This window comes from Falco punctatus, assembly GCF_963210335.1.
Source record: "Falco punctatus genome assembly, chromosome: 1".
Taxonomy (NCBI): Eukaryota; Metazoa; Chordata; class Aves; order Falconiformes; family Falconidae; genus Falco; species Falco punctatus.
In genome coordinates, this window is record NC_137580.1 from 105,657,672 (window position 1) to 106,744,017 (window position 1,086,346).

Consider the following 1,086,346-nt stretch of genomic DNA (forward strand, 5'->3'; position numbering starts at 1 on the left):
CAGCCCACTTGATTTCAGATTAATTTCCCTGAACGGACAAACCCAAAGTGAGAGGAATTAGGAAGAAATTCCTCTGCAGGCAGAAGAGAATAGGTGGAATTGTGTTTCATTTGCCTCTGCAGCAGCTGCCGCTGGTCCCTGCCAGTGATGGATTAGGCAAAGCAGAGGTGGGGTGGGTTATGGGCATCTTGCTGTCACTGGGTGACCTTGCTCTCTGACATCTGGGATTGAGCTGATGAAAGGGACACATCCCTGGTCCCTGCTGGTGGTGGGAGATGACCCGGGAGCTCTGCTAAGCTCTCTGTGCCCCACTGCCTGCCTCCTCCAGGGAAATCATGGAATCAGGAATGGTTTGGGTTGGAAGGGACATTAAAGACCACCTAGTGCCACCCCCTGCCACAGGCAGGGACCCCTTCCACCAGCCCAGGCTGCTCCCAGCCCCGTCCAGCCTGGCCTTGGGCACTGCCAGGGATGGGGCACCCACAGCTGCTCTGGGCAGCCTGTGCTGGCGCCTCGCCACCCTCATCGTAAAACACTTCTCCCTCATGTCTAATCTAAATTTACCCTTTTTTTTCAGTTTAAACCCCTGCTTCTTGTCCTGTCACTACAGACCCTGGTAAAAAGCCTCTCTCCATCCCTGCCTTTGCAAGATCCAGCCAAGAAACCGCTGGCACTGTATCCTCTGAGTCGCGTACTCGTCTCGCCTGCTCTGGCCATCCTCACCTCACCATCAGCACCGATCCAGACACACTGCCCCACTCCGCCTTACACCCACCGTGCCCATCGCCTGCAGCCCCCCCCGAGCCCCCAGAACCACTGGGGCTGGCACCAGTGGGGCTTTGCTCTCTGCCAAACCCCAACCCCTCTCCCAGCTGCCTCAAGCATTTCTTCCTGAAAATGCGTGCCACCTAGTGCACACTCAGCTGTGTGGCAGCCAAAAATGCCATCCATCCCTCCGGGAGGTTTTCTGGATCGGCCTGGACTAGACAAACCTGTAAAGGTCCCTTCCACCCATTCCAACCCAAATTGTTCTGTATTTCTAAGTGTCAGGCTCGGACGCAGCATCTCCATCCCACGTGGGTTTCTGCGCCGGCAGGCAGCGACGTCCACCCCCCGTCTGTCTCGTCAGTCTGTCCGTCCCCGTACAGGTCACCACTTCCCAACCATTTGCTCTCTGCCACCTGGGATTGAGCTGATGAAGGGGACAGCTTGGGCATGGCGCAAGCTCTCTGGGCGTTATTTAAAAGCACTTCGGATGTGGCTGCAGCAGCCCTGTCTAACAGCAGCAACGCTTCAGCAGAAGCAGGCTGCCTTTACTCCCTGGTGCTGCCAGCCATGGAGCAGGGGAAGTCTGGTCCTTCCTTATAGATGGACTTATATACGGACACATCGTATATGAGCGGCTGTTGTCCCATAGGATCCCACCGCTGGGAGCCCAGTGCAGGGTGAGGTTTCACCCAGACAGGCAATGCCGTGAGAGGGGACACAGAAAAGGGAGTTACAAGGATACCCTAAAGGTGATGGTGCACAGCGAGTGCCTTTGCTGTGACTAGCCTGGGTGACCGAGGGGACCCAGCTCCCCGTTTCCTATCCCCTCATCCCCCCTACGGTCCGTGCCTGCTCCTCCGCAGCTCTGGTTGACAGCCAGAGCCTGTGGCATGGGTCAGCTGCCATCCGGAGAGCCGCCTGTCAGCACCATGTCCTTGGGCTGCTCTTTCTCACCTGGCTGGGGTGGTTTCTGCAGCACGATGGTCAGGAAGCAGATTACTGGGAGGAACAAAGGTGATTTTGTCTGGGGAGGGGATGGGTACCTCTCCCGGCGCTCCAGCTTGCAGCAGCCAAGGGCAATGCTGAGCCTCTCTGGGGGCTGCAGCTGCCCTTCCCTCAGCCCTACTCTTCCTTCAGCCCTTACCAGCTGCCAGAAAATACATTAAAATTAGCAGCTGGGTTACCAAATAGCACAGAGGTGTGCTAGGACCACAGCTCCAGCCGCACCGAGGCAGGGCTGGGTGCCACAACAGGGGAACTGAGATGTTCTTGCTCTGCGCTTACGTCTTTCCCTTCTCTTAAGGCTGCTGGATGCTGGCTGGGCTGGGGTGTGAGAGCTCCTTTCCTGGAACGCTCCATTGTGGGGTACCCCCCCGCTGCCCATGTCCTGGAGCAGCTGGAGGAGCAGAGGAGGGTGTGGAAAGAGGGAACGCTCCATCCTGCTGCAGGTGCAGCATCCTTGGTGCCACTGCTCCCCAAAGCACAGGCAGCAGCGAGAAGAAACCTGTAAATTCCTGGTAATTTAGCTCAGCAATCACCAGGGGAAACCTGCCGTTCGTTATAAGCTGGCTAATGGCTCGCCACAGCAACCGGTGTTCTGAGGAACAGCTCAGCCCTGTCCTTTCCTCCAGCCAGCAAAAAAGATGCTTTTGTTGTAGTTTCTGACATTTCTATATTGTGCCAGGCCCTTCTTCTAAATCAACAACATATTTCCTGATGATGGCACAGTATGTACAAATGATTTTCTCTCTCCTCTCTTTATTCTCCCAGCTAATTGAAAAGGGAAATCTTTTTTTTATTATCATCATCATTCTGGAAGCTCTGTGTTGTCTGCAGATTTGTGAGCCCCTTGTTTTCCCCAGCCTCCACCCACGACTGAGCTACTGCCATCAAAGAGATCTGGTGCCGGCTGCTGTAGATGCCATCCACCCCGCTGCCATAGGAAGCTGTGACAGATGCTGCTCGTGGTGCGTGTCGGATGCTGAGTGGACGTGGGAATGGTCCTGCTCAGCCCTGACCCCTCCAGAAGCCACTCTCCCATGAGCATCACCCATGGCCCTGAGTGACTAGGCAGCAGGACCATCACGAAGGACAAAAAGAGCTTCCTTTTTTTTCCTGGCGAACAAAAGAACAGCCTTGCTGCCCTGTGGAATTTTATAATTAGCCTTTCTTATGTGGTGGCTGTTCCTTGAATAAGGCTGGCTGTGTTTTCTCTTCCTCGGAGCGGCGTAAGCCTGTAGCCTGATACTGCCAAGCCACTCAAAGCACATGCAGTAACAATGTAGACATGGAAAACGTCTGAGATGCTGCTCAAATGGCCTGAGAAATCATGGACGAGGTGACAGCATCTTCAGGCTGCTGACCTTACCCCCGAGCATTTGCATTTAGGGACTTTTATGTTCCTGGTGTTCGAAGTCTGGATGTGGATCGATGCTGAAGTTGATGATTTCCAGCCTGTGCGCCCTGGCAGCTAGCCAGGACAGCGGAGAATTTGTCAAAGTTTAGGCAAAACAGACTTAAAAGGCATCTTTGAAACTTGTGTTTGCGAGCTGGCTAATTAGAACTTTGCTGCTACTGGGGAATAAAAAGTAAATGCCTAATTGCTAATTACTGAATCCGTACAAGAAAGTAATGGCAGATGGGGAACCGTGCAGTTAGCAACAGTTGCAGCCAGAGCCTGGTTTGTACTGAGTTAGAACACAAAGTCCAGGCGTTTAAAGCCGTTTAAGGGTCTGGGCTTTGTGTGGGAGCAAATGAGCCTTCCAGCAGCAAGGAGGCAACTGCTGCCTCCCATGAAAGCCAGGGCAGGAATCCTGTTGATTGTAAGATGTACTTGTTCAAAGCCAAAAGCACACCGGACTCCTAAAATCGCTGGGAGCCTAAGAATTCACAAGACAGGGAAGCCCAGTATGTTTGGGGGTCCTTGTCCCATTGCCTTCAAGGCTGGTGGGACCCCAAGAGTCTTGTGTTGTCAGGCTTTTACTTGCAATGATGGTCAAAATGTCTAAAAATGGATGAACACATTTCCTCGTAAAATGAAGAGAGATGCCCCAGTCGGGAGCTGAAGGAGACAAGATAAATGTGTACCACGCGAGGTGACGGAGGTGGACGAGCAAGGTTTCCATCCCTGGGGTATGGCATCCTTCCACGCAAGGATGTGGCAGGTCCCGCTAACGTCCTCGGCAGAGCTGTCCTGGATAGCCAGGCAGGGAAAACCCTGGAAAGAAGGATCTCTGAAAGCAACTTCTGGCCCAGGAACGGGCAGGGAGGACCATGGTTTGCAGGAGGCGTGGGGTCCCTGCAAGCGGTCCCCGAGTCCCCTGGTCAGGGCGGGAGGCTTGGGACCACCCCCTCCTGCTGCATCCCAGTGCTGGTTCAGGCACCGGCAGGAATATTTCCAGCCAGTTGGTTATTGTGGGCTTCCTCTCCAGGTGGGCACTCAGGCAGCCAAGGAGGGAGGTGGGAAGGAGCTGTACAGCCCAAATCCTCCCAGCTGGCTTCTCCCTTCCCCCGAGGCGTAACCCAGGCTCCGCCAGCACCCAATTTAAGGATGTGTCCCTGCCTGCCTTCCTGAAACCCGAGCCATTCCCTCCTGGCCATGTCTCCCTAGAGGTCTTCCCTCTCTTCCTCTCTCTCTCCTTCTTCCCTCTCCTCCTTCCTCTCTTCCTCCTTGGCTTTCAGGATGATCTGCCCTGGGATGGGATGCAGGGCTGCCGCCCCGGCGCTAAACCTGTAATCCAGCATCTGCCTCCTGGCCCCAAAGGTGCAAAGAGATGACAGGCTGGAGCTGTTCAGTTGATGGATGAGATTCTTTTTCTTTCTTTCTTTCTTTTGAATTTACTAAACGAGATCTCACCTAAAGACAAAATTCCTGCCTTATCCCCATCAGGTTTTTACTGGGAATATTCATTTCAACAATTATTTTTTAATTTTTTTAACTAACTACACAGCTCTTTACTTCAAAAGAGAATACTTATTTCTGGGATTCATTATACCGATCTTTATACTGGAAAGAAAATACCAAACAGGTATGTGGATTTATGATGCTTTTTTTTAGGTCAGCAAGGTAATTACAAGTAAGGATCTGACGGGGCAGTGGTGGTTTAAGGACTGTAATTTCTCATGAAGCTGCTTGAATAGTTGGAGAAGTGACAGCTAGAGAGCAGGGAGGTCAGTCCAGCCATGGCCAAGGGGGACCAGAGGGGACCAAAGGACCTGCAAGGTCTCTTGTCCAGGTGGGAGGATGGAGTTTTCACCGAGGGCACGGAGCTGGCTGGGCACAGCGTGTTGGCTGGGGTGTGTTCACCGGGGTGATAGCGGGGACTTTCTGTGCCCCGTGTTAGAGCCCTGCTCCTGCCCTCTACGTTTGGCATCAGACACAGTGGCCAGTCCTTGTGGGGGCTGAGCCAGGGTGCGTTGCTTCTTCCGACAGAGGCATGGTTTTGCAAGGCACCCAAGAGCTGGAAAGACCTTTGCTTGGAGGCATTTTCAGCAACCCAACTCAGCAACCCTTTGAGAGGGGTGCTGTGCTTTGCTACAATGGCTTATGATGGCTTAAAAGCAGTTTTTAATCTATAGGCATTCATAAAGAGCCCCAACCCCCCTGGCTGCAAGGAAAGGGGGTTCAGTTTGTAGCTGAACTTCGAGCGCTGGGGCAAGGTTGGAGAAGCAGGTGGAAAAGCCCACCAAAGTCAGGTTTTACCTTTCGAGGGTCAGCTGTGGCACAGCATTGCAGCGGATAATGACCGCTGCAGCCCTGGCAGGGAGCAGGAACACGATGGCTCCAGCCCAAAAGTGTCCGGCGATGACAGCATCCCTGAGAGCAGGACATGATGCAGGGGTTTGGCCGGAGCAGGGCAGCAGAGGGGCCGTCTGTCAGTCCTGCCCCACCAGAGAGCGGGGAGGGCTGTGGGACAAAAGGCGACATTATTCAGCGCTGCAGGAAGGATGAATGGAGTATTGAACAACACCACCTTAGGGAGTAGATTGGTTTTCATCCCCCGTCACTGAGCCGTCTGTCTGCTGGCGGGTCTCCTCCCAAGGCTTGGTCAGCAGGAGCTGAGCCGTGAGAGCAGGGAGGTGTAAGGAGACCGTATCCCAGCCGTGATGGCTCCATCCTGCACCTCCAGCACTGTGCCACCACCACCTCACACTGGTGCATGCAAAATGCCTTGATCTACCATCAACTCTCACTGGTGCAGGCAACAAAGTCAAAGGCTTGGGCTGGAGGTTTGGGAGCTCCCCCAGCCCATGGTCTTGAGGGACCTTGGCTGTGTGGACACGGCACCAGCACGCAGTCCCACCTGGGAGATCTTGCCAGCCCATGCCTCCACATTGGAAAACCAGGAGCAGTGAAAGGCTGGGTGAGGGGTTTCCACAGGGTGGGGGGGTTTGGTCACTGGTACCACCGATTTTAATGTCCTTTCCCAAGTTTCTGCCCATCATTGGAAGCATCAAGCGGCAGCAGTCAGTGCCCATCCCTTCAGGAGATGCTGTGCCTCATGTGGGCTGGAAGGACTAATTTTAGGGCTCTGAGCTGAGACTTACAGCCTGGCTTTAGAGCCAGCATATGAAAGCATCCTCACGATGGCACTCCTCCACCAGCGCACGCTGCTGTCCCAGTGCTGCTGTCAGGCCAGCTGCTGGGACTGCTGGGATGTTGGTCGGGGTCCCAGAGGTGCAACAGAGGGCAGAGGCAGCCCCCCACGCCGCTCCCCCATAGGGCTGGGTGAAACAGAGAGAAATCCGCCACTTCAGCAGTAATTTCTGAAGGCAACAGTAAATGAAGAGGAAGCGTCGTCTTACAATATCTAATCTCTTCCTTGTTTTATGCCTGACATTCCCCTGATTGCTTCCCACCTTGTCCTGGTGGAGTTTGCATCTCTGTCTCCGTCCCCCAGGTGAATGAGGTTGTCCTATCAGCCCCCAGGAATTTCTGCCTTCCCACAGAAATGCCTTTCCCTGCTTTTTCCCATGGGATGAAGAAAAGCAGAGACAATGGGGCCCTTGGGAATGTGCTAGCCAAGGTGGCAAGGTCTCATCCTGTGTGGTTAGTGTGGAGGTCTTGGGGGACACGGGTGGCCAGGGACTGGAGCTGCCCAGGAGAGCTCTTGGGTGCATTAATTCATCATGGGGTGGTGAAGAAAGATGGGTGCAAGGCACCAGATGGGGCATTCTGGTAGCTCAAGTGCCATATATGACCACATGGGTTCCACCGTGGGGACCCCAGTGCAGGCTGGGTGCTGGGAAGGGCAGCCAGGAGACTATGTCACCTGCGGAGCAGATCCCCTCTTCGCACAGAAGGAGGTGGGCATGGTCTCCAGGAGCCTACTGGAGGGAGAGGAACCAAGACAAACCAGAGGGTTGACCATGGCTGTGGCCTTTAGCTGGGTGTTTGTCACCGGCAGAGCCAGAGCAACCTTGGAGGGGGGGGGGACATGGGGTAGGCAGCCTGGCTGGAGGTGAAAGACCATACCTTTCCAAAGGGGGTTGTCTGACGTGTCTTGGTGGAGTCCAGGTCCCCTCTGCCTTTTAGGAAGCACCTTTCAGGCTTGTGTGGATGGGGAGCTCCATCCCAGTTGTGTCTGGAATTAATAGGTGACTCAGTTTACGCATGTGCAGCGTGGGGTATATGGTGTATATGTGCTATGGGGTTTGCTTGTAACCTCACATAGAAGTAACAGAAGGACAAGCCCCATGTGGATGCAAATGGGATGGTTCCCTGAACACCTTGGGGGCTAAGACCCTGGGTGAGAGCTGTGAGGCTCAGCATCTAGGTGTCCTGGTGGGTCTGGGGTCCATCCTTCTGCCTGTACAGCAGCACAGCTCCGAGGCTCTCCCTGCTTCCAGTTTTGTCTCACGGGTGGGATGTAGCCCTGCAGCTTCATCTTGCCACCCGTAAAAATGTTCTCAATAAATCCGACCTGAATTATTTTTCATGTGACTCGGGGTCACTGTTCCAGCAAGTGCCAAGGAGGGACTTGTTTGCAAGTCCTGCACGGCCCTTGGTGGGACAAAGGCTCTCCTGGCCATCACCACCAACACTGCTGTCTGCATGTTTCAGGGACAGCATCCTCTGGACACCCGTCTGCAGCAGGACTGCGGTGCAGCAATGAGACTTGGTCCCTGCCTGGCCATCTGGCACAGCATGGGGACGCCAGACATGGGGGTGCTGCCTCTCTCCCTGATGCCAGCCACGCTCCTCGTCCTCCTCCTTGGCCCCACGGGTGAGATTTTCTTCATCCAGAGCCGTGAGCAGGAATATCACGATGTCCCCAATGGTGCTGAGAGCGCACAGGGGTGTGGGAACAAGTTCAGCTCTTATCACCCACCACGACCTATGCATGATGGCAAGTTCAGCGTTCAAGGGTAGCATGCAGCTGGCAGCACCGCTGGGAGGATGCTGATGGCCGAGGGATGGGAGCTGTGGGGCCATCCTGCTGCTGGGATGGGTGGGATGAGCACCCATCCCCTGAGGACACCGGTCCCAAGCCACTCCTGGCTGACACTGTCCAACCAGGGCTGGGAAGCATTTAAATTGAACTGGAAAAAAGTCTCAAATGAGGTCTGCACAGAGCGCTGTGGCTGCATAATTATCCTGGCGTGACTTTATCCGTGTAATTACAGCCAGGCGGTTGGTAACACCTTCCTGCCTCAACAAAGCCCCGCCAAGACAAAGCCAGCCAGAAAGCAAGCAATTAAGGTGTAGTCAGACACCATAATTGGATTAAATCAGGTTTTACAGTTCCCACCCCCTCAGCTGGAGCTTCCCCCCATCCCCGATCTGCCAGCGCCTGCGGTCGGGGTGTGGGGACCTGGAGGGGACCCCGCTGGCTCTGCCACTGTCCCCTGCACTGCCAGGCTCTCCCGTGCTCTTCATTAACAGGCACACAAAGGGCGATTTGTCCTCCCACTTGGTGGTTTTATTTAGCACCGTGCCCTGGGAGGGATGCTGTTTATTTGAGCTAGTTTCCCTTTTTCCTTTGGCTTTGTGAAGCTGGATCAGAGAAATGCGGAGGGCTCTGTCTCTTCTCAAAAAACACTAGTTTCTTCTCCTTCCTCATTAGCGTAGACATACCAGGCATACTTTTTCAGGTCTCTCTTGACTTTGCTGGAGGATGCTCTCAAATGAATATTTTAGAGCTTTGATTTTGACTTAAAGGGAGATGAATATTGAATATTTAACAGTGTCTTTTTCATCCACTGTTTCTTCGGCGCTGGGGTGGACTAAGTGTTAAAAATCAATACCAGCCAGGATCAAACACTCTTCCTAAAAAGCCTCACATCTCCACATTTTTGACACAAAGGTAATCTGAATTACCTTTTCCCTGTTATCCAGCCCATGGGGCTGCCATGTCCTTCCCTGTCCTTTCCTTTGGCAAGCCAGCCTCTCTGCTCCCTTGGTCCCCCCTGCTCAATCCCCAGTTCTTGCTGGCATTGCAGCATCACTTCCCAACCTGCCTGGATCCAGCTGGGATGGCTGGGGTGGGCAGCAGTGCCTGACCACGTCTGGAGCTCCCCAGCTCCAGGTGGCATCGCACTCCCAGCCCCTGCTCCGGGGTGCTAAGCTATAGTTACAGCCAGACACTTGCCTTACTCTTTTCTCTTAGGGCTTCTAGGTCTTTCTTTGACAGCCCTGTTTTGTAGCTGACTTAATGGTCTCCCAGGCAACATCCCAGCAAGGCAAAAGAGAGGTGGGTTCATCTGCTGGAACATCCCCTCCAGGCTTACCCCGCTTCTTATGGCAGTGACATCTACCTCGGAGTGGCAGGAATCGACCTTCCCATCACTGCTCGTAGGCTGAGTGCGAAGCAGGACAGGGCTGGTCCAAGCCAGGGGTAGGAAAAGAGGCCACGGAGCCACCACGGGCGATGATCAGCCCTGGGCTGGTGTAATTGCCATGGAGGGTTTTTGTTTGCTGGGAAGGTGCCACCCACGGGAGAGGGCTATGCAGCTGAAGCCTCAAGGCTGGGGTGCCCACGGAGATCCAAGGGCTTGCACACTCCTGGGGCATCGGTGGGGACATCCACAAGGTCCAGCCACCCACCCCCATCTACCGTCCCCTGGGGCATCATGATCATGTTGCCATGATGCCCCGAACAAGCTGGAGACCTCGGTACCCCATGCTGGCAGCACCCCAGGGGGCACCCCACATCACTCAGAATTGGGGCTGAGAGGGTTTTTGTGCCCTAATAACACCCAAGCTGTGGGAGAAGGGCCCAGCCGGGTGGGGGGAGCCTGCCTACACCCCTCCCCAAGCATCCATACCCCCGGGCACTGGGTTTCTGGCAGGGCTCTCTCCGAGCCCTTATTTAATCAAGGCTGGCTGGGATGGGGATGCATCCTGCAAGCGTTCAGCTTCCTCCAGATGCTGCTTGTTCAAGCTGGTCAGAGAGGGCTGAGAATTAAAAGGGGGTGAAAGCCCCTCAGCAGCACTATTTCGCATATGGCTGGACAGCTGAGCCCTGAGGCAGAAATCACTGGGGGTCTGTCCACGTGTCGCTGCCCTTCCTGAGCCAGCTGGGATCGAGACACCCCACCCTGATTGTCCAGCACCCCCAGATTACACCAGCCCCAGCCCCAGCTCTGCCTGGTGCTGCAGGCGACCAGCACGTCTCCCCTGGATTTACCCCTACTGCTACATGAAAGCAGTTTATTTGTTTTATTTACCCTAATATATATATATATATTTATCCCAATTGTTTAATTGGGAAAACAACGGAGGTGTCCTTCCTCTCCCAGCTCTTGCTTGCTGTGCTCCACCGAGCTCCTTCCTGGCTGTGGGGGAATATTTCTGTGACAAAGTCTTGTTAAGCCCTTGGCAGCATCATCCAGGCTCTGATTACTGGGAGAGCTGGATTCCCAGCCGTGGAGCTGTGGTCGTGGCTGTGCTCCCTGCTCCTCTCTGCTCCCTCACGCTTTCTAACCCACCTCTTCTCCTCGAGCCATCGATGGTGCCACCAGCACCCAGTGAGAGGTGTCACACTCCCCGAAGGGTGGCAGGTGAAGGGACAAGCACCCACACCTGTGTACCCCCACACCAGTCCGGTGCAGCTGGTCTCACTGGTGTTTTATGGGCTGCAGAGCGGGGCTCACCCTGAGCTCCGCAGCAGACAGGACGCTGCTCTGCCCACGCCAGGAGCATCATCCTGCCCAGTGGTGCGCAGCAGTGGCTGCCTGCAGTTCTCCAGCACCACCTGTTTCCAACCCTTAAGGTGCCTGCACCCCATGAACAGGTGTGTTGGTACACATGTATAAATGTAAAGCTGTAAAGAAGTGGACTTTTTGGGGGAAAAAAAGGAAAAAAATCAATTGAAACGCAGATAGGGATGCCCAGTGCAGCATCTTCCATCAGGAGCTCTCCAGCGGGTTTCCCGTAACAGGCAGGGCTGGTTTTCCTCATCGCCATCTCACCACCCCAGTTTTCCATGGGGCTCCTTCTCCCTTGATGGTCAACAGTGCCTGTGCCAGCATGGAATGATGCTCACCCTCAGGGAGCTGGTAGTGGTGCCCTGGGCACCCCCCAGCCACGCTTCACCTTGGGGAGCTGGGCAAGGCCAGGGGGAGCAGGACCTGGGGCAGGTACCCACGCCAGTAACCCAGTGCTTAAAGCACAGTCCCACCACAGAGCCGCAGGCACCCACATCACGTGCCACTGCCTCAGTTTCTCCACCTGTGAAGCAGATGAAATGATGCCCTGGGTGAGGGTGGTTATTTTTTCCCCTACAAACCTCCCATCTTTGCAGAAAAGAGAAGGATCCAGGGGGCTGCCATGTCTTGCTGGTCCCTGCCATGCCCACCCACATCCCTGTTGCCATCATCGTCTGAGCTGCATCCCTCCTCTGCTCACTGCAGGGATGCTGGGGAGATCCAATTCCTTTTCTTCTCCCTTGCAGGCACCACCTCCGAGTCCATGCTGTTGCCATTCCCAGGTGAGATGCTTCTTTTAAAGCTGCTTTTCTCTAGGAAGTTTGGTAATGGAAAAATGCATTTTTTTTGGTTAAAAATGGGCTTTGGGGAATTTCAAAAAGGCAGCATATTGGTTTGGAACAAAAGGTGGCAACAAAAAGCTAAATTTCTTTTACAGAAATGAAATAGAGATTTTTAATTATGCCTATTCTGATTATTATCCCAAGAGAGGAATTTTGCCACCTCCTGCTGAGTCCCTGTCCCTGTGCCATTTGTCACACCCAAGCAAATAATTCCCTTGACATGGCAGGCCAGGGACACTTACACGCCTGCTCCCCATCGCCAGCAGCTTGAGAGATCACCTCCATCCCACCAACTCCCATGTGGGACCAGCTCCAGACGTTTTTGTTGAGGCTAATGTGAATTGCTAATTGCATCTTGTCACTTGTCACCCATCGTACGTCATCACGTGATGCGACATGTCTGCTTTCCGCTTCTCCTGTTGCGTTATTGCCCAGGCCATTAGTAGGCAAGAGGATGGGATGATGGAGCATCTCATTTATGTACTGAGATGTGTTGAGTCTTCATGTCTGCTGCTTCCAGCAGACGAAGAGAAGCCCAGGTGGGTAGCACCAAGCCAACCACTGCCTCGTGCTACAGCAAAGTGTCACCATTTTATTTAAGGAGCAGAGACATGGTGCAGAGAGGGCTCACACCCTCCCCATGACACCCACCAAACGTTTGTCACCTCCTGCCTGCTGAGGGACCTCTCTCTGCTCATCCTTCCAGAGATACGGCTCGCCAATGGGCCCAGCCGGTGCCAGGGGCGAGTGGAGATCCTCTACAACGGCTCCTGGGGGACCGTCTGCGATGACGACTGGGACATTGTGGATGCCAACGTGGTGTGTCGCCAGCTGGGCTGCGGCCATGCCATTGCCCTCCCGGCTGCCATGACCTTCGGCCAAGGGAGCGGGCCCATCTTCTTGGACAACGTGGACTGCAAGGGCTGGGAGGCAGCCTTGAGCGAGTGCTGGAGCCATGGCTGGGGCATCCACAACTGCTACCACTACGAGGACGTGGCTGTCATATGCAACGGTAACGAGGTTTGGTTCCTTGGGGGCAAGGAGAGCAGGGGGGTGCCTGAGGTGCTGCATGCCTTCGGGGTGCCCAAGAGTTGCATCTCAGAGCCTGTTCCTCGGAGCCTGGGTCAGCCAAACCTCCTCTGCATCCTTCCTCTATCCCTTTCCTTAATCCAGGCCATCTCCCAGCTCAGCAGGCTGGTGCTCCATAAGGTGACCAGCCTGTTCTGTATTCCCCGTCACTTCCAGCTCAGGGACTTTGCAACCTCTCCAGCATGATCCCTGGGGAAAGAGCACACACCCACCCACGCTCCTGCCTCTAAGTCAGCCGCTGCCCAACTGCTCCTTCCCCTTTTGACTCGTTTTTCTTTAAATTGCTGAGCTTTTCAGTAGGAAATGTTCCTAAAGGTGAGAAAAGCAGTGGAAAGTGTTCGAACTTGGCAAGTGAAAGTGGAACAGCTCCATGCCAACCCCTATATACGCTACACGTTCCTCCTGCATAGCTGCGTAGGGTTTGCTCATCAGCCACGCATCAACGACCCGTAAATGTGAGGCTGTGCAGACCCGGAGCTTGGCCACGGCTGCAACTGCTTGGTGAATCCTGGTGTCCTGCAGAAGCAGGGTTGGAAAAGGAAGGGATGCTGGTCTGGCTGGTGGGTCGGACCAGCAGCAACCAGAGAAAGGAGGTGGTGGACTGAGCAGGAGCTCTGAATCAAGGCACTGCTGGAAAGGAGGTGAAAGGACTGGAGCAGGAGGTGGGGGAGATGGGTCTGGGGGTCGAGGAGCGGCTTGAGCCATTAGGTGTTTGTAGCTTGGTTGGCGAAGGAGAGCAGGAGATGCTCTGGGGTGGCCCTCAGGGGAGATGCAAGCGTTTGACCCAAGCACCAGACCCCTAGGAAAGGTGCTCCCACCCGTGCCGTGTGGGAGCTTTCAGGAGCCAGCTTTCTGTCTGTTGTGATTATGGAGGAAAGTGTGGGGCTGGTCAGGTCTACACCGTGTCGGTGGGCTGGCTTTCCCGGGATGCTTCCTGCAGCCCTTGGGCACGCATGTGGCTGGCTATGGGACCACTTGGCTCCGCTCCCAGGCAGCTCCCCACACCACCCCCAGGTAATTTCACCAGCCCAGCTGAGGAGCTGGGACAAGGTGGGCAATAGGGTAGCTTGAAGCAACATCGTTAGCAAAAGAAATATAGGTAAAAACAGCAGGAAAATCAAAATATTACTGTTTTTTTCTATATATATATGCCATGACTTCGAATCCAAATCCCATGATACGCTGGAGCCTGACTCCTGACAGCTCAGCACTGTGATTTACTCCAGGTGCCCATGCCATGCTGCCAGGCACAACTTCCCACTACACCAGCACCTGAGGTCCTGGCTCCATCCTGCATCTGTAACTGGGAAGCTAGCTCTGGGCAGGGGCAGCCGCAGACCCCTCTTTCTTTCCCCATGGGGGCTGCTTTGGTGCAAACCTGCTTGTTTCCGCAGCACGTGCTCGCTGGTGTGCGTGTGGGGGCTGGTGCCCGAACTGGGGGAGCAGCAGGGTGGGCAGCGTGTGGGGCACTGCTTGCAGCCTGCTTCTGGAAGGGATGGCTGCGGGGAGCCACGGTTGCCACTGCTCTGCTTCCCTTTCCAGAGTTCTCGCCCACGCAAGCCAGCGAAGGACCGACAAGCAGGACCCTCACAGCCTCAGTGCAGGACGGGGAAAGTAAGCTGCTCAGCTGTCGCTAGCAAGAGGCTTGTCCTGGCTGAGGGATGGTAGAGACCAGCACCCCCCACCCTCCCATCCGCCCCCCCCCATCACCCGCTGCCCCTCCATGAAGCACCCTGACTCTCTGGCTCTGAGGGGCAGACCCCTGGGGACCCCATCTTTGTGCTGGCCATGGCCAAACCCTACCCCAGAGGTTCACCAAGGCTCCCATCATCTGTGCCATCCTAAAGCATCACCCCTTCCCCGCTGCTTCTCACCCAGTTTCTTTGCCGTCACGGGCACTGCCAGACCCAGGCTGGGTGGCATCGCTGTGAGGTGGCACGTGTGGTGACCTCCTGGGGAAAGTCATGTCCTTCTCACCGCCTGCTGCCACCCTCCAGGTGACGGCAGCATCCGTCTGGTGAGTGGAACCGACACCTGCCAAGGCCGGGTGGAGATCTTCTACCGCGGGAACTGGGGCACCGTCTGTGACGACGACTGGGGCATGAGCGACGCCAGCGTGGTGTGCAAGCAGGTGGGCTGCGGCCAAGCCCTGGATTACAAGAGCAATGCCTATTTCGGCTACGGCACGGGGCGCATCCTCCTGGACAACGTCAACTGCGATGGCAGCGAGCCCTTCCTGTCTGCCTGCTACAGCCTCGGCTGGGGCATCCATAACTGCGGCCACCACGAGGATGCTGGGGTCATCTGTACAGGTAGCGGGACAGAGCACCACCTTCACGGGGGAAAAAATCCAGAGATAGTCTGGTCTCCAAAGAGAAATGGCCTCGGAGGGATGCTGACGTGCCCAAGGTCAGGCAGGGACCCGGGCTGTGCGCGGCGGGAGCATCCTTTCTCCTTACCTGCCGTCATCCTGGCGCTCCGGAGCAGGCTGCGACACGGTGCTGAGAGCCTGGGACACAGCCCGAGCAGCAATTTGCAAGGGAAATGCATCTGCCGGACCTGCCATTTCCCTGCTCCGCTGGCTCGAAAACAAGCTGCCCATGTCCGGAAGGAGCGAGTGGCTGCCAGGGGCTGGGCGTGATGCCAGGCCCAGCCTGTCTCCCCTTTCCCCTCCCTAAATGATGTATTTCTGCCATTCTCCGCTGATTACCATTTATAATGTTAATAATCCCCGTGAATTCCCTCATTATCACAGCTAATGACGGGAGCGGTAAGTGCCAGCGCTTTTCCCTTTCCCACTATTAACGAACAAAAGGGCTGATGCGGGAAAAAGGGACAATTTTCTCAGGCTGGTCCTTTCTCCCCTAAATGTCCCCATCCCTTCTGGCACCTGGCCAGGGCACAGAGCCGATGGCACCACCACGCACAGCCCTTGCTCAGCGGGGCAGGGGAAGAACAAAGCTTTAGAGCTAATGAACCCTGCCTGATAAACCTCCCAGAAGCGAAGGACCCCTCGGGGCTGCACGTGGGACCTCGGTGCTGGGGTTGGGGTGGAGAAGCGCAATCTCCAGCATGTGGGCAGTGGGGATGTGCAGATGGACGTGGTCCATCTCCATCCCCATCATCCCAGAGCTAGCAGATGACCCCGGGTCTGCCTCCTGGAGTAAGCAAGTTCACAGCTTTGCAGCTTCTCCCCATCTGTCACCTCTGTTCCTCTGTGTCACTGCAGGGCTGGACACGTCCACCAGCACGTCCTTCACCACCTCCGTAGCCTTGGACTATGAAGAGACTCTCACTGCCACGGCCACAGGTAGGAGGTCACCCAGCAGCCACCCAGCTCACCCACGTGCTGCTGCCGGGGCTGGGGGCTTGCTGGGCAGGGCTGTGCCTCCTGTGTCCTCCTGTCACCCAGCACAGTCCCCCTGGGGTCCTGCCGCACGTAGGCTCGGGGGGTGACATTGCCCGTGGCAGGAGCTTGCCATGGGGCTGCTGTGGTGCTGGAGGCTGCTGGCACCAACCGGAGCAGGGGTGGTGGGCACAGGATCTGGCCTCCACAACGCCCGTGTGTCCCCACACTTGTCCCAGCAGTGACAGACAGCAGATACCAGCCCTCCCAGGCCACCGAGGTGGTCACCACCGCTCTCCTTACCATCGAGCAGGAAAGTAAGTATGTGGCCACTGCCGGTCCTTCACAGGGTCCAGCATGGCCCCCCTAAGCTCCACATCTCTGGGGGGTACCCCATATCCCCAGGGCTCACCCCACAGCCCTGCAAATTACTCCATGCTCCCAGGGCTACCCCCCTTCCCAATTCCCTGGGGGAACTTGAGCACCCCATGGTTCACCCCAAGCCACCAGGGAGCTGTCCCATGCCCCTGAGATGTACCCCACCTCCCCAGGGCTCTCATGTCCCCAGGAGTACACCAGGGAGTGATGTCCCCGGGGCTCACCCCACATCCCCAGGGCTTACTCTGTGCTCCCAGGGTGTTCACCCCCTGCCCTCCAGGGTTCACCCCCCATCTCCAGGAATTGCCCCATGCTCACAGTACTCACCCCATGCTGCTTGGGAGTTGCCCCATGTCCTCATGGTCACCCCACATCCCCAGAAATCACCCTATGTCCCCAGGGTCTCACCCCACGTTCCCAAGGGCTCACGCCATGCCCCCAGGGTCTCACTACATGTTCCCCGGGGTCTCACCCCATGTTCCCAAGGGCTCACCCCATGGGGCTCACCCTATGTTCCCAAGGGCTCACCCCATGCCCCCAGGGTCTCACCCCACATCCCCAGGGCTCACCCCCTGTTCCACGGGGGCTCACCCCATGCCCCCGGAGGGTCAGCAGGGGACATCGAACCCCCTGCGGAGCCGTGGTCCCCCCGGCAGCGTGCCTGTGCCAGGGCCCCCCACGCAGGTGGCGGCGTGCGGCTGGCGAACGGCAACGGGAGCTGCCGCGGGCGGGTGGAGGTGCGGCACCATGGCACCTGGGGCACCGTCTGCGACGATGACTGGGACTTCCCCGACGCCCAGGTGGTGTGTCGGCAGCTGGGCTGTGGTGCTGCCCTCGCCGCCACCATCCTCAGCTCCTTCGGCTACGGCAGTGGGCCCATCCTGCTGGACAATGTGGGCTGCGGCGGTGGCGAGGCTCGCCTGGCCGACTGCTTCCACCTGGGCTGGGGGCAGCACAACTGTGGCCACCACGAGGATGCCGGGGTCATTTGCCGAGGTGAGAACGGGATAAGCTCAGTGGCCACCAGCTCCCACCCAAGGGTCTTCCCTCGCCAGCCGGGTGGGAGAGGGAGGATGATGCGACTGCGTGGGTCTCTGCTGAAGCCTGGCTCGGTGGCACGGAAATCCAGTGAGATAACAGGCATAGGGAGGATTTTGGCCACACTCAGGCTGGCTGTGGGAAAAGGGGTCCCCAAAATGGGGTGGCAGGTGAATTTGAGTCCCCAAACCCTGGGGTTCCTTCTGCCCATGGGGGGAAAGCAGTGGTGGTTGGGTGCCATGGCTGGTGACGGATGGAGCGTGGGTACCACCTCTGGTCTCCGTTCGTGCACTTTCCTGGAAGCACAGTGGCTGCACATCCCACTCCACACATCCCTGCATCCATCCCTGGTTACCCCATGCTGCTGCTGGGGGGCTCCGACCCGGCCCTGGGGGGCACAGGAATCCCCTGAATTGCTTTTCCCACCCCTTCCCCACTGCACCAGGTGCTGATGATGCTGGAAACCATTTCCAAGAAGTCACTGTCACAACCACCACGTCGGCCCTGGCTCGTCCCAAGGACGGTAGGTATCGAGGTACCGCCTGGGGATGCAGGGCCAGCCCTGGGGATGCTGTGCGCTGGCACAGGATGGAAACAGGGGTGGCTTGCACAGAGGCCAGCAGCTTTGGCAGTGCCTGAAGCACTGACCTGGAGCAGCCCACAGGAGGGGGAAAAGCCACGCTGGCAGCACCTTTAAGCTGTGGCCTCTCCTGGTGCCCCCAAAGCTGGTCCAGGCAGAGGAGGCGATGGATCCTAGTGGGGAGAGGAGGGGATGGACCTCGGTGGAGGGGTGACCAGATGGACCAACAGGGCTGAGCTGAGGATCATAGAATCATGGAAGGGTTTGGGTTGGATGGGACCTTAAAGATCATCTAGTCCCAACCTCCCGCCATGGGCAGGGACCCCTTCCACCAGCCCAGGCTGCTCCCAGTCCCGTCCAGCCTGGCCTTGGGCACTGCCAGGGATGGGGCACCCACAGCTGCTCTGGGCAGCCTGGGCCAGCGCCTCGCCACCTGCACAGTGACAGATTTCTTCCTAATATCTAATCTAAATCTGCCCTCTTTCAGTTTAAAGCCATCACCCCTTGTCCTATTGCTACATGCCCTTGTAAAAAGCCCCTCTCCAGCTTTCCTCTCGGCCCCTTCAGGTACTGACAGGCTGCTCTAAGGTCTCCCCGGAGCCTTCTCTAGGCTGAGCAACTCCAGCTCTCAGCCTGTCTTCATAGGAGAGGTGCTCCAGCCTCTGATCATCTTCGTGGCCCTCCTCTGGACTCATTCCAACTGGTCCATGTCCAGGAACAGACATTATTGTCTGTTTCTTCAACGTGAACATCCACCCCGATGCTTTGGGGGTCAGCCCCAGCTCTGATACTGGCAAGCGGTCACCCCCTTGCGCTCCTGCCTGTGCAGGGGCAGTGGGGGAGCTGTGGGCAGCAGCAATCTGCCCAGCCTTGGAGAGACCAGGGCTCTTCTTGTCCTGGGGCCACATGGCCAGGAAGGGCCCCTTCTCCATCAGCCCTGCACCACTGTCCTAGGGTGATGGCAGGCAGGGAGAGGGGGGAGTGCTGGGGTGGGCATGGGCAGGGGCTGCCCCCTGGGCTGCCTCACCCCATCCCCTCGGCAGGGTCCCTGCGCCTGGTGAACGGCAGCCACCGGTGCGAGGGGCGCGTGGAAATGTTCTACCTGTCCCAGTGGGGGACAGTGTGTGACGACGCCTGGGACCTGCGAGATGCCAAGGTGGTGTGCAGGCAGCTGGGCTGTGGGCACGCTGTGGCGGCCTGGGGGGAGGCACGCTACGGCCAGGGCACCGGCTACATCTTCCTCGACAACCTCAAGTGCAAGGGCCACGAGCCCTCACTGCTGCGCTGCTCCCACATCCGCTGGGATGTCCACAACTGCGACCACTCCGAGGATGCCAGTGCTATCTGCAGCATCCTATGACCGCCCACCCCCGGGACCCTCACGCAGGTAAGGGGGGATGGGGACAGTGGAAGGAGCTGGTGGCAGTGCCCTCAGAGAGGGGCTGAACCCTGGCTGCTAGGGGGGGACACTCACTCTCTGCCTCAGTTTCCCCACTTGCCCCACCGGGGCACTGGCTGAGCCCCCCACGGGTGTTTGGGCTCTGAGGCTGGGAAGAGCTGGGTGAAGGCCTGGCTTTCCTCAGCTCCTAAAACACTGGCTGAAGCTTTCCCCCGCTGAAACTGCCCCTTGGAAAAACAAAACCATTTCTGGTGTGAAATCTGATTGGTTTCAGCCATTTCATTGAAGAGACGAGGAGAGAAAAATGGATATTCTGCTGTGAAAATGAAGTTAGATTATACACAGAAAATGTAAAAAGGGGGCTGAAATCAAACCAGGGTATTCCAGGGGCTCTGCAGTGAGTTGCTGCAGTTCTGCAATTTGCTTTGCAACCCCTCCCAGCAATCCAAACACCAGGTTTTCCCCCGCATTTTGGCAGAAGAAATACCAGGTCCTCACCAATTTCCATGCAGCAGAAATGCAGGCACTGGATCTCACACCATCTGCAACCCCGTCCTGCTTCGAGGTTGTCCAGTATTTCTTCCTTGTGGGCATTTCACCTCCTGTTCCTTCTATAAACACCACTGGGTTTGCGGAGAGCTCAGCTGAGATTTCCCTTCCCCGAGGGGCTTCTGCACAGCCAGTCCCTGCCCCAAAAAGCCCCTGGGGAAGTGGGGAAGGACCAGGATCCCCGCATCCTCCCCATCCTTCTCCATCCTGCGTGGTCCAGACCAGCTCCATGATGCTCCATGCTCTGAGGTGTCTGGGGCAGGCAGGGTAGGTGCAGGCAGAAAACAGTAGGGAAGACCCCAGATCCCTGCCCAGTGTGACGTGGAGGGTGGTAGCACTGAACTCAGGACCCTAGTCCCTCCCTGGTGCTCTGCCTTTGGGGTAAAGGCTGTTTCCCTCCCAGCTCAGGTGGAAGGACCCAGCCTTTGTCATCAACTGTTTCTGATGTCTACCGGGACACCAGCAAAATGATCGTCGTGTTTTCATGGATGGGGTGCCAGGGTGGGGAAGGGCTCGTGCAGCGGCGCAGAGCAGGTCCCAGCTGCTCCCCCCTCTGCACTCGCTCCTTTGTGCAATTCTTTTGTTCATAAGAGATTGTGCATATTCCTGGGTTGTTTGCTGTTTGGGTTTGGGTTTTTTTCCTCATTTTTTTCTTATATCTGTTTGGGTTTGTTTTGTGAATAAGTAAAAACCCTTTGAAAGCGTGCTGAAACCTGACTGGCATCCCGGGCAGGAGCAAACCCATGGGGAAAAGATGACCCAAGCCCAGAGGCGAGGGCTCAGCTCTTACTGCCAAAAATTGGTGCAAATCCCCTGCTGGCCCCCGAGCAGCCCTTGATTCCCACCCAGCTGGGAGCTGAGCTTGGGGGGTACAGCCCTGAGCCCCACCAGGCTGGGGGGCCGAGGTTGGGTCCGGCTCTGGGTTTGTTGCTGGTGGGATTTGGCAGCCCCGCAGGCTGCGGGGTCGCTGCTGAAGCGGGTGCGTTGCCGTTGTGCCGCTGTACGGGCTCTGCAGTGCTGACGGCAGTAAATTCGGTGCTGCTTGCTAACGGCAGAGGAGCAGATGGGAAGAGAGACTGTCCTGGGAGCTGCAGCCCCTGCTGCTGCCTGCTGCTGCCTGCTGCTGCCTGCAGGCAGAGGCTGTGACCTTGGGGCTGGGGGCCAGGAGAGAGGGGTCCCCAGTTTGGGGAGGCTTTTCGGCACCCTGATCGCCAGTGGATGTGACCTGGGCAGCAGTGTGCCGTGACATGGCACATCCCGGCTGCCGGACCCCTGCAGACACTGGGGACATGTCCCCAGCAAGCTCCCGGGCTGGTGCAGGTCCCTTTGGGTGGCCTGGCCCCGTGCTCCAGCCGGCAGCATCAGGCTGGTGTTGGCTGCCTCTCCACCGCTTCCCATGGGCAGGGTTTTCCCAGCATTTGCCTCCCAGTCCAGATTCTCACCAGTGGGGAAACTGAGGCATGGAAGCATCTTCCAGGCAGGCCATGGCAGTGCAGCTGGGCTTGTTGGGACCCTGGGAGAGGGCAGGGAGGTGGTGTGTGAACAAAACCTTTCCTTTTACTGGGTTCCCAGGACCTGCACACATGGCTGCCCACCCCACTGCCCCCTCACCCCCCAGCTGCCACCACCATCTCCAGCCTCGCCTCCTGCCTCCGGGATGGCTGATCAATATGCCTGGGACCTGCTGGGAGCAGGAGGGGACAGAGCTGTCCCCAGCAGCCCTCGCTCCCTCCCTGCAGACCACACCAGCTGGGGATGGGTCAGAGGGTGCTGTGGGCTCCAACAACTTTGGTGGGGAGGGGGCTGGTGGCCAGAAGTTGCTCTGGAGGCTGTTGCCTCTCGGGGTGTTGTGGGGAGGATGATGAGAAAGGCTGGCTGGGTTTTCCCTGTTTTCTTTTGGGTCTGTGCCTCAAGCCAGCAAAGCTGGGCTGGTTTCTGGTGTTGCCCCACACCCTGCTGCTCCTTGCTTTGTGCTGGGAAGAGCAGCTCCTGCTCTCCCTGGGCTTCTCCTTTCCACAACCTGCAATCCAGCAAGCAAAGGGTTTCCACCCAGGAAAGACAGCAGCCTCCTCCCTTTTCTTCCAGCCTTTTCTCCTGCAGCCAGCTTGGGATGCGCTGGGATCCACTGGGATCCCCCCAGACACCCCATGTCCAAACCGGGCATCATCTCCATGAGAGCAGGTAGTGACAGGCTGGGTGGGAGCAGGGTACCAGTGCTGGGCATGCTCTGGCCCTGGAGCAGGGTACCAGCACAAAGGATGCTCTGGCCCTGGAGCTGGGTACCAGTGCGGGGGAATGCCGGTGATGCAGGAGCATCCCGCCACGGGACCACAGCCAGGCTGCAGCGGCTGTGTGAGAGCTGGGAGAAGCTGCGGTGCTTGCCCAGCTCTTATCCTCTTGCCGACGTCAGCTGTTTCCCTGTGCCCAGAGCAGCTGCAGCTCCACACCTGTCAATGCCATCGATTAGTTTCTCTCCCCATCCCTGGAGAGTGGATGGTGCAGGGGGTGGCAGGGGGGAGAGAATTAATATTTCAGCAGGTCCAGGCAAAAGCTGGGGTTATTTTGGGGCTGGGATTTATGGGCTATTAGGAATAAGGAATGAGTCTGTGCTGGGGAGAGGAGACCCATTAATCCAGGCTGTAGGAGCACAAATGAGCAAGGGGAAATGGAGGAGGCTTTAATTATTTTGCTGCGTCCCAGAATAATAAGACGGCCCTCTGGCCGAGCGCTTACATGGGGCTCGGGAGTTCTGCTCCCCGGGAACTGGGGCAGGCAAGGGGGACCTCGCGGTTAAATTCCTCCCCAGCTGTGCTGGGAGGGATGGGAAACCCATTCTGAGACCGGTATGAGACCAGTACAAGCAGTGTTGCTGGCTGGGACATGGTATGGAGGATGGAGTGCTTGTAGGGGGAGGCTGCAGAGCACGGAGATGGCTGGAGGTCCCCATGGGTCGGTGCCAAGTGGCAGGGCTGCCCTTCCTGGTCTGGGCCAGCCCTACCACCCGCTGTGCCCCATTAAGGCAATCCTGTCTGTGCCTGTAACCGGAGGAGCTGGGCACCAGTGCAGAGGTGAGTCACTGCTGGAGGCAGCCCTGGCCCCCAGAGCATCCCTGGCTCTGCTGCACCCAGCACCACCTGGGTGACCTTGGGCTGCGCTCCACTCCTTGGCTTGCCATTACCCCCACACACACTCTGCCTGCTGCTTCTGCATCCCCTTGTGTGCCTCAGTTTCCCCGAGGGCACCTGGGATGTTGGCCCTGGGTCACCCCTTGGCACCCTCAGGGAGCTGTGGGGACCCGGCTGCCCTGGCTGGAGGCATGCCTTATGCCACAGCGCACACCAAGGGGCAGATTTAAACCCGCTGGAGTAACCTGCCCCATCCCTTGTGGCCAGGGGTCCTGGAGATGTGGGCACCCACGTGGTGGGGATGTGCAGGGCAGGGACAACCCTGGACCACCTCCTCCTCCGATGGGATGGATGAGGACCAGGTCTCCCTGCAGCATCCCTGCAGCACAGCAAGTCTTGCTCCCTTGGGAGCGTGGCCCAGGGTTCCAAGGTCACCTGGTGGGACCATGGTGGGGTGCAGAAGCCGTTCACCGCACCCCACACCAAGCAGCGCCCTGCTTCCCTGCTCCTGCCAGGCCTGCCGCCGCGGCTCCTGCTGACGTCACCCTGCCGGAGCCAGGAGCTATTTTGGGAACTGCAAAGTCACTGGCACAATTAGTCCGCTGGCAAAGGGAGCAGGGTGGCGGGGGGGACTGGGGGACCGGCTGCTCTCCCCACCGTGTCCCTGCCGTGCCATGCCGGGGGGCTGCACGGCCATGGCCCACGGGCACCGGCAGATCTGGCCTCTCCTTGCGCCTGCAGGCTCGAGGGCTCCCTCCACCAGGGTAAACGGCCACGGTTGCAAATCCTCCCATCCATCATCTCCTCTCTGCCTTCTATTTCTTTTTCTTTTTCTTTTTTTTTTTTTTTTTTTGATTTATTTCGTTCCCTGGCAGGAGCCACCCCACGTGGGCTGCTGAATGCTGGCAAAAGCCAGCTCACTGCCGCCTCGCTGCCGTCGCTTGCATTTAGAGAGAGGCAAGAAAGCAATTAGCTGGCAGCGATGCCGGCAGCATGCTTCCCATGGCGATGCTACGGGCGAGGGGCTACCCTGCTGGGTGGGAGCGGGGGTCCAGCCGTGCCTGGGTGCCCTGCCTCCGGCTGTGCCTTCAGCTTCATCTGGGCTGCATCTTCTGGGATGCAGGATGGGTGCTCCCACCGACAGCCCTGTTGTCCCCTGATGGAGACATGCCACGTGCTGCTGTCACAGCTCAGGGACACCCGTCCCTGGGGCACAGCACAAGGAGACAGGGGGGTCCTGCCCAGCAAGTGCCTTCATGCCTGGGCATGTGGGGACAGTTAGAGGGGACAGTTAGAGTGCCCAGCCCTCCTCCCCCAGTGCTGGTTGCTTTCTCTGGCCACCCTCCTGCCCTCCCAGTAACCTCCAGGTCACAGCCAGAAAGGACATGGAGAGAAATGCTGTGAGAATCCTGGCAGGCTGCAAACAGCCTGAAATTGGGGCTCAAAAAATCCCTTTAAAAATCCCAAGAGCTTCCCATGTGACCCTGGCATCTCTTTCAGTCCCATCCCCCAGGAAAAAACCCCAAACTCTTTCTCCCAAGGCAGAGATGCTTGGGTGCAGGCAGGCTGACACGCACCACTCCCCATCACTTGGACCCCCAGCTTGGCCCTGGAGGGGGGGTCCCTGCCTGTGCTGCGGCTGCAGGAGCAGTCAGTGGTCCTGGGGTGGGGATGGATGGGGCTGGGTGGGAACAGGGGTCTGTGGGGTGGCTCTGGGGGTGACAGGGGAGCCATGGGAGGGCAGCGGCAGGGTGGGGAGTGTGTGCCCCCCCCGGGGTTGGGGGAAGGGGCCGCGGCGGTGGGGCTGGGAGCCGGGTGAGGCTGTGCTGAGTCACGCTGCAGAGCTGGTGAGCAGGACTGCAGCAAGCGGCTCGCTGCCGCCCGCCTGCAATGGGGACTGTGTGACAGCCTCGTCCCTCCCGCCTGCTGCATGCACCAGCTCCTCGCCTGCTCCTGGGGGGCACAGGATGATGGTGTGGGGGTGATGGCCAGGCTGGGGGGGGGGGGGGCACATTACACCCCAGGTCGTGGCAGTCTTGCTGCTCCCAGCCCTTCTTGCACCACCCCGGCCCCCACCCCTTCAAATAAGGACAGGGCAGCTCCAGGGTGGGGGTCCCAGGGAGCCTGGGCAGGTAGGGGGTAGGATTGAGCTGTCCTTGGAGAATGTGACCCTGACCCCAGCGCAGGAGGGGCACCCCTGCGTAGCCATCACCAGGGGGATGGCGGGGCCGGGGGACCACTCACTGCCAGCACAAACACAGAAAGGCACTTGGCAGCCGCTGGCTTTCCCCTGGCACCGGGGGTGGGGGCTGGGGAGGTGGCTTGCCAGACTCCCCCAGCTCCCACCCAGTGCCACCAACCCAGGGGACAAGGCTGAGCACCCAGCCCTGCACTGGGTCCCCAACCCCCCTGCCACTGCACAGGACAGGGTTGAGGCAGGTCCCCACTGCCGAGGGAAACTGAGGCACGGGCAGTGCCCCGAGGTCAGGCCCCAGACGCTGCCACCTCCCACATTGAGCCTGGGGCAGCCCCATCCCCACTGACACTGGTGACCACCCTGCTGGTGCTGCCCACTGGCCCTGCAGAGCTCAGAGCTGCTTCTGGAGAGACCGAGACAGCCAAGGCTTTTTTTAGGTGCTCCATAAGTGCCGTCTGGGCGGTATTTATATCAGCTCCTTAAATAAGAGCTGCCATCTGAGCCCGACGTGCCTGCTTAATTATTAACACCCCGCAGGGAGGTGGTGTGCCTGCCTGGCCCCAGCCCACCTTCCCGCTGGGTCCCTGGTGGGATCCTGCACCCCAGGTTCCCCCCAGCTCCCCACCAGCACCCAGAGTGAGGGCTGACAACCTGGACACCCCAGGACATCCCAGTTTCCCGCAGGCATATGTCCAGCATAGGAACATCTTCCCTGGGGCTGGGAGAAAGGCTGGAGTGGGAATTTTCTGAGTGGAGGGTGCCGTGCCATGGGGATTGCTGCCGCTCTCAGTGCCACGGTGCTTGCGTGGGTATTAGGGATAAGGAGAGGGTGGGAGGCACTGCCTGCTGCCCTCCCATCCCATCTCGGTGGCTTGAGGGGGTCCAAGGGAAAATTATCCCTGGGAGCCTGGCTGTGTATCCCAAGGGGTACAGGCAGTCCCTCTTCACGGCAGGGCTGATGCTAAACAGCACAGGAGGGCAGCTGCTGCCGCAGAATTAATTTAGGTTTGGAGAGCGCTTTGAAAGCCCGAGATGAAAGGCCAGGGCTGAGCACAAAGCGCTGCAGCTCCGCAGACGGGGGGAAGGAAGCTCACTTCCAAAGCCACCTCGGGCAGGTGGGCTCCTCGTGGGCTGCCCCATCAGCCACAGCCCCTCCATCGCCTCCTGCCCCAGGGGAGGCAGCGTCTGGGTGTTTTGGGGAGGGCTGGTGAGGCCTCAAGCTCACTCAGGTGTTGGTTGTGGGGTCCTTCCTCGGGGCTGGCAGGACCCCCCCAGCTTTGGTGTGTGGCAGGGTGGAGGGGTGCTGGGCTGGGACCGAGCCAGCACCAGGGCAGGGTGAGGAGTGCTGCTGGTGGGTGCAGGGGAAGGGACACCCTTGGCCTGCTCCGGGGATGCTTCCTTTGCCATGTCACAATGCCAGGCTCTGGGCAGCAAGGTGGAAAAGGGAACAGGGTGCCCAGATGTCACAGTGTTGGGGTGCTGGGGCCAGGCAGTTTGGCCCAGCGAGGCGTCAGGCAGGGAAGACATGAGGGCACTGCTGTCCTGCAGCCTGTGGGGAAGGGGACACCAAAACAACAGGTTTCCTCAGCTTGTTTCTTGCCAAAAAAACCCTGGGCTGTACAGGAGCCAGGGCAGCATCCCATCTCACCTCCATGCACTGGCCCCGGGGAATGTCACCCTGTGTCCCCTGCTCTGCCTGGCTTTGCCACCCACTGGCTGAAGACATGCAGGACCCCAGGCACTGGGTCGCTGCTTGTTGTTGCTGTAAGGTGTTGCAGGCATGCCTGCGTACCAGCGGTGGCATCCCTTGCCCTTGGTGTGGGGACAGGCTGGGGCACCTGCACCATGCATCCCCCATGCCTGCAACCCCCTCGCTGGGCATCCTCCTTGCTCCAAGCCAGCAAACGCGGAGGGAAGGGGCACACGACCGTCGCTCTCCCACAGCAAGCAAGGGGTGAAGGTTTCTGTATCCGTTTTTGGAGCAGTCAGCAGCTAACCCAAGTGAACCTCCAAGTCAAAGAGAATTTACTACCTTCCCTTGCGTTGTCACAAGGCGTTGACAAGATGTAACAGGGAAGGCAAGAAAATGTGAAGAGAAGGACTCGTCTTCCAGGCCACAGGAATTAACAAAGTGGCACATTTGAATGCGCCAGAGTATTTTTAATACTGTAGGCATAATCGGGGTTATTAGTTTTTTCTGGGACATCTGCAGAACAGACCCGCATCCTTTGGGTCTTTGTGATTTCCCAACCCAGCAGCTGTCTGGGGTCTTGCTGAGAAGTGTCTATAGGTACCAGGCAGAGGTGGCAGAAGAGCATTTAGTGATGGGCAGCCAGAGGGCACCTCCGGCTGCCTGGGCTGCCCACCAGAAGCTTCTGACTCTGGCCGTTCACTACCTCACCTTCAACCCACTGCTGCCCAGTCTGTAAAACAGAAGAATTAAGTGGTGTGAGGGGTGCTGATTTATGCATTGGAGCCCCAAAAGGGGGCTGGATACATTGCAGAGAAATATTACAGCCAGATTGTTATTCTGAAGAATTTACAACATTATGAATTCATGTTCTGACCTGTGGTGGGGAAGGAAACCATCTGCCTTGTGAAATGTATTTATTGCTATGGTGCTTTGACAGAATAAATCAGTATTTGCTTGGTCTGGGGCAAATACACACAGTCACTGTAAATCGGCAGAGCTGTGGTAATTTGGACCAGCTGAGAACCTGCCGTATTTATGTAAATTACTAGATAAGTGCCATAAGGTTTGTATGGGGTGGCAGTAGTTTTTATTAGGACAGTTGATAAATTTGGAGAAACCAGACAAGCTTCCAGGTGAACGAGCACTTCTTCAGGTCCAGGCTTGTGTTCAATATGGTCTGTGACAATCCAGGAATTGTACCTAAGGGCTAATATTATTTTCTCCAATTTAGAGGAACCACATATCCAACCCAAATGTAGCAGCGCCACTCAGAAGGTGTCTGGGATGGGCAAGCAGCTCTGCTTGAGTCCATACCCAGACATCCGATTGTCCTGCTTAGCTTGCTGATGCCCCATGGCATTTCTAGGTACCTCCAGACTATCGATACGGAATGGTAGCAACAGCTGGAAAAACCAGTTTGGGACCCATGACCTACTTCAATATTTTCTTGCATTCTGCACTTTTTTTACTCAAATTCTCTCCCGAAAGCTGGCGTCATACAGAAACAACAGAAAACCCTGCTGCTGAGCTCTCCAGAGATGACGGTGAGCCTCCTCAGAAGAATGAATGCGCCATTATCAGGAAAGAGGAATAAACTGCCCTTGTCTGTGGGCGCTCCCTTGGGATCGCCGTGGTGGTAAACAAAAGCCGGGCACAAAGGCCATTCTCTCACCAGAACCACGTGCACTGTGGGGTGTGAAGCCGGGGATGCAAGCAAGGAGACAACGTTTTATTTTATAGAGGAAATAGAGAGGATCTGGGCGTATTTCTACTTTTATTTATCAGAAGGCGCAATTTCTTCTGCTCTCAGAAGCTGTAAACAAAAGAGTTCTTTTGTGCTAAACAAATCAATTCAATACAATTCTCTATTATTGTAAAGATGGCAATAAAGACGGAGACGTCACCCCAAAATGCTGTTGCTCGCCATCATAAAGAACTAACATCAGCATTTCCAAACCAATTTGTCCCCATCCAGGCGGGTGAGACAGTGGCCACGGGCTCTGACCAGCCCCAGCAGGCTGCGATTGCGGTATCACCCTGTGGAAACTGGCACATCCCAGCGCCACCGAGGTTTCCTGTGGCATTTCAGGAGAAAACCACAGGGCACAGGGATCAGCAAACAGGATGGCTGTGTCCTCTAAGTTGTCCTCACGCCTCCCAAAGCGCCTGCGTGGGGACAGTGCCACTCGGAAGGGCCAGGAGCATGTACTGGGGCATGCCGGGTGTGCAAGGGACAGTGTTCACCCATGCAGAGTTGATCGTCAGCATCATCCGGCTCCCTCCGACCAGGATAAAGTGGTTCTGTGGGGATCAGCATGGCTCCATTCACAACACCCCTTTCCTTTCTCCCAGTGCTGCAGTGTCCTCTCCACATTGCTTTATCCATAGGGTTTTTAGGAAAAGTCTCTTATGGCTCCTAATGGAGTTCCTAATGCTCAGCGGAAGCCCTGCTAGGCCCGAGAGGACGTGCACTTCTATGTCATGCGTTATTGATGAGCGAGCACACCACGCTCCCAAGCTGGTCGCTCATAAATTATCCAGCGTCGCTCCTCAGTGGGGCTGCTCTCCTCTGTGGGTCAGCTGGGATCCCACGGTGTGGGAAAGGGGACGGGGGAAAGCAGGGAGTGGTTGTTTGCCCCCAGCTGGGTCACCACAACCGGGCACAGCACCAGCACAGGACCGCAGGGCTGCCTCCAGGCGGGGATGGGGGGAGCCTGAGCGGTGAGGGGGCCCAGGGGGGTGTGGGCCTGGGTGGTGAGCGGGACCAGGCTGTGAGTGGGTCTGGGTGGTGAGTGGATCCAGCCGTGAGTGGGCCTGGCCATGAGTTGGACCAGGCCGTGAGTGGGTCCAGGCTGAGTCAGACCAGGCCATGAGTGGGTCCAGGCTGTGAGTGCGCCTGGGCTGTGTCTGTGCCATGGTGGTGGGTGGGTCCAGGCCCTGAGCGGGTCTGGGCTGTGAGTCAGACTAGGCCATGTGAGTGGGCCCAGGCCATGAGTGGGCCTGGGTCATGAGTGGGTCCAGGCTGTCTGTGGGTCTACACCATGAGTGGGTCCAGCCCATGTCTGTGCCAGGCTGTGAGTGGGTCTGGGCCATGAGTGTGTCCAGGCCATGAGCCAGACCAGGCCATGACTGGACCAGGCCGTGCGTGGGTTCAGGCCATGCCTGTGCCCAGGCCATGGGTGGGTCTAGGCTGTGAGTGGGTCTGGACCGTGAGTCAGACCAGGCCTGTGTTGTGGGCCTGTAAGTGGGCCCAGGCTGTGAGTGGATCCAGGCCTATGCCTGTGTCACAGGAGGGGCCAGGCCTTGAGTGGGTCTGGGCCAGGAATGGGCCTGGGTTGTGAGTGGGCCTGCACCATGAGTGGGTCCAGGCCATGTCTGTGCCAGGCTGTGAGTGGGTCCAGCCGTGAGTGTGCCTGGGTAATGAGTGGGCCCAGGCCATGAGCTGGATCAGGCTGTGAGTGGGCCTGGGCTGAGTCAGACCAGGCCATGAGTGGGTCTATGCCATGAGTGGGCCCAGGCCATGAGTGGGCCTGCACCATGAGCGCATCCAGGCCATGAGCCACACCAGGCCGTGACTGGGCCTGGGTCGCGAGTGGGTCTGGGCCGTGCCTGTGTCCGGGCCCTGAGCGTCGGGCCGCGGGCGGAGCAGCAGCCCCGGGCCCCCGAGGGGCGCAGACGGCCCCGGGCCCCGCCGGGGGTACCCCACGCCGCCGCTAGCCGCTCCCGGTGAATCAGCAGGCGCGGGCGGCCAGCCCCGGCGGGCGGGGCGGGGCGGCGGCGGGGGCAGAGCGGGGCCGCGGGCCCGGGGGCGGGCCCGGGAGGGCGGGGGGAGGCGCGGCGGCGCCGGGGCACGCCGGGAGACCGAGTGCGGTGAGGGACGGGACGGGCCCCGCCGCGTCGCCGCCGCGGACTCCATCTCCCGGCGTGCCCCGCGCGGGGGCGGTGGGCGGCGGGGCGGGGCGGGGCGGGGCGGGGCGGGCGCAGGGGGGTTGTGGTGGCCCGCGGCGCGCGCACAGCACCGGGTGCAGCCGCCGCCGCCTCAGCCGCAGCAGCGCCAGGAGCCGCCGCCGCCCGCCCGCCCGCTCGCCCTCCTCCTCACCCTCCTCCTCCTCCTCACCCTCCTCCTCCTCCTCCCGCCGCCGCCGCCCTTCCTCCTCCTCCTCACCCTCCTCCTCCTCCCGGAGCCCGCAGCCTCCTTGCCCTTCCCCCCCGGCCCCGCGAAGATGGTGGACCGCGAGCAGCTGGTGCAGAAGGCCCGGCTGGCCGAGCAAGCCGAGCGATACGACGACATGGCGGCCGCCATGAAGAACGTGAGTCCCGTCCCTTGTCCGTCCGTCGTCCTTCCCCACCCCCCGCCCCGGGGGTCCCGCGCCGCGCTCCCCTCGCCCTCCCCGGGCTGCGCCCCTCGGTGGGGGGGGGCCCGGCCGAGGCCGGGCTGGGCTTGGGGGGGGGGTCCCCCGCCGTCCCTCCGTGCGGCTCCAGCCCGTGGGCTGCCCCCCGCGGGGTCCCGCTCCCCTCGCCTGTCGCCGCCCGGGGACAGCCTGCTCCCTCCCGACCTCCGTCGCCAGCCCTGGGGCTCCCCACGCATCTTCTCTGTGCTGGAGCCCCCACCCAGTCCCACGCATCTCTCTTGCCTGTCGTGGAGTCCCCCCACGCATCCCTCTGCCCTGCCCTAGATCCCCCCCCAGCCCCACACATCTCTTCCCTGCCCTAGATCCCCCCCAAGCCCCACGCATCTCTCTCCCCTGCCCCAGAACCCCCCCAAGCCCCACGCGTCTCTCTCGCCTGCCCTAGGTTCTCCCCCCCCCCCGCAAGCCCCACGCATCTCTCTCCCCTGCCCTAGGTTCCCCCTGCCCCAAGCATCTCTCTCCCCTGCCCCAGAGCACCCCCACAGCCCCACGTGTATCTCTTCTGCCCTAGAGCCCTCCCCAGCCCCATGCCTATCTCTCCCTTGCCCTAGGCACACACCCCCCCCCCCCCCCCCATTGCCTCCCTTACCCTGCTGCCCTGTCCTCTGCCCCACGCATCACTTCCTTGCCCCATCCATCCCTTCTCTCCCCCCACGCCAGGCCCCTCTGCCTGCCCCATGCATCCTCTGCCATGCCCCCATCCCCACCAGCGCTCCCTGCCCTGGCCCAGTGTGGGGGGCAGAGGAGCCAGACCTGGGGTGCGACGCTCCCTGGGGGGTCATGCCAGCTGGGGGGCTGCCAAGCCCCGTGGGGCAAGGCTGTGGGGAAACCTGGGGCCGGGGGGGGTGGGGGGGTGAGTGGGTTTGCGTGCACACCTCTCCCCGCTGCCGAAATACCTCCCCGTTGCTCCCATGCATCCCCTGCCGCGTGTGGTTGGTGAGGCTGGTGTGTGTGCTCATGACCCCAATGATCGGGAGCCCTTTCGCTGCCAAAGCTCTTATTTTTACTGCACTTGGTTGGAGATTTATGAATTGAGTCATGTTGTATTCATTTCACGCTCTTAAAATAAAGACTCTGCATATAGCAGGCTGATCTGATTTGTGACACTGAACGCTCCCCTTCAATACTGACATTTTGACAATATAAGAAGGGGAAAAAAAACATATCTCTGATCTGATCTTGCAAACAAAGCAATCGTGGGAGGCAGGATCAAGTCATTCCAGAAGATTCTGCATTTGTCATATTGCAGAGAGGCTAGACTGGGTGGAGGGAGGGAGGGGGTGCTTTAAAGGGGAAAACTGTTCTTTATGTTTGTCTTCTTAGTCAGGTCTGAACCTTTGCGAGGAGCTGGGGTGTCCTCCCTGGCTGATGAAAAGTGAATGCTGATCTAGGAATGTCGCAGTCTGCCGTGGGTGCAGCTCTGTTTGCCCATATTGCACCATTTTGTCAATAACCTTGCATTTATCAAACAGACAAAACTGTCACAGCCCGAGAACAGGGAGGGAGGAGATGTCTTATCAAGAAATGAAATATAGATAATCAGAACAAGATATTATCATATTAAACTAACTGGGCTATTCCTTTGCTGCACTATGGCTTTTATACCATTTTGTTATAATGGCATCTATTCATTTTAAAGCAAAGCCTGCTGTGTGAGCAGATCCTACAGCTCATTTCCTACGGATAATACAGCCGCTATGACAAAGCCAACAGGGATATGCCTGGGACACACAGCCATGTTGCAGTATTCCCGCTGGGCAAATTTCCCTAGCCTGCTTACCCAGGCTCGGTGTTTAAACTGAAGGCGTTGTTAGAGATTATATATATGCTTTTTCCTTTCAGTCCTTACTGGCCCTGGTGAAACAGTAACCCGGGCTAATGCAGCTTATCAGTTGCTGTGTAGTTTGGCCGTAAGAAAATGATTCACAGCGGGAGTGCTGATGCCTCCCGTGACAGCAAACAAAAGGCAGAGCTTTGTTCTTCATTTCTGCACGATGCTGCCCAAACTCCGGCACGGTCAGTCTGGCAGTGATGGACATGTCACACTCGGTTATCCCTGTCACCCGTCCTGTGTGCCGCCCATCCCCCAGCTCTGGTTGTGCAGGAGGCTGATGACCTCGCACTCATTTCCGTAGCAACGCCTAGTGATGTCATATGCCATGGTCCAAGCTGCAATGCACCCAGGTGGTAGCAGAGAGCATGCGGGCTGTGTCTAGCTAAGGTGATGCAGAAGCATTCCCATGGTCGTCGCCGTTTTGTCTCCTGCCCTCCAAAGCCAGCCACCCATTTGCTTCCTTAACCCCGTGCTAAGAAATGCCAGGTGGCTTTCCTTCAAAGCCCGGCGTGCTAATGATGTGCATAAAAGAAGATCGTTTTCCTGCAGCTTGATCTCACTGTTGCATTTTGGGGGTCGCCAGATGGGTGGTGACACGGCAGCCAGGCACATTGTTCAGCAAGCCTCTGCCCTGCCTGCTGGGTAGCCTGTGCTGCATGGCCATTTTAAGGGTTTAAAATTGGTGTGCTGGGGCTCGTGCTGTTTGCTGATTCATCCAGCACTGCTTGCCACAGCAAGCAAAGAAATATATATATATTTCTTATATATATATATAAATTCTAGCTCCTTTCTTGCTGTCGTGCCCCTAATCAGTATGTGCAGTTGCATGGCTGCTGCAGTCACAGGACTTCTTCAGCCCCCAAATGTCGTGGGTTTACTGGGGAGTCTCGGTAAAACTTAGCAGACGTTCTCTTTGCTTAATGGAGGGAGCAGAAGGTGATGTTGGCACCCAGGAAGGGTGCAGAGCTGGGCCTGTTGGTCCAGGTTATGGCTGTATGACCTTGGTCATGTCCCTTGTCACCTCGGCGTTATCTGGGGGTACAGTCAGCCCTATAATGTGCTGGAGAGCAGGAAAGCTCTCCGCTGATCCCCAGGGTGGTGGCCGTGCCCACTGGTCAGTGGGCAGGCATTGGCCTTGGGCTTGCCATCCCAACCGATGCTGTGCCCAAGCGGCACCGGTGGTTTCCTTCCTGGCTCGCTGGGTTTTTCTGCCCGCAGTGGTTGAGGTGGGCTGCCTTTTTGTCTGATTCAGCTTCACAAAGAGTTTACCGTCCGATCCAGCGCCAGGGCTGTGGATCGATAGCCATTAGCTGGGGAGCAGCGATGCTGCTGGAGGCTTTTTGGAGGTGGAGCCCTGCCAAGCCCCTGGTGGGTGCTGCCTGGGGAGCAGAGCACATGCCTTCCTATAGACCTTTATTGCGGGGGGGGGGGGGGGGGGGGGGGGGGGGGGGGGGCAGAGGGGGATGCGCAGGTGAGCGAGCAAGATGATTGCAGTAACTTTCGCAGGAAATAAGTCACCTAAAATGGGTCGGGGGAGGATTATTACATTGCACCTTTGTATCATGTAGGTGTGGGACCATATGGCAGAGTCCTTGAGCTCACCTGAAGGACCCCTGTGAGGGGGAATATTGGCTATTTGATTTTGGGGACCCAACCTCTGCAGCAGGGCCGGGGCTGTGCTGTGTGTGCGTGCCATCAGTGGTGGTGGGTGTGGAGGGGTGAACGTCGGAGATGCTGAAAAGCAGACAGCTGCTGCCCAGGCTTTAGGCACAGCTGGCTCTCGGTGCAGTAAATGGCTGTGGTGGGTGGAGGAGGAGAGCAAGCGTGGGGGTCCGCAGGCCTTCCCTGGCGTGGGATATGCAGGCTTCTGCCATGCTGCTCACCAGCCTGGCCACGCTGTCACCCTCTGCATCCAGTGACCAGGTTAGTGCAGGCAGCGGGGCTTCACGCAGATAGCAGGCTCGTCCTTGGGAAGAGGGGGAGTAACACAAATCCTTCCTATCTGGAAAGTCCCAGGGGAGTGGAGCAGGGATGATTAGCTGCTTTCTGCTTTGCAGCGTAGACGAGACAAAAGGGTGAGGTGGAAAGGCTTCTCCAGGAGGAGTGCTGGGCAGGCCATCTGTGACAGTAGGGAGGGAGCAAGGAGTGTGAGCTGCTGTAGTAGCACTTCCCAGGGGGGCCGGGGAAGGCTTTAGAGAAACCATTTCCAGTGGAGAGGGTACATTAGCATCTAATGGCTATATCGATGCCTTTGCTGCCACCCCTTGTGCAGGTATCTTGGATGCTGCTGAGCCTTGTGGCACCTCCTGGACCCACTGCAGCATACATCTGCTCTTACACATAGCAGTCCTCTTGCCCTTTAGCAGCAAAGGGCTTGCTCAGACCTGAGTGATGGTGGTGGGGCGGTGCAAAACAGTGTGACTCACAAGCAGGGAGCAGGGCTTCCTTCCTGGAGATCCACAGGGTCAGGGCAGGATGGCTGCTGTGAGGAGCTAGAAGCTTCCGATCTCGTAACGGTTCACGGTGTGGGTTGTCTGCGTAAATCGGCCTCAGGACCTTGTAGGCTGAGTTGCACAGCTGCCCTTAAGCCTCGGACAGTTAGCAACATGCCCTGTACACAAGTACAGTGGGCACTGCACACATTAACTATATTAAGTGGCGAGTCATCAGCAGCTCAAGCTCTTAGAAATTCCCCTTTAAGCTCCTGGTAAGTCTTTATCTATGAGCTTTAGGAAAAGCCATTGACTTGTGAGCCCATGCTGGTTTTCTCTCAGTTGGCCAACTGTATCAGGCAGGTGTGGGTCTGATTAGAAACAGCTTTTTTTGAACTGAATGGAAGCGATACTGAGACTGTGGTGGAGAATTTAGCTGTTGAATCCTCTGCAGATGTCTAGGGTACATGGAAACAGCAAAAGCTCTTGGGCAGGGGCTCTCCAAGAGGCTTTAGATGTTGTGGGCTTAGCCAGTAGATCTGTTGGATGGTGGCTAGCCCTGAAAGTACGAAAAGGTTGGTGGGAGTTGTCTTGATTGCCCCCCACCCCCACTTTCTTGCGCTCCTTCTTGTGGTTAAAGATGGCTGGCTCATCAGGATATTTTTTTGGGAAAACAAAATAAGCTTCATAATATATATGGACAAGCCCTATCTGCCTAAGCTTTGTTCACCAGTTGATCCCAAAGTTTCTGTGTGGAATAGGCTCCTTGGGCACTGGCGATGTGAACTTGGGCTTTCTAGAAGCTGCAGGAACAGCAGTTTAAGGGCTGCTATGGAACTTCAGCTGCAGATCGGAAACTCCTGCACCTCTGGAGCATATGCACTCTGTTCTTGGCTTGTCTCGTCTCAACTGGCTGGTGTCATTTGGCACCCTCTTAGCAGTCCTTATGAGTGTGCTGAATGGTGCTTTTAGAGAAGTGAGGGCTATTCAGGTAATTGTGTTGTATCCCTCTGCTTCCTGCTGCTGGGTGATGGCTGGAACTACCCATGGCCATTCTCTGGGATCTGGATGGTGAGCGGGGGAGATGAGGAACATGGCTGCTTCCTTGCCTTCCGTTGCTGGTAGAAGGAAGATTTTTCTTGAGGATCCCCATCATTATTATTTTTTTTCCTCTGTGCCAGCTCTTCACCGTGTGTTACTGGACCACTTCATTTTAAGCTGTTTTCTTGAGTCTGGGCCGACAGCGTTAGAGCTGGTCAGGAGCATGGACAGCTTGGCTTTCTACATAGGAATAAGAAGGCTCAGCCTCGCAAACCTTAAGATCAGGGAGGTGGAGTAAGGGCGACCCGATGGTCCCCAGTAGCCCATGGAGAGTCCTGGCTGGACCAGGGTTTTGTTCCCAGGCTGGTAGGTGACCCCAAGCCCCTTCACTGTCTTAAGTGCAAGGATGTTCAGAGCTCGATATTTCACGGCACCGCTCCATACTGGGGTGTCACATGCTTGGAAGGAGCACAGTTAGGGCTGAGATGGGGAACGATGTCAGTGTGCACAGGCGGAGGACTGGAGCTGTACCAGCCAGCTGCCCTTCTGCCTCGCGCTGAAATGCTGGGATGGGGCCATTCAGGGTGGGTTTGAGCTGTACTGATGGAAGGACTTTGCAAAGGCAAAATGCACATGGTGGGAGCTTTGTCAGCTTGTGTGGTCAGCGGCCTCTGGTGGTGTTGTACCTGTGAGCAGTCACCTAACCTTGGATCCAGTCTTCTGTATTTAATCTCTAAAGAATTTGGGCTCCCTTGGGTTTAGTGAACGCTCGGGGACAACATGAGCAAGCACGTGCCAGCCGGCCTCCCTGGGTGTTGTGGACCTGCAGATTTGGGTAGGACGAGGTGTTGAGTGTGCCGATCCTCGTGCCACGAGGCATCAGAGAGGATGAGATGTGCTTGTCACATTTGCCATTTTGATCGATGCAGTTAGGAATTGACCTGTCAGCTGTGACTCTTGAGGGTGCAAGAAGAAGCGTGTCTCAGGGTGCTGCTGATGGAGCAAGGGCTGGGAGAGGGGAATGGGAGAGGGTAGACTTTACATCTGGAGAAACCTGCATGGACGGTGACACATCTGGCAGGGTATGACACACAAACTCTGCAACTGAACTCTTCAGCTCCTGTTTTGAGCAGCTTCATGCCAAGTAAACCATGTGCAAACAAACGCATGGGAAGTCGTGTGCAAGGGTTCATATTTAGGGAAAATAAACAGTCCAAGCTTTTGTGTGTCCAACTGCCAATGCTTGAGTAACCAGCTGCTTCTTGGGAGGTGGCCTTGTCTGAGCTCAGACATGCCCCTGGATGCGGAGCACTGCTGGACTCGTCGGTACTGCTTCTCTCCCTTGGCAGAGGTGAGTAGCGTGTTGGGAGCTCAATACCTGTCTGGCAGGGAAGAGCAAAAAGGACCGTCTGACTAGTTCAGACTAGAGCTAGCTGCTCGGTGGATCCCAGCCGGGCACCAGGCTGCTCAGGGGCAGGTACAGAAGAAGGGGTTGGAAAATGCCTCTACGGTCTGACCCGAGGGAGGCTTTCCTCGGTTGTCTGGGGCATTTAGGACTCTGCAGAGCTGAAGCTGCCTTCTGCTTTTCTGCCCGTTTCTACCTCCTGACCTGTGACTGACAGTGAAACATGAATGCGTACTGGAATAACTGCAGTACAAAGCACAGCAAAACAGGTTTTGCCTGGCTTCCCAAGCGTTTCTCCATTGGCAGCCTTGATGGGATACAGGCATCGTCTTCCACTTCACCATGGCAAAGCTGTGATGCAGGGCATCAGTTGTCTTTGGGTAGCTGACGCACCCTTGATGCTTCTAGGCATCCTTCTACGCTTCAGTGCTCTGCAGCTCGATAGCTTTTTGTGCTAACTGGTTTGGAGCCAGCTTAGACCTTCTTTCCTTTGCTGTCCAGCCCTTCATCACTTCTTTCTGGAAGGCTGAAAGCCTTAACCAGCTTCTGCTTTTTACCGGACAGGTAGCTAACCTAGCTTGCCCTTGGCTGAAGTCTTCCTCCTTCCTATTAGATTCACATGACTGGAGGCAAATGGCAACCTGATGTCTGGAAAGCAGAAATTTAATGAAAACAGTCACAAGTATTTATTCAGTTTGGTTCTGCAAGCAATGGTCACTGCTGGAAAGAGGTACCTTGGAAAACCATTTTAGCACCTGCTGAAACGAAGGGGAAGGAGCTGTGAATTTATTGCTGTACTGTACTGGTGAAGATATGGTGGGTTTGTCTTTCGACCTCTGAAACCTTTGGCTTGACTTCTGGATACTGTTCCGATAATGAGCTGGAGCCAGTTTCACGCTGGTGGCAGTTAGATAAAACGCTTTGCCATGGCTGCTGGCTGGCAGGCCCTGCCTGTGCTCCTGCCGATGCAGCTTTCAGCCTTTGCAGATGGGGAAACTCTTGGTTTTTCCCCGATGGAATCAAAATGGCTTTGTGGGAACCCAGCCCACAACTCGCACAGTGCTGCCTGAACGCAGATGAGCGGTGGAGGACCCTGCAAGATGAGTGAGGCTGCGAGGGAGCGTGGCAGTGCTCTCCTGTGCAGGATTTGGGCAGTGCGCTGGCATTGCTGAGGTCTTAACTGGTCTCTGCTTCTGCCTTCCCCCCACCCCACCCCCGCCAAAGCAGAGCAAGCTTTGAGCAGCTGCGGGGGGACTTCACACATTTGCATTTGGTCTGGAGCAAGTAGGAAAGGGGAAGGATGCGGATCTGTGACCAGCCGGCTGTGGGGTTTGTGTAACTTGGTGGTGTGTCATCTCCTTGGCTGGGCATGGCCAGGGCTGTTAGAGCCAGCTTTCTCTTTTCGTTCCCCTGGCTGCTCGATCTGATGAGCAAAGTCCATCCTCCCACCATAAAATGAAGGAAAATGGTGACAAAAGGACTTTCATTCTGCTCTTTGAATTTTTTATTTTATTTAAGTAAGAGGCCTGTTTCCTTTCTCCAGAGTCCAGGTGTCAGGGATGCTGGATTCCTCCCCATGGCCCTTGTGGGAAGCCTGCCTTGGGGAGGAGCTCGGCAGTGGGATGGCTTTGTCCAGCTTCTCCGAGGGCACAATGATGGTGAGCCCAAGCTGCCGCATCTCTCCAGCCTCTCCAGTGGGCCAGAGCCCCAGCAGGTGCTGGGGCTGGTGGAGCACAGGGCTTGATGTTCACCCAGGAGTCTCACCATGGTTTGCAGTGACACTTTGCCTGGTAAGGTCTGGAAATGCCCAGAAATGGTAAATTCTGGAAAATAGAACTGAAATTATGAGACAGCAATCCTTGGGCTGCAGGAAACTGATGAGACTGTCTGCCAGAAGCTGTGCCTTTGTGGAGCTGGTGAAACAAAAGCCTTTGCCTGTTTTAAGTACAAACTTCCCCAATCTCAGGTTTTTCTGTGCTAATCCAGATTTCATCACATCTCAGGAATGATCCAGCACATGCTCAGTTAGGTATTAAACAAACCTGATTTTTTTGGCCCGAAACTAGTGATCTAGTGACCAAAGGCAGTGCATTAGTTAATAGCAGTAGGAGAGTAACTTGAGAACATGTCACTGATGATGGCATGAGATTCCCTTAAAGTGATCCCCAGATTAGGGATTAGAGTACTTAATGCTTTTGTTCTATAAAGGAGATGTTAGAATTGAGTCAGTCTATGGGTGTTAGAGGCAGCTGCACTTGGACGAACACAAATCTGCGGGGACTCAAAGTACAAACCGTTCTTTAATTGTTTGCAAATTCCCTCTGATCTTACTGGATGGGTTGGCTTGCTTGGGGTGTAACTTTGCTTACGTACCAGGCAAAGCCACTTGGCATGTCAGTATGCTTCTGATTCCTCTCTAAGATGGTTTCAGCAAGGCTGTAGGAAAACACCAGCGAGAAGTCTCAGCTTCAGTGTTAAGGTTGCTGATGAACATGTTGTTTGGACAGTTGTGGTGCTCCGCAGCGTAAAGTTTATTAATAGTAGTTGGGAGAAGCTGTTGCTGTGCTGTATGCTAACAGATATGCTGGAGAACTGCTGTAGGAGATCTGCACTTGTAAAAGACTAATGCTTAGTATTCAGCAGTGAATGAGAACTTGGGGAAGATTAACAGCCTTTGATTTGCACTCGCTGAGGAAGGCATCGGAGCTTTGCCTGTTTATGCTGTTGGGCTTAGTTATGTGGGGTGAATATTTCATTACCTTGAAGTTTGGAGCTTGGCTTCTTGCATTTGGTGGTGTCGAGATGTCGGCGCCTGAGAGGCTTTGTCACCTGTAATGGACTGAGATCAAGTCTGTGGGAGTAGTCCCTTGGGCTTCAAAAGAGGGCTGGGAGGAGATAGCCAGAGCCAGGTGAGGGTAGTCAAGTCCAGAGTCAGATCTAGAATAGTAAACTGACCCTCCACATAATGTAAAATTAGCTGCAGTGTTCCAGAAAGCTGCCAGAGCAAAAACTTGACTTTCTGTTCTGCAGGTTCATTTAAGAAATTAAATAAAATAGTCTTTGCTAGAGGTGTGTAAGATCAAGCCTGAAAACCCTGAAGCAGTGGGAGGGTAAAGTACATCTGGGGGGGTAATCACCTTACTTGCTGATGCAGAAATTAAAGCTATCATGGAGTTGGCGTGCTGGAGGTCCACCTGGGTGTTCTGGAAAGTCTCTTGCTTAATCTGGTAAAACACGTTTCAGACACTGCAGGGAACTGCTGGTTCTGCAGACCAAAAGACCTAGAGTAAAAATCTTGGGTCTTTTATTTTTTGGTGGTTGGTATTTTTTTTTTTAAAAAATATTTCCAGAAGCTTACCTTGATGTGCAACGGAGCAGACTTTCCCAATGTGTTTGGGGTAATGACACAGAGTGGTTAAAAACTTACGTGCTGGCTGCAGGGAGTTGTTTGCATGGTTGCAGCTTCTCCCGTTTCATCCTGATGGAGCAGCAGCTTGCCAGCTATCGTGACAGCCACGGCTCTACCATGCAGGAGGAAGCCATGCCAGCAGCCAGGGGATTACCCAGTTCATCCTGCTCCAGCAGACCTGGGAGCAAGCTTGCTCAGCGGCCAGAACTTGCTCTCAACCTTTCCCTGGGTGTCCTGCCCATGGCACGTTGTCTCTTCCCTCTCTGCTTGGTTCAGCTGGGTAGAGGTCATGGGTATGGCATAATGCTGCCATTTTTTTGAGCCCCTGATTAAGGACAAGCCCTGGCACTTGAAGCTCCGGGGAGGATTTGATGATCTGGTGGCAGGGTGCTTAGCGCCTGGCAGTGGGGCTGGAGGTGAGCAGGAAAGCACTAATATCTGAGCCAGATTAGTACTCTGAGAAGCTGTGAGGTAAGTCTTTAAGTAGCTAATGCTCCCAGCAGCACTAAACACCCTCCCCACATGAAACTTGATTAATTTATATAGCGTGTCCCTGCTTATGTGCTGGTGGCCCTGATGTCTGTCTAGCCTGGGTTTGTTTTGCCGTAAATTGGAGGGGAAGAAAAAATAGTCACTCTTCCCCAATGTTGACCAAGCCTTAAGACTCCGGAAATGCCCAGTGGTTGTCCCACGGATGGCTGCTTCAGCTAAAAAGCCTGTGAGTGGATGGACTTTTCTGAAGAATAATGCCTGAATGGGAAAAAAAACCCAAACCCACCCTAAGGTCTTTAAACTTGTACAGAAGTGCTGTTGAGGAAAGAGCTGCAGTTACTCTTCAAGGGCTTTTCAGCTCATACCTAGAGAAGTTTAATGCAGCCCAGAAGAGCCTACAGAAATCACTGAACTGTCATTCTCCTCTCAAAAGGAGCTACTCTGAGCTCCTAAAACGTTCACCGTGCTCCAAGAGCACGTCTGAGCTGCCACGGCAGTGGTGTGCTGTGGCACTGTTCTTCTACACCCTTTGCAGAAAGCCTGGAGAGAAGGCCTGTATCAGCGGGGAACAGACTGGATAATCCGAGGCAGGAGAGCTCTCCGGGCGGTTGGGTGATGGAGAAGGATCTTGGGCTGCTGCTAAGGTGCTTGCAGAAATGCGGAAGTGGGCAGATGATGCTTGCCAGCCTGCCATATCTTGGGGAAGGAATAGCTTGGCATCCCTTCTGTCGCTTTGTAGTTAGCAAGCAAAGGTGCTGGTATCCCATCTGCTGGAGCCGGTGTGCTGAGCCCTGAGTGACAGCCCTGTTAAGTGCTGGGACTGATGTGGCTCGACTTGCTGCTTTCTCCATCTGGTGGCAGGAAGGCACTAGACCAACAGAGATGATTTTTTCCCTAGAGTTTTTAATAGGTACGAGGTAGCTAGTGGCAGCAAGACAATGAAGCAAGTTGTCCTATGACCAGTTTTCATCTCGTTTAACAGCCTTTCAGTCAGGGCGACGGGGACCGGGTTGTTAATAAGGAAAACAAGAACTTGGGCGTCATTCCTTAATGGCTCAAAAAGCAGATACTACATGGCTGTGCAATGCTAATTCCGAAATGGTTTGTAGCTCTAAGCTGATGCACTTGAAGAACAAACGCGATGCCCGTGTTGGGAAGCTGGAGTTGTTCCTCCCAGCTGGTTATTGCGCTGTGTCGGGGTTGCCCTCTGTCAACTCAATAGCCAAGATCTTGAGAACGTGCCTGGAAGCCGTGTATGGAAGGCAGGCAGATGCTCCCTTGTGCTTGCCTTATCTCAGAAGCTGCAGAAGAAGCTGGTGAGGCAAATCGATGGCATCCGAGTGTTTTGCAGGCGGAAAAATTTGAGCCGTTAGACCAAACGCTGGGACTGCAGTGCTGCAGATAAGGGGTGGTACGTGGAAGGCCACTACCAAATGCAGAACAGGAGCAGCTCCGAGCTCTGCTGTTGTCACTGGCTTTCTTGCCTTGGCTCCCTTACGACCTTTTCTGTGCAGGAATGACCACAGTAGTTGAAACCTGCATTTTCTGTAGCCGAAACTCATCAGGGCCAGACTAAAACTGGAGGAGATCTGCAGGCTCCACGGACCAATCAAACCTGCATGTAGCATGATGAAATTCCCTTTGGCTTAAGTAGTTGTTAAGCTACAGAGGCTGGTGAAGTAAATGAGCTCTTGGTTTTCACGTCTCCCTCCCAATTTAAAGACTTTGTCTTGGGTGGTTCAAAGTCACCTTAAGTGAGGAAGGCTGCAGGTTGGGATGAAAGCTGCTAACTGCGGGAGCATGCAGAAATCCTAATCTGTGCCTAGAGTGCCTAAGTAGCCTCTGAGATCCAGTTATGCTACAAGCAATAAACAAGTAATTTGAAACTTAATGGCAGAGCCATCCCATGTGGCTTCAGCCACTGCCCTGTGACGAGAGCTGCCCCCGCCAGCTTAAAAAATAGGAACTAGCATATGATTATTCATACTGAAACAGCCAAAGGAGACAGCAGTGGGGAAGTAACTTCTACCCACTGCCTGCTTGCGCTTTTCTGGTCTTCGCTGAGATGAGAGGAAGGGCTCGACCTGCAGCTGAAAATCCCCTGGCTGTGCTGAGATAAAACACAGAGAGGACAGCGGAGGGGGCCAACAAGGAGAGGAGTAGCTGTGGTGTGACTTCCACTTCAGAAGTATGACATGGGGGAGAAGGCAAGAGTGCAGGGCAGGGGAAAGACCCAAACCAGCGAAATCTGGTGAGATTTGAGATTTAGGTAGAGTTTAACACACGCCTGCTTTGTGTCGAAGTAGGACAGTGCTTAAGAAAAGCATCTTTGCGACTGCTGCGATGGTGTCATAGCGCAGCTTGCTCTGGAGGGCACAAGGAGAAACTGTTCTTGACTGGGCTGTGTGACATCTAGTCGTGACGGTAGTCAAACCACCGGGTAATGGTGATAATTTAACGTACTTGAGGGCAGCAGTTTCTTCAGGAGCGAGATGTAGGGCGAGATGTATTGTGGTTTAACCCCGGCTGGCAGCTAAGCCCCACACAGCCTCCCGCTCACTCCCTCTGTGGTGGGATGGGGGAGAGAGTAGGAAGAGTAAAAGTAAGAGAATTTGTTTAATAGGGAAAGCAAAACCCACGTACACAAGCACAGCAAGGAATTCATTCACCACCTCCCATCAGCAGGCAGGTACTCGGCCATCTCCAGGAAAACAGGGCTCTATCATGCATAACGGTGACTTGGGAAGACAAACACCATCACTCCCAATGTCTGTCCTTCCTTCTTCCCCCAGCTTTTTGTACTGAGCACAACGTTCTATGGTATAGAATAACCTTTTGGCTAGTTTGGGTCAGCTGTCCTGGCTGTCCCCCCTCCCAATTTCTTGTGCCCCCCCCCCCCCAGCCTTCTCACTGGCAGGGCCTGAGAAGCTGAAAACTCCTTGACTTAATATAAATATTGCTTAGCAACAGCTAAAAGCATCAGTATGTTACTAATATTATTCCCACACCAAATCCAAAACGCAGCACCGTACCAGCTACTAGGAAGAACATTAATTCTATCCCAGCTGAAACCCCAGAACAAGATGGGGGTAGAAGAACCCCAGCAGTCTGCCTGGCATGTCACCTCCAAAATGACAGCACTGGGGCTGCTGAGGGCTGCCTGGTGCTTGCAGGTGGGTGATGGGGTCCCACCGTGAGACAGTGGCTAATGGCCTGGCTGCAGGTAGTCGGGAACATTTATCGGCTGTTTTGAGCCTGAAGGGGTGGTGTGCTGGTTGCTCCACTCACCGGTGGCTTCAGAACACGTAAGAATTTCAGTGGTGGGACTTCTGGCCAGAACGCTGTTACAAAAGCACGTTTGCCATTTAAAAAAAAAAAAAAAAAAAAAAAAGAAACAGAAAAGGGGACCTTCAGGCCAGACCTCAGCGTGACTAACAAGCTGCATGTGAAGGAAAACAAGGCCATTGCCAGGGTTTCCGTTGAGAGATAACATGCTTAATTACATGGTGCAGGAGCTGTAGATAGAACAGAGGAAATACAAGTGCTGAGGAGATGGCTGTTGTGTATCCTGGTGGAAGAGGAGCTCTGGTGATGTTGAAAAGCTGTTCTCAGCAGACACTTTGAGGTTCTCGTGGTTGTCTTGTCTCTCTCCAGGAAAGCTTGGCTCCTTTGTAGATGTCTGATGTCTGCAGGGACTCAGGATCCCTTCTAGGTGATGAGAAAAGCCAAAGAGTTGGGGTTTATAACATGGATTAAACTGTCAAATGTTGATGGTATTCCCCAGGGAAAAATATCTGGGTCTGCTCAGCTTGCTGTGCTGCATGCTTTTAAGATAAGACATCAAAGCTAGGTAGGAGCCATAAACGGGTGGGCACTTGGTTATAAAACTAAATGAAAAGCATATAAGGGTAAACGGGTAACACTAAATCCTGTGATGGATCTCCATTGCAGCTACTGAAGGGTCCCCAAAAAATATTATTTTGTGATGTACTCAGAAATAATAACTTCAGACCTACTGATGCAAGGTGAGAAGTGGAGGGTAAGAGTCCTGGAATAAACCCCATAAGCAAACTAACCTGCCGCTGGCTGAGAGCAAACCTCCCCTGCAGGGCTCAAAACAGCCTGCTAGTGAGGGTGCTTCCGGAAGGAAGGTGCAGTAGGACCAACGGCTGGGTTTTTGGAGAGCTCTGGACCTTGCCGTTAGGGGCAGGTAAAGTTTGGCACGCACCCTGGCTTCTCCGCGTGAGGCTGAACCTTCCCCTGGTGCAGCGTGACACGTGGACGTGCCAGGGGCATGCCAGGTTTTGGACAGAGTGCTGAGTCAGAGCTCGCAGCTGTGGTAGAGAAATGGGCAGAACCTTCTCCAAGATTGTGCTGCCTCTGAAGAGCTTTGTTGCAAATCGGAGGGCTTTGATTTGCACAAACCTTGGGACTCCAGCAGTAGAAACCCTAAACTTCCAGTAGTTTTTGTCCAACAGGATCTGCTGGACTGTCACCCTGTGGCTTTAGGGCACTTTGGGCCTTGGTGGTGCAGATGCTGCACCCTCAAAGGCTGCAGGAACTGGTGAGACTGGAACTTGGCAGCGTCCTGGAGCTCGGTGATGGAGTGTGCCTCCAGGCCAAAGCTTGTCCCTGTAGATGCTCCATGCCAAGCCCAGTGCAGACCTGCGCTCCCCAACTGGGTGTCTTCTCTGCTTCTGCCCCTTAGGCAAGGCTCCTGCCCAGCACCGGGCTGCCTGCAGCCTGTGAGGGGTCTGGCTCCTGGCACACGTGTCACCTGGTGTCACCTGGTGTGAGGCGTGGGGGGAGCTCTTGCAAGTAGGACCATTGCCTGCAGGCTGGCAGTGAAACGAGAGGCACCACAGCTGAGGTTCCCTGCTGCTCTGCGTCAGTAACGAGCCAGTCTTGTGGCTGGGCTGGTTGGAAGGGAAGAAGCGGAAAGGAAGGTGAAAAAGGTCGTTTGGGTTTGTGTTTCCCCCCCACCTCCTCCTCAGAACAGCAAAAAGACTTGCATCTATCAAGCCACGTGAGCGTGTGGGCTCGCTCTTTGTGCTTGGCTGTTCGTGCCACTTGCAAGACCTTGACTCCATTTCAGCCGCATGCATCTGCCCACCCTCCCCTCCTGGTCTACGGGGGCACCAGGGTGAAACAAGGCTTGACAGTTGGCTGAGATTTGTGGTGCAAGTTCTGCTTTTCTCTGCTGTCAACCAGGGAAGTAAACTCCACAATGACTGAGCTTCCCAGGGAGCAGGTAGGCTTCCAGCCAGAGGCTGATGGCTTTGTGTTCCTGCCAAGCTCTCTTAGTGCCAAATTGAGATTTTCTTCTTTGGATATTTGAAGTCTCTAACCCCATGTAGCAGTGCTGGGAAGGGCATCAGGTGACCTAACACTCGCTGGGTTGGTCTGTATGTGAGGGTGCTGCCCTTCTTAATTAAAAACTGAGACCCCCAGGGTCTCAGTTAAGAAGGTGGAGGGTTCTGGTAATATGAATCTGGATGCTGGAAACAAACATTAGGAAGAATTCTCTGCAAGGGCTTGCGCCATGACCACTGCGATCTCTTCCAGGCCTGATGCAGGATATTGCCTTATTAATGTTACATCAAAGGCATTCAGTGCAATGCTTTTAAGTATATCAGAGCTTGCTGTTTAGCCTCTGGCTTGATTGCACTCGCTTTGTGTTGGTATCCTGCAGGGTCAGGAGAAATCAGCCTTTGGCTGGCCAGCACAGGCTTGCGGTGAAGACGCAGCCCTGCGTTCTCGTGGCAGGTTGCTGCAGCGGGTTCGGGATGGCCTGCGGATGGAGATGTTCACCCCTACAGCGCTGCTGGCAAAAGCCGCATGACGGTGACTGTCATGCTCCCACGAGGACAGAGTGTGTCGTGGCAGAAGACACCAGTGCAGCTTTCAGCAGTGCGGTGGGGCAGGCAAGCAGGCAGCAGCATCGCAGTGTGGTGCCGAGACGTGGCAGGCAGGTTCTGGGCAGACCAAGGGGCAGCGATGATGGCAGTTCTCAAAGGCAGCGTAACCTGGGATACGTCTTTTCTGCCTTCCAGTGACTCTGTGATTGAGGCAGCGAAGTGTACCCTTGCTGTGCAGTATCTGGTGTCCTGGGCATCTTGAATTTTCTTCCTGCTGGGAGTGCAAGTGCCAGATGGTTTTCCTTTCTTCCTCTCACAGCTCAGTTGCAAGCTGAAATACGTGTAGGACTGCAGCCTCTTCCCTTCCCTCTCCGAGTGCCGAGGGATGCGATCCCTGTCGCTGGCCGTGTTACACCTCTGCTGTTTCTCTTCAGTGTTCTACCTTACTGGGAGCCTGGGTACTGCTAGGAAGTGGTTACGTGGTTAACAAGGCTCCCTTTCTGTCGTGATAAGTCCCCTGCAAGCTCCCTGGAGGAATCTGCTTTCTCCACAGGTGTACCTTCCATCTGTTAGCAAGTTAGTTGAAAGGATTTTGACAGGCGACTTTCTTCTGTAATCCTTAATAGCTTCGAATTTAAAAATGTTTACGGCAAAGCTAATCCTATGAAACTCCCCGTAGTTAGAATAAATCTGTGCTCCAGCAAGGCTCTTCTGGTGAGAGGAGGTAAATCTACTTCTTTCTGCAGTGATAAATATCTGCAGACTCGGCTGTGGGGCAGCTTTAGAGTCACCTGCTTGGTCCACACTTGAAATTGGTATTTCTGCTCAGAGAGCGTCTCGCTAAAAGCAAGACCTTGTGATATGGTTATGATAACCATATGATGTGGTTATCAACCTTCACACCAGTGTCAGGGCAGGAGACTGTTGGAGTCGGCGAGTCTCTTATATCTATGTTGGATACTCCATTTACAGCTGGGAGGTAAGAGAATAAGTCTGGCTGGGACTTCTGGATGTTTCTGGTCCCAGTTCCCTTATGGAAAGCAGGGTAGCTTAGATGGGACAAGACCCTGAGTAACCTGATGGAGTTTTGAGTATTTCCGAGGACAGACAATCCATAAAGCTCTAGGGCAGGGGGACACCTTCCTTGTGTTCCACTGTCTTTCAAAGATGGGTTTAACCTCGCAGTATCTTTAATTTATATTTGTGCAGGTGTCACTTGGAGGGAAGAATGAGTGGAGTCATTTCAAAGTTGTGAAGTCTTGTCAAAATAGAGACAACTAGAGACCTCTGAACCGGAGAGCACAAGGCAGGCTGGAAGCAGCATAGAAGCAACTTGCCAGGGGTATTTCAGCACGTTGCAGTCAGGCTGCATGCAGGGCTGAGCCTCTGCCCTGGCCCCTCTGCAGGAAGCAGCATATCAGACACAACCCAGGGCCGTGTGGTTAAACAGCCGCCGTCAGCCTGGCTGGGAGAGGTGGGATGTGGGTTAGTCTCCTGGCACCAGGAGCTGCTGGAAGGCCCAGGCATCACACAGCCTGCTTGCTTTGGCACTTGAAAGCTGGGAGCTGCGTTGGCATGCTGCCCCGTGCACCTTGGCCTGTATCGGTGGCGACTGCTTGTAAGTCACAGGAGATTTTGCCCTCTTCAATGTGATGCCCGTTCCCCTGCTCACAGGAGGCAGTTGTGCCTGGGTTGTGCCGTAAGACCTGCTTCTGCTTGGAGATCTGCTGGTCGCTGGTTCCCCTGCCAAGCTGTAGAGCATCTCGTGGAGCAGCACAGGTCCGCACAATGGCAGGAGGTGGGAAGGGGGGGCTGCTCTTGCTGCCTCTTCCTTGAGGAAAGGAGCAGAGAGGGTCTGGGTCAAAGACCAGAGTGCTCTGCGTGCTGCATGGCTGGAGCTTGGTTTTGGGAGAAGGCATGAGCCAGACCATGGCTGAACAGCTGCGAGGAGAGCTGCAGGCAGGAGTGGATGTTGCTGGAATGAGCAGGTCTATATTGTAGAAGCAACCGTGAGTCATTCCAGGCCACTCAAATGAGGTCCTGAGCTGGACCATCGTACACCTTCCAGCATGCACCCTTGGCCTCCTGATCACCGGGCCATAAAATGTGGTTATCTAGGCCTGGAATAAACCTTGTTCTTACAGATGCTTGTGAAAACGACGCGGTATTTGCAGAAGCCTTTCACATCCAAACCATTACCTAGTCCTTGTGAGAAGTGGCTGCAGAGAAGAGGCTTAGAGGTTCCTGCCCTGCTGGCACGCTTCCCAGGCAGCCAGCCCCGGGGTGTGTATGTGGCGGGGCGGTGTGCCCCCCGGGAAGGGGACAGCAGCGATTCCCAGGCTCAAAGTGCCACTTGACAGCTGCAACTACCCCAGCCGAGGGGCTGCACAGAGCAGCCCGGCTGCTACAGCGTTGTGAGCGGCTGTACCTGCCCCAGGGGCACAGAGCCCCTTGTATGGGGCACGGCATGGAGTCGAGGGTGGCACAAGCCCTTCCCAAGCTGCCCGTAAGGCAGGGCAGCTGCTGCAGCGGATGGGTGGCTGCCTGGCTGTGGCTGGAGGTGCTGCCCGGCTGGCTTCAGCCAGCGGTGGGGGTTGCAGGAGCTGGAATAAAGTCACGGCAGGATCAGGTGTGATGCTTCCCAGTAACTGAACCGGCCGAGGTGGTGTTCAGCCCACTTGAGATGACTCTGTGCTCCGTCATCTCCTTAATCCCTACGTTGCCGCGGTGCGTCAGGCAGGTGAAGCGATGCTGTACGTTAATGCTGCTGTCCTCAATGAAGAAAATCCTGGGTGGGAAGAACGTACTCTTGCTGTGCGAGCTTTGAAGGCCTTATCTGTGCATAAAAAAAAAATTCTATCGTATTTAGGCATCTCAGAAGCGTGCCCTGTGCTTATAGGAGACGGAAAAGATGAACACCCAGTAGCTGTGGCGGTGTTAATCCACACGGCTAGCTCGTAACCCTAGCCCATCGCCACCCTCTTGCTTTGGCTGTCCCTCTCGCCTCCGGCACAATCAGACTCTCATCCTGCAGGTGAAAGCTTTCTCTTTCCTAGAAGATTTTTCTGATTCTGGAAAACACTAATCTTCTCAGAGATGGAGAATACCTGGAGTAAAACCCAGTGCACCCCTCGTGCTGGGGGACTGGACCACGGCCTGCGTTCCCAGCTGGGTCGCTCTGGGATGGGAGCAGATGCTGGATGATGGAGCAGGACTTTGCGAGCCAGCTGCCCTTTCCTGCCTCTCGCTAGAGATGCACGGGAGCACCCGAACACGTGATGGGAACGTCGGATGGCTGGGGCTTAACCCAAGTGTGTCTCTTCTCTCTCCCTCTCTCAATGCAGGTGACGGAGCTGAACGAGCCTCTGTCCAACGAAGAGAGGAACCTGTTGTCTGTCGCCTACAAAAATGTGGTGGGGGCTCGGCGCTCCTCTTGGCGAGTAATTAGCAGCATCGAGCAGAAGACCTCTGCCGATGGGAACGAGAAGAAGATAGAAATGGTCCGGGCCTACCGTGAGAAGATCGAGAAGGAGTTGGAAGCGGTGTGCCAGGATGTGCTGAGCCTGCTGGACAACTACCTGATCAAGAACTGCAGCGAGACGCAGTACGAGAGCAAAGTCTTCTACCTGAAGATGAAAGGGGACTATTACCGCTACCTGGCCGAAGTGGCCACCGGTGAGAAGAGGGCGACCGTGGTGGAGTCTTCAGAGAAAGCCTATAGCGAAGCCCATGAGATCAGCAAGGAGCACATGCAGCCGACCCACCCCATCCGGCTCGGGCTGGCGCTTAACTACTCGGTTTTCTACTACGAGATCCAGAACGCGCCGGAGCAGGCCTGCCACCTGGCCAAGACGGCCTTCGACGACGCCATTGCCGAGCTGGACACCCTCAACGAGGACTCCTACAAGGACTCAACGCTCATCATGCAGCTCCTCCGCGACAACCTAACGCTCTGGACGAGCGATCAGCAAGATGACGACGGCGGAGAAGGCAACAACTAGACCCCCCCGATGGACTGGCAGCCGCACGCTGATGCTAACTACTGCAGTCTTTATTTTTTTCCCACGAGTGGGGGGGGGGTCAGGGGTGGGGGAGGGAAAGGGAGGGGACACCTTCCCAGGGAGGCCCCCCACAACCTGTCTTTGATTGCCTCGTTGACATTTTTGCCAAAACACCACTAGTGGAAGTCAGGCTGGCTGTGCTGGTATGGAATAGCAGCCTCACTGGCATATGGACTGTTCTGTAGATTATTAATACAAGTGGAGCTGTCTTTAATTTAACTTTATTGCTAGAAATAAAAGGGTTTTAAGATGAATTCGCGTGGATGGAATGGCCCTCGTTTTTAAGGAAAGCAACACAAAAAAAAAAAAAAAAAAAAGGAGTTCTGTGGTTCCAGTAAGGCTTCGTGCGTTTGTTTCTTCAGTCCAAGTGCCGTGTGTCCATACCACGTCGCGGGGCGTCTCTCTGCAGCGCTCTGCCTGGCAGGGCATAGCTTAAAATCCCCAAATTGAGAAGGAATTAAAAAAAAAAAAAAAAAAAAAAAAACAAACAAAAAAAAAAACCAAAAAACCCAACCAACCAAACCACAACCTAAAGAATTTGGGGCTTGCAAAGCCCCGGGATTTAGGCCATCCAATCTTCTTTTTTTTTTTTTCTTTTTTTTTTTCCTGTTTTGATTAAGATATTTATTAGGGTAGCTTACAGTATTAACACTAAATTGCAGTTTACAGTATTTCTACATTACAGCCATATGACATCAAGCCTTTGATTGTCTGTTTTTTGTTTTTTTTTCCTTTGCTAGTTCTTTTGGCTTGCCTTCCTGATCAGTCCTCGCCTGTGGACTGGCTTTAGCTATTCTGTGTCGCCCAAGGCAAGAAGACCGCCCGCCCGAGGAACATCAAAGCTGCTCTAGTTTTTTGGTCAACAGCTTAACAGGTGCTTGGCTAGCGGCTGTTTCAACTATTTTAAGTCCACAGCAAAAGGTTTAAGAACTTCATTAATTAGACAAGGGGGAAGTGTTTCAACTTAAAATGCCACTTAAATAAATAATAAAAAAAAATAATAAAAAAAATAAAATAAATAATAATAATAATAATAATAAAAAAAGAGCATTCAGGTCTGTATGTCATGTACTGTGTTTGGTATTTCAAAAGACCATCCTGATTTAAGGTGCCACAGCTGCTTCCTCAGGGATTGCACTGCCATTTCACTCTGCCTGACTTTCTCCCACTGTACCATGAGGTTTGTCAGCAGATCTCCGGCACCCAGGCTCCCTTGTTTGTCACCAGGGAAGCCAGGTGCGTTTTCCTTTCTCCTGGGGAAGCTTGTGGTGTAATGAGTGAACTTCAGGAGCTTAGAAACTAATTTGGTAGAGAAATCCTCAAGGGAAGAGCTACAATCATAGACGTTTCTATCAACCATCGGGAGCCCAGGAACTTAGTTCTCTTCTTGGCAAAATCTTTTCCAAGTCCGTCTGATCTGGCAGGGGGTGGGAGATGGGGCATCTGAGTTGCTTAGCAGGTAATACTTACCCCATTTTGAGTAAATTTATTTTTTAATTTCTTATTTTTACATCGTTGTTGGAAGTTCACTGCTGTTCTCTGGCTCGCGGAGTGCTGTGCCACGTAGCTTTTCACCTAAAGCTGCACAGTAAGGAAAATTCGCACTTGTGCATTTTTTTGTTTTGTTTTTTTTTGGAAAACAGGCTTTCATTGTCCCTTTTGAGAGTCAGTCCGCGAACAGCGCGTCGTGGTGTTGCACACACGGTACAGCCGCTCCTGCTGGTGGGTTGCATGGAGAGATGTCTCCAGCTCTATCCCATCTCCTCAGGGAGCAGCGGAGCCGAGGCCGGTGCTCGGCCTCCGGGTATTGCCCTGGCGTTGCTGGCAAAGCTGTTGGGTTTTGACCAGGATGCCTTTGCACGCAAAGTCTTGCCCAGCCTCGCCGGTGGCGAGCGAGCAAGCGCAGCCGCCGGGTGGACGGTGTGCAGCGTCCCGTGGCGAGATGCTCGCGGTGCCGGTACGTGCCGTGGACTGGAAGATCGCTTTAGGCTTCTTACCTTCCTTTGATTGACCCTCGTGTCCCCTGAGCAGTGTTGTCCCAGCTGTATAATTTGGAAGTGAATTTACTGGAATTACAAAACCTAGCTTTTTTTTTTTTTTTTTTTTTTTTCCTTCTTTTTTTTTCTTTTTGGCTTTTGCTCTGGCTGCTTTAGGAAACTTTGCAGGAGAGATGGCACAAGAGGGCTAAAAACAGAGTGGGGGTCAGGGACTTGATTTTTAAGCAGCTTGAATGGTTTCTTTTGTTTTTTAAGAGATGCACTTGCCTATGATACTGTCTCTCCAGTGAAATGATTACTGCTCCATTACTCTATTGATACAATATTGTGCATGCTAGTGTCGTATTTCTATACAGTAGCTTGAAATTTATTAACTTATACTGTAGATGTTATGTATTCCTATGACAAAATAGTCTTCAAAAATTTTTTAAAGTTTTTTAATTTATTTTTTTTTCTTTTGGGGGTAAAGTTTGCTCTACCAAATAGTGATCGTAACAAACTGATCTGTTATGGATGTTGCTATAGTGACATGCAATTATATATGATTTTGTTTTTAAAAAGGAAAAAAAAGCAAAAGAAAACACCAGTGTTAGCTTAATCTTAATGTCTGGTGTTCGTCATGGTGAAATTATAACTATTACAGTGTAGGAGAACAATGACTGTGTTCTTTGAATGAGCCTTTGTTTGTGCTTTTTGTCATGTTATGCAGTGAACTATTTTTAAGGTCTAATCAGTGATTATTTTTCCAACTCCGTGTTTCTGTAAGGAATTATTTCACACACGGACCATTCTTAGCAGTTTTTCCTCAGTGATGGAATATCATGAATGTGAGTCATTATGTAGCCGTCGTACATTGAGCAAATAAACTTACAGATCTGACGTCAGCGCTGCTTAATTGCTATCGCCTGTGTGGAGTTTCTGGGGGGCTGGGTGGGGTGGGAGGGGGCTCCCCCTCACCGTGGGGCTCAGGGGGTGGCAGTGAACAGCCTTGCTTCTGCTCCCCAGGGGCAGGGGGAAACCAGGGTACCGTGCTCAGCATCCCTATGGGTTCATGGTTCACCCAGCTCCTGGCCATCCTGGGGCAGAGGCCAACCATGGGGAGGGTCCTGGATGCTCTGGGGGAGTGGGGGGCTGCTTCCCCCCCTGCCTGCCTCCCTCCCTCCCTCCCTCCCTCCCTCCCCAATGGTTTTTCCACTCGAAGCTGTGTGTGGTGACTCACGCTGTAAAAATACTCCCCTCCCTTGGAAACCATAAACCGAAAACACGCCTTGGCTCACACACCCTGCAAGGGGCTGGGGGGGGGGGACAGACACCACCCCCCCGGGATGGGGACAGAAAAACCCCCTTGGGATGGTGAAGAAGGGCCAGGGGCTCGCGGAGCACCCCCTGCCTGGAGGGGACATGCCACCAGCAGCACCATGGCTCAGCACCGCTGCACGCTGATGGTGTCCTCATGAAGGCTGGAGTGGGTTTCGGGGGGGGAGGGGGCTGGGGATGCCCCTTGGGGGGCTTCGTCCCTTGGAGACACGCCTGGGCTGAGGCATCTGGTTGATGCGCACTGGGGTCCCGGGGGTATTGTGGAAGCTGAGCCTGGCCCAGCACCCTCCCATGCCCTGATCAGCCCCACATCTCCCCCACCCTGGCCCCCTCCTCCCCTGGCTGGTGGGGCCTCAGTTTCCCCACCTGGATGGGAAATAGATCCTGCCCTGGCGGGTCACCGTCCCTCCCAGACATAAGGTAGGGGGGCAGAGAGGTGAGCCAGCGGGCAGGGGTCTGCCCCCCACGGACCGGGCAGGATTTAACCCTAAGACAGGTTGTTAGGTGTCCGCAGACACAGGCAGAGGGGCTGGGGAGGGGGGACAGCCCCCGGCTGTACCCCCAGCCCTTTCCCTTTCCTGCAGGCAAGGGGGGCTGCGGGGACATCCCGCTTGCCCCCACCCCAAAGCTGGGGCCTGACAGCGGGACGCCCTCCCAGGAGGCACGAGACCTGCCAAACTCATCCCGCCGCCCCCCCTCCAGGTGCTGCAGGGCCGGGCAGGGGGGCTGGTGCTCACCCCCCCACTCAGGCTGGGCTGCTGGCAGCTGCTGCTCACTATGGCAACCATCTCCATCGCTCTGGTTGCCGTGGCCACCCATCCCCAAAATGACACACACACACACACATGGTAGGGGGGGGCACGAAGCCCACGTGTGACCCCGGTAGCAGGAGCCCACCCCAGCCCCACCTTGGGCATCGTGCCTGAGACCTGCCAAACTCATTGCACCTGAGACTGCTGGGGCAGAGGGCTTGGGGAAGGGGCTTGGGGGGTGCACAGAGCCCCCACCCCCCCCCGGGCTCGGAGAGGGACCTTGCAGCTGCAGGATTCCTCCCAGGTCACCGTCTGCCTGCGGGATGACTCAGGGGGGATTAGTGGGATTTGTTGGAGTGGGAACATCGGGAACATCGCAGCCCTGGGCCTGGCCTTGGCCATGTAGGGCTGGTCCTGCCCGGGGGCACGGGGGGCACGGGGCCAGCTGGGGCCGAGAGGCAGCAGGACCATCACCCCCCCTGCCGCGTGCAGCCCCCCAGCATGGCTGCAGCCCCTGAGCTGAGCCCCCCTCGCCTGCCCAGCTCATCGCAGTGGGGTGAAAGGGAGGGGGCACCACTGGGGTGGGGGATGGCCCCCCAGGGATGGGGCTGTTTTCTGGCCAGAGCTTCTGCCCGTGAAGCCCTTGTTTGCCCGGGGGTCCCTGCGACCCCAGGGGGTGTATGTGTGTGTGCTTGTGTTTCAGGGATGGTGAGACCCAGGATGAAGAGACCGGAGTGTTGGGACCCAAAATGTTGCAGTCCGGGATGTTGAGACCCAGAGATTTGGAGACCATGGATGGTGGGACCCAGGATGCTGAGATCTGGGATGTGGGAGACCCAGAATTTCGGAGATCAGGCATGTCAGAGGTGCATGGGATGCTGGAGACCTGGGGTTTGGAGACCTGAAATATAGGAGACCTGGGATGGATGTTGAGGCCCAGAATTTTGAAGACCTGGATGTCAGAGACCCAGGATGTGGAAAACTGGGATGATGAGCCTGGGGTATTGGAGACCTGGGGTGTGGAGACCAGAGATTTTGGAGATCCAGGATGTAAAGACATGGGATGCTGGAGGCTGGGATGTGGAGATCTGAGATACAGGAGACCTGCGATGTGGGACATCCAGGACAGGGAGACTCAGGATGTGAAGACCCGGAATGTTGAACCTGGGATGTGGAGCTGCAGGATGCTGACCCCAGGCTGTTGCGCAGGGCTCGGTAGCCCTCGTGGTGGCCACACTGGCCCCAGCCAGCCCTAGCCCAGTGCTCTGGTCCAGCCCTGCCAGGGCAGGGAGCCGGTGCCGGTGGTCCCAGGGGACAGACACAGGGCATGGGGACACGTTTCTTTCACTGCTTTTTATTCCGGCTGATTCTACCGGTTCCTTCACATTTATTCAAGGCACTCGGTGACTGGGCGAGTACAAAATAACCAGTAAAAAGGGGGCTGCGAGGGGGGTGGGTGTGAGGTTGCAGCTTTGGGTGGGGGGCAGCGGCAGCTTCTTCTCCTCCTCCTCCTGGCTTCTGCCTACTTCTTGGCCGGCTCCTTGGCTTGGCTCTCGACAGTGACGGGGATGGTGATTTCGGCAGACTGGATGGCCGGCTTGGGCAGGGGAGCCTCCACCGTGAGCATGCCATCGGGCGACAGCGAGGACCGCACGGCTGTGGCTTCAACGCCGGGGGGGAGGCTGCAGGAGGAGAGGGGGGGGTCAGGGCTGCAGCACCCACCACCCCACCCTGCATCCCGGGGGATGCGATGCTCAGCCCTGAATTGCCACCTGCCTCTGCTCCCAGTTTGGGTGAACAGCATCCCCAGTTTGGCCAGTGGGCACTGAGGGGATGGGTGGGTGGGCAAACACACGCAGGCGGCTGCCAGGATCCCACCTCCCCTCCTCCCTGGTACTTACGTGTATTTTCGGGTGAAGCACCTGGAGATGAAGCCATGCTCATCCTGCTTCTCCTCGTGTTTGCCTGGCAGGAAAGAAAATAATCCTGGGGTGGTTGGAAGGGGCCAGGCTGGGTGGGCAGCGAGCTGGGAGGGTCTCTGTGCCCGGGGTGCCCCTTCCTTGCCCCGACCGCCACATCCCAGCATCATCCAGCACCAGGGAGGGGATGATTCTGCCTCTCCTGGTTTTCTTTGACTTAATATCAGTCTGGAGTAACCGGGGGACGGGACAGGACCAGGGGCAGTGGGGCCTCTCCAGGAGCATCCCCCAAAGTCCCAGGGAGCAAAGTGTGGTGCCAGGAGCTGGTGGTGGCCAAGGAGACCCAACCGCTGCCAGCTGGCCCCACAGCCCTCATTTTGGCTCCCTGGCAAGGGGGGCTGGAGACTGAGCACCCTGGGACTGCACCCCCGAATCCAGCTGGCTGGGGAATTGCCCCCACCCCCCTGCGGACTCCCCTTTGCCAAGCACAAAGCATACACTGGCCTCGTGCTGCGGGGCCTGGGCTTTGTCACGGCATCCCTGGCTGAGCTGCCCAGGGTGCCGGGGGGAACAGGGGGGGCCGCAGGGCACGTGACATCCCCCTGTCACCCCCAGGTCCCTCTGTGGCTCACAGCCGGGGGGTCCCGCCCCATGTCCTGGCTGGGACAGCAGCAAGGGGACAATAAAGAGCGCTGGAGGGGTCTCTTCACCCTGTGCAACATCTGCAGCGTGAATGCGCCCCGAGACTGAGCTTGTAATGCTGGGTCTTCCTTTCGGCCTTGATCTTCCCCTTTTCCCTCTCCTGCCCCCTCTGCCTCCACCTTTTGATTTTCCTTCCTTTGTGTCCCATCACTTATTCCGCTGTATTTTGCCCTTCCACCCTTTTTCCCTGCAGCAAGAGCTGGGGCAGCTGCCCAAGCCCAGTGCCTGGTGGGGGACCCCACAGCCCCCCATCCCCAGTACCCACCAGTTATCTCCACGATATTATCCTTGGTCTTGACCACCAGCTCCTCGGGTGCGAAGTGGTTGACATCCAAGGTGACTTTCCAACTGTCGGCGGTCTGGCGGATCTCGGAGATGCCGCTGCTGAGCTGGCGGCTCAGCGCCTGCCCATAGGGCGAGCCGGGGGACGGCAGCAGCGCGCTTTCCCGGGGGAGCAGACGGAAATATCCCGGCCAGGCGCTGCCGCTCGGCCACTTGTACCAATCCTCGGGGATATGGGGCATCCCAAAGGACTGGTCGAAGAGGCGGCTGCCACGGCACCAGTCATGGAAGGGCTCCCAGCTGGGGCTGCGCAGGAAGGTGAAGGGGACACGGCGCTCAGCCATGGTGCGTGGGGCTGCTGGGGGGGTGGCCAGCGGTGGCTTATGAAGAGGCCTGATGGTTATTTTTAGCCGGGCAGCTCAGCTGGCTATTAATGGAAATTTCAGCAGGGCCCAAGGAAGGGACGAGAAACTTTGCCGGCGCTGGGGCGGCCACATGCAGCCGCATTGGATGGGTAGCAGGGGGCCGGGGCTGGCAGCCCCCCAGGTCCCTCCCGCCAGGGAAACATCCGCCTGCCTCTTGCCGCGGGAGGTTGTGTCTGCTTGGGAGTGATGGATGGTCCTTGGAGCTGCTCCCGGCCTCGCCCCCGCCTGCCTGCCTTTGCTGCCCGTAAAACCATCCCAGGGATGCAGGGCAGCGTGGGGAGGGGGCTGGGGCTCGGCCAGCACCTGCAGGGGGATGAGTCAGTGGAAGAGCCTGTGCACAGCCCTGTACCCGCTGCGTCACCCACCAGCCAGAAGCTTCTGGAGCCCCCCAGAACCCTGGAACCCCTGTGGCTTCAGGGTTCGACAGCACAGTGGGAAATCCCCAGCGCCAGGTTGGGGTGAGGCTGCTCCAGCCCCCTGGGGGGGACCGGTGGGGCTGATGGGGGCCAGTGGGACCAGTGTGGGTTGATGGGGGCCAATGAGACCAGGAGGGACTGATGGGGGCCAGTGGGACCAGGAGGAGTTGATAGAAGTTAGTGGGACCAGTGTGGGTTGATGGGGGCCAGTGGGACCAGGAAGGGGTGATGGAACCCAGTGGGACCAGTGTGGGTTGGCGGGGGCCAGTGGGACCAGGAGGGGCTAATGGGGGCCAGTGGGACCAGTGTGGGTTGATGGGGGCCAGTGGGACTAGGAGGGGTTGATAGAGGACAGTGGGACCAGTGTGTGTTGATGGGGGCCAGTGGGACCAGGAGGGGCTGATGGAGGCCGGTGGAGGCAAATGGGGGCTGGTGGGGGCCAGTGGAGCTGATAGCGCTGATGGGACCAAGGGTGCTGGAGGGGGCCGGGGGGGCTGAGGGGGCAGCACCCTCTCAGGTTGGGGGAGGGTGGCTCCTTCCCTTAGCCTGTTGCGCTGACGTCCAAACGTGCCTCCAGTGATGCCACTTGGCACCTGGGAAGGGATTCCCACTGGGGGCCAAGCTCCAGGCCCCCGGTCCCAGGGAAGGGCTTGTTTTCCCAGCCCAGCAAGCCTGGCATCCCCGGGACCCAGTCACCTCTGCCCCATCCCCCCTTCCCCCCAGCCCTGTGGGGTGGGACCGGCCAGTTTTGGGAGGACAGAGGCGCTGTGGTGGGATGTGCCTGCTGGGGCTGAGCTCTGGCTGCTGCACTTTGAAGAAGTGTGTGACCAGCACCAGGAGACAGGCAGTAGCTGAGACCTGACACACTCATGACATAGATGGGGATGCAGGGAGGAGGCGGGGTGAGGCAGCAGAGGATTTTTGGGGTGTCCCAGTGCACCCACCGCCCCATCAACCCTTTTGTGTGGGGCAGAGCCCAGCAGTGCCTCTGAAGGGCTGGGGGAAAGGGCTGAAGGCAGCTGAGCCGTGTGGGGCTGGAGGTGCAGGGCCACATCCTGCGGGGCTGCCGCAGGCTGGAGGGGAGCCGGGGGGGGGAGGGGGGATGAGGCGCTGCAGGGACTGTGGGGGTGAGCGGGTGGGAGGGATGTGGGAAATGAGAGGGATGCAGAGAAGGATGCAGGGAGGGAAGCAGAAAAATGGGAGGGATGCGGGAAATGGGAGGGATGCAGGGAGGGATGCAGAGAAGGCTGCAGAGAAGGATGCAGGGAAATGGGAGGGATTCAGGGAGGGGTGCTGGAAGGGTGCAGAGCAGGATGCAGGAAGGGATGCAGGGAAAAGGGAGGGATGCAGAGAAGGATGCAGGGAAATGGGAGGGATTCAGGGAGGGGTGCTGGAGGGGTGCAGAGCAGGATGCAGGAAGGGATGCAGGGAAAAGGGAGGGATGCAGAGAAGGATGCAGGGGGGGATGCTGGGAGGGATGGGAGGGATGCAAGGGGGATGCTGGGAGGGCTGCAGGAGGCACGGGATGGATGGGAGAGTTCCAGACAAACGGGAGGGAATGCAGAGAAGGATGCAGGGAGTCAGGAGGGCTGCAAGGAGATGGGAAGGGTGCAAGTGGACACATCTGCCCCAGCAACGGGGCCTCCCCAGAGGGTTTCCCCCACCCCGTAGCAGGGTGCTCTGGGGGATCAGACACAACTGGTGCCCAGCGCCGCTCTGCACAGAGCCAGAGGCTGATGCACCGGGGGGGAGAGCGAGCCCTGGGCAGCTGGCGAGGGAGAGCAGCAGGGTCCGTGGGCAGCTGGATAAGACCAAGCCTGCATGGATGGAGCCGGTCACCCCTGCCGTGCTGTCCCCTGTGAAGAAACCGCTCCATGCCCAGCAGAGTCATTTACAATATATACTGTATATTTTATTATAATTGAACCAGCTCACTGAATCTACAGCTGTACTCACAACCCAGAAAAAAAGAGAGAGCGCACGCGCAAGAGGAAAATACTGAAGTATTTCTACAGAGTATTTGTTCCAGTTAGCTCCCTCCGCGGCAGGAGACAAGAGACTGTAAAAGAGGAAGACTGGAAATTTTCCCTGATGTGCTGGCTTGTCCGCGCCGGCGCTGCAGTTGGGTCTCGGGCTTTCAGGAGCCACAGGGGGCTGCAGGGCTGGGGGCTGCAGCCACTGGCAAAATACCGCCCCCCCCCCACCAGTGGCTTGAATTCAGATGTCTTCAGAGGGGAACCCCCCCCCCCCCCCAACTCCCAGCAGGGTTTTGGGGCTCCTGTGGCCAGTCTGAGCTTCCCTGTGGGATAATGGGTGGGATGGGGACTACGGGGTGCCCGGAGCTGGAGAGGGGTGGGACGGTTTTCAGAGTGTGTGGCTCAGGAGTTTGTAGGGATGCTGGGACACTCACGCCCGTCATCTCCCCAGGTTCGGAGGGAGCAGGACCCTTCACCTCCTCCTCCTGCCACAGTTGCATCCAGAGCTGCTGCACTGCCCGGGGCTGGCACATGGGGACAAGCTGAGCCATGGAAAGCCACCAGCGTGTCCCTTCCTTACCTGGTCACTCCATTTCTAATGGCTCCACTTGTCTGGGCACCGCAGAGGGCGACCGGCAGCTTTGCCAGCGGAGCAGGGGGTGGGTGGGATACCCAGGGGTGGGCACCTGGCACGACCCAGCGCCCGGAGATGTTTCTCCAAGGGCTGGTGAATCCTCAGCCAGTGGCTGAGCCTTGTTCCTCAACGTGCCGGCTTTGGGAGACGATGCTGGAGTGCCCCTCTGCTCACATCTCTGCCCTGCCAGGACCTCTGGTTCATCAGCCCGCCAGTTAACGAGGCTGTCGCATTACCAGCTGAGCTGGAGTCCAAAGGATCCCCCCCGATCCCGGCTGGCTGCAAACCAGCGGCAAGCGGGATGCCAAAGCCCGGCTTTTCATCCAGGGCAGCGGGTTAATCCGGGCAGCTGCCCTCCCACCCAGGGAGGCTCATCCCCATCGTCCTGCTCCAGCCGGCTGGAAAATCCGGGGCCCGTGGGGATTAAACACCAACGGCCCCGGGGGGCCAGGACTGTCCTCAGTGCTTGGGAAGGGATTTTTTTTCTTTTGGAAAATCAGCAACGTCCTGCAAAAGCGGGGCTGCCGGCAAAGCCCGGGACCCTCCTGCCTCTCTCTTTCAATAATTAAGTTTAAAAAGCCGCCGCGAGGCCCGGGAGCCAGAGGTGGCTGGGGGCTGCGAGCCCAAAGGTGGGGTACCACATGCCGAAGCCGGAGGATGCCTGGATGCAGCCCCAGGGGTGGAAAATCCCCAGCCCAGCCTTCATCCCCACAGCTCCCTCCTCCTGGGGGTGATGGCTCGGTCCTCCTAAAACTGAGATGGATGGATGGGTGCCAGGGCCGGCTCCTGAGCCAAGACAAGCTGTGTTATCCTGCAGGAGTGCCCCCCCCCCCCCGGACCTCCCCACTCAGGAAGAGACTTGCGGGTGCTGCCAGCTTTTGTTCGTCCATGGCTCGGCGTGTGCTTGGGTCTGGGGGGGGGCACAAAATGGTTGGTGGTGCCCCTGTCCCCCGGGACACCATGGGGAAACGGTGATGACTCTGCCAGGGGAAAGTGGGAGCTTGTGTCTAGCTGGCATCACACCCTCCAGCCAAGCCTGGACTGAAGAAGCCCCCTCCTGCCTGCCCCCCCCCCCCCCCCCCCAAGGACACATTTGTGCTAAAAATGTCAAACCAACCCAAAAAGCACAGGGGGTGTTCCTCGGGGGTCCCCAGCCACCCCCGCCTGCTCACCTCAAGGTCTCTGCTGAGCTATTTGTTCCCTCGCTCTGTGCTCGCCCACCCCACCCCAGCGCTGGCAGAAATAAGAAGATATCCTCCCCCTCCCCCACCCCGACCCCCCGAACCCCCCAGGCGGGGGGGGGATCACCCCCTCCCAGGGCGATGCAAGGACCCATTTGCGTTTTAGGCCCCTGCTTTCCCCTGCTGCCAGGTCCACCCTTAGCAGCCCCCGGCTCTTTTCCACCTCCTTGGTGGTCCCCATCTCTGGGGGCACAGGTGGCATTGGCGGGGGGTGCACAGCCGGGATGGTGAGGGGCTGCGGCCGGGTGCTGGGGGGCTCAGAAGCCGGCGCTCTCCGAGCTGCTGTGACTGTTGTAGCTGGGGCTGCGGCTGGGGCTGCGGGAGCGGCTGGGGGGGCTGCGAGTCCGGCTGCGGCTGCGGCTGGTGCTGTAGCTGTCGTAGCTGCGGCTGCGGCTGCGGCTGTAGGAGTAGGTGCTCAGTGAGCTGGAGGACGAGGGGCTGGGGCGGTAGTAGGGGATGGGACGCTTGCGAGCGCTGCAAATGGAAAAGGGAAACTGAGTCAGGCCCCCGGCAGCAGCTCGGGGAGGGGATCGGCACTGGGACCCCGGCACGGCTGAGCATCCCTGCAGGGTGGTCAGGCTCAGACTGGCTGCGGGGTGTCAGGATGCGGCCATCCAGCATCACTCCCCCCTCCATCCCCTTCCTCCTCCCCAGCCCCCCCGGGGTGTTAGTCCTGGATTAGGCAGCGGCGAGGGCAGAAAGTGAGCAGGTTAATGTGGCTTTTGTGTTTCCCAGACACCAAAGACTGAAAGCTGCTGAAAAAGAGACATTCAGGATTAGCGAGAGGCGAGCTGTGGCCCGCCGGCGCCTGAGGATGAGGAGGGATGTGGGGAACAGGGGGGCGATGGGAATGAGGGGACATGGGGGCCAGTGACATCTGGAGCCGGTAACAGGAGCCGGCCTCCTGCCCCCTTCTCCCGGCCCAGTGTTAGTGGGACCAAGGAGAGACCCGGAGGCAGCTGGGGGCCGAGGGCATCCTACGGTATGAGGAGACACAGAAGAGGAAGAGGAGGAGGAAGAGGAGGAGGAGGAAGCGGAGAGGTTACCCTGGGAGCCAGGCTGGCGGCGATGCTCTCCAAGAGGGACCTTGGGATGAAATGGAAAAGGAGAAGTTGGTATCACTGAGGCAGGACCACACGGTGCTGGACCCTAGGGTGGTGGGGAGTGACAGGGACCAGGAAGAGGGCAGGAGGGCAAGGAAGAGCCCTGGGGCTTCTCGCTGGGCTAAAGGGCAGGCGAGGGGGGCTGGGGGTGTCCCCCTGGCTGCCCCCTCCCCACAGCATCCTCCCAGCCTCACAGGCTCTGCTCCTCCTGAACCACAAACAGAGCTGGGTCTGCCATCCTCATCCGTCCCAAGGATGGGTGACAGGACTGGGGGGATGGTCCCCACAGGGACCATGGGCTGTGTCCTCTGGCCAAGCCCTGCCGCCTTCCTGGGGACGCCCCAGCAAATCCCAGCTCGGGGATGGAGCAGGAGGGATGCAAAACCAGTGGTACCCAGGCTGAAAAACCTTCATCTGGACTGGGAGCAGCTTTCCAAGCCTGTGTCCTTTAAGGGCATCCATCAGGGAGGGCTGTGGGGAGCTCGAACCCACCAGCTGAGCAGCATTTCTCCTGTCCTCCCTCTTTACAACTTCAATCCAGCCCAGGCAAAATAAAAACCCTCCCACAGCGAGGCAGAGCTGATTTCCGAAAATCCAGCCCCTCCCACCCCACGGTCCCGATCTCCCAGCTGATAGCAAGAGAGACAAATAGGTCAGGAACGAGGTAATCTCAGCTCGCCACCAGTACCGCCGCCAGCGCTGCATGCTAACGAGGTACTATATATGCACACAGTGTTTCGTCTGGCACTAAATATTGCCTGTCTTACAGCCTGGGCTCCTGAGTCAATAGGATCTCAAGGAGGAGAAACCAGCTTTTGGAGGGCAGGGGAGAGACACGCTTGAGGCCATAGGTCTTGCAGGAATATGCGCATGCAGATTAAGGTGAATTCCTATTTGCATGTCTCGAAATGGGGAGAGATCAGAAAGGTGTAATATTGGAGGCAGCCTGCTTATCCATCTGGCTGGGCCAGCTGATTCACCCAGCTGGTCGTCCTCAGGGTTATCGATCCATCCAGAGAGCTGTTCACCCATTTGGCCGTCCATCCATCCCTCCATCCATTCATCCATCTATCTGTCCGTCTATCCATCCATCTGCCCACCCACCCACCCACCCACCCACACGTCCTTCGGGGCTGGCTGGTGGCAGAGCTCAGCCCTGGGCCATGCCAGAGGCCGTGGTAGAGGCTTCACCGTGTGCCCAGACCCACCTGGTGATCCTCCTGGGCTCCATGAAGCTGGGGGAGTCACGTCTCCTCTTCCTGATGGGGGAGTAGCTCCTGGAGCGGCGCCGGGCGCGGGTGGGATCGGGGTCACCGTGGCGTGTTCGGGGCTCGTTGTCCTTCTCTCTACACCACGAGGAGGATGAGGGGCATCAGGGGTGTGGGCTGGGATCCAGGTGGGATGCAGGGACAGCCCACCCCCAGCAGCTCCCCACAGGGGTGACACCCCACCTGGGGCTGGCGCTTCCAGTGCCACCAGGGCCGGCAATGGCCTGTAGCCCCCTCACTGAGCCCCGGGCTGGCTGGGTCCACCCTGAGCCAGGGATGCTTTCTGAGCCCGTTGCTGGTACCCCCATGCCCAAGTCTCCCCGGGGGCTGACCTGCTGGCAGGTTTTTTTGGTGAGGGTGAGCGGGACCGGCTGCGTCCTGCTCTTTTCTCCCGGGAGCGGGAGCGGGATTTGGAGAGGGAGCCGCTGGAGCTCCAGGAGCTGCTGCGCTGGCCAGGGCTGGGCGATGGGCTCTTCCGCCGCTCCGAGGCGTGCCGGGAGTGCTTGGCTGATGACTCTGAGCTGCTGTTGGGCCGGCCCCGGTGGTGCCTCTCCTTCACCCTGCGAAGGCAGACCCCAGCCCCTACTCGTATCTCTCCCGCTGTGGCCTGCAGGCTGTCCCCATGGGAGCCGGGGACCCCCAGTTCCCATGGGGGAGCAGCGGGCGCACCTACATGACCCCAGCTTTTGGCTGGGCTGCACCCCTGACTATAAAGCATGGGGTGCTGGCTTGCTTGGGATCCTGCACCCTGTGGGATGCTGTAATGCCATGCAGCCATCCAGCCACCGCCCTTCATGCTGGAACAATCCCTTGTGGGTATGACCTTTCCTGTGATGTGCTGGCATTGACCCACTGTGGCTCTTCCCTGTCCCTATCCTCACCCTCATCCTCATCCTCATCCTCATCCCCATCCCCATCCTCATCCCCATCCCCATCCTCATCCCTATCCCCATCCCTGTCCTCATCCCCATCCTCATCCCCGTTGCCACCCATCCTTGTCCCCATCCCCACCACCATCCTCATCCGCATCCTCATCCCCATCCCCATCGCCACCCATCCTTGTCCCCATCCCCACCCCATCCCCATCCTCATCCCCAACCTCATCCTCATCTCCATCCCCATCTCCATCCCTGTCCCCATCCCCATCCCTCTCTCAATCTCCATCCCCATCCCCATCCTCATCCCCATTCCCATCCCTGTCCCCATCTCCATACCTGTCCCCAACCTCTTCTTCATCCCCATCCCCATCCCTGTCACCATTCTCATCCCAGTCCCCATCCCTATCCCCATCCTCATCCCTGTCCCCATTCCCATCCCTGTCCCCATCCCCATCCCTGTCCCCATCCCTTGAGCATCCCAGCCCTGCCCTGGTCCCCAGCTTGGCCCCCAGAGCTCTGCCCGGACAGAACCGGGATGCCCGCATGGGGCTGCACCCCAAATACCAGAGAGCAGCTCCATGTCCCGGCAGGAATGGCATGACCCCATCCCAGAGCCCCCCTTACTTCTTGGCATGGGCGCCATGGTTCCTGTCGGGGCCGAGCGGTGGGTCGTAGGGGTGGGAGCCTGCCGAGCCCTCTGAGTCGCTGCTGTAGCCGGCAGGGCTGAGCGTCGGCGGCGGGGGGTCCCGGGGGGCCGGTGGCCGTCCCTTGCTCTGGCCGCGGTGGCGGGGCGGCGGTGAGGCGCTGCGGGAGCGATGCCGGTGGCCATGCTTGGCCCGCTCCGGTGTGGGCGACCGGGGGCTACGGACACCGTGTCGTCCCCCCCGGGCACGGGGGGATGGCGGCTCCGTCCTGCCATGAGCCCGTGGAGAGGGGGATGCCGAGGCCGGCCTCTGCCAAGGGGGGAGAGAGAGAGAGAAGGGAGGAAAGGCAGGGAGGGGAGGAAGAAGAGAAGAAAGAAGGAGAAAGGGGATTTTAATGGGGGGCGCTGGGCTGGGGGCGCGGTTCACAACGTCAACGCACATCGCATAAGGCAGGCTACACAGACGCTACTCTGCACCTTCCTCTCGCCCTCAACAACGTGGGTCATGCAAACCTCCGCATGCAAAACGCCAAAAAAAATAATTCAAATAAAATTTTTTAAAAACCCAAAGGAAGGGGTGGGATGGGAGAAAAAAAAAAAGAAAAGAAAAAAAAAGAAAATCCAAGAAACCCCCAAGTCGTCAGGGAGGGAGAGCTCGAAGGGAAAGAAATACCCCCCACCCCCCAAAAAACACCTGGAGTGGGGATAAAGCAAACCCTGGTGCCCACCCACCCCAACCAAGAAAGGGGAAGGGAAAAGGGGGGTAAAACCCAAACGAAGGGAGGAAAACGGGGGGAGAAAAGAAAAGATGAGAGAAGGGAAGGTGGGGAGGTGGGGTAGAGTAAATCAGACTGAGCCGAGGGGAAGGGGTCGAACCAAAGAGGGCTGGAGGTGATGGGGGGTCTGCTCACACAGAGGCATGCACATATATAGAGAGATATATGTTCAGATATGTGTCGTTTCTATATAGTACGGCTTTCAGCTTAAAACAAATCAAGAAACGAGGAGGACGGCACAGAGCAACAATGGAGGGCAAGGCAGGGGGTGGGGGCCCAGGGGCGAGAAGGCAAAAAGAAACCAAAAAAAAAAAAAAAAGAAAGAAGAAAAAAACCATCCAAATCAAATCAAATCAAATTAAAAGAACAAAGCAAAACTTCACAAATGTCCTCGTTACTGAGATAAACGAATGTCTCTGAGCTCTTCCTGGGACACGCATTGAGCTGTTAGCTGTGACTCTGCAGGGAACTGCTAAGTTCTCATCAGCACTCAACACAGACTTTGCTTTCTGCTTCCTTTTTTTTTTTTTTTTTTTTCCATTATATGCTTTTTTTTTTTTTAAGTCCCTCTTGGTTAACATCCACTTACCAAAAAAGTGGCATTTCCTCCTTTAGTAGGTAAGGTATGAAGAGAAGGGAAAAGCGGGGCAATATAAGTGCATCATTAGATTCACAAAAATGCAAGAGAGAAAGAAAGAGCGAGAGGAGAGACAGAGACAGAGCCAGAGAGAGGAGAAATAAAACAAACCAACTCACTTCTCCTACGGGAAGGGGGGGAATCCTGGGCCACCACCGTGGCCAAGCCCCGTGCCGGGCTCTCAAGGGGTTTTGCCCAGCCCCAGGATCCAGCACGCAGCAATTCCCACATCTCTGAGCTCCCCCGAGCGCAGCCGCTGCCTGGGGGGGGGGGCGGGATTCCCCATCTTTGCAACACCACCGGACCAAAAAGATGGGTGGAAACAGCTCCTGCACTGCCGGCCCCAACCGAGGCGGCAAACCCCAGCATGGGGGGCTTTGGGGGTCTCCTCCCCCCAGCTGCAGCCCGGCTTAGGGTCCCTGAGCATCCCTGGAGGGGTCAATCCTGCACGGGGTGGTGCTGAGCCCAGTCAAGGGTATCTAACAGGGTTCAGGAAATTGGAGTATAGCCAGGATTGTGTCACCGTGCCCGGGGCTGAGCTGGGGACAGGGACCCCAATTCCCCACTGGTCCCATGTCCCAGACATGCCTGGTCGGTCAATCCTTAAGGACAAGGTTCTCTCCACCCACCCTGCCATGTCCTAAATGCCACTTTTCTCCCCCAAAATGCTGGGTGGAAGCCTGGGGACCACTGCAAAGATGCTGCAGAAGGGAGATGAGGCCACCACGTCCCCCAGCATCCTAGGGTTGGGGGTGTCACACAAGCCGCTCCATGTCCTGCATCACCTCCCTGTCCCCACGGATAAGCCAACGCCTCCAGCCGCAGGCCAGCAAGCTGGAGCCAAAATGTGGGGATTTGGGGGGGGCTGTTTGGTTTGCTTGGTTGGGTTTTTTTCAAAAATCTGGTTGCTGTTGCAACAGCCCCACAAACCACAAACTGCCCCGCAAGCGAGGGGACACGGACCCCATCCAAAGGGGTGCAGCAGCCCTGGGAGTGGGGATTCGGCTGAGCCCATGCCCAGCCCCGCATCTGGGCAGGGAAAAATAAAAGCAGAGAAGATGAAGATGAAGAGGAGGATGAAGAGAGAAAGAGAAGGGGTTCCTCTTTCCCAGGGCGGCGTTTCGGTGCTGGCTGGCCACGCCGTGGGCTGGGGCTGCAGGGCGAGGGGTTCCCACCTGAACCCCGGAGCGGGAGTGGAGGGGGTCTCCTGCCCAGGCGTGCGGGAAGGCAACGAAGGTAAAAGCATCCCAAATAAATCCAAATCGGCAAAAGGGAAAACACACACTGGGGGCTTGTGGGCATGGGGTGGCCAGGGCTGGGACGCTGTCCCCTGCCCTTGGGGACCTGTCTCTCTCCACGGAGCGAGATTTCAACCTTTCCCCGTTTCAGCCCCCCGATATTTTCCCTGGGTTGGGGTGGTTTATTCCGTCATGGCCCGAGGAGGGGCTAAACCCACACATCTCCCCCAGTTTCTCATTTCTTGCCCCATCCATCCACCCCAAAACCCCCTGTGCCCAGGACGTGCTGCGGCTCCCACCCCTGGGCTCTGGCCACTGCCCTTATTCCTCACTAATTATATTTGCCTTCGTTACCCAGCCCCTAAGGGGGGACTCAAATGGAGTAGCCGTGCTCGGCCCCTGGATGGAAACGAACACAAATTCGGAGGGCTGAAAGACACAGAAATGCATTCTACCGACAGCACGAGGAGACGGGGAAGAGAAAAGGGGGGAAGAAAGAAAAAAATGTTATGTGGACAGGGCGAAAAATATAAATAAAGAACGTAAGAGAAGAGCATGGCTTTGCAGCTAACTGGGGAAAACCATACAAATAATAATAATAAAAAAAATTATATATAGCCACCAAAAAGAGACAAAATGAAAGAGAGACAGAGAAGGAGAGCGAGAAAGAAAGAGAAAGTCAGAAAGAAAGAGAAAATAACATTAAATCAAGCTACGGTGCTTTTCAACAGGCTCATCTGCAGAAGTGAACGTGCAGAGGTGGACAAAATACCTACCTTTGCAATTGGCAGTGACAGGAATGCGATAATAAAAAAAGAAAACAATAATCTCCACATTTGGAGGGCAGAATGGGAAAAAGACAAGGACTCTTTAGTACGGCGATCCAGACCCCTCGGCTAATCCCGTTTGCTTTGCTTAGAATATTTGAAATTATTTTTTAAATTGGTCTCATTAGCTTTTTGTTTTGTTTTGTTTTGTTTTAGCGGGGTGGCCGCAGGGGGTTTGCTGGCTGGTGTCTGTAACCCGGCTGCGTTTCAGTCTTTAAAAGTCGTTATATCACATGGCAAAGTCCCAGATAACATGCAGGGAAGGCGACGGATGGAGGTGGGACATGGCGAGGGTTGTTGGGTTGTGTTGGCCCAAAGAAAACTGGAGAGAAAAGGGGCCGGAGGGTGCGTGTGGGTGAGGAGGGGGAGGAGAGACCCGGGAGGAAGGCTGGGGAAGGCAGCAGGGATGGATGGAGACGGGACCGGGTATTTAAAAGGGAAGGCAACACCATGCAGCGCCCCAGGGCAGCCCTTCCTCCGGAGGCTCTGGGGGTGCTGGGGGGGCACGGCTGAGTCCAGAGTTTTGGGGGGGTCTGCAGGAGGCTGGAGGAGGGAAGGTACCAAGGATGCTCAGCACCCGTCCTGCCAGGATACAGGATGTGGATGCCCAGGTGTGGGATGGCCGCAGGGTGCTTTGCTCGGGGCGGGGGTGAATAACCCAGCACCCAACGGCCTCATCCTGCAACTGTGGAGGAAAACCAGCCCCGTGGCAGCAGGATCTGGCCACCAGTAGCCAATTCAAGGAGGCAAAGGGCAATTTTCTCCACGATATTGAAGCCAGCCCGCTACCTTTGAGGTGAAGAGCTGCTCGGTTCTCTTCCCTTTTAAATTCCTTGTTCAAAATATAGAAAATGAAATACAATGTTCAGCGGTCGTAAATATTTAGAAAACACATCTGCTTTTTTTTTTTTTTCTTCTCCACATTAACACACACAAAAGCAAAAAGTTCTAGAACAACATGACGACGACAAGGGTGGGAGAAAAATAAGAGAGATATATATCGTTTGCATTTCTGTACATCACAAGGGAAAAGAAAAGAAACCATGAGAAAGAAAACTAAAACAAGGGGGGGGAAAAAAGCACGTTTCATTGCCCTTCCCTCCCCCTCGTCCCTGCTTCTGCTGAGCAAGAAATGGAAGTGTATATTACCGTTTGGGTTTTTTTCAAATGGGAGGCTAAAGAAAAACACAGATGGGATTAAAAAGAAAAAAAAAATAAAAAATAGAAACCAGAGAGAAAGAAGAGAGAGAGAGAGAGAGAAAGAGAGAGAAAGTTGTCGGAGAGAAGTCCCGCTGGTGCCGGGGAGCCAAGGGAGCTCGGCGGCCTGGGCGATGCTGGGTGCTGGGGGTGGTGGGCAGGGGGAGAGCGGGTGAGCCGGGCGCCTGGGTGGGCACCCAAACCCCCTCCATGCCCCAGCTGAAACCACAGGAAAGAAGAAAGCAGAGAGGTGCCCCAAGAGGTGGGCAAGGTGCTGGGTGCTGCTGGGGGGTGCTGGGCTGGGGCTGGGGAGGCCGCAGGGGACATGAACATGGGGGGGGGGGGGCTCCTGGCCCAATTTTCCAGGGTCCCCCTGGCCCCACAGGTGTTGGGGTGTCAGCGTTGGGTGCTGCCAGCCTGGGAGCATCCCTGCAGCACCTCACCTATGGGAATAAAGTGTCCCGGGGTGAGCGGGGACCTGTGTGCCCCCCATTAGTGGGGTCCCCCAGCACGCTGCCTTTGTGCAGCCCTGCCTCCAGCCCCCCACTAGCCAAAGCAAGCTCCTCACCAGCCCAGCACTGATTAAACTGGGGCTGGCCCCCCAGATCCTGCTGGGTTAGGGCTTTGCCCCACTCAGTGCAGAAGCAGCCCCCACAGGCTTCATCAGGACCCCCGGGGAGCTGAAGCAGAGCTGGGGGGCACCTGGCTCCAAAGTCACCTGGCACGGGGACCCTGAGTTCCTAAAATCTGAGCACCCAGCACCAAACCCCCTCCAAATCCTACCCTGGCCTAACGCCCCTCCCCAGATCGGATGCGGGGGTCCTCAGTGCTGGTGCTGGCACCTTGGCTCTGGGGAGTGGTGGGGCTAGTGGGGAAATAAGAATTTTTCAGCTTTACCCATTCCTTGGCTCTCTGGGCTCAATCCCCTCCCAGGGAGGTGCTGAGCCTGGTGGTGACCCTGGCAGGTGACACTGGCCTGCCAAGCCATCGTCCCTGGGGGGTGACATCCACAGAGTGATGCGTGGCTTTGGGGAAGGGGTTGGCTGCCCCGATACCTGCCCTGAGGTGATGGGCTGGCTCCTCCAGGGAGACTGCGCACCCAACGGAAGGTCAATGGGTGCCGGGTGGGTACATCCTGCACCCCGCAGCTCCCCCGCGTGCCCTGGGCTGGGCGAGGGGGGAGCCGAGCGAGCGGGGAAGGAAGGGAGAGGAGAGCTGGGGTGGGGGGTCCTGCGGAGGGAGGAGGGGAGGGAAGAGAACGGTGATCCAAGAAAAGCCTACGTACATCCGAGGGCTCCGGCAGCGGGGCACCGTGGCTGTGGCGGCCGTTCTGGGCGCTGCCCTTGTGCCCGTTCTGGTGTGGCGAGGCCGAGCGGCGGGGCGAGGGGGAGGACGGGCTGCGGCTGGAGCGGGCGCTGCTGCCCTTGGGGCCGTCCTGCCGGCGCTTGGGGCTCAGCCTGCGGGGCACCGCACCGTCAGCCGCTGGCATCCCTCCTGCCCCGAGCCCAGCGCGCCATCGCCCTTCGCCTGGCTCCGGCAGAGCTGCCGGCTGCGTGCTGGGGCTGAGATGGTGGGGCAGGCTTTGCCAAAGCAAGAAACAAGGTGAAAATCGGTGTTTTGTGTTTTTTCGAGTTCAAAATTGAAACCCCCATCTGGGCACCGTGGTCCCAACACACACCCCCTCAAGGTGCTGCAGCACCATCCCACTCCCCTCCATCACCCCAAGGGTCCCCATCGTGGGGACACCTCTGCCACCTGCCTCCCTGCCCTCCATCCCGAAGGGTGCCCATCCCAGGGACACCTCTGCCACCTGCCTCCCTGCCCTCCATCACATGAGGGTCCCCATCACAGGGACTTCTCTGCCACCTGCCTCCCTGCCCTCTACCCCAGAAGCGATCCCGTCACAGAGGCTGGGGGGGCTGCTGGTGATGGGGCAGGGGTCCCAGGCTGCCCCTACCTGCTGGGGGATTTGGAGCTGCTGTCGTCGGAGGAGAGCGAGGCGCTGTGGGAGCTGCAGGAGCTGCGCCGGTGTGAGCGCCAAGCTGGGGACTCGCTGCGGGACCTGCTGAGAGGGAGGCCGGGGGGCCAAGGGGCAGGCTGAGCCGCCGTGGGGGGCACACAGGGGGACACAGCACCCCGCTCTCCCCACTGTCCTGGCCCCTCACCTCTTGCGCTCTTTGTTTTTCTCCTTCCGTTTGTTCTTGGGGCTTCGGGACCTGTGGGAAGAACCAAAAGCTGCAGAGACAGGAGCAGGGGCAGCACCCAGGGGGGCTTCCCTGGCCCCCCCAGAGCCACTGAGGCTGCGGGAGGAGTGATGGAGGGGACCTGCCCGGTCTGGAGTTGGGCTCCACCAAGCTTCAAGCTGCAGTGGGGATCCCAGCTGGCTTTGGGGTCAGTCCCCCCGGCCACGTGCTGGTTGGCAAGGCTGGCTAGGAGGGGGTGGTAGTGGCAAGGGGGAACCAGCTCTGCTCAGCATCCACAGGGCTCAGGCCCGTTGTCACCCCCCTGCTTGCTTTGCCCTCTGCCAGCCCACTCTGAGCCCCTCTGCCCACCCAGGCACCCTTTGCCTGTTTTTTAATTTTTCACACTAAAATAACGGTGCCTGCAGAGGGCATCGGGGTTTGCCCTGACCACAGCTGCCCTGCATCACCTCTTCTCCCCCGGGGGACATTCAGGGCCGTGTGGGACCCTGCAGTCACCCAGAGTGGCCCAGTGCCACCTCCAAGGGTAGGGGATGCTCAGCGGTGTCTGGATGTGGGGTGAGGGGGACACTCACCAGGCGAGGGACAGGTGGACAGACGGCGGGTGATGACAGCCCACGTTCACCCCACGCCGCGCCTGATGGGTCCATCCCCATGGGCAAAGGGGATGGGGACAGCGGGAGGGCAGGGGAGGGGGAACCCCTGATGGGGGAAGCTGGCAGCCAGCGCTGGTGGCAGCAGGGTGGCTCCCAGCAGCCGTCACTCTCACCTGTGTCTTCTCTTCTTCCGTGACCCCGACTCAGACCTGAGGGATGAAGAGGAGGCAGAGATGAAGGAGACACACTGAGCCAGGCAGCATGGAGTGAAGGCTGGGTGGCCTCAGGGGATGGGGACAAGGACAGGGGGGTGGCCCTGTGGTGGGCTACTGGATGGGCCAGGTGATAGCTGCTGTGGGGTGATGGTCCCATGAAAAGCCATCAGTACTCATCCCTGTCCATGCCTTCATCCCGCCCCAGCCCAAGGGCCTGGGCAGCCACCGACCAGCCCCACTTTCCCCAGCCAGCCCCGTCGTCCCCAATGTGACATAGTGTCCATCCTACCTGTCACGTCTGTGTTTCTTTCCAGTCTTCTTTTTCTTTTCCTTGCGGATGGGTGAAGAGCTGTCACAGCTGGGGGAGGGGGGAAAAGTGGGTGCCCTTGAGGGAGGAGCAAGGGACTCCCCAGCCCTCATGGCCCAGAGGAGTCCCATCCCACTGCCCCCCGCTTGCCCTGGACCACCCACGGGATGCAGGAACATCACATGGAAGTTATTTCCTCAGGGTATTTGGGGTGGGGGATAGCAAAGGGCTTTTAGCAGGGCTCTGGCTGCTTTTAGTGCCGGAGCGCCTGAATCCCACTGTGTCCCATTGCCACCTTGTGGGCCCCGTAGCCTCCAGCAGGAGGCTGGCCCAGTTCCCACTGGGATTTCAGAGGGGGACAGTGGATGGTGGAGGCCAGCCCATGCCCAGTGGCCCTGCACACCCAGCAGGGACCCTGCAGCTCACCCAGCCCAGCGGGCACTCACCTGCGCTCCGAGCCAGGTTTCCTCTTTTTGCTGCCATGGGGAAGGCAGAGAAGAAAGAGACATTAGGGACAGCATCCTGCCCAGGTGGCCACCACTAACCAGGGAGGGACCAGCAGGTAAACAGAGCCAGACCCTTCAGGCAGTCAAATCCTGCCCGGTGCTGTGCCCTGTGGCAGCTGGCTCCTTCCCAGCATGGACCAGGCAAGGTGCCACCAGTGCATGCAGCTGGGTGGGCTCGCAGTGCGTCCCACAGTGCTGTGCCTGCATGCACGTGCGTGTGCGTGTTGCACCATTGATGCATGAGGATGCATTGCACCTCTCGAGGGTGCACCTTTTGGGGTGCACTGCCCTCCAGCGTGGGGGGACTTGCTCCACCAGAGCCTGGGGAAGGGCTGTGCTGGCAGGAGAGATGCCCTCCAGGAGAGGGGACAGCACAGGGACAGCTGGGGACTCACCGGCTCCGGCGGTGACCCGATTTCTTTTTCTTTTTCTTCTTGGGTGGAGGAGAGGTGGAGCTGCTTGAGCGTCTTTTCAGCCTGCGGGAAAAAGCAGACAGTGTTGGGGGAAAAAGGGAGGGCCCTTTGGCCTCTGTGTCCCCCAACGGGGACCCCCTGCACACCCACTCCCCAAAATCCCACTGTGGGTCTGGCTGGACCTGTACTCGCGGTGGCTGCTGTCCTCACGGTAGCACTCAGCCGAGCAGTCGCACTGCAGCAGGCAGCCCTCGCCATAGTCGGGGTACTCCACCGCGTACTCCTCCCCATCCATCCCGTGGTGGTTTTCTATCACGCTGCCAAAGGAGGAAGCACAGGATTATTAGGGGCTCCCCATTCCCTGTCTCCCACTGGACAGGCTGGGGGGAAACCCAGAGCAGCCCCAATGCAGCTACAGGAGCTGGGGGACATCCCCTCTGCCACAACACCCCCAGGGGACCTTGGTCACATCCCTAGAGGTCCACATGCAGCAAAGACCCATGGTGGTGGTGTTCTTGGGGTCTTCATGGGGCTTTTGTCCCTGCAGGAATCCCTGCTGGGCTGGCACAGGGACACTGCGGGGCTCAGGCCACCATCCCCCTGCAGGGTCCAGCTTTGGCATAATTTGGAGCCCCTTTGGGCATTGCCCAAGTGCCGGAGCTGAGCAGGAGGCTGGGGTCAGCCCAGGTAGACGGCAGGGCCAGATTAGGGTGAGAGGAGCCGGCAGGAGGGTCAGGGGATTCGGGCGATTATCCGCCTGCTGGCAGGAGCTGCCCAGGATGATCCGGGCTTTGAGGCCAGCACCCCTGTGTGCCGCTGGCTTGGCACCCTAGCTTCAGGCAGGTGATGGGTGATGTGCCCCCTGGGTCAGGTGTGAGAGGGTGGGTGACCATCAGGCCTGGAGCCATCAGGGTCTCCTCTCTCTCCTGAGTGACTTCGTCAGCATTAATTTTTTCCCGCTGCCATGGAAACCAGTGGGAGGTTGCCACTGACTACCGGGGCTGCAGGCAGGGCTTGGCAGAGGTCTGGCAGCTGGACCAGGCAGGCAGGAGGGACCCAGGAGTTCCTGCCCAGGCTCTCCCTGCCACCCCCCACCTCCCCAGCCCTCCTCTGCCATCAGCCCCAGAAGCAGCATCAAATCCTGCTGGGAGTTTGCTCTTGGGGAATGTAGGACATCTTGCCCTGGAGGGATATGGCCATATAGGTGCTCTGGAGGGAACTGTAGCAGATGGGGCCACACCTGGAGGATGCCCAGCATCACACCAGCCCAGGCGCTTGCTTCCTAAGGGAAATTTGCCCTCAGAAACTGGATGTGGGCTCCTCCGCCCTTCCCAGCCCACAGCTGTGCAGCCAGGGATGCTGGTGGAGAAGCGCAGCCCCCATGGCACCAGTCCCTTGGCAGCCCAGCCAGCACCTCCGGCTGAGTGAAGGGATGCTCCCAGCCTCAGATGGCAGATCCGAGAGTAGCACGTGTTGGCGTTCCTGGCCACAGGCAGGCTCTGGGCTGTTTAACCCAATTAAAAATGGTTTGGACCAAAACTACAAGCGAGGCAGCCTCCTCCTGATCATGGACAATCGCTCAAGCGGGTCTCGGACTCCCTTCTGCACCGCAGCCATGGTTTTCTGGGTCCTCTCCAAGTGATTCCCGCTTTGGCCATGCCCCAAGGGCAGGAACGGCCTTTCAACCACCCACCCGAGCGTGGGAAGGGGAGTAAAGAGGAAAAGAGAGGAGAGAGAGGGGATAATTCCCTGTTGGACTGTCTGCTCCGTGAGCGGGCAGTGCTTCATGCCAGAGCCTGCTGCCAGCATCTCACCCATTAGCTGTGCTCAGTGGCTCAAGACGGGCTTGTGCTGCCCCAATTATCCCTCCCTGCCCGGCACACGCTCACGTTTGTTTTCAGTCCCACCAGCCTGTCCATCAAGCAGTTACTCCTTGGGGAGCGGGCTGTATCGCCAGGTTGTGCACACATAGAGACAGGAGCTGGAGGAGCGCAGAGAGCAAGCCAGGGACTCAGGTGGTCACGGCTCTGCTCAGTGCCTCAGTTTCCCCTGGGGAGTATTGCAGATGATGCTGAGCTTTTCGCATTTGCTTTGAAACGAGACCAGCTGGTTCAGACTCATAGTCCCAGCAGCCAAAAACCCAGCTGTAAAAGTCCAGAGAGGTGCTGGAGCAGGACCGGCCCATGAGGTGCTTTGTTGAGTTCTCTCCCAGCCACTGCAAGGGCTGGGGCTCTTTATTTGAAGTTTAACTCCCTTGTCCAGCCTCTTCAACCAGCATAGCCCTTTTGCACCCAGGACATCCTTTGGTAGTGACTTCAGCAGCTCAGGTCCCCACTGCCTGAAGAGCCACCTCCTTTGGACCTGGCTCATGCCAGCCTCCTCCAAGCGCCTCAGGCTCGGCTCTGCTCTCCTCCGAGCAATCCTTTGCTTTGAGACGGCTCCTTCCAGCTCAGCACTATTATTTATAGCCCCTGGGCTAATCTTTAATGATTACCCTTTGTTTCGCAAAAGCAAGCCCGCAAAGGTGACAGCTAGGGCTGCCTGGACAACCTTAAGGCACCTTTGGCTTCCCTACGGGCTCGTTAAGGTGCCAGCCCTAACGAGCCTGCCCCAGAAGATGCCCTGGAGATGACTCATGCCCCCATGGGCAAAGGCCACTTGTTAACAAGTCAGGTTTGATGCTCCATGACCTGGGCAGGTTGGTTTTCCCTGTGGCTTGTTTTTTTCCTGCCTGGAGGAGGACCCTTTGTGCTGCCCCAGGGCCATGCGCCCCATCCCAGGCTGTGCACAGCCGAGTGTCCCTCCTGGAGCGGTGTCCCTCCCTGCCTGGGTGCTGGCAGAGCAATGGGAGGAAGGCTCTCCCCTCCCCGCCACGGCTTCCCTGCCTCCCCCCTTGCCCTGATTTCCTGACCCTAATGAAGCATTAATATTCAGTGAACCTGCAGCATCTATTCCTGTCCCAAGTGACCTGGTTTCCAGGCTGATGGATGGTGCGCGCCGGGCCAGCCACGCTGCCTGGGCCATTAAGTATTGCACAGATAAATCATCATCGAGCCAGGATGGATCCTCACGAGGCTGGGGACAGTCCTGTGCAGGGTAGGAGGAGCAAGCGCCACATTCCCAGCAGGAGCTAGGCTGCTTTGGATACCTAACCTGAGCCCCAAGCTCCCTGGGGCATAAGTAGCTCCCAGGGACCAGGCATCATAAGGAGCGATTAGGAGGCAGAGGCACAGGGCAGGAAATCCTTGGAGAAGCTCCATCCATGGGGCTCCTTGAGGTCACAGCAGCCTGACGGAGACACAGGCTCTGGGTCTACCCAGACAAGAAGCAGGCTCAAGTCCTGCCTATCCAGCCTGCACCCCTTGCAACAGAAATTATTATTACTGTTATTAATAATTATTATTGCTAACACTAATATTTCTAGGGTTACAGAACAGCAACCAGCCTGCCGAACCATCACCAGCCTAGCTGAGTTGCCCCAGCTTCACACCTGGAGGCAGGCAGACTATCCTGTTATGGAATTAAGAGCAAGGACTGGAAACCAGTGCCCTTGCCTGGCTGGAGGCAGAGGCTGAGATTTCAGCCCTGGGGAGAGCAGAGAAGTGACCCAAAGAGGCAGGAGCAGGCAGCGGTGAGGCACAGCAAACCTGCAGCTTGGTCTCTGCCACTGCCTGGTGGGCTGAGCCAAGCATCAAGACCTTCTGCACTTTGGTTTCATCATCTGGGACAGCAGTATTGCAGTGCTGGCCTCTCTGTACAGCACCCTGAGGTCTCCAAAAGAACCAGTGCAGGAGAAACTCTAACCTCTCCAGAGGTAGGATACTGCCTCAAAGAGGCAATCCCTGCCTCCAGCCAACTGACCAACCATCCATCCATCCATCCATCCATCCATCCATCCATCCATCCATCCATCCATCCATCCATTCAACCACCCACCCATCCATCCATCCATCCACCCATCCATCCATCCATCCATCCATCCATCCATCCAACCCTATATACCCTCTCTATATCCATCCATCTATCCAACCATCCAACCATCCCTATATCCAACCATCCATCCATCCAACCATCCATCCATCCCTATATCCATCCATCCATCCAAAACCAACCCTATATATCCTCTATATCCATCTATCCAACCCTATATACCCTCTCTATATCCATCCATCTACCCAACCCTATATACCCTCTCTATATCCATCCATCCATCTACCCAACCCTATATACCCTCTCTATATCCATCCATCTACCCAACCATCCCTATAGATACCCTCTCCCTATCAATCCATCCACCCACCCAGTGATACTTGAAGGCAATCTGGGATGTGCCTCTCTGGGATGAGAGGTGAGCAGGACACAGACAGGCCAACTCGGAGATGCCTCACTTACATTTGGCGCCCATGCTGATCCTCCCTGGTGAGCACACCTTCCTTCTCCATCAGCATTTGCCGAAAGGTCCCCACTTTCTGCCGGATCTCCTCTTCGGAGTACCTGGATGGGCAAAGATGCAGTCAGAGCTGCTGTGGCCGGAGCGTGGGCTCCCCAGGGACCTGCTGAGGACCCCATAACTTCTGGAGTGACATGTGGCCCAAGGGCCTGGTCAGAAGGAGAAGTGGCATGGTGACAGTCACCAGGGCTTGAAGGAGAGCTTGGTCCCCTGCCACCACCCTCCATGTCCTCCTCTCTCCTGCCTGCCCCTCCCAGCAGTGCTTGGCAGAGGAAGGGATATCAGGGAAGGGGTAAAAGAAGAGGATGGCCATGAGGTTGCCATTCCCTGCCATTGCCCCGGGTTTTGGCACTGCCAAACGCCCCCAGCAGTGCCAGCATCATAGCTGGTGACGCTGGGGTTTGAGCCTGGCACCTCCGTCCCACGGTGAGCCTCCCTCCCTCATCCCCGTGCTGTGCCAGGGCCCCGGCAGCCAAGCCAGCTCTGCGCTAATGCCAAACGCTGACTCAGGCCACTGCAGGGTTATTAACGAGAGACACTAATCACTTTGTCCCTGGCATCTGAGAACAGCCGCAGCAAACCACAGCGCTCCAGCAGTCCCTGAGGTGTCCCCGAGGAGGGACAGGTGACAGCCCTGGGCAGGCAGTTTTGTGCCGCATCCCTCAGCTGCACAAGAGCACCCGAGCATCCCCCTCGACCAAAGCATCCAAATGAAGGGATGTGGTGGAGGGACCTGCAGTGCTCTCAGCATTGTCCCTGGGGACAGGGCAAAGGGACAGGGACCCCATGTCACCACCATGCTGCCACCCTGAGAGGGAAGAGGTCAGGTGTGTCCCCCTGTCCTCACCCACATTGTCTATAGAGCCTGCTTGCATCCCATCCTCGCTGTCACACCCCATCAGCATCACCACTAAGGAGCCCAGAAAACTGGGTGTCACAGCCTGGCCAAGCCCTGCGGTCCCCAAGGCTGGCACCTCGCAGAGCCTGTGCCGGGGACAGTGATGCCACTCAGAGTGGGTGCCCCTGGGTGCAGAGGGGCACGTGGCAGCACCCACCCCCACCCACTGTGGTGCCGATGAAGGGGAACAGCAAGGAGAGGGGAATTAATATTAACAAGCTCATTTGCCCTGAAAGTCTCTCATTAATTCCCCAGCTGGCCAGGACTCCCGCAGAGGACACAGGAAGGCAACCCAGCTGCTTCGCCTCGCCTTGCACCCTGCCTGGGTGCAGGGGGGCCCAGCACCAGGGCCAAACCCACCCCCCGATGCTGCTTTGCTCGGTACCCTCGGTGGTGGTGCACCCAGCACAAGGATGGAGCTGCCAGCCCCGGCCATCCATGGCCAGCCGCCAGCCGGCAGCAGCAGGAAGATGTCCGCCCGAGAAGATGAGCATTTGCTGCAGCATATTATGAACGCGGCTGATGTTCTCAGAGAGGGGACATGAGGCCAAACAAGAGGTGACAGATGGGCCACCGCGGCTGGGCTGTTAGCAAATCTGCAGGGGGCAAGGCCAGGCCGAGGAACCCCCCGCCCTGCATCCAGGGATCCTGTGATGGAGGCAGGAGCACCTCACCTCCTCCACCCGTCGGCACTGCTTATAACCCCGTTGGAGGGATTTGGGGTTTTGCACTTAACACATAGAGTGGATTTGAGAAAGACAGAAAAATTGCTGACACTTCTTTTCCAGACAAGAAATCCAGCCTGCAGGCTGGGAATAACGGCGCAGGCAGCCCAGAGCGAGCAGCAGCCAGATCCAGCGCAGGCAGGAGGAGCCATCCGTGTTTCAGGAAACAAGGGAGAGCTTAAATCCCCGCAAAACCTCTTCTGCTGTCACGCCTGCTCATCCTGGGGGCCCTGCCCTTGCCAATATCTCCCCCGAGGCCATGGCCAGGCTGTGGTCCCCGGCCCAGGCAGAAACCTCAGGGGTGCAAAGCGGTTCCCATATAACCCCCCCGGAGAGCCCCTGCACGGAGGGAAACAGCAGGCGGAGGATTAACCAGGTTGGCCAAGATTATTACTGTAATTATATTATCATTTCAGTGTATCACCGTCATCATCGTTATTAATAGCCTTAATAATAGCAGAGGCAATTACAGCAATAACAACAATACCGGTTGCAATATTGCTATTACCCATCGCAATAATGATACTACTAGTAGTAAGATCCCTAGTAGGGCGCGGGAACCCGACAGGAGTCTCTGGGCTCCCCAAAGCACCAGGTCAGCCTTATTTATTTCCATAACGACAAATTAGGCACAATCATTATTCCAGTCTGTGTGAGACAATTTAATTCTAGGTCACGCTTGCACTCTTAATGAAAGCCTTGGCGAAGCCTTCCCTCAATCCATTTTCCTTCTCCCCAGCTGATACCAGTCCCCGTCTACCCATGTGTGCTGAAGAATTTGCTCCATCCATCAGGTTTTAGTGAGCTGTCAGTGGGATCAGGCTGTTCCACGGCTGCCGGAGCTATGGGGTAGCTGGCAAGATGACCATGGATCTGGTGGGAATGGGGGTCTCCTTGCTGACCCCCCAGCCCCTCCTGCCCACCCGGGCAGGGATGCTCTCCAGTCCCTCAGGTTTTTCCCCAGCCCTTTGCTTCCCCAGGGGAGAGCAGAGGCTGGGGAGCAGCTCACGGTGCCCAGCCAGGGTCACAGGATGGAGGGGCTCCTTCCATTCCAAAACCAGGGGGAGAGGCAGGACAAACTGAAGCACCAGAACAGCCTCACCTGGGACTAAACCCCAGCTGTCCTTCATCTCCTGGGCATGCAGGGCACGGGCTGGGTGGCACTGATGGCTTGCATGACCATGAGCAACTCATTCCTCCTTCCTGTCTCGGCTTTCCCAGCACTATGAGCTGGGAGCCCAGCTTTCCAACCGGAGGGGCCAGGGCAAGCCTCCAACATGTGCGTGGATGCAGTCCTCTGTCTGTGTTTCTCGGAGGCATTTAGCTTTGCAAACCAACCCACCAGTCTACCCCAAAGCTGTCTGATTCATCCTAAAGTGGATTTACTTCCAACTGGGGATGTTTTCCACATCAAGGTGTTTTTTTAGAGAGGAAAAAGGGGGAGAACAAGGTGCAAACCGGTCAAAAAGATCCCAAGCCATGGGGTCCATCTCCATCCCAGCCCTGATGCCCCACTACTCACCCCTGCTCCTCCATCATCTCCTGCAGCTCCATGCACTTCAACTCCACCCGCCGCTTGCGCTCGTGGTCCAGGATTTCCCGGTGAGCCTTCTTCACCAAGCTGGGCTCCACCAGACGCACCTCCTCCTCGCCCTTGTGCCACGTACCCGAGGCGCTGGGCTGTGAGAAGCCATTGGAGGCTTCCTGAGGGGAAGGCACATCGGCCCCGTTGTTGTAGAGAGCCATGCTGGCATGGGCAGCCTTGCCGCTAGCAGCACCTGGGAGGGAGAGGAAGACTTGGGGGTCAGTCCCTGCCCTGGTTTCACTCTCACCGTATGATGGTCACGGGAACCTGCCAGGACCTGCCGGGAAAATTTGTCTCAAGAGAGATGCAGGCACAGCAGGTTGATGGGGACGGTGACTGAGAGATCTGGGTCTTCTGCCAGCACTCTTCCTGCCCCTTGCCTCAGTTTCTCCATCTGCAAAGCGAGGCTGGGGCTCTTCCCATCACCAGGCCATGAGGGCTGGCTCATGGGAGAGAGAGGAGGATGCTCTGCACCAGCCTCTTACCAGGGAAAGCCTGGCAAAGCCTGCATCTGTGTCACCTGGAGCCATACGGTAGCAGTGGGACAGGTGGCCAGGCATCCCTCTGAACCCCACGGGCCCCGCTGCCAGCTGCTTCTTGTTTGGAACAGGGACGGGCATCCATCCTCACACCCTCTGGGGACAGTCCCAGGCACTGTCCCCATCCAGCAAGGGGATGCCCTAAAGACCTCAGGTATCCCCCTTGCATCCCCCAGCTGCACTGGCCAGCGAGGATGCAGCCATGGGACATCCTGATGTCTGGCACAGTCCGGCAATGGCCTGGTGCTGGCCAGGAGAGGAGGTGAGGCTCCCCACCAGCTGCTGCCTGCCTGCCTTCTCCCTGCTCTTTCACCTTCACGTGTCCCTGCCTCCTTCTTCCACCACCACAGTCAACGTGTCCTCACTTGGCTCCAAAAATAACCCCTTGGAAGAGGACAACTGCTCCCGAGCAGCACTGCCGCACTGAGGCTCTGGCTGATGCTCCCTGAGCCTGGGGGAGGAGATGCTCCCAAATCTCCTGAATCAACCCGACAGACACAACCCTGTCTCAGCAACCTCGGGCCATCGGCACATGGCTGAGCACCCATTCCTCAGTCTCGCTGTCCTGTGATGCCCCAGCTCCCCCACCCAAAGCACCGGCCCTCTTCCCAGCACGGGATGCTCCCACTGGAGATCCTCTGCCTCCATTACCAGCAGCAGCCAGGCTGCAGAGGCACCGCCTGGACTTTACTGGGGGCTGTTCCCACAAACGCTTCTCCTGGAAGGTCCTGCACAAAGAGAAATGGTCGAGGACAAAGGCAGAGCACCCTCCCTCACTCTCCAAGCTGGCTTTGGGCTCGGAGACACAGCTTTTGACAGCAGCTACTTCTCTGGGGTGTTTCTACCTGCTGCAGAGGCTCTTCAGAGAACATCATTGCCTACGTGGGAAGCAGCCAGCCCTTGCCTGTGATGCCCGTGGTGTCTGACACATGCTGTCCAAGGAGGGTGGGGCCAAACACTGTCCTGGGAAAGGAGGGATCCCTCAGCCCAGCATGGGTGTGAAGGCAGGATAGACAGATCACGGACTGATCCACACTGTTCTGAGCCCAGGGAGGGCTTGCTGTTCCCGCTGTGCTGTTCCAGTGGGATGCCAGGTTGTTCGGAGCTTTCCATGGCCATGCCAGGTGGGACAGAGCCAGGGTGGGAACACAGATTGCCCCTGAGAAGTTTCAAGGACATTTCTCTGCTGTCTGAGGAGAGGAAAAGCCTCAGAGCTCTCCCCAGGGTGGCGGGGGTCCCAGCCCAGCAGGAAGGCATCTCCCACCCTGCGGCATCCCCAGAGGACATCCCCGGCTTTCCCGCTGCCACTGGCTGCCCCACGCACTCATTTATCTCCTGACAAGCCTGCTCGGGGAGGATGGCAGCTGACTGCTTAATTACAAAGCTTTTTTTTCCCCCTCCATTTTCCCCCATTATTACCACACAGAGAGGACCCAGCAGCCTTTATTGCCGCAGAGGCGTGGAGGAGCAGGCAGCAGGAGATGCTGCCAGAGAAGCCGGAGCCGGACAGGGCTCTGCACCCTCTGGATGCTTGGCCCTGTCAGAGAAACTGGAGTGTCCCTTCATCCCCTCTTGCCTGCAGCAGGCAGGGCAGCACCCACATTTCAAGCCCCATGACACCCCACAGCAAGGATCTACCCCCCCCCAGCTCTCTCTGCCCAGGAGGGACCCCTGACCCCAGCCCCCTCCATGTCCCAGGGTGGCCCCAGGCCAGAGATGGGAGAGCTGCTGCAGAAAAACCTGGCTTGGGGGCTCCTCTTCCTCTTTCTCCCATCAAGGCGTGAAGCCAAAAACCGGGAAGGAAATTTGGGAATGGGGGAAGCTCCTTGCTGGGAAACCTTCCCCCACTGAGGCACTCAAGGAAAGAGAGGGGGAAGGAGAGGATGCTTTCCACAGCAGCCTCTGCTTTTTTTTCCCCAGCGGGAATTAATTTTATCCTGAGCCTGGCAGTGGGTGAATTCATTGCTGCGAAACCTTGAAAGCGTGTGGGATATACAGCCGGGCAGGTAGATGAAGGAGCATGTGAGATAAACCAGCAGCTGGATGGGTACCTGAGGGAAAGGGCTGCACAGTGGGGGAGGCATGCAGATCCCACCAGGAAACGTTCCCCATCTCCGTAAAAAGAATGCAGCTAGAGATATGATAAGGGGAAATTTTATCATTCTACAATTCTGTATCACTCCTGCACCAGGGGCCAGGTGGAGCCAGCCTGGGGATGGACACTGCGCTGCATCCCGGTGTCCCCTCAGCCGTGAGCCATAGCTACCCTGAGAGGTGACACCAGCCACCCTGCCTCAGCCACAGCACCGGCAGGAAAACAAAGGAAGAGAAAAACCACTCGCAACCCCCCTCCAGCTGTCAATAGCAAAGCCAGGCCACAGGCAAAAGCCCTGGGTGAAAAACAGAGCCAGTCCTACACCTCTGGTGACAATGGGGACAAGTCACCAGGGCAGAAGAAGCTCACATCCCCCAGGCTGGGCCTGTGCCCTCCCTGTCCCCAAAGGAGACCCCCCCATTGACACCCTGCACCCGCAGGGGACAGCTCAGGTACACAGGGTGGCCGTCACCACCACAACCTTCATCCATCGGCCACCACGTGGGGACCACCCGGCTCCACCAGCTCACGCTGGCACCAAACCTGTCTGTGAAGGCAGCACAGCCCTGCCCAAGTGGCAGCGGCTTCCCGCCTGGCTCAGCGCTACCCCCGATAATAAAGACGATGGTTAAATATTTCATTATCTGCAGTAATTACCCACAAATCATCAAGCTCTGGCAGCCCGCTGCCCAGCCGCCTTGCCGAGAGGGAGAGGAGGCGTCATGGGGCAAGCGCTGCGCCGTGTCCCCACGGACTCTTAAAGGCTGCAGGGTGCGGCTGGGGACAGCCGCTGGCATCCGTCCCCACCACCCAAATCCCCTGAGTGCCACCCAGGAGGGCTCAACCCCCTGGCACCACAGGCTGGAGCTGCTGGGGGATCTCCAGAGCAAATGTCTCTCTCCCCATTTTGCTGAGCCATTCGCCCACGTTTCAGGGTCCCGATCTCCCCCCCGGCACTCCCCATGCCACCCTGGGACCTGGGGAGGTCAAAACAGCTTTTCATCTCACAGGTGCTTTCTGCTGCCTGGATTAGAGCTTTTGGAAATGTTCAGAGCTCATCCTCATCCTCCATCCTCATCTTCATTCTCATCCCCATCCTCCATATTCATCCTTCATCTGTATACGCACCCTCCTTCTCCAGCTTCCATACTCATCTCCATCCTCATCCCTGTCCTCCATCCTCCTCATCATCCTCCATCTCCATCCCACGCCTTACTCCAAGCACAGGGACCAGCCCAGCACACCGGTTCTCTCCCTCCCTTCCCAGCCACGCTGAGTGGCACCCATGGTGGGGAGGACCCAGCACCCGTGCTGCCAGCCCAGTGGAGGTGGGGACAGACAGACGGCCAGACACACCGCGCTGTGCCCCTGACACAAAGCCAGCGTGGGGTGCCAGGACCATCCTGCCACGCTTTGGAGCTACTGATTTCCAGCCGAGCTCTAAACTGAGCTCCCTCCCTGTGGGCTGGGACCCCTGGGCATCTGGTGGGGTGGCCCCAGGATGTGGCCATCCCTGTGTCCCAGCCCTGGGGGCTGTCCAGCCTGGGCTTTGAAGGAAGGCTCAGGGATTCAGGAGCTCCAGCCCGAAGCAAAAGAAGAAAACAAGGGAAAAGAGCAAAAGAAACTGTTATTTCACCAAACTGCTTTTGCCCTTTTATTTTCCAGCCCAGAAAAAAAATCCCTTCCCAGCTGATTCTGCCCAAATCCCCCTGCCCCCCCGGATGCTGCTCTGCTCCCTGGCCATGCCCACGGCACCCCGGGCATGGGGCTGTGCTGGAGGCAGCTGCCCGTCACTCCTGGCCGCTGCCGTTGCAGGGCCCTGCCGCGCCGTAATGCGGATGAAACCGCTTTCCCAGTGGGAGCGGGGATGGCAGCGAGGTGTTGGCGATGCCTGGATGCTCTCCCGGCATCTCCCCCTCGGCAGGGAAAGGCAGCAGCAGTGCCTGGGCATCCTCCCCCTCCCCGCTTCGGTGCTAATTAAAGCCGCCTCTGGCCGGTGCTCGATTAATTCTCGCCACATCCAGCTGCACCAGCCAGGGTGATGGCGAGCGCCTGTGTGCCAGGGATGCAGGCACGGGATGCAGGCAGTGAGCCTGGGACGGCGGCTCCCTGGATCACTGGTGCACTGAGCGTGCCAGAGCTCAGTCCCAACATGCAGGGGACAACCCAGCCGAGGCGAGGACCCTTCAGCCCCATCAGAGAGGGTGACAGGAGCAGCCCCCATGGTTGCCCTGCCCTCCGTGGTCTCATCAGGGCACACCAGCACCTACCGAAGTCACCGCCTTGTGTCTGAAGCATTTACAGCCCCATGCTAGGTTGCTCCCTGCCCGTGCTGTGGGGACAGCTGGCAGAAGGGGGCTTCTTTTGGTCACTCACAAAATGCCAGAATATCACGGGAAGGCAGCCGGCCTCCTTTAAACACCTGGTCAGAATTACCAGGAGGAAAAGTCTGGGGTTGCTGCCATTAATTGGGCTGACCTTCTCCAGAGCTGCCTTCCGCTAGCCCCCGAGTGCCAAAAACCATGAGTCAGACCTCCCAGAATGAGAAAAAAGAAAGACAAATCTGGCTTTAAACGTAGCCGGTCTGGGGTTCGTTAGCTCTGCCTCCCAGCCCCAAGCCGGCAGAGATCCTGCCCGTGGGAAGGGGTAGCAGGAGAGGGTTGGTTATAGCCATCCCAGCCCCTTCATCCTTATTTTCCCCAGCCAGAGCATCCTTTCCCCAACCAAAATTTGATGCCTCACAGACTTTAATGCAATTAATAAAGAATATATGGATGCTGGCTGGGGGGGGGGGTCACGAGCTGGGCGAGGGCTTGCTGCTGCTTGTGCATACCTACGTCTGTGCATATATATATAATTTATTTTTTTTTAAATAGATGAGGAGGCTGGTGGAGAAGCTAAACAGTTGCTAAGCAACCAGGCTTCTTCCTGACTTGGGGATGTAGGGATGGGGGAACCAGGGGTGGGGACCAGTCCTCCCCACTGGACGGGCACCACACAAGGGTGTGGGCAGAGGAGACCCATCAGCTCCCCTGGGAGATGTTCCGGAGAAAAGGGCCTGATGGAGGGCAAGGAGCCAGGTTTTGCTCCTGTCCCCAAAACGCTGCAGCTGAAGCTCCCCCAGCCTGAACCCCTTGGGCTGCGGGGGCAGGCTCTGTGAGCCCTGCTCTCAGCTCGGGCTGGAGGAGAGCTGGTGGAAAGGGGGTCACACCACGATGGGGACCAGCCCCAGGGGACCCTGGGACTCCCACAGTGATCCCATTCCTGAGCCAAGGATGAGGGACAAGAGGAGAAACACATCCAAGTGACAGCAGCAAACCCCTCTGTGCTGAGCGGAGAGGCAGCAGGTCCAGGTGATGGGTATCCCCTATAGGACCCTGCAGCCCTGTGTCCCCCCGGCCACATTCTACTCAGCCCCCTGGGGCCACCACAGCCACCAGCAGCTGCTCACTGGTGGCCAAGAGACCAGCAGGCAGCCCCAGCAGGCAGGGCTCAGGTGCTCGCTGCCCTGCCAGACCTTCTACAACCAGGAGGTGCTTAAATAATGGGTAAGGACAGAGTGGGGGAATACCCAGCCCCCCTGGTATTGCACTGCTGGGGCCATTTGCTTTGCTGGGCAAGGAGTCAGGAGGCAGAGGTAGCCCCATGGCCCATCACCACTTCGGAGGAGGGGGAGAATAACAACAATAAAAGCAATTATTGAGCCCCCAGAGGAGGAGGGGGATGACTGTCACAACGGGGTCACCTTTCCTGATGGGGACACAATCCCAGAAAATGACCCCCAGGGCTGAGCACTGTGGCATGGGGGGGGGGGGGGGGGGTCATGGCCAGTGCAGGGGGATCGTCCAGCCGGGGATCCCCCCCACCCCCACCCCCCCGACTGGCTGGGCGGTTGTGTAACGGGAGGAGCTATTCCAGGGTTTGAGCACATTATATAAGCCACAGGCCACCTGGCCGGGGAAAACGGGAGCTGGGAGATAGTCGGGAAGAGGAGGTGGAAGGGATTTGGGGATCAGGGCCCCCCACAGCCAGCAGGCCCCCAGCAGCCAGCACTAAACCCATGGGGTGACCCACACCCCACAGACACCCCCTGCCTAGAGATGTGGGGTGGGCACGCTCTGCCCCCCCTCCAGCAACACCCAGGACCCACCGTCACACATCCACCCACATCCAGATCTGGCCCCTAGGGCAGGAGACCCTCTGCCTGGGGGGAAAGCACCATTTCCTTGGCACCGGGGACAAAACCAGCCAAGTGCCCTGCACCCCTCCACCTGCCTGGCAAAACCCCCGCTCACCATCCCCAGCAGCAACCAAGGACCAAAAGCTCCCCTAAAAGCTAAAAGCTGCCCAGCTTCTGGCTCAAAAAGCCCCTGCCTCTCCCTGCACGTGTTGCCAGGATGAGTCCCTGGGGCAGGGGGAGCCAGGTGGGAGGCAGGGGGTGGCATCGCACAAGGCCATGCTGGCAGAGGGGGATGGAGCAAGGATGTTGTGTGTTGGGACATAAGCACCACACGCTCCTGTCCCCAAAATCTCCCCCAGTGCAAGATTTTGTCCCCTGCCAGGACAAACCCACATGCCAGGGCAGGGAGAGCAGACAGGACACGAGCACCTGCACCCTGTGAGATGGTCCTCAGCCTTTACCACCAACCTGAGACACCCCCAAATGCCAGCAGCCCCCACACGAGCCCCTGCAGCAGCAGAAGCGCAGGCAAGCCAAGAAACATCCACAGGCTGAAATTTCGGCTCCGGAGAGAATGAATGAACGCACTTCCCCCGAAAGCCACCTGCTCCCCCCGAGCTGGGCCCGACCCCTCGCCACCAGCCCCCCGCATGGCACAGCCTGGCCATCCCTGGGGCCAAACCTGGGAAGGAGAAGCAAAAATGCTCCCAAATGACGAGCCATTGAGCCGCCGCTCAGCTCCCCGGCTGCCAAGCCTTGCCCCTCTCCTTCCCCCGCGCAACACCCGCAGGGTTTGAAATCTCACCAGCCAGACCCAGCGCTGCAGGGCCCCCTCCCCAGCACAGCCAGGGGGTCGGCACAGCAGAGAGAAGGGCTTCAGGGCCGTTATCCCGGCCTTGTCTCCCACTGGCACCCCACAACGTGCTAGAACCTCGGGGGGGCTCATCACCATCCCGTCCTTCCCAGCCCGCGGTGCAGACAAAATCCCGGTGCCGGGGGGGTCAGCGCTGCCGCCGGCCCGGCCGGCTCCCCTGCAGCGTGGGGAGGGATGTGGGGTGCCCCCTGCCAGGCCCCCCTGCAGCACGGGGAGGGATGTGGCGTGCCCCCCGCCAGGACCCCCTGCACCGCGGAGCCCTTGGCACATCCACGTCCCTTTGGGGTCCCCCTGCGCCCCACAGAGCATCGCACCCCCAGGCTCCTTGCCCCATCCCGTACCCCCAAAAGCATCAAACCCCAGGGGCCTCCCCCACCACCCGCCTGCCCGCGGGGTCCCCAGCCGCCCCAGCACCCACGGAGCGCTGCACCCTTTGCCCAGCCCTTCCGTCCGCGCCCCTCCGGGGACCCCAACACCCGGCCCCCCGAGAGGCAGCGCGACCCCCCCATCCCATCCCCACCGGCTCCTCAGCCCCCCCGCCCCTATCCCTCGGGGGTCCCCAGCCCCCCGCACCTCTCAGCCCCCCGCCCCGTGCCGGTGGGGTCCCGCTGCTCCCCCGCCCCGCTCTCCCCTCCCGCCCCGGGTCCTACCCGCCCCCCCCCCCCCCCCGGCCCGGTGCCGGCCCGCCAGCCAGGCCCGGGCCCGGCCGCGCCGCGCCTCACCTCACCCCGCCGCCCCGCCGGGCCCGGCCCGGCCCGGAGCCGCCGCCGCCGCCTGCGCCGCCCCGCTGGGCCCCGCTGGGCCCGGCCCCGCTCGGCCCGGCCCGGCCCGGCCCGGCCCGGCCCCTCCCGGCTCCGGCTCCGGCTCCCGGCTCCCGGCGCGGCGAGCGCGGCCCCTCCTGAAGTGCTGGACAGCTCCGCGCCACAGAGCCGCCCGCCGCGCCAGCGCGCCGCCGCCACTGCACAGCGCCGCCTGCCGGACGGAGGGCGCGCGGCACCCGCGCACCCGCCCGCACACCCCAGAGCTCCCCCCTTCCCCAGTCCCCCCTCCCCCAGAGCGCCCATCCTTCCCCAGAGACCTCGTCCTTCCCCAGACCACCCCTTCCCCATAGACCACATCCTTCCCCAGAGACCCCATCCTTCCCTAGACCATCCCTTCTCCAGACATCTCATCCTTTCCCAGGGACCCCATCCTTCCCCAGAGCACCCGTCCTTCCCCAGACTCCCCTTCCCCAGACTCCCCTTCTTCCCCACAGACTCCGTCCTTCCCCAGAGCACCCATCCCACCCCAGAGCACCCCTTCCCCAGAGACCCCGTCCTTCCCCAGAGTTCTCATGCTTCCCCAGAGCATTCATCCCCAGAGACCCCATCCTTTCCCAGACCATCCCTTCCCAGATACCTCATCCCTTCCCAGAGACCCCATCCTTCCCCAGAGACCCTCTTCCCTAGAGCCCCATCCTTCACTACAGTCCCCCTTCCCCTGAGCCCCCCCATCCTTCCACAGAGCACTCCCCTTCCACAAACCCACCATCCTTCACCAGAGTGCCCCCTTCCCCTAAGCCCCCCATTCTTCCACAGAGCCTCTATCCTTCACCAGAGTGCCCCCTTCCACAGAGCCCCCCATCCTTCATCAGAGCCCCTCTTCCACAGAACCCCCTTCCCCAGAGCCCCCCAACATCCCCCCAGGGCACAATAGCCACCTACACCTCCCCACTTATCATACAGCCCTCTGCCCTGCATCCCCCTGCACCTCACAACTCTCCCCAGTGCCCTCCCCCACCTTTGTCCCCACATCTTACCTCCCACCTGCACCCCCAAGCCCCAAATCCCCCCAGAAGCCCACCCCACCACAGTCCCCAAAGCTGCACCCTGGGGTATAGCACCAAACACCAGCCACCGCAGCACCTGCCCCTGCCAAGCTGCTTGTGCCTGAGGGGTGCAATGGCCAGAACCGCCCCCTCCTGTACCCCACCCTGTATGCCATCCCATCCCACCCCAAATCCCATCTCTTCCCATCCTATATCCCACCCTGAATCGCATCCCATCTTGTAACCTGTCTTGTCCCAGCCTGTATCCCACCCTGTATCCTAGCCCATTCCATGTCAGCCCATCCCATCCCATGTCCCACCCTGTATCTCACTCCACCCTGTATCCTACCCCATTGCATATCTTCCGCTGTATCCCACCTCACCCCATATCCTGTCCCATGCCCTACCCTCTCGCCCTGATGCCCCACCTCACCCCAGTGCCAGCCCAGCCCTGCCCACCCTCTCCCAGCTGCTGGCACTGACTGGGACCAACTGGGGCACCCCCACCCCGGTGGCTGCGGGTGGATTCAGGCTGGCAGGGGGGCCAGGGTGACATGGGACATGCCAGGTCCCCTCCAGAGATGTTGCCCAGCGCTGCAGCACAAGTGATGAGTCCGTAATTAATTCTCGTTTCTTTCAGTGATGCTGAGCACTTGCCCTCCTTATGGGCCAGGAAGCAGTGAAACTTTGAGGGGGAGAAGCTCCCAGTACAAACCAATGCCACCAGTCTGGTCCAGTTAGCCTTGTAGTGAGCAGCAGTGTGGCAGGACCCGGCCAGAGGAGGAGAGCTCAGGGTGCAGCAAGGAGGGAGTGGGGCGGCTGCAAAAAGAGAAGGCGCCTTGAAAATCCCCCAAAAGGACCAAAAAGAGAGGCAGCCCCTGCAGCAGTGCTGAACCAGCCTTGTGCTGCTTGGGGCCACCCTCAGCCCCCCCAGATCTCCCTGTACTGTGGCATCCTGGTAGGGGACAGGGTACTCAGACCTCCCCCAAACCACCCTGAAACCTCCCACCATGCTCATGGCAAAGGACGGGGTACCCAAACCACCCCAAAACTGCCCAGTGTGGTCATGGCGAGGGTTTAGCTGCCCAACCCACCCTGAAACCACCCTGGCTGCTCTGCCAGGGCCCCAGGCAGGGACACCGCGCACACCTGGCTGGGGACGCCTGTCCCCCAATGCCCCCCACCCTGTGCCTCAGTTTCCCCTGCACCGCACAGGCAGGGCACCCCCTGCAGCTGAAGCCCCCTCCTTAATCTGGCTGCTCCTTCCCAAGCAGGGAGCTAAGGGCACCCGGGTGTCCCTCCATTGTGGATTTGGCCTCGGGGGAGGGGATCTGGGGAGGGAGCTGCAGCAGGGACAGCAATGGGGAGCCAGAGCTGGGGTCTAAGGGGAGCTCTTGGGGGTTAGCCCAGGCTGGAGACCCCTGTCTGGGGGGGGATGTCCCCACAGCTGGGTGATGCTTTTCCCCCTCAAGATGCTCTGGGGAGAACTGGACCAGGGACCAAGCTGGTCCCAGCAGCACTGCTCACCAGCACCAGCCCAAATCCATCACCACAGCCAGAGCCACTGACCTCACCTACCTCCCCATCTCTGTGCACAGGGATCCCTGTGGGTCCAGGTGGCAGCAGGCCATGGGGAGGGGTCCAGCTGTGGGGGGACAGTGCCCACCTGCAAACAGGGTGGAGGGCACAAACATCCTTATCCCACGAGGATTAACCACTCTTTTGGGGTTGTCTCCTACCAGCTGCTCTGCAAAACCTGCATCCCACATCTGTTATCCACCACCCTCTCCCGTAGCTAAACTCATCGGTACAAGGGTAGGCAAACTCCCCATCTGCTGCATGAGGAGGGGCTGGCCCAGACCCCCCCAAACACAGTGGGGACAGGGAGCGGGTACAGGTGCCCAGAGATCCTGCAACTCCCCAGCATCCCTCCCCTGACCCACGCAGCCTGCCCAGAGGGGCATGAGTTGATCAAAGCAGCAGGTGGGTCAAAGCCATGGGTGGGAGCCTGGCTGAGGGTGGGCAGTTGCAAAGCCACAGCAGTGTGGGAGAGTGGGGACACCCACGAGCAGCCTGGGGGACATGGAGCCTTCCCAGAGAGCTGTGCCATGCCAGCGCCAGCTGTGCACCGCCTGCAGCCACCCATGGGGTGCAAGGTGTTGGTGTTCTCCCGTGCCAGGGCTGCCTGGGTGCTCACACATGCACATGCACACAGACACACACTATTGCAGCCCCTACATGCTGTTCTCCCCCTGCTCCAGGGCAGCCTGCCCCAGCCCTATCTAAAACAGCCACAGGAGCTGGGAAGGGTCGCTTGGGGTGGGAGAGGGGCTGAGAATGGGCTGCAGCCTTGCCAGGCTGTTATTGTAGGGACTACATAAACAAGGGGTTTGGCCACGTGTTGGACCAGTTCTATTAAACTGTAGCCAAGCAGCGGGGCTGCGCGTGGGAGCTGCAGTGCAGCCCCCTGAGCGTCCCCAGGGCTGCTGCTGCCTCCCCCTGCTCCTGCCTTTGCCCCTGCCATGTGCCTTTGGGGCAAGAATAGATGCCACCTCCTAGGAGAAATCTCCTGTGTGGTCACAGCCTCTCCTGGTTTAATGCTGGAGGGAGAAAACAGCCCATGATGGGAAAATCCAGCATCCTCCAGATGAGCCTGCGCCCTTTGCAGCACCACTGTCTTTCCAACACCCACAGAGTCCACAGCACTGAATAATGCATCAGGCCCTGGGAAACAAAGAAGATGGGGGGGATGTGGCCAGGCTCCCCCGCTGCACCAAAAGCAGCTTGGGGAGACCCTGGCTGGGGGGGCCGCAGCCCCATGGGACTCCCTGGGTGCTGCCAGGAGCCAGGGCTTCGCAGCGGGGCTGCATGGGGCTTTGGCCAGTAGCCTGGGAGAATAGCAGTGGGAGATCTAGTGTAGCCCAGGGTGCAGGATCCCAGCCGGGGAGCTGGCACTGGCAGTAAATACAGCCAGAATCATGCCTAGAATGGAATGGAGAAAGGCAATAGGTATCCGGGTGAGAAAAAGGGAGAAAAGCGGCAAGAAAAAGCTGTCAGGCAGGCAGAGAGCTGGGGGGTGCAACCGGGAGAGCAGCACGAAGGGATGATCTGGTGGAGAACAAAAGGGGAGAGATGGCAGGACCCGGAGAATGGACGGTAATTGCAAGCAAACAGGCAGAGCCACCCGCAGCTGGGGGGACAGGAAGAAAATAATCACTTGAAAGAAAGCGAGGCTTCAGGAAGGAGGGTGTGTGTGGGGGCTGTGGGGGTGGGAAAGGCGATAAATAATTAAAAGAGATCAAACGAGGCAGGCAGCAGAACAGGCCTAATTGCAAGGCTTCGCACTGAGGTTCGACATCTCCACCAGCCGCCTCCTGATGCAGAAGAAAGGGCGGCCGGGAGCGGCTGCAGCACAGGGAGCGTCCGTGCTGCCAGCACAGCACAGGCAGTAGCCCCTGATCAAAGCCCAGCGCTGACTTTCTTGATGCTCAGCAACCCCGCGTGAGGCAGCAAGGAAGCAAGGAGGAAGGAAATGCCAGCAAATAGGGGGAGCAAAGCAAAGGCACAAAGGGAAAGGGGCTGGGGGCACCACTCTCCCCTGAGAGCCCAGGGTGTGACCGGGACCAGGCGTCTGAACAGCCCCGTGTGCGCCCAGGGTGACCTTGGCCCATTCGATCGTGGCCCAGCGGCTGGAGGCTCCCATCGATTTGGGCTCGACCCTGTGGCCACGTGGCCCTGCTTGCTGGTGGGGTGGGTTGGCTGGGTCTCCGGTTCCCCCAGGGCTCCCCTAAGCCTCCTAGCCCACGGCAGGGATTTTTCTTCCCTGGGGATTTGTCCAGCCACCCTCCAAAGCCCTGGGAAACATTTGCATCCACGTTGTGCTGCAGAGAGGAGACCCCTGCGCCCACCTCCCTTGGCTCATGCAGGAGCTGCCACTTGCTGCTTTCCTTTGGTACCTCCCGACTCAGAGAAACAAGTACGGGAGGAAAAAAATGAGCCACCACTCCCCTTCCAGCCTGAAAAGGCCTTCAAGCAGTCATCCATTACCGGAGACAAACCCAAAGGGCAGCTCACCCAGAGCATCACCCAGCGCACGTAGAAGCAGAGACCCGCTACTGGCCACGACTCTCCTGCTGCATCTTTCCCCATGACCAGCTCCTGCAGCTACTATGACACCCTCCGATCCATCCCAGAGTTCCCAGGGACCCCCTGCAGGCAGCAGGTGCCAGGGACAGGCAGAGCAGTGGCAGAGCTCAGCTCGAGCGTGCTAACCTCTCCTAACAGGCAATCAAATCCTCACCCCGGCAGGAGTCCCTGCATATTAATTGCACTGCGTTATCCAGCCATCTGTTCCCGCAGCCAGGGAAAGAGCAGTCCCTTTGGTCTCCTTTATTAACAGGTTTCCCTGCAAATGCAAACAAACCCTCCCGTCTCGGCGCCACGCTCCAGAGCTGCTTTGAGGCACCCACGAAGGAATCGAGAGCTCGTGGGCATTTTAGTAAATCAAGAGCAGCAAACGCAAAGGTGATGATTTTATGCTGCCTGTGGCCAGGCAGGAGAGCCAGGGGAAGGGAAAGACTGCTGCAAAGCCAAACCCGCAGATCAGAGGGTTTCTGATCCTCCTGCCCACATTAAAGCCTCTCATTATTGCCCTGTGAGAGAGAGGGGGAGCTGAGCTGGCTGCAGGGGAGATCTGCCTGCACCCCAGCTGTGCTCAACCCACCTCGGGGTGTACTTCCCCCTCTCCTCTCCCAGTCCACCACCTACCTCCCTGGGCAGGGGATGCTGCGTGCAAAGCGCAGAGCCCAGCCCAGGCTGCTTCACCACAGGGGGGTTCTACCCCCTACCCCTTAAGTGCCTGGTGCACCGGAGTGGACCTGCCCCGGCAAAACCAGGTGGGACCTGGCTCTGGCAGCCGGTGAGGAGCTCGCTGTGGTCGCTGAGCAAAGCATGAAGCCTCCAAAAGGGGATCAGCCATACAAAGCCTGCCATGAACCACCAGCCCCAGTAAATTGAGGCTGAGCAGCAGTGACAGGGGGACAACCAGCATCTTTGCTAGGTACCTCCACATCCCCTCCAGTTTTGCTCCTTTCCCGGAGCTGGGAAGACAGCCAGCTTTGCCAAGGCAGATGCTACACCCAACTGTCTTCCTGTTGTTGTTTCCTCTGCTTCTTCTCCTAAATATCACCGAAATGCCAGCAATCGTCCCCAGGCCCCAATAGGCCTGCTGCAGGCTTACTAGCCTTACCCAAAGGCAAGCTGCTGCTGCCATCTCCCGGCTCCCACCACCTGGAGCCCTCCCGGGGTGAGATGGGGCTCAGGGGTGACAGCTCTGTACCACATCCCAAAGCACCAGCTCTTAAACAGAGCCAGGAAGGGAAGAGTCTTCCCAGGAATGAGGGACACCGGCTGCCAGCCTGCACCTTGCTCCTGCGGTCATCCCACCTGAAGCCCTCCGGGACACCAGGGTCAATCAGGATGAAAGACTCAAGCCATAACATTCACCATTTGCTTTTCTCCTTGTTCCATCCTTTCCTGCACTTCATCACGCTGCCCCAGCAGCACAGGAGTGGCAGGTGGGATCAAGTGACCTGACATCTGGCCATCTGGAGTGTATTTATTACTCTTAATACACATCTACTCTGTATCTTGACATCTGGGCTCCAGCACGGAGCTGGTCTCTGCCTGAGGTGGCGACAGCTCTGTGCACATAAATGATGCTGCAATGGAAGATGTCAGATGCTCCAAGACCATCAAGAAAATAAGCCTGCCCAGTAAACAGGATGAAACCCAAGAGCTCTGAGCAGGGCTGGTTTTTCACCTCCTCCAGCCCCAGTCACTCACCTCCACAGGAGGTAAGAACCAAAGGCTGCCAGCTTGTGACTCAGCAAGGCGGCCACCCTGCGCCAGCTTACAGGACAGAGGATGAAGGTCGTGTGCCTCAGCATCAGGAAACAGCTTCCAGGGCACAGCACTGGCTTATCTAGGTACACCCAGTTAATTCCTGCTTCTCCAGGAGGGGTACACCCTGGTTCCTTTCCTCCTCTGGGGAATCTGTTTAGAGAGAAGGGGTGGGATGTCCCTCTGCAAACCATCTTCAGTCTTTGTAGATTAAGTTACCCACCACAGCAGTGTTCAGCCGGGGGGACAGCACATTTGACCAAGCAGAGAAGAGCTCAACAGGTTCATTTCTCACCCTCACCCAACGCCCTTCTGGTCTCTGCCTTCACCGCAGAAACCCACAAGCGTGCCTCATTTTCCTTCCCAAAAGGAGAGCTGATTTCCAGGCACGGGGAATAGCTGCAACTCCAAGCACGAGGCATGGGATTTGGGGAGGGGGGACAGACCACAGACCCAAAAACTAAACAGTGCAGAAAGGGAAGGGACATTATTAACATTAAGGGGATTTTGAAGGAGACCCTGAAGAATCCACAAGTCAGCAGGTGCTGGGAAATAATCCTCCTCCACCAGCTCCACTTAACCCAGGCTGTCCCCGAGTCCCTGCTGGTATAAGAGAAGCTTTCTGCTTGTCCACGCAGCTCCCCAGGCTGCACTGGATTTGAACTGCTGACACAAGAAAAAGACAGAATAACCTAAGCCACACTATGAACCTCTGGTTCTGAAAAACCTCCAAGCCTCAGAAATCTGCTCTATCTGCTGTAATAAAACCAGCAGGACTAGAACAAGCGTATGTTATCTTCCTCTGGGTTGCAAGGCAAGGAAAGCTGCCCCTGCAGCCATTAGCTCAGCAGCTTTATGTCACAGCTCCCCAGGACCACCTGGACATACACGCTGGGGTGCAGACCACCAGCTCTGGCAGAGGGACGCACACTCTTTCTAAACAACCTGTGCTGCCTATTTCTAGATGCAAAGTTGCTGACAGGCTGCAAGACCCCTAACTCCAGCGACCTGCTTTAGAGCAGTCTGCCCCGCGCCCTCCGCTTACTGCTTTGAACATGTCATATTTACTAGGTCTGGCCAGTCACTCCTCCTCTCAGCATCCTCCGGTTCTGCCATCCTCCCTGGGCCCCTCCAACATGATCTTTGTTTCCTTAATCTTCAAGTCTATTAATAACACCTAATAATTATTTTGTTCCAAGCCTGCTGAGTAATGACTGCTGAGACTTCTATTACATTACTATTCCTGTAAAGAAAGCAAGCTTTAATACATTGAATATCTGCGGAGAGGAGTGACAAGAACAGTGCTTGCGCCATCCTCTCTTCCTACATGTTCCACAGGGCAGGGAAAGAGCCAAGCACTTTATTCTCAACGTATCTTCAACAGTGCCACAACTATGCAACCTGGTTCAGAATGATGAACTAAAAAAATAAACGATGAAAAAAAAAATGTTTAAAGTTCACATAGAAGAGAGTTCAAATACAAGAAGCAGGAGGAAGAAAAAACACAGTGACAAACAGCACCTACGATCTTTAGGTACCTTCCTTAAGAGAAGCTTCTACATCGGGTTCTCTTGCTCAACCCAACACTCCCTGCAGATCCTCCGGAGGTGCTGGGCTTTGGCATTTCCTTCATCTAATCAAAATAAAATCTGCTCAGCTTAAGAATTCAACCCACATGGATTACAGAAATTCAAAGCGATAGTACAAGAAGCGCACAGAGCACGGAGGAAGAGTGAATTAATAGCTTCCTTCATTAAAGCTTACCTTCAAAGAAGTCAGCAACAGAACTCGTCACATCACCATTTTCTCGCAGACATTTATTTTTATATTCACAAGAGGATGAATGTAAAAGAAATTTATGTAGATGCTAAATCAAGGCTTTTGTTCCTAACTAGAAAGAAGTCACTCTGCATTTTAATTATCTTCTTTAGAGCAGGACTGATGTTTCAACCACTGCGCTCTTGTACTAACTCTTTTGAAAAGAGATTACGTAAGAGATTAAATGCAACACAAGGTAACACCACCTCCTGCAAAAACACCTCTTGGATCACTTCATCTTGATCTAATTTGATCATGGCTGGTTTCCCAGCTGCTGCACCGAACAAGTAGCCCAAGCCAAGACCCAAACAGCAGCAGAGCTGAGAGTAATCGGTTCGTCCGCTTTTAAGAGGCTATTTCAGCCCTACGAAAACAGATAACCGTTCAGAGACCTACGGCATCTACCTTTAAAAGACAAGCACATCAGGACAATTCCAGATGGTACACTGAAAAAATGAGGTCATTTTATTAATGATTAGACTCTGCGCTGGCAACAATCATTAAGCTAGTACAGACAGACTTCAATCAAAGCATGAGCTCTGAATCAGAAGTCATAAAGTGACATGATGCCTTAATAAATTAAGGAAGTTGTTAATTCCTCTCAGTCATCAACTCTTCACTTGAAGTTCTTCGCAAATTCCTCTCCTTTCTTAATAGAAGCCTTCAGCTCAGACATGGCCTCAGCAACCATCTTCTCTTCAAAGGGGGAGATCTTGCCAATACCTAGGTTCTTCTCAATTCCATTTTTCTGAGGGAAACAGGATTTAAGGATTAACCATTCATTGAACGACCTGGAGAGTAACTTAACACCTCTGATTAAGTATTATCCAGCTGAGATGGAGACCCTGCCTGGGACCTCTGTCATCTCTAGCCTGCTAACCCTGCGCTGTGCTTCCCAGCAAGGCTAAAGAGCCTCATTATTACCTGCAGCAACTTCTACAGCCTTCACAAACTTCTCATTCACTGTTCACAAGTGTGAAACCTGAAGCTAGCCCATTGGCTCCTTCAAGAGGAGACTGATATCAACTGCTTCTTCATGCCTCTCCCTATCTTCAAACCCACCATTTGGCAAGAGAATCTCTCCCCCGGCGTAAACCCTTGGCTTGCAATCTGAAACTGCTTCAGATTGCACTCCTAGGTTTTCAAGACCTCATGCCTACATCTAAACTGCTCCCCCTTCATACCCCCTCTCCTTCCATTCCCTCACCAACCAGCACCTCAGACAGCACACACCACCCTTCGCACCCTAGCAGCTACAACAGGGCTGCAGCATCCTTGTTTTTCACTCCAGCCGCAGGGGAAGGGTGACAAAAGGAACACTTCTTTCAAAGTTCAATAGAGGTCTTGAAAGCAATCTATTAATCCTAATCCATGCTGCAGTTCCCGATGTGCCTCAATTTCTGAGGGAATTACTTGCAGCAGATCAAGCCGAGGAGACAGGATTGCCGACTCTGGTTAATCATATGAAAGCCCTTCATAAACAGGCACTGACTTGAGGCAAGCATGATCTCTTAAGCCAAGTCTGAATCTCTGGTTACTCAGTGACCCACAGGCTAACAGCAGATAAAAGCAGCAGCATCCCTGTCAAGCATGAGGTATATGCTGAAGTACCATACCCAAAAACATTCAAGAAGTCTAAGAGGTACGCTCAGCTGTTACCTTCAGTGATTCCTAGCATCAGACCAAATTGAAATCACCGAGTACAAACCACAAAACTAAATCAGTAGCTGCTGTTTATAAGCCCCATCATTTAAAGTACATACTCCCAGTAGCAGAGGTGTAGAGAAGTACGGGCTCTCGGTCTCTTCCGATCGAACAAAGGCACATTCAATAACCCCTTCCTTTCCGTTCATCGCATCCACCAGAGAGAACACAAATCGAGCACCAGCATAGGCCATAGACAAGGTGGCAGATCCTGTAAAAGTTACATCGCTTTTAGAACAGATCACGTTGAAATTTGGTACATACTTTAGCATCGAAGGCTTCCATACTGATACGCTTACAGAGCTGCAGTGTCATTGACTTCAAGCTCACAGCCAGTCGGATAAAGCAGCAGCTTCTGGCCAGATACATGCTATTTGGTTGACCATTTATAGGAAGAAACAGCTTAATTTGACAGAAAAGGATTCTTTTTAAAGCCAGACATGGCATGGGATCAGTTAACGTTTAGTCTTACCTACATACTGAGCTGCTTCTGGTATCACAGTTCAAGCAGCTGCTGGCATGGCAAAGCAGCTAGATTTGTAATCAGCAGTTCGTAATTCTGCACTGCAGTTTAAGTAAGATTAAACTGAAGAGGACTGCACCCATTCAGCCAGCCAAACTGCAGTCAAGAACCAACCTGCTCCTGCTTTAGCTTTAACAACTTCAGTGCCAGCCTCCTGAATTCTCCCTGTAAGCTTCTCCAGTTGATCCTGAGGAAAGTCCACTTTTGGTGTGCACTAGATTAGAAAAAAGAAGTTACTATCAAATACCAGGACCTCTCCAGATTTAGCATAAAGCCACCCAGACGACGCTTTGTGAGCCATTACAGTTGTTACAGCTCTCAACTGGGAAAATCAGTTAACCCCAGCTCACAGACTGTGACACTGACCAGCTGCAAACATCCACCAAGGCTGCTGGCTATTGCGTGGACTGTAACAGGAGCATAGCTAGGCCTGGCTTGGCCAAGGACAAACTGCAGCTTGATAGCAAAACCAGGGCTTGCCATGGTTACACGCTACTGTGTAGTCTTCTGCACTAGACAGATGCCCTCCAAGCACATAACAGGCCTTAGGCATTTCAAAAAGCCACCTTATAAATATCTGGGTCACTGTGGCATTATGGAAGTGGAGAGTATTATGAAGGACCCAGTCTGCCAGCGGTATTTAGGAAGTTACGGAACCTTCAGCTACAGCTACGCACATACATTAAGCACAGCTATGTGTGTCCTGACCGACTGCTTAACAAAAGCACCTTCTCAGCATTCAGCTGCTCCAAAGTCCTTGCTCTTATTCCCTAAGACCTTCAGAGAAGGACACTTTACTCCCCACTTAAAGGAAAGCCTTCTCCCCCTCCTTTCTCGCAGATCGCTCCTCGGCCGTATCCTAGCCATCTCCCTCATGAGTCATAGAATCACTGAGGTTGGAAAAGACCTTTAAGATCATCAAGTCCAACCGTTAACCCAGGACTGCCAAGTCTATCACCAAACCATGTTGCTAAGCTCCGCTTCTACATGTTTTTTAAATGCCTCCAGGGACAGCGATTCCACCACGTCCCTAGGCAGCCTGTTCCAATGCTTGGCCACCCCTTCAGTGAAGAAATTTTTCCTAATATCCAACCTAAATTTCCCCTGGCACAACTTGAGGCCATTTCCTCTTGTCCCATCTCTTGTTATCTGGGAGAAGGGACCGACACCCACCTGTCTGCAACCTCCTTTCAAGTAGTTGTAGAGGGTGATATGGTCCCCCTGGGCCTCCTTTTCTCCAGGCTAAACATCCCCAGTTTCCCCAGCCGCTCCTCAAAGACTGGTGCTCCAGACCCTTCACCAGCTCTGTTGCCCATCTCTGGACACGCTCCAGCACCTCAATGTTTTTCTTGTAGTGAGGGGCCCAAAACCAAACACAGTATTCAAGGTGTGGCCTCACCAGTGCCGAGCACAGGGGGAAGCTGCAGCCTGCTTTAGAAGTGCATTTCATTCTGGCTTAGCCGCATGAAGGGAGCCTCTCCCTGACTACCAGCCATTACTGAAGCAGGCCGCCCCACACAGCTCGAGTTATGCCTCTTCACGTCAATGCTGCATGTTGAAGTGGTGTTTCTACTCCACCACAGCAAAAATCAAATCCAATCTCCTGTTGAAGCAAGGTATTCATATCATGAAATACCTGCCATAGAAAAAAAAAAAAAAAACACAAACAAACCCAAAAACACAGTGTCAAGACATCTGAAAACCCACACCACACTACACAGTTCTGATCCCAAACTCCTTTAGAGGAGAAAGGCTGGAACTATTTAAATCACCCAGAGGAGTTCAGATTTAGCTCATTGCCTTCCAGTACTCTGTACCTCATCTCAGGATGAAAGCAGCCACAAGAGCAGGGGAGACTGTCTCTGCTGTATCTTAGCACATTACACACCATCATAAAGGCATTCTACATCAACTCTAAGGCACTGTTGAGTGTTACTGCCACAGACAGCAGTAACTATGACTTACCTGAGAGATCAGAGGGATGATAGTCTTCCCAGCATGGCCACCAACAACCGGAACACTTACTCGAGCTGGATCTAAGCCCTAAGAGAAACATGAAACTTTCCAGCTTCTGAAGCACATGGACAAGAAAAACATTTAAAAACAACACGCTTCATTTCCTGCCCTGGGTATCTGGCCAAATCTATAACCCAGTGCTCCACAGAGCAGGAGTTTCAGAGACAGCTATACTCCAGGGACAAAGCCAGATCTAAACAGTTAAACGCCAGGTTACTCTGATAACTTTAGCCAGTCACAAGGTATTATTAATGCAAGTTCAGATAAATAACAGCACAAGGACAAAATCCACCAGGGCTATTACGAGCAGTGGCCTGTTACACTTCCTGATACAGTGCAGAACATCCTGTAATATGCAGCACAGACAGTATGCAAATACATACTACAATTCAACCCTCTGCTTGCACCAGCAGGGTTGAAAATGCCAACAGAACTAAGGCAAACATGTAGCTTGCTCACAGGGGACAGCTGTGAAAAGGAAAGGTCAGAGTCTCTTGAACCACATTTTGCAAGAAACCCTATCCCCAGGCTCCTCTAGAGAATGGAAACAGGGAATCGTTGCCTTCGCCTCTAGCTCCACAGAAACCTGAGCTCCTTTGGTGCTCTGCAGCGATTTTAAAAGCATTTTTGACAGATCTGATGACTGAAGCAGGCAGTATTCCTCCCCCAGCATCTGTTACTATGACCTACCTTTAGTTCAGCCACAAAAGTATTTGCTCTGACAATGTCCAGCGTTGTAACACCAAAGATTCTGTTTGGATTATACACACCATGCTTCTTGAAGACTTCTGAAGTTATTGGGATGGTTGAATTTACCTATAAGCAAGAACAGGCAAGCATTCACTAAAATCAGTATAATAATGAAGCCAATGCATGAACTGAACAGGCCAGTAAACAACACAAAGTATATTTATTTCCAGCTTCAAGTCAACTGCAGCCAATTACTTTAATTCCTAAATTGAAGAGCTATTTACAGTCAGGCTGGAATAAAACCCACACATTTTAAATAACCATTAAGATAATAAATTTGTTGATTCAAGTTACAAAGGTTCCTCCTCCCTTAGTGATTTCTATTCCAGCTAACACACCAGCATGTATTATAACCATAGTCACAGAGGTGTGTGATACTAAGCACTTACATCCAAGTTTTCTGACTTAAATATAGCCAAGAAAAATGGATTAGTAGAACCAGGCTTACAGTTCATTTCTGCAAATACACTGCAGATCTTAAAGATACTGGTCAAAACTAATAGGAACTGAGTTTACTCTGGTATTCTCAGCATTGATGTTGGTTTTTCCCCTCTACATTTTCAAGGTCTCCAGAAAATGCTTACCGGGTTAGAAATAATACAGATCATGGCTTCCGGACAGTGCTTTGCACAGGCCGTTGTCAAAGTAGCAACAATGCTAGCATTGGTGTTGAACAGGTCATCACGGGTCATACCTAAACCACATCAAGTAAAATATTTTAAGTTACCCAGAATATACTCGTTAATGGGCAAGCAACCCAACCAAAACCAATATTCTGCTCTGGACAGATACACATCAGCTTCTGGTTTCATGTATCAAGAGAAAACACTCCAGTTGCAGTACTAAATTAATTCCTTTCACTAACAAATTATTATTGCCCTTCTAGATAGATCAGCCCTTTCCAGGAGCAACCAGCCCAGCTATCAGCTGTCAGAACGTTTTTTACCTAGGCAGCCTGACCATAGGGACCCACACCAGTATACCAGTGGTGCTCGGAGCAGCATAATTGTTCCTAAGATGAATTCTCTTCCCCCTCTGAAATATTCTCCACAGCTACAGTCTGAACACCAACTGCTGTGTAAACTACTGCTAGTTGTGTATAGTGCCACCTCATTTCTGATGCAGCAACTACTTTAACCATGAAAAATTAAGAATTAGGAAGAGCTAAGTATTGAAGTCTAGAATTTTTTACATTGCTAACAGAATACTGAAAAGCACAGTAGAAATGGAGCATGTCATAGACATTCTAGGAAGGCTTAACAGCATTCATTCAAAGACACCCTGAGAAGTTATCATACAATTAATGCACAACAAATGGATTAATTCTATTCTGCTGAGAAATGAAACAAAGAACTATTTTGCTTTTTTTACTATAGCATTGCTCTGGGCAAGGAACACTAAGGGAGATTCAGGATCACCTGCATGAAAAGTCTTTGCACCTCACCCCTACACTGGGCCTCCAGAAATCAATTCTTCCCATTTTACAAGTGACAATCTAAGAGGCTGAATGAGTTGCCTGATACTACAACAAGCTCTAGGTCAGTGTCATTAACATCCCAAGCCAACAATACCATGAAGCACCAGATACAGCTCCATTTGAGTAATGGTACTGCACAGACACGTTTCAATGAAGCTGTGGGGCTTTTTAACAAAAAGAACACACCTGGTTTTCTAGGGACTCCTGCAGGAATAACTACAACATTACAGCCCTTGAGACATTCTGGCAACTGCTCAGGTCCCAGGAAGCCTGAAATAGAAGACATTCACATATTATGTTTTTGCCAGTTACATATTTGACACTTCAAAGTACAAAATTACACCCATAGGCACCAATTCCTTTTGTCATTTAGCTTTCGACTCAGACTTACGCAGAAAAGCAAAGAAATACCTTATGGATGGATCCTATTTTATATTTTATCCTTGTTTCAAAACCTACAGAACAAGAATGGTGAGAGTCTCACATTCACCTGTTTCAAAACCCAACAGTTTCTCCTGCTATGTGGATTGACTCTCCAAAAACCCTAGATTGGCACTACAGTCAGTACCCCCAAAGAACTGCAGATAGGCAAATCCAGGTAAAATGCAGCCTCTTGGTGATCTTCAGATAAAACAAAGTTCAGCAGATTTAAGTTTTGATTTGATCAAAACTTGACAGCTGTCCCTTTAAAAAAGAAGCACACAGAATTCAGGTAGACACCCAGACAGTGTTAAGTCTATTTGTAGTCAAACTTTCAAAGTCAATGCTCAGGCTTTTTTCCAAGACTGTTCTACTGAACACTTCCTGCCAGTTATGAGGAAACCCCCTTCAACAGTGCAACCACAGACCATACATCTCCATTCATACCAATCTAATCAGATCAATCTTAATTAGTCATACACCACTTGAGAAAAAGCTACTTAAACTGATACTAGGCTTCAGGATGATGTAAAGATTCCCTTTCACAAGCAATGAGCATCGCCAGGTGCCAGAGACACCCAAGAGTATCCCTTCAGAACACAATTTCCAGCAGCTCACAGTACCTTTAACATTTGCTCTTGTCTCAATGTGGCTGAGGTCAGCTGCAACACCTGGAGTGTGAGCGATATCATAAAGGCTGAGCCTGCTCACCAGTGGGCTGTTCTTCAGGAGAAGGGAGAGAGGCTGGCCAATGCCTCCCGAGGCCCCCAGCACTGCTACCTTGGCATTGTTCTGAGGGAAAAAAGGAAAAAGAAGAAAAGACACATTACAGGGATGCGCTGGTAGTTAGTGCAGCAGTGACCTTGGGAATTTCACCACACTTTCTTTACTTTTAGCTCTATTTCTCAATTTTTTTATCAAGCACTATGCAAACTTGATTGCCTAAGCCCACAGAAAGCGATCATCACAACAGCCTCCCAAAGATCCTTCAGGTTTATTACTGTGTTGTAAGTTAGAGGAAAATGTTATTTTGTGATCTGAAGCTCAAATAGAAATGTCTGCCTGACACTAATACCTGCTACACTGGGGACCTAGGTCTGAGCTAAAGCAAAATCCGGTTTGCATTTTTTATAGTTTTCATTGCCAGTATCAAAAAACATGCCTTCCCATTTGAAATCAATACATTTAATGGACTACAATAAACATAATAGCCATTGTACATATGTGAAGAAAATGCGTATGCCTGAAATAAATTCAAAATAGTGCCTGCAGCTGACTCCAGACTGAGGCCTGAGAACATTAAGTGACTGTAATTTCCAGCTTTGATCAAAAGGGGCTGAGAAGCAAGCAAAATCAACTCTGTTGCCCTGGTGAACCAATTTAACACGCTCAGTGGAATTAAGCTATTTCTCTTGAAAATGCCTGTGCTCCTGTTTTTTAGGCAAGTGTCACTAGGTGAGAGGAAAGCTAATTTCAGAGTCCAGAACAATCTTAAAATGCAATGTTTTGCCAAAGTGATGGAGAACCAGAGACTACTGCAGAGATGTAATGAGGCAATACAATTACTGCTGATGAGGGCATTCTCTATCACACTGTCTTACCAGATAAAGCCATAATAGCCCCAAGTCCCCACATGAACAGCTTAATTATTATGCTATGACAACAAATAATCTACCCAGGAGCTAGATCAGCCTAACCTCAGCTCAGTTTTCTTGCTATTGCAAGAAACGTAATTTAGCATAAAATTCTCCAAGGGGACACGAAGTCTACCATTCAAATCACTGCTATGCCCTGTATTTATGACTGAGTCTGATACCATGAGGTCAAAACCTCACTGCTAATAAATACAATTCCTATCAAAATAATTACAGAAGCCTGTCTTGTAGAGCATACCTTTGTAGATATAATAACTGTTCTCTCATATGCCACTGGGAGCTGTTTAGGTTAGAAGAGAGGCTGGTCTCTACATACCACACAGCAGCAGTCCTCTCCTGGTATCAAGAATCACGCGCAATGGATTTCAGCATATTAAGGATTAGCATTAAACCCCCAGGTGCCAGATTTAATTCTTAATGTATTTTGAAAGCAGGGATACATTTTTGTCAGAGGAAAGGAGCAACAAATTTGCGCATCACCTGTTACATACCACCAGAAAGCCAGATTTGTCTAGGACCAACAAACCTGGCCAGCCAGGTCAGGCCTGGTCTGGAGGAAGGCAGGAGGAAGGTTGAAGGCCGCACCGGCCACCACGGCGCCTGGGCCCCCCCTCACAGCTCCCCTCCCCCCCCCTCACAGCTGGGCCCCCCCCTCACAGCTCCCCGCCGCACGCCGCAGGGTCGAGGCCGCCCCCTCACAGCGGAGGGCCTGGGCTCGACCCCGGCCCCGAGGGGGTGCGGGCCCTGCGCCGGCGGGGTGTACCTGGGCGGTGGTGGCGAGGCCCCGGCGGAGGGCCGCGGCGGGACGGGCGAGGCGGGACAGCATGGCGCGGTAGCTCCGGTGACTCCAACGACCTCCACGGCGGGGCGCTTGCGCGGGACCGCCCGCCGCTCTCGCGAGACTTCCTGCGGCGGGTGGGGGGAGGGAAGCCTCGCGAGATCTGGGGAGAACGTCACCCGCAGCGGCGTCGCTCCCTAGCAACCGGGCGGGCCGCGCGCTGCCGTCGCCAAGGTGACGGGGCGAGGCGGCTGAAACGACAGTCGGCGACAGTCGCCCGGTCGCGTGTTGGTGCGAGATGGCAGGAATCGCTCTCTGCGAGCCCCACTGCCTCTACAACATCCTCAACCAGAAGCGGCGGGTGTCCCGGCTGGCGGAGGCCAACTACCTGTGCCTGCTGGGTGAGCCCGCAGCGGGAGGCCTGCTGCCGGGCCTGGGCTTGCCTGCTGCCTGCTGCCTGCTGCCGGGCCCGGGCCTGCCTGCTGCTGGGCCCGGGCCTGCGTGCTGCTAGGCCCTGCCTGCTACCTGCCTCTGGCCCTCCCTGCTGCTAGGCCCTGCCTGCTTGCCTGGCTCTGGCCCTCCCTGCTGCTAGGCCCTGCTTTCTTGCCTGGCCCTGGCTGTGCCTGCTGCCTGGCCCTGGCCCTGCCTGCTGCCTGGCCCTGCCTGCTACCAGGCCCAGCCTACTACCTGGCTCTGGCCTTGCCTGCTGCCTGGCCCTGCCTGCAGCTAGGCACCATGCTCTGGCCTGGGCAGGCTTCCTGAGGAAATAGGGTTTGTGGTCTCTGGTGAATGGGGAAGAGCACACATTGCTTCTTGTAATTACTGGGGCCTTGCCGCTGGGGCATTTTTCCCATCCTATTCCAGGTGCCATGACCCAGGACTGTCATCATGTCCACCTCTTCCTGCTCTGATCCATCCCAGGGATACACACTCTACCCTGCTGCTCCCAAAGGATTTATAGGTGGACAAGATTTCTTGATGATCGCACAAAGATTGCTGATAAGCATTTGCATCTTGCATAGTGCAAATACCCCCCAACAGGGTGCCTGATACTGCAATATTATTAAATGCTTTGGCGAGGGAGTCAGCCAGTTTGGGAGTGGGATTGGGGTCTCTCTGGTGCTCCTTTCTTTGTCTCTGGGGCAGCACAGAGGCAGAGGTGCTGGATGCTGGGAGGTCAGAGAAGGCGCAGTGCATGGGGGCCAGGATACACCACAGGGCAGAGCAGAACAGAGCATGGGACTGGCGCTGTGAACACTGCAGTACCACACTTGGTAGTGCTGTACGCAGGACTGAAGCTGCTGGCATCACTTGGTGTTACACACAGACTCATATCAGTAGTGGCATTCATTATATCTGCATCAGAAAGTCTCATCTGAAAAACCAGAATCTCTTTGTCTGGTTGATGTCAGTGCCTTTAAATAAGCCAGTTGCTCTGTCTTGGTTGTTTTTTTCAGATGCCCGTACTCAGCATGAATACAACGAGAGCCATATTATTACAGCACGCAGGATTGAACAGGTGAGGGGATTACTGTTTGTGTAAACTATCTCGGGATTTAGCGATTAGCAGGAAGCCAAAATTGGTCTATAACCCGCGGGAACTGTCTCAGCCTCTCCCTTGTCTGTGTCAGCCACATTCCATTTCTGCCACTGGGGGGATGTAAAAGCAAAGGTGGCTTCAGTAGCCCAAAGGATTGGCAAATAGGAGCTGTGTATCAGGAAAAATATTGCACAAGAACTAACATATTGTAGCCTTGTCTCACAAAGGACAGTGCTGGCGTTTTTACCGCCGCAGCTGATGAAGCAATCCGGCGTAGTTTGCATCATTTCTGAATTCTAACTGCGTCTTTCAGTGTCAAGTGCAGACGTAGCCCCAAACCCATCCCATAGCTGTGCAATAGTGACTTGCAAGATGCTGGTGGTAGTGTTGATGCCACATGAAAAGCGTGGAGCTGTGCTTTTGATAGAATTCCTCTGTGATTTCTGATAGAGTCCCACGGGGGAGTATCTGGTACCGGATTCAGAGGAGCTGCGGTGTGTCAGATATTGCGTGGTGTATGACTGTGAGACCAGCTCTTTGGATTGCTGTGACTGTGAGGAAGAGGAGAAAGAAAAAGGTATATATGACCCATGGCAGTCAAGACCTCACTGCCAGATATTCATTCTTCCCCTTCCTCATTTAATTTTATGAGCTTATTGGGAGAGATGCAAATTTACCCAGTTGTATTTGAAAAATGAACATCTGTGCTACGCCTCTGGTTTTTCACTGTCTTGGCATATGTTCTTAGGCTTCAAAAATCTACATATTATTTCAAAGTTTCCTGGCAGACTTGGTTTCCTATCTGTGAACTGATCCCTTTGAAGCTCCTTGTCTTCTGTGAGGAATGGGTTCTTTTTTTTCCCGCATTTCACTGAGATTTGGCTTGTCCAACAATTGCTTTGTAGGGAGCAGTCCTTCTTTGGAGACTGAAAACACTGAGTCAAGTTCCGTATGTTCCCAGAGTGAGTACTTCCTTCTTTGAGGGTTATAAAAGGCTTTCACAATATCATATTTAAAAAGACTTAGCTTTAATGGGGGTGGTGATTTGATGGAGTTCACCAAGAAATGTGAAGAGCTGGAAACTTTTCCATGTAATTGTTCAGCGTACCTTGAACCATGGAAATTTTTAGCTTTCACGCATCCTTTGGCAAGGAGTTCTGCTGTGTGCAGAACCACTTCAGTGTATTTGCTCAGCTTGTATTACCTTTATAAAGGCTACTATAGTTTTAGGAAAGATTTACATAATTTTATTTAAAAAATATCTGGGAATATAAGGGGAATGAATAAAGCAAGCACGTTTGTAAATGCTCCGTGATGAGACAGTAGCAAGGGAAGGTATGAAGAATCAGAAGTGAGTTTCTATTGTGCTGATCTGTTTCTAAAACAGACAGAGCTAGAGGCGAGCAGGCTGGATCCCTTGGGAGAAGGAGGGGGAGCAGCCATCTCAGGTAATTTACTTCACTGAGGGGAGTGTTTAAAACACTTGTGAAAATTTATTCAAGATACCTCCTTCTTTCCCCCTTTGCCTAAAGCAGACTAAAAAAAGCCTCCATAAAATTAAGGTTATTAGATTTAAATTAATAATACTTCTCTATTATGGGAACTTGTTACAAGCATTTCCCAAAGAATAATTGGGGGAGGGGGGGGAACTTTATCTAGACCTACAAAAGAAACCAAGAGAGAAATAAAAGATCAGGACAAGAGGTGAAAAGCAGCATGCCCTGTTACTGACCTGCAGCAAGAGTTAAAAGAGTAAATAGCTTTTAACAAGGCTTTCTACAGACCATTAGATGAAATGAAAAGGAATTTGCTGTCTGTGTCAGTGGGACAAATGTAATCCCCGGTGCTGATGCAGGCACTCTAAACCTGCCCTGGCAAATCGCTTTTTCATCTCAGATGCTGAGGAAGGAAGTGCCATCCAGCATGCCAGAGCCTTAGAGCAGTTCACCCGCCATCCTGTGCTCATCCTGAGGGGAGGATACAAGCGTTTTTCAGCTTGCTATCATTTTCTGAGTACTCAGAAGATATTGTGGATGCCTCAGGTGAGATGAGACTACTTTGCAAGTAGAAGACATTAGCATTCATGTTCAACTGATGATGATGGCTAATGAATTCAAGTTAAATGGTGTTGTAAAGCTGATACCATAGTAATTTCAAACAAAGGAATTAAATGTAATTTGAGTTACGGTGCATGCCCTGAGCCTCACCACTAATTCTTTTACAGCCACACTCGGCCTTTTTTTCCTCTTCTATTGCATGAAAGAAAGCTCATGAAAACAACTTGGGAAGGTTTCACCAATAACCCTGAAACTGGCCTACTGGAGAGTAGAGATAACTAAACAAACAATAGCAAATGACAAAAAGAAGCAGGTTCCTCTCTCACACGTGGTTATCTGGGACGGTACACAGTAAATGTTTTCAGACAGAAGTACAATTCCTATCAAGCGCTGTGTTCCGTGTCTATAAAGCTTTTCATCCGGAAGGGTCACAAAGCAAGTGCTGGCGCGTTTTTTCCACAGACCCATAAAAACCTAGAGCACTGGTATCCTAATTGTTTGGTTTCACATGCAAACGTTGATCTATTTAGCTCATGAGAAATAATTACCTTTTTTGACATCTAGGACCTGAGGCAGGGCAGACTTAGAGGGTGCTGGACAGCAGAGAGCATGTCATGGCAACCTGTCTTTTGTTTCCATTGTTCCTATTCACTTCTGGTTCACATGAAATAGCCCACGACAAGGTGCTAACCTGTGGGCTGCTACAGCACAGGAGAAACAATCAGATCACTTTGTGCTTCTTCATGAAGGGTGGCAAACTGCTGAACTTCCCCATCAAATTCAGTTGGACACAGAGTAGCTCCTTGCCTCTAAGTTTAAGCTGTTGTTCTCTGTTGCTTTAAATTGTTAGGCTGTTGCTTTGTTCTGCTGTAATGTTAGCCAAGTCTCGGCCAGGAATGTAGAGGCACTGTCGGTTACCTGTATATTTTTATTTTCAGCCTTCACGCTGCAGACACCGGAAGCAGCTGTGGATTTATGTTGTGCCACTTACATGGCACCTGCAGCCCAGCAAGTGACAGATGATTTCATTTAGCCTTGCAAACAGTAACCGAAGAAAACATCAAATGAATCAGTTATGCTGCAGTCCCTCCAGACAATGAAAATAATACATGCCGCCTCCTGTTTAGTTAGGATTTGTTTCAAGTAATGCTACAATGATGGCAATGCTGTTAATTATTCTCAGTAAATCTAGCGAACTTCAATATACAGAAAGTCCAGGTGATTGAATGAATCATTACGCTAGAATGTGTCATGAGCTGTTGACTAAGTGTGTGTTCAATTCTTCACATGACTTTTGTTTAAGAACTTGCCAAGTTAACAGGAGTAAACATACACTCTAAACTGAGCCTATGGTTTCTCTCCAGCAGGAACTAGACAATTTCCAGCCATACCCTGTAGAAATACTGCCTGAAAAGTTATATATGGGCAATTTCAAGCAGGCCTGTGACCAACAAATTCAGAGAAATCTGAAGATCAAAGCACAAGTCAACATCTCTGAACAGCCTGCGACACTGTAAGTTAAATAGTTCAAGGTTTACCCTCGCTGGTGTTTGTGTCTTTGAAAAAAGTGAGCTGGCACAGCACCAGAGCCCATGTGCAGAGTGCCTGTGAACTTCCAAGGAAACCTCTGTGTTTCACTGCGGATTCGGGTGCTATTTCATGCTCATTTTTCCGATCTCTACTCCAGAGTTAGCACAGCAGCCATGCGGTCCTGCAGCCCTTGACCATGCCATGGGTGGATTGGGTGAGGGGAGGATTGAGATGCTTTTGGAATTTTGAGTTGATTGCATACCACCATCCTTTGGGAAGAGCCAAAATCTCTGAATAGCTTTCAGAGCAAAATCTTACAAACCATCAATGTAAAAGCTAAATCATGGATGGTTCACATTGTTGGTCTTCCTTCCTTACCTACAGCCGTGACCATTCAGCTCAATCTGGAAATGCCATTGCACACAGTGAGAAATCCAGTGGCATTTCTCAAGGTAGTGACCAAAACAAAGTAACAAATGCAGTTAGCTACCCCAGGATGTGTATCAGCTGACATTTCTCATGCCTTTGGCTCCAGAGGAAAACATCAAAGGTCTCTGCACCGTGGGTGATCTTCCAATGCCCTCTAAATGACATGCTTTCACATTTTGGAAATTCCTCACCAGTGTTTTGCTCCATTAGTTCTCTGACTGTGGAAGGAGGAGGGTGCCGTCGTAGAAAACCACATGAAGTGAACTGGGGGGCTATGTCCACAAAACTGTTGACATGCATGCCGTGAAGGCACCTTTGCTTTCAGTTCATCCGTCTTCATCTAGTTCTCAGATAAAGGAAGCTGTAGGTTAAGACAAGACCATCACTGCTGATACCATGTGGAATGGAAAAATCAGTAATGAAACTGGTTCTGCATTACAAGCATCTCGGTGTCTTACCATAACAAATCCCTTATCATAATGTTAATGACGATGATGATGATGATGAAAAACTCACACATGCAACAGCAAACAAAGTTATCAGCTTGCCTCCAACAAACACATGCTTCTCTGGTCCATGTCACAGTGTGCTCTTTTTCCAGGTTTGCAGAAGGCGGCAAATACCTCCATATACCTGTTCCAGATTCGCTCGAAGCAGATCTTTTTTCTTCCTTTGCAACCATTTGTCATTTCATAGGTGAGTTGTTCCTGATCTGGAATTCCTGAGACCTTGCTCACTCTAGAATATTAGATGGGAGTGACTGCAACTCACGTGAACAGGAAGCTTAGACAGGAGGGTCGTATCTTTCAAAATCAGTATACTCCCAAGAAAGCCCACACCCTAATGGATACCACAGCTGTCTTACTAGCCAGCCTGTTGGACAGAGAGGAGATTTTACAGGGCATCTGACTCTGATGTTCCTACTTACCGTAAGGAATATCTCACTCTGATAATAGTGAGCTTTCTACACGATCTGAAAAGGCTTTGCTGCAGGATGTCTGCTAGGGCCTCATAGGATTCCCTCCTATTCCTTTGTTCTTAAATACAACCCTTTGACTCTTACCAGCCCAAATCTTCCACCACCAGAGCTTTATTTGAACAAGAGTGTGACATATTAGAGAACTCACCACAAGATGCTGCTAATCTTTGTGATTTGCAGTGCAGACCCACCGTAGGGCCTAGGAAGACTTTCAGGTTGGACAGCATAAACCTGCCTTCAGCTGATTACATCAGAGAGGGCAAGAAAAAACATAGTCTTCAGCTCCATGCCTGCAGCAGCATGGCAGACATAGCTCCCGCAGCTCCATCCTGTGATGGTGTCCAACTGTGTCGTTATCTTTTATTACACTTAGGAACTAACACCTGCCACAGACTAAGGCCCTGCTAAGTGTTGTACAAATGCAGAAGCAAAAGACCACCCTGTCCCCACAGACCTTATACTCCAAGTACAATATAAGAAATGACAACTGGACACAAAGAAAGAAAGAAAGAAGGAAACAATATTTGAGGAGATAATTTTGTAGTCCTGAACTGAATTTCATGATCTGCATGCATTGAAACTCAAATACTGAACTCCACTTACTGGCCTTTCATTTTGCCCCAGGTTTTTTTCCCAGTAGTATTTCAGAAGAAAGTTTCTTTCTCACCTCAGTTTGTGGAATTTTCCAAAATGAACTGTAAAAGTTTATTGGCTGTAGCAGTTGTGGAAGTGCATACTGTTTACTTGACAGTCTAGAGTAGATTACTTAAACTGGAATGGTTATGGGCGAACACTAGACTAAAGCTCTCCACGTACTCTGAGAGGAGTGTGGATATCCTCATGACAGGTATGTATTTGAGTGAGGTTATTTCTGTTCAGGTCTTAGAACAGAACTAGTATCTCATGATAGAAATAAGTTAGAAAACGCTGTTTTAGTGCTTAAAAAAAAATCAAAACCCAACAAACCCCACAGCCTCTCAACAACAGTAAAAGAAGGAGCTTTGCCCTATGAATTTGAGCGTTCGGTTGCTGATATTCTAAAAACATGTCATGCTGTCTGCTCTGGAGAGGGAGGGAAAGAATTCAAAAGGTTATTAATCAAATATGGAACCTTCTAGGCATAGATAACAGGCTTAATGTGGTTAGGAGCAACTGACAGCATCTTTGGGCTTAGCTTTTGTAGGGAACGAGTTTGCTTATCTTGGCAATTGTCACTGCAAAGTATCCATCATAAAACCATCATAAAATCAGCGCCCTAGCTGGCATGTACATGCTTTCTGCTGTTGATCCCCCCAGAGAGGTAAGGAATTTGAAGTCTTAAGTTCCCTCCAGTCTGAGAGCTGATTCCTCCAGCTTGAGTGGAGAACACGTAGACCTGAGTTCATCAGAAATTTCAATACCTTTAAACCTTTCTGGAGAGTTTGAGTAGATGATGTGATGCTGATTACAGCTGATTGGTCATGGTAGACCAGTTATCTGATGTAAAGGTGACACTGATCTGTAATAAAACATTGATTGCTCATTGTCATTTGGTTCTGGTCTTCATAGTCATGTTTTAACTCTGGATTTTTAAGAAAGGCAAATGCTTACAGAAATGGGAGCTGGCAGTGCCCATCTGCTGCTGTCAGGGTTCACGAGGGTTTCTGTCGCTCAGGCTGCTAGCTTGTCAGCTATCACTGAATTAGTGCTTGACTGTACAACTGGAAGCTTGATTTCCCAGACCACTAATTTGTGATTGGCATTTCTTTACTCAGATGCTCAGCTGGATCATGGAGCAGTGCTGGTGTTCTCCAGCCTGGGGATAAGCCGGAGCAGCACAGTAACCATGGCCTATCTTATGAATTCCTGCCAGTTTTCCCTGAAGGTATGTCACTGTCATATTTCCCAAAGATACTGGCTGGGTCTGCAGTTTATTTCTGTTCCTGAAACATCATTACTATAGTAATGAAAAAGACATCTGGGCTTTCATACAGACTATCCACTTGATAATGTAACAGGTTATATTATATGAGATTGCACCTTCTTTATACTGTTAAAGGAGGTGGCTTAGGTGAGATTTTGGATCAGTGAGTCCTTACTCTGGCATTCATGCCATTCTTGCATTTCCCTCCTTAACTACAGGGCTATAAAAATAAAGCTGTGGTTACAGGACTTAGTATTTCTGTTCTGCTGGATGTGAGAGAGTATTTGGAAGCTACTGAAGTAAATCCCATCCCTTAATACCATGGGGTTACAGGGAAATTTGGAACCCAGTGCTTGCAGGGCTCTGATTCACCACTGACTTCATCAGCAACACCGACTTCTTCCAAAATCCTATTTTATTTCCCCAGAAGCAATCCCCTCCCACAGGTACTACTGTAGAGATATCTGGAAAGGGATAATACTAGCCCAGGAGGGATGTACAGGTTAGATGGCCATACATGCTGTTCCATAGCTCTGAATAATGTATGAAAAATAATGAATGACAGCTGAGAATGACCTGGCTGAGCAGTAGCCCGGTGGCCTCTCCCCTGGTGCCAGGCCCCTTTTTCCTTTGCATACAACACACGGGCATCATGCTGCTGTAGGCAGTGTCTCATGGTGCCTGCTTAACACAGAGCAGGCTAGTTCCCATGGGGACTGAAAGGATCCTCCTTAAAAATCTTGTCCTTGTTGGGAAAGTGTGTCTTCGTTTGAGAGCTTAAAAGGATTGATCCAAGCTTCACTGAAGCTGGGCTTGTATCTAATCATTTAATTGATTTTGTGCAAACATTTGCAACATAAGAGGAAATCTCTTACTGTCGCTGTGTGCCAATGGGTAATTTCAGGTTGAGTGTGCCAACAGGGCTGCAGATACTATTTTGTCTCTTCTACTAATGCTGGGTGTGATTGCTCCTGCGCACTGATAATCATTCACTTGCACACTACATTACTGGAGGTGCTTGCAGTGGCAGTGCAAAAGTCAAAGGCTGATCCTTGCAGTTTCTCTCAGTGGGTCTCAACAGTTTGGTCTCAGCATTTTATGAAGTGCCCCAAAAAAAACCCAGGAGAAAAGGTTGACACAGCAGTGGTGTGCTGCGGCTGGCCTGGGTGGTGCTTGCCCACTGTTGGCTGGGCAAAGCTTTCCCAGAGGATTACCCTGGCAGACAAGTTTGTTTCTTGCAGACCAAAGCAATGCAACAGATTCCCATGTGATCCTTCAGCCAATCTAGGCAAAGATTTTTGAAAGCTTCCAAAGACGCGGATATTGCAAAAGAAAGGCAGATTTGGGATGGGAGCCCCCCTATCCTATTAGTAATCAATATGTGAGTAGATTTGTGGAGTTCAGGGAAACTACAGACACTCACACTGTGGGCCCAGAGGAATAAATATTGGAAGATCAGCCTCAGAGCATGCAGAATCACTGAGATTAGAAAAACAAACCCATGGAGCACTATCTTCTAACCTTTGGTCTCATTATGCTTAAGCAATCCTCCAAGTGTGGGGCGCAGTCTATTTTAAAAGGAGGAAGATGAGCACGACTGGATAAACCTAAGGATGCAGCTGGAGTAAAGCACTGTAATGCTAGCAGAGCTGCCCTGTGCGTAGCAGAGTTCCTAGCTGATTCCTTGGAACTACAAAATAATTAAGGTGGCCGTCGTTAATGCAGTGGGATAACTGGAGTGTCATAGCTGCTCTGCCATATCAGGTCACACCAATCCAGAGACACAATAACCTTTGTTGCGTACCTGTGAATAGCTGATCTTCACTGCTTTGCTTATCATCCATAGGAGAAATAGCATTTTAGGGTAGAAAATCCGGGACTGCATTGCTCCGTCAGTGTAAAATAACGCAAGATACCTGCCAGGTAGTGAAAGCAGCCTGAGCTGGCCTTGTATCCCTCAGAGCAGAGTGTGAAGGCGACAGTCTTCTCTGAGATTCACATCTGGATCCAGTCGGTCTCAGCTTTGGTAGCCAAGGTCTTATCTCCGGGTTCTTGCTGTCCAACACAGGGAGTAAATACAAAGCTGTGTCATCTACAAGTGTAGCTGCTTTGTGTAAATACCTGAGATTCAGTTCAAGTTCCTAACATTTATTTGCTTTCTTGCTGTTTACAGAGAGCTTGGGACTACGTTCTGCAATGCAAAACGAACATGAGACCACACCGGGGCTTTGTGAAACAGCTCTCAGACTGGGAGACCCAAATCTATGGGACCACCATCACAGACATCTCTGAACCAAATTACTGACAGGTAGCAAAGAGAACACCCAGCAGGGAGAGGGGCTTCCCTGTCCATACCACTGTGACGGTAGAAAGTTACTTGAACGCTGTTTGAAAAAAAGAACTTAGCGTAATGGACAGGTTTTCCTCTTTAGCTCCATGTTATTTCAGGTTAAGTTTTGGAGTCATTTGGGGAACTCATCTGTGCTGTAGAAGGTGGAAGTTTGGGGAAAGCAAGTCCTGCAGGATGTGACCCATTACACACTGCTTGTCTCTTTTGTAAGCAGAGGGGATCGTAACCACATTATTGAGCTTTTTACCCCAGGTACGGGGCAGTCATTAGGATTATCTCTGAAAAGGTTCGTTGGTCCATAGCCTGGGACAGTCAATTCAGAGTTTGACTGTGCCCGCTTCCAGCACAGCGAGGTGATGACAGTTTCCCCATTGCAAATGTCCCTCCACCCTGCATGTGCCTTTCTCAGTGACCTTCAGGCACGGCCACGGATCTAGCAAGACCTCGCCTGGCACTCACCACCTTCTGATACAACAAGTGGACCTCTTGGCGTGGCTGGGCATTTTGAAGCATCAGTCCGTTACGTGACAGCTCAACTCAGTGCTGTCTGCTCTCTTACCACGCTGTGAACTCTTCGCATTGACGTCAGAAAATGAAATGTTACAGAAAATGCTCCCGGGCTTTCCTTGCCCTCTGTGCTAGGGATTGACTGGGGGGGTGTTCATTTTCCATCGTCCCCTATGGGTCAGGGACGGGGCCAGCCAGCCCCCCACGTGCTGCTGGTGGCTTCCCACCGTGAACCGCCTGTGCTGGCGGTGGGCCGGCCCCTCCAGCTCCCAATTCCCGGGAAAAATCTGCCAGTTCTTCATTTATTTACCTATTCCTCCTTATTGCGGGCTGCTGTTTACGAGGCTCCAGGAGGGCGGCGATGTCCCGCCCCCGCCCCGCCCCCTGGGCGTGCCCGGAAGCGGCTGGGGGCGCGGCCGCCCAGCGCAGCCCAGCGCCGCGGGCCGGGGCCGCTCGCCCGCCGCCATCGCCGCCATGGCCTGCGGCGTCTCGGCCGCCGAGTGCCTGCGGGAGTGGGAGGAGCTGCAGGACGGCTACCAGCGCATCCAGGTACCGCACCCCGCCGGCTGCCCGCACCCCGCCGGCTGCCGGCCCCGGCACCGCCCGCTGCCCCCGGAGACCCCGGCCCGGCGGGCGGTGGCCTCAGCCGGCGGGTGGGCGAGCACCGGTGGCGGCCGGGTGGCGTCTGCGGTGGCGTCAGGGCTCGCTTCGACCCCGGCGTACCGCGGGGCGGTTCGTTACCCTTTGCCGGGGCAATGGCGGGGCGAGGGACCCCCTCGTCCCGGGGTTACCGGCACCGCGGGGGAGGGCTCCTCCGTGGAGGTGGTGGGTGCCCCCGCAGCATCCCCTCGGATTGCGGTCCCTTCTCCCCCTGTGGCCCTGCCGCGACCCTCGGTCATGAATCCTTGTGCTTCTGGGAAAGGGTTTTGGAGCAGGGCAGGGGGTCCAGGGCTGGGCCGGGTCCCCACCACGGAGCCTTGCCCGGGCACCGGCCTTTGGCCAGAGCCGTGGCCTTCCAGGGCTGGCCGGTCTCCTTGTCCAGCCTGCCATGGACGTGGCGTCAAGACGCAAGATCTCCGGATTTTTAAAGGCCAGGAGCAGGGAGCGGCGCTGCCTGGCATGGCACGGCCAGGAAGGAGGTGCGCAGTTGCCGCTCCACACTCCTTATGGCTCCTCTCGTCCTGGCTCTGGCAAGCCCAAAGCCGGCCTCGCAGGGGAGCAGAGGTAGCCAGGAATGGTCACACCACAGCCAGGCGCCTGGAACGGATAGCCTGCCTCCCTCAAACCCGGGCACCCACCCTTGGGTGCCCTGGTACCCACCAGGGCTCTGTGCCAAGAAGGTGACTGGTATCAGAGCTGTTTCCACCTGCTTTGTGTAATCCCCAGGGCGCTTGTTGCCTGGGGAAGGAGTGGGCAGGGTTCAGCTCAGACAGGGGTCACCCAAGGAAAAGGTTGGTTAACCATCTTCTGCTGTGCTTCAGATCTGCAGCTGCACCAGTTCCCTTTCCCCCTCCTTCCCCCCTGGGAGTGGGGTGAAGCGGATGTTGTTGCGGGCACGTCGCAGCTGTGCCCAGATCTGGGGCAAGGGAGGCTTTGAGAAACCTCCTCTTGCTCCATAGGGGTTGCATGGATGTCCTGGGTTGCCCGCTTTGAACCCTGCACGCAGCCATGCTGTGGCAGCCCTTTCCTTTGGAAACCTTCTCCTGGGGTGGCTCCTGGTCCAGGCTGTCTCCAGACATTGTGCTGGGATGCTGGCACGACTAAGGGAGTCGTCACAAAAGCTGCTTTTTCTCAGTTGACTCCAGAGCAAGAGAAGGAGGTGACTCCAGATGGGAGCAGGAAAGCTTGATAGCCGAGCAGCAAATGTCTCGTGAGAGATCAGGGACATAAATCACCGCAGGGGGAGCCAGCACTATCTGGGATCTGTTCCCACCCTGCCACTGCTTGTCACCAGAGGGAGAACAAGTTGTTTCCCTCTCTGTTTCACCTTTCTCCTTGCAGCTTTGAGATCTGCTGATAAAGTGCTTGATAAGAGCTACAGAGGCTAAAACTTGTGCATCAAGGTCTAGTCCAAGGGTTGTTACGAGCAGCATTTAATTCCCTAGTGGAGGTGGCATTCAGGCTGCCCGTGGTCGAAGTGAGGCTCTTTTCCAGCTGACCTGGACAAGAAGCAGCATAGATCCAGCCATGCTCTCTCCTTTCCTTTCTAAATATAGCAAAGAATGGCATCTAGCCTTACCCAGGTGTGGTTGGGTTACCGCTGCACGAGGAGCCAGGCGCTTGGCTGCAGCCCTGCTGCCACTCTGTCCTTTGTCTGGCTCGTTGACGGGCTCCTTCCAGCTTCCTGGGGGTGCATGGGATGGAGCCCCAGAGCCACGAGTCAGGTGCTGCACGAACCTCCAGGCAGAGAGAGCCGCTTGTCCTGCCCCAGCAGCCAAAGCCACCACTGCTGGGTGGCTGCTGCCCTCAGCTGTAGCCCTGGCCCCAGCAGCATTTTCTCCCTCCCCCGAGTCTTTCCCATCCCCGGTGCAGCAGTCAATGGTTTCCCAACTACGGGAGCATCCCCAGAGCAGGATTGCTGGCTGGACTTGCACAGGCCGCAGCTGGAGCCGGGTCGGACACAAGCCATGTGCGAGGGCCGGAGCAGGCTGTGCCATGCGGATGTGCCTGCACCTGTAGATAACTTCCTTGGGATTGGGGGTGGGCATCCCCAGCAGCTGCTCCTGCCCCCACAGGAGCCAGGATGGCTGCAGGCTGGCCCCAAACGTGCCTGGCCTCTACAACCACCTCTTGTCTTACCCAGCTGCTTTGCAGGTGAAGTTAAAGACGGCTTTTAACAGATGCCCCCACAGAAGGTCCGAGGACAGGGATGGCTGGGCAGGCAGCTGTAACGCATGCTGGTCTCTCCTTCCCAGGATAATCACAAGCTGTACAAGCAGAAACTTGAGGAGCTAACCAAGCTCCAGGACGGGATCTCCAGCTCCATCGCACGACAAAAGAAGCGACTGAAGGAGCTGTCGTTCTCCCTCAAAAAGTAAGTTGGCATCCTGGGATGGGGTGGGACAGGATGGGAAAGCAGCAAGGACAGGGCTGTTGAACTCAGCTCATGGCCCTGTGTCCAATTCAGACCTCGCTGCAGCCTCCCTGGTAGCAACGTGCTGTGGAGGTCTGGACTCACCCAGGCAGATCTTCCTTCCTCAGCTTCCCTGTTCTCTGCCCCGGTTTGTGCCTTGTTTGCAACTTGGGGCTTGCAAGGGCTTTGCAGGTAACTTGAACTGCCCTCTCCTGCACAAAGCTCTCTCTCTCCATCCTTCCTCGAGGGTGAGAAGACCACCTGGCCTCACTCACTCTCATTCCTGCTTCCTTTCCTTTAGCAACATCCCAGCTAGCCAGAGCAGCTTGCCCTGCCAATAGTCACGGACTTGCCTCTAGTCCATCTTCCCTGTCCTTGGGTTGTCCTTGTCTGAGACAGTCATGTATCAAGTGCCAGCACGTGCTGCTTGTGTTACAGAGGCTATCCTGATGCCAGCACCTGTGTTTTCCCCCCCAGATGCAAAGCCCACGTGAGTCCCGAACAGGAGGAGTCCATCCAGGAGACCCAGAGCCTAATAAAAGAGAGGCAGAATGTTTTCTTTGAGATGGAGGCCTATCTACCAAAGAAGAATGGGTAAGAGGCCTCTCATCCCTGGGTGAAACACCAATTCCTCCCTCCGTGTCCCTGTGGCTGGAATGCTGCAAGGCACAAACCTGCTGTCACCCTGCTCCCAGCAGTGTCCCAGCTGGGCTGCTCCGCTTCGGCTCCCCTGAGGACACCTGGGCAGGAGCCAGCCTGAGCCTCTGCAGTGCTGCCCTCGTCCCCCTCACTCCTCTGCCTGCTCGTGGCCTTCACCTGCCCTTGAACGGCAGCCGTGCGCGGGGGCGAGCCCCGGCAAGCACCCCAGTGCCCACAGGAGGTGGGGGGTGTGCTCAGCCACCCGTCCCCCTGCCCTTGGGAGGAGATGCCAGAGTGTTTGTGCCAGTCACGCTGCTTGGCAGCTCCGAGTGGAAAACAGCTGGGGGTTCTCAGCCCCGCGGCCGCACGAGGGGACAGCTCTGCCTCAGCCCCGCGGCAGCGCTGCCAGCTCCCGGGCAGGCACCCGTCCTAACTCCCCGTCTGCTCTCTCCCCAGGTTGTACCTGAGTCTGGTGCTCGGGAACGTGAACGTCACGCTGCTCAGCAAGCAGGCCAAGTACGGCTCTCGCGTCACTGCTGCCGTGTGCTTTGCCTGCCTTGGGATCCCCTTGTCACTGGGAAACAGCAGCTCCCGGGCTGAGCTGCCGCATGTGCAGCAGACACGTGGCTGGCTTGGCTCACCCGGTGCAGATTCCCGTCCCGGGCTGTCCCCTGCTTCCTTTCCTGGAATCAGCCGGGTCCTCGACTCCCCCTGACGCTTCTGCCACTGGGCTGGGACAGACCATTAGCTCTGACAGCTAAATAGGATCCTTCACTGAACCCCTCTCCAGGTTTCCCCTGTGTTAAGGGCTTCCAGGAGAGTCAGACTTGTGCAGCTACTGGCAAGCCACCACCTCTCCCCTTGGGGAAACGCCAATGGCCGGTTTTGGCCCATGAGAGCCCCCCTCCATGCTGGGACACTAATGCCAGAGGTGCCCAGCCAGGAGCCCGTGTCCTCCTCCCCCTGTTCCCCAGGTCTCCCCTTGGAGAGCTGCACAGACCCCAGTCTGCCCATCTTCCCAAGTTGTCCTGGCCACCCGCCAGGCTGGCATGGTTTGGAGGGTCTGGAAGGTGCCTCACCCGTGTGAAAGCAGCCTGGTGTGCTCTCCTCTCAGAAATACCCAGGAGACAGGGCTTTTCCTGAGCATGTCCCAGAGGTTCCCAGCAGAACGCTTTTGTCCACCCAGGTGAGGACACAGACTTCCAGCAGCCACCTTGCTCCAAGCCTTCCTTATGCTTCCCTGCAGGTTTGCATATAAAGATGAGTACGAGAAGTTCAAGCTCTACCTCACCATCATCTTACTCATAGTCTCTTTCTCCTGTCGCTTCCTCCTCAACTCCAGGTGAGTCTGGCTTGGATGCTGGGCAGAGATCTCCTCCCAGGGCCCCGTGTCCTCCTCTCCCATCCTAAAAGCTCCAGAGCTGAACAGGAGATCCTGAAAAAGTATCTGGCTGCTGCCCTGGAAGTGGGGTGGCTCTTGTGGCTGCTGTGATCGCACAGTGGCCATGGTGGGTGGTGGAGAAGCAGGTCTCCCTGGCCGCAGGGTAGGTGGGCATCCCACAGGGTGGCTGCCTCCGTGCCCATGCCCCCAGCACATGGGTGGTGCCACTTCTGCCACCTTTACGCCTTGCTTTGTTTGACACCAGGGTGACAGATGCTGTCTTTAACTTCCTCCTGGTGTGGTACTACTGCACCCTCACCATTCGGGAGAGCATCTTGATCAACAACGGATCCAAGTGAGTCCCTTGGGTTCTGGGAGGGGGACGTGTGGCGAGTTGGTCCTTCTCTGCAAGGCTGAGGAGTTGGGACCCATTGCGTAGCTCTGTGCTTCCCATGGGAGCAGCTCCCTCCAACTTGGGGTGTGTAGCAAACCCCAGTAATGAGCTGTGTGAGCGGGGCGGGAGGAACTCCCCGTGCAGAGGCGTGCGGGAGGGTGGAGCAGCGGTTGAAAGAGACCCAGTCCCCAGGTGCTGCCTAAACTGGAGGCACTGGGTCCTGCTCCATGCACAGCTGTTTCATAATCTGCTCCTTGCCTTGCCCTGGGAGCTGGGGGATGGCGCTGGGCTGGCTTCACTGTCCTGGGGTGCGTTTGGGTCCCGTTTCATGCTCCAGACCTGACACCGCTGCTTCTCTGTGTCTGCCTTCCAGAATCAAAGGCTGGTGGGTTTTCCATCACTATGTCTCCACCTTCCTCTCAGGTGTCATGCTAACGTGGTAAGTGTGCATCCCCCCGGCCCGTGGGGGGCTGGCTCGGGCTGTGGCCAGCTCAGGTGAAGGGGCCTTTGCTGCCTTAACCCATGGCCATAGTCCTGCTCCGTGCACGTTGTGGTCCAACAGTTGACTCCACGTGTTCCTCACGGGGCCCAAGCGCCCTAAATGAAGCAGCCATTGGCACCTCTGTGTGGCAGGCAGGGTCCCTGGGCTGGGGCACACGAGGTGCTGTGACGCTGTGCCTGAGCTGGGGTGTCCCCCAGTTTCGGTGGGAGCCGGGGCGAGGCAGCGGTGCCCTTACCCTGGCTATGGGGCAGGCAGGGGTGGCTGCGTCCCCTCTCGGCCCCACGTCCCCCAGCCAGCACTGTCTCTCCGCAGGCCAGACGGGCTCATGTACCAGATGTTCAGGAACCAGTTTCTTTCCTTCTCCATGTACCAGAGTAAGTGCTGCCACGTGGGCAGGGGGCTGGGGCTGGCCTGGGGTGCTGAGCATGCCTGCCTGGCCCTGCGACACGCGGAGACCCAGCTGTGGCTGCTCACAGCTCCCCCCTCCCCTGGGTTTTCCCTGGGCCTCTCTCCTGCCTGCCACTGCCCCGGCGCCGGGGATGGTCTTTGTGTACAGGGTCATTGCAGAGCCCGGCTGCTGCTGGGGCTGAGAGCTGGTGCCTGGGCACCTGCTGACCGCAGCCACGCTCTCCTTGCAGGCTTCGTGCAGTTCCTCCAGTACTACTACCAGAGTGGGTGCTTGTACCGGCTGCGAGCGCTGGGCGAGAGGCACAACATGGATCTGACTGTGGGTAAGCGGGGATTTTTCCTCACTGCTTGTCCCAGTTCAACTGGACCTGCTGTTGCCACAGGGCCTGTGGCTGCTAGCAGCCTCCCTCCCACCACCGGACTGGTGCTTGGCTAACTGGGAGCTGTGGTTTCCATTGAAGGCGATGGGTGACAGTTATTTTTGTTTTGAGGCTAGTTGGACTGCGGTTTATCAGGGGCAGAAACGGTAAAAGCTACAAGTAAAGCCAAAGCTGTGAGAGCAGCATCTCCTGGGGCTGGCAGCATCCTGTAGGCTGGATGTCATCCTCCTCCTCCTCTCCTGGGGCCACCAGCCCAGGGCTGGCTCCCTCAGGAGGTGAGGTAGCAGTGGCTGTGGCTCCTGGCATCCGAGCTTTCCCCAGGAACCACCTACAGATGTGAAACATCCCTCCAGCACCCCACGTACTTGTGGGCTGCCACCTGCCTGGCCCCTGTGACACAGAGTGCTCAGGCTGAGGGACAGCAGCCGCAGGGAGGGCAGCTCTCCCGGAGCAGCTTCCTCCAGAGCCCCCGTTGGATTAGCACTAGGAATCCCTGCAAGTACAAGTGCCCATGGTGAGGCTGCGTTAGCCTGGCAGGACCTTCTCAGCCAGGCATGGGGTGGCCACTGAACCTCCCGGCCCATGGCCCCAGGAGCTGGGCTCCATCCGTTCCCCCGTGCAGCGTGTTCTGGGGTCCTCATGTAACCCTCCATCCTTTGCAGAGGGCTTCCAGTCCTGGATGTGGAGAGGCCTCACGTTCCTGCTTCCCTTCCTCTTCTTCGGGCAGGTGAGTGCGCACCGTTCCTTGCAGGGACCTCAGGAGGCCAGAGCCTCAGGGGGGAGCAGATCGTGTCGTATCACGCTTGGCAGCCTGGACAACACGGGTCCCCGCAGGCTGCTGCAGCCACGTGATACTGATGCCAGGGAAATACTTTCCACAAATACTGAGCTTTTTGTTTTCTTCCAAGGCACCCACCACCTCCGTGACTCAGCTGGTGAGGTGGGGAGGACCTGGGGAAGTTTTGCCAAGTTCTTAAGTGATGTGCAAAGTACGGCAGAGGGGCTGGCGCAGAGAGCCCTTCCAAAACCCCTCTGAGCTGCTGCAGCTGACGGGCCAGTTCTTCCTTGGTCATTCAGGCTGCTGGCTGAAAGCAGCAGGCTGGTGTGAGGGTTCCTCCTGACCGCTGGGCTCTAGAGGGGGGCAAGGAAGGGGGAGATGTCCTAACTGGGGTCCTCTGCCCCCAAACTGGGATGGGGTCTCACTGCGTGCTGGGGCAGGCTGGCCTCACATGAGGTCTGCGGGGGGGGTTGTGCCCAGAGGAAGCAGCTGGATGAGCATCTGTGTGGGCTTGAGTGTCTGAAAGCAGAAACTCCTCTAAATCTCCTCTCTCCTGCAGTTCTGGCAGCTCTACAACGCCGTCACCCTCTTCCGCATGCTCCAGCACCCCGAGTGCAAGGAGTGGCAGGTAAGGGGGCTCCCAGGCAGCTGCCCTGGGGAGGGGGATGCCCCAGGCAATCCCTCCTGCTGACTTGTGCCTCTGTGGCTCCTGCAGGTCCTCATGTGCGGCCTCCCCTTCTTCATCCTTTTCCTGGGGAACTTCTTCACCACCCTCCGTGTGGTCCACCAGAAGTTTCAGAACAAGAACAAAGACACAAAGCGGAATTGAAGGGGGGCAGCGTGGGGGCCAGGACTGTTTCTCCCCACCAGCTCCAGCTCCCATCCCCTCGATGCCGTCCGGACTCTGGTGTCTGACCCCATCCCTTGGAAGCCTGGGCGTGGGACAGAGCTTGGCACCTGCTCACAAATGGACCGCGCGTTCACCACGGTGCTGGATCCGGGAATGTCCTGCCTGCCTTCCTCCTCCAGGAGAGCAGGGTACCCTAGAGAGCTGCTTCCTTCCCTCTGCCTTGAAGACATTTGCTGGGATGGTTCCCAGGGATCAAGCCCAGCTCCTCTGGCTGTGGGCAGGGGCAGCGCAGGGTGCCCAGCGTGGGCAAGGCAGGGTGCAGGACTGCCGGCTGCCTCTTACGCAGCTCCCTGGGGTGGTTGGGGCTCTCCCCCTTCTCACATCGCCTGCAGTCACTGCCCAGCACCCTCTCTGCTTCCAAGGGCAGCTGGAGGCTGTGCACAGTGCTGGCTCCCAGGCTCTGTGGGACCCCGCTCCTCTACCGTCGCACCGGTGGTGTGGGAGCACCCTGAGCCGGATCCAGGCTGCACACCAGAGCTGTGCAAACAGCACGCCGGTCTCGCATCTCTGGAGGATGCACGTGTAAAAATAAAGGGAAGGTGCTGCCTCGGGTTGCCGGGGCAGTCTCTGAACAGCTTGCATGCTCTGCTCTGCCGTTTGGGCTCATCTGGTCACCTCTCCGTGCCCCCACCCCAGCCCAGGGTGCGGCACTGTGAGCTGTGGCCACCTAACGAGCCCCGCAGGACATCAGCACCCCTACAGACTGGGGGAAGCCCTGTACTACCCCTGGGACCCCCTGGAGTGGTGGGAAGGAAAGAGCAGGTCTAGCACAGCTGTACCTTGGGCTGAAGCCCCCCAGTCCATCCCCACCGCCAGACCAGGGCTCAGCACCCCCGGGCAGGGGCTGGCCCCAGCTCCAGAGCGGCCACCCAGTCCCCAGGTTTCCTCCTCGTGATCAGCCATTGCTCCTGCCTCCCTCTTCCCTCTGGTGGAGCAGAGAGAGGGCAGGAAGCAAACTACAGAAACAGTATTTTTATTCCAAGGGCAAATGTATTTAAATAATTTACAGTCATTGGACAGCCTGAAAGTTGGTTTTGTTTTTTTTTTTTTTCTTTTTTCCCCATGATTTAAATCACAAAGATGTTAAAATAAAGACAGTATCTAAAAAATGACCATACACAGCATGAGGGAGGGGCTGAGCACAGGGGAGTTGCTGGACCCCAGGAAGGAAGCAGGCCCCCCCCCCCCCCCCCAAGCATGTCTCTTCCAGAGGGGAGAGGAGCAGGGCCCTCCGCACTGTGTGCTGGAGGGGAGGGGGGAGCAGGGGTAAGGAGCAGGGGCCTGTGGGGTCTCTGTGCCCAAAGCTGGCCCGAGAGGGTGGGAGGGGGGCAAGGGCAGATCGCCGCCCCAGGCCATGCCCTCACACCAAACCCACAGCGCAGGGGGCTGCAAGCTCCTCCACCTCTGTCCTCCCCAGGGTGGTCTCCAGCCCCAGGGGATAAGGCAACACCTCGCGTTCAGGGAAGGACCCCAGAGCTCCCCCCGCACCGCCCGTCCCTCCTGCCCCACGTCAGCCATGTCCCTCACCTCAAGACGAACGCTGGTGCTGTGAGGTGCTCCCTGGGGTGCCGGGGGGACCACGGCTCCTGGACAGCAGCCTGAGCTACCCCCCTGCCCCTCTCAACCCCTGCCACCCCCGGGGTACACAGCCTGCCCCGAGGGGCTGCTGTGGGCCCGGAGGGGTTGGGAGTGACACTGGGGTAGCTGTGGGCTGCGGCCAACGCTGTCACCCACAGCAGCAGTGGGTCAGCAGGCACTTTGCACCTCCTGTGGGCCCACACCTGGGGACCACCTGTTCTATCCCCGGCCCCACCAACCCCGCTCTTAGCTCCAGACATCCAGAGAGTACCGGCCCTTCGTCATCAGTTTCTTTACATAGTCCACGGCCTGGGGCTGGCCCATGTTCCCGAACTCGGCCACGATCTCATAGAAGGTGTTCTGCACATCCCGGGCCATGTTGCGAGCATCGCTGGAAACAAGGGGACCGTGAGCGAGGCAGTAACACGGCAAAGCCACAGAGCCCTGGTGGCCTCTCAACACCCAAACGCGGACGGTTTGCTCACCCCAGCCCACCTGCCGCTCGCCCTCCCCCGGGACAAGGACAGCGTAACCCCCCCAGGGCTTGTAACACACAAGGTGAGGAACCGCATCGCCCTTCCCGGCCACCGGACCTACCCGCACACGTAGATATGAGCATTCCCCTCATTAATCAGCTTCCAGATGTTTTCCTTGTTCTTCTTCAGTAAGTGCTGAACATAAACCTGGCAGGGAACAAGGTGGATGTGAGAAGAGAAGAGCCCAGCCGAGCCCCCAGCCCGTGGGCCATGGTGGGGGCGGGGAAGCCAAGCCTGTGCTCGTGGCTCCACAAGAGAGCGGAGCTGCTGGGTGCTCCTCGGATGCCACCAGCCCTCCCCAGCCGCCAGGCTCGAGGCTGGGAGGCTCCAGCCCTCAGGGCTTTTTCGTCCCTCGCTGCCACACCCCGGCATGACGAGGGGCAGCAGGGACGAGCAGCTGGGGGACCACAGCAGTACCTTCTCAGGCTGGTCCCTGGAAAAGGCGACGTTGAGCTGGGTGAGGACTCCCTCCTGATGGAAGCGGGCCAGCTCCTCGCGGTACAGGTAGTCCTCCCGCTCACGGCGGCAGCCGTAGTAAAGCACCGTCTCGCCCACCTCTTTGCCTGCAGGGTCACACAGCGGCCATCAGCTGCCCCCCTGCAGTCCCCAACCCTGGCCTCCCCACCTCCCCTCGTCCTGCCAGCCCGGGGGAGGCAGAGCTGCACCACAGCTTCTGTTCGTCAGGGGAAGCTCCAAGTACCCACGTGCTTTGGAATGAGTCTAAGTGACTTGACTGTGGTTATTTGGAGACACGGTGGCAGCGGTCAGAGAACTGACTCAGGTCTCTCCGCTCCGCCCCCCCCCCCCAAACATCCCCTGTGGCCAAGAGGAGGACAAAGCATCCTCACGCTGGGCAAACCCACTTTGCTGTTCACCCTGCTCCACCACCTCTGCTCTTCGCTAGAGCCATCAGCAGTGTGAGCAGCACAAGCTGCACCTCAGAGGCACCATCCTGCAGCAGCTCCAGTCCCCAGGGCTGGTTCTGGGCACTCACCTTGCTGCTTCAGCCAGGCCCGCTCCTGAATGAAGCCAATGAAGGGGGCTATGCCAGTTCCCGGTCCGATCATGATGACGGGCGTGCTGGGTTTGAAGGGCAGGCGGAACTGTGACTTCCTGACGTACATGGGCACCAGGGAGTTGCTCCCATTCTCGTTGGGCACCTTGTTCTTGAGCCAGTTGGTGGCCACCCCTTTGTTCAAGCGTCCTGTCTTGGTCTCGTACTCCACCGTCACGGCACAGATGTGGATGGCGTTGGGGTGAACCTGCAGGGAAGGGATGTCAGCACCAGGCCGAGAGGGAGCCCCAGCGACCCCACAGCTCAGTCCCTTGTGCTCAGGGATGGGGGGAAGTTTAACCTAATGTTAATGTTGGGACAGCTCTTCCTCCCCCGACAGATCAAGGCTCCCAGTATGCCCCACATGGGGCTTCTGTCTTGTGCCTGGCTCATCACAGGACCACTGAGCTCCCTTCAGTATTGCCAACAACCTCACAGCTTCAGGCACAAAATGAGGAGTGAATTTTGACCACCCCCTAAAACGCCACCTTGCTTCCAAAGCCCTGGAGGCACGAAGAGGAGCAGGGCTGCGGGGAGGGTGGTGGTATTGGGGCGCAGCTGGCTGCGGCACAGGACCCCCTGCAGACCCTGCGGAGGCTGGAATAATCCCCTTTTCTCATGCACAGAGATAACAAAAGCTGCCCCTCTCACAGAAAGGGTCACCTGGGCAGGTTCCCCATGTCCAGGCCCCAGCTGAGAAGGGGCAGCAGTCCCTCACAGCCTCCGTCCCCGCTGGAAGCACACTCACCTTGGACGAGGAGGCAATGGAGTAGTAGCGGGCCTGCAGGCGGGGCAGGAGCTCGCACAAGTGATCAATGGGGGGGCGCAGCGAGGGCATGTCCTGCAGGATGGCAAGGATGTTCCTCCGGGCCTCCACCACCCAGCTGAGGTAGAGAGCCTGCGGGCAAGGAGGGCACACGTGTGACAACTTCCCTACACAGCTGGCTAACACTCCCTCAAGCTCTCCGCACATGGTGCCCACCAGTCCTGGATCCCTTTCGGGGATCCCCCAGCACCCAGTTCAACCCAGCGGCTTTGCTGGGAAGGCCACAGCTCCCACCTTGCCCTCGGCAGCAGACGATGCCATTTTGCGGAGGCGCTCCTGCTCGCTGGCGTCCGTGGCGTACTGTGCCAGCTCGTAGAGGACGTTGGTGCGGGGCGGGTTGGTGATGTCCAGGTAGTACATCAGGGCTGTACGGTAGGACGTGGGGCAGGGGAAGGGATGTTTCTTATTGGATTCCTCTGGGGAAGAGGAAAAAAAATATTAAAAAATCAGCAACTGCATGCCGTTATGCCAGATTTCGTTCCAGCAGCTACATCAGTGTATGGGAGCTTGAGACAAGGCAGGGGAAGGGGCTTGAGGGAGGAGAGCAGCCCTGGGGCTGAATCAGCCTGTTGGCCAAAGCCCCAAGCCCACACTGAAGCAGCTCCAGCGCAGGGCTGCTCCCTTCCCAGGCAGCTCCCTCTCCCAGAAGCCCATTTTGTGTTGCACAGATGCTGCCTGAGAGCTTATTAGCAAAAAAAAACCCCAACAAAAAAAACCCGTGCTTCCCAATGGGGCCCTCTGCCCCGAGGTATCCATGCACACAGGCACCCTGCAGATTCCCAGACCAAGCAGAAGGGCTGCTCTCCATGGCTAATCTGGCTTCACATCTCCTTCAGAGCTGGCCTCAAAAGCGTCCTTAGTCTCCTTCAGCCAGGGACAGCTGTGCTCAGAGCCCCCTTGGGAAAGGTAAGCACCAGCAATCACGGCTGGAGCCATTCAGTTCGGCAAATTAAGAGGTCTGAAAGGGACAGGAATGACAGCATGAGGCCAGACAACACAGGACGTCGCACTAGGGGGCTGCAGACTCCGGCAGTACGTTAAAGCCACTTGCATCTGATGCCCCAGGTCAGGCTGCACTGCTTCAGGAGTAAGGCAGGCAGCAGCTGCCACCTTCCTCCTGCCAGAGGCCAGCTCTGCTGGGAACGCTGCCCCAGAAGAGCTCTTTGTATCAGCACAAGTGCTCCCTCCTGGCAGTTCGGTCCCCCAGCCTGTGCCTCCTCCAAGGGCTGAACAACAGCATCTCAGACACTAAGACCCCTGCTGAGCTCCGGGGCTGCTGCGGCAGAAGGATGCTCTGGCGAGCTGATGCTCCGTAATTAGGGGTGTGCTGTTACATAATTTGTTGTTGAATGGGCACACTAAGTACATTTCGCAACTGACCCACTTCAACTGGCTCTCGGCAAGCAGGCTCCATGCCACTGCTAAAACGGCATGGCATTTGGAGTGGCCACGGGACATCTCCGTTTGCCTGGAGGTACCCTATGGGACCCGAAGGTGATCTGACTCCTGCTCTGGTGGGAAGGACAGAGACCATAGCTGAAGGAGAACTGATGATGCTCAGGAGTGATTCATACTCACCATCCAAATTGTTCAGGGACATGATCGTGTCCAGATCCGTGCCCAGGATCTCACCTATCTGATTCACCAGAGAAGAGTCGTTGGCTGGGTACACCGCCACATGGTCCCCAGACTCATACCTGGCACGAGAGCAAGAGGAGAGCAGATAAAACACCAGCACTGCTCCTTGTCCACCCCAAGCCTGAGCTGCTCAGCCAGCAGACAAGTGGGCTGGTGCAAGGACAACACTGAGATCTGAGCTGCTACACAGTGCCTGCACAACCAGGGATGCCAAAGAGCTGGCAGTAACAGCAGAACATTATTCCACAACAGTCCTTTAAGAACCAGTTTTTTTTTTTTACAAGGGCCTTCCGAGATAATAGCAGTTTTGCCAAGACTTTGACAAAGCCAGACTTCCAGCAAGGAAAGATGGGACAACTCCCTGGCAGACAAGGAGCAAAGCTGCTCAAAACCTCTGCCGATTTTTGTTATATGTTAAACCACCTAGACTCATGGCTTTCTCACAAGCAGACATAGAGGAATTTGAGCCAGCAAGAAGGTTTTTAAGAACAGGGTTTTATTCCCCCCATGCTTGCACAACTCAGCCAGGCAAACCCAGGCACGAGTCATCCCCAGCTCTCCCCTCTCTCCAGTTTGTCTGCCCCCTCGTTTTTTGAATGCCTCCTAGAGAATTCTTGCAGCTGGGACTGCTCAGGTAGGATGGGTGCGTGCAGCCAGCTCTGGAGTGACCCAAAGCAGCCAGCTGGCATGGCCAGGCACAGCACAAGAGCTGGGAGAAAGTCCTGATATATGGTACAGAAGTCCAGAGGGGCAGTATTAAGTAATTATGAGAACAAGGTCCCCTTCTGAAGGGTGGGATGAGGCCAGTGCCACATCCTTGTTCTTTGCTCCTGATGCAGACTGCTCCTGTGAAAACAGAGAAGCAGTCTCCCATGGCAAGCTACCTGATTTTGGAGTTGGAGATATCCAGCTCCAGGTGCATAAGGTGTCGCTCTCCACCCTCATTCAGCTTGCGGTTCTCTGTAACCTGGGCCAGGAAGGGGTTCTTGGCATCAAATGGTCTGGAAGGAAAGACAAGGACCCTCTGGGTTACTCTCCTGCAGGCTCACAGCTGTATCCAGGTGTGCTCCTCTGTCTCCAGAGCCAGTTCCCAGGATCTGAGCAGAGGGCTGTCCTCTTTCTCTTTCAAAGCACACTACAGCAGGAACCAAATTATGATCCTGCTGCTGCCACATTGGCACAGAAAACAAACCTCCTTCTAAGCAGAGCTCAGCAGTCAACAGCTTCTGTCCCATTAAGAATACATGACTCAAAAGTAGATCGGAGGGACTATCACATCCCAGCGAAATATTTCAGGTTGGAATTAATTTATACAGCTAATCACCCCACAGCAACACTGCAAGTGACCATCATGCATTAGCTACCCCACCCCGGGCAAGGAAAGGCTTTGAGTGACCTCAGGACAGCTGCTGCAAATGTACCCGCCAAAGGGCACACACAAACACAGCCACCTCCTCACTGCTTCAGTAACCGGGGAATCTCAGAGAGTCCCAGTGGGGACTGGAGCCCGTCTCTCTTGGGCAGAGGCCGGCCACACGGCTGCACTGCAGAAATGACACTGCCTGCATAGCCGGGGGCGTTAGAAACATCCAGGATCCATCGGCCAAAGCCTGGCCCACGTGTACCCTGCCCAGGGTAGTTTGGCACTTACGGCTTCTGGTTCTCATAGCTCTTGAGGCGGCCCATCTCACCGGTGTAGACTTTGTTCATGTTAACATCGGTGTGCACCACCAGCTCATACTGGCGGATGCTGGAGGAGGAAGGGGGAGGAGAGAAAAAAAAAAAGAGAAAAAAGTCAAACTGGAAATCACACGGTACACCTGGAACCATCATCTGCTTTGCTGGACTTGCTGCAGTTCAAGAACAAATGCATCTTCCATCCATTTGCCCCTCTGGAGACACGAGGGATCAGGCAGACCGTGCAGGAAGCCCAAATGAAACGGAAACCTCAGCTTCACGGGGAGCATCGCAACCCAGCAAAGCCACCCACGAAGGAACCAAACCCATCACATCCCCACTCAGAACAGAAATCCAGAGCTGGGTCCAAACCCGCACCAGGAGGGGCTCAGTCCGAACAGCCCAGCTCACTGCTCTACTTCACACACGCCCTCCCAGGTCCGGAAGGGGAGGCAGCATACGGGACAGGGGACAGCAGCTCAGGGCTGATGGCACAGCCACCACAGGTGGGCAGCCTCTCCGGCACCTAAAGAATTTGCTGCCGTACTCACCTGGACTCTTCTCCTGTAGCCTCCACCCCGAAGTGCTCACACACTGCTGGCCAGAACTGCTCCCTCCAGGTGATGAAGTCTTCTTCCAGGCTAACCAGGGCAACAGAAAGATTCAATAACCTGGCCCCAGCTGGGAACAAAGGGGCATTCCCTGAGGAGCCACCTGAGATCCCTACAGACTCCTCCCTTCACGGTAGGAAAAGGCATCTGCCTTTGGACCCAGGCGGTCTGGGTACCTCCACATCCCCACAGATCATGAGAGCATCTTCAGAGCACTAAGTGGGTGGGAGGGAACTGTTGCCATACCAGCCACTCCTTCCTTCACCAGGTCTGCCAAGGAAGGCTTTGTTACTCAGGCTCTGTCTTTAACCAACCCACCTGCCCCTTGTCCACTCCTGGCTTCAGGTCACCTTCCTAAAAGGCAGATTCCACCATGGCAATGCTTATTTTTCTGGGCTCAGAGCCTCCCACATACAGCACATCCCTCTCATCAGATCTTACAGCCCTTTAGAAGCAAAGCCACAGGCCGATGTAATTTCCCACGTGCTAAATCTGCTACCCACAGCGTGCTCAGGTGAGCAGAGGTCCAAAAAAAACCCATAAAAAACCAACCAAACATCGTCCAAGTTGGAAAATTGCTGCCTTCCACCATAAAACCAACAGTTCACAAGGAGACAGCATTCGCCTCCTCCACAAGGATGGGTGGGTTTATCCATACAGGTTAGGTTAACAACGGAGCTCCAGCAGCAGGAGTAAAGGCAGAGGAGGCTGCAAAACTTCCTCAAGTAATAACTATGGTCATTTAAAACTAATGTGGGATTTTCCAGACACAAGATCCCCTAGGATAGTCTTAGGTGTACAGGGATCCGATTGTGGGTGAGAGAGCAGATGGACACACACACTTGAAGACATGTCAGAATCCACAGCCAGCCTGTGGGGTTTATTTCTGTCCTAGTAGTAGAGCCAACTCCATGCCCAGTTCCTTTGCACAATGCTTTAGCCTGCTCTGACCAGCCCTTCAAGCCAAGCCACTTACTTGCCATCGTCATCTCCCAGCCCGAGTTCAAAGATGCGCTGGGCTCCAAGTTCCTCCAGCCTCTTGTCCACATACTTCCCCATGGCATTGAAGTGCTCATAAGTCTTGTTCCCCAGCCCGAAGACCTGGAAGGGAACACCAATGAGCATGGAGAAGCAGAGGCTGGACTTTTCCCATCCAGTTGGCACTCTCTGGCCAGTATCACCCAGCAAAGGATGCTGAAGACAGACAGCAAGACCTACCCCAGCTCCTCACCAGCTCTTTGTGGACCTTGAGTAAGTATCTACCACTGGAGAACGCCTGGTCAGCAGGCACCACCAACTCCCCCGAGCCATCCCGGGCACATCACGAGGATGCACCACAAGAGCTGCCTGCACCATCCCCTCCAGGGACCAGTGAAAGCCTGGGCTGCCTGCAGACCAGTTGCTGTCCCTTGCCTCCCACAAACCGCTCGGCAAATGTTTGCTCACTGCTTGTATACAGAGCAGCTTAACATCTCCAGCAGTGGATTTTCTCCTCATTTGCAATTATTATGCTGCCTAAGGAATTTGGCCAGCGTTTAGGTGAGGTGGCTGTATCTCAGCCAATTATTCAGCTCAGCACAGGAAAAGAGCTATACGCTCCTCCAAGTGATTTAATTTGCAGGAGTAGATCTGGCCCAGGGCTGCTCAATTAGCTTCTGAACAGCAGCAGCCGCCTGTAACTCATTTACAGACCTCACATTCAATGCCTGCTGGGCTGTTTGTGGCAAGACATTACCAGCAAACCCTTGTGATTTAGAGAGTGGAGAGAGTACTCAGACATTCGCATTTAAAGCCCCCAGATATGCGTTTGCAAGTGTCCATGAAGCCCGGGGAGGAAGACAATAGGGACCACATCTGACACAGGCGCACAAGGCATAGGCATCACGTTGTGCCTTTACCCAAGCCCTGTGCAGGAACACTGGAGGGCTTTTGACTTTCCTGCTCAAATGCAACAGACTGGAATTGAGGCACTTACTGCAAATCGGAGACCTGACAGGTCAGCATCAGCCTCCTGCAGCCAGTCATAGAAGTCTTGGGCGTTGTCTGTGGGGTCACCCTCGCCGTAAGTGGCCATGCAGAACACAGCTAAGGACTTGTCGATCTCAGAGAGGCGACTCAGGTCCGACTGCAACCAAAGGAAAGAATAAACAGTCAAGGATCCCACAACGTAGTTATTGCGCAAGCCTATTTCTACAATGCTGCTACCTCTGGTGTGCAGAACAGAGCACCACGCAATGTCAAACAGCTGATTACAAAAGGGGTTGGGAAAGGCCAAACCCACCCGAAATGGCAGGGGAAATATAGCTAACCACCCTCACTGGACTGCAATTCAATGTTTCTACCCCACCTGAAAAGCGGTAAGATTTTCTGTACAAGGCTTTGAGGGACCAGGATCATTGTTCACTCTGGAGAACACAATGCCAGTGCCTCTGTCCAAGACCACAGCAGTACGGGACCAATGCTGACTTCAGAAGGAATATGGAGCGAGCTTCATGCTGCCTGTGGACGACTTGTAACTCCCAAGACTCCAGACTACCCTCCTCTTTCAGTCATGTTGCAGTGTTTGCTCCAATCTGTAGAATGGCAAGGACCAAGCCTATCTCTGCATCTCTCAAGCTGATCTTTTCTCCACTAACTGACACTACTAAAAGGGCAACTGTTCCTTCTCCAGCATCTTTCTTTCTGGGGTTTTTTAGGGGATGTTAAAAGGATGTTATCTATCCTGTTCATGGATAAATTACCAAGTCATACTCCTCTGGATCCGCTGCCATGCCCCTGAGGCCATAGCGATGAGCATCTTTGGCGAGACGATTGGCAAACTCCTCTGCTGTACCTGTTTGGGAACCGTAGAAAACCACTATGTTTCGCCCCTGGGGAGAAAGAGAAATCCCTGTTAAACGGTGATTACTTCTTTGGTAAACACACACACAAAGCACATCTTGTCAGAGACAAAGGAAACGCCTCGGATCAGGAGCCCTGGCCTGCAACCTAAAGGCAACTAGGAGTCTGCACTTGTACGGGGCTCCACGCTGGGTTTGTGGCAGAAAACTCGAGGCTAAGCTGTTAATAAGAACATGACTCTTGTCAGTCTCAAGAGGGGTGACTCAGGTCAGACAGAAATCCAAAGCAAGGAATAAAGCCTCAAGATTTATTCTCAACCTTAAGGCTGCATTGTGACTCCTGGGAACAGGGAACTCCCTGGATGAGAAAGCGAACTTGCCTAAGCTTTGGGAAAGTGCCTAAGCACTGCAGCTCCCGCTCTGCCACCAGCCAGCTACTTTGAAGTAAACCAGAAAATATAGCCAGCCCTTGCTTCTTCCTCTGCTTCCTCTTGAGTTCAGTCCAGCAGAGTTAAAAGCTGCTAGTTCTGCGTACGACAATTCCCACTTCAGAGCGAGTCAGTTCGGGAATCAACCACGCAGATAAACAACTGCCAGCCAATGACTTTAAAGCCTCTGCCATTTCCCCCCCTGACTTTGATCTCGTATTATTTTTTTCTTTTTGCACAAATTTTCACTTCAATTTTTTCTCTTAAGAACAACTCTGAGGCATAGACTGAAAGAGCTATTCCTGCCTGCCCACGCAGCCTTCCTCTTGATGCTCTTCGCAGCAGACGTGTCTGTATCCAAACCAGTCCCCCCTGCTGACAGCTAGACAGTCACCAGAGGAAACTGGGAAGGACGGGAGCTCCCCCACCTTCCCAGCACCCCGCACAGCCAAAGCGAGGAGCTTACCGTCTTCTTCATCTTCTCAATGAAGCTGCTGTCTCTCACTGGAGCTGCTCTGAAAGACAGGAGGAACCTCCTTTCAGATGAGCACGTTCGTTCTTTAAGGTCAGGAATAAGCAAGTGGGGGGGGGGAAAGTGGCTCCCAGATCTCAGGGAGGCTGCCCAAAGCGGTGAGAGTGCCCATCGACCACCCTTATTGACCCTGTGCCAGGGATGCCGGTCGCTCAGCTGCAGGGCCTCTCTGCACACCACCACAGAGCAGAGGGAAAAAGATCTACCTCCCTCGGTAAATCCTCCCCCAGGCAAAGCCCAGGCACTCAGCCCCAGGTGTCAGGAAATCTTTATCAACTGCTCTGAGAGGTTTCACAGCTGAGCACGTTACAAGGATCTCACAGAGCTACGATCCAAGAGCAGGTCTCAGGATAAATAGCAGGGGCCAAGCGGGGTGGGAGAGAAGGGAACTAAGAGCTCCCTGCTTCCCCCACCACAGCGGACAGGCAGAGGATCAGATTCCCCAGGGCAGATTCCCCAAGCCTGAAATCAGATGGGGCTAAAAAACAGCTCTTTTGACCTCAAAACAGCGTGCTAGACACAAGTCCCAGAGCTACAGAGCCCTGCAGAGCAGACAGACGCAGCTGATCAGACCCACAGAGCCTCCAGCGAGACAACCGCTGCCTGCCGAGCTCCCACCGGGCTCCTTCCCACACCAGGGTTTCCATCTCCAGCACAAAAAGCGCTTGCATTATTGCACGGAGGATTTCTCTAGCTCAGAAGAGCGACAAACCACAGCAGCGTCAGAACATCAAGGCGGAGATGCACGCTATAGCTATATAGGATAACAGCCAGAAGAGCTCTGCTATCCTAAGCACACCTAAGGCTTTTGGTGTCACTGCGTGAAAGCCACCCAGCCCTGGGGACCCTGGGAGCCTCACAAGCAGAGGCGGCTCTAGCTACAGTCAGATTAGGTGCTGGGGCTTCCGAAGGCAGGAGGACAAGTGCCAGGAGCTCACTCGCTGTCTTCCCCACTGGGACTTTGGTAGCAGGGAGGAGGGACGTGGGACCCGTTCCCATTTCTCTTTCACAATGGAAGAATGCAAGGCTGGGTCTCCTGTGGGAAGACAGAAGCCTCCAGGCAACAAAAAAAAAAAAAAAATGGTTTTGGCTCCAGCCCATGTGAGAATGTGCAGAGCTCACTAACAGTTTCCTAAACTCTGCAGCCCAGAGGGAGGGATCTCTGTGGATGTGCTGGAGCATTTGCAGAGCACACACGGAGAGCAGGGTGGGGGACATGCCGTAAAGCATGTTTTCAAGCACCCCTTTCTACCCAAAAGTATCAAGATGCTCCGTAACGGTGCCTGACAGCTCCAAGCACCAACAGTTTCATACAGCACGCAGGGAAGATGAGCAAACCCTACCCAAGGCAGCTGTGCTCCCAGGAGAGACTTGCTTCACACCCCTGACCTTGCTCTCTCAGCAGCTAACAGTCTCCCCATGTTGTCATTTGTCCCCTGTTGGGACCAGGGATATCGCAAGCATCTTAAGCGAGCTGCCCCAGGCTCGCCCACACTACTGCCAGGACAGGGGCTCAGGAGAGCTGCCCCCCCAGCCTGCTCACAAGGCTCAGCTCTCACTTCGCTTTTGGCTCCCTGGTGAACCTCTTTGGTTTACTGCCCTCTGTAAATGAGATCCAATTAAAATAACTGTTGGGTCAAGCGCTAAACAAAACGCTTCTTTTAAAAGGAGGAAGAAAAAAAATTTAGATCCTTTCAGCAAGCTCCCTTTGGAAGAGAAAAGGGTGCAGCACATGGAGCTCATCCATTTTCAAAGGAGGCAACCCTGCACTGAAGTGTTGTGGCAGAGAACAGTCTGTGGCTCAGACACAGAAGAAATAATGAGTCTGGCTTTTGAAAAAAGGCTACACAACTCCCCGAAATTGCTTCATCAGGGTGGCTTGAGAATCCAAGCCGCAAAAATGCACAGATGTCAAAGACAGAAACGACACTCATTTTCACTGCTCCACCAAAAAAACTCAGAAAAGAAAGCGCGTTTTCAGCAATGACTGCTCTTACACCTTCAATAGCTCAGGGTAGTGACTAAGAGAGTTAGAAGAAGCGATGGCTGGAGGAAAGGGGATTAGCTCCCTTGTTGGAGTAAGTCTTTAGCTCATACAGATTGCCCACCCTTGGTAAGAGCCCGCAGCCCAAGCGACTCCCAGGGCTCTCTGTCACTTTGACTTCAGGAGAAAGGAGAGGGAAGGGATTTCCCAACAGCTCAGCAACGATGTCAAAGTCCCCATCTCAGCTGAACACCTCTCCTTCAGAGAGCTCCCATGCCCGTGGCTTTCCTTCCAAAAGTACAGGTACATCCAGGACTGAGAACGCAGCCTGGAGGCTGCAGAGAAACTGAGTGCCACCGGCAGGATCTCCTCTGGAGCAGCCTGCCTCCAAGGAGAGCATCTCCCCTTCCTTCTCCTCCTGCCCCAGAAGGGAGAGGCGCCCCATTTCACCCAGCTTTGGGGCAGCAGGAGAGCCCCTCTGAGTCAGAGCAACCCCACCTGCCCACCGGGCAGATTAACTCACCTCGCCGCAGCCGCCTCTTCTGCGGGGGCCGAGTACACGCAGCCCATGGCCGGGGCAGGGAAGAGGCAGACAAAGAATTGCAGGGCAGCCGTGTCTGTCGGCGAGGGGAGGTGTGGGGGGGACGGATCTAACTTAGCTCTGGAGCAACACACACACTGCCCTTTCCATTCTGCTCCTCCTGGGCATTAAAGCCAAGTGTCAGCCTTTTGTTAAAGAGAAGGGAGCCAGCACAAAAGGTCCCGGCGCAGGTCATAGCAGGAATGGTCCTGTTCGCTCGGATCCTGGTGGCGGGGCTTTGGAAGTTACCAAGTGGATCCGCACAGTCCTGAGAAACTGCAACATCTGGCAGCAGTGGCAGAAAGGAATTAGGAGTGGAGAATGAAACCTCCCAGGGTCCTCCGCAGCACACGTCCCTCTCCCATCCGTGATGGGACACAAAACCCTCCCCCAGCCTTGTTACCTTGGAAACTGTTTATATCACAGCTGCTTTTATATATATTCTTTTTTAAAAAACAAAAACAAAACAAAAAAACACAACAGTCAATGCTGTAGCTGAATGAAATGATTCCAGACACTGTGTGAGCAACGCTACGGGTAACTATGGCAGTGCCATTACGCAGGCAGCTCAAAGGAGTTTGTTCTCTTCAGGATCCTATTAAATTAAATTAGAGATGGTCTCTCTGTCTCTAACACACACGCAGGCAGCAAAGAACTAATCAGCCTAAGGAGCTGGAGCAATTCCTGCCACAGGAAGCCCTACAAGCACCAGGGAACGGATTTCTCTATAGCTGAAGAACAGAGATAAGCCAATTTCTGCCCCAGACAATGTTAAAGACGGGGGGGACAAGGGAGGGGGTGACACCCAGCATACCAATTGCCGTCTCGCCTGCATCTCCCCGGGGCAACAGTCTGCACAACTCTGGAGTGGGTACATGAGAAAGGAAAGAAATCTGTGATTGAGCAACAGGCAGAGGAGGTACAGGCGAAGAATAAAAATAAATTAGTGCCTTCCCCAGCAACGCCCCTGCGAGGAAGCGTGGTGGCCACGGCTGCATGGCGATCGAGAGCCATCCTCCCTAATGACATCTGCAGGGCAGGCTGCGGGAAGGCTGGTCCGGTGGTTTCAATTAAGTCTAAAAATGGTCAAAATGCAGGCGACCCTCAGTCGGCGGTATCCTGGCCTGCCCCACGCACGCGTGTGTTACACAACACAGGTACAGGACATCTTGTACGTGGGCAACCTCTGCATGTGCTGGACTCTGCTCCTTCTCTGGGGGCTTCAGGCAGGAAACCAGCTCCACTTGGTTGTAAGGGTGAGGGATCAGCAAGCGCCTGAACCATGTCTGAACCCAGAGATGCATCGTCAGGGCAAGATCATGACGTTTCCCAAGCCACGCAGGCTGGTGGAGCCATGTAGGGTGAACGCAGCCCAGGTGCCATCCAGAACAAGGTACCTGGACCATGCATCTGTTCTTCCACAACCACGGGCAGCTGCAGCAGCAGCATTTCCTTTGCAGACCCTGCTGAGCCGATGTGGTTTGATCAAGACGTGCTGCTCAGCAGCAGCTCCCAAAAACCCCAGGAGGGTCACCAAGGTGCTGGACGCTGCATTCAGGTCAGCGACGCTGCTTGCACTCTGCCACGTTGCAAGCAAACCCATTAAAGCAGCAGCCATCGTGATGTCTGAATTGCTGTTCAGCATTTCCACCCTCCAGTCTTCCAAGGCTGAAGTTGGGGGCCAAAGTGACACAACAGAAATCATCACCCAACACCATCCGATAAAGCAGTTCAGGACAGTTTGGCAAGTCAAGGCAGAGCTGCAAAGAGCATACTGAAGAAAAAAAGCGATGCCTCTGAAGGTCAAGGCTCTCCACTTCAGCTGCAGACAGCCCTGCCGAGGGCTCTCTGCCTTTATGGGTCTGGGACAGCTTCCCTGCCTGCAGACAGGCTTGCCCACGGGCCACCTTGCTATATCCAGCTAGCCACAGGCAGTGGCTGACAGCACGATCCTGTATCTTACAGATTTGCTTGTTTATCACAAAGGAAACTCCACCCCAGGCTCAAGGATGACAGGAGGGAAAGGAAATCCGAGGCTGAACAAGCTTGTTTTCCCCACCCATTTCCCTCCTGGTGCCAAGTATCCCAGAAAACAACAAAAGCTGCAGGAAGTTGCCGTCTCTGTCCCGGAAGATGGATGTGCCACCAACCACAGCCTTGGCTTACGGGTCCACACTGCATCCACACCGCACCACACATCCACAACGCCGGGTGCAGATCTCAGCTCCTGGACATCCTTAGAATTCATTGCTGACTTTGAAAACTGAAAATCTCACTGGCTACAGAAGAAAAACATCTGATGTTGTTAAGTGTTGGTAACAGCTACATCTTGGGAAGGACGCAGGAAATCTTTTCCGGTATGGCACCTGAATTTTGTGGCAAGACCAGCTTGCCACAACGACCACAGCAGGGCTGCAACAGGGTCAGGCTAAACGTATGGGGAAAAATTCTCACTCTTCACCTGCCTGGCTGTCACTTTTCCAAAATGCAGTTGTGTCAGACAAGGTCTGGAGCAACCTTGTCCCTCTGCCCTGGTTATCAGTGACAGGAGGTGCTGCTCTACCACAGCTCTGGCAGGGAGCAGTTGCACAGTGCTCCTCGCCAGCAGTCTCCCACGCAGGTGGAGAAGGCGGCACAGACCCCACAGGCAGAATGTCTGAGTCAGCTCAAAGCCAAAACCTCCAGCCACGCTCAGAGGGAAGCGCACATGCTGAGGTCCTGCAGCAGGACATGGTGGGAACATACACGCGGGGGGAGTCTGAAAGCTTCTCCGCAGCGTGGCTCCTCCGCAAGGTCACAACAGCCTCTGGAAGAGCTGCACGTGATGGGTGGAAACAGTCACAAGGACAGCGAGCACGGGAGCTCTCCGAGTCAGTCTGTGCCATGTTGGGATCTAATTTCAGATTGATAGTGCCATTTCTCCAGCTGGCTTAGCTCTCAGCGCAGCGCGGCCGTTCTCGTTACAATTTCCAGACGCAACTGCAGGCACTGATACGCACAGCATCCTGCAGGCACAAGGGGGAAAGTATCCGACTGATCCAATAAAAAAAATTCCCAAGGTAAAGCCAAGCAGGCACAGAAAGCCAGGCTGTACCAGCCACGTGTGCACCCATCTGCACGAGGTACCACAGCCAGGGACACTTCTTCCTTTTGAAACTCTCCCAGCCAGAAAACGTACTTTCCACCCTCCCGCAACACCAGTGCGTGCAGTCTGCCTGTGAGTTTGCTCTCAGCTGTGTGCTACTCCTCCCGTTACCCAGGGATTTCACAACAGACCTGGCATCCCAGGCTTGCCTTCAAGCAGAGGGCTCTGCCACCAGAGGAGAGGGTCATGATCTGACCAAAGCAGCAATGATGAGGCTGAACCTGCTCCTTTTCAATTATGACCTGAATTACACCACAAACACGGGATGACAAGCCCTGAAAACTGGAAGCAGCGTTACCCACAAAGGTAGAAATAACAGACCTACAACGGCTTGCTGTGTTTGATTTAGCTTTCACACACAGGGTAACAGGAGCATCAATTCCCTGCTGATATGCCTTGGCTTATCACCAAACATCCTCATCTGAGCAGCCTACAGACAGGTCCTGCCACAGCTTCTTTCCAGAATGGGCTGTAACACTTGAAATGAAGGACTGAGACGTATCTCCTGCCAGAGCAGCACCCACTAAGTGCCACAGGGAGAGACCCACCTCACAGGACACCGTGCTGGTGCAACTCTATGCATTAAGTCTGGAACCTACCGCAAGCAGCCAGACATTGCTTTCCCCATCCTCATGGCATGGCCTCAAGAACCATCCGCTCAGGACTGGGGGGCTCTACAGTGAATTTGCAGCCAGCATTAAAACCCAGAGGGCTGACTTTTGTTGTGTGGTTACCTTCTGCAAAGGAACGGAAAACACAGAGCTGGGCTAAGGCTGGCTTTCTCCCAAGGGCAAACCGCACCCACACAGGGATCAGATCCCAGGAGACTGAAGGGAAAGGTGCTGCACAACACCAGTTCCCACCAGTTCTCTGCTGCAGTGGGTTTCAGACCTCTGTTTAGTGTTCTTACCAATGCCCCAGAGGAAACAAAGAATGAGCTAAAAAGTCCAGCAGAAAACTGACGTTAAGTTTGGTATGTGACCAAGATAAGGAACTAAATGCACACAGATCTCCACCAACAGGGCTCGCTCCTGGCCCTAAACCCTCTGCAGAAGACAGGGTGGAAGAAGGGCTTCTCCCTCTCCAAACCTAGTCTGCTGCTGCTGCGGTAACCTGGCATCAAAGCCAAGCAAGTCTCACAAGAGCTGCCCCGCAGCTCATGCCCAGGAACTACCTCCCAGCTCCCCAAAACTATTTCTTTTCTTCATAGCTAAAAGTAGGTAAGATTTGTGATAAGAAATCTGCTTAGAAGCAAGTCCACGTTTCCCCAGATTTATCTAAATATGACTCTTATCAGAAAACACATAGAATAGCCAAAGCAATCCTTAAGAGTTTTGAAGTACAGCCAGAGGCTTTTCTGCCTCGCTTGGGAAACTCGAAATTGCTGATTTGGGCCACACCGTGGGATAAGGCAGAACTGCAGCCTGGATCTTCCATGGGGATTTCTGCATTGTGAAGTGAACACACAGCTCACGAGAAACGTGAGGGGAGGGAAATGCACTTTGGGACCAAGTCCCCTCGCCTGCGGACCTCCTACAATCCAACTGAGCCTCCTGCAAAACCTCCAAGGACCTACCATAAGCAAGACATAAAGCTACACTCACCCCCTGCTGCCTGAGAGTTGTTACTTACACTGATTGCATTTTGGGGAGGTCTGGGACTTCCTCTTTTTTCTTGCGGAAGAAGAACCAGTACGTAAAAAGCCCGGTGATGAGCGAGATGAGAAACACGTCCATCATGCTGAAGAGCGAGTCTTGCTGCGCAGGGCTGTTGGCAGGGGAGATGTTTTGTTCCATGCCAGCACCCCCCATGACGGTCAGAGGCACTGTAAGCAAAGAAAAATGAACACCAGCAGTCACACAGTGCCACAGAAGACCAAAGAGCATTAAGAGCAGTCCAGACTATGCTTTTTCATTATGCATTTAGTCTTACAAGCACAAGGCAGCCCAACAACTCTTTGGAAACAGAGGCTTTGCATCACAATAATGTGAGATCCTTTTGCATCCTGAGGTATCTCACTGGCCCACCAAGCTTTTCCATTCCCATTGCATCCACGCTGATCCATTGTCAGCGATGATTTCTGCTCTCCCTCTGCCAGCACTACTGGAGCAGCCCCACGTTCCAGCCAGGGAGCCCAACCTGGCTCCTACTAACAGCCCAGAGAAATTCACCAGGGACTCATGGCCAGCCTTTACTAAAGCCCTTACTCACCACAGAACCATTAGTGGGGAAAGACCTCACTCTCTCAATCACCCCACACATCTGGGGCTTTCTCCCTCCTTTCCACAGGATGATACAATGCCCCAGACCTACTGCTGTGCTTATAAACCACAGGGCAGGACTGTGGCATGGTACTTCCGTGAGCATCCCTCAGGTCGTTACAACACAAATGCTGAATGCTCTGATTTACTGCCCACCTCCACGTGCAGACTGGATTTACTATTCGCCCCTTTTCAGGCCTCTAGCTTCCCAGTCCCCTCCGCTATCCTCCCCGGTTTAACTTCCACCTTCTTGAATTACTCCTTTCCACTTGCCAAGGCAGAGTTTAAGTGACTTGTGACTTGCCCACGGCCATACCCACAGTCCACGGTAGCTCAAGGACGAGCACCCAGTCTTCAAGCACCTGAGTAGCCGTACGTCCCCTGTCCTTCCCCTGGGCAGCCACCCACCACTCCCTCCCTCCTGCTGCTCTGCCAAAGCTCCGAACTCCTCTGACCCTAGTCCACATCACAAGATTATCTTCCCAACACACAAGGACACGCTCCATCCAAGTAAACAGATAATTAACTGAAAACTTGATTTGTAAGGGCAAAGTGACTCTCTTCTTGTACTTGGGCATCCTGCCAAACCAAGAGGCCATGAACATTTGAACTTGCACACAGAAAAGTGACTCAGAGCCGTGAGGGTGCCACCGGAGAGAAAGGACATGTCCCATGGCTGAGCTGTGAGGGGAGAGTTAATCTGTTCAGCAAACCTGTGCCTGCCAGAGAAAAGCCCCCAGACAGCTTTCCAGGGGGCTGGAAGAGAAGCTGCGAACTCCAGGCTGCGCCTGGGCTGAGAAATAAAACTGACTAAAGTTTAAGGTTATGCTAACACATTCAGGAGCTGGGAAGAAAAGGGGAGGTGATGGTCAGGGAGCACTAACAAGGGTGACCAGGTAAGGTCTTCAGCAAAGAACTCCTTGTCGTTACCCCTACAAAGAAAAAGCACAGCTTGGGAGAACATGAAGTACTCTGCCAGAGACCACCAGCTACAAAAGGCAGCCCTGCAGAGCGTAGGGAGAAGTCCACAGCCACCTGGCAGCGATCATGGGTGAGCTCCTGGGTACTTTTGCAACCCAGCAGGTTCTCAACCCCACAAAAAGTTTAATTCGGTGGAGAACTTGGCAAGTGACTGTACTGCAAAGCTTCCCACGAGGTTCCCCGAGATGACACTAAGTGAGGAGCTGGAAGAAAAACATGAGTGGTGTGACTGCAGGCAAGCAAACTGCCCATTCCTCTCCATCAGGCAGGTCACCCTGTCCTCACGCCTTGCAGACAGGCTTTCCATCACTAGATCTCAGAGCCAAGCAAGAGCTGGGTGTTATTTCTGTCTAACTGTAGACTAAACTGTTAGTTAAAGCTTCCACAACTGGAGCTTATTTGCCAACAAGGCAAAGCTGCTGGCAGGGGCTCTCTCCTCCTCCTTACTGGGTTCCAGTAAATCACCGAGGAGGTGGTCTGGCAGCTGAGCCCAAGGGCAGGCACTGGTGGGAGGAAAAATGCTGCTGGTTTATTGTCTTCATTCCTGATGAAACCCCAGAAGTTTTAATTGCAAGCTCTTCCCCTCACAGCCAATGCACCTCATCTGTAGGAAGATCCCAGTCAGAAACTGCCAGGCAACCCATTCCCCCACGCAGCTTCCCTCTCGTAGTCTTGCTCATCATTTGAATTGCTCGTTACGTGGCAGGGCAAAGAACCCAAGGGCTGCTGGGCAATGCTTCCCCTCACGCACAGCACAGCCCCAACTCTTCTGCAAAGAGACAGAGGCAGCAGTGCTCAAACACAGGCAATAGGCTGCCGGGATCAACACCTCCAACACTACAAGGTGCTGGTTTGTTGTTTGTTTGGTTTTTTTTTCAGTGCCAGCTTCCATTGCCCAAATTACATGAAGGTAGCCAGGGAATGGTCACGTCACTAAGTTTATCCTCAGCTTGTCTTTCACTCACTTTCCTTGACAAGCACTTTCCCATGGCACATAAGGCTATGACAAACCATGGGGAAGAAAAAAAACAAACACCAAAATCCAAGGCTCATAGAGACCATGCTAAGCTGATTTTGGGCAGGAGCTGCACCCTTTCCCATCCGAGCACCAAATCCAGCACTCGCAGCAGCTGAGCCCTAAGAAAGCCTCCTTGCACGGAGCACAGCAGCATCCCTTGTAACAAAGCGCACAGGGAGAGGAGTTTCAAAGCCAGGCACGTCTCTGGTGAGCAGCCACCAGCCTGGGGTGGAATGCGTACAAGCTGCACGCACCTGGCCCCACAGCAATTCCCCTCCCAGCTCCAGATAGCTCAGACAGGGATATCAGCCAGCTGCCCTTACACAAGGCGAGAGAATGAGTTCATGAGCTCATCAGCAAGGCGAGGGCCAGCAGAAATCCATCGCTGTGCCCAAAGCAGCACAGCTTCTGGCCACACAGAGCGGAGGGGACAAGCAGCAGCCACGAAGGGTTTTGCTTTTTCAAGCCTCCCAAGGCGGTCTGCTCTCGCAGGTAGCAATGCCTTGGAGAGAGGCACCCTCAGGAAGGAAGCTCCCAGGAACGCAGCATGGACAGACATGGGGGAGGAAGCCATACCATCTCCTGGCCTTCACCACACTGCAGCTCTCCAGCACTTCAAAGGGGAACCTACAGCTGCTGCCAGACCACCCGCTCACTCCCCACAGCCAGAGGGAAGAGTTATTTCTGGAGGCTTACGCGTCTGGTGCATGGACCAGAATCCTGGTTTGGTCTCCTCTCTTCATTCACAACTCTCCTTAGCATAAAGGCTATATACTGACCTCTAATCCTGGAAGGAAACCGTCATTCTCTAGCGATGGAACCTAAGACTCAAGAACTGCTTTAATTTTGATGTTGGGCTCCATCTGGTCCTGGACATTTAGACTCAAGTCCTATATCCTAGCTACAGGGCTTTCTTTTTGCTTTCCCTTCACCATCCCCACCCTCAGGAAAAGGTTTGCTTAGGTGTAGCAAGAGAAAGGCAAAGATGTGGAATTAGACCTCACGCTTCTTTACATAAAGGGCTGTCATAACTCAGAAACTTTATTTAACTCCACCTAGCACAGGAAGATTATTCCTCAATCTCACTCTTTGGTCATAACTATTATTTCCCAGAAGTTTACAGCAATTCATTTTCAAATACATGTCCTGTCCTAACATCCAGTGAAAATAAACCTGACTCTTACTTGGAACTTAGTTATCCTGGAAATCCTGCGGTCTCTGGAAGGACACCAATAGAATCAGGCCAGACTTTTAAAGGGGAAAAGAAATTTGATGCAGAATTTCCCCTGACACCAGTTTCAAGGTTAGTTATTTTATCCCAAATGTTTATTATATCTTCAAATCAAGGTAAGACAGACTTCCATTTCCACGCCCCCCCCCCCCCTTTTTTTCTTTTTAATCATGGCTCCAGTTCCTAGATCCTTGCTTATGCACACTCTATCTGGTGTAAAGCATTCAGTCTCAGCTGAGATGTGAGGCATCTACGTCACACAGAAAAGTCACAACAATTTGAAAGATTGCAATCAAGCAATGCTGTACTTCAGCACAGCTTTCCAGCCTCTGAATGCAGCTTCTAAATGGGTGAATTTGATACGTGGCAGCTCACAATCAGTCAGTCACCGGGGATCCTCGCTGCACATCTCCATGCTACCCAACAGATGCACTTCCTTCTTAGAGTACAAAAAAAAAAAAAAAAAAAAAAAAGATACAAATTGTATTCCTAATTTTCATGCCCATCTTTGAAGCAAAGAACTGGCAGCTAGTATCAGGCATCCTCAAATCCCCCATGATTTCCATATAGCCTAAAAGTGCTATCAGGTCGCAGGGTTACAAATACTAAAATATAAATAAAAATAGTATTAGAACAGACATGACAGCACAGGGAGTGCCCTAAAAGCCATGTAGTCAGCACGAGACCCAAAAGATCTATTCCTCCCCCTCTCTTGCACACAGCTGACTGCATCATCAGAAGATGATGCAGCAGATGCCCCTGAAAGCAGGCTGGAACACAGCACCACGGTCATGAAACGTGGCTGGGAGGTCTCCCTTTCTGCAAATATAGGGATGTTTCTGCAAGTCACATTGTACTATCTTCTAGTATGACCAAAAAGCCTTGGCTCTGAAGCCAAGTTGGTGATTTGGGCAGGAATTTGGCTCTTTGTGAGCTTGAAGGAGGTGGATTTTTTTTGTGTAATGTCTGTGATGTGTTTCAAGTGTCTCAGGACAATTTGACTTCCCGGTCCCAGACCAGGACTGCAGCCTGCAACTCTTGCCCCAAAAACAAGTGACCAAGCTCTGTGCTTGACTCTCCTCTGGCCTGTGCCATCACAAGCATGCCGTGACCCACAGCATCAGCCCTGCTCACGTGAAAGGGAAAGGAGAAGGAAGGCTGCTGACCAAGCGCAGCTCGGGGCTGCTCGCTGCTCCCACCTCCAGTAACCGATCCCCGGGCTCCAGCCGGCCAGCTGATCACAGCCAGTAGCACCAAGAAGCCCCCGTGTTCAACTGAAGACAGCAGAGAGGGCTCCCCACAATCCCTGCACACCCGTGTGGTGATAGGCACGAGTCCTGCTGTGCCCGACGTGCGCTGCGTGCCCTGGCACGGGGCAGCACAGAGGCTGCACCCCCATCTCCCGTGCCCCAGAGATTACTGAAACAGTTTTCCCAATGGGAACTGAGCAGCATCAGCACCCTTTGGACACCTGCAGATAAACTCGGGAGCTGCCAGCAGCAGCTCTATTTTGCAGTACGTGCAAAATAAATCTGTGACGACCAGAGTCAAAGGAGGAACTGAGTGACATAAATGCACACAGTGCCATTAGTCACCCTCTGCCCAGCACCCACACCAGTGCCAGGCACCATTCAAAGGGAGCTCAGCAGGGCGCAGGCAGCCAAGCCTTCCCCAGCCCGCAGCAAGGTCCAGGCTGTCTCAGCGGAATGCTAGCAGGGACGTCAGGTAGTTGAAGTCAAACCGTGCCCGCAGCAAGAGCTCGTCTTGTGCCTCAGCCATACCCTCCCACTGCCAGCACAAGCCCTGCAGTGCCCAGCCCCTCTCCACTAACCGGTCTCCACTAACAACACTCACCAAAGGACAGCTTTCCTGTTTCTTGTCAACAGGAATCCACACAAGTCACCACCGCATCTAAAAGCGACGCACACTCAAAAAGCCACCGGTTCTTTCAGACTGGATCACTCCAGTTCAGACTCCCAGTAAAAGCCCCACTGGGGAAGGGGACAGGACTGGTAGACCTGACTTGGCAGAGCACTCTTCTTGCTCTCGGCAGCCACATGATGATGACCCTCATGCCACTGACTCAGCACATGCATTGCATTAGTGAACAAAGCGGAACCACAGCTGTCACGATTTCTAGTGCTGGAAGCCCTGCGTGGCAGGGGACGTCAGCGTTACCACGAGGTGTGCCAGAGCCGGAGTCCCTAGGTGCAGGTGGGTGCGCATGACTAGACCACCCTCCCCACCACATGCCTTGCCTGCCCTAGGCATCCCCCTTTCCTGTGCTGACCATTCTTGCACAGGATCACGGCACAACACAGATCAGGGCCATGACTGGCTTCCAGAAGAAGCCTTCAAAAAGCCCGGTTTTAAAGCTGAGATCAATTATTTCCACTGGCATCATGGCACAGCCCCAGAAGACAGCTTCAGGATAGAGGGGAGACACACAACAGAGATGAGCAGCCAGAGCAAATGGAAGCTCCTTCTCTTTGTACAGCACCAAGCTGCAGCCTGAGCTTTAGAAACAACAGCAAAATGGGAAGACTGAATAGAAGCTAACTTAACTGAAACACCCAGGAGGAACAAAAAAACCAAAAAAACCCACAAAAAACCACTCAGCAACCTTCTCACAGGACCCTATTCCCATGGCATCTGCAAAGCTGGTCGAGAGCTCACACAGACGGCAGCACCAGAAGGAAGCTGAAGCGAGCCCCTGTTGCTCCACACAGCAGTGGCAGTGCAGGAGAAGGAAAAGACTTGCTTACAAAGAGGAATGCAGTCTTGTGACCAGCAAAGGGTTTTCTTCTTTCACCCACTAAAGATACAAGACAGGAGGGTTACCAGCGTGTGTCAGGAAGAGAAGCCCCACAGACAGAAGCCCACGAGGAAGGAGGAGAGGCAGCTGCAGAAGGAAAGCAGGGCTGTGGTGGAGATGACATTTCTGCCCGGTCTCTTATGAATCCCACCGCGGCGAGGGCTTTCTGATGTGCTAGTGTGTGGTATTAGGCCAGGAGACCCTTGGGGCAAAACCAGATGGCCTCTCATTCCTCTTTGGGTATGAATGCAACTGATTAGAATAAGAAATTCTGTTTACATCAGCCCGTGCCAGTCTCAGCAAGCCTCAAATTAGCTTTTTCCTTTCCTTTATAGTAAAAGGAGACCTGGCAAGAAAAGTGGTCCTTTCCAAAACAAAAGCAGACCATCAACACAGGCACTCAGATCCAGGTTATTTAACATTACCCCTTCAGCAGCCCTTGGATTAGCCTTTTCTCTGCACAGATTGCATTTCCCATCAACAAGAAGCTTTTGATCCGACCAGACAAGTGGCCATGCCTGGGCTCCCTGCTCGGGGGGGGGGGGGGCTCATCCTGCAGGTGGGCTCCTGGGGAAGGAAAGTGTGGGGGGAAGCCTCATGGCTTCCTCGCCCCATCAGCCTTGTTTTAACCCCCCAAGCTGGTGCTCGCTGTGAAACAGGGCAGCCACTGCACCCCAGCGAGGGCCAAAGGCGTGCTTTCCTCGCCAGGGCAACAGTGAGCAGTGATCCAGGACTGACTTCCACCAGTGCCTGCAACAGGGAGGTTCGGCTTTCACTACGCATGACAGCTCACCATGCCTAGCACTTCTGCATCACTTTCTTCCTACATATTTCAAAAACAAGAATTCCCACCACAACTTCCCATTAACCACCCCCAGCTTAATGAAGAAGGGTGGAAAGCAGCAGTCTCTCTTGAACACTAGAAAAGTTGCCTCTCCACGAGCCTCCAATGCTTCCACCAGCTCAGAAATCCCCATGTGAACACAGAACTCGGCTGCAGCAGCACCTCAAGCAGGGGTAAGAAACACAGAAGCTGTTTTTTTTGTGAAACAGAACAAATTACTATTGCAAGGTCTCTTCTAACCAGGCCTTGACACACCAGCTCAGACATTGGCAGAACATCTATTTTAGGCAAGAGACAGATGCTGAGCGTGCATCAGTCAGTCTGAAGCTTGAAATACTGCATATTTGAACTTTCACTGTCACACTTGGATTTTTTTCCTGGTCAGTGGGTCTTATTCAAGGCCAGCAGAGCAGTTGTAAAAGCAAGGAAGAGAACAGAAGAATAGTTTTACTGAAGCAGAAAGCAACTCCACCCTATGGATATACCAAGGGGGGGGAGGTGGGGGCGCTGTGCAGGGAGCCCAGCACACTAAATCAAAGGACTTAAGGAGTTATCCAACACAAAAATTAATACAAACTTGCCAAGCTGTCTGAAAAGAAAGCAACCCAGAATAACTACATTTGTACATTTCCTTTCACCAGATAAAAGCCCGTCTCTCAAACTTTAAACAAGGATGTGTGGCATCTCACCAGCTTAGGCACCCGAACACCTTCCTTCACGCAGATCAACATGAGCCAGTACAGAAAAAAAAAGCACTTCAGGATTAACAGGATAAATAAAACCTGAGAACAATGGGTAAACCGAATCCCCTTGCTAACTAATACTGTTCCTCCCAGTCCCAGGGAGGAACAAATTCAGAGCATCGTTTGAATGGAGGAACAGGGGTCTCAACACCACCCATATCCAGGAGCCGGGACAAATCTGTATGGGTTGTAGACCACCCCATTGCTAATTATCACAGGCACTATGCAGTCACATCAACTGCTCAGAGGGCAATGCAGCAAAATCTTAGGAGCAACCCATTCAGGCATGCATTTTGCATGGTTCAGGTCCTGCTGAAAATGGGGTTTTTTTTAACATCAAGAAGGGAATATGGTATTTTTTTCAGCAGCCTCTTCTGCAAGTGTTGTTCTGCAAGTGTTGCACCCAACGCTGCCACAGCTGAAAGTTCAGTTCCTCCAAACAGGCTGTTTGCTTACCCCCGCCTGCTTTTGTTGAGGGTTGGTGTGACAAGCTGTGATTTTGCCTGCAGCACTACAGGGAGGGGAGCCCTGCGGACAAGGTTGGTAGCCACGGATTTTGACCTCTTCCACAAGGAGGAGTTTGGAGAGCAAAACCCACTCACGGCTGTTCTCATTTGGGAGGTTTCCTTTGAAACTAACAGCTGGAAGAGCATCAGAGGGACACGATTAAATAGATCTTGCAAAGGTTTAAGAACTGTAAAGGCCTCCAGTCAAAATAGTGTTTGGGGGATTTATTTAAGGAAAACCAAGCACTGTTTGGATGGAATCAGGACATTTTGTATTTATAAGGTAGCTTTCCTCTGAGGATGCAAGAGCTTTTCAGACATGACTTCAGCCTGTCTCCTATGTTGCTGTACAGGAAGGAGGTGTTACTGCACGATCCTTACATCCCGTGGGAACTCAGCCAGGGATCTGTCCTCCTGGTCCCAGATCCAGGTTTCACATCTGGCTGCCCTGTTAAGAGTGTGTGAAGTCACCCTACAAACCTGCCAGGCTGTTACAGGTAAGATTATCTGAGCTCTATTTCACGTTACTGAACGTTTGTGAAATACAGGCAACTACCCAGCCCAGCCCCCTCAACCACACACAGTCACGTGCACCAGCACACCTCAGAAATCAATCCCATACCCAAAGCAGGTGTCCCCATGCCAAAAAGGGCCACGGGCCACAGGACAACAGACAAGTCAGGCAGGGAATAAGCAAGGTCACAGGCTGAAAGGCTGATCCCCAGTTGCAAAAACAGCAGCACTCCCACCCCACTACGGTCAACATAAACAGAAGGTACTTGACACGGGATATTTTTTTTTCCCCCTTCAGAGCACAAGCTGCTCCTCTTACCTCCAGCAGTTATGCATACAGCCCTGTTTCACAACCAGGGCTTGCACAATCCTTGCAGGCTTTTTACCAGCTTGCTCCTCCAACGCTTGGAGTTAGCTAGAACAGAGAGATGCTAGCAATGACCCGTGAAAGCAAGTCAATAGATGCATTTCACAAGCAACCATGCAGCAAGATCCAGCATACTTGCCAGTGCCACAAAGACAGACCTACCAACTCCCTACAGAATTGCCCATGCACTGCTGAGCCAGATTTTCCAAGGAGAAAAATCCAACCCCATCTTTAACTCCAACCTCCCCATCTCCTACTCCTTACAGGGAGAATGGAAAATTAGTCAATAACTCTACCTCATTCCTCGCAAAAGAATAACTAGAGGCCCAGAAGTGGCTGATAACTAAACAAGAACACTACAATAATCTGCCACTGCAGATCAAACTTGGCCACTCTTGGGACTTGTGGCCCTAAAGAAGCCACTAGAGATACAAACACTCCTCTTCCGCTCTTTCTGGATTCCATAAATGATCAGCAGCACACAATTGACTTGAATGTTTACTTCGGGAGAAGCAGCAAGAGATTACAAGCAGCCTGTAATTATTTGTTCTGATATATGAAACTTCAAACTCTATAAAAAACCAATCTTGGCAGAGGTGCACCTGTCACTGCAGGGCTTGTGACTCACTCTCAACAATAGTATACAGTAATCTCACCACTCGGATCAAATGATCACATTGGGAAAGCAACTTATGCAAGTTCTACAGGTTGTGTTTTTAGAGGTAGGAGAGCCCATGTCACGAAACAGAACAAAGTTCAGTGTCAGCAAAGGTAACGGCTGGGTGGCTTTCTTTTATACCAGAGCAGAGGGATGGGGAGGAGATAGCAGGATCAAAGACGTGAGCAGGGAACCCTTTTCCCTAGTCCTCCAGGATCAAGAGAACATGGTATTTTGGCTGTGTTGCAACAGCCAAAGGAGAGAGTAAAGATCAAATGGAATTTCACTCCAGACACAGTTCCACATGCCGCTTTCAATGCGGGTGAACTGGGTAAAGAAACCACTGCTCCCAGCTCCCAGCCACCCTCCCCAAACCCAGCTGCCTCCACAGATGCTCCACAACCTGCGATGCTCAAGAGGTTACCTTGCACCTACGGTTCTGCAAACAAGCACTGATGGGGCCTGTGAGCTCCAGCACAAAGGGCAGCGAGCCGCGGGGAGAGCCTCCCTCAAAACAAGACAAGGAGTTTTGGTCGTATGGCCCCATCAAACTCCTCCAGCTGCTTTGGAAGAAACAAAACAAAAGTTGCTGGAGGCACTTACTTGCTCAACCATGGCTACCCAGAAGGCACCACCCGATAGATTATGGACTGAACAGGAGGCGCCTACAAAGCGATGACAAAGCAAGAGATTTTACTCCGTCACAATTAGATCAGGACTAATTAACAGAGGGTTAGTGGTGTGACACTCCTCCTTCCTGCCCACACTTCATCTTACTCTCCTTGTTAGAAGATGAAGAGAAAGTGTTCAGTTGCGTCAGTTGGGTTTTTTTGCCCTGTAGCACCAGTAACCTCCCTGTTTCTGTCCTGCTTTACAGAAAAGTGTTTTGCAAATACAGTTCTCGTGCACCATCGCATCCACGTGCAACACAGAGGACTCTCTGAACCCACACACTGTGCCATGCACAGCCTGTTTCAGGGCAATCAACCAGCACAAGATGCATCTAAAGGAAAACCAAGAGCTGTACTGGGACAGCATCAGGTTTTCCAGGAGGGATCTGGTTCACCAGCCCTTCTGTGACAAAACACCAGTTTCCTCACCTGCAGCAGATTAATCTGCAAGTTTGCTTTGCATGTGCACAACATAAATCAGGATTTCTCACAGAGCTACAAAAACACTGGAAGAAAGCACATTCCCCTTCATCTAGCAAAAGGGATGTGTGCATCAACGCACCCCACTAAGCGCAGCTCTGCCGGCTGGCAAAAAAAATATTAAATCATGCAGCCGCTCACTACAGTCCACACAAAGGATAAAGCAGTATGGAAGAAAGGATGCCCCCACCAACACTAGCACTGGTTCCCTTTCAGGATTTAAAAACAGAGACCTGATCCTTCCCTGTGCTTCTCAACTGGATATCATATTTCTGCTTTTTAAAAAAGCTGTAGAAATACAAACTCATTCCAGTTTTCCAGACTTGCTCAGATCAGGCAGAAAACCTCTGCAATCCTTCTGCTCTATATGCATTCCACTAAGCACTACTATTCCTTCTCACGCTCTGAGAGCTAACCCATGGTCTAAACACTGGCGGACCAAAGCACACCCCAAGGTGCACCAGCTGTGCTTACTCCTGCAAGTCAGTCAACTTCCTAAGAATCAATTCCACACCGATGACTAACTCCCAGCATCATGATCCAGGTACATTCACCTCCTCTCCAGCTTTAATATTCCAAGAGAGGGGGTTTTCCATTATTTCCTTCAACAGGGACATTCCCTAAGGCAATGATTTCACTTTGCAAAGCAATTCCATGAGGAAAAGACAGGGGCAAACAGTCTTTCAACATCCCAGAGGTTTATAAAGAACAAGAGGCAGAACAACAGCAAACCAGCCCAGCGTGCAGCAAAGGCGTCAGTCAGATGCCGTGAAAAACGTTCTGCAGAGAAGTGCCAGAAAAAGAAGTTAATTGAAAGGTTTTAACCAGCAGCAGCCTGGGATGGGGTAAGCACAAGCAGCCCCTGAGTGCAGTGGAAGCAAGGCGGGGGGGCAGCACCCTGGAGCACCCCCTTCCCCAGCTGCCCACCCTGCCTCACACCCACTCCTCTACCCCAAGGCGGGGGACCCTGCCGCCTGGGTGCTGGCTAGCCCCCCACCCCACAGACCCAGGGAGCCAGGCATTAGAGGGGCACCCCCACCCCCCAAATAACAGGGGGCCCACCCATGCCAGCCCCCCATAAAGGGGACTCTAGTCATGCCAGCCCCCCAATAAGGAGGAGCCCACCCATGCCAGCTCCCCATACAGAAAACCCTAGCCACACCAGTCTCCCCAGGGAACCCTAGCCACGCCAGTTCCCCCAGTAAGGGGGTGGGGGACAGCCCCCCCATGCAGGGGACCCTAGTCACACCAGTCCCCCCCAGTTAAAGGGGCCCACTCACGCCATCCCCCATACAAGAGACCCTAACCATCCCAATCTCCCCCACCACAGGACCCCAGTCACACCAGCCCCCCACATAACAGAGGCCCAGTCACACTGCCCCCCCATAACGGGGGCCCACCATCCAGCCCCGCTCCGAGGGATGCCGGCCCTCCCCGCTCCGCCAGAAAGGGCCCCGCTGTCCCGGCCCGGCCGCCCCCGCCACAGGGGACCCACCCCGGGCCCCGCTGCCCCGACGGCCCCAGCCCAGGGAGCCCCGGCCCCGTCACCCACCGGCCCGGCCCGTTCGACCCCGGCAACGGCGCCCCGCAGCCCCGGCGCAGCCGGCACGTAGGGAGGACCGCACCACGCGGGCACAGGAGCGGGGGGAGAAACGCTCCGCCCCCCCCCGCCCGCCAATGGGCTGCGGGCGCGCCCGCCGGTAGGGATCCCCCCCTTCGCGGCGGCGCGGTTGGTACGGCCCCACGGCGCCAGGTGTAGGGGGGTCTTAAAGGGACAGGGAGCAGCGGGGAGGGTGAGGGGTCGGGGTTAGGGTCAGGGCGGGGTGCTAGGGTCAAAGGTCAAGGTGGGGGTCAGGGATCGGAACGCAGGGTAGGGTGGGGGTGCGGGCGCGGTTAGCATTAGGGTGCAGTGTGGTCAAGGGTAGGGGTCAGTGGTCAGAGGGCTAGGGGTCAGAGGTCACAGTGGGGCAGGGGTCAAGGTGTGGGGTCAGGGTTAGGGCCGGCATTGTAGCTGGGGGGCGGGTATGAGGATTGGGGCCAGCATTGGGTCAAGGTGGCATCTGGGTTTGGGGTCAGGGCTGGGGTCAGGTTTGGGGTTATAGCAAGGGCAAGGCTGGGGTCAGTTTTGGGGTCAGGTTAGGGGTCACAGCAGGGTCAGGGTGCGAAGCAGCCTTAGGCACAGGCCCTGTCTGTGCCAGGCCCCCCAGGCCCCCCAGCTGCAGCTGTGCCCAGTGCCTGGGTGCCCTCAGCAGCACCGCAGGACCCCAGACCCCCGCTGCCTGGAGCAGGGCCCACGGGGGTCCCCACGCAGAGGCTGGCACCCAGCGGTGGGTCACCACCAGCCCTCCCGGGGGGCTGAGGGGCTGCTCTGCCTGGCCAGCCTGCAGCCGGGGCAAGCAAATGCTCCTGATTTACCCACAGCAAGGGGGTTCAGATGCTTTGGAGTGCCTTTCTCTAAACACTCACCCTGCTGCCACCCCCACGTTGCACAGGCAGCTCCAGAAACGTCCCCAGTGATGCTGGTGGGGGACGTTTCACACCCCGGCTCCCGGTGGCATGGAGGGAGCGGTGCCTTCCCCTCACCTTTCTTTCTGAACCTGGGTCATGACTCTGCTGAGCCCAGCTTGGCCACAGCTTGCCCTGACCCCACCGAGCAGCCCCACTGCCAGGGCCCGGCCCCCGGCATCGTGCTGGGGTCACCCAGGGGCTGGTTCCCTCCCTCGGCCTGAGCATGTGCTGGCACAACCGAGGTCACAGTCCTGTCACTATCGCCGTATTGACGCTGGCTTCAGAGTCAATAAAACCCTTGGGGAAGGTGCAAAGTCTGTGCCAGCTGAGGGGCAGGCACCCAAGGGTCCAAGAGGGGGCACGAACCCCAGAAGCACCCACTGTGGGGCAGCGATGCCCAGGGCTGCAGGGACACCCCCTTTTACAACAGCATCTGAGCAAAGGGCTCAGGGGTGCGTGGCCACCCAGGCACCACTGTCACCCACATTGGCTCCGGGACCAGCCCTGCAGGGGCTCCCCAGGGTGACTCCAGTCCGTGACCATCCCCCGCAGGGTGAATGGCCACAGGTTAAACATTGCAGTGGCTGGGATGCACCCACACCAGCCCCAAGGGGACGGCAGAACAGAGCTGGCTGATGGTTTGGGGTCATCCTCAACCCATCAGGTGCCTGGAGCAGGGATAGGCATTGTGGCACAGCTCATCCCGTGCTGTTCCTGTTAGGGAAGGGGGTGGCATCTCATCACATGCAGCCTGAACACCCCAGGGGGATGGGGAAGCAGAGCCTGGCCAGCCCGCAGGGTCCCATCCAGTCAGTGCTCTGTTTCTACACATCTCTCTCCCACCTGCCACCAGGCATGTTGGGCTCACCCCTGGCCAGGTCTCCTCCATCCCCAGGGCCGAACTTTTGGCCGTGGAGCCTCCACAGTGCCAGCAAACAATCTGGGACCCAGTGGGACCTGGAGGTGATGTTTGGCCGCACCCTGGCCCTGGTGCAGGTAACCCAGCCCCCAGCACAGGGTACCCGGCTGCAAGCGCATGCTTTGCCACAAATGAGTGACAGGAAAGCAAAGAAACACAGACCTGGTTTTCTTCCAGCATCAATGCCTCCTGCCAGGTCTCCCCGTGCTGCGGGACCCTGTTGCTCCCAGATGGAGCAGTGATGCAGATTCAAGCCAGTTCTGCTTTCCTCACACTCCCCCAACTCTTTTTCCCTTGCACCATGGGGGGTGCACAAGAGGGGATGGAGCTGGGTTCTCCCAAATCATCCTTCCCGTAGCAGGACCGCTACACCAAGCATGGGGGAACAGCCGGCTCAGCTCCCAGTGCTTGTCCCCAGACACTTGTCACTCTGCAGTGACCCCTGAGGATACGGGACAACCCAAGGGGCTTTCCTGTCTCGTTGCCTCCAGAGCAGATGCAATCCTGATGCTGAAAGAAGTGGCAGTTTTACTGGGAATGCGCCAGAGGCACAGAATAGCAAACCTTCAGGGGCAGCACATTCCCCAGGAGCAAGCCATCCCAGCCTGAAGTGGGGGTTTATTGGTTAAGGATTTTTTTCTTTGTTATTTTTTCCCCCTCCTACCCGCTTTAGGAACTTTAATTCTCTATCTCCCCTCCAAGGAAATGATCTGGTACTGCAACGGGTGATCAGTGATGTTGCTGTGAGCTTAGGCAAATGCCAAAGCCCAATGAGCTGGTGATTTTTACCTCACTCTCTTACAAATGTAATTCCTCTTTCCAGCCTTGGACACAACGTTTGCAAATGCCTCATCCCAACTTCTTCCCTCCTTCCCTCCCAGCAACTTCCCTTCCCTGGGCAAGGAGTTCCCAGTTTGCCACAAACCCTGGGGAATGATAACTTGCTTGGACTCCACAGAAGGACCTCAGCTGGTTTATACAAAAGCATTTCACTGTGAAACAGCTGCCTGCAGGAAAGGCAGGGAACAGATTTCACTAGGAAAAAAAAATATCTTTGCAAACGCCTGTCTGAAGGCCACTGAAGACTGGTACAACACGTTGCAAGTGACAGGCAGGTGCCGAAGCAGTCATGCAGCTGGGCTTGGAACAGCCCTGGCGACACGGTGGAAGCTGTAGAGGTCAGAGAGACCCAGTGACCTGCCAAGGTCACCAATAAACTCACCAAAGAGTTGGGAGCAGAAGGAAAAAAAACCCAAACTGTGAGTTTGTGCCCATCCTGCCACATCCCATCCCCAGGGCTCACCTGGAAAGCTGTGGCGGTTGCCTTGTCCCAGCGTGGAAAGGTTAGTGGCTGGTACCTGCTCCTTGCACAGAGGCATGTCCCTCACTGCCAAAACAGCCCCTCCTGGAAAGAGGTGGGCTGTCTGCCCCCCACACCAGGCAGGCTTGGGGCTGGTCTCACTGCCAGCAGCCACACTACGATGACTCTTACAGCCCAGGGCTTCCTTTATCACTGTAAAGCCATGAAACTACTCACTGGAAACACGCCATCCCTTTAGAGGCTCTGCAGGGAGAGTAGTTCTCTTACTAGATCAACCGATAAATTCAGAAAGGAAAATAACCAGATTCCAGCCCCACAAGCATTTTCCAGTGTGCAGTACCACTCATCCCCAGTGCACGTCCTTTGTCACCAACCTGCCCCACAGCCAGTGCCTAACCCACCATCCCAAGGAGCACACTCCAGCTTGAAAGCAAACCTGGAGACTTAGTACTTTGTCTTTCACACTTAAAATTTGGAGGTATACAACATCTGCAATTGCTACTAGTCTTCATCACCATTCTGCACGTTTCTGGAGAAAACAGTGAACAAATTCCTAGGTTTACAGGCGAGGCTCTCACAAGGAGGAAAATCAAGGCACAAACGAGAGTGGAGTATCAACATTTCAATGTCATCTCTTGCATTTCTTTCCTGGTATTAAAATCACACTTTTAAGTTTTTACTTTTTATGAACAAGCACCTTATTCTGTTCTTGCTCCACACTAACCACCTAACAACGCAATTGCTGTCAGCAGGAAAAAAAGGACCATGAAGTCAAGTCCATTTGGGATCCCATGGAGGAGCAAAACACTCAGGGATGAGACAGAGTGGGCCACCAACTCCAGGCTGGTTTTCCCAAAATGCTGCATCCTCCCGCAGAAAGCCCCTGCCCAGGTGTGCTGACCTTTGCAAGCAGAGCTTCTTACCAATGTGCATCTGAGGTCCAAGTCCTCAGCATTCACTTTGGTCTTCCCCCAAAGCAAGCCCCTGCGAGGCCACACGTAACTGTGGCAGCCATCCCAGAAGGGCTGCTGGAGAAGCAAGTGGCTATAGGGCAACACGGGGCTTCTTCAGACACTGAAGAGGGAAAAAAAGAAAGAGGCAAGTACATGGCTTTGGTGCATGCAGCTCTGAACGGTGCCTATGACCTCCGCTCACTGATAGCATCAAAGAGCCCTGAGGATATCGCGGTTTCTGGGGGACAGGTTAGGCACTGTAAGAACATCTCTGTGAGCAGTAAATGGCACTTTCTGCTTCATGTAGCACTACTTTTTTGGAGCACAACAAAACTCTAAGCAAAGAGTCAAAGGTGATAGTTGAGATCCTGGCTGATTTACAGACACAGAGACAGCAGATTCCTCCTGGGCATGGCACAGTAAAGCAGCTACACAGCTGGAAATAAAGCTCAAGTCCCAGCGACTTAACCAAACTCCTTTGTTACTGCCACAGGCACCAAACACTGCATCCTGCTCTAAATCCCTTGCTGAAAACTCCCCTCTCCCACACACCTTTCCACCAGCTCTGCAGACAACAGAGAGAGATTGTGCTAACATTGTGGGTGAGACATCTAAAGCTGAGCAGTGCGAACACCCCCAATGGCATTGCTACATTCCAGTTATTTCTTCTAACCCACTGTTAAGGTCCCTCCCAGCTCCTTGGGTCTCTATACATTCGCTCCACAAACGGCCAAAATCCCTTACTGAAGCATCTCCCACTACTTCACATGCATCTGAGGTTGCCTTATCGACAAGCACTGGCAACACAGGCTGAGCTAGCACCGTGCTAGCAGAAAATGAAGGCAACATGTTGATGCATGCACAGACTACAGCTAAGAAGGACCTTCAGCATTTTAGAGCTGCGTTTTGGCGGGCAGAAAAGGGTGTTCTGTATTCTGTCCTCTTGCCCCAGCCCTGGTTTAACAAGCCCCCTTCAAGGCACACTCTTAGTGGAGAGGTCACTAGTAGAAGATATCCGTCCTCCTCCACTCAAATATTAAGTTATAAACTAAGGCTTCCACAATTTCTGCCTATTTGGTGTCCTAGCTACATCACACCTGTAAACAAGATAGGAGCTAAGAGCCTCAGTGCAGATGGGACATGTCCTTACTGCTGCACCCTAGTTAAACCCCAGATCAGTCCAGTGTTTTGATAATTAGGTTCCTAGCTTGAGTTGGGGAGCTGATGCGCTGTAACTCCAGTGACAGTGTGGAAAAAGGCAGCTGCTAAATACAGCAATGAAAAAAGACCCCAAAAAGACAAGAAGCACACAAGTGATACAGTCCCCATCCCCCAGCAATACCAAAAAGTAAAAAAATATATAAAAATTATAAATGAAATACAGTTAAAGCAGCCTGTAGCAGGGAACAGTGGAATGGCCTTCACTGGAGCTACCAACCCATTCCTCTAGTCACCCCAGATACAACAAAGATGCCAGCAATGCACTGACGAATAAGCGTCACGCAGTGATCCTGCCACAATGTGAGAGTCCTGCTGCTTTCTGGAGGATCAGTACACCTGCACTCTTGAAAATTCAGCTGAAACAGGAGCCGCTGTGGCTGCTGGATACCCTGATGCTTGCTGAATGCCAGCCAGGGGGCCCACGCCTGCAGGCGTCTGTGGATCAGTGGGGCACACATGCTGCGGGGGAGAGAACATGCCCAGCTGGCAGCACTGTCCAGGCGAGGTTCCAGCATGGGTCTGCACATAATGCTCTCCGAAGGCACCTCTGGCTTGGTGGGGGGAAGAAGTGAGGCTGTGTCCTGCACTATGGACATGCTGAGATCCCTTGTGCCCCAGAACATGGCCATATCCTGGAGGGCAGATGTGTTGAAACCCCTGGCTCTGCACATTGGGGTGCTGCATCTGGAAAGTAGGAAGAGTCGGAGGCGAAGAGCAGTAGTAGCTTTGAGTGGGGTAGGCGCCTGGTGTGGGGTTAATCCTGGGCAGGAAGAGAACAGAAGGTTACACTGTGTTCAGAACTGGCATCCTCTAAGGAGGGCTGGAAGTGCCCTGGGGGTAGATTTCCTCCTGACCAGTGCTCAGAAAGGTCACTGCAATCCATCAGAGAGATTCACTACAGCAGGAGAAGCTGTTATTATAAGCAGCGCTTGAGTAAAAACAGGTTTACTGGCCTCCCAGGACAGATGTTCCCACTCTTCCAACCCACACCAATTCCCCACCAACTGAACAAACGCGGTTCTTGGCCCCGGGTCTCTTTGTGCAAGGAATACGCAAGCCAAGCGACAATGTGCTTTTTGATTTCCATACGCATCCTCCCTGCCTTCCCCTGAATGACACATCTGTTAAGTTATTCATCAGGAGAAGTCATAGCTGCCAAGTGTCGTTTGTTAAGAAGCCATAAAGGCCTTTGGTGTAAGTAAGAGCCCAGGTTGTAGAGTGAAAAGGGAAAGGAGGGAAGTTACAAGTAAAATTAAACATGCAGAAGCAAGGTCTAGAAACAGCCTTTGCCAACAGAAGGCATGACTCATCCCACTGAAACACATCAAGAGAGAGGCAATCTGCCTAGAAGCCAAAGCCTCTGGGACTTCAGGAGTACTGCTCAGCCCACGCACAACCCTAAGATGAGCGCTGAGAACCAAGACAATATTCATGAAGACCATAACTGCCAGGTCCCCAGCAAGAATAAGAAACTGGCTCATGCTGGGGTTTTTGGGCTTGGATTTTTTCTTTTATTCAGGGTGTGGGTCTGTTGTTTGTTTTTATTTTTGTTTTGGTTTGGATTTTTTTTATTTTATTTGTGGGCACAAACATGATACCAAAGCCTGGATGTTCTAGAAATGTCTCCTGTCCGGTAGCAAGTTGACGCCTTATGTTATGAACATTTTATGAAAATTTGTTATGAAAATTTGAAAAAAAAAATAAAGAAAACCCAAACCATCAAGAGCTCTTGGTTGGGAATAAGAATCAAAACAATAAAAATTAAGCCCCAGCAGCACATACAGAACTTGTGTGTAAGACACAGAGACATGCAAATTTAACTGCAGAAATGGAAACATCCTAGAAACACCTTCCCACACCCTGATTGATAGTCAAATGTTTATGTAAATACCTTTGAGCCAGAACAGTCTATTTATGTCACCTCACCTAAAGAAAGCAGGTTTAGACACAGGGCTGAGACGCTGTGCGCAACAGTCATCAGCAGAAGCATTAGACTGATGCAGACACAGGTTCAGCATGCAGCGAGACAGTCCCTACTCCCAAAAGCAGCACTTGCACAGAAGGGAGAGAGTAAAAGCACAAATGCTGCTGGATCTGCCTGGCCTCCCTGGCAAGCACTCACATGTTTGAGTGCCCTAATGGGTCTGGGGCACACTCCTGCTGCAGGCAAGGGTTTGTTTTATGGTTTCCTCATGGGTGAGGGCAGATGCAAACACTTGGGAATGCTTCCACTTCAAAGAACGCTTTACAGTGAGCTGATGGCTTAAACAATACATAGGGTTTAACCCTTAAGAGAAAATTATCCTTCCTCTGTGAAACTGAAATGAATAGGGAAAAATTTGACCTACATTCCCAAGCTTTTTAGAATACAAGTGAGTTCTCACGGCTTGTGATACACACAAACTTAAAACTATTCCTGAACGTCAGCCAAGGGCCCCAAGGTTTCTTTTTGGTAAAGCAATCTTGCCTTGACACTGAAAACATGTATTGAAGGGTCTACATTGAACTTTGTGACATCTTTAATTTATAATGCTCTGCTCCTACATAGATTTGGACACAACTCACTTCACAGCATTCCTGGGAGGTGAGGTGGGGCAAAGAAAGATAAAGATCATGCCCCAGGGAGCCACACAGCCAGAAACAAATGCCCTAAGTCCTAATGTTAGAGCAGAATTGCACAAAACTAACTTTCATGTCAGCTAAGCTGCCATACTTCGCACGTGTACACTCTGCCATTGCAGCAAATGAGAGGTCTTTCACCTCAATTTAGCTTTCACTGGAAGACCTGGTTGAGTTAATGTGTGATAAAGTATTAGTCACAGTAATGTCACTAGCGTAACATCAACGGGTCAGTATGTTCCCCCTGACACCCAGGATATGAAGCCACAAGCACAATATAGCTTTTACATGTGATGTAATGCCTTCACTTACACCTCAAAATTCCCCTATAAGATCTTTCACACGAACTCCTGTACTTACTTGCTGCTTTTGAAGACTCTTCTCTCTGCTAGGGACCCTGGGATATATTTCAGCCCTGGTATCCTCCTTAGTAGACTGAAAGGGAACACCTGGTCCAGCTTAGCACCCACTGACTCTGGAAAATCCAAGCAGACACAGTAGCCAAGACCATCTGAAGTCAGAAGCATGTTAAGGAGAACTGCAGTCAAAACACATTTATTTCTAATGCAGCCACACACAATCCCACTCCAGTCAAATCATTTTCCCTAGAGAATTCTCCCAGTTCTAACCAGCACCACCTTTACAGACCACCACCCTCCTCAGCTCTGTGTTCTCTATGCACACTAAAGCCACAGGGTAAGTAGAAGTGTGAGGTGAAAAACAAACGCAGAACTGGGTGTGATGAGGACCAGCAAAGCCAGTGAGAGTTTAAAGGAGAGCAAGGGCCCAGGAAACACCATAAAGCCACTGCATCTTGGCAATGACAACCACAGCATACCCTCCCCATTGCGGGCCAGCAATCCCACTCTGGTTCAGGGCTTTGCACTCGGAAAGGATACAGGCTTCCCCAGCTAGGAGTCCACACAGGTTACTCAAGAGAGAAGAGCGGGGTATAAACCATGCTACAGAGAGCATAACCCACGGCACCAGCACCACTGGAACTCTAACCCCCAAAAAGAGAGTCCTCTTCATCCGTGAGCGAGTGGTGGACACACCCAATGTAGCAAAAGCTACAGGCATGAATCCTTTGGCATCTTCCACCTCTGACACCCTCGAGGCAACAGTCTCGAGTAAGAGATACAGGAGGCCAGAGAGGACAGCAAATGCAATGGTGAGGAAGCAGTGCTTCACAGTGCCAACATTCTTCTCAAAGCTGCCAGCAAAATACCAGATGAGAACGGCACCACAGGTCAAGGATATCAGGTCCTCATAGACAAAGATGTAGGTAACTAACCTGTGAACTGAGCACACCAGCACATCAGAAAGGTGGAAGGCAGCAATGAATTTGTTTTAAACCACTACAGTGACCTGCTTGAGCACAGAAAGAGTAAGCCTACAGGATTAATTAATAGCTTTCATTTCTACCCTGGTGTAGGAGAGAAGGAACTTGAGGCCTCTAAAACTAAGCGTAAATAACCAGAGTTAAAACAAGTGCTATCCTGGGTATCGCAGACATATGGACTGACTTGCTGCTTCCTGGAAAGCTGCCTAGAAAAAGCAACAGTATCTGTAGTAAATCACAGTCTCATCAAAAGAGAAGGCAAGAGACACAAAAATTAACTGTTATGGTAACTATGATTTTGCTTAAAAGAGAAACACTTCTTGAACTGCTAGAAAGCTGACTTTTCTCACAAAAAATGCCTGGAGGTTCTCAGACCTCAGAGGTGCTCCCAGGCCCTCTGGTTAGCTGTTCTCCTGGGCACTCGGTGAGGCCTGAGGCAAAGTGATCCACCTTCCTCCCACCACCCTCAGTCCTCAGCCAGAAAAATAGCAGTTGAGAGCACAACCCGGTGCAGCCTGACTGCCCCGCTTAGAGCATCTGCCTGCTAAAAGAAATCACTGCACAGGGCAAAAGCAGAAAAATAGGAATTAGAAGCATGATAAAAATAGTTCTGGGAATACCACAAGGACTGAGGAAAGCAAATCCCTCAAGCTCCCAGCAGCGTACACCCACTCTGCATGGTGTCGAGGGCTAGAGATGGGCGCCAAGGCAGGAGCAGCCTGGTAGAGGGGTGCTGAGGTGGACGCCCAGCAGGCTCAGCGCAAGCCGGGGGAAGTGCCAAGGGAGTGGGAGCAGAGCACACAGTGCGGGTCGCGGGGAAGGCCTGCAGAGGAGGGCCGCGGACCAAGCAGCAGGCTCCGTGAGGGACTTGAGGAAGCGCCCAGACCTGGGGGCAGAGCAGGGGGTCCAAGGGGTTCAGGGCAGGCCAAGGGGGAGGCCGGGAGAGGCAGCCACCAAGGCTCGGTGAGGCCTGGGCTGCGGGACCGACGGCGGCACCAGGGACCGGGGAGGCGGAAGGGCCGAGGAGGCCGCGGCTGCTCCCCCCGGCCGCGCCCGCTCACCTTCCCCCGCACGCAGAGCGGCAGGCCGCAGCGGGCCGGCGGGGCGGCCGGCAGGCGCTCCCCGCAGCAGCCCGGGCGCAGAGGCGCCGAGCGAGAGCAGCAGCGTGAGAACGGTGGCGGCCGGCGGGCGCCCCCATCCCGCCGCCATGCTGCCGCGCGCAGCCCCACTTCCGGCCGCCGCCGGAAGGCCTAGACCGTTGCCGTGGCAACGCGAGGCGCTGCGGCGCCCCCGGTACCATGGAGACGGGCGGGCGGGGTTTGGGGGTTTATTCCGCTCCTTTTTTAATTTTTTTTTTTAAATTATTCTTATTGTTTCCCTTTCCAGAAGGGAAATCTATCCCCGGTGAGAGATGTGAGCTATCGCTGGGAGCCTGCCCCAGGCTGGGTTACCGCCGGCCCACCACCATGCACAGCCTCCCCAGGGCATGGGAGGCCCTGCCGAGCTGTACCCCCCCCGGCCTCTCCCTGCTGCCATGTCACAGTGTTAGGCTGCTTGGAAGGGCCGAGAATTTCCCTTCAAGTGTGGCAGATGAAGGTGGGGAGGAGCACCCGTGCCAGAGCTGTGTCTGCCCACCCACGCTGGTGCAGATGGAGGGGTTGCCCGAAGACAGGCCTCCTCCATGTCAGTGTGATACAAACCAGGCTAAACCAGCTGAAATGGCATCAACTGCTGCTTGTCTATGGTGTCATGCATGCACTGGCTGAACACACCACTGCCTGAAGGGAAGTGGCAGATGGAGGAGTGCTCTGCTGTGGAAACACCTTACCCTGAGAAACCCCTGTGTGAGGAAAGGGACATGCAGATGAGCAGCGAGAAGCAGGGAGAAAAGAGGCTTTGCTCCAAGGGCGGTGGGATTTTGGAAGGCCCCCAGCAGCGAGTGGAACAGCAACATGGCAGAAAAGCTCCCCTGCCACCAGCTCCTCCTCCGGACAAGACCCCAGTTGCTGGCCACTGGTTCACATCTAATGAGAGAACCATGAGGTCTCATCTAGATGCACAGGAAGAACCAGAAGCAGCACACCTTCCCACACTCCCCCTGATTTTACAAAGTGGGGAAAGACTTTGAAGCAGCTGGGATCTCTTCCAGCTGAGGGGGCTGAGCACAGGGTTTAGGAGCTGACATCTTTTTCCCACCCCAGCTTCAAAGTTTTTGATTGGGACCAATGGGAGAGCACAGCACAGATCTATCAGAGGGCAAAGAGACATGTGAGCTTATTTCTTTATGTCAATTCATGCCTTTTTCCATTTGTGAGGATCCTCCAACCCCTGAGGAATGTAAAGGTACTGAGAGGCTCTATGCACAGCAAAAGATACCCCCACCTTGCTTGCCCTGGCCTACAGAGCATTGTTTGGGATCCGCCCTAATCCTGACTGCACATTGCAAAGGCAGCCTTTGTCAGAGGTCCCAGTTTGCTGCAGACATGGGAAGGCTAATGGTGCGGGAGAAGATGTTGCAGCTGGAAGAGCTGACATTTTTCAAGCAGAAATGGGAAGATGGGCAGAGAGCTCAATCCCTTTTTTTAAACTATTTTAGTCACTGTTTGTTTCACAGAAACTTATCTTAGGCTGTGACAGTAGGATTTGCCTCCCGCTCCTACGCCCAGGGGGGAAGGAAGCAGCCCAACTTATTTGCAAATCTGCTCAATCTGTTCAGTTGAAACCAGAGAATACTCTTCACTGCTTTTTAAAATTAAAACAACAACAAACCACAGGGTAAAACCTTGCAGTACTTGCTGTTTCCCCAGCTGATGCATGTGCAGACTGTCACTAGATGGAAAGTGTGCAACTGTTAACTTTCGCCCTCCAACTCTCACAAGAAGGCATCTTGATCTTAAGCAAGAAATATGACAGCTAAAACCCAATCAGTTGAAATAATCAATATTGGTTTTGCTGTCGTTTCGGTTCATCCGTCGTTAATCCTCCTTTCTGAAGCAATGTCTAGTTTCATAGAAGTGGCTCCTAAGAGCCCTTTTCTTAGAAAGCCATTCCCCAAGTCAATATTTGGCTTTTAAAGATAGTCAGAAACCCTGGCAATCCTGTTCTGCTGTGGGTTGTTTTTTTTTTTGTTTTTTTTTACTTTAGCACCCAGATTTTGGATGTTTTCTTAAACTCCATCTCAGCACCTCACTTCTTTTCCTGGCTGCGCACACCCCAAGTGTGGCGAGGACATTCCCCGTCCAGGCTGCTGTGAAGTTTGGCATGGTGAATTCTCTTTTGGAAAGCCTGAAACCCTCTCCACCCCAAATGGTGATGCACAAGGGGGGTGCTGACAGGGAACTGGGGACCCGCCCGCCTTTCCGCACTATCGGCCCCCCCAGTTCCCTCTCAGCACCGTGACCGTGCTCTGTATATTTATTAATTAAAATAATCTATTCCCCGCCTCCCTACACAGCCTTACCCAACCCAACCCGCCCTTACAGCGCCGAGCACCCGCCACACGCCCCCCTCCCTCTGGTACAATCCATCTTCCCCCCCTCCGACCGCGGTATCTTGGTACGGTCCTTCTCCTCCCCCCTCACTTCCCCAGGCGAGTGGTAGGCGCCGCGCACGCTGATTGGCTGCCGGGCCCCGCAGTCCGCGCGAGCTGCGGGTGCCTCAGTGTGCGCGCGGCCGGCGCGGCGCTCGGGTCTCTCGTTCTTTCTCTCTCTTCCCCGCTTCTTCCCTTAGCCCGGCCAGCGGCCGCCGCCATGGCTTCGGGTAGGTAATTCCAAACCCGGGAGGCTGAGGGAGGCGTCGGTGGAGGCTACGGCTTCCTGTCGTCAAGCGCGGGTGGTGGGCGCGGGAAGGTGGGCGAGCGCCATGTGGCGTAGGGGGAAAAGGCCGCGGCCATGTTACGGGGGAGGCGCGGCTCTTCCCCCCCCTCACGCCGCTCCCCCCCTCCCTTTTCTCTCCGGTTACCGGCCACCCCGCGCTCCCTGCCGGCGGAGAGGGGGAGGGGAGCCACGCCCCCACCGATGGGCCCCTGTGGGGCACGCCCCCTTTCTCTTGAGCTCACGCCCCCTCCCCGGGGAGTGCCGGGCCTCTCGGTCCCGCCCCTTTCGGGCGGGGGCGTGGTCAGCTAGGACACGCCCCCCGTGTCGCAGTGGGCTGGGGGGCGTGGGGGCAGAATCCTGTCGGGGTCGCCCGCTTGGATCCTGCATGGGGTGTAGGCCCCCCCACTCCGTGTGTGGGTTCCCCCCTTTGAGTTGTGCATAGCTTCCCCGGTGGGAGACGTGGACCCCATTTTGGTTTGTGCTCCCCTTCTTGGGTCATGGTTGTTCCCCCGTGTGGGCCCTGCCTTTGGGTTGTGTGTGCCCCGCTGGTGTGAGGTGCGGACCCACCTTTCAGTCATGCTGCTCCCCAGCGCGTGGTGTGTGTGCTCCTCCTTTGGGTCAACACCCCTGTGGAATGCAAACACCCCCTCCCTTGGGCTGTACCCTCCCTGCCCCCAACATGGGACCCACCTTTGTGTCCCAGTATCTTCTGCATCTGCTCTGCATTCTGTTCTAGCAGCCCCCCTCCCCTGCCGAGGGCCCCAGCACAGTGGAGGGGGTAGCTTCATAAGCCCCTGCTGTGGGCTAAAAAATGCACTGGCTGTAATTCTTTCCCAATGGAAGCCTTTAGGAGAGCGTGGAGACAGTATGTTTGCTGTCCCAGGTGACTTAACGCTGCCCAGATTCTCCTGGGGCTTCTGGGAGCATGTTGTGTTGCTGCTTCTTCATCCCATTTGAGCTGAAAATGTTTTGGTCCCACCTGCACTGATGCCCTGGGAAGCTGTGGGGTAGGTGTTGTACCCCAGAATGGGAGATGGAATTCCAGGGCTCTAAGTGCTACGTGGAGCAAGCCATGTTTAGTTAGGGCTGAGCCATTTTAGTATTGTCTTACGTTACATGTATGAATGATAGAGAATAAAAACAAAATAAAGCAAGATACATTAAAGGAACCCCTTAATGCAAGGAATAGTTCTTTACTCTGAGAAGAAAACATGTACTGTTTCTTTGTACAGTACCAAAAGTACTGTAAAATGAGTTCAGACCATGAATTCTTCTAAATATTATTAATAAAGTTTGGCAGTAAAACTAAAATCACTTTTGTTCCAGACCTCAAGTAAGTACTAGTCAAGCACCTGAGTGTCTCCTCTGTTTTCAACTCTGTGGTGATGCTCAAACAGGAGATTGTTTTTCTGTTGCGAATATTACAGAAGCAATGCTGCTTCTTTATATGAATTAACTTTGTATGAGATGTACACAGCAGATTCTTCTATCTTAAGGGGAATACGCTTCCTGAGCAGTGCACGCAGTGACTAGTCTTCCATGCCCCACTGCATCCACAGGAAATTTTTCCATAAGCTTTTTAAACATTCAGAAAAAATGTCTGCATATCCAGGAATTTCCAGAATAGGCTCTCTGTTGTTTCCAAAAATACTTAGACTCTTCTCGCTATTAAGCCCACCAAGGTAAGTTGATCAGAAGTCTGTAGGCTAAGAGGTCCAATAAAGAATGTAGAAAAACGCGTAAGTAAAAGAAACTCTTCTGAGTCTGCATATTCATATTTTACAGACACCTTATCTGATTGCTTTCAACTTTTTCCAAAATTTTGTGGTTTGGCAGAAGTTCGTAAGGGAGAAGTTAAAGACTTTAAAAGCAGTCCTTCAATTTATAGCTAATTACATCCTTACTCAAGAACTCTTTCTGATACAACCGTTGATATTCTTTGCTTTAATTAGCAGCATTAACGACTTAGAAACTTTGGAGTTAAACTGTAGTTTAAAAATGTGGTTACCTATTTAGTAGTAATCTTTGAGATCATTTCAATGAAAATAATGTAAAAATTTGACCTTTGTCTCATTAAAAACAATAAAGACGCTTGAGTTGAGCTTTTTATATTTTTTTAATTGCTTTTTATTATGAAAAGGCAATGGAATATTTATGTAGCGGCACAAAAGGAGGAGAATGTTTCACATGAGTGGAACTGCTTTATGGGATGTGTGAAACAAAGTATTTTATCTCATCTTAGCTTTTGCTAAAGATTGCTCTTGCAGAGTATGAAATTTGATGCTTTGTGTTGCTTTGAGGAGATACTTTACCGTTAAAAATGCTGCTTTGTGTCTGAAGAGCTTAGATGGTATCCTCATCTTGGAAGCATATACGCATGTGTTTAAGTATATGTGTAAGTACTGGCAGGATTGGATTTAAAACCAGATGAAGGAAATATAATGAACAGACTTTCAGCAATTTGATGAGTGTTTTGATTGGAAAATGGTTATAGTTATTCATAGTTTATGACATTTACCCTGCATGATGATGAATTCTTGGTTTCATTTTTTTAGTCAGCTCTAGGTATAGAGGTGAGAGAGAGAGCGTGGGGGAAAGACTGAAATCAGGGATGAAAACAGGGAAGTTCCTGATAGTTTTTATTAGACCACAGCACCACAATATTTTTACAGATTCTTGACGTGATTTGAAAGGAACAGAGAAATTGCAGGGCTGTTACTCAGAGTGACAGTACTGGTGAGGCTGGGAGAGAAAGGAAAGTGTTTGGGTTTTGACAAGAAGGTGGGAATTCAAAGCAAAAACGTCAAGAGGAATTGGGACTCCTGCGTAGAAGGTGAGATCGTCAGAGTCCATGCAGTTACGGAGTTGGTAGGGTGTAGAGCAGCTGGTGGTGTGTGGGTATCTCTGAAGAGCTGAAGCCTGCTGATGGCAATCTGGATTCTGAAGGGCCTGAGGTTGGTGGAGCAACGCGCGTGTTGTGTTCTGTGGGTCTGCATCCCTTACCTGCAGCAGGCTGGGGAAGTTAAAGCGGTAGGAGTGTGTTTTCCCCTGCATAGTAAGAGCTTTTAACATGTCAAAATTAGCAGTAGACAAGGAAATCCATCATTGCGCAATTAGCAAGATAAAATAATCTGAGAAACTAAATCAGTAAAGACAAAGCCACCTTATTTAAGAACTGAATTCCAGCCAGCAGGTAGTGTTTTTCTTAACGTTGATAGCTTTTACAAATTAGGTGCTGTACTTTAAATAAAAGTCAAACTATTACAGTGAAATATTTTTCTTTGAACTTGAGGTCATACTTTGAAATCTGTATCCTTCCAATGCATTTCAAGAATAAATTTCCTTGATAACTGATGGTTACATTAAATGGAAATAATATTCATAATACCTGCCTGGGTGACTTGTGTAAATTAATTTATTCTCGCATGGTTTGAGCTATCCTTAATGTTTCTCCTTTTCCAGTATGAGAGAAGGGAGGTGTTGTGGTTCCTCCATCTGTGATTTTACATTTAATTCTGCCTTGTCTGTGCCCTTTTACGGGGCACAGCTTTCTTATGGCATCTTAAAAAGGGGTTCAGTAGGACTGACCTACTTAGCTTTGCCTGATTAATTAAGCTGCTGCATTCTGTTCGTTGATGATGGTGCTGTATTCGATAGCCATTAAAGGGGTTGTACAGCTCTGAATATTTGAAGAGGTGCCTTGAAAATGGAATGCAGGGCCTTCAAAAAAGGAAATTCAAAGTGGCTATACCTGTGTTGTGTCCCCTGTGCCCCGCATGTCTGTGCTCCGGTTCTCCCAGTCTTAGCATTTTCGGTATTGTTAATAAGCAGGAAGCTGTCTCATTCCACAGGGAAAATAGTTGTGTTATCCAGTGTACTTGAACCTTTCTCCCTTTCCCCAAATTTCTTCCTCTTGTAATAAGTAGAGGAATAAATTGTGAATTGGAAGTTCTCAATATGACTTACTTCTTTTTCTAGATTCTGGAAGTTACAGTCAGTCTGGGGGCCAGCAGAGGTATGTGTGGGTTTTCTTGCTGTTAGCGGTTGTATCTGCAAAATAAAAGGCCATTTAGTATTCCCAGCATGATGTTGGAATCTTTGGGCATGATAAGAGTGTTTATGTTGAGTTGTGGGTGCAGAAAGCTTGCTGCCCTGGGCCTTTATTAAACTATCTTACAAAACAGGAAAAAAAATTTATATTCCTGAAGAGAAGACAATAAGCAGGTTTAAATTGGAGTGACATCTTTTAAAATAGTAAGAACTTTTGAAATGTCGTGAATATAGAGAAATATTTTTCATGTGACTGCCTTAAGCTTGTCGCTAAGATTTTAGTCAAAGGTTATACAAAGGTAAAGATGACAGTCCGTATAGATGTAAAATTTTATTTTTCCATTTTATTTTGCTGTTGGAGGGAAGATTTTATTAAAACCCTCTGATAACTGTTCATAATTGTGAAATTTAAGAGCCAGTTCATAAAATGCTGCGAGTTTTAGGGAGGGTGTTTTGTTAAATCAGTGAAATAAAAGTTTTTTTTATGGACGTATGAAAATCACAGCTAGTAACTGACTCTGCTGCTGAAAGTTATGAGGTTCTATGCATATAGCACTGCATGAGCTTGAGTTTATATCTGAGTCTGATGTGAGTTTCAGCACATGGCTCTTCTGTCAGTTCACGAAGTCTTAAAGTGGCAGAGTAACGAGTAAGTATAACCTAAAGCTGGTGCAGTATTTGATGGTGATGTTATTGTTGAATAGTCCAACAAATACCAAATTGGCAGTAATAGATTAAAATTAACTTTGTAAAAATATGCTGAAAAACTTCAGATGCCTTGGTTTCATATGATAGCATTTTCTGTGATTCTGAAGAATCTGTCAAATTACAGTAAGCCCAACTTTCATGTACTTTAAATTATTACTTGAAACGGCAGAACTTAAAATAAGCTTTTCTGGCTTCTGACAGTCAGCTATAGTAACCATTAATTTATTGCTGCAGTTCTGATATGCCTGCAGCTGCAGTACTCGGATTAAACACCTATTCTGGATTGAAAAGTAACTTAAAATAACACCAAAAATACCTTTTAACTTCCCAATCCATGTGGTGGGCATTGTAAGCATTTACTAAATGCATTTTTCTCTTACAGCTATTCTTCCTATGGCAATCAGAGCAGTCAAAATTATGGACAAACACAGGTAAGCTGGAAAAAAACGTTGTATCTATCAAAACAGATGTTCTTGAGTGAAAATAATTGTTCCTGGTTGACTGTATCTGGGCCAGGAAGTCCATTCTCAGCTGCGCTTGACATTTGCAGTCATATCTAGTGAAGGAAAGCTGCAATTACCTGCTGTGGAAGTTACACTTATTTGAGTACATTTTTGAAATTACAGGGATATTCTGGTTATGGGCAGAGTGGAGACAATTCCTCCTACGGACAGAACTATGGAAGCTATCATGGGAACTATGGACAAAATCAAACAGGTTTGGCTAGCTTGTTATATTCATTGGCAGTAATTAAAAGGTGAATATTTACTAAAAATTTTCTTCCTCAATTTCCAGGTTATGGACAAGATTCCCAGGGATACGATGATGAATCCAGTTATGAAAATCAGAATCAGAGCTCATACAACCAGCAATCTTATGGCAGTCAGGGGCAGCAGAAAGGGTCATCTAGAGGGTAAGGAAGCAGAGATTAACGGTATCTGTTTAAAGTACTGCCTAGTAGCTGTATGTTCTTAACTAATAGCTAAACAAATTTCCTGCTATCATTGCTAAAAAAGGACCAACGTAAGAAAATCCATATTCTTCAGACATTTTTAATGCCTGAAAGAACAGGAGGTAAGGGAAGAATAATATTTCTTTAAATGATAGATGCAGTTTTGAAGTCAGGCTGTGCGAGGAGATAAACTTTAGAAAGTCTTTGGATAGTGACTACAGTAATGAAGGGTGCACTTAGTAGAGAATATTTTGATGAGGGAAAAGATGTATTGAGTACTCCAATCACATTCTTTTGTATAAACTTACACTATTCTTTTATTAACTTCAAATAAGCTGTTAGCAAGGAAGTTCTTAGCTGTCCTTAGACTTGCAGACTTATCTTGAGAGTGCCTTTATTTGGTGAAGGAAGAAGAAAGAACTGAGAAATGTCTTAAGAAATACTTTTTTTTCCCAACTAAGTAGGGTTCTCAAAACATTGTATTTTTGTATCCTTATCAATAACTTAAATGCACGTATGCATACTGCACTCTGGTTTGGTACTTCATGCTGTTGCAAATGTATTTTACTTGTTAAGTGATGTACTCAAATTGGTTTCAGGAGGATTAATCATGCAACTTTGAAAGTATGTTGGAAAATGCAACCCAACTTCCCATAACAACTTAGAAGGCCACTTGGTGCTAGAATACCTTCATTATCTAGTTTACAAGCTTTGTGCGTACACCCCAAGGTTACTGCTGACATTAGATCTTCATCGAGGATCCTGTGACCTCTTCAAAATACACTGTCCTGTACTAAACATCTTTCTGTGTCCAAGGTCCAAATATTGTTGTCTTTTTTTGCAAGCTGATAAAATATTCTGGATTTCAGCAAACCTGTATTTGGTTTCTCTTTTCGTAGCCATTACTACAAAACATCTTAATATAAACAAGCAAAGTCTTTTATCTGTCAGCAGTAGGTGCCGTGACTCAGAGCGTCTTTTTCACATCCCTTATGAAGGCCAGTACATGGTTAAGTTTTGCTTTGCTTTGTTTTCTGAGCATTTTTAAGAGCTGTACAAAGGAACAGGACTAGGCAGTAATGTAGTTCTTAGCTCTGTAGACATCCAGTGGGGAAAAAAAAATGCAGTAGAGCATAGATTGTCCAACAAGCTGGTTTTGATTAAGACAATGTAAAAAAGACATTGGAGGGAAACTTCTCCACGTGTGATTGTAACAAGTAAGGGGAGACAGACATTAAATGATAGCAGCTTTGAAGAGGATGGCCACAAAATTGTAGCTCTTGCATCTTAGGGGGAGGCAGGAAGGAAAACGAGCAAATAGTGGATGTTCTCAATGATGCTGTCTTCTTTGATGATGATGCAAAGGCTAAAGTGGAGCTTATTTTTTTTAAGTGAAGATATTAACAAAAAATCTTTGCAAGCTCTTTGTCTCTTGGATTAATTACCTTCAAGCTAAGGTCTAGGTTAGAACTGAGAGCGAGCAGATCAGATGGTATTTACACTATTGGGATATTTTGAGATTGGTTGGACCCAAGGGACTTCATCTTAGAGTGCTTTGAAAAGCTGGTGGAAACTCTGTAGGCTCTTAGATTTGTTTGTTTTTCTGAGACATTTTGGCTAGCAAGTCAGATTGCCAAAGACTGGAGCCTGGCAAATGTTAGTGCCTCATCTTTTGAAAAACGGTGGAAGCAGGGAGGAGGAAGAGAAGAGAGAGGGTGGCAGAGGTCAGTGATTAATTTCAGTTACTGAAAATACAATACAGTTCAGTCACAGTTAAGTACCTGGGGGAAAACAAAGGTATGAGTAACAGCCAGTGTTTCCTGGATGCAATTTCTTTCTCATAAATCTGTATAATGTCTTGCTGTGAAAGAGTAACCCAACTGGAACTAGTCTCTGGTGTATCTAGATTTCCAAAATACTGTTGTTTCTACCTTGGATGCTGATGTAGCCTAGGGAAATACAGTGTAGGTGAGATTTTCTTGTGGTTGTTATTAGCCAGAGAAGAGTTAAAACTCCCTCTTCAAATGTATCGCTACATAATGTTGGGAGTATCTTAGATGCCATATCGGTCGATGTTTCTGATGAAAGTGGGTGGGATAGTATATGTAGATGGCACTAAAGTGAGAAGAACTGCAAGTATGTTAGAGGACATCACAAGAGTTAGAAAAGTTCTTGGCCAGATGGTAGAACCCAGGAAAATATAGGTTGCAATTCAGTGGAAGGAAAAGTTTTGGGAATTTTTTTTTTTTTGTAGGGGGCAAATATCAGCAGCACAATACAACACAAGCAGCAGGTATCTTCCCTGCAATTCTGTAGAGAAGGGTTTGCCATCTAGCAGGACACGGACTAGCCATCGGCTGATGTCATGCTCCTGGGGAGAAGGGGGAAGGCAGGCGTACTGAGATATGTAAAGGGAGTGATGCTCTTAAATCACATTTACAGTGGAAACTGAGGGTATCTTGAAAGCAATGGTAACTTACAGTTTTCTGCCTTGCTTTTATAGGAAGCCATATATATCCCAACAGAGATGAAACAGTATTTTCATATCTGTATAACAGAAATGATTGGGAGGTAACTGTGACTAGGAAATTTTAGCAATGTCGTGAATTTTCAGCCATTATTTTGCTCTCTATTTTGTGAACATTTGGCTATTAATACAAATTCTGTTTATTTTAAGTGGAAGAGGCTCTTATGAACAAAAATCAAACTATGGTCAGCACCAAAGCTCTTATGACCAGCAGTCAAGCTATGGACAAAACCAAGACTCTTATGACCAGCAGTCAAGCTCATATGACCAGCAGTCGGGCTATGGCCACCAGGGCTCATATGACCAGCAGTCGGGCTATGGCCACCAGAGCTCGTATGACCAAAAGTCAGGCTATAACCAGCACCAAAGCTCATATGGCCATTCTCAGCAATCCTACCAGTCTCAGAAGGGAAGCTATAGCCACAACAGCCAAGGTAAAATTCACAGGTTGAATTGAATATTGGCTAATAAGATTGAGCAGAAACACTGTGAAATGGTTGGATTGCCTTTCACAGACAGTTGATTTGATGAATAGTTAAAGCTTTTTTTCCATGTTTATATTCTTGGGGAATGTTTTATTTGTTAAGACTTATCAAAACATTATGCCAAGATGAAAAAGTTTGGGGCCCCAAAACTGTTGCATTTGCGTTTGTTGGAGACAGCCTTGCAGAGTCCATGTCCCTGAATTCTGCAAATTCTAGATGGAATTTTCTTCGTAAGCTATTTTGAATACTCTTCCTGCATGAGGGCGACACATCTTGATCAGTCATGAAGAGCTTTTGCACTTCACATTCCAGCTTTACGCTGTGTAGGTGAATTCTGAGATAGAAGGGAATGAGAAGTTTAAGATCAACCCTTTTTTGCAGTAACTTCACACCAGTGGCACAACCCACTTCCTTTATCCTTGTTCTGTCTTCAGTGATGTCTCTTGCAAACTGGGAAGGCTATGTGGAAGTAGGATGAAAAGTGTATTTTAGATAATGTGTTTAATGTTTGGAAAATTGAGTGTAATTAAAGTACAGAGTGTTTACATTCTGAGATACCTCGTGGCCCTGGAAGCCAAGTGAGATAACTGGAACAAAATCAAACTTTGCTCACTGTCTTTGTGGCATAGATAATGTAAGAGAGATTTAGGAGTTGATGCTTTCCAGATTTAAATGGCAGGCTTGGGGGGAGGAGGGGGGACACATAAAAATTGTATGGTGGGAATTTTCACTGCACTGCAGTTTGAACTACGACTTCCTCATGTTTTATTTTGCTTTACTCGTTCCTCCAGATGATCGTCGTGAAAAGAGTAGGTATGGAGAAGATAATAGAGGATATGGCGGGTCACAGGGAGGAGGTAGAGGGGGATATGACATGGATGGAAGAGGTCATATGTCTGGATATAGGTAAGTGATCTCATTCCAGTGCCTGCAGTTCCTTACCCTGGTTTCTTATTATTTAGCTGTTTTAAATTTTTGTTTACTATATGTCTATTCCTAATGTGGTTCAGATTTAGATTTCCAATAATGGAAATTTTCTAAAATTAAACCTTTCTGCACTGCACAGAAATGCATTCTGCCTAGGAAAAGCTCTTAGGTTCAGTTAGATTGAGACCAAGCATTTGATTGCTGTGACACACAGCTGCATTTTATTTACATGAGTTGCAATACAAAATATGCCTGAGCCCATCCCTTGAAATAAGATATTTTAAAACCTGTAAAAATTGTTTTCAGTGACAAAGAAACCAACAGCCAGGGATTGAGAAAGTTTTAAAAATTCATAGTTAAGGTATTTAGCAGGGAAGTATTTTGACTTTACAGTGACAGATCATCACACTAAGGTTGGCTAATTATCTTTCTGCTTCCTAAATAATTTGGGAATAATTTAGTAATAACAGTACTTGTTCTTTACTGTTTTTTGCCATTTTAAACTTCTAGTAAAATATTGGTTTTATTATTGGTTCAGCTGTTAGTCTAAACACACTTATTTTAGGTAGATTTTAAATACTAACAATACTGTTACCCCTTCTGCCGTTGCCTTAGGCCCTGTTCCTGTTAAGACAAATTATGCACGTCTGGAATTTTGCAGGTGATTTCATGCATAGGTCTGAGAGATTGGGACTTTTGCTTTAAATCCTATTGAGTTAGGCCTGATGACATTATTTATTAATAAGCTATCACAGTTGGCTACCCTGGATATAGTTCTGTGAAATGGTTGGGGGTGTAGGGTGCTCACTGGTGCAGGGTAAGAACGTTGAAGCTTCCAGTGAGTTTTGAGGTGCTGCTGACAAGCAGCGCTTGCCCTTTAACAGGCTGCACGTTCTGGGGTACTGCTAGAACTCCAGATGAAAAACTCTATAATTATACAATGCTGTTTGTTTGAACTGATTTAAATTAAATAAAATGATCTAATGATATGTTAATACTGTTATCTTTTAAAATATTTCTTTCTAAACTGTATTTAAAATTTGCCTGCTTCTAAGGTCATCTCAAATTACACCTTATGGCTTGCTGTTTTGATGACGTAGGTGGACCCTATCTCTCTTAATTAGGTGTGGTTAGTTATTTTATATTAAGTTTGCTGGGGTTTTATATAATAGAAACCTAACTAGCAAAGTCACTTCTAAGTTAATTTTGAGTTAAAACTGAACAATTTTTTTAAAAACCAGCTTTGCTGTGTGGATGAGGGTTTTCCATATTCCTGTGGTAAAATCTGGGGTTTTAAAAACATTTGTTTATAGATGAGCCCTTTCCAATAAGGGGAATGAATGTGAGCTTCAAAAAACTGAGTTTTGGTTGATCTTATCACTTTGAAACAAACTTCTGTCTTTGCAAGATAAAGCAAGATAAATTAATGTCTGTGAAAATAAAGCCTCTTCCCATATTTTTCCAAAATGTAAGAAAAATTCTGTTCTCACATCCATGTAGATAATAGTACTTCAGTGGACTCAAAAGCCAAGAGAAGGAAAAAAGTGGAGGTGACTGGAGAAGTGGGAGAAAAGACAGCAAAGTGGGAAGGCATTGATTAGGAAGTCTGCTTTTATTAAGTGATGCAGTCTTTAATGCTGTTTGCAGTGAATTTTTTCTGGAACTACAGTGTCATGTATGTTTGTTCAGTCTGTTTGCGTAATTGTGATGGAGGATGCTGCTTCTGACATACCTATTTTACCAAAGTCATGCTTATTAGAAAGGTGTAAAAAGATAAATAACAAACTGTATAGTCAAGGGGAAAATAACTTCTAGTAATGTAATAAATTGTGTTTAGTCCTGTAAAAACGTGGGGTTTCAGGGTAGTTTTTTGGGTTTATTTCCTTGGGTTTCTCTTTCTGTTATTTTTATTTTCTTCCCTTCCCTAAAAGCAGCTTTTGTAGGAATGTCAAGTCTATCTCCAGTCACTAGTTACCATTTTGTTTTTTACTTCGATCACATTTTAATGTTAAACATTAAATGATGGAGATTCCATAGCCATCAGGAAATAATCTCATCTACGCAGATACTTGTACTGCTGTAATAATGTAGGCTTTGACTTTTATAGCGGTTAGAAAATGTGTAAATTATCAACACCCAAAAAAAATTGTTTCTTGACATTACAAAAAAAGTTAATAGCTAACTTGAGATCATAGCGAATGAATCTCTGTGTTAGCTGGTAATAAAAATGTTGTCTCGACTGGCATTTAAATGCAGAGAGAACTTGTTGCAGCTTATTGTTGTGGGCAAGAGCTTTACAAGTCATTAGTGTTCTTACAGCTGTATCCTAACCTGCTCTGTAGTGCTGGGCCATCAGCGCATCCTCTTTACAAGCATCATCACTGACTCGCAGCTGTCCTTGCGATACAGTCATTTTGGCTGCAACATCAGTTCTGTCTCAAGATTCTCGGAGTTGCATCGGCCTGTGTAAACCTTATCCTGCACCTAAGACCTCTCAGAGCAGACTGCAAGTGCAAAAAATTATTCCGGAATACTTGGGGCAAAATCAAATGAGCTTTTTTTAATTTTGAAAGCTTTCATTTCTTTGAATGACCTATTACAAAAGTACTTCAAAACATAGTTGGTAATGCTCAGGGATAAATTGTTATTCTGAAAACCAGAATGACTTGAATACATACTGGAATGAATGCTTTCAGCACTCATTTTTCTTTTGTGCCTGTGCAAAGTCACGCAGCTCTGAGAAGAAAAGAAAATATCTTTAGAAATTACGGTTCAGGTTCCCTAGCTGATGTTATTATGGTAGAGAACAATTATTTTATATGCATCAGATGTTCATTTTTTAATCTTAGTAATTTAGGGTTTCAAATTTGTTCTTCAGATACATTTTTAATAGTCTTGAATTCCATCTTTTGGGATTTTAGTAGAATTTTTCCCTCCTTTCATATTGAAACCTCAAAAATTGATGATTTCACTAATTTGTGTGCTGGCTCAGAAGCAAAATCTTTTTTTTTTATTTTAAGCCCATAGTGGAATAGTCTCATGTTTGAGCTCTTTTGATTAGAAAGCAGGTGCACCAGGTCTTGAGAATCCAGAGTTTTACTCTTAAGTTACTCTTCCAAGTTTCCTTGTAGAATTAGTCCTTTTGTTAAGAGTCTTCATCCGAAAAAGGAGGAATTAATTGCTTAATATGATTGTGGAGCCATATTGTTTTGGTTAAGCACGTGAATGGGAAATACGTAGGAACACAAAGCAGGTTTGTTTTCTTTCATCTTGGGGAGGCCATTCAGCAGTCGGGTGGGCGTACCTGTGACACTGCCCTTCTTGTAGTGTCTGGAGATAAAGTGGGAGCAGTTTTGCCTTTGAATCTGCTTGTGCATTCTGTGTTGGTGGAACTATATAGGTGCAGTTTAGAAAAGGATTTACCATTGCGTTAGGATTTGTCATAAAAATCCTAACTTTGCTCAGCACAGGTGGTTACCCCCCGCCTTGTGCCGATTTGATGCTGATGTAAATCAAAGTTACCTCTGCAGCTTAATTGCTATTACGAGTGGGAATTAGCTCATTGTGATATAAAGGAACTACAGCTTGGTGCAAAAGTGTTTTACAACAGTGCCACAGTTTGTGTTCAGAATTAATATTTTAACTTGTTATATATATATATATATGCGCTAGAGCTTAACCTTATATAGACTTTGGAAAAACATGAACAGAGGTGATAAATATAGGCAGAAAAAAGCGCCATCTGTCAGTGACTTTATTGGTGCACTAAGCATTCCTTTCTCATTTGTAAAAATACATTCTTATGTATAACTCCCACACGCTTGGTGAGACAGATACATGTTGGAGGCTGAAATTTGGTTCCTGGATTCTTAGTGCTGCTTCTGCCAACGTTGGATCACTTTTTAAAAATACCTTTCTTGTATCTGTAGTGGTGAGCTCTTCCTGTAGCTGTGGTTTAGATTAAAGTTGAAGTAAGCAATGTTCAGGTGGACTCCATTTACAGTCAAGTAGGTGATGTTTAAATATATGACTTGAGTATAGGAGAAGAGAACATCTGATGATGTTTCTTTCATAGCAGTAAGTTTTTGTCACTATGAATGGTGCCTCGGATCCATTCTGGCTGCTTGCAATTCAGTCTCTCTATTTTATTGTTTTTGTGGGTGGCATTGCTGGATTTTAGGTACCTGTTCATGATTCTAACATAGGAAGCTAATACTCCAAACTCCATCTGGTCACCCATCTATTTGGTCTGCATGCAAGACTGGTAAAGGAGTAGAATGTGAAAACACTGTGGGAATTAATTCAGTTATTGAGATTGAGATTTGAATTTTGGGTGTCAGTGAGGGGTAGACCTGAGACTGTCATCAGCTGCTTGCAACCAGTTTTTGGTTTTGACTTGCTGCAGCATGTCTGCACGTCTCCTGGGGATCTTGGGTAGCTTTGCCCAGCAATCTCAGGAAGGTAATACATTGCAGCTTTATAAATCACATATGAAATGTGACTTAAAAATGGAGGAATTCATCTATCGTCAACATATCTGTCACTGAATTGATGCAGATTTTTGTTGGGTTGATCATGTGAGACTGGGCAAAAGGTAACATGCTGAAGTGTAGTTGGGCAGAAACACATTTCTACAGACATTCATTAAAAATCATGGATTGTACTTGCTAGTATGGGGCACAGAATTACTATATCACAGACTTAGGCATTTGACTATGACTTCTTCCTTTACATTTTATATATCCAGCTCTATCACTTCTCAGAATCGTGGTGCGCACAATTTTTTTACCCCAGTATCTTAGCAAAGTCCTCACTCACTTTCTGTAAAATCCTAGCAGTGTTGATCACAAAATTACTTTTTGTATGTTTTTTGATTGTTGGGTTTTTCTGATTTGTCTTTGCTACTATATACTTTGAAATGGGAAAACATAGATGTTCTGGATAATGCTGTCCTGATGAATTGGGACCATTACCTAGGGTCAGGAAACTTCGATAATGTTTCCATGTCTGATGTATTCAATCTTATCCTAGAAGAGCAGGCATCCTGCTGGAAACTATTGTGTCATAATGAAGGGTGGTTTCTTTTTTTTAGCTGAAGTGAATTGGAGGTGGCAGAAAGGTATTTACACTAAATCTTATGATCACCATTGCACTTGTGTCATCAGTCCTTGAAAATAGCCAGCCCTGAATAAAGACCAGCTCTGGTGCCTGTAGCATTCATTCATTTTACCTCTTTAATGAGCAGAATGTATTGCTTGTGAATAAATGCCACTGCAATTTAGCATTTGGATTTTTTTTCTGTGGAGAAGCAGTTTAAAATCTGCAGCAAAAATTTATTCTAAGAAAAAGTCCCAGTAGAAGTGATAGTCTCTCATGACAAATATCTAATGCTCCTTATGCATACTGTGATGAAATGTCGCTCTCCCTTCAAAGAATGTCTCTCAATCCAGTTTTGGTAATGCTTATTGCAACCTTATCTTTTTTTTTTGTTTGCCCCTCACTTATGGCAGATTTTCTCTCATAAATATTAAGGAAGTACCTTCCATTCGTGACTTTGCATTTGCTGTAGCAGAAGACAGATATACAGAGTGCAGAAGAAGTTGCTCCCTAATTTAATTTCATTGTCTTTTTCTGGGGTGCTTCTGTCCCGTGTTTGGACTCTGATGTGTTGATGGATAGGTTGAACTAAATCCTGGAGTGACTTCTGGTTGTAAAGTGCATTGGTGAAGAGGCTACTCATGCACAACAGTTCCAGAGTCTGGAGGTAGCCCTCTCTGTCAGGGTTTGAACTTACACTGCCTTTATCTTAGCTGCTGAGTGTGAAAGCTGTCAGGATTAGGTGAACCTGCTTAATTTTCAGGTGGCAGCTGCATCCCCCGCGCAGAGGGCAAGCAGGCAGTTGTACGTGGCAGTATGGAACACTCCTTGTGACATGTGGTTATTGACTGTCTAAAAAAATCCAGTGGTTGTGTTTTTCCTGAAGGCTTTGAACATTGATTATATTGTGTTCATAACATGGATGCAATTAAAAATGCTGATGTGAAAAATCCTACAAGTACGAACATTTACGTTGAAAAGAGCGAGGGTTTATTTTCATGCACATAATTGGCAGCGTAACATCCTGTTTAAAATCCCCTTCTAACCTTTGAAAGTTGATGTGTGTCATCTCTTAACTTGGTCTACATTTTGTGCCACAGGTTTCAGAATGAATGAAATAAAACTTCACGGCCTCTGCTTTTGAAGCTCACATACACACACCTTCTCTGTAATGTCAAGTGCTAATAGTACAGTAGGTCCCCACAGGCCCTTTCTCAGAGAATGGCTGATAATGCTAATTTGTCCCCAGTATATAAATGCTTAACAATGGAGGTTAATTAACTTCAGCTCTCCTTCCTTCTAGGAAAGTAGCAATTATTCCAAAGGAGCAATTAAATCTACAATTAAAGCCCATTAACCTTCATTAAAATAATGCTTCTATTTTAAAACCCAGTTTTTAGTAGCAGTCATTTTGGCTTATGGGATGGGAGAAAGTATTGAAATAACGACATGTTTATGGGTTAGTTTAAAATACTCTTCAGGGCTTCTCTTCTCCAGTGCAGCACCCTGTGAGATTATTCACTTTCATGTAATTTAATCTTTGAACGTGAATGAGTAGTGAGGAGAACGTAGAGATGGTGCTTTAGCTGCCAGACAGTAACTCTCAACTTGTGATCAGTTAACTGTAGATTGAGCCTTGGGCTCAGCACATAGAGACTTAAGGAAGAAATCATTTCTTCAATTTTTCCTCTGCAGTGGTGGTGACCGTGGTGGCTTCAAAAATTACGGTGGTAAGTGCCGAGTATCCAAAAATGTTTCAGTGGAAATTCTTTATAAATCTAAAAGCCACCAATATCTTGTTACTATCTAGTAGAAACGTTATAGAGTTTTGGTGAGGCTGGTGTGTTCATGAGTTTTTAATAGCCAAACTTTTAGCAATAAACTGGATTTCTACTTTGTCAAATTGCATGAAAGAATTTGTGGAGACAGTGACGTTCACCGGATATTTTTTCTTTTCTGTTTTTAATTTTTATTACAAATACTACTTAGGTACTAGAGGAAAAAAAAAAAAAAAAAAAAAAAAAAAAAAGAAAATGGTAAACTGCTTGGTAATCTGACAACCAGCATTTTCAAGATAACACCAGCATAGCATCAGTGTGGCAACTGCCACATGCTGCAAGTTAAAGAACACGTTAACGTCCTACAGACATCTTCTGTTGAACGTTTTAATCTAAATATTCTCTAAATCTCTGTTAATGTTTTAGATCTTAGATGCCTTGCATACATACTTTAAATATTTTCTTGTCTCTAAAATAAAGTCACTTGAAAATGTTTTGCTAAAAATAGTCTTTTTTTCTTTTTTTCTTTTTTTTTTTCTTTTAAAAACTTGTTTCATAGGTCAGAGGGATTATGGACCGAGATCAGATGCTGGTAAGAAGACAGGCAGTGGGTGGGAGTGTATTGCAGCTTTTAGGTCATGGCTTTTAAGATGTATTTTTTGAAAGATGGATGTGGCTGCAATTCCCATGGCTCAAAATAAATTTAGCTAAAGCTTGTCTTTCTTGAAAGAAATATTTTTTATTAAAGTGCATTTTTGCACAAAAGCGAATTTGTGGATGTTTTTTTCATGCAGCAAATAAGAATTTGCCGATAAACTTTGAACCTGCTTGAGCAAAGCAGCTGCTTTCATTGCTTTAACACTTCTGAGAAACTTTTGTTATTTAAGACATATGCTGCTTTGGTGGGTTTGGATGTCTGAGCTGCATGGACAAGTTGAGTGTGTGGTAGACGGCTGGTCAGCTGTTGAATGTATTCCATCTCTGATGTACCGCAGCACCTGAAGGTGCTGTGCATGCTTTTTTGAAGTTGATGGTGTTAATTTCAAAATTATGGTCTGTGCTCAATTTTTTGTTTTATGCAAGATGTCTTTGGGATTTACGGGTCTGCTCCTGGGACTGAGCTTAAAATGTGCCTCCTGTTGTTACCACAAAACGCATGGTAAATGTAGCTTACTCTTCCGTAGATTCAGAGTCTGACAACTCTGATAACAACACTATCTTTGTGCAAGGACTTGGAGAGGATGTTTCAACAGATCAAGTGGCAGACTATTTCAAACAAATTGGCATTATAAAGGTATGTGAAATGAGGAATCATTGGTAAGAAGGAAGAGAACTTGCCGAGCTAGTGTATTGGAAGTGTACTGGTATCATTCAAGGCAGATGCTTGCTCTGACTCCCCAGCAATTGTAGATAATATTTTTATCTGGGTTCCCAGATGACAGCTCATTTGTAATCTGGCAGTGCTAGCACCTTTTTTCTAGTGATATCTAGATTGCTTCATATCTCTTCTTTAGTCTTTATAACCCTTAACACTGACACTCTATCTGTTGTACCACCCTCATACTTCAGCAAGTATGCTTCTGTGTTCTGTGGCTTTTTTTCTGTTTCTGCAATTCTAAATTAGGGCTTCTGCACCTGACCTCATTTTTTGTTAAAACTGGGCCCATCATTACCTCATGGAGTAGAGCCAGGCATTATTCTTCAGTCAAAAGCATCTGTTTCTGCAGGCTAACTCCGAGAGAATCTTCTTTCTGATGATACTTAGCCGTTAACAGTTTATGCTTTGAATTGACTTTACCGGTATTTCCCCTATGCCAAGCGTACAACCTTTCTTTTCAGACCAACAAAAAGACTGGCAAACCTATGATAAATCTTTATACAGATAAGGATACTGGCAAACCAAAGGGAGAAGCAACGGTATCTTTTGATGACCCTCCTTCTGCTAAAGCAGCGATTGACTGGTTTGACGGTGGGTGCAAGTACCTGTTCTTTTGGTTATTTATGAATCTTAACAAGCAGTGGAAAAAGCAAATTACCTTATGGGGGAGCCCGTGCTGCTTTTTGTATGGCTTTTGTTTTTTGGTTTGTCTTTTTTCACACACACACACCCCCACACCATGGTATCTTGTATGTGTCTACTGGTTTTCTGTCATTTGGCAGAACAGCAGCTAGTGATTGAGACCAAAAATGTCTAATGAAACTGTGTTAGGGTTTGCTGCTGTACCTCAGTCATCCCTACACAAAGTGTAAGAGGTGGGGTTCATGTCTTGAACATAACTTCTTGTTCAGACCCATATTGCTGTAATCTGTGTTAGCAGCCGGAGGGATTTCCTACAGTGTTAGTATTGATATTATTGGTGTTGTAGTAGCATTTTTAGGGTTTGGCAGTAGTTGTGGCAATCTTGTGCCAGGTGCTTTGTTCTTCACTGCGTATATACAAGGTTTATAAATCAGTGAGTTCAGTGGAGAAAGAAAGCAGATCCTAGAAATACACTGATCTAAAAGCTTTTGAACTTGCTGCAGCAAACAGTGATACTCTTGCAGCAGTAAACTTGAGCTGGAGCAGAAAGTGCCTGCTCCTGTGACCTTGTATATTTGCAGAACTTTGGTAATATTGGGCAGAAACAAAAGGACGCACTCTGCATCTGCTATGAAATGGTAGTGTGTAAAAAATCTGGCATGGCGTGCTATTTGGTTTATATTTTGCTAATAAAATACAACTGACTTGTTGAGGAGCAACATGCAAATATGACTCCATTAGGCACACATGCGGTCCTGTTTGTTCTGTGATAAACCTTGTAGCTATGAAGAACTGAGACTTTATGTGTAAAAAGTTCATGTTTTTCACTTGAGAGTATTTGATTTTTTTGCTGGCTGTTGAATTGTACCAAAGCCTTGTTGCCTGGCTTGGGGGTAGAACAGAGTTCTAACATCTGAACTATTTATCCATTAGTGTGGCCAAAAATCTTTTAAATGTTTTTGTGTCTAGTTTAATTGCAATTTTCAGATTGCATTTAAACTAAGAGAAATATCTGTGGGTTTATGGAGAACCGAGCAAACAGATCAGCATTTGCTATCTCACATTTGGACCAGTGCTTTCAAAAATAAGAGGCTTACTGCAGCCTCCCTGTGTCTTAAGAGCTTTTTGTTCAGTCTGTTCTTCTGAACTTGCTGGTGTGTTGTTGGGAGCTGTATAGATCTTTCTCTTACTGTTTTTCCACAGGAAAAGAATTCAATGGCAATGTTATCAAAGTCTCTTTTGCAACTAGGCGGCCTGAATTCATGAGAGGAGGTGGAGGTGGCGGACGTCGAGGTGGGACTAAAATCTGTAGAATCCTTGTTTTTGTGTAGTTAGATGTTTTTTAACAGTTACCAGTTTATAAAAGAGAAGTTGACTTTGAAGCAGTGATTCGTCAAAGTATATGGGCCTTTGGAATTCTGCCATGAAAGAGAGTAATAAGGATTGAACCAAGTTAAGTAAACTGAAATCTGTAATCTCCTTTGCACAGCACAGAATTTATGCTTTCCTTTTGAACTGGAAAGTTTCCAGATCGTGTCTGAGCATTGTGTTTAAAGAGGTAGCATAACAATGATGTTGAGGCTGTACAGGTTCCACATGGATAGGTGTGAATTCTCAGTATTTGCTTATTACCTCAAAGCCTCAAGATACTCTGATATTTCCAGATGGTATCAAGCAGGGTAAATTATTCAACAGCTACTGAGTTAGAGCAGCAGTTGGATGTCTGACTCCTTTAATTAAAAAGATGTTAAATGTCCTTGATTCTTTGCATAATACAGTTTTGTCAGTAATCTGCTGGATATTAATTACCGTTTTACAGGAAGCATGCTTTGTGCCGTGACTGTCAACAAATTTTAGTTCTTAAACCAGGCAGTTTTGTAGGCTGATAAAATGTTTCTTCAAAAACTTTAAACTTCAATTGGTATAAAAGTTCTTAATCTTTGAAGTAGAAAGCAAGAACTGCATTGTCCCTGTGCTTGTCAGATGTATTCTGGCATTAATCCAGACATTATTTTTTTTTTGTTAAATTTTTGTTCTGTGACATAAGTCTGGCCATATGTGATATCGTTAAATCTGTATGAAATTTTATTAATGCACATAGTGGGTTTATATTTATCCATTGGCAATTCAAGCAGATCAAGTTTCCTTTTACTGCTCAAAAAGAATTTCTAAAAAACATACGGTGGAGCAAATTTTTCTGGTCACCATGTGCTATCCTTGCTTCTTACTTTCCCCCATCTGCCCAAGTTATAAATCTGTCCGTACAAACGTGTATTTCAGCTATGCAGATACATTAACTTCAAGATATCAAACGCTGTTGAGATTGGGCGGTGGCTGAACCTTCTGTTGTCATTTGCCCAAGTCTTCTAGCTAGCAGTTAATCAGCTAGGAGATGCTGAATTCTGTAGTGGTATGATTATTTTTTTTTTGTCATTGGCACTACCTGCTTCTTTCAGGGTTCCTAATACGGTTTCAGAGGCTTGCCTAGTGGGGATATATTTACATTAAGCACTTAATCCTTCCACCTGAAAAGTCTCTGTCACTTGGGTTCTGAAGCTGGTGACACTCCTTTAATAATTGTTTCTCTTAAACACTTTCCCGCCTTTTATTCTTATTCTAATTTTGTCTACAGGTTCACGAGGTGGATATGGAAGAGGTGGGGGCTTCCAGGGTAGAAGTGGGGAACCCAAAAATGGTGATTGGGTTTGTCCTAACCCGTAAGTGTCATCTTAATCGGCCAGTGGGGTTTCATGTATGTTCTCTGAGTTTCTTAGCAGCTTAGTCTGGGGAATCCTTGTCTCTTCTAGGGCCTGTGGTAACATGAACTTCGCTCGCAGGAATTCCTGCAACCAGTGTGGTGAGCCCAGACCAGAAGATTCACGTCCATCAGGAGGTGTGTAAAAACACCTACATCTCTTCTGAAGCGTTAGAAGTGTTAATGTCATTTGCAGCTTTTTGAAAAACCTGGCTGATGTATCAGTTTATGTTTTCCTCCAGATTTTCGTGGGAGAGGTGGCTATGGAGGAGAAAGAGGCTATCGAGGACGTGGTGGCAGAGGTGGAGATCGGGGAGGTGGCTACGGTGGTAAAATGGGAGGAAGGTAAGCAATTGCTTTGTCCTTGCTTGACTGTGGAGCATATGGACTGTGGAATTGATAGGAATTGTGGGAAAAGTGGTATTTATCTGTGCACACACAACTGTGCTGTGAAAATATTAACTACTGATAGCTGGTTCCGGAGAAAATAAGTCAGGTTGCTTGTTGAGTGTGGTTTGTGAGCATTTTTGGATAAGGCTATGTAAACATAGAATACGCAGAAGTTGGCGTAGGGATGTTTGACTGAAGGGACTGTTTATTATTTGCTTAAAGGATTCCTTATAACTTCTTGTTTCTCTTTCAGAAATGATTTCAGAAATGATCAACGCAACAGACCATACTGAAGACCACTGTGAATGTTTTGTTTGTCTTCTTGATACGTTTGATAGTGAAATTGCCAGAGTTTTGCCTGCCGCTTCACCCATGGCCTCTTTGGATAGTGGGATTGAGTGAAACTAGATTTTTATTTTGGTGGGAGGGACTGGGGTGGTTGGGGAGGATTTTTTTTAAGCAAGACATTGAAATTTAATCTTGATTTCAACATTCTCCTCGTTTCTTCCCCCACCCGTACCTTTTCAACAGGCCCTAAGGAGGAAAAGGACAAACTGTAAAATATTGCCAAAAGATGAAGTGTTTTGTAATACAACAATAAATGCTGATTGTTTTATTTGTGAAATCTTGCTGTTTCACAATTACTTCAGTTGCGTGCATTTCCTTACATAGATCATACCACGTGAAGACAGGAAATGAGTAGTAAATTAACTAAAAAGTTTGAAATTGCACTGCTGCTTTGACCCTAGCTACGTGCATTTGCTAAAACCTGCAGTTAAGTCAGTGGTAAGCCTACTTGCTATCTGTGCCCTCTGTCCCAGACTTGCAGACTTGTCCCCTGCTCCTTTCTTACTTCCTTCAGAGACCGAAGTCCTGTGTTGCCTGCACTTCTTGCTACACATGCTTTGGTGTGCCCAGCAACCTTCCTGAGGAGCAGGCAGATGGCAGTGTGTTCTCGTGCTGCCGAGGAGCATATTGTGGCCAGGCCAGGCCAGCTCAAAAACCAAGGTGGGATAGCTTTAAAAAAAAAAAAAGTAATTTGCTACAGATTGCTGTACCTTTTAATTGCTGGTTTTGACATGTGAGTGATGGTGAACAGGCGGTGTGTGCAGCTGTTTAATCTTTGCGATAAGGTGCAGGTGAGGTTCAGTAGACACATTGTAAGTATTTGGGATTGAGCACTGGAGCCAAGGTTTGAAGGCTTGGGGTTAATTAGCGTTTGGGGTTGATTATCACTCCTTGGACTAGGTCACTGCACACTGCGGAGGTCAGTTGGGAATCTGTGAGAAGCCACAGTCAGCTTGTGTATGGTGCTACCTCTTTATCACAAGCTTTTAAGAGAGAACATCTGTTTTTCCAGTACTCCAGAGGGCAAAATACTATAAATGCAAGTTCTCAGGGTCTGTAGTTAACAATCTTGATAACTGGGTGTACAGCTGCGCTATATCAATGGTCTCTCACAAAAAAAAATGAACAGAAATAGCAGAAATAGCTTTTGTTAATGTTTGCATGCCAGCTCCCTAGCTTGGTGTACATGCGTGGTCATGGCAGGTTCAAATCAGCAACTACCCATAGCTTGTAAGTTGTTGGTTTGTTGTTATTACAACTACACTGTACCTTTTTAAGGTTTCTCCTGGAAGGCGTGGAAACTGGCACTGCACTGTCAAAAAAGGCATTTGTCGCGAATTGCAGACGGCTTGTTCCTCTTAAAACAGTGGAATTTGTGTATATGTGTATTAGTGACGCTATAAAATTTAATGTATGGGTGAGGCTTTAAAAAGGCAACTTGTAGACAAGCAAACCAACAGATTCTGAATTTATTTAAGGTTTAATATGTGAGGCCTGATACTGCTAAGCTGATTCTGTCAAAAATGAGCCAGGCTGGAAGAGTCAGAGTGATTATTGTGTTTAAGCTAGTGTGATGATTTTTAGCAAAGCAGGCTAGAGGGTGCTCTTGCATGTGGCTGTGTGGCAGCTCGGAGGGAGTGGTGGCTGCTGGATGGGGTGACAGGAAAGCAGCGATAAACAGCTCGGAACAGAAGGGGGATGTGTCACTGCCTGAGGTTTCTTCCCCCACACAGCTGCGCTGGCATGTCGCACTGTGAAGCACCTCCTTGGGCTGCACCTTGAGCCCCCAAAGCTGTGCAGGGCGAGTTAGGGGTGGCCGAGCTGAGCAAAGCCCGGCTGTGCCAAGGTGGGTGCGATGTCACCTCCCCTGGTCCCACGAGTTCCCTGGTGGGGCTCCCGATTTTTCCCCCCTGGGGAAAGGAGTGGTGGTTGGGAAAGCTGGTACTTTCCATGTTGAGAGCAACAGTTCTTGTTCCCTTTAATGCTGACTCAACTTCCAACCCTTCTTTCTCCCCCAGGCTATAAGAGCATTATATCTTTAAACTGTCACTACCCAGCTGGATTACTAAGTAGACCAGTATTCAAGTAAGCCAGGAAACTGCTGGAGCTGTCACCACCTTCATGGCTTTTCCAGCCTGGCAACGATGCCAAACGTTTGTTTTGGTTTATGTTCCATTCTGCGTTGGGGCAAAACAGAACCTGTGTCCTTACATGTTTAAGGCATAAAGAAATCTTCTTCACCAGCTGTTTTTTGCAGAAAACTGGCAGACCAGACAGAGGCAAGGTGGTACTAGTTTGATGACGCATGTGGTTTGTAGTTGCTTTTGGCATAGAGAGTGAAATTAATTTAGAGAGGCCTGGGAAGTGATGTTTTGTAAAAGATGCAAGCCCAGGTGACAGTTTTAACTGCATCATTGCCCTGCAACTGTTTCTTCTAAGTCCTTAAGCACTGCAGGTTCTCTCCACAGCTGCCTGAAGTTCTGCAGGATAAGGCTTAATGAGGTTAAAAGTGAACAGTGTCAAGGTGAGAAAAAAATTTGCTAATTAGCATATTAAGTATTGAATTAATTTTAGCTCTTCCTGACATGGTAACACGTGCTGTTGACTTCTTGCGCTCTGGTTAAGCAGGCTGCCCATTTAAATACAGGGCCTGACAGCCATGCTAGGAATGTTACTGCATTTAGTTAGGTTAAACTTACTGCATTTAGTTAGATTAAACAGAGCAGGTTGCGTATTGAAGTGAGCACTGCTGGTACTGTGACTCGCTGCTCCTGTTTCTAGGGATTTACTTGTGCTACTATGCAAATAAAATGCTTTACTAATGGTCAGCACTCCTCATAAGAAGACTTGGGGTTTTACACGTACTAGAATTGCTGTGTTTTGTGTGTTTTATTTTTTAAGCAGGTGAGGAAGGTGGCTGTTGACAATCTTTCACTTTTAATGGACCAACAGCTGAATCAAAAATAAAAGGCGCATTACACAAAGTCTACTGCAGTAGGCACTCTGTGAGAGTTTGGTGGGACTTCATACACAAAATTGCAAACTAAGGAGAGAGAGGACTGCAGATATATTGGGAGGTGGAAAACCGAGAGAGACTGTCCCAGCAAAGGAGCAGTTTGGGTTGTCTGAGCTGAGAACAGCTATCCTCTGCTTCCTGAGTTTCTTTATGATCTATCCTTCAATATGTTTTCTAAGTGGCTAGATTTTAGTTTTGGAAATGAGTCCTGCATGGAATGCTGGTGGTTTATTTATAAAAACACATCTAGCACTTGCCAAGCTCCACGATGACTTTATGGAGAAAAGGGTAACAGAGGGATGCTGGTGTAGAAGTGGCGTGTGATCCTTACAGGGCTGAAATGCGACGATAATAGCTAAACAAATTAAGAGACGGCTAAATAGTTTCCGTGCTGGCTCTATGCAGCCAAACCCACCTCACCCCAAGAAGTAATGCAACTTAATAAGTTGCTCAAATACCACAGTCCTAGAGGGAGATAGGGAAGTAGTGACTGAAGCCAACAGCTCGAGTCTTTGGGCTTTGAGGCCAGGATTCAGCCAGTGGTGCTTTGCCTCATCTAGAAATGATCATTCCCATTTCCAAGGTAACAAAGAGCTCGCGTGACCTTGTCCCCATAGATGATGTTGCTAATGCCACTGTAATAAAACAGCTTTACAAGCAATTTCTACAATGAAGCTGTCAGAAAGTTGCAAAAGGGCTTAAAATCCCACTTTGCATACTGCTGTGATGATGTGTGCTGGAACTCGGGACACCCTGATCCTAGAAAGAGAGATGCTTGGGTTTAGCCGTCCTCCAAGCAAACAAGCAGTGAGATTCAAACTGCTCCAGCAAACGCAGCATGACTCGAGCTGATGTATTTGTAGGAGGGTCTGTCAGCTGGGTGCAGCCTCTCATGACCTCCGACCTCCCAGGAACTGCACAGAAAAGGTAAAACCAAGGAAAGCACATAAGGATTTTGTTTTCTTTTTTTCCCCGAGTACCCTTTCTGGTAAGTGTCTTTTTCTGGCTCTGTTTCCAACAGGATGCTGGGCTAGACAGGCTTGCCTAACGCATTAAGGACATGGGGAAGTCCTTTGATTTGTGAGGACTTGGTACGCAGGGACAAAGTACCCAAGAAAACTGTGTCCAAGCAGAAAAGCTTTACCCTTGTGACAGCTAAAGCCAGGGGAATATAAGCTTCTTGTGCCTTTGTGGAGGAATTTGACTCTTGCAGGCTGGGCCTGCTGCCTGGGCAGGAGGGGAAGCCGTGACTGTGCCCGTCTGCTCTGAGCCAAGGTGGTCCCAGCTCTGGCCACCTTGCAGCAGTGGGATGTTTTCCCGCTTGCCCAACACTGCACCGGGTGAGCCCTCCCTCCTGCCGCTCCCCAGCTGCTGCAGCTGCTGTTGAACAGCAAACCTGTGAAGAACGGCTGTTCTCCAGAGGCAGGGTCTCAAATGGATGAAATGGAACAACCTGAACGTGTTCTTAGTGCAAAGCATTAAAGATTTTTAACCAGCAGTTCTTGTGCATCGCATCCACCCTGGGCAGGAACCGCCACCGAGGAGTAATGGGTGTTGCTATTTGCTTATCAGCTGAAGTAAACATTAAAGCTCCTCCAAGAAAATTCACGTCACTAAAGTGCGTTTTCATAATATTGGTTTATAAACTCCTTGTGGAGCTCCCTTCTGCTGGGTGCAGGCGGTGGTTCACCGGCCGTTCGACTGTTTGTGGTGCTCAGCTCCTCCGTGCTGCTCCTCTATCAACAGACCTGTGGCTGGGCTAACAGCGTTTCACTCTCCCTGGTCATTCCAAATGAATATGCTGATGGTATTAAATTAGGAACCCTCTGGATCCCCAAGTTCAAGCTCTGGAGGCATCTTAGGGAAGGGGTTTGAAATGGAGCGAGCTGGCTGCACTGAGACCTTCTGCTTTAAATGTGAGGGAGATGGGATTGGGGCTAGAAAGCCCCGAAACGGGGAATGTTCAGGCAACCAGAGCTTGTATGGATCTGTTTATTGTGCTCTTCCAAGAAAGTGTTTTAGTAAAATTTTGTTTGCCACAGGCTTAACTTCTCAGTTTTCAGTTTTGGGGTAGAAGTTACAAGGATTCAAACTCTTCTGCCCCACTTCTGAGCTTTTACCTAATGCTGAAAGAGCCGGGAAGTTCACCTTCCCACAAGACAGCCTTTCTGTTCCTGATACCATTCCGATTGCAGCAGCTGGATAAACAGCTTTATACTCCGAGCCAAAAGTCTGCAGAGAACTATGATTTGGCATCTCCAAGGCTGGGCTGAATTCTTCTCCGTCTGAATGCCAAAGCCCCTGAGGACTAACGCAGCAGCCCGGGGAAATGCCAGCTCGGGAAGCTGGCTGCTCCAGGGCTGCAGGTGCCCTCCCAGGCGCTTCCCCACATCACAATGAGCAGAGGACGGAGTTTCCTGCTCCTGCTGGAGCCCAGCCAGTCACTTTCTCATCATCCCTACTCTTAAGTGGAAGAGCAGATGGGTCAGTCGCTTCCTAGATACGAACCAAACACGGATACGTTTGCAGACGGAGCTGCTCCTGTTTGGAAAGGAAGTGTTGGGCTGACCCGGGTGAGGAGCTGCTGGCCCTGGGGTCTCTTGTAGCCGCACCAAGCGTTGCCCTTGCACCAGCCCCTCGCATGGGGCTGCCTGGAGAACGCAGCACTTATGGGCCCAGCTGCAACCTTCAGCATTTCTTCCATCTCTGTTTTTATCCCTCGTGGCTTAGCAACTTCCTTCTTTTGCCACATTACGCTCATCCCTTTCTCTTTCCTTCAAATCCCACTTGCCTTCCCCATGTGCTAACCCCCGTCCAGCTGAAAAGCAACGTGTTGCAGGATCCCTGCGGATCTCTTTAAGCTGCATTCGACAGATGCTCCTGTAACTCCAGATTTTGGCGTGATTAAGAAGAAGAGGAAGAGGCCTGGGAGCTTTAAAATAGGTGTGTGGTTGAAGCTGGCATGAAAACAAAAGCAGCTCTATGTCACATCCTCTTTTGTTCCCCCAAAACCAAAGCAGAATCAAAACATCCTTTTGCTTTAGTCAAATTAAAACAAAATAGTCAAACAAAACAGTCAAACAAAATAGTGCAGCAAGTAAACAGAGCTGTAAACTTGTCGCTGGGACCTGCAGCACTGTCAGCTGCGTAGGAGTTGCAGGGGAGCTGCAATGCTGGCAGGGGTGCATTGTGGCGCCTTGGGGGGCGACCAGCCCTGCGATGGCTGTGGGTGCCCCAGTCCCAGCCTAGGAGGGAAATTTAAGTGTAAAAAGTGCAAATTTACAACCCTGAGCAGGTGCTTGTCTCGTACAGGGTGCGAGCGTGCCTCTGATGTGCGCTGCGGCTCCTGCCAGGCCCCTGATGAGGGGCAGCTTTGCTTGGCCGGCCTGGTCGGACCCCCGTGCCCAAGCCCTCACGCCCTCTCCACCGGGGAGGTCCAGGGCACCCATGAGCACAGGTTTAGGAAAAGCTGGGCTCGCTGTCTCCTTTCTCCTCTCTCCCCCAGCTTCAAACTGGGCAAAGCCCGAGCCCGGCTGCCGCAGCCAGCGGGAGGTTTGCCCCAGCACCCTGACCCGTGCTCTGCTCCCCACTCAGCCCTGAGAGGCAGCACCCACAGTGGGACACATCCTGCCACGGCCACTCGCGTGTCCACTCTGCAGGCGGTGGGGTGAGTCCGGGGTGCCCAGCAGGCACGGGAGCGGGGCAGAGAGGCTGTGCAGGGGGGCTGGGTGCTCTGCTGGAGGGAGGTGGGCGCAGGGGGTCCCTGGGGGTGGAGACCCCAGAGGGGATTTGCCCCAGTGTCCCTCGCCCTGAGCTGAGCTCTCCCCGTGGTCGTGCACTGGGTGTAGGAGAGGGATGTGGAGGGAAGGGAGAGGGGGCTGGGAGATACGGTGGGGGTCCAGCTCCTCCTAGCAAGACAGGGAGGGAGGCGGGGTGTGAGTGGGTGTCTAGGGGGGGCTGACTGTGCCGGGGGACTCACAGAGGGGTGCTTGCTGGGGGGGGGGCTTATTGTGTGTGGGGCTTGCTGTGCAGGGGGCCTTACTGTGTGCAGGGGGGGCTCACTGGGGGGGCTTACTGTGTGTGGGGGGGGTGTTTGCTGTGTGTGTGACTCGCTGTGCAGGGGCTTACTGTGCGGGGGGGTCTCGCTCTATGCAGGGCTCGCTGTGCAGGGGGTCTCGCTGTATGCGGGGTTGCTGTGTGGGGGTTCTCCCTGTGTGCGGGGGGGGTCTCGCTGTGCACGGGTCTCCCTGTGTGCGGGACGCTCGCTGGGGGGGTGGTCTCGCTGTGCGCGGGGTACTCGCGGCGCGGGGGGGTCTCGCTGTGCAGGGGAGTCTCACAGTGCGCGGGGCACTGGCCGCGCGGGGTGTCTCGCTGTGCGGGGGGGCGCCCCCGCCGCCCGCTGCTGCCGGCGGAGCCCAGCCCTCGGCCGGGGCCGGGGCGGGCCGGGGCCGCCCCCGGGGCCGGGGCGGGGAGAGGCGAGCCGGGGCCGGTGCCGCGGGGGCCGGGGCCGGCGGTGCGGGGCCGGGGCCGGGGCCGGTGCGAGCGGAGCGGCGCGCCGCCGGGATGGGGGCGCGGGCGGGCGGGGCGCTGCGGGCTGCCCTGGCGCTGGGGCTGCTGGCGGCCGCGCAGCCCGGCCCGGCCGCTCGCCACCGGCGGGAGGCGGAGGTAGGAGCGGCGGCGGAGGGGGGGGGGGGGGCGGGCGCTGCCAGCGCCGGCGGGCGCTGTGCGCGTCCCCGGCGGGCGCTGTGCGCGTCCCCGACGGGCGCTGTGCGCGTCCCCGACGCGCGTTCGCACCGCAGGTGGATGTCCCTGGGTGCCCGCGGCGTGTGGGTGCCTGCTGTGTGTGTCCACACGTGTGCCATGGGTGCCCTGTGCACCCACGTGTGTGTGCTGTGGGTGCCCGATGTGTGGGTGCCTAATGTGCGTGCATCCATGTCATGTGTGTGCTGTGCGTGCCTGTGGCGTGTGCATCCATGTGGGCACCTCCATTGTGTGTGTCTTGGGTGCCTGTTGTATGTGTCCACACGTGTGCTGTGGGTGCCTGCAGCACGTGAATCCATATATGTGTGCTGTGGGTGCCTAATGTACGTGCATCCATGTCACGTGTGTGCTGTGGGTGCTCATGGTGTGTGCATCCATGTGGATGCCTCCATGTGTGTCATGGGTGCCTGCTGTGTGTGTCCACACGTGTGCTGTGGGTGCCTGCAGCATGCGCATCCATGTATGTGTGCTGTGGGTGCCCAACGTGTGGGTGCCTAATGTGTGCTTATCCATGTCATGTGTGTGCCGTGGGTGCCCGTGGCATGTGCATCCATGTGTGTGTGCTGTGGGTGCCTCCATGTGTGTGCCTCCATGCATGTGTGCACTGTGGGTGCCTGCTGTGTGTGTCTACACGTGTGCCGTGGGTGCCTGTGGCATGTGCACCCATGTATGTGTGCTGTGGGTGCCTGATGTATGTGTCCACATCTGTGCCGTGGGTGCCTGTGGTGTGTGCATCCCCACCCGTGCTATGGGTGCTTGCCATATGTGCATCCGCACACGTGCCGTGTGTGCCCGCAGCGTGCACATGGCACAGGCGTGTGCTGGTGGGCGGCGAGGGTGAGCCCAGCGTGCCAGCCGCGGCTTTGGGCCCGTGTACGCTGGTGCTGCATTGGTGCCAGCAGTGCATGCGTGGCACAGGCGTGCGGCCGTGCCTGCTGGAGATGGGCCCATGCCGTAGGATTGCGTTTGGAACGCTGAGGTGTGTCCCCACGCGTGCTGTATGCGGAGCTGGGTCCTCACGGGTGACGTACACCTGCAAACCCAGCCTTCCCTATTGCTCTGGTGACAGAAGCCTTGTACTGGGAAATCTTCCCATCTCCTGGCACATCAGGAGGGGACAAAAGCCAGTCCTTCCCCTCCCCTGCCTCTCGCCAGGGCTGTCTGCATCCCCTCTGTTTGCATTTCTTCTGTTTGTCCCCCTATCAGTGTCACACCATGCCACCATCCGTTCCTGTTTGCTTTGGGAGGACGAGGTACTAGATTTGGCTTGTGCACAAAGGTTCGTGTTGGGGTTTTTTTTCTTGTTTAGGCATCGATCCAGTGTATGTTTGCACAGATGCTTGATTTTTAAATCCCAGCGAGTCCTGGTGGATTAATTGGATTTTTTTGTATGCTCTAAGATGAAAAGTGCATGTAAATGCTCAGAGGCTTGTTTTAATGTGCAGGCTTTTTGTGCCGGGAGATGCTGTTTCGCAGAGGTGAGTTACACGTGTGCTTGTCCCAGTGTGCACAAACCTCAGCCCCTCAGGTCACCTGGAGAAAAATAAATCCGCAAGGATCTTAGTGCTCAGAAAATCAATGATTTAAGATTCACTTGAAAAAAAAACCCTCAGCTCACTGGGGGCGAGAGCTTTAAAAGGTCTAGCCTGCCTTTTGATTCCTCACTGGTGATTTCTGTGAACTTTTCCCTTGAAGCCTCAGAGCAAATCCCAGGATCGTGGCAGATCCCAGGCAAGGGGTGCTGGGCAAGCAACTTTCTTGTCTCCCTGCCTCAGTTTCCCCAGTGTGACATACTGTGTTGGCCAGGGACTTTGGGACAATATATACGATGGAAATGTATAGAGACTGGGCTAAGAAACTTTGTCTAATTAAACTGAGCAGTTAATGTTGCTTTTAAGAGGAAGCTGAAATTCTCACATAACATCAGATAATTCTATTTACTTGTGGCTTTCAGACCGCTGCCAGGCTTTGCTTCTAAAGCTTTTTTTTATTGCTTTTAAAATAGCCAAAGTTAGCAACAATGGGTTCTGTAAACTTAGATGCGAAAGTCTGAGAAAATGTACAGTTGTGTTATTTTCCTGCCTTGTGCCCTTGCTTTCACTGCATTTGTATCAACTGCAGCTCAAAAAAAAAAGGAGAAGGAAAGTTTGGAAATGTAATTTGAAACATTTGTGTGTGAAATCATCTTGTTATCTGCAGGTTCCAGATAGGAGAAGGTCTGATGCTAGATAGCACGTAGTTGGCAGAGCTGCTTTCTGGCTGTGCTGTGCTCAGGACAGCGGTTGGGGGTGTGTGGCAATGCCTGATCCTGGGGGGACGGTGTAAATATGTGGCACGTGAGACCTCACCCGTGCTGGGCGTGGAGAGCGTGGCAGAGTGCTGGTGGTGCCGAGGAGAGAGGACGATGAAGTCCCTGCAGTGATATGTGTGAGAAGCTCCAGGTCTGTTGCAATGGGAAGAAAAATTGGGTAGAAATTTGAGAAAAGTAGGGAATGGAAATGGAGAGCGAGACTAAGGGACCAAGACATTCTGATTTTCGATTTTTCCCCCTCTGCTATCCTGCCCTCCTCCCTCCCTCTCTTGCAGCAGCACATGGCCTCTAATTTTTTCCCCTCGGCAACCCAAGGGCTCACATTTAGCACAGGCTCTGAGCTCTGTCTGTGCTGGGAAATGCTCCAGTGTCCAGGTGAGCTCCTTTATGGATGGGCAGTCAGCTGGGATGCTGGATGCTGAGCGCAGCCTGGCTAGAGCGAGGGTCTCTGGGTACCACCCAGCATGTGCTGGGGCTCAGGGGTCAGCTGGGACCCCTGCTTGCTCCTGGGGCACCCCCACATTTGTCCTCTGATTGAAATAAGAGGAAAAAAAAAACTTTCTGGGAAACATTCTTGCTGTTTAGCCTCAGCACAGCAGTGGAAGAAGTGGGGGAGAGGAGGAGGAATTACTCAGGTGCTGTCACCCCTGCGAGGCACTGCTGGGCTCGGTGTGGCCAAGGGGGAGCATGGAAAAGCGAGTGGTTCCAAGGCAGCCGGTGGTCCCCTGGTGTGACTAACAACCCCGTGAGTCACCGCGGCGTGACCAGCCCTGCTTTCTTCACAGCTCTCCCCCAAACAATCCCCACTTGTTAACGGTGAAGCTGGCAGGGGGCACGTCGCCTTCCCCCCTGCTGCTCCGCATCCCGACGGAGGGTGAAGACCAAGTGTCTTGTTTCCTTTCTCTCCTTAAACATGAAAGCCCAGCCAATCTGCGTGACCGGACTGGTTTGTCAGCTGCTCTGGTATTCGCAGGGGAAGGTTTGGCCAAGCCCAGTGTTTTTCCCAAGTGCTTTGGGTGGCATTTGGGTGGCGCTGGCGCTGCCGGAGCTGTGGCTGGGTGGTGCAGCCCATCAATGCCCAGGGCATGGGGTGCCAGGGCGAAGCGGTGGGCTGGTTGCAAATGCAGGAGTGAATTGCCACGATGGTTGATGCAATATTCCTCTATTTAATGCACAAGTGAGCAGAGCGACCTGCAGGCAGACAGCACCGAGCCCAACATGTTTCATGGCCTTCATTTCCTTTCAAGTGATGCGGTAGTTATTGTTGCTGTCCCATAGCATCCCTCTGATCCAGGGAGGCAGGGGGCTAGCTCCCATTCAGCATCTTGAAGATCTGGGTTACTGACACCAGAAGGGGTTTTAGTTCGACTTGCTGCAGTCCTGGCTTGCTGCTCCTGCTTCTCCAGAAGGTCAAGTGTAAAAACTAAAGGAGCTTGAAAGACGCTGGGCACAGCTCCACATCTTCGATGGCAAGTAGATAATTTGCTGCTAAAGTAGCTTTTTGGGAGGGTTAGGTGGGAGAGGAGATTCCTTCAGGACAGGATTAGGCACAGCGGGGGAGCGTCACAGTGACCAGACTGGGCTCGGGGTTTTAATCAGCCTCCGTCATTAACATGCAGAATTAGCTGACATTTTGCTGCCTTTTCAGCGGGAGGATAACCAAGCCCTGTGGTTGCTAATCTCCCTTCTTGTGTGTCTATATATATAATATTTATATAGATACTTATACACACACTTAAACAAAAGAGACATAAGGACTCTGCCTAAGGGTTTGCAACTGCAGGCAGGAATGCAGCTTAGGAAAGTGGGAACAAATGAACGTTTTTAAATGCCTTAACGTCTTCTGAAGGCAGCTCCAAGGCAGGCGGCGACCCGGTGGGCAGGAGGAGCTGCTACTTCTTCTGCGGCTGGGCCAAAATGTGCTCACGGGCCAGCTCTCCTTGTGTCTGTGCCATGGGGGGCAACTGGCTGGAAAGCGGGAGTAGCTTCCCCCATGTCCATCTTGGTGGTGAAATGACGTAGGATGGAACCTGGGGCTGCTGGGCACCAGGGCTGGGGACCTGCCTGCCCTGGCTCACCAGGCTGCTGTCATTTCATGATTAAAAACAAAAGACCTTGGAGATGCAGCTTGCAGTTGGCATCCTCTGTAACCACAGCACAAAATGCCTGCCCACCCTTCGGCAGGATGGGATTGCTTCCTTCCACGGCCAGGGGATCGGGGGGAGAGATGGAGTTTGTATCCAGGCGGAGAAGAAGGGACCACAGTTGATGGGAGCCCAGTGCGAGGTTTCTCTGATGCTTAACTGGTGGAAGGATGCCAAAGCTGGGAGTTTGGAGGGAAGGGCAGGCGGAACCAGAGCCTGCTGTCTGCGCTGTTGTTATCCCAGTTTCCAGGGAGGGAGGTCTAATTGTGTTTGCTATTGGCTCTCTTCCACTCGAGATGCCTGTGGTCGAGGGCAAGGTGTTTCCTTGGCTTTAGCTCTCAAGCAGAGATGATTTCCAAGGTTGTAACCAGCTCCACATCAGAGCCCTGAGATGGGAAGGGCCCCTCCATCTCCCCCAGACTCACCTCCCGCTGTCCCTGCTGCAGCCCCAAAGGCTTTTCTCCCCCAACACTGGCTCCTGGGCAGCTAGATCTTTCCTCTTCTCCCTCCTGCATGCAGAGGGGGAGCTGGGCATATTTCATATTAATGTTCAGCTCTTGGTTACCTGCTGTTTTTCGTTTCCCATTGTATAGAAAAGAGCATTTCCCCATCTGGGGCAGGAGGGAGGGAGTTTTCCCAGCACGGCCAGGCTTTGCATTGTAGCCTCTGGAGAGGTTTAAGGGGTTGATGCCAGTGTCCACCCTGCTCTGCCAGAGCCTGGCTGCTCTCTGGGGGTCGTGCAGGGCATGGGCAGTGCTGGAGTGGGTCCTGAGTGCTGCTTTGGGCACAAGACACCATGGCATGGGGCTCTTGGGTTCCCTGTCACCCTGAAAATTCTCTGGTGCAGGGAACTCGGTATGCTCTGCAGTCTGATAAATGCCTCGCAGGGTGGAGGATCAGCACATCCCTCTCCTGTAGCTCTGTGTTCCCAAGGCTACTGTCACCTGGAGCTCACAATAACCATCTCTAGAAAATGTAATAAGATTTCTCCTGGTGATTTTGCAGCCTGAGAGCTGGTGTCTGTGTGCAAGAACTTCAACGTGACACGGACCAGAAACTACAGGGGAACTGCCGCTTTGGCTGGACTTGCAAAGCTGTATGGGATCCGGATGGGAATGATAAAGCCAGTGGCCTGCGTACGTTTTGTTGCTGCTCAAGAGCAGCTGCTGAGGTGGTGGTTGCCATTCTGCCATGCACCCTGGCTTGTCCGGATGGAGTTTCAAGCCTTTGTGAGATCATGGTGCGGGAAAAAACATTTTCATGCTTTAAGGATGGGTTTGTGTTAGGTTACAGGAGAGAAAACAGCTTCAAGCTGAAACAGTTTAGAGGCTGAGTGAAAGGAAAATTGTGGTAGAAAAGGTTTAGACTGTGCCATGATTTGAGACCCGGGACTTTCCGTCTGGGTGCGTTGTAGCTCACATTTATCTGCGATGATGTAACCGCTGGGGATTATCACCCTGCATCTATATATGTAGCTGGCGATATTCTTATTCTGGAGGAAAACATTATAAAAACACAACCACAGAGAAAGAGGGCCAGATACCTTCTCCTCCCCAGATTCCTCTCTCAGGGCTACCAAACCTCCCTGCCACCTCATCCCCATGTGGCTCCCCCATCCCTGTATCCTCCTTCCCCGCAGGCACATCGCGAGTTGCTGCTGTATTTTGCCTCCTGGTACTCGTGTAAAGGGGGGAGTTACCCCCGTGTGGCTGTGCAGGTGGCATGTCCCGGCTATACGTGTGGCTGTGCAGATGGCATATCCAGGCTATACGGTCCATCCTCGGGCAGAGCTGGTGTGGCTTTGCCTGGTGAACAAGCCGATGCTCCTGCCTACTGGCACGGCACTTACTCACGCCCAGTTTATCCTGACTCACTGGGTGTGCGGTGTCTGGGTGACTCTGGCCACGCTCAGGCTTCTACTGCTACAAGATGCTGCTACCTCCAGCCGAGGCAGGCAGCTGGTAGATGTGTTCGGTGAGAAACACAGCCACATTTTTTGGCTGGGGCTGGGTGAAGAGAGTGTCCTGACATGAAGCCGTGCTGGTCCTCGCTGCGCTGCAGTGGAGGGGGACCCTCTGGGTAGAAGGGGTGTAAAGCAGGAGGGTCAAACTCAGTGGCTGGAGGAGATGAGTTGTGGGAGGGGGATAGGGAAGGCTTGTGAAGCGGTGAGCAACAGGCAGGGAGCATGTGGAAGGTGCCAGCCCTGCCTGCAGGGAGGTACTAGATGCAGAGGGTGACGTGGGTGGGGGATGACGTGAAAATGACTCTTAACGGTGACAGGAGGAGGAGAGGGAGAGGCCCTGGCTCACTCCAGGGCTGCCATATCCAGAAACTATTCCCTCTTCCCAGCAGGCAACTGGGAGAGTGTGGCCGGCTCACTGTCGCCGTGCCCAGGGAGGGATGCTGCCACCAGCACGGGGACATGGTGGTGGACCGAACTGCCACCAAAGGTGGGCACTCAGGAGTGGCATTGGGTGCAGGTTAACACCAGCCCCCCATCTTTTCCCCACCCCGAGATGAGCAGGGAGGGAAGTGGCTTTAAAAACACACGTTTTTGCAGCAGGCAGCAGCGTGCTGTCCCGGGGCAGCCCGTGGCATCCCTGATGCTCAGCCCACCTCTCCTCTGGGATGTGGGAAATGAAGCAGACGCTTTCACTTTTTATTCCTCATTACTTTAAGTCCTATTCTGTTGCTCTAACAGGATGCTGGGCGGCTTGTTTGTCTCCTGCAGACATCCCCGGCGGCGGGGAAGGCGGGTGTGCAGCATTCCTGCGACCATGGCTATTACCTTCTCCGAAAGCTGGGGGCACAGGCTGAGCAGAGGGAAGCCGTTTATTTTCTTTAACGTGCAATTTTATGTGTTGGAGCAAGTTCAGAGCGACAGTCTCCGTCCATGTAAATGGCTGATAAGAAGAAGAATGGTTTGGCAGAGCAGATTGCCCCTGGAGTGTCTCCGCTTTGTGGCAGCACATCCTGTGTGGGGATGGGGGGAGGCTGCAGCCTGACCCCATCTCACCCCACCCTACTTGTGTCCACAGCACTTCAGCCTTTATTTTAATCCTGGTGTTGAGCTGAGTTGATTGGAGCTGCGGGTTTGGTAGCCTGTGGCTGCAGACGACATGGCAGCGGGGTTTTTTTGATCTGTTGACAGCAATGTTTCCCCCTCTGCCTCCATCGTGTCATGGCCAGAAACCCAAGAGCCATCGAAAACGATGGGGAGGACACACAGAGAAACCTCTATGAGCGCAGGAGGTGCAGCTGCTTGAGCTCCAGAAGTCTCAGGAAAAAAAAAAACCTGGCCATTTCTGCACAGCCCCAGCTTTGCGGCACCGTTTCCCATCACATCTCCTTTTTCTCTGCCCCCTCCCAAGCCAACACATGCAAACGCCTGCCCGTGCTCTGAGCTGTGCCTCTCCTCTGTCTCTTCTTGCAGCTTTTCCTGGAGAAATACGGCTACTTCGGCGAGCCAGGGACCGAACACAGCCCCACCGAGTTCATGGAGGCGGTGAGGTATGAGCCTTTTATTTAAAACTGCAACAGAAATGCAGCAACTCCAGCTGCGTGGATGCTGCCAGCGCTTGGAGGGTCTTTTTGCAGCCGGGAGGTCTTTCTGCAGCCAGGGGCTCCCTCTCACACAGTCCGATGATAAAGCACAGCCAGTCCTTTTTGGAAGCACCAGTCCATACCCTGCTCCCGCAGCTGGATGCTGGCAGCTGGTGCCTCGCTGCGCTGCTTTATTTGCCTTTTATGGCCCGGTGCTCCCTTACAATAATATCTGCGTCGAGGCCGAGGTTGGGGGTGGCTGGGAGATGCCAGGGGGCTGAGCTGACAGCCCCTGCTCGGACATCGCCTGGCGGGATCACATTGGCTCTGGGAGCATCCCTGACCCTATGCAAAGTCAAATGTAAAGTCAAACAACTGGGGTTAAAAACTGGAAAAGGCATTTTTTAGGCTCCCCTGTCTGCTTTTGCCCTGCTAGGAGATGGCTCACTGGTCAGACGTGGTTGCAGAGCCAAATCCTCCTTGTTTTCCCACCTGAATGCATTCCTGATGGTGGGGCATGAAGCTTGCTGGGTGAAAACCCTGGCTCAGGTCAAACACCCAGCACTAACCTAACCACCCCCCCGGGGGGGTCCAGGTGTGGGTGCTGATGTCTCCCTTCCTTTTGCAGGGATTTCCAGCGGGTGACCCACCTCCCGCTCAGCGGGGTCCTGGATGCCCCCACGCTCCATCAGATGGCTCTGCCGCGGTGCGGCACAGGCGACAGGGAGAGCCGCGCTGCCTGGGCACACCGGGCATCTGCCGCCCGGCGCCGCAGGCGCACCACGCAGCACGGTGAGCACTGGCACTGGGGGTCCTGGTGGGCTTTGGGCTTCTGGGGTGCTGACAGTCCAACTCTTCCATCCTGTAATGGGACTCGTGGAGATGCTGCTGTGGAAGGGAGGGGCAGCCCCACTGACACAGCATCCATCCCGGGACCCGCCTGGGCTTTGCACTGCTTTATTTTTAAACCTTTTTATTTTTAGTTGTTCTGTATGGCTTGATGTCAGTAATGATTAGAGAGATGCAACTCCACTGGTAGGGAAATTCAGCTCTCCGGGGTGGTTTTACTGTTGTCGAGGGAGCCAGGACATCTCCCAGGGAGCTATCAAGTCACCGTGGCCCCAGACACAGCTGTGGTGGCATGATCTGAAGGGCAGGGGCTGGCACACAGTGAAGTTATCTCCAGGCTCTGCTGGGCTTGAAGACTTCTAATGGGTGTTAGTCACCCAGCAGTTACCCCAAAACCTGTTGGTGCTGGGCTTCCTGGCCACAGGGAATTGTTTCACCCATGTTAAGGGGTTTAACTGTGCTCCGAGCAACCTCTCTTGCTCCTGTGTGTCCAGGATTGGGCCTCTTGTCTCTCATGAGCTGCCTCCTGGGCTTGCGGATGAGTAACTGGATTCCTAGAGAGCAAGAGGGCTGGGGCCAGCTGTGCTTAGGACATGGGAAAAATGAAGGCGAGATTAAGAAAGGGCTCTGTGCCTTGTCAGGCTGTCTCTACATCTGGCAGGGCTGGCGATGGATGGCCCCAGGAGACAGCCCCCTCATCCTCCTCCTGCCTCTGGCTTTCCTTCCAAAACCCTGACAGGCATCGCCCCTGCATCGCCCTCCCAGGCAGGGGGTCTGCCGTGCCCGGGACAGGAGGGCAATGTGGCAGAGCCGGGCAGGGCATACAGCAGGCGATGGGCAAGCAGCCTGCGCCCTGGGGCTCCTTTCTGGGAATCACAGTCCGTGGGTGGGTGGCAAGAGATGGGAAGGGCTCTGTGTGGCACCGGTTATTGCTCCGGTGTTCTGGTGCCAGCAGATCCCCCACGGCGGCAGGCTGGGGTGCAGCTGGCCGCAGCCCCAGCAGGCAGCAGGGATGGGAGCAACGCCGAGTGGGTGCCCGCAGGCTGGAGGGGAGGCAGTGGGTGCCCACACGGCTGGCAGCACCAGCCAGGAAGGCTAGAGGCTCTGTACGAAGTTGGCTGTTTATCCTGCTTGAAGCAGGAAGCCGCTGCAGCTGAGCCAGCAAAGCGTGCTGCCATCCACCCCTCTCCCAGCAGGATCCTCACCGGGCACCCACCGTGTCCATCATCCCGCCAGCACGTGGGCAAAAGCCAGCCCGGGGTGAGCTTTGGCTCCCAGCTGGGTCAGCCCGGTGGTGGTGGCCAGCGGGGCTGAGGAGGGGGTCAGTCTGTGTGAGACGGGGCCCTGCGTGTCTGCCCCACTCTGCGCCTCCAAACAAAGCCCTCTGCAGGGGAAAAAACCCTAGGCTTTCTGCTCTCCGGGAAGCTCTGGGGACAGGTCCTGTTTGGAAATCGAGGTTTGCAGTGGAGGGTGCCGGGAGGAGGACTTTCTTCTAGCTGCCTTGCTGGGCTTTGCCAGGCCCTGGAGCTGGCTGGGAGCTCTGCTGACCAGCAGGTCCTCAGCCAGATGGCATGTCAGGCAGCCGGCATCCTGGATTCCCGTGGGGAGCTCCCTGCCTGTGATTGTCCTGGGCTCAATGGCTTCGTGTGGCACCCAGCCCTCCTCTCCCCAAGAGCCAGCCACATGAGCCTCACCCAGCCTTGCCTGCCAGTGCCATCCCTCCCTCTCCGGTGTGAGATGCTCTGGCCGGAGCCTCCTTCCCTGGTCTGCTGGTGCCATCCCTCCCTCTCCGGTGTGAGATGCTCTGGCCGGAGCCTCCTTCCCTGGTCTGCTGGTGCCATCCCTCCCTCTCCGGTGGGAGATGCTCTGGCAGGAGCCTCCTGCCCTGGTCTGCTGGTGCCATCCCTCCCTCTCCGGTGGGAGATGCTCTGGCTGGAGCCTCCTGCCCTGGTCTGCTGGTGCCATCCCTCCCTCTCCAGTGGGAGATGCTCTGTCCTTGTGGAGGGAAGGATAGGATGCCAGGGCTTTATCATAGGGCTGCAGCCATCCAGGCAGGTATTTAGCGTTTGCCACGCAGGGTTTGTCCTGGCTGGTGGAAAGCGCAGCCGTGTCCCTTTTTAGTTGGAGGCTGCCATTGCGCTGAGGAGCAGAGGGAACTGAATCTGCCCCCAGGATTAGGGACCAGCTGGCCCAGAGCCTTCCCTGCCATGGGCTGCTCGGAAACTGGGGGAAGGACACAGAGCTGGAATGGGATGTCCACCAGGCTTGGCAAGCAGCTTGGCTCAGACCCACAGCAGCAAGCCCCAGCGTGCTACCAGCTCTGTTCCTCCTGTTTCCCCGCACATGTGGAGCCGGTGCAGGTGATCGAGGTCTGTTGCTCCCACACCTTGGCACTGGCTCTGACACCCTCATCTCCCCAGCATGGCCTCTTGGCTTCTTTCCCACTCCTGGATGCCCCTGGCTAGATGTAATTGCGGCACTCCAGGGTCCCTGCAGCTGCGAGGGGTGCTGGAGGAGGAGGAGGGGGCTGTGATGCTGTGCACCAGCTGCAGGAACACACAGCTTTGCGCTCCCGCTTGGTGGGAGGAGGGTGGGGAGCTTAGTGGGATCTCTCAGGCTTGTCCCCTTCATCACTGTCACCATCTTCCCTGGTGGCAGTGGGGCTTTGTTTCCCTTGAAAAAGCTTTTGAAGAAGCTATGGGCAGTGGGATTCTCAATGCTGGTAAAATGATACTTTTAAATTGAACAGTGAGCGATGGTTTGTGTCCTCTGGGATATCCTTCCCTGGCTAGGCTTCCAGGCAACAACTTCTGCAGGTCGAAGAGGTCAGGATGCCTTTAAAAAGGGTGAAAAGACAGGCCTGCCACTGGGGAGCTGGCCTCTTCTTCCTTGCCTTGGCTTAGTATCTGCTGTTTCCAAATTACACGTACAGGGGGGAAAAGGGAAAGGATCCCTTATAAAACCAGGACAGGCTGGGACTCAGGGAGGGAGATCGGGGGAGACAGGGAGGAGCCCCCTCTCGCCAGGGGAGCTTTGGGTGCTGGGGAGCCGCAGCCCTGCACTCACGCCTGCCGTGGCCCCCTGGGTTTGGTGTCCCTGCAGCATCTGGGCATGTTGCAGAAGGTGCAGAGGCGCCGCAGGGCTTGGCTGCAGCTCCTCCTGGTAGAAGCAGGCACCTTCCCTCCCTGCCTGTGCTTGCTGGCCAGCTGGATGAAGCCCTGGATGTCTCTGGGCCTGTGATGGAGATCAGCATCTGCTGCTATGGCACTCGGTACCATTCCTTCCTGGAGATGCATTTCAAACCCGACTGCTCTCTCCTTGAGGATCGGTTCTTTTTTCCCTGTGGCTGGTGCCCAGCTCTTGGCAGATCTGCCTTAACCGGGCTGCAATCCTGCATCCCCCATCCCTGCAGTGCTTCTGTGCCCCCAGGGTGCTGCCCAGAGCCTTTCCCACTCCTTTTGCCTTTAGGCCACTTGTTTTCAGAGGTGGCTTTGCTTTGTCTCCAAGTGAGCGGATCCTTGGGCTGCATCTTCTTCTGGGCATGAAGCTGGCATCAGGCAGGAGACCTGCAGGTCAGGGACCCATGCTGGATTTGGCCCTGGAAAGCATGAGGCGAGCCAGAGGGTTCGAACTGGGTGCCCCAGCTTCTTCTCTCCTCAGACAGGTTTTGGTCCCCCCGGTAGGGTTTGATTGCAGCTCCAGCCTTGGGAAATAGTGGGATCTAGTGGTGGCACCTTCAGAGGGATTTCATGGGTCAGATCCTGCTGCTGGTGCAGGGTGCTGAGGCTGCTGGTGGGACAGGTGGGTTGACTTTCAGCTTCAACTTGTGAAAGCCATGATGTTTCCCAGCACCAGGAAGCTTTCTTCTACCCAGGCAGCCCCTGGTGGAAGGACAAGTCCAAGTCCCCATCGCCATGCTGAGCTTGCCTCTCTTGCCTCTCTTGCAGGTGGGAGGTGGTACAAGCGGCACCTGATGTACCGAGTGGTGAACTGGCCGTCCTACCTGCCGCAGCACGAGGTGCGCCTGGCCGTGAAAGCCGCCTTCGAGCTCTGGAGCAACGTGTCCTCACTGGTGTTCTGGGAGGCGCGGGATGGCCCGGCTGACATCCGCCTGACCTTCTTCCATGGGGACCACAATGATGGACTCAACAATGCCTTCGATGGACCAGGTGCTGGTCGCTTGCCCCTCGTAAGCTTCTCTTTTACAACGTGGGCTCTTCCCTGGCAGGGAGGAGGGCTGGGGCAGTGATGGGCTAGGGGGTGGTGGAGGCAAGGCTCTGCCCCAGCAGTCCCTCTAACCCAGTTTGCACCAGTTTGCTTTCTGATTTGGGGTCCTTACTCCCAACTTAGCAATGGAGGTCTGCTGGTGAGGCAGCTGAGACCTCCACTCATTTGGGATCATGCTGGTGGCCTTCAAGGAGCCCTCCTCACCCTGGTGGCATCCACCAGCCCTGAGCTTATTCCTTCCAGCTGAGCCTTTCTGCTTATCCGCTGTCAGATGAGCCCATGTTTTCTTGCTTCTTGAGCCTTTGCCTGGCATGGGTCACTGCGGTGGCTTCAGTCCCTGGCCCGAGCCCAGCAAGAAAACAAATGCATGAACCACAGTGCAACCCCGCGTGCTCAGGAGCAGGAGGCAGAACTGGTTTGGGTTGTACCTGCTGCAGGAAACGGTTGTGGGGAGCTGCTGTTCTTTCTCAGGAGGCCTCCCAAATTGCTAACGTTGATGCGTATTTAAGCAAACCAGAGCTGCATGTGGCCTCCTGCTCCTTGTGGCTGAGGTCTTCTCCTGTCCCGTGGTCCCTGATGGCTCTCATGTCCCCAGGAGGTGCCTTGGCTCATGCCTTCTTCCCCCGGCGTGGAGAAGCCCACTTTGACAGTGCCGAGCGCTGGTCCCTCCGCAGCGGCAAAGGGCGCAACCTCTTCATCGTGGTGGCCCACGAGGTTGGCCACACGTTGGGGCTGGAGCACTCCCCCGTGAAGAGTGCCCTGATGTCTCCCTACTACAAGAAGCTTAGCAAGGATTTTGTCCTCAGTTGGGATGACATCTTGGCTGTCCAGAACTTGTACGGTGAGCCTGGCTTCTCTGAGCATCCCTCAGTTCCTCCGGGGTTGTTCCCTCTCCTGCAAGGGGAGAGGTCTACGTGGAAGGGGCACGGTGGGGATGAGCCCCATCCCTTTGTGGCTGGGGAGGGAAGTGTGGTAGGGCATGTGGGATGGGTACCAGGTCCTGCAGGGCCGGGAAGGCTGGACCTGCTGCCTGCTTGTTTGCAACCAGGGAAACACTGGTGCATGTTTTCCGGGGGGGTATCAAAGCATCTTTGCCACCACCATATAGAGGGGGACAGGAATCAGAGAGCAGGACAAGGAGTGTTTGGAGCCCTGGGATGGCTCCACAGCCATTTCCCTGCCCCTTCTCCATGTCTTACCACCCCTTGCTCCATCCAGGGAAGCCCTCCAAGGGCTCGGCCATCCAGCTCCCGGGAAGGGTCTTCACTCACTTCCAGGACTGGAGCACAGACCTTTACAGCAGGGAGCGGCAGCAGAGGAGCCTCAGCACCTATTACTGCCACTCCTTCTTCGACGCCATAACCACTGGTGGGTGTTGGCAGGTGCAGCCCTCTCCCAAAACACACCCCCCTACCCCTTGCCCCAGCGCTGCAGCCTGTTTCTGCTCTGATAAACTCCGGTGGTGGGAAAGGGGGGTTTGGCTGGTCCACAGCCCCCATCCGTGCTCCTGGGACTGGTGGCATCACTGATGCACATCGCTGCCACAGAGCAGAGTGCATCTTGAGGACACAGGGACGGCTTGGTGAGTTAGGAGTGGGGAAAACATCCTAAAATTTGGGCCAGGGCGAGGCTTATTTGCTGCAGGAGCTCAACCGTGGAAGACAAGCCCTGAGCAGGAGCTGTGGTCAGCTCATATCCTCTCCAGGCTGGAGTGGAGGCAATGAATTACGAAAGCTGAGGGGTGGCTGGAAAGGCAGAAGGGAGCATCCAGATCCCCAGCATCCCCAAAGCACCGCAGAGCTGCACGGGGAGGAGCGGGCAACCAGGGAGCGGCGGCTGGGAGGTGGGATGAGGTTTCTCACCCAGGATCCCCTCATCCCTCCCTCTGCCTCACAGACGCGGATCATAACCTCTACATCTTCAAGGGCAGCCACTACTGGGTGGTACCGGCGAGTGGCAACGCCAGCCACCCCCAGCCCCTGCAGACACGCTGGTCTGGCCTCCCCGCCGGCATCGACGCCTGTGCCTGGTCCCAGCTCAGCGGCAAGTTTTACTTCTTCAAAGGTAGGTGAGGCAGGGGCAGGAGAGCTGCCCCCGGGGCTGCCGCTGCTCCTGCCTGCCCATCTGGCTGTCTGGGTCTGGCTGGACACCTTCTTCTGCCCACGTCCCCTATCCCCTCCTGCTGGTCCCCTCCCAGTGCAGAACTGGGGCACCACTGGGTGCTCCCTTCGTGCCTCAGTTTCCCCATTAGTCCATTCAGCAGCGTTCACCTCTGTTTAAAAACAAAACCAGATGCACCAAACCCTTTGGGATCTGGGGGAGAAAACGCTCCACAAAGACGCGTGGCCACAGGGGAGCTGAGCGCAGCATTTTCAGGTTACGCACGGTTCCCTGTGCCGTGCCGGCGGCTGAGCTGCCACGGGGAGCTGAGATGCCACCCCCAAGCTGCCCGTGCCGCAGCCGGCCGGGGAGAGGAAGGTCAAACCAGGCAGCCCGGCTGCCAAGGTCAGCCCCAGTTTTGAATGGAAACCAGTTGCTGGCTCTTCAGAAAGGGGGCTTTGTTGCTGGGGCTGGGTGACAGCCAAAAGCCCCTCTCCCTCGTCCGCTCCCTCCCTCCCTGGGGCTGGGTCAGGCTGCGGCTGGTGAGCAGAAAGGAGCTTTTGTCTGCCTGCTTTGTGGGGACAGGGTGGCTGCGGGGACAGCCGAGTGCTCGTCCCCCATAGCGATTTCTGCTGCTGTGGTCTGGCTTGTCTGGGTCCACATGGGGTCTGGGTCCGTCGGTCCCGCTCACTGTGCAGGAGCAGGGGGAAGGTTTGCAAGGCAGCAGCATGAGCCTAGTGGCTGGTGTGGTCACCTTGCTCTGTCCCTGCCAGTCCCTTTCAGTGCCTTCAAGCCCTTGAACTACTGTGCCTCAGTTTCCCCCCCAAGCCCAGTCCATGGGGCAGCCCCGCAGTGGTGCTGGTTGGGTCACCAATGAGATGGATCTCAGGGATGCGTATCAAGCTGCAAGACTGGCCCTGTGGCTGACTCCTTCCATGTCTCCTGGAGCTGGTCCTGCGATGGACCCTGTGGGGGTGGGCTCTAACCCCTCTCCCCGGCTCTCCCCAGGTGGCCGATGCTGGTGCTACAGGGGCTCCACCCTGGAGGCAGGGTTCCCCCAGAAATGCAGCGCCCGTGGCCTCCCACGACACCCCGACACCGCGCTCTACTTCCAGCAGCTCCGGCGCCTGGTCCTCTTCAAAGGACCCAAGTACTTCGTGGCGGGCGAGGAGACCCTTGGCGTGGAGCCCTACTACCCTCGCAGCCTGCGGGACTGGCAGGGCTTGCCCCCCGGCACAGCCGGCGCTCTCACCCACCGCGACGGCTTCGTCTACTTCTTCAGGGATGACCAGTACTGGCAATTCGACCAGATCAAACTGCGAGTGGTGGCCACCGGCAAATGGGCCACCCAGCTACCTTGGATGGGCTGCTGGGATGTGAACGATGGGCAGATCCTCTTATGAGCGAGCGTGCCGGGACAAAACGGGGGTCTGACCCCCATCGTGCCTGACGCTGCCCAGATCCCTCTTTATTTGACTCTTGATTCCCACCTGGGGACGGTTTGGCAGGGACCAGCAGGTCAGGGCTGCCTGCTGGCGGCTGGAGCAGTGGGATGCTGGAGCGGTGCCCCGACGCAGCAGGGATGCAGCTGGGATGGGGCAGCCAGCAGCAGGTCCGCCACGGCCAGGCAGGCTGGAGGCTTCAGGAGACAATTTTTTTTAAAAAAAAAAGACCACGAAAAAAGGAATAAGCCATGGAGACTGCAAACACACCTGTTTCTGTTAACGTTCAGGATATTGTTACGCGTTCTTTTTTAAAAAAATGGGATTTGTTGATACTTCAGCTGCCATCTTCCTGTGATCAGGCAGAGAAGTGCCGCACCGTTGCTTGGTTTGGGGCTTGGGTGGTTTTAAATAAGAGACTGAGAATGTTTCCTGGTTAAAACAAAAGAGACATTTGAACAAAAATACGGGTTCGTGCTGAGCTTTGCTACTGCTGTGTGTGCAGAGCCCCAGCTCCTGCCTCCTCCCCTCCCGTGCCCCACGGATGGAGGGTGGGCACCTGGGCCACGAGCCCATCCCTGCGGGTTCTTCGCTGGGCTGTGTCCGCATCCCAGCTCTCTGGTGGGGCACCCGCTGGAGACACCACACCGTGGGGTTCCTGGGGAGAAAGCAGAGCGTTTTGGTGTAGGAGCCTTTTTGGGGTGAAGGCAGGGAGAGTTGCAGCCGAGGTGCTGGCCCTGGCGCCATGCAGCGCGCAGGCAGCAGGCGCATTGCAGCTTGGCTTGGGTTTGGGATGGCTGGGTGGGTTCTCTGATGTCTGATAAGGGTCGTGCTCACCTGGCAGCCTTTCTTGTGTGCAGAGAAAGTGTCTGTGTCCCTCTGCTCTGTCTCTGCAAGAGATGGGATCAATATATTTTTGAGTCCCGTGCCCCTGTGCCGCAGTTGCATGAGCAGGGTTGGCAGATTGGTGGGGGAGGAGGGGAAGAGGCGAGGGTGTGCAGGACAGACGGACATGTCCATGCATGCAGGCTCATGAGGACAGCTCGGCTGCATATTCCTCATTCCTTTCCCAAAGCGGACTCCCCACCTGGAAACGCCGCTGGCTCCTGTGCACTGAGTCACCGGTCACGTCTGCAAAGGGCCATCATCCCCACAGCCGGTGGGGGAGCGTTGGGTCCCCAGGGCTTGAATTCAGTGGCAGCCAATGCAACCAGGGCAACCAACTTACTTAAAATGTCCTTTGACGTGAGAGACTTGGGGGGTTTTCAGCGTGCTGGGGTTGTACACAGGTGGGGGGCTGCTTTGCTGATGGTTCTCCCAGGACTCAGACCCCAGCACTGGGTGTTGGGTTGGCGGCTTTGGCACCAGGCTGTGGCCGGTCCTGCTGTGCCAGGGTGCCGTGTTGGGATGCCCTGTTGGGGTGCTGGGCAGGGTGCTGTGTTGGGATGCCAAGTTGGTGTGCCCTCCCGATGCCAGCAGCTTCAAGGACTCTTTTTCTTCAGCGCAGCATCCTCCACTTGCCATCACCCACCCTAGATCTTCCCTGCAGAAGCAGCAGGAGCTGGGCTTGCCCAGGCAGGGTGTCAGGGTGGTTCTTCCCGAGGACTTTAGGTGCTGCCAGATGTCAGCTGAGATGTGGATTTGGCAGGACAGAGAGCTAACACAAGCAGTTCTGTTCATTCTCTGTGATGTTTGTGAGAGAATCCTTCCTGCGCAGACACAGACGTGGGCACTTCATCTGCTCATGGCTTAAATCTCAGGGGACCTTCAGTGTTGCCAGAGAGACGGGACCACACCATTTTTATTTGAAATTGAGTGATAAGAAAGCGACATCAATTGCAGGGAGTCCCAAGGGCTTGGAGACTTGACAGCAAATAAAATTTACCTCTGGATAAGCAGCACTGGGATTTCTGCTTCTTTGCATGTCACACTTTGGTATCATTTTTAAATTTTTAAAGCCAGTCTCCTGTTCCCTGAAAGGGCTTTGTTTAAGATGCATTTCTGTGTTTGGGGCTGGAGTGGGTATTGCTGTATTTGGCCTCAGCTTTTATGCTTGCTGGATCAAATGGAGGGAATGGATCCCACTGAAAGCTCACTGGTGGGTGATGAAAACATGGAAACTCTTCCCTACTTCATCCCAAATTACTGAGGATTTCTCCATACCTTGGGATGTGTTAATAGTTGGGTATTTTCCAGGGTGAATTCATGCTGATGGGGGCCCTCCAGGTCTCCCCCGTCGCCCCAGTCCATCGTGATGTGTGTGATGGTGTGTCCTTACCTCCCGTGGGACAGGCAGCACCCTGAAACTTTCCCTGCTGCTCCTGTTTGCTTTGCTTCATGTTGTGACATGCCAGGGCGTCCTGCCTGTGCTGCCTGTTAGGCAGGCAGCGTTCTGCCTGCAGGGAGAAGGATTTGCTGGCCAGTGCAGGCAGTGTCAGTGTCTGCAGAGACGCTCCTGCCTCTGCCCTCGCTCATGTCTCCTGCCTGGAGCTGCATCTCTCCAGCTCCCTTGGCTGCCTCTGGGCATGGGATCTGCAGCGTGATGGCGAGACTGGTGTGATGGGTGTGATTGGGGGGGTTGGTGGGAAAGGCTGGCACTGGACAAGGTCTTGCTGTCAAGGTGTGCGCTCGGGGTGTTGGACAGGGTCAGAAGAGCAGCGTGGCTTCTCCATCTACTGCTTTTTGGGGACAGGAGGATTTATGGGTCTGCCTGGGGTACAGGGGTCCTGCGCACCTGCAGCTCTGCTGAGAAGCAGCAGGTCGTTATCCCCTTTTGTGTCTGCTTAGGAGAGAGCCAGGGATCCCTTCTGCCCTGGGGCTGGAGGCTGAGGATGGGACAACCTCAAATCCTCTCCCGGTTTTGGATTTTCTTTCTCCTCCCTTGCTGGCCGTGTGTTTCCTGGAGCTGCGTGCAGTTGCGATGCCTTGGGGGTCACGGGTGATGCTGCCAGGGCTGGGGGTGAGCATGGTGTTGCTGGCAGAGATGGGGTGACTCTGCTGCATCACCTGCACCCCACAAACGTGGGAGAACCTGGGGGAAGTCGACTCACACCCTGAGCCGTGTGATCGGTCCCACTGGATGCTCTGGCTGAAAATCCTGCTTCACAAGGGTCCTTTTCTCCTGCTGTGCTCCCTGGCAGGGCATGCCAGGCACAGACTCCTCCAGCCAGCCTGCCGCACATTCCCCAGCCCGGGGGAATAGCTGGGATTTTTGCATTTCCTCCCCCAGAATGACACCGGCTGGACAGTGATCTATAGTGAGCATCAGCAGCTGGCTCCAGGAGGAGGGCAGGGTCCCCTGACACAGCAAGAAGCCCCCCATGCCCACAGAAGACTCTGTTTCAGTCCCAAGGTGCAAGCACGTCCCTGGTAGATTTGCTTTGTGCAGCAGTACCTGGGTACTGGGGCAGCTCTGCAAGCCCTGGGTTAGGCAGGGAGCCTCCAACATTCCCAGCAGTGCCCACTCGACCATGTAGTTGTTTTCTTAAAGCCCCAGCTCCTGGAGTCACACCATCCCTGGAGGAGCTCAGCTTTTGCCAAAGACCTTGCTGTCAGGGGCAATTGGGGAAGAAGTTTGCAAGGGAGCACAGTGCAGAGAAACCCCAAAGGTGGGCATGCAAATAACCCCCCTCGTGCTTATTTTATTATTTTTTTTTTTCAGAACAGGGTTTGAAGAAGAGGACTGGTGGAGTTGGACTGCGATTTGCAGGTAGAGCCACTGCATTTCCTTGGAGCTTGGGCTGAGCCCCGACACACCGCAGGGCTTCCCAGCTCCCACTGAGGGGTGGGATGAGCCCTGGAGCAAAGGGGGGTCCCAGAGAGCTGGGTCATTGCGGGGACCTGCTCTGACCCCCAGCCTTTGGAGGCGACAAAGACCCACCTGTCCCCTGCAGCAGGATCAAGGGATGAGACTGGGTTCAAGTGTAGGGATTTATGCCCAGACATGAGCAACCACCAGCATTTTTACGAGGAGGTGAAATGATGAGTAAGTGAAGATGCTTGTGATCAGCATGGGGGTGTTTCCTTGGGAGTGCTGCCCCAGGGGCTGGGGTGGGAGAGGCTGGTGGAAGGGGAGCTGGGGGACAGAGCGTGGGGGTCTGGGACTCCCTGGGGCTGCTGGGCTCTCAGACCAACCCCTGGCTCCATGTCTTGGTGGAAAGCACAGAGCAAGCAATGGCAGTGGTGTCTCTCTTGCTACCCTCTACCTCTTGCAGCTCTTTAGCCTCTTCCTCCTCGTCGTCCTCCTCCAGCTTTCTCTGCTGGGACACTTCCAGGTTGCACAGAAACGCTGCTGGACAGCTGAGCCAAGGAGTCTGGGAGTCTGACCACCATCAAGACCTGCCCTCTCCAAGGGATCTCTGCCCTGATCCCTACAGCTTTGGGAAGCCCTCACCTTGGGGTTTGGCTTTCCAGCTCCTGGTGCTGCTGTGCCCCAGGCTGTGCATAGGGAGGGCAGGAGGGATGCAGAGACACTGGTCTGAGCATCATCCCCGTGATGTGTTTAGAGGTCCTTACACTGGCCTTGCATGGAGCTCAGCCTCTCTCCATCCCTCTGGACACCCCACCCAGGGAGGAGGGAGCCCTGCTCAGGGTCACCCATGCTCGGGCTCCCCTGCTCGGGTGGGCTCCCTGCCACAGTGTGTTTGGGCTCGCACAGCACATGGCAGCATCTCAGCAGGGTGTCTGAGCCTGTAAAATGGGCGCAAAAATGTGACTGCCTCAGGGCTGTCAGTTCAGGGGTACCGAGTCCTGGAGATGCATCTTGCAGGGTCATCAAGTCACCCCAGCTGTGGTCGAGGTGGGTGCAGGGGTGGCAGGGAGGGACAAGCCCCCCATCTTCTGTGGTTGTGAGCAACTTGGGATGCTGACAAGCTGCTGCCTAGCTCCCCAGAGCCATGGATCTCAGGGGAAAACCCACCCCGGGCTGGCTGGGGAAGAAGGAGCAGGGCTGCCAGCAGAGGAGCAGGCGCTGAAGGGTTAATGGGGAGTGTTTGCAGCCAGTCCCTTGTCACCAAGGAGAAGGGAACAGCACTTGGGAAAGAAACAAAACACCCACTGCTCTGGAGGGTAATTTCCTTTCCCCAGCTGCATCACAGCCCTCCGACCCCAGAAGGGCTACCAACACCGGGAGGACGCGTCACTGTCCCGGGGTGGCAGCGAGCGAGTGGCACCAGGTGAGTGTGGCTGTTGGGGAGGTGGGCTGGCGACATGGCCTGGGGCAGCTCCCCATGTCCTCATCACCCGTGACGCCACCATCCATGTCCCCATCACCCCTTTCCCTTGATCTCCTCCCAGTCTTATGGCATAATGTGGGGGCCACCGGGCACGGCGGTGCGGAGCATCCGTCCCTACCGGTCCAGTGAGCAGTACCTCTATGCCATGAAGGAGGACTTGGCGGAGTGGCTGAAGGAGCTGTATGACCTAGACATTGAGGTGGGCACCTTTGTGGAGGTGCTGGAGACAGGGGCTGTGCTCTGCTCCCACGCCAACAACATCAAACACGTGGCTGAGGAGTTCGCCCGTGCCTGCCCCGGCGTGGCCTGCCACCTCCGCCTGCCCACCGCTGGCGTTGCCTGCAACCTGGCGGCACAGCCGGGCACCTTCCAGGCCAGGGACAACATCTCCAACTTCATCCAGTGGTGCAGGAAGGAGATGGATATTAAAGGTAAGATGCAAACCTCCAGCTACCCCATGTCCCTACGTGAAATTCCCTTCCAGCAGCTCCTGGCACCACTGCGATTGTTTTCCCGTGTGTCCCCAAAGCCAGTGCCACCTCAGCAGCTGGCAGCACCATGCGCATGTGTCCCTGAGCTGGCATGTCTTGCCCAAGCTCTTCTGGGCTTGGCAGCAGCTTTGCGGGGTGCTGGCACGCCGCGGGTGTGTTTTCTTGAGTGCAAATATGCACTGGAGGGGTGGAAATGGAAAGGGGGCATGCCACAGCGCGGCCACGCCATGCACAGCATGATCCTGGCTGTAAGGCCATCAGGAGCGGTCCTGCTCTGGGAAAAGGGTCTGTCACGCTGTCCCCACCATCAGTGGATGCCCAGGAAGAGCACGGGCATGGAGTGACCATGACCAGCGCACCCAGCCACAGGTTTTTGTGGCTTTGGGATGCCATGAAACAGCCGCGGTGCCTTTGCATATAGATGCCCAAGGGGAAGGCTCTTCCTCTGTTAATTTATCCCGACCTTTGTTGGACCCACCATACTCCCAGTGGGATGACCCCAGGGAATAGCATCCCTTTGGGCGGGTTTTGACTCCGCCTGTGCCCCCCATCCCCTTTGTCCTCATCCCCACGCACCTGCCCTGGCTCAGCCTAGCCCTGCCCTGCCCCAGACGTCCTGATGTTCGAGACAGAGGACTTGGTGCTGAGGAAGAACGAGAAGAACTTTGTGCTGTGCCTGCTGGAGCTGGCACGCCGTGCTGCCCGCTTCGGCATGCGCGCCCCGACCCTCGTACAGATGGAGGAGGAGATCGAGGAAGAGCTCCGCCAGGAGTTGGACCTGCCACCCACAGAATCCCCTCTGCCCCGGACCCCCAGGAAACCACGGGACCTCCACAACCTTGACCAGATGGTATGGAGGGGCATGTAACGGGATGGGGATGGAGATGGGGATGGGGATGGACACCCCAGGACCTTTCCCAGGAGCCCTGGTGAGGACCCATTCCTGCTGCCCACAGGTCCAGCACCTGGTGAGTCGCTGTACCTGCCCCGTCCAGTTCCCCATGATCAAGATATCTGAAGGGAAATACCGTGTGGGTGACTCTGACACCCTCATCTTTGTCCGGGTGAGTCTGCTTCCCCCTGTGCTTTTGGGGTGCAGGCACCAGGAATCCTGCTCCGGAGCCTCTTCCATAATCCGTGGCCCAAACGGGGCCAATGTGGGGCTTTTGGCCATTATCCCCAAAGCAGGGCAGCTTGGCTCTGTGGTACATGTTTGCATGGATGTAACCATCAATGTGTACGGGACCTGCCATCCCACCCCAAGCCAGAGCCAGGTCTTACCCAGCAACGGGAACACAGGGATGCTCTGCCCCTGCCTGGATCTGTCCATAAGCCTGACCTTCCCAAAGGGATCAGCATACGGCAGTGGAGAGGTGTTTTCCAAAAAGCTCCCCACTCTCCTCGTGGTGGTGAAATGTGCCTGTCAGGATAGCATTGGGACCTGAGACCCTCCCCACCTCAGTGGCGGTGAGCCAGGGATGAAGCCATCCTTTGGGACAGCTGGTGGCACTTTGGGCAAGCTCCCAGAGCCCGGCTGAGCGTGCCACCCCCCGGCTGCTTAAAAAGAGGTGGGGGGGTCCTATGGGTGCATCGCATGCACCTCTCGGGGCCTCACAGCGCAGGGCATCCCGTGCAGATCCTGCGGGAGCACGTCATGGTGCGGGTCGGTGGCGGCTGGGACACGCTGGAGCACTACCTGGACAAGCACGACCCGTGCCGCTGCACCTCGCTCTGTGAGTCCCTGCGCCCCCAGACCCCTGGCTCTGCCCCATGGCTGGGGTGAGGGGGGGTCTGGCATGGGTGTCGCTGCTTCTGGGGCTGTTTGCAGGAGTGGGAGGTTTTGTTACCCCAATGCCTCGTTGCTGGGCGGGGGAATGTCTGGGTCTGGGGACTCTCTTTGGTTTTGGTGGCCACTAGAGGTCACGGCAGACTTTTGGATGGAGCTGGACCCTCAAAGCCCCTTTGCAAGGGAGCACAAGTTCACACCAGCATCCCACCAGAGCAGTGGCTGGGTGGGCAGCACCCGGCGGTGGGTGCAATGGACAAGGGTGCTGAGCCTCCCCCCGTTTTCCCCACAGCTCACAAACAAGCCTGGAAAACCAGGAACCCCCAGCAGCAAGTGCAGCACGAGATCTGGCTGTGCCCGGCCTCGAAGGCAGCCCCCCGCGGCCAGCCCCCTCCTGCGCTGCTGGTCAGCCGCTCGCAGAGTCCCCTGCCCCCTGTCACCTGGGGACCCCGTGCCCCCCCCAGCCCCCGGCCCCCTGCCACCCCCTCACCGGAGGGTTCAGGTCGCCCACCGGGTGCCAGCCCTCGCCGGGAGCCAGCACAGCCCCAGAGGGTCCCTTCGAGCAGGTAAGTGGTGCAGAGATGCTTCATGCCCCAAACTGCCTGGTTTCAGAGCAGTTTTTCTCATATCCCCAGTTATTTTTCCCCCTCCCTTCTGGTGGTTCCCAGCTCCAGGCTGGATGGAGGAGGGATGCAGCAGCTCCCAGCCCCTCTCTGCTCTCTCTTCTTGCAGGGTGCCTTCGGGGAGGCAGCCGCCACCATCCAGATCACCCATTCGACCCAGCTCTCCTGGCCACAGGGCAACGTGCCGGGCACCCACCCCTTCCCGGGTGACCCCCAGAATGGAGGACAGCATGGGGGTCCCCAAGGCGTTGTGTGGGAGCACCCCAGGGAAACCCCCCCCGGCACTGGTACGAGGCAGGTCCGCAGCACCCACCACCCGGCTGACACCAGCATCTCCAAAAAGTGCCCAGCAAGGAGGCAAATCCTCTGTGGCAGCTGCCAGGCCACAAGAAGGGGGGGTCCCTGCTGTGGTGACTGCCCGTGCCCCCAGCCCCAGCAAGAGCTGTGCCCCCTCCCCACACCGGGATGCCCGAGGAGACTCACAGAGCCAGAAAATCCTGCAGGAAAGGAACCGGGGAGCCCTCAGCCGGGGCCAACCGCCCTCACCCCAAAATTCCTCCAGCCAGCCTCTGAAACAGGAGGGAAGCATTAAGCCCCCCACCAAAGCCAGCCCATCCACCTGCCGGCCCCCCACCCTTCCGGCCCATTTTGCAGATGGGTGTAAGGTCTGTGCTGCTGGGGGGGGTCCACAGGGGACCCAGCAGTGCCACCCAGCCCAGAACCCAAGGGCTGGGGGTGCCGAGGGACCCGGGGTGCTGGCAGCCTGTGGCGGTGGCGGGGGCAGTGAGGGGCTCCGGGGGTGCTGTGGGCACGTGCAGCCCCCCGGCTATGGCAGGGTGGTACAGGAGCTCTCCCGCGGGTGGCAGCCCCTGCGCCCTGTGGGGCTGGGGAGCTGGGCCCCTAAAACGCCCCCACGAGCTGCCCCGCAGCCCACCCCCCTCCCGGATGGGGACGAGGTGGAGGGGCCAGGGGTGGTGGTCCAGACCCCCCGGGGAGCCAGGACCAGCAATGTCCCCAAGCCCCGGCGGTGCCTGAAGAAACCCGAGCGTGTGCCCTCCATCTACAAGCTGAAGCTTCGACCCAAGGTGCATCCCCGGCGGGACCACAGGCCAGGCAAGCGCCCCTCGCGTATCCCCACCCCGCTGGGGCATCGCCCACTGCCCCCCCGGGGCCAGCATCACCCCTCAGGCCCCCCCCGGCCACCCCAGCCCGCTGGCACACATCCCAGGGCCAAGCCCTCGCCAGCCGACAGCAACGCCTGGCTGACCGAGGATGATGAGGAGGCATGGGTCTGACACACCCCCCCCCCCCCCCCCCGAGTTTCGGTGGGGATGGACCCCTCGGTCACCCAAAGGTGGGGGCAGTGGTGAAGCCGGAGCGGTGGTGCCCGGGGTCAGTGTGGGCAGCATGATGGATTTGCTTTCAGGCAAGCTGGGGGGACCCCCATTGCTCTTCGGAGCTGCACCCCCTCCTTCCCCAGGTTGGGGTTTTTTTTCAGACTTGGGAATTCTCCTCCTACACAGGCATCCTTGTACTCTTTTGGGTGGAAAAATCCAGCCCCAGATTGAGAGAACGGGGCACTTTCTGCAGGGAAGAGGGGTGTAGCTGGCCCCCACAGTGCCCCCCTAGAGCGGGGACACCCCACACTTGGCATCCAAGCGCGCAAACCATCTTGTACCTCGGTCTCCCCCGTCTGTACAATGGGACTAACGATCCTTATGTCTTACAGCACCAACAGGCTTAATGAATGTTCGAGCTGCTCAGGTCGGGGGGGTCACAGGAGGTGACCCTGGCTGAACCCCGTGGGCTTCCTTCTGGGCGAAGGTGGGAGACCCACAGGGTGGGTGGTCACCTCGGCAGCGATGGTCAGGGTGGCAGCTGTCACCAAGGCTCACGGCAGCCACGGCCCCGGCGGTGGTGTCTGTGCAATAGAGATATACCAAAGCTCTTCTGTTTCAGCATCTTTTCCATGTGGGTGGGGAGGGAGAGAGGATAATCCTGGTGTGGGGGTCACGGCTGGGGAAGGGAATCCCCGCTGCCAGGCTGCTGCCTGTGTGCACAGCCAGCGCCCCTCCGGGAGCCCCACGGGGGCCAGAAGAACCCCATCTTCCAAGAGAGGATGAAGCCAGACCCACACCCCTGCAGAGTTGCAGCAAGGGCGAGCGCTGGGGCCTTGTGGATGCAAAACCTGCTCGCAAAAATAATCCTTTTGCAGGGGAGAAACCAGTTCCCCCAGCCTGGACCACTGCCTCCCACAGAAGGGCTGTGAGAGCAGCAGCGGGGCGCTGAGCACTCTGGCGCCACGGGCAAAGAGCAGCGAGGCAGGTACAGAACCAAGGGGGACAGACCTGATTTTTAATTTGATTTCAAGGAAGGGGGTGCAGGGTATTACAGGCGGTGTAGACACCTTGGGAATCTCCAACAAGAAGTCCGGGGGAGGAGGGAGGAAAGTCCAGGCAACCAGGATGCTTACCGGGGCAGGAGGAGGAGGAGAGGGAAGCATCCTTGCCGGGGCTGGACCAAACCCAGGCATCACCTCCTGCGGCACCACATGCATGGGGTCTGAAACCCAGCACTGCCCTGGGGACAGCGGTGGGGACATCCTCAGCCTCTCCCAGGCTCGGGAGCAGGTGATTTTTAGCAGGACCAGGGTGGCGTTGGGCGAGCGGTAACGCTTTGTACGAAGGGCGTGAGTAGGGGGCAAGGCGCAGGTCACTTGTAGCTGCTGCTGTGCTCCTGGCTGCTCTGATCCCCATCAGCCTGGCCACACGCCGGACATCCCTGCCCTGCTTTCCCTGCCTGCACCCAGCGGGTGCCACCACCCTGTTTCCCTGCCTGCACCCAGTGGGTGCCACCACCTCCTGGGAAAGTAGCTCTTTGTAGCCCTCGTTTTCTCGGGAGCTGGGAAATGCTGTCAAAGCAGTGAGAGTTATTATTACTAATATAACTTTCTCTGTCTATAAAGTACAATAGAAGATAACAATTATATTTATAACTTCTTTTTTTTTCCAAAATACTAAATAGATGCTATAAAAACCTGTAACTAATTGTGCTATAAACTGCAGGCTACAGGGTTATAACAAACAATGTATTGGCTTAATCGTTGATATGTGTACATCGGAGCACTTTATAAATGCTTTATTAGTAGCATTTACCAAGGAGTTTCCTTCTCAAACGATTTGGAGGGATAAAGCTAGCCAGAGACCGACAACGTGGACTTACATGTGTTAATAAATCCGCATGGGATGAGGCTGGGGGGGACACACGGGTGGGAAGCCCGGTGGGTTTGCCATGAAGGCAAGGGATGGTGATGAATGCCACTGCCCTTCCCTGGCCAGGGCTCGTACAGCCACCTGAGACGGATCCATGTCCCCCCATCGCCTTTTCTCTTTTTTTCCTTTTTTTTTTTTTTTTTTTTTTGGAGCAAGGGGAACGGAGTTTGGTTCCCGAAGCGGCTGCTGGAGGGGGGAGGGAGGAGTGGGGTGACCCCAACCCTGCGGCACTGGGGCTGCGGGGCAGCACAGGGTCCCAGTGCAGGGATGGGGTGGTGGGATGCACGGTGCCGGAGCTCAGCTGGACCTACTCTAAATAAGAAGTGTTCCCAAGAGCACAGCAGTGCCTCTGGGAGATGGGAACCGGGAGATGAACCTGGCGGCGGGGGAAGAGATGGGGCCAGTGTCCTTTTGCTTTACTGCCCCGAGCAGCGCTCGATACCTGCATCTCCTGGTTACGCCAGAAATCACTGAGATGGTTTTGTTGGAGGATGAACCAGCCTCAGATCCCACCTCAGAAGCCGAGGACGGCGTTTCCCCAAGCAGCTAAGAAAGAGGAACCACAACCCTCTCGGCCTCTTGCTCCCCCCTCACCAACACACCACCCCAACAGCATTTCCTAACAAGGGCTGCACTTTGGCCCCTGTACCGCAGGACAAGATGAAGGTGAGCTGCAAGTCTGGTGTAAAAACAAGATGAAAGATTTAAAAAAAAAAAATATATGGGGGGGCTCACTTTCCTATCAGGGATACACAGAGAGAAAAAAAAAAAAGGAATGCAACTCCAGCTTCCTATTGCTTTGGAGGCTGCCTTCCCACCGCTGCCGTCTCACATGGATGGAGTATCGTGGTGGGAAAGTCTCACGTGGATGGAGCATCGTGGTGGGAAAGGCCGGTGGGGGTCGGCCCTGCCTGGTGGCACCGCTGGCAGGATGTGATGGCATGGGGGGGCTGCCTGCCAGCCCGGGAGCTGCCGGGGGGTTGGCTCGAAGCCGTGCAAAGCCGGTCGCCCGCTGAGCCTGGGACACAAGGTAGCGGAGGGGTGACCTGCCTGGCAAGGAGCGTTTTGAGATTATTTGGTGTTTAACAGGCTGGTGGGGAGGAGAAGCCTTCCTTGGCTGAACCGGGGCAGAACGGGGACTCAGAGCCCTGGGGAAGCAGCACTCAGCACCCCAGGGGGATGTAGGGGGCAGGATGGGGGCTTTCCGGTGGTTTTTTTTTCCCCTTTCTTGCTTTCATCCAGAAATTCCACCTGGAAATCTGACCCAACCAAGCTAAAAGAGAGCCCATGTCACCTGGGGACACCTCTGGCTGGAGGCTGCTCTGCCCTCCGAGGGGAGAAACCCCAGCTCCACAGGAGGAAAACGGGACTCCCATCTCCACCGTGCCCCAGGGATGGAGCCAGCCCCAGCGCATCGGGACACAGGCACTGGGCAATACCCTTCCAGGGGGCAGGCGATGGCAGGCAGCAGCAAGTGTTGCCCCTGCGATGCTGGGGCAGGAGCCAGCGAGGACGGACTCAAGAGCCAACCTCTGGTTGTGACCTGAGGCATCTCCCCCCCCCTCCAGTGCCACGCAGCATTTCAGGCACAGCAGAGATGCAGACCCCCCGGGACGGCTTTGGCCCGGAGCACCAGAGGCTCAGAGAGGGCTTGGGGGTTTAGCTGAGGTCCTCCCTCACCCTTCACCACCTCCAGGCAGCCCGGCCACCCACTCGCTCCAACCTGCCAGTGGCCACTGCATCACCCTGCCCAGCACCACCCAAGGTGCACTGTCCCCAGATGTCACCACAGGGTGCCAGTGCCGGTGGGGAAGAAACCCCCCCAGGTGCCTCTGTCACAGTTCCCACCGTGGCATCACCCCACAGGGAGCGGTGACACCAGCGCTCGCCGGGGAGCCGTGGTCCCAGAGGATGGGTGGCCACAGGGGCATGGCCAGGGGGGTCCATGGGGGCAGGGGGGTGCTCACATGATGGTGCATCGGTTCCTGCGGAGGGCACCCTGGAAGCGGATGGTGGTGTGGACGTGCTTGCAGCGGGCACAGCCCACGCTCTTCAGGAGCTCGCTGAAGAGCAGCAGGATGTGCCAGTTGTACTTGGCCGAGCACTCGATGTAGCCACACTTCCATGTCTTCTTCACCAGGTTGGAGACGTTCCAGCGCGGGATCACCCGGCCCCGCTGCAGGTCCCGCTTGTTGCCCACGATGATGATGGGTGTCTCTGAAGTGCCGATGACTCTGGGGAGGGCGGGTGGTGAGGGAGGGCAGAGGGAGGACCCACCAGCCCGCAGACCCCGACCTGTCCCAAACCAGCTCTTGGCTTTGGCTTGCCGAGATGTGACTCCTCTTGCCCTGTCTCCTTGTCCCTCTTTCACTGCCAGTCCTGCCCCCGCCAGCCCCAGTCGCTTTCCCAGGGATGGCTGTCCTCACCCAGAGGGGATACCTGGCCGGGGTCCTGCTCCTTCTCCTGCCCTCAGGTCCAGTTATGTTTTTGGGCTCCCAGCCCCGCAAACGGGCTTTGTCCCAGTCTGTAATATGTGATCTCCAATATCGAGAGCAGGGGAGCGCTGGGGCAAGCCCTGCCAGGAGCCGCGGGGGGGATGCATCCTCTGGGAAGTGGTCCCTACCTGGTTTCCAGGATCTGCTGGCGGATGGTTTTGATGTACTCGAAGCTGTCAAAGCAACAGATGTCATAGACCAGGATGTAGGCATGGACGCTCCGGAGCCCCCTGCAACACACGTCCGCCCACTCCTGCAAGGTGCAGAGAGGGATCAATCCTGGCTCAGCCCTGTCGCCGTGCCCGGGGGGTGCCCCACACTGCTTCGGGGCTGGGCATGTCAAGGGGGCTGCTACACCAGCAGGTAGCAAGGGGGCTGCATGCTCTCCAGCCCCGACACCCAGTAGCACCCATCTCACCTCTGCTCTGCCCTGCTCCATCCCTGCGATGGCTGCGCGTGCCCCCTGCAGCCCATCAGCCACCCCCTCCATCTCCCGAGAGCCCTTATCCCCCTCATTAATCCAGAGGAGAGATAATGGGATTTGTCAGCTCCCATTCCTCTCCTGAGAGAGGATTACAGCCTGTCTGATGCACAGCGGCCCAGAGGCGAGCTGGGAGCAGGGCTGAATGAGGCCCCCTGCCCTGGATTTAAAAGCTTCAACCTCCAGAGCTGCTAATTAGGTGTGTCAATTAGTGATGCACCCTGGCTTTTGGGTAGGGCAGGTGAGGAGGATGCTCAGCCCATCCCTGTCACTGTGGGGCTGGGCGTGATGGACCAAGGGTCAGAGGAGAAGGTGATGGCAGGGCTGTTTGGAGGGGACACGGGGACAGGAGAGGAGGGGCAGCTGCTTGGGAGCGGGGTCTGTGAGAGCGAGATCAGGAGCCAGGGCAGAAGCAAGCAGGGGCAGCCTCTCCACAGCCAAATTTTGGAGCTTTAAGAAATACATGTTATTAGGAAAGCTTTGGGTTTCCATGAATAACAGGACTTTTTATCCATGCTGTAGGAGTGAAAATCTGCCCCTTCCAGAGGCACTTCCCAGGCACTTTCCCAGCCCAGCAGCGGTACTGGGAATGGCAGCCTGCGCAGGCAGCACCGCAAACCCTCCTGAGTGCCACAGGAGAGAAGAAAGATGCGCCAAGGAGGAAAGGCATCGCTTCTCCCCGAGCAAACCTCTTCAGTACCGTGATTCATCCCTTTCTGAGTTTATCACTGGAACGAGGCAAAACAAGACCTAGGAGCAAAGGGAACTGGGAAAAGGAAAGTTTTGGGGTGCGGGTTGGTCTCCATCGCAGACTGCAGCAGGGAAAGGAGCTGGGAGCGAGCAGCATGACGCAGCCCCTCTCCTGTCCACCGAGGGGAGGAGACGGCATGTAGCTCCTTGGTATCAGAGGCAGGCGGATGAAGTGGCAGTGCCTCAGGTTACTCTGAGTTCTGATAACACCTGGGAGATTAATAAATTACAGCTATTTCACCACGCTGGGGTGCAACTTGCTCCGGCGCCGTGCTGTCAGGACGGTTTTCCCCATGCAGGGCAGGTTTCCTGGGATGCTTAGGGCTGGAGGATGGTTGCACTGTGCATCCCGCCTGGCCCCGTGTGGGAGCAGGATGTCAGGGAGCCACCGGTGCCTGCTCCTCTCCCAGAACGCTGCCGCAGGGATGCTGCTCCTGGGCATGGAGCAGAGCCCAGCAATGCTTCCCAGCTGACAAAGCCATATCCCCCGCCACGGTCCTCTCCTTTCTCCTCGGAGCCATCCCGCTGACCACCCTCTCTCCCCTGGAAACCTCCATCTGTTCCCACCGGCTGCCTCCTCTTGAGCACAGCAAGGCAGGGAGTTAATCGACTATGTTGGCATCGGCTGTCGTGTCAATAAATTACCCTTTGCTATTTCAGGCTCTCTCGCGCACTGACCTTTTGTTCTCTGCACACACCAATTAATTTTTAAACCTCCTCCTCACCCCTAGAGTGCTCACTTCACCTCCTGCCCGATGGCACAGGGGAAGCTTGGAGCACTATGAGGCCTCTGCAACCCCATCCTCATGGGGCACGGGAGCAATATCATTATATTGATTAAAAATACAAGAGACCCCAGCTCCTGCGGAGGTGCCCCCGCTGGTGGCATTGCCCCCCGACGTGGCTTCGGCCACGGTTGGGCACCTCCAGCTCCTTTCCCCACAACAGTGGCACAACTTGTACCATTGGGATGGGGCTACGGCACGAGCTCAAAATCCTCTTTTTTCCCATTAAACCCCCCTAAGTGGTCGGCAGTGGTGACAACGCTTCCTGGCCCCACTTTTGGGGCTGTTTTGGGAGCATCTGAGAGTGCTGGGGGTTTGAGGAGGAGCTGGTGGGCTCAGCACCCCAGGGACAAGCCCAGGCAATGCTGGGGGGGCAACGACCACCCTGGGAGGGGATGAGCAGCCGTGCTCTGCCTGGCTTGGGCAGGGGGTGTGCCAGTGGGCTCCCCAGGAACCCCTGGTTTTCACCTGAATGCTCTGGCTACAGTCCAAAAGCCCTTGGCTGGTACCATCTCTGACAGCCATGGAAGTGGATCCCAGTGCTCCAGAATCCACTGCCCAGCTGGACGGGGCTGTGGGCATTACCAGAGCCATGGTCCTTGGAGTGGGATGCCACCCTGCCAGCATTTGCCATCATTTTAGGTGAAAAAGCTTTAGAAGACGGTTTGTCCCAGGCCCATTCAGCCAGTAACCATGAGGATGTGATCCTTCACACCAGCTTTTAGCAAGCAAACCCTGACGTGGAGGAAGATGCATCCCCCTAAGTGGAGGAACTGGGACACCCCAGGGTTGCACAGCAAAACCCTATGGAGGACACCAGAGACCCCTCCAGCGTGGAGGTGCCATTGCACCGAGCCAGGTGCACCCCTACCTGCAGGGTGTTGACGGGGAAGGCGGTGATGGGGGGGAAGTCCATGATCTGCAGGTCGTGGACGTGGCCGTTCATGACGACGGCAGGCAGGTAGACGCGGCGGGCCGTGGTGGGCACGCAGACCTCGCTGAACTCGTTGTAGAGGAACTGCCGGACTATGGCACTCTTGCCCACACCCTGGGCTCCCAGCACGGCGATCTTGAACGTTGCCACCATGCCGCTGCGTGCCAGCCGCTGCCCTGGTGCTGCCCCTGCGGTGCCGAGGCTGCATATTCCCGCGCAGGGGGCCTCAGCCCCATTCAGGATGCATTTCCCCTCCGGGACAGCCCGTCACTGCAAGGCCAAGGAGAAGCTGGTCAGATCCTAGAGACACCCTAGCAGACTCCACTATTGCTTCAGGTAACGTTTTCCCATGCAAGAACCTATGGAAAAGGGTTATATCTGTCCTTGGGGGGCAGGAGCATCTCCCAGGGCTGGGCAATGTCTCCAGCGGGCCCTCGGCACTGGGAGATCTCAGGGTCCACCCCCCACCAGAGCAAAGGAGAGGCAGGATTTGAGCAAACTTTATCCCAGGAAGGTTCTCACAGGCACATTCAACCCTTTTGGTACCAGAGCAAGGAAACCACCGGGAAAGAGATTGTCTGTGGCTCAGGGTTTGCCCAGCCCTGGCAGCAGAGGGGTCCTGGGTTGTGCTGGGGGCTTGTCCCATAGCATCCATGGGGACCATCACTGGCTGCTCCATCCCGGTGCTCCCCTGAGCAGGGGAATCCATCTTCCCTCCGCTTGGACAGCCAGAATTGCCTTTTGCTGGGATGGGGGAGAGATTGCTCTGCGCCTGCGAGCGACAGCTTTAACATTTAATTTCAGGCTTTGAGTGGTTTGGCAATTAACTTGATGGAGGCTAATTTCCCAGCCAGCTGACAGGGTGAGCCCACAAGCTGCTGGCACACGTGCTGAGGCTGGAGGGGCCCTGGGGCAGGGCCACACATTGGGGGACACAGGGTAATAACCCACACACAAGGATGCCGGAGCCAAGTCTGAGGAACCCAAAGGTCCGTTGGCACTGGGTTCCCAACCAGGGGCTGGGGTGGAAAGAGCAAGGGTGAGGGCCTGGGTCCCACTTGCACTCGCTCCCATCACTAGGAAGTGGCTTGTGCTTTATCCACTTCGCAGATGCTTTTACCAATTTGTGATGCTCTGCTCTGGTGTGTTTTCCCTGAAAACCATCCCCAGAGCCCAGGGCAGCGGTCCCTGAGCTGGCCGAAAGCGGCAGGTTCAAATCATCCTGTCCTGCCTGTTTGAGGGGGGTTATTTGCCCCAGGGATAGCCCAGCCATGGAGGTTCCCGCTGCTGGGTGCCGGGAAGGCCAGGATCCCCATGGTCCCCCAAGCTGGACCATGGCTCACACCATCCTCACTGTGGGGCTGGGGGCTGGCAGGGTCCGATCCTGCCCCAGGGCAGCAGAGTGGGCTTATGCCCGGGGCTGGGGACACCACGGCACTGCAGGGACCATCCTCTGGGGTGCTGATAGCCCTCAGGGACCCGCTCGCCCCAGCCCCAGCAGCGGGAGCATTTCTGTGCCACATGCAGGGAAATGGGGGATGCAGGAGCCCCCGTACCCAGCCTCGCCGGGGCCTTTGTCCACCAGCAGCAAGCACTGTCACTGCAAACCCCGGGGGCCACTGCTGCAGGGACAGCACTGCCCCCACAAACCCTTCCTCCTTGCAGAAGCGACCCCAGCTCCTCCGTGGGGCCGAGGGGTGATGGAGCAACGCAGCTGGGGACCCAGCACCACGCAGCTGCCCTGACTGGGGGAGCGGGCTGAGCCTTGCCCTGTCACCCCAAAGCCTCCGTCCCCCTCCGGCTAGCACAGGGGGGCCATGCCTGGGGAGAGCCAGCTCACGGGCCCCAGGAAGCGGGTTTGCACCCCGAAGCATCAGAGGCTGACCTGATGGCTCCCAGCCCCATGAGCATCTCAGGGCAGCGTGCCACCGAGGGAAACTGAGGCACAGAGGGGGGACCAGCAGTGGCCCCGCTTTGGGATGGCAGAGCCGGGGGCGGTCGGCGGCCCCGGTGCTCAGCGCCAGGCCGAGCTCGGAGGTTGCAGGGCCGGCGGGAGGTTCCTACCGGGAAGGATGCTCCGGCCCCCGGCGCGACCTTGGGCACCCGCCGCCCCCCCGCGACTCCGGGGGCAGCCGGGGGAGCCGAGCCCCGACCCCCCCGCACCCCACAGCCCACCCCGACCCTCCTGGGGGATGCTCCGGCCGCGGCGGCCAGCGCGGCATCCCCGGCACCGGCCCGGGGGAGGGAGGGGGGCTGGCGGGGGGTGCCGGGGGGACACACGCACCCCCAGGCCGGCGCGGCAGGGGGTGAGGGTGGGGGAGCGGGAAGCAGCGGCGCTCAACTTTCGCTGGGGACCACCCCCACCCCCCGGCCCTGGCCAGCGGCAACTTTGCCCCCCGTGCCCCCCCCGCCCCGCTCCCGGCGGGCCCCCCTACCTTGCAGCGGCGGCCCGGGCCGGCGGCGCCCCGGCGGGCGGCGGAGCCATGCGGCGAGCCCGGTGCGGGGCGGGCGGCCCCGCTGCAGAGCCCCGGCCCGGCCCGGCCCGGCCCCCGCCCGGCGCGGCGCTACCGAGGGGCCGGGCGCGGCGGGGGGCGCCGGGCGGGGGGCGCTGGGTCGCAAAGCCCGGCCCGGGGCACGGGGGCAAGCGGCGGCCGGCGATGGGGGGGATGCAGGGATGCCCGGGCGGGAGGCAGGCACTGCTCGGGCGGGGATGCAGGCGGTGGTGCCCGGGAGTGATGCAGAGATGCCCGGGAAGGCAAGGATGTTCTGCCCGGGCGGGGATGCAGGGATGCCTGGGGAGGGATGCAGGCAGTGCCCGGGGCGGGAAGGATGCTCTGCCCGGGCGGGGATGCAGGGATGCCCAGGGAAGGATGTAGGCAGTGCCCGCGGAGGGAAGGATGCTCTGCTCAGGCGGGGATGCAGGGATGCCTGGGGAGGGAAGGATGCTCTGCCCGAGCGGGGATGCAAGGATGCCCGGGAAGGGATGCAGGCAGTCCCCGGGGAGGGAAGGAGGCAGCGCTCGGGAAAGGAGGCAGAGAATGCCCAGACCGAGTAGCAGGAAGCCAGGAGGGACACAGGCTTCTCCCAGGGCTCTGGGGAGGTGCCGATGGGAAAGGACCCTCCCATGTCCCCCCTGCAGTGTGCTGGGTGCGACACTGTCACCCTTTCCCTCCCCGGTGCCCAGCAGCATCTGTGCCCTCGTGCCCCCATCCCGTGGGAGCCCCCTGAGGCCAGACTCCTTTGAGGGAGGAGGGTAGGACCCCTCCCAGGGAGCCTTTCCTCCCTCCGACACTTCTGCTCAGAATGATCTTGGGCACATCACTTCACCTCCTTACTGTGGGTCCAGCTGGCAGGGCTGGGGGTTTCTCTGTGCCCGCTGTCACCAGGGGGTACTTTCAGTCCGCCCCACCAAGGGAGAGACATATCTCTTGCATTTTTGGGATACCCCACACCAAGCATTTACCTGTGCGTCGGATAGCGAGGAAGAAGCTGGTCGCACCTCCGGGGAACGTGGTCCAGGCCCCCACCGCACGCTGCCGATGGATTCCCTGCACCTCCCTGCTCCTCCAAGGAGACCTTGAACCCCGCTCCAGCTCACCGTGACACCAGCGAGCACTGGGGTGTCTCCATGGGTCTGGCTGCGATCATGCAGGCTTGGCTGAGCCTGAGCACCAGCCACAGCATCGCTGGGCTCCCCCCAGCCTCGTCAGCACCTTTGGCCGGGAAAAAAATCATCTCCAGGGGCTCCTCTCCAGGGTGAGGAGGGGGTACGAGTGGAAACACATTGCAGTATCCTTCCTGGGGGAAAAGGGGATGGCAGACACAGCCCCACAGCTCGAGGCGGGGGAGGGAGGCAAGGGCAGGTGGCAAAATGCCGAACAGCCTTTGTGCTACTCTGCACCAAGGCTGGGGCTGAGCTCAGCGCCAGGTGAAGGGAGTCAGAGCCCCTTTTCCGTCTCTCACGTTACACTCAGGCTTTCAGAGATTTGGGGCTTATTTCCCTGCAGAGCTGCCTGATGCTTGCAGCGGGGGAAATATTTACGTGTCTCTGGGGGTTATTGCCAGCCCTAGATGCTGCTCTTCTTCACCGGTTCCTCAGCTCCCCTTCCCTGCAGCGCCATAAAGCAGCCCTGAGCCTGGGAATATTTCTGGGAGAGGGCAGGGATCGTGGCTGCACATGAACTCTCCTGCACAATTCAGGCTCCAGCCTCGGGGCTATTTTTAGCAGTTCCCTCCGAGATGCTCTTCACTTGCTGTTTTATTTGTGAAATTTAATATATGAGAGAGGGGGGAAGGGAGTGGGGCTGGATCCTGGCACGTCCCCACTGGCTGGGAGGCTTATCCCAGCCTCAGCAATAGGAGAGTGACACAAACCTAAAATCATCTGTCAAAGAGCTCCGTGCCCAGGCACGAAGGCAGCAGCAGGGGACAGGCGCAGCTGATGGCTTGGGGGGCTACAGGTAGCCCCTGCTTCTGCCACAGCCTCCAAAATCCTTGGGTGAGCCCCTGCCTCTCCCCATACAGCATCATGGGCTTGGGGACCTGCTGTCACCTGATGCTGGCCCTCAGCACCTGCACTGGCATGGAGCAGGATACAGCGGCAGCGATTCTGGGGAGCACACCCAGCCCAGCAGGGCTGGCCCCACCTCCAGCCAGAATAGCAAGGAGCAACCTGGGATGTCCCTGCCCCACAGCATGGGCCTCAGGAGTGGGGAAGGCCGAGGGGACCACCCACCCCTGTGGCAGCTGCCAACCAGGATCACCCGTGTCCCCTGAGCTCCAGCACTGGAGGCTAACGATGCTAATGAAGCAAATCCCATTTGCAAGGTACAGCATGGCCCAGGGTTGGCCTGTGCCCGTTTATGGGGCATGAGCGTGCCTGCAAATCCAGAGCAGCAGGAAAGACCAATTTCTCCCCGAGGAGCCCCTAGCAGAACAGGGAGGGAGGGAAAAACCTCTTTCCCTTTGCCACAGGCTACGAAAGGGGACAGCGGCCAACGACCATCTCACAGCGTCTTTTTTCCTGTTGGGCCAAACGCTGCCCCAAGCTCAGCCCCCAGCACCACAGCTGGAGCAGATCCACCGTGGGGAATGGTGATCCCATCCCATGCCCAACAGTAGGCGTGCAGCCCACCCCAGGCACACAACAGCATCAGTGACCGCAAACCAGCCTGTCGCTGTTGCTACTAGCCACATACACCAGCTTCTAACACAAACACATCCCAGTGCAGAGCACCACGGGCTGACACGGTACCTGCCAACCCAGGTCCCCAGAGGGTGGAAGCCACCTAAGCTCCAAGGTTGGCCAGGGGCTGGGGAAAGAGCTGCTCTGCTCGAGAACAGCACCTCCCAAACTTACTTCTTGCGTCGTTGCATTTCTGGCCACTTCAAGGGCTAACTTTGAAGCTGCCCAAGCTTGGCTCTGGCCCAGCACGGAGTTTTTGCAGCCCGCCTCATCCTGCCCAAGGCAGGACCAGTGACAGCAAAGCCCTCTGGAAAATACCAGCCCCAGTCCACAGCAATCCCTATGCATCACAGACACTCACGACCTTATCATTTCTCTGCAGGGAAAGCAGGTCACATCACACGCAGCCCACCTGGGGCCCAGAAAGGCCTAAATGAGTACATCCATCTTCCACTCCTCATCAGAAGCTGTTCGTGACAGTGCCCCCTGCAAGCTTTTCCTGCTGCCCTTCGAGATGAGGAGAGCAGCAGCCGGTGGCAGAAGGACCAAGGATGCAACTTGCTACCTCCTCACCCTGCAAGCCCCTATTTTGGAGGGTCTCCACTGCAGAAGTGGCTAGTGAATGAAGAACAAAAGGCGCCCAGTGAGCAAACAGCCTCCTTCCCACCAAATCCAGCCTCAGCCCTGCCTGCTCCCATGGGCAGGGTCAAAAGCGGGGGAATCTGATTCTCTCCCCACCCCACAGAGGCACACACAGCCACAGCAACGGGGAAATGAATTTATTGACACGGATGGCAGGTAAAGCCTGGAGAGCAACACAACTACGCGGCGAACACTCCAACGAGCGATGCAGCAGGAGAAGAGGGCGAAACGCCACTGACCGAGCCCCAGCTCTGCCCTGCAGCGCAGAGACACCCACACACCCAAAAAGCTGGGAAGAAATTTGGCAAAAGAAGGGGGTGCTCAGCAACCCCTCCCCGTGTCGCAGTTATACCCTCCTCCCTGACCCAACACAGCATCACCACACTTAGTGCCACTGGTGCTTCCTTAATTGCTCTATTAATGATTTTTGCAGTGCACCCGCAGGGCTTGGAGCAAATCACCTCCCAGCACACGTGGGCAGGGCTCAAGGGCTGGATTGCTCTAGCTCTGCTCCACTTTTTCCCCAGCCAGAGCACAGGGGTTCCTACACTGGGACATCACCTTCCTCGGGGTCCTACAGCTCCTGGGCCCTGCTAGAGTCTCTTCCAAGGGCATCGTGACCTTTTCCCAGCACTGGCTTCTTGGTTGCAGACAGTGCCAAAGCCCTGATGAACTATCTCCCACCGTAAAACATTTATTGATTTTTGAACGGGGCATCTAAAAAGACAACATGGGGGTTCTCACTGGGGAGACGGCGTCAAAGCATGCTGGGGAGGGTGAATCCATTCTGATTAGTGGCTTGGTTTAAGCAGGAGAAGCTATGGATGGTGCAAGGACATGCAAGAGGCTTTGCTTTCACTGCTGTTGCCGCAGCACTTCATGGTTGCAATGCAGTGAGTCCACAGCCACGGACTGGAAAGGGACACAGCCCTGGCCCTAAGGACAGAGCGGAAAAGAGGGGCCAGGGCATGGGGCTGCTTGGGATGGGGGGTGAGGGCAGGAACCTGATGGGCCCTTGTTACCGTGCACCTCTGGGCACAAACAGCCAAGCAGCAACCAGCAGAAACGCTTCCACAATCTGCTCCAGACCCAGCCCAGCCAGGACCTGGAGGCCCCAGGCAGGCAGGATGCAAACATTCCCGAACCATCTCCCCTCATGCCACAGCCTGGGTTTTGAGGGACAGCAGGGGACCAGGGAGGGCCACTCCGCTCCCTGTGACACCCCAGGACACTGCCAGTAGCAGCCCCTCTTCCCTAGGGGCACAGCTGATGCCGGCAGCCCTGGCGGGGAAGCAGTTTGGATTTACCACCATGAGCCTGGGGGATGGCCAGGGGTTAGCGCAGCGCTGGGTGAAGGTGGCACAGCTCAGGGGATGGCCGAGAAGGCAGTTTGGCCAGAGCAGGCATGGAAAGAACAAGAAGAGGGGCTGTGGATGGGTGAGGATGCAGAGACCATACCTGGAGCTCTGGCAAGAGCCTTTTGCTCTAGGAGTGGGCTCATTCCCTTCGTTTCATCCACCGCTGTCCTGTTATCAAAAGCAGCCTCACTTCTCAAATCAGCAGCTAATGAGCCAGGGAGATGGCTGGAGTGAAAACACACCATCAAAAGCAGAGCTGAGTCTGCCAGCACAAGTGTAATAAAAAACTCCCTCTCTTTAGGGCTCCATCCTCCTCCACGGACCGAACTGATGGCTCTGCTCCTAGTCCCCCAAGGCCATGCTCACTCTGCTGGAGCCCAATGTCCCTGCAGGGCTCCCAATACTTCCTTGGAATCGCCTTCCCTTTAAGCCAATTACAATAGAAAAACTCAAAAAAAATGTATAAAAATATAAAATAAAGTGCAGTGTTACGTTTTCGACACTTTTGCCTTGTTTTAATGAGCCAACATGTGGTTTTCGCTTTTTTTTTTTTCCAATGAGCAGTATTATACAAAATCGTAACTACGCCTAAAGCCATTTAGAAAACACTGAACATTGGCACAAAATGGAGAAGCCCACAAGAATTGACAATGAGTGAGGGGTGAGGGGGACGTGGAAGTAGTCGAAGCAGTGGTTACAAACTCCATGGATGCTAAAAATATCAAAGGGGTTTGTTCCCTATCATCATTAGCACGTGGATACTAATTGCTACCTTGTTTAATCAGTGCCTTTGACTGAAATCCTAGACATGAATACAGCTGCTTCCAGTTAAGAGTGCTTTTCCCCACGCTAGTGGTGAAGGAGGGTCTGGGGACCCCTTTCTCCCCCCTCCTTCTGCAGGGTGAGGCACAGGCTGATCTCCTGTTAGTTTTTCAAGATGGCATCGTAGGCCTGGTAGATGTACTGGGACACTTCGGGAGCTCGGCATTTCAGGGAGAGCTGCAGAGAGGAGAGGAGAGGTTAGCGCTGGTGCAAAGGCAGGCAGGAGCTTTCTACCATCTCCACGAAGGCAACTGGAAATGCCTGACCTACAGCATGGCTTGGACAGGTCACGGACATGGCTGATGACAGTCACCCAGAATATTTCTGCTGGGTACTGCACTCTTCATCACCAACACCAAACTGCCTTTTCAGAGCTTGCTACAGGCAGGAGGAGGTACATCAAAGCAAGCTCCCACTGTGGGGTTCTCAAATTCCTTAACAAATGTAGGTACCTTGCAAGCACGAAGGAAAGGGACATGCCCCAGATGCTGGGACAAGGGACTGACTTGCCCTCGTGTTGTAAAACCACAGCATAAACCTGGGATCTTTAATGATTTTTCTGCTCAATCCTAATGGACACAAATTTGGCTGTCACCTCTCTCTAAAGCGAGGATCAGGCTGAGACCAGGTTTGTGGCATCAACCCTTATGCAAACACTTTAAATCCCTTTCCAACATTCACTTTCACCCCGCAGGTCCCCAGACCATGGATTTTTCTTGAAACTCCTGGAACATCTTCCAACAGGAGATAAATCCTCCACTACCGGGGCTGCTCAGACACGCAGGTCCGCAGAAGGGGAGCAAAGTCAAAGAGAATAGCTACAGGAGCCCATGATGCAGAACAGAGTGCACCTTCCCACCAGCCATAGCCTGATGCCAGCACAAGGCCAGAGAGCCTCTGACATCCAGACAGCCGGTCTCCGCTGCAGGAACGCGGCAGGGCATAAATTTCTCCTTGTTTATAAGAGGGGGAAGGGCATCCTGGCAATGTTTTCTCGCTAATGTCTCTTGGCTTTATCTCTGGGTAACCTTGGCAAGTAACTGCTCGTTGCTGAGCGGGCATTATCCCAGCTCACTGGTAACGGAGCAGCATAATTCTGTTGTTTCTCACTTTTTTTTCTAGTTCAGTGGGCATTCCTAACCCCTCAGTCAAATTAACGGATCTCCCTCAAAACAAGCATGTTAGGCAAAGTGGGGAATGCAAGGAGAGTTAGAAGGATCCCGACCTGCACCATGTGCCCTGCACAGCCTGACACCTCACCGTGTAGTTCGGGTTCCCTGGCTGAATGCGAAGCTCGGCCAAGATCCAGATGCCATTGGTGAGTTTCAGAGACTGGTAGAGCATGTCCTGGCCCTCCACATTCCTCTTGGCAATGGTGTAGACGTTGTTGTTCTGCAGTTTGCTGGAGACGGTGTCTTCAGAGAGAGAAGACAAACACATCTGTTAATTCACATTCATCATCTGCAGAGACAGAAGAGCCCAGAGGAGCGTTCCCAAGATGCAAGTGCACAAGGAAACGCTGACTTCTGTCCCAGAGCTTTCCCTGGGGACAGGAGCAGACATGACACAAGGAAAAATATCCAATTTGCTTCATGGACCCACCTCATTCCTTTCAGGCTGTGATCCCTTCTGAAGTACCTGCCCATCTTGCAGGGCTTTCACTTACTGCTCCCTGCTCTGGGTTGTACAGGACTTATTGCCTTTACCACGGCGAAAGTCTGCAGCTCAGAGGGTAAGAGGACTCTGCTTTATCTACAAGCCCCAACAAGCCCCAGGCAGGTTAACGGGTAGGCAGGTGAAAGATGAAGGTAGTGAAGAACACAGATCAGTGCCTGAGGCTCGTTTGGGTCCCTGGTTCTGAGGTCCCATCCCAACCATGACAGCTCCCGCCTGCTTCTCCCACCTCTCACACACAGACATCACTGGCTAAACTAATGTCCTACAACCAAGTAAAAATACTTTCTTTTTTTTTTTTTTTTTTAAAAAATAGCAATCACTTGAAAGGGTAAAAAGCCACTGATATCTGTCTGTAGACATCATAGGGCTGTGATACAGTTTTAACACACTATACGACCTCAACACTTGCAGAAGATGTGCGATTTCACCCGGAGACCTGTACAGATATAACCATGACACGGGTTATTTCTGAAGGACCTTTCAAAGAAACAAGAACAGAGGCAAACAGGCAGAACACAAAGACCCACACCAGCAGCCTCTGGATGCCAAGGGGTTTCTCAGCACAGTACAGAGCCGAGCAAACCTCAGTCTGTGGATGCCAGTAAAAGGGGCACGTTCACACACTGGGTGGAAGGCTCAGGGAGGACGACTGCACACCTGATAAGCATCAATGGCAAATCCCATTCCTGGTGCCCAACAGGAGAAATACAATTTGTTCAAGCTCTGCCAAGGGCGGGGTGGAACACCCTGTCTGCACTGAGCCATCAGCAGCAGGTTAGGCGCTTCTGACAGAAAGCAAGGGAGAGAAGTGGCCTTAAAGCAATTTGCACTGAAAGCCAAGAGACTGGTAACATGGTAGCCATTTCAAGGAGGGTGAGGAGCCGGGCAGCAGCAGAGAAGCAGCACAAAGCAACCATGCAGCTCTAATCCATCCCTGCAGCTCCAAACACCGGGATCTGCTGGCGTCAGTGCTAGATTTGAGAACGGATGCAAGTCTGTGCTGGTGCACAGGGATGAGATAGGGGACAGCAGAGTCTGTTCACGCACCAGGGAATGGTAGAAGCAGGAAAGAAAGGGCCCCACAAATCCACACACGGATGCAGAGACTTGCACCCGCTGCCTCTCCCCGGGGCAGTGCTGATAGTCCGAGCAGCGGAGCAGCTCTAAGGGCTGCACAGACCCTTCGCCCGCTGCTGGGCTGAACCCCTTTGCTTCCCAGGCTTCAGAGCGGCTGTGTGCAGGTTGAGGAGGGTTCAGGCATCCAGATACCCAGACACACTCAGATTTAGGTTTCCTCTCTTCCCCAGTTACTATGGAAACTGGCAGATATAAGTAACTAATGAGATCCTTCGCTTAAAAACCCTCATTCCCTCTGTCTCCTCCTCCCACCTCTACTCCTCCTCTCTACAACAAACTCACCCAGATTATAGGGAAACAGGCAACGCCGAGCAGCCCCCTGCTCGCAGGGAGCGTGGCTGGGAGAGACATCACCCGCTAGGGATGGAGCCCAAACTCCCATCTCCTTGTGCCCCCCCGGCCAGCATGAGCAGCCTGTGGGGCTTTGCGGAGGCACGGTGTTCAACACAAGCACTGGCTCATGGAGCGCATCCTTCTTTGGAAGGGACATTGATTTTGCTGGCTGTGGTCTGAAGCCCCTTTTGGACGTGTATCCTAGAAGTGGAACTGCTGGCAAGACTTGCTCCAGCAAGACCCCCTCCACTGGGGGATGCTGTCAGAGCAAACGCATTCCCCAGGGAGCGTGGGCGCAGGGTCAGAAGCAAGGCTGCAGGTGGGAAGCTGTGATTCTGGCAGCTGGGGGGGCTGCTATCTCCCCTCACGGTGTGACGGCAGAGGAGGGGAGCACTCCTGCTGCCCGGGGAGCTGTGCTTTGGGGCCACAGAGGGTAAGACGGGGCTGCAGAGCAGCTGCTCTTATGCCGAAGCCTGCAACTGTGCAATGGTACCTCTTGCAATCTCAACAGCCGCTGCCTCTGCTGGGGGGCAGATTTCCAAGCTGAACCTGCGTGTAGGGGGATACAGGGAGGGAAACAGGCAGGCAACTCCTAGGAAAACCTGTTTTCTGCCCCCCTGCCTGACCTCAGTTACCCTCTAAAGAGTGCAAGAAACCCTACCAACACGCACCCTGTCTCAGCCTAACACCCAGAGCCATCGTGAGCAGGCTGGAGTGCTGATGCTTGGCTTGCCTGACTCCTCCTGGCCCAGATTTGGGGACTGTTGAAAGCCTACCCACTCTCCCACCCAGCAGCAGCTCCCATCCCTCCTGTGCTCCGGAATGTCAAGATTTTGGATTTTGGAGATCGAGCAGAGTTGCTAAGCAACAGTGCCAGGCTGTGTCTGGCTGAAGGCAGGACCGCTAATGCCATGTGACAGCACAGCCTTTTAAAAAAATTTTAAAAAATATTTAAAAAGTCACATATTTGCTGGTAGCAGAGCTGAGCTCAGCTCTGAACGGAGCTGCTGGTTTCTGAGTGAGAGCTCAGCACCCACCGAAGCCCTGGTTAGTGCTCAGCACAGGCAGGAGGGCAGAGCTGTGCTGCCTGGGCGCACGTCTCCCTGCACATGGGGTCTGGCGACTCTGCAAACCGGAGCCACACAAGTCCTTCTACAAGACGGCACGGTCTACATCTGACCTTACTAAGCAACTTTCCACAGGGCTTTTTCTTTTGGCTCAGTGCTTATTCTCAAAACTCTCCTCAAGCACAATGTAAGGATACATCACCGAGGGCAGGGAAGCTGCTGACATCAGTCCATCTTTCAGGGTTGTTTCGTTTTTTTGTCTGTTTTCCCGGTTTGGGGTTTTTTTTTCTTTTTAAACAGAATTCTTTACCCTACCTCAGCCCAACAACTAAATAGGACTCATGGAAACACAGGCATGCAGGGAAGAACAGCTGGACAAGGTTTTCTGCCTTGCACTGAAGTAGCCTAATTCCTCAACAGCACTCTCCTTCTGGGTAAAGCAAAGGACATGCTTAAATCTACCTGTCCAGCTTAAGAACTTCACTTCCAAACTCAACCAGCCAAGATGACAACAGGCGTTTCCACAAAGTTCATTAGCAACTCAGAATCAACATTGACTATATATAGTTTTTGAACTTGGGCCTTCGTGGCATTTTGCAACTTGCAACAAGCATTAGATATCAGGAAGTAAAATTTAAATGACTATATTTTATACTGTAGTAGCCAAAAACATCCCCATGCCATTGCTAGCAACACCTGAATGGCTCTGAGCACCCAGCCAAGAACTGCATTCAAATACCAAACACATCTGCAGATTCTGATCCAGTGGGGAGGCACTTTGGCCAATATTATGACAGTACATTCATTTCCAAGACATGTAATATGCACGAGTTCTATAATTTATTAAATGATCAGGTTACCAGATTTGCACATACAGAAAAAAACACACCTGAGAAGCTTGCGTATGATTGTCCCTCGGGTTGTTCCAGCAAGAAAATCCAATTTCCCTTTGTTCCAGCATTAGCAATTTACTCAGGGGAGGAAAACCGAGGTGACCACTGCATACCAATAAAGCCACATTCAACTCCAAACACTATGGCTGCTGTTTCACACCAAACTGCAGACCAGTAATTCACAAGCAAAACCAAAGTTCCTAGAGCTGCTGAACAGCACAGCAACTAATTGCCTCCAGTTTAAAGGCATTCGATCTCTGCGTGCACGTCAGCTTGTCTTCTTTCACTCTGTGGGTTTGGCTAAGCAGAGCTTAAAAACAGAAAAACACTTAGCTACTCTGATTTCCATCTTAGCTTAATGTAGTGGTCCTTTAAAATTTAATCAAACTTCACATGTGGAAAAAACAGTGTAAACAAGGCAAACAGCTTTAGCAATTGCTCAGTTGCAAGGGAAACCTCAAGTTGGTATAGTTGCACCAACAGCACCCAGATCACTTGAGATATAACAGTCTAGGAATCTATTTTCATGCACTAGATTTTTATGTTTTCATTAAAGAAACCCAAACTCAGTCAAGCACTGGATTCATAACAGATGAGAATGCTGGGGTATAACCATGACCTTGTGTTTTCCTTAGCAGTTTTGTTTCTGACTATGGTTTTCTCTATGGAACAATCCTAACCCCTGCCTTAGAGGGAGATGCACGAAAACAGCTCTAATGAATTTAGGATGTGCAGCACACTGAGCACACCTTGGCCCCATGACACAACTCCAGAGAGACTCGCTCCCTCACAGCCACACAGCTCCAGCCCTGAAGGACAGCTTCAGGCCAGTGCCAGCTCTCACTGCTGGAAACCTGAACCCCACATCCCTCATCCAGAATTAAGCACTCATCTCTGAGTCACTGGGAACTGTGGGAATACCTTCAAGGGTCCAGGACTTGGTTTTTTTGGAAACAAAGATGCTGGAGACAGGGATGAGAGTGGCAGTGCTGACTGTTTGAAGGGTACCTGCTCCTCATCCCACAGCCTGGCACCTCATCCTAGGTTCAGCTTGCAGTGCTGTGGGCTACCTGCAGCAGCCAAGATTTTCTGGTTCTTCCATGCCCTATTATGGGGTGAGCTGCCAGGGATGGGAGATTTTTCTGCCATCTCCATCACAAAACATCAAAGCTCGAGTCAATCCTATTTGGCTTGTCTTGTGGGCACAAGATGGATCTTTTACCTACAAAAGCCTGGGAGCACAGATTCGCACAGAAGCATCTCCACTGATGGACTGCGTTTATCTCCTTTTTGTTTGAAGGAACAAAAGAAAAAACTTGGGGAAAAGCCTGCAGTATTCACAGGAGGTGCCATAAGGTGACTGTTGCATGGTGACAGCCAGCCAGCCCTGGATGTACAAGAAATGCGCAAGCTGCTTTCTTGACAGATAAAATCCCAGCCCCCTAAAAACCTCTGTTCCAAGCCCATTTCACTTTGGTTTAAAGCAAAAGAAATTCAATTTTCAGTTTCTTCACTGAAGAAAATCAGCATGCCCTGTTTAGCTGCTTGGTAGGGCCTCCTGCATCTCCACACGTAACTTCAGCCCCACTTCTCACCCGGCGCAGCAACAGCCCAGATCTGAGCGCTCAGGAATGTGAAGCCTCTTTGTAGCTAGGAGCAGAAAAGCCAGGCACAGAGGGTGCAGGGACCACACTTCTGACCAGCCCTCTGCCCAGCAGCAGCCACGCACCATTGGGCACGCTCTGCTCCAGCTGTCCGACGCCTGCTGCAGCCGCGCAGCTCCGTTTAAGTGGCTGGTGGTGCTGCGATTAGGGTACATCAGCTGGGAGCAGAGGTATTTTTAGCTCACAGCTAAATTCACGTCACTGGGCCGGAATCGGTTAGAACAAAGCATGAATGGTGTGGTGCATCCCCAAGCCTCAACGGCAGCTCGCCACCAAGTGGGTGGGCTCACGCTAGGTGTGAGTTACTTATCCGAGGGGATGCAAGAGGAAGGATAACAATTTATGTGGCAGCTGCACACCTCTGGGGAGCTAGCAGTGCTTAGAAGCTTTTCGCCTGTGCTGAAGGGTTGCAAAAACCCAGCGTCTCCTAAGATTTAGTTAGGAGCTGTGGAAATCTGCAGACTTTGTTCTGCACAGCTCTGCCACGGCAGCTGTTGCATACCTTATTTTATGCAGTGATAGGAGAGCTGCACGCAGTGGCATTTCATTGGTGAACAATAGAACCACTGACAGCCCAAGTCACGAGCTTTATTCTGGTTAGGCATCTCCTACAAGAAAGTCTTTTGAATATGCACCATCAAGTTCCTAAAGATAATATACCCAGAGCTGCTATTCTTGGAAGAAAGGAGGTGTCTTAAAACAAGGCTTTTTTCACTAGATTTAAATGATCAAGATTGGGAATTCTGAGAAACTATTGCCCTACTGCGGCACATGGCTAGACACCCAGCCTTGCTCCGGTATAAACCAGTAGCAAGATGGATTCAGCTGTCACAGAGCTCACCCAGCTTATTTCTCCTCTGCCCTGGTGTGCATCACCAGCTACTTGCCATGCTGCGAGAAGTCTCCATCCCTGAGGAAGCCCAACTCTCCCACATGGTCTGGGGTATGGCTGACCCTTCTACAGGTAAAACTTGATGCTCTTAGGATGGTCTGTACTGGAGCAGGTTACTACTTAGATGAATTCAAGGTGAGCAGCAGACTGAGTCAGGGTTGTATTGGTAGTTAAAATACAAGAGACTAAGATGAGCACGCAAGATTTCCCTAGTTTTCCCTTCTGCAAGCTATCGGCCTGCTCTGTTCTGAAGCCCAGGTGGTCAGGGAAGGAAACGGCCGATATAGTTGCAAGAGGGAGGAGGTGTCGGCAGCAGAAATACAAACGCAGAAGCTTCAAGCGGATGGAAGTGTTTGAAATCTGTTTATGAGACATGACCCACTTTCTCCCGTACATAAGCCAAAGAGCCTGGCAGATCCTGCACGCCCCCGAGCATCCCGAGTGATGGACAGTGCCTGGGAGAGGCACTGTGTCCAGGGCTCTTGCTGAAGTGCTGAGACAAGCCTCTTCCCACCTGAGCCCTGGCAATGGCTGTGGATACCACTGCAGAGAAACCGCCCAGCATCCCCCATGCTCCCCCTGTGAGTTGTAATGTCTTCTCTACTGAGTACCACCAACTGCGGCAGGTCTGGGCAAGCAGCCGGGTCCTGAGCTGGTAAATCCTCCTGGAACAGGGAGTAATGCCCATCACTCCACATTTTCTAACATTTTCTTGCAGAGGGAGAAGGCAACACAGGCCAGGCTGCAACACTGCTGGTGCTCATCTTCCCAGCCACGCACCCCCAAACTCTCCCTCCCAGCTACACCCCCTGCTAGCCAGCACCACAGCACCCCAGCGCCACACGTGAGGCGTTACTAGCGTTTCTGATTTGAGACCCAAAGAGCCCTGGATGGCGCGGTTAGGGCACGGCCGGGGCAGGCAGCATTCCCGGCAGCAGCACTGCAGTGCAGGGGGAGAGGCTATGCCAAGCTCGGCCGGGAGCAAAGGGAGGACAGGGGGAGGCGCAGAGGTTGTTCTCACTTGAAACCCCACAGTGAAATCAAGTCATAAGGTCCAAGAGCTGCTATTTTTTTCCCTCTTGTGTGCTCCATCTTTTATATTCCAAAATAGTAATAATTATGAGCACAAAGAGAGCCACGGTTTCTGTCTGCAATTGAAGCAAGAGGGTGTTCATTGTGTAATAGCAGACATGGGAGAATAAAAAAGGTTAGAGGCTTTGTAATCAATAGAGACACTTTTTTTCCTCAGTGAAACATAGCAGCTTTTGGTAGAATCACTTGGCTCCTGTCCAGAACCTCTTGAACAGGAGCAAAGCTGCTACGCTGGCCCCATTCCACTTCTATACACTCCCTCATCCTTCAGCAGTAGTAAGGTCATACATACAAGTAGGATGCTCGCAGAGACAACTAGACAGCTAAACCACAGAGCTGAACGGGACAGAGTATGATCAAAATGCATCAGTATATTAGCTAACAGCAGCGGACCAAAACTCTCCTCAAATGATTTGGCCTCCATAGATGTCAAAACACTTTCTAGCGTGTGTAGGGTTACTCTTTCACAACAGAAAGAAGAAAGCAGATGCTGAAAGGTGAAGTGACTGGCCCAGGTTTATGCAGGAGGTTAAAGTCAGGGCTGGAACACCTTGCCTGAAACACACAGTAGCAGGACAGGATTGCTGAATGGCCCCCAGCACTGTATTCGGCCCTATTTAAAAGAGAGCAGCTTTGCAGGGAAGCAAAGTATAAAAAAAGAAAACAAAAATGCAAGGTCCAGAATAAGAGGAAGAAACAGACAGGTAAAATCTACGATCTGGGATTTTAGATGTGCTTTTATGGGGACCCAGCTAAAGTTTTTGACTGAAACAAGCCCTAGGATCCAAGGCGATTCTATTCATAAGCCAAGGCTGTTCTGTTCCAATGCCCATCTATCCACTAGCCATAGACAACGCTGTTAATAAGGTGATGTCTAGTGACCATACACCAAAACTGCTCTCAGCGTGGTAGAATTCAGCTAAATTAAGCTACTCACCAGCATTCAGGTGACAGTCTTTAATCTGGAACTGAAGCTCATTTTCATTTGGAATATCCTTCCATGTTGCAAGGAAGACCTGGCGCTCTAGAAACGAGAAAGACAATCAGCACTCCTGGATCCTCAAAGGACTGTACTATTAATTCATTGCAGAACATTACAAGACAGACACACAGAAGAGCTTTTGGTCATATTTTTCCCTGTCGTGGACAGATCCAGGATTTGCTCCTATAACACACTCAGCCTCACCGTAAAAGCAGCAAAGCTTTGATGATTTTTGGAACCCCCAAACCAGAGACAGCTTTTACCATATAAAGTGTTTACAAATCAAGAACAGGCAGGATTTGACAAGAAGGAATGAGATCCACGCATTTAGGATTATGTTAGTGAAAGCTGCTTTTCAAGCAACTTCCCAGCCAATTCAAACAACAATTTAATAAAGGTGACCAGGAATACATGAATTACAGCAAAAGCTGTATGGGGGCAAATCCTAGACCCATTTGAGTGAATGAGACCCTCAAAAAAAGCCATCAAACCCCAAACCAAAACCAACCCCCCCAAAAATCAGCTTCAAAACAAACAGATCCATCCCTTTTACGGCAGAGAGAATTAGAGCAGAGGACTTGGGTTCTGGTAACTACTGGAGCTGCAGGACAACGAGGACAGGCTACCAAACCAGATCAGCTGAGGCTGCTGAGATGCAGTGGCATGAAGGTCATGGCCAAGCACACGTGGATCACAGCTGTGGGACAACTGCACCCAGCAGCACAGTCTGGCTGAAGGAGGCTGACCACAGACCGAAAAGCACTCACCCATTTTGCCATCCTCTACGAAAAGCACGTTGAGAGGAATTAGGCAGCTGAAGTAAAAGACATCAATGTTGTTTTTCACAGCCACCTGTTACAGAAGAAACAGGGGGAGTTAAAGCATCTCTGTCAGCTGAAAGTCCAAAGGGATCCCAAGATTTCGCACAGTCTCATCGCTGGAGTGCTCTCTCCAAGCAGAGGCCAGCCCTGAATGTGAAACTACCGGGAAAGATGTTATCGAGCTTCTGGGTAATTTCAGGCAAGGATCAGTCCCACCCCTCTGTGCTCACTCCATTTTCACTAAAAGCTGCTCAGTCTTCTGTGAGCATCTCACCACTTCAGAGCCATCTGCACTGATGGGGTCACAGCCAGCATCCTTGCTTTTTTCTGCTCTTGTTCAGCCTCTCCCTCCCCTCGCTTCTTCTACCTCTGAGGTATGTTCATACCCCTTGGCTGCACACAGCTACTATCACGTCTGTCATACTGCACGTGAGCTTCTTCATCACCCACCTCTGCCATCTCTTGTAATTCCCCAGCTCCACACCCCTGTGTACTCTTTATTTTCACCCCCATTTCTTTATTTTTTGCCTCCTTGATTAGTCCTGTCTCAGCCCAGACATTTTCCAGAAAGCCTGAAGCAGGTCTGCTGCCTGCACCTTCCTCGCAGCATCTCCCAACTCTCCTCCCTTTACCTTAGTGAAAGTTAGATAGTGAAAATGTGCTGGGGGCCAGTCTCTGGAAGAAGAATGCCCTGCTACAGAGCAATCAGGGCTGGTAAAAAAAAAAAAAAAAAAAAAAAAAAATCACTTGACAAAAGACTTAATTCTCAGTGTCATTAAACTCCACCAGCCAAGGAGATGCACTGGACTGCCTGCCTTTTATCACACATGCTTGCCACATTACCGACTAATCTCTGCTAACACAGAGAGCAATCTCCGTTTAGGTTTTCCCCAGGCTGAACGTTTATGGTACAGCAGGAGCAAACTGGAGGTCTGAGAAAGTGCACTGTCATAATATAGCACACAGCAAGGTAGCTCTGGGCTTTATTTCTATGCCTCTCACGTGCTCCCCGCATCATCCCGCATAGTGATAGCCTGTCACAGGAGCACAGTTCAGCAGGCACCTGCCATTGCTTGCAACAAAGGAAATTTAGCCTGTAAGAGAGACCCAGAATTGAGGTTACGTGAGGAGCCCTGAATTTCAGGAACCACTGGAGCTCCTAATTCCTTTGAAAATTCCCGGAAGGGGTTCTCCAATTTGTCACCCAGCTGAAACACAAACCAGATCATGCTAAAGGCCGAGCAAAGAAATAAATTTGCTGCTACAAAGATTTACACCAAGACAAACTCCACACACATTAATAATTACATATATTAGTGTCCTACTGAGAAAACCCTGTTGTCCCATAGTGGCAGGTTCAGAAAGACATCCCCAAATGTTGGTAAAAACAGCTGCAGATAGAGCAGGGAGGGGAATAAACCAGAGAATTCAAACATAAGTCAGCTGGTTAGACATGCATGCAAGCCAGAGGACAAGTGGTAGGAGCAAGCTCCCAAATGAACTCTTCCAGCAACTGGGAATGTCCCAGAAGTGCAAAGAACAGCAGGCAGGCAGATGTGACAGTTAGTAGTTTCTACTTTCAGCCATCACTAAAGGCAGCAGCTTATATATAATTCCCACAGTGCCAACCAGCTTAAGAAGGGATTAGTTTAAAGCCCACTAAAACCATGTAAATGATGGTGCAACCTAGAAAAAAAATATAAATGGAAACGGTCCTCTGTAATAGGGAGCTGTTACGTGCTTCAGTTGCTGGCATCATACACGTGAGCTGGAGCATCTAGTGTTTAAGCTAGAGGCACCAAAGCCAGAGGGGTAAAAGCAGATTGATGGATGGACTCAAGTGATTCACCTCTGAAAAACGTGACTAAACAGACTGGGTGAGTAGCCAAAAAACACACCTCTGGGCCTGGGAGGGGAGAGCTGGGGGAGGGACAGCAGGGCAGCCATTCCAGATGCTACGCTTAGATATAAGTGATGGAGATGAGCTAGAAGAGGGAAAATTTAGGCTGAATGTCTGGGAAAACTCGACAGTGAGAATTATTAAGCAGCACAAAATTCTCCTGAGGAAGACAGATGCTCCAGTGCTTAGAGTGTTTAAAATCGGCCTTGACAATGCTCTCAATAAGAGGAACTGTAGAAAAACAATAAAGTGTACCAGGGACTACACTGCGTGACCTAAGATCTTTTCCAGCTCCGATTCAATCATTAATTGCCTTGCCCTAGAACAACAGAGATTACTTGGCTTTTGTAGCTAATTGTTGTTGCCATACAACAGCAGTTTCTTACAAGGGGGGTGGAAAGCACTGCCTTCTCTCCAGTCACGGTTCTAGAGGCATACTCCAAATTAATATGCTAACCCTGTCCCTGCAGTTACAAGGATGCTATAAAAAGGTATCTGCTGACCTGCTTCTCAACTCTGCAGAAACACACTGAGTAAGCTGCTTTGGCTATACTCTGGAGAGCTACCCAATTAAGATGCTCTGAAGTGCAATTTCTTCCCACCAAAGCAAAGCAAGTCACACATGGCCTTCCAAACTGCATCACTGGGTTAGTAATGACATCACGTGTCACCTTGCAAGTATCTGTAACGATGCAGAAACCAGCTGTTACAAATAACTTTTGCAAACAGGAAAGGAAAAAGCTACAGCCTCCTTAAACCTATAGCACCAGGACAAAACCAGTATGTTTTTCAAGACTAGCTTCCATCATCCAACACCACGCAGCTCCCCTGAACAGCCAGGCATGCACGGTTAGCACTGTGGTCCCCAAGATCTGGTCCATGAAAAGGCACCTGCAGATACCTGGATGGGAAGCTTGCACCAAGAAGCAGCTACGAGGCCCTACCAGTTGTTAACAGCTTTCCAAGGTCACACTTCAACCTTTGTGCTGCCACATCGGGATCATCCAATGCCATCTGACAGGCTACAAAAGCAACTGCAGGCAGAAAGCAGATCCACAGCACTGCCTGTGAGAAACCAAGTAGCTAATAGGAACAACTTGCCAAAAAAAAAAAAATTCCAGTGCTCCTCAGGTGGGAATGCCAGCCTGAGACAATCAATGACATTTAAAGCGATACTAGTAGCTGAGAAGTCTCTCCAGGTTTGACAAGCTTGAATGGAACCTCCACTTGCATTCAGTAAATCCTCCAGTCTAGACTAGCTTTGCCTGTGGCTCTGCAGCTTTAACCTGCCGACCTGGACATGAACCATTAAATCTTTAGCCAGACCTTCAGCTTCAGACCTCTGAGAGCTGAAACAGAAGGATTTTAAATAAAAACGGCTCTCCATCTGTGATCTTTTTGAAAGGAGGAAAAAAAAATATTACTACCTTGTGAATTTAGTCAAGCAGACTACAAAGCTTCTGGGGGATAGAAGTCAAAAGGTGCCAGATTTTCATGTGATGCTTCACTGCTGAAAAGGTGTGAGCCCACTAAAAGCTGGCACAGAGTTCCCCATCACTTATGTCTTGTTCATGATCTGACTAGAGGAAGCAGCACCTCTAGAAATAACTCTCGGAACATATTTGTTCACCTTGCAGCATGAGCACCCTTCTGTTGTCCTGTCTTGCAGTGCAACCCTCTGATAGCCAACACATGGTGTTTTGGGGAAGAGGTACCTCCTAAGAACAATGCTAAGTTATTTTCTTCAATAGTGTAGGTTTCTGGCGCTTTAAATCCCAGACTTGAGCATAAGAACCGACTTTCAAAGTCAAGTCTGAAGGCAACACAGATGCTTTCCATCAGCAGCAAGTACACAACATACCCACTTGGAATCCCATTAGCACCTACACTAAATTAAGGATTTACTTCAAGTTGGGTTTTGCTTTAGAGCCTGGTAACAGCCAAACTGCTGAGGCGAGAACAACTTTCCTCTACAGAGTCTTTTTTACCTCTACCAGCACAAGGTCACGGTTTGTTCTGTGACAGTCTGCTGCTCTGGCTGTCAGATGCCCCCAGGGAGTGCGAGCTATTTCACTTCATTTTGTTTGACAGGTAGGGTTCTCGGGATCCTACGGGCGCTCGACAGCCAGTGCCAGCCAGATGCTCTACCTACAGGCACAAGCCCTGAGCCCAGGCAGTGGTGCTGTGCACAGACCGCGAGGCTGGGTGCTGCGCCCCTGGCTAGGGCTGTCATCTCCGGGCACGTCGCTTACGTCAACGGCCAGGGAACAGAGAGTTACTGGGAGGGCTATGCTCTCATGTGTGCCTGGCTGTACTTAAAGTTCAAAATGTACATTTTTTTTTTTTGTTTTTTTCCCCAAGTGTGCCGTACCATCATGTGGAGGACCTGCCCTGAATCGGCAAGCCAACAGCTTTCTGCAGTTGAGCTAGGAACTGGCCGCAGATGCCAAGCTGCGATCAGAGTCCTTAATTCAGGGAGCTCCCAGGAGGGTTCTCTGCTGGAATAAGACTCTCACACTAGTACAGACAGTTGAAAAATAACCGAGACAACAAACACAAGAAGGCACCTTCCACATCTAGCTACCTAAGGCTGTTCTGTGGTGGTTGGTCTGTTCATTTTGACCCAGCTCACACACAGGCAGATATTTTGCTATTTATCAAGCAGGCTCTGAAGAGAGAACAGCTGCTGGCTGGACTTGCTGCTCACACTGATTCTCAGCCTTGTTTTTATGGAGAATTGAACGTGTGAAATCTGTTTCCAAGTACTGAGAGCTCTGCATTTGTGACCTGAGATACATTAACACTCCTCAGGAATGAGAGCTCCAGCGGTTCTGCATTGCAAGCAAGACAGTGAAGAATAGAAGAGCGTAAGTCATGAGTTACAGCAGAACTGACTGTGGAAGGATAAGCACAATCTAGCGCATTAGCAAGACTGATCTTTTCTCAATGGAGAAGCTGCACCTTCATCTGCCTTCATAGAAATGTTTAGCCACACTCATTGGAAGAAACAAAAATATTCTGCACCTCACACTGCTCAGCATTCAAGGGAAAGGTCTGTGCTTCCAAGTGTCACTTTTCAGGAGGGAATGCTGCTGGCAGACCCTTCTCCTTCAATACTCGCCAGATCATTTCACAGGTGTTTTGGAAAACCGAAGCAATGCTGCTTTCGGTTGCATGCTCAGTAGCTGCAACGAACAGCCCTGGCAGTCAACAGCAGGTAACACTGGCGAATGCAACACACTGATTGTCAATTTGGACTGTGGATCCCAAGAGGATGGCAATGCTCCAGGCTCAGACTTGCTACTGCTCCGGGAGTCCCTGCAGCTTGGTTTTGATTGTATTGTCTCTGGAAGGGGGTTACCATCTCACAGAAGAGATTATCATATTCAGGCCATGACGGGCCAGGCCTGAGCTCTGAAACTCTCACAGCAGCTGGCTCCACGTATTTCCAGGATTACCCTACCAGGATATACCAGCAATTCGCATTTACCCAAATGAATGAATCGAGTACTCTTATTTTACAGCCCTTGAAAGGCCATTTGTGAGGGACAGTGGTTCTCTTTTGGCATAAGAAAACGCCCGGGATGAGAGCTTTTCTATTCTATTTTGACTTGAAGTATCCAGAAAGAGTTAATATCCCTCATCAATGCAAATCCCTATTTCAGAACCCACTTTCCCCTTTGAGAGCTGAAGGTCTCACACATGTGGTAGCAAAGATACCTCAACCCACCCCATCTCTTCCACTAGCTACAATGCCAACAGCCTACATGCCATCAGATGGGTGTCACTGCTTTGGTTGTGGAAAGGCAACTCCAGGACCCAAGCAGGTCCACACAACTCCTAGAGCCATCTCCCTGGCTGGCAAACAAGCCATGGCTATCAAATATCCATGAAGCTCAACGTAGCCTCTCGCACACCTTTGGGCAAGAGCTTGTTGAGGCTTACGAGTGTCATGCTCTGCAGAAGCAGCTCTGGGTAGGCAGACCACAGCACCCACAAGTACCAGGTAGCCTCCAAAATGCTGTCAAGGTACTGCAAGAGTGTCACCCAGCAGAAGTTAGCAGGGCACAAATACTGAAGTCAGATTTTCTTTAGCAACAGGCATGCTCTGAAGGCATCTGACAACAGCTTTTTAGTCTGTAAGAAGATGAAGCAGAGAGCAGGGATTGGAGTCCATTCAGCCCTACAGTGCTGCATCCAGCAGCTTTATCCTTTGGCTTTATCTTTTGAATAAATCACTGCTTGACTGGGGTCAAGACCTGTTGACTCAGACAAGAAAATGATCATCACTACTCTGGGATGGTAGGGAGAAGCCTGGTATTCGTCATCACAAGATGCCAGGTGCCAGGTGACTGGCAAGCAGAAGACTCTTCGGTTATATTTTACCTAAGTAAGCCTCGGAAAATATTTCAGTCCTCCTCATCTTGCAAAAACAGCTTTTTGGTTAACTTGTCAAATACTTCAGTTTCTTTTCATGATTACAAATGTTAAGATTAAACCAGCTGTATTGGGCGAAAGATTAGAAATGGTAGTAAAAATAACCTGAACAAAACTTGAATTCATTACTTCTGAAATAATTGCCTAAGGAATGTACAACTAGTCTTTGAAGTTTCTAATTAACATGACAAAACGTTGAAAGCTATCAGTTTGGTTACTTCAGGACTTAGTTTTCTCATTACAAAAACAAAAAAACCCCACCAGAATAGGAGATGAACATAAGGTCCTCGGGTTCAAACCAGCCCTGCATCTACTTCAGCGTTCCCCAGCTCAGAAAAAAAAACCACATTAAGCAAATTCAACTTGATGAGTGTTTTGGTTCTTCAATGAATACTGGAACATTTGTATTCTCTACTCTTATATTATGCTATAAATTGTTCCCTAAGTAGGTCACCAAAACGATTTCTGAATGTTTCAAGACAGATAATTTCTACATGAACTCACAAAACAAAACCAGAGCCTTAGCTGTCAGGGCAATGACAGATCTCCATCAAACCCACTGCTGTCAAAAAAGTAAGGGGAGCGCTCTTTTTAACTTGGCATCTGCTATCGTGATTCAACTCTTTGCAGAGAAATATACTATTACTCCATATGGCAGCTTCCCCAATTGTAAAAGGGCAGCCAACTTCTATGGCAATGAGAGAGCTAGCAAATTAGCAACTAAGTCTGGCACTAATGAATGCTCCGCTGTCTCAATAGAAGGTAGCTGGAGGTTTCCTCGCATGTTTTCTCTTTGCTTTGTTCTAGCAGAAGATGCTACAAGAAACAAACCATGCTCCGATCCCTTTGGAGATTTAACAACCCCAATACTTCACTTCCTTTCTGATCAAAGGGAGCAGCAGCTTCAGCATGCCTTGTTGAGACAGTCCCCAGTGTTACGGAGACACATCAGGACTGTCACCTCCTAGAGACTTCCAAATTTCCTTCCGAGCAGGAGGCAGATTTTCCCACTTGCACATCCCACACGCTGACCCAAACGCAGCCACGCGACCTCATCCTCACGACCTGGACACAGAGGGAATCCAGCTTCCCCATGAGCTGGAGGGGGCCTCTGTGGAAGACAAGCCCATGTAATTCATTCACTGCCCGCAAGCTCCCCCGTCGCATGACTGAGCTCAGAGCCCGAGTGTAGGACTGCTCGTTTGAGTGCCAGAGAAGCTATTTCAAGCTGTTTGCCCAAAGACTCATCAATAAGTCATAAGCCCCAGAATGGAAGTCAAAAGAAGGGAAAAAACAGTTGCTCAGGCAGAATAAATAGTAGCTTCCATTGCATTCTTTTAATCTAAAAAGAGAACGAGCTGCTTCAAAATATTCCCCTCTATGGGCTGCTAGGCTACAGGAACCCGCCCCAGTTCTGTCTCCTGGAGACAGGAGGCAAGGGAGACGTGCTACAGTGGAAGTTAACCACATCTTTGGGATGCTGGGAAAGTCATCCTGGAGGACCCAGCTACACAGAGCAGAGGCAGGAGTCACTTGCTGAGTGCTCTGCAGAGTGTTTGCACAGGGCAGCAGCCAAGAGCCTCCTTCCAGGGAGAACTGTTCGCCCGAGGGGCACTTCAAGATCAATGCTCCCGAGGCACGCCAGGACTGATGGAGACAGTCTCTGGTCTAAAGCAGGGGGGAGTATCTCCTTGGCTCTGTCGTGCCTTTATCAGATTGGCAGCCCAATCTGATAAAACACCTCTTCTAGGGAACGCTGTCCCCAACGCACATCAACAGCCTCATTAATGAAACATTAGCTGCTTACGTCATTTCTCCTCTGCCTTTCCTGGAGCACATCTTGTTTGCCTTGGATTAAGCTATCTGGGGCAGGGATATGTCAATGCCTTTGTAAAGCACCCTGGCAGTTAAGAGCACTAGAGAAATATTAATCACTCAGCAGTTGCCATCATTCCTGCAATTCCTTTAATTGCCTCAATTCTTGCTGACAGCCCTCGCTGCCTGCTCCACCCCAGGCATGCACCTTCTCTGTTCAGACCAGCTCCAGTTCATAAGCTCAAGCAAACCTGATGCCCAGCTTACAGAAGAGCGTTACTGGAGCAGACAAAAACCTTAATCTGAACAGATGCAAGAGGTGGGTTTGAGGTGTTTGAAAAGTCACAAAATTCAAGAAGTCTCTACATCAGTCCTCTGGGAGAGGCTAGAAAAAGGAAAAGGAAGAAGTTTTGGCCTGACTCACGGTCCAATGGTCTGCCAGGTTACCCTACACACATGGTATTTTGTTTAAACAGTCTCACCACATTGTATTGGGCTGAACTGTGCTGAGCACCCACTGATCTCCCCCCCCCCTGCCAGAATGAGATAATCCTTACCTGGAGGTTGTTCAGAGGCTCCATTTTCATGACTGGTCCCAGAGTGTTGAGGGGCAGGGAGACATCGATACTTTGGTTTGGCATCAGAGGTGTGTGAATGGCCAGTGGGGTGCTCGGGATGACCCCGAAGCTGGACAAGAGAAAAAGAGAGGCGATGACAGCAGCACTGCATTGCCCACTCCCTATCCCCCTTTTGCCCAGCACAAGCTGGCGCATCTTCCTATTACTCCTGAGTTGCCCCTGCTGTTACTCCAGGGGAGGAACACAGCTCAAAACAGCAGACACTAAGTAGGACAAGGCACAGGGAAACTCAACGAGGTCGGTCTTGCCGATAACATGCACCATCCTGCCCAAGGGATGAGCATCTGGGAGCTCTTCCATTACCTGCACAGCACTGGTCTACGTGCTGAGCAGCAGCCTGCCCAGCAAGGAGCAGCACCTGGACTCAGACCGATGCCTCTCAGCATTCTCTCACATAGCTGCAGAGCACTGCAAGCACATCACACAAGGTATGGCTGTTCCATCCTTGGGAGCTATGGAAGAAGGAACTGGAACCAACACAGAACAAGTAGATAACCAAGGAGGAGTATGTGGTTTGTAACAGAGCACTGCAGAACAAATGAATCAACGCAGCCGGCTGTCTGCTCCCAAATGACAGCGTCTGGCTCCGTCGCTTGGTTTGAGCCTCGTTCAGCTGGGGATGTACACCACCATAGGAAAGCAAATGTTTACTTGCCCGTTCAGTCCAAGAGGCAAGTAATTTAATTCCACAGGCACCTCTGCTTAGTGGGGAGAAGAGGAAAAGCAGCTAACATTTAACATAACACTTCTGTACTATGTACCAGTTTCTTCTCAAAAGCAGGTGGAAGGTCAGACGCCTAAGGTAGTTTTGGTGTCCACTTATGACTGCATTTCTCTTTAGCAGAATGAATATTAGCTCAGAGGTGACAAAGTATTTACAAAGACGTATAGGTGTGTATTTTTATTTTATGCACTAAAAAAATGATACTGCCTCTGCAGAGAGTCAGCCACCTGTGTATTGAGTATGTCACTCCTTTAGAAACCTGTAGGTGCCCTGTTCTTTGTTCTCCTTAGTTTTCAGCTCTAGGGAGCCGAAATAAGAGTACACTCAGCAAGGGCCTAGCCACGTCATTTGCCTTCTATAGCCGTTTCACCTTGTGGGACATAAGCCCTAGCATTTTCCCTAAGACTCAGAGGGAAAACAAAGTTGCATTTTGCTACCAAGTGATTGTGATATTACAGCACACTAGAGCTCTAGCGCTTTTTTTTTTTTTCCTTTTTTTTAATGCTTTATCTCAAGACTGCAGTGAATGTGATTAGTAGCAGCAGGAAAGGGGGGAAAAAACAACAGAAACTTCCCAACCACAAACCTTAATATGTAAACCTAAAGAGCCAGCCCACTGCAGCTCTTTCCAACGCACCAGCCACACTGGAAAGCGGTGACAGGAGAACAGTGTTTGCAGAAGAGTAAATAGTAGTAGATTGTACATGGAGCACGTGCTGATACGCTGCAGTAGGAGAAACTGCTGGTTTACTGTACAGTTTCAACTTCTTACATCCTTGAGAAGTACCATGTAGGTGTGGCTAGAACACAGCTTGATGTACGGAGGGAAAAAAAAAATCACAAGCAAACCAGCTTTTTTTAGGCCAATTTGCATGAAACATTTGCATGTAGCAGCTTAGCAAAACTCTCCAGAAAATATAGCAGTCCAGGGAGAACATTGACTAAGACTTACTTAGCATAATGTCTTTTGTAAGTAAATATTATTCGTCCCAAGAAATCCCAAATTTGCAAGGCTAACAGTGATATTAAAGAGATGGTTTCAGTGGATCTTTAGTATAGAGAACCCTTTTCTAGTGAAGGAATATTAAGGAATACAGCAAACATTTCAGTCACGAGATATTCTTTACGGTCTTGATAAGAACTACCTTGATTCTTGCTCAAGATAGCGTATAGCAAGCCACACGATAAGCACTTGTGGGAAGACACCGTGGCTATACTGCCATGTCACGTCTTTTGGCTGAGATGGGTTTCTGAGAACAAGCTGTATGCTCTAAACGTTCAAGTGGCTGCTCCTTCTGACAAAATTGCTCTGCTGCCAATTACAGGGAAAACATGTGCCATAGGCTCTTAACTTGCAACTTCTTCATTGACAAATAGCTTTATTAATGAGACCTGTACCTCCAGACAGTCTGAGGGACAGCACAGCAATTAAGTCAGGAGGTAGAGGCATTATGAATTGATACTTGTGCAGCTCAAATGCTTGCCTGTTTATGCTCTTGCTTTCCTCAAGGCACTTACTGGCTATAAAACCACTAACCTGCCTAACAACTCATGAGACTGCTTTAGAACTCTGCAGAGATTAAATGGGGCAGATGCTGTTTCAGAGCTAAGAGAACAACAGGACCGTCTGCTGCCCATTTCCTCACAGATTTATCAGTCTGTATTTTCAGCCCTTTCACACAACTGTGGTGTGACAAAGAGTTCAGGCCGTACCATCCAGCTGTTTCTGTGACTGCATTACATACCTACACAAGAGTCCTCCCTATATCTAGCAGTGTAGACACAGACTCCTTTCACAGGACCATGCAAACTTTTTAACATAGGGGACAAAGGACATTGATTTCTTACCTGTTCTTATTGAACTGAATGGCAAAGTCGGTCATGTGCTGCAAAGCTTTATTGGTAAAGTTCATCTCCATGTAGATGTGTCCCTGCCTGTGACTGAACGTGCCTGAGATCTCCAGTCCTTTAGCCTTCACTGCAGGCAACCAAACCTTGAACACAAGAGATGTCACTCAGCATGAGAAGCTTAGCCTGAACATAAACAGTTTTCCAAACAACAGAGAAGCCCCGAGTTCCAAAATCCCGCTACATTGGCACATCAAGCCCACAGATGCTAAAGAAGCACTACAGGGATGATACAACATGGGGTGTTGAAAGGATCAAGCTCACCAACGAGAAATAAGCTTGCTGCTCCTAATCTGTATTTGTTCACAGCACTCACATAAGAATTCAAATATACTATAGCATTAGTGTGCACAAGAAACAGTGAAAGCTTGTGTCCATTGCACTAATGCAAAACTTACCGAGGCTACTGATGGACAGGCTTCTCCAAGGACTTGTTGGGCTATTAGAGGCAGGACAATACTAAAGTTTGAACCAAATAAAATCACAGGGCTGATACTATTAGCTGTTCAGGTTCTGGATTCCCAAACCATCCTTGTGGGGAAAAACCCAGACCCAAATTTGAGTAGTGCAAAACGAAGTTCTACAAAGCTCAAAATTACTAGGTTCTTTTGTACTTGGTCTTATATATGGTGCAATACTTGCAAGCAGCTAAGGACCAAAAGCCTTGAGCATGCTCTGCATCCTGTGTTTCATAGGATGACTTCAGTTCATTCATCCATAGGCTATTAAGTGTGCTAATTTTTGTTTATTCGCTTTCAGGCCTGAAAGGCTATCCCTGAGCTCCCTGCGGCTGCTCCACAGCCTGTTACTAGGACCATGTTCCGCATCTCACAAACCCTCCAGACTAAGCACGCTTCAGAGTCAGTGCATCTGTGATCTCTCTCACTAACAGAGCATTTATTTGCATTACACTGCAGCACGCTCATCCCAACCTCGTGACTATCTTCACCGTCATGTTGGATTCCTCCAAATAAATGAATCTTCTATGAAAGTTGTAGCAAATGGTACCCTGCCCTCAGCTTCCTAGGAAATTTGCTAAGAAGCAGGTCTCCAGGAAAGCTGCTCCGATGAAACTGAAATTCTCATATCTTATATAAGCCATTCTTTAGAGTAATATTGTTACGTGCAAAATGAGAGAATTGCTAAAAAAACCCAGCAGTTTGTAACTAACATGGTCTCCAACACACTGTTACTCTGCCTGGGGAAAACCCAGGGCATCCCTAATGTAACAGAGTTGAACTAAGATGCCCCAATAGCACCAGAGACCCACACAAAGGGGATACCAGAGAGCAATCTCAGACTTCTTGTAGCCTCAAGTAAGGCAATATACTGATGATGATGCTTTTTCCTTACGTACAGACTTGGGAGCCACATATCCTCCAGGAGCCATGCCTATACCAGATGAGAGCTCGAAGAGGTCGTTGAGTCCACTGCTCACCACCGCTGGGGTGGGTGAAGGGGCAAAGGTGGCTGGCACAGAGGAGGGAATGTAGGTCTGCCCCACCTGGAGGGGTTAGAAAGAACAGGCACTGATTAACATCACATATGGAGAACACTACTTACTAAATAAAGCATGAACTTGGGCAATATTCTAAATATTTTAAAGCTGCTTGCAGCTTCCCCACTGAATTATCAATAGTGCTAAATAATGCATTTGAATTCCAAAGCTCTTGGCAACTAATCCCTACACTCGGCTGTCACCCTCAACCGTGCAATAGCTTTCACATCATTTTTTATGGCTCCAGTTATCTATTCCCACTATAGTGGCATCTTTCTTCTCCATCTCTCCTTCTCATGAAGACAATATTATTTTGTGGACCTACCCTATGTAAACCCAGGGAAAAAAAAATGCTTCAAATTTTCCCCAACTATGACAATCTTCAGGAATCTGTGAGACTTTGCATTTCCAGAGATAGTAAGGGAGTCATGACTGTACTGTGTACTCTCATCCAAAGCCAGAGCTCTGCATTCTCAGCATTGTGGTCCAAAAGCAGAACACGAAGCAGAACTAGCTGCCTCTGCCAGAGGACAACCCTTCTGCAGGAAGGGCAATCCTTCCCTCTCAGGACTTAAATAAGGGCACCAAACCTGGAATATTAACGTTTAGGTGCCCAGCTCCAGATGGGACAGTCACACTCAAGTTAAGACTCCCAAGCTCTCTCCTGTGAGCAGGAAGAATTACGTGCTTGAGAACAGGATTCACCAGTCAGCAGCCCAGAAAGGGGCAGAATAAGGCAGGCAGTAGGAAATACTGATGACAGGTCTGGGTCTGAAGCCTTGCTGCTGTTCTGTGTTCAGGAACCCACCTGAGATGTGGTGTTCCCATCAACCCTTTGAACAGGGAGGACCGGTGGTTTTACAGAACTGCTTGGTGGGTATGCTGGCCCAGAAGGCAGAGACCTGGCTTTGTAGGTATGATCTCTACAGAGTATCGCCCATGTCCTGGTGCGTACTGCTTGGGGGCTACAGATGTACTGTACCGCCAGCTCTCCTCTGCCCTCATGCTGAAGTTAGAAAGGAATGCAAGATCCGCAGGGAAAGAAGGAGAGAGAATGACTGCAGCCATAACAAGGGTCTCTGAAAAGCCCTCACTCCAGAACTGAGTATGCTTTCCTGACTGAATTACTGGCTACACAGTCCTGGGAAAAGGGACTGGAGCTTTCTCCAGGAGACTGCTTTTGGCTGTGGGTTGGAGGCACACTCCCTCCTGCCCACTGCATCTCCAGGTCATCTTGCATCCTTTTCCCATGCTTTCTTGGAAGAAACCGGTATGCATTTGAAGCCAAGGGTGCTTTGGAAGCAGCCTGAAAGTCTCCGATGTCCTGGCAAGCACTCTAGGCACTAGGACACTCTCAAAGCACCGGTACGGAGCAGTGCAACACTGGTGGCAAGCAGAGTTCAGTGACCACACGTAGTAGGAAGGCTCAGAGCATTTGATCCAGATGTCCAGAAAAAAAATCTTACGTGGCATTTGGGAGGAGAAAAGCACTGAGTTCAGACAAGCCCGTGGTGACACTGGGTTAGAGTTGCAACAGAACAGGCTTTGCGGGTAGAGAGGTAAGCATCCTTTCAGCTGCCAAAGCCGCTGCACAAGGACTAGGGTACTGCCAGTGTTAATGCTGGTGCTCAAACTAACAGCTCTGAGAAAGAAGAGCTCATCAGAGTCAACAGCTCTAGCCCTGGCTGCTCTTATGAAAACCCAGGTGTGACAGCTGAACTCAAAGCAATATAGGCGGGGATCTGTGTGTTTCAGTTGCTTTTGTCCATTTTCAAACATCTTCAGAGATTTAAAGCATCTTCCAGCACATAATGGGTGATGTTATGTTTAAAAACCCTGAGTTTTGAGCAGCTTTTTTAATTTGGGAAAAAAATGGAATGGCACTTACTGCCGGGCTTCCTCCAATGCCCCCGCCAAGGTCACTGCCAAGCTGAAAGAGAGAAGGAGAGAGAGGAGAGAAAGACCGAGTTCATTTAAGCCAAGTGTCAGATGGCCGGAGTGGAGCTCAGTTGACCGCAGTGCTGCGAGCACACCTTGCTCGCTTGCCGCATACAGGACAGACAGAAACGCAATGATGGGAAAGCACAGGGAACAGAGGGGCTTTTTTGCTTTGATGTCAGCAAAGCTATTTGGAGAACCACCCCACACACCTACTGTGGACAGGAGTGTTTTGCAGGTTAATAAGAACAAAACCTCACCCCCTCTTGTGCCTGTCATCTGCACCAAAACTCTGTGCAATTCTTTGTGTTTCATGCATCAGTGCTTTCCCTTCAACCCACCACACTGGCTGCCAGCAGTCCTGAGCAGCTCCACAAAACCCAGTGGGGTACGTGTGAAATGGAATAAAAATACAACCGACAGGAAGCTCGCTTCCTGAAAGCTTTAGTTTTCTAGTGAACAGCTATGAACTACGGGAAAACACAATGCATTTTGGCTACATTCCTCCGACATCCAGCTCTTTTCAGTAACAAGGAAGAAAGAGAACAGGATACATGCCAGCTGTTGCAACAGCTCAGATAGCTGGGCTTTGTCTTCCCTTTGAAGATGCTCCTCTCCCTTAGACAGGAAAAAAAAAAAATAAATCCAGCTTCATCATCTAATGGGCCACTCAAAGTAAAGAGACCTTACGGTGCACTAGGATATTTCAGTAACCATCTCTGCCAAGCTATACAGTTATGGTTTGAGGTGACTGAAATAGCCACTGTGTACCACCCGTGCAACCCTCCATAAACACAAAATCCTCTCTGAGGCCCTTCTGCCAAACCACCCTGCAGCCCACCTAGAAACCAGCCTGCCACGAACCCCCTTCACAGAGCATCCAGACCACCTTCTCAGTGATAAAGCCCATTTTTTAAACATCCACACCATTCTATATGCTTGAGAGAATTCAGTGATCAGGACAGACTCTAAAAACAGCTACAAGTGCTGTTTGCGAGTACAATATCGTTCCTGTGAATATTTATAAAGCACTCGACAGATGACTGATAGCCAGGAGGAAACAAGCACAGATCTGCAGCAGGTATTCACTACAGACATCTCCAGGCTTAGCTGCATCCTAGGCTTTTGTTCAAGAGACTACGGTAGGTTTTTTGCCTAGTGCAGGGGTTTTTTTTTAGTTACATTCAGCCAAGGATCACACTCTGACAGTGTTCGTGGAGGATGAAGCAAGCGTAGGGGTGAGGTAGGAGCCAGCCCCATGGGGAAAAGGCTGGACTGGCAGACCAGAACAACACAGCTCGCCTCGGCGCACAGATAAAAGGATGAAATGCCTGGAGAACAGCTGGCAAGTTGCAAGACAGTGACTTCTACATGATAACTAACATCCAAAAAACCAAAAATTTGCCAAATCCCTGGGCTACTCTGGATCACCCCCCATCCCCTGGCATCTCTCCTTCCCCTAGTCCCCACAGGAGCCACCTGATCCAACCTTAGCTACCACAAGTAGGTGTTAGAGAAGCACAAATCACAAGCAATTTGCCTTTTGTTAAGAAGCCTTAAGAGCTTTTTTCCTCTGGGAGATGCAGTTTATCCCTACTTGAGGTCATGGCAGGAATTTATAGGGACATCCATCTTCTGCCACAACCACCTCTTCATACAGCAACCCAGCCTCTTGCTGCCCACGGCAGCGCGCTCCGCAAGTCCAGTTTTTGTTGGTTGACTTAAGAGATAACAGATAAAAGCAAGTGATTTCAAAGTCAAAAGAAGAATCAGTCACAGACCAAAGGAAGCCAGCCAGAGGATGCAAATCCAATTAATATTGAGCTTATAAAATAGAGCTTATTACACTGACAGGTCTCCCCCGCTGAAACAGCCTGGCAGAGCAGAGTTTTGTTCTACAGACTGCTCTTTAAGCCAAGCCATGTTTTAGATTAATATATCAGATCATTTACATCTTGTTACTGGCTCACTGAGGAGTAATAAATGCAACTATTACGCCTCATCCCTATTCAGTCTCGCACACAGATGAACTTCACACTTTATACTGACAGGCAGTGAAGTCCAGAGGAAAAGACAAAAGGTGAAGAATCCAGTTCATTTCCAAATATTATTGTATGCATGGAGGATCTCTGCTACTGTTGTCTGAAGCAGGAGAAAGACTGGCTTATCAAGCAGCAAGCACTTTACAAAGGATATTATGGCAATGACTGAATAATTCTGCATAATCAAGCCAGATGTTAACTATTTTACCATTTCCTACTACATGCATCATAAGAAGCTGCAGGCTAGGAATCCAACCTTGAAGAAACCTGTACGCTGATATCTGTGTATCTTCACTCACTGTGAAGGAGGGAAGGAATGACATACTGGGGTTCCTCAAGCTATCCACAAGTCTTTCATTTTCCCTAGCTGTCAGGCCTTGGGGGGAAAGTAGAAATTAGATTTATTGCTTGTCTTGAGTCGACATTCCAGCTCTCACCCCCTACAAGGCAGAGAAAAAAACCTCACTGGCTCAGAGAATTTACCATGAGCCTCCTTACGTTTCCTAGGTCGCACCCAGCATCTCTGTGCTTTGTAGTAGAAAAGATCTCTTTCCAGTGCCCAGCAGCTCTGACCTGCTCCTCCTGAAGCCCTGCTTTACTCATAGGAGGAGACTGCACACAGCAGCCTGCCACTCTCTTGGCTCCTATGCCTGGAAACAAGCACTGCAGATGTGTACTACAAAGCCGCAGAGCAAGCTCCAAGGAGCCAGCAGCTTCACCAGGTCCCTGAAGGCAGAGCCGGCTCTACTTACATAGTGAAAAGAGATGTGACGACATATCTACTTCAACAGAAATTTAAGGGGGGGAAGTTAAATAAAGAACTAATCAGTTCCACATCAGATCCAGGGTGCACTACTCATTGCAGCAGCACAGAAATCCCTCCCTCCATTTTTCTTGCCTGTCCCCCTCCTGTAGCACCGATGCTTTCCCCACTCAGCCACTACAGGTCTAGTTTATTCAATCCTCCTGCAAGATGCCCAAGACCTAACTTAATACCGTCTCTTCCATCATTTTGAGTTTGGAAACAGCCATGTGTGTGAGTAAGAGGGAAGGAGGAAGACAGGGAACAGGAACCAATTACCCACGGAGTGTCCTCTCCCATCTGGAGTGACAGGCAGAGTGCAGAAGGAAAGAAGCAGATATTAGTCAGGCGTGAAGCGATGCTGAACCAATTCCCCAGGGCTGGCAGCTCTAGTTAACCATTTCCATTCATCTCATGGCCGGGCAGCTGCTCCTTTCAGAAGGACAACATGAACCTGCCCTACATGAGAGCAGGCAACAGCCCCGCGGAGGAGAGGATCACATTAACAGAGCTGTCAGCCCTGCTTAGGCTGAAATGGTCGCCTGATGAAACGAAGGTGGGGTGGACGAGGGCTACCACTTGATGGCCAAGAGAAACTTGGCCCACAGTTGGCAGGTTTGGCTCTTGCCAAAGGGCACAAAGCCTCTGTCCATGATGAAGAGCTGCCAGCTTCAGGAGATGAGCAGGGCACAAACGGGGCGCCTTGGCCACCAAATGCACGAAGTTCTTCAAACAAGAATTCTCTTTCTTCCCTCCCAAGCCATTCTGCCACGGCAGCACTCCAGCAGCTACGTGGGTTTAAAGAGGCTGGGCTTGAACCTGTATCAGCAACAACAGCACTAGCGCCTCTTCCCAAACTGCATCGGCGTCTTTACTTCGTATTGGCTGGCTTGGCTGGTGCTGCAGCTGCTCTGCAGTTGATAGAGCATTTGCCCTATAATTTCAACTCAGTGTGAGCAGTTATGCTGACTTATGAAGTGCAGCAGTGCTGGAGTTACTGCATTAGGAGGGTTTATTTGCATCTTAACAGCAGCTCGTAATGAAGTGACTCTGCTGAAGCATTCATGTGATCCAGACGGGTTACAATCACTTCTGCAACATGACGTGAGGCATTTGGAGCTCCAAAAAATAACAGGGAGGGTGGAGCCAGGGACAGAAGCTGCAACACCACTGCTCACAACTACTTTGCCTTGTATCCTTAGGGTAGCCAGGGCTTTCAGAGCAGCTACACGTTTCACGGAGCCATACATAATTCATGGGTTAACAGGGGACAACTGCTGCCTCCCTCCCTCCCTTGCACCCCAAACCACGAGTTAAGCATCACAGCTCAAGGAGCTAGATGAGAGCATGCACTCAGGAACACAGCAGCCAGGAACACAAGGCATTTCCCTAAAAAGAATCAGGCATGGGGCTGACTGAAATGCTGAGCACAATTGCTAGCAGGCCACTTGATCTGGGCTAATCATGTTAGAGACATCTTAACTGCAGGACAGATCATGCATGGTCTGCATCTTCTGACCTCCTGACGGGCTGTAGATCTCTCATTGCAGACTCCGCTGTGGCCCACACAGAGGCATTTTCAGCACCTTGTTTGCTGCCCGTTCCATGTGGCTGTTTTCATAGTGCCAAGCTAGGCCTGCAGAGCAGAAGGGCTACTGTCCAAACCAAGGGCAGCTGTGTCAAAGGTGGTGGAGGACGGGTTGTGCTGCCAATACCACAGCCACCAGTTTTAGTAGCACTTACTGCTAATGTTTTACCTTGCTGAATGATTACCATTAGCAAAGTAAGTACTAACCATTTTAATTTTCTAAAGTGTGAAAAAGCAGCTTTACAAAGCTCTAGCAGTCCTATCACTGTTACAGCAACAACAGCCTTAAATCAGACATGAATGAGCAACCCACCAGAAGAGCTCCTTTTCCATATTATCGCTGCTCCAGCAATGGATACGTGCCCTTTGTCAGAAATCCTAACAGATGTCCTTTGTAGCTCATCAAAGCAGAAGAGCCCAGATGAAAGGAGATGCTCAGCTCCTTGTCAGAGGCTGGAGCAGCACCCTGGGGAAGCATCACATCCATTGCATAAATGGATGCTGAGGCTGATCTAACGTAGACACTCTCATACCGTAGTTCCAGGAAAAGGTGAATGAAGTAACTTTCCTAAGATTATACACAGCAAGTCACTTGCAGAGCCAGGAGAGGAATCTGGCACGCAGGGCGGACTGGCAGTTGCTTCTGTGCTTCCTACTCTGAGTATATGAAGTAACTTTGTAGACATTTGGGTTTTTTATAAAACATTGATGAGTCCCTAATCAACCTCAACAAGCCAGGGTATTGGCCACTGAGGCCAGACTTTGAATCCTCTACTTGGCAGTCAGTCAGACAGGGAGTGACACCAGCAGCCCCTGCTCCCCAGCCTTTTGGATCAGGCAGGCACTCAGGACTGCTGGAGCAGGCGTTTCTCCCCAAGCTGCCAAGCCTACAGGCGCCTGGAGCCCAGGACATCCCACGGGAGAGAGTGAGCTAGTGCTCGGGTCCCAGCCCTCCACCACACTTAAGAGCAAGCACAGTGGTGGGACCAGCCCTGAATCATGCAGAAGAGACCCCTGGGGTCAGATGCCCCTATACCCAACTTGATTACAGCTCCACCTTGAACAGCCCAAACCAGTCCCAGTATTACAGAAAACTGCAGATACCCAGTGTTTATCAAACAGCTTTACATTTCATGACATAAATCAGCGTGACCAGCTGCCAGCCTTGAATCAATAATATTCTTGTAGATGAATGCCTACAGTATTAAATAAAATCTTTACATAACAGACAATCCAAGCCTGTCCATTCCCACAGATTTACTGTTCTGCCCCCAGGTTTAAAGCCAGCTTCCCTGGCTCCCAGCCACAGTGCCCTGCTCCCGTTAAATGCACGGGCTCACAGTGAACTGCACAATGTGCCAGGCAACACGGAGCTCTCATGCCCCATGGATTTTTAGAGCAAATGAACACACAAAAAGGTTTCAAGGCAAAATGACCCTGGCTCAGTGCAGCACAGAGACATCCTACAAAGCCCTGTATCAACAGTAAACCAGGAGCTGGAGGGCTGCTATAATCTGCATGAAGTTTAGCCACTTAAGAGCCAGCTTTAAGGGGATAAAGCACCAAACTCCAGCTCTCAGCATGCACAGATCTGCATCCAGCAATCCGCTGTCCAAGCAAGTTTTGCTTCTCCCACGTTAGTAACTAGTCTCACTACGCTGTGGAGCTGGAGATCTCAAACAGCTTTGTAACAGTGGGCTTGGTCACCATTTTACAGAAAAGAAAGCAAAACAAAGAAGAAAAAGATCTGCCCAGGGTGGCAAATAGGGGCACAACCTACAGCAGACTCAGTGCTGGCTCTGTTCACTAGAGAACAGCTCCCCATAAATCATACAGCTATGGTTACAAACAAAGTGTATCTTGTTCTTGTACTAAAGGCTATTTTTCTCCCCCCCCCCCCTTTTATTTTTTAATTGTTAACACATGCTCAGCATCTGTGCATGCACAATATGCACGTTACATTTAATTCCAACTACAGGACTCACTACAGAGATACAATAGGACTTACTCACTAAAATTAACCTGTCAAGCAGCTGGAGTCTCACTGGTTAGTATCTATAAATAATATCTATATTATATATAAAAGCTGATAAATTCAAATGAACAATATTAATTTGGTGTTTATCCAGTTTTACACCATGCAGTCTCTATTTAAATGCGTGGAAGAAAAAAAACCCCACAGTTTAAGAAATGGAGATGCAGAATGACATTTGCTGTGGAAGTTAATGCTGCTGTTGATCTTTGTGTTACTCCTGTTGGGACTTTCACTGCAGGAGCATCCCTCTGAAGACAGACACCCCTTCCAAAGAAAAGGAAGGATTACCAAATACACAAGAGCTGCAACAAGTATCAGAGGGGATCAACACATGACACTGAGTGAATGTGACAAACGGGCTGAGACTCTGCCAGCAGCCTCTTCCAGACCTTCAGCTGCCTTTGAGACGCTCACAGTACTGACGTAATCTCACCATCACAGCAATAGACCATGATTTCATGCATCGACTCAAGTATATCCCAAACCATTTTCTTCCACTGTAACAGAGAGGCTTATTTAGGCTTTTTTACATATCAGACAGCTCCTTGGAAAACGGAACGGGGTTTGGGGTTGCCATACTTCGGCAGTAAAGCAACTTATGTCCCTGCTCAGGCCGAGAGATAATGCTAGAGGCACAATGCAGAGAACATGCCACATTCTAATATCTCATGTTCCCCTATGTCCCCTCAGGTCATCTGAGATCCAAAAGGGACCTGCTAATGAGGAGCAGAAAACAGGGATCAACACAAGAGGTGGTACAAACTCCAGCACTGAGCACCATAAAAAACATTGCTCTAGACAAATTCCTGTTGTAAAAACGCATATTCAATCCTTCCTTCGATCAGACCCCAACCATGCTTAGCTCCAGTACTCTTAAGACAACAGGAGGGACGGGGAAGGACAGACCAAAGCAGCACGCTCAGAGGAAGGCAGCTGCCTCAGCCTCCACAACCAAACAGGGTTACGTTCTGGTAGCACAAGGGCTCAAAGTAAAGTAAACTCTGTCTGGTTTGAGGAGGAGAAAAGGACTGCTCACACCACGCCATGTTCATGGAAAAGTATGGGAGCCTCAGTCTTCCCAACAAAGCAGGGGAATAGATGCATTAAAGAAGACTTTAGGAGTAATGGAGAGGAGAAACTTCAAAGTGGAACGAATCAGACAGGATTATAACATAAACAAAGTATGAAAGGTATCCAGAGGAAGAGGAAGGGATTGCTACACCAACAGCCAGAATGTCCACTGATACACTGATAGACAAAACACTGATGTTTTGCAAAGCACTTGAAGGGGGCACCTTGGGACGCATCTCACCCCCTCACCACATACAGAAGGTAGACATGTGTGTACCTGCAGGGTGAGACTGTGGTTTTGGCACTGCACAAGTGTGTCTTGATATTAGCCTAAGATCCAAATGCCAGTCCCCCTGCCTAGCCATGCAGCCAAGAGGCACAGCCTAGCAATTTAGCTAATACCAGGTTAGGGTTAACTTTGTTTGTTGTTGTGGGCATGTGTTTAACAAGTATCAAGCAAAGACACAGATCCCATTCACTCACACAGTAATTAGGCTTATTATCACAGAATCATTTTGGTTGGAAAAGACACTTAAGATCATCAACTACAACCCCAGCACTGCCAAGTCCACCATTAAACCATGTCCCTAAGCACCACATCTACACATCTTTTAAATAGCTCCTGGGATGGTGACTCAACCAATTCCCCAAGCAGCCTGTTCCAAGGCTTGACACAACCCTTTCAGCGAAAAAATCTTTCCTAATATCTAATCTAAGCCTCTCCTGGTGCAACTTTAGATTGTTTCCTCTTGTCCTGTCACTTGTTACTTGGGAGAGGAGACCAGCACCCACTCTGCTACAGCCCCCTTGCAGGTAGTTCCAGAGAGTGATCAGGTCTCCAGAATGACACCCCCCGCCCAGCTCCCCCAGTGGCCCCCCATCAGCCTTGTGCCCCAGCCCGGCTCTGGACACGTTCCAGCCCCCCAATGTCTTTCTTGCAGTGAGGGACCCAAAACCGACCCCAGGATTCGAGGTGGGGGCTCACCAGCGTACAGGGGGACGGTCACTGCCCTGCTCCCGCTGGCCACACCGTTTCTGGCACAAGCCAGGATGCTCTCAGCCTCCTCGGCCACCTGGGCACACTGGGGGCTCATCTTCAGTGGCTGCCGCCCGACAGCCCCAGGCCCTTTCCCACCGGGCGGCTTCCCAGCCACGGTGCCCCCAGCCTGCGGGGGCTGCTGTGACCCCGGTGCGGGACCCAGCACTGAGCTTTGGTGAACCTCATTCAGTTGGCCTTGGCCATCAACCCAGCCTGTCCGGATCCCTCCGAAGAGCTTTTTCTACCTTCACACAGATCAACACTCCTGCCCAACATGTTGTCCGCAATGTCTGCATCAGGGAAGGAAAAGCCAGAGAAATACAGAGATCTACCAGGAAAAGATTCACTTATACATGCAAGGGATGAGGCGAAGACAGGACATTTGATGCAACAGCACTTCAGCAGAGAGCTTTGTGGAGGAAAACACTCCATCACTGTTCAGATTTTATTTTTTAAGTCCTCAACCCAGCTACTAACTCAGCTGAGAGTACTGGCCCATGCAGCCCAAGGCCAGCTACTCCCCATGATCACTCTGTTATGTCACACTTCACAACCCCATGGATTTACTTAAGGCTTCAGAAAAATATTAAGTAAAACCCTAGCACCACATCAACAGCTCTACTGCCAAAGCAGGTCACTAAGCTAAGCCCATTAATACAAACTGTGAGACAACTGTTTCCCCAAAACCAAGTTTTAGTCCTCCCGCTGTGTCTGTTTATTTGTCTCCGACACTAATGAGAAACAAAGGGTTACTGTAAGTGGCCTGGAAGACAGTACAGACATAGGAATTTAACTCCTAACTATTGTGAGCCACCAAACATCAGCACCAGCGTCTGCAGTGCCTTAACACAATTAAAAATCCCAGTTCCTTAGTGGCATGCCATGCAATGCAGGGGAAAGGCTGCAAAGGTCACCGCTCTGGGCTCACTGTCTGCTTTCCCAGCAGCTCCAGTTTAAACCATTTCCCTAATCCCCTATCTCCCCAGGATAAAAGCAGTCTCCCTGCTAAATAAGCAAACTGCTGTTTAGATGGCACAGAGGCTAAAGCACATCTGATCTCTGTGAACACCAATACCATTAAGGGTTAGAACATTTCCAGTTCATTAGCTTATGAAGTGCCCAAAAAAATATCTTTGCCACATAAGGATTTGTTGCATTGGGGTTCCTCCAGCTGCCTCCTACTTCTATTATTCAGAGCTTGACTCAGAACTGAAAGCACACCTAAACCAGACATGTAGACAACCCAACCCAGCTCACTAAAAGCCAAACCTCAAACCAAAGCAAGACAAATCCACCACAGGACTGAAAACCACCCAGCTGTGTTCACTGGGGTAGTCTTACTCAGGTTACATCCTGCAAATATACGCAGACTGCTTCTTACCCCTGCAGGCAAGTCACTAGGTTGTTAGGGTTCTGCATGCGCCCACCCCACGGGAGCAACTCCCAGGCTGATGATTAAATTCACCACTTCTCAACGCTTGGCTGCCACCAGCGTAAAAGTGCAGCACCGAGCTCCTCTCCACTGCCGCGGTCTCCTTACTAAGTGATTCTCTCATTGCAGCTCATGCCCAGTTCACACCCCAGAGCAGAAGCAATGTGTGATTATTCATACTCTGGAGCCTGACCTTGTTAGTACTAGAATACCTCCTTGTGAGCAGCTGTGGCACGGGAAAGACTACAGAGTGCTTCCCTCTTGACCTAACTGCAATCAAAATGTCACCGGTATTAAACCATGACATACTCTGGAGAATATACAAATGAGATGACACAGGGCTATGTATGGCCAGCAGCCCTGAGAGTTTCGCACCGAAATTCAGCCAGGTTGAGACCTGGGTGGAACAAACGCCTTCTTGAAAGGGAACCTGAATCAATTACAAAGCAGTGGAACACTTCACATCCTTCAAACAACTTTTTGGTTTTCTTCTACAGACAGAAAAAGCATGGAACAAATATATCCACTAACCATGGGGATCCTACGACATGTAGCAACATTCATTTTATAGCAGGAAAAACCTGCTGAAAGTTGGTACAATAGCACTGGTTAAATCCTCTGGGAGTCTTAGGACTCAGCACTGGGAGCTCAGTGATCCAAGCATTATGAGAAAAGATAAGCACAGCTCCAATTATTTCACGTCAGCTGAAGCTAAGGATGATGCCGCTTACCAAGCTATCCAGCCCTCCTCCCAGGAGGTCCACAGCACCCATCTGCATGGAGGACACTTGGGGAACATTCACTGGTGGTCCCAGGTCCAGATTGAGAAGGTCACCCAGGAGGTCACCCTGTGATGGAATGACTTGTGGCTGCTCCAGGTTTGTGGTGGCCGTTGTGCCCACGGGGCTATCGCCTGCATCAGTGCTACAGGTGGGAGGGACAAGAAGCAGAAGAGAAAAAAAACGTTAGTCACCTTCAATCTCCAGCTTCAGATTCCCAGCATGGGGAAACACGGCAAGAGGTGGCTCACAAGCAGAAGCCAGTTAAAAGCTTATCCTAGCAGCTGATCTGACTGCTGGCAAGTGGTTCTTCAACACAAGCTTTGAGCACAAAGACTTGCATGCGTTGTGCATGGTTTTCAGTTCAGAAAAGGGAATCTTCAAGGTGTGAAATGTGCCTACCTTGAGAACTGCAGACCCCTCTAAATCAGTGAGCCATGAGTACTACACAGACTACAGCATTGAAAATAATTATTTCCCAGCTCAGAAGAAACCTATAATGATGATTTTCAGCTCATTGGGCCTGGAGAACTATATGTAAACATGAGGGGGTGTGGGGGGATGGATATATATCCAGATTTCTTCAGAGACCTAACACTGATAAACACTTGAGCCCTCACTCTAACTAGTGCAAACTCAACTACTCCCCACAGATCTGGATTAACCACCTCCTACTGACCAGCACCAAGCTCCACAGCTCTTTTCTAATTAAAGACCTCAATTTAAAATTGATTCCCCTCCATCAATAATTTCCTTTTCTCGGAGTTAGGAGGCATGCTAATTACTAGTCTAGAAATGCTCATTTTACAGCTTCCAAAATCTCGTATCATATGCAGTCTGGCTATCTTCCACATTCACTTGCCACTGAACTTTACAAGGAAAGGAGAAAAAAAAAAACCAACCACCACAAACCACCTGACTGTAGCTCCTGGAGATCTCATTACAATGTATTTATTCTTTAAATCCAGAGACGCTAATATTTTAGATAACTTAAAATCTATTTTATATCCTGTTGCCAGCAGTAACTGACAAAATTATTTCCAGCTCCTATCACTGCATATGCAGCCAACAGGTAACTGCACACAAATGCCATGGGAATCAGCATCCTGACAAGGTGTTTAACACCGGGGCTCCTTTGTAAGAATTGCAGCTCCTGATTTTGAGTAGCCATGATTCTCTTCCTTATCCTAGTTCAGTTACCGAGGGGAAAGCTTTAGCAACCGAGTATAAGCTGCTCCCAACTTCGGTGCCAAGAGGAAAAGATGTAGCATAAGGACTGCAGAATGAGTTAGTTACCAGGCAGCAGCAGCAAAGGGTTGAAAGCTTCTTTGCATTAAAAGCTTTAGACCCTTAATAGTACTAATATTAGTTGTCTTATCTGCTTCTCCCTTCAGCAGGGAGACTTCTGAGTATGCTGAACAGCTAACTAAAACATTTCTGAAGAGCAAGTGGTTACCACCATCCATTCCCACCCCCAACCTGAGAACAGGGTGGAACAGCATGTATGAGCAGAGGCACATTACAAGCCGGTAGTGCACACACTTGGTTCATTCCCAGTATATAATCCCTTTAACACTACACCTCTTCAACACTTACTCATCCTTCTTCTGATGGAGATAAAGCAATCCTTCAAGGTCTTGTGTAACTGCAGTTGCCCCAAAGCCCAACAAGGTATTAGGAAAGGACAAAGCTAAGTCAGTTTGTATTAGAAAGCGAAACACCATGCCTTCCATTTCCCGTATGGAATGGGGCTCTTTAAAGAGATTTGTATAAACAACTTTGCATTTACTTTGAAAGAAAAATAATGAGTAAAGAATATGTGGGTTATAAAGGACAAAAAGACTTGATACAAGCTTTATCCCTTACAGTCTCGGGCAGTGAGTAGCAGCTGGGTTTGCCCATGTGAGTTGGAGATTTGGCCCTCCAACGAGTTCAGCCTCCAGTGGTTCCCAGATGTTTGGTGTCACAAGGGGTGCACACCAGAACCAAAGATCTCCTGCATCTGTGTGGAGCTGGAGGCTCCCACCCAAGTCCAACCAGACCCCTCCCTCTCCCAGTAGCCCTGAAAACATCTCCCCAAGTTTCCCAGCTGCATTATAGTTGAGCAGGGGTGGCGGGAGCCACCACATGAGGAAACACTGCCAAGCAATCAGGAGATTTCTCCCCCACTTTTAGGATTCATCTGCAACTCTATGACACTTGGGCTCATTGAAGAGGCAGGAACATCTCACCATCTGTGAGCTGTTCAATGGGTCTTCCCATCAGCCGGGAGCTGAAAGGAACCTATCCTACACCGCTTTGAATAAAAATGAAGCGAATCTAAACGCAATGTAGTGTATCCTGCCAACCATAACTAACTCCTCTAGGTTTTTACCCAGGAAGGCACCACTCCTCTAGCTACTTTGGCCCACCTACTCAAGGCCACGCTATCTTGACTCTCTAAAGCCATATTAATTGTGGACGTCTCCACAATTCCATGCTTCCCACTGTGCAATCTGAAGGAAAACCTCCATCTCTAGTGGACAGGTCAGCCACCAGAACAGTCATTACCAGAGTGCAGAAGTAATGAAGATAATTTCAGATAACTAGCTGAGGAGGTTATCTTTCACTGGGCACCCTTAACTTGCCTTAAAGCAACAGATTTTCAAGTATGATTTCATACACATTCAGTACTAGAAAGAGGCAAACCAGTTTCTTAGTAATTAGTAAAATCATACTGGCTGCACAAATTGAGGCCCCCCACAAGTGTGCTCCTGCAGAGCTGCTCACTGTAATCCTTGTGGCCAAAAGTGGCAATTTGGTATGCTGTGGCATGGCCGGAGGAGGTCTTGGCATCAGCTGCAACATTTTACTGTTCTTCTGCTAACAGTAAAGCAGAAAACCACAGTAACAGGGCCTCTTTATGAGGTGAGCTCACACCAGAGAGGCCTGGTGTGCCATTAAGTAACACCACTCATTTTTTTAATTTACCAAACGGGCTAGAGCACTGCATCAGTATGCAGCATGCTCTGCTGAGCACCCTTCAGACCTTCCCCCAACTCTGGCTTCCTCAGCTCGCCGCCACTGATTAAAGCCTGAAGGTTTTATGTTGAAATAACAGATAATTTAGTAGTAGCCACCAGTAGGGCAGTGTACAATACTGCTATCGTCAGAAAAGGGTTGGTCAGCAGACTGAGCACGAGCTACAAGAGTCAAGCCACATACACAGTACATGCAAGAAGCTAGTAAAAACATAACTCCTTGCAAAAGCTGAATTCCTTGAGCTGACTAAACCCCCCTAAAACATTGGATTCTGTAGTGACCTGAAATGGGAAGGGTGGTAACACCGAAGACCAAAGCTACCCCCACCCCAGCTCTCTTCGTTACCGAGGCAAATCTTTGACTAGGAGAGGTAACTGCGGGAAGCAGCCACTGCTTTTCTTGTTTGACTGGTAGATTTGTGCTTGCTGGTCCTGGGTCAATGCAGCCAGACTTGATTTCATAGGCAGGGAGAAAACAACTCTGCTTCCCAAAGCTAGTCATTACAGAAATAGCTTTAGTTGCTAAGAATAGTAGAGAAGCAGTGTCAGAAAATAGAAAAGGAGCAGCATCGCACACCGATTTATCAGTGCAACAGGGAAAAAAAAAAAGAAAAAAAAAAAGCACTCTAAATGTCACTTTGGGAATATTATTAAGAGGTAAGCCTGGAATACTCTGCCTCCTGCTGTAAAGCACACTTACATTTGTAATTAATACCATTAGTGCAAATAGCACTGCTTACCTGAATGAGGAACCATGGGGACAGGCTCAACAGCAACACTGCTGCAGCCCAGGAGTACTGTACTGCCTGCTCTGGTGGATCTAACCCACTTCCAGGACTGGGATCAACCGGGAAGCATCAATGCTCCAGACGATAAGCCAAATCATTTTCTGCCCATCCCCCAAAGGTTAGACAGAACTGTATCAGCCTAGCTGCCTTCTTTTAAGTCCAGTTTTCAGTGATAGGCTTTAGATGGCTCTTACACTCCCCTCTTGCTTTATAGGCATCAAGTGAGAAACGTAGTTTTACCAGTCCTTCCCCATTTCATATTCCAACAAAGGATCCCTGTACTTGTTTGTTCCAGGAAACTGGTATTATTCTACACAAGTGAGGCTTGTAAAACTGTGCATTACAGCTGCAGTGGCTGAAGCATAAGCTCTTACAAAATCAAAGTAGTGTGTCCTTCTGAAAAATGTTTGTTTTTACCACAGTTCTCCTCCTCCTGGAAGTATGCCCTTGTGCCAGTTAACCAAAGCTTCTGCTTTTTTTATTCAAATGCTCATGTTAACAGGGCTTATAGCCAGTGCCTTCTCAAAATACATCGTATCTTCTCCTCACAGAACTTTGATACTTCCTCTGTCTTCTGAGGTAGGAACTCAAACTAAATACCCGATTAAATTCTACAATGAAATAGCCCCTTGAATGACCTGCAAGCCCCTAAACAATCAATTAAAAAAAAAAGCCACTAGAGTGTTATAGAAGATCTTTGCATCTCTTGGACTGTTTGCTAGAAACAACCAACCCTTCCCACTATCATCACAGTTGCCTCAGCTTACCTTCCATGGTGAATTGGCAAGTGCTTGCGGTGGATGCCGTGGCTCCCCTCCACAAAAGCGTTGGGTGGTTTGTGGTACACAGAAGCCAGCGACCCAATGTGGCAGATCAACTCATCTAGCAGAGTTGGTTCAATCAGATCGGTCTCTTCAGAAATAAGTGGCTTTTCTGAGAGGACCACTTCTTTGGCAGTCACTGGATCGGTGGAAAGAAGGCGCCAGTAGATGTAGCCACGATCCCGCAGGTCTGGGTTGTCAGAATCCTGAGACAAAGCAATAGATCAATCACAGGTCTGAAGCAAACTAATGCCTGTAATCACTTAGTTTTTCTAGCAGTGATTCTCCTGGATTAAAAAACCCCAACCATCCAGCAGCAAAAGTCACCAATTCCAGAGCGATGTTACAAACTGCTTGCTGTGATGAACATCCCAAAATTAAAAATGAGAACCAAAGTATTAATGCCTAGCTTCCTGCTCAGCTGGTCACAGAGCAAAAAGCCCAGGATTTACATCCCCAATTGTCCCGACCCACAGAGCTATCAACTCCTTCCCAAACTCCCCTGCCACTTGACATAACTGTATTAGGAGAACTCCAAAGGAATGTAGACGGAATAAAAGAACATGAGTCTAAATGACTCTGTCACATACTAAAAGCAGAAGTGCAATACTGCATATTGTAACAGAATGATCCCAGATTCCTGGAAATATATGACTTACCCAAGGGCACTGCTGAACAAAAAGATGCTGCAGAGCTACAGGATGGATCTTAATAAGCCATATTCTTCGTACCAAAAGAGATCTTATTTATCCTGCCTTTTAGTTATCTAATGAAGTACAGAAAGATGCTAATGATACACAGTTAGGATACTTCATCAGTTCTCCAGCTGTCAATAATACCCTTGTTTTACTGCAGATACTTCTGCCTCTGCATGAAGCGCTAATTATTTCTCTCCTTTTCAAACAGCTCTGCCCAGAGCAGCAAAGTGAATGGTGATAGTTTGCAGCTAATGTCTTAGGCAGAGGGAGGTGGTGTGGTTTTATGTTGTAGTGCAACATGTTTGAACTGTTCATGGAAACAAGAGCTGGGATTTTTAATCTCCACATCAGCACAATAACGTTTCAGGCGTTTTTTGCGCCTGTAAAATTCTGGCAACATATCACACACCTCATTAGCCTTCCTCTTTAGTATTTCTCTTCCTCTTTTGTGATCTCATTCACACTGCTGCTGACCTGCTGTAACCTGCCTCTCTGCTGTCTGTCTCAAGACATTCTCAGGCACATTGCAAAACCTTTATCTGTAATGAGACTGAGCATGCTAAGCTCGTTTTGCTCCTAAAGGATCTAGCTACAATGTCTGGGTCAACCGATAGATTTCTCTGCAGTACTGTTTTTCAGATTGATGGTGGAGTCGTGGACTCTTTACACCCTTCACCCTTAACAACTCCTACAAGACTCTCCGCACCCTGCCTGCGGCAGGCAGTTCACCATCAGGCAGGGCTTCTGCAAGAGCAGACATGAAAGACCATGCGTCCCTATCTACTTGCAGACACATACAGATTCAAGACTGACTGTTTCTTCTTACGGCAAATAAACAGACTTGAAAAACTTCAGTGAATCTCCTGGAACAAGAGGCTCGGATCTTTCCTTTCCACGTTTCTCCCTATTCTCTGCTCTCCAGGGCCTGCATGCACACCTGTGGTGCATACCAATGAACCCATGGTTACCTACCCATGCCAGACAAACAACAGCAATGGAGATGTAGAGGCTCTGTGCCATCCATTAGGTTACAGGCTTGCCAGGACCTTGATCGCTGCTACACATCTGTGTCCCTCCCATCCCCAGCTGCTTCATTGCTATTTTTACCAGTGTTGGCTGGATTAAGCTGGCTCCTGCTACAATCACACCTGCAGTTTGCTGTGCAGACATACCCTAAGAGACACTCCAAGTGCAACAATGCCTAAGCTGGGGAAAGAAACACACATGTAATTATTCTCCCACTCAAGCGAAAAACAGTATCTCTACCTAGAAATCAGACCTTGAGGCATATGGCTTTTCTGTGTTTTACAGCCAGTTATCCTACATTGACTTATTATTCATATAAAATACAAGAAGGCAGACTGAATCAACATTTGTGACAAACAGAAAAAAAACCAGACACCTATTATATTCCTAGGGTGCCTTTAAGTGTTTTGTGACTCAGCATAGTAGGGTTTAACACTTAGTACCTTTCTTCTGTTGGGTTAGACAAATGATATAGCACATGCCCTTGGCCCACCCCTCTCTAAAGATGAGCCAGAGCCTGCCTAACAGCAGGTTTTGAAGCAAGAAAAGCCAATTTCTTGCCACTGACCAGTGCAACACCTCCAAAGGGATGAATAAAAGTGCCATGACTTTTTGCAGCAAAGAGGACCAAAAGGCCAACTAACTATCAATTCCAGGTTTTCTGCTCAGAAGTAATTGCAGCCCATCCAGAACAGCTGGGAGACTATTTTCATCACTTGACACAGCAGGTCTGGAGCAGAGCTGCTCTTTTTGGGCTACACCATCACACATTTACCCAAGTCATTACAGCCAGGGAGTACAGGAGGACTAGCTGAGGTCTTACCCACTCCTGCCACCAGGACATCTCCACTTCTGTCCCCCAGCTCAAGCCCAGCCCCACCCTCAGTGATCTGAGCTCATAACTCAGCACCTCATGCATAAAAAATCCGGGACCTTAAGCCACTGCTACAGCCTCCAGTAAAGCTGCCACACTGGTCAACAGCATCCAAGTATAGAGGAAAAAAACCCTGACTTCATTTCTCTTTTCACAGCACTGCTTAAGCTTTGCGGTTCACAGAATAAAGTCTTTGCCAGGCCCTTTTGCTCTGTCGTAGCTCCAGATGTTTTAACGGCAAGCCACCTTCAAGGTGAAAGCATTTTGATTTCTTCATAACTCTATCCTGTCCCTAACTTCATTTGGTGGGTGAACAGGGAAGGAATTAGGATGAAGCAAAAGATAAGAAGGAGAGAACAGATGCCAGATGGCATGGTAACAGGCACAGAGCAGCTTTTAAATCGAGTCTCTTTGGGAGAGAGAGGGGAACATGCTCGAATCTTATCTACTGCAAAGCTGACTGGCCTGGCAGATGGGAGACACCTCAGCAGGCCAACACAGTGTCTGGAGGGCTCTGGTTCACTGGATAACTTGGCTTACCTGCGTGGCCAGGCTGAGGACCTGCTGAACCAGCTCCTGTGTCTCAGAAGGCTTTTTTAAGAACAGCTTCACTATAGCAGTCAGTAGGGTGAGCTGCACCTGAGGGAAAGGGACACAGCAGAGATTATAGAGAATTCATCCACGCTTTAGCAATGTCTCCCAAATCTCAACATCCTTTACTGATATGAAGCTCAAGTCCTACGCTTTATAACAGTATTAAACTATTCTTTGCCAGTGAAACCCAGGACAATGAGACTCAGACTCCTGCCTGTTGTGAAACACTTTCACAAATAACTCCCTGATCAGCACATTGAGTCTGTCATACTGTTACGCATCTCATCACTATCCTGTATGTTCTGGTCCCTCCTCGGGCTATTCCCCCAGAAGCAAGCAATATCTAGAAATCCCTCCTGTTCTGTCTTACCCTTGCAAGAAGACAAGCTTGGCAGATACAGACAATAGAGCAAGTCTACAGGCTCCCAAGAGTTTTGTTTTAGCCAAACATTAAAGTTTTCCTTGGGAGGTATTTTCTGACCACTGCAATATTTACTGTCCATCCCATACATACACTGCATGAAACACTATAAATAAGATGCACAACACAATTTTACCTGAGTACTTTCATCGTGGAAGCCCTCCAAAAAACTCTCCAGCAGCTCATCTGCATTGTCAATTCTTTCTGCGTATTCGCCCACTATCCAGATCATGGCAGCTCTGGCATCTGGTTCATCCAGGGAATCTAGGTTCTCGCACAGAGTGGCAATGATGCTTTCATACCTGATTCAGAGTACAGGTGAATTACTGGGGTGAATTCAACTGGTGTTACTCCATCTCTGACCACATGATTCTGCAGAGAATCCTGCACTGAATTACAGTGTCTTGCATTTCTATGCAACAAGCAGAATTTTCACTCAACTACAGAAGATACTCCTAGGAATTTTCGCTTTCCAAGCTGTGCACTAAGATCTCACAGGGTCCTCAAGAGCTTTGCAAGTTAAACTGCAAGACCACCCAGATGCAGAATTCAAGACAAAGCTGCCTCCCTCTCTGTTTTGCTTAAGGGAACACTTGATCCAACAGTTCAAAGAGATCCTGTATCAGATCCTGCAGCCTCACTGGTGTCTTCAGACTGGTAACTCTGAGCTAGATATTACACTTCCCCACAGGCTTTGCTGTAAAACAGACAATACACCCTAATCATTTAGCCTCCCCTATTCCCACACATGGGTATCCCTGTCATAAGCAGACAATCTATCTTGTAACTGACAGTAGAAATTGCCAGAGAGGTCTGCAGATGTCCCATATTATTTTTTAGGTGATCATAAAGTCTCGGCTGAAAGACATTGCTTCTGTTCTGTAGTTGAAGAGACAAAATCTTATTGCAGGAACAGCTTAAAAGAAGCTCAGTATGCTCAAACCAGAGAGAACACTCGATGGAGAAAGCCAGCAGCGTTTTGCTCAGCACAATCTGACTGGGATCTCAGACCATGAGAGCCATGAACTTTCATGGCCCTATATATTAGCCTTCTAGAGGAGACAAGCAAAACCCAAAGCCTGACACTGTAAACTTGGTCAAATTTTCCTCCTGGCGTTCCCTGTAAGAGCTGTACTAGCTTTTGATTAAGGCTTATACTCAGCATCAATACACAGTGGTGGGGAAAGAAAAGCTTTCAATTCAAACTAATAACGTGTCAGGCTGATACGTCATCTACAGCCACCATCCGAATCCTATTGTACTAGGAGCTAGAATCAGAATGGTCACTGCTTTCCAGCCAAATGCTCACTTTTGCTTCCAAGCCCTGGTAAACTACGCTGGGTGAGTTTTACATTGCTTTATTCTGATGCTAGCAGGCAATGGCTTCCAAAAACCTTACGCTACTTTCACATACTTGTTGGGGTACTTGCGGAAGATGTCTCTGATGACAACGATGGCCTCCTGGACCACATAGTTAACCTTGGTCTGGATGAGGTCCAGCAGTGTGCTCACACAGCGCTCTGCAGATTGCTAAAGAACAGAACAATATAATTACAAGCTGAAGAAACACTCCTTCCCAGCCCACAGCACATGCTGAGAAACATGCTGAGAAAAGGTCCAGAAGCAGGGGGGAAAAAAAAAAAAAAAAAAAAAAAAGGGATGACAGCTACCACCTCAATATGCATGTCCAGAAAAAAACCTACAAGTTGACAAGTGCTTGTGTATTACAGTGGATGCACCAGCTGACTCCAGCTCCTGCAAAAAGTAACGGTTGAAGCAACTGTGCCAGTAGATAGCTGGATCACCACACGAGATCTTCAGAACATTGCCTGCATTACTTCTTACATGACCCCTCTCGCTGGCTAGCAGTCAGAACAGGCCACTGAATGAGCTCTCTTGGACTTGCCCAAGCTGTGGCAACCAGAGCTGGGAGAACATTGATAGGGACTGCTGGAAAGCGTCTGGGGAAGCTAGAAGGCAGGAGAAAACCATGCTGACAATTACACTGCAAGAACAGCAGCAAAAAGCAGCTCACACCAGCAAGAGGTTGAGTATTTTTGGGGTAAGCTCACTAGCAACACATGAAGACACAGCTATAAATAGAAATCCAGCTGCTACTAATGCAGCTTTTGTATTAATTAGTTCAAAATTCCCAGCCACAGGCACTGTAAGATAACAAGGACTGGACACTGGAATGCTTCAGGAACCAGAACTGGAGCTGGAAGCAAGTAATTCGGGGATGATATTCCCGAATAGCACAGTGAGGCAGGACAGCACAGGAGCAACCAACTCCAGCACTGGAAAGTCTCAAATAAGGACAGTGATTTGGCTATTAGCAGAGCACATATGAAGCCTCATTACACAGCTGGTGATTAATGTGAGAAGCAGACTGCTCACGACACTGCCTAGGCAGTCACCATCCGAACATTTATAAAGCATTCAGGATTGAGACAAACATTGTAGGGCACAAGCAACAGCAATGTAGGTGGATTTTTCAATTCAAGTGAGCTATCAGTCCCCTTCCCTTTCAGCGCACTTAAAGCTTGGGGAGGAGGAGGAGGAATGAAATGGCATTAAGTCACAGGAATCAGTTTTTTGAGAATGGGCAAAAAAATCTTAAGGATAAACCTCAAGACTTGAAGAGTTGAATATGGAACAAGCAGAGACTAAAACCTCTCTGTGATTTCTTGCTCTTGTGACTCTGGCTGTGGTACCTTACAAACACGGTCTGCAAGTGCCAGCGGTGGCAATGCTGGCATGGCAATCAGCCAAGAGAGAGGACAGTATAAACCAGCAGCTGCTCTGTTTTTGCAAACTGGCACTAAAGGCTACACGATTCTCCCCCCAGATTCACACCAAACTGAAAAAAAATCCAACACAATTAGTATCAGAGTAAGGACAGGTATCATATAAAATTATGTGATTGGTATCATATTTTTTTACGATACCTCTCCCTCCTTACCACAGCTTTACAGGTACTATGCCACTACAGCAGCTATGAAATGGCAATCTGACAATGTCCTACTCTGATCTCTTCTGTTCAAGAAGAGAGAGATTTGAGGTCTGTGACCTGGAAGACACTTCCATTTCATGGAGACTGACCACAGACCTGGCTCCACACAGATTGCCACCGCTCACATTGGGACCTCCACTCAAAGTCCTTGCAAGACAGATGCTTCAGAGCTTGCAATTTCATCCCTTACCAGTTTCTCAACAAGCATCACTATGTTTTAACAAGTCGCCTTAAGGGGCACTTGGGGTAAAGTTGACTTAGGACAGGTTTACTCTATAGAACCCACAGCATCAGTCACTGTTTGCAACAAGCTGTGCAGCCCTGTCAGAGTCTACAGCTAGCAACATTTTAAGAGCTCCAGCATTCAAGGAAAAGCAAATTAAGGTTCCTTTTTCTTTTCTTTAGATGCTTTGAAGCATGATTTTTCCCAGAAGAACAAAATATCCTCTTTGAAATATGCAGTACTGATTTTGAGCCCAAAAGTCCCTTGGAAAGTGACCAGTCACGTGGGCACATGCACAGCCGAGTAGTACCTCTAACAGAATTTTTCTCTACCAAAATACACGTCAGCTCACCCCATCCCTTGTAAACACATTGCTGTTTGAAGGTGGACATCCCTGGGGAATGCAGTGCTCTGCAAACTGATGAAAGATTGTCCCAGCCAGCACAGCTCTCAAGTCGGAGTGAGAAAGGACAACCAACCAACATCAAAATTGCTTTGTTTTTCTGCAGAAACCAAATGAAAGTCTGCAAGATTACTGAAGTAGCACATACCATGCTCACAGCCATAAACCTCAACGATTTCTAAGAACCAGGCTGCTGACAGAATCTCCTGGAACAGAGACAACGCCACTCTAATATGGCTCCTTCTGCTTCTCCTTTGCTCCAGAAGAATCACTGTTCTTACTGCATCCACTTTATTTCCTTTTCCCATGAGTGGTCCTTGGTTTTCTTACCATCAAAGCATCAGATGACTACTTCACCTAGTGCTGTCAACGGAGCAAACCGATGCACAAGCCAGATACAAGTCTAGCTACACTGCACAGTCTGCTGTGGATATACTCAAGCTAACTCTGAGCCCAGCTAGTCTATCCACATGAAATGATGTCGTTCTGACATCCCCAAAATCAATATGACTACTTAAGCCTGGGCAAAATCCGTCAGCCTTGCTATCCCTTTCCAATAGACATTTACATTTCCAAAGCAAGCGCTACTTCTGCTGTGCACGGCTGTGCAGCAAAGCTAGTGCCACACCTGCTCCATGGCACACATCACAGCAGACAAATTTATTTACTGTCTTACTCTTCTAGGAGAGACAATTAGACAAAAAGTAGGATCCTGGAAGGCAGAGCTGAGGTTCCTCATGAATACTCATTCATCAACAGCTCCTGCTGGCTGTGCCCTATGTCAAAAAGCAGATTTCTAAGCCTTGGGAGCTTGGACACTGATGGCTGAGAGAATGCTCTTCCATTAGTCATAACTCACAGTGCAAACAGCCTCTAGTAAACACAGATGCACTGGGGACAGGGATTAACCTAGAGATGAGGACACTGTAATGACTTGTTCCGTATTTGTCCTCTTTAAAGCTGACTCTTGTCAGAGGAGTAAACAGACCTCATCTTTAGCTGCAGTGTCTTCAAAGGAGCGTTGCTAAAAATCAAGGTTAATGCTACCTATTGAGACGCAATTACACAGTTACAGGGTCACTGCAAATTTGCTGGGACATTATTATTAGTCCTTTGCATATTGAATATGACCATCATGGTATCAGAGACGGGAAGAAAGAATGTGTGGGATGTGGGCAGGAACAGGTAAAAACTTCTAAAAACCCCTTGATACTGCAGGAACACACCACCTTTCATGTGAAACTAGGACAGACACATGGCCAAATCCTAGCGAGAAACTCCCTGCTGACAACTAAGGCGAACTCCCACTCCCCAGCACAAGCACCAGTACAAAAAGGACTGCCACAGCTTCTTTTGACTTCTCAGTAGCCCTCTTCCATCCTCAGGTGGATCTTCTACTGTCACTGCTGTGGCTCTGTCCAGACAACCTCCTGCCTGCACACAGCGTGGAAGAAGCATGCTTGGATTTTGAACTGCAGGCATGAAATAGAGGCAGCAATCACTCTTGGGCCTTGCTTAAAAGAAAGCCCATGGCAGTGATAAGCCTTTAAGAGCTGGAAGGAAGAGAAGGCTGCATGGACAGAAGTTGGTGTCCTCTTTACGCAGGCTTACAGCAGTTTAGCTGAAGTAAGGGAAACCTGTGCACTGACACTATAGTCAGCTAGGAACGATCAGTTTTTTATTTAAATCTGCTGTCAGGCAATGCTCATGGGAACACTTTAGCAAAAGCTAAATGAGCTCAGCTGAAATTATGTGATATTTTGCACTTGGTTACTGGAAAGTACCAACAGCACAGCATAAGTCTTCCCTCTCCTCGCAGGTTTTCTGAGCTCCTGTCAGGCTTACCAGATTCATTTACAGGGAAATTAACAGAGACATCACTAAAAAGTACATTCTCTTATGAGTTATTTTGTTGGATGTTCAACTGGAGAGGATGTTTCAGACTGTTGTTTTGGATAACTGCAGAGATTCTTGGGGACTTATCTGCATAACCATCTAGGCTAAAGAAAGCATGCTCCAGGATGAAGCTACAATCTACACAGACCTTTAACACTAGATAAGCAGATAGTCACTCTGGGCAAATAGCACTTTAGTGCCCCAAATCTCTAATTCCATGCCAGTGTGTTCTATTCAGCTGAAACAGGGAGGGGGGACACCCAAAACATTTCATAATACTGAGTTCCTCTGCACAATCTCTTCTCCTTTCCCCTCCAAAAGGGCAGGCCGCAGCTAATAAAGGAGGTCCTCGTGGATAAGTGGTCATTGTTCCATTGAAGCCAGTGCAGGAAAATACTTCATTAAGAATGATTTAGCTGCCTTGCTCTGCCTGCAAGCTAAGGTTTAAGAGGAGCACACTACCCTCCTGTGATGTACTCAACTGGAGCTCACGAATCCTACTGTTCATGCTGGGGCTTTGCTCACGAGCATGATATATCCAGGTCACTTGATAATCATCACAAGAGCAAAGCAACTTTATGTAAAACGGGAACAAGATGGCAAAGCCCATCACTGTTTTTGAAAAGAATCACAGAAAAACTCAAAACTCAGATACTTGCCTCAACCTTAATGGCACAGCGCCCAATTGCTCGGACAGCCTTGCGCACGAAGTCAACATCCACCTCGGTAGCGTATTCCTTGAGCTCTGCCAGGACCTGCAGAGAAAGCATCAACCTGAGTCCCTGGGGTCACACAGAGAGAACATCCCACTCTGACAAGCGATGCTACTTGAATTCCAGAACACAAGCAGGATGTATTCTTCCACAGCTGGCCACACACATCCAAAGCTAACACCGCTCAACTCTGCAGTCAGTCTCTCTCTGAAAACCCACTGGCGTGGGTTAGGCAGCAAGACTTGGTTTAGGCTGGCCAAAGCCAAAAGATGGCTCAGTCTAGTTATTTTCAAATTCCCCTGAACAAAAGCTGAGGGCAATATCAGCCCTGCCAAAGTTAAATGCTGCTATTCCTTCTTATATTGATAATGCAGTGAAGTATGTAGATTTCACGTATGGTTTATTGTACTTATTGTTCTACATTCAACGCATGCAAAGCTCTCAGCAACAACCATTTCTGCACTCTCCTTTACTGTGCAGAGATGAACCTCTGGATCCAAAAGGAGGATGCAGAGGAGATCTGCGGACATCCTGGAACCCCTATACAGAGATAAATAATAGTGTGAAGATACTTCCCTTCTCAAGAATAACATTAACTAATTTTGACTCTTTTTTTTTCGCTAATGGAAACTGAACAACAGCTTAAACCAGGACCTGCTGGGATCTTGCAGACCACCAAATAAAAAGCTACTTTGTCTTAAACAAATAATTTAGCTTAGAAAAAAGGATTTCAAAGAAAGACCCTACGCCATTTATATTCCCTCAAAATCCTATTTGTTTCAGTTTCTCATGTCAAACACGTTATCAGGAATTTCATTGCAATATCATAAATAGATTACAAGGGAGAGGTGAACAGCACAAAGTGAGACAGTTATTTGAAAAATCTCTAGTCAATGCAAATTGCTCAGAACAATGACAAGATAAAGAAGCCTTGAAGGGCCAGACTGCAGACAAATAAATCTGCAAGGAGTAGACAGGACATCTGTGTTTTGAAGTTTTATTATTTCCTTGAATGATCTATGTGGCACAGTACGTGAAGCACCCAGGTTTAGTAGCTTATTTCAAATTATTTTCAAGCTTATTTTCAAATACTGCCTGAGCCTGAGTGACTCTGATACCACCGGTCTGCTGCCTTGGTCCAGAACAGACAGGCACAGGGATGAAGAGTCCTGACAGGCTGCACAGGGAGGATGCGAGCAGAAGCATGCTCTCCTTGGGTCTCGTTTCAGGGCATGTTTGTGGCGAAGCCTGTGTTGTTTTTAGGAATGCCTCTTTAGAACCAGGAAGAGATTCGTTCATGAGTCTGTAGATTCCCAGTCCCAGACTCTGCCCTCCAGACACCATTGCCTTTCATCCAAACAACCTGCATTATCTAAACATTATGTATTGAAATTCGTATGGAGCCTACCAAGATTAACTAGAAGATGCTGAATACACTCTCATGGAAACTGATCTTTAAAATGTTTTCCATGTCCCCAGCACAAAAGGGGCACAAACTGCCTTGCTCTGCTCCAGAGAACATCAGGGAGAGCTGGAGAGAGCTGCTTAAAAATGTCACATTAAATGAAATTGCTCTGTGACAATTAGGATAGGACAACAATAGCACTAACCAGAGGCAAAATGCAGAATGATTAAGTGTTAGGCCTTGTGGCCAGGGTCACATGGGAGAACACTTCCTTTAAGAAAGGAATTCGGATTAAAACAACAACATCAAATCCAAGGAGAATCTACACTATAAAGCAGTCTCAATTCAGTTTAGCTCTGTGCTATTTCCACTCTGGAAGCAGGTGACACAAAATAAAGGTTATTTGTGCTCCGAAGAGTGCCTGGGCAATGGTTTAACAGTTTAACTCATACACCTGAAATCCACACTTCAGTAATGTTTGGCCTTTCTCATTGCCTCCGTTACAGGCACACCTCTCACCTGAAACAAGCCTCTCATTCCAACCTCACCTCTAGCAGTGACTCAGTTGACAGAAGACATCAGCTCTCCTCCTGGCATTGTAATCTGTAAACCAAGATCTACCTAATGGTCACTATTCACTATTAACATTTAAATTATGGAGGAAACTCCAACACCTCCTCTTAAGTAGCTGCAAAGAGCACTATACCAGGGACAGTGATGCCTAAAAGCCAGGACAACAGTAGCAGTAGTTGCATACACCCTCATGCAAGGACCATGAGAGGGTTTTCTATCCCCAGGATACATACAGAACACATCACAAGTTCCTCAGCTGACCTGGGCAATGTTTGCTTGAGAAGCCAGGCGGATCATAATGTCCAGTTTCTCCAGTTTGACATAGATGGGGTCATTGTACTTCACAAAGAACACCTTGATTTCCTGCTTCAGGATTTCAGGCCTGGAGGGAACATAAGGTTATTTCACTCAAGACTGGTAAAAACAGTGGGCTCTATCCTAACCAGAGGTATCTTTTGTTTAGAAACCTACCCAAACATTCACTAAGAAACAGAATGGTGTCACTTTGTGCCCAGGACGTGCAAACAAACATATGAGAACAATTTGAAGAAAGTTAGAAGGATGGAAAAAATTTTTTTTAGGTAAAAAATGCAGAATTCAAGTCTAACTATGCCTACATCTCTATGTCCTTTATTTGAGCTGCTGAGCCAACCACTGCAGTCAGTCAGCGGATGACAGTATTTTTAGTGAAAGAATAATATCCTTATCTCAATGTAAAACCCACCTACAAACTCATTTTCTGCTTTCACTTGCAAGATGCCAGTGCTTGTAACTCTGCCCTGAACACAATCACCAAGTGCTATCCAACCTATCCCACCTTTCCAGTAAGGAACAACAGTACTTAAACATGCATGTGGGTATAAACTGGTGAAAAAACCAACACACTGTACATCAATGTGTCACCAGCCAGGTTTTTCTATGCTGAAGAGAATTAGCACAGGCACACTGAGTTTCTACAGGTCACTATGACCTGCATAATTACACTCTCCTTCCTATTTGCAACCTGATTTATAGTCTAAAGAGAAGGCAGTTCTTACTGCTCTTAAAAAGGCAGTGAAGAGAGAGGCAGGTAAAGAAATACTGTATGATACTGTATCACAAGGATGCTGTAAAGAAAGTTAATTCAGGCTGTTGGGGTCATGAGGCTAATCTGTCCCTCAAGGGATCAGAGCCTGGATTAAACGAAGTTCTGTGCACATGGAAATATCTGAAGGTCTGAGATAACTAGATGTGCTCTGACAACCCAGGAATAACACCCCCCTGAGGCTTTACCTTTTCTGCACAATCAAGTTGATGTTCCTCAGGGCAACATACTGAACTTCAGGCTCTCCAGACAGCAGGGTCACCAGTGGAGGGGCAAGTTTCTTCAGCAGCATATTGTAATAATCTGAGTCCTTGGGAAGAAGCTCCAGGAACTTCATCAAGACCTTCACTGCTGACAGCACCACTGCCGAGTTGGCGTGAGACAGCCGAGGGGTCACCCGTTCACAAATACTAGAGACAGAGGAGTAAGAAAGCGTTCACACCTATTTCAGAATGGCAAGTATTTCAGATCTTACCTGAATTTAATAGATAGTACGTGGCTGAAAGCAGCTTCTCAGACACCACTTTGACTTGGTTCTGTTCAGAAAGAACAGGCAAAGTCCTGCTTTCCTGAACGCAGCAGGAAGCAAACAAGAATGGACTTCTCTCGCAGCTTCAACTTTCTCTCCTGCCTCAGTTAGCTCAGGAACCCTTCCAGCTCTCAGCATTACAGTCCCAACACAAGTTCAGTTATTAGGGCTTTCTGCCTTTGCCTGGTGGTATTCTCATCTATCACTTACAAACACAACCTTACCAAGATGTTTAACACAACAGCTATCAGAAAAACACTTTAACCCCCATACAATCATCCAGAGTTGATATACACTTCTGGTTCGCTTGGGGGGTTTGATACCATTTCAACCATTTGTTTCTGCAAAAAAACAATGCTTTCCGTTCTCTGAAGATAAAGGGAAAGGGTGACCTAAATACCTCCCAGGTCTTAGCTTCACCACTTGCCTCCATGGATCCTATAATCAACAGCATCCTAAACAACCCATTCCAAGCAGAAAGGAAGTTTGGGTTCATATGGTCTTTCTGACAGCATCTGTCAAGTTTCTTCCCACCCCCTCCTGCATACTGCTAACCCAGAACAATCTTATTCCCATCTGTGCCTCCTGAAGCTTCTTCCCCTGAAGAATTTGCTTTCAGCCACTCTAGAAGGGAAGCAGCCTGGCTAAGTGAAGAGCAGTGGAGTCAGAACTGGGGGCAGTCCCCAGCTGCCTCTGCCCCAGGTCACGTGGCATGAATGATGAAGCCAAAGCTGCTTCACCTCTCCATACCTCGGTTTCTCCATGCACAGGGGTTACGATACCAGCCTTGCTGCAAAGGAGAACACTACATAAAACTAGGTGCTGTCATTTTATCTGAAATAAGGCAGACTCTGAGAGCCAAACTCCACACCAAGTAGTTACTGCCCACCCAGTTTTATACACCACTCTTCAGAGGAATGACAGATGAGGAACTGGGACATGTTCACAGCTGTTCAAACTAGTGGTCCCTTTCTGACAGAGCTAGGATAATACTGGCTTGACACCCTGGAGATCTCTGCAGGCTTCTAGCACTCATTAATAGCTGTTTCTGGCACAGAAACAGAACACAGGGGGAAGGGAGGCGGCAAAAAAAAACATCTGCAAGACTACTGGCAGGCTTGCTTTTTTTTTTTTTTTTTTAAAAAAAAAAAAAGTGGATTACTTGTTGCACCTTAAAAAACAGTCAATGAAGAAACCCATCAAATTTGAAAAGGTCTGCCCAGGATTTTTGCATGTGGGCTTGTGTCCCTTCCTCCCCGTCTATCTCCCACCCCCACCCATCATCTACGTGAAATATATCAAGTCTGAGAATTCCCTATTCCAAGTATTTCTTCTTGTTGGTTCCTTGTTCTCATGGGTACAGAATCTGACTTTCTGTGATTCTGGACACAGATGAGGAGACAGCTTGAAACGCATCAATTAACACTCTACGTACCTAAACCCTAAGGTCTTTGTATTTAGGTTTAGTCATTGCAGCTAAAGGTAAAAGCACAGAGCCGAATTTGTAGCGAAAAGAAAAATAATTTACCTTTCTTTTCAGTTCTATCATACTACAGACTAGTTTTTAGTTGGAAAATATATTCAAATCTCGGACCTGTAGTACTTTTGGAAGCTCCCAAACCTATAAGGGCTTCTTGCCTTTCAAAGTAGCAAAACTAGATTTGAAAGCTCTGCTTTAAAGCAGAAAATCCTCTAAACTGTGCCTCCATTGTTACAGGTTTGGTCTTGGGCTGATCGCTTCTTAGTAGTGCCAGTTCCTGTAAGAAGGAGCCTTTTAAATTGAAGCAGGGAAAAAAAAAAGCTAACACTAAACAAAGAAAGTGACTCTTGGAAGGGAAGGGGCAGGTTTCCAGGTCAACCCAAACTACCAAAAGTTGTCTCCCTTTTAAACCTTTTAAGTCTTACTTGTGCTGTTACAGACCTCAGACACCACTGTTATCACAAGCCCTCTCCGGAGGTGTAACACTGCCAGGAGCCTGCAAGTACCCTGCTACTAAATAACCCCAAGTGGCCCGTGGAAAGAGCAGGAACCACTGTACCTCTGAGCTTCGCGATCATCCTTGGGATTGTAGTTGGACAGACAGTCCAGGATGAAGATCTGGCCCCACTCGGTGCACTCGTTTAAAGCTGTCAGCAGCTTGTTAATGTTCTGAGGGTTCAAATCCAGCAGGTTGCTGTTGGGATGCGATTCACTGATTTCTGACAAGGCAGCCACAGCGTTCGCTACCACCTGGGAAAAAGAGACAAGAAGAGGAGTTCTTTGCTAGCATGCCACCAGGGGCTTGGCAGGGATAAACTTGGGTTTAGTGTGGGTAACACGTGCGAAACAAACACGGAGATCCTGGCTTGCACTATCAGCTGCTCAGCAGCAGCCTCCACTTCATTCATCCAAGCCTTCAGGGACCTGGTACAACCTCACAACCAACCTGGAAAGCCCAAGGCTTGACTCTAACCTTGCTCTTTGCCAAAATTTGAAGAATCTCTTGGGGAGGAAGTGAAGGAATAGCAGCACAGCTGGAGGGGGCTGCCGACACACAGAGGCAACGTGAAAAGCCAGCATGGTGCAACGAGCATTTTGCTAGAGAAATTACAACTTGGAAGTATTTTTGTTGAAGATAAACAAAAGTTAAAGTCACGTCTGGACAGAACGGGGACCTGGGACCAGGACCTCATAAGAGACTTTACTCTGGAGGGAGCTAGAGATGGCATCAGATGTCTCCCCGTGGAACACCAACATCTCGCCTTCCTGCAGGCTCCAGATTGCTACCCTGGCTTGCTTCAAGTAGGCATCATTTCCCCCCCACCTCCAGGAGATGCTCAACAGATATAGTCAAGGTCTCAATATTGGTCTCCAATTGTCCTACTTATTCAGGAATGTACGCCTCTTGCCTAATTTCCCCTTGGCAGCCCCATGGCACATGGCTTAGCATGATCTAAAAAACAAGAAAACAGTCTCGCTCAGTAAGAGGAGATGTCAGGTGCCAGACAGCCTTCAGCGCTGCAGCAACACTGTCAGGTCACACAGTTTGAAAGCAAACACGCAATTTCCTTAAAATGGACAACTCCTGCTAAATTTTTAATAACCCATATTTCAATTTCAAATAATCTCCATAGCATCTATTTGTCTGCTTTACAAAGTCCCATTAAAGCAAGCACTCCAGCACAATTCATCACAGAAAATATTCTTGATACATTTAAGACTATGTAAGTTCTTTTCTTTTCTAAGCATGGATGAAAGGAAGCACAGAGAGGAGGTCCAGGGTCCAGCTTGTCAAGAGCAAGAAGTGGGAGTGCAAATTTCTAATTCTTAGTTCCATATTCAAGATTCCACAGTTATTCTAACAGATGCCATCTGAAGATTTTTTTTAAATACAAGAGTTGCAGAACATATAGACAAAAATAGAAAATATGCAGACGAGACAAAAGGCTTTTATTTGTTTAAGTAACTAGAAAAAAGATTTAAGCCAGAGTTGGGCACACAAACCTGATATACCCTATGAAAAGGCATTTTCAGGATATTTTATAACGTATATCATGTTCAGCCTAACTCACAATACATACCTGCTAAAAATGAAGGTTTATAGCATTGTTTTCTATGGGATTAAGGCAAAGAAACATCTTATCTCAAGTCGTCTGATTCTTTGCGTGACTAAAGATGCTTTTGATGCAGTACATTGAAAACAAGAACAGCACGACCAGAAAATTCTCTGCATTGTTCCCATCACTGCTTGTCATTAAACCAGTATATTTCAAAGTCATTGCACAAGCACAGTAATGTTGATTGTTTTGCATTTCACACCTAGAGGTCAGAGATAGGATTTTGATCCAAGATTTTATGAATTTCATTAGTTGAATGAGCCTTCTGTCACCAAAATCATTAGCAATCAGAACTGCTGTCTTCTTGTACTGTTTTAATGAGTAACTTATTGAGATACGCTGCTTATTCTTTCCATTATTTAATCTGCCTAAATCCTGAATGGTTAATGTGACACAGCATAAAACTGAAGTAAAAGACTGTTTTAATTTCATTGTATTTTGGAAGTTTACAAGCGAAGACAAATCATACAAGCAACTGAAAAGTTCAAAATCATTACAGAAAAAGTACTTATAAAATGAAATGAGGACTTTAAAGAAAACAATTTGAAGTAATTAAGACAGTTACAGAGTCAAAGCATCGCAGAAACGTACCTGTCGGTTTTACTAAGGAACAGGGCTGAGCTCTGGCAAATGCACTCACGCTGCCAGGTACCACCTTTGTCGCAGTAATTAGGCCATGTGCATATATATCCTAAACCCTGGGGCAAGCACAAGTCACAGCTGCTGGCTTAAGTTTCTTTCCTTGCAGAGTAAGTGAAGTCTGTCACTGAGTTTGCCCCAGGCAAAAGATAAACGGGAACGCTGTTACCATGGGCTGCCTGGTACATCAACCCAGAGACCTGGCTGTGAATGACGTCTGGATTTTAAGATCTTTTGGGGCTCTTTTCAGGAACTAACATGGCAGCATAAACATAAGCGACCAAATCAAAGCTGTGGATGGGACACTAAGTGGCAACACACTAGATGTCAGATGTCCTTTAAAAGCATCCATGAGAGTGTGTCAGATGGCAAGATGCACTTAGGAGCATGGGCTGTGGTCCCCTAGGGTGTTACAAAAAAAAAAAAAAGAAAAAAAGACTGGAAGGGGCTGTGAAACACTTGGTGGCAGCTCAGTTCTGCCAGATGAGCTGGGACCCACAATCTTATAGTCCACAATTAAAGCTAGTCCTCACCTTCTACCTTAGCAGAACGCTGCTGCTGTCAACTTGGTGACAAAATGATGAATGAAGTAAAAGGGGATAAGAGAAGGGATAGGCAGTATCTTCAAACTTTAAGCAACATTTACTAAAAAAAAAACAAAACCCAAAACAACAACTTGCTGGCAATTCACACTGAACATATTGATATGTTATGGTATGCCAGCAAAAATAATTAGCATCTTCAAGGCTTTCTACACAGCCGCAGCACAGTTGAAATGAAAATGGATTTCAGGAACCAGTCCAACATAAACACTGGTTCAAGCATGCACGCTCACCTCTCTTCATTGGCACTGCCATTGGCTTCATTACGAGACAGGAACATAGAGCAATACAAGCCGGCACTGCACGGTTTCATTCCAGGACACGATTCCTACTTAGCTGACAGCTCTCACTAAGTGTTGGCTCAGGCTACACGTAAACAAAGAGTGAAGCATTGTTCACAGTTTGGGATACTAACAGTTATCACTCAAGGTATGGAGAAAAAAAAAATCCATTAAGAACCAGTCAACACCATTTCAATTATTATATCACCTGGTAATCTAGCATATACTTCGGCAGTCATGTAAGTGTCATTGGAAATACTTAGAAAGAGGTTTTGGCCAAAGAAAACCGACAACAAAGCTGAACCTTAAGCCTTTAACTCGGTTGATACTTCTTCCTTAACTGAGCAACACAAGACAGTGAAGTCCAACCACACTGAACAGCAACGACAAGTACACTGATAAAATACGTTACACAGCAGGTTGGGTTTTTTTCCCTTGAAAATAAATAGCAATGAGGATGTACCTGCTGGGGGACAAATTAAAAGTAAAGCTAAAACTTTAGGTATAGGACAAAGTCCTCCATGGAATTGGACAAGTTTCACAGCCAGTGCCATACCTTGGCTGAGGAAAACCAGCCGTAAGTTTCTTTGGCAAATGAAGTATTCTCTGCTTTGCAAAACATGCAGGTTCATTTTGGTGAGAAACCAACCGGGAGTTGTATAACTTATTCCATAGATTGGAAGAAGGAAACTAAAAGGACCAGAAACTAATAGCTAGTATCGTCTTTAATTCTCTAAAAATCATGATCAAAAAAATAATCCCAAGGTCAACCCACTAGCCAAAGATATGTGAGCTCAAACAACTAATGAACAGGAAAAGCTTTTAAAAGCTTAAACTTACAAGTTAACTCCATGGCTAAATGCCTCACTTGACTCACAATTAAGAATCCTGTCCTTAAGCTAACAGCCTAAAAAACACCTAGAAAGTACAAATGCAGAGCAGACTGAAGAATTAATAATAATAATAGGTCCCTGGCTTGCTGATGTAAATCAGTTCACCCTGGGTACATTTCAACGTTATTCAAATGCAGTCACAGCAACCGCCAGTTAGAGTGCAGTTGATCCGAATGACAATACAACCTGCTTTTTGGCTGGAATTTCTCCAACAAATTTAGACTCTTGGAAAAGTGTCATCGGAATAAGGATAATTAAATCTCACAGGCTCTTATAAAAAAAAAAAAAAACAAACACAAAACAACCTAAAACAAACCCTGCGTTTAAAACTACATTACAAATTTAACAAGAACCCAACATTTTTAAACCCACCTACAGACAAACCCTTGAGCAGCCAGAGACCAGATCCGATCTCACGGAGAGCTGCAGAGGTAGGAACACTGATCTGCCAGTTATTCCTTCCGGCAGTTCAACCCTTTATCTCAGGGCAAACAGTACAAAATACATTTAACAAGGAGGAAAGGGAGTGGGTGAAAACCTCAAGTGTCTATCAACCCACACGGAAAAGCTTTACGGGGGGGGGGGGGGGGGGGGGGGACGGGGACGGGATGACAGGAGGGAAGCTAGACAGATCTAGAACACAAAACAGTCAAAGCAATCAGATTATTTTGCTAGCATCCCAGGCTAATTGGAAATTAAACCAAGTGTGTAATGGAGTTAATGAAATACAATGTTCTGCTGCTTAAAACAGGAACCTCTGGCTCACCATTCCATGAAAACGAGGAGAAAATGAAGAAAAGGAGGAAAAAATTACAGGCTCTGAAAAGATGCTGAGGAAAGGCAGCCTTCCCCACATAGCTGGAAGCTCCCACCCTCAAGAGAGCCAGGCACCACGTGATGTTTTCGAGAACGGAGAGGTGCTGACATTTTCCAAGAGCACTCTGAGCTTGCATGGTGTGTTCGTGTCATTAAGCACAGACTCCCAGATGGGATATTAGGGGCATCCGCATGGATGCGTATTTCACAGGGCCACTCATTTTCATGGCCACACGATGCTGTGTGCCTGAAAGGTCCTTAACAAGTACTAACACAGCCAAGCTCTCTCTCTCCAGAGTACACAACCCCTACTTCTGTTCATATTATAATTACATCTCTCATCTACAAGCCCCCTTTACTTTGCTTCCCTACCAATGGTCTACGAACAATTAAAACTGTCCAATCAGGCAAGTCAGAGAGCTTATAGGAACCTCTCACTCCGTTAATGCATACAATGTATATGGCTTTAAATTACAGCTCTGGGAGACTTAACACATGCCCAGTCTATATATAGCCTTTGAAAGTAACAGCTCCCCTGCTCAGCCTTAATTGTGACAGATTTCCAGGGCTCTGGGTAAGTCATTCATCTTCCACTAATTCCATTCCAGGAGGTTGTGCTTTAGTGCCTATAAGTCTGGAGCCACAGTGTACGTGATCACTTCCTGACCATGACCCAAAAACCACCTGGGTGGGAAAGACTGCCTGCTTGCTTTTTGCAAATGGGATGAATTTTTCTGGAGGTGGCAACAAAAGGGAAGTCAAAGTGTTATGCTTCTTATGGCATGCTTACCCTAACCAATTTTTGCACTGCCCTGCTCCTACTATGCACTGCATAAAAACGCCACTTTGTGGCAGACTAAAACACCACTCCCGCTCTCATTCTCTTGCAAAATCAGAATGTGTCCGTTGTAAGACAGGCAATGATACTTCCTCCAACTGTTGAACCTCTTGCAGTAGGTGGGCAAGAAGCTGTTCAGGGATGACTCCAACACAAAGGGTTTCTCCTTGGTACAGCCAAGCCTGCCCCCCCCCCCGCCCCCGGGAAACTAAGCTCTATAGGAAGCCACCAAGGGTCTGCAACCCCTATGCTTCCAAAAAGCACCGTGGTCTGACCCCAGCCCCGATCAGGCACCTATCACCCACCAGGAAGGATTCTTTTGCGGGGTTGTTTTATTTTTTTTTGTAAGGTCCTTGGCAATTTTCCTTGCAGAGGTTCTCACTGGCACCATCCAGTGGCAAACAGGGCCATGTCTGATCCAAGCAGCTTTTTAGAAGGCACCCAGCAAAGCATCAACAAAAATATTACATAGCCCTAAAAAGGAGGGTGCAGAGTTACAAAAGATCATATCCACAGTGGTTTTTTGACAAGTGGTGCTTGTCAATAGCTAGAAGTGTCTGTTCCGACTGAAAATGTATTATCTAGACACATGTCAACAAAATTCCCCAACACCCTGATTGACATTAGAGATCCTGGAACAATCCATTCGCCAAGACTAATGCTTTGGAAATTAGACACATGCTGGTAGCAGTAATTGGAAGGAGAGAGGTCTCTGAGGGATGAATTTGTCAATTAAGCTCTATAAACAAGAGGTCTTGGAGGACAAACTCTGCAGACTCATGGAAATTCAAGCATTATCATACAAACTCATTGCATCTCTCTGCCAGAGGGCAAGTATTCAAAAGGCAGAGAAAAGCACGGCTTCTGCAGAAAATGGTCAAGACCAGCATCCTTCATCCACAAGACTCTGAAAATCAACCAACCAACAAAACTCAGGTCCCACATACAGGCATGAAAGTCCCTCAGACCTGTTTAGGATGACAACCTGGAGAAAAAACTAACTACTCAGTAAGTCAGACTCCAACCTTCCTCTGGAGAAGCGGCTGCAGGAGGCTCAGCCCAAGGCCAAAACCGTGTTTCCAGAGGCAGAGCAAGCAGGGTTGGAATGGCTAACCAGAAGCTGTGCCATCAATTACAGACAGCAGCTCTCCCATCTCCCCCAGTTTCAATCTTTGCAGTCTGACACCCAAACTGGCTTCCGAACTCCCCTAGCAATCTCCCATGTTGCCTCTTTCAAGCATCCCACCACATACATTAACACAGCCAGTTTTATACAGGCTCCTCTGCAACCTCTACCTATTCAATTTCCAGCTTGCTACTGTTAAGCTGTCTGTTTACTTTGCAAAAAGCGCTGCTCTTCCTCCTAGGCAGCCCCATGTAACAGCAGGAACATCCATTAAAGAGCCCCAAAGCAAAGCCACTACTCTTCAACAGCCCCTAAGCAATGGTCCCATTCACTGTAACGTACCCAAATTCCACCTCCTGACGCCTACAAATACCATCATGTGTCTCCCAGAAGGAAATATTATCTCCACCTGCAGCATAAACAGATTAAAAAACTCAAACCATGCACAGGACAGAGAGACATGGTCAGGGGGGCTTCAAGATACAGCATTCTGCAGCACTGAGGTTGGAAAGAAGAGGGAGGTTTTGGGCAGTGGGGCAGTCAGGCTGTCTTGGAGGCAGCCCAGGCTGACAACATGCTGCAGAGGCACAGCTCACAGCTCCTAGCCAAGGTGGCCAAGGAAGGGGCTGAAAAAATTTTTAAAAAGAGGCGAAACACCCTGTTTGGAACATTTTGTGTTGCTCACAGCTCATCTCTAGATGATGTTGATCATAAAATCTTAACTGCAAGACTCAGCTCCATACTAGGATGTGAATTTTCAAGTCCTCACAACCTTCATGAGCAGGAATCATCAACCCATCCAGCAGTGGCGGTTCACTCCTTGCACTAGATAAAATGCCAGCTGCAGCGGGCAAAACACAGCTGTGAGAAGTCCAAATTCCCCCATGAGGAACAAGTGCTTTCCTGTGCCCATGAAGGTGGTGTTGTATAAGAGAAGTCCCCTGTCTCAAAGTGCCTCCCACAAAGTCCTTTTAGGACTCAGAGGACCGCTAAGTTTCTCAGCAAGGGGTTCATTTTTCAGTTTTATTACACAGAGAGGGATAAAACTCCTGCAAAGTACGCAGGGGAAGACAGCCCAGGAAGCAAAAGCTGCTTCTGTTTCTAAACAAGCTTATTCTTCAGGACATGATCTCAGAAAGACATACTGCTTGCCAGCTAGTCGGAAAAAGAACAAAAAGAGGACCTTCTTCCTCCATAAGGTCACCCAAGAAGCCCAAACATACGCTCAGAAATTCTGGCTGGCAGAGACGGCTTGCAGTCACAGCAGGAGAGAGACAAGAAAGCACTGTGATTTATATCAATAGTTTTTCAGTCTAGTCTTTGATAGAAACTCATGCTGGTTAGAGGGAATTCCGATTAGATCAAGATGGACCTCACCACCTCTGTCAGATCTCAATAGATTCCCTTCTTTAGTGCAGGTTAATGCTAAAGGCAAAAAAACCCCAGGCACAACAGAGTTTAATTATGTTCCACACACTTGGTGTACTTACTTACCAGCTTATGTGATCTCAGTTTATTCTGTGTTCATTTACAACAGTGTTTCTCTCAGTAAACTGATGTGTAGATGGTGTAAAACATATTATTGGAGAACATGTACATGTTATGTCTATACAGCCCACAAAACCACAAGAGTAGAACAGCCACACCTGTGAAAGCTTTGATCCAGCATATCATGGTGATGAAGCAGAATACGAGGAAGAAATGCTACAAGAAGGAAATAAAAAGCCAACAGCCCCTAGAAAAGAACTGGGAGAAGGCGACATCCATCTGACTTAAGCCATGTGGATAACAGATAGGTTGACAAGAAAACTACTCCATGGGTTAAAAGTTACCCTAGAAGGTTGAGGATTGAAAATATTTGGAGAGAAAGCTTGTTCCAATCATTATTAAAAGACCAGTAAGGCTCAAGATGGATTTCCTCTTATGTTTTTCTGCTGATATTTACACTCCTGAGGAAAACCAAGTGCAGTGATTAAAAGCCAGGAGGGAGCTAGTTACAAAAGAAGGTGTCTAACGAGCATCAGCTTTGGTTCTGCTTGAAACTGCTGCCATCTCCTGGTCCTGCTCTTCACTCGCAATGCTCCAGCAATGAACAGTCATTAGGTCTGATTCACAAGTGTCAGAACAAGACATTATCAGGAAAACCCAAAAAATTTTGTCCAAGGCTTCAGAGAGCCTCTGGCCATCAGTAGGTATGTAACAGACGTACCCTTCTCACCCCACTATTACCTACTGCTGTTGCTGGGTGTGAACAGCATTCTGCAGCAATCTGCCTTTCTGCGCATGAGCAGGAGGACACAAAAACGCTGGGATATCACACTGAAATTGTGTTTTGTTAGAACGTGAGGATTATGGAAGGACATGCTTTCTGAGTTGCACTATACTGAAGTTACCAGCAAGAGCAGCCCCAAGGACTAAGTCCAGCAGCACAGTGACAGCTCAAAGCAGCCAGTCCCTAGTTTTATATTCACCCATACCTGGTTCTGCTGAGCTTCATGCAAGGAAATACCCAGCAAAAAAGGAGAAGGGTTTGCTTTAAGCAACTCTGGGAAGAAATAAGCGTTCCCTTTATGGAGGGAAACCCTTCAGCTGGATCCCAAGTGACAAAGGGCAGCCACAAGCTCTTTAGGCCCATCTGTAAAAAGAGATTAAAGGCTCCATCCACAATCAAACTTCTACAGTGTAACCACACAATAACTGAACCATGCCCTTATATGCATTTATTGGCCCGTTGCCTGCAAGAGGTAAGACATCTCAGACAATTCAGCTGAAATGTAGTAAGCCACCAACCCACCTGGTACCTTGCCATGGGTATCCATATATGCAGTTAGAGGATTGTATTAATTCATCCAGGAGAAACTGCAAGGCTACCACAAAGATTTTTCAGCAGCAGCTAGTGAACTACCAGACTCGAGTGTCAGTCCTTCAATCACATCTACAGCCAGCTCATCTGCAAGGGTGCAACCCTACACTTGGTCAAAAGATCACTGTATTTGAACCAAGGCCAGATCCTGACAACAAAAAGCCCAGACAAAGGGGAAAAGCACCCTGGCTGTGCACCTGCAGCACCTCAAAACAGGACTTCAAAGCAATGCTGTGAACATCCCCTATACTCTGCCTGATTCCACGATAACAAACTATTAGTCCAAAAATATAAAAAACCACCCCAAACGTTTCTGAAAAAGGTCACCTCCAACTTAGACATCATTACGATGAGGGTGATTTGAGCCGATAGAAACATGCACCCTGATCTCTGCACAATTGCAAAGCAATTAGCAAGCCACAGATGGAGTTGTTACTCTATCCAGCACTCAGCTAGCATGCTTAGTCCTTGCTCATGTGCTAGAGGCAGCTAATGACAAAACTGTAATAAAACCCTTCTTGAAGACTATTTTTCAACAGGAATTTTTTAGCTCCTGCTCAAAATCCTCATTTCTCAGAAGAGGGAACAAGTGTGGATTTCCCGTCTACAAAATTCTGCTTCATTAAGTGTCTAATGTTGCCTGTTTCCACAAGTCATCAAAATAGGGGAAACATTTATAATATAAATATGAATGAGTTTAGATAACAGGTTGCAATGACTGAGATGCACCGTTTACTGAGGAACAGGCCATAAGAATAAATCTATCTGCACTGTTCTTTTCAGCAGTCTTTCTTTTGATGGCCAATACAGATACATACATTTTACTTAAAAGAGAGCTTCCAGGCAGGGCTGTCTTCCACCTGATGACAGAGAAATACTTTAATAAATACCAGCTTGCACACAAATATAACTTATTTGGCAAACACAACTCCTGGCCATCAGGAACCCCCACTGGAGTTTCACATGGGGAAAGCAGCAATGAGCTGCATGGTTTGACTAGGAAGATGATTTTTTGACTGAATCAATGTGCACACAGGCATGAATTTCAAAGGGGACCAAAGCATTAAGCTTAACTAAAAGAAATGTCTGTATCTACTAAAAATTGTAACCAGATTAAATATTGTATTAAGTCAGCAGCTATGAGCCCCAAACCTGATAAAATCTCTGCCCACGCACCCTTAAAAAGCAGGAATATAATGCCCTGTCTACAGTAAAACCTGGGAAACCAGTACACTGAACACCAGCCATACGATCCTCTCAAAGCCTGCAAACCTGAAAACGCCACAGGCCTCTCCTCACCATCACTACCGGTCCTCCAAATTCCCTTCTCCTGCTGTGAATCCTCAGCTTCAGGAAGAGCAGGTGAAGTACCACATGAGGCAGGTACTGTGATCCTGCACAGCTTCAGTAGCTGTAGAGCTGCAATCAATTGCAGCAGCTGCAAAGACTTCGCTGTCCCAGCCCATCCTCACTACCACCAAGAAGCTCATTTGTTGTACTGATGTTTTATTAGGAATCCCTATGCTACTTTTGGTGGTTTATTTGCCAAATAGAGCATACGCTGCCCTTTGGTATCTTTCCTCTTCTCTCCGTTCAAGTTAATGTACTTTTGAAATAGATATCGATGCTCTCCTAACAGCCAATGGTTCGTTTACCAAACCAGTTAGTTCCATGGAGATCAACAAGCAGAAAGGGCAAGTAAAACCTTATTAATTTCTCCTAAAGTACCACATCTTTTCAGCCTGAGTTCCTCACCTCATATCCATGTGGCTGTAATCAACAGAAGAAAATTAAGAGCTGGAACCAAGACTAGGAGAAGAGTAGGTTATATCCCTGTCCACAGCACACTCCATCGCTGCCTGTGAGCTAGCAAATGCCAGGGGCCAGCATTTCAGTGGAACTAAAGCTACCCAGTCGAGTATTTCCAGAGGCTGCAAGGCACATTCTCCACATTAAATTAAAAAAACAGGTGTTCCCTTATACGCCTCAAGACTGCCTAGACAGAGAGAGCACATCTTCAAGTAGTCATCAATATTCATGCAGAAACCTGGCATAAAAAAAAATAAAAATCAGGGAGGCATACAAAAGAACAGCTTGTAAAAGAGTCAGGTACCAAAGGCAACAGGCACCACTGCTCAGACTTGTGCCTGTGAAAGTCAGGCACTTTTAATTTTACTGTTTCTACAAAGCTGTAAGAAAAGCAATCAGCACCTATCACTCCCCTACTAAGGAGGACAGTATCTTACTGCCTGCACTTGATTTATCCAAATCTGTCTAAAGATAGTAACTGAATTTATGTAGTTTGATTCATGCACCATACAAAGAGCTGTTACACCTGTCCTAATACGGTAAAGCTGCGTCTTTAAGCACAGTCAAGTCAAATCAGGTCTGTGCTCTACAAAAGCAGCAAGCACATCCTTAAACTCACCAGTTAAACAGAGCTGCAGAACTTTTCTTCCCAGCTAGGAGTTACAACAATATCAGTGTGCTCAATATGCTCACTGGATTCCAGTAGATCACAGGAAAAAAATAATGAATGAAAAGATTACGCAGTGGGGCACCTCAATCCATTGGCCACCATCTTTTAGTTTCAAAATAATAGTGGAAGATGCCTGGCATGGAAACAGACTCTTCACCAACCGTGACAAAATACTCATTAAGTAGGCCATTTAGCCCTGTGAAGGTCTTGATCTCCACCTCTGCTCCAATGACTCAACTGTTAAAAACATAAGCATTGATTTTCTCCATTTATTACAGGCCAGGGGGTTCATCTGTGTTAGTGATTGAATTCATCCAACCCCTACTCCAAGAAGGGCCAAAGCCTGCAGGAAAGCAACAAGTACAAGCTGTCACTAAGGTAGCAGCATCAAGTCTTTCTTGCTCTTCTGACTCACCTGATCATGAAGTTGAACTTTTGCCACAGCACTCAAGACAGGCAAAACAGGCAAAAACCCAAACAGACCCAAGAATAGAAGGTACCTCCTGTTTTCTGAGGCAATGTTCATCACAGTGCATCAGTTGCAATTAAAAAGCCTTCACATTTCTGATTATCTGCCCATTACAAACTCAAACAATGCACTTGAGGGACACAGACATTACCATGGGATTGGAGTCTGCAATCAGGTCACGTAGAGAATCCAGAAATCCTTGGTCCTCCACCATCTGGGCATTGATGTCATGCAGCTTCGCCACACAGACAGCTGCAGTCTTTCGTACGTAAGGGTCTTCATCCTTCAGACACTTGCGAAGAGGCTCACACAAATACTCTGTGATCTTGTCCACCCTGATGCATCCCATTGTACGGACAGCCAGAGCACGGATGAGAGGGTTTGGGTCCTCACAGTCCTGCAACGGGACAAAATACACAGTAAACAAGTCTGCACCACTAGCCACCGATACCTTCCCTGCAGCCAGAATCAGGCTGTTCTTATTTAAAACAAAAAGCATTATTTCTGATTACACGCTAAAAAAAGGCATTTTTTTCAGATCAGGGGCAAAAGGGGGAACTTATTCACAGAAACGTTCTACACTATCTTGAAATATTTTCAGGCTATAATAGCTCATAAATTGTGATCTCGGCATCTCTTGTGTCTCCCAGGCAAGGCTTCTTTCAACATAATCTAGCAGCTACAGCCAAGCTAGAGAGGCAGCTCGCACCACCGAAAAGCTAGCCACAGGCAACTTTCAGACAAAGTAATATACTGGTTTCCAGCCTTGCTGGTTTAAAGGAGCAAGAGAATGCAATGGGAAAACTCAACAACCAAACACAACGCAACAGTCATCAAGGTCTAATTCTCAAAGGCCATCAGTTCTAGACACGAGTATCCCTTAAGCTTGCAACACTAAGCAAAGGCTAGTCTAGAGGTGCTTTTCTGATAAGGAAAAAGAAAAAGCAGGAGGGAATATAACTTCATACTGCCAAGACTATATAATTTCACACACATTCAATCCATCTACATGTCCGAGCAACGCTTCTCCAAAAACCAAACTATAAAAGGATGGCTGCAGAATGACCTGCAAAAGTGTAAGGTACATTTACCTTTCACTGTTTACATTTCCTATAGCTGAAAAAACACCTGAATGCATGACTTTTAAAGCATACAAGAGAAGTGACACATCTTACTAGGGCATTCAACAACTTGAACTGCGAACTGTGCACAAAGTGCTGAGCTAGCGCAGACTAGTGTCAACACTTTCTCTTTACTAATGTTTGTGCCTCAGCCTGCCAAAAGGGACATCAGACATTTCCTTGCAGGGAAAAGTATGAAGCTGGAAAACATCAAGTTTGTTAGTCCATTCTAACAGAATTACACCTTACAGATATGACAGACAACAATATTCTTTCCAGGGAGGAAGGCAGGGCCAGGTTCTCTGGCCAGAAGAGCAGACCTGCTCTCAGCCTAGGTCTTCTCACCTCTTTCAGCCTCAGGCACTACAACAGAAACTTAAAACATGATCAGATTCCCCAGTGTCTCAGATTTTATAATACTCTAGGAGGAGTCTCAAACTCTTTCTAAGCACTGGGATTTAACTTGTATAACATGGGACTGAAATAACATTTCCTAGCTAAGAAGAGGCAACCTACAATAGAATTAAAGGCAAGACAGCAATCAGGCTGTTATTTTTCCAGTGAACTGTCCATTTCACCAAAGATAAAGGTTTTCCACACAGAGCACAGCCGAAACATTCAAACAAGAAGTAGATACCCATATATCAGAAATACTACAAAGGCTGGAAGATGAACAATATAAAATCTATTATCCAATAGCGGCAGCTGGTCTTTAATAACGATTAGCAAAACAATAGAAGCAGCTTTCCCTGTAGCAAGCTCTCTCAATCCACCTACAGAAGTGGTTATGTCACCTCCGCTGCAGTAACTAGCAGCGGCAAGCGACAGCAAGGACCCAGACCTATTGGACACAGCATGCTCCTCTACAAGCACCCCCAGCTCAGACACTTAAGTACAAAACCAAAGAAACAGCTCACAAAGGCTAACGGATAAATGAGACGTGGTGACAGCCACTGTGCTGGACTATTTTTCTGATGAGCCATGGAAGCACGTTACCTTCACAAAGCTGTTGACAGCCATGATGGCCATATCTGGTTGACTTTTGGCGTAGTTCATCAGGTACAAGTAAACCAGCTTCTTCAGCTCTAGGTTGTCGGTCTGCATGCAGTTCACAACATCAGGAAAGAGTGAGCTGGATAGACAACAGTAAGAATAGAATCATAGAATCACAAAGTCATAGAATCGTTTAGGTTGGGAAAGACCTTTAAGATCATCCAGTCCAACTGTTAACCAAGCACTGCCAAGTCCACCATTAAACCATGTCCCTAAGCACCACATCTACACGTCTTTTAAATAGCTCCTGGGATGGTGACTCAACCATGTCCCCAGGCAGCCTGTTCCAAAGCTTGACAACCCTTTTGGTTAAGAAGTTTTTCCTAATATCTAATCTAAGCCTCTCCTGGTACAACTTCAGATCATTTCCTCTTGTCCTGTCACTTGTTACTTGGGAGAAGAGACCAGCACCCACCTCGCTACAGCCCCCTTGCAGGTAGTTGTAGAGAGTGATCAGGTCCCCCCTGAGCCTCCCCCTCTCCATGCTGAGCACCCCCAGTGCCCCCAGCCACCACTCATCAGACTGGTGCCCCAGCCCCCTGCCCGGCTCTGGACACGTTCCAGCCCCCCAATGTCTTTCTTGCAGTGAGGGACCCAAAACCGACCCCAGGATTCGAGGTGGGGGCTCACCAGCGTACAGGGGAACGGTCACCGCCCTGCTCCCGCTGGCCACACCGTTTCTGGCACAAGCCAGGATGCTCTCAGCCTCCTCGGCCACCTGGGCACACTGGGGGCTCATCTCCAGCGGCTGCCAACCGACAGCCCCAGGCCCTTTCCCACCGGGCGGCTTTCCAGGCACTCTTTCCCAAGCCTGTAGCACTGCACGAGGCTGTTGTGACCGAAGTGTAAGACCTGGCACTGAGCCATATGAATCTCATGCAGTTGGCCTTGGCCATCAATCCAGCCTGTCTGGATTCCTTTGAAGAGCCTTTCTACCCTCTTGCAGATCAACACTCCCACCCAGGAGAAAAAAAAGCAGTGAGATTGCATGGTATGCAAAGCGGATAGTAACAAGGTGAAGAAAAAGTGGAACTCCAGTTTTCCTGGCTAAGTACCCTGCTGTCTAATGAGAGGTCAGTTTCACTCCTGAAACAGTTGGCAATGGCTTTTATAATAACCATTTAATCTCTTCTGGTAAAAACTCATGCAATTTCCTAAAGGTGTTTTAACTGAGGATTTCACCAAGCAAGTAAATTCTACCATGCCAGGCCTGGAAATGAACCCAGAAGAAAAAAAAAAAAAAAAAGAAGAAAAAAAAAAGTTGCTTAAAAATGGTTTGGTAATGTAGGGCACTTACAAAGAAACTGCCAAATTTCTGATTAGTAAACTCTAGAGCTATTAGGAGCTTAAATGCCAACAAGCTGAGTTTCACTCAAACATCAAGCAGCAATCTGTAAACAGCACTGCAGAAGAACACAGGAAGTTAGACAAAGATATCTGCGGCTCTCAGGTATGCTGTAGCGATCTAAAGGTGAAGGGCAAGTGCTGTTGGCCAAGATTATTTTTAATTCCTTCCAGTTTATCTGTTCCTTTGTTCTACCATGTAGCCATGATGTTAAATTTGCAAGCTCATATTAATTTCTGGAGCAACAGACCACACTGCCATGAACCCAGGAGTATTGCAACTTTATGGTAGACTCCAGTAACAGGAGAAGCTGGAAGGAAGAAAGCATTCACTCGAGCAAGTTTTTCTGGTTGCCTCAAAGACAGAAAAAGTATGTGGGACAGTGTTCCAGAAGGTAAACACCTGTGTCTTTTAGTCACTATGAGGCAAAGGTTCAATTTAAAAATCACATATTTTAAAATGTAGCTTAAATTTATGCTATGACAAGCAAGGCTAAGAAAAACATTTGGTATTACCTTTCTAACACTAATACCCAGGCTAGCAAGTAGTGAGAAATCATCATCTAGAGTGACATACAAAATGGTTGAATTCTGGATGGGTTTTTAAATAAAAAAAGGCTACTGGCACCTAGCTAAACCAGCACCGAAACAGTTGTTTCTTTTGCTTTCAGTAACAGGAAGGAGCCTGAGAAACCTGTGACTCAAACACAGCACAGGCAAGGACAGAGTCAACCTCACCACCCAGCCACACCAAGGTGTGTGCCACTACACCCAACCAAGCCCTAGGACACCCAGAGCTGCTACAGGTGCAAGAAAACTTGCTTTTACCTGACATCCTTCCCCACGGTCATGGCTGCAATAACTTTCTTTACTGCTTCTTTCCTCTTCTCTTTCTTTTCATTATTGAGTTCAGCCTTCAGTTCAAAAATCTCTCCTGGCAGAAGACAAAACAGGTTGAGGCTCTTGGGAGAATAAAAGGGTGTCGCTTTAGGGACAGTACAAGAGTGACTTTTTACTTGCCCAGCCCTGTTGTTCCCATAAAAGCAGTACAGCAGCATGTGGAAGCCGTCAGACCTTATGGAGAGCATGGTTCAATGAGAAGCAAAGCTGCAACACTCCAGAGAACGTTATGGGCTATACCTTGCTAATGAATAAGCTGTTAACAAGAATCATGCTGCATGTTGCAGCTCTCCCACTTCTAGAACATTAATTCACATCACTGTAGCATCTGTTTCTCAGAGGCAACTATTATATAACTGGGATGAAAAGATATTTGGAGCTGCCAGATTCGTGCCTGCAAGAAAAAACTAACTAAGCTAGGAATTTTGCCCAGACTTTTTAAACTTTCGCTCATCACCGCCTGGCTCCTGCAAATGCAATGAGAAAACAGCAGACTGTAGTACAGCCCAAATGCCACGATACACAGCAGTAGAAACAGGAAAGCATAAATTTAGTCCAGTGGAATAAATTCCTTCCAAGACAGAAAGACGGAGCTACTACTAACAAAAGCAGCGTGTAACACTGCTGTCACCTCAATTCCAAGGCTGTCAAAGCAGCCTGTTCCATGACACTAGATATTACCAGATAATTCTAGATATTACTGCTTGGAAAGTCAGTTCAGGTTTGATCACAAAAGTGGCAAAGCAAGTTTGCAAAATAAAGCAACATGTGCAAAAGACTGTTTATCAGGCTTGTTCCAGACAGCAAGCGGTGTGAGGATAATGCTCCTGACTGACAGACAGCTTTTCCCCAGGAACAACAGGGAGCAGTATTCCCACTGGAAGCAACAGGCTAAGGGCATGTCACAAATATCAAAACATCTCTGACAAAATACATTCTAGCCCTTAACCTTTGATTCCTACACACCACTTTGGCAGATCAGCAGCATCCATTACTAAAGAGCCTGACACAAAGACCAACAAGTACTTCAAAAAAGAAGTTACTGTTCTGAAGAACACAGTGCAGTGACCACTCATCACACCTCCTGCCTAAGAAAGAGATGCTCACATTACTCACAGAGAGACCATGCCACGGTGCAGAGCTGAGCCAGCAGCAGTGTGCTCGCTCGAGCTGAGACAGTGCAGGCTGGCCTCTTGCAGCCACCCCAGAAAAATTTGCCTTTAGGACTGAACTTACTGACAGAGCTCCTTAGAAAGATGTGAACTGCATTTGCTGACTTTAGGAGCTCACTCTGAAGCTTCATGAGACGTGGAATCATAGAATTTTCATTGGAAAAAACCTTTAAAATCATCCAGTCCAACTGCAACCCCAGCACTGCCAAGTCCACCATTAAACCATGTCCCTAAGCACCACATCTACACATCTTTTAAATAGCTCCTGGGATGGTGACTCAACCACGTCCCCAAGCAGCCTGTTCCAAGGCTTGACAACCCTTTCAGTGAAGAAGTTTTTCCTAATATCCAGTCTAAGCTTCCCCTCATGCAACTTGAGGCTGTTTCCTCTTGTCCTATCACTTGTTACTTGGGAGAAGAGACTGGCACCCACTTTGCTACAGCCTCCTTGCAGGTAGTTACAGAAAGCGATCAGGTCTCCCCTGAGCCTCCTTTTCTCCAGGCTAAATACCCCCAGTTCCCTCACCCAACATAAACAGGAATTTAAATAGGTCAACACTCTATTTTTTTATTAGCAAGCATTAATCAGAAACATCCAGCCCCTCTGAAAAGGAGAAGTTAATATGAACCATTTTCCACATCTACTGGAGAAGGATGAGCAACACCAGGCTTAAATCGCAGTCAGCATCAGGGTTTTGTTTAAGAACAGGGCAGAAATTAAAATCTGCCTGGGACAGTTTCAGCAGAACAAGTTCTGCTCTGCAGCACGTGAATGGGTAAAACGTCCCTAGAGATCCTTCCCAGTCTTCCCATTTTTAAGGGCACCAGTTTGTCCTGAGGTGAGGTGACCACCACGCCTACCGTCAAGCCAGGGGCAAGTCAAACAGAGCACCGCAGCTTTGGAGGAAACAGCAATAGGAAACCCCATTATCTTTGCAACAGCTTGATATAGAGATAATACACTTATACTTTAAATATTATATGTCTTTCAGTCAACTTAATCCTGTGATGCCCAATGGAACAACCATCCTCAGTCCTGAACTTGTTAGCCCATAAGAAAAACTTTTCTCAATCGCAATCTCAAAAATCTGCAGTCAAATCCCAACGTATTGTTCTCTGATCCTTGAAAAAGGAGTAATTTGGGTCATTTTGTGCATCGTATAACCATGTAATACATCTGTTTTGTCTTTTGTCACCATGTGACCTACTTTGGAAGTTTCTCCCCGGATGATTAAGATGTGAAACAGGGACAGAGCTAACAGAAAAGCACAAGTTCTTCTGCACGCAGTTAAAAAAGCTGTGTAAAAATAGCCACCCACCACCTCCAATCCACTGCACCAGCTTAACACTAACCTTTTTTATTGGTTGTGAAGTATTTGGAGTCCGTCATGGTTCCAGTTCCTTAAAACACCTGAGAAAAATAATAAAAAAAGAACAAGTAGTCACACAGCATTCAGAGCTGACAACACCCAGTCTGCAAGGCGGGAACTTGGAGGAAGGATGGTTGGTGAGTGCACAACGTAAGGGAAGAAGCAAATGCTTTATAACCACAGGCACAAGTTTCACAATCTTCATTCTGCACCTGCTGCTGGTATTACTTGGCAAACCCAGGGAATTAAAGGGCTCAGATGAACAATGATAGTGAAAACACAACAGCCCGAGGCAGACAGGCTGGGAAAAAGCAGTGGTGCTCAGCCCAGCTTTTTAAACATTTGGTCTCCAAAGGGAAAAGGCAGTTTTTTAACTCTTTCCGAACAGCGGATCTTGGCATGTTCCGCAGCTGCCTTTCCCCTGGGTACACAATGTCTTCTTCCAAAAAAAGAACTGCACATCTTACATCTCGACTGGAAGCAAGAAGTCCATGTTTCAGACAAAGGAAACTGTCGACTCCCTCTAATGATACCTTCCTGTGCTGCATCTTGATGGAAAGAACAATTATCCCTCCTTGCAATACCCACCCTGAGGCCCTTTCGCTTCTTTCCCTTCTTTTGCTCCCAGGAGATGCAAAGCAGTTTGTTTCTGTTGTTGTCGTTTTGTTTGGTTTTTGTTTGGTTGTTGTTGTTTTTTAAAGAAAAGCCATCACTTTTCCAGTTCTTTCAAGCTTGAAATTGAAATCTTTCTCTGCCAAGATCTGACATCCCACCTCTAACACACACACAAGCTTATTATTTCAGTGTTGCACTGCATTTTTGTGTACAGGACAGAAAAACGCTGCTGGGCCAGCAAGTACATAGCAGAGCTGTGAGAATGGTCTCAACAGCACTTTTTCTGCTCCATGGAACCAAATTATTAATACTTCAGAATACAGGGATTGCCCAAACATATGTGGATATCCATCATTTTATTTTTACAATTGCCAGCTCTGTGACAAACATGACTGAAACAATTTTCAAGTACTGGCTGAAAACCAACGATTGGAGTGGGCAGTTTCACTGTTATTGATGAAACAGTCTGCATCACTGCTAGAATGTATGACCCTAAAACAATCCCCAAAAAGGGTTTTCCCACGTCTGCTCCTTTTCCTATTTTTTTGCCCAATTCCCCTTCTCTTGTATATATTTCCATAACCTGAAATGCTGCCAGCAAAGCAGCAAGTCATTTGTTCCCTAAATACTGCCCATCTTGCCTAAACCTTGAAGGTCTTGCTGGCTCAGCAAAAAAAGAGATGAGCTTAGCTTTGAACTCCAAGACACTGCCCGGTAGTGCAACCAGCTTTGCTGTTCCTTTACGCTTTTCCTTCCTCATCCCTTAACCAACCCCAACACCACTACCATTCTTATTTCCCCTATTTGCATTGATCAATTTAGATCAATTTGACTTAGAAGTCAAATCCCCACCAGCAGCAGCTGAGGGGCAGTGCCACAATTCCTACCACATTCCATGTGCTCTACAGCGCGGCGATGCAGAGCAGCTGTAATCTTGTCCAACTGCCAAGCAACCAGATGAGAAACAACCTGTTGCTTCCTCCAGTTTCTCTGAGCTCCTGGCTGCCCTGTGCCTGTGTGGTTACGGCCTCATCCCAATTACTGGGTTTGGTTTGATTACTATCCCTTTCTGCTTCTGCCAAGCTGGAGAGCAAACTATGCCTGGGGACAGCTCTGGAAGCATGTTGCTCCTGCAGGAGAGGTTTGCCTGCCTTCCAAAACAGACAGTGGGTTGGGGAGAGCCGCACAAGCCACAACACTGCAATCTTTCCAGAAAAAAAAAAAGCATTTTTTTAAAAATCATAGCATCCTGAAAGCAGCAGCTGTTGTGGGTCTTGTTTTATAATTAAAAACAGAGCCCATGTTGAGCTGCAATGTTATTGCTGACAGTCTTTCGGATTTGAGCCCAGCTTAAAAGATGACTTCAATGTTTTCCTCTACAAGAGCATTTGGCATGATGCCATGCAAAAGGCATTGAACACTGCCTTGCCATTTTTTTGCATTATACGTGGATTTTCCAACCTGGGTCATACCAGCTGAGCTACTCCAATATGTTTTAACAGTGACCAGAGCAGCAGATTATACAGAAAATAGAGGAGAAAAAACCCCACGCCACTCATATCACCCCAGTTGCGTAAAGCCTCACAGAGGAAGAAACCTTGCTGAATTTCAGAGATGATTTTTAAACCGAAGAGAGGACACTTCACTGGTTTTCTAACCAGATCAAATACTGGGAGACATGAAGAATCCTAGAAACAGACTCAGACAAGGCTAAGCACAGCACATGTCTTTACAACCTGTTTTGATAGACATAAGACTTGGGTCAAAAAGCAAATTACCATATTCCATGTCCAACACAGGAGAAAGCTCTTTTTCTCATGAGCACACAGATTTTTGCTTCATGTATGTCAGAGCTTGCTTTGCACATTGTTCAGAGACAGCCTGCTAGCAGTACTGAGTATTATCTCATCCACTAAGCAAACTCAGCATGATTTACAGCAAGTCCCAGATGAAGGCCGAAAACAAAATAGCCCAGGAATACAAATAGCAATGTTTTAAATAACCCAAGAAAATCCCAGCTTCTTGTATACAGAACTAGTTTGAAGAGAGCCAAGATAAATTATGGCAACATCATGAACAGCCTTGTCTTTTTAGGAGAAAATCTACATCAGATTTCCCCTCCTTGCTATTGTTCTGTGTCTAGCACTTGTTAAGGTGGAAACAGGTAAGAAGTCTTCAAGCTGACAGCAAAAGGTTCCTCTTCCAAACCCAACAAACACGAAGAGATGAAATAGAGGAATTTCTGCAGAAGCTTTGGCAATATTTGATGCTGCAAGCATTGACTTGACATTTAAATGTAGACTGAATCAAAAATATGATTAAATTAAAAGGCTAAGGAACCATCATAACAACAAAGGTAAGCCTTTGCAGCCCAAAACCACACAGAAAACTGGATCTGGTGTCTGACCAACACCTGCTTTGCCCCACACGACTCCAACAGCCTGACCAGCTCCCCACCACCAATTTCACACAGCTGTGAACAGGAAGGAGGCAGGTGTAAGGCCTCAGTATCCATCCAAGCTCACTAGCATCAGAACAATCCAGTCTTGCACTCCTAAATCTCTAAAGTGCTCCCCAGTTTAACCTGGCTTACACTCCTGCTGGTGCCACCACTTCTTATCTGCACCCATTTTGCCTGAAAAGCCTCTGGAGTAGCCCAAGCACTGCTCAGGGCTGCCAGAGCATCAGGAAACCAAACAGAACAATTGAACGGGCAAAGGGAAAGCAGCACCTCAGCTGCAGAAGCCTGCAGCCCTGACGGTGTGTGCTAGGGGCAGGTAATTTATTGCCACCTTGGGGAGCAAACCCCACTTCGGTGCTCCCTATCCCCTCCTCAAACTCCCTGTCTGTGCTTCCTCCTCACCCCTCGGATCCCCATCCCAGCTCCACACGCCTCCAGCTTCAGCCCGCAGCTGGACTCACAGCCCCTCCACCACCCGCAGCACCCACCCATGCTCCTCCCAGGCATCCCCGGCCCCCTCAGCACCAGCCCCCAGACCTCTTCCAGTAGCTCCCAAGTTCCAGGAGCATCCCCCAACCCCAGCTCCCCTCCTCAGCGTTCCCAGCCCCAGAAGCCCCCCCAGTGCCTGCCCAGTCCCCCTCAGCACCCCAGCACTCATCCCTGCCTAGTCCCACCAGTATCCCAGTAGCTTTTTCTGCCCATTCCCACCCCACCTCCCCCTCCCAGTCCCACCAAACCCCAGCCCTGCCCACCCCCAGCACCCGCCCCCCAACCAGCGCCTCCTCCCAGGGCCCAGTGCCCCCAGGGCCCTGCCCCCGCCTCCAGCGCCCACACCCCTCACCCTCACCCCTCCCAGGACCTCTGCACCCACCCGCCCAGTCTCCCCAGTGCCCCGCTCCACCCTACCCCACTACCCCTCCCACGGACCCCCCACCAGCGACCCTCCCCCACTCTATCCCGTTCCCCCTCCTCAGTCCCCCACTCAGACCTCACCAGTGCCCCTCGCCTCCTCCCAGTACTCCCTCCCAGCGACCCCCAGCCCCTCCCAGCTCCCCAGCGGTGCCCCTCCCCACCAGACCCCAGCGCCCCACCAGTGCCACATCCCCCTCGCCCCGCGACCCCTCCCCCGGCCCCACTCACGGCGGCGGGACGGACACACCGCTGTGGGGGCGGCGGCGGAACCGGAAGCGGAGCGGAGGGGCCAGGAGGACTCGCGAGGAGCGAGAATAAACCCTCCCCCCTCCTAGAGCGGCCGCGCCCCTGCCACCATAGAGGGGCGCGGGAGGAGACAGAGCGCCGTTCCGCGCCGCGCTTCCGGGGAGGGGGCGGTGCTCCGCTGCGCCTAGGCAGGTGCCCTGCGGCGCGGGGGTGCCCCCTGGCGGCGGGGCGCAGGCGGCGCCATGGCGGAGCTGGGCGCCCACCTCACGGCCGCCTCGGCCGGTGACGACCGGCCCTCCATCTTCGAGGCGGTGGCCCAGGACAGCCTGATGGCCGCCGTGAAACCCGCCCTGCAGCACCTGGTGAAGGTACGGGCGAGGGTAGGCCGCAGGCCCGGGGGAGGGGGGGCTGGCGGCCTCCTCCCTGCAGGCCGCGGGGCACCGGGCCGTGGCCTGAGGGTGAACAGGGTGTGAGGTATCTGCTGTGGAGAAGGGCCCTAGAGGGGCTGCGCAGCTCTGCCCCGAGCTCTGCCCCGCCAGGGTTTACCTTCGGCCGCGCTCCCAAGCTAGCATAACAGTTTTTACCCACCCAGCTTGCGTTAGGGACTGGAGCCATGATTTGTAGCCGCTTTAATTTAGTGCATCGCTCCACTTTCACCTTCCCTTTTGTGTCCCTCTCGGTAGGTGCTTGCTGAAGCTAATCCTGGCCGATACGGCTTCCTCTGGCGCTGGTTTGATGAGATCTACGTCGTTCTGGATTTGCTGCTCCAGCAGCACTATCTGGCCAGGTGCAGCGCCTCCTTTTCCGAAAACTTCTATAGCTTAAAGAGGATACCGATAGCAGGTCACAGACAGCAGCCTCTGGCCTCTGCTGGCCTGCCAAAGAAGCAGCACTGGAAGTCTCTCCTCTTGCTGGTTCTTGTTCCTTACCTAAAAGGAAAGCTAGAGAAACTGGTGTCCAGCCTGAGGGAAGAGGATGAGTACTCCATCCACCCTCCATCGTCATCCTGGAAGCGCTTTTACACAGCCTTTCTAGCTGCCTACCCCTTTGTAAACATGACCTGGGAGGGTTGGTTTCTTATCCAGCAGTTGTGCTATATCCTTGGGAAAGCTCAGCATCATTCACCCATGCTGCGTCTGGCTGGTGTTCGCCTGGTCAGACTGACTGCAGAGGATATCCAGGCCCTGGAGAAGAAGCTGGCCGGAGCCCCTTCAAGTCAAACACACAGGTATGTCAGAACATGGCTTAGCTGCTGCTCTCTAGGGGGGTTCTGTGGGTATGTTAATGTAGAGGTCATGCTGCAAGTAAAACCATCTTGTTCTCCAGAAACTCTTCAAGGTGAGGTTCACCTCTGGCACAGTGTGCTCCAAAAGGGTATATTGCCACTGTAAATAAGGAAACAAGCAGCAGGGATTAGCTTCAGGAGATTTTGTGGTAATGAAATGCTTGGGGGTCTTTTTTGGCACTCGGGCCTTTATCCTGTTCCATCTTCACCTGCACTTTTCTAACAAGGAAAGTAAACTGCAACAATATTGCTAAAAGGACTGAAACTTTGTTTCAAAACCTCTTTGATCTTTCTGAGCAGCAGCTAGCCTTGCCCATGCTTAGTGTCCTGTAAAATGGTGATCCATGAGTGAAACACTCTGTGGTCCAGGTCCCCTCAATCCAAACTCTTCCAGTTTAGAATTCTGAACAAAACAGGACTTAGCTTTCTAAAAAAAATTAAAAAAAATTAAAAAAGAATCTGAGAGAAACATCCTAGCAAATGCCTCATTACAAACATGGGATACGTTAACCAACTTAGCATCAAGAGGCTGTATAAAGCAGTGACTTACTCCCCAAGTCCTTTTTGCCGTGTTTTGCAGGTGGACAAATGTGCAGTAGTAACAGTTTCTCTATACCTTCTCTCTCTGCTACAGCATTAAAACACAAGTGCAGTCAGCATTGAGGAAAGCCTTGGGTGGCTTTGCCTTCTCCCTGTCCACCGGGCTGTCCATCAGTGTGTTCTTCCTCCAGTTCCTGGACTGGTGGTACTCCTCAGAAAACCAAGAGACAATCAAATCTCTGACAGCGCTCCCAACTCCTCCACCCCCTGTGCACCTCATCAACGGGGCCAGCTCAGCTCTCCTACCCAAACTGAAGACTGTGTGCCCTCTGTGCCGCAAAATTCGCGTTAATGCCACAGCCCTGTCCACGTCTGGCTTTGTATTTTGCTACCGTTGTGTGTACAGTTACGTGAAGACTCACCAGCGCTGCCCCATCACGGGCTACGCCACAGAGCTGCAGCACCTTGTCAAACTGTACTCTCCTGAGGGCTGAAAGGCCTGCCCCAGGCATTCAGGGACACATCTCTGAGGCTGGTGGCTGGGTAGCAGTGAGCCTAAATTCGCCCCTTCTTATGTCCTATAGAAGATAATCGATCACTGCAGCTCATCGGTGAGCTCTAAAGCTCCTTTGAACTTTGTGGTACATCAGAGTTTTGCTGCCTCTGTGAATTCTGGTAAGACTCTCCCCTTTGTTTATTAGCTGTTCAAACATCCCGTGACAGTTTCAGAGGGTTCAGACAGGCACAAGCTGTCAGCTAGTGCAGAAATGCCTTCAAAGACCAATAAAAAGGGAAGAAACATTGGTTTGGATAAGAATGCAGACGTGAGGATCAAAGGCCATTGCTGGTAAAAGTCCTGCTCGAGGGCATAAGCCAGAAAATTAAAGAGGTAGGGAAAATTTTCTAGGCGTTATTCCTCCCTTACCAGCTTCCCAGGTGCTCGCACTGCCCGGGCAAGCTCTGGCACTAATGCTTGTCAGAGACAGGCTTAAATCTGTGCTCTGATTGTGCTGTTCTTCAGTCTTCCTGCGTTTTCAGGGTACTCACCTTTGAACTGAGAACGTCACACCCCTAATTCCCTTCAACTGTTCTAAATTAAGACTTTTGACTATTTAGAGGAACAAGAGGTGATGTGTACAAACAAGAGTACTAGAGGGGCATTACATTTTCCACATAAGGGAGAAAAATGCCAAACCAGATTAAAGCATCAACTGTGCTGAACTATGAGAGTTGGGTTTTGTTAAAAAAAGTCTTTGTATCTGTTGTTATTTGCTTCCATAAAGCAAAATTCTTTCTTGATTGAAAAATTAACTTAATTATTTTCTGGTTATCGGAGAAACAGTTAGCCCCTCTAGGGGCTCTATTGACCTGAGGGAGACTAGACTAAAGCTGCTTTCATCTTTGCAGAGGATAGTGGATATGAGATCAGTATTTTGTAGGCTTAGAATCTTTAACGTCTGTGTTTAAGTACTATATTGCAGTTATTTCAGTCCCAAACATGTAGCACATCAGTATCATAACAAAGCATCCTTTTCTTGAACAGAGGAGGAAAGAAAGCATGCATGACATGATGGCTGGTTCTTGCTTGACACCTGATTTTTCATGATACAAGTTTTTTTCTTGACTCGGCTCTAGGGAGCAGCAGACATCATGGTGACATTGCTTATAGGATACAAAGAGTAAAGTTTGTTGCACCAAGTGCAAGGTCTTTCCAGATGAAAAGATATGTTCTAACATTTAATCCACTGAACCAGTCATCTCATTTTTCCCCCGCTTTAGCTCTGCTTCAGAAGATAAAAAATCTCTAATATCCTCCCTCACCTGTAAGCAAGACAGCAAGGTTATTGAATAATGTGGAAAAAATACCATAATTTGCATCCTCCCAGAGATGCTCTAGGAAACGCCTACTGTAACAAATGAGATTCCCCAACACTTATTATCCCTATACAATTTCCAGATCTTTCTACCTGTGCCGCTATGGAATAGTAATAAAAATGATCTCATTTCTCCTTTCTCCAGTAGTTACAGGATCCATAAAGACTTCTCTCTTCCTTTAGAAAGCCAGTAAGAGCACACACATCTTACTGGAAAAGAAACCACATCAAGGCGTGAGATTTTCTGAGATTTCAGATCACTTTTAACATAGCTGGCTTTGGGCTGGATGTTAATTCGCATCACTTGCTACATCACTTTTGCTTCACCCACAGAGATCATCATCTCTATGAAGAACCAGCATCCAAAGATGCTCTGCTGCTGCTGCACAGTCTTAAAATAACCTGTCTGATTAGACAGCTTGGGGCCAGTTGTCCTGTGGCCTCTAGGGCAACCGCTCATTTAAATAAGGGCTGAAGGATCTGACAATTCATTTCAGGATAGGTTTATTTTCCTTTTATCCTTCCTATGCTTTCCAAATTACCTGTCTGCTGCTCTGTGAGAAGCTGGGCAGATCTTGGCCAGAAGACTGACCGGTGCTGACTCACCCAGCAGCACTGCAGAGCTTCTGGGCAAGTTCTGCACCACCCTCCCCTCTAATACGAATGAGGGGAAACGGCCTCAAGTGCACCAGGAGCGATTTAGATTGGATATTAGGAAAAATTTCTTCATGGAAAGAGATGTCAAGCATTGGAAAAGGCTGCCCAGGGAAGCAGTTGAGTCACTGTCCCAGGAGGTAGTTAAAAGTCATGTAGATGTGGCACTTAGGACATGGTTTAGTGGTCAGCTTGGCAGTTGGGTTGCACTTGGACTCAATGATCTTAAAGGCCTTTTCCAACCTGAACGATTCTAACTCAGAAGGATTCACTGACTGCTGAAAGGCACAACCAAGTTGCCTGCACGCTCACTGCTGCGGGACCTCTACACCTCCTTCTCCTAGGGTTAATCTCTCTTCCCCTCCCCAGAACAGCCTCCACTCCCCTCCCCACACCAGCTGCACAACACCCTGTCCCTGTCAGGCCAACTCCATGGCAGCTCTGAGACCTGCGTAGAACCACTCACATCTAAGCCTCACAGTTCTGAACAGCTGTTAATTACTCTTTTGGATGTTAAATTGCTCTTTAAGGCCTATCAAACTAACAGGCATTAAGCCCACAGTGGTGACAGGCTCCGCAGTTACCTGGAAGATTTTATTAGTGTTCCTGCAGACTGATGCACATACCAGCTTGGAGAACTGACTGCTTCTTCTAACCCTCCTGTCCCGAGTAGCCAAATACATACCTGTTTATCAGGTTTATTGCTCCAGAACAGCTACAAAACCAATTTGGGTTATACATACATGCCCCTGTATCTGCTTTTTAACTGCGATAGTATACTTGAAGCCATGATGGTCTAAAGGTAGACAAGAAATGATTTTTCAGGGAACACCAACTTTATTAAACCAACCTTTGGACTTACATACTAATTTGTGACTTCTACACAGTCATGTATCATATATGCATTGAGGATGCTTTGATCTTTTGCTTAAGATGATTACTTCAACATTAACAGCAGCACTGGAGTTGCTGGATACATTACTGTCAGAGCTTGATGTTGCAAGTCTTTAAAAAAAATATTTAGTGAATCAAAGCCACCTTCACAACTCATCTAGACACTTAAAAAATTAATGCATTAGCAACCCAGTTGCTTTCCTTGCTTCCTTAACAGAAATAATGTGGCTTCTCCTCTTAAGAAAAAAAACCACCATAGCTATACTTGTAGGTACATATTCCCCATAGAAGCTTCCTTCTCCACAGGAAGAGAGAAACGAATGCAAAGCTGTCACCAAGACCTGGAAGAGAATGAAAACTAGATTAGAGAAAAGCTCCATATCTTTTCCTGTACTTGCTTGATTAGCCCAGCCTTTTCCCTCCTCATCCCTGAAAGGGCTGCGCTTCATCCAGAACAGAGCACTAGAGTCAGCCCTGACACCACAACTCGATTCCAAAAATACTCCTGCGTCTGTGCTGGCAATCCTAGGTAAGAATACAGGTGTCTACAGGACAGGCAGCTCAAACTCCATTTTACAGAGTGCATTGCATTTGCACATGTAGAAGATACAGGTGCAGAGGATCTAGAGTTTCATAAGCCATGTTACATGTAGAAGAAACAAGAGACCTCTCTCACTGCAAGCTCAATACTAAACCCAGTATTGCAGCAAGATACAAAAATCCAAACAAGTATTTGCACTACTCACTTTTCAAATCACAGTTTTGTTTTTCTGCCAGTAAAAAAATTGCTCAAACTTCTATTTTTTTTTTCAGTATTTTTCGGGTGCATCAAAAAGTTTCAAAAAGAAACAAAGCTGTTTAGAGGAGCTTTGCCTAAATAAGCTCAGAGAGAAGATTACGTGATCATGCCCTGGTCAAAGCAAAGACACAAAGTCTCAGCAATACCAGTTCAGAAAATACTTCGCTCATCATTGCTTTGGGCAAATTTATTTCCATTCAGTAAGGATCTTGCTCTCAGGTCAGGAACTAGAACAGGAAAGAAGTTTTTTCCTGGAGGAGGAAAAAACAAACACACATATCCTTCCCCACCTCCAACAAAACAGATTCACTTGGGTTCTGGGTTAATTCTTTTCAGGATCACATGGCTTTCTACAGGACAGTTTGCAGTAAGCTAACACTGACCCTCGGGAGGTGAGATGGGAGTGGCTGTTACAAGACTGAAAAACTGAGGCCTGAGTTGTTATTTCAGCCTTCCCATACCCACCTCTGTCACACAGCAGCACGGAGGAGCTGGTACTTCGCACCATCAGTAGGGCTGTAGTCTCTTCACAGAGCTCATGTGTTCAGCTGTGTGCATGACAAAGCCATGTTGGTAGAGTAACACAGGCAAAAGCTCTCCACGTCCCCATCCCAGACACAATTAGCTAAGCCAGCCAAACCCCTCGTTTTCCTCCTGACACGCCTACACACAATGCCACCCCACAAGGCATGAGACTCTGAATAGGCATTAATTAAAGCTCTGGCTGATCTGCAAGCATGCGACAGATAAAAGGAGCTGGTTTAAGGTTAATGCTCATCCACTAATTTAGGGTTGGGTTTTTTTCTCCATATCACCTCCTCCAGTTACAGATAATAAAAGGATGAAGCACATTTAGCAGGGGAACAAGGGAAGGGAGGAGGGCAGCATGCCCGATAGAAGAGCTGGAGCTAAGAAAGATGGGTCACGAGCTGGGATTCCAAGGTCAGGGCAGTACCTGGCAAAACCAAGAGGAAAAAAACTGTCGTACCTATAAATGTTGCTGAAGCCAGTGGCTCACCAAGGGTCCAGAGGCCTGTTTTGATCCAACCTTTCCCTCATGCCACCCAGCTGCACCCTATTTCTCATCTCCTTCCCTGCATTCTCCCCCAAGGCCCCTTGCAGCATGTCAGTCCCAGTTCCTCTGCCCCTGCCCACGCAGGCCCCCCTCAGCCCCCCGTGCCCTAAACCCAGCCCCCTGCATCCCCCTACCCCCGGGTAGCCTCCCCCCATCCTGCCCACCCACACACCCCTTACAGCCCCAGACGCCAAACCTCGGTCGGACTCACCCCCCTCAGCCCCCGTTCCCCCCACACCCGAGCCCTCAGCTGCCCTACCCCAGTCCCCTCAGCTTGCTCCCATCCCATCCCACCGCGCTCCCGCTCGCGCAGGCCCAGCCACCCCGAGGAGGAGCCGCTCGCCTTTGTCCCACCTCCGGTGGCCAACAGCCAATGGCAGCGCGCGGTACTGCCAGGGAGGCGGCGTGCGAGCCAATAGGAAGGCGCGTTAGCGGCGCTCCGGTCGGTGTGAGCGCTTCCCGCCCTGAGGCGACCTGAGGAGATCTGAGGTGGCGGGAGGTCTGGGCCCGGTTCCAGCCGTGCGCGGCCGTTCCCCGGCGGCTTTCGGTTTCTCTCTCGTTCCCTCAGCGACGGGACTTGCTGGGCCGAGGCAGAGGGCGGTGGTAGTCACTGCCACGAAAACTCAAAGTCCTGAGGGCCCGGCTCTCCCGGCTACATTATTGTGGCCCGACGGCACGACTAAGGGGCAGCGGGATGAGCATGGTATCACCGTGAAAACAATTTAAGGGAAAACAAACGAGAGAAAAAAAAAGAAAAAGAAAAAAAAAGGAAGAAATAAGACCAAAAAAATATTCAGGAGAAATAAAAATATTTCAACAGTTGAGCTGAAGGTGCTTTGGAAGGTGAATTATCATAATTTAATATACAAGTTAAAATACAATGCTTTCTGAAGGCCAGCTGAGTAGCTGTATCCTGCCGTTTTAAAGCAGTAATTTGGTTCCTCCTGATGGGCAGCAGTTTGCAAGAAATGCCTGCGTTAACCCACCAGCCTGTTGGGGAGATGTATTTCCCATGATTTGCCTGGGGAGGGGGTTTCTGACGTTGCTGGAGGCTTTCCTCTGCAGGACCAAGAGGAGGGTCCCGTCTGAGGGGCGAAGCCGGACAACTGGCATAGTGAGTACATAGGGAAACTTAAGAGTTCAAGAAATGGAAGCTTTTTAATCCACCCGCACGCCCATGCATTTCATTCTGACTGCACAGCCCACAGCAGAGAAATATGCAAGTCTTCAGTAACTGGTGGTGGGAACTGTGAAAAATTCAGCTGGGAAAAGCTGCTTTGTAATGACTAAAAAGCAGCCCTGCACACTGGAATGCAGTCTGAAGGGGGACAAAGAGAAAGGAGAAGGGGCAAAGCAGGGAAGAGGGTATTATACCAGCTCCTGCCAAGGGGGTTGAGCAGCAGGCTTCTTTTACACTGTCTGGAATCAAAAGCTAAGAAGTATTTTCAGGAAGCTGTAATCCTGCCCACAAACAGAATATATTTGTCTCCTTCCTGGCCTGCAAACATGTTTCTTCAGCCTAGCGCTAGCTTGCTCTTTTTCCACACTATGCCATTTCTCTTGCCTCCCCTCAAAAAAATGGACAACTTTATTGAGCAGATACCTCCATAATCAAGGTACGGGGAAAGACTGTCCCCCTGCTTCTTTCCATAACCTCCAGACCTCAACACTTAATCATGCCACACCTGTCACATGAGGCTCACTGACATTTTGTATGATCAGAAATATTTTAATGCACTTGAATTCACATTTAAATAATTGCTGAGTAAGATTATATATATATATGCTTAGATTTTCTTCCCCCCTGGGATCTAAAGCAAGGGCCTGTAATTTTTTGTGTTGTCCATAGCACACAAAGAATCCATACTTGAATGTAAACATTTATATACTAAAATCTAATGTGATGACCCTGTGTTTGCTTCTCATTCTGCTTGGTCCATAAACGAATATATTCAGCACTCCCTGCCAAGCCAAATGCTGTGCTTTGGTAACTCATTAGTGCCACCTCCTCGTAGAGCCTTTCATGGTGACTTGGCCTGTTCATTTCAGCAGCACTGGACAGTTTGTAAGTGGTGAAAACTCAGCCCGGGTTACTCCAGCTTCCTGGATGTGATGCAAGGTGGCAGTGGGAGTTGCCTTTGATTCTCCATTTGCTTGATAAAAGCAGAACAGGAATTCCACATGGAACTAAGTAGTAAATTTATTAAGAGCTCATCCACCATCCTAATACTTTGGCACACCACTTAAGGCTGTTTAAAAATACCATAAATGAACAAAAATTAAGAAGCACACAGCTAAATCCCAACCTGTTTTCTGACTACAGAATAGAAGGCATTTAACCCTTCCTGTTCCACTGTTGCTGGTGAAATCCACAGATTTCAGCTCAGTCAAGTTCCCTTCCAACAGCCCCTGGCACATTTCCAACACAATGGACTCTTTTACAACTGGGCCTTGAAGCTTTCATCATTTATCAGCTGAATGAGGGTTGAGAAAGGGTTTATGCCATCTGGGGATTACTTCAGATGGACACTTTCCAAATTTCCCAGGCCATCATCCCCTCTTTCCTTATAGGGTTTCTGGTCCTCCAAAGTTGTCCCTAAACTATTCCATGCCTTGACAACGGCACTAGATTTTCCTCATAGCTCTCACTTTTCCACATTTCTTGGTAGCATTTTTTCCCCACATTCAGCCTTTTTTTGGTGCTTTTCATTTCCTCATGCCTGAGAGAGAGGTTTGATCAGCCCATAATCCATGCACTTTGTGAGGCAATCACGTGCTACATTAATGATGTGCTGCTTCTTGGGGTCATCTTCTTGCTTGCCGACATACGTCAGGATCTCCAGGAGCTCAGTCTTCACCATCTTCATCGCTAGCTCTTTGTCAGCACTGATTAAGTTGAAAGCGATGACCAGCCCTCGGTGCTGTACTTCCATGTTATCATGCAAGCAGAGCCTCTGCAGGATTTCAAGCCACTGGGTGGTCTTCAAGGGAGAAAAAGATCATTAATGTTGATCTGAAGAATACTTCAAGCAAAAACATGAGTTTGGCATGGCATTTCTCAGCAAAAGGAAGTGCAGGGACTCACGTCTTCAGTGCTCCTGTCATGTATGGCTATTTGAGTCTTTAATTAAGGAAACCTGACTCCAAATTTTGAAACTTTTTTTTTTTTTACACTGAAGTCAGAAGCTTTCATGGCACTAGCACCACATGAAACAACTTTCATGTTTAGGCTGCTTTATAATAATCTCTGTGCAAAGAATATGCTCAGAGTGTTGACGCAGCTGACATGACCAAAACCAGACCACCCACTCCCCCAGTTGATCTTGCTGAGCCCCTCCTTTGGCTGGAGGAATCATTTTTATTCTAACAAGCCCCAGTGTCCAACACAACAGGTTTCATGAGTTCTCAACCACAGCTCTTCACAGATACTCAGTTATGCAGGGTCTCCCTCCTCAGGACCTACAGATCTGTGCAGGAAACGGAGGTGGTTTGGGGTCTGTAAAGCTCGGTAGGTATCTATCAAGCCCTTCTCACTTCTGAGTGAAACAAGGTTTGTATTTCAGGTCATTTCTCAAAAGCTTTAGGGGCCTATAGAATAATATTCTGCATTCCTAACCTTGCTTGACAGTTAGCATCCTGGACTTAGCTTGAGGAATGGCCATGCAGAAATGTTTCAGCTCTGAGATGAAGTCTAGTTTACTTTGTGCAGGGACAGGCTAGAGGCGTGCACACCCAGGTCTCAACTTCATAGAGTTCCTCACTATCAAACTGGTAGACTACATCTTCCTTTTGAGAGGCATTTTCATGATGGAGCCACGTCCCTTCAAGGGTACGTCTACATAATCAGACTTATGGTCTTACCACTTCAGTCATCTTGGAGCAGAGTTTTTTTTGTGCTGCTGTAAGCATGGCCAGGGCTCCTGATGCCGCAACCTGGAGTTTCTCATCATCCTCACCACACAGTAACACTACCAACTTCAGCCGGTCATTTCCATCAGCCACAAACCGCTCTTGAACCTAAAAAAAACCAAACCCCTCCATGATACCCAGAGATAACACATTGAGGAACACCTTATCCCAGGGGCTCGTGAACCGGCACATGCACTCAAGTTTGAGATGCCCAGTGAGTTACCTCCTTGTTGACCACCAGGTTGCACATGCACTCTGTGGCTGCCTGTCGTATTTGGTCGTGATTCTCAAACATATAGTTTTCAATATCTGGCAGAGCCCTCTCTTTGACTATCTTCATCCTGTGTGGAAGAGCAGTCAATTAAAATGGGACATGTCATGGGACAAGCAATAACCAACAGACGCAATATTAACTGCAGACAGGGAAGGACTTGAAACAAATCAGTGTCATGAACTCCAGTGCTGTGGACATCTGGTTCATTCCCTATCTAATGTAGATTAGGTTCACATCTTTCCTCTTTCTAGAAGAAAATGTGCCACTCTTCTCTTCCTAGCTATCTTATTAATCTTTTAGTTCTGAGATCTTTTGTAGCTCTGCCAAACATTGCTCAAACTGACCAGTCTCCATAGTCCCACTAGAAAAGTGTTGAACTGAAATTCACATCCACTCCTGGGGAAGAAAGAAGGTCAAAAAGCAGTTAAACTCACCGAAGTTTATCACTTCTTCCTGAAAAGTTAGTGAGACCTAACAGAGCTTCGTAATTCTGGAGGCCATCTCTCTCCGTGTTCAGCAGGCTGACGAGGGGTCTCACCACCTCATATACCTAAAAAGAGAAGGCATGTCACCGCTTTCCCAGCTCTCAGATCCTGGCAATTTTCATTTGCTAAAGGAATTATGTTTGGGTTGGTTTTTTTTTTTTTTTTTTCTCCAAGCTTACCCTCTCCCCTGGGAATGCTATGTCTGGATTGGAGATAGCAGCAATTTTTGCCAGAGCATGAGAAGCCTTTATCTTGCCAACTTCTGTGCCTTCCACAGCCAGAGGTATCAGGGCCTAGTAACACAGGAAAGCATTCAGTGCTTCTGAGGAGATTTACAGGATTGCCTTAACATACTAAAATAAGTTAAAAATATCCTAAAGATGCGTCTGTTGAAAAAATGGGTCTGGACTGTAGCCCACAGTGATGCTTTGCTTTTATTCTCAAGTAGGCACTACGCCAGAGCTTGTAGCTCACACACAGTTGTTCCAAGGTTGTCTCCTCTTTGGGGGGTTGCAGAGACAGCACTGGAGTATCAGTGTGGGCCCCAGGGGCTACCAAGGCAGCTCACACTTTTCTGTCACCGTCCCTCACTGCAGACACATCGCAGGCTCCCAGCAGACGTTAACTGCCCGTCAGGTTGGGCTGCAAACATAAAAGTAATCACCTTTCCACCACCTTGAGCAACAATGGTCCCACGGTCCTTGGGGTCTTCACACAAGGCAAGAAACACCCTGCGGAAGCACAGCATCACTTAGTGAAACAGCCACGTGGGAAAGCAATAGCCAGCATCCCTCATGGAACTAAGGTTTTGCAGGGCTGCCTGATCCACCAGGTAAATTACAGATGTTTAACCCAGTGCCCATGGCACTCTCAGAGGAAGAAACTAATGGCACAGTAAGAAGTTTCCAGACCCGTAAGATGAAGTCTATTCCAGCCAAACCCAGCAGAGGACTAGAAATTTGAAATGCATCCTGGCAAGGCAGCCCTGTAAGCTAGTTTCAAGGTCAGAACATGGATTTTTATGACATTGCTTAAGAAAGAAACTTTGGGTTTAAATCTTTTCTCCATCTCCCTTTCATCCCTCCTCCACAGGGGGAATGCACCACCCCACAAAACAGGGGGCCAGCCCAGGCACCCATCTCAGTGGCACAGGGGCTGGCCAGCACTCCCAGCTCCCACAACAGCAATGGAAACACCTGGCGATGAGCTCCTTGCTCTGGTCCGTCAGGATGGCACTGTCCGCCTTCACCATGCAGGCCAAGGCAGAGACTACACCGGCTTTCAGCAACCGCTTCACCCGCTTCACCACAAAATCCTTCTTGTCCTGAGGGGGGACATTAGAAAGGGATTAGCCCCTTGACAGCTGTCACCCTGGCTCACTACAGCTGAGCCTGGTGGGACAGCAAAGCCATTTCATCCTTGGAGACAGGAGAGCTGAGGTCTGTGACAACGAATGCACTAAAAGTCTTCAGATGTAACATCTCCTCCCAGCTCCCCAGCCATGGACAGCCTACCTTCGGATGCTCCTCAGGCACGTGCTGCTTGGAGAATTTTGCCAGTTGCACCAGCTCTGGGACCAGCTCCTTGGTATCATAGCTGTTGGTACAGTTCACCAGTGCAGAAGCCACAGAATACAAGATAGTCTTGTCACTTGCCTGCACAGAAAAATAAAAGCTTATATGAGGGTGAGGATGACACAGCAGGGAAGCAGGCTCCTTAGGACTGCCATCGTGGTGGTCTGCACTAGCTGAAGTGTTCTTAGGGTTATCCCCAGCTTTACAGCCCAGGGCAGGGAAAAACAAAAGTTTACGATCAGACTGTCTGACATCATCAGATGCTACAACACCTTGATGCCTTTGGTTTTCATGCAATTGCTGATAGTAAAGGTAAGAGCAACCTTCTTCAGCCTTGGGAGAAGAGCAGGATGATAACAACCTTGAGGTGTCTCCATGGCACTGGCAAAACTGAAATTTTGCTAAACTAGAAGTGAGGGGTTGGGGTCACAGCTCCTCCTGCCTGAGGAAACAGTGTTGGGCTGGAGAGCTGGGAGCACTTGATGCTACCAGAGGAATAAGGGAACAAAGTAAGGAGATAGACCTTGGCTAATTCAAACATAGCTTGCAGGGCTGGCTCATCTTCAACAAAGTCATCTTTCACATCTGCATCGAGGGTTAGATACGCCAGCCCTTCCACAGCCCATTTCCTGGTGCGGGCATCAATGCTGGTGTTGCACAACCATCTAGAAGAGAGAAAAACATCCACATTTCTATCTTGGGAGCCAGGAGTAATTTCTCTAAGAGAGAGGAAAAACAGATATTGAGACTGTTTCAGGCCCAAACACATCCTCAGGTTCTGCTGCAGTTCCTAAAGACCGTGGATGCTTCGCTTAAGACATGACTTTCCTCCCATGGCCCAGCTTGAGGGATCTAAATGCTGCAGGGGAAGACAGACTGGGACAGCTACTCAGCACTGCTCTGCCTTCACCATCACATGAAACAAGTGATGCCCTGCTACCCAGGACAATGATCACCCATTCAGTCACTTCCTAACTTCATCCAATCTCCTTTGTTAGTCCAGCTGGTAAATTCACCTTCAAAAGTTACTTGCACGTATTGTAGATGCGCTTGATAAGGCTGTACCAGTTCTGGCAAAGAGGGAGGCACCATGTCTGGTGTCTCACATGAGCAGCGAGGGAAGAAGGCTTATCTGGATATTGAGGCAGGAGGAACATATGGTTGCTTTAGGCACAGAAGAGCTCCAGGGCCCGGTGCAATGGCTCTGGGGACACTGTCAGCTGTCAGGCAGCAACAGTAAATGAAGGCAATGTGTGGGCAGGATCTCTTGAGAAAGGTACATATTGTATTTTGCAAAGTATAGAACAACAGAAGAAAAAAAGTAAAATCACTCACTTTCGGCACTGTTTGGCTAACTTCTCCGTGGACCCCTCAGCAAACTGCCGCAGTCCATAATCTGTACCTCCCGCCGAGCCCAGCTTGCAGAGACCCTGAGGAGGATGTAGAGGATACACCAGGTTCATTAATCCTTTAGTATTGCTGCCCTAAAACAGCCTAATCCCATACCTAAATGTTGAAGTCAGTTCTAACAAAGAGGGTAATACCCAGTAGATGTTCAGCTTGAAGCACAGCAAGGTGAGGTTTTGTGCTCTTGCTGGGTGTCTTTAATGGAAGATTAACCAGTTTTGCCTTCAAAAGGTACTGATAATCCATGTACTGTCCCGGTCTGCCATGTCCCTCTTCCTTGTGGGGGAAAGCACCATAAACCATTCCCCAGCCGAGGTGAGTGAGCCCACCATGTTCCCAGGACCTCCCTCTGTCCCAAGCCTGGGGTTAAGCTGGTGGCTGTGGTGGGCAATAGAGACAAGGACTGCCTTCCTTACCACCAGGGCTCGGATTTTGATCTTCTCATTCTTGGTCTTCTTGTAGATCTCCTTCAGGAGCGTCACCCCATTGGAGATGATGAAGGAGGCCCGGCTCAGCTTGGTGGAGGCATGGATAAGGGCTTCCACAGCCACCAGCTGGTCAATCTCCCTCTCAGAACCACACAGGGCAACCATCATCTCCATGACTCCCTTCATGCCAAGCAGCTTGTTGCCTAAGTCAAAGGGCCCTTGCAGAATTCCAGACACCATCTGGATGGCATGGAGTGTCTTATCCATGTTCTGTGGGTCAACTTTGCTCCTGCATGGAACAGAGGGAGTAGCATGTTGTAGTTATGTAAGTAGTTGCTTACAGTTCTCATTCCCTTGGGCAGGGAACATCCTCCCTCAGACTGGAAACTGAGCTCCACTACTGAAATATGTAGTTATCTGGGACACAGCTGAGCCCAAATTCCTGCAAAGGCTGTGACCCAGCAGATAGGGGTAAAACCTGAGGATCCCAGCAGGATCTCAAGCAACTCATTATCTCCCAGGGCCTCAATTTGGCCTCTAAGTGAATTGCAAGTGCCTGATCTCATCCTTAGGACCTCCTGCTCCTGTGCCTCTGGGCCAGCTCAGCCCCACTAAGCCAGCCCTGACTCACTTGATGTACTCCTCGCAGATCACCCGGTAGTTGTCACGCTCTGGGTCGCAGCGCAGGTCATCATAGAGTTTATTTAGGAGGACAGAGGCAGTCAGCTGGGTGTTCTCTGTCAGCGGCAGGCAGTTAGGCATCTCAGGAATCTGGCCCACCACTTTCAGTATCTTTTTTAAGCCTGGAAACAATGGAGCAATACAGAGGGCAGAGGGTCTGTACAAAACTCAAGATATCATTTGTTGATTTCTTGCAGTGAAATAGCCAGCTTGCAAGGTTTTCAATTACTTTGCAGCCTAATCACATAAGCTTTAAACAAAGACGACACTCAGATATTTAATGGTGAGGAGCTTCTGCTGGTGAGTTTGCAGCGTCAGGCTTTTATCCAGCTCTCAGAGAAGCAAAACTGTGCATTTGGTCCCTGGCTGGATCAGTTATTTTTGTCAGGAGGCATTAAACCTACTGAACTCCAAGGCTGGAGGCTCTGACTGAGGAAAAGTCAGCAACTTCCAAGTGATTCTGGATGTCTTAAACTTTCTGTTGCTAAAGTGTTATTAAATAATTTCCACCAAAATGGTAACACACATACGCATTGGAATTAGTATAAAAACACACTCTACAAATTCCTCACCCCCTTCCAGTTTTAGAAGGGACCAGTTTAAGGATCCAGCAGGCTCAGCAGGTGCTCATCTGCCACTAAGCTAGACAATTTCTCCAAGCCAAATCCTCCCAGCATTAGCAAACACACTGGAATAAACTAACCAGAGAAGTTAAGTCTGTCCTTTAGAAACTGGAAAGTCCTTGTTCTTATACACAGGGGGTTTTCTCTTAATCTTAATACTGTTTCTGCTAATAAGTCTAACTTCACTCCAGGCTTGTATGCACCAAAAAAAAGCCAGAGAGGATTTACGTTATAGAAAGGACCAGTTCTACGGGCATTCAGGCAAGAGTACACAGCTCCACAGCTCCCAGACCAGAACAGGGTGGAGGGGAAGGACTCACCATTGTCTATGACAAAGATGGTTCGGCTGTTGTCTTGGTCATTCAGGTCCTTCCTCGGTATATTCTTGTTGAGGAGGTTAAGAGCTCGGTCTCGCCCTTGCCCAGATACTTGCTTACTGACCAGCATATCCAGCAAACGCATTGTGATCATCCTCACATCTTTCTTGGTATCTACACAGAAGCAAGACAGTGGCAGACAGTTACAAGAAATCACCTTCAAAAGCAAGTAAACACAGTGAAAACCATTCAAAGCCATTGCATGGCTGGAACATAGGTATTTCAATTAACACCACAAGGGTAAGAGCTGTGCGCAGGTTGTCATCCTGGACAGCTGAAGGTGAAGTCCCCACTTCACCAACGAACAAGGAGCAGAGCCCTCCCTGTTCATCCCAATTCTCCTCCAGCGAGACCGAAGGACCATTACCTAGCACTACAGCCTCCTCCTTCCCATGATGCTCCTCTTTCCCCTGGCCCAGCAAGCAGTCAGTGATGGTCTGCAGGAGGTTGCAGACAGCCAGGGAGATTTCTTCATTGTCTACTGACATCCACATACAAATGTTGTCGATGCCCAGGTAGTGGAGAATGGCGGTGGCCTGGCCCCAGAAAGAAGAGAGCAAGGCAGCCGTTAGCAAAGGCCGTTTCTGCCTGCGCCTGAGGAAGGTCAGGCTCAGCTTGTACAAAGAAACTGTTTTCCTGGGCGAATCCTGAGTCAGTACAAGGCAGTTTTGCTTTTCATCCTTATTTTCATTGATAACACAACAACTCCTAACATCTAGAGTTGCCAGCAATGCAACAGACTGTTTCCAACAAGGATTGCTGGGAAGAGCACATCTGGGTTTGGAAGAGGCTTTCCTGCAAGCATGTTAGCAAAGAGCCTGTTTGGTGCAAGAAGCCCGTCCTGGCTGTGAGCAAACCCAGCGTTACCACACAGCCTGTCCCGTGCATGGCAGCACATCAGTAATTCAGGGGAGGCATGTTCAGAAACACGCTGACCTAGCAGGGCTCGCAGAGCAGCCATTTTGCGTATGACAACAGAAAAAGAAAATAGGTCTCCACTGTACTGGATTTTTATGCAGTAGATTTGATTTTCATTGTGTTGCAGTTCCCCCCACTCCTTTGCACCATTACACTGATATGCATATTCATTTTGCACATGTCCATCTCCTGCTTCCGGTCATGATACACAGACATGGCTTCTTATGAGCTGTTTTACACTATATGAAAACTAGTTTGGTGTAAAGTAAGTCATTAGCTGGCTCAGACCCCTGGGAGTTGCCTTAGGACACTTCCCAGGAATCTTAACTTCCCTGTAGATCCTCCCTGCTTTCCTTCATCTAAGCCTTGGACAAAACCTTCCCAAAGTTAATTTTTTGTGGTTTTTCTGAAACCTGTGATGAAGGACATGGATTTGACCCAGCTGTGCTCACCACAACTCATGTGGCAACAACTCATCACAAGTTTTACTTCACCAGCACATGTGAAGGTACCGTAGGGAACATGACCAGCTTTGACCCCAGAGATCAGGAGCACAGTAACAGGGGCATTTTCAAGATTGTTAACCCCACTTGCTTATTTGTACATTTTTCCCCCCCAAATTTAAAATTTTATTTGTAGGATTTAATTTTTCCCCACTGCTCACAAGCATCATGAACTATTGGCATTTTCCACTCCCCCAGGTGCAGAGCCACAGCAGTGAAGGTCCCGAGTACCCTGTTGCTTACCCGAGCCTTATGTCCTGTGCACATTCCCGAAAGTGTCCTCACAGCTGCCAGGATCAGCTCAGGATTTTTGGTTTCTATCAGCTGTAGCAGCAAGCTGACCCCATTGTTCTGGAAAATCCTCTCGGCACCTGCTTCCTCCCGCCCCAGGACTATGAGGTTGTTTGCAGCCTGGGTGGGAGGCAGAAGAAGCAGAGGTCAGTGGCGCAGCCCCGCTAAGCAGCCTCCAGAACACCTCTGGGATGTCCCGGGGGGAGCTGGGGGGTGGCCATCCCCTGGCAGATTCAGGAGACCAGCTCAAACACCACCAGACAGTTTCTCCAGCTGGATCTGGGGATCAGCTCTGCTCTGCCCAGAAGTGGGTCACTGCTTGGAGGGAAACATGGGGAAGGTGGCAGAGATGGGCCTGAGCAGAAATGCAGTCTGATCCCACCTTTGGTATTTTGGAAGGTTGGTCCACCTTCCCTCAGCACAGGGGCAATGCCTCCTTGGGACATTTCCCCTCTTGGTTGTCTCTCCGAGTGCAGTCCATCTCCCAGCCCCTCACCTCAGCCCCCATCCGGGGGAGGTGAGGAAGGGAACACAGCTCCTCGGTGCAGCCTCTGACATTACACAGCAATTTTGTCAAGTCCAAGACAGTTTCCTCACCTTTTCTCGCTTTTCTTTCTCACTGTTCTCATCCAGCAGGATTTCAAACATCTTTTGCACCCGCAAGTCCGTGGAGAACTGAATGCGCAGCTGTGCCAACAGAGAGTGCATGGAGCATTGAAGGGAGAAAAATCAAGGAACAGTTTTCCTTTATTACTTCAAGGACACCACAGACCCTCAAATCACAGAAAATCTCAGCTAAATATCAAAATAGGCATCACTTCTTGGCGATCAGCATCGATTACCCATCTCAGACAGGTCACAGACAGAGCCAAGCCTAAACCATTATTTCTGAGATCTCACAGTACATACTCATGCAAGGACAGTTACCTTTACAATGTGAAGATAAGTCAACATGGCAACTGACAGACCCAGCCCAAAGCTGCTCCAGTTCCTTGCCAGGACTTTACCAAAAGACACTCAGGACCGGGCCAGCCTCAGAAGCGAGCTGCCACACTTTTTAATTTAACTGTTCAATCCAATCCTCAGATTTACGTGCATCAAGTATGAACTTCCACTTAACGGAGCCTTTTTATCCCCCTACATTGCTATAAGTTTCCAGTACGGCCAACAATCCCTCAGCACAACCCAGAGCAAGGACTTCCCACACCTGGTCTGTGAACCCAGGGCTGCTCCCTCCAGCATTTACCTTCTCCTGGATGTCTGCCCCTAGCCGCCTCAGGGTCTCCTGGAAGTTTTTGTTGCGGGGTTCCATGGTGGCACATTTCTGAACATCTTTGAACGCTTGGTCCAATTTCCCCAATTTTTCCAGAGCTTGGCTGCGCCGGTACAAGGCTTTGATATCCGAAGTGTTGATGTCAATAGCTGGGAAAGTGACCCAAAACACAAGGCATCAGAGTTTGCATCTTGGAAATTTCCTGTGTAAACTGTGATTTGCTTTACAGTGACTACAGCTCCCTGAGACATAGTTATTAACATCGTGAGTGTATCCGTACCTGATAAGCACCGATTGCACTGACACACCAAATTGGTACATCATCTTTTGAACACCCTCCATTAATTCCCTTGTGGCCTCACATGGGTGTTAGTGGACATCAGGAAATAACACCACAATGCCCCAAAAGCAGATGTGAGAGCAGGCTGGAGCAAGCATAGCCAGAAACACAGCTCGTTCCCAAAACAGCCCCCTCCTTACCTCTAGATGCGTCCGAGGCTGCCTTGGCATATTCCTCCTGTTAAACCAGAAAGGAGAGACTTGTTAGCAGTGGGATAGCAGAGCATGTCCCCCTTGCTGATGCACATTGTCACCTCCCTGTTCCCACTTCCTAACAGGACACCCCAGCCAAGCCAGCAGCAGCCTACAAAAGGAAAGATGGGGGCTTAGGTACCTTTTCATCCCTGATGGAAGGGAAGAGGAAAAAGGTCAGTGATGCAGGTAAGACAACATGTGCTGCTGCAGTGGCAGATAGTGGGCAGTGAAGGAAGAGGGGTTGCTCACAGCAGCCTATATGCAGCTTGTTCTGGGTTGGTGTCACTTCTGGATTAGTGAAAATTCAGGAACACGCAAACAATCTGCTAAAATCCCACAGCAGGTTGCTACAAGCTGACTGCAGGGAGCTGAGGCAATTTTGGTACAGATACCAATAACTTTTTATTTTGATAAGTATCTGTGCCTGCTTCTCTTGCGCTGGGACAGACAGCAAGAGCAATGCCTCTGCGTCCCAACCCGTGGCTTACAGAGCTCCCCTGCGATCATGGAGCAGGCTGGCTGCCGAAAGCTTTTACTTCAAAGTGATTAATTGGGACTGTCTCTGAGCTGAACCGTGGCCCCATCAGGACTGAAGCAGGGAAGCAGCATTACAGCTCCAGGACAAGCCCAGAACAAATAATTTCAGACCAATTCACAAACACCCCATTCAATACATGGACAAACCATGCAATCCACAGCTGGTGAGCACCCTTGGCTGCCTCCCTGCTCTTTCTCCCCTTGAGCACTGCCCAGGCCAGCCAGGAGCTTTCCTCACCTTTTTAAGGAAACATGCTGCCCTGTTCCTGTACAGCACCGCCTGCAGCGCCTTGTCCTTGTTGAGCTTTATGGCTTGAGTGTAGCTTTGAACAGCTTTCTCGTAGTCATTGGCCTGAAAATATTTATTGCCCTCCTCTTTCAGCTGGACGGGATCCTCCATTTGGAGAGCTTTAAGGAAAAACATCAGTTTGTGTCGCATTTTCAATGGCCTGTGTCACCAGGGTCACCTGCCTACTCCACTGAGTTTTGCCATGAGACTGACACACACATTAATGAAAGCAGCTTACCAGGCTGAAGAGTTTTGAAAACGAAGACCTAAATCTCTCCTCAAGGCTGTGGCTTTTCAGAAGCTTTTCCCACAGCTATAGATCCTTAGGAGTCAGTTAATGAAAGGGAGAAAAACAATAACAACCAAAAAAAAAAATATTAGAGGAGTCCGTCAGTGCCACGGAGAGTCTGTGAGGCTCAGGAAAGAGCTCGCCTCCCGCTCCAAGTTTGGGCAAGACCTGGCAGCTCCTGCTGCCTGTCAGCATCACCTGTCACCACAGCCTGTCCCCCTCCTCGTGCTATATAGTGCCTGGGGAGGGCTCTGAGCCAGGGCCCCGGGCAGCCAGCCCAGCTCAGGGTGGGGGGTACCTGCATGCAAGTGGGCAGCACCTCCCTGCAGCAAAAGGGGATCCTTGCCTGCCTGCTGGGGTAAATCCCAGCTTCCCCCTACCTACAGGGCTGCCCAGGGTGTGGGGAGCAGGAACAGGGGGGTTTTACGCCAAAAAAAGCCCATGGCTGAGATAGCTGACCCCCGTCGCAGTGCTCAGACCCCTTTTCCCATTCTATTTTGGGAAGCGCGAGACAGCTGAGCCTCAGGGACAAGCAGCCCCATGCCAGCAGCTGCAGCAGTACCCAGCACCTTCCAGAACACACTGGGACAGAAAGCAAACTTGCACCCAGCACCACCTTATCCTTGCAGGGCCTTTGGGTGGGATTTTCAGCGGGGTGGGCTCTCACGTCTGGCACTGCCACCTCCGCTCACTTGGCAGCCACAGACAACAGCTATGCCCAGGGCATACCAGCCCACTGCTGTGAGGAGTGTCTTGGGACTCAATTTGAAGAATGCCAGCAGACACAGCAGCACTGAGCTCCAAAAGAGCTGAGCCTTTCAAACCCCCGTTTCTCAGGGGTCACAATCAGGAATTCTGCTTTGCAATTTACCTCCCCAAAATGCAGGCTGTGCCTTCCCGAGCGTACCCACGAGCATCCCAGCTATAAAGCAATGGGGGAACTGGCGGTGGGAATGGGGCAATGACAGAGGAGTGCATGGGCATCAGCTCAGTTGCTCCAACGAGGCTTACACTGCAAAACTGAGCCATAGCACACTTCCACACTGAGACACTGCCAAGAAAAAATATCAGCAATCTTTAGCACTGGTGATCTCTGTTGTGGCTTATGGATCTTATGCAGCAAGAATTGGCACCAGACTGCCCTGGTCAGTCTCCTGTTTATTCGTCCTGCACTGACAGCACTGCCTGGCCCTTGGTGTCCGGGCCAGGTGATCGCAGAGCAATTTGAAGGTCCCTTCACAGCACATCACCCACACAACAGTCGCAGGCTGCTCCGGCAACTTTACCTGCTTGAGGGTAGGCCCAAGGCACGAGGACCACATCTGCGGAGGGTGCCAGAGGCCATCTCTGCCTTGGACAGACTCAGCACAGTGGCTTTTCTTGGACTCACACAAACTAACCCACCAGAAACCCCTTCCCGCATTGCTTTAGCTATAGGGAAAGGGTCAGCTTGCTTGTTCAGCACGCATAGTGTCTGTCCATAGCACAGCCTTCCTCAAGTTATCCAGAACAAAAACTTCCATTTTCACAAGCGTCAGCACTGCAGGTACTTCAAGGAAATTAAGTTATAAAATAAAATTGTCTCTGATGCTGCTAATGCTCAAGGCAAAGCTAAGAGCGCCCTGCGCTCCCCTTGGCCTGCATTTTTGGGCAGGGTACAGGGGGCTGCATGGCAGAGCAGGGACAGCAGCCGCCCAGGACCCCGGGAGCTGCCTTGTGCCTGCGCCCCCACAGCTGGAGCAGGTGTGTTAATGCACCCCGAGAGCCCCGGGGGGGGGGGGGGGGGGGCGGGCTGGTAGGGCAGGCAGCCTCAGCAGCGAGTGCGGGGGGCCCTCTTCAGGCCTCGGCTGAGAAAGCATAAAAAACCCTTTTCCTAGAGAAATTCAAGTCCCAGGGAGGACAGCCCCCGGGTTGCTGCAGCAAGACATTTGCAGGGCCACAGCTCTCCCCGGCTGCAGGGGGGCAGAGAACCCCCCCACGCATCTTCATTTCCCACCACGCCACCCCAACAGCAAGTAGAAGCAGATGAGTTTCACTAAACCCAGCCCTGGGATTCCACCTTACCTCGTGGCTGCAAGCCACCTCCTAATGCAGGGAACTGGCAAGGTCCATGGGGAAATTTCCTGCCAGAAAATCCCAGGACAGGCTCCAGCATCTCTAGAGCAACAGCAGGGTTGCAGAGATAGCTGTGCTCAGCACCCAGGGCTTGAGCTTTTCTCCAACAGAGCATTAGAGACCTTCTCCTTGGGGTAGAGATGCCTCCAAACCCCTAGCACAACGTTAGGGCAGTTAGTGTTTGCATAAAGCTCAGTTTCAACTCTAGAATAACACCAGAAATTATAATTAGAGTATTTTTCCTCTATTCACATCATCAGCTGTTCTAGCAGGTACTCAGACCTCACCAGCTCTGCAGGGGACCACAGGTCTACCCGGCCACCCCAAACACAAGCTGTGCTTTTAAAAAAAGATAAACAAACCTGACTTAGAAATACAAAGAACTCTGCAATAGAAGATGGGAATAGCCTCCCCTCTATCTACTACCATGCCAACCTAGCTCCATTTTTCAACTAGCTTGTTTGAATCTCCCCAGCAGCAACACCACCAAACTCACTCAACTTGGGCTCTGGTTCTGTTATTTACAGAGCCTGGAGCCCTGGCATTGCTGGCACCTGTGCTAATTAATGGTCATTTAAAGACAGCTGGTGGGGGCTGCTATAGAACTTTTATTCACCTTTGCTTTGTTGCAGCTCCTGAGCAGGCTCTGGTCCTTCTGGGTGCTACCCCAGGGTAGGGCTGTACTGCAAGCCCCCAGCTGACTGCATGCCCTTCCAGAAGCACCCTTAGGTGTTAGCAGCCAGAGAGGTTTTTTTGTTTGCTGAGGCTGTGGAGGGCACTACTGGGTGGAGACTGCTAGTGCTTCCTATCAGGCAGGACTGGGAGCTCCACTGGGGACCATGGCTGGGCCCAGTGTGGGGAGCAGGGCAGGGAATGGGGGCACAGCCCCTTGCTGGGCACAGGATGAGGGGGAAATACTGAGGCCTGAGCAACAGGTCCTGATCCAAAGCTGCACTCTCGATGAACCTGCCAACAAAATGTTATATATACATATTTATGTTTGTGTATGCATCTAATCATTAGCAAAATATGTATGATCATTATTGAAATATGTACCTTAGACAGAATGTAGTTGTTAGCCAAGGTATAGTGCATCCTTCCTGGCTTAGAGGCAGGTGGTCAAGGCTATGAAACCAGGTATGTGGCCTTGTTTGCAAACTGGTGTGAAAATCCAGCAGATAGGGAGGGCTTCCCTGGTTTCCCCCCAAGCCCTGCCAGGCTGCGGTAGGATCTGAATGAAACCAGATGTCCCCACATTTGAAATCGGGTGGGCTTCTTTATTCAACAGTATCAAAGCTAGACTGTCTTTGGGGAGACCTCACCTAGGAGCGGACATGCTGCACAGGACCTCCTGACTGCTGGGAAAGGTCCTCCAAGCCCCCGATGCAGCTGGGGCTCCTAGCGCCTGCGGGGCGGGATGGTGGTGAGGTATTATGGGAAAGTGATGAGATATTAAGGCAGGCGGGGAGGATGTATTAAGGGGAGGCGATGACTTATTAAGGCAGGTGGTGATGACGTATTAAGGGGAGGTGATGACTTAAGGCAGGCGGTAATGTACCTTTCTTAACTACTATGGTCTGCCACGAGTAGCAGCAATTAGGTGCATCGCCCATCTCGTTCTGTTCTTGCTGTATTGTGTCACGATTTATTTCACTTGCTGTTCCATTGCTTTACATGCACGTAAAGATCAATTCGCTGCTGTCTCGAAGTCCCGTGCCCCCCGTGCTGCCCCGGCCCGGGGGGGGGGGGGGGCGCAGCCCCGCGCCCCGCCCGGCCCTTCCGCCGCGCGCAGGAAGCGGGAAGGGGAGCGGGCCGGGGGGGGGGCCGGGATAGGGGGAGGGACTTTTGGGGCGCAAGGGACGGCGTGGGAAGCCCGTGGAGGGGGCTTGGGCACGTCTGCTGGGCCGCCCCGGGGGCTCCCTCGGCAGCGCTCGCCGTCGGCGCCCATCTCAGCCCCAGCCCGGGTGGCATCTCTTCAGCGTGTGCCCCCCCGGGGGGGCGGCCCTGGCGGGACAGCGGCACTGAGGGGACATCCCATCTCCTCCGCAGGTCCCCGCTCTCATCCCGGCCGAGGGGGGCAGGACATGGTGGTCCTACGGGCTGGGCTCTGCCCCGGTCTCACCGAGGAGATGATCGGGCTCCTCCGGGCCAGCGGCATTCGGACGGGTAACGGGGCGGAGGGGCCGGGGGGGCGCGGGGGGCAGCCCTTGCGCCTCGGGGGTGGCATCGTGCCCTGGTCCCCTGCAGGGCCGGCTGCCACGGCGTGGGTGGACTGTGGGGCATCCCCTGGAGAGCATCCCCTGCCTCTTGGCTTTGGCTTGTGGCCCTGGAGCTGCCCAGGGGCGAGGGGGGCCTTAGAGCCCCGGGGGGGCGCAGGGCGGGGGGCGCAGGCTGGCTCCATGCATGCGTTGGGCACTGTCAGCCTAGGCGGTTGCAGCTCCAGCCTCTTTGCCCGCATCACCCCACCCCCTGGCAGGGGGGTGGCACGATACCCCTCCCGTGGGGTCCCCGCTGGGTGTCCCCTGGGTACCCCTGGGTGGTCAGGGCTTCTCTGTAGGAGCAGGAGAGTGTCAGGATGTGGTAGGGGTCTCTACAGAGACTCTCTGAAGGCCAAGCAATTACAGCTTTTAAAAAGGTATTTGGGGAGGGTTTGTGCATTTTTTCCCTCTGAAAAATGCCCAGCCCCCCGGCACACTGCACCCTGGGCACCTCCTGCTCTTAGAGGGGAAGGCAAACACTTCAGGTAGATTCTTTACTTGCTCTGGGAAACTGGATTAGAGCTGAGAAAAAACCCATTTTATTCTTGTTAAATGGATCCTGTGGATGCTGGAGCCACAGATGTTGTAATCCTTGTTTTTCGCTATAGGAATTGCTTTTTAGCCTCTTTCCCCGCCCCCCCCCCCCCCCGCCAATAACATACACATCTATCTGAAGAAATTAATCTTGAGAGTGGTTCCTGGGAGCAGAGATGGGGCTACTAGTTCTTCTCATTCCTGTGGCTTTAGCGCCCCCTGGCATGGCCAGGGCTGGCACCTGGGGTCAGTCAGGAGGGGACTCTCTTAGCTCACCCCAGCTATCAAACAGCACTGGGCAGCTCTTGAGCAAAACAGAGAATTTTTACCAGCTTCTCTCCCTGATCTGTTTTGCAAGAAATTATTTGTTTTGCAACGGGCGGCAGGGCCATCTCAGAGGAAAAACTCCAGTGCTCCATTCGGTCAGGCATCCTGCTTGCCCACTTGAAGTGTCGGCAGAGGACACAGACGTTTTGCCTGTTGGTGCAGGCAGGTTTTGTCTAAACTGGTCATCTCTTTGGTGCTCGGGGTCTGTCCAGCTTTGGCTTCGAACTTCTTGTCCCTCGTGTTATTTGCAGTGGTAGACTTTGTGTCATCAGACCTCGAGGACATTGCCCAGAAGTGTTCCCTGTCTTACAAGGTAAAGGGCAGCTCCTGAGTCCTGCTATGTTACCTGGGGAGCTCAGAGCTGTTTGGCTCACAGCTCAGTTGGGTGTGCCTGGGGGGACCTTCTGCAGCAGACGTTGATGGCTCTGGACTTTCTCAGTCCTGTTTCCAGACATTTCTGTGCCCACCAGGTGCTGGTTGCAGTGAGACGTGTGCTTCTGGCCCAGTTCTCTGCCTTCCCCGCCAATGGAGCAGACCTCTACGAGGAGCTCAAGAGCTCCACGGCCATCCTGCCCACTGGGAGCCCAAGGTGGGTGCATCATCTGGCGAGCCAGCAGGTCTGCCCGGGGCTGGGCTTACTGCGAAAGGCCATGGTTGCCCAGCACAGGCTTTGAATTTCAATGTGCTGGTGCCCTGAGCAGGCTCAGTGGTGTCCAAACCATCCCCAGCAGCTGTTTTAAAAACTTCCAGCCTGGCTCTGCCTTTTTGTGAGCAAGACGTGATTATTCTTCATGTCCTGTGGCTGCAGAGCCAGCTGGTCTGTGTCCCTTGAGGGAATGACACTGACGTTGCCGCTGTCCTTGCGAGAGCCTGCACACCCTTTGGGAAGTGGTGGTGTGTCTCGCTTCTAGACTAGACAACGTGCTGCCTTCAACCTTTCCCTGGAGGGCTGCAGAGATGAGGGTTGTGGATCTGGGAGGACTATTGAGTGATGATGGTGCAAACTGTCTAGATCAGGCATGGAAATGAGTTAGTCCATTGCTTGTCCTTGTTTCTTCTTTTCTGCTGTCTGCTCGCTGGGCTGTTACAGTGACTACGCAGAGAAACCCTGGGTATTCAGGCCTTGCTCCCAGGACCACAGCTCTTCTGCAGCTCAGGACCGTCCTCTTGTAGCCCCCATGATGCAGAGAGGGAAGATGGGAAGGAAGGAGCAGAGCCTGAGGCACTTGTCTGCATTTGGGAAGGGGACTGTAGGGATAAATACCTGGGAACTGATGCTTCCTGATGCCCCTGTCATTCTGGCTGAAGGGGTGTTGATAATCCCACCATGTGTTTAACCTGTAGCCTGGACCAGCTGCTGGACTCTGGGCTGTACACGGGGGAAGTGACGGAGCTCATGGGAGCACCTGGCAGTGGGAAGACACAGGTGAGTGAGACAGAGGAGAGGGGAGGGGACAGGACAGGTAGGATGGAGATGATGCCTTCAGGCACATGAAGCAGAGGGACCTGGGAGGGCTGGCTGACACCAGTTCCCTGCCTCTCCAGGTGTGCCTGGGCATTTCGGTCAGTGTATCTCTTGGCCTCAAGCAACATGTCCTGTTTCTCGATTCCACGGGGGGATTCACCGCCTCCCGTGTCTACCAGATGCTTCGAGCCCAGACAGAGGATGAGGAAGAGCAGGCAGGTTCCCCTGAAGCTGGTCCCTGCATGTGCACTAACGCTGCCTTGGCTCTTGCCTGCAGGCAGCCCCCAGAGATGGGTTGTCTGTCCAGCTCTGCCTTGGTCCCTGTGGGCTTTTTGGGGTCCAGCCTTTTCCTCCCATGGGCCGGTGGGTTCTGTGCTCAGGGACAGACACTGCACTTTGGGTTTTTTTCTTGGGAAGAAGAGGAGGGCTTATTGTAGTTGGTCACTTCCACTCCCTGAGCTCAATCCATGTTGATTTTTCTGTCAGTGCAATGGGGACAACAGTGTTTGTGGGGTAGAGGCAGATGTGGAAGAGATAAGGGACCATGGCATGGTATAAACGCAAAGAGCTGGAAGCAGCTGGGGCAGGGGGAATATAACAAGTCCTGGAGGGGTCGAGGCTGTTGGTGATGCCACTTTGTGCTGCAGCTGGAGGCTCTGCAGCGGATCCAGGTAGTCCGTGTGTTTGACATCTATGAAGTGCTGAGTGCCTTGCAGGAGCTGCGGGATCACCTCTCCCAGCAGGTAGGAGTGAGGGTCCGGGCTTTTCTCCCTTCCCCAGAGCTGCAGGGAGGGCAGAAGGGCTTGTGTGCCTGACGAGTGACGCTGTATCACCCTGTCCTGAGGATATTTGCACCTCTGTGCAGCTCACGACCTCCAGAACTGCTGGATTCGTTACTCCGCATTGCACAGGGTGCCTCCTTCTTTCAGGTCGTGAGCTCCATGGGACCTGTCAAGGTCGTGGTGATCGACTCTGTCTCATCTGTGATTTACCCACTGCTGGGCGGCAAGCAGTCAGAGGGTGAGCTACTTCGTTAGGATGTGCAATGAGGTTGCAGACCTCTCTGCTCATCCTGAAGAGCATTTTCCTCCCACGTGTGCTGTGCCTGGAGCTGGGGCAGGACAGATGTGGGTGCGACTGCTCCCAGCTTTTCCTTCACGGCTGAATAAAAGGGGAATCTGCTGGCAGTGCTATTAGCAAACATTCAACCTGGCTGGGGCTGTGCCAGCTCATGCCAGTGGTCTGAAACCTGGCCAGGGGACAGAGGAGGCACTGGCCTGTTTGCCCACAGATGAAAACCTCTGCTCACAGTGTCAGAGATACATTGTGGTCGCTGGCACAGTTTGCAAAGCTCCCCTGAGGCTCATGCTGCCAGAAAGGACCATAAACCAGGAGTGAGGGGCTTTCGGCTGGCTGAGATGTCAAGGAGGCCCCTCAGACACCTTCCAGAGGGTCTTGCATGCATGGGTAGCAGCCAGTGCTATCACGGGTCCCCTCGCAGTCATGGGCTGTAGGAAATGAAGCTGTGAGCTGGAGGGATGGGTTCTGTACCTGTTAAATCAACCTGACTAGCTTTGTCTGAAGCTACCGGTGCTTTTGTAGGGTTTTTTTGCCTTTTAAGATGGGAAAGGAGGGGATGGGGCAACTTGGGGATTGGTCTGTCCATGCCACATCCATTTGGCTGGATGGAGCGTGCTGGTACAATGGGTACATTTGCGTGCTGGGAATGGAAATGTGTTGAAAAGTGTTCAGGAACACCAGCACTGGGACTAAATCCAGTGCTTGTGCAAACCTAGATGTCACCTGCCTCCAGGATGTACTTTGGGAGCTGATGCCGAAGCATCCGAATGCTTTGTCCTTCTCCAGGTTTGGCCATCATGATGCAGCTGGCTAGGGAGCTGAAGACTCTGGCCAGGGAGTTCAGCCTTGCTGTTGTGGTGAGTGCTGCTGTGCCTTGTCCTTCATGTCCTGGCATGTGCCATGGCCCTGGCAAGGCTTTGGGGGAGCCCCTGGGAGGGGGGACCCCACTCCCAGCTAAGCATGAGCAAGAGGCCTGTATCCCATGGCGCTCTGGTCCCCGACTCTGCTTCTCTGCAGCCCACAGATGTCTTGCTCCTGCAAGTGTGGAGCAAGAACAGGGCTGATTTGCTGCCTGCTTTTATTGCTGTCCTCTACCAACAAGGCATCCACTTGATTGAGCAAGGTAGAGTTAAGTACAGACAGATTGAAAGGTTGTTTGTATTTATTTTTGATATAACACCATTCATTTAAGGGGCAGGCCAGCTTACTAAGTAACCTCTTGCTCAGTTACCTTGGAGGAACTGCAGGGGATTGCATCATCCCAAATGAGCTGGGGACTGGAAGGGGCCCTGCTCTAGCCTTCCCCAGCTCTTGGCCAAGCAATTACATTTGCTTCAATGCACCCAGACCGGTTCCTGGGACCACAATTAATGTGTTTGAACTGGGAAGGCCACGAGAGAAAATGGTGGTCTGCTGAACCTGGCACGGGGAGGCATCGAGGCAGTCCTGCCCTTTGATGAGTGATAAAGTGACAGGCACAGGGAGCCTGGGAGAACACTTGGAGCCTCCCAGTTGAACTTTGCAGGTGGCTTCAGTACCAGGAGTCACTGCAGCCTGCAGATAGGAGCGAGCTCCTACCTGAGTATGTGCCTGGGACAGTTGCATGGGCTATGTTTGGAAGGGATGGCATGGGTGTGCCAGAAGGAGGGCTCAGGATGGAGACAAAATTTCATAAAGTAGCTATGGGCCATTATCTCCTGGTGATCTCCAGTATTCCATTGCACGGAGTGGCACTGCTGTTCCCAGGTGCTGATAAGCCTGTTTGTGCTGCAGGTGACTAACCAGGTGACAAGGGACAGCAGCACCAGTCAACTGAAGCCAGCCCTTGGCCGCTCCTGGAGTTTTGTGCCCAGCACCCGGGTGCTGCTGGAGAACAAAGAAGCCACCCAGGAGAAAGCCACCACGCAGCGCTTGGCTTCCTTGGCAAAGTCACCCCGGCAGGTGAGGCTGCTTGGAGAGACCCTGGTAATGGAGGAACATCTCTGTGACCTGGAGCGGGCTTTGGAGCAGAGGGAGGCTTCTGCTGGGGGTAGGGCAGGATCAGACCTTGCTGAGTGACCCTTGGCAATGGGAGAGGAGCCAATGCAGCCTGGTTGTGTGCTGTGGAAGGGAGGAACATCTGTTCCAAACAGCCTGAGCTTGTATTTATGGGCATGTTAAATGAGCGGCACCACTTCCAATCCAGGTCATGGTGTTCCTCGTGCTTGTCTCGCTCTCCTGATGGCGTGTGGGCAGTGAGAGTCCTGTGGAAATGGCTTTGACACCTGCAGAGGTGACTTTGGCTTGAATCCTGCCTATGTTGCCTGAGCCTCCTGGCTCTGAGCCTGCTCTGCTGCCTGATCCAATAGGTTTGGAAGTGGTGGTGTGCTGGGCAGCAAAATGTATGCTGGATGTGCTAAATAATAGTGTGTCTGGGGAAATCTCGGAGCAAAATGTTCTTTCTTTACTAAATTGCATTCTTAATTTGTATCTCTGTGTTCAGCAGACCTAGTTAAAATGAGGGCACCAGCAGAAAGAAATCCTCCAGGGGATGTAATTGGGGAATTTTGGCTCTGGGGCAGGTGATGGAGTGATGCAGAGTCCCTGCAGTGTGAGGTTTAGCTCCTCTCTGTTTCTCCTTGCAGCCGATGGGGATACAGGTGGAGCTGGATATTGGAAATGGTGATGTGCAGGAGCTGAGCCCTGTGACACCCACACAGGGGCTCTGATGTGGGTGGAAAAGCAAATACCAAGGTCCAAGAGAGCTGCAAAAAAAGCTGGCAATCACGCTGTACAGTTTTACAGACTGACTGAGAGACCTGCAGCTCCAGGAAGGACCAACATGAAGAAGCTTTTGTTGTTCTGCACTAGGGAGAAAATGAGCATGGGGTTCCCTGGAGATCTTGCCTCAGCAGATGCTGCCTACAGTGGCTGGGCTGTGTGGGCAGCATGATAACCAGGTTCTGTCCTCTGCTGCAGGCTTGTCTACAACAGCAGAGCCTGCCCTGTCCTAAGGTGTTGGCTTGGGACCAGCTGGCGTGTCCCTGCACAAACCTATGACTCATTGTGGTGTTTTTGTTCCCCCCCATAACGCGCTGCCCTCTGGTCCTAGAGCTCTGCTCGTCCTTGGGCAGCCCACAGTAGTCTTGGTTCAGAAATAAAATAAAAAAAAAAGATGATGTACGCTGCTGTGGTTGTTGAGAGCTGGAATTCAATTAATGGTGAATGCTGTTAATTCAAATTTTGAGGTTTAGTCCCTAGCAGGACTGGGGTGGGACAGGCTGTTGATGAGCTGGGACATAATCAGATGCTTGACCTGACCTTGTCCCCAGGGTAACACCAGGCTCTGCAGGGAGCTGCTGGTATTTCTGGGGCACTGCTGTGCTGTGTAAAGAATTGCTGTTAACTGATAAAGGTTATGATCTGGATCAGCTGGGGTGGGTGAGCCTGACTGACATCAGCTGGCCCTGTCTGATGCTCAAGGACCTGCTTAATTGCATGTGGTGAAGTTTAAAATAATCTCCTCTTGCTCCAGCGCTTTCCAGCTGCTCTTGCCTGCTCTGGGCAACCTCCTGGGTGCTTGTGCAGTGCCAGGGAGGAGGTGGGAGGCTGGGGTGGAGCGTGGCCTCTCCTCTCGATCCCAGGTGTTGTAGACACCCTCATCCTCTGCTTAATAAGAACCCTCCCTGGCGGGTGAGCTGAGCTATGGCTTGTACTTCCAAGGCTGTGGATGCAGATTGTGGGGCCTGGGACTCATCAGGGTGTGCTTGTTAGACTAGTAATACATCAGTACAGCTCCTGGAGCCTTCTAAGGCTGTGCTGGGCCAAGAGGAGTCTGATGCAGTCAGAATTTGAGTGCTAATTTCTCTAGAGTAGTCATAACACTGTACAGCCCTCTATTCCTGAGCAAATAGCTGCTGTAGGGAAGCGAAGCAGCTGTAGGAAGCAGTGAAAAGGGGTATGTGAAGGCATGTTTTGGTTTCCCAAGAGGCAGTGGCCAGGTCTCAACACAGATTTTTATTTTGCACATCTGTCAGAGCCGTGCTTCCTGGGAAAGAGAGCTCTTGATGCTCCCAGGGCTCTGATTTACAGGGGGGTCCCACCTCCTCCATCGTGGCCACCCAGCCACCGCAGCCCTGTGTGCATGGCTGTGGGAAAGGCTGTGCTCCCAGCAGGTCCTGCCCGAGGCAGGGGAACGTGCCAAAGCAATGTGAGTTGTACCATGAAACAGTTTTCAGTATAAATAAATGTATTTTAAAGTTGTGTATTTATTTGTATTTCTGGGTTTTCCAAGCTTGGGAGGGGAGGATTGGCCCCAGGGATTGCAGCCTGGCTGGCTGGGGTGAGGAGCAGGATGGTTTTCCTGTCTGCTGGAGGCCTGCGCTGGTGGGGCTGATCCTTAGAGCAGGAAATGTAGTTTGTTACGGCTCTTGAAGCTGTGAACCAAGAGCTGCTACACACAAATTCCAACCAAAACCGCAGGCTACTATTTTATCTCTTTCCCTGAGGTTCTGTAGGGGAAGCAAAGCTCTCAAGGGGGAGTGTGGAGCAGGGGAAGAGCCACCCAGAGACCTCTTTAGTTATATTTGAACCAAGGGGGCTTTCTTGCTGTCTCCTTGCCTTAAACTAGCAGGAGGAGAAGGGGAACTGCCCGCTTCGAACCCTGCACCAGCCTCAGTGTGCCACCAGCCTCAGTGTGCCACCAGCCTCAGTGTGCCACCAGCCACGCGCCTAGCGTGCATCTTTGCTGTGGTACCTGGGAAATGACAAAAGAAACTGCTCTTGCGCTTAGTCACTGGGTTGCAGTCACGGGACAGTGATTCAACCGGGACAGTGCCAGTCAGATGGGAAGAGACTGGGGAAAGGTGATGGACGTGTGGGCTGTGCTCCTCCAAGGCCAGCTATCCCAGGCTTTTGGGCATAGCTGTGCCTGGGGGGATTTTCTCTCTGTGGCAATCAGCTAATTGCAGCTGCAGGAGGTTTTGTGCCCTCTTGGGAAACAGCTGGATAGGTCGGGGAAGACGCGTGATACGGGGCACGGCTGAGCTGCTGGTGGCAGCTCCTGGGGTGGCTGCTGAGGTAGGTGGCAAGTTGCGGGGGGTGAGGGGGTGGGTGACAGCGATGTCCTGAATTTCTGGCTGCATCGCTGCAAGGAAGGTGTTGCTGTGGGTGCTGTTTATTGCTCACTGCGGGGACAGCAGAAAGGTTCAGGCTATGGGAATCTGTTACCTGATCTGGAAAAACTTGACTTCTTACTCAAGCTGATTTGTTCTGAATTTGCATAGTAAAATTAAGCTGAAAGGAGATCCTGGCCTAAAAATCCTAACTCAGCCTTTCTCCTCTGTGCTCAGACGGGCACTTCTGCAGCCCTGGAAGAAGGGTGCTGTGCCGGCGTGCAGGGGACATCCCCTCTCCCTGCTCTTCCCTGGTGCCTAAATCAGCTGGAAAACAGCTGGAAAGGCCTGGAGCAGGTGGTACAACCTGTCCCAAGGCAGACAGGGCACCCCTCGCCCCAAGCAGTGACGATACCTTTTGGCACTGAGGGCTCATTTGAGCTGGATATGCATAAAATACATATATAAGTGTGTGTTTATCCGTATTGTGTGCATATATGTGTGTGTGTATCTATATATGGGGGTGTACACGTCTGCATGTATATGGCTGTGTGTATAGATCTGTTTATGGGTGTACTGTATGTATATGTATGCATCTCGTGCGATGCAGCTACGACCTGTGCACCCAGCAGAAACTCCTCTGAAACCCATGGGACACCTCCGCAAGCTCCGCTCCGCGCTGCCCGGGCCGGGTCTCGAACCGTTGGCCCTCAGAGCCGCCGCGCCCCGCGGGCGGCGCTGCCCTCTCGGCCTGCTGAGGGCACTAGTGAAGCCGCCGCGCCGCCAGGGGCGCGCCGCCCGCTGCGCCGTAGCTCGCCGCTCTCCGGGCGCCGCTCTGGCCGGCCGCTCGGTGGCTGGGCGCCGCGGTGGGCAGTTGCCATAGCGCCGCTGCCGCGCCGAGCGGAGGGTCCGGGGTCGCCCGCGGCCCGGCCCCGCCGCCCCCTCCGGGACGGGGCTGCCGAAGGAGGCAGGTGAGGTGGCTGGGGTGCTGCCAGTGGTTGGGGGGGCTGCCAGGGCCGGCGGAGGTGGGGCCGTGGCTGCTAAGTGGGGGGAGGTGTATGGGTGTGAGGCCTTGGGGGGGCTGCTGGGGTTTGGGGGTGCAGGGCCGTGAGGAGGGAGCCGGGGTTTGGGGGCACAGGGCCGTGAGGGGGGAGCCGGGGTTTGGGGGTGAGGGGGGAGCCGGGGTTTGGGGACACAGGGCCGTGAGGGGGGAGCCGGGGTTTGGGGGCACAGGGCCGTGAGGGGGGAGCCGGGGTTTGGGGGCGCAGGGCCGTGAGGGGGGAGCCGGGGTTTGGGGGCGCAGGGCCGTGAGGGGGGAGCCGGGGTTTGGGGGCACAGGGCTGTGTGGGGGGAGCCGGGGTTTGGGGGTGAGGGGGGAGCCGGGGTTTGGGGGCACAGGGTCGTGAGGGGGGAGCCGGGGTTTGGGGGCACAGGGCCGTGAGGGGGGAGCCGGGGTTTGGGGGTGAGGGGCAGGGAGGGGGGAGCCGGGGTTTGGGGGTGAGGGGCCGTGAGGGGGGAGCCGGGGTTTGGGGGTGAGGGGGGAGCTGGGGTTTGGGGGCACAGGGCCGTGCGGGGGGAGCCGGGGTTTGGGGGCACAGGGCCGTGAGGGGGGAGCCGGGGTTTGGGGGTGAGGGGGGAGCCGGGGTTTGGGGGCACAGGGCCGTGAAGGGGGAGCCGGCGTTTGGGGGCGCAGGGCCGTGAGGGGGGAGCCGGGTTTTGGGGGTGAGGGGCAGGGAGGGGGCTTCCCGAGCTGGGAGAGTGTGCAGGGGAGGGAGAGGCAGGTGAATGTGGGCGCCGTGGGGCAGTGGGGTCGCCATTGAGGGTTACCAGGGGGCTGTGGGGTGGGAGAACGATGGTGGGTTGAGGGTGATGTCAAGTGTGGGGACGTGGGGCAGGAGGGGGCTGCCATGGCCTGGGGGGCACCAGGCAGGGGGAAAATAGGGCTGTTGGGACCAGGGCATGCAGGGGGACTGGGAGAGGCTGGAGGGAGGATGAAAGCCACTGGATTTTAGTTTTGGAGAGATGAGGTAAAGGGGCTCCCTCCCACGGAGTGCCTGCAGGGTTTCCCTAATGAGGCCGGCTGGGACTGGGGTACAGCCTCCTTTCTCATTTAGAAAGTGGCATTTAGAAACACTTTCCTTTTCGGAGTTATGCTCCCAAAGGCACTTTGAGTTTTAGTAAGTTCTGCTCAAAATGCAGTGAGAACTGAGGAATTCTGGATAAGCGCCAGCCTTCAGTACAACTCCTTGCTTAAATTGTTGTCTCTTTGCATTTTAGCATGCCTAAGGTATTAATTGGTTTGGTACAGTGGCAGCGAACCTGGGGTGGGTGATGCTTCATTGGTGGCAAGGACCCAAGTTTTTTTCTTAACAAGGAACCCTGCCTTGCTTCTGCTCGAAATCGGGGGGGTGCAGCAGTGTGAAAGCTGTGCAGGTCTGTCCTTTGCCACAGAAGGCAAAAGGAGTTCAGAAAATAAAGTACTCAAGTGCTCTTCAGAACAGTTTGTTCCTGTGAGCTGGTCAAGGTGCTTCCTGTGGAGAAAGGGTTGATGTATCAGCAAATGAGTTTCTTGCCGGTATTCCAGTATGTGATTGCAGGTTAATAAATGTAAACTCACTCTGGTGAGAACGTGCACGCAGTCCAGCCTGAGCCTTTACAGGTCAGGGACTTGGCAAAATAGCTAAGGATGAATGCGCTCAATGTTTTGACCCTGTGATAAGCAAGCTGTTGCACTTGATAGTTTCATGTGTTTTCAAACAGTGCAAGGGTGGACAGACTTACTCAGATACTGTAGAGGTAAGTAAGTTTTATGATTCTTTGATTAAGATATGTTCAGGGTAATGTTTAATTTGCTGAGACATAAAAAGGTTTTGTTCGTGTGTTTTGTTTGAGCTCACTTCCTCCTCTCCCTCCTCTCTGAAGCAGAACTTGCCTTCCACGGGTAGGGCAGGAGGTCTTGGATGTTGTTTTTGGAGAACTGTTTCATGGCAGTGTTCTGCTCTTTCTAACCTGACTATGGAATTGGTAAAGAGCTTAGCATATTTACAAAACACATTTTTTTAGTGCTCCATTTCATTAGGATGAGAAATGACAGGTGCATTGTAAGTTAGCATTACATTGTAGTAGGTTGTATTTCAAAACTTTGAAGCTCGTATTTTAAGATAAATTATCATTAAGGCATATACATGATTACATGAAACAAAAAGTGTGTTAACCCTTTGCCTTTTCCAGGGCCAAGAAGTGGAACAGAAAGCTGTGAGCATTAAATGTTGTTTCTTACTAATTCCAGATCCTTGAATTTACCTACTGCCACCCATCAAAGACTGTTATGTCCTTAACATGTTTTATGTTCACAGTGATGGGGAGGGGGATCTTGCATTCATTCTTTGTAAACATAATTGCTTTTGGTAGAACAACTGGGTCTAATGAAACAAACCAATTTATTTTGGCTTTTGTTGTGTTTTTAATTATGGGCAATTCTCTCTGCTGTGTGAAGCTGGGTGCAGAGTTACCTGGCTGCAGCACCCTGTTTGCATACCCACTCAGCTCGTAGCAATTGAATTGCTCAAGTTTTATGCTGAATTTGACTAGTTTTAAAGCCGTCATTTAAGTATGGTGTTTTAATTGTAGGGTAGAAAAGATAGGCTGACTTTCAGCGAGGCTTAATATTTCTCATTGTCAGGTACATGTGATTAGGCTCTTAGGAGTCAACTTGGAATGAGAGCTGAAAGCAATACTCTGCAATAAGAGTATACAAGGAGTAATATATATTAAATATATTTTGGGGTTGGTGGTCACTAGTTGAGTTTGACTGAAATGTATCTTCTTTTCTCCAGGCTTTCAGTTTTCTCTTTACTGTGGTTGACTTCTGTATGATTTTGTGTTGCTTTGTTTTTTGTTTTTGGGTTTTGTTTGTGTTTTTTTTTAATTGTGTAATTTTCACTTGTTATGCAACTTTGTACCACGGTTTGTTGCTTATAACAACTTAGATTATAAACTCTTCAATCAGGCTAGAGTGTGATTTCTCTTGAATTGCCAGTGCTATATATAGAAGGGTTATTAAAACTTCTGCTTTAGACTTTGAACCACCTTTTGCATGGCGGAAGGGTGTAAGCAGATTTTCATGCAGTCATCTGCTGTGATGTTCTTACAGCTGTGTGCTTGCCTGTGACTCACCTGGACCTGCGTTGGAGGCAGGCTTTAGAGCTAGACAGGCTGTGTGTCTGACCCAGTACTGCAGCTTTGTGTCCTCATGTCTAGCCAGCTAAAATGCTGTCCTCATCTAGTGTGTGTTGGTTTCACTGTAATACATGTAGGAAAATTTGTGTTTAATTAGGTTTAGGCTACCTTCCCATCCCTTATAGAAAGAGTGCATTTTCATATATACATAGGATATCTCAGAGTGTCTCTTCTCCAAAGCCTGAGGGACAGAGAGGTTTCTTACCCAAAGGTAAGAAATTAGAAAGTACGCTGAACCAAGTACTTGGTGCTTAATAAAACTCTTTGCAGGCAGAAGGATAATGTGAGGTGCAGATAATTGTGCGCATGTGTCCCTTTTTTGGACACAACTGCGTGTGAACTGCTGCTGACCAGGGAAAGAGGATCTAATGGTATGTGATATTAAAAACCGAGGGAACTCAGTACTTTTCCTTAGTGTGAGCTCTGACTACAAGCACAGCATGGCTTTAAATTACCTGAATATTGCTAGCAGCCTGGTGTGGGCTAAATACTTAAGTATTGATCTAGCTTCTCAGGGAAGTGTTGTGGTCAATGATACGGTAAGGTCTGCGCTGCTGCATTGACACTGCTATTTATCTGCCTGCGCTTTGTCATCTGTACTTAAAATGTATTCATGTGGTGCAAACGTTTCTCCAGCCCTCTCCTGATTGCCTGCTTCCATCGTGAAACCCCAGCCCGCCTCCTGCTCCCCAAAGTAATTCCAGTCATTAGTCTCGATAGTGCCTATCTGTCTCTCCCCATATCAAGCTTGTCTTCCTCTGCTTCCCAGGGACTGTCATTACAAGAAGCCAGAAATTAGTACTTTGAACCTCTACCAGCTGTCATTTAGGGAGCATGGAATGCTTTGCAAGGATGAATAAGTGTAATCTCTGTTTCACGGGTGGGGAGAATCGCATCGCTGCTGAATTGATGTCAGAAACTGAACTCATCTGCATGCCAGGTCTTCTAGCCACCTGATGGTATGTCCCTCCAAAGCTGATTATTCAGTCTTCAAAGAACATTGCAAGGTTGAGAAAAGTTTTATTTAGGGGAACAAGAGTATGACTGTCAGATCAAGAATTCAAATTTAGTGTTAGTTGCTTCCTTCTCTCTCAGCCAGTTCCCTCAGAACTGAGAGATGGCTTATCCTAACCTCTGAAAATCCTTTTTGGCTTTTTTAATTTATGTTCCCGTAAGGGACTTTCTTTAAAAAGAATTGTTGCTTTCTGAGACACTGTTTATTCTTCTCAGTGTCTGTAAAATCTACAATTTTTTCATGTTAATTGCTCTTGAGGTTCTCACTTTACTCAGAAATGTTAATTAGGCTTCTTTCACTAATGCCCTCCGGCTTCTCTGCCACAGTCTTGGAATAGGAACTTCCACATTGTATTTAAGCGGAGAATAAAACATTGATTTAACATAAGCTCTTTTTATGCTGCCATCTTCTTATTTGTATTTGGAAGATTGGGGGATATGCTGATAAGAATATACTTAAGCTACAAGGTATACTTTAGTATACTTTGAATGGTCTAGACTGATGTTAGGTGAGATTTTAAACAGGGAAATTTAAAATGCTGTTTTCTGGGAGTAGCTTGTTGCATAGGAACCCCTGCTGCAGACAATTCCTTTGGGTGTTATATATTCTTTATATACACATGGATAACTTCAAATTGCAGTGTCACAAGTGGCATCATTGAATCAATGCCACTTACCATGTGCATGAGCTTATATTGGTTTGGCTGGCTCGCCAAATGAGTCAGAAACCATAATATTGCAGCCTGTGGAAGTCCAGACTGAAACTGATGTGACACCACTTTTTGTTGATGTTAAAACACCTTGCTTAGAAAGCAGTTGCCACTGGCATCAGGGAATGACTTCCATGTTTCATTCACCCAGCTGCTTGGAGTCATTGGAATCACACAGATTAATAATTTCTCCAGTGCTGTGTTTAAGGACATGCTCCGCAAGGTTGGTAAGTTTTCTTCCATGAGAATGTTGGTGCTCCTGAGGACTTTGCCTGAGCCACAGTTACTTGGAAAACTACTGAGTGGCGGCGTTCCCAGGAAGGGAGGGTTGGTTGGTGAACAGCAAGTTAGTGCTCTGCTCTAGTTTGGTGTTAAAATAATCACGACTGGGCTGGAACCGCAACTGGTACTGATGCTCTGTTGCAGTGAGGAATCCCTCTTCTGTAGGATTGCCTTTGAATTTGTTTTATACATATCTTAAAATGGAGCTTTTATTCATCTCATGGAATGGATTTCTTTATAGATACTTGGATTTGATAATGTGGAGATCAAACAGGCCCATGGTTTCCTGAACAGGCTTTAAAAATTGCAAGTTCACCATTAAAAGAAGGGAAATATTTCTCAGTTTCGATTTACAAAATAACTTTTTTTCCTGAATCCTTGAGCCTCTTCCTATATATGCCCTGTGTTCTGGGCTAGCAGCAGACGGATAAGATGTCAAGCTTGATAGATTGTTGGAGCTGTTTTTTGGTAGCTAAACAATAATGAAACTGTTGTATGCTTGCAGGGAAACACTGCTCTCTGTGTGTGGACTTTGTCCTGCAGAAAGTTTCAATTGTTCCAAAAAAGGGCGATTTCTAAAATGCAGCTTCTGTGGCTAGTCGCACAGCTGTCTAAATTACTGGCTGTCTTGAGGCCATTATACAAGCATTACAAAATACTTTGGAAACAGTTTATTTTTCAGATTCCAAATAAAGTGTCGATTTCAAAGTCCCTTTTGACTATATAATCAAAAAAAGCAGAAATTGAAACTAGTGTTTATATAGAGACTGATTTATGCTGTCAGAGCTCAGAACACAGGTTTCTTCCAGTCAGAGGCTGATAGTCGCATTAATTCGTACCTTATGTTTCTGGGATTGAGAGGCTTATCAGTTGTTGCATGTAATCATGTATTTACTTGCTGGCATAGTCAAATCTCATCTGTCATTGTGCATCTTTTTGTGCAAAGGGCTCTTGGGTAAGAGGAGTAAGATCTTGTCTCTGGTATAGAAGAGAAGTGAGAGGGAGTTGATGTAGGTATTTAGTAAAAATAAAGCCCCAAACCTCAGCCTTCTTTTCAACAAACTTCTTGGTTTTTCCATTCCTGTTGTTACTTACACTTCTTGCTTCTTATTTGCTTCTCTGCCATGAAGACAAATCACAGACAGAGATTTTGCAATGGAAGTAATGAAACCAAGAATGTCTTTCTGTGTGAAGTAAGAAATTCCTGAAAAGAACTGAAATATGTTGTTCAGCTTGTTGCTGGAGCTTCAGGAGTGAATTACAATGCCTACAAAATGTGCATAGAGAATGCAGCTGGAATGCAAAGCACCAGTAAATTACTACTTGTATATAGCAAAATAATGCACTTAAAAACAAAGTACTTGCAGCATTTCTTTTTATCTGCTGATGTCTGCCTTCAGAGACATCTTACATCTGCAAATAGCTTTATCTGATCGTCGTGAATGGGGCTGATACCATCTCTGAACTCTTCCATGGGTGAAAACCTATTTAAAGATTTTCAGAATGTCTATTTTAGAGATAATATGTTGCACATTTAATACAGTTTTAGTTCCTTCACCTTTTGTTGTGCGAAATGCCATTTTATCACATTTTCAAACAATGTGTTCAACTGCATATAATGAAGTATTTTCATACAACAGAATGTAGGCCAAACCCAAGCCTAATTAATGAAAGGCTTTACTTTGTCTAAGTTAAGTAAGATGATCATTCTTGGAAGGAGTCCTGTCTCTTTTGTCGGTGTTTTCCAAATGGTGTTCTGCTAAAACCTGAAGTAACTTGGTAAGAGATTGTTATGGAGGCCTAAGCTTATTTTTGTTTTTTACTTCTGAATGTGGCTCTTAATAATAGGAGCTAAGGATTTCATTGTTCTGCTTGGAATAGCAGATGCAAGCTTGAAATTAAATCTGTAATACGCGGTAGTATTTCCTAAAAATTCCCCTAATAAAAGCAAATGTGAAGAAAACGATGTAAACTATTACTGTCTACTGTATGCTTGACTGATCAGCTTTAATCCTTGGTTATGGAGGAAGCAGTCTAAAAATATTTTTGGAACCTTCAGAACTTTTATTTAAAAGGGAATTTTTACAACATTCACAACAGATTTAAAATCTAAAAATCCTAGATGTTTTTCTAAACAGCAATTTGATAGTGTGCTGCCTCCTTCAGACGTTTTTCTTGTCTCAAGTACCAAGAATGTCTGTCTGGTTTTTTGGTGGGTTGTTTTTTCTTTTTGACAAGGCCACATTTGGCAGTGAAACTTTTATTTTTAAGTTAAAATGCCCCATTAAGTAAAAACAAACCTTTTTGAGCAATATTTTATTCTGCATGCTGTAGAGTTCAAACCAAAAAAACCCCAACAACAAAAAACCCTCCAAAAAACTGGACTTGCATTGTCTTTTGCACTTACATGAAATGTAAAGTTGGCCTCAAAATTGTCATCTTGTCCCTTTTTTTTATTTAATATTTGTGTGTGTTGTTCCAATGTTAAATTGTTAGGATGCTTTGCAAAAGTGCAAGGAACTTGTTCACTACAAGCATTTCTTCCCAGAAATGCCTTACTACTGTGAGCTGTGATAGTTCTCTGAAAGTATTTAATTCTATTATGAATACAGTACTGCTTTGAAGAAAAGAAAAATTAGCTTGTGTTCCCTGATGAGGTATGACCTGTATTTTACATATGGAAAACTGAGGCACAGAGGATTGAAGTGGCCCAGATGCACAGCGCCTCTGTAACAGAGCTAGAAAATGAAACCAAAAATCCTCAGCCCCAATTGTCCCATATTATTTATCCCATCACTAATCTGAAAGTAATTACCCAATGGAATTTGCAGAACTTTAGGTGTTTTGTTTTTTTTTAAATAGGAATAACTGGTATGTGATTTTGTATGTGTAGTCAGAAATGGAGCAGTTTCTGCTGAACTATTGAACTGAGAAAAGTAGAACTCAAAACAGAAGAAAGTTCATGTTGATGTTATCAGGTTAGTGTTGGAAAAGATTGTGTCGCAGGGAGCAGCTTAGCAGCAGAAGTCCTAGTCTGCTTGTGCTGAAATGTCAGATAAGTTGTTATTTATTTGGGATCTGAGAATAGAAGTGAAGATGTTTTGAGGCTTTATTTAAAAAAAAATATGTGTTTTTTGTTGTTAAAGGGCTGTGTGAAAGTACATGATGCATAGTATCTGTTCCCAACTTCCATGATGGTTGGTATGTTTTTTTTTCCTGAATGCCTCACCACCAGGATTTAGTCTAATACAAAATCTTGTCTGTCATTTTACAAAGCAAACAAACACAGAATGGAAACAGAGGTGCTCTTCCCGGTTACAGAGAAGCAAAATGAAAATGTGGTGATGCCTGTGTACTGCAACGGTTGAGGAAAAAAACCCCAAGGCAAGCTAAAAACCCAAAATGAAATAGATTTATTGGTTTATAAACCCCACTGATTTCTGGAGCACTGACTCATAATGTCTGAATGCTTGGGCTTGCCAAAAGCTGTGAACTGAAATGTGACCCTCGTCTGCTTGTCGGCTTGGGCCATATACGGGAAACTTCCTCCTCATGGCAAAGGTAGGGAACCCAGAAGATGCAGGTCCTTAAAGGCTGTTTGAAGCTTTCAATACTTAGTATCCTCTCAGCCTTCTTTTTAAAATAAATTTTGTACAAGTTGGATGCAAGAATGATTCAATGCAATCCTGACTTTCTGCTTGGATCAACATTTATAAATTGCAGCAGTTTCAGGTGAACTGTGCCTTTGCTGCTGCTGTTGGCACTTCACACAGGTGCTTAAAATGTTTGACAGTTTTAATGATCTGCCATACTATATGTATACAGATATGGCAATTAAGGAAAATTAGCTTTTTTGGGGTCATGGCTTTAGTTCCAAATATTTACTTGTATTATTTGTACTGATGATGTAGCTCAGCTCCTGTGCGAGCTCTTGCAGAATTTCAGGGATGTTGCCCTTCAACTTGGTAGCCAAAAATATGGGACAAAGCCCAGATTTTGGTCTGCATTGGATTTGGTTTCCTAGTCGTTACTGTTCTGCAGAGATTGAGGTTGGCAGAAGAGAGGCATGGCAACTGAACAAGGGCAAGTGGTAAAGAAACCAATTTAGAATCTTTGAAACAAACACTGTAGATGGTTGGAAATGGGATTTTTCACAACATCTCTCCTGGGAATGCTGTAAGGAGTTCATGCTAGTCCTGCTGATACACTGGATGGTAAGGCTTGACCTTTCCCTCAGTTTTCAGGCTCTTAACCAGGGCTGCATGTAAGCAATGTTGAATTTCAAACGCTTCAGTGCTAAATGGAGATTAGCACAAAAATAATAGTTAATATTTATGGAAATGCTTTAAGAGTGCAACTTCAAAGTCTCTCTCCTTTTCACCCATACTAAGTTACTTCAAATGAGGGTGGGGTATTTTTCCTTGACTGCAGTTGAGGTGACTAAGCCATAAATAAACTGACCATTTTCTATTGTGATACCTTTTGCCTCAGTAACGTTTTAGTGTTCAGGTTTGTTGCTTTTCGGTGCTGTGTTCAACATCCCGGACCTTTCCTTAACTGCTGACAAATTCCTAAGTATTTCTGCAGTCTGGGGGGACAGAGCTTTCCACACTGTTTTAGATGTGACGTATGTGCTGGTCTTTGTACATGTCTACTGAAGGAAATAATATGCAGTTGCATTTTATTCTATTTCAGCACCTAGTTTGGATTTGAATTCAGATTAATTTGGAATAGGCATAGCTACAAAATGAGTCTGCAGTGTTTGTACTTGTTATGATGTGCCTTGATTATATACATTCAGATCTTTTTCAGTCTAGCCAAATAAAAATGATCTTTTTTTTTCAGGCTACAGTTAAATAGGTTAAAGGTTCCCTACGAGCCTGCAGAGATCTTTGTTGTGTGCAATTCTACTGCACGTGCACTTTTCCACATGCATAAATTCCATGGGGTTTAGGTTGTTTTTTCTACCAACAGCTGCTGAAATAAGGGGTGGGGTGGGGGGAAGAGTAGTCTTTGTGTATAAGGAATTTTGAGGCTGTCTTATGATTTTTTTGGGGGGAAAGGGATTTAGAAGTTTACTGTTTAAAAATAACACTGAAGCTTGGCATGAAAAGTAATTTACAGTATTTCCAACTGGTGGTATAGCTTATCAGCAAACACCCTCGATTCTGGGTGTCTGAGAGACAGCGATAGCATGAAGTCTTTAGAGCATTAGTGCTAAATTCAACCCCAATTTCAGACAAACTTAATGTAATTCTGACTGATACTGTACCACCTCCAACCCAAGCTCAGCTGTTGGATGAGTAACGCTGCAAGACTTAAGGCTGTGTTTATAACTGTCTCTATTTTGGGAACAGCTGCTTTAGAGTGCTTTATCTCTCTGAATCCTTGCACACCAGGTGGGATAGCGGGTTTCTGTGTACATTGCTGCAATTTGTAGTGAGATGCCTCCTGTTTTCTGTGTCCCTCCCCTGCCTCTGTAAATTGGGGATAAGGTTTTTATAAGTTTCAGGAGCTCTGTCTGGGATAATGACTCTTTCTCCTCTGTTCCACTGTCCCCATATGCTTGTGCATCATTCCAAAGATGAACTGTTGATGAATATGTAATTTATCCAGTTGGAGAGAAACCTCCAGGCACAATGAGACAAGATGTGCAGCTGTCATCATAGGCCTCCTGGGCCAGAGATTTCAACGGAAATAGCTTCATCTCTTTTTATCTGAAGTGGGAACTGTAGCAATATGATGAAAATACAAACTGACATGCTTTCTCTTCCCCTTTTTTCTCCAGCTCCCTGCATTCCCCCCATTAAGGAGAACAGTATCATTAAAACCATCCAACAGTGGATACCTTCTTCCATGGTGAAAGCTGTTCCCTTGATGTCCCTGGTTAAATTGTGGAACTGCTCCTGCTTGTTTGTAATATCTGAGTGCTGAAGTTGTTTAGTTCACAGCAGTCTTTTGCAGCACAGCAGAAACTTAATTTGGGCAACTTCCTGTTCTGAGCAATGTAAAATTTGCAAAGCAAGTGAGGTATTTGTAGCGTTATCAGGAGGAAGATCCCCTGAAAAGCTGATATTCTGCCTGTGGAGACCATTTCTGGCTGTCAGGTGGGCACAGATGCAGCTAACCTCCCCCAGCTATTGCCGTGTGGCTGTCGTGGAAGAGTATGGTCTAGGTGGCATTTGAGATAGTCTGGAGAGTATGGAGCAATGACCTCCCTTGAACAGAGCTGGTTAAGGAAGCGACACAGTTATTTAAACGTTCAGGTTTTCATTTAGCAATTTATTGCTACATATTGCAATTACAATTTTAGCAGCTACCTGCTGCTTGGAAAAAAAGCAACAGCAGCTGGCCAAAACTAAATACAAGCAGGTCTTATGGAGGTGTGAACGAACAGAGAAAAAAAATCAGAGCTCAAGCCAGCCTTAACCTTCTTCCCTGTAATGAAAAGCACTGATTGAAATGGTAGGTGATAGCCTAGATTCCTGGACTGCTCATTGCTCACGTTTTGACAGAGAGCTTCTACTTTCACTGCCACTTTCGTGTGTGGGACAGAGGATAAACACACAGGTACACCTACTCAGGGTGCTAGCAGGGTGGGAATGGTAATAAAACGGAGTACTCTGGAATCTTACTTCTCCAGGGTTCGTTCTTCTCTTTCTGACTTGGTTCATGCTATATATTATAGCTGACTTAATTTTGTCTTGCTGATGAATACCATATGAGTGTGAAAGAGCGCACTGGCTTTTTTAATAGCTTTTCAGCATAGCAGGAGAGTGAAAGGGAGATAGTCTATTGGAAGTCACAGCACGTTACTTGGGAAGAGGTATGGGACTAAGGAATTAAGATAGACTGGGCAAGAGAAATAATTTTCTAAAACTAGTTACATGATTTCATTAATCACGTTGTTTTGTGTTAACTTGGTGAAACAATGTCAGTGCCTTGCAAAGGAGAAAGGCTGTTGTTGAATTTTCATCTTGGCAGACGTCTAGAGACCTAATTACAGTTAACAGCAGGAAGAACTTTTTATCTAAATATTTTTCAATATATAAAGTGCAATTTTGGATCGTAATAAGCAGTTTATATTGAAATAATACACACCCCAGGAACCCAATTCCTTTTAAAGCAAGACAGGATTTCTAAGCTTCTCATGTTAAAATTGGGAAAAATTGTTTGGTTTTACTTGTGCTACAATGGAGAGAGAAAGTGGGCGAGTGCTGTTTGCGATTCGGGTGCAAGGATGGGAGTCAAGTGAGAGGATGTCTGTTTCTGTCTTTGGAATTAGCTTCCTGTGTTATGTTTTGTAAATCACACAGCTTTCTAAAAATATTTTCTCAGTTTTAAAATGAAAATTGCAGTTCTCTAGTTTTGAAGAGGTGCTTGAAGCTTAGATCCTTTGTGCTTGTTAACAGTATTGGTGAGATTTGCTGATGAGTAAAGGCACTTTCACTGAAGATCTAGCTGTTAAATCTTCTAACAAACAACATCAGCAAGCCTTGCTGAGAGCAAGCTTGCAATTTACTTGTAACAGAGTATGCTGGTAAACACTGATAAAGCTGCAGAACGCTCTTAGAATACCTACTGTATTTTTTTTCATGTATTTGAGAACTTCTTTCATTTTCCTCTCATTTAATCAAATTTTCTAAAGGCTTACCTTGCAAATATTTTACTCCAATGTAACCCGGGTTCTAGCAGTATAAAAGGATCTTTGACTGCATGACTGTTTCGTCTGTACCATGTAACTAGGAAGTTACTTTTGGTACTTCTCTCGGATTCAGCAATAATTTAAGGTGATAGCATTTCAGTGAAGTTGTGTGTGGCTGGCTGTGCTGAACTACTGTGGCCCCATTCCAGCTTTTTCCTGTGCTGCTTTGCACCCTGCCCCTGCGGGCCACGCTGTTTACTTTCTGCTCTGTGGTAAATGGATGTCACTTCCTTGATTAAAATGCTGGTGCGCCGCCAAATTCTCTTCCTTTGGGCTCGCACGCTTGGAGAAGCAGCGCACCTAGCAAGCGTACGCGCTGCTGAATCCAGTTGTGTGCCACCACTCCTTGATCTGGCTCCTGGCTGGATGTGTTGGGATGTGCTGTCTCCTGCCTCCCGGGGCACCTGGCATTGACATGTAGAGGCTTTTGAAGGCATCTCCAAGGTGGAGAAGCAGAGATGCAGCTGTGCCATGCTGTATTAAAGAGGGTCTGAAGATGGATTACCAGGAGGCGCAAGCTGAACTACCAGCTGTGTGCTGTCCGCAGCCGACGGGGAAGGTCTAGACGGCGTACGGGCATGGGGTGCCAGAGTCACCGGCTCTGCTCGGGGAAAGCAGCCCAAGGGTGTGAGCATGCGGGTGCTGCACAAGTGCAGCTGCTTGCCCTCACGTGCCTGACGGCGTAGGCACTCTTGGATACGCAGAAGCCTGACCAAGACGCCACAAAAACTTACCTGGACACTCGGTTGGGTGCAGATTGACCCAAATATTCTGTCCTCTGCCTTCGTAACTGGCCAGTTTCTCACCTGTAAAGCTTTAGACTGACATCAAAGTTGCTGATCAGACTGGTGAGCAATCATATATTTCTCTTTGTAAAGATTGGTATTGCATACTGAAATGATCAGAGATGTGAAATGTCTCCAGACATTTTGAAGGCACAGAACAAAATGGAAAAATGTCTCCTTCCTCCAAAACAAAATTTCTTGTCTCTTCTCCCTGAATACTCATGTCTCTAGCTGTGATACAATGCTGATATTCATTTGCTTCTTTTCTCAAGATGTGCACGCTGTCACATTGGGCACATGTGAACTAGTACCTCTATTCAAACCACATTTTTTTCCTTTCCCTAGGTAAAAATTGTATGTGCTCCATCCAGTTGTGTATAGCAAATTACATCTGCATGCTTTGTGATGGATAGCCAGGGCTGGACCCCGCTTTTCCTTTTCTCATGCTTTGTACTGGTTAAGACACCAACTCTGCAAATGCTGTGTTTGCACAGGCAGCTTGCCTCCTTCCCTTGTGCCTCCCGCGAATGGCTAATTTGCCGACTTTTCCACCTGTCCCAACATATGATTGTTCCCCTTTATTGTAATTCAGGTCTGTATGTCTGTGATGCAGGCTGATAAACATAAAATTTATGCATAAATGTCATTTGAGCAGATTATTCTATAGCTCTGTTATCAAGTAAATACTGATTTTTGACCGAGGAAGGTCTGAATTAACTTTTTAAGTGGTAGGTTATTAGTGAAACTAATTTTAGCAAGGCATTTCTTATCAGTGCATGTTTACTGAAAAAAGTAAATTGTAACAATGGGCAGCTGTACAAATGCTATTAATGAGGCACCAAGTTGGTTAACTCATTAAATACTTTAACAATTTCAAAACAGCATTCATGAAAGTGGGATCTGATTGATTTTGCATGGGATACAGCATGGATTAATAATATAAAAATAGTAATTTTAGATGAGCTTTAGCAAGACATAGCTATTTTAAGCCACACTGCCCTTTTCTGGCTTCCTGAATAGATTTTAGTGATCTTCAAGCTACTTGAAATGAAACTTCTGATTTTGTAAATAGCATTAATCCCAGTCCTGGTGTGTTGCCTTGGAAGTTGTGTCGTACCAGTGAATGTGGTTTTGCTGTTGTGGAGGCCACACAATGGGTAACAGGTTGGATATACGTTGTTGTATAGCATCTCTACTTGAAGCGCACAGGCCCTACTGGATTCTGCAGTTTGGCAGTTATCTGGTGTTGGGCGAAGGGTGGGGGGAAGGCGGAGAGAGAAGAGTGAGGCAGTGCAGTAGTCTGGAAACTGCTGAGAAACAGGAGAAGGCAGTTAGGGATCATAGCGGGATTCCGAAAGGTGGTAAGATTGTAGTCTAGGAGGATGGCCTCTTGATGAATAAGATAGGAGAAGGAGCTTAATGGTTCAAGGAGCTAATAGAGAAGCAGCTCACCATGGTGAACTGTCTTCCTCTAAATGAGGAAGCGTGAGAGCAGCTGATAGAGCTAATGACCAAATGGTATTGTAGGAAAGTATGCCATAGCAAGGCTGCTGTTTGTCTTGCATCTCCCTCCCTTTTCAGCACTCTGTTCCACCTGCAGTAGCCTTGAGGGTCATCAGCCCTGGTGTTCCAGTGGTTGAAGGCCTCTCTGGAGGAGGAGGGAGTACTTGTTGCTGTGGCTTCTCCTTGTGTGGGAGCAAGCTCAGCTGATCATGGGAGCTCGTTCCTTTTGATCCCTTGTCTCAGTGGTGCTACTGCATTCTAGCCTCCAAATTCCTGAGCAGTCACGAAAAGAAGCAGACACAGTCATCGAGAGCTTTATTGTACAGAGCAGAAAGCTCAGTGATTCTGAGAGATGTTCCTTTTGCTTGTTCTAATCCTTCATTGTTTGCACCCTTAGGAAAATTAAAGGGAAATTTTATATTCAAACATAAACCACAGTTTTCCCGTACAGCCAAAGCCTACCCTTTGGTAAAATCCACAAAGCATGTGTAGTAAATCCTGCATGTAGGCAATGATCTCTGACACTCTGGCTAGCAAGGTTATGGCATGAATAGTGCATATATATTGAGAATCTGAGTTCAAACACTTGTTTAAAATGAAGATGGGAAGTACAAAAATCCAGGCTTGCATTATGAATACTATCTTCAACAGTGTATGGGAGGAAAACTTTGACATCACTGGTATTTCCTCTGGAATTAAATCATGCTTGCAAATTTATACAAAACTCATGGTGATTGTACAGAATATGTTAATGAACAGGTGGTAAAATGAATTTCACTCTTCTGTTTAAAATTGGTGATGAGAGTCATGGCATTCACAGCTTCATACTGGAGAAAAAAAAAAAAGCAGTCCAGCAGAGCATGATAGAGTGCTAGCACTGTCTTGCTCGCAGACCAGGGCAAGCAACTCCTTGACTTGTCCAACATTTATTTGATTTCTTTTGAGTTTTCCTTAGAGACTCAAGAAAGAAGATAAAATGATCACACTGCCCAAAACCAAGCCCAGTGTGATGATTGCCATGTGGGTGGATGTATTTTTCACTCTGGGACAGACTGATTGATCCTGCACCTCCACCCTTGCTGAAGCTCTTTCTCCCTTTGCTCTTGCAGATGCTCCAAGCACAACATGCAGTTACAATTTGGGGTGGGTAGTTTTTGGCTGGCAGAAGTCATCTGTTGAGTACCTGCCACAGAGCTTTCAGTTTCCCCAAAATAAGCTTGTGTAGTTAAAAATTACCTTCTGTGGCTCCTGTGGGTCAGTATGAGCACCCTGTCCAAGAATAATGAAGAACAGTAATGCCTGTAATGTTCATCATGCCAGTAATTCAACATCTCTTATTCAAGAAGTGGCTTGAGAATTCCTGAAATCTGTGGTGTCATTAACTTTTCCAAACTGACATGTTCATACTAGGTTACTGTAAGTATTTACCAAGCCCTGGAGCACAGCAAAGTAGTAGCTCTTTCTGCTGGTAATATTTTTTTGGCTGGGCATTTATTTGTCACTTCAGCGTAATTGTGGAGCTCCTTGTATGCAAAACAGCCATTCATCTGCAAAGGATTGTCAGGCTTTGCACAGGGCAGTGCTTTCTAGTTACGATGCTCAAACTCTGCTGCATCTGTAACAAGAACCCGTCAGTCAAAGCATCGCTTACAGGAATTACCAGTTTCTGAATGGTCCTGACCACATATCTCTGAATGAGTAACAAAATAAATAAGGGAATGGTTAGGCTGTAGCAAACATTGTAGAGATACCTGGGAAAGTGTCATCCTGAAATTTCACTGTGACATTCTGCTTGCCGCTACCGGTCCTGTCCTACTGTAGTGCTTATTTCTTCAGGTCTAAAGCTGATCCTTGTACAGAGCAAGGAAAAGCCCCTCTTGAAGCGCCTGCTGAATCCTACCCGCATTGCTGCTTCTCTTAGTGCAGCTGTAGGCAGACACAGAAACATTTCAGCATCTTAAGCCTTGGCCATAGCTGCTTGGTGGTACAGCTGCCAGTTAGCAAAGCTTTGCCTTACTGGTGGCAGCATCTGAAGTTCCCATGTAGTATCCGCTGTGTGTTCCAGGTAACTAACTGTGTAATTCTTGCTTTTCAGCCATTGGTCTTCTGGGAATTTGGCAATGGCAGATACCAACAAAATTAGTTGGGGCGATGTTGACTGAGGCGCAGAGCGTGATGGCCGCTGTACGGGCAGAGGTGGAAAAATTTGCAAGCTCCTTTTCTTGCACTTGGAGCAGCCTAAGCTGCCCCTGGGGCAGGCTGTGGCACTGCCTGGGGCTGTCCCCGCCACCTTGAGAGCTGACCAGGAATCTCTTGGTGTGCCTGGAGGAGAGTCCCGCTTGCTGTAAGAGCTGCTGGTGGAACAAAAGTGCCGGCTCACAGCGTGAAGTACGTGCTCAGCAGGAACCCTGAAATGCTGATGGTGAAGCCAGGGCTGCCTGTTTCTGCGTGGCTATCGACAGCAGCACCAAGTGGTTTTCAGTGAAGCATCTTTGCCAATGTCAATGCTGCATGTAGGCAAGGCCAAACTTAAACTTACATGTAAAGGTTCTTAAGCAATTAAAGCCTGACATACACTGGCACAGGCTGAAGGTAGTGTGCCTGAGTTGTATGAATGGCTGTCATGTTTCCGTGTGCTCCTTTCTCTTAAAGATGGGAGACACCTTTGGAAAAATGGTACAGATCAGAGGAGGGTCCTGGTTGTTAGTTTGTGGATGTTTCCCTTCCATGTTCTTGCAGTTGAGCGGGATTAAGCTGCTTCTAAAGCAACATCTGAGCCTTTTGTCAACCTCTTCATTTCCTGGCAATTACACAAAACTACAACTCCAGCTGAATGCTGAGTTCTGTCTTATTTTATCCTGGTTTGTACACTCCCTTGTGTTTTAATTCCCAACATTTGACATGTTGCAATGTTCCAGAGTGAATTAGTGGGCTGTCCTTTTTTAGGAAAACAAAGTTTTTAGGGCAGGCAGTAGCATTTGTGTATTCTGTTATCGTGGGTGGCCCTCAGTTTGCAGGGTCCTTGAAACAGGAAGGGAACTTAACTATGGATGCAGTTTGCCACTGCTGCGGAGGTTGTGATACTTGTTTGACTGTGCAGCTTTCATGTTGTTGAGATTTGCAAATCCTAGGAGCAAATTAAACCTCCAAACAGCATAGTTTGAAACAGAAATTCAGTATTTTTGCAGTAGAAAGGATGGGTTTATTTCTGAGCGGGACTAATAGTTTGAAGATTAATGTGCAGGAAAAGAGTCATTGTTTCTTTTATGTATGATACCTTAAACTATGTGTTTTTGGTCGCAGTGCAGAGCTAATACAAATGGTTGGCGTGTTATTTCTGTTCATGGAACGCTTCTCTCCGTGTATTTATTAAGATCTAGCTGCCAGTCTCAGTGCAATTCACACTACAGCATTGTGCACATCAGTTACACTAAGAATTGTTTATCATGTCATTAATCTGTAGATTTTCACTTAAACATTAAAATCTGCTGAGCCTGCAGGGCAGGGTTCATTGGTAAGCTCACCATTGTGAATTTTGAAAGGCATATGTCCACTGCAGTGACAGCATAACTTTGACAAGCCAAATTCAGCTAGATTTTGAAAGGATTAAAGATGCTACTAAAGCTACAGATACTGGAACAGCACCAAAGTGCAAAACCTTCCCAATTTAAGTATATCAACCCAAAAGACTTAACACAGTTTGTTGTTTGTTTTTTTTTTTTAATAAAAATTAACAGAACAGTATGTTGGCATATTATACCTAATAACCTTTAGGGCTCATATCAGCCCCTTCCCCTTGGGAATCTGGCGTTTTACAGTGCCAGTACTTACTGAGGTGACAGAAATGAATTGGCAGTTTAGCTGATAGATGTTTTATTTCCACAAGTTTATAAAATTGAGCAGTTTGCTGAACACCATCAGTGATGGACCTGGTTTTTAAGATGTAAAAGAAACATAGTCTAGGAATACAGTGTGACTGCAGAAATGCAGAGGAGGCAATTTGTATTCTGTTTACCAGTAAGTGATGACACATGGTGTATGCTCGAGAAACCGAATGCCCAGATGAATTCAGATTTCTTTGTAAACTCCAAAAAGCAAGATTATAGCAGTGTATTTCTGGAATACTGCTGCATGGGTGGTCTTAGAAGACTCTAAAACTGTTCATTTTGCACTGGACTGTTAGGATTTTAGGTAAGTGTATGTTTATATATAATTATTTGCCTCGCAAGAAAAATAAACAAGTAACATGTGTCTCAGATGCAATTGTTTTCCCAAGTAAGTTACTGGAAATTAGTATTTGATTATTTTTTGCCTGATGTTACTGACATTTACTCGCTGTGGGATGATTTAGCCTTGTAATGCTGCAAATTCAGTTGAGAACTGGCATATATTAAATCAGTGGCTCCACTGTCCTTGTTTTTTTATTCTATCTTTTTGGATTTGTACCTGTAAATCTGTAGAGGTATTGAGAATAAAATTGAAGAATAGCCATCTATGAGCTTGCTGCTGATTTTATTTAAATAATGTATGAGGCATAATTTGAGTTCTGTTCGCTTTTCCTGATGCACAAAAAAAAAAAAAAAAAAAAAGTCAGTGTATTACAGCTTACATGGAATAGAGACAGCCTGCTCCAGCAAACTTGATTGTGGAGTCTCATACAGCCAGCTGGAACATAACATTTGTCTTACCTTCTCCGTAATCTCTTAACTCTAAGAAATTCCAGTAATAACTGTCCTGAACTTTCTTTGTTCTGTCTCACCAAAGGCATTACTGTGCTGGACTGGGTGTGTGGTTTTTGCATGTGCTTGTAAGTTAGAGGAAAGATGAAAACTTACAAGCACGCGGTTAAAAATGAATGGATGGTAGGAAATTTCAATATGCACGTTATGCTTTGTTGTCACTTTAGCTGACAGATTGCTTCACGTGTCATTTCCAATATGTCTCTTTTCCACTTGCAGTTACTATGTGGGCAAGCTGCTGTAACTGGTTTTGTCTGGATGGCTCACCTGAAGAGATGCAGCCACAGCCGCAGCCAGGAGCCAGAGCCCAAGCCTATTCCAACCCCGGGTACAGCTCCTACCCGTCTCCCACTGCTTCTGAACAGAGCTGCAAGGCGTGTGGGGTGCACTTCGGCAGCTCCTCGAGGAAGGTGGGTGGCAAACCTCTTCTCTGGCGGTATGCCATCTGACTTCCATTTAATTACAAAGAGCCAATTTGAAGAGAAATGGGTGCACGTTAGAAGCCTCTGATTTGAGGACATAGCATATGGGAAAAGGCAGCTTGCCTGTGTCTTTAGTCATTCTTTTGCAATTAGCAGGCATGCTTAAAGATGACTGGAAGTGTGGTAGTTAACCTTCAGGAGACTTGGCTTTCCCAGGCACTGAAAAAAGATGCCCAGACTGTTTATAATCCTTTAAACAGCATTAACTTGAACATCAGTTTTTAAATTTGTTATTTTAAAACACTACTATACTTAAAAAAACAAAAAACCAAACCAAAACAAAAAAAACAACAAAAAACCAGCCACAAACTTGTGGCAAGGAGTTTAGTAATCAGTTTGTGTTTTCAGTTAAGGAGAATCTACATATCTCTCTTCTAAACTATTGTTGCTCAAGCTAAAAAGCCACATGAGTTTATTGAGGGTATGCATAGAATTACTGAACGGAAAAAAAAAAGACCAAGTCCATTTCATCTTGTTTATAAACTTCATTTGTGAGCGTGTAGATGCAAAAAATATTTTTTGCCACAAGACTTCTTAATTAGATGGCAAACCCTGCCTGGGACATTATCTGGGGGCAATGGTTCTTGTAATGCTGCTTGAAAAATGTTTTGGTGAGGAAAGCTGTTCAGCGTCCACGTTCTGTGGCTTTAGTGTCTTATATGTAGCGTGTTACTGAGCTGAAGAATGTGAGAACTTAAAAATTATGGTGAATTTTGGCCAAAGCACTTTTAGATTAGATGGGGAAATTCATGAATTGGTTGGTCGTGCACGTTTTTATGTATGCGTGCTGGTGCGTATCTGAGGAACGGTAAACCTTGGTGGAGCTGCTGCTTTCTTCTCACAAAACAACAGGGATGTTTATGCAGTTTTGCACTGAGAAGTGTTATTGCTCCAGAAATCACTAGAGATGTTGATAATATATTTTGGAGGTTTGGGTATATATGGTAACTTATTTTGGGTATGTAAGTATGCTTAGACTTTCTCGGACAGTGGACAGATTCTGGGTCAGCTGGAATGGTGCAGTCACTGCGTGTGACTCTGCATAGCTTGTCTTTAACATTGTCCTTGTTAATGTGATGTGTCTTCACAAACACTTGTGAAAAGAATTATTCTTGATCCAGTGCTTACTATTCCGCATAGCAGCAAATAGCAGATGTAGACAATTCTGCTTTTGAAGTGAAAACAATTCACCCAGTTAAGTATGGATTATACAGTAGCAGTTCTAGGAACCATAGTCCCATTTTTCCTAGCACATTCTGAAATATATGATCTAATTTAAGCTGTCTTTTAACGCAGTGTCTTGTGTCAGAGTCATCAGCACCGCTCCAGATATGTGAGAACATGCTGACAGGGGCCAGGTAAAGGTCTGGTGTGCAAATTGTAGAGGATCTGCTAAAACAATGGAAGACATTTTGGCCCCCGGCAGACTTCCCTGTTTTCCGGCGGGAGCTGGCTGGCGGAGTAACTGGGGCAGCAGAGTACAGTGTGTGCCTCGGCTGCTCCCGTTCAGTGCAGGCGATAGGTGAAAATGAGTTTGACGTTTATATTCTGTACTGTGAAGGGGAGCTCCTAAACCTTCCTTCCACCTCCCTTCTGCCACCGCAACTAGGGAACAGTAATCCTGGGGGCTGGCTTGAGCTAGACGGCTGCAGGTGGCAGAGCTTGAACAGCGGCAGGAAAGTCTGTGAGAGCTCATCCGTCAGGCCCTGGTCTCTAGCAGAGAACTGAATACATAAACACCGACGTGTTTGTGAGCCGTGCTAATTCTTTCATGCTCTTGGTATGGACCAAGAAGTGTATGAAATCTCACTTTGCAGCAATGAGAGCATGGAAAACTGTATTCTCTCCCAGGAGACGCAATACCTTTGGACTCTAGTGTCCGGTTAAGGTTTGTACTGAAATACAATGGATAAAAATTAATTTCTTCCGCACTGGTGACCGTAAGGATAACCTAGACTGCTTACAAAAACCCCAAAATGACAAACAAACAAAACCAAAAACCAGAATGATGGTATGTGAACATAATTGTATTTTGGTTTTTGGAGAACAGCACCTGCTAAAAGCATTAGGGTAGGGGACATTTGAATGGAGCATGTGCTTAAAGATGCTTTTAAGTAACTGTCAGAGCATCTTTAAACGATGTAAAATTTAATCATGGTAGCAAAAATATCTCAGGGTTTTTTTGTGTGTGTTTTCCTTCTCTTAGATTACATTTTTGGTCTTGGTTTTCTGCAGCAAGCTGATTCCACAAAATCTCTTATATTTCAAACAAGCATTCTTCATTTCCCTCTCTGCTGATAGAAAGCCATGGCAGGCATTCACGGCGGATATATCAGATTGTTATTCCTTCCTCCCCCATTTTCTGATTGCAGTCCCTTAAACTGGCTGACATTTTCAGGAAGATGCTTTTCTTTGCATACTTACAGAAAAAGCTCCTGGCAAGCTAGGTTTAAAAAGAAATAAAAAAAAAAAGCTCTGAACAACAGTAGCAGTAGTGAAAGCTTGAATGTTGGCATTTTTTCATTTTATCCTGCATACAGAGAAGAGCCAAGTGTATCCAATCCCCATCCTGGTATCTCTGGGAGACTGTTAGAGCAAACAACCAGGAACAGCTTCTGCTCTGGACAGGCTTCTGATTTAAAGTGTTTCACTTCTGTTTGACCATCCTGTAATTGTACTGCCAGTTAGTAAGCATCGTTCAGAAGTGGTCTGACCTTTTAGGAACAAGTTTTAATTTACAGCAATATTTGAAATAATTGTCCTGAGCAGACTGGTGTCTTCAATCATTGCCCTCTCAGTCAGAGTTCAACAAATACACTGAAGCTGTAAAGCTGCTTAATGCTGAGATGTGGCAAACAGCTTCTGTGCGTCTTTAAATACTCGATGCTCAGATGCAGGCTGTTTGGTTTTTTTTCTCCAGAGATGAATCCTAGCGGTGAACTGATAAGCCAGACATATGCCTTGTTTTATTATGACTTCTCAAATGTATCATTTGATAACTAAGACAGACTCGTGTTATGACTGTTAATTGCCAGCAAAACCCAGGTTGGGTAACGCAGCCCTTGTACTGTGCTGGCTTGTGTGATACCTGAACATCTGAGTACTCAGGTGGGAGTTTTCTGGCTGGAACATCCTTGGCCATCCAGCAGTTCCCATCGGAGCCGGTTTGCTGTCTGCAGAGCACGAGGGAGGCTTCTCCCTGCCAGAGAAGAGCAGGGTTGCTTGGTTGGGTTTTTTTTCCCCCCTCAGTTCTTCTGGTTGCTCCCCTCTCAGGGACGGATGATTGAGAGAGGGGAAGCGTTGCCAGTGAGGTTATTTTCCATTACTCTGCCTTTGTGGAGTATTTGTTCCCCTGCTCTAGACAGATGCACAACCAGTAGTTCCTGTCTCTGCCCTGAAAATTCCCTGAGAAGCTGGGTTGCTCCTGCAGGCATAGGGTGGAAAAAAAAGTCAGTTACCTACTAATTTTTTTTCATAATGACCAAGTTAAGGAAAACTCTAAACTGGATGGTATGTCGAAGTTGCCCTTTCTGTCTTGCTTTGTGATTGATGAAAGTCACTTTTACTTGGCAGGCCCCCAACCAGCAATTTTGAGATGAGGTTTTGAGTTTGCATGACCAGTGGTTCTATCTGTGGTAGAAATGTTCATGTCTTAAAAAGTTTAGGCAGGAAATTTGGATTCTTTCCACTAACTGTCATTGTAAGTCTATTACAGGGTCTAAATGAGAAGCCTGTTGGTTATAATTGTAAGGGGATGTGTGGGGCAGGGGGGCGGCCAGGCTGCAAAGGGGATCAGAAGAAGCCAGTGTAAGCAAGTAGTGAATTTACACCTCTTAAAACATTAGAAACATCTGCTTTCTTTGAAACTGTTAAAAATATTCTTTGGTCACTAGAAGTAATTCACAAAACAATCTTTTTGTCTCTGTATTTATTGCTTCTCCAACTCCGCATGTGTCTTTTTCCTTGCGTGGTTCTGTATGGTCAGGGTGTCAGGATTTCATAGAGATGCTTGTCTTCTCTCAGACTGTGAAGTGGTGTTTTTAACCAGCACTGAAACCAGTTCTTTCTTCCCTCAGGACTTTTTAAAAGGCATGTAATGTGGCTGTTCTACTGCTATTCCGATTGGAAAATGTAGAATTTGACTTTCCAAAGTCTTGAACAGTCAAGTTTCTGCAAAAGTCAACACGGACTGTGAGTGCTTAGAACTTCTGAAAATCGAGCCCTGAGTGACGAGACCAGAACAGTATAAAATATAAACATTAAACAACAGAATTTAATCTGTAAAGTTTTTAAACATCCAGGGCCTAATATTTCCAAAACTTCCAACACTTTCTGTCTAGCACCTAGCTGGCACACAGTATGTGTATTATTTTCAAAATAAGCTGGCTATTTTTGTTGCATAAATAAATGTTGAATTCTTTGATGTCTGTCAGACGCTGTAAGCCTTGTCGTTTCCTTTTCCTCGTATGGTGAAAAGAAGATTCATTTAGTGATTGCAGCAAATTGAAGGGGAAAAAAAGGGGAGGGGGGAAGGGAGGCCACTCATAGCAAGTATTAAATTTATGAAATAGAGATTAATTTTTTGTGAGTAGTTCCCTCCAATGCTAGAGCTTTTTCAGTGCACAGAGCAGTATTTTGTTATTTTATAAAGCAATGTGCTTTGCTTGAAAGCTGTGATTTACTTGAAAGCCTGCTGCCTCACAGAGTTCTCCCGACTTCATCTGTGGCTTAAACGGTACGAACAGGGCTGGAATAAGGTGCAGAAAACTCCTGTCATTTGAGGGAACGGGCTAAGAATGTAATATTTCATCCTGGGTAAATGGAGTGTAAATACTGCTTTTCTAAGAGCTGTGAGGAACTTGGCGATCTGCTCATGGGATCAATCTATTTCCTCATCTAGGAACATGAACAACATACTTGGCACTTTTTCATAAATAAGAAGGTTTCGGTTATGTCTTAACAGAGGCTACTCTTACTTTGGCTTCCGGATGGTGGAGGAACGCTGCCTGTGGTCGTTGTGCACCTCTGTTGCAGGTCACGGTGGATGGGTTGATTCTGTTCCCTTCTCTTTACCAGCACATCTGCTTGGACTGTAAGAAGAATTTTTGTACGTCCTGCTCAAACCAGCCTGAAGGTGGGCCCCTTCTCTGCCACCTGTGCCAGCGTTTCCGAGCCACAGCTTTTCAGCGGGAAGAGCTAATAAAGATGAAGGTTAAGGATCTGCGAGACTATTTGGCACTCCGTGAGATTTCCACAGAGTTGTGTCGTGAAAAGGAGGACCTGGTATTTCTGATTCTTGGCCAGCAGCCTGTAATTACCCAGGAAGATGAGATAAGAACAAACCCGTTTAATACTAGTGTCTCTGGACAGCAAGACTTTGTGATTCTCCCACCAACCAGCATAGAATCTTCTACCTCACATGATGCGTCTCCAGGGTCTGCCGATCCCATCTCAAGCTCACTAGCTCAGGAACATCAGCAGGTACAGTCTGTAGCCAGAAGCATCTTTTGCAAACTCATTCATCTCTATTTTTGGATTAACTACTAAGATGTTGCATGAGGTTTTCCAAGTAGGTAATGTGCCAAAGAAGTTTTGTGTTAAAGATGTCCGCTTGAAAAGCGAGGAGGGCTTCTCTGTGGAGCAGATGACAAAATACTTTGCATTTCATACATGCATTTCTCGGGTTTGTTTTTAATTTTGAAGTGAGGGCCTCATATGTTCCTACAGAATAATTAGGAAAGTAAGATGAGTTATTTTATGCTGCTTTGCTGTGTAAAACTGTGACTTGCTATCACCAGCTTTCATGTGCTATTCCCTTTCTGCATCAGAGGAATTTAATTTGGTGGGTACTGCTGAATGTACTGAACAGTCACTCCGAGAACACCACTGCTATTTTGAGATGTGTTTTCTCTGGGTCCACACTTGCCATTGCCGCTACGTAGTCCTGTGACTGGTTCCTTTGGTACTTGATGTCTGTTGGGTGCACAGATACATCTTGTGTGTTGATGTTGGCAGTTTCCTGACAATTGTATGTAGGTGTTAGATGACATGGTTATTATTGTTCTTTAATTCACGTGCAGACAGCAAGCGGTTTAAAGCACAGGTTAAAGTAACTTTTGGAACTGAAACTGATGAGAAAGATGATTGCGAGATGGGTGAGGTTTTTGGTCTCTTCTGGACTCAGATCAATGGAAGACAAAATCAGAGCCTGTTGTTAAGTCTTCATTTTATGATGAACTCTGCAGTTCTGACAAACCTTGTCAGGGGCGTTTAAGCTTAATTATTTTTTATTGACATTGCTTTGTTTGTCTTTCTGCTATCTGGTATGGGAAGTTTACTCAGTGTTTGACATCTGCTCCTAGTCCTGTTACTTAATAGGTGTATTTAGTTCCCTGTGGACTAGAGCAGTGAAAGTATATGTACCTTCTGCTTCCTCAGCAGATAGATCTAGTACAAAGGAAGAATTTTCCTGGGAGGATGTTTTTTTGCTAATCACTTAAAAGGTCTTTTATTCTCTGGTTCTCTGGATATTGGCATTCCAATTTTACCAGCAAATTCAGCTCTGTTGCCTTCCCTTACTGCCCCATGATACATTTCAGCTTCTTGTCTGTACTTGCATGACATCCTGCTACAGGTCAGGCTCTTTCATCATCGTTGTTACTCTTTTGCTTTGTAAATATTAATGAGTCACCACTTAGATAAGTAGGATGGTAACGTTACAGCATCCTTTGTCAGTAGGGAAACCACAGAGGGGAATGATAGCTGCTGAGGGCAAGTCAGCTAGAATTACATGGCTGTGCCTTTCATTTTATTGAGCGCTCAAAGCAACTGCCCCTTCTCACTCTCCAGCTTTGTTGCTGCTTGTCCTTTGCTTAGTATCTCCTCTTTGTCCAGTCCAGAACTCACCTGAGGAGGTGTTTCTGTGTGGTTACTTTGAAGATGGCCTGTAGACTCTGAGCTGTGTTAGAGGAGGCTTACACCGAGCTTGCGGTGTGATAGCTGATGTGCCATCAGAGCCGTGATATCACACCGTGTCACACTGCAACGCTTCAGGGAAGAACTGCATCTATCTGTCTATATCGCAGTGTATAAATTTGGCCTCCTCCTGATCCAGCCTCACAAGAACATCACGTGGCAATCTTACTGTACAACAACAAACTGTTGGGTTTTAAATAAAGGGGGGCTTTGCTGCACTTCAGTTTCAAAAAGTTTTACTCGTTTACTTGTTTTTGTAAGTGCTGCACAGGAAGTGTTTTCTGTGAGTGTGCCTTGCTTTTACCTTGTGCTGCAGTTTGTCCTCTCTGGAGCTTGTTCCTTCTGCACACACGGAGATACGCTGTTGGTGAAAGCTTTATTTCCTCTTCTAGGGAAATGGTTATGTGCCTCCCAGCCAAGTCGGTATGACAGGAGTTGAGAATGCAGCAGAAGCACCAACAGAGGAGGAGACACAGGTTTGTGTGTCCTGGAATTAGATGACAAGGAATACCAGGTTTCTTTCCTAGGCTGTGTGTGTACCACGGAATTGGTATTGCAGATATGGGTGACTAAACAGTAATTCAGACTGACCACCAGCAGACCAAACCAACCCCTTCCTTTGGCATCGCCTTGTCTTCCACATATAGAAAGAACTGGTGTCACTTGGACACTATAGAAAAAAAAATTTCCATCCTAGGGTTTGTGTTTCTGACAGATGGGGGAATTCACAGAGTAATCAGTTGTATGTACACCCAAACATGAATTCCTGCTAGTGCACATGTTGAAAGTTGATTTAAATGGTAGTGCTAGGTGTTGAGGGCAGGAATCATTCCATCTTTGTTCCCCTTTCAGTCTACAGACTCAGAAGATAACCTGGTGCAGGGGAGGAAGGCTTCTCTTTCCGATCTAACAAGCATCGGCGACATTGACACGCTCTCTGTGCGACAGCTGAAGGAAATTCTTGCTCGCAACTTTGTCAACTACAAAGGCTGCTGTGAAAAGTGGGAGCTGCTAGAGAGAGTGACTCGTCTTTATAAAGAGAAAGACCTTCAACATCTAGGTAAGAAACTTAGCAAACCTGCCTGTTTTCCAGGTTTTCCCTTTTTAGGGACAGTGGCAGAAGGATATAGAGCTTACCTTAGATTTCTGTTTCGTAGTGTGACGCATGTTGGAGTAGCTGAGCTCTGTTCACCACTGCTTGTACTGGAGAGGGTAGCTGGAGGTACTGGTAGCTTGGAGAGTGACTTCTCTGTAGTAGCAACAAAGGAGAACTGCGCACCCTTCATCGCAGGGTTCTGTAGAGCCCTGGCAGATCACGCTGGTCACCGTGGCACCCACAGGACAGCTGCTGTGTGACTGTCGATGGGTGACTGTAGGTGCTGGGTGGGCGCCTACCCATTGACTCATGGCAAAGCCAGCAGGAAAACGCTGCAGAAAGCAGCCAGGCAGCTCAGGGCAGGCATGTGTGCAGGGATGGTGGCTCCTGCTGTGGAACAGCTGTGGTTATCGGTGGTTTGGCTTCTACCTGCTCTTGCTGAGCCTGCGCTTTGACTGATGAGGGGACAGTGGCGTATGGAGAATGTATCTGGTTTGAATTTCAGATGCCAGTTTGCAGTTCTAGGTGACTAGTTTAAAAATACATATACGTGTAAATAACTTACAAGAGAAACGCATTTTGACACTTTGGTTTCACAGGTAGGTTTGTTCCTCAGTGTTGTCCAAAGAAGTGGTGTTTTCTTAACCACATCTCACTAAGCTCTGTCCTCTATGAATGGTAACAGACTTAAGACAACTGTTTTGGATTTATATTCTCTCATTGTATCTTGTGCTTTTGACAGAATTTATCCTTTTCTCTTAATCAGCTGCCTGCACACGTTGCAGCTGTGCTCAGCAATATCGGTGAGGTTGTGGAACAGCAAAGAAACTGGCACAAGGGGCTACTGAACAGTTCTGTCGTAGTTCTGTGAAGCCAGACACTGCGTACATTTGGAGACTGTCTTAAAAATTGAGACATTGCTTTAGATAGTTGCTTATCTTTGTGAAGCGCTAGCTGTTGTGAAAGCTCGGTAACAGAAAGTTTCTTGCCAAGTTGAACAACAGATCCTGAGCAGAGATTCAGCCTGAACCTCTGCGTGGGGATCAGCAAAAAGCAGTTTTGGTTTAGTAATCTCCTTCAAGGTAATTTCCCACCCCCCTCCCCGCTTCTCTTATTCTCACCAAATAACTTTCTCTTCTTACGTTGCAGTTTCTGACACCGATGATCAAACTGGTAAGTGATATTCTTCATCACAGAATCCTTTAGGTTGTAAAAGACCTTCACCATTGAGTCCCACTATGAGCCCAGCACTGCCAAGTCCACCGCTAAACTGTGTCCCCAAGCACCACATCTATGCTTCTTTTAATTACCTCCCGGGACGGTGACTCAACCACATCCCTGGGCAGCCTGTTCCAAGGCTTGACAACCCTTTCTGTGAAGTTTTTCCTAATATCCAACCTGAGCCTCCCCAGCGCAACCTGAAGCTGTTTTCTCTCATCCTGTCACTTGGGAGAGAGACCCATGTTGCTTCGTTTGCCTCAGTGCTAAGAACGTCAGTGGTATTTCTGCTTTCATTGCACAAATTCCTGTGTGAAAGCTAACCTTCTGCTCCTTGCCAGCTGACGGAGCCAGTACTCCCTTTGTGTCTACACTGGATAATTCCTGCCCCCCCCTCCCTTCAGTGCGCCAAAGTACCTTAGGGAAGTCCTTTGGTAAAGCCAGCTCACAGATTGCACAGAAATGACATTTGTCTCATGCAAACCATGGTTTCTCCTTTCCTCAGGCGCTGCTGGGCTGCCTGGCACAGAGGACAACCTCTGCAAAATCTGCATGGACGCACCCATCGACTGCGTCCTGCTCGAGTGCGGCCACATGGTCACCTGCACCAAGTGTGGGAAGCGGATGAGCGAGTGCCCCATATGCCGGCAGTATGTGATAAGGGCCGTCCATGTCTTTAAGTCCTAAGTGTGTGTAAGGACCGGTGATGCCTTAAAGCCTCATCCGCCGTTAGAGAAAGGGTCAGAATCGTTACAGAGATTGGCACGGGGACCCCATCGGAAGCTGGAAGCCTGGGGAGAATGGTTCTTGGTGGAGCCCCGCCTGGCTGTGCTCTTCCCGCTATAGTGCTTTACACCGCAGTGCCTGGACTCCTCGGAGCTCATTGCCAGCAGCAGACACAGAAATAATTAACAATGTGCATTCTAAAATAACTTGATCCACTAGCATGGGGGATAGATGGATGCTTGGCTTCCCACCACGGAGATCAGATTCAGAGGTTTTCCCCTGAACAACAAACAAAAGCATGGACTGGGGTCTCAAAAAGCGACGTTTGTTTTGCTGCTTAGGCTATATACACCCAGCAACAACTTTATTTTCAAAGATTAAAATTCTACTGTGCTTGTTAATTTTACTTTTTTAATTTAATGTTAAACCCTTATGCTTGCAGGACAGGCAGACAGCCTCTGGTGTCCATATTCAGAATAAGCGTAATTCTAGCCTAGTGCGATTAAGGAAAAAGTAGTTTTATTTGAAGACTGAGTTTGTATTATTGAAAAATGTAAGGGGAGTGAGACTCTACGGAACATACAGCCTTACCTTGCGTGGTGGTGGTTTTCTGTTTACAAACTAGGGAGAGGGAGATTTCTAGTTTGATATTGATTCCTTTGACTTCACCAGCGATTGTTTTAAAACTGGACTCCACTCGATGAAGGAGCTATGAATTTAAGGCTTGAGTCTTTTTTAGAGGGTGTAGGGAAGAAAACGTACAGCTCAAGAATAGTAAGGGTTCCACTGTGACACAATCATCTTTAAGTACAGGGAACTTTTTAGAAGGGAGGAATGAAAGAAAGCAAACTTTATCTCCCTTGAGTCAGTAAGGTGAGCAATCATCATTGCAGATACTTCAGTTTACTAATGAGCTTCCCCCCATCCTCTGCTCTGCTCAGTTTTACAGTCCTGTTACATTCAGACTGCTTATCGCAAGCGATTTATTTTGTACTCTTTGTGCTTGATTGAGGCCGTTTGGCTGGTAACACAGCTAAGTTTCAGAATCTTGATGCCTTAAATTTTCAGCTCATTTCAAGTCATTAGTGAAGTTGGCTGCCTTCTGCTACGGCTGTTCCCTGCCGAGCTCTCTCCTTTACAGCTGGGGTGATCACTTAAGTGTTCAAACCAACTCTGTGTAGCTGCTGGCAGAGGAACAGTGTAAGGAACAAGTGTCCACTTACAGCTTCTGGGGTAGTGCAAGTGCAGTTCCAGAAAAAAAACCCCACCTATTTTTGCCAAAAATGGTAATATATGTTAACAGCAAATCAAACTTGTGTCATCTTAAATGTGGAATACTGCATGAGCAGCACCTTGCTTCTCACCTGGCAGGGAGCAGAGGGTCTCTGCTCTGCAAGTTAAAATGAGTAAAGCACTTAAGTTGAAGAAATCTGTCACTCAGGAGGTCGCAGAACCTCTGTGCTATGGAGGTGGTCTCTGAACCTCACAAAAAAGCAAAAGCTGCTGAGGTTTATTGAACTAAAAACTCTGAATTTTACCTCTTTCCTGTTGAGGTTGTTCTCTAGCCTTTGGCTTAAGGTTTAACAGCTTCCAGCATGAGAAGAGTACTGGTACAATTCAATGCAGCATGTTAAAAAAAAAAAAGTTGCAGTAGCTGTATTTACTCTTCAGGGGGCTCACAGGGACCTCTTAAGAGGTACAGGAATACACGTACAAAGCGTTGAACCGCCTCATTTAGTAAATTCACTGTGAAACTCCATGTTGTCATATTTTTCATTAAACTCAGGGCTGGGGAAATTCAGCAGGAAGATTATTCCCCTGTGGACAGATGTACTTCTACTTGTAGAGGTTAGGCTTATTTTCTACAGCAGATAAATCAAACTGCAGATCAATGCCTGAAACCTTAGGGGTGAGATGATATACCCACCGTATGACTCCGAAGTGGTTTGGTTTTTTCTCCCAACTAAAGCATTTCCCTTGCAAAAATGGATTCTCTGTGATTGAGTTATTTCTAAAGGAAAATCAAAATCTGGGAGAAACTGATTACTGATCCAAAAGAATATAATGATCTGAACTAATAAAGTAAATGGAAATATTTATGTGCTTTATGTACACTGTACATAGTTTAAATATTTTAAAAGTTAATATTTACTTGAAATGGCATGTGTTATTCTCTATTGAATTCTCTTGGTACTATGATGGTTAAACTTACTAGTTTTGGTACAGAAGTTTGGTTTATAATTTTGTAATAAAGTTTAAAAGAGATTTAATTCACCTTATTTTCTGACTCCTTTACCAGTGGGCTAGGAGAAAGCAGAGCTCCTGCAGCTACTTCTGAAATAAGACTGGGGACACCAGGTGCTCAAGTGTCATTAGTGGGTGGGGTACCAGTACAGAAGAGGTTGAAGGAAAAGTGTACCCTCGAGACTAAAGGAACCAGTAAACCGGCCAACTCACTTTCCCTTTCACAGCGTATACATGCAGTTATTTAACAAAATAGTTAAAATGAACCCATTTCTAAAACCTGCCTTCTGTGTTTCATTAATATTGGAGTACTTGCCATTTTGAACACCTTCAGGTAAGGTTTTTCAACGATCCGAAATGATACAGTTGGCACAGTTCCTTCCTCAGCTTTTACACATTGAAACACGAATAGCAGAACACACAAGCAACATACGCTCAAAAGCAAACACTCCAAGAGGATGCGTGGATAATGCTACAGTTGCTGTAATGGCAGCTGGTTTGGTGTCCTGGTGTTAATGTGAAGCCTGCAGCAGAGCTGTAAACTGCTACTGGATACAGACCTGCGCTGCACATTGGAAGAGAGGAAAGAAAAGTCAGCGCAGGAGGACACGTCTGTCACAGAAACTGTAGCCCCACAGCAAAATTATCATGGCAATACAGCCAATGGCTTCACGTTTTTGGTGGTCTCTTTTTCTGTCCAGGTAAAGAGTAACTTTTGGAAAACAAGTCCTGAGAGCAAAGGAGAAACTGCTTCAGTTTTATTTCTTTATCTATAAAAATAGCCAAACTTTAAAAACCCAAGGAGACTACACCAGCACCTGGATAAGTGCATTGGTCTACATTACGGGCAGAAAAATGGATTCAGCAGGGTCACTTCTTCAAAGAGTTGTTTTAATTCATTCCATATGGTTGCTATGGATCTTTAGAACTACCTCTGATGGACTTGGGCATTTTATTTCTATCCATGTCTCCACAGAGGAATCTCACCATTTCTTCCACCTACCTAGTTCTGAGCTCTTCCCCTTCAGGGAATTCCTGTGTCAGGACCAGTCAGCTGTCCCACACTGCTAGCATGGGGCTACCAGTCTCCGTTTCCGGATGCATTCCCAGATCCATTTGGGAGACACACGCTTAGCATCAGGATTCTCATCGATGTCCCCTATAACATGTGTTGCTGAGGCTGTGTCAAACTCTGGCACAAGGTCCCCATCGTATGCTATGAAGTAGCGCCGGATTCTGTCAAAGTCCTTCACAGAGGGTGACAGATAAAGCTTCACGCCAGTGAATATGTCCAGCAGTGTCTGCATGTTGTGAAAGAGGATGAGAAGCACAGGTTGGTAAAACATTAGATTGGTCTGGAAATGACACTAATTTCTTTGCAGGCATAAGTGACTCCGTTCACAGTTCCTGAGGTTATCATTTAATCCGTGCCCACTCTTTGGGCCGCCACTAAAGCATACACAAGAGCAAGACCCATACAGTTCCTCTGGAAGCCCGATGTTCCAGCTGAACAGTGCTTCCCTAGCGAAGGGGAATTATTACCCCATTATTCACCTTCGCGATGATGCTGATGTGGTCCAGTAAACATGAACGTAATGTCTTTGTCTTTAACTAAGAAGCATCAGCTTTTAAAGTAGGAGAACGTAACCGCCCTGGGAGGGGACTTGGGGTTTACATCAAAATAGCTACTCCAGGCTCATCAGGAAACTATAGCTCAGTGATTTTTAATCCATTCCTACAACCTGTTGCACAGTGGGCTCAAAAGGACGGTTCTCTTCCTTTACAGCTCCCAACTTTTCATATGCAGCCGTCAGGAAAAGGAGCTGCTCAGCAACCACAGCACTTTGTGGAGCAGGACATTGCTGGTGGGTGAACACAGGACTGGGCTTTAGCACGACAAACCCGTTATGTCAGCTCTGCAGACAGAGCAGCTGCAGCCACCTGCTTCCCTTACAAGGGGACCTGTTGCTGCCATTTCTGCCATTATATTTCCTTTCAATTGAGGGTGCTGCTCTAGGAAGCTTTCAAAGACTTTCCAGATGGAAGACAAAAGTGAACAGACAAACCAAACTGCTTCAGCTTCCTCCCACCCCAAAGTGGCTGCTGTCCCACTGACCGTACCTTGTTTCCATTGTCATCCATCTCAGACGCTTTTCTCTTCTCCCCTCGTTTCTCCTCCGATTTTTGAGGGGATCCAATGACTGCTTTGCTCTCTAAAAAACAAAAACTTGTCTCATTTGTGCTCTCTTTCCAGATACTGGTCATGTATTAGAAGGAGAAGATGAAGAGAGTAAAAGGGAAGTTCCGCCCCCCCCCCCCCCCCCCCCCGGCTTTCTGGAAAACCCATGAATTAGAATGTAACTAGCAAGACATATTTTTCCTCCTGCAAATGGTGTAGGGCACCTTCCTGCCCTCATTTCCAGGATGCTGCTGTTGAACTTCCCTCCTTGCTGTCACCACACTGTCTTTTTGAAACTGCACAGAAATTTGCTTCAAGTTGTTCCCAGTAACAAAGCGCTGGTGAAACAAAACTCATTTCACAGCTTTGCAGTTTACTACCTGGAAATCCCCTTCATCCAGGTGCCCTATTATATGCACGAATTTCATACAAATTAAATTAAATGCTGATTCATGGCCAAAAACATCTAACCGAAGGGCACGTGATCTGCAGGAACGTGACCAGCAGGTTTGCTGTTCAGATCAGTCTTCCACAGTCTGCTAAAGACCTTGATCTTGTCAGGTTAAAAGTGACTGCAGTGCCAGGGAAATCACTCCAAAGTAGTTTTGGTACAAGCTGTGACAGATCCTGCTAGGTGCAAGATACCCGTTCTAACCAGCATATAATCTCAGAGAGCTTTATTGTCTAAATGAGTTGCCTAAGCACCAACCTAAACAGCGTTATCAGTGCCATTTCCATCTTTTCTTAATCCCAACACACATCAGAGCTGTGGCTATTCAATCCACGCCGTGAGAAACGCAGGCCAAACCAAGAGTCTAAAACAGCTTTGCCTGTTAATCCTGACGTGCACATGAAAGCTGCCACAGGATCGTCAAGCATCTGACAGAAGACAGGGATCCAAAGCCAACCTGCCCCAAAGGCAGAGAACACACCCTGAGGCTCCTCTCCTTGGAAAACACCGTCTTACCTTCTGGCTTCTGGGCTTTTGCAGGTGACTTGCTTGGGGGAGTTTTAATAGTGCTGTGTGGTGTGGAAGACCTGGAATTTCCCTCATTCTCTCCACTGCTGCCAGCCATGGACTCATCCTCCTCCGCAGCAGCCACGCTGAAATCAGCCTTCTCTTTGGAGAGTTGGTACAGCTCCTGTCCCACCAGAAACAAAGCACTGCCTTTAACCACAGTGAAACCTCTGACACAAGGCACGACCTGTTAGGCACGGTCTCCTCTGGTTTGTTTCCCCCCTGCCCTGAAGTCTTTGCTCAAATGCTTTTTCTTCCTGCACCTCTTTGTAGCCACTTTCTGTCAACTTTTGTTCAAGCTTTGTGTTCCACCCAGCTGCTCGACACAAAGGGAAGCCACACAGGGAGGCACCAAAAGGCGCATTCACATCATCCACTACAGAGTGAGACAAACTAACTCCTCAGAGCCTGAAGATGAGCGATACCCATTGCTCACTCAGGGAACAGTCTGAAGAGGGTATTTTACCTTTCTGTGCCCTACCAGCACAGGGAGCTAGAAAGACTGCTGGACAGCAGGTGGGCTGAATCACTCCTTGCTTCGATGGCAGAACAAGCACTTCCACCTGCTGCCAGTATCCCCATAGGCAGTGCAAAGACAGCCCAAACGACAATATCCAGACTGAGAACAGAGCTCATCAGCAGCTGACACTGCTGGGGATGGCAGCAAGCCAAGCAGTCTCTATCAGTAAAGGAGGTGCAGAAGCTGAGTGGGGTGGGTGCAGCCCCAGGGATCCTGGCTGACTGCCATGTGGTGTGTGTCCCCCCGCCCCGTGCCTGGGAACCAGGCCAGGCTACCCTTAGTCACTTCCCAGATGCCTCCCCCAATCTCAGCAATTAATGGGAGACTGAATGACCATAAGCACTTAAGAGAATAAAGGTCACCTCTTTCAGGAAGGAAATTGCTCACCATGAAGGCTGTTACAAAGGCTGATACAACTAGCTGCCAGCACAGACTTTCCTGAAAGTGTACAACACAACAGCTCAAGAGACTTGGGAGGCCCCATGAAAGAATAAGATTCACATCAAAATAATCCAGCAAGCAGCCTGAGCCTAGAAAAATGGAAAATGTAACATGCCATCACAGGTACCAGTCAACAGACATCTTTGCTACATACCCTGCCATCTGAATTTGTCTTTTCAAATCTAGATTGCTGGCAGAACCCATTCTCGAATGTGCTGCAGACACAGCACGTTAACTCACCTTGAGCTGCTGGAGGTTGGTGGCTGTCTTCCAGTCTTTGTCATCTCGAATGCGGGTGCAGCGAGGGAAGCGAATGGAGATCCCATCTGCAGTGTGGGCTTCGGCTTTAGAGAATTCAGCCCCTGTGATCTCCCACACTGGGGCTTTCTAAACACAGCATTGGGGAAGGCACATCACATTCCTGTGTTCTCTCATCAACTAACTCCAATGTGTCTGTGTCCCTCTACCTCTACAACAACCCCCAGCACACAGTTCCATAGACACAAACTAACCTCTTCAGTCACCTTAATTAAAAAAGCTTCTATTTTTTTCAGCAAGTCAGAGATCGTCAACTAACGTATACTGCCAATTTCTCATTAACATCTTTTCTATTTCTATCAGACACGCATGGTGCAAAGCACACTGATAAACTTCATAAACCAACGCAACTTTTGGGTTACAGTTGTACTTCAACCATTTTAAGTCAAATTTTTCATGCCTCAAATTTAAAGGAAGTTCACTTCTGGAAGGGATTGAATACACAAGAATATTTCCCAGAAGTGCTGCAGGTATGATTTCTTCTTAAGCTTCAAATGAACCTGCAAGATTCAGAGATAAAAACTCGCACTTAATTTCCTGTTCCAAGTATGAAGAATGAGAAGTATGTCTCTCGTAACGGACAATCTGTACATTTAAATCAAGTACAGTAGATTGCCATATCAAGGCTGGAAAACATAGTTAAACGACTGTAACAGCACTTACCTTTGGATCAGGGACAATGAAGTCTGGGTAGTAGATTTTGTTGATCTTTAGCCATCTTGGAATTTTACTAGGATCCTATTAATGAAAAGCACAAACCCAAAATGATAGCACTTATGATCATATACAAACCTATTTTGACAGAAGACATTACTGAAAGATAACCCAGAAGTAGATTAGCTTATAGGGATTACATGGCCTTTGTATGGATGAAACTTGCTATAGCCTGCAGTGTAAGGTGCACTGGTCTGCAACCGGTTCTACAGAATCACAAAGATGATCTGTAACACAGCTCTCAATCACCATCATTCTATAGGTAAAGCAATCGCATCGTCACTCCAATTGCGATTCATATAAAACTACCCATTTTTTTAAGATTCTATAACCTTGATGCAAATGGCCTTCAGGATGTTAGGTAAATACTAAAATTCAGCTCTCTGTTTGTCAAGTCTTGAAAAGTAAGGTTCCTCACCTAAGTAAGCCACTCACAAGAAGTCTGAACTGCAAGTCAGGTTACGGAGCCAGGAGACAACAGACAACAGAGGCCGAGCACTCCTCACCTGTAGCCCCATCTAGTGACCTCCCTCGCCAATCACAATATGCCAAAAAACCGGTACTTGCTCTGCCCTACCCAAACCAACTTGGTCTCAGCAGGAACCAGATGGTGCCTGGCGTCCCACCTGAGTACAGCTCTCAGGCAGTGCCCCACCTGGAGCTGGCTGCACACGTTTGTGCCAGCGGTTTATCTGCTCTAACTCTAATTGAGCCTCTCTTCATTCCCAGCAGAGCACTTCAAATCTGCATTTAGCCAGCACCTCAACAGCAAGGTGGCTTTCACCAAGGCCTTTGCTGAGCATTCCTTTGATTGCCTCCAGGCCAGAGCCCCTCTCACCTTGCTGATCTTCACCATATCCAGCTCTGTTTGCAGACGGGCCAAGGTGGCATCATCGTGGCCACCAGAACACTTGGTCACAGTGCACCACTTCTCGCTCTTAGGATCGTAGCAGCCCATGAGGAAGATGGACATCATTCCCCCTGCAGGAGGGAAGAGCAGGGTGGTTCGCATCTTCTACAGGACAAGCCATAGCTTTTCAAAAAGCAAAGTAATGAACCAAAACCTCCTTTCCATCTTAGGGAGTCAAGGGGCCTTGGGCTTGTGATGGCTTCACAGCATCAGCTCCCGTACACGCAGCTGAACAGAGCCTCTACGCTGTGTAAAAGCCCAGCCCAGCACCTAAGGCTTTGCTGTGCCAACTAACCTGCAGTAAACTCACAGCCTGGCACATGATGGGCTGCAGCAGACTGTCACCGCTACAGCCAGTCTCATTCTGATAGGAGACCAAACGCTACAGTGGGCCTGGAATGGGAAAAGCTGAGTTTTCTGAACTGAGAGACATCTGACTTAAGCCAACTCCAGAGACCGACCTTTACTGCCTTGTCCATAGAAAGCTCCCAGCACCACCAGGTCTGCTGTGTCAGCCATTGCACCCTCGTTCAGGTAGTCCTTCTTCACTTTCAGCCAGTGTCGTTTTCCCGGTTCATAATTACCCTGTGCAAAGCAAGGCCAGAACCCCCAGTCAGACAGATCACCTGGTGGACAGCAATCGCCTCAAACAGCCCTTGCTTTTATCCAGCTTAGCGGTACAAGAGCACCGCAGTGCTCAGATATATAAAGAGCAACTTGGATATCAGCATCGACAAGAACCCAGAGATGTTTCAAGAACGCTCAGCCTTGTGTCCTTCATCCTCACATCTCTCTCTGTTGTTATTCCCCAATTCCCAGCATACACCAGTGAAAAGTAAATGTGAACCTGCCTTCATATCTTTCAACACCAGTCCTTCCAGTCCCTCACGGATGACTCGGGTGATCATATCTGCCAGATCTGAAGCTTTCTGAAAAGGAAATGAATCGTGGTTAGTTCAAGACTGTCAAAGGACTGTGGTCTTCAGGCGTTCTATTTGGAGCAGTGGTGCACTAAAACCAAAGCAGGAGCAGAGAGATGAACAGCTGATTTCATAAAGCATTTTTCCAAGGAGACTCCTGTACATGTTCTCTTTGCTGCACATCCAGTGGCTAAGCTGGGAATATGTCCCAAGAAAAAAAGTGTGGGTTAGTTAAAAAACACTCCTCAAAGATGAGGTAGCCACACTGATAATGTCCCAAGTATGTCCCTTACGTGCAAGATGAGATTTTTTTCAGCCAGTAGCGTCTGCTTGCTTCTCTACCCAACTGCCTTGGGACCCATGCTATTTTTTCTTCCCAAAAAGCTTTCTCTGCTCCAAATGTCCAACCATTCTCTGCCAAAACCCAAGGTACCAGAGAAATCAGTAGCACTGGGGAAAAATAATGAGACACGGGGCCTGTGCATAACAATCAAAGGAGAAACTCAGCATGCTGCTGTCTAAATGCAGTTTTTAGCACTGAGGATGTATCAAGGCTGTGTGGCACCTGAAGCTGCCCGTTTGGAAACTGGAAGCTGCCTAGCTCCTTTCAATCACACTTCAGTCTTCTCTACACAGCTCAGCATCACACAGTACAGACTAAGTTGCAACAGGCTTTAGCTCCTCCTAGCAATGTTAAAATTACAATGGCTACAAAACCATTAAGACACTCCTCCCCCTCCCCCACAAAAAAAGAAAAAAAAAAAGACATATGTGGACATGCAAGACTATACTGAAGTGGTTGTAGCTGAGACAAGATGGGAGCACAGGCATGGCCTCCTTGAATAACATTAGCTACAGAAGTCTTGCACCCAGACCAGAAGTACAACCATTATGACAGGCAGGGAATTGCTAGATTTGCAGCCTTAATCATAAAAAAAGCCACATGGTTGAAGGAGCAACGAATTGTCCAAAGTACAATCTATGAGATCACCATCCACGCCATTTGAACATCGAACTCACTGTGACATGCTTCATCTCTGAGAAGAGGATCCGGTTGGGGATTTCAACCATGTTGTCGTGGAGAAACTTACGACGTTCACACAGAGGCCTAAACCAGGTAGAGGTAATTAAGGACAAGCAGCAATTTTAACACAAAGTACCAGTCACGTGAACATTGAGAAAGGCTATTTAGGTAATTAAATGATTTAACCTACAGGGTTCCAGAAAGGACAATCAATTCTTACTTTCCTCCAGGAAGCAAGTTATAAAACAGAAATTCTGTTAAGAGTCCATTTAGTTTCAGAGGATATAAGATGAGCTGGGTACTGAACCACAGGCAGTTCGGTTCAAATGCAGTTAACCCTGGTATTTTGGAACTGCAGAGCAAGATGGAGCTCCGTAGTAAAACTCCTTAGCACAGCAAGGATTCTCCCATGCTGCCTGGATTTTGCCGGGGTAAATGGCCAGTCCTAACAGCCAGTGTGCACTGCTCCTGCTGCAGCGGCCAGCGTAGTCCAGCCAGCTCATGCTGGGAAACCAGTCAGGCTACTCTCACACTAAGCCAGGTGCCAGACACATACCTGTCCATCAGGCTGATGTCATTGAAATAGATGCAGTCAAACACAAACAAGCAAACGTTGGCATCTTGGAAAGCAGCTTTCTGAAAGACAAGTCCGATCAGTTAAAAGAAATCTGCAGTCATAGCAAGCAGCAATATGGAGTTTTAGAAAAACAACAGAAGCAAAAGGATGGATTTTTATCTCCCTAACCTTTTAGTTTTAAGAAGCTTAGGCCTCTTCTCAAAGACAGAAGTATTCTGAGAATTAGGATTTAAACTGAATGTGTCAAAACTAAGAATATAAAACATGCTAATTTCCCAGTGATGGGGAAATAATGCTACAAATATTAATGACTTCGGGCAATGTAACACCTGTCACTATTGCTGCAACAAAAACCCAACATGCATTCCAGAGACTTCAGATTAATGATTACATTAAAGCACTTGCAGTTGAATTTTCATTTTATTGTCCTCTTTCTCACGACCATTTGTCTAGATGTAAGCACTACATAATATTCATACAGGCTAAATACTCTCTGCATCATTGTGGTCTTCTAGCTTACTATCCTGCTAGTGATCAGGTTAATATCAAATCTATTGTATCAGAACAGTACATTTTCATGAATATCAGCCTTCTCGGGGGTCTTATTTTTTTTCCCAGATGCTCTAGCAAACACCAGATCTCTTAAAAGATCCTGTGATAACAGATTGCATGCTAGCGCATTTAAGTCTGCAGAATAAGAGGCTCCAATCACCACAAAGGATTTTTTTTACCTTGTGCACACCAAGAGTCCCAAAAGGAAGTGGTTTGCCAGTTTTGTTGTCAATCAAAAGAACTTCTGAATCCAGGATCATACTTTGCCCACCAGGGAAAGCCTGGGGGATGAAGTCCTTAAAATGGGCTACCTTGGGATAAAACAGAAGAAAAATGTCTACTGGTTGAAAAGAGGGACTTGCTCCAATGCAGATGTTTTCTCCAGAAACATGTCTGAGATGTGTAGGCATATCTGCACTAGCTTTACTTTCTACTGTAGTACAGACAGGACAGTCTACAAATAGAAAAATGAGCCTTGAACAAATATAACCAAGCCACCCAACTGGCAACAAGCCTCTGAAAATGCAGTGCATAAAGAGGACTCTACAGCAGACAGTTTAATTTTAGTTTCAAGCTCTTAATGTCCACCAAAATGAATTGATTACAATTCTATTAAGTGCTGCTTTTCCAGATTCCAAGTATCTACATAAATCAGGGAAAAGTCTACAACAGAAGGTATCCTCCTTGCCTATAGAAACTGTTGTGAAATTCAGTCACGTTGTAGAGGAGCTGGCACACAGAACAGACTGTTTATCAGTGCTTACTTTATGTGGGAGGACAGGTTTGAGGCTTCTGCTGAAGTAGCTGAAATGATCTCCATTTTTATGGACCTGCACCCTCTCGCCATCATACTTGATCTCGGCATACATGCCATTTGGGCACTTCTTCATGGCATACTCAATTGACTTGCAGGCTTCAGCCTTAGAAAGGTGGAGAGAAATTCCAAACAAACTCAGATGGTACATTTAAAAATAAAGCTACTCACCTAAGTTCATGAATGAACTACCAATTCCTCTGCTGATCTTTTTGTCCAGGGTCTCTGATATCCAGTTCCAGGTTTTCTTTTCTTACTCATTTACTTAGAATTATCTGCATATGCCCAGATAATTACAGCTTTTCAGTGCTAATCACCTCCAAATACTTAAAGGTGTAAATATCTTTATCTGTGTCTTTTGTAGGAGTGCGCTTAGACCAGAATTAAATATTTAACTCTGATTTGTTCAAACAAACCCCCAAACTTATTCAAATCTCTAATCCAATGGAAAGCTTAAGTTGTTTCCAGAAAAAAGGATCCACTTCTGGAAGGACAGCAAACAAACAAAAAAGTCACTCCTGGACTGAAAGCAAGTCAAGATTTTAGCTTCTGCAGTGGCACTGAAGGTGCAAGTACTGAGTACATTGAATACCGGCCTCTTGGTAGAAAACTTTATAAAATGGCATTAAACATAAAAATCAGTGCTGCACACTCTACTCGCTCACACTACACACACTTATCCATCTACTGATTCTTAAAGGTGAGGGTCTGACAGTACATGTGAGAATGCATCTCTCGCTTGGCTGAAGGACACCGCTGCAGGGGAGCCAACATTACCAGCATGGGCTGAACAGGGGTCATCAGAGAGGCCTGCACACTGAGGGTTCGCTTCACACCTGGCATCTTCTCAGCCTCCTGCTGGTTCTTCAGGACTCGCTCTACCACATCCTGGAGGTTGCGTGATGCTTTGAACGCCTCATAAGCGTTGGGATCCAAAGCATCTAGCCTTTAACAAATGGAGGAGAGGAGGGAAACACAGATCAACCTCAGGTCTGCCGCTCCTGGCTTGTGGGGCTAACACCCACTTCTGGTTTTATCTCACAAGAAAAGACTTACACATGCTTTGCTCCAGCATTCATTTTCAAGTCATGCTTAATTAGCCTGATGATGCATTTCAGGTCGTTGCCCGTACACCTGAAGTGCAAGAGAAGATTCAGAAATGGTAGACATTTAACTGAACTACTTTCCAGCTGAAAAAATGAAACAGATTCAGGCTTCTGTAAATAAAAAAGGTCTTCCCCTTCTGGAGGGTTTAAACTCAAATAAGAATAAGTTAGAAGTGACATCTCAGAAGCACAAGAGAATACCCAAAAGGCTTTTTAGCACCTTTATGTCTGAATGCCAATATTCTTCTGCCTCGGTGTTGACATACCATCCAAATTTCACTTAACTAATGCATCAAGAGTAAGTGATAGTAACACCTGCAGCCTCAGATCAACACAAACGGAGCCAGACCAAGAATCGTCAACAGTCTAAATGGCTTGAAGGCTTTTCCCAACACACCTAAGAACAGTAACTTATAATTAACAGCTAAGTACCACTAAGGTAGTTCTGCAAGCCACTTGTTTAGTATACATTGAGCAGCATCTTGACAGGCAAGGATGAAATTCTCTGGCACAAGCAGGAGCCATACACGTTCTCCCTTGCTGGTCAGCAGTCAAGGTGTCTTAATCAAACCACCAACAGCGATTTACAGATGTTAAGTTCTGTCTCTGTGGCTTATGATTAATTTTTCACTGTTCCAGCTTGCAGTATGTAGATAACTACTCCTAGTTTTAGGATAAATTTCCAGAGGCCGATTACTTTCCTTACCTGCGTGTGATACGCTGCAGCACACTTTGCTGGTCATCTTCCTTAGTAAGCTTTGACAGCTGGATTAGGAATTCGTCCACCTCTTGGATGGTCAGGAGACTTTTGGCTGCTGGAGGACAAGACTTGCTCTGTTCAAAGAAGAGGCGGATAGTCTCGGAAACATCTCCCTGTCTCCAAAAATAAAACAAGGGTGTGGATAAGAGCTATGGGTAGAGAATGGGGACGCCACTGGGGTTTCAACATGGTTCCGGTAAGTAGGATAAAGCACAGCAACCACACTGGGATCGCACGAAGGAACTGGAATCAAAATTAGAAAAAAGCTGTCACAACACAGAATAAAGCTTCCTGGGTGTTTCATTTGCAAACAAAAGGTAATACCACCAGTATCATCTCATTGCTCTATTTTTCACTGCTGTATCACCACAGACCATTTATTTCTTCAGGATGAATCCACTTGTAAATCCAAGGATCTGAAACACTCTAGTGATGTCACTAGAAGGCAGTATACACCAAGGCAATAAACAGGTGAAAGAACTAATTTCATTACCCAATTCACCTATTTTCTCCATCAGGCAATGAATTAGAAGTGCACAGTCAATTATCAACTCCTATGCACAAGAATTAAATGCACACGTGTGTACTTGCAATTATGTAAGTGTAGCTTAATTGTATGAAGCAACTTAAGCTCACAGTAACAGACCTACTAATTGAATCACAATTTTTGATATGTGACATTACGAAAAAAGTAATACAAATCAGTTACATAGGAATATACTAGACAAAGCAGTTTTGACAAAGCAGATGCAGCCCAACTTGCCTAGAGATTTTAGTCTTGCTTTCTGAAGTTTTGCAGGTGAATTCCTATCTTGCTTTCTGTTTAAACATTATTTTCTAAAGGTTCCAGATGGCAGGAAGCGCTACGAAAACTGAAGTGAAAAAAAATAACCAACCAACAAATAATAACCAACTGCCATTCTAACAGTCAAGCCAACAGTCTTTCAAACATGAGTAAAAAAAACCCCAACATTATAAAATTCCCATATCAAGGGACTGAACAGCAGAAATGAAGACAACTGCTGTCCGCACTCACCTGTTCCAGGTCCCGGATCATTTCTTCTTGGCTGCAGTTAAAAATCCTACTAAACAGCTTTACAATCTGCTTATCGTTCAAGTTGTAAACAATTTTAATGACTCCTGGTAACAGCAGCTTAATGGTCAAGTATACATCACCATGAAAACCATCTGAAAAAAAAAACAACACCCCACAAACCATTACAGACTGTCAGTTTATTTTCACATACAGGGCTGGTTGTGCCCATTAGCATGACCCCTGGGAAAAAACACCCAGCTGGGGCTTCTTTCCACCATGTTGTTCTGCTTCACGTGAAAGATTTCTTAGGGGAAACACCCACAAATGTCCTCCAAATCAGATCTCAGCACTAAGTTGGGTGGCACCTACAAAGATTTCCCACAATCCTAGACAGACATTCTTATCTGAATTTGTTATTTAGATAAACAGTTCCCTTTGCAAACATTACCTCCATAGTTTAGAAATCATCATAGCACACAGCTTGGACTACACAGCAATCAGATTTTATTTCACCATTCCTTTTGAAATAACACTTTGAGGTTGCTTTTGAGAGGACTTTCATACACTGAGAATGCCAAGCAGGAATCGTACCTCCTCCAGAACCCTTCTTCAGAAAATCCTGGATGATCTGCGTCTTCACATTATAGCTAGGCTTTTCAGCAACCAGGGCACAGAGCTTTCTGAACTCTCGGAGCAAGCAGTCTTTGTGCTTTGGATCACATTTTTTTGCAGATAGGCTAGACTTGTGGGAAGGGTCTGCAGAGACATCTTCTGAATTCTTTGGCTTGGCTGCATCAAAGACATAAGAAGCTGCTTTTTTAACGAATGTAATTTGGTGCAGATTTTGAAGTTGAAGCTACCTCTGCTTGGCAAGCTGGAAAGAACAATCCCCATGCGCTGGCAAAGCTTCAGAACTGAATAACGATGAGTGCTATGCCAAAATTCGCAACTTTAAAAATGTAATTACTATTAAAAAAACCACGAAACCATTTTTTCCATTAGTTTTGCTCTTCACAGTACCCCAGAATTTTCTGGACCTTAATTCTACCATGCAAATATGATTTCTCAAAGGTTTAAAGGAATTCCTGCTGGCAGACGCTCCTGTGTTATTGGGGAAAAAAAGTCCCCAGCCCCTTTTTTCTCATAAGACTAACAGCCCTACACACGCTCATCTCTGGCTGTGTATGTGGCAACACGTGCTCTGGGTGCTTCAGAGCTACACGCCTGTGTCAGGTCAGTTAGTGCTCACACACCGACTGTCCTGCTGGCAGCTGTTTCTCAGGACAAGCTGCTGAGAAGTAAGTTTTCCCTTCCATGTACACTATAACTGGGAATCCCTCACAACCAATTTTTTACAGATTTTGAGCTCCACAGGGGATATCCTTAATCTATTACCTTCACATTTGATTGAAATTGGCCAATGGACTAAGGCAGTAGCCGAGTCAGCCTGACAATGTGGGTTACTGCATAACTTTGTTTCCTTGGGAATATTAGGAAATAAAACATCAGTTCTTTCAAGACTGACAGCGTAAGAAAGCACTAACAATTTCTGCCAGAACAGATTTAGTTACTTTTTTAAAAACTAAACCATCTTCTATAGATAAAAACCTACTGATCTGCACCAAGTTATAAAACCTCTAATGCCAATATTAGAAGAGAAGGATTTCTCAGAATCAGTTTCTTAAGTCCTACCTGTGAAGCCAGAGAACTTCTTTGGTGATGGAGTGATGAGAGCTAATGGATCTTTTGTAGTTATTTGTCCTGTGGCAGTGATTTTAGCTTGGACTATCACTTTTTTCTTCGGTGTACTTGCAGCCTTGGAATTAGCTTCTGTAAAACAAGGTTCAAACCGGCAGTCAAAAATAAACTCACACCTCAACATATTATGTAAGATAGACTGCAACGAACAAGTCTTAAATGAACTGGGGATGGAGGAGAAAAAAGTGAAGGATCATTTTTCAGATATCAAAAATTAAAAGACTACATAATTTAATAAAGATCATGGAAAAAAAGCTGAAAATGGAAAATAACTGATACTTCGTCCTGGGATTTAACTGCCCGTGTCTGCATGTGAATTAAATCACCTAGACCTTCTTCATAATCAGTCATGACAAATGAATTAAGAAGTGCTGTTGGAGAAGTGACAACTTCTTCCCTTTCCTACAGGTCTGAAACACAGATCTGAGCAGCATTACGTCTTCTGTCACTAGGTCATACTAATATATCTGTGAGGATTTTGTAGTAAAGGCATGACTGCGTGGCAATCAGGACATACCTTGAAAGAGTAAATAAGAAAAGTGACACAGGTGCTGCCTCGTGTCTCACCTGAGATGTGCTTGTTGATTAATTCTTTCTCCTCATCTTGTAGCTCTTCCCATCCTTCCAAGTCTGTGATGTCTTCGATTTTCTTGGTGGTGGCCCGGGCCTTCTCCAGCTTCTCAAAAATGCACTTCACATGGTACCACTCCTTCATGTCCCCACCAGACTCCGTAAAGGGATTGGGCACAATCTTTCCAATGCGCACCATTCCCTTCACGATCTTCTCCTTGCATTTCTTGCAGCCTGCCGTGCCACGCTTGGCATAGTCTACGCAGTACCTCTGCTCTGCCATGTCCTCTGCAGCCGTGCAGGCTTGGCGAAGGCAAGTGTTCAAAAGCAGACGGAAAGGCAAAGCCCCAGCACCACCCCCCTGTTTTCTGCCTGCGGACTGGAGAGATACACGCTGTAACAGCGGCTGGTACCAGTAACCGGGGCTGGCCTCGGGGAGCCCAAAGCAGCACAGGTAGGGTCTTGGCAAGGTGACCTGTGTTTGGGGGGAGAAAAGTCCTGTGGCCCTGCCGAGTGCGCGGGCTGCTTGTGTTAGTGTCCTGCTGCCTGCGGGCATCCAGCCTGCTCCGTGTGTGCTGCAAGCAAGAGAGTACACTGAGCACCCCCGGCCGCCCTGAGCCCTGCGCCTTATGCCCGGTGCGGTACGCGCGGCCTCTCGGAGGCCTCACCCCCGGCCTGCCCCACCCGGGACCCGCTTCCGCACCCCCGCCACGGCCTCCGTCACCCCCTAAGTCCGCCCCACAGGGCCCGACCCTCCTCACACGCCTGCCCCACAGCCCCCTCCTCGCCCCCAGCCCCTTCTCCCCTCACACCCGAGCGCCGGCCCACCAGCCCGCCTCAAGGCCTCCTTCCCGCCACAGCCCAACCACTGCTTCCCGCCGCCACGGGCCCCCCCGCCCTGCCCCGCGCCGAGGGGAACGACTTACCGAGATCCTCACGGCGCCGCCATTCTACCCTCAGGGCCCAGCCGGTGGCCGCGACACCCTCCAGCCCCCGCTTTAGGCCGGAGCTGCCGCCACCGCCGCACCTTTGAACGCGCCCCGCGGGCTTCCGTAGGGCAGCGCGCGTGCGCCCCGCCTCTTCCGCCCGAAAGTGGCGCCCAGGCCGTGCGCGTGCGTGGAGCGCCAGTGCTCGCCGGGCCCGCCTCCCGCGCTGTTCCCGCCTTGGGCGCCGCGAGCGCGTTCCTGCCTTGGGCGCCGCTGAGGCGATGCCGCTCCCCCAGCTGCCAGACTCGGCCTTTCCAGGGCGCCGCGTCGAGTTGGGTGCCGTCTGAGGGGAGGCCCCACCACATCGGCCCGGCAAGAGTGCTGGGCCGTGTTGGTCCGGGTTTGAGGTCCTGTTGTGTCACCTGGCCTTCAAAATTGGCTCTTCGAGAGTGCTGTGCCGTGTTCGTGCAGGTCTGAGCTACTGCCCTATCCCCAGCCTCCAGAAATGGGCCCTTCAAGAGTGCTGTGCTGTAGAGGAATTATAGAAGACTATATGAAAAGTTTATTTATAAAAAGGTTGTGATGATTGTTAAAGACATAAAGTATGAAATTTTAATAAGGAAAAGAAAAAAAAGGGAGGTATTGTAGAGGAATTATAGAGGACTATGAAAAGTTTATTTGTAAAAAGGTTGTGATAATTGTTAAAAACATAAGGCATGAAATGTTAAGGAAAAAAAAAGGAATTGTAGAGGAATGAAGCTGGGTTAATTAATGTCGGTAATACACAGTTGTGGGCTGGCTTCAGGGGAGGTGGGTTGGCTGACGTGGATAAGGTGCAGCTGCGACTGGTTCCTGCGAAGGAGTTAAATAGCTGTAAGGGGCAGAGAAGAGGAGCAGCTAACGAAGAGAGACTTTGAAGAAGCAGAGGGAGGAGAGAGAGTGCCCTGGATGTAGGTGAGACAAGGACGAAGCAGAGGGAGTGAAGAGTATGAAGAAACAGCATGGACAGTAGATGAACCTTAGAAACCCTGTGGGGGATTGGTGGCTGTGGTGGGGCAAGGCGTGACAACTACTTATTGAAGTTAATCTGGTGTGGGATGGCAAAAGCCTTGTTGCAGCCTACTAGTTTTGATAGTGCTGTGACACTGTGCTGTGTTTGTGCAGGTTTGAGGTGCTGCCCTGTCACCTGGCTTTCAAAGCGGCTCCTCCAGGAGTGCTCTGCTGTACCTGCACAGGCCTAAAATGCTGCTCTATCACCTGAAATTGTCCTTCCAGGAACCCTACACTGTGTGCAGGCTTGAGGAGCTGCCCTATGCTGGGCCTCCAAACGTAGGCTATCCAAGAGTGCTCCCGTGTTTGTGTGGGCACTGAAGTGCTACATGTTGCACCAGCCCCCTGGAAACAGCCGTCCTTCATCCCAGTACGGATGGGCATGTGCCTGCAGTTCAGCTGTTGTTGTTCTCTGGTGGTGGCACCCATTCCTGTTCACTGATTAAAGCACTGTTGTGCTGTATGTGGAGGGTGATGAGGAAGATGGCGTGGATGCCTACACACCACTGACAGGATTCCTGCCTTCATCTAGGTAAAGGATGCTGTGTAGGTTGTCATGGCCAAGCTGTCCCTGAACTGCTCTGCTATGCCTCAGAGGGAGAGTATGAGGCATAAGGGACAGAATTTGCTTCACCAGATGTGTATCTGTCTTTTTGCTGGCCTCCAGCTACTTGCAAAGTAAACTACAGGCAGTCTTCCTCTAACTACGTCTGGTCACAAAACTGGGATGAAGTCTGTGAGATAAGCAGTTCTCATCAATAGGATCTAGCTATAAAGCAGTTGGTCTGTGTTACTTTGCAATACTTTACATTGCAATGCTTGGCTCTTGGACAATGTGTTTAATGGAAATGGAGTTTCCATTTAGTGTAATGGAAACGGAAACATACTTTCTGTCCTTCGTGGCCCAGAAGTAGTGGAAACCCCCAAACAAAATAATAAAAAAAAGAAACTAGCGGTCCCAACCAAATCCAGCTGGGGCTTTGAGTCACACGCCAGGAACTGCAGAAGGATTAAGGGAGTTCGCAAAGGACTTCTTGACTGCTATTAACTTTCCATGGAAGGCATCCAGACCAGCACTATGTTCCAGTTTTAAAACGCTAAACCAAAATCACTATGTATTCAGCTCCAGGACCATGCATTTGATAGACTTGGATTAAAGGTATGTGTATTTTTAAATTTTTAATAGTTCAAATTGTTTTGAAAAAGATGTAACATTGAGAAATTATTTACGGAACCAGCAGTGACTTGTGCAACAGGTTGTGTTGATACTGACAGCTTACAGGGGAAGAAAACGATAAAACCCAGGAAAAGATGTGGTGGGTATATTTCAGAGAGAGCGTGCTGGGGGCGCAATGCAGCGTTCACTGTGTCCCCTTGGGTGGGATCTCTCATTCAGTGTTTGTTCGAGCCTGGTAAAAGAGATGGAAAGATTGACTCAGAGGCTGACAGTGCAGTGTGTCATTATCAGATTTAAATAAGGCAGCTGAGCAACCTCTCAGTGGTTGGATTTGCTTCCCTAACTTTTACTGTCTAAAAGTCAGCAAAATGATCTAAACTAGGCGGTGTCTATCAGCAGTAGAGGAACCTGCAGAGGGCATTTCAGAGGCTTCAGTTAGGGTGAGATGAATTGCCTTCTGGCTTTTTTCAGTGTGGAGGGTGTTTAGATGGCAAGCATGGACAGGTAAGTGAAGCAGGAGCGCTCCCCTCTGGAGAGTCACGCTGCGACTGGAGCTTGATGACCTGACCCGTGATGAAATGCAGTTTGCACAGGCAGGTGGCAGAACGCTGCAGGGAGAAAGTGTGAGTTTCAGATTAATTTCTGCAGTGAGAAACAGCCACAACTGATGTTTGCTTGCTTTTGAAAGGCCTGGGAATAACAGCAGCAAAGCTGTGGACTCTTAATTCCAGTTTTCTTTCTCTTGAGCAATGGAGCTGAAAGACTGTTCAACCTGGAGCATTAATTTTGTTATTCTTCCACTGTGGCCCCAAGGGAATGGGTGGAAAGCTGAAACTATGCATCTTCTGCTTTTTTTGTGGCTAACCGGTCTGAGGTGATGTTAGAAAGTGATGGGAAAGTTTCAACTGGCATGGGACTGAAGGGCCGTGATTTTGGTCACTGCTCTTAAGCTTTCCACAGAAGCACTTTCTTCCGCTGAAGTCGCAATGCGCATCTACAGTTTTTATTCTGAGTGGGAAGGTATGTTTGCAAGGGAGGGAATTAAGATTACTTTGGGTTTTACAGTCTTATTTGAATAAACTCCTCTAACTCCCGCTTTGGCCAAGATGTACCTCTAAACAGTTGTGAATAGAGCAATATATCCAGTGAGCATCTTTCCACAAAACTACAGGACACGGAGTTCACAGAAAGCTGAGAGAAAACTAGGAGACAAATCACTGCTGATTCTCAAAGGATCAGTGAGGAATCGCTGCTGGTGTCTCACATGGTAGCTAATACCAGAATTGCTGAGATGAGCCTCTTAACATAATGCTCTCTCTGCGTAAAAGTCATCAATGACAGACTAGCAGAGAGGTCCCTAGGAAAGTAGAGCTCTGTTTTAAGTAGTTTATTCCACTAATACGGGGAAGATAATGCCCCAAAAGTCAGATTTAAAGGTCTAAGTCTGTCCTTGCTTAAGCAAAGTGGCCATCAGGAGTTCTGTCAGAAGTTACAATATACATGACAGAGAACTAATGGTCTCAGGTTTTGTTTGTGGGTTTTTTTTCTCAGTGTTAAGTGAAAACAAATATTTAATCTTAAACTACTGTTGAAAGTAGCTCATAAAAAAAGGTTCATCATCTGGGGATACCTTAAATTGATGGGGTTTTGAACTGAAATGAAAGTTTCAGTGCAAGACTTCATTCAGAGTTACATTCTAATGAATCCCATCTTCTTGGTATTGAGAAAATGTCCAGAATCTCACTAAAATCAAATAAAGGGAGGGAGATATTTAGAATTTTAATAACTGCAATGAACAAATATCTCCCTCCTTGACTGCTAAAGAAGATACTGAATCTGGACATGCGGTTTATTAAAATATAAGAGATAAAGAGAAATGGAGAAGTTTATAGAAAGCAGACATATACATGAAATACATTTGAAAAAAAGGGAAGTGATGTCAGTTAACTAACAGATCAAGAAGCCATGTAAGGGAGTTATCAGGCTCAATATTACTGACTTATTTGCATATATATTTGTTGGTAAGACTTTGTTAGGGATTTGAAAGGAAAAGCTACTACTGGCTTAATGGTGAAGTAAAACATAGTCGTAGATGGCAGTTCAGTCTGAAAGGATTTGCAGTGGTTTTGGTTTGAGAAGTGGCTTACAAGGCTTTCTGGCTTCTAAGAGTGTGAAAAGTTGAAGTGAGTATAACAGGAATGAAATCTCTTACAAGCCTCTTTCTGGCTCTCCGTTTGGTGGGGAAGGGGAGAGAGAATATAGTCCATTGTCAGTTTGCTTTTCTTCAGTTTGCATTTTCTTATGGACAGGAAGGTTGTTTCCTGGAATGGGAAGTGGGACTACCTACGATCTAAGGTGTAACACTAAAAATGTGGATCTCAAAAGAACAGCTGTTCCCTTCTGTAGGTGTACAGACAGCAGTTCACCTTTCCTTTCCCTCTGTATTAGTGCTCTCCAGGGTGGTGCTTGCGATGCAGTGCATATGACACATGCAGCCATGTAACTCCTCTGCATCCCTGTTGCCATCGCAGTGACGTGCCTGCCTAGGGCGGTGACAAAAAAATGACAATGAATGTGATATTATCCTGAAATTGGTATATACAGCCCTCTCCAGAGGAGACAGTTTTGGAATGTGAACTTTGTCCTTTAATCCAAACATGGCAAAAGCCTGTCTCTCCCCTCCCTCTTACCACATCTCAGCTGTCTTTTTGAGGGAGAATCTTGATGTTTGGTACGTAGACATTATAAATATCTGAGTACAGGGAAGCAAATGTGAAATTGGTCATTTCCAAGTGCAGGTTGCCCAAAGAGTCATTTAACAGCCACAAAAAGTATGTCAGAGATCTCCAAAGGCGTTTAGGAGATGCTCATGCCTGTTTGCTGTTAATGCTAATGAGAAGTGAGTGTCCAAATCACTTGGACGGGTTTTGGAAAGTCTCAGCTAGATTCATGTCTTCCTAGAGGAAATTACACTTGACAGGAGGCTTCCGATGCAGACAGAATAAGGGCATTGGAGGCCACTGTTTGAATTCAGTGTATTTCAGTTCAGAAATCTGCCAAATGTGCAACACATACAGATGCTGATATTGACACCTCTATTCTACTGTCGGCTAATACAATATCCTTTATTTTTCTGCTTACTGCATATGCTGTTAAATTAGACGGACATATTTGCAAGGTGAATGACAAGTGTAATTGGCTATAAATGCTCCATTTAGAGAGATTGCAAACTATGTTTAAGTTACACCCAAGTGCACCTGTACTTGAGATGCAAAGTCATTCAGCTCCCACAGCACCTTCATTATAACCATGCTTCATCCTCCCACACAAATAGATTCTGAGGAAAATAATTTCTCCTCAAATGTACATCTGCTGCATATTATACCAGCATCATTACACATTGCAAGTATAGTGAACACAAATCTCATACCAACATATTGTTGGTGCTGATTGAAAGATGACACCTACTTTTGGAAAACAAAGGAAAGCTAGAATAAAAGCTTGACAGGTGGGGGTTTTTTTTGGCTTGTTTCAAAGCATTTCCCAAATTAATTTGTCATTTCTACATGCTTAGAGAAGATTTTTTTTCAGAATTTTAATTGAAATTTTTAGCTTTGGATCCTTGAAAATGAGATTGAAACCATGGCTGAATTTTTTTTTTAATTGACCTTGTTAGGGAACCACTGTTTCTAAAACCTAGAGATCATTTTAATACCATTCTTTGAGACATCTGAAATTAATTTCAGGAAAACATGAATACTTTCAAGAAAGGCTATAAAAATTTAAACTTTTTTTGTCTTTTTTCTTTTGGAAAGTCTTTAAGGCTTCTGATAAAAAGGCTATTTTTGAATGCAAAAAGCTTTTTATTAGAACACTTCTGAGTAGTTCTCCTGCAAAGTAACATTTGTGGCCAGAAAGAGAATGGTGCAATTTAATCAGTGCCTACCTTTCATTGTCCCCGTCAGATCTGCAGTTGGTTGTGTTAAAAGCATATGCGTGCAAAACACTGCTTATTATCTTAACAGCCAGGAATCTTGCAGGTTTTGTATTCCCAATTTTTCTTCTCTGTTTCTTCATTATACTAAGTGGCTATTGTATACCGGTAGAGACCAGACAGGGCCGAGGCAGTTTGAACTTCTTTTTGTGCCTCAGGTAAACTGTGTTCTCTGCTTTAATACAAAGTAATCGCAAGGCTGCTGCACACTTTCCTATGTTCTTTCAAGCCACATTTGTCAAATCTGTACTTGACAGCTGGTCTGCATGAGTGTCATACATTCAAAGCAAAGACAGTTAAATGAAAGAAACTCCTAAACAAATTCAATATAGATTGTGCCTTGCTGCCTGCCATGTGGGACTGAGGTATGCTTGATTGCAGATCTTATCGTTCTCCGATACCTGAGCAGCAATAATGACAGTCGCTCCATCTTGTCCTGCTCAAGGAGGCAGTGGGGTATCTTTAGCTGTATGAAGTATTAGCACTCTTTAGGCTTTCCCCAGCCAAGACCATGTTTCAGGCAGCAGATGGAAATTCAGGTACAAGATGACTTCTGGAGATGCCAGGTCTTGGCCTCGGCTCTTCAGCCAGTGTAGGAGTTGTTACCTCTGGGGTTTAACAGAGCCTCAGGATGCCATGCACTAAAGAGGCATAGTCAAACTTCTGCTTGGAGGGAAATTAAACTGTTTAATGTTACAGGGAACTTTCTTGCTTTAGTGCTAAACTGCATTCTCTTTGAATCTTCCCATATGCAGTGTTACACATTGCTGTGCTAAGGGCTGTATGTGTAATTAGTGACTTGTATGACTCTCAAAAGCTACGGTCTAAACCTTAATCCAACCTTCATGTTGATCACCATACCACATCTCTTGAAAGCATTTTTGATCAGGGGAATACAATTCTTAGAGCCAATTCCATATTGAAGCTGACTTTTATTAGGGAGATAGGATGTTACAAAAATGTTAAACTGGTCCTCGTTAGAAACCAGAGACATAAAATCTCCAGAGCCAGATTGTGACTGCCACTGCAGAGCTGTTTATGCAGCTTTTTATGTAGAGAATAGCTCTCCAGGGTAGGGCTATTTGCTGCTGCTGCTCCAAAGACCCTACACCTAGATGCCAGTACTGGAACCAGGGGTTTTGGGTTCCTGCCTGAACAGCATGAGTCCTAATGATTGCTAAATGCCTTGTTTCCCCCTCTGGAGAATGGATGGGTTGTCACTATCCCTCTGTCTCACTTGCAGTGCCCTGGGGCATGGGAAATGGGATAAAAACAAAGCTAAAGCAAATGCAAAACCTCTGACCTATCTGTGGATGTTGCTTCTGGGGCTATTTGTTTCTGTGTATCCTCAGAGCATGTTGAGGGATGCCGATTTATTGCTGCCTGGGATATCTTCTCCCCTTTGCTTTCAATGAAATGTAACTCCTTTTTCTTTCTGAAGGGTTTTGCAAATGACCTTAAGATGAACTGAGGAGCTGCCATTTAGTTTCCATGTATCTCCAGCCAAATAACTACACATTCACTTGGTTGCTATCAGAACCACCAGGTCCTTCTCTGCAAGGCTGCTGTCCAGAAAATCAGGTCCCAGCCTGCACTTACGCATGGGGATGAAGCTGTCTCATGTAGAGGGGCTTTGCTGAATTCATGAGGTTGGTCCCTTTCTCTAGACTGCTGAGGATGCTCGGTAAAGTCCGTGCTTGGCCTGTCCCTCAGTCTTCTCATCCCATTCCCTCTTGGCTCCCAGTTTTCCCCCTTCGTTATTCCAAATCTGGAATCTCATTGAAATAAACATGAATGAGTGAAAACACCTGCACATTGAACCAAATATATTTAAAACAACATTTAAAAAGCTTTTCCATCTTGGTTATTGTCTATGTGGTTGCTATTTTGGAGAAAGCCAGTCTGCTTGCAGTTACACCATTACCTTTACACACAAGGTCATGTTAACTGTCTGAGCAGATACTGACAGTGTTGGAAACACCCACCTGCTGCAGATGAAACCCAATTAACCAGCCTCATGCTGTTATAAAAACCCCAAGCAGTAGCTCTGCTGGTTTTTCACCCGGGGAGAGAGACGTGTGGGCTGTGTTCAGGCTCAGAGCTCGGAGTTTTAGTCTGTCTTTCTGAAGATTCCTTCCCTTTATGATAGAGGATGCTGTGCTGAACACTATTTGAGAACAATGCTTGTCTGATCAGTGAATTTTCTTTAAACCAGGTCTAATTGCCCTATCTAGATCTGTCATTTTCCCATTAGTTTCAGGGGTATTTTTAGACTAGTCAGTAACTCTGTGATATGACAGGACCCCTTAAAAGCACTGGTAGCTTAGCTTGTAGAGTCTAAAAGAAAGGGGTGTAGGATTTGCCTTGTAAGGAGGCTGGCAGCTGTTCTGAAGGTGTTTAGATCTAATCCATACTAATGAGATAGCTTCTTATTGAACTGAACTATAACATTTCTTAACTGCTTTCTGTCTTCTTTTGAAAACCTATGTATTAAATTACTATGAGACAATAGTTTCTAAAAGGCATTCTCCTAACTGTAGTTTCTTTGCTAAATTGAATGAATCTAGTGAAGTGTCTCTTAGAAACAAATCTTTTTTAAACCTGCTCTCTATTCTTCTTAACCTCTGTGCCCTAAACAATTTCTGAGACAAGATGAATACCAGCCTGTGAAGATCATAGCTACATATATCCTACTTAAGCATTCACTTGGCTGGTGGCCTGGAATAAGTCACTTTTGAGGGTTAAAGAACTTCGGGGGCTATGGATGGGACCTCATTATGCAATGTGTGAGGAGAGTTATGACTGTAAGCTAGTTGCTTGGGTATAGTTGCTGTGTTCACTACGTAGAAAGTACAGGCACTGAGGTTACCCTGGTGTTGAAACCTCTTAGCTGAAACTTGAAACAGCGGGTTAACCTCCCTCCTATGGGAATCTTCTGCACTTTGCTCTCTTTTTTGCTGATTTATGGCTCTACAATTTTGCCACTAGAAAATGTAGAAAAAGGAGGTTTCCACTCCCTGTAAGGATATGTCCTTGCTCTGAGATACTTGAATTGCTAGTGCTATCTTGAACATGGCCTGGCCTTAATACCATGGCTGAGAAGCAGACCAAGTCATTGACAAAACTTTGAAATCAGAGCCTTCCAATTTGGTGTCCTCACCAGTGCTCAGGTGTCCTCAAGGCTCTGGAGCACGCCAAGACAGTATTCCTAAACACAAAGTGATAAGTGTGTTACTTAGAGTGATCTCCACCTACAAATGTACTTACCGATTATCTGGTACAGATGAACCAGGCTGGGACATTGCCTCCTCCTTTAGGAGTGTTGTGAGCTGAAACTCTGGATTCTTCTTCACAGCCCAAACCCTGCTATGGTCTATCAATGAAGATGTATTTGACAAGGGTTGGGAAATAATACGACCAGGAAAATGAACGAAAAGCAGTTGTTTTCTTCATTAATTAAATAATCCTACTAGCTTTTTCTGCTGATAGAAAGTTACCTTCTAAGGGCAGATAAAAGGAGGTTTCTAGTTAGATCTGTCTTCAAGTAGGACAGGAAGAGAAACCTGGATTCATGTTCAAAGAACCACCAAAATATTAAAGTTTCCAAACTTCCATGCTGCAACCTTAAATGTGTGTGTCCTAGAAAAATCACTAAACCAAGTAACTGCTTTTTAAACCCATCTACAGGCTGAATTTTGAAATCCCAGTGAAATGCATAAAGTCATCTTAGATTAAGAATTTAACTCACCTGTACTGCATGCTTAGAGTCAGATGGGATTTGGATCATGATTTGGATCACTTTTCCCACACAACAAATGACACTTAGATGTCTCTGGTTGAAATTCAGAGTGGAATAGGATATGCAGCTTTGTCCAACCCTATGTGTAGCTATTTTAGCTGAGCTTTGGTCTCTCTGACTCACTGCATTTCCATGTGAGCTGTGTACCTCTTCCTGAATTAATGTGAATTCTGAGTAGATCTTCAAACTGGCAGGGCTGCTGCATCCTGGGCTTGCTTTCAAATACCTACATCCTTAGGGGGAACCCGTTTTCTAGTTAATGTGATGGGACATTCCTTCCTCCTCTGCATGCAGAATGAGCACCAAAAAGTCATTGACCAAATGCTTCCAAACAATGCCAGATTCTCTTAGGATTGATACCACAAAGCAGTATGTTACTACGTGCTCAGGGTTTTGCTCATGAACGGGCTTAACTGTCTATGTGATGGAAATGGAAGTTTAGTTCAGTGATGGTTTGCTCACTTTCTGAATGTAAACAGTGATCTGGAGGGTGCAGACAGGACCCTCTAAAGGGATTGTGTAATGTTAGAGATCTGTTTTCCATAAATGCTCCCCCAGTGACTCTCCTACAGATGAAGTGGCTGCCAGTGCTGTACTGTGCACTAAAATTGTCAAGGCTTTCTGTTTTCCAGCCTTCAGAATGGGATCATACCGCAGGTCTTACTTAACTTGCCCTTGCTTCTGAGCAAAAACCTTTTTGATAAAGGTGTCCTTAACTCTTTCAGGACACAGAACAGAGGTCGCTAGCTGCTTTCATACCTGCCTCTGGAGTTGCTGCATAACTTAAATCATCACGTTGTTCTTGCAAACAGTTCTCCCATTTCATTCTAATACTTCAAAGAATTACTGGACCTCGTAATATTGATCTATTCACTTCCTATCCTTTTATAGCTGCCTATATAATTTCTGATCCTTAAATCTGACAACTGTGTCCCCAAGATGACTGTTCTTAATGTTTAAATGATTGCTACCTTCCATCAAAAAAAATCTAGCATTTAAACAGGAAATACAGTGCAAAAGCAATAAACAGTATGTCTATGGATTAATTTCAGACTACCCTTTAAGTATAAAACCAATGTGTTGAATATAACTCGATTTTTGGCTAAAAGCAGATCAAAGTTCTCTAAGCGCTAACAAGAAATCACCTGGAAATAGTGCCAACTGCAAGTAAAAGTGTCCAGATTTTGTGCATGTCATGTATATGAAACTGCATAGAAAAAATTATTTCAGAATGAACAAGAGGCATATGCTTTTATGTAGATATCACAAAGACATAGGATTACGAAAATGCTGGAAACAGCAATTAATGTACTAGGTGTTTCAGTAATGCCATTTCCTCTCTGTTGAGCAATACAGTGCTTAAACTTTATTTTTTAGTGGATCTGTGTTTCTGTGCTAAAGCATTGCTTATAATTTCGGGGTATAACTTTTTATAAATGCAAAAAAACCTCCCTGCTACTCTCCTTCCAGCTCTGCAGACCCACCAAAGAAACTACTAATGTAATTTTGATTTATACCTCTACTGTTTTTTCAAGCTCTGGGACAAAGATTCCCTAAAGTGCTTTAGAACAGAGGTCAGGCTGCATTTTTAAAAAAGCTGCAAGAAGTCTCTGATCTGTAACATAAACCCCATGCTATCCAGCTCTGCAGTCTAACCAGGCTTGGAAGCTGCTGATTTGGTAGGAGGGTAACTGTGCATGCAGCAGCTGCGTAGATCACATCACATCTTCATAAGGCAGTTAGATGTTGTGGAGGGCCACATTTCCAGTTTTCCCTCTATTACCATGCCTTCCTGTTCTTCTGGAGCCATCCATCAAGCATGGGAGGTGTCTTAAACGGCTGATGCCAACTGCAACTGCTTACCATGATGTTTAGCTTCACTGCTAGTTCTGCACTCCTCATTGAAACTGTTACAGCCTCTCTCTCTGGGTCTATTAAGAGCTGCAGCCTTGCCTAACATGCTTCCCATAGCTTCTGGCTTTTGGCTTGACATGTTTGTCTATTTCTTTGTTAGCACACATAGCAGAGAAGCCTTTATCCAGCTTTGTCTGTTTGCTCTGGCTTCTTAGTACAAATATCAAGTGACTTTGAGACATCTGTCTTTTAAGGGTAAAACAGGCATGAAAATCAAATGCAGCAGTTTTTGAATCTGGGCAGCTTCCAGAGCATGAGCTTCTAAATTTCTGTGCTGTGAGGCAGATGCTTTTTAACAGTTGTCTTGCTTATCTGATGATCAAAACTCCAGATAGTTAAGTGATAAATACATGCTGGTCCTACATCTATCATCCAAAATATGCTTGGATTGTTTGCTGCTTTTGCAGATAGTGTGTTAAGGTGCTTGCATTTGTTTGGGACCTTGTTACACGTCTGATGCTTATATTCTATGCAAAAGAATGAGATTTGAAAAATTTGTGTTCCCATGGTACTTCCCCTCCCTTTCTTTCTTCTCCTTTCTCTCTTGTTTCCAAGATGCAAGGTGAGCTCTGTATGCTTCCTTTTTCCCCTTTTTCACCCCATGCCACCAAGGATGTACCATCTGTGCAGACAAATGTTTTGAGGACAGAAGAGTGAGGTACTGTAACTCAAAGTTTTAAATATATTTCATTTCAATGTCTGTAGAAGCACCTAGTGAGTCATCTTCAGAGCAAGATGAAAGTACTTTCTAGCGAACAGTCTGGGATATATCTGCTCTTAAGTAGTGAGGCCAAGTGTTACAGTAAAACAAATATGTTTGAAACTAAAGGTACAAGTACTGAGACAATAGTGGGAATTTTTGAACTGGCAGCCAGAAAAAGTGTAACTTTGTTACTAGGTCTGTGTTTTACAACTTTACAAAAAATGTTTTCTAAGTGCTTATTAATTTTGGTGTCCTAAACTTCCACCATCCCTCCCCCACCAAATTTACAAGCAATCTCTTGATTAACTGGGCTCTTTCAGGCAAAACTCTGATACGTAAAACTGAGAAACATGCAACAGGCATTTCTCCTATCTAGGACTGATACTCTAAAATCTGTTGGGGCAGGAGGAGGCCCTGTTGCAGCATAACCAGAGGGTTAAGCATTTCCAGAGAAGGACTATATGGAACTTTCTGTAATACAAAGAATGAATTTTAGAGGTTTGCGCTTACAAAGGGAGTTCACTGAGATTTATCAAATATCAGGCAAGTAATTCAGCTTGGAAGAGCTGGATCAGAAGGCTGTGACTTTGAAGCAGTCAGTCTGCAAAACACAACTTTGTTGAGAGATTTCAGCAACCCTGCCTGAAACTTCAGGTAACAGTAGCCACTGAAGTTCTGTGGGAAGCAAACTCTGCCTGCATGAGAGCTTTGGAGTGTGGCAGGGAAAGCCAACTTTATAAAAACTCCACCACGAGCCACCTACTTTCATTTTCCACTGCTGCTACTTCTCTGGAAGGGTTTTCACCAGAGCAGTGTAACGCGATTGTGCACACAGCATCACATAATGGTTGTCTTCTCCCAGCTGCAAGCCTCTTTTTTGCACCCCATTCTGGCATCAGGGTTCACTCTGCAAGGACAGACACTGAACCTCAGTCACGTACCTGTCTGAACTACTGAGAGCTCCTGAAAAGTAGTTCTCATTAGTGTAGAGTGGCAAAATAAAGTCATCTTTAATCTCTCAGCTCACTTATTAAATACAAGGTGGTGTCAGGGCTGTTCAGGTGTTGTCAATCTTGTTTGAAGCAAAGCATGAAAAATGTGCTTTGCCTTGCTGCTGACAGGGTTGCTGGATAGAAGAGGGTGATTTAGCAGCTCATCTTCCTACCTTCCATGTGTAATCTGCCACTTGAAAAGCAGCTGGTAGTGCCAGGGTGGTGCTAAGACATAGTAGGTAATTTTTCTTACTTGTGCTGTTGGTAGGAGAAGCTTTTGCACAAAAACTGCCACTTTGACCTTCAATCAGCAAGAACAGAAATATTAGCCTTTATGTAGGGAGGGAAGGGAACCTTTTGCTTACCTTTTGATGGGAGAAATGTACACCTCCAGCAGGCTTGTCTGGGCTCATGTAAGAAGAAAATAATTTAAATACTGTAGTGTAGTTGTGGCCACTTGCTGTCTCTTCAGATTGTTTTATTGTCTTCTTCCTTTTTTATTTTTTTCCTATTACTTTAACATGTTAGAAAAGATTTTAATTTATTTCTGAGTGTGAGAACGGGGAATGGCAAACAAGAAGTTACTAGTAGAGAGGAAAGCATGTCTGTGGTCATGTCTTCCATCAGATCAGTTTCAGGTGGTAAGCGGTAATGTGCTGTCAAAATACTGAGCAATGAGGCATTAGGATGATGCATCTCAATTTGTTTCACTCTTCCGGAACCAGAAAGGAAATCCCCTACTGCTTCAGATCCCATCATGAAATAATGGCATTCCTCCTCTTCTGCCTCCCTCCCTGCTGCCCTGGGGAGAGATCAGGCAGTTTTAGATAACCCTAGTCTCCCTTCATGTGGCATAATGATATTATAAGAGAGAAGATACTTTAAAACAACCAACAAACGGGCCTGGAATCAGTGTCTTAGCTCACTCTTCTTGTGGTGGATGGGAGAGGGAATGTGGCTGTCTTTTTGGAGAACTGCTCCCCATGCCATTTGTGCTGCCTTCCCTGCTAACTTCAGTTCCTTTATGGGCCATGATGTCCAGTTTCTCACATACCCCCTGGTTCCTGGCATCAAATGCCAGCTCTGCAAGCAATGACTTTTGCATGACTGAAAAGTGGTGGGAGAGGGAAAGACAGCATGACCAGGGGACCTAACAGGCCTCCAGCTGGTGCAGCTATCTAAGGGCCCAGAGCTCCATTCCTCGTTGTGACTGTTTCTTTCTGGACTCTTCTACTTGCTCACCAATCTCAGTTCTCAGCATGATGAGATGCCTTTCTACCACAGGCTGTGGGTCAACCTGTTCTCCATCCTGTTTCCCATAAATAAACCTGTCATCCTGTGGTGTGGCCAGGCGAGGAGAAACAGGGTCCCCTGGGTTTTTCAGGATGGCAGATGAGCAGTCTGTAGCCTGTAGTGCTCTGGGCAAGAACAAGTTCTTTTTGATTAGGGATGTGGTGTATTGGTAAACTGGCAGTGTATGAGGGGCAGCTTGAAACATTCAGATCCTCCAGGACTAGATAAGCATAATTGCATATTTGGAATTAGCAAAACTGCAAGGATCAAAGCAATCTCCTGGATGGATGACTAGATCAAAGGAGAGACTTTAAAAGGAGAAAACATGGATGTTAAGTTCTCCATCTACACTCTATAAATACAAGATGCCAGCGGTAAAAAGGATATAGGAATAAAGGGAGCTTTTGTACATTTCTCAGCAGGAAATAATTTAGTGTCTGACTAGTTTGATTTTAAATTATGATAAAATAACAGGCAGAAAACTCCAGCACAAACAAGACTCTCCTTTTAAAAACTGAGTCTGAATTCTTATTAGGATATAGGATAAAATCATAACTTCTTCCATAAATTTACATGAAAGAGCAGTATCATGTTTCTCTGCATGAAGAACAGATGCTACCTGACTAAACAGCAAACTGCAACATACTCAAAAATCTATCAAGACAGACTGTTACTTGGTCTCGCTTTAAATCACTCCCTGACATTCAGATAGAATCAGAGGATACAGATCTCTCTTTAAGCACAAGGGACCCAGCACAGCACACAGCAAAATGGAAACGTGACTGCTGCTTGTTGTGCAGGTGGCTATTAAAAGCATATGGTATTCTGGGTGAAAAATAGTAATGGTAATCTGCTCAGGCTTGCCTTATCTGAAGGGGGAGTTGCTGGCTTTTGATATTGGTCAGTCTTATCTTGAACAGCCTGAAGATGTGGTTGACCTGCTTGCGAATTGATGGCAATACTTTGACCAGGGTGGTGGTGGCAGCTAGTGGAACGGGGATGAGAGCTGAGCTGCAAGCTGGGAGCAGAAGCATCTTTAGAGTCCGTGTGTTGCAGTATGAATTGTCTTGTCATATCCTCGGGGATTGAACTCCCACACTGACATGTGCATCCTGCTGCAAGTAACGCTAATGAACAAATACTCCTTTGGTTAAATGAGATGTTTCAGAGGGTTATAAAAGCAGCTTTCTGGGAGTCAGAAAATAAACTGAGCAGGAGCTTATCCAAGAAGGAAGTGAAAATTGTAAATGCCTGTATGCTCAGCCTGTCGCCCCTACCTCACTCTGTGTTTGTGGATCTGGCGGTATTTAAAGGATTAGGCAGGCAGCTCTGAACATCTCCATGTTGGACTAGATTGGAGTTTGTTCACTGAAATTCTTCTGTGAATATGACCCCTCGGGCCTGTCCTATAGCTTGGCAATGAAACTATGAAAGCCTGGAGAAAATGTCTGGGTCTTAGGAATAAGATTGACTTAACTTTTGTGAAGGAACATTTAGAACATGGCAGCATTAATGTTACCTCTTGCTACAACTGAGTTCTCTGCCTGAGGCTTTCCTTAATTACACTTTGGATGTGAGACAGGAAAGAGAAGCATCCAAAGGAACAACCAGCACTGCCGTGCCTGGCTCCTCTTCTTTTCTGAGCAGATAAAGCTGAGAGGAAAGAAAACATCTTTCATTGTATACTGCTGTTTTTCCAAATTCTGAGATCAGTTACTGCCAAGCACTTTCCAATCCAACCAAATCAATTTGCAAACTTTCATTAATACTGTCAGGTAATCTGCAAGCTGTTTACCCCCTGCCTTATTGGAAGGGCCATTAATACACATGATAATGGATACCTTGGGGAAGACAGGCATTAAGTTAATAATTAATGATTACAGAGGCCTTGAGGCAACTGAACGCATTTACCTCTTTGAGGATATTGAAATTGTGTTACTCTAATTTCAGCTATCTCCCTGTAGTTGGTACTCAGAGCTGGGTTGGAGCCTGGCTCCAGTTTAGCTGTTCTCACCCTGGCTTGCAATGTATAAAGTATTCTTGAGAACCGCTGGGCTTGTCTCCTCCAGCACCAGCATAAGCTAACAGGATAGCATGGACATGTGGGGCTAATTCCTCCAGACAGGCTCCTGTGGTGCTCTGCTTGGAGCCTGCTGCATGCAAGTTGTGGGTGCTGAATGCAGGGTGGGTGGAACTGATGTGAAATACTGATGTGAAGTGCTGATGCCTTTGCTGTCTTCTGAGGACACTGCTGAATAGTTGTACAATTTCAGCAGAGGCTCTGTGAGTGGGAAGCATGGTGCAGTGTGGATCCTATGAGGGACATGCAACACAAACACCAGCCCTGGTCTTAAGCTAGCCTGGGAGGTGGTATTCGCTGAAGAAGCCTCTCACAGAAATGGTAACAGAATCCAGCACAGCCTTAATCCAGAGATCAGGGTCAGGATCCAGATCCGGATCAGGATCCATCCATAAACCTGAGAAACTGGGATTTTGGTTGGAAGGTCTTGGGGTGTGGTATGCATGCTTTACCTCTGCAGTTCACTGCTTGCATAGTCTGTATAAATTAATGGTGTGTGTTCATTTAAGAATATCAGCTTTTCATACGCTCATCTCTAACTTTTCTTGCCTTTTTTCTGCACCATCTACAGTTTGGTACATTACCTCCAAAAGTCCTGTCTCCAGTTTGACTGGTACCCAGTGTACATTCCCTGTTCTGTCAGCCCACGTCTGCTGCCTCTGAAGTTTCCCTTTCTGTACAATACACTGCCAGTTTCCCTCAGAGTCTGTTCTCCTGTAGCGGCATTACCTGTTCCAGGGCCAAACTGAAAGTCTGTGGTCAGTGTACTGGGCATGGCTGACCCTCCTGCTGCCTTCAGGACAACAGTGAGCACATCCCTGTGCTGGGACAGTCCTGAAGCATTTGCACAGAAAGACCTTTAGCATAGGCGTCTACAGAGACAATGGGAAACTGAGCTGGGTGTAAGACACCTAGATTTGTGGCCCTTTTGGTGACTTTCACAATGCAGGCATAGTACCAACATCCCCACCCCATGTTTGGATGAATTTTTGCCAAGTACTGGAATGGCTAAAATAGCATTAGATAGATCTCCCCCCCCGCCCCCCCCCCCCCAATTTATAACCTGTCAATTCTGAAGAATCTAGTTAGAAAGTGTGTTTAATTCTTACATTCATTGTTTTTCACTCAGAGCCTCATCACTGTGGATGTGAGAACAGCTGCTCTGAGCTCCTTGTCTTTCATCCAGTCTCCTGGAAATGGGTCTTATCTGGCTCTGAGGTGTAATTTCTTTGAAACTGTCCTTCTTACTCATCAATTTCAATGAAGTTAACATGGTGCTTAAGCTAGTTCTTTTATTAAGTTTCAGGGGGTTTGTATTCCACAATCCAATTTTGCATTATTGATAAAGTCTTGAGCAGGGGATTACTTGAGACATGAGCTTTCTGGTGCATTAGTCATACCTGAGTTGTATTTTTCAGAGGAAACCAGTCTCCTATTTAGGACAGTTACTGTCTGGCTGTTTCTGTTCCTCTGTAGCACTGGTGTTACTGACTCCAGGCATAATTGCAGGCTCATATTGTCAGGGAGCAACAAGGGAGGAGGAGCCGAGGGTGACCACCTGGCAAGCAAAGGCTATGGCCTTGTTGACAAGCAGTGCAGTCTCACAGCACCCCTGAAAGAAGAGCTGAGCAGGTTCGGCGACAACCACCAGGGCAGCCACAGCCCTGAAATCACTAGCCAAGTCTATAGAGCCAAGGTAGGTCTGAGGTCAAGCTGGGAAGTTAAGCCAGCAGGTCAGGATCAGAAAGGTACATGGCCAGGCACAGGCACTTCCTGAAAAGTGTGTGTAATGCTGTCTGCCCTTCGGGTAATGAGCTGCTATGGTTTCTGGTGGCCAGCTATAGGTCTGTCGTGGCATTGGGGGAGGATGTGCTCACAGCAGTCCCTCTGGGCATCAGGCTGCTTGTCCCAGTACAGGCAGCCTTCCTGGTTCTGCAGGGTGAGGAAGGTGGTGCTAGCACAATGCTGTGCAAGGAGCAGGATGTTTGCTATTACCTGGAGAACTTCTGCAGAGAACTCATCCTTTTTCCATGGCTAAAATGAAGTGGCTTGGAGAAAGGAGAGCAGGGGTGTGTTGCAGCAGCCTGCAGGGCCACAAGCTGCTTTTATAGGCTGGTCATAATCTCTGCCAAGGTTTGGACATTAGTCTTGAGCTGTGGGGGAGTCCCAAACACGTGTGTGTGGAAGATTGCAGAGCCTGTTGCTGTACTCGAGGCTCTGACATGTGGCTCCTAAATTACATATATTACACAATGATTTTCCTGTACCACTTATAAGTCTTAAGAAAATGTAAAACCAGATTCCGCTCCCCCCCAGCCCAGACTTCAGCAAAATGATCTTAAAGACGTTGAAACTAGTGACAGCCTTACTTAATCCGTTAGCTGATTGGTAGACATGCATGTGTTGGTTAAAAAACAGTCTTTGTGCAGCCTTCCACCTTTGCAGCAGGGCAGGGTACATCCCTCTTGAATCATCACCACAAAGCACAGATCTGCCATTACAGACTTGCTCACAAAATAGCATCAACCAGAAAATGTAAACCAAATTAAAGCACTTGTTCTCTTTGTCACAAAAGGAATGAGACGTTCCCTTCCACAACAGATCTGTCTTGGGTTTTCTATGGCTAATTTATGTATTTTTTAAACCACTGTAGAACACGGAAACAAGGTATTGACAACCCCAGTGTTCAACTCAAAACAGACTTGAAACTAGTTGTGCAATGGTTCTTTTCTCTGAGGGTTTTTTAGTGTAGTTTGCAGAGCTGTGCAGTGAAGTGTGACTTGTATGCAGCTTGGTTTTACTTTGCTTGACTTGTGTATTATCACTTGAATAGGACAGTGATGATGGAATGATGGTACTCAAAGGACGTGCTCCTGTGGATGGTGTTACATGCACATCTCAGAGCTGGTATTCCCTATCCTGTTCATGTTCCTTATCACACACTCATGGCTGCAGTATCTTCTTACCTTCTAAATACCATACAGGTAGAATAAAAATGTCCCCTCTCTTTTTCCCTCAGCCTCTCTTCTCTTATGTGGGTGGAGGAGGGGAAGAGGAAATGACAAAGTCTTAAAATTGCCGCCTTCTGTGAAATGGCTTGATGGCTGGGATGAGGGCACACAGCTGCTTTTCAGAAACCATGGGGAAGCTTGGTGTTGGTGAGACAAGGGACCTTCACTCTCCACTTGGCAGGGTGTCTTCTGAGCTGATTCACCAAAGTTTTGCCCTATGGACTGAGAGTGTGTCCTGCACGTGTGGCTCTGCTCCACACAGTGGAATGTCACAGAGCTGAGAGTGGTACCCAGTCCCACATCAGAGCCTGCCCTGGCTGCCCAGCTGCTCTGCATGTTGTCCATGAACCTCTGCACTTGAAACTATTGCAGATCCCCTCTGAGATTCCTTGAGCCTTTATTAGCTGAAGATTTGACAGGCTTACATTTCTGTTAAAATTCACATGTTTAAAGGCCTCTTACTCCCTTTCCCCCCACCCTAGCCTCTATTATAGAGGGCTAGTTTTATAAGCCTTATTAGAGTTTCATCTTGCAAAGCTCTTGGGGGCTATTTGGTGTGATAAAACACCGTATAAATTGGAGTGGCTGTTGGTTTTGGAGCCTTTCTTACGAGACAATTGTGTTTCCAATTAGGGATTTCCTTCTCTTGCATGCACAACATGTTTTTTTCTTTGCTAGATGGCTTAAAATGCCTGCCATGTGCTGATAAGCTGTGTGCTAGACCTTTTGTCTTCTCCTGCTGCATGTGTACAGGACAAAGTGCACAATGGAATAGTGGATACAACTCCTCAAATCTGTTGCCAGTCATATAAAAGCTGATACAAGACAGTATTCTTTCTGCCCAGCAGCTGTGGGGATGTACAGAAAATTCAGTAATGAAGGTAGGTGCTGGTTGAACACTGCCAAATGTGGAATTACTTGGTTTATAAGACAGCTTCATAAGGCTGAGAAGGTAGATTAGCAGGGCAGGAGTGCTGGCAAGTGCTGATACCAGCTGGCTGTGGGCATGGTGTCTCCTTGGTAAGACGTGGGGCCGTGGGGAGGATGCTCACGTGGGGTCCTACAGAGCCAGGCGCTCCATTTGACAAGAGGAAGCAGGGCGAGTGAGCATGGGCTGTTGGAAGGTTCACAGGCCAGTATCGCCCAGGTCAGAAATAAGTGAAGGATCACAATGAAATTTTTGTTAAACCTTTTACTTCCGTTTGCCTATTCAAAAGGACTTCCATCATGAATTAGACTTGATTGTAATGAGGTTGCAGAGTTTCACTGTCCCCTCACTGCAGAAGGTTACAAGAGAAATGAGCAAGCCAGGCTTTTAAGAGAATTCTATTTTTTGGGATAACATGGGTTCTGATTCGGGGGCCAAGTGATCTTCTAGGTTTTAAAAGATGACTAGCTAAAAACACTTGCGAAGCAGGCCTTGCCAACGCATGCAGATTCTTAAGGGCAGAGCAGAGATGGTGATTCTCTCGTATTTTTTTAAAGAGTAGGAGATAAAATTTACTCTGGAGTCTGTAACATGCTCCAGCACACTTGTCCTCTGGTAGTGGCCTGTGCTAAAAGCACATCAATAAAACTGCTGATGCTGCTGTTAAGTAAAAGGTAATTACAAAGGATGGGGAGGGGGACATAACTAAAAATCTCAAATAATAGTTAATGCCATTCCCATTAAGTTACCAGCCTTAAATACATGGCTTACTGCATCTCTAACTTTTAGTGCTATAAAATGGTGAAAATTGCAGACTTAAGAGATCATTAGAATAATACACAATGGGATTTATCTTCATGAATAAAAATGATGCAACACAGAGCTTTTTCTTTGGTGGATAGGCAGATACAAGTCAAGACAAGAAAGATTGTGTTTCCAAGTAGTGTTCCTTAAGAACAGCACATCTGATTGTGCTCCAAAGGTTATGCTATATGTGTGGTTAAGGCTGTGTCTTAACCTCCTTGATGTAAATAGATCTTAAGATGAAAGATGAAGCTCTTCCGAGAATGTTTTGCCGTTCCCCGGTGACAAATCAAGAAAATGTTGTGTGCTGATTAAGTCACTGTCAGAAGGTCAGCAGTCTCGGTGAACTGATTGAGAAGTCTCTGAAATTAATCACCTCTTTTCTCTCCCCTGCCCCGTTACTCATTCAGCTATGTACCTGCCCTGGAGATGCGGATGGGGCGTTTTGTGCTGTAACCTCAGCAGTGACTCTCCCCTCACCTCTGGGGAAGCTTGAACAGCAGAAATTTCATGTGCCGGTGTGTACCGGCTCCACTGCAGACCATCTCCTGTTGTGGCCTGTGCCCTCCAGAATGAAATGGGAAGACAACGTGTTCCCATAGTGAAGGTTAGGTTCTGTGTGCCCTTGAGCTGGTTATGTTAATGGTGGCTATTCAGGTTTTAGACTGCATCCAGCTTTAAGATGCAGTGAAACTGTGTATGTTCTCATTCCAGCATGCTTGGAAAAGTACCCTAATTACCCCAGAGTGTCTTGTTATCCCAAGCAAGTCTAGAAACAATGTGCTTCCCTTCTCTGTTGTATTTCATATCTGGTAATGAGAGCATGTGCATGTGCCCTGCCTCTGCTTAGCTGTCTACAGGACAGGTCTCTCAGATTGTAATTTCATGGAGTTGCCCTGGATCTGGGTACAAATAAAGCAGTTGCACAGCCAAGTCAGCAAGGCGGTACTATGCTGACACAAGTCAGCTGCCAGGCATCTCACTCTGTCTTGTACAATACTGGATACCTTTTCATAGTGGGATTTCTTGGGACGGTATCTGCTGGTCCTACCTTTTGCTTTCACAGTTAGTTGTGACTCTCTGTGACTGTGCTCTTGGAAATGGACCGCACTGCTTTGGCACTGCCAAGTGCCTGTTGGGAGTCCCTGGCCCTCAGGTGAGCCTTCTTCAGAGCCACAGCATAGCACTGCCCAAGATCTTGGTGGTACCAGCATGGGACAGTCTGTTCTGCAAGTGCCATGGTATATCCTGTCCTTCAGTACTGAACTGCTGCACTGTCTGCTCTTTTTCCCTGGAGCTCCAGCAGGTCAAGCACTTGCACCCAAACCTACTTGTGTTTGTACTATGAAGTGCAGATGATTGTGGCTCTTGGACCTCACTTGCCTTCCTGCCATCTCGTGTCAGGTAAAGCAAGCATTTTTTCAGGAGTGCCGGCAGTAAAACCCTACTGGCTCATGCCAAAGGAGGCTCAGTGTTTCAGTCCTGAGGCTAAGGGGGCCATACAGTTGCATACAATGACCTCAAACACCACCAGGAGAGGGAAGAATGCAAAAAAGGACTGCTGCAGAGGCCTGCAGGATTTTATTACAAGACATTAACCAAGCATAAATTTTGTTATTAACATTTTCAGTACAAAGCTGAACAGATCCAGGAGCTTTAGACCAGATCAGGGGTCTGTATCATCTGGCCTTTACAGCTTTTGATACCGAGCCAACTTCAGCCTCTCATGAATCAGAGCTTTGACTAGCAAGAATCTGAAAAGCTTTTGCTCTGTTTTCTAAGTGGATGAGATGTATCACTGGTGTTCCAGCTTTCCTTTTCTCCCATTTCCTAAAACAATAAATATTTCTCATAGGTGAACCTAATGGTTTAAGCACAACCTGGCGGTTCATGAAATATTTCCTTGCTTTAATCAGAATCCTGAAGCAAAGGAGGAGTGAAATAAAAAGCCAATAATATGCTTGGTTGTGTGCACAAAAGTAGAATGAAATATATGAAGCTGGTAATGGCTTTGCTGTCACATCTTAAAAACATTTGCTTTGACTTGCATAAGTGTCAATTCTGCTTGCACTTGATACATTACACCGTGGATAAAGCTGCTGGCTTTTAAAATCAGGTCTCTTAACGAATGTAGACATACTCTAAGTAGCTACTCTGTATTGTTGGCTAATGATGTGTATAGCAGAGAAAGCTTTTTTCTTTAAAAGCTCAACTTTTAGGCTGCAGTTTTTTTCTGCCATGTCTCTGCATGAAGGAAGGAGCCCTGAAGCTCAGCCACAATGCATTATTAAAGGCCGATCTCTTGCCAGGGTTAGAGCAAGTCCAACCTCTTGGCCATTTGCTCGGGAGATGTGTTAAGCCAGGCCTTGTGCTGCGTCAGTGTAGCCTTCCAGCTTCTGAGCAGCCTAGCTGGGAAGAGGGCAGAGGAGCTGGGGGCTCTTTGTACAGCTACCTGGAAATATATTGCAAATCACAGCCTCCATTTGTTAAACTTTCTGTTCGCTGAACATTGTCATGGTGGTCCTCTGTGGCTATGTGTTGTAGCTTTGAACTGGACTATGGAACATGAGATTTCTCTGCTGCTCTGTCTCTTGGAAATGCCTCACCTTGCTCACGCTTATGTCTGTCGCAGTTACATCATTTAGCTGGTCTTGGAAGGCCTGAGACTGAACTTCTCTAGATCCCCTGTTATGTGCAGGCAGCAAATGCATGACAAAAAGTCTTCTGTTCTTCTAGGCTATTTGATCTTATTTCTGTCTGGGGTGTTCAAGGTCACCCAGTTATTTCTGCCCTCTTTGTGTTATCATGACAATTGAAATGCAACACCTCTGGCACCACAGAACAATGTCTTTTTTTTTTTTTTTTTTTTTTTTTTTTTTTAAGACCATGTGAATCGAAGGACTCCTGACAGAAGTTCACTGGCTGCCAGCCTCCAGCCTGGCCACCCCTCTTTACAGTGCTGTATGCCTTGTAGTCTTTTTCTTTTGGTTCCTTGCCTACGTTTAACTACTTATCCTCCCCATCTTCATCTTTTTTTCCGCCCAAAAGAAGAAGAGTGCCGTACACAGCAGGTTAGATCTCCTAAACGGCAAATTTCACTCCCTGCCCCCAGCCCAAGATCATGGAAATCTGTCATTTTTGCCCAGGAATACCTTCTGGTTTCTCCTGTGGGATTCAAACTTGACCAGCAGCCTCCTACCACAGAGAGAACTTCCTTAATTTTCTCCCCAAGATGATACTGAGTCAAAACCAAAGTCTCCTGTCTTCATCCTCTATCCTATCTGCCCTCTTTGCCAGCTATCTTTGACATACTCCCACCTTTGCTTCTTACTTTTCTTCTTGAACATATCAGATTTTGTTTCTGTGATCAAACCTGAGTGATCAACAGATCTTTTCTCATGTTGAGGTCACATCTGTTCATAGGCTTGTTCATGTTTTTGTCCCAGCTCTTTCTCTGTTTATTATGAGAGCATGCGGTAGGCCTAAGGCCCCTGTCTAAATGCAGTGCTGCCCTTCTCTAGCTGTGGTATTTGTTTCCTTCACACTTACTTTTATTTGCCCTCCTGGTGTAAATTGTTCCTTTGTCCCTTCCTAGAACCTTGCAGTCCACTTTCCATTTTACCCCTGCTGAATAACCAAGACTTGCTTCTGTGCTAATGCTCTCCCTTCATTTCTGTTTTTGCATTGCTCCTCCACTCATCTGGAGTCCCTCCAATGCAAACAGTCCTTCCAGAGGCACATCCTACCAGTTAAGCATCTCTCCAGACCTGCATTCCAGTGCTTATTTTAGAGCCACCTCTCCTTTCCTTTTGTCTGGGCTGGAGACACCCCATTAACAGGCACTCAAGTGCTCTGTCCTTTGAGCACCTGCCTCTCAGGGTAGAACTATCCACTTTGATTTATTCAGCTGGGTGTCTTACTGGAGTGTCCTGGAGAGTAGCTAGCTGTTCTGAGCAAAAACTCTAGGCAGGGAAAAATGACTTGGAAGGGGCTGTAAGTTAATGCACCTTGCACTGGGCAAGACAGTTTACCTCACAACTGCTTCTCAAGACTTTACAGTCTCTAATTTTCTTGTCATACTGCCTTGAACTTTATTTACTCTGGAGACAATTGAGGAGATGTCGTTGAGTGCTTCTCAAACACTGAACAGCAAGAGCTGGATTGGGATGTGTGAATTGCTGAGAGCCTTAAGTGACAGCTGCTGTACTTGTGACTTGGGTGAGGAAATTAGAGGCTATGAAACCTCTAGAAAGGCTTTCTGCCACTTTATTTACTTTGCCTAAGGTCCCTAAGGCTTACTCAGAAATGTGCTTCTAAGGACTGTTTAGTGCTCGCTTGTTTACAATGCAATGGAGTTAAAGGCACTTGGGATTCACCTTGCTGCTGGAAAAGCTGGGTGGGAAGCCAGGCTGCCTTGAAAGCTTTTTAAATAGGATTAAAGCTTTCCTTACTCTGAGGATAGGAATTGGGAAGGCTTTTGCCACAGTGGTGTTTGATCAGTGGGAAGGGGTTTTTATACCTAGGATTAGCTGTTATCCTTCTCGAGGGTCAGCCTCATGACCTGTGGGTGGATAAACGTATCTGGACTGTTCCGATCCCATTTTTCTCTGCAGGCAGTTTTAGGATTTCCAGACTGAGCCCTCTTGATTCTTTTTGCCCTGTCAGAGGGGGAAGCAGTCCCTAGATAAAAAAGAGGGACCTTTTTGTCTTTATAATACCAGTCCTCCTCCCTCTGCAGATTTCCTGTAGCAGGAGGGCAGTAGCCCTCCTCCATGATAACCTTTCTGACTCTTCCAGTGGATGGATGGGAAGCAGGAGCATTGTGAAAGGCCTCCATCGCATCCTCTGCAGAGCAGGGAGGTCCTTCCTCCATTTCTGCTTCAATATTTGCTTCTTGCTTCAAGATCAAGCTTGCCAGATATTTTCCTTCAGCATTGGTTTTGAACAGGGATTCACCCTCTCCTGCCGGCAGCCTGAGGATCATGACCTCTGGGGCAATAAGCAGTATTAATGTGGATCTTTATAGCCATGTTCATTCCACTGGCTAATGTGGTTCTCATTAGAAATATAGCTGAGCCCCTCCATAACTCAGGAAGTGGGCAGCAGAGCGCTACATGAGAGCAATTGTACAGTCTATGAAATGTTGCTGGAGCCTGTGGTGTTTTAAGGAGTCAAGGCCTTGAAGAGTGATTGCAAAGGTTGTGTCATATTTCTGAATTCACACATTATCCCTCCTCCCTGGCTGCTGTTCATGTGTATCTAAAAACTTAGTTTAAATGCATCTTTTCCCAGCTGCTGTCTCTGAAATACAGGGAGGGAAATATCCTCTTTATCACAAGGTGAACCCAGAGATGAGAGTCCTTGTAGGCTTGGAAGATCGTTCCCTTCCCTATCATGGGAAGGTTCCTCTGTGATGAGAAATGTCTTTGTGCTGCTCAGCACTGGAGGGGCTGTTGGCAGTGAAACACTGCATTCCAGTGCCTGTGTCAGCCTCCTTGGGGAGCCACATTCCTCAGGGAATGTACTTACAAATAAATTCCAAGGTCAAGCCCTTCCTGAGCATCAAAGTGGTATTTCAGTCTTTTTCCAAATCAACTCTGGGGTAGTGAGTTCAGGATATTCTTGACAAAAAGAATGTTTTTGCTGCCAGATTTATAAGGTTAAAATCTAGGAGATGGAGGCTGATTCCTTGTCCTGCCAGTGTCTGTGGGGTTGGATAAGCCCTTGTGATGGGAGTGGCTGAGATGAAAGCTTGAGATGTTCTTGTCAACAACAAAGTGCCTATGTAGGCATAGGAAAAATAAATAAATAACCAGGAAATTTTGTAATTTTTTTATCTACCAGTACCTGGGGAAAAAAAAATTGGCTGAACTCCCTATTCACTTAATCCTTTTCTCCTTGACAAATGCTGTGAATTCTCTATGCTGAAGCATATTCTTCAAGAGAAGTCTGGCTGTTAGTACATTAAGAGGCAATTTAATATTGAATGCACTCTGAAGAAGCAGAGCTCTTGACTAGAAAGCAAACAGGACCAGAAAGGGGATACAAATAAATAAAGCAAGCACCAACCTTTTCCCAAGTCTCACCTTAATTCCCTTTTAAATAAAGGTAAAGCTGATACCACCATCTCCTGCTCGAGGAACTCCTGCCACTTTATCACTGTATAAATGCAAAACAAGCCGAGCAATTGAACAGTCCTCTGGTGATCAGTTGTGTTGCTGACAGCCCTGTGGCTCCCAGTCCTTCTCCTCTAAATGCAAGCACAGTTGATTTTTTTTTTTTTTCTGTCCTGCAAAGCCAAATGCTTCAGGCAGGTTTATCCACTGTATCCTGCCGCCTATTTCATGCAAATAGTATACCGGTAGCTCGGTTTTGTTGTTTTACTTTGGAGCATCCGTTTTCTGTGAGATAGTTTTCAAACGCATTGGGGTGGGGGGAGAGGTTTTGCAGCACAGTATGGAACAGAGATGTTAAAGCTCCCATCCTCACAGTGTCAGCTTTAAAAATAATGGAACATCTTTTCATGTTGACATCGCTGAGCTCTGCCTGTTCCACCCTGCACCCCTTGGTTACTTGTCATATCTGCAGGTAACAGCTGGGTAAATAAAGCTCATACGCTAATGGTAGGATTACCATCTTATTATGCTCTGCTTTCAGCAACATGAGTTCAAATTATAGCTGTTTCCTTTCCAAGGCTGAAGATGCACTCAGTTCAACAAGTAGTGGAAAGCTGGAAACTTGTGGTATAAAAACTTTCAGGTTGGCTGGGAAAAATTCTGCATTTCAGTGCTTGTTACAGTTATTGCCTCAGTCCTGGCTGTTGTACTAAAGCTACTCACAAAATTTCCTCATCTCTTCAGCAGGCAGATATAGCATTATGGTGCTCAGCACTGATGTAGATACTGTTAATTTTAGCAGAGTCTGATTTGTATGGTGCCCCCTGGCTCAGTTGTGTGTTTTACTCAGATGCCCTGATTCAGTGGTGAAACATGCCTCATCCTCCTAGCCCCAAGCCCAGCATTTCACACCCAAGACTTGCCTTTCCATCCTTTTGCAAACTTACTTTTGCAAATCCTCTCTGTATTCAGAGGCATCCAGTGCTGTTCTGACATCTTTTCTCCCTGCCTGATGCGACTTGCCTTAAGCAGCAGCTTCACAGAGCAGGCAATCCCCTACAAATGGTTGGAGCCATGGCTTTGCTAGAGCAGTGTCTGGGCTTCCTTGAGACCTGGAGAGGGGTTCATTCTGGCCTGTGCTTGGCTCTCTGAAGTAAAGGAAAGTTGTTCTCTGTTCTGTCCTAAGGATGTGTTTCACCACTGCAGAAGGAATGGTGAGACTTGAGCGAAGGCAGCAGTTAATGCCATGGTGTTAGGGCTGTGTACAGGTTTTGGCTTCTCAGCCTGAGACACAGTGTGACTATATGTCATTGCAGCTGCCTCAAGCTTTTCCATCTGTGCCCTGTCCCTCTTTATTGTTGCCCTGTAACACAGAAAGAATTGACAAGCTTGTGGAGACTGAATCAACCTCTGCTTGTGGTGGGAATAGGTAGGGAAATGTGACTAGCCAGGGCAGAAACCCTTCAGTGCCAGAAAACTCTGAGGACAGTGCTTTTCCCTTCCTCCCCCTGTCTGTGAGCAGATACAAATTGTCCCACCATGCTCTGTACGTTTAACTTCATTACAAAAAGTGTCCCAGCTGAAAGCCAATGCCCTTCACAGGTGCTAAGGGAGAAAGATGTGTCTGAAATAGCCCATCTGGTGTGTGTATTTTGATTACTTCCCCCCTTCCGTCTCACTGCCCTCATTACTAAGAAATGCCCAAATGCTGTTAACAGTCCATTCCCCTAATAACAGTGCTGCTTCATCAAGTGCAGCCTCCATTAGAGGGGAAAGTGAAGAAGCCTTTTTTTCTTCCTGTGTTAGGGAAGGAGGAAATCGTGTTGGGAAATTGTGTTTGGACCCAGAGGAGGGCAGGGAAGAGAAGAACAGCCCTAGGGCAACAGACTGTGGAGTCACTGCTCTGTCAGTGTGATGGGCCAGCAGGTTTAGAGCAAGCAGTGCAAAAAAGCTGAGATAACACAACTGCATTTGGTCGTTCATATGCCAGAGGCATGTTGCACTATGTAGCAGCGAGGCAGATCAGCTCTCAATTTCGTCTGCTCTTACAGGACTGTGAAACTTCCCAGTTGTTTTGGAGACATGCACATGATCTCTCCCTCAGAAAAAAGTAGTGCTGGCCTTAAAAAAAAATAATGTTTGTATCTGGAATAGTACAGGTTTGAAAGCCAGTTAGGTGGGCCAGTGATTTTGAAACTAGCAGAAGAGAAGATATGATTACGAGTTAAAGCTAAATGAGGAAATCGTTGCTTATGTAGTCCAAAGCCTTGCAAAACATTTATGCTAGAAAATCAGATGTCAGTTAAGTTGCTGATTTCTCTGGTTTGTGTTCCAAAATTTCTGTTTCTTCCTGCTCATTCCTTGTGCTCCCAGCATGACCATATCATAACCCTTTGTTTTGGCAGTTAAAAAAAAATAATCTAGGTGTAGTGACCTATCATCTCTGGCCTCTGTCTTGAAACAATGAATTACGCTGTCTGGACGTCTGTGCTGAGCAATAGACTTGTCTCTTGGGTTAAGAAGAAATTCAATGTAGGGGGAAGGAAGCAGTGAATTCACAAATTGTGGGGATCTATTTCTATTTGTCTTCTCCTCTTTTGCTACTCTTCTCTATATCTCCCTGTCTGCCTTTTGGGTAGTCACTGAGACAGCTTAGCCTCTTCTTCCCTGCATGATTTACCAATAAACCAAAAGTGACTTTTTTCCCATGTCCTGACTGTTTGTGGGAGGCTATAGCCAGCACCTGATGCTTGAGGAGGGTAAAGATTTGACAATATTTCAGTCTCTGTTCATGCTTCATTTGGTATGTACCTTTCATAACCTCGTTTATGTTTTCCATTGGCGCAGAACAACAGGCTGCTCACTAATTGTGGGTTTCCCACGTGAAGTGTGGCCATGCGGTCTCTGGAGAAGTTAAAGGCGCATTTTCTTAACTGAGCACTGAGCAGATCTTTCTACCAGCCATAGCAGGCCTTACTGTTAATCAGGAATAAAGCTGGAGAAAAAAGATCGTATAGCTGTGGCTAAATGGAAGTTAGGACTGTACTGCTAAGTCTGTGTCCTCTAACGTATACATCCTTGTTTCATAGGCTGCAGCTCTTTGTTGCTTTTGCAAAATGTTTTGATATCTCCACGACCTGTTCTTATTTCCCAGCAGAAGTGAGCCTCTTTCAGGAGCCTTGTTTCTTTTACAGGTTACTTTCAGTAACACTCTTAAAGCAGCCAGCAGCATGAACAATGGCATCATACCATTAGCTGAAAAAGCAGCTACATCATTTGATATAATGTCTTTATGGAGGAGGCAATAGACACAGAACTGGTGTGGTGTAGGACCATCGTAGTCAAATAGTACTTGTCAGGGAAGCATGTTAAATTTCTCTCCCACTGTGTCATAATTTTTTGGTTTATTAGAAGCACTCTGAATTTTCTCTCTCTTGCCTGCCTTGGAGGAATCCTCATTTTAACTTCTTCCTCTTGGTTTTCCCCCTTTGGTGGTCGGATCTCGCTAATACTCCACAACCTGCTTTAGGACTGCATGCCCCTTCACACTTTGATTTCCGTGCTGACTTATTTTAAGCTCTATCTGTGAGATGTGCCATACAAAACGACATTAAGTGCTGTGCTGCCTTGCAAATCAGCCAGTTGAAGGCAACAGTTACCTCTGACAGCCCTCTTATTCTTCATTCCCTTACAGCAGAGGGATTTTAGTTCAGCCTGGACACCCTAAGTGTGGGTAGCCAGTTCCTCACCTCAGACCTCTCACTCAGTTGCAATGCAACAAGCCTAAGGTATGTGGTTGTTTCACTCACAAACCTAACAGGAGCCATCTTCAAAGTCTAGGTAATGCTTGGGATGCCCAGACTTCTCTGCAAATCACCACCATCTCCATCACTGTTGCTGTTGTTTCATTCATTTGGCCTGATGATTCTTCTTGCAAAAAGACTTGAGGAGCTAGCAGATTGCCCGTGTGTTACAAGGCATTTTCTACATGCAGGATTAGTGCCTGTTAAACAGTGCTGGAAGAGGAGCAGCTATCCATCTCAGTCAATGTCCAGCTGAGGAAGCAGAGCCCAGCCCTGGCACAGGCAATACCATTTTGCAGGAGACTTGGTTACTGCTGCCTGTGTGTTGCTGCCAGGTAATGGTTTGCCTCTGCTTTCAGCCTGTGCTGTACATGACATGCTTTCAGGATTCCCTCAGAAAGGCAAAGGCAGGTCTGGAGAGAGGTGTTTACTGGTACAGGTGAGGAAGGAGAAGGTTGGAGGGGAAGATGCTGTGATACACTTGATAGAAATCCTGATGTGTTCAGCTTTTTACCATTTACGTAACAGGCAGAATGAAGGTGCAGGGCCAAGAACACCACCAGCAGGTCTCTTGATGCGTTCAGATGCATATCAAGGGGATTTCCTGCATTTCTTGCAGATGGGAAACATTTCTAGCATTTTCTTCACAGGCATTGTTGGGCTGAATCAGATGCACAGACAGCAAGAGGAAACCTCGTGTTTTGAAGTGGTGTGATATTACACAGTGGGCAGGTCAGCAGGAGAATAATGTCTGTGAACAGCAGCCTAGATGTGCTGGAAAGGAAAGCAGAGCAAATATTCGAGAGATTTGCTCCCTAACACAGCTTCTCAGGGCCAGGGCTGGTACTTACCTTGACTACAGTGGGGTTCATCCCCAAAGAGCTTTGTAAAGCTCAATGAAAACTTTGTAATTCTGTCTTAATAGCGATGTGTGCTAGTGGTATGACGGAGTGGAGGTTGTTGTACAAAACAAGAATAGCAGAGTTTATTCATTATCAATATAATATGACCAAGATAAGACTAGCTGGGACATGTGAAAATAGAAAAAATAGCTGTTATCTTCAAAAGAAGCCTGTAAACTTGTTACATGCATATGTGCACACAAGTCTACTTTGAAATATTCTGCTGAGATCCTTACCAGCTAAAAACCAGTAAAGCCACCAGTTATCAGGGTAGAAAATTTGATCAGATTCCTGCCCTGCTTCCCACAACTCCTGCTGTCCTGCAGCCAGCTAGTGACAAATGCCAGGTCCCAGCCTGCCTGGTGGGATGATGTGCCAAGCCAGCTCCCACAGTGAGCATCTGAACCACATAACATGTCTTGATGCCTTGGTCACCCCAAAACTGTGCTTCTGGCTGCTTTGTGAGAGGTCAGTGGGGATGGGGGGAAGACAGCAAGAGGAGAGGAAGCAAAGGAGCTCATCTCTTTCTTCAAGATGTAGCACTGACAAGAACCATGAAGAAGTCCCAGTTCTTCCAAGTTACCTTCTGAACAGCCACCTTGGAGCTCTGCTCACTGCCTGCAACACTCCCCCATTCCCTCCTGCCCTCCCCAAGCACAGCTTGGGGGTTTCCCATGAAGATGTAGGTCAAAGAGGACTTGGAGCATGACCTCCCTGTTTGGCGTGCTGTCACTGTGCCACTGTACAGAACTGATCCTTATTTCAGTTCACCAGCCACATCATTTACTGTCATTTCCTACTCTCCCCTCTTCCCTACCCTGGCAGTAACTGTGTGTGCACATAAAAGCTTAGCGAATGCTAATCAGGATAAATGTAATGGTGTTTCTAGCCCTGTGAACACATGCTTTATGACTGTTGTGGGTTTTGGGTTTTTTTGGTGGTTTTTGTTTTGTTAAAAAAAAAAGTCCCACAGGGGTTTTGTTAACATAATTGTGTTGAGCAAATTTGAAATATTTGAAAGCTTTTAAGTGCCTGTTATATATACATCCAAGGTTTGTCTTGGAACATGCTAGGTTGCAATAGACATTTTCCAATTAAGTGAAACAGCAGTGAGGATAATGGGTTTATGGAAATGGAAGAGCCATGCTGGAGGGAGATGGAAAGCCAAAAAGCATTAATCTTAATAGGATCCTTTCTCTTTTTTTTTTTTTTTAGCTTTGTTTTTCCTTTAAAGATTTTAAAAATTTCCCTAGGCTTGTCCCCAGTTCTGCAGTGGCATGTTCTATATCTAGAGAATCTCTTCCTCTTCCCCCCCCCCCCCCCCCCCCCCATTTACCTAAAATTTCTCTTTTCTCCTCTTCCACCCTGCCTCATTCTCCTTTCTCTCCAAGAAATCATCTACACTATCCTTTCTACAGTGATGGAGGCTCGTGCACACATACAGTCATCTGTCACTTTAACTGAGCGTGCAGTGTGGGAAATGGGGAATTCACAGCCTTCTGCTCTGGAAGGCAGGATAACCCTCCAAAGACCCAAACCCTCCCTTCCTCCCTCCCTCTGCTTCTGATAGAGAAAAACCTCTGGGAGAGGTCTGGGCTGTGGTCCAGTTCTGCAGCCCAGTCACCTTGGGCCAGGCTCCTCCCTGCTATATGGTGAGTAAATATCTTTTCCAGGAGGCTTCCCAGTGAAATAAGCAGGATCTAGGGTGGAATCAGTGCCTAGGACTGGCGTCTTTTTACACTACTGTAATTTTCATGTTGTGCCTTGCTGGGTCAGTGCTTGGCTAGGAAGTCCCCATGGGCTGAAGCAGCCAGGTGGGTAGTGAGTCTGGGCCAGGAAGGTGGCACTGAGTTCTGCTGTGGGCAGCATACCTTCTTTGGGAGGAGGCTTTTTGAACTGAAGGTGAGATCAAAGGGGAAATTGATACTTATAACCAGAAATGGGGACTCTGACCCTTGCGAAATTTCCTGGGAGTAACTGGAGCTTGAAGAAAGTAGGGAACTTGTGCGCTGCACATGACATGTTATGCAGAGGGAGCACTGCACCATCTCCCAGGAGTAATGCTGGGGTTAACCCACCACTTTCCTCTGCCTGTCATCCTTCCCACCATTTCTAACCTGATCTGTGAAGCAATTGCACACCCAACTCTCACTCCTGCTTCACCTTGATTGCGTGACTACCAGCGTGGATTTCTGTGAGATGCTTAACTGGGCTACATCTCTATAGAAAAGATCATCTTGAGTCTGGCATGGATTTTTTTAGTTACCTTCCTATCCCTGGCTGTAAAAGTGGACTATGTTTCTTTAAATCCACTTACTCCTTTACAATTGCTGTTTTGCAGGAAACAGTGCTTAGATCTTTAATCTGAAAACAAAAGAGCTCAGACTCCCCAACTGTATTTATCTTTGCCCAAATCAGAAGGATTGGAGGCTTAGACACCACAAACGTCTCCCTAGAGGTAGGTGCAATTTCAATAGCGGATGAAGGGATATATATATATAACATTCAGGTTAGATAGGCTTTTGCATGGGAAGGGCCCCGAAGGTACTACATAATTCCACTCTATTGAGGTTCTAATACTGCACCTGTCACTGCAGTGTCAGTGTGATATTAGAGCGGGTCACTGGGGAGAGCATATTGATCCCATCTGTATACAGTTTACAGCATCCTCTGCATCCTTTATGTCCAATGCATCAGCCCTTGCCCAGTTTCCCCCCTCTCCTCTAACAGCAAAATCTTTCATCCATGAGCCAAAGCAAAACGGCTTTACCAGCTCTGATGTCCTCAGGAAATGTGTTGAGCTTCTGCCATGAGTACAGAGACTACTTCAACACCCAGAAGCTTTCAAGCAGTAAGGAGGATTAAGACACACAGCCCTAGGCTTTTCTGTGACCTTTGGGTATTTAAACAGTCTTGGTCTGGCATCATGAATATGAGTAGACTTCTATCTGATTTCCAACCCAGCACTCTCCCTGCACAGAAATGCTTGAAATAGCGGTTTTGAATGTTTTAAAATGGTTTTCTTGGAAAAGTAAAATATAACACTGTAAGCAATAATCAGACTTTACACCTTTACTTCCCCATGATATTATGTTTCCCCTCTGTTTTCAAGTCCATTCTGTTTCTGTCTTACGCTCACTCTTAGTGCCTTTTATTTTTTTGAGTTCTAAAATCCTTTTTTTGTGTGTGTATGTAATGATTTTAAAGGCTTTCTCTAAGCTGTTCTCCCACTAGAGGGTACTCCTGCTACATCAAAAATACACATTCAGGGGTGGACTTCGCTTGCAGTGCGTCCCTCTTCTTTCCAAACAGGCTGTTCATTGACAGTGCAACCTGGATGTGTTCAGTCGTGCTGCTTCCCTGCTTCAGCAGCTGTGGAGCAGCCTTGTTGCTGGTCGTGCAAGGGCCCAGAAATGCTGTAGTGCCATTTTGGCCTCTCCTGTTTCCACCTTGTTGGCTACATAACACTCTGCTCCCCTGTGAGCAGAGATATTTTGTCTGATCCGCTGGCCCTCAGGCTGGGGGCTTGAGGTTAGAGTCAGCTCCAGGCAGCAGGTGGAGAGCTCCCTACACTACACTACCAAGTTTTGATTTGAAAACACTGTAATGGCTACATGGTTCTGCGGAAACAGGACCACTGCTGAACTGAGGGGTAGAGTTTGGGTACTCTTGGTTTTGGGGCATGTTATTGCGATCAGGAAAAGGAGAAATTTTACTGGCCACCCTATTTTAGGCAGGAGATCAGACCTCCTGTGTCTATTCTGTTCTTGAACTCTGTGCATGTGTTGGCTATTGTTGGTGGATGGGAGGTTCCCTTAAGAGCAGATTTATTTGGCTTTCATGTTGCAAGACTGCAAAAGTAGCTTTGGGTATGGCTGGGCTGCTCCTTTCTCCTCCATGCCTGAATGCCCCTATGTATTTATGGCAGGCAGGATGCGGGCTGTGGTTTATGCTATTCTAGGGGTTGTTCTTTCATTGCAGTATGGTTTCAGCCTCTGAAATGGCACAGCTGGTGGAGGTGATTTTAGTTTTTCAGATTTCATCCAAGGAAAAGCCCCAGGTTCCTTCCCTGTAGTCCCTCGTATCAGAACTATACCCCAGTGTCTCACTCCCTTGGCAGCATCTCGCCTTCACACCTCCCTGCTGTGCAGAGCCTCTGGAATTTCCACCACTGACTGCTGCTTTCTCTTCCGAGTGTGCTCATGCTTCTCTCTGTTCACACTGATTAAATGAGTAGGCAGGAATTACAGTCAACCATCCATCACCGGAGTCAGTGTTCCCTTGACCCAGTCAAGATGAAAGAGGTCAAAATATCTCTTTCCCAGGCCATTCCTAGCAGTGAGAAAGCCATCTACAGTTTTCTGGCAGTGCAAATCCAGAACTGTGGTGGGAATGGTTCTCCTTCCTAAAAGAAGCCCAAGTGGGCTCTGTCACCAGCTACACAAAATGGTATCTTTAGAACCATGAGAGTCACAACTCAGTACAGCTAGTTGGTTGAAAAGTCTTCTATTCTTAGGAGAATAAAACATAATCTTTTGTAAAAGAGAAGGCCGGCAGCATGTGTTGGTATTTGGAGCAATAAATCCCAAATGTGAACCATAAAAGAGAATGCCACTGGCCCATCAGGTCTATCTTGGGCCTCTCCAGAGCAACTCTTATTTGTATGTGCTGCCTAAAGGTGCATCTCCTAAGTACCTGCTGTCAAAACACAGGTGAGGAGATAATCTGAGACACTAAATGGTCTGCTTGAGCATTTGGTCCTCTCTGGCTGAATCTGTAGGCAGTGTGATCTCTCAAGAAGCCTGGTGGTGGTTGAGATGTAGCTGTTCCTGGAAGCATCAGTTGAGCTGGCTCCTCTTCCGATGTCTCTTGTAGCTGCTGGAAGGGGGGTAAGGAATGACATCCATGAAGCTGGAGAGTAATCTATACTCTAAAACCCAGCAAAGCCTTCTCTCTTCCCCCAGACTGACACCACTGGGGTAGCAGAGTCCATGAAGGAAGGCTGGAATATCCCTCTCTGCTCTCCAGGAGTGGAAAGGAAGTTGTGGTGACAATCTTGAGGGGGAAGAATGGAAAACAGAGCCTACAAAGGGGAGTAACTCACCACTGTGACTAACTTCCTCTTGGAAAACCTGAAGAAAGTAATCTAGCTGCTCAGAATTACAGTAAATTACAGACCTGGCTTAGTCTGTCTGCGGAGTGCTCTCAGCCTCTATTGATTTCAGAACCAGGCTATGAATTGCTGCCAGGCAATGAGCTGGCTGGTGGCTGAACCCTTATGTACTCCCCTGGACCCAATTCTTCTCTTTGTCCCAGCTCCCATCAGAGGCTGTAGATGCTATTGGTCAGTCTATCTGAGGAGTGAATCTACTCTGTTTTGCTCCAATATAAATCCAGAGGAATTTTACAGGTGCTGTACCAGCCCTTTCAAGCTTGCATCAGTGTAATGGAGCCCCTTTTTCTCTCGCATACATCTGATTCCTGGTCATTAATATGCTCCTGAAGGCAGCAGGACACCTTGAAGCTCTGTCAGAAGGAGGACTCTGTGTTTCCTTCTACCACTCCCAGACACGCACACCAAGGGCAGCCTGCTGAGTGTCTCCGTGCCATGTGCCACTGGTTCCTTCCCAGCTGAGAGCGGATCAATCTGGGAGGTGGAGAAGAAATCTCAGCCCACCTTGTGCACACAGAACTGCTGAGGCCACTCTGGAGAGCCGTTGTGCAAACAAACGTCTATTTGTTTGTCTGTGTAGCCATTACCAATTACCACACACTGAACTCTGTATTTTTTGAAGCAGAGGCATGCTGCTCCTGAGGACAGAGGACTGTTTGAAACATCCTCAGCCGGGAATGCGGGTCAGCTCATCTGGCAGGCCTTGTCTGTTGGTGCTGATAGGTCTCTGACAAGCTGCTGCTTCTCAAACAAAAGGGGAGTCTACTGAGCCAGAGCTCCCTAATGGAGAGGTTTGAGAGAGAGGATTAGACTTGCTAATGAGGAGGTGTCTGGTGCCCTGTGTTGGGACAGCTTTATTCATAACGGTGAGTCATGCGTGCTCAGGTTAGCAGCCTTGGGGGTAGGCAGAGTGTAAACAGAGAGGACTTTCCCTTAATAAGAGCTGCAGCCCTATAATGGAGGCAGCTCCAGCATACAAGATGTTCCCAGCCTCCAGCTGCACTTTGTTCAGCTAAAATCTGATGGATTTGCTCTGTTCGCCCACTTTTCTTCTCTTATTCTCCCTTGATCTTTCCACATCATGCTGTGGCACGCAGCTTTTCCTCTCCCCTGTTTTATGTGCCTTCGCTTAATCTGTAGTGCCTATTTTGGTGTGACAGTCTCTGAGTTGGGAGGCTTGTTGCTCTGTTTATCGAAGTGAATGATAAAATACACAGTGGTATGGAGCAAAGCTAGCAGGGAACCTTTGTGAAAGAGCTGATCTCTTGGGTGATCAGATGGTGATGGATTCAGGATGAATTCTCCAGGGCTCATAGAAGGTTGAAGGCCAGCACTGGGTGGCTGGGCTTTGCTGGAGGTCTGTATGAACAGTTTGAAGGTCTGGAGTGGGAACACGTCTGGCATTATGGCTGCTGAGTGGGGCCAGCAAGGAGGGGATGGGAAGGGGTGAGAGGCAGAATGAAGCCAAGCTGCCACTCGACTGAGGTTGGCCGGTGGGGCTTTGTAGAACAAGTCTATGGCTACGGGAGAGGCATGGAAGAGCAGTGTTTTGGGATCTAAATCTAAATCCTGGAGGATGGACCAGCATGTGCACACATCATGTGAGGAAATCCTCAGTGCTGGCCTACACTGTGTGGGGAAGGGGAGGCAAAACTAATGAAGATAGATGTTGTACCTGGAGGGATGTTTGCTTTGCTTCCATTAGGTACTCAGACATATGAGAAGAGTGAATAGCCTCAAAGACCCAGAATAACTTTGGGAGCTTTATCAGGACCTGTGCCTGTGGTTCCCTCTGTATGGGCTGACACAAATGAAGTGACTAATGATAGTTAACCCCAATTACCCAATTACAGCTTAAAAATTGAGCACCTTTAAAAAAAAAAATGGAGCTGTATCAAATCCTGACTCCAGCATGTGCTGTCTGTTGCTGTGTCTGCTGAGCTGTTTGTTTGTCTGATGAAGGGAGAAAAATAATGTGAAGCTGGAGATTAAATTAGGCTGTGAAAAGGGGGATTTTTTTGTTCTGAGTCTCAGCCTTTCCAGGCAGGTTCCAGTAGGTGCCAGTCTCACCTTGTGGAGCAGGGGAGAATGGAAACTGCTAGCAATTCTTCACAGAAATACAAGAAAATACAGCACGAGGGGGTGGAAGGAAAAATGAAAGCCTATAGGAAAGAGCTCTGTTCTCTGGGATGCTCACTTCATTTCTTTTTCCCTACTCAGCAAAGTTTATCTTGGGCTCGGCAGTGCAGACTAGTCTTCTCCCCTACTTTTTAATTAGTGTGTAGCAAAGGAAGAAGGTGTTGGGGGAAGGAGAGGGAAATGGGATATTGTGTTTTGATGCCCCAATGGGTAGAAAAATGCATGGTTTCCAAATATGATAGTTAATGCTTAATCTGACAGACTGTCTCTTATCAACAGGCTGTATGTGACACCCCATTACGTGATAATGGAATCCTATATGGAGACCACAGGAGACCCAGTTCCATTCAATTAACTTACAAAACAGCAAACCTCTGAAAGCATCTTTGTCTTCTCTTTTCCCCACCTCTTTCTCTCCTTTTTTTTTACCCTGAGAAAATGAGAGAGTGAATATTTCTATTTTGTTTTGCAGAGGATTAGTACCAACTAATAGGATTAATATCCCAAGTTGTGTGGCAAATGGAACATTGTTAATAGGGTGATTATTAGAGAATTATATGGAGGGGCAAAAAAATTAGAGCAATTGAAAGGAAAGCATCTCTGTGTTGGAGAGACTGCCATTTATGTGCAATATCTCAGCTGCTGGCCTGCCTGTTCTGATTCATACTTATATTTCTCAGGTTTATTCTGCCTCAGGGATTGACTTCAACATCAGCCCAAGGTAGGAAACAATTCCAGAGGCTGAAAGTGCTGATGCCAAGAGCTGGCATCTTCTCCAGGGCTAGCTACCTACAAGTAAAAGGAAGGTAAAGGATTTACAAGTACCAGAAGGTCAACATTTCACCTGGCAGCCCAGGGATGCCTTCTCGCCATGAATGGACTTCTGCTTGTGGTGAATAACTTCATCTCTCCCTCTTGTCTTCTTCCTCTCTGGTCGCTTTGGCTTCACCCATGGGCTCTGACTGCAGGCAGGCAGCAGTGAGAATCATGGTGAGTGTGTGGTGCCTGTGTCCTCTGGGAATGTTTAGCACTGGAGCATTGGCTGCTCTGTAACACATGCTGTAGAACTTAAGTCTGTATGAGTTTGCAGGGCCAAATAAATTTGACAAAAATCTTCTAGTGGTGGTGTGCCATTGCTAGCAGGTGTAAGATAGGCAACTTCTGCAAACCATGGGTGGAAAGGCCTGGAGCTCTAGTTCACATCCAGGAAAACATTCTGCTCAGAGCTTGCATAGTCCTTAGGAAATTAAAGGACGCTTATTTGTTTCCTAAAGCTTGTATGCGTGTGTAGGTCACACTCACCTAAAAGAACATGTGTGAGGCCCTCAGGGAGGGACTCTTGTGAGAGAGGTTTCAGCAGCAGCTGAGCACAGTTGATGCAAGGAGTTTTTTTCTGACTTCTGTCTGAGAGAGTATTCTTATGTGCTGCATAAATGCTTCTGTCCCGGGCCTTAAACTGAAGCTATTCTCAGAAGTGGATTGTTACCGGATGGAGGACTGGCACAAAAGGCTTTCTGCCTGAGAGGTCTTATCCCAACCTCTGTGTTTCCGATGCCTAGAGGTATTTAGGCCTGCGCCTTCAGAGACGTTTGCTGTAGGAGGCTTTGTCTGAGCAACTGATAGGGATTTGTTCCCCTGAACTGGATCCCCATTGCACCGTGAGTCACTACTATTTATATCAGCTGTCGATCTCTTCCAGTGGCAGCTATTTCTGGCTACCTGCCTTGTATTTTTAACTGAACCTCCTTTTAATTCTTTTTCAAACACTTTTTATCTTAGTTTGTTTCTCAGCAGCTGATGAGCTGTCTGGAGTTGAGTTGCCCTCCCCTGCTACTTGTTGTTCTGCTGAAAGTGGGATATCCAGTGCTACTTTTCAGCAGATTCATCTTTGTCTAAAAGAGTACTTTACCACAGAGTAAGAGTGTCGTGCCATCTATAAATGAAAGGTTACAACAAGAAAAAAAGTGCTTTGCATCAAACAGGCATTTTAAACACTGTAGAACTGCAATCCAAAGTAGAAGATTTGCTTTGTTTATGGCCCTCATTACCCTAGGAACTCTGCAAGCAAACAGTAAATAATGCATTCTTGCAAGCAGATCAAAAATGACTGACCCCTTTTACTGAAAAGAGAAGGGAAATGGGGCATGTGATGGGCTATGCCTCAGCCGTACTAAGTTAAGTGGTAGCAGAGCTGAGAGTCTGACCAAAATCTCCTGGATGCTCTGTCCACAAGGCTGTGCTTTCTGCTATGGGCTGGTTTCTCTCTCTGATCTTCCTGTACACAGTCAAAAATTCTAATCTGTCATAGTCAGTTAAACAAAACACAGTAAGTCTCCTATCTTTTATCAAGACCAGGAATTTCCTTTTTTCCTCCACTTCTCAGTCAGCCAAGGGATCTCCTGCCTGCCTTGGGCTCTCTCTGTAGCAGAGCAAAGACCTAGGCTGGAAGAAGTTGTGGACCTGTGTGCACTTCCAAGAAGGAGAAGGTCCTCTGCGACCTGCTGGGAGATTTCGATAGCATAGCTGATTTTCTGTGTTGCTCGAGGCAGGTGCACAGTTACTGTGGCACCTGGCCACACCTGCAGATTCAGCGTGAATGGCAAGTTACCCATTTTACAGCTAAGTCAGCTGAGGGGCAGGCACTGGTAAGACAGGAGTGTCCTCAAGGACTCAGGCCATTGGATCATGCACTGTCTTGCAGGTAGGATGGAGGAGCCACCTCTGCTCATGCATGAAGCCAGCTGCTCCGAGGCAAGATGTGTAGGAACAGCATGATGGTGTTTTACCTTCACCTCTGTGGAAGGAAAAGTCTATGTAATTTAAAGATGAGTTCCCTTATGCCAGGCTATGAAGAAAGTCTTCAGAACACCCCCAAGGTTTCCATTTAATTACCAATTGCAGCTGATTTCACAGAGCAATTTCTAAGCCTCCAGCAAGGCCTTGTGGCAGTTCTTTCATCTTTCAGGCTTATTGGGAAAAGCTGTATTAAACGTCTTTTAATCCTGCCTTGGATGCACTACCTTTGATCACCTACAATTTTATACATCTGTGCTCAGGCTCACGTTCCTACGTACGTGCTTCCCCATCCAAAATGCTTTAAACTGTGTCCGTTGGTTAGAAGGTCTCTCCTGACTGATATAAAGCATATTGCAAACTTGACTGAAATACCCTGATAGTTAATGATGATTCAGAGGGTCTCGGTGATCCAGCCTTAAGTTTTAGCATTGCTGAAATAGGCTGATGAATGTCAATTCCTCATTTACATCTACTCCGTATTTTCTTCAGAGAGAACAAATTTCTGCAGGGGGAAAGAAAACAGTAAATGTCGTTGCATGAAAAGGATGAGCTTTAGTGAGATCTGGGATGGGACACTTTTATGTATTAATATAACTTCAGTCTCAGTTGAGTGTGGCACACAAGAAGGTGGGATGTTCTCGGAGAGGATACAGAAGTCTACACCCTAAAACCCCAAGATTTCTTCTCCAGTTCATTGAGGTCAAAGTCAGTGCAAGGAGCTAGAGCTCTGAGATCTTAGTCTAGTGTCCCAGGTACAGGACACTATGTCCCTTATGATGCTTCCTATCTTAGGAGAACCTGATTTATTTTTTTTTGGGGGGGGGGGGTGGGTATCACAGTGGTAACAATAAGAGATTGCACTTGGGATTCCGCTGGATTCCCAGTGCTCCTGAGCACTGCAAATGTGCCATGGGAGTCGTGCCACTACCCAGCAATTGGAAGGCTCTCACTTGGAGAGCACTGGTATTTGGAAGAGTCCCAGTGTCCATCAGGGAAGAAAAAAAAAAAACAAAACTGGAAAAGGTGCACACTGTTCTGAGGTGGATCTAGGCAAAAGTTCTACCTCATACAGACTAGCTCCATATCACAGCCATGAGAGCAGCAAGAAATCCACACAAAGCACTGATGGGATTACCTGTCTGAAAAAGGCAAACGAGCCATGCCCTAAAACTGCCTGTGTGTAAACGGGGACATCTGCCTACACCAACAGCTCTTGTGTGACCACCTGGACTTAGACTTGCATCAGTGCTGTTTGAACATATGTTTATTTCAACTACAACAAGAAAACTGAGTATGGGGTCATGTTGTGGAGGCCTTGGGTTTGCTTACTGGAGCAGGAACAATCTTTTTCCCAGAAAGTCATTATCTTGATACTCAAAGAGAGAACAGCCAGAGAGGTTTGTGATCTAAGCAGCCAATCTGAAAATAGCTCAGCTCTGTAGGAAAAGCAAGGTCAACTGCCAGATGGGTCAACTCCAACCCTTTGCTTTGCCAGGACCAGCATGTTTTGCACTTGCAGTTTTTACATGGGATCTTTAGGATGTGACGCTATCAGGCAGAGGCCTTTTAGGTGTGTGCCCACTAGATCCACAAGAGCCTATGTCTTTATAAGCATCATGCTTATAAAGAAAACAGGATGTTTTCTTCTGCTCTTATTTTTTTTAAGTCTTGGGTGCTGCTGCTTTCCCCTCACCTTGAAGGCTTGAGTATCTGTGTGCGACTGCTTTTTGTACAGTGAGAATGTCGTAAGATCCTCTATGAACTCCTCTTTCTGCACAGCAGATGAACCTGTGGTTTTGGTGGTGGGGGATGAACTAGGCCAATTTCCTTTCTCTTGCTCTGTCAGAAAAGAGAGTGAATCCTAAAGGAGTCTGATCCAAGAGTTAGACGTGAAGATCCAACACTGGCACGCTTGCCTGGTCTGATAGAACTGTGATCTGATGTGTCAAATGCATTTTAGGGTCTCAGCTATGTGACAGCTTGCTAATGACTCTGAGCTTCAGGAAGCTTTGACTGATCCCCCTGGGAGCTGGCAGAAAAAACTGTAGGAAAACTTTTTTTTTTTTTTAAACATTTCTGTCAAAATCAAAACATTGGAAACATATCTCTTCCAGCATCATTTTGAACTGGAATGTGTCAAAACAAATGCTTGTATTTTGATTTCAGTGAGACACTTATAATTTTTACTTTACACAGCAATAAGGAAACAACACATTTACCATATTTTTATTTATGTCTCTGCTTTTTGGATAATTACCAGAGATGAGGAATTGCATGCTTCCAAAGTGAATCTTTGGCATTTCTAGTCAGAGATTTTCAATTTCTTGCTCATGATAAAAACAGATGTGGATGTTCAGCCAGATCTACCTACAGGTGGGAACTCCAGCATTTCAGATTCTCACCTCTGGCCCTGGCATGTTTTCTTTAGCTGCAGTCTCATTGTGCAGACATTTGGAGTGGCCATCTTATAGACTGCTTTAGGCTGCTCTGGGTATTTAATGGTGGTGCAATTGAAACCAAAAGCCAGAATTCATTTTTTTGTAAGTAGAGAGAATTTGGTAATATTTAAATGTGTTCTGGACAATCAATTACTAAGCTGAAGGTGTAAGCGGTAGTCAAAATACAAGGCAGAAAGGTGCACTTTTGCCTGCAAAAAAGGGGTCAAACAACAACCCTGGCATCTTGGTGTAACAAAATAATCCTCTGGTTCCACCTTGAGCTTGTCTTTTTCCTTGAGACAGGAGGAAGACTTTTTCATTCTCTTCTGCCTGCCAGCCCTGCAAGGGCTGGGTTGAGTTGTCAAACGTAGCCACGGAACGAATGATAACCTTAACCACCACTGTTTTAATTTCTTTCCAGCCAAGTGGAGTGGCTGCTCTGAAAATACTGCTGAAATTAACATAGGATATTGGACTTTGCTTGAAGATACTGGACTTTATGTTCGTTTTGCCACTAGCTTCCTAGGTGAATCTGATTGGGTTGTGCCCATGGCTTTGCCTCATTTTCCCTTTCTGTCTGGTGGTGTGCAATCTCATGCTGTACTGTTGTCTGTATCTAAAAGACATTCCTGTCCATACAGTTTGGGAGTGCAGCTCCAGCACCCAAAGTAGTTTTGGTGAAGAAGCTTGGAGTGGGGTAGACTGTACCAGCTGAAGGATTTTTTCTTCCTTTTTTGTGATCAGAAGATTGCTTACCCTGGGGGCTGAACTGGCCCAGTGGCCTCCTGTTTGAACACCCAGATGGTTTAGTGGGTGCTCAGGGCTTTTTGGATGGGTGAGTGATGGGGAACTGGGGCAGATCCTTTGGGAAATCTCTCTTTGCAGATGGTCTGTCCATTTTTCTGCCTACTTTGAAGTTCCCGCCTGGATTCAAAAGAGCAGCAAAGGTGAAATGGTGTGAGGGGAAAGCAGAGAAGAATGAAAGGACACAAAAATAGTGTCTTCCCTCCACCTGCTAAACAACTGTTGGGCAAAGGGGGCAATCAGCACAGTGCACCCCATATTGCTTGGGTCTCTGCTGATTGAGCATCAGCTGTGAAGATTGATTCCTGTTTCTGTACTGGAGCCTCACAGAAGTCCTCTTTGGTCCCTCTGGGACAGGGCTGACTTGTCTGTCTTCCTGGTAGATGAACTGGGGAACTGGAGACATCTGATGAACCTGGCAGAGGAGGGACACCTTGCTGCTTGCCTACTTGTTTCATAAAACCTGTTCTCTGCATTCAGTCATTTTGGGCCCCAGAATTTCAAAACCATGTAAATAAATCATGGTCCTGTCACACATTGAACTGAGCTGCCCTGAAAGAGCAGAGCGTGACTGAGCTTGATCAGAAAAAGCTGTTCCTTGTTCATGTTCCTGTGCATTACGCAGGTCTGATTTGGACGACACGGACTCAGCCTGGGCTTCAAAGGGGAGGATGTCCTCATAGCCATGCTGACCTCTGGGTTGGAGGTGGCATTTCCCCCCTGTTTTTCTTGCCTGTGGGCTGAAAATAGCTTGTGAGTTTTCTTTTCCATGCATTTGCCCCTAGGCTAATGGTGTTTCTTGTCTTGTCTTAATTGCTTTTTAAAGTGTGCAAAGCTCCATGTCTACTGCAGATAGTGCTGAGCTCCGTGATCCACTTATCATTTTCCCAAATACCTTTTTAATTAAATTGGAGCAGAGCGCTCCATTTTCTAGAGCTATCCATCTCGGCAAGTTTCTTGTTTCTGCTGGGCAGGCATTATCCTGTTTATCACTGGCAAAATTTGGTGACTTTTCTACAGGCTTTGGGATTTGCAAGGAAATTTTCCTCTGGTAGGCAGATAGCTGCTCACACAAAGTTTGCTTAGGACGACTGCTGTGGGCCAAGGACGTGCTGCATCAGTTCAGGGTGGGGTTGTTGCAGGGCTTAGCAAGAAAAATGTGGTGCCTGTGATATAAAGAAAGCAGATTTGACACTACCTTAGGCCCTCTCTGCCCCTGAACTCTGTATCTGTGCGGGACAAAAAAAGACGTTTTTTCTGGCAAAGATAAGGGCTTGGAATTTGGTTAAAAGGGTATACTCAACCTTTTGAATTCGGGAAACAGGCAGCTGTACTGCTCCATCACAGGCACCTGTGATACTGGTGACCTTGTCTGTTCAACATGGAAACTTTGTTGTTTGCAGCACCTTTTTGCTTGACAGGCCTTTTGTTGCGATGTTCCATTTCAGATCTCCCTTCTTGCTCTGAGATTCAGTGGTTGAGTGTCTGTCCTTCCGCCACACACACAGCATCAGTTTAAAAACCTGCCATGGTTTAACCCCAGCCAGCAACTAAGCCCCACACAGCCACTTGCTCTCTCCCCACTGGTAGGATGGAGGAGAGAACTGGAAGAGTATAAGTGACAAAACTTGTGGGTTGAGATAAAGACAGTTTAACAGGTAAAGCAAAAGCCGCACATGCAAGCAAAGCAAACCAAGGAAGTTTGTTGCAGAGAGCCAAGGAATTAAGCTGCAGCCACCTCCAGGAAAGCAGGGCTCCATCATGCATAATGGTTACTTGGGAAGAGAAATGCTGTAACTCCAAATGTTGCCCCCTTATTTCTTCTTCCCCCAGCTTTATATGCTGAGCATGGCGTCATATGGTATGGAATATCTCTTGGGTTGGTTGGAGTCAGCTGTCCTGGCTGTGTCCCCTCCCAGCTTCTTGTACCCACACAGCCTGCTCCCTGGTGAGGTGCTGTGTGGAACAGAAAAGGCCTTGAGACTGTGCAAGCGCTACTCAGCAATAACAAAAACATCCCTGAATTATCAACACTTTCCAGCACAAATCCAAAACACAGCCCCATACTAGCTACTGTGAAGAAAATTAACTCTACCCCAGCCAAAACCAGCACAACCCCCAAACCCAGGTCATGCCATTGGAGAAATGAAGGTCAGCAGATTAACTGTGTAGAAATGACCCTTTCTTCCTCCAAAAGCAAACAGTGAGCATCTGAGTCACATTTGCTTTGCTGGAGGACAAAAAAATAGAGGTTGTTTTCACTATTTTTACCACTGTTATCTCGGCAGAATCAGCTCTGCTCTGGGAGAGCACAGCAGTCTTCTCTGCCTTGTGAATCAACAGAATTATGAACTTTCCTCCAAATGAGGGCTGTCTACATATCCTGATTGACTTTGTGCCTATGCCTTGAGCTACAGCTGTGCAGTCCTTTTAGAGGAAAGGGGTTGTGGAAGTGTCCGACATGAGCAGCATTTGTCCTGAGAATCTTTTTATGGCTGGTGAGGACGACTGAACCAAAAAGAAAATTATTTGTTCTCCCCAAGTGAGTTCATGGGCATTTTCTTTTGGCAGAAGGATACGAGGAGCCATTTTTACATGTGAATTGAGCAGATTTGTTGCTGACATTGAGAAAATGGAGGTGGTGGCCCCCAATGAAGCTTTGAAAACACAGCTTTTAAAAACTCCCAACAATGTGTGATAGTTCTGAATTTTCCTCTGGTGAATTAACTTCATTTCATAGAGACAATGCAGCTGTTGGCTGGGCACATCTCCTCACTTCTAATTGAAGTGATCAGGTGGGAACTGGGAGTTAGTGCCTGGTGAGGGGTAGAACTAATGGCATGAGAGCAGACAGGAACCCGGAGATTTAAGGGAAAATTGCACCAACACTCATGGCAGGAGCTTTAATGCTAAATCCTGCATTGGTGCAGAACTGAGCAGTCAGTGGTCACCTCCAGAGAGGGACACCAACCAGGTGTCAGTATTGTCCCCATGTTTTAAAGCAGGGATTTGGAATTTCCTCAGTTAAAATTATGAAGTTGGTGTAAGAATTGCAGTCTAGGAAAGTCTCTGCTGGGCTCTGAACATACTTGAAGGTATCTCTGGCCTCTGGTGTTCAGGTTGTTTTCACTTCCCTTTTGTGGTTACCCAAGAGGAACTTGCATGCTCAACCTGGATGTGTCATACTGATGTTCTGGGACTCACCCAAAGAAAGGTTTTGCATCTTTGATACATCTGTTTTTGTCAAAGACAATTGGATCAGAGATGTTCAGGTTTGTTGAGTGTTAGTTTTCCCTTTTTTTTTTTTTTTTGTCACAACAGTTTTGTCTTGAAAAACGTCATTTTGATGAAACAGAAATTGCTCAGGAAATCTTACTGCTTTTGACAATTCTGCTTAGAAGGGAGTTGGGGAGGTATATCTTGAAAGTGCCGGAGCTCCCAGTTATGACATTTTCTGAATGGAAAGGAGTTTTGATTCATTTCTTTTTCTGTTTTTAAAACGATGTTTCAAAATGTACTGTTTCATGGGAAAAAAAGGGTTGAGCCTGAATGAAATACCTGAAAAAAAAAGGATATCAAATGTTTTGACTGATCCAAGGCAGTTCTTCAGCATTTCATTTTGCAACTTTGTTGGCTTTTCGGACAGCATAGGATGATTTAAAAATTGTTGGTTGTTAGTTCTGCTATTGGTACTCACAGATGTATTTCTAGGTTGAGCCAGTGATGTATGAACCATGCTTCTTTTTGTGGTGATAAATTACCTGGTTTCATAGCTGAAAAAAACCTGTTTTAATCCATTAACTATAAAGAACAAAATACCCCAAGTCTCTCGATTCACGGAACCATGCAAGGATCTTCCACTGTATGAATTATTCAGGAGCAGTGGTGAAAATGAAGTACCCATTACATTTACAAATATTCCACAGAGAGTTCAAGGCTGAGCAGGAATAGATCAGACAGCATTTATTGTAAAGCCTTGCTGAGTATTAATGTAGATGTAATTTCCCGTAGTAATTAACACAGGATCTGCAATCCAGCTTTGAAAAGGCGATTGAACCTTTCCCTGTGAATTTAGGAATCATCTGCATTATTACATGGTATAGGTGACTTGGAGCATTGAGCCTTTGTCTAAAATTAGTCCTCAGTGTGGTGGATGATTAAAGCGGGATTGTTCCTTCGGGCTACTTGGGATTGATGTTTTCTATTAAAAAATGCATTGCTAAGGATTTGTGAAATATAGAGAGCTTCTCTGGTTTTGTGTAACTTATTATGCAGATACGCTTAAACTATCAGATAAATGATAAATGATTTCTTTAAGTTGGATGGGTATCATGACCCAAGGGCAGGAGGGGTTTATTATTTTTCTTCCCCTCCAAGAACTGGAGAGATCCATTTGTCAAGCCAAGCGAGCGAGGTGCTCAGAGATCATATGTCAAAGACTGTTCTGTCTGGAGTGGGCACAACAGGAGTTAATAGTGTTGCACCTCCATAGACTTCTTAATTTCTTCTAAATTTCCTTGCCCTTTTCCTTTTTGAACTACACTTTCTTCTGGCTTCCAATGGTGTGACTGCCTCGGAGTGCTGCCTGCTGGGAAACGTGCCAGCACCACTGGAAACGAGCAAAAGCTCCATGTAATGGTGTATGAACGACCTTCTCCCCACCCCTGTACCAAAGCTGAGCTGACAACAACTGGGAACTAGGAGAAAAAGTAATTCCTTCATCTCCCATTCCTCTCAGAACAGCCAGTGCTTGTTCTAGATCATCTGTCTTGCTCGTCCATATCCTACGTGCCTTGCCAACCTGAGGAAACAGCCACTTCACAGAACTTGGTTAAATCAAAGCCTCCTGAAGGCTGGCACTTGTCCCACCATGGCACGAGGCCTTCCATTTCCACCTGGGAGCACAGGCTGTGTTTTGATTGATGCAAGACTCTCTCCCAAGGGGGAAGCCAGAGGCATGGGGTGAGTCAAGCATGGAAAGAGCAATGTCCTGGGCAGGTCTCAAGCTAGTGTCAGAAATAAATGTGGAACAGGAGATCTTTGAATTTTGCATTTAAGTTCTTTCTCCACAGCTGCAATAAGTAGTGGGCTAACAGTGCCTTTGGACAGAATTAAGGCTGTTTGGGTTGTGTTAGCTGTATCATTAGATGGCTTGTAATTATTTTAAATTTTTTTGGTAATAAGACAGTCATTGGGCTTAGGTTGGACAAAATGTTTCCTGTCGGGCATTTTTTGAGGAATAAGGTGCAAAGTTTTGTTACTGATGGAGTTCAAACATCTCTAGCACCATACAATGCCAAGTAAAGATTTTAAAAACCCAAAACTTTTTCTAATTACTTCCAGAACATTAATTCTCTGTTGGAAATTTGGATTCTGTTGTGTTAAAGCCCATACGTAGACTATGAGAGTCATTGGCTTGAAGAATTATCTACTTAACAAAATAGAGTTGGGGAAAAGTTATCACAACTGCTCCTAGCTTTGAAATGTGTGAAATCTTTTAAAATGACAAATTTCAGTGTAACTTTTTTACAAACACAGTTGTTACCTTTCTGTTAGCGCTGACTCTTCTTATCTTGGTGAAGAATTGACAGGAGATAGTGACTTCTTGAGGAAAGTTGAATTTCACAATGGAGAAAAAATGACAGTTCTGAAAAAATGACCCTTTCTTTGTAGGAGTGTATTTGACTGGATGTTTCACTGGACTGTCTTGTGTTGGAAAAATAATAATTAAATAACCTCCTAACAGTTTTACTCTTTGAAAATTGTTTTTCTTTTGTAAACTTGAAATATCTTAAACCAGTTCAACAAAGCAATTTAGCAGTATTTCCTCAGCAGTAAAATACTTTATAGGAGCTATTTGGGCCTCTCCTTTATTCTCACTGGCTAGACCCCTCTGCAGGACTTTAAATCATAGGGCTTCCTGTCAAGCTGCATCATGTCTCATCAAAGAGAGGATTAAAAGACCTGAGAGACATTTATGTCATTGAGTCAAGGGATGGTTACTCCACATTTCTATAGCACCTAGTACAACAGGGATGTGGTCAAGGCCAGCGCACACTGATACTACTATAAAACTCCTTATTTGTGTTTTTAACCTAGTCTTGGAATTGTAGTAGAGTTTGGATTGTATTTGGCTTTCCCAAGAACATTTTATTTTCCTAAACTTAATGTAAGTAGCCCAGGATATGCTAAGAAGAGAAGGTCTGGGGATTTGAACACATTGTGCTGGATTTGGGTAGTAGGAGATAATCCCCAGACTGTACAAAGCACCTTTCATCTTGTTGTATTAGTTTTGTAGACAGCAATCAATTTGCTCTAGACTGAATTATATGTGACAGCATCCCTGTGCCTTGCTACCTACTCCACCGAAGAGTGTGGCAGGCTTTTTAATTACTGTAATCCTCTGTGCATGATACTGGTGTGTTATGGTGATGACTGCATCCAAAGGATAAAGCATCTTGGAAGAGGAGTGAGCAATAGCACAGATAAGCTCTGCAGAGGTTCAGACACTGCCCACCCTGAAACAGCATTGACTTGAGGAGCAGTTCTCACCTCCCTTCTCAGGGACCACCTTTGCTTTCCATTCTCCAGGGACAGCATCTTCTTTTCTGAGCATCAGCTGCTTCAGAGCTTCACCTAGTAATGCAGAAGGACAAGGAAGACTGCTGCCGGTGTTGATGTAAATGTGTAATAATTTGGGTTTAATCAGTATTAACAATGCTGAGATTATGAAGTCAGATCCACTCATATCACAGTATTGGGTTAACAAGAAATGATCGGTGGTATGTTGGTTGAGTTTGTTCTTTCTAACAAAGCATATAGATAATTCGAGTGTAAGTCATTAATGCAAAATCAAAGACAGCATGTGCAGCTTCTTTGGGAAACTCCTATTCCAACATCTTTGTCAACAGTGTGAGTCTAATGGTACACATAAGTCTCTGAAGGTTCAGGAAGCCCAGCATTTCATTTGTTTGCAGGGGAAACGCTCGGTTTGTGTGAGTTGAAAATTTGCTTTCATCAAAAGAAAAGAAGCAACTGATAAAATGAAGCAATGTATTGTTTTCTTAACTTTGGCAGGTACCTATCTGGTTGCGCAGGTAGACTCTGTGTTGCTGTTTGTCCCTTAATGGCTTTGACAAGTTTCCAAATCAAATCAGGATGGACAGGAATGCCCAAAGATGCCTTTTACATTTGTCCTTCCTTCGTTCCCCGCTTCAGGCTCAGCAGTGAGCCATAGACATGGCGGTGCTGTAAGAGAGCTCTAGCCTTGCTCCCAAGCAGGGATTTCCTGCATGTTTTCCTGTTCATGGTGCAGATTCCTTGTTGACATCTACATCTTGCCATGAGTTTGGTAATCTGGTGCCAATCTTCAGGCTGAGAGATCCATTTTGACAGTGTATTTGTTGCTTATTTCTTTGGGGTGGGATGAGATGGGTGGGTGGGTGAGTGGATGATCTCACTGCACATCTATTTCCTGTCTTCTTGCTGAGACACCCAGAAACCTGAGTGTCCATAAATGTTGGCAACCAAATGCTGGTGCAGCTGCTGGCTGAGTGGAGCTGGTTGACCATTTGCTGCTTCACCATTATATTCCAGAGCACCCTGTGCTGAGCAAAGCAGTGCTGTAATGGCATGGGGACAGGGAACCTGCAGCCCTTCCTCCTATGCTCTCAACTCTCTACAGTTGGAGCCAGCAGGGACATGCACTTCATTGGCCGTGACAAAGAAGGGTCTTGCCCAAAATCATTTGTGGCCTGTTACTGAGCAAAAAAAGTGGGAAAGTCCCTTGGAGGTACCTTAAGCCACTTTCTTGTTCCTCTAAGGCTGCTGTCTCTGTTATTTCTCTGCAGAAGTATTTGATGGCCACAGTTCTTGCAAGCACGTCTTCCCTTGTCACAGTCAGCAGCTGGGGCTCTTCAATAAATGGAAATAAATTAATAGTTTTGTGGGCCAGGGAAGGAACTTGGGCTCCAAGCATTTGGCTTTTGAAAACCTTTCTTCAGCGCCTGCTCCTTTATCTGCAAAACAAAAGCAAATCAGCTGAGGAGCACTGGCTAGCAGTCCCTGCAGCGTTTCTTTATGTACCCCGCTGTTTGTGGCAGTGCCTTCTGTGGGGGTCAGCGTGGTGGCTCAGCCAGATTTCCCTGCAGGTATTAAAGCTGCTTACTGCAAAGGGGGACTGCAGCAGGCTTCTCTGTGGTATGAGTCACACTTTTACCCCAGGACCTGTCTAGCAGCTGGAAGCGGCTGAAGCAGGGCTGCAGTTTCTCCCCTTGTCTCCTCCCAGAGCTTGCACCTTCCTTATTTTGTTTAGTAGCCATCTCAGGAGCTGCTGCTTTGAAGATTATCAGTGCTTTGGGCTGTGGTCTGCTGAGCACAGACAAGATCTCTGTTCCCTTCCTTCACTTTCCCTGCATTCATCCCTACACTGTGAAAATGCCCTATCTTTTCTTTTGCCCCAACAGTGGAGCAACTTTTCAGTGGTTTTTGGTCCAGTGTTGGGTAAACAGGGAGGCTCTTGTGTTTAGGGGCCTCACAGATTACACTGTAAAAATATCCTTGCTGAAGAAATCCCGTCCTTCCACATCTGTCTCTACATTTTTAGAATTTCACAGGCTGCTTTTCTTTTTTTACAGCAAAATTTTGCTTGGCTTTAGCTAAGGTTTTTTTGGTTGTGGTTTTTTTTTGGTAAAGAGTAAAATTTTTCTTCCTGGGACTTGTTTGTCTTTCACAGGGAAAAATTCCTCATCTTCAGAAATAACCATGCAGGATTTTTTTGAAGAGCTGGGCCCATACTGTCTCCCAGGAGTGGTAACACCAGGGTGCCATGGGAAGGATTGGCTCCAGCCATGTGGGGCTGCAGCTCCTTTGGACCATGTGTGGCCCCAGCTCTCTGTCTCCTGTCCTGGACACCAGACTGGGCTCCTCACAAACAGGTCTGGGCCCAGCTGCCCTCCCCTCTTTACTGAGCAAGTAGCAAGATGTCTCAGCAAGACATCGAAGTCAGTGCTGCGTGTTCAGACTTCAAATCCCTGTCAATCATGCAGAGTTAAAGAAGGAGATTAAGTGGTGCATAACAAATAACAAGGGTTTAAACTGTTTTAAGAACACTGTACTCAGAAAAAGAGGGATTGTTTGGATGGTGAAGCCCGCAGGTATGAAGAAAGGGTTTTATTTCATGTATTTATGCACTTGCAATAAGAAATTTGGCTGTGTGATATGGGTTGTTACAATGAACTTATCCTGGATTTACGTGTTCCTCTTGCTGTAATGCATGTGGATTGTGATCACTTTCTGCTTCCTTCAAAACCGTTGAGTCTTATACAGGAGCAAAAATAAGAACAACAAGCAGATTCTTGCCCCTAGGGGCAAAAGGCAGTGTGGAAATCTGACTTTCTTCCCATCCTTTTCTCCTTGCTTCATGCCCCAGGCAGGGGGACCCCAGTGGAGCTTGCCTCTCCCTCGTCTGCATCACCCTCACAGCGCATGTGGACTGCTTTCCACAGAACCCATCCTGCCTTGATGTGATAGATTCCAAATGACCTGGTTGTAGTGAGCTGCCTCTACACAGGACCTTAGGTCTCTCTGAAAAGCCCGGGAGCCATGCATGCTTGTGTCCCTTCAGGCAGAGGGAAGGCCTGAGTGTTTTAAATCTCAGTGTAAAACAAGGCTGTCATATGGGAGACAGAAGCGAAGGTGTCAGAACATGTTAGTGCTGCTTTGAGCACCTGCCTACCTCATAAATCCCCCCCTTTCCTCTGAAATCCCACACAGACCTTGGTTTGTACAAAGGAAACTGGCAACTGCAAATGCTTGTTTGTTTTGTGTTAAACAAAGCTGCTTTTCTCCCTTGTTTTTTTGAGTTGTTGCCACATGTGGCAAGAGAAGATAGAGGAGGAACCTTCTTTTTGAAATAAGAAAACCATCTTAAAAACCAAACAAATTAGTAGAACTGAGGCATCTAAGAGAAATATTTATTTAAGCCAGTGTATGGTTTGCTTTACGTGTTCACTTCTTACAAGCTGAAGCATCTGGATTTGTCTCATTTGCCAAATTAGAATGGCAGGCAGCAGAGGTGAAGGTGATTATATACAGGCTTAAAACAAACAAAACAAACCAGTTGCTATTTAAGTGCCATTTCCAAGCCAAAGGTAGCCCTGCTGTAAACACACATTACTGTGGCACACTCGGATACCAACTGTCTTCTGGTGTAAATCTAGCTTTGTTCTTCTGCAGTTTCTGTGCATCTTCTTTGGTGGAGTCTGACTTTGCTTGCTGTCTTCAAAGAAAAGTAATGTTATTTTTTTCCCCCCTCTCTTAGTACTAAATTCAACTCCTGCAGTTTGATCTCTTCCTATATTTAGGTATATGTATGCTGAAGTCCAGGTCAGCTCCTCTATCACGCATTCTGCAGGACTGCTGCATTATAGTGGTACCCACCCACTGGTACACTGTAGCTGTGACACTATCCCAGAGGCGCCCAATTATGGATGAAAGTGGTCCAGCTGCCTGCATAGATTAGACAGAAGAAAACGCGATTTGCCATCCTTGTAGATCTTCTGACACACAATGTTCACAAAGGGCAGGGTGTCAAAATGCTTTGACTTGGAATAAGAGAAGAAAAAAGCAAGAAAATGGGTCATAATGAGAAGGACTGGGGTGGAGAGGGAAAATGCATTAGAGGTGCTGCAGAGTTCTGTACTGCCCTGCTGGTTATTAGCTTGTCTCATGGAAAATTGTGAAGTTTCTACACACTCTTAAATACTCAAAAGATATATTTTTTCTTGTGTAATTCTACTTCTTGAAGTGTTTATGTTTCCACTGAGTGTGCAAATACTTTTTTGTGCCCCGCATAGAGTGACTCAGAGGGAAGTTCCCAAGTAAGACGTGTATGTAAGAATCATTATTGGTAGCAGGACTCAGACTTGCCTTCCTAAGTCCATAACAACTTTCTATCCCAAAGATATGCAAAGCACACCACATACTACATATACAGTGTGTGCTCACAATACAGTTTAAAAGCAGCTAAATCTGTGAAGGAGATGGCATTATATGCTGAAGGTTTTCACTTGAGAAGGAAGCTGAATAAGGCACAATCCTCCCAGGCTGACTCCAGGTTGACCCTCCTGGGACTCCATGTGGCATGGAAAAAAGTTCAGGGACTTGGGATATGCTGGGGAATGCTTTATTTATGCCTCATAAACCCAGCCACAGCGTAAGGCATTTCCAAGAGTTCTTCAGATTGTGTGACTGCTTGGCCTCTAAAGATGGAGACACAGTATGAACTGAACTATAATCAATAAAGGGCACATAGAGTACCAATCCCCTCCTTTTGCCCTGCTTTTCTCTCTGTCTATAGTGCTGACAGGCTTCTTAGTAGCTTCCAAATATTAAGACGCCAGCTAACCTTGCCCAGACAAGCAGCTGCAGTGGTCGGTTTTGTGTGTTGCTGTTGAGAGGCCTGGTGCTGGTCTCTAGCAGGCTATATAGGAGAGGGGTGGAAGACTCCCTCAGCTGTTTCTCCAACTTCTTTACTCCCAGACTTCCTTCCTGTTTAGGCTTCTCTTTTTTCTCCTAAAGCTGTCCTTTGTCTTGCAGAAAAGCCGTTCAGCTGGCAGATCTCTCCAGGCGTTTTGAGGATTGTCATCACTCTGTGTTCCACCCGGGGAGCTTTTGGCCATTGTTAGCTGGATTCACAGTTCAGCTCATTTTCATCTCCATCCAAAACAGGGAGCTAAATACAGAAGTGCAGCTCCTCTATTAATATCCTCTGTGTTATGGTAGGACCAAGCTGCCAGGTGCTCTACTTTGTGCATAGGGAGGGACACTATTGTTCCATTAAGCTTGAAGCAAAAGCACAGAGAGAAGCCAGATTGCTTTGGAAAGCTGAAAAATCAGCTTTGGGTTCCTAAGCTTCAGTCCAATCTTTGATCCATCAGGCTATGCTCTTTGTCTGTTTGTTTGAAATTGCTCACTTCCATGAGGGCTGAATCTGCCCCTCTGCAATAAAATGTGAAGCTCTTGATGTCTGACTCCAAACTTTCACTGCCTGAGGCCTCTCCTGAGGGTGCTTTCTATTCTAGAAGCCCAGAGCCACTAGTTTTTAATTTTTTTGCACACATTTTATACATGTCAGAGGGATCTACTTGACTGTCTGCTGTCAGATTCATGCTCCAAGGGCAAACGTCTTAGTTACTGTTGGGCTTCATGGAAGGGTAGGGCTTCATGGAAATATTTACATCACAGATTTATTTGCTGATTACATGACTAATCATCTTCCTTACCTCTAGTGTTTTTATTTATTGGATTTGGGTTGGTTTAAATTTGGTGGCATCATTCTGTTCCATGAAAAGGCAGCTGATAGGTAGCAAGTTCTCACTTGGCACGAATCACACTGGATGTGGGCCCAGTTCACTCTGGTGGTGAATAGCCATAGATTTCCTGACTGATTCCTAAAACAAAGAACCTCTTAGAGATGTACAACACACCCATGATGCCCTTGGCCATCTCTCTTGCCATGCGCTTCTCATGGACTCCCAGTTTGTGGTGTTGTAGGCTGGACTATAGAGTCTTAACAGTTATACCTTCCTGTATGGAAGAACTCTTGTCTCAAAGCACTACTTGAACTTGTCTTGTGATATAGTCAATGGGTACTTCAGACTGAATGGGCTTCCTCCACTAGCAGAGACTTTGATCTGTTGACTGCAGCTCACAAAGGTGTCTGAGAGGGATTAGAGAAGGTATCGCGCACAAAACAGAAGCCAGACTTAGTGCTTTGAAGAAGGGTGAGGGTGATGTAGCCATCAGAACAGCTTCTAATGTCCTCCTATCAGCTGCATGGTTTTGCTGGCTGAAAAATTACCTTTTCCCTTGATAAGATTAGAAACAAACAGAAGAACACCTCAAGCATTAGCAATCATAATCCTGGATTCACTCTGAGAGCACACTCTGATTTGAACATGCTGAAATAACACTAGAACTTTTTTAGGTTAATAATTAATTGCATGATTTTGATTAGAAATTGCTGTTGCATCCACATGGACGTCTAGCATATTGCATCTTATTAAAGCTGTAATTGGAATGCGTTATTTATTTGTTTCTTTTGTTAATGTTCATATTCCTGGCTCCTCAGGTCACTAGAGCTGCAAAAGAAACTTGTTTAAAATGAAATGCAGCAAACTCCCAACGGTAAATGTTCCTGTATGGTACTAATAGTTCTTGTTCCTCTGTATTCTGGCTTGGTATCTTGAGAGGCAGGGGATATTTATGTGGTGTCTTTGCTTGTGGCTCTCTAAAATGGTAGATTGAGCTGCTTACTAGGTACTTCACGAGTCTATGGTGACCCCTGCTTCTCTCCCATGGAGACCTGGGTGGGCTATGCTGTACTGGCAGTGTAGACATAAGCTAGATGATGGATGTTGTTTCCAGGATAGAAGTATTTAAAGCACTCCCAGAAGCCATTCCGATAGCAAACCTAGTCCTCTGCTGCAGCAGGGAGTGCTGCTGAATGGGTCTGAATTCAGCAGTGCCCTTGCTTCCTGATGAGAGATGTTTAGAGCTTACTCATTCCTGTAAACCCAATGGGAAGATTTCCTGTGCTTGTCAGCTCCACCATTCCTTCTGGCCCTTCCGCATCCTCTCCTTTTTTTTTTCAGCTACTGGAGGCAAGCCCAGACAAAGAGCAGAGACTCACTGCTGGGAAGGCGCTGCTTCATGTCCAGTCCAGGCAGTCTGGACAGCTCTTGTGCTGGCTGCAGGGACTTGAACAGGCTGGGAAGAATGGCTTGTGTGGCTCAAAGCAACTGCTGAGGTCAGCCCTAAATAGCAGGTAGACACAGCATGGCAACTATGCTAAGGAACAAAGCTGAAGACCTCCATATAGGCTTTGTAAAACTGTAAAGAAGTAAATCAGCATATGCATAGCTGGAGCAGTCACAGCGGAACAGAAGAGAAAACAAAGGCAAAGATATTTCCTAAAAATGGCATGAGTGGTCAGCACTAGAGCTGGTGTTACAACCACTGCCTCCCGAGGCGTCTCAGTCTTTCTGGACATCACAGGACAGGATGCAGCTGAGAAGTGGGGAGAGTCACTTCTGGGAAGTTTTCAGCAACACAGCTAGAAGTCAGGTATTCCCTTGTGACTGCAGGGCAATGTATCCCAAGTACAAGTGAGTCCTTGCTGCTTGGTGCTCACCAGAACCATTATGACAGGCCTTCCCAGGTGGAGGTCAGTTGTGCTGGCAGAGGTTTGCATTTGTTTCACATGGTGCCTTGGGTCAGCTGGCAAAAACAACCCAAAGTCTGAGATGACAAAGTCCATGGTGTGTTGCCTGTCTGACTAGATTTCTTCCTTGTGGGGTTTTAGTGCCCAAATGAGACTGTGGTCCTGTCACAGGTGGTGGTAGATGTGATGGTGAGAGTCCAGAGAAGAGCTCTGGGAAGGTCTCAGTGAGGGGGACTATGGTCCTCCAGGGAGTGATGGGCTGGAAACTCCTTTGGGTCAGTCCACTAAAGGCTTGTGGACAAAATAACAGAGATCATCAGAAAGAACAGGTGCTCTTTCAGTTACAAACAAAATTGCATTTTGTTCCACTTGTACCACTTGTTTCATTATCCACTGAGAGAATTGACTGAGAAATCCCATGTTGTGTAAGAGATAAATTAGATTATCTAAGGAGCTTTTGTAGCCTTCTAATCAAAAGTTGCATGGAAGCTGACACCTAAAATCTGCCCTCATTAAGACGGTTGAGAGATTACTGGTTGCAGACCACCTGATTTGCCTGTAAATATTCAAGAAGTTGAAGTAAACTCCATAGATGTGAAAAGCCAGCATGTCAAAGCAACAGCAAAACCTTTGGCACACATTCAAATAATCTTTCGAACACCAGGATTTGGGCTGATTAGAAGAGAATACCAAAGCAATTTTAGGAAGAGTTGGGGGGAGGAGAAAGAAGTAAATTTAGACAAGAAAAAGCAATTACAGGCTTAAAAGGAATAATAAGCATCAATTAGCAGCAAGTATCTCTGCCTACAATGAAAGCATTTTCAAGTACATACACGGTGGAATAGAGAAAGAGAAAAGACGGCTCTGTCAATGAATTGCAGCAGGGATTCCAAGATAAAGGGGAGCAAATGCTGTGGAGATATTAAACAGTTGCTTAGCATCAGTCTTTTAGAAATTAAAAAGGTGGAGATTGCCCTGAGTTGAGCTTTCCAAAGAGACTAGATAACACTGCAGATATCAGCTGATAATACTGGGTGGCTCATTCTCTTCCGAGAGCCTTCTGTGTTTGGCCAAACACCAGCTTTCCACAAACTGATGTGGAAGTGGTACGGCAGTAGCAGAGAGCTGAAGGTGATGAGCTACCCAGGAAATGGGTAACAAATTGCCTGCTCTGTGCTGGCATTGTGTGGCTGCCTGTTGGGGTGTGCACAGTTGCCTCCTGTGGAAAGGGGATGGGGGGAAAGGTTTGGTTTTGTCCATCTACTTCTCGCTGCTTGTGGTCCTTGGTGAATGACTGTGGTTCCCATTCCCTTAGTTAGGATTTTACGCTTGGTTGTGCCCGGTGGGGAGCTAAGTGATGGACAGCCATGCTGAGGAGTCCAGACTTGGCATTTATTATGAAAGGAAAGCGATGACAGGATTCAGTTGGCATCACTTCTTAGCTGTGGCCATGTTCCTAGAACAGGCCACTAATTGGATCACACCAGTTACTCTGTGGACCATAGCTAATCCTTTTCTGTCTCTCTTCTTCTCTCCTGCCCCAAAATAATGGAGACTGGGGATGGGCCCAGAATTGCAGGGAGTTGTTTTGTGTCTGGGGTGCTGATTTGTTCAGCCTTTGCTTAGGAAGGTCTCGCCCAGCCCCTTTTCCTGAATAGCAGCAACTGGCAGAGATCAAATACATCTTCCACTTTCATCCCTCTTCTTCTTAGCAAAGACGTGTCAGAAGCTGTAGCACTGCCCTAGAAATGATCCCACTATACAGCCTGAATGTGGGAACTACTGCTAAGTAAGTTAATTTTGGCAGCCCACCTGCATTGCGCGGTTCTAGTCTTCCCATTTCATAAAGGAACTAGGATAACTGGGAGAGGTTCAGAGGGGGGTGACAAGTGATCAGAAGTCTGTAATAACCTCTGGGCAAGGGGTGGGTAGGTAGCTCTGACTCTTCTGTCTGACAGTACTCGTCACAGGCTTGCCTGAGAAAGGTCTATGAGAGGCCTGCAGAAGATGGACAGGGGTTGGCTGTGCATTAACGCTTCCAGCACAAGAATTAGAAAGCACCAGGCGAAGCATCACATTATAGGTGGCAGGAACAACAAAAGGAGGCTGGTGCTTGCAGTGGTAGTTCAGCTGAGGAACTCCTTGCTGCACAGTGGTTTATACAATATCAAGGGGATGCTAGACTAATTAATGGAAGAGAAATCTGTTTAGGGCTACTAAGTACATGGAAGCACTGTCCAACTCTGAATGTCCCTGGGACACAAAGGTTGGAGTATGAGAGACTGTCTGGAAAAAGATTCTATGTGTGCTATTAATTCTTGTGCTTTTCCTAGGTATCTATTTTTGGCTGCTGTCAGAGACAGCTACACAGGTGTTTGGGCTGACCCAGCTGCTCTTTATGCTTGTATGTTTTTCTGTTCCTGTGTTCTAGTAGTAATAGTCTCACTGCAGCAGCAGTAGGATTACAGTGTTCTTTTGGAAAAGCAGGATCAGTTTTAGTCTATGTGGCTTTTTCTGCTGCTGTGGCTGGGGTGATACAGGTACACACGACAAACAATAAATACCAGTATGGGTCTCCCTCTCTGACACACTGCAGTCACTTCTGTGATCTCAATACAAGCATGATCCTGCTAGTGTTAAACAGAGCTGAAAAATATTATTACTGCTAAACAGGAACTATTTAAAGAGTGGGAACAAGTGAAGGACCGCCACTGATACTTCAGTTGGTAAACGAGCAATGTAACCCTTTGTTCCTTCCTTCCCCAAGATCTAGTGGGTCTTTACAGCAATCCAGAATTAGGCAAACAAAGCAATTAGCAATGTGGATTCTTTCTTTGTTTTTCTGTAACTACCTGGAAAATTTAAAACGTCACATTGTGAGCTGACTCATTCTAATGTGAACAGGGAGCAACTCACTTGAAATCAGTATCATTACCCAGATTTGTGCCAGTTTGATTTGTAGGCTACTGGCATCTCGGCTTGCACATGTTATCATAAGGCAAACAGTCTCTGCAGCAACGCTTAAGGCCATGTCAGAGTAGGTGTGAAACTGGGTCTCATTAGGATCTTAGCAAATGCCAAGTGAGCCATCTTGACAATGATTTCTTTCCTTTCCCCCCTGTCATCTAAAAGGCTATGCCAGAGCAGAATGGGTAGTGGAAGCCGAAAGGCTCATACCTTCTGTTAAAATTGTTCCTCTGCAAAGTGTAGAGGGTCTGATCCTGTCTAATCCTGCAGAGGTTAAAGTGCCTTAAAAGCATGACGTGATCATTTTGTGCATGGTGAAGGGATTTATTCAAACACACTACAACTACCACTCCCTCTGGGACAAAACCTGGGCAAGTTCATAGCCAAACCAGGGTTTCTCTGGGAGCAACCAGTGTAAGACACCAATGTGTGGCTAGCATCTGCTTGGAAGTCAGTCAGCAGTGGACATCCAGGGGTGAATCTGGATCAGCTTTTCCATGCTAAAGGCTTGCTCTTGTGATGGCAAAGTGCTGAGATCGCAGAAGGGTCCAGCAGGATTAGAGTGGGAGGAGCTCTCTGAGGGGAGAGGAAGATGGGGAAAAGAATGCTTCAGTGAACTAATTCAAAGCTGTTTTTAATTAAAAAAAAAGTGAAGAGAGAATGAGATAAATGTCAAAGACAAGAAAAATCTGCTTAAGGCTGGGCAGACCTAACATGCCAATAAGGCATTTTAAGTGGAAAATTTAAAAAAATTAGCAGTAAAGAGAAGAGAAGCAAAAAAGTAGCCAGCATAAAAATTAAGTTGCTGAGTCAGTCCTGGAAAGAGTTCACAAGAGAGGGCTTCTTTTTTTCCCCAGATAGATAGATGAAATAGGAACCAATAACACAAAAATACTGGAGTTTGTGAATGCTGAGTGTGTTTTCCCTCATTAAAACTATTTTTTAAAGACATTTATGGGGGAGCTCCCACACCCCAGCAGCTGCCAAGTTCCAGAGCACCTTGCAGGCACCTATAGCCCACGGGTTTGCTGAGTTCTCTTTGCTTGTGCAAGTTAGTGATTAGGAGGCATATGGGAGAGAGACAGAACTGGTAGGGATGAGTCCTCATGCCCTTTGGCTGGCAAAGCCTCTGTGCCTGGGTGTACTGAAATACCATCTCAGTGTGAGGTGGAGTGGGAGTGATCTGTAGCATCAATCCCAACTAAGCCCACGAAAAGCTGACAATAGTCTTCTGCTTGGAGTCGTAAGTCTGAGTTTGGCAGCCAACAGCTTGGAGAGTTCCCTGTTTGTTGTGTTTGTACAGCCCCTGAGGTGTCCAGCCCCTGTCCATGGCTGCTAGGCACTATTGCAGACCAGCAACGTGACCCAGCAGTGATTGAGCTGAAAGAGCCCAGACCCACTGCACCCTGAGGGTCAGGCAGGAGACGAGCTTTGCTACGTTTCCTCAAGGTTGACTTCTTCCACACAGAAGCACTGTCCCCCAGTGCTTCTCTTTTCAGCCAAGAGTGCATTGGCCCCAGCCTGAGGAGGTGAGGCAGATTTTGGTCATAGGTGTGGTGTGTTCCCGGGGAGGAATGGGGTGGGGTGGTGTCCATCAATCCATAGACTCTTGCTTCTGACGGCAAAGAACTGAGGCTACTGTATGAACAGGGAAATAGCTTATTCTGATTCTACCTTTGCTCTTCCTCCTGGAAGTCTCCTGTAGCAATCCTAAAAGCTGTCAGCCTTTCACAAAGCATCCACTGCAGGAGATAAGCAAATCCTCTGAGAAGCTGATCTGGCAGCAGCATTAATAACCAGCTGCGTATAGCCACTAAGCAGGTGGAAGAAGCTTTACAGATTCACAGTTTGCTGTGCCAGTAGAAATGTCACATAGAACCACCCCACCATCTGGCCAATGCTGCCTTTTCACACCCCTTCTCCTATCATCATCTCTATCCTATCTCCAGGTGGGATAACCAAGGTGTTGAGGATTGGACTCATGACCTTCAGCACTGTTAAAGAGGTAATATTGGTAAATCCTGCTCTGAAGCCATCTAGCAGAGGAACTGTAACAAACCCATACTTGTGATTGGGTTTGGTGCCATCTGAAGGCTTGTTCTGTTGTGTCCAGTTGGCTGGGAGATTCTGCTCCAGCCTGCCAGATGATGACCTGAACTTGGTTATTGGTATCTTCATCCTCTTTGGGCTGAGCTGTAGTAAAGTGATGTTCCTGGGCATGGAGCCCTTCATCACATAGGAAATTTCAACTAAAGGATGCTGTAATGTGTCATCTTAGCAACACAAGCTACCTGGAGTTCATCAGCTCTGTAGTTTTCTCCCTCTCTACTTTCTAGGCTGACTTCCCATGTGATTTGAATCAAGTTTAAGTTCACATCAGTCCTGATCTTTTGCTGTTGCCTGAACTCACATCTGGGGTATGTACAACACGTCTAACACTTTCAGGGAGACCCTGAGATGTGGCTATGGTCCTTTGGCACCAGAGGAGACCGTGCAATAGAGACACCCTGTCTATACTCATGCAAAGCAGGTTTTAGCTTTTAAGAACCTTCTGATGAGCCAGGCTGAAGCGCTTGTCCCCTCAGTGTCCAAATGATGTGTGTGTTAACATTCAGCTTCTGCATTTCACACTGCAGTACAGATGTCTGTCTGTTCGCTCTGCCAATACAGAGTGTAGCTTGCTGTTCTTTGTACTTTCAAAGTATGGGTAAGTATAGACTTAGAGAGAAGTCCATGTCCTGCTATTTGATCCTGTCTACCCCCAGACTGATATTACTCCCTTCATGGAGAACATCTTCTGACTCTTGAACATCCCAAACTGGCCTTGGGTTGAGGCTGCCCAGAAGGTTTGTTTGGGCTTTGCATTTCTTTGTGCTGGCTGCAGTCACTGGGAAAAGGACAAAGCATCCTTTTCCAGTAAAGTTTTTTTACATTCCTCTCTGCAATACTGAGACTGCAGCAAGAAGGAAAACAGAAGACCGAGGAAAAGAACTGGTAATAAATGTATTTCCTAGAAGCTCATACTAAGCTCTGATTTTCTGTTTTCCAAAGAGATGTCTAGGTTGAGGACCCAGTTCAGAGGGTGATCCCCTGACAGCACTGTACCGTTGGAGGTCTCATTACTGGGTGTCTGTCCCTTGCTTGAGCTTGGTGATTTGTTGGTTGTTAGTGAACACAAACAGCTATTCCTGAGTGCCCCTACGTTCTTCTGCTGGCTTTAGGAGCTCTATTGTGGTATCACCTTATGGTAGCTGCAAGGATCATCAGGGAGAGAATTATCTTAAACAATTTCACCTCTTTTCTCTGGCAGGGTGAGTGGATTGTAGCTATAATTATGGGATTATTAGAATGCATTGCAAGTCACGTACCAGCAAATGTCTGTTTCTTGCTGTACAGCAGTTTCAGATGTGCTTTACTACTTAGTAGCCTTTTACAAAGGCATGCGGGATGTGTTAATATGCACATTAAGGCTAAGGGTCACAGTATCACATGCAGTGCTGGTCTTGGGGTGAAACTTCTTGTAGCTCATGTCACAAGATGGAGTTTTATGATGAATTCCCCCATGACCAAGATTGATGCAAACTTCTCCACCTTCTGGGCTGAGTGGTAGGAGTGTCTCTTGGATCTCATCTGATATACCTACCTACCAAAAAAAAAATGTTTTAAAATAAATGCACAGTTAGGTATTTTTCCCACTAGGAAGAGACACAGAGGCTTAACAACCTTTGTCATGGTGGATGAGATCAGTTTATGGTTTGGAGCATCCTTGTGGGTAGCATGTAGGTGCTGGGACTGTGCTTTGACAAAATAGGGGAAACAAAGGGAAAATATATGTGGGTAGACCTCCCTGATGGCTAGAGCTAAACACAAGCAAGCTGATTTCAGATCCTCCACGTGTCTGTATTTTACCTTTCTGAAGTAGGTGATGGAGACAGGGATTTTGCCAACTGCTTACAGAGCCCACTTGCTTGACAGGATAAAGGAAACTTAAATGAACCCCAAAGTGACTCCCTTGTGCTGGAGTGGCCTGGAAGTGGCTCTGGGTTCCTGCCATACTACAGGACTGGTGGGAGCTAGAGCAGCCACAATGCCTTCACTAACATCGATGCTTGATGAGGTCCCTGGATGAACTGTAAAAAGAAACTAGTGCCCTTCCAGACTTTCCCCTCCCGCTCCCGCTCACCCCCCCACCCCCCCCACTATAAATCATCTATTTATTCTTTAAATGGAAAAAATGCCCCAGAGTATTATATTTTAGCTACTTTCCTTTTGGGAGACAAATCTGAGTGGAAAACAATCCATTGAGTTGTGATATATTGCAGAAGGAGTCTATCTGGGACTGTTTGTTATCCCAGGGTGTCCTGTTCGTGTCCAAGTACCATGAGTTAGTGGTATAGCACTGGGATATGAGGAGGGTGAATCCATTGTTGAAGACACAAAAAGTGTAATTTTCCTCCTTCTCTGTCTGTGCAGTGAAGACAACTCACTTTAATCTTTTCTTTCCAAGCACAAATTAATCTTCTAATGAAAACAATGAAAATATTTGGCCTGGCATGGTGGGTGGTTACTCATGCAAATGAGATGTGTCTCCCTTCTACCTTTCTTCCATCAACAGAGGATGGGACTGAGCACCTCAATCTCAGACTGCAGGCCAATGTCAAGACAATGACACAAAGGAACTGACTTTGCCTTGTCCAGAGGCACTGTTGTGCAGGTCTGAGACCGGAAGCTTAATTCCAGATGGCTGAGCAATTAGTAGACTGTTTTGTTGCAGCACTAACGTCAGCTGCAGACTATCTGCTTTGATAAAACCCTTAGCGTTAGAAAACCTTAAACCCAAAGAAGCAAAGACGGAAGCAATAAAGTGAGAGTTAGGTACCGCTCAGTTAATGAAGTGAGCTTCAATAAGAAGAAATGTGTGTCAGGTCAGAGGCCCTGAGGGAGGAGCAACAGGGTTCCCTCTGAAGAAGCAGGCAGCGGAGTCCAAGACCTAAGGATTCGGTAATGAGTGAATTTCAGACTGCTAGGGGAACTAGCTGCAAATATAGGTGTCTACCCTGTCAGCTGAGAAGGAGAAAAAATAGCTGAGCGAGATGTTGACTTATCCCTGAGGAACAGAATTAGTTGTCTTGGAAGACAGAGCATATTAGAAGAGGGTGAAAGGTGGGTGAACACTGCCCTTTCTCTTCAGTTAAATTCCTCCCCTATCACTGCAGCGTTTGGATGTAAAATTAGCCCCTTTCCAATTCAGCCCTTATCCACTCTAATACAAAGTTAAGTGCTGCCATATATCCTCTCCCAGGCCTATGCTCATGGCTATGATTAGAGAGCAGGATCCGGAGCTGGCCAGACCTGCTGGAGCCATTGCTGTGCTCCTTTGCTTGTGGCATTGTTGCAGATAAATTGAAGCTAATCAACTCCATCTGAGTAGGACCTCCAGCTTATAGGTCTGAGGGCAAAGGCAGCCACCCTGGTTATCTCAGGGCTGTAAGTGTGTGCTCAGAGATGTTTGACTGCTACTGTTTAATGTGGGCTTCCAGCTCTTCTAGTCAGGAGCTTGGTGGGCAGGGGGAGGCTGCCCTGGTGCTGTGCCCTGCTGGCAGTGCTCCAGCAGAAGGAAGGCTGGTGGGCCAGCTTGTCAAACCTCCTGTAACAGCATAGAATGTTACCCTGGTGGCTGCATCTCTTTCATGAGGGTGTCTAGCCTTGATTTAAAGGCTACAGGGAATAGCAAAACTAGCTTGTGCTGATGGTGACCTTGACTGGTTAACATTTTTCACTGTATTTCACAGTGAACGTGCCCAGCTTCCACCCACTAGTTCCTGCCCTACTCTGCCTTCTCAGCCTGAGCACCTTGAACCTGTCACCAGCAACCCATGAGACCTTGGCTCCCTTGGTTTTCTCTCAGAGACAGCCACTCTTCTTCCTCCAGGGAGTGCTTCCTTAATTGCTTCTTTCTGTTCTGCAGCAATTGTGGGGCTGGATGAAGCTGTTTCACTTCTGTACTCTGATATTAACCACATTTTTTACAATGACTCCTTGGTTTGCAGCCCCAGTTTCCGGTATATGTCAGTGGCCTTCTGCAAGATCGTTTAGTTGACACAGGATGGTCTAGCAGGATCAGGTGTGTTCAGTCTGTAAGCGTATCTCATTTTCACCGCCCGTAAACCTGTTGAACACTATCTCCATTGAGCCTTGGATTCAACATGGAAAAAGCTGTGATATAGTTCGAGTCTGTAACAAATGGCTAGTTCTAAACTGGGGTAATCGTTTAATTAATAAACACTCATTACAGGTTAGATTAAACTATGATTTCTTCCCTTGCTGATCTGTTGTCGTTTCTTATTTAGTAGCTGCATTCAGGAATATTCACACATGATTGCTTATGGTGTTTTAATTGTATTTGAAATGTTTCGCAGCTTAGGTTGAAACCTGGATAAAGTGGTGCACATGCTGATCCTGAAAAGCAATATATCTAATTGGTATCTGGCTGCTTGACAGTGATGCAGCGTTATCTTTTCTTCTTTTTGACCGTTTAATTGCTAGTAATAGTCAAACTTAGTTTTCTGCTTGCTGAGACTGGAGTCCTTCATCTTGTTAGGAGCAATGAGAAATCACCGGGAAAAAGCTCTGCTGTTAATATCCAAGGAATATGGCTAACCAACTGCTATTAATCTTAATGCAAACCAGACATTCAGACTTAAATCGTATTATCCTTAATGGAGTGATGCAGTTAAAGCAAGCATCAAGTGGCCCCAGGGCAAAGATGTTTCGGTTTCATTGAGCTTTTTTTGATCTGGCAAGGGACAAGTCTTTGGTTTGATAATTTTGAGTCCTACAAAAAGTGATGCTGCAGGCAAACCTTGAGGAGTGGATGGGGTTGCGCATGTGTGTGGGTTAGGAATGGCTTGTGTGACCTTGGGGAAGGGAGACAGCTGGATTTGTCGAAAAGTGCCCCAGAGCACGTGAGGAGTTCTCCCACTGCTGCATCAGGATTTCTGCTTTCTCAGGCTCTTTCCCTTGCTCTGCATGGAGGCTGTCTCAGTGGTGGCAGCAGAAGTGACAGTTTCATGTGGTTCCTCATTGTCACTGTCATGCAGGGGTGTTTCTAGCCTTGATACTTTGATGAAGGGACTCTGCATTCACCGTTTTGCTCAGAACAGCTTGTCTGGTGTTCCTAGTGCAAACAGGGCCCCTTCTCCCTGCAGGAGGGTAATAACTAACTAGAGAAACAAGGGATCCCTCTGAGCAGCCTTGACTGCCATGGAGAAAGAAAATCAATCTGTGAAAACCCCAGCTGAAGCATGGAACAGAGGATCTAAATTTAGCTGCAGCCTGCCTGAGCCTCCTGAGGTTTGTGACTGCTGGGGCAGTTGCTTGCAGTATTGTGTAGCTTAGAAGTTGACTCTGCATTGAAAGGCTGCAGGCAACACAGGAGAGCAACACACTTGCTCTGTTGTACTTCCAGGTGCCTCTCTTTAAGTCTTTGGGGCTTTTGGATTCTTGCAGTGCATTTGGTGGTTATTAAAAAAAACAAAGCTGTTCTACATACATGGGAAGAGCAAGAGTCCATGCCCCACAGGGTTTGCAGTCTGCACAGGAAAGTCAAACAAGGGCCTGGATGAACAAAGCTCTTCTTATCCTTGCTTCACAGCTGGGTAACTGGAGTTTGGTGAGATAAAGTGATTTGCCTGTGGTTGTATGGGAAGTGGAGAGCCCGGGTACAGAGCTGGGTTCTCAGGGGATCTAAGTTCAAAACCAGTTTCTTTCTGTAGCTCCAGACAAACCAGGTATTTTTTCAGTGACCTGTTGTTTTGCCCTTGGCATTCCCCAGCAAAAGAATTAGCGGGTTAGCATCTCCACTGAAAACAGATGCAGTACAGCTACTGCTTGTGACTGAGAAAGACTGGGTCTTTTTAAGAAAAAAAGTAAAATCCACACTTCATTTAAACACTGCTTGTCACCTTTTCTCAATAGACAATTTGTAGATGCCACATTTAGGCCTGGAAGCAAACTAGAAACTATCATATATCTCAAAAATGCACATTATAGGAGAATATGCTTACTGTGGCTGATAAAAGCTTACATGGACTCACATTTTTGAAAGCCAGCAGCATTGCAAAGTGAATTCCTGGAAAAGAGAAACCGGGTAGTTGTGACCAGAGGAAATTGCTACTGCTGGGTGAAGATGGAATAGCTGTTGCTGCAAAAGTGTAACCCTAGATTTGGTGGGATCCATGCCAAAACCAGCACATTGCTTCCAGCACTAGGACCAAACTCCTGTGTGTTTTGTTCAGTGAGTGCAGCAGTTGCATGATGCAAAGCAATCATACTCTGAATGCTCATAGAGTGGTAGAAAGGACTACTACATGAGTGAGAGGCAGAAATGAAAAGTACTTGCAGTGATCTACTTGCCTATTAAATGTTCTTTGGAAGGGGTCATTGTTAATGTTGCTGCTTCCCATCTAAACAGAAACACACAGCCTCCTTGACAGGGAATTTAGCTGAAGCTGAAGGGATTACCAAGTGTTACAATATCTCACTTCTAAAAAGTTAATGTATTAGTAACGTGTGAGTCTAGACATGTATTGCAAGACTGATTTAGGATCTTAAAGAGGATTCTGCCTTTCATTCTGGCTTTTATTAAAAGCTTTGTAGTACATCTTTAAAGAGCCACTAAAGCCACACTGAAAACATAAAAGAGAAAAGAATAGAAGCAGAAAGGTTTTTAAATGGATTTCTTCCCCCATTTTCTTTCTTGCCCCTACCCAAAGTTTAAAGCTATTTGCATAAAAACATGATGTTCATTTTTTCCGTTTAAAAATAGAACTACTCTTCCTCTTTACTTTCTTCCCCTGAAAGCTGGGGGCTGGTGTGTTAAGACTACTGTCATACCGTAGAGGAGCAGAATGCCTCAGATTTCAAAATTCATCCAAATTTCATCTAATTGCAGACTGATCCAAACTTCATCTAATTGAAGACTGGTTGAGATAGGAGCAAGCATTATTACACTGCTGGTAGCACTTGGGACAGGATAACTGGTACTCAGTGGGAGTTGGAGTAGCCTCAGAGAAACTGGGAAAGAGGTGGTGGACAAGGAAGTGATGTAGATTTATACATAAAAGTGGATTTTACTCTGTGTTGGTGTGTGTATGCATCTATAACATATTGGTTTCTGCGAAACCTTGGAGAATACAGTAATTTGTATGGGCTGAGTTCCTGCTGTATTTCACCTCTAATTTTGCAAAGAAAAATGGTGTGGCACACTGCTTTTGGGATGCTTGAGGTCTCCTTCTGTAGGGAACCATCCTGAGCTTGCTGAGTGATGGAAGAACACCTGCTGTTCACTTTGACTTTATTTTTTCTCTCAGCCTCTAACTTCTTAGGTCCTTTCAACTCACAGGCACCTAAAACATTGTAAGTAGGACTGCCTGACTTCAGGTGAGGAGAAAACGGCAGGAACAGATGGATTCCTCAGCACCAGAGGCTGGTTTCCATGCCAATACAGCCTGATGACAGAGAACAAGGAGGCAAACGCTGCTGACAAAGGGTGTGGGAGCTTGTGTCTGAAAGTTTCCGGAGGCTCTGGTGATTCTGTAACAGGTGGCAGCCAAATGGAGCTGCTTTCTAATCAGAAGGGAATTTTTTTTTTGTTGTTACATACAGTTTAAGTCACTGAACAAAGAAGTTCCTAACAGCATCTGGTGAAATGCAAATGCATTGCTGTTATCAGGCACATTATAGTCAGCTCACCTGCCGTCAAAGAGGAGGAAGAAGGCATCACAATTTGCATATAGATAAGGTCAGATTGTGTTCCTCTGTAGGCATTACGGTGGCTTTATTATCCTGTTTGTTCTTCGAAAAGCTGTTCACCCCACTCTGACCAGCTCCTGACAACCACCGGGTTGTCCTTGGCTGGAGAATAGATCTCATAGGACTCTAATGTGTCTGCCGGGCATCCTGCTGTGCCTCTCCACTTTGGCTCTCTGGAGAAATAGGTCAAGAGGCCCTGGAGCCTGCAGTTTGGCTCTGGTCCTCAGCCACACCAGGGAGCTGTAGCAATGCTTAACTGTTAGGGTTAGTGAGCTGATTTGCAGAGAGGGAAACTGAGGCATAGTGTGAAAGAAAAAGTGGCTGGGTTGGAAGAGTGGAAGCAGGACTGACACCCATCTTTTGATGCAGAGAAGCTGGTCCTCACTTTTACTGTGGAAAACTTGCTTTACTCAGCCCAGCTGGAGGCCATGCAACTGCAGAGTCTGAATCAAACATCTTTCTTCATTCATGCCTCAGTAGATCTGTACTAGCTCTGATGACTTTGAAATTACTTTGACTTCACATTAGCAGAATCAGGCTTAGTGCATGGCACAGGATAAAATGCTAGTGAGTGAAGGTTTTATGTTGTTTGACCCACTGAAGGGGGTCTAGGAGCCAGCTGGATCAGGTGGGAACAGGTTGGCTACAAGCTAGTTAAAAGACTTCTGCCACAGCATTTCAGAGCATTTAGTGTTCAGAACTCACAGGTGACTGTGCTTTGCTCTGACAAATGCAGTAGGAGTGTGGGTCCTCCCGCCTCCCCCTCTCCCCCGAGTTTTTTATAATAAAAGGTAGTTTGAAGCCAAACATCAAAGTTCCCAGATTTGTTTTGATTTTTACAAAATGCTTCCAATCAGCAGACTTCCCTTAAAACACAGAATTTTTATCAAAATCAACTTGGCTTGTTTTGGTGGAATAGCAAGTCCTGCTGGAAAAGGTGTTGTAGAGAAATTTAACTAACACAACAGAAGCACTCAGAGACGCAGCAGGATTAGAACAGAAGTGTATAGAATGAGAGGAAATGCATTCAGATCCACCTGCTGATGGCTACTAAACCTTTTGAATAGACTTCATGGCCCTCTAATTCACACCCTTCAAATGCTCTACCTGCAGCAAACTACATACCAGTACTGCATCTCTGTATCCTGCTAGCGTCAGAGAGTGCCTAGTGTTAGAGCGAAATAAAAGTGTGCTGCAAAGTGTCTGCTCTTTTTAATAAAATACAGGCTTTCATTTTAGCAAATGATCTCAGCACAAAGTGCTAAGTGTTGTAAACAGTTTTCAGCAAGACATTCAGGTGCTGAAAACTGACTGCTTAGGTAGCTGCAGTTGATAAAAAGCAAATGTAAAAGCAGAAGCCTTCTCACTGAGCTCAGTAAAGGCAATATTCTGCTTTCTGTGGAGTTTTCTGCTCAAATCCCTCTGTCTGAGCACAGTCAGCTGTGTGACTGACAACTTCAGCTCATAATCTGTCTGTGAGTTAGGTCTGTAAGTTAACAGCCGTCTTTTGAGCAATCAGTCCTAGGCAAGGGTTCTCTTTGCTTAGCCTGCTTTGTTGGCAGTCTGAGCTTTGATGAATTTCTTCTGTTCGTCGTGGAGTAATGTGTGTTTGTTCCGCGTTTGCCATGGACTAGGAGCGTTTCTGTAGATGATGAGTATGGTTTGGATAATGCAACTTAACCGATTGGTTAAGTTTCCACAGCTTGCAAGTCTAAATGCCACAGTGTAACACTTCAATGTATTTAATTTTCCGCACCTTTAAATGGAGGAAATTCATTTCTGTTCCTTCATGGACAGATGTAGTGCTGTACACTGGCTCCAGTTCTTTGTTTTCCCTTATTGAAACAGGGTGTAATGTAGAAGGGAAAAAGCAGGGACTGACCTAGGACTAGCTGTTCTGGCTGCAGCAGTTATTTGCTATATAGCTATAGTGATGTACAATTTGGCCTGTTGATAAGAAGCAATGACCACCGTTGTTTTTTATTGCATTGTATGTCTACTTTCCTAAAATGTTAATTCTTGAATGCTAAGGTCAAATGGGTGACTGATAGACAGCAGGGCACGTTCAGAGAAGAAGACAGATTTTCACAAGGTCTCAGCAGTAAATTTGTGGTTGTTCTTGCTGACGTCTGCTCTCATGGGACTGGCTGGGGCAAGGTAAGTGCTCGGGATCTTGCACCTTTCATTTACGTGCTGGAAGTAGGAAGCTCAGAAGAGCAACATAGGTTACGATTATGATCAGGTGAGCAGGTTAACTTGTAGCAAATCAAGACTACTATGAATTTTTAAAAAGAAATAGCTGAAACATGGAGTCCAGCTACTATAACCAAAGGAACCCCGCAACTGGATTGTGTTCACAGCTGGTTAAATTCAGAGCATGCTTTCAAACATGGGGACAAACTGCTGTAGAGCAATTTTATTCCAGGTTTATGCCTTAAATTTGCTTCCACCCCTGTTGTACTGCTCCTGGCCAAAGAGGTGAACGCAGCACAACTGCCAGGGCCTCTGCGGTGGTGACACTGATGTTCTGCTGGGAGTTCTGCGCAAACCACTTGAGGTTTCCTGTCCTCATGATCTCCTGGTTTGTGCTAGCCACAAATAGAGATGCCAGTTATGCATGAGATACTTGGCTTAGCATATTTTAGGGGCTCTTTTGCAATTAGGTGCAAGGTAGAGCAGAGCATGGGCTTGGAAACAATCATTCTGTGGGTGGCAGGAGCACTGAGGCTTACAGATGCTTTTCTTGGCTGCTCTTTGTTACCCTCCTCACCTAATTGCCATGCCATGACCTCCCATTCTCTCTGTTTGACATATGTACCAGCTTTTTTCTTGTAGGCTGGAAGTGCAAGAGACAGGGGTTGTTCTATTGGACTTGCAGTGCAGAGGAAGCTTCAGATACACAAGGAAGCATCAACTGAAGAGAGGTGATGGCAGGTTCAAATGAAGCAAAAGGAAATACTTGTTAGGCAATAAGTAATTTAAGCTGGGTCCTCTTGCCATCAGGATGTTGGGATGCAAATAAGCCTATGCAGATTTGAGGAGAGATTGGACACAGTCAAGCAATAAAGATCTCACCAGGAAAGTTCCTGTGTGGCAGGTCACTAGGAGCAGGAGAAATACTTTGGAGAAGGACTGGTATGTGTTTGTCCTGTTCTAATGCTATTTGTTGGGTATCTGTTATTAGGCATTGAATAGTGGACCAGCTTGAACTGTGGTCTGGCCAGTTTCTTCACTCCTATGCTGTGGGACCCCCAGAGTGCCATCTTTCCAGTGCTCAGAATTCAGTAATGTCTCAATTCCTTGCTGCTTTCTGCCCATTGCTTCTGGGTCCTTTCCACACATCACCTCCCATCTAACGAGAAGAAGATCTGATTGAGCTTACTTGTCAGTCCCTTGGAAATGACAAGGCTGAGAGGCTGCCCTAAAACACATCCCTGGGTGACATGCTGTAAGGCACAGCCAGAGAGTGGGAATGAAGTGGTTAAACAGCAGGAAGTTCTGCCAGGCATTGGGTGAAACGTGGCTGATTCTCACCCTAGAGTTGAAGTGCTAAAACTACCCGCAAATACTTCAATAAATAGCAAACTCATAAATAACTCGCAACATTGCACTTCATAATAAACCAGTGACAAATGTTACATCTTTCTACAACATGGATTAATGGTAATGGGGGTGGGAAGAAGGAGCAATGTCTGTGAGGTGGTATTAAAAATCACTTACATTTCACAGGTTCCCATAAAAGGGAGACTTGTGCAAAATAATTAATCATGCATTATAAATGCAGCTTTTATTAAAGACAAGCAAAAGCATAAATACAGCCAAGCCCTTAAGCACTTGTTCTTAGCAATGCTTAGAAAGTGTTTGGAAATACGAGCCAACACTTGGGATCCAGTTTAACTCTGTTGTTGGTGCTGGAAGGAAAGCTGGGATGCAGAGGTGTCTTTGCTGCCTTATTCTTGCCTTTCTTACAGTCTGTCATGAACCACAACGGTTATCCACAGATTTTCCTATGCCTTGCAATACCTGAGGTCTAGGAACTGTCCCAGCTAGATCTTTCCAAGGACTTGTCCTGGAGGTGACCTCTGCAGAGCAGTGTTATACAGCTCTTTATGCTGCCCTTGTGCTGGCTGGCAATTCCCCCAGTCATAGAAAACTGAAACCTTTGCCAAAGCCAATTCAAAATAACCCACAGAGTATCCCACCAAAGCAGCTGGCAGCATTAGGAGGAGAGGGAGCTGGTTTCCCTAAATGTTCCCTGTGGAGAGCTGTCATGGCAATTTCCCCTTTGCATTAGGAAAGATGACTTTGTTGATTAGGGTTGTAGTGCTGTTCTGCTCTCCCAAATCCTGGACCTGAGGAATGGAAAATTTGGGGGGTCATTTTATTCCCCTTGGGCTAGATCTGCTTTTCAGGTTAAGTCTAAGCTTTACAAGAGAGGAGGAGGCAGAACTAGAAGGTGATGCAGGAAGAATATTAAGGGGAAGGGGGATTTTATGACAGCACAGTAAGAGAGATGATTTATTTTGTCCTTCAAGCACTTTCTTTCAAAGGCTGCTAAAGCCCATTAAAACTTCTGTCTGAAGCTATGGTGAGATTCACTCCCTGGAAAGGACAGAGGTTTTGCCATGGGGAGCCAGAAGTAGTGATGGCTCTGATTTCATTAGCAGAGCAGTTATCTGAGCTAAAAGGGTTTCTGCTAAATTAGCAGGGGCCCTTGTTGCAATTAAAGTGCTACTATTTTGTAACCAAAGTCACTGTCGTTTGTTCAATTTTTGAGGGGGAGCCAGAAGACCATATTCAGAAGCACAGAGCTGTCGAACAGCAGGGTACCAAAGGGATTTCAGGAGATCATCATATTCACAAATCCTCCCCAGCTCCACCTGCGCTAGTCCTTTCCTTGGACTTCTCCAATGTTGAGCACCCCAAGGTTCAATGTCTAAGGTTCAACACGACATATCCAGCCTACAGAGTGCATATGTAGAGTTAGGATGCAGTGTATAAGCAAGACTATTACTTTCATGTACAAAGCAGAGTGTATTTTCTTGCTCATGCAATGCAACATTTCTTCATGTGAGTTCATGTGAATTAGCCACCATGCTAGCTCTTCTGTGTGACTTGCAGCCTCTGAATTTTTTCTCAGGGCCCTGAGCTCTCATGGTCCAGGACTGTATGTAGACATGTAGACATACATGATGGAATAAATCCTGGGTAAGTCTTGCAAGGACCTCCTCTGTCAGCATTGTGTCAGCACAGAAAAGATTGTACGTTCTGGAAAAGCATAAATCCTGGTGTTAAAATCCTCCCATTCTGCTCAGATCCATCCTTTTGACTCCCAGGTCATGGTTTGTCCAACCGCAGAGCCTGTGGTTCCAGTTCTTCTCTGGAGGCCAGCCAAGGATGCTGCTGACTCCCACCATTGCTGCATTCCTGTGTCTGTTGAATTGCTCTGAGGTACACAGGGGGCTTCCAGAACCATTTTGACACAGCAGCTGTCCTGAGCTGTCACACAGGCTATTAAATATTTAATTCATCCATGACTCGAGGACCAGCCATGATCAAAGGGACAAAGTAGCTGCTGTTCAGTAATGCTTGTTAATAAGAGCAGTTCTGATGAGCAGCTCTGACAAGATCTTGAGAGTATTTTTTTTAATTTCCATTGGGGTGGTTGGATCTGTCACCTTGGGAGGAGGATACCTGTCAGCTCATAGCTAGGCAGAGCATCCTCCCCTTTCTCTGAGTCCCTAAAGACCAGATCTCATCTGGACTAACAGTGGGGATGCCACATATATTGTGCTTTTTGTTTGGTCATCTCTGAGTGATTCTGGTGAAGAGGAATTGACAAGAAATTCCTGCATCACCCAAGCCTAAACTTCATGGTTCCCTCTTTCATTTGGAGGCAAGCCATGACCTGGAATACAACACAACTGATACTTTTTGCTATCACTTAATGTCCATGAAAAACGAATTTTCAGGAACTCATGAAACTGGATACTAGTTTTCCTGTTGTTCTCACTAAATACAGGGTACCACAGGACCACTCTCATCTCTGTATCTTACCTGTGCCCTTGGATCTGAAGTAAAATCTCAACTGTTCCATATCTGTCTTCCCCTTCAGTCTGAAAACTGGCTTCTCCATTCATTCTGGACAATTGCCAAACACTGCCACTGCCTAAAGGGTCCCCAGGCTCCAGCATCAAATCCAGCTCTAATTGCGTTTTCCTGGTCTTCATGGCCCTGGAATGACAGAGGTCCAAAATGCCCATCTGTTTTCTCCAGCCCCTGGATGAAGCTCTCTTCTTTGTCACTGCAGTGTTTGGCATGTGTAAGGCTATGAGCATCTGAATGGAATACAGGTCACTGAAGTTACAGCATCTGGGGCACACAGAGGAAGAGCAGGAATGATGCAGAAATCCCTCATTCTCAATCTCTCTAGGTGGTGAGAGATCTTACAGCTGTCACCTCTTTTATTTCTTGCCCTAAATGATGACTAGGCTTCTCTTGCCTGTCAAGTTGCTTTGCCAACATTGTAAATACTTTCCATTACCCATTCAAACACCATTCAGCCAGCTGTTTCTTGTATCTCTCTTGCTTATAAATCCTATCCATAGTTCATATATTTATTTAGGGCAATTATTTCTACAGCTGCAAACACTGCTTCCTTGGTCAGCCTGAGTTAGCAGTGCTTTTCATTCCCTTTCCCCCTTCTTTTCTTTTTGCATTCCCTCTCCATGCTTTCTTGCCCAGTTTTCTTTCTGCCCTATTTTACTGCTGCTAAATTCAGAATCCTCTTTTCCCCACACCCTCAGTTTCTCACTGAAAAGCTGCCTCTGCTCCACAGCACACCTTGAACCCTAGATGATAGCAAGCCTGTTTGCTCATGGGTGACCTGCCTGCTGAAAACAGAGCCTGACAAATCCAAACCATCCCCTTTTCCTTGCTGGACGTGCTGTGTGTCCCCAGAGCTCTGTACTGCCTCGTCTCCAGCTTCCTTTGTGAGTGCTTTCTGCATTTTAGTTCTAAAAAGCCTTATGCCCGTGACGAGTGGAGGGTCCCAGTTTGACTGTTCTCCTTTATACCTCTGGATCTTTTCCAGGTCCTGGAACACCGTTCCATAGGCTTCTAATTAAAATCTTCAAAGAAGCAGAGAGGATGTATGCGGAGCAGAGAACAGCCGAGTGAACTCTGGACACCTGTTCCCTGATGCCTTCTTTGTCCTTAGCTTCTGTGGGCTGTGGTGTTTGCTAGATAGTCAGTTCTGATCACAGAAAGAACATTTTATGCAACCACTGCTATTAGCGATAATGAGAATAAATGATACAATAATGAAATCTTATTATACACTTTTCGATGAGGGCCTTTCATCTGAAAGATTTCGAAGTGCTTTACAGGCTACTGACCATAGAAATCATTTTACTCACTAGGGAAATTCAGGCAGTGCAGCAACAGTATGTGGGGAACTGTTGGAAAACATACATTAAGCATGTGGGACAGTTCAGTAGGGGGAGCAAACTTACTGGATTCAAACAAAATTGCTGCCTAAATTTAGGGGAAGAAGCAGGCTAGAACATCTTTTACGTGGAGCATTAAACAGCTACCACTTGGTTAATACCTGTGGTTGGAGTGAGACACGTAGGAGATTTTATGATCAAGGATGGTATTTTCTTAAAGGAGCTGAAATGCTGGACTGTCATTTAATTCTCGTTCCTAACTCCCTTTGGTTCCTTTGAAGATGCCAGCCCACCCTGCTTCACATTCCATGGGGAGCAGGAACCTTCTACACCTGTGATTGCCCTTTTAACCCTGCCTGCAATGGGGATTGAGGACTGGCTCAGAAAGAAAACATTAGTTCTTAAAAAGCCAAGTCACAAGTATTTCTCTTCCTCCTCTACTGTGGATTTTGTTTTCCCTTGAGACCTCCCATCCAAGTACTGACCAATGCTTGACTCTGCTTAGTTTATGAGAGGTAGACAAGATGGAAATCCATAGCAGAAAATTTCCCGAGCGTATTTATTTTTTGTAAAGGGGAAAAAAATTCAACACAAAACCCTAACCTATACAGACACCAGCTGCCTCCTGCTTATTAAATGGTCCTTGTTTCTGTTTATAGAAGTAGATTGAATAGGGCTGGCCCTGGTGCTCCCTGTGAACGGGAGCTGTGTGCATTCCCCAGTGATATATGACGTTAATAATATTTGCAGTACAAGCATTATGCAAAGCAGGACATCCGTTCTGCTGGTTGGCAACTAAGGAGCGGTAGGCAAAGGCGACAACACAATCAATCTCCAAGCTCTCCACACTCTGTAACTGCCTGGGCTGACACTGGGTCTGCTGAACACTGGAGTGTGGCTGAGCAGACTAGCTGTCTCCTCAGGCTCTGTGCTTGTGTTGAAAGCTGGGTCTGTCACTGGGAACCCCGGCTCTTAACCTTTTTGGCTTGCAGACAGTTGGTGTTGGTGAAAAGATGGGTCTGCTAATAATGCATGAACCTCTTGGAAAACCTGTTGCATTGAGGGGCTGGGTGCAAAACCTGTTGCATTGAGGGGCTGGGTGCAGTGCCTTTGGAAGGCGGAGGGAAGGGAATTCCCTACCTCTGCTGCTTTAATGGTCTAAACCGGAACATAATGGTCTCTCCTGGCCTCTCTATAAAAGCCTTGAAAATCTGGAGAGAAACAAAAGTGAGTATTTGGGGCCCAGTCTGTGATGTCTTATGGTGGACACGGTTGGACTGTGAGAGCTCATAGCCTGGGGGAGATCACGGTGCAGGATTTGCAGATAAATTGAGTGTGACCTTTCCTGACACACCAGAGGACTGAATACCTCATCATGGATCGACTCATTCCCCAGGAAAAACACCGTTAGTCTTACAGGACTCTAGAGCGGGTGACAATATGAACGACAGGAAGAGGGCATGTAAGGGCAATGTGGCAGCTCCGTCAACAGAAGTATTTAAGAACAGATTAGACAGCTCTGACAAATGTGTGAGGTGTTAGACTCCTGCCTTGGAGCAAGTGGAATGGACAAGATGTCTCTCAAGCCCGTCCCAGTCCTGCCTGCTGCTGCCTGTGATCGACGCTGCAGGAGTGGGCACTTACACACTGAGGCCCTTACTCATCCTGCCGGAGAGCAAGATTCATCCAGGGCAATAAATTATTCAGGGTAATTTGTCTGCCCAGAGAGAGTGGAGCCCAGTGTGCTGATGGCTGTCTGAGGGTGATCCCACATCCACTGAGGGGATGTGAGCTGCTCTGCAGGCTATTTTGGAGGCAGAGGTGGGTGAGGAGCTGCTGAAGTTGTTACATGAGCTGTCTGAAACTCCTGTCAGCTTTCAGAGAGCCAAGTTTGAACCCGTGATTCAGAGCAGGGAGCGGTTACATGCAGAGCTCCCTCCCTTTTCCCACAAATGTGATGGGGAGAGCTGGCAGTACAGGTAATTAACAGCAATGGTTGTTGGGAGGAAGTATTTGAGTCAGGGATCACTCTGAGTTCCTACCTTTAAATAGCTAGGGGAATAAGAGGGAAAAGGAGTCATGAGAAACTATCATGAAAATGATGTCTTGACCAGAATTCATCTAGGATCTGTACTGGAATATCTGAGGGAGCAGTTATTTGGGTTAGGAGTCAGGAGAGTTGTAAACAAGCAAAGATGAGTTTGAGAAACCTGAAAGCATCTGATTGGGGTCTTCTGGCAGCTGTTTCAGGACTGGGGATCATCAGCAACCCATTTCCACCACACCTGGAGAACTGTAGCATTTCCAAGCCCTTTATTCCAGTGGTGAATCTCAGAGAAATCGACCAGGAGCTTCAAGAGTTATTAGGAGAAGCTGGCTAATGCAGAGCAGTAATAGGCCTTTTTTTTTTCTTAGGAAATCCAGCCTAAAAAGAAGCTTCAGTAAATACACATAGTAGATTATTTAATGTAAGCTCTTCACCTACCTCAACTTTAAACTAACTAGTTGAATGACTTGTTTGTGCTTAAAATAAATGCTTATTTTAACTTAAGCACATTGTGGAAAGCCTCAACCCCCCAGTGCTGCTATTGGCTAAATATATTTTCTTAGAGTATATACAAGGCTCTAACTAAGGTTTTGTCAGCCATTCCATTATATGTCTCTCATCTCTGTCTCTTAATATTTATCACCCATTTACACATCATTCCAGCCTTAATCTGGGCAATCACTCAGACCTGGCATGATATTTCTCCCCAAAATGGTTTTAATCCACCAACGGTGGTTTCAAACTTTCAGAGCATCAGTAAAGATTGTTTCCAGTTGGCTTTAAAACAGCTCTTCAGCTCTCGGATGCCCACTGCCTTCCCCTGCAACATGCAGTTTGCTGTGGGCTGGGCTCATTTCCCAGCATGGGCTCTCTCATTTGGCTCCAGCCATGCAGGGACTGGAGGGAATGCTTCCCATCACATCCTCACCCACAGTGCCTGTGTAAGGGTGGTCTTGGAATGTCATGTTTTGGCCTCAGTGTTGGCCACAAGTATCTGTCCTGTTGCCACAGTTGGGTCCATGTTGGCTGGAGTACTCTGTCACAGAAAAGCAGTGTTTCTATGATAACATTTGTGGCAGGTGCTGGCTTGGGTTTGCTAGCATAAACCTGACTTCCCATAACTCTCGTGTGATGGCCCAAGGTCTTGAATGTCCTTCTAGGCTGGCATCAGGACTGCAGTTTGTCTGTGGTCAGCGTGAAGGACTCCCTATGAGTTGTGTGAGGGTGACTGTGCATTCGCTCTCTGGTCTCCCTTGGACCTGTGTATTGTGGTACCAAGCGGGTGTCTCCTCCTTGTATCTTGGATCTTGCAAAGTAGGATGCCAGTGAGGCATCACTGTCTGGGCTCTGAAACAGTGTAGTGGGACTCAGAAATGCCATTTCCAATTCTGCTGCTCACTTGCCAGCTCCCTTCCTCAGGAAGGAAATGGTGGTTAGCGTCTCTCATGGCCTATATTTTCATACCAGGCTTTATAATTCATACTCACTGTGGCTTATAGGTGCCCCAGATGATGGCAGAGAGACCCTGGTGTCCTGGGGATTGGTGGCAACAAGGACCTCTCAGCCTAGCTGGGGCTGTTTTGGTTTCCCTGGAAGCAGGGGGCACAGGGCGGGAGATGGCAGGAAAGGAGGCTTCGGAGAGCAAAGGATGGGTAATCTGTGGGCATCAGTATGTAAGCATGCTGTGTTGACTATGCTAATTCATTTTGGCTGAATGAGAAGCATTTATTATGTGTCAGGGGAAGTGTGATGAATGGGAAGTCAGGTTTTCCCCTGTATTATTTCAGCTCTGTGGTCTGTTTGTGATTTATTCAGTAGCATTTATGGCGCTACTAGTCTAAAACCAAAGGGGAAATTTATTCAACCCTTTCCTGTCTTTCTTTTTTTCCCCTTTCGGTTTTGCTATATTTCTGCTTTCTTTTATTTTTTTTCCTCTGGTTTGAAGTCTTCCTTGCTTTTTTGGGTAGATGGATTTCAGTTCTGCACCAGGCAGCTTGGTTTTCTGCTGTTCAGCTCTTCCAAACAAGGGCAGCTTTTCCAGGGACTTCAAATGCCCAGCTTGGGTGATGAGCTCTTTCAAAAAGTCCCATGTGTCACTGGAGGAACTGCTGTGTATCAAGCTTTTCTGGAAGGCTGGCCTTGGTGGTGAGTGGCTGAGCTTATAAAAATCAAACCATATGCTCTTTGAAAATAAAACAAATACTCTAGACTTTGTCACATAAAATATGATCATGAAGCAGATGGGACAGTTTGGGGCAATTGACTTGCCCCTGTGTTCTGTGTTTTAATCTTGTTTGACAGGAAAAAAACACTTCTCCATATCTTAAAACAAGAATTACTGTGTTTAACCACAGACCTATGTATGGGGAGCTGGAAGGGCTTGGAAGATTTTATGTACCTTTTCCCCTTACTGTTCAGAGATCACTGCACATTGCAGGGCCTGCTTGTGTTTGCAAGCTAGCATAAAGCAACATGCAAATTAGTGCAGCTCCTCCATTTTAATCCCAAATGAAGGTCTAAACCTTTATCTATAGGGCTGCCAACCGCACTGGCATTCTTCGTGTCCCTCAGGCACAGCAGCCTCTCAGCATGCCCCCTGAATCAGATTGTGGAGTGATGCAACACCCATTTACTGCATTGATATCAATGTCTCTTTCTGTCTACAGAAAACCTGCTTTCCTTCATGCATAGCCTATAGGGAAGCATTATTCATGTCTTGCAGTTTATAAATTGTGCATGCTGGGTTCGATCTTCTTCTGGTGTAATTGTACTTGGTTCAGTGTGGCTGTCCAAGAGACAGCAGTGGAGGATTAGACCCTATTCTGGGACCAGTAATCCCCCTGTCTGTGGGACTACTGGCAGGGTGTGTGGATAGTTCTAGCTAGTCACACTAGGACACAATTCTTTTGCTTTTGAGTCAGAGCACACAGAAACTTGTTGAAGGAAGTTTGCTGCTAGTAATAGGTTGGTTTTAAGTGGCACATAAACCTGCCGGCTCTTTATGGAGGCTGTCGGGCAATAAGGACATGGGGAATTATGACAGTGGAGGCATGGTACGATAGTGCTTTGCAGATGATGTCTCACAGGGGATGTGCTATTTATTTATCTAAAGGAGCAGGTTTGCAGTGCTTTTTCAGAAGAACGGCTTCCAGGCCAGAATGTCTCACTGCCTGCATCCACTTCTTCATATTAGCTTTGACAGGCTCTAAATCTGGGGCAAAGAGGGGTTGGAGGGGCAAGGGAGCGCCCCAGGAGGGCTCAGAATGATGTCGGCAGGAGCAATTTCTTGCTGGAGACCTGTGGTATTTTGCAAAGAAAGCTGGGCTGCTTTTGCTGAGAGCTGCAATTTTTTTGTCGCTATTGTTTACAAACCGAGCCATTCATTTAGGATTGAAACACTTAATTGCATTTGGCTTTTCTCAGTCTTGTACAGTCTTGTACCAGCCAAGGAAGGAGGGGAGAGGATGAGAGGCTGTAAAAAAAGAGAAAAATTAGTTTCCGTCTGGCTTTAACAATTGCGAAGGACTTTTACTGCCGCTGCAGCAGGAGACAGTTTCTTTCCTCACGTCTGTCCTGAGCTCGGATGTGGTGTGGCTCTGCCTTGTTGAGCAGCTGCAGTTGTCCCCCTCGGAGACTGCAGCAGCGAGCAGATTCCTGCCTGCAGCGAGGGGGGCAGGACTGGGGTGGGCTCGAGGGTGGCACTGGCCCTGTGAGCATGCAGGGCCTCTGTGCTGCCTGCGGTGCTGGCATAGCTGGACAGTGGCCGAAGCTTTACCCATTTTAAGGGGACTTGCCTTTAATTGTAATTGCCAGACCCCTGCGGGGCTTGTAAAGAAAAATCTCAATCCAAACTGGCAAGGCTGATTCCTGTTTGCTGCTGGATGGTGTGTCTGCTTTCATAGCTTTTGTCTTAGAAAAAAATCATGCTTTTGTGCTCCTGAGTGGGAGCTGGTGAAACCCATCCAATCTGCCATGCAGCGTGGGTCTGCAAAATAGCTCTGCATTTCTACATGGCATTCTCCTTCCATCTGAAACAGGGCTGCAGATGCGTGGCACATAGAGGGAAGGGGTGTTTGTACCACTTACCATAGGTGTATGAGATCCCAGGCTAGAAGGAGAAAGATTTCCTCAGAGAATGATGCAGAGCTCTAAATTCAGCTCCTGTTGATCCATCTAATGAATTAAAAGGAGCCTAGAGCAAAACCCCACCCTTTTCATGGGAAGTTATGCAACATTAATACCACTATACACCGACTTTTGCAGGGCAGAACACCCTCTGTACAGGGGGAATCTAAAAACATGGACTGAAACCAGTTCCACTAACATGGTGCAGGATAGATTTCCCATAACATCCTTGTAAGGCAGGAGGATTACTATTCCCTTTCCTTTAACAAGAAGAGAAATGGAGGGCCAGAGGAACAGCCTTTCCCAAGTTCTGTGGTGGGAGGTGAGACGTGCTGGAGTTGTCTTCCTTCCTTTACTTCTTGTTATATGCTGCATTTGACCCATGATGATCTGATCTGCTTCCCACCTCCATCTCCTTTGACTTCTGGGTGATGGTTCATCCAAGACTGTCTTCTACTCAGTCCCACAGGCGCAGCCTATTAGCTGTTGCATTCAGGAAGCTCTTTCTGCATGCCAGAGCGGGGCTGTGGGGATTTTTGTCCACACGGAAGAGCAGGCTCTGGTTTTGCAGGCACAGGTGAGCCAGTCTGCAGTCCCTGCCTGCTGCAGGGAGTCAGCTTTTCTCCTAACGCTGCATTTAAAGCTGCTGCTTTTTAATAGAGATTCAGTACAACCATTTTAAGAGGGACACAAAAGAGCAGTGCTGCAGTGCATTAAAGCCAAAGAAGGGCAAAGTAACAAGTCAGGATGTGACCAGTTCCTCAAATAGCTTGTGTTACAGCTTTGTCTTTCTGTGCTTCTCAAGTGAATAAACCGAGGTCATGATTATAAAAAGAGCAAATAAATTAAATCCCAATATCCTGAAAGCTGCTTGTGTGTGTTGGTTCAATTAGCACACTCCAGCGTGAGGTCAGTGTCACTGTTCCCTAAGGGTGCAGGACCTCCAGTGTTAGGCTTGTGGCTGGCTCAACAAGTGCAGCGGGTGGAGGACCATGAAACAGAGGGGATGGCTCCAGGAGAAGGAATTACAAACAGGGAGGCAGTGAAATTTCAGTCATCGCTGAGATCAGTGATGCTGTTTGTTATCCATCTGGCTTGAGAGCTCAGCTCATTTTCCTTGTTGCATGCATGACTTGCAGTGGAGGCCAATAAGCCAAGTTTCCACCAAAGCCTGTTCTCCAACTTTGCTTTTGTTTTTGCGGTGGGGTTAGGAGGTACTTTAGGAGTCAGACAAGAAAACAAGGAGCATGCTCTTGTTGGAGCTAAGCAGAGTAAAGCTTTTTGTTTGGGGTGCAAACCAAAAACCTTTCATTTGAGTTAAAATTTAAAATTGAAAGAACATTTTGCTCTGTGTAACTTTCCTTAGGCCGTTCAGTAAAACTGGCAGACTTGAAGCCAAGTGCTGAACTGCTCTTAGGAACTGGTGTGATAAAATGGTTTGGCATTTCTGAAAGAAAAAGAATTTTCCCACATTTGGGATAGAAATAGTAGCCACAAAGACCTGTCTTTCAATGTGCTTGCTCTTTTTCCAAATAATATGCTGTGTTTTTACTTTCTGCTTGCTCAGTTATGATAAGCCCTTCATATCCCTCTGTCAGACCATGCAGTGAGATCTAGTACTCCCTCAGCACTAGGCAGAACTTTGCAAAATTATGATGTCTTCCTGTCCTCAAGTCACTAAAATGAACTATTTCCAGCCTCAGCAGTCAAGATGCAATATGCTGCTTATGTCCCATTGCAAATTCCCAGGCACCAGAATCTTTAGGCTCCTTCCTGCCGAGTTCATTTGGGTTTCTCCTGGCTAGTATCTGCCAACTGTGGCCCCAAGGCACATGTGGATAGTACTTGCAATAAACTGCTTCCCAGCATCCCCACAGCAGTGGAATGCCAAGAATTGTGGCAATATTATTCTATGGAAGATGTACAACACAGGAGGCCATAGTCTCACATATGGGACAGGTCTCCTCAGCTGCCCCTGGAGTCAGCAGGCAAGGGAGAAGGGATGTTTCATACACAGAGTTGGGCTGTGGGGCAGTCTTGAGGGCTGGAGGAGGGAAATTCTCTTTTCTCTCCCACAAAACAGCTGAGATTTTTAGGATTCCTGATATCCCTATGGCTGTAACTATGCTATTTTATCAGTTTTTGTAAAAATGAGAGACAGATAGCCTGTGAGAGTCTGGGGAAGAGAAGTTGTGGCGTGGAGAGTCTGGGGAAGAGAAGTTGTGGCGTGGAGGAGAGTCTTAAATCCCTCCTTAGTTTTTCTCCTACCTGTGAGGGAGTAGGCAAATGTCCCCATTACAGGATTGCTGACTATGCTAGAGCCTTATCTTTCCTGCAAAACAAATGAAGGAATGAAATTAAGCTGCAAGCAATTGACATATTTTGTAAATAATAATTTAGAGACAAATCCTTTTTGCTAGGCATTTCTAGTTGCTTCCTTTCTGTGTACAGCTGTGTTATCTCGTTGCTGAGCAATTCACAGATAGGCAGGGGTGGATGTGTATATGTGTGTGTGTGCATGCATGGTGGGGGTCCTGGCATCCTCCTCCCAGGGTCACACTCGTGTGGAAGGCAGGCACAGAGGGCTGCCTCATGCGCGCAGTACATTGGGGTATTCATCCAGTCCATCTGCTGCAGGGTATGTCTCTCCTGTCGCAGAGCTGATGGGACGAGACGTGTGTCCCCTCCTGAGCTGTTGCAGGTCGCCAGCCAGGAGATGGCACAGGAGGAGGTGAGCAGGGCTCTGTGTCATGTGCAGCTTCAGGCTGGCTGGTGCTTGGCGTGCTTTGTTCACTATGGTGTGAGTTTCCAGCCACAGTGAGCAAAGAGCTGCTCCCTGTTAGTGTTGCTTCTCTGGTGTGGGGAAGAGTCAGCCTACACCTCTTTAGAGAAATCTCACAGGTACAAAGCAGGCTAAGAAGTCTCCTCCCAAGCTCTTGGAGGCAGGAGACCTTAGGCAGCATTTGAGCTCATTGCAAGGGGTGAAAGACAAATACACTCACCACCTCCCTCATCAGTCCTGTCCTGTGTATAATTTACGATACATCGTGTTACATTTTTATTACTACACCATTTCTCAGACTCTTGGCTGGCATGATTCCCAGAAGGCAATGCAGGAAGGCTTTTGTATTGAGACCTTAAACAGGAGGAGCGATTCCTCATGAGCCTTTGTATCTGTATGTGGATTTAACATGCGGTTCCTAAAATAAGCTTTAATAAAACGTGGTTTTGTGTGTTAATAATTGCCAAGACTTTTTTTTCAATGGAATTGATACTGGAAAAAAAGGCTCAGAAGAAGTCGTAGAGGAAATGAGAGTCACCCCAGTCATCTGCATATAATCGCTTCCAGTATAGATTGCAATTGTGTTTGAATTATAGGGCAATCAGTCTGTCAGGCTGGTAAGTATTATACAAGACCCCTGGAATTTCCTTGGAAGCTTTCAGTACTTCTTAGCCTTGAAACCTAGAGAGGTTTTAATAGGAAAAGATGTGGTACTAGGCTGTGCTAATGCCATGTATTGATTTACTACCTGTAGCAGATGTTATGGGACATCTGACAAATTGATGACATATAAATATTGAGGCCTGTGAAACACAGTTCTGGAGTGAGACTTGTGCAGGTGACAGAAACAGTACTTCTCAGGATAAGGAGCCTCCCTCCTAACAGCACATGCTGGGTACATGTGCATGCAAGAAACTTACCCTTGCTTTGGAGGCAGGAGCCTGGTCTCAGTGCAGGAATGAGACATTCGTTCTCAAGTGCTCCCCTAAGTGTGGTAGGCATAACACTAGAATGCCTAAATTAACAAAATCTGGGAAGTTTTGGTGGAAAGATATATTTAATGCCTGGCCTCATTCTGACATGAATGATAACATAAGTGCCAAGGCAGGTTAAAAATAGGCAGCATCTCCAGCAAAGTTCAGGAGACCTGGACCTGCAGGGAGAAAAATCTAGCACAGAAACAGATGCTGAGGGCAGGGACTGAGTTTATTTCTTCTTAAAAAATGATACCATGCATCTTCTATCACCTGTGTTTCAGGGTCATCTAATGAGTCAACAGCAATTGATGTTTCTTCTTAACTAAGTTTACTTAAGTTAATGTACGTAAACATGCCTAAACTTGAGGTTTCTCTTTCTGGTAATGGTCTGGCTTAAATCCTGCTTGGGTTTGAGTCATTCTTTGTGCATGGCGGGGGTGGGCCATTCAGAGGCTTGTGATACACTTTGCAGCACCTAAATGACCTTTCGATTTTCTGTGGTTTTCTGTTGCCTGTCCCCCTGACCTGTTTCATCTGTTTCGATTGCAAGCTCTTTGGAGCAGAGCTTGTCTTTTGTACAGCTCCTAGCACACTGTAAGTGCCTTCACTTCAGCCTGGTTATTTCTAAAGCACTGCTGTAAGACACACATCACGACTGCTTCTGGAGCTTCTGTTCTTTGTCCTTTGCTTTATCCAACTTAATGTCCTCTAAGCACCAAGTCTTCAAACTTAGCTCTGAGTGCTTAACAAGACTCTGGAAGGCTCATTCCCTCCAGCCTGAACAAAGGTTGTGTGAGCCCACATAAATAGCCAGTTCTCCCTCTCTGCCTCTCTCCCCTGCTGCCCTTGGGAAGAGACCTCCCAAAAGCAAGGCAGAGAGAAGTCTGTCCTCAGCTCTCAAGCAGTAATCACACTGGCAGAGGGAGGAGGTGTTCAACATCCAGCCAGGAATCTCAAGGAAAGCCTGCCCCATGTGCTGGCAAGCTCCCAGAGTTGTGTCTCTGCCTGCTTCAAGATGTGGACATGAGGGATCTTTAATAACAGTCTTGTTGCTGGCGATGCTCCCTATTTAGTTTCTGCTCTAAGATTCACAAGGTCTTGGGCTCTACACCACATGAAGAGCTTTAGAGATCAGGGCAGGAGGGAGAGAAGAGAGAAATTCTGCTGCAGCCTTGAAAACCCACCAGTGATGCTGAAATATCTCTGGGTTTCTCTTTGCCTCTGTCAGCATTTCTCAGAAGGATGTTTCCAACCTTGACTTCTGTGGAGGGAGATGCAGACTCTGAAAAAATCCAATTTAATGAGAGACAGAGAAATGTTTGGTAGATAAAGTGCTGTAGTGGTTCCTCACTTTCCTCTCTCTGCCTGGAACTGAAGCAGCTCCCTCTCTGCAGTGAAACAAACTGATCTTTCACATTGCTCCTGAATGGATGGATCCCCTGTTTCTTCATGCGGAAGTTCATCGAAGGTACTGCCTTCCCAAGTTAGCCTGACCTGCAGTCATCTGGATCCATCAGGATCTAAGGAATGCATGCACTGTGGGCTATAGTTCATGTCCTTGTTCCTCATCAAACTGAAAAGCACAAAACAAAACAAAAGGCTGTGAGTAACAGCAGGACTGTTGGGGAGCCAGGATCTTAGAACATCTGTGGTGAATCTGCATGGATTTGTAGCATCCCCTGCTTTCCTGGATAGGTTTTCATAGTGTACCAGTGTGCACCTCATTCTGCAGCAGATGATCACACACATGAAGCTGTGTTTAGTTTGACTTATGGTGTGCTCTTAAATCTACTCCTCCCTGCTGTCCTGACACTATAAGTAGACTCCACTCTGCTCTCCCCACCTGGCTCCCAAACTTTCACCCAATTTGATGGCAGGTATGAAGAAAACACACTTCTCCACAACCTGGTGCTCTGCTTGCATCATTATTCCATTCCAGATTGTGAATGAAAAATCTTATTGCATTTGAGGGTGTGCTTGTAGCTGGTAATTAACACCCAGCACACTCTGCCAATGCATCTCATACTTGCTTTACAGAAACCTAGAGCTGAAACAGAAGCCACCAGGAAAAACAATGTCTGCCAATTGAGTTAAATCTTAAGTAAAATCCCCAGCCAAATGACTGCAGAGTAAATCTGGTGAGGATGTTGCTCCTGCACTGAGCTCAGGAGGTGTTTTCCAGCTACAGGGCCCAAGAGATAATGAACATTAAGGCTAATGGGACTTATGCAGATCTGTCTCCCGCTCTTGTATGCTGTGTTCCAGCTGGGAGCGGATGCTTTATGGGGAGTTAACTCCTCCATACTTGTAGTGGAAGTGCTGACAGAGCCGAGTTTTAAGCGCTGCTAATGGAAATGTCTGCTTTCCAGATGAACTTGGGAAGTGGGGTTAGACACAGTATACACAAAGGCAGAGAGTAAGTCCTGTACTAACAGATTAAGTCTGCAGCTTTCAAGGGAAAAACTAATCTGTACATTAAATATGCCTGCTGGCCATGTGGCCTGGTTCCAGCATTAAGGATTGCTCTTGCCGGCATGCTTTTCCCCCCTCTTTGTCATCCTTTCTGAACATGAGCTTAACAGAAAGGCCAGCACCCCTGTCCAAATGCCTCCCTAGTAAACATGCCTAAACCCCTAGCCAAGGCAGCTGTCAGAGCCGAGAGTGTAAATTTTCACTGCCCTGAACTCGCTACACTTTCTGGCATGTATGGAGCTGTGTGAGAGAAGTTTAATGGAGTTGATATTGTGGAGAGCAGCCTTGTCCTCACTGGCCAGATTGCCCTGTGCTTCTCTGATGTGACACCACTTCCACTAAGGATGTGATCCCCAAATGTGGGGGATTTTCTGGCAGCTATAAATTAAATGCCTGTCTGGAAGGGAATTGAGCAGCTGGTTCATTAACCCCCTCTGACAGTCACTGTCTTTACTGCTAGTGCATGTGGATTGTGTGTGGGTTTGGTTTTGTTTCTCCCAGTTCATGGCAGAAGAGGTTACAACCTGAATGGCCTCCCCTTGGTCTGCTTGTGCTTCTGTGTGACTCTGGCTTCTGCAAAGTGTCTGCTGGCTGAGAGCACTCGGCAACCCTTCTCAAGAGTCAGCCACTGCCAGGGTCATCAGCATGGCTCTGCCCAGCACCTGACCGCTGGAGGCAGGAACAGGGAAGCTCTCGTGGCCTGGGTGCAAAGTGGGAAGAGAATCAGAGCCACAGTTTGGTAGCCAAGATGCAATATTGCACCTGCAGTAAGAATCTGCAAGGTGGTTACAGGCCTGAGACCTTCTGGGAGACAGCTTTTAGTTTTAGACCTCTGTAGCACTTCAGCTACTTGTGCCATAGCATAAGATAGCAATGTGCATGTGCATGCATACACAGACACATTTATACAGACAGTTATAGTAAGAGACAATTTGCTGCCTCAAAGAGTCTAAAGGCCAGAATTGGAGAGGCATTTGGATGCCTGAGGCTGCACTGAAATGGGACAAGACCCAAATGAGTTAGGCACATAATTGCTTAGAACAATTTTAAATACTGGGCACACACATGCATCCTCAGGGGTCTGTATTGTCTTAGAAAACCTGGTCCTTGAGCAGTAAGCAGCAGGGAGAGACACAGGAAGGACTGCAGTGCCCATTTGCCATGTAGGAACTGTGGCGAAGGAAGTACCTGTGACTTTCCCAAGGTCATGTGAGAAGGCAGTGGCAGAACATCCTCTTCCACTGTGCTCTGCCCCAGAACCAGCTCTCTCCTCTCCCCTTAGCACCAGGGCTGAAAGATAAGACACACTCTCACACAGCTCCCCAGCTCTCTCCTTCCTATTCATTTTTGCTGGGTCTGCCTGTAGCTGCCATACTTGAACCTGACCGACTCAAAGAAGTTTCTCAGGAGTCCTTGAGCTCCCAGAAGGGGTAGTGACAGCTGTAGGCTGCGATTTTGCTTGTGTTCTCTGGTTTGGTGCCCTCCACCCCTCCTTCCATCTCCCCTCATTGTTTGTCTGCTATTTTCTTTTGATTTGCAGCTTTACCGAGCACTGAGTTTGCAGCAGCATGTGATTACCCTGTATGGAGCCTTTCCCACTGACAGCATGATGAGTGGAGACAGCGTTCAGTGCATATACAATTTAAGCCAAGCAGGAGGCCAGTCCAGCACCTCACTTGCCAATTAACTGAGTCGATATTGTGCACAGGATAATGTTTGTTGTTTGCCTGTGTTGCTAAAACACTTCCAGAGTGTTTAGAGCAATACAGCAATATCCTTACCTCCCCCATGCAGGGATGAGCTCTTCAGCTAAACCAGGATGCCATAGCTCTGAGAACAGCTAAGGAGGAAGGAAGGAAACCGGGGACCTCCATGGCTTTGAGGTCCTTCAAGGCTTTGTGTGAATATGGCAACAGCTGCTACAGGCCTTTTCAGGGTGTGGGAAGACAAGAGGCTGTTCCATTGAAACTGAAAAAGAAATTGTATCTATGCAGATAAAAAGGCCTTCAAGAAGATGTGAGGCCATGGACAGACCATCTGCAAAGCAACCACATAAAGGAGCCACAGGCAAATCTGGTTCCTACTGATCTCCCTCGCTTACATGTCATCGTAAACTGAGCCTTGCTGTCTGATTTACAAAGAACTGGTGTCTGTGCTGTTTCCACTGGCAGCTCAAGGCAAAGGGAATCCAGCACAGAGAAACTACAAGTGGATGCATGTTTCTGCCATGTAGCAAGCATGTGCCCTGGGAGCAAACCTGCTGGCAGCCCCGTGGCACATGGGCGGTGTGGAAGCTTGGCCACTCACCTTGGAGGTAGCTGTGATTTCCAAGGAAGCTGGGGCTGCGAGTAAATGGCAGCTCCTGCCAGAGGTACTTGCTGGCTTATTTTCCATTCCCTGGGGGTGAGCTTCCACTTCTTTCTGGGGCTCAGTGTGATTTGGAGGCACCAGGATCTGATCCCTGCCCAGATCTGGGGTTGCACATCAGTGGGAGTCGCTCATGCTTGCAGGGGAGCTGGAGATGTGTTCTTGGCAAGGCTAGCCCATCTGCTGGAGGACTTTGAGAGATGCCGCAGGCAAATTGCTGTTGGTTCTCTCAGGACAAGTTTCTGCCTCAGGTTTATTTCCTTCGCAAAGAACATAGATAGTGTTTTCCTACCTTTCTGCAGCGACACGACAAAGTATGTCCATGAGGCACTTTCCATACCCAAGCAATCAACAGTGGCTGCAGAAACATGCTGGCACACAGGGCCATCAGCATGCAGACTGTGGGATGCGCCAGCCCTCCTCATGTGGTGGTAGTGGGGTGATGGCAGTACAAGAGAGAAGAAAGGGCCACGCTCCATTTTGCTTTTGTATTTTCACCCTTCATCCAGCATTATCAGTATTGTAAAACACTGTTGTCCACGGAGGCTTACCTGAGCTCAGAAGGGGCCTTTTATGATGGCTATGAGCAAAAATAAAATCCTGTTAAGCTGAGGTCTCATCACTCCATTCCTCTAACAGGTCCCAGGCCTGTGTTTCTTGGTTGGTGTCTCACCATCCTTCACCATGTGCCATGTTCACTGAAAGCACCTGGTGACCACAAGCATGGGATTTCCCCCTCCCTCCTCCTCTTCCTTTTTCCTGGGCTTCACCAGGAAGTATTTATTAAGTGTCGGAGTGATAAATGAAAATTCATATTTTATTGTGAATTATTCCAGCCCTGCAGTGGAGCCCAGATCTATAGCCTCAGAGAGTTATTAACTGCTTACCGCAGAGAGCTATAAAATCCTCATCATTTTCTTCAGCCTCTGCTCTGTCAGGGTGAAGGAAAGAGAGCCAGATTATGACACAAGATGGTTGGAAAGCTGCTTCCAAAATTCCCCTTTGATTGGAGTCCAGTGTTGGCTGCAATGATTTCATCAGAGCAAGACAGGTCTCTCAAGAAACACCTTTGCTGGGGTTTGTTCTTTCCAGCTTGCTCTTCTCATTTTCAGGTTGTAACTCTCAAACTCCTTATGAGACAGCCCTTGGGAATCTGGCTCTGGCAGTGGTGGTTGCATTTCTTCCCTTGGTGGTTTTTATTCAGAGGCACAAAAGTAAGCAAATGCCACAGTCAGTGCTGTCTTTTGAAAGTGCTTTCGCCAAAGACATGCCAAAGCTTCCCAAATAGGTAATGGTATTCACATGCCCTTCATTGCTGCACGTGGGGCTTAAATCTGTCACGTCCGTCTGCTCTTTGCCCAGGCTGCAAAGCAAATTCCTGGTGCAGTTTCACCATTTCAAATGTCTGAATAGGAGCTGAATTCCTGTTGACATCAGTTGAATTAGGAATGTGCTCTTCAATTCTTTTACTTGATGAGAAATGATCTTGGCTCCTTGTGTCCTGCAATCATCTCAGAACAAAGACCCTGCTGGCTTTTTCTGTAGCCTGGCTGCTGCCATTTCCCGTCAGTGCTGCCTCAGCAGTTTTGAGCCCTGTGCTGGCACATGTTGGTTTCCAGGCAGCTGTGGATGGCCGAGTTGTGTTGGCTCTTGTGCTCAGAAAGGAACTGGGTCCTAGGACTTGGGTGGCACGATGGCCTGGTGAGTGTGTTCAAGTAACTCATCCTAGCAGTTACTGGTGGTGCTGTCTAAAGGACTCGCTGTTGTTTCTTAGATGGTGCAGGAATCATTGCTCCTCTCATCCCAATGGCTGACAGGGGCTCACACCTCAGTCATCGTAAGGCTTGTTACTGCCTGTTGCAGCAGAAAGGCTAAAGATTGACTGCACCCAAAAGGCTTTCAAGGCCTTTCACTATGCTCTGGTGATGTGGGGCTGGACAATTGGCTGATGTAGTGCAGGAGGAATACATGCTGACTAGGTTTGTTTGTTGTCATCTTTCTCACAGGTACATTTTGTGCTTTTCTGCCTTGGATTTTACTCCTGCACCAAGGTAATGTCTTCCTTTTGTAATGCTGATTGTCCAGAAATGGTTGCCTTTAGAATCTATCAGGACATAAAAAGTTTAGGTTGATCAAGAGATGAAGATGGCAATCCATCTCTCCAAAGACATTTGACAGCTAAATTCATAGATCCTCTTGCTACTGGAGGATTGTTGAGAGGTAGAACAAACCTCTCTCAGGACAATGACTGTAACAAAGACTGAATCATCTTCCATGCCTTCATATACAGGATACTTTACTGGCATATTTGTTTCTGCTTGAATTCACGATCTGGGAAGGGACTATAAGTGCGTGCACTGAGTCTGCATTGGAGTTGGACAGGCTTGCCTGGAAAAGGGAGGAGGGATCCTGCTATGGGAATAGTTGAAAGCCAGTGGATTCAGTCCATTGGTGTGTAAGATCTATTAGTGTCTTATAAGATCTGATAGGTGTAATGATGGGCTAAATTAATGTTTGGAGTTTTACTTAGCTGGAGCTAAGATCATCAGCGTGTCGAGCAAGATCATCAGCAACATCTAGGTCATCTTCAATGCAACAGTCATTTTATGGGCTCCAAACAGCAGCAACAGCAGAGACGAGTGAGGAGGAATCATAGCTTGCAGCTTGGTGGTCTCTTGGGGCACTTGACATGTTGCTGCCTCCATTAAATGAAACTCCACTTCTAATTATATCCCATAATTATAGCCTTCAACCAGTGTGATTTGTAAAGAGAGGGGTCATAGATAGCGAGATCACTCTGAGATTGACTGTGCAGTGGATATCAGTAAACATCCTTGACTGCCTACCAGAGTCTGACAGAGATGTAAAGGACTAATGCAATAAGGCAGGGCACGCAGCTGGATTGATAGAAGCAGTGGTGTGGCCTCTGGCCCCTGAAGATATTACGTGACAAGGCAGTGAAAGCTGCAAACAGGAGGGCAAACCATCTATTCAGTATGACAGTATTAGACAGAGGTTAAGAATCTTGTGGACTGCTATCAACATCGATGAACGGTCTCCAGCAGGGATCTGCATTAACACGTTGAATGCCACGCTGTCTTGGGTGTACAGCAGCTGCGTCAGACCAAACATCCCCATGTCACAGATGAAGCCCATCACTCTGAGACCATGGCCAGAGTAGCAGGGCTTCTGTGTCCCTGGAAATGGGCAGTCCATCTGAGGTGGCATCTTGGAAAAGCTTGGCAGCCCAGGAGGGATGCAGTTGCAGATGAACTATTTAAGAGCATGGGATGATAAAAAGTTTTGTTTTGTTACCTAGAAAACCCTGTGGTCAGGCCGGATGTGTTGCTGTAAATTATGCAGTTTTGGCTTGAAATTGTAGTCATGGGTCTGGTGCTTTTCTACTGTGTATTTCTTCAGTAGCCTCCAAGAGTGGTGCAGGTTCCTCTCCCAGGGCTGATACCAGTGCAACAGAGACTGTTTGAGTAAGAGTCAGGCCTGTAGTTTATCCACTCAGAAAGAACCTGTGTGTGTCTCTGCTCTGGCCTCTTGTGCCTGCTGAGCTCAGAAAAGCTCAATGACTGACCTCTGCACTGAGTCTAATAAGTTGTGGTTCCTCCTATGCTCTTCTGGTTTGGATCTAAGCGATGGAGAATAGCAGTACTCTCTGGTCAGCTCTTCCAAGGAGTAGTTCCTCTACCTGTTAATATTTGTGTTTCAGATGCTATTTAAATATTTCATTCTCAGCTTACAGCCACTAGGTTCTTGGTGTATTAAGGCAGCTAAGGTGATGGAGACTGAATGAAAATCAAAACCAGATTGTCTTCGCATTCGCCTGGTGATATAATTCCCCTTGGACTTGAATTGTATGGGAAAGGAGACAGGTCTGTTCAGAGGACATAAACTGACCTACAGATTGAGATGGGAGAGTTGGTTTGTCTTTGCTCCAGCCAGCTTTATTTTGAGTTTGTTTTCTCTGGAAATGGATTGTGCAGATGCATGTCCTTTGATTCACCAACTTCTGTACATCTCAACCGATTTCATCTCTGTTTAATGGGGGGATAATGGTCTTAAAAGGGATGATGCCCATACAAGTTTCACAGAAGTAGGGGTGAGGAAGAAGAATGGGACTTTGTAAGGCTAAAATGCCCCAGTTCCAACTTCATCAGTGTGTCCCATGGGAGAAAGAGGTCCAGAATGTCCCCCCATTTGGAAAAGCTTCAGCAAGAGCTCACAGGCAGTGAACAGTGAACAGAACAAAATCATTTAGAAATCTGATTTAATTGTGCTGGTGTTCAAGAATTTCTTCTTTATTTACCTTCATAGCATACGGGACCCACTTGACTAGAAAGCATGCAGACATATAATGAGAGACCGTCTGACCCCAGCCTCCCATAGACTAAACGGATAGAGTAGCCAACAGCCATTTTACGGATGGGGAACTGAAGCAAAGAGAGATTGAATTATGTTCTCCAAGTCCCGCAGGGCGTCTGGTTGACTGTCAGCCAGTTCTCTCTTCCTTTCTTGTCTCTAATTCAATTCTTTGATCAGAGGGTTTGGCTTTTGTTTCTATAACTCGTCCAACCTTCTTCTTGTTTCCAGCAGCCTTGTTACAGATTTTAGCAGGCTCTGCTGTGCTGGCACGAGCATTGTTCTTCTCTGCAGGATGGGATGTACGTCTGAGTAATTCTTTGCATGAGTTGTCTTTCTCTCGGAGACGTTTCTTCAGTTTCTGTGATACAGAATAAATTGCAGTACATAGCTTATTAGAACAGCAACAAAAAACTCCCAAACAAACCTTCAAAATCAAGGCAGTTCAAAGAAGCAAGCAGCAAAACCCAGCATGAAGCTGTAGGAATACAATTAGAAACTCTCCCAGTAGTTCCTGGGATAGACTTATCAACAGCCTCTGCTCCCTAGGTCATCAAATGCTGAAGTCTGGGTTTTCGATTTTGTTTTCTCCCTCTGAACTGAATAGCAAAGGGCATCCTGTCCTGCAAGGTAAGATCTGGGTGGGAATGCTCAGCTTGTGACATGCTTCCCACTGGTGCCTGTGGGTAAGATCCTGGCTCCTCCTGTCGACGAGCTGCCTTCCTCTTGAGGTGAGGAAACCAGGGTATAAGAAGTTCTCTGAAGACCAGCACATCCCCTGGAGCTTGTGTACTGGCAGGGCTTACATGCAGGGGCCTCTGTTGCATTCACTGAGAGACGCTTGGAAAGCAGGACCTGGGCACTGCACCAGTATTAAAGTGGCCTGGCTTGAGCTACAGCCACGAGCAGCTCAGACTCCTGAGCATGGAGTGATGGAACTCTGTGCTGCTCTTGGAGAAATTCAGGCAAGCTCAGAGGTATGCTCTGGAAGGATTCCCCTGCTTCTGGTGCTTTTCACTGCATGCTGCTGCCTCTGAAGACAATGGGGGTTTGACAACCTGTGGGAAGATACTCCAGAGCACCTGACTTTCCATCTCTTGGCACCTGAAGCAGAAAGCACTTCTGTCCGTGACATGCTCTTTTTTCATTTTTGGAAAAACACAGCTTCCTCCTCTCTGCACCTCTTAGCAATGCAGCTAAAATCTTTCCCAGCTAAAAATCAGATTTACCAAGAATGTCTTTTATTGATTTACAGGGTTCACCTTTATGAACAACTCCAGTATTTCTCTTTGGACAAAATGAAGCAATATTAAACATTGTAACAATAAATCCAGGGCACCCTCTTCTCTCCAGGGTGTAAGGTTATCCAAATGTATGCTCTTGTATTTATCATTTACCAACAGAACTATTTAAACGACAATATTTGACAGGAGTGGTTGTGTCAGGTGTGATGTAGTGTGCGTTATAAAAAGACAGTAAGAGAGACTTTGCATTTGTCCTTCAAACATAAAGTCGATTTTTGCATGATTGGTACTTCAGAGATCATCTTCAGCACAAGATTAACTAGGGACAATATACAGTGAAGTCAGATGACTAAGACCCAGTGGCTTTTGCTGTGTGCTGCAGTCTCCCAGAGGGCTGTGTACATCTTCAGCGTACATAAAAGGTGCTGAAGAAAAGCGAGTTTGCTTATGCTGTACTGCAACTTCCAGACGTGAGATTTTCAGAGGGGTGCACACCCCTCCTTGAAGATTTTGAGCTGGGGCCAAAAAGTTTTAACTCCACCAAGCAATCATGGTTTTAATACATTCTGCAGCAGTGACCAGCATCTGTAAACAGGCCCAAATCTGGCAATTTTGAATTCTGCTTTCAATCTAAGAGTTACTCTGGTGAGTGCACAAGCCTGCTTTGGTCTCAGGAGCCCTTTGGGGCACCACCACTGAGCAGCAGTGTTAATGCATTATCACATGGTGGGTGGCTGAGGTCAGATGGGTCAGGAACTGACCCTTGCAGAAAGTATGATTGATAAGGATTCCCTGCTGAGTTGGAGAAAAGATGTAGGGAAACTGTAGGAAAACCATAAGCTCAGTGCAAGGTACAAGGTATCAGACAGGCACAGTTCACCAGTCTGTGGTGCACAGAGGCGTAGCTGCTGGCTAAGCGCAGGACGTGTGGAAAATACACCCTGAATACAGTGCAGAGAATAAGAAAATATGGTGTGATACTGGCTTGTGGAAGGGCAATGAATAATGTTTCTGTATAAAGGCTTTTGCTAGAAACTTGCTATTTCATTTGAAGGAATGTGGAAAAATGTAGCTCCTGGATAAATGCGTGTGCTAATGCATCTCCATGCGGTTGTCACAACTTGCCCTGTATTTTGCAGTTCTGGGTCTTGTCCTGGAAGAGAGACTGTCTGGCCAGAGAAGCGCACCCTGGCTGCTGAGCTGACAGATGATGTGCTGAGCCTGGAGCTGGGGGGCCATGGGACATTACTAATTACTAGTATGCTTCCAGCTGCAGGCACCTTTTGACAGTGCTTTCCCCCAGCACTACATGTTGTACAAACAGAGAGCAAGAGCCCTGGGGTGCTGCACAGCTAGGCAGACACGGTAAAGTGTTTTTCTCAAGTCTGGCAAGGCAACTGGTGGCAGAGGCAGGAATAGACAAGGTCTTCTCTGTTACCCTCCTGCAGTTTCCTTGCCACTATACTGAAGAAGATGCAGTTCCAAGCTACAGGTGGGTTGGAGAGACAGAAATATTTAAAGTCAAGACTGGAAAAAAAGGAATGCTGCACTCAGATGTTTCATTATTCCTCAGGTAACTCAGAGCTAAAGTGTCTAGATCATAGTAGGAAGAAGGCGTTAGTTTTGTAAGCTCTTGTTTGCAAAAATGTGAGCCTCTGTATGCTCAGCTGTTGAGCCAGGATCTTAAATGAGTCTCATAATGTATTTACCAGTGCTGTGAAGTTCACCCTTTTATACTAGATTATGGTAATAATGGTATTGTGCAGCAGATGAAATTAGTTTTTCTACACAGTTTTGTTTCATCTCAGTGGCTAAATGTGTGAAATAAAAGGTGCAGTTGGCAGTATTTTCATGGGTAAGCCAGTTTCCTCCCACACCCACCCTACAAACACAGATGCTTCCTCATATCCTGGGGACAAGCTGACTGCCAAACAATGCATGAAAGGACTGTGAGAAGCGAGGGCTTTTTTAAGATTTATATTTACCATTAGGATAATTTTGGAGATTTATTACTTTTCAGACAATTGGGGACTGTTAAGTGCATTTCATGTGGGCTGGCATCTAGCATGGACTGTAGCAGCCCTGAGGGATACTAGTATGATGACCGTTTTTCTTTCCCACTTGCACACACCAGTAAAAAGCACCCACATAGCTATAAGGACTTGTATGTAGCACAGGAGGTGTCACTGTACCTCTGCAACCTCTTTAAATCATCTCTGGGTGGTCACAGTAAGCTAGTTGCCTCAGACTGAAACATGGGCATCCCTGCAGTGCTGACAGCGTTCCTGCAACCTTGCCCAGCATGGGCTCAATTTGAGAGAGCACGCTGTGCGCGAGAACAGCACACATCCAGCACTGTCCTCTGTGCTGGTGTGTGAGACTTCAACCAGGAACAACATGAGGCATGGATGAGGAGGAGTGTCAGGACAGTCTCTAGCATCTTGGGCCCCATTATATTAACAGTTGGATTATGTGGGATGTTTCATGGACTTGCCTGTTGATTTTTCAACCCAAAGCCCTTTCTCCTTTGGAAAGTTATTTACAGGAACAAAAGCAATGACATCTTTTCTCATTCCTTTCTGAACCTGGGATTTGCTGTGAAAAGATGTCAACAAAAGATCAACGCTGAGGATGTCCCTCAGCAAAAGTTCACATCTTTTTTCCCCAAAATCAACTGAAAAAAATTTGTCCCAGTTTCCATAATCTTGTTTGAGACCAATCAGTATCCACTGGTTGATCAGTTGAGAATTAACTTGAGGTTGACCAGAGAGAATTAAGACTCCTGCTATGCAAACTTTAGCTCCTGTGAAGCATTTTGCTAACTTCTCTTCATGAGCTGCTGGAGTAGGTAAAAATCAGGCTACGGGTTCTTATCACACATCCCAGATTGACCTGGATGAATGTCCAAGCTAGGAGTCATCTTAGAAATTTCCCAAGCAGATTTTGTTGTTTTCGTGTTCTGAACAGATAGCAAACTTTATCTTACATTTTATATGGAGTGGTCCAGTCCCAGCCTCCCACATTAATCAGGGCTTCTGCAGTCATCAGTGTCCCAACAACGAGGCCAAGGCAGAGCAAAGTCTTTTCTTAGCTTCAGTAGCAAGTTCTTTAAGTTTAATCTGATTAAAGATTTGCATCGGGAAGCTGAGAGAGACAGAGGAGGAAATGCTGCTGCTCATTTTGGATGGGGTGAGAAAGTAGGTCAGGCAGAAAAGTGTATTATTATTACCAATTCATTGCATAGCATGTGCTCTGGTAAAAAAGCAAGGCTTTGTTGTTCTGAGTACTACTTGCACTTGTGAACATTTCACGGTAAAAAACCTTCAAAACTGTACAGGAGTGAGTCCAGCCTGAGCGGAAGTGCAGCCACCTCCAGGGTCGAACACAAAGTTGCTTTAACAGCTGAGCACTGACCACTGGCGACTGAAGAGGTTAATGTAGCCTCAGAAATAACATGTTGGGAAGAAGCAAGTCTAAGTATCTTATGTGCACAATAGCCTTAAAAGCCCCTTCCACCAGCCTTGTGAAGAGTGCTTATGAATTTCATCAGAGGAGCACGTACAGCTGTGAGAAGCAGCAGGCTGATTTCTCTGTGTCTGCCTCACGTGCCAGTAAGCTTGTTAGCTTTCTCACTAGGTTAATGAAAAATACTATTTCTTTCACCAGTCCTTGCCTTGCTGATACCCTTAGCCCCGACAGCACTGAGCCTTTAATGAGCAGATACAGTCAGGGCCCTGTTTTTTCTGTTTTCACCAAGAAGTAGCACTTGCAACAACATGCATGCCCTAACAGCACACAGGGGAGCTACTTCGCCATGGCCTGGAATGGAAGAGGGATGCCCGCTGTGCTGCCAGTGCTGCACGGAGAGTCGGATAAACCACGTTTAACTTGTGAGATGTGACAACATTATTACTCTGTGGCGATGGTGGGGAAGGAACCAGCTGTAGCGTGACAAACAGCTTCTTTCACGCCCTCAATGACAAGCACACCCTGCTATGTGCGAAGAGGATGGAGGTGTTTGAGTCCAAGCAAGGGATGGACACGCCTGCTACAGCATGAACCCATCTCTGCTTGTATTCAGCGCTGTTGGTGGGTTTCAGACCAGTCCTCATGTTCCAACAGGACGTGTGTGTGTGTGTACATGGGTTTTTTTTCTTCAGTCTAATTTTTCGCAACAATCATATGTAATTTTCATGCACTGCCTTGCGTCTCAGCTTCATTCATCACCAACATGATGGCCAATTAGTCATCTCTCACTATTAAGCAGTGCTAAAAGCTACTTTAAATGCAAGCAGAGCCTTAATCTAGTTCTAACTCAGATCGACGGTGATACTTGTAATTAGGACATCAAACAGAGGAGAAACTTGATATGTTTATAGCTGAGGGAACCTTTGCATTGAACTATTTCAGGAATAATTATGTATTATCTTTATTAACATGGCCCAAGTTACTAAATAATGGGTCATGCTTTTTCATTTGGGGTGTTAAATATATATATTTTAGAATCAGGCTAAATTCCAGATTTCAGTGCTGTCTGATTTGCTGTGAGCTGCTGCCTTGCCAGCCTGGGCAGAGCATTCATTACAGGTGCAGGTTTACTGGGAAAGGGGTGTCAGGCCTTCCCCACACCCCACCCTGGCTGGGGTACAGATGCCAGGGCATATGATGTAGTTTCCCTTCCATCCCCCACCCCACCCCCTCTCCCAGTTCTTTCTGGGGCATCTTCCCCATGCAACTGGATCTGATCATGCCTTGATGTCTCAGGCTAGAGGGATGTTTGGATGCTGCATGCTAGATGCACATCACTACCTGCTAATACACATGGTACCATTTGCAGATGAGAAATAGTAAGTGCCGCACCAATTTCCAATCAGAGTATGTGTGTTTCTGTCTGTGAGATACAGATGCAGAGCAAAGCAATGGCATTTATAGATTTCCAGTATGCCTCTCCAGGAAAAAAATATAAACTAATTCCCCTCTGTTTTTCCTTTGCCCCACAGCGTACATGGCTCTGTGTTGATTTTAAAGCACTGCCTGGCACATCCTCTTCTCCTGCTTTGGGCCTGACTGGAAGCACCAGGCTCGTTTTGCTGGCACCACTCCTTCACTGTGCCAAACTAGGATGCTGTCAGTGAGGTACAAGGCCCTCAGGTGTTTGGTACCCAAGAGCTCCCTTTTCAACTCCCTTGTAGCCAGTTCATATTACACACCTGCACTGCTCTGATTTGAACCTGGGGTTGATACAATGCTTGCAATGATGGGTAAAAATGAATAAAGTTCTTCCAGAAAGAAAAGCAAAGTAATAAGGGTGAGGAAGCCATAGCAATAAACATACATTGATAAACATCATGAATATGCCTCCTCAGACATGCTTTGGCCTAAGCAGCAAGGGTGACAAAAATCAGATAAACACCTACCAGGTTTTGATGAGAAAATTCAAATTGAATATTTCCCTCACTGGAGGATCTGAGAACTTGCTTGCTCCCTTGTTTTGAGATTTATAAAAAGGAAAGGGGGAAAAGGAAAGAAGTTGTTTTGAAAGCAAAAACTTTCTATTTAAAACCATAAACAGGAAAGGGGGGAAAGGTCAGTGTCGAAATTCATTGGGGGAGGGAAGAAAAATATGGAAATGAGTTTAAACAAAATGTTTTTCTTTCTCTGGAGATGGCTGTCTGTTTTTCTGTAGCCTTATTAATCAGCCTGTTTCTGTCTCTGCTTTTAAAAGAGGCAAGGGAGAACAGAAACCCAGTGAGTGAGAGTGTGAGAGTGAGGCTAGAGGACCACTTTGCACATATATTTATAACATTAGTATTGCAGTTCTTTGATTCCAGCTTTAATCGACCTTCTTTTCTCCTAATGAGCCACTCAGAGAGATGTTTGCCTCTTGCAGCGAAGTATTATACTCTCTTTGTTCTTCCACTGGAAATCCACATTTAGGATCTCACTGAGAGAATACCTTATCCCCTCAGTTCTCGCATCTGGGCTGACATACCCAGGAAGCTCTTTGCTGACCACAGCTGGAAAAGCCTTGGCTGTGCCAGAGGTAAGAACCCTTTGAGAAATGCAATCACGCAACGGCCTCTGTGAGGGTCCTGAAATCTCAGGACAGCATCGGCTATGTGGCCTCCACTCCATCCTTGAAGCTGGATCAGAGACCAGGCTAATGGTACCAGATTCCCTGATGCTCTTTCATAGGTCTTCTGTTTGGCGTTTGATCTAAGACTCCATGTTTTCAGGGTCACCTCAACTGACTACCTCTCCATATGGAAATCCTTCAGTGGTGCGTGTAACAAATTAATAATGACTTCAGTGTGGTTCTTTCTCTGTTGGAAGGCACTAATGAACCGTCAGGCGGAAGGCTCGCCTGATGTTCATTAAACCTAGGAAATGCCCTGCAGCACAGTAACAACTGCAACAGTAAAATAAAAGTGGAAAGACAAGGTGGGGTATCCATTCACTGGCAAACCGTACCTCCAGCCGGCATGTTTGCCTGTGTCCAGAAGCATTGTCAAATCAAGGGTAGGATCTGGGCTGGAGAAAGCTTTTAAAGGGTGGAGAAAACATGGGTGAACTGTTTGCCTCTTCAAATCCTGGACTAGACTTCTCTAAAGGAAATGTTGGAGAGTTTTTTCAGGGCCAGTCAGTTTTGGGGAAAGATAAAACAGAAGAAATTAAAGTTGATCTAAGGATCGACTTAAGTTGCTGTCTTAGGTCCATCTTAGGTCAACTCCTGCTTGGAGCCAGCTCCATGGTTTCACTCAAGTATGATGTAGACTGAGGGCTGTTGTCATCATGTAAGAGCAGCTTTTCTGTGACACCTGAAGCCTTGTCCTACATTCTTCAGTCATTCCCTCACGTTCTCTCTGCACTGCATTAATATCCGTGCTGGATCCATGACCATATTGAGCTAAGATCCATCCAAGTTGCCCTCAGGTCTAAATCAATGCTTCAGTGGAGCAAGGCCAGTTTCTCCTGATTGGCAATCAGACCGTGCTGTTTCCTTCAGTTTGTGCCCTATCAGCTGGTAGAAGATCTGCTTGCATGAGTGGTGTGCAAGGCACTTCCAGATGTGGCCGGACTCTTTTGTCATACCCCATGTCCACTGTGTATACATTAAACAGAACAATTTCCAGTTTTCCTCAACTACAAAAGGAAGGAAAAAGCATCCAATAAATTGTAACAAGACTTTTACAAGCATATTTCCCCAATGCACGTAAACTGCTGCTCAATTTTATTGCATATCGGTGATCAAATGGACAAAGGCAGTTACCACTGTGAAACCAACTTTCAAGGACTAAGTGCTCTTAGAGTCTTAAGTGTGTCATCTTCACTTTAAAAAAATCAAAGAACTGGAAGACAAGGTGACAGAGAGGGCAGACTTTCAAACAAGTGTTTGCCAGGCTTCAGAGGCACCAGAGCCAGATTTTCAGCTTCCCACATAAACATTTCAATCAGAGCTAGATTTTCTGGTGTCCTCAGCAGCCCCTTGTGGGATGGCTGAACATCAGCCACTGCAGTGATCTCTGTTGAACAGGTCATATGGGTCCAGTGCATGGATCTGTGGGTTGTACGGAGACCATCCATGAGACTGGAGGTTGTTACCGGTGTCTGTATGACAGCGCGCTGAAAAAGAGCACCTGAATTACTGGTCTGCCCATTTCCACCCTAGGCAGCCTGTCAGACAAGGCTGCACTGCTAGAAGACAGAGCCCTGCCTCAGCAGGTGGATCTCACCTGACGGCTGCTGCTCTTTGCCCAGGCAGGTGCAGATGTACCCAGGATGTAGGAGGTCAGGCTGTCCTCTCCCTACCCAGGCATCCTCTCCTCCTCTTGCTCCTGGCACTGTGCTTTTTTACGAACACAGATCTGCTCTCTGGGAGTTTCAGACAATTATCTTGTCTGCGAAGAAGAGACCTTCTCACTTCTTATGTTCGACACAGCAGAATTGTGTATTTTGGATTATTTGGGTTCTGCCTTTCATCCTGATCTCATTTCATTTGCTTTTACCTTTTCAGGAATGAATATCACATTCATCTCCATCTCCTCTTTTACTCATTATTTCTTCTTCTGTACTTTCTTTTATTCCATTCCTCACTTCTCTTTCTGTTTACCATCCTCTCTCCACCTTCTTTTCTATGCATCTTACAGGGCTGCTTTATCACAGTTTTCCAGTTTAGTGGATTAATTTTATTAGTTTCTTTTGTATGTGTCTAATTGACATGCAGTTTCAAAATATATTTCATTTCAGCAGAACTGACCTTTATTCCCTTGCAGACAAACTGTTTTTTTCTCCAGCTAACACCTTTGCTACATTGTTGAAAAACAGAGAGAGGTGCAGCACTGTTTTGCTCAGAGGGTGCAGGGAATTTAGGACAGCAGCAAGAATCACAGTGCAACTGGAGTGGAGAATATATCTGAGGTTTCCACCCCATATAACCACAAATGAGTGAGCTTAAGGGGTTTTATTTTTCTTTTCATTTTTATTTCTAACAAAATCTCTTTCCTCCTCTGACAATGTGATTGCCCCAGAAGGAGCAAAGCCATGTATGGGAGCACCTGAGCCTGGGCCCGGTGGTACAAGCTGTCTCTGACAACAGGAAAAGCAATCTGTTTCAAGGAAAAGTGCAAAACCTTCCTAAATGAGGCTTTGGGGATACTTCATGCTTCAAGTTCCCTGTCTGCCAGGGCCGGTGCTTGTTCTCCAGCACAAAATTTTCTCCCTTCCAGAAAGCCCCAGGGTGCTGTAGTTCCAGCGCACATCGCCATTGCTTCAAGCCTCGCTGGGGCTTTGCAGGAGGGAAATCCGAACGGAAATTGCCCACTCGTTTCTGCTGTCCGGCTGGTCAGAAGGAAGTGAGACCAAATGTGGATGTAGGACAACACTCTTCTTTTAGCTTTTTTGAAAGACCTGAAATAGGCCTTTTGATGGAAAAATAATCAGTCAGCCCCAGGGAGCCCTTTAGCTTCCCCTGACAGTTCCAGAGCACCTACCAGACAAGTCCTGCTTTCCCAGGTGCGGGCCCTGCTCAGAGACAACACATTTCTCTCTCCTTACTTCCTCACCCAGCAGAGCAGAAATGGCAGTTGACAGCCTTTTTTATAAGATGTTTTCATTGTAATTTTAATGGGCTAATTTCTTTCCCTGAATTGCCATAATTCAGATTTAATGAAACATGTCTTATAAAATTAAAAAAAAAATACAATAATAAAGTGTAACGCCCCATTAAGCTGAAGAACAAGGAAATAACATATGTAGAGATCTGATCACCCTGACCCTGCCATCCCAGTGATGCTAGCAGCCGTCATGCACGTGCTTTACATCACCATGGATGACTCTGCTTCCCACCAGGAGAAAATATATAATAAAATAATAATAAATAAATAGTACTGAGAGAGGAACTGGAACCTCCTCCCTTTGCACCCCTGCCCAAGTTCGCATCCGGTGCTGGTCAGTCATTAGTCATTGCTAGATAGCAGCAGTATCTAAATGCTTTCTGTCTTCTGTGGGTCCTGCTCTGAGATTACACTTTCCTGCTCCAGGCAACCAGTGGTCTCTATCGCAGGCTGTGTCAAGGGGGGACTGACCCTGCTGCCTGCAGTGCTCACTCCCAGTGGCTCCTCTGGGCTTCCTGCGTGTCAGCAGCATATCCCTGAGGTGTAAGATGACCTGAGAGGGGGTTTAAGCAGATCTTCCTCTTGTTGCTGCTTGATGCCTCCTAAGAATGATCTTGTGTCTTTGGTCTCCTTAAGGTCTATACATATAGAGAGGTGGTTTGTAAGGCAAATATTAAATGGTCTTTGAAGAACTATGCTGAATCCCATTAACCAGGAGCTCAGTGTGACATGGGTGAGGAAGGCTGGGATGTTTATGAGACTGCTCTGTGTCAGTGATGGCTCCAGGCTGCCTTGCATTGCACTAAGAGGGGAAGCTGTGGTGTTCAGAGATCGCTCAGAGCCAGGAGGGACCTGCCGAGCCTGGGCCTGAGTTGTGCCTGCTCAGCAATGCCATGTGTGAGCCTCTGCCTATTGCAGCAGCCAGTTTCAGACAGCTCATGGAAAAGCTGCTTAAAAGAATAGCTCCCTCTAAAGCCAAACGTAATAATGAGAAATCTGGGATTTGCAGCCTGGGCTTGTGGAAGGCTTGCTCCAGAACCTGTGGGATGTCTCCCAAGTGCCTCTCACCGGCATGGGAAAACCCTTCTACTACCAGTCAGGATGCAGGCTTGGGCAGGGGTATGTTTGTGCTCCTGTACCAGTACAATGTCTGGGGTTTTTTGAGAATTCCTCCCTGAAAATGCTGACCTCCAGCCAAGAGCAAAAGCAATCAAGGAATGAAATTTATTGTGATGCTGAGTCAACGTGCGAGATTAATGCTTCCCTTTCATCTCACAGTGCTTCATCTCTGTGTTTCAAACCAAGTACCGTGTAAAATATAGCCCCTAGCATGCTACCTGTGGAAACAAATATCAAAGAAAATAACCTGTTTGCAAGTGAAGGGCTGCACATTGCATCAGCTTGGGGAGAGTTATTAATTTCCCTCTGTCCTTTGTAGCTGCATGGGTGGTTGTGCCAGTGTGGTCTAGAGTTACAACCCAGAGCAGTGCACTTCAGACAAGGGATGTCTCAGCTGGTAGAGATTCAGCGCTGCTCTTCACCTGCTGTGGTTCAGTAGGGGCAAAGGGGGTCCTTTGCTACAGGAAAAGCTAAAACATGCAATTGGGGAAAAATATAATGAAAGAAAGGAGGGTTATTTTCAAATTTCTAACATACTCAACCAAATCAGACCCTCAGGGGGCATGAAATGAACTGAAAAAAACCTTCCTGCTTTCTGTGCAGTTACTACCTCTTGCAGCTGACGCAGGAGGTGAGGCAGTTGTGAGTCTATCCTGCAGATGTTATAGATACAGATTTGGGCTGGCACTCCTTTTCTTCAACCACTGGAAAGCTTCCATTGCCCCATGAGCAAATTGGTGTCTGTCAGCCATGGAGGGAGAAGTATTGTTATGTATGGCCACATCCACATGGTTGATGCTGGAAGGCAACATGCTTTGACAGATTTCTGAGACATTGTGACAAGCAAAATGGAAATAGATGAGTTAGAAATTTCTTTAAAAATAAAGCCAAGGAAGGGAGAAGGAATCTTTATTCAAACTTTAATGAGGTAGTTATTGCTGAGTAATTACATACTAGCAACTTATTTACAGGAGAGGAAGGTTGCTAAAGTTCAGTTTACTTGTCTTGGTTAATTAGGTCCCATTCCTTGGGGATGAGCTAATTGGACAGTGACATTCAGTGAGGTAATGAAATAAATGTCATGTCATATAAAGAGTTAATTAATGATAAAGGAATGTTCACCCTTCTAGAGGCACAGAGCTGGATCTGATGCAATATTTTGAATGCAGTGCTTTTCTGTTGAGAAACACTGCTTGGCGTAAGTGTGACTTGGCATAAATGTTTGTGGGAGCACATCTATTTGAATGGAAATTTTGCTGGGAAGATTTATTGAGGTCAGAGAAAGAGAAAGAAGAATGCAGGCTGTTACCTGGACTGTAGGATGCTGCTTTTCAAATACCAGTTTAGCAGATGGCAGCACTCCCACTGTAAATGAAGACCTTGAATAGTAGAAGTGTTTTCACCCCTAGTAGTTGCTGGTTCCTATGTCCTTCACAGTCAAGATAGGTAGTGTAATTTAAACATCATTACTTTGTGTCCAGGAACAGATGGGTTGGCCATGCAGGGTTGCAAGGTCAGCAATATGGTGACTGCTGACACTTCTGTTTTTATGAATGCCATAGTAAGCTTGCGGGAAACTGTTCAGATGGCCCATGTAGAAGAATATCATTTCTGGACAGATGCAGTAGGACAAAAACTTGCAAATCCACTGAGAAATTAATGGTATGACTCGTACCTGTTTGAAAGAGTGTTGCTTATGTATGCACTGGGAATTGTAGAAGAGAAATCCATCATTGGAAAGTCTCTTGTCCATCTGCTTATTCCTCTTGAGGGACAAATGGATTCTGGAAAGCCCAGCAGCAGTGCTGGAGATGCTTACTGCTCAGCTGGGAGACAGAGTCCATCTGGGCACAGACCAGTGTCAGCGAGGGGGAGAATGGGACATGCACCTTGTGCAGGTGTGCCTGGAGGGCAAATCTTGCTGAGTGCATCTGCCAGCAAAGAGTTTATGGGCAGGAGCTCTGGCCTTACTGTTGTAGCTGGGTTGTTCCTAGTGTGTTCTTACTTCCTCAGCTTCATTCATTAACCACTGTTTTCTGCTGGAGCAGGGCTCTCGTAAAGGTGTTTGCTGCATGGGGTCTGGTGCTAAGTCATCAACTACTGAGGTTATTTTAATGGGCATATTACTGTATTTCTGGCACCATCTGCTCCTCTCTCTGATTACTGATGCAAGGAGGGATTAAGAAAAAGTCTTTTCCCTCTTTCAGCAGGAAGGGAGTTATTAGTGCTTTAAACACACACATCGAATCTGTTCTGCGTGCCCAGCAGCATCTGGCATTTCCTCTCTGCCTTTCCCTGTGCAAATTGGTGAAGGAAATCTAATTGGCAAGTGGAGATCTCTGGCTGAGAGCTGTACTGGCCGCTGGGATCTGCTGTTTGCTTTTGTTTTCCCCAGGAGCATGTTGCCTGTCCCAGATCCAGGGCTTTTTCTGCAGGTTGTATCACAAGTCAGAACTGACCCTGCCACTGCATGCACATTCCTTGCTGTGAACGGCATGGGACCCACGCACTGACGGACAGAGCGGAGAGAGGGAGACAGCGCAGGGCTCTCTCCGAGTTCATATCCATCCTTTGTAGAAATTAGCTTGCTCTCAGGAGAGCCTGTGTAATTGTTATTCAGTCCCACATGGAGAAGGTCAGGACCAACCGTGAGATGGAGACTGCGTGTGAGATCGCTCATGGGCTAAGGGGTGCCTGGCATACTGATGAGATGGCGTAGCATCCACCAACGCCAGCAAGGAGGAGATGCTGACATGCATCAATAAGACATCATCTACGACAAATTAGAGGGAACAGCAACAGGTGTCTAGGAAACCACAAAGAGGTCAAATGGGGGAGCCAGCTCCCCAAGGCTAATACTCAGCTTTGGTCCTTCCAGCCTACCCGGTTGCACAAAGAGTAGAAATCAGAGTGCACAACTAGGAAAAAAGACTTAACTAGAATTTTTAAAAGCTGCAACAAAATTTGGTGCCAACTGTACTCTGAGTGATCTTCTTTCATTTGTGGATGTCAAGCCATTTCTTGGCTACAATAAGCGCACTGCAGAGGGAGCAGGCATGGATGGAAATGACACGTGGTGTATAGCATGCCATGGGTATAACAGGACACATGGCATAACATGTGTGCTGGGGTGGACTGTGACTCTGTAGTGAAGACACATCCTGTTACAATGATTCACACATGGAGGATTGTCTAAAGCTCTCAAAGTACAAGGGTTGGGAAAACGTATTCTGCAAAGTTCCCCGCTCATGCTCTGGATGTCTGTGTTGGTCCATATTAACCTAATTCTCTGAGGTAATGATGGGAAAATATACTGAAAATTTTGGGCAGCCATTGAAGTGTTTTCCAGGAAAGAGGGTAGAGACCTGGGCCTTATGGCAGGTCTTGGGCAACATTGGGCAATATGGATGGGGTCTCCCAGGGTTTTATGCTGCTGGTGGCTGTTCTGCACTTTTCACCACTGTGGTGGAGCTGGTGGCAGTTGTGACAGGATTCAGTTCAGAAAGCCATTGCGTCAGGGCTGGATGACCCCCTAAGTCCAATGCAGAAGAGAAGTATAAGAAATGGCAGGTCGTTGTAGATGCAAGGGTGGACTCAAGATGCGATCTGAAGGACTTTGGGGTAATAGGAAATGCAGGGCTGTCTGTGGCTTGTTTAATATTCGAGAGGCTGGCTGGTATTTACTAGCATGCATATTGTCTGAAAGGTCAGTACACAATCTTACGGTTTCTCTGCACGTTTTCTTTGGGCCTGGAATGAGCAGTTGTGCTCACTCACCCGTGGCAAGCAGAGAAACCATTTATCAGCAGTAAGTAGTTAAAACAAATATGCTGAGCTGATTGGAGGACTAATCCCAGACAGCAGAGGTAGGATCAAAGGAGCTGCTTCTGGTTTTGTACCTGGCTTGAAGTTGGCTTTTCCTGTGAAGGGTCAGCAGACAATGGAGTAAAGATAACCTACGTCTCAGCACTGGGAGGGTATGTCTCTTGTGAGGCTTAGTCAGGGAAGAAGGAGAAAAGAAGGGAAGAAAGGATTGGCAGAGATCTGAAAGAGGTGAAGAACAGGGAGAATCATAGAATGGTTTGGGTTGGAAGGGACCTTAAAGGTCATCTAGTCCCAACACCCTGCCATGGTTAGGGACACCTTCCACTAGACCAGGTTGCTCACAGCCCATCCAATCTGGCCTTGAACACCTCCAGGGATAGATCATCCACAACCTCTCTGGGCAACCTGTTCCAGCATCTCACTATCCTCACAGTAAAAAATATCTTCCTATATATCTAATGTAAATCTGCCCTCTTTCAGTTTAAAACCATTGCCCCTTGTCCTGTCGCTAAAGGCCCTAGTAAAAAGTCTGTCCCCATCTTTCTTACAAGACCCCTTTCTTATAAGCCTCTTATAAGAAAGGACACAGATATGGGTTTTTACTGTGTCTTGCTTTGGGTTTCTTGTGCGTAACCTTCCTCACTCTCTATTTTTTACTCTTATCCATCATTTCCTTGTTAGCTGTCCTAGTAATGTAAGAGCAAGCTTGTTAGACTTCTAGGATACATGGGACTCCTTTGACATGGCTGGAGCTGGATCAGCCCTTGTAATACTTTATCTAACCTTGGCAGGGAGGATCCTCATGTCTAGAGGCTTTGTGCAACTGTCCAGTTGCTCATTTTCTAAAGCCAGCACTGAGCAGGTTACATGTGCCTTCCTTATCCCAAGGTGTGAGGAGTTTTTGTCCAGAAGAGATTCTCTGTATTGCCACTGCACTGGTCCTGATGCCAGATCCTGGCCCCTGTCTTTCATAGAGGCATCCTGAACTCTTCCCAGAACTGCACAGGGTTTGAAGGCTGCACTGAACAATGCTTGTTTTACACCACTGATGTGCCTGAACCCTGCCCTCATGGTGTTTGAACACAGCGTATGCGTGTGCAAGAAAACAGTTCTAAGACTCTTGGGTAACTTCTGCTTTACGTAAAAAAAAAGAAAAGGGATTGGGTGTGGAGAGTGGAGAGAGATTGGTGTCATTGTGAGGGTGCAGGCATGGGTCACTGAGTGAGCCAGAGGATCTGCACGGCTGAGCCTGAGAAGGGACCTACTGAGTCCCACCGTAAGCTCTTCCTGCTGGTGGCCAGCAGCAGCTGCTCTGGGGAGAGCACAGGAGGGAGCAGTCTGCCCAGGAGGCTCTCCCAGGCTCCAGAGATTTGCAGGATGTGCTGAGCTGGAGATGCTCCCCTGGTCCTTGGTAGCCCATAGTGGATTTTGCCTTCCAAGACCATGTCCAGTTACTTTTTGACAGGCAGGTGGTGACAGGGCAGTAGCAGTGGGGGTAGGTGACAGTGGAGGGTGGGATACATCAAGCAAAACCTCAGACCCTTGCAGTGTCAGCATCTTCCTCCAGTCCATCTGCTCACACTCCCTGGGGTACTCTGGAGTGAAAAATGGGTGCTGTGAGGGTCTGATTCATGTGCCCAGCAGCAGGTGCCCACTTTAGAGAGCAATTGCTTTCCCATCTCCGCTAGCAATGACAGACGCTTTTGTGACTCCCAAGGTGACTCGAGAAGGGCAAACATTTACCCTGTAGAAATCTGTGTTTAGCCTGATAACTCCCATCCAGCTGGGGAGAAGAGATGGATGGTTGAAGAGGTGGGGACAGGGAGGTGTCACAGATGGAAATTCTTTATGTTTCTTTATAAACCGTGTCCTGTGGCATGAATAGATGGTGTGTCTGTGCATCTGACGGAGCACTGTTAAGACAAAAAGCGAGAGCTAGAGAGCCATTTTGCCAACCATGCTGTGTAAGCTTTGGTGAGCAGCAGGAAGCCAGCTGGACAGCGTGTCCTTTGCAGTGGATGGCTTGTCCCTGGCAGAGCCAGCTCTGTGTGAGCAATGCCCATCCAGCCCAACAGCAGCCCTTCTTGGCTGACATCTACTTTCCCCTGGTTCCCGTGAACAGGGCAGCTGGGTGCACTGCTGGCCTTCATGTCATCCCTTTGAGGTGAGTTTTCATTGCTGTGTAGATTTTTTTTTAGCAGGCAGTTGGGGGAATATGGGGTAATCTGAGCCTGGCTCCTGTGAATGAGCTGAGAAGCAAACTCAGCCTGAGCAGAGGTTTGCTTGAAGGCAGCAGAGGTCTCTGAGCTGGTTTTGCCACAATTTGCACAGTTGCCTAATGGAAAGAAGATGGAGTGAGGTTAGCTAAAGCCCAGCCCGTGCCATGATCTGCACAGCCATGAGGCTGGCTTGAGGGTGTCTGGAACTCATGTTGACCTTTCAAGTGTCCTGTTGAAACAAATCTGGACCCTGGTGGAAACCTCAGTCTGCAGCACCCTCGTGGCCCTCGGCAGCAGGGGTGACCCCTGAGCTCCCCAGCAGTGATCCGAGCAGCTGATCTCTGCCAGTGGGTGACCAGTGCTAACCAGGCTGGCGGACTGCAACATCCTCAGACCAGCCATCCTCTAAACACTGCCTGGTTTGGCTACCTGGTGTTTGGATGACTGCTCTACTGGCGCTGTGCTGTGCATCGGCTAAAGTGAGCCTTGCTCGTTAAATGATCTCCAAGGCAGCAGAGATGAGTCAGCTCAGGAGGTGATTAATTAGGAGCAGCAGAACTCTCTAACCTCTGGGTGTCTGATTTGAATGAGACAAAGCTCAGCAGAGGCTGGAGAAGGGATGCTAGAAGAGTAGGGAGGGCAGGACCAAAGTGTGTGAGTTATTCCTCACAATCATCGGCTGTAATTTTCTCTGTTTGACAAGGTGCTTGTGACCTCTGGGGAAGGCTGTCTCTGGGATGCCTCCCTTCTCTTCATGCTGTTGGGAGACTGCAGATTGCACAGATCTGCCAAAATCAGCGTCGGAAACCACCCCCCAACTTTGTGCTCCCTTTGGGGCTGGGCATTGCTCTGAGGAGCTGAGCCTAATTTCTGTGGGTATTTCTCTGGGTGTCTGAAGTGCAGATCACTGTGCTTGCTCATCTCAGGCAAGGTAGCTAACATGGAGTTTTCATTCAAAACTTTCTTAAAGTGAAAACTGCAAGCTGCTGCATAATGAAGAACATGAGGGAAAAAAGCACCATATAGATTTTTTCCTTGATTTTGACCTGCCAGCCTCCCAGTTTTGAAATTTTATCAAAATGAAGAAAGCTGAGAAAAATTACATCAGATGAGAACTTCAGTAAGATGTTTGAATCCATGCTAAATACTCCAAATTATTCTCTTCAGAGCAGGGTGAAAATAAAACATTAAAAAAAATCAAAGCATCTGATATTTGTGAAGTGAAACATTTCCACTCATCATTTTGGAACAACATTTGTACTTGAAGTCTTGCAGAGACAAAGTGGTTTAATTTTGTTAGAGGAAAAGTCAGTCCAGCTGAAAAAGGATTTCTTCCAATGGCTTGCTTGAAACCTTTTCTGCACAGCTTTGCCTCTAAAATCATCTTTTTCCCCAACTTTTAAACCCAACTGAGGCAGCTTCGGTTCCTGCTGTGCCTCCAGACAGCTGACAATGAGGTGACACATCTCCGGGTAAGACCGACAGCGAGCTGAAATTGGTGGTTTGATTTACGGAAATAGTTTCAAATCAATTGTTCTGCTATTCAACTAATTCTTGATTGCAACGTTACATGGATAAGAAAGGCCCAGAATAAATTATGAGCTTTGCTATATGTTCCAGGCTCTCCATTTCAGTAATCACATTGCAGCTGGCTGCACGTCACCTAAGAGTGAAGATCAAACAATGATACTGGACACGAAATATCATCTCACATTTAATGCCATAATTGCTCTGTTTTCAGAGCCTGAAATGCCTGTTTGGTGGGCAAATATGCATCATCTGCCCCTGGGCGCTGATAGCTGGAGACGTTTCAGCAGTACTTTTGAAGAAAAGATCAGTTTAAAAGGGATATTGTAACCTGGGAAGCAGCCAAGAGACTTCTTCTAACTGTGATTGTGCTTGACACTCATAATGAAACAAAATTCAGATCACTGCAATAAATTTCCAAACTGTGAGTCTTCCAAAAAAAAAAAATGCTTAGCATTTCCCACAAGGCCCTACAAATTCAATCTGCATAAGCTCCAAAATAAGTGTATTTTCTACCTTAAACTAATACTTGGCAGCAACTTTCAATTGGCTCATTTAATTAAGTTGGTGTGCAGATCCCATTTTAATGTATTTAATGCCACTAAAATGACAGGCATACTGATCAAGGGGATTGTATTTTATTTTAGTTTTGTTTTTTTTTTAATTTAGACTCAGATTTCTTTTCCTCCTCGCAGTACTCGCTGCTGCAAGCATATGCCTCCAGTAGGTGACACAGCAGAGCACCCAAAACCAACCCGGGGGATAGAAGGGAGCAGGGCATGAAACAGGGGAATGAAATCAATGCAAGTTATTTAGGGCATTTAAAACCACAAGAATCTCCTGGATCAAGAAGGAGTGACACATGATAACACCTGCTTAATGACCCTTCTCTGCTGCCCAGCAAGAAATAAGAGGATTTGGTGGCTTCTTGCACAGTTTTGAGAGCATTGGTCTAAGTGTAAGACAGCTCCCCAAGGCTGGGGTCAAGCTGTAGGTTTTGCCCAAAGGAAGGGAGGGTTTTAAATCAACTTTGTGTGCACGTGTGTCTGCTTGGCATACCCCGTGTATACACATTTTTAGAACTTGGTGTTCAAGCAAATTTGAAAGAGGGCTGAAGAGATCAGAGATGTGAAATTCTTACCTTTGGTGAGAATAGGCAGAAGAGCAAGATCTAAATTACTGTTCTGTTAAAGAGGAGGCAGTCTTTGGAGCTAAGCCACGTTAATAGAACCTGGAAAATCTGCACACAAGGAGCCATGTGAAACCAGGTTCAATGCTTTCTCCAACCCCTCTCCTGATTTTTCTGTGTTGCTGTCTTTCCTGAGGCTTCTTCAGACTTTCCAGTTGCACTGCATAGTCCCAGCTTGGTGGGGTTGAGCAGTGCTAGGTGCTATATGAAGACACAACAAGAAGCAGCCAAAAGGCCATTCCTGTCTATAGGCAGACAGGGAAAAAGAGGCCAGGCTGGGCAGTTTTACAGCCCAGGCACTACTTAAAGCCTGGTCACTTGGGCTATTTGGATAAATTGCCTGATTCAGCCTGCAGCCTCTGGATCTGTGTCCTCTGGACTGCCTCCACAGGCTGGGACAGGAGAGGAATTTGCACAGCATGGTCCTGAGTAGGTGGTAAGATGGTTGAGATTAATCCTATTGTAACATGTTGTGTAGGGCTTTACAATGGAAGTGGTTAAAAGTGGGTTGTTGTAAGTAATTGCAATTGTAAGTAATTGGAAAGAGAATTTAATGGTAGCCTCTAGCTGTCAGCTCCGGGATCTTGTGACGAAGTAGAAGCAGCTTCTCATGGCTTCAACTAGCGTGGTATGATCTTGCGAATATATATATATTTTTATAGAAATTGGTCCTATCTGAGGGGAGAAATACGTGGCTGTTGTGTTATCAATTCTTCTTCTCATACTTGCTTTGTGTCAGAGAGTCTTTTGATTTTACTGTGATTACTTGGAATGATTTTCAGTTATTTTCACCTACCTGTGGTCCATTTGCTTCAATCCTCTGTCCTTACAGATATGATATTTTTTTACTTTCCTTGCTTTAAGCCTTGAAGTTAATTCCTCCTTCTCTCTCTGTAAGGATTTTCTTCCTGAAGCTTTTGTGTGCGTGACTATTTCATCTTTTCTGAACACCACTTTGACATCATCTGAACCACACAACTATCAGCTGGCCTCGCTATTCCCGCTCTTCTCTCAAATCCTGCAGAAGATAGCGAATTACCCGTAGCCCAGGAGTGCTGCAAAGACTTAGGTTTCGGCTCAAATCATGTCTCTTCTTGACTGATACTTCCCTAAAGCCCAGAAAGTGTGATGCTCACGGATGGCAGAAGGAAAAGGATCTCATGGTTTATATTATGCTTTCATTTGCAAGTGGCTTATAAAAGATTAATAAATGATTAATAGGCATGATAGACATGAGTAGCATAATTTAGCAGGTGATAAGCATGTCAGGAGAAAGTATTACAGAATATTATAAGCAACCTATTGACTGTTTGGGCTTTATAGTAATCTGTAAGGATTGATTAGTCATTCATTAAAACACCTATTAATCATTTACAAACCTTCCATCACCTATTTTGTGAATATGACAGAAAACACAACCAGAAATAGTACGTATGAAAACACTGCCTTCTTCAGTAGTCAGTCCTGAGAGATTTCAGAGCCAGAGGTGCCAAAATACAACCCTAATCCTGACAAGACCTCTGGAGAGACCTCGCCATTCTGCAGAAAGGCAGTAAGTTATGCGTTGGCAGAATCAGCATCCCTGCAGAGCTGCCATTTTATTCATGTGAGAGATGCTGGTTCTGCCCATCTGCATGGGATAGAGGACAGTGGGAGCTGACTCCCAGCCTGTTTTGCACTTTTCAGAGCATTTTTATGTTGAAAATAAGTGTGAAAGAAGGATATTTTTTTCCCCTCAGGCCCATGATTATCTTCTTGTCCAGATCTTCAGCTGTAAACCGAGCCAGTGTTACCTGTGAACCTGTGGAGACAGATAAGAGATCTGCCAAAGCGCAGCTTCCTCATCCCTGTCCCATCTTATTCTAAAGTTTGTCCACTGAGGTTAGTTGGGAGCAGTCAGGAGCTGCTTTTAATGAACCTTCCTCCCAAGTTTGTTTGTTTTTTTTTTAATAATACATTTTTTAAAAAATGGATTTGGCCATTTCAGATACTTTTTTCCTCTCCTGGTCTGAGTTTTCATTTTTCTAAAAACATTGAAATACAAAAGCAGGGACAAGTGTTTTCTTTGCTTTTCCTGCAGGAAGAAATCAGGAATATCTTGGTGCAAGACAAACACGCAGAATTTGAGTGACAGTCTCTACTTTCAGAGGCCTTGTGTGCTATCTGTTTCCCTCTGGACCTACTTTCATCCTGGCCACAATTTTGCATTCTGCGTTCTGTTTCTGGCAGTGTCCCTCGCTTGTCTGCAAAAGCTTGTGTGCTGTGTTTCCTTGCCTCACCCTGGGGACTTGAACCCTCCACCGGTACCACATTTTGAACATAAAGACAGTTTCCATCCCAAAGAGCTTAGGGCAAGTCCACACAAGGAATGCATGGACCTGCACATGGGAACAGTGATACCCAATATCTGGTTACTGTGATAAGCTCTGGTCCTGCTGGACTAGCTGCTTAGGCACTGTCGGGTGTTCTACAGGCATTGCAGTAGCAGTGATTTTTAAGGAGGGATGTGGAGGAAGATAAGAGAGGCTTCATAGATTTATGCAGAGGATTAGCATAGGAGAAACTTTTCTCTCTGTGGTCTCTTCTGGCCTCTGACTGAAGGAAACATGTCAGCCATGTGCTTACCTTCCAGCGTGCATTTTGAGTGCTTTTCTCTGTCCTGACTTGAGTGGGCCAATTACCAGCTCCATCCCCATGGAATGCTGCCCCTTTACATTTCTCACTTAATTGATTTGGATGAAATCTCCCTGAAAATCCTGTTTCTTTTCTTGCTCTTTTTTTCCCTAATGCAGCCTGCTCTAATACCTCAAGAATCCTTCTTCTGATCCCTGCGTAGCCCATTAGTGTGTTTGTACTGTAAGATTTCCTTCCTTTCCCATAATGCAGAAGAAATAATTTCATGGTGTTTTTCCATTTCTGAGTATTGACATAGATGCTGCTGAAAGTGGTGTGCTCAGTTCCTGCTCATACCTGTTTGCACTTGAGCTCACACTGTTGTTATTTAGTGCTTAACAGTCCCCCGCCGCACCACCCACCCTCCCTTGGATGAGTGCTAATTGGCTAAAATTAAGCAGAGAGAGCTGAAATACGCTTCACACCTCATACTCATGCTTTTGTCTCAGCTTTTCAGTCTGCTGGTGCTTCAACTAATGGTGTTCAACATGCTAGATGGCTCCACATCACTCCTGACCCTGTCTGCAGTGTTCCAGGCTCTCAGAGAGATGCTTTAGCAATCCCCTGTCATTTTTGCTTATTTAATATTTGCTAAATGCTGCTGCTCCGTGCTGGTCTTAGGGTGAAGTGATTTGATCCTTGCTCTTCTGTTCTGGTTGCTCCTCTTCAGGGCTGGGTGAGCTGCTGCATTTGGAGGTCAGCATGCATCCTTCTGCCAGGTTGCTGTTTGCAGGACATTCCCTGTCATGAAACCTGGTCTGAGGCACAATACAAATTTGAAGCCTCTCCTGCAATTTCCTGGCTGTTTTCTGCAGGTCCCGCAGGTGCTTGGGGGACATCCAGGGACTTGGGTGGTGCTGAGTTGCTAATCTGGTTTTGGTGGCTGGAAAAGCTCAAGGTGTCCATTTGTTTGGTGACCATACTCACTGTCCTGCTGTGACGTTGTCTCCCAGGACTGAGCACAGCCCATGTGGCAGCACTTGGTGAGAGGAGACACAGCCGAATGTCCATCGGTATCTGCTGGCCAGCAGCCCTGTAAGACGGAAACGGAGCACCCATGTCCCATTAGGTCCCAGCTAACCCAGGCCTATGGGTCAGCTGAGGGTGAATCGACTACTTTCCTTCATCTGCTCCCTTCTGTCCTGTCCCACAGCAAGCAGTGTGGGTCTGTGGTCAGCTGGGCTGCCAGGCTGATGGGTAGGTAAGCTGGAAGAGAGCTGGAGAGGCTGGAGGGTCTGAAAGCCTGCTGGACACTGGATCTGCTAGCAGTATGTTATTGCAATTGACAGTGGCTAATGTGGAAGGGGTGAACAAACGCACCAATTTTCCCGTGAATGTTTTGGAGGGAACATCAGGGTGAGAGAGATCTTCCTGGCTCTTAATTCTCCAAGTCTGATGTGGACTGTGGGGTTTGTTGCTACCCCATAGCCTCACACCTGATTTTATGCAGACTTTACCTCCCCAACTTTCACAGTGTGCACTGAGCCTCCTCCGGGGATGTGTTTGCAGGTAAACTCTTGCTGTCTGAGCTTCGTGTCTGAATTTCTTGCTCTCTTACAGAAGGACTGTAAGCAAATAATCTGTGTGCAAAATGTAATCATGGGGGAACGCGGAGTTAGCTGCACTGAGTGATTTGGACAGTAAAGAGCCATAACCAAAGATGATTTCTTGCCCTGACCCAGATTCCTCTGGGAGCCATGTGCACATCCCATAGTTTTTCAGTTCCCAACATTAAACAGGCAAAAGAGCAGTGAGGGTATGCTCACTGCAGGATATCAGCCATTCAGAGACCATGGTGATTCAGGAGTGCCATGGAAGTATCTGACACGCACTGAATTTAGAGTCAGATTGAAGAGAAACACCACCCTGCATCCTACACAGTTCTGTACTGGCTTAGGCCAGTTGTCTCCACGCTGACAGAATTCTTCTGAGAGATGGGGAGTCTTTGTCTGATGCCCAAATGTAACAGGGGAGATAAGTGGGAGTGCACCCCAATTCTCTGCACAGCACAGCTCGCTTCAGGCTTGGCTAAAAGCAGATCTCATCTGTTTTCATATGTATTACGAGTGGTTCATCTGGCAGGCAGGACCATTCCTCACGCAGATGATGGGACTGTCAGACATGCCACAGAGTGCTCTCTGTCTCATATTTCACTCCTCTTGTTTGGCCGTGTTGCATCAGGAAGAGTTGCTCTCTAAGCCATGCTGTTGGAAAGCCTTTTTTTGCCTCTTGAGCAGTCAATAATCTACTAAAATCAAAACTATCCATTTGCCTTGTTCCTATCAATATAACTCTCTGCTTTTATTGAATCTCTCTGTCGAGCTAGCTGGTGATTTTGATCTTTGTCACTGTAGCATCTGACTGTCACACAAATATATATGGAGGACGTGGTCTCCTTGGCTTGAGAGATTTATCTGTCTCTGTTGGGCTGGTCAGTAGAGGAAGGCAAAAAAAGAAGGCAGAAGGGAAAGAGACAGATGGTGTGAGATAAAAAGAAACTGAAAAGGCAGATCAAAGATTGATAGGGGAAGAAAGGAGAAGAAGGACTGAGCAAAGGAAGCAGTTGGAGGGAAAGCTGGTTTCAGGACTAATGGGGCTGGAGAGGCAGAAGGGCTGATGCCACGCAGTGACAGAATGTGCTGGTCAGGGTTAGGTCCCACAGAGCTGGACACCGTGTGGCAATAAGGAGGGCCCTGCCCTGCCCTGAAGAGCTCATTTAGAGGAAGAAGGAAAAGAGGAATTTAAGATGCCATCAGATGGTGTCTGAGGGGACCGCTAACGAGATCGCATGGGGTCAGAGAGAGTGCCAGCGGTTTAAGGCAGCAGCTCCTTCCTAGGAAGCTGTTTAATCAAAAATATTGTATCTTGTCAGGAGTCAATGAAGCAAAGTTAAAAAAGGCACGTTAGTATGTAAATCCCTTCACAGCCTGCTGGGAGAAGACAGGCCTAAGAAAACCCCGGCCAGGGCTGCTGCTGTGCTAGCTGACAAACATGAGGGAGCTGCACTATCATTACCCTGTTCTCCAGTGCAGCAAAAGCAGAAAGCCTTATGCAGCCCCTCACTGCTCTCAGATCATTGAGCTTTCCACAGCACTAATCCTTCACCCTTGTGGGCCTCCAGCCCCTTGACAAGCAGGCAGTGAATTGCCTTTTTTTCTCCCTCAAAGCCAGCCTTGCTTGGCCATGCAAGCTTTGGGAGTCCCGGTGGGAGGGATGTCCTCCCACCTCCTGGTGTTAGTGATCAGGAGGTTCTGCTAAGCCATCTCCTTCCATCTTAGGTGGATTTGTCCTATGGTAGTATCAGCATCCCTATTCTACAGACAGGGAATGGGTTGTAGCAGGAGGTGAACTCAGGTTTATGTCCCATATGAGAAGCTCAGCCTCAGGATTATTTCTGCTCTCTCATCACAGCATCCTTTGCTTGTGACATGCCCTTACACCCCTTTTCTTCCCTGATTTGGAGGAAATCCTCAGAAATAGGCTTCTTTTCCCCTTCCAAATAACTCAAGACTTGTTAGGTAATTTGTGGGGCAGGTGTGTGGGTTTTTTTAGGTTTAAGCTTTTTTTAGTCTGGACACTTTTCAGGTCCTGCTGTCCTATGGAAAAGCAGCGTGCATGCAATTAGCAGGCACATCTCAGCCTTTGTCACCTGTTCTGAGTCCTCTTGCTTGGCTGAGCTGCTGAGATAAAGCGTTGTCAGCTCAGGTGGTGAGATTTAGCCTGTGAGAAATCTCAACATAGGGCATCCATAGTAGAGATGAGAGACAGCATCATCACAAGGATGTAAATGACAGGGAAACCCAGCCAGCCTGAGTTTCAGTGCTTTTTATCTGATTCTAGACTCCAAAGCTATTCTAATAGCAGAATTTCCAGACCACTCCCAGTCTTTTTGCAGCCTGTGTCTGCTCTTAGCAAGAGGGAGCTCCAGTCTTGGTTGCCTTTGTCAGACGGATTAGGGGGGAGGCAGAGGGGGTGTCTGTGTGTCAAAATTTTCTCAGCAGTTGCCAGCAGCCTCCCAATAGGAATTCACAGCCAGATCTTATTCAGCTGAAATCTCACTCACTGTCTCAATCCAAAAAGAGGTTTCACATCAGGTCTGATGGTTCTTGGCCCAAGTCTGCTCCTGTGTAGAGCAGTGGGTGGATTTTGACCCATGACAGCAAGGAAGAGGTTACCCTGGGCAACAGTTACTGAGCAGCTGGGAAGGATCAAGGAAAAGCTATTTAGTAGAGGGTAGTTTGAGAGAGAGGGGAGTTAAGGAGCCTGTTTTTCAACGGATATAGCTTTGAAAACTATAGGAAATTAGGCAGGACAGGTTTCCAGAAACAAATTCTCAGCAGGGAGCAAACTGAACTAGTTTCTTAGGCAATGCCAATGTAATAGCTTACAGAGGAGCTAAACTTGCATACAAAATCTCTGCGTGCCTTTCATTTCCTATCCTTGTCTATCCCCTTTTCTGCCAATTGGGTTCTAAGTTAATAATTTGATCTGTATGATGAGTGGTAGGAGGGAGGTAGCAGGGCACTGAGCTGGCAGAAAAGATCTCCGTCATCTTCAACAGAGCCTTGGAGGACTTCTGAGCCAGAAGATGATCAGAAGGGATCTGGAGATTGTAGAGGAGAAAAGATTAGATGTGCTATGGCTGCAGAGAAAGACTGCTGGCACTATATGCATAGAGGTTGTGGTCGTACTCCCTTTCTCCGTGAGACAGCTGTAATATTGCATTCAGTTCTGCACACCTCATTATGAGATGGGTATTGACAAACTTAGGAAGTTCAAGAAAGAGCAACAAAATTGTTTGGGGTAGTGGAAGTTTAAAGGGTCTGATTAACAAGGAAAGATTAAAAAAAATTATTATGTGCAGCTTGGCAAAGTGACAACTGGGAGGGACATGATAAGTGTCTGCATGTTCAAATAGAATAAATACCACAGATGGGTAATATTAATGTTCAGTGACTCAAGGGAAAGTCTTAATAAGTGGAGAAATCTCTGGAGTTATCAGGAAAATATTCTTACATCTGTTGCATTAGGCAATTGGATAGTTTACTATGGGGAGAGGTGAAATCAGCTGGGAATTGTAAAGCTGGAGAAGCTACAGCAGTATAAAATATAACGAGGGAAACCGTCCTGTGGTGGTCTTGTAGGGAACAAGGAGATGTGTATGTTCTCCTCCATTACTGTGACAGTGTGATTCTTTTGCCATTTAGGTTCAATTTCGGTAACACAGTCTGTGTGACAGGGGAGTTGGCTTCATGTCAGATTTCTACTGGATGTCAAACAATTCCATAGATTTATGTCAGTCAAGTATTTGTTCCTGTTCCTCCAACTTTTCTCCCTCAAATCCCTGAGTGGATCCATCATTAAAATCATTCTAGCATATTCCGTGTTCTAGCAAGCTGGGAGGTTCAGTAGAGGCCCAAACTTTAACATAATAACACAGTTTAATGAATCCTAATGCTAGAAATAGCCTAGGATGTTCTTCAAAGGTCCAGGCTCTCAAGGTATAGAAGAGCTTTCAAAGGGGACTTGCATCAGACTTCTCCTGTGGGCATTTGGCCAAGCCATGTGTAATTGCAGTCAGTTGGAGACTGTGGCAAGAGCATTAGTGGTCTGTGTAATGTGGAGGCCATTAGGACTGCTAGTCCCTTTCTCTGCTGAGCCGTGGAGTGTATGATCTCTAATAGCCTCTGTTCTTCCCCTCCCTGCAAAGGAGGTTGATATTTTAGCTCCTGCTGGAGCACTTTGTGCCCTTAGCACTGGAAGCCTCAGTCCTGGCTAAGATGGTATCTATCAGACTTAGAAAGGAAAATAATACCGGGGCAACCCTATCATGGCTTTTCAGCTCCCTTAAAGAAGGCTTGGCAGCTGGAAGTGTGGAAGAAAAGCCATGTGAGCGGCAAGCGTTCCATGGAGCAGAGCAGGTCTGCAGACCAGAATTTAGCACCAGCTGGTATGAAAGGCTGTGAACTACAGGCTTTTGTTCTGCATTGCATGGAAATTGGCAGCAGTGAATTTGGGCTTTAGCCTTCAACCACAGTGTGAGGAGTCTGTAGCACATATTAAAACTAATACAAGGGAAAAAAATATCAAATCAGGGCTTTATCAGCATAAAAGAACTTGGAATGCAAAGTTAAACTCAAAGACTAGGGGCTGATTCTAATTCATCAAATATCCCCACTGCTCACAGTCCCTAATGAAAACATGTGTAACAAGCCTGCAGGGTTAATTTTACAGGGGAAAAAAATTCCAATAAAGCTCCATGAGATTTTCACGTTAAATTAATGTAACGGATGCTTAAAAGCCTTTCTAATTAGGCATTGTTATTAACAGGAATGTCAGGTGAATGAAATCAACCCCTGAGCTGACATTTCACTCATGTGAACTTCGAAGTTGGTGTTTAATCTGTAGCACATTGCAGCTGCATTATAATGCGATCACGGGTTCAGCGCTGTAGCTGCAAAGCGCGGGTGTTTCTCTGAGACACTCGAGTATTTTGTGAGTCTTTTGCTGTACCATCCCTCCCTGCCACGAAGCATTCGCTGTTCTGTCAACCTATTGGGGGAAAAATATGTACATAAAGCAAAGCAAAACTGAAAAAAGGGAGAGAAGTGGTGACTTTGGGAGCTGAGATGAGCAGCTGTGTGATTCTTTTTCTGGAGATGTGTCCTCAAGGGACTGCTGTAAGACGTCAGCTGTGCTGCGTTGTGGTGGGTGGAATTGGTCTGGCTTCAGCTTGATGTGTCTTCCAGAGGAAACAGGGTTGCAGCTAAATGTGAATCAACACACTTCCACACAAGCTGGGTTTTCTGTTGGAAAAGCACTCACCCACATGAATGTTATAGTGAAGCAGAGACAAAATCACTCCCCTCCTGTGCCACTGCAGCAGCTGGAACAATAAATTTGGCAGCCACAAATCTTGCAGGTGTAGTAAGCTCTGTTTGCTTCAACGTAGAGTCCAGAGACCTCCTGGCACCATGCACGTACCAACTAAGAATCAAGTAATATTTGGTACAAAAGAAAATAATTAGGACGAAGGGTAGAAGGGCATTTTATTTCATTAGGAAAGGAAGCTAGGGTAAATGACTTACCCAAACTGCTCCCTTCTTCCTGGCATCTGTGGTAGAACTGGGATTCTGCTCAGGATGTGCCAGTCCCTCAGGCCATGCCTTAATCGCGACGTTATTCCTCCTCTCAGGTCTCTCTGGCTGTGTAGTCATGGAGTAGCACTGTCTGGAGATGCCTTCAGGTCCATGGGACATGTGCTCCATGCATCACTGCTTGGCCAGCTGCACACAAAGCACCCACTGACTCCCTGCAGCCAATTTCATAAGCAGGTGAGAATTCATAAGCAAGAGATTTTTCTCCTTTCTCTTGAGCTCTGTACACACAGAGATGCATGACCAATCTCAGCAGGTTCCTGTTCTTCTGTTTCAGTTCCAATCACACTCTGCTTGTGCCCTTCCTCTACCTCTTTCCACAGAGGAGCTGAATACCAGGAGATGCTTTACTGAACTCTGTTTTGTCTTGGGAATCTTATACCCTGGCCACTGCATTTTCTATATTCACATTTCTGTGTGCTCCCCACAGTGGTCAGCTTCTCATCTTTCTTCATTACTACTTCACCACCACCAGATTCATCCCAATATTATTTTTACTTCAGCTAGCTTTGTGATGTGTTTCCACATTTCCCATCTGCATCTCACACCTTACATCCACAAGCTTTTTTCCCCCCCCCACAGCAGTTGTTTAGAGCTAAACATTCTCTGAAGAAGAAAAATAACAGTTATTTCTGCTCAGTGTTTGGGCCTTAATTTCTCTCCTCATCAGACTTGTTTTAATTAATGCCTGTAGGAATTTAATCTGTCTACCTTGTTGATACCTCTGGCTATCAACTGCTGAAAAGTGTTCAGAATCTTATCAGCTCACAAACATGCATTTGGCTTTATTTCGGCTGGTCTTCACTTCTGTATTTTCCTAATGGCTTCTTTTAAGATTTCAGACCTTATTTCTTATCTCTTTCCATAGCCAGTTCATTGGCAAAGTAAGCAATGTTGGAACAGACCACTTCAATTTCCTTTACCTTGAGTTATAGATAAATTATCCAAGCTAACTAGCAAGGATGCCCTGCTCCTGGAGCCTCTTCCCTCTTGTTCCCAGGGAAGCACTTATGCTGCTCACCCATGGATCAGATCTCACACCAACCTGTGGTGTGACCAGAGAGTTTCTGATATTTGTCTGCAAATTCCTCAGGGAATATCTGCAGACTCCGAGGATGCTGGTCCCCGTCAGCCCCTTGCAGAAGCCTGAGACAAAGAGCAGAGCTGGGGTGAGAGGATGCTATATTGTTTCACGGTGGATGGGAGGGGAGAGCACATGGGCATGAATTACTGTTTTGTTCCTGGACAAAGCTAGAGCACGTTGCCAGGGAGAAGAGGGAGGCACAAATGCCTAATGAATTTTCTAGAGAAAGAAGGCAGATAAATCTGCCCTCACGGAGGAGTCTGACATGAAAGTTTTGTATCACTTGTTTATCTCTCATTTTTCTCTCCCACACCCATACATCTATCTTTTTTTCCCCCCTGTGCACACCCCAGGGTCCCTTTGCACCTTTTCTCAGTCCCCTCCACCCACTGATAACATCACACTACTTGGTTTTGCCTGATGTGTCCCTTCTCTGCCAGTCTCAATTCAGCTGTTCTTTGAGGAATTGCTGAACCCAAGGGAGGAGCATGAAGTCCCAATGCTGGACGTTTTGGCATTGGTAAGGATTTTACCAGTAGCAATACAACACTGTGTGGCTTTTGAACAGGAGGCTTTGAATAGCATCTTTGTCCTTATGCATACCTCCCAGCAGAGAGCCAGGTAGGCTCTGGAAACTCCTGAGATGGTTTTGGCTTAACCCAGTCTACAGGAAGGTGAGCTCCCTGGTAAGATGGGCTGTATGCTAAGATAAATGTAATATGATGTTATTCCTGCATGTGTTCAGGTACACACTGATTTACGCCAGCTGATGATGCGGCCTGTGTCTCCCACATCTTCACTGAGTCATTAGCAGTGGAAAAGGCCTATTAATTTGGATATACTCCCCCTGGGGCACAAGGGCAGAAGAATTCCCTGCCTAGTTCTGTCTACTTATTTTCTCATTTCATTTTTTGATGAGGTCTGCATGAGAAAATGGTTTTCAGAGCCAGCTGGCTTGTTGCTATGCATAAGGTATCGTATTGCTCAGAATCCGATTGCTTTTCTTACTGAAGGTGTCTGTGAAGCTGTTGGCACACACCTAATAAAGTTCATTGCCATTCTTAAATACAGCTTTTGAATAAGATACTGCACTGTGCTGGGTCCAAAGGAAATTTAAGGTAAACATTTCACAGATCATCGACACTGAAAATCTCCCCTGACCAAGAAATAGTATTAGTTTCCCAGGTGGCCTCCTGCTCATTACTAACCATGGGTAGATTGTTAAATCTCTTTCTGCCCAGGTTTTCCAGCTTGAGAGTTGGGAAGATTTCTCCTCCCACCTTCACAGAGGTGTCAGGAAAATAAAAAAATGTGATGCATTCAGATGCTTCCAGCTAGGGGCACAGCCTGTATATGCCCAGCTTGGGCTATGTGGTCACTGCTGGTGGTGGTACCACTCACAACTGGTACATCTTCTGTGCACGTGAGAAAACTCACAGAGAGAGGAAATGGCTTCTATTAGATCAGCTGGCATGTCCAAACACAACAGATAGGCATTTGAGCACTATGTGCCTCTTCAGAGCTTGGAGTTAGCGGAGTTGTTTCAGCCGGGCTGCTCCTTTTTCAATGTATGTTATCAACTGGACAGTGTGGCAGAGGGGCACTTCACATTTTTAGAGCAGAGGAATGTGGAAGCAAGGGGACAGACAATAAGTGACCTCAGGTTTCATTCACTTGGAGTCTGATGTTCCTAATGCAAAGGTTGGTGTTCTCCAAAGTAGATCTAATAACAGACTCCCCCTTGTTTGTCTTACCCGTCTCTATAGAGGCTCTGAGCTGCAGCTGTACTGCTACTATCTGTTGTAAGTACATAACAGTGAGCCCATTAGAAGTTTCAGCACACAGGCAGGCTGGCAGGTAACCCATGCAGCAAATCGTGACTGTCAGTTCAGGAGTCCATTTAAGCAGCTGTTTTCTAAGTCTTTGTTCCAGTTTTGGGGTCTTTCCTTTTGCTTGCAGCACTCATGTAAGTTTTGGTAGTTTGGCCAAGCTGGAGAGGTATGTTGCAATACTGTGCAAGGATGTGTATGGACTGAGGTTTGCATGCAGAGAGAGCAGCCTGAGCAGTGGTTCTGCAACCACAGCAGTATGTTTTCTGATGTTCAGTACATTGCTTTTACATCTGCATGCTTTGAAGAGGCAGCCCGTGTCTCAGCTTATGATGATGTCCCTCACAGGGGCCATGTTTTGCTTTTAGGCGTTGCCGAGCAAGGTGAGACAGGTATTAGATCCAAGGGAAACATTCAGTCTGGCAAGGTTCAAGGTGAAACTCAGGGCTGTCCTACTATACTCCATGTTTTCCAAGGGACCTTAGCAATCTCTCTATTTCTCTCAAAATGATTTTGACAAATTGAAGAAATGCTTTGGAAGAAATAGGATGCAATTTAATACACATAAGTACCAGATTCTACATCTAGGCAGGAATAATGAACTGTTCACGTGCAGGATGCAGAAATACAGAGTTGACTAGGCAGCAATCCTGCAGAAAAGACTAGGGCTCATTTTTGATCACTACGTGAATGAGAGATGTCAAGTTGCTGTGAAAAATGACAAACAGGAGAGTCTAGATGTAAGTATCACCAGCAAGACACACAAAATAGTGTTCCTGCCCTGCCCAGTGTTACAGAGATCTCAGCCGGGTGCCCTGGGTCCAGTTTTGGGCACAACATCCAGGAAGTTGCAAAGCAATAGAAGAGAGTCCAGAGCAAGGACTGACTGGACAGGAAAGAAAATTTGAATAAATTGGGATAGTTTAGTCCAAAGAAGAGGAACTCAAAACAAGACAGGAATAGTTCTTAAATATGAAAAAGGCTGATGGGAACAGAATGGGAATAATCACTTTTCCATGTCCACAGGCATCAGCACAGCTAGTACTGGGCAACTGCAGTTCTAGTTTAACACTTATAGAAGCCTTCCCGAGCATAAAGAAAGCAAAGTGTTAGATATAATGTCTCAGGAGGGGCAGAGCTTGCATTGGTGCAAACCATCAAGAAGGGTCTAGAGAGGCAACAGATAAAAATGATGCAGACATATCAGTTCTGTATGGAGACAGCAGTCTGGGCTAGGTGACTTCTTGAGATCCTTGCCAGCTCTGTGACCCTCAAAGTGTCACCTCATAGATTAGTGCATCACTTTGTACTTACTCAACATCTGAGTTTTGCAGCAAGCAATACCATTGAGTTGGCTTGCAAAGACAACACCATCAGTTTGGAGCACTGCTGCTCTTCCCTTGACCTCCTTCTCTAGTGTGTCAGCACAGGAAAGCAGTCTTCTTCAGTGGCCACAAAACATCCAGTGCCAAGAAAATATTGCCATAAGTAGCAATAACTATTTTGGTGTTATTGCACCACCATTGGTAGTGTCAGCTGTGCTCCCAGCTTGCCAGCTTTTAGACCCTGTTAGAAATTTCTGTTGACAGTCAGTCTAGTGCACCAGCAGGTGGGGAGAAAGGTTTTCCTCTGGTCCCTGATGGCAGCAATCCAGTGGCTACTTACTGTGGCCATCAGCTTGTGTTCTGCAACACACGATAATGATTTTCTCGAGCAATGTGTAATGTGGTCCTGCAAGGCCTTGCATTAGTGGTTTGAATTTAAACACTTGCTTTGCCTGCTGTATTAGCTGAAATTGGATAACCCAATGCAACCCTTGAAGAAGCAGTGGCTGCAAACGGAGAACATTACTGTATCTGCTCCAAGAACACCCTTCTCTGTATCTTCCCCTTAAATGCCTGCTTTCCTCTGTTTAACAGAACGAGTAATTAACGATGTTAATTTTAATCTCATTTGCTAATGAAGGCAGCCTAATTGCACAATAATTGGCAGCAGCTATAGCAGAAAACAGAAAATAAACCCTGCATTTGTAATTCACTCTAACTTCTTTCTAATTGCCTCTCCAATGGCTCTCCATCATCAATGGTGTCTTCAGGGGATTTTGGTAATGAAGAGAAGCATGGGAGAAGAAGATATTGCCACTAAAAGGAGGGAGCTGGCACGACAGGCCAGTACCTGCCTTTCCCCAGCCACCTGAGCTGGGAGGTGATGTGCCAGATAGAGAGCCAAGTTACGGCTGGATTCAATCACTGTAGTTCCCATGGACTGTGGGGACTATGGTTTGGCCATAAACTCACCTGAAGGATCTCTCAGACTCCTTGTCCTTCTTCCAGCTATCTGTTCCCTGGCACACCTTCCCAAGGTCCCAAATAGCTTTACAGGAAGACTTGTTCTTTTGGAGTCCCTTTTATCTGCACATCTCAAGATGTTTCTAAGTCCGATCATTCCTGAACACAAGCAGAAAAGGAATTTGATTTTTACAGAAAGGGAAACTCAGTCCCAAAGGAGATCAGCAGCTTGTTCTGGAGTCCCCAGGGTACCTGGCTAGAAAGGCTGGCACAACCAAGAGATGGGTGGCAAGTCTTGCTTTACTGTAAGGGTTAAGAGACGGCTCACAAACTGTTAGCTCAGGTACATCTTTGCTTTTCCTCTCCTGACTGGGGGGGGCTCTGCTGGTGCCACATGTCACTAACCTGTACTCCAAGACATTGCTCAATGTGATCACTTTTTAAATCCTTGATGCTATAGGCTAACTTTCTCTCATTGTCCTGTCCTGTGCTGCAGAAATCCAAGCATCTGGGGCATTAGCAGAAAATTATTCAAAGCAGCTTTTCTCTTTCTTATCTTTCTTTTTAAAATACATTGCTGCTTCTTTGTTTGGTATTCTTTTAAAATCAGTTCTCCCGTGTACCATGGGAACCTCCCATAGACACACAAGCACCGGAGGAACTTAGGTTTCACATTGAAATTGAGATTAGCTGTTCCTTAACTTTCTAGCAATGCTGGTAGGTGCACCTGCACCTGGGACTTAGATCTCTTTATCTTCATTTAAGGATTGTGTTGTATTTGTGATTGAAAAGATGTGGCTCCAGGCCAGTTTAGCCAGCTGGAACAGGGCAGCATTCATCCAGCCAGCCATAGCCTCTGTCAGCACAAACTGCAGTCAGAGATATCCGAGTTACCTGCAGATCTCATCTGCAACACGATGGATCGAAGGCTTGGGAGATCTCCATTTATCTATAGAGCAGGAGCTGGTGCAGCACAGCTGTACCACTCTTCTCAGAGCAGGTCAAGCCTTGGTCTTCTGGAAAACCTGTAAAAACATCTCTGCAAAATAAAGCCCATCACCCTGGTCGTGGCTTCTCCAAGGCAGCACTGGCTCTGTTGCAGTGTGGGTGAAGCGATGAAGCTGGGTGGTGCAGGCCACATGGCAGGATTTGAACCAGCACGCAGTCTAGGCATCTCACCACTGGCAGCACACAGAGTGCATGGCCCTGGGTCCTGGTGGCTCCTGACCAGCTTGAATCAGCCACCAGCCACTCACTCTGTTCCCTTCATCATCGACCACATGGTCCCTTGTGGACTGTCTCCATGTACTTGCTGTTCCTTTCTAGACTGATTTCCATCCCTTTCTATACCATCCACCACCTCCTTTCCCAGTTCCACTTAGTGTGATTCCATTGTCTTCCTCTCATTAGCTCCTTTCCTGAATTGGTTTTTTCATCTCTGCAGTTGAGTAACAGTCAAAGCAAACATATGAAGAGAGAACAAGAGAGGGTTCATTTGATTAGAAACAGCTGTTGTTTCATCCCGCAGAGGGGTCTGCTGGAGAATGGAGGGAATGGGGGTCTGTCTGGCAAGTTGGAGACCTTTCTGGCCCTTCCTGACCAAGGTCTCATTCTGGGGAGAGAGGTGGGAGAGGAGACATTTGCTAAAGGACTCATCAGTGGGCAGCTTGGAGGAATTACGCTGGCTGGAAATCCCAGCAGTTGCCTCACAAAGGTTCCCCTGATTCACATCTCTTTTAGCCTGCTGGCCTTTGAATTAAACAATCTAATTAGTGGAGCTCATTATAATCAGTGTCTCAGGCTGCTGAAGATCTGGAATGGAAGCTGATTCCTGAGTGTCTCAGCAAGGTCTGAATTCAGATGGTGTTAGCGGGGTTTCTGGAGATCTCTGAGGATGCAGCATGCTTTGCTGTCATCATGGTGTCAGTCACCCTGGCTGGGTTGACAGTGTCCTGTGGAAAGGCAGGCTCCCTCAGGAGGGATGCCATTCACTCAGCCTCACTGTGAACATAGAGGATTTGGATGAAGCCTATAGGCTTTGAGACAGCTTAAGGATCAATTGTCCACCCATCACAGATCCTCCACCCTAGCAAGCAGGGCTCTTTGGACTAACCACAAGATAAAACCAGGAGGGGAAGCTGGTTTTGGCTTCTGTTTCTTTAGAGGAAAGACACAGTTTGTGCATTCCCTGCTCAGAAGATACATGATGTCTTCTCCCCCCGCACTGAACCTGCCGCAAAGGATCGGTAACATTCCTCTCCTCCCACTGCTCCTACGGGATCTGCGCAAACAGCTCTCTGTTGTTTCAGAAAACCAAGCCTGCAAGGAACATCTTTATGGCATGACTGCCTCTGTTAGTGGGTACTGCTGCCCTCCTCCTTGCTCAAAGTGATTCCTGACAGCCTGCTAAGCACAGGAAAACTGAAGACTTGCTGTGCTGATCCAAACCCAGCCTGCAGGATCACCACCTTCCTGTAGGAAGCATGTGCAATGGGACATCCACTGCTGACGGCTTCTGTGCTCAGCTTCGGGTTCCTCAGCTTGCTGGTCAAGCCAGAAGAGCATCCATCCCTCCATCACCCCCCATGTACCCCAGGGTGAGCAGAGCTCAAAAGAGGAGTGCAGGGGCTGATGATGCTGGAAAACATCACCTTGTTGCAGCTTCACAGCAGCCGTGAGCTCCCACATAATTTAGCAGAAGCATGGGGCCTGATGCAAGTGCATCTGAAACACCAAGCCCCCTCTGAGCAGTAGGATCTATTCTCTTTCTGACAGGCCTGTAACAGTCACTAACATTTGTGGACTGACATATGAGAAGGAAGGCCAAGCAGCAGGCAGTTTAGGCAGATGCAAACAGGGAATGCCCTGAGGCTTGGTGGTTTTTTTTGTTCTCAAGGGATTCTTCAGCATGCCAGCTTGAAGGCAGGACAGGAGGTGGGGACACAGGCTGGGACTGTTTGTCATTATCAGAAGGGGTCACTGCTGACAGATGTCCTCAGAGCTTTTAGAGCCCGCAAAGCTACTAAACACTAATTTTTTAAATGAAGTTGTCAACTGATCTGTGATTTGATTGTGCAATTGCAGCGTTCAGGATAAATCATGCAGAAAATCATCTAATTAAACTAATAAGGAGTCCAAGGCGGGAGATGTTCTCCAGTTTTGCCTTGGTCACAGGAGGAGGAGGAAAGGCCCTTTTGGACAATTTTTTTTTCAAGGCAGGGATGAAAATGAGACTAGTGTGTAATTTCACCTGGACCTTCCTGCAGTCTGGGAGCCCTTGGATGCTGAGTTATACATAGATCCTTGCAGCAGTGCAGCTAGTGCAGCAACTTGGGGGTGATGGGGCTCCCCATCTCTCATCACTAGGTAACTCCCACAGTGAGGCCAGGCTAGGGTGTGGGTAAGGGCAGGGAATATGATTTCAAGGGCATGCCTGCCCAGCTGACCTGCTGTGACTGAGCAAATATCATCCTCTGCATTTTCACCATCTTTTATCTTGGCCATTTTCCCGCTGTTCTTTCTGTGCCAGAAATGCCTGTGCAGCAAGATGAGGGATGGTGTGGGCCAGCTTGTTACATGTAGTCAGCCTCCCCTGCTCTCCTCCTTAAGAGATGGCAGGAGTAGTATGTAAATGATGTGTAAGGCTCTGAAACAAGATTTAGGCAGCAACTAATTACCCCAACTCAGAATCTGGACAGGATGGCAGGTCTAACATTTTGACTCCTGTAAAAATGCAGCAGGAGCTTTACTGACAGCAGCTGCTTGGGACCTTGTTTTTATGTTGCACATGAAATACAGCCACCTAGGATCCCCATGCCAGTTATGCCCTGTCTATCCGTGGTCAGTGCTCACAAAAAGAAACGCCATTGCTTTCCCCAGCAGCTAAACGTCCATTCCCAGGAGCAGGAGTTAATAGGTTCCCAGTGCCGAACGTCACCACCTGAATTACCTGTAGCCCCTCAGTGCAATGGCACCAGCTGTATATATTGGTTTTTGAGCTCCCCCTGAGCAGTCTAGAAATGCAAGGGGTATTCAAGGCAGATCATATCTGTTTAATTCTCAACCTGCCCTCTGAGGGTCATGCATTTCCATAACTGCTGAAAAATACAGAGACAAGTCTGGAGGGGACCTCAAAACCTCTGGATGTTCACCAGATGTTTCATGTCTCTTTAAACTACCCCCATGCTGGGATTTGATCACTTTTGGATTTAGTTTTTGAATTTGCTGGAAAGTGCATTTTGATAGCTGTGGGATGAACTGACCCGGTGTGGGTTCAGTTCAGCAAGTGTAATAGTTTTGGCTGAGGAGCAGAAAGGGACAGGAAGGTGAAGCAGTGAGCTGAACAGCTTGTGTCAGTATTACACAAATCTGATGTTTCATTCTGAAGTCACACTTTTCTCCAATGCTGCTTTTAACAAGATAATAAAATTAAAGAGTGCAAGTCAGTAACTGTCAAATCACCCCAAATGAAAAAGATATTTTGGTTTTGCCTTACATAAAGCATGTAGGGTGGCCCCGTAGCACATTTCTTTTCTCTCTTTTTCTCATCCCTCTCGATTGTTTTTCGTTTGGTCACCAAGCTGAAAAATCCATCCTTTGCATTGCTTTAAGTAGAATTCCATGTCAAAGATTTTCTCGAGTAATGGCAGCAGCAGGGATGTTGGTGGGAAAGGCGTTAAGAACAGCATTAATACCAGCTCTGTGCTTCGGGCCTAAGAGAGCTGTTAACTCACAATAACACCTTGGGGTATTATTGATTTTCAAAGTGACTGTCTTGTTTTTGACAGCATAATTTTGTCACTCTGTGGGCCATTTTACTTTCTAATGGGAAGAAAAGTCAGAGGATCAGACTGTTCTTTAATGGAGAAAGAGCATCCTGTTTATCCGGCTGTTTTGTGACACTGGAAAAGGGGCATACTCTTGAAAGTTGGGAGGTTGGTTGAAAGTCATGCGCTATTTGTTCCCCACTTGTGCCAAGCAGGCTTGGGTAAAGCCAGATCCTTCTGCTCCAAAACAGTATCAAAAAATGTCAGTGCCCTCTGAAACTACATAGACTCTCCATTGAAACTTCCAAAATGTTCTTGATGGCAGTGGGAGGTAGGTAAGTGCCTGCCTGGAAGGCAAGGGAAATCTTTTTCTCCACCCTGTCCTAGCTTTTCAGCTCTCCAGTGGGAAATGAAGGAGAGCAGAATACTTGTGCAAAACTGTCCCTTAGTTCTTGTCATCAAGGAAAGAGTCTGACCCATTTGTGTGCTGGGAGGAATCTCACCCGGGCCAGCAGAGAGAACAGGGCAAGTCAGCATCACTTAATGTCTGCATCTCTTCCCTCTCAGTCGGCCTGACCTCTCTGCTGCTTCATACATTTCAGCCAGCTTTACCAGAGTGTGTAGGAAGGGAATGTGCAGCGCCGCTCCCCTCGCTCATAAATATCCATTGATACGTGAACGTGTCCCCGCTCCTGCTCCTTTTCACTGTTCTGGCATCAGGGCCCAGCCTGGTGAGGAGCTGGGGAGTGGGGGACATTCTCTGCCCTCTGGCAGCTGTTGTTTGTGGGGAATATCACCTACCTTTCATGTCATTGCCCCTAGCAAGGCTTAAGCTGTATCTGATCTCTTGTGAAACAGATCAGGTTCTCGTGTTACTGATGCCTTCAGCTGAGTGAAGATAATCATCTCAGAGCCTCTCAAGGAGGAACTGCTGCTCAGGCCTGGTGTACAGAATTCAAGTACTCATTGGCCTAACTTCAAAATACACCTTTCTTCCTGAGAATGCCATTGGGGAATTATTTCTTCACTTCTGTTTGACTTTGGCTACTACCAGAGTTAAAGACCCAGCACTGGAAAGCAACAGGGTCCTTTTTAACTTAGTTTAAGCATACAGTGTTAGTTTGACCTCCAGGTTAACTCTGTTGGTTTAATTTACCTGTAGGCATTTCGTACTGACCGCTTCAAAGTCAAATCTACTGGCAGATTTCTTGTTCAAATCCAGCTAATTATCTCCATTGGAAGAACAATTTAACACTGCAGGAACTTCTTCAGGGTTCCTCTGCTTGTGCCCATGCATCTCTATCCATGCTCCACGGGGCAACCAGGAAGAAAACATGTACATGGAGACCCTCCCGATCCCTCCTGCAGTGCACCTCGACTAGCCCTTTTGCTCTGCCACTTCTTTACCCCTTCACCTGCAATTTCCAAGGGTGACCACAGGATTACAGAAACCTCTGATTTATCTAGTCTGTGATATGAGCAGGTGCAGCAGAATGAAATACTTCATCTTAACTGGGGATTTTATCTAACCCAGTAAAAGGAAGGCCACTGGGTTGCTTGGGACTGCTGGAAGATGCTCTGTGGACAGTCACACTTCATAGCCACTTGGCTGTGTGGGATGGGAGTCTGGGCCAGCTGAATGGAGAGAGACACCATCTTCAGGCAGGGGGGTAGGTTCTTGCAGCTAAGAGCAAACATCCTTCTTCCAAAGTGGCTTTGTGAGAATGAGAAGGGATGGGTCACCTTTGTATTGCCAAATTGCTGAAAGGCAGCCCAGCTCCCACAGATGCTAATTGCAAGCTGCATCATAAACAGGTAACAGCATGCCAGGGTGCCCCGGTGGGGTCATCCAGGCAGAATCCCAGTCCCCAAACTTTCAAGTGGGTTCCCCTCCCCTGACGTTAAACCTGGAAGCAGGAATGCCACACCGGGGCCTGTGCTGATACCCTGGGTGGTTTTGCTGCTGTGCGCTGTGGTGGCCAGAGTCTCACACAGCTTATGAAAGGAACATATTGCTGTGGCTCAGCTCCCAGATCATGGCAGCAGAGATTCTGCACCGTGATACAGGTTTGCCTGTTTCCCATGGAAGTGGAGATGGAGGCATCTCTCCATGCTGCTCTGCAGGGCATGAACGTCACAAGGGCTGAAAAACCTTTTGTGCCTTCTCAGTACAGCTCCCCGGCAGTGGCAGAGGTGTTTAAAAATGTTGGCCTGAGTTATTGTCCCTTTAAGAACTTAAACTGTAACTCTCCATTTATCAACTTTCCTAGCATTTACTGGAGGATCTGGGGCAGGGGGTGGGGGGTGGGGGAGAAGCATAGGTGTGGCTGGGGAGAGACCTTTGGCAGATAAGTTTTCAGCAGCTCATTATCTGCTGGGGAGATTTCAATGCATGTGAAATATGAAGCTGCTAATTTGTATTTTAATATTCCTCTTGTGTCCCGTCATCCGTATAAATTAAGTAAATTCAATCAAAGGCTATCCCTTATCTATTGCATGCGTGTGCCTTGCTGGGGAGCTGGATTGGTTACAAAGCGAGAGAGGACGGAAATAGAAATCTGAGATCTCTCCCGATATATCAAAGTCAGACAGAGGGAGAGCATTGATCGCAAGCAGCTAGACAACAGCCTGTGCAATAAAAAAAAAAAAAAAAAAAAAAAAAAGGAGGAAGAATTCTGAAGCAGACAGAACAATCTCTCTTTTCTCTTCCCTATCAGCATCCTGAGCTTTGAATTACAAGTGAATGAGAGCTGACTTATTCCTTTTTTGAGGGAGAAATGCACGCACAGGAGTCAGGGTAGCTAGAATTATGGCTCCCTTGGCCATCGTTGATTGGCCCCCTTGTGTGTGTGTAGTATTTTGTATTACTGTTTATGGGGCTAACTTTAATGTCTTAATATATATGTGCAGTGTGCCAGAATTACAGCTGGAGGGGGAACCATAACTTTGAACTTCCTGACTTTTGTGCGTGTAAAACCTCAGCTGTAATGTTAATTACACAGGGTTTTTTTGGTTGCTGTTGTTGTTGTTAGTCATTCCTTGCCCTGTTTCTTTATAGATACAAGAAGGACGAGAAAGGAAAGTGGCAACGTGCTTATTTGATGCTTCAAATGATATATTAGCACTAGTAATTCCCAGGGAGGCTGTGGCTGTTGGTGCTGCTGGTGGGGAGGTGGGAATTTAAAGACTACACTGTGGCTTAGAAGAAAAAGTGAGGCCTTGAGCTATTACAATAGCGAGGTGTAACAGTGCTTGTGGGGAGCAAGAGCAGCACAGCTTAGGAGGGTTTGGTGTTACTGTAACACCCAAATAAATGTGTAGGATGTGGGAAGCAGCACTGTAAGTCTGGGGGGCAACACATTGCCCTTGTGGGACCAGGACAGCAGAGCCAGGCAAGGAGTAGGGTGGCAGATCTTGTTCTAGTCTTAATATTAAATCCAGGAGAGCCTGGGTTCCTTTACCACTGCCAGCAGTTTTATGTCTTCATGTTGGTTAGTCAGGAGTAGCCTGAGCCCTCTTGCTGAAGGCAGGGCAGATCCCGCCTGCAGCCAGACCCTGCAGGTCCAGTAGTACATGGATGGTGAGGATGGTGAGGGCTTCCCCAGCTGACCATAGGTGGGCTGTTTGTTCAGGGATGCAAGGCTTTGTTTAGTTTGCAGATTGCATAACTTTTTAAAGGCTTTTCTCTTCCTTTTCAATATGAAAAACGCTTAGAAAGCCATCAGGTTTAAAGTGCAGAAGTTGTTCCCTTGAATGGTGTATCCAGTTTCCTGTGTCTGTATCCCATGCCGATTCCTTAATTACTCAATCAGAGAAGGCACACAGGGGATGGCTCCCCTCTGCTCAGCTGCATCTCTGCACCTCACTCTTTGGCACTTAAACTCATTCCAGGTTTTAAGGTCCCTAATTCTGTGTTGAATGCACCTGAAATCAGCTCAAAAGCTTTGAGCGAAGGCAGGCGGGCAGACGGACTGACAGATGGATAGACTCACACACTGAAACAGTTAGATTGCTCCAGTGTTATTTCCATCAGCAATCTGATTGGAAAATAAATTATATGGTTTTGAAGGGGGAAAAAAACCCTATAAACTGTAGTTTAAGGAAAACTGAAATGGAAAATTTCAGCCCTCCTGAAAACGCATTGTTCTTTCAGGTGCCAGAACCTATCTCTGCTGGACTCTCACGTAGGCAGGGAGTGAAGGAAGCACAGAAAGAGCAGGTGCATGGCAAGTCTAACTGGGCTGGCTGGGGGTGGTTTCTTCTGGGTGTCTGGTGCACAGAGCTGTGCTTTCATTGCCTGCCAGCCACAGCCTGTGCTGTCAAAGCAGGGGAATGCATCCCTCAAACCAGGGCACTCAGGTGCTGCTGCAGGGCCATTGTGCTTAAGAGCCTTGCAAGAACATTTTTTCTCTTCTTTTCCTCCTAGATGTGCCCTCTCTCCCATCCCAAATACCTCCCCTAAGTAATCAGTAGCACCAAAGTCCTGATGCCCTCCTCAGGTGGCAGTCCTGAAAGCAATAGAGCTACCCCAAGAGACTGTTTGGCCCTGCTACAACCAGAAAATTAACTGCTCCGTCAGTCTGCTGGAAAAATAACCATGCTCCGTCTCTGCTCCCCTCTCCAAACTGCTTAGCAATGCTGAGCATTTGCTGGCTGCCTCTAACTCCCCCTTTAGATAAAGCCACAGCATAATGAGACATAGAAGGAGCGAGCCACTCGCCTCAAGACAGCTCTTCTTTCCTCCCCTTCTTGCCTTGCAAGGAGGGGGGAGGCTCAGAGGCGCCTGCGCTGCCCCAGAGCCTTTCGCTTAAGCAGCATGCAGCTAACACCGCACAGCCCTCCCAAGGATTTCAGCTCATTTTCCCCAAGGCTGGTGTAGCATTAAGTTCTTATATCCAAAAGCAGCCTTTCAAATTGCTGCCTGGTGTGTTACATAAATCCTCACCAGGATCCTCGAAGACTGCAAGCAATTACACTAGGTGCTGAGGAAGCAAGCGAGAGCTCAAAGAAAGGTTAAAAGAAGAAGGAGGGGGGGAAAGAAACAACAAAAATCCCAGCTTTGGTAGCAGCTTGGAGTGGGAGGGAAGCCCACATGCTCAAGACAAGGCTGCGTGACTTGTGTGGAAGTCACTACATCTTGGCCCATTTTGGCCAAGGCACAAAGGAATTTCACCCATCTCTTAACCGTGATATTATTTGATGAGGATCTGGAACATTCATTTAGGCCCTAAAACAGGATAAACAGTTGTCAACAGACCGCAGAGAGTCTGTAGATGGTTCCTAGAAGTGCATGCTCATGAAGGCATTATCTGTGTTCTGTCCAGTCAAGGACATTCACCTCTGTATAGACCTCCCCATCTCCTCCACCCACTTCTCTGGGCATGCATGGGTGCTCTGGGAAGGGCTATTCACACCATCTCACCTTGCTCTTCAACAATAAATTGCAAAAAGCTGAAGTCTGCCTCCTTACAGCCAGCAGAAAGCATGAGAGTCTTCTCTGGAGAGCATTCAAAGCTGAGACTGGCCTGCTCCACGCATGTGTTAGAGCCCTCCCAAGGTCCATCTGCAGCCTGAGATCAAGTGAGAAACCAGGACCCAGAGACCGAGTTGAAAGACCTGAAATTCCCTGGGGCAGGTCTGTAGTGCAGAGAAGACATCTCCAGTGATGAGCTGAGTGTCCCTTGTGCTCTCAGTAGGCTCCTCAGCTCTGCCAAGGCAGCAACTCCGCTTTGGGTCTGGCTCGGTCAGAGCCAATGTGGGATTCTCTCCAGTGCCTTAAAATCAGCTGCAAATGTAAGCTGTTACCTTCCTTGCCTCCCCATTTCCCCGCAGGGCAATAATATCCATTAGCAAACGTCTCCAAAGTGCTTCCAGATCAGTGTGTGGAGCCTGATGTCTCAAAAGCTTCCCCCGCACTTGATGCAGAAGTGATGTTTTCCCAGAGCTGCCCTGTGCCTAATGCAGGCAGCATGAAGTAAGCTTGCTTTCCCTGATGTTTTGCTCTCCGTTAGTCCCATAATGTTGTTATCCTTCATGACCTGACAGCTCTAGTGCCTGGCCGATAGGTAACTTTTGGGAGAAGGGGGGGTTAGGGTTGAAGTGAATACATCAAATAGATTTAACAGGGCTGCCTGAATTCATGGTGCTCATAACACATGCATTTCCCTAATAGACATCGGCATGGATTTAACTGTCAGGCAGTTGCATTAAGAAAACGGATAGCAGATCCTGGAGACATCTGAGCTCTAGGTAGAGAAGGAGGTTTAATCCAGGTATGCTGTTCTGGCAAATGTGTCACTGACTGGTCAGAGGATCCAATAATAAATATCATTCTTAGCTATTCCCTGGTGGCAAGGCAGATCCTGATAACCTGCCTTTATCAGAAGCAAAAGCAAAGCGCAGGGCAGCTGGAACAGTAAGTCAGTAGCAAGAAAGGAGCCCACGTGCAAACCCACTGGACTGCTGAGGAGAGACTGCTGAATGATCCTTGGGAGGGAGCACAGGCAGTCTGTGGACAACTGAATAGGCAAAACATCCAGACTCCTTCGGGGAGGGGGGTGGGGGGTGTGTGTCAGGGAGCTGCAAGACAAGTGGGTGATGCAAAGCCATTGGTCAGTCCAGAGAGGGTGGCTGATGCTCCCCAAAGCATCCTGAGGAGCAGCACTGAGTGGCACTGGGTTGCTGCTTTGTTCTCTCTGCAGGTCGAAACATGGCCTCAACTGGGAAAAATCCCCATCTTTGGATGTCCAGGCACAGCCTCATGCTCTTGGGCTGTGTCCCCAGGCCCAGCAGTGCCTGGCTAAGGACCCTCACTTCTACGGTATTTTGGTTGTTCCTATTTGACATCAGGCCCTTTCCCTATTTCTTTCCCAGGTGGGAAAGTAGTCTGCAGAACTGCCCCGTTCCTCCTCAGCGCAAGCTGACAGAGACAAGAGGCTGAAGAAGCTAAAGAAAATCTAAGAGAAGGGGGAGGAAAAGGAGAATCTGTGGGCCACTGACATCTTGCCTAGTACCTCCAAGCATCTTTGAAAGACTTTTCTCTTCCTTTGACAGAGCCAGCTACCCCTTCATCTGGGAACTGCACGAGTCTCAGACAGCTTCAAAGCAGGATGGCTACATTCACATTCCCAGCTGCGGGGACTTTCAGAGTCTATATTTAGGCTTTTCTATAGGATAAGGGACAGACAGCATGGTTTCTGCTGAAGAAAATTGTGTTTCTCTGACCCGCTTAAATCCTTTGGATGAGTTAAGAGACCAGTGGATAAAAGGGAATGAGAGAGTATATATACACACACTCCTTCTTTTGAATTTCAAAAGCCTTTTCTGATAAAGACCCTGACAGAGATCTATCGAGGCATGATGGTGACCAGGGGGTGCAAGTTAAAACCCCTATGATAGATTAATGCTGTTGGAGAGAATAGGGAGAAATGGGCAATTCTCAGCAGGGGAAATTGTGATTGTCAAGGGGTTCTTGCAGGTCAGCGTTAGATGGGAATATTGCTCAGTCTATTTAGTAATGGTTGTGGCCAGGGCTGACTAGAGAGGTAGGTAAGTTTGCTGATGACACATTGTTGTTTTCAAGACTACAAGGGAGTAGAGAGTAACTTTAACAGAGCTGGGAGTCTGCTGTCCTGATTTCCACCTCTGACTTAAGCTGGCCCAGCTCTGCTGCCAAGAAGTGCCTCTGATTTGCGCTCAAGGCCCTTTTGTTTGCAGGCGGTAAGGGAAGCAGGCTGGAGAGCGCTTGCGACTGAGCCGGACTGCTCATTCCCAGCTGCCGACATTTTCTGACAAGCCATGCTGCTTCGTCTGGCACATTCAGCTGCCATATGTCTGTAATCTGAGGGCTGCGGCCGTGAGTGCCCAAGTCAGGATAGCTTCCCAGTATAGGAGAGGGGTTCCTAATTAGTCTGCAACCCTGCCAGGATGTTGTGAGAAGGAAGTTAATTAGCAGAATACATCTGGACAGCTTGCCAGGAAAGTCAGACTTGTGCTTCACCTTTCACTCCCAGTTTCTCTGTCTGTTCCTCTGTCCACCCATTCCCATGCACAGCCCTTTATCAGCCCCTATGCAGAGCTGTCTGCCTGTATCTACCTGTCCATCCAGCCATCCGTCATCGTTGTCCTGTTCTTCATCTCTTGCTCTTAGATAGATCTTACTGCTTCTCCCAATGGGAGCACCATTTGGGATCACACTTTTCCCTGCTAGCTGAGTCCTGCTCCCCAGGCTCTGTGCACCAGGCATGAGCAAGCTGTGCTGGGCATCTTCTTGTAAGCAGAGCTAAGCTCACAAGACCTGCAGATTCCTCAGGAGTCTCTACCACAGCTTTTCTGCCTCTGCTCCCTTCTCCAGCACGTCACCCACGCTCTCTTCTCGATTCCCCCACAGGAATTGTAGCTAAATTGAATTAGAGTAATTAACTTTTGGTCACACTTTTAATTGAATAGTCAGGAGGGAGAAAACAGAAGGGAAGTTAATTGAGATGAAAGGAGATGACATCAAGCCACAAGCTCTGGTTAATGTGTGCTGGTGAAGCCCAGGCAAGCGTTGCAGTGCTTGCACTGGTCATGGAAAACCTCTGACATCTTACTTATAGACCCTGTGTCATACTGTGCTCTGGATTTTGGGATGGGGAGGGATTCTCCTCTCTGAAAAGGACTGTTGGGATTTAATTTTTGTCATTTTTCTTTCCAAAATTTTCTTTTCACCATATTCGAAAATTATACAGTTTACACCTACACTGTGAATTCTAATTGGACAAATTGTTCTTGCTTGATGGGCTCTGAACACTAACATAAACTCAAGCATCTGGGTGCTGTGCTGGTCTGAGAAGACCTTGTGGAGATGTTGCCTTTCCCTGTAAACAAGGATGTTAGCTGCACATCCCATCACAGCTTTAAGACCCTCTGGCATTTCAATCTGCTCTAGGATTTATGAGCAGGATGATGATGTCTCATCTGTTAAATGAAGTGCCTCAGATAAGGCATTTCTATTTATTAAGACAGTTATTATATAATAATTAAGCACCAGTTGCTGACAGAAAACGTATTTATGGGGGTTTAACAATGCAGCTTGTGAGAGAGAAATAGATGCTGTGGAAGTGACTGGGGTTTCACACATTTGCAGCTTTCCATTAAACCTCAGAGAGAGGCAGAACCTGGTGCTTAGGACACTTTCATGACCAACAGCTGGATGAGAGCTGTTAAAAATGGGAAGTTTTTCCTGGAAAGGGAACTACAGCTGCTCTGTTGAGAAAAGGCACTTTCCAAAGCCGAGGGAGCCTTGTTCATGAGGGATCACACTGAGAGTCAGGTGTCCCCTTCATCCCCCTGCTCCTGCTGAAAGCCTTGAGGGCCTGGGTGGTGCTGGCAGCTAGACTACGTAACGGAAAGCTTCACCTCTTCTTCCAAGAGTCACGCTGAACATGAAGCTCAGGATCACCTGGAGCAGACCACTGCAGATAAAGGTGTCATCCTCTGCTTCCACCATCCCCATGGGAACGTACTCCTCCTGCCCATCCAAAATCTGCTCCAACCCTGTGCATTCATTGCTCCCCCTGATACCCAGTGTCAGCATGCCATGGCAAGGACTCCCGCTAACGGGGAGAGGAAGGAGCTTGCGTTTCAGAATCGCTGATTTTCATGCAGGAGGAGATTTCAGAAGGTGGCTGAGTTTCAGTGCCTGTTTGGCCTAATCCCAGTGCTCCCTGACTGAGCTGTGCTCCTGGAGAGGGAAGAGGACAGTAAAGGCCACAGGTTCTTCCTAAATACTCCTCTAATTAAGGTACGTTAATCCTTATGTACTACAGAAAATAGGCTGCAAGCAAGGGGAGGAAGAAGAACGACTTGCTGCCTTCTGTGAGGTCTCAGGAGTGTGACTCAGATGTGACTGGAGGTGGCCTGGATTCGAGTCCTACAGTTTCTTTGCATGACCCTGGCAAAAACCTTTCCTTTCAGTATGGCATGAGCAACCCTCAAAGATGCATGCTGCAGCTGCTCCTAATCTGGAACTGGTACCATCAAACACTGCCGGATACGAACATGCTGCCATGATGCAGTCTGTAGAAATATTTGCCCTTCCTTCAAGCTGTCATTGCTGAGTCCTTGCACGGCTGCAGGGCTGTGCCAGTGTTCACTTCTCTGACAGCCCAGCTCAGCTGCAGTAGCCAAAAGGGAGGAGGGTAACAAGGAGGGTGGAGAAATTGGGGGAAACATGAAAAAGAAAACTCTCTGAAGCTTGGTATTAGGCAGGAGGTTGGGAAGATATAAAAAGAACTTGAGATGCATTTTCTCTGGGATTAAGACCACAGAGTCCATCTCACTGTGGCTTTTAGCTGCCTTGAGGCTGTGTAACACAGCAGCTTCAAAGAGGAAATCTAGAGAAACAGAAAATTAATGGTGCTTCCTCTCCCTGTGCCCCGCCTGTCCTGCTGCACTCCGAAAGGGAGAACACTAAAAACTCAGGATGAGCAATTAATTTTAGAGATATGGTCCTGTTTGGAGGTCACAGGCTGCTTGGCTGCTGTTGGAGTGTTGGGGCACATGCTTCCTCTTAAGTCCATCACGTGCTCAACCAGACATACTTTCAGGTGCTCCCTCCTGTCCACGTGCATCATGCAGGTGTCCCCCATTCCTGCCCACATGTGTGCAAATAAGAGGGTATAAAACACACACACTCAGAGCATCTTTCCTCGTTCTCCCTTTCTTGGCATGTCATTGCTGCAGTGTCTCCTTTTTTTAGAATGTAGTTAAACCCAATAAAATAATCATTATTGCTGCAATTATTTCCAAACAGATTAAATATCTGCCATGCTCCCAGTTACAGTATAAAACAGGAGGAACCATAAACTATCTCAGTGCATAAAAATGGGGAAGGGAGAAGGGAGGGATGACATTTCATCTGGCTTCCTCATGGGCCTGTGTAGTTACTGGGAACGTTTGCATATTTTTAATGCAGTGCCTCTTTAATAAATTCCTCCCTCCAGACACATTAAAAATGGTGTGCTTGCCTGAACATCAGTGAAGGATAGGGAGTGTTAGACTCTTATTTTTGCGGCAGAACAAACAAGAAGGGGTACACGTGTGGTATTTGATGGTACGGGAGGAGTGTAGGTATGGAAAGAAAGGCAGATCACTTTTTTTTGGTATACACCATCAGAGAATACCATCTGTTTAATTTTTGACCTTTTTGTTGTCTGACCTCCTTTGAACTTCACCAGAATTCTCCAGGGTAATATATTTCTTTTGCATTCAGGGGCAGGATTATTTGCTATTAAATTGGAATTCAGGAAAGGAGACTTAAATTCTTCTCCTGACCCGTTAATCTTCTTGCGGAGTAAAAATATTGCCTGTAATTACAGGGTTTTCTTTTTTTTTTATTTTTTTTGGCTTCAGTTCAAGCCAGACCCCAAACTTTCACTTTAAGCCTCTTATGGCAAATACCTCTTTTCTGAGAGCAGGCTGTGCTGTTACATTCCCCTGTCAGCTGGAGATCGCAGCATAGCGGCAACCATGTCCTGTCCGTTGTCACCAGCAGTGCTGCTGCCTGCTTGCAGCTGTGGATCCAGCACTGAATATGAAGGGAAGGGGGAAACCGGTGCTGGGTTTAAATATACTCTGGGCACAGGAGCTCGGCAACAACTCTCATGCAAACCCAATAAGGTCTGAATAATCCAAGTCCATCAGGATGCCGTTTGAGGGATTCACCCAGGTTGTAGAGGTCAATTTGTTTCCTTATCCTGCCACTGGCTCCCACTTTGACTTCAAAAGGACCTCCTCATCTTGCCGGTCTCCCTGGTGCCACAGATACCTCTTTTCTTTGACTTTTTCTCTCTGGTTCACTTCTTCTCACCCCCATGGGGATGCCTGGGCAGAGGTTTATGTCAGTATGATGATGGGATGGCAGATGTGGTCCATAGCTATAACTCTGGCCAGTGCAGAGTGTTCCTCTGGGGTTCCTAATTTCTGAGGATGGTTCATATAAAAGTTTCTGGTGTTTTTTTTTATAGAAAATGTATCATTTTCTGAACATTATCATCTCTCCCCAGAAAAGTTGCTTTTGCTTTTCTCCCAGAACACCTGAAAATTGGAAGATGTCCAGTCCACAACTGCTGGAATTCCAACAAAATTGAATAATTTCTATCTAGGTGGACTGACATGATGCTGAGCAAGACCTGTAATTTGGAGGCAGTTGATTCTTCATGTCCTCTTTGGGCCAGGAGCTCTCAAGGAAACTTCCATCTCCAGTGACGCATTGCAATTGCCATTTCTATGCCACTCCTGGCTACTGAGGGTGGGAGGCAATTGTAGTGTATCCTGAAAGAGGGTGTCCACAGTGAACTCTACCTCTTGTGGAGCGTTACAGCATCCTCATGAGACTTCAGCATACTGAGGTTGGCTTGAAAATTCTTTCCCCACCATCCTGTTGCTGTTGGTTCCTGGCCAACTTAAATATCACTGTCAGATGTTAGTAAATCAAGAGGGCTATGTTCCAGGGTCCTTTTTGCACCATACACATATTGGGTCTAATTCTGCCTGGCAGGCCGAAGGCACAGAGAATGCATATCGAATGAAGAATAAGAAGAGTTTTAGTTAATACACTCCAGAAAGTTGCTTTCCTCAGCACCTCAACTGACTATTTTATCAGCAGAACAGAGCACAAGAGAAATTGTAGATGAAACAAATACAGAAAATACATTAAGAGAGTAAGTAATGAGATCTGGGTAAAATTGCATCTTATGAAAAAGTAATCTGCAGCTTAGTGTGCAAGGAGGAGGAATTTGATGGAATGGAGGGACTCTCAAAAAAGGAATGAAGGAGCGCATTACAAACAGACAAAGACAGCCAGGTGTGTCATGCAACGCAGGGAAGTAGTTAAATTAGGATGTAATGGAAAAGGTTATTTTAATATTCTCCTTTATGGATATTGGTGTCAATATTATCTCACAGAAGGAGAGAGAGGGAGAAGGAAAGTGTGTGTATTTGTAAAAAATGCAAACAAATTGCATCATGTGCAAATTCTGGAGTCCTTTCATCAGAAAGAACAAAGACACAAACAGCAGATATTGCTGGTGGTATTGTGGCAATATGCAGAAGTCACAGGGTTTTCAGCATTACCATGCTTACAGCAGCACAGCCACAAACACATTTATGTGTGATGGGATGGCAGCTTCTGCTTAGGAGGGCAGAGCCTGAACTTCCCGATTCCAGGGCCTGTGTCTGGTATGGCTGTGATGGGAGGAAAGTGATCCCACATAGGACAGGATTATTTAGAGATGTCCCATGGCACAGCAAAACCTTCATACTGCTTCAGTCTGTATTTCAGTTATTTAGCCTTTTCCTGCAGCAGGATTTCTGTGTGTTCCAGTGCTACACAATACAGTGGGGAGAGGGGGAGAGCAGGGGTGTGGGACACAGAGACCTGTTCTTAGATTTTTCCCATTTGAGGATGCTGTATGGAAGGGCTTCACTGGATGTGCCTTTCCAGTTTTCAAATCAAAGGCAGCCCCCTGGACTTTGCTCTACAGGCAACGGAGAGGCAGCAGTACCTTCTCCAGAGGTTTTGTCACCTGCTCCATCTACTGCAAATGCCCACTGCAAGTGTCTCTGCTTAGCTGCAGAGGGAGCCCAGGTGCTGGATTTTGGGTGGAGGGGTAGATCCATCCTTAAATGACAGTCCCTGGGCACAAAGGAAATGGATGCATGGCACAGAGCAGTTCCTGAGGATGAGGCAGCCAAAACTCAGCCTTCCTCCTCCTTCCCTTCTGCTTGCATCCCTCAGCCTCCCCTGCAAGCACAACCTCTCCCATCCTGTGGCAGAGGGCTTCCACTGGCTGGTGAGACTTCACATACCTGGGACTTATTAGCCTCTCCCTGAGACAGCCGTAATTATGGAGTTGACTCATTAGACAGACAAGGGGAGGTCATGTTGACTTACCAAGGTCAGTCAGGCGTATCTGTAAGCTGCACATTTGTTTATTCCTCCCCTCTTCTGGCGGAAAGCTGGAGGTGCTAATAAAGAGGAGTGGAGCCATTTAGGACACAGATTTGTTAAGAGGTGCCACTTGTGTTTCTCATTAATGAGCCCAGGATTTGAGCTGAAGCCTGGCATACACATTCCTTATTGGGGAGGTTTGTCAGTCCTGCGTGTTGGCCTTTGTCTCCTCCTCCAAAAATCTTGGAGGGGAGTATCTCCTGCTGTTGGAGATCTCTGGCACACAAGAAATCCAAGGTTCAAGTCTTCCAGCCAGCAGCCAAGGCTCCCAGCATAGAGCTGTTGTTCTCAGGGTTATTGCTGCTCTTGGCTGACTATAGAAAGAGTCAAGGCTGGATTAATTTAGTCCAGAGTGGAATTTTTGCTAACTAAAGTCTGATGAGCTCATTTACTACCTGCATTGCAATCTGGTTCTAACACCTGCCATTCCCAAACAAGCTGGGAAATGAATTCATTTCAGACCAAGCCAGAGTGGGTAGTTTTCTTTTGTAGTTTTGAATTTTTAGTGGATGGAGAAATCAGCAATGATTTCATTTGGGACTAAAGGAAATGCTTTGTTCAATCTCAAGTAAGAAGTGGGAGGATTTTACCCTTTCGAGTATGGTCATATATAATGGGAGTCTGTGTGAAAAGAGAAAGCCTTGTGAGCTGAGAAATTAGAGTGGTCCCTATGAAAAATGTCACACAAAAGTATTTCAGACATAGGTTGGAGGGGTATATTGCTTTCTGCTTTGGCTTTTTCAACTGGATATTGCCAACACAGATAAAGCTGGGTTTTTTTTAGCCCAGCCTACGTGCTAATGTCACCCAGCTCTTGTGGTGTCAAAGGACTGACCCACAGGCCCCTGATCCCCAGTGTAATTACCCAGACAGGGAGTTCGCACACACTGTTCCTGTTGGTGTCTGCTCCTCCGACAGCACAGCCTCCTGCTCTGCTTTAGGCATCTTCAGCTGGGAGGTAAGGCACTCTACTGAGCTGTACCGGTTTGCTTCACGCCTGGTCTTTGCACAGCTTCATCCTCAACAGCTCCTCCTGTTTCTTACCTGAAATGAATCCCACTGCATCCTCTCAATGTTGCTGAAGCGAAAAAAGATATATTAAAAGGAAGCCTTTTAAAAAAGACTTCTTACACAGGCACCTTTTTTCCTGAAAAAGAGTACTGTATTTTCATAGTCAGGGCTGTTGAAATGAATGTAGATGAAAATGGTACAGTGTAATTAATTAAATGATCTCCAAGACCCTAGGAGTATCGCCAATGTACAGAAGACCTAATTGGATACACACTGTCTGAATAGATCATTACACACACATACACGTGTAGACTGTGTGCCAAGTCCAGCCGCTGAAATCCAGAAGGATTACAGATGGACAGTCCTGTAGACCTACTCCAGCCAGCATTAGTGAGAGCCCAAGGCAGGGTTGCCTTCTCTGGGACTTCCAGGAATCACAAGATCTGCTGCACATCTGCTGCACATGAACACAGGCTTGCTGGGACACATTTTGGATATGCCAGGCTTTAATGTACCTGCATGAATCACCTGTGCCAGCAAGAGTTGTTTTGGCTAGTTTCAGAATAGTTTCTCTCTGTGACGATAGTTATTACATGCCGAAGCACAGTGATTTTTTTATTTTGCCTTATTTCTTTATATTTTGGTAACCCGTTCTGTGTTGGAAGGAATCTAGTGTAGGCAGGACAGTGTAGTCAGCAGTCTGATGGACTAAGCAGTCTCAGCCTGCCTACATCTGTGTGCCATGGTTTGGGCTGATCTCAGCTTCTGGCTTCTCTGGTGGATTGACACAAAACGTGCTGCCACTGAAAGATCTGTCACCTGATTTAATTGAATTTTAGACTGGACCATGCAGGGTCAAGGCAGATCCCCCCAAAAAACAGAGCTGCGAGAGAGGAGAGCCAGGGATTCATAAGGAAAAGGTGTTTTAAAACATTCAAGAAGAAAAGTGGCTAAGGAAAATGATTTTTAAAGCTCACTCCATGAAGACTGTGTTAGGGAAAGAACACAATGTGCAACGTGTCTTGCAGCACAAAAGATGCTCTGTGAGCAAGCAGAACAAGCTACCTAGTGATTAAACTTTCCAAATGAGCCACTGTTGGAGGAGCAGACAATAACTGGAAATAAATTGGTATCAAATTTCCTTTTTCTTTCTTGCCACAGGGAAGAAGGAAAATAACTTGCCATTAGCAGCTGCAGGAGCTCTGGGGAGGGTTCAGTGTTGCAGTGCGCTGTGATGGGCAGAGGCATGAAGCAGAGGCCATGGGGACGAGGGGGAGAGGTGAAAGAGCAGAATTAGGGCCACAGCAGAGCCAAGGAAGAGGTCAAGGTTGAAAAAGAAGAGAGACCAGAGGATGGTAATGAAATGCAGCAGCATTGCTGCTTTGTTACCCTGAAATCTTGCATGTCCCTTCCTGGTTAGACCTCAGTTCTCTCACAGAGGAGGCTGCTGCCCTTTGCTTTCTTTACGCATAGGGAAACAGAGGCATGGAAGAGCCAGGTGCCTGCCTGCTGCATGGGTGGCTCTGACGAGGTTTGGGCTCAGATGAGCACCTGGAGGAGCATGGCTCCTGCCTTGCCTGTTGTGTGCATCCTGGCCCAGAAGGCTGATGCTTGGGTGAAAGCTGCCTGCACGTGGAGTCCCCATTGACAGAGGCACCTAAGGCAGATATTCGGGCTGGAAAAGTCAACAGGAGGGTCCTGTTGTCACTGCTCTCAGGGAGTTCTTTATGGTCGCCACCAGCCCAGATCTGCAAATTTATTTTTTGCTGAGCAGCTGTGAATGAGGGAGTTTTTGCTTGGCAGGTACGAGTGCAACAGTGAGAGACCCTGGTGTTTCATAAATGCCCTCCTCCCAGCTGTGTCCCCAGGGCATGCTTTGGTCTGGGGCCTGCAGCAGGCTTGGTTGTATGTCTGGGCAGTTGTCATGCCACTCTGTCCCTCCATGCCTCAGCCTTGGCATTCCTATCTTGATGACAAATTCACTGATCTCATTTACAAGATGCTTTTTAGGGGATGCTGGAAAGCACCGCCCAAGGCAAGGCTGGTTCCAGGCAAGTCAGAATCGTCCCAAGTACATCGTCTCAGGGTGGGCTGCCACTTCTCAGAAATGCCACAGCAGTCAGTCTTGCCTACAGCCCAAGGCAGGAGATTGCTGGAGGGTTTCTAACACTTGTTTCCCTCTGGCTCAGCACCTCTTCAGATGAGGTGCTGGGGTCTGTAAAGCTGAGCTTGAGGGCAGCAAGGGGACAGGAATGTCCCATCTGGCAGCTAGCCAGCACAGTCTCCAACACCACACGCTTAGGAGAACTGGCCATTTTGTAGGCCTGATCTAGGCAGCTTTGAAAGGACATGCTTTTCAAAGATGTTTCCTGAAAACCAGGTCCATGAGGAGCACCACTTGATAGGACAACCCTCATGGCAATTTCTGCTTTGGAAAAATTAGGGGTTTCTTCCTCTCCTGCCTGTTATGTGCCTCTCTCCTTTCCCTAACCCCTACCTTTCTCCTGCTGTCCAGCAAATAATTTCCTTTGGCTCCTTCTCCTAGGCACTTTGTGCATGTCACAAAATCCACAAGATCTGAAGAGGGGGAGGAAGGGGAAAAGTACAACTTTATAGCACAGGCAGTAAGAACCCAGTTTATTATTTATAATGCTCAGCTGTAAGCAATAAACACAGGCACCAAATGTAAATTCTGCCACTTCCCTTACCCTCTCTCTATAATTCCCTGGTATATTCACATCATTCACTGTCGACCTTAATGTGCTTCTATTTGTCTGAGTTACAGATTTCTCTGTGTGATTTTTTTTTTCTGATGAAATAATATCTTCATGGATAGTTCTCTTCCTCTATCTTTAGTCTTGTAAATTAAATTAATTTAAAATTCAAAGGGATAATATTCTGCTAAAATGATCTGCTATATCATTGCAGGTCATGGTGTTGGACTGTAAAATAACAGCCTGTTTATATCATTTAGAAGTCTTTCTTCTCCCAGAAGCCAGCAGTGCAATGGGTAGAGCAGTCTGAGGAGTTGGAAAGATGTCAATTTTCTGTATAACCAGAGGGAGATATTCACATATCCTGGGCCTGTGGCATCCAAAATATTATCTAAGTGGACTTCTAAAATCCAACGCACTGCTGTTCGAACATACCCCTTCCCCAAGGTCTTAACTTTGCTCTTTAGTCTGGTGCTTTGGGGAGTTCAAGGAAATCCAACACTGGCAATCTCACTGTTCCCATGCTCCCAGTTTCCTTCACTTAACACTGTGGTATCGAGCAGAAGCAAAGCCAGGAGAAAGACCAAAAAACCACATCCCATTTTCTTGTTGGGGATCTGCTCTTCAATATACTAAATTTCAGGAGTACAAAACTTGATTTTTCTGAAGGGGAGATGAGAAGTTGCTACTTCAAATTTCCTCACATCTTGGAAACGGCAAAAAACTTCTGTCAGAATTATCCAAGATAACTTTCTTCAATATTTCATTTTCCTGTTATATATCAGAATGAAATGAAAAGAAAAGATTGAGAACAACTTCACTTAGGTTTGTAATGAGCTAGAAATGTTATCGCTGTCAAAACCAGCTCCACTCCCACAAAATCTGTTCAGCTAGCAATACAAAGGAGTCTTTGGTTACTGCACGTCTAGAAACACAAAAGCAGCAGGTGTAAAATCTTCTCCAGCTTCTGCAAAGTGTTCCTGGAGTCCCCCGTCCTTAGCACTGGGCAATTTACTAAACTTGAGTGAGAGACACAGAAGTGTCACCTCCTTTTGATGGGGAGATTATGGAGAAAGACTCATTTTTGCTACCCTCTCCTACACCCAAGCCCCATTTGCAGGTACTGCTCCAGTGGTGCATTTTTTCCTGCTGAAGTACCCTTACCTCCAGTATGGAGAAATTGAATTTGCAGCCATTCCAGGCACTGCGGATGCTGCATTCCTCGGTGAGACAAGGCCAGTTTCCCCCTCCCTTACTCGGCTGTGAGCAGGAGTGTGGCCGAACAGCAGCAAAACACGTCTCATTAGTGATGCAGCGTGACTGACTTTAAGGTTTCTTCACAGCGCGACCAAACCCCATAATGGTTTTCTTTCAGTCACTTAATGAAGACTGTTTGTTCGCACTCCTCATACATCATATTTGCAATGGTTCCTTCGGTGTGGTTGGTGCTTCAGTGGTAGTTTTGTAATTTATGAGACTCTTAGTGGCTTAATTATGCCGTCAGCTCCATCTGTCACTTAACTGATATGAGGAATGATGGGATGCCATTAGCCAGCTAATAGTTGCTGTAAAGAGTATTGTTTTATGCCATTAAATAGCAAGAACATAAACAGTTTTTGCTCCCCGATATCCATGCTTGCTTTGGTAATGATATTTAAGAGGCTGGTCTTGACATCTGTCCCTCTGCCTGAAAAAGTGCTGGAGGAAATAAAAGGAAACTATCAGCAACAAGTCTAATTAGATTTGCCATCAAGATGATGATCATTTGGCTTCATTTTTTTCTGTGCTGATGGAACTTTTTCTTTCAGCGTTGGGGCCTTCCTTGCTTCCCATCTCAATCTCTCGTGGTTAAGGCAAGAATGTGGTGTCTTCATTCCCATGAGGTAATTACTGGACTTACAAAATTTGCATCTGAGCCCCTCAGCTTCTTCAGCACATCTTCCCTCTTTGCACATCCGTGAAGTATCATTATTCATTTAATAGATGGAGAGCTGAGGTACAGGAGACCATGAATTAGATCTGCTGGAGGACAGAGGCACTTGGTTTCCATTTCAGATGACAAAGTTAAAAATTTAGAGCCTATAAATCACTCTCAATTATTTTTTCAACCCTGGAGCTACCTGGAACCTAGTTTTCAGCATTGGAGTTTCTCAGGTGTCAACATTCCTGCTTCTGAGCACACCAGAGATGGTTTCAGCCCCAGCAGGACTTTGCAGCTCAAAGCATCACCTGAACCCCTGCATATCTAGCAGTTTTTGGCAAGGTGTCTGCTGCCAGTCTCAGTGCTGTTGGACGGTGGGCATATGTGGAGGATGAGGGCATGGTAACTGGGAGGGAACTGGAACTGCAGAAGTGTGTGCATCTTTCTCAGTTCTGCTATTTTAATCCTAGACAGAGCTGTCTCACCCACCCTTGTTCTTCTGCTCCTGCTCATCCCATATTTGATTTGGTTTCTGCAAACATTGCCTTCTCCCTGCCTGACAGCATCTACTATGCCAAGCCAGGAGAAATCCCTCTGTTTCAGCTGTGCAGTGTTTTCAGCTTTTTCAATTCTAAAAGTTGCACATGGAGAGCCCAGCGCCAGAGGCAGGAAGCCCAGTGCCCAATGGGTTAAGGAGGCAGTGCCCTACGTGCCCAATGATCCTCTCTGCAACAAGTCTGTGAGCCCCATTCCCAGGATACATTAGGAACTGAAAAGAAGCAAATTGCTGAGAACACTCCGTTCTAGTCCTCTTGGACGGTGCCCAGATTTCCATTAAACTGCCGTGACTCCTTGACATGACCTACATCCTCATAAGTGAGGGGTTAATGCACGTTGGCTGCTGGTCACTCTCCTGCTCAGATAAGTAGCCATCAATCAGCCGGCGATCTGCTGTAGTCACACAGTAATAAAACTGGAGAGATTATTTGCTACTGTGTCATTCATAATAAATGTATCCCAAAGTGCTTTGTAGAATTAATTAATAGACAAAGGAGAGAGAAATTAAGAGCTGAAGAGTAGGAATAAAAGCTCATGAAATGAGATGTGGAAGGACCTCCTGAAGTAACTGTCTGCAGTGGGGCAGCAGCATGGAGGGGGACTGCTCTGGGGCACCATACACCACTGGGTGGTAAGGCAGAGAAAAGCAGTGCAGGTTTGGCCTGTAACGTGTCACCCCCCATGTCGCTGATGGCAGTTGAGGTTGCAGCTCAATACAGGAGCTCAGAGGAGGATGTGGGTGCTCCTGGCAGGCCCATTCCTGGCTAGCTGTGGATGGAACTGCTGCCTTCCTCTGCCCCTCAGTTTCCTCCGTATCAGGCAAAGACTGCTGTATTTTGTGGGGCACTGCACGCCTTCGTTCATCAGTGGCTATAAAGTACATGGCAGTGTCTCAGTGAAAGGCACTCCATAAATCCCAGACTTTATGGCTTATCAGTATTTATAGGGACATGCCACTTAGGGACTCCCCCTCTATAAAAATGGTGTAATGCATCAGGGTCAGTTCAAGAACATGGGCTGTCCTTGGTCAGGGTGAGGAGGATGGGGGCAGGAGGGGTAGAAGGGAGGAGCTCTCTGTTTTAATAAGGAGCATCTGTTTGCCTGCAGTCCCCTCCCACACAGTGCTGTGCACCTCGGCAGGTCACCAACATTTTCAGGTTCTGCACAGTTCATGGAAGCAGGTGGAGGAGGAGGTAAGTGGCTGTGTTAGTATTGCTGCTGAGGGACAGGCTGCAGGTGTGCTCAACCTTTATTAGACACTGGAGAACCCACTTGCGAGCAAGGTGTTTGATTGTCCTAAGTGATGGAAAAGACTCACTCAGCATCTCCACCTTGCTGGGTCCAGGCAGTGGGAAAATCACCTCCACCACGTTACTGCTCACCAAATGAGTTGCTGTAGGATGAGACGTGCCTGGCCCTGGGGCAAGACACAGGTTTTGGTTCGTGGGACAGACCCAGAGCTGCTGGCCATCAGCAGAGCGGTGGGTTCAGCTCTGCTTAATGCTGCTGCAGTGCCTTGAGCTTCTGCTGAGCCCATGCTGGGGATAACCTTTATGTCCAAAGCGTGACCTTCATCCCTGGAGTCCTGGTGGACACTGGTCTCCAAAGTAGGAGGACTTCATTTGGGGCTGGGAGCAGGACAAGTCCCACACTGCTCATCAGAGCAGCCGTGTGAGGAAGCATGGGTCCTCCAGCCCTCATTCCCCCTTTGTTAAATTGCAGCGCTATAAACCAAAATGTCAATTTTCTTTTCAAATGTCTTTTATAGCAGATTTGATGCAGCTTGGCAGATTGATAGCCCTGGTGACTGACGGCTCCCATTTATCCTCACCATGCAGGCACTGGGCGTACAGGCTTCCCTGGCACACACAGCCCTGATGGGGAAGGAGCACTGGGAGGGGGCAGCAGGAGGAGGCAGTCATGGCCCTCTCAGTCAGTCCAGGCACTGTCTGCATTATCAGACTGCTGGGCTAGTTCATGGTGTCTGCTTCCTATTGGGCTGAATTATCCAACGCAGCATTAGATCTGTCTCTTGCAGTCAGCAGCTAGCTCTGAATGGACCTGTGCCACCATGGCAGAGGGGAGAAGCTGGATAAATTAACAAGATTGCTAATGAAGGCTCCAGCTCAGACCTTTGGGAGAGTGGCTAGAAATGTTTCACCGTCGGGGCAAGAGGGTGGTGGGTAGAGCTGCACAGACACATCCCTTTCCAGCCAGGTGCTCTGCTGTGGTTTGGTGTGGAGGGTTTGCTGTGTTTGTGTGGAGCATTTCTGTGCAAGTGTGGGGGGTCATTTCTGTGCAGCCTCACACAGTCCTGTGGAGCTGACAGCCCAAACAGACCCTGCACCCTGTCGGATGATGCCTGGGGTGAACATCCTCCCCTTCCAACCCATCAGGGCAGGTCAGCCAACACTGCCCATAAGGACTGGGCAATGCTTCAGCACCAAGCTAACTCCAAGCCTTGCCCAGCATGTGTACACCTTCCTTTCAACTCCTTTCTTTTTTCCCTGTATTGATTCAAAGGGAGAAGAAGAAAGCAGGAAGCTGCAATACTAGACAAAAAGTCCCTGCAGTTGCAGGCTGTGTGGGTAGCGATGGCCCCGCCGTCTGTTCTGCTGACTTGGTGCTTCCGCTCAAGGGAGAAGACGCTGTTGGGAGCTGGCGGTGGGAAGGGTGGGATCAGCCGTGCCATTTGTGCTGACAAGAGCAATATTAGCATAACAAAGGCTAAATTTTTCAGCATCCGGTAGATAAGCTAAGAGATGCAGAAACAGCAGACAGCCCTGCGTAAATAGACTCTTTTCTTCCTCTTCTCATCTGTTCTTTCCTCTTTGCCTCCCTCACTTCATTGCTAGGCTTCATAGCACCTCCGACACACTCCAGCTGCCAGCAGTATCCAAAATAATCCAAGCAAGAAGTTTATCTGAGCTGCTGTGTTCCCCCCTCCCTGAGAGGATGCTCATAGAGAAAGGCAGAGCTCCTCTGAGCAGGAGTGCCAGCTGGAGAGGAGAAGCCCACTGTATGGCTGACATGCTCCCTGCACCAGGGCTCGGCCAAAGGAAGGGAAGAAGGTGGCTGTGCAAGGGCTAGCGAGGACAGGATGGAGGCCCTCTTGGCAAGGGGTCGCAGGCTGTTGGCCAGATTGGCCCGTTCTTTGACTGACGCAGCACAGCTGGAGTCAAGGACATGATAACACCAGGACACCCTGCCAGCGGATTGCTTTAGACAAGGGTCACTGGCCCATGGAGATATGGCTTTGAACTAGGGATATCTGCACCTGGCAGCTCCTCTTCCCACCCACCATGGCTATCTTTCATTGTGGTGCTTCACTCAGAGGGTATGTCGTGTACAAGAGGTCGGATTCTGCTCCTTGCTGCAGAAAACACAGCCGTGTCGATTATTCATTTAACACATTCTTTGGCGGCAGTTGCTCAATTCACTGTGAAACTGGGTGAGAATGCAGAAAACAAAGGAGCCATTGTATAATTGAACTGCATCTCTTCAGTAGAACAGGCTTTAAAAATGGCACTTTCTCTGAGAAAATTCTAACAGGATTATTTTTTCCAATGGCTTAATTAAAAAAAAATCAAAACCTCAGCATCTTCATTAAATACTTATCGGTGGTAAACCCTAAAGTTTCAATTTCTTGGCTTAAAAGCTTTTACCGGGTGACTGAATGTGGTCAGTGTTTGAACTCAGATGTCTCAGTCAAAATACTCTTCAGGTTTTGGACCACAAGTAATTTCCCAGGTTTGCAGACACTGTGAAAAGTTTGGTTTCCTTTGAAGCCTTTCTACTGAAAAGCTGTTTCATTAGGAAAGTGTCATCCGTCCTTCCCTATTAATATTAGAGACTCTCGGGGTTAATTTTAGCAGCCTGTGTAGTCAGGGGAAAGCAACAGAGGTGCCGTGTGGTGTCCATACCAAATGAACTCCATTAGTCTTGATCCTTCTTTCTTCTTTTCTAAAACAAAGTATAAATATCTACCACCACCGCCTCTTCAAAGGGGAGAAGGATGGGGGTGCCAGGTGAGCAAAACTACAAAAATACCCTATTCCTTGTTGGGCCTTTAATGAAGCATTTACAAGATCAAACAGGAAGAGGTGCCCTCCCACAGCCTTCTTAAAGCTGTAATTAATTGCAAAGTAACTAGCATATAATTGCTTTCCCAAGAGCACCCCAGAGAGCAGGGCAATACCTTGACAAAGGTGCTAGAGCAAGCAAAAGTTAATTAACATTAAGAATTAAGTGGCTAATTGCATTGTTCTGACAGCGCAGCTCACCCTCCCAGCGAGGTGGCATTCAGAGAGCGTTTCCTCATGGCGCTGACCTGGGGGCCATTCCTGGCCGTGTCCTTCCACGTGGGCTCAACCCACATGGATGTGCCATGTCAGGAGATGCTGGCAGCATTGCAGTGCCAGCAATGATCCAAAGGACCATCTTGCAAATGAGATTCTGCTGGATTTTGGTGGGTCAGTTCCAGCTCTTGGCCCCATGCTGGGGTCCTCCACCTCCACAGGGGACAAGGCAGAGCAGATGCTGTGGCTGCTTCTTAGCCAGCCGTAATATTAATGCAAAGCAATAGCGGTTAAAGTAAAGGGTAGAGGACACACCAGTCACCTCCTCACACAATAACCCTTGCATTTCTGGAGATTCCAAATTTCCATGTAAGCCTTCACCACTTCTAGATGAATTCAATTAGCCAGAGGGGTCAGGAATGCCAGAGAATTAAAGGATTCAGCTGCCTGCTTTTAACATGGGAGCAGTGCTTCAGTCTCCCCATCTTCAGGACAATGAGAACTGCAATTAGGAGGATCCCAATTAAGTTCCCAGGGTTGGGAGCATTACACAGATGTGGCTATCACTGCTACACTAATGCGAGCTGGGGTGGGGGCTTAGAGCTAGAAGCAGCCTTTGAGTTTCAGAAGGCATCTGCATGGCCTTAGGAGAAGGGGCGAGTGAGCCCCTTTGCGCGATGACAGCTCCAAGCACTGGCCTCCTGCATGTGGCTGACTGGTCCATGGGGCAGTGAGCCAGTGTGCAAAAGATGTGGCATCTGTGGAAGGGAGAGCGAGACCAGTGTTTGAGGGAGCAAAGTCGTGTGTCTGGGACATGGGTGGCCCAGTGGAGAACCTGACTTGGCATTGCAGAGGCAGACACTACCCATTCTTGTAGGTTTCTGCTGTATGGAGGGCATTTTCAACGCACCACCCGTGCGTAAACCTGCTTCTTCTGGCGTGTCCCCCTTGCATGTGCTGAGCAAGAGTGCACACACAGGCTGGCCATGTGCAAGGACCCGTGTAACCATCACATCCAACCCACCTCTGCCTGAAGGGCAACCTGTGGAGTAGGGGCTGGGGGGGCTAGCTGTCAGAGGTGTTTTACTCTGGAGACGTCTCTTCTTCATATTGCCCTGGCCAAAGGAGCACTGTATCTGCAAGGGTGTTTTAGCACTCCTGGAAGTCTGCTGGATAGCTGGGCAAGCAGGAGATTTTACCTTTCCGTGCTATTGTGTTTCACTCTGGGTAACAGGATGTGCTTTTCCTTCTGGCTTTGCCAAGCCACATGCCACGAGCTTAATCGGTCATTTCTATTCCACCAGACTGCAGCTGGTGCAGGGGGGCCTGGGGAGCAGGCTGCAGCTCTCCAACACGACAGGCAACAAGTGAGATTGAAATTGCTTATGTGTGGGCATGAAAATGTTGGAAAGGCCGTCCTGGTGCGGCTACCACCAGACATTGCTTGTGCTGCCTTGTTCCCACCCTGTCACAGGCTCCGTGATGGAGGTGCAGAAGGAAAAGTGCTTGCTGGTCAGGGAGTCCTGAGGTGGGCATGGTCAGGGACCATGGTTGGGATTATCATCTAGAGTTCTTGGGGAGGGCGAGAAGGGCAGCTGCTGAGATTGGCTGTGAGGCAGCATGTGCTGGGAATGGTCTCCTCTCTTCCAAGTGGGACACGCCTGAAGCTGTCCTCCCATCTCCAGATTGGTCTGTGACACTATGGATTGATACTGTGAGATCTGGAAATGGTTTTCCTGTGCTACCTCCACCATGGGGCCAGATCCCCCTTGGTGGAAGGAGGCCAGTAAACAATGTAATCCATGGCTCTTGTCAGGGGGTGCTGTGGGGGTACAGACACAGTGCCAGGGCCACTTTGTTTGCTGCAGGGCTTGTGTGAATGCCCTGGCTAGGAGAAAGGTTTGACTTGCCCTGCACTGAGGTACTCTCATCTGACAGCTCCTTCCTTGGAGGCGCTTTAAAAACAAATTGAAAACCTACATATTTGCAGAGGATTAGTGAAGCGTGGCCCCAAGCTGATTCACTGTGGGAGCTGTGTCAGGGGTGTGGCGAGTGCTTTGCTTTGCACAGGTTTTTGTGAAATGTGTTAAGTGAGAGGCAGTTTGGAAGTGGTGTACCCTTTGGGGATGGACAGGAGCTACTTGTTCGTGTGTCACTTCTGGCCTGTGCTGGGACACATTGCCAGGAGACCTGAGGGGATGCAGGGTGGACTGGGATTCACTGTGGTCTTTGGTTGATCAAAGAGCACATGTGTTTCGGCAGAGAGTGTGTTGCCTTCTTCCTCCCCTGCCAGTCTGCTCAGCACAGTTTGCATGGAGCAACTCCATGTCCATGGTGGTGTCACTTGGTTTTCTAGATAAAACAAAAGCATGAACAAGAAAATACCTGTGCAGGTGAGAAGCTCTTGGTTGGGAGATGTTGGAAAGGAAATTCATTTTGGTGCCAAATGCAAATGACAGCTCAGTGAACTCAGGGCTGCAAACTACTTTCCACTGTTTGTTGTATGTAAAGATATGGACAGACACCCTGCAGCTCCCTTCCAGTCTGTTTCATTCCTGTTCATATTCAGGTCCCTTTGGAAGCAATAATACACCAAGCCCTGGTGCTTTCTATAGCTTGGACTTGCATTCCTGCTGCTGCAGGGACCCCACAAAGGACTGAGCACAGTACGTCACACTAACAGGACTGTGATCACACAGCATGGCGCATGGCTCATAGCCCTCTCGCAGCATCGCAGGGTCATGAACTGCGAGGAGAGGCTGTGAAAGCTTCATGGCTTTTCTCCCAGATGTGAAAGGCCAAGGCAGCACCAGCTCTGCAGAATTCTGGCAAACAGAGGCTGGATGACTCTGAGACCCACTAAGGGACATGGAGTTTTTTCCACCTAGCAAGGATGTGCGGTGGTCAAGCAGCACACTCAACCTGTGCTTCTTCATCCCTCTCCAAAATAAGTGGAGGTGCCTTGCTGGCCACTGGAAAAGTCTTCATCCAAAGCTTGGAGACTTGATAGCTCCAGATCTGTGAGCAACACTGGGTTTATTTTATTTAAGATCTTGTATGCTTGACTGAGTTTATCCTGCCTGCTCTATATGCTCCCACTGCTTGTAACCAGGCACATCATGCCTCAGCCAGCAAAAATGAAGGTTTTCCCAGCATCATCTTCCTGAGCTTTTCAGTTCTTCGTCCATTTTGACCCTTTCTGCTTTCCCCCAGTGTCCCCTGCATTTAAGTGCCTTCTGGATCCCTCAGCTCAGAGATTCAGCCTTTAGTCTGATGGGCTTCCTTCTGTCCAGTCTTTAATTTCTTTTGCTGAGAGTTTACAATCTGGCGTTGGGTGCTAATGAATTTCATCCTCTCCCTGTGACCAGGCCACCTGAAAGCAATAACTTGAAGTGTGGCTTCTCATGGTAAGCACTGTACGTATACAAAGACTACTTAAGACTTCAGGGACTTAATGTTAATGCTCTTCATAGGACTAGACATATTTTCATGGTCTGAGCATTAGCTCATGAAGGCATGAAGGCAAAGGGGGGGGGGGGGGGGGGAAGAAGCCTGATTCTCCCCTGGTGCCTTGCACCCAACCTGCTACGTGTTCAGGTGCTGCAGCAGAGAGGAGAAGCCACAGTTCCCCTCTCGGGTACCAGGAGGGCTGCTGCTATCTAAGTACAAGCCGTTTGCAGTGAAGAGGGTTTATGAGCCTGTTTCTTAGATAACAGCACTTGCCTTAACCTCTCCCCTGGCTCTTCTCCCTCTGTTATGTTGCTGTTAATTCTGGGGATATTTCTTCATCTCCTGACAGTCCAAATGCAGCAGTGACGGTAATAAACAGAACATTAGCTGTGCTTTGTTAGAGTGAACGAGGTTTCTCTGATAGTCGCCGGAGCTCGACAAGAGGAGTTGCTCTCCCGGGCAACATCTTCATTGTGTATGGCTCCGAGTCATTTCCTCCCGCTCAAGAGCCGTGCTCGCCTCCCAAACGCTAGGTAGAATTGTGACAGCCCCAGTTCACCTGCTTGCTGCGGCAGGGGAGGAACAGACTGATTCTGTGGCAGTGGCCCTGTCTGGGTCTGGGGGCAGAGGAGGAGGAGGTGGAGGAGGAAGAAGAGGAGGAGAAATCAGGTGTGATTCCCAGCAAGCCCAAGGGAACCCTGAGTTGCTATAGGAATAGCTGGGGTGACCAAATCGGGCTGAGTTGGTCCTCACTGTGTGGGAAGAGGTGATGCGAGAAACTCCCATCATTCAAGCCAAGGACTTGACAGTGGTTTGCCACCAGCCCTCAGGCTGCTTTTCAATGAACATCCCCAGGACAGTCTCCAAGGGGGCGTGTGGAGTTCAGTTCCCGCTGGATGGCTTTGAAGAGGTTCCTTTAGCCAGGTCCCCAGAAAGGGGCAGTCAGGTCCGTGCTGAGCCAAGATACCTCCTCACACTGACAAACCCTCACCCACTCGGTGTGCTGACACTGAGCTGGGTACAACAGGGGACCCACAGGGATAGCAGGGCATTAAGATTTGGCTCACTGGTGGGACAGCAAAATCTTGAAGCTTGTGTCTTGGTCTCACTCTGCTGCACATAGCTATGAATGCATACATGCTTGTCTGAGCTGGGGAGATGGGGCAGTGGGATAGGATGGCAGCCGCCGTGCTCTCAGAGGCAGAAAGCGGTGGGTGAGTGTTGCAAAAAAATTGCCCCACGGCACAATTCTGCTTGTGCCCACCAGAAGGCAGGTGCCTGCCCTCAGACTGGGACAATTTCCCTGGCCCCCTGCCCTTCCCTTCCTAAGCATCCTGTCTGAGCATCCTTCTGCCCTTGCCATCTCCCAGCCATGTCTTACCCGCCAGCAGCGAGTTAATACTGAAACGAGGATAATAAAGTGTGTCAGGCAGGGAAGGGAGAGGAGGCTGCTCGCTTGTTTGGCCTCTCGCATTCCTGTTTGTGTTTGGGTGTATGTGAAATATCTGCCCAAAGGGGCCTAATGTAGCAGAACACTGGAAATGCTTTCAGGCTGTTAGGTAGCTGCCCAACATGGCATTACCCCAACAGCTAATTAAACTGGTGCCCGTCCCAAAGCGATGAGTTTGCAGGGAGGCTGCGAATCTGAAAGAGATTGATGTTGCATGGCTTATCAATTTTCAATCTCAACACAGCGAGATATTTATCAGGCTGCAGAGAACAAACACTTGTAATATTTAAAGGGGAAAGACTTTAATGGAATCCATTGCAGATCACCAATTTCTGTTCTCCTGGGCTCATTCCTTCCCTCTTCTTTCAGTCTTTTTTTTTTTTTTTTTAATCTTATTTTCATCTTTTTGGCATACAATAGTCAATGAAGGAAGGAGGTTTTCATTTAAAATTCTTGTTCCCTTCATCTCCTCCACCCTCTTTCCCTTCCTAAAGGTTTATGCATTTATTTGGATAAAAGGTTTTAAACAATAAAGAACTGTCTGCAGTAATTTGTGAAGATAATAGATTATCCTGGGAGGAGGCATAGGTTGAAAAATTTCCTACTGCAGAATTCAGTCCTTGTCATTTAGTTATTTTATTAGGAAAGGAAAAAAAAAGGAGGGCAAGAGAGTAGGAGAGAGAAGAATACAATTACTGGACTGAATTATTTTCTGGAGTAAATCCTCCCATTTTTATTGAGCAGAATCTGATCCTTTCATACGCTTGCTCTCAGGTCAGGGCTGTGCAATCAGTACTGAGGGCTGCCAGGTAATTTTACTAAAGCCACCTCAATGGGAAATAGCATGATGGCTCCATCCCCGGGAAGTCAATTGGATATGGTCCTGGATGAAAAATACTCTTAAAGCTTTCTCCAAGGAGGCCTAGAGAAAAATTGCCTGATCTACAGGAGCAACCCCAGGCGTGGGATTCAGGCAAGGTCAAGCTAAAATTCATCAGTAGTTCAGAGCTGGACCCAAGTTTGCCATTTAAGAGCTCAGCTTTAGATTACAGGTCTATTCATAACTGCTCATTAGTACACCGCAAAGAGATATTGTAATGAATACGGGCTGGCTAAATCACTAATCAATAGCTAAAGGGTTTAGCTGATTCTTTTCAGCCACAGCTTATAGCTGTCTTCAACACCTTCCACTGAGGGCTTTAATAAACACATGCTGCTCCTGTCTAGGACATGTGTCTAAGATTGACTAATCACTTATAAACAACTTGTAAATGGATGGTTAATGAGAACTGCATGAATAATTGCTTTTTTATTTTACTGCCTAACCAGAAAAAATGCAAAATGAGATTTCTTTTTCGGAGTGGCCCAAAATAGAAAGATTTTCAGCTTTTCTCTTGCCATAAAGGAGCTCATGCACGCGAGCCCTCTCCACCTTCACAAAGCCTTTGAGATGAAATAGAAGAGTCTGTGTAATCCAAAATAAAACAGATTTCTGTTTCTTTTGTTTTACACTTATTTCCTCACTTTTTAAGATATTTTAAAAGTTAAGTTGAGGCAAATGTAATCTTAAAGTAGTGTTTTGAATGGAAATTATTTTATTTTCCTGTTCTGGGAATAAAAGATCTTTTTGAAACCCAATGTGAAAATCTTCTGGCATAGAGGAGAAAAAGCCCTTTCTATCATTTATTAAAGATGGCTGAAAGAATCTCAGATCATTGCGTTCTTCAAACACTCCTGTCATTCCTCCTGCAGCTCTGTCACTAGAAGGATGATATGATTGTGTGGTGGATTGGCCCTGGCTGGATGCCACGTGCCCGCCAAGCCCACCAAAGCTGCTCTTTCACACGCCTCCCCAGCTGGGCAAGGGGGCAGAAAATATAAGAAAAGGCTCGTGGGTCAAGACAAGGGCAGGGAGAGATCACTCACCAGTTATCGTCATGGGCAAAACAGACTCAACTCGGGGAAATTAGTTTAAATTATTACCAATCAAATCAGAGTAGGGTAATGAGAAATAAAAACTAAATCTTAAAACATCTTCCCCCCACTGCTCCCTTAGCTTCACTCCTAATTTTCTCTACCTCCTCCACCCCAGCAGCGCAGGGGATGGGGAGTGGGGGCTGCGGTCAGTTCATTACATGCTGTCTCTGCTGCTCCTTCCTCCTGAGAAGGCAGGACTACTTACACTATGTGCCTGCTCCAGCGTGGGGCCCTCCCGCAGGGTGCAGCCCCCCAGGCACAGCCAGCCACAGCGTGGGTCCCCTCAGGGTCCCCAGCCCTGCCCCAGCCCGGGCTCCTCTCCCCACGGGCCGTGGGCCCTGCCAGGAGCTGTCCCAGCGCGGGCTGCCCGTGGGTCACGGCTCCTTCAGGCACCCCCTGCCCCGGCATGGGGTCCTGCCTGGGCTGCGGGGGGGGTGGGGATCTGCTCCCCCGTGGGCTCCGTGGGCCGGGGGCACAGCCTGCCTGGCCGGGGGCTCCCCACGGGCTGGGGGGAATGTCTGCTCCGGGGTCTGGAGCCCCCCGCCCCCCCTGCCCTGGCCTGGGGGCTGCAGGGCTGTGCTCTCACATAGTCTCACTCCTCTCCAGCTGCAGTTGAACAGGATTTTTTCCCTTGTCAAATACATTACCCCAGAGGCGCTGCCACCATCACTGCTGGGCTCAGCCTCAGCCAGCGGTGTGTCCATCCAGGAGCCAGCTGGCATGGGCTCCACTGGGCATAGGGGCAGCTTCTGGCATCTTCTCACATAAGCCACCCCTGTAGCCCCCCACTACCAAATCCTTGCCACACAAACCCAATAGAGATTGTAACCCACATATGAAAACTGACCTCCAAGATTGTATGCCTGTGGACAATTTGACATTCCCACAGGCTTTCTGGATTTATTGGGTTGGTTGCTGCCTCCTTCCACAGATATTTCCACCTCAGGAACTCAGAAAGTGGTGTGGACTCAATGCAAATAGGATCTGGATCCAGTTTATTTGCACTTGCTCAAACTTCTGTGAGGGTGTTTTATTCTTTTTTAATGGTAAATTTGGGTTTGGCTTATAAAACCAATGCCTAATTGAGCAAAATAAATTCAAGTTTCAAATGCCCTAAAACAAAGTAGTTCACACCAGGTTATAAGCCCATTTTGCATTAAATCAGGTTTTCTCTGTAAATGAGACCTTCACTGTAATTGCTCTGGAGCAGCTTATTCTGATTTCTTTGCCTCTCTGGTTCTGGTAATTTTCCTCCAGCAAAACACTCAGGGCAGGCAAACCACAGAGGAACGCGGGGGATGCTCAGTAGTGCAAGTTTTGCTGGCACAAGCTTCTCCTGTCTTCTACTCCCATCTTACATCTGACCAGCTCCTCATCTGTGTCAGGAGGACCCTACATGGGAAGACTGAGCCCAGGTCAGTATCTCCTCCGATGAGTGACGAGACCTGTGACCTCAGTTTCAGGGCTTGGTTCTCTGAGCAGGAATGTGGGGACTCTGTGTGGGGTGTCTGGTGAATCAAGTGTCTGCAACCACTATACCCTCATTGTGGTGATGGCAAACAGGTAACGGACAGAAGGCTGGGATAGTGGGGTTGAAAAATGAGTGCTTTTTGATCCCAGTAGGTGCAAAAGCCTTGCCTTATTAACATGGTGGATTTTGCACAGCTGGACAAACGCAGTCTCACCTTGTATACTGGGAATGGGTTCGCATGGCTTTTTCCCCACAGGAAGGCAACCCCATGGTACCTCATGGGCGTGCTCCAGCCCTTGCTCTGTGTAGCCAAATGCATCCCACTGTGCTGGAGCACGGGGAGTGGACCCAGCTCTGAGCACTCAGACACATCTGGGTGCAGGCACATCTGGGCAGCCACATCCCACTCTTGCTCTCACACCCTCCTACCACCCCTGCTGCCAGGGCACGGGCCAGGCTGGGCATTCTCGTGCCATCTGCATCTACTGCCTTACAACCATGACAGCTGCTGGGGGGAGAGATTAAACACAGTAGCTGCTGGAGGTATTCCCAGTTGCAAGGATAAGGAGAAGAGCAAATACTGGAGACAGAGTAATCTGTGTGGTAAACATGACCAGTAAACATCCTCAGCAGAGTTGCACTGGCAAGGTTTCCATTACCAGCTTGTGAATGGTGCTTCTGTATCTGGGCTTGGGGTGGTGGCTCTGGTGACACTTGTATGTGCACCGTGGCATGGACACCCAGGCGATTTGGTGGGTGCAATCTGTAATAATCTAGGGAGGCAAACCTCCTGGAGGCAGCTAAATAAATAAGCCAGTGCAGCGACATCCACCACAGTTTAGTGAGCACAGCTGGTCTCTCAGAAGGAGTTCAGAGATAATTCCACCTCTGCATTGAAGACTTTCGATGACTGTTAATGAATTTAAATGATGGGGATTTTCTTTTCATGCTTCATTGCATATGCTCCTCACATTAAGATGCTAATTAAGAATACATCAGCCCAAGCTGGGAATGATGCGGACACTGAGCAAAGTGGAGCTGAGACAGCGTCTTTGGGGCTACTCAGTGGGACCGTTATTGGAGTCTGATAAATTATTTGCTTCCACCGATCTGCTGGGTACAGGTCCCAGAGTGAACTAAGATTTGCTGTGCCTCTTGTGTCTTAACATCTTGTTTGATCCCACTGGGATATCTGAGGGTAGTGAGGCATGCTTGGGCAAGGAGGGATGCTCGGGCAGCTGGGCTGTTGGCACTAAGCATAGACATGTGCATGAGGAGGGCAGTCATGCTGGGGCCCTCTGTAGCCAAGAGGAGAGGGCTTTTCTCAGGGCACAGCTGGGACAGGGGCACAGAGAACAAATCCCTCAAGGGCTGATGAAAAAACTCGCCATCACTGGCACGGGAAGTGCCTGAGTTGCAAACAGTTGGAGTTTGTAAGGTATTCTGGATAATACCATAACAGGTTTGTGCTTTTCTGCTATTCTTCCTAGGCAGCCAGCTTTGGAGACAGCTGGTCTGGGCCAGTGGCAGTGTTACTTTGTTTTCAGATGCTTGGAAGCAAGTCCTTGACTTCCTTTGCTGGGTTTTTGCTGGAGGTGGCACATGCTTTCAGTTTGGACGGTGCTTTCTAGGTGGCACCAGCTTGGGCCTAATATATCTCACCATCAAGCATCCTGTTTGTAAGGAGAGTTTGGTGCTGGGGTGTCTTGATGTTCGGGTGGGAAATCTTCACCTCTAATGTACCAAACCCTGCTGGGATATCTGAACAGCTGTGGTTGAGAAATTATTTCTAAAACCTGGACTGAGCTGAAGTCTGTGATCATTTCTTAAAGTCAAGGGAAGAGTGAGAGAGAAGAAAAGGTTTATATATCATGAAACCTATTAATCTAATCCTAGAACAAACTTACAAATTCTAAAATGGATTTGCAGCGCCAATGGAAAAAAATGGATTTTGCAAATCTTAACAATTACTCCTTCCTAAAGAGCTTCTTGGTTTCCAGAGCAGCTTTGTGTTTGGGACAGTTTAGTGAGAGATTGTTCCGGCAGACTGCCCATGGCCTCTCATTATGAGAGGGACTGCAAATGCCAATTTTCAGGCTGAAACTCTGAGCTCAGTCCTGGGAAGCTCTGTCAGCTGTGTGGGGAGATGATTTCTTACACTTAACTGCTTAACTGCTGCTCGACTCTCTAAAGATATAATGACAGAAAATACCTGTAATTGCAAATGATTTTTGAAACAGTGGCAGCACTCTTAATAGCGCTAATTGGCTTCACAGCACCGGGGTTCTATCCACATGCATAGCAAGACTGTGGCTGAAACAGGCAAAGAAGTGGTTTGCCTGAAAATGTGCAGGATTTAGAACTTGGCTCTCATGCCTGTTAGAAGAGGGCCCTGGAAGGACACAGTGACCTGGGTTCATGGAGCATGGGAGAGTTGTGAGATGTGCATAGTCGCCAGCCCAGCCATGCACATACACCCACTGAGCAGGACAGAAGACATTTACTGTCTCCTGAAGGATTCAGGGCAATGGAGTCACCAAGTCACTGGGAAAGGGAATGAAGACCCTCTCATGTGGAGGGAGCAAACTGGGAGATGGAGAAACAAGGAGGTGTGCAGGTGAGATCTTAGTTTTGGCACAAGTGATCCCTGAGCCTCAAGAGAATACCAGAAGAAAACACCACCCTCCTCAATTATATCCAAGTTTTGGGTATAGTTACGATCTCATATACACTCCTATAAAAGAGAAAAGGCTTGGTTGTGGTGCAGTCACATAAGAGTAGTTTGTTAAAGGTTTTCACAACATGATGACTATTTTTGTGGCATCCATCCAATAACTGTAACAGCAGAAAAAAAGGCTGGCCAGAGGAATGAGAAGCATGTTTTGCAGTGGAGACTCTTGGCTTATTAAGCTTAGCAAAACAGAAGTTGAGTGGGAAGAGGATCACTCCCTCTGTGTATATCACACTGAATAGCACCGTGGAGGGAGAAGGATACAGACACTTAAATATAAAATTGGCATGGGAGAAAATGGGCATAAATACATTTCAGATGGAAATTTTAAGAAGATTCTACTGACAGAGGAGGGAGGTGATTGTCTTTGGCTGTGATGACCCACAAGAGAGATGCAGTATAAGTTCTGGGCTCCTGAGCAACATGTGGTACCATACAGTGCCAGAGACAGTGGATATGGATGGAAGGAAACACACAGTACAGCAGTATCAGCTTCTGCTGGGGAGGTTGTTTATCTCTGCAGTGATGGAAAATCCAGAACCTGGTTGGTGGGGGAGATACAGAGAAACCATACGCATGTGGTTGTGTGTATGACAAATCAAAAGGGACACGATAAATTAGGAAAGGGAAACATTTATTTTCTAGCTTTTGAATGTGTGTCGCACCCAGTTGAGAACAAAATTAATTCATTCATTAAATCCACTTGCTGTGTCAGACAAAGTGGTGGTGCCAGATTACGGGTGGCTGCTGCTTCACCAGGGGAGGCTGACGGCACGGTGGGAAGCAGAGCTGGCCCTTGCCAGTGGGGACAGCCCAGCCTTGCCTTGGGATGAAAGCATGGGGGAAGTTCAGCTGGGAGATGCTCCCAGCCAAGGAACCCCAAGGGGGAATTTTGTCTAAATCAAAGACAAGTTTACTCAGGGGGGTTTGTGCCTTTGCTACACAACAGCACATGGTATCTCAGATTTTCAGCTCCTGTGATGTCTGTAGGAGCTTCCACCTTTTCCCTTCCTGTTTTCAGTCTCCGATGGAGACTGTACCATGTGCTGACTGCTCACGCCCGGTGGTTATTCCCTCTTCAAGGGAGGCTCTTCTAGTTGTGCTGACACAGAACGGCTTTACCAGGGCGTTTTTGAACAACAAAGGTGCAAAGCAACGAAGTCAATGTGAGGAGCCCTGCCAGCTACCCTGGCTCCAAACAGGCCACGTCCCTGTGCACCCCGTTCAGGAGCACAGGCCAGGCACCATGCACCAGCACGGCCCGTCTGACATCAGCAGCAAACACCATGCTTCAGTGCGCTTTCAGCACTGTAAATTATGCACTGGGCTTCAGAGCACACCTCTCCCAGCCTGAAATATGTGGTGCTCAGCAGTCCTGCCAGCTACCACACATCCCTCCTGCAGCCCCGCTCCCAGCGCAGGCAGGTCCCACGTCCCTGTCCGGGTCCACGTGCCATTGCACTGCCCACCCGGCGCTCGCTGTGATCTCATGGCAATCCAAGCTCAGCAGTAGATACTGACATCTTACTGTTCTTTACAGCTTTCTGGAGGTGAGGGACTGGGATTTACTGGTGTACAGATTGCCCTGGGGTGTGATGCATATTGTGTTTATTTGGAGAGTAATGAATTGCACAGATACCTGAAAACTGGTATCTCAAAGTTTATTCAAAGGGCAGCTACAAACTCATCTGACTGGACCCAGTATCCCAGCCTTCTCCACAGCTGGATCTGGGCCAGAGCATGAGCTGAAGCAGCCCGAGTGCCACTGACAGATCCTCTCCTGCTGTCAGGAGGTGGCAGGCACTCGCATGCATCCTCGCGCATCATTCTGTAGTGCCTCACCTGGGAGCGGTGGCACCAAGCCAGGGCAACGTGCTGGACAGGACCAGCTCTCAGTGGTGAGACATGTTCAGGAGTCCACCTCCGTGGCCAGGTGCTTCCGCTGCAGCTCCCAGGCTCAGCCTTTCATGCCCACCTGTGGACACGGCACAAGCCGCTCCAGCAGCACAACCTCAGGGGTTAATGGGATGCTAAGACAGCACAGCTCCCTGCTAACTAGAGACACTCACTCCTGGATGGATGACAGCTTGCTGGAGCCCAGCGGGGCAGAGGGGGGTGGGGTGGGGTGGGGGATTGGGGGTGGGGTGGAGCGGGTGGGCGGTGGGGGCTGGATCTGCGCAACACAGGCAAAAAGGCATTTTGGAGAGTTTGCAGCTTCCCCTGAGAAAGCCTCTTCCTGTTCAGAAGTTCACATCTGCAAATGGTGGCCTGGTTTTTGCTGTACTTCTGGATTCCTCTCACATGGGAATGGCTGTGAATGATGTTTTCTGTCATCCGTAACTGGCAAGGAGATTCTACCTCATCCTGGCAGATAACGACCTGGCTTAAGTTATTCATGACTTCATCACCCTTTGGCCGGACTACAGCAATGCGATCTCCTGGGCGCAGTGCCCCGAGCCAGCCCTGCACTATCTGTCAGTGCTAGGCCCAACAGCTGCTCCTGCCCTTCAGATGTCCAAATCCACACAGGACACCCCTGTCCCCCCGGTTCCACGTGCCGTGTGCACCAAGGAAGGGACAGTCCCTGTGCTGGATGGGACCCAGGCTGAGGGAAGAAAATAAGGACTCGATAGCTGCTCAGAGCAGTGTAGAAGTTTTGGTTGTGTCCACACTGGGCTCTGAAACTGATCTTGAGTTTCCCCATAACAAGAGTCCAGGACCTATGTGTGGATGGGTAAGACATTTTACCTCTGTCTGTAGGTCTCATAGAGAGAGCCACTGCAGGCAGCCACGTATCTCCAGGACCTTCTTCATCTCCCATCTTGCTGCCACAGCTCTTTTGTGAGCTTCCTTGCTTTGCATTTGGACATTTGTCACTGCAGGCAGGCAGAGAAGTGGAGCAGAGAGCAGGGGACTGAGCACTCCTTCTCCTCAGCATCACTTGCTTATTCATTGCTGCTTCTCCCTTGGCTCCACAGGACATTTCACCCCTGAAGCAGGAGAGTAATTCCACACTACAACCTCAACAGGATCCTCAGCCACGCTGTGAGGCAGGTACCACTGGTTGTTTTGTTCCCAGCTCTGAATGTGTGCTTGGAGGGAGGGAAAGTGGACGATCTGAGATGAGAAAGGGGCTGTGATTCTTCCTCTCCTCCTTCACCGCTCTCCAGACAATGTATAAGAGAAAACCAATTTGTGCAGAAAAAACAGGAGCAAGGAGTTTCAGCACACTTGCAGGGAACAAAACAAACTGAGAAAATAAGGCTATTGAAAAAGTGTCAAGTCGGGAAGAGTGGGAAGATGGGGCAGAGCTATTTATTAATGCACAGAGCTGGAGACTCTGGAAGGTAGACAGGGCCAGCTGGAAGGTCAGTTCTGGATCTTTATGTTTTAATCCTTTAGGTGCAAGATGTTTACTGTGCGAGTTTAGGGAAGCATTCATGGGATGTGGTGACAGCTGGGCAGCAGAGAGGATCATCACAGCGTACAGTCAGTGTGCTCAGGTGTTGCTGAAGGTGGAGATGCATCTTTCTTGGGCCCTGAAGAAGTCCACCTTCTGCCAAGGGACAGCAAAAGTCCTGCCATGAAGACTGCTCTGCTGACACACAAGCAGTCATCACATTTTTGGGGATGAAAGTGGAGCCACACTTCCCTTCCTTTATTCCATGTGGGCTGCAGTCCAAGAGCAAGGCACCCTGCAGACGTGGGTCCCTGCACAGGGCAAGGAGGTATTGCTGGAGTGACTGACACCTGATTTTGCATTATTGAGTCGGCATCGATCAGCTGTCTCTGCCCATAATAATGGTAATAGAGTCGATGCTAATCAGTCCGTTTGTTTCCAGAGCTGGATGTGGGTGCGTGTGAGTGTATGCCAACAAGGCTGATTTGGGCTGGGAAATTACAGATGGAAATGATGATTAATTCAGCCAGTACATTCCCTTGCACTCCTTGGACACCCCAGAATCACCCTCCAGATTGCGGCACACCAAGCCTTCCCATCTCCCCAGTTTGCATTATAAGAGGAGGTAATGGAGGCCTGGAAATCGGGTGCAGATATGAACTTCCAGACCTTGCCTTCTGTCCCTGTTGGTAGCCCAGATTTGGTGCCTTATCTTCTGCCAGTGTTTCCTGATCCTGTAAGCAGAGAGCCACCAGCCCTCTCTGGAGGAACACAAACAAAATCTGTACACTGTGCACAAAATCTGTGCACCATGTGCTGTGGCCACAATGATTTTCATTTATTGCTTCTGTTTCTTTTTCTCCACCCACAATTTGATTTATACACTTGCAGGGGAAGCATCCCTTCTTCCTCTGATCCCACAGGGACGATGGCTGGTCCAGTATGAGACTCTGAGATAATCTTCCTTAGGTAAGTCACTGTCTTTATGCAGTCAGTGTCTGCTCACACAGTCCCTGGCTGAAAGAGCTGTCTCTCTGCTCTGCTCAGTGCAATGGGCTTCTATTATCAGCAGGTTCTATCTGCAAAGCAATTGATAATAACAAATAATTAAAAATGCATTTCTGTTTCAGCAGCCTCTGGGTGCTCTCCCTAGCTAAAACAAGAGCTTGTCAGTGTGAAGGGCCATAGGAAAATGTGTTTTTCTCAGCTGTGAAGTGTTGCTCCTGAACCCTTTTTATTCCATTCTGTGTCCATCTTATCTGTTGCAGTTCTTCAGGTCAGAGGCCATATCTTCTCTGGTTCTGCACCGTGGGGTGCCAAATGCAGGCAGTTTGTTGTTATTTTTCCATGCTGTTTGCTTGCTTGATTGATTTTGGAGCTGAAATGACATGAGGAATGTATTGGAAAGCTCTGTTGCAGCTTTTAACTCTCTGTGTAGACAGCCTTCTTCTGGAATGTGAATGTGGTTTCCTGATTTAGCTTAATCTACTTCCATTTCTAACCTGCTTCCTTGCCTGGAGTCACAGTGTTTGTGAGGGGAGCTATCCTAGGGCAGCACATGCAGACAGCTGGCCTGTGGAGCTCCAGCCTAAAATCCCAGCCTCTGCCCCTGCAGTATTTGTGGTCTGCAGAGGCTGGAGCTGATTCCCAGAGCTGGCAGGGGGATCTGAGGACCAGCAACCAAAACGACTCAGAAGAAGCCAACCCCAAACTCCCTCAACTTCCCATCCTCCAGCATTTATGTGGCAATTTAGGGCATTTATTTATCTGGCGTAGATTAGCTTTTAGAATAAAATAATGTAGGCATTTGCAGAGGTGGAAGTGGCAGTGATGTGGGTAAGGAGGCTGCACAGTGGCTCTCCCCAGGCAGATGATACAAGGCAGGCACTGCTGAGCTAAGCGTGGAGCCACAACCCCCCGGGGTGCACCTGCTTCCCCCCTGCGTCCCATCTGCTACCCTGCAAAACCAGTGCGGGGTTCTCTCAGCCGGCCTTGCCACAAGCACGCGGTGACCCAGGGGCTCCAACCTCTCCCTCCACAGCCGAGTCCCCAGAGAGGCAGGCTCCCCCAAAAGCCCGTGTCCCAGCCGAGGGGAGAGCATGGACACGTCTACACCAGCAAAGGAGCCAGTGCTGCAGGAATCACTGAGCCACTGGGTGTCAGTAGCATCCCACTTCCCAGCTGCTTGTGGATGTGGAGGCCGGAGGATGAGCTGTCCTCCATGGAGAGCAGAGCTCTCCCCGAACACCCGCTCCGGCGAGTAGGTCAGGCTGCACACCCACTCGGGGGAGACAGCTCGCTCCTGTGTTCAGGGGAGGGTGGTACCAGCCCCATCACTAGAATTGCTGGTGGTTGGCTGGGTTTTCCCACGCCGTGGAGGTAGAAGGAGGGATGCTACCGCTCCAGGAGCCGCAGCAATAGACTCTGAGCAGTGGGATACCCTGCACAGACTTGGCTCCTGGTCAAGTACTGTCTGTTCTGGTCAAGGTGGCTGGTTTTTCACAACCAGGCCCAGAACGCAGGATTTTCTCCCTGCCACCTCTCTTCCCCTTGCAGCTCCAGGGGGGAGCTCTCTTCCCCCTGCAGCTCCAGGGGGGAGCTCTCTTCTCCCTGCTCTGAACCTGTCCCTCCACTGTCTGTGTCACCCCTACCACCCCCCATACCCCTTCTCACCCATTGCCCCAGCCTGAAGGAAGTTTATGGCCCTGTGTGATGGTGCTGGCAACAATTTATTAAAAGGAAGCTTTTTGCAGGGGCAAATCACCTGTGGTGTGACATTTCTGGCTCAAACCAGAAGGAACGAAAAGTCCTGTGTGACAGGACAGCCAGTTAATCCACAATCCTGGCACCCACTTGAGTGGAGCTGTAGCTGCACGTCCATCCTCACTCACAGTCGGAATCTGACCCACTGTTGTCCACGTAATCTGTGAAGACCTGACTAAAGAGCTTCCCCCTGGTGCAGGTGAAGTCCTCTCGCTTTGTCCTGGTGGAGATGTTCAATCTGCTGTTAATAACTCAGCCTTCCTTAGGCTGAAGTGAGGCGGTCTCCACAGCCTGCTGCTCTGACTTCCATCGGCAAGATAAGATACACTTGCTTATGCTTTCCCTCTATCCCCACATAGCCTTGTGAGTCTCGTGTCCTGGCTGCATCCATCAGGCTTCCAGGGATGAGAGATCTTTCTTCTGGGTGCACAAAATACTTGAAGACCTCTCAGTTCTCAAACCAGAGGGGAAAATGTTCAAGGTCTTAGAAATTATGCTGCTGTGGGACACCTGGCTGCTGCTGGCCAGCTGGCTGGACACAGATTCTGCAGCCCATTGGGTTTATTGACTCACTTGGTCATGGGCAGTGGGATTTCTCCCAGACTGTTCGCTACCTGGAATGCATTTTCTTCATCAAACCCAAACAGGCTGCAACTTGCCCAAAGTCATGTGGGGAAGTGGTGTTCATACCCAGCCCTCTGCCTGTGCTCATGGGAGAGTAAGGACCCCCCACTCCTCCTCCTGTCGGCAGGTCCCTGGCTTCCCCAAAGCACCTGGGGGTGAAAATGCCCATTTCTCTGGCCCACTAATTCCCAGCGATCGCTCTGTAATGCAGTTTCCAGGGCCATTATTTCTTGGCTGCCGATACCGGCCCAGGCACTCAGCTTGGGGAGTTAATGGTGTAATCGGAGCCGTGGTGTGAGGCCATGAGGGAGACAAGCTCCATCAATCCTTTTCCGTGTACACAAGCCCTTGATTAAAGGTTACGGGGTTAACTTGCTTTGGCTCACCGTGTGGAGGCAGGGAGAGAGGAAGGTGGGAGGAAGGGAACCGGCTAAAAGCCTTGTTTTGAGATGACTGCTGGGCTGTAGGCACTCAGGCCTGACATGCAGCTGTTATCCGCCATCCCACTCATCTTCCAAAACCCTCTTCACCTAACAAGAGCTGTTGGTGCCTCTCCAGGCTGGGAGGAAAGGAGCTTTTGTGAGAAGTCGGGGTAGCAGCAGAGGAAGAGGCTGACTTCCCCCTTGCAGCTCCCTCTCCCTGCTCCTCCTCTCCCCTTGCACAGCAGGGTTGGATCCCATCAGCTCATCCCTCTCGCACAGGGTCCATGCCAGCCGCTCCGTGCTGGATTACCTGCCCCTGGGAGATGAGTTGCTCCCCTGAGTCCCAGAGTGGGATGGAGGAAAGGCAGATGTGTCCAGTTCGGGAGGGGACACTGCTGATGTCACCCAGCATGGGACAGGTAGAGCATAAGTCAGAGCAGCCCCAGGGCTGCTCTAGGTGATGCCGAGCCCTGGGCATACACCGAGTGGCCCAAGCTTCAGTCCCATCTGTGTCCTTCCTCTTTTTGCTTGCATGCAGTAACGAAGCCTGGGCCAGTGGCTCAGGCTCAGCTGCAGCCCCTGGGACATCATAAGCACCTGGGTGCTCTGTCAGGCACCGCTAATCCCAGAGATGCAAAGCAGAGCCTCCTATTTTATTTGACATCAGGCAGCAAACAAGGCTTACCCTGCACAGATAAGGACTGATTTGCCTTCACTTAGACTTGATTGATAGCTGTCTTACCCAGTTATCAGCAAGGAGATCTGTCATCCTCTGCCCAAGGGCCGTAGGTTTTGCAGCTGGGGGATTTGTTTTAAGATGAGGATGCTCACAGGAGCTCCGATGCATTTTGGTACTGGGGGCTGCAGGGTCAGCCAGGAGCTGGCTTGCTGCTGACAGCCAAGGCCATCTTCACACCTTCCTGCCCCCATCCCACCTCTTCTGGAGATCAGCAGTGCATTTTCCTGATGCTCTTTCTCCAGGCAGACCAGGGATTGCTTTTAGCCTGGCAAATACAATGGGGCTACCGGGAGCGTTCACCCCTGCGTATGTCTCTACCTTGCCTTTCTGCCTGCCAGGTTAGAGTGGAGAGGAGGAAAGTGGGAGAGGAGAAACCAGCAGGAGCACAGTATCCCAGGACAAAGAAAACCTGCCCTTTCTCTTCAAAGACTTTATCTTTCTTTTAGATGACAGACTTCTGTACAAGTATTTTCAAATTTGGGTTTATTTGGCAGCAGTGAAGTTGTGTTAAGATTAGACAGGACTTAAATGCTCTCCAGTTATGGCCAAGGGCTCGTTGACCCTGTGGCCTGAAGGCTATTTGATGAGGAGGGTGCTGAGGCCACACGATATCAGTTCATGTACTGAGCTTGGGAATGATGCTTTGTTCAGAGAACTACAGAGTCGTGGTTTGACGACGCCTCATCCACACCAGCCCTGTGGAGTACACTGCAGGGAGCAAACTGTTGCTGGAAGAACAGCTCCTTGCATCACTCATCTCCTTATTTTTGTACTTTATACTTTCCTTTTCTCTCTTTGTTTTCTTTACTTAAGCAGCTTCAACAACCAGAATTGTTCACTCTTAGTGGTGGGTTGTTTTTTTTCTTTTCTTCCTTCTGGCCCAGAATATTTCAAACTTTATTGTTTTTCTGGAAAAAGCTATTTTTTTCCTCTGCTGTTGCTTTCTGCTTTCATCTCTCTTCTGTTCAAGTCAGTAGTCCCCCTTCTTGTGAATCTTTTTTCCCCTGAGACTTTCCTGATTTTTTATCCCCTTTTCCATACTGTCTCCTGTCAGCTGAATAGTTTTTCAGCCTTTCTCCTCATTTCGAGCCCTTTACATTTATTTTTCATTATGTCCTCTCTCTTAAACCTCCCCCGCATCACCACAAAGCCTTTTGCAAAGCAGCCTTCCAGCCTGGGGGGCAGAGCCTGAAGCAACAGCCTCTGCTCTGCCTTTACAACTTTCTGCGGATACCCCTGTAGCAAAGTCCCACAACATACCACAGCCCTGCACCAGCCCCAAAGGCCCGTGTGTTTTCCAACGAGCAAACACACAGAAACGTTTGTCATTGATGCTCGGGTTGGAAATGTGTGTGTGGCTCCTGCAAAATCTAAAGAGCATCCAGGGTGTTTCTGTGTCAGTGCATCCCAGCCTGTCCCTGTCAGTGTGCTGCAGATGGTTTCTCCTGATCCGTGTGGCAAGGTGTTACAAGGGTATGCAGAACCACATATGCTGTGGAAGATGCTTTTGAGCCCGTTTTCAGGCTCGCTCTCTATAGCTGTGGAGCCTGGTTCTAAAGATGACCCTGATGCCATTCTCCATGGACCTTTCAGAGATAACCCTGGGGTGCCTGGGGAGTGAGAGCTGTGCTGGGGAGCTGGAGGTCTTACGGTGCCTGTGTTGGGACAATTGGGTCGTTGCCACAAGTGGAGCTCTCCCCATTGCGTGGGAACATGCTTGCAGCCTTGTTTGTTCTGGGATGATATTTTAAATAGGTGACTCTGTGCTCTTCTCTCTCCTGCCCCTCTCCCCACAGCCTCTGTGCTCTGCTTTCTCTGGACTGGCCTTGGTGGCCCTCACACCCCCCAGGGCTCCCATTGTCTCTGAGTCCGCTCACACACACAGCAGCAGTGGTGGTGGCTCCTGCAGCTCTCAGCAGCACGTTGGACCTCTGGGTGAGGTGCACCCTGGCATTACCCCCACCCTTGTCTTGGCACGGGCATGAGATCGGGCACAAGGGAGGGTCCACCCACCCCAGGTCCCATGAGGGTGGCTCAGCCAACAGCAGGCATGACGAAGTCACCTGGGGTGAAGGGATAGAGTCACCCATCAGCCTACATGGGCTCTCAAAGGAGGGTTTGATCACTGCCCTCCTGGATCCTAACTCTTTCAGGGTGGAGCCACCCCCTTGAGCTCTTTTAGGTATTTGCTTTTCCTTTTCTTTTCCCTCCTCTGATTTTTATTTGTGAACCTCGTTTCGGTGATTAACCTCAGGGCCAGCGCGTCTCCTAAGAAAGATGCTCTCACTTCATTAAGAGATAATGGAAGCTGTCAGAGATTTGAAGGATTGCACTCGTGATGGGAGCAGGAGGGGGAAGAAATATATTTGCAGCAAAGTTACATTTTCATGTAAATTGTTTAAAGATTTAAATGGTTTCTATTAGGAAGGGTCACTGGGGCTGTGTGGAGGGCTAAATTAGTCCTTCTGTGCAGAAGCATAATATTGTCTATAAATGAAAAGGAATAAAGAAAGCTGTTAATTTTTTTTTCCCACTTTCATTTCATCTCACACTCTCTCCCTCTGCCTCTCCAGGAGCCTTCCCCCTGCCTTTCTTTGGTTCTTGGGTCTTTCTTCTGGTCTGTTCTCATCTACAGACTGTACTTGGCAAGTCTGATTTGGCCTGGCCCTGCCCAATGCTGACTTCTGGCTAGCCAGCCCTAGCCTGCTGTCAATGCAATGATGTTGTTGTACCCATGAACCTCTGTTGCAAATGCAAATCTGCTGCAGATTGGGTTTCAAGGCACACAGGGCTCCTATGGGGAGAGAGAGACCTGGGTGATCAGTTAATTTGTTAATGAGTATCCCAAGTGGGTTGTTGGTTTGCCTGCTGACATGTTAGGTGGAGTCACTGCTCCATTTCTCTGCTCCAGGCTGGTTGGTAATTCATCCACAAACACATCTTCATATAAATAATCACAAGACAGTAATTTGCTCTGGTATTCACAGATGAACTTGTTTTTGCACACACCATCGCCTGTCTAAATGCGATGGCACCTGTGGGGAATAGGTCTCCCCTCCCCATATGGATCCCAGCCATCCAGCCTGCGTGCAAGTGGTTGCTGTCGAATGGGAAGAAGGTGATTTGCTTTTCTCTGAGAGCACTGGCCTCTTGGGCACTTGTGAGAGAAGGTATCTGATAGAACACCTTCAGATGTGTGTCTCGCATGTTTGCAGGTGAGACCACCTTTCAAGGAGCATTTAGAGACAAACCCACAGTCCTACAGGTATATAAAAGCCAGCAGAGATTTGCACAAGTGCCCTTTTGCTATTATTGTTCTTGAAATTTTGTGACTTTGTGCAAAGGCACAGGGGCCTTCTCTGTTCGTAGCTGTGTGTCTGTACTGCTGCATCGATGGAATGGTTAAACTGCGCTGCAAAGAGCAGTCCTGTGCTTCTCACCAGTACCTTGCTGGCATTCACGTCAGTGACAAAGGCTAAAGGAATAAAATGTCTTTAGAGCAATCAGTGGTTTTCATTTACAACGAGCTAGGCAGACATTTCCCCTTGGAGGGCAGGAGCAGAGCACAAGGTGCAGACACCAAGGTAGGGAGGGAGAGGTGTGTGCCTATGTCCTATGCTGGTCCCTGCTAGGATGTCCTGATCTCTGTGGCATGCTGTAAAGACTCCTAAACACCTAAGCACATTGCATTAAGCAGAATTCAGCCCTCTGGTTCATCCCTCACATGCAGAACAGCAGAGATCAAATTCATCTCTCAACTCTGGAGGCTCAACTCCAATTATTGGAGGTGAGGCACTGATTGCTCTTCACACACATGCATAAGGCACCTGTGGAGACCTTGGGGGCGGGAGGTGCTTGGGGAATAGCAGGCAGTAGAGGGTTTTGCATGCTGATGACTGGGAAGGGAGGAAAAGCAGGGGAAAGAGGAAGACCTACATGAGGACAGCAGAGGATAAAAAAATGTGGCTGACAGAACGAGACTGTCTCTGGGCTAGGTTCTAAAGGATTTTGGCAGCAAACAATTAAAAAAGGTGATTTCTTTGCAGATGAGGAAAGCTAGGATTTCCATTCCTTCACAGAGAACAGAGGAGTAAACTCACAGCATGTCAAGAGGTTTGCAGGGAGGGTGGGTTTGCATGGCCAAATGCACACAAACGTACCCAGCAGAGAACAGGAGCAGCCAGGCACGCTGTCTCTTCCTCTTTCATGGACCAGTTTATAACTGGAAACACAAGGACAGTGCAGTCAGTTGGTACTACACCACGTAAAGCTGTACAGTGCATATTTGTACCGCCTAAACTTGGGGCAGGGGTGATCATCTTTCTGTGTTCCTTCTACACCCAATGAAGAAAGATTGGCAGATCCAGGGGGCAACTCTTGTCCCCTAAATGAACCTATAAAGTGCAAGCAAGTCATTCGTTTCTTTGGGCAAGGCTAACACTTCACGCAAGAGGCCAGCTGGTATGGTAACAGGTCTCTGGTTTTGATCTTGGGAAAGAAGGAGATGTCTGCTCCAGTTTTCAAGATCTCAGAAACAAGCCTGCCTTTCAGGATGAGAAAATCTAGAATACTGAGCAAATTTCAAGCCAGTTAGAGCACAGAAGGAGGCACACCCCCAAATATATATGCCAACATGACAGCATTACTGTTAAAAAAGAGGCATCTTGCAACTGGCTGTTTCAGGGGTAGAGGGACTGCGTGCTGATCAGGATCTCCTAGCCATCAACCTGAAATTCCCCTCAATGAGAGATAACAGCAACATCCTCCCCTTCCTAAACAGATCTAGTTTCTTGCTCAGTTTCTTATCCCTTGCTAACCTGAATTGGAAGGTGTGCCACAGCTTTGCTCTTTTCATGGTGAAGGATCCTCTAATTCCAGCTGAATGACGTCCTTGGGCTTTTTATCTCCATCTCTGCTAATGCCAACCTCAAATCACTCTTCTGCCTGCTCCCCAAAATGTTCCTCTCTCAGCTATTCAGGCAGCAGTTCTGTCCCCTCCCTTTGGAGTCTACTTTTTGCCAAACTCTTGCAGATCCACAAGGAAGAATCTTCATCCCACCCATTCCCCCACTTCTTCTGTTTTCAATTAATCTCTGTTGAACATGGTTGATTGCAGTCATAATGGTGCTCCAAACAAGGCCTCCTCAGGGCTTTGTGTGATGACAGAAGCAGTCTCCTTTCTCTAAAGGGAATATCTCCTTTGACACCTTCTGCTATGGTATTTGCCCTTTTTTCAGAGCCACATTACATCAGAGATTTATCATCAGCCCATGATGGACAAGTTCATCCCTGCCTTTCTCCCCCTTGCTTGTTTCCAATGGGTGAGCTCCCCTTAGAGCAGAAGCTCCTTTTACAGGAGATTTTGTGCAACTGCTGTTTCTCAAGGTCACCTAATTTTTCCCACAGGAGAAATAGATTCCTTTCAGCATTGGGGAGTCAGCAATCTTCCTAAATCCCATATGTCTCTCTGTGCCAATTTCATCAAGGGATATGCCAAAGATATGAGTCCCTTGGTCATTGTTTGAGGAACTCCATATGTACTCATCGAATTCACCTCCTGCACTGCAGAGTTGGTGCTGATGCCCACATGGATTAGACAGACCAGGCTTTTCATGCCTAAAAGAATTGGTCCCCTTTTCTAAGAAGGATGCCAGTTAGTGTCACTAGATTTGGACTGATGTCCTTACGGGTCAGTTCAAGGTCTTTCAGAGAAATCTCATTTTCATCACAGGAGTAGCAATCCTGAGTGCCTGTCTCCGAAGGGTACCAACTCTTTGAAGGCGATTTTTGCTCCTGGGCTTCTCAGTGGAGGAAATATTGGCTGTTGATTCAAGCCCTGTCTGATTTTTGGCTTGTTGTTGGGATCCTGTTTGTAGAGTGTAGCCTTGGGTACGGTTGTGGCCACTGGGTGATGTGTTTGCACAGCCAACATGGCATGACCTATTCTCCATAAAAGCATATTATATTGGACTCTGTTCTCTGCTCACCTTAAAAATTGGCTAGAAATCGAAGTGTACTCTTGAGGTCAGAATAAAGGCTCTTTAGCAGTCACAATTACTCTTGCCCCATTTCCTTAAGCGTGGGTGCTCTATTTGGTAAACTCCAGGCATATGTTTCCACTCCCAGTTTTGTTACATGCAGTAAAATTCCTTGTTGCCATGTTGGTAATTTTGTATGCTAATTCATTGCATATAGCTTCAGCTACTGACCTGTTTTAATATCTCCTTCCATTTAATTTAAATGTCATCAACTTCTGATCACTGGACCCATGTTTGTTTTCTAGGTCAACCTTTTCTGTAATGACTTCACATTCACTGAAATACTACTGAAATAGCCTTGTGTCTTCCTGGATCAGTAACCATTTGGAGACAAAGTCTGTTTATTATCATGCGCAGGAATAAGTGGTGCCTGCAATAAGCAACATTTGCTCTGCAATCTGTGCCTCAAAAATTAAAGCCTCCGTGATGACTCGGTCCCATTCTGACTGAGGAGTTCTAAACCCAGTCTCCAGCACAACCTACCAACTCATTGCAGAGTCCGTCCCCAAACAACTTTTATTTTCATCAGCCCAACCCATCCTAGTCTTCTGGTCTATCCTTGCTAGTCTGATTCCACTCCCTATGTTGTGGAGGTGGATACGGTGATGATGTGATTCTCGTCATCTCTCTATGGGTCCCTCTTTTTCTTACAGCACTTTTCTGAGATTTGTTGGCTTTAATCTCAGCATGCAACACCCAAACCTAACCAGGAGGAATTTACTCTCTGGAAATAATTCTTGTACCTTGAATAGCTTAGCGCCCTCAAACCTTTCACATGGCATTGGCACATGGTGAGCCTGTTGGATTGCATCCTTTTGGTGTACTTGGCTAACTGCAAGAGCAGCCTCCGACAATCACTCGAGTCTCTTCTCTTTGAACACCTTACAGCTTGGTGCTGGTACCTGCAATCAATTCCTGTGGGATTTTGCCACTGTTACTGTCCCAAGGCAAAGGATAATCAATAGCTTTTAACTTAAACTTATCTTTTTTCTTTTGTCTTTTTTTCCCCCATTTTTTAACACCCTGACAGACACCACAGCCTTCTGTTCTTTGGTCCCTAATCAATAGCAGGCTCATCATTTCTTCCTCACAAGTCCTCACTCACAGATACCTGCCTTTTTCCAAGGTTGTGCTGGTCTGTTTTCCTGTGCTTCCCCCCTGTCTGGTCTTCCTCCTGTTTTCTAATTGTCCTGTTTTCCTTGAAGTCCTGTGAGTAGTCCTGTCCCTCCTTAGGCTTCAAACCATTGCAGTCTTCACTGGAGCATCCTCTTTTCTGCTGAGACTGGTTTCACTTCCCATTCAGAAGATCCCTGTCAGTCTGGGGCTGGGAGCTTCCAGGTGCAAACAATTTCTTTCAAGAACACCTCTAAGAGTGACGCAGATTCCAAACCCCCTGATACCTGTTGCGTTTATTACCCTATTGTTTGTGGGGCATTTCTTCTAATTGTCACCATTTTTCCAGTCTCTAGACTTAAGCAGTGAAAATCTCTCCCAAATTCCCTCCTAGGTGCTCTCACATGAGATCTCTTGTTTGGTTTCTTGTCCCTTTCATGTTTTTTTGTTTTCTCACATAGTGTTTGGTACTTGCTCTGCCACAGCCTGTACTTGATGCTTTATTCAATGTGTTTTTCTACAGAACAGCAGCTAGATAGGATGCTTTATGAAAGGAGATATTTCTGGGTTTCAGGTTGCGGAGAAAGAAGTTTTACTCTATTTCTAGCATGCTGGGGGGATTGAGTGAAAGGGATGGAGTTGGATAGCCATCCTTGTACAAACTGCCAGTCTATTTGTCTGGCAGTGTGCCATGGCACCCAGAAGAGTGGAAGGGATATCCTGGGTTGACAGTATCACACCTTTCCTTCCTCCCATTTTACCAGCCCTCGACTGTCAGTGAATCTGAGCTCACCCCATGTCTCCACCGACCTCCTGGTAATGTTGGGACACTGATAATCTTATATTTTATTCCAAAGCTACCTCAGAGTCAGTTCATGCCTTGTCACAAGGGGAACACCCTGCTACCTGCCTCATTCTGCAGCCTTTTGTGTCCTCCCTCGGTGCTTTGCCATCGGGCATCTCCTGCAGCTCTTGGCTTGAGTTTTGAAGATCCACATCTCCAAGGGCCATGCCTGGCACAGCCTCCCCACACAGCTGCCAAAACACTGGCAGTCTTTTCTTGGAGGCAAGGAAGTGTCCCAAACCCTTGGCTTGCTTCTCCAGGTGCATGGGGAAGGTGAAAAAGGTGGGGAGGTGCTTGAGAGAGGGGCAGCAGCAGTCTGCAGCTGTGCTAGGGTTGTGTTTCACAGTGGTGAAAAAGGTGATGGGGCTGGTCAGGAATTCTCAAAAAATCCCCATTTCCCCCCCCTAGAGAAATCTCAGTTTCCTGAATCCTGTCTCCCCCTCCCTTATCCAAACAGGACAACTTTGACAAAACTTAGTCAAGAACAGTAGCACAACTCCATCATAGACTTTCATGTCAAAATGAGTAGTAGATATCCACCAAAATTAACACTTTGCTGTGTTTGTTGTAGAGAATCTCAAGCTCCATTTCATAGATGACTACAGTTACCACCAGCCTGGGTGTGGGAGTGTGATGTCAGAGACAGACAAGTTGTCTCTGTCATTCTTAGAACTATTCCTCTTTACAGGAATAAATAAGTACTGAATGGGTAAACTGCATCTTCCAGGAAAGGCTGACCCTGTGCACTCTCAAGCAGCCTCTGTTCTTCTGTCCTGACCCACTGAATACTTAAGCTATCTCCCAGGTTTTGTACATCGCTGTGTAAAATGTAGATTCTTTGGGAGGAGGGAGGGGAACCCAACCAATGAGGCCTACTCTGTGCTTTGGTGCCTGGCAGAAACCTACAAAGTTGACAAAGAGAGAAGACGGCCAACCCAGTTCATGGATAATTCATCTCATGCATAACTCATGCCCACACATTTCATGGATAATTTAGGATAAGGGCTTACAAGATCAGGATCTCACATGGAAGTGAAGGGTCTCTCATGAATGAAGCTAATGGGAAACTCTAGCTGTGGGACAGAAAGTTTCTGAAGGTGGCAACATGCCAATGGCTGGGAGAGCAGAAACTGGTGTGGTCACTTGAATGTTGGTATCTCCCAACCTGGCCAAACTCAAAATACATTTGGCAGTTTCCTGTCTCTGTGAATGGCCGAAATTGCATCGGTCAAAGGAGATCTGAGCATCCTAACTCCACCGTGTGGAAGCAGGAGGTCTAATATCCTGGGTTTGTCCAGAAATCCAGAAAAAGCACCTTCTTTTGCAGTCCAAATGCCCAGCTATAGCAGAGAGATGACACTGCCAAAGGAACTGGACTTTCTCCCTGCAGATTACAACAGCAGCTGGGACATTACCTTAGGTGGGGTTCAGGACCAGCACACAAGGCAGCAATCACTCAGTGAGATCGTTGTGCTGGTAGGACCTGCTCACAGACCCTGATGTTCCTTCTGCTGCCCCAGAGCTGCTCAGAGAGACCAGCATCCTCAGCCACAACGTGGTTTCCTTGCAGCTGGTGGAGACTGACCCAAGGCCCCAGTCGCCTTTCTGTGCCAATGTGCTTACAATTGTTGTGTGGTTTCCATCCATTTTGCTACAGTCTATGTTGGTATCTCTAATACGAGCAGTATGTAATTAATCATTTTTATCCTTATTCATCATTACTACTTTTTTCTTCTTTTCCAAACACAAACCAGAATGGGATGGTTGATCTTCTTCCTATGGTGTGAGAGCACCAGAATTTCATGTTTTGAAGGAAGAAATCTGTGATCTTACTTAGACTTGGGCCGTACCGTGGGAACATGTTTAAACCACCGGCGAGGAAGGCAGACAGCACCCAACTGGAGTCCAGCTCCTTGGATTCATAGGAGGCTGGATCTTAAAGCTCAACTCACAGGCATTAAACATTTAAACAGACCAGTCGAAGGCTGAATTATTAAAATCACCCTACGTGAAATGCTTCTCTGCAAGAAGATGAGCACTCTCCTTCCCTGGTTCATTGTCTCTGCAGGGTGTCAGAAATACTGAGGCTCATTCTGCCTTTCCCATCCCCCTTGAGATACTTGGAACAACTGAAGCACTCCCAGCTGCCAAGAAACACTGAATATTTATGAATCCCCTTAATCACAGAGGCAGGGACCATTCCAGCCAGCCTAGTTTGGCATGCTTTTGGCCTTGCCTCCTAGAGAGGATCAGAACTTGCTCTTAGAAGTTTTTTTCACCACCCTGGACCTGATCAACAGGCTGTCCAGTTCAGATGGCAAATCCTAGCAGTAGCTTCAAGGACAGAGATACTTCATACCTGCTCCTGCACCGCCTTTTGGGGTAAGAAATACAAATGAAGTTGTCTCAGGATTTGCCTCCACAGCTTCAACGTTGCAAGGAGAGAAGCAGCAAATCATAGGGGAAATCCATTGTTATCCCATTACTGCACTGCATATGGTGTTTGCATCCACCTCCAAAATAAATGTAAGACCAATACAGCCATCAAAGTGAAGCAAGCAGTGATTTGATATTTTCCCTTTCCCCAGCTTACAGTAACAGAGGGAATAGGGAGAATTAATCATGAGAAAAGAGGTTGTTCTTTGGTTAAAATGAAATCCAACTGGGAAGAGCAGGGGGGTTCTCTTTTATCTTTTCATTTGTGTTCCAATGTGTACATAAGTAATGTTTGAAATTCTTCGTAAGCATTTGGTATGAAAGGAAAAGTCCTTGGTTGGTTGGTTGGGGGGTGTTGTTAGTTTTTTTTGTTTGTTCCTTTTGGGGTCTTTTAATAATATTTTGTTAAACATACTTAGTGCCTTCTTTTAACTGGCTCTATCACGTAATACATTCAGAGACTCTGGTTTGAGAAAGCTTCTGAAACCATATGTCTTTGAATGATCAAGGCACTTGTGTGACCTCTTTGTGGGTGCTGCAGCCTTCACAGATAAGGCTAAGAGGCAAGTTATTTCCAGTTGAGTTCACTGAGAAAACATCTGGCTTTTAAGCACATTTCCAGGTAGAAAACAGGGTGTGAGGCTTGTGCTATGGTGGAAGGCTGTAGGAAGGCTTCAGGCTGACCTATTGATCAGCTCTGGTGCAGGAGAGGAGCGTAGGGTTTTGTTGCTGCTGGGCAGGCTTTGCAGCAGAGCGTGCAGGGACAGCACCATGCATGCCTGTGAATTACTTCCAGTGCTCACCAGCATGGACATAAACCCAAGATCTTCTAAACCCAAAATGCTGTAAGAAAAGCTACAGTGAGAGTGGTTCTGATCAAGTAGCAAACTATAAAACTCTCAACAAGGAATTGGTGTGCGGGGAAGCTGAGATGGGTCGATGATAGCTGACTCTGTTAGTCAGCTATCTTACTGCTCTCACTCCTGAGGCCATCTGGTTTTATGGAGCCTTCTCTGCACTTGGCATTGGCCTCCCTGGACTCAGCAGGAGCAGAAAAGCTGCTCAAATGTTTATTAAAAAAAAAATTATGTTCTTGGAAGACTCACTGAAATCTTAGATGCTTTTCTGTTTGGTCCTGTCTGATGATTTACTGTCTTCAAAACACTTCTACAAGGGACTGGATGCCATCCACCCTAGCCCTGGGGGATTCTGGCAGAGGTTGTGCGTTGCCATTGCGATCAGCAGTTAGCAGAATTAGCAGAATTCTGGGCTCCAGGTCACAAAAGACCAGGCTGTGACCTCGTGCAGCACAGTGTGAATGCAATGTGCCTTCATCTCTGTTGAGATGTTGTGCATGACCAGAATGGGAATGATCTGAGGACCATAGATATTGCACGACCTCCCATCACCTGACTGGAGATGTCACTGTCCTCTAAGACATGGGAGTTACAGCTCCCTTGGAGACCACTTGTCTCACCAGCTGTTGGAGGACACCCATGCTGTGGTCACAGGCTTGATGTCACCCTGCTCACACCAAAGTTGTGATAGCCGCTGTCAGCATGTGTCCCAGTTCCCTCTATCACATGGCCAGGCATGCAATCATTGCCCATCTGTATTCTGGTGACATGATACACCTGCTACACATGGCTGTGGGATGCTGCAAATGTGGGATTTGGGGAATTTTCAGGAACTCTCTCGGTTTTTAAGTCCGTCCTCCTGAGCTTGTCCTGTGTATAGCTCTCTAGTGAGCAAAGACCTCTATGATGACTTCACATGCTGTGGTAATGCTGCTACCAGGCTGAGCAAAAAAAATCTGGTACCTCATGTCATATCAGAGCTACATAACTCCAGGCTTGCTGAAGGTATAGCAGAGCCTGGTACACTTCTGTAGGGCTCAGGGCTTCCTGTCCTAAAACATTTTTTGTGGCTGTTAAACAGCTTGCTGCATTAAAACCCATGAATGAATGGGAAGTCATTCTTGCAAAGAAATAGGTTGCAGGATTTTTGGCACTCTGGGAATTGGGAGTAACACTGCTTTGTAAATTAGATCTATTAAATACTTAGTAATATCAAAATTTCATGTGGTACTTTTCTTCAAAGAAGTCTGAGGTGGCTCTGTTCATCAAGCAGTTTTCCTCTAGGCTGACCTGGTGTTTCAGAATCACCTGGGAGGTCATATTTGATCCCAAGTTAATTCCTAATGAGATTTCCTACTTCCCCAAGGCTTTCCACTGATATATATGAAAAGACAGACCAGACCAAGCCTTTTATCCAGACATTTCTCAGCTTTGAAGAAGTTTCTGCAATACCAAGCATTGCCAATTACATGTCTTTCTCTTAACAGGTCAGAACTGAGTAGTTCTGGTCCTTGGGAATCGTGAGCCTGGATCTGAGCAAGGTGGTTCATTCCTGCAGTGGGTGATCCACACTGTTGCATGTATTTTATTGAAGAAGAAGCTGGAGTGGTCCCACTGAGTTTTGGCTTTGTGCAACACTCAGAGGGTGGTGATTGCAGACCTCCAGCTGTAGCTAAGAGAAGCTCCGCGGAATACCCAGGTAACAGCATGAAACAGTAACCTCGCAATCAGCACGTCCTTATAATAAATGAGCCAATGACCCTCTGAATGTGAGGGCCAATGGCATTTGCTGGTTTTATCAGTTCATCCCAGAGTTGCTTAAGGCTGCCTTTAACTGCTGATCTTGTGCGGTACAGCACACAAATCACTAGCCCCTGTAAAACACAGCTACCGCGGGGCAGAGCTCGAGGAGGTATTTAGCAATGCACAACGGATTCATGAAGTGGGCGGCCCAGATACTGGACTGCTGGAGATTCAGTTGCAAAATCTCTCCAGACTGGAGGTGGGCTAGTGGAGAGAGAAACCCTCCCACCTGGAGCTTACCTCTCACATGGGGAGCCCACACATCTAACCCACCAAAGCCCCACAGCTGATGGAGCCCTCCTCTTGCAGCCACATCATTTCATAAGGTGCTTTTATTCCTCTGCATGCATCCGTCTTGTTTATTCCTGCCGTGGATTGATACAACAGGTCATACATTTGGAAGAGGCTGCCAAAGATAATATACATCCTGTCATAGTAACAAGATCATCAGAAGGAAAACTGAAGAGATAATAAACCAGCAGGAAAGCTGAAGAGTGAGAAACAAAAGAGGAACAGAGAAGAAGTGACAATGTTATCTTTGTTTAATGCTCCTCTGAGTCACCATTAGTTATTTAAGATATTCATCTGCTAGCTCCCAGCCCTGTCAAATTAAGAGATCCAAGGGGTGGGGTTTTTGTGGTTTTTTTTTCATTGCCAAACAAGTTGCTGTGGTCCGAAGGGAGAGGAGACTTCCATGAATGATGGATGCATTTTATTGCAGCTCACTTCAGAGGCTAGAAGGAAGCAGTTTGCCACCACACAGGGCTGCATGGTAACACATGGGCTTTCTTCTGGGTATGAATGTTCCTGTGGTGGTTGGTCCACAGAAGCCATAATGCGAGGACAGTAAGGATAAGGAGGACATTATGGATAAGGAGGTCAGCAGCACCAGCCCATTCCCACAGCTGGAAACCAGATGCTATATGGACAAGGCATGAGGCTGGGAGCAGCGCAGGACAACTGTGCTTTGGAGAGAGGTTCTCAAATGGGGGAAAGTATCTCCAAATCAGTTGCTGCAGTTGTCCAAGGAGAATGAGTGTAGGTTCATTACAGGGCAACCACAGGCATCCAGGAGAGATGATGCTGTGGGAACTGAGTGGGCAATCAAGATGTTTTCATAGCGTCAAACCCAACCCCTGGCCCCTCCAGACACCTGTACCAGGCGACACCTCTGAGTCATCATTTCTGCCATCTCACTTCTCCTTCACTCCCAAAGACAGATCTCCAAGTCAAGTGGAGAGACCCAGGAGCCATCTGTCCTGCTGCCAGGCGAGGCTGCTGTGTGCGGGACCACGTGTGCACCCACATGTGCTTGTGTCTTTGGGGAAGCGCCTCTTCCCTCTGCCTTTTGCTCTTCTCAATTAACCCAGGATCCAAGAGAGTAGCAAGAACATTAATATAACATATGGGCTCAAAATAGTCAAGACAGCCTTTCCCCGAGGGCTTTGCAGAGAGAAAGGAGGCACCTGGCAGGGAGAAGTGGTGAAGAAGGAAGGAAAGAAAGGAAACGTGACTGGCTGCAGGCTGCCCAGCTTCCCTTGATTCATGTCTAGGGCAGGGGAGAGGGCAAAAAGGGTAATAGGGGTAAAATATATTAAAACAAAATAGAGGTAAAAAGGGGATGGAGAGCACAGGCTGGATGACTTGCCCCCTTGCAGTGGGGCAGCTCTGCAGAGCATGTTGGCCAGGGCCTGGAGCAGTATCTCCCTCCCAAGTTCCCCCAGGAAACCAGAGGCCTGCAAACTGTCGAGGCGTGGGATTAAATAAATTAATGATCTGAGGAAGGTGGATAGGAATTGTTGTCTTGCTGGTAAAAAAAAAAGACAACAAACCACAAGATCTAAGGATTTATGGCAGGGGTCAAAGGCTCACAGTCCCTTCTGGATCCAGGCTGAAATCTCCATGGGGTCCCTCATCCCTGAGTGGGTGCACATTTATTGCCAGCAGGAAGGAGCAGGACAGAAATTATCGCAACCAAATAATTAGCAGCACAGCAGCCAGAAGGGCTGCATAGACAGATAATGTTGCAAAACTGTTAAACAGCAGATTTTAGCATTGTCAGGGGTTTTCTACTGAATCTGAAAAGAGCAAGGGAAGATCTGAGGCATCGGATGGGGGAACTGTCCATATAGCTTAGTTGTCAGTGACTGATTCAGACCCCGTGTAACTCCTTTTGCACACTACGCCTGCTATATAATCTGCTGTATGAAACCATTTTGGCATAAACCAATTCCAGCAGAAGCTTGCCTACCCTCTTCTTCAAAACCTCTGATAATGGAGGCTAAAACCCATCCTGGTCTGCACAGCAGCCTGCGCCAGCATTGCTCTGAGCAGGTTTTCTTGTGCTGACTTGTGCAAATCCCCATGGACCCCAAGCACAAGACATGCCACCAAGTAACAGAGCCACCAAGTGGCACCTCTTTCCAGGGTGGAGGAAGAGATGGGAGAACTGAGCTGTCCCTCCTATGGAGAGGGTTTTATTGATGATGGGAGAGACCCTGTGACTTGTCCCTGGTGTGGGCTCGATGCGGTGCCAGGCAGCTGTCCTTGCCCACTTGGTTGATGGGGTTAACGGGGTCTGCCTGCATGGATGCTGATATGCACCATGGCCACCTGCACGCTGGAGCTGGCCCCAGCACCCCCAGCCCATTTCACACATGCTATCAAACATCTGCTCGGCCGTAATGACTCTCCGTCACTGCCGACCAGGGCCGTATTCGAGGCGGTGACCTCGGGCTGGAAAGCACCGGAGCCCATCGCCAATCTGCCGGACCAGCTGTCGGCCACGTTAGCAAGCCGCCGTGGGCAGAGCAGGGCTGGCCAAAGCCTTCCTCCCACCGCACACGAGGCTCAAACCGAGGGCTGGCGCGCCGGGAGCAACGCGGGCTCTTGTGGCTGCAAACACCATCAATATGAGCTGACAGCTGCCAGGAGGGGCTTCGGGAAAGGTATTAGAGACCTCAGTGCTCTGGCCTGGCAAAGCCCCAGCCTCCTGTACGGTGAAAAGAACCAAACAAATATTGTGATGTCCTCTGCTTTTATTTTATGTGGTTATTTTATTTTGTGTGTTTATTTTCAAGGGGATTACCAATAAATTTAATTTCAATACGGTTAATCCCCATATATATTTACTGAGGACAATTAGCTGGCATTTATATTAAATATACACAATAGAGAGTTGAATATACAGTTTATATAGTATAATTAGATATATATACACATATAAATAGATGCATAACTCTGTCTGCAATGTGAATTGGTGAGGAAGGACCAGGGTAATGTGCCGTGACAATATTTATCTCATGCCATATTTATACTCTGATAGCTGGAGAAGTACAGCGGGGCTCTACAGGAGCGGTTCTGGGAGGAGCCGCAAGCAGAGCGGGTGCTGTGAGGGAGACAGACAGATGGGTGCAGTGCCAGGGTGATTCCAAAGGAAACAAAAGGGGGTTTGGGACCTGGGGAGGAAGCAGCAGGGGAAGACTTGAGCAGAGTAGAGGACCCAGACCTGAGGGAAGGAGCTGCTAACCCAGGGCAGAGACTCAGGAGCTGTCCCAGAACAAAGGGCACACAGGTGCTTTGGGGGCTTTTCTCCACTTTGCTTACAGTATTTCTGTGCATTTTGCTGTAGTGGGTATATTCTAAAAGTCCTGCGTGTGAGCAGTGTAGCTGACACAATGTGGAAGAAACCTCCTGTTGCTAGGCTGGTGCCAGGGCATTGCTTTACCACAGCATCAACCCCATACAGTGAGCAGGAGAAGCCAGTTCCCTTCGGCACCAGGACAGGGCTGCCCAAGCCCCAGTCTGGGTCCAGGTGTGGGAGCAGATGTTGGAGGGAAAGTCGATCTCTGAAACGTGAAGGCTGCCAACCTTCCTTGGCTTTTTCTCCAATATTTGTACCTGGGGTGAAACTCTTCCTCGTTCCAGCTGGAGTCTCCCTGGTTGGGAGACAGTGGTGGGGAACTGGCTGGATGCTTTCCCATTCCAGCTTGGCAGCTGCGCTCTGCTTGGAGGATCCACCAGCCTTCCCAGAGCAGAGAGGGTGAGGGAGACCTGGCAGGCCATGGTCCTGCAGCACTTGGCTTCTCTGGAAGCACAGGACAGCAGCTGAGAAGGGCAGCTGGGTTAGGGGACTGGGCAGATTTTCCTTTATTTCCCACATCTTAAGAAGTCCCATGTGAGCTGAAGTCAGCCGTCATCTCTAGACCTCATGCCACCGGGAACAGAAAGGACTTTGGAGGTGGTTGGAGACACAGATTTTTATACCCAGGGAAGTCTGATCCCTGTGGAAAATTTTACGCTCTTACCCTAGCATCAGGACCAGGTACAAGTGTTTGACCAACGTGCCTCTTCCAAAAAGGCCATCAGTTATCTGGATGTAGCAAAGCCTTGCACTTGCAAACTTGCAAAAGCACGTAAGATTTGATAAACATGCAAATTAGTAGTTTATCACGAACAGTAATAAAAACTAACACTGCCATTTTCCCTGTTCAACCTATCCAGCGGTCATTCCCACTCCTGGTGGAACTGAACATCGGAGCAACGGGAGCTGCTCATGTGCATGCCTTCAATTCCATCATCCCAAACGGCTGTGAGAACAGCCTCCCTCTTTCTGCATCCAAAAGATGTGGACCATCCTCAGGCAGACCATCCCAGAGCTCAGTGCATGGCTGAGTCAGTCCCAAGTCTAAACCCTTGTTTGCTTTAAAAAAAAGTCAATTTACTTCTTTGTACGCCTTCCACCTGTTTCTATTTGGCTGCCACCAGCCTGTTTTTTAATCACACACAGCTTTCACTCTGGATTTCACAGGCAGTGTTAAAATCCTGCCTGCAGCTAAATGTGGTGTGAAGCTGTGCTGCCTTTGGAAGACTCTCAAAGTCCTCGATGTCCCTTCTTAGCTATGGGCTTCTCCAGCCTTGGCCCAAAATCAAAGGACTGGCTGAACTCTGGGAGTATGTTGCCTCTCGCCTCCCCTCAGCTCTGTCCTGCTCCTCCAGGGCAAAGTAAGCCAGACAACGGCGTAATTAAACCTTCTCCTCACTTAAAGTACTGTTCAGGGAATTTGATTCCCAACCACTATTTATGGCTATTGATTTCTGCACTTCTTATTACCGTGGTAAGTGACCTGTAACCAGAGCGGCAACTGGTGGGTTTATCAATCTCTTTCAGATAATTAGTAACACAGGAAGTTGGAGAAGGAAATAAATGGTACAGTTGAGAAAAGTTTGCTTACCACCCAACGACGGCTACCAGAGACAGCAGAAGAGGCAATAAAGACCTGGAGGAGCTGGCCTTGGATGCTGCTTCTGGTGCTTGGTCAGGAGTTGGACAGTGGAGAGGACAATACCTGTCCTGGACTCTTGTCCCATTGGGGCCAGATGCCAACTCCTGCCTTAGGTGGTGCACCCACCCTCTGATGAAAAGCCCTGTGCATGGGGGCGCAGCCCAGGGATGGAAGGGTTAGATGAGTGGATCATGCACCAGCATCTGCATGACCATCAGTGGAGCCAAAATGCAATAAAGCCCTTTCAGACAGATCCCCATGCATTATTCCTTGGAGATGAAACCAGTCCCATCCCCCGTGGCCTGCCAAGGCAAGGGCTTCTTGGTATGCTCAAAATCAGAGCCAAAGGGTTAATTATCTTTTTGGCCTCTTTCCTATTGAAATGTTGCCTGCAATTAACTCCTACCAGAGGAGCCAGACAAATCACGGCTCTTGTTCAGACCCCCGGAGGATCGACCTGCAGAGCAGGACTGGGTGCAGGGATTGCCTGGGATCAGCTGAAGGGCTGCCGATGAGTGAGTGCCTGGTGGTAGTTGCATTGATCTCACACTATTTGTCGTTAGATTGCTGTAAGCAAACTCGGCAATCTGAAGATAATTAAATGAACCAGTCCTGCCAGAATAAACCCAGAGCTTTTATTTGCAAGATGGGAGCAGCAGGTTATCTGCAGGTGTGTTTAAAGCCCTTGTGATGCTCCTGCACTTTTCTGCACTGGGCATTGCCCCTAATCATTAGAGCTGGGGACAAAGGGATTTTAAGGGGGCAGAGGGTGGCTGGAAACTGGGAGTTAAAAATGAGAATTAAGCCCCCGTCTCCTCAAGGCTGGGACAGGGCCTTACCCCCAAATAATCACTTTGCTGCTCCTAGCTGACCTTTTCCCCATGCAAACAGCTTTTCAGTGGAAGGCTAATTCATTCTCACAGCTAAAAATGATCATTGCAGTGAGAAAGTGTTCTGGGCGTGAATCCTTTTTGCAGCAAATAGCAGCATTAACAGGTTCATTTTCTCCCAGCAATGCTATCAAAATCTCTTTAAGCTGTTTCCAGAGCATACCACAGATGCACTAAACCAAGCCTGCAAAATGGGTGGGAGATGTGATTGTAGTCAGACCTCCCGCCTCAGCCTCCAAGACACAACTCAACCCTTGCCAAGCAACATCCATGCCTGACGGCTGTAAGAGTCTGTGTTCCCTCCTGAGGTGCCCCAGGAGCATGTCCTAGAGATGGCTTCACTTCTAAGAAAATGCACAGGAAATTTCTGCTTTTTCACAGATGGACATGCAGAACTGCTGGAGAATGGAGTCATATCTTCCTGCCCCATCTGGCTTCAGTTTCTGTGATTTCTGGACATCATTGTTTGTCTGCATTCAGTTGCCACCTACTGCTAATTTGTGTGACTTGTCCCACGTGCCCCCAGGCAGACCAGCCTTTGGCTGCTCTTTCTAAACCCTATGCCCAACTGCGGTATCTCCAAGCACTGGGTGGAGGCCAGGTGTAAGCCTTTATCTCCTGCAGTTTTCCCAGAAACTGAAGGAATAAGTAGTTAAAGCCCTGAAATCATCAGGTGGATCATTGCAAAAACTGGGAAAAGAAACATGAGCTGTTGATCCTCTGCTTTATCCATCAAGCAAAGCACGGCTCTCTGCCGCAGTTACAGGTACGGGTGCTGTAATGCAGGCTTGCAGGTGTAGTGCTCCAGCTCAGGTACGTACCTAGGAGCCCTGTTATAGACTTGATTTGGGGCAAATTCCAGCTGCTTGTTAGACAACTTTTCCAAAGGCGGCATTTTCCCAGGGACTCGGTGACACTTGTGCAATGCCAAGGTCTAACCCCAGCTCTTGATGATCACAGAAAGGTTTGGGTTGGAAGGGATCTTTACAGGCCATCCAGTCCAACCCCCCTGCAGCGAGCAGGGACATCTCCAGCTAGATCAGGCTGCTCAGAGCCCCATCCAGCCTGGCCTTGAATGTTTCCAGGGATGGGGCATCGCCCACCTCTCTGGGCAACCTGTGCCAGTGTTTCACCACCCTCATTGTAAAAAATGTCTTTCTTAATCTAGTCTGAATCTACCCTCTTTTAGTTTAAAACCATTACCCCTTGTAATGGCATATTACATTACATTACAGGATGGTATATTAGAGGTTTCTTGCGGCGCTGGAAGAAGCGTGGAGATGCAGGTCTGATGCAGTCAGGTTTTGAAGCAAGAGGGAACTGAGTGAGGACTGAGCAGCATTTCACTCAAAGCAGACGCAGCCACGAGGCTGTGGATTCACAAAGCCCAGGGATGTGCTGAATGCAGCAGCTGGCTCTGAGCAAACGCTATCCAAAGGTCATCAGCGATGCTCCCTTTGCAAAAAAGCCCACACACCTTCCCCATGACAACCTGTTACATGCTCCAAAGGAAAACAAAATTGCTCTTTTTATTATTATTTACGTTAAGACTGAATTGCCTCTCGCATTCGGCAAAGCTGCTGCTTCTGCCTTGTAAATCCAAATCATGACCTTTTGGGGCGATGTGAGTCAATCCCTCTGAGGGCTGAACTGATCATTTTTATTGACCCTGTGGTGCTCTGCCAGTGTATGCTGCGGAGAGCCGGTTGAGTTTCCTCGGCAGTGCTGGGCAGGAATGGGGAAAATGGGAAAATGGAAACGGGGAAAATGGAAACACTGGGACCAGATAACACTCCTCGTGCTCCAATTCCCTATCACAGTGATGCAAACCTGGAATAACATGGCAGGGAAGCAGAAGCTGCAGTTTGGTGACCATGGGGAAAAAGAGTAAAAGAAGGTGGAGATCCCATCTCTGGAAAGGGATAGCACTCAGAAGATCTTCCAGGGAGCCCTGGAAATGATCGTGTTTTGCCATGGCTATGCTTTCCTTCATCCATCTCATCCCTTCTACACTTCTTAGGACCTGGCTCCTTTGCCCTGCTTCCCTCTGAAAGGCAAATAAAATGTCCCCAGGCTGGTCTTGCTAAGCTCTCTGTTCACTTGATAAACTGCTCAGCCTCCTTCCTTCCTCAGAAGCGGCTGAGTATCGGTGCCCAGCAAGGTCCCAGCAGGACTGCATGCCAGCCCCATGGCCAGAAATGTGTGAGCCGCCAGCTGGGGCAGGCGCACCAGGTTGATCAAGGTGGGTGCCAAGAGCCCGGCGAGTCCCCGGGCTGCAGCAGCGGGCAGGGAGAGAGCTGGAACTCCCAGGACATTGAGGATAACTCAAAATGGCCACAGAAAGGCAGGATCTGAGCCAGAATTACGGCACAAAGACTTTGAAGAGGCATTTAATAGAGATGTCACTCTATTTTCACCTGACCAGAAAAGCAGCTCCCAGGCAGAGAACAGGAGCTCAAGCACCAACCTTGTGCTGCTTCGTGGCCAGTGCCCGAACCCATATGGTGCTGAATGTGTCCCCTAGGGCTGAGGGGACATTTAATTGCCCCTGATCTTAGGGGACCATGCCAAGGAAGGGGGTAAACTAGAGACCCAGCTCTTATTCCTGGATCTGTCACACGCCCCCTCAACTACCTTGGACAAACTGCTCACGCTCCCTTAGCAGCAAAATAGCATTAACATGACTGTCCTACTTTGCAGTGATGTTTTGAAGACAAATTTGTGTTTCCCTGGGGAGAGGGACTAGAGTAAAACCTGTTCACCAACCAAAACAGGATTTAGCCACCTGGTTTGTAAATGGCATGCTAAGGAGCCTGAAACTGCTGTCCCCTGGGAGAAGCTTGCGGTTTTTGCCTCCTTTTTTTCCCATGGAGGAAAAATTATCCAGATTAATTCACGGATATAAAATCAAAAGATCTTTGGTAACCTCTTCGACTATTAAAGTAAAATAACGATAATAATGAGCACTGCAGTTTCACTCATCTCAGAAGATAAAAAAAAAAAAAAAGTCAGGCCAATTTCTTTTTGCTTGCCAGCAGATAAGAGCCTGACCCAGATTGGCAGGGCTCAGCTTCCTCCACAGCTTTGATTTTCGTGGGGGAGGCTTAGTTCTGGCTGTCAGACCCCAAACCCTGAGGTTGGAAACCACAAGCTGAGCTGCCAGTCACTTGCACGTCCTGGTGGGCTGGTGGGGTGGAAGGGGTGGAGGACTTTCGGTGAGGTTTTCGATGGGGAGCACCACACTTTGCTCTCCTGCTTTTGATGCAGCTGAATTTTTCTGCTAATCTGCCCATCAGGCTCACAATGAGAGCTGCTGGTTTCTGAACACACAATCTGGCAATTTATTCAGGTGACTAAATAAAAGGAAGGGGAAAAAAAAATCCTGCTCCAAGTTGTGAGCGCTGAGCCCTTGGGAATCACAGCCCGAAGTATAGAGAAATAGCAAATAAATGCTGTGGAGAGGACGATGTTTGTGCTGTCCCTCCTGCAGACATAATGCCTTTATATTAATTATATTTAGAAATAATTTCTGCGAAGCCTTATAGTTTAGTATTATAAAAAGTTTCTTTTGTCACTTTTTTCCCCTTTTTTTTTTGCACCACTGTGAAATGGCAAGTTAGATGGAATAGGCTAAGATAATGCGATCTGATTGAATAATGAATAAAGATTAATGAATTTTTGCTAACGTAAATGATTGCATGGTAATTGCTTTAATAATATAAAATTATTTTCTGCTACAAACTATGATTAATGATACCAACCGAGCATTTGAATTGTGTGCCTTGTTTTTTGTAAGTTCAGTGATTAAATAACTAATACAATAGTTTACTCTTAATTTTTCTATAGGCAGCGATCATTGGCTAATTGATTTGGACACAAAGGTTGAGTGAACCTACGATTTTATGTATCAAAACTCTTAGTCACTTCTTGACTCCTCACCAACAAAATTAGAAGGAGCAATAGCTTCTTTTCCACATCATGAACTTGTTCATTAGTTGTATTTTAAAGGTAGTGAGTTGTTGGTGCAATGTGTAATGGTCCGCGCAGAGCCCAGGACCACATGCTGGGAGCAGAGTGGGGATCTGATATTAGGGCGAGATGGAGAGAGACTGAGCAGTGTTCTGCCTCAAAGCCTGAGGGCCAAGGAGGGAAAGAAGAAAAAGATTCCACCACCCCACCACCCCATTTTCAGGGGGAGACACCTCCATTTTGTAGATGTTTCATGCTTATGAGACCTTCTGGGGCCAGGGGACCTCCCCAGTTTGCACCCTACTTTTGGCAACCGTTCTGACACCTCTGAACTATTTGTCTCTTTGGCGACAGAGATGAATAAGCCATGGCCTGCCCCCCCTTTGCAGGATGTTAATGAAGCGTTTAATCATTTGGTGTTTCTTTTGCTTTGGCTTCTTTTTATTTTAGTTTGCAGGAATCAGAGAAACACTCGAGCGTGGAAAAAGGAGGCTATTGAACGTCTGTATCTGTTATTTGCCCCCATGATGGGGAATTAATTGCCTTTTGATTAATGAGCCCTTCAGAGCTTTGCCTGAGCTAGGACTGAAGGAAAGCAGGAGAGAGAAGGGGGGAGAAAATCAGCTGCTCTGCTCTAACCTTGGTGTTTTCTGGGATGCTAAGAAGGGGTTAAAGAGCCAAAAGCCAGTGGTGCTGTGGGGTGGTGTCGATGGTGGGAAAGCAGGGGGGGAAATCGTAGTCTTGGCATGTCAGAGGGGAGAGAGAGAGAAATTCAAGCAGCAGTTTAATTTTATGAGTGCTTTCACGCCCCTTGAATGGAGAAGGGGAGAATTATTTAATTAAAAATATATTTACTTTTAATGCAACCATCAATATTTCCATCCATGCTGATTGTTAAGAGGGTTTGTGTGTTTGCATGTTTAAACACTTCTAGGCTTTACCTCTCACTTACTCCTTCTCCATCAGCAGCCGCTCGTGCACACTCGCACTGATCCCTGTGCACACTCACCCATGCCCCCGTGCACACTCATCTAACCCCCCTGCACACTCATCCGGCCCCCATGCACACTCATCTGACCCCCTTGCCTTCCCAGGTTTGGGGCTTGGCAGCTTTTGGTGATTCCCCAAAAGGGGAACATTAGCTGTCTCCCACCCTCCAGACCTAGCTCTGACAGCTCTGGATTTCAGCCCCCCCATGTCCTTCCCATGTGCACAGCCTTTCTTTTGGAGGTACCAACCAACACCGGGGCCCCCACCGCACCCCAAACTCCGGCCCTGCTGTGCTCATGGGCTGGTTGCGATGTCTGCAGCAGGAGGGGGCTGTGGGGCCGGCTGGGTGCCAAGGGAAGGCGCTTCAGGTGCAGAGGCTGGGCGAGCAGGTAGGCACGAGCATCCCCTGAACACAGGAGCTGGGAGCTGCCTCTGCTGCTGTTTCCTAGATAATTTAGTCAATTGAAAATGGCAGGATTCAGGGATTTTGGCAACAACATGCGAAGAGTTCTACAGTAAAGCTCCAGCAGCCCTTCTGATTTGTATTCCTTCCCAGTGTCAAAACGCTTCCCAGTTACCCATTTGCCTTTCTTGTTCCTACACTACACGGATGGATTTAAAGGATTTCTTCACAATAGCCTTTAAATCTCCTTGCCGGGTGCTGCTGAATGGCGGCACAGTTTGATGTGGCTCTGCTGTCTGGGTACTCCCCGCATTGCTTTGCAGCTGACCACACGAGGATGGCGGCTTTGTGTGAAATACGGCCGGAGGAAGGTGTGTTTGGGAAACAAAAAGTTTGGCTTTTAAGGGAAACAAATAGCCTTTGTCAGTTTGACCTTGAAGCTCAGCCACCACACCACTAGAAATGGCAATGCTTGCTCGGTTATCATCTTTCTCTCTCTCCAAGGTAGCTCTGGTCTCCCAAGACCGGCAGCAACATTCCTTATTTCTAAGGCTTGGACTGTATTGATTTGATTGATTTATTTTATTGTTTATTTGTTGTTTTTGTAATATTTGCGAGGCCACCAGGAACAAGCCCTACTTTCCGCAAGGCTGAGTAGGTTGGTCTGACCATTTTCAGCCCCGTCTTTCCTTTTTCATGGTTGTGGCAACCTGGGACGAGGCTCTGGGTGGAATTCCAAGCTATGGCACGGGGTCCTGCAGCACCCATGCAGGCGATGCCAGCAGGCTCTGAGCTCCCATCCCCGCCGGTGCTGCAAAACCAAAGGCAAAGCAGCAGCTCTGCCTCTTTTTATTTATGCAGCTCACAGCTTCATTTCCGCTCTCATATTTCAAGTGGAAAATTTGGTGAAAACAAAAAATTAGCAGGACATTCTTAGTAGAGTAGAAACAAGCAGTACAATCTATTAGCAACAGCCTTTTTTGTGCATGCACAGTTATTGCTTGGCGTATGTTTACAGCAGAGTTGCTAAAGGATAGAGCCGTCACTGAGATCTGAGAGACTGTGAATCTTCCTTCTCCTGGCAGGTTTCTGGTCGCAGCCTGTCGGAGTGGCCCCATCACTCCATGTCTCCCTGAAGGAGAAGGCTGCTCTGGAGCCCGTATCCTCCAGTGAGACACAAATGCAATTTGCTGATTTTTCTGAAAATGCTGTTGAAAGGATATTAATCCCTGGCTCCACATGAAAGATCAAAAGAGCCAGGGAGGCAGTGTCAGGCACGGAATGGAAATCGTGTTCTGCAGAAAGAAGAAAGAGAATTGGAAACTTCCTGGCGGAAATACCGTGTATTTAAACCAAACCCAGTGGCAGCCAAAGTTGCCTTTGCTGGACCCAAACCACTGAACAGAAACGAGGACAGAAAGCCCCAGAGGGCTTCTGTATTTCACTCCCCTGTCTGGAGAAGGCTCATTCTGAGCCATTTCTAAGACAACGCTGCAGTCAAACCTTTGCCTTTTATTGCCACAGTCTGTTCCACTTCTCATCAAATACAGCCCTGGATCTTTATCTGCCAAGCTGCTGCCCAGCCCATTGTAGCCCATCTGGTGTTTGTGTGAGCGACTCAACATCGAGCTGTGTGCTGGTCCTCCCTGAATTTCATCAGCTTTATAGGATATCTCAGGCCCTTTCTCCAATTTCCCATCACTGGGTCTCAAGTCTGGTCTGAATTTGGTTTCGTGTCCTCCAAAGTGCTGGTAGCCTTTCCTGGGGTGAGCCCTCTGCAGATCTAATAAACATCTCCCCTCTTCCATCATCCAGGAGGTTAATTGAAATATCGAATTGTACCAGATCAAGAGAGGCCCCTGTTAGGTGCATCCCTCTTTTCTGACAGGGAACCATTGATAATCTCTCTCTAGGTACAGCCAAATTGCAATACGGAGCAGTTTCCCAGTGTGCTGATGAGAATGTCATGGGAGACAGCTTGAAAAGTCTTGCTGAAGTAAAGACAGATGACATCTCCTGCATCTTTGCCCAGAACCAGCCCTGCCACCCTGTCACTGGAGGAAATTAGATTGGTTTGACCCAATTTGGTCTTTACAAATTCACGTTGGCTGTTATTCATTTTCCTGTGCTCCTCCAGGTGCTCGTGCAGACTTTGTTTGCTCTCAGTATGCTTCTGAAAATTTGAGGTAAACTCATTTGCCTCCCTCCCCTTTCAAAAAGGCAGGTGTTGCAGCTGCCCTTTTCTACATTTTTGCATCATCATCTTCTCAAATATCACTGTGTTGGCTCCAAACTTGCATTCAGTGGTTCTTGATGTGCCCAGGGATGGAGCTAGCACAGCACAGCCGATTCAAAAACGCCTGCCTTAGCTAAGTAAGCTCAAAACTTTTCTGTCCCTTCCGAGCCTGATATCTTACTCCTCAGTGTTAATTATGTCAGACACCAACTCACAGTTGATCTGTTTAGTAAAGACTGAACTGAAAGAGACTTTAGCCTTCTCAGCATTGTCTGTTGATAGCTTTCCCTCTTCAGCCACTCTGACATTTTCAAATAGGATTTTAATTTTTTTTTAAATTCAAAGTGACTTTTTCTGCTGTTTTAAAATGTAAATCAATTTCTTTAAAAAAATAGAATCATTTTAATAACAAGGCTGCAAAGGTTGAAAAATAATGCTTTGAAATAGCTGAAGCAAAACGTTTCTTGCCACTAGAGATCAATTCTCTTTGGAATAATTATTGATGGTGGGGCCAGAAATTGGGGTTTTTTGTCCCTATTTAAGAAAGGTAAAAGACTCAACCCCCAGATTGTCATCATTTTGTTTTTCAGTAATCAGAAACACCATGCTCGCCCTGCCACGTGTTGGCTCAACCAGAGCATTCAGTATTGCTGCAGCTATTTCCCTGTAAGATTCCTCTGGGCCAGAAAACTCTGGATTCTCACGCAACTCCATCTGTATCAATAGCAATTGGTGCCACCAGCCTGAATCCACAACAGGGAAAATTGGACGAGTATTGAGCAGAAATGTGTCTTGTCCCACGCACAGCATCTGAAAGCTAGTTTTAAATGCAAATAGGATGGGGAAGACTATGGAAATTCGATAGCAAGTGTTCTTTAAGTTTCTTTCCATACAGCACGGATCATTAGGCAGAGCTTTAGCTGCCCAGAGACCTCTGGCATGAAACAGAAATATGAAATCAGATCTTTCAGCTTCACTCAAGTCGAAGCCAGTGCCATCCTGGGTGACGCTGTGTGAACTTACTCACCTGTTTCAGCTCCGTCTTGGAAAAGGGTGATATTTTTTATCCCCTGATCCCATCAGAATATCATTCCAGGAGCCCATCCCTCTGGTTAAAACCTTCTCCTGACTTCCAGTGTGAATTGATTTGTGGCCTAGCTCCTCTTATGCAAACATTGTCCTTTAACTTAAGTAGCTCTTCTTTCCTTGTGTCTGGGTGATGGATTGAGCAAGATCGTGTTTGCCATTTCAGCTGTCTCCCACAACAGCTGCTGCTTCAAGTGAGAGAAGGATGGCGGTTATCTGTACAAACAGCTTTCTCTAAAAAGTGATTGTTTCCAAAAAGCAGTGATCAACTTTCTAAGATCAACACTTAAGCACTTTTAGTTTTTCATTAGAGAAATGAGTCGGGGGGTTCAAGTGCAAAGAAAATGACAACTTTTCTTCAAAAGTCAAAGTTTCCATTTTTTTCCCTTTAGCTTTGGCTGACAAGCCACATGAACTAGAAAAAAAGAGTTGTTTCATAGGAGAAATCTCCAGGCTGTGCAGCCTACTTGGGATGGAAACCTGAGACTCAGGGTCCTGAGGTCAATTCCTGCATCTACTACTGGTTGGCAAGGGATGACTTTGAGCAAGTCCTTTGCTCCCTGCCTACGTTTCCCCACCTGTAACGCAGGAAAAGGGAATTCACCCAGTTCAAGGGAAAAGGGGCTAAAAGAGATTGTGGGGTTGTTTGAACAGCCATCAGAAAGCCAGAGAGGTGGGAATGACAGCCACAAGAAATCCTGCGCAGAGGAGAGGGACAGAGATGGAGCAGAAAAGCCCCAGCGCTGTTTGGGGCAGGGGAGGGCGCAGGGACCATGGAACAGGGAACGTGGCTGTCCAGTCCCGTAACTGGCCACCGTTTTGCTGGACTCCAGTTTCACTGCAGTGATTGTTGGGGCAGGTGAATGTGGAGCGTTGCACTGGCAGACACAACGGCGAAGGCTGATGTTCACGAGTGGCTGCTGCTGTTCTCCCAACAGCTCTGCTTTACGTGCGGAAAGGGCACAGCACCGTTTCAGAGGTGACCCGTGCCCCACTGTTATGTCGTGCCAGGGAGGGGGAAAAGCAGGGGAAGGATGTGCTTCGCCTCAATAACTGTGGCACAGCCGTTTCCCAAGAGCATCCAGAGAGCAAAGTCTCTGTGTTGTGGAGGGTACTTAAATCACTAATTAAAGCTGTTACCCTCTGGATGACACTAGTACGGCCTCTTCTGAGCCTGCTCGGAGGCTAGGGAGGGGTGGAAGAGATAGATCATCATCTTGTTTTTCTGTCTCGCGCCTTTCCCTTCGCTTTTTTCCATCATCCGTGCTGCCTGGGATTCGCTCCTTTATCCTTACACATCTTGCCTAACTCCCATGGTTTAAAATTAATATAATATTGATCGGAAGGGTTTGGAGGGATTGCAGGTCATTTGCATTCTCCCGTCCCTCTTCATTTCTTCGCCCAAGCCCATCCGGGTGAAGTTTGGCAGCTGGAGGGAAGGTCTGGTTGCTATAGCTACCAGCACTGCCTTCCTCCTGGCGAGGAGGAGGAGACCACAGGCCTTCAGAGCAAAGCTGTTTCACACAAACTTCTGCCTTTGAAACTCAGCCAGGGGCTCTGGGTCACCCTTGGGGCACCCTTCTCCTCAGTCCTCCCCTCCAGCAGCAACGTGATGCCAGCGAGGAGGAACCACCACCTGCTCCCCACAGGCCAGGAGAACCTGGCTGCAAAGCTGGGGACGGGCAGCATCTCCAAAAAAATCCTGTTTCTCCCACCTCAGGCCAGGAACCTAATTCAGAAGCCATTTCTGTCCTCCTGGAGAACATATTTACCTTGCTGGGGAAGGGCGTGGGGGGTAGTTCATAGGTACCTAGAGCCCTTCGGGACCCCGTACCTTCCTCGGGCTGGCAGGTAAGATCTGGCTTTCTGGGGTGGCCAGGGATGCCGGGGGGGGGTGGTGGGGTGAGGTGGGGGTGTGTGCGGGTTGTGCAATCTCTCAGATGGCATTCAACACTCAAAATGTGGGGACTGATCCCTTTTTTTTTTTTTTTTTTTTGGCTTTTCCTGTTGCATCCCCCAAGTCAGTACAAAGGACTGAGCATTGCACTAACCCCCCCACACCCCAGAACCTGGGGCTTCATCTCCCTTTAGGCTGTGGAGGGTATGGGGCCCATGAGGAGGAACAGACCAAATAGGTCTTGTATAACACGGACGCCCTTTGTTTCCAGGTTACTCTGGGTTGTCTGTAATTACGTCTAGGGATGCATGCCATGATAATTGTTGATTATTTGCAGCTCCTGTGGGACTGCTTCCTTGTGAAAGAAAGGCAAAGAGCCTGCACGTAGCATAGACGAGAAATTCAGATCAGCAGCATATCTCTGGAATGAGCTCAAGAACTGAATAAATACGTGAATAAATTAAATAAATAAAAGGTGTGGGGGAATGAGTGAGATGGCCTTGCCGTGTCAAGATAACTGTACCTTGTCCCCCTGCTCTGCAAACTCTGTTGAGCAGATTTATTAGTTTTAATTAACAGGAGGGGGTGGGGGGGTGGGGGGGAAGGAGCTGGGAATACATCCAAATTCCAACTCACAAAATCACTGCTCCTTCCTCAAGATTGAGAGAGAAAGATGGTGAATGACCAGAATAATAATCAGGAAAGAGATCTGGGTGCCAAGAAAGCCATTTCTCCGCCCAGCCCAGCCTTTGTGCTGGCTCCTAGGATGAGGAGGAACTTGTTCACAGCTGAATGGGAAGTCCTGGTAGGGTCAGAGTTTAGGGCTGGAGCCTGTGTAAGGTTTGGAGTGGGGCAGATGAAAGCTCCTATCAAAACTTCTCCTTCAGTAGAAAACTGGAGCTGGGTTTAAGCTTACGTCTGCGTGTGAAGTACTGTTTTTCATTGAAAATGTGATTTATTTTTTTCATGATAAGTCCTCCTCCCCAAGAATGAGTGGCTTGGGGTCAGCCAGCTGCTGGTCTACCCTCAGTGGGCAGGGTAGTACCCTGGCAGTGATGCCATGCACGTGCACCCCTTCTCTGGACCAGGCTCCTTTGTGAAGTGCCAGCATCTAGGGCATGACAAGGGGAGACCGTAGTGAAGTAGTGACATTGTGGCATTTCAGAACACCGATATTTCCCTTTTTCCATTCTCCAGCCCTGGTTTGCAGGCAAACCCAAGAGCTTGGGAAGGCTTGGGAGACTGTGGTGGAGGCACAGCCTGGCTGAGAGCTCCGTATTCCTGCTGGAGGCACTGCACGTGGCCAGCTCTCCAGGGACCGACCGATGTACCCACGGGGAGGATCTAGGTGCACAACATCCTGCTCTCTTGCAGAAATTAGTGTTGCTGGCAGCTCCTCTGCCCCTTGCCACCACATCCTCAAGACATCGTGGCCAGCCCCCATCACAGGGACATGTCCCCATGCTGCCCTGGGCACTGGGGGATGTGATTTTTCTGCCAAAATAGAACACCCATAGGGTGCGCTCATAGATGCTAGTAGAAAGGTGTTTAACTGCGGTGTTGCTTAGTTCCAGTAGCAGAAAAGAGTTAAAAAAATAATAAAAAGTCCACTTTCAGTCCAGAAAACATTGACAATTCAAACCATCCAAAAGAAAACGGTGCTTTCTTTTATTTATTAGGGTTTTTTTTTCCTGTTGGCATCAAGTCGACATTTCCTGCCAAGGATTTGATGGGGATGAAATACATTTTCTCCCTGTCAAAATGGTCTGTAAGGGAGCCCTGGTCTGTAAGCCTCTCCCTCCCTCCTGCACAGTGCAGCACAGGGCAGAGCCCCCTGAGCAACTGCTCGCTCCAGGACCAGCAAGAGTGCAGCCTCATTAGCACAGCATGTCTATCAGCTCATTAGCCTTGATGAGTAACTAAAAGCTAACCTACCCTTGGTCATCTGCAGATAGTGTTGTTTCATTGCATAGTAGGTCCTGATTCAGGGAACTTGCCTCTTGCCTGGTGTAGAAATTACCTTTACAGCCTCTGCATCGTCATCTTGTTCCTCTGGCAGGGCTGAACCCCCTCATGTGTCCCTGTGAAGGTCCTGAGATCTGCAGGAACTGGAAGACAGCTGCAAAGCATAGACTGGGAAGGAAAACGGGATTTGGTTTTTCTCCCATGTTGAAGTCGTTCCCTTTCAAGTTTTCTTTCAGCCCATTAGGAGCCATTTCAGAAGAAAAGCTGGAAAGAATGGACTTGGATCTGGCTGCCAGCATGTCCAGGGTTCAGAAGTACTTGGACCACAGATTGTGCCTTGGTCCCATCTCTGCCCTTTACAAATGTTCATTAAAGGAGTTTCACAAGAAAACACAGCATCGCTCTCCAGGAAACAGCAGCTAGAACATTTTATCTTTGACTTCCACAACTTCAACAAGTCCCTTGGGGAAGAGCACAAGCAAGTTTTATTAAAAATAAAAAACCCTCATGGACAGGACTAACACTTTGTCTTCCGGATTTAACAGGAGCTGCTGCAGATAGCAAAGACACTTCAGAAAGACTGTCGGGGCAGAGAGGGACATAAATAAACAGTCCCAGTAACAGCTGGAGCGAACCAGCACAGTGATGAATGCGCAGGGGCCCTAAGGCCACAGCCAGGTTTGATCCATCTTGTGACCAAAATGCTGGGAACGGCAAGAGTTCCTGGGGAAAACACAGCCTGACGTAGCACCACTGTGAAAACCAGTCCCGCAGAGCTGGCCCTGGGATGAAGATAGATCACTTGATTTAACCTCATTTCATTCAGTTTTTGAAGCTGCCTTGGCAGAGGACACACGTGGCAAGCTACCATGGGAAAAGTTGTCCCAGGGGTGACCCTACAGACCTGGCTGGCAGAGCACTTTAGATGGGGCAGGAGAAAAGGGGTGCTTCTCCTTAGAGTACACCCAAGTGCATTGTTTGACTTGCAGGCCAGAAAGGTGCAAACTCCAACTGATGGTCACTCGTCAGCTGGGAAATTTTAAGGGCTTTTGTGCATTTGAGATTCTTTTGTGTGGAGTAAGAGTCAAACGCCTGCTACCTATCACCTTTTCTTCAGTTAGAAAACCAAATAAAACTGAACCTGGACTGCGATTTTTGAGAGGTTTGTCACAAACCAATTATGTCCGAGATCTCATCCCATCTGTGCTTGAAATCTGCCCAGGTATGCCAGAGTTTGAGGGTTGAAAGGTGGCAAATAGAGAAGGTGTGATTTTACAGTCTCATTTCCCCAGGGAAGCAGTCCAACAGGGGTCACTGGAAGAGGTCAAATCTTAGGTGTGATGGCCTATGTTCAGATTACTTCATCAGCGGCCCATTTCAAACATTTCCATAGATGTTGCTGGCAGAAAATGGGTCTTTTTTTAAAAACTGAACTATGTTGTTTTTTTCCCACTTGAGAAATGTTGACACTGTGTTAAAAAAAAAACAACAAAACCACACAAAAAAAACCAACCAAAAAACCCCAAATACAGGCCAACAACAAATGTTGAACAAATAGAGACATTTTCACTTTGGAGTGAAAAATCAAAATAGATCTGTTGAAAACAGAAATAATTTAATACCAACAGCACCGCTTGCAACTTACGCTCACATCGATTGCTAATTACACAGCCAGACCACTGGCAAAATGCTTGACAGGTAGCTTTGGACCAAACCTCAAACGAGCAGCTAAACCACTTGCTCCTTCCACGTGTGGCATCTAGGTCTGTTTCATTGCTGCACGAAATGGTTGCTGTGGTGCCTTCAGGAGTATGCCAGATTTTCTGGACACCAAATTTACCCTGCATTTCAGAGCAGTGATTTATTGACCGCATTAGAGGACAATCTTCAGAGTCAAGGAGGTTCCAGCACTGAACCTGATGTTCATGTTGCTTGTCTCCATCGTCTGGCTCTGAAAGTCACGGTGGCCCCACAGCAGTGCTGTGACAGTGACCGGAGAGGATGCACGTGCTTGTGGGTGTTACTGTATCTGTCATGATACATACTGGCTTAGGAGGAGCAAGACTCCTGCTTCCAGGTTTGGAGTCAGCCCGACCTGGCCAGCTCAGTGCCATGAGGCTCTTCCCCTCCATTTTTTCCGTGTTGGTGCATTTTGGCAGGCGGAGTTCTGGGGGGAGCAGGCGAAGGATGGAAATCCCCACTTCTCTGAGAGCGCTGGTGCGGCAGGGTCTCACCGGCCTCAAAGCCTCAGTACTGGGAAGGTACCCAGTGCACTGAGTGAGTGGGGAGAGAGCTGAATTGTTTACACATAAACATCCTGGCATGAAGCCACCTCCACAACGGAAAGGGGGGAAAAAAATCAAAAGAGAAAGAACATGAAAAATTAATAGGGTTTTAGACTATTAAATTTTCCAGGGCTTGTTGGATTGTGGCTTTCAATCCTCAATCAATCACATTTCAATTGGACTGATTAATTTTCCAAAATACCTCTTTGGCTGGCTAGGACGTGTGCCCCACTCCAGTCCCTGGTGAGCAAAGCCAAGCCCTGGGCTGGTGGTGGGGTGCCCGTGCTGGGGACTGGACAAGTGGATGCTGCCCGCTTTTTGCTCCAGGATGGGGATATGTCCCGAGATGCATTACCGCTGCTGCGGCCGGCTCTGCCCGCTGCATGCTCAGCTTGCGCTCGCTCCGCTTGTGCGTGCCAGTGGCCGCTGCTGCCAGCCCTTCGCTGCAGCCGCCTCCTTTCACCTTGGCCTGATTGCCCTGGCCGCTGCGGATGGCCCGGGGTTAAGGAGAGCACTTTATTGTGCCTAACGAGGCGCTTTGCCTATCCAGCTAGAGAGCAGCCAGCTCAGCCGTGGATTGTCTTTTGCTTTTTATTGCCCAGCGGGAGGAGCACGGGGAAGGTCTTTATGTGATTTTAGAGAAAGACAAAATGCCTTAATAGCAGCCGGCGCTGCCTCTCTGGGACCCAGGGGACACTGCAGCAGCCCGTAATAATCATCGTAAATAAAAGGGGACGTATCTAGTGTGCAGCATGGGCCGTTAAAACAAGCCCTAGGGTGGAAGGGATGTCTTAAAAACAAGCTTTAGAGGATCTTTCTCTCCATTTCTCTCCTCATTGCCCCTCTAATTCTCCTTCCCTGCATGGCAGAGCAGTGGAAGGCTGGCATAGCTCTCTTTCCTCCTAGTCTCGATTAGCTTGACAAGCACATGTATATATTTCTTTATCTTTACTTTTCTGCTCATGTGGCCTTAGGGAGGGGACTCCTACATACTTAGGCTTGTGTCTGGCTTTCTGGTGTAGTAGAACTGAGTAAAGGGCGTGTTTAGGCTTCTCAGTCCTCCCCCAGTGAAGATAACCTGACGTTGTGTCCTCTGGCAGCTTTGCCACAAATCTCTTTGTAACTTGGTTGTCCCAGGTACACTTTGGGTGTCACAGGGCTCTGTGGGCATCCCTGCCTGGGGTGGGATGAGAAATAGGGATTTCTAGCCCTGTGGTGCAGGGCAAAAGGAAGAAATCACCAACCATCACAAGAAAGAAAGAAGAGGTAAGTGGGGAGCCATGTAGATTTTACTAGTGAGGAGGATGAAGGTCCTTCTGCAGCGGTGACGTTTGAGGCCACTGCATCACTCCCAGGCTCCCAGCACTGAGCAAGCAGGCAGCGTTTAAGTCAAAACCAGGCTTTTGCAAAGCAGCCCCTCTATTTTTAGTAGCTCTGGGAGCAATGCTGGACAGGGAACGGTGTGGCATTGAGCAGAACTTCTCAGGGAGCCCACAGGGAGCAAGGGACTGTGGCCTCAATAAACCAGAATAAACTTCCAAGAGAGAGCAGGGCTGGGCCAGGTTTTCAGGAGCATGTGGGGAGTCTGGGATGACTCTGCTGTGGGCTGAAACTGCCTTCTTTCATGGCTCAGAGCATGTTAGGGACATGGGAGATCTCCAGAGGGAAGGAGCCTAAAAAGACTTTTCGGCGTAGAGGATGCACAAAATCCTTTTCCTTTTTTATAATACATGCTCCTCTCTCTCAGGGTGCTTTTCATGGCTTTGCAAGCAACAGATTGGCAGCTAAAACTGTTTTTCTCTCTTTTCTTTAGCTTCTTTTTCCCTCTGCAAATGTTTGGCGGAAAGGAGAACCTGCAATAAAAAAAAAAAGTTGATTAAAAGCCCTGAGCTCTAGCTGTGAAAACGTTTTGAAGCAACTGTAACTACCTTTATTTTCTACATAATTCTTTCATTCTGTTGCATTCACACCCTTCACAGTTTCTACATGTGGCTGTCTATAACTCTGCTGTTGAGCTATCAGTGTTTGGAGGAGTGTTTTTCTTGCACGTGCAGGGGACTGCTGCACCACGCTCTCCTTCAAACCCCCCAGGCTGTTAATGGCTGCAGGAGGTCTTCGAGAAACATCTAGGAAGAGCTCACGGGGGTTTTGCCACATAGGGAAGCGATCTGGGGTGCTCACTGTCCCCCACCCTTCCAGCCAGCTGGGGTTGAGGTGTCCCTGCCTCTGTTCATGGGGCTGATGGGAAGCCAGGGAGCACTGTGAAGACGACGGCAGCTTTGGGGAGGGCTGAGCGCATCCCCAGTCGCCGCAGCGTGGTTCTCCATCCCACATCCTGCTGCCGGGGCATGGCCTGTCAAATTTAGCTTTAGAGGGTGTGTGCTCCGTCCCAAGCTCCTTGTCCTGTTACCCCCAGTGTATTAAGGTTTCTTTTCTCCCCTGCATCTAACAGGGCATCACATTGTCCAGAACTTAATAGAATTGCTTGTGTTATCCTAATCAGGGTTGGTTTGTGCTCCCATAGCCCATGTGGGGCTGTAGCACAGAAAAGGGGAGCTCAGCCCTGGTTGCCACTGCTCAGCCAACACGCAGGAACTACCCTCTGAGTCCTCAAAGTGTGAGGGTAAACCAGGAGTAAACCTGAGGTCATTGGCTCTTACATGAGGGACTGGCATGAGTAACTACAGGATTTCGATGTGGAGGTGAGAGGCCTCGTGTACGTACCCCCCGACATCTCCCCCGCAGCCCAGACTGTGTGTGGGGACAAATGTGTCCTCTGGGACGTGGCTGCTTCCCAGCCACACTGAACGACAGGAGTTCATCGAGCAATTAACATCCTTTGCAATAAAAGCACTTTACTTCTTCCTGCCGCCTCTCCTATTAAGTCCTCTCCCTCCCCCTGCAAGGAACATTTTGGCTTTGGAAACACAACCTCTTCAGGAGAGCTTTAATGAGGGCTGGAGGCTGCAGCAGAGCTGAGCCCTTCCTGACCATCTACCCAGCTAGCTGGAGGCAAAGCTGGGATGTCCTGCTTTTGTGGGGGTTGTATCCTGATCATATCTGGCAAATATACCCCCAAATCACCCCCCAGGAATTGCATTTAAAATCTGCTGATCTCTGAACTGGTGCAGAGGGTGTGCGAGGAAAGGCAGGGCTGGGCAGGGAAGCGCTGTCAGAATAAATCGAGGGCTTTCCCACTGCACCTAAACAGCTCCCTGCAGCCCTGGAAAGGTAAAGAGAGAAGGAACCAGGTCTCAGCTCCCTGCTGGAGCAGGATGGGATGGCCCAATTTTACCTGCGTTGATAAATCGAAGGACAGAAGGATGGAAAGGAAGGGAGAAGGGAAGGAATGTGGATTCAGGAGGGAGTCCTGCAGGCACCTCCAGACCTGCAGCAGCTGATGGAATGGATGCGGTGATGATGATGATGGCAGTGGTGTTGGAGCGGGGTTTCTTCCCTGCTTGCCTTTATTAGCTCCCCAGGATTTAGGGTCCCTGTGTTACCCTCCTTCTCTTCCTCCTCCTTCACGTGATTAATCTCCACCTTGCCTCTCGCTTAGTAAGAACATAACTATAAACGCAATCACACAGTTTATGGGCTGTGTAGATCTGCTGGCGTCAGCTAAATCAATAAGGCACTTAGGGCATCAATGGCCTTTTTCCCCTGCCTGTTCCCCTTGTGTCATGCATCAGTGGAATGAGTTGCATGTTCTCAGCTGCTGTCAGCTTGATCCTCTCTGCTACTAAATTCAGGTCCCCACACCTTGCAGGTGCCTCAGGGGAAGGTAGCAGCCCAAAACCTTGGGGAGCAGGCTTGAGCATGAGATGGGTGATCATCCACCACCATGCTCCCCAGCCCTGCTGAACTGCTGAACTCAGCCCTGGCTCAGCCTGGGGGCCACCCACATCACACAGTCCTCCTGGGAGGCACAGTGGTCCAGACCAACCCAAGCTGAGCACCTTCTGCAGCCCCTGAGGCAGGATTTGCACCCTCCGACCTGTCCTCACACCATGTCCCTGGGGCATGAGGCACATACCTGTGCTTCATAACCCACCGTGCCCAGCTGCAGCCCAGCACCAGCCTTTTATCAGACACTTACCACTGAAAACAACCCCCCCAAAATACCAATTGTGTGTTTGGAGCCCAGGGCACCACAGGGGTCCCGGGAGGCCTGGGGCCATGTGCTGTGGATGTGCTCAGGTCCCCATGGGTTAGCTGTGGCTCACCAGGAGGAGCAGCGATTTTAAAATCAATGAAGGTGGTACAGGAGCAAAGTACAGCATGGGGCGAGCAGAGTTATGGAAACCATGCTGCTGCCACCCTACAGCCCAGGGAAGGGCAGCCCAGAAATCCCCTGGCTACTGCCCAGAAGCCTGCAAAGCCACAGCCGAGCACGCTGTGCTGGGGCTTTGGCACTTTTTTCCATTTAATTTTCCCCTGCTCTTGGCCAAAACCTACATCCCCAGACAAGGTGCATGAATAAAACACAGCGGCAGCTGCTTCTGCTGGTATTAAACCTTAAATGCAACACCTGGGGGGCCAGCACTGGTGACAGCATCTGCAGCAGCCTGGCTATATTGTCCCTGTCACAAATGATTACAGTCCCACGTGTTAAGGTAGTGGGGCGGTGAGAAAGAGGAAGGGGAGATGACCAGATTGAATTCTACCTGGTAAAACAAAATGCATAAAAACCTTTCTGAGCCCTTGCTCAGTCTTGCAGAGCCCTGGCTGGTCCCCATTCTGTCCGTGTAACTCAGTGACATGCGACAGCCACCATCTGGGAAACAGCATGGGACTGACCCCGGGACCTCTGGCGCTGAACAGAACAAGCTGCTCCCGGTGAGCCTGGAAACCCAGAGCTGCTGCAGGGCGGCTGCACTGGATGTTCATGGCACAGGGGCTGGGGCTCGCACACAAGCTGGGTTCTCTGTCTCCTGCAACATCTGGTTGTTTCAAGTGTTAAATAAGTTTAACAGAAATTTCCAGTCTTGGGGCAGAACAAAAGCCACCTCTTGTGACTGTGACAAGATCGGCTATTTGCATTGATTCGCACAGTATGTTGCAATTATAAATGGAAACCCAGTGTTTCAGCTTTGGCTGGGGGAAAGGTTTTTTCTAAAGCCTGAAATTCATCCTATGTTGCTATATCCAGCCTTGCCTTCACATCAAAACTGCCCCTGGCTTTGCTTCTTTTGGGGCCAAAGTTGTCAGGATGCGGTGCGTCATGGGGAAGGAGGGAAAGTTCAGGACCAGTCTCCTGCTCTGCTCCACCTGATGCAAAGCAAAGCAGAGGAGGGCAATCCTTTCAGGTGTATTTAAGGCTATTTTGCACCATCAGAGCACCCAGGGGCCAGTAATGAATCTGATGTTTTAGCAACACCATCCAGAGCTGGAACCTCATGGCCAAGACGTGTGCTGCTTGGCACAGCCAATGGACACCTGGTAATGCAGCGGCACCGGGACAGCCGAGGTGATCTTCCCCTCGGCGTGTGCCATGAGCCCAGTGCCAGTGCAAGCATTCAAACTGGGCGAGGGGGAGCTGGGCTGCCCCATGCCCACCTGCCTCCTGCCCTCTCCACCCTGCCGCTGGCTGTAGGTAGCTCCTGTGGCTCATCAACGATGTGCTGCCCCGGCCACCACACTTGCTTCTTCTGCCCATGTCAGGGAGCATGTTGTTTTGAAGTTATGTATTGTCTGAGGGCACTGTTTTTCTCCTCTGAGAGGCTTTCTGGAAATTCACTTCATATCCTGCAGCTAGAATGAAATCATTTTAATGCCGCTGTAGCTCACCGTGCTCTGTCTGGGTTTGAGAGGCTGGCCCTGGCTGCACTGGGCTGTGTCGCTGGGCTGTGCCGTGGGGATGGGAAAAACATTCCTGAGGATTGGAAATGAAATCCTCTTGCTCCCAGACAGCCACCGCAGGGGCCAGTGCCCATCCTGCAGGCACTGCCGTGGACACAAAGGGCCGGGCTGGGGACGATGCCCACCCATGGCTTGGCCTCCCTCTCCATCCTGCAGCAGACCCGGCACCAGCAAGGCAAACTGGGGAGGGCTCATCCCTCAGTCGGCTGTGGTGGTGGAGGTGTCCCCAGCTGGCCCCAGCAGAAATGTGTGTGTCCTCCCCAGGTTTCCCAGCAACTTATCTTTGTGAATGTCTTTCCTTGTGGCAAGAGGGGACAGTGCTGGGTAGTGCAGGAGATCTCCTCTGCATTGTGGGTGGTTGAGTTATTTAAAATAAATACAGTCAAGGGGGCAAGGTGCCATGCTATGGGAGATGGCACTGTGCTGTATGGGGTCGCACACTGCCCTAGCAATTCCTTAGAGAAAAAGGAAGCAAAATAAACACATTTCCCCATGACTTTTGTGGCAGCTTCATAGCCTTGGCTTACCAGAGACCACTCACTACCTCCTTAAAATACAATCAGGCATCCAGCTGCTTAGCTGATAGATCAGGCTCGGGGTTACAGCACACCTGGGTGCTGGCTGGAGGCCCCGGCATCGCAGCTCCCACAGCAGAGCCTCCAGCAGGACCCCGGGGCCGCACTGCACCAAAGCTCCAAGGGGAACTGAGGGCCCTTTAAATGGGGCTGGAGGCACGAGGGGTCAAGGCTGAGGCATGGCAAGCCTTGTAGAGAGAGCTAAGGCTTTTAGCAGATCAAATGATGCATTATGATGGATTAGAGAGATATATAAAAGAGCAGCGGGCCACAGGAGAGAGAGCCTGGCCTGAGAGTTGGACACACAGAAGAAAATGTGGTTATCAGGTGCAAACAGCAACACCTACGGGGCACTGCAGTGGTCCAAGATGGAGAAAAAGGTGTTGCAATTTGTAGCACTGAGTCAAAAAATTTTGACTCAAGGAAGAGTTTTTATGGTTTTCTTTTCTGTTAATGTGGTTTTGATTTCTTTTTCTTTATACCTTTCATAGAAAGTAGAAAATTTTTGTAAAAGGTTTTTGTAAAATTTTTGTAGGTTTTTCTAAAAAACATTTTGTAAAATGCTAAAATCTCCAATTTTCAATTGGAAAACAACTTTCTTTTTTTCTTTTTTCTGGGGTACATCTGGAGTTTCTGATGAGCACTAAAGCAATCACACTGATTCTTGCACTGAGAAGAATTCCCTGAGCTGTCGTTCTGCTCCCAGCCCTGGGTGCGTGCCTTGGGCTCCACGTGCTGGATGAGCCACACTTTCCTACAGCAGCAGGCTGGAGGGGATTTACCACGCTCCCTCCCACACACAGAAGATTCCCTGCATCCCCCAGTCTATACCACCAGACCCCCGTGGGTCCCAGCACCCAGGCACAGCATCCATGTATTTAAGCCTGCTCTTAATTTCCAGCCCAAATATCACCCCCTTCAGCAGGGTGTGACCCAGGGCAGCAGCCACTGAAAAGGACAGTCTGGCCACAGCCACCTTATAAAGTGGGCATGGAGAGTGAGGAGGCTCCCAATCCTAAAATAAATCCTATTAAAAAAATATAAATGCTAAAATAAATCCTATTTTAGGATTTGCATCTGGAGATACCTCCCTCTCTCCACTGGTGGAGAGCCAGCACTGAGTAGAGGTTTTAATGGCAAAGTTCAGCTTTGTGCATCCTCAGAGCTATGTTTCAGGAAGAGATGCCGAGCTGTTTTGGGATGAGGGCTGTGCAGAGCAGTGGCTTGGGAAGGGGATGGAGACAAGGCATTGCAGGGTACCCTGGCAGCAGAAACATCCCCTCACAGAATCAGCTCCGATGAGCTCATTCCTGAAGCAGTTTCTGCTTGGCAGAAGTACTCGGAGGATGACTGCAAATTAAAAACAAACAGAAGAGAGCCAAGAATCATTTATTTAGAGAATATTTTGCAGGTTTTGTTTAGGGTCTGATTTTAGCCTGGCACTTGTTGATTGTATTTGCACTGGAAATAAGATAAATGTGACACCTGCTCCATTTAATCTTTCTCATTCCTCTACCCCCGCCCCTCCCTTTTTTTTTTTAAGAGTTCACCAAAAGATATTGAGAAAGCAGGAGACATGTTAGATCATGTGCCTGATTAATGATTCTCTGGGGGGGAAAGAAATCATTTAACCACAATATAGAGCACTTTTGATTGAAAAGAACTTTAAATTCCATGTTTGAGCCAGGAGCAAAAACTGGAATAACAAACTAAAGAAAGCTCATGTGTGCTGAGTTTATCACCACTGGCCCAGGGGGCTTTGTATTACTATTAAAACAAGCAATCGAATAAGTAAATACGCAAACAGGCTTCCAAATACAAAAGCAAACAGAGGGATGATGGATAGCCGCTAATGAAGGGAGAATTCAGAGAGCGGTAAAAGCTGAAGACTGGATTTAGTATTGGCACATGGCGAGGTTTGACACCAGGATGCTTTGGTCTCTGTTGCATTGTGCTTCTTTTAAGTGTGCCAGCTGGGCAGGGTGCATCCCGCATGTCTTGGAGCTGCCCGTCCCACCGACACCCCCTGCGCCCAGGGAAATCCTGCTTCTCCGCCTCCTTTGCAGAGGTGGGGGGCGCAGTGCCAGCAGGAACGTATTCTCTGGGGGAGAAAGGAGGACTTGAGGGTGGGCAGCAAGGCTTGGCTGGGGGGGATACAGATCGGGAAAAGAGTTTGGTCCTGAGCAAGCGGCCCCGTGCAGCACCGAGCCCTGCTGGTGCCATGCCCACCTGTCCAGGGACAACTCTAATGTAACAAAAGACTTTTAAAACCAGTAATGCAAAACTGTAGATTATTTCCACCCATCTTTTCACGTGGTCTTTTAATATCCAAGGAAGCAAACCAGCGATTTGCAGTTTCTTCCAAATAATCCGTAAAGAATGAGTGAAGAAAATATTGTCGCAATCGTGTTCATTCTGTTGAGAATGTACTAATGAGCTATTGCCCCTCTCAGTGAATCATCTGCTTGTTTCTCCCCACCCTGCTCCTCCTGACCCCCTGATACCGTGGCATCGAGGAATCAGAGTGTATATGAACATGGGAAAGTAAAAGCAGAAAGGGAATGGCATCTGCAGAATAAGCTGTTTGCTTTCCTCTGATTGTTGCTATTAATAAAACATTACATTAAATCAGTGCTGGAAGAATATAATTGGGATCATCCATCACATTTCTAGAGGAGAAGGGCTCCTGTTGTCAGCTGAATGGAGTGGCCACTGCCACAACCCCAGCAGTGAGTGTGGAGAAGGGGTGGCCTCATGTCCCCGGGTTTTGGACTGATCCTGTCCCCACTATCATTTTTGTCTACTTTCTGCCTTTCGTTTGTATGAGCAAAGGCAGGAGCTGAGGGCAGAGGGAGGCATCAGCTGGGGAGCCTGTGCCTGGAGCAGAGACCGCTGGGATTTGGGTTTTGGGATGGGCGATTTGGGTTTGAGGGAGGTCTCCGTCCACGGTCAGCTCCTCTTCATCCCTCTTCATCCTGCATGGGGATGAAGGCTTCCCCATCGCTTCTGCCAACGAAGCCAGAGGGAAACTCCCCTTGGATTCACACCAATAAACTCCCTTGCAATAGGGAGTAGAACAGTCATAATTTCATCCACTTTTCAGGGCAGCTGAAACCATTAAATGAAGAGTTGACTCATACAACATGAAGCAGAGATTTTTCCCAAGCCCAGTAATTTGTGTTGAGCTAATGCACCTCTTCACTAGTATCGTATTAGATAAAGTGGCAAATAACTCATCCGTGTGCTCCCAGCCGAGCACAGCGATGGGGATGAACTCAGTGCGGCGGGGCTGGTAATGAGCAAGTTCTCGTTACCTGCAGCTGGATTCAGACACCCCCTTGGCCCCATGCTCTGGGGCTTGTGGGGAAAATCCTCTCACACCAGATCAGTCCATAGTCTGAGCTCTGTTAAAACCCTGTACTGGCAGCTTCTGACCTGCAGTCTCCAGACTAAACTTCCAGGTGGTGGTTTTGTTTAGTCCCGTTTCTGTGAGATTTAATAAACCTTTTAATATTTCTGCCTGGTGAGGGTATTTGGCACTTTCATCTTACGGCTCTTGATGTCTTTGATAAATCAAACAGGTCAAATCCCTTTGGTCTGTGCACAGCGTTTTCTTCAGGTTCATTCCCATAACTCTTTCCTGAATCCTCAGTATCTTTCTTCAGACCACTAAGACTGGCTGGACGTAATGATGCCCCAGCAGCCTCAGCGAGGCGATTCATTAGAAATGCTCTCTATTAAAAAAGTTAACCACCCACTGATCATTTTCCCATATTCATATTTTATTTTCCCGTTCCTTGTTAAGCTAAGAACAGCAAATAAATGATGCCATATACATACATCAGACTTATAACAAGCACTAATGATTCTACAATAAAAACAGAATGATAACTGGGAAGACAGAGATTAAGAAAAATAAGATAAATGCATGTGGTAAAATATTTTTAAAACATCCCCCTAATTTCAGAGCATCAAGTCATGATCACAGCTAAAAATATGACCATCCATCAAAATCCTGTCACATGGAGTTTGGGACTCATTTTAGACAATGAAGAGCTAAAAGACATGCTGAGTTTCTTACAGTATTAATACATAACTAAGCAATCCAAGAGGAGGATATTACATTAATGGCATGAATGGATCATAATAAAAGAACATTCTGACATGTCAATACTCTTAGTCAGTTGTATTAGAGAAAACAAAAATGGAAAAAAGCCTTTTAATGAGGGCTGGTGCCTGCATCCTTGATGCAGCCCGCGGCAGCGCCCGGCCCGGGGAGTGGATCCAGCCGGCAAAGTGCCGGGACTGGGGGGAACATGGCAGTTTGGCTCCTGGCTCTGCCTCAGGTTATTTTAACCTGAACTCTGCCTCACTTCAGCTCCCGGGTCAAAATTGCCTTTTCTTTGTCCACCTGTCCCCTACGTGCTCACAATGCTTTTGGGAGATGCATCCCTAGGTAGGACCGAGGGATGCAGCAGAACTGTCACCATCCCGGCTGGGTGTCGGGGGACCAACCTCTGCCAGTGCCAACACACAAGCTTCCCGACAGCCACTCGCCGGTGCCACTTCCCTGAACCCAGCACGTTGTACGCTTCTCTCACTTGAATAATAGGTTATCTGAGCACCGAAGATTAATTACCGACACTTAATGTCCTCGGAGAGCACTTAGGAACGCCATGCATTAGTCTGGCTTCTGTGGCGAGGCAAATGCCGGGTGCTCCACTTGACACTGCCACCCCCTGCTCCCCGCTTCAGGGGCTGCTGGGTGTGGGGTGGCTTTGCACGGCGCTGCCAGGGTACAGCCACATCGGCACCGCCACCGCACCAGCACCAGCACCGGCACTGCCACCGCACCAGCACCCACACAGCCACCACACCAGCACTGGCACTGCCACCGCACCAGCACCCGCACCACCACCACACCAGTACCCGCATAGCCACTGCACCAGCACCCACACTGCCACCGCACCAGCACCCGCACAGCCACCACACCAGCACCTGCACCGCCATCACACCAGCACCTGCACTGCCACCGCACCAGTACCCGCATAGCCACTGCACCAGCACCCACACTGCCACCGCACCAGCACCGGCACTGCCACTGCACCAGCACCCACAATGCCACTGCACCAGCAGCCACACCACCACCGCACCAGCACCTGCACCGCCACCGCACCAGCACCAGCACTGCCACCACACCAGCACCTGCACTGCCATCACACCAGCACCCGCACTGCCACCGCACCAACACCCAGGCATTCCAGCAAAGCCCTCACACCGCAAACCACGGCTGCACCATGCCACATAGCACCGCATCCCACCCCAGCACCGCACTCCCACGCCGGGCAGCGGGAATCAGCCGCGGGGGAAGGAAATGGCTCTTGTGAGCAGAGCGTACGGTGCCATTCCTGTGCGGCTCCAGTTGCACGTTATTATTATTGCCCACTCCACAATCAGTTTGCATTGTTTCTAGAAACACAGCATGAACAACGCAGATTTGGGGAGAGGAAGAGATGTTTTATGTGCCAGGCTGGAAGGTTTTCAACAATGTGTTTTGCTTTTGTTCAGTTTTTGGGCAAAAGCTGGCTCTTTCATGTGATGGGAACTTTTTTAAAAAATTAATTGGAGATTGAAAGTTTGGGGAACAGGAGCCAAAGGGAAATGAGAAAATGTGGTGTGGAGCTGATCCTGCTGCTCTGAATTTTCTGATTGCTTCATGAAATGAATCCAACCCTAAACTGTATCTTGAGTCTTCTCAAAAGAGAGAAGGACCAATTTTCTTTGAGCTGAATGGGACTGAAGGGTTTTCCCCTCTTCCTTTAATTAAAAGGGATTCCCATTTAAAATAAAACAAAACCAAATAGAAAAGCCAGAGGAAAGTCTCCTATGGAGAGCAAGTTAAAAAAAAAAAAAAAAAAAAGGAATATATTACATAAACTGGAACCAGATAGAAAATGTTCATTTGGGGGAATATTTTTATGAAGAGAATGTTATTTTTTCTTGTTTTCCAGCCAGACTTAGCAAGCAGAGGGAAAAATAAAGAGGAGAAACCAATGCCCCAGTGCATTTTCTGGGGCAGGTGAGGGTCCCGGGAGGCCAGGAGAGGGGGCTGTGAGCCAGGAGGATGCTCCGGTCCTCTCCTAAGCCTCCTGCCAGGGACTGGCCAAGGGTGCCAAGGGGTTCAGCCATGGGTCTTTCACCCAGACAAATCCCACCACGTTCAGGCTGTGCTGACCCTGCTGCTGGTGGGGCACAAGGCTGGGGGGGACCGTTTGGGTACCATCACTATCATTTCCAGAGTGGAAACGCTCCAGACCAGGATGGGATGTAGCCAAATTTGCTGGGTAACTGGCTTGGGCTCTACCATCCATGGAAGAGTGAGAAGCAAGCAGGAGTCTCCTTCAACAAAACTCAGAGCACATCCAGCACTTGACAACCTGTCTCCTCTTGGAAAGGTCACCCATTAGCTCATGTCACAGTCCATTTCTGGTGCCAGCAGCCCACTGGGAGCTCACGCTGTCGGGTCGTGGGTCTCCCAGAGAGTCCCCAGGAGCCCCCTCATGTGCTGGTTCCATTCCATCCCCAGTCCGCTTCCCTCCGGCCTCCCCAGAGGGTGTCAAACTCCATCTCCAAAGGGTGTCAAACTCCATTTCCACTGATCCAAGGCTGCCAGATCCTCTGAGTTCTCCCCACACCAAGGGCAGTGGTGCTTGGTCTTGCCGTCACAGCTGTGTGGCTGCCAGGGATGGGAGGGTGACAGCATGGGGGTGACAGCGCTGCCACCCTCAATCTGGGATGCATCACTTGAGTGTGAACAGCGGCCTGTTGCCTCCCTGGGGGTGGAAGCAGGGCGGGGGGAGCTGGGAGCCTCAGAGGAGCTGGGGGAGTGTCAGAGGGATGGCTGAGCATCGCACCAGGGCAGAGGTGATCCACATTCTCCCAGGTCCTCCCTCCACTCCCCTGTAGGCATCTTGGCAGGGATGAGGCAGCTGAGAGGCAGTGCCGAGACCTGACTGCCCCCAGCACATCCAACCTCTTTTTCCCTTTTATTTTCCAAGACTCATCAATACTGGCCATCAGAGAATTTCTCAAGGACTGAGGAGTTCATCGCACTGTGCTGCAAGCAAGGAGGGTCAAGGAAGGGTGTTTTCATCAACATTAAGGAAAGGAAGCTAAGATGAGGAGCATGAAAGGACTTTGAGAATTCCTCTGGCCCTCCAACCTACTCATGGGTAGCCATTTCCCTGAGTGACAGGAGGACTCTGCTAGAAAACGCTGAGTAACTTGGGCTTGTGGGACTGAGCAGCATTTCTGAAGACAGAAGGTGTTTGTATTGCAGCGCCCTCAACCAACAACAGTTTCTTACTGCAAATTCGGCACAGCACCTACCCCAGCGGCACCAGCAGCCGTGCTGAGCTCTGTAGATGGTATCAGAAAGCAGGTCCTGCTCGTAAGCGTCACCAGCACCGTGTGAAAGCTCCTTTTCAGCCTTCACACCACAACCCTCCTCTGTTTTCCAGGAAATCTGCCTGGAGCATTTCTGTATCCCGGCCCAGCCTTGCTGTCAGTGAGTTTGTTCTCCTTGACTAAAGATTAGCTCAGAGGGATCCTGCCAGTTCAAGTCACACTACGGACTAGACTCTGTGTCTGGGCAAAACCAGCCCTTCCTTAGCTGAGCTGCTTGCCGCACCCAAGCGTGTTGTGACTTCCACCAGATTCCCCTCCCAGCACAGATGTCATCCATGGACTGTAATGTAAGTGGTTTCAAAAGGTGATTAGGCAAATTAACTGAGGACAAGGTTATTATGGGTGGGTAAGCCCCAGAACGAAGACATTACTTCTGAGTCAGGATTTTCTTCCCCCTGAACACAAGAGAAGTAGGACTGGATGCCTCCCTGTCCTTGTGATCAGTCTCCAGGCATCTGCTCTTGGCCACTGTCACAGCCGTGATGCGAAGGACAGTGGATTGGTGTGACCCAAATGCAGCCCTTTCCCTGCTCCTCCCTGCCCACACAGCTGCCTGTCCGGGGACTCCCCAGCTTCCCTGAACCGTGGCGTGGGCACAGCAGAGAATACCTGGCTCTAGGTGTTATTATCATTGACTCAAGCTCTTCCCCAGATTTCACCCCATTTGATAACTGGAAACAAAAGTGATCTGAGCAACCTCAGGCACATTAGTCCAGCCCCCAGAGTATACAAGGCTTTAGAACAAATTTGGAGGGAGAGTCATTGAAAACACAGAGCTAAATAGAAAACTATATGAAATGCAGTACAGGAGATGTCAGGCTCGTCTCATGTTAGGTGCTGGACAGAGGAAATGCTGTAGATCTCTCCATGCTCCAGTGAGGTGCCTGACACAGTGCCTTGCAGGAAATTATTAATGAGGACAGGGATTAATGGGAGAGTGGAAAGTGCATGAGGAACTTGCTAAAGAAGAGCTGACAGCTTCGTGTGCGGTGCGCAGTGGTGTCTGGCTTATAGGAGATCGGTCCTGAGGACAATTGAGTAATTTGGTTCCTGACCTCAGCAGAAATATTAGAAATGCATGAGTGACAGCGCGGGGAAGCACCATCAGGCTAGAGAAGGGAGGATGAATGCCTCTGATTGAATCACTGCTGGGATTTATCTGCAATACTGTGTACTGTTCTGGGCTTCTCCTGAAGGTAAATCCAAACAAGGAAAGGTCAGGAAAGGACTCTGCTGCTGCTGTAGGTGGTGGAGCACCCTTTTGATGAGAGGAGACACAGTGAATGGCTTCCTTGGCCTGTTAAAAAGGAGGTTAAGAATACTTCAGGGAAAGAGAAATGTTCTTCAGGTTAAAGGACTATCTTTGCAGAGGAAGACATATATATATATATTTAAGCTCATAATTAGTAGATGTAAAAGTTTAGGAATTAAGGAGGAAGGCAGCCTACACAGTTTTAAGACAGAGGCTGCTACATTAGTGTTAGAGATGATTGTATGACCCGGTTGCCTTCAACAGCAAGCAACTGGATTGATCCAGGACATCCTTTCCAAGACAGGGATGTAATTGATCGCCTTTATGGTCCCTCATGGGGGTCAAGCTAGTTTGCAATTCAGTTTTGTTGCATGATGCTCCAGCGACAGCTCTCCGGCCACTTGTCCTGTGCTCCAGCACAACCTCTTGCCACGGGGCGCCTTGCTTTGATCAGCCAAGCAAGATGCACCTTCCAGTCATGTAGAAGAAAACACATCCTCCCAGCGTTTTCCCGACGAGAGCCCGCGGCAGGGTCCGTCCACCCTGCAGCAACCTCTCCTGTGTCAGGCTCAGGCGTATGAATAAAACATCTTCCCGAGAACCTCAGTTTTCCACTGGCTCAGCCTAACCTCTAATAGCTGTCGCTGGTTTCCTTCTCGTACGCTCAGCAAACTCCACCAGAACAGACTTGGAAACATTGAGCAGATTAAGGCTTAAGGACACCATTAAGGGAAGGAAACAAAACAAGGAGGGAGAAAGAAAGCACATGTCTCCAACCCCAGCTTTCTCCTCCTCCTTTTACTTGGGTTTCTATTCCTGCTGAGGAATTTATACTCGGGATGCCATGGTCTGGCTTCTTCTTAGGAAAAACAAGCCTACCATATCCCAATGGCTTCTTGGTGCTGTGCAAAACATAAGTAAAGCTTTTGACGTCAGGGAAAGTTGAGGAGCTTAGCAGCCCTGTTTGCACAGCTTTGAAGTGTAGTGGGGCTTTTGCCAAGGTGGGTGGGCAGAAGACACTGCTGGTAGGAGGAGAGAGGAGCTGAGCTCAGTGTGCAAACAGGAGCCTGATGGGCTGGGGTGAGCGGGGTGGAAGGGGGGCTCAGTGTTGCGTCTTGTTCCTGTTGTCACCCAGAGCTGGGGAGAACAGGGAGAAGATGCTTGAGGGTGGCAGAAACTTGGTGGGGCGGAGGGGATTGTTCTGGGTATGGACAGGTGCCTCTGCCTGTATCCTCCATCCACAGAACGGAGTTACGATCACTCAAGCTGCTTTCCAGACACCAGTCTCCTGGTGTCATTCCTGATTAGGAGTGACAAAGGCTGAAGTGACGTTCATGGAGCACAGGGATGCAGAAGGGTGGCCTTGCTGGAGTGTGGTTCACATTTAGGGATACAGCTAGAGATCCCATAGCAAAAGATGAAAGAGAAAGAAAAAAGGAAGGGAAGGGTAAGTGCGCTCCCAGGTCCCAGCCTGGCTTGTGAGCTCCCACTTGGCTTTGGGTCCCCTCTCTCACACCATGGAGAGAAATCACCATCTGTTTTCCATTCTGCCAAGAGTGCCAGCTCTTTCCAGGCCAGCGCAGGGCTGGCTGGTGTGCGGGACCTCCCGTCAGGTCCCAACCCACCCCACACTGATCTGCAGTTATGAGGACTGCTTGCAAGGAGAGTTTAGGGGGTCTGCGCACATCCTAAACCATCACTGCCCCCCCCAGTGCTATGAGCTACTGCAGAGGTTGGGCTGCATGGGAGTGCGCTGTCAAGCTGATCCTGTCATCCCTGAGAAAGCTAAAATATATTAGAAAAGACTAAAAAAGTCATTTACACAGAGGTAAGCAGCCACAATGCGGAAGGGAAGAGAGCAGAGGAGGTGCGTGCCGCAGCAGCTGCCATTTGGCTCGGCTTCCCATCGTTGAACGTGGCAGCACCTCTTTATCATGTTTTCCAGTTCCCGAGAGTGTCACTCAGCATTTGACACCCCTACGTATCACTCCGGCACATAAACTGCTGACTAGGAGCCAGCCCAGGGAGGGAGCTGCAGCCCAGAACTGAGCTGGTTTTAGTTGTTTTGGGTTCTGAATCATGTCTTTGACAAAAAGCAAAGCTTCAGCTGCCTTCTGAGTGTGGGTTGAAGGGAGTGACGGCTTTCTGCCGCGCATTAATCCTCATGGCAGCAGTGGTGTTCCCTCCACAGCTCTATCCATCATTTTGTCTGCTCAGATACCTGTTGGGGAAGGGGAGATGTAGGTGCAGATCTGGCTGCTGGGGAAACCTCTGAAGGGAAGACCAGCATAGGCACCCACCTGGAGGGCATCTGGGGAAGGTCTCGCAGCCGGCAGCCACAGGTGGGTACCCATGGTCTCCTTTGAAGCTGCTCCAATTAGTTTGAACAACTAAATTTTCACTAGAGTTGGGATTTAAACCCAAATATAATCCAGAGCTGGGGAGCTTTTCCTTGCCGCTCCTCTTTTTGATCTGCGTTGTTTATATCTATATATATGTCCCGCAGGAAAGCCTGAGGCAGGGAGGACCCCAAGAGCCCACCAGCCTCCCTCCTTCCTCCGCTGCACAACTTCTCTCAAGAAGCTGTTGTTGCTAAACGTACTCGGAGCTCAGCCTTCCTGGGAAGGTCCAGCTCAGGCTGAGGCAGAGCTGAGCCAATTCACATTGCGCTTTTGTTTGTATCCCAGTGGTTTCAGACTGATCGCTAAAGAGCGCTTTCTGATTTTTTTCACCGTTTTTTTGGTTTCTTTGCAGGATGCTGCCTACCATCCCCCTGCATTTGCTATAGCTTTTGTAACCTTGAGATATGAAGAGATAAAACCATTCCTGGCTCTGGCACTGGAGCGAGGACACGGTGGGGAAGGTGCTGCTTGTGCCCGCAGCTGCGGCATTGCAGCTGGCTGCTGCTGGCCAAAAAATGGGGGTGGGCAAGAAGCGCTTGCATGGGCACAGCTGTAACACAAGGGATGCGGCAGGTTCAAACCCAACCTTTTGCTTGATGCAAACGGTAGCGCTTGGTGATCCCTTCTTCTTCTGAGCATCAAAAGGGCTGTGTGCTGCCAGACAGAGGGAGGAGAAGGAAGTCACTCTTACACCCTGGCCATGTTTGCCCCCCCCCAGCTCACCAAAGCAAGCTCTGACCTCAGCCCAGTCAGTGCTAGGGCAGTGGGACCAGTGGCACTGCTGCAGAGCCGGTGCCATCAACCAGTGACAAGGTTGACCATCATCACCACCATGATGATGACCATGAGGGTCACCAACGTCTCATGGAGCCACCACAGACTGATCCAACAGCAAACTTAGCGCTGGGATCTCTTGCAAAAAGGGGCAGGAGAAAGTTCTGGATAAATCTAGGCCTCACCTCATCCTTCAAATGGTTTTTCATTAGACTGGGGCACTAATGGATGGCACATAGCTCACAGTGACATGCTCCAAGACACCCTCAGCCACCAGGACCACCTCAAGGGTGACACAAGGTCTGTGGAGATAACACAGCCCGGTGCCAGGGAAGGGAGCCCATTGGCTCTACCAGCTGTCAATCAGGCAGATGATCCACCTTCCTTTCAATGGCCACTGGGTGGGTGGGCAGGTATAAAAGCCTGGTCCTGGGTGGTAGCTCTGCCCCTGGCTTTCTGGCTAGGAAAGGTTTGCAGAGAAGGCTTTTTCTGGGGGGGTGGATGGGTTGGTTTTTTGACTTTTCTTTTGCTGATTTAGGGTAGCTTGGGGGCAGTTTTGTTTAATTGGGTTTCTCTGGGTGGCTGCTGTGGGGTGTCTGCTGCTGCAATGCTCCTGCCTGCAAGAAAAGCTGCATCTAGTGCCACAGGGGGGATCCTTTACCCCATGGGTGGCTTTGGTGCTTGCTCCTTCCAGAGACACCCCACTGAAAAAGCTGTGTGATGCCGTTCCTTGCAGAGAGTCTGGTGCTGGGTGTGATGTGCTGGAGCCCAAGGTGGTTGGCCTGGGGATGGTGTATGGAGGATTTAGGAGGTGCCCCAGGAGCCAGCTGTGTCCTACCAGGTAAGGAGAGTGTCTGGAAGGGTGCTGCTGTGGGGCAGGGGTGCAGGGCAGCAGTTCTGGAGGACTTTCCCTGCAGTCCTATCAGGCTCGGTTTAATTGCCCCAAACACTTGATTCAAATCTGCTGCAGCTGGATGATGGATGGGCAGTTGGGGAGACCTGTTCTTGAGCCTGAGGTCTTCTCTTCCAGGGTTTGGCTGGCTCTGCCTGACAAGGCATCGCTTTCACTGGAGGGCTTGTAAAAGGGGGAGTAGAAGTGCTCGCAGCTTTAGCTTACGCTGTGTGTAACAAGGCAACCACAAAATCGCCTCCCGTTTGGTTGTAGAATGAATGCCAAGAAGCGAGTTGCAGCCCTGTGTCTCCTTCTGAAGCATGAAGTCTGAATTAACCCAAGGGCAGTTGCAAAGTCAGGCTCAGCCCCTGCAGGGGACCAAACACCGTGGGCAAGCGGGGGAAACATCAGCATCTCTGGCACACGTGCCTCGTGGTGTCCGAGTTGCAGTCAGGGGCACGGACAGCTGTTCAATATCTTCTCTGTGGTCTTTTCATGCAATAAACCCCTAAAGCGATTGTAGATCATAGCAACATTATGCAAACCTTCATTTGCATAACGATTATGCAAATCAAGATGGATAACCAGCTTTAACCAGACTCAAGTTGCTTTCAAGTGCCTCTTTCTCAGCTGGTACTTCAATCACTTAAAGGACCAAAAAAAAAAAAAAAAAAAACACCGAAACACCAAAACTGCTAACTTTCTTCTTCTCGTGGTTAAGCGCTTTACTGGGGCCAGGAGGGAGAGGAGGTGGCATGTGCAGGCACTGCAGTACCCAGGTGGCCTGGTGGGGTCACTGGTGGCTTTTACATCCAGAAGCCCCAGAAGGGCTGGCTGGAGCTCAGAGCCCTCGGCTTGAAACTGGAGCCCAGTGCGTGCTCTGCTCTGTCCCAGCTTTCTTGAGACTTTTGGGAACATTCTGGGCTGCCTTCATCCTGAAGTACTTCATGGGACTGTGAGGACAGCTGTATAGGAAATGATGGGATATTCGGGTAACTTATTGGTAGCCAAGCTGCTCCTGTTGCATCTGAAGGGTTAAGAAGTTTAACCATCTCCTGCTAGAAAAACTATCTAATGTATTAAATATAACTGCATGGAAGAAAGTGAAATAGATACCTTGCTCATGCTCTCCCTCCCTTCCTGATATGGAGGGATCAGTACTGGAGCATCCCATCTCTCCTGCTGCGGGGTGAGGCAGCTGGCCTGGGGTGTGTTCATCCCCTCCGAGACGCTGGCAGGAGCAAGGGCAAGCATTGCACACTCCATCTCCAGTGGTGCTCTTTTCTTTCCCCTTCTGTGAAGTGCTTTCAGTGCAGTAACGGTTCAGCGGCTGGTGCTGACAGCCCCTTCCTGGGGAGCCGGGTGATGTTAATTCATTGCTGGCCCTTGCTGCTGGAGTGCTGCTACAGTGTGAGCCCGCATCCATTACGGGATGCTGCTGCTTGTACTTGCCTTCCCTGCTGGCCCTGCGCCGCTGAGGCTGCCCTTTGTTGCTCACCACCATCTCCTTTCTCTCAGGTTCTGCCTCCTGCCTTTCCTTTTCCTTCTTGCCCATCTCAGATCCCTGCCTGGGAGTTCTTCTGGATGTGTAGCTGCTTTCCAGCTCTCATGGCCTCTGTAAGGAGAGACAGGAGCATTAACCATTAGATGCTTCCCATTTCTCCCTTTGCAAGGAAATTCATAGTCATGGTCCTCGCAGGCCAGCTCTCGTGTGCCCCATCTGCACTGGGTTTGTGCCAAGCTGGGTCAGGGGTGTGGGTGGCTTCTTAGTGATGATCTGCAGATGCCTGCACAATGCAGCCATGCAAAACCTCAGCTCTCCTCCCTCTGTAGACCCTTGGAGTCCTTGGGTGATTTCTAACTGAGTAACTGCTCTTACTTGTTGTGTGTTTAGGGGATATCACTGGATGCCCCCAGAGAAAACGGGTTAGGAGGGGCGCAGGGTGACCCTGAAAAGGCCTTGTATCAAGCTGAAAGTTGTCAATACATTATGGGCAACATGATGTCATGCATAGACCTCATCAGTGACAGCTGCCCAGGGCGTTGTGCAAACCTGCCTGACTTGCCCTGGATGTGTGTACCTGCTCCTAGCTCCAGCCTGCCATGCCTCTGACAAGGCTGAGGCACTGGTATCTCGGCCTCTGTCTTGCAGAAATATTAACTGCTGAGTTAACCAAAGGGAAGTTTATACTAAGCAGGGCTATGGGCACGCAGGTGTGAGCTCTTAAGGTCTGGACTCAGAAAGAAGGCACATAAGGAGAATTTCAGTTTGCTTAAATGAGGACCAAGGTAATGCAGTGTCTGCAGCTCTTCGTGTCTGGCTATGAGAGGTGCTGATGGGTTAGAATTGGCTGAGTGTCTCCTGTGGTTTTCAGTGTGTTAAAAGGAGGGACTAAAACCCCTCCTGTGGCAGCAAAACTGGTGGTGGTGGTGGTGGTGAGGGGGCAAGACCTTGGTAGGTGTGTGGAGGCACAGACAATGCTGACCTGGAGGAGCCCAAGGATCTACAAAGTTGGAGAATGGGTGACAGCCTGCTTAAATGCTTGAAGGTTTACTGGCAAACAGGATAAATTGCTGAACCATCTGTTTGCAAGCTTCAGGGAGATGATTCAAGAGTTGGGGGTAGAAAGAGGGGCGACTTCAGGAACACTTTGTCTTGAAGAACAAACCAGCCCCCACTGAACTGCAATAATGGATGATTTCATAGTGCAGTGCCTGCGTGCACCGCAGCCCAACCCGCGAACAAACCTCATCCCCACTGACAGAGGAACATTAATTGCTGGCTGAGAAAAATAAAAAGAAAACCCATGATTGCCTCGAGTAGGAGCTAACATAATTTGATTACAGCCCCTGCCCGCTCTGTGGGTCTGCCAGGATGGCAGGACAAGGCAGTAAGCAATGTGTTATACTCCAGGTGTTGTGAAGCTGGGCTTTTTTTTTTTCTTGCATCCTCACCAGTGCCCAGGTGTAGGGAGGAGGGAGAAAACAGACAAATAGACGTGTTGGTAAATGCTAAAAAAAATGTCTTGCCTAAAAATACAGGTAGCAGTTGGAAGAAATCAAAGAAACTAATGGACTATGAATGACCAGAAGGGTCAAAGATGATAAGAAAGCACTTAAATAGAGTGGGGAATTTATTTCTGTGTCAAAAATGGCTCTGTTAGAGACAGATGGCAAAATTGTAAATAGCAGAGTGGAAAAGGTAGGAATGCTCCATACATGTTCCAAATACAGAAGAAAGGAGGCAGGAGGATGTGTTTGCCACGCAGTGCTGTGGCTGGCACATAAAACCTGCCATTTGTAATGTAAGAGGCTGTGTGGCAGCCTGGAGAGCATCTAATGTTTGTCAACTGGAGTACGGAGCCCTGCAGTAGGCAGCCAGGCAGTTCACCAAATTGCTGCTGCTTCCACCCAGACTGTCAAAAGCCAGGAGATTCCCTGGGGGCTGCAGGGCTCCCAGTATTATTGCAACTCTTGGGGAAGAAATTGGGTCACCCTGAGGCAAAGTCATGGGAAAATCCATTAGAAATGTTACTGGTGAGGGGGTGGGCACTGGGAATACCTTTGCAGAAGGGTAGGCCAAACTGAGGTGGGGTCTTTATGGTGGGTGTCTGGTCTGGAGGCATCTTTTCTTTGTTCAGAGTCATTGAACTTGATGAGGAAAGGGTAAAATGGCTGGTGTGCTGTGGAGGAGGCATGGTAGGGGGGAGCGAAAACAGAGTAGAAAAGGCCCCAGTGGCAGTGATGGGATTAAAGAATCCCACTATTGGATCAGGCAGGGCCACCCAAAGCTGCTGTTATGAGCTGCTGGGAATCAAGCAAAGCCAATTTATACGTACGTTCAAAGGGCAAAATATCATCTTTTAAAATGGTGAGTAATCAAAGGGCTCTGCTGTCAGCACAGATAACTGCCCTGGGGCTCCTCTCAGCACCCAGCAAGCACAGGACTGCTGGGGTCCCCCGTGACCCCTTTCCAGTCAGTGCCCTGGGTCCTGGGGGGGGCGGGGGGCTGGGGTAAGCCTGGCTGTTAGCTGCAATCACCATTATCTGTAACAGCCATCGCTATCATCATAGCTAATGGTTCGTTATCCAGCGCCGCAGCCGGGCAAGTGAGTTGTTTCAACTAGCTCCGAGTCAGTCCGGGAGCAAGGCGTGAAAAGCGAGAGGTGAGAACAGGGGGACAGGGCGGATCAGCTGGTTTACCCTTATGCCATGTGTAAATGTGGCATTTAGGGGATTTTTGGGGTGGCTTCAGGAGGAAGGCTGGCCCAGGGGACAGCCCTGATGTGGCTGCAGAAGCTTCGCTCCATCAGCATCGCTGCAGGGTCCCAAGGCAATACATGGGTCTAGCGCCAGCTCAGCTGGGATAACACTTTATACTGGAAGGTGACTAATCATTGAAACAAGCTGTCCTCGCTCCCTGGGGAAGCAAAGGGGCTGCTCCCCCCTGAGCCACCCATCTCGTAGCACAGCTGCCATTTGGAGGGGCTGGGTGGGGTGGTTACATGCATTATTCTTTTTTAAGATGAAAATAACTAAATAACACTCTGAGCCCCCTGCTTGCACACTGGAATTGCAACTGGCCATGAATAATTTATCTTGAAATAATTTATTATTCAGCTTATTTCTTCATTAGCTGAAGAACCTGAACGAAATCAGCTGCTTACCTCCAGAAAAAAAAAAACCCAACTTTTTCTGAAGCAAATAAATAAAACATGAGCATCTCTTCATAAAAAAACCCCACCCCAAACCCTAACACAGTGGTGACCCTTTATAGAAGATTCCCTGAAGACCGTTGAGTGCAGTATTCCCGTGCTGCTTCTCACCCGTGGTGGCTGAATTGGATCGAGGTCCCTCAGTGCTTCCCTGGAGACAGTCCTTAAAAAGCTGAGCTAAGCCAACTGGGATGGAGTTGACAGGACACTGGGGAATCTGGTTAACCTCTCCAGCCTGGCATCCAGAGCTGCTTTATTTAAGCTGACATACTCTCATGGAGGGGTGGGGGACTTCTCGTGTTTTTAAAATACTGTTATATAGTGGTTGTGTATCCGTGTGCCTTTTAAAATTTATTCTTTGGGGTGAGACTTGCCCTGTGCTGTGGATGCAGGTCCTGCTGGGAATCCTCCTGACTTTGGCTGTGTTGGCAGAACTGGGCAAGATTCCACCAGGGCTTAGTAGGGTGGCTTTTTGGGGAAAACCCAATATGAATTGGCAACTGTTGCTGCTGTCCTTTCCTTGCCCATTCTGCCGGTTCACTTAGCATCCCTGTAGCTGCCCAGGCACTGTGGAATGGGAGTCTCCTGGGAAAAGCTCCACGCTCCCTGGTTTTCCTTGCAGCTGCTTGGTTTTGCTGGTGGCTTGTAGCTGACAGCAGTGATGCCCTGGCCAGGGCCTTCACTGGATGGATCTGCAGCTGCCTTGGTTTGTCACTGCCTGACTGTTAGCTGGTCTGTGAGCGAGTCCACTGACTTGTAACACGGCTGCTCTGCACCGTGTGTCGTCTTCATTGGTGTCTGCTCCCTGGAATTAGTTCATCAGTAATGTTGTGCCTGGAGAGCAATGTCATGATGTGACTCATAGCCGCGCTGGCTAGCCTGCGCTCCGGTTGAAATCGTTTGTGGAAAAAATGATGGTAATAATCAGCTGTGCACAGGTCATGGTTTCCTCTGTGTTGGAGCAGTTCATCTGTCTGCTGTGAGCTGGCCCTCCCGGACGGGTTACAGATGAGCAGAGAGTCTCAGCTCTTCTCTCTGGTGCTTCATGCTTATGCGGTCTTCTCAATCCTATTTATGCTTTCATTTTAAGGGGCAATAACCCCTCTGCCATACCACACCATGCTGAAAGTCGTCGCTGGTGTTTTATAACCCCTGGCACTCTCAGCTGTGTTGTCCTTGGCTTTGCTCTTTCTTTCCTCCTCTGTTCAATATCAATAGGCTCTGGGGTCAGTCTTTCACCCCCGCACCCCACCCCCTCTCTTACAGCTGGAAGAGCCTGTCGTTTGGGTTGTGCAATTCATCCCGATTGCTTTCTCTGAAGAACTTTCTGTATAACTCACTGCAGACTTGGAGGAGGTGAGAAGGCAGATGCACACTGCAACTGCTCAGAGGTCTCCACTCCAAGAGTTTCTGCACCAAGCCTGCAAACCGCTCGCAGCTTTTAAGATCAGCTGTGGCAGACTGGGCAAGGAAGAAGCCAAAAATGTGTCAGGGATGTTTCCCTGGGGGTGGCGATTTCTGATTTCCCATCCCTGTGTGCATCCAGCGTGAGGTCAGCCAAGAGAAGCTCGGGACTGCAGAGGTGTCTGGTGAGGGTGGGCAGCTGGATGTGCCTCTTGCTCGCCTGGGAGAAGGAGCTTGGGGAAGGGCCAGAGCTGGGACAAGCTCACCAGTTGTCTGGCCAGTAATTCCCCCTCTTTGCAGCAGGTTTGGAAATACTCAGCAGTTCACAGCTTGCAATAGCAGCTTCTCTCTGGCAGCCCCCAGGCTAGCCCGGCAGAGCCAGCCTTCCAGTAGCTGGAGGGAACACCCCAGTTTCAGTGACCTGTGGGCTCTGGCCATAGCGAGCTGCTGCAGCTCAGCCTTGGCAGTGCAGGGTGCCCTGGGGGTGGCCTTGGCCACAGGGTAGTGCCAGGGGTCCTGACCAGCTCCCACGCACCTGCTGGGTCCCTGTGTGTCAGCCATGCCTGCTCCTTGGTACTCGTGTTGCTGGGCCAGAAATGAGGTGGCTTCAGCTGACTCTTTTTTTTGGGTGGCTTCTTTAGATACCCTATGCCTCCAATCAGTCTTACTTTCTTCTGCTGCAAGATTTGTCTTTATGGTTTTCCTGCTGCTGTCAGGGTTTCAGTCTGCTCGAGTGATCCTGAACTTGCCTACACAGTGGGCTGGCGTGTTGATGGCCATATCAAACCTCCCATACCCTAGTCACCAGCATTTAACCCTGCTTTCATCTCACACTGCCTGTGATGGCAGCTCCTCTTTTTCTCTCCACGTTCTGTTTGAGATGTAGTTTTGCTTGAGCTAGCTTTCAGCTCTGCATTTCCTTGCATTTCTGCTGACCCTAGTAAGAGCTTTGCATGCTTTATCACACTCCTTTTTTATTTATTTGTATTCTTTTGCCTTGTACCAGAGCCAGAAGGGCCTCAGAGCCTGTGTTGCTAAGTGTTGCAGCTGCATGCTTTGTACACCCTGTACCCTTCTGCATGTTCATGCAAAATCGCATTGTGTCCCACTTAGATGACAGCCGGGGATATTGCCCTAACTTTGTGTGATGCAACCCACACCTATTGCAAAGCTTTTGCAAGAGACCGCAGGTGGCTTTTGGCGTATGCGTCTCGATCTGCTGGCTGCATTTTTGGTTTTATCACGCACACATCAGCAGGTTGTAATGACTGCTTTTGTCTGTTCTCTGGACAATCTCGGATAGCTTGGTTCTTCAAACGGCTTTTGCAAATGCTGACTTCTCTTACCTCAGTAATCTTCCTTCTTGTATTTCATCTGGCTGAGATTAGACTGTGTGCTGAAGGATATGCATCTCGCAGTTGCCTTCATTATCAGATTTAATGGGGTTGCTCACTGCTTGGTTCTTCTAGGTCCTTGCATTTTCTTGTGGAAAACTTTGCTGTGCCTAGAGGACATGAGGACTGTACTTCTGAGACCAGGGAAGGATGAGGCAGAGGTGGGGAATGGCTGTAGTATATCCTGCTTCTAGCTGCCTGGGATGCAAACAGAACCTGAGGCACCAGCAGGGTTGCTTTAGTGGACTGTTGAAGTCACTACCTGACTGCATTGATGCAACCATCCCCCACTGCCCGTGGGGGAGCTGCTCCCAGGCCTGGGGAGGGATCAGTGATGCTCCTGGATGGATGGGGCATCCCTGGGGAGATGCTACCACAGCACCAGTGGAAGCTGCTTGCTCCATTACCTCACAGCAGCTGGGACCGCTCTCCCACCATCCCCTTCCTCACTTCAGCCCCTTCACAGGGGTAGCATCACTGCCAGCACCAAACCCCCACCAGGGTCTCTGTACCTGGGGTCAGCAGTGTGGTCCAGCTGGGCGTTCATGTTGCCAAGCAACCCATCTCCCACCACTGGGTTTCCATGGTGATGGAGCAGGAGCGCGGGGTCGGGGGTAGAAGCCGAGCAGATGCTGCTGCTCACAGAGCTGCACCCCTGCCCAAAAGCTTTGCACGGGCCTGGGGATGCAAAGGGTGCAAGTGTGGGTGTGGGGAGGGTGCAGGTGGGGAAGTGGGAAGCAGGTGACCTTGATGGACCATCAGACCTGTGCAAAGGAGGTTCACAAAAGCTAGCTTGGAAGCTCAGTGCTTGACCAAACATTAATGGGTGCCTTTGCACGTGTAGCAGGGAGTCACCGAAGGCTGAGGCAGGGAAGGGACTGTGTGAGCCTGTGAGGCAGACCTGTGTTGGACTGCTGTGCTCTCTGCTGATCGTAGCTGCTTGGGCTTCGGTGTCCCCTGATGCCTGGTCTCATTCATAATTACTGGCCAGCTTGGCACACGGTGTCCCCCTGCTCTGGCTGGTGGAAGCGCAGTGAGTGCTGGTCAGTGTGTGGGTGGAAACACCCTCTGACTGGTTCTCCTTCCAGTTGGCTGAAATCTCAACAGCAGCACCTATTTCTAGAGTGCTGTGTCAGCTGTGGACGTGCTCCTTGGCAGCCTCCACTGCTGGGTAGCCCTGTGCATGGAGCGCCATCCAAAATTGCTCAGCATTTTGGGGTGCTTTGGCTGCTCTGAAGACAGCTTTTCTCAGACCATGAAATCCATTTTGGTGCAGGGCTGTTAGCAATGTGGCTCTGTGGGGATCAGATTGGAGTAGGCACAAGGAAAGATGAAGTCCTGGATGGGTGGTGAGGATTAGAGCAGGAGAGAAAGGAGGAACTTGTGCCCTGTGCCAGGAGTATTCAGCCTTGTTCAAGAATGGTCCCAGTTCTTTCTGGTCCAGGAAATGCTGGCTTTACCCTTCTAATCCCATTAGGAATGGCAGGGGATGGAAGGACAAACGTGCATGGTGGTTTTGCTGGATCGGGGCTGAGAGCCAGGGGCATGTGTGCCAGAGGGGGACCTGGGGGATTTTGCATGACAGATGGCTGTTCTTGCTGCCCCCCTGCTTTGGAGAGAGCATCTGCTGCCCTAACCTTCAGTGGCTGCTGACCCCCACCCTGCCCATCCGATCTTCTCACCCCTTATCCCCTGGGCAGAAGTGCACAAAAACCTCCCCAGAAAGCAGATGATTTGGTTAGGTTTTGCACGCAGAACATCTGTGGACAAGACTTCCAGTATCAATTGGTAACGGGTCCTCCTCCATGCAGAGGAGACCCAGGACATGTTACAGAAGAAACACCAGAAAACTGGCACCTCCTGTAGGTAAGAGCTTCTGGGCGATGAGACCGGAGAGGAGCCTGGGACACCTGTTTTTTGTTCTGTGCTGCCGTGGACACAATATGTCCCGGCCCCCTTCATGGGTTTGTTCCTGAGGTGAAGTCTCTCAGATGGCAATGCCAAAGCTGGATAGCTGGAATAGTTGGACACTTCCCTCTACAGTTATTCACAGCCAGTTTCTGCCCATTTGTCCTCGTGCCAGCATTGTCTTCTGGCTTCAGTAGCTTTTCTCTCTTCTGCATATTTAGCCCCTGCTGTATTTATAGCTGACTGTGATATTCCCTCTTGGCTTTTGTTTTGCTAGCACAGGCTCCCTCCTCCTCGTGTTCTCACTCTCTCCTGGACATAGGTGGCCAGACCCCAGGTTGTGTCTCCTCCCTACAGCAGCGTTACCCCTCACCCTACGAGGGGGATGTGCTCCTCCCCTCTGTACCCAGACTAGGTTAGTCCCATTCGCAGCCACGTGGCAGAGTTGTCTTGTAATGCTCCTTTGATCAACTGGCCCTCTTTCTGAGGGACTGATAAAAATGCAGAGAATCATTTTAATCCAAATACCCGGCCTCATACCTCACGCTGTTGTGCTACAATTTCATTCCACTTGTAGGGTACTCAAGTCTTGCAGTACAATATCCCATCTTCCTATTTTGCAACCAGTCTCATCTGAACAGAGCTCTTGTTCCCCGGGGAAATATTCAAAGTGCTAAGCAGTCTTGGTCTCACTGTATGCCTTAGGCAGATTAAGAGAATTTTATTTTAATGATCAAATAAAAGAAGAATTCCTACATGGAGGCAGTGGTCCTCTGGTGCTGCTGTGGTCATATGGTGGTTCCCATCTGCAGATGTTCTGAAGCTGCCTTTGAGATGCACTCTGACGTCAAGCTGGTGAAGTTTCTCATCTTTTCTGCCTCACTGGTAATGCCTCGCTGTCTCTTCTCTGTCCCAGCCCGTGCAATGCTGCTTCTGGGTATTCCTGTAGGCTTCATCTTTAGGTGCTTTAGTTCTGTCCAGGTGGATGAGAACAGTTGATCCGGCAGACAAAGGGGATGCAGTAATCCACTTAGTCTGGTGTGATCTCCCCTTGCTAAGCCCTCGTAACGTTTGCTTACTTTCAATTAGCCTTGCCGTCTGAATCTGCTGTGAAGCCTCATCCTCTACGAGATCAGATTAATGAGCTTGTGTCTTATATTTAAATACAGCCCCCACATGTGCTGTACACCAAACCAATAATACTTTATCTTGATGTAATAAAAATAATTGCCAGCAGAAACACTTTCCCTTGTGCCTATTCTTCACCACTCCAGGGAATTGCTCGCTCCTGTCTCCTGCTTCCCAGTTCCACTTCCTCATATGTCTCTCACCTCCATGGCCAACCTCACCCTTGTTGAAAAGTGAGGTCAAGTAGTGCTGGGATGTGCCCCGAGTTATCCTTTAATCTTTTCCCTATTCAACTCTCATAACAACCCTTGTTCTTTCTCTCTTTGAGCCAGAAAGGCTCTGGGGCTCTGTAACTAGCTGTTTCAATACCTTTTTTGCAAGGTCTAACTCGGATCTGATGCAATTTCCACTTTGTTGAAAACTTGGTGGCCTCTGTGACCTCCATTCCAGGACTCCTCTCTTCCAATCTGTGCAGGGTCCCTGCTTCTGGCTAACACCTTTCTTTAAGTGACTGCTCAGCCCGTTGCCTTGCAAGCTCTTTGCAAGCTTTAACTTTTAGTTTCTTTTCCTCCTACTCAGAGTTTCTTGCAGCACTAACACCTTTTCACTTGAAGCAGTTCCAAGTATCCTGCATATTTGTGTCCGTGACCTCTTTCCAGCTGACTTCATTAACCAATTCCTCTTGTTTCTCAGTGTCCACTCTGCTTGAAATCACGATGCTTAGTTACAGGCTTATTTTCATTTGTTCATTCACTTAATCACAAGTTGATTTAGGTCAAAGTGTTTAATTCAGGGCTCACTTCCGCAATCAGCCCTTCCATAATACCTCCCTTTCTCACCAAAACGGAGTCTAAATCGTTGCCTTGCAGGTTCAGAACATAAACTTGCCAGCTGTCACATCCAGCTTTGTCTGCTCCGTGGCCGCAAGCAGTGTTTGCATTCCAGACTGCCCTGTAGACCAGAGCTACTGAAGTGGTTTCCACAGGGTAAATGTTTGAAGTGCCCCAGCACAAACTGCTGCTTCACCTCCTAAAGGGGAGGTTTGCTGCACCAAGAAGTGTGCTCACAGCATATTCCCATATTCCCAGTAGTTCCTATAGGGAGGATTACCCCAACCTGGCTGTTCAAACCCCTCTTTCATTCCCCTCACCCCTTTGGGGTGTTCACCGGTCCCCTATGTCTGCACTCCATAGCGTAGGTCTCAAGGGGTCTTTGGAGAAGACCATCACTGGGTGCATTGCACAGCAGCCCAGTGTTGCGTGTGATCGATGGTTGGTCCTTCGGACTTGCCCTGAGCTGAGCCACCCCACGTCTCCCTGTCCAAGCCCTGCCTGCTTGCGCAGGGTCCCCCTGCCAAAGCTGAGCTTGGCCTTGGGGAGGTGATGTTAATTCCTCAATTTTCAGGGCTGTTTATCTCAGCCAGAGCATGAGGGAGCTGGAGGTGGGCAGGGGGCCAGTGGGCACAGCCCAGGCGGGGGACTGGGATTAGGCAGCTCAATCAGAGGTGCCCCCAGGTCAGTGCAGGGTGGTGGCAGTGGCTGGGCTGGACTCTACAGATGGAGGCACCAGACTGCTGACTCTTAGGACACTTGATTATTTTCTGACATGACCTTTTTTTTTCCCCCCTCCCCCCAAGGAAGTGCTGGTTTAATGAACCGCGTATCTTGGGGAACTCATCCAGCAGGCTCTTGCTCTTGCAGGGCTTGGCTGGCTGGATCAATCTGACCTCCTGGGTCAGGGTGACATATGATAGAAATGGCCAAAAGAGCAAAATCAAGCTGGGAAGGTTGTCAAGAAGGCTAGAAAGGAAATCTTCTTGTGCGCAGCTTTTGGTTTCTTGTGAGATAAAGCTGAATTTTCAGGAGCTCAGGGCAAAATGTAATTTTCTGGTTGGCTTTACTTGCAGTCCACCTGACTGCTCTTTTCCCCCTTGCTGCTCTGCATCCCTGCTCCTACTTCTTCACTCCAGCTGCCATCCCAGGCCCTTGGAGCACCAGACCTGAGTCTGACAAGCAATCGCTGTCCCACATGGGATTGACTGGACACAGCTGGGACCCAACCACTGAGCACTCCGGGAGCTGCCAGAGCCCTACATGCCAGCACGTGGCAGGATGGGGTCTGCTGGGGAGGCGGGTGGAAAGGAGGGGCGAGGAAATCATGGCAAATAGGAGCTGACTGCCCAATAATTGTGGACAACAAGGCTTTTCAGCAGGGCCATAAATCAATGGCAGATGGAGACACAATGGGTGGTGGTTATTGATTTCTTTTTATTTATTTATTTATTTATTGTTCCCCTGTTTGCTGCCCGGCAGAGTGGAAAGGCTCTGGAGACAGCACTGCAGGGGCTCTCTCTCTGCTCGGCAGCTTGCCCACCTTCCCTCCCCGCTCCTGGCTTGGCATCCCAGGAGCTGCCTTTCAGCTTGGGGTGGAAAGGAGCTGGAGGCAGAGGTAGGGATGGGGCTAAAAAAGGGCAGACCACAGCTCTGGCCAAAGCCCCATCTCAGCATCTCCAGCAAGCCACCTCCCCCCTGCCACCATCCATCTCACCCAGCCAGCAGCTTTCCTACTCCTGTGCTGTTCATCTCTGACCAGTCATGTTCAACTGATGAATGCCATCAGTCCCCGTTTCTTCTCCTCCTCTCTCCCTCTACCACTTGCAGTTCTCAGATGTGATTTAAGGGATGTGCCAGGTCTCTGCTGCTCTGAGGAGGGACAGCAAGACACAAACCTTGCCCAAAGCAGGGGCTGATCTGAGGGATGCCCTCGACTGTTGTGCTCGGCAATAGGATTTTTGTTCTTGCTTAACCTTTTCTTAAGACCTTCCCTACACCTCCCATGCTCTTGGGTGGCTCAGCTCTGCAAGAAAGATCTTTGTGATGTCTGTGTGGTCCTTCAGGTAACAGGGGGCTCCCATGCCCCGAGCTGAGTTGGTACTTTAGGCACTACAGTAATAGTAAGAGTGTTGCTATCCTCTGGCTCATGAAGGCAGTGTTATCCACATGGGGAAGAGGGGATATCATTTTAGTAATGGCTTTCTTTCCAGGATGAAAAGCTCTGCGATTAGAGCTGGTCTAGGCTGTATTTTTTTCCTTTTCCTTTTGTTCAGGGCAGCGCAGAACACTTTGGAATTCATAAACTGGTAATTTATTGAACAGGTCTTTGGAGAAGGGAAGTAATGAAAACTGCCATATAAATTACGGGAGCATTTGGGATCCTATTGCTGGCAGGAGCACAGCAGCTCCGTGGCCTCTAATGGAGCTGGTGTCTGTGTCAAGACACCCACAGAAGAGCAGACACCTCGCAAAGCTGCTGCAGAGGCAGGGGGAAGTGGCATCGGGGCTGCCAAAAGCAAACCAGTAGCTGTATTCTTGGGAGATGGGGCCATGCTCGCTGCGGAGCAAGCATCTCCTGCAGAAATGCCATTCGCCTGTCCTGTAAAGGGTGGGGGGGGGTTACTGGCCCTGTAGCATTAGCAGCCCCTGGCACAGAGGGGCTGTGCAGGCCTTTCTGTTGAGCTAGTCTCTTTTTTTTTTCTTTTTTTTGTTCCTCCCCCTCTTTACATCTTTTGCCATGGGCAGACAGAGCCCTTGCTGCTCCCAGGCTTGGCCAGGTCCCTCCTGCCATGTAGTCCGCAGTGATGGAGCGTGCTGGCTGCGATGCTCTTGGACCAAGGAGGAATTAGAGCTTTGTGCACATGGGGATCAGCAGGTGTGATGTGAGATCCTGCTTCCAGCTTGCAGCACATGGGCTGGATTTGAACCTCCCCAAAGATCTGCGTTCAAAATCCCAGCCCGAGGCCGTGCTGCAGAGCGCTGGAGGTGCCGCAGGCGACGAGCAGATACATGGTGCTGACAGGAAGCAATGTTTCTTCTGCGGGGCACTGTTGCCAGGCTGTGATCTTGCTGCTGCTCTTTGCATCCGTCTAGTGAGATGCCAGGGTGATGTCTGCACGTGGCAGCCTGTCTGTGCAGTCTCAGGCTGGGAGCAAATCCTTCCAACGCACCACTGCAGCTCAGGTCACCCTACCGAGCCTGCCCGAGGGAAGGTGGTAGGATTTTCTTGGTGGTGGAAGAGTTGGGTTTGGTTTCTGAAAGCCTGACCCCGCTAAACCCGCTGTGTACATGTGCTGTGGAGCAGAAACATTTATCAGAGATGCCTTTGGAGGAGCTGGGGTGCAGGAAGAAGTGAAGCATCGGCGGTGTGGCCATGCAAGGGGCTGTGCAAAGCAAGGGCCGTGGGTGGGAAGAGAGGTGAGGGCTGGATTCAGGTGCAAGCTGAGGTCAGGAGCATCTGGCAGAGCTAAAATTTTTGCAAGCCACAGTGTTTTCTGTCTCTGTGGTTAATCAGGGTAATGGGCCATTTGCCTCCAGTTCAACACTCTGTCCTTGCAATGCCATCAGGGAAAGGGTCGGGGGAGCAGCCTTCACTGGTGGGGTGGTAGTGCCAGCCATTCTCAGGGCTGTGGGGACAAGGCTGTCCTTGGGGGAACTAGGACTTTGGTTGCTTGTTTTTTTTATAGTTACTGGAACCTCCTGTCTGGTTCCTCTAGCCCAAAGTGCTCTGTGGCCACGGACACATGGGCTTGCTTCATGTCAGCTGGGAGGTCCTTAGCAAGAGGCAGCCAAACATTAACACAGCATCACCAGGGTTTTCATCCTGCTGTGCAAAGGCAAAAGCTGGTTTTCCAGATCATCTGATCCAGAATGCTGCTAGGAAGCCTGGTAGATGTCGTGGCTTCTTCCCCGCAGCTGTTGGAGGAGGTCACTGCTGAACTCACTGTGTCTTTTACATCTGTGTGTGTCTTTGGTCCTGGCAAGGAGGGAGATTTGGTGAGTGCTTCCAAGCCAGGGCTCCTAAAGGTTCCTGTGTGATGCTGAGCAAAACACTGACAGGGAAATGCACCCTGCCACGTGGAAACTGGCTGTGGGTTAAAAACAGGGTTTCAGTGAATCCTGGGAAAGGAGAGATGCAAGGTTTGTACCTGAGCAGCATAAATGAATGAATTAATGGATTAAATGTAAATTGTGGCAGCTTTAAAATGAAAGTCATAGTTTCCAAAAGTGCTTTTAACCGGTACTTATTTCTGCAGCAATATAACTGCCAGCAAGAGCTTAATTCATTATCACCAGAACAAAATGAAGACCCTGTAAATTTGAAGTCCAATTTAATTTCCCCAGAAAGAGCTTTTTTCATCTTTCTTTTCCTTTCCTCTCTCTTTCTGCCCAAGGAAGGAGGATTTCCATCACTTAGAGCTGTTGTCTGCTTCCTGCAAATGGGATTTTCTCAGCCTGCCCAGCCACGGGCACCCACTTGCTGGGAGCGAGGTGGTGGGCTGCGGTGGGTCTGTATGTTGGGACTTTGTGCTGCCCATCAGCCCTGCAAAAGGCCAGTATTGCTTTGAAAAGTTCAGGCTGGAAGTCAGTACTGGATGGGGAGGGAAGCGGAGGCTCGGAGGGAAAAAGCAGTTTGTCCCAGGTTGTCCTGGGTTCGTGCCAAAAGACCAGCAAGGACCCGAGTGCCTGAGTCTGAACCTACTGCTCAACCCCTTGGCCATCAGTGTGGTCCCAAAATGATTTGCAGGGGACGTTGGTCACACTTGAGGCAAAATCATCCAAGTTTGGGCACCTGTTGCTGGGAAGATCATGGCTGGTTGGCAAGTAGCCCAGGGAAGGCAAGGAACTGGTGGGGATGGAGGTAGCCACGGGCTGGCTCTGGCGGTGGAGCTGGGTCTGCTGTGAGGGCTCCCGGGGCAGAGCAGCTGGCACAGGCAGCTGAACCTGTGCCTTCCTGGGGGGCTCCATCTATAAACCAGCCTGTGACTCTTCATCCGCCCCCCCTCCCCTCCAGCCTGCTGCCTCCTCTTCCTCGGCTTCACTGCTGAGGAGTGAGAGGGATGGCTCGACTCTCTGAGCTCCGCTAACAGCGCAGATGGCCTGTACATGAGGTTGGGCTGTGCATGCATGTGTGCATGCATGTGCCTGCTTCCAGAGCCATAGAAAACCAGTAACAGCATGTTTCTGCCCTAAAATGTAAGACAGAGCAAATGGGGGAAGGGGCCTGATACAGCAGGAGGAGCACAATGAAGCCTCTGGTCTCCATGGAGTCTTTGTTTATACTCTCATTTCCCTGTCGTCTGTCTTTTTCTTTTTTTTGGGGTTTTTTTGTGATTTTTTTTAAGGGAGTATTTTTAGCGTGTGGGAAAGAGCAGCGCACTGGTTTGCTGGATGCAGGGCAGTCGGGAGCAGATGGCGTACAAGCTTCTCAAGCTGTGCTGACTGTAAAAACACCTCCGTCTCAAGTCACCTCGAGGTTACTGCAGTCCTGAGCTCCCCATCCTCCTCCTCTGCAGCCCAGACCTTCCCTGGCTCACAGCCCCCATCCTCAGCTCCTGGAGCAGCTTGCAGCAGGGCCTGGACAGCCCCGTGAGGCTGGTGATGGTACATGAACCAGCACCTTGTGCAGGTGGGTCAGATGCATTTGGCGGAGTAAAGGATGGGGCTGATGTGCAGAAGAGATTCGGTGGCCCCTGGCCGCCACCATCCCCTTGTTCTGCCTCCTCCCTGCACCCAGTACCCTCACAGCATGCTGTGGTTTGGATGAGTTTACACCAGGATGCTCTACTGAGGCTGGCATTGTTCTGAACATCACCTTTGTTTCACCACCGTGGTGGTGGCTCCCGTCCCAGTGCTGCACCAGCAAACCTTGCTTGCTCCCCAAAACCCCAGCAGCAAAGGGAATCCCTCCAGGTGTCCAAGTGGAGCAGCCACCTCTGCTTAGCTCTTCAGTGCGCTCTTGTTAGACCATCCCTGTTGCGTTTAATTATAGATATTACACTCTATTCTCCTGCAAAGAATGACTTGCGGGGTACTCCTGGAGTTCATTTGAAACATGAAATTACTGATGCAGCTTTCATATGGGAAGAATCGCTGCTGTGACCTGTGGGTAATTAACGAGACAGCGCACGGCCAGCAGCCCCAGAGTAATTAGCAGCAGCAATAGGAGTGTTCTCCGTGGAGCCCTGCTTGCTGAGGCGCACGTTTCTCTGCCATGGTGGCAGCCCTGTCCTGGTGCTGAGGCTGGATGCGGCCATGGTGACATCGTGGTGTTGAGAAAACGGGTCTGTGGGACTTGTGAGATGGCTGTGTGAGAGCTACCGGGGTGAAAGCTCAGTGCAGGAGCCCCGAGGAGCCATGGGCTTGTTGCTCTCCAGCCCTCTGCATGAAAATGCAGAAGGAAGGAGGAGAAGCATGAATGAAACGGGGGCTGTCAGGGGACCGCACCTACAGATCACATTTGCTGGGGTCTGCTCAGCACAGGCACGGCCGAAATGTTCCCTTCCAGCACAAGTCTGTTCTGCCCTGCGAATCAAATATTCAGTGTAATATTTAAATATAACTAATTCATGTAATTTCAACTTTTATACTATAGTAAAATATTCATTTTCAGATAGTATAAAGATTGAGACTACATCCATCAAAAAATTAAGGAAAAAAGAATAAAGCTTGAAATAAAACATTGCCTCCCCTGTATGACAGTATGTTGGAGAGGTGGAACAAGGGAGTCAAACTAATTTGCCACATTTTGTTCCTAGCAGCTTTAGCCCCTCCACCAGATGGCAAAGGACCAGCACAATGAAGCTCCTTGTGCAGCACTGCGGGAGGGGGGTGTCCCTTAGAAAGCACCTGGGTGCTCCCAGTGCCAGGAAGGACCTCTGGGAACTCACTGGGGAAGGAGAGCTCCTTTTTCTTTAGCATGCCCATCTTATGTGCAACTGAAGCTGGAACTAATCTAACTGGCACAAAATAAAACAAGCTCCAAATAACACAAAGGAGAGATTCCCCACTCTCATACCCTCTAGGCTAGAAAAAGCCCTGGGTGTGTTTTGGGGTCCTTCTGGAGGAAGCTAGGTGTAGCAGTTGTTGCAGCAGCAGAAGTTTCTCCTGGTGGTCCTCTTCTCCAGGAGCCTCTGCCCAGGCAGGAGGGTTTTGGTCTCTTTCCCATGCCGCAGAGTTGGGGAGATTTCTTCCCGCGTCTCTTTCATCCCAGAGGATCACTGTAATCTGAGGATACAGGATACTCAGGAAGAATTATTCCCATGCAACACTTCGGATAGACATTGGTGAGGAAGGACAGGAGGCAGACAGGCCATCCTGGATCTATGCTGCCTTAACTGGGACACGTCACTGCTGCGTTTCACCACCTCCAGCCACAGCCCAGTGCTGTAGTGGGGATTTACTGAGGGTGTTTGGCATATCGATTCCCACGGTCAGTGCAGGCTCACAGAGCCTTGAAAAGCGAGGGCTTGATTTATCTGCAGCCCCGTCCCGGCGCTGCTGGCCCCCGGCTTGGGCAGAGCGGTGTGGGTGTGATTTAGGTGAGCCAGGAACCAGGGCTACGGGCTGGCCCTGGCGGCACTGTGCTGCGAGCTCCTGCTGGAAGATTTAGGTGGGAGCACAGTTCTCCGGTCTGACTCACAACTCAAAAAGCACTTGGTGGAGGGAAACGGAGGGAAGAGTAATGATTTCAGCCCGAAGGGCAGCACAAGCTATCTCTGGACTGAACCTGGGACAATTAATACTTCCAAGATGAGCTTAATGGATTGTTTGAGATTTGGGGCTGGGAAGTACAATCGAAAGTGAAGTGTTTGACTATTGTTATAATTAACAGGCTCCTTTTGAAGCCCCGTGCAAAGAAATGGATAGACTTCAGCCATCAGTAATATCGCTGGAGGAGAAAATTGAAGGGATATCTGCCCAATTAAATAACCTACAGGGCTGGAATTGAGAATCAATGTGGCATGAACGATGAGGTATGGACCAGCGATGCTGAACACTAAATCTACCGCAGCCTTTGATTTAGCAAAGAGAGAGGGATGAGGAGGAATACTGCAGCCGTGATTTCCCGGGCTGCACACGCCAGCTCTGGTGTAGCTGCTGCAAGAGGCAGGAGGTGGCCGGGGAGTGGCTGAGCATCGCTGTCCTGCGGGCTGGGACATGGCAACACGTCAGGTCTTCAGAGATCTTCGCTGTTCGGGTGGGAGCACGGGCAGAGGCCGGCAGTGTGGGGGGATGCGTGTGGGGACAGATCCACGTCCCCAGGGAGCACCCAGGAGCTGCTTGTGGATGGGAAACGGGGACTACTGGAGACTGCTACGTTGTTTTCTGGATATCTTCCTCCTCCTGCTTTTGGGTGACCTGGGGAAGTGGAAGCAAATTTGCTGAGTCAGGTTTGAGGGCTTAAAGTGGACTTGTTGCAAATGAGCGGGGTGGGGGAGGGCAGGGCAGGTGGCTCTGGGGTTGGGGCAGGGTGTCTGCTTTAGTCTGCGGCTAAAGAACATCAGATGTCCTATGTGCAGTGAAAAGGTCGAGAATAGGAATAGGGTTTGGGGGGAAAAAACGTGGCTTTGTTTCCTCCTCCCTGAGGAAAATCCAGACTTGATTACTGATGTCTGTGTGCATTTCACAGGACATGTTACTCGCTGGCAGTACTGGGACAGCCCTAACCAAACATCACTAGAGCCACCTGCCTTCTGTCTCAGTGGAAGTACAATCCCATCATCTGGGCCCCTTTCCAGCAGGGATTAAGGATAAGAAACATCTGTTCTGTGTAGCTCTTCCCTCCTCCTCCTCCTCCTCCTCCTCCTCCTATCTTCACCAAGACATGCCCCACTGCAGCATGGGCATTGAGCTCCTCCTGCAGTGGGATGGTAGGTGGGGCATGGCCGAATCCATGCTCTGCGCCTTTAATTTTCATAACGAAGAAATTAATTTTGTCTTTGCCTAAGTACCCATCATTTTAAATTAATGTCTCTGATAGTAAAAATTACAAAGCAGCCAGGTCATTAGGCAAATTTTAATTAGAGGCTCAGATGGCCTTTACTAATAAGATGCTACAATTCTTTACTGATGTTCTTACTTTCCATCCGTGGGGTCTTTCCAAGCCCACCCAAGGATACATTTCTGTATCATTCCTCTTCTCAGCACCCACATGCTCCTCTGCATGGGCATCCAGCACGGAGCTAGAGCTTGGGATGAGACAGTGGATATCGCTCAGTGCAAGGGATAGTTGTTGGTGTCTCAGTGCCCAGATGGAGATTGGTAACTATTGGTGTCCCACAGGGGTCCATACTGGGACCAGTAGTGTTTAATATCTTCATCAATGACGCTGTGGGATTGAGGGCACCCTCAACAAGTTTGCAGGTGACACCAAGCTGAGTGCTGTGGTTGACACACCTGAGGGACAGGATGCTATCCAGAGGGACCAGACAAGCTGGAGAAGCAGGCACACGTGAACCTCGTGAGGTTCAACAAGGCCAAGTGCACAGTCCTACACTCGGGTCAGGGCAACCCCCGGTATCAATACAGGCTGGGGGATGAAGGGATTGAGAGCAGCCCCGTGGAGAAGAACCTGTGGGTACCAGTGGATGAAAAGCTGGCCGTGAGCTGGCAATGTGCGCTCACAGCCCAGCAAGCCAGCCGTGCCCTGGGCTGCATCACCAGCAGCGTGGCCAGCAGGGCAAGGGAGGGGACTGTGCCCCTCTGCGCCGCTCCAGTGAGAACCCACCTGTAGAACTGTGTCCAGCTCTGGGGTCCTCAGCACAGGAGGGACATGGACCTGTCGGAGTGGCTCCAGAGGAGGCCACAAAAATGATCAGAGGCTGGAACACCTCTCCTGTGAGGAATGGCTAAGAGTTGGGGTTGTTCTGCCTGGAGAAGAGAAGGCTCCGGGGAGACCTTACGGTGGCCTGTCAGTACTGAGAGGGGGGTTATGAGAAAGATGGGGACAAACTTCTTAGCAGGGCTTGTTGTGATAGGACAAGGGGTAATGGTTTTAAACTAAAAGAGGGTAGATTTATAGTAGATATAAAAAGAATTTTTTTACAATGAGGGTGGTGAAACACTGGCACAGGTTGCCCAGAGAGGTGGGCGATGCCCCATCCCTGGAAACATTCAAGGCCAGGCTGGATGGGGCTCTGAGCAGCTTGATCTAGCTGAAGATGTCCCTGCTCACTGCAGGGGGGTTGGACTGGATGGCCTGTAAAGATCCCTTCCAACCCAAACCATCCTCTGATTCTGTAAGGGATGCAGGAGACCCCACTGTCCTGGGGACACCCGTTGCATTGGCTCTGCTGTACTGGAAGCTGATGTTTGCAGCACCATGTACAGCGGTCGCAATAGCTTAGGTGATGTCAAGGCATGGCAGCATCGCTCTCGGTGCCATGGGAGAGGTTTTCACACCCCCCAGCAGCCCATGGGGAGTCCCAGCCACCACCAGCAGTGACTGGGATTCCCCAGGGGCAGCTGGGGTGGGAACAGCTCCCCAATGGGCTGGCTTTATTTATCCTTGCAACAAGCCAATGTGCTGCATGCTACCTTGGAAGCCTTTGCCAAGAGCAGGGAGAAGTTTCGAAGGCCAGTGCATTATGAAAGATTATTTATTAAGACTTTATAGAGCTAATAAAGCTGCTCCCTTATACACATTCCTTTATCCATTTTCAGTTGTTAAAAGGAGTAAGAAATTACCTAATGAACTGTCACCTCCAACATTTTCTCTGCCCAAACATATGTGGACTGGATCTAGAGAGAGCATCCCTGGGTTGGCTGTAAATCCAGCATCTAGCCCAGCATAATAAAAGGCTCAGTCTGTTCCCAGGTGAGCCACACTGGTCTCTTGCTTCCTTATGGCACAGCCAGGGAGGAAAAATACAGCCAGTGAGCTCTCCCTAGGCCAGCACATGGCCACAGAGAGGGGGGGAAACAGGAGGGAGAAGGAGAGGACAAACTCTTTTCTTCCATTCTTTGCTGGTGAGGGGATCAGATCTCTCCTCCCAGTGTGACCGAGCCTCTGTGCCCTGCAGGTACACATGTTTTTGTGCTGGGTAATTTCACAAGTGAGATCCATCCATTAAGCTGCCGGTTCCAGTCACTCCACCCAGTGCAAAATAACTGACAAATGGGGCTCTGACCTACTTATATTTTTTTCCCTGACGGTGCAACACAGCTGGATTTGGGCAGGGAGCAAGGCAGGGATGCAGGAAGGTGGCTACAGCGAGTCTGTGCCTGGATCCCTCTTCCTTGGGGCTGGGGGCAGAAGAAGAGGGGGAAGCTGGGCCCCCCCCTCACTGCGCCCGATCCCACGCTGCCTGCACAGTTATAGCAGCTGCTCTGCAATTCCCTCACCCCTGCCAAAGTGCTGCAGGGAGGGAACCTGCTCCAGGAAGGGAGCTGACCAAGGGCAAAAGCAAGAAACATCATCCACTATTGTGGCAGAACTTGCCATGTCTGATCTAGAGGTGAATAATTCCCTGCAGCTGGGAGAGCATCCCTTTCAGCCGCGCATCCCGAGGCTGCTCCAGATGCTGCTGGTTGCTGTACCCACCTCTCTAGTGCCAGCAGGGCTGGACAGACCTGTCCCTTTCCAGCCCATGGTCCAGCCACGGGTCACAAATTTGTGACCACTTGTGCCTCTGCCATGCTGACTGTTATTCCCAGCGCTTGACTGTCCCCATGGATTCGCGTGCTGTTTAGAAATTGTCAGTAGGATCAGTTGTATTGTCAGGAAAGGCAGGTTTCTCAAGATGGAAACTTCCCACAAGAAAGTGGTGCTTTCAGTCAAATGTTGGTTGGGGAGGGGAAAATATGTCATGGAGCATTTTAGTAAAGTGAAAACACCCTTGTTTCCACACATTTGGAAGGGAAAGCTTCAATTTTTCACCTCCAGATTATTTTCATGCTGACATTTCTTTTATTCCGTGTAATCAGGCAGCTCTAAATAGTAGGAGTCTCACTGCCAGAAGGAAACATTTTGAGCGGCGTCTCCCCGCCTCTCCCATTTTCCTTCCTCCCTTTAGGCATTTGGAAATAGTGGGAATTCTCTTGGGCACTAGACATCTCATTGCCTCCTTGCTTCTGGCACAGGCCGAGAGGCATTTTAAACTTTCCTTGCACCCCAGAGGGCCACAAAACCCTGTCCCCTATCCCGTTCCTCCTGCCCTTGTGAGCACCCAGCAGGAATCACGCCAAGCTGAGCCCAGCTCTCGCCCCTTTTGAAGTGCCAGCGCACGTGGGTGTTCAGCATTTGGAGCCTCCGTGGTGGTGGTGACCAGCAAACAGGGGAGAGAAGGTGATCTATAAAGAAGATTATGCAAAAGTAGTAGTGGCCCTTTTTTTCCCCCCTTTCTCCTCATCTTGTGCAAATTACCCTATTATTCTGCTCCCTTAGGATGCCTGAGTGTCCTTATTTCTTCTTTTGAGCTAAAGTCATCCATGCATTAAATTAGTTCTCTGCCTAGAAATAGCTTGATTACTTTCTCCAAGCTGCAGTTAATGTGAGGTTCCCTGAGAGTTTAAAAAATAAAAACGGGGCAAAAAGGGAAGAGGGGAGCGAAAGGGAGGAGCAGGGGCAGGATGCTACCTCCTTGAGCTGGTAGAAGGTCGATGTGCGTCGAGTGTGGGGTGCTGTGGTGCAGGGGAGGGGGGCAGCGGCTGTCACCTGCACGGTGTGGCTGGAGGGGTTGGTCCCCTGGCCCCTGGGAGCAGTCACCTTTCACGGGGGCACATGGAATGACTGGGGCTGGACTTGGTGGCTCATGCGAGCCTGTCCATCGTCTTTTCCCACAGCGTTGGGTGGATAATGATACTTTTCCTCCTGGCTTGCCTCGAATCAGGTCTCAGATTTCTTGTCTTTTCCATGTTGTTGCTCTTGAGCTCTGACGGAAGGGAAGGAGGGAGGCCTCAGCAGGATGCCCCATCCCAGCACTGAGGATGGCTCAGTTGAGAAAACTGCCAGAGCTCAGGAAGACTCAGGATCCATAAAGATCCCAGATTTTCTTCCCTAACATAAGCTGACCCCCAGTGCAAGGCTTCCCTGCTCCCACTGCAGAGGACAATGCATCTGAATAGTAAAACCTCCCTTCTCTCCATGCGTTTTCTGTATTAGTCCCTTGCAGGAGCAGGCGTGCTTTCCCATCCCAGCCAGGACCAGCAGTTCAGCCCAGGGTGCAGGACCACAACATGCACTCCCACCTCCCCGGGTTCCTCTCCTCCTCCCTGTTGCACCTCGGAGCTTGCTCCCTCCTTGTTGGGGACAGCCAAGCCCCTCATCCCTCCACCCACAAACCCTGGCGAGTTATTTCCCTCACATCCCTCCTTTTGGTCTGTATCCAGCAGGAAAGGTGACCGCTCAGACCTGCTCCCCTCCGAGCTTGACACCCCTGGGGCTGGCACGGTGCAGCGCCTGCAGCTCACGCCGATCTGGGCTCCCCCCTGGGCATCAAGACCATCTCTGACTTTCACTCCCTGCCGTAACTCACTCTCTGTTCCCCTATTAACCGTGGCCATTTCTCTTCTCTTCTCTTCTCGTTTCCTTTCTGTGGAGCTTTTCCAAGGAGGCAGCTGGGGCCGAGCCCATCACCTAAGAGGGGCTGTGAATCTCAGATAACAGCCTTAGAAAATGTCCTGTCTTATTCTGGGCTCATTCCTTTGTATCACCTTGACATTTGTGCTAGGTTTTTTGGGGGGGGATGTTTTTTTCCCCTTAATTCCCCTGACTGTTGGACAGGTGTCTGCTCCCAGCTGTTCACAGAGGCCTCAAGAGCTGTTGCCTGAACATCAGCCACTAATTCAGGGCCAATTATCCCTTTTTTCCTGCTGTGTTTCTCTGTATCCTTTATAGAAATACATCTGTAGACGTGGGGCTTCATTCCTTTTTTCTCCTTCCCTGTCACTTTGCTTCCCACAGCCTCATCCAAACTCCCCTTCTCCGCTTTTACCAACTGCTGGAAGTAACTGAAAGAGCATCAGCAATTGCACAGTGAAGGTGCGTGGCTGCTGGCCGCTCCTGAGACCTGCATTGCATCCCATTGATGCTCCTCTCTGGGAGCAGACTGGTTCTCCCAGTAGCTGGGAGTCACTGGACGGATCCCGGCGTGCGACTGTCCCACGTAAAGCTGCTAAAGGAATAATTTGCAATTACCTAGAGCCCAGGCTGCCTGCCCAGCCCGACCGCCATCCAAGCAATCAATTCCCATTCAGTGCAGTGGCCTCCCTTCCTGGGCTTGCAAACAATGACAAATGGAGCACCACATCGACTTCGATGGAGCAGCAAGCATCAGCAGAAGGAATAATTACCCATTTGCCAGATGAGATAGGACATGTGGCTTCCCGGGAGCTGGGCAGCTCGCAGCGGTTGAGCACAGAGGCGGGGAGAGGGTCCTCACTGCAGCCGCAGGGCAGATCTTGGTGGAGATGCATCAGCAAGCGATGCTCCTGATGGCTGGCATGTCTCCAGTGTGGCCAGGGAAATGCTCTCCAGCCAGCTGCGGGGATGATGTAGCATCACTGGGGTCCAAACAGTGTCTGTGCTATCTCTTCAGCTTCCAATGCAGTGGTGGGATGAGCTTCTACAAAGTTCACCAGATGTTTGGAGGGGACCAGGTGAACCTGGTCTCCCAACATGGTCTCTGTGGGAGAAGAGCCACATCTAGAGCAGGTTGTGCACCACCCAGCCTGCCTTCTCTGTGTGAATTTGCACTCAGAGTGTGTCTCTCCTGGAGTTAAAACGTACTCCCTAGCTCACTTTGACCAAGGTACAGAAGAGTTCCTTGCCATGGATGAGGAGGAGCTCTCCAAACCAGGTACACTAGCACAAAAAATGTCCCTGGGCTGGTCCCAGCCCCGTCTCCGGTTGCTGGAAGAGAGAGAAACTGCTTAAGGAAAATCTTGTCCATGCCAAAAGGTAGAATGATGCCTGCATGTCACTACAGTTTTCCTCTTTTCTTACTTTAATTAAAAAGAAAATGTCTTCCTCCAAAGTCATTAATTACTAATGACATGATTAGAACCAGTAAAGAGGGATAGGAAGAATAAGATGAAAAAGAAGAGAAAAATAAAGGCAAACCAGAACCAAAACCCAAAAAAAACCTCTGGCAATTTGAGACATTTGAAGCTTGAGAGAAATTAAGGAAATAATTGCTTGATTTGAACTTTATTCTCATTCACGCTGGGCCTGTGCAGGATGGGCAGCGTGGGGATGGAAACCACCTCTCCAGTGCTCCTCCTTCCCATCAGGAGGTAAGCCTGTCTCATGTAATCTGATTTTCCAGCTTGGAGGCAACCCCAAGGTAGGTTGTCAGGGTCCTGTTCTGTGGTCTGCCAGCTTTCTGTGTAAGAAACCTGGATTTAGCATCGTAATCCCCACAGTCACATTTTTCCACATCTACCTTGCCAGCACTGGCATCCCTCATGGCCTCACTCCTCCTTCTCTCCCCCCAGCCACCCCACCTCCCCAGCAGCTCTTCTCTCCCGCCCCCTCCCCTGTTCTGCTGGTGACTAGGGATGGAGCAGAGCCACGAGCCAACGACAAGCAGGGACAACTCTTGATGTCTCAGTTTAAAGCTCCTCAGCTTTGAAAGTCTGGCTTAAATTGCATGAAGACTTTCTGAAAAATAGATTAAGGGCGTGGGAAGAGGGAAGCCCAGCCGAGCTGCTGGCTGCCTGCTGAGTGCTTATTATTTCTGTCAGCTGGGTGTTTTAACTTGATAATCTCAGATTGAAATGGGTTTCAGGAGGGGAGGGAGCAGCGGGAGGCGAGGCAGCTGCTCCCATGGGAGTCTGGATTAGGCAAAGAGCAAGTTTCAGCCTCTCTCTTGATGGTGAAAAGCAATTTCTGACCTGGAGGTGGGATGGGGCCACAGCCCAGGGTTTGGCAGAGGAATGGGTGAAGCAGGTCACCCCGTGATGGACCTCCAGCCCCGCCACCTCCTTCTCCATCTTGGCCATCCCTGCTCCTCAGGCAGTGAAGGTACTAAAGCTGGGCTTTGTACCCCCTGGTAGGCATGAGGACCATGGTGGTCCCTCTCCTCTGGGGCCCACGAGGGACAACGGGGTTTCTCTGGGTCCTGCACTAAACCCCCTGGCAGTGGTGGTTTAAGCTGTGTCCCAGAGGGGAGGCTTTTCTGCTTGCTAAGGGCTCTGGCACAAGCATGCCAGTGTGGTCTAGAAGGTGGTTATTTTTCTTTACGAATATACAAGAAGGGGTGATACTGCTTCCCCATGCACAGCAAGGGACCGTGTCCTGACACCGGGCCAGTTTTTCTGTTCCCATTTCACTGCCGAGCAGTTTCCAGGCAGGACATGCTTGAGGAGATCCCAGAGGGAGGATTTGGACATGGTAACCTTGCCTACAGCTCCAACCTCCCAGCAAGAGCAGGTCCCCTGAAACACGCAGAGGGGGATGGACCCCATCCACACACTCCGTCTGTCTCACCACTTCTCGCACACCAAGACTTCACAGCCCCAAGGTGCTGCCTGCTGAGGAAGGAGGAAGGTTCATCCTTGCTACCGTCCAGCTGACCTGTCTTGCAGGCAAGCCACCAAACCATGGTGGGCAGCCATGCTCCCTCTCATCAGGAGACTGCGAAGTGTCACCCTAGTCTTGCTCCAGCTTGCAGCAGTCGTAGGGCAAAGCAAAGTCCTTTTCTCTGACCATTGGGACCCTCGGATATCAAACAAAAAATTCAGTTGGCATTTCTCATGGAGGTCCCCGTGAAGGTCTCTGTGTCCAGCCAAAGGCCAGCTGGCCTTCTGCTGGGGCATGCTCTTAACCCCAGTTCTCACCAGCTTTCTTCTTCTGGATCTGTAAGAGTCTGTTCTTTTTCCCTGCAAAAAAAAAAAGCAGGGAAAGGGGAAAAATGGGAAGGAAAATCCAAGTTCGTATTGACTGCTCAGTCCCTCTGAAGGCCATGGCAAGTGGGGATGGGGAGGGAGAAAAACTAATACATCGTTTTGTCTTCAAGCAATTATGTGAAAATGAGTTAATCGCAGGGTCACAGAAGCCATAACCATTAATTAATCCCCAGCATGAGCCGAAAAGATGAAATATTTCCTGCAGTAAACAAATGTGAGTAACAGCATGGCAAGGAAGCAAGCTCCCACCGGATTATCACAGCCCATGCCAGCAGCTCCACCGCAGCTCCGTGGGACGGCTGCCTTGCACCCCTGGGCCACACACCAGCCACTTGCATCCCTGCCATTGAGGGTGACAGCTTTCCTGCCAAGTCCCTGCCTGCAGGTAGCCGTGAGGGGAGGGAGCAGGGGAATTGCCCCAAATAGAGGTGTTTGGTCACTCCTGCAAATGGTGGAAGGTGAAGGCACATGGTGGTCCTGCTCCCCCTTGGTGCTGTGAGCAGAGCTGGTGTCCCCACTGCGTGGAGCAGGGGTAGGAAACTGGGTGGGCAACGATGCAGAGTGCTGGGGGGTATCCCTGCTGTCCCCAATCCAGATGGATTAGGCTTGGTTATAAACTGATTAAACTCTCCACTGGATCATCTCAGCAGCCTCTAGATGGGAAAAGCCCCGAAGGTGTCACCCGCTGCCAGTGGGTCTCTGCCCTCCCCTGCCACCCCAGTGGGGTACGCTGCCTGGGGGCTCTGCTCCTGCACCCTTATAATGCCAGAGGCAATCAACGTTACCTGTTTAATACCTATTTTCACATTATTGCCATTTGAATAACTATCTGCTCTTGCATTTTGAACCTTTTTAGAAAGATCCTGTTAAATCCCAAATGCAGACAGATCCAATGTGTCTCGCAGTGAAATGGCTCTAAAGCCAGCCCAGGACAAATGAAACTTTGCTGCAAATCCAGGTGTCTCCTTGAAAACCTGCCTTTTTTCTTTTTTTCGTTTTTCTTTTCTTCTTTTTTTTTGATATTTCCCCCCATGAAGCAGGCAGTCACTGGCCCTTTTGCAAAGGGTAGGAAACTCTCTGAAAATTCATCCTGTAGCACACTCTTCCTCTAAACTCAAACCACACCAGTTCAATAAAACTCATGATTTGCTTTAGGCTCTGCAAGTTGGCTGCGTGCACATGATTAAATTAGTTTAAACCCAGCCTCTATTTATTTAGCTAAATGGAATAGGAATAATGCTAAAACCAAACTGAAATCAACCAGATTCCTCCTGGGCTGTCAGAGATTGCTCTGAGCAGGCATGAAACTCTTCTCACCATGTCTCATCGCCTCCCTGCATTGCATTTCTTTATTAAGCCCCTGCTGTCCCTGGTGCCATGGTCAGCTCATCCGAGACAGACCCTCAAAGCCTGATGGTGAATAGGCCCACGGCATCATGACAGCAATCCCAATAAAGCAATTGAAGGAAGCTGGGAAGGGCATTCCCTTCCAGATCACTGCAAAGGCTTCACGTGCTCCTGTCCACTGGGAGCTTTACCTAAACTTTGCAGGATAGAACCAGCCACTGGGGATGCTCCTCCTTGGGATGTTGCACCCAAGTGTAGTTTCTCATATATGACTTCCCTGGTGGCATCTTGCAGGTCCAGGTGACTTCTGACCACTATCCAGGGGGCTGCTGCAGCCCAAGCTTGGGTGACTGCCCCAACCCAGGCTGGATCACCAGGGCAAGGTCTGGTTATGGTCCCTTGTCCCCACAGCTGCTTCTTGTTGCAGACCCTCCAGCTTCATTCTCCCCTTGCCCTCCCCTCCTCTCTTTGGGTTGCTGTACGTGTAAAGACAAGCTCAGCTGTTCTGTGTTATTTGGCTGGTGTCAGCCCAAAAGAATAATTATTCTGAAGCGTGGGCTGTCTGGAAGCATGTGAAAGGGAAAAAAAAACAACATAAAATGCATTACTGCAGGTTCTTCTACACACTCCCTCCAGCAGATGTGATTTCAGGACCTATCTACCTTTTTTTTTCTTTAAAACCAGACAACTTCTATTTAAAAAAAAACCAACATTAAAAAGAAGTCAGAGCATTTCCCTTAAACAATGTTCCAAAGGGAGATGAGTGTCCTGAAGTGAAATATCTCCTTGTGAAAGCATCAGAATTAAACATTTCGGCTCCTTCCAGACACATGTATGGGTGTCCTCAGCCAGACCTGCTTGCCCAGGCTGAACCCCCCTGGTTGTTCCTTCCCTGGGTATCCACCAGTTAATGCTGTTTATTACTGGGATAAGTGACTCTCCCCCATTGACACAAGCGCTTGCACTGATTTAACTGTCACTGGTTAACTTCAAATCATTGCTGCCGATACCTCCTGAATGAGCTGTGCAGGAATAAAAACAAAGCCCATACGACAATGCCTGGCTGTTGGCGAAGCCCAAGATCCAAGGTGTGTGCTCAAAACCCTGCCAATGTGTCCGTAGTCAGAGCAAAAATTAACTCCAGATGCTGAGAGACGTAAGGGAGCTCCTTACAGCATCCATCAAGCCTTGTGCTCAGTCAGACATTTCCAAGAAAGCAGGGGCATTTTGCTGAAATTTCTCATCTCCTCTCATTTATTTGATAACTGACCTTTACAAAATTTGCCAAATCTCGTACAGCCCGAGTAGCACTCGGCAGTGTTTATTCTCCCTGCTCCTAATGATCAGTCTCTTCACAGCCGTGCTAACCTTTGACAAGGGCACTCACTGCACGAGCCTCACGAGCTGCTGGGAAGTTGTACCACGGCCTGTGAGTAAGTGGAGGGATCGGAATGAGACACCTCGCTGTGAAATAGGGAGTTTGGCACAAGAGCTCTCTGTGGTGGTAGCTCGGATGTGAAGAGTTGGGCTGGAAGAAGCAGGGGAAGCGGGGAAGGCGCTGCTGGCCGGTGGCTTTTTGGTGACTCACACAAAAGGGGATAAATGAACCTCAAGCCAGATGCGATCACACCCCCAGCCCCAGTGATGGAGCGCTCAGAGAGCCAAGGCTGGTGATGCCACGGGGAACGGAATTCCTCCTTTGCTTGGGTGAGGGGTGAGGACAGCGATGCCCAAGAGGATGGACAGGGATGGCTTTTTCCCCAGGACTATCAGGGTGGTACCTGGGAAACTGTGTGGGGTCATTTTGGGGAGCGATGGTTGTGTGCCTCGCAGCTCACGGGGAGGTTTGCACACCCCATCCATCCTGAATTGCTGCAAGACTGTGCCTCATCCTCAGCTCTGAGCGTGCCTGGGGACCAACCCTCCTTCACCCAGGCTGAGATCCCGGTGAGAGACGAAAAGCCCACAGAGGCTGGGGGGTGGCCCCAGGTCTGCCAGGGGCTGCAACACCCAGGAGCAGTGGGGTGAAGTCCTCAGGCCATGGGGAGACCGCGGGGCTGTCGGGCAAGGGGGGGATCAACCAAACAAGGTGCTGGTCCTGCGTTCAGCAATAATCCCCTGCTGAAAAAGGGGAAAAGGCTGGGATATATAAACACTGCCAGCAGGAGAGCAGAAGGGAAGCCAGACAGCTCCCCACTTTAAAAGAGAGAGAGAGAGAAAATGAGCCTTTGCGATATCCTCACCCATTTACACACATAAAACTTTCTAAATGCTAAGCCAAATAAAGTCGTCTTATCGGTGTATTACCACTTAAGGCTCTTTCAGGCAGATTTAGAATGAATTAGTGCTTTTTTTAACTACAAATAGGAGCAAAGTGAAATTTCTTACTCCATCAGCCCGCATGGCTCGTGCCTTAACCCTTGGAGGGGAGCGCGGCTCCCCGGGGGGCTGAGGGCTCTGCGGGGTCCAGGCTGGGCCAAGGCACCTCCTGGTACCAGCGTCTGCAGCAAAAGCAGATTCAGGGGCGATTCGGGGCCAGGTTTTGCTAAGGTGAATCAGCTCCATACCATCCTGATATCCCCCTTGTTGTGCTGAGTTAGGAGTTTTTGGAGCACGGGCTTAGGGGTTCCCCATCCCGCCTTGCCAGCACCAGGAGGCTCACTTCAGTGGTGGGAAAATGCCACTGTGACTCGTTATAGTGGCCAATTGGCCACTTGGTCAGAACAGTGCCAGGTGCTGTGCCCATCCTGCGAGCACCAGTCCATGCCCAGGGCCAGTGTGGTCTCTCCAGCAGTGTCTCAGGGGGTGACTTGGGGACCCAGAGCAGATCCAGGTCCTGTTGTTCCCCTGCCCCATCTGGGCAGGGGCTGGGACACAGCACGGAGGAGCTGTTAGCATGCAGTTGTTCTGAGCTGTGCATGGAGAGAAGAGCCGTGAGTCACTCAGACGTGGTGCCTCTCTCCTGGTCGCAGCCTGGGCAGGAGGAATGACAGAGCTGGGCAAAGGCAGCAGGGAAGCGATGGGGTGATGCATCCCCTCTCCCCATCCCCTCGCCGCAGGAGGTAGTTTGCAGTTCGGTGCACAGGGGCATGTGTGGCTGGGCCGGTGCGTGTTACGGTGCTTTGTGTCCTCTCTGGTCTGGGAGCTCAAGGGCCCAAGTTTGTGTCTGAGCTCCAGAAAGCCAGAGCACATCCGTCGTGCCCGCACAGAACTGATGTGCTCGGGTCTCCTGGGGATTGTTCCCACCCCGCTGAATTCTCAGCTGATCCCTGGGGCAGAGCCAGGGGCTCTCCCAGCCCCGGTTGGGCCAGACCTGCCCCCATACAGGGCAAAAAAACCCTGGGGCTGAATCAGGCCCCCCCAGAGGAGCCACCCAGCCCCATCAGCCAGCAACTTGCCCACCAAACAGCTCTTCCTGCACACAGAGCCCCCATCACCCATCTGAGAAACACTGCTTCTTAGCAATTAGTTGCCTGACTTAATTGCTCTCCAGTCCTCTGGTCTCGGTCAGGCTGTTCTGCTGTTCTAGAGATGCTAATGTTTTACAAAGCTTTTTTTATTTTATTTTTTTTCCCAGGGAGTGGGGGAAACAGCCGTTGGAGGCTTCATGGCTAAAATTATTTATAGAGATTAATGGCTGTGGCTTTTGGTGCCTCCAGGAACAGAGTCACCATATGCTAGCGCTTCTCGGCGAGACACGTGTTCGCCACTCACACACACACCTACGTGCAGCTCTGCTCCTCGCTGCTGCTCTGCAGCAAGGCTGCTCGTGGAGGAGGGTTGGAGCAGCCAGCGAGAGCTCAGTGTGGCTGAGCAAGGGGAGGGGGACACACAGTGGCTTCAGAGGGGACCTCACCACCGGGGGAAGCTGCCAGGAGGAGAGGAGTTCCCACTGGGATGCTCCAACCTGGTCCAGGCTGGTGATACCTGCTCTGGGGATGCTCTAGTATCTCACCCTGCCTGCCAGGGCTGGCTTGTAGGATGGATGACTGAGTCCCTGGTGTTGGTCCAGCCGCTCTTCCTGCTCCCCCTGCCACACCAGGCAGTCCTGTGAGCCTTGGGAATGTCCTAAGTGTACTTCAAAAAAACCCATGAATCCCCAAAATCCCGGGCTTGCAGAACTGGCAGTGCTGGAGATACTGTACACATCATCCCTCGGGAGTAAGGTTGGGCTTTGTCAGGGCTTTGCTGTCTGTGTGTCCCTCTCCCCAGCTGCCTGAGGGCTGAACCAGCAATATGGGAGCAGGTCACTATGGGGTGGCTTCCCACAACTCCTTCCCTGAATACCTGGGGCTGCAATGAGCTGAGAGCCAAAACTTTGTGAACAGTCTTTTTCACCGCTCCAGGGTGGTTTCTTTTTCCAGTCCTGGACTTGCCAGTGCTGCTTCCACCGAGACACATCACCCGTGCAGCTCCTGGACAGGTAAATGATTCCCCATCGCAGCTCCTGCCTGTACCGCTTTGCAAGCAAAGGAGCTGCCCAGGGAGAGGAAGGTTTTGTGTGAGCTGGGATATAAGCCAAGAGTCTGGGGAAGCGAACAGCCCAGCAGGTTTGCATCCCATGCTCTCTCACAGCAATTGATGTGGGATGGTGGTGGTGAAGGAAAAGACATCAAGGTGTTACTCCTCTTGGAGGTCAGCCTTCTTCAGGCTAGCTCCAGCTTCTGTGGATTGTTGGCACCCAGTTATACGAGGTCTGGAAAGGCCGGGAAGTGTCACAACCGGTGGCCATTAACTGCTCGCCGTTCGGCACACTGTGAATAATGCCACCCAAAACCTCACCACTGGTGGCGGAGGTGGGCTGGGCTGGTTGTGGGGGTGAAGGTCCAAAGCTAAACCCATCCCTGGAAGGTTCACCTTCAAGAAGGGCATCACCGGTGCCCTTCCAGAGTCCCGCTATTAATAAGAAGTCATTAGCAGAGCAGCTGTTGGAAAGGGCCTCCTGGGACCCAGTGTGCAAAAGCCATATGGTGCAGCAGGGATGGGTGGAAGAGCGATGTCAGAAGCCTGTCAGCATCTGCCAAGCTGGGGCGATCTGGGAGGCATCTTCTGCCACGTGCCATGTGATAAATGGTGCCAGGAGCAGGGCTGACATCTGTTTGCTTCTCTTCATTGTGTAGCTATTGAAATCTTCATGCATTGGGTTGGGGCCGTGAGTCTCTCCCACCTGCATGTGCTCTGGTGGCTCACGGAGCTGGTGGGAAATTTGGGATCTTCAGGTTGGTCTTTTGCACCACGTTCATCTTTCACACTCCTGAGCAGACTCCAGTTCCCACTTCTGACTGAAAGAAGTTTCCCCTTGGTGAGGAATCGGCTTCTTCCCGATTCCTTTTCTGTACCTGCCAGGATGAGAGTTAAAATCAAAATACGCTAAATCTCCAGCTGGGTATGAAAGACCCTCATTGACCCTTCACAACCCACATTGCAGTCTGTTAACACCAACGCCACTATCTTATTCTCATTGATTTTTGAGAGCTCCTGGGCCATGCTACAAAATTCAGAAGCTGTCCAGGTCTCTTTTTTTAAAAAAATAATTATTTATTTCTTTTAAATAGCACTTTCTTCCCAAGGCAAAAGCCAACTCTTCAAGCATGTCCTTTTCATGTAAGGCAAATGGAGCTCACTTTGAAAAAAAACACAAAGGCAGGAGTGAATCCCACAGCCCCTGGCCCAGCCTTCCTCAACTGCACTGAAGCAAATTAAAAAGCAATTTGCAAGTCCTTGTTCACAACAGTCCAGTCAGGGGAAAGTACAAGGGCTGAGTTTAGATTCTCTCTCTCTGACAGGCGAAGGAAGTGGCACGTGGCTTTGGTTCATCTTCAGCCTCTGCTGAAATGAACAGAGCACTGGACACGAGCTACTGCTGGCTGGCCGAATTCCATGGAAAAAGGGAAGAATGGATGGAGACCCATCAGGTGCCTTTTTGTGCCCGTTACATGTAGACTGCTGCAGAAACGGCAGGTACCCACCACTGGGATGTCTTAGCATCACTGTCCCTTCCCAGGGCTCCTCCCGGCATCGTGCCCATCTCCCCCACCGGAGAGCAGGAGGCACCCCCCGCCCCGAGCCTTACTGCTGAGCTGGGACACAGCTGTTGTAATCTGCCCCAAAGCACTCAGCCACACAGGAGCTCCGTTTTCTCACAGGGAAAACAAACTCCCAATGCAATTTCATGCAAAACAAGAATCTTTTCCCCCTCCTAATTGCAGCCACAAATTTGGCTTTTATTGGTGAGTTTGAAGAGGCTTTCTGTGGAAAAGGTGTGACTGGAGACCTTTATTTGCCTCCCACTTTCATCCCTATTTTTCTGACTTTAAAAAAAACTTCTGGTCTCCATGAAAACCTCATCCTACCTAGCGACATCACATTGCTGCTAACGAGAGAACTCAGCTATTGTCATTTAGCCCTGGGATGGCTTCCCTGGGCTCAGCAGGACATCGCAGGCGAGGAACAGAGAGGCTCACGGGAAAGAAAAGATGTGTGGAGGATGGAGAGGAGACTAAATAAAGCAAATGTCCAACTCCACTTAGTTGCTCCACAGCAGCTTGGACCATCTGAGGGGTGGCAGTGCCCTCCCGCTGAGACTTCAAGGTGGGGCTGGACATGCCTTCCCAAGAGCTGGTGCTCCAAGGGGGATGCAGTCTCTGAGATATGTCATTAGCCCCATCCCTCAAATGTGCAAACAAAGGGCGTAATTAGGTGCCTCAGTCATTAGGGCAACCTGAAGAGACTCAGGCCATGGCTGGCTGGCTCCCTCCATAGACATGGGACATGGCTTTGTTCACGTTGCCGAAGAGCCCAAACTCTTGAGGTCACTTAGTGTGTGGGGAATGGAGCTGAATCCCAGATTCTCTGGGTGACCTTGTGCCTTGCCCTAATGCTCCAGACTGTCTGCACCTGGGGTCTGCAGTGTCCCGGCTCCCAGTTGCCCTTGAGCTTGCCCAACCATGGCTACCAGCAAAGGTCTCAGCTGCTCTCTGCTCTCCCACCCCAGGCCAGCTCCAGCCCCACCACAGGGAGAGCATGCTCCAGGGGACTCTCGCCACCCTGCAGTGACCCTTTCTCCATTGATCACCATCACATTTCCTGCTCCCCTTTTCACCCCTCCCCAGATCTGAGCCATCAGAACAATTTCTCTGCACTTTCTTTGCAGCCCTGCAAGGCAAAATGTGTTAAAAAACATGACTGTACATCTGAACTGTTGTGCTTCTCACTGTTGTTTGAGGGAAAAGGGCTGGAGCTCCTAACTGTGATGAGTAAGTAGCAGTGAAAGAACCGAGTTAATAAATATGAGCAAAAAGGGGAACTAAGGGAGGTGATTGATCAAGACTTCTCCATGTCTGACTGCTCACACAAGCTCTCCAACAAGTACTGCGTGCCATGGTATTGCAGGAGATGTGACTTTATTGCCCAAACCTCTGGCAGAGCCAGCCTTTCTTGCAAAAAAAAAAAGCCTTTTTGCACAGCTCAGATACAAACGAGTAGATTCACATCAGTCTAACCTACTGCTTTTTTCCCCCATCTCCAGTATATTATTTCTTCTGAAAAGTCATCATTTTTCCACTTGATCCACCGAGCTCTTTGAACAGCATTACGAGGTGATAGTACATCCAAGGCCCATTTACAACATCACTTCTGACAGTGCAGACACCGGGGCTCCGTGGTGAGGAAGCTTTCCTTAGCTGAAAGCCTGTTCCAGTTGGATGGCTTCTGTCGACAGAGACCAGTTGTCTTGGTCTGTCACAGTCATATCGTCCAAGTCACTTCTAGCAAGTGAATGCCCAAGACCTTTTCCTGGGATGAGGTGATGCGCCTCTTTCCTTGGACAAAACCCAAGCCAGGAACTGGCTGACCCTCTGTTTTGCCTGCTCAGGTGGTGTGGCTGAAACAGCAAAGACCTTCCCCACAGCCCAGTGCATGGAGCAGGCTGAATTCTCACTGTGTCTGTCAAGACCAGTCGAGAAGGTTGGACAGGCAGAATTTTGATTTCTGAATCCATAGCTCATTGAGTTTTCTCCGTAAAGCACCACTGAAGCTACGAGCAGTAGCCACGCTCCCCGGAGCCAGCCCTCTTTATGGTCAACTGCCCAAACTTAAGTAGAAAGCACCTGTGTCTCCTTTGAATGTTAACCCTAGCGCTAGCATCTCCATGACGTGCTGAGGCAGGACTCTCCCCTTGACATATGAAGACTTTTCCAGGCCAACCTTAATATTATGTCCTCTGCCAAGTCACTCACAACGCCAACATTTTACTTGCTGGGTCCCTTAAATTTGGCTTTTTAGCCAGTTTCTCCGGTTTGACTTGAGCATGTAATTTTTAGCTCATGGAGCAATGGCATTTGGTACCAGACGCCAATCTGTGCGTGCATGGCTCATGGCCAGCAGCTCTCTTCCTCACCGAGGGTTGCATCTGCATCCAAGGAACCGCACCTCCAGATGACAGCTCAGGATCCTCTTTGCTTCTGGTAGTCTGGCGCCATGTAGGGACTGGTGTAGTGAGAAGAGTCACCCCAGCAGTTGTTCTGGGAGATGTGACCTTCTTTTTGTCTTTGCATTGAGCTTGTAGCTGCAGATGGGCCCAGCTCTGACAGGTGATGGACTCACAGCTCCATACCAGCGCTAACATAAGCCAAATACCCAGCCTTCCTGGACACACCAGAAAGTTTCCCCCTCAATTTTTTTGCCTTCCTAGAGCTGATACAACCCAGGCTGTCTTTCCTGGGTCATCGTATCTGCCCATGGCCCTAATTCTGCATCCTCATGTGACACAGAGGTGACCTCTTCGTCAGTACAGATCACTGAATGCCTGGGAGGCAGATCTGGTGGAAGATCAATGGTTTTCTGGCCAAAAAACTCACCTACCTCATAGTACTTCACAGGAATGAGCCTCAGCGCACCTCCCTGCTGGACTTTCTGGCCGGTGCAATAGCAGAAGACCCCCCCCCCGACCACCAGCAGCCTGGGACCTCAGCTGGGAAGTTGGGGACCAGCTCAGCTGGGGAGGGTTGGCCCTGGACTCCCGTGGCTGCAGTCAGAGCCCTCCTCTGCTTCTGCCCTGTGCGCATCCTGGGGGGGGGGGCTTTGCTTTTCCCACCCATATCAGGACCAGCAGGAACTGGGTGCCTCAGGCTCGGAGCCGTCACTTGCAGGAGCCCAGGGCAAGGCAGCGAGCCCACCACAGCGGGAGAGGGTGGGAGAAGCGCTCAGGGTGCACCTGGCAGACTTCTTCCCTTTTCTTTGCCCTAAACCCCATCACAAGATTTATGAAAGATCCCAGTGATCTCCTCTGGCTTTTCTGGGCCGCAGCTGGGGCTGAGCAGGTGGGTGGTAACTGCAACAGATGCTCTGGAGTCGGGGGTATTTCTGTCTCATCCCGATTGCTTGGAAAGCCCTGCAGAAACCCTTCCTTGATTTATTGCCCTGCTGTCACTGCTTGTCCCCACTCCTTTGGGAGAAGAGCAGAGGCTGAAGCCAGAGACCGTCGGTTCCTCCGTGAGTGGGGCTTCATTTTCCTAAAACCAAGGAGGGCTTCTCCTCTCCCCAAGCCCAGCACAAAGCCAGGACATGCCATAATTTAAAAGGAAAAACAGAAGTCAGTGGTTTAAATCACTGCACTCATTAAGGAAAACCGGTCCTTTAAGTGTGAGGCTGGGCTGAGCACCACCTGCAGCCTCCCAGGTGAGGGGCTGAGGCAGGATCAGACCCTTCTGGGCTGGCCTGGAGCTCTCTATAAAAGGGGTCCCTGAGCTCATAGCTGGGCTTTGACTCCTGGGTGGTGGTATGTTTGGCACTGCAGTAAGAGAGACCTATTTTTGTCAGCCTTCTGGTGCTGTGAAGGGGACAGGCTTGTTTGGGGGATGCTGGTGATACTTTGCTCTCATTTCATATGAAGGGGGGGCTGCCATTTGCATGACTCAGGGTGGTTTAAGGAAAAGTGCAGTGAAAATATGAGGGTGTTGGCTTCCCACCTCCTGTCTCTCCTGCTGCCAGAGTTCATACAGTTGTTTCCTTTAGCTCAGAACTTGATGCTAAAAATACTTGTGAAAACCTGGGGGTGCTGGCATCCCAATTTGCCTTATTCCAAGCTTTTTCTGTGCTTTCCCCCCACTTCTCCTTAGTTGCTTTCTCCCTGTGCAGAGTCTGCCAGGTGTTTGCCTGCTCTGTAACGGGGTTTTCCAGCAGCAGGGTTTGGGACCTGCTGTTTGCTCCCCATGGGAGGTATGGAGAGACCGGCCAGAGGAGGAGGAGGATGGGGCTTCTGGGGGGACCAGCGATGAGCAGAGCCCAGCTGAGTCACAGCTGTGGAAGCGACCCCTGGGAGCAGCCAGATTTACACCAGCCCCAGGCTGTTCTGGGTCTGGCAGAGAAATACTCCTCTTCTCCCACTCACCACCTCCTCTCCACTGGCTGTGACAGTGGAGCCATCCTGCTCTCCAGCCTGGAGCTGCCAAGGAGAGGACGTTTGTCCTGGGCAACTGGAGCATCCCCCATTCTCGTCCTAAAATGTGGATCCTGGGAGGTGGGGAGAGGAGCTAGGAGAGCAGCACGATGCTACTGAGCATGGTCAAAGGCTGAGTTTGTGGAAAGGCTGGATTTTGGGCTGACCTGTTAGGGTAGTTTTGTTTCCCTAGCCTATACGAAGCAATAGGAAGGAGAAGTAGGAATGTGGTGGCTACTCCTCCATGCCAGCCCTGGAGGGACCTGAGGCAGCAGACAGATGCCCTGTTTGATCATGCACATCAGATATCTCAGTCTCCCAGATCACCACCTGCTGCTCCCTGTTGCTTCCCACCCTGAAAAGACGGTCCAGGTGGCTGTAACACAGAGAAAAACTGTGAGGCAATCCCACCCTGCCTGGTGATTTGTTCCTTCTCCCCCCTTCATTCCCCTCCATCCTTGGGGCCATTCCCTGTGGCACAGGGGGGCTCTGAGCCACCCTCAGGCAGCATGCAGCCCCTGTTTCTGCTTTCCAGAGCAGCCCCCATAACTGTGATTGAAATGCTTTCTGGATGCCAAGAGATCCAGGTGCTATCGGACTTCATCTGCAATCACCCTCCGGGATGCCAATCCCCAGCTGAGCAGAGAATTACTCCAAGCAACATTTCCTTTCAGATATTCAATTTTAACTTCCTCTTTCTTAATTTAATTCCATCATTCCTTCATTTCACCCCCCGGGAAGCGATATCACATCCTGATATCCAGAGAGAATTTGCTTTGCTGTCTTTAATTTGGCTCCACTATTAAAAGGCGAGGAAGAGGCAACACTCCAATTTGTCTGATGGGATCTTCATTAGCCTCTCTTGTTTCACCCTTCTTCCGTGCTTCCCAAGGCCCCAGGTCCGTGCTGGTGGCAGGTTCAGGAGCTCTGAATCTCCTCCGTGCTGTGCCAGGAGGGAGCAGGATGCAGCCCCATGCCCTGGTCCCCATCCATCCCACCTGGTCCCTGGTGCAGGGTCAGCCCCTGCATCAGTTAATTCCTTAATGTGCTCTGAAACGCTGCTGCTGCCGCACTCCCATTTCCCAAGTGTTTCTCTTCCCCCCCGAGCTATTTTTATGAGGCCTTTGTTACTTCCTAATTGTCCAAACCACTTTTCCACATTTCTCTTGATAAAGGCAGATTTTTAAAAGCCGTTCAGCATCTCAGCCATTTTAGAGTCATCATCTGCTTCATCCCTTTTATTGTTTAGCAAATGGCCTACTTTCACTCGAACATTTTTATTTCTCCCCCAGAGAGGGTTGATTCCCCCCCTTCCCCCCAACTTCTTTCTTCTACCTCTTAAATAATTCCTCTTACATTGACTCTTCCTGCCTTTATTTTATTATTTTATTCCCACCCATTCCTCTGCTGGGCCAGCCTCTACAGGCTCTGCCTCTCCCAGCACTGGGACTTGGAATTATTTATTTTATTTCATTTTCCTTGCCAACCTCTTGGGTTTGGGGATTTGTTGCATTTATCAAAGAAGGGAAAGCACCGGTGCTGGGTTTGATCCATGCATGGTGATGTGCCAGGGAGCGTGGGGGGGTGGCATTGCAGCAGCCATACAGGGTTGGGGTTTTTACTTTTCCAGCTTTTTTTGGCCAAAAAAATGTCACATATATCCAGTGTCCAGGCACAGCTTCAACCCTTCTCTGGGGTTTCCAGAAGAAACCAGTTATTGGAGGAACATCCCAACAACCCCTTGGTCCCTCACCCCAGTAAGGGGGGAATTTGGCCCCAAACTGGAGCCTTTGTTGCTGCCGGGGGACTGCTGCCAGCTCCAGCAAATTATTTCCTATCGGAGGCAAGGCAATGGAAAGGCGACAAAATGCGTTGCTGCAAAACAGTGTTGTTTCCAAATATTGAAATAAGGGGCATGAAAGGAATGGGAACTTTTAATCTTGGAGGCAAACAAAGCCTTTCCCTCCAGCTGATGCAGGTGAGATTGCAGGAGGGAGGCAGCAGATAGCACAATTTGTTACTGATTTTTTTTAATGCTTTTTAACTCCTCAGGAGCCTGTTGTGCCCTGGGGCAGCATGCTTTAGCTTGTAAGTATACAGAAAGCCAAAAAAGAATCCCTCTGGGGGTTGATGCTGAATCCCTCTGGGGGTTGATGCTGAATCCCTCTGGGGGCTGATGCTGAATCCCACCCTGGTACAACTAAGCCCTGGATCGATGGTTTGGGGGGGACCCACTTCACTATAAACTCAAGAGAAAAAGGAGCTTTTGCATTTGCTGTTTAAGACAATTTTTATGTAAGGGGGGGGGGGGGGGGGCGGGGGAAATGTCAGGAAGATTAAAGTTTAGGTTTGAAACAAGTCTTTCTATTAAACCTCCCGAGGATTCAAATTGGTGTTTCCTCAGCTGCAATAGCAATGTTCAGTTGGATTCTGGGTGTAACAAGTGACATTTTAAGATTAAAGATATGTACAGCGCATCCCTGTGCCTGCGCAGAGCTAAGTGGAGATGGCAGGACGAGCACGTCGGCCCTGCAAGCACGCAGAGACAGCCTCCGTGCTGGGGGAATGTAGGGGAACACATACCCTCATGCCCTGGTGGAGGGTGAGGATGGAGAGAAGGATCCAGCCAGTGAGGTCTGTGCATGCCCATGGGCTCCTTATGTCTGTACGAAGCTCCTTCTTCCTCCCAGCACCATGAGCATGGGGCAGGAGGTGATGGGTGGGTGGGTGAGAAGGCTGCCAAGCGGCACAACCACGTAGCAGGCACCAGAGAATCCACACAGGAGAGCAATGGTGCGATGTCTCAAATGGGGAAAAGCTTTCCATGCCAGGCTTGCCCCAGCAGACCCCAGAGCACCCGCTGCCAGCTGCGGTTTCCTTACTGGTGTCTTCCCTGCTGGTTAATGCAAATGCTGGCCAAGGCTTTTCCCCAGGGACTGCTCCCCAGGTGCCTGTAGAGTCTCTGATGTCTAGTAAGGAAAACTCTCACAACACTGCCTTTTTCCCCCAGCAGGGCCATTAATTATGTCTCTCACTCCTTTGCCAGTCTACAGATCCTTACTAAGCCTGTCAGAACATAATTCTCTTCAGATTCCTATTATTACTGTCAAATTTAGTTCAAATTGCCTCATAAGGTATAAAATGATGAGGGAAGACACACTGGCTGTCTCTGGCACAGGGAGCGCGATTGCATAAACTTCTTTTCCGTGGGAAACCAGGCTTACAGAAACCAAAATATCATTTTTGTTTGGGTGGGTGGGTTTTTTTTTTCCTCTGGAGCTCAGCACGTTCATCCTGCCATGGCTGAGAGATGGCAGTGTCACAGCTGATGCAGCAGTATCCAGGACCGCTGCCTCGGGGGATGCTGGCCCTTGGTTTGGGAGCATTGCTGAAAACTCCTCCCAGCAGAAGCCCCATCGAATGACCCGTCCTTGAGTCACAGGAAAAAGCTGCTGACCAGACCCAGCCCGGAGTTTTTCACTGAGCTGGAACCACACGGTGAGCATCACAGTGGGACATGCCCTCTGCTTCGGGAATTCACACTGGGGTGTTAGATATGTTTTAGTTACAGAGTAATTTGTTCTGGTTTTTTTCCCCAAATAATCTCTGTGGAGGAGTGCAGAGCTCGGTGTTTTGAGGGACTGGGAGCATCTCTATTTGGAGGGCTCACAAACCAGTTAATGGGGCATCTCCATTCCTTCCCTGGGGTGCTCCAGTGTCCCTGCTCATATGCAGTTTGGCACTTGCGGTTTGCAGAAAAAACGGAAGAAAAATTGCTTTATAATATATATATTTATATATATATATATTGCATTAACTGCAGAGGAACGATGTCCATCCTTTGTCACCCTCCTGTCTCCGTAAGTGAGTGCCAGGGAGGACGGGAGTGGCTGGCCGGGGCTGGAGGAGGGATCCTGAGTAGCCGGATCCATTTCAACTCTGCAACAAACTAGAATAATAGATTGGATGTTTTCTGTCCCTTTTTAAGTGTGCTTTATGCCTTATTTATGACTCTCATTGAAGGCAGGGAGCAAGTGCAGGGACGTGGGCAGAATAATGCTCTGGCTGAAGGTGGGGGAGAGGAATTACAGGTGAGAGGAGCTTCTTGCAGAGAAGCCAGGGCTGTGCTGGGGAGAGTGACGTGGGGACAGGGACCTGTCCTATGGGCAAGCGTCTGGGTTCAGGGCAAAGTAAGGCTCAAGGGTTATAATATAAAAGGCTTGAAGAGAAACCAGGGATCTGGTGGTGGGTGAGGGCTGGGAGCTGGGTGTAAACCAGGGATCTGGTGGTGGATGAGGGCTGGGAGCTGGGTGTAAACCAGGGATCTGGTGGTGAGTGAGGGCTGGGAGCAAACCAGGGAATCTGGTGGTGGGTGAGGGCTGGGAGCTGGGTGTAAACCAGAGATCTGGTGGTGGGTGAGGGCTGGGAGCTGGGTGTAAACCAGGGATCTGGTGGTGGATGAGGGCTGGGAGCTGGGTGTAAACCAGAGATCTGGTGGTGAGTGAGGGCTGGGAGCTGGGTGTAAACCAGGGATCTGGTGGTGGGTGAGGGCTGGGAGCTGGGTGTAAACCAGGGATCTGGTGGTGGGTGAGGGCTGGGAGCTGGGTGTGGACTGAGAGCAGGACCCCGGGGGCAGCTGAGCCACCACGACCTTGGTCAGGCTGTGGCTGGGGACAAGAGCATGAGCTGCAGCATTCTGCAGGGTACCAGGGCACCCAGTGGGAAGGTGAAGGAAGAGGACTGCTGCATGCTTACCTGTCTGGGAGGAGTCCTCACGTGGGCTGCTCAGCCCCTGCAGAGGGACTGACAAAGCAGCTACAAGGAAAACTCTCTGAGCACATGGAGGCTTCACTTTCCTCAGCCCATCCTCACTGTCTGGGTTGCAAGGCTGAAGTTCAGTGCATGGAGAAGGGAGATGGTTGGGATGAAGGTGCTGAGCTCCCCTTTGCTGCCTGAGGATCCAGCCCCGAACACGGTGTGCAGCTAATCTACACCCTAGAAGCCATTTCAGGGGAAAAAAAACAGAAGTATCTCTTCTTTTTGGAGCACTTCACAGCTTGCAGAAGTTCTTTGTGCTCCTTGCCCCCAACACTGGAGACACAAGCCCTCACTTCCTCTGGTGTAAAGCTTTCCTTCCCTGGGAGAAGGAGGTTACAATGACATTAAATCATCCTCTGCAACACCAGAATTCCAAAACCAGTCAGATCCAGCTCAAAAAGAGATCATCAGGGCATTAGGTGGTTTGATATTGCAGCGTGTGTGTGGCTGCACGCGGGGGAAGGCACAGCACGGTAGCTCTGTGTGCGTGAGTATTTGGATGTGCCTGTGCACCCTTGGTAACTGAGGGTGAGTGTTACCGTAAACCCACGGTAAGGGACCACTCTTCACTTTAAATGCCAAGAGGTTGGAAATCCAGAAATGCTGGAAATTGGCCTACCAGGGTGCAGTTCATGCTGTTGCTCTGTGCAGAAGCCTTGCGGACCGAGCTCAGCGCCACTGAGCAGATGTTGCTCATCCCATTACACCACCGCTCATCTGCTTCACAGATGCCCCTGCTGACTGAGAAGCTACTTCATACTTTTTCCTCTTGTGCTGTGGGTGATCCCAGGTCTGAGTAATTAAAAAATATTCATGGACTGTGTAGCCCAGCACCAGCCGAAGTGTTTTGCTGTGCCATGTGGCATTGGGAAGCCCCGGTCTAGCGATTGACCAGGAGGTGGGTTTGGGGAGCCCTTTAAAGTTCTTTTTAAACCTGGGATGGAGCAGCAGGGTTGATGCACGTATCTCCCTTACTTTTCCTCCAGCCATCTCCACCTCGGGGCTTTGGATGCTGCAGCCACAAGATTCATGCACTGTGGTGGAGGATACATGCAGGAGGGGGTGGTCTGAGAGTCCCCAGATTCATTGCACACAGGATGCTTTGGTGCCAACAGCTAGTTGCCGTCAGGTGAGGGGCTTGGGAATGGAATGAGCATCCTACCTCTGACATCTCCACTGAGCCACATTATTAGTTTTGGCGATTAAATAGAAACCTGTTTGCAGGTGACAATGCTGTAAAAATAAGTAGGTACCAGAGCCGACATCGTGAAAATAAGGTAGGGGAACAGAGCTCAGGCAGCATACATAATCCGTGGGGAAATAAGTGTGTGAATAATGAATGTGCACTGGAAAAATAAAATATGTTATTGTGGTAAAGATAAGTCTATTAAAGTCTTGCTGCAGAGCCTGTGCTGGGATGCCTGATAGCTTACTGAGTTCTCTGCCTCCGGGTGCAGCTCTCTCCTCTGCTCAGCTGTGTGTCCCCCCTCCCCTGAGCATCCACCCGGCGTGGCCTTGCCAGGTACCCCCAACTCACCTGGGGTGGATGCTTTGGACCTTCTTAGCCTCTTTTCCTGCTCCCTATCAAGTGCCCTGTAGCAGCTTGTAGCTGAGTTCAAGGGAATCACCCACCAGGATGGGACTTGGGTGCAGCTGGGAGTGCTGGACCCCAGGCCCCCTCCCCCAGGGCTGCAGGGCTCAGCCCCTGAGTGTTGGTGGCATTTGTATCTAAGCTCCCTGCAGGCTCTGCTCCCACCCATGCTCAGCCTCCTGCCGTGGGGACAGTGTTTCACCAGGTTTGCTTTTGAAGGGGAAAAGCTTTCTGCTTGCCAAACCCAGAGTTACTGTGCTCAGCTGTGGGAGGTGATGGGACTGCCGAAGCTTGGCCATCACCTCAGCATCTCCGTGAGTGAACACCGTCTTTTTTTCTCTCCTTGTACCAGCCATTGCACCTTCATCCAGGGCTGAACTGCCCTGAGATGCCTGGAGCCCAGCAAAAGGAGGTGGTGAGGGGGTCCTGGGGGGCTTCATCCCTTTATCCCTCTCCTCTGCGCACACCTGGGCAGGGAGTCCCTGGAACAGGCACTCATGTCCTGGGGGATGCCCACAGCCATCTCACGTGCTCCCTTGCGCTGAGCCCTTCTTGCAGAGAGACCCAGGTGTTGCCAACTCTTCCCCTGCCCTACCAGCCCTGTGTGTGCTGGCAAAGGGACAGTTGTGTCCATCCACCCCTGCACGCACGTGAGGTTTGCTGTCGCTGCTGCTCTGGAGGATAAAGGCAAGCCCCACCCCCCCTCGCTGGCTGGGTCCTCCTCGAGCTCCAAAACCTCCCAGCCTGAGCAGGTGGGGTGACGTGGGTAGCAAATGCTGTTCCCCAGCTCAGTTAACCCCAAAGCAGCAGCAGCCAAGGCCACGGTGTGCCAGGACCTGACAGGCAGGGGGGGTCACACCTCTGGGCAGGGGGGCAGCTGGTGTGGCACCAGCCCCAGGCTCAGCCCACAGTGAGCTGAGCCCAGCTATGCAGCCCAGGTGGGCTGTCCTAATTGAAAGTTACCCAAATTAACTGGTATCTTGCTTTTCCATCACAGCCTCTCCGGCTCCGAGAAGAGCCTGTGTTGTTCTGCACTGACCTGACTGATTTGCCAGCGTTCAGTTCAGCTGTGGTGGGGCCCGTGTCTGCTCCCATTATGGCTTTCCCTTCTGATCTGAGCTTGCCTTCCTTGGTTTTTTCCCAAAGAAAAGGGTTTTTCTTCGTGCTGCTTCTTCAGTGGGAGGAAATTTCCAAAGGAGCAGTCACTTTGAATCAAAATGTTTCCCTTCCAAACAGACTGATATGGTTTGGGGAGATGTTGCCTGTTTCTTTTTGAACTTCTCGAGGATGGGACTTGGGCAAAGTGGGGTGAAACGGGGTGTGGGGCCACCCCGGTGCCCTCCCACTGTGGCTGGTGGGACCCCAGGGCAGCTGGTGGCTCTGGGCTTTGAGGAAGATGTGTTTTACTGTTTGATATTCAAAGAGCATGAATTGTTGCTTTTTTTTTTTAATGCAATTTCCTTCTCTAGCCAGCGGAGATCTGAGGATTCATCACCTTGCCTTGTCCAAACCCAGGCAGGACACTAGCGCTGAAGCCACTACAGGGGACACCCAGACCTGGAGCATCATGGTCACTTCAATCTTGGAAAACTATTTCAGATCCCAGTTCACACTGGTGAGCCCAGTCCCCACGTTAGCCCCACAGCTCCGTTGCCCATGGAGAGGAGGTAGTCACAGCTTCAGAAGGGATGAGGGGCTGCACTGACCATCAAAACTCCCCAAGCTGAGTTTTCACCATGTGCATGAGCAGGTGATGAGCGTGTGCTGGCTGGCAATGGAAGCTTTGCTTTTGTAGGCATTGCCTGAAAATGAGGGAGAAAACACGTGGTGGTGGGGGAATAAGTATGAATTATACACGGAGAACTTCACAGGAAAGACACAAAGTATAAGGATTTACTGGGGGAGTGGAAAGGCGTCCTTGATGCCTTCAGCTTTGAAGGTGGAATTGGAAACTTGAAGGTTTGTAGATGGGTTCAGTTTGCTTTGGCTTGGTTTTTCTTGGTGATATTTCTTTTTTTTCCTTTCAGTAGGATATTTTTAACCAGCATCCTCTTTTTCCAAGAAGGTGGCAGCTGGGAACATTCTATTTTTTCTTTTAAATCCTTTTGGAGGAGAAGGACAGGAAGGCGATGCTTGGGGCTGGGGCAGCTCTGGCATGAAGGATGCCAGATTGGATGGGTGGGTGTTTCTGGACTTCCTGAAGAGCCTGTTGGTGAAAATCTGGGTAACTGGGCTCTTAAAAGCCAGAGATTTGTAAGCAGAAAATCCCATCTGCCTGTTCGTGTAGAGCCGTTTATCTAGCCATGCGTTTTCACTTCCGTTTTCTTCTCCACAGCCACGGCGTTAAGCGAAAGTCTATAAATCTGAATGTCTAAAACCCTGAGACTTTTGGAAAAAAATGCCAGACCTGGTTGCCTCTCCCACCAGAGCCAGCCAGCTTGCTGCTGCCAGCATCCCTAGCCCAGCTGGCTGGTGCATCGCTCCGCAGGGTGCAAATGAGCATCGTGCCCAGGTATCATCACCACGGTGAGCCCGGCTGGGGGTTGGGGTTGTCCCAGTGCATTTATCCCCTCCAGCCCTTCTCCCCAGCACTGAACTTGCTCCCTACAAGAAATGCAGAGAGTTTTACCGGCGGTTCCTGCTCCTGACAGGAATAGGTGTGAGCCCTCCCAGCAGGAGCCTCCTCCACCACTGCATGATGATGATAACCCATTGCTGAACTCCTGCCTCCTGACAGGGCAAGGCAAGTAGTTTCTTTTTTTTCTTTTTGTCCCCCACACTTCAGCCTGGAGCCATGGCAGCTCGGGCGATGGCTGAGCATTTATCACCGCAAACAGAGCAGCTGGACTTGGGAAGCTCTTTAGGTTCTCAGCTGGGCTTTGATGGGGAGAACTGGGAGGACTGTGGCACCGATGCTCCAGCGAGGAGCTGCAGGGCCGTAGCTAAGCCGTCAATAGATGCATGTGAGAGTGCACTGAGAAGCAGCTCAGGAATATCCTGCCCCTGTGTCAGCTGCATGCTGCTGGGGCCGCTGCACGGGAGGGCTGTCAGCTGGGAGATGCTGCAGAGCACACGTCTGCTTTGATGATGAAAGGTAGGAGTGGAGAAATCTGTGCCATCACAGGAGAGGGAAATCTTTCAAGCTGGCTGTGTAGCTAGCTGCCCGCCCCCAAGAAAAGCACCACGTACCCATCCCAATATATGCTTCCTGGCCTCCTCCAGACAAACATCTGTCCCTCTGCCCATCCAACCACTCTGGGAATGGAGCTGGTGAACAGGGCACAAACCGACACTGAGCAGAGATGGGATCTCAGCCTGATCCTGGGACTGTCACTGTCCCGTAGCCCTTCTTAGTGGGAAACTGCCCCACCATGCTTGGCACTTACTCTGTTGAAAGACAGCAAAAGAGACAGACATCTGCTTTGGGATGGTCATGTCATCTTCAGCGAAGGGTAAGATAGCCCTTACTGGGCATGTGAGCACCACTGAGCACCATTTCCCTGCTCAGATCTGCATCAAAGCAGCTCAGGGGTGCTGTTTTAAAAGAGTCTGGGGTATCACACCTGATCGCAGCACTGGGCGCTGGGGGAAGCCTGGGTTTGCTCCATCCCAGGGTGATGCTCGCCATCTCCATGGAAGAGCCGCAGCTGGCCCTTCTGCTCCATAAGCTGCTGTCCTCTGGGGAAAGGCGCTGGGAAGGTTTCTGCAGCTGAGGAAGCACCAGCCCTGGGTTGGTGGTTGAAGAATGAGTTTGATGCACATTGTGCGATTTGGGGAATCGCAGAGGGGAGGGTGGTAGAGGAAATGGCAGCTGGGAATATTGGGGGTAAAATAACATCAATAACTAAGAGAGAGCGAGCAGGAAATCAGCCAGGGCTGCCCGTCAGCTTGCTGATTTAAGATTCACTTTGAAAACCTATTCCCCTTCAGGGGAAACACGTGCCTGCCCCGTCAGCAGCCGGCCCCGGCACAATGCTTGGCGAGAGGCAGCGTCATGCTCTCTGGGGGAGGCATTTGGGCAAGGAAGTAAATGATTTCAAGAGCTGCCGGTGTGTTTACAGCAAAGTGGAGTTTTGCAGTGGCAAATTGCTTGGGGAGAAAAGTTGGACTGGCAATCCCTGCTCCCGCAGCCCCATCGCATCTTGACAAGTGGAGTGTGGGGCTGCAGGTCGCACGGGGCTTTGTGCTGGGCGCCAGGAGTGTGGCCAGGGCTTCGGCTCAGGGTGGTCACTGGGAAGATGCTGCAGTGAGTTCTGGGGAGAGGACCAGCTTCGGTGTGGGAATCCAGGCACATCCTCCTGGGAAGAGCTTTAAAGGCTCTCCCTCCTCAAATACCTTTCCTCTTTATAGCCTCTGCTTTGCATTTTCATTTTTCAAACACCTCATAATCACACTAATTAATACATTCTGGGATAGTTCTTCCTGGCTTCCATCAAATTTAAATCAGCATTTATTAGCATATTGCCGTGTCTGTGTTGTTTGTTAAAGTCCAGCATAACCTCACACTGCGTTATGAACCCAGCAACTATTTCCGAAATGAGCTGCAGTGCTGTAGAGCAGTGAGCTGTGATCAGGATTTCTGCCTTTATTTTCCTCCCACATCGTTAAAGCCCTTTTGGGTACCACAGTAGCATCTTGCTAGCACCATGCCCACATTCAGCTGCAGCCAGCCGATTCATAGTCTGTATTTACCCCCCAGGCATTTCGTCAGAGCTGAATTCGGTGAGGTCAGGGTAGTCTCATGCATCTGGTTGATGCCACCAGCTCTCCCCAGGGCTGCTTCACGCTGGTTCCCCGGAGCGTGCGGGTCATGGCATTATCCCACCCTGGTGCCAGCCAAGGCCAGGCTCCTCTTCCCCAGCTGCTTCCTTCTCCCTGGAAGGTGACACCATGAGGTAAATAGAGACTGGCTAATGCTGTTTGAAATCACCCCTTGCTGCCAAAAGAGGCAATTCTGCCCTTTCCCCTGCTCTCTTCTTGCCTTCCTTTCGCTCATGCCAGCAGGAGTGATGGGGTGAGCTGGGCACGGGACAGGACAGGCAATTGGGCAGCTTTTACTCCCAAACCCATCTATCAGAGCACAAAGCAGCTCAGACACCCTCCTGCCCCGTCCTTATGAAGGCGTGGGGAGAAGGAGGGTGTCGAGGGGGTCAGGTCACAGCAGGCTTTGCCTTGGGGAAGGGCTTTGGTGTGCGAGTCCATCAGATGAGGGGTGTGAGGCTGCATCCCGCTCCCTCCTGCCTGCCGTCTCTCGAAGCAGGCAAGCGGATGTTTAATCCCTTTGACAGCCAGATTTCTGTGGCTGGGGAGGTGAGATGGTCTGGAGGCTTTACGACACAAATCACTCAAAATTTTGGCCTTTAGGTTTGGGGTCAGAAGTCCCCCTGCCCCATCCTTTCCATCCCACCCACTGACAGGCGCAGAGAAGGTGCACCAAGGGTAATTGTAGAGGCTCTACGGTCTTTTTTGGCACATTTACTCATGTTCCCCTGGGAAATTCCCACTGCAGAGCAAAGCCAGCCCCCCCTCCCCTCCCCATGCTCTCTCTTCCCTGCTCCCAGCGATAGCAATAGCCTCAGCCGCCGTGATCGATTCTCGGTGTCAGCGCCGGCCCCACGCGCCGGGGCAGGTCAGGCATCCGTGCCCCCAGCGCTGGCCAGGGTGCGGAGTAAAAGTCAGCCAGATAACCGTCACAGCCGTTAATCATAATTAGAGGTGCCAGGGCGGGTCAGAACAAATATACCCGATGTCATCTCAACTGTCGACTCGAGATCCTGTGGGGCTGAACCCCTCTGCGCTCCAGGTCAGGCTGTTCCACGCAGGCTGGGGGGGTGTGATGTAGCCCCCTGGGAAGGGGCAGAGAGAAGGCAGTGAGGCTGGAAATTAATGAAATTAATGGGAAGAAGGCGTGCAGAAGTCTTTATTTATTTTTTAAAGATAACATGTATTTGAGCTGTGCCCTGGCTGGAACAGTCGCTGCCTCCCTCTCTCTTTCTGTCCCAACAGCAGCAGCTCCAGGACCACCACCACCACCTTTACCAACGTGATGCAGAAGCCTCCAAAAGGGCCAGAAGACAGCAGAGGCTGCAGCACCACACCAAGGTGAACACTACCCCTATTTTTTTCCAGCAGTGGTTGTTTGCACAGAAAAATCTCCGAGACTTTTGCTTCTGGCTAACATGTTCCCCCCATCACTGCAGTTCTCCTTCTGAAAACATTCCCAGAATGTTTGTGGGGCTTTTTTTCCAGCTGTCTGGCCGGTCAGAAGGGCAAAAAATGATCAAACTCCACCGGTTGCTCAGTGCATGAGCACTCTGCTGCTGTTGTAGCTGTATCAGCTTGGAAAACGTATCCTTCAATCAGTTTAAGCCCTTAGGCTTGATGTAATTTTACCACTGCTTTCTCTCTAAGGTGCTTTTATGGCTGCTGTCTCTAAGTATTTACAGACAGGGAGAGCAGCAAAGTGGGAAGAGATGTCACTCTGTCCCTGACATGGGCAGCAGCTCCAGGGTGGGCAGGCAGGGCTTTTCCCCTGGCAATTCAGAGGGACCCGCAGTGGGACCCCTCCTGCTCACCATCATGAACAAGGAGCCTGCTTCAAAACTAGCAAAACCTACAGCCTTGGCAGGAACTGCGGCATTTCTGGTCCTTAAATTCTCCCATCCCAGTTCTTCCTTTGGGGTGGGAATTGGATTTGCTGTGGGTGCAGCTCCTCACAAGGATCTCGCTGATCTCCGCTACCCCTTTTGTCCCTCCAGTCCCCTCTTTAAGGTCCAGTATCAGGTTTCTGGGTGGGAAAACCACCCTGGAGATGAAGGAAACTGCAAATCAGGCTGTGATGCTGCACGAGGAGGCACACGCATGCCCACACTGAGATCTCCACATGCCGCCACCCTGTGAAAACTGCAGAGCTGACGGCTTTCTAATGTCAGTTTATAACTGAGTTAGATTTTGCCTCCATCTCTGTTCATAAAAATTATTCTTGGACAGGTCTCTGAAGCTTAAACTGTCAGCAATGCTATGTTACATTTTTAAATAAATCAGTCAATAAATTGAGTGCAGAATAAACAACAGTTAGGCATATGCTTAGTCTGGAGCCAGTGAGACAAAAGAACCTGCTTAAAGTTAAGCATCTGCTTAACTGCTCTTCTAGGTGGGCCAAGTTTGCTGAATCCAGCCCTGCAGAGAGCTTTTTAAATAGAGCTAATTGCACATTGTGTGTAATGGGCAAGTTCTTGCCTCCAAAATAACCAACAATTAATTATTAATGTTCTTTAGCAGTCACATAATAGACACGGATGGTGCTCTGTGGTGACGCCTGTTCCAGCTGTATTTGCAAAGTCGGTGGCATTTTGCTCGCTATATATAATGGGTGGCCTGTTAAAGCAGAAGGGGGGGGGGGGGGGAGGGGATATGTTTCGGACACATTCAGAGTGGGGCTGAGCCATCTTCCACTGGGATGTGTTGGAGTGGGACCCCCACAGCAGCCAGAAACCCGAGGGGGACCAGTGTGAGGGTAGAAGTGATGGGACCCCGTGCCATGAGCATCATTGGCCTGCAGCTCTCCCCGTTTATCCTGCACCTTGCAAACGAGGTGGTTTCTGCACCTTTTCTGCTTCCCTGCTGCTTCTCCCTGCATGCAGTTCATGCACGGGGGGGATCCCTGCTGTCCCTGCTCTGCACACACCCCAGCAGAAGCATCATCATCCCTCTACCTCCATCACTTCTCACACTCTCTTGGGCTACTCGGGTTGATAACTCGTCAGTGCCCTGTGTCTGAGGCAGTGTTTGTTGTCTGGGGATGCTGGGGCAGGAAGGATGTAGCAGAGCCAAAATGTCCCACCTGGGGGCTGCAATGACAGCCTCAACCTTGACTCTTGGGGTTGTTCATCCCCACTCGCTTCTAACTTGAACCCATCAAGCCCATGAAACAGCTCATGCCAGAGCCAAGGGTCTTGAACTCCATCCAGCTTCTCTTTCCTTGGGTGAAACCCATCCCAAAGCCACGCCGTGCCCATGCAAGACTGACTCTCTAAATGCTTTTTATAATCTACTTTTTGAAGTTAATTTACTCATACAGCCCCAGAACTACCACGACCTTCTCCAACACCTGTACTTGGGTTTTGAGATGTCGCGTCCCACTCTCCCTCTTCCAGTCACTGTATGGAGTGAAATGTTTCGGCTGGCACAGATGGAAATGACCGCAGAGAGCAACAAAAAACTTGTCCTGTGATCTTTGTAGGTCTCCTTTTCTCCCATCCCTGAAAGGCAGGAGGGATGCCCACCAAACCGATGTGTTTTCTGCCAGGTGGGACATAGTGAGCAGCACCACACATAGGAAGAGCCCACCTGCCCGTCCCTCCGGCCATCCCTCCATCCACTGCCGCTCCGTCCGTCTGGCCTGCCCCGAGGACGGGCCACTTCTTGCCTTGGCCATGCAGATGAAGGTATGGCTGTTTACGTAGTAAATGAAATTCATTAATCAAGGGGGAGAGAAAAACCTGAAGGGAAGAGGGTTCATTCATCTACTTCCTGACATGTCTAATGGTGCTTTTGTTTGCCTGCATCTTCATTTTGTCTTGTCTCGCAGACACACACGCAGAAATTTTAGGATCAAGCGGAGTTGGAATTTCCAGCAGAAGAAAGACAAAAATCCCCCATCGCCACCTCCCTTCACATCCTCCAAACTGGGGAGGTTGCTAAGTGACAGCATTTCTGCTCTCACTAACTCACTGCGAGAACCTGAGCACTTAAAAGCAAGAAAATGGCTATTTAAGGACATGATAACTCATGTTCTTCGGTAGCGACCCACAAGCTGTTTCTTCTGAGAGGACTGGGGATATTTTCACCCAGAAATTAAATTTGGAGGGGATGAGTAACAGCTTCAGTGGGAACTTGGCTTTGTCTACACCTTGTCTGCAGACACATGCCATGACATAGACTGTGCACGGGGACCTGCACGCACAAGTTGGGGGCTTCTAGCCCAATTTGTGGCCGTGGAGCCCGGTGGATAGAGCCTGAGGAGTCCACGCACCTGTGCCTCAGTTTCCCTGCCCCGTGCAAGGAAGCTCAGGACCTTGCTGTAGGGACATGTCTGGATCCCAGGATCCAGACCCAGGCATGATGCTGAAGAGCTGATCCCAATTTTACTTGGAACACCCAAGACAAAGGAGCAAGAGGAGCTTGCTGGGACCTTTGCAAGCTCGCCCCTCACTTGGCTTTGCCCAGGCAAGTTTCCAAGCGGGTCAGCCAGATGCTGTCTCCTGTATCCCATGCTGGGGGCTCCAGTGCCCGTCACCAGCAGCAGAAACTGAATGCAACCAGCCCGGCCCCTCCGCCTCTCCTTGCTGCAGACCAGCTCCATTTATTTCTTTTGTTCCGCTGTTGTTGGCATTGCTATTCTGTGATCCCATTTAAAATCATTGATTTACCACAGAGTCCTCAATAAGCAATTTGGAGCAATTGAAGCTGTTATCTTGCTATAGATCACATGGTACTGGGAGTAGGGGGAAAGGGGGAAGGAGAGGAAAACTAAGAAAGAGAAATGGCTGGAGCTCCCCGCAGCCAGCCTGGATCCGCTCCGCACTGCATTACGTGACTCAGCCCTGTGGAGGTCAAGTGGTGGTCTGTGTGTCATGGTCCAGGAGGCAGAAGAGGGTCTTTCCTCTCTTTATTAGGATTTAGACCAGATTTACCAGTGCAAAGAGCACAAACCTGGACTGGAACCCAAGGGCTTGTATGGGGGGCCAGCATGGCATCCCTGTGGGATGGGGGGAACGCAGGGTGGGTCCTGAGGGTCAGAAGTGGGGAAGGAGCTGGGGTTTTCCACCGTGGGTCAGCAACAAGGACAAATACGGACATTGGCACACATGGAAAGCGTAGCCCAGGCACCAGGCACCAGCAGTATAAATTCTTTTTCAACTGGGGTTCAAAGGTTTCTCCTCTCTCTGCTGGGGAGGAAGGTCTGTGGCCTGGGATGCCACCTCCCCTCCTGGCTGGCTTTGCCTCCCGTGTATTCTGCCACGCACTTTGGAAAAACACCTTTTTTTGGAAACACTGAGGTTTTTTGGGGGAGGAAAGGAAAAAGAAATCGCAACCTGATTACAGGGTAAATTTGCCGTCTCTGCATCAGTGAGCTGTGAAACAAAACATTCCCTGACTATATTAGGCAAATAACAATCCACAGGGCCAGCGAGGAGCAGGATAAAGCATCCCAGCACCACAGGCTGGGATCTGTTGTTTATATATATCTTGTATGTATATATCTTATAGGTTTCCAGTAACTTCATAACCCCCCAGAAGGGAGCTCAGGTCTTCAAAGTCAGAAGTACTCCAGACCCAAAAGCACAAGGAGGGCAGGTTTTAAGATACCTGTATCTTTTCAACGACAGCCATTAGCTGGGAATCAAATCATAAAAGCCCAGGGAAGCTGCCCTGGAGAGACCGCTCTCGCGTTAAGGGATGGAGAGCTCTCTCCTGATCATAACCCGCAATGCAAAGCTTAAATACAAAATCAGGTAATAGAGAGAGACGATCTGGCAAATGTGTGCGCTGGCAGTGATTTGAAACATATTGTAAACGTTTTGAGTGCAGGGAGAAAATAAACCAGTTATAAAACAGCTACCTGAGAGCCACAATAAAGGTGGCTTTAAAAACACACTAATGAAATGATTCAGCTGCTTTCAAGAGTGTTTGGGAGCTGCTGTATGGGGGCAGAGACGTGCAGGAGGGTGCTTGTGATCCTGGTTGCATTTATAGCGTGCAGAGCCTTCATCTAAGCAAGGCAATGCCGTCAGCTGTGGTGGGACCAGAAATTATGTTTCTTGGTGAAATGACACTGAAATGTTGCTGCCACTCCGGGAAAGCTCTGGCTTGTCTCTCTCACACCTCCAATGCTTTCCAAGCCCACAACTTCTGCTTCGCCTAGCTGACATGGAGATGACCTACAACGCTTCTCATGGGGGTTCAAACCTACCCAGGTAAACGCCACCCGGTCTGTGTGGCTACCCCTGGCAGTGTCCCATGAGATCCCAGCCAGCCGAGAGGGCTGGGGGCCAACCAAACCCCAGCAAAGTACCTGAAGGAAATAGCAAAAATAAGCTTGCAAGAGAGAAAGATCCCCAAGGACCCAGATTTTCTGGGGGGAAGAGGAAGAACTTGACAGAGATGTTGTTACATGATGAGCTGGGGCAAACGGGTTTCCCCATGCTGCAGGACCTGCTGCCTCTCCATCCCTCTGAGCCAGATGGAGAGACCAAATCCTTGAAATCTCCCCCAGATGGGATCATTTCCATGCCGAAGCATCTCATTTTGGCTTCAGGGATGCTCCTCCATCCTCCCTCTGCCAAGCACCCTGGGGCCACACTCCTGCACCCCCCCAGCTCCCTCCAACTTTCATGGGAGGCATTTTGGCATCTCTAGCTGTTGGGAGAGATAAGCCAAAGCCAAACCCCCTTGGAGACCCCCACACTATTTCTTTCTCAGCTGTGCCAACAACAGATTTATTTGGGGTTTTTCTTCTTCCTAGTTCTGGAGCAGTTCAGAAAAAAGACGACCAGCTTCCAGAGATATCATCTGTGCTCCTGCTCTGTTCCAGTCAAATTCAAAAGGACTTGGGTTGATTTCCAGCTTTTCAAGACAAAAAAAAATAAATAAATGCAATCAAAGGACGTGTCAAGGGGAAGAAACTTCAGATCAAAAGATCGAAGCAGCTTATTGCAAGCCAAGAAAACGTGTCAAAAGGAAATATTTCTATTTTTGAATGTGTTTTTTCTGTCCTTTTTTCTCCTGGAGTGTCTTGGTGCTTCAGCCATGAGCCATCAGGTGAAGCAGGGACAAATATGAGGCACTTGGAGCAAACTCTTGGGATGCAACACGCCCAGTGCTCCCGAAACAGCCAAGGCAATGCTTTCGCCCGTCCCCAGCATCATCCCTGCCACTGGGCAGTCCTACCTAATTTATCCAATGCTGATTTATCCAATAGGATAATTTATCCAATAGGAGCTGTGTCCTATGAAGCTGAAATCACGCAGCAGGCTGGGAGCACTAACAAAAAGCCTCAGTGGAGAGGGTGGTTTGGCTGGGACAGGCTCAGCCTCAAGCCCCTGCATTCAGCCTAGGACACCCAGGGTGACACCACCATGGTCCTCTATGGCCCCTGGCCTCTCTCCCCCTCTGGGGAACATTCACTTGGGCAGCTTTTGGCTGCTCACACCTCCAGACCAGTTTTGTGCATCACTGTTTGGAAGGACCCTTTGGGGTCTGAATGTCACCAAGGTGGGCAGTACCCAGCGATCAGTCCAGAGTGGCGAGGAACCCTGTCCTAGCAGCTGGGACCAAGGACCCTGCTGGGACAGGCATCTCTCCCACTGTCACCTCTGCCTGCACTTACATTTTGAGGGGGGTTGTCCTTGTGTGGTTTTGTCCTGGTCAGTACCCAGAGTGGCTGGGATGAGTTAGCATCAGCAATCTGGAGGGGAATGGGTAGGCACATGGAGAAGAGGCACAACCCTTAGTAGCCACTAGAGAATCCATAGTGGGACACAGACCCGCTCATGGACCTTGCAGAGATGATGATGGGTGCAGATGAGCTGAGGCAACTTCTCGCTGGGTGCTTCTCCGTGCCTCCCAGCTCATGTCCCCTCTCCTGAGCTCCCCAGAGGACCCCAGCTCCATAAACCAGGGGTTGGATTACACCAGCCTAGAAACAGCATTTTTTCCCCTTCCACTACAGATAAAATGCAGAGTACCCTCCTCATTTGCTAAGTAATCCCAGGACCATTTGATAGCAGCCAGCAGCATGACGTGAGCAGCAATTATTCCCCATTTTGTCGAACCGTGTGTGTGGCAGAGCCAGGAGAGGCGTTGTCTCCACATACCCCCTCCCCAGATGTAAACTGGGGGGGTGTTTATTAACCTGCACAGCGGGGTCCTGCCCGGCGAAATGTATCTCGCTGTCGAAACAGAAAGCGATAGGCTCCCAAGAACAAGCAATATTATTTACACGGCATTGATCAGTGCAGAGGTGTTGCTGGCTCAGCAGTTTGAACCCTTGGTTTTCATCAGCGGAGTGCTTAACCCTCGGCTAATTGGATTTGCCATCGTTAGTGTGATCTATGCTGCCTCCAATTACTCTTTGCCCTGCCCTGGCTGGGCACCCACTGCTTTGGACAGGGACAGGGAGCCAAAAGACCTGAACCCCTGCGGGGTGGGGGTGGGGCAGAAGTGTCCTGGTCTGTTGGTGCATCAGCTCCCTGGAAAACGACGCTTGGCAAAGCTGGAGCTGGGAGTCGGGGCCAGGAAGGGTTTTATTTGCCTTAAGGTGGGTGTAGTTTTAACTGTCCTAACCGGCACCTTGCAAAGGACAGAGTTAGACCCTGTAAATCCAGGGAGGGGGACAGAGAGGGTGTGAAAATCAGCTGTGATTAATTACTTCACAGTGAATTATTTCATTAAATAGGCTGCATCTGAAACTGCAGCCCTGAGCTTATATAGCCACAGGCTTCCCAGCGGGGTAAGGACATAGTAGTGTCAAGGTAAACTGAGGCATGGATGGATGAAGCCGTTTTGCGGGGCCGCCCAGGGGAGCTTTGTGGAACCGGTGCTGTACGTCCTGGCCCTGTCGTGTGGGATCGTAATGGAGATGCTGTTTCCATCCCCAGTATGGTCTTCCCAGTTGCATCCCGGTTTAAGCCATTTTTCCCTCAAGGCTGAGGTGGTTTCTCCCACCACAGAGATTCCCCACCCTGCAGAGCAGTTCCTTCTTTGCAGTCCCAATGAAAAAACAGAGTGACTATAAAAAAAAAGCCATAAACCAGCTAATTTGCAAGGAAGGGGGATCCATGATTTTTTCCTGCATGGCCAAAAGGCTTCGTTTTCCCTGGACTGGCACCAAAACCCACTCAGTGTTCGGGTGCCAGAAGTGTGGAGACCCTAGGTGCCCGGCTGTCCCTCAAAAGCCAAAAATTTGGTGCTTTCTCCCGCAGCAGGCAGCCCCCCACGGGGACAACGAAGGGGCCCAGCCACCCGCAAACCCCCACCGCCTTGTGTCCCATCACAGCCCAGGGAAACCCTGTAATGGGACGTAGTGCAGAGCGGGTCGTTGGGTGCCACTCGTCAAGCTGTGTCACAGCAGGTCAGACAAGATGCTCTTTCGTGACCTTTAAATCCATGAATTAACGGATTCGGGGCCTTTCTTTGGCCACACTGCCGTGACCACCAGCAGCACCTGCAGCCTGCCCTGCCTGGCTCTGCCGTGTGGGCAGGGGCCAGCCAGGAATCGCTGTGTTTAGCAAACCATCAGCTGGGTGCTTGCTGCACCCCTCTGCGGGGGCGATCCAGCTCCGCTGTGGGTGAGCACTCCTCATCCACCCCAGTGCAAATGCCCATGGCTTTATCCAGAGCTGGACCCCCGCCCCCCCCGAGGACACCTGGGTCACCCCACTGGTGCAGCCCCATGCCAGGCATGATCCCATCAGTGCGGTGGGAGTGAACTGCGGGAAATGATTCCCCCGGTGCTGAGTCGGTGAAATGAAAATGAGCATTTTGCCTCACAGGAAGCAGTGATGCTTATTTAAAAGGTAATGGTGGTTAAAGGGGATCTGCCTCTCCGTGCCATCACCTGGATAACAGCCCTACCGAAGCACTTGAATGAAAGCCCGGAGCAGGTTTGGGGGAGCAGGAGCTGGCAGCCTGGTGCTGTAGGACACGGCTGTGGTGGAGCACCCCACGGCTGCCCCTGCCGCTCCATCTGTGAGCTGCCTCCTCCCACCACCCAAGGGTGCTTTGTTTTTATTCACGGGGAATTTCTGGGCGTGCAGCTATTGCATGGGGCCAGCTGAGGCAGAGCAGCCCACGGCTGCTCACCGATAGCCTGCAAGAGGCAGCCGGTGCCTTGGGGCCACGGGCAGCTGGGGAAACTGAGGCACTCCTGGAAAATCAAACCCTCTTTCCCTCTTTCCCGTGGCCTGGGTGTTGTGGTGCTTCAAAGCTTTACTGAACTAGCTATTGATTTGCTGAAGCTGTTACCCAAGGTGTGCAGCCAAGGGTTTGGAAACTGACTCTGGATCTGGGAATTTATGAGAAGCCCATGGGAATTCCTGGGAAAGGCAGAGAAACCCTGGAAAGGCTCTGGAGTTCCCAGCAAGCTGAGGGGAGCCCTGGAGAGCAGCAGAAGTTCCCAGCAAGTCCTGAATACCTCCTGGATGGGCTCCAGTCCCACTGTCCTTGGAAAGTACTAGGAAATTCCTGGAAAAGAGGGGGAAATTCAGAGCAGGGCCCTTGTGGAGACTCGCTGGTGCTCCCGAGTGTTTCAGGGATCTGCAGCCTGCTCCCCACCAAGGGCTGCTGGCTGGGGGGTCAGACCCAGCTCCAGCTCCTCTCCCCACACAGCCAGCCCTTGCCTGCGGGAATTATTTGGCATCACAGAAAGACCCACAGCGGGCAGGAGGGAACAGCTTCCCAGTGCAGAGGAGGAGCCCCAGAAATTTGGGACCTGATGGCCTTTCCTATTGCTGCTCCCTGGAACCGCTCAGGAAGCCCATCCTCAGCTCCGGCTGATCTGGAGAAGAGACCATCCCTCCTCGTTCCCCAGGGAGATATCTTCACTGAGCCAGGCAAAAACACAGTCAAGAGCCCCCAGAAATAATGGTGCAATTACCAAAGTAATTATCCTGGCTGCTGTGCAAATCCTGCCCAGTTAATGTCAACAGCAAGGCGGGGGGCGGTGCGCAGGTCCTGGCTTAATTAAACTTCCCTCGGCCAGTTGAAGGAGATGACTGTGGAGAGGCTCTTGTTATCGCTTGTATTCCTGGAAAATAAATCCCTGCCACTGTTGCGAATATCCCTCCATCCCCTGTGGTGTGGGGCAGCTCCACGTGCAGGACCACGGTGGTGGAAGCAGCATCATGGGGCGAGAGCTCGAATGGAGAAGCAGCCGGGTCCTCCACAGCCTCTTGGGTTTTGCAAGTCCCTGTCCCTGTCTGAAATGTCCCATCACGGAGGGGACACAACTAGAGGCATCTCAAGGGGAGCACGACATGGATGTGCTGGGGTGGGACTGGGAAGAGGGGCCCTGGTAGCTGTGGCTGGTGGAGAGAAAACCCAAGGCAGAAGAAGATGATGGGGGGTGGGTGGAGGAGAGGTGGGGGGGGCTGGGGCCATGGCTGGGGCTGCCCTCAGCAGAAGAAAAATTTTCACCCTCCTTTGCTCCCTGCTCCCTGTTGCATGGGGGCTGGATGCTTTATGAACTGTTGATTTTTTCCAAGAGCGTAACGTGTGGGTTTTTTAAGGAATTTACCCGGCAGGATCGGGGGGACCAAGTGTCCCTCTGGGAGGCATGGGGGTGTCTGTCCCCAGCTCTGCCTCCTCCTCACAGGTGGTTTGTGCAGCCTCACATCGCCGCATTAAAATGCAAATTTGTCCCTGCCTGCTGGGAGCAGATAGTAAAACGCTAAACAGGAAAGAAGCAGCGGAGAATAAACAGAGGGCATCGTGCGAGGGGGGCTGGAATAGAGGCTTCTTTTTAATCATTTTTCCTCTTTCTTTTTCCTTCAGCGAGATTTGGCTGTCTGGTGGGGGTTTAGTTAATGGGATCCGAAGCAGTAAGGGGGGGAAGGTGCTGGTTTTGAACTAGCTGGGTGCTGCGGCGCTGGTGGCTTGTGCCGGTGGGTGCCCCCCAGCCCCCAGCATGAGGGTGGGCTGCAGCCTAAATCGCACCAACTGCTCTCTTGGCTCTTTTTTTTTTTTTTTTTTTTAATTCCTTGTCCCAGCTGATCATCGCAAAAAATAAAAAAATAAAAAATTGCAGTAGTAGGAGTGAAGAGGACCCGCTGGGGAAGGGACCGGGCACTGTCGGACCCTACGAGAGCCTTCACGGTGTTCCCATTTCTCATGGGCTTGTCCCCAGCGTTTTGCCTGTTGCCTCCTGGTGTATTTGCTGCCAGGCTTCAGGGGGCATCAGGAGCCCAAATAAATTGTTGGTGAGCTGCTTCCCTGGTGCTCCTAACAGCCAGGGGGGCTGTCTGAGGGCTGGGATGCTCAGGGGTAGGTGTGTGCACACGTGTGTGTGTATTTCTAGGTGCCTGTGCGTGCATACGAACACCCTTGCACCTGAGCAAAGCCCTGGGTAGCAACCCATACAGGGACTGCACACATACACCCTTTACCTATATATATTTATTTTTATATATATGTATATAAAAATAAATATATATATGCACACATACAATATATCAGCATATATATACATATGTATAAATCATAAATATATACATATGTATGAAGTATAAATATATACATCTTTCTATGTCAATAAATAGCTAGCTATATAGAACTTTTTGCTCTCTTCATTCAAAAGTGAAGCCACCCCAAGCAGGTCTCTCTCCCTCCCCGCTGCCCCTTGCCCGGCACCGCACCGTCCCCACCAGCTGTGGGGAGGCAGCGATGCTGGCAGGGGCGAAGCGCCTGGATGCAGGTGCCTGGGTGCCAAGACCTGCTGCATCACCAACCCCTGCCAACAGCCTGGGCTCCTCTGCTCTATGGGTGCTGCCTTCCCAAGGGCTCCGGGAGACCCGAACTGGATCCATCAGCTGAAATGGGAAGTGATGGGCGGGAAACAGCTGCTGATGCTCAGTGTCAGACCCTGGGCCCAGCTACAGCCACCGAGCGCCGGGAGAAGGTGGTAGGCAAGCAGCCAGCGCTGCTCAGGGGGGCTGGTGGAAGGCAGCCAGAAGAAGGGGGCCTAAACCTGGCAGGGGACACCCCACGCTGAGCCCTGACAAGCTACTTCGTCCCTGACCCCTGCAGGTCTGTGTCCCCACCATCACCTTCCACCTCCACAGCTCCCAGGACACGCTCACGGACCAGGAGTCAGGTGCTGCTGTATCTTACTACAATTATAAAATTCCATTAGACACTTTTCTTACCTTTCCCCCCTCCTTTTCTTCCTTTTCTTTTTTTTTTTTTTAACAAATATTCATATATGTTAATGTAACAAGGAGGTTTGGCAGTTCAAAGCAGGGAAGTCATCTGTATTAATTTTACTGCTCAGAGCCGCTATCAGCTCAGTGGCTCGTTCAGCCAGACCTGGGTCCTTTAGATAACGGGACACAGCAAAACCTAACTAACTGCATCATCCACCTGGCCTTTGAGCACATCTCAATTCCCCCGTATATATATGTATATATAAAATCAGCACAGAGCTATCGGGTAAGTTTTAAGGCCACTCGGGGGAGAAATTTTCGTAGCCCAAAATTGATAAACTTTTTAAAGAGGCTTTCAAAACACCGCACAGCACCATGGACTGCTGCTCGCCCACCAGGGAAACTGAGGCACAGGGGCCAGTGAGGCTGGGGCTGCAGCATTGCCTGCTCCCTGACCACCGGCCACTGACCAGGCTGCCCAAGAGGGGAGGATTTTGGAGGGGGGAGCCCCAAATCCACAACTTTGACCCCAAAGTGCTCAGAGTTTAGGTGGGGGTCAAAGCTGAGCCATGGCCCCAGGACCCTGCAAGCGTGTTGTCCCACACCCAGTGGTCCCCCACCTGCTGGGGCTGCCCCCCAGCCCACTGGGAGCACCCACCCCAGGCACGACGGCGGCAGATACGGCCCATCAAAGTGCTGCAATGCCTTTTGGTTTTGGCTTTTTGTTCCATTGTTTTTTTCTTTTCTGGTCTTTTATTTAAGAAAAAAAAAAAAAAAAAGAAAAAAAAAAAAAAAAAAGAGACACAGTGGTGGGTAACTTCCGATCCAGAAATAATCCACTGCCAACCTCCTCCCTCCATCAGGTGATGCCGGGGGGTCTCCACCCCCCCCGTGCCAACCTTCTCCCTCCATCAGGTGATGCCGGGGGGTCTCCACCCCCCCCCCCCGCACTTGATGCCCACAGGTATGAATGCACAGCCCAGGATCTCCAGCCCTGGCACCCCGTTGTCCCCGCAGAGGTGACCTGGCTGAGGATGCTCTGTGCTGGGCTGGGACATGGGGGGCCCTGGGCTGGGGGGGTCCCTTGGGTGAGCCAGAGGGGCTGGGAGCTGCCGCCAGCGCAGGGTGACCAGGGAGGTGTTGGGTTATGGCATCAGAAGGCACCACAGAGGCTGAGCCTGGCTCTGGGCATGCCTGTTGGGCTGGCACTGGGCGACACAGGCCAGGTACTGTTGTGGGTGTTCCCACCCAGGCTTGGCCCCCAGGGTGGTGTGAACCCCCCACACCACCTCCCAATTCCAGAGCCACATCCCAGCACTGGGGGTGGGGGGGTGGCAGAAACCCCCTGGAGGTCCCAGCAGGGCTGTTGGACAGAGGGGGCCAGCACTGGCTCCACAGCTAGGAACAGAGGCAGGGGCAGGCAAGGTCACAGCTTGCTGGGCACCCCCAAACTGCCCCTGCCTGGGGGCCCCAGGGGATGCTCCTGTGGCAGACATTACTGTCACCGTCCCCCAGGGCCCACGCCACAGGGAGCAGGGCAAGCCCAGCATTTGGGGCTGGGATGTAGCAAGCAATGGGGACAGCAGTGCCCTGGACCTGTGGCCATGAGGTTCCAGCCCCCCCAGCTGCTGCCCTCCCCTCCCGCCTCACCCAGCATCACCCACAGTGTGGGGCAGTAGGCTCTGGGTGGGGAACCCGCCCCCCCAACACCCCAACAGCCCTGGAGTGGCAAATCCCTGAACCAGCACTCACCTCCAAAATTGTGCAACCGAGCGCAGCAAAGACAGGGGGGTTGCCTTTGGGAAGCCCCCGCCTGCCACCTCCCTGCTGGGCTCCTGGGGGGGACGGGGCATCTCCCCATTTCCACCCCCTGCACAGCAGGACCCACAGCACCATCCTGCCCTGTTTGCCACTGGACACGCGCACACACGTCGAGGTTTTGACCCCATCCGTCTCTTCCCCCTGGCTCGACCCCCTTGCTGCCCCCTCACTGCGGGCTGGCGGTCAGGGGGACCACGTGTGTGCTGATGGCTCCCCTGGGAAAACCAGACGGTAAAGGGCAAGAAAAGAAAAAGGCCCCTGGGGGTGCCTTCCGACAGGGTGAGGACGTGAGATGTGCAGAAGAGGGAACGCACAAGAGAGCGCCAGATGCGGGTCTCCAGCCCCGGGGAAGCAGCCGGCATGGTGTGGCATGGTGTGGCGTGGCACGGCGTGGCAAGGCGTGGCACAGCGTGGCAGCCCCCTCCCTCCCGCCCCCTCCCCTCTGCCCCTGCGTTAAGCGATCTCTTTGATTCTGCGGATGTAGTTGTGAAGCTCTTCAGGGTCTTGCAGCCCCATGTCCTGGCAGACCCACTCCAAGTCCTCCTCATCAGCGATGGGGATGGAGTTGTAGGCCAGCTCGTCGGAGGGCAGCGTGGCGAAGGTGGTGAACTTCACCCGCTTCCGTTTGGAGGTGGGCGAGTTGAGCGGGTCCTCGCTCTGGTCCCGCGTGGAGCCCCCTGAGGAACCATCCCCACGGCCATGGACCTGGCTCTGCACGCTGGTCTGCGAGCTCCCACTGCTGTGGTGGTCCCCGTGGCAGCAGGTCTGGACATTTTCCAGCGGGTTTCCGGGGCTCTCGGGCTGGGGGGAGAGGTCACTGTGAGCCCGCAAGGGCTGCCCGTTGCCCAAGAAGACCCAGTGGTGGGAATGGTCCATGTTGGTCTGGCCTTCAGGAGGGATGCGTTTGTGCCGGTATTTCAGCACAAAGACAATGCAGTTAATGAGGAAGACCAAGATGGCCAGGCAGAAGACACCCAGGAGGGCGTACATGCCTATCTCCAGGTCCGTCAGCCCCCTGGTCACCTGGACAAAGCCGGTGGGGATGGTGGGGAAGTCCTCGGTGGGATGAGATGCACTGGACATCCTACTGTCCTCGCTCGGCTCCGCTTTCCTCTCCACCTCTGCCCGCAGGGTGGTGCTCGCCCCTGTCTCCACCAGCCCTGGCTTGCTGGGCACGTGGTCATAGTCATAGGTGGGGTCCTCCTCGGACCCAAAGTGGACCCGCACGCTGGCCAAGGCTGTGAAGAGCACGCTCTTGCGCTTGGTCTTCTGGCAGCTCTCACAGATGACCAGCTCAGCCCGCAGCAGCTCCCCTGCACCCTCGCTCTCCGCCACCACCAAGGGGAATGCCCGGTCCTGGGTCACCGAGACCACCTTCTCATCCAGGCTGCTCACCACCAGGTTGTAGTCCTTGGGGTCATAGAGGGAGAGGGGCGCCGTGGTGCCATCGCTGTAGGAAATCCACAGGCTCAGCAGCGCTTCCTGCAGGACCAATACAGGCACCGGTTGCCCAGCACAATGCCAGTCCCACCTGCACCTGTTTGTCCATCCCTCCATCCATCCATCTCTCCTTCTTTGCATCCTCTTCCCCATCCAACTCACCCTTTATCCCTCCATCATCCATCCAACCATCACCTAGTTTTCCCCTTTTGCCTGTTCTCCCCTCAGTGTTCCCCATGCTTGCCCAGGCTCACCCCAGAGGTGCCAGATGTGGCTACCAGCGCTGGGCTGGGAACCGTACAGGATTTCCTCCAGACCCCTTTGTCCTCATGGTTGTCCCCTGTCCCTGGGCTGGGCAGGGTTGGTTCATAGTTCTGCGTGAAAGTTTCTGGGGTGCTTTGGGGTCACCAGGGTGTCTGGAGGACAGCGGGTGCTGTGGGGGCCTGGGACAACTGTGGGCAGGATTTAGGGGGGGCGTTGCAGATGGAGCCCTCACCCCACCCCAACTTTCCCACTGGACCCCCAAGCCTGAATGCAGCCTCCTGGCCTCACCTGCTTGAAGAAGCTGAGGGTCTGCTGCACGGACGTTCGGGCAATGATGGTGTGGCTATTGCCAGGGCTGGGGTGGAGGGACAGCGAGAGGCTGGAGACCACCTGGGCCTTCAGGTCCGTGATGCTGACCTTCTCCTCCGCCACCGTCACCAGCGTCTCACCCAGCACCGCCTCCACGAGTGGGGACACAACCTGCAGGGGATGAGGGTGCCCATCACCGCCTGCCCCCCCCAGCCAAGCTGGCAGAGGTGGGGAAAGGTGGCTGGGGGGTACCTTGAAGAGTGTGGTGCCCGGCTCCCTCCCGGCCAGCGTGAAGCTGTCCACCATGTGGGCCACCCGTGGGTCATCCACACGCATGAAATCGCTGACCAGATCGGTGACCTCCACCAGCCAGTCGGGCCCTAGCATGGTGACCACCTGCCCCATGCCCTCCGCCGCCGTGGTGTGGAACTGGGTGAAGACCTGCAGTGTGGCATGTTGGTACTGCAGGGCACAGCCCCGGCTCTGCTTCCGCTCCTCTTCATCCTCCTCGTGTTCGCTGTCCCGCACCGACCTGCGGGATGGGGCAGTGGGTGGGCAGTGCTACCAAGCTCCCCGCTGCCATGGCTCTTCAGCCCCCACAGGAAAGGAGAGGGGTGGCCGGGCAGGGAGAAATGCAAGATCACCAAAAAAAAAAATGATAGCTCCTGGCCACAAGATGCCTCGTTGCCCATGAGGTCTCTGAGGGCTTTAGCAGCACGTGGTAACAGGGTCGCCAGCATCTCTGCCACCTAACCAGCTGAGAGGACAAGATATCTCAGGTTGGGATGGACACCTGGAGGTCTCTAGACCTCAAAACAGGGCTAACTTTGGATTTTGGCCACTCCTGGCCTCATCCAGGGAAGTTCTGACCATTGCCAAGGATGGATGTTCCCCACCAGCTCCAGCATTTAACCAACCTCATTGTGAAGTTTTCCTCCTTCCATACAAACATGCAACCTGCGTCCGTGATTGCTCACCTTTTCACTGAGGACCCCTGAGATGACTCTGGCTCCACCATCTTTAAAACCCCCTCATTAAGTAGCTGAACAAGCTGAACAATTAGACCACTACCACCCACCTTCACCTCGCCTTCTCAAGGCTGGACAGACCCCAAGCACGGTGGCTCTGCAGCACCCACCTCCTGTCCGGCAGGATGGGCACCCTCCAGCCCTTCACTTGGCTCAACCGGGCGTCTGAGAGCTCGATGTGCAGTGGCAGTTTGGGCACCCACACCGTCATCTCCAGCGGGGCAGAGAGGTGCTCATAGGTGAAGGTGACCCGGGCGCTCATGGAGCCCCGTGACTCCTTCCCGCTGACGAAAACGTAGTCGCAGCTGCTGGAGACCTGGGGGAGAAGGGAGGGTGGGGGGTTGCAACGGTCCCACAGACACACCAGAGATGCTGGCAGGAGGCTGCCCGGAGAATGGCAAGTGCTGGAGGAGCAGATTTTCACCCGGCATGTACACGGTTAAAGGTGGCCCCGGGAACAGGGATGACCTCTCCTCCATGAGATGATGCTCAGAGGCGTGAACCCGCACACACCACCTCCATAATGCGAAATTCCCCCCAGCCCAGGTCCCCTTGCCAGCCCTCGCCCACTCCCACCTGCACCAGGTACCTTCACTTGGTGCCTCAGTTTCTCTTTGGCCTCTGTACTGAATTGTACCTCTTCTCTGTGCTCGAGCTAGAGGCACCCATGGGTGCTCCACAGAGGCTGCAAGTTACTCACCCTGCCCCAAAATCTCCTCCACCCATGCCCAGGAGACAGCGAGCACAGAGCAGCCGTGTGCCCGTACCCACTGGTGCCTTGTCCCCGTCCCTCCTGCTAACCCCAGAAAAAACTTCCTAGAGTCCGTCTGAATCCTCATGTTCATCTTCTCACTCTCTTTCTCGTTTAATTTCCGTTTATGCAAATGCTATTAGTTAAATTTGCTATAAAACAAATATATCCTGTGGGGGCCACTTATTACCGACCGAGCCGAGCCAATTAAGGAGCTAAGAGGATGCCACTGCAGCATCGCCTGAGCTTTGGCTGAGGCCACCAGAGTCAGCAGCTCCTTCCCAGGAAGGGTGGCAGGTGACAGCCTGGCCGAGGGGACACGAAGCCCCCACCCGGCGCGGCCCCCTGGCCCAACCTGCCCACACCATCAGGGATTGCGTCTAGGTTGTTTGCTGCTGGGGAAAAGTAAAACCCATTTGCTCAGCCCATTTGTACAGTCGCTCTCAGATGCACTGAGCATCTCAACAGCATAGAAGGGTTTATCTCCAACAAGCCACGTGGATTCGCTGATGGCTGATAAGGGGTTGAGTCCATGCTTCGTGGTAGCTGACAGCAGAGGTGATGGCATCACTGTGGGTTCTTCCCACCTTATGTTTGGGTACCTGTGGTCATTCAGCTGCAGGAACTTTGCATTTCCAAGCCCACGAGCAGGGCCTGACTTCTACGAGAGCTCCACGTTTCGACTGCAGGAGCATGCCACAAGGTGCCCGTGGTCCCTGGGGCCGGTGGAGGAGGCAGAGCCCAGGACCCGGGCTCCTCGGGAAGTCCCCGAGGCATGGAAGTGCAATGCAGGAGGGTTTGTTCCTTGTTTTCCTATCAGAGATACCAGCTCAGCACATCTGAAAAGACAATCTCATCTCTGGTGGGGCGGCATGTGAATGAAGATGAGCTCCTGGGCAAATCCTCCAGCAAAGGAGCGCTCTGGATATCATGCCATTTATCACTATAAATATGATGGGCTGCTGATTCCATTACCTTAGCTAATAACCCCCCACCCCCAGAATTTTCTTCTTGGGACCACTTGCTTTGCAATCGGGGGGTTTGAAACTATGACAACAAAAAAATCCCGGCACATCAGGCCTGTCCTGATGATGGAGTGACTGCAGATTAGCTTTTAAATGAAGTGCACGCTTGTTCAGAGAAACTTCCCGGATTTGCAGCAAGGCATCGGGAAGCAAGAGGCTGAGGTCTGCCTGGGCTGCGAGCCAAGGCACTGCTGGCTCCGCTTCTGTGGCCAGGAGCTCCCCTCTTGGCACGGTCTCAAGCATGGGATCAAAAGGACACATCTTCTCCAAGGCCCTCTCAGGAGTGGGGAAGAACCTCCACAGCTCGTGGCACCCCATGTTGGCCAGCCAGGGGTCCTGGCAGTGGCTGTGGGTGACCAAGGTCCCTGAGGCTCAGTCCCACTGAGCTGACTCGCTTCTGGTGGGTCCTCGAGTGGGTGCTGATGGTGAGCTCCTACGAAAGGTTCACATGGGCAAGTGAGGTTGAGCATGTCCCATTGAGCATTGCTGGCAGCAGAGGTGGCCCTTCCACTCCCTGCATGTCCCTCAACACATATGCAGCCCCCAGTGCCACCACACAGCAGGCAAGGGGGATTATTTCTATGCCACCTTGAGTGATGAGGTCCCCCCCTCTGGGTCAGCACAGGCAGGCACCCTGTATCACCACAGAAGGGGACGAGGATGACAACCCCCGCCTGTGCTCTCCCACCACCCTTCACAGGTGGCTCTGACACCTTCACAGCCATGTCTGCACGAGGTCTAGGGCACGTTCCCTCCACGTTACACACGAGAGCAACCACCACCAAGCCCAGGCAGCGTGGGGAAAAGCAGCTCCCCAGCCCTCCTTCGTGTTAAATTATTTACAGTAACAGATAGCACATCCCACTATGTAAGCTTTGATTTATGTAACAGGTTTATAGCCCTGACACCGTAATCATACTCCCCAATCTCAGCAGGTAACTGAGAGCTCCCTCAGAAATGAAGCTCCAGCACAAACACAAAATAACTCAGCAAGAAATTGCACAGGGCTCCAAGCGGCAAGCAGGAGGCGAGCCGGGGCCGGAGGGCTGCTCCATGCATTATTCATCCCAGCTTGTGTGCGTGTGTCTGCTCCCCCCCAGGTCTGGGGACAGTGTGTAAATAGATTTATGAGTAGAAAGGCAGCACATTAAACAGTTTAAGTGTCTTGGAGTCCATCCTGAAGTGTATTATTGCTCCAGTGTTTTACCACGCTGCGGAGGACCGGTCTCCATAAATTAGACCCAGTGCTGTAAATCGCACGGATTGGAGCTTTAGTCAAGAACTTGGGTAAACAGTTTGTGACTGTCACTGACTGTCACCCACCCATGGACCACTGGGGAGAGCAAGTCCCAACGGGGCTGGAGCTCTGCCCATCACCCTGGCTCGGCTGGGAGAGCAGCTGGTGGCTTCTGGCAAAGATGGGGAGAAGGGGATACATCCCCCAGCCTGAGGGACAAGGGGGAGCCCCCCAGCATGGCTCCCTGCCTCTGCCCGACACACCAGGGACGTGGAGAGGGTGGGCTGGCTGGGTGCATGCAGGGAGAGGGGTGGGAGGTGTTTGGGAGACGGTAACAGTGTCTAGGGGTGGGTGGATGGATGGAAATGGTGATAGGATAATACAGGCAGGTGGATAGATGGATACATACGCTAGGTTAACAGTTGGACTGGATGATCTTAAAAGTCTTTTCCAACCTAAATGATTCTGATTCTGTGATACAGGGATAGAAAAATGCATATGGATGAATGGGTCTGGTGATGGAAAAATCATGGCTGGATTTGAGGACCGACTGCTGCCTCAATGGCTGGGGCAGATGCGAGGGCTATCGCAGCTGCTGCAACAATGAGCCTTTTGCATTCATCTAATCAGCATCTCTCCCATGCAACCCATCTTGCCCCTCTCCCTCAGCCCCTCTCTTCCCTCCATGGTCCCCAAATGCCCAGGTCACCCCCCCACCCCTCACTGGGGCCAGCCCGCAGCCCCAGCCCAAGCTCACCCTGGCATCCGATCCAAATGGGAGATCAACATCACCCAGAGGCACGAGTGAAGCCACTGATGGAAACGTGCAGCTCACATCGCAAGGTGACAGTATTTCACCTTATCAGTCCCAAGTGCTGCAATCATCCATAGTTATCGCTGCTGCCTGGTGCCAGCCTGCACAGTGCCGAAGCATCCCATGGAATCTCCAGGGACAGTGACAAAGTCTCTTGTCCTTCTCCCAGCAGATCCCAAGGAGAGGCAGACATGGACTGAAGCCACTGAGGGGACGATGCTTGGGATGGGGTGGGCTTGTGCAGCACAAGCCACTAGCCAGCTCGTCAGCTAGTCAGCCACTAGCCCCAGCTCACCGAGCTCCAGCCTGCACCACTATTGGGGTCAGCACCCCTGGGAGAAGCTCAGCCACTCACAAAGGTCACAAAAGCCCCCTCCCCACACCCACCTTGATGATGTCTTCATTGTTGGACTTGCACTCAACCATAGCCGAGACATCCACAATGACGCCACTCAGCTCAATGGCGATGACCTTCACTGGAATGGCCACCGTCCGCCCCGTCAGGATGGCCGTGTTGATGATTTCTGTGTCCTGGGGATGGGGTGCAAAGAGGATCATCACATTAGAGGGCAGCCTGTCTCTCCAGGGTTAGATCCTGGTTGGTCCATCTCCTGCTGCAGCCCTGGCGTAAAGGAGGACCTGTGGGTGGGTGGGTGGGTGGGATGTATGGATGTATAGGCGTTATGAGGCAGACGGGCTGGTGGGAAATGGCTCAGGGAGACCCAATCCATCACCAACATCAAAGCAGATAAGCTAAGCAGAGGGCAGAGGAACTCGCTTACCATGGCCAGGGGCACGATGGCCCTGATGTCCCTCTGGATGACCGTCAACTCTGTCACCACCTTCTCCAGATCAGGCGGGGGGTTGCGGCCCCGGTAGTCGATGTGCCACATGATGCGGCGTGTCACCGACTGGCTGGTGAAGTTCTCCATCTCAAAATCTAGCTGCATGATCTCAGAGGAGGAGTCTCCGTCCCTGGGCAGGGGGACAGGAGGGGACGCAGTGAGCTGGATGCCCTGGCTCCCACAGATGCCCTGGGATCAGTGCCAGGCGGCCCCCTCTAGGGATGCAGAGCATCCCCAGCGAGTTTCTTCTCGGTGTCCCTATGCCTGCCAAGGGGACCCGCTGTAGGTGCCACCACGATGCTTGCTGCCAATCACAGCAGCTGATCCCCTGCTCTGCCACCAGCGGCTGCTCCAGTGGGAGCCTGCAGATTCCCATGGGAATCTTCCCAGTGGGAGAGAGAAATGTATTTCACTGCCTCTCCCCAGGAGGAGAAAAACCTCGGCGACTCAAGCGGGCACTCTCCCAAGGCTGCCGGGTGATATCACAGGGTGAGCATGTGGCCACGGTCCCTGGGGACAGTGGGTGGCTGCAGGCGCTGCCCTCTGCTCCCTGGCTCTGTCTTCCCGGCAGTGTGGCTGGATTTACTGCCCTGGGCTGCTCCCACCTGCCCACTCATCTCCAGCGGGTCAAACCCCAAGTGTGGAGGGCAGCATGCTCAGGGATGGCAAGTAAGTCCCTATACAAGAGCTCAGCCCAAGCCGCTGACTTTGCAGCCCCTTCCAAAGGGGAACACGGGGGGAAACTGAGGCACAGGAAAAGAGGTTCAACCACAGACAGCAGATGGGACAACACTGAATTGTGACTCAGAGCAGGGCTGCCCCCCAGCTTGCATGGGCAGCCATGGGGGTGCAGGGGGTGGATGGCCAGGGGATGGGGGAGGTAGACAAGACCAGCTGGAGATAACAGCTCTGAGACCACCAGCTCACCAAAACCCCACGCATTTATTGCTGCTGCTGCTGAGGACAGCGGGACCTGGAGCTAATGGTGAGGGAGCAAACTCTGGGGCATCCCCGAGGCAGGATGGGATGGAGAGGCTGCGCGCTGCCAAAGCTGGCACATAGTGCTAGTCTAAGGGGATGAGGGGACTCGGCAGCTGGTGTCCCTTGTCCTCTGCATCACAGCTCGGACACAGCCTGACAGCAACAGCATATATCACTTTTACACCCCATCCCTAGGAGCAAACCTCCCCAGGTGCCATCCTGCCTTCCTATTTCTGCATCCAACCTGCAAATCCCTTGGGGGGACTCAGGGTTCAACCCTCCTCCCCCCAATTCAACTTTCTCCATTGCTTCCTAAAATCAGAGCATCCCCAGGGGACACCTCAGAGCCCTTACAAACAGCAGAACCAGCAAGAGACTGGGGGGTGAGGAAAGGTGAAATCCCTGCAGCAAGGGAAGCCGGGACCGGCTCTGTTGTCATCTCGCAGTGTAGCATCTATTGAGAAGGTCCCATCGATGTGGGGGGTGCTGGATACAGTGGGTTTCTCTCTGACACATGTCTAATGAGTGAAAGGGAGCAGAGAAAGAGGAGAACAAGAAGCTGGGGCTGCTCCAGGCCATGGCAAGCCCTGCTCCCACAGCAGGGACAACGGGCTTGGCAGTGGAGCTGCTGCGCAAGGGCTGGCGGGGTCCTGCTGGGACTTTGCACCCCCAAGGCGGCTACAGGGTTGCAAGGGAAATCGCCAAAGGCCACCCAATCTGAAGAAGGGGATTTGGCTGCTCCCTGCCTCTCCCAATGCAGAATTATCAGATACAGCTGGGAAAAGCCAGGTTCAAAGGCGAGCCAGAGCTGCGGCTTCATGCCAGAGGTGGTTCGGCACTGGGACTCCTTGTCACAGGGTGTCCCCAGGCATCCCAGGAGCCTCACCAGGGGACAGCCACCATCTTCTGCCCTCCCCAAGCATCATCTGCTCTCAGCCACGGCAGACACAAGAGCTGGGCTGCTTAGATTGGGGGAATAACTTAGGATGCAGCTGCTGGGGTGCAAAACATCCAAAATTAGCTATTTCACACCAAAGCTCAGAGCCCTCACCCCCTCCCCGCACAGCTGGCACTGCCAAAAGCCCCCAGAGCCCTGGCAAGGCAAATTTCTCCGGCTGCACCGCCTGGAGGGCAACACGGCTTTGAGTCATTCATACTTTCCATTCCGTTAATATTTGATGGAGTTGTTTGTCTAAAAGGTGATTGTAATCACTTTAAATTCATCCGCCGTCTCTAACCTTTCCAGGCTGATTTGAAGCGGCGGTGGCAGACAGGAGAGGGGGAAGGGGGAGAGGAGGGGATCTGGCTGCCGGCTGGTCTAGCAGCCACGTGCAGGGGCACTGGGGTGGCCATGAGGAGGATGAGGGGACTCGTGGCCCCTGGGGACACCCCAATTTCAGCCACAGGGCTGTGGGCTTAGGTGCTGCAGTTGCATTGTGTATCTGGAAGCAATGGTGTGGGGTAAAGGAAAATCCACCCTCCAAGTAAGCCATTTGTAGGGGTTTTCTGCAGATAACTTTTGAGCTCGCGTTCAAAGCAGAGCTGAGGAACTCCCTCCTCCATGAGTTCGTCCCCAGCTTTGCTCGGTTTTGGGGTGAAGGGCAGAGATATGAGGAGATTTCCAACACAGAGGGCAGAAACAGCTCAAGTGCATCAACTCATTTTAACCTGGCTCCTGAAGACACTCGTCTCCCTTTTCCCAGAGACAGAGTGAGATATCACAGCCTGGGAACAACTGCTTTCCAGTACTGAAGTGTTTTTCCTGTAGGTGGTTTTGACCCCATGCCCATCCCCTGCCCTTGCTCGCCAGGTCCTGCCCAGGTATCCCCATCCTTGCAGCCTCCATGTGCTCACAAGCCAGAGTCCCACATCTCCCCTTCTCCAGGCTGAGCAGCCTCTGGGTTTTCAGCTTGGTTTTGTGGGTCTTCACTCCTTCAGAACATTCTCATTTCTGTCCCCTGGACTCTCCTCAACCAACCCGAGTCTTTCTCAGAGCCACAGGAACCGGCACTGTCCTCATGTTGAGCAGGACAGAACCATCGCTGCCCGTCTCGGGTGCTACCTTGGTTCATGCGCCCCACCCACCACTCACCCATCACCTCATGGTCCAGACAGGACCTTGCCTGGGGACTGCTCTCTACTTCCACCCCAAACTGGGGGATCCTCCGTGGCTTCACAATTCAGCCCCAAAATCCACCAAAGATGCCCACCAGCATCTGACACGGCCAGGCGATCCCAGCTCAGGGATGCAGCTGCTAACTGGTACTGATAACTCACGAGCTCATTGCTTGACCCCAGCTTGGTCGCCTGTGCTGGCCACAGAGCAGATCCCACCTGAAGGCATCACCTCACACAGCCCCGGGGCAGCCGCCTGCCTGCCCACCAACCTGCCCACCTCGGGCCACGAAACCCACCTTCACCTGCCCTTTTCACCAGCACAGTGCCAGCGGAGGTGAAAAACCACACGCAAAATCAAGCCCCTTCCCCCATCAGCGTAGGACCTACCCCAACCTCAGCTGGGCTGAGGGTTTGACCCCCAAATCGCTCATCTCCCTTCAGTGCCTCCATATCTCCCAGTCCAGGCTGCGCACTGCCGTGCCTCAGTTTCCCCTGCCAGCACCCACATGGCGCCACAGCCAACCCAGGGTGGGGGCAACGGGAAACCAACCCAGGCCAAACCCAGCAACCTGCCCAACCCCACCAGTGCTGGGGGGCAGGCAAGAGGGGGGCCCTTACCTGGGCCCAGCACCGTCCGCCCTGGCCACGTCGACGGTGGCGGTGGAGTGCTTGCCACCCGTCAGCAGCTCCGAGCTCACCAGCCACTGCCCGCTCCTCGACTTGGTGCTGAGCAGGTTGACACCCTTCTTGGCCTTCACCCTGTGGAGAGTGACGGTCAGGGCTGGACCCTCACACCTCGGCACCCCTGGACCCCCCCGGGCACCCTGCAGGGTGGGATTTTTTGCCCCTGATCCCTCCTGGCTGTCAGAAACATCATCCAAGTTGTCAGCAACAACCACGGGGCTGGGCCCACCCCAGCCTCCCTTTTTCATAAAATGTTGTCCCTCCATCACCCCTCCAGCAGGATTTTGGTCCCCCCGCCCCAGTGCTGCCCCCCAGAACAGTAGCACCCCTGTGGGGCTGAGCATTCTTGAGGTGAAGGGCAGGAAAGTCTGGAGTGTGGTGTCCCCTGTGCCAGGGGCTCACTGCTGGCCCGGTAGCCACAGGGACACTTGTAAATGCCCTTTGAAGAGATGTGGCCGGGGCTTGTCCCTCCATCCTTAGGGACACACAGCAAGGGGGTCCCCCACATACCTCCCTGTAGTGGGGTGCTCAGCACCTCCTGCCCACTGCCCCATTCTGCTCCCACCCTGGCTCTGAGGCAGGATGGGGGGCACACCGGGAGACCCTGCTCACTCTGCATAAGCCCCATGGCCATAACACACTTTGTCCCCAAAGTGGCTGGGAACAAACCCACATCTGCTGGTGGAGCCCTAATCCCAGTGCAACTGGGAGAGCACAGGGAGGGCAAAGGCAGCAGTCCATACTGGCAATGCAGAGATGGAAATCCTGGATGGACAGCCCTTCTCTTCCCTCTGAGAAGCTCCCACTGCAAAGCCTCCAACCAGCTGCTCCTCTGCCCTCCCTCACCTTCCCAAAGCCCTGCCAGACCCGGTCTAGCCCCTGGCAGGTCCCATAAATACAATACGCCCTCCTCATCCTCTCCCTCCTGCCCACGGCTGCCTTTGCACAGCCCAGGCAAAACGACCACCCCCTCAAAAGGTGGCTGCTCCCAGAGGGGGGGGCAGCCCCAGGACCTTACCTAAGCGTGAAGTGCTCCACCGTGGAATTGGACATCAGGTAGAGGAGGATGCTCAGCACCTCACCCGGCTTGAGGGGCTTGTCGGGCAGGCGGATGAAGACATTGCCATCCAGTCGATGCTCCTGCATGGGCTGCCCGGGGGGGGGCTGCAGGAGGCTGACGCTGCCGATGCGCAGCAGCGGGTGCTGTGTAGGACCCTCGGTCCTGGCCCCCCCGGCCCCACGGCGGGGGACCATCTCCCCAAGGCACTGGCCAGCCCCGTCGGGGGCATGCAGGGTGTAGTACAGCTCGGCTTGCTGGCTCTCGCCCGGCACCTCCAGGCTCTCAGGGCTTTTCCGCCTGCCCAGCGGCACGGCCGGGGGGCCGAACCAGGCGTGGGGCAGCTCTGCCTGCACCAGGCACATGGCCAGGCTGCCCCGCAGGCGGCAGGAGCTCTTGATCTCACGGGCGTCGCGGAAGGCATGGAGCCGCACGCAGGGCAGCCGGTCGGTGACGTCGAAGTCATCCCAATCCCGGCCTGCTACGTAGAAGAGCACTTGGACCACGGGCTGGTTGGCCACCAGCCGGGGCTGGATGATGAAGGCGCGCACCTTCCAGTTGACGGTGAGGCGGTCGGGGACCTCCAGGGTGCTGGAGGGCTGCAGCTGCTCCTTGGGCAGCACCAACCCCGTGCTGAAGGGCCCCAGAGTGACGTTGAGGATGGGCAGCTCCTTGGTCTGGAAGACGACGAAAGGCTCGGCACGTTGCAGCGGGGCACTGCCATTGCCCACCGGGCTGGCTCCCACCTCCTTGAGGAAGAAGGCCAAGCGGGTGTTGGACAGGCGGTAGCTCACAGGCAGCATGATGGCACCAGGGGGCTCGGCAGGCTCGGGGCTGGGGGCTGGCCCCTTGGCGTGGGCTGTGAAGGAGATGGAAAGTGCAGGTTAGCACAGGGCGTCCCCTCCAGAGCATCTCCCGAGCCCCAGAGCAGAGAGAGCAGACCCAGGTGGGAGCAGTCCAGCCCCACAGCAAGGAGGAGCTGGTGCTTCAGCCCCCAGACCCCTTGCAAGGGCAGCAAGAGCATGGCTGGGATTCTCTCCTGTAAACCAAAAATGCAGACCACCTTCCCAGGACCTCAGGCATCACTATGCATCCCAGCAGCCAGCTCCAGTCTCACCAACCCACCTTTGGCATGGGATGCGGTGTCCAGCAAGGATGGACTTTCAGGAGCTGCCCAAGTCTGGGCCAGGGCGTGTTGAAGCCACGTCCAACCTCAGCATTGCCCCTGGGGAGCCCAAAGCGCTGGTCACCCAGCCAGCACCCATGCCACGACAGGGGCCAAAACACCACAGACCCACTCATAGAAACAGGGAATAACTGGCCACATCCCTGCTTCCAAATGCGTGGAGAAAGGGAAGCTGAGTTTCTCCAGAGGCTTGATCCCCCAGATCCCCCAGGTATCTATGATCAAGATTGTCCTCCTGCTTTTAGCTCCCAGATCACAGGGGGAAGGTGGCTAAACTGACTCCTCCACCCCAGACCTGCTCCGTCCCCATGGGCTGCCTGTGAGGGTGGTATCACAGCTGGTCCATCACCCACCACCCACCCAGGGGTGCCACCCACACAGTGCTGTCCCTATGCACCAAAGCTGGCCCAGCCCTGATTTTTCCAGACATGGACATGACCTGGTGGAAAAGTGATTAAGATGATGTTGGTGCCGTTTTCTGCAAACCCCAGCAGCACCCAGACCTGCTAACCCTTAGGAAATCCCTTTGGTCCTTCATTTTGACCATTTTGCTTTACAAAAGATGAATGCACACCAGGCAGGCATGGCACAGGCAGCGTGCAGTGACTACTGGCCATATGTCCTGAGGGCCGCCGCTGCTAGAGCCCCTCGAAGGACCTGGCCACCCCTCTGCTGCAGCCAGCGGAGAGAAAACCCCTCAAAATCTTTCTACTAAAGCAGATGCTGCAAAAGGCGGTTGGTGCGGAGCCGGGCCGGTGGCACGCGCTGTGCCGGCAGCTGCAGGAGCCTGGAAGACATCTCAAGGTCTTTGCATCCGCCAGCGGCTGTCAGCAATTCCCAGGAGGCCTGGGTCCCCCCCCCTAGCCCCCTGCAGCTCTCTGCCAGCCCCCTGCACCCCCTGTTCCTGGCACTGATTGCAACCGCTCCCAAGGGGCTGCCGAGCAGGAGAGCCCAAATTACCGTGTCAAACGACGGCAAAAGGTGTGGATGTGATGGCTCGGCTCCCAGGAATGGCTCAGCCTCATCCCCAGCGGGGGCTTTGGAGCATGCCAGGACCCCAGGGCTTTCCCCAGCTGGGAGCATCACCTTGGGCGGTGCTGAAGGGGAAGTGGGACCCTGCAGCCCACCCGGGGAACTCTCTTCTGCAGGGCCTGGGGGAGTTAAGCAGCTTAGAGGGCTCATAAAAGGATTAGTACTGGATACAGGGACAGGCAGCATCCACAGCTACGCTGCCTGGGATGAAACCTGCCCACAAGCCAGGCAGAGAATTCCCTAGGGCTGGGTGGATGCCGGGGACACGCTGCCGGCATCACTGGCGTGGCCACCGTGCTGCCACTGCTGTGGGCACAGCTCCAGTGCCCGCCACACTAACCCTGCTCGTTACCAGCTGCTGAGCCCGTCCCACTTGCCATTTTCCCACCTCCTGGAGAGCCAGGAGCTGCAGGAGAGGTGCCAAGCCCCAGAAAGCACCCATAGGTGCCTCTCTACTCAGAAATGATGACCAGTAAGGGGCTTTCTGCTCCTCCAGCTCATGGAGATTGCTTTCTGCTGCAAAACATGAAGGTTTGCATCCTCCCTGTATCCCGGTTAACCTACTCACAGCTGCTCCTGCCATCCCCAACAATTAGAAAAGGGGATTTTTTTCCAAGGCGTGAGATTATTTGCAGATAAGGATCCACCAGCTGGAGCAACATCAGCCTGGCTGCTTGGGTGAGGGACTGGCAGGACCGAAGGAGGCATGGGCAGCCAGGGAAAGCGGCTATGGTTAGCTGACTCATTGAAATAGCATCAGCCTTTATCCCTTAAAAACCTCCGGGGTTTGGGGAAGGATCACATCATTTCATGAACCCCCCCCCCAAAAAAACCACCCAACTCTATGCCCAGCATGGCCCTGCGCAAAACCCACCCTTGGGATGGTGCAAAACGCCTGGTGTCACCCCCTGTCCCTTGGGTGGGGGGACGGCAGAGCCTCTGTGCTGCCCCAGCGAGGACCCAGCCCGCACCCACCAGCGAGGGGCACCCACTGCTACCCACCACACGGGGAAGGCAAAAGCAGACAGTTTTTAGTCTGTAATTTGGTCCCCAGCCCCAGCTCATGGCAGAGACCACCAGCAACCAGCCCCTTCCTCCTTGCCCTGGGGATTCTCTGAGAGCAAATAACAGTTGAGCACGAGGGGCGGTGGGAAAAGCCCCTCTCCCCTCTGCAGCCGGACAGGGCTCTCAGACGTGCGCTGGGGACCCTGCTCGACTCCGATAAGGCACCGTGGTCCCCAGCCCTGCTACAGTGGGGACACTTGGGGTGGCCCCAGCACTGAGCCCACACGCAGACCTGCACCCCGGCCATGCCAGATGAGGGAAGGGAGCGGGGACAAGCTGGGAGGGAGATGAATGCGACGGTCACGATTAGTTCAGCGCAGGCGGATTGCCGGCACCCAGAGAAGCTATTTCCTTCCACAGACAAAATGCATTTAAATGATGCTATAATCTGTCGCCAGGAGGGGGACGGGACCGGCGCCTCTGTTCCTTGGTCATAAACTAATTCTGGCAGGAGAGGGTCTAACCCAGCCGCATCCAGCCTGAAGTGGGTGCCAGGAGGGTGGATCACAGCCCAGCCCGAGCCCCTGTGCTGCAGAGGGATGGAGTGTGGGGAGGGAAGGAGAAGGGAGGAAGGAGATGCATGGATGTATGGATGCATGGCTGCTGGCTAAGTAGCAAGGAAGAAAGGATGGATAAGGATAGATGAACCGGCAGAGAGAATGGATGGATGGAAGGAGATAGGCAGGTCAGAAGTGGCTGGACAGCAAGAGAATAGCTGCAGGAAGAGGGAAAAGAGGTGCTGGATGGAAGGAAGGTTGGACAGCACAATGGCTCAGGAGATGGGAGGAAGGGAGGAAGGACAGACAGCACAACAGTTCAGGAGATGAAAGATGGATGGAAGGATGGACAGACAAGCAAAACAGCTGAGGAGACTCTAGTCCCCACACCACCGTCCCCAGCCCCTGTCCTGGTTTCTCACAGCCTCCAGGAGGAAAGGATGGCTGTCATGCCCCCACATGGGGGGACAGAAGGGTTAAACCCTGGTCACTGGCTCTGCTCTGCAGCCCGATGTAGCTAATGGGATTTGTAGCCCCTGACCTGCATTCCCAGCTTTATTAGGCTGGCGCAGAGGGGACCATATGGTCCTTCCACCCTCCCAGCTCAGCACCGCAAGCAAAAAAAGCAAATCTCTGTGTCTGGCCAGGCTCTGACCAGCCCGGGGGCTGTCTGGACCACCCCAGGCTGAGGAGCCACGCCAGCCCCACAGTGGGATGGGATAGGATTCCCAAGTATCCCCTCCTTCCCACCCCCCAGTAGCCTGTGGGGAGCCGGGGTGACCTGCAACCCATGGTGGGGAAAGGGGGGAAGAGAGGGAGATGGAAACACACAACTGCCAGCAACCTCCTCACCAAGCCCCCACATCTGCCCAGCCAGATGTGCCCCACACCGGCTGCAGCGGCACGGCCAGATGGACTCAGCTGCTCCCACCGCCCGCGAGGACACACGGGGACAGCCCCAGCACCCTCCAGCCCTGCCTTAAAATCAAGACAACCCTCCCCAGGCCAAGGGGTCTTGCTGTTGCAAAAAGGAGCACAAAAAGCACCTGCCCATCCCCACCTCAGCAAGGACCCCATGATGGGGTTTTGGTCACCACCAGCCTGCTCCGTCCATCCGTCCCCCCACACTTAGGGATGCTGGGGTCAGACAGACTGATGGACACACGGGAAAAGAGGCTGACAGCCAGACTGGACGGAGCTATGGCCAGCAGGGGACACCGGCTCATTCGCCTGCCTTCCTTGCCCTGAATCCCCAGCAAATGGGGCACGGGGGGAGCACAGCTCAGCCCCTCCATCCTGCCTTCACTGCAGCCCCGCCAGCCCTGTCCCTGCTCCTACCCGCCATCCTGAGGCTGAAGAAACTCCTTCTCCTCCTCCTCTTCCCCTTATCCGGCACCGATAGCCAGCGCTGAGCTCCAGCTTAGCTTCAGCTGTCTGCTGTAGGGGAGCTTTAGCCACGCTCCAGGGGGGATCTTTATCCTGGCTTATCCCATAGGACACGGTGGGGGGCTCCCAGCACATATATCCCCACTTAGCAGGGGGAAAGCATATAGGAAAAGCACTGGAGAAGGAGGGGAGGTTTGAGGTCGTGCCAGGGGGGTTAAAACCTCTTGCAGCGTTAACAGATGGCTCTGGGGGCTCGGTGCATCAATGGAGTGCACACAGCTCCACACCAGCGATGTGAGACACTGGCCTCAGCTCCCCCAGCTCCTGCCAGGCCACCACCACTCACCGTGGCCGTAGCCCACACCAGCCCATCGCAGCTGGGCTCCCATGGTGGTCCCGCTTTGGAGCAAGCTGGGAAAGTTGCCCATAAAGCAATGACTTGAGCTGACGTGATGATAAATACACGGGAAGGGCTGTGGAGAGGGATGGTGGAGGGTGGCAGGGAGCTGTGTTACTATCCCTAGCAGAGGGCTTCACACTGCCTTCAAACCCAGCTCAGGAATCCTTTGGAGGGGTTTTGGCAGTCACCGGGATTCCTGGCCATGGGATGAAAAGGCCAGTGGGATTTCATCAGTGGTCCAAGACACCCACTACAGGCCCTGGGATCCTGCAAACCACAGCAGCCCAAGGCACAGAGAACATCTCCGGTTCTCTGCACCTGCAAGAAGGGGATGCTTCTTCTCCCAGACACAGGGCTGCCAGCACTGCCAGCAATGGCAGTACCGCTAGTGCTCCTATTCTGCCCAGATCCAGCCCCATATCAGAGTGGCAAGTTGATGATACTACCCCTGAATCAGGGAGATGGGGGCAGGACAAGCTGCTGCCTCAGCTTCTCCAAAATGGGACAGCACCCAGATGAGAAAATGGGGTGACGGATCTGCCTGAAATGCCAAAAGCCAGGGGACCACAGAAAAACCCTGCAGCCCCCAAGGAGGAAGCCCAGCCCAGCTGTTCCCCGCCAGGCCCCCAGCACAAATGTCCCAACTGCTGTTCCATTACAAGCCAGCATGAAGCCACCCCGCTCCGCCGAGCATCCTGCAGGTCCCTGGCTGAGGCTTCAGAGCCCCAAAACCTGGTGATCCAGGTTTTGCCCCCACAGCCCTCAGGGCCAAGCACAAAGGGGAAACGTGGGCAGCAATGGCTCCAAATGCCAGAGATGCGCCACATCTGGAACTCCCAGGGATGTCCCCCACCTGAAGCTCCCACATCTGGATGTCGCAACAGCTGGAGGCTCCAGCTAGAGGCAGCCCCAGCTCCCAGGGAAGGGCCAGGCTCACACACCATCTCTCCACCCATCCTGGAAACCAGCATTGCACCCATCCCTTTCCCTCCCCGCCCCGCAGCACCGATCCCCACCTCGTTACCCTCCCAGACAAGTGGGGTCAGCACCTCCGAACACCCTAAATACCAACAGAAAGCAAAAACTGAGGCCACCACCTCCGCTCAAAACTCAGCCAGCCCCAACACAAGCCCCGCTCTGCTCTGCACTTCCACGCAGCCAGGGGAAAAAAACCAGCCAGTAATAAAACACAAGCTGAAATTAGAAAATACAGGCAGGCCCCTCATGGAAACCTCAGAGATGTCTCCCAGCAGCCAGAGCCTTGGAAATTGTTTTCAGTGACATAAAAGACAACAAGCTCTCCCTTCCCTCCGACACACCAAGAGCCTCCATATCCAGTCCCAGCTAATTGGAACTCAATTAAGTGAGTAATTGTTACAAATGTAAAATTACCTTCCCCCAGCACGCAGCGGTGAGATGCCCCAGCTGCGGCCACCAGGAGGAGAGGGACATGGGGACTGTCCTGGCCCCCAGCCCTGCCCACATCTGCAGCAGTGATGGGGGCAAAAAGGGCTGGGAAGCCCCATGGTACCAAGGACCACAGCACTCAGCCCAGGAGGTTAAACTGATCCAGGCTTCCCAAAACCAGCCTGGGACAGGAATCGAGTGGGTGCTGGCGAGGAAAAGCATATCAAGTCTTCCTGTGAGCTGCCATGTTGCCTCAAGAGTGGATTCTCTAGTGTCTAATACAGGGTTGTGCTTGACAGGCACTGCTAGATTCTCCTTTCATTTAGGTCCTTAAGACTTCTCCCCCTGCAAAAGGTCCAGCCTGGCTTCACAGGCAGAAGCAATAAAATAAGAAATGCTGGTGGGACTCAGCCCCGGGCCAGCACACTGCCTGTATTTCAGGACCAGCAGCACTAAGCAAAAGGGAACCATCCCAGCGCCGCAACAGGCTGCAAGTGCTGAGGTCTGCATTTCCCCCAGGAAATTATTAAACGGGGGGGGGGGGGGGGTGGGGAGGTGGGGAAGCAAGGAACCTAGAGGAATAAATAAATATGACCTAAATGGGATGTGCTGTGCAGAAGCACAGCCTGCCATAAATTCCTGGAGCCGGCAAGGCTTTTACGCGGCAGCTACTTTAGAGCAATTTCCACAAATCATGGCAAGGGACAGGCTGGGGGACAGGGAGGAGAAGGCCTTTACAGAGAAGGAAGAAAAATGAAAAAATTAATTAAAAGGGGAAAAAAAAAAAAAAAAAAAAAGACAAGGAATTGCCTGACTATGAATGTCCACAGGGATGCCCAGGGGCTCCAAAAGGCTGCAGGAGGTGGGGGGAAGCTGCCCTGGGATAAAGCCAGCAGCCCCTGAGCTCCCAGCATGTGTTGTGGTGGGTCCTGGGCTGGGCCCCCACACACACCAGGTTCCCCCCATGCCGGGAGCGGGGAGCAGCCCCTCAGCAGCAGGCAGGCACAGATGGCTTCCCCAAATAACCCCTCTGGGGAGCCAGAAGTGGGAGGACAGGCAGCAGGAGAGAGCCCTGAAGGGTGGCCTGGGGAAGCAGGGACAGGGACAGCACCTCCTGAGGGAGAGGCTCCCAGCACCACGGTGTTGGGGTGGAGGTGACGCGATGACCCCCCCAAAGCCATGTGTCCTGCTTGGATCCCCCTTGTCCCCTCCCACCACAGCCAGGAGCAGGAACATCCTCCCACCACACTCCAAATCCAAACATCCAAACACCAAATACGCTCCCCGCCCCCCCACTGCCACTGCCAGCCCAGGCTGTTTCAGACTGATTAGGCGCCGATTAAGTTTCACCCCTGATGACGTGTGTCAGGCTGCGTTCAGAATCAGAGCAGGATTTAATTCCAGAGGCACTTAAGGAGCATGAGGAGCCACAGATCAACCCAGACCCCAGCAACTGGGGCTGGGGTCCAGCATCAGCCCCAGCCCCCACCCAGCAACCCCAAAAGCAGGGTTGGGGACAAGCCCTAGGCCAGGGATGTCACCAGCTCAGGACTTTGCCACCCAGCAAAGCAGCCACATCGTCAAACATGCATGGCTTGAATCTATCCCCTTCCTTCTTTTAATTCAGCTGGTACCCGGAGAGGAGCACATCCAGCAGCTGCACCGAGCTGGCAGCAGCGGGTATTGCATTTTTAGTCTTATCTATCTCCAAGAGGGAAAGCATAGCTTTTCCTTAAAGAAAAATAAATTAAAAATTAATTCATTCTCAACTTTTTCCGGGCCTGGGGAAGAGCCCAGCCTGCCCAAGCCCATTTAATCAAGGCAAAACCCGCCGTGTTAACTCTTGCAGGGGCCGAGAGGTGACAGCAGCTGCAAGCGAGGGAAAAGCCACCCCAGCATCACCCACTTGGGATTTTAGCCGAGCTATTGAAAAATCAAGGACAGCAAATATGGTCCAAGTGATGGGAAAATGCTCACTGGCAGGAGATGGCAGCTTCATCAGAAGATTGCGAATCGCCTTGATTATGGTGCCCTCCTGGGAGGCCAGACCAGCGAGCAAGGGGCAAAGGGCTCAGCACCCAGCTGGCAGGAGGGATGTGTGCCCAGCTGGGAGCAGCAGCAGGTCAGGCAACAGCTTAAGAAAAAGGAAGGGACTAGTCCCCAGGAAAGCTTCTGCATCCTAAACTTGGGATGTTTATGTGAGAGGTGATAGACCATAAATCCCCCAGCCTGGCTTGTGTCCCCCACCTCCCAGGTGAGGACCGCTGGGCCACCATCACATGTGGCTGGAGGACCCTGTTTCTCCCAATTTTCAGAGAAACAGGGAACTCCAGCCGCCTCTCCTCTTGGCAAGGAGCACCAGGACCTGCCTTACTTCGCACCATTGAACCACATCTCCTGCTGGCATCGCATGCAAACAAACTCCCCAGGCGGGACCCCGTCCCCAAAGGCACCAGTGAGCTCCCAGGCCCCCCTGTCACAGCACATCCCACCCCAGAAGCAGCCACCTCCCTCCCTCCCCGGGGGGCTGCTCGTTAGCAGAGCCATGTATGTAATAATAAAAGAGTCTGATTAGATTAGCAAGAGTGACCTTTTCCAGATGGATGGGATGCTCGTACAGCGGCAGCGACAGGCGCCACGCAGGAGGGGAACACACCGGCAGCTTGCCGATTCCTCCACACACTCATCACGGGCTATTTTGGCCAGATAATTGCAGGAGCCAAAAAAAAAAGCAGGTTATGGCATGTAAGCACCCCTTCCCTCACGCATCATCTCCCCACATCTTCTGGGATAGGCCACATCCCGCTGCCCACCTCCCTGCTAAAGCCTAGAGGTCTACAGGAGGGGATGGAGCTGGGATGTGTCAGTTCAGTGTTGGGGATGCTCTGCAGGGACCCCCAGCTGGGTTGGTTTTTCCTTTCCTCCTCTTTCTAGGATGCAGATAAGCTGGGCGAGGAGGGACCTCTGCAGCAGGTCACAGTGGGATGAGTTAAATAGCAGAACTTAAAATACCCGAAAAGCCAGGTTTCCAAAAACTGCTGAGCAATCCCCAACCAGGGGGTTGCTGCCACCCGAGACCCTGCCTCAGTTTCCCCAGCAATGCAGCAGGGCTGAGCCTGGAATGCAGCATCCTACACACACATGCACACACAAAAGGATAGTTCTGGCCAAGGGTACCAAGGCACCTAATGCATCTTGAAATCCCCAGGGCCAAATCCTGCAACTGATGCTTACCAAAACAATCACTCAGAGGATTTCCGTCACGCTGCCAATAGCATCCCTCAGCCTTTTCTCTTTCCTTAGCAACACCAAGAGGACAAAAAAGGTAGAAGAAAAGGCAATTTCCCAGTGGGGTGTCCACTTTCACACCCCCAGGTCCTAGCGCAAGCATCCTGCTAGGATTTACAGTATCAGGGTTGGGGGGAGATGAAGTGGGCCCTGGGGTCACACAAGGACAGCCTGGAGCCGAAGCCTTTTGGCCTCAGGGTACCCTTGTGTGACCCCCTTTTCTGCAGTACCCAAGGTAAAACTTGTGCTAGGTTTAACCCAGCTCAGAGGTGGATCCTGTCCTCCCACCTGCCTGCCACGGCAAGGAAAGATCCTGTTGCCCCCACTCTGCTCCTAGCTGGAGCTCAGGATGCTCAGCTGCTCTGGCCCCATCAGCATGGCCGAGATGGGGGCTGTTAATGAGCAAACACCCGGTGTACATTCCTCCTTCAGGCTTGGTGTAGTTCCCGGTTCGGCAGCGAGTTATTGCACATCTCCACCTGCTGGTCTGAAAATCCCTGAGCCGGGAGATGCTCTGAGCTGAAAGAGGGATGGGGGGTGGTCCATATCCTCCCCCAACAAGAGTTGGGGTATGCTGGATGGAGCCCCCCACCAGGGATGGAGCCATGGGCCACAGCATCATCCTTCACCCCCAGCCCCACACCTGGGGCTTGCCTGTGGAGGGAACAAGCTGTGGGAGTTACGGGGAGAACAGCGTGGCCCCATCCCCACCGGCAGCAGGATGGAGGTGCTGGGGCTGCAGGATCCCAAGCCTGCCTTGCGTGCTGAACAACCCTAGCACCCCTGGACCAAGGCATCTGGGTGAGTGCTGCCTCCGGGAAAGGGGAAACTGAGGCACACTGCAGGGACAAGGCTCAGCAGAGAGAAGACACAGGAGTCCAGGCTCAACGCCACGGACAGCAGAAGTTGTTTTGCAAACCGGTGGGTAAATCCTTGTCGTGCCGCATCCCAACAGGCAGCACGACCGCACCGAGCACACCCCACTGGCACCCAGCAGCACGCCACAGCATCGGGGTCCATCCATCTGTCCCTCCCACAAGCCCTGAGGCCACCCTGGGGCCATTCCACCCCAGAGAGGCCAAAAAAATCCCTTTCTGGAAGCAGCTGATGTGGGGCCAGCGGCCAAGTGGCTCCTGCAGCTCCCAGTGCTGGCAGGGAAGTGCAGCGGGGGCAAGGTTGGCACTGAGGGTTGCTCCTAAAGAAAAACAAGGGAAAACAGAATAAAATACCCCAGGCAGGAGAGCAGGGCGCTGCTTCACAGCCGGCTGACCCCCGCTGCCAGCCTGAGCAATTTGTAAGAAAGGCTGGGAGAATTAGGAGCTCTCAGTCTCTTTTTCCGGCTCCCTCCAAGACCTTTATTTGTCCGGGAAAGGCCAAAGCGGCAGCGAGGGCAGCTGCGCATCCTGAAAAGAGCCTAAAAACTCCTGGCAGAGGCTCCTCTCTCCGCCGGCACAGGCATCCTCCTGGCAGCGCAGCGAGCCCCAGCCCCACAGCCAGCACAAACCACCCTCGCCCGCTTCATGCTGTCGGCATCACCGCAGGGACCCCCCCTCCCATCGCATCCCCCAGCCCAGGGGCCACATTCTGTCCCGGTGTAAACCTGAGGCCTGACACACCGGGCTTGTGGTGTCCCAGCAGCAACAGGGGAGCTTAGAAATGCCCGGAAGGGGATGGGGAGTGGGGGGCTGCATCCAGACCCTGCACTAGAGGTGATTCCTGATGGATTGCATGCCAGGGATATTTCCCATCGTCTGCCAGCAAAGCCAGCAGCCGCCTTCAGCAGCGCACCCGTGGGGAAGCACCGACCCAGACGGCTGAATCTCATCCAGGCAAACTGAGGGGCGGAAGGAGATCACGCTCCCCTGCTGGCTGCCAGACCCCTGCCCGCAAACCCCCTGACCTAGTGGTCCCAAAGAGGAGAGCTCTGCCAGCAAACCCTGCCCAAGCAGCACCCCGGGAAACACCCAGGCTCGGGGGGCAGCATCTCCCACCCCAAAGGATGCTACGTAAAGTTGCAGTGCTTGCCAGCCTGGAGTATCTCTGTTCCAGCTTCTCCATTGGGGTCAGAGGGGTTTTTTTAAAGGGTGGAAACACACTGCCAGCTCCCCACAATGCTCCCAGCATCCCCCCTCCTCCTTATTTCACCACTGTGGGAGAGCAGCTCCTCAGAGAAGCTCCGGGAGCTGCAGATGCGGGAGAAAGCCCTGACTGAGCCCCAGAAGTGCCTTGGCCACTGGCTGCCGGTGCAAAATGGAGCTGGGCACAGTCCAGGGATCCCCTCCAGCTCCTGGGGGAGGGTCTCGTTTGAGCTGGGCAGAACAGCCCCCAGCCCCTGGGACATTCCAAGCCTGCAGCTCAGAGGCAGGCTAGCAGGAAGGCTCCAGGTGCCCCCCCTTCCCCCCGGCCCAAACTGCAAGCAGCCCCTTGCTTTCGGCCCAGCCAAGCTGGCTGCCAGGGAAAGCTGCTTTGGCCAGGGCATCTGCGGGGCTTGGGTTTACATAGAAGCCATCCAAAAAAAACATCCACGGAAACAAGCCCTGTGTGTCCCTGGGGTGCATGACCCCTTTTTGGCCTTCACAAATAAAAGCCCCCAGCAGCAGGTGCCAGCGTCCCCAGGGCTGCCACCGGGGCAGGCCAGGATGTCACCACAGCTCAGCCACGGCACAGCAGCGATACGGATGCGACTCCGGGCAAGTCAGCACAGACAGCTGGGCCCCCCCCTGCCCGGGCAGCAGGCATGAGCAGCACCGCCAGCCCCAAAAGCCATGGAAGGGGGGGTCAGAAAGAACCAGAGGGATGGCAGAGGCTGCACCCCCATCCCCACACCCCAGAATGATGCCACCTGGGCAGCACTTGCCCCATAACTCAGCGCAGACCAGGAAAGTGCCTGGGTGCGGGGAGGGGGGGAGGGGGGGGCGGCAGGATAATCGAGTGGATAATAGCAGATAAAGCCCCTGATCCTCCTGCTAAAGCAGCTCTACATTAAGGAGACATGGGGCAGGGGGGGTTAGAGGGGACCAAAGCCCCCTCGTCCCATGTCCCCCCCTGCCAACCTGCTCCCTGCCCAGGGAAACAGCCTGCTGCAAGCGCTTGCAAGCACAAGCTGTCATTTTATTAAGACAGGAATAAACTCTAATCTTTACCCATTTGGGGGGGGCACACAGGACCAGGGGAAGTGGCAGCTGCCGAGGGGGATGTTGGATTTTCATATGTCCCAGCTGGGCACAGAGAGGCAGGCGCTGCCTCTGGGAGGGGGCAGACGGGGCTGGAGGGGGGAGATGGGTGCAAATACACACGCACACACCCTATATTGCAGACACACACATAATATATATATATTGCCCCCCCCACCGCCGCCGCCCCCGCCCGTGCAAGCGGCACTTACCAGGGAGCAGCAGGGAGCAGAGGCAGCAGAGCAGGGTGGCCGGCCCGGGGAGCATCTTCTCCGGAGAGGCCATTGCAAGGTGGGGGGCAGCCAGAAAGGCGGGGGGAGGGGGGGCCCGAGCCACACCCGTGGCAAAAAAAATAATAATAAAAGGAATCCAAACCAAGCACCAAAAAAAACGCAGAAATCCCCTAAATCCAACCACGTGCGAGCCGGGAGCAGCAGCCAAGAGCGGAATTGGGGGGGGGGGGGGGGGGGGGGGCGACTCTGGTTGGGTGGGGGGCGGCTTTGCCCGCCCCAGCTCAGCGAGCAGAGCACCCCATCTCCGGCCTCCCACCCCTCCCCACCCCAAACCTGCCGCAACCCCCCCGCCTCCCCAGTGCCTGCAGGGCGACCGGGGGAGCGCCCAGCCGACGGGGACGGGTCCCCCTCCTCTTCCTCCTCGGGAGCCGGGGGGGGGAGCACGTGTAACCCCCTCCCGCAAAAAAAAAAAAAAAAGAAAAAGAAAAAAAGATGTGCTGATGAAGGATGATGCTGCAGGGCTAGCAGGTCGCCAGCCCCCCCATGCACAAGAATAAAAATAAGATTTCCAAGCGCGGTTCTTCAAAAATAAAAAAAAAAAATAAAAGCTGAATTAAAGCCCTCCCCCCCCGGGAAAAAAAACTCAACCGTAACAAAAAAACACAACCCGAAAGAAGCGGGTGAATAATTAATCCCAAGCAGATGCAATTAATCAGCGGCAGGAGCGGCTCGGCGGCGGAGTCCCCGCATCCAAAGGCAAAGTTTGGGGGGGAGCGGGACCGGGGAGCGGGGACCCCGGTGAGTCCCCGCAATCGGGGGGGGGGCGGGGCTCACCCGCTGCCCCCCTGCGGGGGCTGCAAGCAGGGGGACCCGGCCATGAGCATGCAAAGGAGGGGGGTCCCCGCCTCCTCTGCCCCCCTCCCCTGGATTAAAGAGGAGGGATGCACCCCCTCCCGCTCGCAGCTAAAATTAAAGAGGGGGTGCAGGAGCCTTGGGGAAAGAGGCAAGTTTGGGGGCTTCTGCCCCTTGCCCCCCTCCAGGCCCCCCCCGCCTGCAGCCGGGGCCGGCCGCGCCGTGCCCGCCGCCGGGGGGGCCCCGCCGCTGGCCGCTCCCGTGGCCGCTCGCCCGGCCGGAGCCGCATCGGGCTCCGGTGGGTGCCAGCGAGGGGAGGGCGGCAGGGGGAGGCGCCTTCCTCCTCCTCCTCCTCCTCCTCCTCCCCCTCCCCCTCCTCCTCCCCCTCCCCCTCCCTCGCCCCCCCCTCCTCCCCGGGCGAGGCGGTGGATGCCGAGCGGAGCCCCGCTCCCCGCCGGTGCAGAGCGATGCGATTTGGTACCGGGGGATGCGATGCCGTGCAGCCCCCACCCCCCGCTTCCCGGCACCCCCAGACAGGTTCTCAGCCGACCCCAGCACCCTGGGGTGCGGTGCCGGGGGGGCTGCACGGCCGGCTGTGCCCTCCCCTGCGTGCCATGCACGGCCACCTCTGCAATGCCGGGGGGTACTAACAAATGGGATTTGAGACCCCCCCTCAGGGCGGGGAGCAAAGAGGTGCGGAGCACACATCATCACCCCAGGGATGGAGAGGGCCGGCTAGGTTTTGTCGCTTCTCACCACCCGGGGGGGGTTGGGGGGGGTTGGGTCCTTTCCCCATCCCTGCTGTGGCCTCAATGTCCCCTGCTTCCCCAGCCCCCCCCCCCCACTTGTGCCACCCAAGAGGGGCTCAGCCTTGTCACCTCGCTCCCTGTGCATGCAGGCAGGGCCTGGCTGCAGCCCCCACACGTGGCTGCGGGTGGCTGGGGACCCCCTGTGCCTCACAGCCTCACCCTGTCCCTTGTGGGTTGCCTGGTCTGCTCCACACCACGCACCCACGGACCCCCTCCCACAGGGCTCGGAGGTGCTTGCAGCATGGCTGGGGAGAGATTCCCCTTGTCCCAGTTTGCCATTACCAGTATGGAGCACGGGAGAGATGGGTTTTCAGGGAGCATCACTGCTTCACACCCTGGGAATGCCACGCTCCCCTCAACCACACAGTGCCCAGTGGGGATGCAAGTGACTGGGGACCAAGTCCCCATTGCAGCCGTTCCCTCCATGGCTCACGCGTGTCCCCTCCGCGAGCCTGTACCACCCACCCCAGCCCAAGGGTGGGTTTTCCTGCCGTGAACACCCCGGATGCCTTTGCCCTCCCTGCTCTGCTGCCGTATATTTCCCCACCTCTCCTCACCAGGAAATATTGGCCAGCACGTTCATCCTGGCAGCCTCATTTACAGTGGAAGTGCATAAGACATCTCCATTAATGCCAAAATAATTCACAGCAATTAATGGGATTGACCTTGAGCAGTGACAGAAGCTGAAGACATCCCCAAGAAGCGGCAGGCTGGCACTGCCGAGGGGGGAGGGCAGACCCCGAGCTCAGCCCTCCTGCACCCCTGGCACCTTTAGGTGCTGCTTGGAGGTCTTCTCAAGTGATGCTGGGGGGTGGCAGAGGGACCGGGGCAAAGAAAAGGGGGGAGACGGGGTCTGCCCCAAAACCCACCACCCAGAGCCCTGCAGGAAGGGCAGAGCATCATTTCTGGTGACCGAAAAAGGCCTGGCTGCTGCGGCGAGCGGCCCCACGCCACTGCCCAGGCGACTGCTGCTTGTTTTCATAAAAATCCCATGATTTATAAGCCAATCTCCCGATTGCTTTGGGGAGGGGAGGGCTGACTCACGGGCCTGAATCCCCAGGGACGGCGAAGCAGCAGACAGAGCGAAGCAGTGGCCGGGCCATGATTCATCCCTCCCCAGCCCGCCCGGACAGTGATGGGGCAGATCCTCAGTTTCCCCACTCCAAAATGGGCCTCTGGGTCAGGAAATTAGGGATGATGATGGGACCATGCCGCATCCTTCCCCATCGTGGGAGCCTTTTCCTGCTGATGGATGAGGGCTTTTAAAGCAGTGTGTTTGGGTGCCATCCCTCCCGTCTTCCTGCGGCGCCTCTGGCAGGTTCTTGGCACCACCGCTGGGATATTTTTCAACTGTTACAGAAATAAGTATTTTTACCCCAGTTGGGTTTTATTTATGGCTCTGGCTTTGGCAGGCAGAGGGGCTGGGGTGGGCAAGAGCAGGCAGCTGTGATCTCTCTTTCCCAAGCAAGGACTGAAGCCAGGGTTGCCCCATGTACCGGGGCGATGCCGGAGATAAATCCTGTTATTTTAGCAGAGGCCAAGGCAGGGAAGGTCCAAATGTGACTCCAGTGCAGGTTCCCATGCATCTTCATGGGGAACCACCTGAGCACCTCCTTCTCTTTCAGACACATGATGCACTGGATAAACCCAAGGAGTTACCCCAAAATACCTTGAGGGATGTCCAGCCAGGGCGGGGTCTGGCTTCCCACATCACTCCCAGGCAGCTTGGGGACACTGGCTGGCACCGGTGACCTCCCACCATGTGTTCTGCCTAGCTCCAGTGTCATTAGCTTCACTCCCAATGGCATTGCATCTACCCTGATCGCAACAGCCCCTTGAGCCCCTGCACAGGGAAGGGGTTTGGGGTGCAAACCTTGGAGCTACCTAGCTCCCTGTGGATAAATCCTGGCTATGGGAGCAAGAGCGTTTGTGCTGGGTCTGGCAGAAAGGGTCCGTAGTGCCGGGACAGCCTGGCCTCTCCCCGGTAATCCCTGGCCTGCATTTCACCTGCCTGTAATCCCAGGGTAGCACTAATCACTGGGATAACGGTGCCCAGGAGTTGCTAATCACCAAATCCAGCCCTAATCCCTGTGGGAGTCTCTGTGGAGGTGTCACGGCAGAGCTGAGTCACTGAGGCAGGCAGGCAGTGGGCACAGGGGCCACTGCAAAGGGCCCCCAGGTGATAGGAAGGGGTCCAGGGGGGACCCACCTTTCCCTTTGCCTGGGGAAGCTGAGGCACACACAGGGACAATGCCCACCAAGGCACATCGGAGCTTTCTCCAGCTCTGCTTGCGTGTCTCCAAGGGTAATGCAAGGAGCTTGCTGGGATGATAAGATGGAGGCACGAAGTTCAGGGACGTCTTGTGGGGTGCAACCCCCCCTCTGAGTGCATTGGCATGGGGAAACGCAGCACCGAACCCCACATTTTGGGGGGCTTTAAACAAAAAGCCAGGAGCCAGGGCTGGGGTTTTGCACCTGGGGGCATACCCTGGGCTGTTATTTTTCATGCCTTGACCCCAAGGACCCTCAGAGAAGGTCACCTATAATAAATCAGAAAGAATTAAAACAAAAAAGCCCTGGAAACACCCCAGGACGGTGAAGCCAGCAGCCTAAGCCTCCGTTTTTCCTATTATTTTCCAATAAAGATTAATGCAGGCAGGAAAGTTCCTCACCCACAAGCAGCTTTCTCCAACAGTGGCTGCCTTGTTAGCGGCTGGAGTGCTTGCACCCCGGCCCGACAGCTAATTCTGCGTGGGAGTTGAATGGCTGATCCTGGAATGTGATTAAAAATATATATCAATTCCCTCCCCTTCAAAGCAGTGCCCGAAATACATTTATATCATCCGCCTTTCCTTATATAGTTCTGATAATGACATAAATATAGAAATCCCGTAATTGCCATAAATTAATTTTATATTATTATTTCTAAGGCAAGGGAAGAAAAAAAAAAAAAGCCTTTTATTGTAATTAATTGTCCAGCTGGTTTCCTCACAGGGTTCATGGCTTGTTACGTGGGTCCATGGCTCTGTCCTGCTCTTCCCCCGTCTCTGCCCCCTTGGGCACTGTCCCTGTCACCCGTCCCCAGGGCCACCCCATGGGTCTCCTGCCTCTCAGGGTGATGCTGGCAGAGGAAAATGGGTGGGAGAAGCAAGAAATGGGCTGAGGGTTCATCACCGAGATGCTGCGGGTCCTAAGCACACCCCATGGTACTGGCGGCCAGCAAATTGTTTTGACTTTCGGGTGCCCCAAACAGTGTAACGGCACATTAGGTATTGAATGCAATATTTATAATATTAAAATGAATATTTTAATAGCATATAAAAGTAACGGAAGGGTGAATCAAAGCAGTAGCGCCAAGCCCTTTCCTTCTTGTGAGATAAAAATGTTTCATTTCAATTTTACTGTTTGGATTCGTCTTTGCCTCGACTTTTACGTTCTATTAAAATATTAATTTCAGGCTATATCATAGGCCTTTAATATTTTATCTGATATAACAAGTCAACATTATAAAAGTTGTTTGGGCTCAGCACAGGGCAATGGGGGAATCAAATGGCCCCATGAGCCAGAAACCTTGTGGACTCAGCAGTTCAGAGGGGAACATCTCATAGACCAGCGGGGATCTTTTTCCCCTTTCCTTCCAAAAATTTTTACCCCATGGTGAATTTTCTCCATTTCTATTTTTTGCTGTATTTCCAAGGAAAAAAAAAAAAAAAAAAAGAGGCAAATGCCAAAACTTGGTCTTCCCTCACAGAGCAGGACCAACGGTGTAAATCCTTGTGGCTGGGTGCCGAGCTGTGCTTCGTGTCCATGTGAGAGCATCCATTGCACACCGAAACACCCCGTATCAAAACAGAGCATCCCAGCATCCTCACAGAAAATTGATGAACACCACGTTTCTCCAGCACTGGGAATTCAAAGCACCTAATTACAGCAGCTTGTTAGGAGGGGGCGGTTATCTTGGCAGCCAGGGAGGCCAGCAATAGCATTTCTTTTCTTGCCTTGCTGTTTGCTTTTTTTTTTTTTTTCTGCCCCAAAAATAATTAAAAAAAACCGCGGAGATTCGGGGGAGGATTTAGCCACTTGGATGAGTTCAAAAGCAGCTCCTCTGAAACTGGCAGTGGGCTGATGGCATCAGCACTGAGGCCACAAGCACCTGGTGCTGGGTGCTGTTAGATGCGGAGAGCAGGACAGTGAGGACCAGCCCATCATCTTGTTGTTATTTTGGAGGAGTCGAGGAGATTTGCAGCACCTAAATCAAATACCAAACACCCCTGGGGCCAGTAAGGCATTTGCAGATGCTGGGAAACCAAAGGCAACAGGTTCTGCATTAAGCAAAAGCACGTTTTGCATCCTGACCTTGGGATTTCAGTGACGGCGAGCTCCTGACCTGCCAGTTGCCAAAGCCCCCACGGTGCCTGGGGGTCCAGGAGAGCTGACAGGAAAATTCAGAGCACCAGTGGATTCGATGCCCAGGACACAGACCCTATAGCCCCTATGGATATACATCCCTGAGCCGAGGGTGAGCCTTGCCCTGGCCCTGCTCCCTCCCATAAAGCTCATCAGGGTTTGCAGCTGGGTTCTCCTCTGAGCCCGAAGGGAGGGTTGGGTTCTCCTGGGGGCAAGGAGAGATGTTCATCATCTCCAAACAGCTCTGAAGCTACAGCCATTTACTTCTAGACCTGGAGTGGGCTGGAGGGCAGCGAGGACGCGGGGAGGAGGAGGGTGGGTGTCTGCAAGCCCCTGCCTGCAAAGGGACCCCGCTCTTGGAGGAGTTATTGCCACCCTCCATCCAGGCTTCACCAACACCTATACATACGTAAAAAACATAAAAAACCACAGAATCCCTTTTTTTCCAGCCTTGCTCCATGTACTGTGCTGTTTGGGACCTTGCAGGGGTGCAGGCGAGTGCGTGGTGACCATGTCCCCAGGATGGGTCCCCATCTCTCCCAGGGACACTCGCCCACCCCGACTCACCTTGCCATCCCCATCTCTGCCCCCTTCCCTGCCTCTCCGGCCAAGACAGAAAGACAGACAGGGAAAAGCACTTAAGATGAGGAGAAAAGCCCATTTGCTCTGGTTTCCCAGTCGTCCCCTCGCTTGGCTCGGCTCAGGCAGTTTGATTTTCCGGAGGCTTTCAGGCCTCCCCAGTCCCTAATCAGATAAGGGGCGGTGGGTTGGGGGGAGGATCCTGGGCTGTGCAGCCCTTAATGGTGCTGCAGGATGAGCTCACTGCCGGGCACAGCGTTCCTGCAGCCCCGGCATGGCCCTGGTGTCTCCTCCATCACACCAAATCCCTCCCGGACAAGCCCCATCCAGTGCATGCTGCATGGGGCAGGGTCCAAGCCGCTTTCTCCCCCCACCTCCATCTCCCCAGCCGGGATGCTCTGGGCTTGAGCCAATCCTGGCCAGTTTGGGGGCAATAGGGGGGCTAGGCTGGAGCCAGGTTGATTTGCAGGGTGAAGGGTAAGGTACAAGAACATCCCAGGTGGTCCCAAACCAGGCAAGATGTGTTCAGTGGTGCATACTGACCTGCAGGTCCTGCTGTCCTCCAAGGGCAGAGGGACCTGCCTGCCGGGGGGTGGGGGGCTGTCCCCCGAGCATGGGCTTGGTAAGAGCCAGGCTCACCGCTGGCACGAGGTTGAGAACTGGCAGTGGCCAAGCAGGATGAGATCCCACCAGTTCTCTGAGGCTGGGGTGCTTACCAGGGGGGCATGAACATGGCCAGTTAGATGAGAGCAAAGGTGGATCTAACTGGATCTGGTCGCTGGGATGGTCAGTGGCTATCTGTCCAGCAGCCATCCCTCTGTGTATATGCTCTCCCTGTCCCTCCACCTATCTATCTATCCATCCATCCCTGCATCCATCCCTCCGTGACCTCTCTCTGTTCACCCATGCCTCTACACCCTCTCCCTGCCCATCCACCCCCATCCCTCCATTCCCCACGTAACCCTCTATCCCTCCAACCCTCATCCCTCCACCCCTTCTTCCCTCCCTCCACCCATCCCACACCCCTTCTCTCTGCCTCCTCCCCCACATGCTCCTCATCTCAGGTCCCGTCTCTCCCCATGGCCACTGTGACCTTTCCAGGTGAGGACCCCCACACTGGCAGCTCCGCATCCCCTGCAGCCGGACCCCTCCGCCACCTGCCCTGGCACGGCGTGGCCACAGACAGGGACCGTTGCCAGCCAAGCGGCGAGAAGCCCCGGCAGTGAGCAGGGCTGCCCTTTCCCCTTGGCTGGACCTGTCACAACAACACTCATCGGGGACAGAGATGGCGGCGGGGGGAGGCGCTGGGAGAAGGGCTGAGAGCAGCTGAGCATCCCGCCGCCTGCCTTGTTTTTGGAGGCACCGCAGTGTGTTGGGCTGTTTGCTCCTGGGCATGGGTTGGTGGCACTCCAGGGTCCCACCAGCACAAGTATCTCCTACAGGATACACATCACACCCCACTGCACCCCAGAAAGCAACTAAGCATCTCCAAAATGTCAGACCCCAGCAGCAAGAGGGGGGTTTCTCCCATGCCCCCTCCACGCCTCCTCTCCCAGGACGTGGTTCAACACCAGCACACACCTCCCGCGGGGATCTCCCTCCAGAGCTGGCAACTGAGTGCTGGAGCAGCTAATTGCAAGCAAGGAGTCATCAGACACAGCCCTAATTGCCCCCGAGGCTCATGAGCAGCTGTCAGGGCCCCACTGCAGGCAGATGGGGCACCAGCCCACCCTGGCAAGCAGCAAGCTCCCCTGCCCACCACCCTCAGGAGGTGAAACCAGAGCCTGGCTTTTATCCCGGAGCTTGGAGCCCCATCCCCAGTGCCTACCCGGCTGGCAGGTCTAGTGGGATAATGATGCAACAGCTGCTAATTCATCTGGGTCAGCCCCAGCGTTGCCTAACGGCCACCCCAGTAATGGCTGGGGTCTGCCGGGGGCACGGGATCCCATCTGGAGCAGGGCCCAGAGAAGCCCTTTCCTTCCTGCCATTAGTAGCTCCCAGCTGGGATTTGGGCTGCTCCCATCCCTCATGGAAGAGAAGAACCCCCTGGAAGACCATTTAGGACTATGAATTTTTCAGGAGCTTCTTAAGCAGGGAACATTTTCCCATCTGGTTTTGTGCAAAGTGCATTAACCCCTTCAGCAGCACCCAAGTGGGGCTGGAGGTGGCAGATCCCAGGTGAGAATGGGCTGCTGTGATTGGGGGGGGGGGGGGGAATGCAGGGGGAAGGCAAGAAGTAGGAGCAGGGGTTGGGTTCAGCTCCTTGCTTTGTTCTCTGAGGCTGACAGCAACCTGCTGCCCGCACCAGGACTGTCGTTGTGGCTAGCATGGGCTTGAGCTGCCAGGGAGTGGACAGCAGCATCCCTGGAAGCAGCAGAAATTGGGTCTCATTCAAAATACACCTAAAACCAGCAGGAAAACCCCTCATTTTTCACCTGGGCATTTGCAGGATGCAAAAACCTGGCAGGAAACCCACACAAAAGGCTTTGCCTGCATCCCCCATCACCTGCACTGAGCCTCTGCAGCCACAGGCAATACCGTATCCGATGGGAAGAAGCCACCAGCCAGGGCTGGGAGGCATCAGGGAAAACAACATTTGAACTACATGTATTGCTGGAGTCTGGAATAATTATATGCCAGGGTCAAAAGAGCCTCCTTCAACGTCATTTCTCTGTTCAATATGCAGCAGCTGTTTAAAATAAAATAAAGACCCTAGAAAGTCCAGATGGGGAAGGGGAAGGATGGGGAATGGTCAGGAGAGACAGAGGATTTTCCAGCAGGATAGCTGCTGGGCTGTCTTGGGGGCAGGCAGGGAAAGGATCACAATTTTGTGGTAAACGCCAGTGTTTAAGGCTTCTAGCAACAATTTCTATCAGAGTCCAGCAGTTTTTTGAACAAAACGCTCTCGACCTTGATGGTATCTGGCCAAAGATGATTCAGTATTTGGCTACAGGTGGCCACATCTCAATTAAAGCCCCTGACGTCCTTGGTGATGTGCCTGATGCATCCTTTACATCAACCCTGCTAACAGGGGTGGATGTGGGGATGTTTTTTCTGACGTCTTCGGCCCTTTTTGGTCCTTCTTGTGGGGGGGAGAATCTGTCTGATGGATGATCGTGTCCTTTTTCAGCCTCACCTTCCTCTCCCAGAGCCGGGCATGGAGAGCAAGGGTCCCCCGTTCACACGGGGGCTGCCAGCATGAGGGCTGCATTTCCCCAACCTGGGATTATGCTTTGCAAAGTCAAACAGCCCTTGAGGGCTCTGCAAGAGGTGGCCAAAAGGGCTGAGTCCCTGTCACCGACTTGCAGGGTGTCCTTTGTCACCTCCCTTCACCTTGCCCCCACTTGCCTCTGGTTTTGCATTTCAGGTCATTTCCAGAAGACCACAAAAGGGCAGCAAAGAGGGGGCTGAGCCCTGCCACCATGTCCCGGGGCTGGGGGGTCCCACCACAGCTCTCCACCAGTTCCCCTACCCCCTGGGGCTTTCCCTTCTCCCACTTCCCTGCTTGTTCCCCCCAGCCCTGCTCCCTGCCCTGCCTGAAGGTGAATTTTGGAGGAACAGCACTGGTTTAGGGTTTCTTGAGAGCCAGGACTCCACAAATCACTGGGATTTGTTACAAACCACCCTGATCAACATGTCCCTTCCAAGACACCCCCCCAGGCAACCAGGCTGTTTGATCCCATGGGAAAGCAATTCCCCAGCCTCTTGAAGGGCAGATGCCCAAGTCCCCCTCCATCGTGGGCCACAGGTGGCACGAGGGGCTGAACCCCATTTGCAGGCTTCTCTCTGCCCTTCCCCTGGCATCCTCCAGGGTTTCGGCCCCACTCCCAGCTCTGATTTAATTTTACTACCACAGCATCCTTTTAATGCAGATCTCAGCCCTGAGGAGAGCTGGGCTCATCCTCTGAAGGGTGCCCGTAGGCTGCAGCACAAGGGGACCCCATGCTGGCCCATGGGATGCCGTAGCACTGACGCTGCAGAAATTCCCATCAGGCATTGTCCTAGCACACACAAATCTCTCCCAAAAGAAGCAGGCAGCAAGAAAAATGACTATGCAAGGACCAGGCAAGGGAAGGCAGCGAGTTTCTGCTTGGCTGCGCAGGGAGGGGTCTGCGGTGCACAAACAGCGTCCGTTCCCGTCTCTCCATACCAGTGACATTGAAGAGAGTTGCAAAGTAAATCCATTTTCTTCACCCAGAATGGGGAGGGGGGGGGAAGTAAAGAAGATATTTCCAGCCTTGAAAGATTTATGTTCCCCCTCCAGAAGCTGGCAAGACCAGGCGGGCTCCGCAGAGGCGCCCAGTGCTGGCCCCAAGCAGCCCTCCCAGGGCAAGGCGAGGCAGGGATGCTCCCCAGCAGGGGGGTTTCCATGTCGGTGGGCGAGTGAACACCTGCCCAACCCTGCCCCACCCATTAGTGATCTTAATTAATTACTCTCCTCTTGCACTACCTGCTCTTAGTCATATGCCTCTGAGACCCCTGCCCAGCAAGGGTTGCAGCTGAGCAGAGGGGCACCCAAACAAGCCCCCCCACCCAGTGCACAGCTGGGATTTGAGTGCTGGGTCCCTGCAGATGTGCTGGTCCTGAGTAAACCCAGAGGAAAATCCTTCCCACCCCCAAAGCGGAGCCCAATGAGGGCAGAAAGGACCCAATAGCCCTGCCAGCCCCCATCCTCCTTACAGACTGGAGCCCCCCAAGACGGGGACCAGCCCAGCCCAAGGTGGGCAAGCACCCCCTAAGGCCCCGTGTCTCTAATAACAATTAATGGTGGACCCTGATGGATGCTGGCCCTGGGCCCGAGGTTTGCCTCCCTGCCCTGGTGAGCCCTGCTTCCCCCAGGACCGCAGGGCTTGCTGTCTCCCCATCTGCCTCCCCAGAGCTCTCTGGAAAACACGCCGGCGCCGGTGTTATCAGCCCGGCCGCAAGCCAGATCTGCCAGAGTGTTAGTGCCATCCCAGGAGCCCGCCGTCTATTTTTAATCCCACTAAAAAGCAGGCAATTTGTCACTTAAGTCTCCATCCCAGACTCCCACTTACCCGGGCGGGAAGTGAGCGGCAGGTCTGGCAGCATCCCCTGCATGAGCAGCCCCAAAACCTTGCTACAGGGAGGATGCTTTTCCGTTCAGGGTCTGCAGCAGCCTGGTGGTCCCGGTCCATAAAGCTGGGCTGGGAGCCTGGGGCCAGAAATGGACCCTGTCCTAGTCCTTATTCATTCCTTATTCCTTATGCCGTATGCCTTGTGCCTTATGCCTTACACTTTATTTCTTACTTCTTTACTCCTAATTCCCTATTCCTCATTCCTCATTCCTTATTCATTTCCTTATTCCTCCATGATTCCGTCTGACCATAATTTGGGGAGGGGGCAGAAGCAGTAGTTTCCAACCATCCCAAAGCGGATTTCTCCTGTCCCCTTTCTAAAACTGCCAGAAACTTGGGAAAAAATCCCATTTCCCATCACTCCTGCCATCAGCCCATCTCAGAGGGGCAGCGTGGGCCCCCCAAAAGCTGCTGCTTGAACCCTGATGCTCATACCAGGGCTCTGCACTTTATCTGTTGGCAGATAATTTCGATATTAACAAAATCTCCATATTTAATGGGGGCGGGGCGGTGTTTGGTGGGGGAGTCCCAGCTCACATGTCTGAGCCCCACAGCATCACCCAGGTCTCCCTGCCTGCGCCCCACCCCTGTGGGTCCTTTGCATCCCAGTGGGATCCAACAGCTCCAGCACCCCGAGACCAAAATCCTGCAGTTTATAAATCTAACACCCCCCCAAACGGCAAACCCAATCTGATCACAGCACAGCCTGCCCAGATGGGCGATGGCAGATAACGGCCCGGTGCCGCAAAAAAAGGGAAAGCTCTCCAGGAGGAATATTAAACCTCATGGCAGGGTGGACTAGAGGTTTATCAGCGGCTTTTGGTGGTAATAGATTCTTGTAACAACCTAACTTTATTACTGGAAACAATGTGAGGATGCAAAGTGGCTTTAAGGCTTGTTAAAAGCATTTTCTGCCCACTTTAACTCCCTCCTCCCTTCACCAGCGCTTCATCTGGGGATGCCAAAGGGTCTGAGTAGGGGATGGGGAGGTGAAGAAATCCTGGCCCAGCCCAGTAAAACCACCACTTCAGCAGAGTGGGATGCACTGATGAAGGCACATGTCCCCAAGGAGCAGGCATGCACCCGGGTGGCACAGGGACAGGATAGGTGCGTCCTACCAGGGCAGCCTGCAGACCCTGCCAGCCATGGGGAATACACTCTGACAAATAATTGAATTCCCTTTCCTCTTGACCGAATCTCGGGTTACATGCTTGACAGGTGATATTTGTACCTCTTTTAGGGAGTAAACTGCAGTGTTAGCGTTAAATCAATGTCTCAGATCAGCCCTCCAGCCATCCCGGAGGGATGCTCCATCCCGAAGCATCCTCAGACTCTCCTCACCCTTGTGGTGGAGGGGGGAAGAGGAGGGTCAAGGGCAGCACTGCAGAGCGGGGCAATAGCCAAAATGCTGGAAAGTGGGGGTGGGGCTAGAAAAAGGGCCAGACAAACCAGGCAAGGGCCAAGCTGGGGCTATGAAAGCAGCGGGCGTGGGGCGGCAGGGTCGCTCCCCCAGCCACACACCTCTCCATGACGGTGCCCGGCTTCTGGCCCTGGGTTTGGGCAGAAACACGAAAGAAACCCCCCCTCTGGGACCGCGAGGTTGGATGCTTTGAACCACCCGCATGGGGTTCTTTTTCTGTTTTTTTGGCCAAAGCTGCTGGAGCTTGACCTTGAACCAGTGTCTCATTTCCCTTTGCCAACCCAAAACCACCTTTTTTTTAGCAAAATAAAAATAGTAGCCAGATGAGTGCTGTTCTTCTCCAGCACTGGAACCAAAGGCAGCTTTAGTGGCGCTCCAAACACCCTGAATCACCTCCATCACCCTGCCACCACCTCAGGCTGACAGCTGAGCTTGAGGGGGGACTTGCTGGTGCCATGTGGGGACACCCACGCCTTGCTGGGGACACCCAGGTGGGAGGGGAGCCTGGGGAGGAAAGCAAACCACCCAGACCCTTCCCATCACCACTGCCCTGCCAAATCCATGCCTTTAATGCTTCAGACACCCTGCTGGGAGCCTAATCGTGGTGGGGGTAGCATCAAGGACCCCCTTTGGTGTGTCCCAAGTGGCTCCTTGAGCCACAGGGAGCCATGGTCCAAGTCTGGCTCTGACATAACAGCATCACATAAATAATATTGAATTATTTCCCCACCATTTCTGGGAATTGCCAGTTCAGGCTCTTAGGCAGCTCACACTCACAGCTCCTAATCTTATTCACCTGTCATTTACCCTGCAGAGCATGAAGCAGGCAGCCTCTCCAGGCACACAGACATGAGGGTCTCACATTGTTAATAAGAGAGAATAATTATTATTAATCAGGGGTGCTGCAAACTGTGTACCAGGACCCTGCAGATGTGCAGGGTTGGGGTGCAGCAAAGGGGAAAATGGGTCTTTCCACCCCAAAATAGCTCAAGGGAGGAAAAGGAAGGGGAAAAGCACAAGCCAAACTTTGTTGTGCATGGGGATTAATCTGCTGCCCAGTTTATAAACATCATTCCCCAGATACCCATCTAAGCAACAAATACCTGCCTGGCACCTCGGAGCTGCCGTGTCTCCAGGAGGTAGCACCAGGGGTGAAATGTTCTCACGATCCCCAGGATTTCTGGGCCTGAAAGATAGATCTGGTGACACCAAAAACTTCTTCCAAACTTGATTGAACTTTGCCAAGTTGCTCATCCAAAGTAGATAAGAAGGGGGAAAATCTGAAGGCTGGGTTTTGCATTGGCAGAGAGAGATGCTCTGCCTTGCAATCACTTCTCTTTGAAGTGGCCTTCAGGGATGCTGGAAATATCCTGAAATCCAAGCAACCCCCACCAAAGTGTTTCCTTTCAGCCCCAAAAAAGTTATCATTTAATTAAATCCAAACCAAAATGCTTTGATTAGAGCCCAAAACAGAAGTGTCTTTTTTTTTTTTTTTCCTTTTTAAACCTTCCCATTAACAAAAAATCCCAAAGGCCACGGCGGGGGGAGTTCCCACCAGGTTCTAGGCAGAACAGGGATGAAGCAGCATCAGGGATGGATGTGGTACCCAGCTGGCCATCATCCCCTGCAGGCAGATCGAGGCGAGGTCTGTAAGTGAAATCCTATTTGCCACGTTATACATTTTGCTAAATTTCCATTATTTTTTTGCTGAAAAGTTTCTAAAGAAAGACCCAGGTCTTATCACACCCATCCATCTCCCCCCAAGCAGGGTTGGTGACCCTCTGCAGGCAGAGCCCTGCTCACACTGCCGGCACACCCGGGCTGCAGCTCCATTGAAAATAGCGCAGAGGGTGCTGACACCAATTTTGCAACTTCTCCTGACCTCAACTCCTGTTTTTTTCCTATTGATATGATTTTTTTCCTGGCTCATTTCAAGCCTGAGATCCCCAGATGCTCCCTGACATCTGCTAAAATCCCTGAAACCGGAGCCCAAAGGAGCTCAGAGGCTTCGAAACCACAAATGATGCTATTTTCAGGTCATGATGGGATCAGGAAGGGTTTTCCCTGCCCTGGGCTCGATGCCTCGAAGCAGTGTGTTTGCAGCAGCCCTGGGGGACCAGCAGCATCCTCCAGGTGAGTTTTCCACTGGCTTTTTTATATGGGGGCAGCACGGCCCCATCACGGGCTGTGGCTCATGGCTGTCAGGAGTCACTCCAAACCATGGTGCATGTACCCAACGAACACGGGCTTGCGTTTGCAGGTGGGAGAAAAGCTCCCAAAAAGAGGTTTGTAGGTGAAACCCAAATTGTCCCAAACAGCCGGGCTGGCCCATCCCAGAGGGGACTGGTGGCCGGGGTGCTCTGTGCCTCGTCAGCCAGAGATGCAGAGGCTGGGAGAAAGAGGAGGCACAGGCAGCCAGCACGTCTTGCCGTGCCCAGCCCACAGACCTGCCACCTCCTCTGCTTGCCTTCTCATCCTGCTAATTTCAATCACAGAAAACTCCATCTGGGTAAAACAGAAAAACAGCAATTCTTTTTTTTCTTTTTCTTTTTCTTTTTCTTTTTCTTTTTCTTTTTCTTTTTCTTTTTTTTTTTTTTTTTTTGTTGCATATTGAGTGTGTAGTGGATGTAAACTATGTTATCTGGATGGCTTGCTGGCTTAGCACAGCCTCCGTTTTACCGTACTAATGACTTTTTACACTCCAGGTAAAATCAGAACAAGACAAGAAGGTTTTAGAAAGCTCATTCTGACAAATTCCTCACTGTAATTACTGGAGCAGAAAGAACTCATCAGCAGTACATGCCGTTGCTCCGGGCGCTAAAAGTCTCGAGTGGTGAATGGCCCAGATATGGAAACTGCAGCCGCCGCATCACCGCGCGGCACAGGGCTCGGCAGGTCCCCGCGCCGAGGCAGCCAGTGGAGCCCATCACGGCTTCCCCTGCCGACGGGCTCCTCGCCAGACAAGGAGCAATTTTATACATGAGTGATCCAGCATAATCCCTGTCCTCCTGGGGCCAGGGACCACCGTGGGGTGACAGCACTGCTGCGGGGGGTGCGGGGGTGTCAGGTCCCATGCTGGTTGGGCTTGGCTTTGTTGGTGATTAAAGACACCGGGTTTGGTTTTGGAAGGCTGGTTTTCTTCTCTGGGTACCCCTTGGGCTCTGCTTTGCTGGGGGAGATGGAGGGTGAGGACCCCCTGTGCCCACTCCCAGCCTGGCTGGCTCCCACTGCTCGCCCAGGCTCCAGCTCTGCCCTGGCTGGTGCGGTGGGGAGAAAAGGCATCAAAGGCTTTTGCTTCAAATACATCCAAAAAAAAAAAAGGAGGGGGGGGGTGAAATTAAGCCCCCTCCCCGGTTGGTGGGAAAGCATCTAGCAAAGCAGTTTGCTGGCTGCACGCTACCAGCAGGTGTGAAATACCCCCCAACCCCATTTTGCAGCCTCCACAGCTTCCCAGCATCCACAGGTCAGGAGATGCCAGAGGACCAGGCTGGCCACAAAACCCTGCTTAGGAGAGTAAAGCCACCAGGATGACCAGGGCTGCAAGAGGACATGGCACCATGGCTCTCCAGCCAGCCGGCATGGGCTGTAGGGACCAGAGCTGGCATGGGGAGGGGGGACGAGGAGGAGCCCTCCCAGCCCCCAGCCCCGAATCCTCACCTCCAAGGCCTGGGCCAGACCAAATGCCCAGACCCAGATCCAGGCACAAGGAAGGGGCTGGGAAGAACTTCTGAGACATTTGGGGGCTGCAAACGTGCCTGTCCCACATTCCCCAGGTCCTGCCTGGATCCCAGCAGACGAGGAAAATCCATCACGCTTGGCTTTTACTGCCCTCTCCAGTCCCCCTCCAGCTAAGGCAGCTCCCAGAGAGGGAAGTAACCTCAAAGCGTGGGAGAGGGGGGCCAAAAGCCCAGGGCTGAGTTGTGATGGGACCCCCCAGCTCTCCCCCCTAGCCCCAGGGATAGTCACGGTCAGCTCTCCCCAGCCTCACCCTCTCCCAGCGCCCACCCCCGTGCCAGGGACCATGGATGAGCCTCCTGCAAGGGGTAGGAGCTGTGTGGTGAGGCTGGGGGCTGCTGAGGTGTCCCCCCCCCCATGGGACAATGGCACACGGAGTGCCCCTCCTGCCTGCCACCCCCCAGCCACTGCAGTCACTTAAAAGGATTAGTCATTAGGGATTAATAGTGGATTAGACACTTGGGCACATATGGCTTAGACACTGAGGGCGAAGCATTAGCACACAGCTGAGCAGCATTGGGGGGGGGGGGGGGGGGCGGGGGGGCAAGCAGGCACCTTTCTGCCCCACTGGCTCCAGCCCAGAGGCTTTCACAGGCACCGGGGCAGGAGGGGGATTTCAAACCTAGAGGAGGGTGAGCATGGACTGAAAGTTGGATGGATCCAGGACAGGGGGAGGTCACCTCCGGTGCCCCCCGCCAGGGCCAGCTGCTGTGCTGAGGCCCCACAGACCACCTCAGGCTGAGCAGCCCCCAGCAGCACTGCGCTGCCCAAAAGCCCCCCCCAGCTTGGCTCTGAGTGTCCTCTGGGAAAGCTTGGATGCTGACCCACTCCCTGAGGGAGCCCCCAGCTCCACTTGCTGCCCTTGGCAGCCAATTCACAAGAAAGGGGTGGGGGTGGGGGTGTGCGTGCATGGTGCTGGTGGGCAAGATGCTCTTCCTGGAGCATCCTGAATCTCTGAAAGGACCATTTTTCAGCTTCAGTTGGATGGCTGTTTCAGAAACACAGCGCCTGGGTCATGCACAAGTTATCCTTCCCCTTTCCCACCCAGCCCCACAGCGGGGGGCTAGGAAAGAAGATCCTTTCCTTTGGGGGGGGGGGGGTCCTTCCTTTTCTTTGGGGTCCCCGTGCCCTGATCTTGGCACGGAGCTTGGCTGCAGGCAGCGCTGTGCCCCCACCACCACTGTGAGGCCCCACGCACCCACAGAGAGGGGCTGGAGCAAATACAGAGGATGGATCCCTTTGCTCTTAATCTCTCTCTATCTGCTAATTAAATATTGATGGTAGTTAAATATTCATAGAACATTTTGGCTCAGAGTTTTTATCTGTCTTCAGGCATACGTGAGGTCTTTGATGTGTTATTTTTCTGGTCACCCAAGGTCCCAGAAGCCTCCAGACTCGCAAACACTCTTTTGAGGTTTTTTTCCTCCCCCCCACCCCCCTTTCCACGTGTGGCTGGTAGAGGCTTTTGATTCTTTCATTCCCAGCTTCTTTTCCCTCTGTATCCTCTTATATTTTTTTCCCAGCACGGAGCATCTCGTCTCCCCCCGAGGGATGCCAGCCCCAGGAAAGCTGCTCCCCATCCCCTGCACACCAAAGAGGAGAGGGAGGATGGCCAGCAGCAGCGATGGGAGTGCCGTGAGATGTGGGGATGGGGCTGGTCCCCCTCCACCTTCCTCTTCCAGGCTCCTAGATTTCACCCCAGATGATTCCCATGGGGCTGGGGGTGTCTGAAAGCCTCGTGGTGCCTCCAAAGGGGAAGGACCTGAGGCCATGGGGCTGGCTGAGACCTGCTGCTCTCTGTGCATCTCCATGGGACGGGAGAAGCCCCGGTGGGTGCGTGCCACGGGGGAGCCTCCTCCGGGCCCTGGGACCCCCCCCCAGGCTGGGGACCCCAAGGTGATGGAGGAGCACCATGGCCCGGCCAGGCCATGCGGTGGGATGGCACCAGCGGCCGTTCCTTGAGCAGCACTGACATCTTGTGCCAAACGGAGGGAAAACAGCAGCCAAAGCTTGGAGGGGTGCAGACCCCCCTCCACTGCTGCGCCCCAGGCTGGCACCCCAAACCCTGCCCCCCCTCCCCGGGATGCCCAGCCCGGCAGAGCCAGGGCAGCCCTCCAGCAGCACCAAAGGGCTCCCACGGGCCAGCACCTCACCTGGCTAGTGGTCCAGCCACTGCCATGAGCCCCAAATGAGCCCCGGGGTCCCAAAAATGGCAAGGGCCAGCGGGACCCAGCCCTCACCCCAGCCCCGCACAGCCGCTGCTCATCCCATCACCAGTGCCACATCCAGTGTGTCTCAATTTTGATTTTTCCCACAGCAAACTCAGCAGGAAGGGGGGAAGGAATGTCTTTCCCACAGCCGACCCAGGAAATACTTGCAAACGTATTTCACAGAAATTTCAAAAAGTGGCTGGTGCCAAGGGGAAAGGATGGCTGTGCTGGGGCTGCTGCGTGGCCGTGGTGGTCCCCGCACCCCAGCCTGAAGTGGTGCTGGGTGGGAAGGATGCGCAAGGTAGACACTCAAGGCAAGTGAATTAATCATCTGCTGGGTGTCTTTTCCTCCCTGGGCAGGTGGTTTCAGAAAATATGTGTGAAAACTGACAGTGACTAACACTGCAAAAGCAGATTGTAGCTGCTGATAGCTGCAGCCTGGGGAAAACCACCGTGTGGACCTGGGGCTGGGTAGCGGGGGGATTCAGGGTGGGGCAGCAGAGCCCCCCACGTCCCAGTGATGCTGATCCCTGTTGCCCATGGCCACCTCCCCTCATGCCACCAACAGTGCCCAGCCTTGGGTCTTGTGCCTGGAGAAAATCCAGAAAGCCCAGAACGTTCCTAGTGTTAAGGTTTTAATTATTTTTGACCCCAGCTCCTGGGTGCAGTGGATTTTATGAGCTTCTTGCTCTTTTGGGGGGTTCTTCTCTTTTTTTTTTTCACCATTAAATGCTGCTTCTTGCCTTTTGGGTTGCTGGGAAATCGTGAGGCATGTGCAACATGCAGAAATTAAGGTGCAGATAAGGAGGCAGACAGTGCTTTGGGTTTATTTTCGTTATAAGCTCTGGGTTTTCAAAGGCCAGGGTTGGGGAGCCGGGGGAAGAGATCACTCAGCTCGAGCAGCCTAGCACTGATCATAATCAAGCAGAGAAGTCTCATGTGAAATCAGCTTTTCAGCCAGGGCTGGCCCTTGTGCAGAGGCAGCCAGGATGCTGGGGCCAAAGCACGGAAATGAGTCAGGCAGCACATGGGGGGATGCAGCATCAGGGGGAGAGTTCAGCCCAGGACAGCTGAGGGACAATCAAATGCCAGGGGACGAGCCACCCGAACGCACAACACGGGTACCGCAAAGCCCCTTCCCTCGGGTCACATGCTTAGGGACCGTCATCCCGGGGGAAAGCTTTTCACCGTTGGGATCAGCTCTGCCATGAGTGCCGTGAGGCCCCCACCCACCGCTTTGGGCTGAAAACCTTTCCTTTTGGGGCTGCTTTCCCCATTATGGGGCTGGCAGGACATGGGTGACCCGCATCCCACAGCCTGGCAGCTGGGAAAGAGGGGATGTGCCGGCACAGCTGGAGCTGGGAGCAGAGCACAGACTCCAAAATCAAGAGAGGGCTCCAAAACCCCGGAGATCCACATCAAAGCCACATGATGCCATTTGTTTTGCTGGGTTCCCAGTTCCAAAAGCTGGTAACCATCGCTGCCAGCCTTTCCCCATGCCCGGGTTGGGTGGCTGAAGGCAAGACAGACTGGTCCAAGCCTGGCAGCGTGTCTGTAGCTTCCTCCAGCAATACCCGCGGCATGCTCACCATTGCATGGTTGATGTGTCTGATATCGGGGCTTAGCCGTGACTTTCCCGGTGAAATCTCCCCTGGACAAGGATGGCAGCATCCGTTCCATCTTATTCCTGTACATTTGCATGTTCCAACAGCAGGAGATGGGCCCATCCCCACAGCCTCAGGGCAGCCTCAGAGGCTGCACTACCTGCTCCCACCCCAGTGAGCAGCTTTGGGGGTGAGATGCCGCTGGGGTTTCCAGCCTTGAACAACAAAAAAAAAAAAAAACCAAAAAAAAAACCTGACCACAACAAAAAAAACAACAACCTCCACTGCTTTTTGGGGAAGGTGATGGCATCTGGGCAGGAGCCAGCTGGGCCCTGCAGGGGTGTGGGTGGCGTGGGAGGGATGACTATGAGCCACCTCTTCCTGGGGACAGGCGAGGGTAGACCCATCTCACTATAACCCATCATCGCAAGCAGCTGGGGAAGTCCCGGGTAGCCAGCGCTGGGCAAGGACCTTAAAAAAGGAAACAGCACACGCTGGGTGTGCCTTTAGTGGTTGTCTCACCATCAGCCCTGACAAGGTAATGGAAAAGCTGATCCCACCGACGGAGAGATTTTAAAGGGAGAAGAATAAATCAAACAAATCCTTATAGAAAACAGACCTGACCTGGCAAAGCTGCTTTGATCATGTTCATGGCTTTGGCTGCCCCAGCTGCAGCAGCCATCCTGTCCCGCAGGCGCTGCACTTAGATCTTCCTCCCCCGGGGTTATTGATCAGCTGAAATGAGAAGCACTGCAGCGTCAATAAAGCATCTGCAAACGTGGCTGGCAAAGCAACCCTTACCCAGGGACAAGTGGCATCGCCAGGGGGGCTGAGCACAGGGCATCCCGGTGTGCCTGGCAGCCGGCTCTGGCAGCACCAGCGATGTGGAGCTCTCAGACAGGGCTGGGGCTGAGCACGGAGCGTGATGGAGCAGACACACTCCCAGCAGCAGCAACAGCTTCCCCAGCAGCTGCTTGTGCTTTGCGATGAAGGGGTGGGGAGCAATGCTCACCTGGGGCAGCCATGAGGTGGCTGTGGGGTGGCCAGGGCTGCTGCAGCCACTGCTGTCCCCCAGGGCCGGTGGGATCGGGGCATCTCCACCCTCACCCCCCCAGCGGTGGGAGATATGGAGCCCCTGCAAATTCTTTTGAGGGGACCATGAAAGTTCAGCCCCCCATGGGGTCCAAAACGCCTTTGCCAGCCCCAAGATTTGCCACCTTCCCCTGCACTTCTTGGCAGCAGGAGCAGGATCTGTCCTGTACGTTTTGCAGGTGCCAACACTTCCCACTCTCACCGTGGGGCTCAGCCTTTCTCCACCCCCGCCCCCCCAGTGCTTCCACCACCCCAGGAAATGCTGCCTCATCTCTTCATCCCTCCATGCGTGGGAGGGATGGAGGGATGAGGCAGCATTTCCTGGGGTCCCCCACCTTTAACCCCCATATTTCCCAGAGGGACTTCCCCAGCCGAGGGATTTCCCCAGCCATGGGATCTCCTAGCGAGGAAAAAGATAAATGCCAGTGCCAAGAGAGCTCACACCACGGCCTGGGAGAGGGGACAGGCAGAGATGGAGGCTGGTGACATATCCCCCTTGCCATGTCCTGCAGCCAAGCCCAGAGCCGGAGCTGTGAGCACTGGCCAGAAACAGGGGAAGAAAGGGAGGAAAAAGGTGTTTTTCAGCCCAGCCCATGAGGCCACCCCAGAGCAGAAATTGGATCTGATCTCACAGCAGTGGGTCTGCCCGTGTCCAGTGCCCTTCTCTGTGTCAAACTGGAGGGGCAGATGAGCTGGAGGGGAGTGAAGACCAGTTTCTCCTAAATTCAAGAGCTGCTGGAGCACTTGGTTTTGCCCCTGGCCCCTGTAAGCCCCCATGGACAGCCTTGGTGCTGGTGCCAGGTCTGTGCAACCCAGGAAAGCCCCATCCTGGCTGGTGTGGGGAGGGGGACATTCCTCCTGAGACACAGGCAAGCCCCTGGGACCTGGGGGTGCTCAGGGGCTGCCAGCTCCAGGGTCCCAACCAGGACTAAAAATCCCCCATGCTCCAAAATCCCTTGCCCACAGGATCTGCTTGTCCTGCGGGGCAGATGCGGGGGCTCAGGACAGAGGGATGCTGCAGGTGCTGGGAACGTCATCCCTGGACTTCCACAGCCTGAAGCATCACGTTGCCTGGAAGTCTTTAAAAAGGGCCTTTCCCAGCCCAACAAATCCTCTTTTGTTTTCCTTGTGCTTCTGTTTCATTTTCTTATTGCAGGGAATATTTTCTACCCTTAGAGGACCACAGTTACCCCAGCTGAGCCAGGAACTCCTCAGTGCATGGGGGTAACAAGGGGGATAAGAGGGAAAGGATGATCCAGGAAGGGAAAGGCGAGCCAGGCAGCTGCGCTGGACCAGGACCAGAGCCATCTGCTTTCCCCTGCTCCCCAGGGTCTCCCCAAGGAGAGATTAAACGGGAGTTGGGGTGATGACGGAAAGGTGCTCTGCTCCACCAGCCAGGCATGGAAACACAAACCCCCCTGTCCACAGCCACCAGCCCTGGGGCATCACCCAGACCCACTTGCTGCACCCTGCAAATGGCTTTGGGGAACACATGGGGTGACATGCTTAGTCCCACGGTGGAGGTGGGCCCCATTCCCATCAGGGCAGGTCCCTGCCTGGACCAGCCCTCCCCTGTGGCCTCCCCACCCAGGTCCCCACGGCAGGGCTACACTGCAGCCCAGGTGGCCAAAAGGCTGGCAGGGTGCCACCAGTGTCCCCAGTCCCGCACTGGCGGGACGTGGCCGCCTGCACATCCAGGCTGCTGGGGATGCGCATCTGCATCTCCCCGCTGCTTCCCACCACCCACCAGCTGCTGGCAGCTGGGATGTGCCCTGGGATTTGCTGGGGCTGGGGGGAGCGGGGGTTTTGGACAGCTGTGGCCAGGCAAAATCAACTTGGGGAAGGCCCAAAGTGCCCTCTGCCTTTCCCAGCTCAGCACGGCCAGGAACGTGAGCTGCAGTTTCAGCACGGGGGGAGGGAAGCAGTGTCATCTACATGGCCTCTCTCAGCCCTAATGGGCCCCGAACACCCCCAAAAATAACACAGAGCCTCACACGTGCCTGATGCAACCAAACAGAAGCTGTTTTTCTGTGGGTTTTTTGAGGACGAGGGGCAGTATTTGGCCATTTGTCCCTTGGGATGGGATGCAAAGCGATAGGATGAAAACTGCAGTGCAGGGGGAGAACACGGACTGTCAGGAGTGTGCACTGGGGACCCTGCAGGGTGCTGAGCCTGGCCCTGGTCCCATACAAGGGAGGTCCCCAGACCCTCTTACCTGCCCTGGGGCTCCTGCCATGGGGGGACAGGAGCGTGGAGAGCCAAACTTTGGGAGCAACCTGGCCACCAGCTGGTGGCAGGAATGCAGAAAATATTCCAAGCCCCTTCTCGCTTCCCAGGGCTGTGCTGGGAGGCAATGAGTATAGCTCACCCTCTGTGCTTTGGGACATGGCAGAGGACCAGGTTCTTCCCCTACCTACGCAACCACTGGCCCTGGGGGAAGCCAGCCCCTCCGCTCCCCCCCATAAAAGCAGCCTGGGGGCCCTGACCACAGCAGACGGCAGCTCTGCCCCAGTGCCACCGAGCAGCCCCCCAGCATGGTGAAGGTGGCCAGGGTGGTCTGTGCCCTCCTTCTCGCGGCACTGTGTTGCCAGAGCCTGGCTCAGAGTGAGCACTGCCACCCGCTCTGTCCCCATGGGCTGGGGCATGGGGACGGCCCCCAGGGCCACCAAGATGGGTTTGCTTCATGCATGGTGTGCGGGGAGTCTCCCCTCATAGAGCCCCCGTGCCCACAGTGGGAGGGCTGGGATGGGAGGTGGGGATCTCCAGGCTAAGCGGAGTTTGCGCTGTCCCCCCAGGAGCCCCGGCTGTGCCAGAGAAATGCTGCTTCAACTTCCAGATGAGAAGGATCAAGAGGGACAACATCGTCACCTGCTACCCCACCAGCCCCGAGTGCCCACACCAGGCTGTGATGTGAGTACCCTAAACCCAGCCCCTCTAGACCCCGTGCCTTGCTTTGGTGGGTCCAAACCTCATCCTCTGTGCCTCCGAGCCCCTCGGAAACTCAACGCTCGGGTACCCATGCCACTACCCTGATAACCCCATCCCTTCTCTGCCCCAGCTTCAGGGTGAGGAACGGGAAGGAGATCTGTGCCCAGGCGAGCAGGCCTTGGGTGAAGAGGTACCAGCAGAGCCTCCAAGTCAGCTCCTTCTCCATCCCCAGCTAGCAGGGCTCCCAGAGGCAGCACAGAGAGTCCCCTCCACGGGAGGCAGGACACGGCAAAGGCAACCCCTTTGCAGTGGTGGCTGCGGGGACACCACCTTTGGATACAGCAGCTCATTGAGGACCTCCTCCCCATCACGCTGTCACCATCACCATCTCCCCAAAGGCAAAGGGCCTTTGCCATCCCCGGCATCCCACAAAAAGGGGATGTGCCAACCCTATGGGGTGCTGGGGTCCCGACCCGCTGCCAGCCCCCGCGCTCCCAGCCCGGCGTGCCGGCAGCTGCCCGTGCCCCTCGCAGGCAGCAGCAGCCTGGCGGGGAGGCTGCGCTCGCCGGCCCAGCGGCAGCAGAGGGGTTAAGGGAGAGCAGCTCCACGGGTTATGTTTTGTAGCACTGAACAGAATTAAACATGGTCTCACACGTGCAAATATGCGGCTGTGCAAGTGTCTGGGGAGCGGGCAGATGCTGCTGGCAGCTTTCCTGCCCATGTGTTAAACCACTTCTGTAAGGGCTGGGGTCAGTAAGGGGCTGGGAAGAGCCAAAGCCCCAAGGATGTCTCCATGAAGCAGTCCAGGGGGGTGTGGGGCCAAACCATGTCCATGCGGGATGTGGGGAAGCTACGAATGAGAGAGGCAAGAGGTGGGCACAGCCCACCAGGAGAGAGCTTCCCATGCGCCTCATCAGCCATGCTAATGAGCAAAGACCCCTGGGTGCAAAGTCTAGCAGCGCTTCCCCCGAGGGATGCCTGGTCAGGTCCTACTGTCAGCCCACGCTCCCGGGATGCCACAAGGAGATGTGACGGGCACTGCCACTCTGACAGGCACCATGATGGGCACAGCCACTGCGATGGGCGGCAGCAATGGGTCTCAGGGTGGACTGGGGTGAGCCTGGCCGCCGCTGAGCCACTCACTTTGGTGCAAAATTGCAAGAGAGGCATTGCAGCCCAGCTGACAACAGGTGGAGAAAATAAACTCAGCGGGGGCTTCTGCTGGCGCAAGCATCATCCTGTGTGGTTTGCTGGCAGCAACAACCAAACCCAATATAGACTGCTGGCCCCGATGCATCACCAGTGGTGCAGAGCTGGTGGGTGCTCACCACACTTTCCAGCAGCCCTCAGGTACCACAGGGGCTGGAGGAGCCAGGAGAAGGAATTTCCATTCACTGGTTGCCCTTTATCAATATCTCCGGGCGGTTCTTTCCCCAGGGAGAGTCCAGTGCTGTCATGGAAAGCTTGGCTGGGGGGTATATCACACCGAGGTGCAGGCATAAGAGGCAGGTAGTTCTCAGTGGCCCTGACTCAGTGAGAGCTGCCCGGTGCTGCAGCTGACCAAACCAGGGGATGGACATGAAGGTCTTCTCCTTGGCTGTGCTCACCCTGCTGCTGGCGACGCTCTGGACTGGGAGCCAGGGCATCTCCTGTAAGTACCAGTGCCGAGCCTCTCCCTACAGCTGCCCACGTGACGTCCCCAGCTCCCTCCCTGGCAGGGGTTTGGGGGTTTGGGGAGGGATGTGAGAGCTTCGACTCCTGTTTCTGCCAGGGGTTTGGGGGGCTGAGGGGCAGCACAAGCTGCCCAAGCACAGGGCTGCCCTGTTCTTGTTAAAATAACCCAAAATAGGCTTGGGGATGGTTCATCACCCCAGCTGGGGAGCTCAGTAATAACCCCCCGCAGACAGGGGAACTGGGGGCTCCTGCCCTGGGGCAAAGCAGCACCACAGGAGATGAAGGGGGGAGGGGGGGGGTGTAGCAGAAGGGAGCAGGAGACTCCCCACCTACCACCAAGGGAGAGCACCAACCCCTCTCACCTCCCCAGTCCGCAGCTCCTATGGCAAGTGCTGCTACAAGAACATGTTCGTCAAAAAGGAAATCCCTGCCGCCTTCATCAAAGACTACAAGAAGACACCTTCCCACTGCCCCCGCAGGGCTATGCGGTGAGTACCCCCAGCCCCAACCCAGCCTTCCTCCCTGGCACCCCTCTTTCCACCCCTGGCACTCACCCACCTTCCCTCCCAGTTGTCCTGCCTTTGGGGATCCCCCAAAACAAGCCACTCCCAACGAGTAGCACGGATAGGGGAGCCCTACTCTGGCTCATCACACGTACCTCTCTCCTCACTGCTTTATCCAAAATAGCCCCAAAGTCCCCCGTTTCAGCTGCCAGCCAGAAAAATGGGGAGGAAGGCAAGGTTTCTGAGATTGCTAAAAATCAGCACCTTCAGGGAATGCCGGAGGCTGGATGCAGCAGGCTTCCCCAGGCTACTGGGGGAACCCCAGGGCATGGCCGTATCCTGCACCCCCCAGCTAACGCAGCCCCTCTCTCCCCCTCAGTGTCGAGGTGGTGGAGCGGAGGAATGTCTGTGTGGACCCAGAAGAGACCTGGTTCCAGAACTTCCTGCAGCAGGAGTCATCAGGCAGTACCTCCTGAAGCTGCCTTCCCCACGAGCTGTGTTTATTCACATCCCGCAATTATCCCTGTATTCACATCTCCTTAATTTATGGAGCTGGCTCCACCCTCTTCCCTGCCATCGCCCCCTCCACACTATCGCACGTACTGTACGCGACAGGTTTAATAAAACACCTTGTTCTGACCTGCCGCTGGAGTGAGATGATGTAAATCCTGCGGGAGAAAACAGGGGTCCCAGCAGGGCTCAGCATCCCCCTGGGGACCCAGGAATTGTGCGGGAGCTCCTGGGAGGGCAGGGGAACCCAAAGGGCCAAGGCCAATGCCCCCCAGCTCCCCACCAGGATGAAGCAGCCCCTGCCCGGGTGTAGGGTTTAAGGATGCCCTGGGCAGCTGCCTGCCTGGTGGGATGAGGATTGAGGCAGTGATAAAGGCAGGCAGAGGCGAGCAGTGGGAGACGGGTTGGGTTGGGGGGGAGGGAGCACGGTTTGGGGCCTTGGGTTGTTTTTTCCCCAGATGGATCAATAGGTTAAAGAGGGGCGGCTGCAGAAGGAGAGGTGCCAGGAGGTTTAGCACTGGCCTTCAGCCCCTGCCAGGCCCCCAGAGATGGGCACCCATGGGGATGACCCTGCTTGTGCCAGGGGGCTCCAGGTTTCCAGGAATCAACTTGTCCCACGGGGAAAATCTTCCCGCAGCCCCTAGAGCCTGTCCACTCACTGCAGTGGCAACGCAGATGGCAAACGAAGGAAACTGGACCACACCAGACTTGTCACTCGTGTCAATAATTCCCTTAAAGACAAGAAGTTGACACTGCAGATGCTTTCAGGGAGGCTTCCAGGGAGCACAGGGGCTTCGCACTCCGGCTGGTCCCCGGGGGCAGCCAAATGGAATCTGAAAGTCGCAGCCCCGTGGCCGGCGCTTCCCTTTTCTGCGGTTTCCTTGCTTTCTCCAGCTCAGCGAATCTGGGCAATCCAGACATAATTTCGCTGGTATGATGCGCTCATTTTCTTTCCTTGAGACCCTGCGCCCACCCAGCGGCCAGGGACAAAAGGAGAGCACGGCCAGAGGGGCCGAGCATCATGCAGAGGAGAGCCAGCCCCGCAGCCCCCCAGCTCCAGCCCCGCTTATTCCCAAATAAGAGCTGGCACTGGCAGCCCCAGGTGAGATGCTGGTGTCACTCTGCGGGGATGTGCTGGGTGGCACTGGAGCTTAACCTGGGCTGGGGGGGTCAAAGCACCATGGGAGCTGCCATGGGGCCGAGGCCACCCCATCCAGAGGAGGGCAGTGAATCCATGGTGTGGGGAGGGCAAGGGAGCCCCCATGGGTCCCTCCTCCCATGTCATGGCTCCAGCAGAGACTTCAGAGACACCCAAAGGGGCTGATAGCACAAATACTTTATTTCAGCATCAGAACTCCTGATTCTTCATTAACAGACATAAGGATATAGCTGAAATTATACACTTTTTTAAATTATTATATGGATATAATTTAAATTATTTTTGTATTTTCCCTTTTCTTAGTAAAAAATACTTAGTTTAACTTAAATAAGTTAAATAGAATAAATTTTCCTGTTGAAGAAGGGTGCAGTTCACACACTCTTGCGTGCCGGGGGCAGCACCAGGGGCACGGCGGGTGGCAGTCGGGAAGGGTCAGTTCTTCTGCGCCTGGAAGTGATTCAAGTGCGCCTGCACCCAGGGTGCCTGGGGGTCCACACACAGCTCCTTCTTCTTCTTCTTGGTGACCAGGCTGTCAGGAGAAAACCTGTGTTGGGGCATTTGGCCGGAGCAGCAGGGTGCTGGCACTGGGTCCTGCCAGCAGCAAGCCGGGTGTCCCCAACCACGTCCCGTCCCCCCCCTCAGCAGCAGTGGGTACTCACATCACCCCCGGCTGGGTGCAGCTGCTGCTGGTGATGTAGGCAGAGGCGATGAGGCTCCGCGGGACCGGGCGATGCTGGTAGCTGAAGCAGCAGGCGGTGGGGACACCATCTATGAGGGCAGAGGGACAGACGGACACCATGGTGAGACCCCGGGCTGCAGTACAGGCTCTGGCCCCACCAGCACTTGGGGCTCCCCGAGGATTTGCCATCTCCCATCTCCCCCCTTGTGTCATATTCCCTGGCGGTGGCACCCCCGGAGACCCCTGGCCCCATGCCTGAGTCCCACGGGGGTCCCCGAGCAATGGCTGGCCCAGCCCCGGGGAGATGCGGCCACGCCGGACTCACCGAGATGCGCCTGGGACGGGGAGCAGGTGGCCACGAGGAGGAGGGCGACCAGGGTGGCTGCGGGGACCTTCATGGTGCTGCGGGGACCGAGGGAGCCACGAGCGGGGCTGGAGCTGGGGGGCTGCGGGGCTCTTCTCTGCATGATGCTTGGCCCCTCTGGCCATGCCCTCCTTTTATCCCTGGCCGCTGGGCAGGGGCAGGGTTTCAAGGAAAGAAAATGAGCGCATCATACCGGGGAAATTATGTCAGGATCACCCAGATTTGCTGAGCTGGAGAAGGCAAGGAAACCGCAGAAAGGGGAAGCGCCGGCCACGGGGCTGCGACTTTCAGATTCCATTTGGCTGCCCCCGGGGACCAGCCAGAGTGCGAAGCCCCCCGACACCCACCCTGCCGCTGCTGCAAGGACCCCGCTGGCCACGAGCCAGGCTGGGGCACGGAGCCCCATGGCCAGAGCCCCGACAGCAGCCCCAAGCAGGCAGCCGTGGAGCATCGCCCGCCAGCTCCAGGCAGGGATTTGCTTTGCAATGGCCCCAGCAGCATCACCGTGCTGGGGGGCTGCGGGGCTGCTCTGTGGATGGACAGCCCAGCCCGGCTCAGATGCCAGGGCATGGCCACCCCCAGCCACCGCTGCTCTCGCTGGCACAAAACCGCTGCCAGGAGTCAAATCCCAACTGGTCCCTAGTTTTGCCGCAAATACCACTTCTCACCCTGCTCCACACCAGTCGCAGCTGTTAGCTCTGTAATGATGCATTGCACTGACATTCATCTCCACTGATAGCACTGCTTCTTGGTTGGACACATAGGAAAGATCATGTAGGAGCAAGGTTGTGTTGAGTTAGGATCCCTGTGGGTCTCACATTTGTCCCATTTTGCTGGTAATATGGTCAACACCACTATTCTCATGCCAGAAAGGTCACAGAGACGTGGAGGAGCAGATGGCCTGTAAGGACAGGACTCTGTCACACTGCTCCAGCGCTGGAGCAGTGGGGCTCAGGCTGCAGCCTAGGCTGCCACCCTCCCCATCCCCCCGATGAACAGAGATTCTACACCTTTCTAAGGAATTTAGTTTTGGCTGCAGTCTGCAGCCTCTTGGCAGTCAAGTTGTTGCAATTACTGCTTGCCCATTTCTTCTCAAGCAGGATAATTTCATCCAATTTAAGCTCTCTCTACTGGCTTAGCCCCAAAAAAGTAAATACACCCATGTCAGGAGACAGGGCGCGATGAGTACGAGCTGGAGGGAGGAGAAGGTTCTGTGGGTGCCCACTGAGGTCAGCTCATTGCAGCCTTGCAGATGAAACCTCGAAGAGATCGTACCATGACTGAAAAGGGGAAGCATTTGCAATTCCAGAGGGTAATTCCCAAATGCCCCCACTGGTGCACACCCAGAAAGAAAGAGCTGCCAAACTTACCACTTCCCTCGTTTGTCTTTTTCTTTTTCCAGCCTTGCCCTGACGCTGCCCTGTGATGCTGCAAAAGTTTTGCTGCTCAGCTCCCAGTTACCATGCAACCCACCCCAGCCTCCCGCCGCCTGCCTCCTGACCCTTGCTCGGGCATGACTAATTCCTGCCAGCCTGGTAGAAGGGAAAATTCTTACTCACTGAGACCCTGAGCAATGGCTGTGCCCATCCTCACTGCACGGCAGGGGTGATGCTCCCCGTTCACACACAGGCATAAACCTCATGGTGGCTTTTGCCCAGGAAACTTCCCCCTGCCAACAGGTCCCTGTCTGAAGGATGCATCTCTCTGAGCCAGCACTCGTTTGGAAGGAGGTGTAGGATTAGGAGAAAAGGTCATGATTGTTTCTTTTAGAAAAGATGGAGGTGAGAACAGGAGTAAATCTTCTCACTGGAGACCTCCAGGAAGGGCTAGGCAGCCCTGATCCGGCCTCAGGGCAGTGGTATGAACAGAAACCACCTCGCCAGCTCTCCAGCTGCCTACTTTCAGCTTTTTCTGTTTAAGCTGTTCTGTGCCTGAGGCTACAAATGAATAAATCCTTTGTAATTAACGGTGACCAAGGTCTTCACCTGGGGCATTTGAGAAGGGCTTGGAGGAGAGGTAGTATGCTGTAAATGTTCCTGCTCCTCAAACATCACTGGATACACAAAAGCAGAAGGAAAAGGCTCAACTCCTCAGAGGACTGAAGATCTGCATGACTTTTTCTGTTCATGCCATGTCAGAGTCATTATGAGGTTTCTCTTAACCTCAAAGCATCCTCTGTGTGCAGAGAATCCTGAGCTCAGGGGTCAGCCCGCAGAAGCCTTCGGTGATTTTATGAACCCCTCTGCCTGTAAACCCTCATATCTCCCATGAAGACCTGCCCCAGACCCTCACCCTCGAACCACCCCCTTCTGGCACCTTGTCTGCCCTCAGCACAGCCAGTTTTGCTTTGTTTAACCAAGAGGAGTGTGAGGGAGGACACCAGCATGCAACAGGCTGTTAGAACGAAGACAACCAGCAACTGCTCCCTAGGTCAACTGTAGAAACAAGATGCTGAGCTACCCAAACCCCAGGGTGGGATACTTCTGGGAAGAGTGGCCCCAAGCCAGGGTTGAACTAGGCTTGGGGAGGAAAACTGAGTCACGGGGCTCACAGCCGGGGATGAGCAATGGCAGTGGGCAACGCTGGCTTGGTGGGAGCCCCTTCGCCTGCCCAAGCAGAGAGAAAAGGAGTGGGATAGGCAAGAGAGTAGCAACGGCAACAACAAATACCAAGATGGTGATAAGGAATATCCCCCGCACAGCAAATATTAGGAACTGAGATCAGCGCATTGACCAGTAAAAGTGTGATGAACCGTAGGCATTGGCTTTAGCAGTACCAGAAGAAAGGTTGTCATCTGGTGGGAACCACAGAACATCTCGCAATTGCAAAGATTATTTCTGATGGAAACAGTGAAAATATTTCCTCTTTGCTGCAGAAATGGTTGGCCAAGCTCTCAGTTCTCCATTTAGATGAGAGCCGGATGGGACTTCTTACTGGACAGTGACGAAATACTTCCATTCTAACTGGAATCAAGGCTATTTCAATGAATTGCACAAAACTGCAGCTCAGCAAAAGTAGAAAGTTTGTGTTTAAACATGTTTAAGGAATTAAATACAAGGAACTGATGTAAAGGGAGAGTGAAGAAATTAAATATTTTTTCAGTTCTTCTACCATGGAAGGCCTCCATAAACAGATTACTTTCTAATCCAGCAGGAAACAAGAGAAATTTGGGTCTCAGGGGTGGACACAGACGGACAGGACACAGGATAGGGAGGAAACATAGGAGACCAGTAAATCCATCTTTACAAATACAAATTTGAAAAACAGGAGAAAATAAAAGCTCATTAGTTAAGAAGGGGACCAGGGGACCAAAGATGCCACCTCTTTTTGGCTTGTCTGCATAGACAAAACAAGAGGTTATGGTTAAGTACTCAACACAATCAAAATTTAGTGCACACAGGTGAGAGAAGGGAAAAGAGAACAAATAAGTAAGGAAGAGGTAGATAAGGCAGGTGTAGTCAAACAAAAAGGCCCCAAAGATTCCTCTAACTTCTGCCTGAACCGGGCTGTGGCCATCTCTGAAGCACTGGTGATTAGCAGGACAAACTCACATGGAGTAGAAAAAGCACCAGAAAGCCAGTGATGAGCAAACATGGCACTTGTCTTGCATAATCAGATGGTTTTGGCACTACCTTGCATGTGCTCTTTAGGAAAACAAAGGAATTAAAGTCTAAACCACACATTATCCCCAGGGGCTGCAAGCATGGTTAAAAGACCAGAGGGGCCATCATTAGTGGCCTGAGGGCAGGCGGCTGGCAGGGCAGGGGGGACAAGTCAAGGCATGACAACACATGAAGAGCTGCACTGAGAGAGCAGCCAGAAGCAGCAGGAACAGCGTGCAGTCAAAGCAGACCCCCAGATCTGCTCGGTACTGGGGTGAGGACCTTGCCTCTTAGGGCTTCACATTTCAAGAAATAAGCGATAGGAGGAGAGCAAGAAAAGAGCAGCAAGAAAGTCCTGTGCCCAGACAGGGCAGCCAGCCGATGTCATGGGATTCATTTAGACTAGGAGAAGAGGAGGGATGACCTCAGCCACTGTAACAGGACAATATTGTGTCTGGTCCCCAAGCCTGCAAAAGCTGGGACACAACTGCCTCAGCCTGCAGGCGCCTTTAGGAAAGCCTCCCCAGCTCCGCAGAGTTTACCCTGTGGATAAATCCCTGCTAGCTGACAGAAGCGGGCTGTATTTCTGACACCAAGTCAGGCCAGAGGGGTGGGCTCTGCATCTCTTTGAGGAGAGACTGCCAGACGTGTGGGTCCCTGCACTTCACAGCGCTCAAGGGATCACAGCAGCCCTTCTGCCTTCACCACGCACCAGCATAAGAGAGAAGGAAACCACAGACAGAAAGTAATGAAAGAAACTGCCAACACCACGATTCCATGCAAGTGTAGAGAAAACCACATGGCATTATGCAACATCCGTCTGGAAGCGACACTCATCATTGATAAAAATTATGCAAAGGGCTCCCGTGACTAGAGGTTACAAGAAAAACACAGATCAGCCACCAGTCTCACCCTGCAATGAGCTGTCGCTGACCCTTGCATATTGAGAGTAATTCAGCATTCAAAGTGGAATTCCTAAACCAGTCCCCACTGCTAGCTTTTTAAGACAAATTCCTGAATGTCCTTTCCTCCTCAGAGGATCCCGTGCTATGCTATGCACAAAGACCACAGCTCAGGGCAGGGATTTTTCCATAGTCCTGCATCAAAGACAGACCTGTTCTCTCCCCAGCTTGAGTGACTTCTACAGGAGACCAGAAGAGTGGCAAGAGCAAAAATAACCTCTCCGCAGGCAGGACATTGCAGCACGCCTGTGTGCACACATGACAAAAATCCACAAAGGGATTAGTTAAGTCCAGCAAAAGCGGGGTAACTTGACTCTGCAGGCACCTGTGTCTGACACCCCTCCAGCCACCCAGCACAGCACCACCAAACCACAGGGACACCGGGAGCTGGTTACCCCCTCAGCTCCGTGTCTGAGCTTAGAGACCACCCCAGGGGATGTATTTCACCCAGTGATGGCTGCAGCCTCAAGTTCTCTCACCTTCTCCCTGACTCCCCATATTGACTCCAAGTCCCCAGCCTCAAGCATCCCTTGGTCCTTAAGGCAAGCAGATACACTTCTTTAAACAAAACCAGGGAAAGGAAATGTTATGTGAGGGGAGCAAACATTTACATAAGAAAAAGTACCCTGCTTCACCTAAAAGTAAATACATCTCTCTGCAAGTAGCAGGATTCAGAGCACAAAGCACAGCGAAACAGCCAGGTTAGAAGCTCACTTGCCAGCTCAGAAGCTCACTTGCCAGCTCACTGACACCTTCTCACCACACTGTGAGCCCAGATTTGCTCTGCCGTAGTCTAGCCCCCGCAACACCTCCCCCAGCTCTCACATTGTGCTTATCCCCCATCCTGCTGTTTGTCTCCTGTGCCTCTGACTTGCACCTGCAGCCCTGTTCTCACACCTGTGCTTAAAAGAACAGCCCTGGGGCTAATTCACCAGGGCTGGGTTTGGTTTTGCAGGAGCACACGGGCTCTGGTCTCCCAGGTGTACTGACCTACGGCTCTTCTGTGCAAATTGGCAGAGCCACTGGCTCTTGGCCTCTGCAGAGATCTGCGCCTGCCCACCGGAGCGCATCGTCGGGACTTTAAAAAGAAGTTGTCTGACTGCAAGAAGTGATTTCAGTTTTGAGCTTGCAGACAGCAACTACCATTGCATTGCCTCCTGCGCCCAGACAGCAGATTGCACAAGTCCCATTTCCATGAAAACAAGCTAAAAATAAAAAATTATCTAAACTTACATAGCTGGGGTTATTTCATAGCAATTGCTTGTCTGTCTTCTCCACTTTTTGCCCTTGACAAGACCTTCTGGAAGACAGTTTCACATGTTAATTATGCCTTGTGTCAAAATATTTCTCTCTGGTGCAGAGTTTCTCTCTATAAATGGGTTTAACCACGTAACTGTCCTTTTCTTCTTCTGCATGAAAGGATAAATAATCAATATTGAATGTTTATTTTTAAGCTCCCTTCATCTATTTGCCCCACTCTTCAGTCTTTCATCTCCAAGTCACTAAATGCTTTCATCACCTGGCTCAAAGTCTTCTGTGTTGGCTCTATCCTTCTCAGAGTCAAAATGATCACAGCTGAACGTGGCATTCAGAGATCATCCTGCTGGTTTCCACAACACCAGGGTATTTGGATAATTCATTTCTGTCCCGTACTTCACACACGCCAATATTCTACTTAATCCTTAGACTGGCAGCACCAAAGATCAACCCCAGTTAAGGAAATGTTAAATCTCATTTTCTAAAGAAAATGGTATCTAGGGGACATGAATGTCATCAAAGAGGAATGGAACAGAGACTTCCAAGTTACACGGGCCAAATACTCAGGACCTAAATCTCTTTAAAATCTGGCCATAAACTCGAAAACATTACATAGCTCTTTCTCTTTCCCAAGCAGCTGTAGTTCATTTGACCTTAGACACAGAAGTTAGCATTTCAAATGACTCCTGAGCGAATGTCATCTGCTAGCATGTTGTTCCATCCACTAACTCTGTGACACCAGTCTTCTCCAGCCCTGATTAGTGGAAATAGTTTTGTATTTTGCAGACATATGCCTCCCACTGAACTCCCCTCTCCAGATCCTTGGGCATCACATAAGATATAACATATTTGCAATATATCATACAGTATGGGTCCTGACGCACACCAACACTAACATAATAGCTTCCTTTTATAAGTTCACAGATCTTTGCGACAAAGGAAATGCAGTAGATCTCACTTGTCTGGGCTCCAGTAAGACATTTGAAATGGTGCCACACAGTAAATTATTAGCTAAGCTAGAGAAGATGTGACTGGCATATGAAATGTGAAGTGGGTAAGGAGTCACCTGAAAGGGGCACGGTAATTGCTTCAGCTGAAAGATGATGTGTTAGACTGAAGGGGGTTTACCAGTACAGTTCCTTGAGTTTCTGCCTCAAAAATTATTCTGCTTAACATTTACATTAATGATCTTGGCACAAAAAGCAGGAGAATGCAAAGAAAACCTGCTGACGAGGCAAAATGGGATGCTATCATCAATCTAGAAGAGCCCAGGATATCACACAGAAAGATTATAATGACCTTGAGGACTGGAGCAATGGAGAAGGGATTTGATTCAGCAGTGCAGACTGCACGATCATGCTGTTGGGGACAAGGGACAGCAGGAGCAGCCGCTCTGGTTTGGGAGGCTGTAAGACGGAAATGTCTGAGGCAGGGGAAGACCCATGCTACAAATCACAAGACCGTGACAAGACCCTGGTGTTACACATCATGAAGAGTCAAATGCAAAAGAGCTTGGGTTGAAGGGTTAGGAAAATGAGGGACTGATCTGTGTGAACGCATCAAAGCCAACACCAGGGATAGAAAAGAGGTGCAGTGGACACTGCTGGTGTAAGGACATATAGCTAGAAACCAGCTGGGAATACAAAGAGATGGGAAATTAGATTTCCACATAAAAGTAGTACGTTTCTCATGCAGGTTTTTGACCAAAGCAGGGCAGATAAAAAAATCACCACCACTCCAATGGATATCAGTCCTACTGTGCAGCCAGCACGCTTGAGAAGCCAGCCAGATTAGAGGCGTGCTCTTCCTTCTGATTTTGAACAAGTTTGGTTTACAGGGGCGGTTTAGAGCCCTATTTTAAAAGATGTCACTAACTACAACTTTGTTTTGGAATCAAATGTTCTACAAGGCTGTACAAATACCATCCGCCCGGGTGGATGGCAGCTGCCTGCTCTCATTCCCAGGACAAATGCTAGACTCCCTTGTTCCCCTCCAGGACTGGAGGGGTGGCAGCAGCTTTGGGGGTTTGATACATGATTAACTGCTTCAGTGTGAAACCCCTCTGGCCTGCTGAGCTCAACCACTCAGTCTGGAATCACTGAATAATAACAGCCTTTCCTACAAAATTCCTCCAGATTATCCTTTCTGGACATAACAGCTCCCCTTTCCTGCCCTGAAGGAGCAGGGCTGAGGCAGTCTCTCACAGTGTAGACACTCCTATCTCCTAAACTCCTTGCTGCTTCTGTTCCCCAGGAGTGAATTTAGTTTTGCACTTGCAGCCTTTAACTCTTCACACGCCCCGTATTTATCCATCCCATCTCACTGTCCTTGCTGCCACATCCCAGGAACAGTTACCTTCACTGCAGCGCCAAAGCACATCAGATCTCCTTTAGGATCATCAGAGGTTTAGAGTTCTCTCTTTTTGGTTTCCTCTGCATACCTGGCTCTGATCACTTTGTACAAGTCCCCTCAGAGTTTCCTCAGCTGCCTCTGCTGAGTTGAAAGAATTTTGTAACACTATTTTAAATATTCAGGCTTTTTCTATTTACTTCCTCTTTCTCTAGAATCTCCCTTCTGAATTTACTGGCACAAGACTATTTCTGGGCTCAGCTCGTATCCCTTTCCTCTTGCTCCTTTCAACAACCGGACACAGGACTGAGTCACACTGTAGGCAGGATTATTTAATGGTCCCTCCAGATCTCTCGCTTCTATCCCCCACCCCAGTCTGCAAAGCCCAGCACCCACAGCATCCCCCCAGCCACAAAGCTGCCCCTGGACAGTATCTTCCACTTTTCAGCTGAAGGTGATTGATTTTTTTCCATCTGTAAATTCCCCAGTGAGAGCACAGAGGTTTATGGCCCAGCAGGTAACAAGCTGTCACATCTTGGCTTTCCTTTTAGGACCAAACCTGGAGTAATGGCAACCATTAGCCCTTTACTATCCTTGTAAGAGACAGCTCCTTCCCACAGGCTCCCCACCCTAACCCTGCTGGGTGTAATTCAGCATGACAAAGCCTTCTCCTCCCAGGACTCCTGATTTAAAGTGCTCTTTGGTGTGAAAACTACTTTCTACCCCAGTCGAAATGCCTCAGTGCAGTCCCAGGGGTGGGCTTCCCCCTGTGCCTCCAAAAAGCTGACCCTATCCCTGAAAATACCTTGCAGGAAGACAGAGAGGAACCCAAAGTGCAGAGAACCAGAAATAACAGCACACAGCTGAGTCTTACAGCTGAGTCTTGCATCTGGGCTTGTCTTTTGTCCATAGAACTGTGTGAAAACAGTTTGACCTGGGGGTTTTGCCACCAAGGACTCACCACAGCTGTCCCCATGCCAGGACTGTGTCTCCACCATACTCCCCATCACCCAGAGCAGCAGGCTGGGAGCACAAGTGACAACAGCAGATGAAAGGTGCTAGCCTAGTGCCCCACACACACTCCTAAAGTTTGGGCACAAGTACCAGGGATGCTCTGGGAAGGCCACAAGAAGTTGGCAGCCGCATCCAGCAACAGAGAACAAATACCTTGGGTACAAGAGAATAGGCTCAGAATGCGTGAGGTTCCAGAGAAGTGAGGTGACACCACAAAGAGATGCAGGGACGACAGCCTGCTTACCAGGAAGAAGAGGAAGAAGCTTGCTTGTGCAGAGCTCTGCACCAGCAGTCTGTGAAGGCAGGGTGCAAACTCGTCTTGCTGCCGGTGACTGGACTCCTTAACAGCAGCAGCGCAGGGAGAAAAAGGTCAAGAGCAGATGACTGGGGGGTCAGCCACATGCCCTGTGGTGCCCACCTTCCAGGGCTGGGGCAACCTGGATGCAGGCTAGGTGAGTACAAACCAGCTGCTCTCTAAAAGCCAGGTCCCTGGAGCAACATGCTGTCTCTAAAGGCCTAAACAGCATTTGCTGGCTCCCGCAGCTCAGATCAGGAGCACTCCACTGAGCAAGAACCGAGCAAACAGTTTCCCAATCTAAGGTTTTTATGAGGGCAGAGAAAGCCCCCTGGGATTAAAACAAGTGGTTTTTCAGAGAAACATGGAAAACAGGGCTGAGGCGAGTCATCAGCTTCCACACAGAAGATCAGCATTCACTGTGTCACTCCAGGAACAGACTGCTTTGCTCTCTAGGTGATCTATTAGCACTTCCTCACTGCTGCATTATTTTTTTCTTCCATTTTTTGCTGTAGTTTGAGACCAGAACATTGCATCTCCTCCAACAGGAAAACAAAGAATGAATTTGTTCTTTCCTCCTTGCAGTGACCCTTGAGACTGTTCTCAGGCCTCTCCCACCCTCTTTAGACTACCCACCACAATTCCTCCATTCTCTGCAAATTTAACAGGCCTATGCTTGTTTCAAATAGCATTAAGGAATATAACACATAGCACCACCAGACACGCAGGGTCCCACATGCTTCTGGCAGTCATGGATGAAATCCACTCAGGAGGCCATTTGCACAGTCTGATGACAATGATGTGTCAGAACTATTATAGGATTTTCTTTTTGGTAATATGGGGAGTTAGCTCATACCCATGGGACAAAGTTGTTAATGCAATAATCCCTTCTCAGAGTATAGTGCTTGCATATTTTGAATCCCCATCCAAAATTATGTCAGGTTAAACCGCAGGAAGAGAACAGAAGCAAGTTCAGGCTAGTGTGGGAACATACGAATTGGCAGAGATTTTGCATGGAGCAATGCAGGGTTATCCAAGCCAGGTCTTTCTGAGCCAGTGCAGAGCAGAACTGTGCAGCATCACAGCATCGCAGCACCATCTGCTGACTGCTGCCTGCAGGTCCACAGGTCTTCACCATTATCAGCTGTATGTTGGGCTTCAAGTGTTCAAAAAACGGCAACAGCATCATTAGATAAATACCTCACTCTCTAGGGTGACAAATCTTGCCATTACGGATTAGGACAAGGTATCTATGTTCTCTTCCCTGCTTTGGGGGAAACCAGGGCTCACACTTCTCATTCTTCAACTGAAAGACACATCCTCCTCGCACATCTGTAGCTGCCTGTTTTAAGAAGTGGTCAATACTGCAAGTGACTATGAGCACCAGAAGCACCAACACAGAAATTTTAATTGCTGCAAATATTTATTTAGGATTTAAGTAAACTGATGCCCAGGTGGCACTTCTCTTCACAGTGCCCTCCCAGCAACAGCATCTGACTCCATCTGTGGTTGTGCAGATATTTCTCCAGCAGATCCCTGCTTCTCTTACCCCAGCTAATCTTTCAAACACCCATACATGCAGGAAGATAGCGTTGCGCATGAGCAATGCACAGCGAGAACACCTGTGAGCCAGCAGGCTGAGGACAGCTTGTGCAGATAGGCTTCATTTTTAAGCTGGCAGCAGTGTGACCCTGTCCTTTTGTTCACTGTGATACACAGGACCAAGCCCAAAGAAATTAACCTGCATTTGGAGCAGTTCTCTTCCTCTATGTCCTAGACCATGATGCAGCTCAGACACAAAAGCAAAAGGAAGCCCCAGCACACGTGACAGAATGAAGGTACAAGCTTAGTTATCTGCAGCAAGATACACACCAAAAAGATGCAACAGGAAAAGAAGAACCAGTGAAATCCCAGCACTCCTCCCCACCCCCAAATCCAAGAATGCCGCATCCAGAATTGTTTTGTACCGTTTTCCTCTAGCACTATTTCTTATCTCATCACTGTTTAAGTCCTGGTCAGTGCCACCTACCCAACCCCTTGGCACCTTGGCTACATCTGCCTTTTCAGTCTGATACCTCTGACAGCTTCTCCATCTCACACACAAGGCTCTTCCCAGACAGATCAGAAACTATCCATGCAATTGCCAACAGCCTGCAAACATCTCATATCAGAGCTATAAAGAGAATTAATGCACCCCACCCACCCACCTAAGGCAGTAATTTATCTCAAGGCTGAGAAAACAAGACAACAGAACACCACCGCAGATCGCCATTATGTGCATCTTCCTGTGTAAGTGTCAAGACTGGTAAAAGTCTGAGAACAGAGCTGGCTACAGATGCTATCCCCCACCGTGCTCTCAGTCTGTCAGAGTTGTGGACAGAGGAGATTTGTGTGTTTGTTCTTAGAACTTGCCTTGTTATTGTTGTAATATTGACCCAACATTCAGTTCAAAGCTGTTACTAGCAAGTAGAAATTGAAGCTTTTTATTGAATGGTGGTTTTTTGAAGCTTGGCTTTTAGAACAACACATTTAACATTAATGTTAATTTTTACATCACATGTCACATGCTCAGCTGTGCTGCTACTGTAGCTACACCTGCATATTATCTGCTTCCCCAGAAGTACTCAGAACAAAGATTTATGGTGAAACAGACATTTAAACACACACAAAACCGGAAAACGCAAGTAGGTTTTACTAATGAGGCAGACATTTTGCTGCATGCACCCCTCCATCAGAAACAAGTCCAGCTTTAGCAGATACCGATAGCATCTTTTGTCTTTGTCTAATTTGTAAGCTGTGTTACACAGAACGGGAAACAAGTTAATGTATGCAAAGTTTGCTGGAACAGCAAAAGCAACAGAAAGTGCTTGGCCCTAGTCAGAAGCTGTAGAGAGAACAGAAGCTTTGCATTCCAAACAAAGGATTCCCCCAGGAATGAGAGGTATTTGAAGATGTCCACTCCTACATCTGGAATTAAAAGCTGACATTTCTCATAGAGAAATGCAGATCAATTAAGTGAACTAAGAAATGTTTGGGGAAGCCAAGGAAAAAATATTTGGAAGGCAAACACTAAAATGTTGAGCAACTCTATGGGAGTCTTGTCCTACGGATCGGACCAAAACCATGATCAGCCTATTGTGTAGGTAAACACCAAGTTAATGTACAATTTTTTTTTCCCTCATCCCAAACATCTCCTGGAAACTTGCTGCCTAGCATCCTTTCTACATGAGTACAGTACCATACAGCTAAGTCAGTAGGTAAAAACACCTGGGGGAGAAGGTTTAGCAAAGTCTGAAGTGTTTCTTCAAAAGTGCATAAGTAGTAAACAACACTCCTCTGGGTTTGTATGTTTACCATTGTACCCAAAGACACTAGCCCTTTTATACTGGCAGTTTTAGCTCTCCCAGCTTACATTATCTACTTGGAAGCTGAATGACATCGCTCTAACTACAGTAGCATGTCTCTTGTGCTGATGCCTGTCAGCAGAGCTGCACAAGTGTCCTCATATAGGTGCATTTTGCAGCAGCCAAAAAGATGGCCACCAGGATTTACCAGTCTGGTAAGGAAACAAGAGGCTTCAAATGTAGATCACATCCGAGTCATGCTGCTGAACCTACAGGCAAATCAAATAGGAAAAATTAGTTCTGCCCTGAACTACTTAAAACCAAGTAGCTTGCTTTGGTCCGGTTCTTCCTTTACCTCCAGCTCTGGAGCCCTTTGCAAGATACCCTGCAATAGCTTTTTCTTTCTTCTTGAAACAAGCATATTTGCCTCATCTCTGCTGTTTGGATTAGGTTAGTTTTAAAAGTTGCTTCTGTTACTTGCATTAGAAAAAGCTGCTTCCTCATCTGTTGCCACATTCAGCTGTGTGCCTTCTAGTTCTAAGCACACAACCCTGAAGATTCAGGGCTTGAATGTTACACTAGAGTCTCTGACCAATCCTAAGCCCCCTCAGCTTTGTTCATGTAAAACAGCAGCAAATATATCAAGCTTGCTTTATTCCAAATACCTTGCACAATTAGCATTGCCTAGAGAAAGCTGATTTTCTTCCCACTGTTCAAGACCGCATGCCCTTACAGTTCTTCTCAAATGCATACTAGACTCTCCATGGTAGTGAAATTTAAAAGCAGGTTGGTGGGCGTTTTTTCATAAGACCCAGCTCATTAGCTCTTCAGGACTCTTTGACAGGGAATACATCAGCAGAGCACCAAACTGTAGGAAGTCTAGGCATTTATTGGTATCTTACTCCCTGCCCCTTAAAACCAGAAGACAGGCACAGTATGTTGTAAGCTCTCTGTACCTGGGAGCATATTCTCATTTTCAAAACTGGCTGATAAAAGTAAAATTTAACACAGATCCTCCTGCTGCATACAGGTATCTCAGTTTCATTTACCAAGGCTTACAGCTTCGCATTCCAGCTTAGATCATAAGTGAGAAAAAACAGGTGGCCTCAAGTTATAAACTGTCCTGAAGTCTGCCAACGCAGAGTCCCCAAACTCATGCAACAGCCACACACTGACTTGTCATCAGAGAGGCTGTGACAGAGCTGGACAAAACAGATCCTTAAGCCAACCACTCTTTACCTCTCTGAAACTCACAACTTTTAGTCAACGTTTGGAAATTTACTTAGAAATCTGATTACCTTTACAATCTGTTTCCTGGTTCCTGTGCCCACACTGTTGGCAACCAAGGAATCTGCTTGAAAAGATGATTTTTCCACTGGCACTGTGTGTTGAATTTTGTTGGTACAAGGCCAACTGCTTGTAGTATTTAATGAGTAAGCAGGGAAAGGTCTTTGAAGATTTATATCCAATGATTCTCCAGTTTCGAAGGTTTTCATCCATGGTGACGTCTTTAAAAGAAAAGAACACACGGAAATTTAATGCCTTCTCTATATCAACACTCATCAAGCCAAAGAGAACGTCAGATGCATAGTCAGAAAATAAAGGCCATCTTCCCCTAATAATTTTTCCAAGCCCCTCTCCTCTCTGTAAAACTATTGACTCAGAGCCATCTTTGCCACACATGGAACAACCTGGAGAGACAAAGCCAGCCCTATTCTGGCACTGGCTAAGGAAGAGGCTGCCACGTTTATATAAATAACAAGAAACTTACAACAAAAATCTGGGTTTAGTTCCTCACTGCCTTAAAAAAATACACCAAGACAACCACAAAGCACATAAATGAAAATGTTTTGCAAACTATGATGAACCACACTTAAATGTGTTATTAAATTACAGCAATTTAGTTTGCTCTAAGACCTTAAGCCCTTACTATGATTTCATAATCCGTAAAATAAGATGATTATTGTTTGCTTATGGTACGGGTATCCCACCCAGAAAAAACTCCTTAGATTTTGTTTTGACATGAATTTTCCTTGTCTGTGTTCACACTTTTAATATTTTGCTATCAAGGGTACTAAAGCATGTGCCTTGAGCTGAAATACAGCAACTACCTTTGGCACACCCACACTGTTCTCTTTCATGGTTCATGTTGAAAAAAAAAAAGAGGCAGGTACATACATTTCCTAAGGAGCGATCCAAGGATCCCAGTACTTCATTCCAATGACAGTAAAGCCCAGACTGTTTTTCTTCCAATTTCAAAGCATGAATTTCAGACTTCAGTTCCTTCAGTCGATCTTCAAATTTTCTGCTTTTTTCTAAGTAGTCTAGCCTGTAGTCCATAGATTGGAGACAAAAAGCTTATTGGCATGACATAGCGCAAGAATAGTTATGTATGGAAGGAGGAGAGAGGAAAGTCTTCACTTCATTCTGGTTTTTTCATAGGCAAAATTAAGTATGGCACATGTCAGCCTGACTCCCCTGACCCAGTGAGGAGGGGGTTTGCTTCCACCCTTCAGGGTTCACACACGAACTTTTTTATCAAGCATTTCCTGCCAGACCAAGAGAGGAAAAACCTCTCGATGTATTAGATCAAAGCAATACTATACTTTAACACTAGAGGGAAACTTCTGTCTGCTAACACAGTGTTACTCCAGCAAAGTGTACCCCCGACATAATGCCCTCCCAGGACAGAAGGGCTCTGGACTTGTCATGGCTTGATGCCACCAGAACACTCTTCCTCTAAACAGCTAATCTTACAAAGACATAATCCACACCAGCTCAGTAAAAGGCCTCCAGCCATATGTGCAAGTAGGAGGCCATCCTGAGTTATTAACAGGATGAAACTGATTCCCAGAGGTTTTTTTCCTTCCTTTCTGTACTTTCCATGATTAACATTTTCATTTATTTACACCATAAGCATACTGATACCTCTCTCTCTCTATCTCAAAGGACAGTCTCTTGAGGTCAATGTCCTTCAAATCCAGCTTTATGGATCCTTTGTCAAAGTTGACATCTCTGGTGTCAGTTGGGGAGTACTGCGGGTACTTGACCACATGCTGAAGGAGGGAACACAAGCACTGTCAGTAAGATTTGATTTCGGGTTTCTCCCCCCAGCTTCTGCAAAAATGCCATGCTGAGCCATTTTATAAGTTACCCATGGATTCTCAGACACACAGACACTCCTGCAGCCCTTCCCTTCTACCTGAGTAGCCCCAGATGAACTGCTGAAGTCCACAACCCACAGATCCAAGGGCAGAGGAGCATCCTGGCTGCAATAATCCTATTTCAGCAAAGAATGGAAACACATCCGCAGCAGGACTGGAGCAGGAGAGGGAGCTGGGGCACACAGCCTTAGTACTGCCTTCTTGCTGAAGACAGCTCCTTCTGCTTTGCCTGAAGACACTCATGGGCAATTCACATGCCAGGACAACACAGCACAACCATAACCACAAAGTACTGTCTGAGATGGCAGAGAGAGCATTCATGCCTAATACTGACTAAGTCCCAACACCAGTCCTGTTTTTAACTTTTGTCTTGTCTTTATCATCCTCACTGCCCTGAACAAATACAACCTCCATTCTATTTAAGCACCAGTTGATCCTATAGGTGTTCACCCCCTAGCTGGATATAGATATGCCACTACTCAGCTTGATGTGGGCTATAAAAATGGAATCAAAATCTCTGAAGATTAAGTGGTGGCTAGTAAAGCAGAAACTTACAGGGTAATTAAGCCTTGTTATGTCTAAGAGTTTCTGCTTCGCTTTCCGTTCAGCCTCTCTGGCTTCATTCAGATCTTGTTTCAGATGCTCTGCTTCCTTGGCTCTGTAAGACAAATACCCTGACGTAAATGATTGATTATTTCCACAGTAGAAGCAACACATGGATTTCAGAGCTACACACTTCACTAGCTTCCAGAGAATGACATCCATTACTGTGATTCCTTTACCCAGAGACTTGTGGTAGGATGGTCACTTGGAGAACTAACTGGACACAGCATGACACATGCTTTCAAAGACAATCCTGTACAAACTGGCTGAATTAACATGTTTTTCCTACTCCTGATTTCCTTGGGCTCAGTTACGACCTGCTGATACAGATTCTCCAAGCTGTCAGAAATCCTCCCTGAGGTGGGGAAAGCTGCAACATATCTACTCTTTATTTTGGCAAGCTTTTTGGCAGTATCCTAAAACAATCAGAAGGCCCTTAATAGTAAGGTTAAATATCCCCAGTTAACACTGGTCTGCTCTGCATCTTCAGGCAGCACAGTGTTATGGAACAAGCAAACACTTCTAGAGTAGCTTGTATTCCACACGAGTTTACCTGATTTACACTTCTCAAAGATCTGAAAGGGATACAAGAGATCATCACTTGGCACTAATGAATGAAAACAGCCTCATAACTCACAGGGTATACAGACTGGTAAATTTAGATAGATAGTAGCCAGTGTTCTTTTGATAATGCTAAATAGGAAATGCTTCTGCATTCTGGATCTTTAATACTAAACTTCTCTAAAAGCCTTGCATCTAATTCTCTGTAAAATCCTTGACCTGCATCACAACCACTGGTACCAGGTGAAACAAGATGCAAGAAGGCTTAGTCATTCTGAAGTGTTGCTTCAGGAACAATCCCTCCTTCCTGGGCTTAGCTTTGAGAAAAGCAGCATTCTCTCGACCCAGGCATCCCAGTAGAGACCACACAACCCCACTGAAGCATATCTAACCTCCGGTCAGACTCCTTCACCAGCTTCACTGCTATCAGCTCTGCCTCTCGCATCTTTTGCTCCATCAGGCGTTTCTCCTCCTTGGTTTTCAGGGCTGTGATCTCCAGCCTCTGTCGCTCTTGCTCAGCTTCTGCAGCGTTCTGGGCCAGCAATTTTGCCTCTTCTTCTGCAATCTGAGCTTTCTCAGCCAGCAACTCTGCTGCTTCCTGGGATCGGAGCTAAGAAACAATTTCTGTTAGTTACCCTGCCTAGCATCTACAAAATCACCACTGCACACAGTCAGGAAGAGGACATCTTTTCCCAAAAGATCAAGTGATAACAATATTGTTCCTTAAAATAAAAATTATAGTAAACATAACTGTAGGGTCTGGTGCTCCTCCTCTGCTTCAGTATTGCCTGAAATTCCTGCCTCTCACATTTACAAAGCAAGACGACACATTTGCTTAAGGCTGGAGAAAGACTAACCAAAAATTGAAGCTGGCCCCTTCAGTTGCCAGTGCACCATGCCCCTTTCTGCCAATTTCAGCTCCAAGGTTGCTTGCTTCCTTTCTTCCCTCCTTGCCTGAAGAAATCACTGTGAACCAAATGCAGGGAACAAATGGCTCATGGCAAACTGAGATTATGGCAGATCAGAGTTTTCCCAGGTATTCCAGCATGCCCTCTCCACCAGCCGTCAAAAACTCTCCAGCCTTGTATCTCACAGGAACCATAAGAAAAGAAAAAAATGCTTCCAAACCAAGAAAGCCTGTCAAGCACAAGACTATTCAGACTAATGTGCTACTCACCAGCGCCTCATTGGCCTGCCTGGCTTCATCTTCCAGCTGGAAAAGACGCCTTTCCAGCTCTTCTTTGGCTCGCTCAGCTTCTTCTCGGAGTTGCTTCTCCCTGGCCAGCCTTTGATTCTCCATCTGGAAATAGAATGAGCAATACCATGTTTGTGGGTTTGCAGCAGAATCTCATCTGGGCCTGAGGCAGCACAGCAAATGAATCTAATGAAGAACGGACTGCTCACTAGCTGGTGGACTGATACTCACCAGAGATGCAATGCTGAAGCTGCTTGCACTCTGCAGCACTCAACCCCTCAAACAGGTAATACTGGCTGTTTCAGACTGCTGGAAGAGCACTTGGATCATTCTGTTATGTACCCCAAATCTTTGCGATCACCTGTTCAGTTTCACAAACATCACTTACATCCTCAGATGCTGTACACACACTACAGCTGTTCCCACATTCAATCCTGCTGCACTTGCTCACCTCCCACACTCACATATTGATGCAATGCATGGACAGCAAGGGCACCAGCTGGAATAATAATCAGTGTTTTTAACAATAGAGAAGCAGAAAGAATTTACCTTTTTTCTAGCTTTTTCTTCCCTGGCTTGTGCTTTCATTTGCTGGATCTCTATTGAGTCCACTTTTCTTCTCCTCATAAATAGGTCATGGTTTCCAATGCACAACTGCAAAATCTGGATAGGAAAAGCAGAGCAAATGTGATCTTGATATACTTGTGCTCCAGCCAGAAGGGCAAAGAGCCCCACACTGACCTCACAGGACAAAAGCTGACAATTCTAACTTCAGCACAAATGCTGGCAGTTGCTTCCCTCCCATGAAAATCAGCACCCAGGGCAGGCTCATGCCCAGGTACGTAATAGTTCAGAAAAGTTCATAACAGGATGAGGAGTTGTCCTTCATGGGCCTCCGGTTCCATTTTCCCAAATAAGAACAGGCAATAGATCTAGGCCAAGAGTATATAAGACATAGCTGTGGGAATCATCACCTGTGTTGGCCCCTCCACAAACTCACTGAGAAGTGACCCAGCCCCTGTGGTTGTGCTAGGAAGCAATCAGTGATGATACAATTAGCCAGCTGATTAGGTTTCTTCCTTGTTGCTTCTCCCAGAAAAGAAGAGGCAGTAGCTGATTAAGAACCCACAGCTGCCAGATAGGCAGATGCTGCAGTGGCTTTGTACCTCTCCATACACTACATCCTCCCCTTCCAGTAGCTGGATTTCCCTTTGTGATTTGGACCTTCCTTCACATCTTGCTTTCCAGCCATCATCTCCCCTTCCCAGAGAGGACAAGTGTATGTACCATGACTTCCCAGACAGAGCAATCCTCAGGAAAACACATGCTGAAACACAGTGCTCCCTAGCCTCTCCATAGTTTTTTACACACAACATTTGTCACTCAGATATCAATACTACCAAGCTGTTTTAAAGAAAGAAAACAGGACTCTTACCAATTTGTTCACTTTGAGCTGAGAGGAAAAGAACTTGAAGACTTCTGCTTTTTTGTCAAGAGGTTTAATAGTTAACTACACAAGCAAAAGAAAAAAAGAAAGGAAACAGTGAGAAGAAAAACAAAGCTGAAACTATTAATACTAATGCAAACTTTAGCCCAGCTCCCCTTCTTTTCAGGGAAGCAGTGATTTATGCCACAAACATGGGGAGAGTAATGCAAAAATGTTTTCCTCAAAAGAATCAGAACCAGGGTTGCTGTTACACAAGTTCCTCATCTGCTTCTGTAGCAGGCTATGTTAGAAGATAAAGCCTCCTACAGATCCACCCCGGTGCTGGTTTGGATGGCAGTTTTCATAACGCCACCACCTGTGCACCGCATACTATACCAGGAGCACTGGAACAAGCACTGGTTATCAGGAAACAGAATACATTACTAATCCCCAGAAGCAGTCATTCTTAAAGTCAAGGAGATGTCAAACACCTCTCTGAATACCAATCACTGCAGATGTAAACAAAATGTATCAAGGGCCTGAAGGACTTGTTCTTCTGACCATCAGTCCTGTCTTCTCACATTTTCAGCCCTATCTCCCAAACCGTTTCCAGACAACACGAAGGGCTTTCATGCTTCCAGGTCAGTACACCCTGTTTCACTTTGTAAGCTGTGCTTGGTTTGGCTGCATAACAAAGTATGGCTCCATTCTTTAAGATCCTGTTTTCTGTGACTCATGGGTTAGCAGCACTCTATTCCTATACCTCATTTGCAATGCAATGTATAATTTCAGGCCAAGTCACCAAGATCATAATGTCCTACAGCTTGCTTCACCCTGTAGGTAATAACTGGTTGAATGTGTTGCCTTGTGAGGAGCAGGGATGTGAATGTGTCACCAAATACAGTGGAGCTTTAATATAGAGCTGCCGAATTTCCCAGCAATAGGGAGTTAAAGCAGTTTATTCACAGACCAGAAGGGAAGTTTAGTGTTATGCAAGAACCAAAAACTTTGTGGAGGCGGAACTCCTTAGGCTGCCCTGCCTGATTTAATGTCTGCACATCTAACTCCGGACAGCAAATCTCATCCTCAGTGTTTTTTCAATAGGCCCACAGAAAAAGGAAAAGGCTGGTGCTGTCCTTTGGCTGACAAATTCCAAGCATTCCAGTATCAACATAGTTTTTCTGGTTTTGTTTTTCTGATTATAGCCTTCCATGCAGCCTCATGATTTGCAATGAGACTGAATTTCACCCCCTTCCCACTGTACTTTCTACAAGTAAAAGATGGACTCTGAAATCACAGTGAAATTGCAATGGCAGGGTTGTGCTGAAGGCTGAAATCATGTACTGACAAACCGGCAGAAATCAGGCAGAAAAACGTGCGTATCTCCCTGCATGTCTCCTCCTGTCACAGTGCTTCAGACCTCATCTACAAGGACAGCTTCTACATGTGAAAATGACAAAGTTTTATGGATCATCTAATTCCTGCTGAGTTAACCAAAGAAGCTAGTCATGGTGGCATTCATAATATCTATCTTTTTCAGAGATCAACACACTTGTTTTGCAAAGGACAAGCAGCAGCGAAGGAACCAGAACAGAGGGCTCCACAATGCTGGAGAGCTCACAGCAGCCTCTGTCTCCTAGGGGAACCAAGGTTATGCAGCACATCTGAAAGGCAGGTCTGTTATTTTTAGTTTCGTAACAAAGCTCCCTATGATTTTCCCCTTCTCCCCCAAATTATTTAAACAGAGACAGCTTTCAGCCTGTTCCAAGAATCCCAGTCCACACCCATGTCTGTATAAAAAGAATAATATATCAAAGCCATCATACCTCTTTCTCACTATAGGAAATGTTTCTGATAGCACTCCACTCAAACGACTTATTTGGAGAGAACCTGTTATTAATGCTGTAGATATGAATACCTTTGGCATCAACTCCAAGTAGGAGATCTGTATGGTTTTTATTTTGCTAAAAAACAATAGATATCAGTAAATGCCATTTATGGTGACAAACAACCACAGACAAGAACCATACCTATTCTAATGCACTGATATTTATCTGTATTTTTAGGAAATAGATGTTCCCAGAAAATATTACAAATGTTGTCGCTGCTAGCTAATAAAACCAGTCTTCTAGGCTGACTATAGCAGCTCAAACTTTTCGTCTATTTCTCCTTCTTCCTATTACGCACCCAGAGCTACTCAAGACATTTGTCAGATTGTAAAACATTAATCTTTCCTGTTTTATTCACCTACTCATTTAGCAGGCAAGTAAACCAAGTCAGGACAATCAGTACACAGCCCACCATCAGCAGAGAAAAGCAGAAGTCAGGAGTCCCAGTTCCAGACTCCCTGGAGGATTTTAAAAGGGCAGTACCATCATCTACAGCTATTGAAAACTGCTAAAATAAAGCACTTACAGCAATTGGAAAATAATTGACACCATACATTTCCAAGTCTTGGGCAATTTTCAGGTAGTTCATCTCAGCTTCATCCCTAGAGAATAAGGCCATGATTACACTTGGACATTCCTTTCCAACCTTTCTCTCTTAGCTGACTACATTTCCCACTTAGAAAAGAACAGACAATCTGGTCCTTTGTATTTTCTCTAATTTTGCCATCTTCCTCTCAACAGGAAAAAGGTAATAAAGCCAGCATCTTTACAGATTAAAGACAGTACAGCTGTACCTATTTTGAATCACGTTTAGTGTAATTTTATTAAAAGTCTTATCCTTGCATTAGTTTTGCCACTCCATCATTATTATGTCTTGGAAATCTACCCTACCATTGTTTTCCATGACATGAAGATACTTCCTTCAGGAAATAGTGTTCGTTGAGAAATGAGTACTGAACAAGTTCTAAACAGTTTCAGGCAGAGGCCAAAGAAGGGTGAGAATCTCTCCACCTACAGTTCTTCTCCCTTCAAGATAATGCATCAATAAGTCTTGAGGAGAACAGTAAAAATAGTGCAGAGGCACCTACAACAGTCAAAGAGAAACTGAACCGAAATATTAGGAAAGGCTGTCTCTGGGTGCCAACAGCTCCTGCTTTTTGTTTAATTGAGTTTCCAGGCATGCTGAATGTCCACATGGACTACCATCAAAACTCAGTCCTGGAACTATGATGCTGTGTCTTTACTGTTTTGGTTCCTTGATAAGTATGCTGATACTCTTGAGCCATGATTTCATAAGGTATAAAATATGTTGGATTCATTCTTTTTATTCTAGGGGGAGACTGGTGTGATATGGCTCCAGAAAGGCAGCGGCTGTGTAGGGCAGACACACCAGCAACCCCAGATAGATAACAGCCTTAAAAGAAAAGGCTAAACTCTCCGGGCTAACTGCAAATTCAACACAATTCAGACTTTCTGGAGGAATTTCTCTCTGCTAGTATACATGGACTCTGCTGAGACAGGACTCCTGTTTTAGATACACTAGGTCATGAAGTTCTGCAACAGCCCTCAGCTCCTCTGTTCACTTCAAAGCAAGTCCAGTTTAAAAGCACTTTGAGCCCTACACAAGACTTTTTACCCCACATGAGTGGGTGTTTTTATCCTTGGTTACAGCTTAACCTATTAACATCACAGCATGGAAACCAATTATTTCTTTGCTCACTCTCTAGAAGCCAAATTTCACTGAAGACAGCAAATAACCAGTTACTGAAATGTACAGGATTTCCAAAAAATGAAATTTCAATACCTGGCAATACCCCTATGTTCAGCATACCAAGCAGTGATCTTTTCTTCCCACATCTCGGCTGTCAGCTGATACTGCCTGAGGACCTACACAAAAGGAAGGAGTTTTTTTGTCCTTTGAAGATATAAATATATGTGCTGCCTCTCTCAAGCAATCACAGCTCATTTTGACAAGTTCAGGGCAAACTGTTTCTAATGCTCTGGTTAATCCCACAGCAATATCCATGTTGCAAAGAGTATACTCAAATATTTGGTTTTATAACAGAATAAAGACTTACCCTTTTGGGTAAAAGTTCATCATGGGCTAGAAAGCCTGGCTCATGAAAGCTTGGGTCATAGTCACCATACTGTCCCAAGAAAAGAAAAGAAACTTCAGTTTGTTGGATGCAGAACACTAAAGAACTTGTTTCTGTAGTTTGATGCGATTGCTTGAGACAGATTTTGTTCTGGTTCTCCTGCATACAGAGTAACACATAACAGACAGGCTCCCCTCATCTGAACTGTCCATGGAAGTTACTTCCAGCCTTTGTGCTATGCACATGGCTCCAATACAGCCAACTACGGCAGCCTATAACCATCAGCCCTCAGCAACCCCAGGTATGAAGGAATCTCCCATGACTTCATACCCTCCTCCAAACTACAGGCTACATTCAGGTGTGTAAGCTCCCCTACTCCTATAGCCTACTGCATATAGGCTGGGCTGCTGCAGAGGGCCAGCCCTACTCAGAATTTGTGTTCACCTCCTGCCATTGTGTAAGTTTGGCTCTTAGTGGCAAAGTGAACTGTGTTCTGGGAGATATTAAAATACATCATGTCCTTCCATTGTGAGCTCTGGTATCAGCACCTACTGTATCCAGGGACTTTTTTTTAAAACAACAGGAAATAATTCTAGCTGGAAGAAAGATTACATTAAAATGTTAGGTCCAAAGAAATTCCCTACATTGCAGAAGTATAATATATAAGCATAGAATATAACAACAAAATCCTTGGAATAATATCTAATGCTTATTTTTCTAGCTGCACCTGTACTCCCAGGATGATCTACTTTAATAGCAAATTTTAACACTGCTGTGTTTTGCATGCCACCATGTATATGTGTTGGTTAAAAAGAAAAAAATAAATAAAAAGAGAGCATTTCTATACACAAACCTTGGCCTGAACAGCATAAGAAGCCAGTAAAACTGTTGCTTCTGGAGAACAATAGATTTCCTCATCCAGTATTTGTTTCTTAACCTAAATCAAGAGAAAAGGGGAGTAAGTTAAAGAAGCTCTAAGTCAGGACTTATATCAGGCTCGAAATGAAATTAGGCATGCCTGGACTATAACTTGGCACCAAACCACCTTTATGAGTTAACAGCAACAATAAAATGGCATTCAGAAACACAGGAAGCCTTTACTTAGCATTACATTTAATGAAAAAAAACCAACCACAAACAACTTTTGAAAGCTAAAGTGTCTTAATTTTAAGTTCACAGAAATGCCAATTGGCTACCTCACACATTTATATAAAGGAGTTCTGAAAAAGAATCTGCTACAAAACATTAACATTAATTTTATTGTCTGCACTTCACTCCTTTTAACAGCTCTTTATCTTCCTGCTCTGGAAAAGTTAACTTTACATGTAAATCATCAAATTTTAAGTTGGAAGGGACCTCTGGAGGTCACCTGGTCAAAGCAGGTCCAACCAGACCATACAGCTCAGGGCTGTCCAGATGACTGATCTTGCCAAGGACAGAGACATACTGAAAATTGTAATAGCACATTCTAAAGCTTTCCAGAAAGAGAGAATAAAGGAGACCCCACAAAGAGAAGCTAATAGGGCTACAGTGGTCCAAGCACAACAAAAACATAAGGGCTTAAAAATAAAAGCTCAGTATAAATGGTAAAGCATTTTAACATACTTTTTGTTTTAATAATCTATGGTGCTACCAAGATCAGAGGTGTAATAGTTTGTAAGATCTCACTTGGTTTTAAACCAGTTGTGTAATTTTTACTTGAAAACTTAAGGAGGGAACAGGAAATTAATCTTCACAAATCTTCTTCTCAGGTGTAATGTACTTAGCCTACTAACAAGCACAAGACAAGAAAATTTTGCATTATCCACAGTCTTAAACATTTCCAAAAAGAAAAATTACTGGAGATAGCACTAGGCTATCTTTAGAAATACACTTTGGCACTGTACGTACTATGAACTGAAATGAACCACCATGAAAGTTTTTCTTTTAAATTTAGCCTCTGGTGAGCACAATATATGAACCTGAGTTATAGTACAGGGAAAATTCTTTCTGAGCTGTTAAAATGGAAAGAATGAAAAGACTGAAAAGACTTTTCTTCCAAATTGGAAAGCTCCAGCTTTCATACTCCATGGTGCAAATCATGTGTTTTAGAATTTAGAACAACTTAAGACAGATCACCCATAAGTTCTGTTTTTTTTTTTCTGATCAGTTCTTACAAGAACATTTTGTTGTGCTACTTTATGAAGGAGTAAATTACCTAATCTATAAAAAGACAAGATTTAGCTTTAGTCATTTGCATTTATTCACACATTTTGCGAAAAGTTGTTATGCCACATTAATTTGTAAAGGTCTGAATAGTCAGTAGAGCTGAAGTCTGTAGTCATCCAGATGTCTGTACATGTTTTCCCTATTAGCATCCAGGTGTGATCTTAAATTCTTATAGTCAGGAAACTTTGCAAGTTCAAATTTGTTTCAGTCTTGTTTTTCTACTTTGGAATGAGAAGAATTTGTTAATTGCATATCTGCTAGTCAAGGCAGGTTCAAGGAGAGAAGAAAAAAGCGAAAAAAAAAAATCAGGATTAAAAGATGAGGAAAAGACTTCTGCCCCTCTCATTCCTTTCCAAAATTAGCTTAAGAAACAAATTGCCAAGCGGTTAAGGGTTCTGGATAAAGTTTAGTTAGTATATTAACCCTCAGAACAGCATTTTCCCATTACTTCATTAATACATACTCCTCAGGGAACAAGGGTATTTACTGTGTTTATTTACAGATGCAGACTGAATTTATGCCATACACCCAGTCTACATGCACAGACACATAGTGCTGAAAGCTACCAGAACACAGCAACACCAGAACGCTGGCTGTAACTTGCAGAGGACTCTACAGCAACTCAGGAGAGAAGCTGGATGTCACACCTACTGGAACAAACAGCTGACCAACAAGTGATCATTCCAAACTCAATGCCTATATACCTACTGCTGCAGCTTCGGTGCACAGCATGAGTTTTCCTGGTTGATGCATCTTTATTTAGATAACTAAGCACTGCACTCCAAAATTTGGCCCTTTATCTACTTTTCAATGTACCTAAAAGAAACCTAACAGTTTCTGGAACAAAAAAAAAAGTGGCAAATAAAGCTGTCTCTGCAAAGCTACTAGCATCAATACACATGGGTTTTATTACTTTTACTGGTTTCCATCTCATGAAAATTTTAAAATCTGTAAGAATCACCGTGGCATACAGACCAAGCTGTCCATGCAGCTAACATCTCTGCTTTTGAGCACAGTACTTCTGTCCTGCAGCTCCTCAGTAGCTGCCCCTATGGCAGAGCTCAAATGGGCTCTGTTCCCTATAATGAAGATTTGCCAGGGCTGGGATATTTTCTGCTACCCTGAGTAGTAGGCACCCGCTTCAATGTGGTAGGGAAGACAACAAATTGGCTAATTTGACTGCAAGAAGTCAGCCTGTACAAGTCTGGACATTTCAGAAGAAATACCAAGGGAACAGCACTTCTCATCACAGGCTATCAGACAATATGATGATGCCTCCAGACTTTGTCTTTAAAAGGATCACTGTGGTGAACCTCCTGTTTGCTGTGTACACTGCTCCACTCCTTTTCAAACTTGCTAGATGAACAAACCTGTATTTCAGAATGGCTATCAAATTCTATGATCTTTTTCCCTACAATCCAAAAATGAAGATTTAAGAAGGACAGATTAGGGAGTTATTGTTTTCTAGTGACTGTGCCTTCTACAGTCATACACAAGATCTCCCAGTAACCACCTGGACTACTTTTAGGAACTCACAAATTTTAGTTTCAGGGATAGGCTGCAGTTACAGGTCTTGTTCCATCTGCAGCTGATAGGGGTGAAAAAGCTTATTGTCCCCAACTGCTTATCACCATTCCTTCCCTCTTCTCCACCTTCACAGCAGCCACCATTAATTGCTTGTGTAGTCACTCCCCCACACAGTGCATACATCTAATAACAGGTCTCTTATTCTGCTCATTTTGAAAGAATTAGGTTAAGGAATGGTTACACAAGAGGATACACCAGCAAGTCTGAGATGAAGATGACAAGGAGCTGTTGGGACTCTCTTCATCCAACTTGGCTGCAGCCAGAGCAGGCCAGATGACAGTTCAAGATAACTTCTGAAACTGACAAAAATGATGGCTTCACTTTATACTTCTCAGCACTGACCAGGTGGGGCAAAAGCCTCAGTTCTTCAAGCAGTGCCAGCCTTCCATGGATTTTTAACACATATTGTAGGAGCAAAACAAGTCTGGAATATGTAGACATGGAATTAACACCCAAACTGCCAGGTGTAGAAGTAATTTTACATGAAACTACGTGTCTCAGCAATTTAACTCCCATTCCTAGCACAAACAGTAACTGAGAAGCCATCAAGAGAACAAAAATCTGCAGAAGGCAAACAACAGTCAGCTTACCAGTACACAAAACCACAGCAGTCAGGACAAGTGTTTGTATTTCATAAAAAAAGATGAGATCTTTACAAAGACACCAATACAGCTGAAGCCAGCAGAATCATTCTGAGACTAACAGCGGCCAACAAGATCAAAGACAATACAAGAGGACTGGGGTAAATACAGAAGGAATTAATGGTTAAAAAATGTTCCTGACCTGAAGGAAGAATAAATGCTGGGTAATTTCTTGTAACAGTTCCTCTTCTACCTTCTCTGGGTAGAATTTAGCCAAAAAGTGAAAGCTAATGGGATCTTCTTTGGGGATTTCTTGATCTAAAACCTGTTCACAGATGAAATAAAATCAGCACCAAAAATGGTACGCAACTGTCTCAAAATAATATTCCAGAGAAAAATCAGAAAGCAGCTAAGAACCCACTTAAAGCAGCCTTTGCGTATTTCAGAAGGAAGGGCAATGCTGAGCTTTAATCTAATAGCCATCAGTGCATATAGTTGTGACTGATATGTGATACTTTAGGTCACACATGATAGAAGCAATCAGACCAAATAACACAATGAACTTTAGTCTAAAAAATTATAATCTAAAATTATGAGTCATCCCATAACACATTCCTTTAGCTCCTGTGCTTAAAAATAGTAGACCTTTTTACAAGTAGAAAATTGCTACACTTATTTTGTTTCCTATACCTTTTTGTCCATCTTTAACCAGGTGCACATTCCTTTTATTGTGTACTGCAAGCCAAAGAACCAAGTCTCCCTTAAACCAAGTGCTCGGCACACCAGGTCAAACAAGTCCTTTCCCTTCCACTTCATCTAAAAGAAAAAAAAGAAAATTAAGAACAGGTATGTCTTGAATGAATTTGCTACATTTTAGTCAAACTAGGCTACCATTTGCCTTTCTCCTATGAACTTATTTCAGCACTAGCTTTGCAATGAAATATGCCTACTGCTGTCTCCAGCAAACATGCAATAGTTACACTGTTTACCTCCTCTTCCTCTCCTCCAGAGAAAGATTCACAGAGCAGCTGCAGTCATTTGACCACAGCATCAAGCACTTCATGAGCACAGGGAATGAGGATTGCACTATTGATTTCCTAAGATACAGCAAGGCTGTATTAATAATTTGTAAAAATCTTATTCAATAGTTATATAAATTGGAGAGACTGAGAGAAGGCCAGGGGAAATCAAAGGAGTGTCACGGCAGAGTGCAGAAGCACCAAACAATGAAAATAAATCCATCGTTCACATACCTCAGCTATTTCAGTGGCACCAAGCCAAGCCTTTATGCTACTCTGATTTAAATGAACAGGAGACTGTCTTTAGAGTAATTTAGTAGCCTGGCTCCATAGAGAGCAACCTTTGATTAAAGGTCCCAAAATTCACACACGTATGATATATCCTTTTTTCATTGAAGAGGCTGTACATCAGTTTCTTTTTTTTGGCTACATGTTAAAAAGATTTCATCAAATTGCATGGGTCAGCCACTAAAAACTTAATGGCAAAAAAAAACTTTTAGGCAATATTTGGATGGAAATCAGAAAAATCAACCCAGCAAAAGAGCAGTGTTTGGGGAGAAGGGAGATCTAGCAAAGGAATACATTAAGCTGGTGTTGTTAACAAGGACTCTGATCTTTAAATCAGATTTTCCAAATCCTTTATTTTCACAAATCAGCCTGCAAGTATTCTAGATCAGTAAATCACAGAAGTGCACTGCTTGTGACTAATCTATTCTGTCTATGAGGCACCTAGTAAATTAAATACTAAATGCCCCCCCCCAAGACATCCAAGTCTCATTAGACTCGCCAATCTGATTGGACTTCGGTTTTCTAACTCCTCTTGAAATAACTGTACATCTTTTTTTGCTTTTCCTGGATGAGTAGGAATTAATCAGGCACAGTTCTGTCTTCCCAGCAGTGCAGTCCAATTCATTTAGCAATTGATCACTTGCTGTATTTGCTTTCTTCCATATTTTTTCTGCAGTCATGATTTCCCTATCCAATTTACTAGATAGCAGTAACCAACAGAAGACAAGCAAGTTTTTTCATTTCATCATTTTTCTCTTCTGCCCAGAGATACAAAACAGAGATACAACAGTAAGAGGCAAACTGCAGCTTACAAATGGCAGATTTGAAGAGAATGTCGCAGATCAACTGAGCACTAAAGTATAATTTGAGAAATTATTTTATAAGCAACACCTTAGGACCAGTTCTGACCAGACTTCTTTACCCAGGCTGGCAGCATCTTAAGGAGTTATGCCATTTATGAAAAAAAAAAAAACAAACCCACAGTTTTGTGGAGAAGTAGGTATACTTACTGACAAGCCCTGCATCATGTGCTGGAACACTTACAAAGCAAGCAGGCCTACTGCTAATTTAGCTGTGTCAGTCAAATGGATTTAATGGAAACAGCTTCAAACTCTGAACAGTCACATTTTTTTAACAGAAGAATGCATCTGAGACTAAGTAATACATTGTTTATAAAAATAACAGACCAGTTTTAAGACCATCCATGAATTTATAAACTGAGCTCTTCAAATTTGTGTCTTGCTAATACAAAGGTCAGTCTCCATCTTTCTAGCGTTCTGCTGAGGACTCTTACCTCACAGCTGAACTCCATTTCAGCATCCACCGTTACAATTTTGACTTTAAAAGTCTTTGGTTGTTTCTTCTTCAGGCCTCGAATGGACATATTTTTTAGTTTATGAGGATAGCCACACCTGAAATCAAACGTGTTACATTTAGGGCTTGAAATTAAGTAACATTTTCTTGGCTAGATTCCAAAGCAGGATGAGTCCAAACTTGCAAAATAAAGTCACTTTTAAACGTGCATTTTTGTGGCCAAGAGAATAAGGATGTTGATACAAAAAATTTAGTTTGGCCTTTAAATTTAGTTTGTTCCTTAAAACAAATGGCTACAAAACAGCCTTACTATCTTTCCTCAGACCTCAGCAAACACTGGGTTCCTGTAGTACTAGGAAGAACATCATTCAGACCTTACATTGCAAGATCCAGGGGCCTGCCTCTCAGTACAGCTGAGGACATCTAGGGAACCTCCAATCCAGCCCTTGTGCTCCACACAATCACCCACATCCATGCAATTCAGCAGTCTCTTGCAACAAAACTCTGCAATGGATGAATGTTTACAGTTTCCTAAAAGTAATACCTGGCTTTTGAATAATGCCAACAGAAATACGACATGCCTCATATCTTTTACATATTCAAGCAAAAGTCTGTTTCTCAAATGTCTCTGCAGCATGTACCTACACCAAAAGCATCAGTGGAAGCTCTGCTTATAAAACACAGTGGAATGCCACATCACACAGCAAAATCTCAGGATATCAAATCCAACTCAATTCTTTTCTACCAGTTATGGCTCCTTGAGCAACTAACCTATTGAGTTTCTTTACAGCATGAGATCTTAACTCCAAGATGATACAAATGCCAAGAATACATGCAGTGAAATTACACCAAATTTCCCACATGCTCTTGGGCATTCTAAACTCACAATGATAAAAGTTATTTAGAAAAGAAATTTTCCCAGTGGAGTTCTTGTGAAACATTTAATTTTACAGAAACCTACAGAAAATTCCTTCACAAATCTTCTACTCTAAATACAGCTGACTGCATGCCATCAAGAAAATTGATGAGACATGCTAGTTCACAGCCACAAGGGTTTTGTGAACGCCATTCAAACCAAACGTTGAAAGTTGGAGTTAAATGATAGTGCGAATCTGCACTATGCAGTTCTCTGATGTTTATTTCCGAGCACAGGACATCAGCCTGTAAAGTTATTTTCCTTTTACTTTACAAAATTAACAGCTCGAACTTGTACAACCTAGTTAGTGTCTGTGAACTATATAGGTCAAGAAGAGACCGAGGCATTCTTGGTTTCCTACAGTATAAGACTATTACAGTGTGGCAGACTTCCAATCTCTCCTTAAGGAATTCCAAAATAAAGTTCTAGTCTAAACTGAAAAGTTCCATTTGCCTGTATCTTCCAGGATTTTATAAAATATCTTGTCCCTTTCTTTGCTTCTGCTGAGCTCTAAATCGGTTTGCAAATTACTGATTTTTTTCCATCTACTTTGCACATGCCCCTCATCCAGAAATTTCAAGTAGTATTTAGCTACTTGAGGTAAATGTATACGGAAGTTTTTCTTTTCAAATTGTAGGGAAGTTGAGGCAAAGAACAGATGAGTTAGTTACCAAATCATATGGACATCAGTGGCAGAGTTGAAAACAAGTACTTGAGGCAACTCTGAGTGGGGAAGAAAAGCTCAGAAGGAAATTTATCTTTCTGACACCACTGAGATCAGCTGAGTCCTTCTCTCTCTCCAGTTGGCTCTTGTAAAGCTTCTGCTGAAGTCTTGTTCAGTTTGAGGCAACACACTTCAGGAAAGATAACAGGCTAACTGGAAAGAATCCAAAGGAGAGCTCAAAGGGCTAGAAAATAATCTGTGGCAAAATGAAAGTATGGGTTAGTACAGAGAAGGGACAAGTGTGGCGAAACATTATTATGCCTGCTCTTCATAACCACAATGGTCAGAACAAGAAGTAATGAACTTAAATTGCAGACCGGTTACACTCTAAGAAAAAAATCACTAACAATAAGAATATTATGATGCTGGAAAAGCACAGGGTGGAATTTCTGTTTTTCTGAACTTCTATGCAAAACGGTGTACAGTATCTGCTCCCTCCTCAAGGCTAGAGGGAACTACACGCCCTCAAAGCACACTCCCCAAACTGGCCCTTCTGCTGCTGCCACCAGCCCTAGGAAAGGCCAGTTCACACTACCAACAACAAGTGCAAGCCATAGTAGGCATATCCAGAGCCCAAATCCCACCACCCTCAGGCACCACCTCATCCTCAGGGAAGACTTTAAAGAGGAGTGAAAAACAGATCTTGCCACGGAGTGAGCTTCCTTTATAATTCAGGCAACACCTCACTGCACTCCGAGTAGAGCTCAAGTCCTTTCTGCTTAGCATAGAAAAGTGTTCTCAATTAAGGGGAAAGGAATCTCTAAAAACCAAAACCAACCATAGTACTGTGGTGTAATACAACCACAGTAATATTGACAAGGAAAGCATCACGTGAAGGCATCCAAAACAGCAGTAATTATTCCAGTATTTTTTTTATTTCTAATCTGCAAGCTGCAACACAGCTAACAGCAAAATTATATTTTTGTGTTGCATTCCAAAGGTCTTTCCTGTCCAGTTTTCTTCAAAACCAGAGATTTACTGTAAATAATTGTACCATTGGACACAGCTGTTAAAGCATGAAAAGTACAAACTACTATACAATGCTGGAAACAACCCCTTCTATTAGTTCTAGAAGAAACGCCAATGGCTGAAGACAACGGAGAAAAAAGCTTCATAATTCATTTTTAATATGTAATTTGAAACAGCCAATTGAATTAAACAGGAACTTGGAATTAGGGCCAGTTCAGAACATTCTCAAAGAGTTTCATATGGAAAATGCTGAACAGATAAAACTGAACAACTGCAGAAGAATGTACTAATTTTCTCAAAATATGACAAAAATACCAGAGTGCTTAATTTTGACTTTGAAGTTTGTTCTTTTTTCTTGTATAACCTGGTTGAAATGACAATATAGTTTATTCAACATTTCCAATAGCATTTTTTTCCTTTCCAGAATTTTTATTCCACGGAAAAGTACATTCTGACTCAGTGAAGAGACATTTTTGAATATCAAATTTTCCCAAGAAATGTAAACTGCATTTTAATCAATAGCACTGGTAAAGAAATAGAAAAGGTTTTAATACTGAATAGCATAAATGCATGTCGGATACTGACAACATAAGCAAAAGCACTTAACAGTCAAGTTTTTAGAAAAATAACTTTTTCAAATAAGAGAAATCTTGCCGAATAAGACAATCTGGGTTTGCAATCTTTCATTTAAATGCAAAAGCAACCCACTCTCTAGATCCCTGCTAATCACATTTAACTGTGAATCATGCGCAACGTGTTTAAAGATAAGAGTTTCTGTCATGAGGTCCAGTGACTTATTTCAGCAGTTGCCACTGCTGTTGTGGATCTAACCTAAAGACCCAGAAGTAGCAAAATGTGATAGATCAGAGCATGTCATAACCTTACCAAATAACACACTAACGCAAAATAGGGTGAGGTGATGAAAGATTCCTGTCCAGTCAGACTCTCAGAACAGATAGTTCAGAAGTTGCGAATGTCCACAGCTTCGCCTGCACCTTCGGAAAATTAACAGAAAGATGATAAAAATTTTGCTTGATGAGGGGAACAGAAATTGTGATGAGGAATATAATCTGCAGGAACTAAACAGTCCTGATTCTGCCTTTCAGTGTGTTCATGTCCATCGTGAAAGAACCAACATCCAGCAGCTCTGACTGGATTACAGTCTTTTCCCTTCTTGACAATGAGAAACTAGTGCCTGAGCAAAACGTGGGGGTGCAAGGGAAACCAGCAACAGCAAGCAATAGCAAGAAGAACTGGCAAGGCGACTCTTGCAAGGACTGATGCTTATCTATATCACAGCACTAGATTGGCCATCATGTTACACTACTGCACGGCACATTTTATCCAAATGGGAGATAACCCGTATACCAGCCACTTACGGTATTAACTGAAAATTTCAAAGAGAAAAAATATTAAATCAGCATTTCCCAAAAAAAGCTCAATAAATCAACCAGAATTTAGTACATTAGACAAAGAGAAATATCTCAAGCAACAAGTTTCAACTAACCTTCCCAAGGGTGAGAGTACAATTTACTTTTGGTTTAGCATTTCGAAGGTAAAGGGTAGTTTGCAGGGCTCTCTCCACAGGATATAAAGATTTCCCTTCACACAGCACTTGCTTTCAGTGACAACTGTGCATGATCTATTACCATCCAATCACACTTTGGTCAGCTACACTCAAGTGAAAAAGCATCTGTTTTGACACACAAAAAAACAGTAGCACTTTTTTAAGGTGAGACTTCTCAACAGCTGACAGGCTAGGAATTAATGGCAATTGTGACACTGCTCTCTTATACCCCCCCGCCAGAAAAAGTCTGCCCTTAAGGATCAGCACATGCACAGGAGCAGAAACTGTACCATCTACTAGCAAAGTCCTTACAAGAGCTGGAAACATAAAACCCTCAGGAGCGCAGTGTGGTTTAAAGAAGCAAGGTTTGGGAAGTACTTTATGAGCCACCAACAGAAGATGCTTGAAGCATCAACTGCAGATGTACATTAACATAGATACTGCTACAATTTGAAAGTCCCCTGTCATTGCTGAAATACATACTGCAACTCTTAATCACAAATTCCCCTGACTCATTATGCTTCTCCTGGCTCCTGAATTTCTATACTTAAGCTCAGAAATTAATGCAAGCAATGTGAATGTTAACAATACAGGAAAGCATTGTGGGCTTTTTACAGTTGTTGACTCACACTTCTGCCTGTGCTCCCTGCCCTGCCCAAGTAACAATTTAAGCAAAGAATTCACTGTTTTAAAATGGGTCAGCAATACAAAGGTTTTTCTTACCTCTCAATGTAAAAAGAAGCTATCTAAAGTCACCAGTCGGAATCAAGACTTACCTCACAGATCATTTTCCAAATGAATAAGAAAAAAATAATTCTTTTTAATCCAAAATTCCATATTTTTCAGCAGACATCAATATCCAGCCCTCACAAGTTCTGCCACTGAAAATAAAATCCAAGAACAACTTTTATACTTGATCCCCTTTCCTTTGTTTCCTATGAACTGCAGCATGTTAGCGCCCTCTGAAAAATCAAAGAATTGCTTTCCCAGGTGATATGTAAGGCTCTTAACTATTTCCTGCCTGTGCCAGCAAGACTCCTCCCAACTTCTCTCCACTTTAATTCAAACAGCAAGGCACTAAAATAAGAGAAGCCCATGAATCTTGACTTGGGTATCTGTATGAGCAGATGGACTTCCAAATAACTCCTTTGATAGCATCTGACCAAACTATCCCAACAGTGTCTCCAGCCATACAAGGAATAGCCTGTTCTCACCATACCCAGCCACCTTAAAAAGGGAAGCTGCACAGTGATGTCCCATTAAGTAAACACAATCCCCTACCTGCCCTCTTCCTGTGGTGAGAGATGATGGGACAATAATGCTTACAGAGAACAAGCCTGAAAAGTGGGCACCAGCCAAAATACTTGGCAACAGGAAAAAAAATGAACACATATAAATTATAAATAAAAAAGTAAAAATAATAATAAAAAACCCATCATTAGCCTGAAGTCACCACAAGAACAGAGACCACAAGCTCAATGAGCTGCCAGGAGCACATTACCCCAAGGGCAATGGCATAGTCAAGGCTTTTTGTCATTATTCCATTTGCAAGTTGGGCATTTGGGGTTTCCCACACCCCCCCCAATTGTCCATTTTTTATACAGATTTACAGAAAATTCAATTTCTACCACGGTGTGGATAAGCAAGGACAACAGGCCAGCTCTCCCTTTGTGCATGTTACAATTATCCCAGGTCTACATAGAAATGCCTACAAGATTTGCCTCATTTACCTAACTTTGCAGCAGATCAAAGAGTACACCAATTTGTGTGCAGACCTCCGTGCCATGCAGCCACAGAAGAGCCCACTGCAGCCAGCACCATCCCCTGAAACACGGGGTAAAACGGCACCTCAGCCACCACCCCTGCCACCTCACCTCCTCACAGCACCTGCAGAATGTGGCCTGCTGCGGGCTGTTTCCAGCCTGACAGCACAACGTGGCACCCTAGCAGGCCTTCACACCAAAACTCAGGCTGGATCCAGCTGTGCAAGCCCACAGGGACCAGGGGTCTCCCCACAGGCAGGGGCTCCCTGAGGAGATGAGGCCCACACCCACAGCCAGCACCTGACTGCAGGCCCAGGTAGAGCCCCCTGCCGCCCACAGTCTGGGAAAAGCAGAAAAACCTCATCTTCATCAGTTTTAGCCTCCTACTACGCGCTGAGGCAGCCTCACAGGCAACTCACACGGTGCACCCACCACAACCACCCCTCGCCTGCATCTAATGAGAGCGCGGCGGCTGCCTGCGCCTTTAAACCTGCCGGGAGGCTCCGCCCTCCCCGCCGCTGGCCCCGCCCCGCTGCCGCGCCGGCTCTTCCGGCTGCCGCCCCGCCCCTTCCGCCCCCGTTTCGTTAAGGCCCCTGAGGTGCGGTGGTGGTGTTGCTGACGGTGAGGGGGTCCAGGCGGCGGGATGGTGGGGCTTGGGGTCTGCCTGGAGCTGCGATCTGGGTGGTGGCGGAGGTTCTGAGCTGAGACCCGGTGCTCGCGGGGCAGGGCCTTGCCCCTCAGCCCTCCTGGCGGGCAGGTTGTTGAGGCTGGGCCTGGTGCGGAGGGCTGTGGAGACGTGGAGGGCGGGCGGAAGCCTTCGGATCTGTTCGACCTTACTGGGTTTATCCTTTTAGTCGCTGGGGGAGACGTCCAGCCTAGCTGTCTGGCTCTTATCTTTCTGGTAGCTCCCTTGTGCTTGGTGGGTTTTGCCTATTTTGTACACTCTCGTCTCTCCCCAACGTGGGCCCTGTGTGGATGTTGGTGCTCGGTGTGTTTTATCGGAGGGACTCTCGTACTGACTCCCTTCTCCAGCCTTGTGGCTCACACAGCCGAGTCAACGGTGGTAAAAGCAACCCCAGACATTGCTGCTTGAAGCATTTCATCCTGTGGATGTGTCTCTGCATCCCTAAACTTCTGTTTTGATGTGTTGCAACATCAAAGCAAGTGTCATTTAGCTTTATGAGATGAAGAAGCCTTAGGAGACTTCAACAGGTGTCAGGTGTGTTTAACAGCACATAGGTGGGTAGGAGAGGAAAAGATTATTAATTTTAATGTTGGTTCAAGTCTTCTAATGTTTAGCGATCTGTTTTGCCCATGATTCTTGCAAGAGTGGTGTAAAAAGCTTTCCCTAATTAAACAAAGCAAATGAGGTGGTGGAGTATAATTACTTACAGGAAAGAGCTAGCTCAAAAGTGATCACGCTTACTGTGGGTTACCCAACTGTTTGATATGTCATTCATTCTTTGAGAAGCTTATTACTTCTCTTGGGTTTCATCAGCTCAGCTAATAATGAGATACAGAGAAGTAAATTACTTTCTGAACAAAAGTTAGAGGCCCCTCCCTGTTTGGATTAATTCTGGTTATATACAGACCTGATTAACAGGTCTCCAGCAAAAACAGGTGCTGGAGTGAGTTAAATTCATAGTAACTCCCACAGCTAGTTATTTCTGTATTGTATGTGTGATGATAGGTATGATTCAAAGAAACTTTGTGGGATAAGGTCTCACCCTTGCACTATTATGTCCATTTTTACTGCCATCCTGAAGTAACTTTTCCTGGTAATGGGAGCGTGTTGGTTTAAAACAAGGCTGAGGCAGTGCAGTATATGGAATTTTGAACTACTTGTTTCTACCCTGTTTTTCCAACAAAATGACCTGATTAAGCTGTTAGTCTGAAATGGAAATCATAATTTTGGTATTGATCAGAAACTGGTTACGTTTTTTGTTAAAATAACATATCTGCTTCCTTGTTGCCAGGCACTGGATGACCGTAACTAAACAATGTCTGTACCACGTGGAGCTGTCCATGCAAAATGGATAGTAGGGAAAGTAATAGGAACCAAAATGCAGAAAACTGCTAAAGTGAGAGTGACAAGGCTTGTACTAGATCCTTACCTACTAAAGGTAAAAGCTGGTTAATGATTTGTCTTGCATGGTAACTTTTGTACTGTGTGGAGGAATGTTTTATTGATTTGGTTCTTAGAATTTTTGATAGCTCTTTATAATGCAAATTCTTAAGGAACTTGCATAACAATTAGGCTGTGGGGGTGACTGTCAAGAAGATGAAAAGCAGTGTGTTGTGAGGACACTTACTTAAAAATTATCTGCTAAATGTGTTTCTTTGAAGTGCTTTGTTAATGCACTTATTTGATCTCAGTTGAGAAGGTAAGTTTTTGTTGTTTCACACTTAGATTTCATTTTTCATATTGATTTGTAATATGTTTTTGCTTTGGAAACTTGACATATTAGCCACTTGTACAGTGAATTTTGTAGCAGTTTTTCTGTATGCATAATTGTACATGTTCTTAGTATTTGTGATCTGCTGTACAAGCTCTGTATTTATCACTTCTTGTCAATGTATTTCAACCAGGAAGGTTAAAAGTAGTATTTTTTTCCATTTTTAGATAGAGAAACTGGTATATGTGGGTGAAATAGCTTGCCTTTTGTGAACAGAAGGTTAAGGATAGTGTTAGGATTAGATAGTGGGTCTTGTGGATTCCAGTCCAATATTTTATCCGTAGAAGATCCTGTTAATTCTTTCTCAAAAGAAAGATTCTGATTTCTGCAGTTCAATAAGAATAAATACTGGATTTTTATATAAAAGAAAATTGAGCGAGAAAACTCTCAAATGGAAAACTTCAAAGTACTGATGTCAGGGCTGATGAACTTTAGACATAATAGGATGAATAAGAACTAAAATCAGCTCTTGAAGTGTGGACTGCACAGGAAAGTCATGCAGCTTGGAAGAGCCAAGGCTGCTGTCTTGCTCAAGCAGTGTTGATGAGGAGGAAAGGAAAGGCTAACACAGCAGAACTAGAGAGCAGAGAGGCCAGTGGCAAGTGGTGGTGCTAGGAAGGGGGATCTGTTAAGTGAAGAGCTTGTTATTTTTTCCTGTATCCAAGTGTTCGCTATGAACAGCTCTTTGTACTTGGCTCTTTCTTCCCCATCTCCTTTTCTGCAGGCTCAGCTGGCAACAGCATCCTGAGGAGGGAGATTGTCAGGGAATGGTCTTGCTGTGCTTTCTTTGGAAAGACAGTAGAGTGCACAGTTGCATTTCTCTTCATGATCCAAACTGAGTATTGTTAAAAAAAATACATAAGAGTTGACTTCTCCTTCATAAAATTTAGTTTGGTTTATATTAACTATACATTTGCCAGTTGCTTAATTTTGAAATCTAATGCCAAGGTTTCTTTTTTTTTTCTGCAGTTCTTTAACAAACGAAAAACCTATTTTGCCCATGATCCATTGCAGCAGTGTGTTGTTGGAGACATTGTTCTTCTGAAAGCTTTGCCTGAGCGAAGGAGCAAACATGTGAAGCATGAACTGGCTGAAATTGTTTTCAAGGTTGGAAATGTTATAGATCCAATAACAGGAAAGCCCTGTGCAGGAACCAGATTCCTTGAAAATCTGTCAGATTCGGAAAATCTGACAGAGGCAGATACTACCTATCTAAGTGAAAAACTTCAGGAACTTAAAGTTCATTCAACAGACAAATAGTCGGGGAAAATATTTCAACAGAGAGCTTTCCAGCTTGTCCCTGTCAGGAATGTTTGTGGCCCTGCTGTTGTATGTTAAATGTTTCAGTGAAAGCTGTAGTAAAAAAAATAGTAAATGTAGTTGCTTATAAGAACAGATGTTACAGATTGATAGGCACCTCAAATCATTAAATGAAAACACAGGAAATGTGAGCTTAGTGTTAACACTTCATTTTGCTGCATGTAGTTTGGCCCCAAGCCTTGACAGTTTGAAAAGCCAGCTGCTCACTTGGAGTGACTCTTCTGTATTGAGAAACAAGAATAACCGTATAATGCTTAAGTTTGGGAGGGTCATTATATTATTTGATTGTTCTGTATTTCAGACAGTGGTTTGTAGGATTAGTTAAGATAATGCTATTAAACCTTTTGAAAGGAAGTGCAGAATTTTACAACTAGCTACCTGCATGTGTCCTTATTTCCTCTTCCAGTTGTTCGCACCATACTGCACTGTCGTCTTAACTTCTGAAAACTTTAATAAAAACACAACCACTTGCCTTTATAATGGCACTAAGGTGAGAATAAAAACTCCGGGTAGCTTAGTGTGTGTTGTAGTTTAACCTATCCAAAGCAAGTATTTAGTTCTGGGAGAGATTGGTCTCTTTGAACTGCCAGCAAGAAATAGAAGCTGATGAGAGTACAAAGCAAAAAAAATAAAGGTGGTTAGATTTAGTCTCCTCAGAAAAGCTAATCAAAACAACATATTTGTGGAAGAGATACCAGGTACTGGTTTGCTGCATACTTTAATACAAAACTAGAAGGCTGTATCAGTTAATGATTAAAGATCACTTTATCCTGCTGCAGCTCTGGGGATCTTGTGTCCTGTCTTCCAGGGCATAAAGCAAACTAAGAGTGCAGCTGTTATAGCAGCCCTGTGTTGCTGACTTTTCAGTCAGATCTAAAGGGACATCTGCCTCAAAACCCAGTGCTGTGGGGACAGCATTCCATGTCCCTGTATGGAGGGGAGAATGGTATATTGAAGTTATGAGAAACACTTGATGTGCCTACCTGTCATTGGTGTTTAAGATCAGAAGCTAAAAAAGGATGTATCTGGACAGAGTTCCTCTGACCTAAAACATCTTACTTCAAGGAAGTGAGCCATCCTACATTAGTAAGCTATCAGTTGGGTTCTCTGCCATTATAAGTAGTGTAACTTATTTGCCCTTTAACTTCACCTGCACAAAATCCGTTTCAGCTTCCTGTAAACTGCTAACAAAGTCTGACTGAACTCAGCAAATTATTTGGATCAGGAAGAATGAGAAATTTAAACTTCCGTGCTTCAAACAAAAAGTACAGCTCTCTGAATGCTAGTCCTCAAGTACTGTCCTGCACATCGGATCAAGGCACCTTGGTTCAAATGTCTCTGTGTAAATAATGTGAAAGTGGTCTCAGACTTTGAGGAAGTGTCTTAAACTTATGGCTGTGGGTTATTTTTGTTCATGTGTGTGTTGAAGTGGTTAAGGTTTATGTAAATTACTTTGTAGCTGGCCAATCATTGAAGTGGAAGGAAACCTGGGCTCTGACTCCTGTTCCAGTGAATGTAGAATGTGACACTCCATCCCTAGCAGAGATTGAGAGAAATCACACAGAGGCTAGCACGTGGCCCTGGGCTGTAGGCAATAGACTTAAATTTTACCCAAGCAGGCAGTAAAGAAGCTTGACCAACAGTACTTGAGATATGAGTGTTCTAATAACTAGACATGTAATGTAAGAAGTAGAAAAAGTTTCCTGTTTGGTGAATGAGTTGCATCTGCATCTAATGGGGGGAGTCAATAGTCTTTCCCTGTATTTGCTGTGATTTTTCTTGAGTAGCTGTGCAAATTTCTTGTTTATCACAATGCTTTTTTTTTTTTCAGTTTAAAAGTAGCCTCTGAGAGGGTCGCTGGAGAGCTCAGCATGCTGTCAGATCAAAGTGTGATTAAATATACATAGTCTGAAGTGTAACTTGTTCTGGAAAGAATGATGACAATTGCAGGTTAAACTGGTTTTTAAAGAGGCGTCACAAACATTGTACTTCACTGATGTTAAAGCACGTTGCAGGTGCTAGCCTCTGCTGCCTTCTCACACAGTGCTGATAGAAAAAAAATCATAAAATGCAATGGAAACTGCAACGATGCAATATGAATTTTATAGAATTTAGAATTCTGTATAGAAATATAGAATGTAGACAGGTAAGGCTTGCTCAGTAAGTTGTTTTCTGTGCTCATTAGCTAGCTGCTTTCAGAACTGGCCTTTAACTACTAGCCTAATGAGAAATTTATTCATAAATTCAAGTTATTTAAAGATTTGGTGCTAGCACGCACCACCAGTTTGGCAGAATTGGACAGCTCATGAAGAAAACCTCACGGCCAGGTGTGGGCGAGGCGGGGCCTTGCAGGAGAACACACACACCTTCGCAGGTGACTCTCGGTGCTTTCCCAGGCGACCCCCAAACCCGGGGCTAGGTCATCCCCGAAACACAGCAGCCCGGAGTGGGAAAGGGCGCCCCGGCCGGGGGCAGCCGCGCATGCGCCCCGGCGCGCGCCCCGGGGGTGTGGCCTGAGGCCGCCCCCCCTCCCCCCCAGGCGGTGCGCCCCTCGCGTCCGGCGGCGGCGCTGCAGCGCTCAGCTTACCACCCCCCCCACCCCCCCCACCCCCCCCCCCCCGGCCCAGGAGGGAGGCGGCCGGAGCAAGATGGCGGCGCGAGTGCTGCTGCGGTGGAGCCTGGCGGGAGCCAGCGCCGTACCGCGTCTCCCGCCCGGCGGCGGGCTGGCCCTCAGGTGAGCCCTGAGGGGGTGAGGCGGGCGGGAGAGGGCCGCCGAGGGAGGCTGGAGACGGAGCCGGCGCCGCCCGCGCTTCCCCTCGTCCCGCCGCCTAGGCTCACCCCCCACCCCCCCCCACCCCTCCTTTTACTGACTGGAAATGGCGCCCACTCGCCCGGACAGCTGACGGGCCGGGCCCGCGGCCCTCCCGTAGGGCGGGGAGTGCGCCCCTCTCGGGGTGTCCCTCAAGGTCATGGGCCACAAGGCCAGCCCCTTCCCTTCCCTCCTGCAAGGCCGCCCCTGGGTGGGGGCGATGGCCGCGCCGCCCCTCGGCCTGCCCCGCCGGGGCCGGGTGCCCCCCAGCCGCCTGCCCCCGGGCCCAGGCCGCACGGCCCCCCCACCGCGCAGGGGGGGGCACGGCCACCCTGCCCGCCCGTATTGCTGCGGGCGGGGTGTATGTAGGCTCTGCACCCACATAACCCTCAGGGTCACAGCCTACAGCTGCCCCGCATCCCAGCTCCACCAAGCAACAGGGTGCGTGGCCACCCCGCCTCCCGTGCCCTCTGGTGTCGGGGGGCATGGCTGCTGGGTGCGCAGGGTGCCAGGCTGCGCCCCGGCCCGAGCTCCCTGTGCCCCCACCCCAGGCATCTCCCTGTCATCACCATGCACAGCTACACATGGGCTCCGGCATGTCCGTGCACCCCTTGGCTATCGGGGCACATGTGCTCATGCTTCTTTTAGGAGCTGGGGGGCTTGTGCACATACGTACAGCCCCCAGGTGTCAGGGTACAGGCACAGGCACATCCATCAAGTTTAGGGGTGCAGGCATTTGCACACCCCCGTGTTTGATGTGTGAAGGGCCAGGCACATGCGCAGCTGTTGGGTGGCAAGAGTGTACACACACACACGGACAGACACACACCCCCACACACACCCCCACCCACCCACCTCTCAGGGCACAGGTGTGCACATGTGTGTCTTGGGTGTAGAAAGCGGACACGCATGCTCCCTGGGTGCTGGAGACACAGACACGTCCGATCTGGGAAAGATACACATGTTTTTTTCCTCCCTTCCTTGGATTCATGGAAAGCTGCTCTCTCAAGCATCAGAATGGGCAGCTAAGGCATCACTTAACGGTGCAAGGATGGTGCAAGACTAAGGCATCGCTGCAAGCAACTGTTTAAAGCAGGAACGGGGAGAGTTGTGGAGACTGTTGTCAGATTTTATGTGCATGTTTTAGGTTGTGGGTTTTTTTTTTTGTTTCAAATAAACATAGTTTAGACCACAGATCAAAACCTGTCAATTATAGACAAGTTCTTTTTCTTTCTTTTCCAGGCAGACATGGGTTACTACAAACTCTAAATATTTGACCTGATGTCTCCCACCCAGTTTATATTTTGTGCTAAAGCATAAGCTGAATGGGTTAGAAGTGTTTTCACCATCATTTTTAATCCAATAAAAGCAAGCTATGCAGTGTAATCCTTTTGTGTTCATAGTCCAGTCTTTGTAGCAAGAAAGCTAAGCCTATAGTTTACATTTCTAGGATAAGAACTTGCTAGCAAAGTCAATCAGTGCCTTAAAAGATTGAATGAAAACTCTCTTTAATCAGTATTGTTCCTGGAAAAAAAAATTGTGAAGTGTGATGGTAATTCCATATAGTGTGTCTGTATTCATTCTATGTGCATATTTACATTTTCATTAGTGATATTTGGATTTTGGAACAATTTGGATCTGATACCTGTTATACTTGGAGCATGTATTATAATGTTGTGGGGCATAATGTTAAGAAGTTAGTTAAAAGTAGATCTTTTGGATGATGGATTAGTTTTGAAGTAATTTGTGGTTGGTGCTCCCAACTGGCAGTCCAAAGACATGAATTTAGTCTCTACGCTTCCAGAGCTAATCTTGGGTACGTATTGCCCACACAAGTGAACCAGTAACCAGCTCAGAGCTCCTTGATTTGTGGGTGTATAGAATGACACCAGTAGTGTATGACTTCTCTGAGGATATGGATTAAAAATAAAGCCCTAGGATCTCACGTTGGGTGCACTTCAGCGGTTACCATTCTTTATTACAAGTGTATGTTGAGATGGATAGTCATGATTTGTTAGTCCTTGTTCATGAGGAACTTTACAATTGCTGGCAAGATTTTACATAATGTAAAGTATTACTCATTTTACTGTATTGAAAATTAAATATACCTCTGGTTTCGGAGCAGTTTAACAATCAAGTCACAAGACTGTCCTAATGAGCAAAGGAATTTGCTTTTCAGTATTATCTCCATAACTTCAGCTTACTTTTGCTGCTGATAAAGCTGGTTCACAAAAAAAGCATCATGATCATTTGTCTTTCTCATCTTCAAAATTTGCTGCAAGCAGTAATCCTTTTAGAAGAATGCTCTAAGTATTAGTTTACCAACTCCATTTAATGAAGGGGAAGAAATGGTCATATTTACATATCTGAGTTGAAAAAATGAGCGCTGCAAAACTGGGGCTGAGTTCTGTCTTGTAGAGCCAGTGAGCATTAGTGCTTACTTTAAGGGAGCTTTTGGAAACAACTTGGATTTATTAGGTGAGATTTACCCCCTATCATCTGGGACAGTTTGTGCTTCTGTGGCACCTGATACAGGTGTGACATCACAACTGCAGTCACCTGTGCATCACCTCCTCTGGCTGAGATCAGAGATATGTCTGCTCCAGGCAGCTTCGTACCCTCTGTTCTAGCAACAGCCTTATCGTGGAATGCCCTTTTCAATGCTTGTACTCAGGAACAGCTGCTTAGCTTTCAGCACGGCAACATGGCTGTGTGTTCACCTAGGGCCAAAGAATGCATCATTTTCAATACTCTGATAAGATATTTACTAATTAGTTCTTAACACTGACAGTCATCTCAGCTGCAGTTGTTCTTCTGGTTGTTATTGTTTCTCTACTATGAAATACTTTTCCTTTCCTCTGTCCTGTTTCCACAGGGTGAACCAGTTCATTATGTTATCTTCAGACACTGAGACTAAAAGATTGATTGTTGAAAAACACTGCTAGTGCGAACTACTTTTGTGTAATACTGGCAGACGTGTTCATGGAAGATATTATTCCCAAAGGAGGTTGAGATTTTCTTTCCCCATTTTTTTTTCCTTGAATGCTTGTCACAAACTTTAATATCTGGAAGACAGCTTTATAGCTGAGGATTGATAGCTGTCTGCTGGATCTCTAGTCAGTAATTAAGGGTGAAAAGCTGACTTCTGAGGCAGGAAGAGGTTTAAATTTCCAATGCCCCATTTTTAGTATGTCAGAGAGAAATATTTTAGTACTTCAGCAGAAACCCCATATCAAAAAGAAGCCAATTGAAGGAAGTGCTTCTTAAGAGAAAGAAGAAAAAACATTTGAGCTTGGGGTCCCCTGTCACACATTCTAGAGAATCAGTTAAATACATCAGCTTTCTTGTCCTTCTGCACAATTTTTGGTGATTGAGAGGTCTTCTGTCAGCTGGAAAAGAGAAGAATGATTCCTTTAACACATCATTTTTAAAAAGCACAGTTATCAATTGTAATGTTTTGTGTGCTCTGGTGTAAAGAGAAGCAGTATTATTTTGGAAGTGCACTTGCAGAAACTGCATGAAGATTAGATAGATGGTAAAATTCTTATCTTTCAAAGAAAGGGGAATGGTGAATGTTGGACAAAAAATGTGGATCTGTACCCCTATGTAGTACAGTTGCCGGAATTTGGACTTGAAATATTTGCAGGCTGTTTGTTTCCTTCCACTCATAATTTTTCCCAAATTAGACTTTTGTTGTATTTTTTCCTCTTGAAAGATGTGCTGTTAAACTTCTCCTGTTTTAGAGTTCTATTTAAGCAACGCAGGAACATATGGCAGTTACTTTCCTATTTACGCTGCACAGATTTTTCCTTATGCACGCTGTCTTTTTGTTCTTTTTCACTAGTCTGTGTACATCAGAACAGACCTAGCCTTGACCTAGCCTCATCAAAGACACTTGATGAAAAAGAAGATAAATAGGCAGCAAAAGCAGCCTCATTCTCTGCCATGTGCACAAAGAATTGAATATTGTAAATATCCAATAAAGGATACTGTATGGTTAACTGTTAAACTCTGTATCTAGTAAAATGATTTGTGAGAGGGTGAATCTCAGTGGGGAAAGAACTCTTATACCTTGCTAGGAGGTGGCTCAGGGGAAAGTTTTAGTAACAGACGTATATGTAACTGTGTGTTATGATACCGTTTGCATTAAACTTGATTGCACCTATCTTCCCTCCATTGTGGGCATTTTCAAGACACGCTCAGTGACAGTATAATGTACTTGTTAATGTGTAGGGGGCTGGTATCTTCAGCTAGCAGACCTCGCGAAGACAGTTGGTTAAAATCGCTATTTGTTCGCAAAGTCGATCCAAGGAAAGATGCTCACTCCAACCTTCTAGCCAAAAGAGAGACCAGCAGTCTGTATAAACTACAGAGTGAGTGATATTTTTATATTTAACATTACCATTTCTTTATTCTATTCCTGCATTTCTCACGTAATGTTGTTGTTTCAGTTCACAATGTAAAACCAGAATGTCTAGATGCCTACAACAAGCTTTGGTAAGTGTGCCTATTATGTTTTCACATTTTAGACATGTTGATTTGATCACAAGCTGTTCTGAAAATTGGCAAATAACGTAATTATTTAGAGGGGAGGTGGAAAAAATTCTGGGTTTACTTTCAGGATATGGTGTTCAATAGAACATACTATTCTTGTAGAGAGATGGCAAAAGATATGTCACTCAGTTCACCCCCTGCCTTCCCTCTTGGAGGTGTCATTCTTCTAAGCTGCTGATTAGGGTGATGCCTGTTGTGAAAACATCAGTGACGTTTGTTGGAACAGCCTCCCCCCTTCCCTTAGTTGTCTTACAATTGCTGGTCTGTGCGGGTAGATCCAGTATGCTGGCATGTCCCACTCCAGCTGCCACGGAGGAATGTGTTCAGGGTGGTTATTGTCTGCATACAGGAAGGAAAGGGAGAGATCACGAGTAAGTAAAACTACATGCCAATATTAAATTGAAGTATAACTCTGAAGAGATTTTAAAAACCCGGGGTTGACTTCTCTGTATCCTTCTACAAAAGTAATGTTACTGATACCTACTCTTAAAGAGCTATGCAAATCCTTGGAAAGGATCTTTGCAAAGGGAGCACTGTTAGAGGTTTTCCAAAAAGTTACAGCTTTATAAAATGTATGAATTAGTAACTTTCTAAATTTGCTACTTTAAGGATGAAATTGTAGGAATTTTAGTTCTGTTCTGCCTATGTAATCCTCTGGAGCCAGAACAGCTGCCTTTTCAAGAACTGTATGTTTAAATTTGGAAATGTAGTGAGCCTCACATGTTTTAAAATGGCAGTGCTTTCTCACTGACAGTGATCATCTTGTCAGTTAAATAAAACATTCACAGTGTAACGATACCCTACTACAACCAATATTTTAAGTGTGGTGTATTGGTGAGAACACCAGCTGGGTTGGCGGGTGGGGATGAAGTTCACAGCTCCCAGTTTATGTCCTCAGCTGTGTTACTGATTGGCTGTACAGCCATGAATGGGTCATCCAGCACCTTTGTGCCTTCATGTGTTCAGTTTTGAAATGGGGCTAGATAACCCAGAACTGGTTTCCTGGCTATACAAACACAGAAATTCACTAGAATAATGTTCAATCATAAGGTATTTTTAGGTTTTTTGTTTAAAAAAATAAATACACTGAGAAGCACAATTAGCATTCAACCAGCTTTCTGTTTAAAAGCTTAATATAAACATGTCCAATTATACAAGACAGGGAACCGCTTCTCAGTGTTATCTCATGAGCTACCTAAACGTTGAGTGAAAGCAGCGGCTTTTATTTAAAAGGAGAGAGACAATAGCAAAAAAAGAAACTGCTGACAGCAATCAGATGACATATATGTGGTTAAATGTATTATTTTCAAACCAAAGCAAACTTAAGTTTTCCAGGGGAGGTGAAAACTTAAGAATGGAGTAATAAAAAAACCAAAGCCTCTCTGAACTTTCTTTCTTCCTCTCCCTAAATGAAAGATGAACAGGTTAATTCCTTATTCTGTATCAGATCAAAGTAAGGATTAGTCATCGTGTATTAATAAAGAAATAATGTAATGAAGACAATAATGACAGTATTTCATGACTCACTGTGGTTAATGACACCTTCTGAAGAATTAGGAACAGGTATTTTTAAAAAAGAAAAAAGATGGTCTTCATAAGGTATTCTGTGGGCATTTTTTTCTATAATTTGCAGCAAAATCTATTTTAGAGTTGAATAATTTAACATTTCTGTTTAAAGCTGCCTTTCTAGGATGTCATTATGCTTTGTAAAATGGAACTGATGGTGAAACATCCTTGAAAACATCCTTGGAGAGTCATTCTATCATATTATTTACAATAGTGAGAAATCTTGAGGCACAAATTGGTAATAAGATTTGCTCAAGGTTTTCTAGAAAGTCAGTGGCAGAATCAAGAAGAAAACTTATCTAATGACTCTCAGCCCAAGACCAACCAACTTCCTATTATATGATATTGTGCAGAGACTCATTGCCTATGAGCTAAACTGAGTAACAAGGGGTAATTACTCAGGGAAAAATATTAAAAAGTGAAGTTCAACCAGACTGATTGACTTATTCATCAAAGTACAGTGCAATGAAAGCTGTCTTAACCGAGTCAGCAATCAGTAAAACTTCATTTCCTAGTGCTAATGTAGGCCATTTTTCAAAATTTTTTTATAAAGTTTGAAAAAATGTTAGAAATACTGGAAATAGTCAAACAAATTTTTTGTTGGAGGTATTTTTAAGGCAGTTTAGCTGTATGCTCTAATGGGTAAGTTGTATCAAAGTAAGATCATTTTCTGAAATGGTAGAAAGCAGTAAGGCTGCATGCTATGAGGTACAGTCATTGTCTGATCTATCAAAATACTTGGTTTTATTCATTCAGCTCAACAGAATTAATAGCATTGTAACATGTACAGAAGACTGACCTTTCCTATTTTTGTGTATTTTGCCTCCCTTGATAAAAAGCTTTTCCTAAAGCAAATCACCCATGTAGTTAGGTTACGTTTTCTGTAAGGGAGACATCCCAATATTTATTTTCCTAATGTGTTGGATAACCTTTTCAGGGATAGACATAATTTATTGCACCTAAAGAATTCTACCATGCTGTGTATTTGTCATACAGTCATAAGAAATGGTAACACATGCCTTAATTTTTCGTAGTAGTGTCGCTATCTTTCCCCTGTATAGCAGATTTTTGTATTTCAGCTTTCTCTTCTGAAAAGTAGAGCTTGTGAATTTTCGTACCATAATGATAAACGTGTGGTGATTTGTTATACATATCAACTGTAGCCTCCCTGGAGGAAATGCAACATAGTGTCTGTATTCCTTGTTTTCAAGTCAAGAGGTGCTGCCAAAGATTCATGAAGAAAAACACTACCCATGTGCACTGGTGGGGACTTGGAACACGTGGTACGGAGAGCAAGATCAGGCTGGTAGGAGATAGAAGTACAACAGAATGTAAAACCATACAAGTGAAACGTGTGCTTGGCAGGTTTCTTCTCTTTAAATCATCTCTGTTGACAGTAAACCTTTAGCAATGTACACAGTGAGGGTGTGTGTGCATCAATTATCAGTAGTCATATTAACATTTACAGTGTTTGCTTTTTGTCTTGTGGAGTTTGGCAGTAAAACATTAATTCCTAAAATCTGTCCTATTATTACTACACCTTCATGTTTTCTAGGTGGTAGATTTAACAGTTTGGGGAAATGCTTGTAAAATGTGGTCCTGTAATATTTTGTGGGCACAGATCCTATTCCTACATATTTGGTGTAAAGGCAAAGGCTTACAAAGACAGAGTTTATTTTGCATTGGCCAGTATAAAAGCTTTACTCAGACTCTCATACTGTAATGAAATGCAAATTATTCACGCCATCTGAAGAAATGTTGCATTGTAAACTCAATAAGCTGGGCCTTTACTGAAGGAAAGAAATATATTTCTGTTCATATTCATATAAGGGTACTGCCTAACTATGCAGATTGAAAATATATTGGAACTAGGAATTACTGAAGAGCTGTATAGAGGTTACTACACAGTCTAGTGCCGAGAGAAAACCTGAAAAATTGCCAGGGCTCTGGGAAATTGAGGGAATGGGAAGCCACAAATACAGTGGTGTACTGATATTTGTCACATAGCTCCATTGTGAGAGCTGTGATAGCTACTATCAGTGTCATTGCTTCATTACTGAAAATTATACTCACATACACATTAATTTTTCCTGCATTCACACCATATTGCAGTATTGACACTGAATAAATGCAAAGCAGTAACAGTAGATAAACCAAACAGTGTCTGAGAAACAATTCTAAAAGTTGAAGAGAAATTGGAGAATGAAGACAATGGAAGTGAGAATACCTTAGCCAAGTCTCATTGCTTGTGAAACATATTAACACAGACTGTATCTGTAATTGCATCTATAGCCTGCCTTGAAAATGCTGTTGCAACAGTTCTAGCAGTGCGATAAAGCAGATTATGGGGGTTTGACTTGTTCAGTACTTGTGCCCGTGCTGAGTTAATGGCTCATCAGTTAGAGGCTGTATCAAATTTGCCCTGGAGAAAAGACAGCAGAAGCTGTGGTTGAATCTGCTATCATAGTGAAGTGCCTTAAATTAGTCTCTAGTTCGCTGTCCTGAAAAAGGCACAGGACTGCTTTAGAGGAGAGAAAACATCTTTTGTGATTCTTTGAAGTGAAATATTGTTCCCTTGCTATATTAAGTGCTTGTAAATAAATCTTGTTATGATTTATTAAAGGGATTTATTATGATTCATTAAAGAGGGAATGCTTTGAAAAAATGCAATTGTAGATACCTGTTCTGAAATTGTTTTTATGGGGAAAATCCTAACAAATGTAACAATTCTAGCATGTTCCGATACCTTATGCTTTTTTTAATGTAATGTTTACCTCAAAAGTAACATTTGCATCATTTTTCCTGTCTTACAGAAAGTGTGCTGCTCTTTGTGCTTGAGTAATTTACTGAATTAAAAAGTCTACCCCTCTATTGCTCTTAGATGAAATTAGTATAAACCACATTTTTTTAATTAAGTCATCCTCTTAGATTGAATCTCAGTTTTAACTACAGTCATGCAGTCATCACATCTTACTAGCATGGCAACAAAAAGTCCATTCAGGAATTTCCCTGTTAGCTTCAAAGTAGATTGCAAAATTTTCCAAGAGAAGAACCCTTTCTAAAAAGCTGATGATTCCATTATTCTTAAAATGTTCAAATGTGTAGTGCTTTCTTTAATGAAAATCTATTTTTAAACCTGTTACCTGATTTCTATTTTTGTATAATTCTGTAGTGTGAGGAGCATTTTATACTGTGATATTCCATAAGATTTAGCACTGGTCTGTGACATCCCTGAAAAAACTTCCTTTTTTCTGTTTCAGTTCATCTGTGGAGATATGAGGGAGGCTATCCAGCTCTCAATGAGGTCATGAGCAAACTCCGTCAAAATAAGGTAGAATGCATTGGTTTTGTTAGAACTGGTTATTTTACTGAGAACAGAGAACAGTGAGAGCAAAAAACTGCACATTTGAATATCTGCTTTTACTTCAATATCTCATTGCTTCCTGTACAAACTTTGAAACCTCTTTGGAAAAGGGTTTATTCTCGTATTCAGAAATACTGAGCTTCAATACCTGAATACTTTTGAAACATTTACACTTGGGACCGTGTAAATATGCCACTTGAATTTTTCAAATATGGCAGGAGAATTTAGATGCCTTTACAATTAAAAGGATTACAATGTCCCGAAACCCCAAGATAGCATTAAAAAAGAAAGTCTGAGCCACCATATGGTATAATGCTTTTTGTTGTTGAAACATAATACAAAGTTTGACAGTGATCACATTGGTTTTTAGGAATTCACAGAGTTTCGCAAAGAAAGAGGTAACATGCTTCTCTCGCGCAAGAACCAACTCTTGTTGGAGTTCAGTTTCTGGAATGAACCTGTTCCCAGAGAGGGGCCTAATATTTATGAATTGAGATCCTATCAACTTAGAGTAAGTTTAAATTTTTCTTTTTGGTTTTTTTTTTAGCTCTATGCTGTTGTAAAATGTTCAAAGCATGTATATGCAATGTAGATGGAAAACAGACCTCATCTTAAAAATCTGGTTCTTATAAACGCTGATGTCTGAATCATTGTTGCTCTCAAAGTGTGGGGTCCAAAATGAAGGCAGGCTCCAACAAGATACTAATACCTGCAGGGCTGAAAACCCTGTTTTCATTTGAAGGAAACTTCAGGCAAATGACTGAGAAGTAATACAGTAGGTAAACGGAGTAATTACAGATTATTGTAATATGCTTATCACTTGCAGGAAGTTACTTTGTTAATACATAGTGTTTTCCATACATAAATGTTGTGAAAACTGCCCAAGTAATCTAACTTTCTTTAAACTACAGTTGTAACAGTCTGTTTTATTTTTGTAGCCCGGAACAATGATTGAGTGGGGAAATTACTGGTAAGTGTTGCTTTAGCACTTGCATTCTCTTATTTGAGAGATGTATGTTTAAAAACCATAAAGTGGAGGTGGCAGAACGGTCCCAAAGCATTTCAATCACCAAGTTAATGGCCTGCTTCTGTAGTTACGCAACTTTGCTCTTTGTAAAACTATACAAATGTAAAAAAACATTGGAAAATAGTTCTTTGACCCTTAATTTATCCTTTCAGGAAAGAAAGAGGAATTCTGTGTGCAAACAACATTGTGGCCTCTGTGGTTTGGCTTTCCTTCACGTAACCCTCTCTGTTTGCTGTCCTGTATCAGAAACCATTTACATTGAGCAGAAAGAACTGCTTAGTGAAGGGTGGCAGTTAACTCCTTGAGACTATGTTGATCTTTCACAACTTCCCCAAGACCAGTAGAAGCTGACTGAGTTTAAATGGGTTAAATCTTGGGTCTTTTAATCTTTAAAAGTCAAGTTGCTTCTTGAAAAGCTATTGGGCAGCACATTTGTATTTTAATACATAGTTTAAAGTAATTTGAAACAGTCTTCTTTTGAGTGCATGCTTCTGATTTTGTCTTATTTAAAGCCAGTGTAAGTTTCTTGCAATTTACATTCACTGTCCTTGCAGTTCTAATGGTTGATAGTATTTTAAATTATTTTGACAAAGATGAGGACTCGGATTTTTAGACAGGTCATTGTCATTGATACGATTTATTTAATCACAGTAGTTTGAATATAGTAAATCAAATTTAGAATTTTTATAAAATAGGCATATCTATAGTGGTAGCCAGTTTGTTTGGGCAGATTCAGCAGATTTATAGTTAAGAGCAACATTGGTTTTATTTACACAGCAAATGATGGAGTGTTGCATAGGACAGCTGCATAGCAAAGGTCTGTGTGAATAAGAAAGTTGTATTCCACTGCCACAAAATCTGTGGTTAATGAATGTGGCAACGACAATCTAGTTGAAACTCAAGGACTTAGTTTTAGAACAACCTGCTATAAAAATGGTGTGCCACTTTGCACTGTTCCAGCAATTATCTTTGTGCTGAATCTTTTGTTGGAGAGTGATTAATGCAGTCTAGTGAAACTGTAGCACTCCAATTTTAACTCATTCTAACAAGATACATAGCTGTATTTTAATTACTTAGTGCTGAAAATCAGTGTATTGCATATTTTTTTCTTATTTTTAATTGCTGAAGTGTACTGCAAATGCAAATGGCATATCGGCTTCCTTTCAACTCTGTTTTCCTTCCAATTGTTACTTATTTCCTACCAGATCTGTCATTTTTAATGTCTGCTGTGCTCTTCTGTAGGGCTCGTGCAATTCGTTTCCGACAGGATAATAATGAAGCAGTTGGAGGATTTTTCTCACAAATTGGACAGCTGTATATGGTTCATCACCTTTGGGGTAAATTTGTGTTCTCTGCTTTTTTCTCACTAACTCAGCCCCTAACAGACTGCTGATGTTGCCCAGGACACAAGGTTTTTACAAAAGGCAAAGGGAATGTCTTAAAAAGGGTTTGGTTTTTTTTTTTGTTTCACATCAACAGTGTTGATTTTCTTAATTTTTAGTGTAGGTGACTATTCTTCAAACAAGCAAGCATAAGTGAACATTTCATGGTTTGTTCTGTTTACATCAAAGTTCCTCATAGCCCTTTCTTACTAGGCATTGCTTGTTTGCTTTCAGTAACATAAGCATGCCAAGCCATGTCCTGCCATCTCTTTTCTCCATCCCCCTTCATTCTGAAGTCAGATTTTTACAGTTTAGTTTCAAGCTTCACATATACCACACCTACAAAAAGGAAAGTCGAGCATTTGTTTACATTACTGCATCATGGTGGTTTGGATTTCTCTTCGTGTTAGTCTCCACAAATGCTTAGCTGCTTTTCACACATTAGGATTGTTTCTGCTTGAAGAAACTGTCTAATACTTATTTTAGAAAATATGAAGTATTATCTTAATATCTTGACAATTCAGAGTATTAATATTCCAGCATTAGGTATCTGACAGCATTTATGTAGAACTTCACCCATTTCCATTATCTGTCTTACCTGTGAGACATTCTCTGTCTTCCCCAGTTCCTTCTGTTAGCGTTGGTTTGGGAGCTTTTCCTTTTTATGGAGAAGATCTTCTGACTTCTTTCCTTCCCAGTGTTTTCAGCCTCCTAATTACACACTAGAATACTTTCAAGGGAGTTATTCATGTGTAGAAGGGAAAGGAGTTAACTTCTAAGCTTTGTGCTTGCTGTTTTCCCTCACCAGCTTACAAAGATCTCCAAACCAGAGAAGATATAAGGAATGCTGCGTGGCATAAACCTGGCTGGGATGAACTAGTCTATTACACAGGTAACCTATTAACTTGGTTGGAATGCTGGAGGTAGACTTTTGTGCATGCCATCATTTTTGTTCTTCAGTACTTTCAATGTTCAGTATTGTTCCATGATAAAAAATTTTGCATCTCTGGTGTGCGTGCACCTGTGTGTCAGTTTTTCTACTGTAATGGAAAGAAGGGGCATTTTACTAAGCCATAAGGTGAATTTTGATTGTACAAACTTGGTAACGTTGCCTAATTTCTAAAAAAATGCTACATTAACAGTACATTTTTGTAGAGGCATCTCTCCTGTAGAAGAACAGATTTGTGTAAATGCTTAAGTTTGTGTCCAAAAAATCTAGTGAGCCAATAGTGAGATTTATAATAAATTATTGCCTCTGATATTTCATGAAATATGGGAGCCTTGTTAAATGCATTCCTTTGAAAAGGGAATTTAGACTTTGGAACTAGAAGCCAGGAGATCTTTGAGATCAAAGATAGCTTTCATAACAAAAGTCACAGAAGTATGCTAAGCATGTCAGATTTTGGTTCCATAGGGTACATTTCAAAGGAAGGATACCAGAAAAATGTAAGATAACTTTCATTATGGTGAAACGGAAATACTTGTCTTCAAAGGAGCAGGCAAATTACATTAAAAAATCACTTGTTCTCAACACTGCTATGCCTCAGTTACAGGAATGTTGGCGGTTACTGATGACTTGGCATGCACTAGCTAGGAGAGTAATGTGAAGACAATAATATCTGTTCAAAACGAGTGTGCAGAACTGCTCATGATCTCTGTTAGTGAAATTAAACCCTGTCTCAATTTTTTTCAGTGCCCCTTATTCAGGAAATGGAGTCCAGAATCATGATACCATTGAAGATTTCTCCGCTTCAGTAAAGTCACTGATTTACTTGTGCCTACATAGATAAAGTGACAAGTATTTGTCTTAAATTAATTTATGGTATACATTGTATATCATAGTCTGAAATATAAAAGTACTGTATTGAGCTTATAAAAGAGACCTCTTTTCTTCAGAATCTAATGACCTTTTGCTCTTGGGATTGTACCAGGAAAAAAAGAGAGATAGGACTCTAGTTAAAAGGTTGGTTAATTGAAATAAGTACAAAGACATCTGTGAGTTCCTCTGCGAGACAGCTGCTCAGGTTAAACGTGACATACAGTATTTAATACCTTCTGCTACACAGGCGATGCCCAGTGTTCAGTAACAGCAGCAGGATGGAGCATTACAGTTGCGGTGGCCTTCGTGTAGCATCAGGTGTTAAAAACAAACGTGGGAGTTCTGAAATGAGAAGCTGCAAAGCCCTCGGGCAGCTCTGAAATACACCTAGCTGTTCTAGCAGGCCTGAAATCAGTAAGTAGCTCTAAATTTGCAAATAGGCAGTCATTAATTGAGGATAATACTGTTTGTCAGGTGAGAGGTTATGGACAGAGAGTAGGGCATTCTGTTTTGCAAGGACTCTGAAGCCTGTTGTAACTAGTCGCGCATTTGTGTAGATCCCTACACCTGAAATTAAGTTTGTGAAGTGTGACCTATGGTTTTCAAAGAGATACTGACAAGACGTCTGAACATTCTGCAGGGCATCAAGTTTGGTTCAAGACATTTGTTTCTACAAATAACTTGGAAGTCTAGGAAAAGGGGTTTAATTTAATAAGCAGTCATGACTTCAGACATATGCTTGGTCAGGTGTTTCACTACTTGTACAGTAGGTACTTAATGAATTGATGTGTGAAACTGGCGCATGTTGAGTCAATAGGATTGGCATAAAGCGGTGTACCATTATGTCCAGTTCTATTTTGGTTTCACTTTTAGACTAGAATGTATCAACACTTTTGGTGTCTGCAATGATGTGAACATCCTGTAAGTGAAATAATATCCTCTCTTTAAAGTGGCTACAAGAATCAGTGTAACATACAGAATGTACAAATCAGTTACTGAATGTCCAGTTTGTACATTTTAACGAGTTTTCAGGAAGAACATATGAGTCAATAAAATCCTTTTAATTTTCACATTTTACTGGCACCTTATATGTATTGCACAACCTGGGGTCTATCTCATCTTCCAGTGTTTATTATGGAAAATTTGAATAATTGCATAGATATTTCAGCTTAGTCAGCCAGTGTCACTTGTCTGTGTCAGGGACAGCATTGCCCAGTATTCTGCTCTCCTTCTCCAAAATGAATTTACAGTATCTCCATTACATCCCATTTTGCTAAGTGGTCAGAAGTGCTGTGGTGATAAATACAAAATATTTTTCCTTTTGTTTTTTCTCCACAAATTACGCTTAATTTTTCAGGTCTGATTTCTTCTTTTCTTCTCATGTGAAATATGCTGCACTCTTGCCTTTGATTGCATTTCATCTTGAACAAAGTCAATATTTGATGTGATTCTTGTCTGGTTTTATATTTTCTTCCTGTTGTCAACCGATCATGGGATTTTACTGAGTAAAATACTGCACTATATTAGCTTAAAGTTCTCAGCTTGGCTTACTCAGCGGGCCATGTACGTTGTTTCAGCTGTTCCTTCTTGGAAATCAGTCACAAACAGCACTGTCATCTGGGGCTGTCATTTTTGCAGACTTTTGGGACTACTGTTTAGCTGCAAAAGTTAAAAAAGGATGACAGTATCGGCTTCCAGTCCTTGTTATTCCTCCTAGTATCCTCCCACATTTCTTGTAACTTACCCCTTGTCACCAGCAATCTCTGTCAGAGACAAAAGGCGAAAAACATTTTTGGAGTTAGAGGATTTTGCGGGTTCTTATGCCCGTACCTGCAGCCGGGAGCGCTAGGAATTAAATTCAGTCCAGCAGAGCTCTTGTCTAAGGACGACAAAGTTCTGCATGCATAAGAAATCTAAGGAATAACTGGATGTTCTGCAGGGTGACATCGTACAGCACAAGTCTCTTCAGTCTTTACACACTACCTAAGATCTGAATTCCCACTAGCATTGTTGTAATGTATTATGAATGTCTCCTGTCATTCTGAGCTTCAAACTCAGGCTCTGGCTGTCATCAGAGAGAGATTAGTTCCTGTTAGTTACAGAGAACTGTGTGAACTCACCGGACATAGCGCAGCAGGTAAATAAGCAATGACAATCTTTTCTTGCTTCCCTTTGCCTGAGCCCTTCCTGAAGTTAGTTTTCCCCTGTTGTGAACACTGTTGGCGATTTTCCCTCTTAATTTCATGGCCAAGTCTGCCTTCATCCTCTGACTAGCAGTACTTCAGCATCTCTTAGAGCAGAATTTGTAGAGTTCCAAACTGGTCACTTCCCAGTGGCTGGAAAGTGAACGATGCCTGGAAGGGTCTCTGGTAATTACCAATTCTTGTTCCACTGTAACGAAGACACAATCAAAACTCAAGTTTGGTAGTCCTTTAGCCTTCCTAGAAAAGACTGCAAACTGTTCTTTAAAGAAGTCCCCTCATGCAAATTGAATATAGAAGTTAAAGTGATCCTGCCTCACTGAATAATCGTATTAAAATAAAAGGTTTGATGTGAAGCGGTGTGCCTCCCCACACTCCTGGTCGGGAGACCGAGCTGAAGACCAGGTATTACTTTGCCTGACACGTGCTACTCTCCACACTTTGCTCTACTGTGATGTGTGATATGTTCAGGTGAATCAGTAGCTTGGTTGTAACATGGAAATTTCCTTGGTGCTGCTTTGTTCCCTCCTATTTTTTCCCAGTATTTTACAGACAAAAGAGCTTACCCACTCACTAAGTAAAGTAATCCTTTTGGTACCTCCTGGGCTAGAGGTCAGGCTTGATATTTGCCCACTGGAAGGGGGGTGATATGTGGTGGTTTTTTTTTCAAACCGGTCAGACCTAAAGAGCTCTTGTGAAATCATTGGCACGACGCTGTGTTTCCATAGCGCTCAAACTGGCAGAAGACACTGCTGTGAATGTTAACATCTCCGTGGGACCGAGCCTCCCGCGCGGGCCTCTGGCTGTGGCATTAGGGAATTTACATATGCTGGAAGTGAGGCATGGCACGGCTTTGGTAGGATCAGGGCCTGTAGCTAGAGATGATTAGCTGGATCGTGGATTTTATATTTTTTTAGTGGCCTTTTAATTCACTAGCAAACTGCAGCAAACAAACACAAACAGCAGAATCGCAGAGGAACACAATGAGAGCAGAAGGAGTTTATGCTTGTCCTTCTCGTGCCGTCTTGACTAAACAAAAGCATGATTGTATATGAGCTGCCCTCGGAGCTGGCTGAGATTTTTCTCAGGAAGAACTTGAAAGCAATCATCTTCAATACTCCCAGACGGGTTCTGGTGAGCAGCCTGCCAGCTATTGTCTGTCTCGGCTTCTGTGAAGTTTTTTAAACCCTGTATATGATATTCAGTATAGCTGTTTATATGTCTGCCTTTCTCTAAAAAGCCATCCATAGTTTGTTTCTGGATTTGTTTTCTTTTAACCCTTCTACTTCCCTCGTATTTAAGTGCTCTGTTGTAACTTCAGGCAACTATTGCCTCAGGTTTTTTGCCAGAAGTGTTAAGACGGTGTCACCGAGTGCTGCCAGTCACCCTCGCTGGGGCTTTGTTAATGCCTCTTGCCCCTGTATCCTTTCTGATGGTGTCACAGAATGGGCAGAACCAGTTATTTGTTTTAATTCTTGGTGATGCTTAAGCAATTGGACAGGAGCTCTCTCACTGCACCTTGATTTAATGTTACTATATTAAGGAAATCTGGCGCAAGTGATGAAAAACTGTGATGCTCCTGTGTGATTATCAGTGCGAGATTTGGAAGGCAGGCACATCGCTCATTTCTCTTCCTATCTATGAAATACGTGGTGAGGTGAAAGAGAATTAGCACACAGCCTAATCTTCCGTTTCCAGAAAAATACCGGGACTGACTATTCCTAAGTACCCAGAAGATAAGAGCCTGCGTAGATTTTTTTTTCCAAGACAAATCATGTCATTTCTCGTGTGGTGGTGTTACGTGGATGGAAGAAAGTGGCAGATGTGACATACATTTTAACGTTAGTAAAGCTTTTCACATTACCAGAGGCGATGCTTGTAAGTCAGGGAAATAACAGTACCGCGATGTGTCAGCAGAGCTGGTTAAAAAGACGCTCGGTTGAGTTGTCAGGAACTTGCTGACAAAAAGGCAGCATGTATCAAGTGTCTTCTGTGTAAAGGCCCACTTGGATCAGACGCTGCAGCCACACTAAACAAATCCTTACGGAACTGGGATTCCTTTGCTGAAGCTCAGAGAAGTACTAGGACAGGTTAGACTTATTTCTAGCGCAGTTTGAGGGTGGTTGATCCACACTTGAGGCAGAGAGTAAGTTTCGCAGTATGTTTTTAATCGGTAGACTGGGGTTTTTTAAAGGTTGTAGGTTGATGGGGGTGGATTGTTCGGTAATTGTAACACTTAAGTAAACAGTGTGACTGCTTTACAAAATCACCATTTGGGAATTTAAAGTATTTTAATGAAGTATGGGAACCACTGTATGAATCACCTTAAAATAGGCTTCTTGGACACAGATGAATATTGCATGTATCTCAGATCTGCGTGCATCTCGTGTCTTTCAGACTGCGGGTTGGGTAACAGTGGCGTTGAGCAACAGGTGACATCTGGGGTTCTCCTATAGCCTTATTTTAATGAAATCACTGATACTTCGTAGTATCTCCTACCGATCTGTTCACTGTTTAACCTAGTTCTGAGATTCCTTGGAATGGAAAGTACTTATACTGTTTATCTTTTAGACTACATTATTGATAATTATTATTATTACTGATTAGACAAACTTCTCATTTGTGGCCCCCTTCCTTTGCCACCCAAAATAAACAGGGGTATGCACTTCAATGACTCTGAAATAATAGACATGCGCTATTGACCAGGGGCCAATCCATTAATGTAGTTTTAACTTACTGCTAATTGCCTACCTTTTGTCTTCACTTGTGAGTGAATAATAACTGACTTCTTCCACCTTGGGAAAGATGCTTAAAAAATCTTACCGTTTTCATTACAAAAAAATTGAGAGGAATGGTGCTATTTGCAACACAAGTTTCAGGCCAGACAGGAAGGTACCCAACACCCAGAATCATTAAAAAATCCAGAACACAACTTTGCAAACAAATAAATGTTTAATTGCATTGTATAATGGGTATATAGTTGTTAAATATATTATTTTACTGTATAATTTATCGTTCTTCCAGTTCCTTTAGCAGTTCATCAAAGTGAGTAATGTACCATTTAGCTTTCTCCTTTACTTGCTTTCTGATTACATTTCCTCCGAATCCAATGAAGCAGTCCTGGCAAAACAGAAGGAATGGGCACATACGTTATTGCAGTCCCATGTAAGGAATGGAGCTTCTCAGCAATTAAGTTTGGGTTTAAGACTGGATTTTTAAATTATGGTATTCCTCCCTGGCTCTTCCCCTGTTTTACTTTGCATGTTAAATTTTTCAACTTAATTAACAATTATTTTTGCACCACTTTGGTTATCGGAGTTTGTCGGGAAGTTGTCTCTCAGTGCCTCGTTAACTTAAAGATAGTTCAGATCTGAGATTTCTCTGAAAATTGGAGGTAAATGTGATGCAACATAGGGCCTTACGATTCAAGAACGAGTTAACATTCGAATGGGCATGCAGCATCTCACAATTATCCCTATACTATTTATCTTAACTCTGTTTACCTCATTTGATAGATACCCAAAAGTAAACATTAACCATATCTTCAATCATTAACCAGGAGCAATCATCATTTCTACATCTTAGAAAACCATCTGCAGTGAAAGTGCAGTGTTTAAAATTTCCACGGCTGCTTTTTTGCCTTTAGGTGGAAAGCATTAAGCAAATGCTAAGCTGCTTGGGTCATGCACATGTTTAACAGTAAAGGACCAGCCATTATAACTCAAGTCAGCTGTAGCTGTCAGAGTTTGTTCCTGGGCATTTCCAGGCGCTGGGACATCTGTCCCTCAGATTGGTGACGGAGGTGTATTAGGGTGCTTTTATGTAGAGAAAGGTGCTGAAGGGGAGAAGGAATTAAGATCTCTCCTCTGTGAAATGACCGTTTATAGAAATTGTCTTTCTCTTCATATATTATTTCACCCTGTCAGGGCTGGTACCTTCAAAGGTATCATCACTGCACAGTGAGATGGACCCTCCTGCTCGGCCACTATCAGGTGAACGTGCACCAGATCTGTGCCAGACCTTCACACTAAGCACCATTACCCAGTGTTCAGAATCAGGCTCTTGGTCGGGTAAGACCTCTGCACAGAAGCAAGCGCTTACTGTGGCGACGTAAAGGGCAGATGTGATAATATATATCAGCTTGATTTGTGACAGGTTCCTAGACTGTCACAGTCCTGCTAGACCCAGCCAGCACCCTGGCTTAGAGGTTGACACCCTTACGGAGATTGTCTGAACTGAGAGAAATCAACCATGGCATGATGCAGGCTTTCCAGGCTGAAACTACCTGCGCAGATCTCTTTCAGGCTGTGGGAAATGCTAAAGATCTCCCCTGAAGTCCTATAAAGAATTTGAACCGCACTTTTTTTGCCCCCAAAGGATTTGCTCAAAGGGAATTTAGAATTCCAGTTCTTGAATACTTACAGCAGGGGGACAGGCTTCCATGTCTGTAGCTCCATCTCCAATCATAACGACTTTCTTGAAGTGGAACTGTTCCTTCAGGTGAGTAATAACCTTTCCTTTCCCCCCTGATTCAGCTGTTGGTTGTGTTTCATCAAATCCTGCATATTCTCCTAGAACACGGTGGAAGGACAAAGTTAGACACAGAGCATATTTTTCTGTAAATGAAGAAAGATACATGCCTACGGTATTTACTTCAGAAAGCAGCTAATTACATTCAGTCTTGTATGCCTTACAATATCAGCATCCCAAAAACGTAATCAGAAGGCAAGTGTGAAAACTAGGATTTTACCCACGTCTTCAGGGGGGTATTTTCCAAGACCTGAAATGCTAAGACAAAACCAGAAACCCTGTGTGGGTAGTGTTACAAATCCATTCCCAGTCACTCTTTTTACACCAGAATGATGACATTTCAAAAGCAGCATCCAGTATGATGTATAGACAGTGTATGGAACACTGAGTAACCTCACTAACTACAGTTCTGCTTGATTACACTAGCTTAAAGTCCAGAGCAGCTCTGCTGAAGTGCATCGGTCTCCATACATACATCAAAGTCAAAGAAGTTTGCTGCTGAAAGCAGGTAAGCGTAATAAACTCTTTTAACTTGAAGGCCAAGAGAAAACACAACTCTGCTGTTGGGAACTGTCATATGTTTTACCTTTGGCACATCTTGCAATTAAAAAGTAACCACAGCTCTATTTCATATGGCTGGAAAGTGACCTGAACTCATGTTTTTGGTAAAGTCTTGTGATTTTCCTACTTGGAGCTAGCTGGATTGGTAACGAGGTCATGTAGCCTGGACAGTATCTGTAAGCCCAGTGTCTGTGACAGTTTGAACTAAAAAAGTGGCACTGATTAGCAGAGAAAAGAGGCTTAAGGGGAATCTCACCGTTAAAGTAAAACTTCAGCCTATTGGCAAAGACGTTTGCTGTTGGAATGTTCAGCTGCAAGGCCACGTGCTCCACAATGCTCTGAAACCCCCCGGACACCAGGAAGACCTGGACACCTCGTTGGTGAAGCCTGCTTACCAGCTCCCTGAGAAGAAAGAGCATCACTGAGTGTGAGTGCCTGGCAGCACCGAGGGATTCTGCTATAAATATATCTTTCCTAAACAAGGCTGCCCCGTACTTTGTGATATTCCAGTTTAGGTAGGATGCGTGCTGCTTTCCAGCTCCATCCATTTCTGCTGCCCAAAGATTTTCCTTCCTTCCCTGACAAGTTTGTGCATCCACCTTGCTTGAAAAGAGCTGAACAAAACCATCGTGTCTAGAGACAAACAGGTGTTTAGTTGCTCAGAAGCAAGCGCTCCCTAGAAATGTTTTCTTTACACTTTCATACTGTTTGCATTAGTTCCCTCGAACAAGTGAGAGCAGATCCAGTTCATATTTTTTCTGAAGTAGAACAACAGCAAGAAGGTTAATCTATAATGCAGAAAAAAGTAGGAAATGTGAGGGAGAAAAAGCCACTGTGCCAAAATGAAAAGTGGGCTGAAAAGTGTGCAAAGTGCAAACATTTTCTAACTCAGAGTTGGTTCCCTGGACGCTGGACATCAATGCCATATTTAGAAGAGGGCACCAGCGACAGAAAAGGAATCAAAAAAAGTTTTCAGAGCCAGTTAATGTCAATGGGGCTTGAAGGCAGTTAAAAGTTTTACAGGATTTGGCTCTAGAAGCAGGAAGATCAGCATGCAGCAGTGCTGAGCAGCAGAAGTGGTAGCAGTAACAGCAGAAATGCTAAATACTGAAAAGCAAAGTGGAGGCTTAAAGCAGGCTACACAGAAAAGGAGGAAGAAAGGGAAGGAATGAAAAGGAGGAAGAAAAAGGAAGGAATGAAAAGGAAAGTCATGTGATTCTAAACAAGGAAACAATGTTCTCTTTGTAAAAGTTACATCTAGCTATGCCTTCTACAGAAAAAGCTGAGCATGTGCTTCATTTCAAGGAGAAAATACAAACACAGTATCATCTACAACTACTGTATGTGCTAAAAATATTTTAGACTTGGAGCTATGTCCAGATTTTGAAGTAAAGAAGTTTGTTTCAATTGTTTGAAACAATTTCACTAGGAAAAAAACCCCACCTTTTCAGTTTAAATATTTAGTGTTTATTCCAAACCCAAAGATGAATAGATACATATATATCTATTTCCCCTTTGTGATTTTTTAATACTTCTTTTAGGGACTTATGTGCAGAATGAGTAGCTCTGAACAATGGATCCCCTAAGCTGAGTCCAGGGTGCGACTGCACACAGAAGTGTAACAAAGAGGTAACAGAATTGCAGAAGAGACCAAGCCAGTAGTTCACACCAGGTATTAAACCTTCCCCCAATTCCATCACCCATCAAAAACCAGATGTGATTGAACCAATTAGTCTTCATGCCCCTTTAATCCTCAGGCGAGAAATTGAGCTTGCCAGCCAAAATACCAGCAAATACCTAAGACTGTTTTATTTTTACATGGGTGCTTAGCCACTTGACGTGGACTCAGGCTGTTATAAGCTCCTGGTATAAGCTTTATACACAAACACCACAGAAATGGAGCAGCAAGGCAATCTAAACGACCTCTGTGGTCTTACAGCCTCACTAATGTCATAGAATTTTGTTGATTTATGTCATATGCTTTTGGAAGACTTTTTTTGTTACATCATTTGAAAATCTTACCTGATTCCTGGTGTTAGCTGAGGTGGGTTGTCAGATATTAATTTCTGCACTTGCTCATAGGAGGGACGTATGAGACCTAGTCGTGCCGTTAAAGCTGCTTTGAATGTCACAGTGCCACCCATAGCTCTGCGGGTCCTAAACGATGATCCAGAGAAAGCAAACTGGTGACGCTTAACAAGTTGAGGCTTCTCCCAAGAACAGTTAAGTTACAGAAGGACAACAACCAACAAGGTAAGAGACATTCTAGGTTATACTGTATCTATGCACTGAAAAGATTGGCAGCAACCACTAGTAGAAGATTCTCCACAGGCTGGAGCTCTTGTGAGAACCAGTGAGGCAAAGGAAAACTGCTTCATGCCCTCTGTGAGTGCACCGGAGCCACTGGCACCGTATTCCTAAACTGCAGCACAGGTGCCGTTCCCTGAAATCAATAGAACTTCTGCTACAAGCTTCAATGGAAACATCAGCCTCAGAGAAGCGTTAAAAGTTGTCCCTTCTCCTCCATCTCATAATAAGGTTTGTCCTTAGCCAGGTTTAATGATGAGGGCTGAATTTAAGTCTACTGAAGAAGTTAACATTAGAAAGTTTATGTCAGTATTGTTTTGTTGAGTAGCTCCATAATTCCAGAAAAAGGAAGTTAATTCGTTATGCATTAATTCCACTTACTATTCCTAAAACCCTTTTTAAACTAGCAATCTCCTATGAGAGTTGAATTAATCCTTTTTTTAAATTCCTTGTCACAGATTAGCCTTATCCACCCTTATTTTTTACTACTATTCCTACGAAGTAAAGAGCAAATATACATACATCTCTGCAACGGCATCTCCAACTCCACAGAACTTTGCAAGCTCGTCAATGCCTTCTTCCCTGATGACTGTACTGTCCACATCAAAGCATACTGCATCAGCATTGCGGAAGATTTCTTTCATCTCCAAGAGGGACGCCATCCTTTTAGGAACCTTCTTACTGTGAGGGGACAAGATAAAGTCTTTCTCTGAGTGACAGTACTGCACCGTATCTTGAGCCATTGGTGCAACTGATCTGGTTCTTGCGAGTAGGGACGAGCACAGCCTGGTAGCCAGCTTTTATCAAAGAGGGAGCGGCGGTGGTGGTCTGGCTCGGTTGCTGATTTGCTCTCTGCTGTTGCTGCCTACTGATGTTCAATTTACGTTACAGGTGGGCTGTGGAGCTTTGGTCAGTTGCTGATTTGTTCTCTGCAGGCTCGGCCCATTGATGTTCACATGGGGTTCAAGGTTGTAATACTTGGCATTTGCTGAACCATCAGACTGCCAACTGCTGTGTGGGACTTGCAGTCCTCTGTCTCATCTTGCCCTCACCGCTCAAATGGATCTTGATTTCTCATCAGACCCAGTCTAGTGTGTCAAATTAGTTGCTCCAGGAGACAGCCCTTAAGGATTTGCTTGATCGCCGTAGACATAACGATCTTAAACCTATCAGTGAGTGGCTGTCCCTAAATCATGAAGGTTTAGATCCTTTTCTATGTCCTGATTAATACAAAGTAAATATTTTCATCATCTATGAATGCACAGATTTGGGCATTAGCACTGGGAATTAAGTCTTTTATAAAATCCATTAAAGTCTTGGGCTTTGAGAACTTCACTCAACCCATCACATCATGATACAACTTCTTCCATAACAATGCCTGACAAAAGTTTAATTTCTTCCCTTTTATATCTGTCCACTTAAGTATGTTGAGCACTTCTCCTGCAGATCAGAAGCATGAGGTGTTAATCAAGTATTTACCCTACTCATCTTCTGCTTCACCCTTTCATAAGGGAATTCAGTGTGGACTTTACTATTTGTCAATCTGTACACTTAGACAGACTTTCTATCTATCCCACTTCCCAGATCTTTAGAAAAGTTTTTGTTTGGTTGTCTCTAATCTCTTTAGACATCTCTCCGGACACGTCTTGTGTAATTGATCTGGGTAGCAGACTCTCTCTTTTTCTGGGATAGGGGAAAAAATATCATCAAACAGCATGTTATATACCTTCATTATGTTATATACCTTTATCTTTTGTTTTCCTCTCACTAAGCTCATTTATTTTCCTCCTATATATCGTGGATTTTGATTGTCTTCCACACGCAAGTTCCCCCAAAACATGTATTTTTTTCTCTTTTTGGACAAACTGTGCACCCCCCCCAATATATCCAGTGACGATGGAGAAGGTGATGGTTATGTATCTCGCTGTGGAACAGTACCGGAGCTGATCAGCACTGACGTAGCTCACTGCCAGACAGGAGCCATCAGGGACCACACGCAGTAAGCACCCATGCTGTTTCCTGGGGTGCCTGCTGTGTGCCCATAGTTCATGGTCAAAGCAGGAACAGGAACCTTCGGTTTTATTCCCATGACTAGTAACCATATGGTGAATATTGAGATTAAGAAGTTTTTATGAAAAAATGCCATAATCACTGAAAAAAATGCATAGCACACATAGTCATCTTTTTTTTCTGCTAATAAATGAGAATACTCCAGTCCTTCATTGAAAGGTAAAAGTTTGTATAAATGAAGCCACCAAACCTAAGTGGCGAAACCTTTTGTGAACAGCTAAGAGCCATATTTGTAAGAGATAATCTCTGTTTAACAAACAGGTAGATATGAAATAGCAAGAAACAGAGCAAGCAAGTCACATGAAAGGCAATTTTAACCCAAGGCAGCCATGAAACAGTACTGTTTGAGTCGGTTGTTCTAGTTATTCTTGAGCTTTTTTGCATGAACACACTACTATAGTAGCCAAAGTGGGTTCATGGCTTTTGCACAAGGTCGAGAAAATGACACAGTAGCTTCCTCAGTGCTCATCTGCGTCGCAGGTGTGAGCGAGAATGGGCAAGCAGGTATCCCCCAGCCCATGCTTCCCTCCTGTGTGTTTGGTTTGTGTGGGAAGGTAGGACAGAGCCTGGACTCAGCCTCCCCTGTGTGCTGGAAAGCACAGTGAGTGGGTGTGCAGTAAAGAGGAAAAATTCCAGAAAAGGGCTTTTACAAACTCCAGCTCTGAGAAGGGCAGAAACAGGGGCTGAACCATACTTTGACAAGTCTCTGCTCTTGGTACATCAGAGCTGTTCTATGCACAGACATATTGTAAAATTCTGGACTAGACTTAGAAACACCACCAAAGAATTATTTGCTGCAGTCAGCACATGGTTTTTATATTTTTCTGTAAAGACTGCACTGTACATGTAAAAAATACAGTTGCATGCCATCAGCACAGCACGTAAGAGAAACCTCTCTCTCTTCAGTGGCCACAGACATAAAAACCTCTGAGAGAGACTGGTTCTGAGCTAAGACTTGGCAGTGGGTAGACAGGTGACACGTGAATTCCAAGTTTACTTTGCGTTAGCCTTGACTTGACATTGGCTTCACAACACTATGTTTGTATTTTCAGTGGAAGATTTTGATTTTTCTGAGCAGGAGGGCTTTGACTTTAGGGCAGCCCTTGATAGCCATTGCTAGATATATTTGTGCAGTGGAATTAAAAAAACCCACATCCACTAACATTTTTTAACTGGCAGAGCATTAATTTTTTCCAGCCTCCTGGAAGTTCTAGAAAGCCCACCAAAAATTCAGCCATGGGTTTGGTGCCAATTTTAAAGATTTGCTCTACTGGGCAAACTTGTTGCATCACTGTGGTGTGACATTTGCGTCACATTGTTCCAACACTGATTCCTTATTATGCAAAGCCATCACATTGCCTCATGCTACCCTGAGTCTGCACTGCAACATTACCACATTATGACGCAATGTCACTGTGTGGGGACACCACGCTGTGATGTGACTTCTTGGTGAGAACCTGAAATGTGTTTTTGGATACATGTCTTCAAAATTTTAGTCTCTGAGAAAAATGTTATTGCTAGAAATGCACGTTGGGAGCAGGAAGGAAGAGACATTAACTTTTCCTTCTCTCAGGTATCCGTATTTCCTATACTCCTTTCCCTTCTCAATGCCTCTTACAGTGATGATACCACCCCTGTGGTGGACTTTGCACTTTGATGGACAAATAAGACAAATTAGAGGAAGAATTATGGATACCAGTTGTGGAGCCATGCTTGGCATTAACCCAGTCCTCTCTTTGTTCCATGCAGTAACTCTTCCAAAAGAGTTTCAAGACATGGTTTATAGTGCCTAAAAATGACAAGTTGGAAGGGAAGAACTGTGTTATGAAATGCAGAAACCATCAGTAGTTCCTGATCTCCCTTGGCCTGTGATCTGCTAAAATCTTTCCACTTTCTGCTATAGCTGGGCACCAAGTTGGAAACCAGATCTGGTTTTGGCTAATGTGTCACCACACATGTTGGAGAACTTGTGAAGAATTGTAAAGTAGGAAAACTCATACAGAAGCAAAGAGGAGAACCTATGAAGGAAGCTTCAGCTATTGCAAGGAGTCTTGCTGGTGGGAAAAGTGAATTTCAGGAGTTAAAAGTTGGTTCACTTGGAGTAAAATAAGGTTTTTCTGCCCTTGTTGGCAGAGCTCCAAGGGTCAGCATCAGCTCCAGAGGCTGGCAAATGCCATTCCAAATGGTAACGTGCCAATTTTAGTAATTTGTGAAGTGTTTTTTTCCCAGCCCTAAGCATAAATGAGAACATAAGGCAAGGCTATTACTGACTGAGCAGTGGGCAACAGGAGTGTGGGAAAATAAAAGCAGGAGAGGTTCTGCTCCTTCCCTTGTTTTCAAAGTTTTCGCTGGGCCATCCTAGCATGGCATCCATGAGGAAGCTGCCTGGAATCCACCTCCAGGTAAGCATGCATAGCAAATCAGGACAGGCACAGCAGCTTGTCCACATGTAGGCGTCACTTGGAAACATGACAAAAAAGGCTGAAGCTGTGTAAAACCTTTCTATGGACAAATCTCTTAACAGCTGCAGTGAGGGAGCAGCAATTTTTTATTCCATAGTGGTATAGGCCTCTACAGTTGGCAGAGATTAATTACCCTGAAATACAGGGCATCTGATTGCTTAAATGTATCAATGTTTTAATGAGATGGTAAGAAAGAAGACATTTCCACAAATAGTGAGTTCTGTCTCCATAGGAAAAACATGAGTAGAAAATCTTTTGACTTTTCTGCCATTGAATTTCAGGTAGGTAATCTATTCCTATAGATAGGTAATCTATTCCTCTCATTTGCATGCTGGAAAAGTCCAAGCAACAAACGTTTCAACATGTCTGATAATAAAATATTGTGGTGGAAAGCTGAAAAGAAGAAAATGGGGAAGAGAAGAAACAATGGGCAAAGACATGACTAGAGAAAATCTAAGAAAAGACTGACAGAGGGAGAGAATTAGGGTGAAACTTGAGATAAAGATGGAGAAAAATGAAATGACAAGTGGAATTCCCATGAGATCTCCTTGCTTCCAAACTATGAAGTACTTCATTAGGACATTTGGGGGGGAAATGGCATTTCCACAAGAAATAGCCCCATTTGTTAACACAGAGGGTAGAGTCACAGAAGCAAGCACAGGAATTATGTAAGACCACATATCAAAGGAAAACAACTGAAATCTTTTTTGTTTGCTGACCCTTCAAAGAAGGGCACTTGCTGCACTGTGAAAAACTGAAACATCCACAGTATCTGCTACATATAATGCAAAAGGAACAAGGAGATGGTACTCAGAACTCCAGGTGTTCTGAGGCTGGTATATTTTGATGAGATCTTGACATGATCTCAAAATCCTCATTGTGACTAGACTTCACTTGTTATTGTATTTCAGCTTTCAGAAGTGCTGCCACGCTGCTACTTCACATTATGTTCGCATTCACTGAAGTGAGAAAATTAAGATTAAGTGAATCTTAATGGAATATTACCTAAAATATCTTTTTTAAACAGATTACTTGGGACTATCCTAGTTTGCAAACAGTTTCTGGTGTTTTGATTTTTATTCACTTCTCTGTTTAACAAGGTGAGAGTGACCACTTCACTGAGATACATTCCTGCAGCAGAATAATATTGAACATGCAGTGAGATTAACAGAAATGCAACAACATCAAGCTATTTCTGTTGCATTGCTGCTTGGAGTAAGGGATTTGGAGAAAATAGTTCTTGAAACTTTTCTCAGGACCGGTTCCCACTACAGGAGAAGATAAGAATGTTCACAGGAATGTTTCCATGGTATTAAACAAACCACTTAATCCTCATTGTTTCTAGTCCTGTGTCTGTAAAATGGGAGTAATATAGTGATACAGCTTTTCTGTGCTGAGGCTTAATTCTCAGTATTACTATGTTTTGAAAGCTTTAGAGGAAAGGGGATACATTTAAGCAGATTAGTTATATTTAAGCAAATTGTGACTGTTTATATCCCTGCAAGTTCAACCCATCCATCTATAATCGTGAGTTTCTGTGGTTTTCAATGTGAGAACAGAAAGATTCAGTCCAACTCACTAAGTTTGCTTCACACTTCTGTTCAGTTTTTAAAGGTAGTAACACAAACCTGTATTCAAATCAAGAGATGAATTGTTTGCATTTATACATGAATATCTGAAAAGCAGTGCCTAACAGTGAATTTATTTAAGTGCCTCTTAAAAAGTAGTTGAAAAGGGGTAGAAGGATGGATGTTGACATACACCTTCCAGCTCTCCAATCCCCTCTTGCCTGTCCTGACAAAATGATGATCCCCCCCCCCCCATGATTGCATCATTCATTCATGCTGCTGTTATAAAACAGGCACCACACTGCTGCTGCATCTTGCAGGGCAGCACACACTCACAGCCCCAGCAGAAGATACTCTGCATTTCCTAGGCTAGAAAAATACAGTGTTATGGATCTGATACGCCAAACGCCAACCCCTTCCAAACTGAGAGAAAAAAACGTTCCCGGTGACTTACAGTATTGCACTGGCCGTGGCTGTTGCTGCTGCTGCAAACCTCTTGGCTGCACAAGAAAAGAAGGGATCAGCTGAGACCTTCAGTCACATAAATACAACGGCATGGGCTGATCTGGAAGAAAGCCGCATTTTGGAAATCACTCTTTTATAATCTGCTGAGTAAACCTGCCTGGATGTTTTTTTTGAAATGGTTGCACACATGTAACCAGAGAAGTCCAGCTGTTCACTGACAGGCGTAGGGAAGAGAGGTGTAACCTTGCTGCGTCGGGGGAGGAGCCGCTGGCCCAGCTTGGGGCGCTCCCAGCTTGAGTAGGCACGGCTTGGCAGGGAGCGGGCCCGCACCAGGCCGGGGGGCTCCTGCTCGCCCGGCAGCCAGCCTGTGCCACGGGCATGGAGCGCAGGACGGGTCCCGGCAAACTTGCCTCGCTTCACACAGAGCGCCGGCACAGGAGGGCGAGGGCCAAGAGCCGCCCAGGGGGCTCTGACAAGCAGCAAGCAGGAGTTTCTCCTGGTGAAATCAGAGGCAAGGCAGGGACGCTGTTTTCTTTCACTGTGGATGAGATGAAAAGTTTTTGTGAGTTAAGATTGCAATATTGCATTTTGCCTTAAACTTAGTGCATCGGTGCGTGCAATGTTACACCAAAAATCAAATCAAAATTCATCATGAAGGCAAAATTTAAACTTCTGCTTATGATAAGGCTCTGTTTTGTTTCCCCAAATGCAATGTTGTCAAAAGCAACATGAAAATTGCAGAACTTGTCTTGCTCACGTTTTGGCATCCCACAGAAGAGCTTCCCTCAGATATTACTGTGGACACTGGTTAGGAGACTGCCAACCTGAACTGTGAAGCCTGTTGTTTGGTTCAAGGTCAAGAAAGGCTGATTTAGCTGGGTTAGCATCTTTCATTTGCTTGTGATAGGAGTCTTAAACTGCTGCCTGTCTTGAAAGACTGTTCTGCACCACTGGCTGCACCAGTCACATTCCATGCATGATTGGTTTTGCCATTCCGGCAGTATTACCCCTCAAAATCACATGCATTAATTAAAATCAATAGCCTTGTGTGCCTCTCCTCCCGTGCATGCCTTGAAGTTTTTTCAGAAGTTCTCAGTACATGACCATTTGTCAACATGAGCATCTATCAGTAACTTCTTACGTCAGGAAAAGATAGTACCAAGCCCTTTTGCTGCAAAACTGCTGATGTGGTTCACTGTTTGTTGGTTTTATCATGGCAGGACAGTATGTTTTTAAAACAGATTTAGAAATAATTTCTGTGAATAAGGTTAAATGAAAACAGATCTTGATAAAGATGAAAGACAACTACTTTTACTGAGAATCTCAGAGGTTTTTTGCCAAGATAAGCAGTGCATGATTTTACTAAGAGAATTGCTGCTGAATATTTCATGAAGGATACTTACTCCCTTTATTTGGCTTAGTTTAATGGATAAATTGGTTTTAATTTAGGTAAATATTTTGATTCTAATCTGGTGTAATTTGTTGTAAATCTACTGATTTCAAAGGACAGCTTTGGCCTAGTAAGCATCTGGCCCTGTAGTTTTACTATGCATTAAAAACAAATATGCAGAACAGTTCAGCAACTACAGCTAAGACTGAAAAATGAAGTAAAGCTTGTCCTGATATCTGAAAAATGTGGCAAAATGGGGATTTAATGTGAAAATGCTAATGAGAAATGTTACTGTACCATAAAATAACTATCCTCAGACATGTGTTCCAGCAAAGAAACAAGAGAGGTCTGCCTGGAAGCTTGAAGAGGATGTTCAGGAGTGAAAAGCACAGCTCACATGGATACATGACTATTGATATAAGCACAGCACTAAAGTCTTGTACATGACAACAAAACTTCTCCATTTGTACAAAAAACAAGAGACCACCTACATGAAGGACTAGAGTATCTTTGAAAATGGCTTTCTGTGTCGTCCTCCCTCCCCCTCAACCCCATCCAAAATTCAAACTACATCTTCCCAGAACAACTGCTTTGTTTTCCTACAGTAATAATTCCTCTCACAAACCTGAATCAGCGTCAGCAGCTAGCCCCATGCATCGCAGGTGTTCAGGATGGGTAATTCCTGCCTTTCCACGGGAGTCGCAGAACAGCAACAAGGAAAACATAAAATGCAACGTGCCTGCTGGTATGCTTACGGGTTTGACAAGGCTGCCCTCTACTGTGAACAGCACCGAGAGAGGACCAAGGCAAAAAAATTACAAACCAGAGAAGCAAGAACAGCAAACTATTTGTGTGACCTGGGGGCTACAGAATCCAGGAGAGAGCTGGGGATTCAGGTGTTTGAACCGGCCATTGCATCTAGGCACTTCAAATATTAGCACTGCGGCCTTTCGGGGCTGGGTTGGTGTGGTTTGTTTTGTTAGGGTTTCAGCAGGCCGGTAGCATCCCAACAACAGTGAAGACTAAACATTAACGGAGTTCCAGAGCCAACTATGAAATGCCAACTGTAATTTCCTGCATTCTGCAATGTTTAATGTTTATTTCTAATGATTACAGTACCAGAACAGAAAGCCCAACCACTGTACTAAAGAGGCACCATTACAGTACTTCGCAAGACATATGCACTGCTCAGTTAAACAAAAGGGCTCCAAACTGGTGTTATGTTCAAACACCAACTCCATCTAAAACATTTCAAAACCATAAGCCCACGTATATTAGCAGCTGACCCCTCCAGACCAAGTCAGACTAACGGACCATGCATGGGAGTCCTCCTGCACAGCATGGCGTTTTGCCCAGAAACCTGAGATCCTCACCCAAAGCAGATTCCCAGCAGGTGCCACTGCCTACAGCCAAAACTGGCAAGGCTGAGTCTGCCCTGATACTTGACACTCAGTGTTTCACCCAAGCTCCTCCAAAAACGCCTGTGCAACAAAATTGTACCCAACAGCAGGCTTAGACTTGCTGCTCAGCACTACTACTACTACTACGGTGGGTTGCCGAAGGCAGGGCTGCATCCAGAGCTCCCTGCTGGAAAAAGTGGGATGGAGTGGGAAAGGTTTACCCTGCGCCATTTTCATGCCTGGTGGATTAGCACTGGCGAATGCTGTCTTTCTTCTTTGTACCAAACGGGCTGCAGGAACACCAAATACCACTTGGCCTGGATCTCCCAGGCACACCTCTGCAGCCACAGGCCGTTATTATTCTGGGGGCAGGCACCCTCCTTTGGAAACTCTTTAAGTAACAAGAGGGTTGTCTCATGCCCAGTATTGCCAGTTGCTCAGATGTAGCAGATGGGTGTTTGGGGGTACAAGCCCAGATGGGGCAACGTGGGAGCCAAACTTGGTGCAGTGTGCCAGCAGTATGTGTAAGGAACCATGGCGGAAACAATCTTCTCAGGCTTCTCTAAAGGGAAATTCCTCCATTTCAGAGCCCAAAGCCACCAAGATGCAAACGTTTCGTAGCCTCAAGGCCTGGGCCACATAGCCCAAAGACTTCCAGCACCCATCAAGGTTGTCTTTAACTTCCAAGGATAGTTCTGGGTTTCTTCCTCACGGGAACCCTCCGTGTGGCCTCGGGAGAGATTGTCCCAGTGCTCTGGAAGCCTTTTGAAGGGTTCGGGCCCAGGCAGGCCCTGGGCGTTCAGGGCTGCACTGTGGTGGCTGTGCAGGCCCTGCCACCCCATGCAGCAGCTTCTGCATTAAAACCGACTACTGCTTAACCTCACCTCTGAATTTTTACCATGAAACCCTATGATTATTAATCCGGTCTGCTTAACTATTAATTCTATCGATCTAATGTTAAATCATCGGGTTTAATTATTTATTCTCACCGTTCTGCGAACCTGCCGGGGGGGGTGTCTGTCACATCGAGTGGGTGGGATTAAGGACCGAGCGACCCTGCCCGTTCAAAGGCCTCGTTCACTCACGTACCGCCCGGCCCCTCCGGCAGCCGCCTCCCCTCAGGCGGGCGCGCTCCCGCTGCCCACCGCCCGCCCCCACAGGCGCCAGCGCCATCCAATCGCTGCGCCCCAACGGTGCCCCCGCCGCGGGGCGGGAGCGGGCCGCCGGAGCGACAGGCGCCAAAGCCAATGGGAAGGCGAGCGGCGCGCCAGCGGGTCAATAGGCTTGCGCGCACCGCCGAGTGTTCTAGAAGGGGCGGGTGGAGAGGGGTGGCAGGCCCCGCCCCCCCGGCTTGTCCCGCCCGGCGCGGCGCGGCCTGGCCCAGCGCGGAGCGGTGCGGCGGCAATGGCGGTGAAGGCGCTCAACCCCAAGGCGGAGGTAGCCCGTGCCCAGGCCGCGCTGGCGGTGAACATCAGCGCGGCCCGCGGGCTGCAGGACGTGCTGCGGACCAACCTGGGCCCCAAGGGCACCATGAAGATGTGAGGGAACCCCCCGCGCCTCCCCTCGGGGTTGGGGGGTGGGGCAGGCGCTTCAGTGCGCGGGCGGCCGTTACGGCCTGAGGAGACGCGCGAGGCGGGGGGGGCGTCCCGGGGGGCCGCCATGCGGCTGGGAACAAAGGCGGAGGCCGCCCGGCCGGGTGGGGCTGGCTGGGTGGGGAGGGAGCGGTGCGGGCCTAGGGCCGGCCACACGTGGCGGGGCCCGGGGGCCTGCTCACCCGCCTGGTGTCGCCCGCAGGCTGGTGTCGGGGGCGGGGGACATCAAGCTGACCAAAGATGGCAACGTGCTGCTGCAGGAAATGGTGAGCTGGTTCGTGCCCTGGCGGGGGTGGGCGCCTTGGGGGGCCGCGGGGGGGGTAGGGGGGCAGGAGCCTGCTGGCATGGCCTTGGAGTGCCTGAGGCTGAGGGACAGCCACGTCTCCTGCTGCCCCCACCCTGTGTTTCTGGGGTATTTGCCACAGTGCGTTGAGGGCACAATGCCCCTTGAGAGAGGGAGGTAGAGGAGTACAGCTCGTAGATGGTGACTGAAGTTCGTGTGCTAGTTTAGCAAATTAAAAGGAAACGTGGGCTGTTGAAACAGTGATATTGGTGCTTCTGTCGCCTTCCGTTTTGCTTACAGAAAGCATGCCTCCATATTTGCGTTGTACTGGAGCAGGCCTAAGAGCAGAGTTCCCCATGGGTGCATGGCTTGGGAAGTGTTTAAATCTGGGTGATGCTCACACCGCCTTCCTACCAAGTCTGGGGTTGTATCCCAGTATCCCCACTGTAGGGGTGACCATTACACGAGGGGGGTGGTACCGTCCCAACGCTTGCCACCATGGGGTCTTGTGCTGGGGGTCGGTAGCACAGCTGGGCCCACCGTGTGCCCTGGATCCTGGGGCTGTCTGACTGAAGTGTGTCCCCAGCCCCTGGCTGGACATGGCCTGTTGGCACATGTGGAGTTACTACACTCCACTAGGTGTTGTAATTCAGCATAAGGTATTGAAGTTAATATACACAGTGATCTGGGCAGACAGGAAAAAAAAAATCATTAAATCTGTTCTTTCACACTAGACATAGTACTTCAAAGGAAGTAATGATAAAAAGCTAAACGACAGTATAAATGGTTCCATCGGATTTTATCTCCCTCTAGTGCATTTACTAAGGATTGACCTTTTCAAATGCGAATACTGCTCTGTAGGTTCAGAGGCTTCAGCCTGTGTTGAAATACTCTTCAATCAGCTGTTGGAGATGCTAAGTGATGCATGTGTTCTTTATATTAAAAGGCTGACTTCTGTAAGTAAGCCCCGTGTGGTGGTTGTGAAGTTCAGCCAGGCAGGCATGATGCTTATAGCTAAAACACCCCGTGTACTGCTTAGCAGAGGAACTGGCAAGGAACAGACTAATTGAATGTTCTTTAGTTTTGTAAGAATGAGTAAAATAAATTGCCAAAGGAATAGTGAACCAGTTAGGGTTCTGATAGCACTGATAATGCAGAGATTCTTAAATTAGTGCTAAACACATAAGTTTCAGTACCAGTCTTGTTGTGATGCTGCGTCCTTTGCCTAAAGGAGGAAAGAGCTCTGTCAAGTTCATGAGTTGAGGACTAGTTTGGGTGTTAGTGCTCAGCTTTCTTCTATATAGATGCATAATTGGAGGGGGGAAATGGTGTTACGTGGATTAGTTAATTCAACTTTCTGTGAAAGTGATTGTTGGAGTTAATTGGTGTTATTTGTTGAAAGCTGCTGAATTGACCTGAATCATGAAAACATCACTGGTCCTTAAATACTTTGTTAGGCTGATTTCAGATTGCTTGCTTCCTGTACCAGTACAGTAAGACTTACTGCTCAGCTTATTTTTGTTTAGCAAATACAACACCCCACAGCCTCCTTGATAGCAAAAGTAGCAACAGCACAAGATGACATCACTGGAGATGGTACCACTTCAAATGTCTTGATCATTGGAGAACTCCTAAAGCAGGCAGACCTGTATATTTCTGAGGTATGTGCGCAGTATTTCTTTTGTATGTGAACAAGTTAAAAGCTTCATCTGAGACCATTCAGCTTGTTTTGTTTAATGCTTAATACTCAAAAGTCAAACATGAAAATGATCATAAATTTTTGCTTAAAATGAATACATCACAAAACTTGTAAAATGCGGAAAAGCTGGAGAAGAGGACTTAAAGACTTGTTCAAAATTAAAACCACTTGTGGATACGGTAGCTATGAGTAGGGTTTTGTCTGATACCTCCTGTTAACTTCTGTCTGTTTTGTGTGAGGCGAAATGCTTCTTTTACTTGCATGTTAACAAGGAGATCCTCCATGCTAGTAGGTATTTTGAATATTGTAAATTGCAGAATAGGCATTCCTGTTGCACAGTGAACACCCAAGTGTGCTTTGTAGTTCCCTTGGTTTCAGTTCTGTGCTAGAATAATCTGTGCTTTTCCTCTGCATTGGAAGGATGTGCATTCCTTTTATATGTATTCAGAAGGACAGTACATTTTCTTGTCTCCGTAGGATGCATATTTCCTATGTTTTGATGTTACACAAAATGTTGAAACCAGAAGTTCTGCTTGTGAAAAAAGTACTGTTTCGTCTAATGAATTCCCTTCTTTCCTTGCATTAGGGTTTGCACCCTAGAATAGTAGCAGAAGGATTTGAGATTGCAAAGGAAAAAGCACTCGAAGTTTTGGAGCAGGTCAAAATAACCAAGGAAATGGACAGGGAGACCCTTACAGATGTTGCCAGAACATCCCTCCGTACTAAAGTTCACACCGAGCTTGCTGACATCCTAACAGAGGTCAGTGTGCGTGTCTGTTCTGCCTCTGTGTGAAGAGGTCCAGGTTTCAAAGTGCTGCAATTGTTACTTGAGTGAAGGGTAAACAGAAAGATAGGAACTTGCACTTTGGAAGACTAATGGTCAATTGGGGTCTTTTTTCCCCCCTGCTCTATTCTAGGCTGTGGTAGATTCTGTTCTGACAGTCAGAAAACCAGATGAGCCTATTGACCTCCACATGGTAGAGATTATGGAGATGAAGCACAAATCAGAAACTGACACAACGTAAGTAATGAGTATCCTTGAGCTTCAATTTAATGGTTCCTGACGTTTGAGTAGTCCATGGAGTTTTGTTTTATTTTTAGAACTTGGGTGTCCTAAAGCTACCACTGGAAAAGTTGTTAGGGAAGGGGTGAAAGAAAGTCAGAAATACAGTTTTCAGCCATAAATTGTCTAGAAAGCAGAAGTTTCACAGTCATTGAACTGAATTCTTTGAGAAGAGATTTTTGAGTAGCAGAGCAATGCTGACTTAGACTTTACATAACAATGTTCAGTAAATACTGTTTTTCTTAGTAACAGTGTCTGTGGTTTGATTATGCTTTAGGCTTGTGTCTCTGTTCCCTACAAGTGAAAAACAGGATGTGATAAATGGAAACTGGATTGTAGTCATGTAGTTGGATATTCCATAGGCTTTATATTTAGCTCTGTGGCATGGATGAATTCTGCGCTAGCTTTCCTCAGTAGCTAATGCAGTCAGACACTATGCCAGAATAAATTCCTTTTTCACACTGGTTGGTGTGCTTTCTATATGAGAATGGGCATGCCCTTGGAAGTGGGATACATAATGGTTTTTTGCTCCCAAGTGCACAGGCAGTTTGTGTTGGATTGGTTGCACTGTTGGTTCTCTGACTAGTCTGGATTTCCATGAAACGCATTATCTTCTGTTTGTGTATGTTGACACACCAAACGTTTTTTGTTCTTTCAGGCTGATCAGGGGGCTGGTTTTGGATCATGGTGCTCGTCATCCAGACATGAAGAAAAGAGTGGAAGATGCTTATGTTCTTACTTGCAATGTATCTCTAGAATATGAGAAAACGTAAGTACACAGCAACAAAGTGAGGAGCAGAGAATGCTCCCATATTAAAAGACTTTTATTTAAGGTGAGCTTAAATAAGAGCTCAAAGGATTGCACAGTCTTCTAGAGCAAGGCAGGTAGTGTAGGAGGTGGAATAGAAGCAGTGATGCTCCTGTTTTTTTGGAAAACGGAAGCTGGTGGCTGAGAAAATCTTTCTGAGAGGCCGAGGATCGCAGTGGCTTTTGTTTTGCTTCATTGAAGAAAGGCTGGAAGTCCTTTCTTGGACATAGTTTTATATTCTAGAGTGAACACGTAACTATACCTAAGAGCTCGCTCAGTTTCCAGTGCATGCCTTGTTTCTTGCAATGGAAAATCTGTGAACTAGGGAGCAGGATCAACTATATGTTGCATGCTGGTTTGGCTAGGGTGGGGGACAACGACTGTTTTGTTTTCTTCAGAATGTTGCTGAAAGGCTTGATCCTTATGCTTAAGTTTATTTCTACAGCAAAGAGGATAACTTTTTGTATTTTGTTTCTCCTTCAGAGAGGTGAGCTCTGGATTCTTCTACAAAAGCGCTGAAGAGAGAGAGAAGCTAGTGAAAGCAGAAAGAAAGTTCATTGAAGACAGAGTGAACAAAATCATAGACTTGAAAAGAAGAGTGTGTAGCGATTCAGATAAAGGATTTATTGTGATCAACCAAAAGGTGAGGTGAAGGGTATAACTAACTAGAAAAATTATTTGAGATGCTGGCTGTCCTGGCAAGCCACCTGCAGTTTGACTTGCTTTGTGCAGTTCTTTAGACAGAAATAGCTAAAGTTATGCATATATTTCAAAATACATCTGCCTACAGTTCTTACTTGAGATCTTCTTTGAGCCCTGAGGAAGAGCTTACTAGTACAGAGAGAAGGTGGTCTTAGGTTTTTCTTTACCCTGATGGTCACTTTATTTGTTTCTAGGGAATTGATCCGTTTTCCTTGGATGCACTTGCGAAAGAAGGAATAGTTGCTTTGCGAAGAGCTAAAAGGAGGAACATGGAAAGGTCAGTTACTGGGGAGAGAAGAGGGTAAGATAACTTGTTCTTCCAAAGTCAAGCCATGAGTCAAGTCTGGCTTGAGTCCACCTTTAAGGACTTGCACTGGAAAGTCCACTTCAATCTCTCCAGCTCTCACTGGTGTAACTTAAGGTAGTTTGTACAAACTGTAGCAATGTCAGTTGAGCACACTGGGTGATGTAGGAATTTGAACTATGTATATGCTTCGCATGCAGTCACCTTAGAGGAGACCTATTTTTGCAAGTTTCATTTTTGTGCAGAGCTCTTTCATGAACAGAAACAAACTGTTCCAAGCCTAGCAAGTATGGCCTTCTGCATGCTGAGACACTGTTGTGGTGTTAGTGACTTCAGATGTTACTTAATGTAAAGCAAGTGCTGAGCTGTACATGTTCTCTCTCAGATTAACCCTTGCCTGTGGCGGTACTGCCATGAACTCTGTGGAAGATCTCACTCCTGACTGCCTGGGACATGCAGGCCTTGTCTATGAGTATACACTGGTAAGTATGACTCGGCTTTCGGCTGAAGGCAGGTTAAACATGCCTCGCTTGATGCCAGCTTTTCCTTTGATGTGCCTGTGGGTTTCTTAAGTATTTTAAGAGCTATACTGGAGCGTCAATAAAGGCTGGTGGCATCTCACATCCCATTGTCCCCTTCTGTGTGAACACCTACCTGGATATTGCTCTTGTCATAGTGTATTTGCCCGTTATTTCCATATCATGCTTTTAATATCTGTAAAATTGAGAAAATGGAAAGAAAGTTATGTTGCTTCTCGTAGCTTCTTGAAGTGCTGTTAGTGCAGAACTGAATCTGAAACTGGCTGTTCAATTTTTAATTTTTAATTACGTGTATATGTTGACTAAGGAAAGGTATGATGTAAATTCATAACTTTGTTTTTTATAGGGTGAAGAGAAATACACCTTCATTGAGAAATGTGACAACCCCCGCTCTGTTACCCTGTTGATCAGGGGACCAAACAAGCATACGCTCACACAGATCAAGGATGCAGTAAGAGATGGTCTGCGTGCCGTTAAAAACGCTATTGAGGATGGTAAGTCCCACCTTTGTTTAGTAACATCAAGGATCTTCTGTTGAAACTAGTCTCAAAAGGTGTGAATTTTGTATTGGCTCCCTTGGTATCCAGTGCAGTCTGGCACTGAGCTAGGTGCATTTCAGTGTGAAGTGCTTTTAGTTACTCTTCCTACACCTTGTATTTTACAAGCAGTTGGCAACTGTGTTGAGCACTTAGGTGATCAGATACAAGCTGTCTTTCTGAGGATGAGGGAAGAGACCAAACTACACTAAAAATTAACTGTTTAAATTGAAATAGGTGCTTATTGTGAAGTCTCAGTATCAAATTTTCCCTTGCAGGATGCGTGGTTCCAGGAGCAGGTGCACTAGAGGTGGCAGTAGCTAATGCTCTTGTTAAGCATAAACCTAACGTAAAAGGAAGAGCCCAGCTTGGAGTTCAAGCTTTTGCTGATGCGCTGCTCATCATTCCAAAGGTATAATGACCTCCTGAGTAAAGTGGCTTTAAAGCCTGCAGAGGCCCATTGCTTTTCCTGCTGGAGGTCTCTTTTAACTAACAACATGAAATTATGTCTGTTCTGTCAAAGGTTCTTGCTCAGAACTCCGGTTACGATCCCCAGGAAACACTAGTGAAGGTTCAGACGGAACATGCCGAATCGGGGCAGCTCACTGGGGTTGATCTGAACACTGGTAAGAACTTTCTAAATTAATGGCATGGCGCTTCATAAGAAACTCTCATGATTCGGCTCAATGGAGAATAAAGTTGTTGTGCGTGCTGAAAGCTATATATCTTCTTTTAATAAAGAGCAGTGCAGAATGCCTTGGCAGGTGTCCTGTTGGGCAGTTGTGGCATGCTCTAGTACTTAAATGTTTTAAGTTTTCGTGAAGATAAAGCCCGCGGTAGTGGTGTGTTAGATGTAGCAGTAATATCAGATATCGGAGAGTGGAAAGTGTTACACTTACGTGGACTGGTTATTTAAAGTCTGTTTAACTTTCTTTGGTAGGTGAGCCAATGGTAGCTGCAGCAGCTGGAATCTGGGATAATTACAATGTCAAAAAGCAACTGCTTCATTCATGGTAAATGTTCCAGTATTTTCGCTTTAAAAAGTGGTGGGTGTCTGATCGTTGAAATGGATAGAATATTGTGGAATGGAGGGGTCCCGTGTAGAGGAAGCTGTCTTGAGAGGCAGAAATGAAGCTGAGTCTGAACTATGTCAAAACTGCTGTTCTAACACCACTTACTTTAATATTTCTAGCACAGTGATCGCTAGCAACATTCTTCTGGTGGATGAAATCATGCGAGCTGGAATGTCCTCTCTTAAAGGCTGAGGTGGATCAGCTGTTGTCGTTGGTGGTCGGCTCTGGCAGTGCCCTGTGAGATGTCTTCAGGGAATCCACCCCAAGGTGCTTTCCTTAGCTGGAATGGATTCTCCCAGTGATGGAGGTTACTTTGCTGTAACGAGCAGCCCCTTTTTGGTAAATGTGGTCACTCAAAATACTAGCAATTCATTCATATATTTGGCTCTAAAAATCAGTTATTTATTTTTGATTTCACTGGAGCATACAACTGAAGTTGCTTTCATTTTTACCCAATAAACTGTTATGTTCTGTGCTTTACATGTGTCAGTTATTTAAAACTTTACCTCCCTTGGGCTAAGGTTTTGAAGGTTCTGCAATCCATTTGTAGTTTTGTAGCTGCTTACGAATTAAGCTGGGTGAGTTTACCTACTGCAGAGTGGTTTCAACTGTTGCATGTTGTCATCCTTGTAACTGGCACATTTTTAATGCTGCTGCTGTGGACTTGTAACTTGGGGCCAACTCACAATGCAGCCCATCTAGGCAGAGCTGTGGCTGTGGGTCAAGCCCATGTGGAGTGGTGGTGGGGCTTGTGGCAGGGGAGCTGGTTCCCTCTGGCCCTTTTAACCTGATTTAATGTGATTTGGGCTTCAGCAGGCGAGAGTCTCCTTCCCTGGTCACAGGTGGCTGGCTAAGTAGCTACAAAATAACTTTTTTATTATTTTCTTAAGAGAGCCCTTCAGCTGCGTGACCTTGCCTCAGGTCGCTGGTGGCTTGGTTGCCCCTGCAGCGGGCACTTATCCAGCCTTCACCTGTCCTGGTTTAGCTTTGCACCTGCCCTGTTCCCCACGGAGCCACGGCTGACCAACCAGTCTGCGTTGAGTAATTTTACACCAAGGGGGAAAGAGTCGTTTACAGCCCAGGGGGGCTGAGGTGGCCGCTGTGTAAGGGAGGGAGCAAACCTGAGCCCCCAGTAAGGGGAGCAAACTGGGGCTCCTGGGTCTGCCTGCCGGGGCTCTGGGACCCCTTAGAACACTGAGATAAGCGCGAGGCTTAACGCAGTGCCGCCTGCTGCCCGCGCCTCTGGGAGTTTCCGGGAAATGCCCCGCGGGCTGCCTGGGTGCCAAGGGCTTCCCCGGCCCCCGCCTCGGGCACGGACTGCGAAAGTCTCTAAAGTGCCCCTCCGTGCCCACGCGTGGTGCTCCCAGCAGGAAGCGCTTCCGCCCGTCCGCAGCTGCTTCCGGGTCGGGGCGGCGCCTTCCGGCGGGGAGCGGCCCGTCCGAGGCCGGCGGCGCTGCATGCCCTGGCATGGCGGCCGCGGCGGTGGTGGGGCTGGCGCTGCTGGCCTGCTGCGGACCGCTGCGGGGGGGCCGCGGGGGGGAGGCCCCAGCGGGTGAGGCCTGCGGGGGGAAGGGCCCCGTGGGTGAAGGCCCCGTGGATGGGCCTACATGGGTGAAGGGCCCGTGGGTGAGGTGGGTGAGGCTCCTGTGGGTGAAGGCCTATGTGGGTGAAGGCCCCGTGGGCGAGGCCTCTGTGCATGGGCCTACATGGGTGAAGGCCCCCGTGGGTGAGGCCTACATGGGTGTGGGGCCCCGTGGGTGAAGGCCCCGTGGATGTGCCTACATGGGTGTGGGGCCCCGTGGGTGAAGGCCCCGTGGATGTGCCTACATGGGTGAGGGGCCCTGTGGGTGATGGGCCCCGCTGGGTGAAGGTCCCCATGGATGGGCCTACATGGGTGAAGGTCCCCATGGATGGGCCTACATGGGTGAGTAGGCCCTCGTGGGTGAGGCCTACATGGGTGAAGGTCCCCGTGGGTGAGGCCTGCATGGTTGAAGGGCCTGTGGATGGACCTACATGGGTGAAGGCCCCTGTGGGTGAGGCCCCCATGGGGCAGCACCCACTAGCCCTCCCACAGGATCCCCATTTCTCCTCCCCGCATGGAGCCCCTCTGGAGCTGCAGCAAACCGTCAGCTGGCAGGGGCTGCCGTGCTGCCTCGCCTGGCTGGAGCCCTGCTTTTCCCAAGGGAGACACTGAAAATGTGACAGGATGTTATAAACATTGTTATCCAACAAAAACACGGACCCAGCAGTGAAAGACCTCACAGTTTTCTTACCTTTCAGCACCTGGGGAGGATGACAGCATGGTGCGGCTGCCAGGCGGGACCTTTCAGATGGGATCTGGCTCCCCAGAGAAGAGGAATGAAGAGGGGCCCGTCAGGGAGGTGACGGTGAAGCCATTTGCTGTTGACAAATACCCTGTCACCAACAGAGATTTCAGGTAAGCGCGGAGGTTTGGCACTGCTGCCTCGCAGGGGCTCGGGGAGCACCAGAGTGTGGGTGCTGGGTCTTGGGCTGGCTCCCGTGGCCCAAAAGCCAACGCTTGGGTGCTCCCAGCCCTTTCATTAAAACAAAAAAAAAGCTTGTCAGTAATAAATCATCTCTGTGGGTGCAAGCTGAAGCAATTTACCAGCATAGCTTGCAAATTTTTCCCTTTTTATCTTTTTTTTTTTTCCCCTCCTTTTTTTTTTTCTACTTTCCCCCCTCCCCTTTTTCTCCTTTTCCCCTGTCCTTTTCTCCTTTCCCCCCTGCGGCTTAGGCAATGGGGAAACAAATGGGACAGAAGCAGGGTGAGATTATTTGGTACATGGCATTTTTTTGTGTTTTGGGGATGTGTAACTAACGGCAGCCATAGGCTTTAGTGGCTTTGAAGGGATTTTTGATCTGTGCAATTGTCACATTTCATGGTAGATGAGAGCGCAGGGTGAGTTTACCTGCATAGGTAACGTAAAAACATTAGATCTGTGAACAGTTGCAAATCAGACAGTTTTATCTGTTAAACCTACGACTGGAGCTGTGCTGGGAGGAGACGGGACTCTCCCACATGGGGGGTTTTTTTAGGTTTTGTATGTTTTGCCTTGCTCTGAACTTGTTGTGTGTGCAGACTGCTATATTTGGTGGTGTGACTCTTGAAGATGCCTGAGCATGTTATATTTATGCCAGGGAGTTTGTTAGAGAAAAGAAATACAAAACAGAAGCCGAAGCGTTTGGCTGGAGTTTTGTCTTTGAGGATTTCGTGTCTGAAGAGCTGAAAAAAAAAGTCACCCGAAAACTGGAGGTAAATCTAAATCCCACGGGGATGAGTTTCAGTGATGATGATGCAATGGTATTTCTGATCACATCCCTGTTTGACCTCTCTGTTTTAATTAAAGAAAAAAAAGTAGGAGGGGAGACCCTTGCTGGTATTTTTTCCACTGAGTAACAGCTACCTCTCAGCGCAGAGCCTGGCCATTCTCAGTGAGTTTTCTTTAGTCTTGGGTTGTTTTGCTTTTGAAACTAACAGCAGGGTTGAGCCTGGGTTGATTTATGGTGCTCCTCTGCTTACATCTTCTCCAAACACTGCGAGGCTGGACTCACGAGATGCTCCAGTGAGCAGGGAGAGAGCAAAGTACGTTTCAAAGTACTTTATTAATCAAACCTTAAAATAGAAAAACTAAAGAGCATGGGCTTCTTGATCTGTTTTCACTTTTAAAAGCAGATGCCTCTACTCTGTTGGAAAGCACTATCAAAATGCCCATGATAACCCAGCTCAAATGGCAGCGTTTAACATTTCCAGACTAACAAGCGCTCTTTTTTACCCACGCTTGCTGTAGGATGGTGTTGGAGGGGTGTCACCAGTTTGGCTTTAATCTGGTGTCGTTTCTTTCCCAGTCTGCCCCTTGGTGGCTGCCCATTGAGAAGGCTTTTTGGCGACAGGTGAGTAAAAACCCGATGTGGCGAGTCCTCTCCATGCTGGCAGCATGCACATTAGTGTGTGCTGAGCCTGATCAACCAAAAATGGGGAAAAAAATAGCACCCCTGATCGCTGTACATTCCCTGCCTTGGTCGGTTCTATCCTTTACTCCCTTTTTAATTGAAAAGTTTATAAAATCAATTACAGTCTGTTTGATGCAATTCTTTCCAGCCCGCAGGTCCTGGCTCCACCATAAAGGACAGGCTGGATTACCCCGTGCTGCACGTCAGCTGGAATGACGCACGGGCGTTCTGCGCCTGGAAAGGGAAGAGACTCCTGGCGGAGGAGGAGTGGGAGTTTGCTGCCAGGGGAGGACTGGAGCGTATGTACCACAAGCTCTGACCTTTTTTCCAAACCAAGGCATTGAGTAACGTTAGTTCTACCAGATCCAAACTTCCATCCAGCGCTGTTTTCAGAGGTTAATCTGGGGGGCTGAACCACTTTTTTGGCCTGGGAGTTGTATTAATAATCATAATTTAGGAAGGAGTGGCTTATCTGTGGTCTTAATGTGTCCTCCTAAGCAAAGCATTTCTGCCAACTAAAAACATCATTTCTTGGGTTTGGGGCAAGGAGTGACCCACACATTGATGGTGGCATAAAGCAGCTGATGGGATCACTGCAGGACTCCCTGGCCTGACCGATGGTTTGTGAAGGGAAGCTGTTGCCAATTCCCTTCTCTCCTCTCCTCCTTGGCAGTGTCCGTAGGGATTAGACCGACAAGCCTCATTCATATAACCCTCTCTGTGTCCCAAGCTGAGCAGAAAAGGACAGTCATAAAAGCCTGGTTAAAAATACACAAGTGCAGAGGCTGGAGTGACATGGGGGTAACGAGTGGTTTTTCTCCTTGGCAGAAAGGATGTATCCCTGGGGAAACAAGTTTCAGGCAAACCGTACAAATCTGTGGCAGGTAAGATCCTAAAAGTCATCCCATTTACACTGAGCTCTTCTGAGGGCACTGTTTAACTTGACCACAGAGTGTGCCTGGCTGCCCAAGCAGGCGGCGTGGTCCTGGGAAGCAACGCAGGGTACCAAAATTCTGCACCCTTAGAGGGAGCAGCCTCAGCCCAGCTTCCCACAGAAACCAGGATTTCAGTGCTTCCAATAATTCATACATAACCAAAAATTCACTTGTAAATTTGTTTGGAAAGGGAGTTTGGGAAGAACTGTAGATGGTTGATCTCCTCCCTCGGCCAGAAGGGCTGCATAGTTAATTTGCAGTGGAGAGTTATTTCCATTATTTGGGTGTAACACAGTCCTGTGAAGAGCAGGACTTCATGTCATCTCCATGGTGACCCTTTGCTCGGAGTCATCTTTCTTCTCACAGGGCAATTTCCCAAGGGTTGACACAGCTGAAGACGGTTATCACGGTGTCTCACCAGTGGCAGCGTTCCCTCCTCAGAACAGCTATGGTACGGAGCAGGCATCCCCACCCTGGTTTGGGAGATGGCATCGCATTCCTAAATTAACACTAATTATAAAATCCTGCAGCTGTGGCAGCGTTTCAGATATGATGTGGGATCACGTCAGCATCTCGATACGATAACTGAGCCCAGCAAAAGCATTGGTGGTTGTTACTGAAGTTGCCTGACGTGCACCTGGTGCGCTTCGATGCACCAAACCACCCCCTGCTCTGAATCAGAAGTCGGTTATCTTGCACTTCAGTGTGATTTACCCGACAATCCCAAGCATATTGTTTTGAGGGCAGCGGATGCCATGCCCTCATGCAGGTGGGAAACGATGAGGTGTGTTAAAAGGTCCACTTGTAAACTGGGCTCAGTTGGAAATACAGTGAAGAGCTTCTGGTTCCCAGTCTCACCATTAAACCATGCTCTTACAGCAGTGCTTTGAGCGTTGCGCCCCCTCCCACACACCAAAGTGCTTTTGCAGCCCTTGTAAATGTGCTCTTTCAAAACTGATGCAAACCCATGTGTGTCTCAGGGCTCTACGACCTGCTGGGCAACACCTGGGAGTGGACCGCATCAGAGTACCTGACTCCGGGGCTGTCATCAAGGCAGCATGCTCAGAACATGCAGGTCCTGAGAGGTGCCTCGTGGATTGACACTGCAGACGGGTCTGCAAATCATAAAGCTTGTGTTACAACCAGGTAGGTCTGGGCAATGCCCAGGCGCTCTTTCGCAGTGTTTTCTTCTGCCTTGGGTTTATTTGGAAGGGGGTTTTAAAATTAAAAGACATTGGTTTGTTCCTACTCGATTTTTCTGAGAAGCAGTTCGGAAAACATACTACAGGTACTGCTAAAAATCTTCCTGCTACAAATACGTTCCAAATTGCTTCTCAAATCGTATATTTTCCACCAAGTATTTAGAATTAAATGCTTTTCTTGAAGGTATTCAAGGGAAGTGGAAGGCATTTCTTGTCTGTTATAGAGGGTTACATTAAAGGATGTCAGCGTTAACTAGGAAGGATCGCTAATTTTGGGTCTTTTTTTTTTTTTTTTTTCCCCCCCTCCCCTGTGAGAATGGGGAACACGCCAGACTCGGCGTCCGACAACCTCAGCTTCCGCTGCGCTGTCGACATCCCGCCTGCCACAGCCGAAAAAAGCCGGACCAAACCTGAGCTGTGAGCAGCTCACGTGAGAGGATCTGAAGGCATTTTCTCCTGTGGAGATGAACCCCCAGCTGTCACTGTCATTAAAGCCAGACAGTTTTTTAAATTAAAATAGTTTCAGCTAAAACTCCTTTCCGTGCTAGGGCATGTGGGCAGGAGCAGCGATTGGAAATGGCAGGCAGGGTGGGGTGTCTTTAATGTCCTTTTGATGCGGTAGATACTACAGCTCTCCTTTTGTGTCCATTTTAAATAAGCAGAGGGGTGAGTGTGGCACCGGGCCAGAGCTGCTCTGACCCCAGCCCCAGCCAAAGCCAGCAAACACCCACAGCCCCCCCATGAGTGCCGGCATGGGGCTGCCATGAGGGGCAGCTGCCTGGGGGGGAATGATGGGGGCACGTCCCTATGAGGGCGACTTGTACATCGGTCCCCATCTCCTCAGGAAGTCCCAGCTTTGTACCACCTGCTGAGCCTTCCCAGAAGTGAAACGAGGCCCCTTTACCGACCCTTGAGCAGTGGCAAAATGATGTGTGTGCTCTTTTCCAAGTGCATATGTGACACTAACAGTGACCCGCCTCTCCCAGGTGTTGCAACCAGCACAAAGGCCCTACAAACCAGCTGGGCATGAGCTCTGCCACCAAAACCTGACTGGAGCAGCAGCCCCAAGCAAAGGGGTGGGTGAGGACTTTGCTCTGGGCACTGCTCATCCCTCCTCCACCAGTGACTGCCCCAAAGGGTCCCGCTCTGGTGCTGGGCTCACCCAGGATGGAGCCTTCCCTGTCGGGAGCTGCAGCTGTTGCGAGGTGGCTTCTGCCAACCACTCCCTTGCAGCGGGGCAAATCACAACTGTCTGCTGGGTTTGTGTTTGCACCTGACCTAAGGCCAGCGAAAGAAAAGAAAAATCACCAGTAGGTTTTCAAAGATTTTACTCGCCTTAAATCTGAGAAAACTCATCAGCTTACGCAGCAGTGATCAAAACAGCCCTTCCTCTGCTGCCAGGGTCAGCAAAATAGCCTTGCAGGTGTTCTCAAAGAGGGCAGCTCTGTTCTGCGCCTCCCCCTTCTTCACCCAGTGCCGGTAGGTCCTGAAGGCACAGGCGTCGATCAGCTTGCGGACAGGCTTCAGGGCGTACGGGTCTCGCACCACCAGCTCCCTGGTGACAGACTTGGCCAGCCGGTACTGGTAGTAAATCCGGACGGATGCCAGGACGGTCAGGCAGATCACCTGTGGCACGGGGGGAACAGGCTGGAATTCGTGGCCAGTGCTACAGTGGGACCAGATCAGCCCTAACGCACCCCACGCAGCTGCTGTCAGGGTGGAGGAGTCAGGAGGCAGCCCGGCTACTGGCATGGGTATTTAGTCCCGTGTGAGCAGTATGAGCCTTTTCCAAGTGTGCCCTTAACATCAAAACTGCAGGTCAGTCCTAAATGTGTCACCTAATGCCACTTGGGGTCTCTCTGTGCTGCCCTAACAACTGGCTATAGGGAAGGGAAAGGATTCCTCTATCAACTTTTGCATCATCTGATGCACCCATGTGATGTCAACCTCATCGATTTCCCCTTAGAAGTGATCTTTTTTCATAAAATCACAGAAGGGTTTGGGTTGGAAAGGACATTAAGGACCACCTAGTCACAAACCCCTGCCACAGGCAAGGGACACCTTCCACCAACCCAGGCTGCTCCCAGCCCCATTCAGCCTGGCCCTGAACAATTCCAGGGATGGGGCACCCACAGCTGCTCTGAGCAACCTGTGCCAGCACCTCACCACCCTTACAGTCAAGAACTTCTTCCTAATATCTAATCTAAATCTGCCCTCTGTCAGCTTAAAGCCATCACCCCTTGTCCTATGCCTGCATGCCCTTGTAAAAAGCCCCTCTCGTTTTCTTGTCAGCCCCTTTAGGTACTGGCAGGCTGCTGTAAGGTCTCCCCGGAGCCTTCTCTTCTGACAGAACCACCTCAAGTCTTTTAATTTTTTTTTAGTGGGGTGGGAGGCAGGTTTTTCCCTTATTTAATTCCCTTCAGTGAAAAAGCCCTTGGGAAGTACCAGAAAGTAAGCACAACGGCACTCAGAGAAGGATCTCTACCCAGGCTGCCGCATCCTGCCGAAGCCCAGGTCCATCAGCCTTGCTAAACACCCAGTTTCTCTCAGCTCCAATGGGAAACCCATCCCACCGCTCGGCTCCCAGGCTCACGGTTGGGGTGCTGAGACACTCCACGCAAACCTCACCTTGAATTTCCGGAAGGGGCTGAAGTGCCGGACCTCCTCCACATCGTACTGCTGGAAGAAGGGGTGGGCCAGCGCCTCGCCAGCTGTGTACCGCTGCCGTGGGTCCACCACCAGAAACCGGGAGATCTGCAGGAGGGCACCACCTCAACCTGGGGTATCCCAGGTGTCTGCAAACCCCTTCCCAGCTTTCCCCCATCCCTAAGCACCTACCAAATCCTTGACGGTGTCCGAGCGGTCATCCCACTCTGGGGAACCGAATTGGTAATCCCCATTCATGATCATCCGTAGCATCAGCATCTGCTTGCGGTGCCAGAAGGGCGGCGAGCCGGCCAGCAGGGTGTACATGATCACCCCGGTGCTCCACCTGCGGGCAGCCCAGCCACACTCTCCAGCCCCAGCTGGCACCCGGCGGGCACCCGGCCGGATCTGCACCCCAGGGGTGGCTGGGTGCCTCCCCTAGACCGCGACATACTGGCCTACACGTGGCTTTGCCTCCCTGGAAAACCAGGAGGAAACTGCCCTACAGGGTGTCTGATGAGGGAGAGCCCTGATGGATAATGAGGAGCAAGGGCTGGGGTTGGTGTTTTTGGGTTGAGCTGATGCAGAGCTGCTCCCTGGGGTGCTGCAGGAAGGAGCTGTGAGTTGGAGGTATTTGCCTTTTCTTGTTTTTCTTGGGCTTTTTTAGGGCAGGGTGGGATACGGTGGTGCCAGTGAGGGTGGGTGTTCTGGGACTGTCTCAGCTTCAGACCTGAGCTTGAAGCCACCAGAGATGGTGGCAAAGTCCCTGCAGGGTTCTGACAGGTTTTCCTGAGCTGGCTGCTCTCTCAGGGCTGCCTTGGGTTCATGTCTTACTACTGAGTACATTTAAAAACCTCTGTCTCGGAGCTGATTTTTACAAACAGAAAGTGTTGCTTTCCCCCCTCCCAGACAGGGCAAAGCAGGGAAGCAGGGCTGTCCCTAGGCTGCTTTTCCCCCAGCTCTGTGCCAGAGCCCCCAGGTCACCAGGACAGCCCCTCCCAGCCCCTGAGGTTGTTTTTCAGCAATAAAATTCCTTCCTGGCACCTTCTCTGGGGGAGCAGTGGCTGGACTTTTCCAATGTGTGTTTGGTCATTTAATTCCTTTCAAACACTCAAGTGGGTCCCCCCATACGCACAGCTCTGTGTGTGCTCAAACTGCGTGTTTTGGGAGCAGCCTGAGGGGCAAGGTGGGAAGGCAGGTGTCACACTCACATGTCGACCTCCTTCCCGTAGCCTTGGTGCTCATCATCCATGGAGCACTGCAGGATCTCGGGGGCCAGGTAGCCAGGCGTGCCGCAGATCTCTGCAAAGACAGGGCAAAGCATCCCCCTGAGCCACCCTAGAGGACTTGCGCCGTCCCTGCCCTTCCCCTCAAGCAGTCGGTGAGGGGGACCTGGATCCCTTTGCAGTGCTGGTGCCTGCAGGGAGTAACTGCAACTTGCGTGCATCGCGCTGGTGACCTTCCTTGGTGAATTATAGTGGCTAAAAAGTGAGCGAAGATAGCGATGCGCATGCTGGTGGGAGGGGATGCCCGTGGCTCTTGGCAGGGTAGGAGTTGGGAAAAACCCTCAGTGTTTGTCAGTGAATGGACGGGGTGATGAGGATCAACCGGGGGAAAAAAAAAGTGGAAAGAATAGGATGGTTTCCCTAATGGGAAGCAACTTCTCTGTGGCAAGGAGCGTGGCGTGGAGGCTGTGCACAGGCAGGGTTGGGCTTGTGTGTGAGCCGGAGGGCACCCCAAGCCGACAGGCACCGATCTGCACCCACAGCAGCCAGACCAGCCCCAAGGAGACGGTGGGGCTGGAGAGTCTGCCGATCGCCGTGCACGCTGCAGCAATGGGGTGACCACAGGCCAGCCCAGCATCACCCTCGCCTTGCCATCCTCCTACCTTTGAGCTTCTCGTTCTCATGCAGCTGGCAGGAGAAGCCAAAATCTGTCAGCTTAATGTTCATGTCGTCATCCAGGAGGATGTTCTCTGGCTTCAGGTCTCGGTGGACAATGTTGATGGAGTGGAGGTACTCGATCACTTCCAGCAGCGCACGCATGATTTTCCTGGGGATGGGTGACAGCATCACTCCTAGCCCGAATGCCCACTGGCACCACAGTCCCGGGGATGGGGACAGGGACCACGCAGCTCAGGCTGCTATTTTTCCCATGAGTGCCATGCTGGCTGCAAGGACGTCCTTTGAACCCACGCTGCTTTTGCAAGGTGATTTTTTTCAACCATCTGCATCTGGCCTTACCTGGTTTCCTTCTCGCTCAAAGTGACTTTCTCGGTGAGGTAGTCAAAGAGCTCCCCTCTCTTCATCCTGCATGTGGGAGGAAAAACAGAGGCAGGCAGCCACTGAGCTGCAACAGCAAACCAGCCCCAAGCCCCTGGGGAGGACTGCCCAGGGTTGCTGCCTCTTAACAGCCCAGGGCACCCATTGCTCAAAATAACAAGCCAACTTTTTAATAATAAGGGGTAAAAAATGCCTATGTATTGCTGCAAAATAGCAGGTGAGAGGAGGAAAGGCTGTCCCCAGAGAGAGCATGTTTCAGATGGGACAGGGCTCTCCTGATGCCATCCCCCTCTGCTGATACCATCGTGCTGCCCCGGCGTCAGCAGTCGTGGCGTCATGCACACCCTGGTCCTGCCGAGCATATAAATAACCCGCAGGGACGCAGGATGGCTCCCACCAAAGGTTAAAGGGAAACCTGAGCAGTGCTGAGCCGCTGACGGAGGGGAAACGCTGCTGGCAGCAAGGCTGCGACGAGCTGGCTCGCAGCAATCCAGGCTTGTTTCTACCTTAAGCAAGAGCTGGTTGTCCCCCTACTTGGCCCTGTCTGAGCCATAAAAAGCTGGGGTGAGTGGTGGGTGGCCATCTGCAGGGCAGGGAACAGGCTTGGGGAGATGATGCTGGGGTGATGGACAAGCTGGTACTTACAGGTCAAACACCAAGAAGAAGAAGGTGCTGGATTCATAGCTGTCCTTCAGCTGGACTGCAATAAAACACGGGGGCTGTGAGCACAGCATATAGCATGTTCCTGTCTATTCATGGGCCAAAAATTGCTGATCTAATTGCATTAATGAGGAGTTGATCTTCACCAGTGTTTGGTTGGGTGACACCTGGGCACTGCTGGCATGTGCATGGAGGTAGAGCAAATGATGCTCCAAGCAGGTGCCCTGTGCCACATTAGGACCATTGGAGGGCTGATCCTCCAGGGATTTCACCCCAAAACCCCTTCCTGGGGACACCCAGAAGAATAAATGGAGCAGAAAATGCCCTGATGCTCAAGAGCCTGACTTACTGACGTTGGGGTGGCCTGATACTTTCCGGAGAATGTCAATCTCTTTAGTGGTGGCTTCTCGCAGTTCCTGCACCTCCTTGGGGGATATGTTACCTGCCGTGATGTCGATAATCTTCACGGCATACTCTTGCTGGGTGGTTTTGTGAATGCACCGACGGACGACGCTGCTCACCCCCCTGCCAGGGACAACACAGACAAGGTGGGACTCGCCATGTCCCCCCACCCAGCCCACCTTCACAGCCATGCCATCAGCACCTGGGCTGGCTGGTGTTTTCATGCACCAGTGGGTCTGGCTGTTGGTTTAGGAGAGAAGATTTTGAGCTGATGCAAAGTGCTGCTCCATGCTATTTTTAACCCCATGCTGCTATGGGCCCTGGTCATATCAGTTTCCCGGGGACACTGTTCCTATCGGGTACTGGAGTACGTGAAATCACAGTTTGTTACAAACAAGCTTTACCTGCCCAAAACCTCCTTAGGCTCATATTTTTCATAAAACTCCTTGGATGAGTTCCAGTCTGGTAGGTCGTCTTCCTTGGTCATCTCTGGCTCCTATCTGGCAGCGCCCTGGGCTTGTCTGCTGGCAGAAAGGGGCTGCAAGAAGAAAAAGCGAGTATGGGCGCTCGCTGCACCCGGGGCAGGGACCCTCAGTCCCTTCCAGAGGAGAAAACATTGAGGAGGAGGATCCTGGACCGCACATCAAAGGGGCTATTGTGCTGGTTGGAAAAGCAAAGCTTTGCCCTCAGGACCCTGAGGAGATCCCCTTGAGAACAGCAGACATCCCGCTGGATGCCCTGTAGCCTGGCTGTCCCCGGGAGCAGAAGCAAGCTGGCTGGGGCCAAGGCTTTGGGAAGCACCGCAGCGCCTCAAAACCTCGTCCCTTCCTGCAGAGCACCCACATCCAGCACACAGGGCATCATCCTCCAGCTCCTACCGTGTGCTGAGGGCTACATCACCTTCTCCTGGTTCTTCCCACTTGGGAAAGCAACTGAATTAATTTTTTTGAGACGCCGCTGGGAGGGCTCGGTCAGGGAGAGCGCTGGGGGCGGGGGGGCAGTGGCTGAGCTGCACCCCAAGCTCACGAAGGCACACAGCAGCAAGGCGATGCTGGCACAGCATGCCCAAAGGTAGGAGCACCCTCCAGAAACATCGCCCCACGCCACCACCACCCAACGGCCCCTCCAAAGCACTGAAACCTGCCTTGCCTTTTTTTTTTTTTTCCCCTCCTCTTCTGCTTTTTTTCCTGATTATTTTTAAGACAACAAAGTTGTCTGGAACAGTTTGGCTGAGGATAGGAGGAAAAAAAGGAAAAGGAGAAGCACTAAGGTGGGAAAACAAGCGGTGCGGGGGGCTTGGCAGGTCAGGGTGCAGGCAGGGAGCCGGGTGCCTGGGGACAGCCGGTGCTGTGGGGTCAGCCAGGGCCGAGCCAACCTCAGGACAACAGCTGAGCGAGCTTCCTTGGCCACACGGGTACAGCTGCCAGCAGCCTCCAGAACTCCTGAAGGGTGTTTGTCCCATTGCTTTTCTCCTTTTCTTGTGTTTGTTGGTTTGGGTTTTCTTGGCATGTGCTGCCACTGCTGGAAGAGGTGCAGCGTGATGGTATTTTGAAAGGGGGGTGGGGGTGGGAATAATTAGTACTCCTGAACCCTAATTTTCCCCAGCGTTTCCCTGTGAGCCCTGCAAACGGGACATCCTCAGCTAGTTCCCATGCCTGGCATTGCTGAAATCTTGATTCTGCAGGTCCAGCTGCTCTGCAAACATACAGAGAGACCAAGCAGTTACCATGGAAAGCAGCTCTTAAAAGACTGGGCAGCAAAATTGTCACTTTGGGGTGACAGTTTGTTGCTGGAGAGGGACAGTAGGTGGGCAGGAGAGCCCCGATACTGTGGTTTGCCTTTGCCCTTCTCTCCAAGGTGGCAATTGCTCTGCCAGGCAGGCTGGCATCTCTGTGTGCGTTTAAACCTTATTATCAATGCGCATCTCCCCTGATCTGGTTATGAGCGCTCGTGCCGTATTTCGGGTGCCTGCCTGCCTGCTGCTGGGGGGGATGTCTAACAAGGGCTGGAGCATCTCCAAACAGCCATGAGTTTAATTTAATTTAATTTATAAAACTTCAGCTGTTGGAAACTATGCCAAACCAAGGCAGGGCTGAAGTTATAAATGAGAAGCAGGATCAGGTGGTAGGGAAAATAATTCCAAGGTGGGGAAGAACCGGCAACTTTGATTATTTTTTTTTCTGGGTTTGTTAGGGTTTTTTTTCTTTAAATCAAAGTCCTGGGGGCTGGTGTTGCAGGGAAGGGCTGGAGGCCGTGGAGCATCCCCAGGAGGAGCCGGGGGCCTGTGTGCCCACTTCTGGGAGCAAAGAGCCCAGGAGCTGGCTGAAACCATCCCAGCACTGCGCAAGCAGCCGAGGGCACTGACCGGATTTGTTATCAGAGCTGTATGGGCTCCGGGGGGGGGCGAGGGGGGGAAAGGGGGTGAGGGGGGGAAGGGGGTCGGGGGGAAAAGGGGGCAAGGGGGGTGAAAGGGGGAAAAGGGGGGGGGTGGGGGGGAAGAAGGGTTCGGGGGGAAACGGGGTGGGGGCAAAGGGGGGAAAGGGGGGTTTGGGGGGAAATGGGGGGGAGAAGGGGGGTCGGGGGTGTGGGGGGGGAAAGGGGGGGAGAGGGGGTGTCGGGGGGGGTGTGGGGGGGAAACGAGGGAAGAAGGGTTCAGGGGAAACGGGGTGGAGGGAAGGGGGGGGTCGGAGGGGGAGGGGGGGGCGGAGGAAACGGGGTGGGGGGTGAAGAGGGGTCAGGAGAAGGGGGAAAGGGCGTCGGGAGAAAGAGGGGGGAGGAAAGAGGTCGGGTAAAGGCAGTGGGGGGAGGGAAGGGGGTCGGGGGAAGGAGGGTGAGGGGGGGAAGGGGGCCGGGGGCTCTGTCCTGAGGCAGAGCAGCAGCAGCGAGAAGGCCGGGCCCCGCAGCGTGCGCGGGGTCTCCCTCGGTAACTGCCCAACAACGCGCAAACGGTCCCCGGGTCCGTCCCGCGGGCTCCAGCCGCTCGGCGCTCAGGCCAGCGCGGGGGCGCCGCCGCCAACACCCCCACCGCCCCCGGCCCCGCCGCAGCCCCGGCGAAGCCCCCCCGTCCCCCCGCGGAGCCCCCGGGGCGCTGGGCCGGGGGGTGCGAGGTGCCCGGCAGTGCCCACCCCTCAGCGCCGCCCGCCCCTCAGGCGCCGCCCGCCCGGGCCGGGCCCCGCCAGCGCCGGGGCCTCACCTGGCTGCGGGGCGCCGCGTCCTGGGGCCAAGGCCTGGGCGCTGCCAGCTGCCGCCGCGGCTGCCCGGACTAAAATAAAGCGCGACGCGAGCTGGCAGCCGCGGCGGGCGGGCGGCGGGGTCGCTGCGGTGGGGGGGGCCCGCGCCCCCGCCCCGGGCAGGGCCGGCCACGGGAGCCGCCGGCGGCCGCGCTGGGGAGCGGAAGAGCCGCGCGGCCGGGCGGGGGGGGGCGACACTTCCTCCGCCGCCGTTAACCCTTCCCTGCGCGGGGCGGCCGGCGCGGCGGGGGGGACTCGTCCCGACCCCCCGTGGCCGGGTCCCTCCTCCCGCTTCGCCCGCCCGGCTGCCGCCGCTGCGAGTGCGTGTCGGCCCGGGGGGCCGCGGCCCCGGCCCGCACCGCGGTTCTGGCTTTCCGCAGCCCAGACTGAGCCTCGCCAGCCAAAGCGAAGCCGCTTGCGCTGTTGCAGATTATCGTAAAGATTTTACCGGCTCTTTCGATATTCTGTGTTCGTGTAACGGTTCGTTATAAGAGCATTTTGATTTTAAGGAGTTAACCTCCGTGTTAGAATTACGTTAGCGCTAATTGCTACTTTTTTTTAAACTACCTACTAATTGCTGTGCTGCTTGTTATCCGAAGCTGTTATTTGAAGTCCCTATGCTATAGACCGTAATACCCTTAGTCCTTACTCTCCGGATCATAACCTGAGCACCCAGGTTCTATTGTGTATAGATGAGTTACAGGACAGCTTGGCAAGACTGCCACCTTGGCAACAAAACTTACTTTTAAGGTGTCCTGAAGTGAACTTCCTTCATTATTAACACTAAAAATCACACCCACAGGTCAAGAAGACCCTTGCCCAGGTGAAGACCATTCCCCTGGGCAAGCCTAGTAACAGAAAAGGATGACACAGCAAATACTACAATTATATGCAAATTACTAAGCAAACATTGTAACTGGGAGTGTACAACCTTGTACTTTTTAAAAAAAAATTGTAATTTTGTGTATAAATGTATCGGTGCTTGGTTTGTGGAAATGCCACCAAGCACCCAGCGCTGCAATAAAGGAGCACCTGCTTCTTAATACTCCATTAGTGTTAAGAGGTTTGATTCCCGATTTCAGTGACAGTGCCACCAGGAAAGGCGGATTTATCCCTGTCCCCCATTCCCTTTCCCCATTTTGAACAGTCATTTGGCTCTTTGCACTTCCAGGAACCGCGGGTCAGAGCTGAAAGCTTTTAGGAACAGAATTCCCAACAGCATGGAAGTAGTTTAGGAAAACCAGGTCATGCTTTGAAGGTATGCTCACGAGGAATTTGTCTTGTGCAAGGTTACTGCAGGGCTGAAGTGCAGGAGTGTTTACTCCCCAGACTCCAGGGAATTCAGTGGGGAATGATGAGCTGCCTGCTTCCTCTGATGGAAGAGACGAGGGTTTGCATCAATAAATGCTTTATAAATAATTATTTTATTCTTTTTCCTTCGCACAGCAGCAGTTGTCACTTGCTCAAGCCAGGTGGGAGGAGGTCACACCACCCACAGTCAGCTGGATCATCTTCTCATGCTGCAGTCCACCACTATCACAAGATAGAGGAAGAAAAAAAACCTACAGCTCCTGCTTGTTACTGGGAACTGCGAGTCTGATGCAAGACTGGGTTATCTTGTAAGCACACAGCTGCTTGATAGTGCACCAGCTTGCTCAGGCAGTGGCCTGCCACCGCAACCCTCTCTGAGCAGAGGGAGGATATTTCTCAGAACCTCCTGAATGTGAATATAGAACTTGTTTTTAGAAGTACATCAGGAGTCTGCTGGGGAACAGAGACCCACTGCATACAAAACAAGGCAGATGCAGCCCTCCTCATCACTACGCTTTTTAGTCAGCAGAAGGTGCTTGTGGAGCTCAAATGCCCAAGCAGATGCCTGGCAAGCACAGCAAACTGCTGAGCTGCGAGTGCTACTGAACCACCGCAGCACAAGCCCATCAGACACCACTGCTGGCAGCACAGCTGGCAAGCCGACAGAAGTGTGCCAAAATCAGTTCTTACCTGCCCCACCTTCAGACTCAAGAGTCCACTAAAGCAAGGTACTAGGAGAGAGTTTATTTATAGACCATATCACTTACATTCAACACAACAATCAGCAAATGGGTTAGCCCAAATTAGTTTGTTCCACTTCGCTGTTTGATCTTCCATTTTGTGCTAAATTAATTTGTAGCTGTAAGTTGCATCACATCTGTAGCGGCTATGGCAGAAATCAAGCCATGATGAGGACGATAGTGTGAATATACGAACTAACAAGGTAGCAGACAGCTTTAGACTTTATTACTGAAGCTTCATTTTCATTCATAGGTCAGTTCTCCGAAGATGGTCTTCAGCAACCTTGTTCTGAAGGCTTAGGCTAAACCTGAAAGGCAAGAAGTCATCAGTTAATCGCAGCACATTTTGAATCCCTGAGCAGTAAGTGGTCTTCCTTGCTATAAAGGAGATTTAGGTTAGGGTGTTCCCTCCCCCCCTCGTCTATTTTCTGGGATGTGTTGAACTGCAGACTTCAGCAGTGCACCTGGGCACTGGTGTTCAGCAGTCTCCTTTCTCCCAGGTCAGGATGGTTTGCCTGTCATGCCAAGCAAGTGCTTGCTACAGGCTGATTCCCCAGGCATGCTGCCACCACGGTCCCAAATTGTCAGCTTCAGTCCACACACCAGCCCAAAAGCTCCAGGAATTCATCCTCTCTCCACCCCATCACCTCCAGCTACACGTACAGGACTGAAACAGGAAGCCAAACACAACAGCAGCTTGCTTGAACTGGCTGCAGCATACATGCTCTGTATCAATCCCCATTCTTTACCAGATGGACTGGAAAAAAACCGGGACATCATTCCCACGATAGTTTTGCTGATTAGCTCATTTAGTAGTTGCGTAGAAGCACTGTCTACTTACCATTAGCAAACCTGCACTGCTTCAGTACTTCACTGAAGCCCTCGCAGAGCTTGAGGTCAGTCTGGTTCTGCGCACACTCCAGGAATTGTTTCATTTCATACTGGCAAGGAGCAAACTGCTGCTGCTGCTGGTAGGCAGGCTGAGCTGCCTGGGGCTCCTGAAATGGCAGACACCTCCCTAAGTGCCCTTTCAACACCTCCAGCCTATGAAGCCAAACCACCCCAGTACTGCTTGCTGGGTATTTCTCCCCAGCATTTTAGTCAAAATGTTGTTACTTTTTAAATGGAAAACAAATAATGGGCTGAAGTACAAAGTAAGTTTATAGCAGTGGCATGGCACATTCTGAACAGTTTTTTGAGTTACAAACAGGTGGGTAACTTTGAGTACGCTCAGGTAACACTGGATAGCATCTGGGCAAGGTAACAGCATTATCTTAACGACTGAGCAGCACAAAAAGGTCTTGCAATAGGTCTTACCATCATTAGACTTGGAACAGAGGAGCCCTGCCCGAATCAGAGGAATACTACAGTAGAAAATAACACTGATACCCTACCACAAGCACGTATCACTCATGCATCCCTTTGAACTACTTTTAAGATACTCATGGTGATTACAGTAAGTTACCTTGGAGGTGTGAGTCTCTAGTTACCTCAGTTTGGCCAGCTGCGACTTGGGTGGCCCTTTATGTCTACAGCAGCTACCTCAGCCTATACATAACTGACCTGCCAAATTAAATGCACCTCATTAGTTGGTGTCCAGTTATGCTTTCTCTTACCTGGTAAGTAATATCAGGCCTTGCAGCTTCAGAGCTGCTTCCTCCACCAAATCCTCCTGTAAGCGCATGACCTATGGTATGGCCTACAGCAGAGCCTACAGCAACTCCAGCAGCGGTTGTAGCCATCTGTGCCATCAGACCAGGCTGCTTCGGTGCCGGAGCAGCCACAGCAGAAGCTGGTGCTGCTGCTGGGACAGGTGCCCGAGCAGCAGGTGCTGGTGCTGCAGCTCGCATTTGTGGCGCCCGACTGCAAGGACAGAAAGAGAAAGCTCACACCCCCGCTCCGAGCTCGCAGCGGGCACAGGCCGCATGGATGCGGGGGGTAAGCATTTGCAGTTCCCCCTTGGTGCACCTTGTGCACCGAAGGCAAGAACTCAGTGTTCTGGCGAGTGATTTCTGCGCTGCAGGGTCAGGTTTAGAGGCTTATTTTTGGCTGCTGTGAAGGCCAGCCGCACCCACACCCCAAAGGGCTGCGGGGCTTGGCGGGAGGAGAGATATAACGCGAGAGGGGCTGGCGGAACAAGGCCTTAAGGCGCAGGCACGGCGTGGCCAGGCCCTGCCGCCGAGCGAGTGCTGAGATCCACCTCCATCCCCCCAGAGGGCCGAACCGCCCTCCGCTAACCGAGCTCGCAGCACCCCAACCCCCCTCACCGCCACCCCCACCCCGCTGCGTGCCCCGGTCCCGACATGGCGGACAGGCCTCGGCCGCCCGCGGCCTGGGTGGGGAGGCGGGAAGGGGCCCGGCGGCCCTCACCTGGCGGGGGGCGCCACGCGGGACGTGCGGCTCCGGCCGCCCCTCGGCATGGCTGCGGCAAGCTGCGCGGAGGCGAGGGAGCTGCGGGAAGGAGGCAGAGGAGGAGGCAGAGGAGCGGGAAAAAGCGCCCGGCCCCAAACACCCGCCGCCGCCTCTGAAGGTCACCCGCCGCGCGCGCTTGCGTCACTGCCGCCACGCCGCGCGGGGGGCGGGGCTGGCGCCGGCCCCGCCCCTTCCCCCGCCGCCTGAGGCACCGCCCCGCCGCGGCCGCTCCTCCGGCAGAAAGGAACGCTTAGCCCGGTGCAGCGCGGGCCTGCCCGGTGTGATAGCGCTCTCCGGGGGAGCCCGGTGCGAGGGGCTGCCAAGGAGCCCCCAGGAGGCCCTCAGCCGGCCCTCAGCCCTCCGCCGAGTGTCACCCGAAGGGCCGCGGGTGGCCACCAGCCGCCCGGAACGCGGCGGGGGCGCCGCTGCCCCCTCAGCCCCCTGTGCACGGCTGGCCCGAGGCCATAGGGCTTGCGGTTTAGCCTTATAAATTATTTTGAGGAAATGTGGGTTTTAAAATTCGTTAAACACAGCGGCTCTAACGCGGGGTACATCATGACAGTGCCATGATCACCAGTCGCCCCGGCAAGGCTTGGCGCTGTCTCAGATGTCCTTGGGGATCTGCAGGCCTGAATCCCAGTTTGGAACGTGGTTGCATTTATTTAAAAAACAAACAAAAAAGGCTGGGAGGTTTGGAGACAGATGGTGAAAGACAGCTGGAAAAGACTGGTATTGCATAGCCTAGGTAGGGGAACACAACAGAAATGGCAAATAAACGCAGGTTGTCTACTGTGTAGTCGTGATACTAGACCCAGACCTGTCAAAATAAAGCGAACAGCACTGCACTTTGTTAAATGGAGGGAGTTCTTTAGGCAAGACCCAAATGATTTTTGGAATCTGCTGTGAGCTCTGGACCTTAGCAGAGCTTTAGAAAAGAATGAATCATTTCATGAGGATCAGGAGAAAGACAGAAGTTCTGTCGTGTACCTTGGACTATAATTAAAATATAGTCCCTAGAGTTTGCTGCCTAAGTCCAGGTATACCAGAGGTAAAACTGGTATACAGTTTGACAAAACCCCAAAGCCAGAGCTGCTGAGGAAGCAGCCAAAATGAAGAGAGGCCAAAACTGAGAGACCCAGGGAGGAGATGCGTGCAGAGACGAGCTCCTGCAGCAACGCCAACAGTCTGAACTTAGGTGGGTGCTTCTGTTCTGAACAGGAGATATTGTTTGTATTTATCTCCTAATAATCTTGACATTAACAGCAACTGCTTTTCTGACTGAAGCTGTGATTTTGGATTACTGTTGCTATATAAATTCACAATGTTAACGCTTCCTTCATCAGACAATAGTTACACACGAGATGTCTTAAATAGCTGCCTCCCTTACAACTGAATAAACCATGAACAAGCAATTTTTTGTTACAATGATGGCTTTATGGTGAAGCGGTAAAGTTGGAAGGTGGCAATCACATTTTGTGGAGGAACGTGTGTGTGCGTGTACTCTAAGAATAGGAAGTTAGATGCTTGCTTCTAATGGGAAATGAAGTTGTTAGAAATCTCCCTTTCTGTTGAGCCTAGTTTGAGAGTTCATTAACTAATTAGGTCTAATCCTGTGTATGTTAGTTATCTGGACTCTTAAATTTTTTTCATGGAAAAAACCAAACAACTTGTGTGCTATGTTAACTCAGTAAGTAGGAATCAGATTTCAGCAGAATAGTTTTACCTCTGGTATACCTGGACTTAGACAGCAAACTCTAGGGACTATATTTTAATTATAGTCCAAGGTACGCGACAGAACTTCTGTCTTTCTCCTGATCCTCGTGAAATGATTCGTTCTTTTCTAAAGCTCTGCTAAGGTCCAGAGCTCACAGCAGATTCCAAATCCGTGAAGCATTCTGAGTTCTGCACTCCAGACAGACAGACAGTAATTCACTTCAGATTTGGCACTTTCTCTCCTGCGGCTGGCCCAGGATGCCCATGGTAGCTCGCAGGGTAAGGCAGGACTGTGCAGAGCTGGCCAGGCAGGGCTGAGCTCAGCCCCGCTCCTCCGTCCACTGCTGCCAGCCTGCGCGATGCTGCCAGGGCCCGACGTCCCGTGGTGTCCGTTCAGTGTGCAAAAAGGGAAAGCTTTGGCTAGACCTCATCTTATTTGAGGGCGAAGCTATAAACTGATGAGATAGGGTGATTGTTTTCCCTGTGGCTTTAGGACATCGGTTATTTTTTTGGTTGCCCCCTTCTATCTTTCTATCTCCACTCCTTTCCCATTGTCCCTCTCCCCTTGTTCCCGCTGATAGCTGACGGCATAGCGTAGAAAGCAGGGGATTTTTAATTTAGTTTATACGCTAGCTAGAGTTCAAACAACTCATTTCTTAATGAATGGTTTTCTCAACACTTTTTAATGAATAGTTCTCAATTTCCCTTTTTTTTGCTGGCAGGGGGATTCTTGTTGCTTGAAGTCATTTTGCACCACGTCGCTCTGAATTTGTTTTGTTTTGCAGAACAATGAAGGCGCGGACGGCAGAACTGGCGGACTGAATGCTGCCATTGTATGCTGTCCTCCTGCCTTCCTTGGGAAAACTTGCAGAGTTTCATTTCGTACTGACTCGCTCTCACATCTGCTAATGCCCAGCGATAAAGTGTGTGGAAGGAAACGGGGAAGGGGATCAAGCAGGTGGTGGCTGTCCTCAAAAGAAAGCAATAATGGTGGTTGTGGTGGGCGTTTGCAGTAAGCAAAGGTGGTTTGTTGTCAGCTGCTAGATAACTTTTGTGTTGGCAAACTAAAACTTAAACTTAAACTACAGCCAGACAGGTATCGATGCTGCTTTTGACAGAAACCAGAGACGTACGGAAGAAAGAAGACCCAGCTCTGATTGCCTTTGGTCGTACCCGTCTGATTCAGACTAGCGCTACAGACTTGCAGGTCTGCCGGCTATATTTAGAGGTGTGATACGAATGTGATCCTAGATCTGCAAAACAGGTGACAAAATTCCGAGGCTGAGCGAGGCTTGAGGGAATCCATCGGCAGCTGCTGCAGAGCCAGACTATGGTGCGCACCATTAAAAATGAACTTTTAATGCACTTTTTGTATCACTTGTCCCAATTACATGTCCCAGAAAGTCTCTTGGTAAACTTTGGGAATGTTAACAGGCCCTCAGCAAGGGACCTCGGCACAGGAGGCACCAGGTGGGCTTCGTGTGCCTGCAGGCTCTGGAGGTTTGGCTCATTTTCTACAAAATCATGGAAAAAAAACTGGAGTGCTCACGGGGGCACCTGCCTGAGGCCGGCGCCGCCCCAGCGACTGCCAAGGGACACATCAGCCCTGAGGGCCACGTCAGCCGTGACTGGTTTCTCAGCGCTCCCTGGAACAGTCCAGATCTGAAGGGGAAAAAGGGGGGGAAACCCCCTAATTTTCGTGCTGACATCAGTGAGGGCGGGGGGGGGGGGATGACACACACACAGCCCGGGCCGGGGCGCCGTGCGGTGCCGCCCGATGGCCGCCAGGCGGCGCCATGACCACCCGCCGCGCCACGCCCCCCGCCCCGGCCTGACGTGACGTCGTCGCGGAGCGCCACGTCCGGCGCGGCCGGCGGGGCGGGGAGGGGCGGGGCAGGAGGGGCGCGCCCGCCCAGCGAGCCAATGGGGTGTGGGCGCGCGTGCGCGGCTGGCCGGCGCCGGGCGCGCGTCGCGGGCTGAGGCGGAGGGAGGGGGTAAGATGGCGGCGCCCGTCCTGTTGCGAGTGTCGGTGCCGCGCTGGGAGCGGGTGGCCCGCTCCGCCGTGTGCGCGGCCGGCATCCTGCTGTCCCTCTACGCCTGCCACCTGGAGCGGGAGAAGGGCCGCGACCTCCACTACCAGGCCTTGTGCGACCTCAGCGAGCGGGTCCGCTGCTCCGCCGCCATCACCTCCAGGTGAGGCGGGGATGGGACCCGCTGCCGCCGCCTCAGGCCGCCGCGGGGAGAGGGGGCTGCGGGCGCGGGGAGCGCCGTCTCCGGTACCTCGGGGGCGAAGGCGGGGGCTGCTGGGGGGCCGGGCCGGCCCTGTGAGGGGGGTGGGGGCTGCGGGCCGGGGCCGGGCCGGGGCTGGGGGCCGCAGGCGGCGGGGGCTGCGGGGCTCCCGGTTTAGGCAGCCCCTTCCCGGGAGGGTTGGTGTGGGAACGGCTTTTTGCCGGCGTCGCTGCGGGGTGGAGGGTGAGGCACCCGCAATTTCTGTGTTGTAATCGGTGCAATTAGCGAGCGGCAGGCGGCTCGGCGTCAGATACCTGGTGGGGTAAAACGCTGCGGGTGTGACTCGTGGTTGAGGCCAACACAAACATGTGCGGCTGGAGGTGATTGGCTTTGAGTTGCTTTAATCGGAGTATCTGAATTGCATTTTTATTGTAATGTCACCTGGCAGCACAGAAGATTGCTTTCGTGACACAGAGGAAGCGCTTGATTCAAAAGATGTTTGTATGCCTCGGCAGCAAAAGCCCAGTCCAAATCCTGATCTATTTTACAGGCTCCCCGTCAGTAATTACTTTAGCGATTGTTTTCTAAAGGCCAATGGTTCTTATTTCTGTTAGAGTCGATGTACAAATTTTAATTTGCTGCTGGCTTGACTTCTCACGTAATTAGTTGACTGAAAGGCGATAATGAAAAGATTTAACGTGCTGAATAGTTGCAAGTGCTACCAGTGTAAGACTGGTACAGGAAATACTTCGGGATGTAATTTGGCCAAGAAACTCCTAAATCCATATTCTCAAGTATTTAAACTAAAGAAATAACATGATTTGTCCAGCAATCTCAAAACTATTATATATCTATATATATGGGGAGGGGAAGAGGCATAACAAGTAAGGAGCTGGGAAGGGGGGAGGGGTTTGGTTCTTCAACAGATGCGTGTATTAAATGCTTCATTTTTTAAATGAGAATTTTGTTATGATGTTAGTGCCTTCAGCTGAATGAGTACTTGCGGGTTTTTTTCATTTTGCCTCTCTGTATCCTGCATAAAAGCTTTAACGGTTTGTGTAAAGGTACCCGCTGTATTATCCTAAGGAGCCAATGGGCGAGAATGTGCCCATACTCTGTCAAAGAGGGAGGTGGCTAAATTGTTTAGGGTAAAACATACAGGGAACTCTTTATTGTTCAAATCACTTCTATTGCGTCAGAAGTGGGATTGTGGTATGTTACAAAGAGATGTGGGAGGTCTCAAAGGAGCCTCTTGTGATTGAGCGAGGGCTTTAACTCTGCCCTTCTGTCTGTCATCAGGTAATCTTTAGTTTGTGAAGGTGCTTGGTCATGTCTCTATTTGAGAAGTGACCTGAAATGAGAAGTTTCAGTCTAAACAGGAAGAAGGCTTCTATAAGCTTGCCAGATACCTTAAACTTGTAAACTAAAGCTATGCATAGGCTACTGAGATTAAACTATGTATCATCAGTAATCTGAATTTTACCACAGCTATAGAGAGAAAAAGAGTATCAGAGATTTAAGCACCTAAGTAAGCTCCATAGTAGTCTGTTCTTGCATAGAAGTGGCCCGTCATTAGCTTTTTATTGTTATTGCAAATGCTGCTATGGAGACAGGGAATTTGAATTAATAGTTTTAATGCATGTTTACTAAATGCTTTGAAGAGGTAAAGTAATTCCAATTATGTATTTGGGTATTTGTAATTATGGAATAATGCTTGGTAATTATAGTGTTCATTGATTATGCTGCAGCTGAAATGTTGAGTATGCCATAGTAAGACCTGTAAATACTTTACTGTAGGAATTCTGTGTAATATGATACAGTTAGGGATAAAGTCAACTAAAGTCTCCCTAGCACTTGCTAGGAGAATCATGCTTAAAGACTGAAGTATTGCAAATGTCAGGATAGCTTGTGATAATTAGAGCAGGTGGTAAAGAGAGTTTGTGGAAAAGGAGTGTGCAAGTTCTGTTCAGTCAGACCATATTTGGAGAAGAATGTGCTTTCAACGCTGTACAGGACACAGACAAAAAAGGAGTATTGCTTTAAAACTAAGACAAGAGGGCAACCTAAACTTTAAGTAAGAATAACATTGAAAGAAATTAGTCTTATTTTCCATGGTGCTACAGCTCCCCATCCATCGGTCATTCTCCCCCTGCTCCCCGCCGCGGCCCCACAATTGAATATTCCTTGTTACCATGTCACCAGTTTCCCTGAAACTTGATTTCTAAAAGGAACCTTTAACTACAATTTAGATTTCACCAGGATAGTAGAGCTTCAAATGTTGTTTTCCAGTGTTTTCACATGTAATACAGATTTAGCTTTCATAAGTTTCTTTTCTCATTGAACTATTACACTGGCAATCACAACTATTTGATTAGCTGATTAGCAGAGGTAACTCTACAGAGTTAAAAAAGTGACAGACTTATTTGTGGCTTTTTCTGGCTTCCTGAGTGTTCATTTGTTTGCATGCCATTTTATTTAAGCTAGACTTGCCGATGCAGCTTGGAATCTAAGAGGCTTCACATTTTAGGTGTTTACTGTAACAGTGGACTGAACTTTACGAAGCACATCACGGTGTTGGGATTATTTTTAAGTGTATAGAATGACTGGAATAAACTAGTGTATACCTCCCTGAGCTGAGTTACTTTGGAACGGAGTTCTGGTCTTTGGGCAAGACTTCCCCCCCGCCCCCCCACTAATAAGATTGTTAGTATTTATCGCTATTAAGCCAAATCTGGTATTGGCACAACAGTGAGAAAGAAATGTTGTAAAGATTACCAGCATGCAGAGGGAGGAGCACAGAAAATCTTCTATCAGAGACTGAGTCATCCAGAAGATTATGCTGGAGACATACCTTCCTAGTATCCCTTATTCAAAATAGTAATGGTCAGCATATTTCAAGCTTTTATTGTGGTGAAAAATTGTGATGTAGTTTAAAAAGAAAAACTACTAAGGACTGTATAGTAAGGGAAAGTATTAGGGAAATACCTAACATTTTCATTTGGCAGTTGCTGTAGATGTTTTAAATGAATTGCTGTCTTACATTTGAGAGTAAGTGGCAAGAAGGGTTTTATTTGTAAACTAGCTAATAGCAGTTCCTGAAAAATATTTTTGGTTTCAGAAAGGGAATTAAACTTATAGTTTCAAGTAACATGGGTAGTGGTATGGCTTGAAATAAAATGTGACATTTAAGTAGTAATGCAGAGACCCAGAGATTTTTGCTTTGTTCTTTTGCATGCCCTGGGAGATTTTCAGGTCTTCTGATGTGTTTCTGCTTTCTGTCTTGATTAATTTAAAGTTCCTGCAGAGCAGGCTAGTGAATGGCTCTTTTTGAAGGAAGTTTTGTAGCCTGGCATGTGTTCGTGCTGTGATAGCTTTCATACAGACTTAAGATAGCTGTCAGGATTGACCAAAGGGCACACGTCACTGTATCTTTAGCAATAGTTGCAGCTGCGTAAGTGAAGAGGTTTGGAAATAGTCAATATTGATCTAGGTTAACATCTTTAGCTGAGTTACTGAGGAAGTTCTAGAGTCAAAATAGGATTTTAAGAATCTGTGTTCATCTGGGTATAACTTGATAGGTGACATATTTTAGGGATTCCCTGTTCTGAACTTTATGCTAGTGTGCAAGGTCTTGGATTGTCATCTTGAATTTGAGCCACTCTGAAAGGCCAGTTCTGAAAAAGTCTAATATGCGTGTCTGCCTTCTGTCTTCTAGTGGATGCACCAAAATAATTATCTGGTAGTTCTTAAAAGTGTATATCTATAAAATTTTGCATGTGTTGTGGACAGATCTGTACAGGCATGCAGTTGTTTTACTGGATTTGCCAAGCATGGCCTGTGACAGCTGTAGCATTGCTGTATTGTTCTGCTTACCTTCATAAATCATTTTAAGCAGTGGGTTTAGGTGTGTGTAAATGTGATGTTTGAATCGCTTAGTCTTGTGACATAGTACTTCAGTGCTGTGTTGTGTGAGTATAATTATGCTGGTGTAGAGCTTGTTCCTCTGCAGAGTGGGCGTGTGATTGTGCTATAAGATACTGCAGTTAAAACTTTGACCGGTGCTGGTTTTTTGGTGAAGGGCACCTTGCTAGCACTGTTGTTCTGGTGCATCTTTGCAGAGTGCAGGCTGGAACAGAGATCAAGTTGACAAGAACAACCCCATTATCTAAGGCAGTCGGACATGGAAGAAAATTCCTCTGACCTTCTCCCTAACCTGAGGTTTATATCGCAGGTTCTCATTCAGTTCTCTTGTGGGGTAGCTCCTGTAAACTTGATGTCTGTCAAGTTTGCTCGATTCCAGGTTAAGAACATTATATAGCAGTTATCTTTCATATTAATGGTAAATTCCTGATGTCCCAGCATTATTTTTTTTATTGCTGTACCTGCAAGCAAACATTCAGGTATGTTTGAGGTTGACAGCTGCAACTGTTAGTGACTGATGCAAGGTGAGAAATGGTAAAAGTAGCTTTATGTGAGTAGTGGGGAAAAGTCTTGTCTAGTCCCTTCTTGTGAACCAGTACACAGAAATGAGGCCCGTGTGCTTCTTTGAAATGTTACTAGTTTTTCAAGTCTTTGCTCTTCTCTAGCCAGTAGTAGCTTTAACCTGAGGCAAGTTAATTGTTTTTGTTAGGCATCTTCGATTCTGTACAGAAGAATGTAGAATTTTGATTACACTGCTGAAGGGCAGTATGTGGAGCTGATGGTAGTCATCCATCAGGAATTATATTTGTGGTTCTTAGCCTGCCAAAAGAGTTTACATGAAAACGTTGCCTCCTGAGACTCTGCTGTTACCTGTCCTGTAGTTTAAAATCGGTTGTTGTTCATTTCTGAAGATTGCAATTTGTTAGATAGCAGGCGTAACGGCGCTTCAGTTATTCCATAGCAAGGATTTATTGGTTTTGGTGTCCGAGGGAAGGTTTGAAGAGCTCTAGTTTGTTGATTGGGCAAGGGGAAATCCAGTGTAGACAGAATCCATCTAGTAGGTCAAGCACTTTTGCTTCGTCAGGATTTGGAGTGCTGCAGGTTCAAGATGATGGTGAGTTGGCGTAGCTGTAGCCAGGCGAGCATGATACAAGTTTTACAGCTAAGGATACTGAGCCAAAAAAGCACGAACAACTCAAGGCCAAGATAGGTTGTGTTATTCTGCTTTTTCAGTCTGGTTTCTAGGGAAAATTCTGCCTTTGTGTTGTGTATTAATAATTTATTTTTTAACTGTTCATTTTTTAATGGGAAAATTTAACCAAGGATACAAGTTAGTAAAGTTTTTCTTAGAAATGGACTCAGTGTCAAAGGAGAGGGGAGAGAGGCTCAAAGTAATACCTCTGCTGAAGGGGAAAAAAAATCCTTCTGTGTGAACTAAGGTTATCTGTCCCATGTGGTCTGCCAGCCCGACAGGCAGCATGTGGGCAGATAGGACTCAGAACTGATAGATCATGGCTTGATTGGGGAGGCAGGGTGCAGAGGCCGGAGGGTGTGAGCGGGGAGGGACCTGGAGGTTATTCCCAGTGCTGGGGAAGGCAGCTTGTAGAAAACCAGCTTGATTACTTCTAAAGCAAGTTGTTCCTAAAAGCAGCGGCAGATGATATTTAAGTGATTTTTTTTTTTTTTTTTGTCTCATCTTTTTCACAGATAATTAATAACTTAATACTTCAGGCTGATGTAATACGGAGGGACTAGGGCACATCTTCTATAAAATACAGCAGTACCCTAGCTACGTTGAGTCTTTATTTTTTTTTCCAGCCTTACAGTGTATACACTAGCACATGTATTTTTAGTTTTCATAAATACATTATTACTGGCTTGACTGGAATTTGCAGTAGGGCTGTGAGATATTTTGCCTGATGCAAAGTAAATTTCACAAAGTGCCTATAGCTCGAATTTGGGCTTCATCTGTGATAGCTTAATAAAAGAGATTATGTAGGAGTGCAGTGCTGTTGGCTTGTAGCTTGAATAACCAGTATTTCTGTAAAAGCTGCTGTAAAATAAATAAACACTCTCTGCTTGAGATTTTGCAGATCTAGACACTGAGATTTTTTTGGACTGTTTGAGGTGGAGCTGGAGGATGCATATATTTACCAGTGGGAAAATTTAATCTTCCTTTCTCATGGTTTCTAATTGAAGGCTTTTACTTGATTTATTAAAACAGTGACAGTGGCCTAAATGACCTTGTAACCATGAACTAGGTTTAACCCAAAATCCTCTAGTGAAGCTATAAAGAAGCTGCAACAAAAGTTCCTTAACATTGCTAAGTATTAACATGCTCCAGATCTTTTTGACCTTTATATGAGCTTTTCAGTGAAGGCGATGTGTGAGCATAGGCCAGGTTTCGTCCCCTCCTGAGAAGTTCCATTCTGTACCGTAACTTATCTCAGAAGTAAGATGATATTTAAGGAAATGTGCTTATCACTTGTCAAGTGTAGGCTTTTTTTTTTTTTTTTTAGAAAATGGTATTTATTGTTTCCTCATGGTTACAAAGTGGCAAATGGTGCTTTGCTGTTGATAACAAAATAATGCATATGGGATGAAAAGTAACCCTGAAATGAGGGGCTTTAATCTGTACTACTCAGAAAACAAAACTTGAGTTCTTTTCTTGCAGTTCTCTGAAAATAGAAACTCTTACACTGTTCACCCTTTTCATTGCAGCAAACCTAAAAATTGAGAGAAATGTGTTGGAAAGCCTGCTGCTGCACAAATGCAGTGTGTTCTCTGATTTTGAATCATTCATGCCATTTAATAATCTGGTCTCCTGAAGGATTTGATAGCATTTTCAACTAGACATTTAGGAGTCCTGAATGTGAACTGGAAAGTGTAGAATCACAGAAGGGTTTGGGTTGGAAGGGACATTAAAGATCACCTAGTCCTAACCCCCTGCCACGGGCAGGGACCCCTTCCACCAGCCCATGTTGCTCAAAGCCCCGTCCAGCCTGGCCTTGGGCACTGCCAGGGATGGAGCATCTGCAACTTCTCTGGGCAGCCTGTGCCAGTGCTTCACCACCCTCACAGTAAAGAATTTGTTCCTAATACATAATTAAATCTGCTCTCTTTCAGTTTAAAGCCATTTCCCCTTGTCCTGTTGCTAAAGGCCCTTGTAAAAAGCCCCTCCCCAGCTCTCTTGTAGCCCCCCTTTAGGTACTGGAAGGATGTGTGTGCTTAGTTGAAGGCATCTGCTACTTGCTGATGTCAGGGGCGTGCTAAAGCTAGCTGGGCTTGAGCTGATTTGGTATGGTTGTTTTCATGTTAAAATGAACATACAGTAGGTAGTTCTTCTCTTGACATGAGAACTAAGGATTGCCAAGTGAAATTGAGGTGATGCAGTTCTGGCATTCAGCACTGGAGCATGTTGTGGGGGTACGAAGTACGTGTTCAGAAAACATCGAGGTACATTGAGGAAGGCTTCAAGGTAGGCTACGGAGCATGGTTATCCAGGTGAAATCCCAGTTCAGAAGTTTTCTCAAGCTGATTCTTAACTTAATGATGATTGAGGTCAAGGAGACCATCTTGGGGAATGATCTCTTTGTAAAAACCCTTAAAAACATCTCCTGCAGGAACTGTTGGAATTGGGATGCTTGGCTAGAAAAAGGAGTATAGCATTTCTTACAGAGAGTAGATGAGATAATAATCTGACTCCTTGGCTAAATACATACTTCTTGTTTGTTTGACTTGCTGTGTTTGGCAGGCTTAGAATTCTGTTGCTTTTTGAGCTAGTACTGATAACTCTTACAGCTTTTAACTTGTTAAACATGGAGGTTGTTTACTTGTCCTTTAAAATGACCGAGATACTAGTGTACTGCATGAGGTTGTCTTGGTTGCCTTTCTGCCAGCAGTATTGTCTCTGCTAAATGTGTTCATAATTGTGCAAAAGAGCTAATGATTTAACAGTATAAATTTTATTGGAGGTGTGTCTCTTGTGGATCAAAATGACCTCAGTTCTTGTCTTCCTGTTAAGAAGTGTCCACTGCATGCAAATACTGGTTTAAACTTATAAAAATGCAATACTTCTGAGCTTTGTTAAATATCACAAACCAAAAGGGACACTTTAGAGGGTGGATGATAATTTTCAGTACCTCCTTTTGATAAAAGGGAATGTACGTTGGGCTAAAAGTCACTGTAGTATTCAATTTTAGATGTTAAGGAACTACGTGAACAATTCTAAACACTGTCTTGGATTGCTCGATTCACTATTCTGAAAACTTTTTCAAAGAACACGCAAAGTTGTACCTGCAAATGACAAGTAGAGAGGGGAATTTGAGTTACTTGAAACATACAGGAAGATGTCTTAAAGATTTAGTTTAAAACTTCCTTGAGGTTAGTTCAGGTTGCCTTTTTTTTTTTTTTTGCCTTTTCAATAGGAGTGAAACTCGGGTGTGGCAAAAGTAGGCTTGCACATGTGTTTGTCAGAGTGCTCTGAATCATGCAGGGTGACTCCAGCATGACTCACAACAGAACACTTGACTGCTTCAGGGATGGGGAGCCACCAGTCGGTCCTAGGAAAAAAGTTGGTAATGTTGGACTGTGCTTTTATCCTGCTGTGCAAGCAACTTTTTGATTAGTGCAGTTCATTTTACTTAGTGTTCTGTATCCGAAGAGTTGGTTCAAGTTAACAACAGTTCTTGTAAATTATATTTATAAGAAAAGCAAGTTCCTGAAGAACTGAGTACTTCATAGTCCTTCTTACTGATGTTTTATTTCTTAGAGTTTATCCTATTACTAGGACGGCAGTCTTTCTTCTTGCTATTTGTTTGCCGTGTTTTTAAAGTTACTGTAACTCAGGTGTGATTTCCATGGTTTTGGTCTGAGAAGGAAGATTATCATCCTCAAGTCTTCTTCCTTCCTCCAATTTCTTGCAAAAGTACTTGGTTCATTGTGCTTTTTAGTGGGTTTTGGGACCTCCTTGATAGAATTAGGAGATGATTTAGCCTCTTCAGTAGAGAAATTAGATGGAAATAGAAATATACAAAGTCTAAATATTTTGCTTTTCAGTTTGATGCAGAAAACTTCCTCACACTTCAAACCCTATAAGGCTGGAAAAAGTGCTTCCTCTTAAACCGCAGGCTTCTTAGCTGTCCTGGGGTGTGTGGAATAAGGTGTGAGATTGGAGCTGTGTTCATTGGACTGAAATTTAATACTTGATGTCCTTAAAGCTGCTACAAGGCCAACAAGATACTTAATGAACTGTTGCATGTGGAAAAAGCTTTCACCGTGCTCTGACCTTCTTGCAGCTATGAACAGATCGCTTGGGGATACTGACTGCTGGGAAGGGCTTGAACTCATTATCTTTCCATTAACGACATTTTATTCACTTTTAGAATAACTGTAGGGTCAGATTCTGATTCTGTCTGTAGTATAAAGTTTCTGATGTTGTAAGCTTGAGTTCACTGTCAAACTTGATGGGATCACATGAGCATCAGAAGGAGTGAGAGCATCCAGCTAGGGCAGGGAGCGGGTAGGAATTCAGCATCCTGCAGGTACTTTGGGCTGAGCTGATGCTGAACCACAGTACTGGGCACGCTTTGAGTTGCACTGTTTAGTGCCTTAGTAAGGGAAGCTTGAGCACGTTCAAATAGTTTAAAGTTGCCATACGAAGAACTCTCACTTGGAGACTAGAACAAGAAATTGCACCTGTGGATAGTAGGCTGAAGCATCTGTAAGTGTGGTAATAGAAGGAAATAAAAATGGACTACTAAACACAAAATGGTGATACCTTTAATATATTTGTCTGGCTCTTCAACGCTGCATTGGCTGGACAATGTGAGACTATTGTTCCATGTGCCATGCCCATCTTATCAAAGTAAGGCTAAAAAATAAACAGTTCTAGCTTAAAATCCAGATAACGTTCAGTGTGTGGGAGGAAAGTCTCATCATAGCTGAAATTCTTTGGAACGTGGAGTATTTCTTTATAATGGTTGCTTATGTGTTGTTGTAAGGTGTTTAGTCTTTTTTTTTTTTTTTTTAAATCCCTCCCTCTTGGAAGCGTGGCTCCCTTGGCTGTGAAGTGCTGCACTCACATCTCTGCAGCTGCTTTTCCAGATTGTTGGTAGCCATCCTTGATGCTACTTTGCCTGCGAACTGTATGCCAAGTGGGACTGTTTGCCTTCATATATACTGCAGGGAGGATGTCTCACCAGCCTTGTCCCCCACAGTTTGCACAGCCCCGTTGTGCTGGGATGGCGGCAGGGAGCAAGGCAGTATTGCACTGCTCCCCCCAGCAATTAACTTGTGTCTTTCTGACCCTTCACAGCTCTGGGGTGCAAGGCCTTGTCCCCATGGTAAAGCTGGTCTTCTCTACTGGCTTGAAACTTTGTATTTGCACCCTCGTTTCACTTCAGTCATATATGAAATGTGAGAGCAAACTAGTTGACAGTATGTTTGTGTGTTTTAGTGTTTATGCAGTAAACATGCTTTTTAGGAACTGGTGCCCAATTCTCTGCTCAGTTTCTTGGAGAGAAGAGTGCAAGACTTAGGCGTAATAGTTAATTGCTGACAATTACGAAGCTTGAATTAAAATGATTAATATGTTTTGAAAATACTGCACAAATGGCTGTGAGATTATGAAGTATTTTGGAGATGGTATTAAATTGTACTTACCATGGTACCTTTCTTGTGGGAGGAAACTGCTTGTAACGTGGTGGTAGCCTTTCCCTGGTCTCAAGATGTATGGTGAAGTCTATCAGCAACGTTCCCGAAGTGTACAGAGGGAAAATCTGTCCTGTGTCTTGGTTTAGTAGAACCATTGCCTCTGGTACAACGAGCTATTTGGAAACTGCCCTTCTCTTGGCATAAATGTAGCATGCTAGCATCTTCTGCTGCAACGGTAGTGAGGAATTGCACTTTTTTTTACGTAGATCTGTGACAGTTAACCTGATAATGTGAATGTAGCCTTACATTTATGTAGTACTTAATGCTTCAAAGACATGCTAGGAAAATATCCTAACGTTCTCTTGTAAGTGAATTAAGCTGCCTCTTGAAGTAGTGTTAACGTCTCGTATTTTCAAATGACACTAATAAATATGGTCCTCACTTTGCTTTTACAGATAATGGTATGATCTGCCTTAGGGCATCAAATGAATGGTTTCTAGCACAAACACATCTGCTAATTTAATCTCTTATCCCCCTTATTTTGCAGCAGCAGTTTAGTAAGGCTTGTGCTGCTTTCTAGCATCACTAAAAAGTCGGAAGTTCTTTTGTGGTGAAGGTGCTAGTTCCAAATGTCACGCTGTGCAAGGGCTCTAACAAACACAGTCTGTGAATCTGGTTATGGTACCATCCCTAGCTTGCCTGTTTGACAGATCTAGGTTCCTCCTAAGGCGTTAGACGGGTCAGGAGCAGGCAGAGTGCAAACATACGTTGTCATTTGCTTGCTCTGATGCCAGTGAGGTAAGTGCTGGCAGAGGGTAACAACTAGTTACTAAGTTGCACCATTTTCCCCCTGCTGTATAGTGAGCATGTGTCCAGTTCATGCGGTGGAGAGAACTGCTCAAGCTATCATTGGAGGGAGAAGTGTTTATTTGACAAAAGAGCTTTAAACTACAACCACAGGAAGCAGACATGGCACTTGGTGAAGCTGCAGCGGTGTGAACTTGGTACTTTCTGGTGTGTTGAATCACTTGAATCGGTAATGTGTGGGATAAAGTTGTACCTATGCACCCCCTGTTGTAAACTGCTTGGTTTTCCAAGATAACCTTGAACTTCAGATAGGACTGCAGTGGCCGTGTCAGAATATATGTGTGTATCTTTTCCCCCCTCAACAGTGATGAATGGAAAATACTGATGTGCAGCAAGAGGTGCCCAAATACAAGTTAATTAGTTTCACTGTTTTACAGATGGGGTCGAGGATTCGGTCTGTTGGGTTCCATCTTTGGGAAGGACAGTGCAATAAATCAGTCAAACAGTGTTTTTGGACTTGTGTTTTATATACTACAAATGCTACTTGGTAAGTATAAATTCAGTTTAGAGCCTAAAGTATGTAAGAAGTCTGTGGTGATGAAAGTGGAGTGCATTATATACTGTGCAATCTGTAAGAGACCAAATGCATGTGATTTTAATATTTAATTTTTTTTTAGCACCAGTCTAGTGATACATCTGTCCAAAGGGCTTAAACCCCCAACTGATAACGAGCAATTGCATTTTCTCCTGCTGTGCTATTAATATAAGCATCAATACACTTGCTGCATTGGTATTTTCACTTAAATATATTTAGCATTGGATTGTGTGATAGAAAAGATAGGAAATAAAAATGGAATTTACGAGTTTGGCAGGAGTAATAGAGATAGCAGGCAAAAAAGTACATGAAGTTTAATGTATATGTATATCTTTGTAACTGTATGGTCTGCCATAAAGCTGTTAATACTGACAGACATAACCTGACCAACCTGTAACTTTCCCATAACTCAGGAATACAGAAGAAGGCTAATACTACACACACTCTTATCAAAGGACTGTCGTACAGAACCTAGAAGCTCCCCTTCAAATAGCGATTTGTCAGCCATCTTGAACTCATGGTATTTTAAACAGACTTTTATGTAATACAAACTTGCTGAGTAGCCTTCAGTTTGAATTAGAGTGCTTAGGCTTTTTGCTTTGTGTGCAAGGGGGGAATGAGAGCAGCGGTAGTAACTTTCTCTCTCTTGTTGCAGGTATGACAGCAAGTGCAGTAGCAGCTCTAATCCTCATGACATCCTCCATAGTGTCTGTAGTAGGGTCATTGTACTTGGCATACATTCTGTACTTCGTGCTGAAGGAATTTTGCATTGTCTGCGTCATCACATATTTGCTGAACTTCATTCTCTTTATCATCAACTACAAACGTCTAGTTTATTTGAACGAGGCCTGGAAACGGCAACTTCAACCCAAACAGGAATAACGCCTGTTTGAACTTTTGACTGACAGTCTGAAGACCCAACTTCCATTAAATTTATTTTGCAGTAATTTTTTATTCTCCATATCAGACACTTTCCCCAAGAATCATAACTGAATTTTTAATTATAAATTTGAAGGGGCCCCAGATAATTTTTTTTTTTTCTGGTGTGTGTGCTAATCTTCAATTTAAATGTGGTTATGAAAGAAAGCTCTAATACAATGAAAGACAAGCTTTAACTTTACTTTGGAGGAGTTTTAGCCACAGCAAAACCTAGACACTCTTCCTCTTCCCCCTCTACTTGTGAAGTGGGTAACACTTGCTATAAAATACCCTGTATATAAATTCAGGTATAACAAGATGTGATCATAACATTAAATATTCTAGACTAGCATTACTATATTTAATGTTGCCATGTTTACAGTATGTGTATTACTTTTTTTTTTTTTTTTTTTAGCTGATGGACTTAGATTTGACTAGGAGTTATACTGTAAATAAAATCAGAAATATTGGTTTCATCCCTGGAGAACTCACTGTACAATCAGTTTTCTTAGCATAGGAGCTGTTAGAGTGTTCAGCTAATAGTCATCTGACGTGATGGAAGAAGTGACCTCTATAGAGAAGGCCAAGTTGCTGCACTCACTGCTAGTGCTTTCACAAGAATGATGGTTGGGGTTTGTTCCATTTTTCTTTTGTTTTTCTTCTTTTTTTTTTTTTTTCTTTTTTTTTCCTTGTCTCCAGTAATGAAAATGGAATTAAAGCCGAAACCTGATGTTCATTAAACCACAACTTCATTGATTTCTGTACAGAATGAAAACAGCTTAATGTGGTTAATAGAAAGCTGCCACTGGGATACTATATGCAGACTGGGGGACTGGTGTATCAAAGTGTTCTTTGAAAGACTTAACTTCCATGCAGAGCTGTTTTGTTTTTAAACTGTGGTCAGCCAGCCAGTGTTACTAATGTTTGATGTTGTATGAATGCTGCAGTATAGAATTGCAATTTGCAGTTGAAACCGCCAACTGAGTGGGATAACCAAGCAGTGCGCTGAAGAAGCAGTGACTTAATTGATCTTCATCAGGATCTTTGGTTTGCGCTATATTGGGAAGTGAACTTTAGACCTGACACACGTAAGATCTTTTGGAAGGGCAACCTGTTTAGTGGGATAAGTAAGCAAATGTGCTTCTGAAAATGAAATGTGATACCATGCTATCATAGCTCTTTCTAATAACTAATTGGGAAAAAAAATTTAAACTGCAGATTTAAACAAAGGAACAAAATTGTAAATTTTGTTTCTGCACTCAGTATTCTAAGGCTGAATGTTAAAAGTGCCTTCTGTCTTAAAATCTTAAACCAAATACTTTGTGTTGAACTTGGCAGGCAGAAGTGTCCTTGCTTTAAGAATGAACAAAGAAACAAAATTCCCCGCAAACTTGCTGGGGATAGGAGAGTATTAAGAGATCTGTTTTAGTTTTTAGACTGAGAAGTGGTAGCAGTATTGTTTCACTTATCTTAAAACAGTGTGACAGAAGGTTGATGATGTGATTTGGAAAAGTAAAATACTTCTGTTTCAGACTCTGTGACACCAAAATGTATAGGTTCAGCTATTTTCTGTAATTGGTGCTGTGCTGCTTTTTGCCCTTGTCAGCTTCTAAATATGAAGAATTCCAACTGCATACCCATTTATTTAAAGAGTTAAACTAATTTTGGGTTTTTTTCCTTAAACATGAATGTCAGAGAGACACTTATGTTGTATGGCTATGTGGATTATTATAAACACTAGGTTGCTGAGGATGAACTTGACTGTGAAACATGCAGTGTTTTGTAGAGACAATAGAAATTTTAGATTGACTTCACAAAATAGTATTTAAATTACTACTGAAGTAATTTTCTGGTTTGTATCAAGGATGTAGGTGGAAACGGCTTTTATGTATAGAGTTCTGTGGTATGAGTAACATCTGTTGCATGTAACACTAAATTACTTGTCCCTCTTGTCTAACGGTTTTAGACAACAATTCATTAAATGCGTTTTGTATTGACCAGAGTATAGTTAAAGCTTGTCTTGATGTTTAGTTCTGTCTCTCAAATGCCTTGAACTTTGATATGAGGGGAGTGAATGATGTTAAACTGGTCCCTCAAGGCTTAACTTTGTTCTTTTACAAGCCTTGAGGCAATATCACTGTTTAATGTCTTGTATAGATTTATTTTGATGCATTCCTGTGATCTACACTAAGGCATCTTTTTCATCCAAGGAAGAGGTGAAAACGTGCTGCCTGAAATAGTTATAGTCTCAGTGCTAATATCTCAGAACAAGCAGCAATGGAGACAAGTATAATCGATGATTACTTGGTCCAATTTCTGGGTGTAGCGTACACCACAGAAAAGGAAGAAAAGCCCCATCAGCTGAAAGTATAGGTGTTGACTAACTTCACTGTGTCTTGTGCTTGTCTGTGTGGGCATAGTCTGTTAATTCAGTTTGTTTAGTAAAGTTGTTTAGGGCCAGATTTTCAGCAGTCGTGTCTGCAGTCCTTGTTTGTGTGCACATAGGGATCAAATGATATTGAGTTTGGTCTCTGGAAGAATTTGCAGCTACACTTTGTGCACGAACTTGCAAACCTGATCCTTAATTGTGAACTCTCTTGTCTTGTGTGCTTTTCTTGCAGTTACTTTTTACTGGAAGTGATTTGCTAGAAACGGCCCTAAGTCTTCTATTTTCTCTCTTGTGCTTCAGAAATGCAGTTGGCCTGAATAAAGGGCAAAATAATCTTAGCAGTAGAAATTTGGACTTTCTTGCTTCCAGTTCTTTGACTCTTTCCTTGTTGCTCCCAATGATAGAAGCAGCGTATTTCTTCCAGTGAAATGGCTCAGGTTACAGTTAGTAATGTGATGGAAATCAGACAAGTGCTTCACGCAGTGGCCCCCCTGCCTGTCCCCAGCCAAAGTACGTGTGGTGGCAAATACGTGGTTGATATTAATTTGACCCTTACAAATCCCAAGGCGCATTCTGAGAAATCTTGAGGATACAGGAATATGGGTAAAAGCTAGTAAATAATATCTGGTCTGGCAGTGGGACAGGGGGGCGTTACACAGATTCTGGTTTCAACACTCAAGAGAACGGAGTGGGGAAAAAATCATCAGATACAAACAAGTGGTTCTGAATTTGGGCTTTTCCTCCCCTTCCCCTGCTTCCTCAGCTCTCAGAAGTTCCGTAGGGAGGGGCAGATTGGAAAGGCAAAAGAACCTTATCCCAAAACCTGCTTAGGAATTAAACATTCCTGAAATCCTCTTACTGTAAGGTACTTGCTACTCTTAAGGCCAACAAAGCATTCGAGTCTTGTTTCGGAAATGAATGTTCTTGGAAGTTTCTTACTGTAAAGTGTTTGCAATGCTAAGGCCAACGAAACATTCCCTACCACCTCTGATACCTAGAGTGACAGCGAATCTCTTGTGAGGAGGTTTCTGCGCACTGTGTACGCGTTTGTCTTCTGCTGTACAGTCTCTCAGTTGTTCACAGGTGGGCGAGGCGCTTTCAGGCAGCACTCGATGCTCCGAAGTTACGTGAAGTCAAAGAGAGATCTAATTGCTTTGGTTCTGCCAATGTCGTTCAAATATGATCTAGACAAAACCGGTCCAGAAAAGATTAAGTATTCTGTTACCATAAAACTGTATTAAGCATGGCCTAAATATTAGGTGTTTGTTCTGTATAGTATGTTCCATCAACTATTTATTACTAGTGCTTTAAACTCCAAATTAAACATCCATGTAAATCATGGCAGATGTTCCTTTTATCAGTATAGGTTGAGAGATTCTCTATTGGAGGTTTAGGATACAATTTTGCTAACAGGTAAAACCAGTGTAAATATGTACGAATTCTATTTGTTGCACATAACTTTTTGGTATAAAAAATAAATGTAGAAATTACCTGTGGACGTCTTGCTGCAATCATTCTTATGCTGCATTCATGCAGTCCAAACGTAAGAGCTTGAATTAACCCAATCAGAGGCCTTTTTGGACTCAGTCTGAGCCTTAGAAACTGTTTTTAAAGTCAGTACTGTAATTCTGTTTCTAGAGATGTACTAAGTTGTGATTTTTTTTTTTTTCAAGGACATTGTGCGTTAGCAGTAGAACGGTTAAAGCACTCGGGTCCCCAGAGATACCAGTGTATAGAATTTCTGCAGCTTCATCATGTCTTGCTGAACGTTATGTGCACATGGGTGTGTAAAGGTGGAGCAGCATTGATTTGAGGCTTTAACTGTTTACAGTTCTTTAAGAAACATGCAAAAAATCCTGTTAAGTATGTTATTTGTATCACTTCCTGCTTTCCTTGGTTCTATAGGTCTGCTTTAACTCCACTCTGACAAGATCACAAAGTATCTGGAAACTGCTGTGTGTTTTCCTAGATTTGGGGAGGAGGGAGGGAGGGGGCTGTTGGGGAAGGGTTGGACAGGCAGCTGGGGTTTACCATGGCACTGAGCTTTGAGAACAAGCAGGAACTAAGCCTCTGCGATGTCTGCTTGCCACACATGTGGATATTAAACTTTGCATCTGTTGGACTGAATGAAAGTAATGGCTTTCTCTTCTGCAGCCTCAAGCCCTGTCCGTTACTGTAGGCATCTGAGCCCTGGTTTGTAATGAGTTAACAATGTCAGATCTGTAGCTGTATTTTGATGTGGCAGCCGTTGGCATGCCATGTCTGTTGAAATGGGAAGAAAATGATTTTTTTTTAAAAAAAATTACATTTAGAGATTGAGAAGTTGAAATTACTTTCAAACACTTGTAGCAGGCTTAAATATGGTACTGGCTTTTATACCATGGTACGCTTGAGCAAGTGTCTCTTTACTGTGGATAGATTTTTGTATTCTGGGTTTTTAGTTACGTAGACCTAACATGGTACACAGAATATTGATAGTATGTTTTTTCTTTTCCCTTAAAGACTCAAGAAAATTGTTTTGAAGTTTGCGGTAAACATGTATGTCCTTATGCTGCATGTGGCAGTGTGGAAGGTGGTGTTGGTTTCTAATGTACCACACCTAAAGGAAGGAAGATTTGGCCACCACACAATGTAAGAGCAAATCTTTACTGGGAGGTGTTTTGGTCACTTTCTTGAGATACTAGCAGAAGAGCCAGTTGTGGGAAAAATAGTCACAGCAACAGTTTCACAGAGTATCTGTGAATTGGAATAATAAAAATACCTTATTGCACCAACTTCCAAAATTCAGTAGGCAGCCTCTGACGTTGTCATTCTGCTACGAGTGATGCTGCTTTTGGGACAGTCCTGGGATGCTGCAATACGATGTTTGCAGACTTAGTGTTGAGCTCTTCTATGAGTGTTGGCATAATCTATTACAGTCTAAAGCCTGGCCTTTAGAGTCTTCTTAAGACTGGTGTGCAGCCTGAAAGGGATGCTACTCACTACATTACTGTCTAAATTAGTGTGTGCACATTAATGTACACATCACCCTATCCCAGAATGCTTCAGGCCAGTATCAAGAGGGTTTAGAACAAACTTCCCCTCTAGAATACTATTCCTGTAGCACACAGCGACAGTTTAATATGAAGGAAGCCCTTCCATGCTGGAAGGTAAAACCGCATGTAAAGCGGCGTTGTGGTACTGTGAGTAAAATAAAAACAGTTTTAAACAAAGCTCAGTTGGGGTAGTACCTATCTATCCAACATATTCCACCTTGCTGCTGTAGTATGCATTCCATACTGTAACACTGGAGTATGTTGGGTATCCTTACAGAAGTTGTGGGTCATACACTTCCTGGATGCTGTGAATTCTTAGGATTTCTCAGCCAGCCACATACATTCTGTCCAGCAAGAGAAGCTATATAAATTGTGCTTTTTGGTGTTCCTGTGGACAATTTGCTGTGATCTGAGTAGTGTTAACTGGTAGGGGAGTATAACTGGAAAACCTTGAAGGGATGTGATGTTCATTTAGAGTAACTTAGATTGTTATCAGTTTTCAGCATTGATTTGTATCATGTAACACTTTTAATTTTTTTGCCATAAACGGATACCTCAGTCAGAATCTCTAACTAACTTCAGCTCCTTAAAACTGAATATTCATTTTACTACCTGGAAACAGGAAGCCTACAGCCATGGCTAAGCACAGGAAGCTAGTGTTTCTGATCTGCTTTGTATCATAGTAACCACTTCAGGTGGACTAGAAATTGCATTAGACTTGCAAGACTTGAGTCAGGCATAAATGTTACTTAAACAGAAATTTAATGAACAAGTTCTGCATAGTACCCAGCCACTACACCTTTTGATCTCACTTCAGAAAGAGAGTGTGTGATTTTATTATAGGAGGAAGACAGCTTGATTCATTCGCAATCTTCCAGTATCTTTCTCTAAGAACAAACGCAGCTGATTTGGGCTGTCGTTGGCGGGTAAATATTCCTTTCTTGTTTCCCAAAACACGCGTGGTCCCTGTAGAGAAGTTATAAAATAAAGCAAGTATATATAAAATGCTCTTATACCCCCTGCTGTGAGCTGTTACAGTGTATGTACTAAATCAGGTTAGGTGGAAGAGACCTATGCACTTTCTTCTACGCAGTCAGGTACAACAGGGAACTTTGCAGATTTAACTTGCGTCATCTTGGCAAGATTAATTGATGTAACTGAGCAATATAGCTGCAAATCATTGTATTTACAACTGGTAAGTCGATGACAGTTCAGGTGTGCCCATTAACTTGATCAGTATTATATGTACAGAAGATATTCCTTCTGCCATTAGTTCTACCTTGAAATTAGATGGTGAAAATGTTGATTACTATTTGACTGTACTGTCCTTTAGTGGTGTCTATATCCTTTTTGCCTATTTTAGTTTTCATAGGAAACTAGAAAAGATAATCACAACATGCAGAGAAACTGGAACTGTGTATGTGCATGTGAACTTGTCTACAGTTTTTTCCATCCTGCCATTTGAAACTGATACTACTTTTCTGACTGCTTCTCTGCAGTGACTCAGCTTTCTAATTCCTATATTGGTGCTCTACAGATTATTCTTAATGGTGTTCCTCTGCCTGAAATTAACACTGACTGTTCACCACCCTAACTCTCTGCAGGTGGCACATGCGTAACTGGTTCCTTACTAGGTCTCCTGAGTTGTAGTTGTTTAATTCCTGTGTGACTGTCTGCACTGTAGATTAAGTAATGCCCCATACTTGGCGAATGCACTTACATTTATTAATAGTGGATGGAGTGTCATGATAGACAGTTGTCTACCAGTGTGGCATCTGGTCCTCTATTGCTAAACCTCTACCAAGTTAATAATACATTATTTAAGGTGCTCTGTTACTAAGGGCAGTTGTAGATGAAATATGAAGCAAGTGAGACATCCTTAACAGCTGACTGAAGCTCTGAATTGAGGATGACCAAGAAATAGAAGTAATCTGGGTCTGCTCACAAGCTTCCCTTGCATTCTGCCCTAGTGTGTGGTCTTGTGCTCTGGGTGGTGTCTTTGCAGGTGGGACATCTAGGAGCTCAAGCTGGAGGGAGAGGATGCATTAAGTATGGGCAGGAGCTTCCCTCTTGGCTCCGGTCGTGCTGGACTTTCTCACAGAAACCAGCTGTGCTCTACCTTGCTAAGCAGAGGGCCCTGTTGTTCTACCCTACAGCATGATATCCTTTGTGTATCATAAACCATGTCAAACTCACAGGGAGGATGGGAAGTTGTTTAGAATATAAATATAGCTTACCTTGATTAGTCATGAAATCAGCAAAATTCCATATGAGCTCCCCAATCACATACTCTTTCCTCTTTTTGTCAAAAACAGAATGGTACTCCCTTAGCATGGCTTTCTGATACTCCTCGCTGAACATAAGAGGTGGATCCTACAGCCAGGAAAAAGAGGTGGCCTTGAATGAAGGTGACAGTTAAGCTCAGCAAAGGCTCCATGTGTTAACTTTCTGTTTGCTGGGGACCTGCTTCCTGAACACGAGCTTTGCGACTGCTTGGTCTTTTCATTGCCACTGCATTAACAATGGCTATTTAGTGTCAATTAGCAAGTACTGACATTGCAAGGGGAAACACACATGAAATACAAACATAATGCCATGTATGCTGGGGGAGAAGTTGGTGGTTTTGCTTAGTGATGGTGCTTTGTCACGTTGGGTACAGGAGTGCTGTGCCCTTCTGTGCAGGATAGCATCATGAAATGAACGTCCAGTCTCCAGTGTCGTTATCTACCAATTCAGCATTTGCTACAAATGCCGAAGTACAGATTTCAGAGTGCTCGGCGCTTTTAGTCAAAGCGAAAACTCTGTTTAGAATCTAACCTTCGTTAGTCAGTGGCAAAGCTCGTTGATTTCAGTGGAGCAGGATTCCAGTCCTGGAGTCTTCTGGACACAAGCTAATGCATCTCAAAACTAGTCAGGCTCAGCGGTACCCATCTCTTCTCATGAAACTTTGCTGACCCTGTAAGAAGAGCAGTGCTTTTCTCCATCTAGGGCATCTATAACACTTACGCTGTGAAGTCCAGGAACTGAGTCTGCTCCATATTCGCTCTGGATAATGGGTTTTTGGTAGGTTTTGTACCAGTTTTCAAACTGTGTTGTGAGTTGCAGTGGAATAACTTCCAGGTGGCCTGGGTCATGATACCAGGAGAAGTAGCTATTTACGCAAATTACATCCACGTAAGGAGCCTACAGAAAAACAGGTTGACAGTGTTTTGTCACAGAGCTCAACCTAGAAAACCTTCATTCATGGAGCTAAATCCTCCTTTTGGGTAATTTCATGGAATCCAATTTTATTACACATAGAATAAAGTCTTTTCCGCCCATCACTCAAACCCTCCCAACATGACCTCTTGCCCAGAAGAAAAGCAGGATAAATTTAATAATCTAATAGCGTATTAATTTGGCCTTTTTCTTACAGACTTAGGAAGTCACAGCAAAGAATTAAGACAAGATCAACCCATTTCATCCTCAAGTTTGTTAGAAGTTTTTGAGTTTCCAAGATGTCTCTGGCTTGCTGGTACATTTAAGTGTACTTTTTGAGTATTGGAATGTGATTATCAAGTTAGTGGTCAAATATTTTGACTAGCAACTAAATTTGTGCATCAATGGTGCAATACTAAGACTAAGCATTCTGCAAGTTATATGCCATTTCTACCACATGGACAGTATGATAAAAGGGCACAAAGCCCGCTAAAGATAAAGTGATGTTGTATGTAACTTGTTCAATGTTCTCTTAACATGTTTTGTAATAAAAGAAAAAAAGTTAATATCACATCAGTGTATGAGATCTGTTCTTTGGTTTTGTTTTCCTGTGTCTCCTTAAGCTAGTTAGAATACGTTTGTGGGGATGGGATGTCAGAATCAGTATGCGCGTGCCTGATGCACCAGCACCAGCCAAGAGCAGATCCCTGCTGGGCTCCTTCAGAACTGAGCCCACCAGGGTTTTTTTTCCTAGGGTGGGGAGGAACAGACCTTTCTGTTTCAAAGGGCCGTTCCTGCTAATTGTAGGAGAGCTTGAAAGAACTACAAAGTGTAACCTGTAGTGGGGCCACAGGGTAGTAGTATGTATCTACAAACTTACCTGCTAGAAGTGTTTATTTGTACAGTAGTGACAAGTATAAAGCCATGCTGAAAAATTTAAAATTACATAGGAACTACAAATTTATGTGTGTTAAAGATCCCTGGTTCATGCTATGGCCAGCTTCAGCACAGACAGCCAAGAAAAGTGCCTTTTGGCTATTTATACAGCTCTAGGACTTAATTACGAAGCTAGAAGTGCTTTTAGATTATTCAATGTTAACAGACATCTGCCAAAGACTATCTAGAGCAGTTTAAACCAGGAATTAAAGCAAAGCTTCCTTCAGACTTCCACAAGGGCTGTTGCCATTTTAAAGAGGTTTAAGCTTTGGTTTAATTGCAGGTGAAAATCCTGAGTGTTGGTAAACACAATCAATGTAATAGCTAAGCATGACAATGTTAACAGAGTCCAGGGGTCTGATCCTGCCTACTTCGTGCAAGACAAAGAACTGTTCTTCTCTCTTACAGATACTTCTTTTTCAGCTGGACTACAACTACAGGATAAGGTGTTTTGTACTAAAACCAAAAAATGCAAGTTTTCTTCTGCCTTTCCCTGTTAAATATATCCAGTAAACTTGGGGAGGTAGAGGGGAAAGGACTGTAAAACAAATGACAAGAAGAGGAAATTTAATGTGTGGATTTATTTTTTTTTTTAGAAAAGGAAAAGGCTAGAAAATAAACTTACACCACGATCAAGAGCGTAATTGGCATCTGTCACAAAGGTTACTGGTCTGGAGGGATCAAGAGCTTTAGTGTGAGCTATCACTGTCCTGTTTGTAAACAGTAAAGCAAGAGTTCAACAGATGGAGAAGCACAGCCCCATTTCCCCAAACTCTGTCTACCCCCAAAAGACAGCTGGAGCTGTTCTTGATTTAGCAGACAGTATTTTTAATAAAATACTGCAGGACACTTGGCGATAATCTGCTATAAAGTGCCTGCAATTCGAGCCAGTTCTGTAGGAGAGTAAGTATCATGGCAAAGAGACTACCCATCACAAAGCTGGTTGCTATCCCACCTGAAAAAAGACCAGAGTGGAAGTATGGAAGTCTGTTGGTGCCAGCAACTTGGAACTTGGAGAAGGGACAGGGAGTTTGAATACAAAAATGTAGGAAGGGTAATAGGAAGTTTCTGAACAATTCTTGGGATGTGTTCCTGCAAAAGCACAAGGCCCTAGCCCTACGCTACAGCAGGCAGAGCAGTCAAAGGTTGGCTGCTTTTGAGGAAACCTTGACTGAAGGAGGTGAGGCAGAATGGGAGGGTCAAGCTCTGCTGCTACCTCGACATGGCAGGAGGGTGGTAGATCATTCTGAAGAATGAAACTTCATAGTTGCTTCTTAATGCAGCTACAGGGGTGTCTAGGAGCAGTCTCCTACCCCATTACAGAGATGGCTCTTGGCTATCCAGATCTTGAATCTCTCAAAATAAAATCAAGGGGTCTATAGGGACTCGAAACTGGCTTTGAAGTGGGGTGTCACAATCCCCTGCAGAACAAACAACTAGCACTAACTGAAGAACATTTTCTTCAGAATTAAAGGTCAATTATTGTACAGCTTTGGTATAGTTATAAAAAAAATTAGCACTCTTCGCTTGGTAACAGGGAATATCCTGTTTCCATCAGGATAATTTCCATCAAGCTTTTGCTTGACTGTTAGGTCAAGAAGAAATACTCAGACCAAATGCACTCCTACTAATTTTGCAGAGCCTTACTGGTTCAAAAGCAACAGTTTGAAACTGTTGTGCGGTTCCAAGCATCAATTCAACACACGCAGCAGTTACACTTTTAGTTTGCATCTGTGGGTACTGTTTCAGGGTTCCCCAAAAATGCTTGCCCTCTCTTTACTACTTCTCTGTGCCATCCCAAAAGAAGAAGATACATCATCTCGCCAAGATTCAAGACTCAGCTCTCTGTACAAGCAAATGCACTTACTTAAAGTAGTAAGCTGCTGGGGGCAGCTCTGATGCCGGCTCGTTGGCTACCGACCACATCACAACTGACGGCCTGTTCTTATCTCTGCGGATCAGCTCCTCCATCACAACAAGATGATGCTGCAAGGACTTGTTCCCAAAGCTCTCCCTTAAAGATGGAAAGAAGCAAGACCTGGTGAGGTGAAGGTATAAAATCTATCCCCTTTGCCTTTCCCAGTGAAACTCAAGGGAGTTTACACAGTTATACACAGGGGTGTGTAAGTACAGCTGAGCCTTGATACTGAATATAGCTTCTGCCTTATTTCCCCAAAGCCTGCTGCACAGTTCAGGGCCGTGGTTTGGGCTCATTAATGGAGCCAGACCAAATGACGCTGATGTCCATGTGGCAAAGCGCCCCTGGGTTGCCCAACCTCTGCTGGCACACGTGGCGCAATGGGCTGATTTCTAAACAGAGCAAAGTGCTTCCATTATCTGGGCAGCGGGCGCTGCGGGCCGGGAGGGGGGTGCTTTCCAAGCAGCTCAGGGAGGAACAAAGAAATGAGGGGAAGAAGGGGTCTTACGACATTTTAATGCCCACGCCAGGGCACTCATCAATCACCACGATGCCATAGGCATCGCACAGGTCCATGATCTCCTCGGCGTAGGGGTAGTGGCTGGTGCGGAAGGAGTTTGCCCCCAGCCAGCGCAGCAGGTTGAAGTCCTTCACAACCAGGGGCCAGTCCAGGCCTTTGCCACGGATCTGAGGGGGGCAGAGAGAAATGGCACCCAGTCACACTGCAGGCCCCTCACGCCTCGGCCGGCACTGCTGCTGCCTGAGCGTGCCAGCCCAGGGCACCCCTTCTGGCTGACAGCAGCACCCCTCCGGGCGGTGCTGTGCCTTTCCGAGGGGCGCTGGCAGGCCAGGAGCCTGGTGCTACGGGGCAGCGGGGGACGGCGGCGGGGAACAGCGGCGGGGGACAGCGGCGGGGGGGACGGGGGAGTGCAGCGCTGCCGCCTGGGGGCTGCCCGGGCCGCCCACTCCCGCCCTCTCGCGGGCTGAGGCGGGAAGCGGCGCGCGGCGGGCGCTGAGGCGGGAAGCGGCGCGCGGCGGGCGCTGAGGCGGGAAGCGGCGCGCGGCGGGCAGGGCGGGAGGCTCTGGCGGGCTGCGGGGGTCAGACCCGCCGGCCGGGGGCTTCGCTCCCAGCCTTTCCCAGGGTGGGGAATGCCAGAGCCGCTCCTTCTGACTGGAAACTATGGCTGGGAGAGCGTTTAGTGTCACCAGCGCACCGCGGGCTCGCCCGTGTGCCCCGAGAGGGATGTTATGGCTGTGGCAGGAGTGGGCATGGCATCCCCTTAATGCTAGTACAACTTCACCCCAGCCCTCCCGCCCAGCAAATGGGTGTGAGGTAAACGGCTCCTTTGAGCAGAGCAGGGAGGCGAGAGTGGGTGAAGCAAGGTGCCACGAGGCACCCACACCACAAGTGCTGCACACTTACGTCTGCATCCTCATGCTTGTTGACACCATGGAAGTAGAAGGGCCTGCCGTTGATGAGGAACTGCGTGCTGGTGACATGGACGGTGCGGATGCCGACCGGGAGCGTGTAAACATCCTCCAGCAAAGCCCCGTTTGCCTGTGCCTGCATTTTCACCTGGATTTCCAAGAGGGACATGCAAGTGACGTGCTGGGCTTCACAAGGGCACCCCATCCTCCCTCCCCCTGGTCTGCAAGGGCTATCTTGACCTCCCATCCATTTTCCCACCCTGCCCTGGCACATGGCCTGCTCCTCGCTGTTGCTTCAGCTGCCTCTTGTGGTCCTCAGGGAAGGAGCAGAGTCTGACTAAACAGAAATCCAAGCTGGGCAAGTTGAAGGATGAAGAATGAACCCTGGATGACCCTTCTGGGGCTTGTTCACCCCAAGAGCTTCACCTTCTTTCCTCCTTACTCATCTGGGCCATTTCACCCCTGCAGGCAAGGCAGTGGTACACCTCTTCTGCACTGCACCTTGATACCAGGCAATGACTGAAATATCATCTTCTCACAGGAGGCACGTACCTGAGCCTCTGGAAACTCACAGCAGCTCATGTGCCCTAATTTCTACATCTAAATGTCACTGCTCACCCTCAACTCACACAGAGTCTTCCAGGCTCATGCTACTGAAGCTGAACTCTCGTCTTGCAGAGTGGCAAGAAAGCTCATTGCATGGCAAAGCACAGCGGCTTGTTCCTCAGCTTTCACAGTATCTCCTCCCCTGTGCTGCCTGAAGCAGCCCTTTTGCAAAGGATGGATGGCACTAAATGCAAAGGGCAAGCATCTCAGAGCACACACGTGTGCTCCTCCTTCTCACTGACAGACCTTTCAGTTTAGCACCCAGAAAGCTGGCAAAGTTTGATTTGATTACCACGTAATTAGCAATGCCACTCTGGTCATGTGAGTAGGATCCATGGGAGAAGATGAGTATGGAAGATGGGACATATGGCAGTTCCTTAACGGTATTAGATAGAGGGAATGCACACAGGAAGGAAGAACTGTCCCTGTTACCTCTAAGAAGTAGCGGTATCCAGGATTCTCATGCATCAGGTAAGGCCACCAGAGATTTGGGTTCAGGACTTTTAGCTCTCCAGCTGGCCCATCGCCTGTAGCAACCACTTTCCCCTCTTGGTCATGTAAACTCAGGGACAAGGAATAGAGGGTGCTGCCAACAACTGACACCTGATATTGCACCATTGCTGGTTGAAAGGAAACAAAAAAACAATCAGATACTGCCATGAAAGGAAAACTACATGCACCAAATGTTGAAGGGTTTTCACATACAGCAGCATTAAAAAATGAGGGAGATATAGAGTGGCATAAATCCAATGTAAGAAGCCTTACATTCTCTCTGTCTCTAAGTCCACAAGTTTCCAGCAAGATTTGTAGATCACACAACTCTGTTACTTAGAGATAATCCTGCTATAAGCGGCAGGAAAACTGCTGCTACTGAGAAATTCTACCTCAAGAAACACCTGATCATCCTTTCACTTGTCTCTTGCAAGTCTCTTGCAAGTAATTATTTGCTTCTTACTGCTTGTGAACTCTTTAGCATATTCGTGCAGCTGCTGAGCTATGCAATAGACCAGCTCAGGTTCAAAAGAAAGCCACTATGAAACAAATTCAATCAGGTTTTTGCAGGAAATTTTCTCAGCTGCCCTTGTCATCTCCATTTGGAGCCTGAGGTAGCTGATGTAGTTGTTCTGGACCTACCAACACTCTCTGATGAAGTAGTTGTCACAGTAATATCATCTATGTAGACGGAAGGGGTGGTATAAAGCACAACCGGGCGATGGATTCCAGCATAGTTAAAGAAATCAAACCTGATGTTCTGTACAAAATAGTTCTTGGGATACCTGAGTGAGCAAGACAGAAGAAATGGCTGCATTATGTTTCATTACATGAGAACTGAAGGCAGCATATGGATGTTAGCAGTTAAAAATAGTCATGTAATAATAGATGGTAGCTGGTAAAATAGACTATACAACAGAACGAATCTATCTTTCGGTAGTGCTACTACTGCTACACTGAACGGGACTACCAGTCAGCAAACACCTAATGCACTGGATGGGTTTGATCCTTCAGGATAGCTGGTACTTGCAGTCACCAGCTAAATTCAAACTTATCAAATCTGCCATTGATTCAACATGGAAAATCACTTAATCTCAGTTCCCTGCATATAAAACAGATGCATATTCCTCCTAACACCAAAGCTTAAACTCCTCCCTGCTTGACTGATGAATTTCAGCATAAATACAATCCCACGCTTCTGTAAGTTGCTTGGAGGTTCTTATGAACCAGCAGTTGAATAAATTCCCATTCCCTCATCCCTGGAATAAGCTCAGCAGTACAGTGCTTTAGCAACTCACCTTGTTTTGTCATTCATGTACTGAATTGACCCCGGAGGCAGAGTATGGGGTGTCAGCGTGTTGTTGAGTGCGACAGTGATGCGGCAGGGGACCCCTGGGCTGCCCTGGATGATGCTACTTATATCTGCTTCAAAAGGAAGGTGGCCGCCTTCATGCTCCACAACTTGCACCCCGTTGACCCACTGCAAGAGAAGACACCCGTGAGCCCAAGAAGCAGGGTTATTGGCATTTTGTGGCAAGCATAGGAGGGAGAAGGGAAGGAGCCCAGCAAAAGGCAGCTGAGATTCCCAGTAACACTGAACCTTGTTCTAGGCTCTTACTCCTCAAGGGATCAATCTAGCAGCCCTTCCTTTGCTGGGAGCTAGGTCTGGGTCACATACAAGCAAGCATCACTGAAAGATACGGTTTTGGGCAGATCCTGTAGCAAGCAAATGTGTTAGTTACTAGTCCTGATATCGGAGGATCAGACAAGAGAGACCTGGGAAATACGGCCAAGTTCTGGGCTGGAGGAAAACAGACAATAGCATACTGATATAAAATCTAGGCAGGGATTATTTGCTGAACAAGCCATGAGACAGATTTCAGTGCAGCATGATTTTGGAAACGCAGGGACAATTTCCCGTGCAACGTACCACAATGGAGTAGTAATGGGCACTACCAAATCGGAGCACCACTCTAGTGTTGAGGTCATCCTGAAGCCAGCGGAGAGGAAGCAGGACCTCTTTCTCATACCAAACCCAGCCAATGTAGTTCTCCAGGCTGGGGTCTTGAGTGATATCGTTGAAACTGGCAGGCACCGGCATGTCAATCACAGGGCCAGTCTGGCAGGAATAGCACAGAAAAGGAGGGAACAGGTAATATAGAAAAAAAAAATTTTACTGTCTTGGCTATCCAGCCTATACTGCTGGAGGTGTCCCCTTCCACTGACAGCCTTACAATCCCTTTGCCAAGTGGAAATACTTGGGAAAAACCTGTTTAGAAGCTGGTGTGGTCTGTCACAGGTCCTATATGAGTCCTAATTAGTACTGGGCCCAGAAACCTGCCTGTTCCTACAGGAAGAAGCTGCTCTTACCTTTTCCCCTCCCAATGTATAACAAAATGCTTTCATTAATGGCTCTGGTACTGCAAAATCAGAGAAGTGAGAGTAAAAAAATGAATGTCCAGGTCATTGTTTCAGCCTGGGACTTCCCACAAAGTGTAGTTTTCTCTGCACAGCTGTAGCTGTTGGGTGAGCCATGCTGGTGGTGCAGTGTCAGCTCACTGGTGCAGGGTGCTGCTTGTCAGGCTAAGGGCTGGAGTAGAAGGGTGGCAAGAGGCACAGATACTTTGGGCCAGATGCCCCAGGGAAGGTCTGTGGAGACTCTGTGGGATGAGTCCAGCCTTTCTCACTCCCTGGAAGCAACATAGATTCTTTAGGATTACAGCAGAGTCAATTCACCTGCTTATTTTTAATATATGGGTTATATGCAGGCAATGTTACACCTTTAACACTGAAGTAAGCGGATGCTATTGCAAAACAGAGCTGTTCATTTTTAGCACCTGCTGCGCTCATGATGTTGCATAAACGAGTGCTGCAGCAGCTTCCCCTTTCCTAAGGAAGCCTTTCCACGGAGAGCGGAACAAGGAAGGTCTGGTCACCCAGGGGTGGGCATCATGTGTGTGGCTGACTCAGCACTGAACTGTACCAGCACTGCAGAGAAACTCAGTGCTCTAATCAGGCATCAGAAAATCCTAGCAGGAAAATCTTTGGATGGTGAAGTGGATTTTTTAGTATCTGATACAGGAAAACCTTGGACTGGGATGGCCATAATGTGTGTCTCCTTTAGGGAGAGTCTCTGGGGTCTAAAGCAGGTTGAGCATGCAGGTCTAAGCCTCCCCTTAGGGAGCATAGTTAAGGATTCCTCTCCTCTGGCTGTCTCTTTCAACAAAACTTGTAGCAGCATAGCGTCTTTCAGCTCTTCTCTCCTTCCACAGTTTGGAAACAAATTGGCCAAAGCACTAAAATAGAAATTATGAAGGACATGTACATTTTATGCATAGAAGACATAACTTCTGTTTTGAGGTAATGGTGTTAATTTCATAACGGATTTCAGTCACACGAGTTTATCTGCGCCCAGCTACTCTGGAACAAATAATTCAAGCCTGCCCTCTCCCGGCACGTTCCTATTTATTCCGTGCCGCCGAGGATAGGTGCGTGTTGTGCAAGGCCAGCCCCGCTTTTGCAGCACAGGGATTTCTACGGCATCTCAAGGTGGCTCAAATGCTTCCTGGCTCCCGAGCAGAAGCGGGATAACGGGAGGCAGCCGCTCCTTAAAAAGCCCCCGCAGAGAAACCCCTGCACGGCGACGAGCCCCCGCTCCGCAAGCCGGCTGGGCAAAGGCGTTCCCGGGAGAGGAGGGACGCCCGGTCCAGGGGGGCCTTTCCCGGGAGAAGAGCCCCCCACCGACCAGCCCCGGGGCAGGGGCAGCCCCCGCCCGCGCCCTGCTGTACCTGCCGGAGCGGCTGCCGGTACCAGCGCTGCATGAAGCCGGCGTCCCTGCTCGCCGAGAAGTCGGCGCGGAAGCTCCAGAGGCCGCCGAGCTCCTTCCGCTCGCGGGAGGGGGTCTCCCGGGGGTACAGCATGCCGCCCGCCGCGACCGGGGCCGGGGCCGCCGCCAGCAGCAGCAGCAGCAGCCACCAGCCCGCCGCCCCGCCGCCTGACGCCCGCGCCGCCATCTTGGTCATGGGCAGTGCCCGGCCGCGGGGCGGTGCGGGGGGGCGGGTAACGGGGGGCGGGCCCGCCCCGGAGCGGCCGCGGCACGGCCCGGGCGGGGCCCGATGCTGCCACAAGGGGCGGCTGGTGGCGCCAGGCAAAGCCATCGGTAGCCTGGTGTACACACGCTGGTAGGCGTTGGGCTGTGTCCAGGATCGCTGGGTTTCCAGAGGCGGTGTGCGTGTGCTTTTTGTTTGTTTATTTATTTACTTGTTTTCTTACCTTTATTTATTTTCAGAGTCACTTGTGGAAGCGGAAGGGCAAGAAGTTATTGGAAGTGGCAAAGATCAGCACTGATAACCAGGTGGCATCTTGGGGACAGGCAGGAGGGTGATCTCTGCATTAGAAAACCACCTCTGCGCTCGTCTGTGAAGTGTGGTATCATTTCCTACTCAGAGTATGTCCTTCAGAACTTCGTTAGACATAAAGCAGGACAGAGAAAAGCATCACAAGGGCAAGGGAGGAAAGAGATGCTATCACATTGATTTTAATATTATAGTACATTTATTAGTAGCCTATGTTTGTTTCGTGGATGAGAACAGTGCCTCCATGCACAGTAAGCAGCAGTCATGCTGATTCAATTATGCAACAGCTGAGTTTATTGCAGATCAATGAAAGGCACGGTGACACATTGGAGTATTGGAAAGGTGGTTAATAAAATGGGGAGTACCAGTGATGATGAACTATTTATTTAAGCAAGAGATTGAGATGTGATCTCAATCTGCTAAAGCCACCTTCTTTTTACAATCATCTGGGCCCTGTGTTACTCCGCAATGACCCCCAAGATGCTGAACGGTGGCAGCTGGGAACAAGCCAAAGTCTAGTCAGCTGAGCTGTAGGAAGGTACTGATTAGGAATGAGAAAACAGGGAGAAAGTTTATGTGAGGAAAGAAAAGAACTAAGAACTGGGGAGGAGGAGATAATCCCTTGGTGTTAGCTGTTTCTCTCACCTCTCCACCTGAATTGAATGTACATAACCGATTTCTCTGCCACAGCTAAGTTAGCTGGAAGATGAGACAAATGTACTAAACCAAAGAAACATGTCAGTAAGCAGCAGGGGACGCAGGAGCTTCCTGACATTTCATTCATCCGTTAAGACTTTTCCTGGTCTTTGTTCTGATTTTACTTCTGTAAGGACAGAAGGGAGGATGGTAATTTATTTTTGTAAGAGGCAACAGCAATGCAATACTAGGGATGTGTTTTTTTAAAGCACTCTGCACCACCTAGCTTGGAGGCAAATTGGCGCCTATGTCATGCAGAGGAAGAAGCTGGAGCAGAGGTCATGCAACCCTGTGCTTCAGTGTAAACCAGAGCCAAAGGTTTTGTGATGGGCTGGGAGGACATGTGGATTGACCTGCTTAAGGCTATGCAAATTCCAATGTCAGGTAAGGAGAAGGCTTTTTTTGTATGCCAAAAGGCAGGCAGGGAAACATAATCCTAGGAGGAGGGGAGTGAGAGCTAGAGATGTGGCATGTGTAGCAGATGTTGTACTAAGTGTCTCACTTTGTAGATACAGACAAGCCTCTCTAAACATGTGCTGACATTCCTGCTGCTCTCTACCTCCCAGCTCCCAAGGGCTTGGACACCCCATAACGCAGCTCCACTGCCAGGGAGGGCGGAGCCCCCATCCTTTCACACCAGTGAACATTTTCCCAAGCCTCATCAGGGCTGAGGAAGCCCAACACAATGTTGTCCCTAAGAAGAAAGACGCAAGACAGGAGTTTCAGTGAACTACATACACCCCAGTGTTTATTAACTCCAGATTAGTGTGATAGGCACAATGCTGCATCCATGGGATCTCTCCCCACACTCTAAGCTTGTTCCTTCAGCCTCTTCAGCAGCTCCCTCAGCTGCTCGATCTGGGCAGTCACGCTGCTCTTGGCGGTACCACCCATGGCCGTGTACTGCTCCACACTGTTGACTACGTTGAAGACCTGGGCGACGTCGCTGCCAAACAGGGGGCTGGGGAGGCAAAGAGAAGAGGTGTCAGTGGGGAGCTTCGGGTGCTGCTGCCTGGCTTTACATGCTCGCTGCCTGCAGAGAGGGTGCATGAGTGGGGATGGAGCCTTTTTCCAAGGGGAAAGGCATCCTGCAACCCTGCCTCTGCACTTCTAGTGCCTGCCAGGAGCTGTCTGCGGCAGAGCACAGGGTCATCTCCAAGGGGAGCCTGAGGAAGTTTGGAGCCAAACTTCTGGAGGGCTGGTGCCTCCAGGTCAGGGCATGAGTTCTTTCCAGTCGCTCCCAATAGGTGCTGCCCATGCCCCGCTGGGGCTGAGTGGTAGTGATGTTCAATCCCCCTTCAGTGCTTGCAGGCCCAGCAGTAGCAGCACTGTCGTTCAGGCCAGGAGGATTCTGGGGTGCTGTCTGGCCCGGGCATTTTGGGGAAGGGCACCACAAGGAGGCCTGTGCAAAGGGAGGCTGATACCTGCCTGTTGAGGGAAGTCATGGCAAAATAACAGTGATACGAACCTGATGCTCTTCAGGTCATCCAGAGTGAGATTATTGATGGTCATGCCTTTAGACTCGGCGAGGTGGACGGCCTTCCCAGAGGCAACGTGGGCTTGTCTGAATGGCATCTGCAGTGAGAAGCAGAGGCCGCAGTCAGTGGCCAGGCAACTGGGGTGTTTTTCAAAGGAAAAAATGGATGTGCTGTCTTTTTTGGTTGGCTTGTTTTCACTTAGGGTAATGCCATGTGAATCCAGGTTTGTTGACCCAGACTGATCATCACCTGGGGACAGAACAGAAGGCCTCATCTCAGGCCCTCGCTGAGCAGTATTCCGTATCCAAGGAAATCACAGCTCCCAGTCTCCCACTGATACTTACTCCTTTACGAACCAAGTAGAGCGCCAGGTCAGTAGCCAGCATGTCAGGGCTCAGTGCCTTCTCCATGTTCTCCTTGTTGATCTGCAGAAAGGAGGATCAAATGGGGACATTATCATCAGTTCCACCTTGGGGACACATTAGCTGACATTGGGAACCATAATAAGCAGTGTGGGTGAGGCAGTGAGGAGCCCTCACCTTAGGACCAGTCCAGAGCTCTTTTACCCGTGCCACTCACAGAATGTGTGCCCCAACCCTATTCAATAGTGGGAGGCTGGAGCTTTACCTGCAGGGTAGAAATCACTCCCGTGGCAACCTGGAGCACAGCATTCAGGGTGTCCACAACATCAAAGACAGCCTCCTTGTCCTCCTACATTAGCACAGGGATGGAAACTGCTGTGAGTCAACCTGATGCAGCCCAAAAGCCCAACAGCCCAAGCAGCCCAGCCAGCAGAGCAAGCTGGTCATCCCAGGGGCTCCTGCTGTGCCTGGGGTGTCAACTGCAGCGTGCTGCCCCTCAGCCCCTTTCTCAGCATCCTGCACACAAGCAGGGTCTGTGCAGGGAAACGTAGTGGCAAGACTGCTCAAGAGCAGAACAGAGCTGTGTCTGCTGCGAGACATGATGTGAAAACTGACATCTGTTTTACCTGCAGATCCTTGTTGTAGGTGCTTGGAAGTCCTTTGAGGACCATGAGAATAGCAGCCAACTGCAGAGAGAAACGGGAGAGGCACTTCGTTACAGGAGAAGAACAACATTGCCCCCGCGGAGGTGAAGAGCCGAGACTGGGCACGTTGCTTTACACAGAGGCATGAAGAAGGAACAGTCTTCAGCCATGGTGTGAGCAGTTTCCCCATCCCGCTTCTTTCTTTAGCGGGCTCACCCGTCCAAACACTCGTCCAGCTTTGCTGCGGATCAGTTCCAGGCTATCAGGATTCTTCTTCTGAGGCATCAGGCTACTGCCAGTGCTGAAAGAAAGGTGTGTGGAGTGTAACAGTGAGCAGGACCCCAGTCCCTACAGACACAGGTCATGCAACATGCTGGCCCAGCCTTCCAAAAGCCACGCGCAGGTCCCCCTTTCCTGGACACGGCTGCAAAGCGTAGGAAAGCAGTGAACTGGGTGTGCTGAGTTTCTCAGGTCTCCCATAGCAAAGCCTTTGGCTTTGCAGTCTTGTCTGGAGGTACCACGCAGTCCCAGCTCTCAAAGAGGAAGCAAAAATGAGGCTTCCCCCCAGGCAGCTCCATAGATGGTGTCAGCAGGCCAGCTTAAGTGTTGCTGTGACCTCAGAGAGGGAGGGCTGTGGCTGTGCCACCCTGAGAGATGAGGAGTCTGTTGGCATTGCAAGCCTGGCTAGTCAAGGAAGGGCTTTGGCAGGCATTCCCAGCCGAGGAGGAAGTTCCCTCTGCCAGCAGCTGCTGGGGAGGAGCGTCTGCTGAATGCAGACTTGACTGAGTTACCAGAATCAGAAATAAGTGATCATTACTGAGGGAGTGTTCACCCTACAGCTGCCTTTCTGCCAACCTTTCAATGCTGTGTCAGCCTTCTGCAGCTGGGAGACCCCAGCCACTGTCTCATTCTCCTAGGACTGGGATAGCTGAGGAGGAGAGGCTGAGGGAAGGGCTGTCTGCCCAGAGAGAAGAGATTTACCTATAAGCATCAGAGAGGGTCAGAAAGCCAAACTCGCTGGTACTGTAAATGATGAGATCTTCGGCCATCTTGCTAAGGTGGATCATCAGCAGGGTGGCAACAGAGAGGAATTCCACTGCAGAGAAGGCAGGAAATGAGAAGGTGAAAAATTTTCTTGTTTGCTTGACAACACAGAGATCTCTGACTGAAGTTTAAACACGAGCAGATTTTCTGTACAATTACTTCCTAGTGAAGGATTTCAGTCCCCTTGTTAATGGAGGTTAACTGGGAAGGTCTCAGACTCAAGCCTGCTTCTAAAAAACCAGTGGGACAAAATGACTGAGTTGTGCTTACCCACAAAGTCTCTCTCGCTAACAGCGTCCATGCTGTTCAGGCTGATGGAAGCAAAGTCCAGCTCTGTAAGGAAGGTGATGGACACAGGAGGTCAGGCTTGGAGTGTCTGGTGCTTGAATGCGTCAGGCTGCCCCAGTATGAGCACTTGAAAAAGGCCCAGGAACACAGACATGCTTAGGGAGGTCTTTGTTATTAGCCCAGGCAGCCAGTGAGCAGCTGAGGTGGTTCTGTTTATGCTCCACCTCACAGGCTCCTGGTGTCTCACTGCAGTAAAAAGCCTTTTGTCTTACTGAGACATTAGGAGCTGCCTTCCACCTGTGTCACTGAGCATCAGATCATACTCTTTTTTTAGTTTTATTTATTACCCTCCATCCCCGTGTTAAGGGGCTGCAATACATCCAAAGTAACATCAGGTCAATGTGTCAATGCTTCCTCAACTCCCAGATATTACAAGTAGCCCTGTGCCACTGAAATCATAGGGACACATTTACCATTACGCAGAAGTTCTCTATCGATTTCCAGAGGGTTGCCAGCCAGAGCACCACTGCCAGGGAAGAAAGAAACACAAGTCATGGACGATATTCTGCACACTCCAACCAAAACTGAGCCTTAGCAGGCAGTAATGACACTGCTCCTGAAGATTTCTCTTCCCCCAGTTAATTTTGGTGTCACGTGGTGCAGCCTGAGGCTCAGTAAACTCTGAAGCAATGCATTTCTCTTCCAAATAATATTTTCTTGACGAAAGCCTTATAATTCTTAAATTCAAGAGGGGCAAAGAACCGTATCTCTGTGGTGAGTTCTCTTTGGAACAGTCTTCTCTTTGGTGAGAGAAGCAAGACTTACACCCTTGCAGCTCTGCAGTGCATATGGCATACAAACCCCAGAAGTTCAGAGGATATAAACATCTGCCTCTTAGCCATCTCACAGAGCAAAGTGAGGCCTAAGGATTACACAGAAAGTAAATATTACCTTCCCAAAGGCAAGACATTGATCCTTCTCTTCACCTCTCCCAGGCGCTCAGAATCACGGGTCAGAGCAACAGCATGGCTAGGAAAGGACATGACAGATGAAGCACATGAAGTCAGAAAATGTCACTTTCCTTCCCCAGAAGTGTGCTGCCATGCCTGGAGCCTGGGATTGCCTCTTGAATAAGAAGAGGCTTGAAATGGAGCCTAGGCACTAAGGCCCTTTGAAGTGCAACAGCTGGTATCCATACAAGATTCTCCACCCATTAGCTAAGGTATAACTGTGGCCAAAGGTTGGAACATACAGGGCGTCAGCCTCCACTGCCCACCCAGTGCTTGGGAGTGCCTGTTCCAGTTGGCAGGGTCACCTCTGGTTTGCCACCACCCCCAGCTGCCCCCTCAGAAGATGATGCTCCCTCTTGTAGGCTCCAGCTGAGCAGGGCCCTGAGGGTGGAGAAGGCTTCCTCCAGCCAAGAGTGAAAGGTTGGTTACCTGAGCAAGAACTGGCTCCATCTGATGGGCTGAGCTTTCTGCAGGTGGGTGTAGCCAGGCAAGATAACATCAATTTCTCTGCATGTGAAAGGAGAGAAGGAGGTGAGCAGCAGCTGCCAAGACAGAGGGCAATGGCAGGAACACTCCCGGGTTTCCTGGCAAGGTCGCAAGGAGAATATCTTTGGCCTGTGGTGTTTGGAAGTTGCTCTTGCTCTTCCTCTCCCTTTCACCTTTCCACCTAAGCACACTGGGTTTAGGCCTCGCGATCTTCCAGTGTGGGTGTCTGCCCTAGGCCTCCCTGGAAAGTCGCCTGGTACAGTAATCCCTCTGTGGCAGGCAAGGATTCCCCGCTCCACCACCGTTGGGGAGCGTGGTTTGGGAGGAGGAGAGCTACAGGGAGTTAGCAGAGCTTTCCTCAGACAGAGCAACTTGAAACACGCTCAAGTTCCCCACTCCTTCAGATGGATTTGGTGCCTTCTGAAGTGTTGGGCAGACCTCCAACCTCAGCTCCTTTGCCAGAATGCACTGGGGGAAGAGGCAGGTCTCTGATGTGGACTGTGGAGGAGCCCTGTGCTACCACACACCGCCTGCCTGTACCTTCCTCCACAGGAGACTGCTGCTGCCCTGATTGCTGCTAGTGAAAGAGCAAGGCCAGAAGTCTCCTGCCCCAGCAAGGCCAAGGCCGTGGATTTGCAAAAGGACTTACATGGCAGCGCGTTCCACCAGGGTCTTAATGAGTTGCAGGAGGTGAGTGGAGATGACAGAGAGGGAATTCTTCATGAAGAGCTTCAAGTCAGTCACAACCTGTATGTGGTTGGCCACAGTTAGACAAAGCAGAATGTGACATGCATAGCGACTGGCCACTTTTACTGCAAGGTAAACCCCTTCTTGTGCTGTGTGATGGGAAGGTGCATCTTCCTCTCCTCATTTGGTCGCTGTGATGTGGTACTGTCACTAAACCTTGCTCTCCAGGAAGAGAGCCAAAGCCCATTCTGATCTGAGGCCTCCTGAAGTGAGAGGGGGAGGAGTACAAAGGAGACAAAAGAACGATTGTGTACCCACCTGATCATTCCTGCTTCTTCCAGTGTGCAGCTTTCCAGCTATGTCTCCGATCAGCTCCTGAGGACAAGAGGAGGATTTCTATCGGTGTCTATATTCTAAGCAGGAGACTCCACACAAGCAGACCTGCTCCCTGCCTGGAAGGGACTCAGCTGCAGGATGCTGTGAGTAGCCATGGGATCTCTTCTGGGGAAGGGCAAGTTTGGGTTCTGTGCTTGTACAGTGCCTCTTCCACTCAAGAGGTCTTGGAGACACTTGATTGTGCACCTGGGGTTTTGGTGCCACAAGGTCCAGAGGCATTTCACAGTGGGGCAGAGGCACATGCACTTAATGTCAGGCAAATCTAGCTGCAGAGGAACGGGAAGAAGAGGTTAGAGGGCCCAAACCTTTAGTCTGCGTTCGTTGGCAGTGTGGATATCCTCATCGGTTTGGGTCACCACAAAGACTCCTTTCGACCATTCCTCAGAGATCTACAAAGATCAGCAGAAACACCGGTCAGCCACTACAGTTACCCTGCTGGGGGGGCGGGGGGTGGTGGTGGTGGTGCGGAGCTGTAAATGTCCCCAGCAAATACAACTTCTGCCATCCCAATGGAAGTTAAAATGTTAAGTCTCACACAAGCTCTGGCATTCCTGTTCTTTCAGGCCAAGGCTGGCTGCTTGGCTCTGTCCTGATAATCTATACTGCACTTGATGGGATTCATCTCTCTACCCATGGTGATCCTGCAATGTTATGGCTATAGGAGGATTTAAGCATTGCAACCAAGAAGTGAGCTGACATGTCAGTGAATGCTTTAGCATTGTCCATCAAGGTTTTCCTATACAAGCATTGTATGGAGTCACCATTGTCCATGGTGGGTGAGCAAGAACAACGGATATTTTAAAAAAGTGCTTAGCTGCTGACTTCTCTTCACCCCTATACAATGCTATGCATTGCTTCCTACTAACTCGGGCAGCCAGACTCTAAAGGACCCCAAGTGCCAGCAGAAAAGGTATATTTCTAATTCATGCTGAAACGATTCCTGGTGCATGTTCAGTCTAAAGAGGATGGATGGGCAGGTCACCCTGAGCACGCTGACCGAGGCACCATCACTGCCATAACAAGCATTGACAATGTGCTCATCAGGGCTCCAGGCTCTCACTGGGGCTTGTCAGGTGGTTCACATCCTGCTCTTGGGCTTTGGTACCTTTAGCCGGATGCGATTTGCGTATCAATCCCCTGCCCAGAATGTTTCCAACAGTACCAAGTGCAATACACGTGGGCCTGTCATGCCTATGATCTAGGACAGCATTCCCTTCCAGGAAAGCACCTGGGCACATGCCTAGCTCTAAGGAGTGGGATGTGGGGACATTGAAAGCTGGATTTTAGCACAGCCGCTGAGGGAGGCTACTGCAGATGCTGTCAGATAAGGAGCCATTCATTCCAGCACACGTGACAGTTTGTGAAGGAAATAAATACCTTTTCCAGGCCACTCAGGATCTTCTCCAGCTCAGTTTTAGATAGGATCCCAGCCTTCTCCAAGGCTTTGGCATAAGCCATGCTCCCCTGGATATCAACTTCAGACAGTCTCTGATCATAGGTAATGGAAGCATTGAGCACCTCCATGACTGGATCTGTGCTTCCACTGAATCTTCCTCCCCAAAGTTTATCCCCCTGAGAGAGAGAAGAAGCAAAATTAAAAAGTCCTACTAACCTCAGTTAAGGTCCTATGCATTATGTGATGTCCAACAATCTGTCTTATCCAATTTAGAGGCCATGCTCAGCCAATTCCTTTCATTGTTGCAGCACCAACCAGAAAAGCCCTGGACTTCAGGACCTTTGGCAAGTAGTTGCAGAGGTGGATAACACATCACTGTCACTAGCATTTAGCCCTTGAGTGGTGAGGTCTGTCTCTGGAATCCTCCAAGATATTTTTCCTCTGCAGGGATTCCTTGAAATTAATATATCAGGGCATATCATGCAAGACCAGCATGCTGAGGCAGTTGTAGGTCAGCAACCCTTTTATAGCCTTTTAAAGTGGAGGGAAAAGCAAAGCAGTCAGTAAGGAATATAGTGAAGGCTAGTATCCTATCCTTTTTGTGCTGTTGAGCTAACAAAGAGATTTTTCTTTGACAAAGAGCTGTGGGCCAGCATAAGCTACATCCTCTACAACACTCCTGTAAGTATGAAGTGTTAGAAGTTACCATCTGAAGCATCTCTGGAGTCCATGATGTGCTTGCAAACTTTGGCATAAAATATTAGTGTAAAACTGGTTAGGGTGCAGACTGCAGGAAGTGAGGTGTGGGTAACTTCCAGCATCAGGAATGTTCAGGAAAAATAAATCAACAAAAAGGTTTAAAAGAGAAACAAAAGTTGTTTTTCCACTCAAACCAAGTTTCATGTAGTAACCTCACACACTTGTATGTGTCATCTACCTGCTTCCCTGGCTGACCAGAGACAGGTACTCAGTTCCAGCTATGCACCACAGCAGGGGGGTTCTGAGCTTTTCTCACCAGTGATGCAGCAACTGAATGGAGTCACTAGTAAGGGCCTCATATGTCACTCGATCACAAGCTTTTTGCTTGCCCAGGTAGGACACTCCCTTAAGTCCTAACTCTGGCAAGCTTGCACTGAGATGGATAGGAATTTTGCTTGTGTAGAGACCTTACAGCTTATCCCAGATTTCAAAACAACTCTCCAGTGCTAGCAGGCACAAAAAAGAAACAGGAGGACATTTAAAGGAAGGGCCTAAATACAATTGCCATTTTAGAGCCGATGAGTAATAATTATCTACTTGATTTTATAAACACTCATGTCAAGCCGCTTCTCATGCTGTACGCTATAGCTACCATGGACAGCAAGAAGCTGGCGGGACAGCTGCAAACTAATCTGTGCCAGGGCTTTATCAGTCAAACAAAGCACTGTTGAGTAACTTCAGGAACTCTTTCCCTAGTGACTGTCTCCACGTCTGTGCCGATCCCTGCTGAAACAATGTGCCTGAGAGGACAGCAGGAGAGAGCCTACAGAGCTAAGGCTGTAGGCATGTGGTTTTTGATATCTTTAAGGCAGCTTTGTCAGAAAGGTGAGGGAAGAGAGGTGGGAATCAGAATTGAAAAAGAAAAGTCTTAGAGGTCCTCTGTGTGTATCTGGTGCCCACAGGAGTATGGCATACGGATTAATGGTTAGTACCAGAGCCTAAGTGCCTGAACAGCGAACAAGGTATATCCTAGGCATCTAGTTATAACTTCAGCATTATGGGTTTCCATCCAAGTAAGTAGGTCAGCAGAAACATTGCAACACATACATTTGCAATCAAGAAATCAAAACTGAAAGATTAACGCTAGCTAGCTCCAGGAGACTGGTTAGAGAAGTAGCTAGTACAGTCTGACAGCCGATGGACGCTGGTCTGTAACCCAGAGCAAAGGAGACCAGGGCTGCAGTAGCTATTTGGAAGGGAAAAAAGTGACTCGCTACAATGATGAGTCCAGCCTCGCCTACTGGGCACAGAAACTGAAAATGCAGCTTTTGTTACAGAGAAGCATTTACACAAGCTGCTGTGAAGTACCTCCTGCCAAACACAAACATCAGAAATGAACTGCATCGGTTACGAGGCTTTCCCAGGCAGAGGGAAGGACCTGAAGGCAACGCCAGGCTGCTCGGCCCAGGACTTGGACTTCAAGTGAGCTGAGCTCGCATCTGCCGGAGCACCCCCCGAGCCGCCCCCTCCGGAGAAGCAAAGTTCACCCTCACCTCGGCTGCCATTTCGGACGACGTTTTGCTTGTTTGGGCAGCGATCCCGGCAACTGGTGCAACCTGCGGAACAGCGAGGTGAGGTGAGGCTCTGCCCCGGTGCCGGAGGGGGTCCCCGGTGCCGGAGGGGGTCCCCGGTGCCCGGCCGGCCCCGCTCACCTGCTCCGCAGCGCAGCCCCGGCTGGTCGCTCGCTGCTCCCTGGCCCCGCCGCCCCGCTTTTACACGCCCCGGCGCGGGGCTGGCGGCTCGTCCCGCCCCGGCGGGGCGGGGTGTCCCCGGGGCCGGCCCCGATCCGGTCCCCACTCCCCTCGCAGCACACAGCAGCACGGGGGTGTTCCTGCTTTGCCTGAGGCAGTGTGCTACTACGGCGTGGTTTTTCCCCTGTGCGCTACCGGAGGCCTTTGAGGGAGTGCAGGAAGTGCATCTCAGTGTTCTTGTCCCCTCTTGGGGTTTGCTGCCCTTTAAACCAGCCCTGTTGTCACAGAACCGTAGGATAATTCAGGTAGGAAGGGACCTAGTCCAGCTGTCTTTCCTATCTTTTCTGTCCTACTCTTCATCCCCTTTCTGAGTTACAGATGACGTCTAGGGCACAGTGGGGCTGCATGATGAGTGCCTGCTGCTTTCAGTAGCAGAGAGGACATAGGCAGAGGAGCATCAGGCTATGCCTGGCTACCCAGCCTGAATGAGCAAGTGCTTTTTGCAGCTGGATTTCCAGTGTGCTGCCTTCAGTATCTGTCCAGAACAAGGCTCAATCTCTGTATCTGGATTCATTGTTGACTATTAACTCACTGCTTCTCAAACATTTCCACTCGTGGTGATTTTTTCTGGGGTGATGACCCTGTTCCCTTACAGACTTCCAAGCTTGCAGATGCACAGAGCATCATGCTGTCTACACTGAGAAAACCTCTTTGAACCATTTTGTTACCAGGTTCCTTCCTCTTCTGAAGCCCCTCATTTTTAATCCTTCTCTTGTCGTGTTCATCTTTTATGAATGTCTTTGTCCTTATTCTGAACTTTGACAGGAGGTTGCCGAGGATCTGGAAAAATAGTAAGCACTAGATTTACACCCAGAATGAATCCTATACAGGGAGAGGCTTTACTGTGTTGTGTTTGTGACATGGGCTCAAGACTGGCCATGTGGAACATGCATAACCCATTCAAAGACTGTTCTCCCTTTAGAGACCAGTTGTGACCCACAGGACTAGAAAATGGGAGATGGGATCTCTGTGGCACTTTCAGAGTTGCCCTGTATCTACTTTGCTATCTGTGTTTTCATGCCATTAACCCCATGCATGTGTGATAATGACCGCTTTGATTTCTAACTATGACCTGTATTTAAACAGTTACATGGTGGTTCAATATACCAGTGAACACTCCAGTTTACATTCCATTAGTTCCAGGCATCTTTGTAGTTTTTTCCACTTACTTTTATGTGCATTTCTCTGTAACGTGAGGAATAGAAATGGTTGAAGAATAACAATGAAGTTGATTTGAGTTGCCCCTGGCAAAGAGGAGTCCAATCTAGATGAATATGTTTGGATATTGCTGTCTCAAATTCATCTGTTGTGCCTGCAGGGGACGTTGCAGTCATGCAGTGCATCTGTTCTCACAGCTCTCTTGTGATGGCAGAGAAATGTTATTAGCTCAGCACCTTCAGTAGAGAACTGGGGGACAAAAAGACCAGGCACAGCAATTTGTTTAGGAGGCAAGATATTCAGCAGGACTCTTCCAGAGCATAAAAGCAGGTTAGAGATCTTTTCCTTGGGGGGACCCAGAGAAGAGTTCACTGCTTTTTGTAACATTTCAAGAGCTCTTCTGCAGGTCTGTTATCTGCTGGGGTGTCAGATCAGTTCCATAGCCATCTGCTGGGAGTTTCAGTAGTTCATGATCAGCCTCCATGAATTCCTGGCTCAGGTGCCTTCATGTGGTCTGTAGTGGAGCAGGGATGTAAGATTAAGTCCAGAGTAGTGTCCAAGCCACTGATCCTTCTGCCTATACAGATCTTCCTGTGGTAAGGGGCAGGACTTTAAAAACTGAAATCACAATGAGTCATAGTAGGGCGATGGTGAAAGTCTGGAGATACTGTGGACCACACACTCCTGTAATGTCTGTGGAGCTTTGCAGACCTCCAAAGGCCCCTTGCAATCTAAATTATTTCACAGTTCTAAGAAGAGGGTGAATGGGTGGGAAGTACCAGTGATTATGAACTACTTGTTTAAATAGGAGACTGAGATGTGATAATCTGCTAAGATTTCCTTTTTTTCTTTTTAGTTTGGCAGGGCCCTGTGTCACTTAGCACTGGCCACGAGAAACAATGCCAGACATTTGCTGCTGGGAGTAAGAGAAAAATCTCTTCAGCTGAGGCCTCTGAAGGTACTGAGCAGGAGCTAGAAGACACAAATGGGGGAAAAGAGGGGAGTGGCACAGATCAAGAAAGCTTATGGGAGGAAAAACAGCTGTGAGGTGGAGATGGGGAGATATCCCTTCTTCTGACTCTGTAGGTGTTAGGTATTGGTGTCACCTCTCCCTTTCTTGTTCCTTTGCTCCATCAGCTAAGGATGCATAAGTAATTTCCTGGCCACAGCTAACCTATCTGGAGAGTGAGACACAAGCACCAAAACAGAAATACAGCGGGAAGTCACAGAGCAAACACAAAGGAGCCTTATGGAGTGGTGGGTGAAATGGGTTGAAATGTACATACCAGGAGAATAGATCAGGTTTAGGGCCAGAATAAGGGGAGACTAAGGGTTGGAGAAAGTGTTGAAGAAAGGGAAGTTTTCTGTAGCTGGTTCTTCTCCCACATGTTTAAAGTGTGCTACAAAAGTAGGATGAAAGCACTTTGTGTCTCCTGGGGGTGCTTCGTTAATGGCAGGGGATTTAACTTGTGGCACTTTGTATTGTGTGTTGCAGCCCTTAACCTAAACATGGTGAGGTAATGATTGCATTACTGCCATTTCCTATGTGTGTTACAGAGTTTTGCAGTACTGAATCAATAACTTGTTGCTGCATCATCATGGAGGGCAGGGTGCTGAGCAAAACACCAGCTTTAACATGCTGTGACAGAAAATAAATTGTCCATGACAAAACTAGTGCTACTGTGCTGTGGGTGTCAGGTTCAAACTGGTTTAGTGTTTAATGAAAATCGCCCCACTTTCCCAGTAGACAACTGTTCTTTCTCTACCTTTTGAATCAAGTAGCAGGCATATTCCTTCCAGAAATCACTCCAGAACAATAGTGTGGAATAATGTTCCAAGTGTTTGTTTAGTGAAATGTTTTCCCCCTGTGAAAGACACAAGATTGCTGCATTCTCATTTCCCAAGTAAGGCTTTTCCTGGTCTTCATTCTGTTTATGTTTTTGTAAGGACAGAAGGAAGACAGTAGATTTATAAGAGGCAGCCAGCCATGCCAGTCGCTTTCCAAGCATTCTGCCCCAGCTAGCTTGGCCTGGGTCACAGAAAGGAAAACCCTTGGGCATGCAACCCCTGTGATTTGGAGGAGGCCAAAGCCAAAGGTGGTTTTATGATGGGCTGGAATGACCTGTAGGCTGACCTGCTGACCACGTCCTGCCTAAGACTATGCAAGTTTCAGTGCCAGGTGGTGAGGAGACTTCTTTTGGCCACTTAATCCCCCCTGCCAGAAGGCAAGCAGGCAAGCATGCTCCTGTGAGGAGGGCAGCAATAGCTGGAGATGTGGCATGTGTTGCAAATGTACCAGGAGAACTTTGTGCACACCCACAAGCCTCCCTCAGCACATTGTGTAGCTTGCTCTGGCACTGCTGGATCCAGCCTTGTGCTGCATAGACTCATAGAAGGCTTCATGTTGGAAAAGATCATCAAGTACAACCATAAGGCTAACACTGCCAAGCTGAACACTAAAACATGTCCCTAAGCACCACATCTACACATCTTTTAAATAGCTCCTGGGAGGGCCATTCAACCACTTCCCTGGGCAACCTGTTCCAATGCTTGACAACCCTTTTGGTGAAGACGTTTTTCCTAATATCCAACTTGCAACTTGGTGCAACTTGAGGCCATTTCCTCGTCCTATCACTTGTTATATGGGAGAAGAGACTGACACCCACCTTGGTACAACATTCTTTCAGGTAGTTGTAAAGAGTGAGAAGGTCTTCTCTGAGACTCCTTTTCTCCAGGCTAAAAATCCCCCAGTTCCCTCAGATGCTCTTGTAAAGACCTGTGCTCCAGACCCTTCCCCAGTTTGGTTGCACTTCTTTGAATGCACTCCAGCACCTCAATGTCTTTCTTGGAGTGGGGGCCCCAAAACCAAACACAGTATTCAAGGTGCGGCCTCACCAATGTCACGTACCAAAAGTTGATCAATTCCCCAGTCCACCAGCTTCCCCTCTAAAAGACAAATTTTCTGGTCTCCTGTTGTAGACAGACACCCTTCTGCTCTCTACCTCCCAGCTCCCAAGAGCTTGGACACCCCATAACGCAGCTCCACTGCCAGGGAGGGCGGAGCCCCCATCCTTTCACACCAGTGAACATTTTCCCAAGCCTCATCAGGGCTGAGGAAGCCCAGCACAATGTTGTCCCTAAGAAGAAAGACGCAAGACAGGAGTTTCAGTGAACTACATACACCCCAGTGTTTATTAACTCCAGATTAGTGTGATAGGCACAATGCTGCATCCATGGGATCTCTCCCCACACTCTAAGCTTGTTCCTTCAGCCTCTTCAGCAGCTCCCTCAGCTGCTCGATCTGGGCAGTCACGCTGCTCTTGGCGGTACCACCCATGGCCGTGTACTGCTCCACACTGTTGACTACGTTGAAGACCTGGGCGACGTCGCTGCCAAACAGGGGGCTGGGGAGGCAAAGAGAAGAGGTGTCAGTGGGGAGCTTCGGGTGCTGCTGCCTGGCTTTACATGCTCGCTGCCTGCAGAGAGGGTGCATGAGTGGGGATGGAGCCTTTTTCCAAGGGGAAAGGCATCCTGCAACCCTGCCTCTGCACTTCTAGTGCCTGCCAGGAGCTGTCTGCGGCAGAGCACAGGGTCATCTCCAAGGGGAGCCTGAGGAAGTTTGGAGCCAAACTTCTGGAGGGCTGGTGCCTCCAGGTCAGGGCATGAGTTCCTTCCAGTCGCTCCCAATAGCTGCTGCCCATGCCCCGCTGGGGCTGAGTGGTAGTGATGTTCAATCCCCCTTCAGTGCTTGCAGGCCCAGCAGTAGCAGCACTGTCATTCAGGCCAGGAGGATTCTGGGGTGCTGTCTGGCCCGGGCATTTTGGGGAAGGGCACTACAAGGAGGCCTGTGCAAAGGGAGGCTGATACCTGCCTGTTGAGGGAAGTCATGGCAAAATAACAGTGATACGAACCTGATGCTCTTCAGGTCATCCAGAGTGAGATTATTGATGGTCATGCCTTTAGACTCGGCGAGGTGGACGGCCTTCCCAGAGGCAACGTGGGCTTGTCTGAATGGCATCTGCAGTGAGAAGCAGAGGCCGCAGTCAGTGGCCAGGCAACTGGGGTGTTTTTCAAAGGAAAAAATGGATATGCTCTCTTTTTTGGTTGGCTTGTTTTCACTTAGGACAATACAATCTGAATCCGGGTTTTCTGGGATGTGAAGAGGGGAGACTTTAGGAGGTAAAACTCCACCTGTAAATTACTATCAAGTCCACCCGGCAGCAGTTCCACTACTTGGGATACATGTAAAGAATGGGTTTCCAGCTTTCGGGTTTGTTGACCCGGACTGATCATCACCTGGGGACAGAACAGAAGGCCTCATCTCAGGCCCTCGCTGAGCAGTATTCCGTATCCAAGGAAATCACAGCTCCCAGTCTCCCACTGATACTTACTCCTTTATGTACCAAGTAGAGTGCCAGATCTGATGACAGGATCTCAGGGCTCAGTGCCTTCTCCATGTTCTCCTTGTTGATCTGCAGAAAGGAAGATCAAAGGGGGACATTATCATCAGTTCCACCTTGGGGACACATTAGCTGACATTGGGAACCATAATAAGCAGTGTGGGTGAGGCAGTGAGGAGCCCTCACCTTAGGACCAGTCCAGAGCTCTTTTACCCATGCCACTCACAGAATGTGTGCCCCAACCCTATTCAATAGTGGGAGGCTGGAGCTTTACCTGCAGGGTAGAAATCACTCCCGTGGCAACCTGGAGCACAGCATTCAGGGTGTCCACAACATCAAAGACAGCCTCCTTGTCCTCCTACATTAGCACAGGGATGGAAACTGCTGTGAGTCAACCTGATGCAGCCCAAAAGCCCAACAGCCCAAGCAGCCCAGCCAGCAGAGCAAGCTGGTCATCCCAGGGGCTCCTGCTGTGCCTGGGGTGTCAACTGCAGTGTGCTGCCCCTCAGCCCCTTTCTCAGCATCCTGCACACAAGCAGGGTCTGTGCAGGGAAACGTAGTGGCAAGACTGCTCAAGAGCAGAACAGAGCTGTGTCTGCTGCGAGACATGATGTGAAAACTGACATCTGTTTTACCTGCAGATCCTTGTTGTAGGTGCTTGGAAGTCCTTTGAGGACCATGAGAATAGCAGCCAACTGCAGAGAGAAACGGGAGAGGCACTTCGTTACAGGAGAAGAACAACATTGCCCCCGCGGAGGTGAAGAGCCGAGACTGGGCATGTTGCTTTACACAGAGGCATGAAGAAGGAACAGTCTTCAGCCATGGTGTGAGCAGTTTCCCCATCCCGCTTCTTTCTTTAGCGGGCTCACCCGTCCAAACACTCGTCCAGCTTTGCTGCGGATCAGTTCCAGGCTATCAGGATTCTTCTTCTGAGGCATCAGGCTACTGCCAGTGCTGAAAGAAAGGTGTGTGGAGTGTAACAGTGAGCAGGACCCCAGTCCCTACAGACACAGGTCATGCAACATGCTGGCCCAGCCTTCCAAAAGCCACGCGCAGGTCCCCCTTTCCTGGACACGGCTGCAAAGCGTAGGAAAGCAGTGAACTGGGTGTGCTGAGTTTCTCAGGTCTCCCATAGCAAAGCCTTTGGCTTTGCAGTCTTGTCTGGAGGTACCACGCAGTCCCAGCTCTCAAAGAGGAAGCAAAAATGAGGCTTCCCCCCAGGCAGCTCCATAGATGGTGTCAGCAGGCCAGCTTAAGTGTTGCTGTGACCTCAGAGAGGGAGGGCTGTGGCTGTGCCACCCTGAGAGATGAGGAGTCTGTTGGCATTGCAAGCCTGGCTAGTCAAGGAAGGGCTTTGGCAGGCATTCCCAGCCGAGGAGGAAGTTCCCTCTGCCAGCAGCTGCTGGGGAGGAGCGTCTGCTGAATGCAGACTTGACTGAGTTACCAGAATCAGAAATAAGTGATCATTACTGAGGGAGTGTTCACCCTACAGCTGCCTTTCTGCCAACCTTTCAATGCTGTGTCAGCCTTCTGCAGCTGGGAGACCCCAGCCACTGTCTCATTCTCCTAGGACTGGGATAGCTGAGGAGGAGAGGCTGAGGGAAGGGCTGTCTGCCCAGAGAGAAGAGATTTACCTATAAGCATCAGAGAGGGTCAGAAAGCCAAACTCGCTGGTACTGTAAATGATGAGATCTTCGGCCATCTTGCTAAGGTGGATCATCAGCAGGGTGGCAACAGAGAGGAATTCCACTGCAGAGAAGGCAGGAAATGAGAAGGTGAAAAATTTTCTTGTTTGCTTGACAACACAGAGATCTCTGACTAAAGTTTAAACACGAGCAGATTTTCTGTACAATTACTTCCTAGTGAGGGATTTCAGTCCCCTTGTTAATGGAGGTTAACTGGGAAGGTCTCAGACTCAAGCCTGCTTCTAAAATACCAGTGGGACAAAATGACTGAGTTGTGCTTACCCACAAAGTCTCTCTCGCTAACAGCGTCCATGCTGTTCAGGCTGATGGAAGCAAAGTCCAGCTCTGTAAGGAAGGTGATGGACACAGGAGGTCAGGCTTGGAGTGTCTGGAGCTTGAATGCATCAGGCTGCCCCAGAATGCAGGTGACTGTGAGCCCTTGAGTAGTCCAAGGAATACAGATGTACTTAAGGGCTACACTGCCTGGGGTCTTTGTTATTAGCCCAGGCAGCCAGTGAGCAGCTGACGTGGCTTTTCCTGCTCAGACATCATAGGCATTGCCCTCTCTCATTGCAGTGAAAAGCCTGACGAAAGAAAGACTTTTGCTCCAGACAGTGTGTTCCGGTGCCATTGGGAGCCATGTATCAATGCTTCCCTCCCTCCCAGATATTAGAAGTAGCCCTATGCCACTCAGTCATAGGGAGACATTTACCACTACGCAGAAGTTCTCTATCAATTTCCAGTGGGTTGCCAGCCAGAGCACCGCTGCCAGGGAAAAAAGAAACTGAAGTCAATCAATATAATCTGCATATCCCAACCAAAACTGAGTTCTACGAAGCCAGGAAGGCTGCTCTGAAGATTTTGCAGAGCAAAGAAAGGCCCAGTAATTACAAAACCAGTGGACTTTACCTTCCCAAAGGCAAGACATTGATCCTCTTCTTCATCTCTCCCAGGCGCTCAGAATCACGGGTCAGAGCAACAGCATGGCTAGGAAAGGACATGACAGATGAAGCACATGAAGTCAGAAAATGTCACTTTCCTTCCCCAGAAGTGTGCTGCCATGCCTGGAGCCTGGGATTGCCTCTTGAATAAGAAGAGGCTTGAAATGGAGCCTAGGCACTAAGGCCCTTTGAAGTGCAACAGCTGGTATCCATACAAGATTCTCCACCCATTAGCTAAGGTATAACTGTGGCCAAAGGTTGGAACATACAGGGCGTCAGCCTCCACTGCCCACCCAGTGCTTGGGAGTGCCTGTTCCAGTTGGCAGGGTCACCTCTGGTTTGCCACCACCCCCAGCTGCCCCCTCAGAAGATGATGCTCCCTCTTGTAGGCTCCAGCTGAGCAGGGCCCTGAGGGTGGAGAAGGCTTCCTCCAGCCAAGAGTGAAAGGTTGGTTACCTGAGCAAGAACTGGCTCCATCTGATGGGCTGAGCTTTCTGCAGGTGGGTGTAGCCAGGCAAGATAACATCAATTTCTCTGCATGTGAAAGGAGAGAAGGAGGTGAGCAGCAGCTGCCAAGACAGAGGGCAATGGCAGGAACACTCCCGGGTTTCCTGGCAAGGTCGCAAGGAGAATATCTTTGGCCTGTGGTGTTTGGAAGTTGCTCTTGCTCTTCCTCTCCCTTTCACCTTTCCACCTAAGCACACTGGGTTTAGGCCTCGCGATCTTCCAGTGTGGGTGTCTGCCCTAGGCCTCCCTGGAAAGTCGCCTGGTACAGTAATCCCTCTGTGGCAGGCAAGGATTCCCCGCTCCACCACCGTTGGGGAGCGTGGTTTGGGAGGAGGAGAGCTACAGGGAGTTAGCAGAGCTTTCCTCAGACAGAGCAACTTGAAACACGCTCAAGTTCCCCACTCCTTCAGATGGATTTGGTGCCTTCTGAAGTGTTGGGCAGACCTCCAACCTCAGCTCCTTTGCCAGAATGCACTGGGGGAAGAGGCAGGTCTCTGATGTGGACTGTGGAGGAGCCCTGTGCTACCACACACCGCCTGCCTGTACCTTCCTCCACAGGAGACTGCTGCTGCCCTGATTGCTGCTAGTGAAAGAGCAAGGCCAGAAGTCTCCTGCCCCAGCAAGGCCAAGGCCGTGGATTTGCAAAAGGACTTACATGGCAGCGCGTTCCACCAGGGTCTTAATGAGTTGCAGGAGGTGAGTGGAGATGACAGAGAGGGAATTCTTCATGAAGAGCTTCAAGTCAGTCACAACCTGTATGTGGTTGGCCACAGTTAGACAAAGCAGAATGTGACATGCATAGCGACTGGCCACTTTTACTGCAAGGTAAACCCCTTCTTGTGCTGTGTGATGGGAAGGTGCATCTTCCTCTCCTCATTTGGTCGCTGTGATGTGGTACTGTCACTAAACCTTGCTCTCCAGGAAGAGAGCCAAAGCCCATTCTGATCTGAGGCCTCCTGAAGTGAGAGGGGGAGGAGTACAAAGGAGACAAAAGAACGATTGTGTACCCACCTGATCATTCCTGCTTCTTCCAGTGTGCAGCTTTCCAGCTATGTCTCCGATCAGCTCCTGAGGACAAGAGGAGGATTTCTATCGGTGTCTATATTCTAAGCAGGAGACTCCACACAAGCAGACCTGCTCCCTGCCTGGAAGGGACTCAGCTGCAGGATGCTGTGAGTAGCCATGGGATCTCTTCTGGGGAAGGGCAAGTTTGGGTTCTGTGCTTGTACAGTGCCTCTTCCACTCAAGAGGTCTTGGAGACACTTGATTGTGCACCTGGGGTTTTGGTGCCACAAGGTCCAGAGGCATTTCACAGTGGGGCAGAGGCACATGCACTTAATGTCAGGCAAATCTAGCTGCAGAGGAACGGGAAGAAGAGGTTAGAGGGCCCAAACCTTTAGTCTGCGTTCGTTGGCAGTGTGGATATCCTCATCGGTTTGGGTCACCACAAAGACTCCTTTCGACCATTCCTCAGAGATCTACAAAGATCAGCAGAAACACCGGTCAGCCACTACAGTTACCCTGCTGGGGGGGCGGGGGGTGGTGGTGGTGGTGCGGAGCTGTAAATGTCCCCAGCAAATACAACTTCTGCCATCCCAATGGAAGTTAAAATGTTAAGTCTCACACAAGCTCTGGCATTCCTGTTCTTTCAGGCCAAGGCTGGCTGCTTGGCTCTGTCCTGATAATCTATACTGCACTTGATGGGATTCATCTCTCTACCCATGGTGATCCTGCAATGTTATGGCTATAGGAGGATTTAAGCATTGCAACCAAGAAGTGAGCTGACATGTCAGTGAATGCTTTAGCATTGTCCATCAAGGTTTTCCTATACAAGCATTGTATGGAGTCACCATTGTCCATGGTGGGTGAGCAAGAACAACGGATATTTTAAAAAAGTGCTTAGCTGCTGACTTCTCTTCACCCCTATACAATGCTATGCATTGCTTCCTACTAACTCGGGCAGCCAGACTCTAAAGGACCCCAAGTGCCAGCAGAAAAGGTATATTTCTAATTCATGCTGAAACGATTCCTGGTGCATGTTCAGTCTAAAGAGGATGGATGGGCAGGTCACCCTGAGCACGCTGACCGAGGCACCATCACTGCCATAACAAGCATTGACAATGTGCTCATCAGGGCTCCAGGCTCTCACTGGGGCTTGTCAGGTGGTTCACATCCTGCTCTTGGGCTTTGGTACCTTTAGCCGGATGCGATTTGCGTATCAATCCCCTGCCCAGAATGTTTCCAACAGTACCAAGTGCAATACACGTGGGCCTGTCATGCCTATGATCTAGGACAGCATTCCCTTCCAGGAAAGCACCTGGGCACATGCCTAGCTCTAAGGAGTGGGATGTGGGGACATTGAAAGCTGGATTTTAGCACAGCCGCTGAGGGAGGCTACTGCAGATGCTGTCAGATAAGGAGCCATTCATTCCAGCACACGTGACAGTTTGTGAAGGAAATAAATACCTTTTCCAGGCCACTCAGGATCTTCTCCAGCTCAGTTTTAGATAGGATCCCAGCCTTCTCCAAGGCTTTGGCATAAGCCATGCTCCCCTGGATATCAACTTCAGACAGTCTCTGATCATAGGTAATGGAAGCGCTGAGCATCTCCATGACTGGATCTGTGCTTCCGACAAACCTTCCTCCCAGCATTTTATCCCCCTATAAGTAATGAAGAGTCACGTTTGAAAGGCTTACTGATATATCCCCTAAAAACAGATAATGTCCTTCCCACTCCTTGTCCATGTAAAACTGCAGGCGTACTCAGGAATGTTTTTTTCAGTGTGTACCATTGACCGGAAAAGCCCTGGACTTCAGAACCTTTGGCAGGTAGTTTTAGGGGTGGATATCACATCACTGTCACTAGCATTTAGCCCTTGAGCGGTGAGGTCTGTCTCAGGAATCCTCCAAGATATTTTACCTTTGAGGGCTCTGCAGGGATTGTGTCCTGTCTGTGAAAATGATTATCAGGGCAAGAAAGACCAGCATCGATCTCTCTTTTGAGGCAGCTGCTGATCACTGGCTCTTTGATAAGTCTCCTGATAGGGGAGAAAAGTAAGGGAATCAGGGTTGTAGTGAAAGCTAGTATCTACTTTTACTTGAAATAATAATTTTTAAAACCCTCATCTTTTAGGGAGACTATAAGAACATATTCAGCTGACAAAGAGCTGTGGGCCAGCAGTAGCCACATCCTCTACAATGCTCCTGTAAGTACGAAGTGTTAGAAGTTACAGTTTGAAGCATCTCTGGAGTCGATGACGTGCTTGCAAGCTTTGGCATAAAATTAGCATAAATCTGGTTAAGGTACAACTGCAGGAAGGGAGGTCTGGGTACCTTTCCATATTACAAATGTTCGTGTAAAATGGAAGGGAAGAAAAAAAACCCCACGGCCCCAAAGACCCCCCGGAAGGGCTGGGAGGCCGCGCCGCCGGGCCACCCGCTTGGCTACCATGGACAGCGGCCGGCCCGGCCGGGCGCGCCCGGGAACCCCAGCAGCCCCCGGCCCCGGCCATGGGAACCGGCGTGCTGGGAGAGCCTGCCCGGCTCGGGGTGCAGGCATGGGGTGCTGGGCGTCGAGCTTGGAAGGAGGTTGGTCAGTAGGAGCTTCGGGGAGAGAAATCGGGGTGGAAAAGCCAAGCTTTGCAGCTCCTCGCTGGGAAACTGGTCCCCTGGGGTGGATGGCAGAGGGGCTGGGGTGTGAGCGGCCGGTGCGGGGGGGCGGGGCTTGGATGGGGAGCGGGATCTAAGTGTATCTTCACTGCTGTGGCTTTTCGGCAGAATCAGACAGAGGTGGGTCGTCGGAACTATTGCCGCAAATACCTTTGCTGTCCCCTTCTCCATTTACAACCCAGGAAAACAAATCAAGTAGAGAAGCACCCGAATGAGTGTGGCAGGTTGCAGCGCTGGGGTTATCACGCTGTTGAGCTCGCGTTTACCAGAACACCCCGAGACCACCCCACCGGAGAAGCAAAGTTCACCCTCACCTCGGCTGCCATTTCGGACGACGTTTTGCTTGTTTGGGCAGCGATCCCGGCAACTGGTGCAACCTGCGGAACAGCGAGGTGAGGTGAGGTGAGGCTCTGCCTCGGTGCCGGAGGGGGTCCCCGGTGCCGGAGGGGGTCCCCGGTGCCCGGCCGGCCCCGCTCACCTGCTCCGCAGCGCAGCCCCGGCTGGTCGCTCGCTGCTCCCTGGCCCCGCCGCCCCGCTTTTACACGCCCCGGCGCGGGGCTGGCGGCTCGTCCCGCCCCGGCGGGGCGGGGTGTCCCCGGGGCCGGCCCCGATCCGGTCCCCCCCTTCAGCCCCCTTCGCCCTTCCCACCCCTCTCCGGCCCCTGCTCTCCCAGCGCACGATTAGCGAGTCAGGGAGAGAAGTTTCTTTGGCGGCAGGGTCGCTGCAAGGAGGAGGGTCGGGAGAGATGCTCTAATCTTGCTTGTAAGTGAAGTTATTGGTGTAGCTGTAGGCAGTGTTCCTGCAGTGCCGGAGGGTCTTGTGTGTGGACAGGTCAGCTCCGTTTCTGGGAATATCCCTGTACTGAAGGAGCCGCATCACTCTGTCATACCCCTCTAATGAGCAGCTGTTGATATGAAGGTAATTGATATGATGGCTGGATCATTATTGCCCCATCCCCATTGCCACCCCAACAAACACAAGAATAAAAAGAGATGAGAATTAGTTTCTCTTTCCCGTTTCTGTGTGGATGAGACTTTTCATCCCTCTTGTAAGGACACTGTGGCTCCAGCTTCGGGGCTTCCCGGCTGTCACCCGTTGCATGGAGTTACTCTTGCCAAGAGGCTCCTGTGAGCCTCAGACTGTGGCTGTGGGGTGTGAGGTTGTGCACTGCAGCCTTGGCAAATAGCCGATATCTTAGACCCATCAAACCCTAAATATCATGGAAGTAAAGAACCTATTTAAATTACAAGAGAGCTTTGGGAGCAGCAACCTGGAAAACCAAGGCTCAGCACCAATTTCTCATTAACTCCTCAGACACAGCACTTTTCTGCAGCCACTCCACGGAAAGCTGAATGCGAGAACACTTGCCTTACTGAGTGTGCTAATACAGTATAATATTTTTCCATCTGCATGGTCCAAACCTTTCACAGAGCTCAGGAAACATTACAACCTTCTTGTCCACATTTTAGTGGGTTATTTTCTTCCCTTTAACTGACCCTCTTGTTCTTTTCTACTGTTCTTTCAGTTCTGCAACTTATATCCTTTTCCTTTCTTGCACCAGGACATTCACACTAGAAATCAGTGCTTGATCATTTTGTGATTATGATCCTTCCTACTGTGAAATCCCTGATTTTTACTGCTTTTCTTGTCTTGTTCACCCTTTAGGAGTGTCTTTATCCTTACTTTGGGCTTTGAGAGGAGATTGCTGATGTGTTAGGAAAATAGTAAGCACTGAATTTATAACTGGAGTGAATCTATGTCTATAAGATCTTATTAATTTATGTCTGATATTACATGTGGCAAGGACATGTGCTTTCATGTGGGATCTGTCAGCAGTAACACTGTGTTTAGCAAACTTCATAAGGATTAGTTTTCTTTTAGTGCACAAACCCTGTCCCAGTTTATATCTAGGAGACAATTAATTCTCCCTTTTCCCATTTTCATATGAAACAGGCAATAACTATCCTTTCTATATAATAAGCCAGTGTAGAATATAGAGTAATATTTTTATAATAAACATGGACATGGAAGTGAAACTGTAAATCCAAGCAGAAGTCATTAATGTGAAAATGAACATTGAAGAAATAGGATCTTTTGAAGATGCTTGGATGTGGAAAGCTGAACTTTTTTGAGGGGAAAACAGTGAAACAGCATTGCAAAACAGGTTTTCTAATGCACACAAATATATTCTTATTACTATCTTCTCTACTTGTTCTGTTTTACATGGCTCTCCTTCTCCTATCATCTTCTTTCAGTATTTTATTTGTTTAGTGAAATACAAAGATTAACCCCCAAAATCCCCATCCCACAGTTAAATACCAAGGAATGTCTGAGAGAGAGGTCTTCCATTTATTTTCCCTTCTGGTGTGGGGAATGGCACATCGTTCATACATTAATATTCCCAGTCACACCCTTTTCTAAGCTGACATTCAGTGAAATAGTACTAGAGAGTAAATTGCCCATTTTGAAGGATGGAGAAGGTTAATTAAATATATTTTGATGTCCTCAGAGATTTGAACTTTATTTTTTGCTTGCTTTCATCATCAGTCACATCCTTACTATTTATTTTAGAGTGTATTTTTTTTTGAAAGAGTGCAACACTTGGGCAGTGCAGCTCTGAGGGAGTGCTTTAGTGTTTTCTAGAAATACACTTTTCATAATAGGGCTAATTTTCATAACTGAGTCCGGTGAAGAAAAATGGTAGCATAAACTGCTACAGTGCACCTTTTTTGAAAACACTGCTTTTTAACTGTGATTTTGGTTTAGAAAAAGAAAAAAGTTCTGTGGTCTGAAAGTGCTAGTCAAATGCACTGTCAGCTAGACTGATGTGAAGCAGTGCTGACATTTTTTGTTAAAAAAACTCCCAACTTTGTTTAATGAATTTTGAATGTAAAAGAAAAAAAGACACCATACGGTGATCAGCGAAATGCTGAATACAGTAAACATCTTTCATGACAAAGAATACAAATACCCTGCAGATCTGCTTTCAATAGCAATTATTAGGCCCCCTGCTTTCAATAGTTAATACCGAGGCCCCTCTCTCACCAAGCCTTAGTGGTAACAATCACAAGCCAATGCTTAAAATGTTGACATGCTAAGCACATTTAGAAAAACCTATGTCTGCATTCCCTATGGATGGTGTAGCATAACTGTCTAACACCTAAAGTGCAGCATTAAAAACTGTTAGTGAAGGGAGCCAATCACCTCATCTCCTGAAAAGTTATATGTAAGGGTAATGAGTTCTCTCTTAGATATTCTTCTCTCTTGCGTGATGTCAGTGGACCTGTAGCTGGTCCATATATGTATTTACACCCTCACAGGCTATATGTCTCCATTGGAAAATACTTAGGAAGAACATTAGAAGAAAAATTGCAAGCTGTTGAAAGAGGCATTACACTTGTTCATCCCAGCTGCTGGTATCAGGCATCATCATCATGGATTGTAAAAGATGTATCAGCAAAGGTCTGGAATGAAATTTTTGAGAAACAGTGAAAATAAAGATCATAAAGTGCTGTTGGGGGGAGATATAAAGAGGAGATGCGAAGGAGAAATAAAATTAATATGCTGAAGCTTCTGAACCCATATCTAAAGAGAGTGATGAGAGGCAGGCAAGGATTAGTAGATTTCTGGAACAAAACTCTGAAATGTGACAGTGTGGAAATACTGTATTTTCAAATGGGAGCTGACATCCTTTCCCTTCTTTTTTTCCCTTTAACCTTGCTGGGAGCTGGTGTACAGGCAGTTTCATGTGCGGGGTTTGAAACATGGCAGAGAAGCTACAGAGCATTTACTGTGCCGGTTTTGGCCAACTTACAAGGTCAGTTAATCCTGGCATGAAAAAGGAGAGCATCCATTGCATCCCATCCACTGAGTCAGACCAACGGCTTTCAGTCTGCAGTTTGAAGACCTTTCTCCTGGCTCTTTTTCTGTAGGACTCATGACAAATGATTCTGGAGTATAAATGAATTTGTATCTGTCCTACATTCTGTATGCGATGGGTTCCACATGTCCACTGAAACTTTTCTAGGGGTTTTCAACTGAAAAGGTCTGGAAAAGCTCTGCAGTTGGCTTTTAAACTTCGCCTAACACTTAGGTATCTGATGACGATGGTTCCTGGAGAGCTGGGAGTTCTTTCTTGCCCACTGTGCTGGCATGAAGACTGATCCTGAAGTGCTGCAGTTTGCTCACGTTATTCAGAGTTGACTTAGGATTTGCAATACTTCAAGGAGAAGCAAAGTCCCAAAAGTGGGAGTGGACGTTCCTCTGGCTTGAGCCTGGAAAGGAAAGCAGCTGGTGGATTTTGTGCTAGTATTGCAGGATGGAGGTTGTGAGCTCAAGTCTGACCCGTTTGGTTCCCTTGATTGATCTTAGAACAGCCCTGCTGCAAATGAGCAAGTCTATGTGTATGGGACTCCTTAGGGAGTGAGTGGTGGTGGTTTTGCATATAAACTTTTGCCTGAAAGTTAATGGCCAAATCAAGTAATTAATGTTTCCTGGGCTCTCAGTTTCTGAGCCAAATTTCCTTGCTGCAGCTGATAGGATTTTCAGCTATTTGCACCCAATGAAGCATCTTCAGATTTCATCAGAATGAAAAGGGCTCTCGCAAAACTTAACAGCACATAGATTCATAGGAAAGAATCACAGCGATGGTAGGAAAAGATATATGATGGTGATGAACTTGGTAAGATGATGTACAGGTGCTTTAAAAGACAATAGGAGAATTATAAAACTAGTTCAGCCTTACAGTATTCTGTTTGCAGATGACTACAGCTTTGATTTTCGAGGACCTCTACGATACTATTTTCCCCTTGTCATACTTAACAGTGGCTAATTGTCAGAATCGGAGCAGGGTTGCAGAACACACGGTGCCCCACGGAAATTTTCTCGTACTTTTCTGCCCACAGTGGTTACAACTCAGGGGGCGGGGAACACGTCGTCAGCTACAGCATTGGTGGTTCAGTGGTAGAATTCTCGCCTGCCACGCGGGAGGCCCGGGTTCGATTCCCGGCCAATGCAGCTGACTTTTTTTTTTTTAATCACTACGCTGCGTTTCTCCTTCCTTTTCCGCTTCCGTCCCGGCCGCCGAAACCTCCTTCAGCTCAGCCCGGCCTCCCCCGCGCTCCCCTCGCCGTGGCCGGGCGGGCCGTTAGTGGCGGCCGGTGAGGGGGAGCCCCCCAGCGAGGCGGCGGACAAGATGGAGGTGTAAGGAGCGGCGGCAGCGGGGGCTCCAGGGCCGGGGGGGGCTGGGGCACATCGATGTGCGCCCGCCCGTGGTGTGTGTGCGGCTGCATGTGTATGGCCCGGCCTGCGGGGGGGTATATCTATATGGCCCTGCCTGCCGTATGTTGCTGGAAGGGTAGATATATGGCCCTGCTGCCGTGTGTTGCTGCGGGGGGGTTATAAATATATGGGTCTGTCTGACATATGTGCTTGGGGAGGTATATCTATATGGGCCTGCTTGGCATATGTGCTTGGGGAGGTATATCTATATGGGCCTGCCTGCCGTGTGTGCCTGGGGGGGGAGGTATATCTGTGTGGGGGGTGTATTGGGCCTTTAACACCCTTACAACCAGCAATGTGTTCAGGCATTCTGATGAGAAACTGGGGCGTTTGTTTGTTTGCTTTAAAAATCCTGCTGAAGCATCTGTTTGTTTGGGCAAAACAACTTTTTGGCTCTGCCTCCCCATCTCCCCTGCCCTCCTGTCTCCTCCTGCTCCCTCCTCTGACCTGCCCTGGGAGAGGGGACATGAATCCTCCACTGCAGCTCCTGGAGAGAGCTATTCCTGTGAGCATCAGGTAGACAACTTGGAGTTGCCGGAGCTGAATATGTTGGAGAAGGAGAAAACCTAACAGGTGTGCGCCAGCAATTGCAAACACAAGAGGTGACTCAAAATTTTGGCTAGCCAATAACTGGGGGCAGTTACAGCAGCCAGCCTCCAGCCTGCTGTCCTGGGCAGCAAGGTTTTTTGCCTTCCTATGCTGACAGCACTGTACGTGTTTCTGTCTTGTTAGCGTCACTTGCGCACAAAACAATAGGATTTGACCTATTTTCAAGCTTAGAAACTCATGAGTTCTGTGGAGCTCGCTACATTGTGTAGTTATAGATGTATACGTGGAGCTGGTTTCTAATGAATGGGGTCATGGAGGATGCAAGTCCCTTGGGCATGTATGTTGGCATCCACCATAAGTCAGCAGAGCTACTGCAGTTCATATTATGCATGGATTCTTTATTATCATTAAATTTTCCATACTATTACAATTAAATCTTCCATTCCTAAAAATCAAAAGTAGATAACAAATAAGAAACATTCGTTGAAATACCGGTTTGTATTACATTAGCTTTAACTTGAGTAGCAGCCTGCAGGGAGAAGACCTGTTCTTGCTGTTGTACACTGAAAAATGCTGTGAAACATGCACAGGTTGAAACTTGCTGTTGCATGTGAGGAAGGATGGGACTTGCCCTGCTGAGAAAGATGCTTTTTATACCATTAATAGCAAGGCTGTAATGCACTATTAATAGTAAGGCTGTGACACTGCTTACACATCCACTTGTTTTTTCTTTCTTCCTTGAGTAGCCAAACTTATTTTACTAGTGCTACCTCTTTTAGTACCAATAGGAAGGTGCATCAGAGGTAGGACACCTGGGGCTGAAGTCCTGAGCTGTGGGTGAGCGTCCCTTGTATTGGAATGGAACAACTTAGTCCATTTTGCACTTGAATTACTGTTGGAATTTGATCTTCCTCATTTTTTGCCTCCTGCCTGATGGCCTTCATAGAGGGAAGCTCTGCCAGCTAGGAAAACCTCTCTTAAGTTCTTACCATGTTACTAGAGAAAAACACCCTCCAGAAAACATTGTGTTTTAAATATGCAATGTATTTTAAGAAGTAGATTTAAAAACATGAAGTGCATGAAGTGTCAGTGATATTTTTAGAGGTCTAATGCCATATACTAAGATATTTTTTGATGTATGCAGAAAACCCTTCTCAATATTCTGGTTTGGACTAAAATTGGGGCAAATATTACCTATTTAAAGACATAAAAGTGTTTATACATTTGGTGTTAACATGACATTTTTTTCCTTTCTGCTTAAGACTTAATCTCATAAAAATGAAGCATACTGTTCAGTTGAATATTTAAAAGTAGACATTAGAATTCATTATTTATAACTTACTGCTTTCTGAATGCAAAGTTGATAGCTGTTTTATGAGACTTAGGACTGAAGAAAATTGTACTTCTGCATAATTAGTTCTGCAGAAGTTTTTGAAACTGGCCTTGTTTATCAGTTTATGATTCTGCTATTTCACCACAAGAAGAATTGTTGAAGATTTGAGGCTGACTCACTCATGCTATCCACGGTTCAGAAAAATAATTCTTTTTTCTTGTAACAGCAAAGTGGGTTTGAATTAAAAAGGAAGCAATTGTCTTAAATTATTTAACTTCAGATAGATTTCACAGACTCATTTGCACAGTAATGTATATACTCTATATGACCCTTTCACTTCTTTAACTGAGTAATTCCATATATAATTTTTCTATGGCATAATTATTCCTAACAAAGAGTGTCTTTGATCCATAGGGATTTCTGTAGCGATAGGCTGAATGCAAACATTCTGAAGAATTGCATTTACCTAACAACAAAAGCTATATGGTTTGTAAAACATGAATGAAAACTAATGCGTGCGTGAGCTCACTTGCTGAAGTTTCACTCGAGTCAGCGAAATGGAAGTTGAAGTTCATCTCAGCGTATTTTAGAAGGTCCTTTTCATTTAAAAACAATGATAGAACCTGTGGAAGTTTGTGGATGCATTTAACTTGTTTGAAAGTGATGAACGTGACAGTTCTATTCAAACAGTTGATGGTGCTTAACAATACATTGTACCTTTTTTTCTTTTTTTTTTCATAAGCTGCTGTGCAGACCTGAGAAAGGCCTTTTTTTCCTTTTGTATGGAAACTTTCTGTTGTTGTGGCTACTGACTGCTCAGCAGAATGTGTTGTTCAGGGAATATAGGATGTTCTGCGTCAGGTTTTCTCACTTCTTTTAATTTACAAATATAAAATTACAATATCCAGAAGTAATAGAGGCACGATTAGTCTAAATATGTACTTGACTCAGTGCATTCAGCCTTCCAGCAATAGATAAGAATTCTTGCATAATTGGGCCAGAGTTAGTGGGGAATTGTTTGACTGGTGGAAAAGGGGAAGCTCTCAGCCTTGCCCTGCTAATAAAGGAGTAGGCACATAAAGATTCAAAGAATAAATAAAGAAGAAATGTAATAACGTTGTTGGTTTTTTTTAACTCTGTACAGTATGTGTAAATATAGTGCCATACCTATATGCACACATATGTACATGCTACTAAATTAGTCACTGTATTTTCTCTTTCCATGCTCTTGAGCTCTTGACTAATAAATAAATAGTGTGTATAATCTGAATTATTTTTCCCGTCAGACTTTGTTCAAATAGAACTAGAGACCTTTTTTTTTTTTCAAGGAAGTAGCAAGGCTATTTGGTTTTAGTGCAAAATAAACTGTATTATATTTATGTAATAATTCTATTAACAATATGGAAAAATATTTTCCAGCGGTGGCAATAGCTTGGTAATTGTACAGTCACCAAAACCAGATTTCTTGGGTGTTTTGGGCTTTTTTAACTTTATGAAAATAATGTCTGTTCTTTTAGAGTCTGTGCGACTCAGCAGAGGAAAACTTTAAACAGTTTCATTTGAACACAAATAATTGTTTTTTTTTTCCTTTCAGGAAAGATGCAAATGCTGCATTGCTAAGTAACTTTGAGGTAAGTTTATCTGCATCTTAGTTTTAAACCAGCAATTTAAAGCTGTGATCAGTCACTTGTATACTCCTTTGGAAGCTGAAAATTGCCAGTGGCAATCAGCAAGACCTGTAAGATATCCCCCCTGCCCCCTGCATTTCATTTGTTTTTAAGAAAAAAAGCTTTTTGCAAAAGATCTGGAAATGTTTTTGCTAGTGTTGGGTCCTGTATTGTTATTTGCTTGGTCTCAGATCTATAAAATCAGATATAAATACGTTTTTCAAATAGATGAGGAGCAGATCTTTAGAATGTTGGTAACTTCAGCCTTGTGGTATTTACACTGTGCTGTGCGGTTAGTTTGCCGACTCTTCTTGTGTATGGTGGCTTGTCATTTAGAATTTGATTTTACACATCCTTAAACACTTGTGTATTTGGGTAGGTGCACTGGATTCACTGGTGCTTTGACATATTGTGCAACTGATCCAAGATCGGGAACGTTGACACCTGTGTAACTGAGCAGCATTGTCAAAGTGCTCTTTTTTAAAAATTTATTTTATTTTATCTTATGACAAGCCAATATATCATACCACCAGGTGAGTATGATATATTGATATGTATACTGATTGTATATATACAGATCTATATACTGATGTATATATACAGATATATATATACTGATTGCTGTGGTCTATTTAATATTGCAAATAAGAACTCTTGCAGAAAAGGTTTTCACGGGTGGCTGCTGTTAGAATCAATGTTTCATATTTAACTTGAACATTGTGATGTGCAGTACCATCCAAGAACCTGTAACTCACTAATGCATAGTTATATTAAAGCCAGTGCTACTGGAAATGCAGCCTTACACCCCTGAATGCTTGACAGTATTTTTTTCAAGATCTTGTGGTGTTTCCAAAGCAGGTTAGATTACAGTAAGGGTGAGGCACTTTGCTGATCTGAGGTGTGTTACCCAGGATAAACACTCCTAGAAGCCAGTGATGAACCTTAGTCTGGAGTCAGGAGGAAGCTACGGTGCCCTGTCATAACAAGCAATGAATACATATAACAAATAAAATATCTTATTTTCTAGTAGGTAAGTTCTGAATCATTTTCCTCTCTCCTGAGTACAGGTGTTTTTTGTTTAGTGAGGTAGAAAGAAATGTAGTGTTCTTGTTGGTTTAACTGCAGCCAGGTAATGGAAACATTTCAGTGCTGTGTTCATGAGTGTAATTTTTGAACCGTTTTAATAACCGAAGTGCTTTGTTTATATTATTGTACTGCTGAAGCTTGAAAGTTGCACAGCTGTTTCATTCTATTCTGAAATAAATCTTGAAATGTTTTATCTTGAGCTGCATCTCTCTGCACACAGCAGAGCAACCAGCTGGTGACTGTTAGAAGGGCTTTAATGAGATACTTGGAAAGAACTGTTGTTGCTTAAGAAACAGATTATATATTATGTCAGCTAAACTAGTATTGAGTGTCTGTTTGTTAAAAACGTGTACTGTTGCAGTAAAGAAAATAGCAAGTGTTTCAGAGGTTTTTTATTGCAAAATCATCTCTGCCTCCATCTTCATTTGCTGGGATATTGTTGGAATGTAGGTGTTCCTGCCTGCTGAGTTTCAAGTCATGTCAGCCATGGTACGTAAAATCTCTAAGTGTCCTAAAGGTATAGTCCAGAATAAGGAGAAATGCAGCATCCATTCTTTGTGCTCTTCAGTCAGAACTTCAGCTTAGTTTTTGTTGGTGAATATACTATTGTGTTGAAAAAGAGCAAAAGGAAGTAGAAAATGAAGTTACTGATTAGCGTGATTATTTCTCATTTCTGTTTCACAGCACAGTTGTCGTGCACGCAGCTTTTCCATCCTGTGCAGGAAGGGATTTGCCCTGTCTGCAGCTATAGGCTTTTGGGGCACGGCTTTTCACTGCTCTTCAAAGTACTTATTCCCATGAGACTACCAGTACCTTTGTTTGCTCCTCTTTTCTGTTGCTATTTGACTGGCGTAGCTAACGTTCTTTTTATCAAGGTAATGTTTTGTACAGAAAGTGGTGTTTGAAAGGAGTATTCAGGACTGACGTGTTGTATGTTCCATGCCTACATTTCTTCTGTGAATTTGAAGTTGTCATGTTGTGTTTTGTTGTCACCAGCTACATTTTCTTCAAATATTTATTAGGTAAAAGTTTATAGCTTGAGTTTTGGCTTTCAGGTCAGGGTTGACAGGTGTTCCTTTTTCATAAGGATGCAGTACACAGTAATTGCAGGACTTGTAGCTGGTTATATTCTTATTTCTCACTGGCTAGAAATGTTTGTATTCTTATTCCTATGGACTTGTCGGTTCATAATGCCATTGGATCTGGATCTTGAGTGAAGCTAGTTACAAAAAATTGGGGATAAATAGTAAGAAGTGGTCTGGTTTTTGCTGTGGGTATTGGCATTGGATATACTGTAAAGCCTGAAGCAAAACATCTGAAGAAACTTCAACCTAAAATGATTTAATATGGGAATAAAAGAGTAATTGTGATGTTGTCTCAACATTCTGCTGCATATCTAGCTATGATGAATAAAGATGTTGCAGTGTTGCAAGAGATTTGACAAAGCACAGTTGCAAAAATCAAGACATCTTCCTTGCCTTCAGACTTACCCTCTGGATCTTGCTCCTACATTAATGTTCACTGCATCATAAATGTGAAGACAACTTTATTACATTCTTTTCAGGAATTTCTGCTTGTGTTACATTGTTGTGATGAAATAGGGAGCTAATTTAATCTTTGTGGCTTAACCTACCATTACACCATGCTGGTCACTGTAACATTTACTATTATGAGCAACTCCACTGGAATTTACAATGGGATCACTAATCTCAGGAGCATCTATAGGTCAAGCCTTTATTTAGTTGGTTCCTGGCAGTGTGGCAGTTGTAGAGTTTACTCTTTTTTTTGTAGATGATGTAAAATTGCATCTTTGTGAGACAGGACTTATATCCATGTTAATATTGTAGGTACATCTGTTGTAACAAATCCAGTGGGACCATAAACTGCTGTGACATTTTGCTTCAAGCATCACTGATACTTAAATGGGAGCTCTGTGCCAGTGCAGCAGGGTATGACCCAACTGTGTTCAGTATATGAGGTAAACAAGTAGGATAGATTCATCCTGTCAACTTCTCCTTTGGGGCTCCTGAATAACATTTAACAAGTACCAAAGATCTGTTGTACATGGTCACAATTTTTTTTAAAAAAAATTTACATACCTATTCATCATTCTGGTGCCAAAACATTTTTCATTTCAATTGCTGGTGCATTCGTCAAAAGCCACACTTTTTTGTTGTTTGATTGATGGGATTTTGCGTTGTTCATTTATGTCTTCCTCCTGTCATATGTTAAGGTAAAATAAATTATCTAAAACAATTTTTTTTCCTCAGGTGTTCCAGTTACTTACTGATCTTAAGCAGCAGCGCAAAGAGAGTGGAAAAAACAAGCAGAGCTCTGGTCAGCAGAATCTGAACACAATCATGTATGAAGTGAGTAGCGCTGCGAAATTAGCCCAGTCTGGGGTAGTTCATGCCCTTAGGTCTGGAGATTAATCATTTTATATCAAATTTCCCTTATTAAAACCCACAGTAAAATAACCTTATTTGCCACTTTTCTGTGGTCAGCCTGTTCAGGTTGTTGTAATGGCACTGTCAGGGCAGAGGCCTGCACCTGCTCTTGTTAAAATCTATCCCCAAAAGAATATCACCCCTACCCCCCGGTTAAGTGTTTAGTTTGGGGGGGAGGTTTATTCCAAATATTCTATCCTTTTAATACTCAGGGCAGAACTTGCTATCATCTGATGAATTGGTGATACCGTGTAATTCATGATTTCAAAGCTGAGACACACATCACATATGCTGGTGTTTTATTAATGGAATTAAACTAATAACTTCCAACTAAAATAGATATTTTTTTTTGTCAAAAGAATAACAAAATCACACGTACATACAGCAACATCAGTTGGATGCCACATTAGTAATAAATGTTTAATCTATAGCTAGGAAGAACTTTTAAAATCATATAATACAAACATTAACATTTGAAATACCTCAAATTAGCAACTTCATAACAGACTTGCAGTATGACCTATTGTGTCTGTGTCAAGAGACTTGCATGAGTAGCACCACAGTTGGCAGCAGGTTGAAAGCAGTTTGCCTTGCTTGCACGAGTAATCCCATTGAGCAGTGAAACTGCTCATGTGAATAAGATTTGGCCTAGGCTTTGTTTTTGTTTTAGTTCTGGCTTTGTTTGAAAAGGTATAGAGTAGTAATTCCTGAGCCTCATATTCAACAAAATAGGGGCTTACAAAAAAATCTAATTTAAATCTTCATGGAGACTAATGGTCTCTTCCTGTACCTCTCTGAAACAGCTGAGAAAGATCCTGTAAATACATTTTGTCAGAATGCACCTTAAATCTTTAATTGCCTTGTTACATTACTGCACATTAAATACCTATAGAATGCTCATTTTTGTGCATGGGGTGAAGCTGGTGTAAACTCTAGGTATATTTTCTTTATATTTGACTGAAAGAAAACCAGAATTTGGTCTTATGGGATTGTCTTTGCATAGATCTTCATGAGCTCTGTGCAGGCTTGTGTCCATTGGTACTGAAATAACTAGACAAACCTTGCTAAACTGGAGCTATTTGTTACTGTATATCTGGTATTTTAATTGATTTGAAATTGCCAAAAAAGACTAATCTAGAAAACAAATTACTTCTATTAAATAATTTTGTTATATGACAATATGATGATTTTGTTCCAGTCGCTGTTGGTGGATAACAACTTCATTTTATCTGAAAAGGTCAGAAAGGGCTTACAGAAAGGAGGGGTTTCTAACACCTTACTGTGCTTTTAAATGCATTTCTCAGTAGTCCAATGAAGCTGGTCCTTAAGAATCCCAGTGTTTCATATTTCGTGGACTCTCTATCTGTTAAGTAGGATGAATTACCCTGTATTGTTGAAGTCTGTTTTCCTTTAGTAGCATTTTAAAATGATAACAGATTTTAATGGAAATACACTGGAAATAACATTTGCATGTTTTTGTGTTTGTCATACTGATCTTGTAGCTCGTTTTTCCCTAGTATCTGTTATTTTCTGCTCTGTGAATGCTGATTCAGCTTTTTTTGGCTTCTGACTTTTCAAATATAAATATTCAGTTTAAAGGTTTTCTGAGAAAGAAACTAGAATAGTAACATAGAATTTTATGGTTTTGTATTATTATTGACACTCTGTGCATGTGGTATCCTACCATGTGTATCTCTGTATTTGCAATCCAGTTAGTGCGTCATCAGTCAGTTGAATTGATACTTTTAAGCTTTATGTCTAATTAATGCAGTATCAACAGATGAAGATTTTCTTCCTTAATTCAAAACAAGCATTGGCAATACTCTTAAATCCTTCAGTTGCTGATGCACACAATGCAAGAATTTCTTAGACTTTTCCATTGATGCCCATTATTTCCAACTCTTCATTTTGGGGCCTAATCCAAGCAACGTTCAGGAAGATTCTAAGCTAGTTCCAGTGAAAAGACAGCTGTGATCAGGAATTTGTGTGGGTTTTTTATCAACAGGTTTTTTATTTTACTCAGGTCAAATTACATTATGTATTTTCTGTCTGCTAGGTATCATGTTGTTTTAAATAAAGCAAGCAGATGTAACATCTGCAAAAGTTAGCTGAGGTTGGTAGACGTTAGATGTGAAAAATGAAGGGAAAAAAATTGTCTCAAGTCAGAGAAACATTTCTAGTACTAGAGTATTTTGCAGATTTTTATGACAACCCACCTAACCTGCTTCTATGAGCATTGGCAAATAAGCATATAGAGGATGAAAGCAACCATGGATTGGGAGCTTAATGAGTTATTTATGGGTTGGCAGTGAGAGTATCCTGGCACTGAGCACATGAAAACTTGGCAGAAGGTAACGTGGTTTTAAGGGTGAGGAGTATTCAACTTTTCTGAAGGGTTACTGTTTTTAAAAAACCAAAATAACTACCAATAAAAAATAACCACCACCGAAAAAAAACCCCAAATGCCGTATTTTAGTACCTCTTTAAACTAGCTTTGAATCTGTAAATGTTTGTTTTAAAAGGAAATCTGAGTGATACTATTCAGCTGTAAGTATGTCTTAGCATCACCTGGGATTATTTCAAACCAGGAAAGCAAATGTCTTTCACAGACAGCAGGTGGTTTTTTAGTAGAGCGTGCTAAAACCCACTCCTTTCCTGTGCTCTTCAACTGATGATGTTGAGCTTTGAACAGATCAGATAAATGGCCATCCGAGGCCACAGAGGGAATAGTCAAAGCTGTAATTCTCACCTGGGTGTGTAATGAGCTGACTGGGTCATGTCTTTATGGAATGAATTCACTGGGGCTTTCTGGATAAGTACTAATGTAATTTCTATTACATAAAGTTGTAGTTACATATTGCTTGGTTTTTAGTCCCTCAGCAAATATCAGTATAGTCTTACTGAAGATGGAAAAATGTAAGTGATTTGCATCACCTGTGACAGCACTTCCCACTGTTAAAAAAAAAAACAAACCCACACTAAAAAGCCAAACCTGAATTGCCTTTTCCAGTTCTTCTCAGTGATACTGAGGAGACTTCAGCTTGTTTCGTACACAGCTGGTAAAGCAGATAGTCACTGTGAAATAACTATAATTTCTTTCTATCCATTGCAGACGTTGAAGTACATTTCAAAAACACCCTGTAGATACCAGAGTCCTGAGACTGTGAGAGATTTCCTCGTGGCAATGAAAGGCCATAAGCTAACCAAGTAAGTAGAGATACGCCTTTGAATGAAAGTATAAACTCATGGCAATGTTGAAAAACAGATCCCCTTGTACACAATCTGATAATCTGTCTGGTTTTGATTAATGTATATTAAGTATTTTATGCCATTATTTAATTACTCATCCAAACATCTTTTCCTTCACTCGTTAACGCCTACATGGATGACTATTTCCTTAAGTGGGCCTGTATTTACTAATATATTTCTCAAACAGACTCTTGTCAGTATGTTGGTTTTTAGCGTGACTGCACACAGTCCAAGCACAAAGTAGAGTTCATAAAAAGTTTTCTGAGGCTGGAGTTGTAGGTTGTAAATGGGTTTTGAACACAGTAAGACAATGGGGGGAAAAAAAACGCCAAAAAAACCCTGAACACAGCCCCAGTTTATTATCAGTCTTATTTTTGTGAACTTCCTTAAGCAAAAATGCATTAATTCCTAAGAGGCGAAAAAGATGACTTTATTGCAGGGAGGTAATAAGTAAGTAAAATCTTAATATAGACGTTTGGGGAAGAATTTTATTTTGAAGTGAAGTTTTATGTGAATCCGTAAATGCCAGCTGCTCAGGGGTGATCACCTCTCAGGGTTATGCTTTCTCATTGGTGTTTAGCAAGCTAAGATGTTCATCTTCTCTTTCTGTACTGTTTGTCCACTAATATTTACATCTAGTAGAATTTCTGAGATGTACATTTCAGTTACCTAAATATTGTGTCAGTGAATACCCCACACCACCCCCCTGTGCAGTTTCTAGGCAAGCTGAACATACAGTTCTTTTTCTTCTTTGAAGTCCTGCATAGAAAATAAAAGATGTCCTTCATGGTTACAAGAAGACTCAAAAGGCATTTTTCTCTTTGGCAGTGGTGTGAGTGCCTGGTCACAGTGCTTGAAACACATAATCCTCTCAAACCTCCCTCAAGTGTGAGTGAAGCCGGTTGTCAGTAGTCAGACCCAAAAGAAACAGAATCACTTGGTTACTTGATTGGATAGCTCTAATCAGACACCTGATTTTTTTAAAGCAGAAAGAACGAAGATTTAGTTCCTTCTAAATGACTCATTCTTCACCACGAAGGAGCAGTTTATGTGCTGTAGAGATACTGACTGCATTTTTCTTCCCTGCTGGAAGGACTCCCAAGGAGTTCATGCTCTGGGAAAGAGCCTTTTACTAATAATTGGGTTGTGCCACAAAAAGAAATGCAAAGTGAGAGCATCTGGAGAGTGCGGTGCCACAAGGCAAGTTTTTTACTCTATCCAAATTCTAGTAGTTGAGTAGAAAGCAGATTGTCAGCTATTTTGTTGACTTCCAGTGTCCCCTCTACAAAGAATTATGCTCACATCCAGTGTTATCAGCAGCTCTGATCAGTGTTGCTGTCATTACAGACACAGGGGTGCTAGTGCTTGGAAGCTTTGTCATGGGTATTGTAACTTTGCTTGTAGTGCTTTCTTTTGTAGACCTAAAGTTACCAGGTCAGTATGTCACTGTTTAGTCCTCCCATAGCTCATTTTATATAGCAGGACACTAATTATGTAGAGGGCAAGATATCTTAATTATTTTCTGACATGGAGGTGTTAAAGCATGAAGAGAATACTCGTTTACTTGTAAAGAGCTGATAGTATGGAAATTGAAGCGAGCGTCTTAAAAAATGGTTTGCTGCCAATTTTAAGTAGCGAGCATCTTTCATTTCTGTTATTGTGAAACAGTTATCCTGTTTGAAGTGAAAAAAGCTTGTTCAGTCTGTACAGGGCAGCAGGTTAGGAAAGCACCAGAAGAATACTGTATCACAGCAAAAAGCCAGCAGAGTTAAAGAGGCAGAATAGGATTTTTCAGAAGTAACTGAATAAGTTAGGTGTAAAAGTCCCATTAAAAGTCAAAGAGTGTTTTTTTTTGTTTTAAAGCCCATTTCTAAACTCCTTTCTGGTAGAATTTAAGCAGGACCTCAGGGTTAACTCTTAGAAAAAGGCAGGGGAGCTCTGTTACCACATTAGATACCCTGACCGCATATGCTCCCCTTATGTGGGGTCTCCAAGACTGAAGTATTAAACAATTTTTGGTCATAACGCAGAAGATTCTAGCTACAAAATCTGTCTCCCTTAGTACCTAGCTGTTCTGTAGAAGATCTACCCAAATATTTGCCTTCCCATGCCTGCTTGTTCTCTGAGCTTGACTCTAGCACTGCTGCAAAGGTTGAAATAGTTACAAGCTTTAAATGAGCTTTTTGACTTTTTTTTTTTCCGGATGCTAGGAAGGTGCCTTTGGTTTTAGGCATCATCCTCTCTATCCCTTTTCTCTGAACCTGTCTGTAAGATAAGCAAGAGAATGATTCCCAAGTCCTTTCCTTCTGCATGATGGCAAAAGGACAAGAGTGAAGAGCCAGCCACTGGTTTAGGTTACAAGTATACCACATTTATGGCTTATCAGAACTCAGATTGGACTGTGATACCATAGCTTCCTGAGCGTCCTGTACAACTTCTACTTTGTTAATATCTTTGTCATCTGGTAAAGAACTTGCCAGCTCTGCATTTCCACGTACTTTACAAAATAAGAAACGGCATTGTTTTGTGTGATCCTGGCACTTTTTCTTTCCTCTGATCTTTTCCATTCAGACACTTGAAGCTCAAAGTATCAGAGCCCATCTGGCAGCCTCTTCACACCAAACACAGATAGCATATGGTGTGCAGTTCCTGTATAATGCACTTGATGTTAAACTGCTTAAAATAGTAATGCCTCTAAGGAAATTTTGAACTACCCTTTGGTTCATAACCAAGATCGTTTCAACACTGCTCTGTTGTTAAATAAATTAAAAACTAAAGGCTTTAATAATTTCCATTCAGTGGGATGGAGGTGGTATTTGTATAAAAGACTTCACTAGAGATTTCTTTCCAGTTATCTGGTAGAGAGCTTTCTTCCCCTTTGAGAGGAAAGAACCTGCAATGTTTGCTCTCCAGGACCTATTTACGTGATCCTGTGTAACGACTTTTCCGCCCATGAAGAGTAATGAACTCCAGAGTCTGTCTTTGCTGCTTGCTTTCTGGGTAAGGCATTCAGAGATGGGCCGTTTCCCTTAATCTCTTAGCTGGTCATATGCTGTCTCTGCTGGCAACAAATTTAAGATATATCTCTGTTGGTGTCTATCCTCAGTGAGTGTGTAGCAGCATTTTCTGTCTTCCTGTTACAAAAGGAATAGAGAATCTGGTTAAAAGGCATAACTGGTCAGAAAAATCTGGAGGACTGCTTCCTCCGCTAGTTAAATTCCTTGTTAGGACTGCCTCTAATCAAGGAGAAAACAATCAAGCGGTGTGTTTGTGCTGTTAACTAGGCTCAGCAACTTCTTTTCTCATACAGCTTCAGGGTTTTGAATACAGGGAGGATTTGCAGCTCTATGTGGAGGTGGGGGGTGTGATGAGCTGACTTTCCTGTCCAGCATGTTATTGCAGCGCTCAAGCACAAGGTTGTGCTAGTGTATGTGAGAACGTCAGGGTAGTGACGAACACGAGCCACCAGCCAGAGAAGCACCAGGAACCGAGGCACATGCTTTTGAAGAACAGAGCTTTTAATCAAGTGAATTCTCGTTTTTCCTGCCCTCCTTCCACAAACCCGCAATACTAGCCATGCAGAATGCATTGCTCGTCAGGCTGCATGTGATGTCCTGAAAGGTTCTGGCTCCAGTTAGAGAGCTGATAACACGGTGCTGGCAAGTGGTGCAGTTCCTGTAAAATCACTTCAAGTCTTGTCTTTTCTGTTATTGCTAATATTTGCCGCTCAAAATACCAGGTTAACAGACCAGCATATTTTTTCTGCTGATAGCCATCCATTTTGTGATGGAGGGTTTTTTCAGTGTTGCTGGCAGGAAAAAAATTATTTTTCCTAAAAGACAAATTTTAAAAATAAGTACTGACACGTACAAACAAACCTTTCAGAGTCATTTCATATAGCTGCTTTGCTAAATGGAGCAAATTCAAAGACATCTAAACATGTATTTTACTGATATAGTTAGTAAAGTATGGTAAAGCACAGGTTTTTTCCTTGTTATCAGTTATTTTGGTAAAATTGAAATTGTAGAACTGAGACTTTATTTTCGTTCTAAATTAAAAGCTCTGAACTGACATCATAGTGAATTTTATTATTACCTTGTTGAGGCCTCAAGCTTTGGCTAACACTGCAGTACAGTAAGCCATGTTGTACTTGGAAATACAGTATGCCACTAGCAGCTAATTTTCCAGTTTTAGTTGCTGGAATGGCTTCTTATTTTGTAAGGTATAGTAAATGGGTTTGCATGAAAAGAACCTCTATTAAGCTTGCACTCTGTAATTACAGTTAAATGAGAACTGTCTCTCCTTCTGCTTCTTCCTGTTACTGATAACCTTAGATCTAATCTTGAAATAATCAAATTTGCAATCACTGCATATTGTAATAATTTTTAAAATTGGACATAAGCATTACCCTTTTTGTCGTTAAGTCCACACATTCAAGGAAGTTGAACATTTGAGTGTGTACTTTTAGAAAGTATTTTCCCTCATTACTGCCAAAAACTACAACAAATATAAACCTTCACAATATTGAAGGCTGAATGATTTGCTTTGTAATTTTTGTCTCCTCCAGAGTTTTTAAAATTTCAACACCAAAGTCAGAATGATGGTAGCTTAACAATAGCATCATTTATAGTCTTGAAAAAGACTATTGTGTTTCCCTCTGAATTTATTGGAAATTAACTCTTTAATCTGCAGCAATGTTGCTCAGTTTTTTTGCATGCAGATACCAGTCCTTGGATTTCATCCTGGACAAACGTACTGGCATTGAAGTGCAGTGGTAACCCCTGCAGAAAATACAGCCCGGTATGTTTGCGCAGACCGTGTGCTGGCTGCTCCTGTGATTTCACAGCCCACAGCTCAGCGCTGCTCATCCCCAAGCCAGATCCTCTGAGCTTGATTTAGACAACATTTCACATGAGTTGCTGTGGTTGACTTGAGACCATAGGATTTGACTCAAGTATTTTCAGCTAGGAATAAAATACAAGGTTATGTATACTGCTGTTACTTTTTTGGTTTTCCTAGCGACTGAAAACCCTACATTCCTGAGCATAAATTTGCCTCTGCAGTCTCACAGATGTTTTAGGGTTTTTTTTTAGCTCTGTGTGCTTTGTCTTGGCACTGACACTGTTCTCTTCTTGCCCATGCTTATAGATCTCTTACTAGAAAAACAAAACAAAACATGCATGCATATATATTTACAGTCTAGGAGTTTAGTTAATACTGAAAATGACAGGTAAAAGAAACTTTATAAGACTTTAAGATAGAGTTTTTAGAAAATAAAATTAAATTAAAAAAAGAAAAATAAAAAAGAAAAATATCTTTCTTACAGTGCTGGGTGCATGGGGGATCACTTCACCTATCATACACACCTAGTTCTACTCGCAATATATATTTATACAATAACATTGGTTAGTTCTGCCCAAAGTCTACACCTACTAACTAATTATTGGTTAGTTGCTTTCTCACCTCAGTGTAAAGGTACTGGTTCATTTTAAATTCACTATGCATTTTCCCCTAGCGGGGGATCCGTCCTCTGGGGGGGGGGGGCATTTCAGTAGGACATCATGAATCTCCCACTACCACAATTATTTTACACCCATGACCTCGACTCTTATCGGCTGACATGTCCTGCCAAGTGTCCATCTGTTATTTTTCTTCCTTTATCTTCCATGTGCTGTTTGTTCTTGCTCCTCCTAGCAGACAACCTTGACAAATCATCATTATCTTTCTTATTTTATCCTTTTCGTCCTTTAACAAGGTTATAAATCTACTAAGTAACTACTGACTTCAGCAAATCATCAGTAAACTATATAACAAGGCCTAAGTCTTAGCACCTAGATCGCTTATAACATCATTAGCTTTAACCCTTGAGGCATCATAGTAACTAAAAAATGGGCATTACCAAGACACATAGTAGGTGGTTTTGGTTAAAATATAAATGCTGCAAGTATTTGGCTTGCTACTCACGGAATATGACACGTTTTGTCTTAATTTACGCAACAGTATGTAGCTTTTTATTATTTTTTAGATTCTGTGGATGTATTATGCACTGTAGCAGTGTGCTGTCCATTCTGTCTACCCAGATATGCAGCGTGATCTTGAACACAAGACAGTGCTGTGCTTTTTTTTTTTTTTTTTTTTTTTGTCTTCCAGGAGAACATTTATTTTGATTGTGAAGGATTATACTATTGTCATCCTACATCCTCACCTCCTAACAATATACACTCTCTGCACAAACGCAGACCTCAGACCCATTTTCGTCTCCCATAACTGTAGACATTTTTGTCTCCCACAGCCTGAGCTTTTATCTGTCCCAAGGCCCGCTCCACATCTTTGCCCTCAGCTGGAAATGCTGATTTTGGCTCTAGCTGAGTCTTAGCTACTGCTGGATGTGGCCTAGAAGCAGAGAGGCACTGCTCAGCCTCACAGCAGGAATTGCCATGTCGGGATTTCTTACTAGGCAGGTCCTCTAAGAGTCCGCGTAACGGATGATTAACTCTGATTAGTGGAATCTTGCTTGTATGTGAGAAAATAGCTTTCAGCCATCACTCATCACTCATGTATTCTTCTCTTGAATGAGCAGTTTTCGTGTTCCAAGCAGTGTTACTAAAATCCAGGCAGTCCAGAGAAAATACAAATACTTTTTTGGGGGCAATTAAGCTGGAAATATTCTTCACTTTCGGTTTAGAGAGTGGGACAGTTATCCTTTTTATTTAATGAGCATGAGTATAAACATGCATACTGTAGAAAGTGTAAAGACGGGTTCATCTGAGCCAGAAAAAGTTCATTTTATTTTTTAGATGTAATGGAGCATGAACTAAATTCAGGCTTATCATGCCTGTGCCCACGCAAAATCCTGCTGTCAGCGCTGATACTGATGCACGTTCAGGCTTGCAGCGTTTCCATTCCTTAAAGCTTATTTCTGATGGAATTGTTGGTATTCAGGTTCTGATTTGTGTATGTGCTAGCAAGAAATCCCAGGTACATGGAGACTGACGGTAACAGTCAGGTTTTGGTATCGGTGTTAGAAAAAGTCGGTGCGGTGGGTCCTGAGCTCCAGCTGGCACTGCTTGCAGTGCTACTGCTAGTGTCGAGGGCTGAGCAATCCCGTTTTCTGTTGCAACGTTGAACTTCAGAGGCATTTTGTGATTGTTTGCTTCAAGGGGATGCTAAGAGTAGTAACCTTCTGGTTGCTCCGTTTGTTACGAGTGGGAAGGTCAGAAATTGCGTGGAGATCTGAGACCAAAGCATCAAAAGGGTCCCCTGAGCTGATCTGGGCTCACGTGCTTGGAGCGCGTGTCTGTATTCTGTACCCACAGCAGGAAGAGCTGCTAATGTGGACCTCCCACGTAAGCAAGAGGTAGCTGTTCATGTCTTGCACATTTACATGTTTGGTATTTCTTAAATAACCTTAGCAGCTGGGTATTTATTAAACAGAAGAGAAAAGATAAAATGTTACTGCAGGAGGAGCACATCTACCCATACTAGTACCCAGTGTACCCACGCTAGTATCAACATGTTTGTCTAGATGTCTTCAATTACAGTCTATTTATCTCTTTGCCATCTTGCAATGTTTTGCCAAATGAAAATAACTTACATCTTGGTTATCAGAATGATGTTTAGGTTGATCAGCAAATAACTGGCTAGGTACCAATTTTCAGTTACTGAATAGTTGGTCATTTCTCTGGCTCTTTGGGTTAAATTGCTATGCAAATAAAACAAATACGTTGCTTAAATCATAATTATATAATGTTAACTCATCTAAAGTTTCTTATTTTTTAGTGTTAGTTAGTGTTCCTAATTTCTAAAACCCTGTAACACTACACAAGCACCTTCAGATGAAATGGAGCTTTTGGTTTTTTGCACCCTGCTGGTAATTCCCTTTCGATAGCCATTTTTCCAGTAGGGAGTCTTGCAGATCAGTAACAGGCATGATTTTTTTCAGATAACACATTGTGATGACTTACTTGCAAATTATCTCTCATTCTTCTGTACACATTTTAAAAACTGCAAATACTCTGAATGGTATCACCTTTGCTGAAATTACGCTTTTGAAATCCATTTCTCCTAACTAAAACTTCTGTCTATTCTCTCCTGAGTTATGGTGATATTAATGACTTACAAGCAAGAAGTCTTTGAGAGGTGATCCTTTCTATCGTGTCATGTATTACTTGTCTGCAGGAAACATGAACAGTTTCACTAATTGATTTAGTCATGATGTATAATTGGTTTTAATTTATTTCTGTTGTTACCTGCTCTGCTGGTAATCTTGGTGATAAAGATGGTGGAGCTCTACATGTTTTAAAATAGCTCTAGACAATAGGATTTGCATTCTTTAGCACAGGCATGATGATGGCTTTGGCTGTTTGATCCTGTTTATTTGGCTCTAAAGTTGTTGGCAACAAATTTCAAAGGTATTACTTTGGAAAGCAAGAATAGGGGAAAATTTGTCTTACGTGTTCTTTTGTAAAAGTCAAATAATATGTTTTGTCTGGAGATATGATGGAGCTGTAGGATTGGATTAGGATACGTCTTGCTCCAAAAGTGAAGGAGGACTTGTTTGAAAAGGCTCTGATCTCAGAAGTGGCAGGTGAGAGTGCAGTGAGAAGCTTGTATAAAGAATAAATTAATGAAACAGTGAACGTAACAGTCGATCTTTGTAAGCAGGGCTTTGGGAGGAGGGGGAAGTGTTTTACAAGCAGATATTCTCGTAGCTCTCCTGTGAGAGCTGAAAATGTTGTCTCCATTTTAGATGTCTGGAAACTGAGGCACAGACACGTGCTTGGCCAGGGACCATAAAGCAAGGAACACTGAAAGCCAGGAGCAGAGCGCCAGCTGCTGTGCCTCTGTGAAGTGCTCCAGGCACTGCACCAGGCGGTTTTCTAGCTCTTGAGGAAAAAGCACTACATCTCAGGCATTCGTTCAGATGAATCGGCCAGATTTTTGTACACTGAAGATGTTATTAATACCAGCTCTGTTAGGACTTCTGATTTTATGGCAGTGATGTCTTTTACAATTTTACAAAGGTGGCTTTTTTTCTCCCAATGATTCCTTAAGTGACCTGCTCTCAATTTTAGTTCTGGTCTGAAGGATTTCAGTACTTGTCTCCCATCAATATTAAGGTTCTATTTCTGTCCTTTCATTATTTATGATAGTAGTAAATGGCAGCAGTTATAAATACCTTATATTGCTGACAATAAAGCAGCCAACAGTGATGCTTGCAGTTCAGTGTTAAATTCAGCCATGCTCTTGTTGTAAATAGCAAGCTGCCAAATAGATAGAAGTGATTAGCATGGGAAAACAAAGGAGGTGTATTCACTGCTTCCCACCACTGGAAACATATTTGGCTTTCATCCCTGATTCTCCGAAACCAAAGCAATCTAATAAATCTGGCTAACCAAGCTAATTCTGATTCCTTTGTGTCATCTGTAAAATCACATTATTCAGAATTTAAGACCAAACCCTGTGCTGCCAAGGGGTTGTTAATAGGAGAGGGAGGAATAATGTAAACAGTTATTTGCAGGAGGGAAGAGAGAACATAGTCACTACAGTGGGCATTGCCTTTAAATACTGATTTTTACCAGAATTGGCACAAAGGACCTTCTCCCCAGCATCCTCCTGTATTTTTGCAGCCTGGATGCACCTTTCAGTTCATGAATGCAAGGACGGGTCCTTTCCAGGGTGCTACAAAATCCCCAAGAGGAAGGAGGAGATCTGGAGAGGGGCCACGACCACACAGTCCTTCTCAGCATTAATTTGTGGAGTCTTCAAAGAATATAGGATCGTCTGGTGCCATGTGCTATCTTAAGGGCCTTTCATCTCCTCCCATGCCACATCTCTTCCCTACTCTTATACCTCCAAACCCCAGTGCCTTTAAAGCACTCACCGCTTAATTGTTCCCCCTCAACCTTGCCATTTTGAAATTAGGGATACTGATCCTTACTGCTTTGTACAAGACACGTAAATAAGCATTGGGCAAACTCAAAGAACTAATTTGATAATTGGTGATTCTTAGTAAAATCTTTGAAACTGCTGTTGAAGTATTTACTTTCAGAATCTGTTCAGGTGCGTTTTCTTTAATGACTTAAGTTGATGGTCTTGCTTGGAAGGGCAAATGCTGATGTGCAGGTAGAAACGTATTCTTGTTCTTAACTGTGAAATCTGAAAATGCTGTGAATCTGCCACATTTGTTGGCATTTATCCAGGTGCCAAATGTCACTTCATTGCAAGCTTTTTCTGAAGACTGAAAAAAATATTCCAATGTGGTTCTGTAGAAATAGGAAAGAAGATTAAAAGGATAGGGGTGGTACCCAAAGTGTTTGAGCTCATTGTTAAACAGATATTTTGAACAGTTCTGTGGCTGATTAAAGTGAAAGGGTTTTTTTCTCCTTTATAAAGTTCTAATTCCTTATCCCTTTCTCCAATTTTGAAATTTAGTGAGCGAAAAAATAGATACATTTGTAAAGTAAATGTAAATTCAAGATGTGGAATTGTGTATGCTTTTTAGTGGTAAGTCAATATTTAGGAGGATTTCTTGGAGCTTTCTGTTGTGAATTTTTAGTATTTCATAAATGTTGCATTTTAAAATGGCAAGCTTTTGTTTTGAAGCTGAAAGTAATGATTAAAATTATTTTCCAGCATTCTATGAAAATAATGGCAGAATGGCTCTAGGACTAGGTGGAACAATTGAAAACTTTGCTTTTTCATAGGATTTTGGTTTTGTTACCAGCAGGTTGGATCTAAAACCAACAGTCAGCATGTCATCTCATCAGAGCTGTTTTCTGTTCTTATGGGCTGTGAATACACATCACAAAACCCTCTGGTGTAATAAAGCCTGATGTGTGGTATCAGTAGAGCAGTTGTCTTCGCTGAGTCATGGTATCCCATAGCCCTGTCCCCATCACCATGTCAATTGCCATCCTGGAGATTTTAGCTAAAGAGGGTCTGTTAGATCATACAGTCTGTGCTAACACAGGGTTTTTCCTTCAGGAGACATCAGCCAGGAAAATTTTAGGCTAGTGCTGCTCGTTCCGTGTGTTCAGTGGATAACTGAAAGGCTTTATTCTTTGGGTGTTAGCTGCATGCCTTCTTAAGGATTAAATTCAGTCTCTTGACACCTACATGTGCATGCACGTACACACCAGAGCGATGCATGGCTTGTCAAAGCTTCTCCTGAGGAGCGTGAGCACCTTGGTCTTTGAACGCGTACCAGGGCACGTAGACGGATGATAAAGTACTGAAGTGCCTGACAACGTTACAAGCTGTTAGCTGGTCTTGGATTTCAAGGGCAGCCGGTGTCAGAGGCCGTTTGAGATGAGCCAGTATATCTGAAGCATTTCCAGATGCATAGACGTTGACCTGTCAGTTGTAAATGCCTGCACAGGAGAGATCTGTGCTCCCTGGAGAGCTGTAAGGCTTCCTTCCTAAACCACCCACAGGTCCAGTAAACCAGAGGAAAACTCTTCTGAATCCGTTAAAATATGCATTCAAGTTGCCCTTTAAATAATAATAAATTCCAAGCTTTAGTTCTACAAAATTGTAGTTTGTTACAGTATCACAGGCTGGAAGATCATGCATGTTAATTCTCACTTTAATGCATGAATGTGCACAATAAAGAGATGCTGCATAAACATAGATGGCTGCTCGGAGAGGATTCCTCCCCCCCAAAAAAAAAAGAAATGCATGTTCAAGTTCCTTTACTCATTGTATCTATTCTTACTCTACTCTAATTGTATTTTTTATTATAAAAGTGCATTTGCTACTGTTTCGTACACCCTTTTAAACATCTGTTGTATTATGATGCTTTTCTATTCTGAAACACAAAGATCAGCTCAGATGATGAGCTACTATTAGCTGCTATTGTGTAGTCGATGTTAGTGTTTTGAGCTTCTGAAATTAATGAAATATGCATTACTGGCATATGACAGATGTTTTTTGCTTTGTTTTTATAATTATTTGCATTTAAATACAGTGTAAAATTAATAATTTTTGGCTGCAGAGCTATTGTCTAAATGTTGTGGTTTGAATTTAATGAACGTACTTGTTTGATCTCCTCTTACATTTCAAAAGCTGCTCTTTTTTTCCCCATGATTTTTTTTCCCCTTATACCCATCTTTTTTTCCATTTAATGATCAAAGTGTTTAAATGGACATTTGTCAAATTTCTTCATGAGAAAGTAAGCTCTTGGGTTAAAATTAATCCAGAAAAACAGTGAGGCTGGGTGAGGTTGTGATGGTTCTGAATGTATCAGGAATTTTGCCACTGGCTTCAGTGATGCTAAACCGTCTCTCTGAATATTCAGGTGTTTTAAGTACCAAAGACAGACAAGTTCTAGTGACTTCTCCCCCTCGTAGACAGAGGAAAATGGAATTTAAACTATTTAAAATACAGATGTAACGTGGCTCATATCTAAAATCACAACAAAATAAGTTAATATTGATTGAATTGGTGTTGTGCTAAAGGCACAGGGCTGCACATCTGAATGCATAGAATCACTTTCTGTCTGGACACTTTCTGTGTGGACAGGTAATCAGAAGTGTTTGAATTATTGTAAATTAGTAAATTACTACTTGTCTTTCAAACCACAGTAAGTGACCATAGTTTTACAACTCAGGCACTGATTGAGAGGAGGGAGGGGGGCTTTGGCATTTTTGTTATCTTAGTGCTTGTGGTCATGTCAATGTTTTTGGGACTGTGCAGTGAATCAAAAAAAAAAAAACCCAACCAAAAAGGCAACAATTACAATAAAAACCCCAGCCAACAGAGAAAAGAGGTTGGTTATCTTCACAGTCCAACTCAGTCCCCCACCTGGTTTGCTGCTTGGTGCCTAACAGTTGTAGAAACGCAATGGAGAGGTAGATTTGCATGGGAACAGAGATAAAAATGTATTTTTGCCCAAAGATCCATGCATAAACTATGGCCTCAGCCCAGCTGTAATAATGTATGAAAAAAAGCATTTACTTCAGCTGTGTGGGTTGCAGAGAGTACATGTGAGAAGTGGTTTCAAGCTGATTTATTTTTTTTTAACTCTGCATTTGCAATGGGCTAAAAGAATACCCGAGTTACTGCCATTTGGCTGATGGACTCTAACTTCTTAGGTATGATAATTGTTCTGGTGGTTGTGTGTTCATAGCAAGAGAGCCTGTGATCTTTGAGTTGTTTAGCATTTCTGTATGATGTTTAACAAAGCAACGGTGCATGTTAATTTATGCTTGTACAGTAATGATCTAAGGGTCTTTACTTGGTCTTGCCACCTTAGACTAGATGTGGCAACAGCAGTATATCTAAAACACACAAGACAGTCCTGTATTTAAAAATACCCAAATTATCATGGTGATTAAACCGCACTGCAAACCCAGTCAGAATTATTCTCAGCAGTGGTGTTTCATCCCTGAGTTACCAGGAATGTATTTGCATCTTACCCGTCATTTGAGGGGACCCTCAAATTATACAATAATGCGAATTGTTTTACTCTTTGCTTTTAAACAGGGCAGAAAAGCTCCAGTTGCTTAACCACCGACCTGTGACGGCAGTTGAAATACAGCTGGTGAGTAACAATGCTCCTGACTGTCCAAAGCTTAAATGAAAGCAGCTTTAACCTTGAAGATCAATTGAATAATGACTTTCTCATGGTCAGTGGCTGAATGTATCCCTTTATGCACATCTTTACATTCATGGTTTCAAATCCACTTTGCTTCCTCTCTGAGACCTCCGTAGAGATGTGACCATCCTTCTCTTGGACAGACTCTCCACCTCTGTTTGGTTCAGTGTCACATATTGAAAATATCTGATGCAGTCATTAAAGGTTAGTTACAGTATTGCAACTAAGAATATATTTAAACAGAACCTTTTTGCTGGTGCTCTGTAATAGAGTACTTCACTTTCTGACAGCCGTGATGACATGACTTACGTTACAGTGAAACCACAAGTGCTAAAAAGGAATGAGTAATGACTGATAAGGAATTCTGAGCAGTGGTGCGGAATGAGAAATGGATATAAACAGACTTCCTGATGGAAAGTAGCCATTGTCAATCTGTTAAGCATAATTCTGATGTAAAGAGGGATGTAAAGAGGGATTGTCACTAAATAGAAGTAGATGGTTATATTCTCAGAAGGATCTCCTTAGGAATACAAAATCCTGTGGTAATAAAGAGGTTATTGTAATAAGGATATTATTTTAATAAAGATCTCTTACATTAAGAACATCTGTTTACAATCTTATCCTGAAACCAAACTGTGTAGCAACAGGATCAAATTTTGCTGCAGAAAGGGAAGGATTAAAGAGGTACCAGTAGGGCTATTTTTCTTTCATAGCCCAGGAGTAGGCATTATCATGCTGAAGGCATCTCATAAAAGAATGCTTCTAGCTGAGAAATTAATACTGTGTTTTGTGATTGAAGAGATTGGTGGGGGTCATCAACCCAACCAAGAGCATTAAGGCCTCATGAGTTTTGCTTAGGAAGTTAGTCATCAGTGGTGATGTACAGCCTGTCTCATGCCTTTGTTAGCTTCACATGGTTAGGCACAGATTCGTTATATTCCCATATGGGCCAAATATGGTATTTTTCCCCCTTTTCTTCTTTAAATACAATAATCTTTTGCTGCTTTCAGGTGACTGCATGGTTTTGTCTGTCCTTTCCCTCCTCCCCTCATTATCCTACCTAGTTCCTCATTATCTTACCTATCCATAAACTATTGAAAATAGTTTTGCTTCTGTGTTGTGTTTGAAGTCCAGGAGGCAAGTATAAGAAATCAAGCCTTTATTAGAAGTCAGGTTTCTGTAGAATGGCTTACTTCAGGTACTGCAAGGTTTGTACTGCCAAAGTTTGATAGAACTCACTGCTAAAACTTAGAGAGTACAGATACGAGGTTTGAATTCAGTGTCAGTCTGATATGTAACTCTTCTCGAATGACAACTTGTGAAAATTGTAGTATTCATCCATTTGGGGAACAGTCCAAATTTGTATCATCATGGGCAGTATTGAGGATGCAGTTACTTCTGTTCCATTGCAATACCTCTGTCATTCCCAGGGCAAATTTCTCCAAAACTACTATTACAGTAATATAATTTGACTGGATTGTTAACAGTGTATTAAATTAAGCCTCTCCAAAATTGCGGTACATTTACTCTTTCATCAAGGCACATCAAAGTCTTTTGACCTCAGTAACTGGTAGTAAACTGCTGTCCATTTTTGTTAGTGAAATGCAGAGGCTGGGAGCCATGGCAAGGAAATTATTTTGCAGTTGAATCGCTGCCTTCAATAATTTTGGAGTTTGGTGACGACAGAGGAAGGAGATGGTAGCAGTGCAGCGTCTTCGAACCCCCAAAACCTCTGTCTTTTGTGAGCATCTTTGAGTATAAAATAATGCAGAGCAGTGGAGGCTACCAGCGTTTTCTTCTTTGATGTCGGCAAGGAGATTACTGCGCACAGATTGCATGCAGGCAGGTCAGTTCCCTGCAGCTGATGGATGAGAGACAGCCTACAGAGAAGTGAACGCTAGGTCTGAAATTGCCTTGATTCTCTTTTCATTGAACTTGCCCCTGCCACTTAAAAGCTTTGAGTCACTCCTGGGATTGAATCAGAAGGAAGTGAGGATGAAAACTTCTGGCCACTTCATGTAATGTAGCCAAAAAATCTTACTTTTCAAAAAGCTTTAAACAAAATGCAAGCAATATCTGCGTCACTCACTTGCTCAAATAGTTTCCATGTCTCAAACTTTTACTTGGTGCTGCCTGTCCATGGAATGGAATCAAGTTTACCTGCAAGACTTTTAATAGCTGATGTGAGAGGTTAATTACATTTACTACTGCTTGTTGCTTTTTTGCCTTTCCAGCCTTTTGGTTTTTTACTTTTCCTCTATAAAATTCCCTGTCTTTAGTTGTATGCAAGCAATAAATCAGTTTTGATGAAATGATAGTAAAGCTAAAAAGCAAATTTATGTTGTGATATTTTGATCTTAAGTTCTTTTGTAAGTCTTTATGCATAAATTGCTGTAATTGTTCATATTTGTCTTTTCTGGACAGTGTGCCAGGATTTATTTTCAAACAACAATAGCAACAAAAGGAGCATGAAATTGTAATTCATATCCCACAGGGGAAAACACTGTACACATTGCTGCTGTCTTGACCTCCTGTTTTAATCTTTAACATATGTTGTTCCTGGCTCAGTGGTTCACAAAGGAGGAAAAAAAAGACAGCGATATTGATCTAACCGTGACGGTGGTGCAGCTTTACTTAACACTGAACCGTGATGGGTTTGAAGATTAAGCATCATCTTTTCTAATGAACAAATTGCTCTACATTCTTCTCTCTGAATGGAAAAGTAGATTTTAATTCTGTGCTTTTTAAAACCAGATTTCCATCTCGGAGAGCTTTTGTGCCTCGTGATCTGTGCTCTGCATAACTGGTCTGGCAGATAGTCTCTCATTATGGAATAGAAAATAATAACTTAAAGTATTCCTTTGGAAAAGATGTTAGAGAATTTAAACATTTTATTTTCTCAGCAATATATTTTGCATAGTTGGTTGGTTATCTCTGAGGGACATTAATCCAATGATTCAGTCTTTCACTTTATTTCTTTTTTATGTGCTTTTTTCCTACTAGGATGTTGGTGCTGAACGATTTCAAATTACTGCTCAAAGAAGGAGATAGCAGTCATTGTCTCATATGTACCTCCTATACTGGAGTTAAATTACGTGGTTGATAGCTTTGGAAGTGATCAGAACCCGTATTTCCTTTTTCACTGTAGTTTACTGATTATTTTTTAATAGCATTCTTAGCTGATTATTAAAATAAACAATAGCTTTTAACCCACACGTTATTTTGTTCTGTGACACTGAGGTTTGTTACCCATCAAATACTGCTTATCCTTGAGACAGTTTCTCAGTTCTTTCAGAACTTTTTAGGGTTCTTCAGGGTGGCTTTATTGATTCTTCAACATTTGCAGTGTATTGTGCCTGAGGAGGCTACATGAAATAATCATTAGCACTGAAAGCTTAAAAGAAGCACAGTGAGGATTAATGAAGTCTCTTATACTTTGCTTTTCCTTGGGTAAGTAGAAAAGATGTTATGGTTATAGTTAGGGAAAGCATGTTCCCAAAAGGTTTGTCCTTGTTTCACAGAGTAAAAAAAAAATAATCTTGAAAAGTATGAATGTGTTTCTTTATGTCTGTGTTCATATTTTGTGCATACATGTCTCCATGGCACTATGAACATACAGATTTGTACGTTTGTTTTATGACTAAACACTTTAATCCTTGAAATCATCTTGATAGGCTAGCTGTTATTTTCTGATTTACCTTCTTGATAAACAAAATCTTTAACAGCTTCTGAAAATTACTTTCTGCCATGAGAATTTATCAGCAGGTTTTAATGTGACTTAATGTAATTCTATTATTATGTACCAATTCAGTAATTACGTTTTTTTTGTTCCTTTGAGAGATGCATACACAGCGCTCAATTTAAAAAAGCTACTGTTAAAATGTGCAGCTGGGAAAGGCTGCATGGTAGTAAAATATTCCACATACACATTGGTTTAATAAGCACAGCTCTGGTTCCCAGTAGCGGTTACGTTTCCGAGCAAGGCATCTGCCAGTGTTTAATTCTGCAGTTGGCGAGCGATGCGTCTTCACTCTCTTGTAGCAAGATTCAGTGGTGGATGCTGGGTGCATGTTTCATTTTGCTCTGTTGGAAAGCCCACACATTGCTGTATCTAGAGAGACAGAACAGAGACAGAACAGAATACATCCTTTTCTTGATGTATTCTTCATTTAGTAAATGCCTAATTTTAAGCTTCAAGTCCAATTAAGTTGGTTGGACCTGTTGAGTGCTTGAAATTAAGTCAAGACATAAGCTGTGTCTTAACAGTTACAAGGTGCTTAAGCAGGTGAAAAAATTTTTATTAGACTTCTAAGTAAAGGTAGCATTGCTCTCAAAGGTGAGCAGTACTGTGGCTTCAGCTGCCTCCTGAATATTTTGTATATATTCCACAGTTCTGAAGATCTGGCTGTGTTTATCAATATGTTTATCAATACATTTGTCAATAAAGTAAGAAGCAGCTTTAGGTACTCAGGCTTGAAAAGTATATAGTAGCTGCAGGGGGAACATGCCGCCTCTTTTTTCTTTTTCTTTTTTTTTTTTTAGCTGTAAGAATTTTCTGCTAATTAAGTTATCAAATGAAGTTTTCCTTCTTTCCTTGATTTCTTCTTTGGTCATCTTGTAAATTATATTGTTTAGAACATTAGTTGAGGAGGGAAACTAAATGTGAAAATGGCTATATTGCTTACTGTATGAATATATTGCAGTGAGAGTTTAATAACTGTTACTAGTTGGCGTGAAATAGAAGGTATTACTGAGGTCTGACTTGACTGAGTTGATCTTGACCATGTAGTTGTATTTCACAGGGAATACATACTGTGCACATGTATGAATGACATGGATACGCTGTAATGTTTGCTACAAAACCACCATAGTTGTCTTGGGATAGTATAGACCTGAGTGCTGAAAAGCAGAAACAGGTTGGGAAATACAGCATAGCTGCCATGGCTTACTGCCTTCCTCTCGTGTTCAAGAAAATCCTTGCTCTCAGCCCTGAGAAGGAGAAATGCTTGTTTAGCTGCACATGGGGGTGCTTTTTATCTATAAATTGTGTTACTGTAACATTGTCCAATTCTGTTACTTGCACAAATCCACAAATACTGGAAATACACAGTTCGGCAGAGCTTTCGTTGATGACACCCTATGCTTTGCACATGGCATCATCTGTGAGGAGAATCTATTTCCATTTGGTGCATGTGGCATTGCCAACATAAACATCTTATGTCATATGCTTATTAAAAACATTTGCAGTTTTGTTTTCTTAGTATAAACTTGACATTCCTGACTGCTTACAGTTTGAGTCTGTTGCTTGAGCAGTTCCAGCCAGTTGCAGGGTAGAGGTTAGCAAGGCATTTTGAGAAATATCTTTTCATATATCGGTAAAATTCTTGTGGGAAAAGTAGGTACTTGAGTACAGTTATTTCTTTCTGCCTTTTAGGCTTTTTCTTACACATAATTTCCCTTCTGAGCATCGTAACGTTATTTCCTAGTACTATCAGTAGCAGAGGTATCTTATAGTTGTAAATCAGAAGACCGAACATTTGTTGAATCTAGAATAAAGTCTCAGTGACTTGGTTTCCCTTGATATTTTTCCTTTAGGACAGTTTTATTTGTCTCTTTGAGTCAGCACGCTCTCTGTGCGTAATTTCTGAATTTTTCCTTTGACATGCTGCTTCCTAATGGCTTATGTTTCCTTAAGTCCCTGCTCAGGCTGTTTCCATGAAGAGCGGGAAAAAAATTGATTTTTACAGCTTATGCTTTTGATCCTTTGAACTCTTCAATAATATCACAGCAAAATTGTGCTGAAATGTCAACTTGAATAATAAGCTGTCCATCCTGCCAAATGTAGATTGTTGTTGTTGTTTTATGGGTAGTTCCTAGTGTGAGAGCTGGCAGTGAGGACGCGTGGCTCGGAGGCACTGAGAGGTGAGCTTGATGAATTTTTCTGCAGTAGTTTAAGGAATTAACAGTTCCCTCTGGCAGGGACTAAGTCTGTGAACAGAAAGGAATTTGGAGCTACATTACCCACTCCTCAGTGCACTTAGCTGGCATCTTTTTTAAAGGTGCTTTTCTCAACAGCATAATGAGACATCAGTTAGAGCCCCAAAGCATCTGAAACATGAGAGACTCTTTTCTTTCACCAACTTTATGGTAAAGTGTTATTTCTTAAACTGCCAAAACAATCCCCAGAGCTCCTCTGTCACTGTCCCGTGTTATATCTGCAGTTTGTCACTCTTGCAGGCTTCCGTGTTCCGCCGGTACAGGTGACATGGAGGTTATTGTTCACATTGGACAGTGCCTCGTTCGGCACTGCAGGGCACGAAGAAGCAGTGATCGCCGCTGCATGCCTTAGTGCAGAAGCTGAGAAGAATTGATGCTGATCTAGAAATCACTATTACCTGTTTAGGTTCTGATCAAATCCTCGTGTTTAACTCTGGCTACCTGGAGCAAGCTTCTAAAGGATAAAGTGTTTGAAGAAGGAAGGGAAAGGAGATGTATAAGGAGGGATAAAATTTAAATGGGGAAGAGGGGTGGACTTTGTGTGACCCAATAAATCAAATCTAAACTAGGCAAGGTGCCATTTTTCTGAAGATTGGAAAGCGTGGGATGTAATGAATGCAGGAGACATTGGCCACTAAGAGATACATCATTCTGCCTTAAGCAGTACCGCCTGTCCAAAGGATGCAGGCTTTTTCTTTGTACGGGTCCTGCCGCTATGGGGCTGTCACCTTTAAAATTAAATACAACAGTAATTAATAACACTAGAATCCAGTTCCAAAACCAGGCTGATAATGCTCTACAAACCTTAGTAGCATAGGTCTTCTGAAAGTAATGGCTTTGTCAGCAGTATTGGCCACAAAGAGTGCATGTACGCGCTGTAACATACTTGATTGTTTGATGTTGATGCTCCAAGGTATGCTAGGCAAGCTGCTGAGATGATCACCTCCGAAACGCAGCCTAACAGGCAGTTTTCTGATACCACTGCAGTAGCTACAGCCGTTGCTTACATGGAAGGGTAGCGTTAGGAGGATTTTTTGTACATTTTAACACATCGTGTATAGTGAAGCAGCTGGCGGTAATGAGAGCCAGGGCTGTTTTTCAAGCCAGAGTCCTACAGTAGTTGTTGAACTAACGGTACTTGGAAAGCCACTCCACAGAGAATTTCATCCTTTGATTGGGATAGACCCTAGAAACAGTCATATTGCAAATGGATATTCACTGTCTGCCTTTTGCTACACGAGTGGATTCTAGTGTTCTTGTTTTCCTTTTGTCAAGGATCTGCGGAGAATGGCTGATGAAAGATGATCAGATTGTGCAAAGAAGGCTCATAGGACATTGGGGAGAAAAAAAAGTTAATTGAATATACCACTCTGCCTTTTAGAAGGCGAGATGCATCTGAATAGCTGACAGTTTGTAGCTAGGACTGATTAAACCTGCATTGACTTGGAACCATAATTAATATAAATCACCGCTCTTCAAAGGACAGTTTGAAGGACTTTGTATTAAAAAAAAAAATCTCAAACCCCGCGATCCTAATTGGTTTCATTTGCGTTTGAAGAGTTATTTTGGCTTGCCTTTCCAGTCCTCTGACAAGCTTTTCCTTTTAACAGCTGCCTATAAATTAGGGCAGTTGTTTTTTACTGGTAGCAGTGATACAAGGGTTCCCACAGCTCCACAGGGAGAGTAGGTCCCTAATTAATCTTAGGGAATTTTATTGTTGATTCGTGACAGCATGTTTTGTGTTGCTCAGAGCTTTTATATGCCTTTATATTCAGGAATCTTACCAATCTAAGCAACTTCCAATAAAGCATAGCTGCTGTAGGATTGGGTGGTTTCTTTTATGGCCTGATTACTTATAGTCTAGGTGCTGGCTGAGATGCCGAGGTTCAGGTAACCACTCTTGGGTTATCTCATTTCAGTTCTAACGTGAAAGCACAGGATCTTAGGAAGATAGGTCTGGATGGTAGGTCTGCACATGAAATGGTAGATGAAATGAAAAGCTGAGAGAGGCTTTAGGAAAAAACAGGGAGAAAAGCCTGTTCTGACTGTGGCGTTTTCCTTGTAAAGAAAGCAGGGTCTCATTGTGGAATGCCAGTTGTAGCAGTTAACAATGGAGCTCTTCTTTCTTTTTTTAAATATTGTAAGAGTTCCACTTTGTAAAATATTTTTGTAATGAGCTCAGACTATGTCTTGCATCCATTGAGAACAGTATTTCCCAATTAGTTGAGTCCTTCTGTCTGGAGCCGAGGAAGGAAGTGATTAATGATTACAGTAGATTGTTTTTTGACCTGCAGATGGTAGAAGAAAGCGAGGAAAGGCTAACAGAAGAGCAGATTGAGTCACTTCTCCAGACAGTCACCAGTATTCTTCCAGGGGATCCAGAGGAACAACAGAGAGACTCGGCAATGGCAACTGAAGACAAAGGCGACCAAGCATAGGAGGCATCTGGACCAAAGCTGGTGACTATTTCAGCAGAAGAGAATCAGCTCTTTTTTTTTTTTCCTGGTTTTTACTTGATACCGGTTTAATCTTGTATTGGACATCATTGTGAAATATGTTACAATTGTTATTACTGAGAGGTGATGAGGCAACCAATTGTTTACAAGAAAGCATGGAAAAGGATGCAATTGTTTTGGCATTTTGTCATGAACAGGGATGGCAGTAACTGAGTTGGTAGTGTAGCAGTCTGAGAAATTACGGGGCACAGAATCTGAAGCTTTTTTATTTTTTCCATTACCCATGTAACAGCTGTACATTTGAATAGGCTTATATACAGCTGGCAATGTTTTAATTATCACAGCAGTACTATAATTATAATTGCTTTCATATGCTTTTGAATTGCCCAACTGGTTTTCAGAATACGGTCTGCAATACAAAGCCAACTTTTGGAGCATTTTGTGAAAAGGGCTGTTTTCAGTGATCGAAACAGAGAGTAATGTCCCCAAAGTACTTGGTCCCTGGCCAGGTCGGTGGTTGGCATCATGGAAGGGAGAGGACCTGTCGGCAGGGTCACCGTTCTCAAGGTTGCCTGGCGGTCCATACTCAATAAAAGAGAGATCCAGATAATCAGCTGCATCATCTTGCCACTGAAATCAGTGAGTTGGGCCAGTTTACAGCACTTGAGGCTCTGGACTCGGATTTTAAGGCTCTTGGTAATATAAACAGAAGAGCATTTAGGCGTGAGGTGTATATTTTTCCTTTGAACGTCTGTTCCAATATTTACATGTAGACGAGTCACAGTCATGTGAACATGCTGTTGACCGTGGAATAAATGAATGAGTCAGCACCGAAGTGAAGTCCTGATCCGGTTTAGAAGAATGAGAATCGGTCCTGGTTGAAGCAGAAGTTTCTGTGTACTGAGCTTTTGCCTGATTAAAGATTTCAGGATCAAGTGTTTGATGTTGAAAGCATTGATGATTATAATAAATCATTTATCTGTGTGTGTTTATATATATATACACACATGAAGTCATGAGTTACACATGGCACTGGTTTTATACTATGCTTGCAGACCATTCTTTCATAAATATTATAATGTACTGGAAACAGAAATAAAGTTTGCAGTACATCCTGGGAATTTTGTGACTCACAGACAAGATGCAAGACCTTGAACCAGAATACTGACTTCCCCCCACACACTTCTGTCATGGTTTTATTTTGTGTTTTTATGCAAAGAATTTACGCTTTCTAAGCTTTAGTTGTGCCATATATGAAAGGGAGTGATAAATTCCAGTGTCTGGGGGATTTATGATATGCATTTTCATGGGATTTTAAGCCTCTTTGATGTTTGAAGAGGAAAGGAAATTAATGGAAAATTTATTTGTTGCCTCTCAAAGATAATCTATCTTAAATGCATTCCAAGGCTGGAGACTAAAGGTATGTTTTGAATGGGTAAGCGCGGTATTAGAAGGGGGAAGTCCTTGATATATTTTTCTCTCTAAATGTGCAACAAAACAAAAGAGATAAGTAGATCCTATCATGGAGTGACATGCAATTAATTTTGAAATTAGCGTTTTTACTCTTGGCAGTCACTGGTATTGTTTGACATGCTGTGGCCTTGGGCTGCAAGCATTTACATTTTTATCTGTCTTTTTCTAAAATTAAGTTATTGAAGCATGTTCTAAATTTACGAAAAGCAGATGGAACCAGATCGCAAATACCTTTAGCCAGCAAGAATATTTTAACAGATCTCTGAAGTTGGGTGTTCCATCTTGGGAGCTGCTGATTTGTTATTGCACTGGATTTTTGCCAGCATCCATGTTGTCTTCTGTTGTGTAAGTATTGTAGAAGATTCAAGAACTCGTTCACTTGCTATTATATTTAACCATTTTATAAAAATTGGTTCCGGGTGGATACATATATTAAACTTGTACAAATGCATGGGTAGCTTGTTTAGTCTCAGTTAAGATAGCTAAACTATAATTGCCCCCAAAATGCAGTTCTAAGTAACATTTGAAGGGATCTGGGATTTTGACGTCTGCATTACGTCAAGAAATCATTTTAAAATCTGCTGCCTGAGTAAATCTCTGACGGTGTAAGTACAGGTGAGGAATTCCTCTGGCTCCGAGAGCAGGTTTCACGTTCTGTTGTTTACTCTTGGGTGTGTTCTTTGGAAACCTGACTCAGGAATGGTTTATGGAAAGCAAATATCACCTTGCTTATGTGATACCATTTTTTCCGGTGTCCTTTATATTGCATAAACGATCTGCCTGTCTCCCAAGGCTGCTTTCTGTTATCTTAACTGGTCGGTTACCTAACCCAGTTAATGTGCTCTGCTGGTTCTTTTGAAGGAGAGAAGATGGCATGAGGAGAGCTGTCCTCTGATGTGTCAGGGGCACCAGAAAGCGTACGTGTGTATTGGACACTTCAAACTTGGTTTTGCCTGAAGGTTTGGAGAAGAAAAGGCCGGAGTACTTGGCATTTCCTGAATATTTAAGAAGTGCGTATTGTTTTTACCTCTCTCATTTCTTAAGTGTTTCTCACTTACATTCTGCATTGCTCTTGGGGTCTTGGCAGAGTGACAGCTCTGCTTAGGGCGGCTCTTGTGCTCTTGGCGCTGCTCCAGGAGAAAGGGGGAGCAAGCTGCCAGAACTCCTCTGCTGTTCTGATACTTTGAAATACCCGGGGTTTCTCTTTTCATAAATTCAAGCCCAGGAAAGCCAACCTTTTCTGGGATTGTTTGGCTGTCCTTGCTGGAGAAGTTTTATTAGAAGAAGCTTTGTTTTATGGAGGAGAAGGAGCTGCTGCTCCTACTTGGCTGTGCTCTGGTGCTGGGAAAGGGAAAGAGATAACTGGAAAGAGAGACGGCCACAGGGAATTTTGTAGAAGATGCAGGAAATCCCTACCAATGAGCTGAGCAGCATCAGTGGTGGTTGTGCCATGGCAGGATGGTAGGACATTGAAACGGCATTCAAGCTGAATGCTTTCGATGTGCTGAAGGGGTTAAAGAACATTTACAGAGTGTCTTGAAGTTTAGAAATGTGCACACAAATGTTTTTTTAAAAGGTCCTGTCGTAACCAGTTCTGTAGATAACTACTTACTAAAATCTCTACCTGTCGTGGACAAGCTGTTGCTTTTGGAGTCAAACCAAGCCGGGCTGATTGACGCCGGCTGAGAATCGTGCCCTAAAATAATTAACTGGTCGCATCATGACAGGGCGTCAGGGGTGGGTGCCTGCAGCTGCTGTGGGCCTAGCAGACCCCTGCCGCGTGAGGGATGATCAAACTGGACGTATTTTTGAAACTGTCATACCTTAGAAGAAAAAGTGGAGAAATGCAACCAGAATGCGGTGAGGTGTGGCGGACGGCAGTCAGCCCCTGTCCTGGAGCAAATTCCTGCTGGTCCCAGACCTGGCTGGGAGCCGCTCAGGGAGCGGGATGCAGTGCTGGCTGCCTAGTTCATACTTTGCTCTCCATCCCGTTGGAAATACCGGTTCTCCCAACTGAGAGTTAAAAGGGGACGGAGCTGGGTGACCCTGCCTGAGCTGGGGGACTTGGACCAGGTAATCTCCAGAGCTCCCGGCCAGCCTCAGTGTTCCTGTCAGGCTGCTTTCCCTTCCTCCCACTATGGACTCGGGATGTTTTCGTTTGCTTTCGTTTAATGAGAGGCAAAGGCCACTCTCATTAAGAGCTGAGGTGCAGGAGGCTGGGGGGGCTTCTTCCTTGTCCCCCTCCCAGCGTGGCCCCTGTGCAGGCAGGTGCTGGGGGCTCGGGCGCGCTGCAAACACTTTTCTCTCTGGGATGTTGGCAGAGAAGGGGACAGTCTTGCAAGGGTGGCAGCAGGATTTTGTGTAGCGCCTGCAGTTTTGTCGATTGCTTGAGCTGGAGCTGGGGGGTTACAACGTTGCCCTGCCTTAGCAGCGTGTCCAGCACGTTGCAGCTGTGACAGCGAGTTCAGTCTGTTCCAAAAGAGGCTCCTCTGGTATGAAGGATGCGGCCAGGATGCTGCTGGGATGGGATGGTGTTACAGTGTGATTCTAATGACACTTTTCTCTTGAGTTTTGCTTAATGTTACTCCATGAGCTACATTAATCTGTCCTTCCTCTCCACTGCCGTAAATTTGGCCCAAAATACAGAACGGTTCACTCTAGCTGTGCTCAGCCCCTCTGAGTCAAACCACGAGTGAATTAACCCAGCCCAGGCCGGGGCTCTGCTGGGTGCTGCTTTTGAAACACACACATTTTTCTGTATTGCGTTTTCCATGACTAAACTTTTTATTGCTTCTACCTCCCTGGGTTGGCAGCATTTTGCCCCAGCAATGTGCAAGCAGCATGTTACGTATCTCAGAAAATCCTTTGCTTCCCAGGCTTGGAATCTGCCTTCCTGTGTTTGGACACAGGCTTTGAAAGCATCAATCTCAACTGCGAGGTGCTGTTGGACTGACTTCTGAAACACTTTGGCAGTGGGAAGGGGAGCCAAGGGAGCCTGTGTGCAGCTCGGTCTGACCAAGACAGGGTTGTTCCCACTTTTCTCTCTTTGTTTTCCATCTGCTACCCATAACCAGCCGGTTCCTGGTACCAGCTCCTGGCGTGAAGGGGGTGCCAGGCTGTTTCAGAAGATGTACTGCAGAAGATGACCTTCCGTGCCTGAAAGCTGTGTTTGGGGTTTTTTTTGTTTGTTTGGGGGTTGGTTGTTTTTCTGTGCAATTGTACCAGTTGGTCTAAATTACAGCATCTCACCCCATGAGCTTTGCCTTGCCGATAAGAACATCCGTGGTTGTGAAATGTTCCTGGTAATTGAGAAGGACTCATGGAATTATCTCAGTTGACTCCTCTCCAGCGCAGGCAGGCGATGCTCCCAAGTTAACCACCCGGCAGGCAGCAGCAGCTGCCTCTTCGTGCTCTGACCCACAAAACCAAAGCCTTACATTTAAATCTGACAAATGTTGTCCTTGTAGGGTGACACAGTGACAAGGCAGGCACTAGTGCCACCTCCTGTTCCGGAAGGTTAGTTCTTTGGCCTTAGAGATTTATTTTTTGTAGATGTGGAGCACAGAGGTGGCAGATGCGGTGCTGTTGGTCCCGGCAGCGGGAATGGCCCGTGGTTGCCTGCGTGGAGCTGTGCTGGGCAGCGAGGTGCAGGAGGGGACGGGGCTGCATGGCAGGGTCCGTGTTTGCCACCCCGGGGGCTCTCTGTTCCTTCCCCAACAGCACCAGCCAGTGCAAGGGGTTGCACGGTGCCTTTGGAGCTGGGCTCGCTCAGCAAATGCCAGCTCTGCCACTGGGGTGTGCCTCAGGGAAGTTGTTTATCTTCTCTCTCTGCTTTGGTTTCTTCTTTGAAATGTTTTTTTTTCCCCCCTAAGCCCCCATGGTGAGTGACCTGCTGGGCATGGGCAGGGCTGTCGCTGCCAGGGAGGCTGAGCCAGGAGCGCTGCTTGTTTAACATTTCTGTGCATCCCGACAGATCCAGGAGGCTTTTGGACAGAGCAGTAGGAGCTGGTGAGCAGGCTGCAGCCCTCAGCCTGCCCCGTCTTTCGAGGCCAGCGTGTGGGTGCCCACGGCTGCTGTGACCGTGGTCCCCTCCCGTAGACACGCAGGTGCCCAGCTGGGGTTGTCCCCTTCCCACGGGGATCCCAGTGTGACCGTGTACTTGCATATCTGCGGTGAACACCCGGAGGTTGCTCATTCAAGGGAGTCGAGTTAGGAATTGTGTAAGGTGAGGAGTTGCCAGACATCGCAGCCTGGGAATGACCCCACCACGAAGGCATGTCCTGCATGCGCTGCGCATCATTCCCATCGCTCGTGCGGAGGTAACGGGGGGCTGAGCTGTGTGATGAAATGACTGGCTAATGAAAACATCTGTGCTCTTGGACTGGGCTCGGGATCAAGTCTGAGGATGGGGCTGAGCCATGAAGCCAAAGGAAAGCGTTCCCTTGCGTGTGGGCTGCCGAGCACCGGCGTGCCGGCCTTGAGGAGCTGGTGGCCATGTCCCCTTCAGCGGGGGGAAGTCACGCTTCCCGGAAAAGCAGTTCCTTTAATTCATTTAACAGCAATCAGAAGATCACATTTATGCAGGAAACCTAAATTACACAGGTTCCTCTTGTGTTTAAAAGGCAACTGTGGGAGCAGATCCTGAGCTGGCAGACAAGGATGTTGCTCTCCCAACCTCGGTGGCGTGACAGCAACGTGCAGGAGCATCCTGCGACTTAAGGAAGACGTGGAGAGGGCAGCGCTTGGTGTTAGCCCAGCAAGAGAGTTTGCCAAGGGTGACTTGGGGACACCAAAACCAGCCTTTCTGCACCAGCAAGCTGCTGGTGTCGGTAGGGAAGACCCCGTTCCTGTCCTGAAATGATTGTCATGGTAGAGCTGATGTTGGGGAGCTGGGCAGGGACACGGGAAGAGCGGGGCAGGGAGCGGGCAACTGGGAAGCCACCAAGAGATGAATGAGCAAGTGGTGAGTGCCAAGGAGAGCGTTGTACCTCTTCCTTGCATGTGAGAGCGATGCCTTCAACGGGCAACGAGATCCCGCCCTAAAGACACTGGTTCGTCACCACCAGCTTGATAACCCAACGCTCCTGCTGCCGCACTGTGAGATCAGGGATCGGGATTCCTGTTCCCAGGGGAGATCCTGTAAAATGGGAGGGGGTTTGGGTCAAGGCAGGCAGGGAACTCGTTGTCCTTGGGATGTTAAAGCTCTTTAAAATATTTCAACAGCAGCTTGGATGCGTCCAACACCTTCCCACCCCCAGACGAGCCCAGGGAATTCTCTAACAAAGCCCAAAGTACCCTTTAAAACCGTGAGTGATATTTTATAACCTTCCTGGAGAGAGGAAGGTCACGTTAGCCCTCTTTTACTGAAAGGCAGCAATGGAGGCACGGTTTGGGATCTGGCCAGCATCCTGGAGGGAGTCGATGGCGGCGTTGTTTAGGTTGGAGCTGCTGAAGACGTTGACAGAGAAAATATTTTCTGTTCCCACAAAAAGAAATCCTGCTGCAAAGGTTTTTATTGAGCAAAAAGAAATGCTTGTGCTGAGAAGATCAGAGCTGCAGCCAAAGCACAACTGAAATGCAGCAAGCACTTAGGAGACATTTGTTAAGCCCCAAAAACTTGCTTGCCACGAGCATGAGTCTCCCTGCACACGTTGCTTAAAATAATTTCCCTCTGCATTAAGGATCTTTATTTTATTAACTTCAGTGTTTATAGAAACAACCATCAAAGGTAGCTTGAGATGCCGTTAAAACTTTAAAGATAATTAAAATAAAGCCAGCCTGAGAACCAGCCAAATGGGGTGAGAGAACTGAAAAGAGATGTGAAAAGCCAAAAAATCATCGGGAAGAACTCGATGCAAATAGCGAAGCTGGGAAGGGAGCTGCAGGGTGGGCTCGGGGATGCTGCACAGTCCCACCGGAGCTGGGTGCCCAGTGGGACCTGGTTGGTACAGAGCATCCTCTGACCAGCATCTCTGCCACATCCAGCCTGGGGAGGCAGGTGGGTGATGTGTGACAGGGGTGGCTGCTGGCGAGGCAGTGCCCGGGTGTGGGAGGGTGGCACTGGTGCCATCAGTCACGCTGGGTGAGCTCCGGCGCCAAGCACAGGGGTTCACTGCACCACTGCGGTTTAAAGCCCTTGTTTGTGCATCCCACGCCTTGTCCTCCTTCTAACGGGCAGCTTCACCGCCTGACCCTCTGCATGCAATTAGTGCTTGGTCCTGCTGGGCTCCTGCTGCTGCCCTGCTGAGCTGCAAGGGGAAAGCTGGCAGGAATCACCCGGCCCTGTTCTTCTATGGGGCCAGGCAGAAACTTCATTGTTCGTTAAAACAAAACAAAACAAAAAAACCAACCCTGCACCAAACCCAGCTGTTTTCTTGAAAAGCCATCCACCTCTCGCTCCAAAAAGCTGTGGCTGGGCTGTCCCGTCGCTTCCCAGCTGGCCGCGGCTGCAGGATGGTGATGTCTGACGTGAGCTGGGGCTGTGGAGTGGGACTTCAACCTGGGGTATCAGCACAGGGGCGATGGGGATGAGCTGAACCCATTGGTCCCAGCTGGAAACGAGTAACCGGGCGTCTTCGCCGCTGCTGCCGTGTGTCAGGGAGCTGGTACATTCGTGTTTCTGCAGCCGGGCCATTCCTCCCGCAGGGTTTGCTTTGTGCACCAGCTGGCTTTTTCCTCTTAAAAGTCATGGATTGAGATACACATCAGCTGCTGCTCCTGGAGCTCGGGGCGTTATTGCAGTTCCTCTGGAGCATTTGCTGCACTGTGCTCTCCTGGTGGAGGAGGTTTTCTCACCGGGCTCAGTCCTGGCTTCACCGTCTGACTCCTGCAGTGCTTGTGTGAAATGAAGGGTAAAGGTTTGCTTTGCCCAGAGATTTGCTGGCCCGGAGGTTCCCGTGCTGGGGTGGGGGTGCCGATGGGGTCAGGCATCCCCTGAGTGGGCAATGCCTCAGTTACCCCAGCCGGCACCCCAGCAGTCAGCTCTGCCCCTGTGCCACCCACGGGACCCCCCCCGAGGTAAGCCATCCCCTTCACCCCATGCGCTCGCTCCTCTGCACCAGCATCAGGGCGGCAGAGCCAGCCTGGCTCCCTGGTCTCACCCCACACCGGTTCCTGGGGCTCCTCCATCCCGGGATGTTGGTTTTGGGGGAGCAAATCCCTTTTGTTATGGACCAGATGCTGTCGAGAAAAAGGCATCCCAAAACAGAAAGTCTGAGCTGCCGAAATTATCCAGCTCAGCAGCGAGCACGTGGAGGGATGCTCTCCCAGCTCTTCCCACATTTTATAGATACATATATTTTTATATATGGTGAATGTTAATCCCTGGAGACATGCTGAAGGCTTTAAAAATGTGCTCTGTTGGACCAGAGATACTTATTTTTGCCAGGTGTAGAAGGACCTTCAAGCTTTTTGCTCCCTGTGCTGCCTCTCAAGGAGGGAGGGTATCAGCCGAGGGAAACGGGGTTCTTCTGTGGGCAGCTGTGGTTCAAGCCTCTGCTCTTGTACTGGGCTGAGGGGGCTCATTCCCTGATTTTAATTGCACAGAAAGCAGGGTGGGGGGTGGGGAATCATGCAGGGTGAGCACCTTGATGCCTCTGCAAGTGGCATCCTGATCCCCATCCTGATGTCCTGGCCACCTGGTGTCTTTTGTCCCATGGGAAAAGTGGTTGGTGCCACTGCAGTGGGGCTTGCCTTCCTGGGGGCTTGGTGGAGCCCTGTTCCCCCAGCCCGGCTCTGGCCACCCCCTTCCCAGCCTCACCAGCTGCAGCATTAAATTTCAATCCACTGTGTGTCATTTCAAGACACAGTTGGGTTTGATACTCTTCAAATCCATCTGCAGAGGTGTGTGTGTTGGTGGGGTTTTTTCCCTTTTGTATCATTCACTGCTTTCCTTAGCAAGCGCTGTGGCGAGGCTTCCTCAGGGCGCAGCAGCCGGAGGGTGGCCGGGACAGGGGGGAAAGGAAGCACCAAAACCTCCCACCCTCAACCCAGTGGGATCCAGCCGCCTCCTCCCCGCAGGTTCCTGCTCCATCGCCCAGCAAAGCCCAGAACACCCCGTGCTGCTGCTCCCGGCTGCCCGCGCTGCAGCATCCCTGAGTGGGCCGGGAGGCGGGAACAGACTGCTCCGGGCCAACTTCAACATTTTCCCTGTTCCTGTGAGACGTCCTGCCCCCAGGCGTGGGCTCAGTGGAAAGTTGCCTCTTTCCCAGCCCTGTGGGGCTGCTCCAAGTGGGACAGGACCCCCTGCCCACATGTCACTGCCTCCATGTGAGACCCCAGCTGTTGAAGCAACCAGAGAAGGCGGCTTGGATGCTGTGGGTGTTGCACTGGCAATGGCCCTGAAATGCTCCTCGTGCTCTAGAAGCCCCCCCAGAAGGGTATCCGGGTGTAACTGCCCCCGCGGGGTGCTGGGGCTGTCCCATCCATGCTGGCTGCCTGCAGCGGGATCGTGGCTGCCCCAGCTTGGAAGCCACCAGGTTTTGTGGGATGAGGTGGGATGACCAGCACACCAGTGCCCAGCGTTGTCCTGGGGGTTGTGCCTTGCCCTGCCTGGGCTCCCGCGCAGGGTCCATGCGCTTCAACTGGCCGAGGCTTTGTGCTGCAGACGTTGGTGCCGCAGCAGGAGTGGCTCGGGCAGGGGTCTGTCACCCCAGGATGAGCAGTTGTGGCTTGTTTGGGTATTTCCTGCGTGGATGGATGCGGAAGCAGCTCAGAGGGTGGCTCCAGTCCCCAGCTGGAGCTGCTGGAGTGGCCATGGGCAGGAATGCCCTGGGCAAGGACCGCAGTGGCGTCAGCCCCGTGTGGGGCAGGTTCTGCGCCAGCCCTGCCTGCGGTCCTGAGCAACTTCACCACCCGCAGCATCCCACTGGGTTTCATGGGAGCAAGGGAGAGGGAGGTCCCACCACAGGCTCCGGCTCATCTCTAGTGCCCAACACACCGGGAAAGCCTGCGAGTCGCCCCAAAACTGAGGAGTGACCCTACAAACACAGCTTCTCCATGATTTAACCTCCAAATGTTGCTGCTCCCTCTGTGGGCTCTGGGTTTTGAGGTTTCCTCAGCTTTTTTCCCAGCTTTTCTGCAGCTCCATGAGCAGGAGCCTTGGCTCCAGTGCCAGCGGAGCTGGTCGGGTCAGGCCGGGATTCAAGGCTCCCAGGAAAACCATAAATATTGCGAGTCTGGGGATGCAGCAGGGAGCTGGCAGGAGGGGAGGGAAAGACGGAGGGAGGCGGTGGATTCTGCATTTTTTGCTGGGGCCTCAGCCGAGCCCAATAGTTAATCATTAAAATATGCTTATATGTAACTAATCTCCGCAGGACAATGAACTGAGAAATTATTTAAGGCAATTTAAATGGGTCAGTGTAGTCGCTATAATGAGTGCGCTTTGGGCCGGTGGGAGCTCCTATAAAAGCGGGTGGGGAAGAAATAGCAGCGGGTGGGAAGAGATCACCGAAGACCCAATGTGTGTCCTGAGCCGCCTCCTGACGTGTGGAGATCCTCCTGCTCTGCCCGAAACCAGGCTCCTGCTCCGGGCTGAGCCCTTCTTCAGCTACGGGTGATCCCTTGGGCGGTCTGGTTGGGGTGGGAAGGACGGGGTCTGCCCGGAGCCGGCACTCGCTGCCACCCCGTGCCGCTGATGGGGACCAGAATCGCCTCTTTCGGTCTAAAAAGGTGCAAGTCAGTGGCTGTGTGAGTTGGGGGTGGCACCGCTCGGGCTGGGGGGCAGCGGGATGCTCTTCCACGAGGTGGGTCAGACCCAGGGCAGCGGCTGTGTTTGGTGAAACCCCATTTGGGCTTGCAGGTTTGGAGACGCGATGGTGTCGGCAGTGCTACCGCGGTGTTATCCCGCAGGGACACGTGGCACCGAGCGGGTGCCGCTGCCAGGGCTTTGCAGCAGCTCTGCAAGGGGAATGGAGGGGGGGACGGGAATGGAAATGCATTTTAGTGGACTTTGATCAGCCTGTGAGAGGGGTGATACAAGCCTGGCTACAGTTAGGGTTGTATCTGCTTGTATGTCAGATACGAGCTGACCCCGACAGCTGTCTCAAGTGCTGTCCTGCAAGCTCGGCGCTCGGCTCCCAGCCTTCTCACCAGCACGTTTCGGCTTTATCCCCGGGTTTATTTGCAGCCCCACAGGACTGATGCACCAGCACCGTGGGGGCGTGCAGCTGAGACCCTGCAGCATAGCACTGACCATGGCTGGGGTGAGAATATACCTGCTGGAGGGAGAAGTGACACCGAGCTTTCTGCCGGCCTTTTCACCTGCCTTAAAATACCCCGAATAGGTGTTAAGTGCAGTTATTTGTAGCTCCACGTACAGACGTTGACTCCTGTGGCAATGCACACTGCTGCCCTTGCTGCCAGCCCTTAAACAAGCAGCAAATCCCAACATCTCTAGCCACCAGTTTCATCCTGCTACTTGCTTTTTCTCGGGTCTTTTAGTTTAATAGTATTTAATCTGTCTTTTTTTTTTTTTTTTACTTTTCTGTCTTTTGTCCAATTTTAGGTCATATACAGTTGATTTATACAATATTCCACATTACACGAAATCAGCTTTCATCTCCCTTTTCCCTGCTTGCAAATAAGCAAACGGGTGCGAGGACTTTCGGAGGTAATCGTCACTGCGCTGGCCAGCTGCTCTCCGATCCAGAAAATAAAGAGCACGGCCTGTTTCCTGTTAGATGTTGCTGGTCGCATTGATTTACATTGTTTGTCTCATGTTTTATGGCTTCCAAGCTGATGTTGCGTTAAGCTGGCTGGAGTTTAGGCAAGAAATCAAATGCAGGCACTGGCAGGCTGCCGCGGGCGCGTTCGTGAGGGCTGATCGCATAGTCACATTTTCTTAGTCACCGGAGGAGAAATAGCAGCGCTGCCTTGCCTGTGTCCTGGCGGATTTGCATCCCTGCTGCGCTGGTAAAAGGCGCTTTTGGGAAGTTTGGAAATTTTTGGCAATTCAACCCAGGGGGCAATGCAGGTGGCGGAGGGGGCGCTGGAGCTGGCGTTTGGTGGCTGTGGGCCATCTCCCGTCTTTATCTTGACCCTTGAGCTTTTTTTTTCTTTTCTTTTCTTTTCTTTTCTTTTCTTTTCTTTTCTTTTCTTTTCTTTTCTTTTCTTTTCTTTTCTTTTCTTTTCTTTTCTTTTCTTTTCTTTTCTTTTCTTTTCTTTTCTTTTCTTTTCTTTTCTTTTCTTTTCTTTTCTTTTCTTTTCTTTTCTTTTCTTTTCTTTTCATCTTATATCATTCCCTGTCCTGTTGAGGAGGGGAATGAGAATGCAGCAGGGTGGGTGCCCGGTAGCCCACCCCAGCCAGCCCACCGAATCCATGGACTGGGGCAGAAATTCATGTATATATTTATATATGTGTGTGTGTGTGCACAGAACCATAGGATATCTGAAGCGGGAAGAGATCCAGAGGGATTGCTGAGTCTATCTCCCTGCTCCTTGCAGGACTACCTAAAACCAAACCGTATGCCTCAGAGCATCATCCAGACACTCCTTGAACTCTGCCAGGCTCGGTGCCAGCACCGCTTCCCTGGGGAGCCTGTCCCAGCGTATCCATGTGCGTTATACGTATATATATTATATATATATACATATATATAAGCGTTTTAGGCAAAGCAGAATGAATTTCTCCTGTCCTTGCCCCCAGGGCTCGGGGTGCAGATGAACTGTGCTGTGTGCTGCTGCGAGGGGGCAGTGGGGGGATGCGGGGTGGAGGATGCGGGGGGCAGCAGGGGGGATGCGAGGGGCAGTGGAGGGGATGCAAGAGGCAGCAGGGGGGTGCGAGGGGCAGTGGGGGGGGATGTGAGGGGCACGCTGTGGGTCCGGACCCCGAGGGTTTGCTGCCCGCACCCTCGCTGCCTCTCAGCAAGTCTCTGCGCTGAGCTGCGGCTGTGTTGGTAAAAACCACCCAGCCCAAAGCCCAGAGCTTTCCATCCGCCTGGGGTTAGTCGGCGGCTGTCTGCAGAGCGAGGCAGGGATTCCTGCCCGGAGGAACCCGACGGATTTGGAATCCAAAGCCCTGATCTAAGGGCAAAAGCCTCTTGCCAGCCACACGAGTGAAGAAAGTTTCTTATTTCATTTTACAAGCGTCAGCAGCGCTTAGGCTAGGGAGCGCTGCCTTTTCTGCGCTGTTTCTGGCAGGGAAAGCCTGTTTTTTTGTTTTGTTTTTTTTCCTTAGGAAAACGAGAAATAGAATACTCCTATAGAATTGAATGCGAGAGAATGTGCCGAAGCTAATCTTAGGGAATACACCTACAGGAGAGAGCGGGTCCCTACGGCAATAGGTCGAACGGCATTTAGCGTTGGCTGTGGATCGGCTGTTCACGTGCGTGTGTTTGGGAAAAGCGGAGCAGCCGTGCCGGGGGTGTCGGGGGCAGGAGAGTCCTGGGTTTGCTATTCCTCTTCCCTCTCTCCATCAGGCTCTGGTACATGGATGGCTGCTCTCTTTTATCGATGTAAAAGTGCCATTGTAGGAAGGTGGGCTCATGATTTGCCTCTGCCAGTGCAATTTTGGTTTTCTTAAGGGAAAAAACAAGATTGCATCTTTTTGTGCCCCAGGTTTTTCATATCAAGGGGCAGAGCTTCGGTAGAGTCTCTTCAGTGCATTTTGTCTTTCTCTGTACTGCTTTTTAAATTTAACATCTGTTTTCTAGTTGAGGGGGATATTACCCGGCGGTTAGAGCTGGGGACAGGGGGAAAGGAGGTCTGGATTTTGCGTCTACAATGAATTTATAGTTTGGTCTGGGCCATTTTTGGTGGGTGCAGATTTCAGCTGTCTTCGTTCCCCCCGGCTCCCTGCTTGGCTCCCACTGCTCCCATCACCTCTCTGGTGATGGTGCCACCTCTGTTTCCAGTGGGGGCTGTTCCCCTCCCTGTAGCAAACGCAGCTGCATCTCGGCGAGCTCGGAGAGAGCGTTGGGTGCTGTGCTCCCATCCGAAAAAAAAAAAAAAAAAAAAGATTGATGGAACCCAAAGCAGAGGAGGCTCTGCCGAAGGCACCGCGCCTCCCTCCCCTGTTCACCGTCCTCCCAGACTTTGGCCAGGGGGCTCGGGCTTCACCCATTCCACAACATGCCTCACTCAAGACCTGCAGGTACAGCTCTGGAAATAAAAAATGGGTCTAAATCGGGGTTTTTCCCACGACAGCCTGGGCTGAGCTGCTCAGCCACTGCAAACAGGGAGAACCACTGCCAGGGCAGGGCGCTGGATCCAGGGAATGGGCCTGTCCCGAAAAGCAATGGGATTTTATTATTTATTTTTTTTTCTTAGCATGTTGCATTACCCTCCTCATCTCCCCCCAGAAAAGGTGCTGAACCACAGTTGCCGAAGCGGGACTTGCTGGTGGCGAGCCTGCAAGCAGCAGGGCTGCACGGCTGCCCCGTGGAGGGAGAATTAAGGATTAAATCGATTTCTTTTAGATGACAAATCAAGCTCAGCCATAAAGGAGGTAGGGGGTGATGAAAACACTGGAAGTCTGGAACAAGAAACACAAGGAACCACGTCAGGGCTGGGATTTCAATTCTGTCTTGTCTCATCTTTAATAGCGTGAATTTTAACACCGCTTGTAAGAAACTCAAAGGAAACGGCTGCACCGCGTGTGACTTCATTAGCAGCATTTGTGGGGCTCCTGCACAGCTTCAGGTTAATTTACAAACTGTTTACACTCCTATAGCTCCTTGCCAGCTGGCCAGCTAACGAAGGGATGAGCGACGCACCCGCCGAGCGTTCGCCCTGCGCCTGGCGGAGATGCCGCCGTGTTTAGGCAACGGGACGGTTTTGTTTTCTGAGCTGCTGTGGTTGTAGGAGCCAAGTCCTGCAGGACCAGCCAGGCTGGCATCCCGCTCTGGAGAAACCCGGTGCCTGTAGCCAACAGCACAAGCAGGGTGTGCGGCCGAGGCCATGTCACTGCTGTCTCACTGCCACCGTCACAGCCAGAGATCTGAAAGCTTTGATCCGGTGCAAGCAGAGCTCAGTGTCTTTGGCACTAGGGTTTTTTGGGTGGTTTTGTTTGGGTTTGGTTCTTTTTTTATTTTTTTCCTTTTGGAAGCTGAGGTTTGTGAGCTTCTCTTTCACCTCCTTGTGCTGTTTTCCAGACACAGATGAGATAATTTCTTGTATTGTTGACATCACATATAAGCTAACGGCTATTGAACTCATTAAGTGGCCACCACACATGCTACTGCTTTACAAACTCAGGGCTTAATCCTGCAAACCACTGGGCATCATCATTTAAACTTCATGGGACAAGTCCCACAAGAAATAGCTTATCCCTCTTCTGTCCATGGTTGGCACGCTGCCGTCAGTGCTTTCCCGGGCAGACGCCGGTGGATGTGACAAACAAACGTGCTGCGGCCGGGCTGTGCCCGTGCAACAGGGCTCTGCAGAGCATCGCTCCTCACTGGGGGTGACAGCCCGGTGCTCCCTGCCCCCCCGCCAGCCATGCAGGGCACATGGCAACAGCTTAGCCAGTCTCTGTAAGATTGGAATTTTTTAAAATTTTTTGGTTTTTTTTAGGGAAACCTAAAGAAGGGGAAAGAATTAGGCAATGGCTTGTTCTCAGATGTTCCCGTGCCGGAGACGAGCACTCCGCCTGCACACGTCCGTCGTGCCACATAGGCAGCTGTCTGCAAGCCAAGAACACGGGAAGATGCCTATAAACATAAAAGAGGAGAGTATTCACTCCTGCACTGTGACTGGAAAAACAGCTACTTCTATATTTATTGGATGGCTAGGACGCCTACCAGCTGGAAAATCCCGAGGACTCTGCACCTCCAGAGGCTCCTATAGCTGGGGAAAAAAATCTCCCCATGAAATAAAAAAGTCTGATGGCTAAAACGCCTCGTGTCCAAGACCAGGGATGGGACAGCGCAGAGATATTCCTAGCCCCATGATTATTTCTCCAGGCACGTGGAATGATCGGTTCTCAGCTGTCACTTTTAGAAAGCAGAAGACACAAGTTCAGACAGAGACGGGGAAATATGGAGCTATTTATCACAAAGACCTGCTTTATGGGGTCAGAGCAGAAACCCCCTTGTTCCTCCCTGAGCCACAAGGTCGGGTTCCACCCACCTGAAGAGAAGCTGGTGTTCTCCTGGCTTTGATAACCTCCATTAAAATCCTGAAATGGTGCTTGCAGCAGCAAAGCCAGCCCGGCTTGGCAATGGAGCGTGGCCCTGCTGGGATTAGGGAAATAAGGGGTAAAAGCTGGGGCTGGAGCTGCGCAGAGGTGGGCTTCTTGGGGCCGCAGCACCCGGGTAGTTTAAGCCGGGGCTCAGCAAAGGTGCCCAGCCCCCCAGCCTGGACCTCCAGCATGGTCTGAGCAGTGCAAAGCGTGGTTGTGAGGGAACCAGCTCCGACGTGTCGTGCTTTGCCCTCCCACGGGATGCCGGGCAGTGGGGAGTGAGCTGAGCTTTTATTTTTTCATGCTGAAGCCTTTTGTGGCAGGTAGAGGCAGCTGTGTCATGGGATGGGGGAGAGTGGGTTTGGAGAGCGGGATGAGCCTGTGCCCTGCGAGAGCGAGAGGGATTGCTGCCTGTGAACCTGGGGAAAGCCAGAGGGAGAGCAGTGCTGCTTCAGGTTATGCACCAGGATGATGCTGTGCGTCCAGGTTCGGTGTATCCCTGCGCTGGCAGCTGAGGCTTTTTGCAGGCGAACACGAAGAATGTTCTTTCTGGTTCCGCGGTGATTCCCACAGCTTGGTTTTACTGGCTTTGGTCAGCGACTTGTGTGGCTACTGAAAATGCCCGTTGGTGCCCCAGCCCATCGGTGCATGCACCACGTCTGCTCCAGCATCCCCTGGGGCAAACTTTGCATGCCAACGCGATCAATAGGCGAGGCAGCCAGGCCAGAAAAATAATATCAGTAGCAGAGAAAAGCAATAAAAACGAGCGCGCCTCTGGGAAACACAGACAGACGTTAGCATCCTTCCAAGTTAAACAGCATCCTCGCTGGGTTTGCAGCTGACAGGTTTGCTCTGCTCGTAAGACAGGCTGCATTAAGCACAAGGCGTGATTCCGGGTGCAGAAACATCTATTCAGCAGAAACATCTTTTCCTCCTGCTGTGAGGGGATGCAGAGGAATGTCATCGGCTTAATGTCTTGTGGGGCCTGTTTGCCGTAAGCTCAGAGGCTTGTGAACACCATCCTTGGATGTTCTCCTTCTCCAGGAATTGTAAGTCTTCCTTGAATGTCCAGGCTGGTTTTTTTTGGCTGTGTTTGCGCTCACAGACGCCGCTGGGATCCATCGCGGTGTCTGGGTGCCAGCTGCCCCCATGGCTCCCCAACCTGCTGTGACATGCGGCCAGGAGCAAGGCATCCCTGTCCCCTGCCCCTGCTTTGGGAATCTGGAGTAACCCTCAGCTCCAGATGAATTTTGGGCATCTCAGAGGCTGGGATGGGGAGAGGGATGCTGCCCCACGGTACTCCCCTGGCCAAGGCACCCACTGAGGGCTTGAAGTCCATGCAGGTGTAACCGCTGGCAGTTTACTTTGCAGGTGAGATGTTACATCCATCCTTTTTCCCCCAGCCAGAGGGCAGTTTGTTCGTACTCATAAAGGCAGAGATAACGAGATAACAGGTTGATTTAGGCGTGTTGTTGACACAGAGCCAACCAAGCACTTAAGCGGGGTTGCTTGGGTGGCTGGGGGAAGGGTGCCCAGCTGTGCTCCAGGCTCTGAGAGAGCACAGGCACAGCAGAGGCTTGGGATTTCTGAATTACTTCTGCCAAAAGGCCAAATGAATTTCCCAGATGCACACAGGACAAGCTGAAATCCAACTCAGTTGCTTCGTGCTTTATCCTATCCATATCCTCCACCAAATCCCTCTGTTCCCTCAGTTCCTTCTGGAACGGATCTAATCCTGTGTCACCTATAACAGAGGTATCAGGGAGATTTGCTGAGACAGAAGCAACGGCTGAGCCTCTCCCCCCTCCGCCCCCCGCTTTACCGAGCAGGGGGACGAAAGCCCCAAGTACCAACCCTCCTCCATCTGCCCCTCGGCAAAGGAGAGATGCTCCCCATGTGAGACAGCCAGCCAAAAGCTGGATTGTGCAATTGCTGCTGAGGCATTCGAGGAAAAAGAATCACATTTAACAGTTCCTAAGCCAGCAAGTGCAGCTCTGCTTGCTCCGGGCTGGGGGAATGAGCTGGGCAGAGCCAGAGGCAAATTCTTTGCATTTATAGGATTGGGAAGGTGGAATTAAGGTAAAACAGTGCTGGATGGGGGCCAGGCTATCTGGACTAGCAAGCTTTCTCTTGCTTTTAAGCATCAGATTGGAATTAAAGAATGCTTTTGGAGTGGAGTGGGTGTCAGGAAAAGCATTGTATTGGAAGTCTAGAGAGGAGGGGAAAAAGAAAAAAAAAAGAAAGACTCATTTTTGCCTCTGAATGTGCCAGACCTCCAGCTAGCAGAGGTCAGGGCAGCACGGCTGGAGATGTCGCTTGCTTGCACGCTGGCCCGGCAACTTGTGTGATGTAGGAGGAAAGCTGCTGCTCACTGGGCAGGCCTTGGTACGAGGGTAAGGCAGCAAAATCTGTCACTGCTGCCCGAGCTGTGACAGCCTGCACTGGCTGAGGCTGTGCGAAGTGGCACCTGGACCCTCCGGCATGCCCTGGACCCCTGATGTGCCCTGGATCCCGCACGCAGAGGGAGCACGGATGCAGCCCCCGGGCTCAGCCCCTGCAGGCAGCGATGCCATAGCGGTCATTTGGGGGAAAAGTTTCATTTACATTGTGGCTCGTGTTTGGAAACACGAAAAGAAAAGCTTACTATAGGCTCCTGAACAACAGCAGGACTCAGGGCTGCTCTTCCTTCCTCCTCCTCTTCCCACCTGCAATCCCAGACCCGCTGTGTGGCACTGCTGGAATTTGGGCATGGGAACAACCGTCAGCTGTGCCACCGCCGAGGGAAGCGGGGCACAAAGCGTGCACAGCCACCAGGACCTGCTGCTGTTCCCCCTGGAGCTCAGCAGACCCCCAGCTGTGCCCCCTCTGTGCCCACCACACTCCCCCCACGCTGCAGCTTCGGTCCTGGGCTCACCCTCCATCCCGGGCAGGTGGTGAGCCCTGGCAGCGAAGAATTATTTCCGAGCTTCAAGGAACAGCACAGGACCAAACGGACAGGGAGCAGCCAATGCAACTGTCAGATGATGAACAATTAATTGCTATCGCTTCTCGTAGTGTTTATCCACCAGCAGCAGCAGCTTCGCAGCCAAGAGGGAATCTCCGTGCCGAGACGTTACGTGGTGCACTATGTGATGGGTTATTCCACCCGTGGCTCGCGGACAAGTGCTGATGAAAGAAGGGCCCTGTGTGGGGCACCCACCACATACTAGCCCCATCTGCTTCCTACAGCAGCATCCTGCTTTCCCCTTTTCCCTGGAGAACAGGATTTTTCCCCCCCAGAGGCACCGTTTGATTGCCACCAATGGGAAGCCTTTAAAAGGGGCCATTTGTGTGAGTCACAGTTAAAGCCATAAAAGCAAAACCAATAAAGCGATCTGGAAAGTGCTGTTTAATGATCGAGGCAAACTTACTGGAAACAGAATCCAGACTTTTTTGTCTTTAAACTGTTAGTTCAAATCTAGCCACGTTGGAAAGCGAATGACATTTATTCCTCATCGATAGCTGTCAGAGGGAAGAAATTTGAAGGGGATTTTGCCACCTGAAGGGAACTGCTGGTTCCTCCGTGCTTCCAGCAGCGCCCTGAGCACGTCTGAAAAGGCTGAAGAGGCAGCCTTGGATCTCAGTTTTTACAGGGCAGAGCTTTTCCCACCATGAAACACTTGCCACTGCCCTGGATGCAGGTATCTGCTCGCACGGCTGCCTTTGCTTAATCATCTTAGCAATTAGAACATGCACGAGCCGCACCGTGTCCCCCGCTCTGCCAGTGATGCCTCTCCATCCCCTCGGTGAAGCTGGAGGCAGGACATGCGCTTATCCATCCCGGCTCCCCAGGCAGTGCCGGCAGCGAGCGCCGGCACATCGGTACCAGTGGAAACCACGTCCTGACAGGCTCATAAAAGTTTTATGCTCGGCGCTTTGCGAGGGCTGTGAGCCGTGAGGTAATGGGCTGTGATTAACTCGTTCACCCTGACGGTATCGCTGTCAGCTCAGGCTCCGTCGCTCCGCATCCCGTGAGGCCGGGCTGACGACAAAGCCCAGCCGGTTAGCTGCCCAGCTGCGCGGGATGGGTCCCGTCCCTCCGGGAGGGAGAGGGGCTCAAGCCTGATTTTAGGGCTTTGGAGATGAAGAGGGGATGTTCTCCCACATGGCGGTTTCCATCCTTTTGATACCAAGGACTTGCTGCCCGCGCTGCTTCCCAGCCCCGGCGTCCCCAGTGGTGCTCAGCTGCCAGCCCCGTGCTGCGGTGACAGCAGAGGGGACACCCAGCCACAGGGGGGTCTGGGGGGCAAAGAGCACCAGCATCCGTTGGGAACCAGCGGGGATGAGCATCAATTCCCACTGCTCATTGCAGAGGCAGCTTCTCCTGGGCTGAATTTTGGCCTGGCGCCACGTGAAATCCCTTGGGCTGTTGGATTTTCCCCTCATTTGGCAACACTGGGGGAATGTCCCGTGGGATTGTTCCCTTGAATATGACCCTGGGTGGGGGTGGGGTGGGGTTTTGTTGGCAGCTGGGCCACAGCTCCCGTATGTAAAGAAATATATTCTTCAGTTTGAGTCAGCTTTTACGTATCGCTCCATTAATGTTAACGAGTCAGATTCCACCCGTTTTCCTGCCCCTTAGGGGTAACAGCTGTCTGTCTTTCCGCGGGGAGCACTGGCGAGGGGGTGGCCGGGATGGCCTGAGGCCAGTCTTGGTGAGAGGTGGATTAATGTACAGATGTGGCTCCACCTCTGGGGCCCAAGGGCTGGTCCAAAGCATCCACAGGCCAGAGGAGCCGGGAAATGTGCCAGCGGCCAGCCTGGCCTGAGCCTGATGCTGTTCCAGCTGTTCCCACAGCTGCACACCTGGCGGGCACACGAGAGGCATGCGACACCCATGCACGCTGTGCGCCGAGGCGGTTGCAAGGGGGAATTGTGGATTTTCAGGGCGGCTGGGGCAGGTGCAGCCCCTCCACCCGGGGCAGGGGGTCCCTGTGCTTCGGGTGGCCTCGGCCGGGGGCTGATGGCGCGGATCCATCCAGCAGGCACAGCTGGCCAGCGGCCCGGCCCCGTACACCCTCGCCCGGGTGGCCTGTGGGGCCGGCGGGGCCAGGATCCAGCTGTTCTCAGCATCTGTCTGACGCAGCTGTGCAGGCGCTGCTGCACGTGGGCTCCTCCAGATGCTCACGTGGCGCCACCGCCCAGATGGGCGCGCGCGCGCCCCGCCCCGCCCCGCTCCAGCTGCGCGCTCCAGCTGTTTCCCGCCGCGCCCGCGAGGGGTTAAAGGCCCCGCCCCCCCGCCCGCTCCCGCCCCCTCCAGCTGTCAATCCGCAGCGCCGGCCCAACCGCGTCCCGCGACACATCGAGGCCCGCGACCAATCAGGGCGTGGTTGTGATTTCCATGGCAGCCGCAGCGGCGCGGCTGAGGGGAGGCGGCGGTGCGGCCGGTCCCGCAGCCGGTGCCTGCCCCCTGCCATGGTGCCTGAGGGGAGCCGCGGCGGCGGGGCGGCGGCGCTGCTGCTGCTGCTGCGCGGCTCCAGCCCGGCCCTGGCGGCGGCCGCGGCGCGGGGGCGGCGGCAGCGCAGGTGAGGAGCCGCTGCCCGCCGCGCACCTGAGGCGGGAGGCGGCGGCGGAGGGCAGCGGGGCCGGGGCGCGGCCGTTCCCCCCCTCACGCCCCGGCGGCGGCCGCCGTGCCCCGCCCGGCGCTGGGGCGGCTCCGGTGCTGCCCGAGCCGCTGCCTTTGTCGGCCGGGCTGGGGGCGGCCGGGGGCGGCCTGAGGCGGCGGCGGGGAACGGGGCGGCCGCGCGGTGCTCGCGTCCCTCAGGCGCCGCCGCCGGCCTCGGGGGGACCGTGGCGGGACGCGGCCGTGCGGGCATCGCGGGGGGGGGCGGGCCGCCTGGGGCCGGGGCCGTGTCGGTGCAAGGGCAGGTTCCCGCCCGGGCGTGTCACCGGCCCGCGGGGCGCCCGGCGGCGGCGCCTTTGTTCCCGTGACGGCGGGTGCCCGCGGGCACGGGGGACACGGACACCTCCGTGGCGTGGGACAGCCGCCCTGCGTGTAAGCGGTCTCACCGTGGGTTTACAGCCGTTAACCACCGCCTCGCAGCCGGCGGCGGGGTCGCTGCCCGTGTTGCTGGCAGGAGCCATTTGCGTGTGCCTGCGGGGCGGTGCGGGTCTGCGCGGCGCTGGGCCCTTCGGGCGGTGCGGTTAAGCAGCTTGAGGCTTGGAAGCGCCTCGCTGGGTAACGGATTTCTCTAGATTTCTCCTCCCATTAGTTGCACAGTAAAAAAGGATGATAAATAGAATGTGTAATTTTTATTCGCCTTCACTAAGAAATAAGCTGCAATTCACCTGGTGGAAAGCACCTTTCTTTCCTGTGCTGAAATCCCGCTCGGAAGGCACGGCGCACATAAAAATGCACAGAACGGTAGCTCGTGTGCTATTAATGTACTACTGACGTTCCCCCCCCCCCCCCCCCTTTTTTTTTTTTTTTTTTTTTGGAACATAAAGAGCTAGAAGTCTATGTGCATTGCCAATAAAATTCCACTGTGGAATTGTTCTCCAGCCGTTACCGTAGTGCTTAACAAATGCTGTGTATTCTTGTGTAACCGGGCGCGTGTTGGTAACTCTTGTTTTTGGCCAATATGCAAATCCAGATCATTTGCTGTACTTATTTTATACATAGGCAAAGAAGAGTGTGTAGAGTTCTTTGCTTTCATTTGAAGCAGAACATTTTAATTAGCTGTGCTTTAAACTCATTTTAGAGTTCTTATGAATATACTGATTTTGGAGAGCTAACCTTATTTGCAGTTTCGGATCTGGTACGTTTTTTCTCTTGCTTGTTAAGAAAGCCTGTGTTAAATCCAGAGGAAAGATGAATACTTCTGAGTTTCTCTTTACACACCCACGTATGTATTTTCATGTGCGTATCTATATATCTGTCTAGTGGAGGATTATGAAGAAAGCTGGGTGGTTGGTTTATTGGGGGGGGGGAACGTTTAGCTGGTAAAAGGGTACAGCATGCTTCATCTTTTACTCCTGTTGATTATATAAGGGAAATGCATAAATATGAGCACATCTTTTTTTTTTTTCTACTCATTGTAATGTGATTGCACTAGAAATTGTGGAATTATTACATAGTTGTATGCGGTCTTCCCCCATATGGCAACCTTGGATTCAGCAGTGGCCTGTGGCCGTGAAGGTTAATTTGGCCTTTACAATTTTTTAGCGCTTTGGATTAAAACCCAAACAAAACAACAGCAGAGTGTAGGTTCAAGGGAATGCAAATGTGTGAACAGCATTCCTGTAGTCCCTGCAGTGCGAACTGTAAGGGAGTGTTGTTCTCACATCTGCGTTTCCTTATACTGATTTTGTCCAACTTTGCCCCATCAATCTATTTGTCAGGCTGCTGTGCATGAAGACAGGCTTTACTAGGTCTAGTTGGCTGTCTTACATCCCAGGTGCTTTCCATCAGGTGACTTACTGCTTATTTCTTAGTGAAGGCGAATAAAAATTACATGTTCTATTTGTCATCCTTTTTTACTGTGCAACTAATGGGGGGAGAAATCTAGAGAAAACAGCTGCAGGGCTTGAGAGCCATGACAACTTAAAAAGCTAAAGGAGGATTTGGTACTCAAGGCATCTTGATTTTTATTTCTAGCTTTGCTGTGTATTTTGCTTGGGGTTTGCTTGCCTGTGTTGTACTTTGACATTCCTCTCGTAGATTCTGTTACGTGACTGGTACATGATATCTGGTCATTAAGGTGATTGTGCAAACACTGCTTTGAAGGCATAAAAATGCTTCCCTAATACTTAAATTATTTTTGGAACAATCTTCTAAATGAGCCTACAACGGTTTGGATAGCTGCTTGAAGTGGTATACAGTGAATATTTCAGTTGTGCTCTTGGTGTTGTAGCCATACCATTATCATGTAACTGTTAGCTTTCCTATGCAATCTTCTTTGTGGTGAGCAAACACAAACGACCAGAAACAAACCAGTTTGTTGAAGGGAAGGTTTTATGGAATTCCTTCCTTTTGGCTTTCATTTAGGAAACTGAAAGAGTAACATTGCGTGTAAGGGCATCTTACTGGGACTACTTGATAAGCCTAATATAGAACTTCCTCTAAGAAATACATAGTCTCCAGTTTTCTAAATGTATATTGTCGTGAGGGTGATCCTTGAGAATTTTCAGTATGTGTTGCCTTTCCAGTATTTATTTTTTACTGAGGAAAAGTGAAGGTGCAGGAAGAGGCAAAGAAGATTCTAATGCAGTTGACATTTGCTTCTTTAAGTCATAGCAGCGTTTTCATTTTCCCCTTTACAGTCAAGAGCAGAGAAGAGGGTGACAGTGGGTAACAACAGTTCAGGATTTTTTTCCATTCAACTTGGCTACCTTGGCACTGTAAAATGGATTTCCTCTGCAGATTTATACCACAAGCTTTAGGTGTCATAGTCGGACTGTGGTTGTGCACCTAAAAGCATCTCTGAACTGTGAGAATCTTCTGTTTCTGGAGTCTGTACTTTGGAGTTTACTGCATAAAGCTCTGTGTGTGTGTGGTCATAGCCCCAGAAACTAGGGGATTGAGTAGACCTCCTAAGCAGGAGAAGAAAATCATAGGAACATGGTAGGAAAAAATGAGGGTAAACTGTAAAAAGTGTGAGGGGAAAGATGGCTTTCTAATAGTATGAACTCTAGCATTCTTCCCCTTACCTCTGTCTTGCTCCTGCTCTCCAGCACAGGTGGGAGGGCACAGCGTTTGGAAAAGGATGCCAATGAAGCCTGACGGCCTGCTGACACAGAGCTGAGTGTGATCTTTCCTCCTGGCAAAGTTCTCGAAGCACTGAGGTCAAACACTGTGATGAACACTTGGGCAGGTGCAGGAACAAGATATACTCCACAAAAGTCTAAGCTGTACTACTGTGCTTGCTCTTCCTAGAAAGAGATCTAGTTATTGGAATCTGAGCCAGAAGTTCAAGAGGTGGAAGCAGAGGATAAGCTAGTCATTGAAAAATGCTTTATATCTATGTGGGTTGGGGTTTGGTTTTGATTTTTTTTTTTTTTTTTTTTTTTTTGAGATGAATAATGCCAGTATTGCTGTCCTGTCAGTTTAGCCTTGGAAAAAGCTGCCTGGTTGAACATGAGCAGGGAGGTGGTCATCTCTCTCTCCAGCCTCCAAAGTGAAAGTCTGAGCTCTAGAGCTTATGAGGATTCCTTATTACTGGGTGGTAGTGGATCATCTTTTTTTCCCCTGGCAGGGAGTGCTTTAAACAACAAAACCCGGACTGTTCTAACATCAAATACAAATGAATGACTCGCCTCTTGGCTATGCTAAAAATCTTCAACATTTTTTGGATGAACTTGAGGAAAAAGGTCTTGACCTGCTGCATGTAGCAGGAGGGAAGGCGGGAGAGAGAATTAGTGTGTGCAGGAGATGGAAACAAAGCACTCATTTTTGCTTTGCTAACATCATCTTGTGGCTGACTCATAGACCTGACTTTTCTGGGAATAAGGTTCAGTTACATGCACTTCTGCTTAGCTATACTTTCTTGAGAGAAACTTGTAGATCCTAACAATTTTTTGTTTGAGTTACACTTAAATTCTTCTAGGAATTCATTTTGGTCTGTCGTTTGAAACTATTGCTGCTAAAGGCCTTTTCTACCATTGTAGCCATCTCCAACTTCAGCTTATGACTGTGTTGTGTGTGCGGGGGGGCTGTATTCGTTTTGGGTGCAGTTTTTTTATTTTGGGGTATTTTTATTAAAAGATATCTCTGCTTTTAGGTGGAGCGGCACTCTTCTCAGGTCACAGTGGGTAAAAACACCAGTTTCTCAATGCTCTGTTTAAATGCTGAGGAGGGATTGCCGATTCCCCTGTTGTGAATTTTAAATGCTATCAATTTAGTTACTGTTAACAGCAGAACGTTAATGACTTGTAATAATGCTTCAGGTTGACAGATGTGATCCAGAGCGCTTACTCACGTAGAGGAGGGAGAAGGTGGGGTTTATGTGCAAGCTACTAGGAGGGCAGTAACTTCCATATGTCATACTTGTCCCAAAGAGCTTTATATGACAGGACGAGGGGGAATGGCTTTCAGCTGAAAGGGCAGATGTAGATTAGATATTAAGAAGAAATTCTTCACTATGAGGGTGGTGAGACACTGGCACAGGTCACCCAAAGCTGTGGATGCCGCATCTCTGGAATTGTTCAAGGCCAGCTTGGACAGGGCTTTGAGCAACCTGCTCTGGTGGCAGGTGTCCCTGCCTGTGGTGGGCGGTTGGAACTAGATGATCTTTAAGGTCCCTTCCAACCCAAACTATTCTTGTGATACGCAGCTTCAGGCACAGGAGGGGGTTTGCTGGCTTGTAGAATAGAACAGTTTGCAGAGAGGTGCTGCTTCAGACTGCTCCTCTGTTGGTGTCCTGACATACAAAGCCCTGGTCTTGCCACAGTTTATGGCAGCTGCATGCTCCAGGCATTGCTTCCAGGCAAAAAACCCCAAACCAGCTAGTAGAGAAGGTCGTAGGAGAGCTTAACACTAGCTTTTCATGGTCTTACAGGCTTTGGCATCTTTAGACTTACCAAAAGAAGTTATGACAACAAATGAATGCATTTGTGGTTGATTGGTGTGGGGTATTTTATCACCTGGATGGGGTTTTGTTTTTGTAGGAGTGGTCAGTGCTTAAAGCAGTTCAGGAAACCAACTCCAGACTGCAATGCTTATTTGCATTCACAGCTGGAATTGTGCTGAGAGTGAGTCACCATTCTGCTTTACCCAGCCTGTGAATTAAGGATTTCAGCCTTCAGTCAACAGGCTTTCCTCTGATACTGCTTGTTTTTCTGCTTGGTTCTGAGAGCTGGTGCTGGGTGTTGACTTGTTTCATTTTTCAAAGTGATAGGCTAACAGAAATGATCAGAGTAAAACAATTGATGTGCTCGGCCTGTTTTTCTCTAATGATCATCTACCTGGCTTTTATATTTGAGGAACATTAGTGACTTCAGGGAGTAGATTTTAGTTTGAAAGATGAAGGTCCTTGTGGAGGGTTTGTTCCCCATGCCCAGCAAATGAGTTTTATGGAATTTACTCAGAATTGAATAATGTCAGGAATTGTGTGAAGTGTAAGTATTTTCAGGTTGGCAAAGCACTGTTTCTGTTGTGTTAATTCCTCTCTCAGATGAGTACTGACTTTTAACTAAATCTTTTCTGTATCTAAAGCATTTAAAGATATTCTATGTACTATTTGCTGGTTCTAAGCAGAGGAGTTTCCCCTTCCCTCATTGAAAGTTAGGTCTGCATACCGAATCTATTCAGGAGAGAGACTTTCTGATTTTTGGTGCAATGAAGGTATTGACTGCATGATTTTTTTTTTCATTCTTTGTTTTTGAGCACTGTTCAGATGACCTCTGCATAAATTTCTGAGACTTTGTTTCTTTTAATGTCCAGATACTTAAGGTACAGTTAAATCCAGCTTTTCAGCAAGGAGAGAGGTATTTAAGTAGAATGAAACTTGTTACAGAGGATGACTTAATTATAAGAGAGTCTGGCCAGGAGTGTGAGATGGCTTCTTGGCTGTTTCATATAAAAAGTGAATTAATTCTTAAGTTACAATTCCAGTTTAATTTTGGTAACAAAGGCTAAAAGCTGAACTTCGAGTGTAGTATTGTGACAACTGTTGATTGGAATAAGCTTTACTAGTGTGAAGGGGCTAGACAGTCTCTCACAGCTCAGCGACTGGCTCTCTTGGATGCACTGCAAGAGAAAACAACTGCTGGGACAGATGCCTGTGTTAGGAATTCCCTTCCTCCCTTCTTCTGCCCCCGCACTGCTGTGGTGTACATGGAAATTCAGTCCTCTGCCTGCCTGCTGCTGGCTGGTTGCACGGGCTCTTGAAAGGGGGACCGCAAAGCGCAAGAAGGCCCTTCTTGCCTTTTGGCGTGATACAGTTCACAAAAAAGGGAAGAGTTGCGGCACAATCTGCGGGGCAGCCTGCCTGCGACGTCTGACCAGTTTGCAAAGGCCGGCGGGCTGCTGAGGGATGGGGCTGGAGAGTCTTGCTCAGGTGGTGGCTTGAGAACTTCTGAGTTCATGACTGGATTTGCGTGGAGGACAAGGTGAAGTGAATAATGTTCTGGAGAGAGGGCAGAGGGTAGGCATAAGCATGTTCTTCCTTCAGAGATGTGTCGTGCCTTGCTGACAGAGATGGAAAAGCTTTGAGGAAGCCGGTCATTTAAAGTGTTGGCGGTACCACAGTGCTTGGAGCTCCTTGCAATTAAAAGCATCTGTGATTCGTACTGTTCAGCGAGTTATTTCAGCCCTGAAAAGCAAGCTCTTATTTAAAATTTCAATTAGAGTACTAATTTCGTTTGAATTTTGAGAGGAAGAGTCACTTTTCAGCCTACCTCATCTGAAATATCCAAAGCTGTTGAAGTACAGAATACAGGTAAAACAACTGTCTGTATGTAAAAAGTGTTACGAACAGAAAAAATAAAGATACAGTGTACAGGCTGGCATGACCAGATCAAGTAACTCGGGTAGCAGGGTTATCTATGCCAGTGTTGGCTGTAACCCACTGGTATTCACTGCAAGACTTGACATATTCTTAGTCTTCCTTGTCTAGATTGGAATTCAGCAGACAGATTCTTAAGTCTTTTGTTTCTATCTAAAAGTTTTGTTCAGATTCATATGCCTCTCCAGAAATCATCTAATATAGTCTTTGTTTTTCTCATCTGTAAAAGTGAAAATTATTGTTAAATAATGCAATTTCTAAGAATCCTAAATGAAAAAATATTCATGAAACCCCCTGTTTTTATTTTGTGTATCTTGGGGTTTCAGACTTAATCTCCTGTCATTGCAGCTTGGAAAAATAACTTTTAGAATTAAAAAGAAGGGGCATATAAAATATTCAGTAATAATCTGTTAGAATTAAGGGCTTGCACAGCTAATACATGCCTAATTTGTTTTCAGAAACTGAGTTACACTATGATTGTAGAAAATAGTACCATAAGTACCATACCTCTTTGGAAAAAAAAAAACTTACAGGAGAAAAGTGGTGGCTTTTGGTGTGATACAATTCACTTTACTTCACATAACAGTTATATTGAAAAATTGTTCTGTCACAGAATAATCATCGCTGCTTGAATTGTAGATTAGAAAGCAGAATGAAAGCCATGTTATTGATACCTCACAAAGTAGGTGAGTGGTCATCCTTGATTTGACTCTCTTCCTTTTTTTGTAATAGGTCTAAGGGTTTAAAATGGGGTGATTTATTTAAATGTGATATTGCAGAACCAGAGGGAAAATTACACTATGACCTAAGTTATTTTTTCATAGCATATTTTTCTATTCCATGTTATAAACATGAAATTATTATAACTGTAAAATTCACTAATGTGGGCTGCCATGATGCTATATAAAACATAGTTGCCTTACTCTTAACTGTCAGTTGTTTTTTTTATTTGCTAGTGGGTTCTTGCCATAAACCTTTCTGTGTAGTAACCATATACTCCAATTCTTAACTGTGAAGTGCTACATTTTATCTTTGAAGGAGAAGACTTGCTGTCATACCAGCAAAAAAGTTACCTAGATGAAGCAGAAGAGACTAAAAGAAAGAGCAAGCTTACCAGCACTGCTTTAAAAAGAATCCAAACCTTCCTATTTGAAGGTAGAACATAGTGTGTACCTTATTCTGGCAGTGCTTTGTTACATGGCTTAAAATTATGCAAGGCTTTATTTTTTCCCCTCTTTCCCCTGGGGTGCTGTTTGAGAACAGGATCTATTTTTCTTTCTTAATTTATTCAATTTTTCAGTATTTCACTAACATTTCTCTGGAGTTCAAAATGCTGCATAAGATGGGGGGTGTGTGTGTTTTTTAATCAATGGAATAATGATTATGGTTATGTTGAGTTTGGGTGGGTGTTTTGGGGTTTGTTGGTTGTTTTTTTTTTGAGCGAGATATCTCCAAGCGCCAAATTTTAAGTAAAGAAAACAGTAAAGGAGAAAGTCAGGATGAAATAATTAGTTTTCTTTTGCATATCCTGCTTTGTATTGTCTGGGTACTGGAATGGATGAAAATTTTTAAGTCGGCATGAGTTGGTTCTTCTTTTGTTATTGTTATTATTTAAATGAAGACTGATCTGAGTTTTGATCTTAGTCAGCTTTAATCCTGGATTGTGTTTGTAGCTTTTATGACTGTACACTTTTTAATCAAAGCTTCCCTTGAAGTAAAAATTGAAGTTTCCCGTACTTGCTGCAAACTATTTTTCTTCATTGCTTAAAGGCCTTGATCAAAAATTGAATACTATCAGTGTTCATATATAGCTGTGAAACATCTCTCACTGTAGTCCTGTATGCTGTGAAGGAAATGGAGCATTTCAAGCAAAACAGGAGATAATGTAGTTATGTGAAAATGTGACGATGAGCAGGATGCTGCTACTGTCTATTCAGCAAGCGAGAGTTATTCTGGCGCTTAAAATTCTTCTGTGACTTCTAGTGTGATTTGTGTGGCATGTCCTGTTCGTTTGTTTTATCTAGGTGACTCTGGCTCAGGGAGGCTGTTCTTTTGAGTGTTTTTTGCTGTAAAACCTCATGTAAAGAAGAGTGGTTTCTTAATAATTACTTTTTTAATGTGTAGAGTCCCATATAAATGATGTCTTTGCCTTACTGTAAAGTTTGACAGTAGCTATCCAGTGGTAGAATTCCTTCAGATGTATTTAAAACGTACCAGATAACTTGTATGTGAATAGTAATTGTAGCAGTGAATCTAGTTATGTTTTGTGTTGCTTCTGTGTGTAAACAAAAAGGCTTTTTATTAGGGGATGATCACGTTTGGGCTTTGCATTTACTAGTCTTCATGTAACACCGGGCGTTAGTAGTTTTATCAAGCGCTGTCAGGTATTTCTGTTGTTGGTTTATTGTAGTAGTTCTTAATAAAGTTCTAAATTTTTTTTTTTTCTTCCCCCCCCTCACCAGACCTTAATTTATTTTGGATTAGGATTCCCATGACATGTGAACTAGAAGATGATATGAAGTAGAAGGTCTCTTTATTTTGAAGGGACAATCTTTATCAAAATGGTTGGAAAACTCAAACAGAACTTGCTCTTGGCATGTCTGGTGATCAGCTCGGTGACGGTGTTTTATTTGGGCCAGCACGCTATGGAGTGTCATCATCGAATCGAAGAACGTAGCCAGCCTGTGAGGATGGAAAGTGTGCGAAGCACAGTAAGAACTGCTTCCAATGTGAATGCAAGCAAAACCTTTGCTTACAACAAAGACATGCCTTTAATATTTATTGGAGGAGTACCTCGAAGTGGCACTACCTTAATGCGTGCCATGCTTGATGCCCATCCGGATATTCGATGCGGAGAAGAGACAAGGGTAATCCCACGAATTCTGGCAGTTAAGCAGATGTGGGCTAGATCAAGCAAAGAGAAGATCCGACTGGATGAAGCTGGAGTCACAGATGAGGTTCTGGACTCAGCCATGCAAGCGTTTTTATTGGAAATCATTGTGAAACATGGGGAGCCTGCTCCATATTTGTGTAACAAAGATCCTTTTGCTTTAAAATCCTTAACTTATCTTGCTAGAATCTTCCCCAATGCCAAATTTCTTCTAATGGTACGGGATGGTCGTGCTTCTGTGCATTCCATGATATCTAGAAAAGTCACGATAGCTGGATTTGACCTTAACAGCTACAGGGACTGCTTGACCAAGTGGAATCGTGCTATAGAAACTATGTATAACCAGTGTATGGAGGTTGGTTTTGAAAGGTGTATGCTGGTACATTATGAACAACTCGTATTGCATCCTGAAAGGTGGATGAGAACTCTCTTAAAGTTTCTTCGCATCCCATGGAACCAGGCAGTGCTGCACCATGAAGAAATGATTGGAAAAGCAGGGGGTGTTTCTCTGTCAAAGTGAGTATGAGCGTTCCTTCTTTACCTTGCATTGTTTTGAGAGGTAAAATAGTACATTTTGCATATGACAGACTAGTCATAACTTGGTTTCAGTTTTGTAGCTAATGTTGTCTTGGGAAGCTGATTTATGATGCATGTTACCTGGAATATAAGGATCATTGTTAATTATTAAGTTGCAATCTCACATTGCTCCCACTAAACACTTGTCCTACTACCAAACTCTTAATTAATGGTTGGTCGAACCTGAATTTGGCTGTGTGGTATGAGCCTTACTTGTAATATAGCTTTGTTTTTCTCTGTGCACCAAAATAAAGGTGGACTGTTTTATCTAGACTGGTGTAGTCATCCTAGCAAGATCAGCTGTTTGATTTCAGGAACTTAAGTATTGTTGTCAATGCAAGAGCAGCCTTCAGGTTTTATTTGCCAAGAACATACTTTTCCAGGAAACATGAGAAACTGGTCCAACAAAATAGAAAGCAGAATTGGCGTGCTTTTCTGTTAGTGCTGCTAAAAGGACAAACTTGTTGAATAAAATTAACCTTGTAAGCAAATCTCTTGGTATTCTGTCTGTGCACCTGATTTAGCTGCTTTCAGAAAACCAAAATCCAGGTCTGCTTAGAAAACCTAGATAGGTATTGTGAAAAGAAAAAAAAATAAGATTTCCAGTTAAACTACTCTGGTTTCTCTGCCACTATTTACAGCTGAAAAACTGAAATACAGAAGCTGGCTAGTCTTTACGCTGAGCTGGGGGAAAGGTTTGAATGTTTGAGTGTCTCTTCCTGTTTTTGCTATGGCAGATATATCTACCAGATTGTCTTGTTTAAGTTTCTAAAATACTGATTAAAGAGCTCTATTTCAGCAGCAGGGCATGCCTAGTTAAATTCTTGGCTTCTGTTCTTTGAATATTCATCACTAGCCAAGTGTTTTTGAGTAACAGAGGCATCTTGAACAGCAAGCAGCGTGGGAAAGACATGTCAAACTGTTGAATACAGAGTGATTGTTTTTTAAAACTACGATTTTGAGAAATAAAAATTGGGAAAATTTGTTTATTTAATACTTTCAGGAGTGACTGCGTGGATTTTCTAATGTATTGTAGGGGGATACAATTTAAAGCAAACCCTAGAATTATTAATCAGCAGCTACAAAGATAACTTAAAACTCAGATAATGGTTATATTTACAATCTGGAGGCTTCACATCACCATTCCCACTGAAGAAGCACAGCCACTACCGTGGTGTTTGCAGAGCTATCAAGAAGGCATCTCAAACTGGGTTTTTTTGCTGTATGTATTTCTCGTTAGCCGATTGAAGCCCTCTGATAACGTTAACTTGAAGCAGTGAGTGTCCTGTTGCATGTCTACAAGCTGTATCTGCCTGTGAACTTCTCTTCAGTTACCTGTATCATGTTACTGCTTCACAGTGGCAGCTGAGGGGGGAGTAAACTTACTTTTACTGATATAAATAGGTGGTTGCTAAGGTCTGTTAACTGTCCTGTGAAAATAACTGTGTGTAATGCCATTTCTAGTAAAATATTACTACTTTACAGCTTACAGATGAGCATTTAAAAAAATTAATGGACCTCTGTACTATAAAACTCGGTAGCCATACTGAATTCATACAGTTTCAAGTAATGCTGCTTGCTAAATCTGGTGGAATGGGATGTGACAAGTTGAAAATACTTGTTCATGTCTCTAAAAATTAAGAAAATGGGTTGTTGAAAGTAAAAGGTGGCTTCATGTTTATTTTTGAATCAAACTTTCAAATTTAAGACAAGTATGAAAGTGTTCTTGTGACCCTCAATTCAACCTGTCCATGGGATTCTTTATGCTCTTATTATCTCTCATGAGATGGTATGTGAAAGTAAGTTATTATTTCAGAAGACTCTGGCAATAGTGGAAAAAGAATGGGTCATTAGTGTTATGTCTGTGATGGTTTTTATCTAATCATATACCCTTGAAATAGGTGGTGAGATTTGTTTTTCAGTTGCAAGAGACCTTTGTAATTTGATAATGATTTCAGTGAGTCAGTCTCCTGAGGGCTGCAGAAAAAAGTGAATATGACATTCTCTTTAGATGTCTGTTTTGTATATTTATATGATACTAATTGAAATTGTGTAGGGGCATTTGAGATTCCCCAATCTGATTTCCTTGTGCCAGTTAAAACCTCCTGCTTTTGGCATCCCCGGCTCCCCGCTGCTCTCTCGTGTGCAACACAGTGCTGTGGACGGGGGTCCTTGCCCAGAGCAGGGGGTAACTGCCCAGAAAAATTACTCCTTGAAAAGCTGCTTGCTAGATAGTTTACCAAGAACTTTAGTCTGCCACAGCTTATCAAATTTTGACAGCTGAACAAAATGCACCTTGTGTTAGACTTCAGGTTTTCTTCTGTCAGGTTGCATTTGGCTTGTTCTCAGCTGCAGCAAAATTCTTTATGGCCTTGGGTGTGCATGGCAGTTACATTCCGGGTCAGGTTCTAACCAATGTTGTTCTCTTACGACTTCAGATTTCTCTTTGGGCTTACTGGAAAGTGCTCTTCACGGTGTGAATACTGTCATCTTTCAGGTAAAACAACAGAATCTGGAGCAACAGAGCTGCATATTCTGATTAGCAGGTTTCTCCCACCTGACTTTCCAAAGGGACGGTGCTGAGGATCGCTTCAGAGATAACCAAAGGAAATTCAAAACACTGCCGTCTATTGCAACTCTTGTCTCCTCACACAGCTTTAATTTACCACGTGCCTGGTACCAAGTGCTTCAGGCTGTTTCATAACAGTCTATTAAAATCAGAACACTCAAATTATATTACAGTTTTTACTGGCAGAAGGAGGATATCGCAAGTACCAAATCATCTGTACTGAAATCTGATGTTCGCTTAAAGGGTACCACTACATAGGCCTAGCCTCTGTAGCATAGTAGGGACAGTACGAAGATCTAGCTAATACCAGTTCCCTAGTTTTGGCAAGCTATTAGGTATGGTAGAAAACCTCTGAAATTAGAGAATGAACTACTGATACAATCTGCGAAGGCTGTGATACTGTGTAAAGGCTTAAGAAAATAAGCAGAGAAAACTGCCTTTTAATCATCTTCCACTCACTGTTAAGACTTTCAGATCTTTCAGACAGGCTCAGCATCCACTTCAGAGGCATGATGTCTACTCAGGTCAGGTCCAACATAAGATGCCAGGAAGTTTTTTTTTTAATTGTTGGAGGATTTTTGAAAAGAAATCTGACAAGAGTTCTCTTAAAATACTTTAAAATATTTTGAGAAAGAGACTGCAGTATTGTTAAAAGATCTTTATAATGACATTATTACCTGGTAACAAAAAGTAAATGTTTAAGAATATATTCTTTGCTCCTCCAAAACCAAAGTTAACTCTGTCAGATGAAATCTGTATCAGGTGGAATGAGACTCTGGGTCAGTGTAAGATGTTTTATGTCCAGCTGTGTATGGAATTGAATTAGGCATGCAGGTTGTTTCTCTTCCAGAGATGAGCTAGTCACCTGGCTTGCAGAATTCTTCAGGCGGCAAGCTGGCTGCGTTTTTCTCTTATTGCAAACTCAGAAACTCTTATGCAATAGTCTGTTAATAGCAATATTGGAAATATTAGATACTAGACAGCCTGTATTTAAGATTCTGACTTTGTCTGTTCCCCTGGCTGCTTGACTTGAGGCAACTGTTGGTTGCCTTACTCTCTTATCCTGCATTTGCTTAGTAATCTCTGTTTTTTTTCTGATGCTGATGCAGCTCTAGCCTCACTGGTGTTCTATTTTACTTAGTATTTTCGCCCCTTGTTTTGGTTTTTATCCAGCTGCAAGGAGAAACGCTGTGCAAGGGTTTTAAAGATATGCACTGCAGCATTTGTAGTAGCGGGAAACCTTCTGTGGTTTGAAGTAATTGCCAACGTGGCTGTTGAAGGAATGTATTATGGCTGGACTACATGCTATAACTAGTATTGTTAATATAGCTCTGGCATTTGCCTCCTAACTGAAAACAGCTGTGGTGACCACTGATGCAAAGAAATGCCAACCCTTTTATAGCAATTTTTAATAGGCTTATTATGAAAATAGCTGTCTAGGCAAAATTACTTCAGAATATACTATTTTTAATACATACCTTTAATTTGATTCTAGTACAGATGTAGAAGTATTTGGGGTTGGTCCTATGTTCCGTGCTACCAGCTGCTTTCAAAGCTGAAAGGGTTCCTGTGGTTTTGCAGTGGAGCCTGGAAGCACTGACCAGGCAGTGTTTGCCATATGCATACATAATCAAATTTGCCAAGACTTGGTACATTTCCTTGTTTTGCTCTATTTGCTTTTTTGAGTGTTTCTTCCCTCTTGTCCCCAATCTGTCTTCCTCCATATTCCTCAGATGTTCTTGGGTCTGAAGAATCTTTCCCATGAGTTGTATTTTACTTTTCTTCCCGCCTTCACCGAAAGTATGGCAAAGGATTTAAACGGAAGACAAAATGTGGTATAGTATATTTTTTGTTTGAATTGGTGCCTGTGAGCAGCTAAATATGGTTCCCTGCTTATCTCTCGCCAGTTGTTAATCACCAGGAAATGTTTCATGTTGAGCTTATTGTTACCAAAGACTAAAATGACAGTGGGGTAAAACATAGATGTTTTAAATGTGCTTTTACTTCAGGAGGAGGTATCTACATGTGAATGAATTTAGATCCTAACTGATGTATAGCACCCCTTACTTTGGGGTTCCAATAAGCTATCGGCTAAGCCTATTACCTGGTTCTCACAGTACCACCCTTACTTTAAAGGGTGGAATCAATCTGCAGCTTTGGGGAAGGGATTCTCGGCTTGGCTGGCTGTGGCTGAGAGGCAGAGGACCTTATGCTTCTCAAACATCTAGTGATACATTCTTCCGGGGGATCCCAGCCAGCATGGTTCTACAGACACCTAATTGTTGCGGTGCTTTGTCCTCCACCTTGCCACTTTGAACTTCTGAAACTCAACTCTTAACAGCTGTTTTCTTTTTAATTTGGTGAAGTCAGATGCTTCTCTTCTAATTGGAAGGATCAAAAAGGTAATGCCCAGACTTTTTAACTTGCTATACAGACTTGTGATCTCAGGCCAATAGCCTGCAGGAAGGCTGCAACTGGGCTGCAGTTCCCTGGTCCCGAAATACGATTCTGAGTTCCTGCCTTTGGTTTGAGATACTGAAAATGGTTGAAGAGAGTAAGGCTGAAAACTCTGGGCGTTGTCTTACGGGTTTGTTTGTCAGGTGCTTACTCATCAGCTTCCATTAAACACCTTTGGCAGCCATCTGCGAAGGCCCTGCTTGCCAAGACAGTTTCCCCATGGGTGACCATTTCCCTGTCTGGTTTGTTCTTTGTTGATTGTGTTTAAAATACTGAAGTCGCTGACCTTCTGGCATTGTATGACTAACTTCCTTCCTCTGTCCTGGAAGAATTTTAGCTACGATGACACAAGGTAACGACTTGTGTTAAGATCAAATTGAGTTGATGACTGGCAGACATGCATAGTTGGTAATTTAAGGCTTGCATTGCACAGCACAATGTGCATCTGAACGGGGATGCCTTTTGCTATTGATCTCATGTTTGTTGTGCAACAATTCTTCAGCCTCTTCTTGGATTCATGAGGTTAATCAGATAACTGTAATCAAACCTGTTCCTCTTCTAAGTTGATTGATGTCACTCTCGAGCAATTGGACTTTAGTTTGGGTTTCTGGACTCAGACTACTGGGAGTTTTGCAGGAAATTTCCATTTCCTCTATTTTTCTCAAAAGATGTTTTCTCATGTTCTGCCTGCGATGTAACTGAAGAGTGAGCTGTCTGAGAACTCATTTGGATTTCTGTTCTCATTCTTTATCTTGTGTAGACGAGGTATTGGTGCTATACTTTGTACTGTTACTTCAAGTATACCAATTTTATTTTCTGGGTTGTAGAGCTTTTTGAGATCAGAATTTTCTATGTTGTAAATAAGGCCTGGGAAGGATGATAGCTGCAACTGGATGCAACAGCTGTATATTTAGCATCAAGGTTGAGGCATGTAGCCAGCCAGCAGGAACTGCTGATATAGTGGCATACCATATGGTATTGCAATGCAGATGCAAATATTCCTTTAGGCAACTTGTATATGTATAGACCTGATTTTTAATCTGCCTTAAAGGAAAGATAAACCTTGATGTCCAAAATGCATGTGCATTCCTTCTGAGTTCAGAAAAAAAGTTTTAAATTACTCAGAGTAAAAACTTGCAGAGTTTTAAATAACTCGGCCTGTTCTGAGTCCCGCTGGCCTGTTTCAGAAATAAACACAGTAAAGAAATTGTACATCTTCTAAAAGAAGCAAGGAATGTGGGAAAACGAAGTGATGCCAGTTTTCTTCCCTTGACAAAAAAAACAAAAACAACAAAAACACACAGCAAAACTAGGGTGCAATGAGTTTAGGACCATTGATTAAATAAGCAATGAATCAACTATTTTCTAAATACAGTACATAAAGGCAAGTGCATAACCATACAGCAGTGCCGTAAGAACTGTGTAATGACCAAACACTCGGTAAAGGAATGGTTATGAAAAATATTGCAGTTTATAGCTTTCTGTCATTTCCATAGGGCTCTCTTTTATTTAAAAAAATGTTTAGTTACAGTGGTGGGGGAATAAATGGCATATGGATTTTTGTTTAGAATACAACTTCCAAGACAATGAAACAGCAAATGTGGGAATATACCAGCACGGAAACAGCTTTAACTTTATACTTAACAGCTCTTTGGCTTTCACTGCTGTCTTTATGCAAAGAACTTGCTTCGGTACATTCTGTGTGAAAGCCTAAACCAGGAAGCATGCGTGGATGTTGTGCTAGTTACTCTCGGTTTAGCCTTGCATAGTAAAACTTCACTTCCCATCAGCTCTGCAGAAACATGAAATTTTCAGTGGGAAAGAAGAGGAAGGGGGGAAAAAACCTCAGCAAACAAAGCTAAAGGCCTTAATGCTAGTGAAGAAGCAAGTATTGGTTGGAATGCAAAATGTAATCTTTCTTTCTCCCTCGACAGGGTTGAAAGATCTACCGACCAAGTAATCAAGCCAGTCAATGTGGAAGCACTGTCAAAGTGGGTTGGGAAGATTCCTGCTGATGTTCTGCAAGATATGCCTGTGATTGCGCCCATGCTAGCAAAACTGGGCTATGATCCATATGCCAATCCACCAAATTATGGAAAGCCAGATCAAAAAGTTGTGGAAAACACAAGGAGGGTAAGGCATTTCTGTGCATTTTAATTATTGTCCAGATGGATGTAAACTATAGAGCAGAAGAGTTTTGTGTTTTGCTAGGTTTTTTTTAAAGTCTGTTTCTAATGCCTTTTGATACTTAGCAATATGTTTTCTTCGCTGTGCGGGGAGGAAGGAAGAATTCTGTGGGACCTTGAGCACTGGAGGTCTGGCTCCTGCATCTTCAGTTTGGCTCACCTTCCTTTACTCCAGTCTCAGGCTTGAGCTGTGTTCTTTGGTGTATGTAGCTGAACCTCTTTAAGTCATCTAGATAGTTGGGGAACTAGTTAGTAGTGGAAAAAAGCTAGCTTTCTCGCCTGAGCATCCAACTTGATTAGGCTCAGCTTGAGGATTGGCAAAAGCTCTGTCACAAAATTACACCCCAGATACTTAGTAGAACTGGGAAAGTGACCCATGGAAAATGGCCCAAGATGTTCAAAATGTCAGACTTTCCAATTCTTTGCTGTCCTTTGTAGAACAAACAAAAGATGGAGGAAGGTCTGGTGCTGATTAACCTAAACTTAAGGATTTTAGTCTGAATTTAATGTTGTTGGAATTTGAGTAGTTAGGCTATACAGCTGTTTATCCCTGGAGGTATCAATTGAGAAGCTCATTACCATTGTTTGAAATAAGAATAATTAACTCTTTACTTCTGTTCTTTTGACAATGTGTACTTTATTAAAAGAAAGTGGCTTTTGCTGCTGCAGCAAAGTGATCATTGGAAGAACTGAATTAAACAGTTTAAAAGGACCATCTTCCACTAGCCTTCTGATATTAAAAAATACTTGGTTGGTATGCTGATGGGCTAGATACTAATTGGGGGGGAAAAATGACTTTTTTGTGAAGTCTCTAAACATTTCTGCATTGCTTCTTTTTAGAAGCCCTCCCTGGGAAACGTTTTTATTAAAGAAATAGCTGATCAGTGTATTAAAGGGTGGCAGGTTGACTATTTTAACAGTTGTTAGCTCAGCGTGGAAAGTATTACCTACCTTTTCTGGTGGGGATAGCGGTTAGCATTTTATAGGTGTCCTGGTACTTACTGTTTTAAAAGGCTCACAAACAAACTTTTATGCACTTAATTCAACCCCTTTAAATAAATAAAGAAAAGAAAAAGTGTTCAATACTACTACATGGAGCCTTGAAAACAATAATCCTCATGTAACAACCCGTACATACTATAAAACTGTGACCTGGATCCAAATTTGTATTGTAGTGCAAAAATGTATTATATTAATAGATAATAATAAATTATTAATGTGTGGCAAGCTTAGAGTTGTAGAAATCATATGGATTTCAGTTGCTTACGGTTGGGTGGCTTCTTGAAATCTATTTCAGTTCAAAATGGAAGAGAGAAATTCAGGTAATAAAGCCACAAGCGTACCTTTTAAAGAAAAAATTAAAGCCTAATTCAAAAGGCTAAAGTGTATTGAGGTTTTTTTTAACAAGTTTGTTTTGAAGCATAATTAGCTTGTTTACTAATGTTAAAAACAGCTGTGAAAAACTGAGGTTACTCTTGTAATAGCTGATCCAAATATTGCAAGCATAGGGAACACTTGTTAATATTTTGACTGCTATTTTAATTTAATAGTTTTACTTACAGGCCAAGATAGCATTTTAATTTTGTTATTGTAGTACCCAATGTATATTTTCCTAGTCACTTGTCCTTGAACAAAATTAATTTTGCTTACAGTGTTTGTATAGAGAATGAGAGAGGTGTCTTGAATTAAGACTGAAATCTAAAAAAGCAAATGGGTAAAAGGTGGCTAATCTTTGAAACTTACAATATTCCTTTTGAAAATGGAGAAACATGTGGCTTTCAGAATGTCGTGTACCCCAAGGAGCCATTTAAAACGATGGCTCGGGTCAGTGTTCCAGTTTGCATTGGGATGGCTTGAATTCCTCCCCAGTCATTTTGCTTTGTTTCCTCCCAGCTGGTTCCCAGCAAATCCCTGCTCAGACGGTGGGGTCTTCTGTCTTTCCTGTCACTATGGAAATGCTGATGTCCTGATTTCCTACGGTTTCCAGATTGAAGGTTTCCCAGCTCCCAGACCAGTTCGCTGCTTAGGTTTACCTAATTCTTGGGGCAGCAGGCTCATCACATTTTCTGGAAGTGCCGGGCTTCCTGGCCGGTGTGCATCTTGCACAGTAAATTGCCAAAATGCTGACCACTGAGCTTGGCCTTAAACCAAGTTAGTTTTGAAATAACTAGTATTCAGGTTGGTGATCAGTGGGAGCCGTCTCACTTCTGAAGAATGCTTTGCTTTGTTTTCCCCACGGCTTTGGTTTTATTTGGGGATGGGGGACAGATCCCAAAAAACTTAAAGGTGTTTGGGAAAACAGAGGGGGTGTGGAGAGAGGGTGGGAACTGTGATGTGTTAATTCTGCACATCAGGGAAAGCATATGCTGCCCTGGGGGTTTCCCCGTCTCTTCCATGAACCTATGCTAATTTATTTCTTGCTGCTGCAGCCTGGAGAAAAGGCATTTATTTATATTTTTTATGTGTATGTATATAAATAAAAAAATATATTTATCTAGATTTTTCCAGCCTTTAGGAACTGGCACTTGGCAAGTTATGTGTCTTATTGCATGCCCTTAGCTGGTGAATTCGAAAATTCCTGTAGCACTACTTTTGTTCTGGCTCTCTTTTTAAATTTCTTCACCTGGGATAGTCTTTCACAGAGGTCTGTACTGGGTACAGACCCAGTTGCTGGAATGAAGCTGTCCATAGCACGATAAGAATTCCATATAAATCTTGCATGTAACTTTATTGCTTCACTTTGTGTTTGGAAGCTGTTCTGTTATATTTGTTGTCTTAGAACTTTAAACTGAACACAGAACCTGAACTTTATTCATTGAAAACAGGTAAAGTTTAGACTTCTAAAGCTGAACTGTATTGTGTTGATATAGTAACCCCTTAAAGCGGCTAACTTGAAATGATGTTGAATTCTGACACTTAATTACTCTAATACTGCCACAGTTTCTTAGTCCATTTAAAATTGCATGAGCTGGCACTTTAGGTGAAGGAAGTTACGCCGCATCTGGTAAACAGAAAGCAATAGTAAGGGGGAAGGACAGATCTTTTATTTTGGGATTTTTTTGTGTGTGGTTTTGAGTGGGGGAGTCTTTCAGTTTTGTGGGGGTTACGTAATACTGGCTTAAATTGATTGTGGAAGTTGCAACAACAGGGTGGAAGCCCAATACCACTGAAATTACTGTTGGGAGATTCTGGCTGCATCTAAAGATGGAACAACACCGTCATCTAGTTCATTGCATAAAGTGGAATGAAAATAGGAAAGCTGGTCAGGATGCAAAACATACTCATAGCAGGAAAGCCTCTTTTGAATGTGGACAGGTCAGTATTTTATGACAAGAAGTCTGTATTGCCCAGTTGTAAAAGATTATTGAAAAATATTCTGAACTTTAAACTGCATGATGTCTTTGCCCTAAAACGTGCTTAAATGCTGCTTGTAGAACTGCATTTCTACTACACTGTGCTAACTGCTCTGAGCAAAGTCTGTCGCTTCTTGGAAAACACTACAAGTTAGGTTTAACAGTGAAAATAACTGCTCAGCAATTTCAAAGCTGCTGCTGTTTGTCTTGAAGGTAAGAACCAACCGTGCAAGGGTGCCTAAAACAAGGGCTAATACCGGAGAAGACTGGAAAGGAATGGCCAGGGTGGTGGGAAATACTAGCTTCCCCTAAGCTTTCTAAGCAGTTATGTCCTGGTGATGTTTCTCTTTCCTTTCTTTTCTCCTTTTCTGTCCCCCTGTCGGTGACTTGCATACATACAGGTTAAATTTTTTATTTCTTTTTCAAGTCTGGAAACAAAATGATGATTCTCACCAGCTAAAGTACAGTGCCTGAATAAGAATTTCTGTGTGCTTATAGGTAATGCAAGGAAAACAATGTTTTCTCTTGAATGTTACCTGATTAGGACAGCAAAATGGTTAGCTTGGTTTTCTGTGCTCCTGTAGCACCGCAAAACCATGGTAAGATGCAACCAGTGTTTGTACTGTGTTGTCTTAGTTCTGCTTTTGTTTTAGGAAGTAACAGGGTGAAGTTAACTTCATCTCTTCTTGCATTGTCTCCAAGTACTGTGTGGTGTTACGAAATAAGACATCTCTGACAGTATCTGCACTGGTGGAGTACAAATCTAACATGAGTGTAACAGATGTTTCTGATGTTTTCAATAACAAAGCCATTAACTTTTTGTTTATCTGTTTTATGTTAGGCCTGACAATATTATCTTTTATGACACACTGTCTTGTCTGGGTTAAGGAGCACAGAGCAGAGAACGAAGTCTGAATAGTGTTGCACTGTTCAGCAGATCTCTGCATGTGACCTCCTCAAGAGGCAACCTTTAGTTATTCAGTGACTGCAGAATTGTGCTATCTTGTGTTTTTCTCATAAGTCTGTTGCTCGTCTGTTCATTTTATTGTAATGATTGCAAGGGTCCCTTCCTTATAGTTACATAACTGACTACTTTCCTCCCCCCCCTTAAAGTTTTAACAAATTCTATATCCTGAACACAAAGGCAAATAACATCCTGTAACTAAAAGGAGTTTTCATCTGCAGATGATGCAGAAAATGCAGATAATTAAGCTGTCTGAATCAGTAGCCCAATCATTATATGATGAATTACAGAATCACTCCATGTTAGAAGAGTGTCTGATATGTCCTTATCAATATTGTGAGTGCATAAAAGTGTATGTCAGCAGTTTAACAGAATATAACAGAAGTGGATAACAGCTCGTAACTGCAAGACTGACTTATGCCCAGTAGAAGCTGGCTTATTGTTATGTTATGATTGGCTAAGTGGTTTCCTCTCACATCTGTAACATATTACATTAGATTTTCTTTGGCACGTACCTCCCACTAAATGAATTTGCATGCTTGGAATATATTTTCTAGTCGTTTCTTTTAACTTCTTCATGAAGTTATGTTCCTTGCCCTGGAGAGATTGAGAGACTGAAGTGTACAGAACTCTACGGAAAAAGCTATGGTTTTCATCATGGCTGTTTAAATACATGTGGCTTCTTCTAATCACATCCGAAAGTTGTTATCTAGCTCTGGTTTATGTTTTGTTGATGGTATTTTTCTGCAGTAACATTTAGAGGAAAAGAGAGTTCTACTAACTCCTGTTTCATGCCTGTTTTAAATTGTGAGGAAGTATCTTCTGCTGTTAAATAGAGATGTCCATGACAATCATGATTTCAAGACTTGGAGCTTTTAAAGGCAGAAACAATCTATTGTAAAGGGTGCAAGGTATATTTGTACTAATGCATAAGAATAATGACTGCTGCCAAACCTGTAACTGGAGGTGTGCTGTAATGACAGGCTGCTCAAGACCATGCATCTCTTTGCTGGTTAACGTAAGCATAAAGACATTTGACTTTGTGGGCATTTTCTCAGACATTTAAAACAAATCGGCGTTTTTATTTCATCTGTGTTGGGACCAACAGCGCAGGCTTTCTTGGTGTCCTTTAAATTTAATACCCTCTTTAGTGGGTGTTTCTTCTAGCACGTGGATTCCCAACTGTATTGTTTTTCTCCAGAGGTACTGCTACCTTATTTTAAAAAAACCAACCAAACAAAACCTCAGTTATGCATATATATGATTAGTAAGACATACAGAGTTATTAACAAAAAAAAAAATATACAGAATTAGGTATGGTTGCAAGCTGCCTTTTGGCAGACATTCATAGGCCTGTCAAATCTTGCTCTCCGTGTTGTTCCTGCTGGGTAAATACATCTAGGATGTCCCTTTCCTTGGCAGTTCCAACAGTGAGGTGAAGAATTGTATAAGCCTTGTAAGCTGCCTTTAAAAGTTAAAGAAGGTCTGAAAGAGCAAGATGAGGGTACCTCCGTATACTGTGCAGCAGAAGGTTGTTTCCAGAAAGAGGCACTCGTTCTGGTTTTGCCAGTGTTCCTTTTTTTTTTTTTTTTTTTTTTAATGCTTAAACATCGATAGCCTTGCACTCTGCAACTTTGATGTTTTGAAAATCTACCAAACCCAAGTACACTTAGTTGCAGGCTAACTTATAGACAAAAAGACCTATTATCTGTGTGTAATGGAACTGACCAAATATAATGTGACTCTTTGTAAACCAGGCTTGACAGCGGGTGAAAAGGAGTGCTTTAATCTTCTGTGAATTACAGTTTACTCTTGAGTTACAGTTCTGTTCTTAAGTTTTCCTTCTGTATCTATAAGGGTTTTCTCAGACAACTAGACACAAAACTTGTTTTCTGATGTCTTTTTGAGAATAATAGGCATTTAGTTTGGCTATAAGAATGTGTTTTGTTTTTTTAATAGAACAGCTTGAATACTGCCGATGCTGAACAACAAACTGACATAGACTTAAGATTCCCCCCCTGCCTCTAGAAATCCATTTGGACTTGCGAAATAATTCCCTTAGAAATGGTAAACACCATTTCTGCTCAATTTTATTGAATTCTTGCTTAGACTGGAAATAATTCCAATGTCCTGCTTCTGCCCCTCTGCTGCCACTCTCTGAATAATGTGTTTTAGACTTCGAAAATGGAAAGAAAGGAATTTTGAATCTGAAACCTCTTAATTTCTTTGGCTGCAGATGGAGTCATTGTTTTTAGGATTTCTGTATTGTAGTTGAGCCCTGTTTTTTTTTTTCCAAAAGGGACCACTTACTGTTTTTGGAACTACTTTAAACCAGTTTCTATGCAGTCTCAATCTTGACAAAGCCAGCATTCTAGATAATGTCAGTTCTGAACCAAAATTAGGCACACTTGTGTGTTAAACCTAATCTTCTTGGGCCTGTCACTTGTTAGATTTGTGTGAATTGTGGTATTTAATGTGAATATAGTATCAAATGCCCCTGAAATGTTTTCTTTCCAAGCTATGACACTGGTTTTTATTTTTCTTAATAGTTAGTAATTATTTTTCTTAATGCTGCTGATGGATGAATATCCTTGATTGTTGCTATTGGATGATAATTAGGAGTAAATGCTACAAAGGACTTTAAAATGGTAAAGGTTTTAGAGCAGCCATAGATACAGATCTGTAATAAAAAAATTAGACCAAGTCTTAATTGCAGGGAGAAGGAAAGAAGGAGGCTTCCAGAGAGACAAACATGGTTTTGGTAGTTCTCTTTCTGAATCAGTTACAATGTACCATCCTCATCAGTATTAACAGTTTTTAAGAATTTCCAGATAAAGACTGTAGCTGTTTGCCAGAACAGGTGAAAAGCATGTCTGTTTCTTCCAACATCAGCACTCATCTAATAGAAGATAATGTTTTTTTTTTCTTGTGAACATTGCCTGGGTAGTTCTATAGCATTTTTTGATGTGATAATATTGTTGATTTGTAACTTCCATTTCTGCTCTCTAGAACACAGTCTACATTTTAATGGCTTGGTTAAAAGCTGAAAATATTAGCTACTCTCCTTCATTTATAAATATTTATAGCATATCTAGGCTTCAGTAAGCCACATGCTGAATTTTTGACCAGTGTGGCTTTCATTAAGGTTTCCATAGGAATGACAGTACCCCCTGGCTGAATATAAATGAGAGCTGTGCCTATCGCTTTGAGTCAGCCCTTCTGTTTTATCTAAAACATGGAGTATCAGGAGAGGCAGTGTTCTGCGATGTGTGTGTATAATAATTCCTACTGTCACGTTAGGATTTTGTGAAACCTTGTTCAGATGTGTTCAGCCTAGCCAGTTGTGTGATAATATGATCATAGCTACACAAAACTACAAAGAACTGATGACACTAGAGTGTTTGGTCTTGTTGGTTCAGTAGAACAGATGGTAAAACTCATCAAGCATTGCAGTTTTTGCAAAAAAAAAAAAGAAGAAAAAAAAAGAGGTAATACAGAATATTTCACCCCCCCACGCCCCTTTGGAATGTATTCCAGTTTAATCTCAGAAGCAAGCAGCTTTTAAGAAGTATCCCTAGAGAGAAGGCAACACATTGCCAATGTATTTCCTAATTGGTCAGATAGTGGAAACACTTGTTTGGTGTGGTGGTTCGTATGTTCAAGGATATTTGTTCCTTGCTCTTTCTCCAAACAATGTTGTTTTGGAATTATTGTTATGCTCTAAAAGACTGGAAACTGTGATGATTGCAAACTCTCGTGAGGTCAGGCTGGTAACGAGGGTGCAGTTGTTGTAGAAATTCACACTCATAGGAGTCGCTGATGGTAACTTGTGACAGCCCTGCTAGTAAGTGGAGCTCTTTTGTACTCGTATACAAAGCTATTAAATCTATATGTCTATTAGTATAGAATAGACGATGCCAGTTGGAAGGAGCTTACAACGATCATCTAGTCCAAATAGGAAAGGATTATTGCACTGGTTGTTTTTTTTCTGTAGATGAAAAGCAAATTAGTGATGATTAAATGGTATAAACATTGAGGAAAACTTAAGTCTTATCCAACCCTGTGTTCTCCCTCCAGGAGCTGGGGTTTTAGCTGTGTGGTTACAGCCTTGGGGGGGAAGGGGTCGGGTGTCTGTTCTCACGCAGTATGTTTGCTGAGTGGCTCAAGATCTGACACAGAGTACTTGGGGAAAATGGCCAGTAAGATATCTGTACCTATTATAATAGTATCTGTATATCTTTAAAGAATAAAGCAAATGTATAAACTTTCCTGTTACCTGAAAATTACACCAGCTAGATAAGTGGAATAAAGGGATAGATCACTGTAAGATAGCGTAGGAGATGCTGACGCTCCTTGAGTGTTGACCGTTTTAACAGCATTGAAACTTAAGTTGTTGGCATATTCAGATGATGCACTGTCTCGAATTGTATCAAAACCAACAGACCTTTCCTTTGACAGCATAGTGAGATGGAATCAGTTGTTCAAGTGTGATGCTTCTGTTTGTATGAATGATTTTTTTGTACATAATGAGTACTGTGATGCATCAGAAAATGTATTGTGGGACACTTGTTGAGTTTCTTCTCTGTAAAATGTCAATATTTGAGAACTGAGTGGTTTTTTGTTGCCTGGCTGGTATATCAGTACTGACACAGTCCGTGAGATTGTGACAGGTAGCTCTTTTGAAAAACTTAAAATGGAGAATCTTTAAATTACGAATTGTAATTAAACCCAAAGGTGAACTTTAATTTATTGAAGGTGCTAAAATGTGAAGCAACAGATTTGTTTTATATAAACTTCAAAATGGTATGTGTTGTAGCAAGTCACTCCTAGCGCATTTAATTGTCCTGTTGAAAATCTTTTCCTAAAAGCATAGTGAATGGCTTCTACAGGACTTTACATTTCAAGCTTCTTTGAATTATTATGTGCTTTACATGGTTTTACCATTTTAATGCAGACAAAGTCAGTGTGGAGTACAGAGCAAGCCTGGGGCTGAGTGTACAGTTGCAGAACTACCTTGGATGACCAAGCCTTGTGAATAAAACCTGCTTTTACAAATACATTGTGCTCAGTTTAGGTAGATCTGGTTTAGCATTACTGGATGCTAATAACCTAAAATAATGTAATTTTTTCCCTCCCTTTAAAAAGCTCTTTAGCATTTCAAACAGTAGGAACTGCTAGCTTTGAGTAGTATGTTTTTGTTTTTCCAGGTCTACAAAGGTGAATTTCAGCTTCCTGACTTCCTTAAAGAAGTGCCACAGGTACAGTATTGGATTTGTTTCCTTTTTGTGGGTGTAGTGGCAAGTTAGTATGCAGCCAGTCTTCATAAACCACTTCATAAATTTTTGATTTTCTGCTAGATCATAAGAGAACAGGTGACTAGTCATTATAAGAATATCTTGTCTATGAAGACTGAATGCTCCAGTGCTCTTGCACTCAGCAGTCCCAAGCATCTCTTGAGTGCATGTGTGTCAGTGTGAACAGTACGATGCTTGTAAACCTGAGCTGACCGAGTATTGCTGTGAAACTCAAGGCACATTTGACTCTTTTGTGTAGACCAAGCTGCAAAGTTTGTTATTTGTAGAGAGGCTTTATCTTTGGCCTTGCAAGTATAGTACAGAGAGCAGAGATAAGTAATGAGAGATTTTTAAAAAGAAATAACTACTGTATCAGACAAAACAAACAAAACAGTTCAGCTGTGGATATCAATGGAGTGTTGATTTAATAATCAGGTGAGCTATTGAACTTCAGATTTTACTGAGAATTCATAATTTGGTACCTTCCTGTAATTCAGGACTCCTGTCGTCAGCTACCTCGGGGACCTAACCTTTGCAGTAGCATTTGAAAAAGCAACATCCTTATCACAGAGCTCTCTTTAAACTTCAGGGTCTCTTGATACCTTCCCTCAGCGATGTGAAGGCATGCTACCAACCTCATGCCCTTTCCTTATGTAGACACAATGGAAAGGTTTTGGGCTGTAACCACTAGCCTGCCTGGGGACATAGGAGTTCCGTTTGGAAGATGACATCCCTTGCTGCTAGGCAGCAATTCTGGGTCTCCTGAAAGTAACAGAGCAGACGAGATGGACTTGTTCCGTGGGGCTGCCTGTTGGAGTGCTTAGTTTCAGTAGCTTGAAGAACTTCTTTGTGTGTGTGGTGGTTTTTGTGGGTTTGGGGTTCCCCCCCTCTAATGTGTAGTGCAATCAGTTTCTCCCTCCCATAGCCTTGCAGATTTAAGCTCTGCTAATGTAGCCATGAAAATCAGAGCAGATTGTCTAGACAAGGGTCAGATCATTTAATTCACTTTTATCAGAGAAATAACAAAAATTTTTGTATTTTATTGCTTAAATGAAATATTTTATACAAAATAAGAAAATGTAGCAGTTGGTTGTTTTCTTGGGTGAGAGTTGCTCGACTAGGTTCAAAAATAACGGGTTTTGTAGGCTGTATAATTGATGGTAAATGTATAAATGTCACCTAAAGTGCTCTCTACATTGTGCTGTGATAGAAAAAACAGCAAGTGGCTCGTTACTATCTCAGGTGTGTTCAGGTAAAGCTAAGGAGAAAAGTACTTGTTTGGTGTTTGGGTTTTTTTTTTTTAATTCCTTCTGCATATACAGGAGTACAGTGTTGCAGAATTGGGAGAGAAAACATTTTTCGGGGCACTCTGCCTCCAGGATTATGTATCTCTGCTTGCATTACTTTATATTTCTACTCTTTCCCATCCTTAATGATACATACAGTACAGAACTTTGTTTAGAATGTGAGTAGCCTATGAGAAGTAAAATAATTTGCAATATCTTTACTTTTAGAAGAAAAAAACCTGCACTAATGGGCACAAGCTTTCTTAACTTTGGATCCCCAATGTTAGGAAAGGACTCTGATTGTGACCTTTGTTAAAGATTGAAGAATACACCAGAGAATCTACCACATGCAAATAAAGAATTTTGACTTACTCCGTTCATTCAAACAAAACCTAATTGATTAAAAAGGAAAATTGGTTTCTTTTGTTCCAGCCAAAGAAGACAGTAGAAAGGAAGTCTCGTGGCAAGATAAAATGAACATGGATCAGTAAAGTCGAATAGCTGTGGTGTCTGTTTCATGTTTTCAGAATATAACTTTTTGCTGTGGACACCAAATCTTTCAGATAAATCTTTGTGTGATTTCTAATGTGGGCTTTGCTCTTTTACTGGATGTTTGCCTGCTCTCACCCTTTGAACAGTTAGTGCTCATGCTTTGCAAGTTGTGCTCAGCTAATAGCAAACCATTAAGAACCTGGCACTACGCAGCTAAATGTGCTGTTGCTCACAGCATTGTTCACTCTCAACCGCTGGCCAAAATGTCTACGCAGCTTAACGGCAAGACAACTATTTAAATGTGTGCTGCTTAAAAGTTATTGTCAGCAAATGTATTGAGAAAGTGCGCTGTAGTTATTTCTAATGCTTTCAAATGCAATTATTGTGGTTATTTCAAGATTATCTACAGCCTTACAGATAAAGTTGCAGCATATGTGGCTGCAAGCACAGGGTGTGTCAGAACAGGAGGAGATTAAATATTGCCGATAAGGATTTCTGGAAAATGGAGGGAGATAAACTGCCTTTAAAATCGAGCATACTGTCTATATATAGATAGCGTGCTAGCAAAATAAATGATGCTTGATCTGCCTACTACAGTATTTGTAGTTAAATTATGCTGTTTGTATTTTCCAATTATCTTGTGATACGTAAAAAGAATTTGGTCCACTATTACTAGTAAATGCCCTCTTTCAATCCATATGGTAGGGAGGTTTCAAAATGGGACTCCGCCAAATTTCAGGAGATGGATTTATACAGTTAGCTTGGTATAATTACAGTATTTGCCAAACTCTGAGCAGATTTATCCAAAGTAAAGAAAGATTATCTAAAAAGCAAAAATAAGCTTTGGAAGAGTAAGAGAATATTGCTTAAGCCATAAAAACTGATGCTGGAGTTGAAACCGATGCTGATAGTGTTCTCCTTCAGTATTACAGTAAAGATAAAATTAACATAATGTAGCTTAACAGCTAGATGTTTTTGGGAACAAACACTGGTGCTGATAACGGTATCTTTTCCTCTAATGTAAAATAGCTAATTTCATTTTAATTATTTACTTGACAGACTGAGCCTATGGAATAGAAGACAGAATGGCTATTTCTTGCACAGAAGGTAATAAAAGAGTGTGCAGTCCTGCTCATTTGCTGCTCTTGATTTAGTTAAGGTGACTTTTTAAAACTTGTGTAACTCCATGTAAGATTCTGGGTAAGAAAAATATGAAGAAACGGATCTTGATTCAGAATCTGTAAAAATCACATTGAGGTAAGTCCTAGTGGCGAGAGCTTACAAGGGCATAGTTGATGTGCTTTAAGAATCACAATGCAGTTCTACACAGCTCATCACAATTAGCAGTTATTTGCTATGCTGCTGTATTGGCAGTGCTATTTTAGAGCTTGAAATTGAAGGGAGTACATCAAATGATGCCTCTACTCGTCCAGGCATTCTTCAGCAGAGTTTCTTGTTCATGTTAATATCTGTGTGTCTTCCAGCACTATGGCATACTTTAACAAAGTAGTGAAACTTTAAAGATGACCCTGTCTTTGTTTCTGAATCAATTGCCCTTTCTAGTTAGAGGAAACTGCTAAAGATGAGCTCATTGGTATAATTTGCTTTTAATATGTCCCATAGCCAGTACTTCGAATAAACTGTATTTTAGTTGTTGAATTCACAATGACAAGATTGTGCAGGGAACTCAGTAAATTCCAGAGCAGTTAACGAATGAATGGTGCAAGATTTACTGTATTAATCCAGGATTTTTACTTGTCAACTGTGTTATTAAATGGTCTAGCTTGACTGCAAGAGATGGCAAAATGCATCCAGTTTAAATATAGCCAAAAGCAACAAGCCACACAAATATACCCAGCATATTTTTATGTGGCCATAAATACAGCACTCTCCATAGCCCTAAATATAGTCTAAAGCATTCTACCAATTAGAAATAATGGATATAAAAGTTTTCCAAAGATTAATTGTAGCCCTTCATCAGAAATCGATAGAGAAACCATAATCTCTTCATGTAGCAGACATTAAAATGACTAAAACATCTACTTCATTTTGCTGCTTACCTCTTTGAAAAAATGTGTTTCAAGCTACAATATTTCTATCTAAATCTGCTGCCCGGTTTCTGAGAAACAAAATTAACTTGCCAGCAATCACTGCCACTGGTACCTTGTAATGAAAGAGACACTTTAGGGATGTAAATGCAGCCCACTTTCACAAGTATTTTGAATGTAAGTGGAAATACAGTTATGCTATTTTTTTAAAAAAAATCTAAATATGCTCCAAGAAGTAACTCTTTCAATAAACGATGCAAAAGGCAGCCACATTCCTTACAGGAAAGAATTTTAGTGCCTGTGGTTAGTCTTGACAGTGACTCTTCACCTAATGAGATAACAGCCTTTACACATTATTTGTAATTAAAAAATGTTGGATAAAACCACAACATTACATCTACAGCTCAAACATAACTTTTTTTTTTCTCCTCCTTTAGAAAAAAAGACTGCTGCCTTTTCCGTGGAAATGATCTTACAAGGACTGTCCCACTGAGATCAGTGAGGTGTACTGCTCATGGTCTGCTTTTTTCAGAATTTCCTCTCCCGTTTCTTTCATAGTTTTTGTTCAAAATTTTGCTGTTGTGAGCGCATGCAAATCTGTTCAAAAGTATTTAAAAAAATCACAGATATTAATGCAGAACTGTATTACATTCGCACTATTTTTTAAGGTTTTAAAAAACGCAAAGCAATGCCTGTCTCTGAAATTGCTCTTCTGTCTTAATTGCAAAACTTCATCGTCAAAGATTTTTTTTTTTTCCTGTAGCAGTTTGGTTTTAAATGTATGAAGCTTTCAAGAGTGGTCTGTGCTTGTCGTTAAAGATATTTTTTTTTTTTTTTGTGGAACAGTTGTTTTATTCTCATGTGGAAATTGTTAAATATCTTTTATTTAAAAAAAACTGATAAGTGACCTGTACAATTACAATTCAATGACCTTTTGTATTTTTCAAAATAAATGCTTTAAATGTGGTTCTTTTCTTATGAATGTGTTTTGCCTCAGAGTTAAGATTTAAATAATGCAAGATACTGATGGAAGAGATGATCTCATGTCCTTGGGTTTGGATCTTTGCTGGCTTTTAACAGGTGGGAGAGAAGGAAAAAATAAATTTAGAGTATCCTAGTGAGAGGTGAGCTTTATTTACCGCAGGAACAAGAAGGTAAATTTTAGCTTATTGCCTTTGTTGCTGCAAAGCAGGTGCTGCGGGCACCATCCCACCACCCAGCAGCCCGCCCCGCCGGTCCCTCCGTGTCCTCAGCCTGCTGGCGTGGGATTTGGGAGTTTAAGGGTGCTGGAGGTGGCGTGGGATTTAGGAGTTTGAGGGTGCTGGAGGTGGCGTGGGATTTGGGAGTTTGAGGGTTCTTCCCCACATCCCTGCCTTGCCCCCCGGCGGTTCTGCCTCTTGGAACCGCTTTGCTTCTCCCGCTCTGCGGCTGTAGCTCCGCCCTGAGGCTGCTGCTTTTTTACACCTGCGCGTTCAGGAGCGACGTTTCAGGAAATAAGTTAATTTTAACGGTTCGGTATAAATTTCCCAAATCCTACCGAATCCAGGTGTGAAGGTGTGAGGAAAAAGTGAAGCCGGAGCGCCCCCCAGCGCCGGCCTCAGGCAGCGCCGGTGCCCGCCACCCTCCCCCCCCCCCCCCCCCCCCCCCCCCCCCCGCCGCCGTGCGCGGCCTTCGGTGGCTGTGAGGGGGCGCGGGTCGGTGGGTGACGGGCCGTTCCCCTCAGCGAGGAGCCGCAAGGGCGGCGCAGGCCCGGCCCGGCCCGCTGCCGCCCCCCCGGGCTCACCCACGGGCCTGGCCGGGCCCGCCCCACCGCGGCCGTTCCCGCTCCCCGGCAGAGGTGGCGGCGGGCGCTGCCCCCGCGGGCCGCCAGGGGGCGTGGGCGCGGCGCTACGCGGCCGGCGGGGGCCGCTGGGCGGGCAGCGCTGAGGCGGCGGCTGCTGCCGGGCCGGGCACACGCAGGCGGCCCCCCCACCCGCAGGTGCGGGCCGGTGAACCCCGTAACCTTTAGGCTCTTCGGAAGGACCTAGCAAGGCGCTAAGCCACAGTTTAAAGTGCCTAATTAACGCTTAATTTGCTGGGCAGCCGGCTTCCCTAGCATCTGGCTCCATTTCGGAGCCCTCCCGTGGGCCTGAGCTGCCCCATCCCCTGACAGGACGATGACACCATGCTCGGGGTGCGACTGGAAAACTGGGTCAAGCTTATGAAAGCTTGTCGGTGCTGCGGAGCCCTGTGTAAGGTGGTGGTTGCTGTGACCAGTAGTAGCCTTTTTGCACCAGTCATTCAGCAGCTGGTGGCTTGGCCTCCCTGCTGGCCCGTGCCCACCCGAGAAGGCCACCGGCCCTGAGGTGTCGTGTCATGTCCCACATGGCCTCTCTTACGGAGAAGTTGCAGCATCCCTTTGTCATACTCCTCGTTGTGTTTTGTGGTGACTAGAGATGCTGAGCATGTCCAGGATTTTACAGTCAAGCAGCATCCCTTCATCATACTCCTCATTGTCTTTTGCTGGTGACTAGAGATGCTGAGTACGTCCGGGATTTTACAGTCAAATGCATAATACAGCTTACCGCAGCTCAGGGATCCCTGCCCTGTTTCAGGATGTTTCTTTGCTGTTCTGATGTGGATTCATTAGCATGAACTGCATGTCATGTTTTCTCCCACTTTGTTCACACAAACCTCGGATCATCAGAGTCCCTTCAAGAATGCTGCAGAGAGACTGCAGAGTGGTGCCTCGTTCTGCATCCTCACAGGGAGCCAGTTTCTCCTGGAAAAGGGAGAGACTTCCTAACAGTCTGGTTGGTGTCTCCCCAAAAGAAGCACCTTCCAATGAGTTCACTTTGAACAGCAGTTTGTGCAGGTCTCCGATGATGGACTCATACATCAGTACCTTGATGAGAAAGACTTTGACCCTGTAATCATGATGTTGTTTTCTTATAGGTATGTAACTTTGCTAGCAGTCGTGTCACCTCAGAAGGTATTTGTCAGAAGGAATTGAGGAGAAAGGTTTTTAAACCAATATGGAAAAGCTGAGGGAACACCAGAGCCTTGAAAGGCTTTTTTGAAACACAGCACCAAGTAAAACTCAATGCAGCTGTAGGGTTGCTATCACTCCCTAGGGAATGAAGCAAAACTGGCAGGTCCAGTTCAGCTAAATGGTTGTGTGGTTCTGTGATTTAGTAACCTTGCTTTGGTGTGTGGATGTGAGCAAGGATCTGAGCTGTCAATAACAAAGCTCCGGAAACTAACCTCTGCCATTTAAATGACATGTAGCTTGTAAACTGGAAGGAGGCATTTCTGGTAGAGTTGGATGGTGCTGCCATATGGTTCAGTTAAATATCTGATTTAGTAATAATTTTGTTTATTGATGATGTCTTCTCATTAGTTATCTGTTGATCTGGACCTAGACAAATTGGAAAGCGAAATGGATGCAATTTACTTAGTTTAAATAAACAAAACAAATGTTGTGACTTTAATGAGAGATTTAACAAAGAAATACTTTTGTGCATAGTTTATAATTATGGTGCATACTTTAAGTGGTAAGAAGAGGATATTCAGATGGAGATATATTCCTCATGAAAGGAAGAGAAATGAAATGTAAAGAACCAAAATGCAGAAGATTGTATGTCGGAAAACTGGCCAGTGATTAGCTTCTGTTTTTCTTTCAGGAAGACTGCTGTTCCACTGCTCTGTGTCCTTGGATGAACAGGAGGTGAAGCAGATCTGGAGAGGAACTTTGCTTGCCTTTTAATGAGCATTAAAAAACAGGTTAAACTTGTCAATGATCAATCTCTTCATTTTACTGCCACTAATCTTAGTCTTGAAATCCTGGACTAATTATGGGCTGATGTCTTGCATGCTAAACCTCACTGTTTAGGAGATTGTTTTGTGTGAATGTTCCAGTGGCAATGGAGGTCATTACTCCTGAGTGTAACATAATTAACATATGCTCTCTCATGGTTTTTTTTCCTAAACCTTTGTGTCCTGTTGAAGGAGGATTATGAAGCAGGAAGAAGAATTCCTTTTTCCCAAGCCTCTGCTTCTGTTGGGAGTAGAGGACCTTTGTGGTAAAGTGCTAAATGGATGAATTTACCCAAAACACATTCTGTGGTCTATGATTCCCATATGCTTAATGGAGCTGAATTTGTTTATTCAGAGTACTCTCCATTTACTTGAAATCTATTGGACATTCTTGAAAAATGTAGACAATTAAAGATCACATTTTTGGTCAGTCTTGAGTTCTTTTCAGTAGTCTTAGGGTAAGAGAACTGGAAATGTAGCATCAAAGCACTGGTGTCAAGTAACAGCATTATAAATAATACATTCACAGTAAATACAGGCTTGCACTCAATTTTGGATCTTGTAAATCAAGCTTCTGCAAGCTGTTTCTTGATGATAATTTGTTTACTTTTTAGAAGAGTCCTACCAAAATAATCTTTCATTTATTTTGTCCATGTTCTTTATCTGTGAGGCACAGTTAACTCTTTTGATAATTGATGATGCCAGGATAAACGTTTCAGGACAAATTTTAAAATTGTTAATAAGCTGTGGACATTGAGAAGCCCTTCCGTCCTTATTTATCTGCCTATGCATTGTACTGTGGTGGAAAAATGATTATGAAGTGAAAGCCCATCTTCTGAACTGTAGAGGAATTAAATACTGTCTTGAGCTGAGATAAACCTTCTAATAAGCTGCAGTTTAAAAAGAAATTTTTGAAACTTAATGGTACCTACTTATCTCGGTTTATTAGGGCATTAAACAGCATCTAGAACTCGTCTCCAAATTTTTGTGAGAGTTGGCTGTGTACAGTCCCACTGAATACGGAGGTTTTGCTCTGATAAACTCTGTAAGGAATGTTTTGACCAGGAGTATCCTACTTCTCTCTGCATTGGATTAGCATAATTAGTAAGGCAGAATAATTAATAATGGTTGTAAAAATTGTACATCATTCCTGCTTGTTTATTTTGATTGGAAGCAACTTTTATGAAACAGTCAATAAATACATGTAGATGTGCTTGTGCAAATATTCCTTTTTTTTTTTTTTCCATTTTATAATGATTTGAGAGAAGGAGCTTGCAGGGTCAGAGAGCCAGACGAACCTCCAGTAGTACAGCACCTTCCTTAGGATGTTGTTACGCCAGCGGAGACACCACAGCAACCCTGGAAACGGGAGGTACTTTTTTTTTTTTTTAACATAGCGCAGCCTAAAGAGAACAGTAGGGTTTCGAGCTTTTCCTCCTCTGCTCTTTCAATGGTCGTTGTTCAAAGATTGTTGTTCAGAGGTGTTTTTTCAATGCTTATTGCTCAATGGTGATTGTTCAGTGCTGATTTTAATGCAGTTTGTGGTTGGTCCGTCCCACCCTCCGTTTGAAAGGGCCTGTGACAGCCGCGTAGCTGGTGTCGCTGTGCAGGAAAACGGTCATTAGCAGAGGCGCGGGGTAATCCGTAGCGTTAAAGCCGTGAGTATGCCGCTCCGTGCGCGGCGCCAGGCGGTGCACTGCGCTGCAGGCCGCCCGTTCGCTCCGTGTGGTCGGAAAATCCCTTTTCCCACGTCGCAGGGAAGGCGGGCAGCGAGCGGCGCCCGGGCCGCGCCGCCGGCCGTGCCCCGCAGGCTGCGCTGTGCTGCGCTGGGGGGGCGGGGCGGGGCCCCCGGCTGGGCCAATGGCGGTGGGCGGCGTGGAGCAGCGGCCACTCAGATCCACCCAGCGGCTGCATTTGTGCTGCAAAGGCTGCCGGAGCCAATCAGGCACCGCGCCGCGCAGCCAATGGCGGCCGCTGGCTCAGCCGGCCGCTGGCGGGGCTGGGTGCCCGTCGGACCTGGGGACGGCGCTGCGAGCGGCGTTCCCGCGGGGGTAGCGCCGTACAGCCCGGCCGCCGCTCGTTGCCCCGCGTAGCAATGCCGCGGTGAACTGCCGCTGTCAGGCCGGGGAGGGACGTGCCCTGCCTGCCCCGTGAGCTGCAGCCGGTGGGCAGCGCGCCGGGGTCATTTGGGTCCGGTTTCCCAGTTGGCAGTGCCACGGCTGCCCACCCAGCAGAGCTGCTTAGGGGAGCCAGAGGGATGGTGGTAGTTACGGGGCAGAACAAAGTGAGTGGGAACCCGGATGATGCCATGTCGAGCTCGGATGCGGAGGATGATTTCCAAGAGCCGGCCACTCCTACCGCAACCCAGGCGGGACAAGCGCTACCTCTGCTGCCTCAGCAGGTAAGGGCTCTCCGGCACTGTGCAGCTGGGAAGGTCCTCTGCCTGCAGCACGTACCGCCCAGCGGCCGAAGCATTCCGGAGATCTTTGCTGGAGCATTTCAGCATAGCCAGTTCATTTTCCATTAGTAACAAAATGGTTGAATAAAACGAAGTCTCTTGAATTCTAATAAAATTACTAAATTCAATAGCTTGGCAGTGTTACTCAGAATTACCATCCATATTTGTACTTGACAGATACAACTAAGTGTTTAGTACCAGGCATCTGAAGGTGCGGTACTCAGCTTTCAGGCCTGCTGTAAACCTAATGTAAATACAGAATCACTGGGTTGGTTTTTTTCCAGCACATAGTAGTGTAATCTAAAAGAACCCGGTGGAGTAGCAGCTGAGTGCAAGTCCCAAGGTTGGCCTGAGATTTCCTACCTTTTGTGTGTGTGTGTGTTTAAGGGGGGTGGGTTGGGTTGTGTATGTTGTTTTGTTTTTCCTTTTCCCCAAAAGAGTTATGAGGTGACGCAAATGCTTTTAATGAATATCTGGTATTAAAGCTGATGAGTGATTACTGCTGTTTCAGATGTCCAAGTAAAATTAAAACATTCACTGATTACACCCAGAAGCCAACCAACATACTCAAGTTGTTAACCCTTGAACCTCACTGTTCTGTGGCCACAGGCCAGGAAAGAAGCATTTTTGCACCAAGTTATGGCACAGTGGCAAAGGTCACATGCTGTGTCTTCTGGAAGTTGTACCCCTTTTGGCCTGAACGTGTCTGCAGAGGACTGGAGGCTCATTTCTGATGATGTGATTGCTTTTGCAGTTTCCAGAAGTTGTTCCACTAAACGTAGGAGGCATGTATTTTACAACAAGACTGTCAACACTGAGACGTTATGAGGACACAATGTTGGCGGCTATGTTCAGTGGAAGACACTATATTCCAACAGATGCTGAAGGCAGATACTTTATTGACAGAGATGGAACCTACTTTGGGTATGTACAGTGTCCTCAGCAGTATAATTTAAAAGTTGTTACTGAAGAAAATTATTTTTAAAGAAAAATTAATTTTTAACACTACTTTTTCCTTTTAGTTAGTCATATTTGTGTAGTAGGTAGATGTGACTGGCTGGCATCCAAACCTTCAAAACATCTCAAGTATATTGCAATTAAAAAGCTATTTGTTTTATTCTTAAGAACTTAGCAGGAAAATAAAAACAAGTAATGTCTTGAATTTGTACATTGTCTCCTCTAGAGTATCCCCTTCCAAGGTATCAAGCTGTTTTGATGTTTTAAAAAAGAATGTATTTGGCAGTCCTTTTCATAGGAAGCTCTGTTGTACAGCACTGTTTTTTGATTGATGTTACAGTGTTTATGATAGAGTGGGAATGGAAGGAATGCATCTAGGTTTCCTAAACAGTTGAAAGTTTGATGCTTTCAGTGTTTAAACAGGTTATAACATAACTGGTAAAAAAACAAGCCTCGCAGAATTTTTTTTTTTAATTATTTGTGCTGGTAGTGCCATATTCCTTCACCTTCAGGATTTCTTCTTATGTGTTTAGCTTTTGTTTTGTTTTTAATTAAACTACCATGATCATACTAATGCTCTGTTTGAACTGGTCTGAGATTGCTATAAAAGATAAGCAGCGTTCATGGGTTAATGTCTTAGCCCAAAGCAGATTTTGCAATTTAACTTACATTTCTTCTTTCTGCTTTGTAGACATTTCCTTAATCTCTTCAACAGTACTGAATTATTTTCAAAGCACATTCAGATTGTAGCATAATCTGGGACAGAAATAGATTAAGCTACTATATTTATTTGAAAATAATTGTTTCTTTACATTTGGCAATTTGGAAGTGCCTCCTGCTTTGTTGGAAAACCAATTCATTTGTGATGTTATCAATCTGAATTGAAAATACAGCTGGCAAAGAGTGCCAAGTTAGCACGTGCTGTTTGTTGACATTCTAATGAAGATTGCAGCAACACTTGTTTGGTTTGATATGGTCAGTAACAGTTTTGTTGGATCATGCTTATAAAGTGATTTATTTCCCTGTTAAAAAATCCTGCAGCTTAACACTGTTTCAGAACTACAAGGAAATGTTGTCTCTGTTATTATAATAACAAAGCATATATGGCCCTGATCCTGTGAAAAGAACGCCTCCTTTGCAAATGCACCATCCATTTAGCTAGAATCCTGGTTCTGTGTGGGATAAAATGTCCATGTATATGATTCACCAGGAAAATGGAAAAGACTATTTTGTCACAGACCTAAATTTGAAATACAATAACTACGATCTCTTTCCCATGAAACACTGTGTCCTCCTCTATTTTAAGTGGTTAGTCCACCTTGAACTTTTTGTTTAAAATATGGTGGTATTTTTTTGAATGAGTTTTGACATTAATAGAGGCAAAATGTGAAGTGATGACTTCGACACTTGAATGTGGCAAATGCTTTTAAAAACAAAAGTTGGAAATATGATGCCTATTTCAGTTGCTGTCTAAGTGTAAGGATTTCTGTCTCAAAGGAATAAACAATGAATATCCAGTATTTCCTCTCCTTTCCCACCTGCAACAGTTATGTTGTGTTAATTAATAATATTTTTGCCCTTTTTTTAGAGACATACTTAACTTCTTGCGGTCTGGTGACCTGCCACCAAGAGAACGAGTGAGGTCAGTTTACAAGGAAGCTCAGTATTATTCCATAGGACCATTGCTAGACAATCTAGAGGATATTCAGCCTCTGAAAGGAGAAAAAGTTAGACAAGCTTTCCTGGGCCTAATGCCATATTACAAAGGTAAATAAAATGGTATTGACTGTTTCTTCTAGCGTGAATTGAATAGTATACATGGTGCTTTCAGATCTGCTTGCAACTTTCAAACTAATTTCATTGTATTTGAGAAGTTTTATTATATACTTTTCATGCTCTTTAGATCTTTGAGGTTTCCACGCCAGATCTGTTCCTGCCGCATCCAAGGATGCGGATTTTTCTGCTGTCTTAAAAGGGAGCAAGATCTAGGCCATAACATGCAAGGCTTATTAAATGAGAAGGTTTCTCTGCCTCTGCATTTGTTCTGTTAGGACCTGCCACTGAATAAACTTGGGCTTATAGTAAGGACAAAAGATAGCAGATTGAATCAATTACTCTACACCTAGCTACGTGCAGCTTCCTGTTGCTGCTAATATTATGGTAAGAATAACTTGTTAAACACTGCAGTAGTATGTTTCACACAAAATGATTGTATTTGGTTTTCTTTTGCTAGGCGCTTCATTGTTATTTTCAACTTTTTTTTTTTTTTTAGATCATTTGGAGCGGATAATTGAAATAGCAAAGCTTAGAGCTATGCAAAGAAAAGCAAGATTTGCAAAATTGAAGGTCTGTGTCTTCAAAGAAGAGATGCCCATCACTCCCTATGAATGCCCACATTTCAATTCTTTACGTTTTGAAAGGAGTGAAAGTGAGACAAAGCTATTTGAACATCACTGTGAAGTAGATGTATCTTTTGGCCCCTGGGAGGCTGTGGCTGATGTATATGATCTTCTGCACTGTATTGTGACAGACCTGTCTGACAGAGGGATAACTGTGGATCATCAGTGTATTGGTGTCTGTGATAAACACCTGATAAATCACTATTACTGCAAACGTCCTATCTATGAATTCAAGATTACTTGGTGGTGAGTTACTTTGTCCAGAATGGTGCAGGCATAAAAGGACTTCTAGACGACAATTGCTTTTAATATTTTTGCAACATGTCTCTGGAAATGCATTGCCGCTAACACGTATTGGAATCAGTCTGCTGAGGTGTTGGCTAACGCTTCGCTGCTCGGCAAAAGGGAACCTGTTACTGAGGTTGAAAAACCTCTGAAATCTTGAAAAACCAGCCTGAAACAAGACTGTTGGCTCAGGTACCTTAACGAGGCACAAAACAAAATCACCTCATGGAAATTATGGAGAGGAGCATCTTAACATCTTTTAAAAGGTGCCACCTGACATGTGGCTTTAGTATCATAGTCTGCAAAATGGATATTGCAGGTCTCACCTGCATTATTATAAAGCCGGGGTGCTAATAATGCTGACATAACATGGTTCAATTTTACCCACTTAAAAATGTTCTAATCACCACTTAAACTTACCACTTTATAAAACTGAGTAACGCCCAGCACAGAGATTCTGGAAATGTAATTTTCATGTAATAGGTCATTTAAAAAACAAAACAAAACAAGGAGTATTCCCTATATATTATTAATTGTCGTCACGATGAAGCTATATTCATTTTTTAATTAAGAATCTGCATTGTGAATTATAATATTATATTTCAGTTATTTTCTTTGTTAGAAAAAGGAATAGCAGATTTGGAATATATTCCTTAATGCTTTTAGGAATAATAACTGTTCATGGAAGACTTGTGCCTGTTTTTAGCCTTAGAAATTCTAAATGTTTACAGTATTTACAAAAAAGAAGCTCTAATAGAATCAGGTCATTTACAAAGGCTTTTGGTAAATGAGAAAACCCTGTATGTATGTTCCTATTAGCAGAAGTTAGAGGAATATTTAATGTATATTATTTTGTTACTGACTCTTTTTACATTCTGTGAGAATAACTGTTCTAGAGTTGGTCAAGTGATGATACTAGACAAGTGCTTCCTTCACCACACCTTCTTCAGACAATTAAGTCTCATTTTTAACATATTTGTTGACCCTTCCTGGTGTGATATCAGGGGAAAAAAGGTCAATCTTCATATTCAAATGTTTCTCCAATTATAAATGGGTATATCTGAGGAGGAAATTTCTTTCCACACTGAAAGAGGCAGCCATTGCAGAATCATATTCTTTTCAGAAGGTAATTGTTGTGTTTCTGACGTTAATCACATCTCAAAGCTGAATTACTTTATGTCTAAACCTGAAAGATTGATCCAAACATCTGAAAATACTACTGTTTTGTGAGGTACAGAAAGCTAGAGTATTTTTCTAAAAGACCCCACTTGAAGTGGCCTCAAAATAATCGTGAGGGGAGAGGGAAAGTGTTTGCATATTGCATTCCATTGGATTAGTTAATCCAAGAATATTAAACTTTTGACCAAAACACTTAGGAAACATGTTAATTACGATGATTAATATTCTCAGTTACCTGAGGTAATTCTCAGAATAATTCTAAGAACTTTATGATCAAAGTGTCTTGCAAAACAGAGGCAAATTGTTTGCATTGTCATGCTTTTATGTATTTAATTTAGGAATTCTTAGTAAATTGTCTCTCTGAGGTGGGGGCATATAGTTCTAATGATCTCTGTTTTTTTATTTTTTTACTTGCAAAGTTTACTTGCAGAGGGTCATTGTCAAGTGCTGAGTTTCAAGTTCAGAGCTTAAATTTTGAAATGGAGGGAAGGAGGAGGTTTATGCATTTGAATCATAATTTTAAGTTTGTTTAAATGGTTTTCCAAGATATTGATTGGCCTTTGTGTTACAAGTTGTTGTTTGACACCCCAAAATTAAAAGTCAAGCTGAGAGTAGTGAAGTTTCCCTAAAAGGTGAGGAAACTTGCATGGTTTCTTTGCTACTCTGCTGGGTTCATTTTTCTCCCCCCTCCCCAAGAATCTTAAACTGTAAACCACAATTTCTGATAAAATGATGGACGAACTTAAAGGTGAGGCTTACAAAGTTTTGGCTGCTTGTACACTTGAGATGTTGAAGTTCAAGATTTTCAGTATCAGTTTAATTGGAGACTACAATGAGGATTGCAGTTTTACTGGGTTATTCAGTGGGTTTTGCTGCTTCCCATACGTGTATTTATGTGGCACGTGACTCTGGTTTGAATTTCAGCACTACTTGCAGAAATGGAAGTCTGATTTAACAGTATGGTTTTTAGTTTGGCTTTAAGAATTTTTCTGCTGTTGTTCTAGAGAAGCTATAATAACAAAATCCCTGTTTTGATCATGTTTGTTATTTCTTAATGTGCACACACCCCCAATATTTTATAACTTTCTCCTGTTTAGTGCTTAAATAAGGAAGGAAGACTACCTAACCAAAAAGATAAGATTAAAATCTTGGTCTGTACCATGTACATCTTAATTGAAGCTTTCATCCTTCAGATCCTCCAGAAGACAACAAACATTAAGTGCAATATAGAAAACATGGATTTGAGCTGACATGCTTTCATTAAATACATACATTCTGTGTTGTGATTTGTGCAGGTTAACAATATTGTTAGCAATGACACACTTCTTCTAAGCAGTCTTTGTTTACAATTATTTAGAAGATATTACCTAATATGTGTTCATTTTTTGACAGAAACAGAAGAGTTGTGCAGGTGGATGTTGAGGGAGTATAATCTAATAACTGGTTTATATAACATTATTGACTTTTCTTGGCATATAGCGTAATTTTTGAAATCTGCATTTGCAGCAAAAATGTGAGTAGCTGATCTACTAAATCCATGTTTAAGATGATAGATGGTTTTGTGTATCGTGAGTGCTTTATAATTGTCTAATTAAACTAAATACCTATGTAATACTGCTTTTTTTTTTTTTTCTTTAGGACTTTTCTTCATACCTAGCTAGGCCAGAGGATTGCTAGAACACATTTACCTATTTCTCTGTGCTTCTCCTACTTAGCTTTTTGCCACTCTATCATCTACACTGCTACTTTTCCACCCTACGCTCCCAAATACCCTGTGTTTGTGAGTTGACACCATAGACAAATCGGTCATACAGTAAACGGTCTCATATCATCAATATGATGTTGCTATGTATATCATGTTTGCAGATCCTTAAAAGGACAGTACATGTCAGTCCATTTAGGTCATGTAGTTAGAGGGAAAGACACTTTTTATTTCATGTTCTGAGGCAGGATACATGCCAATTTTGGTCCCAAATTGACATAAAGGAATACATGTCAGAATAAACTTCCCTCCCCAAATAAGAACTCTCAAATATTTTCAAAGCAGTGATTACATACCTGGATTGTAGTGATTACTCTGTTTTTTATGAATACTGGGGGTAATGGTGGGAGAGTTGAGGGATAGTTATTTAAAAAGTAGAATTGTTAGCTTTTTTTTTTTAAGATTGCTGCGTGTCTGAACAAAAACATGACTCATCATATTAACTTCCCATCTATATGTGGGTTGTCTGGTGGTATTTAACGGGGAGCAAAAGGAGATCGTACTATCAGGTCTCATATTAAGTGACTTGGCCAATTTCATAGCACATTAAAAGTTTCTGCATCTGTTTTATGCTTGTAAAATAGGAAGGATACCTACTCATCTGTAAAGCCCTCAGAAATGACATGATAAAGATATTTGTGCAGCATCCACTTAATGACTGTTGATTTCAAGAGTTTAAGACAAATTTTAAAATCACATAACTTTTCAAATTGGTGCGTGCTTCTTAACTTGAGTACCACAATACTCTATGTAGTAACCTGAAATACTCATTGCTGGACTTCTGTCCTCCTTGGAGGAAAGTGAAGGTGCTAGCATCTTTGATCTGGGAAGTCTTTGAGCAATAAGCAGATTCTTTTTGTCCTCGTGGTGCATGTTTTCTTCTGAGACTGCTGGATTTGTTTCTTTTTTTTAAAAAAAAAAAAAGCTGATTTTAACCAAAACCTATAAGGAAGGATCAGTTTCTGCACTGAGGAGAATGTGGGTTCTTTGGTTTGTGTTGGGGGTTTTCAGGACTTAGTTATCTGAACAGCAAAAGCAGTGAGTTACTGCAGCAGGAAGTTCTGTCTACCCCCCCTTTTGATGGATTTTTTTTTTTTGTTTAAGTTTTAGGAAGTCTGCCTGGGAGACACTTCATGATGTAAAATATATGAAAGGACCTGAATTTATTAATGTGAATATTTTTGAGGTTTTGTTGTTGTTCAGTTGTGTAATACTCTTTCCTGAGACTAGCAGGATAGTTAAGGGCTGAGTTAAACATTGGTTTTCGGATAAGCCTGGTTATGCCTTAGATATCCCCTGCCCTCATTTTGTAAAATCGCTCATCCCAGAGGTGTTCAATGTCTGAAAGAGTGGAGGCTGTTACAGTAACAGCAAAATGAAAAATCTTGGTTCTCAACAGTGAGTCCATTAAGAGCACCAGCACTTGTCAATTCAGTTGCGGTCTCTATTCTTCTGCTCTGTGTAGTTGCCTGTGGCTTCAACAGCCAAACGAAGTAGTCACAGGGTTGGGTTTGGCTACCACACGTCCTCGAAGGCAGAAGTCTTCTTTCATATGAGAAATGTACTCTTTTCCACAAGCACGTAATCTGGCCTTTACTGAAGCGATGGTTAAAATTCCAGCAAACTCTGAAGGATATTGATATTTTAAACTGCTTTAAACAATAGCTTTGCTAAGCCCTAATCTGTTTTGAGCCAGATTGTTCCAATGTATGTATTAGGAAAGACAGGTTGGCCAGTTCTTTTATTGAAGGTTCTCGGTGTGTCTGTGTTTTCCTAGCGAAATCTAAAGCCAGCAGAGGTTGCTGCTCGCTGCCCCCCAGAAGCGAATACAGCCTGTTTAAAATGTATCCTGTGCATTCATTCAGCATGTGCTGTTTTTTGCAAATATGAAAAAGTGAGAGGGAATTAGTTCTGCAGTGTATTTCCCAGGGACAGTCCTCGTAAGTTCTGAAGGAAGATTTTGGTGAGATCCCCATCCACACTCCCCCACATCTCAGTCTTGTTAGATGAAGTGTAAGAGGCATGAGGAGATGAGGTGTCCAGCCTGAAGATTCACGGTGTGATAATGACTCTGCCTGGATTCCCCCTTGGTCCTTGCCCCGTTCTCTGATCTTTCAGATGTACAACTTTATGTGCAGGAAACCTATTTCTTCTTTCTGCTGTACCCTCAAATTTGTTTGCAAGGTGAATACTTAATCTGTTTTAAACTAAAGAGATTCTCCTAATACTACAATATGGTGACTGATAGTTACTAAAGAATCAGTGAAAATCTTATTACTGACAAAACTACCTGAATAAATGAATTAAGAAACCTTATGTATAGATAATCACTTTAATTTCACTCTTCTGCTTTATTTTTTTCTGAAGACTGTTAAGAAATGTAAACTCTTCTTTTAAGGGCTTACATCTGTTTCATAGTAATATGTATTCAGCCTAATTGCCTGTATTTTGGGGTTTAAGGGCCTTGTTTATTGCTTGCTCTGAGCTGAAGGATAAGCCCGTGATCTCTCATTTGTTTGCTTTTTTCTTTTCTTTTTTTTTTTTTTTAAATAGCGATAAAATTAAAGGTTGTGATTTTCTAGCTTCATTTGGCATTTGCAACCCCTGGGAATGTGCCTTCCCAACTTTATTGTCACTGCTCATTCTTGTTTATAGATGACCTGGGACAGGTGACATGATGAGGAAGATGATGGAAGTGCCAACAGGGAAAATCTCATGTCAGAGCTGATTGTTTGCATTGCAGAGTGTTCTTTCCATTTTGTTTCAACTCTTGTGCTGTGAGGAACATTCAGCAGCATTTATGTGTGAGATCAGGCAGAGGATCCAGCCCTGTCTGGAAGCCCAGCTAACCTCCGCTGTGTCCGTCCATTTTCTGTGTAAGTTTATTGTACTGTGATGTATTAAGTGCGTCGGAAAATCCAGTGTCTGTGGATTACCCTGGGAAGTACAGCAGTGACAGGCGAGGTGGCTGTGGGGTCACACTAGCTGAATTTTGGCATTGGTATTTGGAGGTCTGAAGACCTTTATGCCACAGCTTACGCACTGGTCTTTCTTTGCATGGCAAAGCCAAGTAATCAAGTTAGGGATGTAACCCCTGACAGGTAAGAGAAGACTTCACAGCAAATACTGTAGAAAAACGATCTCTTAACACCTCATAAACCTCTGGGAGATTATACTTCTTTCACTTTCTTCATTTAATAACTACTTTAATCTGGACAATTTATAGACCCCGCTGGCTTGTAAGTTATGATTGGTATTACTGAACCCTTTGTTTGTTCTTTAATTATTTGTAGGTGAACAATTGTAAATTGTTTTCAGGTTGTTCACACACAGTAGAGAGGACCCAGGGTAGTTCAGAGATTTGGGCTATGGAAACATAATTTCATGTAACAAACACAGAAAACCTCCAGTCTTTCATTATCTTTCTGCAAATAAGCTAAGATTTCAGAGGGTAATTGTGTTGTTATTATCTTCTGTATATAGTCCTCTAACTGGAAATTGCTTTCCAGAACAGCAGTTCTTAGTCATTTTACTTACACAAGCTTAGTATAAGTTTACCTCCACTTTCACTGTGACTTTTTATAAATGGATTTTGTTTTGCTGAATTATAACTTGTATGTGTCTATGCATTGTAACCTGTAATGCCTTTGAAAATCCAGCCTGGAGGCTAATGATCAGGGTTTGGAATTATCTCCAAATGTGTTTTGTTTTTAAGTAAGCTGATGTGTGATGTTTAATACTGTGGGTATTGTAGCATATAATTTCTTACTACGTTTGACTTTTTGTTTCAGGTAATATATAGTCTATGTTTTTTATTTAAAATATGTAGAAAAAATGTGGATATAAAGTTTGTGTTGTGCAATAAAAGTGAGTTATACTGAAAATCGTTGGCATCTGGCTGATCTGATCTGCAGCAGCTGCCTTCCCCCTCCTCACCTCTCCTGTGGTTTGCGTTGGCTTTGCGTGACTGCCAAAGACAATCAGACACCAGCCTCCGGCTTCGTTTGATGGCACCAACCACAACCTCCTCCATCACTTTCTACCTGCGTGGCAGTACCGGTACCACAGGGTGTTGGTTCTGCGTCCTCCTCCCTGCCCACCCCTCCGCATGGAGGGGCACGAAGACCCCAGCAGCCCTCCCTGCTCGTGCGGTGCTTGAACAGAAAGTTGTTTCTGGATTTGCATAGCTAGCTGTGTTCAGCAGTGTCTCCCCCGTGTTTCTGAGGTAACTGGGATGCCACTTTCCCTTGCTGTCCACTGGTCTTGCTAAAGCGATTGCTGCTGTCCCAGCTGGGCAGCTGCCTTAGGCCCTCCTGGGGGTGGGGGGAAGGAAAAAAACCCAACCACCACCAAACCCAGCACACAACAGCGCCGCGTGAACGAGAAAAGGAGTAAGTTTTAAATAGGAGTAGCTACTTCTGTCTACAGAGGCTGCCGGGCTGTCCCCTCCGGGCAGGGCTCAGCCCTGAAGGCTCCAGCGGCTGCGGGAGGCGGGGGGGCTGGGGGGGCAGGCAGCGAGGACGTGGGGGGAGACGCGCAGGGCCGCGGGTCTGAGCCCGGTTCCAGGCGGTGTGCGACGGTACCGCGGCCCCCCCCCCGCCCCGAGGCCTGCCGGGCCCCGCGGCCGCCCCTCGCTGCCTTCCGGGAAGCGGCCCGCCCCCCGGAAGTGACGACACACCCGCCGCCGCCGAGGGCAGCAGCGCCGCGCCGCTGTGAGGGGAGCGCCGCCGCGGGAGGAGCGCGGAGCGGGAGCGGCGGGTCCCCCCCGCCGCCCGGGGCAGACGGTGAGCCGCGGCTCCGGGCCGCTTCGCTTCTCGCTGAGGGGCCGGGGGGCTGCCCGGGGGCTGGGCTCGGCTCGGCTCGGCTTCCCCACCGGGGGGCTGCCCGGGGTTTGTGCCGCTGGGCCCGGCTGCGGGCTCGGCTTCCCCACCGAGGGGGGCAGCCTGGGGCTCGGCTTCCCCACCGTGGGGACTGTGCCCGGCTACGGGTAGGTTTTCCCCGCCGGGGGGCTGCCCGGGGACTGTGCCGCTGGGCCCGGCTGCGGGCTCGGCTACCCCGCCGCGGCAGCTGTGACGGTGACAGCTCGGTGGCTGCCAGTCTGTCGTCTGTGCGTCCCCTCCTCCTCTCCGCCGCCGGTCGTTACAATTGTGTGACTCTCGGTGGCAGGGGCGGCTGAACCCGGGCCCCGCCGCCTTAGGCCCCGCTCCTGGCCACTCTCCTCAGGGAAGGGGCAGGCCGGCCCCCGGCGGCCCGGGGCTTGCCATACGGAGAGACTTATTAAACCAGCTTCCTCCGTGTGCAGTTCCTAAGGTGAAAGGCTTTTTTAATTATTAATAATTTCTTAATTCTCTGGGCATGTTTCAGTGGTCAATCAAGGCGAAGGTGTCACCGATAATGTTCTAATACAGCCCCTCCGCCTGCCCGCCCGCTGCATTCCTTGAGGGCCGAGGGGGTTTTGCCCCTTTGCTTGTAAGTATTACGGCAGCGTGGCTTCTCCCTGTCAGCCTGGGGGTCGGAGGCCTTGAAACTCAAAGCTTGGAGGGTGTCGGAGGTGCTGAGCAACACCTTTCGAGTGCCTTTGTGAGTGTTTGTCACTGCGCACCCTGTGCGGTGTTCGGGCTGCTCCCTTGAAGCAGGGAGTGGCAGCATTTTCAGAGGGCGGCAGGCACCGACGATGGATGACACGCTTGAAGCAACAAAAAAATTCTCCTCGGGGATGGTTCCGCACCCTTTTAAATCCTAGCGGGCTGCGGTGACTTGGTCTGTGGCAGGGACACCATCGCTGGTGTGATGGATTGACTGAGGGGGTTCTTGGGAGTAAAAAGTTTTTTTGGGCTGAGTGGGGCCCTGGTCTGGCCTGGTGCTGGGAGTTGGTGGCACTGCACAGTTTTGGAGAAAGGGTGGCATTTTGGAGGTTGTGATTTGAATGTGTTGTTTGGTAAGACTTGGCGTACTTTCCTTCTTTGATCTCATGGTCACAGAACTGTTTTGGAAGCCACGCTTTGTGTTGGCAGTTCCTAGCACAGTGCCCTGGGATGTGTACCGAGCAGCTCCTGGTCCGTCAGTTACCTGAGACTCCTTTGGGACTAATGACCGATCAGCATAGAAGGACATAGCGTTTTCCAGGAACAGTACTTTACTCGGAATTGGATATGTGGCCTTCTGGACATGGTTACACAAGCGTTTTGCAAGGAGGAGGATTAGGAAGAGCATTGTAACTCTATGGAGTGCTCTGCTGACAAAAACCCAAACCAACACACAATAAAAGTGAAGAATAGGACATAAAGGAAATTATACCAATTCATAAGATCACTTTACAGAACAAACTATGGTAATAAGCTTGAAGATGGTTCATGATTCTGGAATTTAATTGTGTTTTGCAGTGTTACCTAATCTAGAACAGTCTCTTAACTCCTGCCTTCCCCTCCTGATGTTTGCTGTATAATCCCCAGTTATTGCTATTGTCCCCCCCTTGTGACCTAAAGCGAAACCTAAAAGTCATGCTTGTGAAGTCCTATTAAAGTGCTGTCAGTAACAAGTCAGGTATGAAGTGCAAAAGATGTTTTGAAGTTTTTCTCTGAGGTTATAGCAAACTTAGCTTTCATCTGTATCCATATGAGTGTGGTTGACATTTTGGCAAAACCACAGAGCATGAAGAAGCCAATCGCTGCTGGTTCTGAGGAGATTTTAGAAGTTTTAGCTAATCGTTTTCATATTCTTGAATTCCCAGTCAAGCAGTACAAAGCGGTTTTTAGATGTTTCTTGTGATTTCATTTAAAAGTGCAGTTATGTGTCACATGCAGATGGTGAGACACAATCTCTTGGTTCATGAGTGCATGCTGCTCCTGGCTGAGTGGTCATTGCTGTGGGCAATAATTTGATGTGGACAAACAAAACTGTAACTTAAGGTCTGTACTGATGTTGGAGAGGGGAGGCATGTCTTCACATGGAAGTGACTGGTGAGCTCTGTGGGTAGGGTGTTGGAGCCTCGTGGCCATTAGGTTTCAGAGGTTTGAAGTAGTGGCTGCAATTTCCCATCAAATTACAGTACCAAACAGTGCGGTTATTTTCAGGTGGGTGATCAGGATCATTAGTTAGCAGCCTGCCCTGTTTATACGAGGAAACGACTGCTACAGCTGAAATTTCTTGATTGCGAGAAAGATGCACATTAGAACTGTGAAGACTCGTACCACGTATTTCGCAAAGATAGCAATGGTGTTTCCCAATTCCTAAGTTATCTAATGGCTTTTGTATTTCTGTTCATGAGTCTCCTAGATCATATTGCCCCACCCTTTCCTTTAGAGGAAATTAGCTCATGTGTAATTATCCTTCTGCTAATTACATGCCTGAATGTTTAGGGTTACACATGAATCACGACTCTTTCAACAGTTGGATGGCTCTTAATTTTGTGACATTTGGGTCAGTGGTTGCTCTTTGGAGATCTTAACTTGATCCCATCCTTCCACCTGCTCGGTTTTAATGTACTTTCTAACTTACCTCATAAATCTGTTTTCAGTAACTGAAGTTGCATGTGCTTTTAGGTGGGACTCACAACTCTATTGATCTGATGTGAAATATGGTGTGCTATTCAGGCACTAGTGAGATGTAAACCAGCAACCTGTTACTGTAAGAACTGCGTGTTTGGAGACTTCCCAGTTTTTCTTCTTTTCTTGCTTTAAAATCCCATGCCTGGGGGATAGCCATTCGTGACCAGGCAGCTGCAGTGAGTGATACTGTGTGAGACATAGTGCTCACATAGTGCTCTTTGGACATAGTGCTCTTTGGAGCGCATCCTTTTTTTTTTTTGGTTGGGTTTTTTTTGTGGTTTTTTTTTTTTGTTGTTTTTTTGGGTTTTTTTTTGAGAAGAATCAGTTGTTCATTGAGTGATGTGAATATTTAAACTTGAAGAATCAAGCCACGTTCGCTTCAGTCCAGTGGAAAGACTGGTGTAGGTTGTTGCTAATAGTTGTGCCAAGGTGGTTTTTTTTGAGAAATTTGTTGATTTCAGGGAGTACGGTAAAGAGAATGAGGGGGGGGGAAAGCAACACACAAAACATATAAACCAAACCAAATGCAAAAGGAGGGATTCTGAAGTTAGGAACCTTTGTTTTGTTTTGTTTGTGGTCAGAAGTGTAGAAGACTGAAATAGGCTTCCCAGGTGTCAAAGACTGTTTCATACCCTTGTGCCAGCTTGCCTGTGTTGAGTCTGTTATGTGAAGTCTTTTCCTTTTTTTAGGTACGTTTAATGAACTTTGATACTGGTATTGAAACTTATTTACAGAACAGTCTTACAAAGTCACTGCTTTAATATGCAGAGTTATTTAGAAACTGTTTTTCATAGTTTGTAATAATTATAAATTGGCTTGTAATTGCCTGTTACTAAAGGTGTCTATAGATTGGTTAAATGAGACCCCTTTCTAATCCACTTTGATATGTGAACTTTTCCAACCGGCTCTTCCATCAGAGGTGACCTAAGCAATCCAGAACTGATAAATAGTTGATGAAAGAGTCAACAGCCTGTCGTGGCAGTGGTGCAGTCTGCATCGAAGGTAAAGGTATCTGCCTACTCAGTCCCTGGCAAGCGAGGCAGGTACGTGGTAGAAAGGAACAAGAAAAACAAGCTGGTGGTGTCTGAACTCTTGATAAATCTGTACTACTCCCAAAGCTTATTTCACACACAGTGCTTTTCTTGAAGCCAAAGCTGTGTCTGCAGTCTTTGGAAGCCCTGATGCATTATGAAAATGATCTTAGGTTTATTGCTGAAAAGAATGTGTTATGTAAGTGTAGTCTCTTTCATGTGTGTGTTAAATCAGCCCTTAGCGACAGATCGTATTTTGATGAAAGGAGCCCCTTTTTCATACCACATAAAAGCTAAGAATGCACTTGCTCTTTACTGTGACTGTGATACCTGCTTTAATAAGTTCACTGTGAATTTTTTCCTGATACTTTTTAATCTGGTTTGTGGGAAAACTAGAATATAGATTTTTGTTGCTGTTGAGAGCTTTTGAGTCTGATACAAAAGGTACAACGTCCTGAAGCAGTAATTGCTGTTACTTCAGTCCCCATTACGGGATACTGACCAAAATGGCCTAAGGATTTGTGGACTTAAAACTGGAGGAGGGAGCACCTCTTGGAAACTTACAGCTAGTTTTGTGCTTTATGTAAGTGGCCTGCCTATCAAGAGATTACATGTGATCATCAGGTGTTGGCAAACTTTTGAGCCCTCTTATCCCATAGTTTTTAATTGTGAAATAGTACTGATTATGAAGATTTTGTCTTTAGTCCTGTGGGAATGTAATGGAAGATCATTAGAGAAAAAAGAAGTAAAATGAGATCTGGTTGCCTAATTCTGTGTCAGTGCAACCTGGTTAGTTCTGCACTGATCTTGGTGAACTTGGGTGTCTTTTCATATGAGCGGTCCAGATGCCAGAGACTGGACATCCAGCCTGATACGCTGGGGACTAGACCCGTACAGGAATGTAGGCATCTAAGTTGGATGGAAGCGGGGTGTTGCTGCCAGTGTTTGGTGACTGTGGTAGATTGTGTTCTGGTGTTTGTAGCTGTTGCAGCGGTGTGTAGGGAATTCAGGTTGTAGATTGCAGTCTGCCAACGTTGTCTGAAGACTAAATGCTTAGATGGAATCCCTTTGATTTCAGTGTATCCCTATTGCTTCCCATGAGAAATGTGGGCTCCTAAGACCTGAAACTGAAGATCCTTGAAAACTAGACCGTTGGGTTTTTTAAGCACCCGCATTCAATGAATAGTGTTGTACTTGAGGTCAGTGTAAAACATTGCTTAGAAAAACCGTTTCTTCTTTCCTCTGCTCTTCCCCTCAACTCCACCCCTGGCTGGCCTTAATGCTTATGGTTCTTTTTCTTTGATAACAACAAAATGCATGTTTCCTATGTCTTAACTCTTTCTGTGTTTTCTTTAGTAAATTTTCAAAGGCAGATTGAAATATGTGACTCAGGGAAAGTGATGTGGCTGTCAGCCAGCGGTATTTTGCAGAAAAGTTGGTTTTTCTGGTTTTGGCTCAGATGTCTGCTTCTATGAGTGTGGTAACCGAAACCCTGTGCTGTTTGCACGTATGTTTTCAGTTGCAGCTTTGACAGAGTCACAGAGGAACTGTTGGGCAGACAGCTGGTTTATCCTTCCGAGAAAATTTATGTGAATTTCCATTTTCTGAAGTAAGAGCTATGGTTTATTAGATATTCTTCTTGGATGACAGACTTGACAGGAAAAATCTAGGGGTGTGAGCAAGGGACAAGAAACCTCTGAGTTGGTAATTGCACTTTTTCAAAAAAGTATTTGCTCTAAGTGAACAGGTGCTCAAAATACTACTGAATAAACTGAAAAAATTTAGAGAAATCTAGGTACAACAGGAAAAATGTGTGGATAGGAAGATATATTAGATCTTCAGAATGAACTGCATTAAAGCAAGTATAAAGCGAATTTTGAATTAAACCACAGTGGGATGGTTTTTTTCATATGCTAGGCATCATAACAGAACTAAATATTCTAAAATGCTTATGAAAAAGCTACAGAAGAACTGATCTGTCATTAGAGATGTTTGGTGTGCAACCCTTCAATTATATCTAACATAATACGCGTCGTCTGCCTCATCTACCAACAGTGCACAAGTATTCACCTGCTCTTGATACCTCTGCAGTTTGCAAAAATAAAGCTTGGTGTCTAGAACAGCATGGAAAGCTGCAGCTGTGGGCAGCCGCTGCAGCTCGTAGCGGGTATGCTGGCAGGCCGGTGGGTACTGGCCTGGGAATGCATGTGGCAGTAGGACAAGGAGCTCTTTGGTGTCCTTACAGTCTAGTCCACTGTTAGCTGTGGTACAAATACGCTGATTGCCAGCAATGGGACAGCTTTCCGTGCTGCAGTTGTCCAGAATAAATCCCCCGTTGCAGTTGTCCAGAATAAATCCCCCGTTGCAGTTGTCCAGAATAAATCCCCCGTTGCAGTTGTCCAGAATAAATCCCCCGTTGCAGTTGTCCAGAATAAATCCCCCGTTGCAGTTGTCCAGAATAAATCCCCCGTTGCAGTTGTCCAGAATAAATCCCCCGTTGCAGTTGTCCAGAATAAATCCCCCGTTGCAGTTGTCCAGAATAAATCCCCCGTTGCAGTTGTCCAGAATAAATCCCCCGTTGCAGTCATGATGTAACAAAGTTTAAGAGCCTGGCTTTTTTCTGAACTTTTTAAAGGGGTGTTGCTAATTAACATAGATACTAACCTTTGATGAGATCTAGTACCGGTACAGAAATGCTGAAAAGAAGATTCTGTATCATGGTGTTTGTGAGATGTGTAAGGAAGTGTATTTTCTGCTTTCCCTGATGATATACACAGCAGAACTACTTGAAGGACTTTATTGAGCAAAGCAGGTATGAGTATACTTTAAATTAATTACAGGTGTTTGCTCCTGGGAGGGAGACATGATGCTTCTTGAAGTTGTTGAGTAGTGTTTTATTTGGGATACAGCACATGTGAAAAGGATGTTTGGTGCAGTGCACCTCTCCAAATTGTACTAGTTAATTTTATTTGAGATCTGATCTTCTGGTACTTTGTTACCCTTCTTGATTAGATGACTTTTTAATCTTTTTTTTTTTTAATGTGGAAGTTTGTTACCTTCCTTACTATTGTTTTCCTGGCTTCTCACTGGTGAGGCAGTATGAAAGCTGTTCAGAGTTGCCTGCCAACCTCTCTGACTCCAGGAAAACAATAAATTTGCTCTTTCTTTTTAGATTATGTTACTCAGAAGTGAGCTCAGGTCGTGAATGAAAATAAGAGGTCTGACCATGCAAAATAAGTGGTGTGACTGTGCAAATACACTGAGGAGTTGATCTTTGAATAAAGAGTGATACACCCTTAGCTGGAGTGGGAGAGAAGGAAGTAGAGAAAGAAAAAACGCATTTTGGACACTCAAAAGTTCCAACAAAACATTTTTAGTAATGGAAGATCATAAAGTACACAGAGATTTAGTTGCAGAAAGTTGACTTGAGATGGATTTTTCATATTCAATTTAATAAAACTTGTTGTTCTGTTTGTTAAAATATAAATGTTGACCTGCAAAAATTGGCTCTGAAACATTTTTTGTAATGGCTGTATGTCTTACAGCAGAAGCATTCTGCTTCCTTCAAAGTGCAGCATGGGATTTCTTCATACTGATTCAGGGTGACCTCTTTCGTCCCTGGATCTGAAACCGATGTAACTGCAATCGAAAATGCTTGAAGGGGAGGAGACAGAACAATTTGATTTTTAGTGCAGCTGTTTACGAACATCTCCTGAAAGCGTGCAAAAAAAAAAAAAGAATTTGGCTACTAAGAGACTGCTTTGCTTACTCCAGGGAAACCTGCTGAACTGTGACACTAAACAGAACCTTATTTTTAGTTCTGATGTACACAAAGGCTAGTGGGATGCCAAGGCACTTGTGGCACTAGTGTGTGGCTACTCTGTGGATACAGAAAGCTAATGTTTGTGCGTCTGTATAGAGATAGTGAAAGTGCGCAGCTGGTGCAGAAACAGTATGCTGTTACGCTCTCAGAAAGCAAGACGTTGATGTGGGGTAGAAGCAAGGTCATCTCTTTAATTCTGCTCCTTTAGTTTTTGAAAAATCTTGAGTATCTGAAGCACGGTGCTTTTGAATAAGAACAGCAAACACTTGAACTTGTGAAATTGGCTTACAGACTGCAATTGCCAAACTGTTGTAACTTACTCCTCTGTAGTGGGTGATAGGATCAGGGATGTTATTTCCTTGGGTGATAGGGATCGGTGTAAAATTTCTCTGAAGTGTTTGTTATGAAAATTTTTTGATCTGTTGTCTGTATAGCTAGCTCCCTGTAGTTTACCACAAAAGCATTCAGACTGATCAGCTTTACCATTAATGGCAATATTGAAACTTTTATGCATGGTGGTTTTTTCCAGTACAGGCACCTGCAATAGAAGTCTCTAATCAAAATGCTGCTGCAGCTTCTGTTTTTAGGAAGTGGTCTTTAAACTGGATCAGAAGCAATTGGAGAGTTTCAAGCTTTTGCTTCCCCATTCTTTTCAGAATTGGTGATAAAGGGCATGTGTAATGCTCTGAGAATGGGCTGTGTTTGCAAATACTGCCAACATGCAGTTTCTGTCCCAGGCTGTGCAGTTGACAAATACTTGACGTTTAATTTCTGGTCTGGTAGATAGATTGTCAGTCAGCAGATCTGTGTGCCATTATAGTCAGCATAAAGACCTTACTTGAGGAATCAGAAAATGAAGGTAGTACAAAAACCAAATGATTTTTGTGATAGCTTATTTTCCTCTGTTAATTGTCCATATGGGAATGAAGTAAAGCGCTCTCAAGTATTTAAAATCTAGTTGTTTTGTTTTATTTTGCTTTGCAAAAGCACATTGATGTCTGTTTAACTGTCAGACTTTCCTGTGGGAAAGAGAATATTCAGCTGCTTTCCATCTATATAAATGAGAAAATGTGTGTCTATAAAATATGCCATTAAGAAACTGATTCCCTCAATATACAGGTCTCTACAGTGAAACTATTTTAGATTATTTTTAGGAACTCGTTTCTTTCAAAGATAGAAAAGATGTTAGTGGAAGGAGTCTTAATACTTACATAAGATGGAATATTTAATTTGTTCACCCCTCAGAGAAAATCATATGTGTTTCCTGTTACTTTACTTAAAATAACTTGTTTAGATTAATGGGAAATGTTAATCATTATCAGTCTTTTAAAATGGTTGATCTTATGTAATTCTGCTTGGAACAAAATAGCTGTTACTTCCTATAGCAGAAGAAACTACCTGTGGTACTGACAGCTGTGCATATCATGTCTGTTCCACTGGATGACCCAGAGAAGAGTGTGGGGCTCCTCCTGAGACTGTTGCGTGCAGGAGCTTCCAGGGGTGAGTAACCTCTGCTGGGCAGAAACATGAGCAACCAGAGGTCCACATTCCTCAAACATATGAACGTAGGGGTCATTATGGATCTCAGAGGAAAACAAGATTACTCTTGACAATTACTGATGTTCTTCAGTTTAAGAAAATCACTTTTCATCTTGCTTTCCATACATTGCATCCCAACGTGTGTTCTGTTTTCCTTGTGTGATGTTAAGTAATGTGCTGGAGGCGAGGGCAGGGTCTTCAAACTGTGGGACAGTGTTGGTTTAAAAATATTCTGGTTTTCCTGTTGGAGGAAGGATGTCCTAGGGACACTTTTGGTTATGAATGTGAGAGCAAGAAACTGAATTGCCAAAGGGCTTGCTCGGCTTATGCAAAGCACTTTCTGCTGAGGATTGCAGGAAGAAAAAGGGGCTGGATTTGCTGACAAAGACCTGCGTTCCAGTGCCTTGCTGTGATATTTCTGGTGTCTGTGTGTGTCAATATTGCAAACCGAATGTTAATATTTTAATATACAGACCTTAAACTTGCAAATGCAGGTGATCCTGTACTGCTTTTCTCCTAAAATGAATCCAGCATTTACAATTAGAACAGATTAGTAGAAATGCCCTTGGGAGCAAGCTGGCATGTGGGATGGTTTCTGTCAAGCAAGAAAAGAAAGAGGAGGGGTGGAACATCGGAAGACAGGCTCTGCGCAGTGGTGGTGTAGGCATGAGAATAAATCTTTTTGTGCAGTTTCTATATAGAAATTCTATAGAGCTGTGCTGTATTATAGACACCCAACTTGACTCTGAAGTAACTCGAGTACTGAAGGAAATGGAGATGCGCCTCATCCATGTTAATGTCCCTGCTGGGTTAGCTGTGATACCTGACTGTGCTGTGAAGACATACTCTTTGAGGCCAAAGATACGTTACCTAAAGCCTCACCCGTGTGATTCTTCGCAAAGACAGTCTCAGCCTCAATACAAACCTGTTTACGTTTTGCCCCTTACTCAGTTTGCTTCCTTAATTGGTGACTGTAACTTTCTCTGTTTCTTTTTTCCTCTATGGATTTGTGCCTCTGCGACTGTTGGAACAATGTGCTGGTGAGATCAGAGACTTGTGCCTTTTTCCACATGTGTACGTACTGCGTGACTGGTACTGCTGGCCTGCCCTGGGCCAGCTGTCTCGTGCTGTTTGCAGGTCAGAGCTATGCAAACACATCCCAGTGCTGCAGTTGGCTTTGGGGGCTGTGTGGTTATATAACTGTGCCCTTCCTCCTGTGGCCTTTATTTTGTTGCTATGGGACTGTTAAATAATTAAAACAGGTGACTTCTCTCTAAAAGGCAAGCCTTCAAAAGAAATTATTTCTGGCAGGCCATTATCATGTTTCTGTCTTGTAACCCTTCTCTCTTTAAACAGGAAGAAAATGAACCTGAAATCTGAACGCAGAGGAATTCACGTTGATCAGTCGGAGCTACTGTGCAAGAAGGGATGTGGTTACTATGGCAATCCTGCTTGGCAGGGATTTTGCTCCAAGTGCTGGAGAGAGGAATACCATAAGGCCAGGCAGAAACAGATTCAAGAGGATTGGGAGCTGGCAGAGCGGTAAAGAGCCCTCTTCATTGGTTCATCTTTTACAGTAGAGTGACTTCACTAAAGACTATTCCTGTCTCCTATTTTCTAGTCCTATGTGCTCTGGCTCAGTTTCATCATAAGTTCTCAAATTTGACCTTTCCAGCAGGAATAAAAATCTTCCCTTTGATGCAAAGATGAATATTTATGACATTCTAATTTAAGAGGTTTCAAAAGAAAGTCTGCGAAGTAACAACTGTAAACACCCTCCAACGTCTCAACAAATACTTTGACCTAATTTGCGTAGTGAAATCTGTAATTCTGACTAGCAGTTGGAAGGGTGAAAGTGACAATTTTGATTAAAACACCTCTGCCTCTGGAGATTGCAGTTATTGTCTTGAATATAGTCATTGCAATGGTTTTACATTTCAGCTACTGATTCAAAAATGGGGTTTAGTCTTGTCTGTGGTCACTCATTCAAAGTTATGGTTAAGGGTTAAACCCAAAAGCATCAAAGCTTTAGCATTAATAATGTAGGTAATTTTTCTAAGTGTGTATTTTCTGCAAAGCAGTCTAGTTTTCCAGGTGTGATAAATGCTTGACCCTGAAAATAAGTGTTCAAAGAAATCTGTGCTTGCGTGAGAAATGCTTGCGTGCTTCTCATGCTTGCATGAAAAAACAAGAGCAGCTACAACTGCTTTTTGTTGGATTTGGGTCAAAGCACAAGCATTATCCACTGCCTGGAATACTGCAAAACATCCTCTTTGTACTACGGCAGTCCTTTTTGTCACTTCCAGGTGTGAGTTACATGACATCCACTCAGAATTAATTGTTTCAGGGCGATGTGGATTCTTGAGATAGAAGAGCATCTAGCTGTTTATGGAGTTGATGGGCAGTTGACACGAGCTGGCCAAGATGTTTGTTCATATTGACACAGATTCTCTACATACACTTATCTTAATGTGTTAGTGGTGTATGCCAGAGCTCTAGGAAGAAGTACAAATGCCAGAGAGACCTGTCTGCACTTGAGTTTGGAACCCTTTGGTGAACTTGAGCTACCTAGTGGTATGTTCACCAAGGTCGTTGGGGGGGGGAAAGAAAAAAAAAAAAAAGGCGTTAAGTTCACTGTTGACGTCAGCCTGCCTGAAGCAGGTGACATCTTTGGAAGCTCTGTGAACTTGAGCTGGGTCCATACTGTTGGTTATAGTTTGGAAGCCCTAAGTTTTCTGATACCTAAATACCCTAGACCTTCTTACCTTAGGCCTCGAAGTAGTTTGTTTGGTTTTAAAGTTCTCTTTACTGTCTGGCACTGGAACAGATGAACTGCAAGGAAAGGTAGAAGGAAGTGCTTGAAACCTTTTCTAGCCTAACCAGAAGGTGCCAGGTAAGCAGTTGAGTACAGTACAGAGGATGTGTAATTTTTTTTTCCTATGCCATAAATTTGGCTTAAACAGTAAAAATGTAAGTATTATCAGAGTCGATAGTTACACTGTCAGTCTTACAACATCTGTGGACAATGAAGTGGGTCATTTAAGGACTTCTTTAATAAGTAGCTGTTCAGTAGGGAGATGCTAAAGGCACAGATAAGCTGTGATTGTTGTAGTGAACAGACAGGCTTGTCAGCACAGATAAGACACAGTTCCTACCTCAAGAGACTGCAGATGCATGACCATTTATGGTCCATCCTGAGCTGGATGGATGTTCAAAGAAAATTGCCCTTCAAGATGCTAAAAGGTTGAGCAATGTAATTTAACCTATTTTAATCCTCCTGCATAGGAAGAAAAGTAGCTGTTGAAGGATCAGTATGTTTGCCCTCCCCTACTTTGTGCATGTATGTTAAAAGATGGGCTTGGTCTTTGCAAACCACCCATCAGTGTTGTAGTGAAGTGGTTTGCTTCATTCATTCAAACATTCGTATTACCAAGACTTTGAAAACAAATTATGACGACAATGATCTAGTTCCCAGAATATTTCTGAGATTGTGGCAGGGTATTTCACTTGCTCAGCTGTGAGCCGCAGTTTTTATCTTCAGTAAGATGGTAAGGGGTTGCCTGTGGGTAATAGGTTGTGAAACTCGGAACATGATGGCAGGGAGGAAGGCAAATGAACCGGTTATTGGAAGTTCTTCCATAGTCTTTTCCCTCACCTCTACCTTTGTAGAATTCAGGGCTGTGGCATGAGGGGAAGGTGACCATGATTATACTCCAGTCATCTCTCTTTTGACCGTACTACTTAATCTTCCCTAGTCATCTTGAGCTTTCCCTCATTTTTGCCATTGCAACATGGAAAGAGCGGACGTAATGTAGTGAAGCTTTGCTAGGAAGCAAGAAATTAAGATGGACACAGAGGAGAATTAGCGTGTCAAATGAGTAATTAATTTATTACACAGGAAATCAGCGTATTTGGGCTGGTTTTAAGCACTTAAATTAGACTAGACTTTTTCTAATTCCAGGCTTCAGCGTGAGGAGGAAGAAGCGTATGCCAGCAGCCAGAGTACCCAAGGAGCACAGTCACGTGAGGAGGAAGAAGCGTATGCCAGCAGCCAGAGTACCCAAGGAGCACAGTCACTGACCTTTTCAAAATTTGAAGAAAAGAAAACCAATGAGAAAACACGAAAGGTCACTACCGTGAAGAAGTTCTTCACTGCTTCTTCCAGAACAGGAGCTAAGAAGGGTAACTCTCCTTTGTTTTTAATGGTTCTGTTCAACAAATTAAGTTAGAAAGTGTTTTTGATGGATGTATTGTGCTAAAAGGCAGAGTAGCTCTCTGTGAGTTGTTAAAAAGTTGGAATAATGATGCTTCTGGAGAGCAATTGCTGTATGTGAAGTCTTACTGAAAACACAGAAAGACATGAGCGTTTGGGTGATGCCAGCTGTATTTTAAATAGAACATTGCACTTCTAAACCTGTGGCCGTGTTTGTGTTAGTTATACAGGAGTTCTTTCATTCAAGTGTAGTATAAATGTGTTCTTGGTGGGGGTCTACCACTGCACTGCTGAGTGGAAGGATCTTGTTCGTATGATGCACATTCTTGCTAGATTTGTGAGTCAACCATAGTGTGATGCTGTGGTTTCGTTCTTGAAGGGGAACTCTTCCTGAAGAACGCAGGAGAAAAGGTACTGGGTGTCAGTCACCTCTAACAAACTGCTATCTCTAAATGTGATAGAAATGCTGATATAAAATATGAGATGATGCTGCCATAATGGATCATTTTGACAGCTTTAATGGAAAAAAGCAAATGTGTAAGCAAGGGTGCCTTTAAATGAAAATAAATGAGAAAGGGAACTTAGTTGTGTTTATGTGTATATGGGTTGTGACTGTCAAGTTTGTGATTGGCTGAATGTTTATTCTACAGCATGTGGTACAAGTAAGAATGGTTCATGGCACTGAAGTCTTTGCATAGCAATAACTTATATGGGCAAAACCTGAAAAATGCTAGACTGTGGAGTAGCCATTTCAGAAGAAAAAGCAACATTAATTTATCTTAGCCTTATAGGCGATGGATTTCCTTAATAAGAAATTCTAAATATATCTGAATTTCATCTTAGAATTTGTCTTGGTGCATGGGCAGCATTTGGCTAAATGAGGCATTCAGCTGTGTAGTAAAAACTTCTTTTTATGTTCATTCTTCTCACTTTCCATATTTTCTTTATTTATCCCCTTCACCGTCTCTCCTGACATGCTCCCACTCTTGGTGTCTTGCTTGCTTTTGCATTTATTTCAGTGGCTCAAGAGAAAATCGTTAAGCAAGGACAGCTTGGGAGGGAGCAAAATGCTGATAACATTCTCAGGGATTTGAAGGAGATTTTTACTCTCTCCTGGGAACTGGCTTCCCCTACTGAAGGTAATGCAGCACAGCTTGAGCAAGCTGTCTGCTTGATTTTAGCAAGCTTACTTCTTGGTTGGGCTTTGCAAAGTACAAACTAGGGTTGTGCCAGTTATAACACGTGCTGTTGAATATGAAGATGGCAAAAGAAGCAAGTCCAGCATCTTGAGGTAAACTTGAATCTCTAAACCAATTCTGTGCTTTTTGGCAGGGAGAATATAGGAAGGAATAAAGGTGAAGCTTCTTTTAAGTTTTACTTTAGGATGGCATTTGAAGGATTATGCAGTTTCAGTAAAATAAGAATTTTGTAAGTAGCTACTTCATATTTTTATCAAAAAATAATGCCAGGTTGCCATTATAAATCTGATTATAAGTTGAAACTAGTTCAGTTTAGTAGTTCACACTTCAAGAACTCTTGCATTCTCAAAACATCTCCAGATGTTTGTTATATTAATCAAGAAGACAATTTCATAGCAAGAGAAGACATACTAGTTTCATTTAAACCAAAAGGATACTGAAACTCTGGATGCAAACAGCTTTAGGATCTTGTCCTATGCTATTTGGTTGGAATTCTGATATGTTCTCCTGACTAAGGAAATTGTGAAGATGTACAATTCTTTATTTTGCAAATTAGATGAAGATGATGAATGGGTGTGTATAGTAGAGCTAATGACAACCCCTTTTTTTATATTCTTGGCTTGGACTCAGATCCACGACCATGGCACAACCATAGTGAATCTCTGGAGTGCTAATGTTCTGCTGTGACAACTAGCATTTTTGTAGAATGCCTTGAGAAAGATTTTAATATTAATAGTGTTTATTCTTTGTAAAGGTGATCCTTTCTTAACTCTTCCCATGCTCGCTCTTTTCATTTTGGCATATCTCCTCTACTAGGTTCTCTTTAACTTGTTTAAATGGAATTTCTGTTCTGATAATCAGCTTCTTTTTAGTTAGACTTAATTCTTTCAAAGTACATGGCAAAGGTGAAAATATTTTGTTACTGAAAGTACGTTTGTTCCTGCAGTCCTTAGTAATCAGTGCATGTTCATTTTCCTAAATCAGGATTTTAACATAGAGATTAATGAAGTTGCAACATTTCTGAGTGACTACATGTAAGTTTTGGTGGGACTCGTTAAAAAGACCGTTCATTCTAACATTCAATTTTTAACATCATGCCTACCTCAACAGTAATTTGCCTCAGTTGACTACATCTCTCTAGTAACTAAAAAATAATCTATTTTAAATGTGACTGGAAAAATCATATTCATGTTCCTTAAGGTCAAATAGCAGAATGAAGTTCATTATTTTTATAATACAGTGAACTCAACACTGAAGTAAGTAAGTAAATCTTCAACTGTTCTTTAAAAGTCAGTAGTTGATCTTGGAAAAAACATTTTATAATTCTGCCCTTTCAGAAGTGGTAGATTTTTTTTTTTCTTTATTATTTCCAAACTATGCTTTCTGCTTAACTGGTTATGTAGTACTAAATGTGATAAATTTAGATCAACCTATAGTAATGGTTGCTGTTCAGTTTGAATACTATACAAGCATTCTACTTTTAATCTTGGGTATAAAGAAGACTGGAGGAAATCCCTCTGGAAAAGTGTTCTTGTGTAACTAGAAAGGAGATTGAATCGCATTTTCTATCTTGATTGTTACAGTTGAAATTTAAATCTTTGCCAAACCATTTTCCATTCTTATGAGTTAAATGCCATAGATGTTGTAGTGGTACCTGACCACGTTATTATCCAGAGAAGCTTATGCTGAAGTGTAGAGGTCCTCACAAGTCTTGTGCTTTGGTCAGATGATCGGTGCTTGTTAGTCACTGGATTGTACAGCTTTGAATTTACTAAAGTGCTGCATCTCTTTAAAAGCAAGTAACAAACAAACAGATGAGCTACCTCAAGTCCAAATTAAACACACAGAGTTAAATACCCCAATCCCATTTATTTCCTTTTACTTTGGAGTTCTGCATGTATGCTTATTGAAACAAGGACTGTTGTGTTGTGCATGTTAATATTTTCAGATTTAAAGGTATGTTTGTATTGTGTTGACCATGAATATTTTCATGTTTTCTGTCTCTCTGCTGCTTGCTTTTCATCATACTCATTTACATCATCTCTATTCAATCCTTCATTTTGAACAGTGTTGGCTGGCAAGTTGAAAGGTGGGTGAACTAAACTTGAGTAGCGAAGGTGTTGGATCAGTCCAATTAACTTGCAACATGCCTTGGAAAATCAGATGTGTTTGTGTGGAGAAATTCTGTGGTTGCAGCTATATAAACTTGCATCCAGTGCTGTGTGCAGTCTGTGTTCCTGCCTCCTTCCTGAGTGCCAAGGAAGTTCTTCCTTGAACAGACGCGGTGCTTCTGCTCTTGCTGAAACACAAATGGCCAAGTTCTCATTTGCACTGCAGGCGTGATTCTGTGGCATCTGCAGCCTAGCAAGGAAGGGCTGCTGCGTTTGCACCAACCTTGTGCTCCCTATTCCTTCTCTTGCGCTGCTGCTGCTCCTGGGAACTGGTGGGAAGCCAGCCTGGGGAGCTGATCAAGCTCAAAAATACCCCCAGAAAGAGACGCTAGTTTCTGACTAGGACTGCCCCAAACTAGTACTCCCTGAGCTACTTCATGAGCCAGCTGAATGAGTACTTGTGTTGGTGCAAGCAGAGGAGCAGGAATGTAAAAGTGAGGGAGAATGGAAAAGGGACCACTCCATTATCTTTAACTGCTACAGAATTCCATCTGGAAGCCTTGATTTTATGGAGATATCTTACCTGGGAATGAAAATGTAAGAAATCCAAAAGCAAGCCCGTGTTACAGTAATCTCCTAATATAAAAAGGCCATTCGTGTAAATGGGTATGTGGCTATAAATGTTTCACTTCAGTGGAATACTCATTTTCCTAGAGTTCTGTTCCATAATATCCAGCTTTTCCCTAGTAAAGCTGGAGAAATAAATGCTCGTTCATCTGCACAGTTGAAAAAAAACAACTTGAAGTTCTAAGACATGTTAAATGCTTCCTGAATTCATCCATCAATGTAAAAAAAGCTAATCTGATGTGCCCAAATTTTCTCAGCAGAGATCCAAGAAGCCAAGGCTCCCAGCCCTTCTATAAACCGGCAGGCTAGCATCGAGACAGATCGAGTATCCAAGGAATTCATAGAATTTCTCAAGACATATCATAAGCCTGGACAAGATATCTATAAGCAATGTAAACTATTTTTGGACACAATGAATCATAAAAGGGTAAGTTTTACATGCCTTTCATATAAAATAGGGAAATTAGGGAGAGAAAGAAAAAAATGCTGCATTTCTTCCAGCAGTTTGTTCTTTATATATTGTACACAGGAGTCGAGCTGATAAACTTAGCCAAATGATCTAGTGGCAATCTTAAATTCGGAATGCCTTGCTTTTTGATGTGGTATGTGACAAAAGAAACCCTCCAGCCCCGGTATCTCAGGTATCCTGAACGAACTTTCCTGTGCATCCCAAATAAATTAGTTCTGAATAAATCCCACATAGTCCATTGAACAAACAATTTTCTAGTTCAATATGACTTGTGGAAATTATGGTGTATTACATAATGAGTTTTTAGGTATCTTAAGTCTAAAAAGTTACTAAAAATTACAGAATCAACCCACATATCTCCTTTTCTTTGAGGAAAGGGAACTTGACTGTGGTGGGTTTTTTTAATACGGAATAAGAGTTACATCTTAATTCTCCTTTAAAAAAAATAATAATGAAAATTAAAAATTAAAAAGATGAATTAATGTGTGTGTAGTGCCACCTATGGTTGAAATGAGTCAGTGTTCAGCACACCTCTTTTTCTTCCCCTACCTTTCTTATTTATTATGTAGTCGCTGAAATTACATCCTCAAATTTGACTGTAAATTAAAGGGAGTTCTGATGGAATCTTGCATGCCGTTCACTTTGAAAACATCTTGGAGGTGTTTTTTCTTTTAGAACTGATTCATTCTGAGCATAGAGTTTGTGAAAATAGTGTGTAGTTGTTATTGGTTAAAAACACTGAAGGTACTCTTACTTCTGATTCCTTGGCAGTTCGTGCTAGTCAAAAAGAAGTCTTTGTCAAAACATCCTTTTGCTACTACGTGTAAACCAGGCCTAAAATGCAGCATTGCCATCATTGCTGAGACTTTGTGTGCAGGATAACTGTCTAGTTTTTGGCCTTAGAGAATTCAGAAACTAAGTTCTTTCTCCATTTTTTTTTTTAATGTATGGTTTTATGTTGCCATTTAGTGGTGAAAAGTGACTTGATCGGTAAAGTTAATTTTAATTCTTCAAACCTCTGTGGTGTTCTTCAGTAGCTCAGTTAATTAATGTCCAAAAGAAGGTGTTGTTTTCACAAATAACATTGTGAAGCTATTTCATAATAACTTCATTGTTAGAGGTGTCTATTGTATTGATATTCTTTCAAATTATGGTTTATGTTCTCATTTTTTTGATATACTGTATATAATCTTCTAAAAAGTTAGAGACAAAACTGGGAGCAAGGATTCTGCTTAATAGTCTGCATTATTTTGTTGCTGTTACTCAGGGATGGGGGGGGGGGGGGAAACAGCATTGCACTTGTCCAATTCCATTGCTGCTATAAATCTGTTCAGCAAAGAAACATGAGTCTTTCACATGTTAGAGCCAAGTACGTCTTGGTTTCTTATAATTTTTGAATATGATTTAGCCAACATAAACACCACTGACAATACATTTGCATTCTCAGACTGTTACTGCAGCTGGACGCTTTCCTTAAACAAAAACAAAACATCAGAGGCATTGCTGCCATTTCTTCCACATATGCACACTTAATCCGTTTTCTGTTACAGGACTTAAGTATTGAGGAGCAATCTGAATGTGCCCAGGACTTCTATCAAAATGTAGCAGAGAAATTACAGACACGTTGGAAAGGTACCATGCTCCTCTTCCTCATATCTTCTGTTGAAAAGTAATGATTTGAGCATAAAGCCTCTTGCATTTTCAAGTAAAAAGAAAGCGTTCCTAACCAGCTTTCAGAAATGCTATTAAAGAATTCTAGTACCGTAGAACTATTCCCAGCAGCACCAGTTCTATAAAGTTTTGCAGTCTAAATTACTTGTTTTTACAGGTTTTTCTTAAACTCTCAATTAAATGGGGTCCAGTTGTTTTCATTTCTTGTTCTAAATTCAACACCATTTGTTTAAAACTGAAGTTGAATGTGTAGTCTCTACCCAATTAACAGACTGTGAGCCTTACATTACACTGTGATGCATAAGAAGCCAGTGAGAGGGAGTCTTTCTGTTGCGGACTGCTTTTATGTGCCTGGTATGTAAGTGGCACAGCTTAAACATACCCGGGGATTTTGTTAGACCTAAACAGGAACGGAGGACTTGGAAGACTTGACTGGATTTATTCTCAAAGACTGTATTTTCAAGCAATGTTCTTGTAAGCTACAAGGAGCTGAACCTGATTTGTGTGTTGAATGTGCTTCGTTGTGAACCTGTGCATGTACTGACTTTGGCATGTCACTGTGCTGTTCTCACCACTGTAGTTTTACTTCTGCTGTAGAGAGTGAAAATACTCCCAATATATCCATTCTTCATTAACTCGGGTTAGCTCAAGTTAGTAGCACTGATTCAGTGCTGTTAGGACCAACTTGTAATAAATCTTCACAAGAGCCACAGAATATTTTATTTAATGTATTGAGGCTGGGATTTGTACCTTTCAGTGTCCCCTGAAAAGGTTGAGAAAGCAATGGATCAGATTGAAAAATACATTATGACTCGACAGTATAAATATGTCTTTTGCCCTGAAACGACTGATGATGAGAAGAAAGATCTTGCTGTCCAAAAGAGAATCAGGTGAGTCTTTCAAAAATGGCTGAGTAATCTGCAGTCCTGTAAACGAGCTCTGGATCAAGCATGTTAAAAATCTTTTGCTGTGCACATAAAAATGGCAAGCTTTTTAACCAAAAGTGTTAAAAGCACTTTATATAAGAAACAGAATGAAGAGAATGAGTAATGAAAGCAACTAAATTAGGAAAACTAATTGGTTTGCTTTTGTTAAATTATAGCAAAGAAAGAAGTGTTTTTTCTGGAAACAAATTACTTCAGTGGAATAAACTAGCTTATGACTGGATTGGTGCCTCATTTACACAAAGCACTCCTTGTGCCTTGAATTCAAGAACCAGCTGGTTTCAAACACCTGAATGTTACTGGCACAGAACAGTTTAATTTTTTTTTTTCTTGTCATAGGGCTTTGCATTGGGTAACTCCACAAATGCTGTGTGTTCCTGTCAATGAAGAAATTCCAGAAGTTTCTGATATGGTCGTAAAAGCAATTACAGGTTTGTGAATGATGAAGTTTACAATTACAACTTTAATTTTCTTATGTCTTGCTCATAGACGTTGTTTTCTGCTGTCATCAGAAGGGGTCCAGGCTTTTACATTTGCAGGAACCTTTGTGGTATTGGACTAGTATGTTATCTGTGAAGCAGGAATAACTTTTCTACTACAGAAGTGTTTAGGCTTATCTGATCTATTTGAAATACTTGGACTGAACCAAGAAGTGGTTGAATAAACAGATACTTTTGTGGAACAGCAAGCACCAGGGATAAAGATGATGCGATATTAGTTTTGTCCAGTAAGTGTTCTACTCATTCAGGTGTCTTGATTAGTATGGTTTTAATGATTTGAGAACCTTTTTATCTTACAGATATTATTGAAATGGATTCAAAGCGTGTCCCTCGTGATAAATTAGCATGCATCACCAAGTGCAGCAAGCATATATTTAACGCTATTAAAATCACAAAAAATGAACCGGCTTCTGCTGATGACTTTCTTCCAACACTTATATACATTGTTTTGAAGGGAAACCCGCCCCGTCTGCAGTCTAACATCCAGTATATAACACGCTTCTGTAATCCAAGCAGGTTAATGACAGGAGAAGACGGCTACTATTTTACCAATCTGGTAAGTGCAGGAATAGTGTTGACATTTTGTATAAGACTGTCTTTTATTTGGATGTAGGAATTCCCAGTAAAGGCAAACACAGCATAACACAGAAGGAAAATTAAAACTAATCTTACAAACAGTGGTTGAGGTTAATTAGAGTACAGCAAGTTCTTTTGCTTTGTATTTCCTCACTTTTCCTTCTCTGCTTTCCAAACCAGACAGTGCTTTGCATTCTTTATAATATTAAACTCTTTTATTTGAACAGTCTGATGCTAAGACTTGGGTATATTTTTGTTCTGTGAGTAGATAAGTACTATTTGTTCATAAAATCCCAAGTTTGGACTGCGCAGGTGTTATGGATGCAAAGTTCCCCATGTAAGCCCATCAGAGTTTTGTCTCTTCAAGGGACTTTAACCTGTGGAGGTAAATGGGCTTTTTAAAGCTTCTGCAGGAGGCATTTATTGGTGTGATTGTGTACCTTAGAAGGAATTATGATTAAGAACTTGGCTTCTCTGCACTTCATTGTAAAGCAATTTTTGAGGGAAAATACGTAGTTGAATGAAATACTTAAAAAGTTAGAAATTCCTTTCAGTAGGAGGAGAGCATCTACAAGGTAAGATGGGCTTTGACATTCCTTCCTTCAGAAGAGGAATAGAGAACATAGCAGATCTCTGCTGAGCACATTATTAAATATTTATACAGTGCTTTTGTCTAGTTGTCATGTTCTTTCTGTTCTCTCACCTCCAAAATGCCGTGACCCTGAGGTTTGTAATGTACGTTATCCGGTGGGTCGGTACTGAAGTGGTGTCCTTCCTGTATTGTTCTCAGAGTTTTCAGCTTCTTTAGACTTTGGGGAGAGGAAAGAGGCATATGAACTGTCTGATATATTTAGCTTCTGGAAAAGCTTTTTAGGAGCAATCTGTTGAGACATTAAATAAAACAGTTACTGATTTAACAGCAGGATAAAATAAAACGGAACGCATACATTCCAATCTGCAATGCGCAGTGATACTTTCTCTTTTCTTTGTAGTGCTGTGCTGTGGCCTTCATTGAAAAACTGGATGCTCAGTCTTTAAATCTAAGCCAAGAAGATTTTGATCGTTTTATGACTGGGCAGACATCCCCGAAGAAGCAAGAATCTGACAGTTTTTCACCTGATGTGTGCCTGGGTGTTAAGCAAATGTATAAAAACTTAGACCTCCTATCTCAGCTGAATGAGAGACAGGAAAGAATTGTCAATGAAGCCAAGAAGCTTGAGAAAGACCTGATAGATTGGACTGATGGAATTACAAAGGAAGTCCAAGATATTGTTGAGAAATATCCTTTAGACATAAAACCAAAAAATCAAGCCTTAGCAGCGATTGACTCTGAAAATGTGGAGAATGACAAGCTGCCCCCACCACTGCAGCCTCAGGTTTATGCAGGGTAATTATCAGTGTTAACATTGAAAAGCATTATTATCTTCACCTAGTGCTATCTGCTACTTGGGAAGGGAAGTAAATTTAAGGCTAAAAAAATCAGATGAGCTTAAATCAGTACATTTTTAAAGGTACATTTTTTTTGTTAAGTGTAATGACTTGTATTTATTTTAGTCAAGTAGATTTCTATTAGGCTTTTGTGGGTTTTTGAACTGAATTTAAATTTTCTACACAAACCGATGTAATTTTTAAGCAACACTAGTCCATTGACATCTTTCCTGAAAGCTTCCTTCTAGGCATGCACTTACTTCTTTTTAATAATTCGTTTAACTTGAATTTGAGTTCCAGCAGAAACTCAAAAGGTACCAATGTTAGTCTGAATTTATTCTGTAGCTGTAAAGATTAAATATATATTGTAAAATATGTAAAATTGTAAATAGATTTAAAAATCTAATGTTTCAGCTGTGCATGACATCTTGTGTGTGTGTGTGAAAATGATATAAAAGTATTCATTTTAGCACCTTTCAGTTAAATCATATTGCAGTATAAAGGCAAGTACACTGTTAGTGTTTCAGTAAGCTGGATGGTATAACTGATGAATTCCAGTCAGAGAGGATATTGTTGTAATGATTTGAAAACTTGACACCCATCTCAATCTGCTTTGTTAAAAAAAAAAAGAAAATTATTTAAAATATGACATTTCTTCATGTAAATGTTCTTTCTGCTTTGCCAGTACACCTGATAGCTTTCAGTGGTGCACGTTAAGTGCTGATACTACTGCTTTTGAAGAGAGTGTTGAATCAGGCTTCAGAAATGGGAAGAAATTTTAGGTTTAAAAATTGCATAATGTGGAACAAAAAAGGGGTGGGGAGGGGCCAGTGCAAGAGATGCACCAGAAGTGGCTTTCTTTTCTGGCATTGCCTAGTAATTTCCATCAGTGGGCTAGGTCTTGATCGCTTTTTTGACAATCCTGGTAGATAAATAAGTTGATATAATTAGAGGCTGCTTTTTAGAAGCATGAGCCGTTGCTCTGAGCAGAAAAGTGCACTCTGTTTTCACAGAACACCAGTTGTCTGATCTTCAGCAACCCTCTTTAGCCAAGGGCCTTCCCTTGCTCAAGCATTGAGCATCAAGGTAAATGTTGCTTTGTCACTAGGAGTTTAGATCAGTGTATTTCAAGTTAAGTATACTAGCTCATTCTGCAAAAAGTAACCTCTTGCAATATAACTTTTTTATGCCAGTGAAACATTTTATATATCATTTGAAATATCTTCCAGTTAATCCAGTCTGCCATGATTTGTTTGTGTACCTGAGATATCTAACATAAAGCTACTTAGCTTGAACTACTTTTAAGCAATGTTAAAGTCTTACTATCAAGGAGGAGAGTACCTACCTCTTTATTATGTTCCACTGCTTTAAAAACACTGCTGTTTTAAATTTGCACTGCAATAATTTCAGACCACAACTGTGATTTGTCCCTTTTTTTGTCAAATGTATTTAGCCTTATGAACTATGCATTATTCCCAGTGTTTCAGAGATAACCAGCTACCCAAAATTCCACTGCTGAAGTGAAGCAATGAGCTAATCAGATGATCATAAGAAATTAGATTATTTAATGTATCCATGTCTCACAGCGCCCAAGTTGCTTAGGATCTGACCAGTGCTTGCAGTAAATAACACTGTAAAGTCTTTTTTTTTTTTTTTTTTTCTTCTCTCTCTATAAACAGTAGGTGCTAATTCTGATGTCCAGGTACACAGGTTTTCCTGAGGAGGGGTGGGGGGAAAGCAAACTTTTAGCTTTTGTGATAATTGCCATGTTTAAATAAAAGTGTGTACATTATACCCTTGTTAATGAGTTTCTAAAAATCTCGTCACTGGGTTTTGTTGTGCCGTTAATGATTAATGTGCATATACAGTGCTGCTTCTGCATTCTCTGTGTTTTGAGAGAGACAATTCTTAGCCATTCAAGTGCAAGTCTTAGGTAACAATGTCTTTTTCTTTGCAGAAGGATCATTGTAGTCATTAAGTAGTTAAGAATGACTTGCTGGTACATTTGTAACTGAAGTATCTCTTACTCATATGCCATCTTGTTATCAAGCTGCTAAAGCGTGATTATTTTCAGCAGACATACCCTCCAAAGCCTGGTGGGGCAGGTAAGATGGATTTCCATAGCTCATCTAAAAGTTAGCAAGTAGGAGTGGTTTGCTCCTAGCCGTAGTGTAGCCTGGATAATAACAACGCTGGGAGCAGCTCTGACAGGAGCTTGCGTTCCAGTGTTTGAGTAACTATGCTCATTAAGACCTGGTCAGTATTTTATTAAGTGAATGACCTGTCTGTAGGTAAAACAGGTAAATACTTCTCTCTTGCTTAAAAGTGAGGTAGTTCAGTTGTCCTAGTAATAACTGCAGAATATCTTTCCAGATACTCTGGAAAGTTATTAATTATTTAAATTTTTAAAAAATTCAGAGTGGCCAGGCCATCACACACAGGGCGCTGTGAGGTGCTGCTTGCTGAGCGAGCCAGGACGATGCTGCGTCAGTTCTGGGCTCGATGAACCCTTGAGCAAGCAGTACCAGAGGGTTGGTACTGCTCCCACAGGAGCAGTATGAAATGGTACCTATGAACAAGTTACTTGTGAACCAAAGAATTTAATTGCAATACTTTCTTAAAAGTAAATTGGAATACAGGCGGCTGTGCAAGTATCAAGATTACTTGTTTTTTTCAGCAGCCCACTACTAGCTCAGTATTAATGAAAATGAAGACTGTGGCTCATTACTAGGAATTGGAACTTACATTATAAACTACTTCTTTGCATGTGTATTCACTGTTTATTTTGCTGTAGTAAAGAAGATATTTGACAGGAGGTGTTGGTTAATTAAACTGTATGTCTTGGGTTTCACATAACTGAAATAGAAAATTATATTGATCCTTCTGCCCAGTTACCAACATTTACAAATTCTCTAGCGCGTATTCTGTTGTGGCTGGGTGTCTCGCGCTGAAGGTGAGGAGGCACAGATAGATGCTGATGCATATAGCCAGTGCTCTTTAACAGGAGTTTTTTTAAAAAAAAAAGGGGGGGGGGGGGGTGTGAAGGGGTTTGGAGGGAGAGCAGCAGTGTTCCATCGGATAAAGAGTTGAACGTTGGAAGCTCACGTACGTGCTGCAGCGTCAAAGGGTTTGATAGTGCACGTGGGTATCCCGGAGGAGATTAACGTGCCGTTTGCCTTTATCTACAGCCACCCTCCCTTTGTCAAAGATGTGTGCAGGACTAGTGTATACGATTTTTAAAAAAAATAAATAATCGGCTCGGAGGCTTGCCAAATGTGCGCTGGCAGCGCTACCTCCTGCCTCCCAAAAGCCTCAGCCCAGAAGAGTTGTTAAGGAAGAGTAATTCCCTACAGTCCTTGGACTGCCTCGGAGGCAGGGTCACTTCTCACCTTTCTGATCTTCGGGAAAATGCTGTAGTTTCACCTTTCCAAGGTAACGCAGCTTGTCAGGACCCCCCACCCCCCAGCTTGTCAGACACCCCCCACACCCCCCAGCTTGTCCAGCCGCTGCTGCGGGAGCCGGGGGGGCCCTGGCTGCCAGCCGGGGGGGCCGCAGCGGCCCTTGCCCTGAGCACCGGCGCTGCGGGGGGGTAACTGGCCAGAGCAGCCGGGGGGGCTGCTCCCCTGCCCCGCAGCACGGCGCTGCCCCGTCCCGCAGAGCCGGGCGCTGCCTCCCCCCCTCCCCGTGCACCGGCGTGGCTGGGCTCGGTGCGGTGCGGTCCCGGTGCGGGGCTGGCTCCTCGCCACCACCGCTCCAGCCCAGCCGTTCCGCCGGGCTGCGCCGTGACCCCGCGGGGGCAGGGTTCCATCCTGAGCCCCGGCAGGTGCTGGGCGCCTCTAACCACCGGGAGCGGCGGGGGAGTGCGGGCGGGGGGCGCGGAGCGGGGGCTCGGCCGGGGCCGTACCCCCCTCCCCGCCCCGGGCAGGGCAGCGGGGAGCCGGCGGGGCCGAGCGCTGAGCCCGGTGCGGCAGCGGGCGGAGCGCGGTCGGCGGTGCCGCCCCGGGCCGGGGGTGCCGGGGAGCCGCGGGGCCCCGCCCGCCGCCGGGCTCCTCCCGCGCGCTGCCGGCGCCGCTGCAGCTTGTCCCCCCCGCGCCACCGTCCGCGCGGCCGGCCGGGGTCAGGGGTCACGGCTGCGTCCCCGGAAGCGGCGGGAGGAGGCGGGTGTCCGGGCGGCGGCGCCGGCAGTGGCCTCCCCCCCTCCCCCGCCCCGGTCCGGCTCCCTCCCCGTAGCCCCCGCCAGGGCAGGAGGATGGTGCAGAGCCCGCCCGCACGGCAGCCCCGCCGCCTCTGAGCCCGCCGCTGCCGCCGGGCCTGGACCCGCCCGGCCCGGGGGCCTCTTCCCCTCGGGGCGCCGGTAAGGAGGGGACGGGGCGGCGCGGGCTGAGGGGGGGCCGGTCCATCCCCCCGCGGTGGGCCCGGGCGCGGCGGCTCGGGGGTCGCCTACGTGCTGCTGGGCCCGGGGGGGTCCTGCCGGCCTGCGGGCCTCGGCGCGGGGCCCGGCGCTGGGCCGCTCCGTGTCGGCGGGGGGGGGGGCACGGCGGGGCGCTGTGCGGGTGGCTGGGGGCCGCACCTGCCGGGCCGGGCGGTCAGGGGGAGCCTGGGCCGCACCGATCCGTTTTAACCTCAGTTTTACTTCTCTTCCCGACTTTACGTTTTGGTTTAATAAGGGGGTGGGCTTGGGGTGGTGGCGTCGTATCGGGGAAAAGCAGTAAGAACAAGTAATTCTGGTAGTACTAAAAATATATCCCTTTCAAAACAGCTCCAGAATAGCGATCCCTCGGGTGGTGTTTTACTGCTTGCTCCATTACCCACGTTTTATTCGCCTCTACTTTCTGGATTTCACTCTAAAGGTGTCACCATATTTTTAAGGATAAAATTTCTGGTGCATCATGCCTAGAACATGGCTGCTAGATACCTACCGTGCAATCCGAACCGTGTATCGTAATTGCAGATCCGGACACTGGGAAACATTTCAGCCTGACAAGGGAAAAAGCAGATTACAGCACAGCTCCCCCCACCCCCCCCCCCCCTTTCTCTTTGTTTGCTTTCGAAGAGGTGGTTGTCTCTGGGGAAATTTATTGGCATGATTAGCTCTGTCGGTGTAATTATATAGGTAAATTTGCCCTGTTAAAACAAACCTTGAGTCTAGGTAACGACTAATTAACGATTACTCTCCATATCCTTATCAAACTTCTGAGAAGTTTTGCAACTGGAAGTATGTCGCAGGATGAAAGCCTGTCGTGGCAGGGTCCATCTTTCATGATATTTCATTAACGTGTTTTTATAAATGGTTGAGTTACAGGAAATACATTCTGAGCCTTTTGCTTCGAGGTTGGATGTACAAAATGGTTCTAGGTTGGTCTACTGCCACTTCCATCTCCCTTCCCTCCCTCTGGTCTCCGGGAATGGCTACAATCCAGTTCCTGGTCGGCAGGTGTCCGCAGGGCAGGGGATAACTTTTGTAGGCAGGCTGAGCAGAGATAATTAATATTGAATTGTGCCTGCAAGCCGGAACGCTCTCTGACCCCAGAGTTAGTCCCATCAGAGCGGATTAAGACCTTAGTAGCTTTGTTACCTCCCGTGATTCGAGGAGTGGTTCAAGGCCGGTGGAATGTGATTCTTCTTTCCGATGTGAAAGGCAAGAACTTGAAATGCCGCCTAATAATGCAAAATAAACACTGTGCTCTGTCAGGGGGGCAGAGCATCCGAGGGCATGAACAAACAGACCTCGGCGGCCTTTGTGTGAGCTGGATGCATCCGGCAAGAGACGGGAGGCTGGTACGTCCATCATCCCTGGCTGGGCGACGTACCACAGGGGTGCGACTCCCTCCTGAAACCCTCACGGACACTCTTCCTGCAGGTCTGTTAGCTGGGATCACCCCTTTTTTTTTTTTTTTTTAATTTAATTAAATAGCATAACATTTTTTTTTGTAGGAATGGAACTGTTGTAATCAAATAAGCCCTAAACCAAGTATTAACAAAACTCCTCGGGGGCAGAATTTTGTTGCTTTTCCCAGGTCTCCCCTTGCCGAAAGCATGCTGGTGTTGGGAGCTTCATTTTTTTAAGAAGACCATTCCAACCTGTGAATTAAGCTGGTACTCAGAACTCCTGGCGTTTGTTTTGGAAGAAAACTTGTGTGTGGCCTGGCATGTTGGATTTTTTTAATTACCTGTCTGTAAAACGGGGATTGTACTTACCTGTGTCAGTTTGGGCTAAACAAATTAAAGTCCTGGCATTTTTTGACCAGTAAGGGTGAAGTACACAGACACGTGCAGTATTACTGCCATATCCTTGATATTTCAGCTGTTGCCTAAATCTCTTATTTCGGTCATTTTTGCTGCTGTTTGTATTTTCTTCTTCAATAGTGGCCGCTGGCTCTTTTCCTACTTCTCTTACACAGCCAGCGTTACCTTCTTTCTATTTCCAGAACTCTTATTTTGCCATTTCCACTAAAGCTGCCATTTCCTCAACTTGTCAGTCATTTTCTGCTTGTAATTCAAGCTGTGTATCTGTCTGTGTCTCTGTCTCCTTACAGTTCTCATTATAAACAGTCTGAAGAGCCTTTTTCTGGCATTTTTCTGTACTTACGCTGCTGAATTCTGTACTGCACTCCTGCATGGGTAGCGTTAATGAAGTCAACGATTAACCCCCTTAAACTGGTCACTAAACCAGTTTCTGGTTATTAAACTGTTTCACTTTTCATACTTACTGAGCAAAGCCCTTCCGTGAACTGCATTTGTTTGGCGATTTTCAGCACGATATATGCAGGATTTGATTTCTCATGGAACTTTCAACAGATCCTATAAAACAGAATCGTTCTGCTTTTGCCTTCCTCTCCCAGGTTCTCGTGCTAAGCAGCAGTAACCAGAACAGCATTTTTTAATACAACCTCAAAGTCCTTGAGTCTAATATCATATGTTTTATTTTAGTCTGTATGATTTAGATTATGATAAGTCATGTTGTAAGTCATGACTTTGACTTGCAAAAGTTGGAAGGTTCTAAAAATGCCCAAGCCAGAACTCTTGTATATGAAAGTGTGCTCTTTCCCATGGCAGGGCTCCCTTGGCAAACGGTGTTGCCTTTTTAAAGTTTGGCAGCAAAATGTCTATTTTCAACCAGCGGTTAAGTTTACTTTTATTTTACAGCTGGTTATATTTTTAAATCATGTTTTTCACTTTCAACAAAAGTCAGAATTTGGGGTTCATTGAACCAGGGAAAAAAAGCTTTCCTCCCATCATTTGTATTTCCTGGCTTAGAACTTTTCTACCCTTTTCTGGTGGTTCTCTCTCTTTTTTTTTTTTTTTTTTTTTTTTAACTCAGCATTTGAAAAAGGTATTTGGAACTTGTTTGCATTTGTCTGGTTCTGCATACATTTTTCTTTTTAAGTGGTAAATTAAAATCAACTTTGCTGTCCCAGGAGCATCAGCTGACACACTGTGCTGGTGTTTGTGTTAAATCCAGCACAGGCATTTTGAACTACAACATGTGTTTGTTGGAAGGGGCAGTTAAGTATCTGGAGATGTTGCATACACAGATTGAATAATGTTTGATCCACGTATTTTACCTTTTATTTTTAAACTCGTTTCCTTTTTATTGTAAGTTTTCTTTTTTATATGAGAATCATAGTCAGGAACTTTGGTGTTTGAAATTCAGTATCAATTTGATCCTTAAAATTTTCTGTAACTCTGAACAAATTACTTCCCTTCCTTAGCTTTGTTTTATGGGTAGAACTGAAATGTTTGCTGTTTATGTAGCTCTTGGGGATGTTGAAATGCTTAATTACGCTTTGAAAAGTGTTTTGAGAGGTGAAAAGAAACATTTCTTGCAATTATGAAGTGTTTTGCCTCATTCTGTTGTTCCAAGTCTGTGGGCTCTCAGGCTTTTGTTAATAATCTGCCTCCGGACTGACTCTGTTATCAGAATTAACACGAAGAATCTCCTTTTCAACAGGTGGTGATGTCGCTCTCCTCCTGTGCTGCCCAGCGTCTTCTGACTGTGCTCTTTGTATGTGCAAAGAGCCAGGCCATTTTTTCCTGTCATGCTTTTTGCTTCCAGGCACTAGGAGAATGTGGTTTCTATTTAATCAGTAAACGTATTTATAGGATAAAATAGCTGAGAAGACTGTGATGAGCCACTGACTGGTTTGAGCCGATTCACTGTTCTCTCTCACTTGGGTGCCTTCTCCTGGAGCAGTCTTGGGGGAATCGGGGTGTTTGTGCACAGCGGGTTGCTGAGCTTCTGCTTATATTTGGTTGCAGTGGACTGAAAGATCTCGGGTGATGTTTTCATCAGCTTTCTTCCTCTGCATGTCCTGATTGCTTTTCTTCCTCTACTTTGTGAAGGAGACTGATGGCATTTACTATGAGTCTGTTTACTTTATTTTTTTAACACTGAAGGACAGGAGAAGGGGGAAGAGGATCAGCTGGACAGAAAAAGTGCTCTACTCTGGAGGATTGCCCTCCCTTCATTCCTCCGGGAGTTAGCCCTGCCTGCCCTTCTGCTGCTGTTTTAGGTTTTAGGCTGTACAATTTCATCCCACAGGGTCTTGATACACTTCCTAGAAAGATTAACTGAAACAGCTGCAGATACTGGCACCTCTTTTTTTTTTTTCCCCACAGATATTGGTATGGTAAAGTAAGTCTTCCTATCAGATTAGTGGGAAACCGCTCTTTTTCCTCCCAACTGCATGTCTTATGATAAAAATACTATGTAAAAAATCTAGATTAGCCTTCCCCAATTCCTGGAAGAAACTGACTGTAAAAGTTCTAGATAGTTTATGTAGTAGAAATTAGTAGTTTGTTTCAGAGCATAAAAAGGCAGACTTCTGGTAAGTTTAGAAGCTTCTGTTTAATTTTAATTTGTATTCTGTTTCCTTTCCCTTAAAAAAAGGAGGGGATAATAATTGCTGCTGCTTTGAGAGCCAGCAGGGGTTTTATTTTCAGTTGTAAGTTCAGCTGAGGTTACTTTTGCTAGTACTGTTAGGTAGGCTAGTGATGTTAGGTTAGAGATCCAGGCGCTCTTATTAATTAGTATTTATAAAGCTTTGACAGACCATTTAGAACAGGTCCAGCCTGGCCTTGAACAATTCCAGGGATGGGGTATCCACAGCTGCTCTGAGCAACCTGTGCCAGTGCCTCACCACCGTCACAGTAAAGAATTTCTTTCTAATATCAAATTTAAATCTGCCCTCTGTCAGTTTAAAGCCATCGCTCCTTGTCCTGTCGCTAAAGCCCCTCATAAGAAGCCCCTCCCCAGCTTTCTTGTTGGCCCCTTTAGGTACTGGGAGGCTGCTCTAAGGTCTCCCTGGAGCCTTCTCCGGGCTGACCTGTCTCAGCCTGTCTTCCCAGGAGAGGTGCTCCAGCCCTCCGAGCATCTTTGTGGCCTCCTCTGGACCCACTCCAAGAGGTCCATGCCCTTTTTGTGTTGGGGGCCCCAGAGCTGAACGCAGGGCAGCAGGGAGGGTCTCACCAGAGCAGAGCAGAGGGGGACAATCCCCTCCCTTGCCCTGCTGGTCACGCTGCTGGTGACGCAGCCCAGGGCACAGCTGGCTTGCTGGGCTGCAGGTGCACATTGCTGGGCCATGTTGAGCTTCTCATCAACCAACACCCCCAAGTCTTCCTCCTGCGGGCTGCTCTCGGTCCATTCTCCACCCAGCCTGTAGTTGTGCTTGGGGCTGCCCCAACCCAGGTGCAAGACCTTGCCCTTGGCCTTGCTGAACTTCGTGAGGTTCACAGGGACCCACCTCTCCAGCCTGTCCCAGTCCCTCTGGGTGGCATCCCTTCCCTCCAGCGTGCTGACCACACCAGCCTGGTCTCGTCGGCAAACTTGCTGAGGGTGTGCGCAATCCCACTGTTGATGTTGCCAACAAAGACGTTAAGCAGCGCTGGTCCCGATGCTGACCCCAGCTTCACAGCTAACACAACTCCAATATATTTTGCTTTACTGTTTTAGTGATTTAGGGGTTAGACATCAAGTTCGGTTTGAAGAGAAGAAAACCAAACTGAAGTTATTTTTGGTACCTGCTACTGTTTACTGTTCTTAAATGACAGGCACTTTCGTTTGGGATCCACACAGTTTCTTTGTTCGCGTGTTATTTATGGATGGTTTGCTAGGAGGATCACAGCTCAGTTGGTTTGTGTTTATGAGTGGTTTTCTGGCACACAACATTATTTTCATTAAAGTAGTTAACCCTGATGTGACCCATTTCCTAACCCCCATTGTATACTAGTAGTGGGGCATCTTTGAAAACATAATTGATTTATAAATAAACTGAACAGTGAAGATTAAAAGCGCTGTTATGTGCAGTAAGAGGTTCAGGCTTAGAAAACATGCGAGGTCTTCATGGAGTGCAATTGGGATGGGTTAGTGCTGGCCTGCTGCCCTTCTCCTCCACTCAGTTGTCCTCCTTAAGATAGTTCAGTGGTGGTTTTTCATTATTTAAACCCCTCCCAATATTTTTCTCCTCTAAACTGACTATCTTACATGCACAGCAAGAAGGGGAAACACTTGTAAGGAAAATCACATGATTTTAAGCTTTCTAGTGGAAAGATGGTAGCTGACATTATGGCAAGATATGTAAAAGTTGTCAGAAGCTTACTCTGGTATTTGTAAAATTCATGTTTTGGTTTTTTTTTTTTTTTTTCCTTTTGGCAGCTGAATTTTACTTTGAATACCTGCTTCAAAACGCCATGCTTTTTTTGTTGTTGTTGTTTGGTTTGGTTTTTTAATTGTTAGGAGTTCAATTCCTTTGATTCAGCCCCAAAATGGGAATTTAATACTTCTTCTGTGATTCATTTAATTGACTTACTGGTCTTTACAACAGACTTCAAGATTTTCTTTATTTATAATTTATTCTTGAAAAACTCATAGGTCTATTTCTGAAGGTACCTCTTCTATATTCTTTCATATACAAATAAGGAGGCATTTAAAATATTACTTCTTGGAGGTTGCTGTGTATGCTCTTGAACTGTACTGGAGGAAGACTCCCAAAACTGTAGATTAAGTGACTATTTCCTTGCTTTTTTAGACAGCTACCTAATTCCGCGTCTGCCTGGGACTATTATTAACTATTGTGTATTTCCATCCTTCACCATTTTTATCTTTTGAACTATATAACAGAATTTCCAGGGTTTGTAGGGCCTGATTTAAGAGCACGCTATGTCTCCAGTGCTTGTGGAGTGTTTCCCGATGAGTACTGTCAGCTGTACCTCTGCCTGAGCGTGGCATTTGGGTTTGATGTGTACACCTCAATACCGAGCAATTACTTTGGAGCTGGTGGCCAATGTTCCAGGCTGGCAGTTTTCATTCTTCCCGTTGCGCTTGAGCTACTTGCTAGGCTGACTGTGGAGATTTTTATTGCACAAGTATTAAAAGGCTTAGCCGGAGCAGAGGGAGGCAGGCAGCAGTTATTAGAGCCGCTTTCTAAATTATTTATTTAGCTAAAAAGTGAAATCTGATCTCGCTTGCCTGACCTGCCAGGAGGGAATAGCATTTGGTTTCTTTTTTTGACTTGGCGAAAAAGAAAGAAAAGTTTAAATTCTTTTCTTTCAGTTGTTCACTTATGCTGAGGAGGCTGTTAGTTACAAGCGGAGCTGGCTGAAGAAGGGATTTGTGTTGTGTTTCTGACCGGTCCCAACAGAAAGGAGGCGTCTTAAAGGTGTGGACAGTTACTGAGCCCCTAAAATCTAGCGGGAATATGGTTACGTGCCCTGATCCGTTTCACGAGTTCTTTGATAATTAGTGTTATTTAAGCACTTCATTTCGTTACAAAATCAGTAGTTCTTTAGGCAGCGGTGTGGAAACAGTCTTCGTTCTGGCTTGCGCTGTGTCCAATTGCTGTTTTCATGTCAGCTCTCATACTGAAATCCACAGTTGTTCCCTTTTCTCTCACAAATGCTCAAAATGTATATTAGGCTTCGGAAACGGCAGCTTAAAGCATTTTCTAATTGCTTTCAAAGCTGCTGAGTTATGGGAGCATATTAAGCGACCGGCGCTTAAAAGCTGGTGATCTCTTACATAAAAATATTAGCCCAAATATTTTTATATGTCTGCTTTTCAGCACATCCAGTTTTATGGCTGATTTTAGACCCTGTGGTAAACAAGCATGCTAATGGAGCTGTTGGAAGCCCCTTTAAAAAGGAATCACAGTGCTGTGGATGCTGTGGGTGACATTCAGCTTTGATTAAATGCTGTAATAAAGCCCTGCGTCTGCGGTGTTATTTTCAAAAGGAAATTCAGAAGGGAACACTGAATACAACTCTGCTTTTGGTTTATCTTTTGATCTTTTTCCATCTCAACATGTGTCTCCAATGTTTCTAGATGGAGCGTTTGGGATTTTTAACTAGGGCTCATTTAAGAAATTTGCTGCCAGTGGCAAGATAGGAGGCAGAACGTACAGAAGCGCGGCTCGTACCCAGCATGATCCTTTCCAACACCAGCTCTCCCTTTCTCTCTCACTCCTGCCTTCTTCTGACAGCTTCGCTGGCCTGTTTGGCCGTAGCACAGCTGGTCTTGGACGCAGGTACAAGTTCTGGTAAGGTGCACATTTATCATGACTTTTTTTTTCCCTCTCTTCTTTTTTTTTTTTATTTTCCTCTCTTCTTCTCTCCACCCTTTCTCTGCACTGCTCTTTTCGCTCTCGGACACATTCAGTATTTCTGTAAAGAGATGTTTGCAGCACCCAGTTGTTCTTGCAGATCAAAAAAGTTGCAGGCTTTCCTGTTTTTTGCAGAGTGGATAAAAACGGGTTGATGGTCCAAAATAGTAAACCCGGGATGTGATCTTGTGCTCTGTAGTGAGCACTGTTTCAGCACATTTCACTGAGGAGAGCAAGTAGGTGTGTGTGGAGGAGACGGGGATAGTCAACATGCACAACTTGGTGCTGTGCTGTTGCCGCAGACCTCGGGTCTCTTCTCCGTGAGTTGAATTTTCCCCTCTCTGGGGCACTTTTGCAGGTTTTGTCAATATTCCTTCCATTAAGTATAATAGAAGCATTTCTGCCAGTAAAGTCTCGAGTATACACAAGGAAGCTGTGATCGTTGTACGTTGTGGGATCTGAAAAAGACTGTCTGAAAGCTTGTTCTCTCCCTTTCTCCTGCTTTCTTTTACAGCAAAAGATCAAATCAAAGATCACTCTCTCCCTTGCCCTCTCTCTGGAGACCTGTCCCCCTCTCATCCTCAGACTTTACACTCGCTGCTGTCTACATCTGGCTTGTAAATGACGCAGGCTTCTAATAAGAGTCAAAGAGAATCACCCAGACCTGCAGGGAGCAGAGTCCCTGCCTTAATTAAATGTTATCAGATCTGTATGCATGCTCACGCGTTAACCATTGCAGTGCTGAATTCTTTAGATGCTAGTTCTGAACATTTGCCTTTTCCTATGAATTTTGGGGATAAGCAACACGTTGTTGGGAACAGTTACTGCCTTTCTCGTTCAGTTGGGGTTAAAAGCCTTTTCAGCCAGGATTTGAGGTAAGACAAAGATAAGACGTTTGCTCAGAGGTTTGCTCGAAGCTCTTCTTTGCAGAGCTGCTGAAGCAGGTGCTGCAGAGCTGCCCTTTAACACTGGGCTGTTGACTTTTCGTTGTGAGTAGAGATGGGGAAGCTGATACAGTCAACTTAGTTTGGGTCTTTCTGCTCTGCACAAGAAAAGAAGATTCAAAAGGGGAATCGGACAAGAGATTATATTTTGGACAAAAATTACAGATAGAGTACATTTCTTCAGCATGGGTAAGGCCCTCTCTTTGTTTACAGAGTCTAGCAAAAGTTCTCTAGATCCTGCAAGAAGCAAATAAAGGAAGGAGGCTTCCAGCCTCCACCCTAATGCAGTTGTGAGGTGTTTCTGACCACAGGATTCTTGATGCAGAAGCCTAATTGACGTAGACAGCTTCTCAGGTCCCATTTTGAAGGTAGAGGCATTTGGGGCTAGGAAAGGGGTAAAGGGGAACTTTAAGGCTTCAGCCACAGTTTTTAAAGTTTGTGCAAAGATGTGCAAAGTTTGATCCATGGGCTGCCTTACAGCTCCGTCTGCACTAAATATTACTGGAATTAAAGTGTAGCAGCATATATCCTGCCTAGGTGTGTGGGGAATGAAAAGAACTGTTTTTATTGCTTATCAGTGATACTTGGCTGTGCTAGAAGTTGTCCTCGTTTCTTAAAATCTGTTCCCAGGTGGCAATTTCAGGCGCTGAGAAGGTGATGTCGAGCATGTTTTGATTTGTGCTTTCGAAGGCATACTGAGTCTGATGGCAAAGGAAAGTACAAAGTCATAAAACTGAATCTCCTTTTACTATAGGATTCCATTTTTCTTTGTCAAGTGTTTGTCTTAGGTGATCTACCAGCCCCCACCCTGTAATACACACAGCCCAGTCACTCTGTTGTAATGTTCTTTGTTTTCAGGCGAACAATCAGAATAATGTTCAACATAAACCTGTTGGAGAACCTGAAGGTTTACATCAGCAGTCGACCACCGCTTGTGGTCTTTATGATCAGTGTAAGCGCTATGGCAATAGCTTTTCTGACACTGGGTTATTTCTTCAAAATCAAGGAGATCAAGTCACCGGAAATGACAGAGGTAGGTACAAAAAGTTCCTGAGCTGAACAGTGGGAATACTAATTTGAAAAACATGCCCAAAGCTCATGAGTTGTTTGTTCCCCCCGCCCCCTGATAACCCTCTCGTGGGAGTGTGTGGTGTCTTATGGGAGTTGTCTTCATTTATACTTGCCTCTAATTTCACAAGGAAAGAGGCTATTGGGCTGAATGTTTGAATAGCCTTGTTTTATTTCGAGGATGAGGCTAAATCATCTGACATTGATCTTCCCTGCTATGCCTAGAGGCGTTTCTTTTTCTTGATCTGTTGTGTCAGCTAGCTTGTTTGTGAAACTTCTTCTCTAGTAGTACTGTCCTGTAATGAGGGAGACCTTGCTAGAAACTGCTCATCCCGCGAGCGTGGTGAAAACAGAGCAAGTTACTAGGTTTTTTTGCAGTTTAAAGGAGGATGTTCTGCTGCTGCGCTGGGCAGCAGTCAGGCGGGGGCTGGGATTGAACGCATCTAACTTCTTTAAACAGCTTGCCCCATTGTCGAGATAGCCATGGTGGTATTTGGGCTTGCTTTGTGAGCGATGTCTTAAATGTTAAATGGCTCGGAACTGGGGGCAGGATGGTACACATCAAGGGCTGTGCCGCCCTGCCGGGAGACGGGGCAGCCAACGGGGAACTTGCTAATCCGGTTGAAATCTTCGTGTTTGTTTTAAGGACTGGAATACTTTCCTCCTGAGGTTTAATGATTTGGACTTCTGTATATCTGAGAACGAAACCTTAAAGCATCTCATCAATGATACCACAACTCCGGAAAGTACCGTGACGAGCGGGCAGGCGAGATCTTCTACGCAGTCTCCACAGACTCTTGAGGACTCTGGTCCGATAAACATCTCTGTTACGGTCACGTTGACGCTGGACCCGCTCAGACCGTTTGGCGGATATTCTCGCAACGTCACACATCTAAGTTCCACAATCTTTGGACACCAAATTGGACTGTCAGGTATGCAAAGCTTGACCTTTATAAATTAGAATGGTAATTCTATAATCAAATAAAAATTCTCCAGCTTATTATTGGTGGGATATATCTTTTGTTTAGAACATAGATGTGTTTCCAGATTTGTTGTGAGTGTACTCCTATATAGAGCCCTTCACTCGTTGGCAGAAAAAGCTTTTCCCTGCATGCAGAATGGAAAAGAACCTGCAGGTTTGCCACAATTAGGCTTTGCAGTTTTAAATGATTAACCTAATGACTGGAAGGTCATTTTTAAGCCAACAAAATTCCAAGCAGCAAAAGCTTCTGCGGTGACTATCTTCACTTCCATCTTGATACATCTTCAATTCCTCAACTCGCGTTTTAAAGGCATTAATGTATATACATTAGAGATCAAGTAGCACGTTGTCTAAAAAAAATAGCTTATATAAAATGCATAAGTGAATAAGCTTTAATATCGAAAACAGCAACAAAAAAGATGGTTACAGTTTCTGTGGTGTGAAGAGACTGATCTGCTGTGTGGCTGCCCTTCCAGTAAGTTTTGATAGGAGATTGTAGAAACTGATAATAGAACCTCATTGAATTTTAGCTTTTAGCCAGGGTTGCATTTTATTCTAATGCCTGAAGGTGCCTTGAACCTCAGAGACCTGTGAAGAGACATTTAACACAGCTCTAAATCTGTATTACTGTATTTTATGTTGTTGTTGTTTTGTTACTGCTTTAAGAGCTATCAAATGCAAGTTCCATTTCCAGTAGCCTGGATTTATTTCCAGTGTGAATATGTCCACATGGAGTTAATGTACATTACTTGATCTGCAGTTCAATGTCTGCTGGCACCTTTTTGTCTACAAGAATATCTCCTATTTGAAAAGTAAGCACCAGAAAAAGCAAATGGGGAACAAAGTCTTTGGGAGGAGAAAGGCCAAAGATCTGTGATTTTACTTTCTAATAAAGTTCTCTGAACATGCATGAATTCACGTACAAGTAGTGAGTTTTTCATTTCTGAAAGGAGTGCAATGACCCCATTTCTTCTGGGGGCAGGACAGAGTAGAAAGACCAGCAGCTGGGGTTTTTGTAGTTTGATTTGTTTTGTTTTTTAACTTTCTTTTTGCTCTCTTTGATAGTGAAGATCCTGGATGACTTCAAAGGTCATGGTGGTGGTTGCTGCCTTAGTCATTTGCGTGTTGGCCTTAGCCTAGCAATCGTTGCTCAGATACTTTTGTGAACGAAAACAAGCTTTCCTTCTCTCTTTCTCAAAGGCAGAGAATCCCATGAGGAAATAAATATTACGTTCACCCTGCCGGCTGCCTGGAATTCAGATGACTGTGTTCTTCACGGCCACTGCGAACAGGTTGTGTTCACAACCTGCATGACGGTGACAGCAGCCAGCAATGTATTCCCTGTCACAGTGTAAGTGCATTTCAAACGCTCCTTTATAGACTGGTTACTGATTAATTCCTCACCCGGGTCTCTGAGGTTGTTACTTCCTGATGAACATCACCGTTGGCTGTGGAAATGATGTACCCACCTTCCTTTCCCCACAGTAAAAAACTTGTCTTGGGACTTTTGCTGTTGTTTAGCAACACTAGATTTTTTTCAGTGGGTATTTTGAACTATAGCCCCTGTGCTGCCTGTGATTTAAACTTCACTGGGAACAAAAGAATCCAGGAATATTTGAGCAAGATACCCTATAATTTAGTTTCACTACCTTGTGTGAGAGTTAAGGCTTGACACTAAGATTCTTGCCCTCTTCCCTGCCGAGATCAGCGTAAGCCGAGTGCTGCTTTGCTACCATACCCCAGCAGGTCCAGACCTCGCATCAAAACAGTTTCCCTTTGTTTTCTCTAGACTCCCTGACACTATTCAATACAACTTGGAGAGCCACCAGGTGGATTCACATGATTTAGGAAAACCGCTGGTTTTCTAATGAAGCTGTGGGATGTCGACTTACTGGAACAATGTGCAGTTAAATTCTGATCTTAGTATAGGAATCGCAGGGGGGGTTTAGACACTTTTGGTTAAGCTTTGGGTTTTGTTGTGGTTTTGGAAGGTCCAAACTAAAACCGTGTTTTACGCTGCCATTGAGAAGACTGAAGTTAGCTGTACTGAACATGGAGAATGGTAATTGGGGTGCTAATTGTTTCTGTTTTTCTGCAGTCAGCCACCACATTGTGTTCCTGAAACATACAGCAATGCTACACTTTGGTACAAGATCTTCACCACAGCAAGGGACTCTAATACAAAATATGCACAGGATTATAACCCCTTCTGGTGTTACAAAGGAGCAATCGGAAAAGTGTATCATGCTTTAAATCCCAAACTAACTGTTATAGTTCCAGATGTAAGTGCCGTGGTGGTTTTATATGTTATGTTGAATAAATGCTTAGCTCTGTTTTGATTGAATATGGTTCTGTTCATAAAATAGTCATGTTTGGTGCTGGTTGACTATGTAGTGCAAGGGCTGAGTTGGGTGTGCTTTACCCCTGGTGAGTGTGATGGGCTTCATGTGGTCACACGGGCACGTGTCCCGTGTGCCTCGCAGCTTTTCAGAACTACAATTTATATTTTGAAATCGTTTGACAAAAGACACTGCCCATATATAGGAAGAGATTTCTAGTACAGATTTTTAACACAAGGAACATTTTGACTCTTTGTGCCACAATTAGGAGTCACTTTCTTCACTACACCAGCTGCGTAAAGGGGAGAAAGTTGATTCATGAAGTAATTTCCATGTTGATATGATAATTATTGCTTTAATATAAAGTGCCAGCTATTGGTGCATTGTCAGTAAATGGTTTTAATTCTCTGTGCAGGACGATCGCTCTCTAATAAACCTGCACCTCATGCATACCAGTTACTTCCTTTTTGTGATGGTGATTACAATGTTCTGCTATGCAGTTATTAAAGGCAGACCAAGCAAACTGAGGCAAAGCAATACAGAATTCTGCTCTGAAAAGGTAAGTGTGTGATAACAAAATATTGACTCTGATAAGAAAACACAGTAAACCTCCTTTCTTACATAGTACAGACTGGTTTTTGTTATCTCTGGAGATATAGATTTAATTCCTTCTTAGACAGACATGGGTGTTTAATTGTGGAGAGTACAGACGAATGCTACAAAATATATATATGTGCTTTGTAGGTCCTCAGAGTTTATTTATCTCCTTCAGAAATGGATTATTGCAGTTCAGTACATGCTGTAGTGCAACTCCTCTGCTATAATTCTGATGTTGCTTACACCGTTTTGTATGAAGGATTGAATAGATGGCATTGAGTGGTTTTATTTGTCTTTTATCAGAACAAACTGAAAACTGTTTGAATAAAACATGATACGTAATTCTAATGGTGGTTAATCAGAATTAAATTAAACCCAATGACAAGGTATTGAAACGGTCACTATTCATACTGCATTGGAGACCTGCACTTTTTGAAGGATTAAATATCAATATATTTAATTGTGAAGGAGAAAGCTAATGGCAGCTTTTGATCTTAATGATATTTTGTAGTATAAGCTGGTTTTGGGGCGGGTTGTTTTTGGCTTTTTTAAATTGATTATGCTAAGTACAAAAAAGACCTTCAGACTTACTTTGATTTCCTTTCCAAGTTAGACTCTTCCAGGTTCTTTGAAAAGGCAAGGACAGATATGCCAGCTGCATGGAGATAAGTAATATCACTGTTACGGGATTAAGAATTTGACTTCTAATTAAATGTTTTCTTTTTCTTTTGTTTAGGTTGCTTTGTCAGAAGCATAATCCATTGTCTCCTTTTACCGAGAATGACTGAGAACCGTAATCATTGCCTGCTGAACCCAGAATGGGTCTTAACACTCTGTGAATACATTATCTTGCAATGTTGGTTTATTCCAACCAAAGACATTTCAAGTGCCTGTAATTGATTTGTACATATTTATAAAGGTATATTCAGAATAGGTCAGATGACGCACTTGTTCCGCATTGTAGTGCGGCCAGAAATTTTCAGTCTTTACCTGTGGACATAGCCGAATGTTTGTGTAGATATGTTTAGTGATATGGCTACATATAGTCAGAGCAAGATATTTTTGTCTAGCTGCATCTGGGCAGGTTAAGATGCCTTTGCAAGTGTCTCAAACAAACCAACAGATCTTTGTTTTTTGCCCAATGATATGTACAGTGTGTTTGAAACAGTATGCACCTTTGATATAATACTGCATTTCCAAAGCCACCAATCTACTACATGAATTAAATGTGTATTTGTGTGGCCTAATACTTTCTTCCATTTGCTCCTTGCTTGCCAGAAAAGATATCAACATTTTAGATTTTTTTTTTTAAAGAAATACATATTCACATTTTAATAGTGCTGTATTTAGGACAAACTTGTGCTTTTATTCATAGTAAAAAAAATTAAAAAGTGAAGTCCCATTTAAAAATATTTCTTGCTGAAGAGGACTGTTTGGTTTGTTGGGGTTTTTTTCCTGGTGTGGTTTGTTTTGTTTTGTTTTTTTTTTTTTAATTTTCATTTGGCTTGCTGAATGCCAGAGAACCAGTCAGCATAGAGACTATCTGGAAAGCTTTCCACTTGGCCTCCCATCCACAGCCCTCAAACCAGGATTGTGCGTCTCTGCTGCAGAGCAGCTTTCTGTAAACTTTTTTTTTTTTTCTAGAAAGTGAAACTTAATAAAAAGATGTATTGTATTAACAGTCTATTGGGGCTCCGCACAGCCTTGGGCAAGTGCAAATAATGAAAGGAAAAGAAATCCCATAGTCTGTTATAGAGCTTCACTTTGGGACTCTGCATCCATCTCTGAAGGGCAGCTGAAAATGACACTTTTATTAGCTTTGTCCCATTTCCATTTAATGCGGTCTACTCAGGGGAAAATGACAAGGATAAAACTAGGGCTGTTGTGATTAAGGTCAAAGAAACTACCCAGTAAAACACATACTGTTCTTGTTGTCCATTCTTAAATCGGAGCGTTTGTTCTGTGCGTTTCTCCCTTTCCCATTCTGGCTTTTGCTGTTTCTTTCTGGCTTCTTACTGAGTTAGCCTCCTTCATTTTCAGGAGTCAGGGTTTTCCTGCAGACGTTGCCACCACTGCTTTTAAAAATCTCACTGGTTGCCTTAATTGACCTTTCATCTTGTCTTTCAGCTTTCTTGCCAGGTAGTATAACTGTAGGTCTGCATACATCCACACAATGGTTTTTTTCCTGCTCTTCCTTTTGCTTTACCCTACACAAAAGAAGAAATACAAGTCAAAATCTCCCAATTTTGTCTCAATTATGCTGGCATAAGATTCCTACTTTATTACCTATAGACACTATTGAATGGTACCCTACCGGTTTGTAATGCATTAGACTTCAGTAAGTTCATAAGTCTTCAGAGTGTTTCAAGCAAAATAGTCACATTTTTCTTTGGAACATGTTTCCTTTATAGAATTTCAGTTATTTAAATGGTGTTAACTAACATGCGTTTTTCTCCAGGGATGTTAAGGCAAAGCTTTAGAGATGGCCTAGTTTGAATTCTAGGGATAAAACGAAGCTTCCAGTTTTCTCCTGATGCTGCTATGGGCTAATACTGCTCCACTGAGAAGAATCAGTAAAGTCAAAACAGGTAGATGGCTTCTCATGAAAACTGTCTGAGCTGTTCCTAATTCATGCATACCCAGCCCTCTGCGTTAATACTGACTTTAGGGTTGCCTGTGAGGGTGGCTTGATCTGGGGACCAAAGGCAGGAATAGGAAATGGGTTGGGGTGGTGTTGCATGGTCTGGAAATAGCTAGAAAACACCCAACATAACACAACTTCTTTAAAAAAAGTAAAGCCGAGTCCCTTCTGGTTTAAGCAAATTAAATATCAGTCCGAACTGGGATTTGGTCTGTTGGGCGGGTAAAGAAATATTTTTATCTGGTTTTGCTATTTGATAATAAAAGGAGCCTGCTTTGCAACTTACCACCCGCTGTATTGAAGTACCCAGAAATAAGAAGACTACGACCCACAAAGGCAAAAGGGAAAATGTTAAGAGTTGCATTTTTTGGCCTTAGTTTATCCCTTTGCACCCCTGTATTGCAGCAGAGAGGTAAGGGGGTCCATCGGGTTGCAGTGCTGTAATACTGAGGAGTACTGGATTGTTCCTAGGCGCAATGTACAAAAGTTAAATGCAGCCAAACAGAAGAGTAAAAACTTAATATTAAAGTTCAGATCATATTGATCTTTCCTTTTTTGTTTTCTTTTTCTTTTTAACTATGACTTGAATCAGTTTTGATTCTATTTGTACGTGTTTTCTTGTTCTTAGAAAGCTGCCATTTTCTGTTGCGTTTTTCTTTGGCATTACATAGAAAATCTGAGCCTTGGTTTTCGACCCTCTGCAGGTGATTGTAGGGTGAAGATGGCTTTTTTATTTTGTTCTTACATTTCACTTGTCTTGTTGCATGATGATTAATAGCTGATTTGGAAATGACATTTCTCTCCTAGATTAATTTTGTGTTTGTAAGATGTGCATATTGCTTTGCGGAATAAAACGAACGAAGTTTATTCTGTTGTCTTTATTTGTACTGCCCAGTTGCTGTGGAGATGTCATAAATCACCTGTGTTATAGGGACCATCGGAGGAAATTAGTGGTGTAAGTCCACAATAGATTGGAATTTCAAACCCTTTGCGTACCTGTGGTGCAGTGACCACTTTTTTCTTTGTATATTGCAGTGTAGTGAGTGTAGCTGGTGCCCGTCATGAGAAATGCAGAATTTTTGACCTAGACCCCTCTGTCCTGTTGCTGTTCCTTGAGGATGATCACTACTTCCACTGCTTCCTCACTACAAGTGCTGTGTAACTTCCTCAGCTGAACTGAGACCCGATGC

At 48.4% G+C, this 1,086,346-nt stretch overlaps 40 protein-coding genes and 3 long non-coding RNA genes across 131 annotated transcripts; 25 read left to right on the forward strand and 18 right to left on the reverse strand.

Moving 5' to 3' along the window:
* The first annotated feature begins 1,040 nt into the window (after nt 1–1,040).
* On the forward strand, nt 1,041–31,039 carry SSC4D (scavenger receptor cysteine rich family member with 4 domains). Of its 8 annotated transcripts, none has more exons than XM_080381887.1 (11): nt 1,041–7,994; nt 11,664–11,699; nt 12,466–12,771; nt 14,391–14,462; nt 14,846–15,160; nt 16,078–16,158; nt 16,434–16,511; nt 17,257–17,568; nt 18,056–18,133; nt 19,234–19,577; nt 20,542–31,039. In XM_080381887.1, exons 1-10 carry the CDS (start codon nt 7,823–7,825, stop codon nt 19,548–19,550), a joined length of 1,767 nt encoding a protein of 588 aa, XP_080238013.1. In that variant the 5' UTR covers nt 1,041–7,822; the 3' UTR covers nt 19,551–19,577; nt 20,542–31,039. The 8 variants fall into 8 exon arrangements, with proteins under 8 accessions (XP_080238013.1, XP_080238014.1, XP_080238012.1 ...); XM_080381888.1 differs by having other exon boundaries at nt 20,547–31,039; XM_080381886.1 differs by having other exon boundaries at nt 19,234–31,039.
* Nucleotides 31,040–31,212: 173 nt separating this feature from the next.
* YWHAG (tyrosine 3-monooxygenase/tryptophan 5-monooxygenase activation protein gamma) lies at nt 31,213–54,970 on the forward strand. Of its 2 annotated transcripts, none has more exons than XM_080381952.1 (2): nt 31,213–31,463; nt 51,378–54,970. In XM_080381952.1, the coding sequence occupies exons 1-2, from the start codon at nt 31,377–31,379 to the stop codon at nt 52,032–52,034; spliced, it is 744 nt and encodes a 247-aa protein (XP_080238078.1). In that variant the 5' UTR covers nt 31,213–31,376; the 3' UTR covers nt 52,035–54,970. The 2 variants fall into 2 exon arrangements, with proteins under 2 accessions (XP_080238078.1, XP_080238079.1); XM_080381953.1 differs by lacking the exon at nt 31,213–31,463 and adding an exon at nt 35,880–47,426.
* A 2,528-nt stretch (nt 54,971–57,498) lies between these two features.
* Nucleotides 57,499–59,564, reverse strand: HSPB1 (heat shock protein family B (small) member 1). Its single transcript, XM_080381975.1, has 3 exons — nt 59,047–59,564; nt 58,062–58,125; nt 57,499–57,842 (listed from the first exon to the last, which is right to left on the reverse strand). Exons 1-3 carry the CDS (start codon nt 59,405–59,407, stop codon nt 57,683–57,685), a joined length of 585 nt encoding a protein of 194 aa, XP_080238101.1. The 5' UTR covers nt 59,408–59,564; the 3' UTR covers nt 57,499–57,682.
* Nucleotides 59,565–63,905: 4,341 nt separating this feature from the next.
* Nucleotides 63,906–92,733, reverse strand: SRRM3 (serine/arginine repetitive matrix 3). 4 transcript variants are annotated; one of them, XM_080367866.1, is made up of 15 exons: nt 92,629–92,733; nt 84,156–84,411; nt 80,953–81,054; nt 76,743–76,877; nt 76,543–76,623; nt 76,088–76,117; nt 75,624–75,692; nt 75,293–75,328; nt 74,488–74,538; nt 74,280–74,387; nt 73,608–73,902; nt 67,629–67,957; nt 66,459–66,686; nt 66,067–66,204; nt 63,906–64,229 (listed from the first exon to the last, which is right to left on the reverse strand). In XM_080367866.1, exons 2-15 carry the CDS (start codon nt 84,377–84,379, stop codon nt 64,013–64,015), a joined length of 2,043 nt encoding a protein of 680 aa, XP_080223992.1. In that variant the 5' UTR covers nt 84,380–84,411; nt 92,629–92,733; the 3' UTR covers nt 63,906–64,012. The 4 variants fall into 4 exon arrangements, with proteins under 4 accessions (XP_080223992.1, XP_080223993.1, XP_080223994.1 ...); XM_080367867.1 differs by having other exon boundaries at nt 74,280–74,384; nt 92,629–92,730; XM_080367868.1 differs by having other exon boundaries at nt 73,608–73,779; nt 92,629–92,727.
* A 9,141-nt stretch (nt 92,734–101,874) lies between these two features.
* MDH2 (malate dehydrogenase 2) lies at nt 101,875–110,899 on the reverse strand. Its single transcript, XM_080368150.1, has 9 exons — nt 110,741–110,899; nt 108,946–109,114; nt 108,089–108,172; nt 107,010–107,119; nt 106,366–106,491; nt 105,625–105,702; nt 103,774–103,873; nt 103,196–103,347; nt 101,875–102,180 (listed from the first exon to the last, which is right to left on the reverse strand). The coding sequence occupies exons 1-9, from the start codon at nt 110,801–110,803 to the stop codon at nt 102,049–102,051; spliced, it is 1,014 nt and encodes a 337-aa protein (XP_080224276.1). The 5' UTR covers nt 110,804–110,899; the 3' UTR covers nt 101,875–102,048.
* An 18-nt stretch (nt 110,900–110,917) lies between these two features.
* STYXL1 (serine/threonine/tyrosine interacting like 1) lies at nt 110,918–122,328 on the forward strand. 3 transcript variants are annotated; one of them, XM_080368086.1, is made up of 9 exons: nt 110,918–111,156; nt 112,213–112,274; nt 112,746–112,872; nt 113,201–113,257; nt 114,192–114,337; nt 115,717–115,865; nt 116,913–117,007; nt 119,045–119,154; nt 121,367–122,328. In XM_080368086.1, the coding sequence occupies exons 1-9, from the start codon at nt 111,054–111,056 to the stop codon at nt 121,496–121,498; spliced, it is 981 nt and encodes a 326-aa protein (XP_080224212.1). In that variant the 5' UTR covers nt 110,918–111,053; the 3' UTR covers nt 121,499–122,328. The 3 variants fall into 3 exon arrangements, with proteins under 3 accessions (XP_080224212.1, XP_080224210.1, XP_080224211.1); XM_080368084.1 differs by lacking the exon at nt 110,918–111,156 and having other exon boundaries at nt 111,229–112,274; XM_080368085.1 differs by lacking the exon at nt 110,918–111,156 and having other exon boundaries at nt 111,229–112,274; nt 115,720–115,865.
* Nucleotides 122,329–122,435: 107 nt separating this feature from the next.
* Nucleotides 122,436–131,087, forward strand: TMEM120A (transmembrane protein 120A). The gene is made up of 12 exons (XM_080368141.1): nt 122,436–122,599; nt 124,966–125,084; nt 125,601–125,717; nt 126,219–126,278; nt 127,009–127,104; nt 127,409–127,498; nt 127,911–127,976; nt 128,352–128,413; nt 128,678–128,770; nt 129,490–129,554; nt 130,165–130,233; nt 130,321–131,087. The coding sequence occupies exons 1-12, from the start codon at nt 122,525–122,527 to the stop codon at nt 130,432–130,434; spliced, it is 1,026 nt and encodes a 341-aa protein (XP_080224267.1). The 5' UTR covers nt 122,436–122,524; the 3' UTR covers nt 130,435–131,087.
* A 385-nt stretch (nt 131,088–131,472) lies between these two features.
* Nucleotides 131,473–162,692, reverse strand: POR (cytochrome p450 oxidoreductase). 5 transcript variants are annotated; one of them, XM_080367785.1, is made up of 17 exons: nt 162,585–162,656; nt 160,306–160,441; nt 149,577–149,769; nt 142,170–142,218; nt 141,177–141,305; nt 140,411–140,560; nt 139,412–139,536; nt 138,376–138,465; nt 137,799–137,897; nt 137,032–137,148; nt 136,088–136,206; nt 134,744–134,925; nt 134,432–134,581; nt 133,624–133,891; nt 133,047–133,192; nt 132,691–132,776; nt 131,473–132,484 (listed from the first exon to the last, which is right to left on the reverse strand). In XM_080367785.1, exons 3-17 carry the CDS (start codon nt 149,753–149,755, stop codon nt 132,340–132,342), a joined length of 2,034 nt encoding a protein of 677 aa, XP_080223911.1. In that variant the 5' UTR covers nt 149,756–149,769; nt 160,306–160,441; nt 162,585–162,656; the 3' UTR covers nt 131,473–132,339. The 5 variants fall into 5 exon arrangements, with proteins under 5 accessions (XP_080223911.1, XP_080223910.1, XP_080223912.1 ...); XM_080367784.1 differs by lacking the exon at nt 160,306–160,441 and having other exon boundaries at nt 162,585–162,692; XM_080367786.1 differs by lacking the exons at nt 160,306–160,441; nt 162,585–162,656 and adding an exon at nt 155,290–155,497.
* Nucleotides 162,693–165,416: 2,724 nt separating this feature from the next.
* Nucleotides 165,417–175,439, reverse strand: RHBDD2 (rhomboid domain containing 2). 2 transcript variants are annotated; one of them, XM_080368058.1, is made up of 4 exons: nt 172,977–175,439; nt 171,473–171,867; nt 170,934–171,084; nt 165,417–168,714 (listed from the first exon to the last, which is right to left on the reverse strand). In XM_080368058.1, the coding sequence occupies exons 1-4, from the start codon at nt 173,213–173,215 to the stop codon at nt 168,282–168,284; spliced, it is 1,218 nt and encodes a 405-aa protein (XP_080224184.1). In that variant the 5' UTR covers nt 173,216–175,439; the 3' UTR covers nt 165,417–168,281. The 2 variants fall into 2 exon arrangements, with proteins under 2 accessions (XP_080224184.1, XP_080224185.1); XM_080368059.1 differs by having other exon boundaries at nt 171,473–171,874; nt 172,977–173,252.
* Nucleotides 175,440–175,531: 92 nt separating this feature from the next.
* TAF15 (TATA-box binding protein associated factor 15) lies at nt 175,532–198,044 on the forward strand. 2 transcript variants are annotated; one of them, XM_080367935.1, is made up of 16 exons: nt 175,532–175,674; nt 179,709–179,745; nt 180,871–180,919; nt 181,115–181,205; nt 181,284–181,401; nt 184,118–184,401; nt 185,244–185,358; nt 192,172–192,206; nt 192,814–192,846; nt 193,439–193,548; nt 194,094–194,223; nt 195,478–195,567; nt 196,907–196,991; nt 197,082–197,167; nt 197,272–197,374; nt 197,673–198,044. In XM_080367935.1, exons 1-16 carry the CDS (start codon nt 175,665–175,667, stop codon nt 197,710–197,712), a joined length of 1,416 nt encoding a protein of 471 aa, XP_080224061.1. In that variant the 5' UTR covers nt 175,532–175,664; the 3' UTR covers nt 197,713–198,044. The 2 variants fall into 2 exon arrangements, with proteins under 2 accessions (XP_080224061.1, XP_080224062.1); XM_080367936.1 differs by lacking the exons at nt 175,532–175,674; nt 179,709–179,745; nt 180,871–180,919; nt 192,172–192,206.
* A 7,105-nt stretch (nt 198,045–205,149) lies between these two features.
* MMP28 (matrix metallopeptidase 28) lies at nt 205,150–224,061 on the forward strand. Of its 3 annotated transcripts, none has more exons than XM_080367911.1 (8): nt 205,150–205,448; nt 213,433–213,509; nt 214,171–214,334; nt 218,339–218,560; nt 219,214–219,459; nt 219,837–219,986; nt 220,515–220,682; nt 221,727–224,061. In XM_080367911.1, exons 1-8 carry the CDS (start codon nt 205,347–205,349, stop codon nt 222,119–222,121), a joined length of 1,524 nt encoding a protein of 507 aa, XP_080224037.1. In that variant the 5' UTR covers nt 205,150–205,346; the 3' UTR covers nt 222,122–224,061. The 3 variants fall into 3 exon arrangements, with proteins under 3 accessions (XP_080224037.1, XP_080224039.1, XP_080224038.1); XM_080367913.1 differs by lacking the exon at nt 205,150–205,448 and adding an exon at nt 205,812–212,449; XM_080367912.1 differs by lacking the exon at nt 205,150–205,448 and adding an exon at nt 205,812–211,239 and having other exon boundaries at nt 212,701–213,509.
* An 85-nt stretch (nt 224,062–224,146) lies between these two features.
* GAS2L2 (growth arrest specific 2 like 2) lies at nt 224,147–231,601 on the forward strand. 4 transcript variants are annotated; one of them, XM_080367721.1, is made up of 6 exons: nt 224,147–227,825; nt 228,497–228,735; nt 228,842–228,949; nt 229,522–229,618; nt 229,964–230,237; nt 230,404–231,601. In XM_080367721.1, exons 1-6 carry the CDS (start codon nt 227,468–227,470, stop codon nt 231,587–231,589), a joined length of 2,262 nt encoding a protein of 753 aa, XP_080223847.1. In that variant the 5' UTR covers nt 224,147–227,467; the 3' UTR covers nt 231,590–231,601. The 4 variants fall into 4 exon arrangements, with proteins under 4 accessions (XP_080223847.1, XP_080223845.1, XP_080223846.1 ...); XM_080367719.1 differs by lacking the exon at nt 229,522–229,618 and having other exon boundaries at nt 224,147–227,334; nt 227,456–227,825; nt 229,964–231,601; XM_080367720.1 differs by lacking the exon at nt 229,522–229,618 and having other exon boundaries at nt 224,147–225,869; nt 226,054–227,825; nt 229,964–231,601.
* A 3,797-nt stretch (nt 231,602–235,398) lies between these two features.
* Nucleotides 235,399–244,856, reverse strand: RASL10B (RAS like family 10 member B). 2 transcript variants are annotated; one of them, XM_080368232.1, is made up of 4 exons: nt 241,447–244,856; nt 238,949–239,281; nt 236,190–236,234; nt 235,399–235,800 (listed from the first exon to the last, which is right to left on the reverse strand). In XM_080368232.1, exons 2-4 carry the CDS (start codon nt 239,162–239,164, stop codon nt 235,402–235,404), a joined length of 660 nt encoding a protein of 219 aa, XP_080224358.1. In that variant the 5' UTR covers nt 239,165–239,281; nt 241,447–244,856; the 3' UTR covers nt 235,399–235,401. The 2 variants fall into 2 exon arrangements, with proteins under 2 accessions (XP_080224358.1, XP_080224359.1); XM_080368233.1 differs by having other exon boundaries at nt 235,403–235,800; nt 236,190–236,314.
* A 1,828-nt stretch (nt 244,857–246,684) lies between these two features.
* On the reverse strand, nt 246,685–327,174 carry AP2B1 (adaptor related protein complex 2 subunit beta 1). Of its 2 annotated transcripts, XM_080367650.1 has the most exons (22): nt 327,083–327,174; nt 322,850–322,907; nt 320,253–320,358; nt 318,024–318,159; nt 316,058–316,303; nt 303,343–303,533; nt 300,963–301,184; nt 299,952–300,072; nt 297,659–297,754; nt 292,879–292,994; nt 291,601–291,766; nt 290,990–291,088; nt 287,798–288,057; nt 283,175–283,367; nt 272,385–272,426; nt 270,356–270,502; nt 268,939–269,084; nt 266,286–266,415; nt 257,523–257,607; nt 256,711–256,797; nt 248,279–248,433; nt 246,685–247,195 (listed from the first exon to the last, which is right to left on the reverse strand). In XM_080367650.1, the coding sequence occupies exons 2-22, from the start codon at nt 322,884–322,886 to the stop codon at nt 247,121–247,123; spliced, it is 2,856 nt and encodes a 951-aa protein (XP_080223776.1). In that variant the 5' UTR covers nt 322,887–322,907; nt 327,083–327,174; the 3' UTR covers nt 246,685–247,120. The 2 variants fall into 2 exon arrangements, with proteins under 2 accessions (XP_080223776.1, XP_080223777.1); XM_080367651.1 differs by lacking the exon at nt 272,385–272,426.
* Nucleotides 327,175–327,336: 162 nt separating this feature from the next.
* Nucleotides 327,337–330,142, forward strand: PEX12 (peroxisomal biogenesis factor 12). Its single transcript, XM_080368116.1, has 3 exons — nt 327,337–327,468; nt 327,784–328,328; nt 329,020–330,142. The coding sequence occupies exons 1-3, from the start codon at nt 327,343–327,345 to the stop codon at nt 329,417–329,419; spliced, it is 1,071 nt and encodes a 356-aa protein (XP_080224242.1). The 5' UTR covers nt 327,337–327,342; the 3' UTR covers nt 329,420–330,142.
* A 2,127-nt stretch (nt 330,143–332,269) lies between these two features.
* On the reverse strand, nt 332,270–334,328 carry LOC308054940. Its single transcript, XR_013924313.1, has 3 exons — nt 334,135–334,328; nt 333,612–333,694; nt 332,270–332,688 (listed from the first exon to the last, which is right to left on the reverse strand). It is a non-coding gene; the product is annotated as an uncharacterized lncRNA (long non-coding RNA).
* Nucleotides 334,329–336,403: 2,075 nt separating this feature from the next.
* Nucleotides 336,404–350,957, reverse strand: UNC45B (unc-45 myosin chaperone B). 2 transcript variants are annotated; one of them, XM_080367673.1, is made up of 20 exons: nt 348,563–350,957; nt 348,274–348,443; nt 347,445–347,481; nt 346,938–347,113; nt 346,289–346,378; nt 345,644–345,811; nt 344,347–344,515; nt 343,923–344,093; nt 342,930–343,101; nt 342,287–342,587; nt 341,799–341,893; nt 340,987–341,128; nt 340,404–340,544; nt 340,086–340,213; nt 339,554–339,620; nt 339,069–339,182; nt 338,839–338,954; nt 338,354–338,471; nt 338,083–338,238; nt 336,404–337,202 (listed from the first exon to the last, which is right to left on the reverse strand). In XM_080367673.1, the coding sequence occupies exons 2-20, from the start codon at nt 348,433–348,435 to the stop codon at nt 336,936–336,938; spliced, it is 2,790 nt and encodes a 929-aa protein (XP_080223799.1). In that variant the 5' UTR covers nt 348,436–348,443; nt 348,563–350,957; the 3' UTR covers nt 336,404–336,935. The 2 variants fall into 2 exon arrangements, with proteins under 2 accessions (XP_080223799.1, XP_080223798.1); XM_080367672.1 differs by having other exon boundaries at nt 348,274–350,957.
* Nucleotides 350,958–352,589: 1,632 nt separating this feature from the next.
* RAD51D (RAD51 paralog D) lies at nt 352,590–360,638 on the forward strand. 2 transcript variants are annotated; one of them, XM_080368034.1, is made up of 10 exons: nt 352,590–352,894; nt 354,099–354,160; nt 354,318–354,436; nt 355,192–355,273; nt 355,393–355,527; nt 355,960–356,055; nt 356,242–356,332; nt 357,179–357,249; nt 358,166–358,333; nt 359,017–360,638. In XM_080368034.1, exons 1-10 carry the CDS (start codon nt 352,813–352,815, stop codon nt 359,098–359,100), a joined length of 990 nt encoding a protein of 329 aa, XP_080224160.1. In that variant the 5' UTR covers nt 352,590–352,812; the 3' UTR covers nt 359,101–360,638. The 2 variants fall into 2 exon arrangements, with proteins under 2 accessions (XP_080224160.1, XP_080224159.1); XM_080368033.1 differs by lacking the exon at nt 352,590–352,894 and adding an exon at nt 352,912–354,009.
* Nucleotides 360,639–361,247: 609 nt separating this feature from the next.
* RFFL (ring finger and FYVE like domain containing E3 ubiquitin protein ligase) lies at nt 361,248–395,229 on the forward strand. 9 transcript variants are annotated; one of them, XM_080367959.1, is made up of 7 exons: nt 372,735–373,129; nt 382,682–382,872; nt 388,021–388,425; nt 390,312–390,395; nt 390,772–390,979; nt 392,165–392,188; nt 392,739–395,229. In XM_080367959.1, the coding sequence occupies exons 1-7, from the start codon at nt 373,030–373,032 to the stop codon at nt 392,918–392,920; spliced, it is 1,194 nt and encodes a 397-aa protein (XP_080224085.1). In that variant the 5' UTR covers nt 372,735–373,029; the 3' UTR covers nt 392,921–395,229. The 9 variants fall into 9 exon arrangements, 8 of the variants coding, with proteins under 8 accessions (XP_080224088.1, XP_080224086.1, XP_080224091.1 ...); XR_013924218.1 differs by having other exon boundaries at nt 367,481–373,129; nt 390,772–392,188; nt 392,739–392,864; XM_080367962.1 differs by lacking the exons at nt 372,735–373,129; nt 392,739–395,229 and adding an exon at nt 361,248–361,450 and having other exon boundaries at nt 390,772–392,732.
* On the reverse strand, nt 393,280–411,499 carry LIG3 (DNA ligase 3). Of its 3 annotated transcripts, none has more exons than XR_013924148.1 (21): nt 411,347–411,499; nt 410,418–410,995; nt 409,785–409,922; nt 408,684–408,881; nt 408,093–408,244; nt 407,003–407,169; nt 406,247–406,324; nt 405,968–406,136; nt 405,141–405,296; nt 404,556–404,687; nt 403,804–403,883; nt 403,244–403,331; nt 402,155–402,232; nt 401,765–401,888; nt 401,232–401,374; nt 400,343–400,417; nt 399,602–399,748; nt 398,350–398,524; nt 397,325–397,416; nt 396,207–396,504; nt 393,280–395,763 (listed from the first exon to the last, which is right to left on the reverse strand). XR_013924148.1 is itself a non-coding variant. In XM_080367635.1 (20 exons), the coding sequence occupies exons 2-20, from the start codon at nt 410,974–410,976 to the stop codon at nt 396,271–396,273; spliced, it is 2,985 nt and encodes a 994-aa protein (XP_080223761.1). In that variant the 5' UTR covers nt 410,977–410,995; nt 411,347–411,499; the 3' UTR covers nt 395,931–396,270. The 3 variants fall into 3 exon arrangements, 1 of the variants encoding a protein (XP_080223761.1); XR_013924149.1 differs by having other exon boundaries at nt 393,280–395,768; XM_080367635.1 differs by lacking the exon at nt 393,280–395,763 and having other exon boundaries at nt 395,931–396,504.
* A 98-nt stretch (nt 411,500–411,597) lies between these two features.
* Nucleotides 411,598–706,121, forward strand: LOC308054870 (uncharacterized protein). Of its 32 annotated transcripts, none has more exons than XR_013924269.1 (6): nt 492,792–495,906; nt 505,658–508,535; nt 589,441–589,516; nt 589,865–590,831; nt 604,160–604,787; nt 607,186–627,374. XR_013924269.1 is itself a non-coding variant. In XM_080368269.1 (6 exons), exons 1-5 carry the CDS (start codon nt 495,850–495,852, stop codon nt 683,251–683,253), a joined length of 453 nt encoding a protein of 150 aa, XP_080224395.1. In that variant the 5' UTR covers nt 492,792–495,849; the 3' UTR covers nt 683,254–683,272; nt 684,306–695,604. The 32 variants fall into 32 exon arrangements, 1 of the variants encoding a protein (XP_080224395.1); XM_080368269.1 differs by lacking the exons at nt 505,658–508,535; nt 589,865–590,831; nt 604,160–604,787; nt 607,186–627,374 and adding exons at nt 647,576–647,680; nt 681,676–681,734; nt 683,098–683,272; nt 684,306–695,604; XR_013924273.1 differs by lacking the exons at nt 492,792–495,906; nt 505,658–508,535 and adding an exon at nt 578,501–583,675 and having other exon boundaries at nt 607,186–615,918; nt 625,455–627,374.
* Nucleotides 508,544–539,848, forward strand: LOC308054948. Its single transcript, XR_013924318.1, has 2 exons — nt 508,544–516,188; nt 517,100–539,848. It is a non-coding gene; the product is annotated as an uncharacterized lncRNA (long non-coding RNA).
* Nucleotides 706,122–712,830: 6,709 nt separating the features above from the next.
* On the reverse strand, nt 712,831–750,114 carry TMEM132E (transmembrane protein 132E). Its single transcript, XM_080374159.1, is given in 11 exon segments — nt 712,831–715,008; nt 715,010–715,058; nt 715,061–715,382; nt 715,893–716,084; nt 716,166–716,445; nt 717,052–717,257; nt 721,156–721,299; nt 721,551–721,775; nt 725,360–725,471; nt 726,415–727,312; nt 740,100–750,114. Coding segments are annotated over 11 exon segments (3,156 nt in total). The 5' UTR covers nt 740,173–750,114; the 3' UTR covers nt 712,831–714,353.
* Nucleotides 750,115–750,124: 10 nt separating this feature from the next.
* On the forward strand, nt 750,125–765,122 carry LOC308058427 (C-C motif chemokine 4 homolog). Its single transcript, XM_080374158.1, has 3 exons — nt 750,125–764,528; nt 764,720–764,834; nt 764,983–765,122. The coding sequence occupies exons 1-3, from the start codon at nt 764,459–764,461 to the stop codon at nt 765,086–765,088; spliced, it is 291 nt and encodes a 96-aa protein (XP_080230284.1). The 5' UTR covers nt 750,125–764,458; the 3' UTR covers nt 765,089–765,122.
* A 1,253-nt stretch (nt 765,123–766,375) lies between these two features.
* LOC308058426 (C-C motif chemokine 7-like) lies at nt 766,376–767,543 on the forward strand. The gene is made up of 3 exons (XM_080374157.1): nt 766,376–766,503; nt 766,897–767,014; nt 767,409–767,543. Exons 1-3 carry the CDS (start codon nt 766,425–766,427, stop codon nt 767,503–767,505), a joined length of 294 nt encoding a protein of 97 aa, XP_080230283.1. The 5' UTR covers nt 766,376–766,424; the 3' UTR covers nt 767,506–767,543.
* Nucleotides 767,544–769,357: 1,814 nt separating this feature from the next.
* LOC308058398 (merlin-like) lies at nt 769,358–806,867 on the reverse strand. 4 transcript variants are annotated; one of them, XM_080374094.1, is made up of 20 exons: nt 805,448–806,867; nt 803,990–804,099; nt 802,083–802,331; nt 800,476–800,593; nt 798,565–798,690; nt 798,077–798,199; nt 794,352–794,435; nt 793,481–793,549; nt 793,207–793,289; nt 791,929–792,004; nt 791,340–791,477; nt 789,523–789,597; nt 788,637–788,750; nt 788,070–788,192; nt 787,285–787,502; nt 786,284–786,386; nt 785,493–785,620; nt 784,743–784,893; nt 769,703–784,072; nt 769,358–769,466 (listed from the first exon to the last, which is right to left on the reverse strand). In XM_080374094.1, the coding sequence occupies exons 3-19, from the start codon at nt 802,088–802,090 to the stop codon at nt 783,824–783,826; spliced, it is 1,986 nt and encodes a 661-aa protein (XP_080230220.1). In that variant the 5' UTR covers nt 802,091–802,331; nt 803,990–804,099; nt 805,448–806,867; the 3' UTR covers nt 769,358–769,466; nt 769,703–783,823. The 4 variants fall into 4 exon arrangements, with proteins under 4 accessions (XP_080230220.1, XP_080230221.1, XP_080230222.1 ...); XM_080374095.1 differs by lacking the exon at nt 803,990–804,099; XM_080374096.1 differs by having other exon boundaries at nt 769,703–782,833; nt 783,863–784,072; nt 802,083–806,867.
* Nucleotides 806,868–806,982: 115 nt separating this feature from the next.
* On the forward strand, nt 806,983–810,583 carry MRPS17 (mitochondrial ribosomal protein S17). 2 transcript variants are annotated; one of them, XM_080374154.1, is made up of 3 exons: nt 806,983–807,032; nt 808,411–808,557; nt 809,860–810,583. In XM_080374154.1, the coding sequence occupies exons 2-3, from the start codon at nt 808,435–808,437 to the stop codon at nt 810,148–810,150; spliced, it is 414 nt and encodes a 137-aa protein (XP_080230280.1). In that variant the 5' UTR covers nt 806,983–807,032; nt 808,411–808,434; the 3' UTR covers nt 810,151–810,583. The 2 variants fall into 2 exon arrangements, with proteins under 2 accessions (XP_080230280.1, XP_080230279.1); XM_080374153.1 differs by having other exon boundaries at nt 806,985–807,055.
* A 2,210-nt stretch (nt 810,584–812,793) lies between these two features.
* NIPSNAP2 (nipsnap homolog 2) lies at nt 812,794–827,801 on the forward strand. Its single transcript, XM_080374134.1, has 10 exons — nt 812,794–812,944; nt 817,253–817,392; nt 817,471–817,516; nt 820,351–820,445; nt 822,400–822,470; nt 822,874–823,014; nt 823,442–823,473; nt 824,773–824,867; nt 825,721–825,804; nt 826,606–827,801. The coding sequence occupies exons 1-10, from the start codon at nt 812,859–812,861 to the stop codon at nt 826,668–826,670; spliced, it is 855 nt and encodes a 284-aa protein (XP_080230260.1). The 5' UTR covers nt 812,794–812,858; the 3' UTR covers nt 826,671–827,801.
* Nucleotides 827,802–831,865: 4,064 nt separating this feature from the next.
* Nucleotides 831,866–846,971, reverse strand: PSPH (phosphoserine phosphatase). 5 transcript variants are annotated; one of them, XM_080374147.1, is made up of 8 exons: nt 846,675–846,971; nt 843,306–843,433; nt 842,885–842,995; nt 836,853–837,011; nt 836,046–836,180; nt 834,280–834,425; nt 833,355–833,503; nt 831,866–832,052 (listed from the first exon to the last, which is right to left on the reverse strand). In XM_080374147.1, the coding sequence occupies exons 4-8, from the start codon at nt 836,990–836,992 to the stop codon at nt 831,942–831,944; spliced, it is 681 nt and encodes a 226-aa protein (XP_080230273.1). In that variant the 5' UTR covers nt 836,993–837,011; nt 842,885–842,995; nt 843,306–843,433; nt 846,675–846,971; the 3' UTR covers nt 831,866–831,941. The 5 variants fall into 5 exon arrangements, with proteins under 5 accessions (XP_080230273.1, XP_080230271.1, XP_080230270.1 ...); XM_080374145.1 differs by having other exon boundaries at nt 836,853–838,013; XM_080374144.1 differs by adding an exon at nt 844,911–845,063 and having other exon boundaries at nt 836,853–838,013; nt 842,885–843,433.
* Nucleotides 846,972–847,029: 58 nt separating this feature from the next.
* Nucleotides 847,030–854,764, forward strand: CCT6A (chaperonin containing TCP1 subunit 6A). The gene is made up of 14 exons (XM_080374105.1): nt 847,030–847,223; nt 847,480–847,543; nt 849,087–849,221; nt 849,846–850,019; nt 850,177–850,280; nt 850,981–851,091; nt 851,614–851,773; nt 852,027–852,109; nt 852,522–852,618; nt 853,022–853,169; nt 853,490–853,623; nt 853,735–853,837; nt 854,152–854,224; nt 854,404–854,764. The coding sequence occupies exons 1-14, from the start codon at nt 847,090–847,092 to the stop codon at nt 854,474–854,476; spliced, it is 1,593 nt and encodes a 530-aa protein (XP_080230231.1). The 5' UTR covers nt 847,030–847,089; the 3' UTR covers nt 854,477–854,764.
* Nucleotides 854,765–855,662: 898 nt separating this feature from the next.
* SUMF2 (sulfatase modifying factor 2) lies at nt 855,663–860,925 on the forward strand. The gene is made up of 9 exons (XM_080374123.1): nt 855,663–855,836; nt 856,565–856,721; nt 857,444–857,558; nt 858,152–858,196; nt 858,405–858,555; nt 859,085–859,140; nt 859,558–859,642; nt 860,172–860,337; nt 860,709–860,925. Exons 1-9 carry the CDS (start codon nt 855,752–855,754, stop codon nt 860,812–860,814), a joined length of 966 nt encoding a protein of 321 aa, XP_080230249.1. The 5' UTR covers nt 855,663–855,751; the 3' UTR covers nt 860,815–860,925.
* A 779-nt stretch (nt 860,926–861,704) lies between these two features.
* Nucleotides 861,705–869,758, reverse strand: PHKG1 (phosphorylase kinase catalytic subunit gamma 1). The gene is made up of 10 exons (XM_080374114.1): nt 869,577–869,758; nt 866,788–866,921; nt 866,331–866,506; nt 865,967–866,021; nt 865,283–865,348; nt 864,928–865,091; nt 864,251–864,341; nt 863,232–863,385; nt 863,022–863,147; nt 861,705–862,019 (listed from the first exon to the last, which is right to left on the reverse strand). The coding sequence occupies exons 2-10, from the start codon at nt 866,868–866,870 to the stop codon at nt 861,768–861,770; spliced, it is 1,167 nt and encodes a 388-aa protein (XP_080230240.1). The 5' UTR covers nt 866,871–866,921; nt 869,577–869,758; the 3' UTR covers nt 861,705–861,767.
* A 175-nt stretch (nt 869,759–869,933) lies between these two features.
* On the forward strand, nt 869,934–871,888 carry LOC308058431. Its single transcript, XR_013925800.1, has 2 exons — nt 869,934–870,093; nt 870,416–871,888. It is a non-coding gene; the product is annotated as an uncharacterized lncRNA (long non-coding RNA).
* Nucleotides 871,644–874,216, reverse strand: CHCHD2 (coiled-coil-helix-coiled-coil-helix domain containing 2). The gene is made up of 4 exons (XM_080374152.1): nt 874,035–874,216; nt 873,281–873,527; nt 872,506–872,662; nt 871,644–871,972 (listed from the first exon to the last, which is right to left on the reverse strand). Exons 1-4 carry the CDS (start codon nt 874,082–874,084, stop codon nt 871,962–871,964), a joined length of 465 nt encoding a protein of 154 aa, XP_080230278.1. The 5' UTR covers nt 874,085–874,216; the 3' UTR covers nt 871,644–871,961.
* Nucleotides 874,217–877,072: 2,856 nt separating this feature from the next.
* VKORC1L1 (vitamin K epoxide reductase complex subunit 1 like 1) lies at nt 877,073–894,798 on the forward strand. The gene is made up of 3 exons (XM_080374151.1): nt 877,073–877,982; nt 889,838–889,947; nt 890,651–894,798. Exons 1-3 carry the CDS (start codon nt 877,789–877,791, stop codon nt 890,875–890,877), a joined length of 531 nt encoding a protein of 176 aa, XP_080230277.1. The 5' UTR covers nt 877,073–877,788; the 3' UTR covers nt 890,878–894,798.
* Nucleotides 894,799–897,080: 2,282 nt separating this feature from the next.
* Nucleotides 897,081–908,956, reverse strand: GUSB (glucuronidase beta). Its single transcript, XM_080374092.1, has 12 exons — nt 908,704–908,956; nt 906,846–907,034; nt 906,214–906,395; nt 905,558–905,700; nt 904,856–905,043; nt 903,813–903,965; nt 902,898–903,076; nt 902,339–902,485; nt 901,097–901,181; nt 899,344–899,520; nt 898,575–898,710; nt 897,081–897,303 (listed from the first exon to the last, which is right to left on the reverse strand). Exons 1-12 carry the CDS (start codon nt 908,935–908,937, stop codon nt 897,146–897,148), a joined length of 1,971 nt encoding a protein of 656 aa, XP_080230218.1. The 5' UTR covers nt 908,938–908,956; the 3' UTR covers nt 897,081–897,145.
* A 1,730-nt stretch (nt 908,957–910,686) lies between these two features.
* On the reverse strand, nt 910,687–924,487 carry LOC308058404 (argininosuccinate lyase-like). The gene is made up of 17 exons (XM_080374108.1): nt 920,169–924,487; nt 920,010–920,072; nt 917,739–917,933; nt 916,667–916,750; nt 916,284–916,340; nt 915,928–916,025; nt 915,222–915,299; nt 914,734–914,811; nt 914,256–914,308; nt 913,765–913,827; nt 913,432–913,546; nt 912,667–912,751; nt 912,433–912,492; nt 912,072–912,155; nt 911,789–911,869; nt 911,435–911,541; nt 910,687–910,927 (listed from the first exon to the last, which is right to left on the reverse strand). The coding sequence occupies exons 2-17, from the start codon at nt 920,019–920,021 to the stop codon at nt 910,777–910,779; spliced, it is 1,401 nt and encodes a 466-aa protein (XP_080230234.1). The 5' UTR covers nt 920,022–920,072; nt 920,169–924,487; the 3' UTR covers nt 910,687–910,776.
* A 101-nt stretch (nt 924,488–924,588) lies between these two features.
* On the reverse strand, nt 924,589–937,565 carry LOC308058405 (argininosuccinate lyase). The gene is made up of 17 exons (XM_080374109.1): nt 933,106–937,565; nt 932,942–933,004; nt 931,425–931,619; nt 930,353–930,436; nt 929,970–930,026; nt 929,614–929,711; nt 928,908–928,985; nt 928,420–928,497; nt 928,223–928,275; nt 927,793–927,855; nt 927,460–927,574; nt 926,695–926,779; nt 926,461–926,520; nt 926,100–926,183; nt 925,817–925,897; nt 925,337–925,443; nt 924,589–924,829 (listed from the first exon to the last, which is right to left on the reverse strand). Exons 2-17 carry the CDS (start codon nt 932,951–932,953, stop codon nt 924,679–924,681), a joined length of 1,401 nt encoding a protein of 466 aa, XP_080230235.1. The 5' UTR covers nt 932,954–933,004; nt 933,106–937,565; the 3' UTR covers nt 924,589–924,678.
* Nucleotides 937,566–937,678: 113 nt separating this feature from the next.
* CRCP (CGRP receptor component) lies at nt 937,679–971,286 on the forward strand. 3 transcript variants are annotated; one of them, XM_080374148.1, is made up of 6 exons: nt 937,679–937,829; nt 941,384–941,420; nt 944,813–944,911; nt 948,102–948,196; nt 961,724–961,781; nt 970,127–971,286. In XM_080374148.1, exons 1-6 carry the CDS (start codon nt 937,822–937,824, stop codon nt 970,268–970,270), a joined length of 441 nt encoding a protein of 146 aa, XP_080230274.1. In that variant the 5' UTR covers nt 937,679–937,821; the 3' UTR covers nt 970,271–971,286. The 3 variants fall into 3 exon arrangements, with proteins under 3 accessions (XP_080230274.1, XP_080230275.1, XP_080230276.1); XM_080374149.1 differs by having other exon boundaries at nt 937,707–937,900; XM_080374150.1 differs by lacking the exon at nt 937,679–937,829 and adding an exon at nt 940,185–940,382.
* A 136-nt stretch (nt 971,287–971,422) lies between these two features.
* On the forward strand, nt 971,423–1,024,442 carry TPST1 (tyrosylprotein sulfotransferase 1). 4 transcript variants are annotated; one of them, XM_080374117.1, is made up of 8 exons: nt 971,423–972,106; nt 986,273–992,443; nt 1,001,824–1,002,767; nt 1,009,788–1,009,986; nt 1,019,564–1,019,614; nt 1,021,369–1,021,423; nt 1,022,488–1,022,535; nt 1,023,914–1,024,442. In XM_080374117.1, exons 3-6 carry the CDS (start codon nt 1,001,923–1,001,925, stop codon nt 1,021,411–1,021,413), a joined length of 1,140 nt encoding a protein of 379 aa, XP_080230243.1. In that variant the 5' UTR covers nt 971,423–972,106; nt 986,273–992,443; nt 1,001,824–1,001,922; the 3' UTR covers nt 1,021,414–1,021,423; nt 1,022,488–1,022,535; nt 1,023,914–1,024,442. The 4 variants fall into 4 exon arrangements, with proteins under 4 accessions (XP_080230243.1, XP_080230241.1, XP_080230244.1 ...); XM_080374115.1 differs by lacking the exon at nt 971,423–972,106 and having other exon boundaries at nt 1,021,369–1,021,444; XM_080374116.1 differs by lacking the exons at nt 971,423–972,106; nt 986,273–992,443 and adding an exon at nt 993,353–1,000,516 and having other exon boundaries at nt 1,021,369–1,021,444.
* Nucleotides 1,024,443–1,024,569: 127 nt separating this feature from the next.
* Nucleotides 1,024,570–1,041,096, forward strand: KCTD7 (potassium channel tetramerization domain containing 7). Of its 2 annotated transcripts, XM_080374133.1 has the most exons (5): nt 1,024,570–1,029,672; nt 1,030,484–1,030,653; nt 1,032,275–1,032,453; nt 1,032,959–1,033,331; nt 1,038,967–1,040,195. In XM_080374133.1, coding segments are annotated over exons 1-5 (867 nt in total). In that variant the 5' UTR covers nt 1,024,570–1,029,528; the 3' UTR covers nt 1,038,968–1,040,195. The 2 variants fall into 2 exon arrangements, with proteins under 2 accessions (XP_080230259.1, XP_080230258.1); XM_080374132.1 differs by having other exon boundaries at nt 1,032,959–1,041,096.
* RABGEF1 (RAB guanine nucleotide exchange factor 1) lies at nt 1,040,972–1,065,781 on the forward strand. Of its 6 annotated transcripts, none has more exons than XM_080374099.1 (11): nt 1,040,972–1,041,095; nt 1,051,608–1,051,793; nt 1,054,213–1,054,433; nt 1,055,484–1,055,603; nt 1,057,732–1,057,752; nt 1,058,662–1,058,828; nt 1,060,421–1,060,502; nt 1,061,299–1,061,431; nt 1,061,825–1,061,916; nt 1,062,285–1,062,541; nt 1,063,554–1,065,781. In XM_080374099.1, the coding sequence occupies exons 2-11, from the start codon at nt 1,051,615–1,051,617 to the stop codon at nt 1,063,950–1,063,952; spliced, it is 1,671 nt and encodes a 556-aa protein (XP_080230225.1). In that variant the 5' UTR covers nt 1,040,972–1,041,095; nt 1,051,608–1,051,614; the 3' UTR covers nt 1,063,953–1,065,781. The 6 variants fall into 6 exon arrangements, with proteins under 6 accessions (XP_080230225.1, XP_080230227.1, XP_080230228.1 ...); XM_080374100.1 differs by lacking the exon at nt 1,040,972–1,041,095 and adding an exon at nt 1,050,098–1,050,212; XM_080374101.1 differs by lacking the exon at nt 1,057,732–1,057,752 and having other exon boundaries at nt 1,058,659–1,058,828.
* Nucleotides 1,065,782–1,068,099: 2,318 nt separating this feature from the next.
* Nucleotides 1,068,100–1,086,023, forward strand: TMEM248 (transmembrane protein 248). Its single transcript, XM_080374119.1, has 7 exons — nt 1,068,100–1,068,343; nt 1,078,388–1,078,562; nt 1,079,244–1,079,529; nt 1,080,780–1,080,930; nt 1,081,678–1,081,861; nt 1,082,334–1,082,477; nt 1,083,252–1,086,023. The coding sequence occupies exons 2-7, from the start codon at nt 1,078,404–1,078,406 to the stop codon at nt 1,083,270–1,083,272; spliced, it is 945 nt and encodes a 314-aa protein (XP_080230245.1). The 5' UTR covers nt 1,068,100–1,068,343; nt 1,078,388–1,078,403; the 3' UTR covers nt 1,083,273–1,086,023.
* Nucleotides 1,086,024–1,086,346: the final 323 nt, after the last annotated feature.

Excerpts from the sequence above, each read along its gene's own strand:
- SSC4D (XM_080381882.1), top strand. The coding sequence starts at position 7,823 with ATGTTTCAGGGACAGCATCCTCTGGACACCCGTCTGCAGCAGGACTGC. Across the intron at positions 7,995-11,663 it reads CCTCCTCCTTGGCCCCACGG|GCACCACCTCCGAGTCCATG; the intron begins GTGAGATTTTCT and ends TCTCCCTTGCAG. Across the intron at positions 11,700-12,465 it reads CATGCTGTTGCCATTCCCAG|AGATACGGCTCGCCAATGGG; the intron begins GTGAGATGCTTC and ends TCATCCTTCCAG.
- YWHAG (XM_080381952.1), top strand. The coding sequence starts at position 31,377 with ATGGTGGACCGCGAGCAGCTGGTGCAGAAGGCCCGGCTGGCCGAGCAA. Across the intron at positions 31,464-51,377 it reads TGGCGGCCGCCATGAAGAAC|GTGACGGAGCTGAACGAGCC; the intron begins GTGAGTCCCGTC and ends CTCTCAATGCAG.
- HSPB1 (XM_080381975.1), bottom strand. The coding sequence starts at position 59,407 with ATGGCTGAGCGCCGTGTCCCCTTCACCTTCCTGCGCAGCCCCAGCTGG. Across the intron at positions 58,126-59,046 it reads TAATATCGTGGAGATAACTG|GCAAACACGAGGAGAAGCAG; the intron begins GTGGGTACTGGG and ends CTTTCCTGCCAG. Across the intron at positions 57,843-58,061 it reads TGCTTCACCCGAAAATACAC|CCTCCCCCCCGGCGTTGAAG; the intron begins GTAAGTACCAGG and ends CTCCTCCTGCAG.
- SRRM3 (XM_080367866.1), bottom strand. The coding sequence starts at position 84,379 with ATGGCTCTCTACAACAACGGGGCCGATGTGCCTTCCCCTCAGGAAGCC. Across the intron at positions 76,624-76,742 it reads AGCAGCCACCGCGAGTACAG|GCTGAAAAGACGCTCAAGCA; the intron begins GTCCAGCCAGAC and ends TTTTTCCCGCAG. Across the intron at positions 74,539-75,292 it reads CGGAAGAAGAGAAGACACAG|GTCCCGAAGCCCCAAGAACA; the intron begins GTGAGAGTGACG and ends TTCTTCCCACAG.
- MDH2 (XM_080368150.1), bottom strand. The coding sequence starts at position 110,803 with ATGCTGTCCCGCCTCGCCCGTCCCGCCGCGGCCCTCCGCCGGGGCCTC. Across the intron at positions 105,703-106,365 it reads CTTTTGTGGCTGAACTAAAG|GGCTTAGATCCAGCTCGAGT; the intron begins GTAGGTCATAGT and ends TGTTTCTCTTAG. Across the intron at positions 103,874-105,624 it reads TCATCCCTCTGATCTCTCAG|TGCACACCAAAAGTGGACTT; the intron begins GTAAGTCATAGT and ends TTTCTAATCTAG.
- STYXL1 (XM_080368084.1), top strand. The coding sequence starts at position 111,951 with ATGGGGGCCAGGATACACCACAGGGCAGAGCAGAACAGAGCATGGGAC. Across the intron at positions 112,873-113,200 it reads GGAAGAGGAGAAAGAAAAAG|GGAGCAGTCCTTCTTTGGAG; the intron begins GTATATATGACC and ends ATTGCTTTGTAG. Across the intron at positions 117,008-119,044 it reads AACCATTTGTCATTTCATAG|ATGCTCAGCTGGATCATGGA; the intron begins GTGAGTTGTTCC and ends TTCTTTACTCAG.
- TMEM120A (XM_080368141.1), top strand. The coding sequence starts at position 122,525 with ATGGCCTGCGGCGTCTCGGCCGCCGAGTGCCTGCGGGAGTGGGAGGAG. Across the intron at positions 125,085-125,600 it reads CTGTCGTTCTCCCTCAAAAA|ATGCAAAGCCCACGTGAGTC; the intron begins GTAAGTTGGCAT and ends TTTCCCCCCCAG. Across the intron at positions 128,771-129,489 it reads CAACATGGATCTGACTGTGG|AGGGCTTCCAGTCCTGGATG; the intron begins GTAAGCGGGGAT and ends CATCCTTTGCAG.
- POR (XM_080367783.1), bottom strand. The coding sequence starts at position 146,504 with ATGATTTCTGTTGTGTCACTTTGGCCCCCAACTTCAGCCTTGGAAGAC. Across the intron at positions 140,561-141,176 it reads ATCCAGAGGAGTATGACTTG|TCGGACCTGAGTCGCCTCTC; the intron begins GTAATTTATCCA and ends CTTTGGTTGCAG. Across the intron at positions 138,466-139,411 it reads CTGGGAGATGACGATGGCAA|CCTGGAAGAAGACTTCATCA; the intron begins GTAAGTGGCTTG and ends TGCCCTGGTTAG.
- RHBDD2 (XM_080368058.1), bottom strand. The coding sequence starts at position 173,215 with ATGGTACCGGGGGCGCCGCAGCGCCTCGCGTTGCCACGGCAACGGTCT. Across the intron at positions 171,868-172,976 it reads CGCTCTGCGTGCGGGGGAAG|GTTAGTTACCTACATCTTTG; the intron begins GTGAGCGGGCGC and ends CTCAGTTCACAG. Across the intron at positions 171,085-171,472 it reads ACTCCTAGCTGGGGAAGCCT|ATGGTCTTGGCTACTGTGTC; the intron begins GTATCCTTTCCG and ends TTCTGACTTCAG.
- TAF15 (XM_080367935.1), top strand. Across the intron at positions 179,746-180,870 it reads CAGTCTGGGGGCCAGCAGAG|CTATTCTTCCTATGGCAATC; the intron begins GTATGTGTGGGT and ends TTTCTCTTACAG. Across the intron at positions 184,402-185,243 it reads CTATAGCCACAACAGCCAAG|ATGATCGTCGTGAAAAGAGT; the intron begins GTAAAATTCACA and ends TCGTTCCTCCAG.
- MMP28 (XM_080367911.1), top strand. The coding sequence starts at position 205,347 with ATGGGGGCGCGGGCGGGCGGGGCGCTGCGGGCTGCCCTGGCGCTGGGG. Across the intron at positions 213,510-214,170 it reads GAGTTCATGGAGGCGGTGAG|GGATTTCCAGCGGGTGACCC; the intron begins GTATGAGCCTTT and ends TTCCTTTTGCAG. Across the intron at positions 218,561-219,213 it reads CAATGCCTTCGATGGACCAG|GAGGTGCCTTGGCTCATGCC; the intron begins GTGCTGGTCGCT and ends TCATGTCCCCAG.
- GAS2L2 (XM_080367719.1), top strand. The coding sequence starts at position 227,468 with ATGTGGGGGCCACCGGGCACGGCGGTGCGGAGCATCCGTCCCTACCGG. Across the intron at positions 227,826-228,496 it reads GAAGGAGATGGATATTAAAG|ACGTCCTGATGTTCGAGACA; the intron begins GTAAGATGCAAA and ends GCCCTGCCCCAG. Across the intron at positions 228,736-228,841 it reads TCCACAACCTTGACCAGATG|GTCCAGCACCTGGTGAGTCG; the intron begins GTATGGAGGGGC and ends TGCTGCCCACAG.
- RASL10B (XM_080368232.1), bottom strand. The coding sequence starts at position 239,164 with ATGGTGGCAACGTTCAAGATCGCCGTGCTGGGAGCCCAGGGTGTGGGC. Across the intron at positions 236,235-238,948 it reads TCCCCGTCAACACCCTGCAG|CTTCGAGTACATCAAAACCA; the intron begins GTAGGGGTGCAC and ends TTGCTTTGACAG. Across the intron at positions 235,801-236,189 it reads CAGCAGATCCTGGAAACCAG|AGTCATCGGCACTTCAGAGA; the intron begins GTAGGGACCACT and ends CGCCCTCCCCAG.
- AP2B1 (XM_080367650.1), bottom strand. The coding sequence starts at position 322,886 with ATGACGGACTCCAAATACTTCACAACCAATAAAAAAG. Across the intron at positions 320,359-322,849 it reads CTTCACAACCAATAAAAAAG|GAGAGATTTTTGAACTGAAG; the intron begins GTTAGTGTTAAG and ends GTCTTCTGCCAG. Across the intron at positions 257,608-266,285 it reads AGCCTCTGAACAACCTCCAG|GTGGCTGTGAAAAACAACAT; the intron begins GTAAGGATTATC and ends CTTCTGTAACAG.
- PEX12 (XM_080368116.1), top strand. The coding sequence starts at position 327,343 with ATGGCGGAGCTGGGCGCCCACCTCACGGCCGCCTCGGCCGGTGACGAC. Across the intron at positions 327,469-327,783 it reads CCCTGCAGCACCTGGTGAAG|GTGCTTGCTGAAGCTAATCC; the intron begins GTACGGGCGAGG and ends CCCTCTCGGTAG. Across the intron at positions 328,329-329,019 it reads CCTTCAAGTCAAACACACAG|CATTAAAACACAAGTGCAGT; the intron begins GTATGTCAGAAC and ends TCTCTGCTACAG.
- UNC45B (XM_080367672.1), bottom strand. The coding sequence starts at position 348,474 with ATGCGACACAAACTGATGTTTTTCCTTAAAGCTCTCCAAATGGAGGAT. Across the intron at positions 347,482-348,273 it reads CAGCATGTTTCCTTAAAAAG|GAGGAATATGCCAAGGCAGC; the intron begins GTGAGGAAAGCT and ends CTGGTTTAACAG. Across the intron at positions 339,621-340,085 it reads AGCAAGGAGCTCATCGCCAG|GGTGTTTCTTGCCTTGTGTG; the intron begins GTGTTTCCATTG and ends GTGCTTCCGCAG.
- RAD51D (XM_080368033.1), top strand. The coding sequence starts at position 353,697 with ATGGGGCTACTAGTTCTTCTCATTCCTGTGGCTTTAGCGCCCCCTGGC. Across the intron at positions 354,437-355,191 it reads CTGCCCACTGGGAGCCCAAG|CCTGGACCAGCTGCTGGACT; the intron begins GTGGGTGCATCA and ends TTTAACCTGTAG. Across the intron at positions 356,333-357,178 it reads GGGCGGCAAGCAGTCAGAGG|GTTTGGCCATCATGATGCAG; the intron begins GTGAGCTACTTC and ends GTCCTTCTCCAG.
- RFFL (XM_080367959.1), top strand. The coding sequence starts at position 373,030 with ATGAGTAACGCTGCAAGACTTAAGGCTGTGTTTATAACTGTCTCTATT. Across the intron at positions 390,396-390,771 it reads CAACAGAGGAGGAGACACAG|TCTACAGACTCAGAAGATAA; the intron begins GTTTGTGTGTCC and ends TTCCCCTTTCAG. Across the intron at positions 390,980-392,164 it reads GAAAGACCTTCAACATCTAG|TTTCTGACACCGATGATCAA; the intron begins GTAAGAAACTTA and ends CTTACGTTGCAG.
- LIG3 (XM_080367635.1), bottom strand. The coding sequence starts at position 410,976 with ATGCCCGCAGGCAGCAGGACACTAACACAAGCAGCCCGCGCACTCGGC. Across the intron at positions 407,170-408,092 it reads TGATCCGGGACCTGGAACAG|GGAGATGTTTCCGAGACTAT; the intron begins GTGAGTGCGGAC and ends TTTTGGAGACAG. Across the intron at positions 406,325-407,002 it reads CTGCAGCGTATCACACGCAG|GTGTACGGGCAACGACCTGA; the intron begins GTAAGGAAAGTA and ends CTTGCACTTCAG.
- LOC308054870 (XM_080368269.1), top strand. The coding sequence starts at position 495,850 with ATGTGTCACTGGAGGAACTGCTGTGTATCAAGCTTTTCTGGAAGGCTG. Across the intron at positions 589,517-647,575 it reads TCAGCCACGCTGTGAGGCAG|AGAGTCTGGTGCTGGGTGTG; the intron begins GTACCACTGGTT and ends CGTTCCTTGCAG. Across the intron at positions 681,735-683,097 it reads CCCGTGCAGCTCCTGGACAG|GCGAAGGAAGTGGCACGTGG; the intron begins GTAAATGATTCC and ends TCTCTCTGACAG.
- LOC308058427 (XM_080374158.1), top strand. The coding sequence starts at position 764,459 with ATGGTGAAGGTGGCCAGGGTGGTCTGTGCCCTCCTTCTCGCGGCACTG. Across the intron at positions 764,529-764,719 it reads TTGCCAGAGCCTGGCTCAGA|GAGCCCCGGCTGTGCCAGAG; the intron begins GTGAGCACTGCC and ends CTGTCCCCCCAG. Across the intron at positions 764,835-764,982 it reads TGCCCACACCAGGCTGTGAT|CTTCAGGGTGAGGAACGGGA; the intron begins GTGAGTACCCTA and ends TCTCTGCCCCAG.
- LOC308058426 (XM_080374157.1), top strand. The coding sequence starts at position 766,425 with ATGGACATGAAGGTCTTCTCCTTGGCTGTGCTCACCCTGCTGCTGGCG. Across the intron at positions 766,504-766,896 it reads TGGGAGCCAGGGCATCTCCT|TCCGCAGCTCCTATGGCAAG; the intron begins GTAAGTACCAGT and ends TCACCTCCCCAG. Across the intron at positions 767,015-767,408 it reads TGCCCCCGCAGGGCTATGCG|TGTCGAGGTGGTGGAGCGGA; the intron begins GTGAGTACCCCC and ends TCTCCCCCTCAG.
- LOC308058398 (XM_080374095.1), bottom strand. Across the intron at positions 788,193-788,636 it reads AAGAAAAAGCTAGAAAAAAG|ATGGAGAATCAAAGGCTGGC; the intron begins GTAAATTCTTTC and ends TTCTATTTCCAG. Across the intron at positions 786,387-787,284 it reads GTGAAGGAGTCTGACCGGAG|AGCCAAGGAAGCAGAGCATC; the intron begins GTTAGATATGCT and ends TTTGTCTTACAG.
- MRPS17 (XM_080374154.1), top strand. The coding sequence starts at position 808,435 with ATGTCTGTACCACGTGGAGCTGTCCATGCAAAATGGATAGTAGGGAAA. Across the intron at positions 808,558-809,859 it reads TAGATCCTTACCTACTAAAG|TTCTTTAACAAACGAAAAAC; the intron begins GTAAAAGCTGGT and ends TTTTTTCTGCAG.
- NIPSNAP2 (XM_080374134.1), top strand. The coding sequence starts at position 812,859 with ATGGCGGCGCGAGTGCTGCTGCGGTGGAGCCTGGCGGGAGCCAGCGCC. Across the intron at positions 812,945-817,252 it reads GGCGGCGGGCTGGCCCTCAG|GGGGCTGGTATCTTCAGCTA; the intron begins GTGAGCCCTGAG and ends GTTAATGTGTAG. Across the intron at positions 820,446-822,399 it reads CGGAGAGCAAGATCAGGCTG|TTCATCTGTGGAGATATGAG; the intron begins GTAGGAGATAGA and ends TTTCTGTTTCAG.
- PSPH (XM_080374145.1), bottom strand. The coding sequence starts at position 837,073 with ATGGCTCAAGATACGGTGCAGTACTGTCACTCAGAGAAAGACTTTATC. Across the intron at positions 836,181-836,852 it reads GGAGATGCCGTTGCAGAGAT|GACCCGCAGAGCTATGGGTG; the intron begins GTATGTATATTT and ends ATCATCGTTTAG. Across the intron at positions 833,504-834,279 it reads GCTGAAGTTTTACTTTAACG|GAGAATATGCAGGATTTGAT; the intron begins GTGAGATTCCCC and ends ACCGTGTTCTAG.
- CCT6A (XM_080374105.1), top strand. The coding sequence starts at position 847,090 with ATGGCGGTGAAGGCGCTCAACCCCAAGGCGGAGGTAGCCCGTGCCCAG. Across the intron at positions 853,624-853,734 it reads CGCTGCTCATCATTCCAAAG|GTTCTTGCTCAGAACTCCGG; the intron begins GTATAATGACCT and ends GTTCTGTCAAAG. Across the intron at positions 854,225-854,403 it reads AAGCAACTGCTTCATTCATG|CACAGTGATCGCTAGCAACA; the intron begins GTAAATGTTCCA and ends TAATATTTCTAG.
- SUMF2 (XM_080374123.1), top strand. The coding sequence starts at position 855,752 with ATGGCGGCCGCGGCGGTGGTGGGGCTGGCGCTGCTGGCCTGCTGCGGA. Across the intron at positions 859,141-859,557 it reads ACCGTACAAATCTGTGGCAG|GGCAATTTCCCAAGGGTTGA; the intron begins GTAAGATCCTAA and ends TTCTTCTCACAG. Across the intron at positions 860,338-860,708 it reads AAAGCTTGTGTTACAACCAG|AATGGGGAACACGCCAGACT; the intron begins GTAGGTCTGGGC and ends CTCCCCTGTGAG.
- PHKG1 (XM_080374114.1), bottom strand. The coding sequence starts at position 866,870 with ATGACCAAGGAAGACGACCTACCAGACTGGAACTCATCCAAGGAGTTT. Across the intron at positions 866,507-866,787 it reads CCTAAGGAGGTTTTGGGCAG|GGGGGTGAGCAGCGTCGTCC; the intron begins GTAAAGCTTGTT and ends TGTCCCTGGCAG. Across the intron at positions 863,386-864,250 it reads TACGGGAAGGAGGTCGACAT|GTGGAGCACCGGGGTGATCA; the intron begins GTGAGTGTGACA and ends GGCTGCCCGCAG.
- CHCHD2 (XM_080374152.1), bottom strand. The coding sequence starts at position 874,084 with ATGCCGAGGGGCGGCCGGAGCCGCACGTCCCGCGTGGCGCCCCCCGCC. Across the intron at positions 873,528-874,034 it reads CGCGTGGCGCCCCCCGCCAG|TCGGGCGCCACAAATGCGAG; the intron begins GTGAGGGCCGCC and ends CTGTCCTTGCAG. Across the intron at positions 872,663-873,280 it reads GGCCTGATATTACTTACCAG|GAGCCCCAGGCAGCTCAGCC; the intron begins GTAAGAGAAAGC and ends CTGCCATTTCAG.
- VKORC1L1 (XM_080374151.1), top strand. The coding sequence starts at position 877,789 with ATGGCGGCGCCCGTCCTGTTGCGAGTGTCGGTGCCGCGCTGGGAGCGG. Across the intron at positions 877,983-889,837 it reads TCCGCCGCCATCACCTCCAG|ATGGGGTCGAGGATTCGGTC; the intron begins GTGAGGCGGGGA and ends ACTGTTTTACAG. Across the intron at positions 889,948-890,650 it reads TATACTACAAATGCTACTTG|GTATGACAGCAAGTGCAGTA; the intron begins GTAAGTATAAAT and ends CTCTTGTTGCAG.
- GUSB (XM_080374092.1), bottom strand. The coding sequence starts at position 908,937 with ATGACCAAGATGGCGGCGCGGGCGTCAGGCGGCGGGGCGGCGGGCTGG. Across the intron at positions 903,966-904,855 it reads GATACCGCTACTTCTTAGAG|GTGAAAATGCAGGCACAGGC; the intron begins GTAACAGGGACA and ends TTGGAAATCCAG. Across the intron at positions 902,486-902,897 it reads GGCGTGGGCATTAAAATGTC|GGAGAGCTTTGGGAACAAGT; the intron begins GTAAGACCCCTT and ends TCCATCTTTAAG.
- LOC308058404 (XM_080374108.1), bottom strand. Across the intron at positions 913,828-914,255 it reads TAGAGAACTTCTGCGTAATG|AGCTGGACTTTGCTTCCATC; the intron begins GTAAATGTGTCC and ends CCTTCCTTACAG. Across the intron at positions 912,752-913,431 it reads ACCCTCTCTGATGCTTATAG|CACTGGCAGTAGCCTGATGC; the intron begins GTAAATCTCTTC and ends CCTTTCTTTCAG.
- LOC308058405 (XM_080374109.1), bottom strand. Across the intron at positions 930,437-931,424 it reads TCCTGAGTGGCCTGGAAAAG|ATCTCTGAGGAATGGTCGAA; the intron begins GTATTTATTTCC and ends TGATCTTTGTAG. Across the intron at positions 925,444-925,816 it reads TCTACTTGGTACATAAAGGA|ATGCCATTCAGACAAGCCCA; the intron begins GTAAGTATCAGT and ends TTCTCACTGCAG.
- CRCP (XM_080374150.1), top strand. The coding sequence starts at position 940,291 with ATGAAAACTAATGCGTGCGTGAGCTCACTTGCTGAAGTTTCACTCGAG. Across the intron at positions 944,912-948,101 it reads TGAACACAATCATGTATGAA|ACGTTGAAGTACATTTCAAA; the intron begins GTGAGTAGCGCT and ends TATCCATTGCAG. Across the intron at positions 948,197-961,723 it reads AAAGGCCATAAGCTAACCAA|GGCAGAAAAGCTCCAGTTGC; the intron begins GTAAGTAGAGAT and ends GCTTTTAAACAG.
- TPST1 (XM_080374117.1), top strand. The coding sequence starts at position 1,001,923 with ATGGTTGGAAAACTCAAACAGAACTTGCTCTTGGCATGTCTGGTGATC. Across the intron at positions 1,009,987-1,019,563 it reads TTGTGGAAAACACAAGGAGG|GTCTACAAAGGTGAATTTCA; the intron begins GTAAGGCATTTC and ends TTGTTTTTCCAG. Across the intron at positions 1,019,615-1,021,368 it reads TCCTTAAAGAAGTGCCACAG|CCAAAGAAGACAGTAGAAAG; the intron begins GTACAGTATTGG and ends CTTTTGTTCCAG.
- KCTD7 (XM_080374132.1), top strand. The coding sequence starts at position 1,029,529 with ATGGTGGTAGTTACGGGGCAGAACAAAGTGAGTGGGAACCCGGATGAT. Across the intron at positions 1,029,673-1,030,483 it reads TACCTCTGCTGCCTCAGCAG|TTTCCAGAAGTTGTTCCACT; the intron begins GTAAGGGCTCTC and ends TTGCTTTTGCAG. Across the intron at positions 1,032,454-1,032,958 it reads CCTAATGCCATATTACAAAG|ATCATTTGGAGCGGATAATT; the intron begins GTAAATAAAATG and ends TTTTTTTTTTAG.
- RABGEF1 (XM_080374099.1), top strand. The coding sequence starts at position 1,051,615 with ATGAACCTGAAATCTGAACGCAGAGGAATTCACGTTGATCAGTCGGAG. Across the intron at positions 1,060,503-1,061,298 it reads ATTACAGACACGTTGGAAAG|TGTCCCCTGAAAAGGTTGAG; the intron begins GTACCATGCTCC and ends TGTACCTTTCAG. Across the intron at positions 1,061,917-1,062,284 it reads GGTCGTAAAAGCAATTACAG|ATATTATTGAAATGGATTCA; the intron begins GTTTGTGAATGA and ends TTTATCTTACAG.
- TMEM248 (XM_080374119.1), top strand. The coding sequence starts at position 1,078,404 with ATGTTCAACATAAACCTGTTGGAGAACCTGAAGGTTTACATCAGCAGT. Across the intron at positions 1,078,563-1,079,243 it reads AGTCACCGGAAATGACAGAG|GACTGGAATACTTTCCTCCT; the intron begins GTAGGTACAAAA and ends GTTTGTTTTAAG. Across the intron at positions 1,080,931-1,081,677 it reads AATGTATTCCCTGTCACAGT|TCAGCCACCACATTGTGTTC; the intron begins GTAAGTGCATTT and ends GTTTTTCTGCAG.